General features: G+C 42.1%; 2 non-coding genes and 1 pseudogene across 2 annotated transcripts; 1 reads left to right on the forward strand and 2 right to left on the reverse strand.

Moving 5' to 3' along the window:
- Positions 1 to 208,504: 208,504 nt before the first annotated feature.
- On the reverse strand, positions 208,505 to 208,581 carry Trnas-cga (transfer RNA serine (anticodon CGA)). The gene has a single exon. It is a non-coding gene; the product is annotated as a tRNA-Ser (tRNA).
- Positions 208,582 to 323,339: 114,758 nt separating this feature from the next.
- LOC126356739 (5S ribosomal RNA) lies at positions 323,340 to 323,457 on the reverse strand (annotated as a pseudogene).
- A 77,934-nt stretch (positions 323,458 to 401,391) lies between these two features.
- Trnas-cga (transfer RNA serine (anticodon CGA)) lies at positions 401,392 to 401,466 on the forward strand. Its single transcript has one exon. It is a non-coding gene; the product is annotated as a tRNA-Ser (tRNA).
- The last annotated feature ends 751,967 nt before the right edge of the window (positions 401,467 to 1,153,433 follow it).

A 1,153,433-nucleotide genomic window follows, 5' to 3' on the forward strand; every position in this document is an offset into this window, starting at 1 on the left:
GATCCCTTCTTGTAGTCTAGTTGTGCCACAAATTTCTCTTCTCCGCAATTCCATTCAATACCTCCTCATTAGTTACTCGATCTACCTATCTAATCTTCAGCATCCTTCTGTAACACCACATTTCGAAACCTTCTATTCTCTTCTTGTCCAAACTATTTATCATCCATGTTTCACTTCTATGCATGGTTACACTCCATACAAATATTTCAGAAAATACTTCCTGACACATAAATCTGTACTCCATGTTAATAAACTTCTCTTCTTCAGAAATGCTTTCCTTGCCATTTCCTTCCTATATGTAGTTAATTAAGTTAGTTGTAAGTCTGCACACACAATCTAATTATCTAGAAAAACAATGTGATTATAGTCCATTCCCCACTACATCATCCTCTAGGAAGAGATTCATTTCAATATTAACTGAAAAGGGACATACCATATGCGTTGACACTTGTGAGACTTAACATTCTTCTTTCTGATGTTAAAGGATTTCACCACATTATATGATAATGCTAGCAGAGTTTTTTTCAATAAGTATGACTTGGTTTTTGTCAGTTTTAGTAGTCAAGGTAATAGCTAGGGTGATTGGTAAGGAACTGACGTGCAACCACACTTGAGCACTAAATTTTACTTGCTTTACTAACCTGCAGGGTAATGTAGGAGTAGGTTTAATAATTAAGCTACTACAAACAGCATATTGAACACATTATTGTGGCCATGATAGATACGAAGCCCATGCCTACAGCAGTAGTACAAGTTTACATGCCAACTAGCTTCGCAGATGACGAATAGATTGATAAAACGTATGATGAGATAAAATATATTATTCAGATAGTGAAGAGGGACGAAATTTGGCATGGGTGACTGGAATTCGATAGTAGCAAAAGGGAGAGAAGGAAAAGTAGTAGGTAAATATAGATTGAGAGCAAATGAATTTCGCACCGAACACAACTTAATCATAGCTAACACTTGGTTCATGAGTCATAAAAGAAGGTTGTATACATGGAAGACTCCTGGAGATACAATAAGTTATCAGATACATTATATAATTGTAAGACACAGATTTAGGAACCAGGTTTAAAATTTTAAGACATTTCCAGAGTCAGATGTGGACCCTGACCACAATATATTGGTTATGAACTGTACATTGGAACTGAAGAAACTGCAAAAAAGTGGGAGGAGGTGCGACCTGGATAAATTGAAATAACCAGAGGTTGTAGAGCGCTTCAGGGAGAGCATTAGGGAACGATTGACGAGAATGGGGGAAAGAAATACAGTAGAAGGAGAATGGGTAGCTTTGAGAGACGAAAGAGTGAAGGTAGCAGAGGATCAAGTAGGTAAAAAGTGAGGGCTAATAGAAACCCTTGGGTAACAGAAGAAATATTGAATTTAATTGATGAAAGGAGAAAATATAAAAATGCTGTAAATGAAGCAGGCAGAAAGGAATACAAACGTCTTAGATCGACAGGAAGTGCAAGATGGCGAATCAAGGATGGCTAGAGGACAAATGTAAGGATGCAGAGGCTTATCTCACTAGGGGTAAGACACATACTGATTACAGGAAAATTAAAGAGGCCTTTGGAGAAAAGAGAGCGCAAATGGAAATCCAGTTCCAAGCAAAGAAGGTAAAGCTGAAAGTGGAAGGAGCATATAGAAGGTCTATCAAGGGCGATGTTCTTAAAGACAACATTATAGAAATGGCAGATAGTATAGATGAAGATGATATTGGAGATACGATACTGTGTGAAGAGTTTGACAGAGCACTGAAAGACCTAAGTCGAAACAAGGCCCCGACAGTAGACAACATTCCATCAGAACTACTGACAGCCTTGGGAGGGCCTGCCCTGACAAAACTCTACCGTCTGATGAGCAAGATGTAGGAGACAGGCTCAATACCCTCAGTCGAAAAAGAATATAATAATTCCAATGCCAAAGAAAGCAGGTGCTGACAGATGTAAAAATTACCGAACTATCAGATTAATAAGTCACAGCTGCAAAATACTTACGCGAATTATTTACAGACGAATGGAGAAACTGATAGAAGCCGACCTCGGGGAAGATCAGTTTGGATTCTGTAGAAATGTTGGAACACGTGGGGCAATACTGACCTTACGACTTACCTTAGAAGAAAGATTAAGGAAAGGCAAACCTACGTTACTAGCATTTGTAGACTTAGAGAAAGCTTTTGACAATGTCGACTGGAATACACTCTTTCAAAGTGTAAAGGAGGCAGGGGTAAAATACAGGGAGCGAAAGGCTATTTACAATTTTTACAGAAGCCAGATGCCAGTTATAAGTGTCGAGAGGCATGAAAAGGAAGCAGTGGTTGGGAAGGGAGTGAGACAGGGTTGTAGCCTCTCCCCGATGTTATTCAGTCTGTATACTGAGCCAGAAGTAAAGGAAAAACCAAAGAAAAAATCAGAGTAATAATTAAAATAAGAAGAAATAAAATCTTGGAGGTTCGCCGATGACATTGTAATTCTGTGAGAGACTGCAAAGGACTTAGATGAGCAGCTGAACGGAGTGGAGATGGTTTTGAAAGGGGGACATAAGATGTACATCAACAAAAGCAAAACGAGGATAATGGAATGTAGTCGAATTAAGTCGGCTGATGCTGAGGGAATTAGATTAGGAAATGAGACACTTAAAGTAGTAAAGTAGTCTTGCTATTTGGGGAGAAAAATAAATGATTATGATCGAAGTAGAGAGGATATAATATGTAGACTGGCAATGGAAAGGAAAGCATCTCTGAAGAAGATAAATTTGTTAACATCGAATATAGATTTAAGTGTCAGGAAGTCGTCTGTGAAAGTATTTGTATGTAGTGTTGCCATCTATGGAAGTGATACATGACGATAAATAGTTTGGACAAGAAGAGAATAGAAGCTTTCGAAATGTGGTGTTACAGAAGGATGCTGAAGATTAGATAGGTAGATCGCGTAACTAATGAGGAGGTATTGAATAGAATTGCGGAGAGGAGAAATTTGTGGAACAACTACACTACAAGAAGGGATCGGTTGGTAGGGCATTTTCTGAGGCATCAAGGGATCACCATTTTAGTATTGGATGGCAGCGTGGAGGTAAAAATCGTAGAGGGAGACCAAAAAATGAATACACTAAGCAGATTCAGATGGATGTAGGTTGCAGTAGGTACTTGGAGATGAAGAACCTTGCACAGGATAGAGTAGCATGGAGAGGTGCCTCAAACCAGTCTCAGGGCTGACGTCCACAACAAGAAATTACTAACCTGCATCTAGCAATGTTATGCAACGTAGACAAGCAGCATGACCGCCTGTATGTGCAATGAGCGCTGGTTAATTTGTAGTACAGACGAACGCTAGGAGGCTCAGGGTTTAGAACGGGCTGCAGAAAGTCTGTCTAGGTGAACGGTACAGGCAGGTGCCGGTACAAAGACGAACAGCACCGACGACAATGGGTAAATCACAAAGCAGGGAAATTAGGCAGTTACTGCTTGTATGGCCTTTGTGCAGGAGATGCACACAAAACGGCGGAGTGTCAGACAGGCTGAAGGATGGCTTCTTATAGCTCTTTGAGAATGCATAACAATTGACAATCACGTATTAAAGCAAATCCAGATACTTTTACGATGTCAGAAAAATGAGATTGATTCCATGACACATCAACGTTTTCAATGCCTTGCAAACTATAGTACTTAACATTTTACACTGAGTAAGAATGGAAAAAGAAAATTGAGAATGCGCTAGGTGACGATCAGTTTGGCTTTAGAAAAAGTAAAGGCACGAGAGAGGCAATTCTGACGTTACGGCTATTAATGCAAGCCAGGCTGAAAAAAATCAAGACACGTTCATAGGATTTGTTGATCTGGAAAAAGCGTTCGTCAATATAAAATGGTGCAAAAATGTGGGGGTAAGCTATAGGGAGAGACGGGTCATATGCAATATGTACAACAACCAAGATGGAATAATAAGAGTGGACGTTCAAGAACGAAGTGCTCGTATTAAGAAGGCTGTAAGACAAGGCTGTAGCCTTTCGCCCCTACTCTTGAATCTGTACATCGAGGAAGCAATGATGGAAATAAAAGAAAGGTTCAGGAGTGGAATTAAAATACAAGGTGAAAGGATATCAATGATTCGATTCGCTGATGACATTGCTATCCTGAGTGAAAGTGAAGAAGAATTAAATGATCTGCTGAACGGAATGAACAGTCTACTGAGTACACAGTATGGTTTGAGAGTAAATCGGAGAAAGACGAAGGTAATGAGAAGTAGTAGAAATGAGAACAGCGAGAAACTTAACATCAGAATTGATGGTCACGAAGTCGATGAAGTTAAGGAATTCTGCTACCTAGGCAGTAAAATAACCAATGACGGACGGAGCAAGGAGGACATCAAAAGCAGACTCGCTACGGCAAAAAAGGCATTTCTGGCCAAGAGAAGTCTACTAATATCAAATACCGGACTTAATCTGAGGAAGAAATTTCTGAGGATGTACGTCTCGTTTACAGCATTCTATGGTAGTGAGACATGGACTGTGGGAAAATCGGAACAGAAGAGAATCGAAGCATTTGAGATGTGGTGCTATAGACGAATGTTGAAAATTAGGTGGACTGATAAGGTAAGGAATGAGGAGGTTCTACGCAGAATCCGAGAGGAAAGGAATGTGTGGAAAACACTGATAAGGAGAAGGGACAGGATGATAGGACATCTGCTAAGACATGAGCGAATTCCATGGTACTAGAGGGAGCTGTAGAGGGCAAAAACTGTAGAGGAAGACAGAGATCGGAATACGTCAAGCAAATAATTGAGGACGTAGGTTGCAAGTGCTACTCTGAGATGAAGAGGTTAGCACAGGGGAGGAATTCGTGGCGGGCCGCATCAAACCAGTCAGTAGACTGATGACCCAAAAAGAAGTATTCTCACAATGAATTTTTGAACTCACATCTTTTAAACGCTTCATGCTATTTCAACATTGCACGATGGCTATCGTCCCTGCGATATCAACATTGCATGCTATTATCCACGAAAGTACTCTCGTGTAAATGTTTTATTTATTAAGACATCTTTTATATATTTTTAGGACAGGTATGTTTCTCAGACTATTATATTCTCCCACGTTACAGTATGCTTCTAAAATGTCATACTTGTTATTTAATGAACTGTTTTACAATGTTGCCACTGACTTTATTTAAATGATGATTAGCCTTCAACCAATGAAACAACAGAGACTAGTGAAACATATTGGGAGTCAAATGGAGACTGAGAATTTTCGAATGAAGAGCTCAACGGAGCAGTTTTGTGCACTTGCTGTTCGTTCTGGAAGAAGGCAGACCTGCCTGTGGTTTAGTGTGGTTTTTGTTGAGTGGGTGACAGATTATGGGTGGTTAACGGCAGCTACCATGCTTTAACTTCTCAAGGGACCTGATATTTTGAGAGGTCCGAATGTGTCCCAGAGTAGGAATCTAACATTCTCTACTTGCATTACAGAACTAAGGATAGACTTAATATGAGTTTCTAATCGCAATCTTCCATGTGTTAATTTGTAAGTCGTCACTTTGAACTCTCCTGTTTTTAGTTGGTGAATATTTCGTGTACTGTGATTAAGAAGTTTACACAGTTTTTCCATATATTTCATGACTATTGACGATGTTGATTTTTCTACCATTGTCCTAAAACTCTCAATGTAACATAAATGCATTTCATTATTTTTCGTTTCAATTTGAATGAATGTAGTAGAACCACTTCCTGTTTATTGCTATAACATTTCTTGAATAAACATTATTGAGCATAATTCCCTGTCATCTACCACAATTACAGTTGTTATAAAAGAACCTTGTTATTAAGTTATTCATTTAAGCTGTATACGATTTCTGTGTACTTTTGTTAACTCGCAATTCTAGCCAATGCATAGGTAACTTGGAAGTAGGGTCACAACTATAGGATCTTATTTGCAGTGAAATAGCAGATCAGCAAGAAAGCACACGTGTGCTGGTCGACCCTACAACTATACGAAGCTATTTTTCATAAAGAGCACCATCCATAGCCTAAGAACCTAAATTTAATAGGATGAGTGGAGCGGGTGACGTCATCGGGGTTGTAGGGCGTGGCTGCGTGTAAGAAGGTGGCTCTTTTTGGCAACCATCCTCTTTATTGATGGTTCTCCCAATAAATTTTCCTGTAGCTCAGCCCCATCACTCGTGTCTTGCTGGAGACAAGCTAATTCACGCAGTCCAGGGAACGCGACGCTGCCCTCGGTTAGTGGCTGCGCAGGTAGTAGCAGGTTAGCGGCACGAAGCCCGGTCCAGCACGTCTGTGTCCTGCAGACGCGTTGGCTCGTGGCGACGCCGGGAGTCGCCGGTGCAGCAACGGGCAACGCCCTCCACCGGCCAGTCCTCGGGGACAGCGTCACTGATGACGTCGACTTGACAGCGACCGAACGCCCAGTCGGTCGAACCGAATGCCGACGCCCACCTCTGATGCCCTTGAATAGTGCAGATCGCTGCTGAATCCGCCGATTACGCGGTGCTGTGCTCATTAGAAAAAAAATATGGTTCAAATGGCTCTGAGCACTATGGGACTCAACTGCTGTGGTCATTAGTCCCACAGAACTTAGAACTACTTAAACCTAACTAACCTAGGGACATCACACACATCCATGCTCGAGGCAGGATTCGAACCTGCGACCGTAGCAGTCGCACGGTTCCGGACTGCGCGCCTAGAACCGCAAGACCACGGCGGCAGAGGCGTTTATTAGAAGGTTCTCGATGAGTTGGCCAACACAAAACCGCGCCACACGCGGCCCGCGCCTGCGTATTTCTGCTAATGCTGTGTTCTGGCTGTTGATGGCTGCCGCACACGTGCACACATACAGACGCTCGTTGAAAAACTGTGTCACCTGAATAATGCGACGGCCAGCCTTCGTCCACCGTCTGCGTGAGGCTGGCGCATCGCGCACTGGAACACACTAAATCTCAATTTCGCACGAAATTTCCTAACAATAAACTCTTGTCCTCTACATAAAGTACGAACAGCCACAAGTAAAGGTGCCACTGGTTTGCTCATATAGAACACTATTTGGAAGAATAACTGCGCTAGCAGTAACCATTAAGGGCCGTCACACCATACTGTCCTCTGAACAAAGGATATCTTATCCTACAGTTCTTAAGACAATTCAGGGTGTACATTAACATACAGATGTGTTACGAAGTTACATAGATTTAATAAAGTACAAATTACTACATAAAACTAATTTTCATCAGAGGTTTCACTTATAGCGAGTGGGTCATTGCCATTCCCAGCTGTATGACAGGTTGTTACTCCGCTAGGTCGCATTACTGATAATGATTAGGTGACCATTTTCGCTGATCAGATATATTCCATGGTAAAATATTTGTTCTAAAATGTTTACGCTTAATTAAAAAAAGACAGGGACCGTTTACAGAACTCGCATCTTCAGGAATGGTGTTGTGTGCACGAGGATGATTTGACACATCTCCAATTATGCCCTAATCAGGAGACCTCAGAATCATTATGTCTTTCTAGGCTACATTGAAGAGAGGGGTGCATTATCACGATGCAACTCCATTATCTTTACCTGAACTCTCCACTGTCTTGCAGGAACATTGATATAAGATTCCCTGGAAAACCGTACAAGACGAGTATTTATACATTCCGACATGACCGATAGTTGCTTTTAATGCCATCTGTTGTATTTTTGGTCTTTCCATATTTTTGTCCACGTTGTGTACGAAGGACGTCACTTTTTGCTGGTAGCCACAGCAGTACTCCTTTTTTATTAGGTCATCAGTCTACTGACTAGTTTGATGCGGCTCGTCACGAATTCCTCCCCTGTGCTAACCTCTTCATCTCAGAGTAGCTCTTGCAACCTACGTCCTCAATTATTTGCTTGACGTATTCCAATCTCTGTCTTCCTCTACAGTTTTTGCCCTCTACAGCTCCCTCTAGTACCATGGAAGTCATTCCCTCATGTCTTAGCAGATGTCCTATCATCTTGTCCCATCTCCTTAACAGTGTTTTCCACAAATTCATTTCCTCTCCGATTCTGCGTAGAACCTCCTCATTCCTTACCTTATCAGTCCACCTAATTTTCAACATTCGTCTATAGCACCACATCTCAAATGCTTCGATTCTCTTCTGTTCCGGTTTTCCCACAGTCCATGTCTCACTACCACAGAATGCTGTACTCCAGACGTACATCCTCAGAAATTTCTTCCTCAGATTAAAGCCGGTATTTGATATTAGAAGACTTCTCTTGGCCAGAAATGCCTTTTTTGCCGTAGCGAGTCTGCTTTTGATGTCCTCCTTGCTCCGTCCGTCATTGGTTATTTTACTGCCTAGGTAGCAGAATTCCTTATCTTCATTGACTTCGTGACCATCAATCCTGATGTTAAGTTTCTCGCTGTTCTCGTTTCTATTACTTCTCATTACCTTCGTCTTTCTCCGATTTACTCTCAAACCATAGTGTGTACTCAGTAGACTGTTCATTCCGTTCAGCAGATCATTTAATTCTTCTTCACTTTCACTCAGGATAGCAATATCATCAGCGAATCGTATCATTGATACACTTTCACATTGTATTTTAATTCCACTCCTGAACCTTTCTTTTATTTCCATCATTGCTTCCTCGATGTACAGATTGAAGAGTAGGGGCGAAAGGCTACAGCCTTGTCTTACACCCGTCTTAATACGAGCACTTCGTTCTTGATTGTCCACTCTTATTATTCCCTCTTGGTTGTTGTACATATTGTATATGACCCGTCTCTCCCTATAGCTTACCCCTACTTTTTTTCAGAATCTCGAACAGAATGCACCATTTTATATTGTCGAAAGCTTTTCCAGGTCGACAAATCCTATGAACGTGTCTTGGTTTTTCTTTAGCCTTGCTTCCATTATTAGCCGTAACGTCAGAATTGCCTCTCTCGTGCCTTTACTTTTTCTAAAGCCAAACTGATCGTCACCTAGGACATTCTCAATTTTCTTTTCCATTCTATCTGTATATTATTCTTGTAAGCAGCTTCGATGTATGAGCTGTTAAGCTGATTGTGCGATAATTGTCTCACTTGCCAGCTCCTGCCGTCTTCGGAATTGTGTGGATGATGCTTTTCCGAAAGTCAGATGGTATGTTGCCAGACTCATTATTCTACACACCAATGTGAATAGTCGTTTTGTTGCCACTTCCCCTAATGATTTTAGAAATTCTGATGGAATGTTATCTATCCATTCTGCCTTGTTTGACCGTAAGTCCTCCAAAGCTCTTTTAAATACCGAGTCTAATACTGAATCCCCTATCTCTTCTAAATCGACTCCTGTTTCTTCTTCTATCACATCAGACAAATCTTCACCCTCATAGAGGCTTTCAATGTATTCTTTCCACCTGTCTGCTCTCTCCTCTGCATTTAACAGTGGAATTCCCGTTGCACTCTTAATGTTACCACCGTTGCTTCTGATGTCACCAAAGGTGGTTTTGACTTTGCTGTATGCTGAGTCTGTCCTTCCGACAATCATGTCTTTTTCGATGTCTTCACATTTTTCCTGCAGCCATTTCGTCTTAGCTTCCCTGCACTTCCTATTTATTTCATTCCTCAGCGACTTTTATTTCTGTATTCCTGATTTTCGTGGAACATGTTTGTACTTCCTCCTTTTTATGAACACTTCTCATGGAAATAACTTTTTCAATTGAGTCAACACTACCTTGACATAGTAAAGCAAAACTATGGTATGTTGCTAGCCGGTCTCAATGCTGACGGGAGTGAAAGGACGAACTCCACAGGGAATCCCAACAACCAACGTTGTTTTCCACTCACTGAAACAACAAAGACTCGTAACAGCACAGAGACACAATGATATTATAACTTGTTCCACGTAACCTAAAAATTCAGAAAACTGTGGCAAAACAAGAAGCATAACGTTTAACAGTGTATGTATTTTAATTGAAGACAAATGACAGTGACTTCCTTGAATAAAAGAATTTGTTTTAATTCTTGGAACTTACGGATTAGTTACAAAATGTAGCTTCCTTTAAAAAAGCATTAACGAAAGATTTTACAGATATTCTACATGTTCAATGCAAATACTTTAGACAATAGTATATGACGGTGGGCTAACAAGCCTTGCCGCTCCGAAATAGTCTAGAACACGAAAAGCGTTATTAGCTAGCTACGGTTTTAAATCAGAAAAATAATTCTTAAAACTTCAGTACATGCACCAATTACATATTCATTCAAACTTAGAAGCCTTCCACTGTAGAAACCCACACAATTTTACTGGTCGAGCGGCAACGGGTGGGGGGCACCCCAACTGGCTTAGAAAACAACAGGTCAGTTCTCTAACACACCAAATTATCGGAACATGTCCTATTTAATCCCAACTGTGAAGCCAGATAACCTTTTTCATGTAAATTGTTAAATCAGATATTAACGTGCAGCTTCGCAAAACGACAATAGCCGGCCGGAGTGGCCGATCGGTTCTAGGTGTTTCACTCCAGAACCGCGCCACTGCTAAGGTCGCAGGTTCGAATCCTGCCTCGGGCACTGATGTGTGTGATGTCCTTAGGTTAGTTAGGTTTCAGTAGTTCTAAGTTCTAGGGTACTAATGAAGTCAGATGTTAAGTCCCACAGTGCTCATAACCATTTGAACCATTTTTTAAAATGTCAATAACGCCGAAGATCGTATAACAAATTGCAATACTTTAAAGTACGTAAGACTTTTTCACTGAAACGTCAACCATCAAATGATTATTTAAGTAGTCTAGCAGTTCTCACAGCAGTAAAATCATAGCTCATTATAGGGTTCATATAAACTTACACCTTCAAAATTACAACTCACTGCATAATATTAAATGCTTGCGAAGACCCAGACAAGCAGAGGTAATCAGTATGCAGTTATGTTATGCAAGAGCAGCTGTTACCAGTAATTTGATCGACTCACAATTAAGAGTACATTTTCTGCTTTTCAATACAAGGTACTTCAAACAACATAACTAACTCTACCAAAATGGCGATAAAAATACTAGCCAGGAACTGGAATTTAAATAAACAGATATTACTCCAGCTGAATTTTCGTGACACAAGCTCTATAAAGACTGAACAGTTCGCACAGCTTTCGTGAGCTGTAAATTACTTAACAGAGACAAGTAATGGAAACGGAACCCAAAGGGCGAGGCACTCCCACAAGTAAACGCGACAGCACGTCTGAGGTGCACAGCAAAACATGATAGTCGTAAAGAGCCAACTAACAGTTAATCGTACAAGAACGATTCTGGATGACAAAACAGCTTACCCACCAGCTGTAGCAATGTGGAGGTAGCAACGGCACACAGAAGAGTTTGACCGGATGCAGACGTTTGTATTCAGGTCTTTAGGCTGCTACATGGACCATCAGTTACGCTAATAGCGTGACGTCTCACACCATTTCGCCCACTCACAAGTCTTCGCTCGCTGCCAAAGCAGTGTCCGGATTCGTGCGGTCCACCACCGACTACGGCACGACCAGTACTGCTACGACGACAGACTGGGTCACCGCCCTCTTTCGGTAATGAGAGTAACTTTCACCGCGTCTCGATGCTACGCTGACGCCCCTTCGAATCGTTCCCCATACACCTAAATACGCGATCGTGACCAATCGCTCCACTGCAAAGCACGCGAGCAAGAAAGAGCAGTAGCACTAACAGCTCCAGAGACAAGTTGTGGCCCAATCTCCCTTCCCCTTAAAGTGGATCTGGAGTGAGTGCCTACAATCTCCTTTGCCTAAGACCCTGGTTTCACGGTGTACCTACTGCACCTTCAACTGATTCCAGTGTGCGAGTTCATCACCCAGTCTTGCTATCCCTCATCAGGAAGTTCTACGGCGGAAGCTACTTAACCCCCACATAAGGTCCTACAAAATGTGGTAACAGTTTTCCGTAAGGCCTTCACTTCCGTGACCTTGCGCCCGAAAGTTTTTATAAGAACACTTCACTCCCTGTCTTAATGAATGCTGCCTACCTTCCCTTGTAATATAGTGCTATCTCTCGTTGATGTACCAGGCTCATGTAGTTCCTACATGCCTCCCAGTTTCTCTTTATCTCCTTCGCATCATCTTGCTCTGGCAACAAATTATTCAGCGACCGTAAATCGGCCAATGGAGAGTTCAATGAGAAGGAGAACATTAATTTGGTAAGAGTAGTATTATGAGATTCATGGTGTGCAATATTAAAGGCAAAGAACAGTCAATTCAGGGACGAATCACAATTCTGTGGCGCTAAATGGTAAGCGACGAGTGAGGACTTCAGACTCTGGCTCATCCTTTCCGCGAAAGATGATTGCGTATAATAAGGTGCGTAGGGACACGCATTATCACCCCAACTCTTTGGACTTAAATACCGGCCCACCATGATTGTTAGAGTACAAAACTTCGAATACCTTCGCAAGGTTCTGAATACTTGTGGCAGACGTAACATCACTGCTACGAATTAACCATACAAACCTAGCGAAGGCATCGACAACAACGAAGACGAGACAATTTCCCCTCTTGGTCCGGGACAATGGACATAGATAATGAAAACTAGGTCCATTAGTGGGATTCCCGGGTCGATTGGAGAAACAGTTTCCTGGGACTCACATCGGGCTTAGCTGCTTCTTACCGATCACACTCATTGACCAGCTTTCGTCGTAGCCCAGCCATCGCCAAGCTACCATACCTTTGATCATCATTCGCGTCTTATGGTACTCCATGTAACCGTCATATAAGGATTGATGAAAATATTTAAAGACGCCAGGAATTAAGCGCCTTAGAATGCATAGCTTGGCCCCCTGACTTGTGTTATGGCGGCTACAGAGGAAACCCTTCTCCAAGGAGTTTTATGGAACTCCTTCGCCGGCGTTCAGTATATCAAACATAGGCTGCATTCGAGTTGACGAACAAGGACGGAATCTCTGTCAAAACAACTATGTGACACACCGTTTGCTTGTCGGCCTCCGGCTCTTCACCCACATCATGAACCTGAAATTTCGTCCCAACGCGTCAGCAGTCTGATTCTGTCCCCATCTGGTATGACAAACATAAAATTACACAGCGGAAATCCTTAATCTCCACCGTGTTATTTGCCCTCTCTTGCAAGGTCGAGCCGTTCTATGCATAACTTATTTTTCTAAGGCGAACATGACGGTCAATAAACCATGTACTTACTCTCAGCTGGTGACAACGCCCTTGTGGCATATGCGACGGTCCTCCCCTTCCTGTTCTTGTAACAGGACCACAGCCACATCAACATTGAAAGTATCGGTTTGAAAAACAAATGGAGCATTAGAACAATTGATTCCCAACACCGGAGCCGGAGCTTCAAATCATCAGAAGGGGCTAACTATGATATATCCCACATCATTTTCACCCAAAGGGGAAAGCCTACGTGGGTAGTTGATAGGAGCAGGCCACCTGGGAAAAATTCGGAAAGAATTTGCGAAAAAATTCCCCATTCCAGAAAAACGAACAATGGTTTTCTTGTCTCTGGGAACTGTAAATGAATGAATGAATAGACTGTTGTCGATGGGTATACCTTTGCTAGACACAATATGACCTCAAAAGAACATTTATCTATGAGCCACAGATACTTTGAAGTGTTTTACAGACAAACCGGCTTCCCTCGCACGCCCGAGCGCCTGACGGAGACGATCAAAGTGCTCCTCAAAACGGGACACTGCACGTGACATCATCAAGGTAATTATAAACCAACTTGACCTTAATTTCCCACAGGACTGAATCCTACATACGTGACAAAGCAGTCGCGCCCTCAGCTAGCCCAAAAGTTAAAAACTTATGTTATAACGATTTATAACGCTTATAACATGTTTAATACAGCGGGGAGACGTCGTTCGCCGAACCTAACACTACACAAATGGTCTCAGTACCTAAGACTGTACTAATGAAGGCCAACACTACGCTGACACCCCCCCCCCCCCTTCTTTAGGCATTGGACACTGCCTGACAAAATGACATGTTTGTGCATCGGGAACACACAGTCATGGGGGACTGGAATGCAGTTGTATTGGAAGGAATAGGAGAAAAGGCTACAGCAGATTAGCTACTTGGGCAAGCAGTCAGAGATAAGAAATATTAATCGTATTCTGTAATAAATTTCAGCTATTAATAACGAATGCTTTGTTCAAGAATCACAAAAGGAGGAGGTTCACTTGGGAAACGCTGGGTGATACGGCACATTTTCAGTTAGATTGCATCGTGTTCAGACAGAGATCACCGAATTAGTTAATGGATTTTAAGGCATAACCAAGAGCAGATATAGAGTCCGATCGCAATGTAGTAGTGATGAAGAGTAGGCTGAAGTTTAAGACATTAGTCAGGATGATTGAAAACGCAAAGAAGTGGTACACGGAAGTACTAAGGAATAACGAGATACGCTTGAGCTTCCCTAAGGCTACAGGAACAGCAAAAGGCATAGCTCGGTAGGCAGTACAGCTGAAGTGGAACAGACATCATTAAAGAGGGCAATCACGTAAGTTGGAAAGGAAAGCACAGGTATGAATCCGGTAACTGCGGAGAAACCATTGGCAACAAGAAATACTTCAGTTGATCGATGAAAGAAGTACAAAAATGATCAAGGATACAGAGAAACACAAGTCACTGAGTAACGAGATATACAGGAAGTGCAGGGGAGCAAACGCATAATGGCTGCATGAAAAATGGAAAGAAATCGGAAAAGAAATTATTGTCGGTAGGACTCACTCAGCATATACACTCCTGGAAATTGAAATAAGAACACCGTGAATTCATTGTCCCAGGAAGGGGAAACTTTATTGACACATTCCTGGGGTCAGGTACATCACATGATCACACTGACAGAACCACAGGCACATAGACACAGGCACTGAGCATGCACAATGTCGGCACTAGTACAGTGTATATCCACCACGCCTGTCGCGACACCACTGGAGGCGGGCTGCACGATGTTGGGGCGTGAGCGGAAGACGGCCTAACGGTGTGTGGGACCGTAGCCCAGCTTCATGGAGACGGTTGCGAATGGTCCTCGCCGATACCCCAGGAGCAACAGTGTCCCTAATTTGCTGGGAATTGGCGGTGCGGTCCCTATGGCACTGCGTAGGATCCTACGGTCTTGGTGTGCATCCGTGCGTCGCTGCGGTCCGGTCGCAGGTCGACGGGCACGTGCACCTTCCGCCGACCACTGGCGACAACATCGATGTACTGCGGAGACCTCACGCGCCACATGTTGAGCAATTCGGCGGTACGTCCACCCGGCCTACCGCATGCCCACTATACGCCCTCGCTCAAAGTCCGTCAACTGCACATACGGGTCACGTCCACGCTGTCGCGGCATGCTACCAGTGTTAAAGACTGCGATGGAGCTCCGTATGCCACGACAAACTGGCTGACACTGACGGCGACGGTGCACAAATGCTGCGCAGGTAGCGCCATTCGACGGCCCACACCGCGGTTCCTGGTGTGTCCGCTGTGCCGTGCTTGCGATCATTGCTTGGACAGCCCTCTCGCAGTGTCCGGAGCAAGTATGGTGGGTCTGACACACCGATATCAATGTGTTCTTTTTTCCATTTCCAGGAGTGTATATGGTTCAGATGGCTCTGAGCACTATGTGACTTAACATCTATGTACATCAGTCCCGTATAACTTAGAACTACTTAAACCTAACTAACCTAAGGACATCACACAACACCCAGTCATCACGAGCCACAGAAAATCCCTGACCCCGCCGGGAATCGAACCCGGTAACCCGGGTGCGGGAAGCCAGAACGCTACCGCGCGGCCACGAGCTGCAGACCCCACTCAGCATATAGGGAAGTCAAAACAACCTTCGGTGAAACTGAAAGCAAGGGTGATAATATCAAGTGTTTAACAGGAATTCCGCTATTAGATGCGGCGGAGAGAGCGGTTAGGTAGCGAGAGTAAACTGAAGACCTGTGTAAGGGGGAAGATTTGTATGATGTGATAAAAGAAGAAACAGGAGTCGACTTGGAAGCCATAGGAGCTCCAGTATTAGAATTTAAAACAGCTTTGGAGGACTTAATGCCAAATAAGGCAGTTGTGATAGATAGCATTCCATTACAATTCCTATAATAATTGGGTGAATTGGTAACAGAACGACTATTGATTCTGGTATGTAGAATGTATGACTCTGGCGACGTACCATCTGACTTGCGGAAGGATATCATACTATTCCGAAAACAGCAAGAGCTGATAAAGTGCGAGAATTATCGCACGTCAACGTAACAGCTCATGCATCCAATTTGCTCTGATAACGGAAGTAAGACTAAAGAAAAAATCAACAGACGTTCATAGGACTATCGGCCTGGAAAAGGCGATCGACAATCTAAAATGGTGCATGAAGTTGGAAATTCTGAGACGGTGAGACAAATAGTGCTAAGCTACAGGGAGAGATGGGTAGTATGCCATATGTACAAGAGGCAAGAGGAGATAATATGAGTGGACGACCAAGACCGAAGTGCTCGGATTAAAAAGGGTATAAGAGAGGGGTCTAATCTATTGCCCCTACTGTTCAATCTGTACATCGAAGAAGCAGTGATCGAAATAAGTGGAAGGTTTAGGATTGGAATTAAATTCCAAGGGGAAAGGATATCAGTGATATGATTTGCTAATGACATTGCTACTAAATGAAAGCGAGGAACAATTACAAGATGAGATGAATAGAATAAACAGTCTAATCGTTGTAGAATGTGGTTTGTTAGTAAATCGAAGACCGACGACAGTAATGAGAAGTAACAGAAATGAGAACATCGAGGAACTTAACATTAGCATCGACGCTTATGAAATAGGTAACGTTACTGAATTCTGCTACCTATGCAGCAAAATAACCAGTGACGGAAAATGGAGGAATGATACCAAAAGTAGACTAGCACTGGTAGAAAGGTCATATCTAGGCAAGAGAAGCCTATTAGTATGAAACATTGACCTTACTTTGAGGAAGAAATTTCTGAGAACGTACGCCTGGAGCACAGCATTGTGTGGCAGTGAAACACAGACTGGGAAAACTAGTGAAACACGGACTGTGGGAAAACCGGAAGAGAAGAGAATCGAAGCATCTGAGATGTGGTGCTACAGACGACTGTTGAAATTTAGGTGTGCTGATAAGATGAGGGACGAGAAGGTTCTGGGCAAAATCGAAAAGGAACATTTGAAAAACACTGACTAGGAGATGGGAGAGATTAGTAGGACATCTGTGAAGACATCAGGGAATGAATTCCACGGTACTACAGAGAACTGTAGAGGGAAATAACTGTAGAAGAAGACAGGGATTTTAATATATCCAGCAAATGATTGAGAACGTTGGTTAGAAGTGCTACTCTGAAGTACAGCTTGGCACAGGATAGCAATTCGTGGCGGGTCGCATGAAATCAGTCAGAAGACCGATGATTAAAAAAAATTTAAAAAAAGAAACAGTCTTGAAGACAGTATTTGCCTTACTAGCACTACCCTCGCCCCACGAGATATTTGCTCTTGGTGAAGGCGCGAACCCAGCTCTCTCAATTGTCGTCGCCATAACGAATCTTAATGTCAAGTAGAGCTAATAATAAACCAGCAAATCATAGTGGGTTATTACTAAACAATATCCGAGACCTATATTCTGGCCTCATCCTTTGCAGAATGTTTGACACAGCCTGTTCCTCGGAGATTTTCATACATAGTGCTGAAATACAAAGGAGCACCGCATTACCTCAGCAACCCGAAGGTTGATGCCTACCTTGTATTCGATAAACATGTTAGTTCAATAATTCCCTACGTTCACGAGCACCCAAACAGTTACTTAACAACATTTGCGGAAATCCATCAGAGTATCTACATTTTATAGAGCTTATGCCACGATTCTACTCTACTGACCAATAACAAACGAATAAACCAAGTGTGAAATTATTCCATGATGAACTTGCAACCCATTAACCTCTTCTTGCAACCTGACCAAAAGCAATAACAATTCTAGTCACTGTTTTATGCTATCTACCGACAAATGCGACGCCCCATTAGGAATCGCCATGAGTGGACTGCGTAATTTAAGAAACGGGTTGGTAGGTTTGCCTTTATTGATCTCCCCATTTTCCTCCTCATCCCGCCAATTCAGAAAATGGTTTTACTGTTGCAGGGCCGCAACTCAATTCTGCAATTTTTAAACTTCGGCAATGATGAAGGGTCCTTGGTAACAGTACACATATCTCGAATTCTTTTCGCTAGGTCGTCTAACAGAACTTAAATCCGACATAATTGTTTTCGAAATGGGGGGACAACTTCAAAAGCAGATACATCATCTTGAAGATCACCCAACAACCCCTTCAAAATCCTACATCTTCAGTGAATTCCCCGACGCATTCAAATGATTCAAATAGCTCTGAGCACTATGGGACTTAACGTCTGCGGTCATCAGTCACTACTTAAACATAGCTAATCTAAGGACATCAAACACATCCGTGCCCGAGGCAGGATTCGAACCTGCGACCGTAGCGGTCGCGCGGTTCCAGACTGAAGCGCCTAGAACCGCTCGGTCACTAAGTCCGGCCACGCTGCCCTCATCACATCGTGTAGGTGAGGTTCCCTGATGTTTGCACGCTGATGCCGTTCCTTACTGAAGGAGTATCCATGCTCCTACACACGATGATAACAACAATAGCACAGTATTCCACTAACATGCCACCAACATAAAGTATTACCAAAGTTGTTTTAATCACCATAAAAATCGAATCATGAGCACGCTCTGCTGCCAATTATAAGTTGTTATTAGGCCACAGGGCTGATAGGGATGAAGGGATGAAGTCCATAGAGGATTCCCAACAATAAACTTTATTTAGTAGGCAAGGAAACAACGAACAAGTGTAATAGCACAATGACACAATGATATTGCAACATACTATTTGTTCGAATGATACAAAAGTCAAAAATTCAGAAGACGCTGCACAGTAACAAGCATTATGGTTAAGAATTCATATATTTGAATTTAAGGCAGTGACTTCGTTCAATAAACACATCTTTTTTCGACTCAGAACTTACGCTTTTCTGCTAAATGAGAAGTTTTAAGAAAAGACTTTACACGCATTCTACTTATTCAACACAAGTACTGCAGACAAAATTGTTTGACGGAGGTCCAATAAGCCAGTTGGCTCCAAAAGAGTCTGAAATCGTTTGAATTGTTTAAAACATCACAAACGTTGTTTACAAGCTAAAGTTTCAAATCAGAAAAAAATTCTTAAATGTGGGGTACATGCATCAATTGCAGCAATGCTCAAGCTTCGCAGCCTTCCACGGTCTTGGACGCACGGAGTTTTACTGGTCACTCCCCAACGCGTGAGGAGCAGCACAGACGGCTTAGTAAACACCAAGTAGCTTCTATAACACACCAAGCAGTCTACTAGAACATGCTTCGTTGACCCCAACTGTGAAGCCAGCCAACGTTTTGCATGGAAGATGGTTAAATCAGATTTTAATACTTAATAAACCCAAAGTTCTTAAAGCAAATTGCAAGACTGTAATACACGTAATACATTTCCATTGCAACTTAATTTAAGAAGGAAGCTCACTGAAATTATCTAGCAGTGCGCAAAGCAGTGAAAGTACAGCTCATTATAGGTTTATGATAAAATTACATCTTTGAAATTATAAAAAAAGTATTTCAATAATTTCATCTGCTTACGCACACAGTTGAGCAGAGGTAACCAGTAAGTAATCAAGTAGTGCAAGAGCATCGGTTGGCAGTAATTTGTCCGACTAACAATTAAGATTGCGCACGCAGCTATTCCACACAACCTACTTCAGACAACTTAACAGTCGCGCTTATACAACTTGCCACGCACTGGGCTTCGAATAAACAGATATTACTTCTGCAATATCTCCCGGATATAAGCTCTATACATATTGAACAATTTGCACAGCTTTCGTAAGTTAGATCCAGTAAATTACGCAACAGACACAGGTAGTACTTGTAGGCAAAACAGCGCCTACAGGGCGAGGTCCCAAGCACAAAACGCAACAGCTCGACACGAAAGTCGTAAATGCCAGCAGGTAGTCGATCCTGGATGAGAAAACAGCTTACCAACCAGAATTAACAGAGTTGAAGGGAACGGCGGCAGACTGAAGACTTGGGCACGGTGATAGGATGGAGACGGTTGTATTGAGGCCTCTGGTCTGACGCCACATCGTCCACTCACAAGCGTTGCTTCTATACTCGCGCGAAACAATCTCCGGATCCCTATAGCCCACCACCAACCAAAGCACAACCGGTGCAGCTACGACGACGACTGACAGGGTCACAGCCCTCTGTCGGTTACAATTGTTACTTCCACCGCGTCTCACTTCTATGCTGACGCCCTTCCAATCGTTTAGCGTGCGCCCAAATAGGCTATCTCGACCAAACGCACCGCAGCATAGAGCGGGCAGAAGAAAGAGCCGATACACTAACCGCTTCAGAGATAAAACCCTTCAATTAATTAAAATTATATCTTAACAATTACTAGTAATCAGTCAACAATATTAGCAATTATTTCATTGAGAGCAAATAACAAATGTTTATCCAGTTATTTCAAATACTTTCACAAGTCATTGATGCCAACATGAAGTACGAAAATTTAAAATTACAAGAAATGTTATTCTCCTTCCAAAAATGCCACTGTTACGATTGTTGAGATAGGAAATCTTTCACTAAAATACAACAAAATTATCAGGTTTAACTAAAAAGGTGAATATTAAAAGAAAACCAAAACAATTAAATCTGCTTGATACGAAATTGCAAGCCTGTGTGGCCCAGCGGATCTAGGAGCTTCTGTCTTGAACCGCGCGACTGCTACGGTCACAGGTTCGATTCCTGTCTCTGGCATGGATGTGTGTCATGTCCCTAGGTTAGTTACGTTTAAGTAGTTCTATGTTCTATGGGACTGATGACCTCAGATGTTAAGTCCCATTGTCTCAGAGCCATTTGAACCATTTTTGATATGGAACTACCACACGTCGGACAATGCGGTCAAAACAAAAAATGGCTCTGAGCAATATGGCACTTAACACCTGAGGTCATTAGTCCTGTAAGTAAGCTGTTTAGGTTTTTTTATTGGTAACGCCGCCGCCACGTAGCGCTCTGTATAAAAATCACTGGCTGTGCCGTGCGCAGTCTGTGTTTAGTTTGCATTGTTGTCTGCCATTGTAGTGTTGGGCAGCGGCAGCTGGATGCTAACAGCGCGTAGCGTTGCGCAGTTGGAGGTGAGTCGCCAGCAGTGGTGGATGTGGGGAGAGAGATGGCGGAGTTTTGAAATTTGTAAGACTGGATGTCATGAACTGTCATATATATTTTGACTATTAAGGTAAATACACTGTTTGTTCTCTATTAAAATCTTTCATTTGCTAACTATACCTATCAGTAGTTAGTGCCTTCCGTAGTTAGAATCTTTTATTTAGCTGACAGTAGCGGTGCTCGCTGTATTGCAGTAGTGCGAGTAACGAAGATTTTTTATGAGGTAAGTGATTTGTGAAAGGTATAGGTTAATGTTAGTCAGGGCCATTCTTTTGTAGGGATTATTCAAAGTCAGATTGCGTTGCGCTAAAAATATTGTGTGTCAGTTTAAGCACAGTCGTGTAAAATTTTTCTAAGGGGACGTTTCATATAGACCAATCTTGTAATAATTTTTCTAAGGGGACGTTTCAGTCCCCTGGAACTTAGTATTACTTAAACCTAACTAACCTAAGGACGTCACACTCATCCAAGCCCGAGGCAGGATTCGAACCTGCGACTTTAGCGGTCGCGCGGGCCGAGACAGACAAATTTCTTTCGACAGGCCTGATAAGCTGCTCACCATACTTCGCTTTTTCTAAGCATCCATTGGGAATATGTACCAGGGCACAGACAGAGAATGATAACCTGGCCAACTAATGAGTAATTTTTAAGTGAAATGTGTAAAATTTAAATCATCAGATTGCATAATGGCAGCCTACACAAAACGTTTGTGGCAATTCGCTAAAATGTAATAAGGTAACTGGCCAAGGCAAACACCCCTACTTACAGTTGCTGATTAAGAAGTCCAGAGACCAACCGACATTCAACTTCAGTTCACACCACAAGGTGGGTATGGTAAATACTTAACCGTCATATGGGACGGGAAACAGGTGGAAGGAAGACGCATACAACTCGCTGATTAATCTCACCTACGTAAACACAAGCTTGGCTTAGGAGTTGACCCAGCATATCAAAAGCAACAGTTTTACTCCGGTAGGGCATATAAGCTTGCAGATTCGAAATGGCTGAAGAAAGAGAATTGGCGTTTTAGTACGCAAGGTACTAGGCAAGAAAAATATCTTCATGATACTGAACATAAAAGTAAATTGCAAAATCCCAATAATGTAAAATAAACAACCAAATTATAACTGTATGACAGTTACCAAATTAACAAATGTTTTGATCCTAATGCCAGCCTCCTAAAATCGCCTGACAAGACACAGAAACAGGGAACAACAACAGGTGGCTGAACTGGATCCAGTGTAGAAGCGGCAGGGCACAAACACGGGTGGGTGGCGAAGAAGTCACAATTATCACGCTCACAGTGAGGAGGATCTTCAGTCTTCATGAGTGCCGCAATGTCTCAGCTCCAAAGCAAAGAACTAAAAGTAGCTCACTGAACATACGCAGCCGTCGTGCGATGGCAAACAGGGATGACAAACAGTGGAAAATATTGGAGCCGCCGGTAAGTGTGTGGATGACGACCACCCATCCGTCGGCTACAGCCCTAGTTTGCCAAAGAAATAATGTGTCCACTCTTATTTCTGGTTCATGTCCCTCTTGTTCAGAAGATGCTCAGGCAGATAAACTTTGAGGTCACACCGATGGTAGAACAAACATCCGAACGTTGCCCCACGGATTTGCGCTGTCCATGCTGCCTCTGTCTGGAAAATGACGTCTGCAGCACTCGTGGCAAATGTGTCACGCCCCAGTCATGTCGGACATTGTGTTCCAGGACACGTGGCATGAGCTGTCGATCGCACAACGGCTCAACCTCCCTCCACAAAACAGGAATTTTTGGGAGTAGGTCAGAGTTCACAAAGGTAACTAAATTAACACTACCTCTCTGAACTTGGCTAAGGTACACCCGGAACTCGGTTCGAGTCTCTTTGTCACAGAGCCTAAGTGTGACTGGAGTGGGCACTTCCAACAACTGATATGGATCCACAAAGCCGGGTGATATATTTCTAGATGCATCACACACACAGTCTCTACCCCTACAATTTGTCACGCTGCCTAATTCTCCCACCTGAATGTTCTCCGGACATCGGCTCTGCCTGTACCATGCCTCTTGCCTTTTATGGGCGGCCTAAATATTTGTCCTGGTTCTACTGAAATTATCCTTGAATTATTCAGGTCTAATATCACTGGGCAACAAATCATGTATTGACTAAACATTTGATAAAGGTAAATTGATAAAGCGGAATTAGGGGATATGCAAACATGAGAGAGCCAGGGGTAGCTCTGTGCCCCTAACGTTTGGCAGTATTGAAAGCTAAGAGAGCCGTGGTGGCACACTCCATCTTCTCACCATCGACAGTTTCTAGCTGTCGTCTCACCAGGTCCCTTGTGCGACTGTCGCGATGCCCTGGCTAGGCTTCAAGCGACCACTAGATCGGAGTCGAGAGAGAGGCCTCGGAACAGTGTAGTGCAGGAAATCTACGGGTAGCTTTCACGCAGTGTGGAACTGGGTCCAGCGTCAGTGCTTGCAGCACTGACACACGGTGTGCACCGGCGTGACGTCTTCTCCACATCGTCGTTCGCTCTTCTTCGCCAGACTGGGTAGAAGGTTTGGTGTGACTACGCCGTGCAAATCTGATTGTTCAGCTCTGTGCACCGAGTTCCTGCTCCACAAGCTGTTTCCTCATATGTTCGTGTTTATTTCGTTGAGTAGTCATGCACGCCTTTGTCATTTGACTCTATGTGATTTTACGATCTCTGTGTGTTTTTTAAGTGACTTGTGTTAATCTGTTGGCCAGCAAGCTTTTGCCATGGTTAATATTGTTATGGTTATGTGATGTAATCATCTCTCGCGCATTATTATGTCGGGAGCCTAGGAATTATCTAGTTTCTTTTTTTTTTAATTTTGTGTTTAAACTCAGGCACCATCTCTCGACTGATATACATCTACAAGGTGACAATTTGTGTTTATCTTTTTTCACGTTTTCCGCAAAGCATATTTATTAAATTTCGTGGGCGTTTTTCCGTTTAAGACGTTTAATCTCTCGTTTTTGTAAGTGTAAATTCATTCAGTCTGTTTCATAGTAGTTGCTCATTTATTTTGTTTTGAAGGCAACCGTGCATTCGCTTAGTAAACCAGTCACTCAGACTGTAGCTCTCTGCTGATAAACATGTACAGAATGGTAAGTTAAGTGTTTTCTAGTGCTATACTAGTTTTCCTAGTGCTTCATTTACGAGGATTGGAACTTCAATAGTGGCAACTATTTATTTACGGCTCCTACAACATAGATAGGTTTTTCAAAGTTTTACTGACCTTCAAAATAGTCACCAGCATTGTGTATAACCCATTGCCAGCAATGTGGAAGTCGTAGGATACTCTTATCAGTGCCAGTAGTGTTGACAGTTCAAGCGTCACGGTCTATTGCCCGACGAATTTGTAGCAGTTTTGAAGCAAATGCCATGAAGTCTTTCCTTCAGTTTATAAATCGAGTTGAACTCACGAGGGCTTGTCAGGGGAGTGCAGTAGGTGGTATAGCACTTAGCAGCTCCATCATTCAGTCAAATCAGTAAGAACTTGAACTGCACGCGCTTGAACATTGTCTTGCAAAATGATGGTCAGTTCCTGCAGAAAGTGTTATCACTTCTGTCTCTAAACTGGTCGTGGGATGTGTTCCAAAATTGAACGGGTCTATGGCATCCGCCAGCCCCTTATTGAAAAGTCTGGTGTGGCATTTGAAGACAGGGTAACGAAATTCGAAGTTTTAAATTTCAGTTTTAAAAAATTGCTCAAATTTGTTATTCGCTGACATATACAATATAAATGACAGTGGTTGTAAGCATGTAAATGTAGCTTTTGCACCTTGAAGTACTTACAGAGGTAGAAAATGCAAAACATTGCAGTCATAAAGGACAGTATTCATGGTATGAGTGGCACTATATATCCATCGTACCCAACAGACCGTCTTTCGACCTTCGGACATATTCATGTATGGACGACACCAGGCCCACATGGAATCCTCATTTAATTTTACAAAGAGCACTCTACTGCAGAAACTCCTTAACTAGCTTGCATTTACCGTGAATATCTCGACCGGCACGAAATTCCCAGCGACTGGAGAAAACTGCAGGTGACTCCAGCATACAGGAAGGGTAAAGGAACGGACCTGCAAAGTTACGGAACAATATGCCTAGCTTCAGTTTGCTGCGGAATCCTTGAACACATTCTGAGTTCAATTACTCGTATAATATTCTGCCTTGAGATTTTCTTGAGCATGACATTAAGCAGCTTAGCTCGTGTAAAACTCACCTTGCTTTCTTGTCACGTGATATATTCCGAACTATGAATGAAGAGCATGGATGAAAGACAACAGGCAGATTATATATTTCTATACTTCCGGTAAGTATTTGACACGGTGCTGCATTGCCGGCTGTTAACGAAAGTAAGAGCATATCGAATACGTTCACAGTTTTGTGACTCGTGCGAAGATTTCTTACATAGTAGACCCATTATGTTGCCCTCGACGGCGAATGTTCATCAGAGACAAGGGTACAGCCAGGAGTGCCCCAGGGATGTGTGATGGGGCCGTTGTTGTTCTCTACATACATAAATGATTTGTAGCAATGGATGGGCAACAGTCTGCGGTTGTTTGCTGATGATGCTTCGTGTACGTTAAGATGTCGATGTTTGGTGACCGTTGGAAGATACAAGATGACTAAGACAAAATTTCCAGTTGGTGTGATAAATGACAGCTAGTTCAGAACGTAAAAAAAATGTAAGCTAATGCTTATGACTAAGAAGAACAAACCCGTAATGTTCGGTTACAGTATTTATAGTGTCCTGCCTGGCATTTCAAATTCGTTTAAATGTCTGGGCGTAGCGCTGCCAGCAACAGGAAAAGAAACAACCATGTGAGAAATGTGGTAGCGAAGGCGAATGGTTGATTTCAGTTTTTTAGGAGAATTTTACGAAAGAATAGTTCACCTATAAAAGAGACAGCATATAGCACGCTTTGCGACCAAATCTTAACTAATGATCGAGTGTTTGGGAACTTTTCCAAACCGGATTGAACGATGACATCTAAGCAAAGAGGCCGGGTGCTAGATTTGTTACCGGTAGGTTTGAACATCACGTAAGTGTTACGGTGGTGCTTTGGGATCTCAGTTCGGAATCCCTGGAGGGAAGGTGATGTTCATTTCGAGAAACGCCATTGAGAAAATTTAGAGAATCTGCATTTGAAAGTGATGCCGAGTGCTTTTACTGCCGCCAACATACATTGCTCATAAGGACCACGAGGATAATATTTTTAGAAATTAGGGCTCATACGGAGGCATTTAGACATTCGTCTTTCCCTCGCTCTATTTGCGAGTGTAACAGGAAAAGGAATGACGAGTGGTGGGGCAGGGTATCATCCGCCACGAACCATGGCTTGCCGAGTATCTATGTACATATAGATGTAAATGTAAACTGTTTTACGCGAGGAGTGCTAACGGTTTGCGATTTTAATATTTGTTTTCTCTCTTTTTCTCAAGACGCTGTGTTTCTGATATTACTCTTATATGATCCTTTAACTTTGGTATGTAGCTAATGGTAAGACTTTCCAAGATGTTATTCCTGCCAGACTTTACATCTATTTTTGAGTATTTCTCTCTCTATGGCTTACAGCTTATTTCCAGGTGGTGTGTAACCTTATTGGAAGGCATCTGTGAGGGCGATCGTTGTTAAACTATAACCTTCTGCTGTAATTCACTGAGATATTTATGTTCGGTTTTTGTTACAGCAACCGCACCTCCTGTCTGTCTGTGCTCGAGTTGAGCACCTTATATTATCTGTCTTGGACTGTAAACAAAATTTTGCTGTCGGCCAAGAGACCTTTGATTAATTCGCTTTGCATAAGGAACTGTCTCTTTGACGTTATTGTTCAGTTAATACATATTGTAACCTTGCTTCAAATGTTGTTGTAAGTTATTTGGCATAAACTTTTTGTGTGAGCCGTAAAGGTGAATTGTTACGTGTTCCTAAGTAGTTAATATATATCATTTGGGAGTTTGTCGTCTTGTATGTGACCTCGCTTGAAGAAATTTATCTAGAACTGTGTTTTAGTTGCTTTCAATGGCTGGTTTGTTTACATTTCTTAAATTTAAATTTTGTAAAGGTCAATACTGGTAAAGTCTTACTTTTTTGCATCTTTATTACGGCCATTATTATTGTAATTCAGTGACTGTGTTTTTCACCATTTTGAACGCCATCAAGTCTGTAAGCTGAAAATGGCCAGCTAGCTTGGAATTTTCCTGCCTGTTTTTGTTAAAGGTGATCTTCTGCAACTTAAAAAAAAAATTGTGAGAAGAGCAAATGAATTAAGTTATAAGTTCCCAGTTCTTCATTATCATTTCACTAGCCCTGAAAATACCGATTTTACTAACCTCAACCATGGTAAATAAAGATTACATTTAGTTTGAGCTACAGAGTGGAAAAACATCAGATAGGACTTTACGTTACGACTAACTCGTTCCCCCAATGGAGATTGGGGTAATAAGGTGTCGTGGTGACGTGTTTAACCCCTGATGGGAAACACAAGCTCCGAAACTCTCACGAAGCGGAACAAGGCGCAAGATCGCTGACCTTTCCAGGACGGAAAATCTTACTCAGATGCCTAATGCTCTTTGCGACAGTAACACCATCACTGGGGAGCAACCAGATGAGCCGAGTAAAACCGTCAACTACTACAAAATACAGCGCTGCTCACCTTGGGTCCGTGGGAGAAGATAGACGTAAGTTAGTCGTTCTAATGAAATGGGCTATCCCTTCCTAAGTCCTAGGAGCGTGAAAACTTCAAATAGCTCGGGTCCTCTACTGATCAATCCTGACCCTTCGGTCGAGACTAGATGACCGAGAAAAGTTATTTCACGATGAACTGAAGTAACCTCAGTCGGGTTGACATTTAGCTCCGTTTGTCTCAGATGCTCCAAAACCAGTTGCAAGTGATCCAAAGGCTACGAGAAGGCGGCACTGCAAATGGCAACATCGTCGAAGTAGTTACAGACGCAGTGGAACTTCAGGTGTCGGAGGACGGAATCGAGTCACCTGGAAAGAACTGCCGCTCAGTCGAAAAGCCAAAAGGCCCCCGGTTGGATTCATTTAAGTTCCAGCCAGTGCAAAAGCCAGTGGCTGCCTTGGATTCTTTGGCAAGGGGAATCTGGTAATATTCCTGGTTAAGATCGCAAATGTGAGAATAACAGCTACCAAGAAACCTTGTAAAACATCATTACAGATGAGGAAGACGGCCAGACTAGAAAATTACTTTCTGATTAAAATACGATAATTCACAACGTGTCTAACATCACCCCCCCCCCCACCCCCAACACGCCACCACACCGCCCCCCCCGCTCCCTCGTCCCCCATTGTTCACAACCACCAGAAATATCGGCAATGTATAAGGTGAATTGTGTGGCCTTATAACCCCCTTTAGAAGACATCTTATGGATCAATTCAAAAAATACCTTCATCTTTCATGGAGGTAGCCGGTTGAGCGATTGCCTCACTGAAAGATGGTCGGAAGGTAAAATCTGTTGTTTATTATGCTTAGTCACTCCCAAATTATCTGTGAACACTATCAGCAAACCACGCAATATCTGAAGAGCCTGAGCCAAATAAGGAGGTAAGTCTGGAGGGAAAACTGCAGTGTCGAATTCTGCTCCACTGCTGTTAGTGTTACACAGGCCTCAAACAGAGTTAATGAACGGTATAATCCAAAACTGATTCCGTTTCCTTATAAAATCCCTTAAACCCCTTGTCACCAACAGTAGCGTCGGCCAAGAAAGTTCACCGACGTGAAAGAAATGAGCATGGATCCTATCAATGGAAGAGGCTGCCCTCTAACAGTTCTACCCATGGGCTTTAAAATAGAAAACTTACAAATGATCTGGTATCGGGAGTACCACCTACGACTCATTAAGAAAAGGCTGCTGCCAGAATATAATAGTGGACAGAGCGACTCATGATTGATGTACATGCACACAAATGGAAGAAGAATGTGGGTCATCCCTTGCACTTTATCACACGCACTCAGCAACGTAGTAAAAGATGGCACGCCGCCTCAGCCCACGGGTGTCGAAACACGTTTTCAGTTGACCTCACACTGCGAAGACAACTCCCCCCTGCCGACCACAGCGATAACACCTACTTTGGGAGAACGTCATCATCTTACCAGTGGATAAAGTATCTGAGCCGGATTTGGCATAAGACCGACAAAACGTCTTCTCACAGCCTTTCTTTTGATTGCCTTGTTAAACCCTCTCTACAAGAGTCACTAGTTATGATGGGTAGTCGGCCTTTCAACAAACAAGACCGTGGAACGATCCTCAGGTTAAATCATTTAAAAAATCATGATAGCAATGTCGTGCTCAGTCAGCTCTGGGTCAGAGGCCATGGGTGCCATTCATTCCTCACAAATATACTCAACTGCGGTCTTGTAATCTTGGACAAAAAAAAAACTGATTAACGTAATCGCTCTTATACCTGGCAGACAGACACTTTCGTAACATGTTCGTGCGCAGTTCCCTTAAATATCCCTTCCTTGCTAATACCTCACTGACCATTTCGACCAAGGGTCATTGTCAAAAAGGACAAATCCACTGAAATGCAATTTCTCATATTTTAGATAACATTAACATTTTCTTTCAAGGTAACAGTACACCAAATAAATTTAATCAAATCCGCTGAGTATCAATAGACGTACTTCTACCCTACAAAACTTATTCAAGAAGGGAATAGGTTAATTAACAAAACTGGACTGCGGGTTCTCTATATCTGGATCCCAGAAAAACGGTTTAATTTTTGGTAAGCATCAGGTTTTGCAATTCGCTAAACTCCTGATAACTCTTCCACTATAAGGCACTCAGACTAATTTGCCAATTTCTCACTCTGTTAAGTAGTTGATCAGCCTCTCGTCTGAACTGGGAATTTGTGACAATCAGTCGCCAGGTCTGCAACTCTACACAACTAGTGCGTAACATGCGCCTGCATTCTGTACAGCTCAGCACATGATGGGGCATTAAATCGATGAATCCTTAAGGGCCGCTCTATTTCTGTTAGGGAAGCTGTGCCGTGCTTGCTGGCCATGCACACCTGGCCAATAGGTTTCACTGTCACCTGCAATTGAGGCCCCACAGCTGGGCGAAGACACGCTGTTACCTCTGCGATGTTCCCATCCTCTGCGAGATTTCCAATTTTATTCTCATATCTCAAATGGTCCTTGCGAAGACACGACTCCAGGCTCCATAACAGACGAATACACCTGAAACACAAAGCCAAAAAGCAACAGACTGTGCATATCTATAAGCAATACAAGTACATACAGACGATGTTCAACGTATTTCATTGTTTTAGTTTTTAGAAACAGCCCCCTTCTGCTACCGAAATGGCATGTACAACTGGCGTAAGTTTGACTGCGAGTCGAATGACTGGGGAAAGTGACGGTTGAAGGTCATTCGTATCGCGGTTGTTATTAACAATTCTCAGCGAACTAATTTTATCAATTAGGCCAACAGGACGTTGACATATTTAGTCAAAACTGTTAAATGAAATGTAATAATTTTAAAATTGTTACTTTTAAGCGATTAACAATTTATCAACTATTTCATTGAGATGAAATAAAGAAAGGTTGTAGTATTAATTCGGAGACTTGCTTTCAACTCTCCAAAATTTATTAATGTCAACATGTAGGGAAACTTTCCAAAAATATACAAATCATGTATGCCACTGGTTACTATTTGTGCAATATCTACAGAAAATCTTATTAAGAGAACAGAGATAATATTTCACCAATAGAAGTTATATAACGATCCCTTCAACGGTTCTAAGTAAACAGTGGTCATATAGGTAGGCAGCAAACGTCTTTAGAATGACTTTGACTAAAATACAACAAATAGTTCTGGTTTACCTTAAGAGGAGTTCAGAAGGGAATAAAATGAAAGGTGCTTGATATGGAGCCACCACACGTCGGGCAGATTGGTTTGGACGAATGGACCCGAGTTTGCTTAAGATAGGCCCGATATGCTTCTAATACCTTTCCTCCTTTTCTAACCCACCAGTGAGAATACGCACCAAGACACCAATTTACAATGATGATCAAGAGAGAGATAATTTTTAAGCAAAACTAGTAAAACTTAAGTCATCAGATTACACGCTGTTAGCTTAGCCAAAATATCTGTGAAAAGTCGCTAAAAGATAATTAGGTAACTGGAGAAGACAACTATAACCGCTCACACCTTATGGTATAGAAGGTCAGGCCAATCGAGATTCAGCTTCACGCGTCGAGGCGGAAATTGGAAATACTTAACCATCGTATGGGGCGGAAATCATAGGTGGAAGGAAAACGCTAACGGTTGGCTGATGAAACACAAGCTTGTCATGGAAGTATAACCCATCAAAATACAAGCAACAAGATTGGCTCCGGTGAAACACATAAGATTGCGTGCTCCAAATAGCTGAAGAAAGCGATTTCTTGATTTACAACACAAGGTACTAGCCAGGAAAAATGTTTTGAACTTCACGGTTAATGCCATTCATCATAAAAGTGATTTATAAAAGCGAGATAGTTTAAAACATACAATCGAGTTACAGTCCTACGACAGATACCAAATGGAAAACATTACGTTCTGATACAAGCAACACGCTCCTCAAATTGCTTGGCCAAACAAAGGAACAGGGAAAATCAATAACAGGAGGCAGAACCGAGTGAAATGTAGAAGCAGCAGCTTACAAACACGCGCGAGAAGAGAAGCAGTCGCAACTACCATGGTCACAGCACGGAGGAAGATTAGTCTTTAGGAATGACACACTGGCTCGGAACGAAGCAACGAAACAAAAGTAACTCACAGATCATACACAGCAGCTATGGGACGACAGACAGTGAAAAATCTTGAAGCCGCCTGGAGGTATGAAGATGACGACGTTGTACCGTTCACTTCCAGACCTGGTCCGCCAGACAAATAATGAGTCCATTCCCGATTCCGGTGCGTGTGCATCGCGTCCAGGAGACGATGAGCCAGACCAACTTGGATGATACACGGTCGTTGCCCCCCAGACCTACGCGGTACGTGTTGTTTCACTGACTGCCTCTCTCTGAAAAATGGTCTCAATGGCACTCGTGGCAAAGGTGGCAGGTTTCTTCACGCCAAAGACTGTGTTCCAGCAGGCATGGACCGAGCTGCCGTTGGCCCAACATTTCCACGACGTCCCCCTGTCGGAGGCGCATGGGTTTAGATGCGGTGAATACGATGGCTGAAGCAGAATCTAACACGGCCAACCTCGCGCTGAATGATTCAAGCGCTGCTACCCTGCCATCCTCGCATACAGTCGCAATCTTTCCGTTGATTTCGGTAATGTTTGACGCAGGATTCATAGTTTTTATACTGCGATTACGGTGTTGCCACATGTTAGCGCGATACACCGTAATCGTCGTGACTTACGGAATGACCGTCGTGCGACAGAAATTATAACGAAACAGTCTTGCACGTAACACTTAACTAAGGGTTGCGTGACTATTTGGTCCCCAGTACCAGAAAGACAAAACTGGCGTTATTTATAGGAACGCATTAGAGCCTCAGTAATGTTGCTCCTTTCCACAAGGACTACACACAGTTTCACTGCCACCAATATATTCCTCGGCGAAACCGGAGTGTTAGTGCCACAAGGCACTGTGTCCCAGTGAACGACATTCCTGCCTCGCCCTCTTCTCTCGTGTTCAGCGCCATTGGGCAGCAAACGCCTCGCCTGTACTTTTGTCGAGTTTTGTCCTTGGTGTTTTCGTTTCACAGATAAAACAGCGCACACGGAGTGGTGCTAACGAACCGCAAAATCACAATGCCAGTACGAATACTTTTTGTATACCAGCGCTTTGTGCACCTGGAAATAGACATTGCGTTCAATACTCTGTGGTATACACTTCCACATCATAACTGAACTAGTTTTCCATAAGGTTTAGTGACTGTCTCTGACAGTAATAGCATCAAGTCATCGACCGAAACCCACAGAGTTTTCCGGGCTTCTTCGCGACTGGCAAAGGTTCTCTATATCTATTATTTGTGTTACTGATTACTATTAATTTTTGTTATCGTGTGGAAATAAAATAAAATGTTACGATACCAATGGGTACTGTACCATTACATTATGACATTCATGGAGAAAATCAGGCCACAGTAGTGTTTGGAAAATGGTGTGAAGCCTCTATATATCTATAAATGCTTATGACCAGAAATATTTGGAGTATGTGTGTTATGTTGTGTTCTTCTGTGCGATTTAATGTACGAAAATTAATTACAGGTAAAGTTGCTACTGTGTTGGGAAAGAAGATATCTTGAGTAAAGGCTTCTGAGGTCCAAACTACGTTCTGGTATGCTTCCTGGTATTCCTGTCTGTTGAGAACTAAGGGTTTCACTTCGTCATTATGTCCTAATTGTTAGGGAGTAAGTCATTTTAATAACTGCTGGAGTATTTATAATCATATAGCAACGGATCGGTAATGCAAATTATATGCTCGGAATGTCGTTTTCAGATTATCACAATTACGTGGACGTTGATTTGAATCAACGTCTGTCCACTACACGTCTGTTCCTAACGTTGGTTAAGCACATCGGGTGATGATTTTATTGCTTCCCAAGAGTGACATAGTTTTCAGGATACTACAATATCAAATGCTCCTTTTCAAATACTTTCCGCTTTAAAAAACTGTAAAGACATACTTTGGTTTACGCGGCATATCCTTTCCTAGGGTATGATACTATCCATGTTGTATTTCATTCCAACACTGTTTCTCTTCGGCCAAACACCGTCACGTATGGTTTCTACCCTACGTGGAAGGCCCCAGCACTCATGTAAGTTGAGTCTACCTTACACAGGAGTTTATGATATAGGCGTGTCCATCAATACTACGTGGAACAGAAAAGCTAATGTGATAATTTTGATCGGAAGATCGAAATGAATACCACTTGTTAATGACACTGACATTAATGTGATATCGACTTCTACTACAATTGCACTAATGATACTCCGTTTCAACAAAATTATATACTAGCACACTTACTACAAAAAAGGATATACACTATGTGATCAAAAGTATCCCGACACTAGGCCGAAAATGACTTACAAGTTCGTGGCGCCCTCCATCGGTAATGCTGGAATTCAATATGGTGTTGGTCCATCCTTAGACTTGATGACAGCCTCCACTCTCGCAGGAATACGTTCAATCAGGTGCTGGACGGTTTCTTGGGAAATGACAACCCACTCTTCACGGAGTGCTACACTGAGAAGAGGTATCGATGTCGGTCAGTGAGGTCGATCACGAAGTCAGCGTTCCAAAACATCACAAACATGTTCTGTAGGATTCAGGTTAGGACTCTCTGCAGCCAGTTCTTTACATGGATTTTACTGTCGAATAACCACTCCGCCCCAAGCCTTCCACTATGAACAGGTTCCCGATCGTGTTGAAAGATGCAGTAGCAATCTCCGAAATGATCTTCAACAGTGGGAAGCAAGAAAGTGCTTAAAACATCAGTGTAGGCCCGTGCTGTGATTGTGCCACGCAAGGCAACAAGGAGTGCGAACCCCTCTCCATGAAAAACACGACCACACCGTGACACCACCGCCTCCGAATTTTAGTGTTGGCATTACACACGCAGGTAGATGACGTTCACCGGGCATTCGCCATACCTGCACCCAACAATCGGATCGCCACATCGTGTACCGTGATTCCACTGTTCAACGGTCCAATGCTTGCGCTCCTTACACCAAGCGAGGCGTCGTTTGCAATTTACCGGCGTGATGTGTGGCTTATGAGCAACCGCTGGAGCATGAAATCCAATTTCTATCCCCTCCAGCCTAACTTTCACAATACTTGCAGTGGGTCTTGATGCAGTTTGCAATTCACGTGTGATGGTGTGAATAGATGTCTGCCTACTACACATTACGAGTCTTTTCAACTGTCGGTAGCCCCTGTCAGTCGACAGACGAGGTCGGCCCGTACGCTTCTCTATCGCATCAGAAACAGTGGTCCTAGTTATGTTTAGGAGTGTGTAAATCTCGCGTACAGATGTATGACACAAGCGACACCTGATTACCTTGCCATGTTCGAAGTCCGTGAGATCAGCAGAGCGCACCATTATGCTCTCTCACTATGTCTAATGACTACTGAGGCCACTGATATGAATTACTTGGCATTAGGTGGCAGCACAATGCATTTAATATGAAACACGTATGTATTTGTGGTTGTCCAGCTACTTTTGATCACATAGTGTATGTGCGTGAGTCTGTGTATGTTCCACATCTCCTAAACAGGTTTCAACCAAACTTGGTACGTATATCTGCCAGACAACAATATCTAGGTGGATAAGAACAACCTATCTTTGTTCTGGAGTTGCGACATCATAAACAGTGAGATACGTAAAAAAAAACTGCCGCATTAAGCAGAACGTTTAAATTTATTACTTAGTTACTACTAATTCTATTCGCAGTACATTTCGCAGACGGTATCTACATATCCCCCCCCCCCCTCCCCCATGAACCATGGACCTTGCCGTTGGTGGGGAGGCTTGCGTGCCTCAGCGATACAGATGGCCGTACCGTTGGTGCAACCACAACGGAGGGGTATCTGTTGAGAGGCCAGACAAACGTGTGGTTCCTGAAGAGGGGCAGCAGCCTTTTCAGTAGTTGCAGGGGCAACAGTCTGGATGATTGACTGATCTGGCCTTGCAACATTAACCAAAACGGCCTTGCTGTGCTGGTACTGCGAACGGCTGAAAGCAAGGGGAAACTACAGCCGTAATTTTTCCCGAGGACATGCAGCTTTACTGTATGATTAAATGATGATGGCATCCTCTTGGGTAAAATATTCCGGAGGTAAAATAGTCCCCCATTCAGATCTCCGGGCGGGGACTACTCAGGAGGATGTCGTTATCAGGAGAAAGAAAACTGGCGTTCTACGGATCGGAGAGTAGAATGTCAGATCCCTTAATCGGGCAGGTACGTTAGAAAATTTAAAAACGGAAATGGATAGGTTAAAGTTAGATATAGTGGGAATTAGTGAAGTTCGGTGGCAGGAGGAACAAGACTTCTGGTCAGGTGACTACAGGGTTATAAACACAAAATCAAATAGGGTTAATGCATGAGTAGGTTTAATAATGAATAGGAAAATAGGAATGCGGGTAAGCTACTACAAACAGCATAGTGAACGCATTATTGTGGCCAAAATAGATACGAAGCCTACACCTACTACAGTAGTACATGTTTATATGCCAACTAGCTCTGCAGATGGTGAAGAAATTGAAGAAATGTACGATGAAATAAAAGAAATTATTCAGATAGTGAAGGGAGACGAAAATTTAATAGTAATGGGTGACTGGAATTCGAGTGCAGGAAAAGGGAGAGAAGGAAACATAGTAGGTGAATATGGATTGGGTCTAAGAAATGAAAGAGGAAGCCGCCTAGTAGAATTTTGCACAGAGCACAACTTAATCATAGCTAACACTTGGTTTAAGAACCATGAAAGAAGGTTGTATACGTGGAAGAACCCTGAAGGTACTAAAAGGTATCAGATAGATTATATAATGGTAAGACAGAGATTTAGGAACCAGGTTTTAAGTTGTAAGACATTTCCAGGGGCAGATGTGGACTCTGACCACAATCTATTGGTTATGACCTGTAGATTAAAACTGAAGAAACTGCAAAAATGTGGGAAATTAAGGAGATGGGACCTGGATAAACTGAAAGAACCAGAGGTTGTACAGAGTTTCAGGGAGAGCATAAGGGAACAATTGACAGGAATAGGGGAAAGAAATACAGTAGAAGAAGAATGGGTAGCTCTGAGGGATGTAGTAGTGAAGGCAGCAGAGGACAAAGTAGGTACAAAGACGAGGGCTGCTAGAAATCCTTGGGTGACAGAAGAAATATTGAATTTAATTGATGAAAGGAGAAAATATAAAAATGCAGTAAATGAAGCAGGTAAAAAGGAATACAAACGTCTCAAAAATGAGATCGACAGGAAGTGCAAAATGGCTAAACAGGGATGGCTAGAGGACAAATGTAAGGATGTAGAAGCTTATCTCACTAGGGGTAAGATAGATACTGCCTACAGGAAAATTAAAGAGACCTTTGGAGAGAAGAGAACCACGTGTATGAATATCAAGAGCTCAGATGGCAGCCCAGTTCTAAGCAAAGAAGGGAAGGCAGAAAGGTGGAAGGAGTATATAGAAGGTTTATACAAGGGCGATGTACTTGTGGACAATATTATGGAAATGGAAGAGGATGTAGATGAAGACGAAATGGGAGATACGATACTGCGTGAAGAGTTTGACAGAGCACTGAAAGACCTGAGTCGAAACAAGGCCCCCGGAGTAGACAACATTCCATTAGAACTACTGACGGTCTTGGGACAACCAGTCCTGACAAAACTCTACCAGATGGTGAGCAAGATGTATGAGACAGGCGAAATACCCTCAGACTTCAAGAATAATATAATAATTCCAATCCCAAAGAAAGCAGGTGCTGACAGATGTGAAAATTACCGAACTATCAGTTTAATAAGCCACGGCTGCAAAATACTAACGCGAATTCTTTACAGACGAATGGAAAAACTGGTAGATGCAGACCTCGGGGAGGATCAGTTTGGATTCCGTCGAAATGTTGGAACACGTGAGGCAATACTGACCTTACGACTTATCTTAGAAGAAAGATTAAGAAAAGGCAAACCTACGTTTCTAGCATTTGTAGACTTAGAGAAAGCTTTTGACAATGTTGACTGGAATACTCTTTTTCAAATTCTAACGGTGGCAGGGGTAAAATACAGGGAGCGAAAGGTTATTTATAATTTGTACAGAAACCAGATGGCAGTCATAAGAGTCGAGGGGCGTGAAAGGGAAGCAGTGGTTGGGAAAGGAGTGAGACAGGGTTGTAGCCTCTCCCCAATGTTATTCAATCTGTATATTGAGCAAGCAGTAAAGGAAACAAAAGAAAAATTTGGAGTAGGTATTAAAATTCATGGAGACGAAGTAAAAACTTTGAGGTTCGCCGATGACATTGTAATTCTGTCAGAGACGGCAAAGGACTTGGAAGAGCAGTTGAACGGAATGGACAGTGTCTTGAAAGCAGGATATAAGATGAACATTAACAAAAGCAAAACGAGGATAATGGAATGTAGTCAAATTAAATCGGGCGATGCTGAGGGAATTAGATTAGGAAATGAGACACTTAAAGTAGTAAAGGAGTTTTGCTATTTAGGAAGTAAAATAACTGATGATGGTCGAAGTAGAGAGGATATAAAATGTAGACTGGCAATGGCAAGGAAAGCGTTTCTGAAGAAGAGAAATTTGTTAACATCGAATATAGATTTATGTATCAGGAAGTTGTTTCTGAAAGTATTTATATGGAGTGTAGCCATGTATGGAAGTGAAACATGGACGATAACTAGTTTGGACAAGAAGAGAATAGAAGCTTTCCAAATGTGGTGCTACAGAAGAATACTGAAGATAAGGTGGATAGAGCACGTAACTAATGGGGAGGTATTGAATAGGATTGGGGAGAAGAGAAGTCTGTGGCACAACTTGACTAGAAGAAGGGATCGGTTGGTAGGACATGTTTTGAGGCATCAAGGGATCACAAATTTAGCATTCGAGGGCAGCGTGGAGGGTAAAAATCGTAGAGGGAGACCGAGAGATGAGTACACTAAGCAGATTCAGAAAGATGTAGGTTGCAGTAGGTACTGGGAGATGAAGCAGCTTGCACAGGATACAGTAGCATGGAGAGCTGCATCAAACCAGTCTCAGGGCTGAAGACAACAACAACAACATCTACATATCCGCTAAATACACCTACAGATTTATGTCATAGCACCACACATATCCCAGGGTGAGACCCACGAGAAAGACAGGCTGCGGCCCGTTTTAGTGACGTCAGCAAATCGGGCCTACCTCGTGGCTCCAGAGATCGGCAGTGCCGAGGTTTGTTAGTGTGGTTGTGAATCATGACGGCCGGTAACAGATTTTTTGTGCTAATTATCAGTGACTTGCACTCTATAGAGTGACGTACTTCTACTAAATTACTTACTGATTACGTAACGATGTCATTCAACGATCACACAAGATTTAGAATGTAAAATAAGTGTTAACGTAATGATGAGACGCACGCATATTAACCCCACAGATTTTACATAGAAATCTATTTTCTTTCATTATGAGTTTTTACTATATTGTCGTGTCTAATACAAGTAACTGATATAATGTGTCTGAGATTGTATGGCATTCCAAAAAGATTTCCGGACTGGAGTGTATGTTATTATATATATGTGAGGCACGTAAAAGTTGAAATTATCTTCATATAAAGCTGTGAGGTTACAGTCGCGAGGCAACGCTAAAATAAACCTTGAACAAACATCGTGGTAGTTACTTGCAAGATATAGTGATTGCGTTCCGTTTTATTTCTAGATTTGGAGGAATTTAGAATCGCCAAGAAAGTGTAGTGTCTTTGGGAGAAGATCCAATTACAAAACGGAAACAGAAAGAACAACAATATTTTCATTCCCATCGGATGAAAATCGTCTAAATTTTAGGACAGGCACATTCTAACTGACTTTTCCAAAGAGAAACTACCATTTGTTTGCATAAAACATTTCGATAAGAGTAGTATGTAATTAGTGTGGACCAAATTGTGGACACGGGGGAATTTAAAGTTCTTCCAAGAGTAATTCCTAAGCTAACAGATGATGCTGTGCCCACAATATTTCCAAACACACCATCGAACTGTTCGAAATCTGTGCGTTAAGTAAAACGTCTTGCAGCTGTAGAAGAAGACAACATGCTATTCGGGAGAGTACTGTAACCCATAGGTGTTATCTTCACCACGATTCATTGGAAAGTCTGAGTGACTTAACTTCAATTTTGGAAAACAAATATTAAAGCTAGTATGTAATCTGTGATGAAGGAATATGATAAAATGCACATTTGTCTCTTGGAACATGACAGTGGAGTTCCTTGTGTCACTTCCTTCATTACAGTAAATTCTGATTTGTGTTATAGTGTATATATAAATGCTGGCATCAATAAACTTCTGTCAAGTTCTTTCCAGATAATCTAAAGTTACTTTGCAAACACTTTAGAAACTGTTATCTTACAAATGGAGAAAGAGGAAATAGTACCAAACATAAAAAAATAATTTACATTGTGCAATCCAGTGTCTGCAAAGTGCACTCTCTTATGAAGAAAATGAGTATTTAAAATTGTGAGTAGAATAAATTAACCTATCAGAAATACAAAAAAACAACAAGCATTATGACAACAAAACCATGATACTAGCTTGCTGTTTATATGTTCGTTCAGTTTCTGCTTATAATGCTCTCCATAAATGTGATGTTATTTTTCTTCCGCACCCACATAACCTTCAGAAACTTATTTGCAATTATCAGCTAGTCAACTCTGCATCAGAAAGTTGTCAGTACCTGAAAAACAGAGTTAGTTATTTCAGGCCACATGAATTGTTACTTTATCTGTTAATGGGTGAGATTTATATTCATCCACAGATTTTCTTTAAGCGTGGTGAAATATACGGAAGCAGTGTTTTTTATGCTGAGACATGTCCCAAGGCAGCTCAAGTATTTTTGATTTCCTCTCTTTTCTCAAAATATATTGATGTTGCAGCTATTGTATCAGCTGCCAAAATGACAGCAGAACAGTTGAAGTCTTTAACAGAAAAAGATGTGACCATGGTAGAAAGTGCAGGGTTCAAAATTGTTAGTGTTGCAGATGATAATAATAATACTTTGAATAGAAAAAATTATGAACTCTTCACTCCAAATAAAATCTTTTAATCTAACATTGTACATCCTCTGGATGCTTCTAGGAAGCTGATTTTTATGTTTGGCACTGTGCACATACTGTAATCCATCACAAATATACCGGAAACAAAAAGGAATTTGAATAAGACACTGCCTTTTCCTTATATTACTAAACATTTTGTCATATTGTCAGTACAGTACAAGCATATGGAACTTCTGTATGAGAAAATAAAACTTACTGGTCAGGTATGGCCATGCACTTTCAACCAAGGTTTTGTATCCTTCACCTATACAAAAGCAAAATGTTAAAATAGCTCTGACAATATTCAGTGGTAATAATGCAGTGACACCGAAACATGCAATGAAAGACCTCCCTAACATTTCTGAAGAGATAAATCAGATAGCTATTTTAACTGAAATTATTGTAAATTGGTGGGAAATTTGTAATGTAGAAAGCGTATTTGGAGCCCGAAGTTTCAATGATCCATACACAGAAGCTATTAGAATCAACTCTGTTTATCAGTTGAAGTTTTTAAACGCTATGATTTACTGGCTTAAAATGTCCCATGAAATGTTGCTTTAACTGTACAAACCTTTCAGTCTTCAATTTTGACCACAGAATCCTTCCTGGAAGTAACTCCCTACTTACTTGACAAATATCAGATGGAATTTCAATTCGATAATTTAGAGAGTGAGTTTGGAACCTACCGACAAATGAGTGGTGCCAATTATTACATTAGCTACATTCAGGTTTTATAAAATGAAAGGAAACTTAGATTTAAGAATGATGTACTGTTTGCTGCCAACATTGGAAATGTACATTTGAAAAATTTAATTCCTGTTTATCAGTGTAAGAATAAAAATGTTGATTTACACATGTTTTCAGTTCTCATGAATTTAAGCTTTCCATGATATGACACAACCTCTGATACTTTGTCTGTTTTAACTTACACTGGAGGTTATGCTGTTATGAAAGCTTTACAAATGTGTAATTGTGATATGTGTACTGCATGGTTGTACATAGAGGAAGAAATCGAGGTGGACTCTTATTATGATTTTAAAAAAGAGTTGAACACACGTCGTCTAACCTTGCTGTCTAAGGAGGCAGTCTTTACTGTAGCACTGGTATTATACACAGTATCTTTGCTACTAGAAAAGTACCTGCAGCAGTTCATAGCATGTGGAAAGCAGCTGTCAGTTGAAGTTTCAGAAGGCTGATTAACACTGCAGTCATTTATGCTAAGTGTAAATGTTTGATGTATGACACTGTACTATGTAAATTATAATATATATATGTATGTACATAAAAAATTCGGGTAAGTAGTTTTGAGAAAATGTGCAATGACAAAGGCACAGATATTCAACATGTCTGCCACATAGGCAGACATGAAATTGTTTATTGTTTGCTTGTACCTAGCAGCCATACTGTGTTTTGAGAATAAATTGATACTGTGTGTATATCCAACCCACAACATGACTTTCAACTGTGTATTTTGTCACTATACTCCCCCCACACTCCTCCCTGCCATTTCTCATACAAGAAATGCTGAACATTGTATACTGTCCACTGTTGAAGGCTACATTCAGTGCAAGCTTAGCATAATAAAATATTGTCTAAAACACTCAGCTAATTAGTTCAGTGTTGTGCAGTTAAAAATAATTCTGTTTCATTAGAGGCTTCACTTCTGTAGGCCACTGGTTTAGATTTTTTTAAGCATATGCAGCCTATTTTGGCTCTTTGTTTATTATTTATTCGGGGATTTTGTTAGATGTAGAAGAATAATGGTAACTAAAGCGACTGTTTTCTCTCCATATGACATTGCCTACAGTCCTATGGATCATGTATCAACAGGTGGTTTCTTAATGAAAGTCAGTGTTTATGTCTTAAAATGAAATTACGTTTGGTAACTTCATTATATTGAGTTTTGCAGAACTGTAGCTAATCTTCCACCATGTTATGCCCAAAGAGTTGCAATACTGTCAGAGGTTCACCCAGTCAGTAGCAGGATAGGTGCAAACCACAGAAAATATTTTATACCCAGGTCTGAAATTCGAAAAGTACAGAACTATGCAGATGCCTGGTTGCTTATATCTGTTCCTTAGTGATATGAAAAATGAAGATTCACATAAGAAATTATGTATAATTCTTCTTAATCAGGTTTAAATAACAACTGTGACCTCATGTTCAGAAAACTCTTAGAGTCTGAGCTGCCAAGTTACAAACAACTCTTCCTTTTGTGACTACACTCCTGGAAATTGAAATAAGAACACCGTGAATTCATTGTCCCAGGAAGGGGAAACTTTATTGACACATTCCTGGGGTCAGATACATCACATGATCACACTGACAGAACCACAGGCATATAGACACAGGCAACAGAGCATGCACAATGTCGGCACTAGTACAGTGTATATCCACCTTTCGCAGCAATGCAGGCTGCTATTCTCCCATGGAGACAATCGTAGAGATGCTGGACGTAGTCCTGTGGAACGGCTTGCCATGCCATTTCCACCTGGCGCCTCAGTTGGACCAGGGTTCGTGCTGGACGTGCAGACCGCGTGAGACGCTTCATCCAGTCCCAAACATGCTCAATGGGGGACAGATCCGGAGATCTTGCTGGCCAGGGTAGTTGACTTACACCTTGTAGAGCACGTTGGGTGGCACGGGATACATGCGGACGTGCATTGTCCTGTTGGAACAGCAAGTTCCCTTGCCGGTCTAGGAATGGTAGAACGATGGGTTCGATGACGGTTTGGATGTACCGTGCACTATTCAGTGTCCCCTCGACGATCACCAGAGGTGTACGGCCAGTGTAGGAGATCGCTCCCCACACCATGATGCCGGGTGTTGGCCCTGTGCGCCTCGGTCGTATGCAGTCCTGATTGTGGCGCTCACCTGCACGGCGCCAAACACGCATACGACCATCATTGGCACCAAGGCAGAAGCGACTCTCATCGCTGAAGACGACACGTCTCCATTCGTCCCTCCATTCACGCCTGTCGCGACACCACTGGAGGCGGGCTGCACGATGTTGGGGCGTGAGCGGAAGACGGCCTAACGGTGTGCGGGACCGTATCCCAGCTTCATGGAGACGGTTGCGTTTGGTCCTCGCTGATACCCCAGGAGCAACAGTGTCCCTAATTTTCTGGGAAGTTGCGGTGCAGTCCCCTACGGCACTGCGTAGGATCCCCACACCATGATGCCGGGTGTTGGCCCTGTGCGCCTCGGTCGTATGCAGTCCTGATTGTGGCGCTCACCTGCACGGCGCCAAACACGCATACGACCATCATTGGCACCAAGGCAGAAGCGACTCTCATCGCTGAAGACGACACGTCTCCATTCGTCCCTCCATTCACGCCTGTCGCGACACCACTGGAGGCGGGCTGCACGATGTTGGGGCGTGAGCGGAAGAAGGCCTAACGGTGTTTGGGACCGTATCCCATCTTCATGGAGACGGTTGCGATTGGTCCTCGCTGATACCCCAAGAGCAACAGTGTCCCTAATTTTCTGGGAAGTTGCGGTGCGGTCCCCTACGGCACTGCGTAGGATCCTACGGTCTTGGCGTGCATCGGTGCGTCGATGCGGTCCGGTCCCAGGTCGACGGGCACGTGCACCTTCCGCCGATCACTGGCGACAACATCGATGTACTGTGGAGACCTCACGCCCCACGTGTTGAGCAATTCGGCGGTACGTCCACCCGGCCTCCCGCATGCCCACTATACGCCCTCGCTCAAAGTCCGTCAACTGCACATACGGTTCACGTCCACTCTGTCGCGGCATGCTACCAGTGTTAAAGACTGCGATGGAGCTCCGTATGCCACGGCAAACTGGCTGACACTGACGGCGGCAGTGCACAAATGCTGCGCAGCTAGCGCCATTCGACGGCCAACACCGCGGTTCCTGGTGTGTCCGCTGTGCCGTGCGTGTGATCATTGCTTGTACAGCCCTCTCGCAGTGTCCGGAGCAAGTATGGTGGGTCTGACACACCGGTGTCAATGTGTTCTTTTTTCCATTTCCAGGAGTGTATCAGTATACTGATCATTCACTGAGGTTGGTAGTTATTTATCCTCAGAAACCTGGTTACCTTTATTTAATGCTCTGTTTCTGCATTTATGTGTCAACCAAAAGAAATTCTCTCTGCATTTCTGGTTAGCTAGCTTTGTTTTGTCTGTCAACTAAGTGCTCTCTGTCCATGTGTGTGTGTGTGTGTGTGTGTGTGTGTGTGTGTGTGTGTGTGTGTGCGTGCGTGTGATGAGAGAATGAAAGAGAGTGTGGGGCCCAAGGGAAGGAGGGGAGGGGGGGGGGGGGGAGAATTGCTTTTCTCTTTTGATTGTGGCAGGTTTTACAGTGATTCTCATGAACTTTTTTATCACACCCTCTGTCTAGAATTTATTTCACTACATGGGACGATTTTAATTTATGTCGTTTGTAGCTTAAAATAAGAAGTGGTAAAGGTGAATCTTGCATAAGTGTATTAGTTACGTAATAAATATCTTGAATGAGTATGAGCAAATGTAGCATAAAAAATCGTCTTACGTTGAGCATCTTGTGTGGCAGGAAAGTTCCTCTCCAAACTAAAGGCCAAGTAAAATGTCCATTTATCTGACCTTTTTCTCCGTACTTATCTGTAATTCCAGTTTAATCATAAGCTATTTTAAAGTATTATTCATTTGAAAACTATCTTGGTACGAATTTGTGCATACTAGAAGATGATGCAGTTCGTAAACCTTTACTAGTAGATAACAAAATATTGGAACACACAGAAGTGTAGCCTGTCTTGTAGAAGATTAGTAGGTAATGCGCACTGGCACAGTTCTGTAGTACGGCATTTCCTGGTCAAGTGACAGTCGGCGGGTAGCGTACGCGCTGTGGCTTGTCTTTCTCGATGGCCTCCCATCAGGGTGTACGACATCATAAACATTGAGCTGGATTAAAACTTCTGCCTTGCGCATGATGTTTAAACGTCTTATATCTTCATTATCCTATTCGCAACATACTTTGCTGGTAGCATCCGCAAAAGCTCCTGAATGTATCTACTCAAATATATCGTTGTACGACAGATCGTTCAAGATGTACGACGTCCTAAATGCTGACAATGAGTGAAAAAAACGCTACATCATACACGAAGGTTCAGTACGTTTATTCTTAACTACTACCACTTTTCTACAGTCGAGTCAGCTTAAGCAAATCAGTAGTATCTTGCAGCGCCATTGACAGCTTTTAACTTGACCTGCAAATGGCTATAGGCGAAAACAACAGGCGCCTTTGACCACAAAGCGCAAACGGCTGCAGGCGGAAACAACAGGTGCCTTTGACAGCTTTTAACTACGAACCGCAAACGGCTGTAGGCGAAAACAACAAGTGCCTTGGACAGCTTTTGACCACGAAGAGCAAACGGCTGCAGACGAAAACAGTAGAAGAGTATAGAGGTATGAAGAGGTGTTGCTATAGAGACGTTCACAAAGTCGCGTTGTAGAGACGCGAAGCAGCTGTGCCCACCGTTTAGGATCTTTCCAGGACCAGCTCATAACTACTTTACTCTAGGAACATGCATAGAGTTTCGTCTCTAGTACAAAATTCGATAAATGAAAACCCATACAAAGTGGGATTTGTCAGCTAGTAACAACATAAACATATCTTTCTTTCCAGCATAGGAGTCACATAGCCAACAGGTTGCAAATAACTGTTTGGTACATTGACCTAGGTTTCGACAACCCTAAGTACGTCTTCATCAGAATGAAATTTTAAGAAACCCTATGAAACAATACACAGAAACTTCAGTTTGACAAAAATATTAACCAAGATGACAATTTTCTTCACCTACAAAGGTTACTAACTTAAAGTTACATTCCAAGAAGGTAGTGGTCAAAGTATCGCGCAGATATTCTCAAGTAAAAAATTAAGATTTAACTTGTTGAAGCCTTTATCACGTATGCTTTGCTAGGAACAATATCAGACTAATCGGCCAAGTGAGTTACGTTGCTGGCACAAAAACAATATAAGTTGCGCCGCCTATCGGGTGCGGAGAGTGGCACGTGCCCATCTGAGACATTTAAACAACAATTAAATATAAAAACAATATAAACAGAAAGAATCTTTAACGCATTTTTGAAAATACAAAGAAGTTGAGCTAATGAGTTATAACAGAGCCAACTATTAGGCTATACAGAAATTACCATTACGCAAAAGACACGGCATTATCCAATATTTATACAAACAGATGAACAATCTTAAAACTATATGCATGAAGCTAACTTTAGTAGTCCACATTTTTAAGATTCTATGAAAAATATGGTTCGGAACTAGAGGCTGGACAAAAAGCCATTGAAAAATTTTGCTTTCGTAATTGCAACGGTCCGTTGAGGATGAGCCATCGTTCTCAGAAATATGCTTGAAAATATCCAGCTCATAGATTACGTTGAGTCTATGACGTTTCTTTTCCCTATGAAAAATGGAAATTTCTTCAGCACTTTTCGGCTTGTGACCAGAAATTTACAGATGATCAACAAAAGTGGAATTATGTATACTATTGCTTTTTCCCAATACATGTTCCTTTAACCAGACACTGAAAGGTGTTCCACGTCGTCCTATACAGATGCAGATTCCTTCTGGATAGTACAGCTGTTGGTATAAATACTCCATAAGATCCTGTTGTTTACGTAATGGCCATTTCTATATTGTCTTACACATAGCTCTGTTATACTTCATTTGCTCAACTTTCTAGAATTTTCAAAAGCACATTAACCTGACTTACCTTGCTTTTTGTTTTTATTATTAACTGTTGTTTAATTGAATTACTTCCGTTACAGTGCCTCGAATAGGCACAGGTCACTGTCCGTGCCCGACAGGCGACGCAATTCGTATTGTTTTCGTGGCAGGAATGTTTACCACTGCTTCCATCAGTCTGATACTGTTCCTAGCAAGGCATATGTGACAAAGGCTTGAATGGCTTTAATTTTAATTTTTGACTTGAGCATATCTGCTCGAAACTTTGACCATTGCTTTCTCGCAATTGAACTTATATGTAAGTAACATTTGTAGACCAAAACATTTGAAATTATTGTTAAAGTTTTTGGCAAATTTAATTTTCTATTTATTATTTTATAGTGTTTCTTAAAATTTCATTCTGATGAAGGTATCGTTAGAGGTGTCTAAACATAGGTGAAACAGTTATTTGCAACCAGTAGGCTGTGTGTTTTCTTTGCAGAAACTTGCATACAGTTGCAGAAAGACAGCCATGTTTAATACTGTAACTTAATCATATTGTTAAGCACGAAATTGCCTGCCTGTTATTCGTAATTACTATGCAAAGTTCCTTGACATCCATCATAATTGAGAATAAAAGAGGCACTGCAATATCGTATTTATTCGCCGATAACGGGCAAGAGACTTTCAAGTAAAATTTCTCCCCTGTACAGCAATAAAAATAATGAATGTATGAGTACAGATTATAGAAACAGGGTTGAGCACACGTGGCAGCGTGGGTTGTCCGTGGGTCGTGCTCGGATAGCCAAATGGTAAGGCCACCTCTCGGAAGGAATACGGATCCCAGTCCCGATTCATCACAAATTTTCAGTGTCGTCATTCCATTATACAGCTGTTATTTGTCCAGATTCCCAATTGCAAATACATTGTAAGTAACCTGATTCTACGGGTTATTACGTCATTATTGGGTCGGCACCGACTCCGTGTAACTCACTTGGTTACTTCTTACCATTAAACTAAAGCGTAGGCAAATGGTCGCTGCGGCAGACGTCGTGCGTCACCTGTGAATAAATCGTGTAAGACAGCTGTGTACGTGTTGCTTTCTGTTAAAGTGGCATGAAGCGCCTTTGAGTCAACAAAACGTAGCGCTCGGAACTGTGTCCGAATATTTAAATGAAGCAGATGCAAATGAAAATGCTTATTGATTGTGAAATTCACGTGAGCATAGTACGGTCGCCACCGACTCTAACCATACAACTAATCAAAGGCCTGGCCGAGTCGGAAAATAAATTAATTTGAACACAGACCGAAAGCTAATAAAAGTGTATACGTTTTGATATCGCTAATAGGGGCTTGCGATGTAATTAATAGTATTGCCCGTGCGCTGTTCAGGAGAATCAAACATTTAAAATAAAATAGAAAGTGCATGAATACTGTGGATAAGAACAGCTCCCAGCAACGCATCTGAAAATAAGACTTAAACTAAAACATTTGTTTTAAAATAAAACGGGAAACTAATCACTGGACCTGTGCTCAAGGAAACGCGTTAGATGTGCTAAAGGGAGAGCTAGGAGGTGAGTGGCTTAGGTGCAAGAACGTAACCTCGGAATACAAGAGAAAATTGTGGATAAAATCATTTATTCCTAAGACATGGATGTGAGGCACTTACACAATTCATGATAACATTTGTTCCGAAAACATTAAAGAAAAGCATCGATACATTCACCTTTATGATCTACACCTAAAATCATTGTTGTGAATCATTCATATATTGCGGTTGCCTGATAACTGATTGTAATAACTCGTGAATCGGTGCACGTTTCTCAGTACACCCGCATGCCCACCACGTTGTTTGTGGAGACGCAATTTCTAGTTATCGTGGTCAAGTTGCAACAATACACATGAGATCGGGCAGTTAGTGATGACGGTAGCCCAACAAACTCTAGTGTTCAACCACGTAGTTGGCCCCCCACTGACGAAAGATACATAAAACAAGGAAAATTTACGAGAAGGCCAAGCTGCTAATATTTAGAAAAATAAAAGCGTATACAGGCACAGATCAAGAGACATTAATACAGAAGCGAAGTCTCACTTCTTACAGATCCGACCTCTTTGTGTGGAACTCTACCGGCGGATCCAAGTTGCTATAGAATTGTACTAAAAGAAAAATCTGCCAAAGTTCTGCATTCCATGCAAGGACAAGGTAAAGCAATCTTTCAGAGTTGAAAAGCGAGACCAAAATCTAACAGCTCTCCTCTCGTCAAGTAACAACGTGCCACGCGGTCATTCTAACTCACCCTTCTTCGACTTGAGCACAGCTGTGGACGCTTCCCGTACCGGCGGCAGACTGTCTCGCATATTCTCCTCCAGCCTCTTCCACGCTCCGCGTGGCCCACAAAACCCAAGGATGCCATTTCCGCCACCAAACTAACGCAAGTAGATTTCTCACAAGTAGCGCAAACTTCTTTGCCTACTGGACGACTATGACAGTTGGCTATTCTGTATAACTGCTGCTGGATCTGTAAGACTATCGCACACTTTCTGCAGCAGACTACGTCACCGTGACACACAACCACATTAATTCAATCAGTTATATAAGAGAAACAAGGATATGAAAGAGGTATGCTAGTGAAATATGGCTACCGAACTAATGAAAGGTGGCTACAGGACCCATTCAACATTTCTCGTTTTTCTTGTACTGTTAAGCTTCCCAAGTGTACAGCTGACAATTCGCTACAAGTCCATGTAGAAGCTTGTTACGATATAAATAAATTGTTAAATCGACACTACCTCAAATCAGTATTCCCCAGGGTTATATAGACAAATATCAATTTTTTATAGTGATATTGGTCGCATCTAGACGGTAACTACATTTTCACATCATACAAACCGTTTTTGCCAAAAAATCACATAAATCAAAAATCTTCTTTCATTATCATTTAGAGCGATATTTACGAAACAGTTCTGAAAAAATTATGTAAAATCTCTAATAAACATTTATTAATTGATATGACACTTATAATTTGTTTTACACTCATTTATGTAGACATTGACTTCTTATAAGCAGGTTGATCAGCATAATTTAGTTGCACTTTTTCGTGAATATGGTTGTTCTTGTAGTGGTCTTCAGTCCTGAGACTGGTTTGATGCAGCTCTCCATGCTACTGAATCCCGTGCAAGCTTCTTCATCTCCCAGTACCTACTGCAGCCTACATCCTTCTGAATCTGTTTACGGTATTCATCCCTTGATCTCCCTCTACAATTTTGACACTCCACGTTGCCCTCACACACTAAATTGGTGACCCCTTGATGCCTCAGAATATGGTCTACCAACCGATTTCTTCATATAGTCTATTGTACCACAAATTTGTCATCTCTCCAGTTCTATTCAATACCTCCTCATTAGTTATGTGATGTACCCATCTAATCTTCAGCATTCTTCTGTAGCACCACGTTTCGAAGGCTTCTATTCTCTTCGTGTCTAAACTATTTATCGTCCACGTTTCACTTCCATCCACGGCTACACTCCATGCAAATACTCTCAGAAACAATTTCCTGACACTTAAATCTATACTAGATCTTAAAAAATTTCTCTTCTTCAGAAACACTTTCATCGCCATTGCGGGTCTACATTTTATATCTTCTCTACTTCGACCACCATCAATTATTTTGCTCCCCAAATAGCAAAACTCATTTATTACACTACTGGCAATTAAAATTGCTACACCAAGAAAAAAATGCAGATGATAAACGGGTATTCATTGAACAAATATATTATACTAGAGCTGTCATGTGATTACATTTTCACGCAATTTGGGTGCATAGATAGTGAGTAATTAGTACTCAGAACAACCACCTCTGGCCGTAATAACGAACTTGATACGCCTGGGCATTGAGTCAAACAGAGCTTGGATGGAGTGTACAGGTACAGTTGCCCATACAGCTTCTACAAGATACCATAGTTCATCAAGAATAGTGACTGACGTATTGTGACGAGCCAGTTGCTCGGACACCAATGAACAGACGTTTTCAGTTGATAAGAGATCTGGAGAATGAGCTGGCCAGGACAGCAGTCGAACATTTTCTATGTCCAGAAAAGCCCGTACAGGACCTGTAACATGTGGTCGTGCATTATCCTGCTGAAATGCAGGGTTTAGCAGGGATCGAATAAAGGATAGAGCCAAGGGTCGTAACACGTCTGAAATGAAACGTCAACTGTTCAAAGTGCCGTCAATGCGAACAAGAGGTGACCGAGATGTGTAGCCAATGGCACCCTATACCATCACGCAGGGTGATACGCCAGTATGGCGATAACGAATACACCCTTCTTACGTATGTTCACCGCGATGTCACCAAACACGGATGCGACCATCATGATGCTGTAAACAGAACCTGGAATCATCCGAAAAAATTACGTTTTGTCATTCGTGCACCCAGGTTCGTCGTTGAGTTCACCATCGAAGGCGTTCCTGTCTGTGATGCGTCGTCAACGGTAACCGGAGCCATGGTGTCCGAGCTGATAGTCCATGCTGCTGCAACGTCGTCGAACTGTTCGTGCAGATGGTTGTTGTCTTGCAAACGTCCCCATCTGTTGACTAAGGGATCGAGACGCGGCTGCACGATCCGCTAAACCCAAGCGGATAAGATGCCTGTCTTCTCGACTGCTAGTGATACGAGGCCGTTGCGATCCAGCACGGCGTTCCGTATTACCCTTCTGAACCCACCGATTCCATTTTCTGTTAACAGTCACTGGTTCTCGACCAACGCGAGCGGCAATGTTGCGATACGATAAACTGCAATCGCGAAAGGCTACAATCCGACCTTTATCAAAGTCGGAAACGTGATGGTACGCATTTCTCCTCCTTACACGAGGCATCACAACAACGTTTCACCAGGTTACGTCGGTCAACTGCTGTTTGTGTATGAGAAATTGGTTGGAAACTTTCCTCATGTGAGCACGTAGCAGGTGTCATCACCGGCGCCAACCTTGTGCGAATGATCTGAAAAGTTAATCATTTGCATATCACAGCAATTTCTTCCTGTGGCCTAGATTTCTTGACTGCAGCACATCATCTTCGTGGTATGACCAGTAGTGTACTTTAAGCCTCCCATTTCCTTATCTAATTCCTGCAGCGTCACTTGATTTAATTCGACTACATTCCATTATCCTCGTTTTGCTTTCGTTGATGTTCATTTTATATCCTCCTTTCAAGACACTGTCCATTCCGTTCAGCAGCTCTTCCAGGTCCTTTGTTGTCTCTGACAGAATTACAATGTCATCGGCAAACCTCAAAGTTTTTATTTTTTCTCCATGGATTTTAATTCCTACTAAGAATTTTTCTTTTGTTTCCTTTACTGCTTGCTCAATTTTCAGATTGAATAACATCGGGGATAGGCAACAATACTGTCTCCCTCCCTTCCCAACCGCTGCTTCCCTTTCATGCCTCCCGACTCTTATAACTGCCATCTGGCTTCTGTAAAAATTGTAAATAGCCTTACTCTTCCGGTATTTTACCCCTGCCCCCTTTAGACTTTGAAAGAGAGTATTCAAATCAACATTGTCAAAAGCTTTCTCTATGTCTACAAATGCTACAAACGTAGGTTTGCCTTTCCTTAATCTGATTTGTAAGATAAGTCGTAGGGTCATAATTGCCTCACGTGTTCCAACATTTCTACGGAATCTAAACTGATCTTCCCCGAGGTCGGCTTCTACCAGTTCTTCCGTTCGTCTGTAAGGAATTCGTGTTAGTATTTTGAAACTGTGACTTATTAAACTGATAGTTCGGTAATTTTCACATCTGTCAACACCTGCTTCCTTTGGGATGGGAGTTACTACATAGTTCTTGAAGCCTGACTCATACATCTTGCTCATTAGATGGTTGAGTTTGTTTGGTCCTGGCTCTCCCAAGGCTGTCAATAGTTGTAATGGAATGTGGTCTACTCCCGGGGCCTTCTTTCGAAAAATCGTACAGCACTGTGTCAAACTATTCACGCAGCATCATATTTTGTATCTCATCTTCATCTACATTCTCTTCCAGTTCTATAATATTGTCCTCAGGTACATCGCCCTTGTATAGACTCTCTATGTACTCCTTCCATTTTTCTGCTTTCCCTTCTTTGCTTAGGACTGGGTTTCTATCTGAGCTCCTGATATTCATGCAAGTTGTTCTCTTTTCTCCAAAAGTCCCTTTAATTATCCTGTAGGCAATATCTATCTTATCCCTAGTGACATACGCCTCTACATCCTTATAATTGTCCACTAGCCATACCTGCTTAGCCATTTTGCACTTCCTGTCGATCTCATTTTTGAGACGTTTGTATTCCTTTTTGCCTGCTTCATTTACTGCATTTTTGTATTTTGTCCTTTCATCAATTAAATTCAATATCTCTTCTGTTAACCAAGGATTTCTATTAGTCCTCGTCCTTTTACGTGCTTTATCCTCTGCTACCTCGACTATTTCATCCCTCGAAACTACCCATTCTTCTTCTACTGTATTTCTTTCCCTCATTCTTGTCAATCGTTCCATAATGCTCTCCCTGAAGCTCTGTAAAACCTCTGGTTCTTTCAGTTTATCCAGGTCCCATCTCCTCAAATTCCCACCTCATTGCTGTTTTTTCAGTCGTAATCTACAATTCATAACCAATAGGTTATGGTCAGAGTCCGGATCTGCCCCTGAAAATGTCTTACAATTTAAAACCTATCTATATGAGACCTTGCAGTATCTCCAGGCTTCTTCCATGTATACAACCTTCTTTCATAGTTCTTGACTCAAGTGTTAGCTATGATTAAGTTATGCTCTGTGCAAAATTCTACCAGGCGGCTGGCTATTTCTTACCCCCATTCCATATTCACCTACTACGTTCCCTTCTCTACCTTTACCTACTACCGAGTTCCAGTCACCCATGACTATTAATATTTCATCTCCCTTCACTATCTGAATATTTTTTTTTTATCTCGTCATACATTTCATCAATCTCTTCGACATCTGCGGAGGTAGTTGGAATATAAACTTGTGCTACTGTGGTAGGCGTCGGCTTCGTATCTATCTTGGCCACAATAGTGCGTTTACTATGCTGTTAGTAGTAGCGTGCCCCATTCCTATTTTCCGAATCATTATTAAACCTACTCCTGCATTACCCCTACATGATTTTGTATTTATAACCCTGTATTCACCTGACAAGAAGTCTTGTTCCTCCTGCCAACAACTTCGCTAATTCCCACTATATCTAACTTTAACCTATCCTTTTTTATTTTTAAATTTTCTAACGTACGTCCCGATTAAGAGGTCTAACATTCCACGCTCCGATACGTAGAATACCAGATTTCATTCTCCTGATAACAACGTCCTCCTGAGTAGTCCCCGACCTGAGATCCAAATGGGGGACAATTTTACCTCCGGAACATTTTACCCAAGAGGACGCTATCATCATTTAATCATACAGTAAAACTGCATGCCCTAGGGAATACGGTATTTAAATTTACTGCAGTAATTTGCAAACAAGTACTGTTACTATACTGATAATTATACATCCTTCCGAGACAGTAAATGTGAAAGACGTTTTCATTACATGGAGAAGCTAAGAACAGCAAGATCTCCTGCATAAATATGACGCCATTATATCTTCCCATTCGTTTAACGCTAAACAAGTTTTGTGGAAGGACTATGACCGTCCCAAGCACACAAGAGTAATGGTTAATACAGGCACGACGTCACATTAACTGAAATTCCACTGGCTACGTGATCGGAAGTATAATAATATTTCTCACCACTCAGTATTTACCCCATGAACATAATGAATGCATTAATTATCAGTGTATTTTTTGTCATTGCTATGTTGTGAACTTCGTAAGGTGAAGAATTTGGCACTTTTTTCTGTGTTCTTAACAGGTGATTCATATATGAACTGTACTACAACTGCTCCTGCCAGTGTACATTGCTCAGTCCGAAAGCTATTCTCTGTGAAATTTACTCAGCACACGTCACTGTCAGTCGCGGATTAATACGCATATGGTAATACATATGAGGGTGCACAATTTAGCAGCTAAAAACTTACTAAAATATCAGCCAAAATAAGACAAAACGTAATGTTTTCGCTTTTACACATTCATTTATTCTGAATAACAAACCTTATTATGAATCAAGAAGATATGTAACGAATATATTTCGTAACCTTCCCTCTACACTAAACCTTTTCCTTTGTTAAACACTCCCTGCATGACATTCGTAAACCTGCTTGTTAAGTAGCCTCTCGTCTTTCTACAGAAAAACTCTGCATCTGCTCAGAATTTATTTGATTGAGGACAAAATTCAGCTACACTTATACACACAAAGAGATGACGAAATCAAGATTGTACAAGATAACCAACTCTGTACTGAAATACTGCCTCTATGTTTCAAAGCGTAGGCTTTGAACACACAACACGCATTCATTCATCCAAAACTGAAGCAATTACAATGAGATGTGGAAGTCGGTGTTACCTGCTAGATATCATATGCAGTGAATGCACGTATAAACTAGAACTAAAACAGTATTTTCTGAAGTAAATGACACGTGAGCAACGCTGACAATATTTGGTTAACATTATTATTCCACTTTACACGTCAAAGAAGTACTATTTACTATGATTCACTCTGTGTGTACATCTACGTCTGCGTCATAGCCCGCAAACCTCGTAACATCGTGTGGCGAAGGGTATTTATGGTACTAATAACGATCGCCTCTTCCCTGCTCCACTCGCGAATGGTGCGTGTGGTGACTAATGGTCAATAAACCTCTGTATTATCTCCAATTTCTCGAATTTTCTCGCTGTGGCCATTTCACGAAGTGTACGTGGGAGGCAGTAATATGTCATCCGACTAGTCCAGGAAAGTGCTCTCTCGAAATTTCTGTAGGAAGCTTCTCTGAGATGCACAGCGCCTCTCTTATAATGTGTATAAGGTAGGCCAGTGCCTATCCGCAAAGTTACTGCACGAACTAAACTACCTTCGACGAAAAGTGCAACTCTTCGTTTAATCTTCTCTGTCTCTTTAACCAGTCCTTCCTTGTTAAGGGTCTCACATTGATGAACAGTACTCAAGAATCAGTCGAACAAGCGCATGTGAGTCACTTTCTTCACGGATGAGCTACGTTTCCTGAGGTTTTTCCTAGGATCTCACTCTGGCATCTGCTTTTCCTACTGTTTGTTTTATGTGGTCATTCAACTTAAGGTAGCTCTGGACAGTTACACACAGATAACTTACGGCAGATACTGTTTCCAGTAACTTGTCATCAACAGTGTAGTTGCACAGTAATCGATATATTTGCCTACATGGGCTCTCTGCACGCTACATTTATCTACGTTCAGGGTTAACTACCAGAGCCTGTACCATTCAGCAGTCCTCTGCAGATCATTATGCAAATCGATACTCTCTTCTGTTGTTGCTCCTTTCTTATATGTAGCTGCATAAATTGTGAATAGTCTTGATGAGGTTTCTAAGATTTCTACCAAATAATTTATGTACACTGTAAACAATAGCGGTTCCATCACACTTCCTTGGAGTACTCCGAGAATTAATTTTACAACCGTCGATTTTATTTCGTTAAGAGCGACACATTAAGTTCCATCTTCAAGAGAGTCTTGAATCCGGTCGCAAATCTGTTCTGACACTCGGTAGGCTCGTATTTATTTGATTAACAAGCAGTGGGGAACGGTTTGGAATGCCTTCCCGAAGACAAGGAACACGGTATCGACCTGAGCGCCGTTGTCTACAGCTCCATGGATCTCATGGAGGAACACAGCGAGCAGAGTTTAACCTGACCTTTGTTCGTGGAATACTTGTTAATTTTCACAGAGGAGGCTTCAAATGGTTCAAATGACTCTGACCACTATGCGACTTAACATCTGTGGTCATCAGTCGCCTAGAACTTAGAACTAATTAAACCTAACTACCCTATCACACATATCGATGCCCGAGGCAGGATTCGAACCTGCGACCGTAGCAGTCGCGCGGTTCCGGACTGAGCGCCTAGAACCGCGAGACCACAGCGGCCGGCAGAGGAGGCTTTCATTCTCCATAAAACGTCGTAGTTATTGAGCATAAAACGTGCTACATCTATATCACATTGACCCTATCTTGTAGGGCTATAATTATCTGCATCCGTCCTACGATCCCTATTGAAAACGGGTAACCATTGTTGCTAAATCGATCTTCTATATTTTCCTACTGCGAAGAAGGCAAGTTGCGCTGCTTAAACTTTGTACAATCGTTTATATATCTCGTCTGGTCCTAATGCTTTTACACTATTAAGCGACTGTAGTTACTCTTCCATCCAGCTATCGGCTGTGTCAGCATCTGCTGTTTCAATGTTCGTACGATGATTGAAAGGAGGCACCGCGATGCGATCTTGGCCGTTGAAACGATTTAGAAACACAGAATTCAGTGTGTCGACCTCATCCCGTCACCTTCCGTTTCGGTGCCGGTATGTTTACTGAGTGAATGAACAGAGGATTTCGAACCGATTAGTGATTTTACGTAAACCACAAACTTCTTATGGTTTTTATTCAGATTAGTTTCGAATTCATTGAACGCTTTTCTCATTGCTTTCTTTAGGCTCATTTTTGCTTTTTTCACCTTTTGTTTGTCAGCCAGGTTGTGACTGCTCTTGAATTTGTGATAAAGCTCTCTTTGTTTACATGTGTTTTCTAATACGGTTACTTAATCCATGGTGGATCAGTTCCATCCCTTAAAATTTTGCTTGGAACAAACCCGTGTAAAGCATATTGTATGACGTTCTAGAATTCGTCTCCAGTACTGAATATTTGACACCGACTACTCAGATATTCGGCAATTTGTGCCCCGTCACTCTTCCTAAGTAAATATATTTTCCAATCCTTCTTAACATTTCTTTCAACACCTTGCACTCTTAGCTGCGACCACAGACTGATGATCACTGATACCTTCCAACACATTAACTGATTCGACAAGTTCAGATCTGTTAGCTGCTGTAAAGTCTAAGACGTGACTTTCACGAGTTGTTTCTGTAATTGTCTGATGGAAGCAAATTTCGAACAAGGTTTTCAAAATAATGTGTTAATGGCATGATTCTCCCCACCTATATCCGGTAAGCGGACGGCATTCTTCATTACAACGCAATAATCATTAAAATTATTAACAATTTTCTGTAAGTTCTCTTTTAATCACTCTAAATCTAGAGCTCCTGACCCAGGCGATCTATAAAAAAATCTGATTATCATTTCCGACCCATATTTCGTACTTAACTAAAACCAGACTAATTCACATTTGAAATCCTTGATATCCTCGCCAGATACTAAGAAATTCTTCACTGCACTAAATACATCGCCAACAATGGCGATTAATCTATTCACTCAATAAATGTTCCAATCTGGACTTCCGATTTCGTGGCGATTCACAACCGGTGTTAACCAACTTCCCGTTCCTAATACTATCTGGGCATTAGATTACAGCCTTCAGTAAGTGATACTACTTCTGATATCTTTACTTGTGTGATCCTAGTACCATATTAACCTTTCCTATATCCCATCCGTGAGGACGGGTATTTTGGCCGATGTAACCTCAGGTAGCTTCACCTGCACCTTCAAGTCACATGAGAACCCACCTCTGTGTGTCACTTTGTCTTGAGTGAACACGAACCAGCCCAATATCGGCACTAAAGACCAGGGGCTTACAACTGCACCAAGGATGTCACAAGTGTTGTCACTGGCGCTGCTTTGAGCAGTAGCCAGAAGCTTGTAACCGAGACTAGCTGTTTATGGACAGCAGCCAGTTTTCCTTGCTTCCTCTGACAACAAGTGCAGTCCCTATCAGTATCATAAAATACCAACAAAGCAGTGATGTATAACTGAGGAAGTTAGAACAGACTCCTGGTAAAGAGGAAATTACCAGCTGTGACACAGTCGAGGTTGCAATGTGCGCAAAATATAAACGAGGAGAATAAACAAACACTAAAATCTGCTGTGCAAAGGTCTCATTACAGCCAACCATAGCAAGATCACTCAGTTTTCAGTAAACACCCAGACCACACACAAAAATAAACACAGTTATCTTCCTCGTGGATGTACGTTGGTCAGAGAAACTACCAGGTGTAGAAGTATGAAACCGGAATTTCGCTATACATGGTTACAGCAGTCAGTGTAGTGCCCGCGAGACCGCGTCTGCAGCGTCATCTGCCTCCTATAGCTACTGACGACGAATTTCAACACAGTGCCTAAGAACTACGATTTGCGGACAGCATTGATTTTCTGTTATCATTTGCAGAAAACTGCTGCAGAATCGCATCGAATGCTTGTCGAAGCTATGGACGAACATGCTCTTGAGAAAGCACAGTGTTTTGAGTGGTTCCAAAAATTCGAAGTTGGTGATTTCTACATCTACATGACTACTCTGCAATTCACATTTAAGAGCTTGGCAGAGGGTTCATCGAACCGCAATCATACTATCTCTCTACTATTCCACTCCCGAACAGCGAGCGGGAAAAACGAACACCTAAACCTTTCTGTTCGAGCTCTGATTTCTCTTATTTTATTTTGATGATCATTCCTACCTATGTAGGTTGGGCTCAACAAAATATTTTCGCATTCGGAAGAGAAAGTTGGTGACTGAAATTTCGTAAAAAGGTCTCGCCGCGACGAAAAACGTATATGCTGTAATGACTTCCATCCCAACTCGTATATCATATCTGCCACACTCTCTCCCCTATAACGTGATAATACAAAACGAGCTGCCCATTTTTGCACCCTTTTGATGTCCTCCGTCAATCCCACCTGGTAAGGATCTCACACCGCGCAGCAATATTCTAACAGAGGACGAACGAGTGTAGTGTGAGCTGTCTCTTTAGTGGACTTGTTGCATCTTCTAAGTGTCCTGCCAATGAAACGCAACCTTTGGCTCGCCTTCCCGACAATATTATCAATGTGGTCCTTCCAACTGAAGTTGTTCGTAATTTTAACACCCAGGTACTTAGTTGAATTGACAGCCTTGAGAATTGTACTATTTATCGAGTAATCGAATTCCAACGGATTTCTTTTGGAACTCATGTGGATCATCTCACACTTTTCGTTATTTAGCGTCAACTGCCACCTGACACACCATACAGCAATCTTTTCTAAATCGCTTTGCAACTGATACTGGTCTTCGGATGACCTTAGTAGACGGTAAATTACAGCATCATCTGCGAACAATCTAAGAGAACTGCTCAGATTGTCACCCAGGTCATTTATATAGATCAGGAACAGTAGAGGTCCCAGGACGCTTCCCTGGGGAACACCTGATATCACTTCAGCTTTACTCGATGATTTGCCGTCTATTACTACGAACTGCGACCTTCCTGACAGGAAATCACGAATCCAGTCGCACAACTGAGGCGATACCCCATAGCTCCGCAGCTTGATTAGAAGTCGCTTATGAGGAACGGTGTCAAAAGCTTTCCGGAAATCTAGAAATACGGAATCAACTTGAAATCCCCTGTCGATAGCGGCCATTACTTCGTGCGAATAAAGAGCTAGCTGCGTTGCACAAGAGCTCTGAAGTGAGAGCAGTATTCTAGAGTCGATCACAGAAGTGATTTGTAGATAATATCCTTTGTAGACTGATTGATCTTCTCTGTAATCTACCAACAAACCGAGGTCTACCACCTGCTTTATAAACGATTAAGCCTACGTGGTCGTTCCATTTCATATCGCTGTAAACTGAAATATCAAGGTATTTGTATTATGGGCCGATTTGAACAATGACTCATTGGCCCATTTTGTTTTGTGAAGTCCACAATTTTACATTTCGGAACATTTGAAGCTAGTTGTCAGTCTTTGCACCACTTTGAAATATCAGGTCTCACAATATTTACGCAGCATCTGTCACACAGTACTGCACCATCTTCAGGCAGTCTGAGTTTACTATTAATATTGTCTGCGAGGTCATTATAATACAACATCAATAGCTCGGGTCCCAAAACACTTCCATGGGACACAGCTGAAGTTACTTTTACGTCCGACCATGACTTTCCATCCAAGATAACATGTTGTGACCTCCATCTCTTGATACCCCATGTGATCGTACTTTTAACAAAAAGCGTAGCTGTGGTAATGGGTCAAATGCTTGTCGGAAATCAATAAATGCTGTATGTACCTGACTGCACTGATCGAAGGCTTTCAGTATTCAGTATCTCATGTGAGAAAGGTGGGAGTGGGGTTCCACATGATCTATGTTTTCGGAAACCATGGTGGTTACCATTGAGAAGATCATTCTGTTCAAGATACCTCATTATGTTTGAGTTCAGAATATGTTTTAATATTGTCGAACAAATCTACGTCAAGGGTACTGGACGGTAGTTTTGTGGGTCACATCAACTACCCTACTGCTCTCGTGAAACTTGACTAGTACGCTCAACTGTTACACGATGGTTGAATATTGTTAGTTTACACGTGTGTCAGTTTCCGAGACTTATGAAGTACGGAGAGTCAATCATTGCAGAACGCTCCTTCTACGATGAAAAAAATCCTTTTCTGGAGTATTTGGAAAAAAAGCACTCACCTTACACACAAGTGTGCTCCCTGCCGCCGTTGGATAACCAGCTGCAGCAGCAAGTCGTATACTCCTAGCTCACTCATTTGTTACATAGTTTAATTCTTAATTTCTTTGCGTGTTTTTGGTACTTGCATTGTTTAATTCATAAATTTTGGACGTATTATAGTATTTCAGAGTTACAGCATCGCGTTTTAGTACCTGAATAGTGAAAAATCGAGAGGACTCCTTCCGCCGCCGAGCAATGTGCCAGCAGTGGGCAAGTAGCAGCATTACTACATTTCCTAGGCAATCTTGTATTTTAATAACCGTTTAAATTTTGTGTCGATTTGCTTGCGCTCTCTGTAGTTTTGTTCAGACGCTCTTAGCACAGCAGTTTTTAGCATGGATAGGGACTGCACCTGCTGTGTTCGGATGCAGGCTGAGTTGGCATCCCTTCGCTCCCAGCTTCAGGCAGTGTTGGCTTCGGTCACACAGTTTGAGGCTGTTGCCAATGGGCATCACTGTGGGGGCCGGATGGGGGTTTGTCGGGGACGGCCAGCTCGAGCCACGCATCCCCCGATCGGACTACAACTGTGGCTGCCCGGGATACTGCCCGCATTGAGGCTGATCCCTCACCTGTGGTAGAGTGAGAGGTCGTCTCAAGGTGTGGCAGGGGGCGAAAGACATTCCGGAGGGCTGAACGGGAGGCCTCTCCAGTTTGTCTGACGAACCGGTTTCAGGCTCTGTCTCAGGCTGATACTGATCTTCGGCCTCACATGGCTACTTGTCCTATTCCAGATTTTGCCCCTCAGTCTGCAAGATCCGAGCGGTCGCAGAGGGTGGGCTTACTAGTAGTTGGGAGCTCCAACGTCAGGCGCGTAATGGGGCCCCTTAGGGATATGGCAGCAAGAAAGGGGAAGAAAACCAATGTTCACTCCGTGTGCATATTGGGGGGAGCATTCCAGATGTGGAAAGTGTCCTTCCGGATGCCATGAAGGATAAAGGGTGCACCCATCTGCAGGTGGTCGCTCATGTCGGCACCAATGATGTGTGTCGCTATGGATCGGAGAAAATCCTCTCTGGCTTCCGGCGGCTATCTGATTTGGTGAAGACTGCCAGTCTCGCTAGCGGGATGAAAGCAGAGCTCACAATCTGCAGCACTGTCGACTGTGGACCTTTGGTACAGAGATGAGTGGAGGGTCTGAATCAGAGGCTGAGACGGATCTGCGACCGTGTGGGCTGCAGATTTCTCGACTTGCGCCATAGAGTGGTTGGGTTTTGGATTCCGCTAGATGGTCAGGAGTCCACTACACGCAACAAGCGGCTACACGGGTACCAGGGGTTGTGTGGCGTGGGCTGGGCGGTTTTTTAGGTTAGATGGCCTCAGGCAAGTACAGAAAGGGCAACAGCCTGAAAGGATGCGGGGCAAAGTCAGGACATGCGGAGACCAAGCAGCAATCGGTATTGTAATTGTAAACTGTCGAAGCGGCATTGGTAAAGTACCGGAACTTCTAGCGCAAATAGAAAGCACCTAAGCTGAAATTGTTATACGTAGAGAAAGCTGGCTGAAGCCAGAGATAAATTCTGCCGAAATTTTTACAAAGGTACAGACGGTGTTTAGAAAGGATAGACTGAATGTAACCGCTGGTGAAGTGTTCGTCGCTGTTAGTAGTAGTTTATCCTGTAGTGAAGTAGAAGTGGATAGTTCCTGTGAATTATTATTGGTGGAGGTTACACTCAACAACTGAGCTAGGTTAATAATTGGCTCCTCTTACCGACCTCCCGACTCAGCAGCATTAGTGGCAGAACAACAGAGAGAAAATTAGAAATACATTTCACATAAATTTTCTCAGCATGTTATAGTCTTAGGTGGAGATTTCAATTTACCAGAGATAGACTGGGACACTCAGATGTTTAGGATGGGTGGTAGGGACAGAGCATCGAGTGACATTATACTGAGGGCACTATCCGAAAATTACCTCGAGCAATTAAACAGAGAACCGACTCGTGGAGATAACATCTTGGACCTACTAATAACAAACAGAGCCGAACTTTTCTACTCTGTATGTGCAGAACAGGGAATCAGTGATCATAAGGCCGTTGCAGCATCCCGGAATATGGAAGTTAATAGGAATATCAAGAAAGGGAGGAAGGTTTATCCGTTAAGCAAAAGTAATAGAAGGCAGATTTCAGACTACCTAACAGATCAAAACGAAAATTTCTGTCCCGACACTGAAAATGTTGAGTGTTTATGGAAAAAGTTCAATGCAATCGTAAAATGCGTTTTAGACAGGTACGTGCCGAGTAAAACTGTGAGGGACGGGAAAAACCCACAGTGGTACAACAACAAAGTGAGGAAACTACAGCGAAAGCAAAGAGAGCTTCACCCCAAGGTTAAACGCAGCCAAAAACTTTCAGACAAACAGAAGCTAAACGATGTCAAAGTTAGCGTAAGGAGGGCTAAGCGTGAAACGTTCAGTTAATTCGAAAGTAAAAATCTATGTACCGACTTTACAGAAAATCGTAGTAAGTTCTGGTCTTACGTTAAATCAGTAAGTGGCTCGAAACACCATATCCAGACACTTCGGGGTAATGATGGCATTGAAACAGAGGATGACACGCGTAAAGCTGAAATACTAAACACCTTTTTTCAAAGCTGTCTCACAGAGGAAGACCGCACTGCAGTTCCTTCTCTAAATCCTCGCACAAACGAAAAAATGGCTGACATCGAAATAAGTGTCCAAGGAATAGAAAAGCAACTGGAATCACTCAACAGAGGAAAGTCCACTGGACCTGACGGGATACCAATTCGATTCTACACAGAGTACGCGAAAGAACTTGCCCCCCTTCTAACAGCCGTGTACCTCAAGTCTCTAGAGGAACGGAAGGTTCCAAATGATTGCAAAAGAGCACAGGTTGTCCCAGTCTTCATGAAGGGTCGTTGAGCAGATGCGCAAAACTATAAACCTGTATCTCTGACGTCGATCTGTTGTAGAATTTTAGAATACGTTTTTTGCTCGAGTATCATGTCGTTTTTGGAAACCCAGAATCTACTCTGTAGGAATCAACATGGATTCCGGAAACAGCGATCGTGTGAGACCCAACTCGCTTTATTTGTTCATGAGACCCAGAAAATATTAGATACAGGCTCCTAGGTAGATGCTTTTTTTCTTGACTTCCGGAAGCGTTCGATACAGATCCGCACTGTCGCCTGATAAACAAAGTAAGAGCCTACGGAATATCAGACCAGCTGTGTGACTGGATTGAAGAGTTTTTAGCAACAACAAAAAACACAGCATGTTGTTATCAATGGAGAGACGGCTACAGACGTTATAGTAACCTCTGGCGTGTCACAGGGGAGTGTTATGGGAGCATTGCTTTTCACAATATATATAAATGACCTAGTACATAGTGTCGGAAGTCCCATGCGGCATTTCGCGGATGATGATGTAGTACATAGAGAAGTTGAAGCATTAGAAAATTGCAGCGAAATGCAGGAAGATCTGCAGCGGATAGGCACTTGGTGCAGGGAGTGGCAACTGACCCTTTACATAGACAAATGTAATGTATTGCGAATACATAGAAAGAAGGATCCTTTATTGTATGATTATATGATAGCGGAAAAAACACTGGTAGCAGTTACTTCTGTGAAATATCTGGGAGTATGCGTACGGAGTGATTTGAAGTGGAATGATCATATAAAATTAATTGTTGGTAAGGCGGGTAGCAGGTTGAGATTCATTGGGAGAGTCCTTAGAAAATGTAGTCCATCAACAAAGGAGGTGGCTTACAAAACACTCGTTCGACCTATACTTGAGTATTGCTCATCAGTGTGGGATACGTACCAGATCGGGTTGTCGGAAGTGATAAGGAAGATCCAAAGAAGAGCGGCGCGTTTCGTCACAGGGTTATTTGGTAACCGTGATAGCGTTACGGAGATGTTTGACAAACTCAAGTGGCACACTCGGCAAGAGACGCCCTCTGTATCGCGGTGTAGCTTGCTTGCCAGGTTTTGAGAGGGTGCGTTTCTGGATGAGGTATCGAATATATTGATTCTCCCTACTTATACCTCCCGAGGAGATCACGAACGTAAAATTAGAGAGATTACAGCACGCACGGACGCTTTCAGACAGCCATTTTTCCCGCGAACCATACGCGACTGTAACAGGAAAGGGAGGTAATGACAGTGGCACGTAAAGTACCCTCAGCCACACACCGTTGGGTGGCTTGCGGGGTATAAATGTAGATGTAGATGTAGAATGCAAGGGCTTGTAGCTGCTTCAGCTGCCTTCACACCTCTGTTTAACCCAAAGCGAACTAAATGTCGCAAATATTAGGCTTTTTTCCACCTTCGACACAATTTTACAACGCCAAAATAATGTTCATAAGTTTCCAATAAGCAAACTTCAGCACGTAACTACAAGGTAAATATCAGATCATCAAAAAGTAAAATGACAGTGTGCGGGTTTTCGTGGCCGTTGTCACTGAATTTAAGATCCAGTGGGTTGTTAGGCCACGTCGATCGACGTTTAGACACCTTTTCTAGGCTCTCCTCCAGGATGTTGTTGTGTTCAGTAAATTTTGGACACCACAACATCCAGGAAAAGATTCCAGCAGTGGGGTCGAAAAGTCGATGTATAAGACGTAGCCTAACAACCCAAATGATCTTAACTTCATGAAAGTGACAGTTGATAAAAACGTTCATAGTGCGACACTGCCGTTTCCTGGTCAGGCAGCACCTGACGTCAGGTGCTGGGCTGTTCTTTTTTGTGGGAACTTTATCAGAAAGACGAAGTGTGGTTCAAAATGTGGAGTGAGGAGAGGGTTCGATTTCACTTTTTTTCCACAATACGCAACATCTACCACTTTCTTCCTTTTTTTTATCCCTCCCTTCCTTCATTTTGTTCGTCATTGTATTCGTCATTTGGTCCCGGGGACGTCACATGACACCTCTTCATCGCTGATTATTTCATAGTTTATGTATTATACAGGGTAGCCAGCCCTCTGGTCAAATAGGCTGAGCTACCGTGCCAGCATCGATAGAACACGAACTGATACAGCACTAGAACAGTTCGAGAAGCAGGCAATACTTCCCCTAGTCGCTTCCGGATTCTACAGTGTTCCGAAATCGTGCATTCGCCCGGATGCTTGATCTTCTCTCTGTGGCACACGGCCGCCGGCAATAGTTATGTCTAACACTGTAAGTGAACTTCCATGTGAATCATTTTATCTATTAATGAAAACCAAACCAAATTAACCTGTAGAAGAAAAACGTGGTAGGGGTATATACTGACGGGAAAAAATCGGAGCACCAAGAAATAATTAGAGTGATGAATACATTTGACTATGCAATATATTTAGCTGATTAACATAGGAAAATCACCTGTTAATGTAAACGCGAGACAAGCCATTGAAAATGTGAAAAGTTTGCACTTTAATAACAGGTGTAACAGTCCGAATGGTGAAAGAAATCATGCAAAAGTGCATGTGATATGATGCACAGGTGATAGATATCAGTTTGTAGGACGGATTTCCAAGCCTGCTGCACTTGATCGGTCAATATATGGACGATAATGCTGGTTGCGTATCACGCTGTATTTGTCGCACAATGATATCGCATACGTGCTCGACTGGAGACAGGTCTGGTGATCGAGCAGGCCAAGACAATATGTCGTCACTGAAGAGGATGTTGGATTAGAACACTGTACGGGCGTCATCTTTCTGGGAAACACCCACTGGAATGCGGTTCATGAATGGCAGCTCAATAGGTCGAGTCACCACATTGTAGTACGTATTTGCATTCAGAGTGCTCTCGCTTTCACACGACATCACACTCCAGACCGTGACGCTTTTCGTCTGGAGCGTTAGTATTCCACTTGCTCACAGTGCTTCAGGCCTGAGTAATGTGTTGTAAGGGCTGATCTTTGCTTGAATGAACAAGCATTTCTGGGGATTTGTACATGTCTTGTGTTTTCACGTAATCTCTCTTCACTTTTTGTAGTCGAGTATTCTGTGCGACATTTTCTCCTCAGTAGTTTCGAGAATTTCACCTATTTGAAATGTGTGACACACTTATCTTGCCTAATGTTGAATTTCATTTTTGACTGTTTAATTCTGAGGAGAAGAATTCACACTTCGGGAAAGAGATTTGTAGGCCATTTTACTGTTCTCTGGACTAACCGGAATGAGAGTTTTGAAGGTGACTTACGGCAGGTAGATACCTCTGTAGCCGTTCTCTTTTTGTGCAACTGTCGGACATGTGCACATTTCCAGTCGTTAACAAGTTTCTCTGCGTGCCAGAGAGTTGTGTTTATTTGTGTAAATTCTTGCAAAGACTTCACTCCGGCGTTCTTTAGTAGTTCGGCAATGATGCCATCTTCGCCGGATAGTGTGTTTCAGTTTAAGTATATATTTGTGGGTCTCTTCACATCTTGGTGGGAGCAATTCTGTGTGATTGAACTACGAGTCCTGTGTTGGGAATCTCGTTTCAAGTTCAGGGCAGTTAATGTCAGAGAAATAACGTGCCAATTCCTGACATTTCTCTTAATTATTTAATGGGAGTTTTCCATTTTGTTTTTTGAAACACAGGTTTTCGGCTGTGTACCAGCAGGTCTTCCTTGCGAAAGTCCTGTAGGATCCTTTCTTGTCGTGATTGCGGAAATTTTTTTTCCAGTTTCGCCTTCGTGCACTTTCTCTTGATTTGCCTAACGTGTTTCACAGCCTGTTAAAACGATGTAGGTTTTCCGAGGATTTTTCACTGTTTTATTCCTTGTAGGCATTTTCCTCGCACATTTTTTCGTTCTGAGTCACATCATGTGTCTTTAGTGCTCTTTTTTCGTGGTATCTGTTTTTCTTGCTGTGGAATTCTTCCCACGTGTTTGCTTGTAGTCTTCCTTTAGTGCCTTATGATGGATTTTATGAACTTTTTCATTTCCAACTAATATCAGTGGGCCCTATCTGGTGGATTTTCTTCGGTGGAAATTTAGTTTCCGTTCTAGCTAGATAGCAGTGTGAATCAACATTTGCACTGTAAGTAGGATGTTTAGGTAGCACTCTGTATGATAATCACTGACTGTGCTGTAAGCAGTTAGTGGCTGGTTGACATTGTTGTAATATTCGTTATTGTAGTGTTGGGCAGTTGGATGTGACCAGCGCGTAGTGTTGCGCAGTTGGAGGTGAGCCGCCAGCAATGGGGGATGTGTGGAGAGAGATGACAGAGTTTTGAGAGTGGACGATCTGGACGTGTGTCCATCAGAGACAGTAAATTTGTAAGACTGGATGTCATGAACTGATATACACTCCTGGAAATTGAAATAAGAACACCGTGAATTCATTGTCCCAGGAAGGGGAAACTTTATTGACACATTCCTGGGGTCAGATACATCACATGATCACACTGACAGAACCACAGGCACATAGACACAGGCAACAGAGCATGCACAATGTCGGCACTAGTACAGTGTATATCCACCTGTCGCAACAATGCAGGCTGCTATTCTCCCATGGAGACGATCGTAGATTTGCTGGATGTAGTCCTGTGGAACGGCTTGCCATGCCATTTCCACCTGGCGCCTCAGTAGGACCAGGGTTCGTGCTGGACGTGCAGACCGCGTGAGACGACGCTTCATCCAGTCCCAAACATGCTCAATGAGGGACAGATCCGGAGATCTTGCTGGCCAGGGTAGTTGACTTACACCTTCTACAGCACGTTGGGTGGCACGGGATACATGTGGACGTGCATTGTCCTCTTGGAACATCAAGTTCCCTTGCCGGTCTAGGAATGGTAGAACGATGGGTTCGATGACGGTTTGGATGTACCGTGCACTATTCAGTGTCCCCTCGACGATCACCAGAGGTGTACGGCCAGTGTAGGAAATCGCTCCCCACACCATGATGCCGGGTGTTGGCCCTGTCTGCCTCGGTTGTATGCAGTCCTAAATGTGGCGCTCACTTGCACGGCGCCAAACACGCATACGACCATCATTGGCACCAAGGCAGAAGCGACTCTCATCGCTGAAGACGACACGTCTCCATTCGTCCCTCCATTGACGCCTTTCGCGACACCACTGGAGGCGGGCTGCACGGTGTTGGGGCGTGAGCGGAAGACGGCCTAACGGTGTGCGGGACCGTAGCCCAGCTTCATGGAGACGGTTGCGAATAGTCCTCGCCGATACCCCAGGAGCAACAATGTCCCTAATTTGCTGGGAAGTGGCGGTGCGGTCACCTACGGCACTGCGTAGGATCCTACGGTCTTGGCGTGCATCCGTGCGTCGCTGCGGTCCGGTCCCAGGTCGACGGGCACGTGCACCTTCCGCCGACCACTGGCGACAACATCGATGTACTGTGGAGACCTCACGCCCCACGTGTTGAGCAATTCGGCGGTATGTCCACCCGGACTCCCGCATGCCCACTATACGCCCTCGCTCAAAGTCCGTCAACTGTACATACGGTTCACGTCCACGCTGTCGTGGCATGCTACCAGTGTTAAAGACTGTGATGGAGCTCCGTATGCTACGGCAAACTGGCTGACACTGACGGTGGCGGTGCACAAATGCTGTGCAGCTAGCGCCATTCGACGGCCAACACCGCGGTTCCTGGTGTGTCCGCTGTGCCGTGCGTGTGATCATTGCTTGTACAGTCCTCTCGCAGTGTCCAGAGCAAGTATGGTGGGTCTGACACACCGGTGTCAATGTGTTCTTTTTTCCATTTCCAGTTGTGTATATAACTTTTGAACGCTATTAAGGTAAATACACTATTTGTTCTCTCAGCTCTGCCCAGCTGTTTGAAAATCAAATACCGTAAGGGGTTTACCAGCTCAGAAATACACAAATTTTTCTAAGGGGAGGTTGCTTTTTGAAAGTCAGATTGCGGTGCGCTAAAAATAATGTGTGTCCGTTTAGTGTTGATCAGAATAAGTAAAGAGAGAAATGTCTGAGTACGTTCAGTTCTGCTCAGCTGTTTGAAAATCAAATACCGTAAGAGGTTTATCATCAATGTAAGGGGATGTTTGAGCACTTATGCGGATTTGAATTTCGTGGACCTCTTTCTTGAATGGATATAAAATCGATACATGGACTATTTGGAACTCTCACGTCTGTTATATAGGCTGTCTCCATTGAGCCGTGGCGGCTCATATCGATAGTGCCACTCTGGTGGTTTATCCTTACTGCCACGGTCAGGGCGGTAAGTAGCGCCCTCTGGGGCCTACGCGAGGAGTAACGAGGCGAGGTCCTGCTGTAGTGTGCTCCGGGACGTGGTGGAAGACGGTTGTCGGTTGACGCAGCTTGTGTGGGACCGGACCTATCGCATGGAGATATACAAGTTGGCGTTGAACGGAAGGCGCCGTAGCAAGCACCGGGAAGCCGGGGTCCTGTAATTTGTGTGTTGGAGTAACGATATTTGTATTGGATGTCCTAGTGCTTCCCGAGAGTTGCGGTGGCTGCTTTCGGAGAAGAAAATTGGTAAGAGCTTGTGTCTACGTTCTTTTCCGTACGATGTTGCTGCCTGCCGTGATAAACGGCTGAAAATCAGGCGCTTGTATTGACTATACGGGAACTGATGTTAAATTACATTTGTGATTGAGTCTCACTTGTACTGTGACAATTTACAGGCGGAAACTGTAGTGGTTTCATTAGGTCTGGTTCTCTGCTCTGAAACTGAGTTATTTGGGGTAACTGAGGGAGTACCGTTATGCTGGTCTAAGTGATATGTTCTCCACTTTTTATCTATGGCTCTGCAAATCAAAATCGTGGGTGAGTACACGTGTGAGTAATCTGCTATTGTATTGATGGTTATGTTGTAAAGACTGTTCTCTGATTTGTAGCTAGTCTAATCAGAGGTTACCATTGTTACTTATGTGCTAGTGTCCTTAAGATTGGTGTTGTTTGTCTGTTGATTGTGGGTGTGTTCACGTTTAAAAAAAATAATTACAGCTACCGTTCATAAGGGTTGTCCAGTAAGGAAATTGTTTAAGCTTTTATCATATGCTGGTCTGTTTGCCTATCACATTGGCTTTTCATGCAATAACTGCAGGAATGTGTATGGTGGTTCAAGATTGTTGGCTGACTAGTATTTGAACTGGTGTTGAGTTTAAGGGCGAGATCAGCGTCCCGCAAACCTGCACGCTGCGCGTTGTTAAATGTTCCGCTATTGGGGAGCCGGCTCTCTGTTTTTGGATTGTGTAGCCATACGTGATGAGTGCATCGCTGTAGTTTAACGCGTGGTAAATTGCGGGGTGTCGGCTAGACTTGTGATGTATGTTACGTTCAAAGGGAATTAACTCTACCAAATTTAAGAGAGTTTTTAGTTAGTTTTAGGTCTGTACATGGAATGATGTTGATATTTTGTCGATTGCGGCGATAACTTCCTGTGTGTGGAGATCTTCTGAGGGACATGTATTGTACTGTTGCAGTGCAGTCCATCTGAAAAGTGCTGCTTAAAACTTGGGACTGCAGTTCTCTGATGTTACACAGGGTGTTACAAAAAGGTACGGCCAAACTTTCAGGAAACGTTCCTCCCACACAAAGAAAAGATGTTATGTGGACATGTGTCCGGAAACGCTTAATTTCCACTTTAGAGCTCATTTTAGTTTCTTCCACCTACGCTCAATGGAGCACGCTATCATGATTTCATACAGGATACTCTACCTGTGCTGCTAGAACATGTGCCTTTACAACTACGACACATGTGGTTCATGCACGATGGAGCTCCTGCACATTTCAGTCGTAGTGTTCGTACGCTTCTCAACAGATTCTGTGACCGATGGATTGGTAGAGGCGGACGAATTCCATGGCCTCCACGCTCTCCTGACATCAACCCTCTTGACTTTCATTTATGGGGGCATTTGAAAGCTCTTGTCAGCGCAGCCTCGATACCAAATGTCGAGACTCTTCGTGCTCGTATTGTGGACGGCTGTGATACAATACGCCATTCTCCAGGGCTGCATAAGCGCATCAGGGATTCCATGCGACGGAGGGTATCCTCGCTAACGGAGGACATTTTGAACATGTCCTGTAACAATGTGTTTGACGTCACGCTGGTACGTTCTGTTTGCTATGTGTTTCCAATCCATGATTAATGTGATATGAAGAGAAGTAATAAAATGAACTCTAACATGGAAAGTAAGCGTTTCCGGACACATGTCCACATAATTTCTTTCTTTGTGTGTGAGGAATGTTACTGAAAGTTTGGCCGTACCTTTTTTTAACATCCTGTATATGACTGTTTAATCTTAAATGTCTTAGATGTAATATGGTTGCATAAGCGCATCAGGGATTCCATGCGACGGAGGGTATCCTCGCTAACGGAGGACATTTTGAACATGTCCTGTAACAATGTGTTTGACGTCACGCTGGTACGTTCTGTTTGCTATGTGTTTCCAATCCATGATTAATGTGATATGAAGAGAAGTAATAAAATGAACTCTAACATGGAAAGTAAGCGTTTCCGGACACATGTCCACATAATTTCTTTCTTTGTGTGTGAGGAATGTTACTGAAAGTTTGGCCGTACCTTTTTTTAACATCCTGTATATGACTGTTTAATCTTAAATGTCTTAGATGTAATATGGTTGTTGATGATTATGTAATTTTGATAGCTGGTTCCTTAAAGGAAGTATTTCGTTTTAAAATATGTGCTCGGTCAGAGGCTATTTAAATATGATTTTAACTCATCATTCGAATTTTCTAGTCTTACTTTCTTAAAATGCTTTCAGTTAAATGATTGCTATTTGCCTGTTTAAATGTTTGAGTGACTTAAAGGAAAAGAAAATTATTTTGTAATATTTACTGACTGTTCCTTTTGGGTAATACCTGACCTATGTGTTCAATAAATGTGTCTAATCAATGGTGATGCACTGCTCTATTGCTAGCCTACCCCTTCCACTCCACAGCCTATTGAGCTCCTTTGTGTCGAAATTGTGTTCAGATCACCCCTCTGTTTTCGCCATTGATGTTGACGTTATCTTCAGGTTGTTCTGCTGGCATAATTTAGTCTCATGACAGTTTTGTTTCCATATTTCTGGGCAGGGAACTTCCCATAGTTCTCTGGTGATATTTTGCTCTGCCGGTTTGTGTGTTATCATCAAGCCAAATATTTGTCGCCTTTGGGGATCAAGGCCATCACTACCTCTATGTTGAGTTACTGTCTGTTTTTTTTTCTTTTTCCTATCACCATCCGTAAAGCGGATACTTTGAACATGGTAAACTTCCTGTTTACGCCTTGTTGGTGCATTGTCATTAGCTTTTTAATTGTGGAGGTGACTTCGAAGAATTGATTATCTTCTTGTGTACCAGGACGATCATGTCATACCTGGCTACTAACTTTCTCTGTCCTCTTCCTGAAAATACGGTTTGTTCCGTAATCAAAGGAGTATTCATGTTTCGTGTAGGATAAATATCAAAGAAGAAAAGCAGTACTTTGAAAGGAAACATGTGAAGAAAGAGGAAGACCATTAGCGAAAATTCGAGAATGGGCCTAGAAAATAAGAGAATGGCTAGGTAAAGAACACAAAGCAAACATTAACGAAGAGATAAGAGTTGGAGTAAGTTCAGTTAGAAGCCCCGAACCAACTAGTGTGCGTCAAACGCCAAATGGACCAAATAGAGAACAAATTACCACTCTACGTATGTCGTCCTCATACCATTAACCGTGCGATATATTCGGAGCAGGGCAGCCCCGCTATTTCATCTAATATATAATGTATACAGATCTTAAAATGCTCTTTGGTCAAGAGTGGGACATTAACCGTTGCAAGCTCGCCACCGCCCCTCAGAAATAGAAATTTAATTACAATCAAAACAGGCATGTGTACCTGTGTGAAAGCGGACTTACAGTATAAGGGAAATTCAGGTGACATGGGATGAGAAAGTAAAACAAAACTGTAAGCCCAATACACAGTGCCCCTGATCACAGCCCGTGGAACAGCATTTGAAATACCTCACGCAATCAAACTGGTTCCATGGACGTTGGAGCCTGTGGCACGAGAAGAGGTTTAAGAATATATTAAATCATTTAAACACAAAGATACAAATAACTTCAGAAAAATTAAGTAGCATTATCAAAACTTCATTACTGGGTGAAACAACTAAGGGTGTATGTTATAATCGCAGCCGAGCGGTCTAAGGCGCAGCAGTCATGGACTGTACGGTTGGTCCCGGCAGAGGTTTGAGTCCTCCCTTGTGTGTGTGTGTGTGTGTGTGTGTGTGTGTGTGTGTGTGTGTGTGTTTGTCCTTCGGATAATTTAAGTTGCGTATTGTGTAAGTTTTGGGACTGATGACCTTTGCAGTTAAGACCCATAGGATTTCACACACATTTGAACTTTTTTTTATAATTGCAATGTAAGTAACGTCTCAAACTAAAAGTAGTGGACTGGATAGCTGTGATGGTCAGTCTCTTTACTTCCAATAATTTGGATCAGGAAGGGATTTACATTTCTACTAGCAATGTTTTCAGCAGGAGCAAACAGTGTCTCAAGAAATAAGACTGGTACACGTTTCAGAGCTACACATTCTAGAGAAAACGAGTATCGAAGAAAAGTTCTTCACAGAGTGCTAAAGGAACATGAGTAAATATCTCTGTATTTATAAGCAAAGAACATAGCTGTATAAAATAAACGTAATAGCATCAAATTTAGATCAAAAGTTTCTACTGCCTTTCTCGAATCGAGCGGATTACTTATCATTTAAGATTATAATGTTTGATCTAAAGGTTCTATTGTCAGTAAAATGCACCCCATATGGGCGCCACAGCGTGAGTCTTTGCTTGTTAAGAGTACAACAATGTCTCTAACAGGATTGGTGCTGTCGAAAACGGACGTCAAACAAAGGCAACTTTATGACAGTGTAGTCACATGTGTTGTCTTCAGTCAAGAAGTAAAACTTACTGCTGTTAGTACAACTCTGCGACAGAATACTCGAGAAGTCGGTTTCGAGTCTGCCTGCATTATCTTTGTCATTTAATGCTAGGCAGAGGATTTACGTGGGTCCAGCATTATGATGCACATGCACACTTAGGAAGAAACGTGCGAAGGTATTTAAACAGCCTTTCGCGGGGAACGGATTGCCCGCGGTGGTTCTGTTTTATGGCCTCCGCCTTCACATTACCCAAATCCCCGGGGACACATACGAGTGCCACATTTATTCCACTGTGCCATTATATGCGGGAGAACTTGTGATGGGATTCCACGCTGTTCTTTTAACTGTGAATGCAACTATCCTACGAAGTACTCAAATATGATCAGCGACTCGAAAAATGTCAAGAGTACAGCGATTTAAGTAGCACAAGCATCTGCGCTGAAGACTATCCATGCTTTTCAAAATAAATGTAGCAACTGATAGTGTATTTAAAACACTACAACTATCTGATCATACTGAATGTAGTATGTATTTTTAGCATCTCCAAAGAGATAAGTTTTGTAGTTATTTACTTCTTGTGACAGGAAAAAGCTTCGATTACAAGTTTGTGAGTATGATTCAGACATAAATAATTTATACACAAATATAATTGTTAGTTGCCTTCTGTTTAGTTTGGCCTCAAGAAACCATCATATTTCTTGTCAAAAATTTCCTGAAAAATACAGTAGTAAAAATTTGTTTTGTAGAAAATATACGATAGCGAGTGATAGAATAACTCTAGCATATCAACATGTAGAAACTGTCAACTGTTGGACAGAATGGAAACTACTCTGAATTATTTATTACAGTGGGTGGTAAATAGGATTGAATGTTTTTTCATAGTTGAAGCAAAACCACGCTGTGTAGGATAAAGTTGCCCGAAGCTATTATCCACTAAATAAATTATGTTTATACTAAGAATGTCAACATTTTTCCTATATTTAAAGCATTATAAAATTTCAGAATTATGTCTCTCGTGTATTTGTATGTTACTACATTATTTTTGCATTGTTTTAGAATAGACTAATCTCATTTTCGAAAGTTGTTTCTCACCATACGATTTTATTTAAAAAACTGACGAAGGTAATGAGAAGTAGTAGAAATGAGAACAGCGAGAAACTTAATATCAGGATTGATGGTGAAACGTCCCCTTAGAAAAATTGTACACGACTGTGCTTAAACTGACACACAATAGTTTTTAGCGCAACGCAATCTGACTTTCAAAAATCCCTACGAAAGAATGGCCCTGACTAACATTAACCTATATGTTTCACAAATCACTTACCTCACAAAAATCTTCGTTACTCGAACTACTGCAATACAGCGAGCGCCACTACTGCCAGCTAACTAAAAGATTCAAACTACGGAAGTCACTAACTACTGATAGGCACAGTTAGCAAATGAAAGATTTTAATAGAGAACAAACAATGTATTTACCTTTATAGTCATAATATATATATATCAGTTCATGACACAAATTCTTACAAATTTCAAAACTCCGCCATCTCTCTCCCCACGTCCACCACTGCTGGCGGCTAACCTCCAACTGCGCAACGCTACGCGCTGTTCACAACCATCTGCCCAACGCTACTATGGCGAGTATTACAACAATGCGAACCAGCCACAGACTGCACACGGCACAGCCAGTGATTTTCATACAGAGCGCTACGTAGCGGCGGCGTTACCAATACAAAAAACCTAAACAGCCTACTTACATAGCCCCCATGCTCCCCACAAAAAATTTACAAATTGTTTTGGGCAGTGACCAATACAGATTTGAAAATTTTTTTCATAATTAAAATAACAGAGAAATCAAATGCACACACTTATTGATACAATGTTGGTCAAAAGCAAAAATTTTCTCACGGTCCATAAAGACAGTCCTGATCATTCATCACAGTAAAATCGCAGTGTTTTTCTCAAAGTCTGAGCAGTAAAAGAAAATGCACGCAGAAGTATTGGATTTCCATGCAGTCTTGAAGAAGTAGTGTTGTCCTTCAAACGGAAAGACAGTGATGACTCTTGACATGCAGACAGGTAATGGGCCACAACAGAGCAAACCCACAGCAGAGTCAGTCGAAGTTTTGAAGAAAATTGGTAGGTAGCTAATCTCAGAGCAGACCCACTGTAGTCCTGGTAGAGATTACGGTATTGGTGGGCCACCAGAGATGCAGACCGACTGTAGACCTTGTAGAAATAATGGTATTGGTGGGTCATCAAAGGTGTAGACCCACTGTAGTCCTTGTAGAGATGGCCAGAAGCCATCTGTTTCATTGCGCAGGCGCACAATCACCATTGAAGAGTCTTGCGGATAATATAGCAAGTCCATAACCACCACTGGTTCACTCACAAATTTTTTTTTAAATGTCCTTAGAACCAGCAGTGCTGTTATCCAGTCCCTTGCTGAATTATTAACACACGTGCAAACACTATCAGTCCCTACTTCTCACATATTATCCATATACTATGATCAACAGAAACGTGTGCAGTGGAATGTAATTTACAAGTTACTTAATTAGATGAACTGATGTCAATTACAATTTTATAACATAAGAATACAATAACAAAGGTACAAAATATATCACTAAAGAACATAATAGTACAGATAACATTTGCAGTAATACAGGCATTACAAAAGAATACAAATCTGTCTTACAAAAATTATGACATAGGTACATACATAAAGATCAGAATAACTTTTGAAACATCAACTTCACATATGAGCAACAAAACAGAAAAGATAAATAATGTCTAAATATCTTTACAAAGTAAATAACATATTATTAATGCAAATTATATTTGAGTATAACAATATTCCTCATCATAGTTCATGTAACTGGGTATTAGAAAAATTCTACAACATAAATCTTATCAGATAAACATATAAAGACCGGAAGAACATAAATACACAAGGGTACACAAACACATAGCTGGATAACACAAGGAAAGGACAGGGTTTGTTTTCAGTGTAACATTTGGTACTGCAGTCCAACCCAAAACGTCATTCTGTAGATCTTTCGTCTTATCTCAACATTTGTTTCCACCAAAATATCCTATCCAAGCATGCTTTCTGTATTTTGTTCACATCCTCTTTCAAAAATAGTTTTCGTCCACTGTACACTACTTTTTTGGCCAAATCATTTTCATATAGCTTCTCAATGCTTATCTTCCAATTCATCATAGTTTATTATATAGTCTACCCCCTCTTAAGCTAACTTAAACCTACTGAGCTCAGATGCTAAACTAAGGGACGACGCAATGCATCAGCGCAAAACAAATTAATACAAACAGCAATGACAAAAAAATGCAAGTAAGCATAGCGAGCAGCAATAAATGTAATAATTTATATCTAAACATGACAAAGCTGAAGCAGAAAAAATATTACAGTAAAAATGTTTAATACCTATGTCACATCTTAACACTAGAGTGATTCATCACGAAAACATACGCTAGCAGATAAGTTACGAAAACGTAAAAAAAAATTTATTTTTGCAATTCATGTGAAGGGAAATGTCTATTTGTTCTCTCTTTTCCAAGAAAGTACATCATAAAATGATTCTTTACTGAGTCTGTAGACAGAAAATAGTGATATTAGTACATCTATTAAATTTTATTTTAACCAATGCTGCAGTGCAGATAGAAACTGGATATTAAACAAAATAGGCAAAGCAAGGCGTGAAACGTCATCTGCTAGCCATAAGTCATTTCATAATGCCGTAAACAATCTTCCAACTAGCAAGACAATAGACATGAAATGTTTCTCATCATTTCATTTCAGTAAATATCATAAATTAAGAACTCCAAAGTGTAATCATATGTTTTCAAGTATGAGCGTGTCGTATTTGCGACGCTTTCTACAAAGAAATGTCAATAGCGAGGATAATGGCCATTTTTTTTTACCTGTGCCTCTGAAAGGCACACACTAATGGCTTTTTTCCCAGGCGACTGTCGCACAGCTGGGTGCCCACAACGTATTACGTGCAGGTGGCCACTTACCTTTCTTACTGAAAAATTTACAACAGCAGTTTCCGCTACAGTGACAGTCTCATATAAAAATATTTTTACAGGTTGAGAATTTGCGTTACACATCTGTAGAAATAAAATCATTTAAAAATAATAGTGTTAAAAAAATTTCGACAGCATAGTGATACATTCACGCATATACACACATTTTATAACTCTTAAAGTACGATTCTCCGTTTCCAACATCCTTTTTCACAAACCAGAGTCCCTAACCACTAGTCATTATTCCTTACCTTATTCGTCGACACTTCTTCAATATTTCATTATAACAGATACGTAGCATAATCAAATAACTCTTATACCATCAGCTTATTGATCATAAACATACCGCAACAGCATAATACACATTGTCATCATCATAATAACATCATAAAAACTCAGCTAAATCTCAAAATCATCGTAGCTTTCTGCAATAACTTCAAAGCATAAAAGAAATTCTCTGCTCATGTGAAAAGTGTCATCTGCCTCAAACGTACTTTAAAAATCATGATCTCGTACCAAATACATCATTCAAAGCTCTCATAGTATCACAATGGTTCCAAAAAAATATGAACATTTCGCAAAGTACAGACAAAATACAATTTTATAAGTGTGAAGTTATCCAACCGTGTAATTACATAAACATCTGTCACTGATTTAGTAAAATAAATGTTTGTCTCTCCCAGTTAAATGATCAGATAGCTGTGTAATTACTGTTTTAGAGAAATATGGTACCGATGTGTAAAGTTGTATAAGCAAATACCATATTAGCTAGGGCTCCTTGTGCTTGCCATACACATGGTACACAAAGTAAGCGTGTACCCCCCTGAGGATTAATCTAATTATACCCTAAGGTGTTGCAGATTACAGCAATGGAATGAAATGTATCACGGAAAACCTTTGTATCATTGTACTTCAAGTATCTTTAAAAATAAATGTTTTAAGTACAAAATGAATCACTCAAATACGTGTACTATAGCGCTAAACTGTGAGTCTTGTTGTAAGATAATTATGTGGAAGTGTCGTAGTTATCGTCCTCCGAAAGCTAAGTTCTACAGAATTCAATGTACTTAAATCATGATAAACAAAAGTGAAATGCTTTGCGTATAGATATCATAGTTACTACGATTGTTGCTGTGATGAAGTAAGTACTGTACTGTAATGTATTGTTGTGCTACAGAAAAGGGTGTATTATTGTAGCTATACCACAAAAGTTACTACTAAAACACGTTTTACTTGCAGAATAATTCAGAAAAACTGTGCAGATATAAAACTGATTCACCGCAAAAGCACAATGTAAATTGTGTCACACATTAGTAGCGTCGTGATATAATCGTGTAGCTATCAAAGAAACCAAATGCTAAGTCATCTTTAATCTCACAAAAGGTACTTCAAATAAAGAATGTCTTTTCAAGTAAACCAAAATAGTGCATTAAAATCTCATTAACAGTATATGTTCTAAGTATGTGAGCCTTATGGTCGTTACGTAATCGTGCAACTAGCAAGCAAGAATGTACACACACAATAACACTATGTCGTCTGTTCGCTGCAACAATGCATTCGTAATTTCCGTTTAAAAATATTCCCTAGGTTATAGACTGGATAGTTAACTTCAAAACATTGTTGCATGTTAACAATTTCTTAAGTCTGACAAAGCATACTAGAAATGTGAAGTGAAAAGTTTTGTGGCAAAGACAAAGTTAAAAAGCAGATTATCTTTCAATAAACGGTTTTACATGTGGAATATGGTGCAATCTTTTACTCTTCATAGTACTCAGGGTTTCAACTTGAACGCAATTATCATGTGGTATACGTCGATAAGGAATGCTAAAATTTTTCTCAAGGTTAGCGTCTATGTTATTTTTCGCTGAGCCAGCCGGCGCATGTGGCTGCCTGCGGTGCGAGCCATTGTCTGCCTCATTGTTGGCGCGCGTCGTTATTGGGATTAGGAGGCCTAACTTCTACAAATTCACCTTGACGAGAAGGCCCTGCCCTGTTTGAAGCTCGCCATTTCTGATGCAATTCAGGTCTGTCGTTATGATTATATCGTCTGTCGTCATGTCGGTAGATTCCATAATTTCTTTCTTGTCGGTCACGTGGTGGAGAATTTCTGACTGAATCGTAACTGCACGCTGAACTGTTGCGTTTGAAGTTATTTCGTCTCCCCTGATAATAATGGTTTTGGTTCACATATTGTCTGTTTCTATGGTTATATCTGTCATATTCATTACTACGGAAATGCGATCTTTTTCTGTAACTATTATTACTCTTCCAATGGTTGTCATATGGGTGATGTCTGTTTTGGTCACGATTTGTGTTGTGAGAATAGCCTTGTCGTGCCCAGTTATTATTTCTGTCATCGCGGAATTGTGACAGATGTGATCTGTAATTGTTGAGTTCCTGTTTTCGCGTTCCGCGATTGTCAGTGTCAATTTCTAATTCTTGTAAGAGTCTCTGAAAAGCTTCAATGTCGTCTTTGTAACGCCCTGCCAAAATAATATTTCATAAATGTTCCGATAATTTGATTATGCAAATGCGGGTGAGTTCTGAAGGGCTATATGGGTTTGAAAGATACTGATGCTTATGCAACATGTCTTCAAAATATTTAACAAGACTGGAAAATTCAGATTGTTCAAAAGGTTTCATCATCATGATGGTATGTTATAGTCGGTCTTGTGTAGCTTGAGACCAATATGCTGAGAGGAAGGCATGATAAAATTCTCCTTCACTGTGACAATCGTGAATGACAGGAAAACAATGAGAGAATTGATGAAGCCACACTTGTGGATGAATGTCGTTGCCAGAATTCTTAAATGTTTTGAATTTACGTGTAGTAATGAACAGCTTATAGTAAAAATCATCATGTCGACGAGTCGCATGTCGGTCATTGTTACGTCGTTTCGGCGGTACCATCTCAAAATTCGGTGTACCTTGCCAATTTCTTTCATAATTTCCAAAGTGCCCTGTGTTAATATTTTGTGGCTGTTCCGTATTTCTATGTCCCTCTTCCTGAAATACGTAATTGTTGTATTACCTGTGTCAGCTGATCTTGTACTTCCCGGATTTCTCTTTGGTGTTGTGTATTAATTTGATTCCGATTTTGTTTGAATTTACTAATTTGTTCGCACTCTTCTGTATCATTCAGATCATCATCTACCTTTGTAGATAAATTAGTGAACTGATCCGAAAGTTCGGCTACTTTCTCCGATAGTGAACACATATCCTCAGTGTGTTTTTCGGAACCAAGTTTCAGAGTGTCCATTTGCGTTGAAATCGAATCTACTGTGTCCTTTAAGTTTTCCTGAGTTTTTGCAAGTTGCGTAACCGAATCGGTGGATGCAACTGAGTCCATTTTAGCTTGCAAGTTGTCGTGATTTTCACGAACAATAGTTTGCAGTTCTTTTATGGCTGCTTCATGATTCTGCAATGCATTTTCATGCTGGGAAAAAATAGGTTGAAAATGCTCACAAATTTGTGTTGTTACCTTATTACAGATTTTTTGGCATTTCGATGTTATGTAACTCAGTAGTTGAATCTTCACGTGTTTGTTCAAGTGTGGTGTATAACTTTTGAAGCTTTTGCTGTGTTTGTCTCTGATTTTGTTCCATTGTGTCTAACTGTTGCTGTGTTTGTCTTCGGTGTTGTTCCATTGTGTCCAACTTTTGAAAATTTTGTTCCATTGTGTCTAACTTTTGAAGCTTTTGCTGTGTTTGTCTCTGATTTTGTTCCATTGCGTCTAACTTTTGAAGATTTTGCCCCATATGTTTCTGATTTTGTTGCATTAATTGCAACAATAATGTATTAGTGTCTGGAATCTGTTTTTCTATGCTTTTTGGCAGTGCATTTTCACCGACAACATTTACATTTTGACAGGCAGAAAATGTGTCTTGACTCATTTGAGAAAACGGTGAGGACCCAATACCTAAGTCTACAGTATTTGCAATATTGTGTTCTGTCATTTCGGATTCCTGAGGCTAGCTGTTGCCTACTGATCGATCGATAATTGTTCCCTGTTTACTACTTGCTTCATTGTCTACACCATTATTTGCCGCCCGCTCCATTTCCCTATGCACAATTACCAAATTACTACTTCGAATGTCTGTTAATTCACTACACAGTGGTGCTGATAAGCGATGCTCGTCGTCACTATTATTTCTCAGTTTACTTTGGAGCCTAGTGTTACGTTTTTCACACGCCATTATTGTCACAATATTTCACACGATAACACATAAAAGCACAATTTGAAGAGTAATAATAAGAGAACACATTAACATAGCACTGAAAATAATATCTAGTTAATTGCAAGTGAAGCTGCGAAATACTTGGTGCAAATCTACATGCATGACACAACTGTTTTACTATACAACAATGAAAGACTGCAACTACAAAGGAAATTCTCTCTATGATTATGCGCTAGCAATAAACAAAGGCTACACTAACTACGCAAACTACAAGAAAAAATCAGAAGATTCCAGTGAGTTATCCTGGCAGCGTCGCCATATGAAACGTCCTCTTAGAAAAATTGTACACGACTGTGCTTAAACTGACACACAATAGTTTTTAGCGCAACTCAATCTGACTTTCAAAAATCCCTACGAAAGAATGGCCCTGACTAACATTAACCTATATGTTTCACAAATCACTTACCTCAAAAAAATCTTCGCTACTCGAACTACTGCAATACAGCGAGCGCCACTACTGTCAGCTAACTAAAAGATTCAAACTACGGGAGTCACTAACTACTGATAGGCACAGTTAGCAAATGTAAGATTTTAATTGAGAACAAACAATGTATTTACCTTTATAGTCATAATATATATATCAGTTCATGACACCAATTCTTACAAATTCCAAAACTCCGCCATCTCTCTCCCCACGTCCACCACTGATGGCGGCTCACCTCTAACTGCGCAACGCTATGCGCTGTTCACATCCATCTGCCCAACGCTACAATGGCGAGTATTACAACAATGCCAACCAGCCACAGACTGCACACGGCACAGCCAGTGATTTTCATACAGAGCGCTACGTGGCGGCGGCGTTACCAATAAAAAAAAAAAAACCTAAACAGCCTACTTACAATGGTCACGAAGTCAATGAAGTTAAGGAATTCTGCTACCTAGGAAGTAAAATAACCAATGACGGACGGAGCAAGGACGACATCAAAAGCAGACTCGCTATGGCAGAAAAGGCATTTGTGGCCAAGAGAAGTCTACTAATATCAAATACCAGACTTAATTTGAGGAAGAAATTTCTGAGGATGTACGTCTGGAGTACAGCATTGTATGGTAGTGAAACATGGACTGTGGGAAAACCGGAACAGAAGAGAATCGAAGCATTTGAGATGTGGTGCTATAGACGAATGTTGAAAATTAGGTGGACTGATAAGGTAAGGAATGAGGAGGTTCTACGCAGAATCCGAGAGGAAAGGAATATGTGGAAAACACTGATAAGGAGAAGGGACAGGATGATAGGACATCTGCTAAGACATGAGCGAATTCCATGGTACTAGAGGGAGCTGTAGAGGGCAAAAACTGTAGAGGAAGACAGAGATTGGAATACGTCAAGCAAATAATTGAGGACGTAGGTTGCAAGTGCTACTCTGAGATGAAGAGGTTAGCACAGGCAAGGAATTCGTGGCGGGCCGCATCAAACCAGTCAGTAGACTGATGACCAAAAAAAGAAAAAGGTTTCCGTAGTTCTACGGATAGTCATGCTAGATACGTCTGAAAGTAGTCCTTTCAACACGATTCTGAGAAACAGTAATATGAGAACAGCAGGAGCTAGCTAGGAATAGCATGTTCTACATAGAAGTGGACGCTGTTAAACAGTGAATCTAAGAAACCACGGAATCGTCGAACATGATTATGTCTAATATATTTTTACGTCACATTTTACATCTCTAATCAGTGACAAGATAGGAAATTTTCCCAAGCATTTAAAAAGTAATCAAAAACAAACGCTGTCATTTCTTGAAATCATATTATAAATATACTACTAACTTATGTGAGCAAGTAGCCATGTAAAAGCAAGTACTGCTAATTACGCTCACTCTCTTCACTAGACGAAAAATATAGTGTGAGATACACACCGAGCATTTTGAAGAAGTACTGGATATGGACATAGACTGTGGATCCTAGACGTGGTAACATCAACGCCCGTTTCTATTAAAATTGCAAAGAGCGCTATAAAAACGCAAAAGACAAACAGAAATAATAATTACTGACTTTGATAATTCACAGAAAACAATACATTTTTGTGTCCTTGGAATATGTCTTAATGGAGATTCTAGGTCTCAAATTAAATTCAAGCCTGTCAACAACCGAACGTATGCACTGCACGATATTGTGTACCCTGCAGGATCCGTGCATAACGTTCCATCAGCTGCAAAGTGGAAATTGTACCCTGCAGGATCCGTGCATAACGTTCCATCAACTGCAAAGTGGAAATTGTGTACATGACTGAGAACAATAATAAAATAATTCTTAAAATCGCTGCGCTGGTGAAAATATATCTGAGTCACTTCAATACGACTTCACACTTTATACAGCACATGCACATACGTGGGAGATATACAAGCGTATTAGTATGTGACTTAGCGCACACGAAAGCATTTTCATCCGAAACAGCTGGACAAAATGATATTTCACTAGAATTGGACAACTTCACTATCTCTCAAATGCTTTTACTAGAGGACCACGACGAGAATGACAGCGTGAAAAACGCTGGCGAATAAGTGATGGTTGACTAACACGATACTAAGCGAGCGGAGATTTGAAATGTGGCAGCCATTCATGTGTGAGCTCCCTTGGGCGATTCATTTCCTGTTTATCGTCGCACTTCCACGGCTCGTGCAACTTCTGCCGTACATCAGCGGCGTCTGGTGTGTGGCAGAAACGACCCGCTAATACACTCCACACAAACAGCAGCAGGACGAAACAGTATTCCAGCAACTAGTAATTTTTGTAACGCTTCGTGCGCGAGGCAGCAAATAATAGTTCATGCTGGCTGAATGAATACTTACACGGATGCCGGTATTCCTCAATACAGCATAACGTTATCGGTTTATGGAAGAGATTTACAGAGTGATTATAATTAAATTTAAACTTTCAAACCGCTGTAGAAATAGCACCACTGGTCAGAATGACGTCAAACTGCAACAGAATGTTATCGGGGAAGGGGGAAAACGTATGGCAGAAGAAAAATAGTTACTTTTTAAATGACAGAGTGCAGCACTCAATTGTCTTTTTTGGTAGGTTTTATTTCTCTAATCCTGATTTCGGCTAGTACCTGGCCGTTATCAATGCTCAAACCTTTGAACATTAGTACTGAAAGAACTGTGACTGACTCCCGAATAACATCGATCTAACATGCATCGACATTAAAAAAAATAATTGCTAATGGCTAGGCACTAGCCGAAATCTGGATTTGCGTAATAAAACCGGCAAAAATGAAAAAGACGAGTAACTGCTGCGCTCTATCACTTATAAATTACATAGCAGTCGCTGAGCCGGCCAGGGTGGCCGAGCGGTTCTAAGCGCTACAGTCTGGAACCGCGCGACCGCTACGGTCACAGGTTCGAATCCTGCCTCGGGCATGGATGTGTGTAATGTCCTTAGGTTAGTTAGGTTTAAGTAATTCTAAGTTATACCGGACTGATTACCTCAGATGTTATGTCTCATAGTGATCAGAACCATTTGAACATTTGAACAGTCGCAGAGTGCACCCACTTTCCTAATGGAAGGTAACCTGATAAATAGTTACAAAATGTAGCAATAAATGGCACTGTAAGCATCTTAATTTATATTGGTCGACTACAAATGCAAATCATACAATGCCTAAGGTGTACGTTTGATGTTAAACAAAGTATACTACTCTGTGTGCATAGTGTACACGTGATACTGTTAGTTACGTAAGCCCATCTACCACGCCAAGGTCATATCACATAGCATGGGAAAAATCGGTTTTTAATACCGCGTAAAAAGCATCATTCACATCGATTTTTAATTTTCAAGAGGCCTAAATCGCGTGAAAAGCATCAATCACATCGATTTTTAACTGTCCTGGGGCCAAAAATTACGAACAACAAATCAGATTACGAATTTCCTTGTGACTGGCGCGAAACATGTTCCGTATGCTCTCCACCGTTTTTGCAACAAGTTGAAATCGAGAAACAGCATGTTCCAAAACTGATCGAAGAGTTTCCGGGGTCACGTTCAGAGTGCGTTGCGCAATGCTTGCCTTCAATGCAGCTGAGTTTTCAATCGTAACACTAAACACAACATTTTTCAGATAGCCCCACAGCCAGAAGTCACACGGATTAAGATCAGGTGATCGGGACGGCAAGGCTATAGGGAAATGGCGGATGATAATTCTAGCATTTCCGAAATGGCGCTTCAGCAGCTGCTTAACTGTATTTGCAGTATGCGGACGTGTACCATCTTGTATAAAAATATCCCATCCACACATCCACGCTGTTGGAGAGCTGTAACGTCATGGTTGCGCAAAAGACACTCTTTGCGCTTACCAGTGACGGTACAGGTGACAAGACCGGAAGCACGTGCCTCTTCGATAAACTATGGCCCTATGATAGATGATGCTGCAAACCAGCACCACACAGTGACCTTTTCAGGATGAAGTGATAATGGTTGATAGGCGTGTGGTTTTTCTGTGGCCCATATTAGACAATTCTGTGCATTGACACAGGTGGAAGTGGGGTTCGTCTGTCCAAGAAATCGTCCACTGTCAGTCATTGTCCACTTGCATGTGAGGAAGAAATTCTAAAGCAAATGTTTCTGTTGCTGGCAAGTCAACAGGAAGCAACTCGTGCACAAGTGTAATTTTCAATTGATTTCAAAGAAGGATATTTCATAGGATATTACTCACTGCACCGTGCTCACGTGTATGCCCAACGTTCGGGCAATTCTACGTGCACTACACTTTTGCACACCACCAATCGTCTGCTCCTGAATAACTGGCGCCACTGCTTCCACTAACGCCGAATCAGCTCGTTTCCTCCCTCTACCAGGCTGGACAACAAAAGAAAACGTCTTTTCTATTTTCCGAATCTTTTCTCCAGACCCACGGCAGTCATCGGGCCAACGCCTTTTTCGAAAGTCTTCATGGCCCGGAACTTTTGCACAACGATGTGTGCACTGTAATCATTCTTCTAATACAGCTTTACAAGCAGAGCGCGATCCTGCATCGAGACAGTCATAGTCGCTGATGCGAAAGGAGAAAGAGCCATGTACCCTGCGTTCTTATACCAACTTCAGTGTGTTGTGTACATGACAGGTATCTTAATTTACCTATTCTGACACACAAGACGACATCTATTGATCAATTTTCACACTAGTTATTTTCTTCTGTCATACATTTCTTGGTGCTCTGATAATATTCCGTTGCAGTTTGACGTCATTCTGACCAGTGGCGTCATTTCTACATCGTTTTGAAAGTTTAATTACAATCACACTGTATATTTTGTGTTCGCTTTGGCGGAAGTAGTTCGGAAACAGCAGCGAAAGCAAAATAATATCGAATGCGAGCCTTTTCCCATTAAATGGAGACTGAAGAAGAGTGAGTGACGTGACGCAGTGGTTAGCACACTGCGTTCGGTTTCGGGAGGCCTGTGGTTTAAGATTCCGTCCCGCCATCCAGAATTAGATTTTCCAGAATTAGGTTTCTCTAATTTCCCTAAATCGCTCCATATGATTGTAGGGATGGTTCCTTTGAATTACTCTCCACCGATTTACTTCTGCATCCTGTCGTAGTCAAAGCTTGTACTCTGATAACCTTACAATCGGCGGGACGACAAACTCATTCGTTGTTTAGTATTCACTACACAAATATGTGACTGATGATGAGCGGCTCGACAATCGTAGCTTATTCTTTACAACCCCTGAGTGCTTTCCTTATTCTAGCTACACTGTTAATAACACTTAGAACTCACTAGTGATCCCTTCCTCTGATTTCATGCAATTTTAATGTCCCTCCGCAATGCTCCACAGTACCATTCCGTTGGTACGTGAGATCTGGTTGCAAGTGGTTCAGTTGTGGTTGTTCCTTTGCCTTTCTAGTGCGCAGCCATTACACCAACACCCTCCTCGGACAGCTATAGAAGCGCTGGGATGAGTGTAGTGGATCTGCATATATACTACGACATCCATCACACGGTGCGTGGTGGAGGATACCCTGCACCCCTGTACCAGTGCTTGTCATTTTCTGTTCTGTCCCACTCGCCAATAGAACGAGGGTAAAACGACTGTCTATTTGTCTCAATGCGAGCCCTAATCTGTCTAATGTTAGCTTCGTGAGAGCCAATTTTAAAACTGGTGCAGCCACAGCTAAAGCAGTTATACATAAGAGACTGACAATGCACACAGTACCACAGGTGTTCAAATACAAGTGTTGAAACAGTTAAAACATAATACTAAATTATGTTAATAGTTCACTCAAGTAGAATTTCTTTATGTAGATTATACTGAAGCAACCGAATCAACAACTTCTAAGTTGCTTCTTCTGTGGATATCTGTAAAAACGATTTTATACATCTATGCGTTGATAATATGGAAATGAAGTTATTTGAGATATCTTAAATTACAGAGTGAATAGACTATAACAAGGGAGAAAATATCACTAACCTTGTTACGAAACTAGGTGCGGATCACATACGACCCACGGGGCTATACGTATTCAATAAATAAGGTTTGCGATTCATACGAAAAGATGATTGCTTACAAATCTTATGTCATATGGCGCAGAGAGTTGAGAATGCTGCAGAGTAACAATTGACGGGGCTATATAAAGCTCTCAGCCTTCCCCAATTGATAAAAGCCATCATCAACGATAAATGTCCAGGCTAAAAAACGAAGGAATACAATTGGGAATCGGAAACTGATCCTTGATCATAAAACAATAAAGCAGTAATTAAAATTTAAAAAAAAGATATGGCTAGACCCATGTAAAATCGAATAACTGTCAAAACCGGGACTGACGTGTGATAGAAACGCAAACTATGGTCACATTACCAATTAAAATATGTTCCTCTGTGACTGTGTCAAACAGGGCACAATGTGGAGTGGTTTGTTAGGTGTACCGGGCTATACAAAGTACTGCACTTCCCAATAGTTAGGATACAAGTTTTGTTCACAATATTAATAAAATATCTAGCGAGGCAACTTCTTTTACTAATTACGCCACATTTTCTACCACTTCATCGACTGTTAGGCAGAACAAAATCAACAAGACCTACCACCACATTCTTTACTACTGCTCCTATTGAGAAATAATGGCAAAATGTTTAAAAAAGAATAGCTTGAATCCTTCGTTTCTCATCTCGCAGAATATAGATGCCAAATAGAGACACAGAACACAAAATCGGAAACACATACATGAACACAGGGGTTAATTCAACACGCTTCGACTACATACAGTACGCCTTGTTGCTTGTGTTTGCAGCTGCTACGATTATTATTATATTGGTGGCCAACACACACAAGCGTGTCGGGTTGCAGTAAGTTTGATCGTCAGCATAGACTTATTCCTTTCGATCACTGGTGGTCCCAAAACATTTTTCAGTGTATTTCGATGCCCAATTTTTTGGTAGTTTCCGCCACTAACTTATATGTTACTCTTCAGTCATCCCAGGACCTAACACTTTCCTTAATAACATCTAGGGGGGCGCTGACTGTTGTCTGACATACAACGACAGTAACATATTTTAATCGGTAATGTGATAGCAGTTCATGTTTTTAACGAAGGTCAGCCCCGTTTTCGGCACTTGTTCCACGTTACATGGGGCCTGCGTCGAATCTCATTCTACTTACTGCTTCACTGCTTTTTAAAAAAATCTGTGGTCAGTTTCTGATTCCGAATTCTATTCCTTCGTTTCTTAGAATCGGCTCTCATCATTGATGATGGTTTTTACCAAGTTAGAATGACTGAGAACTTTGCCTATTAGCGTCAACTGTTACTCAGCAGCATTCGCTAACCACTCGCTGGGCCATATGACAGAGCATTCGAAAGTAATCTTCTTTTGGTATGAAATTATAGACCTTACTTATTAAATACGTATAGACCCGTTCTTTGAGGAGCGTAAGCGATCCATAGCAAGTTTCCGAACTAGATGGATAATACTTTCTTCATTTTTAAGTCTACTCACTTGGTACTTTAAGATACCTCAGATAACTTCATTTCCTTATCATGAGAGCATTAACTTATATAATTTTCTGTCCAGGTATACACCAGAAAATATGATTCAAAAGTTGCGATACCGTTTGGGTCGGTCTCTAATCGACTTACGTAAATAGTGTTACAACGGTGAGCCGTGAGCGGCTCACAATGATGCCGTTCATAGCTTGGCATCTTGTAATAGCGACAGTGGAACACCTTTTCTTAGTGTGTTCAATGGCGCCACTGCGTCTTCTCGCCTTGTTAGTCCTTGAGTGGCGGTAGAAGCCCCTTATCGATAGCGCGTAAAGTGGTACCACGTTTGGAGCGGCCTCTAGTATTTCCAGGTCGTCGTGTGCGTCGAGCGACTTGAGTTGGGACGGAGCAGCAGTGAGGTACGGACAGCCAGCACTTGCCCGACCGTTGGCCACACACATGCACTGTCCGACGGCACTGTCGGACCGAGGGGCTGTAGCCGACGACCGAACCCAGGACATTGGAAGTTGAGTGAACCGTGCCCAGTACCGAAACCTCCACTGTTTGAGATCTCGCTGTTGTTTGCATGTTGCTGCTCCCAGGGTCGCTGAGACCAACCGCAACAAGTGGAGTCTGTCAGGTTGCCAGAAGCTGTTAGCCGCCTTCTACACCTTGGTGCTAGTTTGGATTCAGTATTATTCTTATTAGTGAAGTGCAACCAGTGGTGTTTTCTGACCTGTAGCCACTAACGCACCAGTGACCTGCCCTGGAGGTTAGCAGACTTTTCCGGCAGCGTACCTTTCCTTGTTGTGTTAATGCTGTCTGACATAGCGTGTAGTTCGACGGCCTCTTGAATTGCACTGTGCATATGTTTTTGGAGGTCTATCTCGTTTCTAGTGTTTTCTTCTGCCTTGTGTGTGTTTCTTAAGAGACGTGGTGCTGTCCGTCTCTTCGTCCTTGAGTAAAGATGTTCCGTCGTTGAACCGCTGTTCGAACGTTAGGCGGATTGGTTAGTCAGTCGGTCGGTCGGAGCTTAAGCTACCCCTAGTGTGAGTTACCATCCTGTTACATGAGTACAATTCTTGGCTGCCAGTCTCACCGCTAACACAACTGTGGTCAACTTCTTTAGGTCGATCGAGGGACCACTGTCTGTGGGTCACTCCATCTCGTTTGGACAAGTTGTCATAATTGTTTAAAATTTACCTCTCATATACTGACATGTTATTGCCTTCCCCACTTTAAATCCGGCCTTTGGCCATTAATTGCTTGTAACACTGCTTGTGGCCTTCAGCCTACAAATTATTTTCAATTAGCTCTTAGTAAGCCTGTGACAGTTCGTTAAGATTGTTTTAAAAAGGTGTTAGTATTTTAACATGCAACTGCCTTCCTTCCTTCTAATTCAGGCCTTCAGCTATTGAGTATTTTGAAAACTGCTTATGACCTTCAGCCCAGGAATAATTTTCAACCTTCTTAATCAGAATTCAGCCACTGCTTGTGTGAACATTGTTTGTGGACTTCAGCCTACCAATAATTCGCATTTTTTTCTTAATTAGGTCTTCAGCCTTTACAATAGCTTTTTACCGTTTTGATTGTTAAGAAGGAAATGTATTAGTATTTGTTAAGATATGAGTGCCTTCCCAACTTGCAATTCAGGCCTTCAGCCGTTATGTATTTTTGAGATTGCTTTTTCCCTTCAGATGACGAATAATTTTGAACCTTCATCAGACCTTCAGCCGTTGATTGTGTGTAACGTTGCTTGTGGCCCTCAGCCGACAATAACTTGTATTTTCTAAACAGGCTTTCAGCCGCGAGTGTAGCAAAATCTTTAAAAAATGATTGTTGAAATTTTGTCGTTTAGAAATAAAGTGTATGCGTTTTCTGTGCAACCAGCGGAAACTGATAGCCCCAGCCAACACCTTTCCTGCTCTCCCAAGTCCCACGTCTCAAAAGGACTATTGGATTTTTAATTTGTTTCATTTTATTTTAATAGTTTTAACACCTGCATTAATCACCTGTTGTACTGTATGAATAGGTCAATGCATTATGTTGTCTTCGTGATACTTATACTAAATGTACGTTGACGACTGAAAAATCGTTCTGCAGTCAGCGTCAAATGAAATCTAAATTTTCTCAGTAGTGCTCCTCAAAATGAACGGCACCTTTTCTCCAGCGACTTCCATTTGAGTTTCCAAAGCATATCCTTAAAACTGTGTGTTGTTCGAACCGTCTGTCAACTAATCTAGCAACCAGGCTCTGACCTGCTTCTTTACCATCCTTTAATTCGACTTTTGGCGGATCCCAGATACTTTGGCAGTACTCAACAGAAGTTCACACTAGCTTGCTATATGCGGTCTCCCTAACGGATGAACGGAACTTTGTTAAAATTCTCCAAAGAAACCGAAGGTATCTTCTCGCATTCCCTACCACAATCCTCGCATGCCCCTTCCATATCATGTCACTTTGTAACGTTACACACACAAGTTTAACCTATGTGACTGTGTCAAGGACGACACTACTAAGTCTGTATTCGGTATTTAGGTTTTCTTTTCCCAACTCATCCTTATTAACTTAAATTTTTCAACGTTTCGAGGTAGCTGGCATTGAATCATGCCAACCAGAAATTTAGTATAAGTCATCTTATGATGACATGAACCATGGACCTTGCCGTTGGCGGGGAGGCTTGCGTGCCTCAGCGATAGAGATGGCCGTACGGTAGGGGTATCTGTTGAGAGGACAGACAAACGTGTGGTTCCTGAAGAGGGGCAACAGCCTTTTCAGTCGTTGCAGGGGCAACAGTCTGGATGATTGACTGACCTGCCTTGTAACAATAACCAAAACGGCCTTGCTGAGCTGGTACTGCGAATGGATGAAACCAAGGGGAAACTACACCCCGTAATTTTTCCCGAGGGCATGCAGCTTTACTGTATGGTTAAATGATTATGGCGTCCTCTTGGGTAAAATATTCCGGAGGTAAAATAGTCCCCCATTCGGACCTCCTGGCGGGGGCTACTCAAGAAGACGTCGTCATCAGGAGAAAGAAACCTGACGTTCTACGGATCGGAGGATGGAATGTCAGATCCATTAATCGGGTAGGTAGGTTAGAAAATTTGAAAAGGTGAATGGATGGCTTAAAGTTAGATATAGTGGGAATTAGTGAAGTTCGGTGGCCGGAGGAACAAGGCTTTTGGTCAGGTGAATACAGGGTTACAAATCCAAAATCAAATAGAGGTAATGCAAGAGTAGGTTTAATAATGAATAAAAAAAATGGAGTGCGGCTAGGCTACTACAAACAGCATAGTGAATTTTGCACAGAGCTTAACTTAATTATAGTAAAAACTGGTTCAAGAATCATAAAAGAAGGTTTCATGCATGGAAGAATCCTGGAGATACTAGTAGGTATCACATAGATAATATAATGGTAAGAGAGAGGTTTAGGAACCAGGTTTTCAATTGTAAGACATTAACCAGAGGCAGATGTGGACTCTGACCACAATCAATTGGTTATGACCTGTAGATTAAAACTGAAGAAACTGCAAAAAAGTGGGAATTCAAGGAGATGGGACCTGGATAAACTGAAAGAACCAGAGGTTGTACAGAGTTTCAGGGAGAGCATAAGGGAACAACTGACAGGAATCGGGGAATGAAATGTAGTGCAAGAAGAATGGGTAGTTCTGAGGGATGAAGTAATGCAGGCAGCAGAGGATCAAGTAGGTAAAAAGACGACGGCTAGTAGAAATCCTTGGGTAACAGATGAAACATTGAATTTAATTAATAAAAGAAGATATAAAAATGCAGTAAATGAAGCAGGCAAAAAGGAATACAAACGTCTCAAAAATGAGATCGACAGGAGGTGCAAAATGGCTAAGCAGGCATGGCTACAGGACAAACGTAAGGATGTAGAGGCTTATCTCACTAGGGGTAAGATAGATACAGCATAGAGAAAAATTAAATAACCCTTCGAGAAAAGAGAGCCACTTTTATGAACATCAGGAGCTCAGATGGAAACCCAGTTCTAAGAAAAGAAGGGAAAGCAGAAACGTGGAACGAATATATAGAGGGTCTATACAAGGGCGCTGTACTAGAGGACAATATTATAGAAATGGGAGAGGATGTAGATGAAGATAAAATGGGAGATACGATACTGCGTGAAGAGTTTGACAGAGCACTGAAAGATCTGAGTCGAAACAAGGCACCGAGAGTGGACAACATTCCATTAGAATTACTGACAGCCTTGGGAGAGCCAGTCCTGACAAAACTCTACCATCTGGTGAGCAAGATGTGAGACAGGCGAAATACCTCCAGACTTCAAGAAGCATATAATAATTCCAATCACAAAGAAAGCAGGTGTTGACAGATGGAAAAATTACCGAACTATCAGCTTAATAAGTCACAGATGTAAAATACTAACGCTAATTCTTTACAAACGAGTGGAAAAACTGGTAGAAGCCGACCTCGGGGAAGATCAGTTTGGATTCCGTAGAAATGTTGGAACCTGTGAGGCAATACTGACCTCAGGACTTATCTTAGAAGAAAGGGGAAAGGCAAACTTACGTTTCTAGAATTTGTAGACTTTGAGAAAGCCTTTGACAATGCTGACTGGAACACTCTATTTCAAATTCCAAAGGTGGCAGGGGTAAAATACAGGGAGCGAAAAGCTATTTACAATTTGTACATAAACCAGATGAGTTATAAGCGTCGAGGGGCACGAAAGGGAAGCAGTGGTTGGGAAGGAAGTGAGACAGGGTTGTAGCCTCTCCCTGATGTTATTCAATCTGTATATTTAGCAAGCAGTAAAGGACACAAAAAAAAAGTTCGGAGTAGGCATTAAATCCATGGAGAAGAAATTAAAACTTTGAGGTTTGTCTATGGCATTTTAATTGTCAGAGGCAACAAAGGACTTGGAAGAGCAGTTGAACGGAATGGACAGTGTCTTGAAGGGAGGATGTAAGATGAACATCAACAAAACCAAAACGAGAATAATGGAATATAGTCGAATTAAATCGGGTGATGCTGAGGGAATTAGATTAGGAAATGAGACACGTAATATAGTAATTGAGTTTTACTATTTGGGGAGTAAAATAACTGATGATGGTCGAAGTAGAGAGGATATAAAATGTAGACTGGCAATGGCTAGGAAAGCCTTTCTGAAGAAGAGAAATTTGTTAACATCGAGTATAGATTTAAGTATCCGGAAGTTGTTTCTGAAAGTATTTGTATGGATTGTAGCCATGTATGGAAATGAAACGTGGACGATAAGTAGTTTGGACAAGAAGAGAATAGCAGCTTTCGAAATGTGGTGCTACAGAAGAATGCTGAAGATTTGATGGGTAGATCACATAACTAATGAGGAGGTATCGAATACAACTGGGGAGAAGAGTTCGTGACACAACTTGACTAGAAGAGGGGATCGGTTGGTAGGACATGTTCTTAGGCAGCAGGGAATCACAAATTTAGCATTGGAGGGCAGCGTGGATGGTAAAAATCGTAGAGGGAGACCAAGAGATGAATACACTAAGCAGATTCAGAGGGATGTCGGTTGCAGTAAGTACTTGGAGATGAAAAAGCTTGCGCATCATAGAGTGGCATGGAGAGCTGCATCAAACCAATCTCAGGACTGAAGACCACAACAACATGATTTTCTTATCCGATTCCTTCCCATACTACCACAGCGTCATCAGACAGTTTGCTGCCCTACCGGTGCCCTAGATCTTTGATACATATAGAAAATAATATCCCTTTCACACCTCCCTGGGGCACTCCTGACAATTTACCCTTGTTACTGTTGAACATACAGTATAGAGGACATTGTATTGGGTTCTATTACTTAAGAACTCTCGGAGGCACTCGCATATCCGTGAAACTACTCCGTATGCTTGCACCTTCGTTAACAGTGTGCTGTGGCTTTCCGTGTCAAATGCTTTTCTGAAACGAATATGTACTGCAACTGGTTGTTTTCCTTCATGTACGGTTCACCGTACATCATGTCAGAAAAGTTCAAACTGAGTTTCGCACGAGCGATGCTTCCGAAGACCGTGCTGATTCGTGGATATAAGCTTTGCAGTCTGTAGAAAGATTATTACATTCGATGTCAGAGTGTTTGCTAGAATTCTGCAGCAAACCTATCGTAACTATATTGGTCTCTAAGGTGGCAGGTGCATTCTTTTACCCATCTTATATATGGGTATCACCTTACCTCAGAGGGGAAGTAGACTTTTTGAAACAATCTATACCACGAGGTAGGTTAAGGTCAAGAGAACGAAACACGGGAATCATACAACCTAGTGGGCTCTAGTTTGCAAGTAGTCAACAAGAAGTTTTCCGACATTTTATGTTGTGGTGTATTCGTTTAAAAAACAGTAACGATTTACCGATTGGTTTCATAGCATAATGCTTGAAGTACGAACATCCTATGCATGAAGATTACGGTCAAATTTCGTCAGGTACAAGAAATATTTTTATTTCTAAATCCTTATTAAAATGACTTTGATAAACTTTTTATTCAACTAGTTCGTTAACATGCGGTTTCTTTTATTTGCTGTTCCTTGTCACATTATTTTAATAAAAGTTTTAGCTTTTTCAAATGGTCTTACTTTGCCTTTCAGCCAGTCCTTTTGCACATGAACTATTTTTGCATACGTATTTAACCATTTTTATTTATCTTTTATAACGTTTAAACGTTTTCAGATGCTGATTTGTTGGTTGAAAGAAAAAGACAAAGTAATCTATTTTGAATTTGCAACGAGGGTCAAGAACGTATTTTTGTTACAAGACGTACATCTTTTTGTACATCAACCGTCATACATACATTTAAAACATTGACTCTTGTTATAGTTTGGACAAAATGACGAGGGTGATCATTTGAACAAAAGCAGCAACTATTATCAGAATGAAATTCAAGTAAAATTATAAATAGAAACAATCGTGTGCAATAACATTCACAAAAATGTAAGATGGCAAAATCGAAGAAATTAAATAAATATCAGTACACATCAATAAGCAAAGTCACATGAACTTTTCTTCTATAAAGTTAAGAAGGTAGGAGACCAGGTACTGGCGGAAGTAAAGCCTTGAGGACGGCGCGTGAGTCGTGCTTTGGTGGATCAGTTGGGCAGTCATCTTTCAGCCGTGATACGGTGCGGACGGGATCGGCGCGTCGGGCAGCGCTCCGCAGGTGTTGTTTACCCGCTAGCGCGCGGTCGCGTCGTTGTATTGCCTTATAGTACCTGTACCGACCCTCCATGGCGTTCTCATATCGACAAGCTACAAACAAACTAACGTTCAACACATTGTACACGAGACCGAAGACCCATGAAATTGATCGACTTCTGCGAGACATCATGCACATAGAACCACAATAATTGACAGGTATTCATTTGTCTATTGTATCCAGCACAGTGTACCTCAAACTGATTGACGAAGCGGCCTGCGCGGACTACTCCAGCGATCTACAAACGGCTTTCACTTCAGTCATATAGACGGTAATGTGAGCATGGTAGGAGTTGACCATGCTGGTTTGGGGGTGCGTGCTGTGCGCAACCTGTCAACCTTCACGTTGATGCGCTGCGGCCCTACGGCACTGTTCTGAGCCACGCATAGGAGAAATGGAACACATTAGAAACATACCCAGTCCTTAACGGGGTACGACAAGTGCGCATAGAACTTAAGAACCACGTTCTATCATATATTTTCGTTGGTGGCTGCCGCGCAATTGTTATATATGATGGCCAACAGAGGACCTGCTCGGGCTGCGGCCAGGAAGGTCATGTTAGAACTTAGTGTCTGCAGCGACGCCTCTTTCAGGTGGCCCGCAATGAACTTCCCAAACGATCCACGATGACCTCTCCCACTAACGTATGTGGAGGTGGCGCGACATGATGGATGATCAAAACCTGCTACCTAATCAACACGTTCCGAGCTCACTTGGAGAGTCAGCGCCGTCGACGAAGCCGCAGCCAAACGGTGCAGAGGTTCCTACAGCCTCTGCCTACCGCAGCGTCGTGAGCATCCAGCTGCCATCACTGTCGGGATCGGACTCAGGGATTCCTGGTGACCGAGACAGTGTCGAGCTCCGCCCTCCAGTGGATGTCGAATCTCGGACCCTAAAGCAATAATCACCCAAGCGAGACAAGAAGAGGCGATTGTCAGATGAACAACGGGACAGGGATGTGAAGCCGGCGGAAGACGTTGACTTCGTTGACCCGTCCGCAGTTGCAATTATTCACCAGAAGGCGCCTGAAGACAAGGAACACTCTCCTACATCTGGTGGCCCAGAAAACGAGGCGCATTGCGTCGACTCGCAACATGTGGGTTCCTGTGAAGGTGACCAGCCACCACTGACATCACAATCCTCACTTGGTGATTGGGCAGACGATATGGAGGCCGATGATGCACAGCTGTGATGTGCTCCCTGCCGCCGTTGGATAAGCAGCTGCAGCAGCAAGTCGTATAACCCTAGCTTACTTATTTGTTACATAGTTTAATTAATTTCTTTGCGTGTTTTTGGGTACTTGCATTGTTTAATTCATATATTTCGGGCGTATTATAGTATTTGACAGTTGTAGCATCGCGCTTTAGTGTTTACTTCGTAGATTCTTATTTAAATTGCGTGTGAGTTTCGTATAGGAGGTGCAATTTCGAGTTTTAGTTACTGTAATCGTAAATTCAGCAGATTGTAGCGCAGTCGTTAGGCATTTGTACAGGTTAGTTGATACATTCTTTGCGTGTTCCGCTTGCGTTATCTAGGCACCGACTCGTGTTTCAGTAACTGTTGTTAAACATCGATTAGAATGGACAGGGACTGCGATTGCTGTGTTCGGATGAGGGCTGACTTGGCATCCCTTCGCTCACAGCTGCAATCGGCGCTGACTTCGGTCGCGCACCTTGAGGCTGTTGCCAATGGGCACCACTGTGGGGAGCCGGACTCGGGTATCACGGGGATGTCAACCTCATCCCGTCTGTCCCCAGATCAGTCTGCCGCTGTGGTTGCCCCGGTTGCTGCCCGCAGTGGGGCTGAGCCCTCGCCTGTGGTTGATTGGGAGGTCGTTCCAAGGCGTGGCAGGCAGCGAAAGGCGTCCCCGGAAGCTGATCAGAAAGCCTCCCCGGCGCGTCTGACAAACCGGTTTCAGGCACTGTCTCTGGCTGAGCCAGATGCAGCTGCCTGCCCTGTTTCAGAGGATCATTCTCAGCCTTCAAGGTCCGGGCAATCGCAGAGGTTGGGCTTACTGGTAGTTTGGAGCTCCAATGTTAGGCGCGTAATGGGGCCCCTTAGGGATATGGCGCCTAAGGAGGGGAAGAAATCCAGTGTGCACTCCGTGTGCATTCCGGGAGGAGTCATTCCTGATGTGGAAAGGGTCCTTCCGGATGCCATGAAGAGCACAGGGTGCAGCCAGCTGCAGGTGGTGGCACATGTCGGCACTAATGACGTGTGTCGCTTTGGATCTGAGGAAATTCTCTCTGGATTCCAGCGGCTATCTGATTTGGTGAAGGCTGCCGGTCTTGCTTACGAGATGAAGGCAGATCTCACCATCTGCAGCATCGTTGACAGAACCGACTGCGGACCTTTGGTGCAGAGCCGGGTGGAGGGTCTGAATCAGAGGCTCAGACGGTTTTGCGACCGTATTGGCTGCAGATTCCTTGACTTGCGCCATAGGGTGGTGGGGTTTCGGGTTCCGCTGAATAGGTCAGGAGTTCACTACACTCAGCTGGCGGCTACACGGGTAGCGGAGGCTGTGTGGCGTGGACTGGGCGGTTTTTTAGGTTAGAAGGCCTCGGGAAAGTGCGGGATGGGCTGCAATGTCAAAGGGTGCTTGGCAATTACAGGACGTGCTTGGATCAAGGAACAGTCGGAATTATAGTTGTAAACTGTTGTAGTTGCGCTGGAAAAGTCCCTGAGCTTCAAGCGCTAATAGAAAGCACAGAAGCTGATATCATTATAGGTACAGAAAGCTGGCTAAAGCCTGAAATAAGTTCTGCAGAAATTTTTACGAAGTCTCAGACGGTGTTCAGGAAAGATAGATTAGGCAGAATTGGTGGTGGAGTGTTGGTGTCTGTCAGTAGTGGTTTATCTTGTAGTGATGTCGAAGTAGATACTCTGTGCGAATTGGTGTGGGTGGAGGTTATACTTAACAGCCGAATTAAGTTAATAATTGGCTCCTTCTACCGACCCCCAGACTCCGATGATACAGTTGCGGAACAGTTCAGAGAAAGTTTGAGTCTCGTAACAAATAAATACCCCACTCATACGGTTATAGTTGGTGGGGACTTCAACCTACCCTCGGTATGTTGGCAAAAATACTTGTTCAAAACTGGTGGTAGGCACAAAACGTCTTCCGAGATTGTCCTAAATGCATTCTCCGAAAATTATTTAGAGCAGTTAGTCCACGAACCCACGCGAATTGTAAATGGTTGCGAAAACACACTTGACCTCTTGGCCACAAACAATCCAGAGCTGATAGAGAGCATCATGACTGATACAGGGATTAGTGATCACAAGGTCATTGTAGCTAGGCTCAATACCATTTCTTCCAAATCCATCAGAAACAAACGCAAAATAATTTTATTTAAAAAAGCGGATAAAGTGCCACCAGAAGCCTTCCTAAAAGACAATTTCCATTCCTTCCGAACTGACTATGCGAATGTAGACGAGATGTGGCTCAAATTCAAAGATATAGTAGCAACAGCAATTGAGATATTCATACCTCATAAATTGGTAAGAGATGGAACGGATCCCACGTGGTACACAAAAAAGGTCCGAACGCTGTTGCAGAGGCAACGGAAAAAGCATGCGAAGTTCAGAAGAACGCGAAATCCTGAAGATGGGCTAAAATTTACAGACGCGCGAAATTTGGCACGTACTTCGATGCGAGATGCCTTTAATAGGTTCCACAACGAAACATTGTCTCGAAATTTGGTAGAAAATCCGAAGAAATTCTGGTCGTATGTAAAGTACACAAGCGGCAAGACGCAGTCAATACCTTCGCCGCGCAGTGCCGATGGTACTGTTATCGACGACAGCGCCGCTAAAGCGGAGTTATTGAACGCAATTTTCCGAAATTCCTTCACCAGGGAAGACGAATGGAATATTCCAGAATTTGAAACACGAACATCTGCTAACATGAGTTTCTTAGAAGGAGATACCTTAGGGGTTGCGAAGCAACTCAAATCGCTTGATACGGGCAAGTCTTCAGGTCCAGATTGTATACCGATTAGGTTCCTTTCAGATTACGCTGATACTATAGCTCCCTACTTAGCACTCATATACAACCGCTAACTCACCGATAGATCTGTACCTACAGATTGGAAAATTGCGCAGGTCGCACCAGTGTTCAAGAAGGGTAGTAGGAGTAATCCATTTAACTACAGACCTATATCATTGACGTCGGTTTGCAGTAGGGTTTTGGAGCATACACTGTATTCAAACATTATGAATCACCTCGAAGGGAACGGTCTATTGACACGTAATCAGCATGGCTTCAGAAAACATCGCTCTTGTGCAACGCAGCTAGCTCTTTATTCGCACGAAGTAATGGCCGCTATCGACAGGAGATCTCAAGTTGATTCTGTATTTCTAGATTTCCGGAAAGCTTTTGACACCGTTCCTCACAAGCGACTTCTAATCAAGCTGCGGAGCTATGGGGTATCGTCTCAGTTGTGCGACTGGATTCGTGATTTCCTGTCAGGAAGGTCGCAGTTCGTAGTAATAGACGGCAAATCATCGAGTAAAACTGAAGTGATATCAGGTGTTCCCCAGGGAAGCGTCCTGGGACCTCTACTGTTCCTGATCTATATAAATGACCTGGGTGACAATCTGAGCAGTTCTCTTAGACTGTTCGCAGATGATGCTGTAATTTACCGTCTAGTAAGGTCATCCGAAGACCAGTATCAGCTGCAAAGCGATTTAGAAAAGATTGCTGTATGGTGTGTCAGTTGGCAGCTGACGCTAAATAACGTAAAGTGTGAGATGATCCACATGAGTTCCAAAAGAAATCCGTTGGAATTCGATTACTCGATAAATAGTACAATTCTCAAGGCTGTCAATTCAACTAAGTACCTGGGTGTTAAAATTACAAACAACTTCAGTTGGAAGGACCACATAGATAATATTGTCGGGAAGGCGAGCCAAAGGTTGCGTTTCATTGGCAGGACACTTAGAAGATGCAACAAGTCCACTAAAGAGACAGCTTACACTACACGCGTTCGTCCCTTGTTAGAATATTGCTGCGCGGTGTGGGATCCTTACCAGGTGGGATTGACGGAGGACATCGAGAGGGTGCAAAAAGGGCAGCTCGTTTTGTATTATCGCGTTATAGGGGAGAGAGTGTGGCAGATATGATACACGAGTTGGGATGGAAGTCATTACAGCATAGACGTTTTTCGTCGCTGCGAGACCTTTTTACGAAATTTCAGTCACCAACTTTCTCTTCCGAATGCGAAAATATTTTGTTGAGCCCAACCTACATAGGTAGGAATGATCATCAAAATAAAATAAGAGAAATCAGAGCTCGAACAGAAAGGTTTAGGTGTTCGTTTTTCCCGCTCGCTGTTCGGGAGTGGAATAGTAGAGAGATAGTATGATTGTGGTTCGATGAACCCTCTGCCAAGCACTTAAATGTGAATTGCAGAGTAGTCATGTAGATGTAGATGTAGCAAACATCGTTATCGCCACCAAAGCCCATGGCTGACGTTGAGCCAGGAGGTCTCTGCCAGTGAGGGGATCATTCGGCATAGTTATGCACAGCATGTGGCTGGATGGTTGTGTGGTGTGCGGGATCACTATGAGCTTGCAGCAGCACACTGCCTCTGCCACTTGATGTTTCAGGCATACCGTGTGTCAATGGTGTCCACTCCACTGTCAAGACCCGCATGTTACAATACATGATCAGAGCGGCCGAGTTGGACATTGCCCTTCTCCAGGAGGTTCGTCCCGAGCTGCGTTTAGACCTATATGGCTACACCACCTACAGCCTACCCTCTGGTGATGGCGCAGGAGGAACGGCCATTCTTCTCAGAGATGCCATAGACGCAACGGACGTGACATACTTGCCGAACGGGTGAGGCATCGCTCTCACACTTGGTGCAGTCCGGTAATTCGCACCGTGGTGACAGACAAGTCTTCTGTTCGTAGGAGGTAGCCCCACTTTTGCTAGGAAATATGGACCATTACGTAGTGGGTGGCGATTTTAACAGTTTTCTGCGGCCCGAGGGCCAGACACCGCATTACGTCCCATGCCCGGCGCTACAAGCATTGATACGTGACCTCGCGCTCCACGACACGTGGCTCATACATCGTGGGAACCAGCTTGGATGTAAGCACTTTACCACTCGTTCTGCCATTCGTCTGGACTGGATATATGTCTCGCGTGTCCTCCGCACAGCAAACCCGTGATGCAGAACTCTGGCCGACGGCCTTCACGGATCATCTCGCGTATATCTGCACTGTCACCTTACCCCGACAACTCACAAAACGCAGCAGAGGCCCGTGGACGCTGAACGTCTCCCTCTTTGGCGAGGAAGCGAGTCGGCGATCAGCTACTGACACGTGGCGGCGATGTATCAGGCGCCTGCCGATGTATGCTTCACGTTGCTGTACTCGCTGGGATGTGTCAAACCTGCACTCCGGAAGACCCTGGCAAAAGACAACATCGGAATTTTACTATGCAGCGATACGTGAGCTGGCGACGCAACCGCCGTCTCCCGAGCGTAAAATGTCCGTACAACGCATCAAAGCTCATCTACTTCGCATCAGGGCAGAGCTTCTAGAAGGTGCCCGCATCCGTGGGCGGGTGCAAGAGTGTATCCCCAACGAAACGGCATCCGTCTATCACATTGTGCGCGAGAGGTGCCACCGTAAACGTCGTTGGTAAACACGGACGAGGGCGGCCGCGCAGTGACGCAAACGGATATAGCGCGCACGTTCGCCCAACAATATGGGACCTTGTACATGGAAGATCCGCGAAACGTACGTGACTATGACGAGCTCCTGCACGATTTTCCTGCCCCTAGGAACGTGGCACCCGATGATAGTCTGCTATTGCCCATTACATCCGACGAGCTGGCAACGGCCTGGCACGTGGAGCCCCGAACAAGTCGCCCGGACCGTACAGTTTGCCCTGTAATTCTAAACCACTTTTTACGACCTTATGGGCGACAAGTGGCTCCAAATGTTTCAAGATCTGACCCGCCCTGATTTCACTGTCCCCACAGAATTCACAGACGGCATCTTGATCCCAGTACCGAAATCGAATGGTGGTTGTAGGTGGCAGGACTTTCGCCCACTCACACTCCTCAACAACGACTACAAAATCTTCGCCCGCATCCTCCGCTCGCGTCTCCCCAGCGCTATCGGGAAAGCGATCCACACCGATCAGACATGTTTAGGTGGTGTCAGCGACATTCATACGGCGTTAGGAGCATCCCGCGGCGTAATTGCTTTGACGGCGGCCTGCAATATACGAGGCGCCCTTGTCGCCGTAGATTTTGACCACGCATTCGACCGCGTCGACCACGCCTTCTTACTTGCAGTTTTGCAACTCGTGGGCCTCTCTGCAGAGTCTGCACAGGTAGTCCTTCAACTGGTTCACGAAGCTCGCCCCCGCATGATGGTCAACGGTTATCGGTCTGGTCACATTGTAGTAGGACGGTCAGTGCGACAAAGGTGGCCCCTGTCGGGTATATTATTTGGGGCAGAGCTTGAACCAGCTTTACTTGGTCTACGGCAGCGATTAACAGGCATTTCCATGCAGGACGTGAACTTTAGTTGTGGTGCATTCGCCGATGACGTTGTGTTCCAGGGAAGACGAATGGAATATTCCAGAATTTGAAACACGAACATCTGCCACCATGAGTTTCTTAGAAGTAGATACCTTAGGGATTGCGAAGCAACACAAATCGTTTGATACGGGCAAGTCTTCAGGTCCAGATTGTATACCGATTAGGTTCCTTTCAGATTACGCTGATACTATAGCTCCCTACTTAGCACTCATATACAACCACTCGCTCACCGATAGATCTGTACCTACAGATTGGAAAATTGCGCAGGTCGCACCAGTGTTCAAGAAGGGTAGTAGGAGTAATCCATTTAACTACAGACCTATATCATTGACGTCGGTGTGCAGTAGGGTTTTGGAGCATATACTGTATTCAAACATTATGAATCACCTCGAAGGGAACGATCTATTGACACGTAATCAGCATGGCTTCAGAAAACATCGCTCTTGTGCAACGCAGCTAGCTCTTTATTCGCACGAAGTAATGGCCGCTATCGACAGGGGATCTCAAGTTGATTCCGTATTTCTAGATTTCCGGAAAGCTTTTGACACCGTTCCTCACAAGCGACTTCTAATCAAGCTGCGGAGCTATGGGGTATCGTCTCAGTTGTGCGACTGGATTCGTGATTTCCTGTCAGGAAGGTCGCAGTTCGTAGTAATAGACGGCAAATCATCGAGTAAAACTGAAGTGATATCAGGTGTTCCCCAGGGAAGCGTCCTGGGACCTCTACTGTTCCTGATCTATATAAATGACCTGGGTGACAATCTGAGCAGTTCTCTTAGACTGTTCGCAGATGATGCTGTAATTTACCGTCTAGTAAGGTCATCCGAAGACCAGTATCAGCTGCAAAGCGATTTAGAAAAGATTGCTGCATGGTGTGTCAGGTGGCAGTTGACGCTAAATAACGAAAAGTGTGAGATGATCCACATGAGTTCCAAAAGAAATCCGTTGGAATTCGATTACTCGATAAATAGTACAATTCTCAAGGCTGTCAATTCAACTAAGTACTTGGGTGTTAAAATTACGAACAACTTCAGTTGGAAGGACCACATAGATAATATTGTCGGGAAGGCGAGCCAAAGGTTGCGTTTCATTGGCAGGACACTTAGAAGATGCAACAAGTCCACTAAAGAGACAGCTTACACTACACTCGTTCATCCTCTGTTAGAATATTGCTGCGCAGTGTAGGATCCTTACCAGGTGGGATTGACGGAGGACATCGAGAGGGTGCAAAAAAGGGCAGCTCGTTTTGTATTATCGCGTTATAGGGGAGAGAGTGTGGCAGATATGATACACGAGTTGGGATGGAAGTCATTACAGCATAGACGTTTTTCGTCGCGGCGAGACCTTTTTACGAAATTTCAGTCACCAACTTTCTCTTCCGAATGCGAAAATATTTTGTTGAGCCCAACCTACATAGGTAGGAATGATCATCAAAATAAAAAAAGATAAATCAGAGCTCGAACAGAAAGGTTTAGGTGTTCGTTTTTCCCGCTCGCTGTTCGGGAGTGGAATAGTAGAGAGATAGTATGATTGTGGTTCGATGAACCCTCTGCCAAGCACTTAAATGTGAATTGCAGAGTAGTCATGTAGATGTAGATGTAGATGTGTTCTGGCCACATCAGAGGATGAAATGCATATGGCGCTACAGTGGTTAAGCCAGTACGGTGCGGTCGCTTGGATCATCATGAACGTGAAGAAGAGACATGGATGTCGGAGGGGGGCTTTCCCACGCAACGGTTGTGCCCTTTGACAAAGTGACCGTACTCAAGTGTTTAGGAGTGCAATTTTATAGCAATGTTCGCCGCACGGCGGCGGCAATGAACCGCCAGCTCCTATACCAGACACGTGCTCTGCTACAGGACAACAAATAGCGTCGCTTGGATTTGCTCCTCAGAACACGTTATGTCAACACCTGTCTTGTCTCAAAACTGAACTATTTTGCGCATGTCCTTCTCTTGACGGCTATGATGGCCGACACGTTTCAAGCAGAATATGGACATTTCGTAAGCACCCGCCTTGTTTATAAAGTCCGATACGCCACTCTGACACTGCCGCAGCGGGCAGGAAGTATCGTTTTACTTCATGTATATAACCGTGTGCGATCGCTGTGTCTCAACATTATACGTCGCACGTGGACCTCTGACCACGCCACTCTAACGGGACCCTGATAGCAGAAGTGGCACCACACTCTCTGCATCCCCCGGTTTCTGTAGGACACACTTCATCTGCACTCGCCCACATCAGAGAGGTCTTGTTTGACTTCAGATACTTACAGTCAGAACTTCCGACGACACGGACGCCCAGCACGAAAGACTCTATCAACAGCAGCAACCTATAAATACGGTCGCCCACAGACACCCTGAAGTTGCCTGGAACACGGTGTGGCGAGCGGTACACACGCCTTTTCTTCCTACGACGGTGCGTTCATTGTGGTATGTGGTTGTGAATGGGAAGTTTGCTACTCGTCAGAGGCTACATTCCATTCATCTGACAGACGACCCCTTGTGTCTGACATGCTCATGCTCAGTCGTTGACACGAATGCACGCCGTCTGACTGGGGCCGCGACCAGTGACTGCTGGCTTCTGACGCGGCGCATGCTGGCATTACTCTTGCGGCGATTGCCGGAGTCTGTCTCCCCTGATGATATATTGCGCCCCGACGGCGTATACTCTCCATCAACCAAGACGAACGCCGTTACTGGCTAAAAGGCATGGCCTTTTTCTACTTATTTTGCGATGCCCCGAAAGGCACACTCGACTTTTGGTCCCTATTGATGACGACACATGCAGCTTTCAGGCGCCACCCGAAGTACAGAACCCGTTTCGCAATTTATTTACGTTCATTATTTGCGGATCCTCCTGCTCACTGGGGCGTTCCGGGTATGAGACGCTGAAAATGGGGAAGGATCCTGAAGCACATTGATCCTCTACGGACGCAGTAGGGGGAACCCCTCCCAACAGACGAGTAACTCGGACGCTCTACTGCTGCAGTTGTAGGATCTTTTTTGTAAGGGAAAGGCTTGACCATCCTCGTCCTGATCCTTTGATCCTCGAACACGTTGCTTGGGCGTGGCGGCGGGATGGGCACGCTTCGGGTATCGACCCCTGCCCTACTCGTCGTCTTGCTCCTGCAGTGGTTGGTAAAAGAAAAAGGTTGTAGAGCACTTGCCCGCGAAAGGGAAAGACACCGAGTTCGAGTCTCGATCCGGCACACAGTTTTAATCTGCCAGGAAGTTTCGTATCAGCGCACACTCCACTGCAGAGTGAAAATATCATTCAGGATACATAATACTTGTTTGTAGAACTAACAAAAGTGTTTCATCTGCATTTTAATTTTCAAATAAATATACGTGACTTCATCACTGATTGGGCAAGTACAATGACGCGATCCATGGAAGAAAAGAAAATAAAGAAGCTAATCATTATAATGAGGTTGGTTTTTAACAATTTGATCATACATTTTTAAGTCTAGTGTTAAATTAAAAGCACATAAAATTTAAAGAAGAGATTGCCCTCTTGAAGAAAGGGCTAAAATATTATTTCATGCTTAATATTACATTTCCAATTGTAGCAGATAACCTTATGTAGATCTTAAGATTGGTCTACATAGTATAAAAATGGAGAACTCGCAGCAGATTATAACAGACGATGATCTTGAAAAAGGAAAGATTTGAAACTAATTAAAAGGTTATGCGATAATTATTACCAGTTAATCTGAATATCTAAAACTTTAAAATTTTTTTCAGGAAAACATTGTTCCCAATTTGGAAGAGGGTATAACTTTCACCTTAATGAAAATATTAGGTGTTGTATAGGTGACACTAGATATCTCAAAGTGCTTTTCAAAAGAATGTACCAATTCACATGAAGTCACAAGTTCCTAAGCTACATGGTCAGTTCAGGGTACCTAAAAGTAATCACCTGATCCGTTCTTTTGTGAAAAGTATCAGCAATGAGTACCATGAATTAGCTAGATTTTTCACAGAAATACCAATATATAATATATCTTCCAAAACAATTAGTCGTTAGCAGATATTCAGATCTCAGTGTGGGTGGCGGACTGTGTCTAGGTCTCGAGCCTTAAGGGGAGGCTGCATGGGGGACGCAGGTTCCTGCCAAATCCCAAGGCCTTTGCTAATAGATTTAATGTGCTGTCTGATGGTGGAGGGGGAGGGGCGGTGTCTGATCAGAATATACCTGCTGCCAGGATAGTGGCCGCTCCTTCAACAAGGTTCGGACAGGCACGTGGGGGCAGGGTTTTGTTAGTTATTGGGAGCTCAAATGTTAGGCAGGTCATTGAGCCCCTCAGGAACATATCGGCTAGGGCAGGGAAGGAGTCCATTGTACACTCGGTGTGCTTGCCGGGGGGCCTTGGCTGGGATGTCGAAGACTTTTCCAGTGGCTATCGAGTGTGCAGGGTGCAGCTAGCTGCAGATTGTTGTACATGTAAGCACCAACGATGCATGTCGTCGGGGTTCCGAGGAAATCCTTGGATCCTTTCGACGGTTGGCTAAATTGGCGAAGGCGCGCTCCATCTCTTGAGGAGTGGAAGGCAAGCTGACGATATGTCGCATTGTACCCAGAGTGGACTGGGGTCCTCTGGTTTGCAGTCGAGTGGAAAACCTAAGCCAGAGGGCAGGTCGACTCTGTGTCGAAACTTGTTGTAGATTCCACGACCTACGCTATTTGGTGGAAGGCTGTAAGACGCCCCTCAACAGATCAGGGGGGAACTACACACAGGAAGCAGCTACATGGGTACCAATTTACTTGTGGTGTGCATATGGCGGTGTTTAGATTAGGTTCCTCTCCACGGGGAACAAGCCGTTGGCCTGAAAAATTATCAGTTCATGACCCTGATGTGGGTGTGTCAACTGCAAAAATTGCTAGTACACATAAGCAGGTCATTCCAAAGGATTTAAATATGCTACATCTCATGTTAGTAAATTGTCGAAGTGTCTGCAGCAAGATCCCCGAGGTACTCTTCGAAATAAACAGTAGCAATGCCAATATTGTATTAGTAACCGAACGCTGATGACCTCGATGTTGAGCGCCCATAAGCACCAACCAGGAACCGAAAGCTGGTTGAACCCAGACATAAACAGCAGCGAAATTTTGAACTCGGATTGGACAATGTCTAGGAAGGATAGGACTGATGCTATGGGAGGTGGTGTGTTCATTGCAGTTCAAAGCTTTTTAAACGCAGTTGAGATCGATACTGGATCGGACTGTGAAATAGTCTTTATAAATCTGTCAATCGGACAAGGCTTGACCATTGTATCTTTTTATAGACCACTAGAACGTTGCAGGGAAAGCCCTTAGTACATATGAAATAAATATCCAATTTATCTATTAGTTGTAGGTGGAGGCTTTAATGTGGCATCCATTGGCTAAGAAAATTACTCGTTCATCACAGGGAGCGGAAGCAAAAAAGTATGTGAAGTTCTTCTAGGAGCTCTCCCGACATACAACCTTGACCAATTGGTTAGAAAACCAACTCGAGGTGGGAACCTATTAGATATCTTGGCGACAAACAGACCTGATACTGCTGAGCAAGTTCATCTAGAAGAATGTCGTTGTGGCTGCTATGTCAGTGGAAGTTGCAAAAAAAACATAGAAACAGCATAGAGTTTTCCTGTTTGGAATAGTAAATAAGTGTCATTAATGAAAATCTTCATGGTCAGCTCCAAGCATTCACTGAGAAACACAAAGATATCGAGGATTTTTGGTCTTAAGTTAAAGGTATTTCCATCACGTGCTAGAAAAGTATGTGCCTAGCAAAAATATAGGGGAAGGAAGGGATCCACCTTGGCACAACAAACATATTAGGAAGTTGCTGAGAAGGCAGAGAATTTTGCACACTCCTTTTTACGTAATCACTGCCCCGCCGACATACAGAAATTATGCGATATGAAATCAGCTGTCAAAAGGTAAATGAGTGATTCTTTTAACGACTTTGAAAGCAATATTTTATCTGCAGATTCTAAAAAATAACCCCAAAAAATTTTGATGGTACATAAAATGTATGAACGCTACAAATAATTCAATACCTTCTCTCGCTGATAGTACGGGTAATGTAACGGATGATGATAAACAGAAAGCCGTAACTCTAAACCTACATTTCACAAACTCTCTTACGGTGAGGACTGCAGCACCATTCCCCCTTTCATTTATCGTACAAACGCAAGGATGGCTGACATAGTGTTTAGTGTATCTGTGATTGTAAAACAGTTAAGATCCTGAGAGTAAGGAAGGCATGTGGCCCCGACGGTATTCCTGTAAGATTATATGTTGACTATGCTGCAAATATAGCACCATTCTTTTCCATCATCTGTCAGATCATTGCAGCAGTGGAAAGTTCCATGCAACTGGAAGAAGGCCGAGGTCATAGCAATGTATAAAAAGGGTAGAAAATCGGATGCACGTAATTACCGGCTCATTTCACTGACATCGATTTGCTGTAAAGCCATGGAACATATTTTGTGTTCATATGTAATCACCTTTCTAGACTCTGAGAAGCTCAGCTACAGAAACCAGCAAGGAAACAGCGGTCATGTGTGATATACAACAGGCTCTAGATACCGGCTCCCACGTTGATGCCATATTTCTCGACTTTTGAAAGGCGTTCGGCTCAGTTCCGCACTGTTGCTTGCTGCAAAAATTGCGCACTTACCGTCTGTCCGATGACGTATGTGGTTGGATAGAAAGTTTTCTATCAGACAGAGAGCAGTATGTCGTCCTGAATTGGGTGACTTCAACAGAAACAAGCGTAACTTCAGGTGTGTCCCAGGGCAGCGTAATAGGTCCTCTGCTTTTAACGATTTACATAAACGATCTGGTTGGTGGTATTGACAGCGGCATTAGTGTTTGCCGATCATGCTGCAGTCTACAGTAAAGTAATATTACACGATATCTGTGAACATATCAATGAGGATTTGCAGAAAATAAATGCGTGGTGTAATGACAGGCTGTTGTCTCTCAATATTAGTCAGTGTAGCCTACTGCTTATAACTAAGCGAATATCCCCATTAATGTAAGAGTACAAAATAAATGCCCAGTCTTTGGAAGCGGTAACGCCTGTAAAGTATCTGGGTGTGAATAATCGAAATAACCTCAAATGGAATAATCAGATTGCACGAGTAACGGGCAAAGCGGACTCTAGATTGCGGTTTATTGGAAGAACCATGAAGTGATGCAGTCGTTCAACAAAGGAAATTGCTTACAATACGTTAGTTAGTCTAGTCGTAGAGTACTGTTCGGCTGTATGGACCCTTACCAGTCGGGTCTGACTCAAGAGATTGAGAAGGGCCAAAGAAGAGCAGCAAGATTCGTGACTGGTACATTTAGCCATCGCGAGAACGTTACAGATATCATAGAAAGTTTGATGTGGGACGTGTTTGCATACATACGACGCGCTAAACGGAAGGGGCTGCTCACTAAACTCCGAAAACCGATCTTCACCAAGGATGTAGAGTTTATATTATTACCACCAACTTTGAAATCGCGCAATGATCATCATTCAAAGATAAGGAAAATCATAGCTCGTAGAGAGGCGCGATCCTCGAGTTGAACAAAGGGAGGGAAATATGACTTTGGGGCGAATTGTGGCCTCCGCCTCACACCGCTTGGTGGCTAAAAGTATAGATGTAGATGTAAATGTGGAACAAAATTAAAAACTTGGAATGTAACCAATATACAAATTAATAGTGATCGATATTACTAATTTGTACTAATGTACAATTCCAAACAACTGTAGAAATCGTGGAGAAAACCTGCGTGTCTTCAAAAAATGGTAAAACAGGAGAAAAAATTACGAACCTAACACAGTTACTTAACGTTGAAGTTAAATATTACTATTCTGAATATAATGGAAAACTGTTTCAGCAACTTGATCGGCTTGCAATGGAGAAGAAAAAGTATTCTGAAGATAGGCTGATAGAGAATTAGTCATTCAGTCTCACTCTAGGTACGTAGATGACATTTTGATTATATACACAGGAACTAAGGATGGCATTAACCAACTCGTTGAAATATTTTATAATATTCATGAGAAAATTAGTTTAATTTCCCAGCGGTAAACTGAAATCTGAAAGTTAAATTATTTGAATATAACTTTGCTCATAGTAGATGGTAACATAACTTTTGACTTCGTTTGTAAGGCAACGAATAAAGATCACATTGTGCCTTCGTATCCCATAAGACAGAATCCTTTTATTTAGCCTTACATCGTGCTACAGTTACACCACTATCACCTCCTAAACTAAAGACAGAAATTCATTTATAACAGTGGCCTTCAGTAAGTTACAAACCCCTGATTAGTGGGAAAAATTCTCGAAGCCAAAACCATTAAAAGAATCACTTCTCTGAAAGAGTATAGAGACAAAGAGAAATGTATTTCTGTACGTTACTTAAGTTATGTATCGTATAGGATTAAACGTATCCTTGCAATTTTGCCTTCTCCGCACATAAGACAAAACATTTATCCATAATTTCAAAACCTAAAAGTACTGTTTACGTAGCTTAGGAGATTACAAATCACTTGCAATAGTTGCTCGGTGTTTTATATCGGACAAACTATGAGGGCTTTTATATAAGATATAAAGAACAGTTGCTACGGAAGAAAGGAACTAAGTTTGTAGTTCTGTTTTTACAGAGCATTTATTAACAGCGGGACGCAAGCCAAAAAGCGTAGACGAAATGACGATTCTACATAAACAGAAGAACGGATCAAAATTGGACGTTTTAAAAGAACTTGAGATCTTTAGACAGATGGTTACTAACGAAGGCTTCATCCTAAGCGAACAGCTAAAATTACTAAATAAAATGTTTTGTATTCTATAACGCCTTTAAGCTATTACTCGCAACTCTATGATTCTTTGGTTTATGTTTCCATTCACTTCGATTTCGGAACCGTTGTTGCTCCTTTTCCTATATGGAGGCTGTACATGCTTGCTGTAGTACCTCAGAAGGCACTATATTCCACATTCTGTTTTGAAAAGTTTATTAAAGGATATTTCCCACATGTTTTCTTGTAGCAGCATTTGGTAAAAAGAAACATGCTACAGTACATTCTCTATTCTCAGCATGTATTTCTACTTATAATCAATCATTTTACTAATTTTGCTACTCATTATCGTTTTTATAAAAATTATTGTATTCCTTTTGTACCTTTTGTACATTCTTTTTCGTAATACGTGCAGTTATCTTCATTAAAACCTCCATGTCATGTATTTCACAAAGGTAAGCGTTTATCACGCTGCTAGCGCCTCGTACATGGCGCGCACTACACCAAGTTTGCCAGACGTCGTACGTACGAGTATTTGTCGAACGTTCACTCTAAGGTCTGCTCTTTCAACAGGCCGTACTGTTGCAGCAACTTTTACTGTTTCCATGGAAGACTTTACTGCAGATTTTCTGCTGCCTGACTTGAGCTAGTTGGCTCATCATGTATGTTTACAATTTTAACGCCATATAATTTTCTTAAGTGCCAGGCTTTCCCCCGTTCTCTCTGCAATGTGGTCAAGTATTAGGTATTTCAGACGTTCATTTCATAGTATGTTTGAACATTACTGGTGACTCCTTCTGAAAATGTTGCTCTTAGTAGAATCGAAACCTGGTTAAGATTTTCACGTTAAACTTACTTGATATATTGAAAACTTGTTTACGGTTGCTGGTGTCACCCATCTTTAAAGCTGAAAGACGTGATTAACCAAATAAGAAATATAGAGGACTGTTTTAAAAAGAAAGACGTAATCCTGTTCGTATCTTCGTAACAAATCTCACATTCAGCATATCGGAAAAATAAACTTAACTGAATACCAGAAATAACCTCCTAACTGGGAATGACCAGAAGTGAAGCACTGGTTCCTTTCAGACGCTAAAAAATTGCATAAAAGCTATAATTCCCACCCGTCCACTTACTACAAACCCAGCGCTTACGAATTCAGAGCTCCGACATTATATTATCAGGTATATTTACTCACAAGATGGCATTAGCGCCACAGCTTGGTATCTCTTCGTCACTGAGATTGATAATGCTGCTGCCTCTGCAGGCTTCCTCTCAGGGACTGTTATTTACTCTCAGCTTAGCCTCAACGGGTGTAAAGTTTCTATATTAAATTCTGAACTTCGCTGATTCACCGGCGCGCGGACGAATTCATCACAAGTTTTCGCACGTTAGGTTAATCAAATTGAGGGCATAAGTTGTTGAGCACAATTAGCATCCCTCCGTACTGCGGTGTGCGTGGATGGGGTGAGAGGGAAATGCAAATGGTGCCTCAGGGGTCTGTCCCATGTCTTACACCTGCCGATTACATCCTCCCTCCGGTCGCTGTGGCGTTACGAAGGTACACTACTGGATGCAGATACTCTGTGAAACAACCCTTTACGTAGCTGAAACTGTATGAAAAGCCAATTTACATGTAATAAGCAAACTGCCTAATAGTAACCGTCTTGTAAAGATATTTCTTTCGTTTTAACTTTCACTTTCGGGTCTCAGAATCGGTACGCATGTTACATCACGCCAAATCAAATATGTTCCAAAACGCTACCAATAAAAACGACGTTCTTCCGGGGTTCGTACCTCAGGATCTGTTGGTGATAGAAAAGTAGGGGCAAGCGTTTTGGATGGACCTTGGAATACCGTAGCAATCAGTTGTATACTCACAGTAAGGATCGCCTTATTGTCACTATCCTACAGTCACTACTCTAAAGCAGAGCTCGAATTATGAATATTACAAATTTGCTCCTTCTTAGGAAAATAGAGTAAATCGATTGGTAGTATTCTCTGTTGATGTGGTTTACGATAGACATTAAGACGTCATCAGTTCTTGAGCGGTTTCTTTCAAAACCTCGATAAAATCTTTTTTCCATGTTTTCGTACCGAAACCGAGAAGCGAATTATAAACGGCTATAAATAACAAACGGGTACAGTTTTTAAGATACATTCCACATCTTTCTACACTGTCTTCATATCCTTAACCGCTTCCGAAGTAAAGAAGTTCAAAGCTACCACACGTGCACAAGTAAAATACGGTGAGAGGCGAAATACGTAGTTTATAACATGTCGAAGCAGTGATAAATATACTGTAACTGTCTTAGTTGTCATCAGAAGCTTTCTGGGAAGCCCATGTTGTAGTACTGAAGCACAAAGATTTTTTTCTCATGCTAAATCGCGTCTGAGGTGCAAAATTCATTTAGACTCTTTTTAATAACACGTAAGAAAACTATACAAATTTGACGCTGTCATAAAGAGACTTTCATGAGTTACGTACCCTGCTATGGCAGGGAAAGAAGGGAAGCAGCGGAAAATGCACCTACCGAAGCACAAAATATCCATATGAGTTCCAATTTAAAAGAGCGGACTACAATTTGGGGTACAGGTGCTCTTTCTACCTTCCTTTGCAGCTTTAAAAATTTTCCTACAACTTTTGGCATGTCACAATAGACGCGCTTTGTTATGATCTGGGAAAGAGTCAGAAAAGTAATAAATACTTGAAAATGGTAGACGGGACTGTACTATACAAAGATTGAAGAAGAAAATGGTAAGGCGAGACAAAGAGCGCTACACTGTTGTGGTTGAACACATTTGGAAATCTCGAAATCTGTGGTAAGTTCTAAGGGCCCAAGGTGCTGAGGTCATCGGTGCCTAAGGTTACACACTACTTAAACTAACATAAACTAACTTACACTAAGGACAGAACACACACACATACCCCAGGGAGGACACGAACCACCGACGGGTAAAGCAGCGCGAACCGTGACAAGGCGCCGTAGACCACGCGGCTACGCCGCACGGCTGAATACATTTGTGAGTGACAAAATAGTACCACGAAACGAATGAAACAGTGTGATGGAAGCAGAAAGTCAAAGCATGAGAGCCAGTGATATTGAGAGAGACAGTCTACTGCAATGACTAGGAGAACGAGAGATATATTGACAGCAAGAACAGTCATCAGCACTGGAAATTAATGAATGAGACGGTTGCAGTAAGAGAAAGGAAGACAGTGAGAGGAAACAGCAATAGTAGAACGAGGCAAAGACAGACTATGGCTGTGACAGAAAGACACAATGGGATAATCGCAACGAGTTGGGCTGGATAAGCGAATAAATTGGGCAAGTGGATGTGGTCTAGTAGGAGAAACTTCCAACGATGGACTAGTAGGTGTGAGTGACTTAGAATTATGAAAGCTTGTAGGAGTGAGCGCTAAGCTGGATGTTAAAAACAGCGCAAATATTGCTACATTACAAACTATTTGGGAAACAATTAAAGGTGCTGAGGAAAGTAGAATGAGTCAGCTGCTACCCCACGTTTTTGACAGTCTTCCTAAAAGGGGCATATTTGCCTTTTTTGGTGTGACAATAGCGTTTGTTTTTCCAGTGGCTAGTATGTTACCCAGATCAAAATCCATTTACGTGATATGCACATCCATTTCCTCGATTGGCTGTATGCCCCCTTAAGAACACTATTTTCTCTTATGGACTCCTCCCTCTCCTTACACTGTGGCGAAACAAGCGCTGTACCATTTGAGAGATACAGGGGCCAGGGAGTTGAAATCTGGTTTCGCAGGGCAGAGTGAATCAGGTTATGGCTGTGGAGGGGGCCGTAATCAGTTACTGATAGTTGCACAAAACACACAAACTTTTATTTTCCTAAGAACCAGTTAATTAGACCTTGCGTTAAAAGGGTCAAGTTAAAACAATATGGATAAAGGCCTAATGAACAAAACTTGCGATACTTCGTGGCAGAAGGCCCAAACCCACACCAGAAACAATAGCTGGAGGCCTCAACATAAGTTATAAAAATTGCCTTAAAGATTACATGTGGCTGAAGGCTTCACTTAAAAAGATATTTAGCTTAAATACTCGGATGAAGTCCACGCACTAGACATTGAACAACTCAGGGCTTGGATAACCAGAATTTCAGAGAGAGCTAATTTAAAAAAAAAATAATTTTAAACAAATCAATTTTCCAAATTATAAGATGGCTGAAGGCCTTATCTTAAAAATATTACATGTGAAGGCCACCCACTGGACATTGAACACGTCAGGAGGTAGGGCCTGGATAACAAGAATTTCATAGAAAACAAACTTCCAGAATTTTATTTATTAAACAAATCAATCTTGAAACTTTAACTTAATTTGGCTGAAGGCCTTATCTTAAAGTTAAAACAAACTAAACTAATAGACGGCTAAAGCCCTCCCACAATACATTAGACTAAAATGAAAATCACAATCTAAAACCAACAGGACTGTGGTAGTCAGAAGTATTCAAAGGGTCGGCCAGAGGAAGTAGTTCCAATGTAAGGTGAAGTGAGGCAGGCAGCCAAGAGCGAGGTTAATTAATCGGATGGCAACCCGACCCAGGGACGGCTGAAGGACCGACCAACAACATATTCAATCCCTCTCTACCCGACTAATAGTACAGCAATGGAAAATATCAGCTGAGGACGAGGATAACGGCCGCACTATGTCTTCAAAATTGGCGTCTTAAAGTAGCGAAGGCACATTAACCACTCTTTAAAATATGAAAAAACAACTAAAAGGCTGTCGAACCACACACTGTGCCAGACAGCGTCAACATGTCGAGGGGAAACACACTGCTGAATAACTACGGTAACGACCAGGGCAGGTACTGGGCAGAAAATACCGCTGGTGCACTTCACTGATAAGTAACAACCAATTTAATAGTGAAAGACCGCACAGGAATACGGCTGCGAAGTCTCACTGACTCCAAGACACCATACATTACTGCAAGCCGGAACAGCCCTGGAAGCAACAACCAACAATGAACAAGGAGTTGTCACAGCAGTTGAGGTATCATAACAGGTTAACTGGTCACTCAACTTCAGTCTCCAGCTTCGGTGGGCAGCGAACTTTGTAGCTCTCGCAGCTAGTGCCTCACAATCTGACCACACTTGCATGCCTTCCAGTGGTCCCGGCCCAGCCTTGCACTGCAGAGACTTCCTCGCTGCTCTGTCCCAACCAACCGAATGCCACGCGCACACACGCACACACACACACACACACACACACACACACACACACACCACCACCACCACCACCACCACCACCACCACCACCACACGGAAATGTAGCAGTCACACCAAAGATGCCACAGCAGTACTAGTATCGATAAGCACTGCTGCTGCCTCTGATCGAGGCAAGTCATCAACTAATTATGGTAGTAACTTAGGGAGACATAAGACGCCACTTGATTGCCACAAACTGCCAAAGAACAAACAGCATCAACACTAGCCAGCCAAAGTTCACGAGTGTGGCGGGACTTACGCCATTTCACTGCTAGGAGGGCCATGACACCATAACGCGTCTGTGCGTAACACACAAATATACCACCATAATTAAGACTGAAATTAGAAGTTAAAGTTGCTTCTTAAAACTTTGCCAACATTACATAATTGTAATATTGTTTAAACAGTCGACTATCAGATGGATAAGGTCAATATTTCACCTAAATACACCGTTTTAAGAAAAAAATAAGTGGCGCTAAATATCAAAGCTAGGAAGCGAGAAATTGGTTATAAGGTGCAGATGTATGTCAAAAAAAACTGGTACAAATATTGACGTGATTAAAGCAATAATTTCAATATTTTTTAAGTATCTACGTTTTTAAGAGAAATGAAAGGAGCTAAATATTAGACATACAAATGTGAATATCTGTTGGACGCTTCAGTTACACATAAAAATACCGACGTGAGCCCATTAAAAGCTACAACTGATAGTTATCGAGTAACTTACTGAAAACTAAATTTGGTGCTAAAACGTCCTTATTTGTAGTAGGTTAAATAACGGTTACAACAATGATAGAAAGTTTTGGCTACAGCATGCAATAAATACTATCAAATAATATTACTATAACAATATTTAGGACATTGATGTTAATAACAATCAATACAAGGTCTCTTGAAGTTGTTCTACTGTTAGTTCTGTTCAAAAAATTGTAGAAGGCAAAGTTTTAATGCAGGCGAGCTAAAACTTTTTCTGTCATTTTAACCAACTTACCTGCGTCATGCAAAAATTATGAATATTCAAAATTGAGTAATAACATTGTTATTAGATATTGTGTGCCCAAGAAAGTGGTCGTTTACAAACTGATGTCGTGCACATAGGCGGATGACAGCAGGTATTCCCTTGGCCGTCCTCTGCGCCACATATATACATAGAGCAAGACTAGGCTGTACTTTGCACCCTGCCACCATAAGATCCGTATCAGGCAAATTGCGATGTGCGCGGTGCCTCAGATGACGTCAGAGGCAGACTGTTAGAAAACGCTTATTTTCAGTTATAATAGAAAGTGAACTCGCAAGGACTCTACATCGTCCTGGATAGCTTAAATTTCACGTAAGTAACTGTTAGTGCTCCGCCTGTAATGTTAACAAGTCCTCGCGGCAAGTGGTTACAATCATTTTCCAGTGTCATGGCGAGCAGTTATTTTGATTATCAGTAGTCAGAACGAAAGACATTTTAGTAGAAACTTACCGTAGAGGTCGCCTCTGAACTGCTCATAGTGCTGTTTAGTATAGAGAGATATATTGTCAGTATGAAAATAATGAATATTTCAATGTTGTCTGTGTGAAACTTTAACAAATATATATAAATTCGAACTCTAAATCTTCATTTATAATCATGGTCTTGATCCCGCTGAGCAAATAGATAACAGAAAGAACTCCTTCAGTGGGTTGGACAAGAATGTAGATTTGCAGACTGGGACCTATGCACAGAATGTTTCCTAGCGCTTTCTCTCTGACCACATAAAGTTGCCGGGCTCTCGTAAAAGACTGCGAACAATATTTACAACAGTTGCAATTTCCTCCTATTACTATTGATTATTAACACGAGAATCAACCCGCCGCCCTACAACCTAAGTTCTGTGGTGATGACAGCGGTTCGGTCAACCGCTAATTTGTCAATATTGTTTCGCTGTATGAACATCGTCTTCCCTTCACGTAACATTCCCGCAATGGTCACGTGTTGATCTAACCCAGCAATCACGATTCTAGCAACACGCATCTGAACAGGTTCCTTTAACCCGACCTGGAACAGTACTGAAGAACGGAATTCAAAAGTGTTCTCTAAGCGGTCTTCTTTACTATGATCTACACTTACGCAGAATTCTCTCAATATACCAATGTTTACCATCACCTTCCATGCTATCAAATTTACGGGGTTCTTTTCATTCCATATCACTTTGCCGATTCAAGTCTTCATATTCAATTTACTTGACTAAGTCTAGGATAACATTGCTAATAATGTATTCGGGCATTACAGCATTGTTCTTCCTACTCACTTGTAATAACTTACTTTTTAAAATGAGCTACCATTCATCACATTACATAGAAATTATAAGTCACTCTGTATCCTCGAACAATCTCTTCGGCACATAGTAGAGCGTCGTCATCAACCCGTTGCAGACTGCTGCTCATTCTACGTGTCACGTCGTTTATGGATATAAAGAAGAGCGGTTTTTCAGATTTGAGACTTCTCGGAGCCACTCCTGATGACACCGTTGTATCTGATGAACACTCGCTGTCCATGGGATAATTCTGTGTTATAATACTTCGAGCTACTATGACTCTCGGACCTTTGTTGAGATCTCTTGCGAGATACTTTGCGAAACACTTTCTCCATATTCGGACAATGGTTTCCGCCTATTGCCCTTCATCTATCGTTCGCAGGATGTCGTGTGGGAAATGAGCAAGCTGAGTTTCGCTAGAGCAGTGCTTTATGAGACAATCATTATTTGTTGAAGCAAGCTTTTGTGTCCCAAGGAAATACCGTTGTCTAAATAGTTGCATGTAATTTTAAGAATCCGTTCTTTTATACTTCTTATGCAAGGGAGTCACCTGCACTTTTCCAGTCGCTTGGGACATCATGCCTAGGGAGAGATATGTGATTATTGCGACCTAAGTGAGGTGCTAATGCCGCAGACTACTCTTAGTGAAACAAAATTGGGATTTTATCCGGAGCTAACGAGTTATTTGTTTTTAATTCTTTAAGTGGCATCTGAACGCCAAGGATGTCTATTTGTGTGACCTCTATATGGGAGTCTGCATGACGCCTAAACGATGATACGTGCCGGCCATTGTGGCCGAGCGGTTCTAGGCGCTTCAGTACGGAACCACGCGGCTGCTACGGTCGCTAATCCTGCCTCGGGTATGGAAATGTGTGATGTTCTAAGGTTAGTTAATTTTACTTACTTCTAAATCTAGGGGACTGATGATCTCAGATGTTATGTCCCATAGTGCTGAGAGCCATTCGAATCATTCGATGAAATGTCAGTATGATTCTCCTGCGTCAGTGAATTCTCAAGCGTGAAGTTTAAAAGTTCAGATTTCATATAACTGTCTTCTATTGCCACACCATGCTGGTCGACGAGTGACTGAACAGAGAAGCATCCAACCTACTTACTGATTTTACGCCGGACAAAAAAAGAAAAAAAATATTTCAAATGGGTCTGAGCACTATGGGACTTAACACCTGAGGTCACCAGTCCCCTAGAACTTACAACTACTTAAACCTCCCTAACCTAAGGACACCACACACATTAACACCCGAGGCAGGATTCGAACCTGCGACCGGAGCTGTCGTGCGGTTCCAGACTGAAGCGCCTAGAACCGCTGGGCCACAGTAGCCCGCACTAGAATTTCCATAAGGTCTTTCGCTGTCGGTGTTTTACTAATGTATGAGGGTAGAAGTAGTTGTAGGTTTCTCCCACTGCTGTTTTGTTCGTCAGATGATAAGCGATGGTGACACATTTTATCAGTTTTACTGGTACAGGTCGGATAGAATCTAAGCTAAACCTTACGCACAACACTTGGGTTTATAAATTACTTTTGTTGCGAGGGATATATATAAATTAAACCATACTGAGGTGACTTAAGTGATAGGTACCTACACATGTCTCGGTAGTATCGCACGCTCAAGTATAAAAGGACACTGCATTGGCGGAGCTGTCATTTCTACACAGCTGGTTCGTGTGAAAAGTTTTCCGACGTGATAGTGGCCGCACGGCGAGAATTAACAGGCTTCGAAAGCTAATTGGTAGTAGGAGCTAGACACATGGGACATTGTATTTCGGAAATAACTAGGAAATTCCGTATTCCGAGAGCCACAGACTCAAGGGCGTGCCGAGAATACCATATTACATGCACTACCCCTTATAAAGGACAATGCAGTGGCCGATTACATTCACTTAACAACCGAGAGCAGCGGCGTTTGTGTGCAGTACTGTTCCTACCACATAAGTAACACTGCATGAAAAAACAGCAGAAAAAACGGACGTATCTTTTAGGATGAGTCCTTATTTCAGTTAGTATGAGCTGACAGTAGGGACAGATTCTGACGCAGACACCACGAAGCCATGGAATCAGGTTGTCAACAATGCATTGTGCTAGCTGCTGGTAAGCCCATAATGGTGTGGGCTGTATTTACATGGAATATACTTGGTCCTTTGGTCCGACTAAACCGATCATTGACTGCAAATGGATATGTTCGGCCACTTGGAGAATATTTGCAGTCATCCAAGGAGTTCTTGTTGATTTTTTGTGGATGATAATGTGGCATATCGCCAGGCCAAAATCGTTCGCAGTTTGTTAGAAGTACATTCTGGACAGTTCCAGTGAATGATGTAGCCACTCAAATCACCGAACCTGAATCCCATGAAACATTTTTGGGACGTAATCGAGACGTTAGTTCGTGCACAAAATGCTTTACCGGCAACACGACGGAAGGCTATATAGGCATGAGTCAGTATTTCTGCTTGGAACTTCCGACGACTTATTGCGACCCCGCCACGTCGTCTTGTTGCAGATCAAAGATGATATTAGGAGGTATCATATGACTTTTGTAACTTCGGTGTATGTACAAAAATAGAGCATCTGTATCGATTAGCTTTAAGTCCACCTGGAAACGTTCTTCACAGATACTGTTCAATTGCAAACTTTGACGGGCATCTTTCTCAGCGCAAAGAGAAACTGAAAAGAACTCCCTCCCTTCTACAAAATTTTAAAGCAGTATGAACATAATAGTACCACTATTGCAGACGTCCGTCTTCGGCGGGATACTAGAGCATAAAATAAGCTCAAACATTATAATGTCCCTGGAGGATGCATATGTCTCCAAAGAATCAGTGGACATTTCCAAACCATACGTAAACAAAGCAAACTGTGGGACACGAGATTGCATCCAATATTTCTTAGCCTTGCTGTATATACTAAAGTTTCGATTATCGCTGTCCTTCTGCCGACAACAGAACCAATATCACGTTTCACTCTCATCCGCTCCCCTACTAGTCTTTCTTCATCCATGACAAAAACTTTGCACACACATACATCATCGCTGTTAAGTGCCCATTCGCTGAGTAATGTGGAACAAGATCCATCATCCACAGTGTACTGTCTTCACAGTGTGTGAGGTAGCTTGTTTCTTAGCGATAGCCACGAGGTTCCAAAGCAGTAGCGCTGTTTGCCTGTATTTTCTAACGCAGGTAACAAAGGGCTCATTAACCCAAAATGATCAATGCTATTCTAGTACCACTTCCATTATATACTCAGGTATTGTAGTATTTCCCACTCAGTTGTAGACAGGTTACCCCTCGACGTACATTGCTAAAATGAAGTAAATTTTCTCACTGGACAACGCAGGACTTATAAGCAAGTACTGTACGGGGAATAAGGTAATTATTTAGTATGAGATGTCTGATCTTCTATACCATCAGTAAGGAAAACAAAAATGAGGTACTGAAATGTATATTTCATTTTTAGAAAGTAAGAACAACAACGAAACCAGAATGTGGGCAGAAGGTTGCATATATAGCATAGTGTTCTAATGAACTGAATGTGAATATCGATTTGAGCTTGAAATTGTAAATATATGTTATCAGTCTTCTTAAACATTAATTCATAGCAAGATTACCTATGAGAATACTTACTGATGTTGATAATAAGGCCTCAAAATTTGCTTTATTGGCACATTTCCATGCAATTACGAAATATAAATCTTGAACAAGCTGTATACCTCACTCAATAGCGTACAATAAGAAATGCATTTTTTCTGGCGTTCCTCAGACAGCTGTTCGAGCAATTACTCTCTCTTATAGTAGATTCAGAATTCGTCCATCGACGAAATGAAATATGCAGAAGCTAATACCAGAACTGGTATTCACCTCTAATAACCTGTTGTTGTAATGTTTGGAGAGCAATATCTTCGGAACGGCATACCTGGTGACAACTGAAATTGATAACAACGTGAATTTCTTGAGGAGTAAATAACACTTTTAAACCAAACGAATCATTATAAGAGTAATCGCTGTAACCTAATGTTGTGTTTAGTAGTATTTATGGTCTATAGAACTTCTTCATTAAAAATAGTCCAGAGTTTGAAGAACAGGTTTCATAAACGTAACACAGGAATAGTACAATTCCGTACTTAACTGTAGTCAAAGAAACAAATTATGCAGCCACAAAATAATTCAACCAAAATTCGATGAATTAAATATACTTGTGAACAGTGAGAATCATACTTTAAGTGATGGAAATAATATGTGCTTCGCAGAACTTTCAGTGTCCATGAAAAACAAGGGCCATTGTATCAAATTACCTGTTGCAGTCATAGAAGAAAATATTACATCAGTAATAACGTTAAGACTGCTTTCTGGTAGTATCTCTTCATGACATCGCACAACATCCCTAAAGGAGTTTCGCAGAAGGCCATTGAACTGGTATGATATGCAGCGATATAAATTGTACACATTTTACGAGGCACTAACATTCTCATCATGAGTAAAATTGAATAAAATTTGTTACTTTAATATGTGCATGTTATTTGTCACTGAAATTGAATAGATCATGAAATAAATCGTCAACCTAGATTTAATGCTTTTTGAACCATATTGGTCTGTGCATGGGTGCTACATCTTCATTGTTAATGAAATGATTGAAATGAAATATCTCTGTCTTGGAGATCACATGAACTGTCAAATAAAAAGTTTCTTTATGTTATTGTGTAGCACTGATATGGCTCTTGATTGTTGGATAGTAAGTTCTGACCGAGCGAGGTGACGCAATGGTTAGACACTAGACTCGCATTCGGGAGGACGACGGTTCAATCCCGTGTCCGGCCATCCTGATTTAGGTTTTCCGTGATTTCCCTACATCGACCCAGGCAAATGCTGGGATGGTTCTTTCAAAGGGCACGGCCGACTTCCTTTCCCGTCCATCCCTAATCCGATGAGACCGATGGCCTCGCTGTCTGGTCTCCTTCCCCAAAACAACCAACCAACCAAGTAAATTCTTGGTTACTAAGATGTGTATAACTCGCTGTATATTTATAGCACTCAATTTTTCTCATCATCACCATTTACAATAGTAAAAAATAACAAAAAATGTTTCAAATGGCTCTGAGCACTATGGGACTTAATTTCTGAGGTCATCATTCCCCTAGAACCCTGCATCTGACATGGATGTGTGTGATGTCCTTAGGTTAGTTAGGTTTAAGTAGATCTAAATTCTAATGGACTGGTGACCCCAGAAGTTGTTAAGTCCCATAGTGCTCAGAGCCATTTGAACCATTTTTTGGTAGTATGTTCAGGAATTTGTGATGATTTCTGCTTAAGAAATTAATAATAATAACCAGAATAATATTTGTAATAGTAATGATCATATTAATATAATAATGAGCCATGTATTAGCTCCTATCGATAGCACTCTTCCTTCTTTCGTATCTGTGGCGTTATTACTCAGCTACACAGCTTTGTTATCTGCGCAGGTGGTCAGATATACAGCATTTACAGTTCGAAATTTTCCAGTGTCTGTAACTTCAAATGTAAGGTGTCCAGCAGTCAACTAATATAAATTAACAATAAATACACTCCTGGAAATGGAAAAAAGAACACATTGACACCGGTGTGTCAGACCCACCATACTTGCTCCGGCCCCTGCGAGAGGGCTGTACAAGCAATGATCACACGCACGGCACAGCGGACACACCAGGAACCGCGGTATTGGCCGTCGAATGGCGCTAGCTGCGCAGCATTTGTGCACCGCCGCCGTCAGTGTCAGCCAGTTTGCCGTGGCATACGGAGCTCCATCGCAGTCTTTAACACTGGTAGCAAGCCGCGACAGCGTGGACGTGAACCGTATGTGCAGTTGACGGACTTTGAGCGAAGGCGTATAGTGGGCATGCGGGAGGCCGGGTGGACGTACCGCCGAATTGCTCAACACGTGGGGCGTGAGGTCTCCACAGTACATCGATGTTGTTGCCAGTGGTCGGCGGAAGGTGCACGCGCCCGTCGACGTGGGACCGGACCGCAGCGACACACGGATGCATGCCAAGACCGTAGGATCCTACGCAGTGCCGTAGGGGACCGCACCGCCAATTCCCAGCAAATTAGGGACACTGTTGCTCCTGGGGTATCGGCGAGGACCATTCGCAACCGTCTCCATGAAGCTGGGCTACGGTCCCGCACACCGTTACGCCGTCTTCCGCTCACGCCCCAACATCGTGCAGCCCGCCTCCAGTGGTGTCGAGACAGACGTGAATGGAGGGACGAATGGAGACGTGTCGTCTTCAGAAATGAGAGTCGCTTCTGCCTTGGTGCCAATGATGGTCGTATGCGTGATTTGCGCCGTGCAGGTGAGCGCCACAATCAGGACTGCATACGACCGAGGCACACAGGGCCAACACCCGGCATCATGGTGTGGGTAGCGATCCCCTACACTGGCCGTACACCTTTGGTGATCGTCGAGGGGACACTGGATAGTGCACGGTACATCCAAACCGTCATCGAACCCATCGTTCTACCATTCCTATACCGGCAAGGGAACTTGCTGTTCCAACAGGACAATGCACGTCCGCATGTATCCCGTGCCACCCAACGTGCTCTAGAAGGTGTAAGTCAACTACCCTGGCCGGCAAGATCTCCGGATCTGTCCCCCATTGAGCATGTTTCGGACTGGATGAAGCGTAGTCTCACGCGGTCTGCACGTCCAGAACGAACGCTGGTCCAACTGAGGCGCCAGGTGGAAATGGCATGGCAAGCCGTTCCACAGGACTACATCCAGCATCTCTAAGATCGTCTCCATGGGAGAATAGCAGCCTGCATTACTGCGAAAGGTGGATATACACTGTACTAGTGCCGACATTGTGCATGCCCTGTTGCCTGTGTCTATGTGCCTGTGGTTCTGTCAGTGTAATCATGTGATGTACCTGACCCCAGGAATGTGTCAATAAAGTTTCCCCTTTCTGGGACAATGAATTCACGGTGTTCTTATTTCAATTTCCAGGAGTTTACATAAATTTCTTAGACATCACACAGCAAAGACACAATAATCAATAACAACTTTCCATATTCTGAAAACACGCAAACACCAGTACAACAATAATTCAATAATCAAACCACCTCATTATCCACAAGGAACCTAAGATTTAACACCTCAATGAGGTCAGTTACAAAAAGGATCTAGAAATATTCAAACAAATAGCAGATGAAAATGGATACAACACGAACATTATAGAGTGACCAGAACAAACACAGAAAAGTGCACTCAACACAAAGTAGGAAACTGATCTACATCAATACACAACCTCTGGTACAAAACATAAGTAGACAGAACACAAACACACACAGCGCATTTGAAACACATACATTCACAACAACAGACAAATAGAAGACACTAAAATACCACAAAAAACAGCTCACAGAACAGACAATATGCTCACAATACAACGACTGAAAATTGGCTACAGAACAGACAACACTATACAATAGAAACAGGGGCCAATTAATACTAACACAGAAAATAATACACATCTGGTATCTACCAACACGTAAGTCAAGATTACATCTCAGTTTACATTGGACAAACAATTAGAAGTTACCCATCAAATACACTGAACACGATAGGCACTCAAGAGTAACAATAGTCATTATACATTTAGGGACGTCGCATGGACAAAAACACAGACCAACAAACATTTACAGAAACTTAAAAATTATGAAATGTAGCAACAGCTATCGGCAGAAACTTATAACAGAAGAAAATCACAATATACAAACAGTCTGAATGAAAGGGAAAGAGCTGATGAATGAATACACAGAACTATGGAGTGGAACCCTCTTCTCACCTCTAAAGTAATTACCACAAAATCAAGAGACATGATACTCACACAAACACATACACGCACACACACCGTGAAACAAACGAACAAAGACAGCCCAGAACACTTAGAACAACATGACGGAAACAACTGAACATCACACAAATAGTGAACATCACACAAACAGTGAATCAGTAAGTGTTAAGAATCCGCATTCAAACACCCTGTAAAAGCACAAGAAGGCGAGATCAATTAGAAGTAGTCACATTGCAGTGACTCTTTTCGTAGATCGTGTGTGTGTGTGTGTGTGTGTGTGTGTCTGTGTGTGTGTGTGTGTGTGTGTGTGTGTGTGTGTGTGTGTGTGTGTGTGTGTGTGTGTATGTATGTTTGTGTGCTGTTAGAAATATACCGTAAGATCACATAAGGCTACACACAATATAGATCACTACAACTTCTTGTCACAGGCGAGTGTTATTATTTTTGCTAATTGTTCTTTCTATATTTCGAATCACTTCGGAATGCCTGTATAGACGCAAAATAAATTAGAAACAGTTCGGTGTGAAGCACCTCAATCTTCTGCATTTGGAATATCTCAGGGTTATAATTGTGTCTTTTCACTTGACTAATAATTTTTACTTCCTTGGATTCGTGTGGAGAAACATCTTCCACATGGTGCACTTATCATTCTAATTAAAAGCTGAGCACTTTAACTGTTAGAAATATCGTCACTTGAACAAAGGATAGCCGGAAATCGCCAACGACAAAGCTGTTTTAATATCGATAAGTCTCTTTGCTAAATGAATGAAATTAACTTGACTTTAGTACGGTTAATCAAAAAATTAATAGTAAACCCTTTCCATCTTTCTTCACGCCATTTAATATAGGAGTAATTTGAACAAGACCAGACGTCTTGCAAATGGCGGCCTACAATACAAATTACAGCTCCCGGTGTACCACACGTTATTAATGTCTGACAAAACATATAAATAAAACTTCACACATGTAGGGATGATGCCCCCACTGAAATAAGTGGTTTGTTTACAAACAGCATATATTTTAACTCCCTCATTTGGATTACAGGCAATGGGAAAAAACTGAGGACGACAAATTAACCAGCCACTAGTCTTCAGACTGTACCCATCTGACCATTCGCACCATAGCTAACAATTTAGTTACCAACTAGGTTCTTGAAAATCTTAACAATGTTTTCAAAATTCGTTCTATGGAGTATTTAAAATATCAGAACAGGAAATCATATTAAAAGACGTCTTTGCAATTGTTTTAGTTATATTATTCATTCAATCTCAAGAATGGAAATGTGAGCAATAGTCTTTGAAAAAGTAATGGGTAAACTGTTCATGTGTAACAAAATATGATAAAGAATTGCATGTTCACAATCTTGCAGCGATCTACGTAGATAGTTTATTCTTCGGGTATCTGCGTCGGGAATGTTGACCCAAGGTACAGGACAAGACGCTCATAAACGATCTTGAATTGGCCGGTAAGCTGCGCTGAAGCAGGTACAAGGCCAGGCCCGCAGTGTCGATGTCGACTTTTCACCTTTAATGTCCTTGGATTAGCTAGAAGGTAACAGACTTTTATGAGGTATTTTCACAAGTACGTTTGGTCCTGCATACAGAAATTGCTACTTTTTATTGATTTTCTTTATACTAGAGGCTTTCAAATCGAAGCCGTTAAATACTGCATTTCAAGAAATTTTTATATCTGCTCTTCCGCATTTTCAGGCTGGAATCGTACGGTTACCATGATCTTATTGATAACGTAAAGACCAAGCACGAAGTAGTATGCTACCATCTGATTCTGAGGCAGCGAATAACGGACTGCTATAGGGAGACAAGAAAGTCCAATATCCCCATTTAATCATACGTTGTATCACCTTAGACAATGGTTCATTTTTAGTCTCTGGTGCTTAATAGATAACATTGCAATAGGTCTCAAAAGGCTTGACTTGCATACCGTAATTGTATCCCTTAATTATCCCTGGATATTTGGAAAATACCACTGCATAACGCGTCAGTAAGTGAGAGTGTTGTTGCCACTGTTTATCATCTAGATAGCTCAATTCACTAACCTTTCCATCTATCAGGTAACCCTCCATTCAGAGGCTGTTGCAAGCAGCGACCGTTATTTTGAATAACTGTATTTTGAATAACTGTATTCCATGAACTGTGTACAAAGCCAGACCAACAGGCATTACATGCATTGACCAAAAAAGGACACTGCATTGAGAATGGTTAGCTGCTCGCCGTTTTCAATTACAGACAGGTAGTTTGCCAGAGTATGGTTAATGGCTATGTGCAGTAGTTCAGGTTTCATACAGTTATCTGCAACCCTCTGCAAAGCTGTCCATTTAATTTGCAATTCGATTAGCCTCCCTTCATTCAGAAATGAACATACAGCTCGAGAAACGTCGATTCTTGTGTCCCTTTCCCTGAAAAATTCTCAGCCTAGGATACAAGGAACCGCCAAATTTTTCTCAACGGGCACTTAGACTGTTCGCAGATGATGCTGTAATTTACCGTCTAGTAAGGTCATCCGAAGACCAGTATCAGCTGCAAAGCGATTTAGAAAAGATTGCTGCATGGTGTGTCAGGTGGCAGTTGACGCTAAATAACGAAAAGTGTGAGATGATCCACATGAGTTCCAAAAGAAATCCGCTGGAATTCGATTACTCAATAAATAGTAAAATTCTCAAGACTGTGAATTCAACTAAATACCTGGGTGTTAAAATTACGAACAACTTCAGTTGGAAGGACCACATAGATAATATTGTCGGGAAGGCGAGCCAAAGGTTGCGTTTCATTGGCAGGACACTTAGAAGATGCAACAAGTCCACTAAAGAGACAGCTTACACTACACTCGTTCGTCGTCTGTTAGAATATTGCTGCGCGGTGTGGGATCCTTACCAGGTGGGATTGACGGAGGACATCGAAAGGGTGCAAAAAAGGGCAGCTCGTTTTGTATTATCACGTTAGAGGGGAGAGAGTGTGGCAGATATGATACACGAGTTGGGATGGAAGTCATTACAGCATAGACGTTTTTCGTCGCGGCGAGACCTTTTTACGAAATTTCCGTCACCAACTTTCTCTTCCGAATGCGAAAATATTTTGTTGAGCCCAACCTACATAGGTAGGAATGATCATCAAAATAAAATAAGAGAAATCAGAGCTCGAACAGAAAGGTTTAGGTGTTCGTTTTTCCGGCTCGCTGTTCGGGAGTGGAATAGTAGAGAGATAGTATGATTGTGGTTCTATGAACCCTCTGCCAAGCACTTAAATGTGAATTGCAGAGTAGTCATGTAGATGTAGATGTAGATGTAGATGTAACAATTTATCGCTTCTTTTTCCACTCGAATGACGGCTTGTGCCTGACTCTGAACTCGCTGCGTACGTCCACGCTTGGCTCCTGCAATTCTACAATCTTGAGCTGGCAATGTTGGCAACTTATCCATCTGATTGCTGCACTTGAATAGGTCGTAGTCCGTATATGATACATTGCCACTTCCATCCGATTCACGAACATGCCGTGTATGTTTCTCTTGATTCCGGCTTGTACCAAGTTTACCGCTGAGCGAATTTCCTCGGATCATCACACAATTCTTTTTCAGATTCAGTCCGTCGTTGTATTGATCATGGAAACAGCGTATCGCCTGCCCCCCCACCCCCCTCCCATTCGCGCACCCACGGCCACATCCGGAAGGCTTACATTAGTCGCGCTTGGATGTGTATCATCAACCATTTCTACTATTTTGACTCTGAGGCTGCTGCATCTGTTGAGGCACGTCACGTGTGGCGGTATCCACTGTGGTTGATGATTGGTAGCTGACAGTGGTATAACATTGTTATTCACAAGATGGTTCTTACCCTGAGGAGTTCGGAATGATTGCCAGTTTGCTGGCCCTTTCTTTTATCCTTTTTCATTCATTTCCTTCACATTCTTGGGTTAAAACGAGACATTATTGTTTAATTCGCTTCTCCTCTTTCTATTAAAATTGTTGTTTCCTTTGGAACTTAGGAATTCTTTTTATTATTGATTCCATAATTGCCTTGTAATCCTCGAGCCTTTTGGTGGTTGCCAATGGCCCAGGCGCAGAAATCATTTTCTTTTTGATGTCCGTAGATTGTTTCCATTCTATTTCCTATTTTTGTAAAACTTAATATGTCCCACGTCCCTTTTCCATGTCTCATTTTGGTATGTGTCATTCTGTATGAAGTCAAGTGAGTCAACAGTCGCGATAAGTTGTTTCAGGTCCGTGTCAGGGACATGGAAAAGTTTTTCCCTAATGACAATTGGTAGTCTGCCTTTCAGTGTTCGTAGTACATCAGACATTAGCCCATCCCAGTACCGAGTCAGTCTTATTTAAGTACTTTTCAAAATATTTGCTTAGTTTTCCCTGTATAGGCCCAAATGGTTCGGGATGGTAAACCTGGTTTATTAAGCGTTCATGAGCACAGTTAGACCACAGGCGTCATGAAGATAACCTTGCGAATTCGGAAAAGTATTCACGGATGTCGCCCACGCTGGTGCATCGCTAGATATCAAAGAAATCACAAACCGAGAAGTCTAGTGGTATTAATGGAAGTGTTGTAAATGGTGATATTACTATATATTACCATGCTTGATTTATCATATGACCAAGAAGCAGGCAGTGCACTCTTAAAAGTCTTAATGAAATCCACGGGAACGTCTGGAACTGTCTGTTTTTTATAAGCAACTCCCCGTGATTTATTTGCACCTTGGGTGGTACTGCAACGCCAGCTTCTGTTGCGACAACAATGCGCTCGTCATTGCTAGGGCTGTATCTGTCAGCTTAATTGCGGTTTAAGACATCGCAACAAGCAAAGTTAACAGCGCTGTTACCCTAGCGATAACTAGTATTTCTAAATCTGTTTTCGTCATTTTCACGGCCTGCCATAGCCACTCACTGCTATGTTTCAGTCACGTCCTGTTGCAGTCATTCATAGAAGTCATTTTTCCCGCGATTTGCTGCAATGCTCAAACGATGCAGTGTCGCGAAACTTCAGTTTCTGTTTTCAAGTCTAAATTACAGGACAAATCATCCTCAGAGGTAGTAAACTTGTTTACCTGCCATTCAGGTGTTTGCTGAGCTTCTGTTAGTCTATTTATCCTTGAGTCCATTTCAGTCACTTTCCTAAGCAAATCCTTGTTTTGAGTAGCTAGTTCTTGTATTTCTGTTCGTATAATATCCATTTTCTCCATCATGTGGTCAGGATCCACTTATCACGAGCATCGTTTTCGGTCAGCCTAGTATATCTTTCGAGTTCACGAATTCTTTCCATTTCCTCTCGTTCCTTTTCCTTAAACCTGTCTGTTTCTTCCCCTTCCCGTACTTATAAACTCTTTCTCATATGTAGCTTCTGTAGGAACAGAGGAAGGAAGTCTTTTCCTGCCGCCGCAGGCAACAAGTCCTCATCTGTCGCTGCAGTTTGCGTGGTACTTTTAGTAACGCCAACTGATACGGCGCTTTTCTGTTGTTCCAGTGCTCCCACTCAAGAACTGCACATCCATCTCGCTTTCCTCAGTTTACAGAGTCTTGAATTCCGAGAAACTGCCCTATGTTTCGGCACAAGCAAACTCACAAATGTTTCTAGGTTCCTCTAACTTTGTCACGTTATCCCCTTCTGACCTTTCCTTTCTCTGAGGTCTATGTTGAATATATAAGTTCACTAAGCACAATATACAAACAAAACTACAAGCCACAAAAGTTATTAACACACAGAAAACACCACAATTCTCAAAATAAAAGTGTCGTTTTCACTGTAATTTCCTAATCTACGAGGATAAACTATAAAAGTAAATTTCTGACACACCAATGCCAATTGTTAGTAGACAATAAGCAACTTTAAAAACGTAAAAATGACATTTCACTTACTGCAGGCCCCAAAAAGACACTTATAACTTTTATCCCTTAAACTTGGGGATGTATCTCACAGTATCCTTACCTTGAATGTTATGCAGTTTTGTAGTGTCGCTCAGGATCTTATTAGGAAAAGATTCTCGCAGCTTATCGTCTTGCCGATCCATTTGTAGCCTTATTGTTGAAGGCAGTAGTGTACACGAAAGAAAATACAAAACAAATTACAATAAAATACAAATGTTGTGTCTTGTACCCCACATGTACTTCTGGCCCATACCGTATGGGCGCCAAGGTAGTGTCTTTTTTTCTTTTATTGTGTGTGTGTGTGTGTGTGTGTGTGTGTGTGTGTGTGTGTGTGTGTGTGTATAATTGTGCTGTTAATAATACATCGTAAAATCATATAAGGCTACACTCAACACATATCACTACAACTTCTTATCACGGATGAGTATTACTATTTTTGATGTTATGTCTTTGTATATAATAAATCACTTTGGAATGTCTGTATGGACGTAAAATAAAATGGGAACAGATCTTTGTGAGGGACCGTAATCTTAGATCTTTAGGAACATCTCAGGGTTGGAATTGTATGTCTTATCACTTGACTAATTTGCATCTTCATGAATTCCTGTGGAGAAATACTCTTTTCATGGTACACGTATTACTATAATTCAAGGCTGAGCACATTAACTGTAATAATATCTCGTCACTTGAACAAAAGCTAGCCGGGAAGCGGCAACGAAAAGAATGTTTTAGTGTCGATACTAACATTGCAAAATGAATGAAATTAACTTGACTTTGATATGATTACTCAAAACATTAATTGTAACCCTCACCAACTTTCTTTACACCATTTAATATAGGAGTGATTTGAAGAAGAACCTAACGTTCTGCAATTGGCGGCCAACAATACAAGTTACAACCCGCGCTGTATCGCAAATTCTAAATCTCTGGAAAAAGGTACAAATAAAGTTTCGCACATGTATTAGTGAAATAAGTGGTTTGTTTGTAAATAACTGCATGAATTTGCCAGAAATAAGTTACAAGGTACTTATGTCTCCACCCACGTCTTTTTCATATGAAGATTCGAACCAACATAAAATAATTTTGAAAATCTATTTCTGTTTTTACATTGGTCTCAAAATACAGATTATCCTGCAATACCGATACTGCTTTTGACACACATCACAATGAAATATTTAATATTTTTCCTTACTGTTTTGCACGCAGAATAACTGTTCGCTTAAACGTGGCATGTCAACCGTAGATTCATATTTATCGATCTCAGAAGACTAGCGTAACACACATTTACTTACATAGTCTATTCCCTATCCTCAGTCAACATTTGATGAAGCATAATCGCAGTCACCATACATTTCACATATTTTTCGGAAAATTGTACTTCAACCTAAAAGATTCTAGTGAAAGAGTAAAATAGCGAAACCTTGTTAGAAAATAAAATTCTTATGTAACGATAGTAGTGCTATAGAAAGAAACAAAGAAATTAAAACTATAATAGCATTTAGGCATTGAAAAATATGAGAAATTACGTAACAAAGCAATGACAAATGCTTGTCAACCGCAGATGACAAACTGGAAGGCAGTAATTTTAGGTTTGCTGCAAATACCAGACTTGTGAACAGCAGTACGAAGTAAGGAGGTATGTATTTGTTTCCAATGTTAGTACCTTAATATTAAGAAGCTGATAAATATCATAATGCATAAATTCTTTCTGTATTCTTCATCAGATAATAAATAAAACTCACCGGCGATCAACAACTTTTCCAAAACATGAATGGGTAGTTAAATAAGATAAATTTTATTTCCTCGAGGAAAAGACACATTTTCTTATTACAACGAGCAACTCCGTTAGTCACTCACTCTATGACTTCGTGAGTACTCACGAGTCTCCACTATACCCAATAAAAATTCACTTTTACAACATGGTTCAATGTATAAGCTACTTAACGGCACACTTGAAGTCCCTCCTCGACTTGATGTTTCCGACATTAATGTTGTGCACCCGAGTAGAGTCAAAGATAAATGGGCATCGCCGAGCTAGCACACGCAGCGCCACTACGAGGACAGCTGTGGCGGTACGGAACAACATGAGGGAATTGCACAGCAAGAGGGAATTGTACCACTGGAACGGAATTGGCCACATCTTTTGGGAACTAGCATCCGGTCGCTTTCCTTGGTGTGTGAATGGGGACCAGATATTGGCGCGACAGTCGAGTAATTTGGTCTAGGAAGGGCAGTCCAGAGTGTGCCAAAGTCTGTAAGGTTACATGTGAAAGACGATGGTTGACCCTTGCTCTGCGTGAGGTAATCACAGTTGAACACTGAGTTGGAATCCACGGACGTAGAATGAATCTTCGAGCAATTTCGAGTGTGCAGCGGTGAGGTTGAGTGGCTAGCTGGATACAGCATGGTGGGAGAGTTGAACGCCGCCAACATTGTGTGTGGCCTGATGTTAAAGCGAGACATCCTCTCTTTGGAGCAACGGGCGGTGGTTGCCTCCGTACATCCAGCGGCTTCTTCAGCTTGGATCCAGGAAACCTTCGTGGAAGACTGATTTCTTTTACGACTAATGAAAGGCTGTTCGTAATAGGGATTTGTTTCATTTTATTCATGTATATCTCTGAAAATCTCTGTGAAGTGCATGGCAGTAGGTACGTCCTGCTTCAGTCCGGAACCGCGCGACTGCTACAGTTGCAGGTTCGAATCCTGCCTCGGGCATGCTTGTGTATGATGTCCTTAAGTTAGTTAAGTTTAAGTACATCTAGGTTCTAGGAGAATGATGGCCTCAGATGTTAAGTCCCATAGTGCTCAGAGATATCTGAACCATTTTGAACCTGTGGCAATTCGTGCTGTCCTTCTGTCTGTACGTTCATTAGCCCCTGTTAAGCCTATTTGGTACGGGTCTCATACACCTGAGCACTATTATAGAATTGTAGCACTAATAATTTGTATGTAATCCCCTTTCTAGACAGGTTGGATTGCGCCAGAATTCTACCTATAAACCGAAGTCTACAACCGGCTTTTCCCTCCACTAAGCCTATGAGATCATTCCTTTTCGTATCCTACAGCTTGTCATACTCAGGTATATGAATGAGTTGGTCGATTTCATCAGTGACTCATTGTTATTTATTCATAGGTTTTTTCGTTTTGTGAAGCGCACAGTTTTATATTTCCGAATGTTTAAAGCAAGTTGTCAATCTTTGTACCACTTTGAAGTCTTATCAAAATCTGACAAGATTTATGTGGATTCTCTCAGGCAGTAGCTCACCATAGATAACGTCATCTGCAAAAATCTGAGGTTGTTGTTAATTTCGTTCGCAAGGTGATTGATACACAATATGACCAACAAGGGACCCAAAACACTTCCTTGGCGCACACGCCTAATTACTTCTACGTGCGACGATGACTTTCCATCCAAAATAACCTGCTGGCTCCTCCCTATTATAAAATTCCTCAGTCCAGTTACAAATTTCGCTTGATGCCCCATGTGATCGTACTCTCGACAATAATAGTAGCTGCAGTACTGAGATAAATGCTTTTCGAAAATCAGGAAATGCTATATCTACCTGAATACCTAGATCCGAAGTTTTTAATGTATCATGTGAGAAAAGTGTGATATGGCTAACACATGATCCATCTTTTCGGAATGATTTGATTGAAAGTGGTAATTCTTTTCGAGATACCCGATTATGCTTCAGCTCAGAATATGTCCTACGTTTCTACAACAAAAGGAAGTCAAGAATATATTTTGCATTTTCTTGTTGTGACATTTGAGGGTTGTCAAAGTAATGAATTGATGATACACAGCGCTGACGTTATTGGGTCCCTAACTTGAGGAGTGCCTCAACATGAGTATACTGTGTTTTGATGAAACATGGTGATACCATGTTAGGCCTGAATGTTGTAACGCAGTGAATTATCTAAGGAATTGTGTTTTACTGATTATGATTACCTTTATATGTTTCTCCTTAAGTGGTGTACATTTGGTTACTGTGTCCCTTTAGATGGCGTTTGTTGTCTTTCTGTGTTTACTTAAGAATTTGGTCATGGGCAAGGGGCGTTCTTGGCCTACCCTTCTGAGCATTGTGTTTTGGTGTAGGATAAAAAAGTTAATGTCAGTTAGGTGAAATATTAATATTAAATGATTTGTATATAGTAGGTTAAGATTTTATGATTGTATGGTATTAAGTGAGCCCCCTTCCTTTTTTTTTTGTTAAGGGACAAAAGCTTGTTTTTCTGAGTTTTTATGCTATTATTTCAGGTGTTAATTCATATGAAAAATAGAACGTGAAGTCCTGGTTGGTACTGTCTAATGCGTACTATACGTATTCTTCATACTGTAAATAAAATTAAATTACAGTTGGTTAGGGATCCATGCGGCACATCCAAAGGCAAAATTCCTCTCCCAAGGGCATCCTACGCCTCAACATACATCGAAACATAGAGATTGAATACATGCTCATTTGATTTTCGCAATAACTGCTAAATAATTAATTAAAAATGTGAAAGTAACGTGATTCTTTTACTGTTTTTTTTTTGTTTTTGTGTAATTGATTTGGCAGCTAATGTGAGTCCCGAATCATGCGCCAGAGAAGTACGTGTGCGTAATGTACGGATAGTGATTAATGTCGAATTTACGGCATAATCTCGCCATAATTGTGAAATTGGTGAGATCTCTAGTAGTCAGCTGAGCATCAGGAAGGTTCAAGACTTATTACTGTAGTAAGACTGCTGATGGTTGCTTATGTTACTATACAATGTCCTCCCGAGGACATCCCTTCCCTACAAGAATGGGAACATACTTTTGCTCATGTGCGAAGGAGACGGAAAATAGTTCGAAAGTTCTTTACAATATCGCATGTGTTCTTTTTAGAGTTGTTGAGACTGAGACCTGGAAACGTGAACAAATTAATATTTTAAGCTCCCTAGGCACTTGTAAAGTAACAATTGCTTCTCACTAAACAGGAGCTACAATTAGGCACGCCTTCTGGTTCTACAGTAGACGGCGTTGTCACTGTACACTCAACGGAAGAATTTGTACATGCTCCATGATAACAAAGGCTTACTGTAGCTGAGACACACATTGTGGCGCTGATCACTACAATATCTCCAGAGAAGGTAAGACTCTACTGTGTTCCATTATGCTGTATTACCGTGAGGGCAGCTTCAGGGTCGACGAATTATTCCAACAATTTATCTAACGCTATCACTTAGTTTTAGAGATAGCTGTGCAACTTCATACCGTTCCTCACGTCACAAGTAAACTTCTGCAGCATTATCACTTCATGTCTGTGTCTTCCTGACAGTATTAGTAAAACTGTAGAGATACGCGGGGCCGTGATGAATAACGTTCTGCTCTGACGTGCTCTAACCATTGCTGAGATATTGGGATGTAAGATAGTGTGTAAGACCCCTGTGATTGAGCTGATTTGCCCATCTCTGCTTTTGATATCAAGCGTTGTTGTAATTGAGTAAGTGCTTTGTACATTTTATTTCTTTAGAAAGCCAGTAGATTTACAAATAAATGATGTTTCCTGTCAAAAGGTGAGCCTGTTTTAATTGTTGCAACGATAAAAGCATTTCCCAAACGAAAGAGAGTTTCTCCCCTTCTTTACCTGTGTAATGAAGAAAGCACATCACGGGCTCGTGATTTTTATAAACGACAGGCAGCTAGGTTTTTGAGGGCTCCGGCCAATGAATTCGTGGTATGACACGCCACGCCAATGTATGTGCATTTAAGAGAGGGTCCATGAGCACATTGTCTAGGCATCATCAAATGTATGGGCTTAGGTTGAAAATGGTTCAAATGGCTCTGAGCACTATGGGCTTAGGTTCCTTACTCATTGTTCCAACCTTACAGGACTAAACACATAATGTTTTAAACACACCACATATTCTAATCAATCTACGTGAAATGGTAAAATGTGGTGACTGTTCCCTCGGACACTTCTGATGGATCAGACACCACATTTCATTGCATTTAGGGTGTCTCAAACCTCTTGTGTCAATCTGAAACAGGAAATCCTGGGTCCGCAACTGATTGTGTAGAGACAAGAAACTATGAAACATCCCCTTACAAAAATTAATGAATTATTGTGCTAGTAAACCTCTACGTTATTTTAATTTCAAACAGCTGAGCAGAACTTAACGTACTCAGACATTTCGCTCTTAACTTATTCTGATCATCACTAAACTGACACACAATACTTTTAGCGCAACACAATCTGACTTTCAATAATCCCTACAAAAGTGTGGCCCTGACGGACAATAACCTATACTTTCCATGAATCACTTACCTGACAAAAATCATCGTTACTCGAACAACTGCAATACAGTGAGCGCCAGTACTGCCAGCTGAATAAAAGATTCTAACTACTGAAGGCACTAACTACTGATAAGCATAGTTAGCAAATGAAAGATTTGGCTGGGGAACAAACAATGTATGTACCTTAATAATGTTATATATATATATATATATATATATATATATATATATATATATATATATATATATATAGTTTGTCTGATACAGCTATCATGACCTTACTTTGCGAGTACGTTTAGCACTGACTTTTACTGATGTGATCCCTTGTAACACGTCTTATTTGCCACTCTGCTTTGTGTAAATTTATTTTATTAACCTCCTATCATTAACACTATCCTTGCAAGTTTCAAGCCAGCTGTATTACCATTGTACCAGGTTTACCAGCACTTCATTTAATTCTTCAGGCACCTGCAGCTGTTATTGTTTTAACTCCTTACTTTTTTTAATGATTTAAGGATTCGTTGCTGTTAGGAACTGCCGTTAAATATCAGGGTATTTCAATTTCTCCTGCTTTTAATTTCTGGGATTTAAATAATTCAAGCATTTGCAATATTCGGCTATTCAAAAGCAACAAGTCTTGCCATAACACATAAGCAAGCTGTTTATTTCTTTTACTTTAGTTGTAGGATTTAAAATATTTTTTTGTTCTTTCATGATTATAGAATTAGATTTCCGGCTAGTGAAATTTGTGGAGATCTTGAAAGGCGCGTTCTCTTAATGAACGGGTTACTGTGTGCTTTTAAGTTTATTTCTATTTTTCTTTTATAAATGCTAGTCACTACGCTACTTGGTCAGATCCTGTAGATCGGCGCTCCCTGTTTTGTGAACAGATGCCGAGCTTGAGTCCTGCATCATTATAAAGGTCAATTTATTGGGCGTTTGCTAGCATTTAATTACACTGTCATTTATTTTGTTTCTAGCACTGAGCAATTTAAATAAAATTTGTCTTTATTGTGCGTAGAACACTTATTTTAGATCCTAATCCAACCAGTCTCAAAGGACCTATGCTCCTTTCACCACTAGTGAACAGGATTTACGTATTAAAATTTGAGCAACACTGTATCTTGGTTTGGCACATGTGGGACACTAATCTGAAAGTTTCCTTTCTTCCTCCTTCCATTTAACATACACTCCTGGAAATGGAAATAAGAACACCGTGAATTCAGTGAACCAGGAAGGGGAAACTTTATTGACACATTCCTGGGGTCAGATACATCACATGATCACACAAACAGAACCACAGACACCAAGACACAGGCAACAGAGCATGCACAATTTCGGCACTAGTACAATGTATATCCACCTTTCGCAGCAATGCAGGCTGCTATTCTCCCATGGAGCCGATCGTAGAGATGCTGGAACGGCTTGCCATGCCATTTCCACCTGGCGCCTCAGTTGGACCAGCGTTCGTGCTGGACGTGCAGACTGCTTGAGACGACGTTTCATCCAGTCCCAAACATGCTCAATGGGGGACAGATCCGGAGATCTTGCCGGCCAGGGTAGTTGACTTACACCTTCTAGAGCACGTTGGGTGGCACGGGATACATGCGGACGTGCATTGTCCTGTTGGAACAGCAAGTTCCCTTGCCGGTATAGGAATGGTAGAACGATGGGTTCGATGACGGTTTGGATGTATATCGTGCACTATTCAGTGTCACCTCGACGATCACCAGAGGTGTACGGCCAGTGTAGCAGATCGCTCCCCACACCATGATGCCGGGTGTTGGCCCTGTGCCTCGGTCGTATGCAGTCCTGATTGTGGCGCTCACCTGCACGGCGCCAAACACGCATACGACCATCATTGGCACCAAGGCAGAAGCGACTCTCATCGCTGAAGACGACACGTCTCCATTCGTCCCTCCATTCACACCTGTCGCGACACCACTGGAGGCGGGCTGCACGATGTTGGGGCGTGAGCGGAAGACGGCCTAACGGTGTGCGGGACCGTAGCCCAGCTTCATGGAGACGGTTGCGAATGGTCCTCGCCATTACCCCAGGAGCAACAGTGTCCCTAATTTGCTGGGAAGTGGTGGTGCGGTCCCTACGGCACTGCGTAGGATCCTACGGTCTTGGCGTGCATCCGTGCGTCGCTGCGGTCCGGTCCCAGGTCGACGGGCACGTGAACCTCCGGCCGACCACTGGCGACAACATCGATGTACTATGGAGACCTCACTCCCCACGTGTTGAGCAATTCGGCGGTACGTCCACCCGGCCTCCCGCATGCCCACTATACGCCCTCGCTCAAAGTCCGTCAACTGCACATACGGTTCACGTCCACGCTGTCGCGGCATGCTACCAGTGTTAAAGACTGCGATGGAGCTCCGTATGCCACGGCAAACTGGCTGACACTGACGGCGGCGGTGCACAAATGCTGCGCAGCTAGCGCTATTCGACGGCCAGCACCGCGTTTCCTGGTGTGTCCGCTGTGCCGTGCGTGTGATCATTGCTTGTACAGCCCTCTCGCAGTGTCCGGAGCAAGTATGGTGGGTCTGACACACCGGTGTCAATGTGTTCTTTTTTCCATTTCCAGGCGTGTAGTAACAGGCATCCTGTAGAATATGTGTACTCATGTGCGAGAAAAGCATTCTAGCATTTGCCAGTCGGTATTCAGCATCGGAGCTCATGTGCTCAATATCGGTTGGGGCGTCTACACATTCCTGACAATAATATTCCGATGAAATGTAACGCATCCCAGTTGCCAAACTGAAGAAAAGTGAACTGACGTTACGACGCACATAAGTTCCCATCTCTTATAGCGGTGAAACTCAGATCGAACGCGCGCCTTCCTCGTTCTACGCACGGACAACACGCTGATAGTACGAGCACCGTGCATATATCTAACTAGCAGTCATTCCTCGCCAGATGATACTGCTATCTCCTGAACAGGTTTATGTAGTACGTCGGTTGCCGTAATGTTCTTGCCGATCAGTGTATTTTCTTCCCACTTGGTTTCAGTAACGCTATAATATTTACTCAGTGTTATCTTCAGCATTCTTCCGTAGCACTACATCTCAAGAGCCACTGTTTCACAAACGCTGCTCGATGGTGATATTGCATGTTTCTCGTATTCGTCGTGCTTCAGTGCAGTTGTGGAGCACGGGAGGGGCGCACAGTACGTGGTATGCTTACCGTAACAGGCAGACACAAGCGAGCGGCTGATATTTTTGGATATACAGATATTATAAAATTGGCACTGCACTGAACTATAAATATTTATAAAGTTTTCGGTGGTGTTCAGCCATACTCATGCAATCCTTTTTGAAAGGTAAACCATCATCTGACAGTGTGTTGTTATATTCATCTTCTGAACTCCCTTTTCTTTGGCCTCCTTCACAGGTATGACATAATAATGGTCCTACAACTTGTAGTATTGGCGTGATAATGGCATAAAATCCGAATTCTAGATAGTCCAGAAGATAAATACTGTAATACACACTCAAATAGCGATCTACTCTTACAAATTATATGTTTTCTTCCTTCGTCAGTTTACCACCATTTAATAATTTTCGAAAGTACACAGTTTCTTTCACTGCACAGCTCGATTCTTTGAAACAGGCATTCGTTGAGTGGTTCATAATATATAGTTTGTGATTTCCTACTTCATATTTGATTTAGTTTCGATAATAAAATCACAATTTAAACATTTATCTAGTAGTTAACTGTTTTTTGCGTTAACCTTTGTGATATGAAATTTTTACGAATTTTTTTATAGTTATCTTTAATAATATAACTAAGCAAAGTTAGTTTTCTCATGATGATACAAAGTTCTCTTAACTGAGCAGTTGTCCAGTATTTAGTCGCCTCTTTGTTTATATAAGCATTTGTGTGCTTTTTTAACTTCTGCAGCTTTTTAAATCATTTCACTATCAGAAATAATCTTTCCATCTCTCTTCTAAGGTTTGGTAGTTGTATTACCTTCTTAAATATCATTAATGTTTTAAAATATAAGTGAGTGGGATGCAGACGACGCTTGAGTGGAGCGATTCAGAGTAATTATAGATTCTTCCGTGACAGTGAGAATCCACTTTTTACTCATGCGAGCTGGTGCTGAAATTTTAAGATCTGCTCCACTTCCCTGCGAGACCTGGTTTCTTTTATGATGAAATACTGTGAAGATGCAATTGTAAGATCTGACGGTAAGCCTGAGTAGAGTATTTAAAAGTAATGCGTTAGTAAAGCCCTGAGAAACAAATTCGCAGGTGCCAATAAATTATTAGCTAACTGTTTCACCGCTGTCATCACAACAAACTACATATTTGCGGCGCAGTCTTGGGTAACAGCTAGTTAATACTATAATTAAAAATTTTCCACATTTTCAGTATTTAATGTGTGACACGAGCTTTGATTATGAGAAAGTTGTGGACGGAAAGCTGTGCAATTTCTAACAGAATATGATACATCAGACAGCTAATTTAACTATAAAATTAAAGTGACTGTACAGGTTGCACAGATGAGATGATACTATGGTTGCACAAGTATATAAGAGATGACACCGAGAGAAATGATTAGTTATAATTCTGAAGGAAAATGAGTGCTAGGTATGCTAGTAAAACAGTACATATATTTTTCGTGAGGACGAAACGGACACGTACGTAATACTTAAAATTATTTCTGTTAGTGAAATGTTTCCACAACCTAATCGAAAATTTCTGCCTTTACTCTCAGAGAGTTTAACTCGAATCTAACTTTAGCTGCACTTCGCTTAAAGTGATACTGTCGATACGCAACGGTAAGATTCTTTAGGACATTAGAGTTCCCTTTCAGACAAAAAGGCTGGCAAATAGAAATACCATCGACTAGAGGGCTATTCATATGGTTGCTGAATGAAAGCGGCTCTATAGAGAAAGGGGTACGTCCGAGCTGGGTTGCACAGTTGCTGCAGAGAAGCTGGGAGCTTCATCAAGTGGAATTAAGCGCCTGATGAAAAGAACTACGGACGGCCGGTGAGTGCTCTCACGTAGATAAGGCCAGTCCGTGTTTCAGACGAGTACTCACCTTCAGGTTTCATGACTGATTAAACCAGGAGGGAAATGGGTCGGGCACCATAAAGACGCTCTTATTTAACATCCACCTGTATGTTGTTTTTCGAGTAACACGTGGAAGATCCGGTTTAAACTGTAGCACGGAACAAGTGCGTGCTTCCTTTCACCTTTATGCGTGATGCAACAGTATCTAGTGGAATTTATACAAATTAGCGTTTCTGTAATTTGTATCAAAGTAGGTTCGTCAGAACACCACTGCCGTGTCTGACCAGATTATAATATTCTTTAATAGTTCTCATATTCTTCATGAACCGAGACCTTTTCCTTGCAACACACTATCTAATAGTCATAAATGTCTTATCCGAGGTTTCCTTGAGCGCAGAAATTAACATGAGAACCAAGTATTAGGAAAGACAGAATGCAAATAGTTGATGTACAGTATTAAACAAAGAGGAGTATTCATATTGATGGAAACATAACTACTAACCCATTACTCACCGGTATCAGTGTTTCGTACACTAAGTTTATTTTCACAAAATCAATCAAAATGAACTTACCATATAACACTTGCCATGCTTAGGTTAGAAAGCATTTTTAACCTCTCTATCCATGAGACTATATTTCACAATTACACTAAGAATTCGTAAAAACTAAATTACTGAAAACATCTTCTTATTACTTTTCAATAACTTATTTCAAATGTTAAAATACGCTTATTTCAACTGGTTCAGTCCAACTTGAAACGTCCCCTTAGAACAATTATACACGACTGTGCTTAAACTGAAACACAGAATTTTTGGCGCAACGCAATCTGACTTCCAAAAATCCCTACGAAAGAATGGCCCTGACTAACATTAACCTATACGTTTCACAAATCACTTACCTCACCAAAAATCTTCCTTACTGGAGCTACTGCAATACAGCGAGCGCAACTACTGCCAGCGAAATAAAAGATTCAAACTACTGAAGGCACTAACTACTGATAGGCATAGTTAGCAAATGAAAGATTTTAATACAGAACAAACAATGTATTTACCTTAATAGTCAAAATATATCTAGCAGTTCATGACATCCAGTCTTACAAATTTCAAAACTCCGCCATCTCCCTCCCCATCTCCATCACTGCTGGCGGCTCACCTCCAACTGCGCAACGCTACGTGCTGTTAGCATCCAGCTGCCGCTGCCCAACAGTACAATGGCAGACAACAATGCAAACCAGCCACAGACTGCACATGACACAGCCAGTGATTTTTATACAGAGCGCGACGTGGCGGCGGAGTTACCAATAAAAAAAACCTAAACAGCCTACTTACAAACTGATTAACTTTTAAAAGCGACTTAGATGAAGCTGAGTCAGGTAATTTAATATCAGACACACATGACTCCAAATGTCGGTAAATACCACAAAAGTGGATGATAGAGGTAGAACCCAATACTTCAAACACTTCATGACCCTCGCTGCATAAGCAGGAGTTGAGTCTATCGGTCAATCGCACTTGAGTATTCCAAACCAAGACCAGTATTCACATTGGTGTGGCTCTCGGCCCATGTGTGCGACTTTAGGGCGTGCGACTCAGGGTTGGGGTGTTGCATTTGGTAGACACTAACTTTTCACGTTGTATTGAACGATTCTGTGTTTACATTCAGGTAAGGTTTATTACTCTATTTGTCGGACTCGCCATCTTCCCCGGTTTATTGCAGAGTACAGTATTGCGTCACAGATAAATGTGTATAAGCCTCTGAACTGCGTCATCACTTACGAATGATCTATCTATTCTCTACTATATAATGTATGTAAATAGAAAACAACAGGAACAAAACAAATGAAATGCAAAATGAGAAGAGCTTTTGCTTGTTTACAGCGAGGACGAGTTTACAACACATCGAATTTACAAAATGCGTTCGAAAGTGGCACTGTTTTCTTGAATGCAAGCGTTGAATCACTCTATGTGTGATGTGTAATGTTCAACATATATCATCCACGTTCTGGATGCTTTCCGGAATTTGTGGCACAGTGTGTCATACTTAGTTGAGCTCGTCTACCTCCCTTGGGCGGTTTATGAACATCATTGAGAATCACCTTGAATATGCGGGATACACAAAGATAATTTTAGTTCTTTAACATAATGGACCTAAGACGCAGCAATGAGTGATTTATACATCGGTTCACTGGCACAACTTTGGGAGTTGGCAGCCCAAGTATGTTCTGTGATGGGTCATGACTTATGCATTCAAAGATTAGAACTCGATTTGAATTTTTTATGCTAACAAAGTATTCTGTAGTTTAAAGGCTCTGTAAGTTTAATAATTATATCCGCATTTGTGATGTAAGATGAATACTTTTGGAGCATCGGACCTCCTTTTCAAGCACATTGTATTATAATACACTGTTAAAACATTTTCTTGTAAAAACTATTCCGCATTTTAGAATACGTTCTTTTCTCGATTTTTCGGGTATAGAACTTAGCAATAGCTTCAATACACACAGATATTACAAGAATCTGAGGAAATTATAGCTGTTCTTGAGAAATTATTGGAAGAAGAAGCTACTGATGCAGTCATCGCCCCTCATGGAATAGAATTTACTGTTGAAGGATATTTGGAATAAAGACGCATCAATGACGGCGTTTATAAACAACCAGTATATGTGGTCGATACATTTCTAATTCATACTACTTTAGAGGAGAAAACAAGCTTCACAAAATACTTCAGAGAAAACCAAAACAGGAAACAAATGAGAAACCCAAAACGATGTGTTCCCCAACTTCTGAAAACTGTATTCTTAGATGTGTTGAGTACTGGAGTTCTTGACAAATCTTTGCATTTGATTTAGATAAATGAACTTTCGAAGGAATGGAAGAATTTTCAATCAGGTATGGTTAACGTAAATGTAACCATAATGTTTCTCTCATGTAATGAGCTGGAAAAATTTATTGGTCTCCTTACATTCTAAAATGTATTTGAAAACAAAGAGATCCCTTTAATACGCAAAATAATATCACGGAACAGAAATGATGATGTATAGAAGAATATTGATATTTCTGACAGCGATGGGTTGGGTGAATCTTATAAATTTTCGAAGCTAAGACCATCCACAAATAAACTAAATAAACTGTTATGTAGTTTTGTGTATTATCCCATAAGATATAAATGGATGAAAGGATGGTTCCATATTTTTGACCTTATTCAAATAAGAAGTTTATAAGAGGGTTTGGATTGAAATTGTGATAAGCTGCTTCACCTGGGGGATATGTGTATCAGTTTGAGTTTACGCTACAGCCTTTCATAAGACTAATGAAATTCTGGGTCGAAGTGGAATGGCTGTAACAAAGTCGCTGAAAGTTGCTCTTGATCCTGAAAATCACTTCTTCATGCCACCTTTACAAGGCGTTACCTTATTACTTTGTTGTCAGAATAGAAATTCCTTGTAGCTTGGCGACTGAGAAAAAATGAATTACCGTCCTGCCAATTACAGGCAACAAAAGCCTTAGCGAAGAACGAAAAGGAAACTTTGATTATAGAATCGATAGCAACAACAAACTATTCACTGCAACGAGGAATAACAGTTCTGTTGTAAAAGTTTTTGTCGACTTCGGCACCCCTAAGCCAACAATGAATTTAAAACAACAGAAGCACTACATAATCCATCGACAAAATATTATCCAGAACCACAATCAAGGATTGTGAAGCGTGGACTTACATAACAATGCCATAAAGAACAACACAATTGGAATTATAGACCCGAATTGGTAGTTGTTATTACCCTTCTATGGAACTGAAAATGCTGTTGTCAGTGCCTGGAAAATGTACCAACTTGTAACATACTCTACTGTCAGTATAACTGATTTCATATCCCATTTTCTATTACTTCTAATGAAAGTGGAGATAAATTTGAACTGTAAGTAAACCATCAATTTCGGATAAAAAATGTTAACCTAGGAGGCTCAAGAGGAAGCAGACTGCCAGGAGCAGTTAGGAAAAACAGAACTGACCATATTACAAACCCACAACGGAAAAACTGTAAGGAGGAGATGCAAAATTGGTAAAAGGTAGACCACATATGCAAGAAATGTAGCGTTCACCCTCACACAGTGTTCTTCCAAATTTAATGGGTTTTATAATCAACGTGGTTATTCACATGATAAAAACCGAACATTACTGTACAATTTCAGCAATTAAAATCATGTGATGGGAATAACCATTTTTATTTTTTTACCAGAAATTACCAAACATTGCGCTAGCGCAATGTTATGTCTCTTTCAAATGAGAACATATACCGCTACTTTTTCTTATTTGTAATGTTATTTCAAATATTTCAAAGTGAAATTTATGACAAAATACCATTTTATTTATTTATTTATTTATTTGCAATTTCTACTTCCGAGATGAAATGGGTTAGCTTGTTGCAGAGTAACATGTGACAGTTATGATACCAGAGTGCCATCTGCTTCGGAATTAAACTTAAGACAGTGAGATAAACTGAAGTGGCAGGGGGAGCACTGCATTTTCGACATACGGGAGTCAGTCTTATTTGTAATGTTATTTCAAATATTTCAAAGTGAAATTTATGACAAAATACCATTTTATTTATTTATTTTATTTATTTATTTATTTATTTGCAATTTCTACTTCCGAGATGAAATGGGTTACCTTGTTGCAGAGTAACATGTGACAGTTATGATAGCAGAGTGCCATCTGCTTCGGAATTAAACTTAAGACAGTGAGATAAACTGAAGTGGCAGGGGGAGCACTGCATTTTCGACATACGGGAGTCAGGGGACCCACATAACTGTAAAATAGAGATAAGGAAATTAAAGGGGAGTATGGTCCGTGATGTGACTTTTACGAAGAAAGTCACACAGAATCATTCATAAAAACAAATGTCAAAGACTTTGTCTTTAGCAGTAGAAATGCATGTAACAGGAAAATATATTACATGTTGATCGTAATACATGGTATAAGCGTCAGTGGATACAAATAAGAACAGAGCTTAAAATAGAAAATGTGCTAACAAAATGTTTGGTGGCAAGACGTAAATCATGAGACATAAAGTGAAGTTTATAACGGAAGTGTTATCTCACGTTGCTCGTAGCATGTTCTAGTAAACTAATAGAATATGACGATCGTAAAGCGGTGTATTTTATTAATAGGGTCGTTACTTTAATGGAAAATTATGTATCGTAGCCTCATATACAGGTTTTTCATTTTTTACTGAAGACATTGAAGTATCTCGAATGCTACACGTCGGATCAAAGACAATTCTGGTTCCACTTAGTTTGTCTCGGAGGGGGACATCCATTGATACCACACTCGATTCCTCTCCCCCATCCAAGAGGCCCCCACCCCCACAAACCCCTTGCTTTGGCGGAGGCAGGCGTTTGAAATCTTCAGTGGCAATCCGCGTTCTGTTTTGCAAATTACGATTCTAAGGCAAAAATCTACATACCTCTTGTCTGAAGCATTTTCTTAGTTTCGCCGCTGATGGAGCTGTTAACTGAGGAGTTGGAATGGCTACACAATCCTAATTGGCGACATTCTACTGAATGGCCTTTGAATGTCCAATGGCACGTAGGACACCATCTCATTGCTGTGGGGTAAGATTGGCCACTATTTCATAACTTCTAAACGAAACCCCATTCGCAACGTTTAGTCCTAAGACATATGGAGTTGGGGCTCGAGGCGAACGCTAATCTACTTTTACAATTAGGGTAAGTGTTCAAATGTAGTACCGGTGACCCTCTTTTCAAATGAACTTACAAAGGACGGAAATATTGCTGCAGGAATGTCAACACAGTTTCTGATGCGGTCTACCATGTCATCATGGCCTTACTGGTACACCATATCTTTTAAATATTCCCACAGAAAGAAATGCGGCGACGCCAAATCCGGCTACCTTGCAGTCCAGTTAATAGCGCCATCTCTGCCGATCCACCGACCACTGCAAACACGGTCTAAGACCTCACGTGATTCAGTAGTGTAATACGTTAGGCAACCGTCATCTGAAACCACATAAATTATGAAAAATCCAGGGCAACGTCCTGCAACACTACCTGTAGTTCCTGTTAGAAAACATCCGAAATTTGCGTCCATTACTTTTGCTATCGGCAATATACGGACCAACGAAATTGATCCTTATTGTGCCACACCATACGGTAACTGACCTAGGACGTTGGTGATCAAGCCGTAACCAGTGGAGATTGTATACAGTCTAGTGATGCATGTTATGCCGGTTTACGCTACCATAGTTGCTGAATGTAGACTCATCACAAAACAGTACCTCGGAAAAGAAAGTGGAGGTCGTTTGCATTTGTTGTCCTGTCCATTTACAAAACACTACCTAATTATGGGATTTGGCACCATGAATTTCTTGATGCAGCGACACGTGTCATGGGTGATACTTAAGAGGTTGCAGGATTGTGACAATACTGTCTACCGACATATCGGAATCACGGTGTAATTGCCGGACGATTATCCGTGGGTTGTCGTGCACTAGCTTCTCCTCTAACACTATGGCTTCGTTCTCTTTTGCCGGCCTGTATGCTGCCATTAGGCGTAAATGCGTTCACAATTTTGTACATAACGATCAAGAGCCACATTCCTCTGAGATATGGTTAGCATACTAGGCAACAGCAGCCTCAACATTTCTCTTACCTTCTCGGGAAATCAGGATCATTTCAGTTTAATCTTCCGTGGTTGCAACATTCATCATACACTTGGACGTCTGTTCTCCAAACAGTAGGTAGGTATGGAGGCAATAAACACAGCTGAAGTATTGTAATGTTGACAAATCCACAATCTGCTCTACGTTTGCAGGATACGTGACTTCTGGTTGAAGTGTACTGCCTGTCACGATACGTCGTAGTTCCCCACATGAGAGCTGAGGTGCATTGAGTAGTACCTTGTTCGATATGTCGGAGGAATACAACGATCCGAATGAGATTTCCAATTAGAATTTAGGGAATACTGGCCGGTCCTTCCCTCGCAGCAAAGAGGTGGGTGTCCTACATGTCAATGGATATTCAAGGGCCAGTCAGTAGCATGTCGGAAGCTATGTTTGTGTACCCATTTCTATTCCTCCGATTACAGCGAGACCTGTAGCGTAACGAAGAAAATGCTTCAGACATAACGTATGTAGATTTTCTCGTAGAATCGTAATCTGTAATAAAAAATGGGGATCCCCATCGAGGATTTCAAACTTGCTCTCCGCTTCCCACGCGCGGGATGAGGTGTCGGGTGGAGTGTGTTATCGTTGGATGTCCCCCACGGAAAAAAAACTGGAATTATAACTTTATTTGATCCGATATGTAGTTTCCGAGGTATTTCAAAATCTTCCGTTAAAGTGAACAAAATGTATACCAAGCACATCAGAGCAGAAAACTACGGTGCTTGGCGTTTGGAAACCAAGATCGATACTAAATCAACGTCTAAAACCATTACAAGTGAGAGGAACGAATTCCATTAATTTGGTCTCAGATCATCACTAATGACCAAAGTGGCAGTCGTCTTGTCCAATTACTGACACAAACTGCAAATTCAGTTCTAAATCTACATCTACATCTACAACCACTTCTACTCCGCAAGCCACCCAACGGTGTGTGGCGGAGGGCACTTTACGTGCCACTGTCACTACCTCCCTTTTCTGTTCCAGCCGCGTATGGTTCGCGGGAAGAACGACTGTCAGAAAGCCTCCGTACGCGCTCGAATCTCTCTAATTTTACATTCATGATCTCCTCGGCAGGTATAAGTAGGGGGAAGCAATATATTCGATACCTCATCCAGAAACGCACCCTCTCGAAACCTGGCGAGCAAGCTACACCGCGATGCAGAGCGCCTCTCTTGCAGAGTCTGCCACTTGAGTTTGCTAAACATCTCCGTAACGCTATCACGGTTACCAAATTATCCTGCGACGGAACGCGCCGCTCTTCTTTGGATCTTCTCTATCTCCCCCGTCAACCCGATCTCGTACGGATCCCACGCTGATGAGCAATACTCAAGTATAGGTCGAACGAGTGTTTGGTAAGCCACCTTCTTTGCTGATGGACTACATTTTCTATGGACTCTCCCAATGAATCTCAGCCTGGTACCCGCCTTACCAACAATTAATTTTATATGATCATTCCACTTCAAATCGTTCCGCACACATACTCCCAGATACTTTACAGAAGTAACTGCTACCAGTGTTTGTTCGGCTATCAAAAAGTTCAAATGGCTCTGAGCATTATGGGACTTAACATTTGTTCCGCTACCACATAATCATACAATAAAGGATCCTTCTTTCTATGTATTCACAATAGATTACATTTGTCTATGTCAAGGGTCAGTTGCCATTCCCTGCACCAAGTGCCTATCCGCGGCAGATCTTCCTGCATTTCTCTACAATTTTCTAATGCTGCAACTTCTCTGTATACTACAGCGTCATCCGCGAAAAGCCGCATGGAACTTCCGACACTATCTACTAGGTCATATATATATATATATATATATATATATATATATATATATATATATATATATATATATATATATCTGTTTGCTAAAAATTCTTTAATCCAGCCACATAGCTGTTCTGATATTCCGTAGGCTCTTACTTTATCAGGTGACAGTCCGGAACTATATCGAGCGCCTTCCGGAAGTCAAGGAAAATAGCATCAACCTGGGAGCCTGTATCTAATATTTTCTGGGTCTCATGAACAAATAAAGCGAGTTGGGTCTCACACGATCGTTGTTTCCGGAATTCATGTTGATTGCTACAGAGTAGATTATGTGTTTCCAAAAACGAAATGATACTCAAGCAAAAACCATGTTCTAAAATTCTACAACAGATCGACGTCAGAGATATAGGTCTATAGTTTTGTGCATCTGCTCCACGACCCTTCTTGAGGACTGGGAGTACCTGTGCTCTTTTCCAATCATATGGAACCTTCCGTTCCTCTAGAGACTTGCGGTACACGGCTGTTAGAAGGGGGGCAAGATCTTTCGCGTGTTCTGTGTAGAATGGAGTTGGTATTCCGTCAGGTCCAGTGGACTTTCCTCTGTTGAGTGATTCAAGTTGTTTTTCTATTCCTTAGACACTTATTTCGATGTCAGCCATTTTCTCGTTTGTGCGAGGATTTAGAGAAATAACTGCAGTGCGGCCTTCCACTGTGAAACAGCTTTGGAAAAAGATGTTTAGTATTTCAGCTTTACGCGTGTCATTCTCTGTTTCAGTCCCATCATCATCCCTGAGTGTCTGGATTCGCTGTTTCGAACCACTTACTGATTTAACGTAAGACCAGAACTTCCTACGATTTTCTGTCAAGTCGGTACATAGAATTTTACTTTCGAATTCACTGAACGCTTCACGCATAGCCCTCCTTACGCTAACTTTGACATCGTTTACGTTCTGTTTATCTGAGAGGTTTTAGCTGCGTTTAAACTTGAAGTGAAGGTCTATTTGTTTTCGCAGTATTTTCCTAGCTTTGTTGTTGAACCACGGCAGGTTTTTCCCGCCCCTCACAGTTTTACTCGGCACGTACCTGTCCAAAACGCATTTTACGATTGCCTTGAACTTTTTTCATAAACACTCAACATTGTCAGAGTCGGGACAGAAATTTTCGTTTTGATCTGTTAGGTAGTCTGAAATCAGCCTTCTATTACTCTTGCTAAACAGATAAACCTTCCTCACTTTTTTATATTCCTATTAACTTCCATATTCAGGGATGCTGCAACGGCCTTATGATCACTGAGTCCCTGTTCTGCACCCGAAAAGTTCGGGTGTGTTTGTTATCAGTAGGTCCAAGATGTTATCTCCACAAGTCGGTTCTCTGTTTAATTGCTCGAGGTAATTTTCGGATAGTATGCTCAGTATAATGTCATTCGATGCTCTGTACCTACCACCCGTCCTAAACATCTGAGTGTCCCAGTCTATATCTGGTAAATTTAAATCTCCACCTAAGACTACAATATGCTGAGAAAATTTATCTGAAATGTAATCCAAATTTTTTCTCTGTTGTTCTGCCACTAATGCTGATGAGTCGGGAGGTCGGTAAAAGGAGCCAATTATTAACCTAGCTCGGTTGATGAGTGTAACCTCCACCCATCATATTTCACAGGAACCATCCACTTCTACTTCACTAAAGGATAAACTACTACTAACAGCGACATACACGCCACCACCGGTTGCATGCAATCTATCCTTTCTAAACACCGTCTGTGCCCTTGTAAAAATTTCGGCTGAATTTATCTCTGGCTTCAGCCAGCTTTGTGTACCTATAACGATTGCAGCTTCGGTGCTTTCTATCAGCACTTGAAGTTCCGGTACTTTACCAATGCAGCTTCGACAGTTTACAATTACAATACCGATTGCTGCTTAGTCCCCGCATGTCCTGACTTTGCCTCGCACCCTTTGAGGCTGTTGCCCTTTCTGTACTTGCCCGAGGCCATCTAACATAAAAAACCGCCCAGTCCATGCCACACAACCCCTGCTACCCGTGTAGCCGCTTGCTGCGTTTAGTGGACTCCTGACCCTCCCAGCGGAACCCAAAACCCCACCACCCTATGGCGCAAGTCGAGGAATCTGCAGCCCACACGGTCGCAGAACCGTCTCAGCCTCTGATTCCGACCTTCCACTCGGCTCTGTACCAAACGTCCGCATTCAGTCCTGTCGACGATGCTGCAGATGGTGAGCTCTGCTTTCATCCCGCTAGCGAGACTGCCAGTCTTCACCAAATCAGATAGCCTCCGGAAGCCAGAGAGGATTTTCTCCGATCCATAGCGACACACATTATTCGTGCTGTCATGAGCGACCACCTGCAGATGGGTGCACCCTTCATGGCAGCCAGAAGGACCCTTTCCACATCTGGAATAACTCCCCCCGGTATGCACACGGAATGCACATTGGTTTTCTTCCCCTCTCTTGCTGCAATATCCCTAAGGGGCCCCATTACGCGCCTGACGTTGGAGCTCCCAACTACCAGTAGGCCCACCCTCTGCGACTGCCCGGATCTTACAGACTGAGGGGCAGCCTCTGGAACAGGACAAGCAGCCATCTCCGGCCGAAGATCAGTATCAGCTGGGGACAGAGCCTGAAACCGGTTCGTCAGACAAACTGGAGAGGACTTCCGTTCAGCCCTCCGGAATGTCTTTCACCCCACTGCCACACCTCGAGACGACCTCCCAATCTACCATGGGTGAGGGATCAGCTTCAATGTGGACAGTATCCCGGGCAGCCACAGTCGTAGTCCGATCGGGGGATGCATGGGACTAGCTGGCCGTCACCGACAAACCCCCATCCGGACCCCACAGTGATGCCCATTGGCAACAGCCTCAAACTGTGTGACCGAAGCCAACACTGCCTGAAGCTGGGAGCGAAGGGATGCCAACTCAGCCTGCACTCGGGACCTTTCCATTTCGCTGTGAGGAGGGGGCGTGAGTCGTGCTAGGGTAGCTAAGTTGGTAGAGCATTTGCCCGCCAAAGGCAATGGTCCCTAGTTCGGGTCTCGGTCCGGCACACAGTTTTAATCTGCCAGGAAGTTTCATATCAGCGCACATTATGCTGCAGAGTGAAAATCTCATTCTGGAATCACCTTCAAATTATTTCTCAACCGTTTAACTCTCAAACAGGGTGATAGATAAACGAGCACTTAAATCTTTCATTGGAAGCTCTGATTTCTGCTGATTTCTTATGATCATCCCCTCCTATGCAGGCGGGCGCCAACAAAATATTTTCACACTCTGAGGAGAAACTTGTTGACTGAAATTTCATGAACATATCCAGCATTTTCTTTCATGATTGCCATCCCAGTTCCCCTATTATGTCCGTGGCGCTATCATACTTCTTGTGCAATAGTACGAAATGAGCTGCTGTTCTTTGAACTTTGAGATGTCCTCCGTCGGTCCTATCTGATGAAGATCCCATACCGAACACAAATACTACAGAAGACGGCATAGAACCTTACTGTAGGAAGTCTCTTTAGTAGCCCCTGTAGCATTTTCTCTGTGTTTTCCCATCAAATCGTAGTCTTTTGTTTGCTTTACCCACATCATTATCTACGTGATCATTACAACTTATATCATTCTTAATTTTAATCCTTAAGCATTTACTTGAATTTACAGCCTTTAGATTTGTGCGATTTGTCGTTTAACCGAAATTTATAGCTTCCTTTTAGTATTCATGTGAATGACTCCACAATTTTCACTATTTAGAGTCAATCGTTACTTTTCGCACCATGCAGACAACTTGTCCCAATCGTTTTCCACTTTACTTTCGGAATCTGGTGTCTTTAAAAGACTGTAATCGAGGGCACCATCTGCAAACAGTGTGAGAGTGCTACACGGATTGTCTCCTAAGTCTTTTATGCACAACAGGAACAGCTGAGAGCCTATAATATTTCCTTGTGGACCGGCAGATATTACTTCTGCTTTATTCGTTGACATTCCGCGATTAGTTGTGACCCTCCTGACAGGAAATAAGGAATCCAGTCGCCCAGTTGAGACGATGTTCCACAGCCACGCCATTTGATTAGGGATCTCTTGTGAGATACGCTGTCAAAATCCTTCTGGCAATCTAACGATATCGATCAAATTGACATACCCTATCAGTAACACTCATTACTTTGTGAGAATAAAGAGCTAGCTGTGTTTCACAAGTACAATGTTTTCTAAATCCGCGTTGGTGTTTCTCAAGAAGTCGTTTTCTTCGACGTAACTCACAATCCTAATGCTAATAACGTCAACCATTGGGTCTGTAATTCAGTGGATTACTCATATTCCTTTTCTTGGTTGTTCGTGTGACTTGGGCGAGTTCGCAGTCATTAGGTACGATTCTTTCAACGAGCTATCAGTTGTACATGATTGCAAAATATGGAAGCTACTGTATTAGCATTCTCTGAAAAGAGTTTGACTGGTACACAATCAGGACCAAAGGATTACTTTATTAAGTGGTACAAGCTGATTTGCTACACCGATGATACCTAGTCCTAAGTTAAGAACTGCCGATTCAGGCAGCACCGCACCTGGAGTGTCGGCAGCAGGGAGCAACAATACGTGTCACACAGATAGTATCACCGCCACTCTACGAGCTTCTCTCCATATCCATGAAGTGGAGAAATGTAGTACCCCTCTCACCTTCTACTAGTTGTGAATCCACGACCAGCTATAAGAGAGCAGGGGAGGAGCACTCCTCGTCCATGTCTCACAGCTATTGACAATTTGTGGCACTTCTGGGTAACAGGGATCTGTTCTTCTGGCGGGTCTGCGACCAACAATGATGAATTTTTGACCTTTGTGGGATCCACAAAGCTATTGTCGGTGGCGATCTCGTCATGACGACGGGAGCTGAGAATGCTCTCAAGTTTTGCTGAAGGTGGAGAAAAGGAAATCGGCAGCCAATGCGTGGAATCCTAGTAGGCGTAAGTCTGGACCAGTAGCGGCTACAAGGCGTAGCGGACTCTGGTGGGTAGTTAGTCATGCTCTCGTTGATTTCAGGGGGAAAAACTATACAGCAGTATAAGTCACTGAGGGATAAAACAAACTGTAAGTGCACGGAAGCCAATGAGTGATAGTAGCAAGAAAAATGCTTCCGAAATAGAAAAATATGTGATGGTTGGAAGAGCTGATTCAGCAAAAAGAAATATCGTAGCAGCCTTTTGTAATCAAAAACAACGGCTTTGCCATTTGGCGTGTAGTGGGAAATCCACTGCTAAACAAGAAGACAGCTGATGAATAAAAGGAATTCTTCACTGAAGGCTTCTACTAGTGGGAACACTAATGTAATGTGATAGAAGAAGAAGTGAGTGTCGATTTGGAAGACATAAATCATCAAGTACCGGCCAGAGATTAATAGAGCTTTGGAAGATTTGTGATCAGGCAAAGCAGAAGGAATAGATACTGTGACAATGATGATGTAGTTTCAGACTTTCAGAAAAATCATTCACAGAAATCCGAAGACAGCGAGGACACATACCTGCGAGGAGCGTCGCACAAGCGGATAAATCCGCTAATGACTAGAATTATGCGAAGAAGAATGGCAAATGAAATGCACGATCTGTTACATGATTATGAGTTTGGCTTGCCGAAAGATCAAGGCACCAAAGAGACAGTTCTGATGTTGCGCTTGATAATGGAAGCTAGGCTGAAGAAAAACCAAGATACTTTCCTGGGACATATGGGGGGAAGGAATTCACAACGACAGACGTTAAAAGAAGGATTGCTGGGAATGGAGGAAATGGGAGAACAGGTTTAGGAGTGGTGGATGGGATAAAAGATGTGTAAGGTTAGCTGCATTGTAAGGCAGCGGAACAAAAGAAAGGAAATAGGAGGTGCTGTCGAACGATACATGACGAACGACAGATATACAAATCTGTGCTAAATTGCTATGGGACCAAACTGCTGAGATCACCGGTCCCTAGGATTACATACTACTTAATCTTAAGCTAACTTACGCTAGGGACAACACACGCACCCATACCCGAGGAAGGACTCGAACTTCCGACGAGGGAAGCCGCACGAACCGTGACTAGGCGCCCTATACCGCGCGGCTCTCCTGCCCCCCAATCCCTCCCGCGACAAATGTACAATAGTAGAACGTTGAGGAACCACAAAATATTCTATTTCAACTTGCGTTCATACAACATTGGATATAACTGCCAGGAAAGAGAAGCAAGCCATTTTCCATTACCTATAAGAGAGTAGTAAATTGTAGAAGAGGCCAGGGCTCATCATGAGCTATAGAGCCAATAAAGAAGAAGAAGATAGTGTACATTTGGTGTGAACCCCCAGGACATGGCATGATGCGATCTGGTATTACTCGTCTTGATCTACTGTCTGAAGAGCTTTAATGGATAGTTATGAGTTTGTCTGAAATAACATCACTGAGGATGTGGTTGCATTACGGCCTATCCACTGTACGTTAAAGACTGATTGTCCAACACGAGGCACACCAAAAATCTATCGCCTGTCCAACACAATGTTCCAGAGCCCCTGCTTTCACAATATTCTTGCGAGACTGGGTCTACATTTAACGCATGATTATAGTACCGACATTTAAGCTTCAATAGGTCCGAGAAGTTCTCCTCTATTTATTACAGTAGTCGATATATACGCATACTATGTTTCTAAATGCACCATAAGGTTGGTAGCAGGTATCCGATATTTTGCCAGATTTTGATTACTACAAATGCATAGATAGTGAAATTATTAACATCCATCTTTATGTCGGAAACGCGGAAAAGTATAATGTGATACTCTCTTTCATTTCATGCTCGTTTGTTGCAGGAGAAAAAGAAAAGAAAGAATCTTCAGAATGTCTTAAGAGACAGCAATGCATACAAGAAAAAATTTACCCTCTCTGATTTCATGGGCGTTCAGTTCGTTGACTACAAAAATCTGAGTAATCTCGTTTCAGCACCTCATTACTCATATGCGACATACACTACGTATTTCCCTCATGACATCCGAAGAAAAGAAAACTTTTCTGTGTTTAGAGCTTTTGTACGACCTTTCTACTTTCATCATATCAAGTGATCAGATGTGTGTAACAAGTTTATAAATTTTTAACTTCTCATAACTCAGTATCTTATCTCGCACTCAATAAGAAAACCGCATATTAAGGTCTTGAGTCCTTCAGACGTATTATATCTCATTGTGTAAGTGTTCTGTCAAACTGGGATTTGGCTAGTAAAATTAGGAGCCAGACGTCATGAGGTTTGTAGTCTGTTTTTAAGATCACTTTATATAATTACGAGTGGGTTCTAAAAAGTTATTCGCCTTCATTTTTGTATGGAAACTCTTAAAAATTAAAAAAAAAACTAACTTTGTTAACGTTATGTGCCTTTATTCTTCTTTATTCATAGTGAGCCTGGTTATTTATTTCTCAGCACAGTGACCATGGCAGACGAACACATTTCTCGCAACGAGAAACCAGATTGTTGACTCAGTCACTATAGCACGTACGTGTTCGTTGACGGAGCTATGACTTCACCTCTGCTTGCACCGACCACTAACGAAGTGAAGTTGTTGAAAATGTGTTTCAAATTTTGGAAACAGGTAAAAATCGGATGAGACCAAGTTGGAACTGTACGGAGGATGATCAGTAAACGCAAGTCGACCTTGAATTGTTGCAGACGTTGCGGCACGAATGTGTGGTCTTCCACTGTCATGCTGAAGGAGAGGGTGGTCCATGTGTCGACGGACTCATCGAATTCGTGTGTTCAGTCTTTTCAAGGTCTTGCAGTACCTTGAAGAGTTTGTGGTGCTACCTTTAACCATAAATTCCAAGTACACCAATCTTGACTATCCCACAACACTGTGATCATGACTTTATCCTGGTATGGGCTTGAACCTTTTTGGTGTCAGCGGCCATTTGTGACGGTAATCCATTGAATCTCTCTTAGATTCAGAGTCAAAAGGGTCAAGGCAGGTGCTGTTAAGTAAAACGTCCAACATCACCCTCAAAACGCAAAAGGACCTGGTGAGAGATCCCCAACTTCCGCTGTTTTATGTCAGGAGTGAGCAATTAATGTGCACAGAGTTTCTGTACCGCAGTTCTGCAGTGACAGCCTCTCGTGGTACATCAAACGTACCTGGGAAATGCGTCTGTGTTATCCGACTATCCTCTGAACAGTTCATGAATCCGTTCCCCTAGAGCCTCGCCGATTGCCGTACGCGGTCGTCCACTCCCAGGTCTTTCACACACGTTGGGGTTAGATATGATGTCGGTACAATCACCACCGAACACAGTTATCCTTCTTCTACGGATTTCCATTGTAAAATCTTTCTATGCGCTGGGAAACCGCATTAGAACACGCTGTTTCTCACGCATCGCCAATTCCGTATACACCGCATTGTTACACTTTATAATTCGAAGTTCTCGAGCAGCCGAGGGTTTCACCTAGCGCCAGTGATGCAGGAAAGTCGACCGAGTGGTACGCATAACACGTAATTCGTCACCCAAATTCGAGAAGTGAACAAAAAATTCGGAGACATTGTTTTCAAGCACGCCCTCATTCATTGGACTTTAATCTACTCACGGACTACTGAACCCCCAGAATTCACATTCTTTGGCCGGCTGGAGTGGCCGTGCGCTTCTAGGCGCTGCAGTCTGGAACCGCAAGACCGCTACGGTCGCAGGATCGAATCCTACCTCGGGCATGGGTTAGGTTTAAGTAGTTAAGAGTTCTAGGGGACTGATGACCACAGCAGTTAAGTCCTCTAGTGCTCAGAGGCCTTTCAACCATTTGAACCACATTATTTTCCGCTTTATAAAGAGCGAATTTCAGTGGTAGAGTTTTAAAATGATACATCAAATACCAATTTACGTAATGAAAATTCCACGGCTTTTGCGTATATCCCTCTCTCAAAGTACGACAAATTCAATTTCGGAATACTAACTATATATAAGATTGTGAAAGAAATATTGGAATCCGTATTAAAAAAATTAAAATTTATTGGAGATGGTTCTTTATTATATAATAACAGATGAAGAAGTGAAGTGTTTTTTTTTTTGAAGATATACAGACAGAACTGAGTACATGATATCCCATGCTGGTAGGACACGTGACATAAGCAACTCAGAGGTGTCGGTGTAACCCCTTTTTGTGGGATTGCCTCCACATCACGAGCTGACGACAGACCACAGACGGTAGGCGGGGCGGCCTAATTTGCTTCTTGCCACCCCTCCCCCGCTGCTCCCCTCCCACACAACACGAGCTGCCTATTTTTGCGGTGGTCTATCAAAATAGCGAATCCTTTCAACAACTGCCACTGTCTCTCACGCCTACTGAGGTGTGTCAATCTGTTTCGTTGTCATGGAACTGCTGGGGTCATATTCCATTATTAATCCAAAGGGATTGTAGATCTCACCTTTAACCTGTTTCGTTAGAGATACACCAAAATATTTCGTCATGCAGCCATCATCAAATACCAGACAAAAAGAGCTCAACACGTAGTCTCAAGTCGAAACAGCACCTGTCTTTCCAATAACGGCTGGATGATAACGTCTTAACTATGTTAATTACAGTTACAAGAACTCAAGGCACAGCCTCAAGTCAAGACAGCATCATCTATGTCGGTAATGACTCGATGATATCGTCTCAATTATGTTAATGGAATTACACACTTTAAAAGTACAATCTTGACGGAAATTTAAACATATATATGATCATGGCCTCACATATGGCATTTATTTCTCCGGCGAAATCTCTTATGTTTCGCAGCGCAATACAAGATTTAATTTCATCCCACTTGAGCGTTGGATCAATGTCAAGAGTTGTAAAAGTAGTAACCCATTCTACAATGACGGAAAAAATGGCAACACGCAAACAATCGTTAGCTTTGAATAATGAAATTTCGGCAATACATCAGTCTAGGTAACATATCTAAGTGCTACACGATGAGTGATCACAGGTTAATATAAGCACGAAATAAGCTATTGTAAATGTGAAATGCTGGTACATTAAAAGCCAGTGTAACCGCCAGAATTTTGAATGCAGGCATCCATACGTGCGTTTGTTGTGCTGTACACGTACCGGATGTCAGCGTGTGGGATGGAGTTCTGTGCCTGTTGCACTTGGTCGGCCAGTAAGAGGACCGTTAATGCTGACGTTGTCGTCCGATGATGTCCTATACGTGCTCACTCGGGCACAGGTCTGGTTTTCAAACAGTCGAGGACAGCATGTCGATACTCTGTAGAGCATGCTGGGCTACAACAGCGGTAAGAGGTGAGCGGTATTTCGTTGGAAAACACCCCTTGGAATGCTGTTCATGAATGGAAGCGCAACAGGTCGAATCATCATACTGACATCAGGGTGCGTGGAATGACCACTTGTCCCGCTGCTGTCTTACGAAATCGCTCCTGGGACCACAACCCCAAGTGAAGGCCCTCTACTTTTGAGGATATTTTTGCTTTGTCGTTTCAGCTAAAATTTAGGTCTAATTTTTAGTTTTGCTTCAGCACTATGCATTTCTTATGTTTTTCACATCACACTTTTGTGCGCGTCACCGTATTCTGTTTGCTATTTACTTTTAAGTATGTGTTGTGTTTTGAAGTGTTGCCAACATAACCTTTCCACTACATTGACCTACGACCCTTATTGAGGTTATTGTAATTGTGTTATTCTATTCAATTATGATTCATTCTATTTATACACTACGTAAGAGTATGGAAGGAATAGTGCTGGAGGGATTTTTTGTGTAGGAGAAGAAGAGACCATAATGAGTGGAATTAAGTGTATAGTAGTATGATGGAGTGTGAGTTAGAGGACAAGGTGACGAGCAAGGACGTAAAATGCAATTGTGAGTGGTGTGGGGGTTGTTGGAGAGTGAGAATGGATTAAGGATTTAAAAGACTTTTATTTTTCATGTAATTTCATCAGTTATTTTATATAGACTCTGGTTTCCTATATTTATTAGGTCATTGACCAACTGTTTATTTTGCGTTAATGCTTTTTGTATGTGAAAACGTTCTTGGAATGGAAGGAGGTGTCTGTCTTTACTGATTTTTTATCTTTATTCGTATCTTTTTAAGTATTGCTTGGTCTTTGGTGCTCTTTTTGTACATGGTCTGCAAATGTTGAGTGGTTTGTTCTCTATTAAAATGCTCTGGTGCATTCATTATATTTTGTGTCACATATCCTATCAGTCATTCCTATGTATATCTCTTGACAATAAATGCAACTGAGCTGTAATATACCAGATTGTTGGTATCTTTCTCGTTTTGATTTCAGTTTTGTGATGTGCTTTTGTACTGAGCTATTTTTATTTTGGTAGTTGTTGTAGTGCAAGTTGTATTAGTTGCTGTTGTTTTTTTAACTTTTCTTCGTTATTTGTCTCTTAATTTTTTGGTTTAGGTTGTCTACCACTGTTTCTTTGTGTCCAGTTTTTATGATACTTGTTTTATAATGGCTAGCTCTGTCTGGATATCAGAAGTGTTTAGGGGGATCCTGTTCAGCCTATTTGACATTTATCTGATTGCTACTTGTTTGTGGTTCTGCAGTTGGTTTGAGGTCTCATTTAAGATAATGTCGCTTGTTGTGGGTTTTCTGTACACGTTTTTTCTTATGTTTATGCCTAGAAAGTTGAATGAGTTTTCTTGTTCTTCTTCTGTTGTGTACATAATTTTTTTATGAACAGTATTTATGACTTTGTGTAGTCGCTGTATTCTGTTTTTAGTTCATCTAACATGCATATTATGTTCTCCATGTATCTACTCTTTCCCTAGCCTTACACAGTATATGAATACACAGAATCATTATTAAATAGTATTACACACGTACAATAATCTAAAACAAAATACGTTGACAAGTACTCTTAGGAATTGTAAAGCAACTACGGACACTATGGCTTCTCAAATGAAGAGCACAGGTCCCGTTTGTCCAGCACGCAGACGCGTTGGCTGCAGGCTCTCAACTGGCCTTATCTGAAGCAACACACGGCCATCACTGGTTCCAAGGTAGAACCAGCTTGCATCAGAAAACATAACAGTGCCGCCCCCCTATGAGCTCCCGATTGATACCAGTTTGACTGCAGTTTGAGGTCACGGCGCTGCACGGTAAAGGGCACCCAGCCGGAAGTCGTCCTTGAAGTAACTGATTTTAAACAGTTCATGGTGTCAGTCTGGTGCCACCAGCTGCTCCAGACGCAATGCTATGTGCGAGAGCCGTGCGCCAAACACGATTGTCTTCCTTGTCGATAGTACCATATGTATCTGTTTTCAGACTGTGCGGGAGATGTAATTTACTGGCACAAGTACTCCACTGCAGAGCATTGTGGGAACGATGGAGCAAAACCTCAACGCTCAGTTTATCACAAAGGCGACGAAACTGACTATTTAGACATATTGTTAAATAAATGACGCGCTGCTGTTTATTTATCAGTTATTAGGCCTGAACTATCGGTTTCCGTATACACTGTCATTGAAACAAGGCATGACCAAATGTAACTGCAGAGAATACACTTAATTGCACATAACTGGTATAAATTAATACTTTCAGAAGATAAGTTATTAACTACTTGTCATATAATATGCCTACATCGGTTTTTCAATCCATGTAATTACTCTCCCTTCTGAACTGTTAAATAGATACAAAACCAAACAGGTATCCTTCCACAAATAGTGGTGTGTTCCATTTGAAATCACACTTACAACTGGCCATCGGCTAAGAGTAATCATATCGAAGAGTATAAAAGTATAGTATTTTGTTAGGAAGAACAAACATATATACAGATTTAGCAAATGCTTCTTCGTGGATACAGAGTTAAACTATTGTAGAAAATTTTACATAAAACATTGACACGAGATACAGCAACAGATTGAAAGTACAGCAAAAATTATAAGTCTGATTTAGAAGAGAACAATGAGAAAAGAAAGACAAATAATAGTTACATCTCAGAGCCAATGTAAGAACAAAATGAAATAGATTACAGTTTTACATAAAAGCCAACGAAAAGTGTGAGTAGTAGTACTACGCGGAAGAAAAGTAATTACACAGAAGTTACGCAACAACTCTTTAACCACAACATCGAGCAAGCATGGATAACATGAATAAAACAGCTATACAATTTAAAAATATCGATGTCCAGCCGTCATATCTAATATTACAGCCAGTAGCGGGCTCCAACCAATGTACACAAATTAGCGTGAGAACAAGAAATTTCAACCAAATCATATAATAAGAGTAGACCATCATGGAAACGAAGCCCTACAGAAAGATGGAGCCACAATACAACGACCAAACGTGAACAAACAGCTATCACCAGAATTTCATATAATAACCATTACACAATCACCAGTTCCAAGCATAAGTAACATGCAACGTACACTATACTTCGACAATAATTCACTGTGCCCTGCTGAAAATGCATACTAATCGCATTTCTCAGTATACGACTGAGATAATGTATTTAAATAGTGAATAACATTTGATGCGTTCCTTGGTTAAGCGCACAGAGTAGAAATCTCTCTGGAGTGACCATTCAGATGCGCAACATACTTTTCACCAACATTACATGATGTCGGAACAACGAGGGGTTCTCCATAAGTAGTCCTTACATCTAGAATGTCTTTACCTTGCTAGCACTGGCAGATGCCATGGATTTTGTATAGGCGTTTCGTTGACATCAAATTTGCATTTGATTCATAGCTTAAACTACGTTTTTACCTGTGAAGAGCAAAATAAATAATCATTTCCTTTCATTGCTACAATTGTCACAGATTATATCTACTTTTCTGTTATTTTTGTGATAACCACCAGTACTTTTAATTTTATGCGGCTTTCCTATCGTAGTGCCGAGTCTCTTCTACTACGTCATTTAGTTGGTGTCTTTGAAAAATGGCTAGATAGTAACCCACTGACTTTTAAAGTGTTCCTAGAAACAACGAATTTTTTCGTATTAGTTTCACCCTTTTTTCTGCAGGCAGACATTAAATTTTTTTTTCTTATTGGTAGCGCGTTGATGTATTTTTGCGCATTTTATGTACAGTCTCTCTCAATATTAGAGAATAAGTAAAAACTCAAATTCTCTCTTCCGAAAGCAAGCATACACACACACACACACACACAAACACACACACACACACACACACACACACATACACACAACGGAGAAAAAGAGAGAGAGAGAGAAAGTCAGAGAGAGAGAGATGTAACATGAATAACAGAGGCCTAGGTAAAAGTTAAGAAGTTAGGTGACCTAATATTCTATACTCATGCGCAATATGCACAAGGATACTCGTCGGAGGCTTTTACATTGTTTAATATAAATTGCTTGAATTTGCCTTGCATTTTCAGTGTCTGTAAGGAAAAATGGCATAAATACGACACGAATGTGGATATCAGGCAACAATTTCGTTCGCTGAGTTACCAGAACAATTGTTGCCTTCGCCCGCTCACAACCTATTTAATATCTTCGAATCTAACATACACCTCAAGGGACGCTACTGTCCGTTTCTCACCACAATTGAAAAATTTCGGGGGGTTCACTATTACGCTCTAGTTCAATAGTCTACTATAGAATTTGTTTTACCTCTTCATTATTGCCTGCAGAGTTCTACGAGTAACCAATGGAACAGCAAGAAGGGAAATTGACTATATGGCACACATGGCGGAATTATCTGGCATCTTAGGTACTGGTATTTTATGTCTGTTATTCGAATGATAAAGACAATAACTATAACTGGTTACACTGTGTTTGTGTTGCTGTTGTTTTGTTTGTCTGTTTTCTGTTCCACGTTATTAGGATACACTTTCCATCTTTTGATTTCACACTCGGTTATCCTAAAGGCAAAATATACAGCTTGGGTCTGAGGATGCCAGTGTTATACAAATTAGCAAATGGAATGTTCTGCACCAGAATTATCAAGAAAATTTATTTAAGATTCACGCAGAAATATCACCCAATACATTTTAAATGTTCTACCTTTTAGTTACTTCATTCTACTACAGGCACGTATTAGAGATACTATTACTCTGAATTTTATGCACTGTAAGCAGCTGTTGCTAATTGGTTTCCCTCCCTCTCCCACTCACGCACACAAATACGCAAGCTTTTTTCTCTCCTCTCATACAAGCCTCAAAAATAGCAAAAACCTGGTACCGAAAAGAAGTTCGACAGTACGAAGTTGTAAATTTATTCCACTTTAAAACAAGAACGGTGACCTTGAATAATGAAGATGTGAGCTATCAGAAATGAATGAAGAGAAAAATGTGTCACTCCTACACGGTTTCCTTCAAGTTTCACTAGTGACAGAAATAAGCATTTTTTGGTGTCGATTTTGATTTCCATTTATGTGTGTGAAAACCAATACGGGATCTGCTATTAGAAACGACTGCCGCAAATGAAGAAATCCTTTGTCTAGCATTCCTAAACATTTTGCAAATATAACAACCGATGTAAGACATTCATTCAGAATACAACCAAAACATCACAATGCATAAATGTAATCAATGAAACAATTTTTTTTCTCTTTTCACAAACATTTTTGCATTCGTTGCAACAACAGTAACTCAGCACTGCGGTTTCCAATGAACAAATGTTAAAAAGGCGCCAAATACGTCTGATATGAAAGTTTCTAAACTTGCAGAAAACGTATACAAGCAGCGGAATGCCACGTTAGTAATGCCCAAAAGGCAATGGTCACCCCAGATTATTTCTACTCAATGGCTACGCACCACCGTGAGTAAAAGGATCATTGCCTCATTCTATTAATTAGTTTTATGCTAAAAACATTGAAATTATATTGTCTTTGTACTCATACATCCTCTATCCAGATAAGATGCAATTTCAGCGTCCTAAGAGAACTGTTTGGTGAAGAATAAATTGTAATTATTCTGTATGAAAAAACACTGCAAAAAATTTAGGTGCAATCATTCTGTTGAGGATTCCTAAGTTCCTACGAATTAATAATGTAATTTGAAATTTCCTAATTACTCATTGTCTATGATCTCTTTCTTCAAGCATTTGTGAATGAATATGGAATCATATCGTCTTCAGCTATGGCTCAAGGCTGCTAGATTTTCGGATGATGTTTTAAATTCAACTACTTGCTTAAAGAAAGATTTCATTCTCCAAATACGGAACATTTTTAGCTACATTGAGTACCACTGGGTTTTCTAGTACGAGTTACAAACTATTCTGATGAAGTTCCAAATATATTTGACCAAATTCCCAAGTGACAATTAATTGGTATTTCATCTAAGGCATTAAATTGCCGAGTGGTTTTGACACACAAAACACCCTCATTTTGAACCCTTATCAGTGTATTTTCCATCCATAGACGTTTTACAAAATGGACAGAGGCCACTGTTTTTCATCTGTTGAATAGATGTTCCAGTGGACTAATATTATCTAGTTTTCTGCCACTGAGTTGCTTTCCTAGTTCTATGAAGGATTTCTGGCTCATATAGTCACTCGTTTTAGACCAGCCAGACGTAACCTGCAGACATATTATAAAGGCATTAATTACACTGATCTCAAATATGTTATGAAATAAATTATTTTCCACCACCTGTTTGCACTTTTGTAGTGTGCGGTGTTACCAGCTGGTCCGTTGTATCTACTCATGAGTTTGTTTTATTGCAATATAGAATTACTATTAGCTGAAGTCTTCACTATCTTCCACTTCCATCATGATATTGATTGGATTGACAAAAGTCAAAACTTTGCCCTTTTTAGACACTATGAAACAACTGTCACATGCTTTGTTTTATTATAATCCAGTATCATTACTGGCTTAAACTCTTCACGATCTCCCACTTCCGTCCTTTAGTGGACTGTAGTGAGCAAAGTCACAACTTAGCCTTCTTTTAGGCAATATGAAACAATTCTTACATGCTCTTGGAGCACAAAAATCGACGAAAAGTTGACCTTTGCTCCGAGTGGAAGCCCCTGGTAATTGGCTTTTGTTTCTTCTAACTGATCCTGAAAGTGTGAGATCGATTTTCAAACGTGCTCTCGTCAAATACAGCTTTTCTAAAAATTGCCAGCTGTTACATTTCTGACATTGTTTTGTAAGCCATTCACCATATCTATAGCAAATCCCTTGCCTTAACGACGCCGCGAATTTCATTTTTTCGTTGGCCAGTGTAATACTGCAGACTCGGAACGTAAAATGTTGCACTATCACATACCCACATTCCAAGCACATCTCTGATGAGAGCCAGCTTGTCAAGAGCAAGAATGCGACGTTTCGCATCCGCGTCGCCAAATCGGATGCGTCTTGAAATTTTGGTAAAACGATTTTTAGCCATTTATTCACTAAAAAAATGTGGGAATTAACTTGTTCATTTCACAGGGGCATAATGTATTCACTGGGGGCCTTATAGGCGCTTGGTAAAATCAAGACACCGATAAACCATTTCCGTTCAGCGGTGTCTATTAGTGTCCACCTACTACTGTAAACTAGACCTCCCTCTTTGTTAGTCCACTTCAGCATTTCACCAGCTATAACCTTCTTACGAAACATCTGAAAAGCTAAATCTATGGCGTCCACAATTTTTACTGAGAGTTTTGTTGGGCCTGGCTCTACTCACTTTGCTTCTCTCCAACTATTTTTTCTCAACTATCGTTTCTTCCACACTTCTTTCTCGTGTTTTTTATTACCTAGACGAAAAAGATAAAAAGTATATAACGTGGCACTTCGTGCTACCGCACGTATATAGTAACTGAAAACATGTGAATAACTTACTTATAGAACTCGGACGTACGTGTCGGTTCCTTTACGGTCTGGACGACTGCACTGCCCAAATATTCTTCCGGACTTTCGTCTGATTCAGGAATATTCTCTGCTAAGACGTCTATTTCTGCATCACTACATGAAACATGAGAATCTGTGTCACTGATAACACTATTGGAGTCTCCAGAGAGAGGATTATCTAGCAATAATATTTCGAACACTTCCTTTTGGGAAAGGAGACGAGTCATTTTCAAGCAAATACAACAGACACAGAACTAGTCTCCTCAAACATGATACATGTGATTTACGACATATGAAACCTTGTTGACAACTGTACTATCCCACAATTTTTCCAAGAATGTAATAAAAAGCAAATAAAGCAACAGCTGAACACTGTAAAACTACATTAACGTATCATGAAACCCCAACAGAGAAGTGGGGTCGAATATGACTCTGGAGGTATTCAGTGATTTTGTCATGATTTTCTTCAAAACTAAACGCATTCAAAAAGGTTTATTACTATGTTAGGAAACTATTACTCCTTTCAGAAAAGTCCGACTTTTTGATACTTTGAATGAATATAGAACAATTACACTATGGGGTCACGACAAACTCCACGCCATTAGGAACGTCAATTATGAAACGGCGACCAAATATTGTAGACTATTAGTTGAAAACTGTAGCTATCCATGTCGCTATCAAGTTCATTCCGCCAGAAGTTAATTTGTATTGTGAGATCGTTAAACTCAATAATGAATCAGCACTTAATTCATAGTACATAACTTCAATGAAAACAGCATCCAATTACAATACACGAGAATTAAATTCCGATCTGAAATGTACCTCTTTAAATAATAAAACCAACAACATTAATTTTTAAATTCTCACAGATTCTGATCGATAATTCGACCTAGTAAATAGTATAGATAGTAAATAATTAAATAAAAAATTCCCGTTTTGTAACTGCGTAGATGTGTGTTACAAGTTTGTAATTTTTTTGTTACATGCACATACATGAGCGTTGAAGCCTAGTGTAACCACTTCAGTCGAATTAAGGTACAAGGAGAACAAGTTCTTGTCAGAGCCGAGGCCTTCCTCGCTGGAGTTTGCAGAAAGTTAATAAAATTTCTTCATGCTTCCTTCTGGTGTATGTGATACTTGCGCCAAGTAAATATTAATCTAATCGTTCAGAATTCTTTATCAACTGTAGATTTTTGTAGAACATTCGAAATGGATAGGTATTTACAAATCTGATTTACTGTACGAGCTAGACACTGCGTACTCTGAGATTTTTAAAATTAGTGTGTTACGGCATTGTCATATCTTTCTAAAAAAAATATATTTCAATATTATTGTTAATTATTATCAGTTCTAATACTCAGAAACTTTTTCAATTCTTGAGAATATTTAGTCGGTTGTTGTTGTTGTGGTCTGGAGTCCTGAGACTGGTTTGATGCAGCTCTACATACCACTCTATCGTGAGCACGCTTCTTCATCTCCCAGTACCTACTGCAACCTACATCCTTCTGAATCTGCTTACTGCTTAGTGTATTCATCTCTTGGTCTCCCTCTACGATTTTTACCCTCCACACTGCCCTCCAATACTAAACTGGTGATCCATTGAAGCCTCAGAACATGTCCTATCAACCGATCCCTTCTTCTGCTCAAGTTGTGCCACAAACTTCTCTTCTCCCCAATCCTATTCAATTCTTCCTCATTAGTTATGTGATCTACCCACCTAATCATCAGCATTCTTCTGTAGCACCACATTTCGAAAGCTTCTATTCTCTTCTTGTCTAAACTATTTATCGTCCATGTTCCACTTCCATACAGGGCTACACTCCATACAAATACTTTCAGAAATGACTTCCTGACACCTAAATCTATACTCGATGTTAAGAAATTTCTCTTCTTCAGAAACGCTTTCCTTGCCATTGCCAGTCTACATTTTATATCCTCTCTACTTCGACCATCATCAGTTATTTTGCTCCTCAAATAGCAAAACTCATTTACTACTTTAAGTGTCTCATTTCCTAATCTAATTCCCTCAGTATCACCCGACTTAATTCGACTACATTCCATTATCCTCGTTTTGCTTCTGTTGATGTTCATCTTATATCCTCCTCTCAAGACACTGTCCATTCCATTCAACTGCTCTTCCAAGTCCTTTGCTGTTTCTGACTGAATTACAATGTCATCGGCGAACTTCAAAGTTTTTACTTCTTCTCAATGGATTTTAATACCCACTCCGAATTTTTCTTTTGTTTCCTATACTGCTTGCTCAATATACAGATTGAATAACATCGCGGAGAGGCTACAACCCTGTCTTACTCCCTTCTATTCCCACTGCTTCTCTTTCATGTCCCTCGACTCTTATAACTGCCATCTGGTTTCTGTACAAATTGTAAATAGCCTTTCGCTCCCTGTATTTTACCCCTGACACCTTTAGAATTTGAAAGAGGGATTCCAGTCAACATGGTCAAAAGCTTTATGTCTACAAATGATAGAAATGTAAGTTTGCCTTTCCTTAATCTAGCTTCTAAGATAAGTCGTAAGGTCAGTATTGCCTCACGTGTTCCAACATTTCTACAGAATCCAAACTGATCTTCCCCGAGGTCGGATTCTACTAGTTTTTCCATTCGTCTGTAAAGAATTCGTGTTAGTATTTTGCAGCTGTGGCTTATTAAACTGATTGTTCGGTAATTTTCCCATCTGTCAATACCTGCTTTCTTTGGGATTGGAGTTATTATATTCTTCTTGAAGTGTGAGGGTATTTCGCCTGTCTCATACATCTTGCTCACCAGATGGTAGAGTTTTGCCAGGACTGGCTCTCCCAAGGCCGTCAATAGTTATAATGGAATGTTGTCTACTCCAGGGGCCTTGTTTGGACTCAGGTCTTTCAGTGCTCTGTCAAACTCTTCACGCACTATCGTATCTCCTATTTCATCTTCATCTACATCCTCTTCCATTCCCATAATACTGTCCTCAAGAACATTGGCCCTGTAGAGACCCTCTATATACTCCTTCCACCTTTCTACTTTCCCTTCTTTGGTTATAACTGGGTTTCCATCTGAGCTCTTGATATTCATACAAGTCGTTCTCTTTTCTCCAATGGTATCTTTAATTTTCCTGTAGGCAGTATCTATCTTACCCCTAGTGACATAAGCCTCTACATCCTTACATTTTCCTCTAGCCATCCTTGCTTAGCCATTTTGCACTTCCTGTCGATCTCATTTATGAGACGTTTGTATTCCTTTTTGCCTGCTTCATTCACTGCATTTTTATATATTTTTTCCTTTCATCAATTAAATTCAATATTTCTTCTGTAACCCAAGGATTTCTACTAGCCCTCATCTTTTTACCTACTTGATCCTCTGCTGCCTTCACTACTTCATCCCTCAAAGCTACCCATTCTTCTTCTACTGTATTTATTTCCCCCATTCCTGTCAATTGTTCCCTTATGCTCTCCCTGAAACTCTGTATAACCACTGGTTCTTTCAGTTTATCCAGGTCCCATCTCCTTAAATTCCCACCTTTTTGCAGTTTCTTCAGTTTTAATCTACAGGTCATAACCAATAGATCGTGTTCAGAGTCCACATCTGCCCCTGGAAATGTCTTACAATTTAAAACCTGGTTCCTAAATCTCTGTCTTACTATTATATAATCCATCTGATACCTTTTAGAATCTCCTGGGTTCTTCCATGTATACAACCTTCTTTCATGGTTCTTAAATCAAGTGTTAGCTATGATGTGCTCTGTGCAAATTTCTACCAGGCGGCTTCCTCTTTCATTTCTTAGCCCCAATCCATATTCACCTACTACGTTTCCTTCTCTCCCTTTTCCTACACTCGAATTCCAGTCACCCATGACTATTAAAATTTCGTCTCCCTTCACTATCTGAATAATTTCTTTTATTTCGTCATACATTTCCTGAATTACTTCGTCTCCTGCAGAGCTAGTTGGCCTATAAACTTGTGCTACTGTAGTAGGTGTCGGCTTCGTATCTATCTTGGCCACAATAATGCGTTCACTATGCTGTTTGTAGTAGCTTACACGCATTCTTATTTTCCTATTCATTATTAAACCTACTCCTGCACTACCCCTATTTGATTTTGTGTTTACAACCCTGTAGTCACCTGACCAGAAGTCTTGTTCCTCCTGCCACCGAACTTCACTAATTCCCACTATATCTAACTTTAATCTATCCATTTCCCTTTTTAAATTTTCTAACCTACCTGCCCGATTAAGGGATCTGACATTCCACGCTCCTATCCATAGAACGCCAGTTTTCTTTCTCCTGATAACGACATCCTCCTGAGTAGTCCCCGCCCGGAGATCCGAATGGGGAACTATTTTACCTCCGGAATATTTCATCCAAGAGGACGCCATCATCATTTAATCATACAGTAAAGCTGCATGCCCTCGGGAAAAATTACGGCCGTAGTTTCCCCTTGCTTTCAGCCGTTCGCAGTACCAAGACAGCAAGGCCATTTTGGTTATTGTTACAAGGCTAGATCAGTGAATCATCCAGACTGTTGCCTTTGCAACTACTGAAAAGGCTGCTGCCTCTCTTCAGGAACCACACGTTTGTGTGGCCTCTCAACAGATACCCCTCCGTTGTGGTTGTACCTACGGTACGACTATCTGTATCGCTGAGGCACGCAAGCCTCCCCACCAACGACAAGGTCCATGGTTCAGGGGGGGGGGGGGGGGGGTTTAGTCAGTATGGCAAAAATATCTAGACAAACGGAAACTGACTTTACCAACAAAGGCAATGTCAGACAGCCGCTGAGGAAGTTGAACAAAAGACAGAGGGCACTGAGCCGAAAAACCCTTTAGCTGAATTATTCTGTAATATGGAAACATTATTCAGAACTATGGTGTTCTTAATGAAGTTTGTGCTATTTCGGAAAAAGCAAGGATTTGTGTCTACGAAATATGTGGTTTCTGTCGTGGGACCGTCATTAACAAAAAGATTAACGAACTAAAACGGATATAAGTGAACATAAAAAGTCTAGTAGACGATCCTGGAGAAATGGTGTTGCTCAAGGTAGTTTATTTGTAATTGTTTGTAATCTCTGTGAGTATGTTCATAACTTTCCACTATAAGCAGACAAGGAAATATTGGACCAGCATTTCTGAAAGGATGAAAAGTTCGAGCAGCTTAAGGAGGTGATCGATCACGAGAAAGTAACGATAGTTCCCGTTTCAACTCAGTGCAAAGAAACATAAGAAATGCGATAACCAATGAATTCGAGCCAATGAAAAGATAACTAGGTGAAGGTTACTCACATTGGCGAGATAGTTTGAACCAGTGGGTAGAATTAATTACTAAATAATTATCAGAAGCTAACCCTTGGTACCCTGTAAAGAAATTGAAGGTCGGCATCGTACGCTATTGTTCAAATCGCAGCTGCCTGGGCGGTTGCGCGCCAAATAGAATTGCGCGAATCTCGTTGTCGTAAAAATGAGGCAACTGACTTACATATTTAAAAGGTGACGGCCTCTCAGAAATACTTCTCTTATGATTTTAAGGAAACTATACTTTAAATATCACATAACCAAATATAATGGTTTGATAATGAACTAACAATATTTTCGTAATTCCCTACGTTTAGTGTTCAGCTTATAAATAAAGTAAGACATTGCACGTGCTTACAGTGAATTTTTCATGTTGGTACTAGTTTACTTTTGGTTTACTACGTGTCGTACATTATTGGCTTTGAAATGTAGCTGATATGTCAAAGTTTTATTTAGAGTTTACCGTAAGTTTCCCTACATGGCAGCACTACGTAGTGTTGATGCAAAGTACACTCAAAATCGAGAATGGAACATGTTAGAGCTACGAATAACCGTGTCGAATGAGGATCGACATCGGAGCGGAAAACAAAATTATAGCTTCGAGCCGCACTTGACGTTGGAATGGAAACTGTTAAACAGGTTGTAAATGACAATCACTCATCGATACATGAACTGGATTTTAGTAATGGCGATCTATTCTGCCGGGTATCAGACCACAACTGGGTCTTAAAATTACCTCAGATGTCCATATATACAAGCATACACAACTGAAATAATAGTTACCAGTTGTAGGTCATTCTATCGCTAACAACAGATGCCCTTGGAAAAACGGGTGATTTGGCAATCCTGGAAATAGCACGTTACGTTAGGAATCCAAACACGGAATCGGTGTCATCGGACGATAAACCTTTGCCACTGATCCTTATATCGACATTCAGTCGAGATGGCTTTGTGGTCCGGTGAACAACGTGCTGTTCGCTTGGAGACGTCTTACAATTAACGGTAGCTGTGTGGCCGAGCAGGGGGGTATTTCGGGTTCTTTACTATCTTGTGCGTCATACCACAGTCCCGTAGTCATAGTTCTCAAAGTGTGGGTATAGAAATTTGAAAGTAGTGGAAGTGCAAACGAGTGTGCACACTAGAGAATGTAGCAAGAGTGGAAGAAGCTCTTAGCCAAATTCTCAGGCATTCTGCACATAAGCATGCACTGCAACTTGACACGCTACATCACAGTGTACGACTTATATAGGATAAGGATCTGCAATACGATCCATACAGTATTCAGATAGTCCTATAACCGAGAGTGAGTGATTTCAAAAAGAGATTGCACTTTTGCTCGGATTTGCTGGAAATAGTGAATGCCATCTAGTCCTGTGCAGCAATCTGATCTTGAGGGATGACGCCAATTTTTGGATATCCAGCTTCGTTAACAAACGGAACACCTGAAATCCTGAAATATTTCATTAACCGCCACTTCTCAACCAGGAAGAGGTGGCTGCGTTTCATCTCTTGAAACATCGATTTATTTTCATCATTCCGTCTTCGATATATAGATGGAACAGAAGACGCGTGATACTACGTTCCAGTCTCTCTCTCTCTCTCCTCTTTTTTTTTTTTTCTTTTTTTGTCATCAGTCTTCTGACTGGTTTGATGCGGCCCGCCACGAATGCCTCTCCCGTGCCAACCTCTTCATCACAGAGTAGCACTTGCAACCTACGTCCTCAATTATTTGCTGGATGTATTCCAATCTCTGTCTTCCTCTACAGTTTTTGCCCTCTACACCTCCCTCTAGTACCATGGAAGTCATTCCCTCATGTCTTAACAGATGCCCTATCATCCTGTCCATTCTCTTTATCAGTGTTCTACACATACTCCTTTCCTCTCCGAGTCTACCCTATCACTCCACCCAATTTTCAACATTCACCTGTCGCACCACATCTCAAATGCTTTGATTCTCTTCTGTTCCGGTTTTACCACAGTCCATATTTCACTACAACATAATGATGTACTGCACACGTGCACTCTCAGAAATTTCTTCCGCAAATTAAGGCCGATATTTGATATTAGTAGACGTCTCTTGGCTAGGAATCCCCTTTTTGCAATTGCTAGTCTGCTTTTGATGTATTCTTTGCTCGTCATTGGTTATTTTACTGCCTAGGTAGCAGAATTTCTGAACTTCATCTACTTCGTGACCGTCAATCGTGATGTTAAGTTTCTCGCTGTTTCCATGTCTCCAACTTCTCATTACCTTAGTAATCTTCGAATTACTCTTCATCCATTCTCTGTACTCATTAAACGGGTCCTTCCGTTCAGCAGATCATGTAATTCTTCTTCACTTTCACTCAGGATACCAATGTCGTCAACGAATAGTATCATTGATATCCTTTCACCGTGAATTTTAATTCCACTTCCAAACCTTTCGTTTATTTCCATCACTGTTTCGTCGTTGTACAGACTGAACAGTAGGGGCGAAATATTGCATCTTTGTCTTACACCGTTTTTAATATGAGCATTTTCTTGTTGGTCATACACTCTTATTATTCCCTCAAGCTGTTGCTTTCCCTATAACTTACCACTACTTTTTTTCTGAATTTCGAACATCTACCAACATTTCACATTGTCGGAAGCTTTTTCCAGGTCGACAAATTCAATGGACACATCTTGATTTTACTTAATTCTTGTTTCAATTATTAACCGCAACGTAAGGTTTCCCTCTCTCGTTCCTTTACCTTTCCTAAAGCAAAACAGATCGTCATCAAGCGCATCCTCAATTTTGTTTTCCATTCTGCTGTATATTATTCTTGTAAGCAACTTGGATTCATGAGCAGTTAAGCTGATTGTGCGATAATTCCCGCACTTGTTAGTCCTTGCCGTCTTCGGAATTGTGTGGATGATGCTTTTCCGATAGTCAGATGGTATGTCACTAGACTGATACATTCTACACACCAGGGCGAATCGTCGTTTTGTTGGCACTTTCATAAAGATTTTAAATTGTGATCGACTCTCATCTATCCGTTCTGCCTTATTTGATCCACCGAAGCTCTTTTAAATTCTGATTCTAATACAGGATCCCTTAATTCTTCTAAACCAACTCCTGTCTCTTATTCTATCACATCAGAAAAACCCACCCCTCATAGACGCTTTCAATGTATTCTTTCCACTTACCCGCTCTCTCCTCTACGTTTACTAGTGGAATTCCCGTTGCACTCTTATTCTGTCATCCTTGCTATTAATGTCACTGAAGTGTGTTTTGACTTTCATGTATGCTGAGTATGTTCTTCCGACAATAATTTCTTTTTCGATGTGTTCACATTTTTCTGCAACCATTTCGTCTTAGCTACCGTGCACTTCCTATTTATCTTATTCCTCATCGACTTGTATTTCTGTATTCCTGAGTTTCCCAGAACACTTTTGTACTTCCTCCTTTCATCGATGCACTGAAGTATTACTTCTGTTATCCATGGTTTCTTCAAAGTAACCTTCTTTGTAACTATGTTTTCCTTCCCAACTTCTGTGATGGGCTTTTTTAGGGATGTCCATTCCTCTTCAACTGTACTGGCTACGGTGCCGTTCCTTATTTCTGTATTATTATAGCCTTAGAGAATTTCAACCGTATCTCGTCATTCCTTAGTGCTTCCGTGTCCCCTTTCTTTGAGTATAGATTCTTCCTAACTAAAGGGTCAAACTTCAGCCTACTCTTCGTCACAATGAATTGCGATCTGAGTCTGTATCAGTTCCTGGATACGCCTAACAATTCAGTATCTGATTTCGAAATCTCTGTCTGACCATGATGTAATGTAACTGAAATCTTCCCGTATCACCCGGAATTTTCCAAGTATACCTCCTCCTCCTGTGATTCCTGAACAGAGTATTCGCTATTACTCTCTGAAACTTCTTACAGAGCTCAATTAGTTTATCTCTCTCATGCCTTGTCCCAAGCCCATATTCTCCTGTAACCGTTTCTTCTACTCCTACAACTACATTCCGGTCTCTCTTAACTATTAGATTTTCATGTCCCTTTACATACTCCTATTGCCCCTTCAATATCATCACACACTTCCTCTATCTCTTCATCTTCAGCTTCTTACGTCGGCATGTATACCTGAACTATCGTTGTCGGTGTGCTTTAGATTATGATAAGTACTATCCTATCACTGAACTGTGCACAGTAAAACATTCTCTGCCCTACCTTTCTATTCATAACGTATCCTATACTAGTTATTACATTTTCTGCTGCTGTTGATATTACCCTATACTCATATGACCAGAAATTTCAATCTTAGATTCTTTTTAATCCGAGCCCTTCGTTGTCGTCCTTCTACTCTTATTGGTCACTGTTGTCTCGTGTACATACTGTATATAACCCGCCTTTTCCTAAGCATATTCCTATTTGTCTCAGAATTTCGAAAATCTTTCTCCATTTAACAGTGCCCAACACCTTTCCTAGATCGAAAGATCCTGTGAACATCGAAACCTACATATATATACTCCGCTAGCCACCAAGTGGTGTGTGGCGGAGGGCACAATTCGCACCAAATTTATATTTCCCGCCTTCTCTTCCACACGCGGATCGCGCGAGGGAAAAAAGACAGTCTGAACGCCTCAGTACGAACTCTAATTTCCCTTTTCTTTGAATGGTGATCATTGCTCGATTTGAAAGATCGCGTTAATAATATATGCTCTACATCCTCGGTGAAGATCGGATTTCGGAATTTAGTGAGCAGTACCTTCCATTTAGAGCGCCATCTATAACGCTCTCGCGCTGGCTAAATGTACCAGTGACGAATCTTTCCGCTCCTCTTTGGACCTTCTCAATCTCTTGAATTGGACCCAACAGGTAAGGGCCCCATACAGACGAAGAATACTCTAAGACTGGGTGAACTAACGTATTGTAAGCTATTTTCTTTCCTGAAGGACTGCATCGCTTCAGGATTCTACCAATAAACCGCAATCTAGAGTTTGCCTTACCCGTTACCTGTGTAATCTGATCATTCCATTTGAGATCATTCCGAATAGTCATACTCAGATATTTGACGGATGTTACCGCTTCCAAAGAATGGGCATTTATTTTATCGTTCATTAATGAGGATTTTCGCATAGTTATACGCAGTAGGCTACACTTACTAATATTGAAACTACCAGGCATTACACCTCCCATTTATTGTCTGCAAAAGCTTATTGATTTGTTCACAACATTCATGGGATACTACTTTCCTGTCGACTACAGCATCATCGGTAAATTGTATAAAGCAGCTGCTAATATCATCAACCAGATCGTTTATGCAAATCATAAAAAGCAGAGGACCTGCAGGGGCACACCTCAAGTTATGTTTGTTTCTGTTGAAGTCATCCCGTTCAGAACGACATACTGCTCCCTGTCTGCTAGAAAACTTTCTATTCAATTACATGTCATCGGATAGACCGTAACCAGGCACTTTTTGTAGCAAGTGACAGTGAAGAACTGAGTCGTACGCCTTTCGAAAGTCGAGAAATATGGCGTCAACCTCGGAGCCGGTATTCTAGAGCCTGTTGTTTATTGTACACAAAGAGGGCCACCTGTGTCTCGCATGACCGCTGTTTCCTAAAACCGTTCTGTGAGCTTCTCACAGTCTAGAAAAGTCATTATGTCTGAACACAAAATATATTCCTTGATTCTACAACAAATCGATGTCAGTAAAATTGGCAGGTAATTATGTGCATAAGATTTTCTGCGCTTTTTATATTTTGCAATGACCTGGGCGTTCTTCCAGTTCTGTTGAACTTTACGCTGTTCGTATGATCTCAGATAGAGGATTGATAAGAATGGCGCTATATATTTGAAGGATAGTCAACATAGAATCTTACGGGGCTACCGTCTGCGCCAGATGCCTTCCTGACATCTATTGATCTTAACTGTTTTACAATCCCAGATACTCTAAGCACTATGTCAGCCACCCTTGCGTTTGTTCGATAATTGAATGGGGGAATGGTGCTGCAGTCCTCTACCGTAAACGAGTTTTTGAAAGCTAGGTTTACAATTTCGGCCTTCTGTTTGCCAACATCAGTTACATTACCCCTACTCTCAGCGAGAGAAGGTACTGATTTATCTGTAGCGTTCAGAGATTTTACGTACGACCATAACTTTTTGCGGTTATTTTTAGAATTGCAGATGAAATATTGCTTTAAAATTCGTTAAAATAATCTATTAATGTTCTTCTGACAGCTGTTTTCATTTCGCGTAATTTCTATTTGTCAGCGGGGCAGTGACTTCGTTTAAAATGACTGTACAAAATTCTCTGCTTTCTCAGCAGCTTCCTAATATGTTTGTTGTACCAAGGTGGATCCTTTCCCTCCCCTATATTTTAGCTAGGCACATACTTCTCTAGCACATGGTGGACAATACCTTTAAATTCCGACCAAAGATGCTCAATATCTTTGTGTCCTGCGGTGAATGCTTGGAGCTGACTATGAAGATATTGTTAAATGACACTTTTATTTGCTTTCCCAAACAAAAAACCTTTACGCTGCTTCTTTGGTTTTCTTGCCACTTCCACTGACATAGAAGCCACAACGACATTATGGTCGCTAATACCTTCTTCTAGATTAACCACCTCAAAAAGATCAGGTCTGTTTGTCGCCAAGATATCTAATATGTTCCGATCTCGAGTTGGTTTTCTAAGTAATTGCTCAAGGTTGTATGCTGAGAACGCTTCTAGAATTACTTCACACGAGTCTTCGCTTCTGCCCCCTGTGATAAACATTTAGTTTTCCCAGTCAATAGACGCTAGATTAAAGTCTCCACCTATAACTAATGGGTAATTTGGATATTTTATTTCCTATGTACTCAAGACTTTCACTAAAACGATCTGCGACGTTTGTTGTGGATGCTGGTGGTCCATAAAGACATCGTAATACAGTGGTCAGTCCTTGTCTGATTGACAGTTTTATCCATACTCTTTCAAAGTCCGACCCAGTATCGATCTCAACTACGTTTAAACAGCTTTTAACTGCTATGAACACCCCCCCCCCCCCCCCATAGCATCAGTCCTATCCTTCCTAAACATTGTCCAGTCCGAGTTCTAAATTTCACTGCTTTTTGTGTCTGGTTTCAACCAGCGTTCGGTAACTAATACAATATTGGCATTGCTACTGTTTATTTCGTAGAGTAACTCGGGCATCTTGCTATAGGCACCTAGACAATTTACTAACATGAGATTAAGCATATTTAAATCCTTGTCTTCAGTTTCATTTAGCCTTGCTTCCGTTATCAACCGTAATTTCAGATGTGCCTCTCCGGTACCTTTACATTTCAGAGTGCCAAATTATCGTCATCTAACACACCCACATTTTGTTTTCACACTCTTATATACTATTCTAGTCAACAACTTGAATGCATGAGTCGTTACGCTGATTATGTGATAACTCTCGCTCACGTCGGCTCTTGCTCCCTTCGGAATTATGTGGATGATGTTTTGCGAAAGTCACATGCTTTTCCGCCACATTCATACGTTCTTCATATCAACTTAAACAGTCGTTTTTTATCACCTCTACCAATGATTTTGTATTTTCTTTAGGAAATTTTATCCGTCCCTTGTGCCTTATTCATAGAACTTAAGTCTTCCAAAGCACTTTTAAATTCTGATTCTAATACTGGATTTCATATCTCTTCCACTTCGACTCCTGTTTCGCCATGTACCACGTTATCAAACAAGTGTTCCCTCCCAACAGACTTTCAACATAGTCTTCCCATTTATCCACTGACTTCCCTGCATTTAACAGTGGAATTCCCATTGCACGTTTAATGTTGCCACTCTTGCTTTTAACTTCCCCGAATGCTTTTTTTAACTTTTCTTTATACTGAATCAGTCCACACGACAGTACTTTCTTTATCACTTTTTGACGTTTTTCATGGTGACCTTAGGTGCTTTGCATTTCCTATTTTTTTTCATTCCTAAGTGATTTGTATTCCAGCATTTCTGAATCTTCCTGCACATTGTAGTATTTCCTTCCTCCATCTACCAACCGACTTACTTCTTCGTTACCCATTGGTGATTCAAAGTTGCCTTATTTGTACTTATATGTTTCTTTCCATTTTCTGTGAGTACCACTTTTAGAGATGTCCATTTTCCTTCAACTGAACTGCCTACTAAGCTATTTCTTACCGCAGTATCTACAGCCTTAGATAATTCCAATTATATTTATTCATTCCTTAGTACGTCCTTATCCCACAATTTTCTCATTATTTCTTCCAAACTAGTCTCTTAAACTTTTGCCAACGCTTCATCGCTACTGAACTGTGATCTGAGACTATATTGTGGTGTCACCGCCAGACACCACACTTGCTAGGTGGTAACCTTTAAATCGGCCGCGGTCCGGTAGTATACGTAGGACCCGATTGTCGCCACTATCAGTGATTGCAGACAGAGCGCCGCCACACGGCAGGTCTAGAGAGACTTCCTAGCACTCGCCCCAGCTGTACAGCAGACTTTGCTAGCGATGTTTCACTGACAAAATACGCCCTCATTTGCCGAGACGATAGTTTAGCACAGCATTCAGCTACGTCATTTGCTACGACTTAGCAAGGCGCCATGATCAGTTATTATTGATATCTTGAATCACGTAGCGTCAAGACCGACGTTAATCATTAATGGATTAAAGTGAAGTATTCCACCAGCTACGTCCGTTTTTCTGAAATCTAATTTCCTGGTCCTGTTCCAGACCTCACGCCAGCCTGTGTGAGTTAAAACGCTTGCCTCCTCTAGTAACACGGTGTTCGCTCTCCTGCCAACCACAACATTGGCGACGAGAGTAAAAGTGTTCTTATCTAAATTGCCCTGATTTACTTGTGTAATGGTTTCGCCACAATCTCCAGATGTACTGTCCGAATTTTCTCTCTTACAGAATCAGCAGACGCAGGCCTTACAGGAAGCCCTTGGACAACTCGTCCAGGGCCAACGTGTGGTGCAAAACGATTCGGCAGCAGCCGTTTGACCGCTAACGCAGCCACAACACGTTGTTGTACCAACTTTTCGACATTTGATGCTGCACTGGAAAGCTGGACGGAGTGGTCACGCCAATTTGGATTCTATCTCGCCGCCTACAGAATTGAAGATAACGAGCGGCAGCCTTTTTTGTTTCGTCGATCGGCGTGACTACGTACCGTGTGATAGTCAAATTATTTCCCCGACACGACGTAGCAACTCTGTCCTACGAAGAAATTTGGTCTGCATTACATGCATATTTCAAAGAATCAGTCAATGTCGTTGCCAAACGGTATACTTTCTTTCGAACAAAATGTACGACAGGTCAGACTAATCGGGAGTTGGTTGCAACCTTGCAAGACCTTACTAGGGATTGTGCTTTTGAGTGTCAATATGGACTCCCTTATTCAGATATTATGGTATGTGATGCAATTGCACGGAACGTTTCTGATGTTCGTATAAGGGAACAGATTTTGAAACTAGTAAATCCCTCCCTTCAAGTGATGGACATATTGGATCGGCAGGACACACTTGAATTTGTTCAGGAATCATTTGAAACTTCACCAGCGGTGTGTCAGGTTAACCAGCCCGCCGGGCGAGCTGCACGGAGCAGTAAACATCCCTCGCCCCCGGCCATGCCGCTGCCGCCAGGCTCTCAGCCACGTGTACCGCGCCGGCAAGCAAATGCAGTGATCAAATCATGCCCGCGGTGTGCTACTAAACATTCGCGTGAGAATTGCCCGTCACGCCAAGCTACTTGCTTTTATTGTAATAAAAAAGGACATGTTCAGAGTGTTCCCCACGCATTGCGTGATGAGGTCGCAAAAACATTACACGATTTGGAATCACATGGTGTAATTGAACGTGTGCAGGCTTCACTCTGGGCATCACCCTTAGTAATTTTGCCAAAACCTTCTTGCGAATTGAGACTTTGTGTGGACCTCAAGGCAACAGTGAATCCACAACTAGTGATTGCAACTTTTCCTTTACACCACCCGTAAGATCTTTTTGACAAACTGTGCCCGGGTAAATATTTTTCGAAGTTGGACCTAGCAGATGCGTACTTGCAAATACCGGTGGACGAAGACTCCCAGCGCGTTTTGGTGGTTAACACGCATCTTGGGTTGTATCAATTCAAACGACTGCCATTCGGGTGTGCAACCGCCCCTGCTTTGTTTCAGCAATATCTACAAACTGTTTGTGCGACGGTCCCTACTCCAGCAAATTATCTGGATGATTTTGTGATCTCCGTAAAGACGGAAGAAGAACATTTGGCCAATCTCAGAACATTATTTCAGGTCTTGCGACAAAATGGTCTCCGCTTGCGAAAGGACAAATGTGTGTTTTTTGCTCGGGATTTGCCATACTTGGGACATGCCGTCGCCGCAGAATTTAAAGCAGCTACAGAGTATGCTGGGAAAAATTAACTATTAACACCGCTATATGCCGCATGCCTCTTCCATTTCAGCTCCGCTTCATCGCTTACGCCGTAAGGGTGTTCCGTTCGTCTGGACGACGGAATGCGAACGCGCCTTTCGCCAGCTGAAATTAGCGTTGCTTTCCAATACTTGCCTTACGCCATTCGATCCCCAGAAGTTCCTTTTGTTGATGGTGGATGCAGCGGATTTCGGGATCGGTGCTGTGCTTGCGCACAAAGATGGATCGCACGATCTCCCTATTGCCCTTGCGTCCAAATTGCTCTCGTCTGCGCAAAGAAATTATTCACAGATCGAGAAAGAAGCACTGGCTCTCGTATTTGGTGTTACAAAGTTTCATGATTTCTTGTATGGTCGTCACTTTACCATAATCACAGACCACAAAACTTTGACATGGCTTTTTCATCCGACTAAGCCTGTACCCCCACGTACAGCGCAGAAATTAATTCGCTGGTCTATTTTCCTCTCCCAGTACCGGTACAATATCTTGTATCGGTCAACTGATAAGCACGGAAACGCCGATGCGTTGTTCCGCTTGCCTGTTGCTGAGGAAAGGGCATTCGATTCCTCCGAACTTGCTTGCATGTTCATTGATGCGGAAGCCGATGACGTGGTCGAATCGTTTCCGATTGATTTTCGTCGTGTAGCTACAGCCACAGCTGCCGACCCTGTCTTTGCTTCCGTTCTGCGTTTTGTTGCTACGCAATGGCCCTTGTCAAAGTCACGGATCGGGGACCCGTTGGTTCGCCGATTTTTTGCTCACAAGGAGAGACTTTTTGTATGACGTGGTGTTTTGCTGTTGCGTTCTGATAATGATCAGTCCAGGGTCGTGGTACCACGTTCGTTACGGTCCTCTGTCTTACAGCTTCTCCACCAAGGACATTGGCGTATAGTGAGAACGAAACAACTTGCTCGTCAGCACTGTACTTGGTTCGTAATCGATGCCGAGATTACGAATATGGGCTCTTGTTGCATGGTGTGCTCCGAACACCAGTCAGCACCACCGCGGAAATTCTTTGCATAGCCAAAAGCCACTTTCCCTTGGCAACGCTTACACATCGACTTTCCTGGTCCATTCTGGAATGCTCGATGGTTCCTTGTGGTAGATTCATTCAGTAATTTTCCTTTTGTTGCCTGGATGTCTTCCACGACGTCATCTGCCACCATCCAAGCGTTATCCGCTATCTTATGCATTGAAGGTCTTCCACAGACTATTGTTTCCGAAAATGGCCTACAATTCATGCCCGCAGAATTTCAGTCATTCTGCATGGCCAATGGTATTCAACATCTGACGTCCGCGCCGTTTTCGCCACAGTCAAACGGTGCCGCTGAACGATTGGTCAGGACTTTCGAGTCACAGATGTTGAAGTTGGAAGAGTCGCATTCTCGGGAGGACACGTTATTGCTCTTTTTGTCCTCGTATCGCTCGCAGCCCCGAGATGGTCGCTCGCCGGCTGAGTTGATCCACGGTCGTCTCCACCGAACCTTGATGTCTTTGCTACATCCACCGCATCAGGTTCCTGTGCAGCGGCAGACACCTGCTTTTGCTCCAGGCGACGCTGTCTACTATCGCCACTATCGAGGTTCACGGCGTTGGCTCGAAGGGCGCATTCTTCGCTGCAACGGACGTGCTATGTATCTGGTTTTGGGGGCCTCTGGTGAGGTGCGTCGGCATCTCAATCAGCTGCTCCTCTGTCGTCGCACGGGATCTGCCGCTCGCCGTCTGCTTTCAGCGACGGACCCATCTACTGGCTCGCCTCAGCCCCAAGTGTTACCGACGCTGCCTTCCATTTTTCCCCATGGCGACGCGCCGCCTCCACCGCCGCCGCCGCCTGTTCTACCGCCGGCGACGCCCGCAGTGGACGCGTCGCTGCAACCGCCGGACGCCTTCCTGGGTCACGCGCCGCCGATCGCTTCCCGTGACCAGTTGTCCTCCGACATGGAACTCTTGCCCGTTTCGGACCATATGTCGTCTTCGCCCGTCGGGTGCTCCGGCCCGATGGAGGTCGACCCTTCGTCCCCTCCGGGGCGCACCCTGGAGCAGGTTTTCAGGCGTTTCCTAGCTCCGCGGGCTCCGGATGGCAGGGTACGGGTGGCACAGCCCTCGCCTGTTGTTAGGCTCCCCACCTCATACCATAAGTCAACATGGGGTCCTACCCACGGCGGGCGGAAGCCTTATACCACAACCGTACTGCCGATTTGCGGGGGAGGAATGTGGTGTCGCCGCCAGACACCACACTCGCGGTCCGGTAGTATACGTAGGACCCGCGTGTTGCCACTATCAGTGATTGCAGACCGAGCGCCGCCACATGGCAGGTCTAGAGAGACTTCCTAGCACTCGTCCCAGTTGTACAGCCGACTTTGGTAGCGATGGTTCACTGACAAAATACGCTCTCATTTGCCGAGACGATAGTTTAGCATAGCCTTGAGCTACGTCATGTGCTAGGACCTAGCAAGGCGCCATTATCAGTTATTATTGATATCGTGAATCATGTAGCGTCAAGACCGACGTTGGTCATTAATGGATTAAAGTTAAGTATTCCATCAGCTCCGTCCGTTTTTCAGAAATCTAATTTCCTGGTCCTGTTCCAGACGTCACGCCACCCTTTGTGAGTTAAAACTCTTGCCTTTCAGCCTCCTCTAGTAACACGGTGTTGGCTCTCCTGCCAACCACAACATATATCTGCTCGTGCGGTATGCCGTACAACCCAGTATCTTATTTCGGAATCTCTTACTGAAATCTTCCCGTATCTCCCGGCGCTTTCGCTACGATACGTCTTCCTCCTGTATTTCACGAAGATAATATTCAATAATATTAGCTGTAATTTATTGGAGAACTGAATTAGTACCCCTTGTCTATTACATTTTCATCTTCGTTTACGTGCTGAATTACGCGTTCAGGTTCCTCATACATTTTCTCTATCCCTTCATCCTCGGCTTGAGACGTCAGCTTGTATACCTGTATTACCATTGTCGGTGTTACTATGCTGTCGATTCTGCTGAGAACAATCTTAGATCTAAGACGTTCACAGCAAGTCACTCTCTGCCCTAGCTTCCCATTTATAAATGAACCTTCTACACTTATACCATATTCTGCAGCTGTTGATATTACCCTACACTCATCTGTCCATAATTCCTTGTCCTGCTTTAATTTCACTACATTCAAGCCCACTATACCTAGTCTGGGTCTGTGCATTTCACTTTTAAGATTTGCTAGCGTCGTAGCACATTCAAACATTCTTTTCTCATGATCACCTCCCCCTTGACAGTCCCCTCTCGGAAATCGGAACGGGGACCAGTGCGGAATCTTTTGCCAAAGAACAGATCATCATAACACTTTCTTAAATTACAGGCCACATGTCCTGTGGATGTACATTGTGTGTCTTTAATGAAGTGGCTTTCATTGCCTTTTCCATCCGCATCCCGTTGATAATTGCTGATTCTTCTGCCTTTAGCGGCAATTCCCCACCACAAGTGCAAGAAAGTGCTCTGAAACTTTGTCCTCTCCTCTGTCTTCTATGTCAAGGTCGTTGGCTGAACGAAAGTGTCTTCTTTGGCCCGAAGTCTTTGGTCGCCATTGCTGATGATATTTATTCAAAATTTAGGTGTTAGTGGGGTTAGAACGCGGAACCAAGACTTGATTATTAAAAAAATGATAACTGATCGTCGATTAATAGGCTGGAAAATTAATTATGAGCATGTATAATACGAGGTTTGTGATAATGATGTTAGGATATCAGGATTCATGATGGGATTAATATTAGACGTGAGCTGTGTATGAAGAAAAGCAACGCAGAATTTAATGCACAGGTAGCTGACATACCAGTGAACACAACTATCAGCACAGGTGCATCTGTAAATGTTTTGTCATCCCACCTGTTCCAAAGAATATGCGGCAAAGTGGAAGACCCAACGTGACCGGTCAGTAAATATACAACTTTTCAGCAGTCGGCATCCGTTCAAGGAGCATTAAGGTACAGATAAGATCCGATGTAACACTACAAAATGGAACAATCAGTTGCATTTTTCTTGTAGTTGGACTGGTCATAGAATGCATAACGAACTTTTATTCACTGATGTAAAATGGAGGCAGAGATTGGCCCTGTCTTAGGACGATGCTTTTTTTCCCCTGAAACGTGTGATTATTTCAGTTGATCTGTTGGAGACCGTCATTACCTGAGGGCATCTCTCACATGTATTTAAAGTACAGAGGACAGATTTCATGAAAACTGAATGTGATGCACAGCAGCCTGAATACGAAATATTCATGTGCATTTAAGTTGTGAAATCACTATGTTTAACAGAAGAAAAAATTGAAACTTCCTGCAGATTAAAACTGTGTGCCCGACCGAGACTCGAACTCGGGACCTTTGCTCTTCGCGGGCAAGTGCTCTACCATCTGAGCTACCGAAGCACGACTCACGCCTGGTACCCACAGCTTTACTTCTGCCGTACCTCGTCTCCTACCTTCCAAACTTTACAGAAGCTCTCCTGCAAACCTTGCAGAACTAGCACTCCTGAAAGAAAGGATATAGCGGAGACATGACTTAGCCACAGCCTGGGTGATGTTTCCAGAATGAGATTTTCACTCTGCAGCGGAGTATGCGCTGATATGAATCTGCCAGGAAGTTTCATATCAGCGCACACTGCGCTGCACAGTGAAAATCTCATTCCAGAAGAAAAAATTTCTGATTTTCTTAAAGATATCCATCAACTACAGTAAAAGTGTTCAACAGGAACTAGGCCAGAAATATGGATATTAATATCACCTAAATGTGTGCATAAAACCTTTTGTCACAGTTCATATCCTGTATCAGGGCTCACAAGATCTGCATTAGAGAAATAGATTACAAGCACAATAATACGACGGATTACACTGGGCACAAAATTGGTGGCGTGAGCAATAATCAAATAAACTAAAGAAGTGGGTTTTGACGAAACTACTATCCGTAGATCATGGAGAAAAGTAATTTTTAATGTTTGTAGCATGTGGATATACACCTAAACAGTGGACGGATTAGAATTATTATGTATTTTTGTGTAAACAATTTTACGTCATTGAAAGATCATAGCGATTATTATCTACATGCTGCAAACTTAATTGAAATTTCAATTAGATGTTGTGTATATAGTATGTTCCATTTCCGACCTCCGCACACAAAAGATTTTTGTTTGTAGAATATAAGCAACGGAAACGCCAGGTAGATATATCAACAACGAAGGAAAAGATAGACTGCTTAGTACCGGAAAAATAACTCGTTAAGTTTGCAGACAGGTAATAATTAATAATGTCGTGTGAATAGGGCCTCCCGTCGGGTAGACCGTTCGCCGGGTGCAAGTCTTTCGATTTGAAGCCCCTTCGGCGACTTGCGCGTCGAGGGGGATGGAATGATGATGATGAAGTCAACACAACAACCAGTCCCTGAGCGGAGAAAATCTCCGACCCAGCCGAGAATCGAAGCCAGGCCCTTACGATTGACAATCTGTCGCGCTGAACACTCAGCTACCGTGGCCGGACTGCAGACAGGTACAATTACAACACACAATGTCATCCTTATGGTAAATAACAATCTTCATTGCCCTACACTGCTTCTGTAGAATTTAACGATTCACACAACATTAAAAGTATATTGGCAACTGTAGTTAATAATAGTATGATGAATTAGCTTATGGTTGCGCAAGGCTTATAAAATTTTCATTCTGGCGAGAAACCTGAATTTTGTAGGAGATGGTTCAATAGCCATTACGTGCTACAGTTTTATAATCTCTCAGATCAGATGTACTCACTTATGAATGACTTACTTTTTATTTTCTTATTTTTCTAAAGACTCTTTATACTATTGTAATGTCTTTATAAGACAGAAGTTGGTAGAATGGTTAGTAGCAACCTTGTGGTTAAGTGAAGGTGAAATTGCTGCACACAACTGCATATTCTGCTGCAGCAGGTAGTCAGCATGTCAGCCGAAAAACTTTTTTTAGCCCAGGTTGCAGTGTTTTGATGATAGAGTACACAGTGATGAATTTTTTCCAATATTTCTTTGGCTTTAAACAGTTAATACTAGTCCCTCAGTGTCTGAATTCACATGCGATCGAGAGGCAGTCCATTGAGTATAAACATCCAGGGTTTTTCAAAAATGACCGGTATATTTGAAACGGCAATACAAACTAAACGAGCAGCGATAGAAATACACCGTTTGTTGCAATACAATAGTATATTTTCAGGCAGACAAACTTTCGAAATTACAGTAGTTACAATTGTCAACAACAGATGGCGCTGCGGTCTGGGAAACTCTATAGTACGATATTTTCCACATATCCACAATGCGTAGCAATAATATGGCGTAGTCTCTGAATGAAATTACCCGAAACCTTTGACAACGTGTCTGGCGGAATGGCTTCACATGCAGATGAGCTGTACTGCTTCAGCTGTTCAATTGTTTCTGGATTCCGGCGGTACCCCTCAGGAAGAAGTCACAGGGGTTCATGTCTGGCGAATAGGGAGGGCAATCCACGGTTCCTCCTGTATGTTTCGGATAGCCCAAAGCAATCACACCATCATCGAAATATTCATTCAGGATATTAAAGACGTCGGCCGTGCGATGTGGCTGGGCACCATCTTGCGTAAACCGCGAGGTGTTCGCAGTGTCGTCTAAGGCAGTTTGTACCGCCACAAATTCACGAAGAATGTCCAGATAGCGTGATTCAGTAATCGTTTCAGATCTGCAAAATGGGCCAATGATTCCTTTGGAAGAAATGGCGGCCCTGACCAGTACTTTTTGAGGATGCAGGGACGATGGGACTGCAACATGGGGCTTTTTGGTTCCCCATATGCGCCAGTTCTGTTTATTGACAAAGCCGTCAAGGTAAAAATAAGCTTCGACAGTAAACCAAATGCTGCCCTCATGCATATCGCCGTCATCAATCCTGTGCACTCTATCGTTAGCGAATGTCTCTCGTGTAGCAATGGTAGCGGCGCTGAGGAGTTGCCGCGTTTGAATTTTGTATGGATAGAGGTGTAAACTTTGGCGCATAAGACGATACGCGGACGTTGGCGTCATTTGGAGCGCAGCTGCAACACGGCGAACGGAAACCCGAGGCCGCTGTTGGATCACCTGCGGCACTAGCTGCGCGTTGCCCTCTGTGGTTGCCGTATGCGGTCGCCCTACCTTTCCAGCACGTTCATCTGTCACGTTCCCAGTCCGTTGAAATTTTTCAAACAGATCCTTTATTGTATCGCTTTTCAGTCCTTTGGTTACATTAAACCTCCGTTGAAAACTTCGTCTTGTTGCACCAACACTGTGTTCTAGGAGGTGGAATTTCAACACCAGAAAAATCCTCTGTTCTAAGGAATAAACCATGTTGTCCACAGCACACTTGCACGTTGTGAACAGCACACGCTTACAGCAGAAAGACGACGTACAGAATGGCGCATCCACAGACTGCGTTTTCTTCTATATCTTTCTCATCACTTGCAGCGCCATCTGTTGTGGAAAATTGTAGCTACTGCAATTTCGAAAGTTTGTCCGCATGAAAGTGTACTGTTGTCCCAAGCATATTGCAACAAACGGTGTATTTCTATCGCTGCTCGTTTAGTTTTTATTCCCGTTTCAAATATACCGGTCGTTTTTGAAACACCCTGTATAAAATTCAATGTGTCAATTTGCCTTACGCAGGAACCAATAGGGAGTGAATGAGTAAAAACTGCGTAAGACAAGTACGAAACAGACTGAGGTGGTCAGTTGTTCGAACTGCATCCTTTTAATTACTGACTTACCTTCTGTTAGTATGCAGAGTCCAACTCTGAAGTCTTTAGTGTGACCAATGAGCTTCAACACTGAACACAAATGAATATGTGTCGTAGAACACTCGTCATAATATCCGTACACAAGGACGACAGTTGTGAGAAAATCTATCCATTAGGTTCGCCAGGTATGACGCTATGTTAGTATTGTGGAAGCTGCGTGGATACGTTCTCCCTTCTGGAAATATAAATCTATTAAATTCACTGTGATAACCATTTCGCTTGGACGTTCAATGGCTGTGGGAGTGCACTCAGCAAAGGTTCTCAGTTTTAAGTGAATCAAAATTGTATTGATTTCTTGTTGTGGAACCAGTCACCGAATACGAATAATAACAATAGGTTGAATAATGAAATAATGTCAAATTTTGACACTACATGAAATGTGCTTCTGTTTGTTCCCAGAACTCACTTGATGTAAGAGTTGGCAAAAGGAGTAAGTGACAGTTTAATTCTCTGCTCTGTTTGAACAAAGGTTTAAAATTTTCGCTGCTATAGACGTGGTCTTTGCATTCCGTGCTGCAGAGGCTTTTGTTACGGCTATACCTGTCGCCAAACGCTGGTGCCTGTGGTGAGAGACAAAGATTAGCTAATAAGAAATTCTTATTATCCAAAGTTTCGCAAACTATTTACTGGAAAAATCTAATTCTTGCACATCTTGGAGTCTATTAACTCGATAAAGAACTGTATTTCCTATTGTTAAAAACCACTCTTCCGGAGCTGCACGGAATCAAACATCTTGCAGAAGGTTGAAACGCAGTGAGTGAACTTTGCGTATGGATGATTTTAGGTCGTACATTGCAGTAAATGGAATGTAGATAAAATATAGAAATTTAAGTCAAAAATTCAGACCATAAGGATATCTCATATCGATCCTCAGTTACGGGGTTTTATACCCGAAGGATCGTTGCTCGCGAAGCGCCCATTCACGTCCTTCCGTATCGCGAATCCTGTGGTCATAAAAATCGTCATATCTCATCAAGATATTGAAACGAGGTTGTTTGCAAACGATAGCACGCAATCCACATATGTTGTACGATACAAACTAGAAACATTTTATTCACATAGATTTCGAATTAGGTAGTCCGTAGCTGTGAGAGGTTGGCTGCTCAAGATACATTCAGACGTCCGTAGCACTGCAGGAGAACCCAAGCGGCACGAGTATACACGTCCACAACACCTGTGGAGAGACGTAGTGGGACGTGTACAGACGCCCACAGCAGCGGCGAGGTTAACAATATTTTTTCAATGACTTCTTCCTTTAAGGTTTTCTTATGCTTTAATTCGAATATTTCAGGAAACCCATCAGCACCATGGCTGGATGGTATCTGATGAGACAAGTGTAAGGTGACAGGCATTGAGTCACTACTAGTCCCACACGGCACAGCCGTAGACGGATACAAGTGGTCTCCACTGACACTCCTTGCCGGTGTCACAATAACATTATATCAGCAATCAATAACGTTTCGGCAAAAACTGAATACAGAAAAAAATAGACTTTCGCATTGCTCGTCTTACACCGATAACAATTCATTGTTTTATCGGAAGACCCGGTATTAATTCATTTTGTTTGAAATCGAAGAAGGTGTAAGTAGGCTGTTTAGGTTCTTATATTGGTAAAGCCGCCGCTCTGTATGAAAATCACTGGCTGTGCTATGTGCATTCTGAGGGTGGTCGGCATTGTTGCAATATTCGCCATTGTAGTGTTGGGCTGTTGGCTGTTAACAGCGCGTAGCGTTGCGCAGTTGGTGGTGAGTCGCCAGCAGTGGTGGATGTGGGGAGAGAGATGGCGGAGTTTAGAAATTTGTAAGACTGGATGTCATGAACTAATATATATATATCACTTTTGAACACTATTGAGGTAAATACATCGTTTTAACCTATACGTTTCGCAATTCTCTTACCTCATAATAATCTTCGTTACTCGAACTATTGCAATACAGCGAGCGCCACTAGTGCCAGCTAAATAAAAGATTCAAACTACAGAGGGCACTAACTACTGATAGGCATAGTTTGCAAATGAAACATTTTGATAGACAAATTTCAAAACTGCGCCATCTCTCTCCCCACATCCACCACTGCTGGCGACTCACCTCCAACTGCGCAACGCTTCGCGCTGTTAACAGCCAACAGCCCAAAACTACAATGGCGAATATAGCAACAATGCCGACCAGCCTCAGACTGCACACAGTACAGCCAGTGATTTTCATACAGAGCGCTACATGGCGGCGGCGTTACCAATATAAGAACCTAAACAGCCTACTTACATAGGTACACCATTACAACTTAGTGAAATATTATCATACTGTTCAATTCATGCATGCTTGTGAACGAACATTGCATAAAACCACAGAGAAGAGTGTCAAATACAGGCAGTACATTAATGTATTTCATGTCAAAAATAAGGCAACCTGAATAACAGAAAAATAAGTAAGTGTCTCGCAGTGTGGGAATCACATAGTTTCCCGAGCGCTGTGGGGAGTAGACACTGTAACACAACGAGACTTGGGGAGATCCTGGAAGCGTACTCGGGTAGACGAATCTGGTATGGCAACCGCTTGCAATAAGAAGGAAATCCGAGTTCGAGTCCCAGTCTGCCACAAAATTTCATATGCTTCCCGTAAATTGTGTAGTTTTTGTGGTACCGTATTGGTTATTTGCGTATACATTTCTCAACGTAATAAGGCTATCGATTTTCAGCATTGCCTGTTGCTCCAGATGTCTGTAGTTTTGAAGAAACATTGCATCGAACTATAAGGACACTGAACCTTCCTTGCACATCAAATCTGAGTGCTGAACCAGGACTCGAACTCGAGAGCTTTGCCCTTCTCGGCAAGTGCTCTACTGACTGAGCTATGCAAGCACGACTCACCACACATACTCACGACTTTACTTCTGCCAGCACCTCATCTCCTCTCTTCCAGACTTCTAGAGCTTCTCCTGCGTAACTTGTGGGACTAGCACTATCGGAAGACAGGATACTGCACGGATAGTATGGAGGATTTTCTAAGAACGAAATTTTGCACAGTGCAGTGGAGAGAATGATGATATGAAAATTCCTGACAGATTGTAATTGTGTGCCAGACCGAGACTCGAGCTCAGTATCATTACCTTTCATGGGCTAGTGCATGCGTAGCACAAACACTTGCCCGCGAATAGAGAAGGTCCTAGTTTTAATCTGCCAGGAAGTTTCACATCACTGCACATTCCGCTACAGAGTGAAAATTTCATTCAATGCTAATATTGCATTATTGTACTACTAAGAGCGGATGATTGCTATTATTTTCCTTGCAAGAACCGGCGTGCATTTTGTTCGCAGCCAGAGTCGCAGAAAAGTCTGTTTCCGACGAAATAACAAGAAGACAGTTTTTGTTTGCATGTACAGTTAATACTGAGGGACTAAATTTTATACTGATACAGGCAAACATCATTCTGATTTTTAAATTGTAGATCTTTAGCCATAAAAAGGTCCTTCTCATATGTTATACATTTTGGGACTCCAGAGCCAAGCACAACACGGCACAAAGAGTAGGGCATATTTTAAGTATTTTATGCACGATTTGCCCCCTGTATCAACTCTAGGAACTTGCAACTAAGTGCGGAGAAGACAGCTGCAATGCAAATTCATTTTTTTTAAAAAAAGGTTAGTGGAAAGTTTAGGATTTCAGGTCTTCATAAATGCTCTTTTGATGATAGAAGGCGAGAAAAGTCTGTCACTATATACGTTATGACAACTTGTCTCAAACAGAATGGAGAGAGAAATCGTGCATGAATGAAACACAAAGAACACTATAACCATGAGTCATTTGAGATAAGGTAAGTCTCGTTGCCTTAACGAAAAATCCCTTCGGATGATTGGAAATTATGTATTGGATACTATGTCTTTCGATTATTTAGACCTGCAACAGCGTTTTCAATATGGCATCATACAGTTTGAGTATATCTTGATTGCTGCTATAAGCATTCGTGCCAAGGAGCGTCTTGCTTATGACCCAGTCCTCGTACGCATATTTACAAGTTTGCAGAGCGTGCGAGGTTACAGCAGGCAAATGTGTGTTTGCAGAATGGCGCTTATCGAGTTGACGTCGTCTGCAGGAAGAAGCGGAGACCACGGTGGAGAGACAGAGAGAGCGTGAGAGAGAGAGAGAGACGGAGGAAGAGATAGATAGATAGATAGAGAGAGAGAGAGAGAGAGAGAGGATAATCAGGGTGGGAGGGAGAGTGAGAGAGAGAGAGAGAGAGAGAGAGAGAGAGAGAGAGAGAGAGGGAGGGAGATCGCTGCCTCTGCGCGCGTGCAGAACGGCTGCACGGCAGAGCAGGAAGCGCTCCCGCTGATTCGACCGTGGCTGCAGATCTGGCGGAATCACCGACAACGGCGCCGCAGGGACGCCGCCGGAGCCGCAGTCGTCGACGCCGTCCCTTACGGTCAGCTCAACTTTATGGGGTTGTTCACCCACAGTGTTTCTCGCTTCCGCGAGGAGAGCTGAAATATAGCGGAGGCTGAGCCGCCTGCAAGTCGCAAACGTGCTGCTTTCCGTAATTAAATAAGGCAAGCTGGGAGGTTGAAGGAGGGAGGAGAGGGGGGGCGGGAGGGGACACGTTCTCTGGAATAAAATGTCACAAGCCAAATAACCATACGAGATACATTTTTTTAACTCTACCGCCACTTTTCCAACAACACATCCGATTTCTGATGGTCTTGGTGTTAAATTTGCACTGCCAGAAATTAAAATGAGAATGTTAGGTTTAGGGGCTATGTAATGTCATTTCATCAACCTCAAATTCCAGTCAAACATACAGAGACCACTTACCAGTATGACGTAGCGCACCCTCACATCTAGTTACATACTGTAATTAAGATGGAATGGTGACAATAAACATCTGTGTCATCTCATGATGCAAGTTGCCTCACAACTGTAGTAATTCGTCCTTGGTTTGCCGCCTGAGCCAGTCATTAGGCTAAGAGCTGTGGCGAGTTTACTGCATAAATGAGAAATATCAAAACCGTACACACAGTTCACATAGAGACTTATTTGTGGACGTGTATGATTATGTTGAAATATTTCACGAGTAAACTATAATAGTAGAGTGTAACACATGGGAACACAGGATGTCTGTGATTCCGCTATGATGTCAGAGTTCTCTCAATCAGCCTTGAAGTCATACTCGATGGATTCCCATACCATATCGCCTCTCGAGAATCTTGGAAGAATAGCACTCCTCCAAGTGTACAATCAGAACTCATTGCTCGATACGGTACTACTTCACTCGTGAGCAGTCCATGTTTCCTGTTCACGGCACCATTCCAAACGCAGGCATTGGTACTGTGGTGTTTCTCCGGCGTAACAACAAGCGCTGGCACGACAATCAAGAACGGAAGAGCAGATAGAGCTGTGAGACGACGTCAGCCCATAGTACGCTGACGAACTACTCTCTAAGACGATATAGGACGACGCCAAGACAGGAGAACCCTCTACACGAAGAGAATACAAGTGCATGGGCCGCCTAGCAGCGGCCAGAGTGGAAGACGAGCCGCCGTACAAACGCTGTAGCAGTGACTTATGAGCTGTGTTGTTTAGCTTGCAATGAAATTGTATATACCGAAGGACTATTTGCATGTCGCTATTTGCTTGCACAACACCATTGTGAATACGCAGATTTAAGTATTATCAATTAACTTAATGTAATGAACTCAATTAATGCGATTTTCTTGAATTCTTGTCTAGCTATCCGGAAAAAGAGCACCCTAGGCACCCTACATTAGACGAGTGGGCAGAACACAATGACGTTAATCACAGTCTATGCATGGGACAGTACTTCCATAGTATGGCTGCTTCAGTTCCGACCAGCGCATGCAGATACAGAGTTATCTGTGCGCGCTGTAACTGTTTATCTCCACTTCATAATACGTATCTATTTAGAGAACATAATTTGAAAATGGGTACCAAGACGAAACTAGTCATCGAGTAAACAAAACTTAAATTTGCAGCTTTGGCTGGATTAACAGATGTTGCTGACTTGCAATTATTTCAGCATGCTGGCCGGCCGGAGTGGCCATGCGGTTCTAGGCGTTATAGTCTGAAACCGTGTGACCGCTAAGGTCGCAGGTTCGAATCCTGCTTCGGGCATCGATACGTCTGATGTCCTTAGGTTACTTAGGTTTAATTAGTTCTAAATTCTAGGTGACTGATGACCTCAGAAGTTAAGTCGCACAGCGCTCAGAGCCATTTGAACCATACAGCATGCTGGAAGTTCGTAAGACTTCATTTGCTGTTTAGAGATTGCATTCGTCCTGTCTCTCGTGCTACTTTTGCTGATCACTGGCGAGTGCTGCTTATAAGTCGCTGTAGGTCACCCATTGCAATGGTGTCCCCTTTCAGACCTCATCAGACATAGTGGATGCTAAGCACCATTACTGCTGCTGTGTCAATGAATGTCTCATGTTAGCAACCCATGCCTGGCCGTGCAGGTGTCAGCTTATGGCACAGAAAGAGCGACAGCACAACACAGGGTCTAGACCTCGGAACCAGGGAATGGATGCACGTAACGGTCTGGGAACGCAGAGTTGACTACCGATAGTGGCAGTGTGCGGAGCTCTCAAGTGGGGGCCATCAAACATCGATCGGAGGCTACCTTTTTAGAGGTCTGTTCCTGCAACTCTTCAACACAATAGCCGTGGCAACAACACAGGAGAAGAACCTATCAGGACACTTTCCTTATGGAATGTTAAAAACGCCCTCTCTTGACAAGGATACATTCGTCAGTTTGCTATTGGAATAAATCATGGTTGCACTGAAATATCACAGGAGAACTGCATATTGTTTCACAGCTTTCAGCTACAACAGCACGGAGATTGTGTACCTACCCTACGGTGTAAGTAAGAGCTCAGAAATTCCTCTACAAACAAAAGCTCCCTGTATTTACGTCCAGAGAGCGTGAAAGTCTAGGAATAGGTCCACCTGAACTCATCGATGCATCACGGAATCCGTTATTTAATCGATTATGAATATTAACACTGAAATTAGGAGGCTAAGAAAGCTTGGTAAGTTTATCCGTTGAGTCGGGGTGGAAGAACATCAAGCCATAACAAACAATCACCAGCAATGATGGCCCAATCGTTGAAAGAGGTTCTTCCTTGACTATGCGATTGCTACATTTCGTGATGATTCTTGGGAGCCCGTATTTGCTGATTCTGAATATTTACTATCTGGCAACATTGAAATGACGTATTATCTGTGAACAGCTCATGTGGACAAAGTGTACCCACACAGTAAAGTCAGCTGTTAATAGTATCTGCACACGCTGTAATCAGTACGTATACAGAGGTGTTCTGTGTAACAGTCTCCAATCGTGTGGTCAACGTAGCTCATTGCAGCTGATTGTCTTACACTGACATTAGAGACCTCGTCAACTGTACGAAGAAGTTCCTCCTCCAGTTGATGTGTACCCGTTCTTTTAGGCCTGGACATCTCAAGCTCCCTAGTGTGACGATCAATTGATCCAAGCGCCATTCTGTGAAGGCAACGTCATTCTGGAAACCTTTCCCGTCGTGGACCTTGAGCACCACGGCTATTACTGCTTGTAAATCCACACATCAAATGCGCAACTTTCATATCCGAATTAATGTACACATCCTTTGCACTCTCCCAGAAACTAAGTCTTCGATGAACACTAAGCAGTTTATGGTACGTGCTTGCAAGTCTGTAACAAACAATAAACAGTTGATTCTATATGCATCATCGTAGCTGAGCAGTGAGTTAATCACATGTCAAGGCAAGCAATGAAGTTAATTACGCGTCAATATTACCTTCGTTCCATTGGAGAGACAAGCACTGACAGTGAACCTAAGAAGTATTAGCGGCAGATGATAAAGAAGGTAAGAAAACTGTTCATTATTTCAAACGTAAAACCTATATTTTTTAATGCCTTTATCCAAATGACAGATAAGACCGTCAATGTCTTCATGGAAAAATGTTTGGAGTTACCTGAAGTATCACGATTGTACACAGGTGTGGTGCTCTTCTTTCGAAGAGAATAGGCAGCCACAAATATCTTTCTTCAAGGCCCCAGAGTATGCAGATCGCATGATGAGGGATTAGGACTTCATGAAGGATGTGTAAGGTCTTCAGTGCGAACCCCCTGCAGTATGTCCGAAATAAACGCGACCAAATGTGGGCGGGTAGGTGTAGTGTAATATTAATACATGATGTGATTTCCAGAACTTGGCAAGGTCCCTGGTAATATGTAACAAACATCTTTCCCTTCAGCTCATGTCGTTTGGCAACCATTACCCATTGTTTGACATGATCGTTTTGAGAGTGCCTTCCTGTCGTTCCAAAGCCTTCTTGTCTAAAAAATTTCGAGCCACCGACATATTTTCGTGGAGGTGGTATACATATCTCGACTGGAGATGTACCTTTCGATCGAAAACAGCCTGATATGGGGAAAACCAGTAGTATCACGGAATTCGAGTTATTCTAGTACGCTGCTACTAAATAAAGGATTAGGGCATCCCAATCGTCATGATAATTTTTGGCTAAGTTACTTAGCATTTTGTCCTACTCTCCTGTAGGCTCTTCCTGCGTCTCAGTTTCCCATTGAGGTTAACGCACAACTCCTGAGCGTTTTTAAAGACTACTGGTTTTGTAAATCCGCATAAAATTCAGTCATTCGACCATTTTCATTGTATTATGTGTGTTAAAGTTCAGTATCCACTGACTGTCCATTATTTGTTCAATTCTTTTTCCCTGCTGGTTTTATATGCTGATAGCGGACACAAAACAGAAAACAATCATTAATTTTCGTTAGCTTGCAAAGGTTTTCTCCTGGGGTTGGTGAAAATCATCTGAGTAGATCAACACCAGCCATCTGAATTGGTGTATTTGCCTCTAGTAATCTTCCAAATGCTGCTTTGTAATCCTGAAACAGTTGACATTTTCTTTGTTTCTTAAGAAAATGTATAAGGTGTTTAGTAATTTCAGAGAATTTTGTAAAAAAAATTCTACTTAAATATCATTAATTGTTTTCTTTTTCTGATAGCTGTAGGATTGTTTTTTATGGTTTCAATAAACCATTAATTGGCATTTACACCACCATGGCCGATAATATGTCCAAATTAGTGAACTTCTTGAAATACAAAGTAGCGATGATTGTTTGTTGCGTAGCGCTTAATCAATCTGCTGCTAGTGTAAACGTATTATAAGTGCCTGGACGTCTTTCGAGAACACAGTGATGTTGCATACCATCCTGCATGAGGGACAACTATAGCCGAAAGTAGATATTTTGAATAACAACAACTTGGCTGCCCATTTAAATAATTTATTGAACGACTGGTTTCGTAGCCTAGAAGCCACATCGTCAGGTTAAATATGATTAGTCATGACATTAAAGTTACAAAATGGATGGGATAGAGCATTCCTTTTCTATGAATAATTGAAGGAACCGGCAGATCGACAGGTAAGTGGAAAGTAAAGTATTTTCAAGATCATCCAAGAAGTTATTATTCACAATGATGTTGTCTAAGCAGACCCTTCATTGCTAAAAGGCTTTGGAAAATTGTCGACAGAATTATATTCGGCATTATGTAGGCATGTGTACCTGTCCATAGTTTCAAGTACCTATAGTCGTTACAAGATCGATAAGCTTCACTGTCATTTGACGACTGTTTTGATAGGATTATGACCAGTGTGCCCATAGGGCTCGTACTCTTCTCTATTACCTAATCACAAAGTCTTTGATTTATAAAGTCTTCCAATGCAGGCTGTAAATAGTGTTAAACTCTGTAAGGTTTCCAATTGACATTTTGTTCATCGCCAGTGTGAACATGATGTTGAGTTAGTGGTATGGTAGAAATTGCCCAGGAGGATGAAATAAGTCGGTGCGTTCTTCCAAAACTCTTCACGTCCTCCACAATATATGCAGCTAAGCTGACTAACTGTCCTTGTGTCATGTAGACTGATGCGAAATCTCTGTTCTGTCCATTCTCGTCCACATGATAGCTTTCCTTCTCCACAACTACAGGTATCTATGCTGACTGGCACGACCCAGTCAGTGTCGATTTCTTCAACGTACTCTGACTTGATTGTGTAAAGCAATTTGTTTTATTGAACTCCTTTCAGCCTGCCAAAGCTGTAAACACACTGACGTATCAGTTGGTACATCCATCCGGAGTAGTAGCCCTGTACCGTTCAGTGTTATAATGTAACAAAAAACAGTCAATCCACTTCGCAAATGGTGTTCATTTCTATGATATATTAACTGTTTGAGTCATTTCTAGACTATCTTCACACCAGTAATGTTTCCATTGGTGATGGGTGGAATCGATGTGCAAAGTCGCTGTACATACATCTGCAGTAGAAGTTGTCGACAGGTGATTCTCTCACTTATGACAGCTCTAGGTGATACCACACATTACCAACGCAAACATTCCAGAATGAGATTTTCACTCTGCAGCGGAGTGTGCGCTGATATGAAACTTCCTGGCAGATTAAAACTGCGTGCCCGACCGAGACTCGAACTCGGGACCTTTGCCTTTCGCGGGCAAGTGCTCTACCAACTGAGCTACCGAAGCACGACTCACGTCCGGTACTCACATTCAACGCAAACATTACTTGTCTGAAGCCAGCTGTTTCATATGTCTCCGGCCTGTCAAACAATATTTTGGTTCTCCCACCAGTAAAACTGAGATGGTACCGTGTTCCTACCAGTGTAATTTTTCTTCTTGTAGATCCACTGTGGTGTAATGTGCAACGAGGAAATCTAGACCAAGTATGTCTCAGTATATGTTGCAAGCTATAAAGTAACTGCATTAACTTCGCAGTGACTTTTTACCAACTGTAATAGAAACATATCTTAACAAAGTGAATGGACACTACAGCAACCTATAATAGCTAACCTTCAGTGTTGTGGACTCAGTTTTACTTCATCAAGTATGCTTGTACATGTCACAGATACCTACAGTCCCAGTCCTGATGCAAGCCTGCATAACGTCTGTTTCACACAGTCAGAACAAAGGTTAGCGACCGACTCAACACAGAGGAGACACTTTCCCACTCATGCTGGGAGCGTTGTACACTGGTCGCATCGGTGCCTCCCACATTTACCCGAAGGAGCATCCTTCCTGATTCCAGGAACCCTTGTACATACAGCTTCGTTCGGCGTGGTTCAACTATTTACATGATTGCCACTATCGTTCCCTATTATTGCTGTTAGTATGAACTGATATACAACATTTAAAACATTTGACATTGTGTTAAATATCATTTTCACATACCTTGGTTTGGCGAGCACATCGATTTGTGCTGATACTACTGTACTGTCTTCCACTTCAGTTAAGATCACTGGAAATTTCATGCGTGCCCTACATGGCATTTCTGGGGGAAGACACAGAAAGAATGCATTAGAAATATCTGCTGAGCTTTCTGTAAGACAACCTTAATTAGATTATCATTTTCAGTCACTTCATATATGTTAATTTTCCAAATGCGTTCTAGAAAACTTTTCATAGGTTACCAAGCTTTTTTTTAATACCCCATTACGCTGCTGACAGTAGTATCTCGACTCGAGTTTTCTAATATATCATTTCACTAACCCTTATTTGGCGTCACTGAATGATTGTGCAACTCTTTATTTGTCATGTCTCATTACATGAGCCCTAGGACTCCTTGCTAAATATAGTGAAACTACAATCAATAATTCTTCATTAGTTGACACAAGTGACTGAACGAATGTGAATATTAAATAATACAGGAAGTCTTATATCCAGAAGCTAACTACCTCTGCTGCACCCTCATCTATATTCAGCAGAGAATCACTCGCCCACAGCTTGCTCCCATTCCGATCAATGTTAGGAGAAGCTACTGATAATGAAGATGGACAAGCAATGGAGGACAGTATTGAAACTGTAGAGGTAATGGGCGACTAGTAGCAAATCTGTTACGCAGAGTATAAAAAAGATATTAATATATCTTCTTCTGGTCTATTGGAGAAAGAGGTACGTCCACAGCTCGTGGTCTAGAGGTTAGCTATGCTGCCTCTGGATCACCGGATCCTGGGTTCAGTTCCCAGCCACGTTGGGGTTTTCTCTGCCCGGGGACTGGGTGTCTGAGTTGTCCTCATCCTTTCACCATCATCATCATCTTTCGGCTAGGTTGACATGTGTAAATATTAGACGATGTAAAATTTGGGACTTTGTATGGGCGCTGATCACTGCGCAGTTGAGAGTTCCAGAAACCAATCATCATCTTCATCACCAACGAGGCATGCAGAGTATCGAAAGGACATTAAGATATGTTCTTCTGTTCTACTGGAGGAAGAAGTGAAGGAAAGTGAAGGAGAGGTGCAGTAACCTGCGGCCGTTGTCTACTTCCCTCGTCTTTTCTTATCGTTGTAATTCTAATTTATTACCACCACTAGCATTATCCCAAAATAATGTGGATGACGAAATGAAAGTTCAGGCAATCACACATTCTCAAGAGAATTCTAAAGTCGGCATTTACTGCTATACTTTCACTGCTGCGGTTGTTCATCCTCATCTTCAGCAGCTTCTTCTAACACAGAGTGGAATGGGTGACAGTTGCGGGAGAGTGATTCGCTGCCGGAGATGTTTGAGGAAGTCAGTTTGTGGATGCAGAACTTCCTTTATTGTTTGATACTCACATTCGCTCAGACACTTGTAATACTATTGTTGATCCATGGCGAGTGCAGCAGATATGCTGCAACTGCATTTCGCAGCATTTCCAAGTCCCCATTTATCTATGGTAGTACACACCATGTACGTCAACTGCTGCTGTTTCAATGGATGTTTCATCCTCTCAACAGGAGGGCGGATAGCCACAGCACGGAGCCAAGGTGTCTGGGCCCTGGCCCTGATGGCGTTGGTGGCGGCAGAGTGTGAAGCTGCCAAGTGCAAGGTGGTCAGCGAGCAGTCAGAGGTTCGAGGGTTGGTGAGTGCTGTGTCATCAGTGTCATCGGTTCAGCGTTGTCTTCACAGTAGTGACTGGCATGGCCATTGTTTCACAGCAACAACGAGCAGTTGCTGTCATGACTGCCTGGACTCAGGAGGTATAAATAAAACTGTCTGGTGGCTGATTGTGTAAGTGGGATATCACCGCCCCTTCCTCTGAGCCGTAGTACCTACTTGCTATGGAATCTCCCCAAACAGTTGCTCAGTGCCCAGGCTGCCCACTACCTCATGGAAGGAAGTTGGAGTGTAAAAGCCCCTGCTGCCTCTGGGGGGGGGGGGGGGGGGGGGGGCTCAGTCGGCAGGTCATTCACTACTATAGTAAGTGACAATAACTTGGCGCCCTATGTACAGCTGTGTTCACTAGTTTTGGCTTGTGCCTTACAGTTTTCTCTCCTCAATCAGTTATGAGGCCTGGCGTCTGGCGCATATGAATCCTGCCTCAGTTCACTGTGGAGTGACAGCTACACATTCTTTCTGTAACCCTTACTATCTCATTATCTGAGCTTGCATCAGATGCCCTCTGTGCAGTCTATAACAAGGTATATTCTAATGCTAGACAGTAGAATATAGGGCGTAGGGAAATTTGCGTTCTCAGACCACATAGCACGATTCTTTGCAAATTATATAACATTGTCCCTAAAGAAATTTCAACGTGGGTGTGGTTTAACTGAAGAGGGAAGTCGAAGAATAGCAATGTGGCACCACTGTAATCTCATCCTGTGATTTGACTGAGGATTTCTGGTTGGAGAGGATGCAGGAAATGTGACAACTTCATGTGTTAACCAGGTACATGTGATGAAACCTAGCTCATACATATATGTTTCTATTGATTATTAATAACCTGGCAGATAATATTAAGAGCAAGTCGTGGACTGTGCGGCTGGTCCCGGCAGAGGTTCGAGTCTTCCCTCGGGCATGGGTGTATGTGTTTATCCTTAGCATAATTTAGGTTAAGTAGTGTGCAAGCTTAGGGGCTGATGTCCTTAGCATTTTATCAACAGCAAACTCAAACATTTTGGCCGATGATCCAGTTATCTTCAATGCAATGCCATCTGAAAAGCGCTACATATAATATCCAGCAAGAGCTCGCTAATATTTATAAGAAGTGAAGAAATGTACCACTTGTTTTAGGTATCAGCAGGAAAGTAGTACACTATTACCACAATATCACTTTTTAAATATGTGAAATAGAATGAGAAGATAAGTTCAGTCGTGGGTAAGGCAGGTCTCAGTCTTCATTTCATTGCTAGAATATTGCGAAAATACAGTCAGTCAACAGTTTAAATTTCTTACAGACCTCTTGTGCACATCCACACTTACCATACTGTTTACATGTGTGGGAATCTTCCCAAACAGGAATAAGAGGCAATACTGAACGTATGCAAGAAATGGGTACGAATATTCCCAAGTTTGTATGATTCATTGTGGAAAGAAGGGGAAATACTGAAAACCCTGAACAGGCAGACTCTTGGAGATACAGCGAAAGCCTACCTAAACAGTTTCAAGTAAGGCTGTAGAAAAAATATCAGTACATCGATATATCCATATTTTTCCAAAGAAATATAGTTATAAATCGGCGGTATTTTCTTCAGAGATATCGATAGCAAAATGGCCATATCGAGTGCAGATAATTTTATTTTATATTACATTTTTTGGCAGTTTTGGATTAATACTTAAAGTTGTTTTTCTTAAATTGTAGTAGAAAATAATTTCACTTTTCTTGTGCTTTTTTAACTTTTGCTCTTTTACTTTGTGAAACAAGTGTAGGTGGCACAAAGAAGAAGTCTAATTGCACTGGGAGGTGGGGAGGGCTATGTGAATGGTGACAGTATAACGGATACGGTATTCTTCAAAAACAGTTGCCAGAACTGATGACCAAAAACCTAAATGACAAGATTGGTTTTTGCGGTGAGTTGAGACGTGTGAGGGGAAATGCTAACGTAACCGGGGCTGCCAACAGAAACTGCAGCGTTTAACTTCACCTCGCAATTTTGACACTAGAACTGGTACGTCACTGTCATTTTCGAAAAGGAAAACACAGGGAAGTTGACATTAAGTGTTCCGAATAAATCCAGTATGAGACGAGACCGAACGATGGAACCATCCGACACCTTTTATGAATCTCTTACCTGCAGTTACCTTTTTTTCGGTTCTTGCTCTCATCTTCGTGCATCAAGAGAAAAGCGCAATTTACTTCCATACGTATTTGGCCATAAAAATATAAACAGCAAAAGCAAACCTAATATACACTGATTCCCTTGTGCATTCAAAGTGTAATAGCAATTTATGTCCTGAACGAATATACAGATTAAAGACTTTCCTTTCCTATTTAATAAAACAAATTATTTTAGAAACGTTAACATAACCGAAATTGTTTTAATTGTTGTGGCACTTACACAGTGTTGATTTAATTCAAGGTGGTGCCATATTTACTTGGTGGTGCTATAGTTCATGTATTTAAATGTTGACAACCCATAGCCTACAAAAAATTGCTAATAGCCTTGTAGACGACAGTATATCAATGATAACCATTATGTAGCCAATCATAAACTCATTTACCGTGAAAAACAGGTTACATCTGCGTTCCAATGTATTTTTGCTGCCGGAGCAGACAAGCAGCGAGCAAACATTAGTAAGGAAGTGAAACAAAGTAAAGAATCCCAGAACAGTATAACTTTCAAAGTGGTGAACAGATGCACACCATGACAGTAAACGGAAACGCTTCTAAATCAAATCCGTGTTCTGCATTTCCCTACAGTGCTAACGCATGCTGTGCCCGTTAGAGGTAAGCTGGATTTATGGTATACATGGGGGTGGGAGGAGCTCGGATTTGGCCGGACATTGACCCGTGACGTACTCTACCGTGTTGGTACTGATTTGCGGCAGTGGGACCCCTTATGTCTATGTCTCGACAAGAACGTGGCTGTAGGCTTGCCGGGAATCGCCACACGGGGCGCTGACGTAAATCCATCTCGCCCCCCACCCCACGCCCCCACTCCCTCAACGTAGCTCCGTGGCTGGGATATCTGCCGCTACCCGCCGTGAAATACCATCACGGGCTGCACGCGCGGCCCGATCGCGATTTATAGCACGTCATAAATCGCGCCGTATTCTTCCGCCTCTTTGCCTGTTTCCGAGCTGTCAGCTGCTATGGCGAGATTCTCCTGCGGTTGGGCCATTCCAATCAGATACCAGCACGGATGTACAGTGCCGGTGCCTCCTTCCATTTGCGGAAGCCCAAAAAATTTGGTGACAGTAAAAAGTCTGCCATGAATCTTTATCTCAATTTCTACCAAACACATTTCGCTTGTTTATAGTAAGCATAATTAGTGGTCTCTAAAATGAAATGTTTTTTATCTCTACGTTATTTGTTCTGAGGCACCTGGATGCTTCTGGTGTGTCTTCTACTGTATGCACAAGAGCCGATGGTGACATGGAAACTGTAGGAAAGAAAGAAAATAAGAAGAAATTCACGATCCTATATTTATAAACAGAAAGATAGTCACAGTGTGACCAAGTAACGTTAAATGTCTCTGAACGAAATACCTATAGTCAAACAATTATTTTCTGATCTATAGACGACTGATGATGTCTCATATGAAGAGATGAATGCCCCACTGCAAACAAAATACTTATTTGAAAAAAGCAGACGTGTTTTTATCTGATTTGCATCATGAACGAGTTGAAATAAGATTTGGAATAGCTACAAGAATTAACAAAATGTGTCACATTTTACCACTTTGAAATGACAGTTCTATAGTAATTGGGACCTTGTCATTGTATCAGCTAATAACTATTCTACTGAACCGTCCTCACAATTTTACTTCCTCCAGTAACTCGTCTCCTACCTTCCAAACTTCACAAAAGTTCTCCTGCGAAACTTCCAGGACTACCACTACTGGGAGAAAGGATATTGGGGAGACATGGCTTAGCCACAGCCTGGGGGATGTTTCCAGAATGAAATTTTCACTCTGAAGCAGTGTGTGCGCTGATATGAAACTGGACATATCAGTACATATCAATAAGCAAAGTCAAATGAGCATTTCTTCTGTAAAGTTAGGAAGGTAGGAGACGACGTACTGGGAGAAGTAATGCTGTGAGGACGGCGCGTGAGTCGTGGTTGGGTAGCTCAGTTGGTAGAGCACTTGCCCACGAAAAGAAATGGTCCCAAGTTCGAGTCTCGGTCCGGCACACAGTTTCAATCTGCCAGGAAGTTTCCAAATCAGCGCACATTCCGCTGCAGAGTGAAAATTTCATTCTGGGAACTATTCTATTACTTACAAGTAACTGAATTCTCCTAAGCGACTCGCACTAAAGGACGCTGGCACGAATACTAAAGGAATTGTCAGATATCGTAATTGAATCATCTGGAGCTTGAAGCTTTTGTGCCCATCACTTCTTGCAAATAAATTCGTGTTGCTACAGGTCTGTCTTGAGCAAAAGACCATTTTTTTTTCCTTTTCTACTATCATCCAGATATGTTTCGCTGAAGTATCAGCATAGACAGTGGGCATTGACTTTATTTCTGTTACACGACATGTAAAATGCTCTTTGCTATATCTACAAAAATATATTCGAGTTAATAAGAAATTATTTATGAATCTGAAGAGACAGCTAAAGTTTTGTGATGCGCCTTGTTATTACATACTACGGTTTTCTGGCTTTTTATGCTTTGCACAACAATAGTTTTACCTTTTCAGTATGTCATCTACCATCCGCAGCTACATAGAACTAAATGCAGAAACATTATTTACCTCGAATTTTAGGTTTTAGAATGTAGTGGTGAGGGCCAACATTAATTAATTCTCTATGCAATATTGTGCACGTGTGTGTGTGTGTGTGTGTGTGTGTGTGTGTGTGTGATTGTGTGTGTGTGTGTGTGTGTGTGTGTTTGTGTAAGGTTTTTGTCCGTGAATGCAACATGTTTCACTTACTTTCTGGTTTCCTATTTACCTTTACTGAGAGAAACTCGACTTTTTAACTATCACTGTCGGTGGTTATTGACTACGAAACCAGCATGGAGGACACATGAAGAGCTGAATACGTTCCTTGTAGGAATTTTGAATATATATGTGGTACGTCTCTAGCTGCTTTTGTATAGATGTGTGTGTGTGTGTGTGTGTGTGTGTGTGTGTGTGTGTGTGTGTGTGTGTGTGTGTTTGTGTGTGTGTGTATTTTATGGTTTTGTGTCTAATAGTCCTTTGAAGGCGGAGAACTGATTTCCTTTGCTGAGACCTTTGTTTTCGCTTATTATTTGTTTACCTTCGACTACGATAAACGTAAAGTATGTAATGCATCGCTTTTTGCATTTGGTAATTTTCATCAAGGATTAGTTTTTGAAGGGACTGACGCTGTACATGAGAACATGAGAACATTCAAGCTATTTCCAAATGTAGAGTGATAGCTGTTACATTTTAACCCTCTTCTTTATTCTGTGTTCCTAGTATTAAAGTTTCTCCTTATTTGCCCAATACAAAGCGGTTTGCAGTCATGCCACTTCAGTTGGAAAATACCACTAGTGTTATGTTGATCTGTGTTTCTGTTGATTGCCCTCAGTTTTTTCTGAATTCTGTTATCTCTCATGAAGGCAATTTTAGTCCCTGTTTTTTAAATATGATACCTTTCCTCCATTCGTGGAGGTGCTTTTGTGTTGTGAATGTATGTCTATTTTGTAAGCTGGTGATAAACTGTTTGTTTCTTGCAGCTGGAAGCCCAGTTTAGTTTTGTTTCGACTTTGTGACTCAGTTTGTCTATAGCGTTTGTGCTACGTGCAGATCTTTAGTTATCTGTTTGGTTATGTGTATTTCATATTTGTGGTTGCCTTCAATGAGTGAAGCTTTGTTAAGTATCCCAATCTTGTACTGAACACCGCTTGGTTTGTTCACAATCAGATGGTGACAACCTTTCTAAAATTAGTTACAGAACAGAAGTATTTCTCATTTGACGACGACTTCTACTCACAATATGGGCTTACCATGGGGCCACCTGACCGACATCTTTCTGAACTACATTGAAAACAAAATATTGTAAAACAACTGAGTGACCCAAAAATCAGTGGGTAGCGTATTGGTATCGCTATGTAGATGACACATGCTGTCATAATTCCTAGTCTCACCCACCAATTCCATACTAACATAAACACAGATCAGCCAAAAATGAAATTAATTATAGGAACATAAAATGACAAAAGTTTGAATTCCTCACCCCCACATTACACACACAACACCAAATTCCAATTCCCCATATTCCGGAAATTCACGCCCATAGCACAAGGACAAACATACACAACTGTACACAAACTCTCGAGCATCTGACTGCGCACTAACTAGCCAGTTTTCAATATAAACGGCACAGACTGAACGAAACTCCGCTTATTGAATACATCATAAAAAATCAGTTACAGATAGTGGAACAAATTACTGTACAGTATGGGCAGAACAAACTGAATCACGAAGGTAAAACAAAAATACCGAGGACACATAGCACACAAAACCATATAGATCTATAGGTCATCACCAACGTACAATCACAGATCCAAAGAACGCATTCATCAGGACATGTGAGCGACAAATATGAATAGCAAGAGAAAAATGAAACTTCTTGGCAGATTAAAACTGTGTACCGGACCGAGATTAGAACTTGGGACCTTTGCTTTTCGCGGGCAAGTGCTCTACTACCTTTTTTTTTATCTTTTGTTCGGTATTGTTCATTGCCTTTGTTGGGAGCGGATTTCTCATGACACCCGTTGAAGTTAGTCGTTGATCCTATTACTCAGTTTTTTTTTTCTTATTACAGAGGGTAGCTAACCCTCTGACCGAACACGCTGAGCTTATTACAGAGGGTAGCTAACCCTCTGACCGAACACGCTGAGCTACTATGCCGGAGTGAGCTATCCAAGCACGGCTCACGACCCGTCCTCATAGCTTTACTTCCGCTAGTACCTCGCCTTCTACCTACCAAAAGTCTCAGAAGCTCTCCTGCGAATATTTCAGAACTAACACCCCTGCAATAAAGGATATCTTGAGGACGTGGCTTTGCCACAGTCTGGGGGATGCTTCCAGAATGAAATTTTCACTCTTCAGCGCAGTGTGCGCTAATATGAAACTTCCTGGCGGATTAAAACCGCCTGCAGGAGACTGACCGATGAGAGGATACGAAACAGTAAGGGTCTAATGAACTTATGTGCGGAAATGCATAGTTTCCATGCTAGGCACCATTTATTCATACTTTGTACAGAGACTACAGACCAACAAGCGCGATACCATACATCCACAGTTGCAGTATGCATGGTTTCCTCCTGCAGGGTGGTGACGTTCCTCATCCGTCATGCCCTAGTACTCTCTGCTGCACTTGGAAGTGTTGTGTCCAATTCACTACTCTTGTTGACTCACCTTGTAGTGGATGTGATACAACGCTGTACGCAATTGTTCCGTGTTTTAATCGAGTGTTTCCCGACATAGTGTTTAATTACAGAAAGGGAAAAGATCACGGGCGGCGGGCAGCAAGGTTGTATCGGGAGACCTATCCTCACTAACTACATATTCAGCATTCTATGTTAGCAACAGCGTTTTGCCGTTTGTCTGAGACGGGGGCTTTCAGCAAGCAGTAAATCATTAAGGACGCAACGAAAATGTTCGGACACGAGACTTGGAGGAAATCATGAAGACGCCGCCGCGTCAGTGCCAGTCAGTAGGCCCGCCAGTACAGGGTAAGCCAGACGACCCTGTGGAACATTCTCCATGACAACACTTACAGCGTGTGCTGGACTTATTATTGACAGACTTTCCACATCGGGAGCAGTTTTGTCACTGGTTTCTTCTAGGATTTGTGCCATCCATGCTACTCACAGATGAGGCCACCTTTACTGGAAGTAGTATCACTTTCACAACTGTTTTCTGTGGCATAGTATGCAGAGTCTCCGTGAAATGGTGACAGGGAATCACCAGGATCGGTGGAGCCGGGGTAGCTGGCGACGAACTCTGAGACCAGTCTTCCTTCCACGTCGCCTAACAGGCCCGAACTATCAGCGTTTCGTGCGAGTGACTTCGCCTCCATAGATGGAAGAAATTCCATTGGTGATGCGAATGGTTATGTGGCTACTATATGATGGTGCTTCAGCCTACTTCGTTGTTAACGTCCGGACGCTTCCCAATCGTGTCTTCCCTCGTTGATGGATCGGACGAAGGGTCCAGTTACATGGCCTGCTCGTCCACCACTTCTCTTCTTCACAAACACTTTCCTTGCCATTGCCAGTCTACATTTTATAACTATTTTACTTCAACCATCATTAGTTATTTTGCTCCCCAAATAGCAAAACTCATTTACTACTTTAAGTGTCTCATTTCCTAATCTAATTCCCTCAGCATCACTCGACTTAATTCGACTACATTCCATTATCCTCGTTTTGTTTTGTTGATGTTTATCTTATATCCACGTTTCAAGACACTGTCCATTCCGTTCAACTGCTCTTCCAAGTCCTTTTGCTGTCTCTGACAGAATTACAATGTCCTCGGCGAACCTCAAAGTTTTTATTTCTTCTCCATGGATTCTAATACCCACTCTGAATTTTTCTTTTGTCTCCTTTACTGCTTGCTCAACATACAGATTGAATAATATCGGGGAGAGGCTACATCCCTGCCACACTCCCTTCCCAACCACTTCTTCCCTTTCATGTCCCTCGACTCTTATAACTGCCACCTAGTTTCTGTACAAATTGTAAACAGCCTTTCGCTCCCTGTATTTTATCCCTGCTAACTTTATAATCTGAAAGAGAGTATCCCAGTCAACATTGTCAAAAACTTTCTCTGTCTCTACAAATGATAGAAACGTAGGTTTGCCTTTCCTTAACCTTTCTTCTAAGATAAGTCATAAGGTCATTATTGCCTCACGTGTTCCAATATTTCTACGGAACCCAAATTGTGGGGCGGCGAAGAAGTTGTCGAATGAGTTGTTCGAATGTTCATTTCACGTAACAGACTACTGAAGATGCAACATATGTGGGACGGCGAAGAAGTCGTTGTTTAATGTTGAATGAAAGTTGAACGTTGCCACCTTAAATCACGCGAGCCTGGCAACTAATTTGGTGGCCAGTCAGAAAGCGAAGGGAAACTTACTGACCTTAGTTCCCAGTCTGCACGGCCACATTCCTGTACAGCCCAGCTAAACGAAAAATATCCATAGTTCTTCACGGGATTAGGGCTGCTTCAATAAAATTTAAAGTTCCAAACAAGATTTTATTATCTTAAAGGCTCACACAAATTACTCGAAACTTCTGAAAATGCTAAAGACATTAAATATTGTTAATTCAGCCAATCGTTTAATAGTTCAGAGGCGACTTCTACAGCAAGTTCCTCCCGAATAGTTCATTACTCTAACTAACGGTGCTCTATTAATAGTTCGCAATAATGTTAAAAAAAAGATTAATGCTCGCCTTAAAAGTGGAGTTAGTCACCACTTGCCACGCGGAATTATACTTCACACGGACGGCACAATAACAGTTTGTTACCGAAGTCTAAACGATCCAGGACGGTGTACAGTCCTCGCGATTTTCAATGTCCGTTTACATTGCTAAGTACGCGCATGTCACAGCCCGCTATGACGTCACCCGAGGCGAGGCGCGATCGGACGTTAAGCTCGCGTGGACTAGGCGTTGGTCTAATGCGGAGTGAGCTTACTACTGCCTCTGCCGCTCTTTTTATATAGCTCCGGCGCGTACCGCCAAGAGAGCATCTGTTCTTTCCGTTCCTATGAAGATGCCTGCAGCCTCCAAATGATCGCTATCTCAGGCACATAATCTTAAATATCACATTTAATAATAGCTTTACAAACTTCTCAATTTTTGTATACATACATCTGAGCAGTACAGAAGCACGTAGAAAATCTCAGCCCGCTAAAATTAAAACTTTACTCTCTAGAATTTTTACAATGGAACTAACGGTAGATTGTTACCTCTGAACCATAGCTTTATCAAGACTTGTATCAGCTGTTAATTATGCTACAAGACTAAAACTTGGTGTAGCTTTGTTAATTGTCCTATCTGATCATTGGTCTTAAAGAATTTGTTTTATCATTAAAATTTAAAGTACTTAATCTATAATGCTTATGTACATTTTACTCACAAAAGTAGTTTTTACTAAATTACTAAAAAAACTAGAAGAGGTAACTGATTGTGGTATTTCCATTATTATTATTAGGGTGAACTGAAGCATCCTACCAATTTTCAATATTGTAGCTCTATTATTTCGCGCCTCTGATTTTTCCGAAAAACGTGGATTGTGGAGTCAATTTTAGTTTTATGGTTTTGGAAACCAGCACCACTCATTAATGACTTCTTACTGCACCTTCTCACCAAATTTTGGCTTCCTAGCGTCATTATTTAGCGCCTCCTATTTTTCTTTCAAAACGTGAATTTTACGTAAACTACTAATTTTATAACATTAAGATTTGTTACCTGAAACATTATTACATAGAACTATACTTTAACAAAGTTTTACACACAAATCTTAATTTTTACTTTGATGTTAAATGTGGTGCAATACTATATGCAGGCGCGTTACGACGACGTGACGCTACTAGCAGTGAACTAGGGTAAGTCCCGTGCACTCGCTCGCCTCTGTATCTTATACATGATACAGCGCTTGCTTTGCTTCATCACCCCCTTTTTAATTTTCGTGAAAATCTATTTTTGAACAAAATTAAATTTCTAAAAGAACAAACAAGCGATGGATTACTTTAGTATACCTCTTTCAACTTAAGTTGCTTCTTCTTAGGAAATTCCTTATTACTACATACACAAAATAACCATACTCATATACACATAGAAAACCTAGTACAGAAGACATTCACAAATTATTTACATACATTTACATGGAAATATAAATTTTTCAATGGTTACAAAATAGTTATTTTTTTTTTAAATCAGTCTCTTCCTGAAAAAGAAAATACACACGACTTTTATCACTGCAACGCACTCACATTTTTCTTTTACTATAATACTCGGCACTGTGGTGGGTGTCCTATTGTAACACTCATTTAATTTCACTGATTGACAAAATTGTGGGAGGAAATTGTATTCACTGTGGTTTGCGTCTCTACTTCCAATCTCCCTACCGCTTGTTGTCAGTCATTCATGCAGCCTGTATGTCCCTGAGAAACAGACAATACAGTCTAAGTTTCTGTTTTCAACTTATATCTAAGGTAGGACAAAGTACATTTTATAGTTTATATTCTGGCACTATTTTACTAATTGTGAAGTTGTCAGAAAGACATTTAGCACTAAGTCGTATCTGATACAATAGCTCCTACTTTCTTCTTTCATAAATAATCTTTTAGGTTCCTAAATAGTGAAAATTCTTTTAGCAAATTAATATATTAAGATCTTGCTTCAACTTAGAAAATTGAGTAACCTTTTAGTTTTAATGTACTCTGGCTTAATTATCGTATGGATTAGTTCATCAAAGAAGTCATTTGCTGACCAGCACTTTGCTTTATTGTATGAATTACTAAAGAAATTAGTTATTTTCAGTATACCGATTCCAAATTTCTGCATTTTCCAATATTTGTGTGTTTCTGTTGTCTGTTTAACTATTTATTTGCCTCAAGCAAGATTTAGCGTTTTTCACCATTTCACGAGACGTGAGGGAATTATTCTTTAATCCTACATCATTTACTTCAATTTACCTACTTCACTTCTTCACCTTATTCATTTTCTCCCTTTTCTTCCAGATTCAAAATACTTCATTTCTCCACTTCTTTCTCCCTTTTCCTTTTGTCAGCCTATTGACGTCCTGTTTCTATATATTTGGTGCGATCCTCACACCACTTCCACACATCTCCATTTATTTAATTCTAAAACGCCATCGCTTGCCTCTATGAGCATTACCTTCTTACGCTGTTTTCCTTCAGACAACCTTATTTCTAGCAACATACTACCTTCTGCATAATCTCATGGATTATTCATATTCATACCGTACTTCGTATACTGCAAGGTGTCTCTCTTAGTTGTAGTTTCTAACCCTTTACAATTACATGAAATATTTTAATTTATTTATTTTAGCCATGTTTGCCTCTTATTGGTACTCAGACTTTTGTTTTGCCATTCACTAGGTAGATCCTTACTAAGAATACTTAAAACCTAATAGCATATATACAACATGAAGACATATGTGATTCTTACCTATTATGATAGACCAGAAGAAGGGAATGAAACTTGAAAAGGAAATAAAGTTTCACCCAGCTGGGACTGCACGGTACGCCAAACCGTGTATCCGCCAAAGAGTGGCAGACTCCCTACAGTAATTAATTACTGTTAATTTTAAATTCCTTTAGATCCACAATATTTCTTAGACCTAGTTCTCTCTTACTCTTTGGATATTCCAAACGATAGGCATTTGCATGAGGTTTACTTACTATTCTAAATGGTCCATGATATACATGCATAAACTTTTTAGTTTCTGCAGAAATTTTCTTTGATTTTTCTTTTGTTTTGACCAGCACTAGCTCACCAATTTTAAAACTAGTGGGGGAAGCCCTTGCATCATGCCTCTTTTTCCTATCTAAAGCTCTTTTGCGTATATTTGCCCTGGCCTGTGCTTTCTTCTCATCCATATTTTGAGGACGATCACTTTCTCTGATGACAATTTCATTTAACCAGCGTGCATCCAATACTAATCTAACACTTCCATCACGCTTAGGCACTACAACAAGAGGACTATTGTATTCACTAATTGCTTGCTCTATGACACCCCATGCCAACATACGTTTAATTTCATTTCGCACTGCTTGTTTCCTTGCAACATGTATTGGATAAGGCTTCTTAAAAAATACCTTCCCAGGCTTGATATTCAAATGGCATTCATAACCTTTAACTTCACCAGGTGCGTTTGAGAATACATTACTATGCTTAGTTAACACACTCTTTAACTCTGATCTTTGTTCGTCAGCAATTTGCTTTGTTGATTGTACCTTTTCCTCTATTTCCTTTAGGATGTGTCTCTCTTCAACCTTAGCACTTTCCTCATTCTCACTGAAAACCAAATTTTCCTGCAAGTATCCTTTATTCTTTATTACTCTAATAGGCAGTTCCCAAGTTTCATTACTACCGCCTATATGACTTCCTAAAAAAGACTCTCTTATCACTTTAGAGTCAGGTAAAGTTAAAATTAAGTTGTTCTGATCAAAATTGATCTTTCCCTGGTACTTTGATAAGAAATCAGTACCAATCAACATATCAACACTTAAGCCTAGCACAATCAAACAAGGATGATCTATTACTACGTCATTTATACCAATGGGTATCAAAGCTTCGTGTTCAACTGGTCTAGAGACTTTTCCAGTAGCACCTATAATCTTTAAGCCACTTACTTTCATAACTGTTAACTTCTTTTTATTGGGTATGGTGTCAAAAAAATGTTTGTGATAAAGCACTTGCTTCACTGCCACTGTCAAGCAGACAACGCACAGTGACTCCTGATATGTTTACTTTGATAACAGGGTGAGTTATTTTACATTGAACAGGTTGCTCACACACCTCGTCTAATAAATCTCGTTCTATGTTCTTCCAGCTAAAGTAATTCTGATCAGTTGCAATTACATTTACATTTACATCCTGGGGCTCATCATGCTCTATAATCTTAGCTGCTTTCTCTAATCTGTCCACTAACTTTAAATCGAAGCATCTGACGACTTTTTCTACTTTTGTTTGCTGCACATCAGCCAAACTATCCTCTACCTCTGAGCAACTGCGTCCCTGCGCAATATTGCTGTTCATAAGAATGTCGTTACCTTCAACCATTTGTGGCACGTTTACACAGCTACTAGATTCTTTCACCTCGTTACTATTTCTACCCCCTTCATTCATCATTTCCTCCTCTCTAAAGTTTTGCAGTACTGATTCTACTTCTGCTACTTCTACTTCAGCTTTTAGATTGCCATTTTCATCGAAGATGTAAGCTTTTACTTCATCATTATTCCCATCAGACTCAAACCCATTATCTATTTCTTCCCCATTATCTACCTTGAGTTCCTGTTCTTCCTTGACCCATTTTTCTAGTGTATCCAAAATACTATCCACTATTTTGTGAGAGTGGCTTAACACATCACTGGTATTATCTGTATTTATTTCGTCATCCATGTTGTCTGTCTGTGTATGTTGGCTGATTGTCTGTGTTTCCGTTACTGGCTGTGTTACTGTTACCGCCTGGTGAGCGCCAGTTTCCTCATAGACGGGATTTAGTTTCCCACACGCGGCCTGTTGTGTTCATCTGTGACACCACTAGATATAGTAGCATCATGACTCCCTTCTTGTCTTAATGGCATAGTATTTACTTCTCCACTTTCGTCATAGTAGTTGTTACGAAAGCGTGGTGAGTATCTACCCCCTCTTCCTCTGCCACGGCTTTGGTTTCGATAGTTTGTTTTGGTGTGCCTAACTTCCATATTTCTAACGTTCACGTTTCCATTATTTTGTACGTGATTGTTAGAAGATTTGTTATTCTGCTGCACCTGCTCCTCAGCAGCAGCTACTCTTTCCACTCTTTCCAGATATTCAATAAATTTGTCTATATTATCTCTAGGGGCGGAAATGATCCTCTTCTGCCAGTACCACGGCAGCTTACCTTCTAAACCCATAATGATCATATCTGGCTTCATCTTTTCTGTCAAATGTGACAGTCTTGAAACCCACTTCCTAGCGAAATCCTTTACTGATTCACGCCCTGGGAAAAACTTCTTACCACTCCAGAATTCCCTTAACACATCATTTTGTTTGTTATGTGACCAGTATTCGTTGAGAAATGCAGACTTAAATTCAGATAAAGTTTTACATTTGATCATTACATCCGCTGACCATCGCAAAGCATCACCTGACAAATGACTTCTTATAAATGAAATTTTTTCTCTTTCTGACCAAGTGTTGGGGAGAACATCCTCAAAGTCATTCCAAAATTCAAGAGGGTGAATGTACTTATCAGGATCAAAGCGCAAAAACTGTCGACACCCTATAAAAGCGGCGTCAACTGAAGTCACATGCTGTACAGTAGAATGACTAGAATTAACAGAGGTTACTCTATTTTCTAAGTTAGCAATGTTAGTATTTAATTCCTCTACTTGTGACTCTACTGCTTCTATCCTGGCAGAACATCTTTGTTCCACTGCACCACGAATTTCGGTACAGGTTTCTTTTACTTTCTCAATGTTTTTCTGACAAGTATCTACTTTAATTTGTACCTCTTTAACTTTGTCAGAGCAAAGTTTGGACTCGTTGCTCAATCTTTCGGACAACCTCACTTCCAAAAGTTCATCTGCCTCTTGATAATTTTTTTTGAATTTGATCTATTTCACATTTGAAAGTACTATGCATTTTAGTTAACTGTTGCCCTACTTTTACTTGAACGTCATGATGAATAGCATCTATCTTATAATTCAAACTATTCCATTTTGATTGCAGTTCTTCTTTTAGTTCTTTATTACTATTTTCAATTTTAGCCTCAATTTTATTTTGGTTTGATTCGAGTTTGGCAAACAGTATTTGCATCCAATCCGGAGCTTCTACCTTGATACTTTGTATCTCTTGACTTGACTGAGCTGGAGATATATTGAGCTCAGTTTCACTACCTGACAAAGTTAGCAACTCTACTGGCTCCCTTTTGACTTCTATTTCACTTATTGATTGCATCCCTGCACTCTCATTTAAATTAAAGTCATAATTTACTGGTGACAAATTACGTTCTAGTTCAATATTTGAGGGATTAATGGAACCATCCTCATTAAACTCAATTCCTGATCCTGAGGATTCTTGGTCAGAGACCGGTTCCCTTCTGAAATGTACACTACTTTCCATATCTTTTAGTTTGTTAGCAGCAGTTAATAAATATTTTAAAAGTCTTTGACTTAACTTAAATGCTTGATTTCGACGAATGATGTCGTCGCGGTGTACCAGCAATCGTGATGCGACGCGTCGCGACGTATTGAAGGCAGCAGCAGCAGCTGTAGCGTCGAGTACCGCCACAGGAATCGCCTACTGCAATAGCTCCAGGGGGGGGGGGGGGGGGGGGGCAGCAAGGCACCGTTGACCGCTCGGGGCAGCCGGCAGCTGTCTCGCAGATCAGCGCAGCTCCGCGATGACGCACCGTCTTCCTTTAGTCTCAGCGCCGTCGGCAGCCGCGATCCAGCATCGTCGCCTTCCTCACCATCGTCACTAACCAACGTACAGCGGTAGACACTTATTGTTTATACACTACACCCGCCTTTACTGGTAACACTGTTCCCACACTAGTTCAATTCAGTGTCCTGTTATTGCCTACTGAGTTCGTTAATTTATACCAATCGCTTTCACACATCGAGCACTTTTATTTGCTTTTAATTCAGTTTTCCCGGCCGATGCACCATATGTGGGGCGGCGAAGAAGTCGTCGAATGAGTTGTTCGAATGTTCATTTCACGTAACAGACTATTGCCGATGCAACATATGTGGGACGGCGAAGAAGTCGTTGTTTAATGTTGAATGAAAGTTGAACATTGCCACCTTAAATCACGCGAGCCTGGCAACTAATTTGGTGGCCAGTCAGAAAGCGAAGGGAAACTTACTGACCTTAGTTCCCAGTCTGCACGGCCACATTCCTGTACAGCCCAGCTAAACGAAAAATATCCATAGTTCTTCACGGGATTAGGGCTGCTTCAATAAAATTTAAAGTTCCAAACAAGATTTTATTATCTTAAAGGCTCACACAAATTACTCGAAACTTCTGAAAATGCTAAAGACATTAAATATTGTTAATTCAGCCAATCGTTTAATAGTTCAGAGGCGACTTCTACAGCAAGTTCCTCCCGAATAGTTCATTACTCTAACTAACGGTGCTCTATTAATAGTTCGCAATAATGTTAAAAAAAAGATTAATGCTCGCCTTAAAAGTGGAGTTAGTCACCACTTGCCACGCGGAATTATACTTCACACGGACGGCACAATAACAGTTTGTTACCGAAGTCTAAACGATCCAGGACGGTGTACAGTCCTCGCGATTTTCAATGTCCGTTTACATTGCTAAGTACGCGCATGTCACAGCCCGCTATGACGTCACCCGAGGCGAGGCGCGATCGGACGTTAAGCTCGCGTGGACTAGGCGTTGGTCTAATGCGGAGTGAGCTTACTACTGCCTCTGCCGCTCTTTTTATATAGCTCCGGCGCGTACCGCCAAGAGAGCATCTGTTCTTTCCGTTCCTATGAAGATGCCTGCAGCCTCCAAATGATCGCTATCTCAGGCACATAATCTTAAATATCACATTTAATAATAGCTTTACAAACTTCTCAATTTTTGTATACATACATCTGAGCAGTACAGAAGCACGTAGAAAATCTCAGCCCGCTAAAATTAAAACTTTACTCTCTAGAATTTTTACAATGGAACTAACGGTAGATTGTTACCTCTGAACCATAGCTTTATCAAGACTTGTATCAGCTGTTAATTATGCTACAAGACTAAAACTTGGTGTAGCTTTGTTAATTGTCCTATCTGATCATTGGTCTTAAAGAATTTGTTTTATCATTAAAATTTAAAGTACTTAATCTATAATGCTTATGTACATTTTACTGACAAAAGTAGTTTTTACTAAATTACTAAAAAAACTAGAAGAGGTAACTGATTGTGGTATTTCCATTATTATTATTAGGGTGAACTGAAGCATCCTACCAATTTTCAATATTGTAGCTCTATTATTTCGCGCCTCTGATTTTTCCGAAAAACGCGGATTCTGGAGTCAATTTTAGTTTTATGGTTTTGGAAACCAGCACCACTCATTAATAACTTCTTACTGCACCTTCTCACCAAATTTTGGCTTCCTAGCGTCATTATTTAGCGCCTCCTATTTTTCTTTCAAAACGTGAATTTTACGTAAACTACTAATTTTATAACATTAAGATTTGTTACCTGAAACATTATTACATAGAACTATACTTTAACAAAGTTTTACACACAAATCTTAATTTTTACTTTGATGTTAAATGTGGTGCAATACTATATACAGGCGCGTTACGATGACGTGACGCTACTAGCAGTGAACTAGGGTAAGTCCCGTGCACTCGCTCGCCTCTGTATCTTATACATGATACAGCGCTTGCTTTGCTTCATCACCCCCTTTTTAATTTTCGTGAAAATCTATTTTTGAACAAAATTAAATTTCTAAAAGAACAAACAAGCGATGGATTACTTTAGTATACCTCTTTCAACTTAAGTTGCTTCTTCTTAGGAAATTCCTTATTACTACATACACAAAATAACCATACTCATATACACATAGAAAACCTAGTACAGAAGACATTCACAAATTATTTACATACATTTACATGGAAATATAAATTTTTCAATGGTTACAAAATAGTTATTTTTTTTTTAAATCAGTCTCTTCCTGAAAAAGAAAATACACACAACTTTTATCACTGCAACGCACTCACATTTTTCTTTTACTATAATACTCGGCACTGTGGTGGGTGTCCTATTGTAACACTCATTTAATTTCACTGATTGACAAAATTGTGGGAGGAAATTGTATTCACTGTGGTTTGCGTCTCTACTTCCAATCTCCCTACCGCTTGTTGTCAGTCATTCATGCAGCCTGTATGTCCCTGAGAAACAGACAATACAGTCTAAGTTTCTGTTTTCAACTTATATCTAAGGTAGGACAAAGTACATTTTATAGTTTATATTCTGGCACTATTTTACTAATTGTGAAGTTGTCAGAAAGACATTTAGCACTAAGTCGTATCTGATACAATAGCTCCTACTTTCTTCTTTCATAAATAATCTTTTAGGTTCCTAAATAGTGAAAATTCTTTTAGCAAATTAATATATTAAGATCTTGCTTCAACTTAGAAAATTGAGTAACCTTTTAGTTTTAATGTACTCTGGCTTAATTATCGTATGGATTAGTTCATCAAAGAAGTCATTTGCTGACCAGCACTTTGCTTTATTGTATGAATTACTAAAGAAATTAGTTATTTTCAGTATACCGATTCCAAATTTCTGCATTTTCCAATATTTGTGTGTTTCTGTTGTCTGTTTAACTATTTATTTGCCTCAAGCAAGATTTAGCGTTTTTCACCATTTCACGAGACGTGAGGGAATTATTCTTTAATCCTACATCATTTACTTCAATTTACCTACTTCACTTCTTCACCTTATTCATTTTCTCCCTTTTCTTCCAGATTCAAAATACTTCATTTCTCCACTTCTTTCTCCCTTTTCCTTTTGTCAGCCTATTGACGTCCTGTTTCTATATATTTGGTGCGATCCTCACACCACTTCCACACATCTCCATTTATTTAATTCTAAAACGCCATCGCTTGCCTCTATGAGCATTACCTTCTTACGCTGTTTTCCTTCAGACAACCTTATTTCTAGCAACATACTACCTTCTGCATAATCTCATGGATTATTCATATTCATACCGTACTTCGTATACTGCAAGGTGTCTCTCTTAGTTGTAGTTTCTAACCCTTTACAATTACATGAAATATTTTAATTTATTTATTTTAGCCATGTTTGCCTCTTATTGGTACTCAGACTTTTGTTTTGCCATTCACTAGGTAGATCCTTACTAAGAATACTTAAAACCTAATAGCATATATACAACATGAAGACATATGTGATTCTTACCTATTATGATAGACCAGAAGAAGGGAATGAAACTTGAAAAGGAAATAAAGTTTCACCCAGCTGGGACTGCACGGTACGCCAAACCGTGTATCCGCCAAAGAGTGGCAGACTCCCTACAGTAATTAATTACTGTTAATTTTAAATTCCTTTAGATCCACAATATTTCTTAGACCTAGTTCTCTCTTACTCTTTGGATATTCCAAACGATAGGCATTTGCATGAGGTTTACTTACTATTCTAAATGGTCCATGATATACATGCATAAACTTTTTAGTTTCTGCAGAAATTTTCTTTGATTTTTCTTTTGTTTTGACCAGCACTAGCTCACCAATTTTAAAACTAGTGGGGGAAGCCCTTGCATCATGCCTCTTTTTCCTATCTAAAGCTCTTTTGCGTATATTTGCCCTGGCCTGTGCTTTCTTCTCATCCATATTTTGAGGACGATCACTTTCTCTGATGACAATTTCATTTAACCAGCGTGCATCCAATACTAATCTAACACTTCCATCACGCTTAGGCACTACAACAAGAGGACTATTGTATTCACTAATTGCTTGCTCTATGACACCCCATGCCAACATATGTTTAATTTCATTTCGCACTGCTTGTTTCCTTGCAACATGTATTGGATAAGGCTTCTTAAAAAATACCTTCCCAGGCTTGATATTCAAATGGCATTCATAACCTTTAACTTCACCAGGTGCGTTTGAGAATACATTACTATGCTTAGTTAACACACTCTTTAACTCTGATCTTTGTTCGTCAGCAATTTGCTTTGTTGATTGTACCTTTTCCTCTATTTCCTTTAGGATGTGTCTCTCTTCAACCTTAGCACTTTCCTCATTCTCACTGAAAACCAAATTTTCCTGCAAGTATCCTTTATTCTTTATTACTCTAATAGGCAGTTCCCAAGTTTCATTACTACCGCCTATATGACTTCCTAAAAAAGACTCTCTTATCACTTTAGAGTCAGGTAAAGTTAAAATTAAGTTGTTCTGATCAAAATTGATCTTTCCCTGGTACTTTGATAAGAAATCAGTACCAATCAACATATCAACACTTAAGCCTAGCACAATCAAACAAGGATGATCTATTACTACGTCATTTATACCAATGGGTATCAAAGCTTCGTGTTCAACTGGTCTAGAGACTTTTCCAGTAGCACCTATAATCTTTAAGCCACTTACTTTCATAACTGTTAACTTCTTTTTATTGGGTATGGTGTAAAAAAAAATGTTTGTGATAAAGCACTTGCTTCACTGCCACTGTCAAGCAGACAACGCACAGTGACTCCTGATATGTTTACTTTGATAACAGGGTGAGTTATTTTACATTGAACAGGTTGCTCACACACATCGTCTAATAAATCTCGTTCTATGTTCTTCCAGCTAAAGTAATTCTGATCAGTTGCAATTACATTTACATTTACATCCTGGGGCTCATCATGCTCTATAATCTTAGCTGCTTTCTCTAATCTGTCCACTAACTTTAAATCGAAGCATCTGACGACTTTTTCTACTTTTGTTTGCTGCACATCAGCCAAACTATCCTCTACCTCTGAGCAACTGCGTCCCTGCGCAATATTGCTGTTCATAAGAATGTCGTTACCTTCAACCATTTGTGGCACGTTTACACAGCTACTAGATTCTTTCACCTCGTTACTATTTCTACCCCCTTCATTCATCATTTCCTCCTCTCTAAAGTTTTGCAGTACTGATTCTACTTCTGCTACTTCTACTTCAGCTTTTAGATTGCCATTTTCATCGAAGATGTAAGCTTTTACTTCATCATTATTCCCATCAGACTCAAACCCATTATCTATTTCTTCCCCATTATCTACCTTGAGTTCCTGTTCTTCCTTGACCCATTTTTCTAGTGTATCCAAAATACTATCCACTATTTTGTGAGAGTGGCTTAACACATCACTGGTATTATCTGTATTTATTTCGTCATCCATGTTGTCTGTCTGTGTATGTTGGCTGATTGTCTGTGTTTCCGTTACTGGCTGTGTTACTGTTACCGCCTGGTGAGCGCCAGTTTCCTCATAGACGGGATTTAGTTTCCCACACGCGGCCTGTTGTGTTCATCTGTGACACCACTAGATATAGTAGCATCATGACTCCCTTCTTGTCTTAATGGCATAGTATTTACTTCTCCACTTTCGTCATAGTAGTTGTTACGAAAGCGTGGTGAGTATCTACCCCCTCTTCCTCTGCCACGGCTTTGGTTTCGATAGTTTGTTTTGGTGTGCCTAACTTCCATATTTCTAACGTTCACGTTTCCATTATTTTGTACGTGATTGTTAGAAGATTTGTTATTCTGCTGCACCTGCTCCTCAGCAGCAGCTACTCTTTCCACTCTTTCCAGATATTCAATAAATTTGTCTATATTATCTCTAGGGGCGGAAATGATCCTCTTCTGCCAGTACCACGGCAGCTTACCTTCTAAACCCATAATGATCATATCTGGCTTCATCTTTTCTGTCAAATGTGACAGTCTTGAAACCCACTTCCTAGCGAAATCCTTTACTGATTCACGCCCTGGGAAAAACTTCTTACCACTCCAGAATTCCCTTAACACATCATTTTGTTTGTTATGTGACCAGTATTCGTTGAGAAATGCAGACTTAAATTCAGATAAAGTTTTACATTTGATCATTACATCCGCTGACCATCGCAAAGCATCACCTGACAAATGACTTCTTATAAATGAAATTTTTTCTCTTTCTGACCAAGTGTTGGGGAGAACATCCTCAAAGTCATTCCAAAATTCAAGAGGGTGAATGTACTTATCAGGATCAAAGCGCAAAAACTGTCGACACCCTATAAAAGCGGCGTCAACTGAAGTCACATGCTGTACAGTAGAATGACTAGAATTAACAGAGGTTACTCTATTTTCTAAGTTAGCAATGTTAGTATTTAATTCCTCTACTTGTGACTCTACTGCTTCTATCCTGGCAGAACATCTTTGTTCCACTGCACCACGAATTTCGGTACAGGTTTCTTTTACTTTCTCAATGTTTTTCTGACAAGTATCTACTTTAATTTGTACCTCTTTAACTTTGTCAGAGCAAAGTTTGGACTCGTTGCTCAATCTTTCGGACAACCTCACTTCCAAAAGTTCATCTGCCTCTTGATAATTTTTTTTGAATTTGATCTATTTCACATTTGAAAGTACTATGCATTTTAGTTAACTGTTGCCCTACTTTTACTTGAACGTCATGATGAATAGCATCTATCTTATAATTCAAACTATTCCATTTTGATTGCAGTTCTTCTTTTAGTTCTTTATTACTATTTTCAATTTTAGCCTCAATTTTATTTTGGTTTGATTCGAGTTTGGCAAACAGTATTTGCATCCAATCCGGAGCTTCTACCTTGATACTTTGTATCTCTTGACTTGACTGAGCTGGAGATATATTGAGCTCAGTTTCACTACCTGACAAAGTTAGCAACTCTACTGGCTCCCTTTTGACTTCTATTTCACTTATTGATTGCATCCCTGCACTCTCATTTAAATTAAAGTCATAATTTACTGGTGACAAATTACGTTCTAGTTCAATATTTGAGGGATTAATGGAACCATCCTCATTAAACTCAATTCCTGATCCTGAGGATTCTTGGTCAGAGACCGGTTCCCTTCTGAAATGTACACTACTTTCCATATCTTTTAGTTTGTTAGCAGCAGTTAATAAATATTTTAAAAGTCTTTGACTTAACTTAAATGCTTGATTTCGACGAATGATGTCGTCGCGGTGTACCAGCAATCGTGATGCGACGCGTCGCGACGTATTGAAGGCAGCAGCAGCAGCTGTAGCGTCGAGTACCGCCACAGGAATCGCCTACTGCAATAGCTCCAGGGGGGGGGGGGGGGGGGGGGCAGCAAGGCACCGTTGACCGCTCGGCGCAGCCGGCAGCTGTCTCGCAGATCAGCGCAGCTCCGCGATGACGCACCGTCTTCCTTTAGTCTCAGCGCCGTCGGCAGCCGCGATCCAGCATCGTCGCCTTCCTCACCATCGTCACTAACCAACGTACAGCGGTAGACACTTATTGTTTATACACTACACCCGCCTTTACTGGTAACACTGTTCCCACACTAGTTCAATTCAGTGTCCTGTTATTGCCTACCGAGTTCGTTAATTTATACCAATCGCTTTCACACATCGAGCACTTTTATTTGCTTTTAATTCAGTTTTCCCGGCCGATGCACCATATGTGGGGCGGCGAAGAAGTCGTCGAATGAGTTGTTCGAATGTTCATTTCACGTAACAGACTATTGCCGATGCAACATATGTGGGACGGCGAAGAAGTCGTTGTTTAATGTTGAATGAAAGTTGAACATTGCCACCTTAAATCACGCGAGCCTGGCAACTAATTTGGTGGCCAGTCAGAAAGCGAAGGGAAACTTACTGACCTTAGTTCCCAGTCTGCACGGCCACATTCTTGTACAGCCCAGCTAAACGAAAAATATCCATAGTTCTTCACGGGATTAGGGCTGCTTCAATAAAATTTAAAGTTCCAAACAAGATTTTATTATCTTAAAGGCTCACACAAATTACTCGAAACTTCTGAAAATGCTAAAGACATTAAATATTGTTAATTCAGCCAATCGTTTAATAGTTCAGAGGCGACTTCTACAGCAAGTTCCTCCCGAATAGTTCATTACTCTAACTAACGGTGCTCTATTAATAGTTCGCAATAATGTTAAAAAAAAGATTAATGCTCGCCTTAAAAGTGGAGTTAGTCACCACTTGCCACGCGGAATTATACTTCACACGGACAGCACAATAACAGTTTGTTACCGAAGTCTAAACGATCCAGGACGGTGTACAGTCCTCGCGATTTTCAATGTCCGTTTACATTGCTAAGTACGCGCATGTCACAGCCCGCTATGACGTCACCCGAGGCGAGGCGCGATCGGACGTTAAGCTCGCGTGGACTAGGCGTTGGTCTAATGCGGAGTGAGCTTACTACTGCCTCTGCCGCTCTTTTTATATAGCTCCGGCGCGTACCGCCAAGAGAGCATCTGTTCTTTCCGTTCCTATGCAGATGCCTGCAGCCTCCAAATGATCGCTATCTCAGGCACATAATCTTAAATATCACATTTAATAATAGCTTTACAAACTTCTCAATTTTTGTATACATACATCTGAGCAGTACAGAAGCACGTAGAAAATCTCAGCCCGCTAAAATTAAAACTTTACTCTCTAGAATTTTTACAATGGAACTAACGGTAGATTGTTACCTCTGAACCATAGCTTTATCAAGACTTGTATCAGCTGTTAATTATGCTACAAGACTAAAACTTGGTGTAGCTTTGTTAATTGTCCTATCTGATCATTGGTCTTAAAGAATTTGTTTTATCATTAAAATTTAAAGTACTTAATCTATAATGCTTATGTACATTTTACTGACAAAAGTAGTTTTTACTAAATTACTAAAAAAACTAGAAGAGGTAACTGATTGTGGTATTTCCATTATTATTATTAGGGTGAACTGAAGCATCCTACCAATTTTCAATATTGTAGCTCTATTATTTCGCGCCTCTGATTTTTCCGAAAAACGCGGATTCTGGAGTCAATTTTAGTTTTATGGTTTTGGAAACCAGCACCACTCATTAATGACTTCTTACTGCACCTTCTCACCAAATTTTGGCTTCCTAGCGTCATTATTTAGCGCCTCCTATTTTTCTTTCAAAACGTGAATTTTACGTAAACTACTAATTTTATAACATTAAGATTTGTTACCTGAAACATTATTACATAGAACTATACTTTAACAAAGTTTTACACACAAATCTTAATTTTTACTTTGATGTTAAATGTGGTGCAATACTATATGCAGGCGCGTTACGATGACGTGACGCTACTAGCAGTGAACTAGGGTAAGTCCCGTGCACTCGCTCGCCTCTGTATCTTATACATGATACAACGCTTGCTTTGCTTCAAACTGATCTCCCCTGAGGTCGGCTTCTACCAATTTTTCCATTCGTCTGTAAAGAATTCGTGTTGGTATTTAGCAGCTGTGACTTATTAAACTGATAGTTCGGTAATTTCCACATCTGTCAACACCTGCTTTCTTTGGGCTTGATATTATAATATTCTTCTTGAAGTCTGAGGGTATTTCGCCTGTCTCATACATCTTGCTCACCAGATGGGAAAGTTGTGTCAGGACCTGTCTCCCAAGGCCGTCAGTAGTTCTAATGGAATGTTCTCCACTCCCACGCCTTATTTTGAATCAGGTCTTTCACTGCTGTGTCAAACTCTTCACGCAGTATCGTATCTCCCATTTCATCTTCATCTACATCCTCTTCCACTTCCATAATATTGTCCTGAAGTACATCGCCCTTATATAGACCCTCTATATACTCCTTCCACCTGTCTGCTTTCACTTCCTTGCTTAGAACTGAGTTTCCATCTGAGCTCTTGATATTCATACAAGTGGTTCTCTTCTCTGCAAAGGTCTCTCTAATTTTCCTGTAGGCAGTATCTGTCTTACCCCTAGTGAGATAAGCTTTTACATTCTTACACTTGTCTTCTAGTCATCCCTGCTTAGCCATTTTGCACTTCTGGTCGATCTCATTTCTGAGACGTTTGAATTCCTTTTTGCCTGCTTCATTTCCTGTATTTTTATATTTTCTCCTTTCATGAATTAAATTCAATATTTCTTCTGTTACCCAAAGATTTCTACTAGCCCTCGTCTTTTTACCTACTTCATCCTCTGCTGCCTTCACTACTTCATCACTCAAAGCTACCCATTCCTTTTCTGCTGTACTTCTTCCCCCCATTTCTGTCAATTGTTCCCTTACGCTCTCCCTGAAAGTCTGTACAACCTCTGGTTTAGTCAGTTTATCCCGGTCGCATCACCTTAAATTCCCATCTTTTTGCAGTTTCTTCAATTTTAATCTACAGTTCATAACCAATAGATTGTGGTCAGAGTCCACATCTTCCCCTGGAAATGTTTTACAGTTTAAAACCTGGTTCCTAAATCGCTGTCTTACCATTATATAATCTATCTAATACATTCTAGTATCTTCAGGATTCTTCCATGTATACAACCTTCTTTTATGATTCTTGAACCAAGTATTAGCTATGATTAAGTTATGCTCTGTGCAAAATTCTACCATATGGCTTCGTCATTCATTTCTTATCCCCAATCCATATTCACCTACTATGTTTCCAATTCTCCCTTTTCCTACTCTCGAATTCCAGTCACCCATGACTATTCAATTTTCGTCTCCCTACACTACCTGAATAATTTCTTTTATCTCATCATACATTTCATCAATTTCTTCATCATCTTCAGAGCTAGTTGGCATATAAATGATTAATGACACATGAAAATATAGGCGGGACCGTAATTAGAACTTGGATTCCCCGCGGCCGGTTGTCTTAAACGCTTCAGCTATCCCTGCACGCCTCGCTGACGGACCAAAGCCTCCATATGTCCGTTAAGTAGGTAATCCGGTTTCGAGTCTCCGCACAGTATTACTTTTAATGTGTAAAAGTATTCGCAATTCGAGAATACATTTCTTGAATTTAGTAGGGTTGTAGATGTTTAGCAATTTCTGTTCGTTCATATACGTCGAAGGATATTGTAGTAGATTATACAGACACTGAGAAATACAGACACTGGAAACCCTGTACTTCATGCAAAGCGACGCTACACGATCAGAATAATGTTTTTATTTTATTTTATGTGAAACAGATATTTATCTGTCCATTTCTTAAGGTGGCGGAAATAGTTTAATGTGATAATTCAGTTATCGAAATGTATTAACAGGAACTGTACAAATGTTAAGAGTTACAAGCAATCGAGCAGCGACGGAGTATCGCATCTGCATGCCGGCAGCAGCTATCTCGGAACAGAGAGATACTCTCGCTGCTGTAGTACATTTACCGATTGAAAGATATAAATAAAAGGATTATCGCACTAGATTAAATTTGCGACCGCTCTGTCGAAAAGGCACGCAAAGTTCCGTTTTCAAAATTATTTATGTGCAATGGGTATTCCTAAGAGGACAAACTGCGGAGTTCATAGGTCCCTAGATTTACACACTACTTAAACTAACTTATACTAAGAACAACACACACACACACACACATATATATATATATATATATATATATATATATATATATATATATATATATATATATATATATATATATGACCGAGGTGGGTGGGGCCACGCAGTCCGTGACCTGCAGCCTCAAACCTCGTGGCCACTCCGCGCGGCTGGTAACTGTAATTTGATTATTTTGGGTTGTTTGTGAAGTCGCCAAAAGGGCGTATTCCAAAGTAAGGAAATAGATCTTATTAGATTCACATTACATCCAGAATTTCAAAAAAAAATTTCGAGTCGTATTGCACCTGTAGCCTAAAAGTGGGAGTTTTGACTAGTAACGAAAACGTCCTTGGGTCTGGGTTTGAAAGTCAGCATTGCGTAATTCTGAATAAAAAATCATTAGAAAAGGCGACCGGAAAACTGCGGCAACGGAAGTCACCCTCGTTGTTTGTTAGAATGGGAAAATCGTCCGCGAAAGCCAGACACTTCGCCCTAATTCTCTGCTCGTTTTTAGATCCAAGTTGAATTCCTTTTATTTCCTTTTCTCATGTCCTCACAATTTTTTCCAGAACCATGTTAAAGAGAAAGGGGGACATTCCATTTTCGTGGTGAACACCAGTATGGATATAAAATTCTTTTAATGTTCCTCCCATAAATTTAACTTTTGGAGGTTGTATCTGTTAATGTCTGTTGAATAATTGACCTTGTTTTTCTGTCGATCCTGAACTCCTCTAAGGTGTGAAATAAGTTTTGTCTACCTATTGAATTGCAAGCCTTTTTAAAATCGACAAAAGTTACCACACTATTTCTACATCTTCTCATTTACAAAATTGTTTTTAAGTTCCATATCTGTTTGATGCAAGATCGTCCTTTGCGAAACCCTTCCTGAAACTCCTCTATCTACTGATCCGCTTGTTCATCTACTCTCTGCAACAGGGCATTTGAAGGAATTTTGAATATTACAGGGAGCAGTGAAATTCCCTTGTATTTAGTAGGATCAGTTTTTGCTCCTTTTTGTGGAGAGGGTGAATTAATGCACATTTCCACTCTGCAGGTATTTGTTCAGTTTCCCAAATATTTGATATAATTCTGTGGGTTGCTTGTGTGAGATTATTGTCATTTAATTTGCATACTTCGGCTTTGATTCCGTCTTCCCACGGAGACTTGATGACCTTCAAACAACTGATTATTTCCTTTATCTCTTTAAGTGATGGCGGATTTGAATCCGAATTGGAAGTGGGTTTTTCGAAATCTAGTTGTTATGTCGGAGACTCGCAGTTGAGAAGTGACTGAAAATATTTAGCTAAAATTGGACAGTTCTTTTTAAGGTTGTTTGCCAGTGGTCCATCGGACCGATGAAAGCAAAGAGTAGGTAGTTGATACCCTATAAACTTTTCTTTGAAAATTTAGTAAAAATTTCTGATGTCGTTTTTAATAAATTTTTGTTCAATTTCTTTATACTGGCTTTTATCATATCTACGTGTTTCTCTTCGTATTGCCTTGGATGAATTCCTCCGTATTCACAAAAATCCCTGGCATTTTTCTGTAGTATTGTTGCTACAGAAAGTTTTCCAAGCTTCTAGTCTTTCTCCAATTGCTTGATCACATGCACTGTTCCACCATTTCTGTTTTCTCTTTCTTGGGAGTTTGCCAAATTTCATAGTGTTTTTCAGTACTTCTGCAAGTTTATTCCAGTTCTTAGCGTTTGATTGCCCGATTTCCTGGAGGATTTCTCTCTTGTTAAGTTTAAGGTATTCTGGATCAATTGTAACTGTTGGTTTCTTTCTGTTAGATTGAAATCTAATCTTTGTTAGCACCAGATGGTGGTCTGACTCAAAAAAGGCCTTCCTTGTTCGTACATTGAGTATTTCTTTGGTATTCTTATTAGATATATCAACATGGTCTACCTGAAATTCACCAAAAATTGAATTTGGTGATTTCCATGTTGTAGGTTTGTTTACAGGTTTAAGGAGTTGTGTAGACATTATTTTAAGACCAACATTTTCGCAGAAGTTAATCATTGTCTCGCCGTTTTTATTTGCTCTCTTGTGAGCTGTATGAATTCCTGCTGTTTTCCTTATGTTTTTCTCTTTGCCGAGTTGTCCACTGAAATCTCATAACATAGTTTTCAAGTGATGAGTAGGGATCTTATTTGAGGTTTCCTCCAGTAGTTCCCAGAAGTCATCTATTGCCTGTGGATCTCTCCTATTGTAATCATTTGCGGGGGCACGTGCATTTATCAGTGTGTATGCCTTGTTTCCAAATTTTGCTGAGATTGTCGAGATTCTTTCTGATGTTGAACGGAAGTTTATTATTGAGTCTATAATCGATTTGTGCGCAACAAAAACTTTGCAAAACTGTTTGGGTCCCTTGTTCAGATGGACTGCAAGTTTTCCGTTGTAGATCCTTAAGTTACCTGAATCAAAATGATTTTAGTCTGTAAATCTCGTATCGTGTATCGCCAGGATTTTTATTTGGAATTTTTGCATAGTATTTGTGAGTTGTTTGAGTTTACTTACTTTGGACAGTGTGTTTGTGTTGAGAGTCCGTATGAGGTTTTTCTGTTTTGGTCTTAGAGATTTTGAGAAACTCCCACTCTTCTGCACATGACGTTCCCGGTCCCCAGAATCCGATGACCAGGAAGATTCAGTCTAGAGACTGATGCCTGGGGTAGTGGATTTCTTTCATTCTGTTCCATCGTGCTTATTCAAGCTGAAACTCGTTTTGTGGTGATCTTCTAAGGTTACATGTTTACGATTTGATTATTGAGATCAATAAGAGCATCGAGCAGCCGCACCAACTAGGTGAACCGCCGCTGACCACTACCCGCTGGATTTCAGAACAGACGCTAGTAGATTTGAGGTGCCTCTTTGACCAGTTCCGTCGTACCGTTGATCTTAATCTCCGCCTTCACTGCCGTTGAGGTCTTCACCGTATTCCTGGCAAGGGGCCCTCACAAGGTACTATCACCTGGGCCAGGTGTACCAAAATTTTTTGGCGAGGTGTTGCTCCTCCTTTTTCAACTGGACTTGGGATATATAATTATAAACGACAGAGAAAATAAAAACTGTTTTTTGGTTTGCACATTTAGCTTCAACTTCCACGTACTTCTCTACATAGTCGCCACTGAGACTTAAACATTTGTCGGAGCGGTATAGCAAATTTTCAACAGCATGGTCACAAAAGGCAGCCGTCTTTGCTCTCCGATAATTCTCTACGCTGGTCTATTGCACGTAGCCTGACCCCAAGTGTTGTCTTCGTATCCAGCGTTCCATGTGAACAGAGATGTTACTCAGGACGAGCCAATTATGGCTGTGTAGTCACTTGCCACCGAAAAGGCTTCAGGAGCGTCTGCACTGCCCCTGCAGAGTGCGGCTGAGCGAAGAAGGAAGTGCGTGGCAGTGGTTTTAGGTCGGTTGCATTCATTATGGCGAAGCCTCTTAACAGGCCCTCCTACTTGACGGGAGACATTGTTGTTCTGGGCACCTTCACTCGCTCACAATGCTCTCACTACTGAAAAGAGCGTCTTGACGCGATCGACAGGCATACTAGAGACACTGCCAAAATCGTCTGTGAAAAGCCTCGTAAGATTTTCACAGTGGTTTCCATTTCGCGACCGATCGTTCCTCGCTTTCCGAATAGCCCTCGTATATCTGAAAATCAATTCTGGAAACAATTGACTACGCTATCGCTAAGGCCGGTCTTACACTATCAAATTGCTTTGTCAAAGATTTGATCAAAGATGTGATCAAATATTCGTCCAATATATTTGACAAAGATCTTTGACGTGCTACTAAAAGGGGGTATTACACTGTCATCATATTTTTTGCAAAGTTCAAGATGGGTGACAATAAGAACTTGTTATTAACCGTAGCAGTTGCCTGTACCACAATTGCACTGTGTGTACAAGCGGAAGAGATGCAGGAAAAAAAAAGGAAACTTACCTTGCTGAAGCCGTGGTTTTACGACGACACGATAAAAGCATTCAACAAAACTTCTTACGTGAGCTTATAGTGGAGGACGTCAAGTCGTACATCAATTACTTAAGAATGGATGAGCACACGTTTCTGTATGATCCCAGTGATGTGTATCCTCATATCACAAAGCACAATACTCACTTAAGAACTGCTATATCTGCAGAAGACAGGTTCACTGTAACACTCCGATTCCTTGCTACAGGAGAGAGTTAGGTTAGGTCTCCAATTTTCTTAATCTCTTTTTGTATTCAGGGTGCCGCACGTTGTAAAGCGCCTCATCAGCTTCATACATCTCTATTAATTTTCTAGTTGTCACTACACACCAATTTATTTACCAGAAATGTTTATAAAATACACTGCAGGTGACAGAACGCTGCAACGTGGTAACATGTCACATTGCAGTGAACAGAGGAAAAGTGACTTCTTTCATCAAATCTACAGCGACGTCCTAGATTTGTTCAAATATTTCACGACATTTGGCAAAGTTCCCTATTACACCATCCAATTCCTTTGACAAAGCTATTTGACCAAGATATTGGACAAAGAAATTTGATAGTGTAACACCGGCCTAAGCCTAAGCCTGTGCTCCACATTAGCCATTTCTCCAGGACTACAAGGTCCGCAATATACGTAGGAGTACTTCTTTGAACTTTGGTAGGTTGGGCAGACATATATGCGGAAATAAAATGTCAGAGCGGGTCGCGCCCGGAGAACTCATACAACACAGCAGTTACTGGTGGAAGCATAGATTCCGGGTTCGATTACAGGTCCGACACAGTCGCAATCAGCCAAGAAATTTCAGCATTTCTGTAAGGCTGCTTCTCCAGTCGTGCTTGGGTAGCTCACACGCTGGAGTATATCCCCGCTAAAAGCAACAGTTCCTGTTTCAATAACCTGTCGGGTACATACTTTTAACCTGCCAGCAATTTTCAGCAATTATCTCCAATTTACACGCTAACATAGCTGTAGTTTGCAGGACTCTGTTCACAATTTTGTCGATATGTGAGATAAGGATGACAGTGAAGGCTCAATTCGATGTGGCATCATTTAAATTTTGATGTTGTAAAAATTGTGACAGTTTGTTGTTATCATAGTTCTTAAATCAGTTGTATAAAAGACATGTTTCTCAAGTTTCTGAACGAATGCTTTTCAGATGTTGTGATGCTCTGAACTGGAATTTCTTGGAACTGATGATATAGAATGTGCTAAGCAGTGACGGAAACAAATCATTATTATAGTTATTATTACTGTATCATTATAATTGTTTAGGTTTTATTGTTGTTATTAGTGTGGCATATTAAAATTGGGGATAAAGAGAAGCTACATTCAGAACTCAGCTATATAAGAACGTGCAAGGCACGATTTCTATTTGGCCAATAGTAAAAAGTGAGCAGCGATCCATTACTCACCAAACCATTGTAGTTATAACATTTTCATGTATTTGAAATTGTTTACAATGATGATCCATCGTTCTGAGTCCATGATTCTATACGGTATGTCTAATCTCTGGTAGGCACAGTTACATGCTCTCATGAGCAATCTGTAGCGAAATTTTCTGTTTTATCGAAAAAAAAAGAAATTGAGATTTACTCTTCATTTTCGCTACGAAACCGAATTTAACATGACAAGTTAGTCTTAATTCAGTGGTCTTAGCGCCCTTTTCTATTCGCGTCGGGCCAGGTTCTCCAGTATTACGTTCCCCTTCGATTACACCGGGAGGAAGCAGTGCGTTCCGTCTCTGGCTTCGTGTAGATTCTTCACTGCTGTCCTAGCAAAGCGTTTCCCAGGGTGCACCATCGGGGAGAAGCCTGATAGATGATCCAAACATACGAATAGGCGGCTACAAACTTCCGACAATAGTATCGACTACCCTAAACACTGTGAGGACAGACGTCGGAAAATATAGGACGATGGTAACATAGGGCTTCCCGAGAGACCTTCTTTGCTAGTTTAGTCTCAACCAGTCGATTTGCAACCTGATTATGTGGATTGTGCTTCGTTTTAGTGGTGAACTTGAGGCATAACATAAACTCACGGGTAAGGCCAACGGCTGGCTGAAAAAACGTTAAGTCTTAATCCGTAAGACTTTCTGTTATGAAATGTTAAATATGTCTTATTTTATGGTGTAATCTCTTTTTTTAATATTCACCTAGCAAATGCCGAACAAATGAATAAAATAAGTAAATAAGTGCCGTTTTTAACCATTCCTGTTACCGTCTATATGTGACACTATCAAAGTAAATTACCTAATATCAATTTTGGTCGGTGGTCAACGTTATTAATACAACTGAATAAGCCAAGTTAGATGAGAAATCTGTGCCCATTTTGAGGTCGTCCAAACTCCTGACACTAGGCATAAACATATACCTGGCGTTTAACCATGAAAATTAGGCTTGCACGAAGAGAAAGCAAGTCATATTTTAACGGAAAAATTCTGAGAGTCGGTAGATGCCCGAGTTGGTTAGTGGGAGCTCATTGACTACCTTATCAGACGAAGGTTTAACCGTTACAAGATATGTACTAATCTAAAAATCAACAAATGTTTTGCGTTCACTCGTCCCAAGTTATATGTGTAAGGTATGAGTATTTGAGCCCAGGAGTTAGTCAGCAGTGAAGCTATGACTAATTCTCTGATTCAAGCAAAGTCACACACTTACGGAATTATTTCGACCAGGTAGTGACAGGTTGTTGAAATAAATTGACAGCCTTACGGTGACGCTCAGAGTCTGTTTCTGGAAAGTTGTACCATGTAGACAGTGTAACTCTATAGTGCTAACTATGCATCAAAGCTACAACGTGTACAGGAAGTTGTTTTATGATAATTCTCCTACATGAAGTAGGTCAGATATTGAAGAAGGGGAATCTACATCAATCGCTCTGAGGAAATTATTTTCGTTATATGAACTAATTTTTTTGTAAACTGGTTGTTACCAGCTGTAGTGATTTGAAATTGATATATCCGCACGAGCTTCATGTTTTTTTACGATAATTATTTCAAGTTGTTCCCCTCAGTTTGGTAGAGGATAAGAAATTATTAAAATAGGTTATTGAGAAATGAGTCCTGCTTAGGTACTGAGGACGACTGTGAAGCCGACGTCTCATGTCATGTCTACGTGAAAAATTTTTCGGTCCCAAAACATGGCACATAATACAGGTATACCGGATATCCCTCCTAAAAGTTGTGACGAAGATTTTCTCTGAATATTTGTAGTTATATCTTTACCATTTATACATGGACCCAACCCAAATAAATATTACTTATAGCGAATTACATGCATCTCCCAGCATTACCGGAGGCCAATAGTTTGTTTCTCTTACAAACGAAGCGTTTCATTAAGAGGATCTGTACGTGCCTACACAATAGGGCATTCCCTTATTAACCTGTTCTGGGAGGGGGTGGGAGGTAGTCGTCCATTGGGGAGTAATACTGAACATTCTGGGGCGTAACAAAGAAAAACTGTTTATTGTCAGTGAAAACTGAAACCATCAAGTAACTATTATGGCACACTTTACTAAAATTCCAGGCACTCGTAATAAGTGAAACAGGTGTTCAGTTCATATTCAGAATGAGCATTGAATTCAGTGATGACGGTGAGTGCTTAAATATCGTATTATATGTGACGATCGTAACTACTTGCAGTAAATTCGAACTTCAGCTGAAACCGTGATATCAACTCACAAGGTTTAATTTCACAACATATTAAAAATATTTACTGTTTTCTTCTTCTACATTCGTATTACAATTAAAGAAGTGCATTAAATATGGCTACTCACAAATGTATAATAAGACGGTGCGACTCTTGCAAGACCATAATAACTGTCAAACCTCTCGTAAAATCCACTAAACGACTCGGAAATCACAGGTTCCAATCAACTACTTAGTCGAAATCGAAGGCACAACCCAGTATATACAAATCTGCCGACAACAAGCCATCTCATTATACCCCATTGAAATAATCTGTAGTATCATTATTTCTTTACTCTATAATATTTATAAATCATCAGCAATGTCACCATCATAATGGGTCGTTTTTTTATATTACTGGGTAAAGGCCTGCATCTGATTTTTATTTATTTATTTATTTATGCATTTATTTTACCTGGCAAGATTAGCGCCTTCAGGCCCTCTCTTACACCTATGCAGGCATACTCAGATTGAACGAGTTACAGTTTTTACATAACATTAAGGAAATATAGCCTATTATGCAGTATTGATGTTAAAGAAAAAAATAGATATTATAACAGTAGTACAATGATAATTATAACAATAAAAATAATTATAACAATCAATAATAACAATAATAATAATAATAATAATGACTATGTATATGAAAGTAAACATACTTTTCTTTTCTGAATGTCAGTCCCATTGTTAGTTGGGAATTTTCTCGTTATGTTCTTGCAGCTTGTGAGTTATTCTCATCGAGCAGAGACATAAGACGATAGAATGGGGTGAAAGAGATATATAAGAGGTAGATAGGTTAGAGGAAGAGAAATAGAACGGTGAAATTCGAAGCTGTGATGGAGAGGAGAAAGAAAGAGATGGGAGGGGCACAACAATCGTGGCTATACCGTCCTTAATATGTGAGTCTTGAGTTCCCTCTTGAATGTTGAGTAGTTCTGGATAAGACGAAGATCACAGGGGAGCGCGTTCCATAGTCGTATGGCTGAGATGGAGAATGAACGGAGAGAGATTTTGTGTTATGTAAAGATACAGCCAAGATCTGGTGTTGCGATTGTGGAATGATGATAGGTGTTTCATGTGAGAAGATAAGTATTGGGGGTACCAGTGGCTAAGAAATCGATGAAGTAAGCACATCGTGTGGAGATCGAGTGCCTTATGTGGGCGTATCCAACCTAGCTGGGAGTATGAAGGACTGATATGATCATACAACCGAATATTGCACACGTATCTAACGCAAGCATTCATCACTAGCTCGAGGCATCTAGAATTTTCACTATTTGTGCCGTGTTGAACTACATCGCAGTAGTAAACATTAGGCAAGACTAGTGTTTGGACTAATTTTTGTTTAACATGGGTTGGAAATATTTTTCTAAATTTTTGAATTGCATGTAGGGAGGAGAGCGATTTCCGACAAGCTGTGACTGTTTGTTCTTCCCAGTTTAGGTGTTCATCCAAGATTATTCCAAAGTCTTTTACTGCTTTTTGGTATGGTAGTTGGGTACCATCGAGGAGTATTTTAGGGACTGTTTCGCGAAAGTACCGGCTGATTAACTTTGGATGAGATATAAGTATGACCTGGGATTTCTTGGGGTTTAGTTTCAGACCTAGGTTCTGTGCCCATCTGGAAACAGAGCAAAGATCTGCGTTCATACTCGCTACTACACCAGCAATGTCTTTGGGGCTTGCACTTATGTACAGTTGGATGTCGTTGGCATAAAGATGGTAGTTGCAGGAGTGAATCACTGAAGAAATATCATTAATGTACAGTGAGAAGAGTAGTGGACCAAGGACGGAGCCTTGGGGAACACCATAGCGCACGCTTTTCTATGATGACTTTTCCGACCCACAAATGACTTGTTGACTTCTGTTTTTGAGGTAGCTGTCGAACCAGTGTATTGCACTGTTTGAGAAATTCAGGTGTTTCATTTTAATTAGTAATATATCGAAGTCGACTGTGTCAAAAGCCTTGCTAAAGTCAAGCAGTGTTAGGATAGTAGCTTCACATCTGTCCATAGCATGTTTAATGTCATCAGTTACTTTGATTAATGCGGTTGCTGTACTATGGTGCTTTCGAAAGCCTGACTGATATTCGTCATGGATGTTATGAGTTTTGAGGTAATCCGTTAGCTGTTCATGGATGATGTACTCTAGGGCTTTAGAAATTGCAGGTAGTATGCTGATCGGCCTGTAGTCACCTGGCGACTTAGGGTTGTCAGTCTTGGGTATAGGCTAATTAAACTTTGCTTCCACTCAATAGGATATGTACTACTGACAAGAGACAGGTTGAAGATGTCTGCGATAACTGGAATAATAGTGTCTACGACGTTCTTAATCATGCCAATGCTCACTTCATCATTTCCTACTGCCTCGGAAGAGATTCTCATAATTGCCTTGTGTACCGTGCCTGTAGCGACATGTTTTAGGAAAAACTTGTCTCTCGAGAGATTGATACCTTCGGGCTGGTAATTTGTCGCTGCATTGCAGTTTACAGCTGTTGAGAAGAAATTATTTAATTCTTCTGCAGACGCTTGATAGCGTAAGATCTTCGCTTCCCTATACCGAAACTGCGCAGCTTTTTCCACAGTGCAGCAGGTTTTGATATGCCGCATACGACAGAGCGGGCATATCTGATTTTGGCATTCCTCACGCTTTGCTTGGTTCTGTTTCGGAGTTTCCTAAAAGCTTCGTACGCCTCGGGAGTTGGGTTACGCTTGAAGGCCCTATGCGCAGCATCACGTTTATTCATTAACTGGCGTAATGCAGTAGTGAGCCACGGAGTGGGAGCTCTCTTTACCTTGACAGTGCGTTGAGGAGCATGTTTATCATACAGTGCAATAATTTTGCGACATAATTGCCGAATTTTTCCGTCTAAAGTCGGTTCATTGCTTATATCATGCCAAGGGATGTCGGAGCAATCCTTTTGAAGAGCATCATGGTTAACATTTTTTAAGTTTCTGTAGGTTACCAGGTGAGATTTTTCTTTGGTAGTATGTATTGAGTAATTTAAGAATATCACGTCATGAGCAGAGAGTCCCGGAGCGGATGTCTGATTGGCGCGGATTATTTTATCTGGTCGATTTGTTGCTATTATATCTATGATTGTGTGGCTGTGTGGCGTGTAATGAGTTGGCTCCAGTGGTGTTAAACTCATATCATTGGAGTGGAACAGTCGCCTTAGTTTTTCGACAGTAGGAGATTTTAACTGTAAGTCGATGTTTGTGTCGCCCATAATGATTATGTGTTCATACTGTGTCACGAGTGAGGACAAGGCAGACTGAAAGGAGGACATGGCACCGACGTTTGGAGGTTTATAGATTACTCCAATTAGCAGTTTCTGATTTGATGTATTTATTTCGAAAAACAAGAACTCTGCTTCTCCTTCGCCCTTTGCATCCGATGTGCATAGCACAGTAGGTGTCAGATCAGAGCGAACATAGGCACCCACACCACCCCCGCGTCGTGTTTCACGATCTGCCCTTAGGAGAGAGTAACCAGTGATTCGGATAGCGTCGGAAGAAATGTTTGGTTCCAACCAAGTTTCAGAGACGAGGATAATGTGGAACAGCGATTGGCAGAACAGGTCACAGAACTCGTCGAAGTGAGCCGTTAGCGACTGCGCGTTCGCGTGGGCCACAAAGAGCCCGCCGCCGGAACCGGTCCGTCCCATTGTGGCCGCCTGTAGGACTGAGCGCGCTCCGTTTACCTGCTGGCGGGAAGAGGGACACAGGCTGGAATTCGCGGGGCAAGACATATTTACAGGTGTGTCCAAGGTCGTGACTGACTCAAGCGTCTGTGGACTAAAGGTGAAAAACACGCTGGAAGTATCGAAGAAGTGAGCGAAAAGAAAGATGGAAAGTGGCAGTAGTGGTTACGAAAAAGATAGTAGTAGTAGTAGTGGTAGTGGCGAAGATGAAAATAACAGGTATAGAAAGGCGGTTGTAAGGAGATTCCTGTTAATGGAGAATGTTAATTCCCATTTGACTGACAATATGAATATACATGAGCACTTATGATAGACAAATAAAGAAACAATATTTTTGTCAAACAATTGACTGATTTTAAATAGAGTTATAGAAATAACGGAGCTGTATTTAAGCTAAAAAAATGAAAAGAAAAATAAAAATTAACTTATGTTAGACAGATTACATTATGAGACTTTGTGTCTCGCGAGATTTCGCTCAGTCTTTCAGTTAGAACATGTTTGTCACCGTTTTCCTCCCTCCTTCCGTCTTGATTACGATCCTGCCATCCTGGGTCCATACATTTTGAAGGCCAAACTGTGTGATCGCAGCGTCTTTCGCGCGTCAGATCTTCCCTCAGGGTAACCCCACTCTTGGCGAGTTATCTTTTCTGAGCAAACACTTCAGCTCTTTTCCGGTAAGACACAAATTTAATTATGATGGGCCTGGGTTTCATGGCACCTGGTATCCTGCGCCCAACACGGTGGCTTCTGTCAATATCGGCCTCGTCGATCTGCACGCCAAGTTTCTCACGCACGAGGCTAATGGCCAGGTCGTCGGTGTTTACGCGATCGTTTTCAGCTACCCCGAACAAGCGCAAACTGTTCCTTCGCTGATACTGCTCAATTTCATCGGTGGCAGCAGACAGTTTAGCTTCTAGGTCGGCGGCTTTTTACTCTTGTGCGCCCAGGGACTTTCTAAGAGACTGGATTTCGGTGCTGTTGCGCCCGACAGACTCTTGCAGTTTGTCCATGGCCGCGGCCGTCACAGAGTCCGTGATGGATTGCACGATTACGTCTAGCGTGTCTTTGCTGTGCAGCGCCGCACTCACCTGGGACCGGACGAGCTCCCCGATGTCGGGAAGCGGGGCCTCACCTGCCGCCGGAGAAGGGCGCCCGCGCTGCCTGCGCCTCTGTAGCCTCGCCTGCTGCCGCTTACTTGTGCTCTTCCCATTTTTCACTCACTTATCACTTATCACTTGTGGTACTCAACGGAGAACAATACACCACGGCAAGTAACACTTGTTTAGTCAGATGCACACGTTGTGGACTGCCGCACTTCTCTGTAACACCTTCAATGAGCGGAAAAACTCGCGAGCCGAAGAAGCGCGCGTCACTCAGTGGCCGCCATTTCCATGTATTCCAGAGACAAACATACTTCCTAACTTGATCATCTTACTTTCGGCTAGCTCACCTTCTCGGCTTCCACTTATTTATTCAAATCTAGCGAAGAATTTCCTTCGTACATTTACCATTCATGTGTCTTGTTACGCGCCAAGCACATCACTACTTTATTTTCGCTGTAGACGTAAATACATTCTCCTCGCTGTTCTCTTGAACACTGGCAGGTAAGCAACCTTCAGTTTTTGAATGGTTTTCATGTTAAAAGTCCGTATCCCACTATAACATGACAAAACTTATAAGATAATTGAATGGCAGCCTTACAGTTTCAAACACACCTGAAACTTCATTTCGGAAATTACTTAAGTTTACTTACAGAATATTGAATTTTCAGTAAAATGCCTAGTAATTTGTGTAAAACCCTTAAGAGAGAGTCACTTCAAATTGGAAAAAATTAATTCCCATCAGATGACAAAATACGAAGTAGTACTGATTTCCAACATCTAACTACAAACATTTTGATTTCCTATGTTAAATTGCAGGTATAGCGTAACAAACAACCGTGGAAGGAGTTTGGACGCTGTTGAGGGCGAGGGACGTGCTGTGGTACATAATACTATAATACTATTTAAATTCGCTCTCCCCCCCACAGCACTGTCCATAGTATCGACACTTACCTCCATGTTTGGTGGGAAACTCGAGGCAGGTAAATGTCGAACAGAGCTGTGTTTCGTAGAGTGGAGGTAAGAAAAGAAAGTATCCACTGGCTTGGAAGTTCCTTAGTCAGACAATGGAGAGTGCCTTTTCGATATGTGCAGGACAATGAGTTTATTTTAACGAGCCGTACCCATTGGACGCATGCCACATAATCGGCACATCCCTGAAAGAACGGGTACTGGTGAGGGAAACACTGGGAAATCAAACATTATGGAAAACACGGGCCTTTAAGATACCCTGTTGGGACTTCTTTGTTATGTGTGAGACACCGATACCTCACCAATGGATACGAAACTGTATGTTTCATATATACTTAGATGGATCATGTTGTTTGATGTAAATAATCTAGTAGTGAGAGTTAAGAGTGCAACTCTTCTTACAGAGACCCAAACGAGCACGACAGTGTATGAATCTCAGCAGGGAAGTGAAATGAATCATACAGACCTTAGGACCCCAAGAGTAACAAGGTTTTCAAATGTTAACCTCCTGAAACGAGAATAAGGGAAAGAGACCAGAGTCTTGTATGGCATCATCTTACTCGTCGGTTCTCACAATAATCAGTTTTGAGCCAGTCAAATCACACAACACTGAAAAACACGGAAATTAAATTAATTACTTTTGAATACACTGTGGTAGCAACCAGTGATCAGTGTTTTACTGATATTTACTATCAAAAGCAGTCATAATAAAAATTATTTATTCGGGTGAGCTATATCGACAACAACTGTGGTCACTTTCAAACGAATGAGCGAGAACCTCCTTCTGGTCGTAAATTACTAGGGATTTACCACCAGATAAGTTTATTGCTCATTGGTCTGAAGATGACTACAGGTGTGGTAGAACCAGGTCAATGGAATAAATAATTTGTGATAAAGACTGTTTTTGATAGCAAATATTAGCAGAACTTAAAGTTTTCTTTCTCAGAGACTTTCTGCAGATATTTCATTCTGTGATTTCATCTTCTGAACATCCAGCCATTCGCAAACCCTCTGAACATACACTCCTGGAAATTGAAATAAGAACACCATGAATTCATTGTCCCAGGAAGGGGAAACTTTATTGACACATTCCTGGGGTCAGATACATCACATGATCACACAGACAGAACCACAGGCACATAGGCACAGGCAACAGAGCATGCAAAATGTCGGCACTAGTACAGTGTATATCCACCTTTCGCAGCAATGCAGGCTGCTATTCTCCCATGGTGACGATCGTAGAGATGCTGGATGTAGTCCTGTGGAACGGCTTGCCATGCCATTTCCACCTGGCGCCTCAGTTGGACCAGCGTTCGTGCTGGACGTGCAGACCGCGTGAGACGATGCTTCATCCAGTCCCAAACATGCTCAATGGCGGACAGATCCGGAGATCTTGCTGGCCAGGGTAGTTGACTTACACCTTCTAGAGCACGTTGAGTGGCACGGGATACATGCGGACGTGCATTGTCCTGTTGGAACAGCAAGTTCCCTTGCCAGTCTAGGAATGGTAGAACGATGGGTTCGATGACGGTTTGGATGTACCGTGCACTATTCAGTGTCCCCTCGACGATCACCAGAGGTGTACAGCCAGTGTAGGAGATCGCTCCCCACACCATGATGCTGGGTGTTGGCCCTGTGTGCCTCGGTCGTATGCAGTCCTGATTGTGGCGCTCACCTGCACGGCGCTAAACACGCATACTACCATCATTGGCACCAAGGCAGAAGCGACTCTCATCGCTGAAGACGACACGTCTCCATTCGTCCCTCCATTCACGCCTGTCGCGACACCACTGGAGGTGGGCTGCACGGTGTTGGGGCGTGAGCGGAAGACGGCCTAACGGTGTGCGGGACCATAGCCCAGCTTCATGGAGACGGTTGCGAATGGTCCTCGCCGATACCCCAGGAGCAACAGTGTCCCTAATTTGCTGATTTGCTGGGAAGTGGCGTTGCGGTCCCCTACGGCACTGCGTAGGATCCTACGGTCTTTGCGTGCATTCGTGCGTCGCTGCGGTCCGGTCCCAGGTCGACGGGCACGTGCACCATCCGCCGACCACTGGCGACAACATCGATGTACTGTGAAGACCTCACGCCCCACGTGTTGAGCAATTCGGCGGTACGTCCACCCGGCCTCCCGCATGCCCACTATACGCTCTCGCTAAAAGTCCGTGAACTGCACATACGGTTCACGTCCACGCTATCGTGGCATGCTACCAGTGTTAAAGACTGCGATGGAGCTCCGTATGCCACGGCAAACTGGCTGACACTGACGGCGGCGGTGCACAAATGCTGCGCAGCTAGCGCCACTCGACGGCCAACATCGCGGTTCCTGGTGTGTCCGCTGTGCTGTGCGTGTGATCATTGCTTGAACAGCCCTCTCGCAGTGTCCGGAGCAAGTATGGTGGGTCTGTCACACCGGTGTCAATGTGTTCTTTTTTCCATTTCCAGGAGTGTATTTGATGAGAGGCTTTCGTCTGGCTAACTGGAATGTAGATGCAGTAAGGGACGAGATGTTAGTACCAAGCCAATGACTGATTTTGCAGACACTTCAGCCAGCACATTCAGATTCTAAGTACGGCAAGAGCCAGCCGCAACAGTTCTAATATTGTTCCAACTACAGTTCCCGTTAAAATAGTTCTCCATACAAGAGATTTATCATAGTACGAAAGTGATGTAGTTTTTGCAATGGAGTACTTCGCTTTCAACCACTGAATCACGTCAACCAATGATGTCCATTACAGCATATTTTGCCTCGATATAGTATGTGATGCAGACTTCGATATTAATATAACATTTTCCACCACAATCATGAACCCTTTGAGCAGCATATGTATTTTCTGCAAGTACTCAAAGGGGTTCAGACAAGAACTGTTACAGACTTTGCATCATTACAGTGGCTAAACTGTGAATGACTTCAAATGCTTTGTACTGTTATTTATTAACCTATATTCACAATCTATGATCTATGGCCTATCGTCGTAAACAATTAGATATTTATAATGAAAACTTTATTTTTACAAGCTGTTAGTACATTTTTAAAGCCTATAAAAGACGATTCGTTCTGAATATACTTCTAAATGTTGTTATTTTTACCTTTGTGTGGAAATTTGGCTTCGAAGTCCCAGTAATAATACCTAATGTAAAATCGTTAATTACATACTAATTTCATATTTGATTCTATTCCTAACATTAATTGAGGTACACTTTAAAGTGTGAAAACTGAATTTGAGTTTAAAGTTCTATATGATAATTTTGAAGTATAGAAATAACTGAAAATTAATAGTATTTACAAAATAATTTCGGTAATACTTAATTAAAAAGTTAATTATCACAACTGATTTAATTAGTTTTAGTTATTGACATGATACATGAAGTGCATAAGTCAGTAAAATGCATTATATGGCTGATAAATGTACCAGAAGTCCGTCTTTACATAACCTTAAATTTAAGAATGTTGCTAAAAAATTATTGGTTTAATTGCAATAAGGTATTTATAGTAATATTTCTATGGGAATCTAATAATGCAATAACTGGAATGAAATTATAAATTTTGCAGCAATTTATGACAGTACATTAATTTACATCGGATTTTATAACTTCCTGTTAATTAGAGTTAAATGATCTGAAATAATGTTAATGCTGTTAATTCAGCATATATGTTAACCAGACAGTATAATTTGGTGATACAGTAAGAAAATCCATACATTCCAACATTGGTCCCTTACATGTTGTGGATCATGTTATACACAATCTGCTGAATTTTTAGTTTGCATTAACTAACCTTCAGCTAGTCACATTACACAAGTCCCACAGCAGAACTTACATGTGTTACATGGAAGAGCTGCTGTTATATTCCTACTCTAAGGATGTGAAAAACAGTCATTCGTTTTGCGATCAGACAATTTATATTTCTAATAATATGCAATGTTAACCATGAAATTTACACATTAATTTAGTTAGTACATCAATGGAAATAAACAAAAAATCTGTATTTTGGTCAATTCTCTGAACTCTTATTTAATTATTTAATGTCTTGCTTTACTTTGAAGTCTTTTTTCATTGCTCACTGTTTTTAGTGTTTGACAGCTCATTGTATTTGCAATCCATGTCCATCCCTCTTATGGCTCTTAGTATTTCTTACATGATGGGCTCCACTCTGCATTAGCACAGTCCATGAGTGCACAATCTATCTTGTCTGTCCTTGATTGGGATAGGTGATCCATACACAATCTTATGTACTAGCTACTCATGTAAAAATTGTAGGTCATGAGGATATTCATATTAGATAGGAAAAATTTATATAATTATGAAGGATAATAAATTACTAATTAAAAACATAAAATGATGTTTAATAACATGCAGTTTTTCCTTTACTTATATTCATGTCTAACAGCCAAACTTTTGAAATAATTCAGAAAATCATATGATTACAAACAGTGACTTTAAGATTGTTTCCAGAACGAGATTTTCACTCTGCAGCGGAGTGTGCGCTGATATGAAACTGGACATATCAGTACATATCAATAAGCAAAGTCACATGAACTTTTCTTCTGTAAAGTTAGGAAGGTAGGAGACGAGATACTGGGAGAAGTAAAGCTGTGAGGACGGCGCGTGAGTTGTGGTTGGTTAGCTCAGTTGGTAGAACACCTGCCCGCGAAAGGAAAAGGTCCCAAGTTAAAGTTTCGGTCCGGCACATAGTTTCAATCTGCCAGGAAGTTTCAAAATCAGAGCACACTCCGCTGCAGAGTGAAAATCTCATTCTGGAAACATCCCCCAGGCTGTGGCTAAGCCATGTCTCCGCTATATCCTTTCTTTCAGGAGTGCTAGTTCTGCAAGTTTCGCAGAACAGCTTTTCTAAAGTTTGGAAAGTAGGAGACGGATACTGGCAGAAGTAAAGCTGTGAGTACCGCACGTGAGTCGTGCTTCGGTAGCTCAGTTGGTAGAGCACTTGCCCGCGAAAGGCAAAGGTCCCGAGTTCGAGTCTCGGTCGGGCACACAGTTTTAATCTGCCAGGAAGTTTCATTTAAGATTGTTGTTTCTGTTGTGATCTTAAGTCCAGAGACTGATTTGATGCAACTCTCCATGCTACTTTATCCTGTGCAACCTTCTTCATCTCCCAGTACCTACTGAAACCTACATCCTTCTGAATCTGTTTAGTTTATTGAGCTGTTGGTCTCCCTCTGCAATATTCACCCTCCACGCTGCCCTCCAGTACTATTTGGTGATTCCTTGATGCCTCAGAATATGCCCTACCAACCCATCCATTCTTGTAGTCATGTTGTGCCACAAATTTCTCTTCTTTCCAATTCTGTTCAATACCTCCACATTAGCTATGTGATCTACCTATCTAATCTACAGCATTCGTCTGTAGCACCACATCTGGAAAGTTTATTTTCTCTTCTTGTCTAACCTGTTTATCGTCCATGTTTCACTTCCATACATGGCTACACTCCTGACACTTAAATCTATATTCGATGTTAGCAAATGGCTGTTCTTCAGAAACGCTTTCTTTTTCGTTGCCAGTCTACATTTTATGTCCTCTCTACTTCGACCATCATCATTTACTTTGCTCTCCAAATAACAAAACAAATTTACTACTTTAAGCGCCTCATTTCCTAATCTAATTCCCTCAGCGTCACCTGATTTAATTCGATTACATTCCATTATCCTCATTTTGCTTTTGTTGATGTTCATCTTATCTCCTCCTTTCAAGACCATGTCCATTCCGTTCAGCAGGCCCATTCCTGTATTCGACAGAATTACAATGTCACCAGTGAACATCAAAGTTTTTATTTCTTCTCCATGGATTTTAATTCCTACTCCAAATTTTTCTTCTGTTTCCTTTACTGCTTGCTCAATATACAGATTGAATAACATTCGGGAGAGGCGGCAACCCTGTCTCACTCCCTTCCCAACCACTGCTTCCCTTTCATGTCTCTCGACACTTATAACTGCCATCTGGCTTCTGTACAAATTGTAAATAGCCTTTCGCTCCTTGTATTTTATCCCTGCCACCTTCAGAATCTGAAAGAGAGTATGCCAGTCAAATTGTCAAAACAATTCTCTAAGTCTACAAATGGTAGAAACGTAGGTTTGCCTTTCCTTAATCTATTTTCAAAGATAAGCCGTAAGGTCAGTATTGCCTCACGATTCTACGGAATCCTAACTGATCTTCCCCGACGTCTACCAGTTCTTCCATTCGTCTGTAAAGAATTAGTGTTAGTGTTTTGTAGCTGTGACTTATTAAACTGATAGCTCTGTAAGTTCCACATCTGTCAACACCTGCTTTCTTTGGGGCTGGAATTGTTATATTCTTCTTGAAGTGTTAGGGAATTTTGCCTGTCTCATACATCTTGCTCACCATATGGTAGAGTCTTGTCAGGACTGGCTCTCCCAAGGCCGTCAATAGTTCTGATGGAATGTTGTCTACTCCCGGGGTCTTGTTTCGACTCAGGTTTTTCAGTGCTCTGTCAGACTCTTCACGCAGTATCATATCTCCCATTTCATCTTCATCTACATCTCTTCCATTTCTATAACATTGTCCTCAAGAAAATAGCTATTGTATATACCCTCTATATACTCCATGCACCTTTCTACTTTCCCTTCTTCGCTTAGAATTGGGTTTCCATCTGAGCTCTTGATATTCGTGCAAATGGTTCTCTTTTCTCCAAAGGTCTCGTTAATTTTCTTGTAGGTCGTATCTATCTTACCCCTAGTGAGATAAGCCTCTACATCCTTACATTTGTCCACTAGCCATCCCTGCTTAGTCAACTAGCACTTCCTGTCGATCTCATTTTTGAAACGTTTGTATTCTTTTTGCCTGATTCATTTACTGTATTTTCATATTTTGTCCTTGCATCAATTAAATTCTATATGTCTTTTGTCACGAAAGGATTTCTATTAGTCCTCGTCCTTTTACCTACTTGATCCTCTGGTAACTTCTCTATTTCGTCCCTCAAAGCTACCAATCCTTCTTCTACTGTTTTTCTTTCACCCTTTCTTCTCAATCGTTCCCTAATGCTCTCCCTGAAGCTCTTTAAAACCTCTGGTTCTCTCAGTTTATCCAGATCCCATCTCCTCAAATTCCCACCTTTATGCAGTTTCTTCAGTTCTAATCTACAGTTCATAACCAATAGATTGTGGTCAGAGTGCACATCTGCTCCTGAAAAAGTCTTACAGTTTAAAACTTCGTCCCTAAATGTCTGTGTTACCGTCATGTAATCTATTTGAAACCTGTCAGTATCCCTAGTCTTCTTCCATGTATGAAACCTTCTTTTATGATTCTTGAACCAAATGGTGGCTATTATTAAGTTATGCTCCGTAAAAAATTCTACCAGCGGGCTTCCTCTTTCATTTCTTACCCCCCAGTCCATATTCACCTACTACTTTTCTTTCTCTCCCTTTTCTTCTATCGAATCCCAGTCATGAGTAACTATTAAATTTTCGTCTCCCCTCACAATCTGAATAATTTCTTTTATCTCATCATACATTTCATCTATCTCTTCGTCATCTGCTGAGCTAGTTGGCATACAAACTTGTGCTACTGTGGTAGGTGAGGGCTTCGTATCTATCTTGGCCACAATAATGAGTTCACTATGCTGTTTTCTGGAGCTTAAGCGCATTCCAATTTTCCTAATCATTATTAAAACTAGTCCTGCATTACCCCTATTTGATTTTGTATTTATAACCCTGTATTCACCTGACCAGAAGTCTTGTTCCTCCTGCCACCGAACTTCACTAAGTCCCACTATATCTAACTTTTACCTGTCCATTTTCCTTTTCAATTTTTCTAACCTACCTGCCCGATTAAGCGATCTGACATTCCACGCTCCGATCCGTAGACCGCCAGTTTTATTTCTCCTGATAATGACGTTCTCCTGAGTAGCCCCCGCCCTGAGATCCGAATGGGGGACTATTTTACCTCCGGAATATTTTTCCCAAGAGGATGCCATCATCATTTAACCAAACAGTAAAGCTGCATGCCCTCATGAAAAATTACGGCTGAAGTTTCCCCTTGCTTTCAGCCTTTTGCAGTACCAGCACAGCAAGGTTGTTTTGGTTAATGTTACAATGCCAGATCAGTCAATTATCCAGACTGTTTTACCTGCCCAAGCAGGACATTTTGTTTCATTTCTGACGCTACTGAACAACATTGTGTAAATTGTGCATTATTGATTGTAAAGGAGAGAAGACCAGTCTGTTGTTAATTTTACCTCTCTACTATTGGTACGTGTAATCGTAATTCCAATAACAGGTAACTCTACGAAATCCACATCCTGTCAAATTCTGCCTCTGAGTTTACGAGAAACAGCACATCTACGGCAGACTGTGCCCAATAAACTGTGCCCTTCCATGCTTTCACTTTTGATTTCAACAAAAGGACTACTATATCTTAGTCGTAATGCAAAGGATCTCTATGTATTGCATCAAAATCATGGTTACATATGAAATTTTCCCACTCTCGTTGGATCTTTTTCATTGACATACTAGGTTCCTGATTGACTAATGTAGTTTGATGCTGGTCTAAATTTTATTGCTCACTAGAAAGTGACACAAATTTCCTATAGTTTAGTTTTTATGTCATTACTGTCACTAATATCACTGTATTTTCCCCAAATTGTCTATAATAGTGGAACAGGTGCATTCTATTCACAAACAACTCCCCTGTACTTTGATGATATTTCACCAAGCTTCACTGGGACCATCTTACTCTGATAATGAGTAGCTTCTGATTCTCTCCCCTTTCTCCCCCTCCTCTACGTACCTACATCCTCTTTTACTTTCACAAAAGTTGTTCTGTCTAATACACCACGAAATTCTTTTATATCATCATAATAGCAAACCAAATCACGATCATCATCAACATCAAAATTCTCATCATCACAGTTATTCTTCAAATCTGAATTATAATCGGAATCATCATCACCAGTACATTGCAAAGGTATACAATCATTAGCCTCTGCCACTAAATTATCATCAACCACTTCATCATGAATATCAGACGCATCAGGAACAACACCAATGGTAACTACATGAAGTTCAGAAAGATTGTTAGTAATATCTAATAGCCTGTTCAACCCAAATTCTTCATATTCTTTACCTAAAATACTCTCCCCATTAGATGCAGAAACGTCACATGATTCCAATAAATTTGCAGTAGTTATACTTTCTAATATTACGTCCTCCTCAGATCGCTTTTTGTTAAACAGTACAGATTCAGCATTATTTCGAAATGTCTACCAGAATTGTCTGTTGAAATTAACCTTATTTACCTGTTATGACCTGCTCTAATATTCCTCTGAAAGTGGGATGTGTCTCTATTCTGTCTATTAAACACAGGTCTCTGCTTGTTATTAGGTCCATTCCAGTAATTATCTCCATTATTGTGTGTAAGGATCTCGCCCCAAACTTTCAGGCCTCCAATGGGACATCTACAAGTTTAAATTTCTATTTATATCGTCACGTGCTCCCTGATTCTCATTCCTATTGTTATCATTACACGGTCTATTCCGCTTTTTCTCTCCATGATATCAGTTGCTCCTTCTGTCACGGGTACTAGAATTACTCGTATTGTCATTGGCTTGTTAATCATAGAAATTATTCCCGAGATTTCATCTTCCTGGATTTCCTGTGTTAAAATTCGGGTCCAGTCAAGCAGGTGGCGAATTATGGAAATTCCTTTACTTGATTCTTGCCTTTCAAAAGCTCTATCTTACTTACCTACATATTTCAAAAATTGTCAGTGGACTCGTCTAGCCCATAGGACCTAATCCATTTACGGTGACCTACGGTATAGGGCGTCAACAATTGTTGGATCAAAGAAAGGTTTGTCGAAAGGAATTAGTTTGTGTATATGGTTTCGCAAAGTGGTTACACAATCCCATCTCTTTCTTTGTAGCCAGGGCAATTTACAAATTCGCTTTTCCTTCTAGTTGTTCAGTTTCTGACCAACATTTCGACGAAAAATAATAAGCGATACTTAAAATACCGGAAAAACTAAATGCTGAAACACAGGGAAAAGTAGGAATAAAATTCGAATTCTTCCCGCTTGTTATGGACTATTAATTAATGAAAGCCGAAAATTTCTATACCAGCCTAAAAACTTGGACCAATCACGTATTTGGTAAGTGGTCTGTACTAACTGTTGTTACAATCTGAACAACTTGTCGTTACGAGAGCACGATAGTTACCCAGACGGATTCGTCTTGGACTTGAGCTGCTCTTTATAGTTAACATTCGACTAGACTGAAGATTCTATTCTCATTTCATAAAGTTTTAAAGTCAAAGGTGATGAACGAGGTACACAGTGGGAAACCATCATCAAAACTCAGGACATTTAGGTAAGAGTGCTTTATGTCACTACATAATGTTTTCCACACCGTGCCCTCTTACCGACAGCGCGCTCGTTAAAAGTTGGCCGCAGGCTGTTGCTCGAGAACCCTGTTAGCGTAACAGGTTGCTTACTCGTGTGTTAGTTTATGGGCCACTGTTGAGAATAATGATTTAAAAGCTAATAGTTGCATTTCAAGACAGTCAGGCAGCAGCCACAAAAGAACACCGAGAAGATTCATAACTGACGTACAAAAATTTTACTACTGTAGGTGAAATAATAATACATTAGTATTGCAGCACTATTTGTAATACACGCTTTTCTTATGCGCTGGTACAGAGAAAACGAGAGAATTTGCTTGAGCATTAAGTATGGAATGGAATGCGTACTAAAATTACATAACCCTATATTAGAGCGTTATTCAGTTATCAGAATGCTCTGTGATTAGGTCGTGGTACTGCGTTTTGCAACTAAAGAATATTCACATGAAGTTGCCAAACTGCGTCGATGTTCTGTGTTTCCTTCTCGTTTATGCATATTAAAGTTTTCAGCATCTATGAACATTATTTCAGCAATTGTAGGATAGTTACTGGTATCCAACTCAAAAAATTAACTAATAAATTGAAATCATTTTCCTGGTGTTTAAGAAGGAAACAGCAACAGAAATACAGTGGTTGGACAAAAATGTGGAAACACCGTGGGAAACACGTGCCTGAACATCCATACACATGCTAGCCACGCTGCAGGATGCGCTGTTGTGATTGACCACCTACCACGGCAGTGAAATCTTGTAAAAACATTTGAGGTGTCAGTCACGGGCAGAACAGTGTTCTGCGACGTCGTGAGTGCGTTATGTCGGATCTAAGTGAATTTCTGCACTGGTAAATCGTTGGTGCTCGTTTTGTGGATGCTTCCGTAATCAAGGTACTCGAAGTGTTTGGTGTTTCAATAGGCACCATGTCAAAGATGTAAAGGGACACCAAGGAACATCATCTGCTAAGTCGCAACAAGGACGAATGTGTGAGTTGATTGATCGTGACGGAATGTAACGAAAAAATAAGGACAATGGCTACAAAGCAATTGCGGAATTGAATGTGCCGAGCGGTTTAGCTGCGTCGTCTAGAGCTCCTTGTCACGGTTCTCGCGGCTCTCCCCGTCGGAGTTTAGAGTTCGCCCTCGGACATTGATGTGTATTTTGTCCTTAGCGCAGATTAGTTTAATTTAGATTAAGTATTGTGTAAACCTAGGGACCGATAACCTCAGCAGTTTGGTTCCATAGGAACTTTCCACAAATTTTCATAAGTACTGAACATCACATCAGCGTATGATGTCAGCAAAAGACATCACGACGGGGGCTCCATAAGCATGAATTGCCGGGTGTGGTGTAATCCGGAAACCCACTGTCATCAGTGATGCAAATGCCCCTAACAGGAAAACGTAGTACTGAAGTCGTAAAACCTGGACTGTGAAGCGATGGAACAAATTCATTTGGTCGGATGAGTCTTGTTTGACAATGTTGAAACTTCTGGCACAGTTGGAAAACGAAACATCGAGATTTTAAATGGTAGTTTTGGCAGCCATATCATCGTATTCCACGGATCCCATAGTTACTCAGCAAGGTAATATTAATGTCAAGGATTATGTGACAGTTTTTACTGTCAGATCCTACCCATTGTACAGTGTTTGTCCCCCAGCAATGACGCTATGTACCAAGACGTCTGGGGTTCACGCAGCTCTCTTCTCCCAGGACTGGCGCGGTGACAATGATGGTGAATTTTCGCATTTCTCGCGGCAGCGCAGTAACTAGATCTCAGTATTACTGAGCCCATTTGTCTAGTTTGGAGAGAAGGCTGCGTGATCTTTATGTACCTACATTACTGTTAATTGGAAGCGTCAGTATTTTTCAGGAAAAAATGTTATAAAATTCCCCTAGAAAACAAATAGGACCTCTATTTAACCATTTCAAGACGTTTTTGAAGTCGACGTATTTCGTACACGGCATTAGGCACAGTAATGCGTTGTTATTTTCGTGTTTCCATAGTTTCGTCCAGCCCCTTTACAAAGGATCGCCAGTAGTTTGTTGTTCTTTTTGACTCATCCGTCTGTCGGCTGCTTTTGCTATTATTCTAAGCGATTGACAGTATTTCCTCCTCAGCATATATGCTACACCAACAATTCTCGGACAATATCTGTTTCAACTCTTTGATCCTCAAGGTAATAAACACTTTTCCCTGCACGGTCCTTCTAGTTTCTCACAGCATATTCTACAAACTGCTTTGTCTATAGGCCGCTTCGTCTTGTCGCCGCCTATTACTTCCAGAATTTTTGTTCAAAATGTTACAGATCGTGGTATCCTTCGCGCTTACGCTCCACAGACGTGTACAACAGATATTATAATCACTACCGCTGTGTCTCTACCATGACAATTTGAAATATGTTCAGTATCACTTCATTTCAAGTACTGTTTCGTCACTATTTTTCAGTCTGATAATGGCCCACTACTGAATATCGCAAGTGTAGAGTAGCAGCAGACTCCTTTTGACACGGATAGGTTTCGTTTACTAGAAGGTTCTTCGTCATTGCTGAACTACTAAAGAAAGATATAATGATTCCATCGACGTTAAATCATCTGATCACTGTGGTCAAAACTGCAGTCAGGAACGACAATACTTTAACTGATCTTAAAAGAGTAGTTGTGATAGGAACTTTGTTTATTTATTATTAAATACAGTGCTCTTTGACATGTGGCAAGAATTCGGCACTGTTCTGATCTCAGACCTGAATTGTTCTCGGATATTCAGCTGTGTAGAGTCTACATCTAGCCTCTGAAAGCCATCTTATGGCGTGAAGTGGGGGGTACTTCTAGTATTTACTGACCCATTCTCGAACTGGGCCTGGAACGGTGATTGTCGGTAAAGCTTCGTATGACACCTGCTAACTCTCATTTTCTCGTCATGATCATTTCGAAAGGCTTATATATTTGTATGTAATAACCCGACTCATTCTGGAATGCTCGCTCTTGTAGCGTCCACAATTGGAGTTTCTTCAGTAACGTTTTCCCGCTGGATAAATGGGCCCTAAACTTAGATTATGTATTTTCCCTTATTAAGACCATTTCTATTTTAAATTGTTCGTGCGTGAGGCAAAACGTACCCAGCCTCTCGTTCAACATCGTTATTGAACAGAAACTAAATGGTACTAAAGCCGTATCAAAATATGTTCGTTATTTCAACAACAAACGTAACCTCAATTAACCGTAACGAATCTTACAGACGGACGCTGTTGTTGAGAGAGACCCTATCAAAAGCTTTCCAGAATATCAGAATAATTCAAATGCAGTCCTTCTAACCTCACGTCGATTAGAGGGATTGCGTTTGAAAGACTCTGTCTATGGCATTGTGCATTTCATCGTAACACCTTAGCACTTAATATGCAACTGAGAACGTGTTCTAAATTTAGAAGGCACAAGCGTAAGTTACGTCATCATTATGGAACTGGGTTCTGCGTAAATCAATGCAGGTTGCAGAATCATAATTGTCAGGTAAAGGATGAGAGTAGTTGCTGCCAAATAGGTTGCTCATAATCTGAGTGAATATCAGAAACCGCATCGCAAAACTATCGCAGAAGAATTGCTTCACCGTTGTCAAACAGCAGAATAACAGTTTCTGAATAGGTTTGTTGCACTAGATGCAATCTGGACACGATATTTTGAACCACAACTGGTCTGAGTCCTCGCAATGGAAACGTTCCAACTGTTCACGTTTAAAAAAAATTCTACAGCTAAGATTAATATGTGAAACTGGTGATGATCTTCTTGTATGACCAGCACGGAGTCACAGCTACGAATAGAGTGCTCCAGTGGACGTCTGTAACAAGCTGTTTCTGCAAAACGGTTTGCACCCAAAATTTCGTCAAAAAAGGCTTGATATGCAAGCGGGCGATGTCCTCGTTTTGCACTATAATGAATGACTGCTTATTGCCATACCAGTGAGAGAAGGGCTCTAAAAATACGGGTGGGAAATACTTCTCTGCCCACCATACAGTTCTCATATGAGCCCACCACACGTAAATTAGTTTCAGAAATTGAAGGAATAACTCTGTGGAAATGATTTTGGTACAAGTAATCGAGCTTCCAGTGAGGTGACTCGAGCAAACGCACAGCTCAACAGTGGAGGTACCCTATGAGGAGTACAGATGCTACCAAAACACTGGGAAGCTGTCATAAGCAAGAATGGAGACTATATTCCCATTCCATCTTACAATGTACAGAACTTTTGAAATGACCCTTTTAGCACGATCCACTTACAGATCACGGACAGAAAATTAGCAGGCGAGTATCGGGGGGGGGGGGGGGGGGGCGTAACTGACAGAATCGCCCCCTGTTCTAGTAATTGTTACAGGCCGACTGTTATGACCTCGTGCCTGGAAACAAGCATCTCGGAAAGCTGTTCCTTTGCTGCTGTCGTGAGTGTCTATGGACGGTTACCCACAAGTAAGTGACAAGCGACGTCCACGCACCAGTGGAAAAATTGGAGATTGAACGCATGCTCGCTCTGTGAAACAGGATACGCCATGATCTGTGGCAAGTCTGTCGGCAGAGTACAATACTGTCGCATGTACAAGTGTTTCAGACCAGGTCGATGAACGCCTATTGTTGAATATGGACCTCTTATGAACGCAGCTGACACAGGAGCATTGAGACTCGACTGTGTGTAGATGAAAATGGACGAATGAATCACGTTTGTTTTTATACTAGTGTAGTGTGTATGTCCTGCCTCAATGAACATAAAAGCTTGGATTGCCTAGACGCAGGAGTACATTTCAGGGGCAACATCTGACCAATCATCATCCGTATCATTACTCTGACTCCCCCCGCCCCTCTCTCTCTCTCTCTCTCTCTCTCTCTCTCTCTCTCTCTCTCTCTCTCTTTGTGTGTGTGTGTGTGTGTGTGTTTTGTGTGTGTGCTTGTGTAAAACGCTTACTTTAATGAGGCTACATTATTGTGATAATATAAATAGTGAATGAAAGTCTGTAATGCTTTCTTTAATAAATAATGTTACTACATGCTGCAAAGGGAAAACTGTTTTCCACTGTCTAACAGTGTGTATAAGATAGATCTGTAGTAATCAGTAAGTTGTGTGGGGTGTTTTTTTTTTTCTTTTTGATAAGTTATGCAGATAATTTAGACATGGACACATTTAATTTGAAGGTCCATTGTGCTTGCCAAGTTTGGTTCGTCGCTAATGATTCATGCTTAAGCTAAAACTTCTTATCAGTAGTCCCAATATTCAAGCTTCATGCGTTTCAAAAAGTAAGACAGACGGTATAGATGTGGTGATATGTAATTTTATTGTCCATTGTGCATGCAGAGTGTACAAAATCATACAAATTACGATTAACAGTACAAATTTATTTTTGCACCTGTTTTCGTGGAATTGTGTGGTGTGGAAGAGGATTCACCCAGTCTCCAATAAAATGTTTCATAATTTTTTAGGTGTTAGTGGCCCCACCTTTCCGCTCTCTCCTATGCATTTAGCAATGAAATTACTGTCACCGAAGGTTGTTTTGACTTTCCTACACTAGTATTCAGAAAAATCAGAATTGGAGATGGGGCGCTAATATCCACAGGACATGTGCATTAGTATGTGGTGCAGAAACGGTTGATATTTCTGTCGCTTCGGTTCAGCATGTGTCCTGTTGCCCAGTAAACACAGGGTCCGCCATGGACCCTCATAACCTGTTCCATGAATGATGGCATCGATGCGCGAATGGCATCCTGTGGTAGAGCCATCCCTGCTGCATTCACCTGGTTCCAAAGTTGATCTGTTGTGGTTGGCACTGGATCACAGTGCTGCACCTATCGATGCACCTTACCCCACACTTTTGCGATTGGTAACAGGTTTGGTGATCAGGCTGGCAGAGCAAAAGGCTGACAACCTGCACCACCAACGAGGCACGCAATCGTGCATCAACACGTGGATGTGCATTGTCTTGGTGAAAAAAGGCGTCTGGGATGTTGTGCAGAAAGGGTGAGGCTATGGGTTGCAGGATGTCATTCACGTTGCTCACATGGTCGCAGTGCCCTGGACGCACACCAACAGTGATTTTTGGTCGTACCCAGCAGCAATCCTCACGTTAATGCCTTGAGTTGGTACTATATGTCCTGTGCGAATGCAGTCACTTTCATGCCGCTCCACAAGAAACTGAATGCGATCGTCCTGTTTAAAAAAAGTGAACCTCGCTTCATCGCACCATTCGGACTTCCAACAGAGAAGATCGACATCTCCTAAGAATGGCACTGTTGGTTAGATCTGCGTATTCCTCAGCTCTGACGCAGCAGTGCACAACCAGGGATGTCGCCGCGCACCTAACCCATGTAGCAATTGGCGTCGTCGCTGGTTGTGCACTGCTGCGTCAGAGCTGAGGAATACGCAGATCTAACCTACAGTGCCATTCTTAGGAGATGTCGATCTTCTCTGTTGGTAGTCCGAGAGGCGCGACCTGACAAACCTCGTCGAGTGACTCACACTGCACACACGCATTACACGGCCAAAACACTTCGTACCACACGAGAATCAATTTTCTTGTGCATGCATCACATTCTCCCATGCCAATAATGCGCCTTCTTTCAAACTCATTGATTTGGAGGTTCGGTTAGAGCATTCGTCTGCGAGTCGTCCTGCACGTCTTCTCAAGTCACACTGATAAATTACCTTTGGTTAATAGCGACAATGAGAGCCGTAGTGACATTTTACCGGTCGGCAGTGTTGCGCTGCGATATTCTTGTTGAGCTTCAACCTATGGGCTGACATGGTTCATTGTGGGTACAACCGCAAATCATAATTGCTGTTTGTCCAGGGCACTGTGACCAGTGGGACCAAAGTGAATGACATCCTACAATCCATAGCCATACCCATTCTGCATAACAATCCAGACACCATTTTCCAGATGCACGACCAAGCTGCCGCACGAACAAGTGTCTTCTTGGGTCACGGGATGTCAACATTATGCCCTGGCACACCAGATCACCAGAATTGTCGGCAATCGCAAACGCGTGGGATATGGTGAAACGGCAAATCCATCTCTGTGGCCCAACGCCAACCATAACACATGAACTTTGGAACAAGGTGAATGCAGCATGTATAGCTATACCACAGGACGCCATTCATTTAAAAATGGTTCAAATGGCTCTGAGCACTATGGGACTTAACATCTGGAGTCACCAGCCCCTTAGAACGTAGAAGTACTTCAACCTAACTAACCTAAGGACATCACACACATCCATGCCCAGGCAGGATTCGAAGCTGCGACCGTAGCGCTCATGCGGTTCCACACTGAAGCGCATAGAACCACGACGGCCAGCGCCATTCGCCTTACGATGTCTTCATGCACGGAACAAGTTACCAGGGGCCATTGAGGACTCTGTGCTTGCTAGGCAACAGTACACGAATTGAATCGAGGTGACTGAAATGCAGAACATATTAATGTACATCTCCTGCTAATTTGAACGTCCTATCTCTAGTACTTCAGCATGTTCTTTTTTTCAGAACATAAGTGTATTGCTTCTGTTATCCATAGTGTCCTTTCAGCAACCTTTTTGTACCTATGTTATCCTTTCCAACTTTTGTGTTGCCTTTTTTAGAACTGTCCATTCGTCTTCAACCGAACTGCCTACTGAGCTGTTTACCACCGTAATATCCATAGCTTCACGTACTTCAAGCATATATTTGTATTCCACTTCTTGCGCATTGGTTCTTCCCTACCAGTCTTGTAAACTTCAGCCTATTCCTCATTACTAAATTGTGATCTCAGTCTACATCTACTCCTTGGTACGTCTTACAATAAAATATCTGATTTGGGAATATCTGCCTGACCTTGATGTAATCCTGCTGCAATATTCTCGTAAATACCGACCTTTACCATGTGTACATCCTCCTCTTGTGATTCTTGAACACAGTATTCGCTATTACCAGCAGAAATTTGTTGCAGAACTCATTTATTCTTTTCTCTCATTCCCATTACCAAGCCCATTCCTCCTATAAATTTTTCTTCTGCTCCTGTCCCTACAACCGTAGTACAATCTGCCATGACTATTATATTTTCAACTCCCTGTGAGTACTGAATTACTTTTTCAAATTACACATATTCTTTCTCTATCTCTTGATCTTCAGCTTGCGACGTTCAGCTTGTACCCCTGAAATATTGTTGTCTATGTTGATTTTTTATCAATCCTGATGAAAACAGTCGTTTCACTGGTTCGCAGCAACTCATTCTCTGTCCTACTTTCCAATTCAAAAAAAATCCTACTCATTTACATTTACAGATTTTCTAGCTTAACTGCCATGTTCAGTCTCCTGGTATCAACGCCCCGACACGTTGAAGCTTAACCTCTCATTGGTTACTTTACCTCTCTCTCATGGTCACCTCCCCCTTGTCAGTTCCCACTCGGAGATACGAATGGATGGCTAGTCCGAAATCTTTTGCCAATGGAAAGACCATTATGACACTTTTTCGATAATAGGCCTTGTAGGAAGTAGCTGTGACATGTGTCTGTAATGAGGTGGTTTCCATTGCCTTCTGCAGATTCATGCCGTTGATCACTACAGATTCTTCTGTCTTTTCGGCGATTTCACACTTCAAGGGCATGAGAGTGCCCTGAAACTCAGCCCGCTTATCCGCCGTCTTTGATAACTACGATGACAGAGGAAGCCAAACTTGCATTGGAAAAACTACGAGAAATCTCACAGAAAACTGGGGTACAAATCTCCTACGAGAAAACACAGTACATGGAAAACAAACCAGTAGATAACATCCCCGTTACCACTCAGTACGGGAAAGTGGCACAAGTTGCCCACTTTAGATATCTGGGAGCGATAATTCAACCATCAGGACTGAGCTCAATAGCCAATAAAGATAGAATCTCCAGATTACAAAAAGCATATACATACAAGCTCACTTGGGATCACTATAATAAGAAATGTATTTCTGTCAATGAGAAACTAAGGCATTGCAGCACAGCAGTCCTACCAGAAATTTTTATGTTGCAGAAACTACTGTGATTCATGGTCGTACAAAGATCAGAGAGATTGAAAAGCAGGAAAGATAACTTCTGAGGAAAATATATGGACCAGTGTTTCGGGAAAGTATTTTGATGAATAGGTCAAGTAGAGAGATTTACAAAGACATGGAAACAATAACAGACACAATCAGCAAGAGAAAGATTAAATTTTATGGACATATCAGCAGGATAAATAAAAGCAAATCTTTGAGATAGTAAACAAGAGCAAAACCAAGACAAAGTGGATCACTGAAGCAGAAGAACACATTAAAGAACTGGGGATCACACAAGACAACATAAACAATAGAGAACAGTTTAGAAACATCATACAGAAACACATACTTGAAAAAGAACATACGGAGAACAGAACGGGAAAAAGATGGTCGGAGGAACGCAAGAGAGAAGACATTGAACGTATGAAGAGAATTTGGGAAGAACGAAGAAAGAACAAGAAATTATGACTACTCAAGTTCACTGGATTTCTCAAAGGGGAATAATTGAAAATAACAATATATATTTCTCCACCAAACTCATATGGGAGTCAGGGATGGCGAAGAATTAATTCTATAGAAGAGAGATACTGCATTGCAACGTGCGAAAAACTGGAAACCATGTCTGGATGGTGGAGCGGTTAAAACAACTGCTCACGAGAAGCGTAAATCCTGGTTCGAGGCCCAGTCCACCACAAATTTTCTGCTTCTGCCATTGCTTTAACACAATGTCTGTGCGGCTAGCCGTCACGATTTCCCATCTATTCCTTACCCTTCCTACATTTAATCTTTACACTAATTTCCACTCTGCAGTTGGAGATGGAAGGGAATACGGATGCCTTCAGCTATTTCACCACACGTTCTGGATGCCAGCATGAAAGCCTACCGCGTCACGAAAACCAAAATGTGGATGTATATGAAAGGATGTATACGGAATGTATTCGCAGTTGCGGATCGGAACAACCATCACCCGTATAACAATATGACGACAGTGAAAACTGTGACTCTAACTGGGATATCCCGCTTACGTGAGTGGTCGCCTTGACCGCTTTTGCTATCAAGGCATGACCCAGGGCCTGACTCATGCTTACATATACCGTCGTCCCTACGTCACAACCTGTACTAGTACACACATTACGTAATTCCCGTACAGTCATCATCATCATCATCATTATGATTATGACTTTCAATGTTTTGTCTGGAGCATAGCCCCCTTATAAAATTCCTCCATGTTCCCCTATTCAGTGCTATCATTCATTTGTTGCCAAGTCGTATCTTAGGAGTCCCTGGTTTGTCAGTTAGAGGTGGGACTCCGTCACTTCCAAGGGTCCGAGGCATTTTGCTCTGTTTGTTGCCAGCATCATATTTAAAGTACCAGGGAAGCAGGTTGCTAGCCTTACTTTCCCCGAGTCCCATTGGGTTTTACCCCTAACGGTTGAGGGACTAACCGGTGGATTTGGTAGTCTTTGTTGTATGAACACAAAGGTGACCGCGACTCAGAATATGTCAGAGATGCCCAGCCTTCTTCCAAAGTAACTGATATCCCTATTGTCAGTACCACTTACTTGGCCACTCATACGTTGCCTGTGGTTCATGAACTAGGACATGACTACAGGAACCCACCCCATGAATCCCGTACAGTTGAGGAAAATTTTATTGAAGTTTCCGGAATGAGATTTACACTCTGCAGCTGAGTGTGCGCTGATACGAAAGTTCCAGGCAGATGAAAACTGTGTGCCGGACAGAGATTCGAACTCGGGACCTTTGCCTTCGCGGGCAAGCTCTCTACCACGTGAGCTCCCCAAGAACGACTCTCGTCCCGTCCTCACTGGCGGAAATAAGGCTGTGAGGACGGGACTTGAGCCGTGCTTGGGTAGCTCAGATGGAAGAGCGATTTCCCCCGAAAGCAAAGGACCCGAGTTCGAGTCTCGTTCCCGTACCACAGTTTTAATCTGCCAGGAAGTTTCATAATTCGAAGTTGCTGCCTGGTATTGACGGGTAAATAAGATACAGCAGCGCCTGTGTTGGTAAGAATAAGCACGTAAAATTCTGTACTTTTGAACACTGTTTGTCACTGAAATTTACACCCAAGCTGTTAATCAGGACCGTTGGAAACGTATCTGAACTGACCAATAATAATAGTGATGTTGTATTGTATGGAACGGGGACCTAGACGCTTTTCTCCGCCATAGCCCGCAGTTTTACACAACCCCACAACAAGCTACAGCGGTCCACTCACTCCACCACCGCCCCACATCCAACCAAGCGTTATTGTGCGGCTCGACCCTATGTGGACCATCTCGGGAACGTCTCACACCGAACGAGTCTAACCCCAATGTTTGTGTGGTAGAGTAATTATGATGGACGCGTACGTGAAGAAAGTGTTTGTGCGGGAATCGCTAACATACTATAACTTAAGCGGAATAAGAGGGAACCAGCCCGCATTCGCCGCGGCAGATGCAAAACCGCCTTAAAAACCATCCACAGACTGGTCGGCACGCCGGACCTTGACATAAATCCACCGACCGCATTGGTGACGAGGGCCGCCACGCCTTCCCGCCGGGAAAGCAGTGCGTTAGACCGAGCGGCTAACTGGGCGGGCTTCGTGATGTTACTGAACTGTCACAAGTGCAATAAACGTTTTGTCGTCAAATGAAAGACTTCAGGCTAGAGCACTAACTACCAGTCGATCGTCGTGTATTAAGTATTGTGTTGTAGAGTCGTCTTGTGCGGCGCAAATGTCCTTGCCACTTGTAAATTATTGTGGTTGTAAGAGACCTACTACTGTAAGAGTTGGACTGGTGAAGAAAGAAAGTTCCGCTGACGTTGTCTCAGCATCTGCTTGTCATTCAGAAACACAATCACGTGGCCACTCAAGTAATGCAGTGGAAATTATAAGAAAGATAACTGAAAAAGCGCTACTAATTTCCTTTGGTCCACGAAGTTCGTACAACATAAATCAACGGGAATCATTTTCATACACTAATTCAAAATATGCCTGTGATCTAGTAAGGGACATGGTAGGAAACATAGACAAAGGCTAGTCTATAATGTAGTGTAACTAGGAACCCCAAAAGCACTGAAAAAGCATTATTATGCACAGAAGTGCAAGTATAATTCATATTATACATAATGTTCAATCTAACAACTTTATATCGATACAGAAGATAATTTCAAAATAATATGACAGAATTCAAAGTAATGAAATTACGACTGAAAGTGTGAGAGAGCGAGCGAGAGAGAGAGACAGAGACAGGCACGCAGGCGGGCAGAAACAGAAAAAGAGACAGAGCAAAAGGAGAGAAAAGGAGCTCACAAGTTACTTCTATGAGCAGTTGCAGGAACTGAAATCATATTCTGGCTCTTTTGAAGTCGAATGCACCACAAAGGAATTCTAAGTTCCCTGAGTAATGCGAATGAAAACGTGACACATTAAGTTAGTTCAACTTTGCTTAGCTCTGTAGCAAATATAACATAGACAGACGTAAATGAAATTCAACTGCATGAAGCAAACTGAGAACTCACGAGGCCCTGTAATACAGCAGCTTGTGGCACCCATCATAAAATACACAGGGCAAGCCCTTAATGGCCATTGCACGTATAAATCTCCTTAGTGACCACGACGTATAAGACGTTGCTTAGCAAAGGCATGCCGAACTCTCAAACGAATTCGTTAGTGACTGAAACTCTTTTAGGAAGAGGTGACCCGCGCTTGTCTCGCAGTGCGCGTAACATGAAGCCAAACATCACAAGAATTGACGTGTTTCAACTCTTTCCTGTACATTGTTCTTTCTTATCGCAACGGGGAGCTCAGGAAGCAGGGGTTTTCACAACACACTGTAGTTTGCCGATCCTAAATACACCCTTTAGATCCGTGTCAGATATATTTTTGGTGGCAGTGACTGTCATTCTGTGAATCAGTACATGTGCTTGGAGGAATGCAAACGCGTTAACGTGGTCAATAAAGCGATAAATATCCTCAAGAGCGACTCATCCAACAAAATGGTTATTTTACGTGGGATAGTTACATTTGATATATTTAAATAACGACCTTATTCTAATATGCGACAATTATTAGTAGGAAGTGTACTATTATTAAGTAAATCTTTCCCTGATACTAGATGTTTTAGCCTACGTCTTCGAAGTGAAAATTAATGTTTCCGAAAATCATATGCAGCCCCTTTTACCATAAATCAAGGTGAGCAATCTATAGTGAGCAAACATATCTTTCATTAAGCGTTATTTTAATCCTCAGAACACATTAAAATGTAACAATAAAATTACTACTAATAGAACCTAGATTACAGGACCATCAGAAAGGTACGAAAACAAAATGACAAAAAGTAATTTGATAACAGAAATCATCTAATTCATCTATACAAACAATATGACACTGCTCCCTTTTGTGGTCACTGTATAATGATGTATAGTTTCACAGATATAATTTGTAGTTACGTAATGACGTTTGTTTCTCTTCTTCTTTCTCATACTTTTCTTCTTCCTGACCTATGTGGGTGTCTGTTTTGTAAATAACGTCTCGTTGCTGATGACTGTCTGCAAACGTATTGTGTAACTACAAAGTGCTTTCATGGTCCATGAACTTAAATAACTCCTTGATACCCGTTACGTTTTCTACATTCCCTGGACTGAAGGCCTTAGTTTTCTGTCTGAGGTTTTTTAATACTTCATTACTGTACATCTGATTCCCAAGTCGGAATGATGTAGATGGACAGTTGTGTGTTCATGAGCTTAGTACCAACCCCTGTTCTTTGTAGTTCAGAGGGAAATACTAATGAATTTTTAGCACAGTTTCTTTGAAGACAGATTTCTTGAATGTGACCTGCACATAAGAACTCCCTACAATAATTAATGAGAAATATGTGCTAATAATGGAAGCAAGGCTAAAGAAAAATCAAGACACGTTCATAGGATTCGTCGACCTGGAAAAAGCGTTCGACAATATAAAATGGTGCAAGCTGTTCGAGATTCTGAAAAAAGTAGGGGTAAGTTATAGGGAGAGACGGATCATATACAATATGTACAACAACCAAGACGGAATAATAAGAGTGGACGATCAAGAACGAAGTGCTCGTATTAAGAAGGGAGTAAGACAATGCTGTAGCCTTTCGCCCCTACTCTTCAATCTGTACATTGAGGAAGCAATGATGGAAATAAAAGAAAAGTTTAGGAGTGGAATTAAAATAAAAGGTGAAAGGATATCAATTATTCGATTCTCTGATGACATTGCTATCCTGAGTGAAAGTGAAGAAGAATTAAATGATCTGCTGAACGGAATGAATAGTCTAATGAGTCCACAGTATGCTTTGAGAGTAAATCGGAGAAAGACGAAGGTAATAAGAAGTAGTAGAAATGAGAACAGCGAGAAACTTAACATCAGGACTGATGGTCACGAAGTCAATGAAGTTAAGGAATTCTGCTACCTAGGCAGTAAAATAACCAATGACGGACGGAGCAAGGAGGACATCAAAAGCAGACTGGCTATGGCAAAAAAGGCACTTCTGGCAAAGAGAAGTCTACTAATAACAAATACCGGCCTTAATTTGAGGAAGAAATTTCTGAGGATGTACGTCTGGAGTTCAGCATTGTATGGTAGTGAAACATGGACTGTGGGAAAACAGGAACAGAAGAGAATCGAAGCATTTGAGATGTGGTTCTATAGACGAATGTTGAAAATTAGGTGGACTGATAAGGTAAGGAACGTGGAGGTTCTACGTAGAATCGGAGAGGAAAGGAATATGTGGAAAACGCTGATAAGGAGAAGGGACAGGATGATAGGACATCTGCTAAGACATGAGGGAATGACTTCCATTGTACTAGAGTGAGCTGTAGAGGGCAAAAACTGTGGAGGAAGACAGAGATTGGAATACGTCAAGCAAATAATTGAGGACGTAGGTTGCAAGTGCTACTCTGAGATGAAGAGGTTAGCACAGGAAAGGAATTCGTGGAGGGCCGCATCAAACCAGTCAGTAGACTGATGACCAAAAAAAGAAAAAAAAAGTGCTAACACGCATCAAGAAAACGTTGCCCTGGTGATGAACTAATGAAACGAAACCTTACTGGAATATTCTACATTACCCACACATTATTTGTCATCGATTTCAAGGAAAAGGTCATATGGTCCTCTGGACCTTCCTTCCGGAAAATGCAATGTTTATACATAGCTTTTAGTTCTCTAAAACCTATTTCCAGGTCTTAGACTTATTTTATGTGTTCGTAACACCCTTCCCTCTTATTCCTTCTTTAATACGCGGCTGCACTCAATATAAGGTAGCCTGTGAGGACGAGAAGCCGTAGATCGGCGATGTTGAGCGGGTAGCCAGCTCAACGGCGGCTCCGGGTGCTTATCTGGTGTAACACGAGGCGCCTAAAACAAGCCGCTTATTAACAGCTGCAGGATCGGGGGTGGCGCGGCGCGGCGTGGGCGATCGATGGCTTCCCGTCGCCTCCGCAGGGCCTAATTGGCTGCGCGCAGAGCTCCTGCCGGGTTCGCGCCTGCATCAAGCATCGCTGTACAGTCGTTTGTCATTAGGCAACCGCAAATCATCGTCCCAGAACAGTCTTCCGTGTCTCTAACAAGAAAAATCTGCTCTCTCCTGTTTCATGAGTATGTTTTCCTGAGTACCATTTCTGACTCCTCTCCGTGCCCTGGAGCCATGAAGCTAGTCGCAATGTCTTTTTTAATGAACGTTTGACGAGGTAGCTCTGAAACCGGATAGTTTATTGGTGACGCAAGAAAACACGAAGCTTGGGCTAACATCTACTGATGTAGCAAGCATGGTTGCCTAAGCGTCTTGTTGGTAACCTCATGTCGTTGGCTAGCGGAGGAACCAGGAGTGTAAATAATATTGACGCAGCAGAGAGGCAAACACGTCGTGTTCTAGATGGCCTGGCTACTTCACACCAGAGCCGTAGACTTGCTGCTGACTGTGAACCCTGACCTGATAGAGTACCGAAACAATTACACTCAGAACCAGTATCAGTCATCTTCATTTTTGATCCAACAGACTGTGGTCTTCAATCCACCATCTACGAGGAGACGCCTACAACGCACCACTAGGCCACATGGTTCTAACACCAAGAACCACAATACTTAGCCTCCAGTACCTGTGTCTGTGAATTCCTAGGGCACCAAACTGCTGAGGTCATCTGCCCCTACACTTACACACTACTTAACAAATGAACTTAAGCTAAGAACAACTCAAACAGCCTTGCCCGAGAGAGGACATTAAACTCTGGCGTGAGCGGCCGCGCAATCCATGACATATCGCCTCTAACAACATTGCCACCCCGTGAGGCCATGCTGTTGACTTAGAGGGGAAAACTTCTGGGTGAAAATAAACGGACTTAATGAGAGGTAGAAGGTATTGAAAAAATATAAAATCATTCAATAGAAATGTTTTTAAAATTTTTCCTTTGTTTCATTTTCAAGGAATGAAACACACCGCAATAGGTAAAATGATTTATTGAACTTAGTAGGAACACTTCCTAAAACATGATATTTAAAAAATTGGTTTTGCACAAAAGTTGAAATTTAATTACGGTCCTTGAGAACCGTATAACCAACATTTACAATACTGTGAAATTTTACACTAATTTTGAAAAACAAATAGTTCAGTTATAATGTAAATTAAAGAAGATTTCGCACCACATCCGTTCATGTGTAATAAAAATGGTTTCTGGAATAACAGTTTCGGAAAAAAAGCTATACTCGCTATGATCCCAGCCTACGTTCAACTTACTTGCTTAAAATATCTAAATATACATTATTTTTCTAATTACTTGTTTCATTTACTTCTGTTGAATAGTATGAACTGTTGTTTTACGTTTTACATTCATGTTTTGTTCTGCATTTTAGTTCACCATTTGTCCAAATGACTTCTGAGTGCAGCCTCAAATTTGTGACACTCTTAAAATTAAAATGTTAATTATTATATCAGAACAAATATGAGAACGTTATTACAAACATTGCTCTTCCCAATTCGTTCTCCACAATGCACAACAGAATAATCGTAGAAATTCACAAATTTTAAGAACAAATTTGAGATACCTAATTTGACTCAGAGCCAATAACGAACATGCAGTCCACGCAGTTCTTGTGGAAATGAAATACTTTTGTTTTCATTGAACTTTTTAGAAGTTCTTGTAACAAAGTATTGTTCTATTACACATTACTACACCTTCTCAAGTGGGTATCGATAACATAGTTTCTGCAGTTGTAGAATTGAACCACCGTACATATTTCCCAGTCCGTCATCGCTCTGCTTTCCTCTGTCTTAATTTTAATGTTACCCGTTTCTTTTGTTTTTCTTTATTGAATTTCAATTCCCCATCCACATTGTGCTGGCAGCAGCATAGGCACTGCTCTTCAGCCGAGAGACAGTAAGTACATAACAATAAGACATTTACAGCAACTTAATAAACCACACACTGGAATTATTAAAAGGACATGAGGTGGCAGGAGGACAAAGTCAAGCACATTATTCAACGCACAACACTTGATTTCACTGTAGATTGGCTCTGATATCAACACTGATGTAGCACACTGATGATGAAGAAACAAAGTGGGGGCACCTGCCAGGGGTAGGAATATGGGGGAGAAGGGAAGAAAATGGGGGAGGGGGTAGTGCTAGAGGGGAGAAGAGAAGGGGAGCAAAGGGAGATGGGAGGGAAGGAAAGAGAGAAAAACAGCCGAAGAGGCAGTGCAGAGATTCAGTGTGGATAGGGGATAAGCAGGAGAAACCGCTCTTGGGGAAATAGGGTGGAACAGGTGGGTGCCCTGGGGAGGGGGGGAGCAAGACCAGTCTGCAGTTGGTAGGAAGGGTAGACCTCATTGAGAAGCCCAACATCCGGGAGGTGCTGGAAATTGTCCTGATGAAGAAGGATGTGGAGGGTGAGGTGGTAGGGAGAGGGAGGGATACAGTGATAGAGGCGCAGCAATGGGCAGAGGGTGGAGAGGAAGAAGGACACTAAATGTTGGGGAAGATCGTGCCTGTCCACAAAGTAAAGGAAGGGGATACGTTGGCGGGAAAGGCGGATGGAAACCACGGGGGGGTAGGGGGGGTGGGGGAGGGAGATCCAGGCAAAACTGGAATAATAGAGGCTATGACAGATCAGGTATTTGTAGGTGTGGAGGAAGGTGGAAGGGTGCAATTCCTATGTCCACCAACGCAAGAGTTTCAGGAGGCAGAGACAGGTTTGGGCTTTCTGGTGGATGGGCTGGAGATGAGGGGTCAAGGTGAGGTGGCAGTTGAGGGTGAGGCCAAGGTATTGCAAAGTGTGTGTGATCTGGCTGGGATGACCATAAATGGTTAGGTAGAAATCATGGAGACAGAACGAGTGGGTGGTATGGCGTACGATGATTGCCTGGGTCTTGGAGGGGTTGATATGAATGAACCACTAGTTGCACCAAGTGATGAACTGATCAAGGTGGGTTTGGAGGGCGTGGTGGAACCGTTAGAGGTGCGATAAAGAGCACTGAAGGCAGTGTCATCAGCATATTGAAGGTGATGTACAGGTGGAGATAATAATAATAATAATAGTAAATGAACATGCACCTACAAATGACAAGAAAAGGAATCGTTTCTGGGAGGAACTAGATAATACATTGAAAAACGTATCATATAGACATGTAAAGACACTCATAGGAGATTATAATGCACAGACTGGAAGAGAGAAGCCACATAAAGGAGTAGTGGGTGATTACCCTGCACACCAGCGGACAAACAAAAATGGAAAACACTAATTGAACTGTGTCGAGAACACAAAATGAGACTAATGACAAAACATTTCAGTGCCAAACCGTCTAAGAAAAAGACATGGGCCAACCCATGCACTCGCCTTGGGGAATTCCAAATTGATTACATAGCAGTCTGCAGGACAAATGCTAAAGAGATCATAAACACAAAGGTCAGAAGGAACAAAAGAATATAATCGGATCACTATCTTACGGATGTTAAGTGCCTTTGTATTCCAACCTGGGACAGACTGCCACAGACAAATAGAAGAACAGAAAACATAAAGGTAGACAGAGAGAAATTAAGATACAATTGATCCAGATATGAAGATGAATCATTCAGTGAATGGGGCGACATGAAGCGATACATGGCGAAACAGGCTGAGCTATGGGGAAAGGAAGAAAAGAAACGGGAGCACTGGTGTTGGAACAAGGACTGTGAGGAAGCGGTAGAGACTCGCAGGAAAGCCTGGAGAGACTGGAGCAGCAAGAAGGACCTGAAAAAATGGGAAGTTTCCTTACGAGCAAGAAAGGAAGCGGCTCGAGCAATACGATGCACCAGAAGACAAAAGATGAAACAGAAACTGGACGAGATTGAGACCAAATTCAGGAAAAACCACAGCAGACACTTTTTCGGGAAATTCAAAAAGAGTCTGATTGGATACAAGGGTAGGGAACTGTTTATACCCGATATGGAATGGGAGCTGGCTGTCAGTGCAAAGGAGAACTGTTGGAGTTTTGCAGATCACTTTCACCACCTGCTGAGCTGAACCACCTGAAAAAGAGCTGGTACTGGGGAGTGACACAGAAGAGAGAGAGCCACGCCCTCCAACCACGGATGAAGTCGCACATGCCACAAGCGATCAGAAGAATAATAAGGCAACTGGAGAAGATGGTATAGCAGCCAAAATGATATAGTGGGGAGACAACAAAGCAAGTAGACAACATGACCAACATAATTCACCAGATCTGGAGAACAAAGCAGTTGCCAGAAGGACTGCAGAGTGCAATTGTAGTACCAATACACACGAAGGAGGGCAACAGAGATGCAAGCAACTACAGAGTCTGGTGTTAAACAGGGAGATAGATTGTCACCATTGTTGTTCATTATAACACTGCTCGAAGTGATCAGGCAGTGGAGAACAATAAACGAGGAAATGGGAATACCAAAGACCCAAGTGGGGGACAAAGAGAACAACAGGGCTCAACTGTACTGCCTAGCCTTCGCAGATGACAATGCAATAGTAAGTGAGATGGAAGAAGACGCAAAGACACAACTTGACAACTTATGTAAGGAAGCCAGAATTGTGGGACTGAGGATCGCATATAGCAAGACAAAGACATTAAACACCACTGCAGTCTGGGAAACACGGGAAGGCACTATGCAAATGGTGGACAAATTTAAATACATGAGAGAATTTATAACAGGAATGAACAGGAGTAAGGAGGGAATTACAGAGGGGATAAAGAAGATGAGGTCAGTCTTCTGCATGACGAGAGAGATGTACAATGAAAAGGATATATCCACAGAGGCAAAGATAAGCTACTACAAGGCAATAGTAAGGAATGCACTATTATATGCTGCTGAGACGATGACACTAGGAAGGAATCGGGCAGAACAACTTGAGAAAGTACAGAGAAAAATACTAGGTCCCAAAAGAGGTGGAGAGAGATGGATGTGAAGTATCATTTACACGTTAGGCTGTTTAATAGTCGTTAGTTATGAATATTATATTATTTGTGAGTAGACTTCCAAATAACATTGTAACTTTAATAAAAGTTCATCCGATTACACGTATTTTCCGCATTAAATAAATTGTAATATAAATAGTAAAGAAAATGACTGTGCTAGAAAAAATTAAAAAAAACTTTGGACCGGGACTCGATCCAGTGACCCAGCGATTACAGGGCATCAACGCTAACCACGTCGCTGCCGGCGCTTCGTGATAAAAATGGCCACTAAAAGGTATATATTTGACGACCGATATTAACTTGTGATTTCCTCAATAACGTTTGAGAAGTACGCGCTACTGCTTACACATTTTGTTGTCCTCGTCGAGTACTACGAGTGAACCAAGTTTGAAGTAAATCTGCGTTCCAAACGTCGTGGCCTCCCCTTGTAAGTATTTACATGAGAGTGCTGCTAGAGCGGCTACTCGTCTCTTTGCCAACATTACTAGTCTCTGTGCGCATGCGCGCTAAATATGTTTGTTGACTGTGCAACAACCGTTAAATGTTCCACATATTATTGGGTACGCCGGCCGCGGTGGTCTAGCGGTTCTAGGCGCTCAGTCCGGAACCGCGCGACTGCTACGGTCACAGGTTCGAATCTTGTCTCGGGCATGGATGTGTGTGATGTCCTTACGTTAGTTAGGTTTAAGTAGTTCTAAGTTCTAGGGGACTGATGACCACAGATGTTAAGTCCCATAGTGCTCAGAGCCATTTGAACCATTATTATTGGGTACGGTCGTCCTCAATTGTACTCGCACTTTCAGTGTCATTTTCACTCTGAGTTCAGTACTATTCGTCGAATAATTTTCTGTGGCGTGGTCTTCCATCGTGAGTGCGGTTTATATGCGTTTATTCTCCAAGAACGGATGCTGTGGCAGATAATTCATCTTTGTTGCAGCCCAGGAAGGATCTTCTCCGTCGTATCCACATCCAATGTCAAGGTAAGTGATGCTTGCACATTTGTAATTTTCTGATTAATATATCAGACGTTGCGTAGCATGACATTGCCATAATTGTTTCGTTGCACTATTGCACACGCGTCTGAATGCCACTATCTATTTCATCGTTCCCTTTGGCGTGAGAACTGTTTATAGTCCTTGTTTTTTTTTCCCTTTCTATTAGGTTTTAAGTTCATATTTTACATATGGCTCGATATACACTTAAAATTCACATATACATGCTGACGTAACAATACATATTACAAGGGCTTACATCTAAGGCTGACACTCCACCCATTATTTGTATCAAACGTAGAAAATTTTAAAATATTAAAACATCACAAAATTCCTTCTCCAATTACAGTTACTCATTAGTAAAGTTTGTTTGTCAACTTAAGAAAAATTCCTTTGTACGTAAATACAAGTAAATTATTTACATTCCTTTACATCGTGTCACTATGTGTGCATTTAATGCATCCGCATTTTTTTCCACTCATGCATACATCAGTTATGAGAGTTTAATATTTTGCTAGGGAGAAAGAGAGAAAAACATTTACATCAGGGTTTTACTTTACGCGTTGCTGACCTAACTACACCTTGGCGCCGCCTCCTGCATTGGGGATGGAATAAGGAATGCTATTCTACTGGTTTATGGATTACTAAGGAAATGCTATTCCTCCTATTTTAAGTCACTTATCAGGGAACTCCCCTTTCATGGAACCTAAATGTATTAACGGTCATGTGCTATATACCATTGTGTTTCTTATAGTTGTTTACGTGTAGCTTCGTGTTCGTAACGCAAACGTTTTAGCTTACCTCTTCACGATTATGTGGAACTGTCGTCTTTTATATTCGCATGTGACGCGAAATGAGTTGCTTACTTTTATTTGAGGTCACATTCGTCCGTGTTTATGTGCACTTTGAGGTCAGTAGGTATGGGTAAATGTTTTGTAGTTGCACTGCGACGATGTATATTCTTATTCTTCATTTGCTTGATGAATAAATTATAAACATAGACATACTAATAACAAAGTCATTTCCTTGAGGTGCGGCCCGTTTTTTCATTTGGTATCTATAACACCCGTCATAAATCTCTCCAGCGCCGTGTCGATGCACTCGTCGCTGCAATATAAGAAACGTATAACTAACTTAAAAAGTAGTTGTGTTTCGTAAGTCATAGGCTACGCATGCACGCGGTCATCATATTCGTTTGCAGACGTACTTCATATTTCATTCTTATTTGTACATATACTTATCTACTTGCATTTGCATTCGTTTTATTCATTTACCCTGCAAAGAAAGTTACTTTGACATCTCCTACGGTATCTTACCCTTTTGTTAGTTAACACTTCCAGTATGTTTCGTTGTAATAATTTCTTTTAATTCTAGTAACAATGTATATATTTTAGTACTGTTGATACAAATGTAATATTACATTTCTTCGTTCCCTGATAGTAAATATAGTTGTTACTTATTATTTATTTTGAAATTGGGCTTAATACTTGTGCAGCTTCGCGTTTCTGTTTGGTTGCGTCGTGACTTAGCCTGTCGCCCTTGCGCAAGGTCAATGTCTCTTCCCTAGTACTGACGTAAGCATACACTGTTGAGTGCGCACCGCTGAGTCGTACGCATCTCCAGTTTGCATTCCGCTTCGTGTGAAGCTCTAAGTTTCAGGATAAGGTATTTTTGCAATAATGTAGGGCCCTGAGTATAGTAGTTGCCATTTTTTGTTCAACCTACCGATTTCTGGTGATTTGGGATGTGTTCTCAAGAGGACTCGTTGCCCTTAGAAAAAATATGTAACTCGTTTTAACTTTTTTTGTATATTCTCATTCTGTATTCTGCTCTGTTCTCTAGTCTAATTACTGCTTGTTTGATTTTATGTTGTAAAGTTAACTCTTTAGTATGGAATTTTGGTATGGGTGTGTCCCATTCGTCAGTTTGCTTTGTGTTAGGCATAATTTCATTAGGAGTGAAACCTGCGGAAGAGTTGGGGGGAGATTGTTCACTATTTGCATAAATGGAGTCACGCATTCAATCCATCGTGAATGTTTATTATGAGCGTATGTGTTTATTAATCAATTGAAGTCTTTAAACACTCCTTCCACGGGACTTGCTTCTGGGTGGAGAAAACTTACCAAAATGTGTTAAATGCCCTGTGTGCTAATGAATCATATCCGTATTCTTCCTACAAAAAGGTTACATTGTCTATCAATGTACCTTTAGTCTTCCCTACTCTTCGTAAATAATCCTCTTCAATTCTCCTCATGAAGCTACTGGCTGTAGTGGTTTTGATAGCATAAAATTTGATGTATTTTGTGTAAATATCATAAAGAGCTATTAAGTATTTGACACCACCTTTTGCTCTGGGATATGGCCCTCCGATATCCAGAGAAAACATTTCCAGTGGAGCTTTGGTTAGTATGGCGTGTAGTTCTGGAAACTTCGACGTATTGATGGTTTTGTTCTTTCGCAAATAGCACACATTTTTAATATTTGTGAAACACGTCGTCATAAATTAGGAAAGTAACAAAGTTTGGAAATGTTGTCTGTACATTTTGTTACTCCTTAGTGTCTCTATACTTCATGTGTGTGTTTGATAAATTCGTCGATATATTCCTCTGGAAGGCATACACACCAATCGTTAGAACTTGCCTGCTTCCAGCGGAACAAAACGCCTTTGTAGAACTGATACCATTTACTTATCTTATGGCTTTCATTTCGGTTGAGATTTTGTATTACATTTTTCCACCTGCTGTCTTGCTGTTGTCTTATCCCCATTTGTTTACAAAAAGTTTTGCTGTCTGATTTTTGTGTGAATTCTGAATCGTGCTCATACAGTTCACTGTACTCGTCTAGTCCCTTTTGTAATCTGGATAATGCACCTGCAATAACATTCTGACTGCCCTATATGTATTTTATTTCAAAATTGAATTTCTGCAACTACAAACACCACCTTGCTAGTCTTCCGTGTAACAGTTTACATGTTAAGAGAAAAGATAATCATTGGTGATCACATTGGACTTTAGCGTTTTTACCTCAAGGAAAATACTCGAATTTCTTAAAAACCCAAATTACTGCAAAAATTTCCAGTTCTGATACGGAATATGATCTTTCCGCCTCTGATGAAGTTCTGCTGACAAAGCTGATAATTTTGGCTGCTGTTTTTCCTTCTACTTCTTATATCTGGAACTAACATGCCCCCAGACCATGAGACGAAGCGTCCGTGCTTTAACAAAAGTTACTGGACGTGTCAGGATGACTCAGAATGTTAGCTGATATTAATGCATTTTTAGTTTTGGTGAAGTCCCCCTGGCATCTCTCATACCATAACCAAGGCTTATTCTTTCTCCACAGGTCAAGTAGGGCATCGCTATTCATAAGCTGTTGTGGTATAAATTTTCGGAAAAAGGAAGTTAGTCCTACATATGCTTTCAACTGTTTTCTGTTCCTTGCGGTTGGGCAATTACGTATGGCACCTAGTTTCTTTGGGTAAGGTAATAACCAGGTTCTGATACGATATGTCCTAAAAATTTCAGTTATTCTTTGCCAAAGTTAGGTATCTTTGTAAATCTCTGAAATACCTTTTCTATTGTACTGATATGTACTGCCCAAGTTGCTGTAACTATTAACATATCTTCAACATAATGGTAACTTTATTGAGCAATTCAGTTCCTAAGACCCTGTCCAAAGTTCATCTAAATACTCCTACCCTAATGTTTAAGCTAAAGGGTAGAACTGGAATTCAAACTTCCTACCATTGCAGACAAATTATGTGTATTTTGTACTCTCCTCATGTAACTTTATTTTCCAGTACGATTTTTTTAAGTTTAAGGGTGCTGAAATATTTGGTATTATGAAATTTTAGCAATTGTCCACCTAAATTATTTGGTTTTGTTCTTACTGGTACTAGGATTTTGTTTATGCCTCTAGCGTCTAAAACTAGTCGTAGTGATCCATCAGGAGAAAATGATGGCTGAATGATTCCCCATTCGCACATTCTATTGATTTCCTGCTTAACTGCTGCACGCTTTGCCCACGGTATAGGGTAAGACATAACACAAAACATTGCGTGAGGATACACATTAAGTTTATGTACATAAACTTTGATTACTCCTGGATTCTTATTAAAAACGTTTTTGAATATTTGAAAAGTACGTCAGACAGCTCTTGTCGTTGTGTAGCACCTACAATATTTGACTCGTTCAATTTTTGTTCTACTAATTCCTAGTTAACTTCATTGTCGTTCTCGTGTTCGTTATCACATTTGTTCACAAAATACACAGTGGGATATGAATATTCTGTTTCATGCTCAGGTGTAGTAATTAATTTTTCACGAATGTGTGATGGCAAATGATTGTTTAAAATTTTTTAAACATCCACATGAGAAATAGGATTCGCCCACAATAACGTGTTTTGTTGAGATACTTCTCAATATATCTTCGCAAGCTACGATATTTGCTATTAAAAGGGGAGGGGTTGAAAACCTCTCGCCTAAGTCTCTCCGGTACGGCTTCTGACCAATATTTGTCAAGAAATGCAAGTTCAAATTGTAAATATGTGGTACAACGCTCACCTACCTCGGTCGCGCACAAAAGTACATTGCCTTGAGTGTACCCAACAACAAACTTGATCTTTTGTGCTTCCGCCCAATTTCTAGGAACCAAATGTCAAAAAGCATTAACAAATAAACAAAATATGGCTCTGAGCACTATGGGACTTAACTTCTGAGGTCATCAGTCCCCTAGAACTTAGAACTACTTAAACCTAACTAACATAAGGAAATCACACACATCCATGCCCGTGGCAGGATTCGAACCTGCGACCGTAGCGGTCACGCGGTTCCAGTCTGTAGTGCCTAGATCCGCTCTGCCACCTCCTACGGCAATAAATACAACAGGATTCATTTTCTTGCCTTCAGTCGTAAATGTTGGAAATTTACGGTCTCTTAAAAGACCTTCGTCAGCAAATATAGTGGACAAGCTGTTTGCATTTCATGCTGTGTGTACATAGCTGTCATAATTATTTACATTTCTCGTAGTTACAGGTTCTGGTATCATGCCATGTAAACTTACACTTTTTGGTCTGCCATTACTGTTGGCATTGCTTGTAAGGTTTACAACGATCTGTGTGCATACACTACTTTGATTTGTTGTGCCTGTCACTATTTTTATGTGTAGAACTGATACAGAGACACAATCTCTGTATCAGTTTCACCTAAGTAGTTGCGTATCCTGTGCTCTGTAGCCTGCAAATTGGTGTTCACTTTGTCGACAATGTCATTTTCCTTTTGTTGAATAACCCTAACAACTACATCATTGATTAATTTACATTTCTTCACTACCTTTGCGCTGTGGTACTGGTTTTGTCTAAAGTACCTGCATTAGATTGTGAAATTACAGCAGACAAATGTTCTTTAATTTTGTCTCTTTCCTTTTTGCGACAGACTGATTCGATTTCAAGTGATGCTACTTTTAAAGTGAGTTCGTCAACAGCTGCTGGTATATTTTCGTAATCCTCGTATAGTTTGTTTACTACGGTACATATGTTCTTTACTGTGGTACTTGTGTTTGTGTAGCTTCCCAGTTTGTGTGTGTGTCTTTAATCGCTTTTATTTGTTGCTCTACTATATCATTCTCCTCGTTAAGAGTGTCCAATTTCTGTTTCATACCAATAATCTAATTGTTTACTTCGTAAAGTATATCTTGTTTAGCTGTCTTTCCGTATCTTTAAATTTTACATTCATCTCATCGCGACAGTTCTTTGTCAAATCACTTATCTGGTTTGTGACTGTACCCTGAAAATCTCTTAAAACTTATTTTTGCACTTGTTTTATGTAATATATTTCTTGTGTTACTAAGGTAAGGTTTTGCGATAAACTGTAAAATTTTGTATTTATGTCCGTTCGCAAATTGGTATTTATATTTTTTATATCGGCACTCTAACTGGTGTTTGTATTTTGCATGTCTGCACGCAAACTGGTGTAATTGGTGTTTGTGTTTTTTATTTCTGTGCTCAAGATATCGAGGTTTTGAGTATAGCGGCAAGTGTTCTGTATTGGTTGCTATTTAACGTACTTTGCTTGTTGACAACTATGCTCTGCAAATCAACATTAGGATTTCGTGTGATGGGTGACGGTAAAGTGTCGTCAAAAATCATGTTATCTGCCCTTTCTATGTTTTCCTGTGCGAACAGAATGTTGCTCGCGGAGATGCGTGATATAGCTTCGTCTATTGTCATCATGGACGTTAGAACTCTGTGAAAGTTCACTAGCACTTCTTACTTCGGTTATGTTCTTCTGTCAACTACTTAACCCTTCTGAGTGTGGTAGACTTAGCGCTGGTACTTCAGATGTTCTATCCTGAAATTGTACGTCATCTTGTCTCATTGCGTCTTCGCCATTGTCAGCAATAATGAAAACTGATTTTTCTGCCCTTTTGTTTAATATTAGAATTAAAATTTTGAAAAATTGGAAATTGGAATATATTATTTTTGTGAATTTAAGCTTACGAGTTATGTGTCGTCAAGCGTTATTTATCTACTTTTATGACGCACAAAATGTTATGACACAAAAACTTCAAACTTTTCTCTCGCAACTCATTACGTAAATTTTCTGAAAAATTCACTACAATGCATTTAGCAAAGGAAATTAAGGAAATGTGCTTCTAATTATTACGCAGGAGACGCTACCAAGCATAGTTAAACAAGCGGTTGCGTAGCGGTTCTACCTTTGCTGCGATGAAACAAACAGTGTATTTCCAAAAATTACCGCAAATGCCGGTTTCTTTTATCTTCCTTTTTGAATTGGTTTTGTCTATAAGAATTTTTGGTTCTGGTTATTTTGCTACCAGTCGTGATGTTGTACATCAAAATTTGAAAATAATTGGTACATGCAAAAAAATCTGAAACAACATCACAAATTATTTTGAATAATTTACACAACTGATTTCATGGCTTTCTCAATGTCATGTCACCAGGTCACCAGTTGTGCATATATAATTAAACAAATGGCTTGTATATTCCTGGAATACTTCTGGTATCCTTGGTTATATTCATCTTTTTATGCCGTAAGAATCCTCTTGACCGTGTGTTTAACATTGTTTCTTGATCGGGCTTCTTCTACCGATGCAGGCCACTGACATCGAGATGATGCGCGAAAGAAAGGAAAACTTTCGTGGTTTTGCATAAATATTAATTATTATTCAGACAACACAAATGGCTACCAAACACACAGCTTACAAAAACACGTCTTCTCCACTGGAGAATTAAAGACAGAGTCTCTCTCTTTTTTTAAAAAAAAAAAACAACAAAAACCTTGAATGGAACTTTTTTTATCATTTGTTCTCGCCTTCCCGCAAAGTAAACTACATCTTTGGTGGGTGGTTACAGCGGTTATCCTTGGCTTTTCCTACGTACCAATACAATATGACCAGCTTGCTTTGCATTAGATAAACTATTTCTAATAAGAGCAGATGCCTTAAAAATAGCTATTTGGATGCTATTTAAATTTCATAGTCTGACTTCCTTGCTTCATGACTGTTTACATCGAAATGTCGGTGGCCAACATTGTGATGGTGCGCCCTTTGGGACCGAACAACGCGACGCACATACACGCACTCACGGGTTCTGACAGCTGAGGGCACGTGGTCGCACCCCTTGCAGTAGGCAGTGCGCACTACCCCAGAGTCTCACACTGGAAGCGAGGAGGTGACCCACTATTCGATCAGCGACCGAAGTGCCTGTGCAAACAACTGTTGCTAACACATGTGTCTATCGAGTCAGGAGAGGAGAAGGCGGACGAATTGGATTATAAATGCGTGGTGGAGTGTATGATCATTTGAGTCATCTCTGAAAGCATGCTGCTGCCTAACTCATGCTGCTGCCGAAAAGACATTTCAAACTTAAAGTCAAAATAGAAAGTGCATCATGCACGATACCTATGGAAAAAACTAAGCTTTACTAATGACAGGTCTCGACGGCACGAAGCAGATGAGACAGATTTGTAGCTACAGAGCCATAAAGATATACTTGCTACTGTAACTGAAGGAAGTTAATAACGTTTGTTTCATGAAATGTGCAGATATAAGCTGGAGTTAGACGTGGCAATATTTTCAAGATCAGAGATATCTTGTCCACCCAAATATCTCTGGAACAATAACAGCTATTGGAAAACGACTTTCACCGGTATCAATGTCGGGCTGGGGCCCATGAATTTACATATCTGGAAACATTCTAAAACAAAAGCATATGTGTTTTTTAACACAAACTTATGTTTTTTTAAATGGACCTCCTACATTCTTTCTTCAGCAATCCATAGCATGACAAAGTACATACACAATGGCGTTGATTGCATCATAATATTCCCATTACGTCCCGAGATATTAAGACGTTGTGAAGTTGACGCTTGAAACACCCGACATGCGCTGCTAGCGCACGTCCTGAGGCTCAGGCGTGAAACCCATGCTGCCAGTAATCGCGATGTGATTGACATGTGTAATCACACTTCCGTACTTATCAAGAGGTCCGAAAAGAAAGGGCATCAATTTGAGCATGAGATGTGAACGCTATGTTTAGTATTTAGTGCTGGTATCACCGTGGAAGTTTCTACGAAGGGCCATTTTACCTAGTGATGTTAAGAAACATTTGTTTGCAACAATTTGTCATTTAACGCATTAGATAAACATAACATTGATAATTGTGTGATAATAAAGCTAATTGGTTAAACATGTTTACAATCACCTTCTGTGTCCTACCTGAACTTCCCAAATCAAAACATTTGTACCTAAACAACGGTAACTCTTTTAGTCCACTTGCTCGTTTCACTAAAACCATCAACATTAATTTTACTATGGCGAGTGAATGATTAACTGTCGCTTGCGCTAGATCTACACTAAAGTAAAGTTTTAACGTTGAACGGCATTACCTTTTTAGTAACGGATTAACGATAAGCGAAGTTAAGTCTGTGACTAACGTTGCGGTACACAGATATGTTACAAAACCTCATCACTCCTAGCCTATGGGATAAATACGTGCTGGAATGTACGACGTTAATGCAGGATGGCAGCGGACCGTATTATTCGTTTCGGACCTCTTGATAAGTATGGAACTGTGATTACGAATGTCAATGACATCGCGATTACGGGCAGCATGGGGTTCACGCCTCAGCCTCAGGACGTGCGCTAGCAGCGCATGTCGGGTATTTCAAGCGTCAACTTCACAACGTCTTAATATCTCGGGATGTAATTGGAATATTGCGATGCAATCAACGCCACTGTGCACGTGCTTTTTCATGCTATGGATTGCTGAAGAAAAAATATAGGAGGTCCATTTAAAAAAAAAGCAAAAGTTTGTGTTAAAAAACACATGCTTTCGTTTTAGAATGTTTCAAAATATGTACATTCATGGGCCCAAGCCATACATTGATACCGGTGAAAGTCGTTTTCCAATAGCTGTTATTGTTCCAGAGATATTTTGGGTGGACAAGATAGCTGGGACACCCTATATATATATATATATATATATATATATATATATATATATATATATATATATATATATATATATATATATATATATATAAGTGGTGTGTGTTTAGTATGTTCCTGTATTCTGCATACAATTTTAGTAAAAGGAATGTTTTAACTCTAAATACAAAACGGTAATGCATAGATGATTAACCCATGGAGATGCTGTTACTGAAGGCTCATTCTGTCTGTACTGAGCCGTAGCAGAAAAAGGTAACGCAATTTCGATCGCCCAAAGCACTACTACGTCTCACAACACCAGTCAAATAAAAACTTAATATTAAATGACTTGCGTTCACGGAGTACTGTATACTGCTGAGCATGAATTCAGTACTGTACAGATTGCATCACAGCATTAATCATACTAATTTTATTTTTAAAAAAAGGAACACTTCTACCGCTGGCAGCCTCGTCTCCGCCAAAACCAACTGAGGGTGATGAAATGAAAACCAAGAAAAAGTGAAATAAAACAAGAACGACATGCGCGAAGGAAAGACGAGTAAACTGACGTAGTGTAAATGTAAACTGAAATAAATTTTAATGGCGGAACCACATAAAAATTGATACACAAAGAGAAAGAATCACTTCAACTAAAAACAGGTACGAAGTCTGAGTATGCGGGCACGTCTTCGCAGGGCGCGGTTGAGGTCACGCTGGCATATGTCGAGAAATGAGCGACCTATAGAATTTCTCCTCCTTTGCCAAGTTGCAGGATTGGCTGGTGTTGGACACATTTTCAACATTCATTGTATTTGCAGAATTCCTCATAGTTGCTAGTTCGCCGGCCGCGGTGGTCTCGCGTTTCAAGGCGCGCAGTCCGGAACCGTGCGACTGCTACGGTCGCAGGTTCGAATCCTGCCTCGGGCATGGATGTGAGTCATGTCTTTAGATTAGTTAGGTTTAAGTAGCTCTAAGTTCTAGGTGACTAATGACCACAGCAGTTGAGTCCCATAGTGCTGAGAGCCATTTGAACCATTTTTGCTAGTTCGTGGGACCTACAAATATTTCCCCTATAGTTGGGAATACAGGTATTTTAAGCGTTACAAGACCGTGAAATATTTTCGACTGTCACCAAACTTTGAATTACCTGTGACCGTAGTTTAACTTCGTAATTAGTGAGCTCGTAGGAGCTTTGAATCTTTTAGGCTGCTCAGAACATTACAGTGTTTCCTATGAAGTTAGGAGTTTGAAAATTTCCACGTCCAATGGGGTTATGACACCCAATAGAACTTTGTAAGGTGGTAGAATAAATGGTCAGATTGGCACCTTACATGAGACTTTACAAATCGCAATAAGAAGGTGAAGATAACAAATAACGTAATTAGACATTTATGAAAACATTTGCCTATCAATATGTGGTTCAAAAAGGGATGACAGTCAATCGGCGGTAATTAACACTCCATTGCATATATTTGAAAAGCCAGCTCCACAACGGTGTAGCGAAACCGCGCTGTGGGATTTACCACGGCGACAACTTAATGGGGTTGCAGAGGACTGTGACCCCGATCCAGGGGATTCAAGCTGGAAGGCCACCTGTAGCGAGGGCATCGGTACAAGGGCAGAGAAGTATTCCAACGGGAGACGAACAAAAGCAAGTGACGCACGGAGAGGTCAATGTACTTTACGCGTCCAGAATGGGCACAAAACGTCCGATTGGCGGAATCTCACTAGGAAGGAGAAAACTACTGACGTTTCGACGCAGTTTGATATAAGGGACACTGCGATTGGTAGAGGGTGTTTCTACAAAGTAAGAGGAATGTTCTTATTGATCGAAAAAACTCGTGACGTGGAAAAGGAACCCAAGTGGAGGAAGGCAGTTCTGCCATGAGAGGACAAGAAAGAAATTTTCTAAGCGGGAGTCTTTTGTGAACTGGTGACAAGTGCAGAACAGAGCACTTAACGCTCCGTACGACGCAGAGAAGAAATTGGTGTGGACACTGTGTTCACAGCGGCTGCACTCCAGCTAAAATTAGCTGTAGCAACGTTTAGCTCCAACTGTGGAGAAACGAACCAACCCACATTAGTTAACTGTTCTTGCAAGAACTGCGAGGGCACTATAATATGCACGCTGTTCTAATCATGCGCGTGTATATCGCCACATAATAAGACTGGGGCTAAGTACATGTTTTCTCGCATAACGAGAAACATAGGGAAAGTTTCTGCTGGAAAGTTCAGCAAAGGCCAATTTAGTTTTGTAGAAATTTCAGTGGGGGAGAGCGGCCTTGCAGACAGCAGCACGTCGCAGCGTAAGGTAAATACCTTGTTGGTTCACCAGCTTGCATCCACTGCAAACGGCCTTGGGAAATCTTGCACTCATATTTGTCACTTGACTAACTATCCACCGTAGACTTGATTGTCATCCTAAATAGTGCCGAACTTTGAACCGGAATCGGACGATTTTCGTAGTACTGATCAACATCACAACGTGTGTGTAGAAGCAGTTTTGTAAAGAAACATCCAATCAAACATTCATATTATTGCGCTTAGGTCTAATGTAAAGAAACTTCCAATTAAACTTTCATAATATTGTGCTTAAGATTAATGTTCTGGCGGAGAGTTAATATTTAACATTGTTGTGTATAAACTTCTTTCACTTTTTGATGTTGGCAAGATGAGTTATCCTTTGCGCTGTTTTTATGTGGCGAGTTGAAAACTGTGTAAAGAGCTGTGATGTGGTCAGAATTATTGTGACATTAAACTTGTCATTTCACCTCACACAGTTGTACTCAATTCAAGAGTAAGCAAGCAAGAATAACATAACCCCCAAAACCTTATAACATTATTACGTCGATCAGTAGCCGCTGACACTGCATGGGATGGGCATAATGCTATTGTGTTGAGGATATAATAAATACAGTGGTTTTCATTAACTGTTTCTGTTGAATTCTGTCTTACTGCATTTTTATTAAGAAAAGCTTGGCTGTTAGCAACGTCCTTAACCAATGGGTATGAAAGTAAAAGAACGCCCTCCGGGATCCTTAGACCTATATTACAACCATATTTGTTGTTTACAAGATCATAAAGCAGAGAGGAGCTGTCATATTTCAACAGGTGAACTTAGAACTGTTCCAATTTACATAAAACGCGGTATGGTGACACACGAACCTCAATAAATTGTATGAAAAATACAGTGACAAGGGGAGTTTTGAAATTCTTAAGCTGATTACACTGAAAAGTTAGCTAGACCATTTATTAAAATATTATCGGCTCTGTTAAAAACTGTCAGTCTTTTAGACCTATAAATCTAGTAAGGAGGTAAGTCTAGCGTCAGAAGATCAGCCACTTCGCCTACCGTCATCTGACAGAACTTTTGTTTCCATACATGTCACAGTAAATTGTCTGTTGATGCTGCTTCACAACGCACACCGAAAGAAGTTTGTCTACAGAAAAGAAAACGTCGTTAAATTGAAATAACTTCATACTGCTTCGGAACTCATCTATGCTCTCTGCCGTACATTTTATAACTCTGAGAAGGTTATCAACGAGGTTTACAGCAGTGTCTTCGACTTCTTTCTTAGTGTCTTTATAGCCTATTTGCCACTGGTGAGGAAGAGCTGTGGGTCGTAATCCGTTGTAGATCAAATGAAGCGATATTATGTAGCAAATAGCTAAACGTTCATTCAGGCAAATTCATTAAAAGGAAGTAGCATTTCAGCCACAAAACCAACCGTCATTTGGTTTATTCTATAAGCCACATCATGGATTTTGGAATGAGTCTCTGTATAAGAATAATTCTAGTTTGTCGCTTATGTAACTGTTGATAGAATTTTTCATTACATTCCGTGTCCATTATTTACATGTTACTTTCATCCAGTTGTCATCAGATACCACACCAGATTCCGGAATACTGTCAAAGTACACTTAGAAGTGCAGAATATTAGATAAACAGCAGAGGACATGAGTATTTCAAACTATTAGCCTCGCTAATAACATTGGACGACTGAACAGTGGAAAAAACGTGTGGAGTGACGAATCACGGTACACAATGTGGTGATCCGATGGCAGGGTGAACGTCATCTGCCAGCATGTGTACAGTAAAATTCAGAGGAGGTAGTGTTATGGTGCGGTCGTGTTTCTCATGGAGGGAGCTTGCACTTCTTGTTGTTTTGCTTGGTGCTATGACAGCACAGGCCTACACTGATGTTTTAAGTACCTTCTTGCTTTCCACTGTTGAAGGGCAATTCGAAGACGGCGACTTTCAACACGATCGGGGACCTGTTCATAACCCACGGCCTATGGCGGAGTAGTTAGACGACAATAGGATCCCTGTAATCGACTGGCCTGCACAGAGTCATTACCTGACTCCTGCAGAACACCTTTGGGATGTTTTGGAACACCGACTTCGTACCAGGCCTCACCGACCGACATCGATACCTCTCCATAGTGCAGCACTCCGTGAAGAATGGGCTGACATTCCCCTACAGACCTTCCACCACCTGATTGAACGTATGCCTGCTAGAGTCGAAAGCTGTCATCAAGGCTAAGGGTGGCCCAACACTATTCTGAATTCCAGTATTACCGATGGAAGGCACCACGAACTTTTAAGTCATTTTCAGCCAGGTGTCTCGATATTTCTGATCACATAGTGGATTTTCGAAACCAGTGGAATTCACCACCCATTATGTTGCTATCTTGAAATAACAACCTATGGCAAGGAAATATCATAATAGGGTAATGGGTTTTGTCTGTTCCTTTGCCTACGTCACTCATTAACGAAGTACGCCACTTCATCTTCACTTAGCCAACAAGGAAAATCAGTTGAACTATGTTTTTAAACTTAAATCTCATTCGAGTAATTTCAAAGGCCTAAAGAAAATACTTCACACATGGAGCTAGAACCTGAATGCATCAGACGAATTATGTTTCTATATTATTCAACACAATTTTAAATTCTGAATAACATAGTAAATAATGCAGACTTGCAAAACAGAACAACAGTTTTGTAATCAGTTGAACAAGTGTTTTAAAGTGAGACATGTACCCCATGATTTCACTGCCATTCACATGTTCATCAAAATTACTTTTTTTGTTATATTAATATGGCAGGAGCAATCAAAGAAGACATAATTAAGTCCAATTTTGTTTGCTACCTTATTTGCTTTTAACATACAAAGGAAATCTTTTTTATAGCAAATGTATTATAAAACAGAGTAAGGTTTGACACGAGGCGGCATAATTAAGTCAAATGTTGTTGCGTCCACATTTATATTTATTATAATATACAAAGGAAATCTGTTTTACACCAAAAGTGTTATAAATTAAAGTAAGGTTTGCCACGCGGCAGCCTTATTGTACCACGAACCACGTATTTACACTTCGTTTTTGAGGCTATGAAGTACTAGATAACCTGGTGAACAAGGAGACTTGAAGAAGCGTCTATTTTATCAGATCATAGTTCATTGCCAACTAGTACAGGTTTAACATCCACTTGATGGTACTGAAAATAAACATTGCGCTGCTATGTCCATAAGCAGATTTCCAAGTGATGTCTCAGTCAATGATCAGGAGAAATGAAATGAGCATATAGCATTGTTAGCCAGGTGTCTAATGTAAGATGTTCATTCACGATGCCCTTTTCTTGGATTCACAGCGCCACATTGGCACCTCGTGTCTAAATCTCTAACTTTTTTTTTCAACGTAAAACGGCCCGGTATTAACGCATTATTAAATGAGCATCTGTCAAGTTTCGCTGCCATATGATTAGTGCAGACCACACTGGACTTCTGTGTCAAGTTGTTCTTTAATGGGAAGGACCCTATAGATAACCCACAGGTTCTATCTTGGGTTGCTGACTAATCTTCTGGATAATCTGAAGCTTAAAACAAGATTGGGGGGGGGGGTATTTTGGACAGACTCTTCGTAACATTATATCTGAATTAATGAAAATTGTTTCAGATCCTTTTGACATCTGAGTTGGAATCAGGCAAGGATGGTTCAAATGGCTTTGAGCACTATGGGACTTAACATCTATGGTCATCAGTCCCCTAGAACTTAGAACTACTTAAACCTAACTGATCTAAGGACATCACACAACACCCCGTCATCACGAGGCAGAGAAAATCGCTGACCCCGCCGGGAATCGAACCCGGGAACCCGGGCGGGGGAAGCGGGGACGCTACCGCACGACCACGAGCTGCGGACGCAGGCAGGGAGATTGAGACTCGCCTCCACTTTTCAACGGCTGAGATTATCCATGAATCATGGTGTAGAATGGTTCCGGTAGGTGTTCAAAATGGTGCACACTTGGTTATAAATATGAATTCGACAGCTGACGTCCTAAACCCTCTAGCCGTATCTCGTGGTCGTGCGGTAGCGTTCTCGCTTCCCACGCCCGGGTTCCCGGGTTCGATTCCCGGCGGCGTCAGGGATTTTCTCTGCCTCGTGATGGCTGGGTGTTGTGTGCTGTCCTTAGGTTAGCTAGGTTCAAGTAGTTCTAAGTTCTAGGGCACTGATGACCATAGATGTTAAGTCTCATAGTGCTCAGAGCCTAAATTCTGCAGATGAGCCGCGAACTTTTTTTCTGGTCCACTAGACTCTTTTGCAAATAAGAGCAATGAACTCAAGACAAAAGCAGCAAAGGCATGACTCCAGAGCTCCTTCAAAGAATACGTGGTTTAGAACAAACATTAAGACAGTACCCATAGTACTAGGTGTACAAATGAAATAAGCGTTCGATAAAAAAGCTGTTTCCAGAAAATTGCGACCGAAATGGCCCTGTTATTAAATAAATTTAAGATCTTCTAGTGAACACGGCTCATCCAGAGGGCACAGTGCAACGGGTGCCTCGTATCTTGTACCTCGCCATTATACGGTAGTAGTTCCAGGAGCACGTTTCAGCCATTTAATTCCAGCCTCGCTCACTTGCTCCTAGGGCTACGAACTGGCCCCCTCCCCAGAATTGGCCGGTTTTAAAGCACAAGACAGCGCTAAGCGTAGCATTTCAGCAACGTTCTAGGGCCAGCTGGAGCAATGTACCTTCTGCTCACGGCTGCACCACTCCAGACGTCTGGCTTTACTTAGGCCTTTTCCACCCGTCTTACGGGGAGAAAATACAGAAATTTCGCATCGTGTACGAACTGATTGCCCCGTAGGCGAGTGGATTCTACATTGTGATTAACAGCGATTGCCACCTATATATAGTCAACGCCTTTAATTTCGTAAGTATGGACTGAATTTGTGCTGTCTGTAAATTAATAATCTATCCAGAGTAGCGATGTTACGTACTCCCACACAAAATCTTCTGTTCTAATCTACTCATGCAGATACCGTAACTAGCGGGATGTAAAAATCAATATAAAAATGGCTACAATAGTGATAACAGAAGCTCAGTTATTCTGAAACCACTGTCAACTTGCCGCTGGATCTTTAATTGATATAAAGCAGAGTAAACGAAGCGTGTTAACAGTAAGACAGAATATAACGCAGCTGGTCGGTAGGCAACTCAGCGGACTGGGGACATACTAGAGACCGGAAATGAGTTCCGTATGCTGGCTTTGAAGTTGCCAACGACCCCTATCACGTCATTCTGAAACCCGTCGTCACCGTGTTCTTGTAGACTCGACTCGTCAGCCTCCGCCGCTCCTAGGCACAAATTTCAGTTGTTATCATGTACAAGTAGACTCGATTCGACTCGAGAACACGAGTTCCCAAGTATAACCGCAGGCTCGCGTCATTCTCGCTTTATGTGGAACCTTTCTGAAAGACATGTCCGCCATTAGACTGTAAGTTACTATTCATGTGTTTCGCACAATACGAATTTCGGCTTTGTGAAATTTCAACTTGCACTTGAGAATGGACAAAGTGTCCGACCTGCCTAAAAGACATAAGCTACGTTAAGCCATGAGGTTTATTATGTTCTCTTCAGTCCTTAGCACATTTTGGGCTGCTCGTGAGTTAATTGCCTTGTTTTAATGCTAGTTAATAGTGAACGACCCAAAAACGTTTCTTGAAAACCATAGTAATTCTTTTGTTTCTTACTTGGTACTTCAGCACTTAAGCAGGACAATTATACATATGGCTCGGTGTTAAGTTACCATTAGTAGCCCTAATTTACTTTTATTCTTTATGGGAGATGTAAAGCAGTACCTCTTAATAGTGAATCGAAGGGACAATTTGCTCTGCTTACACCATACACACATAAGAACTTTACCGTCTTCCGCCTGGTATTCAGACCTTTTGAGCATCGCAGTGAAGCCTGTAACTTGTAACCCTACTCGTTACTCTACTTCCACTGACGTAAAAATTAGGTACTGAAACGCGGTGTATCATATATGCTGCTGAAAATCTGCTTATAAATCTGTTAAAATATTATTTTATAGTTATCTAATAACTGAAGAACGTCTTTAGAACTTTAATAAATTATTAGAGCATTTGAAAACACTTGTAATTACAGAAAAAGACGTTTACCCTTATTTCGCCAAAACATTCTGTACAGCTCCAGAATTCAATGCATGCAATCAATGCTAACACCTCGTGGTGCTCGGCAGAAGGATAAACAAACATGCTGTGCAAGTACGATCTGTATCGTTCATGATACAACAGATCAGAAAAGATTCAGTAGCGTACGCACCTGATAAACAATAAAACATGGAGGTATCATAGTTCTAAATGATACCTTGGGACTTAAGAGTATATACCAATAAAACGACTGATCGGTTATCAGTTTATAACAAACATTAAGACAGCATCGACAGTACTAGCAGCAGAAACAAAATCAAACAGATATGTATTCATAGTCATGGTAACTTGCATTAATGGAGTTACATTGAGTAGAGTAGTTTAGTATAGCATGCGTGCCTCCAAACGTTACTAAGAATGCTATAATTTTAATTTCAAGATTAGTGACAAATTACCGATGCATTTCATCATCATGTCATGTTTCCGCTTACTGTTGTTACAGACTCGGTAACACCTAGGATATATATATATATAGTGTGCATATCTATGTACCTCTATGATCATACCTTTTAGAAGGCTGCTGCAAATTTATTCTAACATTTATTACGTATTCAGAGAAGAATAACAGTTACGTTCGCAAACACACACAATCATGGCGTTAGCGAGTCTGCAAAAGAGTGTTAGAAAACATGACAAGATGATAAAGAGCATCTCTTAATGATAATTACTTTTAAAATAAAAAGCAGTCTTCGTAACATTTGCAGACACTGTCGGTAGGCTAAGCTACCCAAATCACTGATGTTCCATTACCGCAAGTCATCGAGACCAAAACAATACAGAACTACAGCGCTCTTTGTCGCACCGATCTAGCGGTTGTGTTGCTATGTGTCCAGTTTTCGTTTGATACACTACATGTGTTTTCTCATGTTGGATGTGGAATAAAGAAGAATTTAACCATTCCTTGGCATCATTTGTATGTTTTTCGTCTGAAAGGTGGACTGTAGCTTGTAAGTTAGTCTTACTGTAGTGTAACACATTTTCGGTTCAGTACACTGCATCAACTAATTTAGGTCTTGCACCCTCCTCAGTCTCGCAAAGCACAGTTTCATTGGCCCGTCTAAGCATCACAGTCGATCATTTCGCACTGTAATCGCTGCTTCACAGCAGCAATATCGTGTATTTATTTGCCGTACTAAAAATGTCACAACTAGCCTTACACTCCGGCACAATTCTCTGAGAGAGAACCAGCCGACGAATATGAAGCGACTGGAGCGCCACAGTTCTTACTTGTCATTCTCGTTGAACTACAGTTGGAATGAAAGAAGCACGTTAGCACTGATGAGGAATCGGAGCCTTAGATTATAAACTATGCAACCCATAATGTTAGATTCAAACACTCTCCGTTTATAATCTGACGTACATACCAATCGATTAGCAATGCCAGCAAGAATCAATCAGTATCTGTTAAGATAATGGTATTACACTAATGCTAGTGTAGGCTCTATGAGCCGCAATGATTTACTGTGAATACAAACGAACTGACAGAAAAAATTAGAAAGTACAGGTCTTGAGAAAATTCCAGGTCATCTCCAGCAAAAGAACGATTTCAGAAGACGTTAAACTGAAATCTACATCAATGTGAAAACGTATCAGACAGTATTTGTAGTTCCACCTACGAATTGCCATGGCCACAATACTCATACGATTGATAGAAGATTTTACTATTGAATCTTCTACCACTTTCTCCACAAGAAAACTCTGGAAGCGGGAGTCATTGAAATAAATAAAGACCTGCAAGTGGCGGGGAACACTCAGAAGAATACTCGGAAAAGCTCAAGAAGAAATTACAAGAGCACCTATATTTCCAAGAAAATGTATAACTAAAAGCGGATTGTAGGTTGAAGTAAGGGTGGAGTAGCGTAGAAAATGGATGTAGCAATACATGGCTAATCTAAAAGACATGGCGCAAGGAAAAGTGAAAGTACAGTTGAGGTATTTACTCGGATAGGAAGCCTTGAAACATGAAAGAACGGGAGTCACATGGCATCTTTCAGAACTATTATTTTCGACCACATAATGAGGGGGTGAATTATGGCTCCTGGAACCAAAATGCACAGGTTGTATTCGTGTCAGGTATCCAGCCGCAATGTGTCGTCATCTGGACATAATATTTTGGCAGCCCACCTGGCCGTCATATTTAGATGAGTAGGCCGTCGCACCAAATCACCGGAACTGAAATCAAACAAGAAGCGCCGGCTGCTATATACACCGACCGTGGGTCCACCGCGAGCGATCGAACATAACTGACCCTAGCGCAAGGCACAACAGCGCTCCGGTGGCGAAAGCTGGTGGAAACGATAAATCGATATGAAACACCATTGACAGCTTTTGATGGCCAAAACAAGGACCGTTATTTCTTAATGTCAAACAGAAAAGGATTCCAACTCTTATTTAAAGGATACCCCTGTTCCCTGTTCATATTATTGTCAGATATCTTGACTTCAATGGTTTCTTTCAATACATGGTCCAATACCGCGATGCAGGGGCAACCACTTGGGTCTCATCGTGGAACATTTTATGCCCATCAGTAAGACAATGATCCCGCACTGCAGATTTTTCTGGCTGAAATAAACGCGTGTGCCGATAGTGCTCCACGTAACGATACTGGACCGTACTGTTTGTCCAATATACGCTTTTCTGCAATGGCAGGGAATCTTGATAACCCCAGCTTTCTCATACTCAGGTCATCCTTCACTGAGCCCAGCAGGGCCCTGGTCTTATCTGGCGGACGGAATACACTTGTAATATCAAATTTCGCTTTGTTGAAGGTGCACCGGTACCCTGAACGTTTACATATGGTTTTTCCTCGATCCATCCCAGTTTCGTATACGTCACAACTTACTTAATTTGCCATTTAACCAGTCATTCAATTCAAATCTCAACTAAGCGAGAGTTAATGACCTCGTGGAAATGTTTCTTATTGTTTGACAACATTTACAATTAAGTGATTACCAAACATCAACCATTCTTGAGGCAATCAGCCGTTTGGCATTTACCGGCGTGATGTATGGCTTATGAGCAGCCGCTCGACCATGAAATCCAAGTTTTCTTACCTCCCGCCTAGCTGTCATAGTATTTACAGTGGATCCTGATGCATTCTAGAATTTCTGTGTGACGGTTTGGATAGATGTCTGTCTATTACACATTATCTACTAGACATTACGACCCTCTTCAGCTGTCGGGGGTCTGTGTCTGTCAACAGACGACTTCGGTCTGTGCGCTGTACGTGTCCCTTCACCTTTCCACTATCACAACGGAAACAGTGGACTAGGGATGTTTAGAAGTAAGGAAATCTCGCGTACAGACGTATTACAACAGTGACACCCAATCACCTGACCACGTTCGAAGTCCGTGAGCTCCGCGGAGCGTCCCATTCTGCTCTCGCACGATGTACAGGTATAATGACTACGCTGAAATGGAGTACGTGGATGCAGGTGGCAGCACACTGCACCTAATATGAAAAACGTATGTTTTGAATGGTATCCGAATACTTTTGAACACATAGTGTATATTTTTTGCAGGAAAATGAAATCTGATATCAGAAGGATTTCGTGTTATCTACGGAATCAGCAAGCAAGCAGCAGTGTTGTGCTGTTGTTAAAGCACGTCATATGTATAACAAAAATAGAAGTTACACGACATAAACTTTTAGGTTCAGAGAGTCTGTTGGAAGATGTCGCGATCGACTTTGCTTCAATAATCTGTAATCGATTGCTTAAATTATACAAGTATTTCTAACTACAGGACTAAAATGTGACTGTACATATGAAAATATAACTAAATTATAACGTGTGTAAAGACAATTTTGTCCCCTTATCCCCTCAGAAATCGTCGTGTTTTAGTTTCTGAATATAGCTAGAATTGCCGGTTACCACGAGTAGCGTGAAACAATATGAAGTGCGTGATTGAAGGAAACTGTAACATACTGACGGCAGTACATCTACATCTACATCTACTTCGACATTGTGCAAACCACTGTGAGGTGCATTGCGCGGGGTACGTCATATTGTACTAGTTGTAAGGGATTATTGCCGTTCCATTCACGTATGAAGAGCAGAAAGAATGATTGTTTGAATGCTTTCGTATCAACAATAACTATTCTAATCATATCCTCTCGATCCATAAGTGAACCATGGAATTATCATGTAAAGATTCCTAGAATTCCAGATTGACATTTTCACTATGCAGAGGAGTGTGCGCTGATATGAAACGTGCTGGAAGATTAAAATTGTGTGCCGTATCGAGACTCGAACTCGGAACCTTTACCTACAAGTGCTCTACAAACTTTTTTTTTTTCATTTTGTTCAGTATTGTTCGTAGTTTTTGGTCTAGGCGGACGTCACAAGACATCCGTTTAAGTTGATCGTTGATTGCCTTACTCAGCTTTTTTATATTACAGAGGGCGAGCAGCCCTCTGACCGAACACTCTGAGCAACCGTGCTGGCACCAACTGAGCTACCCAAGCACGACTCACGTCCCCCTTCCTCACAGATTTACTTCTGCCAGTAACAGAAGCTCTCCTGTCAGAGTACAGCACTCGTCGCTGCCACATCGCGGTCGCGAGGTGGGGCCGAGTATGACGATAATTTATGGATTTGCAGTTTTAGCTTGTCGATGTCCACTACCGACTAACGGTAGTTACTGTTATTCTGAAGAAGGTTGGGTTATCCCGACTGGAACCTAGGTAACTTCTAGGTAAACGGTGCAACTGAGGCTGTTGATTATAAAAATTAAAATTAATATTTTTGCAGTTGCTGACAGGGCCGCGAAATGTTGAAAAAATTTAAATTTAAAGAAAGTAGCCACTCCTTGCACCACTTTGTAATCTAACTGAATATGTACGCTTCTTCTTTCAGGCAGTACTTCTTTATAGATAACTGCATCATCTGTAAAAATGTGAGGTTATTAGTATTGTCTGTATGGTCATTAATATACGACACGGACAGCAAAGGCAAACCTAATGTTACTTCTACATCTGACGATGAGTGTCCGTCCATGATAACAAGCTGCGTCCTCCCCATTAAACGTGCTCAGTCCAGTCGCAAATTTCAGTTGATACGCCATATGATCGTACTTTGGACACGAATGCGTTTCGGAAATCAAGAAATACTGCATCTACTTGACTGCCTGGACCCAAAGCTTTCAGTATGCCACTTGAGAAAAGTATGAGTACGGGTTCACGTGATCGATATTTTCTGAATCCTTGCTGATTGGCACTGAAGAGGTCACTCTGTTGAAGATACCTCACTACGTTTGAGCTCAGAGTATGCTCTAAGATTCTGCAACAGAACGATATCAAAGATATTGGACGATTGTTTTGTGGATAGCTTCTACCACTGTTATGTGGTGTGGTCAGTGCCTATTCTAAGAACAGGGCACCGCTGTCCAGGCTGCATCTGTCTGTTGAAACTATATCCTGTTGTATAGCTTCAGCACTTCATCACGGCTAGTACTGTGTGGGGGGCAGAGAAAAGTCTTTTAACAGGACGATCTAGTTTTCGAGAGCGTAATCTCAGTTTGGCACGGTGAAGAGTGGTATCTTTCTTTGCTTAGACACGTCTTCGCATGTCGAACAAGCACTTGACCAGAACCGCATATAACAACTTAGATACATTTACTATAGAGTGGGTTCAGTTTACCGATAGAAAATCCAGTATTTGTTTCATTTCAGGTATATGTGTGGTTTTTGTTACATGTTAAGAAATTTGGGAATTTTATATGTTTCTGCGTTAGAAGAACAGCATTGGAAATAGGATGTTCTTTTAGAATTGTTGTTCTTTAAGCATGTCACTTTCTGGTATATCATCGACGTATTTCTTTGGAAGTGTTTTCGCTCTAAGAATATAATCGACGAAGTTTATCCCCCTTTATGTTTGGAAATGACAGATTCAGAGTATGGGTAACGCAGTGACAACTTAAAACGTAAAAATACATATCACATCGAGACTAATATGATTGTTCCCCCTACAGCTACCAATTGCAAATAGGCTTGCCGACGATTTTAATTTAGTCATAATCTTATCGCTCAATACTGCCCGAGACGCACAGAAACGATTAACAGCTGCAGACATAGGAGAGGATGGTAGTATGATTCGCAGATAATTTTTACGAAATATCTAAATGGTGTTCTCATAACGAAGAGACGCATGTGTCCTACCTTAACGAACATCAGCGTAATGTTTGTCACACAACTAGGTTTATTTATTTACCGACTGGCTATAGATACTGCATTTGAGAATATAATGGAATATGGAATAAGTGAACGAGGATTCAAGCGTGGTACGGTTCATGCTTCAAATAAACCCGATCACATTACTGTCAGAAAATAATGTATCAAGCGACCAAGTGAGTTATTCACGCTCTACCAGCTCTCAATCTTGAAAAACGCTGTAGAAGACCGATGTAAAGTTAATATCCATCATGACAATAGCTTTGATGAAGTAAATTCAGGAAAAAATAACTGGAGCAAAGCAACGGACAGAATTGTCCATTCGACAGGACTATATATAAAGACAGTGGGCAGCTTTGTTTGAAACGTTTGCTGCTATAAGCTTCCTTTGATGTCTGAATGCGTTTGAGTTGCGTATTCTTTGACTATTACAGATTGTATTACTAGAACACGAGCAAGAGAGTCGCCTGCAGAGTGTGTGTGTGTGTGTGTGTGTGTGAGAGAGAGAGAGAGAGAGAGATAGAGAGAGAGAGAGAGGGAGAGAGAGAGAGAGAGAGAGGGTTGCTTCGCCGCTCAGTGAGGAGCTTTCATGGCCGACGTGCAGTACAGAGATCGATTTTTATTTGAAAAGCTCCGTGGTGTGTAATTGAGGATAGATGATCATTTTGATCCGATATTCTAAAGAGATAACCTTACTGGAAAAAGCTTACACTCGTTGAGATATATTGCGACAAGTGCTAGCCAAATAATTATTTTAGAATAAGGACTACATCGCATTTAATTATATCTACGTTTTGGTATCAAGCTTCAGTTATCGTTGATGCGTTCAGACTCTTAATTATTCTTCATCCTGCACGTTCAGTCAAATGCATTTCACGCATTTCACGCAAAGAGTAATATGTACGTGATTCAAATCCTATTTGTGGAAGTTAAATTTTATGGCGTATGACAATGCCAAGAAAATAACCATGGTTCATGTTAGCAGTGTTATTTCTATGGTATTAAAAGGACTTCATATAATTTCAAGATACCCTTTCATTCATTTGGAAGTATGCGAATGACGCTCGTTGACACATTTTCAATGAAAAGTATAACTTTACTGCACTGTCACGCCTTTATCTGTTGCTTAGACAGTTAGCTGCATTTTATTTACTTCTTCATTTATTTGAAAGACAGCAAAATTGTCATTTGTAGAGGCAGCCTAATGAAAGGTAAGGCAAAGAGCGGCACAGTGGCTCATCCACGGTCCTGCAGCTCAATACTTTATATTTCTGCAATATGCATACAGAGAAGGTCTGTGTTGTCCTTTGCAAGTTAATAAATAATTATATGGCCTAAACGAACATTTTGAAAAAAAATTAGGAACTGTTTTCATTTGCTAAACTTTCATGTAATTCAGTAGATGCTTTTCTCTAACAGGACATAATTTCAATAGGCAACACTTAGACGTTGTGTGTAATAGTTTGATGAGGAAGCTATTATGTATATTATTTTATTTATATTGAATTTCATTTACAAACAGTCAGATTTATTTCAGATCAATGGGTATGGTACGCAACAAAAGTAATTTCCATAGTTAATTTTAATGTTCAAAACTAGGGTGGCTAAGACTAGTCTAGATCAAAGTACATGGCCAACTCTCTTATCGGAAATTAAAAGTAATTACTTCCATATTGCTAGCGAGACGTTTTGGCACACACATAGTTTGCACTTACTAAGTACACTCCTGGAAATTGAAATAAGAACACCGTGAATTCATTGTCCCAGGAAGGGGAAACTGTATTGACACATTCCTAGGGTCAGATACATCACATGATCACACTGACAGAACCACAGGCACATAGACACAGGCAACAGAGCATGCACAATGTCGGTACTAGTACAATATATATCCACCTTTCGCAGCAATGCAGGCTGCTATTCTCCCACGGAGACGATCGTAGAGTCCTGTGGAACGGCTTGCCATGCCATTTCCACCTGGCGCCTCAGTTGGACCAGCGTTCGTGCTGGACGTGCAGACCGCGTGAGACGACGCTTCATCCAGTCCCAAACATGCTCAATGGGGGACAGATCCGGAGATCTTGCTGGCCAGGGTAGTTGACTTACACCTTCTAGAACACGTTGGGTGGCACGGGATACATGCGGACGTGCATTGTCCTGTTGGAACAGCAAGTTCCCTTGCCGGTCTAGGAATGGTAGAACGTTGGGTTCGATGACGGTTTGGATGTACCGTGCACTCTTCAGTCTCCCCTCGACGATCACCAGAGGTGTACGGCCAGTGTAGGAGATCGCTCCCCACACCATGATGCCGGGTGTTGGCCCTGTGTGCCTCGGTCGTATGCAGTCCTGATTGTGGCGCTCACCTGCACGGTGTCAAACACGCATACGACCATCATTGGCACCAAGGCAGAAGCGACTCTCATCGCTGAAGACGACACGTCTCCATTCGTCCCTCCATTCACGACTGTCACGACACCACTGGAGGCGGGCTGCACGATGTTGGGGCGTGAGCGGAAGACGGCCTAACGGTGTGCGGGACCATAGCTCAGCTTCATGGAGACGGTTGCGAATGGTCCTCGCCAATACCCCAGGAGCAACAGTGTCCCTAATTTGCTGGGAAGTGGCGGTGCGGTCCCCTACGGCACTGCGTAGGATCCTACGGTCTTGGCGTGCATCCGTGCGTCGCTGCGGTCCGGTCCCAGGTCGACGGGCACGTGCACCTTCCGCCGACCACTGGCGACAACATCGATGTACTGTGGAGACCTCACGCCCCACGTGTTGAGCAATTCGGCGGTACGTCCACCCGGCCTCCCGCATGCCCACTATACGCCCTCGCTCAAAGTCCGTCAGCTGCACATACGGTTCACGTCCACGCTGTCGCGGCATGCTACCAGTGTTAAAGCCTGCGATGGAGCTCCGTATGCCACGGCAAACTGGCCGACACTGACGGCGGCGGTGCACAAATGCTGCGCAGCTAGCGCCATTCGACGGCCAACACCGCGGTTCCTGGTGTGTCCGCTGTGCCGTGCGTGTGATCATTGCTTGTACAGCCCTCTCGCAGTGTCCGGAGCAAGTATGGTGGGTCTGACACACCGGTGTCAATGTGTTCTTTTTTCCATTTCCAGGAGTGTATTAGCGTAAAAGTTTCAAATTCCATGGAATATGAACTGTAGCAATATCTAACTGCAATATAATTGTGCTCTTTTAAAAATTTTAATGACGGTAGGCCTATCGCCGTTCAAAACAATCAATCCCTAATATTATAGTACGATTACGTGAAAGATAAATTGTTTTTGAAAATTTTCGGACTGTCACAAAATTATATTTTCATAAACGACCGGTAGGAATGTTTTGGATACGTAACTAATTTAATAGCACATCAGCTATTCTGCCTAAGAATACATCACTCCGGTATATCACTATGAACGTCCATTTCTGAGAACTTTCGGAAGCTACGTTTGTCCTTTGCATAATCTACAAGCTACAGTTATGAATTGGCGCTTGTGATTTTGTTACTGTAGCAAATAATCTAACAAACATAGTATGCTACATCTAGTTCTCCTTTAAAGAGGAGTAGTTCTATATATTATCTGCATTTTTTATTAATTAACTCAGTTTTCGAGTTTGCTAACCCCTGTAATTAACATTTTAGGACACTAGTAATATTTACCACAGTTTTCTGTGTTGTCATAATAGATATCACATTTTGTGATTTTTTCCATTTGTTACAGGGATTTAGCAACTTTTCAACTCACCAGATTAAAAGATAATCAAAGGTCTTAATTTGAAGCTGTTTGCTCACTGCCCTATGATACATTCCACCTACCAAAATTCAGCAGCAATGTGAATGCTGTTCTCGAACACGGCATGAGTTTTTTGACGCCCGTAAGCAGCTGGAAATTGCCCTGACTGCTGTGAAACGATAGGCAGTTGCCGCGAATACGAGAGTTGTGTACCAATGACAACGGTACCAAAGGTAAGTGCTATCCTCTCCTGTAGATCATGTCTCTTTTGCAGAAAGTACAGGATGTCTCATTACTCGTCCACATGACTACAAATGACGTGTCAATGATAGATCTAGGCGTCCTGTACAGGCTGCAAGAGGACCAGCGATGACTCAAGGTGTTGTACCGATCCCCCTAACCAAGAAGTTTGAGGTGCTGTCTCTCACTGAAACCAAAACTGTAAAAGTGGCACTAGCTTCACCTCTTTCGGGGAAACCTGTTTCGTCTGGTGTCAGGAGGATTCAAACACTAAAGGGTAGCAGTAGCACTCCGTCTTCATGCCACAAGTGGCCCATCGGGACCATCTGACCGCCGTCTAATCCTCAGATTCGGTCGAGTAGCTCCTCAGTTGGCATCACGAGTCTGAGTGCACCCCGAAAAATGACAACAGCGCATGTTGGCCCAGATGATCACCCATCCAAATGCCGGCCATGCCCGGCAGCGCTTAACTTCGGTGATCTGACGGGAACCGCTGTATCCACAGCGGCAAGGCCGTTGCCCAAACACTAAAGGGGAGCGGTATATTAATAGAAGGAAGTTGAAATGTATGGCGAATAATGGTACCCCTTATTGAAATGGATGGAAGCGACAGGAAAGAACACCCGGTGCTCTAACTGCATATGCTTCGGGGCCTAATTCGACCAGTTGAAGAGGGTATTTTAGCACCCATTGAGTGAACCTGATGCAACCAACTGCAGACTATGGCACACGTTGGAACAAATGACGCCTATCGCCTGGGCTCTTAGGTCATACTAGGGTCATTGCAGCGACTGGCAGAGAAAGCCTTGTGCATGGAATTCCCACGAATCTCACAATTGGCCGTATTGTCCCCCGAACTGTCGTGCTCCTATGGTTTTGAGTCAAATGAAAGGGCTGAGCCACAGCAAGGCTGAGACTTCATGGACTTGCGCCATAGGGTTTAGAACTCCAACGTTCTTCTAAATCAGTCAGGTATTCCACATTAGAGGCTGCTGCTACTCCGGTAACTGACTGTGTATTGGGTGCATACAAGGGTTTCTTAGATCAGGCGACTCTCCATCCAATCCAGATATCGATAGCCGTAGAAAACCCGGAAGTACCAGTGTAAGGTCGAAAGAAATGCTTATCACAAGTGTGAGTGTTGAAATCCCAATAGTAAACTGGCGAAGCATTCTCAAAAAAGTTCCCGAGTTTGAAGCGCTTATGGAAGCCAGTGAATTTGACATAACACTGGGTACAGAAAGTATTCATTTGAAGAGAATAACGGAGCAACCGTCGCTCTATCATAAGACAGTATCTATGTAGTTCGGACACTTCAAGTGAGGTCAAACACATCAGAATAGCTAAGGCGAGTCAATAGTGAAGAAAGTTACTCTGTCACATGGCAGTCATGAATGTCTTGATCGACATTTTGACCACAAGAAAGACAGGGTTCTGCGACTGCTCACACCCATTCAAAAACGCCTTCGGAACACAGGGGCGGAAGAGGAAACGTAACTGTGTCATGCCAGTCCACGTGATCATCTCCGAACTATTATGGGTATGTGAGTTGATACATAGGGATTCACATCTGCTCCGGAAGGTGAAGGCACAACCACCAACTACGAAAGTAGTTACGAATCATTTTAGGACTTATAAAGTGCGGCGCTAAGAGGTTTTTCTAGCAAGAGGAAACCCTAGCGCGAAAAAAACTACCAAAACCTTCTGACGAGTATACGTGGGGATGTCACGGCGAACCGTAGTGGGACGCTCTTCAACGCCGTGGTTCTGCTGCTCGACTTGGCCCAACTCATTCTGGGCAATGATTAATGTTTCTCAATGAGCACAATCGCAGACTGCACCGACAAATATTTCCGTGAAGTTGAACGCAGTTTGGAATAATCTGTCACATTTGAAGGTGAATATGTGTAGATCGACTAACAAAGTCACTAACACCGAAACCCCCAGATGTCAGAGAGTCAGATCGGTACCGAACGTTGTATATCGACAAAGTACCAACCAAATCTCCGCTTTGGGAAGTGCTATGTGTTGTCGTCCAGGAAAACGTGTGTACGCCATAAGTAATGAGTTAACACCTGACGAACGGAGCCCTGGAAAATCTTATCTGTGCGTGTATGTCACGTAAAATTCGTATGGGGAAGTTGGTGAAGGGCTTGTTTGTCGTTCTGGTGGTCCAATTTCGAGCTCCGATTATGCCAATTCTTGTGCTGTTGTTCGTATGAAACTGTTACATACGACAATATGTTCCTGGCATGGAAACGGACTGTTCCGAGTTGCAAGCAATATTCTACTGACAACCCGTTTTAACTTCTGTTATTTGAAATTACCGCAGTTATAGAGTACACGTGTAGCTTCACAGAATAAACATAAACAATCGAAAAAGTATAATAACGAAACAATTGCGTCACATGTGTGCAAGTATTAAGAGTAACACTAACAACCATAATAATAAAAAGAAGAGTAATTATAGTAATAACAAAAACAGTTATAACAATAACAATAAGATAAAGTAACGCCAACGGTCTTCTCTACTGTAATTCTAGGCTACTGACACTTGAAGTTCAGCTTTTCCTGCGGTTCGTAAGTGAGGTTTCATTTATTACCTACCGTTTCCGTACGTTCTACATGACGGCAGCACATAGAACAAACTATAGGGGGGTTCTGGTTAATACTCTGTCGATGCGCAACGTTTCGTGGCGATCTGACTGTCTGAAATCTGGAATTTGGCATGTTTCTCGGCCGCAAATTCACGGCCCCTCACGCCGGAGGTTAGAGTCCTCCCTCGGGCAAGGGTGTACGTTTTTTCTTAGCGTATGTTAGTGTGAGATAGTCTAAATAGTGTGTAAGTCTAGGGACCGATGACCTCAGCAGTTTGGTCCCTTAGGAATTCACACACATTTGAACTTTTGAACCGCAACTACATGTGTTCGAGGTGATATTTAAGACCTTATGACCCCCAGTCGAAGCCGGTGTCTCTGTCACACTGATTAGCAGTAGCCCTATACTCGGGTTGGTGTTATTGTGCGTGGACAGGAGGGTGACACCAATTAAGCCAGGGATGCGCAGTTTCAGCTCCTCTCGCCTATAGAGCCGTGTCGCAGATCCTCAATCGATTTTAATCAGATAGTTCCACAGCCGTGTCGCGGCTAGGCAGAGCGGCAGACACGTGTTCAGAATCTGCCATCACCACTGCTGATCCAGCTGACAGAGAGAACGCCAGCGCTTTGAGCTAACTGAGCTGCATTGCGTCTCTCTCTCTGGTAGCCAGCATTCCGCGGCGAGGCAGTAGCGCCGTTTCTACCGATCAACACCCGAGTCCGTAAACGGAGAACACTGATAGCCACAAACCTATCACATACTAAAATCCTTTGGCGAGCTTCTGTAGTGAAAGGAAAATACACACTCACGCAAGCACACAAGCAGATACACATCGCCCCAAAAGATAACGCTCGGAGTCATAACCTTTTAATCATATTTGTAACAGCGGGAAAATAAATAGTAGACAGAAAGTGTTGATACAAATGACCTACAGCTTTCCACCGATCGCAATGACCTAATGGCAGCCGACCACTCCCTGTTCGTTATTGTAAATTTTTTTGCTCATTTTCCATTCTTTCCGGGAAGGAGAGGTCGAACCCATGTAAAGTCTATACACCCCTGTTATAAGGGTTTGTTTCCTTCTTGCTATATGAAAGAACTGTATTCACTTCTGACAGCCCAAACCATTTCTTCTTCGTGGAAGTTGCCTGAGAGAGTAAACTGTCGATAATCATCGGGACGGTGGTGTGCTACAGTCTTTCTTCGAATTGTAGAGTGAGCTGCATTCATCGTGAGGAAAATGGACTTCCCTGGAAAAAGACTACAACTGCCGTGCTGGAAAATTAAAAATTAGTTCGCTGTCTACCTTTATATCTACTCCAAAAGCTACTTGACTGTTTTGTTGTGGAGAGGGGAAGGAAAGAGGAGGGGATTACTAATTTAAATAATTACCACTACCTCTTTCGTTATTCCATGTTTCATTTACGAATTGTGATTCGTAAGAATAATTGCAGGTAAACTTCCGTACTAGCCCTAATTTCTCTGATTTTCTCGTCGTGGTCATTTTGCAGTAGGAAAGTGCAGTCAATTTCCGAAGTAAACCATTCTTTGGCGCACAACTCCTGAGCTGTAGCGACTGCTATTGAAGTTCATTCAAATCTCCGTAACGTCGTCAGGCTGAATAAATAAAACCGACTTGATAAGCCTCCTAGGCCGAAGGGCAATCTAAAAAATCAATCGCAGAGTGTTCTGTAAGCCACATATTTCACGGATGAATTACATTTCCTTAATCCTCTCCTAACGAATTTCTGTTTCCTCTGCTATTTATCTTATATGATTATTCATGTTTGTCATTCCGGACGGTTAGTCCCAAGTATTTTTCGGAAGTTACAGTTTCCTGTCAATTCAAATGGTTCAATGGCTCTGAGCACTATGGGACGCAACTGCTGTGGTCATTAGTCCCCTAGAACTTAGAACTACTGAAACCTAACTAACCTAAGGACATCACACACATCCATGCCCGAGGCAGGATTCGAACCTACGACCGTAGCAGTCGCACGGTTCCGAACTGCGCGCCTAGATCCTGTCAATTGACACAGCCAATATATAACAGACCAGTTTGCGCCTCTTTGCTTACATGTTATTTGCAAAATTATTCACCAGCCAAGGTCACATTAATATTTCTTTATTTAAAACCACTAGCTCTGCCGGCCGGTGCGGCCGAGCGGTTCTAGGCGCTTCAGTCTGGAACCGCGCGACCGCTACGGTCTCAGGTTCGAATTCTGCCTCGGGCATGGATCTGTGTGATGTCCTTAAGTAAGTTAGGTTTAAGTAGTTCTAAGTTCTAGGGCACTGATGACCTCAGATGTTCAGTCCCATAGTGCTCAGAGCCATTTGAACCATTTTGTACCACTGGTTTTGCCAGACTTTGCTGCCATCTTTAGTTGTTAAAAAATCTTTTATCTTATGAATGGTGTTGAAACTCACGCCAATTTTCATGTGGATAAAAATCAGCTCATTATGAAATTTTTATAGCAATTAAATATCTGAACACATAGATCACCTGAAAGTATAAATTTTGTATCTACTGTGCTGTCACCAAAAGGCAGAAGGAGATGCGTGGACTTAGGGGAGCACATGCTCGGTTAACACCCTCTGGCGACAGTGGTCTTGCAGCGGTAACAAGTGCTATTGTTTCGTTTACGTACCTCACAGTTTCTAACAGTGAGTTTAATAACTGATATTGATTGGAATTTGTTTATAATTCAGTTCATTCTGATCAAAGTAATTACTTCCTGTCGTACACTGCGGCATTTTGTATTTTAAAAAATAATGATAAAGCTGTTTTCACGTTCTGGGTTATCCAGTATTTAAATACATTTCTTCAAGGTAATACGGCTTTTGTTAAAGCCCAGAAGCTTTCCACTCCACCCCCAAGTTTCTTGCCATTTCAGATCGGACCCAGTGGGAATCCCGAAAATGTGTCGCGTAAGTGTTCTATAGGCGATTTCCTTTATAGATAAGCTACACTTTCCTAAGGCTCCCCCGATAAACCGAAGTCGACCATGCTCCTTCACTACTACCTTCCTTACATGCTCATTCCTTTTCAGATCGCTTTGCAACGTTACGCCTAGATTTTTAAACTGTGTGCCTGTGTTAAGCAGCGCAATACTAATGTTGTATTTAAACAGTGCGGATTTGCTTTTGCTACACATTTGAGTTATTATATATATTTCTACATTTAGAGCAAGCTCCCATTCATCACACCAAGTATAAATTTTGCCTAAATTTCCTGTATCCTCCTACGGTCGTTCAATGACGACTCCCTCCGATACACTACAGCGTTGTCAGCAAAGAGCCGCAGATTACTGCTTGCCATATCCTTCAGGTCATTCGTGTACATACAGTATATAAGTGGTCGTGTCACAATTCCCCACGGCACTCCTAACGGTAAAATTTTTTTCTGTTGAACATTCATCGTCGAAGACAACGTATTGCGTCCAATGACTTAAAAAACTTGCGAGCAACTCACATACATGGGAACGTGATCCACATGTTCGGTCGTAACTGTCTGCACTGGTGTACCGTGTCAAATGCTTTTCTGAAATGTAGGAATATTTACTGCGCCTGTTGCCCTGCATCCATGGTTCGTAGGATATGATGTGAGCGAAGGGCAAGTTGAGTTTCGTACAAGAGATGGTTTATTAGTTACTGCTGATTTGTGAAAAGAAGCTTTTATGCCTCAACGAAATTTATTATATTAGAACTGAAATATGTTCTGAAATTCGGCCTTCTAACCACAAATGAAGCGCTCTCCTTCTAGTCTTTTCTGAAGTAATTGCATTATATGGTAAAAATTCCTTCGGTTTACGTTGACAGGACATCGTTATTGAACAGGGTCTGGTTGCTGTCCAAACGGCTTAATTTGTCTTTAGGCCAGCAGCAAGGTAGGTTCCCAGACAGTTGTAGACATTTCCCGCACACAGTATGTAGCTTGTTACGTTCAAGCACCCGAAAGCCTGTAGCTGTCGTGGTTGTTGAAATTACCCTCAGCCATATCCTAAAGACTTCTAGTCTTAGTCGTGTAAATTTTGAATGCTTTAATAGATAATATGTTTTTTATTAAAATATGTTTCTCAATGATGCTATGTTCCACCGGAGATAGAAAAAAAATATTTTGAAGTGTCTGGGAATTTATTTATATTTTCAGCCCTGGGTTTACTGTGCTCGGCAGAGCGGGTGCCGCGAGCGAGTGGTAGGGCTTGCATGTCAAAGAGGCAGCGGATTCTCGGAAATTGATCAGCCCGGGGCCACATCTCTGTTGCAGGTGAGCTACCGTGCGCAGCAAGCACTCTCTGATGATCTAATTCGCTTGAGGCTGCATTGTGCTACTGCGTGTGCATTCTGTAACCAGCGGATCCAGCGGTACGAGATCTGCTTTGTAACACTCGAGCACATCTTATTCCAACCTATACCATCGCCTTTATGCCTTGTCGTATAACAGATACGCCAGGAACTCTGCAACCCTCACCAAGTCGGGGGCAAATTTCCAATGTATATGCCTCGGGCCAGTCTTCAATTCACGCACAACACCTGGCGCTGTAATCCAGTCAGTGAAGGAAATACAGAGGAAGCATTGGTGTAGCTGAAAACTTTTGTACAATGGCAGAAGGAAGTGTCACAGGCACATAATAAAACTCTTGCCGATGGGGTATGGGCGTTGGGGTGGGGCATCCTGGGGGACGGGGAATTTAAAAGCAACTTTTTTCATGTTTTTCTTGAACACCTCGAAAATCGTGGCTTCTAGAAAAAATGTTTCCGTGTACAATAATAAATTACAGTGAGTTCCTACAAAAAACGTGCTATTTCATTTTTTTTCTCTAGCATTTATATTTTCCGCTTCATTGCGAAAGGAAAAATTTCACATCTTCAAAAATATTTTTTTAACTACAATATTTTGAACGTAAGTGCTATACAGCAACAGTTACAGAACAGAAGGAAGAAAAGTCACCGAACCAGTTGCAATAAATGGTGGTTTTCAAGTAATTTTGACCACGGTTTTGACGACTTCTTCAGAAGGAAAAATCTGCATAGAGTGAGATAGCTTATAATGAAAACGCCAAGACCCAGTATTATGTGTCCACCAGAAGGTACTCTCTACAGCAAGTATAGGAATATCACAAGCAACATGGTACATATATCTACATAGGGCGAGTAGTACTCATTAAATTAAGATTAGCAATTAATGCAGTACAGACTTCCTCCACATGACATGTATCAGCAACGGTCTGTATGTCTATACTAAAATATTAAGGCCTCTAGAATAAAGGTCTTGCAACATCAGTAAATACAAACACAAAATAACAGACCATGTTAACTACTAAATGCCGACTGAGGGAGAATGGACAGTTTGGATACCAGGAAAAACAACGCTTGAGGAAAAAATGGTTCAAATGGCTCTGACCACTATGGGACTTAACATCTGAGGTCATCAGTCGCCTAGAACTTAGAACTATTTAAACCTAACCAACCTAAGGATATCACACACATCCATGCCCGAGGCATGATTCGAACCTGCAACCGTAGCGGTCACGCGATTCCAGACTAAAGCGCATAGAACCGCTCGGCCACAATGGCCGGCAACGCCTGAGGAGCATGGGCCAATAAACGTGTACGCTTCATGGTGTAAACAGCGAATAAGCGTAAGCACATTGAAATTTCTAACAGAAATATACCATGCAAATCAACAAGCAGAGAATAAGATGTTGAAAAAGACAAATACATATAATATACTGGCGTAAGTTCGGATCGTTATAGGACTGTCTGTACATTATCATACGAAAATAGTGATGTCTATGCATAAGTGCGTTATTACAAGTATAATGACAGTAATGAAATTAACACCACCTCCAGTACATCATCATAGGGAAAGGAAACTCCCAGTGCATAAGCACGCTATTAAACACAATGACAATAAAAATTTCTAGGTCCGTGAATAGTGGCAGACGTAACAAAAGTGGGTGGCATCAATCTCATAGGACAAATGAAACATAGTATGCACAAAAACTGTATAATAGAAATTTTGAGGCAGTGAACCACTCGAAAAGGTTATCAGCGGTCGTATGAAGATTGTTTCGCAAACAGTATTGCTGCTGGCCGTTTAGTAAAATCCCATCTTTGTGCTCAAGATGTTTGAAGATCTGTAATTCTTCCCGAAGGTCCATCTGGAGCCCTTTGATTTCTCTGTTAAGAATAACTGTCTTCCAAATTTCTTGGAGTGTGGTTGGCAATCAGTAGTTGTTAAGCAAACGTAGTGTTACGTATTATTTCCTTTCTTTCCAAACAGATGCTCTTTGTATCTTGTCCCCACAGTTCTTCCTGTCTGGCCAATGTAATGGCATGGGCAGTTATTGCAGATTGCTTTATAGACATCTGAACTGGAAAATGAGTCACCAGTATTTCCCACAGTGTACCCAAGTCTTCTCTGGAAACTATTGTATTTAGAGAAAGAGACATCACAGTTATTTTTATTGATTAGAAGACAGAAACACAAGTGATAAAAAGAAGTAAGTTCTCTAATATCCAACAAACTGTTCAATGAACAATAAAACTGTCTCTGATTTTACATCAACCACTGCATTACTATTTTCGATGACAACTGTAACTACAAATCAGTGACGGTAATTCACGGAGGCGATCGACTGTGTTCAACAGCGCTTTTATCTTCTCTGGCCCTTCCGGGGCGACGTCCTGGAGCGTGTGGTGGCACACGTCCGTTTCTGGATCGCCCGCGGCAGTAAAACAGGGCCATCAGTCCCCGGAGAACTCTGGGCGGGAAATACGACGGGCCGTCATCCCGCCGCAGCCGGAATAACTCGGCGCCATCACTATTTGATGTGTCACCTGGGATTAGTTGCGCCGCACCGCGTCCGTCTTATAAAGTTGCCGGTCGTAAAGGCGGCGCGACGTGAGCCGATTATGGGAGAAGCGTCAAATCGCTTCACCGTTAATGTAGAGCGAACCCATAAGCAGTTGCGGAAGCAGCAGTGCACTCTGACGGCAGGCAGGCGAGGCTAAGAGGGCGTCGATGTGCCTTCCCCGAGCCGCGCTGACAGACAACCGGGAGGGCTCCCAGCGCTACTTATGACCCACCCAGCTTATCAGTAGACCGCCTACCTAGTGGCGATTTACAAGGCGTCTCAAATTACGGACATACCACGCTGCACCGGGCGCGAGCATTCTGTGATTCATACTCTGCTGAATCATTCGTGGAAGTGCAAGTCTGACATGCACGAACGGAGTTTTAGTGGTCAGGCTCCAGTCCCTACAAATCGCCTGACTACACTGCTCATATAGTTACCTATCGCGTATTCCAACTCTCCCACTCCCCCATAGACGTCAATTGAATTTCCATTTAGAGTGGTGTCGGAGAGCTTCCCATAAACTTCCAGTCATCGAAATACTACACTTAAATTTAAAGGCGGTGCTACTCCTTCTCTATTAAGGCTGAGTCAGAAGGGAGTATACAGATTTGCAATGATATAGAAATTCATTGAGATAATTTACACAATCTGTAGATGTGTCATTTTGTAGCAAACAATCTCAAGTTTGATTCAGATAGTACATAAGTACCCCATTCTGACACCAGGAACGCCAGCGCAATGCACTTTTAAAATGGCGACCCAGCCGGAGTGGCCAAGCGGTTCTAGACGCTTCAGTGTGGAACCGCTACAGTCTCAGGTTCGAATCCTGCCTAAGGCATGGATGTGTGTGGTGTCCTTAGGTTAGTTAGGTTTAAGTAGTTCTAAGTTCTAGGGGACAGATGTTAACTCCCATAGTGCTCAGAGCCATTTTTTTTTTGGTTAAAATGGCGACTTCCACTGGTGAGGAGCGTGCTCGCAATGTGTCTTTGGGTTTCAGGAAGCGAACACTGTAACAACTGTTCAGCGTCAGTTTCGCACCTAAGGCGCTAAAGAACCTCGAAGCAGGCGTAAATTTACTCTTGGTACAAGAACTTCATTGAGACGGGTTGTTCGCTGGGACGAATTGAATGCTTATGGCTCTTTCTTCTTCATGGAGAAAACTATTACTGGTGTATGGTTGAAAACTTTTTAATTCCACAAACCGACGAAGATAACCGTGACGGAACGGTTTATTACCAGCAAGATGGTTCACCATCCCATTTCCTTGCGTTACGTCGAGATTTCCTCGATAATCGCTGACCAGGTCAGTGGATTGGCCGTGAAATGCAAATCGTCCGACCTGGCTCTCCAGACTAGAGGCAACTGGATTTCTTTCTCTGTGGTTTTATTAAAGGTCATGTGTATGTTGCTCCGCTACCAAACAATTTAGCCGACCTGAAAAAAAAGAATCTACGCTTCCCTTTCACAAGCTACTCTCAATCTGCTGCAACGAATGTGGGAAGCAATTGATCCGCACACAGATGGTAGTCACATCGAAACAAAATAACACTTGACAGTTTTATGTGTAACCCGAGTTTGTTAACTACAAAATGACACACATACCCATTCTATAAGTTAACTCAATAAATTTCTGTGCTATTCTAACGCTGTAAAGTCGTTTTTGACTCACCCTGTATTTTTTACTACAGCTAAACGGACTGGACGCCGTGTCATCCTCAGTCCACGCATGTCACCGAACGTATGTCAGTTTCCGAGACCGGAGCCAGTACTTCTCAATCCAGCAGCTCCTCCGTTTGTCTCACAACGGCTCAGTGCACCTCGCTAGCCAACAGCGCTCGGCACACTGGATGGTCAACCATCCAAATGCCATCCCAGCCCGACAGCACTTAACTTCGGTGATCTGACGGGAACCCGTGTTATTTCTGCGGCATGGCCATTGGCGACTCACCAATAAATAGGACACATTTTCCTAACAATTGATAACTTGGCTGAACCCTTTACTTTAGATTGTATTTTCACTGATTAGAATCTTTTCCACTTGGGGGGGGGGGGTGTACAGAAAGAAGTCACTGGATGCCAAGTGTGATTACGTGGGCCGGGGGAAGGGAGGGGTTAGGGGGGTGGTACTAGAGAGGCTGGGAAGAGAAGCAAAATTTAATAATCTAAACAAGCAGTATTTGTGATTAACTTGAACTACGGTGTTATCCTAAAGAGCACAACCCGCTGGCACCACATCACGCTACTTAAATCTAACTCCATATCGCCTTGCTAAATAACAGAATTTCGCCTTTTTCAGTGGTAGTGAAACCACAAGTTTCCACTGCTAGCTTTCTTCTTTTGTCACAGTTTCATAATCATACACCCAGAGCTCGTCCATGGTGACCAAACGTCTAAGAAGGTTTCTCAATTGGCCTGACACAGCTGCTACATTTACGTTGATGCCTCTGTCGGGGACGAGTTTTTTGAAAAGATGTTAACAGGTGGTTAACCCTCCGAGTGCCCGCTTTCGTCATGCTCAAAATATCTTGCAAACTTATCTGTAGCTGATTTTCACTCTTACCGCCATCGTCTCGAATGTGCTATGCTGGTCTTCGAGCACAAGGCCCCTATCATGAGATAATGTCCCACAGATGCCCTGCCACTTACATTTTCAACTTCCAAACTTTTTATCTGCATCACCTGACCACTATAACATAAGACAGTGCATTCTTGCCACATTCCACACTCTTCACAACTCCAAATTGACTACTGGGTTAGCCGGTTGGAGTAGCAGAGCAATCTGTGCGAATCACAGTCTGAATTTATTGTACTTACTTGTTCTTCTGTAGCCCTCCACAAGTGACAGAGTAAAATACGAAATCCGTCGCAGGAAGGTTCAAATGGTTAAAATGGCTCTGAGCATTATGGGACTTAACTTCTGAGATCATCAGTCCCTTAGAACTTAGAACTATTTAAACCTAACTAACCTAAGGACATCGCTCACATCCAGGCCCGAGGCAGGATTTGAAGCTATGACCGTAGCAGTCGCGCGGTTCCAAACTGTAGCGCCTAGAACGGCTCGGCCACTCCCGCCGGCGTCCCTGGACTTTCATCGATAACTCTTCAAGGTATTGTAAGACACAAGTTGCTTTTCCTACCACGCTTTTTTTAAACAAAAAATAGCGAAATAAAGTACTTATGGACACTTACTGTAAAATTGTAACAGTTGCACCTCGTAGAAAAAGGCAAATATTTGTGCCGTTGGTACCGGTAAGACAGCTTGTAAATCATAAACAGCTAGTTGTATCTTCTTATATTGACCCAATTAGTTACCCAAGTTTTCTTCTATGAGACTCAATCCTTTTTCTTCCTGATGTTCTTGAAACGCTTCTTGTACTTTTGCCTTATCTTCATCTGTAGCGCTTTTGTAAGCTTCACAATGGCCGCACTGATCCTTCTTTGGAACAAAAAATCCTGTGATAAATTCGATATTGAATATATGCCCTTAGGCGTCATAATTCGCAGCTGGCAGGTTAGCTGAAGATCACTCTGAAGAGTAATTTCTGTGCTTTTCTGCGATGGACAGGCCCCCATCCATTAAATACTCTTTGTGTCATTTCTTACATAGTGACTCTCAGTACGAGGAACTGAGTTTAGTGTGATTCCTAACTGACTCCAAGATTCCTGGATCAGTCCTACGGTGTTTTCCATGTTGTCCCCTTTTGTCCACAGGTCGCATCCTAGTCCCAGTCTTCTTCGCTTCGATAACAGTACGGATTTGCCTTTCGGTTATCTCCAAAGTGTTTATCAGAAATGTTTTGCACACACGCATCTCCCCCTATCTTTCAACAATTAGAAAACGCAATTCGGTTTTCTAGGTTCTTGGGCAGTAACGCGTCGATATTTGAGAGCAAGCATTATAATGCATGTATTTAAAGAATCCCGTTGTCTTTGTAACGATCCCACTGCCCAGTATTTCGTGAACAGCTGACATCTATACTCATCTGTTGCTTTCTTTGTACATGAGAGGATACATTTATCAGTACAAGCAGCACCCATTTTTCGAGCCTTGACATTTTACCCATACGTGATGTATAACTTTTCCCACTGTTTCGCAACGTTTTGGTTTTACTCTGCCCAATTTGGTAACTTCTCGAATTCCTTTTGTAGACCTTTTACTCGGAGATTTTTCCTTATGGACGACTGATTTTTCACTTGAATTACATGATTCAGCGCTGCTTAATTGATGATAATTGTCACTTGAGCCACAAGATAAATCTCAACTGCTATCGAAAGTGCTGCTCGGCAAAGGGGATGTTACTGGCACCCTTTTCAGAACTGATTTTGTGGCGATTGTCCTTTCAACCGCATACATATTTGAAGCACCTGGCAATTGTGTTACCCTGGAATTACGGTTTGATGATGATACCTGTAGCTCCACCTTGCTCACTTGTTTGTCTATTATTTCACAGTGTGGGCTTGCTAGTTAATGCTCTATACTGTTCACCCGTACTTGTGGTTCACTTATCATGGAACTGTTTAATTCCCTTGTCCCTTTGTTGTCCTCCGCTAAAAATTGAAGAGCAAGTCGCATAATCTTCTTTGCTCGATCGCTCATTTTTACCCCTATAAAACGGAAATTAAATCGACCTGAACGTATTAAAAAACCATTTTGTCCAAATCAGCAATGACACGAAGGATAATTATGACAAAAACGTTGGTTAAAAGTTAAGGAAACAATGATGCTATGTACAACTACGATGCCAAAGTTAAACATCGGGAAAACAATGACAAAATATACACTTACGTCGTTATTGCACCAAGGACATTAGTTGAAATGATTCTTAATCCGCAGTATTCATAACATGTGTCGTTATTTTACAGGATAGGTTAATACACTCACCAAACTAAAACACGCAACAGACAATTACGACAATGTTCTTCCTAACCCAAGTCACAACAATCGATATTTCCACAAAAACGCAACTACACTCTAGCGACACTATGCATAAGTACAGTTCTGACGATATTTCACTGCATGCGCTACCTTTTTTTAGATGACTGGTGCAATAACATCGATTTGGGGAAACATGCAGTTCTGTTATTGTACTTCTGAAATAGCGAAATGACAAAATAAAAATTGTAGAAATATTTACGTAAAAACTATACCTCACCATGATGGAAAGTAATAACACCGATAAAACAACTTGAATCTGCTACAACATAAATGAACTCAGCCACGTATCACTTATAGGTATGCAGGAGATACCCTCTAAAGCTAAACAGATTATGCATCATCACATTCATAACAACTTAAACAATAGCAAGTGATGCAAATCCTAAGTGACGATTATTGAACTACATGAAAATCTTTAATTAGCTACAAACTACAGCGTGCACACAATTTATTCAACATGTAAACGGCATTAGAAATATTCGGATTTAGATTATGACGGGTTCGATGTGTCTGACGTTCTGGGCGATGACGTGGCGCAGACGAATAGCGACATTTTGCTGCACACGCTGAAGTGTCGGAGCATCGATGCCATCGATGACCACCTGAATGGCTGTTTAAGCTTAGCGATGGTTTTGGGGTTATTTCTGTATATCTTGTCTTTAATGTAGCCCACAAAAAGGAGTCGAATGTGTTCTGATCTGGAGAACATGGAGGCCAATCCAGGCCCATGCTAGTGGCCTCTGGGTACCCTGGAGCCAGAACTCTCCTACATGATGTCAAACACTCTCCTTCTTCAATGGAATCGAAATCCGTCTTGTATTAACCTCATCTTAACAAAATGAGGGTCACTTTGCATAATAGGAATGAAATCACTTTCCACAACCTTCACGTAGCGTTCGATAGTTACCGTGCCATCAACGACTACCGCACAGATTTTTCCGCGAGTAGACATTGAAGACATTGTACATCCAAAACTCACTCGTTGAGGTTGAAGAGGCTTCTTGATCTCAAAATACGGATTCTCAATCCCCAAAGTGCCCCAGTTTTCCTTATCAACAAACCCATCCAAATTAAAGTGGGCTTCGTCGCTAAACCAAACATGCATGTGCACACTAATTCCCATCATTGCCCGTGGCCAACCGCACAGTTTGAACGTCCTAACGCAAACCGTTCAGATATTATGACGATTTTTTTCATATGGTTCAGTAATTATCAACCTGTACGTGCCACGAAGGAATGCAAATAACAACAAATGCGATAACTTACCGAGAAAGAAAGAAATATTAGGTGGTCATTTTTATTAAAACATACCATAGTATTAGAAATGTTATTTTATTGGTAATAAAAAGAAAAGGTGAAAAATAAAATAAAATGACTTCTTACCGATAAATATAAAATACTCGCTAAGAAAAAAAATACCTCTATGATGGAATTATCAGACTGGGACGAAAGTCGGTAGATGCCATGTACATGTGCATTCAAACAATTGATTACAGTTTCAGGAAAAATGGACGATTAATTTAAGAGAAAGAGCATCACTAATTGAAAAAGTCATTAAGGCGTTGGTCCAACTCTGGCACCTATGCAAGCATTTTCCAATGATTACAGGAGCTATTGGATGTCCTCTAAGAGATATTGTCCCTAATTGTATCCAACTGGCGCAGTAGAGCGTCAAAACCCCAAGATGGTTGCAGAGCCCTACCCAGAATGCTCTCAATTGGACAGAGATCCGGCGGTCCAGCAGGCCAAGGTAGGGCTCAGCATGCATGAAGACGAACAGTAGAAAGTTTCACCAAGCCTGCCATTAACTTGATAGTATATTGTATAAGCCCAGCACTGCGTGTCATGGAGGTCAACTAAACGGAGTTGCAGAATACCGTTGACGTACTGTTGTAATGTAAGCCTTCGGCCTACGACAACCAACGGCACCCTAATATGAAGAAAAAAATGCCATACTAGACCATCACTCCTGGTTGGTGGACCATATGGCGGGCGACACTCAGATTGGTATCCAGCTCCTCTCCAGGGCGTATCGAGAAACGTCTTCACAGAATTGAATAAAATTGTCTTCAGTTATGAGTCCCACCTCGGCGTGACCCCAGATCACCAGCTAAGACATGTCTGGAGATGCCATGGACAGTAAGAAGATATCAATCTGAATGTCGCCCGCCATACGGCTCGACAACATCGGTAACGGAATATTGTGATATCTCTTTTCATTGTAGGATCTCTGGTTGTCATCAACGGCACCCTTACAGCACAGAGGTACTTCGACACAATTCTACGTTCCGTTTTGCTTCGTTTCACGGGAAGTCATTCTGGGGTTACATTTGAGCTAAATAATGTCCGCCAGCATGCGGGGGAGGTTCTACTACTTATGTTAGTCCTTTCTAAATCCAATCTTAGCGTGCAAGTTCACCGGATCTCTCCCCGCTTGAGAACGTTAGGAGCACTGTAAACAGGGCTGTCCAACCGTGTAGAGATTTTTACCATCTAACGCGCCAATTGGGCAGAATTTGGTACTAAATCCCTCAGGAAATTCGAAGACTCAATCAATAGAAAACCGAATAACTCATTGCACATGGGCCAGCGGCGGACTAACGCATTATTGATTTTCTCAATTTGAGAAGCCCTTTCTTTTGAAGAAATCATACATTTGTTTTAACTGTGATCAATAGCTTTTCTGTATGTGTCCACCACAGCTACCTATTTCCATCGCATTTGGATAATTTATCCGTGGTGTGTCTTTTTTTTCTATTTTGTCTTAGAGTGTAAGTTAGGGCGAAAGAAGATAGCTAAATGATACAGCGAATTGTTAAAAATCAAGTGCCTGCAACTTGTCACTTGCTCTTTAACAACATTTTCTGAACTGGTATGGAAAGACAGACATTGAAATATGTCCTACAAATAATTTAGGATGTAGGGCTCAAATGCTAATCCCAGATGAAGATTTTGGCACAAGAGAGGTGGGATGTGGGATACATCAAACCAGTCAGAAAACGGATTTTTTTTAAAAAAAGAAAAAGTGTAATGTTATATGATAGTTGTGGACAGATTACAGTCTGTGCCACTATAGTAGACGCGTACCAGTAAACAAAAAGACAAATAACGTAACTACTTAATATTGTCTTTATGGGTATCACTTTTGAACAGCCCTCACAATAAGTGTAGTTTTCAACCTTCTGACCAAATAAACTAATTGCCAAGTCATGCCTCTATAATCAACACCATATCTTCTTTTGGGTCGTCAGTTTTCTGATTGATTTGATAAGGGCCGTCACGACATTCTCTTCTGTGCAAACATCTTCAGGGCGGCATTTGTGTCCAACGGTCCCAATTATTTGGTGGATGTGCTACAATCTCTGCGTTCCCATATAGGAGGCGTGTTGTTTTTTAAGCAAGAACCGTTTTGAAATTAAAAAAAGATGTGCTAAGATATCTCAATAATTTTATTTTTACATGAAACCCTGTACCTTAATCTACTCCCTGACGCCATTAGAGACTGATTCATCCCTGTTTACGTTGTGTGTTGAGTGTTTCAGATGCTTCCGATATTCATGAGTTTCGCCGACTGTGAATTACGGGCTGTTATAAGATTTCTTAGTGCTAAAGGTCTAAAAACGATCGATATTCGTCGTGAGGTCTCTACAGTTTAAGGAGAAAACAATATGAGTGATGGAATGGTAAGAAAGTGGTTGAGAGCATTTAAAGATGGTCGCACAAATGTGCATGATGAACAACAGAGTGGGCGTCCTTTGGTCGTTAATGAAAGTTTGTTGCAGGAAGTGGACAATAAGTTGAGAGAAAACAAGACGCTTTACGATTTCCTCCTTGCTGGATGACTTTCCGAATGTTTCTCGCAGTGTTTTGTATGGGATTGTGACCGAGCACTTGAATTACCGAAAATTGTGCGCACGTTGGGTACCTAAAATGTCTACGGATATGCACAAAACCAAATGTTTAGACAGTGTATTGAATTTTCTTGGGCGGTACCACAACGACGGTGATGATTTCGTAAGCCAAACTGTTACGGGTGATGAAACATGGGTGGCCTACGTCACACCAGAATCAAAATAACAGTCCATGGAAGTTGAGCAACGGTATCGTTATGCTGCAAGACAATGGCCGTCCCCATGTGGCGAATCAGACCAAAGATCCCATCACATCTTTTGGGTGGGAAACTCTAGATCATCTGCCGTACAGCACCGATATTGCTCCCAGTGACTACCATCTGTTCCTGCACTTGAAGAAACACCTGGGTGGTCAGCGTCTTAAAGACGATAACGAGGTCAAACCAGTGGTGATGCAGTGGTTAACAAGTCAGGCGGCAGACTTCTATGAAGAGCGTATTCAAAAACTGGTACAACGTTATGACCAGTGCCTCAATATTGACGGAAATTATGTAAAAAAGTAGATTAAGGTACAGGCTTTCATGTAAAATTTAAATTATTGAGATACCTTAGCACATCTTTTTTTTCTAATTTAAAAACGGCACTTACTTTAAAAAATATGTGCGCCTCCCTCTAGTATCATGATAGCTACTCCCTGTTATCCGAACATGTATCCTCTATCAACCTGTCCCATGTCGGTGTCAATGTTTTCCACGCAATACTTGGTTCGCCGATTCTACGTAGAACTTCCTCATTCCTTATCAGCCACCTAATTTTCAACATCGTTCTGTAGACAACATCTCCAATGCTGCGATTCTCCTCTTTTCCGAGTTTCCAATATTCCTCGATTCACTTTCATACAGTGTTGTGCTTCAGACATACTTCCTTACAAGTTTATTCCTAAAAAATTTTCGTTACTAGAGGAATTATTTTGGGCAGAAAATCTCTGTTTGTGTGTGGCATTCGGCTTTTTGTGTCCTTGATCCGTTCATAACAAGGAATTTTGCTCCCCAGGTAACAGAATACTTTCATCGCTTCGATCTAGATGCGCCAATTTTGATGTTGAGTTTACCACAAATGTCATTTCTAATGACTCTTATTACTTTAGTGTTTCTTCGAATACTGACATTCAATCCACAATGTGTGCTCATTGAATTGTTCATTCTATTCAACAGAACCTGCAACTATTCCTTCCTTTCAGTGGTGTGACGGCAGCGACCTCCTGTATCTACATTTACCGATCTCTGCTTATCCGCCATTGTGCCGGCTGAGAGCGGCCATTACTCTCCTTGTCGGCCACCATTAATGGTACGCCGGCACGCAGCTAACGGCGCTAGTGCAGGCCCGTCAGTGTCTCAGCTATATTCTACTACAGGAACACATTTTATTTCACGCAGCTACCCTGACTGAAACTGGCATTTCAATACACGTAATGGAGATACATCTCATAAAATCAACATCATCTTTGCATGTGAATGTGAAAGACACACTGGACGAATTGCATAAAGGAAAGCTTCCGCAACTTAATGTTTAAATAGAACCATTTTATAGCACCCAAGGTTGCCTTTCAAATTTTTTCGAAATGTATTTAAATAAAATTAGATACTGAACTTATTTTGCATAGAGATGAGTTAAGAGCAATTGGAAATAAGAGAAAAGCTAGTCCATGTGACAAACACAGAATTACAGCACTTCAAGCCGACATTGGATACTATTATTACTGGATTCTAATGATGTAATACACGAAGACATATAATGACAATAAGAATGGTGGCGTAGGTCAATCGAGTCTATTTCACACACGGTTCTACAATCATAAAAGATCAAACGACGGTCAGATTAACTATGTGGACAGCTGGCGGCACTTCCACGGCATATATCTCAGTACACTAACCAAGTTCTACCAAAATCTAGACAAGAAGAGCAGATGACTAGGAGCGTCCCACACACTATACTAACAGACTACAACAGTGTCACCAAAACAATAACAAGCAGTGGAAGTGCAACTTGGGGAACACAGTTAAATACAAATGTTGCCTTCTAGATAAGTGGTCCACGACAAAACCAAGCAGTTGGCACAAGTTGGCGAATGCAGAATCAACCTGTTAGTGTTACCGACGTGGGAAAAAGAATCTAACACGACTATGACTCATTCAGGAAAATAGAACTAATGAAAAATGTGTTACAGCGTGAAGTAGTCAACAATCTGTCTAACTCCAGATAAAATTGATTTTCGACATGAAATTCTATGCACAAGGTCATTATGGACATGAAGTGTATAGTAAATATAGATGAAAATTTGCCGAACAGTGATAATTTCCGGTGCATGTTGCGAACATTAATTTTACAAGAGTGTTACTGAACTCATCATGATTAAAAGAAATAAATGCCTATTTAAATCGTAATGCAACGTACGCTAAACAATAAATGACAATATAGGAAGGAGTGCAATGGGCGCTAAACAAAGACCTAACGACGAAATGTAAAGGATGAATCCAATTTAAAAACGGATCAATGTGGCACTGCTATCCCCACTGCTTACGGCTATCGGTGGGCAGTATTTTTCTTTTTTTTTTTTGCGCAGTGGTTCCTAATCTGGTGGTAATTACCCCATGAAGGATAAAATTAGGTTTCCTAAGGGACAAAAAAAAATAGCCACGAACCTAAATAAGTGTTATTAGTATTAAACGCTCATTTTTGTATCACAGTTGCGTAAGACAGTAATACTGATTGTATAAGCAATCAATAATTGCCTTTTTCCTTTATACTGGAGAAACTGGAAGGAAAGTTAGCACACGATTCTAAGAACACGCGACAATCAACGACAATAGCCGATCCACCTTCGCTGTGCACTTAAAAGACTCCAGCCACAGAATACCTGATATAGAGGAATCATAACAGATATTACAAAAGTTACATAAAGGTAAAAATCTTGAATGTAATGCAATGAATTGAAATTTACGTCCATCAGAAAGACCAATCAGACAGTCATAAATGAACAATAATGACCTATGAAATGGAAAATTCCTAGACAGCTTTGCACCAGTTTCAAGACGAAGCATTTCGAAGCAATACAATGTTTTATTATCGCTAAACTGAATAATAAATATTACTGTAATTCAAAACATCACGCAGCTATAAAGTAGGCCATGACAGATTTTACTCAATTCTTATTGTTTTCCGTACTGATCGACTTCAGTATAAAATCTCTGTAACAATCATTCATAACTGTAGTGCTCTCACAATAACTGCATACATATTTACAAGTTACGTTAAAGATATATATGCACAGTCGTATTTACAGCAATGATGAACAGTAATTAAACATAATAGAGGACAAAGACATGTGTGGCTTCATTAACAAATTCATATAAAATAATTATAACAATCCTTGTGTAAGTATGTTAGAAACATCGACCTTGTATATAAGAACTTCGGAACAACTGTTCATAAGTAACAAGCTGCTAAATTAACCAAAAACAATTTCTAATTATTTTGTGACAATAACATGCAGTCATAGAAGCAAGGACGTACATGGCATAATATACGATTAAATAATTGTTCATTAAATAAGTTATCATCCTCCTAGTATATCTTCGGATACGACTTGTTCCTAAGAATTTTAAATTCATTAGTGGCAATAATGCACCCATTGTATAATACTCCCATCTCAGATACCTGAAAACGGCCTAAGGCCGAAATAATACAACAGTACTCCAAACAAAGGGAATGGCAGCTGAAGGTATCAAAAAATCATTCCAAAAAGAAATCTGTCGTTAACGTGTGACGCAAAGCGCTGCAAGCTACATTTGCGAAACGAGTATATGAACAACATGTTCCTTACATAGTCCACTTACTACAGATTTACTTTGTATAATATCATTATTAATAGCGAGACGCGAGGAACTGGCATCCTGAAGTACTGCAGTTTCTGTAAGTTAACAAGTCGAGCAGTCACGTCATTTGCGGAAAGCGTGCACAGTGCAGATGTGTTAACATGTCTTACATATTAAGTGTGATGCAAATGTCGCTAGGGAGAACAGTTGTGCAGAGCAAGCATGTTTTACAACAAGTATCTACCCTCAATGTGGATGGTTGAATCCCATGCCTGAAAAGGAGTTGCAGGTAGCATTCCCAGTGCAATGAGTATTGTTTCACCATTAAAAACATGTTGAAAAATAAGCAGAACCAATTGTCTACTCTACTCATTTGCAGAGCCCAGACTACAATGAACTAAGAAACAGCGAAATAGGCTAACGTTTATGACTTAAAAGTTTATAAATTTGACTTTCTATGCTTAATGTATTACAAAAATCACTTCTGAAAGAATTGTGAGAGTAGTATTTACATTTTGCAACGTTTAACTAACACTTACTTTAACGTCTAAAAAAAGAAAAAGAAAAAAAAAAAACGGGAAACGAGATACAATGAAAATTAGCACCGACACAAAGAATAATACCTTGTGTTTACTATTGCTCACCACTTATATAATGTAACACACATCAGTTACTGCATCCCCTGAATCTTAATTTTTTGCTTAGTTGTAATGGATCAGAAGGAACATTTTCAGGTTTTCGTCTATGGTTCTTGCTTAGAACAGTTTTGTACCTGCGAAAGCTCCTCTACGTCATTGGATGTCGCAGGAGCGTATACAAAGGCGGCGATGGCACTGCAGGCCAGATTTGATTCATTGTATCCCTTGTTATGGAATTTGGAGAAGATAAATTAGTTATCACAATGTAGGATATCCAGGATTCCGCTCGAGTACACTTCACAACTGGATGTCTATTTTATCAGGCACATGGTCACGATCTCGGCTCAATTCACTCTCCGCATTTTACACCATATTCAGGAAGTCAGGCAGTTGAGTACCAACGGCTTCTAGTCAGTAATGTGTTTTGATACTACCGACAATTTGACGTTGAAGTATGCCTTTATGCCAAGTATGCATTTTCTTGCCACAGGAGATTATTTTTTTTTTTTTTTTTTTTTCAAATCAGAGTGATTTGATTTCATCTCTTCAACAACTCCGTGTAATGTATGTGAAAGGCAAGTGACGTACACAATACTGGGGTAGAAATTCCAAAGTCCCTTCGCCGCTGTAGCTATGTATGAAGCATGATCTGTAACTAGCAGTAACACATTGTTAATGTTCACACCATCCAACCACAGTAGTTTCGTAGCGTTCTCAAGTAAAATTCTACTTTCAAATTGTTTAATCTCTCATGAGCTTTACAGGGTTAAATGACCATATCTCCAGGCCCGTCAGTTTTTAGAATACCTAAAACTGTACCTTCACAATAGTTTACAAAACAGTAGTTCCTCGTCAGTATTGACGCACTACGCTCCAGAACTACGAACGGAACCTATAAACTTCATCCGAGTTTATATTAAAACTTAAGTATGTGACCAAGTGTGCTACGTTTATTTCGTCAGAAGGTACCTCGTTTTGCTTCGAGAGCGTGTTGTAGATCCGAAACAACCATAAACTACGCCACCCAACTGAATAGAGTGTTACATTGCTTTTCCGCTGTAGTTATGTTCAGCTGTGCGCCACTTGTTTCTATACAGTTGTAAGTTGGCACTGAGGCAGAGATGACCTCATAGGAACGTACCGAAGTCCTGTTAGCTTCTAAAAGTGTAGAACTGACGACTGTTGATAAGATACCAGTGCAATTCTTCTGGCAGCTGCAGTACAAGTCATGAAACGAGTCAGTGCAATACAGATCATTCCGCTGTTTTTTACATATGCAACCCACTGAGAGCCCGGTCTTCCTGCACTAAGTTCACAACCACGCATTCTTTAGCTTACCACATAGCCTCGAGCTACATATTCAACATAAAGACTTCTGGAAATATTATAAAGTTGTTTTTAATGACAAATTTAAGCACATCCGTTTCTGCAGGTAATCAGACGAGTTGTATAGCTTCAAGTTTGTTTTTTTTTTTTTTTTTTTTTTTTTTTTTTTTTTAAATAGCCAACCAAGTGTGGTTTTACAATAGCCAATGAATCCTTGATCCTGATAGTCTTCTCACCAAATCAAGCTATTCACAGGCACTTTTCACGTTTTTAGTGTCCTGACACTAACTGCATTCCTTGTAGCTAGTGAGCCAATTGCTGAAAAATTTGTCAGTGCAGGAATTAGAAATGGAATTATTCCCCCAGATGTATTAGGTAATCCTAGGAATTTCAGTCGTTTCTCTTGTTCTTCTTCTCTTTGTAATCCTTCTTCCTGTACTTTTAGCTTCTGACAGCGCTGAATGGATGCAGTTTTTCTATGTAAGGTTGAGCCAGGTGGTAGTGGAGTGCATTAGCTGGCAGCTTCGGCTGCCTGTAATTTTCTCGTTCCATGGTCTGGCAACAGCAAGTCAGCACTGGGATGGGCAATCTCGATCATGCGCCTCCCTCGTGTGCTGATGAGGTAACAGCGCCTAGGCGATGCTGACTAGGCCACACTTCAGAACATTGCATGACGCCCCCATGGGTTTCTTGGCTTCTGACCAATCAGGGTGGAGGAAGCCGCGTGGTGGTGCTGGATGTACCCTGCTGCTCATCGGCGAGACGCTCTCTCTGCCACGTGCCCTGTAGCTGCGAACACCACCTATCTGTCCCGGTGCTGCAGAGCTGTGGACTTTGTCCCTGTAGCCGAAATGCCGTTCGGACTTGTCTGAATGGCAGACTCATCTATTCATTAACTTCGCCCAGATTTGGTGCGAACTGTGCGTCGCCTACCACTACGCTTTGGCTCACCGTCGCCTCTCTAAGCCTGACTCACGTTGCACATTTGAACGTATTTTCTGCCGATACATGGCCTCGTCTCAAAAATTGTCCAAATGATTTATTTCTGCCAACCGCCTTAGCTGCGACAGCGATCGTGACCATTTACATAACCCTAAGTTTTCTCTTTGTTGTTCAAGTGTATGATGAATGGCATTCGTAACGTTTCGGAAATTTACCCCAAACCCAATGTAAGTTTGGATTGCTTTGTTTTATCGACAGCCTATACAAGGGTATCTTTTTCACATATATCTCTAGCCTTATCAGCTAACTTTCGATCTGCTGAATGATAATCTGCCAAACCTTTATTTGTAGCGCATGCAGTATTGTGTTCCCTGCATTCCTTGTCCAAGAGATTAATCCTCTTACCTCCACACGCTAGCTGTTTTTCCTGGGCCACAGTGTATGTATGTAGGGAAAGGCTAGCCCACTTATAACGTATGTAGCATACTGCCACCCTCACTGATAAACATTCTCCAGCTCATCTTATGCCACTGTATGGAGTGAGGTTTGTGCACTCAGTTCATCCAACGGTTGAAACCAGGCCATGTAAGTGGTTGGTTAGTTCGTAGCGTTTCTTTTACGGGTATTGGTATTCCAGTTGCTATGGATTTATTTGTGGACTATCATTTTCTTTTGTAGTTCACTGTTACTATTTAACATATTGTCATTTTGTCATTTGGAGATAGTAAGCGGAGATTTGGATGCCAGAAAATGTGGAATGGAGCAATCGAAATATTTCCTACACGTTCTTCTGTTTTAAGGAAAATCATCCTGACATTAGTGATTGTCCATATTTAGGAAGACTTTCAGGGTTTTGTGAAGATCGTTTAAATACATTAATCGACAATGAATAGTACAGGAGAGAATATTTTTGATCACTAAAATCTCGGTTATATTTATCAGTTGTGCCTATTAAAATTATGGAAAAATGCTTCGAACTTATGGATCAACCCAATAACTGGATTCCTGTTACCTGGACATCTTATGATACTCTTTGAGATATACATCCAGCTCAGAGCTTTTCTGTAATTTTATATAGGAAACGCTCCTAGTAGATTCCGCACCTTCGTCGTCCTTTAAGGTATAGACGCTCATGATCGTTCTCAGCTCTTTGGAAACTGTAAACATATTTCTTGACCAATTCAGTGGGTACTGATCGTCGAACAACACCTAAATTAAATTTCTATTTGCATGTACCCACCATTTAGTAGGTTTGTGCACTACATTTCGAAGCTTATATAAATGAACATCATTAGCTTTCATTTATTTGTCGGACTGTATCCAACCATTCGTATGATCCTTAATTAGAGTGAATAAAATACTTTTAGATTTTTTTGTAAGCATTAAATACGCTGAACGTCAAGTAACTCCTTTGACTGTGCGTACACTGCAGACATTGTACACAAGCCACATTCTATTACTTGCCTGTGAGTCGGCTTCATGCTTCAGCCATCCAGTTAAGATCACATATCTGTTATTCTGTTTAAATGTGTACACTTTTTCATGAATGTGTCCTACTGTTGCACCTTCCTAGCCTGCTGCTCCAACATTATTAACGTATGTCTTGTTGAGTTCAATTATCTATTTATCGTCCTGTTCCATGGTTAAATGATATTGTACTAGCTGTTCTTCACCAGATCTCTGCTGATTCATCTGGTTCGGAGCGAGCTTCAGTCTAGCACAGAGGCATTTTATGATTTTTAAAATGATGTTATAGGTAAAGGGCTCTTCCGGTTCATCTGATTCGACGTGTGTTCCAGTCTAGCATAGAGATGTTTCATGGTTTTTAGTATGCTGTAAAACTGCAGACATTGTACACAAGCCACATTCTATTACTTGCCTGTGAGTCGGCTTCATGCTTCAGCCATCCAGTTAAGATCACATCTCTGTGTATTCTGTTTAAATGTGTACACTTTTTCATGAATGTGTCCTACTGTTGCACCTTCCTAGCCTGCTGCTCCAACATTATTAACGTATGTCTTGTTGAGTTCAATTATCTATTTATCGTCCTGTTCCATGGTTAAATGATATTGTACTAGCTGTTCTTCACCAGTTCTCTGCTGATTCATCTGGTTCGGAGCGAGCTTCAGTCTAGCACAGAGGCATTTTATGATTTTTAAAATGATGTTATAGGTAAAGGGCTCTTCCGGTTCATCTGATTCGACGTGTGTTCCAGTCTAGCATAGAGATGTTTCATGGTTTTTAGTATGCTGTAAAAGGATAAATTTCAAATTAGTAACAATTCTTCATCTACATTTAGAATTACGAAAGCTGTGACTATAATTCTAGCTTTTTTCCCTACACAGATAATCTGACGATGCCCCATGAGGGTGATATCCATTATTAATAAAAGAATAAACTTCAACCAAGATTGTCCTTAATTAGAACTCACAGTAGCTCCCAAGTTTCTTAAGTTTGCGGCGACTACTCAGACCTATATTCACGAGTTGTTAATTATTTATTTGTCAAATACAGTTCCCATTCGCAGTAAGAACGCTGTTACTACATTGATTGTCTGATTACTGATCAAGAGAATCACTTTTTAGCACACATTATATACTTCGTGACATGGAATTGTTTGTTTTGTGAATTTATAGTGTAAAAATTGTTTTCCTTGGTCAGGTTACATTTCAAACTGTTATTTAATAAGGAGCGATCGAAAAATTTTCGTTTGATGGCATTGCTGCAGCCACGACTCCAATGCGAGTATATAAGCAATGGCATGTAGAAAAGGGAGGAGTGTGGCCTTTGAACGGAGGCTTTTTGATCTGTCAATATATAATTTGTAAAATATGAATGTAAAGTAAAAACGCTCATGACAATTTTGAAAGAAATAACCATCATATCTCTATAGTATATGAGCCATAGACCCCAAAAAATGCATTACAACGATGAAGGAAACATATGTATAAATAAACATTATACACTCCTGGAAATGGAAAAAAGAACACATTGACACCGGTGTGTCAGACCCACCATACTTGCTCCGGACACTGCGAGAGGGCTGTACAAGCAATGATCACACGCACGGCACAGCGGACACACCAGGAACCGCGGTGTTGGCCGTCGAATGGCGCTAGCTGCACAGCATTTGTGCATCGCCGCCGTCAGTGTCAGCCAGTTTGCCGTGGCATACGGAGCTCCATCGCAGGCTTTAACACTGGTAGCATGCCGCGACAGCGTGGACGTGAACCGTATGTGCAGTTGACGGACTTTGAGCGAGGGCGTATAGTGGGCATGCGGGAGGCCGGGTGGACGTACCGCCGAATTGCTCAACACGTGGGGCGTGAGGTCTCCACAGTACATCGATGTTGTCGCCAGTGGTCGGCGGAAGGTGCACGTGCCTGTCGACCTGGGACCGGACGGCAGCGACGCACGGATGCACGCCAAGACCGTAGGATCCTATGCAGTGCCGTAGGGGACCGCACCGCCACTTCCCAGCAAATTAGGGACACTGTTGCTCCTGCGGTATCGGTGAGGACCATTCGCAACCGTCTCCTTGAAGCTGGGCTACGGTCCCGCACACCGTTAGGCCGTCTTCCGCTCACGCCCCAACATCGTGCAGCCCGCCTCCAGTGGTGTCGCGACAGGCGTGAATGGAGGGACGAATGGAGACATGTCGTCTTCAGCGATGAGAGTCGCTTCTGCCTTGGTGCCAATGATGGTCGTATGCGTGGTTGGCGCAGTGCAGGTGAGCGCCACAATCAGGACTGCATACGACCGGGGCACACACGGCCAACACCCGGCATCATGGTGTGGGGAACGATCTCCTACACTGGCCGTATACCTCTGGTGATCGTCGAGGGGACACTGAATAGTGCACGGTACATCCAAACCGTCATCGAACCCATCGTTATACTATTCCTAGACCGGCTAGGGAACTTGCTGTTCCAACAGGACAATGCACGTCCGCATGTATCCCGTGCCACCCAACGTGCTCTACAAGGTGTAAGTCAACTACCCTGGCCAGCAAGATCTCCGGATCTGTCCCCCATTGAGCATGTTTGGGACTGGATGAAGCGTCGTCTCACGAGGTCTGCCCGTCCAGCACGAACGCTGGTCCAACTGAGGGGCCAGGTGGAAATGGCATGGCAAGCCATTCCACAGGACTGCATCCAGCATCTCTACGATCGTCTCCATGGGAGAATAGCAGCCTGCATTGCTGCGAAAGGTGGATATACACTGTACTAGTGCCGACATTGCGCATGCTCTGTTGCCTGTGTCTATGTGCCTGTGGTTCTGTCAGTGTGATCATGTGATGTATCTGACCCCAGGAATGTGTCAATAAAGTTTCCCCTTCCTGGGACAATGAATTCGCGGGGTTCTTATTTCAATTTCCAGGAGTGTACATCTCAGCAAATTCTTATTCGGTTACTATAGGCTTGAGCAAGAGAGTACAATAAAGGCTTTTAATGCTATGTTTACCTACGTTACGTCCCTATCCGTATAGGACACCGGCAACTGACAACACGTCGAAAAATGAGAAGTTGAACGTAAAAGATTTCAGTTTATTTTTACCTGAAAGACAAATATGTATTGACAAATACTGTAACGTATCACGTTACGGTGGAAATCAATTCCATGCTTCTTTCAGTTCATAGAGTATGGTGAAGTGGATCACGAGTGTAAGCTGTAACGAATCTCAAATGATAGATTTGACCCCAGTGTTTTGAAAAAAGATAACTGTTACAAATTAGTCGTAACCGCCAATAAAAACGCACAGATACTCTTTGAAAGAGATTCCCAACTGTTTTCACGTATCTTATGCTGCGTGATATGCAGTCCATGTAATAGAGGCATTTCACCTAGTAATCTATCAGAGTTACGCACTGGAAAGAAAATTAAGAAACTTAGCTACTACTTTGTCACCTGGCAGAATAGTGCTTCTGTTTTGTGGTGAACTTTAGAAACATTAATAAAATTCTTCATTTTGTTTCTTCCTTCTATTGAGGACAGTAACAGAGATTGCAGATTCCCATAAGTGCAAAACTGGTCTCAAAGAATGCGGGTTGATGCTGCTATATGCTGGGTCGAAAAATTTTTCTGCTTCCTGCTTTGTTCCAGATTCAGCAGTTGCTCTACCTGGGTAAGACATTTGGTTTTTACGTTTACTTTTTCGTAAGGAACAGTGTGTTCTCGCTAAACTAAGACTACTTGAGTTTCCAGGTGGTAAATGAAAATGTTTAATAAGGGCAATATTTTTTAAGCATCCTCGACGCCACAACCACGTTAACCACTTCAGATTACTAGGAATTGATAGCTGCCAATGTTATAAATTGTCTACACCTGCACCAGCTGAGTCTGAATTGTAATGACATTTTTTACCAACATAGTTGTCCCCTCCTCTCGAACCACCTACAATGGAACGATCTCAGTGAATACTGTGATTCGTGCAGCATACTTTCAGATCAAGGTTCCCACGAAGGAAACTAATCTCGGTAAAAATCACCACCTAAAATGTCGACATCAGATAGACAAAACACGTATATATTGTGGCACTAGTACACATATTTTATTAAATACGATCTTTACATAAATTTGTGTAAGTGCTCGGGGCTAGAAGTACCACCTCGAGCACGTAGGCGCACGAAACTGCGGCCTTACAGTGGTGATTTAGCAGCAGTAGACTTGTCCCAGGGGGCGGGAATTACTGAGAAACTCACAAGCCCCCTGCCTCCAGTAAAGTTTAATTTCGCTCGACATCACTTCACGGGACGAGTTCGCGTACCCTATCTGAGACGTGCAGCTGTTACTCTTCTCCAGGAACTACACTCAGTTTTCGTTAAGTGCGAGGCAGTCAGAATACACAGTGGGAACTTGCTGGACGTGATTTGCAGGAGAACAGTCCAATGTTCCTCTTTTCTAGTCATGTTTTCAGAACCTTCTAACTCAATTGGTAGCTGAAGTACTCTACAATAAGGACTCTCTTGAATTTAGGGCATCACGTGAAAGCTTATCAGCAAGGATATTTAGAATTAGTTGTTTTGCATAACGATGTGAGTTACCAGTAAGGGTATTCATGGTAGTGCTTTTGTTTGTTCAGTTTTTTAAAGTTGTTGTTTTGGTGTGTTCATTTAATTGCTAAACTACAATGCTAGGCTGTCATTAAATCCTCTGATTTCGATGGCTTATAGCCACTTATATATTTCTTCCAGGCCAAATTTATGAAGATTGGAATTGAGACTAACCCTTTGTTTGCAACTGTTAAGTAACTAGCAGGGAATATATAAGTTTCTTTTGCAATTTCGTTGCTAGTAACATGACAGACTTTTCCAAATGGCAATCAAAAAGGAAAAAGGGGGAAATAATACATTACTATACTGAACGATACGTGGTAACAAAATAATCTGAGTGCCATGACTTTAATCACGTCTCAGAACACATTGAAACCATGAACTATTTTTGAATTAGGTAACTCTTAAATCGAAGGGAACTATGCGCTAAACTGCACCGTTGTTGCTTCCATTATGAGAAAGATCAGCTATTATATATGTATATTTTTTTTAAATTGTGGGACGTGTAAAAAGCATATAAACAACAAAAGCAAATCAATCATGACATCAGTTTGTTCATTAAATGACCAGAAATTGGCCACGCCGAGTGGATGCAGGGTCCACCACATGGAGCATGTTGCTGGAGGTGGAGAACGCCACAGTAGTTGGTTGACAAACCCGCACAGCACTCATGGCACCACATTTGCTAACAACCGCCTCCACAGAAAGGCCCCACTTCTACCGCGTAATCTGTTGCCATCCCTTCATGTTGCCCATTTCTCTGAATGGCTAGGAGGGAGTTCTGCCTCCGGAACAATCCATGCCTGCAAATGTCGACATTTCTCCAGCTACTTTGAGAGCCTGGCTCGCTGCTCTGTTTCCGAAAGCTTCGGGATGTGACAAGAAGCTCTTTCTTGGTTTCAGCCGAGGATGCGCTGGCTGACGGCCATATAAAGGGTGGGTTTCCGTAGTCATACACTCCCTTTTATCACATATGGCAACTACTTCGTTCCTAATTTCGAGTGGGGCTATGCCAGAAAAATTATAGTCTACTGGCGTAGGTTTTCTACAATCCATGATAACACGACAAATCTGTTAAGAGCCATATCTATTTTCCCCCATGGCTGGACTTAAACCATGGCGAAAAAGTATATTCGGCATTGGAACAACGTACCGTTAGTGCACTAGTTATCTCGGTGTGAGAGTATACACATACGAGGTGGAGGAACATTACTAACTGAATTTTACAAAATATGTTCCTTTCCTATTATCTGTACTTGAAGTAAATAGTTTCATACTATACATACTTTTCATGCGAGGTAGCATTTGTTATGCCTCCCGCATGCCCACTATATGCCCTCGCTCAAAGTCCGTCAACTGCACATACGGTTCACGTCCACGCTGTCGCGGCATGCTACCTGTGTTAAAGACTGCGATGGAGCTCCGTATGCCACGGCAAACCGGCTGACACTGACGGCGGCGGTGCACAAATGCTGCGCAGCTAGCGCCATTCGACGGCCAACACCGCGGTTCCTGGTGTGTCCGCTGTGCCGTGCGTGTGATCATTGCTTGTACAGCCCTCTCGCAGTGTCCGGAGCAAGTATGGTGGGTCTGACACACCGGTGTCAATGTGTTCTTTTTTTTCCATTTCCAGGAGTGTATGTTGAAAAAAACCAGTGATATGGTCCTGAGGTGGGAACAAAAAACTGAAACACCGAACAAATGCTTATTAGGACAGATGAATTGCGGAAAGGACAATATGATGTAACTGTGCACCCCATAGTGTACAAGGTTGGGGAACTTGTGTTAATACTTACCCATGATCAGTCGAAAAGGCACGACAAATATATAAAAATATATCACCACATATATAAGGGACACTGTAAGGTTTTACTCTCCAGCTTCCAAATACTTTGGAACTTGAAGACTGCAGGAGTGGTATTATCTATGAAAATGAACACATTAAAAATTTCGAGAAACATTTTTCCAAGGAACTGTCGCTTCCTGAAGAGGAAGAGCAGAGCACTGGTAAAAGCCATTAGTGTTATAAGTGAAGTCTTTCAGTGTAACGGCTGTGACTGTTAACTACCATTAGCATTGTAATGTAAATGTAATGAAATATTTCTTCCAGAAAGACAAACTCGTATGGAAATATTAATTACGGTTAAGAGCAATAGAGGAAGTAATACATGTACACTAATGGCTATTAGAATTGCTACACCACGAAATATAACGTGTTACACACGCGAAATTTAACCGAGAGTAACAAGATGTTGTGATATGGAAATGATTAGATTTTCAGAGCATTCACACGAGGTTGGCGCCGGTGGCGACACCTACAACGTTCTGACATGAGGAAAGTTTCCAACCGATTTCTCATACACAAACAGCAGTTTACCTTCATTGTCTGGTGAAACGTTGCTGTGGTGCCTCTTGTAAGGAGAAGAAATGTGTAGCATCACGTTTCCGAACTCGATAAAAGTCGGATTGTAGCCTATCGAGATTGTGGTTTATTCTATCGCGATATTGCTGCTCGCGTTGGTCGAGATCCACTAACTGTTAGCAGAATATGGAATCGCTGGGTTCAGGAGGGTAATATGGAACGCCATGCTGGACCCCAGCGGCCACGTATCCCTAGCAGTCGAGATGACACGCATCTTATCCGCATGGCTGTAACGGGTCGTGCTGCCACGTCTCGATGCCTGAGTCAACAGATGGGGACGTTTAAAAGACAACAACCATCTGGACGAACAGTTCGACGACGTTTGCAGCAGCATGATCAGCTCAGAGACCCATGGCTGCGGTTACCCTTGACGCTGCATCACAGAAAGGAGCGCCTGCGATGGTGTACTCAACGACGAACCTGGGTGCACGAAGCAAAAAGTCATTTTTTCGGATGAATCCAGGTTCTGTTAACAGCATCATGATGGTCGAATCCCAGTTTGGTGACATCGCCGTGAACGCACATTGGAAGAGTGTATTCGTCATCGCCATACTGGCGTATCACCCGGGGTGATGGTATGGGGTACCATTGGTTGCACGTGTCGGTCGCCTCTTGTTTGCATTGACGGCACTTTGAACACTGGTCGTTACATTTCAGATGTGTTACGACCCGTGGCTCTACCCTTCAATCGATCCCTGCGAAATCCTACATTACAGCAGGATAATGCACGATCGCATGTTGCATGTCCTGTACGGGCTTTCCTGGATACAGAAAATGTTCGACTGCCACCCTGGCCAGCACATTCTCCAGATCTCTCACCAACTGAAAACGTCTGGTCAATGGTGACCGAGCAACTCGCTCGTCACCATACGCCAGTCACTACTCTTGATCTCTTGATGAACTATGGTATCTTGTTGAAGCTGCATGGGCAGCTGTACCTGTACACGCTATCCAAGCTCTATTTGACTCAATGCCCAGGCGTATCAAGGCCGTTATTACGGCCAGAGGTGGTTGTTCTGGTTGCTGATTTATCAGGATCTATGCATCAGAATTGCGTGTAAATGTAATCACATATCAGTTCTAGTATAATGTATTTGTCCAATGAACACCCGTTTATCATCTGTATTTCTCCTTGGTGTAGCAATTTCAGTGGCCAGTAGTGTATATTGGTATAATAGTGCACTGTGAATTTAAGGTTTTGCTGACAAGTATTTGGACTGTTGTGCTTTAAAATACACGGATGATAGTGTAGATCGATACGTGGGCGTAGAACTTGCGACGCTTGATAGGTCGTGCGACAAGTGTGAGCAACAGTAATGTGTTAGCCACAGGAGCTGAAGACACGCAGGGCGTATTTATTTTCACGTTGGGAGATGATGGTGGCTACGCACTGCATTTGATGGCAAAACCTTGTAGCAAGACAAGAGAACAAGAGAAGGAAGAGGCTCATTAAATAGTGGGCGAGACTTCAGGCGGCGACTGCAGGAGACACCCGGAGCAGAAGACTACAGCGGGCGACAGGACGCTGGGTCGAGCGAGGACACCGATCCTCCTCAACTGACCACAGCAGGTACGCTGCCATCTACGAGCTGCTGAGTAGATACTACAACTAAGGGCGACCGAGGATACTGTGCATGTGTGTGTGTGTGTGTGTGTGTGTGTGTGTGTGTGTCTGCGTCTCCCTTTCACAATAATTGGTATCCCCCTGCGCGTTTTATTTCACATTGCAAAGACACGCTTACAAATGTGCATAGTTGTTCTATTTCATATATGTGTAAATTTCGCTTACAGCAAACTGAAAAATGCTCGATCTTCACTTGTCTATATTGTCATTTATGTTGATCGAACTCCAGTGAAGTAGTCAGTAGCACTGATGTGGGAATAGCAGTGTTTTCAGTTACACATAGTTAAGGACTTAAATCATGAAACGTCGAGAACAGGTACTCCTGCCATAATTTTGATTTTTGGCTTTCATGCAAGCTTGATCTCTTCACTTTTCTGTAACTGACGTAATCATCGTGACCAATACAACACCACGTTTCCTATTCAGTAACGTACTTTAGTACCTGAGTTTCTTCCATTCTCCCAATGGGTGTCGTTTCCGATTCAGCATAGGAGGGACATTCAATAAATAATGCAACCTTTTTTTTCTCAAAGCGCATTGGTTTTGTTCATGATTCCAATACAGAGTCTTATTCCCTCCTCTTTTGGCTATAGGACACTATTTTCCAACGTAATCTCCCTTCAGTGTGACAGCCTTGTGTCACCTTACAGGGAGGGCCTGTATGCCCTCATGGTACCACTCTACTGGATCTGACGTCTTGCTCCAACAATAACCTCCCCACCTTTCACGAACTGATACCCACGGAGTGCATTCTGTATTGGACCGCCGGCCGGTTGGTCGAGCGGTTCTAGGCGCTCCAGTCTGGAACCGCGCTAGCGCTACGGTCGCAGGTTCGACTCCTGCCTCGGGCATGGTTGTGTATGATGTCGTTAGGGTAGTTAGGTTGAAGTAGTTCTAAGTTCTAGGGGACTTATGACCTCAGAAGTTAAGTCCCATAGTTCTCAGAGCCATTTGAACCATTTTATTTGGCCAAACGGATGGACACCGGTAGGTGTGAGATCCGGGCTGTAGGTTGGATGAGGAAGAACAGTCGAATGTAGTTTTGGGAGGTCATCTCAGGGGCCCAGATTTGTCTAAGGCCTTGTGGTGTGACCGAGCGAGTTGGCGCAGTGGTTAGCACACCGGACTCGCATTCGGGAGGACGACGGTTCAATCCCGTCTCCCGCCATCGTTATTTAGGTGTTCCATGATTTCCCTAAATCGTTTCAGGCAAATGTCTGGATGGTTCCTTTGAAAGGTCACGGCCGATTTCCTTCCCAATCCTTCCCTAACCCGAGCTTGCGCTCCGTCTCTAATGACCTCGTTGTCGACGGGACGTTAAACACTAACCACCACCACCACCACCACATTGTGTTGTGGAGAAGTAGAAGTGTCTTGAGTCACCTTGAACGAGTTCAAACATTGCAGGAGTCACGCAAGGAACTTCATGAGAGCAAGGTCACAAAAGGCCATTGAAATTCATTGATCGACGCACCCACATATTGCCTACGATGCAACCACAATCTTTACTACTATTGGCAACAGGGAGCGGAACTAGGGGTATTCAATGGTGAGCGCAGAAGGATGCTACAGAACGAAGTTGAACTGCTTAGTCGACGAGTAACTCATGAGGGTGCTACAGCGCTACCGCTGTTGATACATAGTAGAGCAATTGGGACGATAAACAAACCAAACATCGCTTTATATGTACAAAAGCAGTGGCTGAAGTTAACACGTCTCATTGAGGAACCCAAAGAATTTCGCAGAGCGAAAAGACGTGGCAGATGAAATATCAGCGTTTCGGCAATATGAGTCAGTAGAATATGTGGTGTCGTATACGCTCCATTGGGCGGACAATGTGCATGCGGAGTAATGTAAGGACGATACGTGCTTAACAAGTGAAAATGATATTGAAATAGAATTTGTTTCACCCTGTCTTTGTGGGGCAGAGAGCCACAAATCGCATCCCTGGTGGGGCATAACAAAGGAAAATTCAAAAGAATGGGTACTAAACGTAATTACGTACATGGAAGATTATTCGCAGAATAGTAAAGAAACAACTGCGAACAGATTTCGAATAAGAATGTAGCAATACGACCGTGTGGGTGTGTAAGAAAAACTATGGACGTTCAAGAGAGAGGACAAGACGCACTTGTTATAAAAACTGTGTTTGCACGTTTCAAGGATGCTCGATACAATTCACATGATGTGCATGATAGTGACTTACTACGTTATGCACATCAAACTGCGCGCAACGTAGATTACAATGACTTGAAGGGAAGCCGTGTGTGACCGCATACCTTCATACAGTGCTACAAAACTGGAAGACTTAAGATAACAGAATTTCAAACAAATTGCCAACCTCTAGATGCACAGCAAACTGCAGAATAGGCACGAAAATTTATACAAATTTCTTACGTATACAAACTTATTTATGTATACAAACTTACCCCATCGTCCAGAAAGGTCTTCGTTTTCAAATCCGACCAACTGGGATTTGAAGTGCAAATGCAAATGAAATGTATGGTGATAATTGAAAGTACCGAGACAGTCGTGTCAAGATCGACTAACGTCACTGTCTTAAGGCATTAGAATACAATTACGCCGACTGGCAATCTGTATTGAAAATTGACTGCCATGTTATTTATTGTGCTGCGACAAGCACCTGCGATTCTTGCTCGTGTGCATGGTCCTGCTGGAGCAGTAGGCAATATTTAAGTCCCAGGGAGGACGAGTGGGAAAATGTGCGCAAAAGAACTGCAATTATGGTATGAACACTGTACTGCTTTTGGGTGCTAAGTGGTCCGAAGCACTTCGTTTTGCTTGATTATTGGTTTATGTATAAAAACTGTGACATTGCAGCTTGTACCACCTGAAACTACTGGACAAGTTCAGCATCTTGGAGTTTGTGATTGAGGTTTGGCAGTCTTAAAAAAATTTGCTAGCACTTAGCGAAGCAAGCTGCAGATTAATGTACAGCTAACTCAGTACAGCGTTCGTTTACCAACCACTGCTCTGCATTCGTAGGTACTATGTAGGCAATGTTAAAAAGAGCGTTGAAGAAAACTATCGTCCATACTTACGACTGCATAGTCCGCGTAAATCAGGTAACAAAATAAACCTGTAAATCTCTAGTAATAACGGGCCAAGTGGATGCTTCCTTCCTTCACTGAAAATGTCCGCTTCCCGATACTAATTCTTTATTGTCTTTTAGTTATGGTGTTAACAAGCCCACACTTACGTCGATAGCACATCTACTACTAGTTCATTCAGATTATATCACATGCAAGACAGCCAGAAATTTACTAAGTCCAACCCGAAATATTACGAAATTAATACAGTCAATACTCTGTTACAAAATGAGTTTCACACTCGGTTCTTTTCAGTAGATTCTTCAATGGAACATGCTCGCCAAAAATATTCTGTAAACGCATACTGAACACGCCACGCAGAATTCATCACAAAGGCCGATAATTTCACTTGCTGTTTTCTCTACAGCAAACACTCCAAAATCTCCCAAATTTCACAGAACTGTCCGTAAATGCATCTGCTTGCACGGCGATATAAAGCGAACGCGAAATAACAGTCACTTCTTCACTTTACAAATGACTTTTTCGGACACGTCTAACATGACCCTCTCGTCCTGCAGCTAGTCCACGACTGACTGAATGCCGTTGCTTTGAGGGCATATAACTCATTCCAATGCGCGGGAAAGACTTTACTCTGATTGGTTGATCAAAATGAACAGCCAATCAGACCAACCTTTGAAGATCATGTTCGCACATAAACTGTTTTACTCCACTCAACATTCACAGGTGCATTTACGTCATGTCATGCTGCAAATAATAACAAAATGTTGCAGCAAACTAAACGAAATGAAAACTAAGAGAAATCTAAGCTTCAAATATAATTTATAACTGATTTTCCTCTTTTTATCTTTCTGGCTGCCTTACTACAAAAGCAAATCCTCGTAGACAGACGTCATTCGCTAGTTAGGGCGATTTGCAACTTTCATTACACTCTGGTGGCGTAACACATGCTAGTTACGTAAGGTGTAATACAATATAGAATTGAAATTCGACGTATGTTCCACATACACACTCACATTCACTCTCACCCTAACACAAAATACAAATATTAACTTTTAAACGGTTATTTTCATTACGAAAGAAAAATTATCGAAAATTTAGAATTGGAAATCCTTATAAAATAAATTGGCACTCTGGGAGTGCTATTACTGTTTCCAAATAACAAAAGAAATGTCACTGTTATTGTTCCTATCTGAATTTCCTCTCGTAAGTGTTACTTAAGTAGTTTTAAAGGGTCTTTTATAGCTCTGAAAGTCCTAAAGGTAGCGATATCAAATTTTTACACAAAGTTTGTCTTAATAGCAAAAGGTCATGTACCAAATTTGGAATAAAACAGATAATATGTAACATAGTTATTTAGTTTCTTAGGTGGGGTGAATTAGTGATTTTAGTACGTGCCACAGTGAGCATTCTCTCGGTCCTCTTTAGCAACAGATGTGGCTATGACGCATACGGCAGGCCACAAGTCGGCCGCCGTCGAATGCAGGCTTCCAAAACAGCTTGCTATATCGTAACAATACTGACTGTAAGATTCTGCAGTCACATAATAGCTGTGACACTACATGTTTTCCGTGCCTATAAAACATGTAATCGCTCTGCCTGCAGTTACATATTAAGGATAGCCAGTTTCACAACAAGTACCACGACAGATTACTTCGCATTCGGTCGCATGACATTACATTCCATCATTTCTCATCATCATCTTACACCGAGTTGCTACGGTCTCAGGTTCGAATCATTCCTCGGGGATTGTTGTGTGTGATGTCCTTAGGTTAGTTAAGTTTAAGTATTTCTGAGTCTCGGGGACTGATGACCTCATATGTTAGGTCCCATAGTGCTTAGAGCCATCTTACACCGATATGATTTCATATGCATTATTTAAGAGTGGTTACCTAGCTGAACATAGTGCAATGTTTGTAACTCCCAAGGAGTTCGTATTACATCGTGATAGGGCGAGCCTTTGTGATCACTGTGGGGGCCGTTTTTCATCCGGCGTTTATGGCTCAAGATAATGAGTTTTTTTTCATGTCTATGGTGTCCATTTCATGTAGTGAATGCATAAATCCCATAGAAGACTGATTTCGGCAGCTCCCGTGCACTCTTCTTTTACCACCCTGCTGATGCGCTTGGATGGTGAGTCATTAGCACCTGACCTTTTTCCCGACATAATTGTTATCTTAACACTTTCAAACGAGCATTACTAAAGACTGAAGTTGCGGCCTCGCCCTCCAGGAGATTCTTGTCTGCTGCTTGTTTCCAGCCTAGTAGAAGATTGGACAGGTTTGCGTGACCTTGTACAATGAAGACAGATCCCTCACGCTACCACTCACAGTGCTTTTGTTCACTGCCACGTCTCCGTCGACTTTTTGCAAGCGCCTATTAATAACTGCGCTGCTCTGCTTTCCACCAATTGAAACTCGATGACAGCTCTCCGTTTGGAACGCACCTCCATTACAGGCGACATTTTGAAGACTGCATAGAGAGCCTCCAACAATTTGAATTTCATGGAACTATAGGGGCCGAATCGGGAATATCCCAAGACGTCCCAGAACAAATTCCGCATTTTTCAAACGAAACTAGACAGGAAAATATCTGTAGCTTTACTTATTGAAAACCTCTCGTCTTAATAGTAACTAATCTTCACGGATTCAGACTCTAACCTACACTAATTTCCAGCCTATGAGATAGTCAACTGTTATTTTCAAGTTCTGTGTTGTCAAATATAAAGGCAGCGTAGTAGCAAATGAAGTTAACGCTTAGTACTGTATGCATGTTTATTACTAACACCAACCTACAGCCAAAAAGCAACGGATTTCCTGTTATTTAAGCGTACAATGAACATACCAGACTGCAGACTTTCAACCTATGTCAGCATATCTTGCTTGTAGTGAACGCCAGATTAATTTTTGTACATGAACGTCCGCTCACTTCAGGACCGACAGCTAAGATTGAATTTTCAGGGCCACACACCGGTTCCATTCGCTAGAACATACCTCATTATCACACACCTTTGTCGCTTATCGAGAGTGGGTGCTACATGCGAATCAGTGGTTTAAAATACAGGCTATAAATATTAAGTTGACAAACCAGAAAAACTCGAAAAATAAGGTACACACGAAAAAATGTGTAAAATCCTAAGTTCATTATTTTCGAGACGGACATCAGCTGGTGCTTAAATTAGCCCACCACCTCAGCCACCCGGGTGTTGGGCAGGAGGCAACTTTAAAATTTCAAATGGGATCCCTCATTTTTTATTGCACAATCGGATTCTACATACAAAACAAAGTACATTTTGTCATAAACGTTTATTTTGATTCTTGGTAGTTAAAAACACTTATTTACTACGAAAATTTTGATTCGCTAAAACTAAAACTCTCCCTCTCTCCCAGTAGGATGGGGTTTGAGAGACATGAATTACAGTTTTACAAATGCTGACCAAAATATTAGTTTTTCCCCAGATTCGGATAAGTTTTGGTTGTTTCCTGCTCATGAGACCACACAACTTTTAATTATCAAGCAGATCATCTGAGTACCTAACTGACTAACCACACATCCTAGTTACTAACGAGTAAACTCATTAACTAAAAAACTAATTGACTGAAAAACCTCATTTTTATTAGATTCGGATTAATCACTTTTCTTTGCCGAGAATTTTTTTCTTAATTGTTATTTTAAACCTGTTTACAGGCAGGCCAGCAGTAGCATACTAAGCCGCTCTTCGGCCCCAGAGAAACATACAAGACAGGAATGATGACAATGTGAGATAAAAAGATGGTGGACATATAAACGGAGACAAACACTTTTTAAAATAAGTGGAGCCGTTCCCGGGTGTAGATTCCAAGATAAAAGTGGTTCAGACACTTGGACAGAGACATAGACGAAAAACAGTCACACTTGAACGTAGGTGCACAAAATGAATAACACTGAACCACTGAAGCACAAAAGGACGGCACACACAGAAACACGAGGCGTCGATCTCCGGCGCACGAATGTTCACTAACCTCCCAAGAGAGGAGGACGAAGGGGAAGCGGAGAGGGAGGGGGGAGATCAAAGATGCCGAGGGCAGGGGAGATAGGAGGAGGGAGAAATGGGGAGGTGAAGCCTAGGGGAAGAGGGACGGAGGAAGGGGGGATGGGGCAAATGGAAAGAGAAGGGAGGGAGGGTGCCGAAAGGAAAGGACACAGGAAGTGGGGAAGGAAAGGATCAAAGTTGATAGGAGGGATAGATGGAGGGGAGGAGGAAATCATCAGGTAGTGGGAGCTGGCAGAAGCCAGCTTGGGAGAGGATGAGGAGGGTGGAGAGATGGAGACTGGGTGGGACGTGGGAATACAGGCGCGGAAGCGGGCAGGGGTGGGAGAGGATGGGCGAGACAAGCGGATGAGGAGCGTCGAGTTTGCAGGAGGTGTACAGGATCTGTATCCTTTCAAGGAAAAGGAAGAGGTGGGGGAAAGGAATGAGATTGTACAGGATCCGCTTGGGGGAGGGGAGACGGATGCGATAGGCGAGGCGGAGAGCATGCCATTCAAGGATTTGAAGGGATTTATAAAAGGTAGAGGGGGCGGAGATTCAGGCCAGATGGGCATAGCAAAGGATAGGGCGGATGAGGGATTTATAGGTGTGGAGGATGGCGGAGGGGTCCAGTTCCCACGTACGGCCCAAAAGGAGCTTGAGGAGCCGGAGTCGGGGGTGTGCCTTGGCTTGGATTGTGCGGAGATGGGGGGGGGGGTCCAGGAGAGGCGACGGTCGAGGGTGACGCCAAGGTACTTGAGGGTGGGAGTGAGGGCGATAGGACGGCCATAGACCGCGAAGTCAACGACGTGAAGGAATTCTGCTACCTAGGCAGTAAAATAACCAATGACGGACGGAGCAAGGAAGACATCAAAAGCAGACTCGCTATGGCAAAAAAGGCACTTCTGGCAAAGAGAAGTGTACTAATATCAAATACCGGCCTTAATTTGAGGAAGAAATTTCTGAGGATGTACGTCTGGAGTACAGCTTTGTATGGTAGAGAAACATGGACTGTGGGAAAACCGGAACAGAAGAAAATCGAAGCATTTGAGATGTGATGCTATAGACGAATGTTGAAAATTTGTTGGACTGATAAGGTAAGGAATGAGGAGGTTCTACGCAGAATCGGAGAGGAAAGGAATATTTGGAAAACACTGATAAGGAGAAGGGACAGGATGATAGGACTTCTGCTAAGACATGAGGGAATGACTTCCATTGTACTAGAGGGAGCTGTAGAGGGCAAAAAGAGGACTTAATGAGAAGTAGTAGAAATGAGAACAGCGAGGAACTTATCATCATGATTGATGCTCACGAAGTCAATGAAGTTAAGGAATTCTGCTACCTAGGCAGTAAAATAACCAATGACGGACGGAGCAAGGAGGACATCAAAAGCAGACTCGCTATGGCAAAAAAGGCACTTCTGGCAAAGAGAAATCTACTAATATCAAATACCGGCCTTAATTTGAGGAAGAAATTTCTGAGGATGTACGTCTGGAGTACAGCATTGTACGGTAGTGAAACATGGACTGTGGGAAAACCGGAACAGAAGAGAATCGAAGCATTTGAGATGTGGTTCTATAGACGAATGTTGAAAATTTGGTGGACTGATAAGGTAAGGAACGTGCAGGTTCTACGTAGAATCGGAGAGGAAAGGAATATGTGGAAAACACTGATAAGGAGAAGGGACAGGATGATAGGACATCTGCTAATACATGAGGGAATGACTTCCATGGTACTAGAGGGAGCTGTAGAGGGCAAAAACTGTAGAGGAAGACAGAGATTGGAATACATCAAGCAAATAAATGAGAACATAGGTTGCAAGTGCTACTCTGAGATGAAGAGTTTGGCACTGGAAAGGAATTCGTGGCGGGCCACATCAAACCAGTCAGTTGAGTGATGACCAAAAAAAAAAAGACTGTGAGATAGAAATCAAGGAGGCGGAAGGAAGGGGTGGTTTTGTCTACAATGATCGCCTGGGTTTTGGAGGGATTGACCTTGTAACACTGGTTGCACCAAGCGGTGAACTGGTCAAGATGGGATAGGAGAATGTGTTGGGAGCGCTGCAGGGTGGGGGCAAGGGCAAGGAAGGCGATGTCATTGGCAAACTGGAGAAGGTGGATGGGGGGTGACGGCGGCGGCATGTCCGCCGTATACGAAAGGTACAGAAGGGGGGAGAGGACGGAGACTTGGGACACACCAGCGGAGGGAAAAAAAAAGGTGTATGAGTCCGTGTTATGGATGGTAACATAGGAATGACGGTGGGAGAGAAAGGAGCTGATCAGATGGTCGTAGTTAATGGGAAGGGCGAAGGTTTCGAGCTTGAAGAGGAGACCTGATTGCCATACGCGGTCATAAGCTCGTTCGATGTCCAGGGAAAGGAAGATAGCGGAGCGATGGGAATTAAGCAGGTCGGAAAGGAGTTAAGTGAGATGAAGGAGAAGGTCGTTGGAAGAGAAGAACGGCCGAAAGCCACACTGGCTAAGGGGAAGGAGGCGCTGCTGGCGGAGATGCAGGTGGATGCATTGGGTGAGGATAGATTCCAGGACCATGCTGAAGACCGAGGTAAGGGTGATAGGACGGTAGGAAGAGACGGCGGATGGCGGTTTGCCAGGTTTAAGGAACATCAGGATGTGGGACGTTTTCCACAGGTCGGGGTAGTAACTGGTGGACAGGACTACATTGTAGAGCCTGGCCAAGGTGGAGAGGAAAGAGACAGAAGCTTCACAAAGGTGACGGTAGGTGACGGTAGGTGACACGATCGTGACCAGGAGCGGTGTTGCGTTTGTGCAGAATGTAGCAATGAGATCCTGTGTAGTGATTGGGGCAATGAGTTCTGTGTGAAATGTTGTCCAAGTACTGGAAACCAGGTGCGAGGGGAGGGACAGAGGTGTTAGTTCGATTTTGGATATCCGGGAAGAGGGAGTAATCGGACTGGGGATCATCAGGGACGGAAAAGACATCAGACACATAAAAGGCAAAGTGACTGATCTTACTAAGGGTGTCAGGGAACGGGTGATCATCATGGAGAAGAGGATAGTAGGGGGAGGGTTTAGTTCCGGTAAGGCGACAGAAAGCTGACCAGAACTTGGACGAGTTTATAAGCAGGGTAGCATTTAAAAGGGTGCATGCCTGTCGCCAGTCCCGGCATTCTTTGCCGTGAGCAAATTTCGAATATGTCCCTGGAGTTGCCGGTGGCGTCAGAGTGTGTCCGGCTCACGCATATGGAGGAAGGCATGGCAGGGCTTCACGGAGGACGAGACAGCCTGTAGGGATAAGGTAGGACAGTGGGGGTGGATGGCGACAGTAGGGATGTGGGCTCCTACGGCCTCAGACAAGGTCTGCTGGAGAAAGGAGGCAGCATGAGTTACATCATCAGGGTGGTTGTAGGTGAAGGGGTGGCTATCGATCTGGGTAGGAAGGGTATTCCGGTAGGTGTTCCAGTCACACAGGAATAGTCATGGACATACTTTGGGGGAGGGTCATGACGAGGGTCGGGGCGGGGGCGACGACCATCTGAAATGGTGAGGAGGACAGGGATATGGTCGCAACCAATAGGCTCCAGGACATCCACCGTTATGCGTCCAAGGAGATTAGGGGAGGAAAGGGTAACATCGAGAGTGGAATTGGATCCAGGACGGGTGTGCTGGGGGATGGGAATGAGGTCGCCTTGAAGGGAGGAGAGGAACTGATGCAACGGCCGTAACTGGACAACGGAACGACTATGAATGTTGAGGTCGGCGGCGAACACGTAGGAGGAGAAGGTACGGCCAGTGTGGGAGAGGAAGTGGAAGGGAATAGGGACGTTAGAGTGGACGTAGATTGTGGCGCAGGTGACAGTAAGGCCGGGGCAGAAGAGACTAAGGATTAGGTGTTCCGTGGGGTCAGGAAGGAGAGGTTGGAGCCGAACTGGGATCTGGCGGTGGTGACCAATGGCAACTCCAGCATGTGCAATCCGGAGTGGATTATCGGAGTGGTGAAGGAGGTAGGGCGAGGTGTGGATGGTGTGGTGGGGTTGGAGGAGAGTTTCATTGAGGAGGAAGGCATCCACACAGTGGGTGGCAAGGGTGTGCAGTAAGAGGTTCTGGTTGGGGGGAAGGGAGCAGATGTTGTAGAAAAGGATACGGTGCTGTCATGCCATGACAGGAGTTTAGACAAGGGTGTCAAGATGGGAGAAGGTGAAATGGGCCTGGTTGTTGGAGTAGGTGGCATACATTTTAAAGTGGAAAATGGAACGGGTGTCGAGGGAGACCTGTTGGAGGGTTTGAGGGCGCTGGAAAGGGTGGACGTTTTGTAGGACAATGGTGAGGAACCTGATGATGTCCTCAGCGGTGCAGGGGGCGGGGCAGTGGGGACGAAGGGAATTGCCATGAGGGGTGGAGGTGTTCAGAGGATGGACAGGTACGGTGAGTTGAGGAGTGGTCGGAGGGGGTCGGGCTTTACACTTTTGGGGCGTAGGTGGGATGGGGGAGGTTGCAGGTATTGCAGGAGGGAGGGGATTGGAGGTTAGGGCACTGCTGGAGGAAGTGCGCTTGTCTACAATGCGGGAAGGTGGGGGCCTCACGGCACTCAGCTGTCGGGTGTACATTATAGCGCAGACACCTCTGGCAGCGCAGGGATTCAGGAGGGGAACAGGAGGGGTCGACCTTGTTGCGCTGGTTGAAGAGGAGGGCACCCTTCTTCAGGAGACCGTCAATGGAGGGGGCGTCCTCGAAGAAAACCCGCATAAGGTGGGTGGAGCTGGCCGAGTTGAAAATGCTGCGGACCGCCCGCACCTCCAGCATGGAATGCGCCTTGAGCTCTGCCAACACCTCCTGCTCCGTGATCGATGGACTGAGCCTAGTGATCATGGCAGTGAGGGTCGGCGGGCGACGAGGAGTTTGGGGTTGGTGGGTTGGAGATGGAGAAGGAGTAGGGGTGAGGGAAGCATTGGGGCCAAAACGGGTGATGGGGAGACGGGAGAGGATGTCAGTATGGAGGATAGCGCTCGGGGAGGAAATGAGAACAGAATCCCATCTGGGAGTGAGGAGAGAGATGGGAGCACCAGGGAAGTGTTAGCGGAGGACGAGGGAGAGATTCTGGACCTCGGAAAGGGAAGGATCGGGACGGGAAAGGAGGTATTTGTATAAAAAGGGGGTCCCGGTTGAGGTGGAGGCAGAGGGAGCAGGGCCAGGCGAGCAAACATCAATGGCATCCTTGGGAGGGGGGAGGAGGACGGGGCAGGGCCTTTTTGGGTGTGGAGGAGGTGGTGGTGCCACTAGGGCGCTTAACGGCGGCAGAAGGGTGGGTGGTGATATGAGGGACGGGAACTATAGGGAGGTGGCGGGAAGGGGCAGGTCCCGACGTGGACGCAGCAGTCGGCGCCGGAGATGGTGACGGTGACTGTGAAGGCGACGGCGACGGCGGCGGCGGTGATGGCGAAGGCGATGGGGAGAGCGGGGCATGGGCAGTGGCACGACGGGCCACCACCCTAGCTGGAGCTGCAGTGACAAGCTGGGGAAGTGGGTGGAGAGGATCAGAGGGAGAAGAGCGCGAGGAAGAAGCTGGAGAGGGGGCGACAAAGAGCGAGGGTGAAGAGAGAGTAAGAAGAGGAGGGATGGAAAGAGGGGGTGTGACTGGGCACACGATGTAATGGTGGTGGTGGCGGAAGAGGGAAGTGTAAACTAGGGCTGTGGTGGTAGTGGTCGTAGTGGTGGTAGGGGCTGACACGACGAAAAAAATAAATAAATAAATAAACTGGGAACGGACGGAGACGAAGACGTAGACGGTTCAAGACGAAGACGGATGAAGACGAAGACGGATGAGGACCAGTCCCAAGCTGCTGGCGCTCGCGCTGACGCTGACGCCGACGACGGCTGGTAGGAATGCCGCCACAGCTACTGCTGCTGCCGCAGACGGGGCCGGGGCCAGGAGCGGGGCCGCTGGTGGTGCTGCTGCTGCAGTTGGAGGGCTGGCTGGCTGCTGCCGGCTGGACCGCTGCTGCTGCTGCTGCTGCTGGGCTAGACCGCTGCTGCTGGGATGGCTGGCTGGCTGGCTGGCACCTGAAACCCTAGCAATTCGATTAGTGCGGAAATTGCACAATCGAAGGGCGGTAACCTTGCGGAATACCACCGGAGATGTTTGTCGAGAAGTCTCACAACAGGGGTGTTTGCTCAATTTGAGTATTTCAGTTTCCGGTAGAAAAAACGTAGAAAACAACATTCATAAATTTGCTAACTTAAATCGCATTGTTCACTCCCATATTTTGTTTCTGAATATCGTGGCTGGTCCATCTTTTACACATTTAGAATTATGTACGATAGTTGATATCCTATACAGCCCTGATCGATAATCGATGCGCTTATGGAGCCCTTGCTGATGAGCCGCATAATGTTTCGCAGTGCCACCCATAGGCAGCGCAGGGACGAGGAATTCGCCCTTTCCGGAATAGGACTGTGCTTTAAAAATTATAGGTATTAATGTAATAAATGAACTGTATCTTTTACCCGTCTGAGAATTCAGACAGCAATACATCGTTTATAATGATTATCTTATGGGCGACTTGTGTTTAATTGCCTTGTGTGGATGCGCTCGCGGCTTTTGCTCGGTATCAGTCGCGTTTGTCGCGGAGTTAGTATTGCTAGGCGGAATTACACCGAGCGGGCTCCTACTCGCTCACAGAAGTTCTAACCCTCCCTTTCTAGACGCCCCTTATCTCTCCTCTCTTGAGGGTAATGGGTGCAATATGTCATTATCAATTATCTTTCTGTGGGAAGAAAAAAATTAGATAGTTTACATTTATGGAGAACGTGGGAGAAATTTTGACGATGCAGTATCCCTACATGCGCAACGTTCTCCTGGCCAAGTACGATCACGGTCCCCTTTTGTTCAAGTTATTAAACAATTTACTGCTGAAGGTAGTGTGGACCAGAAAAAAAGAACACGTGCAGCTGCTGCTTGTGGAGAAAACAATCAAGCGGTAGTCCTAGCTGCTGTGATTCTTAATATACACGGGAACAAAAGGGAAATATCAAGGCAATCAGGAATTTCGCACATGAGTGTCTGGGAAGTCCTGAAGCTCCACACATTTCATCCATAACATGTATCCATGCATCAAGAACTACATGGCGAGGACTTCCAAAACCGTCTAACGATTTCTCATTGTACAGTTCAGCGGATGCAAACAAACCATAACTTTTTTGCCAGAGTACTTTTCTCCGATAAGGCGACATTCACAAACCAAGGCGAAACTTATCCCCATAACATGTATTACTGAAGTGAACAGAACCCACACTGGATTCGAGAAGTCCACCATCAGTGACCTTGGACAGTTAATGTTTGATGAGGTATAATTGACGATAAACTGATCAGTCCATATTTTATCGGCGGTAATTTTAATGGCAACAACTATCGAAACCTACTTGAAAATCAACTGCCCGATCTACTTGAAGACCTGAGCATCGAACATAAAACATGTGGTGTCAACATAATGGTTGTCAATCGCATTAATCATTAGTGGCGCGCGATGTACTAGATCGACTTTACTATGGTCCCTGGATCGACAGGGCAAGTCCTGTGAATTGGACAGCCAGATCGCCTGACCTCACCTCGCCAGATTGTTTCTTATGGGGTTTTCTATAAGATATCGTTTATCAGGAAACGCCTACCACTCGCGAAAACATGTGCAAAGAATAAAAGATCCTTGCGCTGCAATTACACCAGATGTGTTATCAAGATGTGTGCAGAGATTTACAGCACGAGTCAATGAATGCATCGAAGTTGGAGGTCATCACTGTGAGTATTTGATTTCATAAAACGGTGACATGCAAGGGATTTACGGACAACAAGCAGCCCGAAAGAGAGAAGCGAGGGGACACACTGGGAACAAACACCCCGAAATTAAACAATGAAACGAAATCAGTCGTTTCTTTTCAGGACCACCAAATCTTAACGGGAATAAGTTCATCTTTAGTTAGCGAGTGGGTTAGTGTTTTCCTCACTTAGTCTTGTACTTCGTTAGTTTATGAGTTCACTCGTTAGTAAGTACGATGTTTGGTTAGTTAGCTAGTAAGAGAATTAGCTTGATAATTAGAAGTTGTGCGGTCTCATGTCCACGAAACAATCAAAACTTATCCGAACCTGAGGCAGAAATCAATATTTGGGTCAACATTTGTAAAACTCTAATTCCTTTCTCTCAAACGCCACCCTATTGGGAGAGAGGAAGAGTTTTAGTTTTAGCGAATCCAAATTTACGAAGTAAATACGTATGTTTTATTTATCCTTAACCATTTTCCACGCAAAAATGAGCCCACGGATTTTCTTGAATTACAGCGCCGACTATCAATTATCAAAACAGATGTTTAAGACAATGTGTACGTAGTTTTGTATGTAGAATCTGATTCCGCGATAAAAATTGGAGGTTCCCATTTGAAATTTTAAAGCTATCTCCCGTCCCACCCCTCCGCCCCACCCATCACTCAGGGTCTGGGGTGGCGGGCTGATATTAGCACCAGAAGATGTCGCTCTCGAAAATAATGAACTTTCCACTGTACACATTTTAGCGTGTGAAGCTTATTTTGCCGGTTATTTTAGTTTGTCAACTAAAAATTTATACCCTGTTTACTCGTACGTGTGTTGCCAGTACCCAGTGGCGTCTTATATAAAAATGGCGACCTTTGCCAAAGACTTTTATAAAAGATAATCTTAAAGCTACAAATAAAGTCTTGCACCAAATTTCAGCCCTGCACAAGATCTTAATAACATTCAAAATTACGACATTGCACAAGATTTGATGAAATAGGCCAAATTGTTATTGAAATTTGTGAATCCATGATTTAAACATGACGTTTTTCTTTTAGGTCATCAGTCTTCTAAGTGGCTTGATTCGGTCAGCCACGAATTCCTCTCCTGCGTCAAGCTTCTCATCTAGAGTAGTAGCAATTTCCATACGTTAGTTGTTTGCTGAATATATTATAATCGCTATCTCCCCCTACGGTTTTTATCTGGTACAATTTCCTTCAGTACAAATGAAAGCTATTCCCTGATGCTTTGATGATGTCCTATCATTCAGTCCCGTCGACTAGCCATTTTTTCCATTCGTACGATTCCTCACCGATTCTCCTGTGAACCTCCACATTCCTAACCAGTCCACTTAATTTCATTATCCGTATGTAGCACCACATCATTCCTTCGATTCTCTTCTGTTAAAGTTTTCCCACAGCCCGTGTTTCACCACTACAGATCGCTTTGTTTCAAACTTGTATTCTCAGAAATGTCTTCCTCAGATTATGACCACTTTTGGTATCAGTAGATTTCTTCTAGCTAGGAACGCCCTTTTTGACAGTGCTAGTCAGCTTTTTACGTTCTTCTTGCTCCGTCCAACGTCGGTTATTTTTCTGCCTAGGTAGCAGAATTCATTAACTTCATATATTTCGTGATTTCCAAACCTGATATTAAGTTTCGCTCTGTTTATTTTGTACTACTTCTTATAACTTTCGCCTTTCATCCATTTATTCTCAATCCACATTCTGTATTCAATATATTGTTAATTCCATGCAACAGATCATGTTTCCGCCCCGACATCTGCGTGGTCAGCCCGACGGAATGCCGTGCAAAGGGACCCAGGGTCGTTTCCTGTCTCGGTCGGAGATTTTCTCCGCCGAGTGCCTTGGTGTTGTGTTGTCCACATCATCATCATCTCACCCGCGTCGATGCGCAAGTCACCGAAACGGAGTCAACTCAAAAGAGTTGCACCACGCGACCGGTCTACCCGACGAGAGGCCCTAGCCACACGACATTTCATTTCAACTGATCCTGCAATTCTTCTTCACATTCAATCAGATGTCAGTGTTATCAGCCAATCTTATCGATGATATCCTTTCACACTGAAATTTAAAGTCACTCTCAAAACTTTCTTTTATTTCAGTCATTGCTTCTTCAACGTGTAGACTGATCTGCATGGTGTGACGGTACGTCACATAAATGGACATTTGGAGAAAGGGAGAGGAAGTGTTTGTTGTGCGACTTGTGAAACATAAATTATTTCAAGGTTGTGTACGTGTGCCCGATGTATAAGAAAGATTTAAAAAGTTAAATAATACCACTAAAAATCACAAACAGCGATGTGATATAAAAATAAAAGACCATTCTTTTTATTTGTGCAACGAAAATGAAAATGTCTAGAGACTATTGCTTTATTGGTAAAGCTCTCCTTTTTTGTTTCGTTAGAGGTAGTCCGCCATTGAAGTTCTGTTTGATAATTAACGTACGTTTTATCTGTATTTTTGCAAAATATAATAGAAATTGTTATTAGATAGTGTGTATTATTGACTTACTTGTCACCTCTCATGATCGCAACCATTAATTATAATTAACAAAATTTATACAGAACTTAGTAATGACGGGAGCTCATCTCGCCTAGCAGGATTTAGTCAGCAATTACGCTGACAATTCGTGTTGTTAAATGTAAATGCGAGAGACTTCTCATTTTTGATCTCTCATTAATTTCAAGGTCGATGGAGGTTCGAGTCCTCCCTCGAGCATGATGTGTTTGTTTGTCCTTATGATAATTTAGGTTGAGTAGTGTGTAAGCTTATGGACTGATAACTTTAGCAGTTAAGTCCCATAAGATTGGACAGACATTTAAACTTCTTTTTCTCATTTCAAAGTTAAAAACCGTAGTAACAAATTTCTGTTACTAAAATCCACAGCACTGAATGAGTTCAGTATGTTTAATTTTGGCCACCTAACAGCAGATGAGATTCTTTCCAGTTTTGCCTTGCAAATAATGAACAATAAATATTAAAAATCAGCATATTCAAAACGCTCCGCAATATATCAGTTAACCTTTATGACATTCGGTACATAAATAAGCAGTAGCCCCTGAGACCCATGTTAAAAATTACAGTTTACATAGGAATATGCATTTTCTTTCTTTGTAAATAGCGGCGCTCATGCAAATTATTAATTAGAAGGCGGTGAGTCGCGTATTACGTTTAAAAAATATTATAACGTACGTTCTTCGGGGTAGCCGATGTCTGTACGAGTGTTATCGCGGTATACGTTAATTAAAAGTGGCATGCTAGCCCATAGTATTTAAAGCCACCCCAACCAAAATCATAAAAATTATCCCGTGATAAGGTGCACACATTTATACTTATACACCTATACCGTGATAAGGGGCGTAAGACTACAACCCTGCCTTACACCCTTTCTAATGCAACAATTCTTTCTTGCTCTTCCTATCTTACTGTCCCGGCTGGTTCTTCCATTTATTGAGTGTTTCTCATCTTACCCATATTTTTCTCAGAATTTCGAGCACCTGGCACCGTTTTGCATTGTGAAACGCTTTTTCCAAGGCGAAAAATCCTATTACCGTGTCTTGACTTTTCTGCTACCTTGCTTCCATTATTAATCACAATGACATAGCTGTCTTCCTGGTGCCTTTACCTTTCCTACAGCCAAACTGGTCATCATGTAACCTCTCTCAGTTTCCTTTTTCATTCTTTTTGAACTATGCTTCTCAGTAAGTAGGATGCTTGCTCTGTTAAGCTTATTGTGCAAGAGTTCTCGCAACTGTCTGCTCTTGCTATCTTCGGAATTGTGTGGGTAGCGTTTCATCGAAAGTCTGTTGGTATATCGGAGTTCTCATACATTCAACGCAACAACGTGAAGAGTCGCTTTGTTGGCGCTTCCCCCCCCCCCCCCCCCCCCTCCATCAATTTCGAAATTCCAGAGGTAAGCTATCGATTCCTTCTGGCCTTTCTGACTTATCTGATATTAAATCCTCCAAAGTCTTTTAAATTCTGATGCCAATACTGTATGCCTTATCTCTTCCCTGTCGCTCTTGGTCATTTTTCCATTTAGCTGAATGGTCAGCGCGTTATATTGCCACCCACGGGGGTCCGTGTTCGATTCCTGGCTGGACCGGGAGACTTTCTCCCCTCAAGGACTGGGTGTTGTGCTGTCCTCATCATTATTTCATCCCGATTGTCGACACACAGGTCGCCCTATGTGGCGTCGCAATCAAGAGCTGCTCTTGGCGTCAGTCGTTTGCTCCTCCTCACAGAGGCGTTTAGTGTACACTTTCCACCTATTCACTCTCTCCTCTGCTTCTAAGAGTGGAACTCCCATTGTACTTTTCATGTTGCCACACTTGCTTTTAATTTCACCAAAGGTTGTTTTGACCTTTCTTTAAACTGAGTCAGTCCTTCCGACACCAATTCTTTTTTGATTTCTTCATATTTTTCATGCAGCCAATTCGCCTTAGCTTCCTCTCACTTCTTATTTATTATCTCTGTATTCTTGAATTACATGAACTTTTTTGTACCTCCTTCGTTTTCTGATAAGCCGAAGCATTTATTCTGTTTACTAGCAGTTATCTTGCTTGTACCTACACTTTGCTTCCCAAGTTTTGTGATTACATTTCTTAGAGATGCCCATTCCTCTTTAACTGAACTGCCTACTGAGCAGTTCGTTGTTGCAATACCTGTAGCCGCAGGGAACTTAATCTCTTCATAACTTATTTTTGTATGCGATTTCTATGGATTTTTTCCCTGGCTAGCCTTTTGAACTTCAACCTACTCTTAATCACTATCTGAGGCTATACCTGCCCCTAGGTACGCCTTACAAACCAATATCTGATTTCGGAATCTCATGACGTAAGCAAACAGAAATCATCCCGTATCACCCAACAGTATCAAACTGCACGTACTCATCTGCAATTCTTGAACAGAGTAATCGTTATTTCTAACCGAAATTGGTTGTAGAATGTATTCCTACTACTAAGCCCATTTTCTAGTGTAATCCTTTCTTCTGCTACTTTCCCTGAACTCCCATTTCGATCTCCCAGGACTATTAAGTTCTCATCTCCATTGGGTAGAGAACTACCCTTTCACTATCCTCAAACACTATCTCCACACTTCATCCTCTGCTTGCAAGTTCGGCATGTAATGACAAGATACGCATCACTACATCATTCACAGTAACTCACTCTCTACCCTACCTTCCTAATCATAACGAATCCCACTCCTGTTTTACCATTTTATTGTTCTGTTGATATAACTCTAAACGCATTCGGCCAGAAATATTTGTTTGTTCTTGCTAAATTTGTGATTGTGTTGAAGTAATTGTAGCTGTGGGTGTTATGGTTTGGTGATGATACAGGTGGCCAATTCAGGGTGGAGCATCCGCAATTACATGTTTTTTTCCTATTTCTTGTTTCTGGGAAGTTCTTAAAATACTTACGTTTGTAATATGTCTGGTAGTATATATAGCAGCCATCTGGAAAGTTGATTGTTTGTTAAAATAAATGCACTTTGTATCCAGGAAGTCAGTTCTGTTGTGGCTGCAATTTGATGTCAGTAATAAACGTGATTTCAGTGTGAAGTGTTGAACATTACTGAAGACCCCTCCCCTTCGAAGTGGGACTTTACTGTCGTTTACAGATGACACTAGTAACGATAGTGAAACAGGTTGTAGGGCAATAGTAGTGGTGGATATAATTAGGTGTGATAGCGGACGCAGTCTGTATTAACAGCAAATTTCCTTTCATATAAGTATTGATCCATCAGAGGCTAGAGGAAGAAAACCTCGAAGAAAAACTACCTGGCACGCACTACTGAATGGAGATTTTGCTATGAACTGATAACCCATACGTGGGGACAGATACGCGTCGGAAGTCTCACACAGAGCTTCAAAAGGAGGCCCAAGTGGCATCCTGACAAGGCATGCATAATGACATGAAATGAATATTAACAGTCGTTTAAAAAGTGGCCACAGGTGATACAAGGGCTTGGATCAAACAAAACGGAAGTAAACAGGATTCTCAAGGAAGATGATATTAATATTGACTGATTAGCTTGAAGAGCAGGAGGATTATGTCATTCTCCACATTGCAGTGAAGCAAACAAAAAGGACGCTTCCTGTAGTGACAATATTAACAGGCAGGAAATTCAGTGATGAAAAAATCTATAGTAATCGAAACACTCTTAACAGTAAGGTAAAAGTTTGCGAGGGGACATTCGACAATAATAGGAATTTATGCACAAGAAGAAGGAGAAGGAAGAGACATACATATTTTATGAAGAATATTTAAATTTAATAAAATATAACATGCAACTTTATCGGGAGATTTAAATGCTAGGAATAGAAGCCGAAAAAATTCAAGATATTTTACGAACACACGATCGCAAATATCTTCATTAAGAAGATTAACAAATTTACATGGTCTGCACGAGTTTACCCTTCTCTACGTGTTTTATTAATAACCAACCGAAAGTTTACAGAATGAGAATTCACTCTGCAGCGGAGTGTGCGCCGATATGAAACTTCCTGGCAGATGAAAACCATATGCTAGACCAAGATTCGAACTTGAGACCTTTGTCTTTCGAGGGAAAATAGATGGCAAAGCACTTGCCCGCGAAAAGAAAAGGCCCCTAGCTCGACTATCAGTCCGGCACAAGGTTTTTACGTGCCAGCAAGTTTCTTAACCGAAAGTTAGCTCAAAGGATAATAGACATACGAGAAACACAGACCACTATATTCTAAATTCAGAATTGCAGCTGTGGTCAAGATGAGAAAAGCCGACGAACATGAAATAATAAATTAAAACTGCCGTACCGACTGGATCTCAGTCGATCGCACTTAGCGTTCCACTCGCCGCTCAAAGCTACGCGAGCGACGGCACTTTGAAAATTTTAACCGGACCCCCCGATTCCACGTGTGACCAACTGGCCTTGTATTTTAAATATTCGAACTGCGTGTAATCGGACCATTGTTTTACGTTACGTAGCAGGGAAAGGAATGCCTTTTAACTACAAACGTGACAATATTTAGTCATATTACCTGCTAAGCAAAACGAGCAGAACGAGGATAATGGAATGTAGTCGAATGAAATCGGGTGATGCTGACGGTATTAGATTAGTAAATGAGACGCTTAAAGTAGTAAATGAGTTTTGCTATTTGGGGAGCAAAATAACTAATGATGGTCGAAGTAGAGAGGGTATAAAATGTAGACTCGAAATGGCAAGGAAAGCGTTTCTGAAGAACAGAAATTTGTTAACATCGAATATAGATTTAAGTGTCTGAAAGCCTTTTCTGAAAGTATTTGTATGGAGTGTAGCCATGTATTGAAGTGAAACGTGGACGATAAATAGATTAGACAAAAAGAGAGTAGAAGCTTTCGATAGGTGGTTCTACAGAAGGATGCTGAAAATCAGATGGATATATCACATAACTAATGAGGAACTACTGAATAGAATTGGGAAGAAGTAATCGATTGCTAGGATATAGTCTGAGGCGTTAAGGGACCACCAATTTAGTATTGGAGGGCTGCGCGGAGGGTAAGAATCGTAGAGGGAGACCAATAGGTGAATGCAGTAAACAGATCCAGATGGATGCTGGTTGCAGTAGATACTGGGAAATGAAGAAGCTTGCACAGGACAGAGTAGCATGGAGATCTGCATCAAACCAGTCTCTGGACTAAACACCACTACAACAAAAACCCGCTAATATTGCTTAAAATGGAGTTAATAATATGCATAATAAATTTTTATCTTCATAGAAGTGAAACTACGGCGATGGCAGCGCTTCGGAAAGTGAATCTGGTTGGTGGTCGGGTTTACGACCGTGGTACATGTACCGCTACCCACCGGAATTGCCCCAGGAAAATAATAACTTTCGTCCTCCCGCACTGACTACATCTCACTTCTCAGAAAAGTATAGCTTTCAGTTCACCCAGTGGAGCATTTTCATTAAAACTACAAAACATTACACTGTTTCTGGAAACATTAACAGCAATCTCTAAAACAAACTTGGACACGTGTTACCTAACAGAATACTATTATTAGCAAGGGATCTATTTACGTTTAAACTTTGCTCCAAAGCGAAGTGTGGGTAATGGGCTTCGATTTTCAGGACTGATACATCACACATACAACACTTTATATGGCCTAGCTGGACTGATGTTATCTGTGCCTCTGTAAACAACAGTTTGAAGTTATGTACCATACTTCACTACACATCTACTGAAAGAAAATTAATATATCTGCTAAGTTTGTTTTGATCGCCAGCTTTGAAGAAGCAATTTCAATATTTTCTTTCACTTTATATTTTTAAATGTACAAGAAGTTAATTTACGTTAATGATTTTTTCGGGAATAATTTTACTTGGAATCCAGCTGAAGTCTGACGGAGCTGTTTTTACACGTCTTAATGGCTGACATCTCTACTTTGAATAACTACGTAAAGTTAATTTTCTAATGAAGCATTTCCAAAAGTATGAAATCTAATAAAATTAAACTTTGCAATGAGCATATCGAAGCGATCACACGTATTGTCTCGTCAAAACGAAAGTAAACAATACGATACCGATTATTGTCGTAACTCGGAAATTAATTAACTACACACATCAAATAAGGTTTTGCATCACCTCGGCTTGGAGAGTTCCGGAACCTGTACAGAAAATTGGAACAGAGATCAACAGAAACATCATTTTTTTGTTTCATGAAAACCACACATTGCATGTTTTACCACTATACAGCGAGACCTTAAATGGTGGTGGTCGAGATTACTGTACACACCGATATCTCTGATACGCAGTAGCATGTCCTCTTGCAGTGCTAGTTGCCTGTATTCGTTGTGGTATACTATTCACAAGTTCATCAAGGCACTGTTGGTCCAGATTGTCCCACTACTCAACGGCGATTCGGCGTAGATACCTCAGAGTGTTTGGTGGGTCACGACGTCCATAAACAGCCCTTTTCAGTCTATCCCAGACATGTCCAATAGGGTTCATGTCTGGACAACATGCTGGACACTCTAGTCGAGCGATGTCGTTATCCTGAAGGAAGTCATTCACAAAATGTGCACGATGGGGGAACGAATTGTCGTCCATGAAGACGAATGCCTCGCCAAAATACTGCGGATGTGGTTGCACTATCGGTTGGAGGATTGCATTAACGTATCGTGCATCCTTTACGGCGCCTTCCATGACTACCAGCGACGTACGCTAGCCGCAAATAATGCCACCCGAAAACAGCAGGGAAGCTCCACATCACTGCACTCGCTGGACAGTTGACTAAGGCGTTCGGCCTGACTGGATTGCCTCCAAACACATCTCCAACTATTGTATGGTTGAAGGCATATGTGACACTCATCGGTGATGAGAACGTGATGCCAATCCATTTGGCATGTTGTTGGCCCTACCTGTACTGCGCTGCATGGTGTCATGGTAGCAAACGATGGACCTCGCCGTGGATGTCGGGAGTGAAGTTGCGAATCATACAGCCTACTACTCACAGTTTGAGACTGAGCGAGGCATGGCTGCGTCAGTTCCTGTATCTTTTTATCTCCTCCATGTCCGAACAACATCGATTCTGTTCACTCCGAGAGGCCTGATCACTTCCCTTGTTGAGCGCCCTTCCTGGCACAAAATAACAATGAGGACGCGATCGAACCGTGGTATCGACCATATAGGCATAGTTCAACTACATGAGCCGTGTACCTCCTTCCTGGTGGAATGACTGGAACTGATCGGCTGTCGGACCCCCTCCGTCTAATAGGCAGTGCTCATGCATGGGTGTTTACATCTTTGGACCGGTTTAGTGACATCTCTGAACAGTCAACGGAACTGTGTCTGTGACACAATAAACACAGTGAACAGTCAAAGGGACTGTGTCTGTGATACAATAGCCACAGCCAAAGTCTACCTTCAGGAGTTCTGGGAACCAGGGTGATACAAAACTTTTTTTGATGTATGTATAATCGTTTGACAGCGCAGAATGTCACAAAAGCTACATTTAACAAAGTGGACAACGAACTCTGGATCAGTGTAATATTTTCGGACAGTGATTCTAACAAATAGTTCCAACAAAACTGTATTAAAATTTCAGCATACAATGGGGTTGGCCTAACATCCTGATACACTGCTAAATATGGTTAATACGAAATGCCTTGCCTTTTGGTTGCAGTCATATCGGTGTTGAAGTTCTTGCTTGTTGAACGAAAATTTGAAAAAGCTCCTCACGTCTCTAGTGATGGAATTAATTTATAACTACCTCACACATGTGGTAGCCACTTTAGCTTCCTGTATCGTTGGCTCAATATTCCATAATATAAAACCATTCGGTTATCGTTCAGGAACTATAAGCCATTACCACGCGAAGTATTACGCAATGATTAATCTGCACATCGCCAGACATTGTACGCCATGATATGTACACTACCAAGGCTTGACTAGCACCAGGTCATCTCAAAGACTAGTGGTCGCAAATCCACGGTGGATTTCTACATTTATGATTTCAATTTGTCTAAATGAATTACATGTTCTAATACCTTTAGAATATTACGTTCCGTACATTTATAAGTTAATTTCACTTACATATTTTATTTATTATACAGTTATTAATGTTTTCACAAAATAAGCTCTTCTTTTAACGAACATTTATCACAGAATAAGCACTTTTACATTTTGACATAATTGCAGAGGTTCCCTTAAAATTAACCCTTAGTGAAAGATCAATAATTTTACTGAGTCAGTTTGAATTTGATGCCAATTAAATAAACAAATAAATAAGAATTATTAGACTTTTAGTTTGAATTTAACTATTGTCAGACATTCCGCAAATTTCGTTGAATCATCCTAAAAGAATGGGTCCAGTGAAATGTTTTTTTGGCAAAAAAAAAAATTCGTGATGGAGTTACCAAATATGCAGCAGTCAGTCGCAATATCATGTTTTATTTATTCACTTTTGCAAATCGATTTCAACTGATTAACAGCCATCATCGGTGCTTTCAACTAATATGCGCCCTGAATAGTAATACTGTCTTAAGCAGAGGTCAATCATATTTGGTAATTTTATGGTTTACTGTCACTGCGCGACTTGGAAACCACATGCAGCCAACCATTCATTCCATATGGAGTCATAAGGTACTTATAAAACTACACGTTTCCCACCACGATAACATTAACTGAAAAACATATTTACCTTACACTAACATGTAAATGAAATACCTAATCTACAGCAGCTTCTCAGTTTTAATTTAAACTTATTTATCCAATTAGTATACTTTTACATTATCCACAATATGAATTGTTTATCGTTTCCATTCAGAAACGTCTTTTACCACATTCACTATTCAATCAACAATTATTTTTAGGTTACTGTTTTGTACTTACTACGAAAGACTAATACTCTTACAAACAACTCCCTAACTTTGAAAATTTTATTGAAAGAGAAAAATAAAGAGGGGGATGCACTCTGGAATGTCTCTTGTTCATTTCATTTTCACTTCTTTCATAATGTTGAAGGAGAACTAAATGAGCTCTTCATCAATCCCTATGACTTCTCCTTTAACACTCTATTGTGAGTCCTTTCTCACAACTCACTTCATATAATTTTACTTCATATACAAGACTCAGTTATAGACGCTCAGTTCTTACTACAAAATCATTAAATAAATAATGGTTTTATTAAAACCTGGAAAATTACTTAACACATTGTTAATATTATTAACATATACAGGGTGGTCCATTGGTCGTGACCGGGACCAATATCTCACGAAATAAGCGTCAAACGAAGAAACTACAAAGGACTAAACTTGTCTAGCTTGAAGGAAGGAACCAGGTGACGCTGTGGTTGGCTCGCTAGATAGCGCTGCCATAGGTCAAGCGGATATCAAGTGCGTTTTCTTAAATAGGAAACCCCGTTTTTATTACATATTCGTGTAGTACGTAAAGAAATATGAATGTTTTAGTTGGACCACTTTTTTCGCTGTAATAGGCACAAACATATGGTTTACAACTTTAGAGGAACAGTTGGTAACAGGTAGAGTTTTTAAATTAAAATACAGAACGTAGGTTCGTTTGAACATTTTATTTCAGTTGTTCCAATGTGATACATGTACCTTTGTGAACTTATCATTTCTGAGAACGCGTGCTGTTACAGCGTGATTACCTGTAAATACCACATTAATGCAATAAATGCTCAAAATTATGTCCGTCAACCTCAATGCATTTGGCAATACGTGTAACGACATTGCTCTCAACAACCAGTAGTTCGCCACCCATGATGTTCGCAGATACATTGACAATGCGGTGACGCATGTTGTCAGGCGCTGTCGGTGGATCACGATAGCAAATATCCTTCAACTTTCCCCACAGAAAGAAATCCGGGGACGTGAGATCCGGTGAACGTGCGAGCAATGGTATGGTGCTTCGACGACCAAGCCACCTTTCATGCTAAATGCTATTGAATACCTCTTCAGCCGCACACGAGCTATGTGCCGGACATGCATCATGTTGGAAGTACATCGCCATTCTGTCATGCAGTGCAAGATCTTGCAGTAACATCCATAGAACATTACGTAGGAAATCAGCATACATTGCATCATTTAGATTTCCATCGATAAAATGGGGGCCAATTATCATTCCTGCCATAATGCCGCACCATTCATTAACCCGCCAAGGTCGCTGATGTTCCACTTGTCGCAGCGATTGTGGATTTTCCGTTGCCCAATGGTGACGGACATAATTTTGCAGGTCGTGGTTGACGCTTCACATGTGGCTGAACACTCCGTGTTTCCTTCAATAACGTAACTATCCGGCGAACGGTCCGGACACTTGGATGGTGTCGTCCTGGATGCCTGGATCTGTCACAAAGCGAAAAAAGTAATGCAACTAAAACATTCATATTTCTTTACGTACTACACGAATATGAAATAAAAAATGGGGGTTCCTACTTTTTAAAAAAGGCAGTTGATATCCGTTTGACCAATGACAGCGCCATCTAGCGGTCCAACCATAGCGCCATCTGGTTTCCCCCTTCAATCCAGACGAGTTTCATTCTTTGTAGTTTTTTCCTATGATGCTTATTTCGTTTGATATTAGGCCCAGTAACTATCAATTGACCACCCTGTACACACTTGAACATAATTCTTTAGCACTTTGATTGTTACAACACTGATTTTGTTCTTTTTTCTCTATATTTCTTTCCAGGTTACATTTCATGTTTGAACATTGTTGTTTCGAACCCTTGTTTTATGCCATTTCAGGTCGACCACATGCGTAATGCCGAAACCCTTCTCTCATACAGTGTATAAGTAATAAGTTGTTGTGTGTGGTGTATTTACTCCCCTGTATGACCAAATTTACTCAAATTAAAATTTTCTCATTTAGTGGTTAATGTCACTCTATTTCTCTTGAGATTTCGCGAGAACCAAGTCTCCTACCTTAAATTTTGGAAGCTTTAAGTTTTCGTCATGCCGACTAATCCTACTCTGAGCTTGATTTGCCATCTTGTTTCTAAGAAACTCTTACTTCTCGTCCATTGTCGTCTCCTTACAAGGGAGAAACACTCATAATTTTTCCATCAAAATCTTTGTTTTCTCTAGTTTAAAAATTTCCTGAGAGTGAATCCTGTACTTAATTGGTTTAATGAATTCATGATCTGATCAAATTCAGTTACGACATACTGTGCTTCCACAATTTTTAACAAAACTGAGACGCATTTTCAGTAAACACTCTGTTTGGTTTGCTTACATTTAGAAATTAATCGACAACCTTTCTATTGTATACGTCTCTTGCTGTCGCTTTTTTCAGCGCATACAGTTTGATAAATTTTGATCACTTGAAAGAACACATTGAATATAGTACTAACCTGCGCCACAGTATACAGAAGAACATATAGTTCATGATTTTGTACTTCAATTTGTATTACTGCCTGTGCTCTAGGGTTTTCTTATTCTCTTGATTTTCCCACAACAGATCCTTTGCAACAGCTAGGTTTTGCCAAGAAATCTGTCCTATCTTTACATCTCATCGTTTATCATGACGTTTTTTTTTCTCCTCCGGTCATCTACATCTTTAACTACTTGTCCTCTCAGTCGGACATCTTGTTCTTCTTCGCCATCATCATTGTTTTCAGCATTCAGCAATACTCTTCGATCCTGTAAGGATTCGGCAACTTCGGGTTTGGTTTCGCTGTCTGACACTATCTTTGTTCTATTAGCTTCACACAGAATTTAACTCTTTTTACACCGCGAAGATGTATGTGGTGAATTTCAGCTTAATACATTTATTCATTCCTGGGAAAAAGGGTTCTTAACAGTCAATCATATAGACAGACAGGTAGGCAAGAAAAGGTGATCCCATTTTTAGCGGAATAGGTAAGGAATCCTAAAACTGGAGGAAACATGTACTTCGTATGACGCTAGAAAAACTTCCTAGACTAAAAATGGACAATAAACCTGTGGAAGGGGAAGACCGAGGACAGCTGGAGAGAGCGGAACAGGTCTTAGGCCCATGTCTGGAGCTGCATACGAAGAAGAAAATATACAGGTTCCTCGGAAATCACCGTTACAAACTTCTAGGACTTGCGGAGGCAAGTGAATACATAATATTTTGAATTTGAACCCGTGTCCGGAACCGTCATCCAACGACGGTATAAACCGTCAATGTATTGGCAGCGATGCCTGTAAATGTATGTAAATATAGACTTATTCTGTGTTAATGTTATAGACTTTGAAGGATGATGGGGAAGGAGAAATGCATCAGTCTCAGGTAGTGGCCACCTGTACCAGAAACGAACAAGTCGAAAGCTATAAGCGGAGACTGTTCGGATCGTCTGTGACAGTGGAAACATATACCGATAGTGTTTTTTTTAAGATTATAGCGTATGCAAATATCAGAGCTGGTAGTGTGGACCTAAAAAAGAAAAGATGTCTAGAAAACTTTATTCTAAAATGCATACATTAAGAGCTGTGTCACTTGTTCAATAGAAGAGAGGAATCTCACATTAGCGAAGATGAACAAGTGCCCATAGGTCATCAGGTACGTATCATAGAGCCTATGTTTACTATATATTTATCTCAATCCGGAAACTTACGTACCCTATAATCTTAGCAACAAACGGTCCATGTATTCCAGTGTCAGAAGTATGTAAACAGTTTCCGCTTACTGCTTTCGACTCGTTCGTTTCCCGTACAGGGACTCCTATCTTAATATCTCTGATACATTTACCCTTCCCTATCACCCTTCAAAGTCTGTTATATCACCATGGAATAACCCTGTTCTGTACATATATACATTCACAGGCACTGTCCTCTAAACGTTTGACGCTGTGTAGTGTCGTTGGATGACGTTTCCGGACTTATGTACCCATTCCAAATATTAAGTTCTCCCTCTCCTCCACAAGTCCAAAAAGTCTGCAACATGAATTTCAGAACATTCTGTACGTGATAATAGGGAAATTTTGTTGGCTGAAATAGCGTTTATTGTCGTCGAAGCGGGACATTAGCGTCAACAAGTGGAGTTGTTATGGCAGCGGGTCAGCCATGACTGCGCCCTCAGTGGCATACCGCGGCCTGCCCGGACTGCCAGGTACGCCGCCACCGCCGCCACCGCCGCCTCCAGCCGCAGCAGTGCGGCGTTCCGAGCATACCGAGCGGCGTCTCGCCTTTGAGCGAAAGGCATCTCTGAAGTGTCCAGAAGGCGGTACTCTGACTAAAACGGCCACTGTCTACATTTCTCGTGCTTACTGGTATGCAAAGAACTACATCATCATTCCAGTCTTTGTCGTAACCTGTCTCTTCCCATACACCTCAGGAAATTTAACTATTAAGGTACAGGAGACATGTTAAACAACTATGTAGCAATATATACACACTACATGTCAGTTGGTCAGTTTAACAGTTTGACATTTAAACTAAACAATGAAAAATTGGTTCAGAATGGTGGAATGGGGATTCGACTCTTACCCACACACACACACACACACACACACACACACACACACACACACACACACACACCCTCACAAGTTGGATCTTCTTCTGTACATTTATTTGTATGGAATACTCTGAACGAAACTCACAAGACACAATTCTTTTAATACCACAAGATTAAAGGCGATACCTCAATGACAGCAATCTTCAAACCTTATTTAAGGTAAGGAAATACAGTTGTTCTTTAATTTATTTAAAATTCCTTTAAAGGAGCAAATGAAGTTTCAACATTAGTCTAATGGTAAGAGGAAATTTAGTCAGCTCGTAATTTCTGTCCCACTGATCCAAAAGGTAGCAAATTAAATTAGTTCGTAGTATTTCTCCATTAAACGAAAAATCTTTCTTGAACCAATGAAACACTTTCGATGAAGGATTTATGAAAGGATAAGGCATAAGTAAATATTTAGGAATAGCAATGAATATCCGAGAGCTTTCCCTCGTGTGATTTCCAGTGTAGTTGCAACCAAACACGATCCTGGAAACACATTGGTCACATAGCTCTTAATAGAAACATCCATGAAACAAATGCCACCAGCTACTACTCTTATAACTGACAGTATTATGAAAAGGACAGATTACCACACATCATATAGCAGAGATATGAGTCACAGAGAGGCACAACAAAAAGCCTTATAAATTATAGAGCGCAACAACAACCCGTCCTATTTCTTTGCATGTTTTATTACGCAATCTTGAGTATTCCAAGAACTGGGACTGACGCCCAAACAACAGTGAACTAATATGCATCGAGATTAGAAAATAGTACATTGATAATGGCTAGTCACTAGGCGAAATCTACATTTGCGTAATAAAACTTGAAAAAAAAAGGACGACTGATTGCTGAGCTCTACAATTTATAAATCACATAACAGTCGCTGAGTGCACCCACTTTACTAATGGAGGTAACGTGATGAAAGAAAGACAGTTAAACATGTAAGTGTCTGTCCATAAGGCATTCGTCTGAAACAGGCAAAACACACACACACACACACACACACACACACACACACACACACACACACACATTCACACAAATACAGCTCACACATACATGACCACTCTCTCCAACTGCTTTGGTCACACTGCCACACTGTAAGCAACTGCGCCGGTCGGAATGGCCGAGTGGTTCTAGGCGCTACAGTCTGGAACCACGTGACCGCTACGGTCTCAGGTTCGAGTCCTGACTTGGGCATGGATGTGTGTGATGTCCTTAGGTTAGTTAGTTTTAAGTAGTTCTAAGTTCTAGGGGACTGATGCACTCCGAAGTTAAGCCCCATAGTGCTCAGAGCCATTTGAACCATTTATAAGCAACTGCAAATGATAGGAGAATTAGACTGGATGGCAGGGGCAAGGTGGAAGCTGGGATACAGAGGGAGAGCAAGTAGCAGGTTAGGGGCACAAAAGCACTGTTTGTTGGAACATACAACGATGAGATGCAGAAAAGGTAGGATTCCTAGGTGCAGTTGGAAGATTAGGTGGAGAGTGGAGGTGATGGAGCCCTGGAGTGGGAAGTGGGAAGGGGCAGGTGGTTGAAGGGTAATGACCATCGAAGGTTGAGGTCCGGAGGTTTACAGAAACGTAGGATATATTGCGGGGACAGCTCCCACCTGGACAGTTCAGGAAAGCTGGGGTTGGTAGGAAGAATTCAGGTGCCACAGCCTGTGAAGTAGTCAGTAAAGTGAAGAATGTCGTGATGGGCAGAATGCTCAGCAACTGGTGGTCCAGTTGTTTCGTGGCCACTGTTGGCCTTTCACGTGGACAGACAGCTTGTTTGTTGTCGTGCTCAAATACAATAAAGCACATTGTTTGCAGAACAGCTTGTATATCACATGGCTGGTTTCACATGGAGCTCTCCCTTTGATGGGATAAGTGATGCCAGTGGCTGTAATGAAGTAGGTGGTGGGAGGATATGTGGGTCAGATCTTGCATCTACGACTATTACACGGATATGGGCCATGAAGGGGTTGGGTGAAAGGGGTCATGTAGGGTTCGAAAAGGATACTGTGTAGGTTTGGTGGGTGGCAGCATACCACTGTGAAAGAGGTGGGTTAGGGTAGTGGGTAGGACATTCCTCATCTGAGAGCACAACGAGAGGGAGTCGAAATAATGGCAGGAAATGTGATTCAGTTGCTCCAGCCCTGAGTGGTACCACATCATAAGGGGAATATTCCTCTCTGAGTAGTTGGTGGAACTTTCATAGGTGGTGAGTGATTGGAGGGATAAGGCACGAGAGGTCTGTTTCTGTACCAGGTCAGAAGTTTAATTACAGTCTGTGAAGACCTCAGTGATACCCTTGGTATATTTGGAGAGGGACTGCTCATGACTCCAGATAAGGCAGCCACAGGTGGGTAAGCTATATGGGACTTCTTGGTATGCAATGGGTGGCAGCTCTTTAAGTGAAGGTATTGCTGGTGGTTGGTAGGTTTGACATGGCTAGAGGTAGTGATATAGCCACTGAGGAAGGTGGCTTGTTAGTTTGAGGAAGACCAGGTGAAGCATACTGAGAGAAGGTGTTGGGGTTTTGGAGGAATATCGATAAGGTGTCCTTACCTTCAATACACATCACGAAGATGCCGTCATTGAATCTTTACCAAGTGATAGGTTTGATATTGTGGGTGGAGACGAAGGGCTCTTATTGAAGATGTAATGCAGGTGCCCATTGCTGTACCTGGTATTTGTTTGTAGGTGATGTTTGCGAAGGATAAACAATTGTGGGAGGAGATGTAATTGGTCATGGTGACCAGGAAGGAGGTTGTAAGTCTGGATTCCATTGGGCATTGGGCACTGTTCAAATGCGGTTATGCCATGGGTATTAGGGGTGTTAGTGTAAATAGAGGTTGGATCTATAGTGAACTAGGCCACTATGTAGTGAAAAAACAGAAAAGGTGTTTGTCTACAAGAGCAGAGATTCTCTTAGTAAGGACACAGTAACTGGACACAATGGGGGGGTCCTGGGTTGTTGGGTTTATGAACTTAAGGAAGCATGGATGTAGGAGTGCAGTTCTGGTAGAGGTGAGGAGAGACGTAGACTCTGAGGAGAGGTTCTGGGATGGGCCTAAATCTTGCAGGATTTATGGAATGAGGACACTGTGGTAGGGTTTCTAGGCGAAGTATCTCACGTCCGGCATTACTTCCTCTGATATCATTAATCCTAGACCCTCAAATTGATCTCTCTTGTGTACTTGAGCGTATTACTTTCTGTACCTTCCTGTGCAACACAAACTTGCACCTAGTCCTACCGAATTTCTCTGCCTGCCTCTCCCCTCTCTAAGTCTGTCTCCTCCCTTATTCCAGTTCACACAAATTAATCTCACCTTATCTTCTGTCCCCCTTATTCGTAAATATCTGTCCGCAAACCAGCAAACCTCATTGCAATCATTTTATTTATTTTTATCGTTGATCTCATTGTGTTTCCACGTCAGTGTCAGATAGTTTCAACCTTGTATTCTGATGTACTATTGCGAATTGTTTGGCACATGTTTATTCGTTTCTACTTCCCCCGCCCCCCTCCCTCTGCCCGTCATCATACCTGCAGCTAGCTGCCCTATCCTGTACCCGCCTCGTTCCTCCTGCACATCTTTCCCACCTCCTCCATCGCCCAGCCTTCTCCTTACCCTTTTCACAGATTGCTTCTCCCATCATGTGCGATTGCTCACAGTCTGGCCGTGTCAGCTGGAGACAGTAGTCATATGTGTGTGAGATGCTTTTACGTGAATCTGTGTGTGTGTGTGTGTGTGTGAGTGTGTGTGTGTGTGTGTGTGTGTGTGTGTGTGTGTGTGTCTGTGTGTGTGTGTGTAGTCTATTTCAGAAGGCCTTGTGGCTGGAAGCTTGTGTGTTTATTAGACTTTTTATTGTTGATGTCTGCGACTCAATGTTTCTGTGGTATGGTAAGTAGGAATCTGTCCTTTTCGCAATATTGTCATTATTTTATCTCGTATTTTCAGTTGTTAGACTTTCATATAAAATTATTGCCGTTATTCACCTCTATTACGTAGTGCAGACACTTTTAAAGGGGCGATGCGATGCTTACAGGCGCAGGACTTCTTGAAACTAGTTGTAACATTTTACACCCAGAACAGAAATACAGCTGGATCCGTCTTCCGTGTCCAAAGTCTAGAGGAATTAAAAATCTCCCCCAAAATTAAGAGCATAGACACGATGCAGTATCTTGTTTCTTACTGCATCAAAGACTCCACGTCGGCCACAATTATGCATCTACACACTTTCCTTTGCTCTTGGAGTACACCCAGTGTATCTGTTGTTTTTTTTAGCACCATTCCTCTTCTACGATAACGTTCGTTCAAGTCCCACGCGGTCCCAGAACAGGTCGACTGCCCACCCTTCTGTTTCTGTCTAGAGCCGAACACGGCTCTGATATGTCGGCGCCAAGATGTCACCAGATGACGGGGAGTAGGGATTGCAACAGGCGATCGGCCTCGCTGCGAATTGTAAACTCCCGAGAAACCGCCGTAACAACGTCACAAAGAAAGTGAAGCAACAATAACACATGGTTAGAAGTAGGACAGTGGAACTTCGTATTCACACTCATATTTGGTTGGTACATAAATGAGTAGAATTGCAGATCTCTGTGGCAGGCGGAAAAGCTACTAGAGGACATTAGTGTTATCCGTTGTAAGTGTCGTTACCAGGACATGAGATGCATGAACACACGTTGAGTAATAATGGTGAATCACACTGATATTCTGCGGACGCACTTGAGACTGTATTATCAACATCTAACATTGTTCGAAAAAACCGTCATTATAATTCTCCATTTGGCTGGCAGGTCAAATCGTCCAGAATCCAGTAACCCCTGAAGCGAGCCAGTGGTGGTGTGCATGGGAACCTGAGGGCAGGCATACTTGTCGTGGATGTTCCAGTCGATGGCATCTGACCAATAAGTGGGAGGTTTGCCTTATAGTCCACCAAGCACATGACAGTTTCTTCACACCTCCCTTCTGTGATGATGTAGTGGACTCCCTCCACCATTCTACCTCTATGTCGTACTGCACCATAGCAGCAGTGGTACTGGGGCATCGCCGTCGAATGTGTGGGCTGCCGTTAAGACCACAATAATAACTATTGCGGTTGTAGCGGTACCATTACCAGGAAGCAATGGCTACTGATGTATGGCTCTCATTGCGTCCAGTAATGAATCGCAGTCGCGCACCACGTGGGGTTACTATCATTTTTTAGTGTGTCTGCGATCAACTCTTCCGGTGGTCTCGTGTGGCACAGTGATGTTATACCTGATGTCATGGGGTGATGAGTCACTGGACATGACTTCATGTCACGTCTGTTACTGATTAAGGAACTCTGATAGCACAATGGTACATCACGGACATTCAGCATCCTCATGTGTAACTTGCCTTACACCAGTGTCATGGTACCATTTTTCAATAGGACGAGGCTCGCACCCACGTGGCACGCGTGTCTGCAAGCAGTCGTCGAGATGAAGAAAGACTCCTGTGCCCAGAAACATGCCCATATATGTCTCCCGATACAACATGAGTATGACCAGCTCAGACCAGTTGCAATAGTTTTGGGCCACATTGAATTTATTACACCAATCCCGATTGAATCAGTGCAAGCATCCAGGCCAAAGAAACGCAACGCATACTGATAAGTGAGCTCATTCTGCCAAGTTCTTTGTACATTTGAGTCGACGTTTCGATCGTGAAATAACACCTCTCAGCTTTTCGAGATCCATTTCCTTTCCGGGTGCTTCAGGCCGTGTTAATTGCTCTAGGCAGTGGGAGTATCTAGGCTGCTCCATGGTTTTCCCAGAGTGCGTCCTCAAGATTCGTTTGGAAACGAATTTACCGTACATGATGCAGAGTTGCAAGCAATCTTCAGGACGGCGTAGCACATGGGTTTCATGTTAAGATTATTCAATGCTACGCGTTATTAATGGCCCTTAGGTCTAGCCAATAGATGTACCCAGCATACAAATATATCCAGAACGTTCAGAGCTACGTTGTCCGCCTGAAAAGGGCATTAGATAATTTAGAGAAATGGATTAACTGATGTAGTAGCCAAGGAAGCGTGTCTTTTAACTCAAGTGGCTCTGTGTGCTATCTCCTATATGCTACAACGTCACTATTGCGTCATCCGTATCTGAAAAAAAATCTGCAAATTAGTGAAACGAACTATGCGACTGTGTCGTGTTCCGGCCACTGTGGTGATATGACATTTTCCTCTCTCGCCTTTGACGATCTAGCAACGGATGAATTCTTGCTCTGGTAGGGTGACACTCCAATGTGTGGTGCTTGTGTGGTACTGATAACTGTATGTCACATATTAATTGCAACGGTTTTGAAAATAGTTGGACTAAAGGAAATTCAAAACTAAAAATCTACGTGCACGTTTAGCAGAACTATATACACTCGGATGACAACGAAATGCGCACTCGCTTACACACACGCACACACACACACACACACACACACGCACACACACACACACACACACACACATACACACACACACACACACACAAAACAGTTCTAAATATGTTATAAGCTTCAATCTATGCACTGAACACTCTTAACAATACTGAAACATAAATTAAATACGTTACGCGGCCGCTTCAATAAATACTCTGCACTACGTTGAGATTACTTTAGCAGCAACTATTTCAGACAACCCTTCCAATGGGCTTCCACCGTCGAGGTCGCAGTGTATCCGCAATATATAGCGGATAACAACATGAAGATACGATCCCTCTCTGTGGGATTCCAATTATCGGATGTATCAAAGGCAGTCTAGCTTCAATTCTTAATGGTAGGTTGTTTAAGATGCTTTACATTATATTAAATTGTGTCGATACTTTTGTTTTCAGTAGTTGAAGATATATAAAGACATCCAGTTATACATTATCAAATGACATTTATACTTCTAAGAATATATTACACTACTAACGATTAAAATTGCTACACCAAGAAGAAATCCAGATGATAAACGGGTATTTATTTGACAAATAAATTACAATAGAACTGACATGTGATTACATTCTCAAGCAGTTTGGGTGCTTAGATCCTGAGAAATTAGTACCCAGAACAACCACCTCTGGCCGTAATAACGGCCTTGAAACGCCTGGGCATTGAGTCAGACAGAGCTTGGATGGCGTGTACAGGTACAGCTGCTCATGCAGCTTCAACACGATACCACAGTTCATCAAGAGTAGTGATTGCCGTATTGTGACGAGCCAGTTGCTAGGCCAGCATCGACCAGACGTTTTCACTTGGTGAGAGATCTGGAGAATGAGTTCGCCAGGGCAGCAGTCGAACATTTTCTGTTTCCAGAAAGGCCCGTGCGGGACCTGCAACATGCGGTCGTGCATTTTCCTGCTGAAATGTACGGTTTCACAGGGATCGAATGAAGGGTAGAGCCACAGGTCGTAACACATCTGAAATGTAACGTCCACTGTACAAAGTGCCGTCAATGCGAACAAGAGATGATCGAGACGTGTAACCAATGGCACCCCATACCATCACGCCAGGTGATACGCCAGTATGGCGATGACGAACACACGCTTCCAATGTGCGTTAATCGGAATGTCCTCAACACGGATGCGACCATCATGATGCTGTAAACGGAATCTGGAGTCATCCGAAAAAATTACGTTTCGCCATTCGTGCACCCACGTCCGTCATTGAGTACACCATCGCAGGCGCTCCTGCCTGTGATGCAGCGTCAAGGGTAACCGCAGCTATGGTCTCCGAGCTGATAGTCCATGCTGCTGCAAACGTCGTCGAACTGTTCTTGCAGATTGTTGTTGTCTTGCAAACGTCCCCATTTGTTGACTCACTGATCGAGACATGGCTGCACGATCCGGTGCAGCCATTTGGATAAGATGCCTGTCATCTCGACTGCTAGTGATACGAGGTCGTTGGGATCCAGCACGGCGTTCCGTATTACCCTCCTCAACCCACCGATTTCATAATCTGCTAACAGTCATTCGATCTCGACCAACGCGAGCAGCAATGTTGCAATACGATAAAGCGCAATCGCGATAGGCTACAATACTACCTTTATCAAAGTCGGAAACGTGATGGTACGCGTTTCTACTCCTTACGCGAGGCATCACAACAACGTTTCACCAGGCAACGTGGGTCAACTGCTGTTTGTGTATGAGAAATCGGATGGAATATTTCCTCATGTCAGCACGTTGTAGGTGTCGCCGCCGGCGCCAACCTTGTGTGAATGCTCTGAAAAGCTAAACTTTTGCATAGCACAGCATCTTCTTCCTGTCGGTTAAATTTCGCATCTGTAGCACGTCATCTTCGTGGTGTAGCAATTTTAATGGCCAGTAGTGTATGTTTAGACCTTTTGAATTGTGCATTGTTGGAGTCGGGGATGTTGCAAAGTTTGACAACTCTTATAACCGTTTAGAAGGGTCAATTGGAGGGTTTAGGTCGGTGCGGATTTTTCTCAGTTACAAAAATTTTTGATTTTGCACCCTTTAATTGTGTCAAAAGATGCATTTTAAATATTGTACATGGAGTTCGGACGGTTTCGCATTTCTCACGAGGTGAGGCATTTGGAGTATTTCAGTTGATTCCATCGTTACTCTGGTGCAATCTTCGTTCCGTGAAAGGGTCTACTACTTCTTGGCTAGTTACCTTCGTCAATGATCGTTCGTTACTGAGTGCTTTTTGTGTAGCGAGCCGTGTTGTTAGCTTGCTATCACGTTGATATTCACTCTTCAGGTTAAAGCGTTCGTCTTTGGGAGATCATGTAGTTTATTGGAGTCGATCATGTATGTGTTTCCTTTGTGACAGACCGACGTATCAGTAAGGTGTCCTAGGCCTGATGTTTATCCCAATTTCTACTAGATACTCATTTTTTAATGATCAGTACCTGGCATTTTCAGACCGTTAATATCAGAACTCCAGAGCCTGCTATTTTATTAGTAGATCAAACATATTCCATTGTGTTATGTGCCTCAACAACCGAAGGACACTAATCCAAATTTCCTTTGAAGTTTTCATTTTGGGTCGTACACAAGCGAACTGTCAAATAGGAGCCGAAATGGTTGTTTATGATTTCATTTCTAATTTAATCGTTTTCAAAATATGATGGCAGATTGTATTTGTTTGTAGCATAGTGAATTTCTATTGAGTAATATGTTCTGTGGTAGCTTAGACAAGTGCACTTAGATGATGACTAACTGATAACTCCAGCTGCCGACGGGTTTTGTTGATATACCTCAATGTGGACAGTTGAAAACGTGTGCACCGACAGGGACTCTGTGGCTCTGATGGATAGAGCGTCTGCCATGTAAGCAGGAGATCCCGTGTTCGAGTCCCAGTCGGGGCACACATTTTCAGCTGTCCACATCGAGGTACATCAACAACACCAGTCATCAGCTGAGTTTTAGTCATCACGTATTCGAGGGAAAAGTTGCACGGTCATCAACAGTAACTGTTCTTTCGAGAACAAGTTACTGTCTTCGTATATAAGTGTACTTAGGACTTTGGACAGGTGACATAGAATGTTTAGCAGAAAGTCTCATTATATCACTTTCTAAATCATTGTGGTCATTTCGTCCAGGCTGTGAGGGCGAGTGTAGCTTAGCCTGTCAAGTCGATAGAGCAGTTGGCCTCGAAAGGCCAAGATCCCAAAAATCGCATCAGGGCCAGACAAAAAAAAAAATAAAATAAAATAAAAAATAATAACAATTAAATCTGCGAGGAAGGTTCAACCGAAAGCACCGTCCACTGCAGAGCGAAATTTCATTATTCATGCCCATTAGCAAATGAGTCATACTGCAGTATCCTAGGTAGCCACCAACGGCTACACGATTTACAAGTTCAGTGCTAATAGTTGTGAACAAGTGCAACAGTGATATTTACTCTTCTGTGCCTGATTGGGGGAGGAGGGGGAGTGGGGGTATAGTGTTAGGAGATTCACAAATTTGTATATCGTTATCAGTCAAGTAAATATATTCATGAGAGGTGCTGCAGGTAAGCCATCCAATGCAGTACACAGAGTCAATTCAGGATTGCATCACTGACTCGTATAGCGTTCAATGCATCGTCCTGATAGATGGTGGGCGCATCAAGAAGGCAAGGCCCTTCTACACGGCTGACTGATTTGCTTCATATTTCTTAGGTCGCTTGTGTGGATTCTAAAATGGAAGTCTCTGAGAAATTTTGGCTCAACACCCCTCCGTTTTTGAGAAAACCATTTCTTAACTTCATGACGCGTAATAGACTCAAAATTGACGGAATCGACCACTAACTGAAAACTGAGGTTTTTTCTGTCATCCTACATGGGGCCTACAAACGCATACTTTCCTTGAAATCGAGAAAGGAATCTATCACGATTGTCACCTATGTACCCATAAAGTATAGGGTGTTCAGTGAAATCGCCGGTCACGTAGGCGTCTGGTTGGGGAGCAGAGAATATGTGCTCAATTCTCAGATGTATTTAGCAGTTATTTTTTCTATCTGTATTTTTTCCACATTGAAATTAATAGTAACAAGAGGGTTGATATAGTAAGTAGACCAATACGGAATATAACCAACTTCTTGGATTAGTACCGAATTAAAAGTCTAAGCCTCGTTGTATGAAAATAATTCCGCATATTTCTGCGAAGACAAGCATTCTATGTATGTATTGCATAAGGGAGAATTACGAACCCCGGTCGCGGTAGTATACACAAAATAATGCATTGGTATAAGCTGCAGTATTAGATGACAGCGTCTGAAAAATCGTTGCCTGAAGTTGATTGCCCTTATAAGAATCTAACCATTGATTTGGTCCTTCGCATATGATACGGCTATTGTACAACCGATTCGTTAAAAAATGTTGGCGACCCTTGTTCAAAACGTGAGATATTGATAAATTCAGTTAACAAATATCTCCTGGGAAAAGTTGAAAACCCGTTATTGTATTCCAAGGATGGCGAAACTAATACTGACATATATGATAGTATGTTTATAGATAAAGGGGGTCAACCGACTTATAAGGTAAAAGTAAACTGCACAGGATGAGGCAAGCATGTAATGTTCATTTTTAACGAAGTTAAATACTTTATATCGAGGCTTCAAAACTGCAAACTGCTTCTGCAAATACAGCGGGAATTACGCAACCGCACGGTTGCAATAACGATTCACAGCATAGTTCACGATCGATATTCATCAACAATTTTTCAGATGATGTTATCTTATGCGTGGCATTCATTAAAATTAATTCTCGAAAAAGAAAGCCTCTTCAATACAAACAGCGCCTGTTTTCCACCGAATCTTCTGAAGGAATGAAGTAAGTGCTCGAATATCATATCCATTAGAAACTCTTGGGCTGCGAGCGTATTTGCTTCGAATATTTATATGACAAGTACCGTCCATCTCCTTGTTCGAAGTAAATGGAGGACATCTAAAAGAGTGCAAAATGTAAAGCGTCTTGGCCACAATATTGCGTTCCCTATGCTGTTTGTAGTAGCTTACCCGCAACCCTATTTTTTTATTCATTGTTAAGCCTACTCCTCCATTACGCTTACTTGATTTTGTATTTATAACCCTGTATTCACCTGACCAAAAGTCTTGTTCCTACTGCCACCGAACTTCACTGGTTCCCACTATATCTAACTTTAACCTATCCATTTCCCTTTTTAAAATTTCTAGCCTACCTGCCCGATTAATGGATCTGACATTCAACGCTCCGATCCATAGAACGCCAGTTTTCTTTCTCCTGATAACGACGTCCTCTTGAGTAGTCCTGGCCCGGAGATGCGAGTGGGAAACTATTTTACCTCCGGAATATTTTACCCAAGAGGACGCCATCATCATTTAACCATACAGTAAAGCTGCATGCCCTCGGGAAAAATTACGGGTGTAGTTTCCCCTTGTCTTCAGCCGTACCAGCGCAGTACCAGCACAGCAAGGCCGTTTTGGCTAGTGTCACGAGGCCAGATCAGTTAATCATCCAGACTGTTGCCCCTGCAACTACTGAAAAGGCTACGGGCCCTCTTCAGGAACCACACGTTTGTCTGGCCTCTCAACAGATACCCCTCCGTTGTGGTTGTACCTGAGGTACGGCCGTCTGTATCGCTGAATCACGCAAGCATACCCACCAACGGCAAGGTCCATGGTTCATGGAGGGGGGCGGAGGCGGGGAGGGGGGAATCTATCTTAGAAAGGAAAATAATTATAAATGAAGCACGAAAAAAAGACAACGAGCATAATACGCCGCCCTCTCGGGAGGCGTCTTATCGATTCCGCCTCCTAATAACTGTTTGGCTGTGGAGTACCATTGTCGGCACCTGGCGAGAATAAAGCGCATACAAAGAGTAATGGAGGCGCCACCAATGATTTTTTATAGTTTAGAAGCTGAGGATATTGAGGTTCCTGGTGAAATACAAATTTTTATTTGTGGGATATCTACAACTGTTCTGCTACATGCACGTTTTAAGTAAATCCGCCACGTGTGGGAAATACTTTTAGCTACCGAGTTCGCTCTACACAACCACGGTTTCAAGGTATTCGCTATATTATCAGCTGTATCTTTTAAGTAAAACTATATTTTGTAACCTATTACTTCAAACAAGTAAAACACTCATAAAAATAAAATACAAAAACAAAAAAAATCTACTTAAAAGATTTAAAACTAGTCTACCTAGCAGTAATGTGACGTCGTATCCATGCCTAAACAACTAGAAAGCAAACATCTACCATAGTTGTACCCTCATAGTAGCACCACAAATTCTGACTACAAAGAATCTCAACGTCCAACGGTGGCGAGGGAAAACGACGCTTGTCCCAAAATAGCTACCAGAAATGCATGTAGGCTAGAAAGGTGAAGGCACCACAGGATATTAGGTGGAAGTCACATGCTTACTAAAGTTCAGCTTAATACCAACCCTGCGATGCAAAAAAGCAAAGCGGCTGTAAACCTGGTATGGTGAACGACGAGATAATACGGTGAAGTTCGTGGTCAACACTTACCCACCGTTCGTACAGCGCTCCTGTGTGACGCGTGTGGCTTCGGCGAGCGGACTGAGGAGTAACGAAACGAGCCCTGTTTATGGTAAACACAATGGCATGAAGAGGGACTAAAGTACAAGTGCGTACGAATACCAAAAATAGAGAAGAGAGTTAGGCAATAACTGGAAGTAATGGCAGTCAAGCAGCAGAGATGTTCGCATTTAACATACAAATAGGGAAAAGCATAATGAGCAATAACAGAAGATGTGCAATGAAGCAACATTATACGGAATGGATAAATAATAGTTTCAACCAAAGGCTGAAATGCAGAAAAACGCAAAAATCTGCGTCCAGTAGCCAAAAAAGCCTAAAGTTAACTAGTATAGGTAGTGAACTGATGAAATTAGAAGGTAAATATTTGAAACGTAAACATTTAAAAAATTTAAAAGTAAAGAAACATTAAAAATAAAAGAATTATAAACTAAAATTTATACAATAATCAAAAAAGAATAAAGTACTGAGATTAAGGGGCCGTTGGACAGTTAAAAAGCAGAAGCGGGAAGACAGTAACCAATTTCCGAAACCGTCAACTCGAAGCGTTGTACAAAGACATTCAAGAGCTTTTTATGCTTGAGCACAATTTTCATGTGAAGAGCAGTGTAGTATTCTTCCATTTACTTTTGAAAATTCGATCTCATACAAAATGTTTAACGTCAAGTTGGTTTGGGCTTGTTAGTATTTCTATGCTCCTTGAACTTAGTCCTGACACATCTGCCATCTACTTAATACAGTAAATGCATATTCTACTATATGGTTTATGTTTCCTGTTTTCATGGTCAATGAGGCTTTGTCCATTATTATGAGGAATAAGGAAACAGGAATTACACATAAATTTCTCTATCGCTTTGCCACTTCCTCTGAAATAATGCTATAATGAGAAATCCTAACAAACTCGTCTCCTACATCCTGTGCAACGAGCGTGCTGTCTAAAAGCCCATTATGCACACTCTCTTTTGCCATTCATTTGCCGATGTCCCCAACAATCCTGGGTAGGAACGTAAGCTATGAATTTCATAGTGACCCACTCTTCACTTGGCATGAGGGACTTGTGTAACCCATAACGAAAAGATGTAAAGACAGGGTCCATGGAGGAACCATGTATCAAAGCATCCGTGGTAGTTTATTTTGGGTGGAGGTTAAACCGAATTTGCCGGCCGGAGTGGCTGTGCGATTCTAGGCGCTGCAGTCTGGAACCAAGCGACCGCTACGGTCGCATGTTCGAATCCTGCCTCGGGCATGGATGTGTGTGATGTCCTTAGGTTAGTTAGGTTTATTTAGTTCTAAGTTCTAGGCGACTGATGACCTCAGAAGTTATGTTGCATAGTGCTCAGAGCCATTTGAACCATTTGAAACCGAATTTGCTCATGTTGTAAAAAAAGAAGCAACTTAAAATTTGTTGAAGCACCAGCTCCTGCGAACACCAGAGTAAATATAATGGTAGAAACTTGGTTACTAAGGGCCTTATGCGTATCTAAACCTTTTCCGATCCACATAATAAATGGCTATTACGTCATCGATATACCTCCAATATAGTACCATCTTATCTTTGTATTGGGGGCGACTGTCAAAAAATCCTCCTCCAAATGCGACATGTAAACGTTAGGTAGTGTAGTGACTAATCGAGAGAACTATACCAACTGTGCAATTCGCTGACATAATTCCTCCCCAAACCAGAAACAATTATATTTCAATAGCAGTGTTAGCAGCTTCATAAACTCTTTAACACACTCTCCCTTCAAGTTGCTAAAAGAATCCGAAACCACATCTGTATGGATGTTAGTGTACTGCTCTCAACATTGAAGGAGACTAATGTAGCTCTCTGAGGAACCATAGTTGCTTACAAGAGTTGTGCAGTTTGCCTTCGATTCTTAACCATATAATGTGAAAGTAATAGCAACGCTCTTTAGGACGCTGTTAAGGTATCGTGCCAATCCTTGGCCTGGGCTTCCTATGGAATTAATAATTGACCTAAGAGCAGCAGTTCTTGTTTTCATCGGTAACACTCTACTGTTACAGGCCCTGGTCCTGAACTAAATTAATAGCTTCAAACTCAGATTTGACGTGTGCCAAAAATGTATTGGTTGGATGAATTACCTACAGTAAAATTCATAACCTTTTGCCCACATTCAGCTTGAGATAGAAAAACAGTAGTTTTTCCCTTTACCTTCACCTAATGTAAATGCTCCATTAACTACCGGTTTTTATTATTCCTCTTAATGATACTATGATAATTGCCCAATTTTTTCTTCCCATATTATTTTCATGGGAAAACCTCAATTTGGGATGCTATGATGACGGTTCACCTGTGTGCAGCAGATATTTGCCTACTAGTTGTTTAGTCATGGCCATGATCTCCTAGATACATGTGATGATTAAGCTGACCCCCTAAACCGTGTTGTGTATATCGACTTCTATCGTGTAAGACCTTGGTCAGTAAAACTATTTTACAAATGTGGCGGATTTATTTACTATGAACGGTGCCTTTATTTTTGTGGACTGGGTGCATTCCTGGTGGCTATTTTGGGACAAGAGGCATTTTCCCACGCAACTCTTGCAAATTGTTTTTCTTTGTAGCCAAAATTTGTGGTGCTGCTATGAGGATCCAGCTACGGTAGGTGTTTGCCTTCTAGTTCTTAGGGCATGAGCAAGACGTTCTGCTACTGCTAGGTAGGCTAGTTTTAAATCATTCACCGAGCGATGTGGCTCAGTGGGTAGCACACTGGACTCTCATTCGGGAGGAGGGCGGTTGAATCCCGCGTCCGGCCATCCTGATTTAGATTTCCGTGATTCCCGTAACTAGCTCCAGCCAAATGCCGGGATGGTTCCTTTGAAAGGGCATGGCCTACTTCCTTGCCGGTCCTTCCCTAATCCGCTGAGACCAATGACCTCGCTGTCTGGTCTCCTCCTCCAAACAACCCAACCCCCTTAAATCATTCAATCAGATTTCTTTTTGTTTCTATATTTTAATTTTTTAATTTCTTACCTTTATAAAGGAGTAGGCGACCAAGTCCCGATAAACTTGGTAGTGTAAGGCGACGTTTGTCGTGTAAGGCATCAGACAGTACGCATGTCACAAACCTGAGACTTTGTTTATCATGACCGTGTTCCAGTAAAGTACCTCGCTTGTTTCTTGGAACATGGGACTCTATCGTTATCAATGCCACAATGGGTCCGAGTGATTCTGGGTCTCCTGGCTTCATCACCAAGCCGCTTCATGCGTGCACATGACGCGGCGATTCATAAGACAAGCACTGTAGGAGGCAAAAATTGAAGTGGCTGTAACAGCTCCAATCGAAAAGGCGTATTAACTATTAGCGCTATTTTCATGTAAAAAAAGACATTTTCAGCATGTTTCTGTTACGTATGTTCCACTGTCGAAGATGTTTTCGAGATGTAGCAGACACATTTTCTATGAATAATGGTATCTCCAGTAGAGCGTAATTAAAGATTTAATTGACAGAAATCGTACCCTCTCGACAACTAATGCTGGTCGTGAATATCTACTACACAATGAGCTTAAATACTGTCCAATAAGAGTATCTCTAGTTAAAATATAAGTTAGCTTAGATACAGAAATAATAACAACAAAAGGAAGTAAAAAATAGGAAGAATGAAGAAGAAACCAAACCTCAAGCACGAGACTACCATCTCAAGCAACAACTTTTTTCTTGGGAAACTTCGAACTCAAACGGCAGAAACAAGGATGCAACGCTCTGCCTGTTGGTATTCGCAGTTTTGGAACTCGCTGGTCACTGGCCCAGAATTTGTCACCAGTCGCAGCCACAGTGGAGAACTCGTTTCCTCGTGTGGTAACTCAGCCCTTCTTTTGCATTACAAAGACGAGAGATGGCGTTGGAGCGGCGAACAGAGCCGAGCTTTGAACAAAAGCGTCTGCAGCGGAGCGCTGCGTTTCTACTTCTTTTGCGGCACTCTCTAGTATCTGTGCACGAATCCAGAGAGCCCGGCGCCTTTTTTCTGAAGTGGTTAAAAGTGCGGGTCCCTCTGTCTCACTGGGGGTGTGCGGCTCTGTTGAGTGACATCTTTCGCTTCTGTGTGTGTTTAACCACAATGGAGCTTTACATATATTCTGTATTCAGCTAATTTTCGTTTATATTGCAAGTACTGAAAGTCTCTGCTGCTGTCCAAATTTATAACAAAGGAATTTCGGGGCAATTAGAAGCATATGTGTCTTTAAATTTTGTATAGTCGCCACTCATGTTTTCTCCTTTCTCTTTGTCGGTACGTAATTAACGTCCTTGCAAAGTGCCCTTTGAATAACGTTAGCAATATTCGCTGACAGTGTGATCTACTTCTTGCCTTTCCGTCATCAACATTAGACATATACAGATATGACCACTATGATCCATTAAGTAACTTAACATCAACGTGAAAACTTCAGCTGTGCGTCAGACCCTATAGCATGTCGTTAGTTTGATGTTTTTGAGTAACGTGTATCAGCGGTATAGCTGACGAGCCTTTCGAGAATTCACTTAAATGAGTACTTAATGTCAGTATAGATTCACGCAACATCTTCACGAAAAAAAATTACTCAAGTGATTTAAGAGTCAAGGTAATTACGAGTTCTATGATTCGCTTGTAAGATGTGTCATAATGAACTTGAAAACATCCACATGCATAACTGGTGTTTAAATGTGGCAGAGTGATAAATATTTACACTCGGAATTAAGTAAGAATCAAACATTATTAAGTAACCAAACTGAATGTACATTGGCTTTCTACTACGCCGACGGCAATGTTCTAATTAAATACCTCTCAAATGAAAGAAGTCGTCCGACACAAATTCTTGCTTTGAAATTTAACTTTCATGTCTTCCAGCACCCGTTCTCTATGGGTAGCGTCTTTGACTGATAATCAAAACGTCCTCGGTCCTGGGCTAGAATTCTACCACCACGAAACTTTTGATTAATAATGAGCATTGGCGGCCGAACACTTCCAGCATCAGAAGTCACCCTAATTCTGCCAAAGGCCTTGTCACAAAGGGCGCAGGAGCGGTCAGAGGTTCAGAGCACTCTCTTGTCTTGGGGTGGGAACTGCCCCTAAAGGCGAACGATTTAGCAATGGTCAACGGCATGAGGATGCAGAAGGCAATGGAAACCATTGCATTAAAGACAGATGATGTGTATCCATAGGATATGTGGACTGCAACTGAGAAAAGTGTCTTGATGATCTCTTCATTGGCAAAAGATTCCCGAATAGTCCCAATTTCTCACCTTCGTGAGGGAACTGCCAAGGGGGAGGTGACCATGGGAGAAAGATTGAATAACTAAGGAAAGGATAACATTCTACAAGTCGTTACTTGGAATTTCAGAATCTTGAACGTGGTAGGGAAGCTATAAAATCTGAAAAGTGAAATGCAAAGGTTGAATCTAGATATAGTAGGGGGTAAAAGAAGTGAAATGGAAAGAAGACAATGATTTCTGGTCAGATGAGTATGGAGTAATATCAACAGCAGCAGAAGATGGTATAACGGGAGTAGGATTCTTTATGAATGGGAAGGAAGGGCTGAAGTAAGTTACTGCGGACAGTTCAGTGATACTGTTGTTCTTATCAACCAATAGTTCTGTTACATATCCCAACATTGCAAAGTGAAGATAAATATAGAGAATGTGTATGAAGATACTGAAAGTGAAGTGTATGAGGATATTGGAAGTGTAATTCAGAACATAAAGGGAGATGAAAATACAATAGTCATGGGGGACTGCAATGCGGTTGTAGGAGAAGGAGCAGAAGAAAGGATAACAGTGCATGAGAGAGGAGAAAAACTAATTGTGTTCTGTAATAAATCGATGAAAAAGGTAAATACAAATATGTTCATAGAAATTCTGGAATACAGGCACGCATGATGTCACTGCTTGTTACCATTCCTTGACTGTAGTTATGGCTGCGGCGCTGTTCAACTGCAATAGGATACTCACCCAACAATTTAGACTTCAAAATGTTGTGAACTTGGTTCCATGCCGCTGTTTCGACCAGCACTGTACCATTACACTACCGTTTAGCAGATGTGAGAGTTCAAGCCAAGCCATCAGGGCCTTTTCGTATGTAGAAGGGCGATACCTTCTCAAATTACCATCTTTCCTTCTTAGCACAAGAAGCACATTTTTAAACGCTCTGTGCGCTCTGTTATGATACAATGCTTCAAATTTAGTGGAAGTTTGCTCAGAAGGGCTATCCTCCAGTGATCACATTGAAAGATGGGTCTTAATTCTGTGCAAAGGTCCATCTGAACGGTCAGTGACAAGTAAATGGGGAGTCGTGGATGTCAGAGTGATCCCACGAGCAGCTAGAGAGACAAACAGTCCGCTAGGACATAGCCCCGCTTGCCTGAGTAAGTCTGATATATCTGAAGCACGGCAAGTTTCCCGGAAGATGCTCACTATCGACGGTTGCACCTCATCAGCCATGAACCTAATGAGCGGGCAGCACTCTTTGAGACTGAGGGGTTTTGTTATATACCATCGTCACGATCAGGGCCGTCAAGCCAAGAGTTCGATTTCCACCGCAGTGTTCCAAGACCACAAGGCACTGTGGTCGCCGAAATCTGCCCAGAGCTTACGATGACAGAACTGGTGGCGCTTACCCGTCCACAACTCAAGAAACTTGGAGTCGCCAAGCTCTTAGACAACTGATGTGTGAGCCCCTAACGGCAACCTGCTTTTAATTTTCCCGAATGTTGTTTTAACTTTACTATATGCTGAGTCGCTCATTCTGACAACCATTTCTTTTTCAATTTGTTCACACTTTTCATGCAGCTATTTTGCTCTCCAATGTATGAAATAAATTTAACAGTGCCGTACCCTTAACTGCAGTCAAGGAGTGGTAACGTGCAGCGACATCATGTGCGTGGAGAGTTCACAGCTACATGAGGAATGGGCTGATGTGACGTGAAACTTGTGAAGCATAATGTGTACGCAAAACTGGAAAAACGAAACTCATTTACAATGACGTTCCGATTGCCTACTTTGCCAGATTGTATTAAAGCTTGACTTTTAGACAAATTCAGACGATACATCCTCAACCATACGAGTTGTTTCAAGTGCCAGTAATTTTGGCACACCATTCTCGGATGTAATGGATGAGCTATGTGTGGTAAGAGTGGGATTCTCGCCCATCCTTTTCCTTGAGTCAATCGTTCAGGTCGAGATACAGTATGAAGTAGACAGTGTATGATGTACAAGGAAGGAAAAAAAATCCAGGAGTTTAGGGTGACTAAGCGTATATCTCACGCTGAACCGCAGACGCTGTAAAATTAATTCAACCTACGACCTTTTCCACTTCATTTGCTGCAGTACTCAGCTAAAAACGTCATTTTCAGATGAGCGCTTAATAATGGTTAACCATAACCACACTCCTTGCGACACCTCACTTACTGGAAACTTGCAAGATAGCCTACGGTGGCGGCAGTTCTGTGTATGTCAAATGACTAAAAACTGTCGTAACCACCACACCAACAAGCAAATCTCAATATCGTTAATTACTGGCCCCTGTGTGATCACCTAAAGAGTTGACAAACTTGGCATAAAATTAATTTAATGGGTTCAAACCCACAACAAAATAAATGGCATAGTAGGAATGAGAATGAGTGTCGTTGAAAAATTAATAACAAAGACCTACGATATCACAAGGAGATTTATTAACTAAATCAGGGTCAAGACGGAACAAACCTGTCAACAGAAATTTCAGCTCTACAACATTTCATTAACACGAACAAAATATAATTAAGCATGCAATGGACACTGGAAGTGACTACTGCTAGTACAATATAACTATAAGAAAAGATGGCCATGAAAACAATTGATAGGCTTCTGAATTTTCCAAAGCTGCACACCATTACCGATATAACTGGTGGAAGATGCGATGCTGTTATCTGCGTCTGGGCACTGCCAAATCTGTTAGGATTGGTGATGCATCGTACTGTGGGACATCACCCCACGCCCTCCGGTAATTGTCTCATGTCCGTGAAAATATAAAGTTTCGCCCCGGTGCCTGTACGTGTTTAGAACTAACTGCTCTCTCAATTGAAACGGAAGAGCTCTAGCGACTGTAATCCGCGATGGTCGAGAAGCAAGTCCTAGACTCTCCCGTTGCTCAAAAGCTTCCGAAAAACATCCGTTCCCCCAGATGTTCTTGAATAAACCTATCATGGCCTGCAATGGTTACTGTGGCAATCATGTAATCACAGCAGTGCAGTACATATTCTGATCCCCCCCTCCCCCCCCAAAAAAAAACAGCACACAATTCCTGGAGATCCAGCAAATTTCACAAGATGAGGGATGCTTCCTACTGAAAACAATTTGTATTGTGCATCAAACGATTTAGTGGGCTTCGTTTTTGTGAGGCGAGGCAGCATCTAAGAAACTGCATCTCGAGAAATTCATCATCCCGTCTCACAAGGCACATGGTTCTTGTGCTAAACACACTGTCCAGGCACCAGTACAACGCGACTTTCCCTGGATCCATACACTGGATAAGGATACCAGGCTCAAACAGTACGTCCACTCGCTGATAAAGCGGTTAGGCCAGCGCCAGGATACCCGGCGCCAACACTTTATAAAGAAGTGTCATTTCTCATTCAGTCACGGTGTTTCCACCCTCTTGCTTCGGCCGCTAGTGGAACAAGGCCAACCGCCAGAATGGAGGCACATTAACTACTGCCCTGCAGTGCCCATGGCCAGTTTCGGTTACTATAAAGGAACGCTAACAATGAGAAGGTTCCATAAAGTCACTTTCGGCTTGGAGATAGTTCTAAGGCTGCCTCTAACGCAATGGTCACCTCCAGTGTCAAGAATTCTGTCTCTATAGCCGAGTTTAATTCGACTACAGCTACTCAAATTATGCAAGTACTGTGAGACCAATCAGTGGTTTACCCTAACCATAATAGTCCATCAGATTATCATCAATGAGGAAAAATTTAGCTACACCAAAGGCGAATGAAACTATATTATAATCACTAAAACAAAGTGATAGTGGAAGTGCCTGAAGGGTATTTCCAGGACAGTGGCCTGCTCAGAAGGCACCACCATCTTTCATTTCCCCCCACTCACATTAGATCATTTTTCGCCGTTTGTGACTCACTTAAGGCAAGGGATAGTCTGACACAACACAAGGAAAATGTGTCAATTAGGGCATCATAACAGCTACTAGTCCTTGTGATGCAAGAGAGGACAGAGATCATAGAGGCGAATATTGCTAACCTCACAGCCATTTTCACACTCATAGATTACGTGATCCATTCACAGGGATACCCACGTGCACACGCACACACACACACACACACACACACACACACACACACACACACACACACACACACACACGTCCTCTCCTCCTGTTAATAGGACGTTGAGCAGGTTGTTGCCCTTATCAGTTCCATGGACCACGTCTTCTGGCAAACATCCAGACTTACTTCTTTAACAAAGCGTAGTTTAACTGTGTTCAGCGCAAACGCACACATTCCTGAGAATAGGGTAAGGGGAAATCCAAACAAAGGACAGTCTTCCCTATGTGAAAAGTGACCACATACATTCAGTATCCGTGAGCAAAGAAAAGAGACAGTCATAGCGACGTGACCTAATGTCCTTTTGCACTGATTCATTCACGAAACGTGACTATTTCGCAACTTGCGTTAATACATGGACGATATTGATGTGTAGCTGGATTTAAAATTTGTACGTGAAAGATGTGGTAAGAGTGCTGGCCGTTGTGACCTAGCGGTTCTAGGCGCTTCAGTCAGGAACCGCGCTGCTGCTACAGTCGCAGGTTCGAATCTTGCCTCAGGCATGGAAGTGTGTGATGTCCTTACATTAGCTACATTTAATTAGTTCTAGGTCTAGGAGACTGATGACCTCAGATATTGAGTCCCACAGTGCTCAGGGCTATTTGCACTATTTTTGAGTAACAGTAAGTGAAAAACTGGTGAGGATACATATGAAAATAAATTATGCACGGTACACAAAAAAACTAGAAAAATCTGATAGTAACGTTACATGGAAACACAAGACCAAAATGACACCTACTAAAAACTATGTCAAGGAAGCAAACCGACTATTGAAGTGTTCATCAGCAATGGCAAGAAACTAAGAGTCACTGAACATATGTGCATACAACAACAATGAAATAAATTTTATTTCTTTCGTTTACGAAATAAGTTTTGGATCCAGAATGAGATTTTCACTCTGCAGCGGAGTGTGCGCTGATATGAAACATCCTGGCAGATTAAAACTGTGTGCCCGACCGAGACTCGAACTCGGGACCTTTGCCTTTCGCGGGCAATTGGTCTACCAACTGAGCTACCGAAGCACGACTCACGTCCGGTAGGAGACGGATACTGGCAGAAGTACAGCTGTGAGTACCGGCCGTGAGTCGTGCTTCGGTAGCTCAGTTGGTAGAGCAATTGCCCGCGAAAGGCAAAGGTCCCGAGTTCGAGTCTCGGTCGGGCACACAGTTTTAATCTGCCAGGAAGTTTCATAAGTTTTGGATGGTAGCGCCCTTGTGCTCGAACTATCTCATGTAGGTGTCGACAGAATTGTTTTACAGTAGACACTACATAAAACAGGCTGACAGCACAGTAGTCTTGGTGAGAGTTTCAAGTGGTCTTACAGACCAGACCAACTCATGAGTCGGTGAGTGTGGGCATTGGTGGCCATGACGCAAGACGCTAGACACACGTCACTCCCTGGTGACGCTGCTGGCCACTGCAGGGTGTGGACAGTCACACACGCCCACACGTTGACCTACTGTATACATGGCAGCCACCGTTTATCGAAATGTGTTTCAACTGATATCTCCCTGTTGCCAGCACGCCAATGCGAGGACCTGATGACACGACTAACAAAGCTGCAAGGTGCCTGTGGCTGGGACGACTGCCGGTGGTCATGCGGACCTCGCCCACATGTGGACCATCTGTCTGGAAGCATGTACAAGGTGCTCCAGGATGTCCCATGGACGATGGAGACGCCCCTCTGTGGGCATTGTTCACGAGTAGCCATGTTGACAGTGGCGTACCCCAGGTTCCCCTCCTTCTAGCTCACATAGCTTGTCAGACCAGACCACTGGCTAACACCAGTTTGTCCCACAGAGAGTGAAGGTGTGCCCCGGCAGGCAGGGGATTGTGACTGGCCTTCCGCAAGGTCACCTCACCTATTGGTGAAAGCGGGTGTGGTGCGTACCAGCCATTGTTCGAAACTCCCGGCAAGGGTAGCGCTCGTCGTCTGCATGTCACAGCGTTGCCTACTGTGTCGGCTGATTGTCAGGTCGCACGATCCGCTTCTCTTCAATGGGCTTAGCCTCGCCCATGGCGCCCAGTTTACCATCTCAGCTCATCATACCTTCATGAACAGTGCCTGTACAGACCTCACCGAAATCCAATTGGTACACTAACTACACATTTTACAAAATCTTGTACATAGTTACAGTAACACATGAGAATTTGACTCAACAAAAATCTAAAATATTTACAATCTAGATGATATTAAAAACACAAAATAGATTAAAATATTTATGCACGGATTACTATCGTTTGTTTGGATAAAACAAAATACAAAAATTTGGGACTTAGCAGCAAGCATAAAAATTACAAAAATTACTCTAGTGTCTAACAGTAGACAGGTGTATCCCTCACTAATGACCTTATATGGAACTTCACATGTCTTAGACTCTAGTTGAACTTAAAAACTACCCTCCAACAAATTTTATTTCATAAATATTCAGGCACTCACAGTAGTAAACACAAACAGAGGTCAAATCTAACATGCAAAACTAAATGATTACCCAAAATTCAACAGTAAGTCTAAAAACATATTCTTCCTACGTGGTGGCTGTGTCTGCGAGATCTGTGAACATTTTAAAGACGAGCACAGGGGTCCACAGTAACAAAACAAAGGGGCAACACAAAAAAGACAGTGAATACCGGCAGTACAGCCTGCATGATGGGAAATAAAATTTCGATACTGAAGTGTCGATCTGGCCAGACCTGTGACATCGAAGTCGCGAAATGCCGTCTCCCCAGTCTCGCCGAGATATTGATGTTCTGACGGCAGTTCTTCTGCGATTCTCCAGGTTCCTATGTTTTTGATTACGTATTCGTTTAACCTGGAGGACGAAAAGCGTAGCAGAATCTGAAACTCCATAAGGAAAGCCAGACAAACTCCCAGAGGTGTGCGCTTATACCAAGAGCGAAGAAACACAAGCAATAAAACGGAACTACTGCTGCAATGACACGTAACTGATTTGCATAAGAAATACGCAGTTCAATCCCATGTCTCGGTTTTGTTGTTGGCGTGCGAATCACTATTCCCCACGACCTTTGCTCCATGGTGAGGCTGCACACACACACACGTATTTAAACGTGGAAGTGACTCAAACCTCTCACAAGACGAAAGTATGACCCAAGCACAGCGGTGAGGGTGGGCTCAGCGGCCATCTTAGCATTTCACGAATCTGGGTCAGTACACGCAACTCAGGCATGCCTAAGCACGCTCCACAAAACACCACTCATTTAGGTTTTCCCTGATTTCCCTAAATCGCTCCAGGCAAATGCCGGGATGGTTCCTTTGAAAGGGAACGGCCTATGTCCTTCGCCATTCTTCTCTAATTCGATGAGATCGATGACCTCGCTGTCTGGTCTCCTCCCTCAAACAACGCAACCCAACAAAACACCACAGAAAACTGGCACAGCGCTCGAAACTGATCAGGAGATAGATGCAACCCAACTAATGCGTGCCGCACTCACTGTCATAATCATTCGTAACAGTGGTAAGCACTCCACAACACATCCAGAGACATACGATAGGCCCAGGTTTCACACATTCCAAATAACGATTTCCCCAGCAGGGACGAAAAAGGGCAAAATCACCCTTGTAGTAGTCGTGACCCTAGAAAGAGAATGCATTCGCTCAAACAGCGATATGTACCACTTATAATTATGGCGTTCACATTCAGGATGAGTGCACCACGAGCAAATCAGTCAGTGAACAAACTGTAAGATGGATGTGACGCTGAAATATTACAAACATAAAATGCAGTAGTCAGACACAAATGCCCAATACAACCTTGTTTTCAGTCAACCAATATAACCAAAAATAAACACTAGATAACACTCAATGCTTACACAATTACATTTACAAGACATAAAAAAACAATACCTTAAAGTTCTACTACTAAACACATGTGTGATACATTACGAAAACCCTATTCTATGACGTACTTCACGTGACAAACGTGGTGAAGGCCGCTCGACCTTTTCGTCTTCAATGTTACCAATTCGAGGGGGTTCTCGTATGGGATTGAGCCGACTCGGAAACGGCGAGCCTCTTTGCGCACCCCCTGGAGTCAATTTCGTGGAGGACTAAGGTCATGTGTGTTGTTAGAGGGATTGGATGGACGAATCTCAACCGCCTCTTCTACTCGCTGATTCCTGTCTGGACTGCGCAAACTTCCAGAAGCTTGCTGGTTCTGTTCCCGGTCCCGCAAGTTACCATCGTTGTGCCGCACATTATCCCCTGCTTGGCTCTGGTACCCGTAATATCAGCGGTCAGGTTGAGGAGCTCTTTCCTCTGTCCGTCCCTGTGAACCGTGGCGCTCAGTGCGCCAATCCTCGTTTCTGCATTTATCTCTTACATTCTGCCTCTCATACATCCATTCCAGCTAGCTGAGTAGACATTTGAAAGTTTCAATGTTGTCCCCGCACGTACCGACGAGTGACTGTTGGTACTGCATGGGCAGCTTCGAGAAACAGAAACGAATAATTTCCGACGGGCTGCAGAGTGCGTCCAAGAACTGGTTCTTCTTTAATAACACCTCGAACATTTTTACCAGTCCTTTGTATCGCGAAGATCCGAGTTCAGGCCACATAATAATCTCCTGTGCTGCTCTGTCCTGCATTTCTCGTGATCAGTAGGTAGCGAGAAATTCTTACTTGAACTCTTCAAATGTGCTGCACTTTGCTGCGCATTTTTTCGGCGGCCGTTCCCTCAATACGTGCGCAGATAAATTCCACTGAGGAGCCACGAAGATGGTAACGACCGGGTAAATTGTCCAGTCCAAATTTTAGGATGTCAGCCGCCGCCATTTTCTCTAAAATTTTGAAATTTTAGGGCAGACGGAAAATGCTTCTGGTCAAATGTAGTTTCGACCCTCCCACTTGAGAATCTGTCAGATTCCGTCACGGGGATTTGGTCCTGATGGTGCAACACCTCGTGTCCTCTGTGGCCGTCACATCTACCAAAATTCTCCGGGGACGTGTCCTGCATATTCCAACTCATCGCCTGAGAGATATGGTATGAGTGCGCACAACACTCAGCACAAGACGTGGCTTGCGTCGCACTGCTCTGTGAACCACCTGATGGCCGTTGAAGACTCACAGCTACGTATTTGTTCCGCCTTGCACGGTCTCGAAGTCTTTGGCTGTAACGATTCCTGTACTTGACCTACTCAATCATTTTCTTTGGCAATTTTGTTCGCGTTGGAGATCACTGCCTTGTGTCCCTGCTCCGGCCTTTCGAACTTTTGTTTGCCATGGAGCTCGCTCGTTTTGCTCGGATGTCAGCAGTAAGTGCGATCTTCTTCGCACTTGCTGCCTCTATTCGGACCAGGTTAGCGTCTTTCCTTACCTCCGTCCCGAATTTCCGTACATCAGAAAGTTTTGCCGCAAACTCGTGGATGCGTTCAATAATTTTCTCCTTTAGTGCGATGGCCTCACGCCCTCTTTTTTTCCAATCCTTCTGCCTCCTCGTTTCGTTTCCTTTATGATTCTTCAGCCTCCCACCTTCGTTTTGTTTCTAATTCTTTTATCTGCTTCTTAAGTTGACCTAGGAGAGCGATGACGGGATCAAGTTCCGGTTCCTAATAAGTGATGGCCATTGGCAAAGCAATCCGTGACTCCCGAGCGCAGCTGCACTGGCATCGCACCCTCCCACTACTTCTACTCGTGCCTAATACGTCTAAACGGCCACGGTCGTCTCCATCATCAGACTCGACACCACTCTTTATTCCCTGTTCCGATACTTCATCATCTGTCGGTACTGAATGCACGTTTGGGCCTGATTGCTCCATGGCATAACCTCCCCAAAGCGTCACCAGAAGGGTTAACGCCAACGTTATTTGCGTGTTCCAGTGTATTTGCTGAGTCTACTAGACTTTGGCCATGAAGTAACTCTCCTTTATACCTCGTCAACATTCCAGACAACTGAGGATAAAATAAGAAATTATTTTGCATAACCCAAAAAGAGAACAAAAAAAGGAATACAAAACAAATGCAATGCAGGTAGCAATGCTGGACTGCTAACTTCGTCGATGTGGTACAGAATTCACAAAACCCAAAACCTGAACACAAATAGATACGTTACATAGCAAAAGAAAAAAATTTTCACATTCGCGATAGCTTTATGTACTACCACAGAACTAAGAAAACGATTGAAACACAAAAAGAAAAACACAAATGTAATTATCGACTGATTACATTTATCAGAGGAAACCAATAGAAAATTCGATTATGGGAGGGTCGTCAATATGCAAGATAGCCTATGGTAGCGACTGTTCGGAGTCTGTAAAACGACTAAAAAAAGGCGGAACTACCACACCCAAAAGGTGCCACGTTTATGAACAGCAAAGGAAATTTGGCATTCATTAAATAGTGGCCCCCTGTGTGGATCACCTAATGAGCTGACTAACTTGGCATAAGTTTCATTAATGCCTTCAATCGCACAACAAAATAAATGCCATTGTAGGGAATGAGAATGGGTGTCGTTGAAAAATTAATAACAAGGACCAACGGTATCACAAGATGATTTACTAACTAATATCAAGGTGAAGAGAGAACGAACATATAAACAGAAACCTTAGATCTATAACAGTTCATTAACATGAACTCAGGTTGTTTGGAAATAGACCTGAGGAACCAAAATGGAATTTATGTCTAGATGAGACTGGAAAATGCCAATCTAGGCAAACACACTCTATTACATCGTTCCACTGATTTGTCTCTCATGCCAAAATATAATTAAGTGTGCAATGAACACTGGGAGTAACTACTTTGAGTACAAGGCAGCTATAAAAATATGGCCATGAAAACGACTGATAAGGTTCTGAATTGGCCGAAGTTGTGCACCATTACGAATATAGACAGTGAAAGACGATAAGATGTCGTCTGCGCTTAGGTTAACTGTCAAATCTGGGGTAGGATCGGTGGCACGTCATACTGCAGAAGATGACCCCACGTCTGCCGGTGGTTCTCTCACATCTGCGAAAATATAATGTTTCGCCCGCGTGTCTGAACATGTTTAAAAGTAACTGCTCTCCCTGTAGAAAATGAATAGCTCTAGCGACAGTACTCTGCGACGGTCGAGAAGTAGATCCTAGCCTCTACCATTTCTCAAAGCATTTCGAAAAACAGCCCCCCCCCAAATGTTCTTGAATAGATCTATCAAGGCCCAGCAATGGTTACTGTGCCAATCATGTTTTGCAGCAAGGAGACCCGATATTCCTCAACCAATCACTGCAGTGCTGTACACATTCTGTTCTCCAAAAAAATAAAAAAATAAAATAAAAAATAAACATACAGCACACAATGCCTGGAGGTCCTGCAGCCAAACCCCCGCGCATTTCACAATATGAGTGAAGCTTCCTAGTGAAAACAAGCTCTGTCTTCACCATATAACGATGTAGTGGGCTTCGTTTTGGTGAGGCGCGACCGCATCTAAGACGACAGCATCTAAGAAACGTAATAGCAGGAGAAATTCGTCATATCGTCTCACAAGATACATTGTTCTTGCAATAAACATATTAACATATTAGCCGGGTGCCAGACCAACGCCGCTTTACCTGGATCCACACACTGGATAAGGAGACAAGACTGATACAGCACGTCTACTCGCTAATAAAACAGTTAGGCCGGCGACAGGATGCCCGTCGCCACCAGTTTCTAAAGAAGTGTCATTTCGCATTGAGTCACGGCACTGGCCGGTAGCGCAATAAGGCGACTGTCAGAATGGCGGCCCATAAACCACTGCCCTGTAGGGCCCACGGCCACTTGCGGTGACTACAAAGCAAGGTTCAGAATGACAACTCACTTACTGCTTGGGGAAAGTTCTAAAGCTGCCCCTAATGCAATGATCACCTCCAGTGTCAATAAATCTGACTCTATAGCCGAGTTTAATTCGACTACTACTACTCAAGTCATGCAAGGACTGTACGGTCAGTCAGTGGTTTACCCTAACCCAATACTCCATCATATTAACATCATTCATCTAAACTTTAGCTACAACAAAGTCGAATCAAATTGTATGACAATCACCAAAACAAAATGAAAGGGGAAGTGCCTGACGGGTATTAATAAAGCTGTGGGATGCCCAGACGGCACCTCCATCTTTCAAACTAATCAATTTTCAGAGATGGAAGTACACCTTTTGTGTTGGCCATCATTCAGGTGTGAGGGCTTGGAGGGACTTCACCCCTATTTATATAAAAAAAAAAACGAAAAAAAAACCGGATGTCATCTATGGACTTGATACGAATAAATTTTCTTGCAAGTTCAGCTGGAACTGTTGCTGACGGCATGCAAGATCCAGTGGTGACCACTCCTTTCGCTTCTCCTGTTGCTGTCTCCATGCAAATTGCACTCGTGACCACTGATACTGGTCTTATTTTGGCAGGTACAATGCTGCACACTGTGTTGGCACGCCCTACCTTGGGTTTGTCGGATGTGAAGGAGACGACCACTGGAAACCGTTCTGTGAAGAAGGCAGAATTATAGCAGGTGGCTCGTCAGGTCCGGAACATTCAGTGGATGATGACTCCATTATGGACTTAGAATTCTGCTTTAATGAACCCTTAACTCCACTCAGTTCTCCTCTCTCTGAAGTCGGTTTTCCTACATGCAGAGGGATAAAAGAGAAAACGTAAACCTCCAGGGTAAATCATTCATGTCCTTCAATGGAACATGAACGAATACAGAACACATGTGGAGAAGCCGAACTTACTGGCGCAGGAGAGACCCCTCTGTCTGTATATATGGGAAACGCAATGTAAACTTTGTGATACCCCTGTGCTCAGGGGATACGCAGTAATGACCTCAGTGAAGACAGGGCTAAGAATGTTGTGAATATTCTCGTGAATAATACTTACCACTTCACTTGTGTCTCCTTCACAACAGCTATTCAGGCAGTTGCCGTCATGGTGTGCATTCCATTCAATATTATCATCAGCATTGTATATCTGTCACTCAACGAAATTTTTTATGTTCAGGTCTCTCTCACCTGATTTCACAACTCTCTTCACCCTTCACACTTGTAAGAGATATTAATGCACACAGTATGCTTTGGCGATCTCCATCAATGTGTCCCAAGGGTAGGGTTATCGAAGGTCTTATTGCATCAGAGGAATTATGTCTTCTTAAAGCTGCTGACTACACACACCTTAGCACAGCCATGAGGTCATTCTCAGCCACAGCCCTATCATTCTGTACCTCTGACGTTTTCGATGCTGCTCACTCGGAACAGGTCAATGACCCGACTTCCAGAGAGAGTTTACCTTTCTAGATTCACTTCTCAGATAGAGTTCTCCCTGAATGGAAACCGTTACAGTGGATGCCTAGTAGAGCGAACTGGACATTGGACAGTCCATTAGCTGCTTTTGAACATCGAGATAGTGTCAAGGGCTGGGTGGATCACATTGATGTGACTATCTCCAAGTCTTCAGAATGACAATGGGGGCGATATGTCCCATGGTGTAATGGTGAGCGCCGCTTTGCCATCAGGGAGAGACGCATAGCCTTGCGACGGTTCAAATGTCAAACTTCTGCTACAAACCTCGCAGCCTTTCGAATCGTGGGATAAAATACACGATGAACAAAAACAGAGAACAAAAGAAAAGTCTTGACAAGAGTTTCTGAACCAGATCAATCGTATCACTAGGTCTTGGAAGTTATGAGAAGCTGTAAGGAGGATCTCTGCAAGATGTCCCAAACGCTCTGTAACTCCTGTAGTGCTGTACTGCAGAACACGAGTATGCAGTCTACACCTGGAGACATACGTATGCAATGCATATGACTTACTGTCTCTGCAGACCAAGATCTAGCTGTCTGCCGCTATCAGACTTTGGTGGAAAGGTGTGACTGGAATGTTAGTTCAACCATCATCGCAGCCTATAACTGCTACTTCCCTATGTGGGAACTTGAGTGTGGTCTGCCTTGGGTCAAGGAGACGGTCATGGATTAGAAAGAATCCCGTACAGCTTATTGCAGTTCATTCATCGAGATACAAAGCAAATAATCTCGTAACTTTTTAATGCAGTTTGGTTGACTGTGGACTTTCCTGGCTGGTTGAGAGTGGCGATTTAAATTCTACTTCTGATATTATGGAAGGACCGCTTGTTGCCCATTATTTACCGTAGTGTGACTCTCACCAAATGCATAGGAAAATCACTATAACACACGGTTCACTGCTGTAGAAACCACACTGCAGGTTTCCGAGCGGTCGTTCGAACTGCTGGATGGGGATATCCAACAAGCCTTCCTACGCAGACAGCACCCCATATGTGCTTCCTTCGATCTGGAGAGTGCCTATGACACTACTTGGAGGTATCACATTCTTGGAAAGCCTTACCAGCGGGGCTTCATAGGACGATTACCAATTTTCTTACGGTTCCTTCTATCCAGACGATGTTTTCCGTCTTGGTTTTGTTTCTTCCAAGCGATTAGAGCGAGAAAATGAGGATCTGTTTTAATTGTTACACTGTTCAATATTACCATCGATGACATTACATCCTCAGATAAGTATCCTGTTCTATGTTCCTCGTTTCTGAACGTCTTCGGTATCTTCTGCTACTCCCACAACCTTACAACGTCCATCCGTCAGTTTTAACTTAGGATACGCCTACTGGACCAGTGGGCGGATGATAGAGGTTTTAAATTTTCTTCAGAGAAATGTATTTCTGTTCATCTAAATCGTTCTCGTCACCCTTTTAACCTGCCACTTCTTACAATGCGAGACACTTTTCTTAACTTTAAAAGTTCAGCAAACATTTTGGGCCTCACTTTCGAAGATTACCTCACGTTGTTACCACATCTCAAGGCTATTAAGGCCAAAGGTTTGAAGTACTGAATATTTTAAAATGCTCCAGCCACATGTCATGGGGAGGAGACCGAACATGTCTGCTTCAGTTTTACAAGGTGTATGAGCTATCTAGGCTTGACTATAATTGCACAGTTTATGGCTCAGCCCTACCATCTTATTTTAAGATGGTTGATGCAGCTCATCATGAGAGGATTCGGTTGACAGGAGCGTAAATCCCTTTCCTCTGTGCTGAGGGGGTTCTGATGATGCATCATGTGAGCAGCTTACTCTCCATACCACGACCACTGACATTCAATACTGTTGCACGCCATCCACTGGAACGACTATCTAGAAATCGGCCATGAGCAACGAAGTCATTCGGTATTTGCTTGCGTCAGGACTGAGTGACTATTTGTGCACGTGATATCGCTATGCTACACCGAGTTTGGAGTCGTTCACCACTCTGGTTAATATGAAGAGTCAGAATTATTTTACAGTTATCAGTGTTCAAAATATTTTTTTCTCTTTCTTCTGTTTTTAACCCTTTGTTTCCTGACATAAGAAAAAATTTACATTTTAACATTTTCTTTGCAGAATTTATGCTATTGCGGCCTCAAATGACGGTAGGATTTTTAGTAAAATTTTATTTTATTTTTTACAACTTTTTTCACTCCTGGTACTCAGAAGTACCGTCAGACTCCATGGACAGAATCACAAACATGCGCAGAAAAATGCTCGAGTTTTTATAACTTGTACTTCATTCCACATAAATATTAAATACTTTTACATTGGAAAATTAATTGACAAAAATATCATATTTCAGATTTTTTATTTCACATAAATTTACCTTCTATAGCAACTTCACAATACATAGTAACTTAGCTATACATTTTTGACAGTATATACATATCTTATATTTAGTGATACCTCATGAAATTGTAAGAAAGTTCTTTTTCTCTTTGCAGCACAAATACACATCACATGTACTACATTATGAATGTGGTCTCGACTAAATTTTATTTTAAGCACACATTTCGCATCGTCCTCTTTTACAACTGAACACTTCAAAATGGTTTCCTCAGTTGCCACGACATACATCCTTAGGAACAGAAAAGTTACCTTTCCTTCTCTTTGGGGGAGTTATTTCATCTTTACCAGAGTGTCTCTTTTTGAGATGTGGCACTTGCTGCTAATTCATTAACCTTACTGCCACAGCACGCCTGAATTCCAGTAGTGGCAGTGCCCCATGTAGATCACTGAAAATGACGTAAGCATTGGCAAAAGGAATTTCTATTGCTCCCCAGAAGAGACGCTGACACCGTTTCCTTCATCGCCTATCAAGACCATTAGTTGAACGTAATTTGTCTGCATGATCCACACCACCCATGTTTTTTATTGTAATCACATACAATAACTATACATGGTATGGTCATACTAGTTCCATCTTTCTGTTTTCTTGTCACTACGCTCTGTTCAGTGCAATGGAAGTATGACGCAAAATACACTACTTCATTGTCCCTCCATCGAAATACTGTTAGGTCTAAAGATGACCGTCCCCACGCTTTAGACATTTTTCTTTAGGTAAATTCGCTGGAAAACCTTTCCTGTTTGTTCTAATTGTTCCACAGGCAAAGGTATTTACGGATTTTAATTTCTCCAAAAGTGGAAAGAATTTTTTTTTTTACGATTATCGCCCATCTGTGTGATAAAAAATGGACAGAACAACTAGTGAGAGGTAACGCATCGTTGCTACAATAAAGTGTTCGCACAACTTGACGGTACTAGTAAGTCAGCTTTATATTTTCCACTTTATCTCATTCACTTGTAACGTAATGCTTCAAACTGTTATAAAGAAACAAAGAAGGTAAGTACCTACGATGGAAAACTCAACGGAAGTTTCAATAAATTGCGCACAAATTCAGGCAACACCATGGAAACAAGCACATACAATCTTCTGTTTTCACAGCAGCGTGCGAAAAACAATTTCAAGCTCTGACCGCCAGAGAGGTCTATGTATTGCACAATAACATCTATGAAACCGTAGAGCACAGTTACTGTTACGTACAGACAGGCTCTCAGATCACGAAACTGCACCACGATAAAATAATAAGGGTCAAAACTTACTGGTACTTTTAAGTACCGTGAGGGAACAAAGTGTTAAATCGATGTTTTACACTATCTAAGCCCAGCACTGTGATTGTGTGGTCGCGTAAGTGAAGGGTCTAAGCAGGATAATTCCATCGGCTGCGCTGTGTTATTTCTAGACTGTGTCGTCAAGATTCACTTACTTGATACATTCACAATGTAAGCCGCTGAATTTCATGCTCCCTTAAGTGCACTGGAGAAGATGCGATGCCTTCCTAATACAAAATTCCTCATCTTCTCGGACTCCGTAAATGGTGTTCAGGCCATTGACCACAGAAATCCAGCTGAAACGTATCTTCAGCTGATTCACGACACCCTTCTCTACTTGCAAAGTCAGTGAATGGATGTGTCACTCTGCTGGATACAGTGCACATGGGCGTTCAGGGCAACGAACTAGCAGACGCCGCAGCTAAAAGTACCTGCTTGGAAGTTACAATTGCTGCATTTCTTGCCTCTGTTCATTCAGCTGCCTCATTAGTGAAACAAAACGTCGTACGTCTGTGGTAGGATTGGTTACGGTTGGAGAATAATAAGCGGAGGCTTGCGAAACTAACCACGTGACGGCTGGGTTTCTCCTTCCAGCCACCGCGGCGGGAACAAGTACTTTAACGCAGCTTCTTACAGGGCGCTATTCTCTGACACACGGATTCCTCCTTCAGCAGGCAGACCCACCGACATGCAGTGCTTGCGGTGTACAGGTTCCTCACGTCACATTTTAACTGAATGCGCTTTATAACAACTCATGAAAGTTGTAACCCACTTACCAGTTAACCTGCCCTCTGTTGTAGGTGATGATGAATCGAATGATGTTTTAGGTGTTTCTAGGGTGGTTTATATATCTTTTACCTTGAAACTGATCGTGTTGCCTCATTTCCTTACCCTAATATTCTCGATATTGTGTGGTTACAGTTTACGCATTTTACACACATACCGTCTTGTGGCATATGTATTTTGCTTTTTTGCGTGACAGTGGGAGTGTTCGCAAGAATGACTACGGATTATATATTCTACTTTATGTTTTGTTGCATGCTCCTAACGAATAATAACAGCACTTGTCTTGTGTTAGGCGAGCACAGGCGGTGATGGCTGCGATGTAGAGTGCCCTATACATACCACATCCACCTACAAAATCAAGGGTGGTGACGTCAAGAGAACAATGAGCATTCCACTGTTACATGCAGAGAAGAGAGGAAAAGGTGGAAAAAGTGAAAAGGGTACACTGTAGGCTTCTTTGAGGGGGAAGACTTGTCTGATGACGTGATGGGAAAACAAACAAGAGTCGATCAGAAGAGATAGGCGATCAAGAATTAGAGTTTAAAAGAGCTTTGGAAGACTTAAGATGATATAAGGCGGAAGGGGTATATAATATTCTATAAGAATTACTAAAATCGTTAGAGGAAGTGATAACAAAACGACTGTTCACGTTGGTGTGTAGAATGAATGACCTGGTGATATATCATCTGACTTTAGGAAAAATGTCATCCACAAAATTCCAAAGACTGCAAAAACTGACAAGTTCGAGAATTATTGCACAATCAGCTTCACAGCTCATTAATCTGAGTTTTAGAAAAGAATAATATACAGAAACGTGGAAAAGAAAGTTGAGGATGTGTTAGATGACAACCAGTTCGGCTTTAGAAAAGGTAAAAGCACCCAAGAGCTAGATATGACGCTGCAGTTGACAATGTAATCAAGACTAAAGAAAAATCAAGACACGTTCATACGATTTATAGACCTGGAAAAAGCATTCGACAATATAAAACGATGCAACGTGTTCGAAATTCTGAAAAAAGTAGGGTTAACCTATAGGGAAAGGAGGGTAACATACATCATGTGAAAGACACAAGACAGAGCAATAAGAGTGGAAGACCAAGAGTGAAGTGCTCCGATTAAAAAGGATTTAAGGCGGGGATGTAGTCTTTGCCCCTACTCTTCAATCTATACGTCTAAGATGCAATGGCGGTAATAAAAGAAAAGTTCAAGACTGGAATTAGATTACAACGTGAAAGGATATCAATGACAAGATTCGCAGATTACATTACTATCCTCAGTGAAGAAGAATTACGTGATCTGCCTAGTGGAACGAACGGTCTGATGAGTATAGAAGAGAGTAAATGAACAAAAGCGAAAGTAATGAGAAGTAGCAGAAATGAGAATAACGAGAAGCTTAACGTCTATATTCGTGATCACGAAGTAGATGAAATTAAATAATTCTGCTATGTATGCAGCAAAATAAATCATGACAGACGAATGAAGGCGGGCACAAAAAGCATACAATCACAGGCAAACAGGGAATTCATGACCAAGAGAAGTCTATTAGTTTAAAACGTACAAATTTCTGAAAATGTATGTTTGGAGCACAGCGTTGTATGGCAGTGAAACATAGACTGTAGCAAAATCGGAAAAGAAGAGAATCGATACATTTGAGATGTGGTGTTACATAACGATGTTGAAAATAGGGTGACTGATAAGTTAGGGAATGAGGAAATTCTCCGCAGAATAGGCAAGGAAAGGCATATATGGAAAACACTGACATAGAAAGGAACAGAATGATAGGGCATCTCGTAAGACACTAGGGAATAACTTCCATGGTATTAGAGGCAGCTATAGCGGTTAAAATTATACAGGAAGACAGAGACTTGAATAAATCCAGCAAATAACTGAGGGCGTAGATTACATTCAAATGAAAGATAATGTTTTCAATGAACAGTAAAAGAAAACAACAAATTTTATTCGAGTAGCGAATATACAGAACATACAGAAACGGTTAACGACAATATCATATATTATAACAGTTCATTTGTAGAGTGGTGTCAGTTGCAGTCCGTGTTCTTTCAATAGTTCCGCTTATCACAATAGAATTGATAGTTATATAATAAAGCTGTCAAACAATAGTTGGTCATGAGGGGTTCAAGATGGAGAGCCCTAACGGCCCATCGCTGTTTCACTGTTTCCACTTATCCATATTTCACTACAAGTACATTCTTGCTTAATAAATTTAGTCACTTCGATATTGATTGTGCGTTTATTTGAGTAACATTACACAGAAAATTCGTGAATTCAGTCGTATTATTATGGTGAAGATAGGAAGACGGGGCACAATGGAGCCGACAACACAGCACAATAACGATTGCAGTGATGAGAATGAGTTCAATGACATAGTTGTGGTTGATATGAACGCGGGCATGGAAAACACAGATGAAACCTGCGGACTGGTGACGCTGGGTGGGAATGTGGTTTGACCGAAAGGCGTGCCGAGGTAATCCGTGCAGTTGCGATAAACACTGTGTCTGGGTGGCGCAGTGCTTAATGCAAGTGCCTAGTAAACAGGAGATCCCGGGTTAAAATCTCGGTCCAACGTACATTTCCACTCGTCGCTGCTGATTCCGCATGAAGTCCCGATGCAGCTGACATCAATAGACCCTTCCCTCTCCTTTCCTCTCTCTCCACCTTCCACATTTAACTTACGTAATGTGTATCACAGCTGCGGATTTCTCATGGTGTCTCTTCTTTCGAAAATGTGCAAAGGAACAGGCACGAGGCAATCATATATCGCTGAGGTGTTCACAGATAACACGAACAATAATATTCATAGCAATACCAACAGCGTCGCTACACATTCCAACCCACAGAGTGTGAAGTTCTACAGTCACGACAAAATGGAAAGCGATAATGTAAATTGTGTAAAACAGCCGGGGATGCTAATACTACATTATACTTGGCATGCAGAATGCGGCCCAACAGATATTTTCTAAATGAGCAGATTTGGATAAAAGTGCAAGCTTACGATGATATCCACCATCATCTTCGTCAGTGACTGAAACTGGCAGTTGTGAATTGCTTCTTTTTCAAGGTTGCCAGTAGGATGCAGTACAGTTACAGAGGTGGTTAGAATTGTGGTTCCCCCAAGCACTGTACAGAATTAGTGGCCACATTAAAACAGTCCTTATTAGTGGCCTTACCAAGGCTATCGTTAGCCATGGCCCGAATCCAAGTCCTCGAGGAAGGTAAGAGGAACAGGATGACGATGCCAGGGTCATGAACTGACAGGATTCCCTCTTTTAGGCCCACAGAGTGGCGTCTGAATAGCTGGATTACGTCATGAGGTGGTGAACTGTATGTTCATAGACTTTGCTTGCGCGCTCTATCTAGTCTTGCTTGTAGCGCCATCCATCGCATCAGCGGTGACCAGTGCGAAGTAGACTTCTGCGTTTTTTCGTTGTCAGCAGCAGCTTTCTATGCATTCCTAAGTGCATAGCCGGTGTTTGTTTTCACAAACGCTAATTCCTGCTATTTCCCTGACCACAGAGTCCCTGTCATTCCGAGTGTGAGCAAGTATGCTCGTTAACTCGAACCTAATGTTGAGTTTATTTAACATTCTGTGCTGTGCAATCGGTGATTTGTCCAAATGATAGTATGTAAAGTGATTTTGATGTTCGATGCTACGATCGTCAATCGACCGTATGGACTGGCCGACGTAACTCTTACCAAACTTCTAAGGAATGTTATAAATCCCCGGCCCTCTAAGGACGAGATTATCTTTGACGTTTGTTCATTGTTTCTGGGTGGTCATGGTTGGTCTGATTCCTGGCTTGTTTAGGCCCTTGCCGTTCTTGGGAGTAGTAGCACCGCACAATGGAAGCAGCGCTGTGTGTTGGTCCTCTCGACACGTTTGAATGGAGTCGCGTTTTGGTTTTATCCATAGCGTTGATCTAATGTCACGACAGAATACCTTTTCCTTATGAACACGGCCTGCATATGCTTCATCTCGGATACAAGGTGGTCTACGTACGAAATACCTCTTTGCTACTTTTCCTAAGGTGTTCAGCTTAGCTCTCTTCTGATCTGGATGGTGATGCAGATACAGATATGTATGCGTCGGTTTTCTGCACACAGAATGGTCAAGTCGTCCAACTGATTTCCATTCATCGAACACATCTAAGAAAGGCAATTTCCCGCCCTTTCGCACCTACACTGTAAATCTTATGCTGGGATGTATACTAGTCAAATAATAACGGTCTGCTGCAGCTCCTCACTGCCATGCAGCCACATTAAGAATGTATCGTCAAAATTCCTGAAGAAGTAAAAAGGACGGGAGGGAGCAGTGTTCAACAATCGTTCTTCAAAAGCTCCCATGAAAATGTTAGCTATGGCTGGTGACAGTGTCGAACCTATGGCTGTTCCATTGGTCATTCTATAACAATTTCCACCACACAAGAAGTACGCGGTCGTCAAAGTGTGCGAAAATAATTTCATAATTTCTGAGGAGAAGTAAGCAGCGAACAGTTTTAATGTGCCTTCCAGTGGTACTTTCGTAAACAATGAGACCACGTCAACCCTAGGCGTGACTTCCTTCCAGCCCGTTATCTGCTCCATGTTGTCATTTTTGAATTTTTAATACGCTGTCTACAATGAACGACTATAGTTGCCAGTACTTTAGTCAGATACTTTGCATGCTTTTACGTAGGAGAGCCGATAGCACTGGTAATTGGTCGTGGTTGGACACCATCTTTTTGTATTTTAGGCCATACAGCCTGGGTGGCCTCGTCGCTATTTGCCTTAAATTCTTCACAAGTTTGACAGGTAAGCCACAATTCTTAAGCAAATCTCCCGTCTTCCTGCAAAGTGCAGATGTGGGATCCCATTTGAGAACTCAGTGTGTGCTATCGTCCAATAATAAACACAGTTTCTTATGATAATCTTAAGTATTGAGGACACCCGCAACATTCCCCTTGTCGGATGGTGTGATACATATCACTACATTCACCTCCAGGGCACAGCCTGTTAAATAAGTACAACATTTTGTTTAAACGAACGAGAATACTTGATCACAATTCGAACTATTTGGGCTCTGTATTCAGAGAAGCTGTACAAATTAGACTTTGTGAAAACAACTTTAAGAGACAAACTGGCTATAAACATAACAATTCTTGGAAGCATGATATTTACAGGAAAAAAAAACCACAGAGGAACACCTCTCTGCCGGCCGGAGTGCCCGAGTGGTTCTTGGTGCTTCAGCCTGGAACCGCGGGACCACTACGGTCGCAGGTTCGAATACTGCCTCGGGCATGGATATGTGTGATGTCCTTAGGTTAATTAGGTTTAAGTAGTTCTAAGTTCTAGGGGACTGATGACCTCCGATGTTAAGTCCCATAGTGCTCAGAGCCATTTGAACCAATTTGAACACCTCTCTCACTTCACTGTCTGATGTGGTGAATTACGCTTCAAGCAGATTTACGAAGAGAGAGTAAGCAAAATCTATATACGTAGAGCGCTCCACCACTGTACACGTCATCATGATGTAATCCACCCAGACGATTGCCGTCCTGTGGGTGCAAAACAAGGAACATCGCCAGTTCACGACACTCAGTTTCAGTCCCCGACAAAGGTGATAGTGGATGTCGTCAGAGGCTTGAATTTTATCCAAAAGTGGCGTGGCCAGTGAACCGAGATATTTTTGTGCATTACATCAGCTACTTTGTAGATAAACTGAGGTAACAAAAGTCATCCACCTCTTCCTATCGTCCCATCTGCCTCACCTCCGTCTTCTGTATGATCTTCGAGCCCATCCTCTCCCGCCTCATTCATCACCACCTTAACCACCACCATCTCCTGGCTTTCGCTCCTCCTTCTCAGTCGACGACCAGCTGCTTAAACTTATCAGTGTTCTTTCCCTCCGACTTAAGTCCCGGAGCTCCGCTATATTTGTTTCCCTCGACCTTCAAAGCGCCTGTGTCTGGCATCCTCAGCTCCTCTTTAAGCTACAGACATATGCTCTATGCATCACTGTCAGCAGTGAAAATCGACATATCGTAGTAACAAAGTATGTAAAAAACGTTGTATTATTATTTGGCTTACTTTTCTGTAAGAAAATTTGAAGTAAGTTTCTAACTTTTAATTTATTCGTTTTGAATAACTACGGCTTATGACATCCCTTATTATGTGAAAATTACAATATTAGGGTATGCCGAGAATGCTATCGGGTCAGAGTGCAGACGCAGAGCTAGAAAGATACATTTTTGCGTAGACACAGTAGTAGCTGTGTAAAGATTCATAACGATAATGCATCTCTTTTATTTAACGATCAATATTAACATATAAGCATCTAAAAGGAAATTACCGATTTTCAAAATTAATTATAGAAGGAGACCAATAAAACTTACGTAACTACGAAGATACTTCGCAGTACATGTGTACAAAAGAAAATATCATGTACGTATATACATAGACCCCCCCCCCCCCCCATGAACCATGGACCTTGCCGTTGGTGGGGAGGCTTGAATGCCTCAGCGATACAGATAGCCGTACCGTAGGTGCAACCACAACGGAGGGGTATCTGTTGAGAGGCCAGACAAACGTGTGGTTCCTGAAGAGGAGCAGCAGCCTGTTCAGTAGTTGCAGGGGCAACAGTCTGTATGATTGACTGATCTGGCCTTGTAACATTAACCAAAACGGCCTTGCTGTGCTGGTACTGCGAACGGCTGAAAGCAAGGGGAAACTACGGCCGTAATTTTTCCCGAGGGCATGCAGCTTTACTGTATGATTAAATGATGATGGCGTCCTCTTGGGTAAAATATTCCGGAGGTAAAGTAGTCTCCCATTCGGATCTCCGGGCGGGGACTACTCAAGAGGATGTCGTTATCAGCAGAAAGAAAACTGGCGTTCTACGGATCGGAGCGTGGAATGTCAGATCCCTTAATCGGGCAGGTAGGTTAGAAAATTTAAAAAGGGAAATGGATAGGTTAAAGTTAGATATAGTGGGAATTAGTGAAGTTCGGTGGCAAGAGGAACAAGACTTCTGGTCAGGTGACTACAGGGTTATAAACACAAAATCAAATAGGGGTAATGCAGGAGTAGGTTTAATAATGAATAGGAAAATAGGAATGCGGGTAAGCTACTACAAACAGCATAGTGAACGCATTATTGTGGCCAAGATAGATACGAAGCCCACACCTACTACACTAGTACTAATTTATATGCCAACTATCTCTGCAGATGACGAGGAAATTGAAGAAATGTATGATGAAATAAAAGAAATTATTCGGATAGTGAAGGGAGATGAAAATTTAATAGTCATGGGTGACTGGAATTCACTAGTAGGAAAAGGGAGAGAAGGAAACGTAATAGGTGATTATGGACCTGGGCAAAGAAATGAAAGAGGAAGCCGCCTGGTAGAATTTTTCACAGAGCACAACTTAATCATTGGTAACACTTGGTTCAAGAATCATAAAAGAAGGTTGTATACATGGAAGAATCCCGGGGATACTAAAAGGTATCAGATAGATTATATAATGGTAAGACAGAGATTTAGGAACCAGGTTTTAAATTGTAAGACATTTCCAGGGGCAGATGTGGACTCTGACCACAATCTGTTGGTTATGACCTGTAGATTAAAACTGAAGAAACTGCAAAAAGGTGGGAATTTAAGGAGATGGGACCTGGATAAACTAAAAGAACCAGAGGTTGTACAGAGTTTGAGGGAGAGCATAAGGGAGCAATTGACAGGAATGGGGAAAAGAAATACAGTAGAAGAAGAATGGGTAGTGAAGGCAGCAGAGGATCAAGTAGGTAAATAGACGAGGGCTACTAGAAATCCTTGGGTAACGGAAGAAATATTGAATTCAATTGATGAAAGAAGAAAATATAAAAATGCATTAAATGAAGCAGGCAAAAAGGAATACAGACGTCTCAAAAATGAGATCGACAGGAAGTGCAAGATGGCTAAGCAGGGATGGCTAGAGGACAAATGTAAGGACGTAGAGGCTTATCTCACTAGGGGTAAGATAGATACTGCCTACATGAAAATTAAAGAGACCTTTGGAGAAAAGAGAAACACTTGTATGAACATCAAGAGCTCAGATGGAAACCCAGTTCTAAGCAAAGAAGGGAAAGCAGAAAGGTGGAAGGAGTATATGGAGGGTCTATACAAGGGCGATGTACTTGAGGACAATATTATGGAAATGAAAGAGGACGTAGATGAAGACGAAATGGGAGATATGATACTACGTGAAGAGTTTGACAGAGCACTGAAAGACCTGAGTCGAAACAAGGCCCCGGAGTAGACAACATTCCATTGAAACTACTGACGCCCTTGGGAGAGCCATTCCTGACAAAACTCTACCATCTGGTGAGCAAGATGTATGAGACAGGCGAAATACCCTCAGACTTCAAGAAGAATATAATAATTCCAATCCCAAAGAAAGCAGGTGTTGACAGATGTGAAAATTACCGAACTATGAGTTTAATAAGTCACAGCTGCAAAATACTAACGCAAATCCTTTACAGACGAATGGAAAAACTATTAGAAGCCGACCTCGGGGAAGATCAGTTTGGATTCCGTAGAAATGTTGGAACACGTGAGGCAATACTGACCCTACGACTTATCTTAGAAGCTAGATTAAGGAAGGACAAACCTACGTTTCTAGCATTTGTAGACTTAGAGAAAGCTTTTGACAATGTTGACTGGAATACTCTCTTTCAAACTCTAAAGGTGGCAGAGGTAAAATATAGAGAGCGACAGGCTATTTGCAATTTGTACAGAAACCAGATGGCAGTTATAAGAGTCGAGGGACATGTAAGGGAAGCAGTGGTTGGGAAGGGAGTGAGACAGGTTCGTAGTCTCTCCTCGATGTTATTCAATCTGGAGATTGAGCAAGCAGTAAAGGAAACAAAAGAAAAGTTTGGAGTGGGTATTAAAATCCATGGACAAGAAATAAAAACTTTGAGGTTCGCCGATGACATTGTAATTCAGTCAGAGACAGCAAAGGACTTGGAAGAGCAGTTGAACGGAATGGATAGTGTCTTGAAAGTAGGATATAGTATGAACATCAACAAGAGCAAAACGAGGATAATGGAATGTAGTCGAATGAAGTCGGGTGATGCTGAGGGATTTAGATTAGGAAATGAGACACTTAAAGTAGTAAAGGAGTTTTGCTATTTGGGTAGCAAAATAACTGATGATGGTCGAAGTAGAGAGGATATAAAATGTAGACTGGCAATGGCAAGGAATGCGTTTCTGAAGAAGAGAAATTTGTTAACATCGAGTCTAGATTTAAGGGTCAGGAAGTCATTTTTGAAAGTATTTGTATGGAGTGTAGCCATGTATGGAAGTGAAACATGGACGATAAATAGTTAGGACAAGAAGAGAATAGAAGCTTTCGAAATGTGGTGCTACAGAAGAATGCTGAAGATTAGATGGGTAGATCACATAACTAATGAGGAGGTATTGAATAGGATTGGGGAGAAGAGAAGTTTGTGGCACAACTTGACCAGAAGAAGGGATCGGTTGGTAGGACATGTTCTAAGGCATCAATGGATCACCAATTTAGTATTGGAGGGCAGCGTAGAGGGTAAAAATCGTAGAGGGAGACCAAGAGATGACTACACTAAGCAGATTCAGAAGGATGTAGGTTGCAGTGGGTTCTGGGAGATGAAGAAGCTTGCACAGGATAGAGTAGCATGGAGAGCTGCATGAAACCAGTCTCAGGACTGAAGACCACAACAACAACAACAAATACATAGACGTAAAAAGAAGAGAGACACACTAGAGAAGAGTTTTCCTTTGTCTCTGACATTGCTACCAACTCTTGCCACGCGTAACGAGCAGGTGCAATGGCTGAAACTATACACTAATGTAACAACGTTTCACGAAGTTGCATCCTAGGGACGTACATGGTCAAATGTAGCAGAAAGCTCATTTGCAGTAACACATGCATACCGGAATGTTACAATTCCGCAATTCCTACGTCGGTGATGTTGTCAACTGTGGAAAATGATCCTTATTAACGTCGTTTTCTCACTTACTTCAGTCTAAGAGTAAACGTAACTAGCTCTGTGATCGTTTGCCGCCGTCACGACCAGTTTTAGATTTTTCTTATTGTTCAGTATCTCCTTTTTGTGTTGCTATAACTTTCCGTATTGTAAGGAAAATATATTTGTTTTTGACTATGCCTTGAACAAGAACACTAACGGATCGGACTTAAAGACAGAGACCTAGAGTGACACAATTTTTGCCCAAGGAAATGCAGATGTTGACAACGATGATGCGGATGTCGTCTTGAAGATTCATTTAAATGTGCATCGAACATAATTGCGAATAATTTTGGAAACTATACTTGCAGTCTGATGAATTTTCGGAGCAGCTTTTGTAACGCAAATCACTTCACATCCTAGGGGCTTTATGCGATGGAACGGCATTCACACTGTGTTGCCATAAGGGAAAACTTTATCTGCCACCACTAACGCAGATTTATTTTTCAACGCAGTGCACCAAAGACACCCGTCAAATGATCGAATAAATAAGGAGAAATCAAAGAATTATTTCAGGAATACACGTAGCTACAACGCAGCGTTTGCCACGGCTCAGTTCCACGGATAAAATTTAAGATATATGACATTTGTTGTCACAGATCTGGTTCACTGATGCAGGTTCTCGAATTTCGACCACAGGCGATACTAATTTAAATAAATTAAGAGACATACTGAATGCATTAACGAGTCATTTCAGCTAAAACCTGCTTGGTGGACTACATCATTTAATCGTAACATCACCTGATATTTATTGAATTTAATGAAAACACACATTATAAGTATGTTAGTTATTGTTCACAATGATTAGCCAACGTCTGAAAAATTAGGCAGTAATATCATAACATCACAGGCAACTGATATATATTACGCAGTGTAGATACTTCAGGGCGTTACAGCTAATGTGTTTGATGCTATACCTCTACGACAATAGTGAGATATATATCTAATCCGAGCCAAACATAGCTCAATACCAGTCTTCGTGATACTTTTTCCCGGTAAGTCGAAAATGGCTTGTTTCATCTGGAATAATCAAATGTGATCTTAACTTTCTGCTTATATTCCACTGTTTTCACACTAATAGTTGCACACAAACACATGTGAAGGCCACGTACGGCTATCAGAAAAAGTGCTTCACATGATCTCCGAGGCAGGAGTGGCACCGAATTTGCAAATGTCTCTATTTGTCACGGGGAAGATTAATTTCTTGGTCACATCATCACATATACTGAAATAATGCGTAACTCCAATGAGATAAGCGCCAACAAAAGTTTTCCATGTCTGTGTACTCGTACTAGGAGACAGTCTGAAGATATTTTTGCTCTTAGGTTCATTTTTCATTGGTTGCAATCAAACAACTTTCAAACAATACAAACTGGCTAAAAGTTTTGGACAAAAATGCAGCCTGGATTTGGACTGATGACTGTTAGAATGATGCTAATGCAATAAGAGAAGTTTTTGTAAAATCTGACATTTTGCATAGTCCTGATATAAGATTTTTGCTTAGATCCTGACCCATTTTTGTGGATTAGGGGCGTCTCTGTTTAAGATAGATGAGGAAGAGGTAAAATAAGACTGAATCGGGATCTGAATGCACGTTATCTGAATGCATACGCTCATACTTTGCTGCTTATCTAGAAACTTCAGCGGTGGTATGAGCGTTTAGAAAATTCAACTATTATACACTCCTGGAAATTGAAATAAGAACTCCGTGAATTCATTGTCCCAGGAAGGGGAAACTTTATTGACACATTCCTGGGGTCAGATACATCACATGATCGCACTGACAGAACCGCAGGCACATAGACACAGGCAACAGAGCATGCACAATGTCGGCACTAGTACAGTGTATATCCACCTTTCGCAGCAATGCAGGCTGCTATTCTCCCATGGAGACGATCGTAGAGATGCTGGATGTAGTCCTGTGGAACGGCTTGCCATGCCATTTCCACCTGGCGCCTCAGTTGGACCAGCGTTCGTGCTGGACGTGCAGACCGCGTGAGACGACGCTTCATCCAGTCCCAAACATGCTCAATGGGGGACAGATCCGGAGATCTTGCTGGTCAGGGTGGTTGACTTACACCTTCTAGAGCACGTTGGGTGGCACTGGATACATGCGGACGTGCATTGTCCTGTAGGAACAGCAAGTTCCCTTGCCGGTCTAGGAATGGTAGAACGATGGGTTCGATGACGGTTTTGATGTACCGTGCACTATTCAGTGTCCCCTCGACGATCACCAGAGTTGTAAGGCCAGTGTAGGATATCGCTCCCCACACCATGATGCCGGGTGTTGGCCCTGTGTGCCTCGGTCGTATGCAGTCCTGATTGTGGTGCTCACCTGCACGGCGCCAAACACGCATACGACCATCATTGGCACCAAGGCAGAAGCGACTCTGATCGCTGAAGACGACACGTCTCCATTCGTCCCTCCATTCACGCCTGTCGCGACACCACTGGAGGCGGGCTACACGATGTTGGGGCGTGAGCGGAAGACGGCCTAATGGTGTGCGGGACCGTAGCCCAGCTTCATGGAGACGGTTGCGAATGGTCCTCGCCGATACCCCAGGAGCAACAGTGTCCCTAATTTGCTGGGAAGTGGCGGTACGGTCCCCTACGGCACTGCGTAGGATCCTACGGTCTTGGCGTGCATCCGTGCGTCGCTGCGGTCCGATCCCAGGTCGACGGGCACGTGCACCTTCCGCCGACCACTGGCGACAACATCGATGTACTGTGGAGACCTCACGCCCCACGTGTTGAGTAATTCGGCGGTACGTCCACCAGACCTCCCGCATGCCCACTATACGCCCTCGCTCAAAGTCCGTCAACTGCACATACGGTTCACGTCCACGCTGTCGCGGCATGCTACCAGTGTTAAAGACTGCGATGGAGCTCCGTATGCCACGGAAACTGGCTGACACTGACGGCGGCGGTGCACAAATGCTGGGCAGCTAGCGCCATTCGACGGCCAACACCGCGGTTCCTGGTGTGTCCGCTGTGCCGTGCGTGTGATCATTGCTTGTACAGCCCTCTCGCAGTGTCCGGAGCAAGTGTGGTGGGTCTGACACACCGGTGTCAATGTGTTCTTTTTTCCATTTCCAGGAGTGTAGTTACGTAAAGAAAATTAATGTATGTCGTAACCATTAGGCGTCTAGCTTCCTCATGTGATGTCAGTTACTACAACCCCAGTTATTGCGATAATTTTTGTTCTTTAAGAGTACTGTTATGAGGTTATTCAGATATCGGAGGGAGACACCAATGTAGAGCATGCAGTATGACGATACCACAATGCTTGCCTCGATACACTGAAATAATTGAAAAAAAAAGATCAGCTATTGAGTACTGTTTATTACTAAGACATGTATAGGGACATGGCATATTTACTGAATGCAGACAATTCTGATATCACATAAAAACATTAATTTCACGAAATCCATGACACAAACTGAACCAGCACTACATGATACGAGATGATGTACCGTTCTATAGACTAAATCCTAATTCTGAAACTAAGTGTTTTTGCATTCCTAGCACATATGAAGCCACAGTTAACTGGCGTACAAGTATTGTATGGCGTCAATACAGAGCGTCTAAGAGGGTAGAGAAAATTAAATTATTCTGGTGCTTTCCAAAAAAAGAAATCAAAAGCAACACTCACCAAAAACACGCTCCCTTTGTCAAAAATCCAAACCCACTAATAAATCGTGTCATACATAATTACATACTATTTCCTCCACAAAATCATTCTGATAGTCTGAGCAGATATTGCTATACATCTCTCCTCTGCAAGGGGTGAAGTTCAATACGTGGCAACCTTTTGTACTATATTCACCGAGTGTATGGAACTAAACGCTACGAAGTCGACAGCAGCTCCAGTCAGCAAACAGACAAATCATTTGATCAAAACAGTTGGAAAATCTGCCGTAGTGTTATCTGACGATGCATCTAATCTTACTTGTCAATCCTGAAAACCATTTCTGCCTGAACATGACGTTAAACAGACAATTTCATTTTTTCATCCTGAAGGAATTTCATGCACATCAGTCTTAAGAAAGTTCAGTAGATTCATTAGGAAATACGGACGCAATCATCAAACCAAATTCGTCGAGTACTTGGAATTCTTAGAATAGATGGTATACAATCATCCTTTGTATGACACACAATTCACTCCAGCTGATCTGATAAGTAAATCGAAAGAGAATGATCAGTGTATCAATCCACTGCGGACAATATGTAGAGAAGAGTGTTCCTGAGAGGAAAAGGTATGCAAATAATTACTTAGTCATGAAACAAGAGCGCTTAGGTAAACTAGAGTAGAACAGGAAGTTCCGACAAGAACGAAAGTACCATGCTGAAATTACATTCTTTAAGGAACTCAACCGAAGTCAACACTACTGCAACAAAAGATTGTAAGTGGAAACTTTTATATACTCGTCGTTATAAGATTGTAAAAGACTCTATCCTGGAAGTTATCTTCTGTCTTATCGTACAGCTGATAAAATAAATGGATTATATTCCTGGTAGTTTCTGAAAAAAGTATTTTCATTAGCAGTTGATCTAATTTGTCTATATGTGAATTTTGTGTTTAAGTGGTACTTATGGAAAAAGACTTATAGCTGGTGAACCCGTAGTATCTAGGGAGTCTTGATTGAAACAGGTGAGGAAGATGCCCTGACGACTTTAAGGAAAGACACAGCGAGGTTATGGAGACTAATATTTAGGTAGTGACAAAACTAAGAGGTTTAAGAACAGGTGTTTAGGTAAACATAGTTCTTACTTCCTGGCCGTCAACCTGGAGGAGGAATAATTGGCGAGGTAAAAGGCTCTCATATCAATTCGCATACTTCCCAGTCATTGTATATATACGTAAACGGTATTTGCAAGGTTTATAAGTTATCAGATCACTTTTATAGACACAACAGAAAAGAAGATAGTATGCCTACACAAATATAGACATGAAAAATGTTGATCTTACTCACATCAAAGTTATGTAGATATTAGGATAAGAGAATAAGTATGGATTCAATTACTACTGTATTTTGGGTTTTATGATCCATAAGTATGGGTGTATATTTGCTCAGCCTTGAGTGTTTATTTTATATTATTTCTTGCTTTCTTAGAATTTTGCTTTGACTTAATGTGATACTTTATACAAATGATGAACTTCACCAATTCACAATGTTGTCCTATCTTAAGTAACTAAGTAATTTTCCTGAAGTATCTGATGAGTCACGTGGGGACTTGCCCACCCGTTGCTTGTGTTCTCGCAATGCTATATAACGATTCAAACAATTAATATTAGTAGTTTTATTTCTAGAAAACCAATTGACAATACTTAACTTCCCAGACTTACAATCAGTAGTCGCAAAGGTGGGGTGACATGAAAACAGTAAAGTTCTTGCTATACACAAACTCCAAACAAGCACTTGATATGGATCACTACAATTTGTTCTGTGAGTGCTGTCCACTGATGTCGGTATACGGAGCCTATCTGAGCAGCCGAGGCTAGCAAGATCGGAGTTCATATGCGCTTCTTCCAGGTGTCGCTCTTAGCGCGGCGCGGTCCGATTCCGCGCAACGTTGGCCGTCGTTTCCTCACCGACATCTCTGATCATGCGTCCCGCATCTTCGTTCCGGTGCTTGTGGTTGCGCCAGAATATTCCTGCCCCCCAAAGCGATGGACTGTCGTAGTCTATGGAGTGTAACAAAGCCGGGGGATGCACCAGCGCGGTACCTCTGATGCACCGGAAGCCGAGGCTGCAGGGGACGTCCAGCTTCTGGCTGTACGCCGCCATCCGCGAACCGTTGGCCGTCATTTCCACACCGACATCTCTGCCTATGCGTCCTGCATCTTCGTTCCGGTGCTTGTGGTTGCGCCAGAATATTCCTGCCCCCCAAAACGATGGACTGTCGTAGTCTATGGAGTGTACCAGCGCGGTACCTCTGATGCACCAGAAACCTTGGCTGCAGGGGACGTCCAGCTTCTGGCCGTACCCCGCCATCCGCGCACCGTTGGCCGTCGTTTCCTCACCGATATCTCTGCTCATGTGTCCTGCATCTTCGTTCCGGTGCTTGTGGTTGCGCCAGAATATTCCTACCCCCAAAGCGATGGACTGTCGTAGTGTATGGAGTGTAACAAAGCCGGGGGATGCACCAGCGCGATACCTCTGTTGGACAGGAAGCCGTGGCTGCAGCGGACGTCCAGCTTCTGGCCGTACCCCGCCATCCGCGCACCGTTGGCCGTTGTTTACTCACCGAAATCTCTGCTCATGTGGCCTGCATCTTCCTTCCGGTGCTTGTGGTTGCGCCAGAATATTCCTGCCCCCCAAAGCGATGGACTGTGGTAGTGTATGGAGTGTAACAAAGCCGGGGGATGCACCAGCGCGGTTCCTCTGATGGACCGGAAGCCGTGGCTGCAGGGCACGTCCATCTTCTGGCCGTACCCCGACATCCGCGCACCGTTGGCCGTCATTTCCTCACCGACATCTCTGCCCCTTGTGTCCTGCATCTTCGTTCCGGTGCTTGTGGTTGCGCCAGAATATTCCTTCCCCCCAGAACGATGGACTGTCGTAGTGTATGGAGTGTAACAAAGCCGGGGGATGCACCAGCGTGGTACCTCTGATGGACGGGAAGTCGTGGCTGCAGGGGACGTCCAGCTTCTGGCCGTACCCCGCCATCGGCGCACCGTTGGCCGTCGTTTCCTCACCGACATCTCTGCTCATGTGTTCTGCATCTTCGTTCCGGTGCTTGTGGTTGCGCCAGAATATTCCTGCCCCCAAAAGCGATGGACTGTCGTAGTGTATGGAGTGTAACAAAGCCGGGGGATGCACCAGTGTGGTGCCTCTTATGCACCAGAAGCCGTGGCTGCTGGGGACGTCCAGCTTCTGGCCGTACCCCGACATCCGCGCACCGATGGCCGTCGTTTCCTCACCGACATCTCTCCTCATGTGTTCAGCATCTTCGTTCCGGTGCTTGTGGTTGCGCCAGAATATTTCTGCCCAACAAAGCGATGGACTGTGTTAGTGTATGGAGTGTAACAAAGCCGGGGGATGCACCAGCGTGGTACCTCTGATGGACCGGAAGCTGTGGCTGCAGGGGACATCCAGCTTCTGGCCGTACCCCGCCATCCGCGCAACGTTGCCTGTCGTTTACTCACCGACATCTCTGCTCATGTGCCCTGCATCTTCGTCCGGTGCTTGTGGTTGCGCCAGAATATTCCTGCCCCCCAAAGCGATGGACTGTCGTAGTGTATGGAGTGTAATAATGCCGGGGGATGCACCAGCGCAGTACCTCTGATGCACCGGAAGCCGTGGCTGCAGGGGACGTCCAGCTTCTGGCCATACTCCGCCATCCACGCACCGTTGGCCGTCATTTCCTCACCGACATCTCTGCTCATGTGTCCTGCATCTTCGTTCCGGTGCTTGTGGTTGCGCCAGAATATTCCTGCCCCCCAAAGCGAAGGACTGTCGTAGTGTATGGAGTGTAACAAAGCCGGGGGATGCACCAGCGCGGTACCTCTGATCGACCGGAAACCGTGGCTGCAGGGGACGTCCAGCTTCTGGCCGTACCCCGACATCCGCGCATCGTTGACCGTCGTTTCCTCACCGATATCTCTGCTCATGCGTTCTGCATCTTCGTTCCGGTGCTTGTGGTTGCGCCAGAATATTCCTTCCCCCCAGAGCGATGGACTGTCGTAGTCTATGGAGTGTAACAAAGCCGGGAGATGCACCAGCGTGGTACCCCTGATGGACCGGAAGCCATGGCTGCAGGGGACGTCCAGCTTCTGACTGTACCCCGCTATCGGCGCACCGTTGGCCGTCGTTTCCTCGCCGACATCTCTGCTCATGTGTTCTGCATCTTCGTTCCGGTGCTTGTGGTTGCGCCAGAATATTCCAGCCCCCCAAAGCGATGGACTGTCGTAGTGTATGGAGTGTAACAAAGCTGGGGGATGCACCAGCTCGGTACCTCTTATGCACCAGAAGCCGTGGCTGCAGGGGACGTCCAGCTTCTGGCCGTACCCCGACATCCGCGATCCGTTGGCCGTCATTTCCTCAGCTACATCTCTGCCCATGCGTCCTGCATCTTCGTTCCGTTGCTTGTGGTTGCGCCGGAATATTCCTGCCCCCCAAAGCGATGGACTGTGGTAGTGTATGGAGTGTAACAAAGCCGGGGGATGCACGAGTGCGGTAACTCTGATGCACCGGAAGCCGTAGCTGCAGGGGCGTCCAGCTTCTGGCCGTACTCCGCCATCCGCGCACCGGTGGCCGACGTTTACTCACCGACATCTCTGCTCATGTGTCTTGCATCTTCGTTCTGGTGCTTGTGGTTGCGCCAGAATATTCCTGCCCCCCAAAGCGATGGACTGTCGTAGTGTATGGAGTGTAACAAAGCCAGGGGATGCACCAGCGAGGTACCTCTTTTGCACCAGAAGCTGTGGCTGCAGGGGACGTCCAGCTTCTGGCCGTACCCAGACATCCGCGCACCGTTGGCCGTCATTTCTTCACCGACATCTCTGCTCCTGTGTCCTGCATCTTCGTTCCGGTGCTTGTGGTTGCGCCAGAATATTCCTGCCCCCCAAAGCGATGGACTGTCGTAGTGTATGGAGTGTAACAAAGCCGGGGGATGCACCAGCGCGGTACCTCTGATGGACCGGAAGCCGTGGCTGCAGCGGACGTCCAGCTTCTGGCCGTACCCCGCCATCCGCGCACCGTTGGCCGTCGTTTCCTCACCGATATCTCTGCTCATGTGTCCTGCATCTTCGTTCCGGTGCTTGTGGTTGCGCCAGAATATTCCTACCCCCAAAGCGATGGACTGTCGTAGTGTATGGAGTGTAACAAAGCCGGGGGATGCACCAGCGCGATACCTCTGTTGGACCGGAAGCCGTGGCTGCAGGGGACGTCCAGCTTCTGGCCGTACCCCGCCATCCGCGCACCGTTGGCCGTCGTTTACTCACCGAAATCTCTGCTCATGTGTCCTGCATCTTCGTTCCGGTGCTTGTGGTTGCGCCAGAATATTCCTGCCCCCCAAAGCGATGGACTGTGGTAGTGTATGGAGTGTAACAAAGCCGGGGGATGCACGAGTGCGGTACCTCTGATGCACCGGAAGCCGTAGCTGCAGAGGCGTCCAGCTTCTGGCCGTACCCCGCCATCCGCGCACCGTTGGCCGTCGTTTACTCCCCGATATCTCTACTCATGTGTCCTGCATCTTCGTTCCGTTGCTTGTGGTTGCACCAGAATATTCCTGCCCCCCCTAAAGCGATGGACTGTCGTAGTGTATGGAGTGTAACAAAGCCGAAGGATGCACCAGCGCGTTACCTCTGATGGACGGGAAGCCGTGGCTGCAGCGGACGTCCAGCTTCTGGCCGTACCCCGCCATCCGCGCACCGTTGGCCGTCGTTTCCTCACCGATATCTCTGCTCATGCGTCCTGCATCTTCGTTCCAGTGCTTGTGGTTGCGCCAGAATATTCCTGCCCCCCAAAGCGATGGACTGTCGTAGTGTATGGAGTGTAACAAAGCCGGGGGATGCACCAGCTCGGTACCTCTGATGGACGGGAAGCCGTGGCTGCAGGGAACGTCCAGCTTCTGGCCGTACCCCGCCATCCAGCTTGCGCTAGGGTGAATACGTCCCCGGAAAACGACCAGAAGGGTAGGCGTCCACATCCTGCTGCCACGAACCAGATGAAGGAGGCGGCGACTGCTGCAGAGTGGTCGGGTCCAGCTCCATCGGTAGAACGAGTGGGGGCTGAGGTGGCGACGGATACGTCTCCATGGAGTCGTCCATTGGTGTCGTCATGACACGCTCTGGCGTCTGCAGCGGCCTCGCTGTCCTGTGGGCTCGTGAATCTGAGGGAAGAGAGACTGGAAGAGCATCGTGTTCGTGACCTAGGCGAAGCTGATTTTGATGGTGGCGCTGCAAACCGTCTGGACCTGAAAGAACATACATGCAAGCCCCAATTCGACAGACGACCTCTCCTCGAACTCGCCGTCTTCTGGAGCTGAAATCCCTGTAGAAGACAACATCATGCGGCACGAAGCGATACTGGTGGTCTTCCTGCTGCGCCGGATGCTGAGAAGGGTGGAGCAGACCGAGCTGTATGCGATGGCTGCGACCGTGAAGGAATTCCGCCGGCGTTGGTCCATCTCGTGGGTACGAACGATACGAAGCGAGAAACAGCTGCAAAGCTTTATCCTTGGTGTGTGTGGAACGAAGTTTGGCCATCTGCTGCTCGAATGTTCTGACAAAACGTTCCGCTTCGCCGTTTGACTGTGGATGGAACGGTGCACTTGTTAGATGCTGTATGTCATTATGTTCACAGGAAGTTTCAAATTCATCTGACATGAACAGAGGTCCGTTGTCTGACACTATTACATCAGATAAACCTTCGAGGCAAAAAATCGATGACAACACCTGAATTTTGCTACGTGATGTCGTCGAGTTCACTGGCACAGCAAACGGATGCTTACTATATGATTAACCACAATTAACCAGCGAGTGTCCCGCAAAGTCTGTGTACACACGTTGCCATGGCGATTCCGACTTAGGCCAAACACAGAATTTTTGTGGCGGAGAGGACTGACTTTCCGCACGTGCGTGACAATGTGCGTTATCTGTTTTATTTGGTCTTCCGTACCCTACCAACAACAGAGTCGCCGCGCTAACTGTTTCGTACGAACAATCCCCCAGTGAACTTCGTGAAGTAAATGCAACACTTTTTTTTTTGCAAAGCTTTAGAAATTACCACTCGTGACTGCCCACTTTAATTTTGAACAAGAACCACACCTTCCTATAAAGCGAGGCTATACCAACGCGCAAAGTATCAACGCGTTACAGAATTGTTTATGCTAGTCAAGAAGTGAAGCCAAGATCTGGGAATGTACTTGAGCAAAATGTTCAAATCTGGATCAGCGTCCGTGACCTATGTAATTTTCTTATATTTCAGCGGAAAAGACTGAAGCAGTTCAAAATCCGGTGCATCGATGTGACAACAAGATGCCTTAGCAGCGTCAGAGTCTGTGTCATGGCCAATTGAAAGACGTGAAGGTGCGTCTGCATTACCATGTTTAGCGGTTGGACGATAGACAATTTCGTGCTGGTACTGAGACAACAACAGACAACTTTTTTTGCTATTTTTGGCAGTTCGAACAGGAACACTGGAAAGGCTTGTGATCGGTTACTAAGTAGGCGGTTCTAGGCGCTTCAGTCCGGAACCACGAAGCTGCTACGGTTGCTGGTTCGAATCCTGCCTCGGGCATGGATGTGTGTGATGTCCTTTGGTTAGTTAGGTTTAAGTAGTTCTAAGTTTAGGGGAATGATGACCTGAGATGTTAATGCCCATAGTGCTTAGAGCCATTTGAACCATTTTTTGTTACTAAGTAGAATTTTCTGGCATATAAATAGAGGTGGAATTTGGTGACACCATATACAATACCTAAAACTTCTTTTTGAATTTTTGAATAGTTATATTGAACCGTGGACAACACTCTGGATACGAGAGCAATACGTCTGTTCTTATCACCCAATCTGTGTGAATTCACTGCACCGATTCTGTAAGAGGAAGCGTCAACTTACAATACAACTGATTTTTCACGATCAAAGCCTCAATGACTGAGGCATGGACCTTTACGTTTTGTTACTCATCTGTCCAAACAAAGGGGACATTCCTGCGATGTAAGTGATGCAATGGAGGTGCGATTTGTGCAGCATTCGGTATGAACCGGAAGTAATAAATCATTTTCCCTAAAACTGACTCCAATTCTGTGACATTAAGAGGAACTGGCAAATCTCGGATGGCTAACAAATGCGATTGCAGAGGATGTACACCTTGACTGTTTATGACATGACTAAGATACTGCTACTCAGGTTTAAGAAAATCACAATTTTCCAGTCTGCACTTGAGTCCTAAATTTGCAACATGTTCTTCGGGAGTACGATATGCTACTACAATATCGTCCAAATGGTTTGAACAATTTGGTACTTGCGCAGTCAGCTTTTCCAAATACCGTTGAAAAATGGCGTGTGCGGAAGCACTGCCAAAAGGCAAATGCTAATATTTAAACAAACTCAAATGTGTATTTACTACAAACACTTTGAGATTTTTCATCTAGAGATATTTGAAGATAAGCATCGCGCAAATCAATTTTTGTAAATTAGCGCCCAGCACCTAATATGTCCGTAATATCATCTGGGCGTGGCAATAGGTAAATGTCAATGACTGTTTGTGGATGGACTGAAAACTTAAAGTCAACACATAGGTGAATGCGACCTGAAGGTTTTGGGAATGAAACCAGTGGACTTACCCACTGAATAGCTGATATGGGCGCAATAACTATTCTCTACTTTCAGCTGCGACTTTGCCCCGTAATGCAATGGGAACAGTTCTGGCCCGGCAAAAATCCGGCTAAGCATTGTCTTTCAGAGTAATATCTGCAACTGAATTGTTAGGTTTGCCTAAACCTGCAGAAAATAGTTCGGTTAGTTCCTTTAGCAAGCTGCTACATTGTCTTTAGCGTAGAATGCAGACACTTACAACACACTCTCCTCAATGTTAAAGCCAAACAAGTCAAAAGAATGAACAAATGTTTCTCACACTCGCTTGACTGTGGCACTGTAAAGGTCATTGTTCGCTTATGTGAGCGATACACAGCAGGCAAAGTACTTATTCCGAGCCGGCCGCCGTGGTCTCGCGGTTCTAGGCGCGCAGTCCGGAACCATGCGATTGCTGTGGTCGCAGGTTCGAATCCTGCCTCGGGCATGGATGTGTGTGGTGTCCTTAGGTTAGTTCGGTTTAGGTAGTTTTAAGTTCTAGGGGACTAATGACCACAGCAGGTGAGTCCCATAGTGCTCAGAGCCATTTGAACCATTTTTGAACTTATTCCGAGAACAGCAATGTTTTGTCCATTATCTACAGTCAGTTGTGTGCTAGTTTTAGACAGGCGTGGTGAGCAAACAGTTCATATATGGGACGATTGAGCAATGTGACAGAGGCACCCGTGTCCTACTGAAATTTCACGTTTCCCACAAATAAGTAAATAAACAAAAAATTGGTTTGACACATGTCACTGGCGAAGCAGCACGCTTGCTAGTTTCAGACTTGGAATATGCTGCATTAATAACATGGGCCTTGTGACGAAGGTATTGTGAGTGTTGAATTCTTATGTTTGTTCCGTTGCAAACAAACGGATTACGCATGACCTTTCCCACCACGAGCGTAACACTGAGCTTGTCAGGAGGGGCAGTCTTGGCATTAGTGCCATGTATAACAGCGAGGGCAAGACTTAATTCTGTATGCCTGAGTAGCGGTCTGCTTAGCGAACTGCATATGTGGTGTTGAAGGTTGTTTACTTGACGTGGCTAGCGCACACTGTCAGTGCACAATGCGGTGATCACAACTACGGGACTCAACCCGACAAATAGCTGTCTGCGAATTTGTATGAGCCGACAAGGAATCCAATATCTGCACTGCCTGCTGAAATGATTGCTTGAACTGTTTTGAGGTCGGTTCTCTGACTTTGATATTGTACACATTGTACACGATCACATCACGCACCACAATAATTGAATATAAAGAATTGTAAGGAAATGTTAATTTGCATTTTCTTGGAATGCCTTGAAAATCTGTTACGCACTCGCGATACACTTGTGCTCACCGTTTCTTGCAATTAAAGAATTTATACCTAGCTGCTACCACATTAACTTCTTGGCCATAATAGTGAGTCCATCACTGTGTCGTACGACAGTTCACTTGGAGTGGCGTTAGGAAAGAGTTTTTGAAATAATCTGAACACTGCACTTCCTACTGTGAATAATATATAGGGAGGTATCTGGGACGTTCTGAGCTACCATATGTGCACTGACCTGGTGCAATCTCTCGAGCCATTCCCCGCCTTGTTCACTTCACTGTCGGAAAGGTGGGTAGAGCAGCTGTAGTAGGCGGTGCTTGTTCTGTCGGACGCGCAGCGTTGGTGAGTAGCTGCTGTACAATGTTGAGCAGGGTAGAAATCTGGTTCGTCTGAAATTGAAAGAACTGTATCAGCTGTGTGGCTTCGAATACTTGAGGCAGCGGCGCCTGACCAAGGGGCGTTACAGGTGGGATGGGCAAATTGGAAGACAAATGCAGAAAATATACAAGGCAAGCAAAGTAAAGAACGACAAAATTAATGAGACTTTCTGGAACGCCCACCTGAAGACACTGATTACCAAAAACGACAAGACACTGTTCAAGAAAATCGAGCGCCCCTACAAAGTAAAGACGAGAGAGAATTAAGGCACCTACACAATTTACACAAAACACAGAAGTCCTTGGCACGTAGTTAGGTTGTATGACTCGTCGCCAGTTGTGGGTAACATCAGTAGTTTTGTTTTTAGAACGCAAATTGACAAGTAAGCACTTGACATGGATCATTACAATTTGTTCTGCGAGTGATGTCCACTGATGTCGGTGTACGGAGCCTATCTGAGCTGCTGGGGCGTTAAAAAAAATGGAAAAAGAGATGGGAGCCCCTCGACGCCCACACCTGCATGATGGCATACTCAAACTCTCTACTGCCATCTCTGCATAAGGGTTGAAAGTCGAACGCAACCTAGCGGTTTCAAGGGCAGAGGTGAAAAAGTGCTAAGGCAAGCGCCAAGGGAAGAAAGCATCTCGATTGTTAGGTCGGGTAGTAAGAGCAGTAGCGGACGTCTTGCTGAATGCGACAGGTCATGCAAAGATGGGCTGAGTTAGAAGCGGGTATCATGCAAGCGGGTACCGTGTCAAGCCATATGTTCGTCATAAGAGATCAATCCGTGACGGTGCTGCAGCACGGTGCACTGCGGTTTAGGCTATGAGAGCCCCTTGCCGCGCTGCGTCAGTGGTGACTTGGCGCGGGGGAAGGCCTAGGTCGCTCATCGGTGTCTGGTGGGCGAGCGTCGTAACCAAGCGCTCGGATATGTGTGGTCGCATAGCGGCACCACTCCTCGCTCGTTGGCCCCGCCGATAGGCTCAGTGAGGCCCGCGGCTGAGTCCTCCCTGTATAGCGGACGAGGTAGCCGGTGACCTTGAGCTTCCTGATCGCTCTGGTAGCCCACTCGTCGGTGGAGAGCTGCTCGGAACCGATGCGGCTTCCGTCTTCTTCTTCAGTGTGTCCAGTGTGTGAGCCGCGGTGTGTCCTTCCGCCGGTTGCTCCGTTAGGGGAGCGGCGGCAGGCGCCTTCTCTTCGCCTGCAGCGTCCGCACGCGCCATCTGCGAGCACAATTTTCGCATTTGGCTGCATGCCTTCTCCGTCTCCGCAGTCACGGTGGCCTTAAAAGCTGCCCTTCCTGCGTCCATGGCAGCTTTGAAGGTCGCAATCGCCTCCTCCGCCGCGGCCGCCAGCAAGGCGCGCACCTCATACACTTACGGCGCCTGCTGCACTGCCGCCGCCGGCACAGGTCGGTGGGCCACGGAGATCGGTGAGAGCTCCCAAATATTTTTAGAAATTTGTGAAGGCATTTCTGGGTCGCTTCTTGTCGAAGTGTGCACAAGATCGCTTAAGAGAATTAGTTTATAATCCTGTATCCTAAAAACCAAAGAAAGGAGACCTGCACAACTACTTTGAAAAATACTTCAACAAAACCGCGACACCAGGATAAACCCATCTCTTCGAGCGAAGAAATAATAAATTACCGATCGCTGTATGAGAGAAACTCTTCTACGTCCCTGATACGGACCAGGAAATGTTTATGGTCAAGCTGACTCGCTCGATCTTATCCAAGAGGATGCGAAGCAGTTGCTAAAACAACTACAATAAAGACAGCCCCCAGAAGTACTCATAAGAACGGTCAAAAGAGAGATAAAAATAATTGTATGTTAAATAACAGTAATCAACCAAACGGACATGTACATCAGGAAAATGCGGAATGAAGATAGTTATAATGTCCAATTCCAACACAAAAAATAAGCATGTGATGAACGACGCTCGACAAAGAATAGGTCCTGTAAACTGGCAGTCGAATCCACCGTGGAATAGAAACCTCCTGCAAATAATGTCAATGTAAAACCATTGCCATCTCCTAACAAGCAACGACAGTGGACGCCGTCACAATCGAGATGCCGTCACAAATGTAGCAGTAATTTCATAGAGTTAGGATCGTTGAGGCTGTTAATGATCTCTAGCCCAGCACGTGACAAGTGCTAAACTCCGCACGAACCATGTTGACATCTCCACATCTCATGTGATCTCTCCACATATGGTCGTGTTGGACCTGGAGGAGAAATTGTGCGCTGTTACACGCTAATGTGATCAGCGGAACACTGAATTGATGCAAGCTGCGACTAACGAAACTACTCATGCAACGCCCCTAAATATCAGTATTGACGCTGGTGGAGGTTTATTACTGATGGATTAAGACTTATGCAGAGGAATAAAACAGGTACATGAGGTACTATCACTGCCGGTGTAGAACCACAAAATTGTCAGAGACGTATGTGAACAAAGCAATGAACCCAGAACAAGTTGCAGGCCGTTACACAAGTGTAAAACGAAGCAATTAAATGCTCATTCATAGTTGTAAGGAATTTAGTGGTTCCCTGTATCCTGGGATGGGAATCTTTGAGAGAAAATGTAAAGCAGACATATCTTGGGATGCCTGTTCATTAAGGAACAAAGGTAGAATTTCAGAACTGGCAACAAGAAAGACAGCCACCCTGTGCAGACAGTGTTGTAAGAGGTTAAACGTTACTTACGTGCAGCCAAAGTTATTGCACACTGCCTGGGAGTATATGCAGGAACTTGTAGATGTAGGAACAGTGAGAATCAGATAGCCGTCATTAAACAGAACGTCTACACTAGATCACCAAGTCGAATTATCTCGACGAAAGCCAGCAGCACTAATGAGCACACCTGCTCAAACTTTATGGAGTAGTATTCCCGGAGAAACAGGGCGTACTAAAACGATACACTTATGACATGCAAGTTAAACTGCGTGAGACACATTGCTGAGCACCCTCCCCTGTCCCTTAGAGCAAGAAACAAGTTGTATCCAAACATGTACAACACACAATATAGTGGGGGATAATAGAGACCTCCATATCCCCTTGTAGCAGCCTGCTGGTCACAGTCCCCAAGTCGGATTCGCTCTATGCTTGAAGCACATGATGTAAACAAGACAACCATTCTAGTGTGAACATGAACAGCAAATGTGCAGGAGCAAATTCGTAAGTTCGCGGGAGTGAGACTTCCTGCCAGCTTGGACTTAAAGCGCTTGTTCTGGCAGGTCTTATAATCCGAAATCTGTCGAAAATACACTGTCTTTATCTTTACTGGTTGCAGCTACCAGTTTAGAGATTTCCCCTTTGGGCTCAACGTGATCTCCTGAGTTTTCATTGCAACCTTGAACACTGTAACTAGTCAGGACCAGCTGGACAGGGTAACGCTCTCTGTGGATGACATGCTTAAAGCAAGGAAGTCGTGGGCAAAGCACCTAGAAACGAGAAGTCGTATTCTCCAGAGATTTGTTGAGACATGTGTCACAGTGAAACTTAAAATGTCAAAATTCGTACGGAGGAAACAAAGTTCTTAGAATACGTTATCACACCTATCGCGATCATGCCTAACCGAAAGAAGCTGGACACGATAAGATGTGTACCTTGTCTCACGACAAAGAAGCAACTAACAACTTGGGGCTGGCTTTATTTTTCAGATGCTTTATGGAGGTACATATGTTAATCAACAATGAACTTCTGAACCCGTTAAGGAAAAATACTCTGTGGTATTGCTCACAGGAATGCAAAATTGCATATGACAACATCAGGCAAGCACTAGTCATTTCCGAGCTACTGCCCTATCCCAATATGATTGAACCCTCTTACCTTGCCACTGTTACAAACAGAAGTAAAGGTCGTCAGATTTGCTAGCCATGTTTTATTTGGCTGTGATAGTGCTTACACAGCCACAGAACTGGAAATTTTAGTAGAAATTTGGGCATGAAAGAAATACCACTATGGTGTCTATGTCAGGCTTCTAGAGGTTCTTTGTGATCATCAAGCCCTCAGCTTCATTTTGATATGTCGATTATTCATGGTAGACTGATGCAGTGGGTATTAGCATTGAAAGATTATGGTTTTGAAATAAGTCATGTGAAGGGTAAGGACAACGCAGTGGCTGATGCATTGTCATGCCCACCACAGGGGTTACCAGAGTTAACAGAACTGGTTGAACAGCCAACTGAGTACAAATTTATTTTAGTACAAGAAGCAGGACGCAGACAAACACATCTGTGTACGTTTTAAAATATTAGGAACTTACAAGAAACAGATCCCCGTTGCAAAAGGATAAAACCCTTAGTAAAGAGTGATGTTGTCAGTGACCCGAGAAAAAGATATCACATACTAAAAGCCTCTTCCATAGCCAACAACTGGATGTAGGCAGTTGCTGTGTGTACATTACGGTAGAGTGCATAGACGTTATCTGGTACACACAACATATATTGGGGGCATTTTGCCATAAAGAAATGTATGAACACAATTGCGACATATTGTTATTTTCCCATCTCACGAGATTGGGTTTTGAAACTAATAAAAGCTGGTGTGATTTGTGAGAGGGCAAAGCCCACAAATTGTAGCACATTTAATAAGCAGCATTAGTTGTCACAGGACCCCTTGTGACAGCTAGGGTGGTGTGTGTGTGTGGGGGGGGGGGGGAGTTTACCAAATAATTAGTAGTTGTGTATGATGTATTTTCCAAGTTTATAAAAATCTATCCTCTCAGAAGCACCACCTGACCTTTCATAACAAGAATACTTGTGACTGATTACATTCCACAGGGGGAGAACCTGTCAGCTTTATGTCAGATAACGCCACCTATTTAAGAGGTAATAGATGGACTCCAAGCCAACCCAGTTGAACGAATCTTAATAGATGTTACCTGATTTGTTCTAACGCATTTGTCACTTAAGCGTACTAAATGGATACATTATGATTCGCTATTCGAAAACATGTGTAACAATCTGCCTCATGAGTCAACAGCCTTTAAACACGTCAAACACATGTCACCTGAACCTGAGTCGAATGAATTTATTAAACCATTATTACAGATAGCAAGACAGATGGTGACAGAGGAGAAGATTGAGCAAACTTTAATATCATTAGACAAACAAGTGCAAATCATAAATCACCAAGGTAACAAAAAGAAGAGGGCTATTCATGAGTAGGTCTACTGAGACCGTTACCTTGTCTTGCTAAGAACTCGCCCAAAAGCCTCCAGTAAAAAAAAGTCAGTAGAAAGTGACAATTGCTATACACAGGACCAAACTTGGTTCTAAGGATACCACATGAATGTTGTAATCAACTTGCAAATCCTAGAACTTTAACAGCGAAAGGATTATACCAGCCTGTGATTTGAAAATTTGTATTTTATTTTATTTTACACGTCCAGTTCCTTAGGGCCCAATTGAGGAGTAAATCTTCAAAGTCATGGACCATGAAATAACAACTTACAAGTAATAACAGGTACAACAAAATGCTTATGAAGGCAAAAAAGACAAGACTTAAGTTTATGTACACAGTCAACAATATAGCACATGAATCAACTTCCTTTTTCCAGAAACTCCTCGACAAAATAGAAGGAGTGACCCATGAGGACTCTTCAGTTTGGATTCGAAAGCGAGTGGGTCATTTCTAAGATCTTTGAACTCTTATGGTAGCAGTATATATACCACCTTTCTACACAACACTCAAGGAATTGCGATCCACATGCAGATTGGATTTCTGCCTAGTATTAATTGGGTGAAAGCTCCTAACTCCTCCAAATGATATGATGATGTTAGCAAGAAACAACAGTAAAGAACATGTATATTGAGAGGCCAATATCTGAATACTCAGGCTAACGAACAAGGATCAAAAAGATGTTTGTGAATTTACACCACTTCTTGCCCAAACGGCCCTTTTCTGAGCCGAATAAATCCTTTGGAAATTGGAAGAGTTACCCCAATATATAATACCATACATCACAAGCGAATTAAAATATGCAAGGTAGACTACTTTCTGTATCGAAGTATCACTTACTTTAGATACCGTTCGAATACTAAAAATTTGAACAAAATCCTGAATGTGAGCTTTCCACGACAGTTTACTATATACCTGAACTCCTAGAAATTTGAACTGTTCAGTTTGAATAATCAGATGTCCAGTCTGTGAAATTAAAACGTCGAGTTTTGTTGGTTTGCGTGTTAGAAACTGTAAAAACTGAGTCTTGCTATGATTTAGCGCTAGTCCTGTTTTAAACTTGTGTCAGAACTGCACTATCTGGTACAGTGCCACTGTTCCACTCAACATCTTATACTTGCAAGCTAATGAAATCAGCAAACAAACATATTTTAGAATCACCTGTAGTACTAGAGGGTATATCATTTACATAAATAAATGCTCTGAACTCTGTCCTCCCCACTTGACTAAGCGCCACTCAGACCCCACATCATAGCCATTCCCAACACTGTTGATTATGACCTTCTGCTGTCTGTTGTTAAAGTAAGAGGTGAAACGACTGTGAGCTACTCCCTGTATTCCCTAATGGCCCAACATCTGAAGTAATATTTCGTGATAAACACAGTCATATGTATTACTCAAATTAGAAAGAGATGCCTAGCGTTCGAAACCTTCAGTTTAATCCATCCTGTACCTCACACAGAAAAGAGACTGTTTCATTGTCGGTTGTTCACCCACTTCCAAAACCTAACTGTAGATTTGATAGCAAGTTATATGAAACACAATATCAATTATCATCATATTCACAGCGTTTATAATAATTTTAACAAACGCTGGAAGTCCTCAGTCTTCAGTGATTTAACTATTGACTCAATCTCTCCCTTGTTTGTATCACAGAGAAGTATTTAAGATTCATTTTAGAAATTAAGTTGTTATTTAATTCACCAGCAACGGTCATAAAGTGATTGTAAATAATGTAGATATATAAATTATCAGTAACAGTTATATTTTTATTAGGAACTGACTTTATACCATCGACCCTGTGGTGCTGACCAGATACTTCCTTTATGAATGACCATACGGTTTTAAGTTTGTCCTGTGAATTAACTGCTTTGTTTAAGTGCCTCTCACTCTTTCCCTCTTGATAATATTTTAAGCACCTTACAATACTTTTTGTAATAGACTACTGTAGTTTGTTTGTGAGTACTTCTAACATTTTTATATAATTCCCATGTTGATCTACACCAAATCCTTATCCTGCTAGTCAGCCACCCAGACTTCCGTTTGCTGTCAGTACCCTGTTTACAACAGTCTAAAGGATGGGAACTTTGAAAGATCATTAGAAAATAGTTAAGGAAATTATTATTTTTGTCATCTGTGTTATCCACACTATAAACAATCTGACACTCTCGCTCCTTAACGAGGTTTATAGAATTGTCTGTTGCATTGGATTAGATATTCTACATAGTTTGTAATTATACATAACAACTGTTTGAGTAGAAAAACCTTTTAGTGTTAAAATTTGTGTGTCATGGTCTGAAAGGCAATTCACCCTTTGAGCAACAGAATGCCCAGCTAATAATGGACAATGAATGAAATCATAGTCCATGGCTCTACTACTAATTCTCTGCATCCTGGCTGAAAAAAAACAGTATGAATCATATCATGTGAATTTAGATCTTCCCACATCCTTTATCTTGCACAATCACATACAAAATGTTTACTGAAGTCATCACATACAACTAACATTTGGTACTTCCTGGAAAGTAAACCAGGAACCCCCTCTAGCTTGAGCACAAACGCTCTGAAGTCATAGTTATGGGACTTATAAACAACAGCAATTCAGCAATTAGAAGTTTTGTTTTCCTTAATTCAACTCTCACTGCACAACATTCAAATACCTGTTCTGTGCCATACCATTATACGTCTACTGACTCAAATGGAATATTATTTTTTATATACATGGTCACTCTCCCATTTCCCAAAGAACTCCTTGAAAAACATTCAGGTAATCAGATACCTGGTAGATGAAGACACTGATTAAATTACCTAAGTGGTACTCCGATATAGCAATAGTGTCAGAGTCAACATCTGTAAGTAGTTCACTAACCTTATCTAAAATACCTCTGATATTTTGACGAAATATGCTAATTTCGTCACCATATGGACACATTACCTACACTGAAGGTGATTCCCTTGTTAGAAGAGTTTCCTTTTGCCAGCCTCCGCTTTCCACTTCTTTTGAGGTGCAGACCATGCCTAGCGAAACCCTGTTGATAGACTCAACTTGCACCACTTCAATGTGAGCCGTGCCTTCTCCCATTGGTGCCTTCTCCAGCCCTATATTAACAAACCTAACAGATGCATTAAGATGAGGCCGAACATGACGCTGAAACAGTAGCGCGAAGTGCATATTAGCTGTAGAGTTTGAGGAGCTATCTTTACCAGGTCACCACCTACACCTTACTGCCCATCCTTATGAAGACTTTTCCCAGCTCCACCAACAGTCACTACCTGACACTGTTTCGTAGATTCCTACGTTCCCCTATGTTAACAGTCACCTGAGCCAACCCACACTATGCTTCAAAATGCTGGTGACCTGGTACATAATCCCCAACGCTTCCTGCAACTGCTTGCCCTCACCTCTGCCATGTGAACCACATAGAAGCCGAATCCTCTTCTTTCTATTACAGTTTACAAATGACTTAGACTCCCTAACTACTGAGGACTGCTGCATGTTCACTGCACCTACAGCTATAAGAGGCTCCGCTTTACTCAACTCTGATAGTTGGTCAAATTGTAAGTAGGGTGTTCAGGTTTACATGTTGGTAACGCCACGTAGTGCTCTCTATGAAAATCGCTGAGTGCACTGTGTGCAGTCTGTGGCTTGTTGGACTCATTGTTGGCATATTTGCTAGTGTGGTGCTGGGCAGTTGGATGTGAACAGCCTATAGCGTTGGGCTGTCGGAGGTGAACTGCCAGCAGTGCAGCAGTGGTGGATGTGAGGAGAGAGATGCCAGAGTTTTGAGAGGTTACTATGAGAAATTGCAAAAAGGTGGGAATTTAAGGAGAAGGGACCTGGATAAACTGACTAAACAAGAGGTTGTACAGAGTTTCAGGGACAGTATAAGGGAACATTTGACAGGAATGGAGGAACGAAATACAGTAGAAGACGAATGGGTAGCTATGAGGGATGAAGTAGTGGAGGCAGTAGAGGATCAAGTAGGTAAAAAGACGAGGGCTCGTAGAAATCCTTGGGTAACAGAAGAAATATTGAATTTAATTGATGAAAGGAGAAAATATAAAACTGCAGTAAATGAAGCAGGCCAAAAGGAATACAAACGTCTCAAAGATGAGATCGACAGGAAGTGCAAAATGGCTAAGCAGACATGGAAAGAGAACAAGTGTAAGGATGTAAGATAGATACAGCCAACATAAGTATATAGAGAGTCTATACAAGGGCGATGTACTTGAGGACAATATTATGGAAATTGAAGACGATGTAGGTGAAGATGAAATGGGAGATACGATACTGCATGGAAAGTTTGACAGAGCACAGAAAGACCTGAGTCGAAACAAGGCCCTGGTAGTAGACAATATTCCATTAGAACTATTGACGGCTTTGGGAGAGCCAGTCCTGACAAAACTCTACCATCTGGCGCGCAAGATGTACGAGACAGGCGAAATACCCTCAGACTTAAAGAAGAATGTAATAATTCCAATCCCAAAAAAGCAGGCGTTGACAGATGCGAAAATTACAGAACTATCAGTTTAATAAGCCACAGCGGCAAAATACTAACTCGAATTCTTTACAGACGAATGAATAAACTGGTAGAAGCCGACCTTGGGGAAGATAAGTTTGGATTCCATAGAAATGTAGGAACTTGTGAGGCAGTACTGACCTTACGACTTATATTAGAAGAAAGATTAAGGAAAGGCAAACCTACTGTTCTAGCATTTGTAGACTTAGAGAATGCTTTTGACAATGTTGACTGGAATACTCTCTATCAAACTCTAAAGGTGGCAGGGGTAAAATACAGGGAGCGAAAGGCTATTTACAATTTGTACAGAAACCAGATGGCAGTTATAAGTGTCGAGGGGCATGAATCGGAAGCAGTGGTTGGGAAGGGAGTGAGACAGGGTTGTAGCCTCTCCCCGATGTTATTCAATCCGTATATTGAGCAAGCTGTAAAGGAGACAAAAGAAAAATTTGTAGTTGGTATTTACATCCAGGGAGAAGAAATAAAAACTTTGAGGTTCGTCGATGACATCGTAATTCTGTCAGAGACCGCAAAGGACTTGGAAGAGCAGTTGAACGGAATGGACAGTAACTTTACAGGAGGATATAAGATGAACATCAACAAAAATAAAACAAGGATAATGGAATGTAGACGAATTAAGTCGGGTGATGCTGAGGGAATTAGATTAGGAAATGTGACACTTAAAGTAGTAAAGGAGTTTTGCTATTTTGGGAGCAAAATAACTGATGATGGTCGAAGTAGAGAGGATATAAAATGTAAACTGGCAATGGCAAGGAAAGCGTTTCTGAAGAAGAGAAATTTGTTAATATCGAGTATAGATTTAAGTGTCAGGAAATCGTTTCTGAAAGTATTTGTATGGAGTATAGCCATGTAAGGAAGTGAAACGTGGGCAATAAATAGTTTGGACAAGAATAGAAGCTTTCGATCTGTGGTGCTATTGAAAAATGTTGAAGATTAGCTGGGTAGATCACGTAACTAATGAGGAGGTATTGAATAGGACTGAGGAGAAGAGAAATTTGTGGAACAACTTGACTAGAAGAAGGGATCAGTTGGTAGGACATGCCCTGAGGCATCAAGGGATCACAAATTTAACATTGGAGGGCAGCGTGGAGGATAAAAATCGTAGAGGGAGACCAAGAGGTGAATATACTAAGCAGATCCGGAAGTATGTAGGTTGCAGTAGGTACTGGGAGATAAAGGAGCTTGCACAGGATAGATTAGCATGGGGAGCTGCATCAAACCAGTCTCAGGACTGAAGACGACAACAACAACAAACTATGAGTGGACGATCTGGACGTGTGTCCGTCGGAAAAATGAAATTAGTAAGACTGGATGTCATGAACTGCTATATATATATTATTTCTTTTGAACACTATTCAGGTAAATACATTGTTTGTTCTCTATCAAACTCTTCTACTTGTAACTATGCCTAACAGTAGTTAGTGCCTTCCGTAGTTAGAATCTTTTATTTAGCTGGCAGTATTGGCGCTCGCTGTACTACAGTAGTTCAGCTAATGAAGATTTTTGTGAGGTAAGTGATTCATGAAGGGTATAGGTTATTGTTGATCAGGGCTACTCTTCTGTAGGGATTGTTGAAAGTCAGATTGCGTTGCACTGAAGTGTTGTGTGTCAGTTTAGAAATGATCAGAATAAGTAAAGAGAAAACTATTAGAGTAAGTTCAGTTTCACTCAGCTGTTCCAGTTTTTTTTAAAAAAACGTTGAAGTTTTCCAGCACTGTCATTCTTTACATACAAAGGGGAAGTTTCAAAATTTATTGGTTGTACGCTAATTACAATTGTCCGAATATCTCCTCCTCCTAGCTGCCTTCTTACCAACTGCTAGTTCCTATTCCCAGCGGCCTGCATCCTCCTCATTCTGTGTAGGTCATTCATTCTGCCTTGTAACTGCACGTTAAGGGTACTGATCGTACGCTCACGCTCTTCTATAAACTTATTTCTGCTACACATTCTGCAGTTCAATGAGAGGAATCCGCTAGAATGCCCACTGACTTCCCCGCTTCTTTCCCCCAATGAAAATCGTTTGAACAAATCTCACACCATAACCTGTAATTCAAAACTTACGTCAAGCCCCACACTTCTCTCACGTAGTAAAATTTTAACAATTACTGAAAACACTAAATGACTAAGTTGCGTAAGTTCAGTTACAACACCAGAGGTATTTTAAGAACTAACAACAGTCATATCGAATTTCGTTATATACTAAGATAGCAACTACTCTTGTTAATACTACTAAACCATAACAAATACCAATATCACAAAAACTTCACTCCATTTCTTATTCAAAGACAACAATTCAAGTGACCACTTGAACACTCAACGAAATGAAACACAGTGAAAGAAGTTTTATTCAAATATTTTACTACAAACAATAGAAACGTCAGCTGAAAACTGCTGTACCAAATTCAGTAAATGACATCAACGCACATATAACTCTAAAAAATAAAGTGGGAGCTCGTTTCCGAAAGTTTATTAAACTGTTATTTCGCCAGAAACGGCAAGAGTCATCGTTGAAAAATACTAAATGTAATACGTGAATAACAATGCACAAACAACTTGGTCAGAACTTAGCCTTAGAACCGCTAGAGTAGCAACTGCATGTCGCAAAATCTAAAGAACTGCTCAGACCTTAATAAACGACTTAAGCATACTCACCACTCGACTCAATAACACAAAAACAAAGACTGATAGGAATAAAATCCCACTCATAAGTTATTTTTACAGCAAATATTAACACCAGTAATTTTTTAGTAAATACACTCCTGGAAATTGAAATAAGAACACCGTGAATTCATTGTCCCAGGAAGGGGATACTTTATTGACACATTCCTGGGGTCAGATACATCACATGATCACACTGACAGAACCACAGGCACATAGACACAGGCAACAGAGCATGCACAACTAAGGACCCTAAGTGAAGGTCAGCAGTTTACATAAGAGTAACCAAACATATTAAATAAAACAGAACATTTGCACATACTGACATTTCTATAAAAAAGATATTCACGCAATTTCCAATTATGTACAGTAAGTTCTGTTTCCCTCCAAATGTGACAAAGAATATAAACCACATATATACTACATTGCAAAGAATCAAACCAAAGTTTTTACAAAGAAAGGAGTATACAACTTTGTGTTATCGATTCAATCAAACAACATTCACAGAAACCCACCGATGTAACATTAAATAAAACAAAAGGCAAAATAAATCAGTAGGGCATTAGAGCTATGGTGTTACAAGCTGTACGTGAATATCCTGTACCAAAATCTGTGAAGGAACTGCAGTCGTTGTTAGGAGTCGCAAACTACTACCGAACGTTCGTAAAAGGATTTGAAGATATTGCTAGACCATTGACACAACTTTTCAAAAATGGTATTAAATTTGTGTGGTCAGAAGACTGCCAGCATGCTTTGAGAAGCCAAAAGAAACTTAACATCGAGTCCTATCTTGGTACTTTCATATTTTAATATAGAATTTTTTGTATTATGCGATTCATCAAATCACGTTGTCACAAGCGGTAGAAGTCATAGAACATCCGGCAGATTACGCATCAAGATAAATTTTGCAGAAAGAAATTATTCCACAATCGAGAAAGAGGTGTTAAGTTTTAATTATTGAATCATAATTTTGAAATGTCATGTTTACGCTAAAATTTTAGACTAATATCAGATCATGCGAAATTAAAATAGTGGTTATTGTTGGAGAATCCTTCTAGTAGGTCGGCACGATGTGCAGTAAGAGTAGGTGAATTTCATTTTGAAGTCACGCATAAACGTGGGAAGAAGCACCGAAATACAGATGCCTTAATTACAAATGTAGGAGTATTGTGCATAGTATGTATAAGGAACAGTAAATTGCACAGAGAGCAGATGACGAATTTAAGCAGTATTTAAGCGGCCACAGTTTTGTATGCAGGGTAGTTTGCTAAGCAACGAAATCAAGTTAGGATCATTGGCAGTGGTACCAGCAAATCAAAGGAACAGAGCGCTACAAGAAGCACATGATCACATATTAGCTGTTCATGGGGTTGCAGATATACCAACAGAAGAGTAGCAGAAAGGCATTGATGGAAGAATGGGCACACGGACACGGATGTGCAGAATTGCATACATTCGGCCCAGAGATCGGATTTGTGTGTAACAAAAGTACCACTGCACAAGTTACCTGAAGCATTAGCAGCATTCGAGCTTTTGGCGACTGATGCTTTAGGTACATTCAATAAAACACGTGTGAAGAAAAAGTACATACACTAAAAGATCATTTTTCAAGTTACCTAAAATGATCGCGATGTCAAAGCAGCAGCCAGCAGCAGTGGCACAAGCGCTTGTCAACAGTTGGATACTGAATTATGGAGCGTCTGAAACAACAGGAACAGACCAGGGAAGGAACTTCGTGAGACCTATTCATGCTGAAGCGCAGAGAAGGCAAGCTAACGCGCGACTAATGATGTCCATCGGGGTGGAGGCGTTACGGAACCAGAATATGAAAGGACACATGCTGTTTGCCAAGCATGAAGACGGAGTTTGTAATAATACAACGGAGGGTAAAAAAAATGGTTCTAACGGTTCTGAGCACTATGGGACTTAACTTCTGAGGTCATCAGTCCCCTAGAACGTAGAACTACTTGAACCTAACTAACCTAGGGACATCACACACATCCATGCCTGAGGCAGGATTCGAACCTGCGACCGTAGCGGTCGCGCGGTTCCAAACTGAAGTGCCTAGAACCGCTCGGCCACTCAGGCCGGCCCACGGAGGGTAAATCACAATCTGTCCGAATACGGTAACACATTAGGGGCAGGATTCTCATGCAGTGAATTGGCTAGTGGGACAGAAGGAGACAAGAGAATGCAATAAAGAAGCGATAGAGTCCGCATTGTACTTTCCACAGGTCGAGGCACATTGGTTGTACACTATCTTTGACAAGATGGTAGTAGTGACAAGTTTTTTCGAGCAAGGGAAGCTGACGTCAGCAAACAGGCTACAGTTAATCAGAGCGGTTTGTTATTAAATGGAACACCGTGCAAGGTAATGGGAACAGCCTCCCATCCGCTCGCTGAGATTTCAGGGCTAACTCACCTGAATGTTTAACAGCATCATTTTTAATGGCCAGGGCAGCCCATGCAAGTGCTATCTGCCGCAAATTTAACCAGCTTATTTCCAACTCTAGGGCCGGAATCAACGCAGTCTACAAACACTCGTCTAAAACATCAGGAGGGACGAGAGTCCCTGGAAATCTTATTACAACAAGAAAATTTATGCCAGGAAAATCACTAGCACAAAGACAGTACATTGGCTATTGTCATATTAATCACTGCAACGGCACTTGCCCTGCACAGCATAGTCCTTGTTTTGTACGTAAAAGACGAAGCACAAGAGTGAGTTTGGACCCAGCCTTCATTCAGATTCCAGCGGATTGGATACTCCGAGGAGAAGAGAGATGAACTCACGAGTAGTAGTATTAAGAACAATCGATTAATTTTGGTTTGTAAGTTGATAGTAGAGAGTTACAAATTATTGTGCAAGAAACACAGTAATGAAAAAAGTTCCAAGATGTTTCAGTGGAGTTACAGGATAAGGGCCCCTGCAGAAACGTGTAACATAAATGATAGGTTTAAGGAAACCCACCGTTAGAATAATTCTTAAGAGGCGAAATTGGGCTAGGAGTGCAAGTCACCAAGAACTCATGAGTAAATGACAGTTTCGTCGAACCGAGGGACTGGGTCTTGCAAAGCAGAACCTACTGGGCTTGGTACAACAACAGCCAAAGCTGCAGTTATCTAGCGCAAGGATGGAAGCCTCTCCTCACTCACTACTAAAGAAGTGTTTAAAGTAACTGCCTTAAACCCTAAACGGACATAGTTTGGAGCGTGGCGGCCATTCGTGTACTAAGTTATTCTCTCCGCTGAATCACGGCTTACACCACGAGTCTGTGACACCCGGAGCGACATCCTGGAATGTAGTGCTGGGTGTGCTCTTCGACAATGGGCAGTGCAGTCGTAACGGTCGCAGCCAGAGACGCCACTGAGAGAGGAATTCGCGAGACGCAATGCTCTTTGCTGGTGTCAGCAATGCCAGACGTCTATTGTTTCACACGAAAGTGGATGCCTCCACCTTCCTGCTCGTGGTGTACTACAGTCAAGGACTAGAAGAAAGAAGTTAAGTGAACAAATGCACTGTCGTCCTCTTCGTCTTACTCCTCCTCCCTCTCTCTCTTTCTGTTCATCTCTTCCTCCTGCATCTCTTCTGAAGACCTCCTCCTGTCCAGGTCCTCCAGGCCCCTCTAACCATCGCCTCTGGCCCTTCCCTGAATACGCAACCTCCTCCTAGTCTCATCTTCTCCAACCCTATCTTCCCATCGATCTCCTCCCCCCTTTTCCTGTCCATCTGCTCCTCCCCTCTCTGTACTCTTTCTATCATTCACCACCTTATTTGCCCTCTCAGTTCATCCCCTCCTGCCTTTCCTTCCACTCATCTCCCTATCTGTCTCTCCCTGTCCCCACCCTCCCTCTCTCTATGTCCATCACCTGCCCTTTCTCCCTCAAGCTTTCCTCTGTCATATCCAGTCACTAATACAGCCCCAACAAACAGGCCGACACTGCTGCTACAACATGCCAGTTGTTCCAGGCGGCCTAAACGTTGGTGGCTTGAAAAACTTTTTTGTCCGTAATGTGTAGTTCACCCTGCAAAGGCAGACAGACTATCTCTCACAGAATGCCTGTCTTACAGGGCAGTATATGTGGCAAACACTCAGAAAACTGACATTAATCCGTATCTTTCATTTGGAGCTAGCAGTTAATAAATCGCATACCCCTGATGCTCTCGGGCTCGGGGGGCGGGGGGGGGGGGGGGGGGAAGGGAAGGGGGGGAGGAGGGAGAGCGGACTGGGAGAAATGGGGGGGGGGGGAGGGAATCTGAAGGATCATACTGCGATGTCGTGCAACTTATGCATGAGACATATGAGATGAACACTCAAATCACGTTCGACAGGTTTAATGCTCTAAGCATTGCGGCATCATTTCCATGAAAATATAATTCACCTAAAAGGAACTGAGATAGACTTGGCTTATGTTCGAAAGTGTGTACTAGGTGGTTGGTGTTACAGCGACTAGTGTGTAGTCTAGGCATTTTTAACAGCCATCATTCTCCAATTTTTTGTTATGTTCAATTTATGTAATTGCTGTGAGCTATTTATGAATGAAATCGCTGTGAATGTCTGGGGCAAAATTCTACCGTTTCTTCAGGAATGAGTTATATTAATTGTTTCTGAATGCATGTTGGAGTTCTAATTGCGTAGATGGAACTTTATGTATCCTTGCTACTTTGGTGATTCATACATCGTGTGGATTGATGACGAATGCATGGCTAGTTAGAACCCGCAGAAACGGTCGCATTACTTTTAGGTAACATTTTTACTTGCATCATGTTGAAATAATCTCGGGTCATCAGCCTAGTGGTGGCGTTGACTAGTCGCAACTTTTCGATGAGTTTCGATCCCATCGTCTTCAAGGAAAGCGTCCGTTAAGTCTCTATCTGGAATGCCGTATTACCACACGAGCAGTCTCCGAATCATCTATGAATGTCGAAGTAATTGCATTAGGACGTTTGCAGGAACAGATGACATAGTTTCTTAATGAGGCAGCAGAAACATCACCGAATGAACTACGAGACTTCGACAGAAAAGCTCAACATTAAATAAAGCAAGTATGAAGAACATTTCCCCTAAAACCGGAATTAGTATCTTTCCAAGAAACAGCCTTAACGACAATGAACAACTTTAGTTATCTGAAATGTCTTAGAGAGAGCCATTATTGAAGGGAATATATTTCCTGTTAGTCACTACTGTTTTCAATCCAAAGACATACAGTACAACAATCTTCAACAAAAATTAGATGTGTTACTATACTTAATTCATTTCAGTTGCAGAAATTCCAGAGCTGTTAAAGGATGGACTGTCAGAATAGGTGCTGAAAAGTTTCGAAAATTTTTCTGCAGTCTAAATAGTCACTTTGCATTCAACGGACGATAGCCGATTCAAGGAAAGACGACTGAGGAATGCACTGGACCACTTTTTATTTAATTGTGTAATTTATGTAGCTACTGAAGAAAGACTCTCAGAGAGCACAGGTCAAAGAAAACTTTTCCGCTTAATGAGTTGTGAACAGCAATATGAACATGGCAACTACTCGCGCACCGCCGTAGGCTCTGCCAGCGAGAGACTCACGGAGCCGAGGCGGAAACGAAGCTCTCAAACCACCTCCGGCTGTCATACCCACGCTAAGAGCCGCCGGGCTCTGCAGCGCGCAGCCAGTGATGTGTTTACCGTGAACGTCTTCCAAGCACTCTCGTTATACCAGCTGTCGAATCGAAGTTATGGACTTGCTGTCTCTTGGGCTGTGTAGTGGAGCTAATGCTGAGACTATAGACAGAATGCATAAAGGTTAAACTAGATAGGTCTTCTGTCCGCTAAATTGTTAACATAGTTTTTGCATTCAGGGGAATCTGTGCAAGGGCTTTCCTTAATCATCATTCTTCTTAATTATTTGCTGGATTCCGCTGCGATTTCCTCCTTCTGTCGTGATCTCTCCACCGAAGAGTAAAACCTATTCGAGATGATTCACACGGTTTGTTGGATATATTCAAATATCTGCAATCCAGTACTGTTTTGGCCCTCTACAACAATCTACAGTGCCATGGTAATCATCATATGATGTCTTAACACATGAGGAATCAACCTACTCCATCTTCTAGTCTCCATGTGTTCCACATATTCCTTTCGTCGCTCATTTTCCATAGGACTTTCCCCTTTCGTATCTTGTTGGACCAAATCATTTTAAACATTCTACAGTAAAGGATCTAAACCGATTTGATTAGGTTTTTTCTTGTTTTCCATCAGTGACGCACATCTATACAATGCTGTACTCCAAACGTTAATTATAAGACATTTCTTGGTAAAACTGAGACCATCGTTTGTTTCTAGTAAACCTCTCTTGTCGAAGAATACTTTGTTTGTCCGTGGTAGACTACTTCTTATGTTCTCGCTACCTGGAGAATCTTATGTTGTATTTCTTCTACTGAAGCATATTTCCTTCACTTCGGCTTTTACAGGGACTTTAATTTCAGTCTTAAGCATGCTTCAACTCTCATTATGCTGCACGTCATCATTTTCGTCTTTTGTGTATTATCCTCTCTGTACTCTGTATTCTGTGCTCATTAGGATATTCATTTCGTTCATATGGTCGTATAACGTTGCCTCACAATCATTGGGGAAACAATGTTATTTGAGAATCTAATTATTCGCGTTCTTTCTCATAAAAGTTAATCCTATACCTGAAACTTTATTTCAGTTTCGTCGTTGTTCCTTAGATTTGAAGGTTGAAAAACAGGTGAGAGAACTGCGTCCTAAATTGTTGTTGTTGTTGTCTTCCGTCCTGAGACTGGTTTGATGCAGCTCTCCATGCTAATCTATCCTGTGCAAGCTTCTTCATCTGCCAGTACTTACTGCAACCTACATCCTTCTGAATCTGCTTAGTGTATTCATCTCTTGGTCTCCCTCTACGATTTTTACCCTCCACTCTGCCCTCGAATGCTAAATTTGTTATCCCTTGATGCCTCAGAACATGTCTTCCCAACCGGTCCCTTCCTCTTTGCAAGTTGTGCCACAAACGACCCTTCTCCCCAAATCTATTCAATACCTCCTCATTATATATGTGATCTACCCATCTAATCTTCAGCATTCTTCTGTAGCACCGCATTTCAAAAGCCTCTATTCTCTTCTTGTAAAAACTATTTATCGTCCCTGGTTCACTTCCATACATGGCTACACTCCATACAAATACTTTCAGAAACGACTTGCTCCCCAAATAGCAAAACTATTTTACTATTTTAAGTGTCTCATTTCCTAATCTAATTCCCTCAACACCACCCGACTTAATTCGACTAGATTCCATTATCCTCGTTTTGCTTTTGTTCGTGTTTATCTTATAGCCTCCTTTCAAGATGATATTCATTCCGTTCAACTTCTCTTCCAAGTCCTTTGCTGTCTCTGACAGAATTACAATTTCATCGGCGAACCTCAACGGTTTTATTTCTTCTCCATGGACTTTAATACCTACTCCGAATTTTTCTTTCGTTTCCTTTACTGCTTGCTTAATATACAGATTGAATAACATTGACGACAGGCTTCAACCCTGTCTCACTTCCTTCCCAACCGCTGCTTCCCTTTCATGCCCCTCGACTCTTATAACTGCCATCTGGTTTCTGTACAAATTGAAAATAGCCTTTCGCTCCCTGTATTTTACCCCTTCCACCTTTAGAATTTGAAAGATGGTATTCCAGTCAACATTGTCAAAAGCTTTCTCTAAGCCTACAAATGCTAGACATGTAGATTTGCCTTTTCTTATTGTATTTTCTAAGCTAAGTCTTAGGGTCAGTATTGCCTCACGTGTTCCGACATTTCTACGGAATCCAAGCTAATATTCACGGAGGTCGGCTTCTATCAGTTTTTCCATTCGTCTGTAAAGAATTCTCGTTAGTATTTTGCAGCTGTGACGTATTAAACCTATAGTTCGGTAATTTTCAAATCTGTCAACACGTGCTTTCTTTGGGATTGGAATTATTATATTCTTCTTGAAGTCTGAGGGTATTTCGCCTGTCTCTACCAGATGGTAGAGGTTTGTCAGGACTGGCTCTCCCAAGGTCGTCGGTAGTGCCAATGGAATATTGTCTACTCCCGGGGCCTTGTTTCGACTCAGGTCTTTCAGTGCCCTGTCAAACTCTTCACGCAGTATCGTATCTCCGATTTCATCTTCATCTACATCCTCTTCCATTTCCATAATATTGTCGTCAAGTACATCGCTCTTGTATAGACCCTCTATATACTCCTTCCACCTTTCTACTTTCCCTTCTCTGCTTAGAATTGGGTTTTCAGCTGAGCTCTGGATATTCATGCAAGTGGATCTCTATTCTCCAAAGGTCTCTTTAATTTTCCTGTAGGCTGTATCTACCTTACTCCTAGTGAGATAAGTCTCTACATCCTTACATTTGTCCTCTAGCCATCCCTGCTTAGCTATTTTGCACTTCCTTTCATTTTTGAAACGTTTGTATTCCCTTTTGCCTGCTTCATTTACTGCGTTTTTAGATTTTCTCCTTTCATCAATTAAATTCAATATTTCTTCTGTTACACAAGGATTTCTACTAGCCCTCGTCTTTTTTACCTACTTGATCCTCTGCTACCTTCACTATTTTATCCTCAGAGCTACTCATTCTTCTTCTACTGTATTTCTTTCCCCCATTCCTGTCAATTGTTCTCTTATGCTTTCCCGGAAACTCTGTACAACCTCTGGTTATTCACTTTCTCCAGGTCCCATCTCCTTAAATTCCCACCTTTTTGCAGTTTCTTCAGTTTTAATCTGCAGTTCATAATAGTTTGTGGTCAGAGTCCACGTCTGCTACTGGGAATGTATTACAATTTAAAATTTGGTTCCTAAATCTCTGTCTTACCATTATATAATCTATCTGATACCTTCTAGTATCTGAAGGATTCTTCCATGAATACAACCTTCTTTTATGATTCTTGAACCAAGTGTTAGCTATAATAAAGTTATGCTCTGTGCAAAATTCTACAAGATGGCTTCCTCTTTCATTTCTCTCTCCCAATTCATATTCACCCACTAAGTTTCCTTATCTCCCTTTTCCTACTCTCAAATTCCAGTCACCCATGACTATTAAATTTTCGTCTCCTTTCACTACCTGAATAACATCTTTTATCTCATCATACATTTTATCAATGTCTTCGTCATCTGCAGAGCTAGCTGGCATATAAACGTGTACTACTGTAGTAGGAATAGGCTTCGTGTCTATCTTGGCCACAGTAATGCGTTCACTATACTGTTGGTAGTAGCTTACCCGCATTCCGATTTTTTTTTTCATTATTAAACCTACGCCTGCATTACCCCTATTTGATTTTGATTTGTATAACCCTGTACTCACCTGACCAAAGGACTTGTTCTTGCTGCCACGGAACTTCACTGATTCCCACTATGTCTAACTTCAACCTATTCATTTCCCTTTTTAAATATTCTAATCTACATGACCGGTTACGGTATCTGTCATTCCACGCTCCATTCCGTAGAACGGCAGTTTTTTTTTTTTTTTTTCTCTCCTGATAACGACGCCGTCTTGGTTAGTCCCCGCCCGGAGATCTGAATGGGGGACTATTTTAGCTACGGAAGATTAATATCTTGTTTCGTTCGGAAACTTCTCTCTTGAACTCCAGTTCTTATTTCCCTCTCTTGGCTCTCCTATATTTAGTACACTTATACTGGTCCCTTCTTATAGCGCATAGGGGAGAGCGTTGTGCATTGGTACACGTTTCAGGCTCTGGATACTATCCATATCTCTAATAGAAGTGTGATATGTTTTCTGATGCCAACTTCAGTTTAAAGCACTCACTTTTAATGCGCTTTAGGGTTTTCATGAAAGAACAAAAGTTACTCCAGAAAGTAAATGTTTCTCCAAATGACAAAATATGCTCCAAGGTGCGACACCGTTATGTACCAAGGAACCAATGTTTATTAAAATACGAAAGCGTTGCCATCTATAAAACCTGGTGAGTCGTATGTATAATAGTTTGTCTGTTACATTATTACTCTACTACACACCAAACATCAGTAAATGAAATCAAATTACCTAAGAGTGTTTGTCAAAAAGCAGTTGCAGTAACAGTTATCTGAAATTCATTCTATGGAAACTAACATCTATTGCCTTTTCAAGACAGTTAAAATTGTTGAGACACAAGAATTTCAGTTCATTTGCGAGTACCACATGTTCCAAGGTAAAAGACATTCTTCTGTGGAATGAGACATCATCATATACAATCTGTTACATAAACAGTTTTAGAAATATACAGAATTTCATTTGCTATAAAATTTATTACCTGAAGCATTAACAATATATTCCTAATGGCTTTTTATATTATATTTTATTCCAACCGAACAGGCTTCTGAAGTCCTAATGGCACCCAACGACCGCCGCTGTCATACTCGGCCGAAAGACATCACCGGATGCACATTGTGTTTGCACAGCGCTCTCGCAGCCGTTGTCAGTTTTCATGAGGCGCTACTGCGCGGTCAAGTAGCTTCTCAATTTGCCTCACCATGCTGAGTGAACCCCGGTAGGTCAATAGCACATGGGTGACCGAATTGTTAGCCATTCAGTGTCAATCACGCCTGAGCGTACTTAACTTTGGTCATCTCGCGAGAACCGCTGTCCCATGACGCGGTCGTTAAAGCTGTAAAATGTACCTTTCAGCACTTACATTTGCAGAACGCGGAATTTTTACAAATTCCGCACAAAATACCTCATTTCGAACTGCAAAAATTGGCTGAAATTGCTTACGGCCTTTCCTCCACATGATTCAGAAAGTCAGTCACTTGACTGAAGTACCGTCCACAAAACATCGTATTTTCTTGAGTAGACTATCCTCCACGTACAACACGTTCCGATATCTATCTTTCTGTGAATTTCGTCGGTTCTTTCGTTGTCGAGTGTTTTTTCTAAGTGACACTTCCTTTGAAGGAGTCTCTAATTTTCTTGCAACTTGCCTCAGTTATCAGGGGCAATGTCAGAACTGCCTCCCTAGTGCCTAGAATTACAAACTTGTATTTCGTCTATTGTGACACCTAGATCGATTAACCACACAGCGTTCTATCATACTCAATGGACAATAATTTACGTATCTAGAGAACAAAGAAGGCTCTCTCGTGAGAGGAAGTGAGGGAAATAATAACACAGACGAACGAAAGAATAATAACGGACTGATACCTGACAGTTCAACCACCATCTGGTAACTAACGACCTAGCCACATGCATAAATATGGTCATAATATTACACGAAGTCGATACTGCCCTTGGAAGAGAGGAAACAACCTTACCAGCGACCCCGTTTGTCTGTCACAAGCTCGCCCTTGTGACAGTAAAGAGGTGGCTGATTTTGTACGGCATGTGATCCAGCTCTCCCACCACGGTGCGTTGACCCCAACTGCGCTGTATCAAATTTCGCGAAGAAATATGCCAGTCCGGTCATAATAGCGCAGCCAATTACTTAACAGTTGCTCTGCTGGAAATGTGTTATTTCGATCACAAACCTTAAGTGGATAGCAGGCCCACCATTTATGGCACGACTGCAGAGGACTAATCAGTGGGGCCCAAGTTGAATGAGAACATAGTCTCGCTGTTGATAAAAGATCAAGACCGTTATAGCCTGCAGATTCGGTGACCTGCTATCTAGGTCCATATTTTAATAGGTCGTCACTGTAATCAGTAAAAGTGTGAATACTTTCTGATTAATATTTTAAAGGTTAGTGTCCCTGCCCCCCAGCTTTCTGTTACCGTTTTCCAGATTTGTCCTCGGTCACTGTCTTCATATTATTTGCAACTACATTTCACTTGAGTAGTTAATGGTCATTGTGATGTCTCTTAAGAAAATAGATTTTGTTTATATTAGGGGTAGGGCCTAGCTATGCTACGTAAAACTTCTTTGTTCTTTAATCAAGTAAACTAACCCGTTTAAGCCGATATTGTGAAACGTAGATATCCTAAGAAAGACACCAGCGATATGTCTTTGAAATCAGAGCTTTCCTGATGTACAGCAAGAAAATGTAAAGTTATTTTGGTTGGTTTTTGAGCGCTGTCTCACTTTGGTCTTGTCTTCCATCTTCAGCGCTGCAGGGCTGGCCTGTACTGTATGTGTCTGCTCTTGTACAATTTAAGCAAGACGAAAACGTATTTAATTTACTGTAATATTATGCGCATTACATGTATTTCTTTGCTAGTTTTTGAATATTCAACGGCCTGAACAAGAGGGTAGGAAACGAACTGTTGAGAGACGAGATGAAAGAACGTGTACCATGTTCAGCCATTAATTTGTCCTAGGACAGAGTACAGAACGGCACTGAGATACCTCACCGGTCATTTAAAGTAATTTATAGCAAAAATCTACGCCGAGACTGGTTCGGTCATTGGTCTCCAATCAACAACGTTGTCGTTGGTCTATACCAGTAAGATATAGGCCCTGCTGTGCTATTATAACCGATGGTGGTAGAAAAAGGGTTTAATATTCCCATTCTGCTTTTATGTAATTAATCCCATGTTTGCCACGTTTTACTACTACAGAGAGTGCTTTTCTTCTTTTCTGGAAGTAGAGCCTACCCTGCACTTCCATACTTTACCTGATTAGATTCCTTCTCATTTTTTAAACAGAACATTCCAAAAGTTTTATCTGAGGTTTAAAGGCTACTACTTTATGACCTTATGTTAATTTAATTTTCATCATGAAAGTGGCAATTTTAATTATATGCAAATTCAGGATGTCGCTTGTTTCATTGTAACATCCTGATAACGTAGCTCAATATAACCATTTCCGTTGCCTGTCTGCAACTCTGATGTTTCTGTCAGAAAGCCCAAATGTTGCCTGAAGCTTCTTCTGCTGCCGAAGACATCTTCGTCTAATCCCTGTTCATATTCATTTTCGTCCATTTCTGTACCCAAACCATCAGAGTCTAGTTTATGTCCAAAATATTGTTTTACTCCTATGTAAGTTATTCTAGTAATTAGTCAGAAGCATGACAAGTTCAGAGTGACAGTCCAATAGCTTTAACAGCTATCCGATGCTGTTTTCGTTAGATGTGTTGTAAAAATGCCTCTCTGCTACTTTGAAGGTAATGTAGCTATTTCCAAAATTGACGCAATACAGCAGAAATTCATTAGCAGGTCTAACTTCGACGTTTTACTTCACTTAAATGATTTATGCCTTTCGTACAGCCTCACACATTCACCAAATCTGTGACGGAGAAATGAAAGGTAGAAATTGTAGTCTGTCCTGGAGATGGTCGGAGGTATGATCGGTTTCCTTCCGATACATTTCACGATCTTCACATGTTTCTAATATTTCTAATTATATTCATTACTCCTGTATCGGACAGCAATTTTATAACATGAGAACTCCGTCCATATGTTAAAGTTATTACGTTGTTGATGGACGAAAGCTAATGCATCCCAAAAATGTTGCTCACTTATGCAGTTAACTAAAAGTTAAAACTGTCTCAGTTACACAAAAGTTTTTCATGAATGGTTTTGTCTTTTAATTGGTCTTTTCCTGTTTCCTTTATCATCCCGTTCAACTTCTCCCCTGAAAGAATTCTTTTTCTAGGAGGCAGATTTGAACATAATAAATGTAAAAAAGAAAACGGCAATTCGTCTGTGGAAATAAATGGCAGTAAATGATAGAAATCAGTAACGGATAGTGAATCCAATTTCCGAGTTATAAAACAGTCCTCAGGAAAGACAAGTCTTTATTGTATGTATACTTGCAGATATTCTATCAGGAAAAATGAGGTACCTGTCAGACAGAGCAATACACATGCCGAATGAATGAAGAAACTTAGGAAACATACCCTGTGTGAAACTATACATACTAGCGTCACAATCAAGTACAATCTTCACAACTAACTGTCGCCACTTCATTTCTTTCCTCTACAAACATTGCACAATCTTATTTACTGTTGTAGCCAAATGTAGTAAGAGTTGCTTCATGCAGTGGAGAATGGCAAAGCAGAGGCAGCCGGCGATCGCGGCATTGCGAAGTAGGCGCGGCACAGACAACCTTGCTGACAGTTGCAGTCTACCAACCTGCTGACGCAAGGACGCACGCAGACCAAGCGCCTAGCGAAGCCTGGAGAGTGCTGAGTAAGGGAAGTGAGGCCAGCACGTTAAGTTACGCTGCAATATACTGCGGGAGTAATAACAAGAAGCTGTCACCGAGGGTAAAAAAACGTCCTCCTGCCGGATATAAATAGTGGAACGCAGGCAGCAACGGACAGAAGCCATTAGGAAGCAGTTCAGATGTGAGGACGGGAGTAATGACAAGAAGCCGCCACCGAGGGTAAAAAACGTCCTCCTGCCGGATATACACTCCTGGAAATTGAAATAAGAACACCGTGAATTCATTGTCCCAGGAAGGGGAAACTTTATTGACACATTCCTGGGGTCAGATACATCACATGATCACACTGACAGAACCACAGGCACACAGACACAGGCAAAAGAGCATGCACAATATCGGCACTAGTACAGTGTATATTCACCTTTCGCAGTAATGCAGGCTGCTATTCTCCCATGGAGACGATCGTAGAGATGCTGGATGTAGTCCTGTGGAAAGAATTGCCATGCCATTTCCACCTGCCGCCTCAGTTGGACCAGCGTTCGTGCTGGACGTGCAGACCGCGTGAGACGACGCTTCATCCAGTCCCAAACATGCTCAATGGGGGACAGATCCGGAGATCTTGCTGGCCAGGGTAGTTGACTTACACCTTCTAGAGCACGTTGGGTGGCACGGCATACATGCGGACGTGCATTGTCCTGTTGGAACAGCAAGTTCCCTTGCCGGTCTAGGAATGGTAGAACGATGGGTTCGATGACGGTTTGGATGTACCGTGCACTATTCAGTGTCCCCTGAACGATCACCAGAGGTGTACGGCCAGTGTAGGAGATCGCTCCCTACACCATGATGCCGGGTGTTGGCCCTGTGTGCCTCGGTCGTATGCAGTCCTGATTGTGGCGCTCACCTGCACGGCGCCAAACGCGCATACGACCATCATTGGCACCAAGGCAGAAGCGACTCTCATTGCTGAAGACGACACGTCTCCATTCGTCCCTCCATTCACGCCTGTCGCGACACCACTGGAGGCGGGCTGCACGATGTTGGGGCGTCAGCGGAAGACGGCCTAACGGTGTGCGGGACCGTAGCCCAGCTTCATGGAGACCGTTGCGAATGGTCCTCGCCGATACCCCAGGAGCAACAGTGTCCCTAATTTTCTGGGAAGTGGCGGTGTGTTCCCCTAGGGCACTGCGTATGATCCTACGGTCTTGGCGTGCATCCGTGCGTCGCTGCGGTCCGGTCCCAGGTCGACGGGCACGTGCACCTTCCGCCGACCACTAGCGACAACATCGACGTACTGTGGAGACCTCACGCCCCACGTGTTGAGCAATTCGGCGGTACGTCCACCCGGCCTCCCGCATGCCCACTATACGCCCTCGCTCAAAGTCCGTCAACTGCACATACGGTTCACGTCCACGCTGTCGCGGCATGCTACCAGTGTTAAAGACTGCGATGGAGCTCCGTATGCAACGGCAAACTGGCTGACACTGACAGCGGAGGTGCACAAATGCTGCGCAGCTAGAGCCATTGGACGGCCAACACCGCGGTTCCTGGTGTGTCCGCATTGCTAGTACAGCCCTCTCGCAGTGTCCGGAGCAAGTATGGTGGGGCTGACACCGGTGTCAATGTGTTCTTTTTTCCATTTCCAGGAGTGTAAATAGTGGAACGCAGGCAGCAACGGACAGAAGCCATTAGGAAGCAGTTCGGATCTGAGCACGGACGTGGTCCGTGTCCGAATGTTCAATCTTCGTAGGTGACGATTCCGGAAGTCTGTTTCAGCTCGCAGGAGTCATCCGTTCGCCACCAGATGTCTACTTCAGCTCTGGGGGTCGGCCCGAGTCCGGTCGGCACCATGGCTGACTAACTACAGCGAGAACTTCCAGCAGGACCGGCCGCAGCGCGGTCTTGGTCACAGGCGCCGCCGGGGACTGACGCCCGGACCCCACGGCGCGTTGTCCGTCCATGACGGGAGCTCGCGGACATCGCGACTGACGGCTTTCCAGCAGCCGGTGCAGCAGGCGTCGGCAGCTGACCTCACGGCGACGTGGCTGCCGAGCGGCGACGAGTTCACCTCAGCCACAGGGCATCCTGGCTTCAGAGGAGCACTGGCGGTGCGCGTTGCGCTCATTGTCGGAGCATCTACACAGCAACAGCCAGGCGGAGAGATCCGCAGGGCTGGGCAGCGACGACGGGCGAGAAATTGTAAAGAAAGCTCGATAAATAATTGAAATACCGCACGCCGGCTCAGTCTTTGGGGCAGCCACTTTGTCTGCTGCTAGGAAGTACTGCAGAAGTCGTAACAAGTAGCAAACGACCATAACAATACTGCAGAAGCCGTAACTAGTGGCCAACGGACCTAACATTACTGTCTCACTGTCTAGCTTTAACTGCAAGTTGATGGTACTACTTCAGGTAAATTACTGACGTAATGTATTTCTCAAGTAGATAAAAAATTTCAATGAATGTTGTTAAAAATTGCTATGGAGAAAATGAACAGTGCAAGTGGAAGGACAGCTGTTGTAATCTAGTATTTTGGGTGTCGTAGAGTTTTTGTTTTTGAATGGGATCTCATATGGGGAAAACTGTGTTAATGTTGTCTCAGGGTATATTGGTGTTTGAATGATTCAGTTCTTGTAATCAGTTCCCTCCACCGCCGCCTCGCCCAATGTGTTTTTTGCTTTTTATTTTCTTACATACGCGGCCGTAAACGTTTTGCACTGTACCTCCATCATCAACACTTCGAGCTTTCATTTATTCTTTAAATACAGAGAGCAAACAGCTACTCGCGTAGGTAGGATATGTGATGTGCAATGTGGATTTATTAGATTACCCTCACCATCGAAGACATATCACCCACGTTACTTGTTAGGGGAGAACTTTCGTACGTACAGACTGAAAAGCGGAAATATTAATGTGACATTTGTAACTGCAAGATCATTCCTGGTAAGGTCGCAGAATTAGTAATCACTCTAGCATATTAGGCTATTCTATTAGGAACAGAAAAGTGAAAGAAATCGAAAGAGATTAGCAGTGAAATCCTAAATTCAAGTTGGAATATGTATCGCAAGTACAGGTTAGAAGGCTTCCGTGATGGCTTATTTATTGCCACGTGAGTGAGATTCCGCATCGGTTTATGCCTGTGGGCTGAGGATAGTACGACGGTCGGTCGTTACCGACGGGCCTTTCGATTCCTGCTCTGACGGTGGTTTTCTTTATACAGGGTGAAAAGTATTTAAACCGACAAACTCTGGGAGGTTGTAGGGGTCATCAAAACAAATAATTTTCCCTTATGTCATTTTTTCCTATGAGGATTTTTTAAACCGGTGGAGGCTGTATTACGCTCTTCAGTTGTTAGAGGCAATATTACGATCTTTAGTTGTTAGAGAGCGTATTACGCTCTTCAGTTGTAGGCAACTGCTGTCCACCAGTGTAGTAGTGTCTTTTCTCTTTTTACTTATGGAGCGATACACCTGGAGTGAGTACACTGATGCGGTTGGTGCGTACTACGTAGCGCACCACAACGGACGAGCCGCACAGCGGATTGACCAGCAAGTGCGGTTCTTCGTTAATGTGTGAGTCAGTGTTGTTGGGGACTGTTTAATTGGGCCGTATTTGCTACCTAGGCCATTAAATGGCAGGCACTATTACAATTTTCTCGCCAGAGCATTTCCAGACTTGCTGGAAGACGTCCCGCTCCCTACCAGACAACACATGTGGTTCCAACATGACGGGGCGCCAGCACATTTCAGCCGTCGTGTGCTTCGATTCCTGGACCGACGGTTCCCAAAAACGTGGATTGGCAGAGGTGGTTCTGTACCATGACGTGCTCGATCTCCAGATATGTCCCCTCTGGACTTTTTTGTGTGGGGAGAGATGCGCAACCTTGTTTACACAACTCCTGTTGCATCAGAAAAGGATCTGGTAGCTCAGATACTAGCAGCAGGAACAATTCAAGATACTCCTGGGGTTTTTGCCCGCGTCAGACAGAACATGATCCGACCATGTAAACTTTGTTCACATGTCAATGGAGGCATTTTTAAAAATCTACTGCAATTCAAATAGGGTTGTGTTAATGTGTTATCTCTTGGTCATAAAAAAAATGGAAAAGCGTTTGTTGGTTTAATTCATTTGCGGCCACAGAAATCTTCCTCAAGCGGTTTAAGTACTCCCCATAGGAAAAAATGACATTAGGGAAGAATATTTGTTTTGATGTCCCCTACAACCTCCCAGAGTTTGTCCGTTTAAATACTTTTCACCCTGTATAGCGAGGTTAATAGAGATTCCGAAAGTGACAGTCAGACATTTAACACGCATTGAAAACCTGTCATCAGAAGCTGCTGTAACAGAGCGCTTCAGAGAGACCTTGAGAATATTGTGAGTATATTTTGCTGATAGATCGGTTGCAGTAGGAGGAAACGTTGATTTCCATCTTAAAACGGAAAATTCCGGTGATTAAAACTTGTGGTAGATGGAGAACTTTGTATGAGATTGTTCTGAACGTTTGACTGAAAATTACTTCGAACAGATAGAGAATAATTTCGTCAGGACGACCAACAGTGTTGGAATGGTGCTTTCGTTCTCTTCAAATGAACACAGTCAGTGGTTACAAGTTCAATACACTGGCTGTAGTTACACAACAAATGAACACTTTGAAAGACAGTGAATAAAGCACAAATCTGTCGTACGCTATGAGATATAGAGACATAGTCAAACCTGAAACGAAGGCCAAGCTTGCACCCAAGTGTCATCAATAGGAGGGTAGCAAATACCACACTGACTTTTTGTTTCTACGTAAGCAGCTTAACGCGACTTCAAACATAATGGTATCACGCCACACGTCATGTAGAGTAGGCGTGTCCCCAGCCCACAGCCATAAACACCTTCCCTGCTGTGCATATGTGGCGTCTCCAATCGTGGGGGCGAGTCACCCGCTGCGGCATCCCATTCTCATTGAAACAGCGCGAAGACTCGGATTACCCAACTCGTAACGCCTGTTGTCATGGGAGAGAATAGGCGCTTAAGTGAGGGTGAAGAATCCGGGGCTGGGGGTCTATCTCAAAGTCATTGTGCACGAGCATCTCGGCGAAAAGCGGAGACTCGGGTAGGTCCGTGACCGCCCTCCGTCGGATCATGGTCGACAAAAAAAAAAAAAAAAAAAAAAAAAAAAAAAAAAAAAAAAAAAAAAAATGTTCAAATGGTTCTGAGCACTATGGGACTTAACTTCTGAGGTCTTAAGTCCCCTAGAACTTTTTTTTTTTTGGTCATTAGTCTACTGACTGGTTTCATGCGGCCCGCCACGAATTCCTTTCCTGTGCCGACCTCTTCATCTCAGAGTAGCACTTGCAACCTACGTCCTAAATTATTTGCTGGATGTACTCCAATTTCTGTCTTCCTCTACAGTTTTTGCCCTCTACAGCTCCCTCTAGTACCATGGAAGTCATTCCCTCATGTCTTAGCAGATGTCCTATCATCCTGTCCCTTCTCCTTATTAGTGTTTTCCACATATTCCTTTCCTCTCCGATTCTGCAGAGAACCTCCTCATTCCTTACCTTATCAGTCCACCTAATTTTCAACATTCGTCTATGGCACCACATCTCAAATGCTTCGATTCTCTTCTGTTCCGGTTTTCACACAGTCCATGTTTCACTACCATACAATTCTGTACTCCAGACGTACATCCTCAGAAATTTCTTCCTCAAATTAAGGCCGGTATTTGACATTAGTAGACTTCTCTTGCCCAAATATGCCTTTTTTGCTATAGCGAGTCTGCTTTTGATGTCCTCCTTGCTCCGTCCGTCATTGGTTATTTTACTGCCTAGGTAGCAGAATTCCTTAACTTCATTGACTTCGTGACCATCAATCCTGATGTTTTCTCGCTGTTGTCATCTCTACTACTTCTCATTACCTTCGTCTTTCTCCGATTTACTCTCAAACCATTCTGTGTACTCATTAGACTGTTCATTCCGTTCAGCAGATCATTTAATTCTTCTTCGCTTTCACTCAGGATAGCAATGTCATCAGCAAATCGTATCATTGATATCCTTTCACCTTGTATTTTAATTCCACCCGTGAACCTTTCATTTATTTCCATCATTGATTCCTCGATGTACAGATTGAAGAGTAGGGGCGAAAGGCTGCAGCCTTGCCTTACACCCTTCTTAATACGAGCACTTCGTTCTTGATCGTCCACTCTTATTATTCCCTCTTGGTTGTTGTACATATTGTATATGACCCGTCTCTCCCTATAGCTTACCCCTACTTTTTTCAGAATCTCGAACAGCTTGCACCATTTTATATTGTCGAACGCTTTTTCCAGGTCGACAAATCCTATGAACGTGTCTTGATTTTTCTTTAGCCTTGCTTCCATTATTAGCCGTAACGTCAGAATCGCCTCTCTCGTGCCTTTACTTTTACTAAAGCCAAACTGATCGTCACCTAGCGCATTCTCAATTTTCTTTTCCATTCTTCTGTATATTGTTCTTGTAAGCAGCTTCGATGCGTGAGCTGTTAAGGTGATCTTGCGATAATTCTCGCACTTGTCAGTTCTTGCCGTCTTCGGAATTGTGTAGATGATGCTTTTCCGAAAGTCAGATGGTATGTCGCCAGACTCTTATATTCTACACACCAACGTGGATAGTCGTTTTGTTGCCACTTCCCCTTATGATTTTAGAAATTCTGATGGAATGTTATCTATCCCTTCTGCCTTAGTTGACCGTAAGTCCTCCAAAGCTCTTCTAAATTCCGATTCTAATACTGGATCCCCTACTTCTTGTAAATCGACTCCTGTTTCTTCTTCTATCACATCAGATAAATCTTCACCCTCACAGAGGCTTTCAATGTATTCTTTCCTCCTCTGCATTTAACAGTAGAATACCCGTTGCACTCTTAATGTTACCACCGTTGCTTTTAATGTCACCAAAGGTTGTTTTGACTTTCCTGTATGCTGAGTCTGTCCTTCCGACGATCATATCTTTTTCGATGTCTTCACATTTTTCCTGCAGCCATTTCGTCTTAGCTTCCCTGCACTTCCTATTTATTTCATTCCTCAGCGACTTGTATTTCTGTATTCCTGATTTTCCCGGAACATGTTTGTACTTCCTCCTTTCACCAATCATCTGAAGTATTTCTTCTGTTACCCATGGTTTCTTCGCTGCTACCTTCTTTGTACCTATGTTTTCCTTCCCAACTTCTGTGATGGCCCTTTTTAGAGATGTCCATTCCTCTTCAATTGTGCTGCCTACTGCGCTATTCCTTATTGCTGTATCTATAGCGTTAGAGAACTTCAAACGTATCTCGTCATTCCTTAGAACTTCCGTATCCCACTTCTTTGCGTATTGATTCTTCCTGACTAATGTCTTGAACGGCAGCCTTCTCTTCATCACTACTAATTTGTGATCTGAGTCTATATCTGCTCCAGAGTACGCCTTACAATCCAGTATCTGATTTCGGAATCTCTGTCTGACCATGATGTAATCTAATTGAAATCTTCCCGTATCTCCCGGCCTTTTCGAAGTATACCTCCTCCTCTTGTGATTCTTGAACAGGGTATTCGCTATTACTAGCTGAAACTTGTTACAGAACTCAATTAGTCTTTCTCCTATTTCCTTCCTTGTCCCAAGCCCATATTCTCCTGTAACCTTTTCTTCTACTCCTTCCCCTACAACTGCATTACAGTCGCCAATGACTATTAGATTTTCGTCCCCTTTTACATACTGCATGACCCTTTCAATATCGTCATATACTTTCTCTATATGTTCCTCTTCAGCCTGCGACGTCGGCATGTATACCTGAACTATCGTTGTCGGTGTTGGTCTGCTGTCGATTCTTATTAGAACAACCCGGTCACTGAACTGTTCACAGTAACACTCTCTCTGCCGTACCTTCCTATTCATAACGAATCCTACGCCTGTTATACCGTTTTCCGCTGCTGTTAATATTACCTGACACTCATCTGACCAGAAATCTTTGTCTTCCTTCCACTTCACTTCACTGACCCCTACTATATCTAGTTTGAGCCTTTGCATTTCTCTTTTCAGGTTTTCTAGTTTCCCTACCACGTTCAAGCTTCTGACATTCCACGCGCCGACTCGTAGAAGATTATCCTTTCGTTGATTATTCAATCTTTTTCTCATGGTAATCTCCCCCTTGGCAGTCCCCTCACGGAGATGGGGGACTATACCGGAACCTTTTGCCAATGGAGAGATCACGTTACGTGTCTTTAATGCAGTGTTTTCCATTGCCTTCTGCATTCTCATGTCGTTGATCATTGCTGATTCTTCCGCCTTTAGGGGCAATTTCCCATCCCTAGGACAAGAAAGTGCCCTGAACCACTATCCGCTCCTCCGCCCTCTTTGACAAGGCCGTTGGCAGAATGAGGCTGACTTCTTATGCCGGAAGTCTTCGGCCGCCAATGCTGACTATTTATCAAAATTTAGGCAGTGGCGGGGATTGAACCGGGGATCGAAGACGTTTTTGATTATGAATCAGAGACGCTACACCTAGACCACAGGTCGCCCTAGAACTTAGAACTACTTAAAACGAACTAAACTAACGACATCACACACATCCATGCCATAGGCGGGATTCGAACCTACGACCATAACGGTCTTGTGGTTCCACACTGTACCGCCTAGAACCGCTAGGCCACCACGGCCGGCCGAGGTCGACACCATGGGCTATCAGGATCGTAGTGAAGGAGGGAGCCAGACACAATTCCACGGTTCCTGCGGCGCAGTGCCATTGATTATGGCCATCCCACTCTGGTACTGCTGCTGCTTCAGTGAACTAGAGAGGGCGGAGGTGAGCTAACGGTCATTAAGTCAGTATGGACTGTTGTAGGCCCTTGATCACAAAGTCCTCTCCGAATGCTGTGTTACTTCCTGGTGACATATGGAAGCTCTGATGAAGAGTAAGCAGCAGAACCCCATTCTGAATTGCGATCTAGACATAAAATTTTTCTAGGCTGATAGAAATGCTAATGGATGTTAGACCCCATGACTGTTACACTGTAGAGATCCTTATTACAGAGCGATGGAATCTCTCGGGTCAGTTGTTCCAATTACTTTTGGAAGATAATAGGTGCGCCAGAAGTTCGAAACAGAGCCGCTGCTGTCGGTGGAAGTCGCACAGGGTGTTCAAAACACTCACTAGTTGCGTGTCCTGATGCAACTGTTGTTGCAAGTATACCTCCGACAACTCGCTCATGGAGTAACATCTGCTGCCATTTAATTTTGAAAAAGATGCTCGGAACACGGAATCGAATAGCTATCAACTACCACGTGGGTGTTAATTGCTTCAAACTCTCTCTACAGACAGAAAAATGTGCACTCCACATACTGCTACAAATCGGGACGTCTACGGTCTAGATAGGTGTGATCACTTGTTGTTGGAGGTAGCTAAGTTCTTTCAACGATCTCATGCACAACGTGGGATAAAGGAAGTGCCCATACTAAATGGGGGCTGCATTCGAGTGTATGTGTATGTTTGCCAATATTTCAAAACAGGGCTTAGACCTGGAGAAACGAGTTTTCAGAGGTTGTCGAAGGCTTGGAAGGGAACTGCGGTGGAAAAAGATGTACTCTCTCATCTATGAAATATTCCAACCGAATAAATGCTACAAGACCGAAAATACGATTGTGAAAACATCTTCTTTTACCAGGGAACGAAGGTGATGTGCCGTAGAGCGAATTTGTGTTTCACCTCCATCCGAAACGTATCTTGAATCTTAAGTTAATGTCCACTATAAGACGTAACGTTTTCTTAAAAGTTCTACAATGCAAGTGAGACCAACTCTATTTTCCTGCTTATCAGCCAAAAAGCCCCTTTATCAACTTCAAGCAGTGTTATCTGCCGAAAATTTCACTTCAGTAAACAATTTATATGGTACGCCCGTACCACGGTTTACGACGGTTTCCATGTTATTTAACGAATCTTTCTGTTTAAAGTCATTCTGTAAAGAGAGGAACTGGAGACACTCGCTATGTGCTCCTATTTCCGACACCGAAAGTACCGCTCATAACGCGTGGTGCACTGGCGGCGAGGGAGTTCTCAAAAACTGTTCTGAGAGGAGGGCACCATAGCTTCTGTCATGTCGACGTAGAAAGACACCTAGAATCAGAGAAATATGACTGTTTTCGAATCACTTCGCTGTGGTGTTGTCCGTGTATGCAAGTGAGAGTGTTGTCAGCGACCGAGTTGTTTACTAGTAATACCACGTACAAACGGGAGCACTCTTGACGAGGTAGCCGGTTGTTTATCCTTGCCAAAGTTAATGAGAAAGATGCAGAGCTGTTTTGAACATATTGTTGAGTTCCCTCTGCAAATAGTAAAATTTATGCAACAATGAGGACCTCCTGTGAAGATGGATTCGAAGTTTTCGCACCCTGCGTGTGAACCTGTGTGCCAGGCGCATAAGGACTAATAAAGTTAATCAGAATGACAGTGTTTGCAGAAGGATGTACAAAGCGTAAAGGTCTGCTTAAGAGTTTTAACTGAGCAGTCCATTCATGACATGATTCTGAGGATCATTTGCAAAGGTGAACAAATTCAAGCCTAGTGAACACTGTATGACTCTTACGGCTAGAGTTGTCTGACATCAGATCTAGAAAACCAGAAACAGAAAAACAGATCATAATATTCTTTTTCTTTTCTTCTTTTTCAGGACAATCAACTCTCAGTAGCGAAAACCAACACTTCACTGCCCGGTCGTGTTGTGAGGCACTACGCAGGGGTAGCAGACTGTGTTCGGTGGTACAGGGCTACTGGGGAGGTTTCGCTGAAAGATTGTGTACGAAATCGATCCTTGTGTTTCGTCTTGTGCTCTCAACCAGAGCGTCGCCTCCAGTTAATAAGGAGAGACCAACTTCAGTATAAACTACGAGTTAGTAGAGATAGCAGGGACGGTATCATGGTTGAACACCTCCAGTTATTAAAAGAATTGATGGGGGTAACTATTATTATAGTCTCTGAGGATTTGGTGAAAGTGGCTAGTGACGCAACGTTCCCTTCACAGTTTGTAACGGTAGAAATCCACGCGTAGAAAGAGTTATTTAATTAAATACCCACCACTAGCACGACGTAGACAAAAGGCTACAACAACGCGTCAGTAAAATAAATGCCACGATGTAGTCAAGGCTACTACACCTCAGGAACAAGCACACCACAGTGGACAACTATAACATACAGAATGAGATTTTCACTCTGCAGCGGAGTGTGCGCTGATATGAAACTTCCTGGCAGATTAAAACTGTGTGCTGGACCGAGACTCGAACTCGGGATCTTTGCCTTTCGCGGGCAAGTGCTCTACCAACTGAGCTACCCAAGCACTACGCACGCCCCGTCCTCACAACTTTACTTCTCGGTCCGGCACACAGTTTTAATCTGCCAGGAAGTTTCATATCAGCGCACACTCCGCTGCAGAGTGAAAATCACAATCTGGAAACATCCCCCAGGCTGTGGCTAAGCCATGTCTATGCAATATCCTTTCTTCCATGAGCGCTAGTTCTGTAAGTTTCGCGGAAGGGCTTCTGAAAAGTTTAGAATGTAAGGAGGCGAGCTACTGCCAGAAGTAAAGCTGTGAGGACGGGGCGTGAGTCGTGCTTGGGTAGCTCAGTTGGTAGAGCACTTGCCCGCGAAAAGCAAAGGTCCCGAGTTCGAGACTCGATCCGGCACGCAGTTTTAATCTGCCAGGAAGTTTCAACTATAACGTCTATTAGACGAGTTACGTGACTCGGTACATTGGTATTGAGAGAAGATGCTGTTGAATTGGTAGATTTAGTACAGATTATGAAAGTTTATCAATCGCTGCGAGTGAGTAACTAAACTCCGATGTTTGCTAAGATCTTCTAGAAAACACAATGTATCCACATCGTAAAATAGGTGGAGCTACGAAGCGAACACAGAACGTCTTTAGTGAGCCATAACAAAAGGAGGACTTCTGAACTTTCGGGTCACTATCCTTAAACGCTGCAAAATTATGACGTAGACGTCTGTCGTGTAAGTCGCAACTGTCCTAGCGATCTTCGCAAGATAGGAAAGTGAGGAAGCTGGACACACCGTTACATGTTGCCGTATGAAAGTAATGAATTGCTGCCGCATTGTGAGTTGTCATGAGATTTAAGAAATTACAGAAATCAATAATTGAAATGGTTCAAATGGCTCTGAGCACTATGGGACTTAACATCTGTGGTCATCGGTCCCCTAGACTTAGAACTATATAAACCTAACTAACCTAACGACATCACACACATCCATGCCCGAGGCGGGATTCGAACCTGCGGCCATAGCAGCAGCGTGGTTCTGGACTAAAGCGCCTATAACCGTTCGGCCACAGGAGCCGGCTAAATCAATAATTCATTGTACAACATCAAGGAAGGTAGAAGCCTGTAACTACTGTTAGAACAGTGATTATATTCCGTTTACTTCAGCAGAGACACTGGATACACGCTCGATACAGGTTGAGAGTTGGGTACACAGCACAAATTTCTTGCTGACTACATGTACGCCTAGAATAATACTGTGAAATAATACAAGTCCGTGACTAAAACTTATACATAAAAAAAGTTTTGCATCACTCCGGCTCCCAGAACTCGTGAAGATAGACGTTGACTGTGGATACTGTATCACAGACACAGTCACTTTGACTGATCACAGATATCACCAAATCCGTCCAAAAATGTAAACAACCATGCATGAGCAGCGCCGGTTAGACGGAAGGGGTTTAACAGTCGTTCCGTTCCAGTCACTCCACCAGTAAGGAGGTACAAAGCTCATGTTGTCTGTAATACACTACTGGCCATTAAAATTGCTACACTACGAAGATGACGTGCTACAGACGCGAAATTTAACTGACAGGAAGAAGATGTTGTGATATGCAAATGATTAGCTTTCCAGAGCAGTCACTGAATGCTGGCGCCGATGGTGACACCCACAACTTGATGACATGAGGAAAGTTTCCAACCGATTTCTCATACATAGACAGCAGTTGACCGGCGTTGCCTGGTGAAACGCTGTTGTTATGCCTCGTGTAAAGAGGAGAAATGCGTACCATCACGTTTCCGACTTTTATAAAGATCGGATTGTAGCCTATCGCGATTGCGGTTTATCGTATCGTGACATTGCTGCTCGCGTTGGTCGACATCCAATGACTGTTAGTGGAATATGGAATCGGTGGTTTCAGGAGGGTAATACGGAACGCCATGTTGGATCCCAACGACCTTTTATCACTAGCATTCGAGATGACAGGCATCTTATCATCATGGCGGCAACGGATCGTGCAGCCACGTCTCAATCCCTGAGTCAACAGACGGGGACGTTCGCAACACAACAACCATCTGCACGAGCAGTTCGACGACGTTGGCAGCAGCATGGACTATCAGCTCGGAGACCATGGCTGCCGTTACCCTTGACGCTGCATCACAGACAGGAGCGCGTGCGATGGTGTGCTCAACGACGAACCATGGTGCTCGAATGGCAAAACGTCATTTTTTCGGATGAATCCAGGTTCTGTTTACAGCATCATGATGGTCGCATCAGTGTTTGGCGACATCTCGGTGAACACACATTGGAAGCGTGTATTCGTAATCGCCATACTGGAATATCACCTGGCGTGATGGTATGGGGTGCCATTGCTTACACCTCTCGGTCAACCCTTGTTCGCATTGACGGCACTTTAAACAGTGGAAGTTACATTTAAGATGTGTTACTACCTATGGCTCTACGCTCTATTCGATCCCTGCGAAACCCTACAACTCAGCAGGATAATGTACGGACCTTTCTGGGTGCAGAAAATGTTCGACTGATGCACTGGCCAGCACATTCTGCAGACCTCTCACCAATTGAGAACGTCTGGTCAATGTTGGTAGAGCAACTGGCTCGTCACAATATGCCAGTCACTAATCTTGGTGAATTGTGGTATCGTGTTGAAGCTGCAAGGGTAGCTGTACCTGTACACGCCATCCAAGCCATCCCCGTCGTATCAAAGCTGTTATTACGACCGGAGGTAGTTGTTCTGGGTACAGATTTCTCAGGATCTATGCTCCCAATTTGTGTGAAAATGTAACACAATCCAGAGAGTGCAGAAAGGTGGAGGTTTTTCTGCTGTTTTGAGGTGGCATTACGTTGGGCCGACGTACGCCACTGGTGGTCATGGATGGCGCCGTGACGGCAGTACGATACGTGAATACCATCCTCGGACCGATAGTGAACCATATCTGTAGCATAATGACGAGGCATTCGTCTTCATGGACGACAGTTCGCGCACACATCGTGTACTTCTTGTGATGACTTCCTTCAGGATAACGACATCGCTCGACTAGAGCGGCCAGCATGTTCTTCAGACATGAACCGTATGGAACATGCCTGGGTTACATTGAAAGGGATGTTTATGGACGACATGACTCACCAACACTCTGAGGGATCTACGCCGTATCGCCGTTGAGTAGTGGGACAGTTTGGACCAACAGTGCCTTGAACTTGTGGATAGTATGCAACGACGAATACAGGCATGCATCAATACAAGAGGGCATGCTACAGGGTATTAGATGTACCGGTGGTGTGTACCGCAATCTGGACCACCACCTCTGAAGGTCTCGCTGTATGGTGGTACAACATGCAATGTGTGGTTTTCATGATCAATAAAAAGGGTGGAAATTAGGTTTATTTTGATCTCTATTCCCATTTTCTATACAGGTTCCGTAACTCTCGGAACCGATGTGATGCAAAGCATTTTTTTGATATGTGTGTATCTAATTTTGTACCGGGATTACCCAGTGGCATTGTTTTCACAAACTTTTCTGAATAAGAACCTGCAGTACATAAAACTTGTGCGATTCCAGTGTTTCCATTGTCCTCAGACGTTTATCATAAAAATATCTAAGTTTATTAACTGTTACTGTCTTTTTCCCTAATGAGCAGTGTCAGCCTAAATTTTGCTGCCTCAGTACATGATCATTCTTGCATTGCATAACATAGGCTTAACTAACTTGCGATATTGGGAATTAACTGCACCCAAAGTAACGTAAAATTTCAGTGGCAAAGCTAATAAATAAACCTGCAGCACAAATTAAGAGTCTACAATTTCATATTTTCTTTATTTACCTTAGCGAGTGACCTGTGATGGCTTGGTACATATTTTATTTTTCTTATGTTGAAAGTAAACCAACTGCTAATTTGCTTAAAGTAAATTCAATTCTGTCTTTCATTAATTGGAAGTAAGTTGCATGCCTTTTTCCAAATTTTGCGTTTCGTTACGCTAAGATTGCTGAAAGTCGTATTTTATGTAACGATGCTTCAGTTACAGTGAGCCATTTATTTAACCAGCCACTTCATTTAACATTGCTTTCAAAGTTTAGTATTTCAGAATAAGTAACTGCAAACTTAGGGCTTTCTGATTCATTTATTTCCTCGTGAATTGTTGTGGTGTGGAAAAGCTTGACAACCTTTCTTTGGCACGCCAGTGATTATTTGCTTAATTTTCTTTGTCATTACTTTGCTTTGGATTTTGGATTTTCATTGCCCCAATTAGATAACTCTTTTCTCTCCTGTGTGATTCGTGAGTGACTGCAGTATTTATATTTGGTTTATAACAGATTCTTCCTTCAAAAGGGTCTATTGTACACTTTTCTCCTACTAACCAGTATTATTTTCCTTCGTTAACGATAGTCTTTCTCATTGCAAAATTTCATGAAGCGATCACTGTTGCTAATGTCACAATCTTGTAGGCTGATTACGAAGGGAGAGGATACAGTGCGATAATGGATAAATTCCGCAAAGCGTCATATGAGCGATAAAGTTTTTCCTTGTCTTGTGTTTGACTTTTGCCGTAGCGATCCAGTCAGCCTGAATGAAGAACTACATACCGTTTTAATTTAAAGGTTGAGGTCGGACAATAAATGAGAAAAATATTTTTTCGTATAATGTAATTAAAAATCAACGATTTTTGTATTTTTTTTCCTTTCCTTGTGCTGTGATTGCTTCTTGCCACATTTCATGATTCTAGATCGACGGGAAGTATGCTACAGGTTTTCATGAGTTTGCGAGTATCTAAATATGTAGATAAATACCATGTCTGTTGATTGCATTGATTTTGTAGCCTCATTTTTTACACAGCCCAGTTACCACTGACGTCAGTAGACTCCTACTTGATATGTCCACTCGTTTCTGAAAAAAGGGTTTTAACAGGTTGACGGCCTGGCACAGTCTGCTAACAAACGCAAAAAATTTGTTTTCCTGTGATAGAATTTCAAATTCACAGATTTCAGGTTTTTTACTTTGTTGTACTGTGAAACTTTGCGTCTTGCCACATTGAATGATTTTAGGCCAATGAGAAGTATCCCTTTGTGTTTGATGAGTGAGTTTGCGAGTATTAAAGTATGTGACATAAATGACCGTATCTTTTGACCACGTTGACTGAGAAGCTACCATGCTTCACACCGCCAAGGGATCACTTATCTCAGTATGTGGCATTAATTTCGATTTCGTGCATCTACCCCTTCTTGAGAAAAAGGGTTTCGAACAGTCTGACAGAGACAGGCAGACCGACAGACAGACTTATAACAAAGATAGCAAAGCGTTCCTAAAACCGTTCCGTTTATCCAACTAATGCACGGAATCCTAAAAGGCTACAATAAAATTTGCTCTACATATACCTCGTTCCACTGTAAGGTCACATCATCTCCAACTCTAAACACAAACGTAGATCTCACCTCTGAGGACAGATAGAAAAGAGTTAATTTCCACTGGTAAATCAGCTCTAACTAAAGGAAATGATCTAAGAAAAAGACGCAGGTTCTTAAGAAATATATTCAGACTCATATAAATCCAGACACACGTATAGGCCTTATTCACTTCTTGGCAGAACAGAATGAGGAGACAGTAAATTAAGCGTTCTGTACAAACGAACGCGACTGCTGCTACTTGCGTTGCTCCATTCTGCGTGGGTGGAGCTGTACTGACTATTCAACGTAAGTAAATCCAACATGTACAAATTGATGAAATAATCTACTAATTTCCGAAAATACTATTTTTGCCAAGTCACTGGAAACAGTAGTTACCTTGAAGCATCTAGGATTAACCGCTAGCAGAGACATGAATGGGACTGACCAAATAAAACTGACTCTTGAAGAATCTGATTCCAAGTTGATATTCACAAGCCGGCCGGAGTGGCCGAGCGGTTCTAGGCGTTTCTGTTTTGAACGGCGCGACCGCTACGGTCTAAGGTTCGAATCTTGCCTCGGGCATGGATGTGTGTGATGTCCTTAGGTTAGTTAGGTTTAAGTAGTTCTAATTTCTACTTGACTGATGACCTCCGATGTTATGTCCCGTAGTGCTCAGAGCCATTCGAACCATTTTTTTGATATTCACAGCAAGGATCTTAACTGCATGTAATTCATGTACGAAAGAAGTGCCTTGCACAAGTGACCGTTTCTTGGGAATTGTCTGTCAGTCTCGGACCGTTGCCTAGTATGATCAATACGAAAGGGGCAGAGACCCAACGAAGAGTGGTGCATTTCATCAAAGGATCGTCTAGTCGGCGAGAGAGCGTTAAGTAGATGCTCTGCAAACTTTAATATAGGCCATAACAGAGAGTCGTTGTACATTACGGGGAAATTTACTGTTCAAATGATGAGAGTTTATGTTTCCATGAAGAGACAAGCTACCGTTTAGTTCCTCCCACGAGTGTAGTGAAACGACCAGGATAGGAGAACAGCAGAAGTTGGAGCTCGTTCTTAGGTTCCAACTGAAGGAGTGTACTCGTCACAAATCAACAACTGAGGAGTTTTGAGTTTGTGGTATGGACTATTGGACCAAACTGCTGAGGTCATCGGTCCCTAGGCTTACACACTAATTAAACTAACTTCAGCTAACTTACGCTAAGGACAACAAACACACACATGCCACAGGGATGACTCAAACCTCCGACGGGGAGATCTGCACGAACCGTGACACGACCCCCAAGACCGCACGGCTACCCCGCGCGGCCAAGCAACTGAAGAGGTCTGTTTCGCATTAAACGAGAGTTGTAAGTGAAGCAGATCCTTTATTGTGAGACGTATTAGCTAAGACCTTGTAATTTATTGTGATAACATTTTGGATTATGTAAATGGACAGGGACATTCCAAACAACAACACAAAAATGGCTCGCCGTGAAAAAGTGCGGCTCTTCAAACAACATAATATTTATCAATAAAACAGGTACAAGATGCCATTGGATGTAAAATAAAACCGAGTTAAAATATGTGAGAAAAAGGATGAATCCTATAATAATCAATCGATTAAACGTCTGCAACAGGAAAAGCATTTTAATTTAAATCCATTTCCAACTACTAATGGACTTCTTTCAATTAGTGTATGAAGTTTAGACATATTTGCTAAAGACCAAAAAACAATGATCTCTTTCAAGACGTTCAAGCCATCTCCGAGCAAATCCTTTTAAGGTTACGACTTTTTGCTGCTGAAAGAACCACTTTAGTGCTGGGCCGCTCGTAAGACTCCTTGCCCCATCCTTTCTCTTTATATTGCACTTAGATTTACAACCTCTACGCTCCAACCTCCGCAAACAGCAACGCAGTGCTGAGACAACGTGTTAATGCTACCACATTTTGAGATCATGTCTTACTTAGTTTTCGTTTGCTGATAATAATGCTATTCAGTATAACATTTTACTAAGTACATGTGTTTGAAACCAACGTATATTAATTCACTTGGCAATGAAAAACTGTAACAGCGAAATGGTATTATGGTTCATTACAGTGGTTGGGAAAGGAGTGAGACAGGGTTGTAGCCTCTCCCCGATGTTATTCAATCTGTATATTGAGCAAGCAGTAAAGGAAACAAAAGAAAAATTTGGAGTAGGTATTAAAATTCATGGAGGCGAAGTAAAAACTTTGAGGTTCGCCGATGACATTGTAATTCTGTCAGAGACGGCAAAGGACTTGGAAGAGCAGTTGAACGGAATGGACAGTGTCTTGAAAGGAGGATATAAGATGAACATTAACAAAAGCAAAACGAGGATAATGGAATGTAGTCAAATTAAATCGGGTGATGCTGAGGGAATTAGACTAGGAAATGAGACACTTAAGGTAGTAAAGGAGTTTTGCTATTTAGGAAGTAAAATAACTGATGATGGTCGAAGTAGAGAGGATATAAAATGTAGACTGGCAATGGCAAGGAAAGCGTTTCTGAGGAAGAGAAATTTGTTAACATCGAATATAGATTTATGTATCAGGAAGTCGTTTCTGAAAGTATTTGTTTGGAGTGTAGCCATGTATGGAAGTGAAACATGGACGATAACTAATTTGGACAAGAAGAGAATAGAAGCTTTCGAAATGTGGTGCTACAGAAGAATACTGAAGATAAGGTGGATAGAGCACGTAACTAATGAGGAGGTATTGAATAGGATTGGGGAGAAGAGAAGTTTGTGGCACAACTTGACTAGAAGAAGGGATCGGTTGGTAGGACATGTTTTGAGGCATCAAGGGATCACAAATTTAGCATTGGAGGGCAGCGTGGAGGGTAAAAATCGTAGAGGGAGACCGAGAGATGAGTACACTAAGCAGATTCAGAAGGATGTAGGTTGCAGTAGGTACTGGGAGATGAAGCAGCTTGCACAGGATAGAGTAGCATGGAGAGCTGCATCAAACCAGTCTCAGGACTGAAGACAACAACACACAACAACACAGTACGAATATTAACAGTTGAGAACGGGGTTCTTCCTTATTCCTTTCCTTCAAAGGCATGATCTCTTTATGCAGGAGCATGTTACAAGTAATAATACACAGTGAATTATGTAAGTATAACGTTTAAGTCCCCCCCGAAAAAGATATTCCAAGTAAGAACTAGAAATGGTATGTACTTCTTTATATGAATTTTAACGTAAATGTGTGATTTGTAGGCAATTTCCCTTTAATTATGTTACACTTAGCATTATTTTCGACAAATACGTATTTGTGTCTTCATAATGAGAATGCACGTATTATAAAGACTACCTGAAGCTACCAAATGACGAATTTCAATAAATAATTCAATGTCGTTTCCCTCTATAGTAACTCAGAAAAGCGTAGGTTGGTTTTCGTTGATTCGCCGGAGGGGACCAATCAGTTAGTTGATTTGTGCTATCGGATTAGGGAAGGATGGGGAAGGAAATCGGCCGTGCCCTTTCAAAGGGACCATAACGATATTTACCTCAACCGGTTCAGGGGAATCACGGGAAACCTAAATTAAGATGGCCGGACCTGTATGTGAAGGATCGTCCTCCTGAATGCGAGTTCAGTGTCGTAACCAGTGCGCCACCTCGCTCTGTGGCATGGTGTTTGGGGATGCAAGATGAGCTGGCCATCGTTCGCGAACAGCTGAGTGTGTGCGACGGTCATGGAAACTCTGGTGTGTCACATGGCATACGTCAGCTTTCGCTTGTTTGGCCCACTGGCTCTGCTTCTTTGGCACCTACTAGTGTACCCAACACGATAGATCTGCCCTCACAGCAGGGTGAGTGCTCTCGCTCGAGGTGGAGTTCCCGTGTGGAGACTGGCCACCTGGCGTGACCCATTCTCCCCGAGAGTGGACAGTTGAGCGCTTCTTCAGCAGGGTCGGAGCAGGCACACGGAGGGAGGGGTTTAGTAATTATCGGGACCTCCAAATTTACGCGCGTTATTGAGCCTCTTAGGCAGATAGGGTTCAGAGCTGGAATGAAAGCTAATGTGCACTCGGATATGCCTACCAGGGGCCTCATCAAAGACGTGGAGGCAGTGGGCAGTGACCTGCAAGTTGCGCGCACACGTCAGCCACAACGACGCCTTTCGCATGGGTTCTGAGGCCACTGCTATGGCCATCTTCAGCTCATACAGGCTCCTGGTGGAGGTAGTGAAGAGTATTTGCCACGCCAGCGGGATGCAAGCAGAGCTCGCAATTTGCATCATTGTTCCCAGAACTGATCTGAGTTCTTTGGTTCGGAGCCGAGTGGAGGCTCTCATCCAATGGCTTCATTGACTACGACCGTCTTGACTGCAGATTTCTGAAACTGCGTAATATGTAGGGATTTGTAGGATTCCCCTTAAAACATCAGGAGTGTATGCACAGAGGAAGCTACTACACGGGTAGCAGAGTATTTGTGGAATGCACATGAAGCTTTTTAGGCTAGACAGTAATTTGGGGTGCTCCGATGAACACTCATCAGTCCATGCAGAGCAATGGAAGTCAGAGAGCGTTCAGAGTATAGGTCATTCGACTGTCAAAACTTTATCATTAAGCTCGCCAAGTATTCGTAATAAAGTTCCAGAATTTATTGCCCTCCTGTAAAATTCTTGTGCTCAAATTATTCTTGGGACCGAGAGCTGCCTGAAACCTGAAGTGGAAAGCTCTGAGATATTTAGCGAGTCATGGAACTTATATTGGAAAGACAGAGTCCATAGGAGGGGGAATGTTCATTACAGATGACAAAAACAGTCTCTGTTGAGGTTATCTGTTCACGTGTGACAGCTGTGGTGCAACAAAGTTAATTGTTGGATGTTTTAATTGGCCACCCGACTCTGCTGTGGCACTTCTGAAGTCATTCAAAGGAAGTCTACAGTCAGTAGGGCGTAAATACTCAGACAATACAATACTAGTCGGACGCGACTTTAACCCAACTAGTATTCGTTACTGGAGGTACAGACAGGCAGTGACGCGAAATAATTTCGAACACGTTTTCTGAAAACAGTCTTGAGTAGCTAACTCAGTACTCCAAATGCAACGGAAATAGCTTAGATCTTGTTGCTACAATAGACCAGAGGTTATCGTCAATCTCACTATAGAAACGAGGATTAGTGATCGTGATGTTATCGTAGCAACAACGGTTACGAAAGTTAATAAATCAGCCAAGAAGGTTAGGGGATGGTTTCTGCTAGACAGTGCAGGTAAATTGTTGTTAGCATCTCAGACAATGAACTCAAATCACTTAGTTCCAGTAATATCGACGTAGAGGAATTATGGGTAAAGTTTAAACGGACTGTAAATCGTGGGCTGCAGAGTTATGTGCCTTGTAAGTTGATAAGGGATGGAAAAGGCACACCATCGTTTAATAACTAAATTCGGAAGATGCTGAGGAAGCAGAGGCTCTCTCGGTTCAAAAGTGGACGCACAAATGACGACAAGAATAGGTTAGTACAGATTCGAAGCATACAACTAACACCGTCACACCTTAGTAAGAGATCTAGCAGAGAACCTGAGGAAATTGTGGTCCTGTGTAAAATTGCTAAGCGGGTCCAAGGCTTTATTCAGTCCCTTGTTGACCAGACTGGTGTCGTAGTTGAAGACAGAAAAACGAAGGTCAAAGTTTTGAGTTTTAAGTTCCAGAAATCGTTCACACCGGAGAATTGTACAAACGTAGCGTCTTTTAACCATCTGGCGGACTCTCGTATGGACTACTTAGTAATACGCATCCATGGTGTAGAACAGGTCCGGAGGCAGTCCCAATTGGGTGTTCTACGGCATTGGCCCCTCACTAGCTTTTACTTTCCGTAAATTTCTCGCCCCGCAGCAAGTCCCATGTATATAAGAAGGTAAAAGAATGGACACGCAAGATTACAGATCAATTTCCCTGAATAGGTTTGCTGCAGAAACCTTGAACATATTCTCAGTTCGACTATATTAACCTTTCTTGAGACTAAAAAGCTTACTTCGAAGAATCAGCATGGTTTTAGAAAGTATCGTTCGTGCGATATTCAGCTTGCCGTTTTCTCCCATGATATACTGCAAAATATGGATTAAGGGATACAGGCAGCTTCCGTCATTGGTCATCACATTTTTCGGTTATCGAGCATATTGAGCGGACGAAACGGTTAAGCATAAAGACAGTCTTCATGAAAATCCGTGTTCTTCCCGAAAGGCAAATAATTCCCTCAAAACTATCCTACCTGAAACGAGAAAACCATTTTTTGAACTGGTTGCTTTGACGACACACGCCCCGTACATGGCACAATTTCTCCGAGTTGCAGCTGCTGCATTTACGTGCACCAAGTGCGGCGATCACGTAGGGTGACGCTGGCCGGCCAGCATCGGGACGGCTGTTGGCCGCAAACGCCCATCAGCTGCATCCAGAGCGAACTCTCACGTTCGAACTGTTCCGATCAGTACAAACGACCACGAGCACTTTCGCGGAAGTATTTCTGGAAATTTTGCTATTACTAGCGAGTTAGGAAGTGAAGTAAATGATGTTTAACTCCCTGGGGACAGACGAAATTCAGCTTTAAAAATAACATAATGAGCAGTGTCAAAGTCGAACTTGCGTTTGCACTGGTGAAAGGTGGCTACACTGAGTCACAGCGCCAGAGATTGTGCCAAAGAGTATTATTCAGCCGCCTCCACTGGCAGTGCTTGTTGAGAAGTTGCGGAGAGTAGTCGTAGTTCTGAGGTAGGCGTGATCTGTGCTTGTTGAGACGTCGATAAAGTACTAGTTGTTCTGTCGGGCAAGACACCATATGTTATTCGAAGTGGGGATGTTGTAATGATCAGACTGTATTTTTTTCGTCATTATGTATGAAGGTAAAGAATTTTTTTTTATTTTTAATGTCCTATGTAACAATGCCTCTTGCTCACAGGTTCAGTCAACAAAGCATCTGACTTGTGTTCATGTATTAGAGTGTAACTCAGGTTTCTATGTGCAATCATAGTATTTCTGTTTTTTTTAATTACTTCAGTGTAAATGGCGTTTAAAATATCTTGTCTTATTGAGGTAGAACCGTGCCAGATGTCTACGTTGAGTCACAGTTCCACCCAAAGGACAGTTACACTTATGCTTTCTTGTTTCGTAGCTTTTATAGTTGCTGGGGACTTAATTAATTAATTGTGTTAACGGAAATTTCCTTTCATTCTTTGTTGATATTCTGAGCAGTCAGATTGCGTACTAATATTATTCAGGGCCAAGTGGTTACGGGACTTCGTAGCCGGACATACAGCTACTAAAATTAAAATAATTTGCATTATATGTAATTAAGCTTCCATGCACGTGGCGACCGCTGCTTCGGATCGTCCCCTAGAATTCTTTTGATAATAAAAATAGCAAACAGTAGTATTATTGTGGTAATTTGTAGTTTAGTAACTGTAGTCTATATTGCATGTGCAGATTTGGTAATGAACATTTGTAGTTGTCTTGTATTTCTTCTAATGTTATTTTTGCAGAATTTAATTTTTGGTGTCTTAGATACGGGTTTGACAATTTTGTGCAATTATGAAAATTTCAATTGTTCGTTAATCGTGTTTGTCGGGAAGCATTTCAAATGAATGGTATTGTTGGTGATAAAGTTTCATATTGTGTGTATTTTTCGTATAGTGACGAGTTTTGTATGTTTTGTAAATGATTACACGATCGATGAAAAGGCAAAAATGATGGATAGGGAGAATGACGAAATTGTTAACATGGCGAACGTGCCAACACAGGAGAACAGTATGATGAATAATGAAGTAGAAAACAATTTAACGAGCAGGGAAAATAGTCCAGAACCAGTTCAAAATTTTTCACAATCAATAAATTTTCAGAATATGAGATTAACGATAGAAGATTCTGAAATAATATCGAACAAAGATAGATTTACGGCTATGCCGAAGGAAGTTAGTTTTGCGGGAAATGTTAGGGGCGAAAGGAATTTCGAACCAGTTAATGTGGAGCAGTTGATGAGTGCAATATTAAATTTGGGATCACAAATAGGAACAATTAAAACTGGTATGGGAATAATGGAAACACAGATCTGAATTTAAAAATGTGGGATCACAAATAGGAACAATTAAAACTGAATTGGGAAAAATGGAAACACGGTTATACTCATTGGGATCACAGTTAGGATCTGAATTAAAAACAGAGATGGGAACATTGGCAACACGGTTAGAAACTGATATGGGAACAATGGAAACACGGTTAGACTCGCGAATAGGGATATGTTTTAAGAACATGAAAGATGAATTAAAGAAAGAAATTAGAGAAGAAGTACAACTGATTTTGAATGCTCACAATAATAGATTAATTTCAATAGAAATAAGACAAAAGGAACAGGATAGAGAACAGGAAGAAAGAGATCGCGTGATAGTACAAAAATGTTCAGTGTTAAATTTAGAACGCGCGCACGATAAGGAAGAAATATTTGAAAGAATCGAGGAATCTGTACCAAATGAAAGAATAAATAACCTAACACAACAATGTGAACAGTTAACTACTAAATGTGTTAGTACTGAAACCCGAGTCGCGACACTTACGGAAGACGTACATAAACAGAAAGAACAAATAGGTGACTTATCGGAAAGAGTTGAGGAGATTTCTGATAAATTGACAAGTCTTAGTTTAAATGGGGACAGAGATTCAGATGATACAGCTCCATTGCCATTTTCAGAAACTGAAGAGTACCAGAACATAAATAAACATGTTGAAAATCAGGGAAAATTTAATGAACGCGTTAAAAGGGTATTTAAGGCGCTACGAAAGCAAGTCAAACAAATTGAAAGCGAAATCGTAGGAAAAGACAGCAGAAGAAATTTAGAATCACGGATAGCAGAGGGCTTTGGAGAAAATAATTTATTTCATTTACGAGAAGCTACAAGAGAGCGCCAGGCGCGCGAACTTGACAATAATCGACATTGGGACTGGGACAGACGCGGTATGTCTTTGTCGCCACGAGGCGAAAACTTTGATTATAAACATTATTTAACTGTTCGTAAATTTAAAATTTTTAGCAATTCTTAGAATGACATATGACCAATTTATGTACGCACTTCCACCAAATTGGCCACTAATTCACAAACTGGAATTTATGTTTGGATATTTAGAAAACGAACCGGCGACGCTCATGCGCGCACTTATTAGAGATTGTAATAATTTAAATGATTTTTTCATGCATTTCTATAGGCATATTGGTCCGAAAACACGCAAGACAGAGTCAAACATAGTCTTATTATGCAGCGTAATTTTAAACAGTCTGAGTTACGCACGCCAGCAAAATACTTTGAAGACATGATTCGAAAGAATCAGTTCCTTTCCAACCCTTATAGACCGACTGAATTAATTCGCATTTGCTTAACTAAGCTGCCACAATCGATAAGACAAATTGCTTTAGCTGGAAGATGTAAAGAAGGCATTGAGACTTTTAAGACTTTGCTACAAGAACTTGAGTGTGACAACGATGACGGGACTTCTTGTAATTTTTTCAGTAACGGTAATCACAATAGATTTCCATACAGAAAGGATATTGATCGGAACGGACGTTATAGCGGTAATTTTGAGAATGACAGACGGAACAGACAGGACAATAGATACCAGCCTTATGACAATAACAGACGTTCTAACAGAAATTACACAGACAATTATAATAACGGAAATTGTTACCGGAATGATCAATCATACGGAATCAGTAATAGGTATCATCAAGACAGAAATTATTCATACAATAATAGAAATTCTTACTACAGAAATAACCATAGTAGTAGATATAACAATAATTTCAGAAGTGACAGTCGAAATTACACAAGAAGCAGTCATGCAGATAGACAGGAAAATAGAAATTTTAATAACAGACACAACCAAGAATTTATGTCTAACAGATAGGAGGGACCTAATTAGCACCCTCCGCGTGACAGAAATCCGGAGGGACAAGTGCAAATCGTAGAAATTGATCCGCGAAATGACGGGAATAATCAAAGACGTGACGCGAACAATCGAAAATGACTTGTAGCTTCGGCTTCTGGCAGCAATATAGTCGGTTCAGAAAGTAATGACACTACGAGTTTACACTGCTTACGCATGGAAGACATGAGAGACATTTTGCTAGACGAAAAGGAAAATAATGAAGACGCATTTTTACATCCTGTTATTGAAGTATGTGTGGGTAAGAATAAGTTCACTGCAGTTTTAGATTCTGGGAGCCCATTGAATGTTATTAGTGAATCAGTTTTTCGTATATGTGTAAGAACTATTGCTTGTCCTGTTTTACCTGTTTCTAAAACTACAATTCGAGGACTTATTTCTGGAAAAAGTGTGGAAGTCAAACAACTGACCAACTTAAATTTCATTTGTCAAGGATATGAATTATCTGCTAATTTTATTATTGTTCCATTACTCAGTACACAAATTATATTAGGTATGGAGTTTCTTAACACACATAAGGCAATTTTAAACTTTAGGGAAGGAAGTGTGAACTTGACTGTCCCGGAATGCCAAAATGTTTGAAATTTTTCTAGTGTTTAACAAAAGCTGAGTCAGACACAAATTGTGTAAGGTTTCTTACTTGTGATGTTTTCGCTGAGCATTATGACGACAATGTGTTCATTCATGACAACGACAATAGATACAGAGACCCGATGGATGATATAATTAATAGCGAAGAATTAATTAATGAAAAGGTTAAGAAAGCTGAAGTGCCAGATAGCGTTGCAAGAGAAGAATTGCACCAGATTTTGACGTCACATGCTACAGTATTTAGTCATCACACAGGAACTATACAAAGCTCTCAGTATTTATTTAAAGTAAAAGAACATACACCATTTCGAGGAAAAACGTACGCTATTCCTTTGGCTTATAGAGACAAGGTTAAGAGTGAACTTCGATGAATGTTAGATCAAGGCATTACTGAGTCAGCAGTCAGTCCTTACACCAGCCCATTACACGCCGTTCTTAAAAAGGATGGGTCAATTCGTTTGGTTCTGGATTCCAGACACATAAATAATATCATCATTCCTGAAACTGACCGTCCACAAAATTTAGACGAACTTCTACAACATTTCCATGGAATTAAAGTTTCATCCACGATTGATATGCGCGCAAGTTTTTGGCAAATAGAACTCCACCCTGATTGTAGAAAATACACTGCCGTTTTAGCCTTTGGTAACTGTTACCAATTTCGGAAATTACCATTTGGAGTTACTGTATCCTCAGCAGCATTCGTTCGTAGCTTAAATGAAATTTTACCTGTTTATCTTCGTGACAATATTACTTAATATGTTGACGATATTCTTACTGCTAAACGTTCTTGGAGTGAGCACAACAAAATTTTGGATTCATTATTACGTATTTTTGCAAGAGTTGGCAATACATTGAACTGGGAAAAAGCGGAATTTGGACGTTGTCAGGTGAAATTTCTTGGTCATATTATTTCTACATAAGGCATTCTTCCTGATCCAGAGAAACTAGACGCTATTCGTAATTATGCTGTTCCTACTACAAAACGTGAGGTTCGTAGTTTCCTTGGTGTCTGTAATTTTCTTAGACGCTTTGTTAGTTTGTTTAATTTGGCCACACCTGTTTTGTGTGATCTATCTGGAAACAATTCTAATTGGTGTTGGGATCAGGATGCTCAATCAGAATTTGAACAACTTCGTGATGCTTTAGTTGCTGCTCCACTTCTTTCACATCCGGATTTATCTAAAGATTATTGTTTGACGACGGACTCATCATACAAAGGCCTAGGTGCACACTTATTTCAAGAGATAGAAGAAAACGGCGTTGTAGTACAGAAAACTATTGCATTTGGAAGTCGTGTTCTCTATAAATGAGAAAAGAATTATTCGTTTATGGAACTTGAAGCCTTGGCTGTTGTTTGGGCTTTCACAAAATTTCGCATCTTTTTGTACGGCAGGCATACTAAGGTTTACACCGATCATCGAGATCTGGAATATCTTATGTCAGCAAAATTAACACATGGAAGATTGTCACGATGGGCGCTGTATCTACAGGAATTTGATTTTAGTATTGTTTACATACAGGGTCCTTCAAATATTATTGCTGAAGCTTTATCACGTGCACCTATGAATTTGAAACAAAGTGCTGAGAAGGACTGCAAAGAAAATAACTATTGTTTGATGTATTATCAAGGTGTTGCGTTTGAAAATTTTATTTCGTCTTCGCTCCAGGACATCGCTAAGGAGCAAAATAAGGATCCCATCTGGAAGGACATTAAGGAGAAGTGGAGGAGAAAGGAAAGCGCAGCGATTAGGCAGTATTATTTAGTTCGTAATGATATAATTTTTAAACGAAAATCGGTCGACAACTCTGTTTGGTTAGTTTGCATTCCTGTTGAGTGGGTTAATATATTGATTAGGTATACACATTTCAGTTATGCACACTTTGGTCCCAGAAAATGCTTTCATAAATTACGAGAAAGTTGCTAATTCAGTAATATGGAAAAACGTATTCTATCTGTTCTTACCAAATGCAAATTATGTCAACAGGCTAAGCCGCCAACTATTTCTCACAGAGCACCGTTGTTTCCTATCATTCCAGCGAAATTAAAGGACATGCCTGCAGTCGATTTGTTCGGTCCAGTGGTTCGTTCTACTAATGGTTTTGCATACATTTTGGTAGCAGTGGAATTGACATCAAAATATGTGTTTTACACCTTTACGCAAAGCAACAGCTCGTTCAGTCTCTAATGCTTTCATTAAACATTTCCTTAAAGAAGTGGGACATGTTGATAAGGTTATATCAGATAATGGATCACAGTTTCGCTCTAAAATTTGGTTTCGTACTCTACGGCGTCGTAAGATTAAACCAATTTTCATTTAACTTTTTTACCCCCAATCTAACGCCTCAGAGAGATGGATGAAAGAAATCAGTAAATTGTGTCGACTTAATTGTCATCAGAATCACAGAACGTGGGATCAGTATTTTCATATTTTTCGAAACATTCTGAATAAACTATCTAATCATTCAACTTCTTTACCGCCAATATTGATATTAAAAAATAAACCACCTACAAATCGCATTTCTGAAATCATTCCTTTTCCGCCTTCACGGAAACTGCGGCATTCTGAAGTTGTCAACCTGGCTCTACAAGATATTGCATCTGTGGCTGCTAGAAGAGAGAAATCAGCTAAACGTCCTGGCCGTTTAAAAACCTTGTCAGTTGGTCAAAAGGTGTTAATTAAATCTCATCGTTTGTCTCACAAAGGAAAAGGATTGTGTCGCAAATTTTTTCTGCTTTATAACTGTCTATATAGGGTTCGCAAAATTATTCATGATAACACTGCCGAAGTAGAAACTCTTAAATCACGGCGCTCTAAGGGAACGATAAAATTTTAGTGGAATGGCATACTTTTGAGAAAATAACACGCAGAGAATACAAGGCTACCGCTCTGTGTTCTGGCGGCGGCACATACTCAAACCAACAGTCAAGTCTGCGCGCCGCACAAGGCAGTCATTGACCGCAAACAATTACTTCCTACGTCACGCGTACATACAGCTGATCGAGCGCTCAGTGCGAATGCACTGACAGCCGTAAACAAATACACAGTCTAATTTCTCTGATTCAATTCAGTATAAAGCTATAGTGAGTTGATGAATTATGTTATTAACGTTCAGCATTTTTCAGGATACAGTTGTATATAATATTTAAGAACTTCAGGTACTCTCTGTGTGTGTCCGACGTTAAGAGGACTTGCGATCGAGAAAATTTCAGGAAGAATGTCATTTCGAAAAAGAAAGTAATAAACTAAAAAGGTACCTATTAACTGAGTTTATTTCTACTTAGGAACGTACTTTAGACGTAATTTGCTGCTCGCGATTGCGTGATTCATACTTCGTGTTAACTGATATTGACAATGATTGATTAATGAACAGGGATGTTACTTATGTATATTATGCACCGCTTGGCTGCAATGCTTTTTCACTGATATATATTTTTTTTATTATGTGCCTGCTGTGCTTATTTATTTAAATTATAATTGTCACCTGATTAATTGTGCTGATATGGTTATGTTTGTAAGTTATACTTTGTGATTTATCTGCTTGAGCCTTCATGTTTACTTATTAAGATTACATATGAACATTTATTTGCTTATGCTGATATGATGCTAATGACCTGTTTATTATGTAAGATATATATTTGCTGCTTTGCGTATGGATTGCATATTTACACATTTCTGTTTGTTGTCCTAACTACTCTTTAATTTCGTATATAGATATGCTGAACTACTGTGTACGAACATGGAGTTTAGGTCACACTATGGTATTAATTATAGATTGTTTGCTTGGCAGAGCCTCGTTGTAGGGATTGTGCTACATCCAATTGTTGACATTCTGCTCTCTACTGGTATAATTACTCGCTATTGGATGGTTTGCTTACGCTCAGTGCCTTATATTTTAAGATAAGAAAATGAACTGCTACAATTCTACGAACGACATTGGTACAAGAAACTTCATTTAAGTCTCATGAGCTGGAGGTTTTATGGAAGCTGTATAAATTTATGCTAACAGGAAGGAAGTTAACGACATGACATACCAACACTAGGTTTAGACCATTGACAGTTATTACACTGCATTCTTCGTGAGCAATAGAAATAGCAAGCGACACTTGACACAATAAATACTCCACATGTTTGCTTCTGTTTTGCCACGATTCTTGAAGTGGTGTAAACACTGTGAAATTTTACGATCATTCACACTCCGTACTCGTACATACTTACTGAAAGTAATTCAAACTAAAAGCTGTTAGAGGTCATGTATGCATTTCTTCTATTCAATGATGGGCAAGGTAACCTAAATGTATTTTGTAATACATAATGAGTAGAAGATTTGGGTCACATGGATTACACAGAGGTTGTGTGTGGACATTGTGTCTTCGGATTGTATAGGATGATGAATTAAAGTTTGCACTAGGATTTTATCTGTACTTGTTCGAGGAGACTGACTAGAGGAAAGAGTTGTTGTGGATGTGAAATGATATTGGTGATAAGGTTTATATGTATCGACGTATAGAAGAGGTATTATTGAGGTATTGAGATTGTGTGAAGTTGATGATTATTGGTGTTTTGGTGGACAAGAGGTAAGGTAAATGATATTGATGATAAGGTTTATATATATCGACGTAAGAGGTATTATTGAAGTATTAAGATAATGTGATGCTCATGATTACTGGAGTTTTGGTGCATAAGAGGTAAAGTAAGTGAGGAGCATTTTTTTTGTTTTTTTTTTTTTTTTGTTTATACGGAACAAGGAGGATGAAGATGGCAGACTAGAACACTCAAGTAAAAGGAAGATTGTCTACACACACACTTTGTTAAATCAATAAGCAGTATATACTTTTTTTTGGAGAGAGGAAGTATTTGCATATCTTGGCACAATGACAGTTGTTCAGCAACCGTACCTTTTGATTTGGCTTGGCAAACATTGGTCTTGACATGATGACTATGACGTTGACTAACTATTATTGATTGTTATACACTGTACCACTATTACTTGATACACATATTGAGCATCAAAGTTTGACAGAATTGTATTTACACAGTTAACACTATTCAGTTACACAGTAGTACTTAAATGTGAATGAAAGATGAGTGAGTGCGGTTTCCTTTCCTAATCCCAATTAATTGGTAGCGACCTATCTCCCAAATATTATTTTACTTTTCTTTGTGGCTTGCACTGACACCCATAAATATTATAGGTTTACTGACATTTGTGTATTGTAATAGTTAATATGACAATTACCTGATATCATTTGTGTGTTTGCTTTAATTTGTAGTTTTAGTGTAAGAGCATGATAACAATTTTGTAAAAGCAATTGCGTGTGCATTCAAACTGTTGTTCGAGCTTACACGTATTAACATTGGTGGGTGCCACTTGGAAATGTTTAATTTCTGATAATGAACTCTGATGAACTGTCTGATAAGTGATAGTGAGTGTTATGGGCTGTTACCTGCACTTGTTCAACAATGATGGGTGCCACTTGAAAATGTTTTCTGCTGATGAACTCTAATGAACTGTCTAATTAGTGATAGTGAGTGTTATGGACTGTTTCCTGCACTAGTTCAACAATGATGGGTGCCACTTGGAAACTTTTTCTGCTGATGAACTCTAATGAACTGTCTAATTAGTGATAGTGAGAATTATGGACTATTACCTTCACCTGTTCACCACTGCTGGGTGCCACTGTTGGAACTACTACTACTGATTATGTCACTTGTTGCTGTCTGCACCTGCTCAACATTGCTGGGTGTCACTTACGGACTGCTTCTACTGAAATGATGTCACTTGTTGGTGTCTGCACCTGCTCAACATTGCTGGGTGCCACTGACAGACTGCTTCTACTGAAATGATGTCACTTGTTGGTGTCTGCACCTGCTCAACATTGCTGGGTGCCACTGATGGAACTGCTTCTACTGAAATGATGTCACTTGTTGGTGTCAGCACCTGCTCAACATTGCTGGGTGCCACTGACGGAACTGCTTCTACTGAAATGATATCAATTGTTGGTGTTTGCATCAGTTCAACATTGCTGGGTGCCACTGATGGAACTGCTTCTAATGAAATTATGTCACTTGTTGGTATCTGCACCTGTTCACCATTGGTAGGTGGTACTGTTGGAGCTGTCAACTACTCTGAGGAGTGCTACTTGTTTATTGAACTATTGAAAAGATGTTATGTGAATAATTTTATAAACTGAATTTCTTGTGTGTTTGCTGTTTATGAAATGTTATGAGACTCTTACCTGCACCTATTCGTCATTGCTGATGCAATTGATTGAATTGTTTAACCATATGATACTTGTGTAAACTATTATGTAAAATCATATTTATGCAAGCATTTGTATTCCTTACTGTGTTTTATATATTAGGTTATTGAAGGGTCAGTGCAAAGCCAAAATTTATTTTTTTCCTATTTAATATTGACTTTTATTTTTGTCTGTATTTTTTTGGACGACTTTGGTGGTATTTTCACCACCAATGCAAGCAAAAATACCATCAAACTCTAGCCAGTGGAGGAGGGGCATTTGAAAGGTGGCTACATTGAGTCACAGCGCCAGAGATTGCGCCAAAGAGTATTGTTCAGCCGCCTCCACTGACAGTTGCCGCTGAGAAGCTCCTGAATGCAGTAGTAGTTCTGAGGTAGGCGTGATCTGTGCTTGTTGAGACGTCGATAGAGTACCAGTTGTTCTATTGGGCAAAACACCTTATGTTATTCGATTGGGGATGTTTTAATGATAAGAGTGTATTTTCGTCATTATGTATGAAGGTAAAGAATTTTTTTAATTTTTAATGTCCTATGTAACAATGCTTCTTGCTCACAGGTTCAGTCAACAAAGCATCTGGCTTGTGTTCATGTATTAGGGTGTAATTCAGGTTTCTATGTGCAATCATAGTATTTCTTTTTTTTAATTACTTCAGTGTAAATGGCGTTTAAAATATCTTGTCTTATTGAGGTAGAACTGTGCCAGATGTCTGCGTTGAGTCACACTTCAACACAGAGAACAGTTACACTTATGCTTTCTTGTTTCGTAGCTTTCTTGTTTCGTAGCTTTCCGGACACGCAGCAACTTAAACTAAAGAAAAGGTTACAATTCAATATTAATTAAGCCCCCATGCAAGATTGCTGGGGGCGACTGATGGACTGATTCTACTGAAATAATTTCAGTTTTTGGCGTCTGCACCTGTTCACCATTGCTGGGTGCCACTGTTGGAACTGCTACTACTGAGATGATGTCACTTGTTGCTGCCTGCACCTGCTCAACACTGCTGGGTGCCACTGATGGACTACGTCTACTGAAATGATGTCACTTGTTGGTGTGTGCACCTGTTCAACATTACTGGGTGCCACTGATGGAACTGCTTCTACTGAGATGATGTCACTTGTTGGTGTCTGCGCCTGTTCAACATTCCTGGGTGCCATTGATGGACTGCTTGTACCGTAATGATGTCACTTGTTGGTGTCTGCACCTGTTCAACATTCCTGGGTGCCACTGATGGACTGCTTCTACTGAAATGATGTCACTTGGTGTCTGCACCTGTTCGACATTGCTGGATGCCACTGATGGACCTGCTTCTACCGAAATAATGTCACTTGTTGGTGTCTGCACCTGTTCAACATTGCTGGGTGCCACTGATGGAACTGCTTCTACTGAAATGATGTTACTTGATATCTGTGCCTGCTCAACATTTCTGGGTGCTACTGCTGGAACTGTCAACTACTCTACTTGTTTGTTGAACTCTTGAAAGGATTTTATGTGAATATTTGTATAAACGGATTTTTTTTGTGTTTTCTGTTTGTCAAATGTTATGAGACTCTTACCTGGACCTATTCGACATTGCTGACGCTATTGATTGAACTGTTTAACCACACGACGATTGTGTAAACTGTTATGTAAAGTAACATGTATGCAAGCATATGTATTCCTTACTGTATTTTGTATGTTAGGTTGTTGAAGGGTCGGTGCAAAGCCAAAATTTATTTAGTTATGTGGTATTTACTTATTTAATATTATCTTCTATATTTGGCTGTATTTTTTTGAACGAGTTTAATGGTATTTTCACCACCAATGCTGGAAAAAATACCATCAAATTCTAGCCCGTGGAATTGGGGCATATTAAAGGTGGCTACACTGAGTCACAGCGCCAGAGATTGCGCCAAAGAGTATTATTGAGCCGCCTCCACTGGCAGTGCTTCTTGAGAAGTTGCGGAGAGTAGTCGTAGTTCTGAGGTAGGCGTGATCTGCGCTTGTTGAGACGTCGATATAGTACTAGTTGTTCTGTTGGGCAAGACACCATATGTTATTCGATTGGGGATGTTGTAATGATCAGAGTGTGTTTTTTCGTCAATATATATGAAGGTAAAGAATTTTTTTTTTAATGTCCTATGTAACAATGCCTCTCGCTCACAGGTTCAGTCAACAAAGCATCTGGCTTGTGTTCATGTATTAGAGTGCAATTCAGGTTTCTATGTGCAATCATAGTATTTCTGTTTTTTTAATTACTTCAGTGTAAATGGCGTTTAAAATATCTTGTCTTATTGAGGTAGAACCGTGCCAGATGTCTACGTTGAGTCACACTTCCACCCAAAGGACAGTTACACTTATGCTTTCTTGTTTCGTAGCTTTTATAGTTGCTGGGGACTTAATTAATTAATTGTGTTAACGGAAATTTCCTTTCACTCTTTGTTGTTATTCTGTGCAGTCAGATTGCGTACTAATATTATTGAGGGCCAAGCGGTTACGAGACTTCGTAGCCGGACATACAGCTACTAAAATTGAAATTATTTGCGTTTTTTTTTTAATGCACTGGGTCGTACTACTGGACGAAGAGCCGATACAACACCGGAAAATGTCGCGCGAAAACAGCGCTTCCTATAAATATTATGTTTCCTGAAGGACTGTCTGTTCATCCAGATGGCCGTTATGTCATCTTCTTTCGGTGATATTAAATAGGTTGCAGTCTGCCTGTGGGGAGTCAGAATTTTCATGCAGAAGGTGCATCCTCCAGTATGACAAAATCATGAGCGAGTCTCACACATCGTATGTTATGACAAAATCATGAACCAGTCACATATCTAGTTCACCGGTCTGCTGAAATAATTCTAACATCGTTTCATAGTGCCGTGTCGATCTAGCCCTCTACTACGTGGTACGTGCCACCAGAAAGTGAGACGTGTTGCCTGTTGGGCAGTCGGGACGAGGACCACAGTCCGTCCCTTAGCCACGTGGCCAGCACGACCGACTGCCACGTGGCTGTTCCTGTTTAGACTCGTGGCTGGGTCAGGAATTTCTCTGTTGGGGGACTGAGTGTTGTGTTTTCATCATTTCAGTATCAACAACATGCAATATGACATAAGCTGGCGACCGAACTACATCACTTAGGAACTACCTACCGTCGTGCCATTCGATTGGGTTGGAAAATAGAATTTTCCTTCCAAAATGGCGGGCAATCATAGGGTTTGTAGGAATCCTGAGTAAATTCATCCTGCTTTTAGAAAAAGATGTTTTACATTACTTATGGAACGCCCCTAGTAACTATGATTTTTAATTTTCTACCCATGCTTTGTCAACAACGAATTAGTGCCGGTTTCGACTTCCAATCAGACGGAGTATTTCCATTGTATCATTTAGGTTTAGACATAATAATGGCAATGGATGAAGTAAAATTCAATAGCAAACTGCTCTTCATGTGTAGTCAGCGATAAAGAAATGTGTATTTTCGACTTTGACTTATAACGTAGTAAGCTTAAACATATACACATATCGCATAGAATGCGATGAAGGAAACCATGTTTAATATCTTGCGTGGTTAGTTAACATAGATAATAGTGGCCAGATTGGAAACCTGGAGCCCAGTCCTGCACAGACGTTTTCATCAGATAGATTAAAGCTTTAAGTTCTTTTCTGAACCATCATTTACTATAATAAATTTGGTTTTACCACCTTCGAAGACTGCGTCGTTTTTAATAACTTCTTTTCCATATCTGCATTAACTAAAAATAAATTTCTAAATTGCCGTACAGAGGAAAACATGCAGTGATTTCGTGTAGTGATGATTTTGTATTGTCAAACGACAGCACAGGAAAGAAGTTAGAAAATAATTTCATTCTACAGGGCAGCTTATAAATCTGGCAGAACGCATTTAGTTCGTTAGGATACTTTTGAGCTTGGTAGTATATTCCAGGACACAAAGATGTACAGTTACGATAAATATATAAAGCTACAGGTCTTGTTTCTATTGTTGCTGTGCTGTGGCTTTTAAACAGGCCTCGGAAAAACATGTATTTCAAACGGAAAATTATTTTTAATATTATTTCTGAAATCCTTCTGGCATCTACCTGTAATTCCTGACACACGTAGCTTCTTCCGGCTGAACATTATATTCATTTCATTGTATTGAAGAAAAGGAAAGCGATAGAGTTTAAGGGAGGTTCAGTGCTTGAAGTGACAAATTCCTACGTTAATTCTGTGGTAATCTTCTATTAGTAATCATCATCGAGGTAAATATGTTACACGTTACGTATGATCGGTTAAAAGCAGTGATACAGTCAAATCGGGTATCACTTCTGAACATCGGTCCCGGATGACTCTCTCAACTGTCAAGTATACGTCACGAACAGTTGCCTGGAACCATTGCGATACTTACTCGCGACGAGTGAACTCATTCTGATTGCCTTCTTGTGCTGTATTAAGCGTTGCGTGCTATTTACGTGACATCGTATAGAGATACTTGTTTTCGAACAGTGTCTCAACTTTCTCGAGTTATAACAAGAAAACAGAAATCCAGTATCAGACGGGATTCTGTAGAGGAACAAGTAAGTGACCAGTCGGCGATGTGATCTTTCAGTAGCATACATGTCCGCGTGTCGGAGCGAAAAGCGTAATGCAATAGTTTCAGAAGCATTATAGTGAACTCACATTGGTGTCTGGGCGACCAAATTCGCCTGATGTAAATCCTATGGCCACCTATCTGGGTCGCTGTCTTGCGACGTCACTGTGTGCGCAAATCAGCGGTCCGTTATTTACGCTAATTACATGACGTGTGTCTAGACATGTTGAAACCTTCCCGTCTAATATTGGATGAACGTTTGCTTGCTGACTGAACGCTGCGTCTCTTAAAATCTTTTAACTGCTGCTCTGTCAAGACTACCTGCTGATTATTACGACGAAACATAAAATGTGTTGTCGCCGTGGTCCTCAGTCGTTACCTGAAATTATTAAGACTGATTCTTACCTTTAATTATTTATACTGGATCGCCATCTGACTGCTACAGCAAACTGTGGAATGAATATACTTACTTCTCTTTAACATAATTATAAGCTGCTGGTGGAGTTTCATAATACTTTGTGACTGGAATTCTTTAAGTTGAAGTTAATTTAGATTTGATAAAAGCTGAAGCTCAGTTTAGACTTTTCTTTTAAGATAACAATAAATTCCGTAAAGCATTTACGTGAATGATTTTGGGATAGAAAATTCTTAATGCATTTAATCTGGTAGAAGTTAACTATATTCTGAGAACGATCTTGACAAACAATTACAAGGGGTATAGTTCTTTACAAAAATTCTTAAAAACTAGCATTGCGCTACATATAGCGAGTGGCTCGCGAGCACACCGCTTCTTTCAAAGTGTTAATTCATACCTCGCTTACAGCGACCTCCTCTCATGTCTCGCTAGCTACGACTGCCTCGTCTCACATCTTACTCGCAACTGCTCGCTTCCAACGCTCAATGCTACAAAAGTGCGGTCTCGCCTCCAACAATGGTTTTTGGTGCAGACAATCCCTGCTACCATTACAGATGTATTACTGCGCGCTGTTTCCCGCTCTTTCTCAAAATGTATCTATGCGCGGTTTCCCGCTCTTTCTCAATAATACACAATGCAATTTAATTAACAAAACAATTTAAATAAGAAACAGTTCAGATAATTACATGCTAAAACAGTTTAAATACGCCTATTACATAATTACATATGCCGCTACTCGGCTTTCTTAAAATTTTACTACGTTGTTGAGTCATATGGACTCAACATAAGTATAAAATTTGATTATAGAAAATAGTTTGAACAAAGTGTATACACAAATGCTGTCATACGAAATGATTTGTCTATCTCTAATAAAGAGAATATGTAAATAGAAAGGGTTTTAGTAGGAATTGTACATCAAGTAAAATTTGGTTCCCTTAAATTTAACAACAAGAATAAGAGTAAATGTGAAAATCAATATACAGATCATATGAAGCAATTGAAAGTTTACATTATGAAACATTTAATTCAAATTGGCATCTCTTAATACCACAATTAAGGAAGGTACAAAAGGAATTGGATAGCATGGTCAAAGCACTGGCAACTGTCTGTGAATGCACTCAAAAGTCTGTTCCTTTCCCTCACATAGCACAACACCAGGTTTCGCCATGTGGTTCCATCATCGCCTTGCTCCATAGTTTTAGTGTACCCAAACACTAAGTACGTCGTCGAATAGCCTGAGTTGCCGCAGCCACATCAGGATTAAGTTCCATCTCCAATGGTCCATTAAGGTTGGTGGTGTGCATCTTGGTATGCAAACACCTATTGTCATACATCATACTGTGGTGTGTATCTAGGTATGCAGGCACCAATTGACATACATCGGGCTGTGGTGTGCATCTAGGTATGCAAACACCTCGTCGAGAACATCATTGGTTGAAGTCACGTGTTTCACAATTCACTGATTCTGTGCTCAATAACCATGGGGATGCACAGGAATTAAGGTACGGGTAAAATTGTTTTGGCAATGGGTTCACGGACATTGTTGGTACCATAATTTGACTACCAAATAATTTTCCCTATGACAAAATATGTTGTGTCGTAATTTGTAACAATATGTAGTTTTAATTTAAGAATTCTTCCAGAAAATTATTCCCATATATAAAAGACATAAAAGTTCCTACTTATTCAGTATGTGATAGTATACAGATTTGTTATAGACAAGTACATTATTACTTATTCTGTATTTACATATCTTAGTTTCTTACATCATTAATTATAAATTTTGTTGACAATGCATTTCTTGACTTACTGTCCTAAAATTTTATCTTCCATTCAGGGGTGTAGTCGTCAGTTATGAGTCGTCAAATGTCAGGTCATAATATACAATAAAATTACTGTCATAAAATTATTTAAAGTATGCTTTTGCAGCTGAAAATTAAGGTAAACATTATTCTGGTTAGACATTGTAATGTGTGGTCCCCATCCATAGTGTTGCAATGTGTCACATGCTAGCAAAATTATTTCTTAACATTATACATTTCTTATATACTAACATAACATACACATTCTTCTTCTGCATCTGTGTCAACTCTCTGCATAACCTGTTATAAACATTCAGCATTAATTAACGTCAGCGCACAGCATGACTTATTATAAAACATTCAGTATTAATTATCGTCAGTGCACAGCATGACTTCAATAAACATCTTCTGGTACTTATCGTCCGCTCCTGGCATGACCTATAAAACACTTTATCATAATATTAACTGCTGCAAAATCACGTCAGCTCCCGGCATGACCTATAAAATTTCTGTAATGACAGTTAGCGTCAGCTATCTGCGTGACCTAAAGATTCACATCCTTATTCTAACTAAAACTACGTTTCATTTTGATGACGTGTGACAACAATGCTGCATTCTGGAATAAAGAGTACATGTTAATGTTACCACTAAAATAATTGATTAATGAACGATCTATATTATCAGTTTAGCTATTGCAAAAATCGACATTTTCTTAAGTAATTATGTCACGTTATAAAAAAATTTCTTTCATTTATGAGCTCTCAGTGCACAAATTCATACGTCGTGTCGTTGTCTGCATGTTCTCTTTAAGTTAGGAAATGTTTCTCGTGTTTTTATTTGTCTTGGCTGCCGTAGCATCATTAAGTACTGCTGTGTTCTTTAAGGTACGGTGAAATATTAGCGGCCCGCTGCGTGTCGCGGCTTTGTTTGTTACTGAAGGGCGCTGAAACTACCATTGTTGCATACTTACGTGTCACGCCGTCCTTTCGTCAGCTGAAATGCAAAAATTTAAGTCAAGAAATGTTTCACGTTGGATACATGATGATTCCCTAATGATTTCTTCTTACATAGCGTTTCCACATGCACTACATTAGCGTGTGGAATATTACGAACTCTGTAAGGGCCTGCATACAGAAGTTCGAATTTACGGCATCTGTGCTTACCTTTGTTGGAAAGAAAATGAGTGCGAATCAGTACTTTGTCGCCAATCTCGTACTTCTGTAGTCGACTTACCTGCTTCTGTTGTTTCTTCCGCCGATCTGCAGCTCTTTTAGTGTTTGCTAATGCTGTGTCTATTATTTCACAATGTCGAAGCCTACGCGTCTTAGGAAAAGTAATTAGTTCGGTAATTTTGTTCGGTGGGTCTTTATTTGTCAGTATTACGGTTGGTGATAGCATCGTAGATTCATTGGGTATTGCATTTATCACTTCTTGAAACTGTAAAATATATTTATCCCATGTTGTATGTCTTTTATGACAATAAATTCTGCATAACTTCCCGATCTCTTTCATTATTCTTTCTGATGGGTTGGAAGAACTGTGATATCTTGATATGTAAATAGGTGTTATGTTCTTACTTTCTAACATTTTCTTCCATACGTCTGACCTAAACTGCGGACCGTTATCCGAAATAACCTTCTGTACACGTCCTACTACTGATAGAAAATCTCTTACAAACGCTCTTGATACTGTTCTTGCTGTTGCTTTCCTTAGTGGAGAAAATGTTACAAATTTGGATGTTAGTTCTACAGGTACAAAAATATAACTATAACCATTATTTGTTCTGGGGATTGGACCGAAAAGATCCACTGCTGCCATGTGTCTTAACTTAACCGGTATGATGGGATACAATGGTGGAATGTGTGACACTGTTGATGATTTAGCTTTTTGACATATCTTGCATGATGCTATTACTTTTCTTATGTGTTTTTCCATGTTATTAAAGTGGCAATTTTGTCGCAGAATCAGAAAGCATTTCCTCGCTCCGTAGTGTCCATAACTTAGATGTGTATACCATATCAGTTTATTTACGATCCCTTCCGGAATGCATAAAAGCCAATTATTACCGTCTCGGTATGATCGAATAAAGAGTATATTTTTATGTACAGTGTAATGAAGTCTGACTTTAGCGTTACTTCTATCTTTCCAAAGCGTTACAATCTCTTTCAGTGTTTCATCTTTCTGCTGTTCTCTCTCTATATCCTGTAATGCTGCTGATATAAAGTTTTCGAAAGCTACTTGTTTAATATACATAATACTATGGTTGTTGTAGCAAAAGGTATTTTCTTTCTCCATGCGTTTATTGTGAATGGACCTCGACAATGCGTCGGCAACAGTATTCTGCGTGCCTGGAATGTGTATAGTGGTAAAATCAAACTCTTGTAAGTATAATTTCCAGCGGCTTAATCTATCGTGCGTAAGTTTTGCTGACAATAAAAACTGGATTGCTTGGTGATCGGTATATATTGTTGTATGTCGGCCATATAGAAAATGACGGAATCGCTTAAAAGCGTAAATTACACATAGTGTCTTTAATTCTGTTACAGAATAATTGCGCTCTGCTGGAGAAATTATCCTGCTTGCAAAAGCAATGTGTTTCACGACTGTCTTATCTTCTTCCTTTATTTCTTGGAAAATATGTACTCCTAGTGCTGTGGTTGAACTATCTGTTGCAACGGAAAAGTTTTGTGTTGGGTCAGGGTGTGATAACAAAGGTGCTTTTAATAACGCTTCTTTCAAGTTCTCGAATTCAGCTTCAACGTCTTCATTCCATGACCAAAGTGTGTTTTTACTTGTAAGCTGGTATAGCAAGGGCGTGTCTAATGCTTTGTAGTGGATAAATTTTCTAAAATAATTGATAAGACCTAAAAAGCTCCGAAGTTCCTTTTTGTTTGTTGGCACGTCGATGTCTTTCAGTGCTTGCAATTAGTCAGGGTCTGGTGCGATACCTGTTTGTGAGATAATGTGCCCTAGAAATTTTATTGACGCTTTACCAAATTCAGATTTACGCAAGTTTATAGTTATACCATTCTGCTCGAATGTATTCAGTAATTGTTGAAGAGTATGATTGTGTTGTTCCCAGTTTTCTGCTGCAATTAAAATGTCATCGACATATGTAGTAATTTTGTTTTTCAGATCTTGTGGTAGAATAGTATTCATGCCTCGTATAAAGGCGGCAGACGAAATCGTTAGTCCAAACGGAAGTTTACAAAATTGATAGCATTCCCCAAAGCAAAGGAATGCCGTATATTTTCGGCAATTTGGGTGTAGTTGGATTTGCCAAAACCCTGATTTGAGGTCGAGTGTAGTATAAATGGAGGTGCCATGAAATTTTTGCAGTAACTCTTCTAACGTCTGTGGTCGGTCGGTTTCTGTAATGATTATTTTATTAACTTGACGTGAATCTAAAACTAAACGTAGTGATCCATCCTTCTTTTCAACAATGTGTAGTGGATTTATATATTGGCTGGCTGCTGGTTCTATTATTCCTTGATCGATCATTGCTCGTAATTCTTTCTTAACTGCTTCTGTGTGTATGTGTGGGATTGGATAATGCTTTGCTTTGAAAGTCTCGTGTGGTTTCACCTGAAATTCGTACATAAATCCTGTCATTGTTCCTGGAACATTGGCAAAAACTGCTTTGTGTTGTACCAGAATATTTTCAAGTTCTGTGCGTTCTGCGTCGCATTTTGCTACACTATTGTCTACCTTGCGTGTAATTGTCTCGAACATATTGTACTCCTGTTCCTCTACCAAGTCATTATTAAGTGTGTTCGTGTATAGTGCGATATAACAATCGTTATCTTGAGAATCAGTAATAATCTCGATCCTGTGCATATTTTGTTCTTCGGAGGATACTGTGTTTTGAAATCTTACGATCACTTCCCTGTTTTCCTTTTGTAGTGTGAGGTATGACGATTTGAAGTCAATCTTCGCATCGTACTGAACAAGAAAATTTATTCCTAATATCATGTCTGTTGTTAAATTCGGAACTATCCAACAATCACTGTGGAACGTTTCCCCTGCAAAAACAAATGTTAATTGTGTCTGTCTTTTAACTTCAATGCCTTTTCCTGCAAAAGCTCCCTTGACCTTCGTTCTGTTTAAAGGAAATACTGGGTAATCATTATTGCTATTGCATCAGTTAAATGTGTCTTCGTTAATTACGCACATAGGTGAACCTGAATCAATTATCGCTAAAATATTGTGCGACTGTAAATTTATCTCTATTATTGGGTGATATATTGTTTTCTGTAGGATTGGTTTTTCCTGTAACAATGAGTCTCTCACGTCGTCAAATGTAATGGCATTTTCGGTCGTTATGTTTTCTCTGTGTGATTTCATAGTATCGACATTAAGAGATTCATTGCAGGTTTTCTCTAGTCATAATTCTTCCGATATGTGATTTTCAGCTTGGGAGTTTGGTATGTGTTCTATCAACTGTACAGTTCTGCCGTTTTGATTATTAGCAGTGTCTGGTGGATGAAATCTGGTGTCTGGTACATTCATACGGTAACGCAGCTGTTGGGCCCTGTTGTAGTTTCCGTTAAAATTGTCATTGTGGAACGTCCTCGGCGGTCTGTGTTCGTTTTCTTTTCTCCTGTCGTTATAACTGTGACTGTACGGCAGCCCACCTGCACCCCGTAGAAACGTTTGTTTTTGTTCATTTTGCGGTCGACCCGCGTAATGGCCTTCCCCGGTCGCATTATCTGAGCGATGATTCATATGGAAATTTGACCTATTCGGTTGCGTGTTAAGTCTCGGATTCTGTTGCTGTCCTGAATATAAATTTACCGTGTCAGTATAATGTTTTTCATTACTCCTGTTTTCGTTGTCATTTTCGCTGCGAAAGTGTTTACTCGGATTGTTATTACCAAATCGTGTTTGTTCAAAAGTAGCTGAGTTTGTTTGTTTTCCGTTCTGTCGTGAAAATTTTTTGTTAACAAATGCGTAGTCTGCCTGGTGTGCTTCTAATAGTTGTAAGATGTCTCTAAAAGCGGATACATTGTCCTTTTGTTGCCCTGTCAGTAATGACACTTTCAAAGCTCTGGCCAGTTTTGAAATGCAAAGCTGTATTAATGCCGATTGACTGTATGGCTCGTTGAGGTACTGGTTCTGTTCCACCATGTACTCGAAAAATTGTGTGATTGTTGGAAAGGTAGAATTTTCAAAGTTTGGCAAACTAAGTAGCCGATCTTTGATGCTGTTTTGTGTAGTGTCAGACCAATATGCTGATAAAAATGCTTCCTCAAATGCTTCTACGGAAAAACATTGTCTAGCAATTGGTCGCATTCGTCGTGCTGGTTCTCCTTCAAGAAAACTGACAATAAATTCTAACTTATGTTGTACTGGCCATGATGGTGGATGGTTTTTGGTGCAGACAATCCCTGCTACCATTACAGATGTATTACTGCGCGCTGTTTCCCGCTCTTTCTCAAAATGTATCTATGCGCGGTTTCCCGCTCTTTCTCAATAATACACAATGCAATTTAATTAACAAAACAATTTAAATAAGAAATAGTTCAGATAATTACATGCTAAAACAGTTTAAATACGCCTATTACATAATTACATATGCCGCTAGTTGGCGGCGAGACCGCACTTTTGTAGCATTGAGCGTTGGAAGCGAGCAGTTGCGAGTAAGATGTGAGACGAGGCAGTCGTAGCTAGCGAGACATGAGAGGAGGTCGCTGTAAGCGAGGTATGAATTAACACTTTGAAAGAAGCGGTGTGCTCGCGAGCCACTCGCTATATGTAGCGCAATGCTAGTTTTTAAGAATTTTTGTAAAGAACTATACCCCTTGTAATTGTTTGTCAAGATCGCTCTCAGAATATAGTTAACTTCTACCAGATTAAATGCATTAAGAATTTTCTATCCCAAAATCATTCACGTAAATGCTTTACGGAATTTATTGTTATCTTAAAAGAAAAGTCTAAACTGAGCTTCAGCTTTTATCAAATCTAAATTAACTTCAACTTAAAGAATTCCAGTCACAAAGTATTATGAAACTCCACCAGCAGCTTATAATTATGTTAAAGAGAAGTAAGTATATTCATTCCACAGTTTGCTGTAGCAGTCAGATGGCGATCCAGTATAAATAATTAAAGGTAAGAATCAGTCTTAATAATTTCAGGTAACGACTGAGGACCACGGCGACAACACATTTTATGTTTCGTCGTAATAATCAGCAGGTAGTCTTGACAGAGCAGCAGTTAAAAGATTTTAAGAGACGCAGCGTTCAGTCAGCAAGCAAACGTTCATCCAATATTAGACGGGAAGGTTTCAATGTAATGCCACATTCCTCCACAAACCTGCCAACAAACTTCGGATTCCTGATATGCAGCGTCAGTGATGTCCAAAGACGGAGAAGTAGTGTATTAAGCAAATGGTCACAATGCTTTGGCTCTTAAGTGTATATGAATAATTTGCAAATATGGTAACTAGCTACGGAACTGTGACTTCACACATTGTTGTAGGTGCTATTTGATATAAAAGCAGAAATTTGAACATCTTATGCAACAGACTGTCAGCAGTGTGTAAACTTGCCATTCTCTTTCAAGAACGAATCTTTCACTCTAGAGCTATGTGTTTATTGTGATATAACTTGAGCCAAGCTGAAACTCTGAGCAAGGGATGGACTCGAAACGTGTGCTGTGTCTTCCGCCGGTACGTTGTTGCCAAATATTCTCCTTGCTGACCTTAATGCTTAAATTTCACCCTTGTTCGCCCCAGCATTCTGCAGCAAGTAGTTAATTTTGTTTTCACTTCTATGCCTTTTTCCAAGAAGATCTTTACTCACGGTCGTCGCCAAAAGACAAATATATTGGTTCCAATATGGCGTACACGGTATTAATAAGTGTGGCAGTAACATAAACTGTTGATTGTTTTAGTTGGCGTGCACCATCTACATCGACACGATTACTCTGCAATTCACAATTAAGTGCCTGGCAGAGAGTTCATCGGACCAACTTCGAACTGTTTCTCTGCAATGCCACAATCTAACAGCACGCGGAAAGAAAATGAACAAATAAATCTTTCTGTGCTTGCTCTGATTTATTTTATTAGCATGATCATTCCTCTCTGTATAGGTGTACGCCAAAATAATATTTTCGATCTCTCAGGAGAAAGTTAGTGACTAATATCTCATGAAAAGGTCCAGTCGCAACAAAATAGGCTTCTGTTTTAATGGTACCAATCCCAACTCACGTATTACATCCATAGCGCTCTCTCCCCTATTTCACGATAGTACAAAACAAGATGCCTTTCTTTGAACTCTTTATGAATTCCACGGTCGACCTCAGTTGATGTTGATCTCACTCTGTATAGGAATACTCCAGAAGAGGACGTACAAGTATGGTGTAGGTAGCCTCTTTAGTAATCTTATTGAATTTCCTGTTTCCTGCCAAGAAATCTTAGTCCTTGTTTCGCTTGCCCCTCAACATTATGTGTTAGTTAGAACTTGAGGTATTCGTAATCGTGGTTCCTAAGTATTTTGCTGAATTTACAGCCGTTGGAGAAGTGTGATTTATCGTCTTACCGAATGTACACCGATTCCTTTCCGTGCTTATGTGGATCACTTCATACTTTTCATTATTTAGAGTCAACTGAGATGTGGTTCATACGTATACAATCTGATCAGAAGTCGCTTGTGAGGAACAGAGTCAAATGCCTTCTAGAAATCTAAAAACTGGAAGGGATTTGACATCCCATATCCAGAGCATTCATTACTTCATCGGAATAAAAGGGCTACGGTTCTTTTTTCTCAAGAAGCATATTTTATGAACCCTTGATGACTGTTTGTCAATAAACGGTTTTCTTCCTGATAACTCATAAATTTCGAACAAACACAGTATATGTTAGAAATACCTACTGTAGATCGACGTTAGGGATACGGGACAGTAATTTAGCGGATTACTCCCATTTCCTTTCTTAGGTATTAGTGTAACTGAATATATGGATCTTTCAACGAATGATCGGCTACATATGATTGCTAAATACGAAGCTATTGTATCAGGATACTCTGAGAGGAGCGTGACTGACGAATAGTTGTCACGGAAGGCCTTGCCTTTATTAACTGATTCAAACGGCTTTGCTACAAAATAATATGTATTGGTAAGTTACGCATGTTGACGGTTGTTCTTGGTTCGCAATCTGGAATATTTGCCTTGTCTTCTTTGGTGAAGGAATTTCGGAAACCCGTATTTAGTAACTCTGCTTTAATAGCACCGTCGTCAGTAACATCATCATAGTTATCACACAGTAACGGTATTGATTGTGTCTTTCCGCTGGTGTACTTTCCACACAGGCAGCATCTCTTTGGATTTCCTGCCAGATTCCGAGAGAGAGTTTCGTTGAAAAAAGTATTAAAAGCATCTCGAGTTGAAGTACCCGCTTCATTTCGAGCTCGTGTAAAACTTCGCTGATCTTGAGGGTTTGCGTTCTGTTAAATTTACCGTGTTTTTTGTTATTGATCCTGCAACAGAGATTCTGACGTATGTAGTGTACCATAGGATATACGCATCATATGTTATTAATTTATTTAGTATACTTCTCTCAATAGGCTTCGATACTATTTCTTTGGATTCAAACCATATCTGGTCTGCTCTTACATAATCTGAGCGGAGAGAGTGGAGACTGTCTCATACTAAAGCCTCAAGCGAATTTTTATCTGCTTTCTTTAAATACATGTATTTTGCTCTAGTTTTGGCGTGTTTAGATTTTATGCTGTTCTGTCGCGCTACAACAACCTTCTGGCCACTCGTCTCTGTACCCCTCATGACGTTCCTTATTTGCTTGGGTTTGTTTGTTGCTAAGAGAGCAAGCATTTATTCTCAACCATTTACACTTGGAGTAGGCTCCTGAACTATCTGCTCAAAATATGTGTTCTGCGAACTCTTTCCGAAAGATTTCGGACAACCTTTAATACCTATCCACAACTTTAAATGTGTATTATAGCGAACACAGCGCGAGTTGATTGAAGGCACCACCAAATATAACTGTAAGCGTGGGGCAGCTGTTTGAAGTGAGACTTAAGTTTCCTATGAACTGTTCAGCAACTGTGTCATCTTAGTCGAGGTGTCGGTAAAATGAATAAGTTATTAATTATTTCCAATTGTTAAGTATAGCCTCTACTCATACGAACTCACAGGAAGTATCTACTTTGATTTCACTTCAAGGTACACCACTTCTAACAGCAATAAACATTTCACCACCAAGGTTATTTAATCTATCCTTTCTGAACACGGTTAGATACTTTATATAACTTACAGCGGAACTGATTTCCAGTTTCAGTCAGCTTTCTATGCCTGTAACTATTTGAACTTCATTGCTTTCTATTATTGCTTGGAGCTCTCGTTCTTTTCCAACAAAACTACGACAATTTGCAATTACGGTACCTATTGTTACCAGGTCTACTTTCCTGTGGTCATTCTACATCTTTTCAGACTGACTTCCTTTCTGTAGTTCCTCTGTATCTTCCCGAGACCTTCTGAGCTAAAAACCCGCCAGTCCCCTCCATACAGCCCCCAATATCCGTGTAGCTGCTTCCTATGTGTAGTTGACGTCCAAAACATGAAGCAGAGTCTAACACCCTGTAGCGCAAGTCGAGGAATCTGCAGCCTACACTGTCTGAGCGTCTGATTCAGATCCACTCATCGGCTCTGTACCAAAAGACCATAATTGTTTCTGGCGACAATACACAGAGCAAATTCGACTGTCGTCTCGCCAAGCAAGACTCGCAGTCTTCAGTACTTCAGCTAGCAATGTGAAACCTGAGAGAATCTCTTCCGATTCAAAACGGTGCACATCGCTAGTTCCGACGTGAGCAGCCACATGTAGTTGCCTGCACCCTATGCTCGTTACGGCATCCGGAAGTACCCATTCCTAATATGGAATGACTTCTACCGCTATGCACACATAGTGAACACTGGAATCCTTCCCCTCCTAGGCAACCACTTGCCTAAGGTGCCCCATTACGCGACAAACTTTGTCGGCTGAGAGGATCTGTCAGGAAGAGGGCGAGCGACTTCATGTATCTCAGGAACTTCGTCAGAAGCAGATAGTGCGTGAAACCTGCTCATCAAACGAACTGGGATGGCCCTGCGGCTGCCCCCCCCCCCCCCTCCCCCCACCACCACCATGGAGTCTTCCGCTTATCTGCCTCTCCTTGGAGCAATCTCCCACTTAACTATTGGTGAGGGGTTAACTAACATGTGGGCAGTACATATGGCAGCCACAGTAGAGGGAAATAGAGGTGGGATGTGCTGGACATCTGCCTGGGTACCCCACGTCCGGGCGGCCCTCAGTGACGTCCATTGGCCACTACCGCAAGCTGTGTGACCGAAGCCAACAACACCTGGAGATTCACATGAAGGGTCACCATGTCAACAACTTTCTGAATGCGTGAATGTTAACCTGTGCTTCATTCAGTGCTCTGAAGTCACGTAGTGGCGGGTTGGGTTTTGAAACAGTAGACACTATTGCTACAGTGCAACGCTTTTTCACAGCTTTGTCTGTCAGACTGTGAGTACTACACTCCTGGAAATGGAAAAAAGAACACATTGACACCGGTGTGTCCGACCCACCATACTTTCTCCGGACACTGCGAGAGGGCTGTACAAGCAATGATCACACGCACGGCACAGCGGACACACCAAGAACCGCGGTGTTGGCCGTCGAATGGCGCTAGCTGCGCAGCATTTGTGCACCGCCGCCGTCAGTGTCAGCCAGTTTGCCGTGGCATACGGAGCTCCATCGCAGTCTTTAACACTGGTAGCATGCCGCGACAGCGTGGACGTGAACCGTATGTGCAGTTGACGAACTTTGAGCGAGGGTGTATAGTGGGCATGTGGGAGGCCGGGTGGACATACCGCCGAAATGCTCAACACGTGGGGCGTGAGGTCTCCACAGTACATCGATGTTGTCGCCAGTGGTCGGGGGAAGGTGCATGTGCCCGTCGACCTGGGACCGGACGGCAGCGACGCACGGATGCACGCCAAGACCGTAGGATCATACGCAGTGCCCTAGGGGACAGCACCGCCACTTCCCAGCAAATTAGGGACACTGTTGCTCCTGGGGTATCGGCGAGGACCATTCGCAACCGTCTCCATGAAGCTGGGCTACGGTCCCGCACACCGTTAGGCCGTCTTCCGCTAACGCCCCAACATCGTGCAGCCCGCCTCCAGTGGTGTCGCGACAGGCGTGAATGGAGGGACGAATGGAGACGTGTCGTCTTCAGCGATGAGAGTCGCTTCTGCCTTGGTGCCAATGATGGTCGTATGCGTGTTTGGCGACGTGCAGGTGAGCGCCACAATCAGGACTGCATACGACCGAGGCACACAGGGCCAACACCCAGCTTCATGGTGTGGGGAGCTATCTCCTACACTGTCCGTACACCTCTGGTGATCGTCGAGGGGACACTGAATAGTGCACGGTACATCCAAACCGTCATCGAACCCATCGTTCTACCATTCCTAGACCGGCAAGGGAACTTGCTGTTCCAACAGGACAATGCACGTCCGCATGTATCCCGTGCCACCCAACGTGCTCTAGAAGGTGTAAGTCAACTACCCTGGCCAGCAAGATCTCCAGATCTGTCCCCCATTGAGCATGGGACTGGATGAAGCGTCGTCTCACGCGGTCTGCACGTCCAGCACGAACGCTGGTCCAACTGAGGCGCCAGGTGCAAATGGCATGGCAAGCCGTTCCACAGGACTACATCCAGCATCTCCACGATCGTCTCCATGGGAGAATAACAGCCTGCATTGCTGCGAAATGTGGATATACACTGTACTAGTGCTGACATTGTGCATGCTCTGTTGCCTGTGTCTATGTGCCTGTGGTTCTGTCAGTGTGATCATGTGATGTATCTGACCCCAGGAATGTGTCAATAAAGTTTCCCCTTCCTGGGACAATGAATTCACGGTGTTCTTATTTCAATTTCCAGGAGTGTATATCATCGGAGTCTGGGAGTCGGTAGAAGGAGCCAATTATTAACTTAGTTCGGCTGTAAAGTATAACCTCCACCCATACCAATGCGCACGGAGTATCTACTTCGACTTCACTACTAGATAAACCACTTCTGACAGACACAAACACTCCACCACCAATTCTACCTAATCTATCTTTCCTGAACACCGTCTGAGACTTCGTAAAAATTTCTGCAGAACTTATTTCAGGCTTCAGCCAGCTTTTTGTGCCTATAACGATTTCAGCTTCTGTGCTTTCTATTAGCGCTTGAAGCTCAGGGGCTTTCCCAGCACAACTACAACAATTTACAACTACAATTCCGACTGTTCTTTGATCCGAGTACGTCCTGTATTTGCCATGCACCCTTTGAGATTGCAGCCCATCCCGTACTTTCCCGAGGCCTTCTAACCTAAAAAACTACCCACTTCACGCCACACAGCCTCCACTACCCGTGTAGCCGCCAGCTGAGTATAGTGAACTCCTTACCTGTTCAGCGGAACCCGAAACCCCACCACCCTATGGCGCAAGTCAAGGAATCTGCAGCCAACACGGTCGCTAAACCGTCTGAGCCTCTGATTCAGACCCTCCACCCGACTGTGCACCAAAGGTCTGCAGTCGGTTCTGTCAACGATGCTGCAGATGGTGAGCTCTGCCTTCATCTCGTAAGCAATACCGGCAGCCTTCACCAAATCAGATAACCCCTGGAATCCAGAGAGAAGTTCCTCAGATCCAAAGCGACCCACGTCATTAGTGCCGACTTGTGCTACCACCTGCAGCTGGCTGCACCCTGTGCTCTTCATGGCATCCGGAAGGACCCTTTCCACATCAGGAATGACTCCACCCGGAATGCACACGGAGTGCACACTGGATTTCTTCCCCTCCTTTCCCGCCATATCCCTAAGGGGCCCCATTACGCGCCTAACATTGGAGCTCCCAACTACCAATAATCCCACCCTCTGTGAGTGCCCTTAGCTTGAAGGCTGACAATCATCCTCTGAAACAGGGCAGGCAGCTGCATCTGGCTCAGCCAGAAACAGTGCCTGAAACCTGTTTGTCAGACGCACGGGAGAGGCTTTCTGATCAGCCTCTGGGGACGTCTTTCGCTGCCTGCCACGCCTTGGAACGACCTCCCAATCAACCACAGCCGAGGGCTCAGCCCCACTGAGGGCAGCAACCGGGGCAACGACAGCGGCAGACCGATCTGGGGACAGACGGGACGATGTTGACATCCCCGTGATACCCAAGTCCGGCTCCCCACAGTGGTGCCCATTGGCAACAGCCTCAAGCTGCGCGACCGACGTCAGCTGTGGGGTTTCCTTAAAGACAACGTTTATGTGCAGCCACTCCCACGGAAACTGGAAGAATTGAAGAACCGGATCCGTACTGCCATAAAATGAGTGACAAAGGGCATGTTTTCCCCAGTATGGGAACAATTTGAGTATCAAATGTTTCAAATGGCTCTGAGCTTTATGAGATTTAACATCTGTGGTCAGTAGTACCCTTGAACTAAGAAATACTTAAACCTAACAAACCTAACGACATGACACAGTCGCGTATTCCCTACCGCACAACCTTTTTCACTTTTTATGTAGTTTATGAGGCATAATATTTTAATTAGTTTTATACTGCTTATTGTTGCGAGCACTACAGGTAAAATAGGATTTTCACTATTAGTTTCTGCAGTTGAAAATATTATAACTTGATGCACTTTGACCTATTATGTGGGGATACGCACAACACTGAAAGATTTCCTGCCGTTGACGTTAATTTGAAAACTATTTTTATACAGGGTGTTACAAAAAGGTACTGCCAAACTTTCAGGAAACATTCCTCACACACAATGAAAGAAAATATGTTATGTTGACATGTGTCCGGAGACGCTTACTTTCCATGTTAGAGCTCATTTTATTACTTCTCTTCAAATCACATTAATCATGGAATGGAAACACACAGTAAAAGAACGTACCAGCGTGACTTCAAACACTTTGTTACAGGAAATGTTCAAAATGTCCTCCGTTTGTGAGGATACATACATCCACCTTCCATCGCATGGAATCCCTGATGCGCTGATGGAGCCTTGGAAAATGGGGTATTGTATCACACCCGTCCACAATACGAGCACGAAGAGTCTCTACATTTGGTACCGGGGCTGCGTAGACAAGAGCTTTCAAATGCCCCTATAAATGAAAGTCAAGAGGGTTGAGGTCAGGAAAGCGTGGAGGCCATGGAATTGGTCCGCCTCTACCAATCCATCGGTCACAGAATCTGTTGTTGAGAAGCGTACGAACACTTCGACTGAAATGTGCAGGAGCTCCATCGTGCATGAACCACATGTTGTGTCGTACTTGTAAAAGCACATGTTCTAGCAGCACAGGTAGAGTATCCCGTATGAAATCACGGCGGTGAATCGAGGAAGTACAGTACATACTGACGAAATTAAAATGAGCTCTGACATGGAAATTATGCGTTTCCGGACACATGTCCACATAACATCTTTTCTTGATTTGTGTGTGAGGAATGTTTCCTGAAAATTTGGCCGTACCTTTTTGTAACATCCTGTATAACACTGATCTGGCTTGTTAGATATGGAACATGGTATCATTACTGTAACTAATTATGGAATAAGAAGAATACACTTCGCTACTTTCAGCTCTTGAATGCACAGAAAATTACTCTTATTACCTGTACGGAAGTTGCAGTATGTTATGTTCACTAAACATAAAAGCTGCAGTGGATTTTTTAAAAAAATATGAACACTATTAACTGCCACGACTAACATGAGAGCATGAAGCAAAAACAAATTAAATTTACTTATTATGTCATTAGTCAGAACAGGTTTTGCTCAGCAGTCTTTGATTACACACAAGTAAAACTTTATCGCTCATGAATTATTTACGAAACTGCTGCCCATGTCCACCAGAAAATGACATAATTAACTCCACAATTTCCCTCTGAAATCTCCAGGAAGCTGAAAGAGATAATTTTAATGTACCGTTACCTGCCCGCTATATTGCAGGAAAACTGCTTTCATTCAATTTAATTTGAATTTGCCGCCGCAGCGGTTCCACAATCGGCGCACGGCTCTACGCCATGAAAAATTCCTAATATGCTGAAAACGGCTAAGAATGTGGAATGAAATCTTGGACAAGCCAGCAATAAATTATTACAGGTAATAATTTTCACAATTTCTTTATTCAAAATATCAACATAAATTGAAAGTAGGCACCTTTTACAAATAGCAACCTCCAATGGCGCCTTTCTCGATCAAAGGACAAACGAAGGCTACATTCGCATTCAAGCGAGCGTCGCAGGCTCTTACAACTTTAACGGCTATAAGAAGACAGAGAGAGTAATGTTTTAACCTCCACTATTTACAGGCAATTTAATAAGCAGTTTTCTATTTATTTTTCATTATCTCCTTTGATACATACATTCGCCGGCCACAGACTATTTGTGAAATATATTGCACAAACATAAAAAATGAAAAATTATTTCCTTTTATACATAATCTACTACCATACATACAGTAATGAAATACTACTACTACTACTACTACTACCACTACTACTACTACTACTACTACTAATAATAATAATAATAATAATACAGATAAATATTTATTTTTATTATTTTTTATATATTATAACGATTTTGTAAATGTCTTGCCAGGAGACGTCACAATGCCCCCTGGCAGCATATGACTAACACTGGCAAATGTTTGTCGAAATGTTGCCATTGACATCAACACAGTCGCTGTATATCACATCCACATCTACATCCATACTACGCAAGCCACCTGACGGTGTGTGGCGGAGGGTACATTCGTGTTTTGAACTACAAGCTCGTTTTGTTCACTATGTTCACACTGTAGTTCGTTCACACTGTTCAATACTTTTTCGAGGAATGTATGTCGCTCCTCCATTTTGCGAGCTGACCGTATACCTAGTCCCAGGGACATTACAGTTTTGGCTCCCCCATCTGGGCTACGTGCGTTCAGAAAACCTGGGAAAACTGCGCCGGAACCATGGTCATCTCGCTTGCTTCCAAGTTTAACACAGTTCTCTCAGTTCATCAATGAAATGCGACACTTGTCAAGTGTTCACAACTGAAGCACATAACACAAGAATTATTCGTCAAGAAATGTTGCCACTCGGTCCTTTTCGACACTGTACCTTTATTCCACACTCGTGGTAATGCTCAAGTTTATGTTTTGGTGAAAGTACAGTATTGCACATTAAATAATTCAAAGTAGTGTTATAACTTTTCCACTTAATTGTTGATTATAGACGTCCTATCAGGGCAATTTACGTATGTCAGTTTATATTGCTGGTATGAAGAAACCATCTAACATATAGTCTAATAGGTTCATAGGTTGAGTTCATTACAGGAACAAATTAAAGTGTTCGTCACTTGATTAAGTTCGTACTACAAAAATCATTCTGACGTTTAGTTCATCAATATTAGGGTTCATGTTCAACGAAATGTTCACGATGACATTGGACGGTGCGTGCGGTGGAGTGAGGTCAATGTTGTGTCCTGGAGCGCCGGCTGGAACACGATGTCTCAGTGATCATCGGGATCGACGCCGCGTTCTCGCAGAAGCAGCGACGATGCTGCGGTAGGTAGCGCCTGCGCAGTCGCGAGCTGGCGTCGGCATATGTTTCGCCCGCGATCAGCTAACTGGAGGCTGCACTGAACTCCCTTGTTGCTCCTCCGCACGGACCTCCGTCGAAATACATGTAACAAACATTCCACCACAGTAGACTATCTTTAAGGATACACATTATAAGCTGTGGGATGGGAATGCAATTGGATTAATCAGCGTGTATTGTCAAGTAAGCCGTCGTTTCGCTGGTTCGCACAAACTGTTTTGGTGTGATAACGGTTTTCATGGAATGGCAACCGAACTGCACTGTGACACTGCTATTAAGAGTTTATCACGCGCAAGTTGCACCACGCGTTTTTACTTTGTTTTCACGGGCGATGCGCTGTCAGAGCGTCTCTCAACACGCGAAATCATTTCCGTTCTCGTACACTAATTGTTTCCACCGAGCAATATTTATTGTTATCGTCTCTGAACGGATTACTACCTATTTCCTTACACACGGTAAGTTTGTTACTGTTTGAGCAGTGCGTTATAACAGTTTATAACTAATCATTCGATTCACTTCTATGTATATATTGGTGCAGTTCCAACAGTCACTCTCTGTCCTTTCTACACACAATATTCCGTCTGTCTGCAAGGTTCCATGTGTACACACAGTCTATCTGTAAGGCATGTTGCCCCTTCTTTACACAATTATTTTCACTCATGGTGACTCCGTTACATGTACAGTGTCCATTGCACTTTTAACATTATTACAATGCATAAATGACTTTTTTGCAATTACATGAAGTTGTGTGAGTTTGTGCATTAGTTTCTTTCTGTGTAGCTTGCCGAGTCATCACTCCTCTAGTGAACAGATATTCTTATGTGCATATCAGCTGGACGTAGGCATATTGTTCAATAAATACTTAATTTTTTGGCGACAAAATTTGCATCAATATTCTGTCCTAAAGGACTACAGTGTAGCTGCCGTATAGAATGAGTGAATTCGCATAATGCGCAGTCTATGTTGAAAGACGTGTATGAAATATGTTGGCTTCAATTGAAGCACTGGTATGTACAAAGTATACGTCATATAAAACTGGTTCGGTTTACATTGAATTCTTTCAAGTGTCACTCTCATATCACTGTTGGTGGTATTACTGTATACCTAATCATCCTACGAATAAAAGTTACTTTCATTTAAAGAAATACCCTCTCAAAGCATTACATTAACCTAATACAATTTAATCTGTTATGCAAATTAATCATCAATTATTTATAAACACATTATGAAAAATGACTCGAAGAAGTGTTGTATACTTTTTAAATAAGAAATTGTTCACTGCGTGATGAGCATGAAATATTTTTTACTGAAGCTAATCTGTTTGTAGGCAAGTCTTTATCTAGCGCATTATTACACTTTCTTGTGAGCCTTGCTCACACCATAAATATTCTTTACTGTATTGACATTCAGAGCTGAATATACACAAATTCATACTTAAAACTAAACACACTTATATTCTCTGACACCAATATAAAATTTTCTTACGGCTCCTATTTACAATCCTCCGCCACTGCTTCCCTCCTCGACCATGGGCTGGGGTAAGACGTGCGATAATAGGTTTTGTGGGGCGCTACCTAGATTTGATAGTTATAACCCCTAATTACTCCTGGTCGTTCAGAAAATACCGAAGTAAATTCTGACAGCAGCTGCGTTAGCTGTTGCTTTTGTATATTATTTAAACTTTCAGATTCTTTGACTTTATTCAGGAATGCATCTACATTCACTTCAGAATCATTACTTTCTTTATTGGGATACTAAAGATGTCACTGTTGAATTTTTTTCTAAGTGCGGCACACACGGTGTAACCCTTGGTATTTATTCTGTTACAACATGGCACAAGTACCTCTTTCAATAGCATTATTGACAATTCAGCCCTTCTGCCTTTGTTAAGTATGCTTAGTTTTCCTGTGGAGAGATCGATCACTGCGTCCCTCACACGGAGAAAATTTACTCCCAGAATGCTGGCAACCCTTAACTCCTTAACAACGAGGAACGAGCTCACTATGGCTACGTCCTCTTTACAAATTTCTTCCTGCACCTGGCGCTTAATTAACTGGCTCTGTGCGCTTATGGCTCCAGACACCTTGCAGTTATTCACTGGGAAAGTCGGTATATTTCGTCCCTTCCCAAGTGCTTTAAACAGTTCTGCACTCATCACACTGACCGAGGCACCTGTGTCAATGATTATGTTTACAGTAATATCGTAAATTTTTGCTTGTAAGATTGCTTGTATGTTTTCATTATTATTCTTTGCACAATCGTGCGGTTCTGTTAGGAGGTCGCACTCTACACTGATTCCGTCACTATAGCGCAGCATTTTGATTCTAGGTGTACTATCATTTGTGATGCTCTCACTCCACCCCACATCCAGCGACGGTGAGCATATCGCGGCCGATTCTAGTTTGTTGAACTATTGAATTCGTGTGAGGTGCTGGGACGGTTGTTGTCCGTGACCTCTGTAATATACACATTTTGATTTGCAGGTCTCAACGGATGCGCGATAGGCGCGTTTTTCTGCGGTGGTCAGTCGTTATCGTATCTCTCGTTATTTTGTCAGTCTTGGTTCGGTCGGAGATTATGATTCCAGTTACGATTGTTTTCATTGTACTTGTCGTGGCATTGACATCGTGCATTTTTTCAGCGGTTGGCCCCGGCTTGTCCGGAATCATATCGATCATCAAATCTAGGTTTTTTTATTAGTTGACGGGTGACCATAACCATTTCGATTTCGGTTGTTGCTACTACTCGGATGATATTCATGCCTTTTACCACCGCCACCACCATTTCCATGGTTGGGGTTCGGCGTATTACTCTTTCTACCGTTTGTGCATCCTGAGCAATTATTTCTTGCGTGTTCCCCCCCTGACTTCACGTTTTCCTGTATTAGGTAAATGGAATCTATTAATGACAGGAAATGTTTCATGTCGTTTTCGGGGACGTTAATAAGCTTTTCCATTAAGTGGGTAGGTAAATGTGATTTAAGTAACCTAATAATGTCTCTCGGCGCGCAGTCTGGAAACGTGCGACTGCTACGGTCGCAGGTTCGAATCCCGCCTCGGTCATGGATGTGTGTGATGTCCTTAGGTTAGTTAGGTTTAAGTAGTTCTAAGTTCTAGGGGACTGATGACCACAGCAGTTGAGTCCCATTGTGCTCAGAGCCATTTCTTTTTCCCTCTCGGCGATATCGGCTCGTCCCAGTAGCTCGTCTTGTTAATGTAGACTCCTGGAAATTGAAATAAGACCACCGTGAATTCATTGTCCCAGGAAGGGGAAACTTTATTGACACATCTCTGGGGTCAGATCCATCACATGATCACACTGACAGGACCACAGGCACATAGACACAGGCAACAGAACATGCACAATGTCAGCACTAGTACAATGTATATCCACCTTTCGCAGCAATGCAGGCTGCTATTCTCCCATGGAGACGATCGTAGAGATGCTGGATGTAGTCCTGTGGAACGGCTTGCCATGCCATTTCCACCTGGCGCCTCAGTTGGACTAGCGTTCGTGCTGGACGTGCAGACCGCGTGAAACGACGCTTCATCCAGTCCCAAACATGCTCAATGGGGGACAGATCCGGAGATCTTGCTGGCCAGGGTAGTTGACTTACACCTTCTAGAGCACGTTGGGTGGCTCGGGATACATGCGGACGTGCATTGTGCTGTTGGAACAGCAAGTTCCCTTACCGGTCTACGAATGGTAGAACGATGGGTTCGATGACAGTTTGGATGTACCGTGCACTTTTCAGTGTCCCCTCGACGATCACCAGAGGTGTACGGCCAGTGTAGGAGATCGCTCCCCACACCATGATGCCGGGTGTTGGCCCTGTGTACCTCGGTCGTATGCAGACCTGATTGTGGCGCTCACCTGCACGGCGCCAAACACGCATACGACCATCATTGGCACCAAGGCAGAAGCGACTCTCATCGCTGAAGACGACACGTCTCCATTCGTCCCTCCATTCACGCCTGTCGCGACACCACTGGAGGCGGGCTGCACGATGTTGGGGCGTGAGCGGAAGACGGCCTAACGGTGTGCGGGACCGTAGCCCAGCTTCATGGAGACGGTTGCGAATGGTCCTCGCCGATACCCCAGGAGCAACAGTGTCCCTAATTTGCTGGGAAGTGGCGGTGTGGTCCCCTACGGCACTGCGTAGCATCCTACGGTCTTGGCGTGCATCTGTGCGTCGCTGCGGTCCGGTCCCAGGTCGACGGGCACGTGCACCTTCCGCCGACCACTGGCGACAACATCGATGTACTGTGGAGACCTCACGCCCCACGTGTTGAGCAATTCGGCGGTACGTCCACCCGGCCTCCCGCATGCCCACTATATGCCCTCGCTCAAAGTCCGTCAACTGCACATACGGTTCACGTCCACGCTGTCGCGGCATGCTACCAGTGTTAAAGACTGCGATGGAGCTCCGTATGCCACGGCAAACTGGCTGACACTGACGGCGGCGGTGCACAAATGCTGCGCAGCTAGCGCCATTCGACGGCCAACACCGCGGATCCTGGTGTGTCCGCTGTGCCGTGCGTGTGATCGTTGCTTGTACAGCCCTCTCGCACTGTCCGGAGCAAGTATGGTGGGTCTGACACACCGGTGTCAATGTGTTCTTTTTTTTCCATTTCCAGGAGTGTATTTTTCAAAACATCGTCTCAGGTTTCTAAGACGAGTTGAGTAAGGTTCTGGATTGTAGACCTCTTTCGTAAACCGCTCTTGTATGCAAGGCGACCAATATTTTGCTAAAAATGCCTTCTCAAACTGCGCATATGTGATGCAGCTGTCCGCTACTTCAGTAGTCCATAATGTTGCGTCACCCTGAATATATGACATGATATAATGTATTTTCTGCCCTTCATTCCATGCGCTTGGCAATTTTTTTCTGAAACTTTTAATAAACACTACTTGATTTACAGTGCTCGGTAGTGAAAGTCTGAAATTGTCTATTCTTAATTAGACTTCCTTCGACCAATATTTCTGAATTGTACACATTTGCACTTGGTGCATAGGCTGCCTGCTCTGATCTGGTGCTCCGGCTATTTACATTGTCGCACGAAGATTTCTCATTATTGCGTCGCACATACATGTGCGCGTTACCAAAAACATTGGCTATCGGCGACATACTTTCATTTTCAGCACGTTTGCTACTATCGGTTAAACCGTTTTCCAAGTCTAATATCCGATTAGCTATATTCATCTGCCAATGCGGAATATCATCACTTAGTATTTGTTTGATTGTCTGAACATCGCTCTGTACCTCGCTGTTTATTACAACGTTAAAAAATTCAGAGTCCTTATCGTCAAAAGCTGCTTTTACCTTAGAATCAATCCTTTTTCCTCGATTCCATTGTCTTTCGATTCTAAGCGAGGAATTAAACTCAGCCTCAGTTTTAGTAGCTTGTTCGTCCAGTTTGTGTTCGACAAGCTGTGTAGAATCTAGTTCTAATTTTTCGATTCGGTTATGTAGCGTCTCCTGGCCAACCGTAATAAAAACCGTGTGACAGCATTTTTTCCGTGTGTGTAAGACTAGTTAACATGTATCGATATAGTGCCACACACATGGCGAAAGAGAAATCATTTAAACACGAATAAACACGGCCAAGTGAGGCAATAAACCAAGACTGTGTAAACATTTCACGAATAAAATGTGTGTAAGTAAAACATTCGTAATTATTTGACGTGTTATGCATTTTTTAACATTGAATCCATGACATATAGTATTCTTGCTAAATGAATTAGTCATTATGATCCGTGCCTCAGATAAAGAGGACAATTGAGTACATGCATAAACAGTAAGAAGCATTGTAGTAATTTCTCTGTTCTCTTTGGGTTTCGTCACTTGCGTGTTAAGCAAATGTATCTGCTGGCCGTGAGTCTTTTGTTCATGAAGCTTGGGATCCGCCATTAGGCGAATTGTTGTAAAAAGGTGTGTAAAATTAATGCATTTTTGTTTGAATATATAGAGTTTGAGCAAATAATTTGTAAAGTTGCTAGCCATTCGTCCCGTAAATAATTTAGATATTTCCAGTATTTAATTTAGCTAAAGCCGCTGTAGCAATCTGCAAGGGCAACGGCCGCAGACGCGGCACATTTAGAAAATAATTATTTCAGGCATCGCATTCGTCTCGCCGGTAAAGCGAGGTAACATAGTAACATTTAACATTTTCTTTTCAGCTTCCATCAGTGCCGGAAGACTATATTATATTATTCAACGCATTTCTCAGTTAGATTTGGAAGGTACTGTGCGACATGTTCTATGCGATCACAGAAATATAACGAATAACTGTGTTATGACTTTATCATTTTCACATTTTGTGGAAAGGTCTGCTCTGTGGAACTAAAGCAATATTTTACATTTTTTCCCTGAGATTAAGAGAACGCGGGCTAGCCGCGCGCCTGTTCTAATTAACAGTATACAAAAATCCACATTCACTGCTGTGACGATCAATTGAATTTCATTACTAATTTTTCTGAATACGATGGAAGGTAGTGAGTTCAGATACAGTTTCCTTTCTTTCTTGATTATGTTACAGTAGCAAGTGAGTGTTTCCTACATGATTATCGAGAGCAGATGTGGAATAGCAATAATTTGATTTACGGTGTGCCACATTTATGATAAAAGTGTTTATTCCCTCTCCCACTCCATGTCTCAACTTAACAGATGAGTACTAGTGTGACTCATACAGCCTAAGTGAAATATTTACTCAACATTTCTCAAAGTTACTTGCTTTAATGTAGAAAGAATTACCAAGTAAGGACAATGTAATAACATGGAATCAAAACCATAGCAACTTGTAACAAATAATTTTGTGTACTGCCATTAGCTCTCAGTTTCAGTTTCATATCAGTCTGAACATTGCAAATCCAAATTTTAATATCGTAAAGCAAAGTTACTAGTTACCCTATACCAACTTACTTGCTGCTACACATATATAATCATATCTAAATAAATAAAACCACAAGCCGGATAAAACTAACTCTAGTAGTGAAAAAGTGAGAGGAGGAGGAGTAAGGGAGACGGAATAACTGGCGCCCAACGTGGGGCGACGAACAGTTGCAGTGACAATAACTAATCCAATGTACTTCTTTGACAGAAGATAATTTATAAATGTATATATGTACTTGTGTAATTAACTTTTATGTGTTTATATAATTCTGTAACCATTATTGTGTACTGATATCCGCGGTGTATTTACATGTAATCTTCAACCACGGAGAGGTACCAGACTGACTAAAAGAGTTAGAGCACAGGACGACCTGCCACAGTAAAATCATCGGAAAGCTGCGCCCAGAATTATAGAGCAAGAAGGTAAGACTACAGTGTAGTCAGTTTGCGTGCATAGTGCGTGATACTTGAACACTTTCAGGTCGTACTTGGTGTGTGTTTGTATGTATAATTTTGTAGAATAGAAAGTAGTATATTAGCGTTTAGTTCTTTATTGCAAGTTTTTATTGTGTTGTGCATAGAATTTAGTACATATTCTGTATCATTTCGTGTGTTGAAAGTGGTTGATATGATCTGTGTTCACGGTTGCAACCATAATTATGGTAGTAAAGCTGAGAATTCAGCGTACAGAAACCATGAACACAGAAGAACAGCAACACCACTACGTTGTGGAAGTAGAGGTGGGAGCTGCAACTAACCCCCAGAGTACTGATAACGAAAGGACAACACAACATACAGGGGCGGCGGCACAAGAGACCATGCCACCGTCTACCAGCACATTAAATGTAGATCTATCGCAAATACCAATGCCAGATGGTGGCAATGGTTTGGGTAGTACTTCTATTCAAAGCGTATTAGAGAGAATTCTAAATTATCAAACTCGATTTGCGGGAGAGCAAGTTGAGAGGGAACGCAAACTTGCGCTTGAATTAACAGAACGCGACCGCAAGCTGGCCGAAGATTTGGCCGAGCGCGATCGCCAACAGGCATTAAAAGACCAGAAAATAGAAAATTTTCTCACTCAGCAGGCTGAGAGAGTCGAGTATGTTGTGAATTCATTATCAGCCATGCAAAAAGAGATGTCGATGTTAAAGTCAACATACGAGTCGATTCCCAAATCTGTACAAGAGCTTTCTGAACAGGTTGGCAGTTTGCAGTTGGCGAAGACCACCCTAGTAGAAGAAGTATGGAGAAACTTGAAATAGACACTTGAAATGGAACAAAAGTTAACTGAAACAGCCACGAAACTAGAAACTAAAGACAAGGACATCGAGTCAAAAATCGTGTCCAAGGCCAAGGGCTACGTAAATGAAGCAACAGTAGAATGCGTAGGTACTGGTGTTACCAAACAGATTCAAAGTGACATGCAGTCCCTTACGCAAGTGCTTAAGGACGACATACCGAGATGGCAAATGTCAGTGACAAAATGGTTAGCCGACTTGGAAAAGAGTTTGTGGGGTGTGCACGAGACTAGTGAAAGTGATTATGTGCCACACACAACTAATGTTTTTGGTACCGCAGTTGCTTACGCTGGGCGTAGCAATATGCTGAATTTAACTCCAACAAAGCCAGAAGCTGCTGCAAACAATCTGAGCATGTAGCCTACGCGCCAGGCGCGCCTACGGCTATAACAAAAATGTTAGTCGCAGAGAGCTTGATTAAAAATCGCGAATTTCAAACATTTACTACAGACCGAAATTCGGTGCACCCATTCATTAAGAGCTTTCGCAACATATATTCTAGCGTGTGGAACGACCAACAAAAGATACATTATGTAATATCTTACATACAACGAGATGCTGCGCTCTGGGCTGCAGAGGCAGCGGATAGATGCAAAACTTGAGAGCAATTTGAAAAGGCTTTCCTTTCAAAATACTGGTCAATGTATGCAGTCTAAACATTCATGGTAGTGTCTGTTTGTTCTATATCGTGTCTCCCTACCACTTTCGCACAACGACGCTCTGTGCGTGTTTTTTAGGGAATTGACTAGTTTGAACCAGGGATCTGTTGCTGGTAAGGAGACGCCAGACCACACACGACATGTAGAATTCAGAAGAGTTCAGTGAGACTAGCGATGATACAACCAAATACTTAATGAACTCATCGTCAGCTCCACTGCACTCCCTGCAAATGAATCTTAATACTAACTAAACTTAGTGGAAGGGGTTCAAGGCTTTCCTATTTTTACTTAGGTAGTAAAATAACGCCGAGAAAGCAGATACGTTTACCATTGGAAATTTTATTCTACTCACAAAACATTGTTTATAAATTGCACTATTGATAAAAGGAGTTGTTTTAATACAGGATGGTAAAAACCAACTGCGTTCAACAAAAATGTGAACGAATATTCCCTGAATGGGTTTCCAAGTTCTACAATGCATCGAAGGATGACCTACGCCATATCACGTCTATAATTTAGGTTTAAATTAAGTTTCACAAAAGAGAAAACTATCAAAGTGGTCTACAGTGACCCTCAATTATCTTTAATCACTTATCTAATTTGTTGTAAATTACAGTGGCTGATGTGGCTTCTCAATAACTATATAACAGAAAAATCATCGCGTTTCAGATCTTTTCTTCAAGTGGCAAATGTGAACACCATGAGCTTTAATTTACGATCGACACTAGTATTACGCAAAAAGAGGGTGTAACAGATGAGACTTCTGCAGTGCTGAGTGAAGCCTTATGCGCTCAAAAATGCGGCATCGCGTGCGTTCATTACCTTGTCGGTGGTTAGGCAGCGTCAGGGCAGCGGCCGGCAGCACAGCTCCGCTCACCTCGCCATATCGGAAGCAACTTTCTTCTCCTTACTACAATTTACCGAAATTGGTTTAAAAAAAACTATCTGGCTGTGTTTTCATCTGACCAATCAGGGTCTCAATGTTAACCTTAACCTCCGCCTACTAAAATACTGTCTATCCAATGAGAAACGTTATACTTTTCGTGGTGGGGCAATGTTTTTAAAGTTTGCAACGTAACAGAGACGCGAAAACGTCTCACGCTAAAAACTGCAGCTGGTGTAGTCCTTTTAGCGTTATCGTAAGGTCTATACTGTTCTGGAGGGCTCTATCTTTTAACATGGTCTGGGGGGTGGTACTAATGTAACAGAGACGCGACAGAGTCTCACGCTAAAACTGCAGGTGGTGTGGCGCTAGTAGTTAGCTGGCGACGTGGGTGTCCAGTCCGTCCCTTATCGTATGACCTTCTAGCTTAACACGGTTCTGCTCTCGGCTTCTGTCCTCGTTTCTCCCCTCGGAACTGCGTCTGTCTCACAGTGGGAAGGTACGACATGCATCTAGGCATTCTTGTGTTAGTCTGTGGTATTCCATTTGCTCAGTCGTTACTCGTATTACTTTGGTTAATTTAATGTCCGATTTATTCGGAGCTATGTGACATACTACTGGATTTGCTTATCATGTCAGGGTTTTCATGGAAGGTGTTGGATTTGACTGACACCTTACAGCAGGAGCGCCTAAGGAAGGAAGTATATAACTCAGAACAGTATCCGCCAAGCCTTGGTAGTTTGCGAAAGTACTTCCAGAAGTATATTAATAAAACCCGCTACTGGGATGACCCGATCCCACCCAGAGAGATTATCCGGCTGTTGAAATCTCATTTGCCGACTAACATCAAAGAGAAGCTAATCCATGTGCCAGAGAGCGATATGGAGCAATTCTTGTCCATCTTAGACTCTATAGATCTAATTCTAGAGGATGCTAGAAAATCCCATGAGCACAGTAAAAACCATGGTTCTAATGGAAAAGCCTATATGAATGGCAACGCACCGCACCCAAGCCAAGGTAACGGCGGGGTGGAGGCAATAGACAATAGTATAATACAAACAATAAGCGCAACCCAAATGGTTATAGTTCACCACCGAATGGCAAAAAGCAGAGGTACGATGACCGGTTCGAGCCCGGACCATCCAACGCAAATATGTGGCGGAATGACAGAGGTCAGTGGCAGAACTATTCTGAAAATAACAGGTATAGGTATCGCAGTCGCCGTCGCGACCCAGAGCGTCAAATCCGGCAGGGCTACGAAACAAATAGGCAACCACAGCAAAACGTGCCTATAGCAAAACCGGGGAGCCTAGTAAGTCACATGTAAACATCGTTGAGGTCACGGAGGAAGCACATCCGTGCACTTCACAACAACAACAACATCCAACAAACTAACTGCGGCCGCGATATGGTTAATGGAGAGAGTACCACCACATACATTTCGGGAGTAAACATGACCAAATCCAATAACGGCTTGAAGATAGAGCAAAAACTGTTAGACGAGCCACACGTGTGTGTGGAAGGTGTAGATAACGCGTTGCAGGCCTTGACAGGAGCATGTGTTTACGACGTAGCCGTAAACATTGTCATTGATACGGAACATCAGTAAGAGTCATAAGTTTTGACTTTTACAAAGTACTGACGAAGGGACAAAGAGTACCGACCTACCCAGTCAACAATTGTCGTGTAACCGGAGCAATCTGTGCGAAATCCCAATCAATTGCGCACCAGGTGCAGGTACAGATAAACATTGAGGACGTGGCTGTAACAAGCACGTTCCTCGTAGTTAAAGGCTTAGGTGTGGACTGCATACTGGGCATAAATTTCTTACGCGAAAGGGACGCAATTATTGACCTATCTGCTGTGATTCTGAGTATTATTGATAAGGGGAAGAGGATTGAATTGCCTGTGGTACGGACCAAGGAAATGTCAAAACCTTGGTGCAACCGTGTCAATGTTGTTGTTGTGGTCTTCAGTGCTCAGACTGGTTTGATGCAGCTCTCCATGCCATTCTATCCTGTGCAAGCCTCTTCATCTCCCAGTACCTACTGCAACCTACATCCTTCTGAATCTGCTTAGTGTATTCATCTCTTGGTCTCCCTCTACGATTTTTACCCTCCACGCTGCCCTCCAATACTAAATTGGTGATCCCTTGATGCCTCAGAACATGTCCCACCAACCGATCCCTTCTTCCCATCACGTTGTGCCACAAACGTCTCTTATCCCCAATCCTATTCAATACCTCCTCGTTAGTTATGTGATCTACCCATCTAATCTTCAGCATTCTTCTGTAGCACCACATTTCGAAAGCTTCTATTCCCGTCGTGTCCAAACTATTTATTGTCCATGTTTCACTTCCATACATGGCTACACTCCATACAAATACTTTCAGAAATGACTTCCTGACACTTAAATCTATACTCGATGTTAACAAATTTCTCTTCTTCAGAAATGCTTTCCTTGCCATTGCCAGTCTACATTTCATATCCTCTCTACTTCGACCATCATCAGTTATTTTGCTCCACAAATAGCAAAACTCCTTTACTACTTTAAGTGTCTCATTTCCTAATCTAATTCCCTCAGCATCACCCAACTTAATTTGACTACATTCCAATATCCTCGTTTTGCTTTTGTTGATGTTCATCTTATACCCTTCTTTCAAGATACTGTCCATTCCGTTCAACTGCTCTTCCAAGTCCTTTGCTGTCTCTGACAGAATTACAATGTCATCAGCGAACCTCAAAGTTTTAATTTCTTCTTCTTGGATTTTAATACCTACTCCGAATTTTTCTTTTATTTCCTTTACTGCTTGCTCAATATACAGATTGAATAACATCGGGGAGAGGCTACAACTCTGTCTTACTCCCTTCCCAATAACTGCTTCCCTTTCATGTCCTTCGACTCTTATAACTGCCATCTGGTTTCTGTACAAATTGTAAATAGCGTTTCGCTCCCTGTATTTTACTCCTGCCACCTTTAGAATTTGAAAGAGAGTATTCCAGTCAACACTGTCAAAAGCTTTCTCTGAGTCTACAAATGCTAGAAACGTAGGTTTGCCTTTCCTTAATCTTTCTTCTAAGGTAAGTCGTAAGGTCAGTATCGCCTCACGTGTTCCAGTATTTCTACGGAATCCAAACTGATCTTCCCCGAGGTCGGCTTCTACCAGTTTTTCCATTCGTCTGTAAATAATTCGCGTTAGTATTTTGCAGCCGTGACTTATTAACCTGATATTTCGGTAATTTTCACATCTGTCAACACCTGCTTTCTTTGGGATTGGAATTATTATGTTCTTCTTGAAGTCTGAGGGTATTTCGCATGTTTCATACATCTTGCTCACCAGATGGTAGAGTTTTGTCAGGACTGGCTCTCCCAAGGCCGTCAGTAGTTCCAATGGAATGTTGTCTACTCCGGGTGCCTTGTTTCGACTCAGGTCTCTCAATGCTCTGTCAAACTCTTCACGCAGTATCGCATCTCCCATGTCATCCTCATCCACCGTGTCAATATTAAACATAAAAACCTATATGTGTTGCTCGTAAGTAGTGACTTCACAGCTAACGACCTGTGCTACTCAAACAAAATAAAGATAGCGATTTTGTCGTAAATATAGATGCTTTTGCTGGTAAGGTGCGGGAATCAGAAAAGTTAGATACTGTACAACAACAACAGTTGACAAAGTTATTGCTGGAATATACTGATGTATTCTTTGAACGCCCCGGAATAATAAGAGGTTATCAATGCACTATAGAAGTGAGACCCCACAAAACTTATTGCTGTGGTGCGTACTCCTTACCATGGTCAAAGAAGGAATCAGTGGCTCAGGAAATACGTAAGATGCTGGCATGGGAAATAAAAAAACCATCCCTGTCCCCGTATAGCAGCCCTTTAGTAGCTGTTGCAAAACCAAACGGGAAAATACGTCTCGTACTAGATGCGCGAGACATAAATGAGATAATTGTGCCTGTACGGGCCCACCCCGAGAATATTGAGGAACAAATTCATAAGTTCAATGGTTTACAATACCTGACATCCATCGATCTTCGATATTCATATTGGCAGATCCCTCTGACCCATAAATGTAGAAAATACATTGCATTTATTTTCAATGGGATGAGTTATCAATTCAAGGTACTTCCATTTGGTTTAAATGTTAGTGCCGGTGTGTTCATTACAGCTTTAAAAAAATGGTTCGGAGCACTATGGGACTCAACTGCTGTGGTCATCAGTCCCCTAGAACTTAGAACTACTTAAACCTAACTAACCTAAGGACATCACACACATCCATGCCCGAGGCAGGATTCGAACCTGCGACCGTAGCAGTCGCACGGTTCCTCACAGCGCGCCTAGAATCGAGAGACCACCGCGGCCGTCGCCATAACAGCTTTAGACACAGTCATAGGGCCCGAACTGCTACAGCGTATCACATTATAAGTTGATGATTTAGTTATTGCAACAGTGACTTGGAATGAGCATTTAGAGATAATGCAACATGTGCTGCAAAAGTTCAAGGAAGCAGGAGACACTGCGAACCTTGACAAGTCAAAATTTGGCCGAAGCAGGATAAAGTTGCTCGGTTATGCAATAACACCACTGGGAATACGCCCAGACGAAAGAAAACAAGAAGCAATTCGTGAATTTCCACGCCCCCGGACCAAAAAGCAGCTAAAAGCTTTAAAAGCTTTCCTTTTTTCGCCGGTTTGTACTGGACCAACTACTTAATGATGATTCATTATTAAGTCTGTAAAGGAAAAATACCCCATGGGTATGGAAGGAGAAATTCCAAGCAGCGTTTCAGGCCATCAAGACAGCGCTAATAAACGCGAACATTTTGCAACATCCGGATATGAGCAAAAACTTCTGCATAGCCATGGCTTCAAGCTCGTATGGCTTCGGGGCCTGTATTTTCCAGTGGAAAGAAGGCAGTGCGCCAGCCGACATCAGAATTATCGGCTTCGCGAGCCATACGCTGAGTGCATGTGAGCGAGCCTATTCCGCAACGGAATTAGAAGTAGTGGCCGTAGTCTGGGCCATCAAAAAAGTTTAACTTTTACCTCTACGGTAAGCCCATAGAAGTTTATAGTGACCACCAAGAGCTAAGTTTCTTGATGACTTGTAAATTGTTTCACACATGCTTGAGGCGGTGGAGATTAATGTTGCAAGAGTACCAAATTCAAATAATGTATGTTAAAGGCAGAGACAATGTGGTGGCCGACGCATTGTCGAGACTACCGGTATTATTACCGGAGTTAGCAGAAGTTTTAGAACGGTCATCGGAATATAAGCTGCTGTTAGTGGGGGACAATCTATACAGAAAAGAATTTATACAATCGTGTGAAAGGATTCGTGACCTCCAAAGGTCAGAAATTATTAAAAGATTAGAAAACTCGCCCAGTGACGCCGGTCAACAAAGATACAGAATGTATAATAATATTCTGTATCGGAACCAGAAAATACGAAGCACGCTAGACGGGGTGTATACCCACACAGTCCACGCGAACTATCATACGGCACACGCATTTGGCATGGGGTCATGCAGACAGATAATAGCACGAATATAATCTCTAGGCACTGTTATTTCCCTAGAATGAAATGCCAAATACAGACATTAGTCAGAACATGTGCTGTGTGTCAGAAAGCTAAGCTTGGTAACAGGCCACGCAAATTTTAATTACATCCGATAGTATCTCAAAGACTAATGCAGCTCGTGTCAATTGCCATAGCTGGCCCGTATCCTGTGAGTAGAGGCGCTGTGAAATATGTAATTGCTCTGTACGACATATTTTCAATATATCTGAAGGTTTACCCCCATGAAAGCAACCACAGCCCAGAGCATCTTCCGAAAAATGAAAAGAGAGTACGTTCCTGAAGTAGGTAGGTCAGAGGCTGTAATTACAGATAATGCAACGTACTTCACAGACCATACGTGGGAAAATTATCGGCGTGATAACCAAATAAAACATATATTGGTAGCCAGATTCCACCTAGTGGCCAGTTTCGTCGAACGAATGTTTTCCGGGCTGAATAAGTTTTTAAGAATATATATACCGAACCGTCAAACAAAGTGGGCGGATTTGATACCCAAATTTGTCGCAATCCACAATTCCATGTCACATTCAACCATGCGTACCCTCCGGTGGAAATTATAAAAGACAATAACAATGCACTGAATGAGTGGCTAGTGCCAATAGCGCACATTCCAGAGGCCGATGAGACGAGAGAAGAAAAGATTAAGAAGGTGTGCTACAGCCTAACCAACTGTGCACACGAAAGGAAACAAAAATACGACAAAGATGTGAGAAATTAACCAACCTATAGTATAGGGGATTTAGTCCTACTCCGGGCCCATCCTAAGTCATCAGCTACATTAAAACAGAGCAGCAAATGGCAGCTGGTATATCAGGGGCCATTTATTGTAATACAGGTTCCCCACGGGTGCAGTTACTTGTTGGCACACCCGCAAACAGGTAAAATTGAAGGACTGTACCCCTGCAAAGACGCCAAGTTATTTATATAATAAACCTTGTGAATAGTAGTTGTAGGATGATTTATTTTGTGCTTTAGATGTTAAGGATTATGTATTGTAGTGTAATGTATATGAATCCACTATGTCATAAGGATAGTTACCCAATTTCCTATGAAATGTGTTGTACAAGAAGGTATTAACATATTCAAAAACTATGGCTCCTCAAGCCAAAATTCTATTGAGAAAGTAAACTTTTAAGCCTTGAGTGAAAGACTATTTAAGTGCCTTATAGGCATATTCACTTCTTAAAGATTTTTAAACTATCTTGCCTTAGTAATAGGAAGGAAATCCATAATATTAGTTTCAAAAACTTGAAAAATATTGTGTTCAATTTACTATAAAGGTGTTAAGATGTTTTGTTCTTATTTATGTGATATCCCAAGATATGCCTTCATACTCTGAATAAATGTAGTAACACCACCAGAGGCGGTTTGAAAATAGGGAACTAAGCATATTTTACTATGCATGGTACCGAACTTGATAGCATACTTTATAGTGTGCGCCTTGTGCCTCAATTGAAGCTGGTGTCTTTGACACAGTAATTATAATTTCATACGCGGGAAACAAATATTTGATCTGCACTAACGACTACATTGTGGTAAGCATAAAGACAATGTGTCAAAAAGTCATATTAAAAAAGTTATTGCACAAATACGCCCCAGTCAAACTGAGTGTACAGTAAGGGACTTGTTAGCGGATGACTTTCTGGCAACTATACAATTCTTATAAAATTCACTCACCTGCACTAATGTAAAACTATGTAATGAAATCATTGTAGCTGTAAATGTTAGGCTCAATGAACTTTGCAAATTATATGGACTCACAATGATGAGCATTTAACTGTGGTAACAATATTGTTATTGGTTAAAAAGTGTGTGTTGTAACGCCATTGATGTAAAAAAAAAATGGTTCAAATGGCTCTGAGCACTATGGCACTTAACATCGATGGTCAGCAGTCCCCTAGAACTTAGAACTACTTAAACCTAACTAACCTACGAATATCACACAACACCCAGCCATCACGAGTCAGAGAAAATCCCTGACCCCGCCGGTAATCGAACCCGGGAACCCGAGCGTTGGAAGCGAGAACGCTACCGCACGAACACGAATGTGGGCAGTGATGTAAATATTAGGCATTGTATGTGTAGTAGGGACAGACAGGACTGTTGCGTCTGCACAGTGTGCAATAAGAAAAAAAGGTTATCGTTTTAGGAACGAACTGTGCACTAGTGGCACTTCCTAACTTAAAAAAAAAATGATAATGTATGTCAATATAAACTCCAAGTATCTGCGCGCGACGATATCTATGTCGATCGCAAGGAGAAAGTGTGTGTGTTCAATGGATCTTCGCGTGTTGACAGAAACCAATAGCTACTTCATCCGGGAATACAATCGAAATATGTGTAGTGCAACTCCGCGTGTGATGTACTTTGAAAAAAGGGTCACAGTACGTGCAGTTGTAAAGGCCATGAATTCATAACCGAGAACAACCCTGTGCAGTTCGGTCGACGGAAGGCATACTTGGACAATAAATCAGTGTTTAACCACGTGTATTTCTCCCCACAGCTAAAAAGTAGCCACGTAAAGCGGTACACAGTTAGACATTATGTTTCATGCTTCCGTCGGAGAGTGGGGCGGACCAGCAGCCGCCGCGTGACGTGATTCAGACGGTCAGCAAATGGCCGACCTAAACAATTGCCGGTCGGAGCCGAATCAGCTGATCTGGTACCTACTGCGCCTGCGCAAGCGCCAGCTATATCACCACTGCAGCCCGCCGCCCACGTTAACGCATCCGCTGCCGCTTCGCCTGCTGCGTGCTGCGTCGCACGCGGCGGGAATCTACATGGTCTATTCGACGCACCGCCACGCCATGCACTCACCACCCGTCGCCTGCAACAACCGACGGCTACAGGCAACCTCAACAACGTGCCGACGACCTTCGTGCTAACACGTCAGCGTGGAATCACATGTTTGAACTTAGCCTCAGGCGGGCACATAAACATTCTTTCCAACCGTGACGAAATAGACATAAACTGAGCATTTGTTATGCAAAAGAACATTATTTTTCTCGTGGAAGTGAACTAGATCTTGTGACTCAAAACAAATATGTTGACTTTCGAGTGAACCTTAATCTCATTGAGTAACGTGCAGGATGTGTGCCCTGAACTTATTAGACGTTGTGTGTTTGAATTTTTGCACACGGAATAGAGGTGAAGTCTGCATTAACACACAGTAAGACTTTGTAATGTGAACAATTGTAACTGTTGTGAGTAATGATAAACTAATAGACCGTGTGGCAGACTTGTATATGCCAACATTAGGATCTGTGCTTGGACTGTGTGATAAACCAATGCAATCTAAGTTTCCCCAAATATGACAATCGTAGTAGGACACTAACATTTTATCTGTGACAACTACGTAGGACAATTATATTGTGAACATTGTGTCGTGTGGCAAGATATGTGCTGAATATTCATGCATCTGGGAATGGATCTGGAAAACTTGCGAGACGACCTGGGCCCCGGTGCGGTTTTCCCAGGTTTCCCGATCACCCTGTGCCTGGATAGGTTGGAAGGGGGCCTTAACAAATTACATCCTGGGACGAGGTGAGGTCATCTCGCAATGTGGAGAATGTGTCGTATCCTCAGAAAGGGAAAGACTACGAAATACTACCATGTAATGAAGAAACTGTGACTAACTGATAGCCTGAGGGACTATTATCATATAAGGTGATGCACTTAAATTTGTCGACGCAAGTAGCATCAGAAGGACAACATTTGATGCTCGCCGTATGATAGCAGGGGAAGACGTAGCGTCTCCTGGCCATTCGTCATAACAAACGTGTGACATAATTTTTTCCGTGTGTGTCAGACTAGTTAACATGTATTGGTATAGTGCCACGCACACGGTGAAAGAGAAATAATTTAAACACGAATAAACATGACCAAGTGAAACAATAATGCAAGAATGTGTAAATATTTCACGAATATATTATGTGTATATATAGAACATTCATAATTATTTGACGTTTTATGCATTTTTTGTCTTGTAATCCATATCTTTGACAATCGTATTATTGTTAACTGAACCAGTGATTATGATCTGTGCCTCAGATAAACAGGACAGTTCAGTACATGTATACATAGTAAAAAGCGTTGTAATAATTTCACTGGCCCTCTTTGGGTTTAGTCACGAGTAACACGTGCGTGTTAAGCAAATGTATATGCTGGCCGTGAGTCTTTTGTTCAAATAGTTCAAAGGGCTCAGAGCACTATTGGACTTAACATCTATGGTCATCATTGCCATAGAACTTAGAAGTACCTAAACCTAACTAACCTAAGGACATCACACAACACCCCGTCTTTTGTTCAAGAAGCCTGAGATCCACCATTAGGCGAATTGTTGTAAAAAGGTGTGTAAAATTAATGCATTTTTGTTTGAATATATAGACTTTGGGTAAATATGTTTTAAAATAATTTGTAAAGTTGCCCGTAAATAATTTAGATATTTTCAGTATTTAATTTAGCAGAAGCCGCTGTACCAATCTGTGAGGTGAACGGCCGCAGATGAGGCACATTAAAAAAATATGTATTTCAGTCGTCGCAGTCGTCTCGCCTGTAAAGAGAGGTAACATAATAATATTTAACATTTTCAAACAGCTTCCAGCAGTGCCGGCAGACTGTATTGTGTTATTAAGTGCATTTTCTAGTACCTCCCGCCGCGGAAGTCGAACACGCGCCAGAATAAATGGACGTGGCCAGCCCATAGAGGGCTCCGCGTCCGCGGCGGCTCTTCCGCACAGCGGCTTTCGCGCAGCGAGGATGCCACCTTTACACCACGTGCAGACCGCGGCCAATAGCCGCTCCCTCCGGTTTCGTATACCGGGTGTTACAAAAAGGTACGGCCAAACTTTCATGAAACATTCCTCACACACAAAGAAAAGATGTTATGCGGACATGTGTCCGGAAACGCTTAATTTCCATGTGAGAGCTCATTTTAGTTTCGTCAGTATGTACTGTACTTCCTCGATTCACCGCCAATTGGCCCAATTGAAGGAAGGTAATATTGACTTCGGTGCTTGTGTTGACATGGCACTCATTGCTCTACAGTACAAGCATCAAGCACATCAGTACGTAGCATCAACAGGTTAGTGTTCATCACGAACGTGCTTTCGCAGTCAGTGCAATGTTTACAAATGCGGAGTTGGAAGATGCCCATTTGATGTATGGATTATCAGGGGGAAATAGCCGTGGCGCGGTACGTTTGTATCGAGACAGATTTCCAGAACAAAGGTGTCTCGACAGAAAGACGTTCGAAGCAATTGATCGGCGTCTTAGGGAGCACGGAACATTCCAGCCTATGACTTGCGACTGGGGAAGACGTAGACCAACGAGGTCACCTGCAATGGACGAGGCAATTCTTCGTGCAGTTGACGATAACCCTAATGTCAGCGTCAGAGAAGTTGCTGCTGTACAAGGTAACATTGACCACGTCACTATACGGAGAGTGCTACAGGAGAACCAGTTGTTTCCGTACCATGCATAGCGTGTGCAGGCACTATCAGCAGCTGATTGGCCTCCACGAGTACACTCCTGCGAATGGTTCATCCAACAATGTGTCAATCCTCATTTCAGTGCAAATGTTCTCTTTACGGATGAGGCTTCATTCCAACGTGATCAAATTGTAAATTTTCCCAGTCAACATGTGTGGGATGACGAGAATCCTCACGCAATTGTGCAATCACTTCATCAACACAGATTTTCTCTGAACATTTGGGCAGGCATTGTTGGTGATGTCTTGATTGGGCCCCATGTTCTTCCACCTACGCTCAATGGAGCACGTTATCATGATTTCATACGGGATACTGTACCTGTGCTGCTAGAACATGTGTCTTTACAAGTACGACACAACATGTGGTTCATGCACGATGGAGCTCCTGCACATTTCAGTCGAAGTGTGCGTACGCTTCTCAACAACAGATTCGGTGACCGATGGATTGGTAGAGGCGGACCAATTCTATGGCCTCCACGCTCTCCTGACCTCAACCCTCTTGACTTTCATTTACGGGGTCATTTGAAAGGTCTTGTCTACGCAACCCCGGTAGCAAATGTAGAGACTCATCATGCTCGTATTGTGGACGGCTGTGATAGAATACGCCATTCTCCAGGGCTGCATCAGCGTATCAGGGATTCCATGCGACGGAGGGTGGATGCATGTATCCTCGCTAACGGAGGATATTTTGAACATTTCCTGTAACAAAGTGATTGAAATCATGCTGGTACGTTCTGTTATTTTGTGTTTCCATTCCAAGATTATTGTGATTTGAAGAGAAGTAATAAAATGAGCTCTAACATGGAAAGTAAACGTTTCCGGACACATGTCGTTGCTCGTTGTTGACATTGGCCTGGCTCTGGTTCCGAGTCGATTTGCTGTTGGTGTTTGGTGTTGTGGTTTCTACAAGCCTCCATTGTTGATCTCTTCCTTGGTGTGACGGTCGTTGTCGGTTGTCGTTGGTCTGTCATCCGACTCGTATTTACCTGATGGTGTGTGCTCCATCGCCGGTGGCATCCTCACCTGGCGGCTCCGATCCGCAGCCCAAGGCGTTCCCGCAGTTGGTTTTGGTTACGACATTGGCGACGAGGTACACGAAACATAGGATTATGGAAGAGAAATTACTCACTCTCTCAGAGCAACAGCAGCAGCTCATGCGACAGCAGCAGCAGTTGGGGCTCTTACAGACGTCGGTGCAGTTGCTCTCGGTCAGGTCAATAAGCGGGATTCCCTCCCACTTCATCTCCCAGGTGGCCCCTTTCCAGACACGTTCCCACGTCCGCCGTCGTTGCCACCGTTCAACAACGCAAAAAAGGATTTGGAAACGTACCTGCATCGTCTGAAGCAACATTTCACGGCCTTTCAGGTGTCGGATGGCTCTCTGCAGCGGTCGTTATTCTTGCCTTGGGCCTCACCGGACACGTTTGTTTTTCTCTGCAAGTTGGCACCGTTGGCCGACCCCGTGGCTATCTCCTTTCACGAGATCTGTGTGTTGCTAACTATTATACCCAGCGATGACACGTGATTGCGTCTCGCTTGGAATTCCATCAATACCACAAGCAGCCGGGTCAGTCCTACCGTTCCTGGGTGACGGATTTGCAAGGCTTCAGCCGCAAATGCAACTTCACGTGCACCCATCAGCAATGCAAAGCGTCATATGCAGATTCGTTAACTCGGGATGTGGTCGTTCAACTGGCGCCGGATCCAGAGGTCTGTACTGCGGCGTGGGAAGTCATTCTGCGTATTGCCCATTCCTTCGAAATTGCTCATGCTGCGAACAAACGTCTCATGGCGCTGCCCAGGTCGCAGCGGTCGAGACCACTTCCCGATCCGCTCCTTCCCGCCGTCGATGGGGCGCAGTTTCCCGAGGGCACCGCCGTAGAGATTCCTCGCTGTCTGACATCTCTATGGCGTCCGAACTGCCGGTCGCCCCTCGACGTCGGCCGCGTGGCCCCCTCCCGTCGTGCCCCCAGTGCATCTTGGCCCACACGCGAGCTGACTGTCCCCATCGCTGTAAGACTTGTTCGCTTTGTGAGAAAAAAGGCCACCCCTTCGATCAGTCTGTCATAGCCGCTCGACCCGCCCCCGTTCCACCCCTGCAGGCTAACAGGAGGCCGTCCATGCGTTACACGCAGTCGCCCCTCGGTCCGACACATTGGCTCAAAAGTTATTCCTCACACTACGCATCTTTAACGGGGACGACCGTTTCCAGGTCGATACAGGGAAACCGTTTCTTTGGTCAATCTGACGACGTATGCACGTCTCGGGTCTCCAGAATTGTCCCCACCCTGTCGGAGGTTGGTCGCCTACGACGTCGGTTCCATCCCTCTCCGTGGACAGTTTTCTGTTATGGCCATCTACAAAAACGTTCCCTGGCCCCTTACCCTCTTTGTGGTTGACCACCTGTCGGCTTAGGACATTTTTGGACTAGATGCGTTTACACGGTTTGTCTTTTCCATTCACGATGAAGTGCAGTTCGTTTCAACTACGGTTCTATTTCAGGACCTTGACGATCTGGTCAAACGGTTCTAGGCGCTACAGTCTGGAACCGCGCGACCGCTACGGTCACAGGCTCGAATCCTGCCTCGGGCATGGATGTGTGCGGTATCCTTAGGTTAGTTAGATTTAAATAGTTCTAAGTTCTAGGGGACTGATGACCTCAGAAGTAAAGTCCGACAGTGCTCAGAGCCATTTGAACTATTTTTTTGAACATAGACGATCTGTGCGCGTCGTTTTCCTCCCTGTTTTCGGCAGACCTGGGCGGCGCTTCCGATTTCCAGGCACACATCATTCTACTGCCAAATGCACGGCCTTGTTTTTGTCGGGCTCGGCCTATTCCGGTAGCCTTACGTGCTGCCGTCAAGCAGGAACTTGATCGGCTCCAGGGTGCGGGGCTTATCGAGCCAGTACAATCGAGTGCCTGGGCAACACTCTTAGTGGTCATCAAGAAACCCAATGGATTGCTTCGGCTTTGTGGGGATTCTGCGGCTACTGTCAGCGATCAATCTTTGGTGCAAACTTATCCCATTCCTCGACAGGAAGACCTTCTCGCTAAACTGGCACGTGGCGAGTACTTTTCTAAGATTGATCTGGCAGTAGCGTATCATCAATTGCCGTTGGATGAGGAATCGCACGCCATCGTCGTCATCAACACCCCTTTCGGTCTCTATAAATACAAGCGTCTTCCGTTTGGCATTTCCTCTGCCCCTGCGATTTTCCAGCGATATCTCGAGCAACTTACGCTACCAATAGCGGCTTGTGTCAATTAACTCTATGATATCTTAGTCACAGAGCGCACGCGCCAGGAACATCTGTGAAACCCCAGTAACTTATTTCACGCCCTGCAAGCTGTGGGTTTAGTTGTCGGCAGGATTAGTGCAGTTTTTTCAACCGGAAAACTGGCTCAGTAAAGATGGCATTCGCCCTTCGGACCTCAATGTCGCTGCCATCGATGCTCTTCCCCGTCCACAAAACTTACCTGAACTCCAGGTATTTTTGGAGAAAATCAATTATTACTTAAAGTTCTTACCCCAAGATGCCCTCGACTCGAATCCCCTAAGTCGCCTGCGTGGCAAAGGGGTACCTCACACGTGGACTTCTGCCTGCGATCAGGCTCATACCCGCCTGAAGACGATGCTGAAAACTGCCCCATGCCTTACACCTTTCTCTCCGGATCGTCTCTTGGTGGTGGGGGCCGATGCCTCAGCGTACGGGATTGGGGCAGTTCCTGGCACACGGTAATGAGGGTGGGTCGGAACAACCTGTGGCATATGCATCCAAAACGTTGACTCCTGTGCAGAGGAATTACTCTCAGATCGAAAAGGAGGCTCTTGCCATTATTTTTGCAGTTCAGAAGTTTCACATATACCTGTTTGGGGCGCAGTTCAACCTCCTCACAGATCACAAGCCGTTAGTGTCGCTTTTCAGGCCCCATTAGCACCTCCCAGAACTGACGGCTCAGCGTCTTCAGCGCTGGGCGTTGTTCTTAGGTAATTACACTTACACCAACCGCTATGAGCCCACCAGTCAACTCACTAATGCAGATGCCTTGTCACGTCTCCCAGAAGGACCTGATCTGGCGTTCGACCAGCAGGAACTCCTGTGCTTCCACATCGACTCTGCCTGCCGGGACACATTCGATGGATTTCCTCTGACGGCTATGCAAATCGTTGCTTCCACACGCAAGGACCCCATTCTGCGGCAACTCCTCCGCTATGTGAGCCATGGTTGGCCTCTCTGCCTTACATATTACACCACGGACACTGGGGGATGTCTCGCATGAAGGCGATGGCTCTACGACATGTCTATTGGCCATGGATCGATGGAGTCATTGAGCACCTGGTCCGTGGTTACACAGTGTGTGCACATCATCAGGCTAGTCCTCCACAATCTTTCGCACCCTGGCCAACACCCAGCCATCCCTGGGACAGGGTCCATCCAGATTTTGCAGGCCCCTTCTGAGGCTCCATGTGGCTCCTCTTCGTTGATGCCTGTTCCAAATACCCATATGTGGTCCACCACCACTGACGCCACCCTCACTGCCTTGGCCCAGGTGTTGGCCATTGAATGCCTTCCTCACATGTTGGTCACAGATGACGGGACCCAATTCACGGCGTACTCGTTCGAGAACTTCTGCTCAGCTAACGGTATCAAACACATTCGCTCTCCCCCCCTTCCATCCTTCATACAATGGCGCGCGGCGGAACGCCTAGTCCGCACTTTGAAACAGCAGCTGATGAAATCAGTGGAGCCGGCTGCCAACAACTCAGCCCTCACTTTGTTTTTAAGCACCTATTGTACTATGCCAGTGGCCGGTCATAGTCCTGCCGAACTCCTTGAAAGGGCGACAACCTCGCACCCTCCTACAACTGCTGACACCATCCCCTTCTTGGCCCTGCTCTCGCCCCTCCCAGCGCTATGTCCCGGGCATGGCCATGTGGGCCCACTCCAATGGCAGCACACCTGCATGGACGCCCGCTACGGTGACGGCGGCTTATGGGCGGCGTGTGACGACCGTACAGACACACAGGGGCCTCGAGCGTCGCCACCGTAGCCAACTCCGTCCTCAGGCCCCCGCCTTGATTCCTCCCCCACCGTCTTCCCTGCTTCCTGGTGCGGACACGTCCCTCGAGGCGGAGCCCTTCCCTTCAAACTCCATCTACTCGCCGGCTCTGCAGACACCACTTCCACCTCGCCAGGGGCTTGAGAAGCCCTCTGACCCCCTGCCCTCTGGTGACACCTTGATGGGTGCCACAGGCAGTCTGCCCTTCCCTCCCCCAGTGGACCCTCCGGACATATCACAACTCGTGCCCTCGTTCCTCCCTCCTCGGCATCGTCCGGAGCATTTCCGCCCCTATGCACCAATATCGTTGGGGGGGGGGGGGGGGGGGGGGAGGGATCTAGTACCTACCGCCACAGAAGTCGAACACGTGCCAGAGCAAATGAACGTGGCCAGCCCATAGAGAGCTCCGTGTCCGCCGCGGCTCTTCCGCACAGCGGCTCTCGCTTAGCGAGGGCGCCACCGTTACACCACGTGCAGACCGCGGCCAATAGCCGATCCCTCCGGTTTCGTATATAGGGACCCGCTCTGCCCTAGTCCAGTCAGTCTGGTGCTCGCTCTGAATTGCGCCTCTATCTCGGTTGTACTGCGTTCTGGTTGTTGCTAGTTGTTGACATTGGCCTGGCTCTGGTTCCTAGTGGATTTACTGTTGCTATTTGGGGTTTGGGTTTCTACAAGCCTCCCTTGTTGATCTCTTTCTTGTTATGTCGGTCATAGTCGGTCCTTGTCGGTTGTTGTCATTGGTCTGTCATCCGACTCGTCCTTGTGTTTACCCAGTGGTACGTGCTCCACCGCCGGCAGCTTCCCCGCCTGCCGACTGCTATTCGCAGCCCAAGGCGTTGGTTTTGGGTACGACACATTTCTCAGTGTGATTTGGAAGGTACTGTGCGAGAAGTTCTATGCGATCACAGAAATATACCCAATAACTGTGTAATGACTTTATCATTTCCACATTTTGTGGGAAGGTCTGCTCTGTGAAACTAAAGCAATATTTTCCCAGAGATTAAGAGAACGCGGGCTAGCCGCGCGCCTGTTCTAATTAACACTATTCAAAAATCCACTGCATAACGTAACCAACATTCAGTGCTGTGACGATCATTGGAATTTCAGTTTTCTTTCTTTCTTGATTACGTTACAGTAGCAAGTGAATGTTTCCTACATGATTATCCAGAGCAGATGTGGAAAAGCAATAATTCGAACTACGGTGTGCCACATTTATGATAAAAGTGTTTATTCCCTCTCCCACTCCATGTCTGAACTTAACATGTGTGTGCTAGTGTTACTCATACAGCCTAAGTGAAATATTGGGGTACAAAGAAGGAGCCGCCTTGAAGATTGTGAGCCTGAAGATTGAATACAGGCACAACCGGGCGTACCCTGGAAACCGGCTAATCCTTCTAACACCAGATCAAGTTAAAGTCCAAAACCAAATTGACATCAAGATGCAACGGCCTTTATCAAGGCCACCCCTTGTGACGATGTCGATAAATATTGAGTGATTCTCTAATCATAAGAGCGTTTTATTAGCAGACATGTGCTATAAGCATAAATGCAACGTATTGTTGGTGCAGGAAACACACCGGGGAGCTACCAGCCACAGACCTAAAATAGCAGGAATGGATTTGGCCATTGAAAGACCTCACGATAAGTATGGGACTGCGATTTTCATCAGTCCCGGGCTCAACGTAACTTCAGCCACTATGACAGAAGTAAATAACATCGAAGTACTATCCATTCGCGCCCAGAAGTTCTCTGTGACGTCTGTGTACAAACTACCAGATGTGGACTTTGTTTTCCATGAACCAAACAATTTTACAAATGACCACATTAATTTTTTCATGTGCGATTTCGACTGCCGTGGTGAAACATGGGGATATAATGACACTGATGTGAATGGTGTACAGCTTGAATCCTGGGCTGATACTAACGACCTACAACTCATTCATGACCCAAAACAGCCAGCATCGTTCAATAGCAGAAGATGGAGAAGGGGATATAATCCTGACAACATCTTTGTGAGTAGGAAGTTGGCAGCAGAGTGCATGAAGCTTGTTGAAGAACCAATCCCAAGTACACAACACAGACCCGTCGTTTGGACGAAGAGACTGAGAAAATCCCTCCTCGAGCAGATGAGTAAGGTAGATTTATCGATCTTGTGAAAGTGATCTCAAGGAAAAACATCCCAAAGGGTTGCCGTACCCAGTACATCCTGGGTCTGACCGGCAGCAGCAAGGTCTTACTTGACAGGTACCAAAAGCTGTTTACTCAGGACCCCTTCACCGAAGATACGATGGAGGCTGGGGAGGAACTAATGCAGGCTATTGCTGAGAATAAGAGATCACGGTGGTGCAAACTAGTCGAGAATCTTGACATGAAAATTACTGAAAAAATTAAGTGGGGACCCAACTGACCACCAGCAGAAGAACAACGGGGTAACAGCAAATCAGATTGCTAGCCAACTTCTAAAGAATGCGAAAATCAAGGGCAAAAGAGAAAGGGAAAGAGTTATACCCCAAGAACAAAAAGAGTACGGACTCCTCAATGCTTCATTCACAGGAACCGAACTGGAAGACGCCATTCAGAGTATGAGACTGAATAAGGCCGCTGGAACTGATGACCTTAGAACGGAGCAGATAAAACAGTTTGGGCCCAAAGCTCGAAACTGGTTACTACAAATGATGAACACCTGTATTAAAGAGCTGAATATTCCAAAACTATGGCGGCAGGCGAGAGTGGTGGCTTTACTAAAACCTGGCAAGGAGACAAAAGACCCCAAAAGTTACAGACCAGTGTCACTTCTATGCCATCTCTATAAGATACTGGAGCGGATTATTCTCAACCGGGTGGCAGAAACTATAGATGGGAAGCTCATAAAGGAACAAGCCGGTTTCAGACCAGGGAGATCTTGTTGTGGGCAAATACTTAATCTGAAGCAACATATTGAAGACGGGTTTGAAAAAAATTAATAACCGGAGCAGCTTTCATAGATCTTACTGCTGCGTACGACACGGTAAACCACAGAAAGCTATTGCACAAATTATATCACTTCACAGGGAACTGTAGGTTGACGATGGTTATTGGTAGTCTTCTACAGAATCGAAGATTTTATGTCTCCCTAAATGGTAAGAACAGTAGATGGCGACTGCAGAAGAATGTCTTACCACAAGGAAGTGTACCTTCTCCCATCCTTTATAACGTGTACACTAGTGACCAACCTATACCTCAAGATGCAAGATTGTTCGTATATGCTGATGACACAGCTGTGGTGGTCCAGGGATCCAATTTTGATGCAACATCTGGAAATCTCTCTAGAGCGCTTGAAGAACTGGCTCAATACTATGACGCCAATCACCTCAAGCCAAACCCTGACAAAACCCAAGTATGTGCTTTCCACCTGCGCTATAGAGATGCTGGAGTTGAGCTCGACGTTACATGGCAAGGTAAGAAGCTAAAGCACTGTGCAACACCTAAATACCTTGGGGTAGTACTTGACAGAACGCTTTCCATCAAGCAGCATTGCCAAAACACCAAGGCTAAAGTCGGCTCCAGGAATAACATCATCTGCAGGCTGACAAACTATGAATGGGGAGCTCAACCATCAGTACTGAGAACATCAGCACTTGCTCTGTGTGTTTGTGCAGCAGACTACGTAGCGCCAGTATGGGAAGCATCTGCACATGATAAACAGGTTGATGTAAGTGTAAATTAGACAATGCGAATTGTTACAGGCTGTCTCAGACCCACACCAAAGGGTAATTTGTACCTACTTGCTGGAATTGCCCCATCCAAGATCAGAAGGCAGGTGGCAGCAGACGCTGAGAGAACAAAGAAAGAAACAGGTTCTCGACACCCACTGAATGAGCACGTCACTCAGGCTCGGAGGCTTTAGTCTAGAAATAGCTTTATTGCAAGAACCAAGATCCTTGACGGTTCACAGGAAGATAATAGAGTCCGTAAATTGGAGAACGAACAAACCGCACTGCAGATAATGCCAAAAGAGCAAATGGCACCTGGAAACAAACTTCCTTATACAGTGTGGAGAACACTAAGTAGGCAGATACAAAACTATTCTGTGCAAGTGGGGACTGCTGACTAACGATGACGACGTTCTTTGCGGATGCGGAGAGGTACAAGACGAGGCACATCTGCTCATGTGCCGACTACTGCCGGAGCCCTGCAGTTTTAGTGACCTGCTACAAGCCAACGACAAAGCCATAGCGGTGGCTAACTATTGGAAAAATAAAATTTGATCTGGACACGGAAAAGTAAAGTAAAGTAAAGTGAAATATTTACTCAACATTACTCAAAGTTACTTGCTTTTATGAAGAAAGAATTACCAATTAAAGACAGTGTAATAACATTTAATCAAAACCATAGCAACGTGTTACAAATAATTTTGTGTACTGCCGTCAGCCCTCAGTTTCAGTTTTATATCAGTCTGAACAATGCAAATCCAAATTTTCATATCGTAAAGCAAAGTTACTGGTTACCATGTAACAACTTACTTGCTGCTACACAAATATAATCATATCTAAATAAATAAAACCACAAGCCGGATAAACTTAACTCCAGTATTTAAAAAAAGTGAGAGGAGAAGTAAGGGAGACGCAGTAGTTAGCTAAATTTCACATTTATCTTTTATGGTTGTATTCGCTAACTGGAGATTATTTACCTGCGCAGTTAACTCCTGTACAGCTTTAGGTATTGACTGATAGGTTTGTTTCATGTTTACTATCTCCTTTTGCATGGATTTTAAGGACTGTACTACTTGTTGGTCACGCTCAGCTTGCTGGCGGTCCCGCTCAGCTTGTTGGCAGAAAGAGGCTTCCATTTGTTTGTCCCTTTCCGCTTGCTGTTGCGCTAACTTCACCTGATAATTTAGCACTCGCTCTAATATAGCCTGAATCGAATATCCACCAGGCAGAATACCAATATCTGGTTCCTGCTCTGCTGGTGTTTGTAATACTTCTTTTTCTACGTCTGCTTGGACACTGGTGGACGGTGGCAACACTTCCTGTGCCCACGCCCCCACAGTTTCACAGGGTATTTACTGAAACCGATTGCTTGTGCTGTCCAAAGCACTCGCTTCTACATTTTATGCACTCTTTAATTGTTGTTCCTCAGTATCTATGTTGCTTGTGCGTTGCCTACGCAGTTTGACCATATTTAAGGATTCGAAGTTGGATATTGTCCCACTCGTTGCACACAAAATATATGAACTGGTACACAATACACTACGCAATGAAAAATCCTATCTGCATTGAAACTCGGTCCTGTCACAAACAACTATCTTTAAACTACACACACACACACCACTAGTAACATGAGATGACTTCACTGAAATTCATACTCTACTGACAGCACATCTATACTGTAGTCTTACCGTTAATTTGCATGGTTCTGATTTCGGTTGCTCGAGACTATGATGCTGCAATTCCTCTGAAGCATCAGTCTTTACTTGTTCAGTTTGCTCTCAGTGGTGTAGTTTTCATGAAAGAACTATACATGCATTAAAACATAGCATTTGTTACAAAATACATATGTACATTTATCGGAAAAAATATATCTCCACTAACTATTCTGAAAGAAAAAAATTATTAATATATATATAATTTTTTTGTCTTCCCCCCTCCTTCTTCTTCCCGTGACCACTGCTCATTCGGGCCCCACGCCAAATTATCGCGTAATCCCCACCACACACCCATCTTACTTTATATGTAGTTCATATGGCATAATATTTTAATTAATTTATATTGCTTATTGTTGCGTAAACGACGGATAAAATACGATTTTCGATATTAGTTTCTGCACTTTTAAATATTTTAACTTGATGCCGTTTGACCTATTATGTGGGGATACGCACAACACTGAAAGATTTCCTGCTGTTGACGTTAATTTGCAAACTATTTTTATATAACACTGATATTGCTTGTCAGATATGGAACATGGTATCATTACTGTAACCAATTACGGAATAAAAAGAATACCATTCGCTATTTTCAGCTCTTGAATGCACAGAAAATTGCTCTTGTTACTTGTGCGGAAGTTACAGTATGTTATGTTCACTAAACATAAAAGCTGCAGTGGATTAAAAAAAAAAAAATATGAACACTATTAACTACCACGACTAACATGACAGCATGAAACAAAAACAAATTAAATTTAATTTTTATGTCATTAGCCAGAACAGGTTTCGCATAGCAGTCTTCGATCACACACAAGTAAAACTTTATCACTCATGAATTATTTACGAAACTGCTGCCCATGTTCACTTGAAAATGACATAATAAAATCCACAATTCCCCTCTGAAGTATCCAGGAAGCTAAAAGATATAATTTTAATGTACTGTTACCTGCCCGCTATATTGCAGGAAACCTGCTTTCATTCAATTTCATTTGAATTTGCCGCGGCAGTGGTTCCACAATCGCTGCACTGCTCTGCGTCATGAAAAATTCCTAATATGCTGAAAACGGCTAGGAATTTGGATGAAATCTTGCACAAGCTAGCAATAAATTATTACAGGTAATAATTTTAACTATTTCTATATTCAAAAAATCAACATAAATTGAAAGTACAACACTTTACAAATATCAACCTCCAATGGCGTCTTTCTCGATCAAAGAACAAACGAAGGCTACCTACACTTTCAAGAGAGCGTCACAGGCTCCTACAACTTCAACAGCAACAAGAAGACAGAGAGAGTAATGTTTTTACCTCCACTATTTACTGGCAATTTAATAAGCATCTTTATAATTATTTTTCATTATCTCCTTTGATACATACATTCGCCGGCCACAGACGCTATTTGTGAAATATATTGCACAAACATAAAAAATTAAAAATTATTTCCTTTTATACATAATCTACAACCATTCGTACACTAATGAAATAATAATAATATTAATAATAATAATAATACAGTCAATGCTAATTTGTACTATGTTTTTATATTGTACCGATTTTGTAAATGTCTTGCCAGGAGACGTCACAATACACATCCATGCCAAAGGTAGGATTCGAACCTGCGACCGTAGCACCTAGAAACGCTCGGTCACAGCAGCCGGTATTTGAGTATCGATGTGATATTGTTTGTGTCGCTGATGGAGGAAATTTTGAACATGTGTAATCTCAATTTGAGAGGTGCCTAAATATCTCTGTAAAGTTTCAGATTCGTATGTCTTAAAGTTTAATAAATACATGCATTCGAATTACGTATATTCTTGTTGAAACACCCTGTATACCTCCTCCTCTAGTGATTCTTGAAGTGAATATTCGCGATTACTAGCTGAAATTTATTACAGAACTGTCTTTCTCCTCTCTCATTCCTTCTACCAGATTAGTATTATCCTGTAACCGTTCTTTTATTCCTTCCCCTAGAACTGCATTCCAGTCCCCCTGACCATTAGATTTTCATGTCCCTTCACGCACTGTACGTACTTTTTCAGTGTAATCGTATACTTTCTCTATTTCTTCATCTTCAGCTAGTGACATCGTCATGTATCCCTGAACTACCGTTGTTGGTGTTGGTTTGCTGTCGATTTGGATAAGAACAACTTTATCACTAACCTGTACACAGAAACACATGCTCTGTCCTACTTCCCTGTTCATTGTGAATCCTATTCCCACTATACCATTTTCTGCTGCTGCTGATGTTACCTTACACTCATCTGACCAGAAATACTTGTATTCTTTGCATTTCTCTTCACTGACCCCACTATAGGTAGACTGGGCTTTAGCCCTTCTTTTCAGATTTTCTGGCCTCCCTAACACGTTCAAGCTTCTTAACATTCCACAAGCCAGAGGAACTGGGACGTTATACGGGCCGTAGAACAAACAGCCAACACATCACCCTGCAGACCGGCGCTGACGTGCTGCCTCCCTTACTGCTTTTCCTGGAAAAAAACGCCTCTACAGTGCTCGCTTTGAACGTACCGCGCCCCTTTCACGACAAAGGTCGTGTCCCAGACACGTGGTCGCCCAACGATTCACACTACAAGTATAAATTTAATCATAATTAGTGAAGTACTGATCAGAAAAACCAGTAACAGTTTTAAAAAGTGAAAAATAAGACGAGTGTTTGTGAAAACGTGCCGCCAATCGAGCAAAACATTCTTCAGTTGAACCGCGCGACCGTTACGGTCGCAGGTTCGAATCTTGCCTCGAGCATCGATGTGAGTGATGTCCTTAGGTTAGTCAGGTTTAAGTAGTTCTAAGTGCCAGGGGACTAATGACTTCACATGTTAACTCCCTTGCTGCTCAGAGCCATTTGAGCCACCTCTTCAGTTATTCTCATCAAAAATTTTACTACGAAAATGAACTTCGAAAATTAGGTGCTCTCCAACGCCTTGGGTGATTTTTGTAATCTAAGTGTCCAGGAATATAGCTCGTCGAGTTCTGTCAGAACATGGTGGATTTTTTATAAACATCATACTACATGCCGGTATAAGTATTCGGAACGTGAAAACGTATATTTTAGAATCGTAGGTAATAATATAATGAAAGTACCAGAATGATATCAATTTCGACATAGGTACTTGTTTATAAGCCGGCCGCTGTGGCCGACCGGTTTTAGGTGCTTCAGTGTGGAACCGCGCTGCTGCTACGGTTGCAGGTTCGAATCCTCCCTCGGGCATCGATGTTTTTGAAGTCCTTAGGTTAGTTAGGTTTAGGTAGTTCTAAGTTCAAGGGGACTGATGACTTCAGCAGTTAAGTCCCATAGTGCTCAGAGCCATTTTTGAAAGCCTTCACGCCATACTTGAAAACATTGAAGTGGAAAGTCCAAGCAAGCCCACCGATTTCTCCAAACATTGACTCCTCTGACAAACACATTTCTCGACCAATGGCACAAGGCTTGGCGTACCAGAACTACCGCTCATATGACCAAGAATAAAATTGGATAGATTAATGGATCTGCTCAAAAGAAGCCCAGTTCTTCCGCCATGGGATTCTTTGAATCGTAAATGTTTTGTGAATTTTTCAGAAATAAGACTGGATCTTCGAGAAGAAACGGCAGAAGCAAAGTCGTAGACTTAATAAAAAACTGGTTGTTATGGAAGCTAGAAAACTCAGAAAAAACTAAGCAAAGTAGTGAAAAACTGAGAATTATTCCATTTGATATGATGATCATGTTGTGGGTTGAATAAGACGAATAGTTTTTAAGCAGATTTGGAAAAAGGAAATACACGGATTTTCGTAAAGAATATGTGAGGACGTAAATGCTTGGCGGCCATCTCCTCCGAGGTTAGTTGTGTGCCAGAACTGGAGCTCTTCACTAGGGCCTAGATTGCAGCGAGAGTTGGGCTGAGGGTTGAGGAGGAAGGGGAAAGACTGCAACTTGACGCAGCTACAACGATCTATCCGCTTTACTGCGAAGCCCTTGCGTGCGAGGTCACAAAAGGCGACGGTATTAGCGGCATATTGCCTACCATGCAGCCATAAATATTGGCTGCTAACGGCAACAGGGGGTGGGACTGGAGGTATCCAGTAGTGAGAACAGCATGAAGCTACGGAGCGTTGTTGAGGTGCTTAGTCGATGGGTGACTCGTAACAGCGCTACAGTGGTTGTGGCGTTGACACAAAGCAGTGCAATGGCCACGATAAACAAAACAAATATGGCATTATGTCGACAACGGCGCTTTCCGAAGTTCCGTTTCGTCAGAAAGAATCCCTAGGAATATCGCAGAGTGGGAAAGTGGAGGAAGATGAAATCCTAGAGTTTCTGGAAGATGCGTCACTGGAATGTGTGGTGTCGTATACGCTTGACTGTGTGGATAATGTGCGCGCCGAGTACAATGATGACGATACGTGCCTAACAAATAAAATACGCAGTTCATCATCTTTTCCGGAAAGGGAATCACAGGTCCCATCTCTAGCAAAACCTAGTAAAAGATAATCGTTGTCTATGAAGCGGGTGCGAAACGTAATTACGTATATGGAAGATTGTTCCCAATATTGTAAAAAGCAATTATGAACCAATTTCAAATAGGTCCGCACCATTATGAGTGTGTAGCGCATAAGAAAACCTACGGACATTCAAGGCAGGACAAGACGAACTTGTTACAAAAATTGGTGTTTTCGCGTTTCAGGGATACTCGATAGAGTTTAGAGGATGTGTTTGATAATGACCTACTACCTAATGCATATCAAACAGCGAGAGACGTAGACCACAGTGCTTTGAAGGGCAGCAATAGACAGTCGCATAAATTAAAACAGTGCTACGGACTTGGAAGACGGTCAAATGGGTCAAATGGCTCTGAGCACTATGGGACTTAACATCGGAGGTCATCAGTCACCTATAACTGACAACTACTTAAACCTAACTAACCTAGTAACACCACACACATCCATTCCCGAGACAGGATTTGAACCTGCGACCGTAGCAGTCGCGCGGTTCCGCACTGAAGCGAATATAACGGGTTGGCCACCGCAGCCGGCGTGGAAGACGGAAGACGATGAAATTTAAAGCAATGCGTCAACTTGACGGCCCGAAAATTTGTAGATGAGATAAACTTATCCCACAGTTCAGCAAGGGATCAGTTTCAACTACGACCTATCACGATTTGAAGAGAAAATACAATGAAAGGAACCCCGGAAATTATACGTAACAGCAAAGTCGTATCAAGAACAACCAAGCAGAGGGCCATAACCCATTCGTATATAATTGTGCCGACTGCTAATCCTGGTGCTAAATTGGCTCTAAGGTTACTGAAGAGATCTTGGAGGTGCTTTCTCCTCCTAAGATAGTTTCTGGTGTGCGTGATCTTGCAAGAACAATAGGGAATATTTAAGTTTCAACAAGCAAAAGTGGGAAAATTGGGCGTAAGAAAACTATATTACTGGTTACAGCACTGCTTTTGGACGATAGCTGGTAAAAATAACTTGTTCATGGTCCGTGTATAAAAATCATACTCCTTTAGCGCAAGCTATCCCTCCTGAAAAGTGCCTGATACTGCAGTTCATACCGCCTGGAACCACTGGACAAATTCGGCATCTGGATGTTTGCTTTTTCCAAGGACATAATACACTATCGCACTGTCTGTAGCTACATCTTGGAGGACAGCCATTTCCACATAAGCTCCATGACAGATTGTGGTTGCATTCCATCGCAATCCCTCAGTTCTCACTGCTGTGTCGCCTACTGTGGGAGTCTGCACTGACACAAACAAGGAAGCAGAGAAGTTGAGATGGCCGATGGCAGGAATTCGAAATGATGTGTACATAACACTGCCAAATTAACAGAACAGTTCATTTCAAATAAGGAAAGAAACATAACTTAACTTCTCGTTGTTAGGTGGCTTCCTGTGTTCCCTATGCCCCTCAACATGCAATTGTACTTACTCTCTAGTACTACTCGCAGAACACGGCTAATTTTCGTCTTACTATCAACCGGTACTGATGCTCTCCAAGCCTGAGACAGGACTGGGGACCCTCTAGTTCGTTAAGTCAACGTTCACAGGGGGCGCTGAAACTTAGTTTTCCTGGAGGTGTGGAGCTGTCTGTCCATTGACGCTTGGGTCAGCGCCATCTTGATGCCGTTTATCGGCCCTGCACTGGTCGGTGAGCAGTCGATGCTTTACGACTGTACATTCTTCAATTTCAGCATAAAAAAAGGGACATTTGTCCTGGCGACACTTCAGCCTACAGCTGAAAGTACTTGAAAAAGGGTGCGAAGGTTAATGATGTGTTCCTCCGGCGAATATCCTGACACCACAATAATGCCAAAGTAGTATGAACGAAGTTCAGTAAATGTTTCTAAGAAGCACTGGAATTGGGCAGGATTGGCAGTGCTGCAAAAGGAAAAGCGCAGTAAGTTGAATAACTCTAAATGTGTGTTGACCACACGCGGTTTCTGGCACTCCTCGTCTACCAGAATTTGCAAATACGCAACGAATATGCCAGTTTCTGGAAAACAGTGGCCTGCAGCAAGCCTGTCCATTAATTCCTCAGTGAGGGGCAATGGATAAGTATAAATTACTGTTTATGTATTCGCAGTGGATCTAAAGTAAACACGAAGAACCAAGTCTTGCAGAAGGCTGTTATAAGATTATTAAAGGAGAAGCCCATTGACTAGCCTGCATAGGAGCAATAACACAATTACCTTGCCATTCCTTAAGTTCACTTGCGACTTTGACTCTAAGTGCATGAAGGACAGGACGCGCCCGAAGACGCTTAGGTTACGCATTGCAGTTCACCGTAACGTGCGCCAAAAAATTATTTTCTCTGCCAAGCCCTTCGGAAAGTGGATCAGGAAACTTGTTATTCAAATTTTGGGTTAGAAGCAGAAACAGAAAACGCATTGTGCTGAATATGAAGATCAAACAAATCAAATGTATCTTACTCAAAATTATTTTCACAGTCTCTCGAATGCAAAATTGTAAATGTCACTTTTATGGTATGAGACTGAAATGTGGCAGCCAAACTACATGTATCAAGCAGTGGAATGTCCTGACTTCATACTCAGTAAGTTGCGCGCAAGATTTTGTCAACTGTGGCGGACCGCAACTGTTCAGAATTGGCACGATTAAGCAATTTAAAGAATGCGTCAGTGTGTTATTGAAGTCAGACACAGTGTCCGGGAATGAGTGAGTTCACAAACAGTTTATATGACTGTCGTTGCACATCCTGAATTTGCTCGTTAGTAGTAATGGTAGCCGGTGTAGAAAAAACTGCATTCACGCATACGGGAGTGAACGTGGGTAGAGTTCATTTTCCATTGCTAGCACACATATTGTACGTGATCTGGCTTCCCACAAGCAAAGAAAGTTGCTTTACACGAAGGGAAGTTTTGTCTTTTAAGTGTTGAAAAGCAACGAGAACCTGATTTCACAGCAAACACACGTTTTGACACCAGTTTACTCCGATCAAGATGTGGTGGTCTGTTGGCGAATGGTGGTCGGTCGTAACACCGTGCCTGTTTGTCACTTTGCATTACATTGCAGATGGGAGCTACCTCAAAGTTTCCACAGCACTGTTACATGAGTCCTGATATTCGACAATTTGTAACTCCTCTTCAGAAGTAGGATAACGATGCTTGAGAGTTTGTTCACGAATGCTTCTGCCTGCCACATTACACGTAAGTGCATCACGAATCATAGCGTCCACACAGTGCTGTCCACAGCTACGTTGAAAACGACTATGTTTTGTCAAACCCTGAAGTTCTGTGACTAGCTGATGGCACACCTGTTCTGGCTTTTTCTGCAATCGAAAGAACTTGTAACGAGCTGCAGCAATCTATACCTGATCCTCATAACGTAGAGAGGGTGGAAACGAAATATTTTAAAACTTGAATCTCCGACCTACTACTCGGGAATAACTTCTGAGTGAGCGTTGAAGTCAGCTTATCAGTCGTTCCATTCCTCTTGCCGTTGACTGAAAGCTAAGAACTGTGTTACGCACTGAGGATGTGCCGTGGATGTGGCTGACTGTTGTGGCGGAGTTGATGCAACAGTGGCTTGTGCGTAAATGACCTGCTGGACTGCCATCATCAACTGCGACATTTGGTGGTTCTGAAACACAATAAACTGTGTTAAATCAAAGTCAGCAGCAAACGGAGGTAGGCGCAGTTGGTGTAGGAGACGGGTTAGAGGCCATTCTAAGGAGAGGAACACCGCAACAAAATAATTACAAGCAAAGCAAATACAAAAAAGGAAGAGTAGCAGCCAGACTGCTAGAAATAGCACAATTAGTGCCAATGCTGCTCTGAAGGAAAAGAGAGAAATATTACTGACACATCGTGACGGAGTGGCGAAGAGGGAAGGCAGCGTATGTTCTGGACTCATCGTGGGTAGATGTTGTATCGGCAACTGTGGGAGTCAGGACCAACGCAAACAAGGAAGGAGAGAAGTTGCATTGGCCAGTGGCACGAATCCAAAACGATCTGCACATAGCACTTCTAGATTAATAGAACAATGTATTTCGAAAAAGGAGAGAAACGTTACCTAACTTCTCGTTGTCTTATGGCATCCTGTGCTTCCTACATGCAATTACGTTAATTACTCTCCACTACTACTCCTAGAATGCGGGCTAAGTATCATCATCCTGTTACTCATAACGTATTCTCTCGAAGTCTGCGATCAGACAGCTCTGGTACCGCATGACCGCTACGGTCGCAGGTTCGAATCCTGCCACGGGCATTGATGTGTGTGATGTCCTTAGGTTAAATAGGTTTAAGCAGTTCTACGTTCTAGGGGACTGATGACCACAGATGTTAAGCCCCATAGTGCTCAGAGCCATTTGAACAAATTTTTTGATCAAACAGTGGCCATACTAGCGATGTGTGACGGTTAAATCAGCTTTGACAGGGGACGCTGAATTCTGTCTTCCTCAAGGTGTGCCGCTGCTAATTCTTTCCACTGGTGCGCAGGTCAGCACCTTCTTGATGCCGTTTCGTGGCGATGCACTGGTCGATGTGAAGTCGCTGTTTTAGGACCACACGCCCATCGGCCCATTACCAGCATGATTTCATACGCATTCCTCAAGAGTGGATACCTTGGTGAAAGTCCTGCACGGTTAGTAACTGTTAAGAAGGTCGTCTTCGACGTTAATGGTAAGAACCTTTGTGATCTCTGTGAGTCGCCATTTTTCATTCTGTGTTCATCATATAAGTTAAAGGTTAGTTTTGAACATTTCTTGAATGTCGACGATGCCCATTGTGTACTACATACATGCTGTAGGAGGTTGATAGAGGTTGATCTCTGCACATCCAGCAAACTCATTTTCTGTCACCCTCCTGATGGACACCATGTGTCATTAGCCGCTAATACTTTTCCTGTCGTAACTGTTAACACAAAACTTTCAAATGAGGCTTACTAAAGATTGAACTTACGACATCGCACTGAAGGGTTTCATTGTTAGACTTCTAGTTGTTTCGTGACAGTACTACTTCCATTGAATTAGATTTATTTCCGCATCTATGTACTTGTCCAGAAAAGAAAGAGTGGAGAAGCCACATTGTTCACTGCTAGGTTTGAAGTACTGTTCCTTTCATACCGTTTGATGGCAGTGCAAAGTGTTAATATACCATCTAAATATTATGAGCTATAAAAACACTCAGTGGAATGTCATTACAACATCTGCGACAAACATTACATGATGCACTTATCCTCTGACGAACGACCATGAATGTTGACGGAATTACAGGTGATCATTACCGAGAAAATTACGTTGCGGTTATGTAGGGTGGTGACAAACCCTTTGATGGTCGACACCACCGGTTATTTGAAACCATTAAACGTCCTAATGCTAGGGGAGAATCATTTGGTACCAGATATAGCACACAAGATTCATGCTATAAAACACAAATTTATCCTCATTTTTAACTGTTTTCCGTCTTTTCCTTTAGTTGCTTTAAATTCGTGGAGGTATGTGCCGTCTATGCAACTAAATGAAGGCAGTTTGTTTGTTGCCATACGCGTTTCGCTTCATTTATTTGAGAAGCATTATCAGTGACCTGAAATCCATGTTTCTTTTTATATATAGAATAAGTGTATTATCTGCTAGATATACTCTGTTGATATTACATTTTGTCGGGTTTTCTAGGTTAGAAGCAACTTTTGTAGCACAAGTTCTATAAAATGATGTATCTTTCGTTTTACTTACTGCTAACACATATATGACGATAATACTGCCATGTCAGGCATTTCCCGTCAAATTATACAACAGTTTCAAGAATATCCATCTCAGACTCCACAAGACCATCCAACACATTAAATACAATCAAACCTGTAAAATAAATAATGTAATTCCGAGCTATATTAATGTAAAGGTCAGAAACAACTCTTTTGTAGCACAAAAAACGAAATCATTTGCAGAAAAGACTTGGTTAGAAAATGAAATCAAATCGATTTACACTAAGAAACTCATGCTTAGTAGGATGTTATATGATTTACATCTTGAGTTATCAGCTTTTGTTAACAACCCAACAGTGATGATCAACATAATACAAAAAACTGAACACATCACAGCAAGATCACTGTGAGGGAATTGGGTGATAGTTGTAGGTAAACAACTAGTATTCTCTCATATGACAATTTATTAGCACTTCACGTCTACACCGATACAAGTCCCTGAGGCTAACTCCCGTTAGCGGAAAACATCCTCCAAAACTCTCCATCTCAAAGACAGCACACTTACACTCTTTACAAATATCGATATTTACGGCGCTACACGCCACATAGCCGCCCCCCCCCCCCCCGCGCAGTATGGAGTACGTCCCTGTGAATTGGGGGAGGGGGGGTGAGAAGTTAGGAAGGTAACATACAGTTCTTCAGCGTCAGGCGGAAGCGGTCGACTGGTAGGAGACCGGGGGGTTAAACCCGGTACGTCGACGGCAAAATCAGCAAGCGAAGCCGGCGGCCGAAGACGACGTCCTGTCCTGGAGTGGAGGTGTAGCACTTCGTCTGCAGGCAGGCGGAGAATCACCTTGCCAGAAGGCCTAACAAAGGCACGCAAATTGCCACACGCAGCACTTGTGCTTAATTTAAAGCGACGCACCACACGAGTTTCTGCACTTCCTCCCTCAATTTTGTCACACGAGAGTAACACACACGCCTTATCACCATCAACAACAACAGATAATTTATGTATGTCATCAGGATGTACATGTGTTGTGAATTCTTGGGTGGCACCTGTACGAGCCAGGGGGGGGGGGGGGACGGCAGGGAGGTGTGGGGAAGCCATGGCAGGGAGAAGCGATTGCGGAGAGGGGTGTGGCAGGTGCACTGGACTGCGCAGGCGACAACCTCGGGTGATCAACTGACGGCCGAGGGAGTGTGGCCGAAGGCAACGAGGAGCCCACATGGATTGAACGGCGTGACCAAGAGCTGTCACACGAAGATGGTGATACAATGGTAGAATCCAAGTGGTTGGCAGCTCGACTGCGAGGGCTGGGAGGAGTGAAGCCTTGATAAGTTTGGCCACTCGAATTAGATGAGAGCGGAGAAGAAGCAGTGCTCGGCAAAGAAGCCCGCTGTGGAGAATCAGTACCCGAATGTATGGTATGAGAAGATGAGTGGCCACTTGAAGTAGGACTGGAAGAGATAGGGGCCGAATCAGGGGGGTCCACCTGAGGCTCAATGAAAGCTGGTTTCACTCGGTTGAGTGAGACCGTGGTTACAGAGTCTTTTATGAGGAGGTCCATGTTATTCCCGGAGCGTTTGACAACCTTGTAAGGACCTGTGTAGGGTGACTGAAGTGGGGCTTTGATTGAGTCATCTCTGAGAAACACATACCCACAAGAGTCTAGAGTGCGCGGTATGTACACGCGCGGAGGTGTATGACTAGCCGGAAGTGGCGGCTGAAGTTTGCTGCAGTGCAAGCGCACTCGCTCGAGAAGTGAAGGGAGTTCGGAGGGCCGAGGAAGTGGGGTGGGAGCGACTAATTCTCCAGGCAAAACCACCGGTTGGCCATACACAAACTCGGCTACGGAACCCTTGAGATCTTCCTTGAAAGTCGCACGAAGGCCAAGAAGCACCAAGGGCAGTGCTTCTGTCCATAGTGTGTCATGACAACGCAAGGCAGACTTTAAGGTACGATGCCATCGCTCGACAAGCCCATTGCTTTGGGGGTGGTATGCAGAAGTATGAATTTTGACAATACCACACATTTTACATAAATCGGAGAAAACTGAAGACTCAAATTGCCGTCCCTGGTCAGTAGTGAGGTAAACAGGTGAGCCAAATCTAGAGATCCACGAATCTAAGAATGCTCGGCTTATTGTCTCAGAGGTAATGTTTGGAATAGGCACGGCCTCAGCCCACCGAGTCATCCTGTCAATGGCTGTAAACAAGTAACGGAAACCCTCGGAGGGGGGCAAAGGTCCTACGAGGTCCACATGAACATGATGAAACCGGCCTGGCGGTTGGGCAAAACAGCCAAGGGATGGGGAAGTGTGCCTGGAAACTTTGTTCTGTTGACACAACAAGCATGTCCGGGCCCAAGACTGACAGTTGCGGCGCATGTCTCTCCAAACAAACCGTTCAGATACCAGACGGGTGGAAGCTTTGACACTGGGGTGTGCTAATGTGTGTAATTTGTCAAAGACCTGGCGCTGAAGGGGCTTAGGAATGAACGGCCGCAACGTACCAGTCGATTCATCACACCACACTAATTCAGGTATGCCGGGGAAAGTAGAGCGTACCGGTTTGAGAGAGGAGCTGTGGTCCGAAATCAACTGCATGGTATCAGGGTCCGCCGATTGCAACCGAGGTAGGTCTGTTAAGTCAATTAAGGTTGTGACAGCACCTACACGCGAGAGAAAATCAGCAACCACATTGTCCGCTCCTCGGATGTAGCGAATGTCATTTGTAAATTGCAAGATGTAGTCGATGTGACGAAAGCGTCGTGGGGGCGGATCAGACGAAGGATTTTTTATCGCAGGAACCAACGGCTTGTGATCAGTGAGCACATAGAAATCTCGTCCCTCAACATCAGTTCTGAAGTGTTTTATGGCCTCGTACACTGCAAGTAATTCTCTGTCGAATGCTGAGTATTTCTTCTGTGCAGTGTTTAACTTTTTTGAGATAAACTGCAGGGGTGTCGTAACATCATTGTATGTCTGACTCAGTACTGCGCCGACAGCACTGTCACTAGCGTCAGTAGTGATAAACATTGTCGCGTCCGCACGTGGGTGAGCAATAGTGACAGCGGAGGCCAACAGCTGTTTGAGTTCGTTAAATGCCTTGTCCATGTCTGGTGTCCATGGGACCTGGCGGGTGCCGGAAGTTTGTAAGCCTGCGAGTGCATCTGTGAGAGGTGCCTGCACCGCAGAAGCAGCTGGCAAATGTTTACGGTAATAATTGACTGTTCCGATGAACCTGCGTAATTCCCTATAGGTCTGGGGGCGTGGCATCTCAAGAACAGGCTTGATCTTGTCCTGCGGTGGTGTCAGACCGTCCGACGACACAACATAACTTAGGAATGTGACGGATGACTGGTGCAATTGAGTCTTTTTATTGTTCAGTTCTATACCAGCAGCTGCTAACGTGTCTGTCACGACTTGAACACGCTCCTTACTCTGTTCCAAAGTATGAGCAAAAACCAATATGTCGTCCATGTATACGAAACAAAAGTCTAAATTGGATAAGGTTTGATTGATGAAACGCTGCCACGTTTGGGGGGGCGTTTTTCAACCCAAACGGCATAAATTTGTATTGAAACAACCCGAAGGGAGTGGTTATGGCAGTCTTTTCAATATCCTCCGGAGCCATGGGGATCTGATGAAATGCGTGCTTGCAGTCCAAAACAGAGAAGTACTCTGCACCTGCGAGCGCATGATTGAAGTCCGCAATGTGTGGGACCGGGTATTTATCAATGGTGGTGCGGGCATTTAAACGCCTATAGTCTCCGACCATACGCCAAGTACCGTCTTTCTTTTGATCAAACAAGATAGGACTAGCCCAGCAACCGGAAGAAGGTTCAATTATTCCCTTTTGTAATAAATCATCTAATTTTTCTTTTGCAATTTTCATAAATTCCGGCTTGAGGCAGCGTGGGCGTTGCGATATGGGCGGCCCAGCGGTTAGACGTAACCGGTGAACTGTGCCATTAGTGACTACTGCAATACGTGGCGCGGCAAAACAGTCAGATGTCCGTGAAGCGGAGCAGGCGGTGGCAGGCAAGCAAAGCTGTGGCGCTGAGGCGTGCCAATCGCTCGAAGGCTGCGTAGCGAACGCACGCATGTTAATCTGGGCGAGGTTGGTACACTGGTTTTTGGTAGCGGGCCGTGCCGCTACGCGCGCTGTAGCCTCGAGTGGGTGTGGCCTAACAGCAGACGGCTGTATTTCATTGCCACGGGCTTGGGAGGTTAATTGTTCATTCGAAACGCATGGACCATGAGCACACAGGCATACACTGTCATTACAAGGGGGAATGCTGACACAGTTTGCAGAGTTCACAACATTGTCATTAATGTGTGTGGACACGGGAACACCAGATTGGCACGGACTAACCTTGTCTGTAGCCGACGAGTCGTCCGCTTGTAGTGACGCGAGGCGTTGTTGTGTGGAGGTCAACTCGTGATGTATGTCGCGGGGATGCAACAGCATTTCCCTACGTTCCATCCGCAAGTTCGAAGACTCGGCGCGCTCCGCTAGCCACTCGTTTGTCCAAGATAGGTTTGGGCACTTCTTAGCCCAGCGCACATGTTTGGTGTTAGCCGAACTGTCACTCGGCGGAGCGAAAGGAATATGTTTGTTCAGTGGGGGGTAAAACACAGTATTTTTCACAAAATCTAGTGACAACTGATAGTGCCTGAGGAAATCAATTCCGAGAATAGGTTCTTCAACTGTTGACTCTAAAAACGTCCACTTCAGCTTGCACTCGGGCGAAAGTTTCACTGTATACAGTGTAGAACCCGAACACTGTAAGGTAGACAAGTTCACTGCACGAAGTACTGTTTTGTGCGGTTGCACTTTATTGGTCGCTAGGCGAGCCGGTAGCAAAGAGACATCTGCGCCAGTGTCTACCAGAAACCGTACACCCGATTGTAAATCTCGGACATAGACTCGACCACACTTACTGTTGTTGTCCAAAACGGAATGCAACGTTGGATGGTGCACGTTGTTTATGTCGCAGGAGGTGGCACCGCTGCCTACCTGCGGTTGGAGTTTGGGTAAGAGCACGGCGACTGGCATTTGCGTGCTTGCTCCCCGAATCTCGCGTGGAAGAAACAGTAAGATTGAGCGGGCCTGTGCTCCTGTGGGTAGTAACTAGGTGACGGAGTATGCGACCCAGAATCTTCCACCGAGGCCGGTGCGCTGTCGTTGGGCGGAGCTGGAGGTGCAGGTAGGGCGGCTAGTTTAACAAACTTGTTATTAGCAGCACCAGACAAGGGCGTGGTGTTGGACAGCTTCTTAGTGCGGTCACGTCCAGAATGCAGTGCGTGGAGCTCACGCTGCCTGGCGGAGTAAGCTCTATCGGCGGCACGTAAACGTTCATTTACTGGCCTATCCTCATACGCAGAGATTGCAGTCTGGACAGGCAGAGGCAGCTTTTCTGTCCAGATTTCTGCGAGTGTGTCATCAGGCATAACTTGCTCGTCGACGAGAAGACGGATGCACCGCCACAGCTGGGACGGAGACCTGTCGCCGATACGCTCTTCGTAAATTAGCTGTCGCACGTTTTCTCTCCTGGTTTTTGAGACGTTCTCCAGTATCGTCTGTTTCGCCATAGCATACTTCTCTGATAGGGGCGGTGCTTTGACCAGATCATGAGGCACACGAAGCGCGCGTCGTCGTCCAAAGCACAGACATTGAATGTTTTCTCAACCAGGTTGAACCAAAATTCCGGGTGAGCGGGTTTGAAGTCTGGTAGTTTCGGCAGATTCGGCACAGCAGTCACTGTGGAGGTGCACCTATTTCTTCGGATGGGAGTAGAGCACGAAGAGGATAGAGTGTCCGAATTATTGGCGTCCTGTAATGCGGGTATCGCAAAGTTCACTTGACGCCGGGGGGGGGGGGGGCGGCTGAGAAGCGACGGACGCACGAACAGTGTGAGAATCGTAGTCACAATGTGCATTCTCATTGACTAGATAGCTCGGAGAGAAGCCGCTAGTACTTACGTACGCCGGTGAATGTCCGTTATGCACTCTGTATTCATTCGGCCGTGAATGGTGGGGGTGGTTGTAAATGTCCGGGTAATTACTGTCCAGCACAGAATTGTTGACTTGATTATGAGCAACACAAGCATCCCACACATGTCCACAAGGATGCACACTCGATGTGATATTGTCTGTTTGGCGAGCATTGAGCACATGTTGACTAACCGGCGCGGAAGGATACACACGTGGCGGGAACTGGCTCGGGATTGAATTTACTGCTGGATTTTCCAAAGTGGCAAGATTCCGCTCGACACCACGAACTGTATTGAATTGTGCGTTCGACACAGGAGTAGGAATGTTCCGAACAACACTCTGTGGAGAACACGTGGAAAAGTCTAGGCTAACAAAGCCAGAGTCCGCGACCGTTGGCGGTTGGCAGAAACTGGCTGCACTCGATGAATTCCACTGCATGTTCCGGCTGAAAGATTCCGAAGGATCTCGCGGCATATCCACTACGACGGCAGGGATGCTGGAGAGATGTTGCTGAGATCCGGGCGGCGGTGAGTGCTGAAAGGTCATTGTCTGAAGCTAAAACACCGGCCCTCGCGATCGCGAAAAGAAAACCGACGCGGTAGGCGCGTAAATAACACTTCGTGCCGTAACTTGAACGCGTATTACACAAAACGGGGTCACCAGTGAGGGAATTGGGTGATAGTTGTAGGTAAACAACTAGTATTCTCTCATATGACAATTTATTAGCACTTCACGTCTACACCGATACAAGTCCCTGAGGCTAACTCCCGTTAGCGGAAAACATCCTCCAAAACTCTCCATCTCAAAGATAGCACACTTACACTCTTTACAAATATCGATATTTACGGCGCTGCACGCCACAACTGCAATACACACACAACAAACATGAACGAAAAATCAAAACACTCACTAATAAAAATAACCATAGAGGAAAGTAAGACAAAGTGCAACACACCCATCAGCACAAATTTCACCGAAAATTAATAGATCTCACAGACACAAAATTAACTGAGAAAGAAACACAGCTATTAGAGAAAGGACTCAAACACAACATCAGCACAAAAATAGATAACCACTACATAGAAAATTTGATTGTAGAAACAGAAAACATCCTGGCAGAGGAAGAGAAAAACAAAAATAACACTATAAATACTGGACTAACACGAGAACTAGTGAAGAAAGAAATAAATAACATAATCACCAAGTCAAAGAAAGAGCAAAACAGTAAACTTCAAACAGAAAAAAACACCACTAAGAAATTAAAAGAAAAACTGCAAGCTAACAACATCATAGTCACAAGAGCTGACAAAAAAATATCACAAAACTAAAATCTGATCCAACAGCACGCTTCCAGACATACATAAAAAACAACCTCAGAGAGATCAGACACATACTTACAGATAAACAAAAACAACATATCACACAGAAGAACCCAAAAGCACCAACACTCAGAAGCCAACCCAAGGTCCACAAACCCCACATTCCATTGAGGCCTGTTATTAATTTCATGAATGCACCATCATACCATGTAGTAAAACACATGAAAAAATCATAATGCAACACTATGAAATGAAGAACAGCATAACAGTGAAAAACACAAATGAACTCATAACACATATAAAAGACTTACACATCCCACAAACAGCATCACTCATCTCTTTTGACATAGAGAACATGTACACCTCTATACCCACTGCAGACACAATAAAACTAATTGAAGAAAACTTACTAACACACACCAAACTACCTGTAGACAATATTAATGAAATAACAAAAACCCTCAAAGTAATCACATCCCAAAATTACTTCCAATTTGAAAAGGAATTTTACTTACAAGATGACGGGCTCCCAATGGGATCCCCAATTTCAGGAACACTAGCAAACATATTCATCAACTACATAGAAAACACAATCTTCGATACAGTCATCACAAAGAAAGGATACAAAATTGTTTACTGGTACAGATACGTAGATGACATAATCTGTATGGTAGATGAACCAACAGAGAAAATTGATAAACTTCATACAGATATAAACAACATACATAAAAATATTCAATTTACCATAGGAAAAAAACATAAAAGCAAATACATTTCTTGGATATAACAATAAAGAGAGAGAACAATAAACACACATTTGACATCTTCAGAAAGCCTACAGCCACAGACACAATCATACATGCTTCATCCAACCACCCACAAAATCAAAAATTAGCGGCCCTACGACACATGTTACACAGGCTAAATAACATCCCACTCAGCAAAGTAAATTATGAAAAAGAGTTACAAACAATACAACTTGAAGCCACTAACAATGGTTACAGCACCCATATAGTACAAAAACTCAATGAAAAAATTAAATCACAACTAAAGAAAAATCAAATCAAGCAGAGATTACAGAACCCCACAAACACTACAGCACACACAGAAACACAAAACAATAACACTCATGACATGAATAACAGAAAAAAATGGTATACTCTCACATACAAACACAAAACAACACACAAGATAGCAAATATATTAAAGAAACAGGGATTACAAATAGCTTACAGAACAAGAAACACACTTCAATCACATTTACAAACAACAGAAAAACCAGACAAATACCAAGGAGCAGGTATATACCAGCTAAAGTGCCAAGAATGTAAAGCAGCATATCTGGGGATGACAAGCAGGAACTTTAAAACTAGGTATTAAGAACATATAAGAAGTTGGAAATATGAGAACAGTCATTCTACCTTTGCCGATCACCTGATAAAACATGGACATGAACCATCCAACATGGAATGTGACATGACAGTTATCAGAGTGAATATTCACAACAAAAACCTCCTGACATTGCAAGAAAACTTCCACATACAAAGAGCCATTGCAATGGAAAAGAAGGTACTCAATGACCAAATCCATATAAACAATAACTCCCTGATCATGCTAGCCACCAAAACAATAACAAACTGAAGTGCAACTAGGATAAATAATTAATGAATATCCTTCCCCTCTTCTCTCTCTCTCTTCCTCCTACCCCCCCACCCCATACACACACACATACTCACAGATTAATAAAAATAAATAAAAAACAGGATTGCACACACACACAGACACACAACAAATGAAAACCACAAAACACAACAGAAACAAAAGACAAACACATAACAACAGTTGGCAACACTACAGACTGCAAACACACATATGTTGATCGCCAAATGGCAGTGAAAGTGAAATGTGATGTGACAAATGGCTAAACAACACCTGATTCGGCTAACTGGAGCATGAAGACCAGCAAATACATCTCCAGAAACACATATGTGTTAGCAGTGCTGGAAATCGTAAGTAAAACGAAAGATACATCATTTTATGGAACTTGTGCTACAAAAGTTGCTTCTAACCTAAAAAACCCGACAAAATGTAATATATCAACAGATTATATCTAGCAGATAATACGCTTATTGTATATATAAAAAGAAACATGTATTTCAGGCCACTGATGATGCTTCCCAAATAAATTAAGCGAAACGCGTATGGCAACAAACAAACTGCCTTCATTTAGTTGCATAGACGGCACATACCTCCACGAACAAATTTATCCTGTTGCAAAATCAACTTCAAGCTCCGGACATGGAACATTTCCCATAGCTTAAGGCAGTAATCTGTAGATCGGAGGTGACAGATATCGTTTCTATACTTGGAATATTTCATCGTAACTTCTTAAAGAGCGCTATTTATGTGTCAGACCGTTCTCGCTTTTGGCTGCTGATTTACGTCTTTGTTTGCAACTTGAGCTGTTGTACGATCTACCACCCACTTCACCGATCTATGTGCTGATTCAAGGAATTTACAAGACTTTCACGAAAGGGTGCCCCTGACAAGCAACTTAGGTTATTTTATTTGGATCAGAACATGCGTACGAAGGGTTTTTTCTGTTAAGAAAAAGAAAACTTCCCGCAAACGGTCAGTTTCAATGAATTTTTGATGTTTATAATCCCATACGTGTGTCTAGTTCGCGAACCATACCTATAGAACAATTACATATTCTAAGATCGAAATGTACATACATTTATAAGGATCCCAACTTAATGTTACATGCCTATATATAAAGCGTTTTGTAGCTGTACTCACAGTATTAGCACTATGTAATGTCTTTATTTAATTAATTAACAAAATTTAATGGTTCGGTAGCAAAATAAGAATCTGAAAATAAAACCACTTGATAATGTTCTGTTTATATAAGTATGGTTCAACATTCGTCTCTTGAAATAGTCGCACTGTGTTTAAAACACGTAGTCCCAGTTTTCCCGCATGTTTAACATTCAGCATATAGCCGTCTCACTCACACACTTTCTAAGACTATCACAGTGGTGGGGAAAGCTAGAGTGAAACAGCAGCATTCACAAGAATATCAAGTAAAGAGGCAGGTAGTCTCTGTAGCGTAAGTTCATTTCACAAAAACAACTATAACGAAGTTCTCAATGTATTATGGAAATAAAATTTCGGAAGTCTGAAATTAAGTGAAATTCTTCCATCAGTGAACAAACAATAATAGTTTTACAATGACGAACCAACTTAAATTTCCTGAATCCCGAAACAAATAATTAAGCCGTTCAACGCGTGGAATTAATCACAAAATTCTTAATGGTCACCAACATCTTGAAATCTAAATAAAGTTGCGTTCAAAGAGAGAAGAAAATAGTGCTTCAATTCTTTGTTCTGAAAACAAATTTCGCTCTCTGGCTGAAATAGCGGAAACAACACACTTTCATAACATCTTCAGCGGAGAAGCACTATGGATCAAACAGTACAAAAAATTTCCAAGTCCTGCAAGCTATGTAAACTAATTCCAGTTTTCAGAATTGTGCTATTGTTTGCAGAGGAGAGAAAACAGCATCGCTGGAGGGCTGTAGTTCGACGTTATTCCAGAGCACCTTTAAAAGTTAGGTTATTGTTTTATAGCCGCGGTACTGTCAACGCAGATATTTTCTTTTAGCAAAGCGCGATACCTGGACTAGGCAGCTCAGTGACGAATCTTCCAGTCATTTTAAGGTAATGTGTGGAATTAGGCCCTAGCCTGTTCTACGTTTTCGTTACAAAAATTGTCGTTGTATTTGATCTAGTACGTTGCAAAGCAAAGTGACAGCTTAATGCATATTTATATTACCGAGTAATTATGAACATCCATTTGGTTCTGTTTCAATGTGTTCGTAGAATATCGCTCGGATGTGGCTTAGAATTTGCATTGCTTTTCTAGACTGTCTCTATTGTTTTATCAATTGTAGCAATGTTATGACACATACAGACAATTTCACTGAAATAATAATAGTGATATTAAATTAACATGATAAAATCTAACTGAAATATTAACACATTTTCAAAGGATACATAAAAAATGTAATCAAAGCACGGGCGCGTTAAAGGACGAGGCAGCTTACGTTGCCGCGTACGCAGACGGAATGTCCAACGCAAAGAGACGCAGCGCATTCGGCAAGAGCTGGTTAACGTGATTTTGCGCTCTCAGCACTCTCCAGAGGAGCTGTCGGGTTTCCTTGGCCGGCAAACTATGATGTCTGTTATCGAAAATTGTCGAGCGTAAAATTCCTACCTTAGCTCTATTAAAATGCACGTTTCCTCCCTCGCCCATATGCTAGTTGTGTTGTTCTGTCTGTGGTGTACATAAATAAAAATTTCAATATCCGTAAACATGTAATAATAAAAAAACTGAGAGGTACATGTCCAGGTCAGTGAGGACATCACCTTAGAAGTTCACCAAAACTGAAACGTCCCCTTAGAAAAATTGTACATGGATGTGCTTAAACTGATACACAATATTTTTTGCGCAACACAATCTGACTTTCAAACATCCCTACAAAAGAATGGCCCTGACAAACATTAAACTATACCTTTCACAAATCACTTACCTCACAAAAATTTTCGTTACTCAAGCTACTGCAATACAGCGAGCGCCAATACTGCCAGCTAAATAAAAGATTCAAACTACTGAAGGCACTAACTACTGACAGGCATAGTTAGCAAATGAAAGATTTTGATAGAGAACAAACAATGTATTTACCTTAATATTGTTCGAAAGTCATTATATATATCAGTTCATGACATCCAGTCTTACAAATTTCAAAACTCCGCCATTTCTCTCTCCACATCCACCACAGCTGGCGGCTCACCTCCAACTGCGCAACGCTGCGCGCTGTTAACAGCCAACTGCCCAACACTACAATGGCAGACAACAATGCAAACTAGCCACAGACTGCACACAACACAGCCAGTGATTTCCATACAGAGCGCTACATGGTATTACCATTAAAAAAAACTTAAACAGCCTACTTACATAGCCCCCATGCTCCCTACAAAAAAAGTTTACAAATTGTTTTGCAAATTAGCAAAGCAAATGCAGTATTGCAACTAACATAATGCAATGCACAGCAAACAAGAAAAATAAATCAGTAGTAAAACTAGCTTAACAGAGTGATACAAAGCGAAGTTTAGTAGCACTATGCCTGGCAAACAGCAGCAGCAAATGCAATAACTTATATCTAAACAGGACAAAGCTCAAGCAAAAAAAATATTACACTAAAGATGGCCATGTCTAATACCTATGTCACATCTTAACAATAGGGTAATGCATCACAATTTATTCTACAAAAGTAATTACCAAGTACTTGAAAATAAAATTCTGTATGCAATTCCTGTGAAGGGAAATGTCTTTTTGTGCTCCTTCGTTTTTTTGAAGTACATCATAAAGTTATTCTTTACTGGGTCTGTAGTCATAAAATATTTATATTAGTACAGCTATAAAATTTTATTTTAACCAATGTTGCAGGGCAGCTAGAAACTAGATATTAAATGAATTGAGCAATCTCTCAACTAGAAAGACAATAGATGTAAAAATGTTTCTCATCATTTCATTAGGCATTTTAGTAAATATCATAACTTAAGAGCTCCAAACTGTAATCATATATTTTCAAGTTTGAGCGTGTCGTATTTGCGATCCTTTCTACAAAGAAATGTCAATAGCGATGATAATGGCCTCTTTTTTCCACCTGTGCCTCTGAAAGGCACACACTAATGGCTTTTTTCCAGGCGACTGTCGCGCAGCTGGGTGCCCACGACGCATTACGTGAAGATGGTCACTTAACTTTCTCACTGAAATATTTAAGACACCAGTTTGCACTACAGTGACAGTCTCATATAAAAGATTTCACAGGTCGAGAATCTGCGTTACAAATGCGTAGAAACAAAATCCTATAAATATAACAGTGTCCAAAACTTTTCGTCGGCGTTGTGATACATTTACGCATATACATACATTTCATGATTATGAAAATACGATTCTTGGTTTCCAACATCCTTTTCCACAAATCAGAGTCCCTAACCACTACTCATTATTCCTTACCTTATTATACATATACATATTCATCGACACTCCTTCAATATTTCATCATAAGAAATACATAGCATAATCAAATTCCTCATATACGGTAGCATCATCTTATTGATCATAAACATACCTCATCAGCATAATAGACATGGTCGTCGTAATAATATCATAACGTCTCAGTCAATTCTCAAAAACGTTGTAGCTTCCTCCAATAATTTCAAAACGCAAAAAAAAATCTCTGCTCATTTCAATAGTGTCATCTACATCAAACGTACTTTAAAAATTTTGATCACATACCAAATACATCATTCAAACCTCTCATAGTATCACAATGGTTCCAAGAAAATATGAACATTTCACAAAGTACAGAGAAAATACAATTTCATAAGTGTGAAGTTATCCAACTGTGTAATTACGTAAACTTCTGTCACTGATGTAGTAAAATAAATATTTGTCTCTCTTAGTTTAATGGTCAGATAGCTGTGTAATTCTGTGTTAGAGAAATATGGTACCGATGTGTAAAAATGTATAAGCAAATACCAAATTAGCTAGAGCTGCTTGTGCGTGCCACACACATGGTACACAAAGTAAGCGTGCACCTCCCTGAGGATTAATGTAACCATACCCGCAGGTTTTACGGACTACAGCAGTGGAATGAAATATATCACGGAAAACTTTCCTTGTAATTGAAAAATCTTGAAAAATAAATGGTTTAAGTACAAAATTAATCACGCAAATGCGTGTCCTGTAGCGCCAAATGTGCGTCTCGCTGTAAGATAATTCTGTGGAAGTGTCATAGTTATCTTCCTCTGTAAGCAAGGTTCTCAATGTACTCACCTCATCATAAACGAAAGTGAAATGCTTTGCATATAGATGTCTTAGTTATTATGCTTATTACCGTGATGAAGAAAGTACTGTGCTGTAAGGTATTGTTGCGCTACGGAAAAGGCTGTCTCATCGTAGCTATACCACAAAAGTTACTCTTAAAACATGTTTTACTTTCCAGAATAATTCAGAGAAACTGTGCAGATATAAAACAGATACACCGCAAAAGCTACATTGTAAATTGTCACTCATTAGTAGCGTCGTGATAAAATCGTGTAGTTGTCACATAAACTAACCACTGTGTCATCTGATATCTCACAGAAAGTACTTTAAATCCAGAATGTATTTTCAAGTAAACCAAAAAGTTGCATTAAAATCTCATTAGCAGTATCAGTATATGTTCTAAGCATGTAAGTGTTATAGTCGTTACGTAATCGTGCAACTAACAAGCAAGAATGTACACTCACATTAACAATGTGATGTCTGTTCACTATAACAATGCATTCGTAATTTCTGTTTAAATAAGTTCTCTTGGTTCTAGACTGAATATTTAACTTCAAACATTGTTGCATGTTAACAGTTTCTTAAGTCTGACAAAGCATACTAGAAATGTGAAGTGAAAAGTTTTATGGCGAAGACAAAGTTAAAAAGCAGATTATCTTACAATAAACGGCTTTACACGTGAAATGTTGTGTAAACTTTTACTCCTTCTAGTACGCAGAGTTACAACTTCAACGCAAGTATCATGTGGTATACGTCAGATTCTGGAAAGTCCATTGTAAACTAGAAAGAATTTGTGACTCAAGTGTTTCTGCTTATGTGACAATGAATGAGCTTTAATGAGAAATTTCTGACCAATATATAATTTCTTTGCATTTGCTTTATCGTGTAGTTTTCTCCTTTTGTCTGCTGCAGAATTTATATTTTTAATAGCCAAATGAATTATGTCTTTGTGTCGAAGTTTACGTGTATTCGGAAAAGGCACAAGCTCTCTGATTCTGTTCGATGGTTCTTCATTCTTCAGTACAAGAGTAGGTAGTAAAGCAGTGGAGTCAGGAGGCAGTTCATTCAGCACATTTTGAAATAAATGTGAATATCTGTCCCAATGCGCTTCTGTGACAATAAAGTCTGCAAAGCGTATTGATTTCTTTCATAATCCGTTCAGACTGGTTACAATGTGGTGAGTACAATGAAATAAAAACAGGTTTGATTTTATGATTCCAAAGCATGCGTGACCAAACAGCAGATCTGAATTGCGGTCCGTTATCTGAAATGACTTTAGCAACGTGGCCAACTTCACCTAAGAAATTTTTAACAAAGGCGTTGGATACAGACCGTCCAGTGGCTTTACGTAATGTAGTGAAGGAAACAAATTTTGAAGTAAGTTCAACAGCGACTAGAACGTACGAAAATCCATTCGATGTTCTGACAAGCGGTCCCAAGAGATCAACAGCAACAGATTCTTTTAATTTAGAAGGAATGATAGGAAACAACCGAGCACGATGTGAGATAGTGGTTTCGCCTTTTGACAAAGTTTACAAATAGACAAGACTCTTCGAATTCTCTTTTCCATATTGTTAAAATAACAAGTCATTCGAAGCATGTGAGAACATTTTCGTGCACCAAAATGTGCATAGCTGAAATGAATGTACCAAACGAGCTTATTAACAAAACCGTCAGGATTGCAAAGTACCCATAGCTTGTCATCAACAGTGCAGCGTTTGAACAGTATGTTGTTTCTAACCAGATAATAATGCCGAATCTGTGTGTGTGTCTTTTCGTGCCATTTACTTTTGATGTCTTTCCAAATCGGATCTTTATCTTGTTCATGAGCAATGTCCTTTAAAGATGTGGGGTTGAAGTTTACAAAGGCGACTTTCTGAATGAAAAATACTGAAATTTTTCTCGAGGTTGCCTTCTGTGTTACCTTTCTCAAGTCCAGCCGGTGCGCGTGAATGTGCGTCCGCAACAATGTTTTCCTTGTCGGGAATGTAGACTATTGTGAAGTGGAATTATTGCAGAAACAATGCCCAATGTTTTAACATTACATGATTTAATTTTGATGACATAAGAAATTGTAATGAACGATGATCATTGTATACCTTTACGTGCTTACCAGAAAGAAAGAAACGGAATTTGTTAAATGCCCATACGATAGGTAAAGCTTCTAATTCAGTAACGGAATAATTTTTTTCAGATTTTGTTAGCACTCGGCTAGAAAAAGCAATGGTTTTTTGAACAGTGGTGTCATTTTCTGTGGCTTCTTGAAATAAATGGGCACCAAGACAGACTTTACAAGAATCCCTGCTAAGGAAGAATTCTTGTGACAGATCTGGATGAGCCAGTATTGAATTCCAACTGTGCTTGTTCGTCCCAGTTCTAAATAGTATTTTTTCCAGTGAGAGAACAAAGTTTTGGTGTAACTAGAATTTGCATATTCAGAAAACGACGGTAAAAATTTACGAGACCTAGAAAACTGTGGACTCGTCTTTTTGTAGATGGAACTGGAATGGCTCTGATTGCTTCTAACTTTCAGGATCCGGCTGAATGCCTTCAGAAGAAATAATGTGTCCCAAAAACTTCACCTTTGTCCTACCGAATTCAGACTTTTCCAAGTTAATTGTAATTCCAGATTCTGCAAAAATATGTAACACGCTGTTGAGGATGCGATTATGTTCTTCGCACAAGGCTTCTGCTATCTCAATGTCGTCCACATATAAGGTGATGTGACGTTTTAAGGACTCAGGTAATATGGAATTCAGCCCGCGAATGAACGCTGCCGAAGAAATCCTCAAACCAAAAGGAAGTTTCCGAAATTGATAACAAACGCCGAAACAAAGGAATGCTGTGTATTTTCTACATTCTGGGTGAAGTTCGATCTGATAAAAGCTGGATCTGAGATCAACAGAAGACAACACTTTTACACCATTAAAATTTTGAACAAGTTCTTCCGACGTTTGCGGCCTGTCTGTTTCAAGAATGATGATAGTATTGATATGTCTCCAATCTAAGACAAGCCTGATCGATCCATTTGTCTTCTCAACAACACGTAATGGATTTTTGTATGAGCTTACTGCAGGCTCAATAATGCCCTCGTCAAGCATAGATTGTATTTCTGTTCTAACACGGTCTCTATAATGTGCCGGAATTACGTATGGTCTAACACACAATTTAGTATGCTCACGAACACGAAATTGATATTGAAAGCCCTTGATTGTTTCTGTTTTGTGAGTAAAAACTGTGGAATATACTTGCAAAATCTCAAAAAGGTCCTGACTATCAGTGTCATTACAATTCTCCATTGTTTGAATTTTATTTTGAATTACTTGCAGAGTGATTGCTAGTGTCAAGCTCCGTCGAAAATTCCGAACTCTTGTTTAACAGGATGTAAAGCCGATTATTTTCTTCGTCATGGTTTGAGAGCCAATCTTCAAATTTCAAAGCTATTGACTTACCTACCTTCTCTAAACTTATCTCAGCATCGTGAAAGTTTAAGATTGCTTTGTATTCATTCAAAAAGTCTACTCCAAATATAATTTCCTTCGACAATAATGGAACAATAAGAAAGTTCATAGAGAAGCTGTCGCTTTGACAAAATAATTCTAAGTTGGTTTGTTGGCGTAAATCTACACTTTTTCCAAAGATTGCATATTGTAATTTAATCTTACGTAACGGAAGTGTAGGGCAATCGTTCGATTTGTTGCATTTGCTAAAGGTTGTATCACTAATTACTGAAATAGGACTGACAGAGTGAAGTACTGCCGTAAATTGTACGTCATTTACTGTAATGTGAATCACAGGATATGCAATGTTATGTTTTACATCGTGTTTCTGGAGTAAGATGTCCCTAATGTCTTCCATTTTTACGTAATTACTAGCTACGGCAGCTGCGTCGTCAGTTTCGTAAGTACTTTTTGTGGCTGCCAGCGGTATGAGTCATTGCCTATTGTCTCTTTGTTGGCCCGCGTCGTTATTCGGATTTGGAGACCTAACTACTACAAATTCACCTTGTCGAGAGCGCCCTGCCCTGTTTGAATTTCGCCAGTTCTGATGCAATTCTGGTCTGTCGTTACCATTATATCTTCTGTCGTCATGACAGTAGATTCCATAGTTTCTTTCTTGTCGGTCATGTGGTGGAGAATTTCTTCCGGAATCGTAACTTCGCGCTGGACCGTTACGTCTAAAGTTATTCTGTCTCCCTTGATAACAATTATTTTGTTTCCCATATTGTCTGTTTCTCTGATTGTCTCTGTGATAGTCACTACTGCGGAGAGGTGATGATCTTTCCCTGTAATTATTACTACTCTGCCAACGGTTATCACACGGGTGGTGTCTGTTTTGGTCAAGATTTGTGTTGTGAGAATAGCCTTGTTGTGTCCAGTTATTATTTCTTTCATCGCGGAATTGCGACGGATGTGACCTGTAATTGTTGTATTCCTGTTTTTGCGTTTCGCAATTGTCAGTGTCAATTTCTAATTCTTGTAAGAGTTCCTGAAAAGTTTCAATGTCCTCTTTGCAACGTCCTGCCAAAATAATATGTCGTAAATGTTCAGGTAATTTGATTAAGCAAATGCGGATGAGTTCTGAGGGGCTGTACGGGTTAGACAGGTACTGATTCTTGTGCAACATGTCTTCACAATATTTCACAAGACTGGAGAGTTCAGATTGTTCGAAATGTTTCAATGATGCTATGTTTTATTCGGTCTTGTGTAGCTTGAAACCAATATGCTGAGAGGAAGGCATGATAATTCTCTTTCACTGTGGCAATCGTGAATGACCGATGGCATTCTTACAGCTGGTTCATTCTCTAAATAGCCACACATAAATTCTAATATGTGCTATAATGACCAGTTGGGAGGAAAACAATGAATCGATGAAGCCACGCTTGTGGATGAATGTCGTTGACGGAATTCTTAAATGTTTTGAATTTACGTGTAATAATAAACGGTTTATAGTCAAAATCATCATGTCGGCGAGTCGCATGTCGGTCATTGTCACATCGTTTCAGCGGTTCCATCTCAAAATTCAATGCGCCTTGCCAATTTCTTTCATAATTTCCGAGGTGTCCTGTGTTATTATTTTGTGGTTGTTCCGTATTTCTATGTCTCTCTTCCCGTACTGGAGCGCGAGTGTCCTCTGAAACATGTAATTCTTGTAATACTTGTGCCAACTAATCTTGTACTTCCCAAATTTGTCCTTTGTACTGTGTATTGATTTGATTTTGATTTTGTTTGAATTTTCTAAGTTGTTCATACTCTCCAGTGTCAGTGAAGGCTACAGGTCTTGTGTCTTTAAGATCATCAATTACCTTTGTAGATAAATTATTTAGCTGATCCGAAAGTTCGACTACTTTCTCTGATAATGAACTAATTTCCTCTATGTGTCTTTCTGAACCAATGTTCAGAGTATCTATTGTGTCCTTTAAGTTTTCATGAGTTTTTGCAAGTTGTGTAACCGAATCGGTAGATGCAACTGAGTTAATTTTAGCTTGCAAGGTCTCATGATTTTCATGAACAATAGTTTGCAGTTCTTTTATGGCTGCTTCGTGATTCTGTAATGCATTTTCATGCCGCGAAAAAATAGGGTGAAAATGCTTACAAATTTGTGTTTTTACGTCGTTACAGACTTTTTTACATTTCGATTCAATGTTATGTAACTCAGTAGTTGAATCTTCACGTGTTTGTTCAAGCGTGGTGTCTAACTTCCGAAGATTTTGTTCCATTGTGTCTAACTTTTGAGGATTTTGCTCCATTATGTCTAACTTTGAAGCTTTTGCTGTGTTTTTCTCTGATTTTGTTCCATTGTGTCTACCTTTTGAAGCTGTTGTCTCATTTGTTGCATTAATTGTAATAACAATGGACTGGTGTCTCAAACATGTTCCTCTGTGCTTTTCGGCAGTGAATTTGCACCAGGAACATTCACATTCTGACAAGTGGAAAATGTGTCTTGACTCATTTGAGAAAACGGTGAGACCCAAAACCTGAGTCTACAGTATTTGCAATATTGTGTTCTGTCATTCCCGATTCCTGAGGCGAGCTGTTGCCGACCGATAATGCTTCTCTGGTCACTACCTGTTTCACTGTCTACACCATTATTTGACGCCCGCTCCATTTCACTATGCACAGTTACCAAATTACTACTTTGAATGTCTGTTAATTCATTACAGGTGCTGGTAAGCTACGCTCGTCGTCACTATAATTTCTCAGTTTACTTTGGTACCTAGTGTTACGTTTTTCACACGCCATTATTGTCACAATATTTCACACGATAACACAGAAAAGCACAATTTGAAGAGCATAAATAAGAGAACACATTAACATAGCGCATAAAATAATATCTAGTTAACTGCAAGCGCAGCTGCCAAATACTTGGTGCAAATCTAGATGCATGCCACAACTGTTTTACTGTACAACAATGAAAGACTGCAACTACAAAGGAGATTCTCTCTACAATTACGCGCTAGCAATAAACTTAAGCTACACTAATTACACAAACTACAAGAAAAAATCAGAAGATTCCAGTGAGGTATCCTTGGCTACGGGTCGACATATGAAACGTCCCCTTAGAAAAATTATACAAAACTGTGCTTAAACTGACACACAATATTTTTAGCGCAACGGATTCTGACTTTCAATAATCCCTATAAAAGAATGGCCCTGACCAATATTAAATTATACCTTTCACAAATTACTTACCTCACAAAAATCTTCGTTACTCACGCTACTGCAATACAGCGAGCGCCACTACTGCCAGCTAAGTAAAAGATTCAAACTACTCAAGGCAACAACTACTGATAGGCATAGTTAGAAAATGAAAGATTTTGATAGAGAACAAACAATGTATTTACCTTAATATTGTTCGAAAGTCATTATATATATCAGTTCATGACATCCAGTCTTACAAATTTCAAAACTCCGCCATTTCTCTCTCCACATCCACCACTGCTGGCGGCTCACCTCCAACTGCGCAACGCTGCACGCTGTTAACAGCCAACTGCCCAACACTACAATGGCAGACAACAATGCAAACTAGCCACAGACTGCACACAACACAGCCAGTGATTTCCATACAGAGCGCTACATGGTATTACCATTAAAAAAAACTTAAACAGCCTACTTACATAGCCCCCATGCTCCCTACAAAAAAAGTTTACAAATTGTTTTGCAAATTAGCAAAGCAAATGCAGTATTGCAACTAACATAATGCAATGCACAGCAAACAAGAAAAATAAATCAGTAGTAAAACTAGCTTAACAGAGTGATACAAAGCGAAGTTTAGTAGCACTATGCCTGGCAAACAGCAGCAGCAAATGCAATAACTTATATCTAAACAGGACAAAGCTCAAGCAAAAAAAATATTACACTAAAGATGGCCATGTCTAATACCTATGTCACATCTTAACAATAGGGTAATGCATCACAATTTATTCTACAAAAGTAATTACCAAGTACTTGAAAATAAAATTCTGTATGCAATTCCTGTGAAGGGAAATGTCTTTTTGTGCTCCTTCGTTTTTTTGAAGTACATCATAAAGTTATTCTTTACTGGGTCTGTAGTCATAAAATATTTATATTAGTACATCTATAAAATTTTATTTTAACCAATGTTGCAGGGCAGCTAGAAACTAGATATTAAATGAATTGAGCAATCTCTCAACTAGAAAGACAATAGATGTAAAAATGTTTCTCATCATTTCATTAGGCATTTTAGTAAATATCATAACTTAAGAGCTCCAAACTGTAATCATATATTTTCAAGTTTGAGCGTGTCGTATTTGCGATCCTTTCTACAAAGAAATGTCAATAGCGATGATAATGGCCTCTTTTTTCCACCTGTGCCTCTGAAAGGCACACACTAATGGCTTTTTTCCAGGCGACTGTCGCGCAGCTGGGTGCCCACGACGCATTACGTGAAGATGGTCACTTAACTTTCTCACTGAAATATTTAAGACACCAGTTTGCACTACAGTGACAGTCTCATATAAAAGATTTCACAGGTCGAGAATCTGCGTTACAAATGCGTAGAAACAAAATCCTATAAATATAACAGTGTCCAAAACTTTTCGTCGGCGTTGTGATACATTTACGCATATACATACATTTCATGATTATGAAAATACGATTCTTGGTTTCCAACATCCTTTTCCACAAATCAGAGTCCCTAACCACTACTCATTATTCCTTACCTTATTATACATATACATATTCATCGACACTCCTTCAATATTTCATCATAAGAAATACATAGCATAATCAAATTCCTCATATACGGTAGCATCATCTTATTGATCATAAACATACCTCATCAGCATAATAGACATGGTCGTCGTAATAATATCATAACGTCTCAGTCAATTCTCAAAAACGTTGTAGCTTCCTCCAATAATTTCAAAACGCAAAAAAAAATCTCTGCTCATTTCAATAGTGTCATCTACATCAAACGTACTTTAAAAATTTTGATCACATACCAAATACATCATTCAAACCTCTCATAGTATCACAATGGTTCCAAGAAAATATGAACATTTCACAAAGTACAGAGAAAATACAATTTCATAAGTGTGAAGTTATCCAACTGTGTAATTACGTAAACTTCTGTCACTGATGTAGTAAAATAAATATTTGTCTCTCTTAGTTTAATGGTCAGATAGCTGTGTAATTCTGTGTTAGAGAAATATGGTACCGATGTGTAAAAATGTATAAGCAAATACCAAATTAGCTAGAGCTGCTTGTGCGTGCCACACACATGGTACACAAAGTAAGCGTGCACCTCCCTGAGGATTAATGTAACCATACCCGCAGGTTTTACGGACTACAGCAGTGGAATGAAATATATCACGGAAAACTTTCCTTGTAATTGAAAAATCTTGAAAAATAAATGGTTTAAGTACAAAATTAATCACGCAAATGCGTGTCCTGTAGCGCCAAATGTGCGTCTCGCTGTAAGATAATTCTGTGGAAGTGTCATAGTTATCTTCCTCTGTAAGCAAGGTTCTCAATGTACTCACCTCATCATAAACGAAAGTGAAATGCTTTGCATATAGATGTCTTAGTTATTATGCTTATTACCGTGATGAAGAAAGTACTGTGCTGTAAGGTATTGTTGCGCTACGGAAAAGGCTGTCTCATCGTAGCTATACCACAAAAGTTACTCTTAAAACATGTTTTACTTTCCAGAATAATTCAGAGAAACTGTGCAGATATAAAACAGATACACCGCAAAAGCTACATTGTAAATTGTCACTCATTAGTAGCGTCGTGATAAAATCGTGTAGTTGTCACATAAACTAACCACTGTGTCATCTGATATCTCACAGAAAGTACTTTAAATCCAGAATGTATTTTCAAGTAAACCAAAAAGTTGCATTAAAATCTCATTAGCAGTATCAGTATATGTTCTAAGCATGTAAGTGTTATAGTCGTTACGTAATCGTGCAACTAACAAGCAAGAATGTACACTCACATTAACAATGTGACGTCTGTTCACTATAACAATGCATTCGTAATTTCTGTTTAAATAAGTTCTCTTGGTTCTAGACTGAATATTTAACTTCAAACATTGTTGCATGTTAACAGTTTCTTAAGTCTGACAAAGCATACTAGAAATGTGAAGTGAAAAGTTTTATGGCGAAGACAAAGTTAAAAAGCAGATTATCTTACAATAAACGGCTTTACACGTGAAATGTTGTGTAAACTTTTACTCCTTCTAGTACGCAGAGTTACAACTTCAACGCAAGTATCATGTGGTATACGTCAGATTCTGGAAAGTCCATTGTAAACTAGAAAGAATTTGTGACTCAAGTGTTTCTGCTTATGTGACAATGAATGAGCTTTAATGAGAAATTTCTGACCAATATATAATTTCTTTGCATTTGCTTTATCGTGTAGTTTTCTCCTTTTGTCTGCTGCAGAATTTATATTTTTAATAGCCAAATGAATTATGTCTTTGTGTCGAAGTTTACGTGTATTCGGAAAAGGCACAAGCTCTCTGATTCTGTTCGATGGTTCTTCATTCTTCAGTACAAGAGTAGGTAGTAAAGCAGTGGAGTCAGGAGGCAGTTCATTCAGCACATTTTGAAATAAATGTGAATATCTGTCCCAATGCGCTTCTGTGACAATAAAGTCTGCAAAGCGTATTGATTTCTTTCATAATCCGTTCAGACTGGTTACAATGTGGTGAGTACAATGAAATAAAAACAGGTTTGATTTTATGATTCCAAAGCATGCGTGACCAAACAGCAGATCTGAATTGCGGTCCGTTATCTGAAATGACTTTAGCAACGTGGCCAACTTCACCTAAGAAATTTTTAACAAAGGCGTTGGATACAGACCGTCCAGTGGCTTTACGTAATGTAGTGAAGGAAACAAATTTTGAAGTAAGTTCAACAGCGACTAGAACGTACGAAAATCCATTCGATGTTCTGACAAGCGGTCCCAAGAGATCAACAGCAACAGATTCTTTTAATTTAGAAGGAATGATAGGAAACAACCGAGCACGATGTGAGATAGTGGTTTCGCCTTTTGACAAAGTTTACAAATAGACAAGACTCTTCGAATTCTCTTTTCCATATTGTTAAAATAACAAGTCATTCGAAGCATGTGAGAACATTTTCGTGCACCAAAATGTGCATAGCTGAAATGAATGTACCAAACGAGCTTATTAACAAAACCGTCAGGATTGCAAAGTACCCATAGCTTGTCATCAACAGTGCAGCGTTTGAACAGTATGTTGTTTCTAACCAGATAATAATGCCGAATCTGTGTGTGTGTCTTTTCATGCCATTTACTTTTGATGTCTTTCCAAATCGGATCTTTATCTTGTTCATGAGCAATGTCCTTTAAAGATGTGGGGTTGAAGTTTACAAAGGCGACTTTCTGAATGAAAAATACTGAAATTTTTCTCGAGGTTGCCTTCTGTGTTACCTTTCTCAAGTCCAGCCGGTGCGCGTGAATGTGCGTCCGCAACAATGTTTTCCTTGTCGGGAATGTAGACTATTGTGAAGTGGAATTATTGCAGAAACAATGCCCAATGTTTTAACATTACATGATTTAATTTTGATGACATAAGAAATTGTAATGAACGATGATCATTGTATACCTTTACGTGCTTACCAGAAAGAAAGAAACGGAATTTGTTAAATGCCCATACGATAGGTAAAGCTTCTAATTCAGTAACGGAATAATTTTTTTCAGATTTTGTTAGCACTCGGCTAGAAAAAGCAATGGTTTTTTGAACAGTGGTGTCATTTTCTGTGGCTTCTTGAAATAAATGGGCACCAAGACAGACTTTAGAAGAATCCCTGCTAAGGAAGAATTCTTGTGACAGATCTGGATGAGCCAGTATTGAATTCCAACTGTGCTTGTTCGTCCCAGTTCTAAATAGTATTTTTTCCAGTGAGAGAACAAAGTTTTGGTGTAACTAGAATTTGCATATTCAGAAAACGACGGTAAAAATTTACGAGACCTAGAAAACTGTGGACTCGTCTTTTTGTAGATGGAACTGGAATGGCTCTGATTGCTTCTAACTTTCAGGATCCGGCTGAATGCCTTCAGAAGAAATAATGTGTCCCAAAAACTTCACCTTTGTCCTACCGAATTCAGACTTTTCCAAGTTAATTGTAATTCCAGATTCTGCAAAAATATGTAACACGCTGTTGAGGATGCGATTATGTTCTTCGCACGAGGCTTCTGCTATCTCAATGTCGTCCACATATAAGGTGATGTGACGTTTTAAGGACTCAGGTAATATGGAATTCAGCCCGCGAATGAACGCTGCCGAAGAAATCCTCAAACCAAAAGGAAGTTTCCGAAATTGATAACAAACGCCGAAACAAAGGAATGCTGTGTATTTTCTACATTCTGGGTGAAGTTCGATCTGATAAAAGCTGGATCTGAGATCAACAGAAGACAACACTTTTACACCATTAAAATTTTGAACAAGTTCTTCCGACGTTTGCGGCCTGTCTGTTTCAAGAATGATGATAGTATTGATATGTCTCCAATCTAAGACAAGCCTGATCGATCCATTTGTCTTCTCAACAACACGTAATGGATTTTTGTATGAGCTTACTGCAGGCTCAATAATGCCCTCGTCAAGCATAGATTGTATTTCTGTTCTAACACGGTCTCTATAATGTGCCGGAATTACGTATGGTCTAACACACAATTTAGTATGCTCACGAACACGAAATTGATATTGAAAGCCCTTGATTGTTTCTGTTTTGTGAGTAAAAACTGTGGAATATACTTGCAAAATCTCAAAAAGGTCCTGACTATCAGTGTCATTACAATTCTCCATTGTTTGAATTTTATTTTGAATTACTTGCAGAGTGATTGCTAGTGTCAAGCTCCGTCGAAAATTCCGAACTCTTGTTTAACAGGATGTAAAGCCGATTATTTTCTTCGTCATGGTTTGAGAGCCAATCTTCAAATTTCAAAGCTATTGACTTACCTACCTTCTCTAAACTTATCTCAGCATCGTGAAAGTTTAAGATTGCTTTGTATTCATTCAAAAAGTCTACTCCAAATATAATTTCCTTCGACAATAATGGAACAATAAGAAAGTTCATAGAGAAGCTGTCGCTTTGACAAAATAATTCTAAGTTGGTTTGTTGGCGTAAATCTACACTTTTTCCAAAGATTGCATATTGTAATTTAATCTTACGTAACGGAAGTGTAGGGCAATCGTTCGATTTGTTGCATTTGCTAAAGGTTGTATCACTAATTACTGAAATAGGACTGACAGAGTGAAGTACTGCCGTAAATTGTACGTCATTTACTGTAATGTGAATCACAGGATATGCAATGTTATGTTTTACATCGTGTTTCTGGAGTAAGATGTCCCTAATGTCTTCTATTTTTACGTAATTACTAGCTACGGCAGCTGCGTCGTCAGTTTCGTAAGTACTTTTTGTGGCTGCCAGCGGTATGAGTCATTGCCTATTGTCTCTTTGTTGGCCCGCGTCGTTATTCGGATTTGGAGACCTAACTACTACAAATTCACCTTGTCGAGAGCGCCCTGCCCTGTTTGAATTTCGCCAGTTCTGATGCAATTCTGGTCTGTCGTTACCATTATATCTTCTGTCGTCATGACAGTAGATTCCATAGTTTCTTTCTTGTCGGTCATGTGGTGGAGAATTTCTTCTGGAATCGTAACTTCGCGCTGGACCGTTACGTCTAAAGTTATTCTGTCTCCCTTGATAACAATTATTTTGTTTCCCATATTGTCTGTTTCTCTGATTGTCTCTGTGATAGTCACTACTGCGGAGAGGTGATGATCTTTCCCTGTAATTATTACTACTCTGCCAACGGTTATCACACGGGTGGTGTCTGTTTTGGTCAAGATTTGTGTTGTGAGAATAGCCTTGTTGTGTCCAGTTATTATTTCTTTCATCGCGGAATTGCGACGGATGTGACCTGTAATTGTTGTATTCCTGTTTTTGCGTTTCGCAATTGTCAGTGTCAATTTCTAATTCTTGTAAGAGTTCCTGAAAAGTTTCAATGTCCTCTTTGCAACGTCCTGCCAAAATAATATGTCGTAAATGTTCAGGTAATTTGATTAAGCAAATGCGGATGAGTTCTGAGGGGCTGTACGGGTTAGACAGGTACTGATTCTTGTGCAACATGTCTTCACAATATTTCACAAGACTGGAGAGTTCAGATTGTTCGAAATGTTTCAATGATGCTATGTTTTATTCGGTCTTGTGTAGCTTGAAACCAATATGCTGAGAGGAAGGCATGATAATTCTCTTTCACTGTGGCAATCGTGAATGACCGATGGCATTCTTACAGCTGGTTCATTCTCTAAATAGCCACACATAAATTCTAATATGTGCTATGATGACCAGTTGGGAGGAAAACAATGAATCGATGAAGCCACGCTTGTGGATGAATGTCGTTGACGGAATTCTTAAATGTTTTGAATTTACGTGTAATAATAAACGGTTTATAGTCAAAATCATCATGTCGGCGAGTCGCATGTCGGTCATTGTTACATCGTTTCAGCGGTTCCATCTCAAAATTCAATGCGCCTTGCCAATTTCTTTCATAATTTCCGAGGTGTCTTGTGTTATTATTTTGTGGTTGTTCCGTATTTCTATGTCTCTCTTCCCGTACTGGAGCGCGAGTGTCCTCTGAAACATGTAATTCTTGTAATACTTGTGCCAACTAATCTTGTACTTCCCAAATTTGTCCTTTGTACTGTGTATTGATTTGATTTTGATTTTGTTTGAATTTTCTAAGTTGTTCATACTCTCCAGTGTCAGTGAAGGCTACAGGTCTTGTGTCTTTAAGATCATCAATTACCTTTGTAGATAAATTATTTAGCTGATCCGAAAGTTCGACTACTTTCTCTGATAATGAACTAATTTCCTCTATGTGTCTTTCTGAACCAATGTTCAGAGTATCTATTGTGTCCTTTAAGTTTTCATGAGTTTTTGCAAGTTGTGTAACCGAATCGGTAGATGCAACTGAGTTAATTTTAGCTTGCAAGGTCTCATGATTTTCATGAACAATAGTTTGCAGTTCTTTTATGGCTGCTTCGTGATTCTGTAATGCATTTTCATGCCGCGAAAAAATAGGGTGAAAATGCTTACAAATTTGTGTTTTTACGTCGTTACAGACTTTTTTACATTTCGATTCAATGTTATGTAACTCAGTAGTTGAATCTTCACGTGTTTGTTCAAGCGTGGTGTCTAACTTCCGAAGATTTTGTTCCATTGTGTCTAACTTTTGAGGATTTTGCTCCATTATGTCTAACTTTGAAGCTTTTGCTGTGTTTTTCTCTGATTTTGTTCCATTGTGTCTACCTTTTGAAGCTGTTGTCTCATTTGTTGCATTAATTGTAATAACAATGGACTGGTGTCTCAAACATGTTCCTCTGTGCTTTTCGGCAGTGAATTTGCACCAGGAACATTCACATTCTGACAAGTGGAAAATGTGTCTTGACTCATTTGAGAAAACGGTGAGACCCAAAACCTGAGTCTACAGTATTTGCAATATTGTGTTCTGTCATTCCCGATTCCTGAGGCGAGCTGTTGCCGACCGATAATGCTTCTCTGGTCACTACCTGTTTCACTGTCTACACCATTATTTGACGCCCGCTCCATTTCACTATGCACAGTTACCAAATTACTACTTTGAATGTCTGTTAATTCATTACAGGTGCTGGTAAGCTACGCTCGTCGTCACTATAATTTCTCAGTTTACTTTGGTACCTAGTGTTACGTTTTTCACACGCCATTATTGTCACAATATTTCACACGATAACACAGAAAAGCACAATTTGAAGAGCATAAATAAGAGAACACATTAACATAGCGCATAAAATAATATCTAGTTAACTGCAAGCGCAGCTGCCAAATACTTGGTGCAAATCTAGATGCATGCCACAACTGTTTTACTGTACAACAATGAAAGACTGCAACTACAAAGGAGATTCTCTCTACAATTACGCGCTAGCAATAAACTTAAGCTACACTAATTACACAAACTACAAGAAAAAATCAGAAGATTCCAGTGAGGTATCCTTGGCTACGGGTCGACATATGAAACGTCCCCTTAGAAAAATTATACAAAACTGTGCTTAAACTGACACACAATATTTTTAGCGCAACGGATTCTGACTTTCAATAATCCCTATAAAAGAATGGCCCTGACCAATATTAAATTATACCTTTCACAAATTACTTACCTCACAAAAATCTTCGTTACTCACGCTACTGCAATACAGCGAGCGCCACTACTGCCAGCTAAGTAAAAGATTCAAACTACTCAAGGCAACAACTACTGATAGGCATAGTTAGAAAATGAAAGATTTTGATAGAGAACAAACAATGTATTTACCTTAATATTGTTCGAAAGTCATTATATATATCAGTTCATGACATCCAGTCTTACAAATTTCAAAACTCCGCCATTTCTCTCTCCACATCCACCACTGCTGGCGGCTCACCTCCAACTGCGCAACGCTGCACGCTGTTAACAGCCAACTGCCCAACACTACAATGGCAGACAACAATGCAAACTAGCCACAGACTGCACACAACACAGCCAGTGATTTCCATACAGAGCGCTACATGGTATTACCATTAAAAAAAACTTAAACAGCCTACTTACATAGCCCCCATGCTCCCTACAAAAAAAGTTTACAAATTGTTTTGCAAATTAGCAAAGCAAATGCAGTATTGCAACTAACATAATGCAATGCACAGCAAACAAGAAAAATAAATCAGTAGTAAAACTAGCTTAACAGAGTGATACAAAGCGAAGTTTAGTAGCACTATGCCTGGCAAACAGCAGCAGCAAATGCAATAACTTATATCTAAACAGGACAAAGCTCAAGCAAAAAAAATATTACACTAAAGATGGCCATGTCTAATACCTATGTCACATCTTAACAATAGGGTAATGCATCACAATTTATTCTACAAAAGTAATTACCAAGTACTTGAAAATAAAATTCTGTATGCAATTCCTGTGAAGGGAAATGTCTTTTTGTGCTCCTTCGTTTTTTTGAAGTACATCATAAAGTTATTCTTTACTGGGTCTGTAGTCATAAAATATTTATATTAGTACATCTATAAAATTTTATTTTAACCAATGTTGCAGGGCAGCTAGAAACTAGATATTAAATGAATTGAGCAATCTCTCAACTAGAAAGACAATAGATGTAAAAATGTTTCTCATCATTTCATTAGGCATTTTAGTAAATATCATAACTTAAGAGCTCCAAACTGTAATCATATATTTTCAAGTTTGAGCGTGTCGTATTTGCGATCCTTTCTACAAAGAAATGTCAATAGCGATGATAATGGCCTCTTTTTTCCACCTGTGCCTCTGAAAGGCACACACTAATGGCTTTTTTCCAGGCGACTGTCGCGCAGCTGGGTGCCCACGACGCATTACGTGAAGATGGTCACTTAACTTTCTCACTGAAATATTTAAGACACCAGTTTGCACTACAGTGACAGTCTCATATAAAAGATTTCACAGGTCGAGAATCTGCGTTACAAATGCGTAGAAACAAAATCCTATAAATATAACAGTGTCCAAAACTTTTCGTCGGCGTTGTGATACATTTACGCATATACATACATTTCATGATTATGAAAATACGATTCTTGGTTTCCAACATCCTTTTCCACAAATCAGAGTCCCTAACCACTACTCATTATTCCTTACCTTATTATACATATACATATTCATCGACACTCCTTCAATATTTCATCATAAGAAATACATAGCATAATCAAATTCCTCATATACGGTAGCATCATCTTATTGATCATAAACATACCTCATCAGCATAATAGACATGGTCGTCGTAATAATATCATAACGTCTCAGTCAATTCTCAAAAACGTTGTAGCTTCCTCCAATAATTTCAAAACGCAAAAAAAAATCTCTGCTCATTTCAATAGTGTCATCTACATCAAACGTACTTTAAAAATTTTGATCACATACCAAATACATCATTCAAACCTCTCATAGTATCACAATGGTTCCAAGAAAATATGAACATTTCACAAAGTACAGAGAAAATACAATTTCATAAGTGTGAAGTTATCCAACTGTGTAATTACGTAAACTTCTGTCACTGATGTAGTAAAATAAATATTTGTCTCTCTTAGTTTAATGGTCAGATAGCTGTGTAATTCTGTGTTAGAGAAATATGGTACCGATGTGTAAAAATGTATAAGCAAATACCAAATTAGCTAGAGCTGCTTGTGCGTGCCACACACATGGTACACAAAGTAAGCGTGCACCTCCCTGAGGATTAATGTAACCATACCCGCAGGTTTTACGGACTACAGCAGTGGAATGAAATATATCACGGAAAACTTTCCTTGTAATTGAAAAATCTTGAAAAATAAATGGTTTAAGTACAAAATTAATCACGCAAATGCGTGTCCTGTAGCGCCAAATGTGCGTCTCGCTGTAAGATAATTCTGTGGAAGTGTCATAGTTATCTTCCTCTGTAAGCAAGGTTCTCAATGTACTCACCTCATCATAAACGAAAGTGAAATGCTTTGCATATAGATGTCTTAGTTATTATGCTTATTACCGTGATGAAGAAAGTACTGTGCTGTAAGGTATTGTTGCGCTACGGAAAAGGCTGTCTCATCGTAGCTATACCACAAAAGTTACTCTTAAAACATGTTTTACTTTCCAGAATAATTCAGAGAAACTGTGCAGATATAAAACATATACACCGCAAAAGCTACATTGTAAATTGTCACTCATTAGTAGCGTCGTGATAAAATCGTGTAGTTGTCACATAAACTAACCACTGTGTCATCTGATATCTCACAGAAAGTACTTTAAATCCAGAATGTATTTTCAAGTAAACCAAAAAGTTGCATTAAAATCTCATTAGCAGTATCAGTATATGTTCTAAGCATGTAAGTGTTATAGTCGTTACGTAATCGTGCAACTAACAAGCAAGAATGTACACTCACATTAACAATGTGACGTCTGTTCACTATAACAATGCATTCGTAATTTCTGTTTAAATAAGTTCTCTTGGTTCTAGACTGAATATTTAACTTCAAACATTGTTGCATGTTAACAGTTTCTTAAGTCTGACAAAGCATACTAGAAATGTGAAGTGAAAAGTTTTATGGCGAAGACAAAGTTAAAAAGCAGATTATCTTACAATAAACGGCTTTACACGTGAAATGTTGTGTAAACTTTTACTCCTTCTAGTACGCAGAGTTACAACTTCAACGCAAGTATCATGTGGTATACGTCAGATTCTGGAAAGTCCATTGTAAACTAGAAAGAATTTGTGACTCAAGTGTTTCTGCTTATGTGACAATGAATGAGCTTTAATGAGAAATTTCTGACCAATATATAATTTCTTTGCATTTGCTTTATCGTGTAGTTTTCTCCTTTTGTCTGCTGCAGAATTTATATTTTTAATAGCCAAATGAATTATGTCTTTGTGTCGAAGTTTACGTGTATTCGGAAAAGGCACAAGCTCTCTGATTCTGTTCGATGGTTCTTCATTCTTCAGTACAAGAGTAGGTAGTAAAGCAGTGGAGTCAGGAGGCAGTTCATTCAGCACATTTTGAAATAAATGTGAATATCTGTCCCAATGCGCTTCTGTGACAATAAAGTCTGCAAAGCGTATTGATTTCTTTCATAATCCGTTCAGACTGGTTACAATGTGGTGAGTACAATGAAATAAAAACAGGTTTGATTTTATGATTCCAAAGCATGCGTGACCAAACAGCAGATCTGAATTGCGGTCCGTTATCTGAAATGACTTTAGCAACGTGGCCAACTTCACCTAAGAAATTTTTAACAAAGGCGTTGGATACAGACCGTCCAGTGGCTTTACGTAATGTAGTGAAGGAAACAAATTTTGAAGTAAGTTCAACAGCGACTAGAACGTACGAAAATCCATTCGATGTTCTGACAAGCGGTCCCAAGAGATCAACAGCAACAGATTCTTTTAATTTAGAAGGAATGATAGGAAACAACCGAGCACGATGTGAGATAGTGGTTTCGCCTTTTGACAAAGTTTACAAATAGACAAGACTCTTCGAATTCTCTTTTCCATATTGTTAAAATAACAAGTCATTCGAAGCATGTGAGAACATTTTCGTGCACCAAAATGTGCACAGCTGAAATGAATGTACCAAACGAGCTTATTAACAAAACCGTCAGGATTGCAAAGTACCCATAGCTTGTCATCAACAGTGCAGCGTTTGAACAGTATGTTGTTTCTAACCAGATAATAATGCCGAATCTGTGTGTGTGTCTTTTCATGCCATTTACTTTTGATGTCTTTCCAAATCGGATCTTTATCTTGTTCATGAGCAATGTCCTTTAAAGATGTGGGGTTGAAGTTTACAAAGGCGACTTTCTGAATGAAAAATACTGAAATTTTTCTCGAGGTTGCCTTCTGTGTTACCTTTCTCAAGTCCAGCCGGTGCGCGTGAATGTGCGTCCGCAACAATGTTTTCCTTGTCGGGAATGTAGACTATTGTGAAGTGGAATTATTGCAGAAACAATGCCCAATGTTTTAACATTACATGATTTAATTTTGATGACATAAGAAATTGTAATGAACGATGATCATTGTATACCTTTACGTGCTTACCAGAAAGAAAGAAACGGAATTTGTTAAATGCCCATACGATAGGTAAAGCTTCTAATTCAGTAACGGAATAATTTTTTTCAGATTTTGTTAGCACTCGGCTAGAAAAAGCAATGGTTTTTTGAACAGTGGTGTCATTTTCTGTGGCTTCTTGAAATAAATGGGCACCAAGACAGACTTTAGAAGAATCCCTGCTAAGGAAGAATTCTTGTGACAGATCTGGATGAGCCAGTATTGAATTCCAACTGTGCTTGTTCGTCCCAGTTCTAAATAGTATTTTTTCCAGTGAGAGAACAAAGTTTTGGTGTAACTAGAATTTGCATATTCAGAAAACGACGGTAAAAATTTACGAGACCTAGAAAACTGTGGACTCGTCTTTTTGTAGATGGAACTGGAATGGCTCTGATTGCTTCTAACTTTCAGGATCCGGCTGAATGCCTTCAGAAGAAATAATGTGTCCCAAAAACTTCACCTTTGTCCTACCGAATTCAGACTTTTCCAAGTTAATTGTAATTCCAGATTCTGCAAAAATATGTAACACGCTGTTGAGGATGCGATTATGTTCTTCGCACGAGGCTTCTGCTATCTCAATGTCGTCCACATATAAGGTGATGTGACGTTTTAAGGACTCAGGTAATATGGAATTCAGCCCGCGAATGAACGCTGCCGAAGAAATCCTCAAACCAAAAGGAAGTTTCCGAAATTGATAACAAACGCCGAAACAAAGGAATGCTGTGTATTTTCTACATTCTGGGTGAAGTTCGATCTGATAAAAGCTGGATCTGAGATCAACAGAAGACAACACTTTTACACCATTAAAATTTTGAACAAGTTCTTCCGACGTTTGCGGCCTGTCTGTTTCAAGAATGATGATAGTATTGATATGTCTCCAATCTAAGACAAGCCTGATCGATCCATTTGTCTTCTCAACAACACGTAATGGATTTTTGTATGAGCTTACTGCAGGCTCAATAATGCCCTCGTCAAGCATAGATTGTATTTCTGTTCTAACACGGTCTCTATAATGTGCCGGAATTACGTATGGTCTAACACACAATTTAGTATGCTCACGAACACGAAATTGATATTGAAAGCCCTTGATTGTTTCTGTTTTGTGAGTAAAAACTGTGGAATATACTTGCAAAATCTCAAAAAGGTCCTGACTATCAGTGTCATTACAATTCTCCATTGTTTGAATTTTATTTTGAATTACTTGCAGAGTGATTGCTAGTGTCAAGCTCCGTCGAAAATTCCGAACTCTTGTTTAACAGGATGTAAAGCCGATTATTTTCTTCGTCATGGTTTGAGAGCCAATCTTCAAATTTCAAAGCTATTGACTTACCTACCTTCTCTAAACTTATCTCAGCATCGTGAAAGTTTAAGATTGCTTTGTATTCATTCAAAAAGTCTACTCCAAATATAATTTCCTTCGACAATAATGGAACAATAAGAAAGTTCATAGAGAAGCTGTCGCTTTGACAAAATAATTCTAAGTTGGTTTGTTGGCGTAAATCTACACTTTTTCCAAAAAATTGCATATTGTAATTTAATCTTACGTAACGGAAGTGTAGGGCAATCGTTCGATTTGTTGCATTTGCTAAAGGTTGTATCACTAATTACTGAAATAGGACTGACAGAGTGAAGTACTGCCGTAAATTGTACGTCATTTACTGTAATGTGAATCACAGGATATGCAATGTTATGTTTTACATCGTGTTTCTGGAGTAAGATGTCCCTAATGTCTTCCATTTTTACGTAATTACTAGCTACGGCAGCTGCGTCGTCAGTTTCGTAAGTACTTTTTGTGGCTGCCAGCGGTATGAGTCATTGCCTATTGTCTCTTTGTTGGCCCGCGTCGTTATTCGGATTTGGAGACCTAACTACTACAAATTCACCTTGTCGAGAGCGCCCTGCCCTGTTTGAATTTCGCCAGTTCTGATGCAATTCTGGTCTGTCGTTACCATTATATCTTCTGTCGTCATGACAGTAGATTCCATAGTTTCTTTCTTGTCGGTCATGTGGTGGAGAATTTCTTCCGGAATCGTAACTTCGCGCTGGACCGTTACGTCTAAAGTTATTCTGTCTCCCTTGATAACAATTATTTTGTTTCCCATATTGTCTGTTTCTCTGATTGTCTCTGTGAGGAGAGGTGATGATCTTTCCCTGTAATTATTACTACTCTGCCAACGGTTATCACACGGGTGGTGTCTGTTTTGGTCAAGATTTGTGTTGTGAGAATAGCCTTGTTGTGTCCAGTTATTATTTCTTTCATCGCGGAATTGCGACGGATGTGACCTGTAATTGTTGTATTCCTGTTTTTGCGTTTCGCAATTGTCAGTGTCAATTTCTAATTCTTGTAAGAGTTCCTGAAAAGTTTCAATGTCCTCTTTGCAACGTCCTGCCAAAATAATATGTCGTAAATGTTCAGGTAATTTGATTAAGCAAATGCGGATGAGTTCTGAGGGGCTGTACGGGTTAGACAGGTACTGATTCTTGTGCAACATGTCTTCACAATATTTCACAAGACTGGAGAGTTCAGATTGTTCGAAATGTTTCAATGATGCTATGTTTTATTCGGTCTTGTGTAGCTTGAAACCAATATGCTGAGAGGAAGGCATGATAATTCTCTTTCACTGTGGCAATCGTGAATGACCGATGGCATTCTTACAGCTGGTTCATTCTCTAAATAGCCACACATAAATTCTAATATGTGCTATAATGACCAGTTGGGAGGAAAACAATGAATCGATGAAGCCACGCTTGTGGATGAATGTCGTTGACGGAATTCTTAAATGTTTTGAATTTACGTGTAATAATAAACGGTTTATAGTCAAAATCATCATGTCGGCGAGTCGCATGTCGGTCATTGTCACATCGTTTCAGCGGTTCCATCTCAAAATTCAATGCGCCTTGCCAATTTCTTTCATAATTTCCGAGGTGTCCTGTGTTATTATTTTGTGGTTGTTCCGTATTTCTATGTCTCTCTTCCCGTACTGGAGCGCGAGTGTCCTCTGAAACATGTAATTCTTGTAATACTTGTGCCAACTAATCTTGTACTTCCCAAATTTGTCCTTTGTACTGTGTATTGATTTGATTTTGATTTTGTTTGAATTTTCTAAGTTGTTCATACTCTCCAGTGTCAGTGAAGGCTACAGGTCTTGTGTCTTTAAGATCATCAATTACCTTTGTAGGTAAATTATTTAGCTGATCCGAAAGTTCGACTACTTTCTCTGATAATGAACTAATTTCCTCTATGTGTCTTTCTGAACCAATGTTCAGAGTATCTATTGTGTCCTTTAAGTTTTCATGAGTTTTTGCAAGTTGTGTAACCGAATCGGTAGATGCAACTGAGTTAATTTTAGCTTGCAAGGTCTCATGATTTTCATGAACAATAGTTTGCAGTTCTTTTATGGCTGCTTCGTGATTCTGTAATGCATTTTCATGCCGCGAAAAAATAGGGTGAAAATGCTTACAAATTTGTGTTTTTACGTCGTTACAGACTTTTTTACATTTCGATTCAATGTTATGTAACTCAGTAGTTGAATCTTCACGTGTTTGTTCAAGCGTGGTGTCTAACTTCCGAAGATTTTGTTCCATTGTGTCTAACTTTTGAGGATTTTGCTCCATTATGTCTAACTTTGAAGCTTTTGCTGTGTTTTTCTCTGATTTTGTTCCATTGTGTCTACCTTTTGAAGCTGTTGTCTCATTTGTTGCATTAATTGTAATAACAATGGACTGGTGTCTCAAACATGTTCCTCTGTGCTTTTCGGCAGTGAATTTGCACCAGGAACATTCACATTCTGACAAGTGGAAAATGTGTCTTGACTCATTTGAGAAAACGGTGAGACCCAAAACCTGAGTCTACAGTATTTGCAATATTGTGTTCTGTCATTCCCGATTCCTGAGGCGAGCTGTTGCCGACCGATAATGCTTCTCTGGTCACTACCTGTTTCACTGTCTACACCATTATTTGACGCCCGCTCCATTTCACTATGCACAGTTACCAAATTACTACTTTGAATGTCTGTTAATTCATTACAGGTGCTGGTAAGCTACGCTCGTCGTCACTATAATTTCTCAGTTTACTTTGGTACCTAGTGTTACGTTTTTCACACGCCATTATTGTCACAATATTTCACACGATAACACAGAAAAGCACAATTTGAAGAGCATAAATAAGAGAACACATTAACATAGCGCATAAAATAATATCTAGTTAACTGCAAGCGCAGCTGCCAAATACTTGGTGCAAATCTAGATGCATGCCACAACTGTTTTACTGTACAACAATGAAAGACTGCAACTACAAAGGAGATTCTCTCTACAATTACGCGCTAGCAATAAACTTAAGCTACACTAATTACACAAACTATAAGAAAAAATCAGAAGATTCCAGTGAGGTATCCTTGGCTACGGGTCGACATATGAAACGTCCCCTTAGAAAAATTATACAAAACTGTGCTTAAACTGACACACAATATTTTTAGCGCAACGGATTCTGACTTTCAATAATCCCTATAAAAGAATGGCCCTGACCAATATTAAATTATACCTTTCACAAATTACTTACCTCACAAAAATCTTCGTTACTCACGCTACTGCAATACAGCGAGCGCCACTACTGCCAGCTAAGTAAAAGATTCAAACTACTCAAGGCAACAACTACTGATAGGCATAGTTAGAAAATGAAAGATTTTGATAGAGAGAAAACAATGTATTTATCTAAATATTGTTTAAAGGTCATATTATATATATCAGTTGATGAATCCAGTCTTACAAATTTCAAAACTCCGCCATTTCTCTCTCCACATCCACCACTGCTGGCGGCTCACCTCCAACTGCGCAACGCTGCACGCTGTTAACAGCCAACAGCCCAACACTACAATGGCAGACAACAATGCAAACTAGCCACAGACGGCACACAGCACAGCCAGTGATTTTCATACCGAGCTCTACGTGGTGTTACCATTAAAAAAACCTGACCAGCCTACTTATAAAACGAACAAACTCACCCGACTCAGAATGGACTTATACTTACGTAAGTACTACAGAAATTATTTCTATCAATTTCGTGTGAAAGTCTCACACCCTGTTGGAAAATTTGAAGGTGAAGAAAAAAAATAGATAAAAAAGACTCGAGCCTTATACCAACCCACCCTCTGTATTTTAACACGGTGCCTCTACAAACAAAACTAGGTTGTAGCGTCTTTATTTCAAGGCTTCGGATTATATCCTATAGTTTCCTATAGGTTTTAATCACTGACATGTTATTAATTTACATTTAATTATAACAAATACTATCTAGAACAACACGTTTTACTGAATCTCTTATTTGTATTTGCCCTAAAACGACTTACTCTGATAACACACAAGTTGTAACACGACAATATCTAAATACGAAAATTCTTATCCATCGATTCGTTACGTTAAATTACGTTTATTACAATAAATCGTGCCAATAACTATTTACTCTCGTGACATTCAATGTGGGCGTACATTCGTGGGTTGTAAGGTAATAACATGAACCCCACTGTTAGGTACTACTACTGAACAAGCAAGTACAATAAGCGGTTCCTTTCTGTGGGCCTCAAGATCTCTGCTTACGACGTAGGGAGCGTAATTGCTTCTCGGTTCTACTTTATGTGACATGCCACCGGAATATTCCCGAACTTGTTTCATGTTTCACTTGACGAAACTGCTTCTCATCGTGAAATGGCAGCTGGGCCAGCGAGTTGTACGGGCCCTGCAATGAATTTGTGACGTCACATTAGACGGTTTGTCCGCCACACGTCGCAAACTCTCGAATCTGTGAATTACCCACGGAAAATCAATATTTCATTGAAAAGGTACCAACCAAATGTCTTAATTTTGTCGTGTGCCACCGAGAACTTGCATTTAAACAAGCAGTAAAGAATAATTAAATTCGTCTGAAATAATTACTTGTTCCCCGCCGGAGAAAGCTGCTGGCACTCGTACACTCGTAAGACCTGCAGTGTTACGTGCTGTGACGTACGCACCACCCCTTGACTTTCTCGGGGTCCTCGAATAGCGGGCTGTGACGTCACAAAACTCGTAGAGCGGCATGTCGGTGTTAGCCTACTCGACCAGGGTGCCGACGGCTTTGGCGTCAAAACGTGGAAGATGGCGTGCTGTCCTGGAGACTGTGGTGTAATGCATAGCAGGCTGCCGCAGAGATCATCTGGTCGACAACTCGTTGTGATAGTACTGGTCTACGAAGCTCGAGCTGCGGCCTTAGCTGCCCATGCATGGAGGCCTATCTTCGGCACGTGATACTGCAATTACAGGAAGAGGAGCGGTACGTTAGCGACCTCTCCCGTCTGTGCACACCCCGCCTGGTGGCCTGCCTGAAACGCTGTTGTCGCCACCGGCCGGACTTGCCGAGGATTTCCGGAGTTCAGAGTTCTCGTAGCGTTGGTTTCATATGGGTGAAGGCGACAACCCAAATGACTTACAAGTTGTGCGGGATGGGGTCTGCGCCTGATGTCTAGGGCAACACGGCACTGAGCAGGTTTGGTCCCTATCGCTGAGTGCGAGCGCACTCTTGAAGCGCAAACTTCTGTCAAGCCTGGTTAAAACACATGACACATTCTAAAACGACCAGGAACACTTTACACCAGCATTCTATTTATTCACTGTTATTTCAAAAATGGTTCAAATGGCTCTGAGCACTATGGGACTTAACATCTGAGGTCATCAGTCGTTTAGAACTTAGAACTACTTAAACCTAACTAACCTAAGGACATCACACACATCCATACATCAGGCAGGATTCGAACCTGCGACCGTAGCGGTTTCATTAACTTTAATCTCATAGGTCATGTCGTGCGCTGTAAGTATGACATGGTGTCAGGACATAAAACGCATAAACCGTAAAATTACATCGTTAAAAGTAATGCAGTTTCACTTATAAATAAAGAGTAACTGAAAGTGACACAAAAATGCTGCACATGATGAGCACTTGATTTGTAGCGTTTTGGTTCATATTCTTACAACGCAACACAGCAGCGAATCTACACGGCATGCATCTGACAAGTCCACGGTATGTTTCCAAAGGTGTGTAGTAACATTTCTCTACGCACACGTCACGCAATTTCTGAAAATTCCTGGAGGATTTTGGGTGCGGATCTGGCCCCCAATAACGTTCCACACGTGTTCCATAGCGTTCAGAGCAGCTGAACTCGATGGCCTAGACATCAACGTGACTTCGCTCTCACTCTCTTCAAATCTCTGTGGCACGAATGTGGCCTTGTTACAAGGACACTCATCCTGCCGGAAGCTATCATTGCTGTCAGTGTATACATCATGCATGAAAGGACCCAAGTGTCACCACAATGATCACATACCCTACAGCTGATATCGTGTATACTATACCCACCAAGCCGCATCTGTGGCGCAGTGAGTTTTGGATGAAGACGTACCCTGACGCGGCTATCGCACTGATGTATCAGGTAAAGTGTTTCATAGGACCAGATGACACGTTTCCATTGATCCACGGTCCAACGTCGATGACTCCGTTGCCACTGCAATCGTACTTGACGATGAGAGGTTGTCTCCTGCGGAGCCGCAAGTTCACCAATGTGTACTGAAAGGTGTGTTCCGAAAAAGTTGTGCCTGCAACAGCATTGTACTCTGCTGTCAGAACCGCCTCGGAGCACTGCCTATACAGCTTTACAGTTTGGGCAAGCCTTTGACCACACTATGTGATGAGCCTTGGGCGTCAAACACCTTGTTTCACCTTCTTTCAACCACTTTTCTTACTTACAACAGAAACTCATCGTTTCCGAGTTGCCCGTTCCGGACCAAAAAAATCTTCTCTTTGTAAGATGTGCTTATGTCACTGGGTTTCTCCATTTGTGGCCTATATCTTCCTAGAATGAATTCCCATTCATCGCCGCTCTGCTTATAGTCAGGGGCGATAAAAATCATGGGATACAGGTGTGCACGTGTACAGATGAGGGTAACAACGCGAACACGAGGTAAAAACGGGCCGTACATTGACGGAGCTGTCTTTTGTAGTCTGGTGATTCATGTGAAATGTTTCCGACCTGTTTATGACCGCATGATGGGAATTAACAGACACTGAACACGGAATGGTAGTTGGAGCTAGAGTCATGTGACATTACCTTTCGGGAATCACTGGAAATTGAGTATTCCGAGATTCTGAGTTCAAGAATGTGCCGAGGATTCAAAATTTCAGGCATTACCTCTCACCACGGACAAAGCAATAATCGGCGTCGTCCACTTTTCGATCGAGGGCAGTGGTGTTGGCGTTGAGTTGGCGGCGCTAACAGAAAAACCACACAGCGTGAAATAGCTGCATAAATCTATGTGGGACATACGACGAGCGTATCCATTAGGACAGTGCGACAAAATTTAGTGTTAATGGGCTACGGCAGCAGACGTCCCACGTGACTGCCTTTGCTAACCACTTGACATCGCCTGCAATAGACTGGAAATGGTTACGTTCGACTACTCGGAGACCATTTGTGGTCATTCATGGACTTCATATTTCCAAACAACGATGCATTTTTTATGGATGACAATGCAGCAAGTCACCGGGCCACGATAGTTCGCAAGTGATTTGAAGAACATTCTGCACAACTCGAGAGAATGGTTTGGTCACCCAGATCACTTGACATGAAACCCATCGAAAATTTTTGTAACATAGTCGAGAAGTCAGTTCGTGCAGAAAATCCTGCACTGGTTATGCTTTATCAATTATGAATGGCTGTTGAGGAAGCTTAACTCAATATTTCTGCAGGAAACTTTCAACGGCTTGTCGACACCATGCCACATCGGGTTTTTGCACTACGGAGGACAAAATACACTCCTGGAAATGGAAAAAAGAACACATTGACACCGGTGTGTCAGACCCACCAGACTTGCTCCGGACACTGCGAGAGGGCTGTACAAGCAATGATCACACGCACGGCACAGCGGACACACCAGGAATCGCGGTGTTGGCCGTCGAATGGCGCTAGCTGCGCAGCATTTGTGCACCGCCGCCGTCAGTGTCAGCCAGTTTGCCGTGGCATACGGAGCTCCATCGCAGTCTTTAACACTGGTAGCATGCCGCGACAGCGTGGACGTGAACCGTATGTGCAGTTGACGGACTTTGAGCGAGGGCGTATAGTGGGCATGCGGGAGGCCGGGTGGACGTACCGCCGAATTGCTCAACACGTGGGGCGTGAGGTCTCCACAGTACATCGATGTTGTCGCCAGTGGTCGGCGGAAGGTGCAAGTGCCCGTCGATCTGGGACTGGACCGCACCGACGCACGGATCCACGCCAAGACCGTAGGATCCTACGCAGTGCCGTAGGGGACCGCACCGCCACTTCCCAGCAAATTAGGGACATTGTTGCTCCTGGGGTATCGGCTAGGACCATTCGCAACCGTCTCCATAAAGCTGGGCTACGGTCCCGCACACCGTTAGGCCGTCTTCCGCTCACGCCCCAACATCGTGCAGCCCGCCTCCAATGGTATCGCGACAGGCGTGAATGGAGGGACGAATGGAGACGTGTCGTCTTCAGCGATGAGAGTCGCTTCTGCCTTGGTGCCAATGATGGTCGTATGCGTGTTTGGCGCCGTGCAGGTGAGCGCCACAATCAGGACTGCATACGACCGAGGCATACAGAGCCAACACCCGGCATCATGGTGTGGGAAGCGATCTCCTACACTGGCCGTACACCTTTGGTGATCGTCGAGGGGACACTGAATAGTGCACGGTACATCCAAACCGTCATCGAACCCATCGTTCTACCATTCCTAGACCGGCAAGGGAACTTGCTGTTCCAACAGGACAATTCACGTCCGCATGTATCCCGTGCCACCCAACGTGCTCTAGAAGGTGTAAGTCAACTACCCTTGCCAGTAAGATCTCCGGATCTGTCCCCCATTGAGCATGTTTGGGACTGGATGAAGCGTCGTCTCACGCGGTCTGCACGTCCAGCACGAACGCTCGTCCCACTGCGGCGCCAGGTGGAAATGGCATGGCAAGCCGTTCCACAGGACTACATCCAGCATCTCTACGATCGTCTCCATGGGAGAACAGCAGCCTGCATTGCTGCGAAAGCTGGATATACACTGTACTAGTGCCGACATTGTGCATGCTCTGTTGCCTGTGTCTATGTGCCTGTGGTTCTGACAGTGTGATCATGTGATGTATCTGACCCCAGGAATGTGTCAATAAAGTTTCCCCTTCCTGGGACAATAAATTCAAGGTGTTCTTATTTCAATTTCCAGGAGTGTAAGAGCGGCACGATATCAGGAGTAATCCCATGACTTAGTCATCTCACTGTACTTTTTCTACGCCTCACGCTCATAAAGACACTATACCGTTTTCAGTCTTGCGGCAGTGGTCATGATATATTGGTACAGTACTTTGTTTTAATAGAGTTTGCATCCTCTTCTGAATGGTTTCAGGAAGATAAATAAGTAAGATTTGTACATCTACATCTACATCTACATGACTACTCTGCAATTCACATTTAAGTGCTTGGCAGAGGGTTCATCGAACCACAATCATACTATCTCTCTACTATTCCACTCCCGAACAGCGAGCGCGAAAAGCGAACACCTAAACCTTTCTGTTCGAGCTCTGATTTCTCTTATTTTATTTTGATGATCATTCCTACCTACGTAGGTTGGGCTCAACAAAATATTTTCGCATTCGGAAGAGAAAGTTGGTGACTGAAATTTCGTAAAAAGGTCTCGCCGCGACGAAAAACGTCTTTGCTGTAATGACTTCCATCCCAACTCGTGTATCATATCTGCCACACTCTCTCCCCTATAACGTGATAATACAAAACGAGCTGCCCTTGTTTGCACCCTTTCGATGTCCTCCGTCAATCCCACCTGGTAAGGATCCCACACCGCGCAGCAATATTCCAACAGAGGACGAACGAGTGTAGTGTAAGCTGTCTCTTTAGTGGACTTGTTGCATCTTCTAAGTGTCCTGCTAATGAAACGCAACCTTTGGCTCGCCTTCCCGACAATATTATCTATGTGGTGCTTCCAACTGAAGTTGTTCGTAATTTTAACACCCAGGTACTTAGTTGAATTGACAGCCTTGAGAATTGTACTATTTATCGAGTAATCGAATTCCAGCGGATTTCTTTTGGAACTCATGTGGATCATCTCACACTTTTCGTTATTTAGCGTCAACTGCCACCTGACACACCATACAGCAAACTTTTCTTCATCGCTTTGCAACTGATACTGGTCTTCGGATGACCTTACTAGACGGTAAATTACAGCATCATCTGCGAACAGTCTAAGAGAACTGCTCAGATTGTCACCCAGGTCATTAATATAGATCAGGAACAGTAGAGGTCCCAGGACGCTTCCCTGGGGAACACCTGATATCACTTCAGCTTTACTCGATGATTTGCCGTCTATTACAACGAACTGCGACATTCCTGACAGGAAATCACGAATCCAGTCGCACAACTGAGACGATACCCCATAGCTCCGCAGCTTGATTAGAAGTCGCTTGTGAGGAACGGTGTCAAAAGCTTTCCGGAAATCTAGAAATACGGAATCAACTTGAGATCCCCTGTCGATAGCGGCCATTACTTCGTGCGAATAAAGAGCTAGCTGCGTTGCACAAGAGCGATGTTTTCTGAAGCCATGCTGATTACGTGTCAATAGATCGTTCCCTTCGAGGTGATTCATAATGTTTGAATACAGTATATGCTCCAAAACCCTACTGCAAACCGACGTCAATGATATAGGTCTGTAGTTAAATGGATTACTCCTACTACCCTTCTTGAACACTGGTGCGACCTGCGCAATTTTCCAATCTGTAGGTACAGATCTATCGGTGAGCGAGCGGTTGTATATGAGTGCTAAGTAGGGAGCTACAGTATCAGCATAATCTGAAAGGAACCTAATCGGTATACAATCTGGACCTGAAGACTTGCCCGTATCAAGCGATTTGAGTTGCTTCGTAACCCCTAAGGTATCTACTTCTAATAAACTCATGCTAGCAGATGTTCGTGTTTCAAATTCTGGAATATTCCATTCGTCTTCCCTGGTGAAGGAATTTCGGAAAACTGCGTTCAATAACTCCGCTTTAGCGGCACAGTCGTCGATAACAGTACCATCGGCACTGCGCAGCGAAGGTATTGACTGCGTCTTGCCGCTTGTGTACTTTACATACGACCAGAATTTTTTCGGATTTTCTACCAAATTTCGAGACAATGTTTCGTTGTGGAACCTATTAAAGGCATCTCGCATCGAAGTACGTGCCAAATTTCGCGCGTCTGTAAATTTTAGCCCATCTTCAGGATTTCGCGTTCTTCTGAACTTCGCATGCTTTTTCCTTTGCCTCTGCAACAGCGTTCGGACCTTTTTTGTGTACCACGGGGGATCCGTTCCATCTCTTACCAATTTATGAGGTATGAATATCTCAATTGCTGTTGCTAGTATATCTTTGAATTTGAGCCACATCTCGTCTACATTCGCATAGTCAGTTCGGAGGGAATGGAACTTGTCTTTTAGGAAGGCTTCTAGTGGCACTTTATCCGCTTTTTTAAATAAAATTATTTTGCGTTTGTTTCTGATGGATTTGGAAGAAATTGTATTGAGCCTAGCTACAATGACCTTGTGATCACTAATCCCTGTATCAGTCATGATGCTCTCTATCAGCTCTGGATTGTTTGTGGCTAAGAGGTCAAGTGTGTTTTCGCAACCATTTACAATTCGCGTGGGTTCGTGGACTAACTGTTCGAAATAATTTTCGAAGAAAGCATTTAGGACAATCTCGGAAGACGTTTTCTGCCTACCACCGGTTTTGAACAAGTATTTTTGCCAACATACCGAGGGTATTCCTACATTATACATTCTACATTCTACATCCTACATTCGTAGGACTGACCATTTTTGCTGAGTTTGCACACACCTGCTACAGTTTTTTCATGTTTACAAATTAAATTTGATTCTTCATGTCCAGTTCCTCCAAAAGACAATGTTCTCCCTTTCTTTATTTTTACGGCAATATGATTCGTTACCTCTGTGTCATCTTTAGTGCATTTTTTTACTTATCTATGTACATTAAGTTTAATTGTGGGCTTAGTTTTCTTATATGTGTTTTATGTCTTGCTAAACAAAATGGAAAGCATGACGTGACAGATCCAGAAATAAAATGAGACTCACTGAAGGTGATTCTTGCACTGATTAGCCAAACATATATGACAGCATATTCAGTAGCGTGTTCATCCGACTTTGGAATACGATACAGCAACGAGTTTTCGTGGCATGGTTTCAAGGAATCGATGATACGGTTATGGACATATGTGGCACCAGATGTCTACGTACAAGTCACAAAATTCCCTCTGTTAACTTTGCTTGTGTCTGTGCGTTTCTCCATTCGCACCCAATATTGTCGCTGGAAGCATTCCACACTCATTCCTGTTCCATTAGTATAGTTGAAAACTAGCGATAAAAATAACCCTCCGTGACCTTATATCGTTGTTAAGAGTCGCTCATTCACGTAATCTTCACTGCCTTGTGTGCCAACAGGAATAACTAAGAAATGTGTGGCACAATCGGTCCAATAATATGTTTGGTAACAAATCTGTTTCTGATGCACTATGTATAGTGCCTGCAGGAACCAACTGAATTTTCAATAGACATAATGGTAGCAGCAGAAAATCATGGCGTGAGTAACGCAGTCATCGATTTTAACTTGCACAAGGTTCATCTTCCTTTTACTAATGTATATTGCCAATGCTCAGATTCAAACTGAGCCCCTTTTGGTGGCCTCAAAGTGATTAGAAGGTATAATGGAGATGAAATGCCATGTTGTGAATATTCATCCAAGTCAATTAATTCATTTATTAACTTTATCATTGAAAGAGCGTCCTTAGAGTACATTCCGCATAACTAGATTATAAAAACAAGTTGATGTATCACGCTAGAAAAACGATCCCTTAATGAATAGGACTATCTTAGAAAGCAAAAAAAAAAAAAAAAAAAAAAACACGCAAAGTGGAACTTAATTCAGAACAGATGGCCTCACGAGCATCGGACCATTAAAATGGGTAGTACAGAGGGTGCTCGCATGAACCATTCGTACAGGTGCCTGCACGGGTTCAACCATTCTAAACCAACCAGCCATCTAAGCTGCGCAACTTACAATGTACTTAAGGGTACCAGAGGTGTATACCTAGTTGAACTAGTGGAACTGACCACCAACATATACAATACAAATCATTAATGGACAGAAATTTTCCAAAGGTATATGGAACAATCATATAGAACAACTAACTGGTGGATTGGGTAGCTCTCTAATACCACGCGCGCTTAGGATATGTCACTGGCTGATGGTCTAAAATCAATAAATTTTTCGTAAATTCACAGTAAATTCAGAAGCTGCGAAATATATCAGAGTAATATGTGAATAAGGGTACTAGTTGAGTTCCGAGGGAAAGATCTATTTATTAAACACGACCACGAGAAGACTGGTTTGGACTGAAAGACACGTGGTTGACTGACGACAAAACACCAGTTTTCACAAAGGAATCGCCACTAAAAAGGGAAGAAACCAATGGATAGAAAGAAATTCGCAGATGGCAAGAATAGGGACAACCGCTGCACGGAATATACCTCACCATTACGCTACAAACAGGCCACACGACTCCAAGTTTAACGGTCATTCTCACAAGACAAAGCAACGCCGAAGGAACTTCATAAAACTCATGGATTTAACAAAAGAAAATTTCAGAATAACCAGAACGCGAAAAATCTACGTTTTCTCTCTGTGAAAAACTGTTCTAACTTAATGTCAAACAGAAACAGAAAAAAATTAAAGGTATTCTTGGTCCATCATGGCAGAGAGATACTCGCAGAGCACATCTGTGAGCCACCACGTCCTATCGAACAGTGCTGAGTTCCTTGTTTGGAGCGTGTGTTTACCAAACAATGAACATGTAGTAGTCAGCGAAACTGGACATCCGCTGTCTCTGATTGGCCATTATCTTTGGTTCTACCTCAAGCAGACTAAAGGTTATGGCGACAGTACAAACCTACAGCTCTATAAAGAATTCGGGACCCCTGGAACGAACTTGCAATTACATATAGTCCTACACACCGAGGGAAAATAATGGGGGGTAAGCGGACTGCAAAAAAAGAAAAATGAATAAAAACTGACATTCTCTTTCAACAGAGATTATGCGACTCATATGTCACAGGAAGTCAGAAAAGAGAAAAAAAAACTGGGCAAGTGCGAGTAGGAACCGCGCTCTCAGCATTCAATGCAAACTTGGTTGTATGTACTTTTATGAATACGGGTCGTATTGACGAATTTAATTGATATGATAATGGGAGGGATTGGCTGTGACTTCTGCTCATGGCACAGTAGTACGTCTCGTACATCCCAGACGTCAAGTATGGTGTTTTCTAGTAGGACAGTGCTCATTCACACCTTTGAAGTGAGTGTGTTACGTAGAGGTTCTTTTATGGCCGTCGAGATCCCATAATCTCTCCTTGATGTAACATGTGTGGTACCAACCCGGACGCCGATGTCCCAGTGCCCGTATCCAGGATATCAAGATCAGATCCTTAAGGAGAATGTATAAACGCTTTTGGACGCCCTTCCAATCCAAATCAATGAATTCATTCAGGTCCAAGAGGTGCAACGTAGTACTGACAAATGGCCGTTGCCAGGTTCTTTGTAAATGTGACTCGCTTTTGTAATCACTAAAATAACATCACTTACTCTCCCAACCCATGAAGTTTCATTCCGATTTCTCACTGCTTTGTTGAAATGGCTCTGAGCAGTATGGGACTTAACATCTGAGGTCATCAGTCCCCTAGAACTTAGAACTACTTAAACCTAACTAACCTAAGGACATCAGACACACCCATGCCCGAGGCAGGATTCGAACCTGGGACCGTAGCGGTCACGCGGTTCCAGACTGAAGCGCCTAGAACCGCTCAGCCACACTGGCCGGCTTTCTCACTGCTTCACTTTCTTTGTCAGGCAGAGCATTTTATTAATTTCCTCAGACGTTTCTGTTAATTTTTCAAAAGTTTATAGAGTAGAGTGTTAAAAAACAAGTCGTCAGTCCAAATCAATCAACTTACCAACAATATTTAGGAGAAAGTCAGTGCATTTCATGTCCTTCTTAAGCAAACCAATGGCCAAAAAGTACGCTGAATTTAATAAAAATAATCCTCATATTGAGAAATACCCAATTAAATTACGTAAGTGTAACTACGACAGAAGCATCTCTTGCCTAACCATGCAATGTATTTTCACGTTCGGGTAAAGAATAAGGAAGCATATAAAAAACACTCTTCTCGAGATGTCTTTGAAACCAGAAACAGTAGGATACTTAGTTGGATAACAACAGCCACACCGGTAGCAAAATACCGGGCGATCAAAAAGTCAGTATAAATTTGAAAACTTAATCAACCACGGAATAATGTAGATAGAGAGGTAAAAATCGACACACATGCTTGGAATGAGATGGGGTTTTATTAGAAAAAAAAGGATTGCTAGCCGCGTGAAATATCTCTAGCGAGCGTCGTTTGGTGATTATCGTTTGCTCAGCCGCCACTTTCGTCATGCTTGGCCACCCGGGTCCCCAGACCTCAGTCCGTGCAATTATTGGCTTTGGGTTTACCTGAAGTCGCAAGTGTATTGTGATCGACCGACATCTCTGGCGATGCTGAAAGACAACATCCGACACCAATGCCTCTCCATAACTCCGGACATGCTTTACAGTGCTGTTTACAATATTATTCCTCGACTACAGCTATTGTTGAGGAATGACGGTGTACATATTGAGCATTTCCTGTAAAGAACATCATCTTTGCTTTGTCTTACTTTCTTATGCTAATTATTGCTATTCTGATCAGATGAAGCGCCATGTGTCGGACATTTTTTGAACGTTTGTATTTTTTCGGTTCTAATAAAACACCATTTCATTCCAAGCACGTGTGTCAATTTGTACCTCTCTATCTACATTATTCAGTGATTTATTCAGTTTGCAAATTTATACTGACTTTTTGATCACCTGGTATATAAAAAACGTACTAAAGAATCAAATAAAATGCTGCGACGTCAAAAGACACGTTTAATATGATCCACAAATAAATCTGAAATCTCAGGTCTTCGTTTTACGCCCCGGAGTTCACATCGTACACGGAGATATCACGTGTCGTCGGCGGTTTGTGAGCTGGCGGAAGCCTCGGCAACAGGGACGTAGGAGGGAAATCCCCCCGAGATCTGAATGCAGCCGGAGGCTCGCCGCAAGGAGAGGTGGGCTGTGTGCTGGCTTTGTGTGCCGACGGAAGAGCCAGAGACCCCGCGCTCTGCTTACTTTCTCCTCGAGAGAACACCGTTTGACTGCAACCCGGTAAACACCGCTGCAGGTGTCGCTCAAAGCGACAGCATCGGGACTACATCCCACGCTGGAATACCTGCTGCTAAACTTGTTTCTGCTCGAGAATGATTTCTATGAGACCGTTTGTTCTTGCATGCTACCTTGCAAACACCTGCTTCACAAGTACACAAGTGAGTCGCGCGGGATTAGCCGAACGTCTAAGGCGCTGCAGTTATGGACTGTGCGGCTGGTCCAGGCGGAGGTTCGAGTCCTCCCTCGGGCATGTGTGTGTGTGTGTGTGTGTGTCTGTGTGTGTGTGTGTGTGTGTTTGTCCTTAGGATAATTTAGCTTAAGTAGTGTGTAAACTTAGGGACTCATGTTAAGTCCCGTAAGATTTCACAGACATTTGAACATTTTTTGAGTACACAGGTGAAAAGGTGTTCATAGATGTTTCTAAGATCATATTTCAACTAAAAGCCCAGAGAACCTTATGTCTTCAGGTAAGCTATTAGCTCGATGAACATTTGACTATTGAAGCCAGCGCCTTAACTCGGAACAAAAGTAGCGCCTGCTGTCCTAGCTATCGGTTATGTTAACCAGAAATAATAGCATTGTGTACGCAGTGGCAGTTTACGCCATAACAACCGGTATGGGACCTAATGAGAATGACAAATATAACCTTGACAGTGGTCGTTCATGATAAAGCCTCCTCACACCGTTATGTCCATCGTGATCTTGTACGCACAACTGGAACTCGTCTGAAAATACGACTATGTGACACTTCTGTGTCGAGGGTCGTGGCTGGAAGCACCTCTTCTACATGTATATTTGCAAGTCACTCTTATGTACTGGGCAGACGGTTCTTTGAATCACCTTCAGACTATTTCTCTACCGCTCCACTCTGTAACAGCGTAGGACAAAGGTACACTTAACCAAAAACTAAAGCTGGTGGCTGATAGTTCGTGAAACTTCACCACAACGAGAAATTTTTTTTTTATGATTGCCATCGAAACTTGCTTATCATGTGCGCCCCCTAATGCTCGATAGTACGAAACGAGCTGCTCTTCCTTGAACTCTTCCGATGTCTTCCGTCCATGCTATCTGTTAAGGATCCCGTACAGCACAGCAATACTCCAGCAGAGGACGAACCAGTGCAGTGTAGGCTGTCTCTTTAGTAGCCCTGTTGCATCTTCTAAGTGTTTTGTAAATAAAACTTAGCCTTTGGTTTGCATTCACCACAATATTATATATGTCAACGTTTCAACATAAGTTGTTAGTAGTAGTAATTCCTAGGTATTTAGTCGAATTGACAGCCTTTAAATTAGTGTGACTTATCTTGTGATGGAAATGGAATGGGTTTATTTTTGTCCTCGTGTTGATGCCCTCAGAATTTTTCTTTTTGAGAGACAGTTGCCGCTTCTCGCACCATTAAAATATCGTGTATAAGTAATTGCTTTTTATCTGGTGATGTCGTTACTAGACTGTAAACGACAGCATCATCTGCAAATAATCTAATAGAGCTGCTCAGGTTAACTACTACATCGTTTATGTAGATTATCAACAGCAGAGGAACTGTAACACTTTCTCGGGGAACGCCGGATATCGCTTCTGTTTTACGTAATAATTTTCCGTGAATTAGCAGGAACTGTGACCTTTCTGTAAGGTCCAGGCAATCGCAGAATACTGGTAGTTGGGAGCTCCAATGTTAGGCGCGTAATGGGGCCCCTTAGGGATACGGCGGCTAAGGAGGGGAAGAAATCCAGTGTGCACTCCGTGTGCATTCCGGGAGGATTCATTCCTGATGTGGAAAGGGTCCTTCCGGATGCCATGAAGAGCACAGGGTGCAGCCAGCTGCAGGTGGTGGCACATGTCGGCACTAATGACATGTGTCGCTTTGGACCTGAGGAAATTCTCTCTGGATTCCAGCGGCTATCTGATTTGGTGAAGGCTGCCGGTCTTGCTTACGAGATGAAGGCAGAGCTCACCATCTGCAGCATCGTTGACAGAACCGACTGCGGACCTTTGGTGCAGAGCCGGGTGGAGGGTCTGAATCAGAGGCTCAGACGGTTTTGCGACCGTATTGGCTGCAGATTCCTTGACTTGCGCCATAGGGTGGTGGGGTTTCGGGTTCCGCTGAATAGGTCAGGAGTTCACTACACTCAGATGGCGGCTACACGGGTAGCGGAGGCTGTGTGGCATGGACTGGGCGGTTTTTTAGGTTAGAAGGCCTCGGGAAAGTGCAGGATGGGCTGCAATGTCAAAGGGTGCTTGGCAATTACAGGACGTGCTTGGATCAAGGAACAGTCGGAATTATAGTTGTAAATTGTTGTAGTTGCGCTAGAAAAGTCCCTGAGCTTCAAGCACTAATAGAAAGCACAGAAGCTGATATCGTTATAGGTACAGAAAGCTGGCTAAAGCCTGAAATAAGTTCTGCAGAAATTTTTACGAAGTCTCAGACGGTGTTCAGGAAAGATAGATTAGGCAGAATTGGTGGTGGAGTGTTTGTGTCTGTCAGTAGTGGTTTATCTAGGAGTGAAGTCGAAGTAGATACTCCGTGCGAATTGGTATGGGTGGAGGTTATACTTAACAGCCGAATTAAGTTAATAACTGGCTCCTTCTACCGACCCCCAGACTCCGATGATACAGTTGCGGAACAGTTCAGAGAAAGTTTGAGTCTCGTAACAAATAAATACCCCACTCATACGGTTATAGTTGGTGGGGACTTCAACCTACCCTCGGTATGTTGGCAAAAATACTTGTTCAAAACCGGTGGTAGGCAGAAAACGTCTTCCGAGATTGTCCTAAATGCTTTCTCCGAAAATTATTTCGAGCAGTTAGTCCACGAACCCATGCGAATTGTAAATGGTTGCGAAAACACACTTGACCTCTTAGCCACAAACAATCTAGAGCTGATAGAGAGCATCATTACTGATACAGGGATTAGTGATCACAAGGTCGTTGTAGCTAGGCTCAATACCATTTCTTCCAAATCCATCAGAAACTAAAGCAAAATAATTTTATTTAAAAAAACGGATAAAGTGTCACTAGAAGGGTTCCTAAAAGACAATTTCCATTCCTTCCGAACTGACTATGCGAATGTAGACGAGATGTGGCTCAAATTCAAAAATATAGTAGCAACAGCGATTGAGATATTCATACCTCATAAATTGGTAAGAGATGGAACTGATCCCCCGTGGTAGACAAAAAAGGTCCGAACGCTGTTGCAGAGGCAACGGAAAAAGCATGCGAAATTGAAGAACCCGAAATCCCGAAGATGGGCTAAAATTTACAGACGCGCGAAATTTGGCACGTACTTCGATGCGAGATGCCTTTAATAGGTTCCACAACGAAACATTGTCTCGAAATTTGGTAGAAAATCCGAAGAAATTCTGGTCGTATGTAAAGTACACAAGCGGCAAGACGCAGTCAATACCTTCGAGGTGCAGTGCCAATGGTACTGTTATCGACGACTGTGCCGCTAAAGCGGAGTTATTGAACGCAGTTTTCCGAAATTCCTTCACCAGGGAAGACGAATGGAATATTCCAGAATTTGAAACACGAACATCTGCTAGCATGAGTTTCTTAGAAGTAGATACCTTAGGGGTTGCGAAGCAACTCAAATCGCTTGATGCGGGCAAGTCTTCAGGTCCAGATTGTATACCGATTAGGTTCCTTTCAGATTACGCTGATACTATAGCTCCCTACTTAGCACTCATATACAACCGCTCGCTCACCGATAGATCTGTACCTACAGATTGGAAAATTGCGCAGGTTGCACCAGTGTTCAAGAAGGGTAGTAGGAGTAATCCATTTAACTACAGACCTGTATCATTGACGTCAGTTTGCAGTAGGGTTTTGGAGCATATACTGTATTCAAACATTATGAATCACCTCGAAGGGAACGATCTATTGACACGTAATCAGCATGGCTTCAGAAAACATCGCTCTTGTGCAACGCAGCTAGCTCTTTATTCGCACGAAGTAATGGCCGCTATCGACAGGGGATCTCAAGTTGATTCCGTATTTCTAGATTTCCGGAAAGCTTTTGACACCGTTCCTCACAAGCGACTTCTAATCAAGCTGCGGAGCTATGGGGTATCGTCTCAGTTGTGCGACTGGATTCGTGATTTCCTTTCAGGAATGTCGCAGTTCGTAGTAATAGACGGCAAATCATCGAGTAAAACTGAAGTGATATCAGGTGTTCCCCAGGGAAGCGTCCTGGGACCTCTACTGTTCCTGATCTATATAAATGACCTGGGTGACAATCTGAGCAGTTCTCTTAGATTGTTCGCAGATGATGCTGTAATTTACCGTCTAGTAAGGTCATCCGAAGACCAGTATCAGTTGCAAAGCGATTTAGAAAAGATTGCTGTATGGTGTGTCAGGTGGCAGTTGACGCTAAATAACGAAAAGTGTGAGATGATCCACATGAGTTCCAAAAGAAATCCATTGGAATTCGATTACTCGATAAATAGTACAATTCTCAAGGCTGTCAATTCAAATAAGTACCTGGGTGTTTAAATTACGAACAACTTCAGCTGGAAGGACCACATAGATAATATTGTCGGGAAGGCGAGCTAAAGGTTGCGTTTCATTGGCAGGACACTTAGAAGATGCAACAAGTCCACTAAAGAGACAGCTTACACTACACTCGTTCATCCTGTGTTAGAATATTGCTGCGCGGTGTGGGATCCTTACCAGGTGGGATTGACGGAGGACATCGAAAGGGTGCAAAAAAGGGCAGCTCGTTTTGGATTATCACGTTATAGGGGAGAGAGTGTGGCAGATATGATACACGAGTTGGGATGGAAGTCATTACAGCAAAGACGTTTTTCGTCGCGGCGAGACCTTTTTACGAAATTTCAGTCACCAACTTTCTCTTCCGAATGCGAAAATATTTTGTTGAGCCCAACCTACATAGGTAGGAATGATCATGAAAATAAAATAAGAGAAATCAGAGCTCGAACAGAAAGGTTTAGGTGTTCGTTTTTCCCGCTCGCTGTTCGGGAGTGGAATAGTAGAGAGATAGTATGATTGTGGTTCGATGAAGCCTCAGCCAAGCATTTGAATGTGAATTGCAGTGTAGTCATGTAGATGTAGAAATCTTTGATACTGTCGCACAGGTCAAACGACACTCAACACGCAGGCAATTTGATAAGAAATCTCTTGTGAGGAACGGTGTCAAAGGCCTTCTGGAAATTTTGAATTATGGAATCAATCTGAGATACCCTGTCGAAAGCACTCATTATAAATGCAAATAAAGAAGTGGTTGTGTTTCAAAGCCGGCCGGTGTGGCCGTGCGGTTCAAGGCACTTCAGTCTGGAACCGCGATGGCAGCAGGTTCGAATCCTGCCTTGGGCATGGATGTGTGTCATGTCCTAAGGTTAGTTCAGTTTAAGTAGTTCTAAGTTCTAGGGGACTGATGATGTCAGATGTTAAGTCCCGTAGGGCTCAGAGAAGTTTGAACCATTTTTTGTGTTTCAAAAGAACGATACTTTCGGAATCGGTGGTGACTCTTTGTCTACAGACCGTTACCTTGATAGCAATTCTACATGTTCAAACACAGTATATGTTTCGAAATTCTTATAACACTTATGTTCAATATCGATTGTATTTGTTTCATGTAACTTCTATGTTTTTCAGCGTGTAATGTAATATCTGTGTTACCCTGTTCTTTTGTTCAGTACATAGAGTAATAATTGTTTTTCTTTTAAGTAAAGCTATTTAACAAGAAGTGATATGCGAATGTCTCTTGTGAAACTGTGTTTTTAATACCAATATGTAAAAGTTATGAGCGCAAAATTCGTTAATGCATAGCACATGTGGTTCTATAAACATGTAGAACCTGGAGGGAATGTTAAAGGTGCTTTGGCGGAAAGAACCGCAGAAAGTATTTGTGGCAGTTATGGTCGGTGGATAGCATGCAAATATTTCAAAACTTGAGCACTGAAAGAGATAAGAACAGCAGCAAGACTGGATTAATTGTGTCTACAACGTGAATGTACGTTGGCTAGTAGATCATTGCACTTACTGTTTAACTCCGAATCATAAAATTCCTACCCCAAGAAGACAATTTACAGAACAATACTATATCAGGAGCCATGATACTGCATGACGACCTCATATTGATACCACAGAAGATGGCTATAGCCACCACCTTCAATGCAGTAAAAGTTTAGTATTGTATTTATTTCCTAGGACTACTCATTTGCTTGATGCTCAAATAATAGTTGCTGTAATTTCAACTTCGTTTCAACAGTATTCATTTCCCCTCAGTCCTTTACCTGGAAGGTTCCTGTTCCTAGTGCCAAAATATTTCCGAGTATCAGAATTCTAATCGACTCCAGATTCTTTACTGTTTCAAACGTGTCTATTTGCTTTTGTCGAGTAATAGTTTCCTCAAGCGATCAGTTATTCTTTTGTATGATAAGCTCCAGACCATCAGCAAAGCGAACAGTAAATGCATTTAAAAAGAATGAGTACAATGAATTTAATTTTTAGTCTGATTAGAACCCTTGTCCAGCACCAAAGGTAGTAAAAAGTGGTTGTGATTGTAAGATAAATTGTAGGTTATCACACACCTACACAATTATTATATACTTCGCAAGTTTGTAACAGTGCGTTAATCATATAATTATATTTGTGTATGTTTCTTGCTTGTAGTAATAGTCCTAAACCAAGTCAATAGACAAAACAGTTTTTGGGATCTGTTGAGCTAGTAGTTCCGTAATTCGTAGAATTAAAGTATTTACGAAGTGTAGTAATCACTCTAGAGACATGCGTCTTCTTTAAAATATAACTGGTTACAACATATTAAAAGCATAAGCGAACCAGGGTCCTCACGTTTCATTTATGTTCTGCCTATTCAAAGACGTATGTGCTCCACTTGAAAATCAGCATTAATCATGTTAGTTAATACAACAAATTGATAATCACTTATTTTAATTTCAGTACTGAAGTGTTAAAGCAACCCAATGTTCAAATTAGCTGCGCTCCTCCCTTAATAATGGTACTGAACGTTATCTTTCTTGTTGTAGCACAGGCGGAACACGTTAGTGGCAGATAGTTTGGTGCAAAACATTTTAAGCTTTTATCTGTAGTGCTCATAACTAACTACCTTACCACTACTTGCCACAATGAGCTGTTGTTCTGTGTCTAATTTAGAAACTTACTTTAGAAACTGCTTTCGTCTCATTTAAACCTCGTACAGCAGGTTAAGAGTATATTCGTCTGAAATTACTGGCTGGTGAGCGTTTTTCATTTACGTCGCTGCAATTTTACACAACAACAGCATAACATTGGATCTAACTCGCGATAATATAACTACTGCTCCCTTTCGGTTGACTAAACCTGGTCCGATTAATGCCACTGTCACACGTTCACGGTCAATTGAAATTCCTATTAAAGGGGTAAAATTACTGGAGACTTTGTCTAGTGGTAATAACGGATAGTTTTACACGCTGCCAGCGCCCTTACAAAGCAAAATAAAAATCGGATGCGCTCCAAATAAAGACTAAATGACTTTTTTTCCCACAATCCACAAATGATGGATAAGGAAAGAAATAAGAAGAACCCGACAGCATTTGATTATTGCCGAACATCTTTAGTACGTCACATTGTACAAACATTTAAGGATAACGCATATTGCGAAATAAAATGAAACCGCATAAAAGCAATATAAGTCGACATGAAATGAAACCACATATAAGCAGTATAAGTCGAATAAAGTATTAGATCTGTAGAAACAGTTCTGCGAAAATGTTGTGCATACAAGAACCTAGTGTGATCAATCCCAGAGAATTTCCCCAGCCTTTGGAGCCCTTATCCAGTAGTTATGACAGCAGCCATCAAAGGAATTTAGAAATGCCCCACGGAATTCGTGACAGGTCGTCTGATTTACACTTGACGAACCTGCCGTTTTGTTTGCTCAAGATATACAGTTACTTCAAATAAATAGGCTAACACGGTCTTACCAGCAGATCTCCGGTCTTCCCCATGTGATCACCGAAAGTTAATAATTATTACAAATGTTTTCAGGAGATCGACTGACAATTTTCGTCGCACAGAGCTTCGAAATTGATTCACTGCCTAATGGAATTTAAGTTAAGCTCAATTTAATCAGGATAGAACAGTACTGAACTGTGTGAATGTGATAAGCCTGCTTTGTGAATGAAAATTCCTTTAACATACGCATGTTTTTACTTTCGTGATCAGTGAAGCTAAGTGAGACCGGTGTGAGAGAGGTTTTTAATTTTTTTGAATACCACCAAAAAATGTATTAAAACTGTACAGTATTCGCAATGGCGGAAGCTTAACATTTTCCAATATGTAAATATATTTGCTCATTGTCGAGAGTTCCTTCTATTCTGTGAAGAATTCCTGCTCCTCGCGCAGAAATCCATCCCCATCAGGAAACAGATGTCCACCCACTTCTCCCTGTCACGGTTACATATTCGAGTCGATGGCGAGTCCCTTGCAGCCTGTAAATGACTCTTGGACCGTCGTTACTGGTGGAAAACACCTTATCGTGAATGAAAATGACATTTTCCCCCGACGCACTCAAATAGAGCTCCGCAAATGCAGCCGCTATATCACATTATTTCTGGTGAGCTGTTGTTTCACGGCGAATCACCCCTTAAATCATCCAACTTTCACCTACTCTACTCTGTAATATGAATTAATGCCACTAGAGCTATTTTTATGACCAACGGCCTTGCCGCACTGGTAAGACCGGTTCCCGTCTGCTCACCGAATCTACTCGCTGCTGGGCGGAGTTAACACTTGGATGTGTGACCATCCGGTCCGCCTAGCGTTGTTGGCAAGCGGGGTGCTCTCAAACCTTGTGAGGCAAACCAAGGAGCTTGATTGAGAAGTAGCGACTCCGGTGTCGTCAGCTGACATACGGCCGGGAGAGCGGTGTGTTGACCACATGCCCCTCCATATCGGCATTCAGTGACACCTGTGGGCTCTGGATGACTTGGCGGCTGGTCGGTACCGTTGAGCCTTCATGGCCTGTTCGGAGGAGTTTAGTTTTTTTAGAGCTATTTTCATATGAATTGAGGAGGCACACCTAGTTCTGAAGTTTCGTTTAAATATTTATGGAAAATAAGTTAAAGAATACACTCATGATAAGCGCACCTATCACACAATATTTTAACTAGCTAGCAATCGCACGAGACAGGAAACTATACTTCCTTGTAAATTCTTGAATTACAGCTCGCCTTAAGAAAATGCACATTCTAAGAGGACTGTAAAAGTTTCTTGGTGGCAATATTGACAAATAATAGTTTACACGTAGTATATCATTTCATTTTGAGCGCTTATAATGTGTACTCGGTGTCACCGAAACAATAACTGCTGCAAGACGAAAATTACGTTCTGCTTTCTGAAGTACGCCGTACCGCAGCAGTTTCAAGAACATTCTTATCTGCTGAGTCTGCAGCGATCGTGATACTTTACATAATATAAACCGATCATTCCGAAGCTCACAAAAATGCCAATGTTGTTTATTTGTATTTAAATTATTAAGTGGGTAACTGACTGGAGAACCTTTTCGTAACAAACAAGCAGTTCAAAATGAGTAACATTTTATTATATGGTAAAATGGGGCCTACGCATGCGGCAAAGTCAGTGTTTCATAATAAGTAGCTAATAGAGAATCCAACTGAAAAAGGCTCTTCGCTAGTCAACTAGAATTTTAGTTGTAAATTATTCGACCAGGAACATTTTTAAAAGGGTGTCAATAGCAGTGGTGAGATTTAGGTACTACAGTTAGCTGCTTCTACGGGGAGAAGGTCCTTTGGTGGCAGGAACCATATTTTCCTGCGAGCAAACGCGCGCTTCAAAATTCCCAATGGCCCCATAGAAGAGAGAACCCCTCTCTCTAACTGTACCCTCTCCTTTCACTGAATACCTCGCTTTTTGCCACCATCCTGTCATTAACGTACCCATAACCAGCAATTTTCTAGTTCCTGGAAACCACATAATGTTTGTGGGGTTTGGCAAACATTTTGCGTGATTGGTCTGCTTGATTACAATCCTGCACTATGTTTGCTGCTCGGTATCAGAGAGACACAGTGCAGGGCCGGCTGTTCGCACCTGATTCGTGTACTCCCCGAAACGTTCCCTCATTCTCTGCTCGTGTCCGTAATGGGTGTTGTCCTGTTTTGTCACAGCCCCTAGTGGAAATATCCTCCTGCGTAGCTGTTCATGCGAACTCGCCACCGTTTCCTTTGCTATGACATCTCTAGACTATTCCAATATGCCAAACTTCTACATCACTTGACACAACCCTCTCCTTTTGGTCATTCAAGGTTAGCAGGTAGCTGAGAAATAGAGCCGTTTCCGGGCAAACTTACGACCGTTCATCAACCCTTATAGAGGATGAGGTAATCTGGGGAACTGCTTACCCCACTGTATAATCTCAACAACTGGGACGTCTACTTGTCTGAACTGATTGTTCTCCTCCTCCTGAATCATACCTAAATTCAAAATACTATTCTGTAACGGTGAGCCAGCAACTTACCACTTATCATAACATCTGTCTCAGCAATCCTACTCAAAGATTCTAGTAAACCCACCTATTGAACTCCTGCTCCACTTTCTGTGCTCCTTGTTCCGACAATGATTCACTCTAGCCTGAAATCGCTGGTAACTGTTTTTGGGAAAACACCTCACCTTCAAACAGTCCTACAACTAGTACTTTTTCAGGCAGAGCAGACTCTAAGGTACCAATTACCTTACATGTAGTAGCTCCCCAACGTAAATTATGTCGGCATTTCATCACCTAGAGCAGCTGTTGGTTTAACGCGACCACCTGCAGGGGCCTGCTCCCGACACGTCCCTAACAGCCGTAAATGTAACGCAAGGAACACAAGGGCGCAGAGCTCGTATAACTACCACTTTTTGCCTCCGTAGCTCAGTAACCAGCGTAGATGGCTGCTATGCAGAGAACCTGTCTTCGATCTGCGGGATTTTTCCTTGCGGGAGGATTGATACGGACATTTCAGTTGCCCACACTAACTGTTGTTGATGTGATTGTTAAGTAGAAATACAAAGGAAAAACCACAAGGAACGTGAACAGTAAGATCTCATGTCCTGACGGTCTCGCACTGTCGACGCGTCTGTAGGATGGTTGTAAAATATCGAATGGAATCAGATGAAGGGATTGCTCGAGAGCTACAAAGGGCTGCCAGCACTTCAATTAGGAAAACTGTTGTTCTTAGTGGCTTACAAACCTCTACTTACGAATGTTACTTACTGTTCAGAATAAATCAAATTCATAATTTATGATGCAGCTTACTTATGTTGTCAGTAAAAGGATAAACGTAATACTGTTGATCCTAACTCATCCAATCGATTCCACCCATTCATCCTAAGGGCCCTACTTGAATTGACGCACTTTGTGACTAGGTGTATTTTCATGCCGATAGTCATCGTCACCGACCTTTTCCTCTACTGTACAAAGAACACAATCCTCAAATGTGTTCATATCATTCCGCATTTCTGCACTTTCTTCAGTTGAATGAGGGTACCACTCTCTAACCACGAAAAACATCCCCGTAACGTATGACCACCCCACTATATACCTTACTGTTAGCACTCTACGCATGATGGCAGGTAACGTTCTTCTTGCATGTGTCAAACACAAACGCTTTCACCGCATTACCATAGGGTCTACCGGTACCATTCATCCACTATCCAGTAGCGTGGCTGTTTGTACAATGTCAAGCTTCGCTTGGCGCTGACCATTGAAACGTTTGGCACTTGAAGCGCTACTCGACCATTCTCCTCCACCCTCTTTAAGTCACTTCATTGTGATAGCTGGAGTGTTGAAAGAATTTTGGATCTAATAAGTGATTTTTATCAGTTGATTTGGAACGGGTTTTTCACAAACATCCTTCGCAGTACTGGAAAGTCCCTGCTTGTCAGCATATGACATTTTATGGGCTTTGGTCTAGCTTTGTTTGTTTCTTCACGGTTCCACCTGACGTTCATACGTACCTCCAACAGTCGATGTGGGTCAGGTACAGAAGAGCTGAAACGTCCCTGATGGATGAGATGATATGGAATGCGTAGCCCACCTTTGAAGTCACTGATGTCTCCTACCCCACCCATTCTGTTGACAACGCAATATTTCTCGCCTTCTTTTATACTGAGGATGTAAACTTCTTGTAATATCTAGTGGTCAGTCCGGCAGTAGAATAGGGTGTCCGAATACTTTCCCACAGAGAGTGAATTGTCGTAGGAAGTATTTAGCAAGCTAGGGGAGCTTGTGCTTTCTTAGAATCTAGGCCTCTTCATAAAGGCCACGAGGTATCTATGGTGCTGTCTCTACCTGTTGCACGTGGAAGTTAAAACTAGTGGAGCCCTTTCGTCTAGTGGTGTAGAAGTAAGCTATGTGCCGGTATTATGTTTATTTTCTCAATTTCTTTCATATGAAACACTACACATTCACTCACCGCAATCACATACAAGGCGCAGTAGCCACTGAGCACTTCATAATAAGCGCTTTGGACAAAAATTTACTCGTCGTATTAGAAGAGAATACTGGTCGCAATGTAGCGTAGTAGAATATGTAGAGCTTGTATCAGATGGCAGTGTATTCCCCACCACAGACGTAAGTGGGTACTTGCCAGTCGGATGTAGATCAAAGGGTGAAATATGACTCGAAAAGTGGATACTTGGCCTCTTTTCAAACTAAAAAATGCGTCGAGAGCATCGAATCATCAAAAAAGACAATTATTCCACAGTCTGTGTAGCTTGCAGCTGAGTCCGGAGGTGGTTCTATTGTTACTGTGAACAGTATTGTCTGTGTCCAAGTGTTGCCCTTCCATCAACATGTTCGCGATACTCTGTGCATAGTCCTGTCTTGGAAAATAACAACAGCCTAGTTCATCACAGGGCTGCTTGCTCACGTTACTGGCTTGGCGAAAACCCGTGCACACTCTTTCACATTGCCTGGCCCGCTACGGCATCCGATCATAACCTAACAGAAAATGTTTCAGAAAATTACGAACAGTGGATGAATCATGTCAGTCAACATATCTGCCATGTGGAAGCTCTAGAGGACATGATTAGTAATGAGAAGCTCAGTTGGAAAAGGTATACAGGAAGAAACTTGTGAACTACCTTCCTCACTGAACTGAAGCCATTACCATAGCTTCAATCGCTGTTGCGCGGTGTTAACATGGCATCGCCTCTCTTCTAGCAGCAGTGCACCTTATGTCGCTCGAAGATCGAAAGTTTGTTGATTACTGGAAAAAGATGCAGCTCATTCACGATCCACGAAGAAGTTTTGGAAAGACTCATAAAACTATGGGCCTTTGACTCTGACGTTAGACTGTTGTATAGTTCTTAAATATGTTTTATGCTAACCTGTTACGAAAATTCTGGTGCAGATATCAAATTCAGCCTATAGGTATTAATATAGATTCGCAAAATAACAATCACGTTAAAGTGACCTACGAAATCCAGAAAGTACTGTATACCGGTGCCCACGTAGATGCCGTGTACGTTGACTTCTGTAAGGCGTTAGATACAATGTATTGCTATCCAATGAAGAGAATATTTGCGTTCGGAACATCAGACGAACTTTGTGATAGCATTGAATAGATAAACACAACACAGCATGCCATTCTCAACAGAGAGAAGGCCTTAGACGTAAAAGCAACTTCGGGCATACCCCATGGGAGTGTCGTAACTCCATTAGTTTTTAACAGAATATATAAATTATATCGTAGTCGTTTTGCTTTTGTTGATGTTTATCTTATATCCTCCTTTCAAGACACTGCCCGTTCCGTTCAACTGCTCTACCAAGTCCTTTGCTGTCTCTGACAGAATTACAATGTCAACGGCGAAACTCATCGTTTTTATTTCTTCTCTCTGGATTTTAATACCAACTCCAAATTTTTCTTTAGTCTCCTTTACTGCTTGCTCAATATACAGATTGTATAACATCGGGGAGAGGCTACAACTCTGTCTCACTCCCTTCCCAACCAAAGCTTCCGTTTCATGCCCCTCGACTCTTATAACTGCCATCTGGTTTCTGTACAAATTGTTAATAGCCTTTCGCTCCCTGTATTTTAGCGCTGCTGCCTTTAGAATTTGGAAGAGAGTATTCCAGTTAACATTGTCAAAAGCCTTTTTTAAGTCTGCAAATGCTAGAAACGTAGATTTTTGCCTTTCCTTAATCTTTTTGTTCTAAGATACTTCGTAAGGTCAGTATTGCCTCAAGTGTTCCAACATTTCTACGGAATCGAAACTGATCTTCCCGGAGGTCGGCTTCTACCAGTTTTTCCATTCGTCTACAAATAATTCGCGTTAGTATTTTGCAGCCGTGACTTATTAAACTGATAGTTCGGTAATTTTCACATCTGTCAACACCTGCTTTCTTTGGTATTGGAATTATTATATTCTTCTTGAAGTCTGAGGGTATTTCAATTTCCTCGTACATCTTGCTCACCAGATGGTAGAGTTCTGTCAGGACTGGCTGTGCCAAGGCCGTCTGTAGTTCTAATTGAATATTGTCTACTCCCGGGGCCTTGTTTCGACTCAGGTCTTTCAGTGCTCTGTCAAACTCTTCACTCAGTATCGTATCTCCAATTTCATCTTCATCTACATGCTCTTCCACTTCCAGAATATTGTCGTCAAGTACATCGCCCTTGTATAGACCCTCCATATACTTCTTCCATCTTTCTGCTTTCTGATGTAGAGGTGAATAATTCAGTGTCGATTGTGGAAAGGGCGGAAGCAGGCGCAGGCAAATCATCTTCACCAATATCTTGTCCAGTACACCAGGTTGTTGACTAGAGATACACGTGTACCTCTACAAATTTCAGTCAGTTTATGGTATCCGGACGCCCCGGCCCTCCCCACCCACCCCCCCCCCCCCCCCAGCCTACTTTGTTAGCCACACGTTTTCTCATGCGTATCAGCTTTAGTTAAATCAGGGCGCGAACTGGGGCAGCGAAACAGAATCAGTACTGCAGAGACGCGTGTGACACGACTAAGGGAAAAAGTTGCCGGTCCCCCACAGGACGCACCCGGTGCCAGTCCCAGCGGACGCGGCCCCCGGCACGCGAGAACAAGTAGCCAGCATTAGCGAGCCGCCAGCGAAGCCGCAGCAATCTAATCCCGCACCGCGCCGGAGCGGAGATGCTGCCGGCAATTGCGTTTGCGACCGAGCCGGCGGCACACGGTGTTCATCGCGCTGGCGCAGACCGCCCTCCTCCCTGCCACCCCTCCCCCCCCCCCCCACCCTTCCGCAACGCCTTCTTGCAACACCCGCTCCTCGTCACCAGCCCGCAGAATCTCATCTAATTGACACATGGCCCCTCCGGCTTCGCGAGGCTGCACCAGGAATCGAATAACAAGGTGAAGGCCAGGACGGTGCCTCCCCGCGCTAATTGGCAACCGGGTCCTCCAATGGCGACGCCGCATCCCGTCACGAATCTCATTACTCTCGTCTTCCTCTCCCACCATAGACTTCAAACAGTATAACGTAAGAAGTGGAGCGAGGTGGTGGCTACAAAGTCACCGCCGGGATAAAGGCATTCTCTTTTGCTCTCTCATTCTCTTTTAACGACGTTAGCAATCGACTGGAAACAACTGAAGGACACTGCGAAAAACCTATTAAGGGCCTAATCAGCATAAAGACTTCGTACTAAACATCCCCCACTTTACATAACGAAGGATGTGCATTGAAAGAATTTGCAGGTCGGGAACATACAATTTCCGAACTCATTGTAATGTAAGCTACACTTCTCCAGAAGCGCCATACAGTGCTCATTTGTTGAGAGAATTTGGGTTGTCGTATTTATTCCAAACAGCCCAAATAAGTTTTTGTCCAGGACCAAAATAAAAAAGTAATATATCAAACAAATGTTATTTAATGACAAGGGGCATTTACTAGTAGGATCACCTTTCCAGAATGAAATTTTACCTCTGCAGCGGAATAAGCACTGATACGAAATTTCGTGGCGGATTAAAACTGTGTACTGTACAGAGATTCGGAATCGAGTTCGACTCTCGGTCCGGCACGAAGTTTCAAGATAGCATTTCTTGTACGTTTGTTCGTTACGAAGGTATGAACACAAAAATGACTTTTTAAAATTACATCGTATATTTTTTATTCGGTAACCCACTTCCTCCCCTCGAGACCTGTCCGAAAACGTATCACGTATTCACGTCAATGTGAAATTCATATTAACTAGAAAACAAAGCTGGTGACAAAACTAGCATGGAAGAGTTAGTCGTTGCCTCCAGCTTTGCCTGCTGAAGAGAATTACAAGCAGCCACGATATGCTCCTATACTGTCTCTGGAATTCCTGGATTATCTCCGTAAACGTCGTTTATGTATCACCGAAGAACAAAACTTACAGATACTAAGTCAGTTGTCTGATCCATCCTGCAGGATATCTTCGACTCAGAGTGCGACTTGCAGCCATGGCCTTATGTCCATCGTGTTGTTACCATATTTTGGTTCTTAGCGGAACTTCATCCAAAGGACGAGGAAATGTTGATGTTCGAATGTTGTCATATGCTCTGCTCTTTCGATTGCTGTTGATTAATTGAGGAAATGTGGTACCACGCTTCCACTGATGCTGATCTTCTATCTTATTTAGCCATCATGGGTTTTCTCCAGAGAATAATATATGTTCTGTGTATTTACCTGTCGTTTGTTTGGGAAGGAACATTCGTCGGTACAAGGAACAACGAGGAAGAAGATCGGTATGGCAAGAATTTGCTGTTCTGTCACTGAGAAAACGGAACACGAGTCTAGAAATAATTCCGATCCATTTCTTGATGTTAGTGTGACGAGGATGGAACAGGTTACGTGCAGGAATGTGGTGTATACTAGTTACACGAATGCCCAAGTCATGTTCAAACTGCCGTATGATCACGTGTGGATCCATTGCAGCAGAAGCGATAACAGTAACTTCTGTGGCATTGTCTCTCCTACTTCAACGACGACTCGGTTTCGTTTGGTTGAAACTTCCCGATTCCTGAAGCGGCACGGCAAGATGAGGAACCGTCCGTTGAAAGGGTGCGTTATTGTCATGGGTGGCAGGATTTTGGGCATGCAAATGGAGTATTCGAAACGAAAAGAGGAAGCTTTAACATTATTGTCAGTTACAGTCCCTTGATATGATATGCAAATAGTCGAGCTTTAAGGCACTGAGGTAGACCACCAGCCATGACAGAAAACTGAATGAGAAGACTTAAGTTAAAAGTAACAATGAAACTTTCCAATTCCACCTACAACTTCCAGCCGGCTTTCACGTTTTTCCTCTTTCAGTTGAACACGGGGCAATCCGTGTTGGAGACTTACTAGGATATCAACAGTCCGATGGACCAGAAATGCCAAATAGGCTTACAAAAATTTTACAAGAAGCTGAAATACGTGCATCTACCTTGCACTTTTTCACTTATTTTCGATTTACGATGTTATAGTCATATTATTATCATTGCTAATACGGCAATAGCATTCCTGGTATTTTGCAGATTTTTTTAATATGGCAGCATAATGAAACTGGTGAGAGGGTTTGAGAAAGGTATTTTTATTTCATTTCCATATTCAGAAGTCTCCATCACCTAGCCATTCTGGCTTTCCTTTCCCCGCTCTGACTTTTTAGCTTGGAAGCATGGTCCGGTAATGTGAACGACTTTGAGAAGCCAAAGTGGTTCTTCTTATTCTCTTAAGTAGTAGGACCAACCTAAAACTCAGTTACTCGTGCACATTTGGATCTGTAAAGAGGCATCCCTGACGACTCCCTGACGAAATTCTACCCATTCACGAGTCACTCCACCAAATCAGGTATGTGTGCTTGAATGGCAGCTAGTTCAGCGACAGATTGTTGTCCCCTGATTGGTTGGTGAAATGTGCGACAATTCCCACCCCCACAAGGCCCAGCTCTGCTGGAGCAACGGCCAGTAGGCAGTTACCTATCGTGGGCAGTCGGTGGCGAGATCCAGAAGCAGAGGGATGTCGGCTGGTAAGCATGAGTGCTCTTGCTAGGTTCAGAAATGGGTTGAGTCGCGAATACATATTTTGGACTTCGCGTCAGAGCCTGGTCGGTTGCAGTATGCAAAACGTACATGGGACTCTGTCACTAAGTTCGGTGTAATTCAATCCGCCTTGTAACCACTTCGCCTTCAGCGAATGTTTTTTATCTCCAATACTCCGTGATATTAGTGAACATTTCATAACGACCTTTCGTGTGTTCGGTTTTCCCTTCTTTGTCGCCCACGTGTGAACACGTGGCGAGTAGTTCTGCACACGATATATAAATTGAACCAGAAGTAGCACGACCAGCGATTCTTGTTATTCGTATTCGTAAAGCAAGGGGTTGCAGAATGAGTTGTATGAGTTTTATTAGTTTTCGGACGGGAGGCCGCTTTAATAACGTGCATTTACATGTCTTTCATAATTTGCCTTTTCAATATATTTACGTATTAGTTATTGGATCCCTTGTCTTACCATTCCCTAATTTTTAGAGTAAATTCTTTTCTAGATGGTCAGCTCCCACCTTTTCTTGTCCATTCCTATCGCCGGTATTGTGAGTGACCGCTGAGTTTAGGCTATATCCTCCTATGCCACCTCACCCCCCCCCCCCTCCCCCAAGTCTCCATAGATAACAAAATATGTATACTCAATAATTATACGTCGTTTGTACAAGTGTAATTTCGATTTATAATATATTGTCGTGCCTGTTAATCCGACTCAATGAAAAGTGTTAACCCCATTTATAGAGATACCAAGGAAATGCTAGCCTTGTAAGACCCCCTACTGAAAATGCTCCTCTTATGTTGATAAAATTACTTGTAAATCCAATGAGTAGTTTTTTGTTGATCATGGTGGATATATTTTATGTAGTCAGATAGACGATCCTTGCGCCAGGCTCTAATCCTTTCTGATGCACCAACGACTCTTATATGTGCTGATTTGTGAGAAATTCAACCCCAGTCCTCCATTCTAGATAAGGGAATGTTACACTAATATGGCAGTTGTGAGAAAAATCCACGGTATGTGGTGAAAGGGGAGGCCCAGCCATTCCCGATCCCTTTTAATTAGCAAGGCATTCCTTTTAAAGTTCTTTGTAAATTCTTCACAACTGGCCTGACCTGCATTCTCGGAGCTCTGGTAGCGCTGAGCTGTGATGTACCAGTTGCCACGGAGCTCTGAGGACGACGATGCCGAATGCCATGTTATCGCTCCCTGAAACAGTTGGTAAATACTGTTAGCCTAGAGCTTTGGGGAGACGTTACTAAATACTGGGCAAACCTAGTATGTAATGGTGACAAAGAAATGAAAAGTTATCAAACGTTGTGGCAATCAGATCGGTTAAAATTTACATATGCCGCTTTGGGACAGCGTATGAGGCATATAGGCAATGGAAGCATGAGTCGTCAGCTCCTTCTAAAGAATGTTAGCTTTACCCTCAACAGGCAAGGTGACGTTTAGTTTTTTTTTTAGACCTCCGAGCTTTGACACCTATGAGATTCATCGAGCACGGAAAAACCATTAAACGTGACGTGTGCTGGGGAAACTCCGTAGTCTACGCAAAATAAGAAAAAAAAAAAAAAAAAAAGATTCTGTTAAAAGGGATTCCTTCATCTCGTGAAACAGCGGTACAATATTAGTAAGGCCTCTAGTGATTACTTTTAAATTAAAACTGCCATTATGTCTCCAGTGCTGTTTTGTACCTTTTCTTTTGAGCAACCCTCATACAATCCTGCTCGAGGCAGAAGACTAGAAAAATAGTATAGTGTCAAGATCTGAGTATAGGGGGAGCAATTAGAGGTTTTGGGTAGCAAAATAAGGGGACAAAGCCTAACTGAAGCTCCTCACTGATGCTAAAAAACGGCGGGTGGCTGAACGAACAGTTCTGAATCTCTTCTTCTTAATAGTTGTAGAAACCATACGACTGAAAGTACTTTTGTCAGCTAGTTCCGGAGTTGCTAGAGGGATTCTTTGGGAAAACTGAAGTCAGTGACTTGATCGTAATGCATACAGGTACTTGGAGTACAAAGCATATCGAAGGGGTGCTGGGAACATGAACTATTAAGATTTCCTCATTCATTGGGAGGGATTGCATTTTGTTCCTGGAGGATCGATGGAGACTGCAGGTGATTCCTGTGTCAAACGACAGCGATATCGCTTTAACACATCAAACCCAGCGTGTCACAGCAAGGAACTGCAACCAGCATTCACTGGCAATGTAAGCCACAGAATCTAGCGTGGGCCCTCATAGGACTCGATGAATTTAGTAAGCTGTCAACGGCCATTCTGGCTAGGAATTCAGTGATGTCAGTGCTTTTTGGAGTCAGATTTCCTGGAGTTCCTATTCCCCTCTCCCCTTCTAGCTCCCTTCTCACCGTCCCCATCTCCTCTCCGCCGTTGCCAATGGCGTGATGCCTACGCCATCGTGCAGTCTGCCAGTGAATGTGGGGCTCAAGGGCACTAAAGTCTCAGCCAATAGCGTCAAATTTCAGCCTCCTACACTTCAAGCAATTTTAATTTTTATTGATTGCCGGAGTGTCATTATTTGTATCTGTATTTCATTTTGTTGGCCTTACACAACCATTTCTCCCAAACTGTCCTGTAACTGATGTATAACCAGAATTAGTTCGACAGAGCAAACTGGAATAATTAATCTCCACCAATAAATGAAATATATACCAGTACCAATGACTGCCAGCATGTGATTAATGAAGGTTACATTTTCACACTGCACATTAACCCTTTCAGATCCAGTGCTTACAATTGTGTACATTAAATTTTACTGCGTCATATGCTAGTGCCTCGAGAATTTCGACGCAAATTGTAGAGTCCCTCCGGTTTCCACCGTCTCGAACACCCGATATTTTACGTACGAGCTTGAGAAACGGGTGACTATCTACCTCGGGCCGGTTTTCTGTGCGCAAAGGGTGGACGTGTTTCAAGAGAATGCCAAAAGGCGAACGGTTGATCGGCGCTGGCAAGTGGTTGCCTCGCTCACCACAGAAGTTACAGGACCAGCACTAGGAGCAAGCGCGCGTTCCTCCGTGACGGTGCTACATCAGTCAGTATTGTCAACAATAGAATTGTGTAATAGCAAAGAAAAGACACTTAGTTTTGCTTACTCACTTAGTTACTCTCTAAAGTCGCTGTTGTTGGGCTCGCCAAAGCCAAGACACATGTTTACGATTTTGTGCGAACAGGAATGGTTACTAAACCAACTCCCTAATAAATGATGTTGGATGTGGGTCTCGAAGTTATATATTTAAGTAAACACAAAGAAACTTATTGTGTTTCAAGTCGACTCCATCGTTAATCGACGACTACGTTGACAGAAAAGTTTGTATATGTGGTCATCAGATTATGGAAAAAAGAAGGGATTATATTTTCCAACACATCTGACGAACCGCCATAACGTGAGAGTAACAAGACTGAGAAACTGTTTCGAGTAATTGCATGGTATCCAATAAACCAAAGGAAGAAAGTTGCGAATGCAACACAATATACGACTAAGACGGGAAAAAGTAATAACATCAAGAGAGTGGAGAGAAGATCTCAACTTTCTGAGTGAGGAGCTTTTGGTGTGGGGGGAGGGGGGGGGGGAACTAATTCTCACCTGCTCACATCGTGCCTAAGCCGACGCAGTAACCAACTGACGTCGAGGAAGTAACCAGCCAATGACATCGACGCAGTAACCAGTCAACGACGTCGACGCAGTAACCAGCCAACGACTTCGACGCAGTAACCAGCCAACGACGTCGACGCAGTAACCAGCCAACGACGTCGACACAGTAACCAGCCAACGACGTCGACGCAGTAACCAGCCAACGACGTCGACGCAGTAACCAGCCAACGACGTCGATGCAGTAACCAGCCAACGACGTCGACACAGTAACCAGCCAACCACACCGAAGGGGTAACCAGCCGCCGTTGCCGTCTGCAATTTCTGTTCACCGTTTTTGACTTGTCGTCTGCTAGCCGACGCCGACGCCGCAACCACCGTTAGACGTTGTTGGCACCCGTGCTGTTCACTGGTGCCGGTTCTACACCTGCTCACCAACGCAGCCTAGACTTCTACGATGCGTGAGTGAAAACCAATAACTGTTGGGTAAAGCTGAAAGGACTGAGTGACAATAAACTGTGGGTGTAATTATTCTAAACAGAACTGTATCCTACGTTACATGATTACTACGTCAAAGAAAAGTAGAGAGATGGATAACATTCAGAAACTTGAGTCTACGGCAATGACTGTAATACAGGAAATACAAGAATGGGCTTAGGTATCAAATTTAATTAAAGAACTAAGCCTTAAATTAGATAAGACATGAGTTAAATGCTAGATTAGATGCTAAGTTAGAATTACAGAGTGTTACTTTATGTGAAATGTTAAAAGCACAGAGTGTAACTTCAACTGCTCAAATTGCCTAGTTGAGAAATGATATGAGTGCTACTTTAAGTCAAAAGTTAGAATCACATGGTGAAACTTTAGATTCCAAGCCTGATGTAGTAAACGATAAAGTGGAGAATTTGCCATTAGATTTGAAGGTTTAATTAAATTATTCCTTAACTGAATCAAATGTTTACGGATTTTAGCCATAAGCAGGATGATCAGCTCAGAAGTTTACTCAGAAATGAGAATTTGATATTGAAGATAAATGAACCAATGTATTATCTTAATTTAATAAAAAAAATTAATCTTGTGAAAATGTATGTAATTTTCAATTTAATTCCCTAAGACAGGAAATAAATATCTTGAAAGAGAGCACAGATCAAACTAAGGAAGTTATGTCGATTATTCAGTCGAAAATTCCAGATGTTAGTACATGGTCGATTATTCAATTGCAAATGCCAGAGATTAATACATGAGCTCTTAGTATACGAGCAGTAAATTCGCAAATAACTAATGTAGAACAAAATTTAAAAGAGAAAATGGTCCGCTTTGACATTATAAATGTAAGTAGTCTGGCGGAACCTTTTGAGTATAATTTCCGGAAACGTTACCACTGTTGTTTTGTTTCATACCTGATGATACTTACGATGCTATAGACTACTTTTGCGAAGAATTCAAACTTGACCAGGACCGATTAGAACATAGAATAACTTTACTTAATGTTGTCTTTCCTAGTAAAATGGTAGTTGTTTTATTGTGGCGAGTTTCCGCACTAAATTTAACGAGATATATTGGTCCGTGAATAATCAAATGAGGTTAATGTCAGATCCATGGGATCCGGGCGGAGTCACATCTGTCCTCCAGGGACGGTAACATTCTGTGTTAAAGGTCGGAATGAAGACTCTCGGTTCCTGAGTTGTTTTCAGTGTTACATGAACATTAGTTTTGCTACAGCGAATTCTCTTCAAATCTTCAATTATTCTGTAATCTATTCATAGCCTCTTAAACTATCACATCATATTAGTAATTAAGTGACCGAATATGACTACAACATTGTGACTAATTTAAGAGAATCACAAATAAACAGTGATCTCTAAACATAAAATGGCAGAATATACACTCCTGGAAATGGAAAAAAGAACACATTGACACCGGTGTGTCAGACCCACCATACTTGCTCCGGACACTGCGAGAGGGCTGTACAAGCAATGATCACAAGCGCGGCACAGCGGATACACCAGGAACCGCGGTGTTGGCCGTCGAATGGCGCTAGCTGCGCAGCATTTGTGCACCGCCGCCGTCAGTGTCAGCCAGTTTCCCGTGGCATACGGAACTCCATCGCAGTCTTTAACACTGGTAGCATGCCGCGACAGCGTGGACGTGAACTGTATGTGCAGTTGACGGACTTTGAGCGAGGGCGTATAGTGGGCATGCGGGAGGCCGGGTGGACGTACCGCCGGATTGCTCAACAAGTGGGGCGTGAGGTCTCCACAGTGCATCCATGTTGTCACCACTGGTCGGCGGAAGGTGCACGTGCCCGTTGACCTGGGACCGGACCGCAGCGACGCACGGATGCATGCCAAAAGCGTAGAATCCTACGCAGTGCCGTAGGGGACCGCACCGCCACTTCCCAGCAAATTAGGGACACTGTTGCTCCTGCGGTATCGGCGAGGACCATTCGCAACCGTCTCCATGAAGCTGGGCTACGGTCCCGCACACCGTTAGGCCGTCTTCCGCTCACGCCCCAACATCGTGCAGCCCGCCTCCAGTGGTGTCGGGACAGGCGTGAATGGAGGGACGAATGGAGACGTGTCGTCTTCAGCGATGAGAGTTGCTTCTGCCTTGGTGCCAATGATGGTCGTATGCGTGTTTGGCGCCGTGCAGGTGAGCGCCACAATCAGGACTGCATACGACCGAGGCACACAGGGCCAACACCCGGCATCATGGTGTGGGGAGCTATCTCCTACACTGGCCGTACACCCCTGGTGATCGTCGAGGGGACACTGAATAGTGCACGGTACATCCAAACCGTCATCGGACCCATCGTTCTACCATTCCTAGACCGGCAAGGGAACTTGCTGTTCCAACAGGACAATGCACGTCCGCATGTATCCCGTGCCACCCAACGTGCTCTAGAAGGTGTAAGTCAACTACCCTGGCGAGCAAGATCTCCGGATCTGTCCCCCATTGAGCATGTTTGGGACTGGATGAAGCGTCGTCTCACGCGGTCTGCACGTCCAGCACGAACGCTTGTCCAACTGAGGCACCAGGCGGAAATGGCATGGCAAGCCGTTCCACAGGACTACATCCAGCATCTCTACGATCGTCTCCATGGGAGAATAGCAGCCTGCATTGCTGCGAAAGGTGGATATACACTGTACTAGTGCCGACATTGTGCATGCTCTGTTGCCTGTGTCTATGTGCCTGTGGTTCTGTCAGTGTGATCATGTCATGTATCTGACCCCAGGAATGTGTCAATAAAGTTTCCCCTTCCTGGGACAATGAATTCACGGTGTTCTTATTTCAATTTCCAGGAGAGTAGTATTATAGCATTGTTGGAGGTTGAAGTAGAATATTAATTGTACCAGATAATATTTAGTGATGGTAGACATGAAGATGAATGCTAGGGCGATGAACCATGTAGCCTCCTCACAAAAGATAAAAGGGCGTGGGGGTAGGGGGCGCAACCAGCTTTTAGTGAATGGGAGAAAGGGCAGATAGGCAGACCAAAGGGAGGCTGACCTTTACTGTGGGCGCAGGAGCAGCAATAAGTGGACTGGGCTGTACTATAGAATAGAGGAAGAAGAAAGGAGCGTACCTACCAGAACGGCAGTGGAAAGTTTACCCATAGAATCAACCCATACGTAAGGGATAAGTACTGTTCCTAAAGGAAAAAGGGCAGTATAATGATAGAAATCATATATATGATAGGAATTATCCTGGTAAGTTTTAATTCTTAATACCTCTATCGTTATTAAAATTTGTGGATGTTGGAAAGAGCAGGCTCATAAATTTTATCTAAAGAAATGCCCGTGCGAACAAACGAAGGAGTAGCACGAGAGTTTATTCTGTGAAGTTCATCATGAATTTATGAAATATATATACACTCCCGGAAATGGAAAAAAGAACACATTGACACCGGTGTGTCAGACCCACCATACTTGCTCCAGACACTGCGAGACGGTTGTACAAGCAATGATCACACGCACGGCACAGCGGACACACCAGGAACCGCGGTGTTGGCCGTCGAATGGCGCTAGCTGCGCAGCATTTGTGCACCACCGCCATCAGTGTCAGCCAGTTTGCCGTGGTATACGGAGCTCCATCGCAGTCTTTAACACTGGTAGCATGCCGCGACAGAGTGGACGTGAACCGTATGTGCAGTTGACGGACTTTGAGCGAGGGCGTATAGTGGGCATGCGGGAGGCCGGGTGGACGTACCGCCGAATTGCTCAACACGTGGGGCGTGAGGTCTCCACAGTGCATCCATGTTGTCGCCAGTGGTCGGCGGAAGGTGCACGTGCCCGTCGACCTGGGACCGGACCGCAGCGACGCACGGATGCACGCCAAGACCGTAGGATCCTACGCAGTGCCGTAGGGGATCGCACCGCCACTTCCCAGCAAATTAGGGACACTGTTACTCCTGGGGTATCGGCGAGGACCATTCGCAACCGTCTCCATGAAGCTGGGCTACGGTCCCGCACACCGTTAGGCCGTCTTCCGCTCACGCCCCAACATCGTGCAGCCCGCCTCCAGTGGAGTCGGGACAGGCGTGAATGGAGGGACGAATGGAGACCTGCCGTCTTCAGCGATGAGAGTCGCTTCTGCCTTGGTGCCAATGATGGTCGTATGCGTGTTTGGCGCCGTGCAGGTGAGCGCCACAATCAGGACTGCATACGACCGAGGCACACAGGGCCAACACCCGGCATCATGGTGTGGGGAGCGATCTCCTACACTGGCCGTACACCTCTGGTGATCGTCGAGGGGACACTGAATAGTGCACGGTACATCCAAACCGTCATCGAACCCATCGTTCTACCATTCCTAGAGGGCAAGGGAACTTGCTGTTCCAACAGGACAATGCACGTCCGCATGTATCCCGTGCCACCCAACGTGCTCTAGAAGGTGTAAGTCAACTACCCTGGCGAGCAAGATCTCCGGATCTGTCCCCCATTGAGCATGTTTGGGACTGGATGAAGCGTCGTCTCACGCGGTCTGCACGTCCAGCACGAACGCTGGTCCAACTGAGGCGCCAGGTGGAAATGGCATGGCAAGCCGTTCCACAGGACTACATCCAGCATCTCTACGATCGTCTCCATGGGAGAATAGCAGCCTGCATTGCTGCGAAAGGTGGATATACACTGTACTAGTGCCGACATTGTGCATGCTCTGTTGCCTGTGTCTATGTGCCTGTGGTTCTGTCAGTGTGATCATGTGATGTATCTGACCCCAGGAATGTGTCAATAAAGTTTCCCCTTCCTGGGACAATGAATTCACGGTGTTCTTATTTCAATTTCCAGGAGTGTATATATATATATATATATATATATATATATATATATATATATATATATATATATATATATTGTTGTTGTCTTCAGTCCTGAGACTGGTTTGATGCAGCTCTCCATGCTACTCTATCCTGTGCAAGCTGCTTCATCTCCCAGTACCTACTGCAACCTACATCCTTCTGAATCTGCTTAGTGTACTCATCTCTCGGTCTCCCTCTACGATTTTTACCCTCCACGCTGCCCTCCAATGCTAAATTTGTGATCCCTTGATGCCTCAAAACATGTCCTACCAACCGATCCCTTCTTCTAGTCAAGTTGTGCCACAAACTTCTCTTCTCCCCAATCCTATTCAATACCTCCTCATTAGTTACGTGATCTATCCACCTTATCTTCAGTATTCTTCTGTAGCACCACATTTCGAAAGCTTCTATTCTCTTCTTGTCCAAACTAGTTATCGTCCATGTTTCACTTCCATACATGGCTACACTCCAAACAAATACTTTCAGAAACGACTTCCTGATACATAAATCTATATTCGATGTTAACAAATTTCTCTTCTTCAGAAATGCTTTCCTTGCCATTGCCAGTCTACATTTTATATCCTCTCTACTTCGACCATCATCAGTTATTTTACTTCCTAAATAGCAAAACTCCTTTACTACTTTAAGTGTCTCATTTCCTAATCTAATTCCCTCAGCATCACCCGATTTAATTTGACTACATTCCATTATCCTCGTTTTGCTTTTGTTAATGTTCATCTTATATCCTCCTTTCAAGACACTGTCCATTCCGTTCAACTGCTCTTCCAAGTCCTTTGCCGTCTCTGACAGAATTACAATGTCATCGGCGAACCTCAAAGTTTTTACTTCGTCTCCATGAATTTTAATACCTACTCCAAATTTTTCTTTTGTTTCCTTTACTGCTTGCTCAATATACAGATTGAATAACATCGGGGAGAGGCTACAACCCTGTCTCACTCCTTTCCCAACCACTGCTTCCCTTTCATGCCCCTCGACTCTTATTACTGCCATCTGGTTTCTGTACAAATTATAAATAGCCTTTCGCTCCCTGTATTTTACCCCTGCCACCTTTAGAATTTGAAAAAGAGTATTCCAGTCAACATTGTCAAAAGCTTTCTCTAAGTCTACAAATGCTAGAAACGTAGGTTTGCCTTTTCTTAATCTTTCTTCTAAGATAAGTCGTAAGGTCAGTATTGCCTCACGTGTTCCAACATTTCTACGGAATCCAAACTGATCCTCCCCGAGGTCTGCATCTACCAGTTTTTCCATTCGTCTGTAAAGAATTCGCGTTAGTATTTTGCAGCCGTGGCTTATTAAACTGATAGTTCGGTAATTTTCACATCTGTCAGCACCTGCTTTCTTTGGGATTGGAATTATTATATTCTTCTTGAAGTCTGAGGGTATTTCGCCTGTCTCATACATCTTGCTCACCAGCTGGTAGAGTTTTGTCATGATTGGCTCTCCCAAGGCCGTCAGTAGTTCTAATGGAATGTTGTCTACTCCGGGGGCCTTGTTTCGACTCAGGTCTTTCAGTGCTGTTTGGAGGAATTTCCTCTACTCAGGATTTCTTTTAAAATCAACCGTACTATATTTCACTTCCACAGACAGAACACAAAATAACAGTATATATATATATATATATATATATATATATATATATATATATATATATATATAGGGATATGGAGTAACTGAATATCTCAGAGAGGTGCATTGTTATGAAATATGGTATCAGTGCACATATTGAATATGTATAAAATATCGAGTGTTCGAGCTAAGGGGAGGGACATGTAGTGCCGCGGGAATTTCGACGCAAATTCTAGAAATCCTGCGCTTTCCACCGTCTCGAACACCCGATATTTTACACACGAGCGTGAGAAACGGGAGAGTGTCTACCTCGGGGTGGCTTTCTCTGTGTGCAAGGTGGACAAGTGTCAAGAGAATGCTACAAGTGAACGGCTGATGGGCGCGGCCAAGTGGTTGCCTCGCTCGTCACAGAAGTTACAAGATCAGCATTAGGTGCAATCGCGCCTTACTCCGTGACGGTGCTACGTCGGTCATTGTTGCGAACAGTTGAAATGTGTATAAGAAAAGAAAAGACACTTAATTTTACTTACTTACTTACTTACTTACTTGGGTACTTACTTACTCTCTAGAGTTGCGGATGGTGGACTTGTGAGAAACGTGGCAGATTTTTGGAACTGTATTTATTGTAAAAGTAAACAATAGCTTCCGACGGACCGGAACCATTGGATTTACGAAATATGATTCATTGATGTGAAACTGTTATTTTGTGTTCTGTCTGTGGAAGTGAAATATAGTACGGTTGATTTTAAAAGAAATCCTGAGTAGAGGAAATTCCTCCAAACAGCATCGTATCTTAGGAGAAGAAGTTGGGCAGATCGTCGCATAGGCTATTCTGAGAAGAAGATCGGCAATGAACCTCCAAGTAAGTCCAATGATGAAGGGGGCGTGTGAGTCTTGCACACTAGCACCACATTGCTTCGTCTAGTCACCATAAACCGCTAGAATATCTATTACAGAAATATTTTTCCCCAACGGAACAATGAAGTGCACATTTGAGAATGTTCAACTTTTTCTTCATGTGTGACTGATGCCAACTGTTATCGCTATGAAAATATCAGGAAGTCAGTGTAGTAAAGGACAAGAGGTAGCGACTGCCACAGTACACTTTTGTGATTTGTACGCTATTTTCCTCGGCATATCTGAACATTGTTGTTGTCATTTTGCATGGTAATTACTGAATGACGATTTTATTTATTACAGTGGAAAATTTTTCATGGTTAGTTATTTCAGTCCATAGAATGCCAAGTGAACAAAGCATGTTTTGAAACAGGAAACGTACTTTAGTATAAATCTTGCATCTGAAATCATTAAAAAATCACCTAGCAGCATTACCGAATGAAGAAATATATTCTTTCGTCCAGAAAAAAATCAGGTCTGAAAAAGTTAATTAAATAGCCTCCATGAAAGCATCTTACGCCGAGCTGTAGGGAAACAAGGAGTTGCTGTAGGTCACAAAAGACGGTGAGCGAAACAGCTGAAATAGCCTCCATGAAAGCATCTTGCGCCGAGCTGTAGCGAAACAAGTAGTTGCTGTAGGTCACAAAAGACGGTGAGCGAAACAGCTCTCCGTAAGTTCACAGGCCGGGCTCCTCCCCAGTTGGTCACACTGGTAGTGCTTTGAGGCAAGTTACCCTAGTCACCAGGACTAAGAGTCCTAAGAGTCGCAAAACAGATTGCATCTCAAGTTGTGCAGAGACAACAGCAGCATGTTTTTAATGAGCTGTGTATGGAAAGGAACTGGGAGGGGGGGGGGGGGTACTGTCTTTGGCAGCGTACTGGAAGGACGTTATTATAGGCAGATTGGTACAAAGTGAAGTTTCTTCAAAAGGTACAGATCGCTTACAATAAGATCTGACAGTGGAATGAGGGACAGAAAGGTTCACAACACCTTTGAAGACTTTGGGATGCTGTCAATGATATCAGGCCCTGCAAGACAAAATGTTGAATGCAATGTGTAAACCGCTACTACTGGGCAACGGAATAATTTGCCCAGTCCAAAGAAGGATATACCGCCCCAGACCAGAACACACCCACATCCATGTTTTACAGTGGACTTAGTGAGAGAGAGGGGTCCATCCTCATTAGGCATAGGTAGAGAAAGTGAGTACGACAAAGTTTTTCAGCGCCAAGTGTTACGAAGCTTGTTACTGGTTAACCGCTTGGCGTTCGAGTAAGGGAAGAGTAAAAGCGTTGTTAACCATGACTTTTCACTAGTCGGCACTCCAAACATTTATCGTTCATCCACTCAGTATTATATGATCTACATCTACATCTACATCCATACTCCGCAAGCCATCTGATGATGTGTGGCGGAGGGTACCCTGAGTACCTCTATCGGTTCTCCCTTTTATTCCAGTCTCGTATTGTACGTGGAAGAAAGGATTGTCGGTATGCTTCTGTGTGGGCTCTAATCTCTCTGACTTTATCCTCATGGTCTCTTCGCGAGATATACGTAGGAGGGAGCAATATACTGCTTGACTCTTCGGTGAAGGTACCGAGCTACTGAGCATCTCTCCTGCAGAGTTTTCCACTGGAGTTTATGTATCATCTCCGTAACGCTTTCGCGATTACTAAATGATCTTGTAACGAAGAGCGCTGCTCTCCGTTGGATCTTCTCTCTCTCTCTTCTATCAACCCTATCTGGTGCGGATCCCACACTGCTGAGCAGTATTCAAGCAGTGGGCGAACAACCGTACTGTAACCTACTTCCTTTGTTGTCGGATTGCATTTCCTTAGGATTCTTCCAATGAATCTCAGTCTAGCATCTGCTTTACCGACGATCAACTTTATATGATCATTCCATTTTAAATCACTCCTGATGCGTACTGCCAGATAATTTATGGAATTAACTGCTTCCAGTTGCTGACCTGCTATTTTGTAGCTAAATGATAAGGGACCTATCCTTCTATGTATTCGCATCACATTACACTTGTCTACATTGAGATTCAATTGCCATTCCGTGCACCATGCGTCAATTCGCTGCAGATCCTCCTGCATTTCAGTACAATTTTCCATTGTTGCAACCTCTCGATACACCACAGCATCATCTGCAAAAAGCCTCAGTGAACTTCCGATGTCATCCACCAGGTCATTTATGTATATTGTGAATAGCAACGGTCCTATGACACTCCCCTGCGGCACAGCTGAAATCACTCTTACTTCGGAAGACTTCTCTCCATTGAGAATGACATGCTGCGTTCTGTTATCTAGGAACTCCTCAATCCAATCACACAATTGATCTGATAGTCCGTATGCTCTTACTTTGTTCATTAAACGACTGTGGGGAACTGTGTCAAACGCCTTGCGGAAGTCAAGAAACACGGCATCTACCTGTGAACCCGTGTCTAAGGCCCTCTGAGTCTCGTGTCTAAGGCCCTCTGAGTGTCGTGGACGAATAGCGCGAGCTGGGTTTCACACGACCGTCTTTTTCGAAACCAATGCTGATTCCTACAGAGTAGATTTCTAGTCTCCAGAAAAGACATTATACTCGAACATAGTACGTGTTCCAAAATTCTACAACTGATCGACGTTAGAGATATAGGTCTATAGCTCTGCACATCTGTTCGACGTCCCTTCTTGAAAATGGGGATGACCTGTGCCCTTTTCCAATGATGATAGAAACTATGCTGATTCGAGCCTTCGTTGTAGGAAGCAGATGGTACATAATCTCTGTACAGCCTGGAGACCTCTTCAGACTAACATCTCCCCAGGCAGGTGCCTCTTCGAGCAGAACAGCTGAGGCGGCGAGTAATGAACTTTTTCCACTGACTTTAACTTAGATACATATGCAAGTTATTGTCAAGAAACATCCGAGCGATTCTGCAGCCACTTCAGCCTCCACTCGCATATTAATGTGGTGAGATCCATCCCCAAAAGTGAGGCGAACTGTAGGAGAAGTCAAGTAAGTTTTGCTGAGATTCATTCTGAGTACTTGCCTAATGTTCATTATGCTTTCAACTCTGGCCATAGAGGCAAACGAATACCCTTCTCTAGAAGTGCTTTCTGCCTACAGTCTAACCTCTCAGTAATCATGGTACTACTTCTCTCATATCACTGTTTTACCTGGATACGCATTCTTTCGAATCATATTTCAGATCCTCATTCCAGGCTTGCCAGGAGACTAACTTGTCATTTTCAGTATTTTTCGAACGTTTCACCATGCATTTTAATGTAATGAACTGAATGAATTATGATTCTCATTTAATTTCATGGCTATCAAATTCCTTGACCATTATTTTTTATGGCAACATTGTAATTATATCCAACATACAGAGACATCTAAATTCATCCAACTAATACTGAATATTTCATTACCTCCTTCTCAACCTAACGACCCCTTACACAATGGAAATAAAATGCCATCAGCAGCAGCGATCGGCCTGGCCGAATAAAAAAGGAGAACATCGGAATGGATTTTGTCAATCCATCCTTTATTATTATTATTATTATTATTATTATTATTATGTGTGTGTTTCATCATACTTAGGTTTCATTGTTGTTGCAGACCGAAGATTCTACGCTGGACGAGGACACACGGAAGTTCCACGATATAATGTTGCCTGAACCATCACAGCAGCCCAAACGGTCAGTTACCTCAGGAACTCTTTCCGGTATATCCTACATGTTCTTGTTCGGCTAAGCCGTAGTATAGTCATAGCAGCGGTTGCTAGAACTCGATTCACAGATAGATGCCACCAGAGGACTGCTCTTCGTGAATACGTACTGTTTGACTGCAAGTGGAACTACATGTTTGAGTGAAGGGCTGCCATCACACAGGCACTTCAGTATAGTAATAGGAACATAGAACATTTAGCGTCTCGGTACTAGATTTCGGCACAAGAAGTATGAATAGGATTGTCTGTGTAGTGTGATATAGTTCATAGAGAGACAGATGCCGATCGAACACAACCCATTACGTGCTCCTATTAACTTCAGTATTTTAAGAAGTGAGGTATTAAATGTCGATATGCACGGACAGGTACCACCTGTGTTAAAATCTGAGGATGTGATCATATACTTAAACTTTCAAGCGTGATAAAATTGAACGACATGAGCAATGCCCTAGTACTGCGGCAGGCTAAGAGGATAGCGTCTTTGGCTAGCAACCAAGAAAGTCCTTGGTTCCTAGTTCCAACCTCGCCACTTGCTTAAATTTTGAATGAAAATCATCAGCAATGTTAGGCAAATGCTTCTTCCATGCGATAACAAGTCACACCTTTCCTGCCTACGTCATTATGAAAGAGCGTGCAGGGGCGAACAGAGTTTCTGGGAACTCTCTTGCACGTTGGGTTCGAAACTACCTGTAGATGGCGGAAAAATCAGCATAGATAAATGGCATGAAGATGTGGAAGGCAATGGAAGCAAGTGCATTAAGGACACGTAATGTCTATCTACAGGTCATACGGCCTGTAATGGAAAAGTATCGTGATGATCTTTCCATTGACAAACGATTCCAGTCCTCCCTCGTTCGGATCTTCAGGAAGGGATTGCCAAACGGGAGGTGACCATGAGAGGAAGATTAAATAACCAACGAAACTGTAACGCCGTACAAGTCGAGGCATGAAATGTCAGTAACTTTAACGTGGTTGGGAAGCTGGAAAACCTGAAAAGCGAATGCTGAGGCTCAGTATAGATATTGGAAGTGTCAGTGAGGTGAAGTCAAGAGAAGACAAAGATTTCTGGTCAAACGAGTATAAAGTAATATCAACATCTGCAGAGAATGGTGAAATACGTGCACTACATTCACCGTTCAATGCTCGTATTTCATATTTCTATTCCCAGCATTCTGGTATTTGGTAATATAATAATTCAGGCCCTGGTAATAGTTTCTATGAGTTGCCTAATGTTTTGACGATGTTTACAGTTTGTCTCACACTGATCTGTGAAAGAAGCTTTGCGCTAGGAATTTTCTTTATTTATGGACGCGGGCAGCAATCTTCCTAGCAGCCATGATGGCTTCCCGTTTGGCAACCATTCTTCCGATCGCCAGGGTAGCAGGTGGTGTCGCTTGAACGTTCAGTAGTGGCCAAAGTTTCTCCTGTTCTCAGTTGCCCAACCTGCCTTACCAACTTTGTAACTACTATTTCTGTTCGTTTTTAACGTCGCGAGGTCGCCTTCCTGTGTGATTCCGGCCCTCCGATTGGCCATTTGAGGTGCGCGCTCGTTTTTCGCGGGTAGGCGCCAACCGCCCCCCCCCCCCCCCAAGGGTGGATAGTTCACCAAAGGGCAGTAAGTCTGTACTAGTGTGACCGTGCCTGAGACCGGAAGTGCTGTTTCCAGGAGATGAAGAAGTTCGGTAAGTATGAGTGACGACGTGCACTATAGCTTCGCGCCCTGCGGCCCGGAGACAACCTCATAGGTCAATTTACTGATGTGCATTCCTTAAATTACGGTTTACGCAATGTTTCCGGGTTGTAAGACCGTAAGTTTTCCTTGTACAGTTGGCCATAATGTGCGAGATGTGTTGATTAGTCACAGTAGCTAGCAATATGGCACTAAAGGGTATACTTTCATGCTGACTTCTCCGCTTCGTCTGGCAGCAGCTCTTTCAGTTCTCCCGTGCAAAATTCGACTCAGAATTTTGGTCTTCCTAGCTTGAAAACTAGTGCCCTTTGTCCTACGCCACGTGGAGAGTGTCTGGCGATCCTTCATGTTTCGTTAACGTAGTTGGAGCGAGAGCCAAAGTTATATGAATAGTTTCGCGTCTTGCTGGTTGTATTCCTTTAGTACAGGAGGCTACCTAGCGATTCACCCACAGTAGCATCTTTCTTAGTCTTTGACTGATTCATGGTGGTGGTTGGTCGTTGCATGCTTGCAATCCCTTCCTTCAGTAAATTGGTATCCATTTGATAATACGGTGATCGTTCCTAGAATTCCTTTTCTCCTGCTTTCTCCTGCTTATAATGAACGTGCGTTGGGGCAGGCTGCTGAACTCAATTCTTTCTTCCCCCACCCCCATTTGATTGCATAATTATTCAATACTCAACTGTTAAATAAATGAGTCCTTTAAACTTTACACTCTCCTTTTCATTATGTGATATCACCCTTAGTGTCACAGTAGAATAATGCGGAACTATAATGGTTGCAATAAGGTCGTGCAGGTCTCGCGCCGTTAATGATAGGATAAAGATTCAATATCGCGTACCTGGCACGACCATTGCACGCATGGCACCGATAATAGTAATAATAATTTTCAGTTGTCCCGCATTTATAAACTGGGAAGTATTCACGCCTCAGTGTGAGTACGTGAGCATTAAATCCACTTGATGTGTTGGAAGTAGTGGCCTCTGTTGTACCTTGCTGGTTTAGAAAAAATATCAAAAATGACAGCCCCCACAGCAAGGGATAGTAACCTGAAAAAAACGAGCCACCGTTTTTAACGGTATAATGGAAGAAGGATTCGTAATGCATAGGAAGATAAGGAAGGGAGTTAGTTATTGTGAACAGTTCAGTAATAGCGTTTTTCTCAGAATCTACAGCAAACCAAACCTGACAATGATAGTTCATGCATGCATGACGACGTCGCAAGGAGAAGATGAAGAGATAGAGAAAGTCATGGGTGATTGGATTGCGGTGGAAGGAAAGAAGTATAAGAATGGGTTACAGTAGCAGACGGGCTTAGTAGTAGGAACGGTACAGGAAAAAAACTGACTTCTGCAATAGTTTTCAGCTGGTAATAGCGAATACACTCTTCAAGAATTACAGGAGGAGGAAGCCGGGAGATACAGGAAAATTCCAGTTAGATTACATCACGTCAGGAAGAGATTCCGAAATTTGATATTACATTATAAGGCGTACACATGAGAAGATACAGACTCACATCACAATTTAGTAATGATGAAGAAAATCTGACTTTTGAAAGACTGCTCAGGAAAAATCAATGCGCGTAGAACTGGAATAGAGAAATACTAAGGAATGAAGAGATACACTTGAAGTACTGTGAGGCTTTAGCTATTGTGACAATGAGTAGCTCTGTAGGCAGTTCAGTTGAGGAGGAGTGGACATTTCTGAATAGGGCAATACAGAAGCTGGAAAGCGAAACAGGTTCGAGGACTGTAACTGCTAAGAAACCATTCACTTAGACATGAAACTGATAGGAAGTGCAGGGAAGCTAAGGAGAATTGGCTGCTTGAAAAAGTGATAAAACGGAGAGAGAAATGATTGTCGGAAGGACTGGTTCGGCCTACAGAAAAGTCGAAAAACAATGGTGGTAACATTAATTCGTTCCATTGTTAATTGCGGGAGAGAGTACAGCTGTGAGGAAAGAGCGCAATGGATGCCTTTATGAAGGGTGAGCGATTGCCTGATGTTACACAAGATGAAACAAGAGTTTACAGGGAGGAGTTAGGGGATCTTGTGATACAATCAGAATTTAAATGAGTATAGGGCGGCTTAAGATCAGATAAGCAGACGGTATGGGTACCACTCCAAGGGAATTTCTAAAATCACTGAGGGAAGTGGCAAACAAGACGAGTAATCACGTCGGCCTGTAGAACTAATGAGATTAGCGATATACCATCAAATTTTCGGGTAAGTCTCGAAGACAGCCAGCGCCGACAAGTAAGAGAATAGTCGGACTATCAGGCTGGTAACAAAACTGTGAATCTCTTAGATTACAATCAGTTTTGCTTTAGGAAAGGTAAAGGCATCGGATTGGGAATTCTGACGTTGCAGTTGATAATCGAAGCAAAACTGAAATAAAATCAAGACATGTTTATAGGGTATGCTGCCGTGAAAATAAATTCGATAATACAAAGTGGTGCAAGATGTTCAAAATTCTGAGGAAAATGGGGGTAAGCTACAGGGCTAGAGGGGTGAAATAGAATATGTACAAGAACCAAGGGGGAACAATAAGACGGGAAGACCAAGAACGAAGCGGTCCCAGTAAGAAATGTGTAAGACAAAAGGTACTCGGTGGACTGCCTCCTCCAAAAGAACTGAGGCAGCTGCTGTACAAGTTGCCACATGTGCAAACTGTTGGCAGGAATCTAAGGACAGGTGGTTTTGGATGGGCACATAGTGGCTGTCGAATAACTAAATGCCCAGGAGGGAGAACAGGAGAAGAATCAGTGTTCTCAGAGAGTGCACACAAAAGCCTTGAATTTAGGCGTGCTTCTGTCTGAGTTAACACCGTAGTTAGTCCTCCAAAAGTATTGCCAATGACACGTTTGAGATGTGACTTCATACTTTTGATTCCCGATTCCCACAGTCCACCGAAGGTAGGGGGCATGAGGTGAAGCAAAATTCCCATTGGTACCCTCTGAGGTCAGAAAGTTCATTACATCTTCAACCGTTGCGTCATTGCAGAAAAAACATTTAAGTTCATTGTGTGCACCTACAAATGTAGTACCACTATGACTATACATGTGAGAAGGTTTTCCCCTTCTCGCTGTGACTGTCATGAGGGCAGCCAGATATGAGGTGGTTACTAAGTCACTAATTCTAGATGGACGACTTTTGGTTGCCGTGTAAGTGAATAAGGCAATATTGTCCTTGGTAGTAACCCTACTCCATCTTCTACCTTCAGTGTAATAGGACCTGCATAATCCACCCCACAGTCCTGGAAAGGAGGAGACTGGTTTACCCTAGATGCTGGTAGCTGACCCTTAAGTTGGAGTTAAGCACTTCAAACATCTCCCGATAACTCCTTCGACTGTGTCGTGCCCATTGGGAATCCAAAACCTCCTTTGCAGCATGTTCAAAAAAGCTGTGATCCAGCATGCAACCGATTTTCAAGTTCATAAATGATTAGAATTTGTGTCAGGTGGTACTATAATAGGATGTTGCTCATAATATGGTACATCTGCGTTCAGTAACCTCTCTACCACTAATAGAACACTTTCTGCGTCAACAAAGTGATGCAAATATCATAATTTGCTGTTATGTGGTATAGAAGAATTGGCCATTAACAAAGCCCTCTCACTACCATACTCACCATGTTGAACTATGCCAAAGACATTTTTTGATGGCGTATTGGCATTCTTGTGGGGTGAGTGGACCAGTTATTCCGCATGATTGCCACAGTCTAGTGTTGTTAGCAAACTTCATTGCATAAGAGATAACCTTGTAGGGCTCCTTGAATGAGGAATACTTACACAGCAATGCATCATCAAGCTTAATAACGGACACCAAAGATACTTGCACAGACCTTCTTTCAGGTGTATCTTCTACCACAAGTGAAGGACAAGTGTTGCAGTCCAGGTCATAGTTGGATAGTCTTGAAGCGCCAGACCACCACTGCACAGGTGTCCTCAGGTGTGCTTGATTACTGCTATGTGATATGTGATCAGGAGGAGTTTCTTGTATTTTGACATGTCTCCAGTTGGGAACTGAACTCAGTTCTTGACTTTCAGAGAGACTGTTGGCAACAAACGTACTCCAGTGATGAGGACTACGTTGCAGCCAGTAGAGAATTCTTCCGGGGTGCCTTCACAGGATCCTTAACGGAAGCGTCGTTTTCAAAATTGTGTCGCAAAAAAATTGAGACTACGTTGAAAAAGAGACAAAAGTGTAAGCTAATTAACGATGTATAAAATAATAACAATAAACAATGATTTCTATTTGTAAAAAATATGGGAACCTTACTTTTGGTACAATTCTCATACCTTTAGAAATGATAAAATCCAAGCAATTACTCTATATAGAAATTTTCATTAGATACAATGAGATAGCAGTTAAAGCACAAGTTAATTACCGCAAAACAATGAGGTGTGACCAACTTAGGCACAAGGTAAACAACAACGAATAAGATTATAATAATTTATACATCAGGTAAAGTTCTTCAGAGATTTTGAGCTCTGTACACATACTAAAATAGGATCTAAAAGAGACAACAAACCCCTGCGCTAATTTAGGCAGGGCCGCAACTGACCACCGAAACGTTCAAAACTACTACACAGGTGAAACTTTTTAACACTGAACGTTTTGATCGTTACCAAAACTAAACATCACACAGCAGACCAATCTGCCCCCCAGACAACTTAAAATCGAAGACACAGATAAATAACCTCCAAAATAAATAATTAAATAGAGAAAAATAAAAAAATTCAGTGATTAGGCCGCTGAGCAGGACATAGACGTCGGAGAAGGGGAAGGAGCCGGAAAGCCATTATCTCCAGTCGGGCAACAGACCACACGACGAGAATCGAGGCACAATGAATTAGAGGTGACGGTACAGTAGCTCCCGCAATAATAAATTTTGGAGTTTGAAAAGCACTCACGCGGTACATTCCTTTCGGGCAGAAATCTCCCGTTGGTAGCTGGCCTGTTTGGATGTGGCACGTATTGTCCCAGAGCAGACTAGCTCTTTCTCAGAGAGCTGCCGCCCACACGACCTGCGGTAGACGTCTGTCGGTGCAGAGGCAGCTGAATTGCTGCCTTCGGGATTCCAATATGCTGGCCAGACTACAGAGCGGACTCAAGCTGTGCGTCCGCTGGACAGACGCGACTACACGCACTGACTGTTCGGGAAGGTGCTTGAATTTCTCCGGTCGTCCCATCTTGCTCCTCTCTGACACATCGTCCCGTCGTATCGTAACAGCCTGCTCGCCCCCTGTCGACAGCGGGCGGATCCCGGGACCACGGAGCAGCAGAACATCGTGGAAAGCTCACCTCCACTCTGTTTCCCGACTCGGTGCTGGTTTAGTATTCGCTACCATCTCTCCTTTTATTAGAAAGATCTGGTGAGCCGTTTTCAGAATTCCATTTATTGTGTGGCGGTGGTGTGTCCGGCTGCATTATAGGAGTGAACGATAGTTTCTTAATATGCCACAACTGTTGGATTCCACGCGCGGCGGAAAAAAGTGAGCCAAACAGAAAAGTTTGCCAAACATCAATTGTTATTGTTGGCAATCTTTCTCTTACTGGTTGATAACAAGAGTGCCTGTTTGTTTTAAAATAACTATTCAAAAAAAAAAATGATTGTATTTCTACTGTTGGCCCCAGCCTATTAAATATGTAGTAGGATGACAGAAATGTATTATTTGTTTTGTTATTAAGCATTTTGCAATATAGTGTGGAATAAATTCCATCACTACTTAATGCAACTACAGGGAATGGTGTCTCTGCTATTCTTAGTTTTTCGTTGGATTGCTCCGGTTCTGCATTACTGATTTGTGATGTAAAATTATTCTCCAACTCCATCAAATTTTCACCTAATACTGTTAAAATAGAGTTCACTTCGGCCTTAATTGCCGAACTGACATTCTCAGATGATAGTTCAACAGCTGAAGGCTGCACTACTTTTGGCAGTTCCGAATCTAACTGATATTTCGGTGGATACTGTTGCTTGTTTAGATGGACTACTATCTGGTTTAGCTAACTCTTTATGTTTATTACATGATATTTCTTTACATTTAGACGACATTTCATCGTTAGGAATGCGAATTTCTTTTATGTTTGTCAATATTTCATTCAATTTAACATTTGATAATGTTTCGTTGAAATTTTATTAAAGAAGCAGACATTTCATTACACTTAGCTAACATATATGTACGTATTTCATCATATTTGTTTTATGTTGTTCACATTTGTTCGAAACATGTTTTCATTTGTGCTTCTGCACTACGACAAGAGTTATTGATTTCATCTGGTGTGTACTTGAAAGTTAGATAAATTACATATTACACTTTTTCTGTCGTTAAAGCTGATTACCATTTAAAATATGAAGATTTGAAATATTCAGCAACATTTAGCCTTGAATGACTATTAGCAAATCAATGTGCAGGAAAAGCAGACAATGTTGCCCTTACGTTTCCTGTTACGACTAACATAGACAGTAGTCCTATTTAGTTCTTATCCATAATCTTTTCTGTAGTTACAAAGGCTATTCATTTTCCTTTGCTGTTATTGTTACCCATGTGCTGTTAATCCATTGTTTATTACTAGAGACTGGATTATATGCATCATAAAAACCTTAAAATATGCATGCAGGTATACGTGGAGAATGTTTAGAAAATGCATGAAAATTTCTTATAAAATGCATTAAAAAGTGACGAAATATGCAAGATCAAATAATGAAAAAATGTGGTCGTTACTGCGTGCATTAATATCTCAAAGTCGCCGATCACGCGAGAAATCGTTACACTTAGAACGCTGATATCATTTTCTGAATACTTACTGCTGGACTTTAGGAAGGGTGTCTCTCTGGGATTACTTTTAAAAAATTTTCAAAATGGGGATACATACCATGTTTCAAGAACTGTTATTTCTTAGCTAATGCTGTCGGTAACAAGTGGATGCGATGCTATGTTTCTTCAACTGAAATCCAGATAATGCTGTCCTTGAGTTCATTGCGTATTTCTTCCAGAAAATTTACATAAATTTTCGTTATCTAATTTGTACGCTATGTTCATTCGCCTGGTATATGCTGATATGAGCAATATTTGCGCAGGATAGGGTTTGTAAGTTTCTGAAGAGGAATATTGCTTGCAATGAATCATTCACATACATCCATGCTAAATCGAATTGTTTTGGTACCTTTTTGCAAATCGCTGCTACTGCAACTAGCTGTTGTCAGAAATTGTTGTTGTGGTCCTTTCTGTTGCATTCCTGCGATACGAAGACATGTCTTGGCATGCTGGTCTATTTGAAACTTTTTTTTTTGCACGAATATTTTTTCTCACAAAACTGGCTAAAGACGGAATTAGGTTGCGCCGAAACTTTTTCGAACGACCTAACAGTATTGAGAAAAGACAGATCAAATACAGTTGGTGGAGGATTATTTATTGCTGTCAGATGTAGTTTACCTTGAAGTGAAACTGAATTAGGTAGTTCTTGCGAAATAATATGGGTAGAGGCTATACTTGACAATCGGATTAAACAATTGTGATTACGTGTTTAATAACATTGCTTTAGTGACAATGGCATCAGTGACTTGACAGATGCTATCGCGTCCCCCATTTAGACGGACGCCGTTTCTGTATTTTCTTGAGACCTTCTAACCTGAAAAATCGCCCAGTCCCCGCTACGCGTGTAGCCGCTTCCTGTGTGTAGTGGACTCCTGACTTATTGAGAGGGGCTCGGAAACCCACCACACGATGGCGCAAGTCTAGGAATCTGCAGCCTACACGGTCACAGATCTGCCTCAGCCTCTGATTCTGATTAATTGGATCGTTTTAACGACTCCCCGACTCAGAAGATATAGTTGCTGAACAGTTCAAAGAAAACTTGAGTCTCATTTCAAATAGGTTGCCCAATCGTACAATTATAGTCGATGGTGACTTCAATCTACCCTCGATATGCTGGAAATTATACATTTAAAGCTGGCGGAAGGCACGAAACGTTATCCGAAATTGTACTGAATGATTTCTCAGAAAATTATTTTGAATAATTAGTTCATGAGCCCACTCGAGGCGTAAATGGTTGCGAAAGCACACATGACCTCTTAGCAACAAATAATCCCGGACAAATAGGAAGTATCATGACGGTTACAGGGATCAGTGACCACAAGGCAGTTGCTGCTAGGCTCAATAACGTAACACTCTCAACCATAAAAAAGAAACGCAAATTACATCTATTTTAAAAAGGGTGATAAAAATGCTCTTAACGCATTTTAAGAGACAGCCTCCACTACCTCCGTTCTGATCGTGTAAGGGTAAAAATGATGTGGAATGTCTTCTAAAAGATAGTATTGACTGCAATTGAGAGATATAGACCACATGAAGTAATAAGTGATTGTACTGATCCCCCATGGTACACAAAATGGGTCAGACCGCTGTTGCAGAAGCAACGAAAAAAGTTTGCCAAATTTAAATGAACGCAAAATGCACAAGATTGGCAAACTTTCACTGAAGTTCGAAAAATAGATCGTACTTCAATGCGAGATAGTTTCAATAATTTTCACAACGAATGTCTGTCTCAGAATCTGGCAGAAATTCGAAAGAGATTCTGGTCATACATAAAGCACACCAGTGGCAAGACTCAATCAACACCCTCATTGCGCGATAGCATTTGTGAAGTCATTGATGCCAATGCCACTAAAGCAGAGTTATTAAATAGGGTTTTCCGAAACTCCTTCAACAAAGAAGACGAAGTCAATATTCTTGAATTCCAATCAGGAAGAACTTCCAGGATGAGAAACAGAAGTATTTATCCTCGATCTGGCAAAGCAGCTTAAATCACTTAATAAAGGCAAGCCCTCTGGTCCAGATTGTATACCAGTCAGATTCCCTTCAGAGTATACTGATACAATAGCTCCATATTCAGTAATTATATACTGCCCCTCGCTCATAGAAAGATCCACACTAAGGACTGGAAAATTGCTCAAGTCACACCAATACCCAAAAAGGGAAACAGGAACAATCCGCCCATATCACTAACGTCGATATGCAATAGAGTTTTGGAACGAATACTGTGTTCGAACATTATGAACTACCTCGAAGAAAACGGTTTATTGACACATATTCAGAGAATGTCGTTCTTCTGAAGCACAACTAGCTCTTTATACTCATATCTTTATAATTATGTCGCCATCATAAGCCTGTGCATAAAGCGAAAGTCAGATTCTAATCGTGTGAGCATTACTGTGACACGTTACTTTGTAACAAGAGTAATGGGTATGTTTTTATCAATATGTGAGCACATTTTTCTCTTTCACATTTTTCAGCTTATCAGCTGAAACCATTCGTGATGTTTGTGAATAATTTCTGTGACCTATATAATTAGAATAACAGCTTAAGCACAGACTATATATACGCTATTGGTTTTATAGGAACGAAGTAAGGGGATGGGAGCATCAAAATGCACCACCTGTCAGGAAGTTACATATAGATAAAGTCATCCCAGTCACCACTAGTGAAAGCCATGTCTACAAAATTAGAACCGACATTCTTGACAACAGCATTCACCAAGACGAGTCTCTTATGAAGCATCCAACATGATTTTGTAACGATACTACTGAATATTCAATAGTAGAACTTCTCACCCTCAAAACTAAGTAAATAGAAAATTTTGGGATTAAATTTTTGCTTGCAGCAGCTGTTGATGATAGTCAGTTAGTTAGTCAGTTAGTCAGTTTCTTATCTGTTAAAACACATTGACCGAAAACCTGGCGATTGCTACACAGGTTAGGTGGTTTAGGAGGTTACGTAGTTTAGAGGGAATATTCATGTGACCTCTCTTGTGTTTAGAGTCCAACCGGGGTGCTACACTGTAGGAAGAATGGTGGAATCTGAAACAACGCTATGTTTCCTATGCTGTGAGTGTGTAATTATGTCACTTTTGCTTTTGTTACTTACATTCTCTTTACTGTTTATGACGAATACAAAAATAGGGAACCAGGGAAAATTACAGTCATATCATACACCATTTGGTACCAGATGAAAACGAACTGATAATCTTAATGGTAAAGAAGTGATTAATTTATTTATACATCGAACCTAAATATACACGCTGATGATCAATAGTATAACAATAGAAAACGGATTAATGCGTAATATGAGATACTTAGGAAATTAAAAACAGTGTAAATTGTAAGAAATACTTTAGATTGTAATGCTCACTTATTACCTTATGAATCACTATAAGAGTAACGAGAACTGAAAGGAACTGCTGAATGAAATTACAATATTATTTTGGAATTCAATATAAAGACTGCAATTACATGGTCGACACCTGAAGAGCCGTAAAGAAGAAGAATATATCTTAGAATCTGTAACTGGTATTAACACGCAGAAGAACTACAGAACTGGAACATTACTCGGTGTGCAACAATACAGAACTTCTTTATTTCCAGAGGAGCTATGTTCTTGATTACATTCAAACAAAGAATTCGGAAATTTATTTCACAGCACTGTGTTTTACGCGTATTACTTTGGGAAATGAATGTGAATTTGTGACACGTAGATATTCCACTGAATTTTCAATCCTCTCTAAATCGCTACCAAACTTTGATCGAAATGTACTCGTTGAAAGTACCCCAGAAATAAAACACTACCTCTTTCACACTGAGTTTGTTCGTGATGTTGCCCGCGCCTCATAATACATTCACAAATTAATTATTATTTTCAGGCAGAACATTACTCTTCTTAGCCCGAAAATGGAATTTTTTTGTTCGTATAACCATTATTTAATTGCCCAAAATTTCATCTGTACCCTTTTTTTTGCTGCAATATCGCAGTACTTGCAGCGACAAGTGCGAATCTACGAGGCCATTTCAACTATTTGCATGAATTTCCATATTACTGTCAGTTTTGCTATAAGCCATTTGTGTGAAATATGAAATTCAGCTGGAAAGAGAGTTTCCTTCTTCATGACACGTAGAAACATTGCGGCAGGTAAATTTAATTAATTCGTGTAAACGTGCGTACTTTTGTAGTGCGGTTGCCCGTGAATCTGCTACAGCGGCGCTCCATCCTACTTTATTGGTGAATATGTGTTGTAAACTGCGACAGCGTCTGATTATGGCTAATAATTGTCTACAAAGGCATCCATTATGATCTCAATGTTTTGTTTAATTACCACTCGAATGATACGCAGTATAATGGAACAACACGGACGCGCGAAGCTGAGTTTGTGTCACAGAGAAATGCAGTAGGTTGTATGTCAAATGGGTCACATCCTGCGGCAGTGATAATACTGTAACAAAGGAATAGCGACCTATACACATGATGGAACGGCATACTTTGCGTTCCGGCTCAGCGCATACAACTAACGACAACGTCGGAGAGTTTTCTGTAACGTTCAGTTCAACTGCAATAAGTTAATTCCACTGAGTTTCTGTAGGTGGAACTGCGTCACAGTTTTTTTCAAATTGGAAACTGAAAGCGAATCCATTAGCCACACACCTGCCGACGACCTTTACTAACGTATATGTTAGTAAAAGCCACCAATGCTATGTTTCAGTTGCGTTTATTATGCCACAGCCGATTTCTTTCTAAATGAACATCTTGAGGTCAATTAAAGTTCACCAACAGTCTTCATAACTAATAATTATAAAAATGGTGGAAATGTGCCGGTATCAAAAACCAGAAATGTCTAATCACCCTAAGTAAAGCTAATAGGCACATTCTGGAACACAACGAGCAGACCTGAAACACCCTGATGTCGCCTGGAACAAGCATAACCAGAAAATCATGAGGGAAACACAATGACACGCCGCGGTTTAGCTTCTTGACAGCCAGCTACGCTCTTCCTTTGTATATGTTCAGATTAAACTCGCAGGTGACCCTATAAATAGAGTTTTTGCTTAAATCCTCCCTGAAGTCGTACTCTCTTCCTGGTTAGATAACAGAACAGATTTAGCACTACTTACTCAACCATTGTGAATAAATCTTTCACCATCGGGGATCCGGACGATGATCATTCGAGTGTGGAGACTCTAGTTGCTTATAGAGTTTGTTGCATTTCTACATATGCCGTTTTTCGGTTACCATGCGACGTGGATAGTAATCTCTCGTTTCATTCGTACCTTAGAAATGATTGCGTCTCAACATGTTAAAATATTAACAACTGCCGACAACGTTACCTTGCTTCTCGACCGGAACGATTAACGCAAAGTTTCCGGATAGTTATCCTTGCATCTCAGGATTGTCACAGGGAGTTCGACATTACTAGGTTACATGAAACAGTTGTACATTGGGATAACTTCTACGTACGTGTACGATCTATGTAATCCGTACTGAAAGAAAATTCTTCATTAAGACTATTCCAAAGAATCGAAGCAACAAAGTATAGATTCAATGTACGGCCCCGGGTAAATGCTTAGCAATGGGTCAATCTCGCATCAATCTTACACGAAGCGTTATTTATTGTCCAGTACACGTCATCTTAAACTACTATTTGTGATGAACGAGTTCATAGTGTCGAAATCAATTTTGTTACTAATTTCCACAGGCTGCACTGTCTGAAAGTCTTTGCAGGTCAATTTATTATGGTTTCAAAATACACTGTTCAAATTAACGATGACGACACACCCTGCAACTGCACAACTATCAGCTCTGGAGCACGGCCTGCAGAATAGTTGGCCATGCCACTGCGTCGCTGTGCTTGAAACTTTTCAGTTGTTAGTGTCGGAATAAGAGTGGGACAACGCGTCCCATCTCACATGAGGATAATTTCACTGTCTCCCACTACATCGGAAGTGGATTGAAGATTGCTGATTTTATTCGAAATAATTGCAGGATCTTTTCACAGAGCTTCCTCCGTTGTTTTTGTTTTTGTTGTCCATATCAACATGCCCTAATACATTGTTAGTTTGGCTGTGTTGTAAATAGCCATGTGGTTGGTTCATCACTGTCCCATATTTTCATCGTGTACTTCCTAACACAGTAACTGCTCAAAAGTTATTTTCCAGTTCATCAGTAAAAAGCAATGATAGTTTGATTTTCAGAACAAATTTGTAAAGCCTTTGTAGGAATCATGCCCATACTGTAGTAGAGAAAGAAGTTTAGAATCAACAAAATAGTTTTCTTTTTATGACCTCGGCCTGACTCTGTATCATCCCACTTTGTGGAAGGAACACATTTTCAGCAGGCCAGGACAATCTCACCTATTTATGGACAAAAATTATCCCTTACGTAGAGCAATTAACCAAAACCACATGCAGAAATAGGAAAACATGAGAAAGAAAACGTGCTCAAAGTTAATCAGAACACATACCTTGAACGAATGTGGAGCCATAATATCTGTGCTCATTCACAACTGGCTCATATGGGTAATATTAATATTTAGATGGCACCGAATACTATATTACTAAATTGACTTTCCATCACTACCTTGCAGTAACGTAGCTCGATAGGTATTAACAAAAATTTTGGTAAATGAAGCACGTCACTTTTGACCTAAGATTTTGTCCCTCCTGTTCCAGAAGCGCTGGCAAAAAGCATGAAGAAATAACATTTACAACCTAATATTTACACTACAAACACAACAGTCTGTTCGCACAAGAAACTGTCTCGGAACATACGTATATATCAATCTCTTCCTATTCTTCACCGAAAAGAAGTATGCTAATCTTCCATGGAACAGAGTAGTTTCATATGTTATTACACCTCCAGAAGAACGGAATCTTCTTCATTAGTTTATGTACTAACATACCTACTTCATTTGGAACAACCACATGTAGATTCTGTCTCCTATTACGCACTGTCCATGCTGTATTGACACTAATACGTAAGTACTTTTTGATCTTACGTTCTTATTGACTACTTTTTACATCCATATGTAAGTGTTTAAATTACGTAGACAGTACAGTAACTAGCACTCAATCCATATGACGTTTATAACTAGTGAGTAAAAATTAACTTCTCCTAGATAGTACCAGCCTAACGTTTATCCTTATAATGAATGTCCAGCTTCTAATGACACTGATCATATAGAATCCTTTCAGTCTATACACACTGAAGCACCAAAGAAATTGGTATAGGCAAGCGTATTCAAATACAGAGAAACGAAAACGGCACTTCGGTCGACAACGCCTTTATACGACAACAAGTGTCAGGAGCAGTTGTTAGATCGGTTACTGCTGCTACAATGAGAAGTTATCAAGATTTGTGTGAGTTCGAACATGGTGTTATAGTCGGCGCACGAGCGATGGGACACAGCATCTCCTAGACAACGATGAAGTGGGGATTTCCCGTACGACCAATTCACGAGTGTACCGTAAATATCAAGAATCCGCTAAAACATTATATCTCCGACATCGCTGCGGCCGGGAAAAGATTCTGCAAGAACGGGACTGACAGCGACTGAACAGAATCGTTCAACGTGACAGAAGTGCCACCCTTCCTCAAATTGATGCAGATTCCGATGCTGGGCCATAAAGAAGTGTCAATATGCAAACCGTTCAACGAAATATCATCGATATGGACTTTCGGAGCCGAAGGCCCATTCGTGTACCCTTGATGACGGCACGGCACAAAGCTTTACGCCCCGCTTGGGCTTGTCAACACCGTCATTGGACTGTTTTGATGGCTGGAAACATGTCGCCTGGTCAGACGTGTCTCGTCTCAAATTGTATCCAGCGGATGGACGTGTATGGGACGTGGACGTATCCATGAATCCTGCATGCCAGCAGGGGACTGTTCAAGCTGATGGACGCTCTGCAATGGTGTTGGGCGTGTGCAGTCGGCATGATATGGGACCCCTGATACGCCTAGATTCGACTCTGACAGGTTAGACGTACGTAAGCACCCTGTCTGTTCACTTTCATCCATACATGTCCATTGTGAATTCCGACGAACTTCGGCAATTCTAGCAAAACAACGCGACACCCCACACGTCCAGAATTGCTATAGAGTGGCTCCAGGAACACTGTTCTGGGTTTAAACACTTCCGCTGACCACCAAACTCCCCAGACATGAACATCATTGAGCATATCTGGGATGCCTTGCAACGTGCTGTGCAGAAGAAATCTCCACCCCTCTTACTCTTACAGATTCATGAACAGATCAGTAGAATTCATGGGGCCAATTACCTCCAGCACTACTTCGGACGTTAGTGGAGTACATGCAACGTCGTGTTGCGGCACTTCTACGAGCACGTGGGGATGCTACACGATTTTATTCAGGTGTACCAGTTTCTTTCGATCTTCAGGGTAGATCTTTTGGTTGTAAATGGCTCTCAAACATTTTCACTAACAACGTTGTTAGTGAAAACCTCTCACATTACAGAAATAAGATTAATTATATACGTAGGCATCTCTTAAACCCTGGTGAACATATAATCCCTTAATTTCACTGGTTTTAGGATATGCCAGGAGCTAACTTCCTTCAAGTAGATTATTTAATAAAGATTCTATTACAAAAGCTGTCATTTACAATTTCTTTTACAAAGAAGTGAACATTTTGAGTTCAGCAAAATACTTTCCCCCACCTGATACCTTGTCATTAGACTTCAATCATAGTACGTTTTTCTCACGTGTGTTTGCTTAGTGTATGCGACTAAGGTATGTCATACCTTTCTGTCCCAGCAACGTTCTTCTCTCTGAAGACTTGGAAACTAATTCGTCCAATCATGCCCCTCCTTCGTTTTGAAAATTACTTTAACTTCAATGAATTGTGTGACGCTTAGTGCAAAACTACTTATGATCTGTTTGGATACGTTTAACTTTTTTTCTGATGAGTGTATGTATATATTCATAAAAACAATTAAATTCACATGAAATACATGCAGTGTAATTCCTTTCTAAGTGAAATCGCGATAATAATACCTATTTACTTTCATATTCATGTATAAATGTCATCTACGCTTGACAATTGAAATATGATGCGTTGTGTGACAGCAAGCTGGCAGGCTTGCCAACTGTCAGTATATAATCGTTTTCTACTTAGCGTACGGCCCGTTGCGCTATATGTTTTTAAAAGACAGCACCTCTTCTTTAGTATATGTTGAGATTAAACCAGCAAGTGACCTTTCAAGAAAAGGTGGAGATTTTTACTTCACTTCTCCCTCAAATCCTACTCTCTTTATGGTGAAACAACAGAAAAACAGAATTAGCGTTACTTACTCAATCGTTTTGAAACAGTATTTCACTATCGAGAACGTTTGATGACGGACATTCGAGTATGGAGGCCTATAGTGTGTGTCTTAGGTTTCTACATATGTCGTGTTCTGATTCCCAGTTGGCATGGACAGTAATCTCTTGTTTCATTTGTGTTTTGAAGAATAAGAGGTTCTTAAGCTGTTGAAATATCAGCTGATGTCGACAGCGTTACCTAGCTTCTTTCCGTAAGTTATTTGAAACCTTATTTTTTTTCTTTTACATTGTGGTGGATGATTCTCATTCATTTGGCCTCAAGGCCTATGATCATTCCTTGTTTTATTAAGGACATACGGAATCCTTGAGCCACTACAACCTAAATCGAAATTTGTCGAGATTGTCCCTTCCTTAAACTACATATCATATAAGCTGCAGTCTGCAGGGTGATTCTTATTTTCGTTTAAAAAAACCGAAGCGACGTAGATGCCCTAAGACTATTAATTTAACATAAGAGACATAAGGTCGCAAATGTCGGGAAAAACCGCAAAAGTAGAAGACAAAGTTTGAATATGTGGTGTCACCACATTACGTACCTAGCCGCACGTGCAGCTGTTGAGTTTGTCTGTCTGTTACACCTGATCGTCCCAATCAAAGGTAAGTATTGCCGTCGGTGTGACTCTGGGCCCACATGTGCGACATTAACGAGTGAGTCCCTGGATTAAAATCTGGCGTCTGGCGTCTGGCAGTCAGTATTATTTTCACTACATTAAACGATTGTATGTTTACGTTGAGATAATATTTATTATTTTACTTAAGTCTCACGGTCTCTTCTGGTTTATCGCAAAGGATGGAATAACAAAACCTACCGTATTGCGTCACAATTAAATAAGCTTCCAAATTGCTTCGTTACTTGTAAATGACGTTCGTTTTCTTTACTAGATAAAGACTGTAGCTAAGAAAAGTAGGGACAAAAGGGGAAAAAAATAAGAAGAGTTTTTTCTTGGTTACATCGCGGACAATAAATTTGCGATTTCTACAACATACTACATTTACAATAGGTGTTCGGAATTTGAACCGTTTGCTCGATGCAAGTATTGCATCGCCCAATTATCCCTTCACGTCCAAGCTCATTCACTGAAAGTGCTGCGAGGCACAACATTACATGTACAACATTTCTCATACGTTTGTGGGGTGTTCCTGACATTTGCGACGCTATTGCTAAATTACTTGTCTCATCATTATCTAAATGGCTTCGTGGGTTTTTAAACAATAATAAGAACCATTTTGTATAATTAACACATCTGAGAGGCGGTAATAATAATGTGATATACCAAATATGAGGAATGCTCCAGCACCAGCTTCAGAGCTGGATGTCAGTTATACATACTCTGTTGAGGTTTAGTATCACGAAGTTCTTGATGATCACTCAGACAGCCCATGGATGAAAATATCTTAGTTGCATCTTCAAAGTTTGGTGCCAAAGGACCATAATCTGATGAGATTCTGTATCGTAGAGTTCTTGTTGGTCGTTCAGACAGCCATCACATGACGGTTGCTTCAGCCTCTGCTTCATTTTTGGACGCCAGTGAACATAATTGAGTCAATTCCATTGTGCTTCATAACTGTTCATACAGCAAATTCATGGTGTTTGTTTCAGCTACCGCTTAACATTTGGACACTGTAACGGTCAGTATGCCTGTGGTTAGAAGTTGCACCCAAATTTGCCGAAACAAGAAGTCTACATCATGCTGTAATGAAAACACGTATATTATGTAGATCGAAGAAGAAATTAATTATAAAAGTGGTTCATCATACTTTATTTGCATTAGACCATATCTGATGGCCAGTTCTGGTTTTAAAGTTCACAGGTTATACAGGTAAAGGGATGCATATCTCTTCCTTTGAAAATACATAAGGAAGAAGCAGCATCCAGTCATTAAACTACACCGCTGTATTGCTAAAAATTCACTGTGGCTTAATGTACAGAGACAGACCAATTAAAGTAACAGTATAAACAAAATAACTTAGTATTATCACCAACAATAACAACATCGTCCGATGACCAGACTTAGCAGACCACTAACACTTTCACGATGCCTATCTGCTAGCTTGCGCAAGATTTTTAAAACAAAATATATTAGTCAGTTTCACTCTCCTTACAAAAACATGTTTTGGCACATCATTTTGAGGCGCAGAATTTCGCTGTAACCGTCACGGAGATATTAGCAGAATGCTAGCCGGTTGCGCACTTTAACGGGACTGACATAATAAATTGATATGTACGAGCTGATGCGCAGGCTTTATGCTTGCATCGATGTTTAGAATTTACTTCCGGAACGCACACTTTCACTTTTACACGATACGGGGACGTTACCCTGGTGCTACCTAGTAAGAGATCTTCACACGAACAGGCATATGAATATTAACTGTGCGCTATCCGGTCACAGACTAACGCGCTCCAACACAGAGACGTTATCCGTGTACTGTTCGGTCGCTGCCTGCTGATTTTTGGCAAATGGTGGCTATTTAAAGACAAATGAAAGCCCATGATATAATTTCTGAAACTACTTAACACACTTAACTTTTTTGTGTGGTTGCAAGAATTTACTGAATTTCCTCGAGAACGAAAAGCTTCTGTCTACACAGTTTTAGGAAGCACAGCTCGTGCAAAACCCAACTTGTAATTTACTCACATGATACTTTGCGAATTATGAATCAAGGACAACGGTAGATTCGATTTTCCTAGATTTCCAAAAGCCCTTGACGCGGTACCCCCCCCCCCCCCCCCCCCCCGCTAACTGTTATCGAAGGCACGAGCATATGGAACAGGTTCCCAGATATGTGATTGGCTGGAATACTTCTTAAGTAATAGAATGCAGTACGTTGTCCTCGACGACGAGTCATCGAGAGTGGTATCATTGGGAGTGCCCCAGGAGCGCAATTATTTTCTACGTACTGCAAATAAATGATCTGGAGGACAGGTTAGACAGCAATCTGCAGTCGTTTGAAGATGATGATGTGGTGTACTGAAGATTATCGATGTTTTTTGGCAGTAGGATGATACAAGATGGCTTACACAGAAACTCTACGTCGTGTGATAAATGGCAGCTATCTCTGAATGCACAAAAACGGAAGCTAATGTAGATGAGTAGGAAAAAATCTATCTTATTAATATTCGAATACAGCTTCTATAGTGTCCTGCCGGACACAGTCACGTCTTTTATATATCGGGGCTTGACGTTGCCAAGCTATATGGAGTGGAACGAGCATGTGAGAAGTTTGGTAGGGAAATCTAATGGTGGACTTCGGTCTGTTGGGAGAATTTTCGGAAAGAGTGGTTCACCTGCAAAGGAGACAGCATATCGACCGCAAGTCTGACCTTTTTTTTGACCACTGTTCGAGTGTTTGAGACCAGCACCAGGTGAGATTAAAGGTAGCCATTGAAGCAGTTCAGAGGATGGATGTTACACTTTTTGCCGGTTGATCCGAGCAGCACCAGTGTATTACGGAGATGCTATGGTAACTGAAAAAGGAATCACTGGAGGGAAAACTTAGAGAACCTGCATTTGAAGCTGGCAACAGAGGGATTGTGCTGCCGCCAACGGATATTTCTCACAAAGACGACAAAAGTAAAATCAGAGAAATTAGGACACGTAAAAACGCATACAGACTTAAGTTTTCACTCACTCTGTTTGCGAGTGGCACAAGAACGGAAATGACTAGTAGTGTTACAAGTTACCCTGCACCACACACCTCACAGTGTCTAATGTAGTATGTATACAGATGTAGATGCACAATTGTCTACTTTGTGAAATCTTTTGCCAGACAGTAGTTCACAGAAGGATATGAAACATTATTTCTACGCGTCATTGAAAATCCTCTATTTACGTTTGTGGCATCAATTTTGAAATAAATATTGAATGATTCTAAATTAATTGAAACCTTACTTTGTGAGTGGATTAATTAGGAGGAGGTACTGTGTGATTTAAAAATGTAGCAAAAAAGTTATATTCTCGAATTTCAGAACCTTGCAGTCATTAAAACAAATTGAAGCAATTTAATTATGACGGTCTGATCATTTTACGTCAGTCACTTCGATTTTTAATTAATATTTATATAATTCCTAATACGTTCTCAGAAATTGTGGAATGTCTCCTTTTGAATGATTGGTAACAATACCTTCTCTGCTGCTTATTTGCTCACAATGTTTGGCTATTATGTAATTTAGTTAAGCTGTAATTTTTAATTACTCATGGTTCCAGGAAAATAAAGTGTATCATTTTAATCGGGAAGGTAAATAAAAGACTGAGCTTTAAGAACTATAAGAAACTTTGTATAAATAACACTTTCACATGTTCTTGCACAGATTACCTTTTCCATTTGCAGCTGCATTAAATATAAAATGAAAGACCCAAAACATTTAGTTATTCTTGGGAGCTGGAAACTTAACAGATGCATTATATTCCAAATTGCTACGTTTCAGCACGAAAGAATAAATAAAAGAGTGGCTGGTGATCACTGAGAGTTGTTTAAGCGTCAACGTATCTGCACGCCAAGTGAACGTAAACAGTTGAGTTACAGCGTCAGGGAGTGCCAGTTGATCGGTCAGATGGACCCTTTAATCTGCTGTCGACCTCCATCGGCGTTTAACTCGCCCACGGTGCACATAACGTGTCACCCTCTATTGCCCCTGCCCCTTTCCGCCCTCCCTCGCCCATTGCCACGACGCCGACCGCTGCGTCGTCGCTGGCCTGGCAGGCAAATGGCCAGTGAATCCTCAGCGGACTGGAAAACCGTACGCTGGAGCAGCAGGAGTGCGAGCGCCCAATTAAAAGCTGCGACCCGCCCGAGCAGAAGGACGCTGCTGACGTCAGCTGCGCGAGAATTTAACGAGTCGAAGTGATACACAGTTCCTGCCGTTTCGTCAGTAATTAAAAATTAGTGGGCACTGGCTGCGCGAGCGCTGCGCACTACATGAATAACTTGTCCAGTTTCGTTAAGAATGGGCTTTTCACGACGGTTATCAGCACTGAGGTCAGGCGTCTTCGCAGTAACACTTGGATATTCTTTACGGTCCATCATTAGTTTCCAACTAACGACTGTTTTAAATGTACTTCTTCGTTATCTCATTATTGTTGGACACGGTTTACAGAATCTAAAGACCTTGCTTAACGAAAGAAATAATAGTTTGCTTTCACTATTTCTATATAACGTGAACCTAAAAAAGCAATTTTTCGCATCATGCTGGAACCTCAGCAATTGTACATAACATAAAAATAAAAAGTAACGGTCCAAATGGGATTTATTTTCCTTCTGCCGACGGCAACCGGAAGATAATGTGCTGTCGACGCCAGATGTGATGTTAGTTATTACATCCGAAACTTAACCTCCAGTAGAACTAAAATATTATTTTTGAGAATTTTTGTGTTTTGAGCGGAAGTTTCTGGAATACGATTTAATTACATATGATACATTACACTGCAGAATTTCTGTCAGTATCCTCCAACAAGTATAAATAAGCTTTACATGAAAATACTGAATTACATTGTTGATTTTCGTAATCTTGTACTTTAACATTCGGCCCAAGTTTTTATCGGTCATAAATTAAGACCTTAAATCACTAGTTACGATAAATGACTCAGCAGTAAAAGTTAATATACATTATGTGCTAAATTGTACGTAATAAATCTACATATTTTTGTGTTTCACCCTCAGTGACAAATTATTTTAGTGCCGCTTTCTATGAAAAATGAAACGTATATCTTAGCCTTTCATTTCGTTATGGATGAAACATTAGAAAACAATACTCTTGCCATTCAAGTACTTTACAAGTCAAAAGCTATTTTAATTAGTGCATTGAATTCCTTATCAAGTGATTAATGATATTAAAATGGAATCCCTGTGACGAACAACATGTTTCAAAACGAAATCAGCTCGTAAAAGATAAGCTACTATCATTTACAGCTATATATACAGGCCGTACATTCACTGCGACTATTAATTAATATGTTCATTAGAATGTGCTCTTGAAAGTAGAGCCATTACTTAAATAGAAAACAATGATTATGCACGTCAAATGCATGTAATGAGAACGTCTATATAGCTATCAAATTTTCATTTGACTGTCATTCTAAATGAGTACCCTCATGAGCCATGGACCTTGGCGTTGGTGGGGAGGCTTGTGTGTCTCAGCGATACAGATAGCCGTACCGTAGGTGCAACTACAACGGAGGGGTTCTGTTAAGTGGCTAGACCACGTTGGGTTCCTGAAGAGGGGCAGCAGCCTTTTTAGTAGTTGCAGGGGCAACAGTCTGGATGATTGACTGATCTGGCCTTGTAACAATAACCAAAACTGCCTTGCTGTGCTGGTACTGCCAACGGCTGAAAGCAAGGAGAAACTACATCCGAGGGTTCCGGAGGGAAAATTGTACCCCATTCGGATCTCCGGGCGGGAACTACTCAGGAGGACGTTGTTATCAGGAGAAATAAAACTGGCGTTCTACGGATCGGAGCATGGAATGCCAGATCCCTTAATCGGGCAGGTAGGTTACAAAATTTTGAAAGGGAAATGCATGGATTAAAGTTAGATATAGTGGGAATTAGTGAAGTTCTACATCTATATCTACATACATACTCCGCAATCACGATACGGTGCGTGGTGAAGGCTACCTCGTACAACAACTAGCATCTTCTCTCCCTGTTCCACTCCCCAACAGAACGAGGGAAACATGACTGCCTATATCCCTCTGTACGAGCCCTAATCTCTCTTATCTTATCTTTGTGGTATTTCCGCGAAATGTAAGTTGGCGGCAGTAAAATTGTGCTGCAGTCAACCTCAAATGCTGGTTCTCTAAATTTCCTCAGTAGAGATTCACGAAAAGAACGCCTCCTTTCCTCTAGAGACTCCCAACCGAGTTCCTGAAGCATTTCCGTAACACTCGCCTGATGATCAAACCTAACAGTAACAAATCTAGCAGCCCGCCTCTGAATTGTTTCTATGTTCTCCCTCAATCCGACCAGATAGGGATCCCAAACGCTCGAACAGTACTCAAGAATATGTCGCAGTAGTGTTTTATAAGCGGTCTCCTTTACAGATGAACCACATCTTCCCAAAATTCTACCAATGAACCGAAGACGACTATCCGCCTTCCCCACAACTGCCATTACATGCTTGTCCCACTTCATATCGCTCTGCAGTTTAAATTTATCTATATTTAAAGTTAGCTGCCATTCATTACACCAATCACAAATCTTGTTCACGTCATCTCGTATCCTCCTACAGCCACTCAGCGACGACACCTTCCCGTACACCACAGCATCATCAGCAAACAGCCGCACATTGCTATCCACCAGATCCAAAAGATCAATTATGTAGATGGAAAACAACAGTGGACCTACCACACTTCCACACTTCCAGATAATACCCTCACCTCCGATGAACATTCACCATTGAGGACAACGTACTGGATTCGTTGGCAGGATCAACAAGCCTTCTGGTCAGGTGAATACAGGGTTATAAATACAAAATCAAATAGGCGTAATGGAGGAGTAGGTTTAATAATGAATAAAAAAATAAGAGTGCGGGTACGCTACTACCAACAGCAGAGTGACAGCATTATTGTGGCCAAGGTAGACATGAAGCCCACGTGCTACCATAGTAGTACAAGTTTATATGCCAACTATCTCCGCACATGACGAACAGATTGATGAAATGTATGATGAGGTAAAAGAAACAATTCAGATAGTGAAGGGAGACGAAAATTTAATAGTCATGGGTGACTAGAACGCAATAGTAGGAAAAGGAAGAGAAGAAAACGTAGAAGGTGAATATGGAATGGGAGTAAGGAATGAAAGAGAATGGCGCCTGTTAGAATTTTGCACAGAGCATAACTTAATCACAGCTAACACTTGGTTCAAGAATCATAAAAGAAGGTGGTATACATGGAGAAGCATGGAGATACTGGTAGGTGTCAGATAGATAATATAACGGTAAGACAGAGATACAGGAACCAGGTTTTAAATTGAAAGACATTCCCAAAGGCAGATGTGGATTCTAACCACACTCTATTGGGTATGAACTGTAGATTAAAACTGAAGAAACTGCAATAAAGTGGGAATTTGAGGAGATGGGACCTGGATAAACTGAAAGAAGCACTGGTTATACAGAGCTACAGGGAGAGCATTACGGAACGATTGACAAGAATGGAGGAAAGAAATACAGTAGAAGAAAAATTGTTAGCTTTAGGAGAAGAAATAGTGAAGGTAGCAGGGAATCAAGTAAGTAAAAAGTCTTGAGCTAATATAAATCCATTGGTAACAGAAGAGATACTGAATTAAATTGATGAAAGGAGGAAATATAAAACTGTAGTAAATTAAGTAGGCCAAAAGGAATACAAACGTCTCAAAAATGAGGTCGACAGGAAGTGCAAAACGGCTAAGAAGGGGTGGCTAGAGGACAAATGTTACCATGAAGAAGCGCATATCACTAGGGGTAAGACGCATACTGCCTACAGGAAAATTAAAGAGACCTTTGGAGCCAGCCGCGGTGGTCTCGAGGTTCTAGGCGCGATGTCTGGAACCGTGCGACTGCTACGGTCGCAGGTTCGAATCCTGCCTCGGGCATGGATGTGTGTTATGTCCTTAGGGTAGTTAGGTTTAAGTAGTTCTAAGTTCTAGGGGACTCATGACCACAGCAGTTGGGTCCCATAGTGCTCAGAGCCATTTGAACCATTTGAACCTAGACCTTTGGACAAAGAGAACCACTTGCATAAATACCAAAAGCTCAGATCGAATCTCAGTTCTAAGCAAAGAAGGGAAAGCAGAAAGGTGACAGGAGCATATAGAGGTTTTATACAAGGGCGATTTTCTTGAGGACAATACTATAGAAATGGAAGAGAATGTAGATGAATGGGGGAAATAGGAGATATGATACTACAAGAAGAGTTTGACAGAGCACTGCAAGACCTAAGTCGAAACAAGACCCCAGGAGTAGACAACATTCCATTAGAGCTACTGACAACCCTGGGAGAGCCAGGCCTAATGAAACTCTACCATCTAATGAGCAAGACGTATGAGACAGAAGAAATACCCTCGTAGTTGAAGAAGAATGTAATAATTCAAATCCCAAAGAAAGCCGGTGTTGACCGATGCTGAAATTACCGTACTAAATATGCCACGGCTGCAAAATACTAACATGATTTATTTACAGACGAATGGAAAAACTGGTAGAAGCCGACCTCGGAGATGATCAGTAGAAATGTTTGAACATGTGGGGCAATACTGACCTTACAACTTATCTTAGAAAATGGATTACGGAAAGGCAAACCTAAGTTTCTAGCATTCGTAGACTTAGAGAAAGCTTTGGCAACGTTGACTGCCATAATCTCTTTTAAATTCTGAAGGCAGCTAGGATAAAATACAGGGAGCGGAACACTATTTACAATTTGTACAGAAATCAGATGGCAGTTATGAATCGAGGGGCATGAAAGGGAAGCAGTGGTTGGGAATGGAGTGAGACGATACTTTGATAGTCGTGGGTGACTGGAATTCGAGTGTAGGAAAAGGGAGAGAAGGAAACGTAGTAGGTGAATATATATTGGGGATAAGAAATGAAAGAGGAAGCCGCCTATAGAATATTGCACAGAGCACAATTTAATCATAGCTAACACTTGGTTTCAGAATCATGAAAGGAGGTTGTATACATGGAAGAACCCTGGAGATACTAGAAGGTATCAGATAGATTACATAATGGTAAGACAGAGATTTAGGAACCAGTTTTTAAATTGTAAGACATTTCCAGGGGCAGATGTGGACTCTGACCACAATCTATTGGTTATGAACTGTAGATTAAAACTGAAGAAACTGCAAGAAGGTGGGTATTTAAGGAGATGGACCCTGGATAAACTGAAAGAACCAGAGGTTGTACAAAGTTTCAGGGAGAGCATAAGGGAACAATTGACAGAAATGGGGGAAATAAATACAGTAGAAGAAAAATGGGTAGCTTTGAGGGATGAAGTAGTGAAGGCCGCAGAGGTTCAAGTAGATAAAAAGACGAGGGCTAGTAGAAATCCTTGGGTAACAGAAGAAATATTGAATTTAATTGATGAAAGGAGAAAATATAAAAATGCAGTAAATGAAGCAGGCAAAAAGGAATACAAACGTTGTAAGTAGGCTGTTTAGGTTTTCTTATTGGTAACGCCGCTTAGCGCTCGGTGTGAAAAATCACTGGATGTGCTGTGCGCAGTCTGTGTTTAGTTTGCATTGTTGTAATACTCGCCATTGTAGTGTTGGGCAGCGGCAGCTGGATGCTAACAGCGCATAGCGTTGTGCAGTTGGAGGTGAGCCGCCAGCAGTGGTGGATGTGGGGACAGAGATGGCGGAGTTTTGAAATTTGTTAGAATTGGTGTCATGAACTGATATATATATTATGACTATTAAGGTAAATGCATTGTTTGTTCTCTATTAAAATCTTTCATTTCCTAACTGTGCCTATCAGTAGTTAGTGACTTCCGTAGTTTGAATCTTTTAGTTATCTGGCAGTAGTGGCACTCGCTGTATTGCAGTAGTTCGAGTAAACAAGATTTTTGTGAGGTAAGCGATTTGTGAAATGTATAGGTTAATGTTAGTCTGGGCCATTTTTTTGTAGATATTTTTGAAAGTCAGATTGCGTTGCGGTAAAAATATTGTGTGTCAGCTTAAGCACAGTCTTGTACAATTTTTCTAAGGGGCGTTTCATATGGCGACCCTGCCAGGATACCTCACTGGAATCTACTGATTTTTTCATTGTAGTTTGTGTAATTAGTGTAGCTTTTGTTTATTGATAGCGTGTAATCATAGAGAGAATTTCCTTCGTAGTTGCAGTCTTTCATTGTTGTACAGTAAAATAGTTGTGGCATGCATGTAGTTTTGCACGAAGTATTTCGCAGCTGCGCTTGCAATTAACTAGATATTATTTTCAGTGCTATGTTAATGTGTTCTCTTATTTTTGTTCTTCAAATTGTGTTTTTCTGTGTTGTCGTGTGAAAAATTGTGACAATAATGGCGTGTGAAAAACGTAATACTAGGCTACAAAGTAAACTGAGAAATGACAGTGAAGACGAAAGCAATGTGTTAGCGCCAACATGTAATGAATTCACAAATGTTCAAAGTAGTAATTTGGTAATAGTGCATAGGGAAATGGAGCGGGCTGCAAATAATGGTGTAGGAAGTGAAACAATTAGTGAAGAGGGAAGCATTATCGATCGATCGGTCAGCAACAGCTGGCGTCAGGATTCCGATATGACAGGACACAATCTTGCAAATACTGTACATTCAGGTTTTGCGTCCTCACCGTTTTCTCAAATAAATCGAGACACATTTTCTGCTTGTCAAACTGTGAATGTTGCCGGTGCAAATGCGCTGCCGAAAAGCATAGAGGATCAGATTCCAGACACTAATACATTATTATTGCAATTAATGCAACAAATGAAACAAAACCAGAGACAAATACAGCAACAGTTAGACACAATGGAACAAAATCTTCAAAAGTTAGACACAATGGAACAAAATCTTCAAAAGTTAGACACACCGCTTGAACAAAATCAGAAACAAATGCGACAGAATCTTCAAAAGTTAGACACAATGGAACAAAATCTTCCGAAGTTAGACACCACACTTGAACAAACATGTGAAGATTTAACTACTGAGTTACATAACATTGAATCTAAATGTCAAAAAATCTGTAATGACGTAAAAACACAAATTTGTGAGCATTTCCAACCCATTTTTTCGCGGCATGAAAATGCATTACAGTATCACGAAGCAGCCATAAAAGAATTGCAAACTATTGTTCGTCAAAATCACGACACCTTGCAAGCTAAAATGGACTCAGTTGCATCCACCGATTCGGTTACGCAACTTGCAAGAACTCAGGAAAACTTAAAGGACACAGTAGATTCGATTTCAACACAAATGGACACTCTGAAACTTGGTTCAGAAAAACACACTGAGGAAATGTGTTCACTATCGGAGAAAGTAGCCGAACTTTCGGATCAGTTCACTAATTTATCTACGAAGGTAGATGATAATCTGAATGACACAAAACCGGTAGTCTTTAATGACACAGAAGAGTACGAACAAATTAGGAAATTCAAACAAAGTCTGAATCAAATTAGTACGCAACACCAAAGAGAAATCCGGGAAGTACAACATCAGCTGTCACAGGTAATACAACAATTACGTATTTCAGAGGACACTCGCGCTCCAATACGGGAAGAGGGACATAGAAATACGGAACTGCCACAAAATAATAACACAGGGCACTTCGGAAATTATGAAAGAAATTGGCAAGGTACACCGAATTCTGAGATGGAACCGCCGACACGACGTAACAATGACCGATGTGCTACCCGCCGAGACGAGGATTTTGACTATAAGCTGTTCATTACTACACGTAAATTCAAAACATTTAAGAATTCTGGCAACGACATTCATCGACAGGCGTGGCTCCATCAATTCTCTCATTGTTTCCCCACAACTGGTCACTAGAGCACAGATTAGAATTTATGTGTGGCTACTTAGAGAATCAACCAGCTGTAAGAATGCGATCGGTCATTCACGATTGCCACAGTGAAGGAGAATTTCACCATGCCTTCCTCTCAGCATATTGGTCCCAAGCCACACAAGACCGAGTAAAACATGACATCATGATGATGAAACATTTCGAACAATCTGAATTTTCCAGTCTTGTCAAATATTTTGAAGACATGTTACATAAGAATCAGTATCTTTCAAACCCATACAGCCCCTCAGAACTTATCCGCATTTGCTTAATCAAATTACCTGAACATTTACGACAGATTATTTTAGCAGGACGATGCAAAGACGACATTGAAGCTATTCAGGGACTGTTAGAAGAACTGGAAATTGACAATGACAATTGCGGAACGCGAAAACAGGAGCACAACAATTACAGGTCACACCTGTCACAATTCCGCGATGACAGAAATAATACAGGACAAGGCTATTCTCACAACACAAATCGTGACCAAAACAGACACCACCCATATGATAACCACTGGCAGAGTAATAGTTATAGAGAAAGATCGCATTTCCGTAGTAATGAATATCACAGAGACAGAGAAACAGACAATATGGAAACCAAAATAATTATTATCAAGGGAGAAAGAATAACTTCAGACGCAACGGTCCAGCGCGCAGTTACGAGTCAGGGAGAAATTCTCCACCACGTGACCGACAAGAAAGAAACTATGGAATCTACCGACATGACGACAGACGATATGATCGTAACGACAGACCTGAATTGCATCAGAACTGGCGGGATTCAAACAGAGCAGGGCCCTCTCGACAAGGTCAATTTGTTGAAGTTAGGTCTCCTAATCCCAATAACGGCGCGCGCCAACACAGAGACCGACAATGACTCGCACCGCAGGCAGCCACGTGCGCCGGCTGGCTCAGAGAAAAATAACATAGACGCTAACCTTGAGAAAAATTCCAGTATTCTTTACCGACGCATACCGCGTGATAACTGCGTTCAAGTTAACACTGAGCTCTAGGAAAAGTAAAGGATTGTACTACATTTCACACGTAAATCCGTTTATTGAAAGATAATCTGCTTTTTAACTTATCCTCAGGGGGGTACACGCTTACTTTGTGTACTATGTGTATGGCAAGCACAAGGAGCCCTAGCTAATATGGTATTTACTTATACAACTTTACACATCGGTACCATATTTCTCTAACACATAAATTACACAGCTATCTGATAATGTAACTGAGAGAGACCAACATTTTATTACTACGTCAGTGACAGATGTTTACGTAATTACACCATTGGGTAACTTCACACTTACGAAGTTGTATTTTGTCTGTACTTTGTGAACTGTTCATATCTTTTCGGAACCATTGTGATACTATGAGAGCTTTGAATGACATATTTGGTATGGGATCATGATTTTTAAAGTACGTTTGAGGTAGATGACACTTTTGACATGAGCAGAGAATTTTTTTAGGTTTTGAAATTATTGGAGGAAGCTACTACGATTTTGAGATTTGACTGAGGTGTTATGATGTTATTATTACGATAACTATATGTATTATGCTGTTGCGGTATGTTTATGGTCAATAAGATGATGCTACCGTATATGAGAAATTTGATTATGCTACGTATTTGTTATGATGAAATATTGAAGAAGTGTCGACGAATATGTATATGTGTAATAAGGTAAGAATAATGAGTAGTGGTTAGAGACTCTAGTTTGTGAAAGAGGATGTTGGAAATCAAGAATCGTACTTTAAGAGTTATGAAATGTATGTAAATGTGTGAATGTATTACAATGCCGACGAAAATTTTTTTCGACACTGTTATATCAACAATATTTTATTTTCTACACATTTTTAACGCAAATTCTCAACCTGTGAAAATATTTTGATATGGGACTGCCACTGTAGCGGAAAATGGTGTCGTAAATATTTCGGTAAGGAAGTTAAGTGACCACCTGCACGTAATGCGTCGTGGGCACCCAGCTGGGTGACAGCCACCTGGAAACAAGCCATTAGTGTGTGCCTTTCAGAGACACAGGTAAAAAAGGGTCTCATTATCCTCGTTATAGACTTTTCTTTGTAGAAAGCGTCGCAAATACGACACGCTCAAACTTGAAAACATATGATTATACTATGGAGCTCTTAATTTATGATATTTACTAAAATGCCAAATGAAACGATGTGAAATATTACACGGCTATTGTCTTGCTAGTTGAGAGAAATGCCATATGGATTGCTTTATATATTTATTTACTCATTTTGTTTAATATCTAGTTTCTTGTTGCAACGCTGCATTGTTTAAATTGAAATGTAATACATGTACTAATATAACTACTTTCTGTCTACAGACCCAGTAAAGAATCATTTTATGATGTACTTCCTTAGAAAAGAGAGCACAAATAGACATTTCCCTTCACAGGACTTACAAAAATAATTTTTTTTATGATTTGGTAACTTATCTTCTAGCGTATGTTCTAGTGATGCAACACTCTAGTGTTAAGATGTGACATAGGTATTACACATTTTTACTGTAATATTTTTTCTGTTTCAGCTTTTTCATGTTTAGATATAAATTATTACATTTATTGGTGCTCGCTATGCTTACTTGCATTTTTTTGTCATTGCTGATTGTATTAATTGTTTTGTGCCGCTGCTTTGCCTCGTCCCTTAGTTTAGCATCTGAGCTCAGTAGATTTAAGTTAGCTTAAGAGGGGGTAGACTATATAAGAAACTAACTATGATGATTTGGAAGAAATGCATTGAGAAGCTATAAGAAAATGGTTTGGCTATAAGAAATGGTCTGGCCAAGAAAGTAGTGTACAGTGGAGAAAAACTATTTTTGAAAGAGGATGTGAACAAAATACAGAAAGCAGGTTTAGGTAGGACTTTTTGGGAATAATGATGAACTAAGGGAGATCTCTATGCAAAATACTGCAGTAAAACAAACCCTGTCCTTTCCTTTCGTATTATCCCTCTATGTGTTTATGTACCCTTGTGTATTTGTCTTTTTCCTGTCTTTATGTGTTTAGCTAATAAGATTTATGTTGTAGAATTTTTCAAATACTATGTTCAGACGTTATTTATTGTGTTTTGTTTTAATGCTCATGTGTGAAGTTGATGTTTGAAAAGTAATTATGATCTTTTATGTATGTGCTTATGTCGTAAATTTTTTAAACACTGATGTATTTGCTATTTCGATTCTTTTGTAAAGCCTGTATTACTGCAAATGTTATCTGTACTATTATGTTCTTTAATGATATTTTTTGTACCTTTGTTATTGTATTCTTATGTTATAAAATTGTAATTGACACCAGTTCATCAAATTAAGTAACTTGTAACTTACATTTCACTGCACACATTTCTGTTGGTCATAGTATATGGACAATATGTGAGAAGTAGGGACTGATAGTGTTTGCACATTTGTTAATAACTCAGTAAGGGACTGGATAACAGCATTGCTGGTTCTAAGGTCATTTCAAAAACAATTTTTCTGAGTGCACAAGTGGTGGTTATGGACTTGCTATGTTATCCGCAAGACTCTTCAATGGTGATTGTGCGCCTGCACAGTCAAACAGATGGCTGCTGGCCATCTCTACAAGGACTACAGTGGGTCTACACCTTTGATGACCCACCAATGCCGTAATCTCTACCAGGACTACAATGGGTCTACTCTGTGTTGACCTACCTACCAAATTTCTTCAAAACTTCGACTGACTCTGCTGTGGGTTTTCTCTGTAGTGGCCCATTATCTGTCTGCATGTCAAGAGTCAGCACTGTCTCTCCGTTGGAAGGACAACACAACTTCTTCAAGACTACATGGAAATCCACTACTTCTGTGTGCATTTTCTTATATTGCTTAGTCTTTGAGAAAAACACTACTATTTTACTGTGATGAATTATCAGGACTGTCTTTATGGACTGTGAGAAAATTTTAGCTTTTGACCAATATTGTATCGATAAGTGTGTGCATTTCATTTCTTTGTCATTGTAATTATGAAAAAAATTTTCAAATCTGTATTGGCCACTGCCCAAAACAATTTGTAAATTTTTTTGTGGGGAGCATAGGGGCTATGTAAGTAGGCTGTTTAGGTTTTCTTATTGGTAACGCCGCTTAGCGCTCGGTATGAAAAATCACTGGATGTGCTGTGCACAGTCTGTGTTTAGTTTGCATTGTTGTAATACTCGCCATTGTAGTGTTGGGCAGCGGCAGCTGGATGCTAACAGCGCGTAGCGTTGCGCAGTTGGAGGTGAGCCGCCAGCAGTGGTGGATGTGGGGAGAGAGATGGCAGAGTTTTAAAATTTGTAAGAATTGGTGTCATGAACTGCTATATATATTATGACTAGTGAGGTAAATACATTGTTTGTTCTCTATTAAAATCTTTCATTTGCTAACTGTGCCTATCAGTAGTTAGTGCCTTCCGTAGTTTGAATCTTTTATTTAGCTGGCAGTAGTGGCGCTCGCTGTATTGCAGTGGCTTGAGTAACGAAGATTTTTGTGAGGTAAGTGATTTTTGGAATGTATAGGTTAATGTTAGTCAGGGCCATTCTTTTGTAGGGATTTTTGAAAGTCAGATTGCGTTGCGCTAAAAAACTATTGTGTATCAGTTTAAGCACAGTCGTGTAAAATAGTTCAAAGAGGACGTTTCACATAGACCAGTCTTATATAATTGTTCTAAGGGGACGTTTCAACGTCTCAAACATGAGATCGACAGGAAGTGCAAAATGGCTAAGCAGGGATGGCTAGAGGACAAATGTAAGGATGTGGAGGCTTATCTCACTAGAGGTAAGATAGATACTGCCTACAGGAAAATTAAAGAGACCTTTGGAGAAATTGAGAACCACTTATATGATTATCAAGAGCTCAGATGGAAACCCAGTTCTAAGCAAAGAAGGGAAAGCAGAAAGGTGGAACGAGAATAAAGAGGTTCTATACAAGGGCGATGTACTTCAGGACAATATTATGGAAATGGAAGAGGATGTAGATGAAGATGAAATGGGAGATATGATACTGCGTGGAGAGTTTGACAGAGCACTGAAAGACCTGAGTCGAAACAAGGCCTCCGGAGTAGACAACATTCCATTGGAACTACTGACGGCCTTGGGAGAGCCAGTCCTGACAAAACTCTACCATCTGGTGAGCAAGATATATGAGACAGGCGAAATACCCTCAGACTTCAAGAAGAATATAATAATTCCAATCCCAAAGAAAGCAGGTGTTGACAGATGTGAAAATTACCGAACAATTAGTTTAATAAGCCACAGCTGCAAAATACTAACTCGAATACTTTACAGACGAATGGAAAAACTAGTTGAAGCCGACCTCGGGGAAGATCAGTTTGGATTCCGTAGAAATACTGGAACACGTGAGGCAATACTGACCCTACGACTTATCTTAGAAGAAAGATTAAGGAAAGGCAAACCTACGTTTCTAACATTTATAGACTTAGAGAAAGCTTTTGACAATGTTGACTGGAATACTCTCTTTCAAATTATAAAGGTGGCAGGGGTAAAATACAGGGAGCGAAAGGCTATTTACAATGTGTACAGAATACCAGATGGCAGTTATAAGAGTCGAGGGACATGAAAGGGAAGCAGTGATTGTGAAGGGAGTAAGACAGTGTTGCAGCCTCTCCCCGATGTTATTCAATCTGTATATTGAGCAAGCAATAAAGGAAACAAAAGAAAAATTTGGAGTAGGTATTAAAACCCATGGAGAAGAAATAAACACTTTGAGGTTCGCTGATGACATTGTAATTCTGTCAGAGACAGCAAAGGACTTGGAAGAGCAGTTGAACGGAATGGACTGTGTCTTGAAAGGAGGATATAAGGTGAATATCAACAAAAGCAAAACGAGGATAATGGAATGTAGTCGAATTAAGTCGGGTGATGCTGAGGGAATTAGATTAGGAAATGAGACACTTAAAATAGTAAAGGAGTTTTGCTATTTGTGGAGCAAAATAACTGATGATGGTGAAAGTAGAGAGAATATAAAATGTAGACTGGCAATGGCAAGGAAAGCGTTTCTGAAGAAGAGAAATTTGTTAACATTGAGTATTGATCTAAGTGTCAGGAAGTCGTTTCTGAAAATATTTGTTTGGAGTGTAGCCATGTATGGAAGTGAAACATGGACGATAAATAGTTTGGACAAGAAGAGAATAGAAGCTTTCGAAATGTGGTGCTACAGAAGAATGCGAAGTTCAGAATAACGCGAAATCCTGAAGATGGGCTAAAATTTACGGACGCGCGAAATTTGGCACGTACTTCGATGCGAGATGCCTTAAATAGGTTCCACAACGAAACATTGTCTCGAAATTTGGTAGAAAATCCGAAGAAATTCTGGTCGTATGTTAAGTACACAAGCGGCAAGACGCAGTCAATACCTTCGATGTGCAGTGCCGATGGTACTGTTATCGACGACTGTGCCGCTAAAGCGGAGTTATTGAACGCAGTTTTCCGAAACTCCTTCACCAGGGAAGACGAATGGAATATTCCAGAATTTGAAACACGAACATCTGCTAGCATGAGTTTCTTAGAAGTAGATACCTTAGGGGTTGCGAAGCAACTCAAATCGCTTGATACGGGCAAGTCTTCAGGTCCAGATTGTATACCGATTAGGTTCCTTTCAGATTACGCTGATACTATAGCTCCCTACTTAGCACTCATATACAACCGCTCGCTCACCGATAGATCTGTACCTACAGATTGGAAAGTTGCGCAGGTCGCACCAGTGTTCAAGAAGGGTAGTAGGAGTAATCCATTTAACTACAGACCTATATCATTGACGTCGGTTTGCAGTAGGGTTTTGGAACATATACTGTATTCAAACATTATGAATCACCTCGAAGGGAACGATCTATTGACACGTAAACAGCATGGCTTCAGAAAACATTGCTCTTGTGCAACGCAGCTAGCTCTTTATTCGCACGAAGTAATGGCCGCTATAGACAGGGGATCTCAAGTTGATTCCGTATTTCTAGATTTCCGGAAAGCTTTTGACACCGTTCCTCACAAGCGACTTCTAATCAAGCTGTGGAGCTATGGGGTATCGTCTCAGTTGTGCGAGTGGATTCGTGATTTCCTTTCAGGAATGTCGCAGTTCGTAGTAATAGACGGCAAATCATCGAGTAAAACTGAAGTGATATCAGGTGTTCCCCAAGGAAGCGTCCTGGGACCTCTACTGTTCCTGATCTATATAAATGACCTGGGTGACAATCTGAGCAGTTCTCTTAGACTGTTCGCAGATGATGCTGTAATTTACCGTCTAGTAAGGTCATCCGAAGACCAGTATCAGCTGCAAAGCGATTTAGAAAAGATTGCTGTATGGTGTGTCAGGTGGCAGTTGACGCTAAATAACGAAGAGTGTGAGATGATCCACATGAGTTCCAAAAGAAATCCGTTGGAATTCGATCACTCGATAAATAGTACAATTCTCAAGGCTGTCAATTCAACTAAGTACCTGGGTGTTAAAATTACGAACAACTTCAGTTGGAAGTACCACATAGATAATATTGTCGGGAAGGCGAGTCAAAGGTTGCGTTTCATTGGCAGGACACTTAGAAGATGCAACAAGTCCACTAAAGAGACAGCTTACACTACACTCGTTCGTCCTCTGTTAGAATATTGCTGCGCGGTGTGGGATCCTTACCAGGTGGGATTGACGGATGACATGGAAAGGGTGTAAAAAGGGCAGCTCGTTTTGTATTATCGCGTTATAGGGGAGAGAGTGTGGCAGATATGATACACGAATTGGGATGGAAGTCATTACAGCATAGACGTTTTTCGTCGCGGCGAGACCTTTTTACGAAATTTCAGTCACCAACTTTCTCTTCCGAATGCAAAAATATTTTGTTGAGCCCAACCTACATAGGTAGGAATGATCATCAAAATAAAATAAGAGAAATCAGAGCTCGAACAGAAAGGTTTAGGTGTTCGTTTTTCCCGCTCGCTGTTCGGGAGTGGAATAGTAGAGAGATAGTATGATTGTGGTTCGATGAACCCTCTGCCAAGCACTTAAATGTGAATTGCAGAGTAGTCATGTAGATGTAGATGTAGATTAGATGGGTAGATCACGTAACTAATGAGGAAGTACTGAATAGGATTGGGGAGTAGAGAAGTTTGCGGCACAACTTGACCAGAAGAAGGGATCGGTTGGGAGAACATGTTCTGAGGCATCAAGGGATCACAAATTTAGCATTGGAGGGCAGCGTGGAGGGTAAAAATCGTTGAGGGAGACCAAGAGATGAATACACTAAGCACATTCAGAAGGATATAGGGTGCAGTAGGTACTGGGAGATGATGAAGCTTGCACAGGATAGAGTACCATGGAGATCTGCATCAAACCAGTCTCAGGACTGAAGACAACAACACATCTAAAATACAAGTGACTACGACACCTACTTAATAAACTGCACAGGGATTAAACCGATGAACCAACTGTGAGCACGTTATCGGTGTCGTGTAAAATAACGGTCGTTTTATTTCAAACACCGTTACTGCATTTACTAAGCGGGCGGACGGCACTGAAGTATAACTTAGCCTTTGGAATGCTTTAGATTTACATGAAATGTATGCTTAATTCCACACTTCCTGGAACTGCCGTAGGCTGTGTACCAATGTAACGCCCCTCCAGGAAGTTGAAGTATGACTGAATCCACTGCTACTCGTTTCCGCACCCGCCAGTAGTAACCAGCAACGCCAGCTGCGCACAAGTCACCCGACCGTATACCACGCTGGGCACAGCATAGCCTTTTGTTACCGGTTCGGCAAATGACGACCCACAGGAGAAATGTCTGCCGAGCTACCTCGTTCTCGGCTTACGGACTGCCTCGCTCCGAACTCACACCTCCACAGCACGGCCAACAGGTGGTGCCACAATAGCAACCAAACCAAGAAGCCCTAGCAAGGGGCAGAAGTCTGACAGTGTCACCACGTGCCGACAGTCAACATACTGTTCAAGTCAAAACATTCTCCCAGAGACATTTATTACAGGTGTGAGAGACACCTGATTTGGCGCCCGCTTTTCCCTGGAAATTTGATTAGACGTCAGAACACCCTTCCGTTCTAAAATTTGTACAAGTTTGTTTGGCTATGGCTGAAACGTGTATAGCAGATATCTTGTGAACTATATCACATGTTAATATTTTGTTTCTTTAATTGCGGCCGGTCGGAGTGGATGAGCGGTTCTGGGCGCTACAGTCTGGAACCGCGAGACCGCTACGGTCGCAGGTTCGAATCCTGCCTCGGGCATGGATGTGTGTGATGTCCTTAGGTTAGTTAGGTTAAAGTAGTTCTAGGGGACTGATGACCTCAGAAGCTAAGTCCCATAGTGCTCAAGAGCCTTAATTGCGTCTGTCGTAGTTTTAATATATCACACCTGTTTATAATACCAAGTGTAATCAAAATAGGTTCTTACTGTCATTCTGTTCATCCATCAAACAAATTCCTTCTAAAACACTCTGCGACTGGGATTTGCCAAGTTCGGGTGTCATGTTCTTCTAACAATGGGAAAATCTCTGCCAGCATGGCGAAGTTGTTTTAACTCAAATTTTTTTCTGGAATGTTTCACGTCCTTGTTCAGTCTGAAGTATTACTGTGTGTAATTTACAGTGGGAGTCTGTTTTTGGGTTTATGTGCACTTCATTTTATTTTAGTGCATGAAAGCTTTTCGTAAATATCTGTAACTCAAGAACCATATAATGTAAAAGTGATCTCAAAGACATTCCGCAGTATAAAATCAGCCTGTGACTGAAACAAAATATATATTCAGAGCTGCTTTTCGTTTGCTTTGTCGTAGGAACGTAGCTCTGCGTATCTTTCTTAGGTCATCTTCCTCAGCCTGCCTTAGTGAGCAGACGCATATTGTTAACGTCATTCCATGTTTGCTTGTGCTATTCTTAGAACTAAATATTAATCAGATATAAAAAGCCTTATTTTTCGTCATAAGTCCTTCCAGTGTGAATATGTAAATTTTTGTGTCCAAATTAACCCTGGTTCAGATAATTTTCGGCAAAAATAGCTAAGTCAGCAAATCATTATGATGAGACTTAATGGCCGATCGCGCATTGCGTTCTGTCATTGATTTATAACAGCTCTCAGCTACTTGAAGCCCTGAGATTAGATTCCAATCGTATTAATATTTCTTGCGATTATTATTACTATTGTAAATGATTCCGTCATTCGTCTGTTATTAATGATTCCTCGGGCTTGATCCCGTCAAATACCGTCCGCACTAAACAACACTGATAGATGGTACTAGACAGAAATTGGCTTGCGTATTTGTTAGTAACGTGTCTATAACCTTTAATGAGGATACTGCGATATCATAGCTCGCACAATTGCACTCCGTTAATAAGGCCATATTTCCACTATCTAAATGACGTGTTGCTCTCCTTCTTTCTGATAGTTGCCTTGTTGTTGATAAGTTTAATTTGTGTCAGTTACTGTTCAATTCATTTAATCGCCACGTTTATAGGCTTTACGTTCAATGCAAGCTAAAACTAATTTGTGTGCGTTCGTGCGCACGTGCGCGCACACACACACACACACACACACACACACACACACACACACACACACACACACACACTTTCTGAGCGTCGTCTTGAGAACATACCCTTGTTTGAAAAATTTCGACATGTTAAGATACACGTAAGACAACGCTCCTACCCAACCGTATTTTACAAAAGATCGTGAGAATATGAAGCTCGGAAATTGGCAGTCCACCCTTCTTACGAAAAATGTCAGTACACCACAGCATGCATCTCTCTGTTACGAAGTTACTTATGTTCCTACACTAATATGGAGATGTCTGAAAGTCCGAGCAGAACTGAAAATTGCAAAATTAAAGCATCATTACCGTCGAATTAAATAATAGTTGAAAAAGTTTACTCTCTCAGTTACAGTGTTCTCAGCAATCATAATTACATCGTATACAACATAAATTTGTAGATTTAATTCAAGTGCCTGGATTTTACTACCGGATTTCCGGTAAATCGGGAAGATATTAGGAAACATCCATCCAGATCGACCTCTAGGAAAAGATGGTCAGGCAAATAGAAAAGCTCAAAGTACTGTCAAAAGGCATATACAGATGAAACCCGCTTGAAACCGACTTAAGACAACTCTAGGAGTATTTAAGTACATTGATGAGGTTATAAGTGAATAACCAGAGAAATATGTAAGGTATTGCATAGTGCACATTATTAACAAGGATTACGTTTATGCACAACTAAAAAATGTCAATGGTATTGAAGGTGAAGAATTCACTGAAAATGTGGTCGATCTCAGATAAACGAAAGCAAGATAGTGAAGGCATACAACGGAGGAACTCCGAACCAACTGAAATTGTAACGTGACATTTAAATTGTCAAAAGTAAACAAATTATAAATAAACTCTATATAAGCTGATTTCGAGTGAGACAGTACCATTAGACTTGCTGCACATCAGCTGCAGAGGAGGAGAGTACCTTGCTTATTTCAGATATTAGCGTCACCTTCGATGGGTATGTCGTTTGATGTCTGTATGTGTGCATGATGTACCAAACTCACCGATGTTATAACTTCTTCCTATAGCGGCTTAAATTTTTTCGTAAGTACGTCCATCTAACTTCTTGTTTTGGATTACCTCAGAGCTTTCTTTCAGCATTTGTACCGTAACACACAAATCAACCGATAAATAGGTCATCCAAGTGAAAACGCATCACGTTATCAAGTGCTTACATTTGGCACTACAACAGTATATGGTCACGAGAAATCAATTATCCTGTTGCTTCACTTTTATTGTCTCATGGACTCCTTGTTTTCATATGCTACGTAGACTGAGTTTGAGAGATACAACTCACTTAGGCAACCACCTCTGGATTAGAAGCTCCGGCAGTCTCGGACGTTTCTTTGTTCTTTATATTACGAGCTTCTAAGAGTGGGACCAATTTCACTACGAGGGTGGGAACATTAATACTGGCAACTGTTTATTTACAGCTCGTACTAAACAGATACGTGTTTCAATGTTTTACTGACTTTCAGAGTAGTCAACAGCACTGCGTATAGCACGTTGCCAGCGATGTGGAAGTCGTGGGAGACTCCTAGCAGTGCCAGTTGTGTTGAGGGTCCGAGTGGCGCGGTCTATTGCCGACGAATTTGTAGCAGTTCTGAAGCGAATGCCTTCAAGTGTTTCCTTCAGTATAGAAATCGAGTTGAACTTACGAGGGCTTCAGTCAGGGGGGTGCAGTAGGTCGTATAGCACTTAGCAGCTCCATCAGTGAAACGAATCAGTAACAGCTTGTATGTGCTGATTGTCAGGTACTGCAGGAAGTGTCATCACTTCTGTCTGTGTGCTGTTCATTTTGGGAACACAACCTACTACCAGCGTAGAGACAGAAGTGATGACTCTTTCTGCAGGACCTGACCATCGTTTTGCAGTACAATGCTCAAACACGTACAGTGCAAGCTGTTACTTATTTAGCTTGCAGTCAATTACGCAAGCGTTGACCAGCTGTGTTTAAACTATGCTGCCAGGAAGAGTGAGGTTTATTGCCAAGTAAAATACACTCAGTTGTAACAAGTACACTAGTTTAGAAGCGACGAAAAAAGAAATACATGCCGGATTTAAAAGAACGGAATGTCTCCTAAACTGCAGTGGTTTTCGGATGGCCGATACTTACAGTAGACTTCAGAACGCTATGCTTTTAAAAATTTCCTTAACTACACTCATGTCACAAAATCTGGCAGAAAATTCAAAAGGATTCTACTCGTATGTAAATTATAGCGGTGCAAAACAAAATCATTAGCTTCATTAGGTGATGGCAACAGCAAAGTCACCGATAACAGTGACATGATCGTGGAGCTACTAGATCGGTTACACAAATTCTTTCACAAAAGAAGGTGTAGTAGAAATTCCATAATTCAAATCAAGAACAGCAGCCAACATGAGTGATTTGGAAATAGATATCCTCATGTAACGAAGCTACTTATGTAACTCGATAAAGACAAGTCTTCTGGTCAAGACTCTGTATTAATTTGACCCCTTTCGATTTATACCTGAATTAGTTTCATTTTAGGAAGCATCTGCAATGTCACGCTAGATGTAAAAGATGAGTATTAAATGACTGTATAGTTGCACAGGTCACATCGATACACAAGAAAGGAAGTAGAGGTAATTCGTTGTATTTTAGACCTAGATCAGTGCCAACGAATTGTAGTAGAGTTTATGAATTTATATTGTATTTGAAAAGTATGAAATAGCTGTAAGTAAGGATTCCGACATATTCTGTGTGTGGTGTCACCGCCAGACACCACACTTGCTAGGTGGTAGCCTTTAATTCGGCCGCGGTCCGGTAGTATACGTCGGACCCCGTGTCGCCACTATCAGTGATTGCAGACCGAACGCCGCCACACTGCAGGTCTAGAGAGACTTCCTAGCACTCGCCCCAGTTGTACAGCCGACTTTGCTAGCGATGATTCACTGACTTCTTCGCTCTCATTTGCCGAGACGATAGTTAGCGTAGCCTTCAGCTACGTTATTTGCTACGACCTAGCGAGGCGCCAGTATCCGTACTATTGATATTGTGGATCATGTACCATATAGAGCGACGTTCAACATTATTGGATTAACGTTAAGTTTTCCACCAGCTACGTCCGTTTTTTCAATTCTTATTCCCTTGTCATGTTCCAGACCTCACGCCAGCCTGTGTGAGCTGAAACGCGTGCATTTCGGCCTCCTTTAGAAAAGCACGGTTGGCTCTCCTGCCAACCACAACACTGTGCACAGCGTCACACATTTGTACAGAGCTATAACAGCAAAGAGCGCCACCAGTCAGGTATTCATCAGAGTGGAAGAATATTTAATCCCGATCAGCCGTCTTACAGACAACGCACGTAACGACAACTTTATTATGATTCCACCACAAGACTTCAAATAATCTTATTTATCCACCTGCAGTCGTGTCAGTCGCCAAGGTGTGCACGATTTCCTACATCGGAGTACTAGAACACAGACGTCGTCTCACCCACAGGCCGTGGATAAAAGCCGTCCAACATCCCCCGTTACCGGCTGATTACCAAACAGTTGTCACAGTAGTAACATTGCAAGTCCGCGGTTAAATTTTCTTCCTACAGAACATGTCCACTCGCCGTTCCGTGGTATCTTCTTCTACGGTTCACTCCACACGCCTACACTGTCGGAAAACGAATAAAGTTTCTCTTCTGGAGAATCTGTAATAGAACCAGTAGCACTACAGATAGCCACATGTCTCATCAAGAGTTTTCTGTTGTCAGGTTAATTGAGCTGTTAACGAATATATAGTTTGTATGTAAAAACTCCTGCGCATTGTTACCTGTTTGATATAAAACCGCCGACATGGCCCTGTAGCAGTTTCGACACTCAAACGCAACCCCAGCCATTCCTAATAGCCAGCTTATAGTATCTAACCGAACCTGTCACCTGAAGGTTATAAAGCAGATCATCTGTGAAGAATGGTGGCTCAAATATTACAAAAGTCGATTCCTTTGGACTTTCCATTCTCTACCCCGATCTGAACAATACACCATGGGCACTTCTCAGTTAAACAGTTACAGTTTACACATAATGTCTGGAATCTCGCTCGTTCGTCTTGCTCATTCGGTGCTCCATGGTCAAGTGAACTTAAAATTCCGCAAAAGTATTTCAAGTATACTGAGCTCCTAGTATACGCGTCCAAACGCGTCCAAACAAGGTGAAGACAGAGCTCCGAACTTAATTTAGACTATAGAAAGTGATTATCCTAGTCCACTAAAATCAAGCGACCGAACTTCCTTCTCATTGGCTGAGAAATATTAAAGCCAAGGATCCGTCAGGATAAGCCAGTGCTGTCCCGCGTCTTTTACATTGGACTAATTATATCTTGATACCTTTCATGAGAAATTTCTTAAAACTGAAAAATATCAGAATAACACCTTCTTCAACTAACGGAATAATCGTAAAATGTTCCTTGTTTCTCAGTACCATAAACTGGCTAATTACGTTTTGCAAAATTACCCCTGGGCATGTGACTCACTCTCGTTGTCCAGACATACTTCTTACAAACTTATTTAGTATATTGACACTTATCTTCACAGAATGTAAGGCTCTATCACCGAAATACACACATCAAAAAAGGTTCACAACACCTTGTTCCCAGAACTCCTGAAGACAGACGTTGACTGTGGATACTGTATCACAGGCACAGTCCTTTTGACTGTTCAGAGATGTCACGAAACCCATTCAAAAACGTAAACAACCATGCTTGAGCAGCGCATATTACATTGCGGGGACCCGACAGCCGATCACTTCCAGTCATTCCACCAGGAAGGAGGAACATGGCTCGTGTTGTCTGTAGTTCAACCAAGCCTAGATGGTCAATACCGCTGGTCAATTACGTTCGCGTTGTTACTTTGAGCCAGGAAGGGCTCGCAACAATTGGACTGTCCAGGCGTCTCAGAATGAACCACAGCGACGTTGTCCAGACATGGAGGAGATATAAACCGACAGGAACAGTCGATGACATGCCTCGCTCAGGACGCCCAAGGGCTACTACTGCAGTGGATGACCGCTACCTACGGGTTATGGGTCGGAGGAAACCTTGCAGCAAAGCCACCATGTTGAATAATCTATTCGTGCAACCACAAGATTGGCATAACTTTCTCTACATCGATATATACGGCATATGTCTTGAACCAGACAATCGTTGGAGACTCCTTAGACACACTGACCAGCGAGTGCACCAAGGTGGAGGTTCTCTGCGGTTTTGGGGTGGCATTATGTGGGTCCGACGTACACCCCTGGTGGTCGTGGAAGGCATAGTAACGGCTGTACGATTCATGAATGCCATCCTCCGACCGATAGTGCAGCCACATCGACAGCATATTGGCTAGGCACTCGTCCTCATAAACGACAATTTACACACCCATCATGCACATCGAGGGAATGACTTCCTTCAGAATAACGACATGGCTCGACAATAGTGGCCAGCATGTTTTCCAGACATGGACCCTACTGGACCTGCCTTGGATATTTTGAAAAGGGCTATTTGTGGACGATGTGACCCACCAACCACTCTGAGGGATATACGCCTAATCGCCGTTGAGAAGTGGGAAACCTGGACCAACAGTGCCTTGATGAACTTGTGGATAGTGTCGGTTAGACCGTCAGTGACAGAGCCGCTTGAGCTACTACTGCTAATAAGGCGAGTACACCGTTCGTTTATTAGATATTTTACGAGCTTCAAGGAGGAGCGACTTATTTTCAGTTACCTGTGTACTCAGTAGTATATTCTTGTAATTTCTTGCGTGTTTGAGTGCTTACTAGGAACAACCTTTTATTTTAAAAACAGTGTACCATACCGTAGAGTACCGCCGTTGATATCGACCCTTGTATAGATCCTCTATTTTTTGTTTAGAAAGCTCAGTGTTGGTTAGAGCATCAGTGACAGAGCCGCTCGAGTTCCTGCTGTTAATAAGACGACTACACAGTTCGTTTATTATTTATATTTAAGAGTTTAAAACAGGAGCGACATCAGTAATGGATAGACACTGTGATTGCTATGTACAGATGCGATCTGAGTTGGTGACCATTCGCTGACAGCTCCAGGCAGTGTTGGCTTCCATCACACAGCTTGGGGCTGCTAAGGGGCATCACTGTGATGGGTAGGACACGGGGATGACAGGGACGTCGAGCACGACCTACGAGTCCCCCGATCGCTCCACTCTGTGGCTGCCCCAAGTACTGCCAGCATTTGTGTTGACCTCTCACCCATGGTCGAGTGGGAGATCATTCCAATGTCTGGCAGGCAGCAAAAGACTTTCCAAGAGGCCAATCGCAGTGCTTCCCCAGTTTGTTTGACGAACAGGTTTCAGGCGTTATCTGTGGCTGACAAAGTCTATGAGCCAGTTGCAGTCGTCCATCTTGTTCCAGAGGAACCTTCTCGGCCCGCAAGATCTGGGTATCAACAGAGTATGGGTTTGACGGTACTTGGGAGCTCCAACGTTAGGCGCCTAAGGAGACTCTTAGAAACATGGCTGCCACGAAGGGGAGGAAAGCCAGTGTGCACTCTGAGTGCACACTGGGGGAGTCACCCCAGATGTGGAAAAGGTCCTTCCAGGTGCTACAAAGAGTACAGGTTGCAGCCAGCTGCAGGCGGTGGCTCATCATGTCTGTACCAAGGACGTGAGTCGCTTTGAATTGGAGGACATTCTCTTTGGTTTCCAGTGGCTGGCGGAAATGGTACAGACTGCCAGTCTTGCTTTCAAGATTAAGGCGGATCTCACCAAGTGCAGCATCATTGACAGAACTGACTGTAGTCCTTTGGTGCAGAGCCAAGTGGAGACAATGCATCAGAGGCTCAGGCACTTCTGTGACCATGGGGAGGCTGCAGATTCTTTTACTTGCGCCATCGAGTGGTAGGTTTCTGGGCTCTGCTTAAAAGGTCAGGAGTCCATTACACAGGAAGCGGCTACACGGGTAATGTGGGCTGTGTGGAAAGGACTGGGTGGTTTTTTAAGTTTGAGGGGTTTAGGAAACCACAGAAGGGGCGTCCGTCTAAAAGGGGGCAGGTAAAACACAGAAAGGTAGTAGTACAAGCCATCGGAACCATAGTTCCAAGGCCTAATAAAAAGCACTGAAGCTCAGATAGTTATAGGTACAGAAATAAGTTCAACCGAATTTTTTTGGAATGACCTTACCGTGTTCAGAAAGCATAGATTAAATTCAGTTGGTGGTGGAGTATTTATTGGTGTCAGAAGGAGTTTACCTTGTAGTGAAATTGAAGTAGGTAGTTCCTGCGAAATAATATGGGTAGAGGCTATACTTGACAGTTGAACTAAACTATTAATTGGATCGTTTTACCGACCCCTGACTCAGAAGATATAGTTGCTGAACAGTTCAAAGGATAAAATTTGGAAATTTTTGGTAAGTTTCTATGGGATCAAACTGTTGAGGTCATCGATCCCTAGGCTTACTCACTACTTGATCTAACTTAAAGTAACTTAACGCTAAGGACAAAACACACACTCATGCCCTAGGGGGGACTCGAACCTCTGAGTGGGATGAGACGCGCGAACTGTGGCAAGACTCCTCAAACCAAGCGGCCATCCCGCGTGGCAGTTTAAAGGAAACGTAAGTCTCATTTCAGATAAGTATTCATACAATTATAATCGGTGGTGACTTCAATCTAGTCTGGCTGGAAAAACTATACGTTTATACCTGGAGGCAGAAATGGAACGTGATCCGAAATTGTACTGAATCATTTCTTAGAGAATTATTTTCATCAATTAATTCATGAGGCCACTCGAAGTGTAAATGCTTGCGAAAGCATAATTGACCTGTTTTCAACAAATAATCCTGGTCTAATAGGTAGTATGACGACGAATACAGGGAATAGCGACCACATGGCAGTTACTGCTAGACTGAATACCATAATACCCACAATCATAAAAAACAAACGCAAAATACATCTATTTAAAAAAGCTGATAAAAATGCTCTTAACACCTTTTTAAAAGACAGTCTCCACTCCCTCAGATCTGATCACGTAAACATAGAAAAGACGTTGAATGATTTCATAGAGATAGCATCGACAGCAATTGAGAGACTAAAACACCGGGAATGCATATCCTCCTCTTTCCATCTATTGTGGTATAATTTTTTTCCTTATCTTGTTACTTGAAGATATGACATTTCTGTGTCTTTATATATTGTAATTGATTTACAATTTGTAATACTTGTAAATATTAATTGTATTTCTACGCTGCCTAGGGATAGGGAAAACTATGCTATCAAACGATTACTTCGATAGGTCGTGTGGAGAACCAAAGTGTTTAGGATCTTGGGTAGTGTTAACTCTGCCGCGTGAAGCGCGGTTAGGGCAGAGTTTGACTGGAGTAAGGCGGTGGATCAGGTGTGGTGAGTGACGGTCACGCGAGTTACCGCGGTTTCGGGGTTTGGCAGCATGTAATTGCGCACGACTTGCTACGATAGTTTCTGGCACGATGTCGCAGACGGCAGACATTAGCTGGCAGACATTAGCTGGCACACGTCAAGAGTCCTGGTGACCATGTCGAGAAGAAGGTGCGCCAGCATCCAGCTTCTGGAACAGCGACGGCCGAAAATAAGTGATTGTCGCCACCTCCTCGATCGACAACTTCAAACCTTCAATCAACCAACAAGGAAGACTGAAAGCACGTATAGTCTTAGAACTGTATGGTAGACCTCAGCTTTTCGAACCGTTCCATTTGCATCACTAAAATACAGCAACTCAGCATGAACCTTTATTGCTCATTGTCCCAATTGCATTAACAAGCACGGTCCCTTCCTTTTCCGAAATGAACCCGAGTGTCATTGAAATTCAAACGCCAGCAGTAAAGTAATATAATTCAATATCACTGCTTTAATTTCAAAGTTCAGCTAAATCATTCATAGCTGGCTACAATAACCAAACAGAACTATATTTAGATTACAGAAGCACAAATTAAGAGTGCCAGTTTTGTAACCATATTTTAGCTTACCTGTGACTGCAGCTCAGATTATTGTGTACTAAATGTTACTATTGTTAATTTTTCAAAATCATTTAATTGAAGTTCAAAATTAAATCTCTTATTTCTAAACTGCATAGATTCAAGTTGCCTTTGAGATGATTGTTGAGGTAGCCCAAGACTAACCTTATTTTATTTCGTAGTGCTTCAGAAACAAAGGTCACTGTTAGTTTCAGTTACTAAATTAACTTTCAATTTTCAGGCTTTATTAATTCTTTTGCTAAATTAAGTCAGAGTGAAAGGAAATTTATTCCTTTGAAAAACATTCAGTTTTCACACAACATGTGTCAGTCTTCAGTTGCACCGCTTTTAGTACTAATTATGTGTGATTTAACCTTTCTTTTTCAGTTATTAAAGTAGTTGTCCATAGGACTGGCGACCGTAGTTTTCACCAAATCCCAAATATCTAATTAACGCAAGCTAATTGTTAATGTAACGACCACACATTTACTTTCTTTGTTAATTTTACCCTTTTTCAAAATTGATTTCCACCAATTTCATTTCCATTTTTCCTTTCATATACACTCCTGGAAATGGAAAAAGAACACTTTGACACCGGTGTGTCAGACCCACCATACATGCTCCGGACACTGCGAGAGGGCTGTACAAGCAATGATCACACGCACGGCACAGCGGACACACCAGGAACCGCGGTGTTGGCCGTCGAATGGCGCTAGCTGCGCAGCATTTGTGCACCGCCGCCGTCAGTGTCAGCCAGTTTGCCGTTGCATACGGAGCTCCATCGCAGTCTTTAACACTGGTAGCATGCCGCGACAGCGTGGACGTGAACCGTATGTGCAGTTGACGGACTTTGAGCGAGGGCGTATAGTGGGCATGCGGGAGGCCGGGTGGACGTACCGCCGAATTGCTCAACACGTGGGGCGTGAGATCTCCACAGTACATCGATGTTGTCGCCAGTGGTCGGCGGAAGGTGCACGTGCCCGTCGACCTGGGACCGGACCGCAGCGACGCACGGATGCACGCCAAGACCGTAGGATCCTACGCACTGCCGTAGCGGACCGCACCGCCACTTCCTAGCAAATTAGGGACACTGTTGCTCCTGGGGTATCGGCGAGGACCATTCGCAACCGTCTCCATGAAGCTGGGCTACGGTCCCGCACACCGTTAGGCCGTCTTCCGCTCACGCCCCAACATCGTGCAGCCCGCCTCCAGTGGTGTCACGACAGACGTGAATGGAGGGACGAATGGAGACGTGTCGTCTTCAGCGATGAGAGTCGCTTCTGCCTTGGTGCCAATGATGGTCGTATGCGTGTTTGGCGCCGTGCAGGTGAGCGCCACAATCAGGACTGCATACGACCGAGGCACACAGGGCCAACACTCGGCATCATGGTGTGGGGAGCGAACTCCTACACTGGCCGTACACCTCTGGTGATCGTCGAGGGGACACTGAATAGTGCACGGTAGATCCAAACCGTCATCGAACCCATCGTTCTACCATTCCTAGACCGACAAGGGAACTTGCTGTTCCAACAGGACAATGCACGTCCGCATGTATCCCGTGCCACCCAACGTGCTCTAGAAGGTGTAAGTCAACTACCCTGGCCAGCAAGATCTCCGGATCTGTCCCCCATTGAGCGTGTTTGGGACTGGATGAAGCGTCGTCTCAAGCGGTCTGCACGTCCAGCACGAACGCTGGTCCAACTGCGGCGCCAGGTGGAAATGGCATGGCAAGCCGTTCCACAGGACTACATCCAGCATCTCTACGATCGTCTCTATGGGAGAATAGCAGCCTGCATTGCTGCGAAAGGTGGATATACACTGTACTAGTGCCGACATTGTACATGCTCTGTTGCCTGTGTCTATGTGCCTGTGGTTCTGTCAGTGTTATCATGTGATATATCTGACCCCAGGAATGTGTCAATAGAGTTTCCCCTTCCTGGGACAATGAATTCACGGTGTTCTTATTTCAATTTCCAGGAGTGTAGATGCAACCCTTCCTCCCTCTTTAAGGACAGATTAACTTCGGTGACGATTGCTTTTCCCAAATTTCCATTAGGTACACGCAGTTTAATTTTTCACTGTCATTAAGGTCGATAATTGAGGGGGAGGTTACGATATACATACCACATAAACTAATAAGTGATCGTACTGATCCCCCATGGTACACAAAACAGGTCAGATCGATGTTGCTTGAAAAGTGTTTGCCAAATTTAAAATAACTCAAAATCCCCCAGATTCCCATATTGTTGCAGAAGTTCGAAATATAGCGCCTACTTCAATGCGAAATGCTTTCAATAAATTCCACAATGAAACACTCTCTCGGAATCCGGCAGAAAACCAAGAGACATTCTCGTCACGTATAAAGCGCAGCAGTGGTAAGACGCAATCAATACCTACACTCAGCGATAACAATGGTGAAGTCACTGATACCAATGTTACTAAAGCAGAGATGTTAAACACAGTTTTCCGAAACTCCTTCACCAAAGAAGTCGAAGTAAATATTCCTGAATTCCAATCAAGAGCAACTGCGAAGCTGAGACACGTAGAAGTAGATATACTCGGTGTACGAAAGCAGCTTAAATCACTTAATAAAGGCAAGGCCTCCTGTCCAACTTGTATACCAGTTACGTTCCTTCCAGAGTATGCTGATGCAACAGCTCCAAATTTAGTAATTATTCACAACCGTTCTCTCACAGAAAGTTCCGTACCTAAAGAGTGCAAAATTGCTCAAGTCACACCTACACCCAAAAAGAGAAACAGGAGTAATCCGCTGAATTACAGGTCCATATCATTAACGTCAATTTGCAGTAGGGGTTTGGAACATATACTGTGTTCAAATATTAAGAGTTACCTCGAAGAAAACGATCTACTGACACATAGTCGGACGGATTCAGGAAACATCGTTCTTGTGAAAAACTACCAGCTCTTTATTCTCATGAAGTAATGAATGCTATCGACCGGGGATGTCAAATTGATTCCATATTTTTAGATTTCCAGAAGGCTTTCGACACCGTTCCTCACAAGCGTCTTCTAACTGAACTGCGTGTGTATGAAACATCGCCTCAGTTGTGCGATTTGATTCGTGATTTCCTGTCATAAAGGACACAGTTCGTAGTAATGGACGGAATGTCATCGAATAAAACAGAAGTAATATCCGGCGTTCCCCAAGGAAGTGTTATAGGCCTTCTATTGTTCTCGATCTATATTAACGACATAGGACACAATGTAAGTAGACCTCTTAGACTGTTTGCAGATTTCGTTGTTATTTACCATCTTGTAAAGTCATCAGGTAACAAAAACGAATTGCAAAATGATTTAGGTACGGTATCTCTATGGTGCGAAAATTGGCAATTGACCCTCATAACGAAAAGTGTGAAGTTATTCACATGACTACAAAAGTTATCCTCTAAATTTCGATTATTCGATGTTGTTGTGGTCTTCAGTCCTGGGACTGGTTTGATGCAGCTCTCCATGCTACTCTATCCTGTGCAAGCTTCTTCATTTCCCAGTACCTACTGCAACCTACATCCTTCTGTATCTGTTTGGTGTATTCATCTCTTGGTCTCCCTCTACGATTTTTACTCTCCACGCTGCCCTCCAATACTAAATTGGTGAGCCCTTGATGATTCAGAATATGTCCTACCAACCGATCCCTTCTTCGATGCGATAAGTTACACAAATCTCAAGGCTGTAAATTCTACTAAATACTTATTGATTACAGTTAAAAATAACATAAATTGGAACGACCACACAGATAATGTTGTGGGTAGAGCAAATGAAAGACTGCGATTCATTGGCCGAACACTGAGAAGGTGCAACAGATCTACTAAAGAGATCCGCCCTATTCTGAAGTATTGCTGTCCGGTGTGAGATCCGCATCACGTGGGATTGACGGATGACACCGAAAAAGTTCAAAGAAGAGCCGCTCGTTTTGTATTATCGGTAAATAGGGGAGATAGTGTCACAGAAATGATACATGAATCGGATTGGAAATCATTAAAACAAAGGCGTTTTTCATTAGGAAAACATTCTGTTGGCACACACCTACATAGGGAGAAATGATCATCATGATAAAATAAGAGAAATCAGGGTTCACACAGAAAATTTTGTGTGTTCGTTTTTCCCGCTTGCCGTTCGAGAGTGGAGTGGCAGAGAGACAGTTTGAAGGTGGTTCATTGAACCCTCTTCCAGGCACTTAATTGTGAATAACAGAGTTCTCACGTAGATGTAGACATATACAGGCATGCATCAATGCAAGACATTCTGATACTAGGTATTAGAGGTAGTGGTGTGTACAGAAATACGGACCACCACCTCTGAAGGTCTTGTTGCATCGTGGTACAACATGCAATGTGTGGTTTTCATGAGCAATAAAAAGGGCAGAAATGATGGTTATGTTGATTTTAGCTAAACAATGAATTTCAGTTCCCATTAAAATTTAATCATTTTGATTCTTTCCTATAATTTTCACTTTATAGTGCATCTGTGCATATTTGCAGATCCACTCTACCTTGTATTCGGCTCTGTACTTGTATCCGTCTACATTTTGTATCATTTTCCTTATATCATAAGAGTGTCACTTACAATACAACATAAGGTTTAGTTACATAGCGATGTTTCCTGCAAACTCGTTTTTGTCTAAAAACACTAATTTATGCTACATCTTTCTGAAAGATAAACATTAGCAGAAATGATTTCTATAAAATAATTATTTATATTACACAATGAATTGTAACTATAAACATTTCAGTTATTTTACTGATTCTCGTCAAGAAAGTAAATTAGCAGAGAATTTTCTCTGACAGTTGCTCCCTAATAGCACAAGTCGAAACTACTTGAATTTTTTTTACAAATGTAAGTAAAATAGGTTGCTAATTAAACAATTCTCTAGATTTACTTAACTAATTCGGAAAATTTACTTAAATAATTCAGCATATATACATTACACTGGTTTTGCAATTTTTTTTTTTTTCAAAAAACTTAAAAGAAGCACAAATCATTCTTTTACTAAATGTACTACACACTGCAGTTACATTGGTTTTATCAATTTCTCTCCACAGTGCATATACAGTATCATGTACTGTAGACAGGCTACATAGCCTCTCAATTCCTTCACAATAAAAGGTTTGCCTTACCCCACAGATCACATCAAAATATCACGAAATTTTTACTGGAACTTCCCCACCTCCACTCCAATCCTTTCATTCTTTTTCAGGTCCATTTCACATTCCTAATAAAGCTTCTACATCATAATACTGCAACTCAGTTTATTTTAATAGTCACCTTAAGAAGGTTTCCACATTATTACTTCAACGAGCCCTTCCTATTTTTCATTACCAATGCATCTATCTCTGATAGTTTATCATTTTCCTCACAAATTTTCTTATTACACTAATCACGGAGAACATTATGACAACCTACCTTATAGCCCGTATGTCTACAGCGGCATAAGAGCAATTAGGTCTTGATAGGCGGCTGGCGCGAGTTGGCACCACATTTGCACACGCAAGTCACGTAATTCTCGTAAATTCCAGGGGGGGGGGGGGGGGGGAGGTTATGAGCTTCGACGCCACGTTCACTCATTCCCTCACATACGACATGTGATGGATCAGGTTCAGATCTGGCGAGTTGGGAGGGGCTGCAGTTAGAACTTGCCACTGTGTTACCAGAACCACTCCATCACACTCCTGGCTTTGTGGCAGACCGCATTGTCTTGTTTAACTGCCACAGTCATCGGGAAATACAATCGTTATGAAAAAGTGTACGCTGTCTGTAAGCAGTGTGATACTCCTTGGCCGTAATGCTGCGTTGCACAAGCTTCCTGGACCCATGCATGCTCACGTGAATGTTCCCCAGAGCATAATGGAACAACATCAAGCTTGCCTCAGTGTTGTAGTACAGATGTCAAGAAGTTGTTCCCCTGGATGGCGACGGATCCGTACCCGCCCGTCAGTATGATGAAGTAGACAATGTAACGCTCTGCCTCCGCGCCAATGTCTAGTACCAATGTTCACCTGCCCATTTCAACCGATGTCGGGGAGTTAACACTGACACATGCAAGGATCTTTGACTGCGGAGGCTCATCATTAGGAGTGATCTGTGAACTGTGTGTTCAGACACACTTTTACTCTGGCCAGCATTAATGTCTGGTGTTACTTCCATCACTGTTCATTGCCTGTCCTGTTTTACCTGTCTGCCCAGCGTACAACATCCGAAATCTGTAATCAGGTTTGGTCATCCAAACCTAGGACGTCTGGACGTGGTTTCTCCTCGGTTTCGTCACGAGTTGAAGTTACTCACCACAGTACTCCTCGAACACCCAACAAGTCGTGTAGTTTTCGAAATGCTCGTGTCGAGCCTCCGGGCTATCACAATCTGCCCTGGGTCAACCTGAGATGGATCACGAGCCTTCACCATTTTACAAATGGACAACATGCTCACAGACGCAACATGCACTCTGCGGGTGTCTGACTAATTGTCCTTTCCTACCAGGTGACGCTGCTGTCGCCTAGATGCGTTTGTATCGATAGCCGGTCGGTGGTCATAATATTCTGCCTGATATGTAGTTTTATGTCACTAATACTAAACCTATTAATTATTTTCATCACAACAACAAATCTTTCTGTGATTAGAACTAAATCTTTTCCTCATAAAGTATATCCAGAACTCGTTACATGACTGTTTCAATATCCATTGCCCATGTTTCAACAAAACAGTGCATCCTTCTGCATTTAGTTCACTTATTAGTTCATTAATTGCGACGTACTAATTCCTCCATTTATTTTTACGTTATATGCCGCCAATCCGATCGAAACGACCTCAGGGAGTCACATAAAGTGTGTCAATGAAACCATCCCTTTCCTTGGGCGTTGCTACACAAAGACTTCGCGGTAGGAAGTAACAGTGGACCGTGTGATAGGCAACAACACGACGTTTCTGACATCATTCAAAACCGCTGAATCCCCACTGTTTCCTCACTAGTTTCCTTATTACAGTCCCTAGGGACTGTTCAGAACCATTCAGCTAAATTAGAATACAAAGGATACTTAAGCTTTCCCAGCTGCCCTGTATCGTGACCTCTTTGCTGCGATCCCGGAGAGAGCGACGCTGAAAAATGCGTGAATAACACAGCAAAGACTCCCAAGTCAGCAACACCCTCGGTGCCACACGCACTTTCAAAGTGTACTTGTACAGAAAACCCTTGACGAGAGACGTAAGCGCCTGTAGGCAGGCAACCCCCTAGATACTCCTGTGATGCCAGCAAGTGCCACAGCAGTACCCCACAGTTCTCATAACAGATTGTCAGTAGAGGTTCATTTCTACAGCGCTCAGATAACGATCAGGTGTGGGGGAAGGGGGGTGGGTTTAGCGGCATCCTTTGCCGTTCTATTCAAGCAATTGTCAGTGTTGCACCCCTCTGTCATCATGACACAGAAAGGCGCGAAACTGTGTGGTTGAAAATAATAAGCATCCTTGAATATTTAGGGTCACTTTCAGGTTTCTTTGAATGGTTTTCAACGGTGTTCAACACTGCTAGTGTCTGCATCATGTGTACTAGAGCACAAATTGCGGTCACGCTGCTCTAAAAAAATGTGTGATCGGTTTCAATGCAGTTGTTTTTCCACGACGTCCTTACGGAAGGGTTTAATCGTCCGGGGTGTGTCAGCTTTGTCAAAGATTGCTCGCTGCACAATGAACTGTTGTTTCCGACCCCGAAGTGTGTGGGTATAAAAGCCCCAAAGCGAGGGGGGATTTAATTGACGCCCTTGATGCCAAGCCAGAGACCTTTCGTTTCGCTTCCGCACGGTGGGTGTGTCTGAATTGTGTTCCCCGGCCATCTACAAGGAAACTGCGCGATTTAAACGACGGTCATTGCTGTTTCGACTTCCATTGCAGACGCGTGCAAAGAAGGGGTGAAATGCAGGTAAGAGGTGGAGTGACGACCTATCCTCTTGTGACACGTCCACGATAACTTTGAGCACACCTGTGGCGAAGTTTGGTGGCAATGTGTTCATTTACTCAGCTTACAACTCATACGAACTTCTGAGCTCTGGCATTTTTTCGCATGTGCTGACACCTTGCTGTTAGAAGCGTCTCCGAGCCGGAGGGTAATTCGCGGGGCGCCATGCTTTTACGTCATTCAGAGGATGGTTGTAGATATTGAGCCAAGTCTCAACTCACACGTCGCAGTAGGAGACAATAATGGGGTTTTCTAATAATTTGGCACAGTGTAGATGCTGGTGCAACCAGACTCCGCCGGGGTTTTTAGGCTCGCGCCAGAGCCGTGACAAGCAGTTCGATCTTAGTGATGGAACCAGTGTATTCATTCCAGTCGTCTGAGCCAGTCTCCGACGACAATATGCGTCCATGAATCAGAGCCCTCGCTGTGGAAACCTCCACATTCTCCAACGTATTGCACCTACAATCATCGCAGTTTGTGGGGCTGCCAGATACTACAACAAGCATAGTTCTCAGCCGGGCTGTGATATCACTGCGGCTCCAGCGCGGCACATGTCACTGTTCTGACTTGTAATTTTCAGAAATGTTTCAAAGAGAGACCTTACAGCCAAAGATGCTGCTTCTCCAACAGCTGTCAGTTATCCACTACACAAACTGCTGGTGGCCAAAACTGGCATAATTTTAAGCAGGAAAGGAAATGGCAAAAGTAAGGTTTCAAATGCTGCCTTTACAGTTTCTGGCCTTTGACCGGAAAATGGAAACATGAACTAACAACATTTTCCGGCAGGATCAAAATTTATTCACACACCAATCATCAGAAGAAGTTGAGCGCTAATCTTTTCTTATTGCAGATGATGGACTTTATTTTGTTATTATTTTGTCATGAAACTGATCCGATAACACTCTCAAATTCAAAAATTATAGTCACCTTACAATCATATGTTGAGGCTTAAGAAAGTGTAGCAACAGCCAGACAAAAACTTTTTCCATGACTTGAGATTCTAGATCGATGCTAGGAAGAGTGGAGAGCACCATTGCAGGGCTTCAGTGTAAAAATTTGTCTTGTAAATGTCTCATGCTGATTCCCTGTACGTGACATGCATATTATTTTGTCACCTCATAATAATTAAAAAAGAAAAGACTTTCGTAGTTTGACTAAACTGTCGTTGCAAGACTGTTTGCCGTTAGCCCGAGTGCAAGAACGAACGCTATTAGCAGCGTAAGTGCTTGAATACGAAAACGCTTTTATGTTTGCGATGCAAACACTGTCAGCATTGCAAAGCCAGTGGCACGGCCATCAGTGTATTTTACAGAACAGCGGACAGAAACAACAGGTCAAAAATTGTTCCATACAAGAAGCAAGGTGAATAGTTTTGCTGTAATTGCCTGCATTTATCTTTCACAGAGTTTTAAAGTGCTCTATAAATTTCTGACTGGTGCAGGTTTGTTATTTTTTTAATTAATTTATGGGTGCACATGAAAAGACGATGACCGAAACGAACGAAGTATCAGAGTTTACTATTTGGCTACAGCTACAAACGCATTCCATCAAATTTCAATAACAGATGGTGCATAGAAGCTATTTCCCAAATAGAAAGCAAGAAATTACTTGCATCTCATCTTTTCGGTACACTTGTCTTCAGGATTTATCAAGGAGTGATTTAGATTCACCGACTGTGATGGGAAAATATGGAAAACTACAAAGCACACATCTCGTTGAAGAAAAACACTGCCAAAATTCTGCAAAGTTCGAATTATTCTCTTTCCATTGAAGAAAAGGGACGTCATTGCTTAAAAAGAACGTTATCCCAGTATCCAACGGACAAAAGCAATCATGGTAGTACAGAAATCGCAAGGCACAGCGCTGACCTGTAGAGATCTCATTTCAACAATAGATGTAAATTCATAAATGATTCCTATTCTTTTGCGAAACCATGAGGAAGAAATGGCATAATTAGCTGTCCGTGTATATTTTTCAAGACATGATTCGAATTAGGTCAATTTACAAGTAGCTTTGAATGAAGATAAACAAATATGTTTGATTATACAATGCTGTTTCCGTGTCTCACCGATAGAAGTGATTATCATTGGGGATTGCCAGCGCACCGAGATTGGTCCCCTGGTAGAACAGTTCATTAGGAAAGTTGTTAACACTGTCGCCTACCTTAATCAAATCAACACGCACTAAAATCTCTGAAAGAACTGCTGCTCGATTTACAATCTGATTTTGAAAGCAGAATATACAGGGTATATCATACGAGTCATTAATGGCGTAAAATGCACAGAGTTGGAAGAACATGATACTAGAACCAAAGAGTCTCCATAAACTTAGGTCGGTAAATGAACCGTTTGCAAGTAATTGCGACTTTGTGATTATCATCCAACAAAAACTTTATTCTGTGTAAAAGTCATACCAGTTACGAAAATGTAAAAATAGTGTATGACACTAAAAAATTTATTAAAGATACTTTATTAGACGTGTGGGTGTCCTAAATGAACACAATACTTACATGACTGGACTCATAGGTAATGGAGGTTGTAACGTTCCCTCTTTCTGTTTATTTAGGTTTGATTTGTTTGATTGTTATTCTTTATTTCTATTATTCGGAATCTTTTTTTTTATTAAATTGAGCCTGAAACTTACGTAATAAATACTTCGCGTGAAGTACGATTTGCAGCATAAACAAAAATTAATTTCGGAAATGTAATCCACTGAATATTAAAAGTAAAGCTTTTGAACAACGCGCGTGACTGACTAGATACATTCGGAGGGTACGTACATTCGCGTGCGAGTGGTTGCGGTCTGATGAGAAATTTTCATTGTGAAATAATTTCGTCGTAACACACTCGGAGATTGCGAACGTACATTCTGAGTAGAGGCACGTACGTTCTATCATTCCCCGTGGCCTGGGTAAAAGAATGGCAATTATTTAAATCTAAGAGTATTTCTTTTGCATCGGACTAGTATTTTTATAAGAAAAAGAAGATTGCAGGTTCTGAATGTCTCGGCAAAACGAATCGGAAGTAATTTTAGCGGCCACGAAAGGAAAGTAGAGAGCACAATCACGTACCTCTATTGTTGAGCAGCGCCGTTTTGAAGATCTTCGGTTCCATCAAAAACTCGCCTTCTCTGCTTAACATAAATACTCCATAGGCATGGGAATAAGGCTTGTTGGGCGATGAAAATAATATAAAACACATCTTGCGTCTTTTAACTCATTCATTTACCACACACACACACACTAGTAATTAGACAGTACGACATCCCACCAGCCCATCAGAACAAAAAGTAGTCGTTCATACAAGAAATAAAAAACGAAGGGCGAAATTGTTCCTATGTCTCTCAAAGATAAAAAGTTTACCAGATAATTTTCTCTGGTGTGTCACTGGAACAATTTTTCAGCACCTCTGCGATTAAATCACAATATTTTCAGTTCCTTTACAAGGTGTTCGAAGTTTCGTCCTTGTAGAAGGATGCAGGCCTAGCCCCGTCCCGACAATGAGTTTCGTGTATTTCAAAAACGCTTGGATCATTTCTAAACTTTTCACCAGCGCCAATTTCTCAAGCGTGTTAGTCAGAGAGGTATACTCTATACACGTTTCGCCGGAAAACTAAAATCCATGGGGCTTAGGTCAGACACATCTTGGTACAGAGGTCCTCCTTCCCCCAATCTCTGATCTTATCGGCACGTTAGATGACGTTTCGCTACAGCAGTAAAGTGTTAAGGTGCTCCATCATGCCTGTAACCACATCCTCTTTAGTCTTCTAAGAGAACACTCTCAAGCAACCCTTCAAATGGTACCATAGAAACTGAAGCTGCTTGGTAACATCTACAGTCCAAAAACGATCACCTAATACCCCTAACGACATAGCCAACCCCGGTCGCTGTGCTCGAGCAGTTCTAGGCGCTTCATTCTAGAACGGAGCCACCGCTACGGTCGCATGTCCGAATCCTGCTGCGGTCATGGATGTGTGTGATGCCCTTAGGTTAGTTAGGTTTGAGTAGTTCTACGTTCTAGGGGACTGATGATGTTAAGTCCCATAGTGCTCAGAGCCATTTGAACCGTTTTGAACACATCCAACGAGAAACGTCGGTGATATGCGTGCGCAACATATTTGTCAGAACGTAGATTACTCCAAAAGTGAGAACTGTAATTATTAAACACATAAGTCAACCCTAATTCTTCTGGAAATGAAATTATTGTCAAACCTAGGGCTGTCTACAGCTTGTCGCTGCATTGTTAGTCGGAACGTTACTCTAGGACCAAATTCTGCCTCACAAAGACCCTGAACTCTTTGGGGGTACACGGTATTACGATGCATTATGCTGCCCACAGCAACCGCCAGTGCATTGATGTTACCCTTACAACCGACAAAATGCGTATATGCACACTCCTCGATAGTATAATGTGCCATGCTATCACCAACACCTGTTCAACAGAAGTTACATCCCAGAGCTACCTGACCAGTATGGCAACCTATGTACTGTGTACGGCCCTGTCGTCTCTATTCTCTTCACAACTCCACATCTCGAAACTGTAAATCAAGATCAGATAATGGACTAACTTGCATTGTTTACATAGAATCATGTCAGTAGTGGCTGGTAACCACAATGTCGCAATTACATCACAAAATATTCATTTGCGGGTCTATATTTACTGATACCTTTTTATTTCCAGTTTCGTGTACTTTCAGTCTGGTACATTTACGCCATTAACTATGACACACCTTGTGTAAAATGTAACGAAGTACATGTCCTTCAAGCATGAAGCACCGTACTTAGCTGTTCTGTCTCAACACGGCATCAGGTTGACACTGCAATATAGTGAAGCAATATTACAAACCATTTGGCTCGTAACGACCTTCATCAATTACGCTACTAGACCAAATTTATTGCTATAGGAACTTCATTAGACACACGGGATCCATAAGTGAACCGCTTCATAAATAATTACGCAAAGGAAGAAAAATGGATCCATAACAGTGAACAAAAATATCATTCCGTAAATTGTGACAAAGGTTCCTAGTCGTTAAATTATCTCACAACATATGATCCACATATAATATTAAGAATCGCAATGAATGCATTCGAACCCATAACCGGTGCCATTTTAATTAATAACTTGGCCTTGAATGGCCGATAGCGTTAACGTCCAGATTACTGACAGTTACCCGAAGGAACTACAAATTGAGAAGAAAGTTCTTGCAATTATTTTTGTTTTATAAAGGCAAAGATTCATTCTCCTTACAGACCACAAGCCGTTAGTGGCAATCCCGGAGTAAACTAACCCTCTGCCTTTCATAAAGTTCATCACTTTGCACACACTGTTTGACACTACTTTTATTGAACAACACTATGCAACATTTTTCAAGTCCACAGCCTAACACGCAAATGGACGTATGGTAACACTACTGCCAATAGAGCAGGATAAAAATTTTGATTCATCTGCTGTTGTATGTTTTGCATTATTATTAATCAATGAAGACTATGCGGAAAATTTTCCATTTTATTCCAGTTTCATTGCAAAGTTTGTGTGGTGAAAGATCCAGTATTAATAAAGACTCATGAAGAATTAGCGCTTATCCAGAAGTATATAGACAACCGTTTACGTGTGCAACAGGTTCAAATGGCTCTGAGCACTATGGGATTTAACTTCTGACGTCATCAGTCGCGTAGGACGTAGAACTACTTAAACCTAACTAACCTAAGGACATCACACACATCCATGCCCAAGGCAGGATTCGGACCTGCGACCGTAGGGGTCGCGTGGTTCCAGACTATAGCGCCTAGAACTGCTCGGCCACCACGGCCGGCTGTGCAACAGGAAAGGGAATGACTAGTAGTGGTATAAAACACATTCTGTCTAGCACTGCATGGTGCCTTGGAAAAAAAATTAATTTCTCAACCGAAAATTAAATTTCGTTGTTATGTGAGAACTGCGGTCACGTTATACGAAGATGTCATTGTTGTACATTCACAAGGATAACACACATGAGTTGTTATTTCCAAAGTCCGTGTGCACAGAGTGCTTCAATTGCTACGTTAGTGCCACCGGGGCTATGTAGTAACAAACTCATTGCTGCCGGAAAAGTATAGATAAAGACATAAAAGTGGTGCTAGTTAAACGTTACTTATGCCAAAAGTAATTAGTTGGCCCTTGACAATATTCAAGTGGCCATAGGCACTGGAAAGCTGATCAAATTTACATGTTGGCTTGCTGGAAGAAAACAGGAAGAAACGGCTTCTCACTACCAATCCAAAAGTAACTGGCTTTGAATTATGGCTAAGTTCCATAAGCCGGATCACTCAGAACAACCGACTGTGGCGGTGCAGGCCATAAACTTTAAAAAATTATAGCGAGTTTCTTAAAAGAACTTTAGGGTTTTAGGGAATTCAGAATTTATAAAAAAACAGGGAAGACTTAATCACTTATTGTGAGAACATCTATTCACCATTCTTTCTGCGAGTCCGGGAGGAGGGGACGCGGGCAAGCGAGGCGGCGGCATTAGTGTGATACACAGAACAATGTCAAAGATCTAGGAACACTTGACCTAGCTTACGTTCAACAGCAATGTGAGAATAGTAGTCAAGCAGTATGAAGGAAGTGTCAAGGCCAAACCAAATCCCACTACCAGGGTAATAGAACAATTCTAGAAGGTCCGAGCACAACATTAAAAGAATTTTCGTTAAATATTTGGGGCCTCTACCTTGTACCAAGGCGGGGAAACGACAGATCTTGGAGTATTAGGTCCGTCTCCGTTGTTTGTGTGGTTGGTACCAAGTAAGTCGACTACCAATCGTTTGACTATTTGACACTTGCTTACATTTCTTATTTTCGAGGCTCAGAAAGGCATTGATGATGCACCAGCCTTCTTATTCCAAAAATTCAAACATTATACTCTATCAGTTCCGTACCACACTTTGCGACATAATGTACTATCCACAACCGTCATTTAGTGCATGAGTTAACTGTAACCATAAATCCACCCTGGTTAGCTACCGAGTGCAAACTCATACCAAGTGGAATCGATCCATTGGGTGGCTGAGCCTTGCTTTCATCACTACTGTATATGGAGCACAGAAAACAGCTCTACCTAAATCGATGTTCAACTTCCCAGTCAACTTGCCACGGTCCAACCTATGGTCAGTCAATGATCTCCTGTCAGAGGATGAAGACCCCAACATCACTAGAGATAGCTAGGAAGCAGCGCACAGTAATATCTCACCAGCCTGTAATCAGGGGAAGTGACTTACCTAAAAATGTTCTGTGTGGAGAGAGCAGGGGTGAAAAAAGTAACGTCTTAGATTTTGTCCCATTTCATGAAGCCGTCATGTGAAGGTGATGTCTCCAGTCAACTTCCTAACCCAAGACGAGCTCACATGTAAGGGTATGAGGACACACATAACTCCAGTTAGTAACTAAAGAGCAGGATGTCTGGCGAGTTGTCAGGTACTACAGCCAACTGTATCCCCATCTCTAGCACCTTAAGGGGAAGATAATTCTGCTGTGCATTGACTATGACTTGCTTTGCTATCGATACAGTCCACTTCGCGCGATCCTCTCTGAAAAGTCGCCTGGCAACTCCCAGAGATGCTGCCACCAGGTGGCGGCAATGTGGCTCGGCGCGCCGGTGTAGAATAAGACACGAGTCATATGAGGGGAAGCTAAGGTTCTGCAGAGAATGAAGTGTGCTGCCTAACAAAAGTTGATGACGACGTTTGGTGTCGACTGTGGAGAATGTTTTTATTTTGGAGAGTAGCTGTACTTAGCGAAACTACAGAAGATATGATGAACGATATGTGTCGTTAGGGAAGTTACTATTTGAAAGGTCTCAACACTCAACCGATGGAAGGACGGCCCTTAGTTAACTTTGAATGCTTCAAATTAACGTTGAGCAACTTTCTTGATAACGTGTTGTGTTTGTAACTCACTACCCTGGTTAACTAGTGTCTAATTGTGCGACAGTGACTAGATTGTCTTCGGCCGCAGGTTCGAATCATGCGTCAGGCATGGATGTCTATGATGTCCTTAGGTTAGTTAGGTTTAAGCAGTTCTACGTTCAAGGGGACTGATGACCTCACCTGCTAAGTCCCATAGTGCTCAGAGCCATTTGAGCCATTTTGACTAGATTGTTAGCAGTAACAACCGCCTTGTGTCAGTACATGTTATTCATTATTTTAGTCCACGTTAATCGACAATTGGCCGAATAATTGGTTGTTTTAGTGAGTGATTCACTATTTTGCTTCTGTCAAGTGACCCACTTTCTTTTCAGAGACATTTAGTGTTCATTCATTCACTCATTCATCATGAAGTTTACTGCCAACTGTTACGTGTTATTTGATGAATAAATTACCTAATATCGATTTATGAATTACAGTCAGTCACTGAGCTAACAAAGGAAAGAGGATTTAGTGTGGCCCTTAATCGATAACACGCATTAGACAGTGGCTTGTAAACTTCAAAATTCATTTCTTCTAGGTTGATGGGAAAGCTTGAAGATGGCTAGTACCATGCCTGCACTGCATTCTAGTATTTGTTTACCTTATAGAGTAAAATGTGATTGTTCTTGCTGTCAGTTAATTGTTAGATGTATTATTTGTTTAAATTAAGGATATCTGTTGTGTGTTCTATCTATTCTCACCCTCTCATTATCTAGTTTTAATCTAGTTTTTTCTAAAATCAGAGAGTAATTGTTATGTTAGTTTATGTTTGTTCCTACCATCGATGGTGGCCACTGTTGTTTCCAGCTGAGACATCAGACGTCTTGACTGAATTACCTCTAATTTGTTTGCTTTCGCTAAACCTGCGTTAGGCTCATTTCTATCCTCTGGTCCCTGTTCTACAACTTCTTAAGGTTAATGTAGATACTGACGTATGTACCAGTTCATTTTAGCACCATAGTACTACTCTACGAATATGTTACTGCCTTCTGGGAGGTTTTCTATTGTAAATGTTCTTCTTAAAGGCAGAGCAGTATCGCCAGGTTATTAAAACGACCGTTGGTTGTTTTGTCTGTTTAAATAAAATAAATTAAGTTGTGTGACTAGTTTCACCATCAAATATAGCTCGACTTTAAAAAAATTCTACTGTTTCAAAGGATGAATTTCATCATCTGCTATTTTCCCCTATTTTTAAAATTTTTCAGTTATTTATAGATTTATTCCATCATTAACTGATTTTAATCTGTTTTAATTTACCGTAGTGGATTATTTTAAAAATAGTTCAGGTAATAATCAAACACACTTCTAAATTTTATCTGAAAATTTAATAAGAGCTCTGCTTTTTTAAATAAGCCCTTAGAATGTGTGGTAATGACTTCTCTACATTTATTCATGCACTCTAGTAATTACTTATTGCCTGTGTGTTCAACAGCTGAGAGTTGTAATAATTTTCTGAATTTATTCAAACAGTTGCATATGTCCTGTAACACCCATATTTATAAGGTTTTTGTTAAGTAAATTGGGTCATCATTTAGGTAAAATCTTTCGCAATAGTTTGACACGTATGCCTGGCTTAAAGTTGTCTTCTGGGTTTTTGTAAATAAAGGTTGTTAAACTTAATCGAGATTGTATTGTCCCAGCACGTTACCATTCTCCCCATCCACTCCATACCGCTTTATTTTCCCTAAAGAATCTCATGCTATTCTGTTTCTGGCAGCGCTGGTGCAGGCCATCAGTTTCCCTTGCATAGTTTCAGCCTTGCTAAGTGCTTCGTCACACATAATGTGTGTTTTAGCCTTGTCTATTAATCGTAAGTTAGCTAGACACAAATATGTTTCATTTGTCCAGTTAGCCAGTTTAATCAATGCAGTACATACTGTGTTGTTTTTCCGGAAAAAGTCGTTATCAGGTGGCTGCTGACGTATGCACAGGAGGAGGGGGTACACTCAATACTGAATTTTCTTCTCTTGATTCTGGTCACTGGAACTGGAATGCTTGCAGTATTTTTGCTTCCCTACGTAATTCGTCATTGTATTATTTCAGCTGATCATTTACTGCTCAGAGTTTCGAATCCTCCCTTGGGCATGGGTGTGCGTGTTGTCCTTACCTTTAAGTTCGTTTAAGTAGTGTGTAAGTCGAGCGACCAATGACCTCAGCAGTTTGGTCCCTTAGGAAATCACACGCATTTGACACACAATTACTGCCGACAACATAGTCAGCTGTCCCTATAAAGTGGAACCTGATTCACACATGGTAACTGCACATGTGTCTGGCATTTTGTGTATTCTGAGAGAGCCGTTACAATAACAAAAGCAATGGGTAGGACTACAATTATAATAAATACAAAAAACGGAGTAATTAGTTTTTCGGCAGTATCATGTCTCAACGTGACACTCCTGTGCAAAATCACCAAATGATCTACGATTGTCACATGCAGCTGGAACTGCCTTTGGGCATGGTAACTCGTGTCCTGATACATTACAATATTTGCACTTTATTTGCATTAAATATTCTTCCTTGCAATTTCCCTTACATAATGGCAAGCCGGCGCCTTCCTGCCATTTAACAAACTGAGAGTCCTGTCAATGCCTCTAAGACTGGGCATGGCAACACGAAAATAGACAGAACTAGAAATGCTACAGAGAAATCACTACATGGCAATATGTCAGCTGGAAGTCAGGACGGTAGCGTCGATGGATGCTACAGAGGTGGATCCACCATCAGTAAAGTCCTGAGGTGACAAGCAATTCTGACACCATTAAATGAGAGCCTGTGGTCTGTGACCTTGTGAATGCTGGATGATGATGGGTGGAGCATCGTGGGCACTAATGAGATAGGGATTGCAGATTTTTGACTTTGGATGACAACTGGACTTGTCTTCTCTATGGTGGCAGCGAGAAGGGCTCCAGACGAAGAACGAAGCGTGGAGCACGCTGATCCGCAGTGCTCAGCAGTCTCTTGAGGACCTCGGTCAGGTCATGACAGCTGTGGTGTGCAGGGTAGCCTACCCTGATATCTGCAGGCCTTGCTCATGAAGCAGCGACACCCAACAGCTCAACGACGCTTTGATTAGGACGCAGTCGAGGATTTCGTAAGTACTATTATAGTCAGCTTCCAGCAGTTCTTCACATGATGGCCACGGAGGTACAGAGTCATGCAAAGACCCCTCCCTGAGAGGATAGCTGTGGACACGAGGGTCTGCTAACGGATGCGAATTGGGGTTGGCAGCAGCTGCCAGTGGGTCTCTCCAGTACACCGACAGTTTAGCTCAAGTGAGCCTTTGGTAGAAGGCCTCAAGACTTCACATCAGCAGATGAATGGTTGACTGTCTCGAAGGTATATTCATATGGCAATCGCTAGATGCTGTTTCATTGCAACTGGAATTCAGAGGTGCTCAAGAGTCCATGTTCATAGATGTCTGCCAGAGGCAATGCTGTTAACTCTCTGCAAAGATGACCAAATGTGGTTTCGTTTCCTAGGTTCGTCAGCGGCCCAACTGTGGCTTTCAGCTCATCAGCTTTTTGCATTTCTGTAATATCAGCAGGCTAAAAGCCGTTCATGTATAAGGTCCAATGTTTTGTACAGTACCTTGCAGCGCTGTCGGAATGACGTTATGTGCCACCCACAGTGATGTGTATGATATATAGATATATATTCACATTCAGCCAGAATGTCTAACATCGCGCAACAGTGCTTTTTTGACCTGTCCATTCTGCCTTCTGCATTTAGCAGTGAGTTTCTCATTTCATTCTTAAGGTTACCACCCTTCCTTTTTATTTTACTTTGACGTCCTCCAAAGAACTATTGCTTCTTCGATTGCATCTCATTTTTCTCTGCATCCATTTGGTCTTGACCACACTGCGCTAACTATTTGTTTCATTAGTAAGTTATTTTTGTTGCTGTCCAGTCTTTCCCAGAATATTTCTGTACTTCCATCTGTCATTGTTTAGTTCCACTGTTTATTCTGTTATCTAAGGCTTCGTCGGAGTTGTCTTCCTAATACCCTATGTTCGTGTGTCCAAAATTTGTAATTGACATTTTTAGAGGCTCCAGTCCTCGTCAGCTGAAATGCGTGATTTGGTAGCCACATCCTAAGCAAACTCCAGACTGATCAAGTCATTCATCAGTACTTTACTATCGAAATTTCCTTATATACTGATCCTTCAGAACGATTCTGTTATACTCCCGCATACTGTTAATGCGAGCCCAGTGTGTTTCAGCACCTGGGCACATCTTGCAATCTAGGAAGTGATCCACGTTGAAACTTACAGTATTTCCATGCCTTTCCCGTGCATATCTTCTCATCTTGTGATTTTTGAACAGTGTATTACGAGCTGAAATATCCTGCAGAACCCAACTAGTCTTTTTCCTCTCTCATTCTTGCTGCAAATCCCATATTCTCCCTTAACACTTTCTTCTGCTCCTTTCCCTACAACTGCGTGAACCACATATTCATTATTAGGAAACACTTGGCTCTATTCATGCTTGTTTATTTCCTCGACGTCAATGGTATCCTCCATAAAGATTCCTGACCATGTTATTAGGTCAAAATCATATTATGGTGATTTGACGAGTATGGTAGGGCACTCACGCTATTGTCTTGACCATCAAATTCACCTGAAATGCCGGCCGCGGTGGTCTCGCGGTTCTAGCCGCGCAGTCCGGAACCGTGCGACTGCTATGGTCGCATGTTCGAATCCTGCCTCGGGCATGGATGTGAGTTATGTCCTTAGGTTAGTTAGGTTTAAGTAGTTCTAAGTTCTAGGGGACTGATGACCACAGCAGGTGAGTCCCATAGTGCTCAGAGCCATTTGAACCATTTTTTTTTTTTTCACCTGAACTGGTCCCGATTGAATTAATCTGGGACGCTATGGGAAGCCAGCTCCACTTCCACAAACCAATTTACGGGAACCTCTTGGAACGTACTAAGAACTTGTCAAATCCATGCCACGCCGATCCGCTGCAGTACAGTGTTCTACAGTTGATCCGACATGTTCTCACGGTATCAATCTCTGTTGGTCCATCATGGACAGGGGACATCAGCTGGTTAAGTAATTGTGAATACCAATGAAATTCTCCAACAGCTGTGTAACTAAGATGTTATTTTACTTTGATGACAGCTGGTTTTGGCATTCCATCTTCAGGCCCCACATGTATATCTCAAAGTGAACGATAACACCACACACTGCTACATAACCCTGGATTTCCTGAATTCAAACCGTTTCACAAGTGCTTCATTAGGAGATTTAGTAGCAACTGATGCTACTTCTGACACTCTATGAGGACACTACGTTGTCATTCTATAAATATGGCCTTAGAATTTCGTGAATCTCTTGCGCTCGGTCATAGTAAACCTATAAGCATATGTATTTGCAGGGAGAGTTCATGTGTTCTTCATTATGGTATTAACAGTGTGGTTTTCAACAAATATGTCTCATCTTAATGTAGTCTACCAAGAAACAGGAAATCGTGTAACTATAAATATTTCCTTTTATGATGTGGTTTCTGGCTGCTCGTTTCTGTTATTTTAACATTTACGCGTTTTCAGTTAAAGAATTCTGAATTCCCAATTACGTTTCTGTTACTTATGTTTTTTTTTTATGTACCAGATGAAACATAATGTCAACTCACTCTCAACTGATGTCACAGTTTTACTTTTCCTGCCCACAACCATACTGGTACAGGCTTCCTGTACGCTGCACTTCATATTGTCTGAGGGATCATTATTTATTTTCCTCTTGTAGTGCCACGATTCTGCTTGGCCAAGCACACAGTATTGAGATGACTAAGCAAATGTGCGTAATAAGGTCACCACAGTAGTAGTGGAATAAAGTTTGTACCAGTGCATTTTGTTAACGTGGTTGTCTACATGAGGGATAGGTACGCACTCAGGGGCAAACGTATTTTTATCATGTGATTCACATGAATAACCTATTGTTCCCCTTTGATCGACAGGACCGTAATGTATTGTTCTGCTAAGAGTATCCTTCCTTTTGATTGACAGGTCCTTAACCTATTGTTCCCCTGCGCCCTTCTCGTCCCCCTCACACCTCTCAGGAAACCTTCCCCCTCGCTGCTACAGGTAAATTTACAGGTCTGAGTTATTGGAACAGCCCATCTCACTCCAATCAGTTTGATTGATTACTTAATTATAATTATCAATCAATTAATTAACCTCTGCCAGGTGAGGTGGTCGAGTGATCCTAGGCACTTCAGTCCGGAACAGCGCGACTGCTACGGTCGCAGGTCTGAATCTCGTCTCAGGCATGGATGTGTGTGATGTCCTTAGGTTATTTAGGTTTAAGAAGTTCTGAGTTCTAGTGGACTGACGACCTCAGATGTTAATTCCTATAGCGCTCAGAGCCTTTTTTGAATTAACCTCTCCCCTTCTGGTAAACCTCCTCTACCTTCCCCCCTATCTCTGGGAAATTGGCGGGAGAAATACTCAGTTGATTGGTTATTTGGAAGGAATTCTATTGTAGTGTATGGAATATTATTTAAACAATTTAGACAATGTAGAGAATATTGTTTAATTATTTATGACAATGCATGAAATATAGTTTAATTCTTTAGTAACAGAATTTGTCAGGAATTCGACTGATGCGTGTGGAATATTGTTTAAACAATTTAGACAATGTGTGGAATATTGTTTATTTAAACAGTTTAGGGGATTCAAGGCAGTGTACAGAAGATATTTTATTTTTCAGGTAATCGATCAGCACTTCCGCCACCCCATCCTCGCTTCCTTGCCCCTCCCATCTTTCCTCCCTTCCTCTACCTGAAAATTGAAAGCTCTGTGGAGGAGAAGATGGAACTTATGAAGGGAAACACCCTCTCAGATATAGTAAAGCGCTGCAGAAATAGTTAATGGTCCCTTTTTAGGAGCTTTAGTCATATCTAACATTGCCTGCATGGAAATTCTGCTCCTAACAGGACCTGTTCACGAAAATAGACAAGGACGAGATCCTCAGTTCCCTTTCTGTAAATTATGACGTCCTGCATGCAACATACGTGTAATAAACGGTAAACGTTGTCATTGCTAAATTTCTTATCATGTCTGTGCACTCTCGTGAAACGTCTGTTAGTCATAATAGCCTTTTTTTTTTTTTTTTTTTTTTTAAGAGCGCACTGTCCAAGCACAGACGGGCAAATTGTAACAATTGCGCATACAGAATTCAAAGCACCGTCCTACAGAAGAGAAAAAGGCTGAAATTTTCGGTATCCTACAGCTACTGGTCTGGAGATCTCCTAAAGCCACAATGGCGGATGAGTGAAAGCACCCCACCAGAGATGGGTGGTCTGCTTCAATTTGTTTTTGAACTCTTTCTCAGTACTTCCCGTAGATTACTTCTCTCCGTCTTGTTCAGACCAGTTCGTAGAGGGTCCTATGCCCCAGCATGAAGAATGTTTTGTGAATGAATGGAGCATTCTGATACGATCTTAGTGAGTTTATCCTCCAGATTACTGATGCTGCTGGTGTGGAAGCACTGTCCGCCTTTTTTTCTGCTGACGAGACTCTCAGTGGCAAATAAAACTATTTTGTACAGATAACCTTATTGCACTGACAGTTAAACTCCTCGAAGTAGTGTACATATCTTCAAATACATCCCATGTACTGACGGTGCTGTTGAGCAGCGCCGATTGAGCAAACTACCACCAGAAACACGACCCATGACCGCAGCTGCGGAAGCGCATTTCAGCCAGAGATGCAAGCTTTCCGTGGACGATCCCCACACCCCAGGAGGACTTGAGTGGTAGCAGTTCGACCACTATCTTACTCCCAGTGCAGACACTTGTCTTATTGAATCTTCTCAAATTTCCGCAGATTATACATGCGACACACGCGGTCAAGAAGGCAACTGGGTATTATTTCACTATTTGCCCACCTACGTGGAGCTTTTAGCCAAATCGTTACCAGAACTCTCTCAGACACTCTGAACTAGTGTACAAAGGGTGGGCAATCCTCATTTTAGAACAGAGGCGTCCTCTGAGATCCTGTTTCCAACCCTGACCTGCTTACTTGCCTGCTACACTTTCTACGGCCATTTTCAGACTCAGGAGAATATTGGCAACCAAACACATATTAATCAATGTAAATAAAATTAAATATTAGGATTGCTGCAGCAGTCTGCCACCAAGCAAAGTACTATATATGTCTCCAATGTACGACTGTGGTTCTGTAACGGAACTCAGTATCTATAGCGCACATAAGTTTCCAAGTAAAAAAAATTTTGAGTCCCCTTACAACTATCGATTTGCTAAACCTTCACCTCCCTCACGATAGGGCACGGAGTAGCGTACATCAGAAACTCGCACATATACCGCGACGAGTATTTGCAAAGGCTGGATCGCTTCCCACCAGGAAAAAGGCGTCACATGTATTTTCACATGGTTTTCCAGAATATTATACCATTTACCCGTACTTCTCGATATCAAGCGAACAGCAGTATGTTACCAGTCGCTTGTGAAACATAATCCCCTAAATACAGTATTGAATTTATTTCTCTAGAAACCTGAAACTTTAGCGAGGTGGAGCGTGCTGTAAACCACTGACTAACTACAAAACTTATCCGTCCGAAAAGCCTTTTATGTGAAAACTCGAAAACAATAAAGGAACCTGATATTTCGACTCCAACGCAAAACAGATCTCCATATTGAATCTTCTCAAATTTCCCTGCTATCACGAAAGCTGTCCAAAACATACTAAGTGTTAGTTCGCTATTCGGCCATCTAGAGGACGACAAAGTGAAGCCAGCTACATTACTACATCTGAACAGGCCTCTCGATTCGGATAGCTCCTACCGTTAACTGGAAACGTGAATCACTCCCACTTCAGGATACGGGCGCAGACAGAATCATCCTAAGAAACTGGCCACATACATATATATTATCACTGTACATACAATTAAATATTACAATCGCAGTCTCAAATGGATGACATTCAACAATGAGCTAAGACTTGGAAATACACCCTGCTGACCGCTATGGCTCTGGAAACTGAAATATCTGTACCATTCTTATGACTTGACATACTTTCCTCTTCGCTATCACAGTATTCCACGTCAAATCCATACCTTCCTTACGACTGGACATGGTCATTCGCTTAACCCATGCCGGAACACACACACATAGTTTATAAGCCTGACGTTCAAAGTGACCCTGGCACAAATTTCGTAATACTAAGTATAATACTCCGCCAATAACTGATTGCTGGGGATACGAAATAACACAGGCCGAAAATCAGCAATGGCTGGACGTGTCTCATACGTTTATCTTGCGAGTGGTACCACTGTGTCTCAGAAAGAGGGAAGTAATCATCCCATAAACCGTCAAATGTTAAAAACACTACCATATTACTGTCACAAGAGGTCTTGATTCTACAGATGCACACAAGTATTTATGCTGAAAGCTGTAACAGCTTTATTTTATCGAGGTATGGTATCACCACCAAAAGAAATGGTATTTCCAGACAAGTAACGTGATACTGAAAATAGATGGTAATCGCCGAGTGGGTATTATCAGACCAACAGAGCGGTGACACGTCACTGACACTGCACACTCGTGATAAAATTACCGATATAAGAAGTGATTCAGTTAAGGAACATGGTTGTTGTCCTTGTGATCTTCAGTCCAGAGACGCGTTTGATGCAGCTCTCCATGCTACTCTATCCTGTGTAAGCCTCTTCAACTCCCAGTACATACTGTAACCTATATCCTTCTGAACCTTTTTCGTGTATTCACGTCTTGGTATCCCTCTACGATTTTTATGCTCCACTCTACATTCCAATACTAAATTGGTGATCCCTTGATGCCTCAGAACATGTCTTAACAACCGATCCCTTCTTCTACTCAAATTATGTCACAAATTTCTCTTCTCCCCAATACCTCCTCATTAGTTATGCGATCTACTCATCTAATCTCCAACATTCTTCTGTAGCACCAAATTTCGATAGCTTCTATTCTCTTCTTGTCTAAACTATTTATCGTCCACGTTTCACTTCCATACATGGCTACACTCCATTCAAATACTTTCAGAAACGACTTCCTGACACTTAAATCTATACTCGGTGTTATCAAACTTCTTTTCTTCAGAAACGCTTACTCTGCTATTCCCAGTCTACATTTGACATCATCTCTGCTTCCACCATCATCAGTTATTTTGCTTCCAAACAGCAAAACTCATTTACTACTCCAAGCGTCTCAATTCCTAATCTAATTCCGTCAGCACCATCCGATGTAATTCGTTTACATTCCAGTATCCACGTTTTCCCTTTGTTGGTGTTCATTTTATATCCTCCTTTCAAGACACTGTCAATTCCGTTCAGCTGCACTTCCAGGTCCTTTGCTGTCACTGACAGAATTACAATGTAATCGGTGCACCTCAAAGTTTTTACTTCTTCTCCATGGATTTTAATTCCTGCTCCGAATTTTTCTTCTGTTTCCTTTACTGCTTGCTCAATACACAGGTTGAATAACATCGGGGATAGGCTACAACCCTGTCACACTCCCTTCCCAACCACTGCTTCCCTTTCATGCGCCTCGAACCTTATAACTGCCATCTGGTTTCTGTACAAATTGTAAACAGTCTTTCGCTTCCCTGTATTTTACCCCTGTCATCTTCAGAATTTGAAAGAGAGTATTCCAGTCAACACTGTCAAAAGCTTTCTCTAAGTCTACAAATGCTAGAAACGTAGGTTTGCCTTTCCTTAGTCTATTTTCTAAGATAAGTCGTAGGGTCAGTATTGCCTCACGTGTTGCAACATTTCTACGGAATCCAAACTGATCTTCCCCGAGGTCGGCTTCTACCAGTTTTTCTATTCGTCTGTAAATAATTCGTTTTAGTATTTTGGAGCCGTGGCTTATTAAACTGATTGTTCGGTAATTTTCACATCTGTCAAGACCTGCTTTCTTTGGGATTAGAATTATTATATTCTTCTTGAAGTTTGAGGGTATTTCACCTGTCTCTTACATCTTGGCCACCAGATAATAGAGTTTTGTCAGGGCTGACTCTCCCAACGCTATCAGTAGTTGTAATGTAATGTTGTCTACTCCCAGGGCTTTGTTTCGACTTACGCCCTTCAGCGCTCTGTAAAACCCTTCAGGTAATATCATATCTCCCATTTCATCTTCATCCTCATCCATTTCCATAATATTGTCCTGAAGAACATCCCCTTGTATAGATCCTCTATGTACGCCTTCCACCTTCTGCTTTCCATTCTTTGCTTAGAACTGGGTTTCCACCTGAGCTCTTGATATTCATGCAAGTGGTTCGCTTTTCTTCAGAGGTGTCTTAAATTTTCCTTTTGGCTTTATCTGTCTTACCCTTAGTGATATAGGCCTCTACATACTTACATTTGTCCTCTATCCATCCCTGCTTAGTTATTTTTCACTTCCCTACTTAATGTACTGCATTTTTGTATTTTCTCCTTTCATCAATTAAATTCAATAACTCTTCTGTTACCCAAGGATTTCTGCTAGCCCTCGTCTTTTCATGTATTTGACGCTCTGCTGCCTTCACTATTTCATCTCCCAAAGGTACCCATTTTTCTTCAACTATACTTCTTTCTCCCATTCTTGTCAGTCGTTCCCTAATGCTCTCCCTGAAACTCTCTACAATCTCTCGTTCTTTCAGTTTATCCAGGTCCTATCTCCTTAAATTCCCACCTTTTTGAAGTTTCTTCAGTTTTAATCTACAGTTCATAACAAATAGTTTGTGGTCGGGAGTCCATATCTGCTCCTGTAAGTGTCTTATAGTTTACAACCTCGTTCCTAAATGTCTGTCTTGCCATTATATAAACTATCTGCGAACTCCCAGTGTCTCCAGGCCTCTTCCACGTACACAGGCTTCTTTCATGACGAAGTGTTAGTTGTGATTAAGTTATGCTCTGTGCAAAATTCTACCAGGCGGGTTCCTCTTTCATGCCTTACGCCCAATCCATATTCACCTTCTACCTTTGCTTATCTTCCTTTTCCTACTATCTAATTCCAGTCACCCAAGACTATTATATTTTCGTCTCTCTTCATTATCTGAATAACTTATTTTATCTCATTATACATTTCATCAATCTCTTGGTCATCTGTGGAGCTAGTTGGATTATAATCTTGTACAACTGTGGTAGGCGTTGGCTTCAAATCTATTTTGGCCACAATAATGTCACTATGCTGTTTGTAGTAGCTTACCCGCATTCCTATTTTTTTATTCATTATTAAACCCCCTCCTGCATTGCCCCTATTTGTTTCTGTATTTATAACCCTGTATTCACCCTACCAGAAGTCTTGTTCCTCCTGCCACCGAACTTCACTAGTTCCCATTATATCTAATGTGAACCTATCCATCTCCCTTTTTAAATTTTCTAACCTACCTGCCCGATTAAGGGATCTGACATTCCACGCTCCCACCAGTAGAACGGCAGTTTTCTTTCTCCTGATAAAGAAGTCCTCCTGAGTATTCCCCGCCCAGAGATCTGAATGGGGAACTATTTTACCTCTGCGATATTTTAGCCAAGAGGACGCCATTATCAATTAACAATACAGTACACCTGCATGTCATCAGGAAAAATTACGGCCGTAGTTTCCCCTTGCTTTCAGCCGTTCGCAGTACCAGCACAGCAAGGCCGTTTTTGCTATTGTTACAAGACCAGATCAGTCAATCGTACAGACTGTTGGCCCTGCAACTACTGAAAAGGCTGCTACTCCTCTTCAGGAACCACATGTTTGTATGGCCTCTCAACAGATACCCCTCCTTTGTGGTTGCACCTACGGTAAGTCTGTATCTCTCAGGCATGCAAGCCTCCCCACCAACGGCAAGGTCCATGGTATGAAACCAGTATTTGTAACTCCCTGATGCCGCTGCAAAATATTTCTGCAGTATTAGTAACACATTCTGTCTTTATTCCACGTCAGAGGTTCGATGATATATCGACTGGGTTACAGGTGATGGTTGATTGAGAACGATCACAAACAGTAGATGGTGTGCTGATTGAGGTCGTAAGAAATCTACAACAGGTTTTCAGATCTCTAGTGTTACACTTTTTGTAAAAACGATGTCTATGATTGGGAATCAAGTCTTTCCATTCAACCACATACCTGCGTTGTATCCGATGGAGAATCATATTTCTGCCACTCTCATATCTCGAAACGAATCAAGTTTTTCGAACCTATCTTCTACAGTTAAATTTTAGATAGTCCCTATGCCTCTTACAACTGCTGCCGTTTGTGCAGCTTTCTGCATGTGATTTTTCAAATTAAGTCGGAACTGAGTAGAAGTTGGAGAAAGCTACATCCACCTCCTTCTACAACCCACGTATAGACAGGCTAAGTAGAGTTATTGCGACAGGACTGTGTTATTAGCAATCAATGGAAACGGGAAAATGTTGTAGTAGCTCCACCAACTATGTACGATGTGTAAGGTTAGCTCCAAACGAAGCCCACTCCTGCCCAAGAGGTAGTATAAAATACAGTATGGGAACTGGGAGAAAGATGAGAATTTTGATACTGCACTGTAGTGCTTCTCCAAACTACATACAGATACTGCAGTCCGAATCAGATTCGCATCCCTCAGGGTCTATTCATGTCCATCACGCCAACATTATATCATCGTTATTCTGCGCCATCCAACAAAGAAAATTTCGGTCTATGAAAGCTCAACAAAATTCATCTGATAAATTCAGCACATCGATAGTCGTAAGGTGAATGGAAGGTTTCTTTTTTTACGTGGAAAATTATGTGTGCTATAGATATTGAGATTCGTTTCAGAACCATGGTCGTAATGGCGGGACATCTCCAATACATTGCTTGGTATCAGACTGCGGCAGCAATCCTAATATTTAATTGTAGTTAAATATGTGTCTGGTTCCCAATATTCTTGTGAGTCTACAGATGGCCATAGCACGCATAGCCGCAAACAAACAGGTCAGTGCCAGAAACAGCAATTCAGCGGACACCTTTGTTTCGAGATAGGGCTAGCCAATCCTTTCTACACCAGTTCATAGAGTCCGAGAAAGCTTTTGGCTATTGACTATTTGGCTTGTGGCTCCACCTAGGCAGGCAAATAGTTAACTAATACCCAGTTGCCTTCGGGACCTCGTGTGTCACATGTATACTCTGCGAAAATTTGAGAAGATTCAATAAGACGAGTGTCTGCGCTGGGAGCATTGATAGCGGTCGAACTGCTACCCCTCAAGTCCTCCTAGGGTGGGGGGGGGGGGGGGGGGTTGTCCACAGTCGGCTGGCCTCTCTCTGGCTGACATAAGCCTCCGCAGGTGTGGTCACGGACCGTGTTTATGGCGGTAGTTTCCTCCATCGGCACTGCTCAGCAGCACGGTGAGTGCGTGGGATTTATTTATCTGCAGAGCACTTTGCGGGGTCTGTCAGTGCAATATGGCGATCTGTACAAAATAGTATTTTACTGTTGAATGTCTTGTCAGTAAGATACAATCAGAATGTTCCATTCATTCACAAGACGTCCTTTGCGCTGAGGTATAGGAGCCTCTACAAACTGATTCGAACAAGAAGGAGAGAAGGCATCAATGAGAAGTTTTGAGAATGGAAGTGTTCAAAGGCAAGTTGAAGCAGACCTCCATCTCTGGCAGGAATGCAATCACTCATCCACGAATGTGGCATTAGGACATCTCCAGACCAGTAACTGTAGATTTTTAGACAACATAGTTATGTGGAGATAAGAGAAATTAATTTTCTTATAATCCATTATTCAAAATGACAGTCACAATCGTACACATAGCAAATAATGAGATTGTGACTGTCCTTTTGAATAATTGACAGTAGCTGTAGGACATAGAAAATTCTGCAGTAGCGTTCTCGCTTCCCACGCCCGTGTTCCCGGGTTCGATTCCCGGCGGGGACAGGGATTTTCTCTGCCTCGTTATGTCTGGGTGTTGTGTGCTGTCCTTAGGTTAGTTAGGTTTAAGTAGTTCTACGTTCTAGGGGACTGATGACCATAGATGTTAAGTACCATAGTGCTCAGAGCCATTTGAACCATTTTGAACAAAGGACATTCCAGGCATTTTTCTCTTCTGTAGGTCAGTGCTTCGAATTCTGTTTGTGTAATTGTTCCAATTTTCCGTCTGTGCTTAGAAAGTGCTCTCTTAGAAGACAACATTAAAGGTTATATGTAAATGGTGTTTTCATGGGCGTGCATAGACATGATGAACTCTTTTAGCAGTGACACCGTTTACCGTTTCTGAGACGTATGTTGAACGCAAGACGTCATAATTTCCAGGAAGGGAAGATGTGATGTCTCTTTACGACCATCAGGAAAAATGTATTCCGTGTTTTTCTGGGCTATTTTCGCAAACAGGTCCTGTTCGGGCAAGCATTTTTACGCTAACAAGCTGAGACATGACGAAAGTCCTACAAAAGTGACGGTTCACTATATCCATTACACTTTACCAATTCTGAGAAGGGACTGATAGTAATGGACGGGCTGTTCCGTTACGATCGAGAGGCAGAATGCAATTGGTGCTATTCTGGGCTATTTTCGAGTACAGATTCTGTTAGGAGCAGAATGTCCATGGAGGCAAGGTGAGATATGACTAAGGCTCCTACAAAAGCGACCATTAACTATTTCTGCAGCGCTTTACTGTTTCAGAGAGGTAGGCTTGTCTCTTATTTACATAGAAAAGTTACATCATTATAACACTAAGAATCTTTTAGCTACGCTTGTGAGGGTTAGCTGCTATAGAAACATCTCGCTGAGGGTTATTCGCTATGTAAACATCTCTCTTGCCTAAGGCTCATCACACCAACAACAGTGACTAGGAGAACATGTATATCGACAGGTATTTCTCAGATGTCATTCACCAAAGGGATGCTGCCACCTCGTTCTTGCAGGACCCAAACTGACGCCTGCGCGTCGCTCGGCAGTTGACGGCCGCGTCGTCACTTCTTGGGGGCCGCAGATGCATCCCGACTTCTGAAAGGATGTGCCGTTGTGTCCTGTGTCCTGTGTCCAGTGGACAGGGGATTGCAGGCCGTGTGTGCTTCGCGATCGAAAGATTTTTAACTTTGTGTAATTACGTGTGATGTGGGTTTTATGACGGTATTCCATGCTCAATCGGAATAAAAAGAAAGGCGATCGACGTAATTATTTCTGATAAGACCTGCATCTTTCTAAACCGCAGAGAATGATGAGTAAGAGAACTCCAAGCCACGCAAACAGATTCTTTTTATAAGAAAATATGCCCTTGAATTTCCCTTCGTGAGGTCCTTCCTTTCCTCCAGAGAGCAGCTAATTTCCACGTTGAGCAGTGGAGGGTGTAGGGGAGGGGGTGAAGGTGTGAGGATGGAGTGATAGGGGTGGTGATCGACTTCTTGAAAAATTCTTTAAATAAACAAATAAACTATATTCCATACACTGACTTTAATCCCCTAAATTTTTTAAATAAACAATACTCCACACATTGTCTAAATTGCTTAAACGATATTGCACACACAGAAATTCCTGACAAATTCTTTCACTAAATGAACTACATTCCATACATTGTCATAAATAACTAAATAATAAACTATACATTGCCAATTGTTTAAACAATATTCCATACACTACAATGGAATTCCCTCTAAATGACACATCAACTGAGCCTTTTGCACGCCAATTTCTGGGAGGGAGGGTGGGACAGGTGGGGACTTACCAGAGGGGGAGATGTTAATTAATTAATCAGTTTAATTAAGTAGTTAATGTTTTTGATAAGAGTGAGAGGGGCTATTCTAGTAACTCAGATCTTAGAGTTTACCTGTAGGAGTGATGAGGGACGTTTCCTGAGGGGTGCTGGGGAAAGGGGAGGGTGTGGGGGAACAATAGATTAAGGAAGAATCCTTTTAAACAATAGTTTAAATACCTATTTATCAAAGGAGAACAATAGGTTAAATGCATGTCAATCAAAAGAGAACAATAGGTTAAAGGCATATCAATCAAAGGAGAACAATAGGTATGCCCCTGAGTTCACACCTGCCCTTGACATAGGCAATCCACACTAACAAACTGCCCTGGTACAAAGTTTGTCCCGCTACTACAGCAGGCTGGCTCTGTAACTGTTAAGGGGAGGCCACGATGTTAGGCTCAGAGATTTACTTCACATTTTGTACATTTTTAGTACACCATTAAAACAACATAATGTACAAGTAGTAAGATACACTATTTTGGCAATTCCGAGAAAATTGCAAAAGAAGTTTAATGCATCTGTGATGTGGCTTATGTATCTGTGCATAGGAGCCGCACATTGGATTCATGGTCACTCGCATCATTATTTTCGAGGTTTGAATCGGGCTTTCTAAGCTGTGAAAATTTAATTACAAATAATCAATAGTCAAACAACATATGAAATTCACTAAAACTTCATGAAAATGCGCGTTGGTTCTTTTTTCACTTTCTTTTATTTAATTTAAGTAATGTGACCAGAGATAAGAAAAATATAGATTAAAAAGTAAATGATAGTGGGATTCGATCCATCGCCTTAGCCACTATTGTCTTGCGAAGCCCGAACGCTAACCATTTTATTCCTCGCATTCCTTAGGTAACCTAAAACTACGATAAAAAGAAAAGCTAATATCGCCAATATCATAGCCATTTCCACCCTAAGTAATTAAGAAGCCTGAAAAGAAAAGCTCCACCACTTCCGGCTTTGGCCCATATCGCGAAAGACCCCATTAAGTTCTACCAAAAAAAGGAAAATAATGCAGGAAAGCAGGATATGTGGAATGTACTATTTTTATTTTTTACTTTTATTTTTTTTATTTTCATTTTTACTCAATTTTTGTTGTTTTTTATTTTATCATAAAAGAATCCATCTCTGTCGCTGAAGCACGTCCCCGCAAGGACTGGCAATCGCCTTCGACATCAGCAGGAAATAAAATACCGCGTGGTGGCGACACATCAGCAGATCGTCGATGCACGTCATCTCGGAAGCGTGTATGAATAACCGTTGAGGGGATCGTATCTGTAAGCTGAAAGAAGGGTAATATGTCAGCTATATGTCAGCTGCTCTTTGCATGGGTGATCCACCTGCTACGAGGGTTGTGGAAAGCGCTCCGGAGAAAGTTCGTGAGATATTGTTTGTACTTTGGGTTCTTGACTACTACACACTGTCGGCCGTTAAGGTATAGCGAGAATTGGAGGGCTGATTCGTCACCATTACCAAACAGGTAGTGGACTGCGTGCCTGCTAATCCAAGTCACTGGGTAGGTGCTTGCTCGCAGAAAATAGTTCACGTCCGGGAAGAGAATCATTTGTGGGTTGATGCTATAGGGAGTCGTGCGAGTGGTGAACGCCAGAATCTGGCGGAGCAAAAGCCAAGCATTACTCCACTCACCGCACCCACGTCGATGGCCATTGTCGCCTTGTTTCCCACACGTGGTACATAATGGTGATGGCGCCAGGTGGAACCGGTGGAGACGGGACTGGCAAACCTGCTTCCCATTTACCGTCACGTACCAGGTGTATTGAACGTCCGCCGCAAGAGTAGGGGCGTGTACTACACGCCACACGTCATTCGAAAGGACGAGGGAATGTTTTTCTTCAGTCAAATTCTGCGGAAGCCGCTGTAGCTGCAGAGAGGCATAAACTATCTCAGCCGTCGATAGACGTGGAGGGAGAAGCACGGCCTGGTGTAGCTATATTCAAGAAAGAAATTGCTCAAGTAGAGAAAGGGCATTGGGACGTCTGTCAGCTGCATTGGGGGTAAGGGCCCTCATTGGTAGGCTGGTGAGGCATGTCAGAGTGACTCGCCACATCTTGACGTGCGTGCTTATAAGGAGGGCTGTTGCTTGATGGTGGACGTGACAGAGACTGAGACCACCTTTGTCTTTCGGGAGGGTAACGGACTCGTAGCTGACTTCAAATAACAGTCCTTGACTCACAAAGGGATCCAATTCAGCCAGCATTCATGAGTCACGAGCGACATATACATTGGCAAAACGGGTCCTTTGCGGCATGTCCAGGGTTCGGAGTTGATGGTCACAGAGCTCTTCTTGGGTCCGGCATTATAAGTGTCTACATTTAGGTGCCACAGATCGCCGAAATGTGGCTGTAAAATCAATAACCAGACATCTTACCACGTCGCAGATTCGCAGGGGAGTGACGAATACACCGGGCAGCCCATGCCCTATAGGCAACGCGAGAGACTGTCGAACATTAAGGACACTATCCGTAGGACTCCACCCACTCCAGCGTTGCCTGAACATTGTTACCGTTGCGCAGAGCGAGGATCAGAGCGTCCGCGTAGGTCGCGCAACGAAAAGTGTGTCCGCCAAGAGTCTTCTTGGTTAGGCGCTGGCGGAGGCCGCAAAGTAACTGTTGTATGGCGAGAGCGTACAAGTTTGTAGAAAGATAGCATCCGTGCCGAACCGATCGTTGCTCCAGGATAGCGGCGTGAGACGACCGTTGTTCAGGATCCCGGATGTCGCACGAAGGAGTAGACGCACAAAGCCGTTTTGGAATCCCATATTCCGCATCACCGCTGTCAGAATTGATTAACCCTGTCGAAGGCCTGACTCAAATCGAGTGAGGCCAGGATTCCCGGTGTTGTGCCTTGTCAGCCCAAGTGTGATCATGTCACAGTATCCACATAGTGTAGTCCGGATGTTGTCATGGCCTCCTATTGAGGCCTGATCGTAGAACGCCACGTGCCGGGTGACTTGCGATCAGAAGCCAGGCAAAGAGCTTCATATCACAGTTCAAGAGCTATAGGTTTCTTCGTGTGGTTTATATACAGGAACGAGCAATCCTTCGAGGGAGACACCAGAAAGCTTGCTTCAGGGGACATCCAATAGCGGCATATGTCCGTCCAGACCGGTGTCAGTAACTGGCCGTAGGTCCTGTAAAAACCTAACGGGTCCTGCCGACTTGTGAGGAGCGCCGGTCAGTATAGATGCAGTGAACTCGTCCTCAGTCATGTACTCAAGTATTACCATCTGCGCGACCCTCGGTACTGTGCCATACATAAGGCGAGAGATTTCCTCATTCGTGTCTGAGGGTTGATGGTGATCTGCGAACAGCAGAGCATTTCCGATCGCACGTAATGTTGTGACACACCGACAGTCAGATAAAGTTACAGCATGAATCAGCGTTCATCGCCGACCCCTGGGTTCCGCGATGATGTGATACATCGACGGCCCTTCGTGGTCCGTTCCATCCACAGAGCCCGAACAATCATCCCTTCGAGGTGCTGGCTCTTGAGTGCTGTGATCCGGGCTTTTGAGTCGTTCATTGCTTGCTGACGGGAAAATGAGTGCGGCATTGCTGAACAGTAGCGCCGAATGCGCTAGTAGAAATCTAGTGAGTGCCGCCTCCGGGCGGCGATCTCCCTGTCGTGACCAATTAGTGCCTTTCTTGGCGCATAACAGACACCATGAGAATAGGGTCGTGTAAGCCCCTCACCGATGGGCGCATGACGTCCACGTTGCCTCCACGAACTGTCGTTATTCAGGCGAATAAAGATGTGTCTCGTTCAATTTTCAGAGGCCTCAACTATACCATACCATCTGGCGGCGCAAGGTGACTGTGCATACGCAGGCCGTATGGTCGGAAAAGAGCAACGGACCGTATTTCAGCGGCCCGTGTACCCCGAATAGACGTCATCTATATGGCTGGAGGGGTGGCTGGTACAGTGGGTGAAACCCGCCCTATCACCATGTATATACTTCCATTTGTCCACTACGTAAAGTTTGGTTATGATGTCGGCCAAAGCTGGACATGGAGCGTAGTATAGAAGTTGGTCCTTCGGCGTCTGTGTGAAGTTAAAATTCCCATCGAAGATTCTGACATCCTGGCGTTACATAAAGAGGGTGCACAGTGTCTGAGAAGAAAGCAGACCGTCCACGGCGACGTCTTCAGCAATTAGGCCACCATGGAGGACGATCACCACGCCATTGGCAGTAGTAGACACTGGTGAGACGTGAGCAGTGTACCCAAAAGGGCCGAAGAAATCCTCGACATAGATCTAGTAGAGGAGGAGACTGTCTTTATAGTCGGCATTCAGCGTATCTTGTAACATAATCAGTTTATGATGCGCACGAATGCTACTGATGCTGAGAGCTGCAGTGCGGTAATGTTGGGTTGGGTTGTTTCTGGGGAAGGAGACCAGACAGCTAGGTCATCAGTGTCATCGGCTTAAGGAAGGACAGGGAAGGAAGTCGGCCGTGCCCGTTGAAAGGTACCATCCTAACATTTGCCTGGTGCGACTTAGGGAGATCACGGAAAACATAACCGTCGTCCTCCCGAATGCGAGTCCAGTGTCTAACCACTGCGCCACCTTGCTGGGTGGTAATGTTGGGTCGCCACATCAATCGGGAAGGTGGCGTCCGCTCCGGCGGCGGCAGTAAGTATCCACCGCATTTCCAGCCACTGTGTCGTGGCTGGCCCTTCCGCGGTGCCAGGCAGTGACAGCGCGTCATCCTCGACGACATCAGCCCAGGAGCTCGTCAGTACAGATAAGGTGTACGACAATGGGTCGTTCGCTGTGGACGCAGGTGGATTTGGCACAGCAGGAGGGACGTCACGCTGGACGCCTGTAGGGTTTGGTACCACTGCGTCACAATGGCATGAAGCTGTCCTGGGGTGATGTGGCGAACATGATCGTTCGAACTCAGGGTGTCAGAAGATTTTGCATCGTCGGACTTGTTGTCGGCATCTTGTGGCCTCATTCTTTGAAGATAATTATCCGAGGGGGCACGGTGCCGCTTCCGGCGCTTCCGTGAGGCCTTTTGTTTTCGTACATGCGGATCTGTGATGTCTGGCTGCAATGACGTGTAAAGTGTCGGATTAGTCTCCATAATCGTTGAACATCACCGGTGACGAGTCGCATGGGTTTGCGGAAGATCGGCAGTTGGTACTGTGACGGCGGCATAGGTAATAGGATGAACTGTGGATGGTACGTGGAGGCAGCGTCGTTAAGCGGTGTCTCTGCAATCCAGCGCTGAAGATAGTTTTGGCGGACATGCCTTTCATGGCGGCAGCCAGCGCAGGTACAGGGCCCTACATCCTGTAAACCAAGTAAGCCCCACACGCTACACAAATTCCGTTTTTGCTTGAGGACGCCGCAGAGTACAGGGTGGGTCACAAAAATCTCCCATTTTCATCAAGGTAACAGTTCATTGCCATACGACATGACGACGTCCGGCGGGACCTCGAACGGAAGTTCTGGAACGCTGATCGTACGCAGGCCGAAACACGCGTGGTCAGTCATTACATCACCTATGTGTCCGTCGGCGTTCTTAAACTTGAGGTCTGGCCTGTGGCAGCTCGCAATTTCAGCACACAGTTCTCGGGGGGCATCTTAATGTACGCAAGGGTCCCAGTGATGGAAAAGTGAAAGCCAATGATATCCTGTGGATCCGGGCGAAGATCAACCCGTATAAACTTCTCACTTTCGTAAGGTTTTGGCCGTGCATATTCTGCTTCGAATCTTGATCTTTGTCCGGCGTTAAGTGTGTGCCATGGCTCTCTCGTAAGAGGGACTCGACACACGAAAGCGCGCCGAGAAGCAGCTGTTTTAATGGCTTACTGTACAAAAGTAAATCCGTGATCATAACGTCGTGGCCTCTCCTTACAAGTGCCAAGTCGCAAGAACATGCAGCCAAGGCCTGAGAAGTTAACTGTCATACATCTTGACGTATCACCTGCCGCGCGGGATAGTTGTGCGGTCTGAGTCGCCTTGGTTCGGGCGGCTCCCCACTTCGGAGTTTCGAATCCTCTCTCGGGCATGGGTATGTATGTTGTCCTTAGCATGCGTTAGTTTAAGTTAGATTAAATTGTGCGTAAGGCTAGGTATAGTTGACCTCAGCAGTTTGGTCTGATAGGCACTTACCACACATTTTCAATTTTTCCCTATCACCTGCCACTTTTACATTTGGTGGCGTAACTCATTGGTATCCCCTCTACGTCAGTGGTGGTGGTGGTTAGTGTTTAACGTCTCGTCGACAACGAGGTCATTAGAGACGGAGCGCAAGCTCGGGTTACGGAAGGATTGGAAAGGAAATCGGCCGTGCCCTTTCAAAGGAACCATCCCGGCATTTGCCTGAAACGATTTAGGGAAATCACGGAAAACCTAAATCAGGATGGCCGGAGACGGGATTGAACCGTCGTCCTCCCCATTGCGAGTCCAGTGTGCTAACCACTGCGCCACCTCGCTCGGTCTCTTCGTCAGTGTCGTGTCAGCAAGCAGTGGGGGGAAAGCAGTGGTTTTTGTATCTTCTTAGTGCTATTGTCGTGGCAATTTTGGTGTGTCTTTCCTAGATGTTTCATTGTGTTTCTATGTTTAGCTGTGGAAAGTAAGCTCAGGCTATGTTCCAAGGGCTTCTACTCAGACGTTTTAGTTGGCCATACTCTTTCAAATCAGCACTGTAATTGTTGCTGTTCACATAAAAGAGTTTCGTCAAGAGCGCACGGTGTGTCTTCTCAACAGCCATACTATTCACTTACGTTTGGCTTGTCAAATGACAACATGGATATCATACTGTAATGCCAACAGTGTACAGAACCAGATTTGTACCTAGTGGTCACAACTCGAACTAATGTGTGGACCTAATATGTTTTCCAGCGTAAATAGGTCCCACATTAGCACATTAGCAAATCTTTCAATTATCGCCGCGGTACGATAATAACGGCCCATAGCCGACCTCCGCGAGTAGCTGAGCTTTAATTATACCAACCCGGTACGAATGCTAATGAGTTTTGTGTCTTGTACAGTGTAACCTTACTGTGGATACTGTAAAAGATACACAGCAAGTTACTGATAATGTTAATTGTTTTGAAAACATTGTGAATAATAAGGTTATACAGACGCATTTACTTCTGAAGGACACAGACAACTTGTAACCTATGATGGAGCCGCCTTCTCAGAAAAAGGGAAGAGGAGAACGAGTAAATGTGGTTGTAAGAATAATGATCGGTCCGTCAAGGCAAAACCCATTAACGAATGTGTGTTTGAGGATCAATAGATTTCTAAAGTTGATGATGCTTCGAAGATGTACAAAAATTAAGAGAAAACGTATGAATATTGATATTTAGCAGTGCACCTTGTAACTCGAATGAGGAAGACTGCTGCCAATGAAGCACTTTCACAGAATTCTTCTGACGTGAAGGACGAACCAACTAAATTGTTTACCAAGGCATTAAGATTCAATTAATGTGATCAAGTTTCACAGGGCACAGAGCAATGGTTTTGGGTGGGCGAAGGGACAAGGAAATATAACATTGCAAGAACGATTCAGTCTGTAACTATTTCTACAAGAAGGTAAATAAGAGGAACCACTGGCCAGTGTCCTATTTGTGGCAATGCCACGTGTAGTTCTATTGGGAGCATAGTTTTAGGGACATGTTCAGGGAAAACATAAGAAAAACGTTTGTTGCAAAGACAGAATTCTGACCCATCAAGAAAAGCACAGAGTTAAGAAGCCCCTGACAAATAAGGTGAAATGAAGAGTATGAAAAATTAATCGAGTGCGACAATTTGCTTTTTAAAGAAGATTTGAAAACAGACTACGTGAAAAAGAAAGTGATTTGTAATGTTATTTTCCTAGTTTGTTAATTATGGTTGAATGTAGTAAGGTCTGTGGGTGAAACGAGAGAAGCTCAGTAAGCAAGTAGCAAGTAAAACGGGACGCATTCTTCAGGAGCAGACACTCCAGCACGTGCAGCAATACCATGACGGACGGTACTGTATCGTCATGACAATAGGTGTTTTTCAGTTTCTGGTATATTTATGGCCTTGATTCTAATTTCAGCTCTACTTTAGATGGAAAATAGCCCAACCACTTTAGCCCCCCCCCCTCAGTGCACAATTCGCCAGCATATTAGTTTAATATTAGACAATCGCAATTACTCGAAGTTTAGTAAGCAGCCAGAGAATACTATGGTTCATGCTGCATTACAGTAACGAGGATTAGAGAGTACTGCACATGATCGTTACCCCGTGAAATATGTGACTTTTACGGAACATTAGAAGGAGGACAACCCAGGGAACCAGATATTCTAAGGGACAGACGAATGTTGTACCACAATTCGGAGAGGCGAGGCACGTAACTCTTGTGGTGACTCAGCAGAAAATGTCATAAAGAGGCCAGGTGCTATGACAAAAAGTCACGGATTCACAGTTCAAGAATCAATATCCACCAAGCTGAATATGTGGAAATCGCCGAAGACGGATTTTGAAAGGTGAATTGACACCTTCACAGTTCCTCAAGGGCGTCAAGAAATTAATCATTGATGTTGTACACCAACTGAGCTGCGCCGCTCAATTTAGGCCCTCATTCCCTACCATCACCATGCAATAGCTCAAGGGAGATTCACGCCAGCTTATGCACCGATATGAACCAGGCGGCTACCATCTCCACACTCTGCCCTCAATAGTTGCAGGCCAGAGCCTGTGCACAGCCGAAAAACTTGGTGCCTTCCACTGATGGCTACTTGCTTGGTACCTTGTCTGCTGCTGGTAACCATCTACCTGCACAGCCATCATTGCCTTGCGTGGGCAGACACTGTCAGTGCCCGTCGCTCAGTGTTGGTACATGCCATCCCTCAGCCACGCCGTCCTATACAGTTTGACCACACTTGCACAATTGTGCTTCCTTATTTACTGAAGAGACAGACCAACTGACAAGACCACTTACAGCTGTCCACCACTGGCTCCCGCTGTTGTTGCCCTGAGTCTGCACCACTGCTGTTATGGTGACTGCAGCACTTCGCCAGGTACCACCATCACCGGAGGAAACACGCAGTATAAGGATCTCCGGTCAGGCTACTGTCACTATGGCACGATGCAACGGCTGTGGCCACCTGTGTCACGCAGGCAACTGATCCCCTCTCCAGTGTGTACTCTACGCAGCCATCTAAAACACACCGGTTAGAATGTGCACTGAATTTTATGAAGAGAATACATAAATATTAATTAAAGATAGAAGGCCTCAGCCTATCACAATTTCGCCCACCATAAGTTGATAACAGAGAGATTTGGAAATAAATTAGACAGTAGTTTCCAGAATGAGATTTTCACTCTGCAGCGGAGTGTGCGCTGATATGAAACTTCCTGGCAGATTAAAACTTTCTGCCCGACCGAGACTCGAACTCGGGACCTTTGCCTTTCGCGGGCAAGTGCTCTACCAACTGAGGACCGGGCGTGAGTCGTGCTTCGGTAGCTCAGTTGGTAGAGCACTTGCCTGCGAAAGGCAAAGGTCCCGAGTTCGAGTCTCGGTCGGGCACACAGTTTTAATCTGCCAGGAAGTTTCATATCAGCGCACACTCCGCTGCAGAGTGAAAATCTTATTCCGGAAACATCCCCCAGGCTGTGGCTAAGCCATGTCTCCGCAATATCCTTTCATTCAGGAGTGCTAGTTCTGCATGTTTCGCAGGAGAGCTTCTGTAAAGTTTGGAAGGTAGGAGACGAGGTACTGGCAGAAGTAAAGCTGTGAGTACCGGGCGTGAGTCGTGCTTCGGTAGCTCACTTGGTAGAGCACTTGCCCGCGAAAGGCAAAGGTCCCGAGTTCGAGTCTCGGTCGGGCACACAGTTTTAATCTGCCAGGAAGTTTCATACACAGTAGTTGCTTATTAGTTCACACTAGTATCAAGATTCCGCCACAACAATACATAGAAATGAAAACCGCTTACCATTAAAACCTAAGGATATTTCCCAATACTCTTTAGGAAAGTTACAATCACTTTACAAAGATTAAAGACTGTAGTAAACCAAAGAGAAGACGCTAAGAGTCTTTAAAAAGTCCAATCTTTTTCCGTCAAATATGGGACACAAAACCAACCTGTAGTTTACATTAACTTCCGATTCAGAATCACACTGACATGCAGGAGAACGCAAATACTAATTCGACGTAGTTGCAGCGATTTGTAATGTCGGTGGAAGTCGTTGATCGGACCAAGTTGTTGCTGTTGTTGTTGTGGCCTTCAGTCCAGAGACTGGTGTGATGTAGGTCTCCATGCCACTCTATCATGTGGAAGTTTCTTCATCTCCAAGTACCTACTGCAACCGACATTCTCCTGAATCGGCTTAAGTGTAGTCATCTCTTGGTGTCCCTCTACGATTTTTAACCTGTACGCTGCCCTCCAGTACCAAATTGATGACCCCTTGATGCCTCAGAACATATCGTAACCACCGATCCCTCCTTCTACTCATGTTGTGCCACAAATTCCTCTTCTCCCCAAATCTACTCAGTACCTCCTCGTTAGTTATGTGATCTACCCAGCTAATCTGTAGCATTACATTTCGAAAGCCTCTATTCTCTTCTTGTCTAAACTATTTATCGTCCATGTTTCACTTCAATACATAGCTATACTCAATTCAAATTGTTTCAGAAACGACTTCCTTAAACTCAAATCTACACTCATTGATAACAAACTTCTCTTCTTCAGAAACGTTTTCCTTACTATTGCCAGTCTACATTTTATATCCTCTCTGTTTCCACCATCATCATTTATTTTGCTCTCTAAATAGCGAAATTCATTTACTACTTTAACTGACTCATATCCTAACCTCATTCCCTCAGCATTACCTGATTTATTCGGCTACATTCCATTAGCCTCGTTTTGCTTTGCTGATGTTCATCTTATATCCTCCCTTCAAGACACTGACCATTCCGTTTAACTGCACTTCTATGTCCTTTACTGTCTCTGATAGAACTCGAATCTCATCAGCAAACCTCAAAGGTTTTATTTCTTCTCGATGGATTTTAATACCTACTGCAAATTTTTCTTTTCTTTCCTTTACAGCTTACTAATTATATATATTCATTAACATTGGGGATTGGCTACAACCCTGTCTCACTCCCTTCCCAACCATCGCTTCCCTTTCATGAGCCTCGACTCTTATAACTGCCATCTGGTTTCTGTACAAATTGTAAATAGCCTTTCGTTCCTTATATTTGACCCACGCCACCTTTAAAATTTGAAAGAGCATATTCCAGTCAATACTGTCAAAAGCTTTCTCTAAGTCTACAAATACTAGAAACGTAGGTTTGACTTTCCTTAATCTGTCCTCTAATATGAGTTAGTATTGCCTCTTATGCTCCAACATTTCTATGGAATCCCAACAGATCTTCCCCAAGGTCGGCTTCTATCAGTTTTTCCATTCGTCTGTAAATAATTCGCTTTAGTATTTTGCAGCTTTGACTTATTAAACTGATAGTTCGGTAATTTTCATATCTGTCAACACCTGCTTTCCTTGGGATTGAAATTATTATATTCTTCTTGAAGTCTGAGAAAATTTCGCCTTTCTCATGCATCTTGCTCACCCGATGGTAGAGTTTTGATATGGCTTGCTCTCCCAAGGTTTTCAGTCGTTCTAATGGAATGTTATCTACATTCGTCAAACTTTTCACGCACTATCATATCTCCCATTTCATCTTCATCAACTTCCTCTTTCATCACTATAATATTTCCCTCGAGGATATCGCCCTTGTATAGACCCTCTATACACTACTTCCTCCTTTCTGCTTTCTCTTCTTTGATAAGTACAGGTTTTACATCTGAGCTCTTGATATTCTTACAAGTGGTTCTCTTTTCTCCAAAGGTCTCTTTAATTCTCCTTTAGGCTCTATCTATCTTGCCCCTCGTGATATATGCCTCTCCATCGTTACATTTAACCTCTAACCATCCCTGCTTAGCCATTTTGCACTTCCTTTCGATCTCATTTTTGGGACGTTTTTATTCATTTTAGCCTGCTTCATTTATTGCATTTTTATATTTTCACGTTTCATCAATTACATTCAATATATCTTCCTCTGCCCAGGGATTTCTACTAGCTCTTGGCTTTTTATCTACTTACTCCTCTGCTGCCTTCACTATTTCATCTCTCAAAGCTGCCCATTTGTCTTCTATTGTATTTCTTTCCCCCGTTGGTGTCACTCGTTGCCTAAGGCTCGCTCTGAAACACTCTACAGCCTCTGGTTCTGTCAGTTTATCCAGGTCCCACCTTATTAAATTCCCGCATTTAAGAAGTTTCTTCAGTTTTAATCTACATCTAATAACAATAGATTGTGGTAAAAGGCCTCACATGTCCCTGCAAATATCCTACAATTTAGAACCTGGCTCCTAAATGTCTGTCTTACCATTACATAATCTATCTGAAAACTTTCAGTGTCTCCAGTCCTCTTCCACGTATAGCCTTCTTTCATGACCAAGTGTTAGCTATGATTAAGTTATGCTCAGTGCAAAATTCTACCAGGTGTCTTCCTCTTTCATTCCTTACCCCCTTCCATATTCCTCTGCTAATTTTCCTTCTATTCCTTTTCCTATTATTGAATCCAGTCAGCCATGACTATTAAATTTTCGCTCCCTTCACTACCTGAATAATTTCTTTTATCTCATCACACATTTCTTCAATCCTTTTGTAATATGCGGAGCTATCTGGGATATACACTTGTACTACTGTGGTAGGCGCGGGCTTCGTGTCTATCTTGGCTACAATAATGCGTTCACTATGCTGTTCGTAGTAGCTCACCCGCGCTCCTATTTCTTATTCATTATTAAAATTACTCCCGAATTACCTCTATCTGATTTTGTATTTATAACGCTATAGACACCTGGCCAGAAGTCTTGTTCTTCCTACCAACGAAATTCACTAATTCCCACAATAGCTAATTTTAATCTATCCATTTCCTTTTTAAAATTTTGTAATCTACCTGCCCGATTAAGGGATCTGACATTTCACGCTCCGATTCGCAGAATGCCAGTTTTCTTTCTCCTGATGACGAAGTCCTCCTGAGTGGTCCCCGCCTGGAGATCCGAATGGGGGACTATTTTACCTCCGGAATATTTTACACAAGAGGACGCCATCAACTTTTAACCACACAGTAAAGCTGCATGCCCTCGGGAAAAATTACGTATTTAGCTACCCTTGCTTTCAGCCGATCGCATTACTAGCAGAGTAAGGCCGTTTTGGTTAATGTTACAAGGCCAGATCAGCCAATCATCCAGACTGTTGCCCCTCCAACTACTGACAAGGCTGCTGCCCCTCTTCAGGAACCACACGTTCGTCTGGCCTCTCAAAAGATACCGCTCCGTTGTGGTTGCACCTATGATACGGCTATCTGTATCGCAGAGGCACGCAAGCCTCCCCGCCAACGACTAGGTCCATGGTTCATGGGGTTAGATATGGCCGTTTCATGCACGACACCGGTCCAAGTGTCACTGTATAAACAACGGCTTTACGGTATTTCTAGATTGCAGCCCTGTATAACAACAACCTTTTTGTTTTAGAAATATGTTACACATCTCTTACCTCTGATTTTCTCCGTGATTCTTGACCTCAAGTGACAAAGCGTTTAAAATCAAGGAGAAGACGCAGTTTGTTTCGCTAATAGGTCAACGTCCTTTTTTAAGAGGAGCGCAACATGGGAATGTACCCACAGCAAGTGGTTTATCTGCCCTTCCGTACATGGCGAACATAATGTCGAAACCACAAATGACAGTTGGTTGTTCTATTCCGTCTCCAGTGTCGTTTACGTTTAAGGACGCTCTGGCAGTTTATATAATTAATATGTACAGAGATGCCAAAAGTCATGGCGTAGCGATATGCTCATATACAGAAGGCGGTAGTATCACCAACACAAGGTATAAAAGAGTAGTTCATTGGGAAAATGTCGTTTATACTCAGGTAATTCATATGGAATGGTGTCCAACGTGACTGCTGCCTCATCGTGGGAATTAACAGACTTTGAACGCGGAATGTAGTTGGCCCTAGTAGAATGGTGCATTCCGTTTCGGAAATCGTTAGGGATTTCAGTATACCGACATACACAGTGTCAAGAGAGTGCCAATAATACCAAATTTCATGCATTATCTCTCACCACGGACAATTTCGTGGCCGACGGTCTTCATTTAACAGACTGCCAACACTGCGTGAAATAACAGTCGCATTCTCTCTGGGACAGACTAAGGACGAATTCGTTAGGACAGTGCGGAGAATTCTGGCATTAATGGATTACGGCAGCAATCGACCGGCGTGAGTGTCTTTGCTAACAGTACGACATCGCCTGCAGTGTCTTTTGTGGGCTCCTGACCTGATCCGTTGGACCCTGGACGACTGGAAAACTGTAGCCTGGTCAGACATGTTCCAGTTTCAGTCAGCGAGAGGCGAAGGTTGGATTTTAGAGTGGCGCAGACCCCACAAAGCTATGAACGCTAATTGTCAGCTAAACACTATGCTAGACAGTGATGGCTCCATAATCGTGTGAGCTGTGTTTACACGGAACTGTTTTGGGCCTCCGGTCCAAATGAACCGATCATCGACTGAAAATATTTACATGCAGTTACTTGGAGACCGTTTGCAGCCGTTCATGGACTTCATGTTCCCAAACAACGATGAAATTTTTGTAAATGACAATGTGCCATTTCACCGGATCACAATCGTTAGCGATCGGGTTCAGTAACATCTGAATGAATAAGTTATTGATCGTGTTAAAAGTTCCAATCGCCATTCTCGAATTGCTCTTCACAGTGGGAAGCAAGAAGGTGCTTAAAACATCAATGTAGGCCTGTGCTGTGTTAGTGCCACGTAAAAAAGGGGTGCACGCCCACTCCGTGAAAAATACGACCACACCATAACACTGCCGCCTACGAATTTTCCTCTTGGCTCTACACACGCTGGCAGATGAAGTTCACCGGGCATTCGCCATACCCGCGCTGTACCATCGCATCGTCACATTGTGAACCGTGATTTGTCACTCCACACAACGTTTCTCCACTGTCAACAGTCCAATCTCACTACTTACACGAAGCGAGACGTCGTTTGGCATGTACATCCGTGATGTGTCGCTTATGAGCATCCGGTCGACCATGGAATCCTAGTTTTCTCGCCTCCTGCCTATCTGTCATAGTACTTTCAGTAGATCCTGATGCAGTTTGGAATTTCTGTGTGATGGTTTGGATAGATGCCTACCTATTACACTTCATGACCCTCTTCAACTGTCGATGGTCTCTGGCAGTCAACACACGAGGTCGGCCGGTATGGGTTTTTGCTGTACGTGTCGTCCCTTCACATTTCCACTTCACTATCACACTGGAAACAGTGGACTTAGGAATGTTTATGAGTGTGGAAATCTCGCGTACAGATGTATGACACAAGTGACATCCAATCACCTGACGACGTTCGAAGTCCGTGATTTCCGCGGCTCCCCCATTCTGCTCTCTCACGATGTCTAATGACTACTGGGGTCACTGATATGGAGTACCTGGCAGTAGTTGGCACCATAATCCACCTAATATGAAAAATGTATGTTTTTCGGTGTGTTCTGTTACTTTTGATCACATAGTGTACATGATGGTAAGCTCGCCCAGCATAAAGAAAAGCAGCAACGATTGTTTCGTTCGAAAGGCAGATATGATATTTACAGCAGGTGAATACAGTTTCTGTTTCCCCCTTTTCTGAGTCTGCATTGCCTATGAGGCTGCAAATGACTGTGTCCAGTCTCCTTTTTTGAGATTCGCTAAAGTGTTTCCACAACAAATGACGACAGCCGGCAGCTGTTTTCGAGCGGTTCTAGGCGCTTCGGTCCGGAACCGCGCAACCGCTACGGTCACAGGTTCGAATCCTTGGTCATGCATGTGTGTGATGTCCTTAGGTTAATTAGGTTTAAGTAGATCTACGTTCTAGGGGACTGATGACCTCAAGTTCCATAGTGCTCAGAGCCGTTGGAACCATTTCACAATTAGAGACCACATTAGAATGTTTTCCAATTTTATGAAAAGGAATTATAACTAGTGTCTTCCATGTTGCCATGATGTCCTACTGCACCCACTATGGATTAAAAACTTATAACAGCAAATATTTCACTTCCAGAGTCAGGTTCGCAAGCGCATAGTAATGTCTTAATCAATATGAAGGCAGCTATAACTCTATGGGTTTACAGGTTCAGTTTCTTCCTGAGAGGAAGGACGAAATACAATATGATCCACGACAGGGACCATCGGAAGGGTGAAAGTGTCGATAATTCTCCTACTGAGGCATTAGTAATAGGAAGAGGGGAAGGCAGCCGGCTGTTTCTAAATGCCTCTTTCTTTAAACCAGCACACTCGCTTTATTGAGTGAAGATAAATTTTATCCAGTTGTTCTTTCTTTCGGTATTTGTTAACGCGCGCATTTACATTTGTCAGTTGCAAGAAGTTATCCGAGATAGCAGTGTGGCGATAAATTTTAAAGTAAGACTCCGTTTTGTAATTATTTGAGAGCATTCGGGATTCCCGGATTACGAAAAGGAAAAGAACGTTTCTTCTCACTTGTTAGGAGTGCTGACATATGCTGCGAATTCCAACGCGTTGGTCAAAGCTCAGAATGTGTCTTCTTTCCGTAGTTCGTGTCGCACGTATTGGACCGTCCGTCGAACTGTGTCCCTGCATTTGTCCCCATTGGCAACTGTAACTTCCCACTTACTATGAGCGAAGCATATTTGTGTAGAATCCCACAGCATCGCTTTTAACGTGACAATTAGAGACTTGAGGAGAAAGTGTTTCTTGTACTGCAAAAGTCTATGGAAAACTAAATACATAATAGAAGGAGCTCTATCGTTGACTGTCACCTCTGTACTGTCTTCCGTAGCATCCATCGAGGCCCTCTCCACCTCCTTAGTTACGTAATCAGCTCGTCTGACTGCCATATAAAGGGCCCGTGTTCGATTCCCAGCCTGGCCGGAAATTTTCTCCGTTTGGAGACTAAGGGTTGTGTTGCTCTCATCTTCATTTCAGTATCATTGTCACACAAGTCGCTGAAGGCGCCGACAACTGAGAAGAGTTGCAACTCGGCGACCGAACTTCGTCAGGTGGTGACTCCCGGGCATCAATTCCATACGATCCTTTCATTTCATAGAAGCTCCTCCGTTTCCACCACGCCCCCTCTAAACACTGCATGATAGGAATTCACTATACCATCTATAATCAACAGAAACCGAAGTGGGCTAATCAAGTGTGAGCAGTGTCTTCCACGATACTGGGGAGCTGTTTACACCGGTCTTAACAGTAAAGGTTTTGTGAACAGATTGTACCTGCACAGCAACTAATTCTCCGTCATCGTTTCCTACATTGAGATGGTGTGTTCGATGAGGCGGCAAATCTTTTAGTGATGTAGCAACGTCACCCTTCCCACTGGGGCGTTCCTCCCTTATCATGGAACAATGTTTAAAGTAAATGATCTGTTGTTATTTGAACCATGTTTCGTGCAACAGGAGAAAATCGCACTGACTAATGAATTTTCTCTGTAGGTTTCATAATTTAAACAAAGGAGAATGAAGATCCTGTTAGCAGATGGCGGATATCAGTATAGTTTATAACACTGTTTCGTCGTATATTCTGAATGACCGTTTCGTTAACAGCTATGATCTTGTCTGTGAGTTCGGCAAGAACGAGAGTCTGTCGTTCTTTTAGGACTTGTGGAGTTCCTGAACAGTGAGAGCTTCGCTGATAAGGATTCAGACTTATAGGTATGGCTAAATGTTGCTCGGGCATAGCAGGCTGCGGGCCGGAGGCCACTCACGTACATTTCTGTCTCTCCTCACTTCTGCCTGCAGCGGAGATGCTGGCGAGCTGTGTTTGTCTGGTGAGGCACATTCAAACACTGAACTTCGGCCATACTTCCGCGCTGTTGACCCTGCATATTTGTGGCGGACAGCAGCGGGAATAGTTGTGTTTTGCAGTTCCGGAGCTCTGAAATTCGACGGAGCAGCAGTGAGCGGCGTAGGCAAGAGATGTTGTCGTCCCCCAGTGCCGGACGCTTATGTAGGCATACGAACAATGTGCAGCCTATTCCTGAAGTCAACGTTACTGAACACACTAGTTCATGAGCTCGTCGCCTTATCTGATATTCAATTCAGGACCGATCCGTGGATGGGTGTTATCGCCCACGGAGAGCACCAACTGCCGTAGTAGAGGCGCAGGGTTCAACAAAATGAGGCCCACTATATTTTACGAGTCTCATCTGGGAAGGCCGCTGTTTTTGCTAAAAGTGCCCGTAATGAATACAAATGAAGCATTGCTTGACGGGTGGCGAATAAAGGACATCTGGAGCCGTGAATAGACACAGCCCGTCTCCGGGCATCCTGATTTAGGTTTTCCGTGATTTCCCTGAAATCGTTGCAGGCAAATGCCGGGGATGGTTCCTTTGAAAGGGCACGGCCGATTTCCTTCCCCATCCTTCCCTCATCCGAGCTTGTGCTCCGTCTCTAATGACCTCGTTGTTGATGAGACGTTAAACACTAATCTCCTCCTTTTCCGCTAAACCTTGATAGCTGAATGGTAACAAACAGGTTTGCAGTTTCAAGATTTGTTCTTTACGACATATATTTGTAAACCTGTGAACACCTAGAGTGGGAAAGACAGGTTACACTACTTTCAAAATCGGCACTTCTTTAAGTTCTGTATACTTATCTAATTGCTCCCAGCCTGTGAACAAAAAAAAAGTTATGTAAGCTTCTATATTTTTAGACTTCAGTACTTCACTGTTGACTGAGACATTGTACTTGTCTGTTATTTTAAAGCTGAGCTTCCTTTTTGTTTTCCCTCTGAAGTAATATCATTATTGTTTGCTTGTGTTCTGGTAAGAAACAATACTAGAACTTTAAAAAGTGGACGTCGTATTTTTTTATCCACATTTTCCATATAAATTATGTATGGCCCATTGTCTGTACGTTTGTAGAAGTTAGGATACCACTCAGTATTTACAATTGCTACAGGAGGTTTGTTCATGTAATTGGGAGTTTAACCAGAAACTATTGTTTGCAAGGGCATCAGCTACAATTGAAACATTGCTAGCACATGAGACTGGGTTGGCTTTTGCAATGAAGGTTTTTTTGAATTCTCAGACAGACTTCACTTTGTTGCTTATTTCTAACGTTGGAGAAGCCGAGGGCCCCTTCTCTGACAACTCCGTCTTCTCTTATGCTGGGTGTATTCCACATTCGCCGAGAACGACCGCGAACGAGTGACTGACAGCAGCCTTTGCACTGTCGATAGTAGTTCCTGGAGGAGTTGGAAAGGAGCTGCATCTTTATGTCGCCGCTGAGGAGCCAGTTGATGACATCGTCCAGTGAGGGTGTCGAAATAACCACCCCTTCACGATACACCCCACCATACTTGACGGGGCTTGCCGTTAGCCAAAAGGAAGCCAGATGTTAAAGCTTGTCACAGATAACTGAACCAAAAGTAAAATCATCATCCACACACTTGTTTGCTAAACGTTAACAACTCAACCTAAGACGTCGCGGAGGTAAGAACACGTCAGAACGCTGTCCCATCTCACGCTCAATTAACTACAATATCGTTAAGGGATAAAGGATTAATTCAGTCAGCATTGTTTCCTAAATGGTCCGCTGCCCGACAACTGCCACCACTATATGGTAGCCACGTCCTGGCAGGTGAAGTGTCATTCTTCCTGTCACCGCCAACATCCCCCATAATGATCGCTCAGTCTGGCCGCTAAAATGTAGAGCAAGATTAGATTAGATTAGATTAGATTAGATTAGATTAATACTTGTTCCATAGATCACGACACTTCGTAATGATGTGGAACGTGTCAGGTTAATAAAAGATGTCTGTACAAGAAATTACATTACACAAAATATTGCATGACACTAATGATTAAGTTTTTTTTTTTTTTTACTTTATATCTAAAAATTCAGCCAATGAGTAGAAGGAGTTGTCATCTAGAAATTCTTTTAATTTATTTTTAAATGTTAGTTGGCTATCTGTCAGGCTTTTGATGCTGTTTGGTAGGTGCCCAAAGACTTTTGTGGCAGCATAATTTACCCCTTTCTGTGCCAAAGTCAGATTTAACCCTGCATAGTGAAGATCATCCTTTCTCCTGGTGTTATAGGTATGCACACTGCTATTACTTTTGAATTGGGTTGGATTATTATCAACAAATTTCATAAGGGAATATATATACTGTGAGGTTACTGTGAGGATCCCTAGATCCTTAAATAGATGTCTGCAGGATGACCGTGGGTGGGCTCCAGCAATTATTCTGATTACACGTTTTTGTGCAATGAATACTTTTCTACTCAACGATGAATTACCCCAGAATATGATGCCATACGAAAGCAGTGAATGAAAGTAGGCATAGTAAGCTAATTTACTGAGATTCTTATCACCAAAATTTGCAATAACCCTAATAGCATACGTAGCTGAACTCAGACGTTTCAGCAGACCATCAATGTGTTGCTTCCAGTTTAACCTCTCATCAATGGACACACCTAAAAATTTTGAAAATTCTACCTTAGCTACAGACTTCTGTTCAAATTCTATATTTATTACTGGAGTTGTGCCATTTACTGTACGGAACTGTATATACTGTGTTTTATCAAAATTTAAAGAGAGTCCGTTTGCTGAGAACCACTTAATAATTTTGTGAAAAACATCATTTACAATTACATCACTTAGTTCTTGGTTTTTGGATGTTATTACTATACTTGTATCATCAGCAAAAAGAACTAACTTTGCATCTTCATCAATGTGGAATGGTAAGTCATTAATGTATATCAAGAACAGTAAAGGACCTAAGACCGAACCCTGTGGGACCCCGTGCTTGATAGCACCCCAGTTTGAGGAATCAGCTGTTTTAACATTACACGAACCACTTATTTCAACTTTCTGCATTCTTCCAGTTAAGTATGAATTAAACCATTTGTGCACTGCCCCACTCAAACCATAATGATTTAGCTTATCTAAAAGAATTCCATGATTTACACAATCAAAGGCCTTTGAGAGATCACAAAAAATACCAATGGGTGATGTCCGGTTATTCAGAGCATTTAATATTTGATCAGTGAAAGCATATATAGCATTTTCTGTTGAAAAGCCTTTCTGAAAACCAAACTGACATTTTGTTAGTACTTTATTTTTACAAATATGGGAGGCTACTCTTGAATACATTACTTTCTCAAAAATTTTTGATAGAGCTGTCAGAAGAGAGATTGGGCGGTAGTTGTTGACATCCGACATATCCCCCTTTTTATGCAATGGTTTTACAATGGCATATTTCAGTCTATCAGGGAAAACACCCTGCTCCAAAGAGCTATTACATACGTGGCTGAGAATTCTACTTATCTGTGGGGAACAAGCTTTAAGTACTTTGCTGGAAATGCCATCAATTCCGTAAGAGCTTTTACTTTTCAGTGAGTTTATTATTTTACTGATTTCAGAGGGAGAGGTTGGTGGAATTACAGCTGTTTCAAACTGTGCAGGTATGGCCTCTTCTATTAATAGCCTTGCCTCTTCTAGTGAAGATCTAGATCCTATTTTCTCCACAACATTTAAAAAATGATTATTCAAAATATTTTCAATTTCTGATTGTTTGTTAGTGCACTTGTCATTCAATTTTATTGCACTAAAGTCTTCCTGTGCTCTTGGTTGCCCTGTTTCCCTTTCAATAATATTCCAAATTGCTTTAATTTTATTATCAGAGTTACTGATCTCAGACATGATACACATGCTTCTGGACTTTTCTTAGTACCGCACAATAGTTTTTATAATATTGAACAATTTCGGGGTCAGTACTCCATCTTGCTGTTAGATACAGTTCTCTTTTGCGGTTGCAAGATATTCTTATTCCTTTAGTTAGCCAAGGTTTTTTATATGTTTTCTTGGAATTATGTTTAACTATTTTCTTGGGAAAACAATTTTCAAATACCCTTAAAAATGTATTGTGAAATAAGTTATATTTCAAGTTTGCATCGGGTTCCTTATACACTTCATCCCAGTCTAGCTGCTGTAGGCTTTCCCTAAAGTTTGCAATATTTATATTGTTAATTGAACGCACTGCTTTGAAAGTCTGATTTATTATACTGCATGGAGCTATGTCATGTACTGTAACAAGCTGTGCACTATGATCTGAAAGACCATTCTCAACAGGATAAGCATTTATGTCCTTAAACTTATCTTGGTCTATAAAAAAGTTATCTATCAATGTACTGCTGTTCTTTGTTATCCGAGTAGGAAAATCAATGACGGAGCTCAAATTGAAAGAACTGAGTAATACTAAAAGGTCATTCTTCCTATTACACTCTTTCAGGGAATCAACATTGAAATCCCCACAAATGATAATTTGCTTCCCCCTGTCTGACAGATAGCACAACAAAGCATCCAAGTTTTCCAGAAATAGCTGGAAATTCCCTGAGGGGGACCTATACACTGTTACAATTATGAAAGTGCCATCCTTTAGTTTAAGTTCAGTGGCACATGCTTCCATATGTTGCTCTACACAAAATTTTTTAGTTTCTAAATTTTTTGCACTGTGGAAGCTTTTGACATATATGGCAACTCCTCCTCTCATCATATTATCTCTACTTACATGTGCAGCTAATTTGTACCCATTGATGCTAACCTTTTGCATATCAGTGACAATGTGATGCTCAGACAGGCATAGTATATCTATTACATTCTTGGTTTCTATATCTTCTAAACAAAGCAGAAGCTCATCAATTTTATTCTTCAAGCCCCCAATATTTTGATGAAATATACTAACAGTATTTTTCACTTTACTTTTGTGAGTATCTTGAACTTTTTTAACATCTTTAGTACTTTTATTCTTCAATCCCCCAATATTTTGATGAAATATACTAACATTATTTTTCACTTTACTTTTGTGAGTATCTTGAACTTTTTTAACATCTTTAGTACTTTTATTCTTCAATCCCCCAATATTTTGATGAAATATACTAACATTATTTTTCACTTTACTTTTGTGAGTATCTTGAACTTTTTTAACATCTTTAGTACTTGCCTGGCTGAGTTTCCCACTGGACACTGATCTTACACTAAAAAAGAGTTTCCACCATGAGATGTAGTTCCTCCCCCCTTTAAATTTCCTGCTATCAGCCCAGCCAGTTTACCCTTCCCTTTCCTGTTGAGGTGTAGGCCATGTCTAGTATAGTCCCACCTACAGAGTGAATCAACAGGAACCACACCAATGTGTGACCCTGCACCAGATCCAAGTAGCCGTTCCAACTCCAAATTAACTCTCCTGACAGAAGAGGTCAAATGAGGTCGGTCGTGGCGCTCCAGAACCGACACAAACCCAACACTGGTATGATTCGATGCCGATGCAATCTTTGCCAGGTCACACTTTATGCTGTACCCCGGATCTCTGTCAATACTGTTGCCCGGCCCACCCACAATAACCACGGTGTCTTCCTTAGTAAAACCTTTACATAGTGAACCTAAATCCTCTGTAACCTGCCCAAGTTCAGCACTAGGTTTGAAAAAACTTGTGACCTGGTAATCCAACCCTAATTCATCCTGCAGAAGTTGGCCCACACCCCTAGCATGCGAACTACCTAGCAACAAGACTTTCTTTCTCTTTGCAGACTTCCCTACATTCTTAATCAATTTGCTGCTGAAAGCTTGTTGAGCCCTGTGTACATCTACTTCTGTGAGAGGCTCATCAGTTTCTGACTGAGGCAACAGGTCAAACCTATTTTGTACATTAATAACAAAGCGGTCAGAAGAATTTCTTGGCCTGTTCCTCATGCCTGTTGCCACTTCCCACCCCTGTTTACCCTTCTCCCCCCTTAACCTGCCCAGTTCTCGCCTAGCCTCATCTAACTCAGCCTGAAGGGCAGCAATTTTCCCCTCCTGTTCCATAATCTTCCTATCTCTACTGCATAGCCTACAGAACCACTGATGAGTCTCGCTCATTTTCCCAATTCCCACGCCACTACAGTCGCCCCAATGAAAAAAGTTACTACATCCATCACACCAGACCCCGGAGCTAACGATCCTACGGCACGTCAGGCACTTTACACTCATGGTACAAATCTATTTTAGTGACAGAAAGACAATTAAGTTACCAGAAAACAATGAAAATACGTGTACGAAAAATTAGGCCTACTCGCGACTATGTAAACAGTGGTTCAGAAGTTTTTTACTGGAAATTACTTAAGAGATGACGATACTCTACCGATATAAAGGGGCAGCAAACGTATTTAGCACACTAAACTATCAGTAAATGCACTTAAGATTGCGGTATGAAGTTTAATCTGAAAACTCAAAAGTTCGGCCTGGCCGCGATATGTAAACAAAATGAACTTTACGTGATTACTGTGAAAATACGCGAGTAAGACAAAAACCTTTAATGGTATGCTTGCAGAGCACTATAATTAACGTAATAAATTAGTTTAAAGTGTTAAAAAACAGTTTATTACTACTTAAATTACTTATCTTGTACAAGAGCTCAGACGTCCGTGTAGCAGGCGCAGGGCTACCAACCTCTGGTGAGTGTCTCGACAGAATAAGGTTCGTCCACAACGATTCCTGAACTAACAGTCACGTCTATCACGTTAACCAAAGGTCTTTAGAAGATTCATGTTAATTTTCAGAGCTTAACGTTAAACATTTTGTTTCGACAAAAAAGTCTGTACAAAGGAATGAGATGTTGATGAGAAACGTTGAACAAATTGTAATATTGTTGCAGATATCATATTTATGTGTCAGTACAACAATGTGTACTAGTTCTTAATTTTATGCACCAATGATAACAATAAACGTTAGCTTTTTCTGATGTAGTTACATTTTGAAAATAGTCATGGATCACGTAACAAAAATACTGGTGAAGAGGTGGTGCAAAAGTCTCCATGGGAAAGATCCGTTTAACGGATAATTGGTCTCCTTAGAAATATTGTTAGCTTTCAGTTGTCGTACAAATTTCAAATCAGAAATGTAACACATATACATTCACTTGTGAAGCAGAAATAGATGACTGACAACCCCTACAATGTATTTCAAATCATCCTAGCGACAATTATTACTATGTTAATTATAGATTTTAATATTAAAACACACAGAGAAATTAAGAGCGTAGCCTCAACTACCTCAAAGGACAACGACAGAATTGTTACCTGTATCCTAGTTTGCAGCTCCATGATTAAGTTTAAGTTTTCATTCATTAACAAGAAGATTTACTCTTGCTACAGCAGGGTGGTCAAACCTGAATAAAATTTTACAACAAATAAATTTTAAAGTGCTTTTAAATATCTGCAAAATGTAATAGAAGTTGTAATTCTACGATATTACTCAACACGAAACTTCCATTTACTGACGTGTATTTTGTTAATATATTTATATATCTATCCTTGGTTATGAACAAGGAAAGTGTCGTGCTCAGGGTTCCGGAGAGACGAACTTGTTTCACGAGGCAACAAAAGTCGGAGAATGAAGATACGGCTAGTGGTTCAGTGTCTGTTTTACCTTGGTAATGTCACATGAGCTACAGATAGACGCCATGCATTATCATATGTAGGTTTCAGAAGGAGAGAGTTGATTGTGAAAATATGTATTCGTTTCTGCTAAACATATCAGGATAATTAAACAACATGCAAGGAAAATGAAGTATGTTTTATGTTGTACGAACCTTGATTCTGCTGACAGCAACATAAATGGTTTATAAGAAATTGCTGAAAGAAAACTATTACAGTAATAGAAAAAAAAGAAAAACAGTGGAACACCTTACAGTGACCCAATTTCCATTGAGGGATGAGAAGTGTCTACGAGTGTAATAAAGCCACATCTCACAATATAGGCTCGAACAACACCTCAAGGCCACATTATTGACCATGTTATATTTCTGTCATACAAAACAATATCTAAGACATTCATTAGTTACTCGCTGGGACATGTTTCGCGACTCTGGTTAATAACACATCTCGAAGTAAATCTTGAATTGCCTAAAACGCCTGAAAAGAAGGGAAAGTTCGATATAACTGAGCTGCACACTACCTCACGCTCGAAAGGTTGGACGTAAGAAATATATTTTGACAATATCAGAGGAACTGTCCCAGCAATCACGAGTGTGTTGAGAAAATCGGGGAAATGCTAATCGTGTTGGAAAGTATAGATATTAATTTATTTTAAAAGAATACAAACTCAATATTTTGACCAATCCAGCTTGAGACTGTGCTGTCCATCGGGAAACAATATTTTGATGTTTCGAGATTAATATCGTATCGACTATATGGTGTTACGAATCTCAGATTTTCAATCAGCAAGGAGTCATTTTAAAGATACTACACAGTACATTACCCGCCTTTTGATATGATATAATCATCGAGATTAGATGCAAAGGATACTGCTGTCGGAAATTCGTAGAGCCAGAGGCTGTAGCTGAGGATATACTTCTCAGTGCTAAAGTTTTGTCCCTTAGCTTAACTACTTGTGCAGGTATTTCTGTTTTCTCCTTTATCATCAAGGTGAATTTCACATTTCACAACTACGAACAGTCACTGGTGCGATTTTCATGCCCGATGGACCAATTTTAATGTGTCAGACAAATACTGCGTGGGATATCTACAGCCTATAAAGTGTGGAATATGTACTCGTAGTAACTGAATTCCAAATTCGTTGGCTATAGTTAGAGGAGAAAATATTCTGAATAACAGTTATAAATTTTTCCGGGAGTTCACACACTTAACTAAATTTCGGTAGGTTCAGAAAATGTTGTATTAACCAGTAACTCACAAATTAAAAACTTTCATTAGTTTTACTTCCCGGTTTCGTTGAACAATAGAAGATGAGACGTTTATCCAAATTCTGAACTGACTGCCTGAAGAAAAATTTATAACGTTGGGATATTTCACAGTTTTTGAAAGTTGGTGGTTGTACAATGGTACTCTAGCAATAGATTACTGGTCTCCCCTGCGGCGGGAAACATGCGAACACGGTCAGAGGACGTACAGTGCTACGAAACAAAGGGCAGAACATACCTGAAGTGTCATTATTATTCACATCATACCCAAACAAATTACTTGCTATAACAGGGTTGACTGGAAAGATTAGAAGAAAGAGAGAACTAATATGAAGCGATTCTGGCACAGAAGAGTGTATATTTCCCTCGTTGAAACGTGACAGAGTATGTAAACTAGCTCTAGAGTAGGTGCGATGTTAGTGGACTGGCAAGCAATGTCTGCTGAAGGCCGTCTACGGGACATGCAAACTAAACCAAATAATCGATATTTTAGTTTGACGTGTATGCTATGAATTCATCACCAAGTTTAATTAAAAGTGGCTCCTATGTAGCCCTCCAGAACTTTATTCCCATTGCGTGACAACGCTCCACAGCCCGATGGATGATCCACTTCTTATAAGTATAGACTACACCAGTGGGAGATGAGACATGATCAGAAAAGATACGGGTGCTGCTACGAACATTGCGCTGCTCGTGCGAGAACGAAAAGGGTAGAAATGGTGATCCAAACAAAAAAACGTCCAATATCCTTGCCCCATATAATTGTCGTAGAATCCCATAAAATATACAGAGCTCGAACTGAATGACGTCCTCTGTGGCAACCAGCATGGGTTCCGGAAACATCGGTCATGAGAAACCCAAATCGCACTTTTCTCACATGACAATCTGAAAATCTATGCATCAAGGCTGTCTGGTATTTTCAGTATTTCTTAAATTTCTAAAAACATTGACTCAAGACCACATCGACTCTTATTACGGAAAGCCTGATTGTAAGGGGTCTCAAGGGAAATTTGTGACTGGATTGATGATTTCTTGGAACAGAGGACGCATGATGTTATCTGGGATGGAGAGTCATCTAACGATGCAGAAGTAACTTCCGGTGTGTTGCATATTAATGGGCTTGCAGACAATATCAATAGCACTCTTAGACATTTCTCGGATATACTATTATCTGCAATTTATTATTGTCTGAAAAAAGGCAACAGAAGTATTGTCATAACTTGATCATATCTCCAACAAATGTAAAAATTGTGATCTTACTTTGTTCAGAAATATAAATTTGTATACTCTACAAAACGAAAAATCGTTTGACTCCAAAATCAATGATTCACGGCTGAACTCAGTCAACTTATACAAATACCTGGGTGTAATAATTTGTATTGGTATGAAATTCAACGATCATATAGGCTCCGTGTAGGAAAAGCAGGTGGCACACTTCGGTTAATTAAATAGAATATTAGAGAAATCCAATCAGTGTACAAAGGAGACTGCTAGCAAAACATTTTGACTCATCTTAGAACACTTCTCGTGTGTTTGGGACCCGTATCGTGTAGGGGATGTTGGACGTGTAGAAGGAAAGGCAGCATGAATGGTGTCAGGTTGTTTTGTCACATGGGAGAGTCACGGCGTTGCTAGGAAAACTGAACTGGGTAACACTTGAAGAAAGATGTTAACTATACCCAAATGGCCTAATTAAGAAGATTTTACAGCCAACATTAAGGGATGAACCCAAGAATATGCCACAACCCTGTATGCACGACTCCCGTAGGGATCGCGAAGGCAAATATAGAATAATTACAATGCGCAGAGAGGCTATAAGCAATTAATGTTCCAGCGATCCGTGTTTCAATGAAGAGGAGAAAGTCGTAACCGCAGGTGCGATTGGAAGTAGACTCATTAGGTGCCCATTGACCCTAGGAATGCATTCTTCAGTCAGCCAGACAAGGACGGCGCACGACGATAGTTTAGGCATAATCCTTCGATTTCAATAATACATTCATATACCAACAAATCACTTGTAGCAATAGAGATGCTATAGCGCAAAATGGATTCTATTTGCATCGCATCAGATCTGGAATCGCCTTCTGTCCATCCCAGGTCGATATCGATGATTTGTCGAAGAAACTTCGAGTGGTTTTTTTTTGTGTGTGTGTCTTCTTCTGACTTGTCTGAGGTGGCCCGTCAGGAATTTCTCTCCTGTGACAACATCCCCATCACAGAGTAGCACATGAACATTACATCCTCAATTATTTACTACATGTATTAGATATATTCTAATCTCTGTCTTCCTCTACAGTATTTACGATCTATAGCTCTCTTTAGTTATGTTGAAGTTACTCCCTGATATCTTAACGGATGTCCTATCATTGTATTTCTTCTTCTTGTGAGTGTTTTCCATGCATTCGTTCCCCGTCAATTTTGCGGAGAACAACCTCATTCGTTACCTTATTAGAGTACCTAATTTTTGACATTCTTCTGCAGCACAGCATCTCAAATGCTTCGACTCAACGCCGTTCCGCTTTTCGCGCTATGTTTCACTGCCATACCATGGCGTGCTACAAATGTATGTTCTGAGAAATTTCTTCCTCAGATTAAGGTCTATGTTTGAAACTAGTAGTGTCCTCTTGGACATCAACGCCTTTTTGCCAAATCCAGTCTGCTTTTCATGTCCTCCATGATGGATTATTTTGCTGCTTAGGTAACAAGACTCCTTAAATTCGTCTACTTTGTCATAAGCAATTCTGATATTAAGTTTTCGCTGTTCTCGTTTCTGCTATTCCTCATTGCTTTCATCTTTTTTTTCGATTTACTCTCAATCTATAATCTGTACTCTTTAGAATATTCGTTCCATTCAGCGTCCTATAATTCAAATTTTCTTTCACTGAGAATAGCGATGTCATCAGGGAATCTAATCGTTGATAGTCTTTCACCTTGAACTGTTTCCAAACTCGAACCTTTCCTTTGTTCCCGTCATTGCTTCCTCGGCGTGTAGATTCAGCAATAGGGGCGAAAGCCTAAATTCCTGCCTTTTTAATTCGAGCACTTGGTTCTAGGTCTTCCACTTTTATTGTTCCCTCTTGGTTCTTGTACAAATTGTGTATTACCTTTCTTTATCTATACTTACCCCTATTTTTCTCAAATTTTCGAAAATCTTGCATTGCCGAAAATTTTTTTCAGGCCTACAAATCCTAAGGACTTGTCTTGATTTTTCTTGTCTTGCTTCCATTATCAACCGCAACATCACAACTCCATCTGCAGCGTCCTCACCTTTCCGTTCCTAGAGTATGTTAGAATAATTTACCGATTAGGCAATGGCAGATTTCTAAAATTCTCTTCAAGCCGATTTACTATTCTCTAATGACTTCGATGACAGGCTTCTTCCTTCCTTTCTTCTTCTTCAGCTTAGAGAGATTAAAAGTACAGTTCCCCAAAGTATTCGTAACACAATGTTTTCCCTAGCCAAAAACGTCTTGGTCGAAGCAGTCGGACGGTAATCTTTCATGAGAGGGTCAACGCTTGTGATGAACAGGAGGCTTCGGAGTGAAATCTCCCCTTCGAATGCAGCAGTGGAGCTAATTAGACTCGAACTGAGGGCGAGATGAGAGAAATTAATGGGAATCCTCGAAGCTAATTAGAGCAACAGCGGCACTGTGCTGCTGCGACTCGCCAACTGCTAACTCGGGTAGCGCTCATAGCATATATCTCCAGGGCCGTAACCGCAGCGGTAATGCGTAATGCGCGGAGTAAAGGGGAAAGGCTATGGGGAGGGGGGGGGGCGGAGAAGAACGACAAAGAGCACAATTCCGCAAGATGGGAAAAAACGAATGGAAAGGCGAGTTGGTCGAAGCCGCTCCAAACAACGACACAATAGTCCCACGTTTGGAAACAAGCTTTCACAATTCACCTCCAGTTGCAACTAATTTCAGATTACATTCTGAGCGTAAAGAATCATTAGACGTTACATTCGTAAATGAACTAAAGTTTGTCCTCCGTTTCAGCTATCTAGTTCTAAACGTTGACGTTGAAACAAGAAACAAAAAGAAATCACAGTATCCTCAAATCACGGCACTGATTTTGCACTCCGGATGAAAAATGAAACTAATTGGCCCAAAACTTCTAATGTATTTCGAAACATCAAATTACGGAACAAGCTAAGTCCTGCAGCTTATAATGGATTAAGTTATGAGCTAATACTTAACGCAGTTTTTTTCTTTGCTGGTGTGTGAGTAGAAATTGACGACGATATATGCACAGGAGTTGAGGATTCCGTAAGCTATTCTTGTTGAATCGCTAAATTAAAAAGGAAATTCAATTCGTATATAAAAAGCTCACACTATCTCGTTGGACAGGCAAGTAACTACGTATAAATAAAAGACGTTTAGCTGAAATTAACTGTCTCAGCGTATATGAATTCAAATTGTCTAGCCATTAATATCAACTATCAGTAATTAAGTAATGATTTCCAGTAGTTTGAAAAAAGTGATGCTAGGGATATTATTAGATTTATAATGTGTGTCACACTGTAATTCTATCTGAGGGAGTGGTGGAGGGGAGGGGCGAAATTATTAAAGCAGTGTACAAATGTTTCCTGACACTAAACTTGCACTTCAGAGTAGATTTTCTTCCCAAAGATTAACTTTATTTCTGAATTACGTTAAATTAAGATTTCTTTCTGAATATTAGCACCGTACAGGATACGTTTTATGTAAATGGACATGATGTTCTGCTTAATGCGTCGCACATAATAACCTGTGTAAATGAATTTACATCGTTAATTTTATAGTGCAATATGGTCGGAATTTTCGTACGTTTAAAACGAATGTTATACTATAGCTTGCTTTGTGAGACTAGATGCACTTTACCGATCGTTGTGAAGTTCGAGGTACTGAAGGAGGTTCTCAAAAGCACGAAGTACGCAAACTGATGTGACTGACTGCGGTTACATTTTCCCTTTCGATGGAGTGAATGATGGTTAGTTGCTTTAAACTACCTTAATGGTGTTAGACACTTCTCCAAGCGAAGACTACAAATAACATTTTGAATTTAGTTTCTCATAAAAATAAACCGTTACGCAAGGTGTGTGGAGCAATGGCACACATCTGTGCAATCGTGCCGGCAAGTGCTCTCGCAAACTCTATAGAACAGTGCTTCCAAACCTTTCCTAGGCCATGCCCTTTAGTATAAAAAACAATTTCTTTGAAAACTTTATGAAAGAAAAATCATTCTGCTTCCGTAGGACATTTATTAAACATAGAACTAAAGAGCTATGAGACATTTGGTACTGCTTATTTCCAACAACTATTTATACAAAATGATGGCAATCCTCAATGAATCACAAGTGCTACCTACAATGCAAAGTGTCCACATAGAGAATACACATTTGTTAGGAAACATGCTTCCTCTGCACCACTACTCTCCCTAGAATCCAAGTCCACACCCCCACTTAAAGTGAAACAAATTAAAATGTGCTGCACTATCTTTTAGCTCTAGTGTTTGAGAATCGCCCCACTACTGGACACCTTACTTCTGAACTGGCAGAAATTGGAAGACTTAGAGCTGCCAGGTTTATGTCTGACCACTGACAGTAATAATTGCCACGATAATAATAATAATAAATAATAATAATAACAATAATAATAATAATAATTTGTAGGCTCTACAGCAGCTTAGTAGCCATTACATAATTACTGTTGTGTTGTGCTGTCAGTTAACTCGTTTATTGCTCCGAAGTGAGAAATGAAGGAATTTCTTGTCTGAGAAGGCATTTTCAGGAGATATTTTAACATTTGTAATGTATATGTCTGAATTTTACTATCGAGATGCGTGTTACAAAGTAAAAAATATCTTTGTAGGGGAATGACTACATGAGATGGATGTACAATATTCATTTCACAATCTGTAATCTCCAGTACATAGTGTCGCTAGTTGATGGCAGTATCTGAAATAAGCAATTATTGGTAACTGACGTAATCAGTAATACCGTCCTATGAAATAGTGTTAATATTCGTGACATTTTAAAAACAATTTCATTTCGCAGCAGGAACACAATTACCCCGCTCTTTCATTCTCCAGAAAACTATATTTTACTCAGTAATGGGTAACCACCGCTATAGAGTGTGTTTCAAAATTATGCAACAGATTCCATATTCGTGTATCTTCCCATGAATGAAGACAGGACTTTTTCCTTACACCTGGAAACCTAAAGTTTACTTTGGCACCAGTTGGTGGACCGTTCATTTCTTTTCTGGTATCTATCTTTCTGGAGCGGCTAGCTAGTTCCATTACAGGAATCACTTGTGTTGGAGAACCGGTTTTCTCGACAACTACGTGACGATGTCGAAAATTTATCAGCAGGCTTAATCACCACAACGGTGGCACAGGCTGTATGTCCATGGCCGCCGGTTGGAAACATTTATGAAAGAAAAATGTAAATTTTGATCCTAAACGTAATCGTAAAAAGTATCCCAAGGTTACATGTGGATGAACAAAGAAGATGTACCACACGCCTTTAGGCATTTAGCCCACAGGAAGACGAGACAATCAATTCCTGTTTCATAGAACGCAGTAGGCCACTGGCGGATCCACAAGCGAACCTTGTGTTACGCATCCCCGTCCGGCTGTCATTTTTCAGGTCGCCAAAGACGTGAAAGTTACACGGCCTAAGATCCAGGCTGTACAGAAGATGTTGCAATGTTACCCGACCAAACCACAGAAGGTCAGCCCTCGTCAGTTGGCAGTGTGGGGTCAGGCGTTATAGCGCAATAGGACGATTCCGTCCGACAGCATTCCTTTTCGTTTTCACTTTATAGTTCGTAGCGGTGCCTGCGAATTGTCTTCATGGCGCTGCACACAGATTGTTGCCCTAATCTCGAGGAAATCAACAACGGGTTCATGCACTTAAAGAAGATCAGTAGATTGCTTTAGTGGGGGAGATGTAGGATGTTTGCACTTTTGGCAATGCCATTTTCCCTCGGACTGTCGGAAAGCTGTTTGCACGGAATCATCCTGTTGCTCAATAAAACTCTCCCCCACACTATCAATAAGGCGAAGGCCACGCTTCAGCGATTTGGTTGGGAAACTCTACATAGAGATTGGATCTTTTTCCATGTGACTTTCATATGTTTGGAGAACTGAAGAAAGACAGGAATAGACATCGGTCTCATTCGGACAGGGATATACAACAGCGGCTGACTTTGTGGTTACGTCACCGGCTGAGAGTCTGCGAAACAGAAATTGATCGTTTCGTCTCCCAGTAGGATAAATTTCTTAATGCGTGTGGTGATTGCTTATGTGTGAAACCATTCCATGGTCTTACCGTGGAGATTGTGCTGTTATTTTAATGCCCCTCATTTAAGCAGAGTTTTGCGTTCCCTAAGGTACAGTCTTGGGAAATGGGATGAATCTTTTAGAAGAACATCTACATCTCATGAATAGAAAAAAAGAGGGCTGTTTTGCACTAACTGATTCCACACGAACCTTCGTGGACAAACTTTCACAGAGAAATGTCTTGCTAGTGTTATCGCACTTTGGTCCTCTTCCAAGGACTCTGAATTCGGAAACGTATGACAGTTAAAGGTGAAGAGTCCTGACGGTACCCAGCAGTTAAGGCTCATAGGTATTGAGCCGATTATGTACAAGTAGTTTCAAAAGCTGTTTACTACTATTTCTTCCCATAGCAGCTGACTTGAGACAGTAGGCGGTAATCAAAGGCGCATGTAGGTGCTGTGCACGACATATTTAAAAAAAAGTTATACGTTATTTACATTCCCTCTAGCTTGGTGGGTTGGTGGTAGGGGCGAGCTGGTAGCAATATTGCTATCACTCTTCAGTCTTCGAATAAAATAATTAAAAAATTACCTAAAATATATTGTCACGGAACTGAATTAATGAAGTGTGATGAGGTGGTTATGTGTAAGTATGGTGGTTCTTTGGGCTTCTGACAATTTTTAGGTGATTTCGATGTAGGTGGTGTTGAAGAGGACATAATGTGAGAAAACATGTGAGATGAGCACTGGGAAGGGCCACATGATATTTGTAGGTAGTAGAATGACGGTAAGATCATAGTTATGCAGAGAAAGGATCACTTGGAGGTTTATCTCAGGAATGATTTCATTACCAGGGAGGGGGAAGTAATTCACGTTATTCCGGAGTGCGTAGAAATGTAAGAAAGCGGAGCTTTGTAATCAAGGTGCACTTGCTGGTTTGGATTTTCAAGTATGGCTTATGTAAGCGGAAGTGCTTGTTATTATGCTGGAGTGTGTAGAAATGTAAGAAAGGAGGAACTTTGTAACTGAGGTACGGATGCGTTTTTCGATTTTCGAGAATCGCTTACACGGCAGATACTTGTACTCGATTTTTGGGAAGACATTGAGGCGTAGCGCCTTCGCATCGCTCCTGTCACTTGTTAGGACGATATAGTTATAGGCATGAGTCATCGACAGATGTCACCAGCTGACATGGACCTGAGTTGTAGAGTTGCAAGTAGTTGTACCAGTAGGCGGCAGAGGTAAGTAGTTGACGGGCAGTGCTACCAGTCGTAGTCAAAACAATGTCGTAAAGTTAGGTTTGACTAATGTTTAATGTATTTGCAAAATTATAATTGTTTTATATGTGTAGTAATTAGCAGTGTGAGTGTTGTATGAATGAAGAAGAACGGAAGTAAATGAAAATTGTTTTGTTTATTCACGAAGTACCAGTTAAACTATACAGCGGATTTACTACAGTTAAATGCGCAGTCAGTTTATGGTAATAATAAATCGTTAGTCGATCACAAATTAATCGGTAATTTCAGAAGGAGTAATTTTACATTTGATACTTTTCTAAATTTATTTATTTAGCAATTGCCATAGAAAGAAATGTTTTACTGTGATTAATGATTGAAGTATAACGCGGGTTGGCGCGGGATAATAATGCAACCTGATTTGCTGTTTGTGAGATCAGCCAATCCTAAAAATGCAGGCTCGCGCCAATCTATGCTGGGAAAAAAGCCTTTGGTGTGATCTGAGTCAGTCGGAGCTGAGGGTTCGAACTAGTAACATCTCATTGAAAGCAGCTCTGACAAAAGTACTGTTAAATCGGCGGAAAACTCTAATTACGAGTTCGTGAAGTAGTACAAAGTGTATATAAGTGAACTGTATAGCGGAAGTCGTGTGGAATTTCGGACGGAATATCAAAATTATTGCTTTTGACTGTAAGTTAAAATCACGTGGTGTGTTGTGCGATCTAAGACTGGAACAGGTATTACGTGTAGAGCAGAGTGCACAACATTTGAGCTAGCATTTTCATAACTAAACAATCTAGTGAGCTGTATTAACTTCGGTAACGAGTGTAAATACCATAAACTGGCTACGTGTGGGATTGTGGTGTGCGTGGGAACTTTACATTGTGTAGACACTTAGTACGGACTTGGCAGTATTAAATGTGATCTTTATCGTAAAAATACACCTGAAAATTTACATTGCCAAGTTAAAACTTTTATTCCAGTACTAGCCACATCCCGTTTACCTGACAATTCTATGTATGTTGCGACCTGCAATAGACAGTATTGGTCAAGTATTTTCTATTACAGCTTTTAGCTAGACTAATGAACACTGCTGGATATTGGCAGGGCGGTAAAAAGTAACGTGCCGCGACGCATCATGGCTAACGTATTAATGGTTTTTCTGGACTTGTGGAAAATTTAGAGGATGATACAGGTTCCGGGTTACGAAAGGTATACGGCTGAGAGCCGGAGTCTGTGACCTTCAAGGGCCAGGTGCTGGTGGTAAAATTTGGGAGGAGTAGGAATCATGCAACATTAGCACAAGTTACCAAGGGTCGGATGAGGGTCTTAAAAAAATGTCTGATATTCGTCGGAGTTATTCCCAAGTTTAGGCAGTTAGCAGTTTCAGTCACTTTGGACAGCCTTTTGAATGATTGATTGGTGGTTGGTCTAAGTTAATAACTGAAGAACTAAACTCAACTAGACTTCGACCCAACAGGCCTTGGAAGGCCCAACGGTACAGACTGGCCGCCGTGACATCCTCCGCCCACAGGCGTCACTGGATCCATGGAGGGGCAAGTGGTGAGGACACCGCTTTCCCTGCCGTGTGACAGCTTAAAAGTCCGCAGCTGCTACTTCTCAATCAAGTAGCTCCTCAGTTTTCCTCACAACGGCTGAGTGCACCCCCCTTACCAACAGCGCCCGGCAGTCCGGATGGTCACCGATCCAAGTGCCAGCGCAGCCCGAGAGTGCTTAAGTTCGGTGATCTGACGGGAACCGGTAAGTTAATATTTAACGCAGAGTTAATCGAAGGCATTTTGGTATTTCATTTAGAGTTCAAAACGTCGTTAACCCTGTGGTGCAGTTGTCTACTGCAGTGGACTACATTTAATGTTGCCTCTTTGGTGTTTTTGACCATTACCGAGGCTGCATAGCATGCTGTGCACAGCACAAGTACAGAGTATCCAGTCGAGTGTATTGCGTTCATTTACAGCCTCAGGATTGATTAAAACAGCCGCAGTGGATACGTAAACCCAGGGCTAAATGATTTTCAAACGAATGATGTGGAAGACATAATAAAATTTCTTCTGAATGAGAAGGAGAAAACAGCTTGGTTGCGATGTTGAAACTATTGTTAATTTTTCATACGCGTGGGGCGTTTTGCTTAACTGAAGGATTATTCAGACTGGTCAATAACTTTAATAAGCCAGTTACAGCTATCGATGATAGGTCATTAGCAAAAATAAATATCCGTCATCATGTGCTGAAGGAAAATTCCTTCGGAATTTCTAAAACCACTGAGGGAGAGAGGAGGGGGGGGGGGGGGGGAGTGGAAAGCAAACGGTTAATCAAGTCGGTTTCTAGAATCTGTGAGTATGGAAACATACAATGAGACTTTCGGAAAAGTGTAATCCACTGAATCCCGATGACAGTAAGCGCACATCAGTACGAGAATTGCACAGAAATCAGCTTCACGGCTCACGCATAAGAGTTTCTAACAAGACTAACATGCACAATAATCGAAAAGAAAATTGGGAATATGTTAGATGATAAATTTGGCATGAGAGAGGTTTTCTGGCACTGGGCTTGATAATGGAACCGATTCTTAAGAAAATTCAAAACATATACATAGGAACTGTAGTCCTAGAAAAAGCACTCGTCAACGTAAAATAGTGGAAGATGTTATAAATTCTCAAAGAGATACGAGTAAGGTAAGAGGAAAGACAGGTAGTATACTGTATGTGTAAAAACCAAGGGGTACAATATGAATGGAGGAGAAGAGTGCCGTGCCAGGGCTAAAATGAGTATAAGACAGGGATGCTGTCTTTCGCCCTTTTGTTCACACTCTACGCTAAAGAAGCGAAGTCAGAAATGAAAGAAACTCGTGGGATTAAAATGCAGGGCGAAAGGATATGTTTATTGCTATGCTGAACAAAACCATAGTAATAAAAAGTTTAGGAAATGGATTAGAGATGATCATCAAAATTGGTGACCACAAAGTAGGTGATGTGAAGAAGGCAAAATAACACAAAACTGAAGAAGCAAGCAAAACATAAAGAGCAGACTAGCGCAACAAAATCGGGATTTCCTGATAAAAAGAATTCTACTAGTATCAAACTGTGGCTTTTATTTGTGGACGAAATTTCAGGGAATGTATATTTAGAAAACGTCGCGGTATGTTAGTGAAATAGAAAACCGGAAAAGACGAGAATGGAAGCATTTGACTGTGACGGTATGGAATGATGATTAAGATTACGTGCACTGGTATGTTAATAAATGCGAACGTTGCCCATAGAAGTGTCGAGGAGAACGACACGTGAATAATATTGAGAAGACTAGTGCACAGGATGATAGGACACATTTTAAGACATCATGGAATAAGTTCCATAGCACAAGAGGTGCCTGTAGAATGTAAAAACTGAGGAGAAGGCAGTGTAAGTAATATACTGTACAAATAAGTGTGGACATAGGGTACAAGTGCCACTCCGAAATGAAGAGGTTGTCAAAGAAGAGGTATACATGACGAGTAGCATCAGATGAGTCAGCAACGAATGGAACACCAACTGCAGGTGTGACTTCGCAGGTAGACCCCACATGTCACAAATGTGTGATAACCTTTCCTACTATTTCCTTCCAACTCTAGTCAGAATACAGCATATTCCTGTCGTTCACAGACGGCATAGTCTGTATTTGGCCGATGGTGGAGTCTTACATTTGTAAGCGATTCTGATTTCTGAAACTGAAGTGACTCAGCTGTGTGCCGGCTGCCTGCTCATTTCTAATCTGAAGCTGATTCTACTGTCAGAGTGAAGAGCGCTCTACGACGTCTAGTGAGAACTGGCGGTACGCGTAGATTGCGTATTACGAACACGTGCCGGGGAGATGAATGAGTGTAGCGCTACTAGGTCAGTGTACTGATGACTGAAGACAGTGGTCATAGGTTTGTGGAAAAGAGGCAGTTTTGAGTTTGGTGCAGGGCTCTGTGCTACTTTGTTTTGAGAGCTTCAGTTGAAGATTCGTGTGGTAATGATCAGTTTTCATACTATAGATGATGGGAGTGGCCAATATATGGAAAGGAGCAATAGTTGTGGAAGACTGTGTTTATTGTGTATGTTGTCTTGAGGAATATGTGGCATGCAGTGTGTTCTACGGGTACAAATTATAAGGCACTTTTCTCTCTTTGATATCTTTGTCTTGAACTCTGTTCCGAATAATGGATGTTGACTGCAGTGGTCATTAGTTTGATGTGTCCAGACTACCGATAGTGACATGTATTAGAGACTTGGTGTCCGCTGCAATGTAATACGCAGAGCTTGTTTTTTGCCTTTCCGTGACATATCTTAAGCAATATGAATGATCTGTGTGTAGTTGTTATTTTACATAATGTGCTCTGAGTGGACATTTATCGCGCCCTCCTCAATTTACCAAATGTATTTGTTCTTGGTCACGTTGTGAACTATATGGGCAGCTATGAGGCATAAATCCGTGTGAGAGCACTGGTTCCTGAACAATTATTTAAAAAAAGGAACTTCCCCGGTACAGTCTTCAGTTAAAGATCTTTGCATCTTAGTTAGCAAGTTATCATGTTAAGTGAGGTATAACTGATAAGTTCTGGATCATATGTTGATGCATACAGGGCGCGTAAGCTGTATACACAAACGGTCACCTCCTCTGAGACTTAATAGGAATGAGGAGAAGAAACTAGGCTTTATTTTAGTGTTGAAATTACTGTTTATTTATTGGTCACTGACCGTGTTTCGCACAACTTAAGGCATCTTCAGCTTGGCTGATAAATTTCCAGGCTATGGATATCGACGATAAAACACATGAAAAAAAAATTAGCCCTCGTCATGAGCAATAATTAAGCGACACACGCGTTACTGATGGATAAATAACACTAATTTCAATGTAGCAAACAAAAATGTTTTCTTCTCCTCATTATACATGCTGATTACTGTATCAACATGCCATGCAGAGGGAATCCTTGATTAGGAGTCACAAACTTATATTCTCGCTGACTGGCATTAATACTAGTCTATTTGTCATCTAAATATTAACCTGACATGCCTTTGTTAATAACGGATTTTTCTTTTAGGTCATCAGTCTCCTAACTGCTTTGATGCGGCCCGCGACGAATTCCTCTCCTAAGCAAATGTCATCTCAGAATACCACTTGTAGCCAAGTCCTCATTTATGGGCTGGTTGTATTCCAATCTCTGTCTTCCTCTACATTTTTGCCATCTACAGCTCTCTCTAGAGCCATGGAAGTCATTCCCTCATGACCTTAAAGGCATCGTCCGCAGCTCGTGGTCAAGTGGCTAGCGCTTGTGCCTCTAGATCACGGGGTCCCGGGCTCGATCCCATGCTGGGTTGGCGATTTTCTCTGCCCGGGGACTGGGTGTTTGTGTTGTCCTCATCATTTCATCATCATCAATCGTGACAGTGGATGTACTGCATTGTGTAAAAATTGGTGCTTTGTACAGATGCTGATTACCGCACAGTTAAGCGCCCCACGAACCAAAAATCAAGACGCCCTGTCATCCTGTCCCTTCTCATTGTCAGTGATTTCCACATATTCCTTTCCTCTCCGATTCTGTGCAGAACCTACTCGTTACTTCCCTTATTAGTCCACCTAATTTGCAACATTCGTCTGTAGCACCACATCTCAAATGCTTCGATTCTCTTCTGTTCCGTTTGTTCCACAGTCCATGTTTCAGTACCATAGAATGCTTTACTCCAGGCGTACATTCTCAGAAATGTCTTCCTCTAATTAAGGCTAATGTTTGATACTAGCAGATTTCTATTCTTCATAAATAACCTTTTTGCCAAGTTTTTCATGTCCTCCTTGTTCCTTCTGCCATCGGTTATTGCACTACTTTGGTAGCAGAATTCCTTAACTTCCACTACTTCATGACCATCAGTCCTGTTGTTAAGTTTCTCGTTGTTCTCGTTTCTACTACTTCTCATCTTGCGCTATTCTACACTGTCCAACACTTTTTCCAGGTCGACAAATAATATCAACGTGTTTTGGTTTTCTTTAGTCGTTCTTCCATTATCAACCGCAACGTCAGAATTGCCGCTCTCATGCCTGTTTGCAGTCTAACACATCCCCGATTTCCTTTTCTATTATTCTCTACTTTAATCTTGCCAGTAACTTGGATGCATGAGCTGTTAAGTTGTTTGTGAGATAATTATTGCACTTGTCAGCTCTTGCAGTCTGCGGAATTGAGTGGATGATGTTTTTCCGAAAGTCAGATGGTATGTCGCTAGACTCATACATTTTACACACCAACGTGAAGAGAGATTTTGTTGCCGCTTTCCCCAATAATTTTAGAAACTATAATGGAATGTTATCTGCCCCTTCTGCCTTGATTGATCTTACGTCCTCCAAAGGTCCTTTAAATTCTGATTCTAATGTCGGATCCCCTATCTCTTCTGAATCGACTCATGTTTCCTCTTCTTTCATATCAGACAAATATTCCCCCTTGTAGAGACTTCCAGTGCATTCTTCCCACCTGTCCACTCTCTCCTTTGCATTTAACAGTGGATTTTCTGTTGCTCTCTTAATGTTACCACCCCAGCTTTTAGTGACACCGAAACATGTTTTCACTTTTCTGTATGCCGAGTCTGTCTTTCAGACAATCATTTTTTTCTCGATTTCTACACAATTTTCATGCAGCAATTTCGTCTTAGCTTCCCTCCACTTCCTACTTATTTCATTCCTCAGCGACTTGTATTTCAATATTCCTGAGTTTCCCAGAACATTTTTGTACTTCCTCCTTCCATCGATCAACTGAAGTATTTCTTTTGTTACCTATGGATTCTTCACAGCTAACTTCTTTGTACCTATGTTTTCCTTTCAAGCTTCTGTGATGGCTCTACTTAGAGATGTCAACTTCTCTTCACCTGTGCTGTCTATTGAGGTATTCCTTATGCCTGTATTTATGAGGGGCGTTTGAAAAGCCCGTGGAAAGTCCGAGAAACGGCACCACCGCCGCGTATTGAGGCCGTGTTTAGTTAGTAGCATCTTTGGAAAGAACGCATACCAAGTTTCAGCCATATTGGTCTATTCTGAATTTCGTGTGATGACTAAACATTACTTTATGAAAGGCAAAACGCCTCAGGAGACTAAAGAGAAGCTTGATAAACATTATGATGACTCTGCACCTTCGGTTAGAACAGTTTATAAGTGATTTCAAATTTTCGGAGTGGCCATGTGGGCACAAGTGATGTTGAACGTTCTAGACGCCTTGTGGAGGTTACGACTCCGGAAATCATTGATAAAATCTGTGATATGGTGATGAATGACAAAAGAGTTAAGGTGCATGAGATTGCTAGTGCTGTTGGCGTATCGAATGAAGGGGCATATAATATTTTGTATAAACATTTGGACATGAGAAAGCTATCTGCAAGATCGGTTCCGCGACTGCTCGCGCTTGACCAAAAACGGAATCGTGTGAAGTGTTGCAAGGATGGTTTGCAGCTGTTCAGGAAGAATCCACAGGACTTTCAGCGTCGTTTCATCACTATGGATGAAACATGCATACATTACGATACTCCTGAGACCAAACAACAATCTAAACAATGGGTTACCAAGGGAGAATGTGCACCAAAAAAGGTGAAGACCACTCCTTCGGCCGTAAGGCCATGCCGACTGTCTTTTGGGATTCGCAAGAGATAATCCTCATCGACTATCTGGAAAATGGTAAAACTACTACAGGTGTATGTTATTCATCGTTATTGGACCGTTTGAAAACCGAGCAGCAAGAAAAACTCCGGCGATTGGACCACAAAAAAGTCTTTCTCCATCACTACAGTGCACCAGCACACACCTCAGCAGTTGGGGTCGGAAAATTAATGGAAGTAGGATTACAGCTCGTTTCACTTCACCCTATTCCCCAGACCTGGCTCCCTCGGATTACTGTTCGTTCCCCAATTTGAAGGAATGGCTGGCGGGACAAAGATTTTATTCAAACGAGGAGGTGATTGCAGTAACTAATGGCTATTTCACAGACATGGACTATTCCTATTATTCGGAAGGGATCAACAAATTAGAACAGCGTTGGACGAATTGTCTCAAAGGAGACTAAGTCGAAAAATAAAACAGGTTAACCCAAAACTAAAAGGTATCAGATAGATTATATAATGGTATGACAGAGATTTAGGAACCAGGTTTTAAATTGTAAGACATGTCCAGGGGCAGATGTGGACTCTGACCACAATCTATTGGTTATGGCCTGTAGATTAAAACCTAAGAAACTGCAAAAAGGTGGGAATTTAAGGAGATGGGACCTGGATAAACTGAAGGAACCAGTGGTTGTACAGAGTTTCAGGGAGAGCGTAAGGGAACTATTGACAGGAATGGGGGAAAGAATACAAACGTCTCATAAATGAGATCGACAGTGAGTGCAAAATGGCTAAGTAGGGATGGCTTGAGGACAAATGTAAGGATGTAGAGGCTTATCTCAATAGGGATATGATAGATACTGCCTACTGGAAAATTAAAGAGACCTTTGGAAAAAAGAAAACCACTTGTATGAATATCAAGAGCTCATATGGAAACCCAGTTATAACCAAAGAAGGAAAAGCAGAAAGGTGGATGGAGTATATAGAGGGTCTATACAGGGGCAATGTTCTTGACGACAATATTATGGAAATGGAAGAGGATGTAGATGAAGATGAAATGGGAGATACGATACTGCGTGAAGAGTTTGACTGAGCACTGAAAGACCTGAGTCGAAACAAGCCCCCGGGAGTAGACAGCATTCCATTAGAACTACTGACGGCCTTGGGAGAGCCAGTCCTGACAAAACTCTACCATCTGGTGAGCAAGATATATGAGACAGGCGAAATACCCTCAGACTTCAAGATGAATATAATAATTCCAATCCCAAAGAAAGCAGGTGTTGACAGATGTGAAAATTACCGAACAATCAGTTTAATAAGCCACAGCTGCAAAATACTAACACGAATTCTTTACAGACGAATGGAAAAACTAGTAGAAGCCGACCTCGGGGAAGATCAGTTTGGATTCCGTAGAAATACTGGAACACGTGAGGCGATACTGACCCTACGACTTATCTTAGAAGAAAGATTAAGGAAAGGCAAACCTACGTTTCTAGCATTTGTAGACTTAGAGAAAGCTCTCGACAATGTTGACTTGAATACTCTCTTTCAAATTCTAAAGGTGGGAGGGGTAATATACAGGGAGCGTAAAAAAATTTACAATTTGTACAGAAAAAGCAGATGGCAGTTATAAGTGTCGAGGGGCATGAAGGGGAAGCAATGGTTGGGAAGGTGGTGAGACCGGTTTGTAGCCTATCCCCGATGTTATTCAACTGGTGTATTGAGCAAGCTGTTAAGGAAACAAAAGAAAAATTCGGAGTAGGAATTAAAATCAATGGAGAAGAAATAAAAACTTGGAAGAGCAGCTGAACGGAATGGACAGTGTTTTTAAAGGAGGATATAAGATGAACATCAACAAAAGCAAATCGAGGATAATGGAATGTAGTCTAATTAAGTCGGGTGATGCTAAGGGAATTAGATTAGGAAGTGAGACACTTAAAGTAGTAAAAGAGTTTTGCTATTTGGGGAGCAAAATAACTGATGATTTTCGAAGTAGAGGGGATATAAAATGTAGACTGGCAATGGGAAGGAAAGCGTTTCTGAAGAAGATAAGTTGTTAACATTGAGTATAGATTTAAGTGTCAGGAAGTCTTTTCTGAAGGTATTTGTATGGAGTGTAGCCATGTATGGAAGTGAAATATGGACGATAAATAAGTTGGACAAGGAGAGAATAGAAGCTTTCGGTATGTGGTGCTACAAAAGAATGCGGAAGATTAGATGGGTAGATCACATAACTAATGAGAAAGTATTGAATACGATTGGGGAGAAGAGTAGTTTGTGGCACAACTTGACCAGAAGAAGGGATCGGTTGATAGGACATGTTCTGAGGCATCAAGGGATCAGCAATTTAGTATTGGAGGGCAGTGTGGAGGGTAAAAATCGTAGAGGGAGACCAAGAGATGAATTCACTTAGGAGATTCAGAAGGATGTAGGTTGCAGTAGGTACTAGGAGATGAAGAAGCTTGCACAGAATAGAGTAGCATGGAGAGCTGCATCAAACCAGTCTCAGGACTGAAGACCACAACAACAACAACAACAACAACAACCCAAAACACGTAAGAAGTTTTTAATTTTGCACGGATGTTTCAAACACCCCTCGTATAGCCTTAGAGAACTTCAAGCGTACGTCATCATTCTTGAGTACTTCCGTATCCCTCTTCTTTAGGTATTGATTCTTCCTGACTAATGTCTTGAGCTTCAGCCTACTCTTCATCACTACTATATTGTGATCTGAGTCTACATCTGTCGTGGATACGCCTAACAATCCAGTGTCTGATTTCGGAACTCTGTCTGACTACTATGCAATCTAACTGAAATCTTCCTGTAGCACCTGCCCTTACCTGAGTATACCTTCTCCTCTCATGATTCTTGAACAGAGTATTCGCTGTTACTAGCTGAAATTTATTACAGAACGCAATTACTATTTCTCCTCTTTCATTCCTTGTCCCAAGCCCATATTCTCATGTAACCTTTTCTTCTACTCCTTCTACAACAGCATTCCAGTCCCCCATGTCTATTAGTTTTTCATCTGTCTTTAAATACCGTATTACCTTTTCAATATCCTCATATACTTTCTCTATCTGTTCAGCTTGCGACGTCGGCGTGTAAACCTGTCGCTGTTGCTGTCAATTCTGATAAGAACAGCGCTATCATTGAAATGTTCATAGTAACAGACTCTCTGTCCTACCCTCCTAATCATAACAAATCCTACTCCCATTATACTATTTTCTGCTTCTTTTGATACTACCCTATACTCATCTGACTAGAAATCCTTGTCTTCTTTCCATTTCACTTCACTGACCCCTACTACAACTACATTGAGCCTTTGCATTTCTGTTTTCAGATTTTCTAGTTTCCCTACCACGTTCAAGCTTCTAACATTCCACGAACCTTTCGTTGATTATTCAATCTCTTTCTCATGGTAACCTCCCCTTGGCAGTCCCCTCCCAGAGATCCGAATGGGGGACTATGCTGGAATCTTTTGCCAATAGAGAGATCATCATGACACAGGCTACATGCCCTGTGGATACACGTCACGTGATTTTAAAACAGTGGTTTCCACTGCCTTCTGCATCCTGATTCCCTTGATATTGATGTGTCTTCCACCTTTAGAGGCAATTTTCCACCCCTAGGGCAAGACAGTGCCCTGAACCTCTGTCCGCTCCTCTGCACTCTTTAACAAAGCCGTTGGCAGTGTGAGGGTGAATTCTTACGCCGGAAGTCTTTGGCCACCAATGGCGATTACTAATAAAAATTTAAGCAGTGGTGGGGTTCTAGCTCAAGACCGAGGACGTTGTGATTACTAATCAGACACGCACCCCTAGACCACAGGTGCATTAGAAATAGGTTATTGATGGAATTACAAAAATACCACCGAAGCTTTGATCAATGTCTTTATGGCAGTATATTGTTTATAGCAGTGCTGAGAATCTGTTGGTATTTCTTTGTGTGGAGATCACAGTGGAAATGTGAGAGCAGTTCTGGCAAGTTTTGAATTATCTTATGTCCTACATGAATTTGATATTTTAGTGACTTTCGTAATTTTGGTTAAGAAGATATTGTCAAAAATGTCGATTATTGTGCTAAAATCTACAGTTACTACATATTAACTGACATCATTATTAAAGACTTCGTGTCTTCATTACAGTTTCTTCATTGGCTGTTGACTTTAATTGAGCTGATGTTAAAGCTTCTTGGGATCCTCTGGCAGTTAAATGATGGCTTTGTGATATTAAAGAGCAAAAACTGTTTATTCAAGATGGTCTTCTGGGTAATTCCATTTTTGTATTTAAAAACAAATGTGTAACCAAAAGTGTAGCCCTTCTGTAACTCACCCCAATCTACCACGACATTACTCTATAGTAAGTTCCTGAATATCTTATAGTGTGTTTTGTTGTCCAACCCAAGAGGAAAGGGAATAGCGGGGGCTCACCAGCAACAATAAATGGTAACACTGCATAACAGTCAGCTTCATTTCAAAAGGGACTGACGTCTTTACTTCCTAAACTACTTGTTCGCAGACTGGTCCATGTTGTCTACAGAGACAGTCGTGAATCAAGGCGACTGATCTGGTATTTCAGATCTGTAAGGTATAATTACAGCATCGGTACAGATCCCTCTCGGTAGTGATGCAAGGGTCTAAAGCTCTTCAAAGGATGACGGTCGCCGGACGCTGTGGCCGGGCGGTTCTAGGCGCTTCAGTCCGGAACTGCGCGACCACTACGGTCGCAGGTTCGAATCCTGCCTCGGGCATGGGTGAGTGTGATGTCCTTATGTTAGTTAGGTTTAAGTAGTTCTAAGTTCTAGGGGACTGATGACCTCAGAGGTTAAGTCCCATATTGCTCAGAGCCATTTGAACCAAGTTATTGGATGACTGTCGGTAGCAGCTGTCATTCCGTAACGAACAGTTGTCCACACCGACCGTTAATTTAAGCAAAGATAGGAATTCAACAGTCGTCCCAATCACTCAAGATTTCATTATTCCTGTATATTTAGATATCAGCCATAAATAGTCATTTTAGGGCTAAAACATAAGAAAATCACACCATGGAAATTGATTTAGTTAAAATATTTGTAAAGTACGAGGTATCCAACAACAGTTGTCCGTTCTGGTCAACCTATCATTCGAGTGAGTCACTATGCAGCAAACGCGCAGCAGTAAATGTCACGATATGATTAATATGCTTTTACTGTTGTATAGGCTGAAGGTAATTCATATAACTATTCACAACATGTACAGCAGCGACAGTTGGGGTCATGTAGTGTAAGTAAGGTTACAAAATTATTAAACGAGTTTCATTACAAGTCCTTTAAAACCAGTTTTCATGAATGAAATCAGCAAGTATATTTACAAATGAGCTTTAAAATACATCAAGAAATGACGATTTCCACTGTGTTTTTCATATATTAATGGCAAAGGGATCCACCAAATATCCTATGCCTGGCCTATATAGAACTGCTACATTCATTAGAAATAAAAGAATATAAGCTTGTTGAAGATCATGTTGATAAAGTATAGCTCCGCATCAATTTGAAATGCGGCAGAAGCTAAAATCTACCGTAGCCGCTGTTCTCAAAGTGGGTAAGTGGTTCACTGAATAACTCGTATTAAGGCAACATAAAAAAGTTCACACAGATCGTTTTTTGAAGATTTGTCCACATCATAATAAAATACTGAAGATCCACATGACAAGGCTAGATCAACCAGATCCATTTAATAAAAGCATGCAAACGTCCTCTATTGACATATTTCTTACGTAGTATGTGGCGCAACTTCGATTGCGGCACATTGCTTGCCTAATGTTGTCATACTAAAGTCAGGCTAAAATTTCCATATTATTTAGCTCCAGGGTCGTGAGGAGTCCTGCCTCGAACGAGGACACATCGTCCAAGATCTCCCAAATCTGAGTGCTGTTTACTAACAGCTGCTCATTCATCAGGAAAACACCAGACGACCTCAAATGGCAGTATACCTCCATCGCCTCAAAGAGGTCCATGAATCTGCCCTTTCAGCCTTGTGCAATTACCTGACGTCCGATTTCACAGAGGGGAGGGTGTGTCCTTTGTCAGGCAGGTGGGCAGGTTGGCAGCGATGTTGGATCTCTCAACCATATCCCGCCTTTCGAAAGTAACACTCTCACGAAACATATTCATTAACTATCTCCAAGACGAATTTTTTATAGAAAATACAGAGCCCGCAGTAAATGTAGTGTACCATTTTAGGTAATTTGACGACATACTTCTGATTCGATAATGGTAATGATCACGTAACCCAGAGAATTGCAGATAAGTTCAATGGACAACATCAAAAATTAATTTCACCTGCGAAATGAATCAAAGGTTCCATTAAGTTCCTAGACTTAAATATCAGGTACGACTATGGGAAACATGAATTGAGGATTTTCGGAAAAAGTGCTTGTACTGACATTGTTATTCACTACCAAGTAAATCAGCTTAATCAGGATACGTAAGCTTTCTTTTTATTTTTCTATAGACCGTCTTCCTAAGTTCCCAATGTCTCCATCTGAACCAGAAAACGGATTAGGCACCATTCAACATATTGCAAACGCGAACAACTACCATGTCATTATGTAGGAAAATTTACGGAAAAAACTCTAAAAACCTACCAGACTGTATAAGAATCTATAGCTAACAAGCCGGCCGCGGTGGCCGATCGGTTCTAGGCGCTTCACTCCGGAACCGTGCGACTGCTACGGTCGCAGGTTCGAATTCTGCCTCGGGCATGGATGTGTGTGATGTCCTTAGGTTAGTTAGGTTTAAGTAGTTCTAAGTCTAGGGGACTGATGACCACAGATGTTAAGTCCCATAGTGCTCAGAGCCATTTGAACCATTTTTTTAATAGCTAACAGGAAAACGGAAGATGCGAATAACAAATATATTTGCTTGCCCTGATATGGCACTTAAAGCACAAAAATAGCATCGGTGCCCTTTCCCCCCCAAGAAAAAAAAAGGTTCCTTTACAACTACAAATCACCTTGGCAATATTTTGGCTAATGGGGTTGATAAAAGGAATGTGAACCGCGGATCAGATTTGCACAGAATAGATCGTGAAGACCGCGATGTATGCTACATGAGACGTACAGGTAAAGCACTTGAGACTATGTTTGGTGAGAACTTGGCTATCGATAGGCGGAATATTGCTGAGAGATCCAACTTCGCGCCCACTTGCTTGAAAGTGGGCACACCCTCCTCTCTGAAATCGGATGTCAGGTTATTACACACGGTTGAATGACGCTGCTTCATGGACCTCTTTGAGGAGATGGAGATATACTGCCATCTGAGGTGGTCTGGTGTTCTCCTGATCAATGAGCAGCTGTTGGTGAAAAGCAGCCAGTTTTGGGAGCCTTTAGATGGTGCCTCCTGCTTCAAGGTAGGAGACGTCACAACCTAGTAGCCAAGAAAGACAGATATTTTGGTCTGCCTTAAGTATGACAACACTAGGCACGTGAATGGAATGCTTTGTCTTCCATTTTGTTGGTACTGTCCAATGTTATGTCGGTTTCACCATCACTATTTAACTGCTAGGTGTTGGGGCTAGATATAAGGCAAACTGGTACATCTTCCTGCAATTGAAGGTGCACCATACGTTACGTAAGAAATTTACGTCAAAAGAGGACTTTGATTCCTTCTATTAAGTAGATCTGGTTGATTTAGCTCTGTCATGTTGATCTTTAGTATTTTACTATGATGTGGACAAATCTTCAAGAAACGATCTGTGTGGATTTATTTATGTTGCTTTAATACTAATTGTTTAGTGAATCACTTTACCACTTTGAGAAGAGCGACTACGGTAAATTTTAGCTACTGCCGAATTTCAAACTGGTAAAGAGCTATACTTTATCAACACGATCTTCTTTAAGTTTTTATTCTTTTCTTTCTAATTAATGTAACAGTTCTGTATAGGACAGCCATAGGACCCTATTCATGATTAGTTGCGTAACATTGCTGGATCCCTTCACCACTAATATATGAAAAACACAGTGAAAAACGGCATTTCTATGTGTATTTTAAAGCTTATTTGTAAATATACTTGCTGATTTTATTCATAGAAACAGGTTTTGAACTACTTTATTGGAATGAAACTGGTTTAGTTATTTTGTAATATAGAGGGCGTTACTTATACTACATGACCCAACTTTCGCTGCTGTACTTGTTGTAAACAATTATCTGAATTTCCTTCTGCCTGTACACCAGTAAATGCATATGGTGACACATATTGTTTCGTCTTTGTTACACGTTGACTCACTCAATGGTAGGTCGACTACAACGGACCATTGCTGTTGGATAACGCGTGATTTACAAATGTTTTAAGTACATCAGTTTTTGTTGTGTTATTTCCTCATGTTTCAGTACTGAAAATGGCTATTTATAGATTATATCTTGATATACAACAATAATTAAATACTTATGTTATTGCTACTAACTGCTGTGTTCCTAGCCTTCCTTAAAATAACGGTTGCTGTGGACAACTGTTTGTTACGGAAACAAAATTGGTTTCGACAGTTTCCCTTTGCAATGTTTTTGCCCCTTGCATCATTAAACAGAGGACTCTGTTCCGATGCTATAATTACACCTTACAGACCAGAACTACCAGATCGATCACCACCAGCGCCTTGACGCTCGACTGTCTCTGTAGACGAGATCGACTAGTGTGCGAGTATGCATTTTTTCTATGTGATTCCCATCTGCTTCTGTAATTTCTGTGTATTTTGGGAGTAGCATTCAAGATGGCTATCTGTAACAGAAATCTGGATGTGCAAAAACAAAACAAAAAACAAAACAAAAAACCAATGGGATTGCGACAGATTGCTGTGTTCCTGTGCTGCCTTAAAATACCTACGTTTTGCATTAATAAATCCTATTTTCTGGGCACATATACATAAGATTACGTAACAAATACTCCAGAGGCAACTGTTGAAAATGAGAGCAAACTGTGATACAAATAACTGCCGTGTCAAGCGCCCCTTGACAGTTGGCTGTTACTTGGTAGATCTCTGATTCATATTTCAGTTTACTATTTGTGCAATTCAATTATTTCACACGTTAGTCGTGGAAAAACCAAGAATGGAAAGGACGTAAGACAGCTCTGCTGTTCGATCTAGACCTCGAAGCAACAATGACGGAAACCAATCAGAGATAAGATTTGCTGGTGACATTGCTATCTTTAGTGAATGTGAAGAAGAATTACACGACCTGCTGAATGGAATGAACTGTCTAATGAGTATAGAATCTGGACTGAGGATAAATGGAGTAAGACGAAAATAATGAGAAACATCAGAAATGAGAATAGTGAAAAGCTTAACTAACGTTAAGATCACGAAGTAGACGAAGTTATGAAATTCACCTGCTACGCAATAATAATAACCATGACGGAAGAAGCAAAAGGAGAACATATAAAGCAGGGTATCATGTGCTAAGCTGGCATGCCTGGCCAAACCAAGGCTACTAAGATAACACAGATCGCATAATATGAGGTAGAAATTTCTGAGACAGTACGGTTGTAGCAACGCTTCGTACGGTAGTGAAACAAGAGCTGTGGCAAAACCGGAACAGAAGCGAATCGAAGCGTTAGACACGAGGCGCTACAGTAGAATATTGAATATTAGGTATGAAATGAGGTGGTTTTCTGTAATATCGGTGAAGAAAGGACCATCTAAAATACACTAACGACAAGAAAGGACAGGATGACTATACTTATGTTAAGATATAACGAGCTGTAAGGGTGTGAAAGCCCGTGGAGGCAGAAAAAGCGATACATCCAACAAATAAGTAAGGTTCAAGTGCTGCTCAGAGTTAAAAAAAGTTGACAGAAGAAGAATTCGTGGTGGGCCGCATCGAACCGGCAGGGAAATTTTTGGCTGATATCAGTCACGAGCAGCTTGGCTAGTGCCGAATAGTCTTTTAAATGTACATTAATTACGCCTTTGGCTTCCACGTGAGGAGCCAATGGGTTCACTACCAATGGTTTCTTTACCCCCTGCACTATGAACGATGGGTCTTGAGTTTCAATAGGCACTGCTGTATTCCATCGTGTAGAGCATCGACGTGTCGGCGATAGAATTCCACAGGATGCTGATGGTTGGTCGACGATGCACTGGTATGACGATAAGCTGCATGCAGGAGATATATACTAGCTATATGGTTTTGATAAAGTTTCAAGATGGACGTGTGATTGATGCTTAACTAATTTCTTGATTCGGGGAGCGAAGTTGCTGTAAGCTTCGTGTGCCGGACACTCTTACATGTAGACAACGGCTCCTTTTACCTATGTGAGGCGATTTAATCTCGAGGTTAGGCACGGAATCTGCTTGCTATCAGTCCATTCTATCGATAACCACTGTAAATCGCTTAAGAATTACATTGAACTTTTTGGGCTGTTTATTCATGTAATAGAGCTTTGCTTAACTCCTGGTTGTTATGCGCTAACAATAGGTCTAGAAGTGTTACTGTGTTTTACTTGCTTTTCCGAAGTCAGTCAAGTATTCTTCTTGTTCAGTTTTTCTTCTCACATATTCCTCTACTTGATAAATTAGTGTGGTTTTCACTTTGCAATCAGTATACGAATGCGTGGTGCTAGACTAACCAGCTGCCTTCAACTGTTAGTTAACTTTCGTTGAAGTATCTTACTGCAATTCACATCAAAACTAATATCAGTCTCCATGAATGTTTTCAGCGCATAACGTAGGTATTGACACGTGTGCAAGTTGCATTGTTCTACACTAAGTATACACTGAAGTGACAAGCCTCATGCGGTACCTCCTAATATCGCGTGGCACCTCTTTTTTCTCGGCGTAGTGCTGCACCTCGACGTGGAAGGCACTCGAGAAATCGTAAGTCCCCTGCAGAAATATTGAGCCATGCTGCTTCTACAGCCGTCCATAACTATGCAAATGTGGTTGCTGGAGGATTTAAATCACGAACTGGCCTCTAGATTATGTCCCGCAAATGTATGATGGGGTTCATGTAGGGCGATCTGGGTGGCCAAATCATTCTCTCGAACTGTACAGAATAACTGCGTCCCGGTGATAGGGCGCCTTGTCATCCACAAAAAGCCCATATTTTTTGGAGCACGAACTCCATGAATGACCACAAATGGTCTCCAAGTAACCGAACATAATAATCTCCAGTCAATGATTGGTTCAGCTGGACCAGAAGAATCAGTACATTCCAAGTAAACACTGCCCACACCATTATGGAGTCCACCTCGGTAGGGCAGCAGTAGCGTTACCGACTACTACGAAAGGTTACCGGGATTCACGTGTATGCCACAAGAACGTTTCGGTTAGATGCTTGAACGGGGAATTATGAGTGATGCCAAATGCTTGGATCGTAGCGTATTCCAAATCCCAGAAGAAATTACGTTCCCGATGTTAATGAAGTACTGGTGTATCTCAGTATCAGAGTGGCATCGCCTCCACACGCATACACTTCCGCACATGATGGCTACGATAGCTTGACGAACGGACGTCACGCAGTTATAAGAGGCTTCGAGTGGTGCACCAGATTCTGATTCCCATAAAAATTGTATGGAGGAAAAAGCATCGCACTGGCTCCAGTAACCAACGACCGACCTCCAGTGTCTCACTACGACTTGTAGCCTCTCAGTATACATACACATTACCTAGAAATGGGTGAACCCAGCGGAGGGATACGGGAGGGTTGTAGGAAGAGGGAGGGATGAGAGGGGGTCAGCTGCCCTCCATAGAAGTATAACAATTCATCTTCACAAACTGAACTTGAATCCCACCCCACATCGGTATAGTTCGGTTCAGTATGTTTGAGGAAAGGCAGCATGACTAATGATGTGTAGTGGAGTGTACTTTTTGTAACAGTATCTGTTTACCCACCCTTTTCCACTCCCGTAGAGAGCGTGGGAATAAAGATTGTCGGTAAGCTTCAATATTATTTCGTCATTCACCTATAACCCCCTCCCTACTCACTCACCTCAGCTCTTTTTCATCTAATTTTCATGAAAAACTTTTATAGCCAAGATCGTATCTGGAAGAGAACCCGAGAAAATTCGGGTCGTATTTAAATTCGCTAAACGGGACAAAAGGCTTTCATGAAGCCTGTTGTTGACCAGTCTGGTGTGGCAGTAGAAGGTAGCAAAATGAAAGCCAAATTTTTAGATTTCACATTCAAGAAACCGTTACCACAGGAGATTCATAGATTTCACCATCGCACAGACTCGTGAATGGATGACATAGTAATAAGCATACCTGGCGCACAGAAACACCTGAAAGATTTGAAAGTAAATAATATATCATATCAGGATGAAACTCCGTTCGATTTTACATAGAGTACTCTGGGGCACTGGCCCCTTACCTAGCGTGCATTTATCGTGAATCACTCGCGCAGCACAAAGTTCCAAGCGATTGCAAAAGTAGAGCAGGTGACTCCAGTACATCAGAAAGGTAAGAGAGCGGACCCGCAAAATTACAGACCAATATCCCTATATTCTGTTTCCTGCAGAATCATTGAACATATTCTCATTTCGAACATCATACACTTTCTTGAGACTGAGAAGCTTATGTTCACGAATGAGCATGGTTTTAGAAAGCATCACCCGTGCGAAACTCAGCTGGCCCTTTTCTCACACAATGTAATGAGACCTCGGATGAAAGGCGACAGGCTGAGCCCATATTTCTAGATTTCCGGAAAGCATTTGTCACAGTGCCACATTGTAGGCTGTTAACGAAGGTTCGAGCATATGGAATACGTTCACAGATACGTTAGTAGCTCCAAGACTTCCTAAATAATAGAACCTAGCATGTTGTTCTCGATGGCGAATTTTCATCAGAGGCAAGGGTGTCATCAGGTATGCCCCAGGGCATTGTGATAGGACCGCTGTTTTTCTGTATATACCAGGTGATCAAAAAGTCAGTATAAATTTGAGAACTTAATAAACCACGGAATAATGTAGATAGAGAGGTACAAATTGACACACATGCTTGGAATGACCTGGGATGTTATTAGAAAAAGAAAGTATTGCTAGACGCGTGAAAGATCTCTTGTGCGCGTCGTTTGGTGATGATCGTGTGCGCAGCCGCCAGTTCACATTCGTGATGCTTGGCCTTCCAGGTCCACAGACCTCAGTCCGTGCGATTATTGGCTTTGGGGTTACGTGAAGTCGCACGTGTATCGGTGATCGACCGACTTCTCTAGGGTTGTTGAAAGACAACATCCGACACCAATGCCTCACCATAACCCCGGACATGCTTTACAGTCCTGTTCACAACATTATTCCTCGACTACAGCCATTGTTTGAGGAATGATGGTGGACATCTTGAGCATTTCCTGTAAAGAACATCGTCTTTGCTTTGTCGTGAGCACGTGAGAACTGTCGTAGGGAAGGCAAGTGGTCAGCTTCGGTTACTGGGAGAATTTTATCAAAGGTTTGTTCACCTGTAGAGAAGACAGCATATAGGACGCTGGTACGACCTATTCTTGAGCACTGCTCCAGTGTTTGGGATCGGCATCAAGTCGGACGGAAGGAAGACACCGTATCAATTCAGTGGCGGGATGCTAGTTTTGTTACCGGTAGGTTGGAACAACACACAGGTATTACAGATATGCTTCGGAAACTCAAATGGAAATCCCTGGGGGAGTCGACGTTCTTTCCGAGAAAAACTGTTGCGAAAATTTCGAGAACCGACATTTAAGGCCGACTGCCGAACGATTCTACTGCCGCCAACACACATTACGCGTAAGGACCACGAAGGCAAGGTACGTAAAATCAGGTCTCATACGGAGGCTTAACGACAGTCGTCGCTCCCTCACTCTGTTTGCGAGTAGAACACGAGAGGAAATGAGAAGTAGTGGTACAGAGTACCCTCCGCCACGCACCGTGTGGTGGGTTGCAGAGTGTCTATGTAGATGTAGATGTAGATGTAGCATTTATTACTGATGACCAGTTTTAACAGTTGAAACCGTCAACTTCTGACGTTCAAAAAAATTTTTATAAATCGTGTCACACTATGAACTTATCACTCACAGGTTTGTGAAAATTATAACCACATACAGGTAAAACGTACCTAGTGCCAACGGGGATCTTCACATTCGTAGCACTCCCCTGAGCTTTATTAGTACTCATAGTGCTGGATATGTACTAAAAATGTGGATTCATCAAAGTTTTTACATCTACATTATATGTTGTGTACATCCTGTATACATCTCAGACGAAATACATGGTACATGTGAAACGTCACCTTAGAAAAATTCTACACGAATGTGCTTAAGCTGACACACAATATTTTTAGCGCAACGCAATCTGATTTCCAAAATTCCCTACGAAAGAATGGCCCTGATTAACATTAACCTATACGTTTCACAAATCACTTAACTCACAAAAATCTTCGTTACTCAAGCTACTGCAATACAGCGAGCGCCACTACTGCCAGCTAAATAGAAGATTCAAACTACTGAAGGCAATAACTACTGATAGGTATAGTTAGCAAATGAAAGATTTTAATACAGAACAGACAATGTATTTACCTTAATAGTCATAATAGATATGATAGTTCATGACATCCAGTCTTACAAATTACAAAACTCCGCCATCTCTCTCCCCACGTCCACCACTGCTGGCGGCTCACCTCCAACTGCGCAACGCTACGCGCTGTTAGCATCCAGCTGCCGCTGCCCAACACTACAATGGCGAGTATTACAACAATGCCAACCAGCCACAGACTGCACACGGCACAGCCAGTGATTTTCATACAGAGCGCTACGTGACGGCGTCGTTACCAATAAAAAAACCTAAACAGCCTACTTACACATGTTTACCATATATCGTACTCTATGACAACTAACAAGCTTCAGTGAAGTGCTACGTGTGTGAATATGCCCATTTGCACAAAGTGGTTTTTATGTGTGTATAATTTGACTGTTAAAAAAGTGGTGTGTAATATGCTATAAACTCTCTACCATTACGACAACATGCCATATGTGATAAATTCATAATATAACACGAATTATGAGCAAAATTTTTAGAAGATCAGAAGAAGGCAGTCTCCGCCATCGAAAGTGGTACACAATAATAAATATTAATTAATGGGACCTATGCTATCAAAACCTTTTTCCAAATTAGATATAGATTGCTCCTTCCATTTTCTCAATATGGGAAACTTCAATCAATTTCATGACTTTTGCGTCATTATTTTTACTATTATTGTTATGATTTTATTTTTGTATTAGGGTGCAGAATATCATAAAATTGTCTATGTTCAGTAATTAAATGTTTCAAAAAGGTCATACTGTTTGCTGCATCTGTCACTGGTTCCGTGTCCTGCCCCCTCAATAGCTTCTGTCCATTTAACTAAGCGTTTTATCGCTAAAAGAAAGCGTTATCCTGAAAGATGAAATCTTCCCAATAGCATAAATGATTGATCACTAGTATATCCTCTTTTCTTCCGTCCACATGACAGCAAGAGCGACTGCAGCCTCAAATCTAAGCCATAATCTAATCGGCTCGGGACTACAGTGTGAACTTTCTCCCGGCTCGATGTGTGCAGTCGATCACGATATTTCTGCTTTTGTATTTACCCACGACTTAAAATACACCTTAGGTCCTTCATGATGTTCTACATATGAATCACCTGCCGTTTTTTCACACAAAGCACATTTCTTCATAGGGATTTGCCAGTCTTTGTTGTTAATGACATGCTGAATGTGCGGCGTTTTTTCACAGGATTGATTGCGCACCATGTCTTATCTCAGATATTAATAGGTGTATCAAGATACAGCAGCATAAAATACGACGTGAAGTGACTTCACGAGCGCTGTGAAACTGCCACAAGCTGACCTTATAGCGAACAGTTGTTCTTGACATTTGACTAGCTGCAGTCGTGTGTGCTGACGGCAACCAGCACGACACCGACCATCATTCCAGTCTAGCTGCCACATGGGGTTTCTGAAAGACAGGAGTAATCAGGTTGCTTGTTCTGCAGGGAATTCCCGTAACTTCGCTCACATCTCTCTGGAATGTGGTACGCCGCTATTGCCGTCATCGTAACTAGCTGTTGGGTGGTGGTGCTAAGCCACAACACGTACACGGAAATTGTATTTTAAAGATTAATCACAATTAAACAAAGAAGTCCAGTACACATTTATTCTAAAGACTTAATTTACTCCTCACTGAGAACAAAATTACTTAAATCGTGAATGTAAACGACTCAGAAAAAATAAAATTTTCAACAATAATTTTTACACACTTGCTCTCGGCGAGAAGGATTATCTTACACATCATTGGTAATGAAATTACTTGAATCTTCATTGTACACCACCTACAAAACAAAAAATTGAACAAGACCTTTAAATAGGTGCCTTCGGTGACAGAACTACCGCCGTACCCAGTCGCCGTATCAGGATCTCCCAAGCCCCACAAGTTCGGATAGAAAGGCAGTTACAGTGAATGACTACCGTAGACTAAAACTAAGAATTACATGCAGGTACCAAAAAAAAGTGGATTCTGACATAGTTGAAAATAAAATGCCACAAATAATTTACCCCTTGAAAAATCCAATCTCTTTAAGAAAATTCCACTTTAGTTCCAGTAGGTCTCCGGTTTCAACGGCAATAATCATAAGAAATATATCACAAATGGTTAAAAGCAGTTAATAGCAAATACGTACTAACAGTTTTTTTCTAATTCATAAAGGCCACTGCCATTTACACAGTAAAACATCTATTTACGTGGTTAAACTCAATGAAATTAGAAGAAAAACGGTCTGCCGTTTGTGAAATAAATTGCTTTATGACCCGGGAGTTAACCCATCAACTCAAGGCGCTATAGTGACCATACGGTGCAATTCAGACCGTACAGCAGCTTTACAACTTAAGAAACACACAAACCTTTCTTAACAACAAAGAGTTGTAATCACTTTGCTCAATATGAGAAACTACACGATACATCACCGTACTGCTATCAAGACCCAAATGCGCCTGGACGTCAATGGTACAAGAGAATATGTTTTACTTGTTCTAATTAATCACGATGAAACCTAAGTAGAAACACTAAGAAGATTCATTCAACAGTTTCGCCTCACTTGACGTCCAAAACTAAGAAATACCAAAAACGCAAAGGTAACTATTCATATGCCTTTCTTTGAATTCACTCAAACAGAGAATTTCCACCAGAATATGGACAGAAGAGGAATTTATCACCATTTAATTTGTAACGTCTCCTGTGATCGATATGCATTCCACAGCTTGCTTACCAATATGTTACAAAACGCCGTGCATTAAAGTGGGGTTTTCTGGTGTCCATACCTGGGGTTCTGTTGGTGATAAAAGATAGAGACAAGGGTTGTGAATAGCTTTTCGCCTAGTGATTATTTGTACACCTAATAAATTGTGTCGCTGTTCTCTAGTAAAACATCTAAGTGCGGATATTCCACTCTTCCACTAGCAGAGGCAAATTGCGCAAATCGGGCGGTTCGTTTTGATGTAGGCTACGGCGGGCTTGATGAGACTTACGCAGGTACTGTTACATCATTGGCGGTTTCTAGGGAAACACCGAAAAATGGGTTGCTACTGCATTTTAACCGTCACCAGCGAACCAAAACCCAGCGGAGGTCTCTACAATAGTCCTCTACAGCAAATGGCTGCAATTTTTATGATATATGCCTCATATCCCGATCTCCAGCTACCTTGAAAATTTCCTCAATATCTTTGTTTCCTAAATACAGAGGTTCAAAGTTACATTACTTGTAAATAAATACGCACATAAAATTATTAAAAATTTGTTTGACAATTACGGCTATACCCGTGGTACCCCTTGATTTAAACTGACAGGCCTACCGGTGATGAATGAATGAATGGTGCATTTGCGTAAATTTTGCTGCTACAGATCGTACAAATTGTATTACCTGTGGATTTAAAAACGGTTAAAAGCATCGGTTTTTGGAACCAAACACCGGCTGTGGATTCCAAGACAGCTATTCGCAGCAAATGGCAGATCTTTCTACATTACTTTCCTAAGATCTCGAACAACCTTGAAAATTTTCTCGTATAATATGCACGTAAACATTAAATAAATCTATTGTTGACGGGTATTCCCCTGAGAAACCCATGATTTAACTAAAATGGAAGCTATTCCCTTGAAATAATTAATGAATGAATGAATGATGCATTTGCGTAAATTCATTGGCGGTGACTAAGGAAATACAAAAAAAGCGTTTTCGCCGTTAGTAGTGGACCCTCCAAATACCGCGTGCGCCACAGTCTCATGAGATAGCGCGCGGAACAGGATTCCAGATTTCCAAAATAACTTATGTACCAATTTAGGGGCTACAGATAAGTGGAAACGTAACTATGCTTCACATTGAAATAACAATACTTTTGCTTTCGGTAGTGTATAATATTCAGTATTTACGGTATAAATCATATACGTGTGTTTCTCACATTAACTGAAACTAATGACATTATTAATTACAGCACATATAAATATGAAAACACTAAATATCAATCGCTTAGCGCCTCCATTTCCATAGCTTCTATTCGACGACAGCAGTCACGAAGTACGTGGGGTGTTGATGATTCTGACACACAAATTGTCTGCATGTCCAACAACGTACTGTAATCTTGTTATTCTTGTGTGTGGGGCATTCCTTGTATGGACATACTCTTTTTCATTCGATTGTCTCGTCGATTTGGTATTAGCTAGTTCTCGGTAGTATTAGAGAGAGAAAAATATATTGTTTAGCTAATCCTTACGTTTTACACTGTTTTTGCAGTGTTCTTCAACAAGCCCGAAAGCCATACTTTGCCGGAAGTCAGGTCTACTATGTGTTCGGTCTATTTTATTCCACATCCACAATATGTCTGAATTTATTCCTGCTATGTCCAAAAATCTGAAGAATATTGCCGGCGTCCACTTTTCATGTTTCTTGAAGTTGAATCCAGCGAATATTTTTGGTTAACTGCATCGAGCCCATTGGTATGGTTATGATCCGTTATTAGATTGGGATTTCATGTTTATGTGTCTATTTTCTTGCAATCATGCGTTTTAAATTATGGGAGGATACTTTTGACATATAGAATACCAGAATGCAAATGCCCTGGATTCCAAATAACGAAGTGCCCCTTTCTCGGGATTTCAGATCCAGAAATGTTACACCGTTCGCCAGAAGAAACTGCGACAATGGATACATAGTGCAGTAGTTGTCAGTGGTCACATTTCTGTAAGAACCTAAGATGGGCTGAACCAGTTCGAACGGTTTGTTCGATGATGTAAGGACATTCCCTTTGTATGCCGCAGTATATCTCAAAACTGTGCACATAAAATGCTCTACTGTCGCACGTGGCATACAATTCAAGGCCTCTTTTGACTTGGCAGGCTTGTTTTGGATGAAACTACATCGGCCTGGAAAGGGAAGTAGCATTTCATCAAATGTCACAGTACAAAAATTGACGACGTAATCACGCTGGCCTCACGCTATGCGAAATCCAGATTTCTGTATACCACTGGGTGACCTTTTGCAAGATGCTTCTGCAGTTGTATTCATTTCCTCATAGTAGTTCATAATTTATGTTTCTTTATCCAGGTCGTCCTTAAGCTTTTGCAAAGCATGTATCTAGCACTTACATTACTTCCGAATGTTGAATTTTATGAAATGCTTCAAATGGCTACAGGCAATATGGGACTTATCATCTGAGGTAATCAGTCCCTAGACTTAGAACTACTTATACCTAATTAACCTAAGAACATCAGACACATCCATGTCCGAGGCAGGATTCAAACCTGCGACCGTAGTAGCAGGGCGGTTCCTGACGGAAGCGCCTAGGACCGATAGGCCACAGTGGCCGGCCTTTTATGAAATGTCAGGTTACTTTTGAATGATTAATTTTATGAAATGTGTGTGCAGCCGTTATTGAAGTCCCATCAGAACAGAGGTATAAGTTTGCAGACTGGTTTGGACACGATTTTGTAACACCAATTCTGTGCAAATGTATAGTTCTCTGTCATCGACAAACTGGACTTGCTTTAACGAATCATCTTGTGGAGCTCATGAATAGGACATGTAAAAGCAATTTACTACATTATATGAAGGTGGGGCAGGTTTTTTTTTTACAATGAGAGAGTCGCTGCATATTTTACCCGGTAATATCATTCGTTGGTCCCGCTTGTGTGCTTTTGCTGTGGCAGTTATCTACTAAAACTCTGATTATGCGAGGAGGAGGATTTTCTTTTGTTTTCCATTTGATGAACCGGTATTTCCCCAGTCCTCTGACGTTGTTCTGGGCTTAAGACACCGGCTCAGCGCCGTGTGATTTTTCATAGCGTCTGGTGTAGGGAAACGGTCGAGAGAAACTCGTAACGATTCTCTTAGGAAGCAGCACATTACATGAGCATTGTAAGTGTAAGAAATGGCCAATGAAAACGTCTACATTCAGCTCCTTATTCTAGATGGCTGAAAGGCCTGAATGTTACATAATTTCGTGGAACATCTTGAGAGCTGAGAAAATCGGGAGGTCAGTCGGAAGCCCTCGTAATTTTGTAATGTATTTCACAAGTTGGGAGAAGAGGGTCGTGATCCTTCCTGATAGCGACATCTAGGTAGTGCATTCCCGTGCGTGGTCGTGAACTTCTCACTGAACTATTCGGTGTTCTTGGCAGGTGTTTCCTTTAAATGTGCGAAGGTGCACGTTCCAGGACGACAGTACCCTTAAATCAGATCGCGAAGCCAGTACCTGGCTGGACGGTGATGTTTTAGGGAAGAAGAAGAGCTGTGTGTGAATTAGTAGTGGACAATACATTACATAGCCTTCATGGAAATTGCAGAGTGATGTATTTGTGTGACTCTTCCCTACATCGGACGGTATTCTTGTTTTGTTGTTGTTGTTGTTATTATCTGAGGGAGTTTCTAATAGTTAGCCTGTGACGGTGTACTTAACGGATAGCCGTGGACGTGACCGATTTCAGTGTTCCGAGCTCGGAATCTTTTCTGAAAGTAGTTACTAGGGTTGGAACTGCTATTCACAACAGATACAAAAGAGTAACATGTTTGCACCTGTTACAGTCCTTCAAAGTAGTCACCAGCGTTGTGCAGAACCCGTTGCCAGCGATGTGGAAGGCGTAGTATAACGTTAGCAAAACCTGTTCTGTTGGTGGTGCGAATGAGCGGTCTACTGCCTGTCGAATCTGTGTAAAAGTTCTGAAGCAAATGCCACGAAGTGGTTCCTTCATCTTCCTAATCAAATCAAAGTCACAGGGTCTTACGTCCGGGGAGTACGGTGGATGGTACAGTACTTCCCAGTCCCATCGACCAAACAGAGCAGCCACAGATTGCGCTGTAAGCACCCGCTCATTGTAGTGCAAAATGATGAGTAGGTGGCGCAAAAAGTGTCGCCGCTTCTTTCGCAAAGCTGGTCGCAGGTGATGCTCCAAAAACGAACAGTAACACTGTGCACTGACTATCTGTCGTAGAGGAATGTAATGCGTTAGGATAACACCACCACAGTCGTACACGAGAATCATCATAGCTTTCACTATACTGGGGTTCTGACGCGCTTTACACTTTCTCGGAGACCCATAATAAAGCCATTCGTTGGATTGACGTCTCAGTTTTGGCTCGTACTATGAAACCCGTGTCTCATCCAGTGTTACAATATGGCTTGAGAAAGCCTCTCCGTCGCGCTCATAGCGCTCCAAGTGCGTCTGAGCAGCCTTGTTGTTTGGTTGGATTGGAGAAGGGACCAAACTACGCGGTAATCGGTACCTCCGACCTTGAAATAACTAAAGCCGGTAAAACCTTATATTATAAGCGGAAACTGTAATGGCCATAAAATTACAAACGATTGACAGAGAAGCGAGGAAGAAGGCAGAATAAGGGAGTAGGGAAAGAAAGCGACGAATAACAGGAGCACAAAGGAAGAAGCACAGGTAGACAATATAGACACTCAAGATAAAACAGACCCCATAATAAAAGGAGTGGGAAGGCAGAGGGCGAGGGTGGACCATATGCACAGTCAAAGCCAGTCGAATTGGAGCGAGGGTGGGGTGGGGAGGGGGGGGGGGACAAGACGGCTTGCCTTCCCTCCACCTATCGATAAGGTTAAAGGTCCCACCCTTAAATAAAGCGATAAATCACCCATCACGAAGAAACCGTAAAACGAGATCAGCCCCTCAGGCATTGCCAGCTAACGCAAGGGGTAGAGAGTCAGGAGAGCTAAGAGTCTCTCTCAGGGCGGTTAAGTTGGGACAGTCCACTAAGAGGTGAACCACAGTCAACATCGATCCACGACAGAGAGGGGGGTCTTCACGACGGAGCACATAGCAATAAGTCAGCCAAGTATGGGAAAAGAACGACAGAGACCTTATGAGAGGCCCTTAAGGAGGAGCGCCACTTAGCTTTAGAATCCTTTACCGGCCTGAGCTTATTAGGTGAGAAAAGAGTGTGTCATTCTGCATTCCAAAGTCCCAAACCCTGATAACGTAATGCCAAGCGAAGGTCCATTTCTGGAATGCCAATAGCAAGAGAGAGCCTGTTAGTAGCCAGTTTAGCCATTCGGTCGGTAAGTTTATTGCCAGAGATCGCAACATGGCCTGGTGTACAAATGAAAACCACTGAGCATCCACATTGATCAAGAAGAGACAGGGAGTCCTGGATAGCTAGGACTAATGGGTGGCAAGGGAAGCACTGGCCAATAGCCTATGAACTACTGAAGGAGTCACTACAGATAGTGAAGGACGCTCCCTGAGCAGAAGCGGACATGGTCCAGTGCAAGCAAGATGGCCACCAATTCTGTAGTAAAAACACTACAGCCATCTGGCAAGGAATGAAGCTTCATGTGCCTGTCATAGGCCTAAGCATAACCAGTGTGACCAGCAACCATGGAGCCATCAGTATAAATCACTTCTGAACCGTGGATTCAACTGAGGACACGGTAGAATTGGTGGTGAAGGGCCTCTGGAGTGACAGAATCCTTTGTATTGATGGAGAGACCAAAATAGAGCTGTGGCCCAGAGACACACCATGGAGGGGTACATGCGTGAGCAGAGAAAAGGGGTGGTAAAGGGAAGTTCTGGAGCTCAGAAAAGAGTGGCTGAATGTGGGCTGTCATGGTAAGCCCAAATCGTGGCGGCCACTGTGGGATGTTGATATCTGTATCTGGATAAAGGAGATCATAATTAAGGTGCTTTGGGGTGCAGCGAATGTGGAGCGTGTAAGATATCAGCTGTTGCTGGCCCAAAACTCGCAGCAATGGGATCCCCATCTCTGCGAGAAAGCTAATCACAGCACTAGTCCAGAAGGCACCAGTCGCAAGTCGTATCCCACAATGGTGGATTGGGTCTAGTATCTGCAATGTCGAAGGTGACACATAACCATAGATCAGACTCCTATAGTCTAAACGAGACTGAACCAGCACTTGGTACAATCACAGTAGAATAGAGTCTGCAACCCAGGTGGTATATCACAGACATCTAAGAACACTGAGATGAAACCAGATGGCAAAGATGAGGGATTCATGTCAACTGAGCATCGAGGACCAGACCCAAGAAGCGAAGGGTGTCCATCACCCTGAGGGACTAGCCAAGGAGGAACAGGTCCAAATGGGGATGGACAGTACAGTTACGGCAGAAGTGCATGACACACGTTTTGGTCACTGAAAACTGAAAACCATGGGAGAGAGCCCAAGATTGCGCCTGGTAGATTGCCCCATGTAGATGGCGTTCTCCAGCGCCCATGATGAGGGAAGCGATGTAGATGCAAAAATCGTCAGCATTCAAAGAGGGGGCACTGTCAGCCCAGCAGCCACCACCACCATTACATTAATGGCTACGAGAAAGAAAGGGACACTCAGCACATAACCCTGTGGAGTCCCATTTTCTTGCCCATGGGAAGTGCTGTAGGAGGAACTAACTGGGACCCTTAAACAGAAATAAGAAAGTTACGGATAAAATTGGGCAGACTGCCATGAAGGCCTCATTTGTGAGCAGTGGTGAGGATGTAGTGGCGACAAGTGGTGTCATTGGCTTTATGCATGTCAAAGATGACAGCAATGAGGTGTTGCCAGTGGGCAAAAGCTCACCAGATAGTACACTCCAGGCGGACCAAGTCATCCACCATAGAACATCCACAGCAAAAACTACCTTGAATCAATGGCAAAAGGTTGTGGGATTTAGGATCCAAAACAGCCGCTGACTCACCAGGCGTTCATGCAGCTTGCAGAGGGTGTTGCTAAGGCTAATTGGACAGTAGCTATCCAACTGAAGAGGTGGCTATCCAGGCTTCAACAACTGAATAACAATGCTCTCCTACCACTGGGTAGGAAATACCCCCTCACCCCATAGACAGTTGAAAAGGGTCTGTATACGACAGTGGCCAGACATCTATAAGTGTTGAACCTTTTGCCTATGTATCCGATCCAGTCCAGGAGCTGTGTCGGGTCAAAGGGCGAGGATGCTGGCGAATTTCCACTCACTAAATGGGGCATTATATGGCTCCAAGCAGTCAAAGACAAAGGCAGTCGTTCCGAGCACTCTTTCAGGAGGAAGAACGTGGGTAGATATTGAGTCGATGCAGAGGCTTGGGCAAATTGTTGAGCAAAATGCTCTATGACAGAGTCCAGATGGGTAAGGACACCACCACACACAAAAATTCCTGGAATGCCAGTGGGAGGACGATGGGCAAAAATCCACCTGAGTTTCGCCATGAGTTGTGAAGAGGGGCTGTGCGGTCCTATGGCAACCACATATCGTTCCCAGCAAATCCGTATCTGATATTTTATTAGGTAATGGGTCCAGGAGTGGAATTGTTTGAAGACCAGAAGGAGAGCAGTAGAAGTGTGCCATTTGAAGTGTTGAAGAGTATGGCAGTGGTCTTTTACGGCTACAGAAATTTCAGGAGTCCACCAAGAGACCATCTTCTGATGGAGGAGGCGGGGGGGGGGGGGGGTTGGCCTTAAACAGCTGCAGAAAGAATGGTGACAGTCGAAGTCTGTGTAGGCTCATCAATACTGCTGTGTGGTGGGATAGGGGGGATGGTAGCAGAGGAGAAGGCACCCCAATCAGATTTAGATAAGGTCCACCTGGGAGGGTGATGGAGCAAGATACACTGAAGGAAGGTCAAAACCATTGGGTAATGATCGCTGTCACATAAATCATCAGGGACACCCCACTGAATGGAGGGAAGAAGCTGGGACTGCAGATGGAGAGGCCAATCGCAGAGGAATTTCCTTGGGCCACTGTAAAGTGTGTGGGAGCGCCGGTGTTTAGTAGACAAAGGTCAAGCCCTCCCAGAAGAGCTTCCACTGTCCTGCCCATGGCAGTAGTTGTGTGACTACCCCAAAGAGGGTTGTGGGCATTAAAGTTCCCTAGAAGCAGGAAGGGAGAAGGGAGTTGTTGAAAAAGGGTGGTTAGGACAAGGGATGAGGGCGGCCTGTAAGGTGGGAGGTAGAGGTTACAGATCATAATTGGAGTGGCCAGATGGACCCGACAGCAATTGCTTCCAGAGTGGTAAGGAGGGGAACCCATTTACTAATGATGTCTTTGCAGACCAAGCTGCAAACACCATCAGAATCCAGCAAGGGGTAAGGTTGGTTCTGGCAGAAAGTGTGTAACCAACGAAGGGTGGGTGAGTAAGAACTGGCAAAATGGGTCTTCTTGAGAGTAATTCCAGCAGCAGAGTAGGAGGAAAGAAGGGGCTGCAACTCCAGGAGGTGACACAAATATGCACTACAATTCCACTGGAGTATTCTCAAGCTGGAGTCCAAATGGGAAGCAAATGGACCGAAAGCGGTCACACCGCCAAGTCGCCATCTGTCACTGATAAGGATGGGCTAATGTCCATGCAGGTGGGGTCAGACTGTTGGTTCATTGGCTGGAGAAGGGCAAGGCGGTACCTCAGGGTGTACCAGAGGAGCCTTGCCATTGTTATTTTGTTTCTGCTTCTTCTCTTGTGAAGGAAGAGAAGGGCAGATTGCAGCGAAGCCAGCCACCGAATTGAACCTGGAAATCTTGGCGCCCACTGTCCACGCATCTCGCCGCCGATGATCACCTTTCAGGGGGGCGCAGGTAAGAGGAGTCCTTTGAGGGAGCACCAGCGCTGGCAGCTGTTGAAGAAGGAGAGCGCTTCTCTGGCAGAGGAGGGGGAGCAACATTCTAAGGTCTGGGTATGGATACTGATGGGCAGGGGAAAGGCGAGTGGGAGAGGTGGGGTGAGGAAGAAGGTGTGCAGTGAATGGGGCAGGGCTGTGAAGAGGAGGTGGGTGGGGGAGGGGAATGGACATAACAGAAGCAAAAGTAGAAGTCACAGGATGGAGCCGGTCATACTTTCAACAAGCCTTGATGTGGGTAAGTCGATCTAAGGCCATGTACTCTTGAATCCATCATTCCTTCACATACACTGGGCATGTTGGTGAGTGTGGAGGATGCTCCGCATTACAATTTATGCGCACTGGTGGGGGAGCACAGACAATCCCATCATGGAGGGGGCACCCACAGTAATGGCAGAGGGGATCATGGGTGCAGGGGAAAGATATGTGTCCAAACTATAAGCAATTAAAGCATCTTATCAAATCGATACGCCATTACCTTGACCTTCTCTGGGAGGCTACCCCCCTCGAGCGCCAGGATAAAGGCTCCTGTACCGTTGGAATTGTTTTTAGGGTCTCGCTGTAAACAGCGGATAAATCGAACTCCTCGCTGCTGAAGGTATGCACGCAGCTACTCGTCAGTTGGGAGAAGAAAATCTTGGTGGAATATGATAACGTTACCGAGTTGAAAGATTGGTGGTGTGCGACAGAGACTGGTATGTCACCGAGATGGTCACAAGCATCCAGGGCTTAAAATTGAGCAGGAGAAGATGTCTTTATGAGCAAAGAACCGGACCACATTTTGCTCAACGATTCCACTTCGCGCTGGCCTTTGTGGCCGAGAGGTTCTAGGCGTTTCAGTCCGGAACCACGCTGCTGCTTTGGTCGCAGGTTCGAATCTTGTTTCGGGTTTGGCTGTGCGTGATGTCCTTAGGTTAGTTAGGTTTAAGTAGTTCTAAGTCTAGGGGACTGATGAGCTCTGAGTTAAGTCCTATAGTGCTTCGACCCATTTCAACCATTTCACTTCGCCATAATTATCTTCAGTCATCTCCACGAAAAATAAAGGCTTGGTAGTGGTAGAGCTTTCGCCATCTGTCCTGGTGCAAACCAGGTACCAAAGGAATGTTTTCAGCCCAAGCAAGCGAGCTTGACCCTCTTCCCAGAGGCGACCACAGAGGGGAAGGCCGAAGGATTAGGAGGAGTGTCATGTCGTATATCACTCTGAGAAATGGCCAGAGAGTGGCCGAAATGTTGACGCTTTGATCGCATCATGTGCAAATCGTACACCCTCGTACCACCCACTCTGATCAGGGTCTCGCCCCATGGGCGCCACCCACCCATGGCAAGGGCTGGGAGTTCTGATACCACAAAGTGATGGGCGTTGACTCCTTGGCATACACAAGGCGTTAACACCTCAGGTACTAGCAGTGTGATCCCTGTGTTATCTCATGGCTCAGACAAGTGGGTACTTAACAGCCCCACCACACGGACTGGCTATTGTGCTGGTGACCTAGAAGAAATGGGGACAGGGTGCAAGGGGAAAAGGGTGGGAGGGGGAGAGGAGCCTGCACCATGGAATCTATGTTGGGAGTTCATCCCGAAATGGCTCACACTGAACGGAAAACGTTAGAAATGGTCAAACCAAAAGGGGACCGAAAACGCCGAAAAGGAGATGGAAACAGCAAACTAAACAATAGTGCATACCAAAAACAAAGCCAGGAGGATAGCTAGGTGCATATAAAGAAGTCCACCAAGAGGGAAGGGAGGGGGCAGGAAGAAAGGATCAAGAAATACAAGGTATGAGAGGAACATGGACGGTAATGCAGTCAGGAAAAAGGAAGGAGACTACAATAGCTCGGGGCCCCGTGCGCGCTACACACGTACCCACAAAAGGGACTCGGGGACTGAGCAGCATCGTAACGCAACCATTTCTGTGTTTCCGTCAAGTCATGCGCAACTCATCGTGAAGCAATTTTTCTCACATCCAGGCGTTCCTTCAGGGTGCAAAGCACAGTCGTATGCGCGACTCCGGTTTCGTGGACGAGCTCGCGAATTGTATGACGAAGATCACTGTCAACTAACGCGGCAACAGCGTGCACTACTTATTCACTGTCGCTAGGACGACCTACCCGCTTTCATGTCTGCCACAGTTTTCCGACTTTCGTTGAAGGCTTTTACCCAACGTGCCACTGTTCTGCACGGCAATGCCGATTTCCCGCTCGCCTCTTGAAGCCTTTGATGACACTGTCGTGCTGTACGACCTGTGGCACATTCACTTTTGATCAACTCCGTTGTTCCTGTTTCGAAAACTTAGTGACACCGTGACGTTAGACCGCTCGCTCACAAGTGACTGTGTTTCCCTCGACTGTGAGCACGCCTATGACATGGGACGGGAGGTAAGGTAGGTATGTCAACAACGTGTGCTATCACGTTTCTTAGTGTCTCCACAGCAGTGTTGCCACTATTTAACTTCCAGTCTACCTATATAGGTGAAGTGTTTTTAATTATTGGCTTCGAATTTCTCGGAAGTGTTAATGTCTTTTTACAAATATTGGTAATGTATCAGAGCAGAGAGATATTCCGGGTCCGCCAATAAGGTCTTCCGATTATATCCGTGGAGCTGTGCACCGCAGAATTTTTCTCGCGCGCTGCACATCACCAAGAGTGTGTGGATTCTGGGCGTGGCCGCGGATGTGATTACACGGGATGTCACGGAAGCTCGGAGACACAGACTGAAGGAACGTTTCAACACTTCAGGCCACAATCTCGATGAAACATGCCTTTCCCTCTACATGGGGCGCATACAGAACTCTAAGAGAAACGACACCAGTCGAAAAAAAGGATCTTTGGTGTCACGTCACGTCAATTGCTTGTGACGGTACCTCACATAAATAGACATGTGGGCAATGGGCCGCGCGGGATTAGCCGAGCGGTCTCAGGCGCTGCAGTCACGGACTGTGTGGCTGGTCCCGGTGGAGGTTCGAGTCCTCCCTCGGGCATGGGTGTGTGTGTTTGTCCTTAGAATAATTTAGGTTAAGTTGTGTGTAAGCTCATGTACTGACGACCTTAGCAGTTAAGTTCCGTAAGATTTCACACTCATTTGAACATTTGGACAAAGGGAAAGGAAGTTTTTGTTATGAGACAAATGAATTATAAATAATCTCTAGACAGTGTACGTGTGCGCGATGTATAACAAAGAGTAATGAACGTAAGTTATTATTATCAAAACACAAATATCTATGTAATTAACAAAACACAGTTTTTTGGTATAATCTTTGCGTAACATAGGCCACGAATATCAGAGACAATGCTTTGATTGAACCATCTCTCCTGTTTTGTTTCGTCTAGCGGTAGGCCGCCATTGTAGTGCTGTCTGATAATTAACGCTAGTTTCATCTGTATTTTTGAAATATATAATAGAAATTGTTTGTAGAAAGTGTGTATTATTGACTTAGTTGTCACCTCTCATAATCGCAATCATTAATTATAGTTAACAAAGTCTTTACAGGACTTCGTAGTGCAGGGAGCTCATCTCCCCTAGCAGGATTCACTCGGCCATTACGCTGACGATTCATGTTACTAAATATAAATGCGAGAGACTTCTCAATTTTGATCTTTCATTAATTCCTAAGTTAATTTCAATTACCAAAATCCACGGCATTGAATGAGATTCTCTCCAGTTCTGCATTGGAAATAATGAACAAGAACTATTGAAAATCATTACTTTCCGCAATACCTTAGTTAATCTTTATGTAATTTGGTACATAAATGACCAGTAGCCCCTTAGACCTACATTAATAATTACAGTTTACGTAAGAGTATGCATTTTTTCTTTTCTGAATATAGGCACTCACGCAAACTATGTATTAGAAGGCAGTGTGTCGCGAGTGGTGTTTAAAAAATATTATATCGTACGTACTTCGGGGCAGTCGATGTCCGTAGGAGTGTTGTCGTGGTAAAAGCTAACAAAACGTCTCTTTCTGTCCCACAATTTTTAAGGCCACCCCAACCAAAATTATAAAAATATATAATTATAAAAATAAAAATATATAATTATCCCGTGATAAAGTGTCCACATACCCACCCACACACACACACACACACACACACACACACACACACACACACATACATACATGTGACTTCTGAAATTTTCCCGGCGTATTTGTTGTTCTAATAATTTCCGGGTATGCAGCCGGATCCCGTCGACATTCTGCCACGATATTTCGGCCCAGAGACGTCCGGCCATACCCACATACCCACCCACACACACACACACACACACACACACACACACACATACATACATGTGACATCTGAAATTTCCCCGGCGGGGAGGAGATGGTTCAGGATATCCACGTACTGGATAAATTACGTGAGAAAAGAGCCAGGTTGCTGTGTTCACTAAATTTTTTACTGAAATGTAGAAACAATAACTTGATTCCAACTTTCGCCAGAGTTGTTCATTTTATTAATAGTGTGGCCGCCAACAATATAAAACGCAAGGCGAGTCTGGCTTTATTAAGAGAACGAATCCGTTATACGCGTCGTGAGTTAGACACTGTTGCCAGGAATTTATATTATTTACATCTGAAGATTGCAGCAAGATGTTCTTCCCTTAGCTGGGACTGGATTGACGGTGTATCTTGGGCCAAGGCAGACTGGGCTCACAGGAACAGTAGGAACAGGCAAAGTGCGAAGTTTAGCCAACTCGTAACACGAAAGCCGCAAGAAGCTATCTCTGGACGATCCGTGGTGAACCTTACGGAGAAATCGTTTGACGATGCGACGATGTCAGTGCTTGCGAAAGGTTTAAACTTCGCCCCTACTCCTGTTTCACTGCCTTTAACGGATTTCATCAGTTCCATTGAGGAAGCTATTAGACGTCTCCCTGCGGATAATGCAGACGAAATTCGACGTGAATCTTGCCGAACGTTGTTGAAATGTGCGCCACAACGGAGTAACATCTCGCCAGCTGAAAGAGCTGCTCTCCGCAGCCTCGGAGAAGATACTAGCACAGTCGTACAGCCTGCGGACAAGGGTAACGCCACAGTTCTTCTGACAAGGGAAGCCTACAACGAGAAGATATATTGTCAGCTAAATGATTCCACGTACCGCAGAAATGAAAAGGACCCAACAAGCCGAATATCAAGGAAAACTGCTACCCTTTTGAACGACTGTTCTCTACCTGAACAAATTATCAAGAGATTGAGACCACACAATGCAGTACCACCAAGACTCTACGGTCTTCCCAAGATACACAAGGATGGTGCCCCACTACGATTAATAGTGAGTAATATTGGTGCTGCCACCTATTCTACAGCAAAATATCTGGCCTCACTGCTAAAGCCGTATGTGGGTAAGTGTTGCCACCATATACGTAATTCCGAGGACTTTGTCAGTCGCTTGAAGGAAGTTAAGCTTAACAGCTCGGATTTATTAGTCAGCTTTGATGTGGTCTCACTATTTACCAAAGTGCCTTTAATGGAATCGTTACATCTTATTGGTAACTTATTCAGTGCAGAAATGACGGCCTTGTTTGATCATATACTCTCCTCAACGTACTTTCTATTCAATGACGAATTCTTTGAACAAACAGACGGCGTCGCCATGGGGAGCCCTTTGTCCCCTGTGGTAGCTAATCTCTTTATGGAGGACTTTGAGGAGAAAGCACATGAGTCTGCTGTCTTAAAGCCTACGGTCTTCTGGCGGTACGTAGATGATACTTTTGTTGTATGGCCTCATGGCAGACAGGAACTGGAGAAATTCCTTCATCATTTAAACTCTTTACATGAGAACATCAAATTCACGATGGAGATTGAAAAAGATGGCACTTTACCATTTCTAGACGTGCTAGTATGCCGTAAAAATGATGGGTCATTAGGACATTCTGTGTACAGGAAACCGACTCACACAGATCTGTATCTCCAGGCGTCAAGCTGCCACCACCCAGCACAAACAGCCGGTGTTCTCAGTACCTTAATACATCGAGCGCATGTAATATCGGACGATGAAAACCTCCACGCAGAATTAGAACACTTGGAGAAGGTTTTTAAAGAGAATGGCTACACTTCACGCCAAATAAGAAAGGCCATGCGCAACTGTCATAACAAGAAGCAGCGCACTGAGGACGCTGATGACGACTTTAAATCAACTGCGTTTCTTCCATACGCCGGGAATGTGTCGTCGAAAATAGGCCGATTACTGAAGAAGAATAAAATCAAGGTTATCTTCCGTCCACCAGCAAAGAACCGGGCCCTAGTTGGATCCGTTAAAGACGATTTACAACTGAAGAAAGCAGGCGTCTACAAAATTCCCTGTGAATGTGGCTCTGCATATATTGGCCAGACGACAAGAACTGTCCATGAACGATGTACAGAACATGAAAGATACACCCGTCTGCGGCAACCGTCAAAATCGGCAGTAGCAGAGCACTGTATTTCATTGGGACATTCAATGGAATACAATGGAACAAAAATTTTAGCTCCGGTTTCCGGATTTTGGGATTCCGTAATCAAGGAATCAGTGGAAATACGTCTTGCCGATAATCTTATAAATCGTGACAACGGCTTTCAGCTGGATAAAACTTGGAATCCTGTTATTAAAATTATACATTCACAGCGGAATAGACAGCGTCATTCGATACTCAATGACTAGATGATCTTTTACTTTCACCACCGAGGGCAGCACGTACAACTCGGCTATGCCGCGCATGTCAACACGTGCGCGAGAATCGGTATAAATACCGCGACTGCACCTGGGCTCTTCAGTAGTTGTGTACTCACCTGATGATGGCCGGACGTCTCTGGGCCGAAATATCGTGGCAGAATGTCGACGGGATCCGGCTGCATACCCGGAAATTATGAGAAGAACATACATACATGTACACTTATACCGTGATATGCCCCATCGTACCCGAAAAACATAATAGAATGTACCCCAACAATAGTTACTTGAAATTTAAAGTAAGGTTGTGCTATTGAAATTTAAAATAAGACTATACTATTTAAATACAAGTTTTATAGAATTAATTCTTTACTTCGAGTTATCTCAATTATTGCATTTTTTAGTTGTGCTCAACTTAATTAACCAATGTGACGATGGAGCTCTATTAGGCCTTTACTTGTTGGGAGGAACGAAAAGCCAAGCCTACTGCTAAAAGTTAAAGACATGAGATCAATGTACCATTCGTATTGGGAAAACTGTGTTGTGAGAGCACACAAAACCATCATGACAAGATTTGCACGTAGTCTTTGCAAATAGAGGTAGAAAACTTGTGGAACTTATTGGCATAATTCTAGAAAATATATTTCAATTGAGGAAACTGGCCTGTGGGTAGAGGTAAGTAATTTTTTTCAATAAGCCCTTAGCAATGTGTTGCATTGTTCATATGAAGATTTTCCAGTTTAGAAAGATCATGCTGACCATAACTTAGTTTCCAGTTTCAAAATGCTGTAGAAAGAGAACCACTGTTCAGAATGATGTCAAACTTGAGCAGCATATTATTGACTAAGGGGAAAACTACATGGAACAAAAGAAATTAAGGAAAATTTGACCAATAGATGGCACTGTATGCGTCAGAACATGCACACCAATGGATGTGCGGCACACTGCTGTTACGTAGCTTGCGTCCGAGACGCCCAACAAGACTGTCAACATGAAGGGTCACGCGGTGCTGGTAAAGCTCTTTCACACGAATTGTGGCTGTGCACCAGTAACCCTGCAGAAGTTCGGCACTCGGCGTATGAAAAAAGGCGACAGTCTGATTCCTACTAAGGATCTGGAGAAACTGGTTACGAATTTCGAAGAACCAGACAGTTCAGAAATTCGTCTATCGAAGATGTGGCCACAGCATTTCAGGAAGTGTCGAGCGGTGGTGTGAAAACATGCAGTGCACGGGAATTGCCCGGACATTGGATATGCGTGTGAGCACGATGTACAAAATGCTACGATAATCTAGCATTGCTGCCTACACAAAATCAACCGTTTCAGGAGCTTCTACCTGCTGAGCTTCCAGAAAGACAAAAGTTCTTGTTGTCCTGGAAATGGACAATAAGTCGCCATGGAACACTCTGTTGACAGACGAAGCTGAATTCTGTCTCCAAGGACATGTTACTAAGCAGAATTGCAGAATATATTCGCCGGGAAATCCACACGAACATCAACCAGTACCACTTCATTCTGCAAAAGTGACTGTGTCGTGCAGGTTGACGGCATCGTTTATCGTAGGGCCGTATTTTTTCGAAGAGAAGCGTCCTGCAGGTCCCGTTACTTGTGCGGCCGCTGGCAAATGCTGAGGACTCTTTTGAGCACCATCGTCATTCCAAAGCTTTCAACAGCGTGGAAGTGTGGGTAGGATCATTTTTATGCAAGATGGCTGTCATCCGCGCATTGAACAGACAGCGAGGCAGTTGCTGCAGAGGCACTTCTGAAATGCTAGAATTGTCATTCATCAATTCTCTACAGCCTGTCCCTCCAGATTACTTGATCTGGCTTTGGGGTTACCTGAATGTTGTTGTGCTCGGTGCCCCAACTACGAACTTAGCTGAATTAAAGGCAAGCGGTGTGTGACACATTCTTAACTTTCAAGTTGTGGGAGAAAACGGTGGACACCGTATTGAACATGTCTTGCACCACTATCATGATAGTTAGAAACCTATGCTATTTTCCTTTTTATACAGTTGTTAGACCCGTGGCAACGAAAAACCAGTGTCATTTTCCTTTAATGCAGTTTTTGGCCTTGGGAAAGAAATTAAAAATCAATTCTGACTATCCTATGTGGTACGACCTCGCTGTGGTGTATGGGCCTCCCTAACTAACAGTGCCACAACTGTTGACTGACGCGCCTGCTCATTTATTCACATAACAGTACGCATCGCCCAATGTGCAACTCAAATCACAACTGTCCTATTGCGCTTCATCTGTAATTTGTAGGCGACCCCATTTACGCTATGATGCTTACAGCTCAACGTTTAGAAACTCTTTTTCTCTTCCGTGACTCCCGCCTGCGTTAATAATACGCTGTTCAAATTTGACATTCTCAGCAGTGGTTCTGTTTCTACAGTGTCATGAAACTGAAGCTTTAATTACGAACATCCTTCACTTCACTGAAAATTGGACTCCTTTTTACTTGAACTATTCCACGTGAATTTTGTCCATAGGACGATCATCTGCTGAAATCTTAACATTGAAAATATCAAGCGTTCTGAAAGTACTGGAGGACGGTAAATGAAGGATGCGAGATACCTCCCTACGGCGAAATCTGTCGACAAATATGAGCGCCCAACTGAAGGTAACACTTCCTTCATTAAAGAACGTTGTTTATTCACATGCAGTGCCGCTACCTACACAGAGTGTCAGCTGGGGCATTGCACAAAGCTCAAGGCTGAAGGGATGAAATAACACAGTTGAAGCGCTTTCCCGACCATCAAGACACGTTATTAAATGGTGTTCTTAAACCACAGATAGCAGAATGGTTCTTTCAGAGAGGTCAAATCTTTCTCCCTTTTCCTCCAGGCTCAAAAGTGTATGTGTTCCGTTTTCAATAACCTGGAAGTATATGACTCTTCTAAGATAAAAGAACGTAGGTCGTCAGTACCACAAACATTTTATTCGGTTCACATTGCCCGTCTCTATATTTTGAAATATCATATTCCGAAGTGAAATAGTCTCAGATTATAAGAAAGTCGACATTAGAATAAAAATCAGATGATAGTGTACTTTGTTATAAAATCAATTACCGTAGTCAAATCGCATAGGCGAATGGCACAGTTTATCGCTTGCTTCTCGTCGCATATATCGTGTATTCTTTTCCGATGTGATGCTGTTTATTGATTCTTTAGTAAAGGTCATTATTAATCGATTCCTATTGTGACATCGGCTTATCCATGATTTGAGACTATTTCACCACTGAAGATAATAGTTTAAACAGTTGAAATCGACAACAGAGCCAAACAAAATTCTTTGTAGAGCTGACGACCGATTTTCTTTTTATCTCCTTTAAAGAGTACGCACTCGGGTGCTAAACTACATCGATGAACACAATAGTTCGGGTCACTTTTCGATTGTTTCATTTTTAGTGTGCTAGTTTCCTTCACTTACGAATGAATAAAATACCACTATGGGATGAAATAGGCAAGAATAGAAATATACTGTAACATGTCTGTTTATCAGGCTTGTTCTATTCAGCGTTATGCAGTTCCTGAGGATAGAGTCCAGGAGTACGAAAGACCTAAATACTCAGATGAGCTTCACAGCAGCTCTGTGCGTCGAAGTACGCAAATCTAAAGTAATGAGCCTGTTAGTGATACATTAAATCAAACATGAAATCAAGAGAGAAAATTTCGTAAAATATAAAAAATTAATAATGGCATATGGAGTAAAAATAGACGTGTTCAAATGGTTCAAATGGCTCTGAGCACTATGGGACTTAACATCTGAGGTCATCAGTCCTCTAGAACTTAGAACTACTTAAACCTAACTAACCTAAGGACATCACACATATCCATGCCCCAGGCAGGATTCGAACCTGCGACCGTAGCGGTCGCGCTGTTCCAGACTGAAGCGCCTAGAACCTCTTGGCCACCAAATAGACGTGTACGTCGAACTGAAGAAGTTACAAGTTCCTGATTTTTTCGACGTTTTAAAGACTTCCTCCACACTTAGCATGCTAGTTATACAGACTGTGTACTACCTGAGATATCTGTACTAAGATCACCATGGTCTACTTGTCGTTATTCGATTAGTTACCAAAATATATTTGTCCCGGGGTCGAACCTTGCAACCGCTTGATTTTTGAATAAAAATCACCAGCAGGTGCGGCCAAATACTTCAGACACAAGAAGTCACCCTCATTCTTCCAATGGCCTTGTCAAAGAGGGCAGAGAAGCGGCCAAAGGTTCAGAGATTCTCCTGCCCTTGGGGTGGGAAACTGCCCCAAAAGGCGAAATAATACTGATCAACAGCGTAAGGATACAGAAGGCAACAGAAACCACAACATTAAAGGTACATAATGCGTGTACACAGTACATGTGGCCCGTGATTGAGAAAGTGTCGTGATGATCTTTCCACTGCCAAAGGATTACGGACTGGTCCCCCGTTCCGTTCTCGAGGAGTGAATTGTCGATAGGGAGGTGATCGTGAGTAACAGACTAAATAAACAACTTAGGGAAGCGAGAAACTATGTAAAGGAAAATGCTAAGGATCCATATTGGTAGAGTGGGGGTCGGTGAAGTGACAAGAGAAGAAGACAAGACTTTCTGTTCACACCAATACAGGTTAATATCAACAGAAGGAGAAAATGGTATAAGGAGAAACGGTTCGTTATGAATAGGAAGGTAGGGCAAAGAGTGACTTACTGTAAACAGTTGAATGACAGGCACATTAAATGTATTCGCAATTGCGAATATGGCCAGACGTAAGCTGTAGAGTGGAATGACGACAGTGAAAATTTGTGCCGGTCCGGGACTCAGACCTAGATTTCCCACTTATCACGAGCTGTCACCTTACATTTCGTCTATCCGTGCACGACTAACGGTCATATCCAAACTTCCATACGTCGTAAACGATGCGTCTACAACCTGTACTCATACCTCGATTATGCACTTTCCTGTACAGGTAAAACAGTTTACTGGAAAGACGTTGTTTGGTGACGACGGATGAACACGACAGACAGCAATATCATGTTCAGTGACTAGGTTGTTCTCGTCGACAACAATAGTTGCACGTAGAGGATAAGGAGACAGAGAAAGTGTATGAGGATACTGAATGAGATTAAAATGTAATAGTCAAAGAAGACTGGAATGCGATTGTAGCGAAGGACTGGAAGAAAAGGTTATGGGAGAATGTGGTCATGGTAGTAGGAACGAGAAATGAGAAAGATTGAGTTCTGCAATTAATTTCAGGTAGTAATAGAGAATACTCTCTTCAGGAATCACAAGAGGAGGAGATAAACTTGGAAAAGGCCGGGAGATGCGGGAAGATTTCCCTTACGTTATATCATCAAATACTGGATTTTAAGGCGTACCCAGCAGTAGATACAGACTCTGTTCACAATTTAGTAGTGATGAAGAATAGGCTGAAATTTAAGAGGCTAGTCAGGAAGAATCAAGTGGGATACGGAACTGGAGAATGAAGCGATACGCTTGAAGCTCTCTGAGGCTGTAAATACTGTGATAACGAATAGCCGGGTAGGCGGCGCAGCAGAAGAGAAAAAGACATCATTAAATAGAAGTCACAAAAGTGGGAAAGAAAAATATAGGTACAAATAAGGTTCAAATGGCTCTGAGCACTATGGGACTTAACATCTATGGTCATCAGTCCCATAGAACTTAGAACTATTTAAACCTAACTAACCTAAGGACATCACACACATCCATGCCCGAGGCAGGATTCGAACCTGCGGCCGCAGCGGTCGCACGATTCCAGACTCAAGCGCCTAGAACCGCTCGACCACACTGGCCGGCAGCGAAGGTAGGCAGTACATTAATGTTCAGGTAAATTGAGGAACACAGAAATACAATCCACTTGGGAATTCAATAAATAGGAAGTTGTGGGAAGCGAAAGTGAAATGGTTGCATGATAAACCTGATGAAGTCAACAAAGAAATGATAATCGAAAGGACTGTCTCGGCATATCAAAAAAGTCAAAATAACCTTCGGTGAAATTAAAAACAAGCGTGATAACATTAAGAGTGCAACGGGAGTTACAGTGTTAAATACAAAAGAGAGAGACTATAGGTGGAAAGAGTACATTGATTGCCTCTGTGAGGGGGGGGGGGGGGGGGGGGGACTTCTCTGAATACGGAATAAAAGAAGAAACGTGCTACTAATATAGAAGATATAGCGGAACCAATATTAGATGCAGAATTTAAAAGAGCTTTGGAAGACTTAAGTTCGAATATGACAATCGGGATTATCAGTGGTCACTGCAAAAAACGCATATTCCCTTTGTATTACCTGCAAGAAACACAGCTTGTGTCACAAAATTTAACGGTATCAACCTTACCTGGATACCGAAATAGTGGACTATAAGGTGTTAATGCTCATAAAAGTACACTGTGGTTTTGATAAATACAAAAGTTATTTTCTTTACTTGATATTTCTTGTAAACGTTTACGGAAGTATGTAAACAACGAAAACCTATGTATATGTATGTAAATAAGTGCTACTTCGTAATTTGTTAGGACATGTTCTGTGACACTCAACTATTGTTCTTGACTACTCACCATAGGCGCAGGCTTACGATTGCATTCGGAAATGCTTTATAAAATGCTGCTAGTAATGCGATGTGGGAAACAGCTATCGGAGGGCACCATGAAGCAGTTAATTCCGACTAATGGTTGTATTTTTGCGGCGCGTAATGTACACTGTCATTGCCAGATGTAATCGACCATTTTATGATTTCAATTTCCAGCGACCACAGACCGCATTAATTCCGCTCACGGAGCTACTTCGTTTAATACTCCCCTAGCATATAAATTATGAATATAATTCACCTACGTAGCCAACTGGAAGCATCTGGTTGTCGGATTAATATTGACGATCACTTTTCCACTTCACTCTTACTACACATGGTGGACAACGTATGTTAGTCCTCGCCTCTGAACAGCGTGGAAGTGCTTTTCGCTGGCATGCTGTAACAGCTGCCACACGCCTAAGACATTGACCTCGTACTTGCGAGATACGAAGCTCAACTCACGGTCTAACTACCCATATTTCGGTTTTCTATAGTTTCCCTAATCTGTTAAGGCGTTACTGGAATGATTCACCTGAACTAATGCTGTGTCTCTAATAACCTTGTCAGCGGGATATTTGAGACCCACGTGTTTTTCCGTTTTTTTCTATATCGTTAGATTCTAAATTCAGTGCAAAGACTGGAAAGTAGTACAGGTCGGTTTTGGAACATACACTGTGTTCGAAAAATACCAGTTATCTCGAATGTAATATAATCAGCACGAATTTAGAAAATTTAGTACATGTGAAACACAATTATATTCACGCAAAGTAGTGAGTGCTTTCGACAGGGAATTTCAAAATGATTCCATATTTCTAGATTTCCAGAAATCTTCTGACACGGTTCCTCATAAGAGATTTCTAACCAAATTGCGCTCCATATGTACTACTGCATCCGTAATTTGCTCTCAGAAAGGTCACAGTAGGTAGTAATCAATGGAAAATCATCAAGGAAACAACGAGTTTTCTTTTTTGAGTCATCAAACATTAGACTGGTTTGATGCGGCCCCCCACGAGTTCCTCACCTGTGCCAGTCTCTTTACATCAGAGTTTCACTTGCAGCCGAAGTTCTCAATTGTATGCTGGATGTAGTCCAATCTCTTTTTCCCTTTATAGTTTTTACTCTCTTCAGCTCCATCTGGTACCATGGAAGTCATTCCATGATGTCTTAACACATTGTCCCTTCTTCTTATCACTGTTTTCCATATATTCCTTTCCTCTCCGAATCTGCGCAGTATCTCCTCATTCCTTATTTTACAAGTCCACCTAATTCTCACCATTTCTCTGTAGTAGTGAATCTCAAATGCTTCGATTCTCTTCTGTTCCAGTTTTCCAATAGTCCATGTTTTACCACCACACATTGCTGTGCTCCAAATGTACATTCTCAGAAACTTCTTCCTCAAATTAATACCTATGTTTGATACTAGCAGATTTCTCTTGGCCAAGAGTATCTTTTTGTCATTGCTAATATGCAATTGATGTCTGCCATTCTCCGTCCATCATTGGTTATTTTACTGCCTATGTAGTAGAATTCCATAACTTCTTCTACTTCTTGAGTATCAATAATGAAATGAAATGAAATGTAGTGTGGCGGTCGCCTGGTCCAAGTCTTTTTGTTTGACGCCTCTATCACGACTTACTTGTCGATGAGGACGAGATGATGATGAAAACAATACAAGGAGATCACGAATGTAAAATTAGAGAGATTCGAGCACGCACGGAGGCTTTCAGACAGTCGTTCTTCCCGCGAACCATACGCGACTAGAACAGGAAAGGGAGGTAATGACAGTTGTACGTAAAGTGCCCACCGTCTCACACCGTTGCGTGGCTTGCGGAGTAAAAATGTAGATGTAGATGATAACCCAGTCCCTGAGTGGATAAAATCTCCGACCCAGCAGCGAATCGAACCCGGGCCCCTTAGCATGGCGTTTCGTCACGCTGACCACTCAGCTATCGAGGAGGACACTATCAATACTGTTGTTAAGTTTCCTGCTGTTCTCATTTCTGCTGCTTCTCAATACTTTGCTCTTTCTTCTATTTACTCTTGGTCCATATTCTGTATTCATTAGACTATAATTCGATTACGCATATCATGTAATTCTGAGTGATTAAAATTCTTCCGGGTATTATGCCACGTCATTGCTAAAAACTAACAACAATAATAAATTAGAACCGAAGTTTCGGCCTAATTGCAACGGCCTTCCTCAGGGCACGACTGGTTTTGCATGGGGATAGGTGCTTCTATTTATTACAGACTATCGATGTCTGATGTCACTGTTGTAAAACTTTTAATTGGCTCACTAATATGATTTGGTAGTCGTGACGTAATTGATGATGGAAGGAAATAGGCTACTTGTGAATGTCCATGTAGTTAACGATTGGTAGGTAGCCGGCCGGAGTGGTCGAGCAGTCCTCGGCGCTACAGTCTGGAACCGCGCACCTGCTACGGTCGCAGGTTCGAATTCTGCCTCGGGCATGGATGTGTGTGATCTCCTTAGGTTAGTTAGGTTTCAGTAGTTTTAAGTTCTAGGGGACCGATGATCGCAGCAGTTAAGTCCCATAGTGCTCAGAGCTATTTGAACCATTTATTGTATTGGTAGTTGTCCGCCAATCAGCGTTCGGCTTCTGGTCGGCAAGATTTCCTCCTGGCGTGCGTGGTAGTGGACTGACAGTTGCTCTACAGCTGTTTGTGCGGATAACGTCCGTGTTCCGTGCAGCTTCTGCCCCGCGACTGCTCGCGGCCCGTTGGACTGTCATGGCCAGCAGCCATGTCGCCGGGAGTTCGTAACCATCTTCTCTTTTGAGGCACATCGAGACTGGACTGCTGAAATTGCTGAAGTCTCTTCCGAAATGTTCTGCTGCAGTTCTTGAAGACTATGTAGCTTGCTGCCAGTCATCTTAGACTTCAGTGCTCGCAACACAACGTAATCGCATAGATCAGGTGACTTGGATGGCCGGTTTCGGCCCGAACCTTATTGACCTCTGCTAACAACTATCAGGGGTGAACATTGTGGTAATGTGCTCCATGTTCCTGCCAGTGGTATGGGCAGTTGCTCCATGCCGTTGGAATTAACTGCAAGGGCGTGTGTATATGCAAACATTCACGTGTATTCGTATTCATGCGACCAGGTCACTTTTATTTTTCCCCACCCTCTATTTCTGTATTCCTGAATTTCCCGAAACATTTCTATACCTCCTTCTTTCATCGATTATCTGAAGTATTTATTCTGTTACCCATACTTTCTTAGCAGTTACCTTCCTTGCACCTACGTTCTTCTTTATAACTACTGCTATTGCTCTTTTTAGTGAAGTCCACTTCACTGAACTGCCTACTTAGCTAGTCCTTGCCGCAGTATCTATACCTTTAGCGAACTTCAAATGTACATCTTCCCTCCTCACTAATTCCGTATCCCACTTCTTCGGGTATTGATTCTTCGTGACTACTGTATTAATCTTCAGCCTACTCTTCATCACTACGAATTGTGACTCCATCTATATCTGCTGCTGGGTACGCCTTACAGTCCATTATTTGGTGCCTGATCATGATGCCTGAAATCTTCCCGTTTCTCCCGGCTATTTTCATATATACCTCCACTTCTTGTTATTCTTGAACAGAGTATTCCCTTTTACTTCCTGAAATTTATTTGAGAACTCAATTAGTCCTTCTTCTCTCTCATTCCTAGTACGAAGACCACATTCTCCCGTAACCTTTTCTTCCACTCCTTTGTCCACAACCTTATTCCTGTCCCCCATGACAATTAGATTTTGGTCTTCCCTTACGTATTTGGTTGCCCGTTCAATATCCTCATTCCATACTTGTGACCTTGACATCTACACCTGAACTCTGTTTGTTCGTGTTTGAATGGTGTCGAGTGTGATCAGGACAACTCTTCCATTGAACAGTTCACAGTAACTCACCCGCTGCCCTACCTTCCCATTGATATGGAATTCTACTCCCGTTGTACCATTACCTGTTACTGTGGATATTAACCTATACTCTTCGGACCAGAAATCTTTGTCTTCTTTCCAATTCACTTCATTGACTCATTATATCTAGACCGAGCCATAGCATTCCCCTTTTCAGATTTTCCAGCTTTCCTATCAAGTTTAAACTTCTGAATTTCACTTCCCCCAACCCCCCGACCCATGGAAAGCTAACCTTTCCTTGGTTATTCAGTCTCTTCTCAAAGCTACCTCTCCCCTGGCAGTCTCCTCCCGAGGATCTGAATGGGGGACTATTCCGGAATCCACAGGCCTCATGTCCTGTGGATATACATTATGTACCTTTAATGCAGTGGTTCTCATTGCTTTGTGTAACCTCATGCCGTTGATCATCCCTGATTCCTTCGCCTTTAGAGGCAGTTTCCTACCCTGTAGGGAAGAGTGTGCCTGGAGCCACTGTCCGCTCAAGGCCGTTCCTAGAAAAGCTGTGACGTATTATGCTGGAAGTCTTCGGCCGCCAAAGCTGACGATTTTCATTCAGATTTGAGTGGTGGTGGCGTTCTACCCGGGGCCGAGAGCGTTTTGACCACTAATCAAAGACACTACCCGTAAATCACGGGTGTTATACGATGTAGAGGATAATTTGAGGTGCTCTTTCACAATGTTTGCAGATGACGTCATTTTCAGCCTAATTTCGATCATGTTCGTACGATAAATCACTCTGATCTAAGGGCTGAATACCTAGGAATTACAAATACGAACAATTTAAGTTGGAACGACGACATAGATAACGTTGTGGGGAAGACAAATCAAAGACTGTTTTTTTTTTTTTTTGTAGAACATTTAGAAACTGCCAATAGTTCTACTAGAGACACTACCTAAACTAAGCTTGTTTATCATCTGCTGCAGTATTGCTGTGATATATGGGATCCTTAACAGACAGAACTGAGGGAGTTCAGAGAAGGGTAGTTCGTTCTGTATTACCGCAAAATTATGGAGAGTGTGTCGTGGATATGATAAGCGAAACGGCATGACAGTCACTACAAGAAAGGTGTTTCTCGTTGCGGCTAGATCTTTTCACGATATTTCATCACCAACGTTCTCCTTTGCAGCAGAAAGTGGGCTAATATGAATCTTTTGGCTGATCTACACTGTGTGCTAGCCTGGTATACGAACCTGCTACGTTGCCTTTCTTGAACAAGTACTCTACCGACGGAACCATCCAAGCACGACTCGCCACACCTTTATAGCTATCTTCCAAGAGCACCGTTCCGCAAGGTTAGAGGGAGAATTGTGAACTTTGGAATACATGGACGGAGGTACTATCGGAGGCCGTTCCTTAACGCTGGTAAAAATATCCGTTGTTGATTACGGTAAGTAAAGAAATTATAGCAACTCGTAACGATATCCCTAAATGCATAGAATAAAATGTCATTTAAATTAACAGAGGAATGAGACGCTAATTATGCTACATTAGTTCTTCCACAGAACTGAAAGGTAAAAAAAGGAGAACTGGATCTCTGAATGTATAAGCGAATGTCATAAAATCGCAAGAATACCGACTAGCTTTCATTACTGATCGCACTTCTTGGGAACAATGTTCAGTCCTACATGTAGTTTGTTTTCGTCGGCACGATGGCATCTACTAACAACACAAAGTACGTGACTCACAGCTCACAGTGTACGTGCTTGGTACTAGGAGCATCGTACTGCCGTGGCCGCCAAACTCCTCGGGTTTAAACCCAATCGAGAATCTGCAGGACCAACTCGATGGGACTGTTTACGTCATGAATACTTAAACGAGAGATCTAGCGCAGCAGACCTCGGCACTACAGCTGTAATGGCTCCACATCCATGTCGGTAAACTCCAGGATTTCATCCTGTACGTCTAGCAGCAGCTCACGCTGTAAAAGGTAATTATTCAGGCCTTCGGCAGTTGGTAACAGTGTCACAGAACAACGTACTTGCTTGAGAACTCCGTCTACTCCATACGATTTACGAATACGTAACAATAACGTTACGTGTGTGTGTGTGTGTGTGTGTGTGTGTGTGTGTGTGTGTGTGTGTACGTGGCGAGGGGGAAGAGGTAGGTAAGTTGGTAAGTGGGTGTGTGATTCCCGTGACTCTTCTTGAACGAAGTTGCCCGATTTGTTGATGTTCCAACGCTGATTATCCAATGTAACTATAAGGAACACTATACTACTCGAAGCTACGGAATACGCTGCAAGAAAAGTGGCCATAAAAGGATTGTAATCGACAGGTACAGGAGGCGGTTGTCAAGCCCAGTCGATGGCATTCAGTTTCTAAATCGAGGGGGCGTGCTGCTGCCATTTAAAGCAGATCGATCTTACCCATTTTTCAAATAAGAATTACTAAGGGAACTCCTTACAGTGGCCATCAAGAATCGGATAGCTCTCGGAAGGTCATTTCTCACTGCGGCACTTGAAGTTGTACGTCTTCAATGAGTCAAAGACACAGAAACGGGGCAGTAGCGAACTAGTGGTGCGTACTGAGGTCCGCCGGGTAGTGATTTTTCCTCTTATCAAATGCTGCATGTAGTCTAGTGCACGGACGGTTCAACAGAGCGTTCAACTCGCTCCGTGTAGTTCAGGCTGCAGTTGCCCCTGTCAAGTTTTGGAATGTGTCTCGTACGACTAACTGGGACCACTCATTTAGGTTATTTGAAATTTCTAGTTATACAAGTGTTGTCCTATCCTCCATATCTCCATAATGAGTTTCCTTGGACATTCCCTCCTACAAGATCACAACATTCCTGTTCACGGAGCAGATCTGACGATCAAAACGGCAACTTATCGCATCTGGATTGTTTGCTAAATCATCCGATCTTAACACCACGCGAAGTGTCTGATAAAAATGGAACATAGCAAGTTGAGAAAGTTGCTGGATCTATTCTTCAATGAAAGGTTTCAGCTTGACATAAGCTACCGGAAGCAACTTGTGAACACTCTTTCTAACCGAATGGAGGCTATTACCAAGAATAGAGACGGTGATGTATAGTATTAGGAGGACAGCTCCTGAGAGTAGCCAATATTTTTGTCTCATGTGCTTAGTGACATATAATTCAGTAACCAAATCGTGTAAATGGTCAGCATGTTGTCATATTTCACATTGAGGCATATATTACAATTAGGAAATGGAATCGTTCCGCTTTATGACCCAAGATCGGAGTTATGATCCATGGACCACGCTAATAATTGATTAATTGACTAAAAAGACAACTACGTAATAAGGTGTCCTTTTCATTGAACATGCGATGGACGCAAGAATTTAACGACGGTTGTGTTCCAAGAGGAGACACTAACAGAGAAGATCGCGGCACTGTGTTCCAAGGCAGTACACGCTCACAGACTACGAAGACATTACACCTGTCGTACCCACTTCGTACTCCGCAACTCTCTAGAGAGAGATTTCATATTAGCCAGTAGATCTTCTCAAATAAGTCACTAGTTCCTGATTCCATTCTCGAGGCTAATAGAGATGGAAGCGGGACCTCTTGTAGAAGCAACTATCAGCTGACCTTGGTTTCTAAAAGATTCCAGTAACATTGTAAGAGTATCTTCTTTCGTGACGTTTTTTCTCTTGTTATCAGTCAGTGCCAAAGGCAGCTAAAAATATGAATGCGTAACGTAATCGTATTGATCAGAACATTACGCTATCACAGAATAACGTGAAGTTATCTTAGTGATTATAGGGGGCTGCCCTATTTTCCATGACGATATTCAGGAAGCTTTTACTATAAATGTGAATGAAGTTGTCAATTTCGTAAATGTACTCAAATTCTGTGTTATCGATATAACCATAAACTTGGTAAGATTGTGTTTGAGACCACTAATGTCGGTGAGAGTAAGTCAGAGAGTAACAGGGTGTGTCGGACAGTCGGGCAATGTACTTGGTTTGAAAGGGATGGAAGCTGGCCTCCTGTGTAGTGGTGGTAGCATTATATAAAAACATAATTTGTAGTAATATGTTTTGAGGTAGGATATTGACAAATGAGAATATACTAATGGCATAAATGATAAAAGCCAACCTTTAAGGTAGTCTAGCTTTTTATATTGGTAGATGTGTAGCTTCTTATTGTCAAAACGTTGCGTATGGTTCGAGTTGATGTAGAAATTTTATAACGCTGCATTCGGTTTTGTCTTATAGTTGAAACAAGTGTCAAGGAAGGCAATTGTACACGTACAATTATTTAGAAATATTTTTGCTATTTTCTTTAGGTGAGAAAACTTTATCAAAGGGTGTATTATTGTCATGGCTTAGTGAAGTATAGTTGAACTAGGATTCGTTTTTGTCATTTATCACTATTTTAGGTTCCCACTTTAATTTTTACTTTTATGACTGTATTTGCACTTTCACATTGCACATAAAGAGTTTTACACGAAGACTCATTTTCTGAAAATGGATAATATACCCACTTGTATTTCACGTAGCAAGAATGGCAAATAAATTTTGATTTTTGACTATCACATCATTATTCCTAAAAGCAATAAACCGCGGATCAGACGAGCGTTCCATGTGCATAGGTATTTTTCGAAAATTTTCTCCTGACTAGACAAATTACCGAAATTATTTCTTAATAACTGTCCTGTGTACAACTGTTTTTCTTGACACTTGTTTCAATTATAAGACAAAACCAAATGTTGCACTATATAATTTCTGCAGAAATTCGAACATTACACTGTGTTGTGACTGACACAATTACAAATACACTCCTGGAAATGGAAAATAGCACACATTGACACCGGTGTGTCAGACCCACCATACTTGCTCCGGACACTGCGAGAGGGCTGTACAAGCAATGATCACACGCACGGCACAGCGGACACACCAGGAACCGCGGTGTTGGCCGTCGAATGGCGCTAGCTGCGCAGCATTTGTGCACCGCCGCCGTCAGTGTCAGCCAGTTTGCCGTGGCATACGGAGCTCCATCGCAGTCTTTAACACTGGTAACATGCCGCGACAGCGTGGACGTGAACCGAATATGCAGTTGACGGACTTTGAGCGAGGGCGTATAGTGGGCATGCGGGAGGCCGGGTGGACGTACCGCCGAATTGCTCAACACGTGGGGCGTGAGGTCTCCACAGTACATCGATGTTGTCGCCAGTGGTCGGCGGAAGGTGCACGTGCCCGTCGACCTGGGACCGTACCGCAGCGACGCACGGATGCACGCCAAGACCGTAGGATCCTACGCAGTGCCGTAGGGGACCGCACCGCCACTTCCCAGCTCCTGGGGTATCGCCGAGGACCATTGGCAACCGTATCCATGAAGCTGGGCTACGGTCCCGCACACCGTTAGGCCGTCTTCCGCTCACGCCCCAACATCGTGCAGCCCGCCTCCAGTGGTTTCGCGACAGGCGTGAATGGAGGGACGCATGGAGACGTATCGTCTTCAGCGATGAGAGTTGCTTCTGCCTTGGTGCCAATGATGGTCGTTTGCGTGTTTGGCGCCGTGCAGGTGAGCGCCACAATCAGGACTGCATACGACCGAGGCACACAGGGCCAACACACCACATCATGGTGTGGGGAGCGATCTCCTACACTGGCCGTACACCTCTGGTGATCGTCGAGGGGACACTGAATAGTGCACGGTACATCCAAACCGTCTACCATTCCTAGAGCGGCAAGGGAACTTGCTGTTCCAACAGGACAATGCACGTCCACATGTATCCCGTGCCACCCAACGTGCTCTAGAAGGTGTAAGTCAACTACCCTGGCCAGCAAGATCTCCGGATCTGTCCCCCATTGAGCATATTTGGGACTGGATGAAGCGTCGTCTCACGCGGTCTGCACGTCCAGCACGAACGCTGGTCCAACTGAGGCGCCAGGTGGAAATGGCATGGCAATCCGTTCCACAGGACTACATCCAGCATCTCTACGATCGTCTCCATGGGAGATTAGCAGCCTGCATTGCTGCGAAAGGTGGATATACACTATGCTAGTGCCGACATTGTGCATGCTCTGTTGCCTGTGTCTGTGTGCCTGTGGTTATGTCAGTGTGATCATGTGATGTATCTGACCCCAGGAATGTGTCAATAAAGTTTCCCCTTCCTGGGACAATGAATTCACGGTGTTCCTATTTCAATTTCCAGGAGTGTATAAAAAGTGAGCTACCTTAAAAGTTGACTTTTACCATTCTTATACTAATATAATACCATTGGCTCAATATCTTTCCTCAGAACTTATTATTACAAAATTATTTTTAAGTAATGCTGACACAACTACACGGGAGGAAAGCTTCCACCTTTTTCATAATAAGTACAAATCCAGACTCTCCAGCAAATACTGCTGCTTTCTGACTCACTTTGACCATTATCTGTGGCGTTAAACACGAATATGATTCTATCTTTGTTACATAATTTGAATATATTTATCAAACTGACAAATTCCTGAAAATCGCCATCGCAAACAGGATATCCCTCTTTTGTCAACCCTCCTCCTTTAAACAAGAAAACTCCAGAGTGTTTTCTGCTGATACAATAGCTGGAGCCCCTTAAATTCGTCTCCGGAAGAGACCATCACAAAAGCACACAACAAAATGTGTGGTTGCAAATTCCTGGGTCTGCGAAAAGGTATACAAAACGGCGGTGAACAGGTAAGGTGATATGAATATGGTACTTAAGTTGATATACAAGTAAACTAGTTTCATGCAAACAAATGTACAAAGCACATTTTACCTATTTGTCACGATGGATGCAAAAGATATGACATAACAAAATAAATGCTGCAGTAAATCAGCACTCTATATCAGGCTGATACAGTGTAATAATTACTCGCAGTTTTACATTAAGGTGCAAGTCATTGCAAAGTTACTACAATTGCTTACAATTATTTAAAACAGATCTATAAGAACAAATAATAATTCGTGTCAATTTATATGAAGTAAGAAAGGTACAGACACTTAATGCAACATGGTACAAAACTTTAGAAAGCAGTTACAGTGGTTTGTTTCAATGTTTAAGAAAATCTTATGAACACAAGTGAATATGCTTCTCAGATCAAAGAAAGCAAGAATGATACACAGATTACCAATAAGGAACGAAAACGCTTACAATTTCCTGTTCATATAAGGTTTTCCAGCAAAGTTCTCGTGTCATTTCAGCCAGTTTCTCAAAGAACTAAACAGTTAAATATAAATCTGGTATCAGATGTCAATATTAAATATGTATCACCATTTTTAAAGTACCTCATGTAAGTGAAAAGACTTAATCAACTTTCTTTCTGAAGCTACATACATTTACCTATCTGGTCAGAATGCTATCTATTACAAGTGGGATGCTTCTGCGTTGGCAGAGCTGTGTAGCGTTTTTCATTGGATATCAGACTGCGCTTTCGTTGTTAGATACTCTGTGGCTGGTCGGACTAGTTGTTGGAAGTTAATAGGCAGTAGTGTTGGCCAGTTGGATATTAGTCGCCAACCGTGATGGAAGTACTGTTGGGCAGTTAGAGGTGAACAGCCAGCAGGGATGGATGTTAGATGTGACAAGTTAGCATTGATGGAGAGTAGGGGTCTGAAGTGTTAGCGTAGGCTAATTATTTGTACATGTTCGACTTGGAGATTAAATATTATTCATGATTATATCCCTTTGTACTATATGTTAATAACGATGTATCTTTATGTCTGAACTGGGTGTCACATTATTAAGGTAAAAAGTTGCATTATTTGGTTCGCAACGAAATCTTTCTCTGCTAACCACATGCCTGTTAGTAATTAGTAGCTTTAGTAGTTAGGCTCTTTTATTTAGCTGGCACTATTGACGCCCCCGGTATTGCATTAGTTCACGTAATGAAGATTTTTGTGAGGTAAGAGCTTAATGAAATTTTTAGGTTATTGTTAAGATTTCTTTTTAGTCAGGGCCATTCTTTTGAATTGATTATCTGAAGTTAGGTTGTAATTTTTTGAGCAGTCAGATTGCGTTGCACTATAATATTGTGGGTCGGTGCTGACATGATAAGAATAAGTAAAGACAAAGTAGGTTCACTTGCATTCAGTTTCACTCAGCAGTTTAAGTCAAACATTTAATAAAGAAGTTTCAGTACCATGTATCTCATGTAGAGTAACATTAGGAATATGTGTAGTGATCACGAAAATAGGTATTGTATATGCATTCTTAAAGTAGAAAACCCTGTCAGAGTACAATTAACGACAGTCATGTGTCAGTCAACATCTTATACTATTTTAACAAAACCTTATGTTTAACATCATCTTAGCATTTGTCAAATTCACTGATATCGTTATGGCCACAAAACTTATCTTTCCTGATGATAAAAGAGTAACATCTTAATTATATTTTCATTGACAAGCTGCAAGTTCCTGAAAGTTCGAAGATCAAGTGTCAATCACAAAAAAGCTCAATTTTCTGTTGAGCTACTTCCTCATGAACAGATACACACAGAACACAGTTCTGAAAGAAAATATTCATGTTAAATGTATTTTGTTTCTTGATTTCACTGCTACACGCTATAATACTATACCACATACAACATCTTTACTGAGACCAAACCTTTCTTTACCCCTCATAATCTACTTGAAATAAAAATCCATGAAAACTTCACTACTGAAAATGACGTTACTTGGTGCTCCTCATTCGCTTCCTGAAATATCTTTTCTCAAGAACATCTCTTATGTAGATTTACACCATAATTCAGTTAATATAATTCCTTCGTTAGATCTCGTCCTTTCAATCCCACAAACCAATCAACCAACCAACCAACCTACCTACCTACCTTCTTTACTGCTCAGCGTAAGTACCATTTACGTTACTGCACAATATCAACGTCTTATTTCATCACAGAAATACAGCAACATCACAAGCACGTCATTTCTTACTCTTTGGCATCAGTATTTTTACATCAATGTCAAACTGTACCCTTTCCATAATTGTTTACACTTTGTACCGATGTGTACATCATATATATTCACTTGAAGGTGAAAGGCCATTTCTCTGTATTATGAGTAATCAGTAACTAAGGATTGTTAGTTTCATATAACTATTATCAAACATCTCAAAATGGCATCAGTACTGTACACTTCTGAAACATCACTCATGAATTACGATAGTTTATAGTAAATTACATTTATCACCAGTTAGGAAAAATAATTTCTTGTGGTGGAAAAACAACCAGTCGGAAAACGTACTTATCTATACTTACATGAGGATAGTATGAGAGAATTATTTACAGATATTACCTAAATAGGACAACAGAAGAAGTTGATTGCACCATCAGTTACAGAAGGAAGAGTAACACCCAGTTCCAAGAGGCATCAGTTGCCAGCTGATGTACTCATGATAGGACGATGGATCCTCTACCTACTTTTCTTCCTTGGGGCCTTTGTCCCACGTCACACGGGGTCAGCCCATGTTACTATTGATTTGACAGTGTTAGTTGCAGAGGGTGCCCTACCTGCCACCACGCCAAACCCCCTGAGATGGAACTAGTGTACCCCAGCTGTCTACATCTAGTATAAGACATGGAATAGTGCAAACGTTTTCAAATGTATGTGAGTTGTGTAACTGAGGCAGAACATGGGGATCAGTCCAGTATTCAACAAGCAGGATGTGGAAAATCACCTAAAAACCACATCCAGGCTGCCTGGCATACTGGCCCTCGTCGTTAATTGGCTGGGCGGAGTCGATCTAGGGCCAGCACACCTACCCAAGTCCAGGAAGCAGCTCATTACCGCCCTCAGCTACCTTGGCGGCTGTGGATCCTTTACCTACATTGCTCATTAAACACCTTGACATTAGATCCATGATGAAAACCTATTGTATGTATGTATGTATTGTATGGTATGGTATGGTACATTGTATAGAAAAACAATCTGATTGATTTTACCTTGTGAAGAAGATGGTGAGGTTTCACTGAGACCTTTTGGCCTAAGATACTACTGTTTGATATTTACACATCACTACAATTTCTCCCTGTTGTCAGTAGCTCTCCTAATGTTGGATACATCAAAGTCGATCGCTTAGTGATGACATAGGCGTCTCTGTTTGGTTAATGGTACAATAGCTGTGCATAGTCAGGTGTCTGTCTATTTTTTAACACCAGGAGAGGGGACACAGATGCATAATCAAATGGTAGCTCATTCAAATCATTCTCAAACAAGTGAAGGTATCTATCTGAAGTATTGTCTTTGGGGTGGCAGCACAGTGTGCACAATTTTCCATGCTCCTCTACATAGTGGGTTAAATGAGACAATTTCCGACGTAAGTTCTACTTTTACAAAAAGAAAAGAGTTACCGTCGTTTGTTCTGGGAAGAGGTCCAAAATGTATTGACAGCTGCGACTTGTCTTAATTTAGTATGGACTCTGGGAAACAGTTGAGGAGAGCGGGATATAGTTGGAGGTTTTGCCTTTTGACATATTTCCACTTTGAAACCGCCACACAAATTCTTTTATCTATTTGCGAAAATAATTGTGTCATGTAACTTGTAATAACTTTTTTGACCACAAAATGGGTTTAACTGAGGTATATGTGCCTCACAAGATTGTTCACACCTCATCAGGAATACATACTATCTATTAGCTATCCTGCGCTTGAGAATATTTTTGTTCCACGTCAAGCGAAATTGTCCCACAGCTACACTGCCCCTTTCATTCCAATTCTCTGTGATTTCTCTCCATAAATAATGCACGATAAAATTAGTCTTCTGTTTGGCATATTTATGTGTGTGCTCTCACTCTTGTGGTTGCTTCACATCCTAAATAGCTACATACACATATTCATGTTTATGACCAATAGTCCAGGAAGGCGGGAGACAATACTGAGATTTTCGTAGCAACTATCTGAGATGAATGTTATTGGCAGAGTTTCCGAAAACTTTCAATTGTCGAACAGTGAAGAGATGTTTGTAATCAAATGAATCATATTGGTGACAGGACAAATTAGTTTTTACGCTGTGTAATCCGTGGGTGGTGTCTTGTCAGCGTAACGCACTTCGTTCCCGTATGTCACCTACATGTCAATAATCATGAAGTTCATCAGGAGTATTAAAACGCAGTGTATGGCTATCAGTATCACGATGGCCGCGATGGAAGTTCCGTTCGATGCGAGTTAATCAGTCTTCTAGTTTCTTTAACTCAAAGTTGTGGTGATGATTAATGCATTGATTTATGGCCATCCCTCCTGCTTGAAACGTTGAAAAGGTAGATATTGTTCCGAATCGGCAAACGGAACAGGCCGTGTAAAATCGGAGTTTTTGTCCGCATTGCTAAGCAGTTGGGTCACGGTTACAGAAAAGTCGTCTACCTTTTTGGTAACTGTGTTTAACTGTTCTTGGGTGGCAAAATCCCTCTCTGCAGCCTTAAGCAACGCACACTGGTCTTCAAGAGTTTGTATCTGGGTTTCTGACTGTAATGCAGTTTTAATTGCCAAATTTTGCCCTTTCAGTGTATTAGACTTTTGACAACAGATTATTTATTACAGGGTTGAACTCCTCACATACATCTTACTTAAGTTATTTAATGTTCTCACTTCAATAAGTCAACAGTTCCTGTCTAAATTTTTTATTGATCTGTTCCAGATTGCTGGCAGTATTACCTAACTTTGGGGCAAAGACAGGTTCAGTTTGATCCGTAGTAGTGGATGAAAAAACCTTATCTTTAACTACAGAACATGACTGCAGCGACACATTAAATTCTACAGATTCAGTTTACAAAGGAGAATACCCAATCGCACTTTTGTGTTCCGTGTTTGAAACAGAAAAAGTCCCTGATCATTCCTGTCTTGCATTATCCTATTTCTCTAAGCTAGATCAGTATTATGAAAGGATTCCTATTCACTTGTCCCTTCTCTGTCCACAGATTTATCGTAAGTAGCCTCAGCTACAGCTCTAGTATTTAACCTAGCTCTCGTAGCTCTTGCCATTTTAGTGCAATTATAGTAAAGCAGCTCACAAAAAAGAAATCTCTCTCACAAAAAAGATCTACACTACACAGGTGACATCTAAAAACACTTCATATAAATGTTGATAAAACAGAAATACATTTAAATTACAGAAGACAGAATTCACTGAATAAATGAAAATTCGTGGGTCTGATAATACCACCGTGCAATGAAACACCTACACTTCACTGAAGGACAAAAAGTACTATTTACCACAAGAAGATCACTGTAGTAGTAGTAGTAGTAGTAGTAGTAGAGATAATAGCAGCAGTAGCAGCAGCAGCAGCAGCAGCAGCAGTACTGGTAGCTTTATTCCTCCGTAGATCTCTTTTTACAACGATAGAGGGCATGTCAAAGTATTTACAAATTTAGATCAATTTAAAAAAGCTAATTCGTGTACACATGTATTTACAGACTTCCAGTTAGAGACAATCACTATATTTATTCCTGGTATATAATACTTTTTTTTAGAAATAACTTATTAAATCATGTAATGCCATAATGCCACATTCTTCACTCATATCTCACTATCAGTCATTGCACACACTACACTACACTACACTACACACACTACACTACACTACACTACACTACACTACACACACACACACACACACACACACACACTGGTGATCTCTGGGCCATTTTTTTTTTTTTTGTACCACAACGTCCCATTTGCTTCCTGAAAAACTGAGTTAGCTTCCCTCTGTAATGAGTGAGATGTTGAGCTCGGAAAGAGGAAGACGTGTTAATATTGTGCTATTCCTAGTGTGGGGGTAAGTATTTCTAGAAAGGAAAAAAGAAGAAAAAATCATTAAGTGAAGGTGTTATGTGCAATGTTAGATACTTTATAATAATCATTATAATTATTTATTTGTATAACTTCTTTTATCAAACCCTTACTCTGTTTTAGTATCCTTCAATGTATAAAATATATTGCATAAGAGATACTTTTTAGCTTCCTTTTTAAGTTATTGTATTTTTGCAGTTTCTTTAATCTCTTTTTGTCATTTATTGTACAGTTTTATTCCTTGGTAGAAAATGTTGTTTTCACTTTTATCTTTATTTTTTTTCTTGGTAAGTGTAAGTTGAGTCTATATCTTGTTGCATGGTCATGGACCGAGCTGTTTCTGCAGTAATTTCGAATGTTATTTTTGATGTGTACAACTGGCTGGTAAATCTATTCACATAGAGCAGCTAAAATCCCCAGTGTTCTGAACAGATCCGTACAATGAGCGTGACAAGCATTTTTGGTTATTACTCTTATCGCTCTTTTCTGGTGTTTGAAAATTGTCTTTATAATTTGTGCATTTGTTCCCCAAAAAAGAATGCCATAACCAAGAGTTGAGTGTACATATGAATAATATGTAACTAAAAGGCACTGCATTTTACACATTGATGATAGGATTCTAAAGGCATAACATGCTGATGACATTCTGTTTGCAAGTAACTTTGCGTGTTCACACCACTTCAGCTCAGAATCAATAGTCATTCTATTCATTCCTAGAAATGTAGCATTTGTTACACAGTCTATACAGGTGTTATCTACACTTAATTTAACATTGTCATTTTTCCTCTTAAAACTGAAATTCATGGCATTAGTTTTCTTTATGTTCAATGTCACCTTATTACTTATTGACCAATCACAAACATCCTTGAGAGTTACATTTGCTTTCTTGGCAAGGAGTTCTCTTGTTTTCTTAGTGACTGTAATATTGCTGTGATCAGTGAGGAGAATTTTGTCACCATGAGTAACACTACCGGGAAAGTCATTGATGTATATCAGGAACAGTATTGGTTGTAATATGCTACCTTGTGGAACCCCTATGTTAATATATTTTGGTTCTGATAACTGTTTTAGTAAATTTTTGGATCTATTTGAAGTATGTGTTATTTCTACTCTTTGTACTGTATCTGTTAGGTATGCTCGACCAGTCATTAGCCAGCCCTATTATTCCTACTGCTTCTAATTTATTTAATAGAATCTTGTTGTCCATTCTATGAACCGCCTTAGGAAGATCCAAAAAGATGTCTGTGACACACACATCTTTATCAAGAGCATCAAGTAAAACTTTTGTGAATTCTACTATGGCTGACTGTATTTTTGCCACTACAGAAAGCAAACTGCGATTCGCTTAAAAGATTGTATTTAATCAGGTAATTCATTAGAGTGTCTTTCATATTTGCTTCAATTATTTGTGAGAATTCTGACAGCAGGAAATTGGGCCAGTAATTTTCTATATCTTCTGCTTTAGCTTTCTTAAGCAAAGGTACCACTCTTTACTGTTTTAACTGCAGTGGAAATGTCGCTGACGTGAAGAATTCATTTATTATATTTGTTAAGGGGCCTTGTATAATTCCTACGCATTGTTTCAATACTCAAAATGGTACTTCGTCTGAGTCTACTCACTTTTTATTTTTTCGTTTTTGAACAGTTTTATTGACTTAACTCTCTGCGGTTGTAACGCCATCGTATTTAGTGCATCATTATTTGTAGGTCTTATATTTGTTTGGGGGAATTTTTGCTGTAACTCCTCTGCAGTATTTGGAAAATGCTCTTTTACATCGTTTCCTAAGTGCTGTGGATCCTTTATTACCTTATGCCAGCCCCTTAGCAGTATATTATTCTGCGATTCTTTGCCTCTCCCCGTTTCCTTTTTTATAACATCCCAGACTGCTTTACTTTTATTCTGTGCATTATATTATTTTGTCATTAAATGAGTTTTTTGCAGCAATCAGTACCTCCTTATAGATCGTTTTGTATCTGTGATAGAAATTTAAGAGTACTTGATCATTGAAAATCTTTTTCAAGAAACGGAGATGTTTAAGTGTTCGGGAGGACTACTTAATATTGCTGTTATTCCTATTGTTTTTGTGACATGTTGATACAGACATGCAAACTTTTGGAAATGCCTTTTCAAACTTCAATTTAAACAATGTAGAGAATTTAGAGAATTTAATATTCATATTGATTTCCTTATACACTTCATCCTAGCTTTGTTTTTCTAGTTCTTTTGAAAAATCTTTTATTTTGATTTGTGGTAGATATTTGTATGCTTGTAGTTTTGGGCCTGATTCATTGCCTAATTTTACTGTTGTTATTTGACAGAGATGGTCTTGTAGTCTGCGATCTTTTACAGCTATATTACATTTTTCCTTTCCATATTTGTGGCCACATGGTCAATTACTGAATCAGTCATTGTAGTAACCATTGTTGCACTATTGACCAATAGTGATAGGCCAAAAGTTTGAAGGATGTTTATGAAGGTGCTGCTGGATTCATTTATGATTTTAGTGTTGATGTTAATGTCCCCACACAGAATTATGTTGACCTTTGTATTTGAGGCTTTATGTAGACCTTCCATTAATTTATTGAAAAAATTATCCACGCTACCACTGGGAGATCTCTATACACACAAAATGAATAATTTGTTGGTGATATCAAGCCCTGCTAATTCAACAGCTAATATTTCAAAGTGTTTGTCTTCACTTACTGTCCTGTGTTCCTCTTCTGGTATAAATGCATGATCCTCCACCCCTTACAGTAGAAGAGTTTGCCCTTTCATACAATGATAATACTACATGTTGGATTTCTGTGTCTCTACAACCAATGGTCGTTAATACAACCCAATGAGCAGTTCAACGATTGGAGCTCAACTTCTAATAGATGCATTTTATTTTTTAATGATTGCATGTTTTGATGGAGGATTGTTAAGTCTGTGAAATGGTCCATGTTACCCTTTCCAATGGTGGTTTTTATTTCTGACAGCTGGTCCATGTGATATTTGAAGTGTTAAAAACCTGTCTTGTGATTGTTTCAGTATTTTTCAAAGTGCTGGAGATATTCTTTAGGCAGGGGAACATGTCTGGATTTTGACCATGTGCGGCCCGAGATACACACCCCATACTTTCGTGAATCAGCTGTACCAATCCTCCCTTCCCAGTCCTGTTTAGGTGTAGGCAATGCTTAGTGAAACCTCAGTCTTTTGATAATACCGACATGCACCAGAAAAACATGATCAAAGTCGGCTGTTCTGAGAGCCATCCTAACCCCACACTGATTCGCCTCACAGCTCCATCAAGGTGTGGTAGATCATAACGCTGTCACAGCCCAACAAAGTGTACATTGCTGCCATGAGTCAGGGAAGCTACCGTGTCCATGTCACCACCTTTGTTATAGCCCTACCATGTCTCAAAACTTTCCTGCCCCACCCACTATTCTTCATGGTCCTCTTTTGTAAAGTCCTTACATAAAGACACTAGCTCCTCTATCACATGACTTATCCCTACATTTGGTTTGAAGATACTGGTGGTCTGGTACGCTGCCCCTAAACTTTCCTGTAACTGAGAGCCTACACCTCGCCCATGGCTACTGCCTAATACTATTTACATTCCTAGGCTTCTTGGTCTCGGTTGAAATGTGCTGCACATTTCCTGCTCCTCGTTCTACCTGGGGCTCTTCTCCACTTAACTCTGACAGTGATAGATACCTGTTTTTGGTGTTGATGATAAAACTGTCAGATCGCGTTTTCATTCGTCCTATCCTCCTGGCAGTTGCTTTCCCAACGACCATCCTTCCCCCTATCTCCCTTGATCTTATAGGTTCCTTCCTTGCTTCCTTCACCTGTGCCTGAAGGACACAGATTTTCCTTTCCTGTTCCCCAATCAGAATGGTCCTACTGCATACTCTGCAGTTCCAGCAGAGAGCCTCTTCTGTTCTCCCAACGTTCTCCCCACTGCATCCCCCCCCCCCCCCCCAGTGAAAACATTTCCTACATGATTGGCAACAAATGCCTCTAGTCACTGCCCTATAACAGCTCCCACATTCTCACTATGGTCAGTTTCGAAAGAATAATTAAGTTCAAAGAATGTTTTAAGTTTGTCAATTGGTGGTGTGTAAACAAAAAACGACACAAAGGGCTCGTGTGTGGTGGTTGTGATTTTTGTACTGATTTAGAGATACAATGACCGAAGAATGAACTTGTAATTACTTTGCTTTTAGAGAATTTACGTTATCAGTCGTGTTTGGTCAAGTTTTAAAACGTTTGTAACTCGGAAAATTTAGGCCTAGATCGCTCCTATATAACTAAATACGTAATGTGTCAGTTAAATCCGATTTATAAACGCTTAATTACACTTTCATTGAGACAATAGACACTGATGAAACTAGTAGCTGTCTTTTTTAAAAGAATTTTGTACTATTAAGAAAACTTGAAAACAATTTTTTGTGTTTATGTCACGCAAGATTTCGGGTTATGTCGTGGGACTTCAGCTAAAGAACCAGTTTTTTCAATAAAGAGCTCTCCTGGGACGCTAATATTTAGTTGTATGACAAGTACGGACACTACAACAAGTATACAAAGTAAATAAAATTTAAATTTGACATTATTACCTCTTAAATAAGTTCTTTTAGCGGGCGACGAAAATACCTGTGATCTCACCCGTACAATGAAAGACCCAACAAAGTTCCAAAGAGGGCAGATTGTGTGAGCTCGATTAGCAGGAACATCAGTAACTAAGACAGCCAACTTATTGAATGTTTCAAGAGCAACTGTTTCAACAATCATGGCAGTCTATACAATACATGGATATACATCATAGTGTAAACGTAATAGTCGGCGCAAATCAAAACTAAATGGCAGAGATCGCCTTACGCTAACACTAATTGTGCCTACAAAGCAGAAACCCAAGGCGACTAAAGGGACTTCAGAGCTCAATAACTATCTCCGAAAACTCGTATCTGTCGACACTGCTCGACGAGAACTCCAAGAAGCGAATATTAATGGACGAGCTATTATACCGAAACCATTAGTGACGACAACCAACGCAAAGAAGCATAAACATCGTGTCAGGAGCATAAACAATGTACGGCTGATCAGTGGAAACACGTCATATTGTCCGACGAGTCAATGTTTTCGTTCTTTCCCACACTGGGATGGGTTGAGGTCTGGAGAACGTCAAAATAAGCCTACAGCTGTGATTGCTCGATTCCAACTGTCTACGAAGGAGGTGGAAATGTGATGGTGTGGGCAGCCATTTCATGGTATTCTGATGGTCCCATCATTACTCTCAAATGCCGCGTTACAGCCAACGATTATGTGAACATTCTAGGTGATCAGGTGCACCCGACGAATCATATGTTGTTCCCAACAATGACGCCACATTTCAGGACGATGATGCACCCAATCACACAGCCAGGACAGAACAATCGTGGTATCACGAGCATGCAACTGAGCTGCAGCGTCTTCCCTGGCCACCAGAGTGACACGACTTGAACTTTTTCGAAACTTTGTGGGCGGTATTGGTGAACAGACTCTGGAGCAGATTTCCGCCTCCCTCGTCACTACTGGAGTTACAAGATCTTCTGCTGGAAGAGCGGCATAACATTCCGCTGCAGACTATTTAATCATAATATTCCAGTCTTCCAAGAAGAATCGCTGCTGTATTACGGGCAAATGGGGTCCAACCCCTTATTAATAAACCATTACCAAGTAAGTACAAGTGTTCACATTATTTTGCCTGTCCCCTGTACCACTACTTAACTGAAATGTAGAACTGGGACAGTAGTTTTCTGGAATAAATCATAACGCTTGGCGTGAAATGTTCTTATTAATATGAACCAACCACAAAACGACAAAGTGCAGAATGTCTCTGTGATGGCTCGCCAACAATGAAGAAGTAACGAAAGTGATGGGCGAGTTCAACAATATCCAAATGAAGGACCATTCTGACAGTTTGAAGTGGTGGTACGAATGTCCTGTGCAGTGCACCCAAGTGAAGGGGAACTATATTCATCACCTGAAATAATTAAAAATATAGTGACATCCTCAGGACGATGTCACATGCAAAAGTTAATATCTTACAACAGCACCACAAGTAAATGCAAACGCATCAACGAAACGGAGACGACAGCTTAGGCACGCTCACATGTGTTTCCTTAAGCCGGGTTCCCACGCAGCGTGAAACGCTAGCGTGAGCCATGGTATCAGGGGACACTATCTGTGTGAACGAGGAGCCGTGAGTTTGACATCACAGGCAGGCATAAGGGCTCACGCTTCATGTCAGACGTGTTTGATTTACAGTCGTGACTTTGCCTCTTCTTTGGCTGCATCTCATTACAGTATCTATTGCTAAGAATGTGACTAATAGTGACATTAAAAGACGTGTGATCAAGTTGCAAGACAGTGAAACTTTACAATTTCTGTAACTTTTACGGTACTGAGAACGTCTTGTATGATGTTAGCAGCGAAAAGTACAGAGACCGAGATGTCAGAATGGCAGCTACCCAAAGAATTAGTGAGTCTTCCCCCGTCGGAGGTTCGAGTCCTCCCTCGGGCATGGTTGTGTGTAGCGTAAGTTAGTTTAAATTGCATTAAGTAGTGTGCAGGCTTAGGGGCCTATGACCTCAGCAGTTTGATCCCATAAGACCTTAACAGAAACTTCCACATTTTTTTTTTTAAAGAATTTGTGATGCACTCCAAATTCCAGGATTCTGACCGTAAGGTTTACACCAAGGCGCAAGAGCTTCGTTACCAAGGCGAACGTCAAAAAGTTGAACATACTGAGTTATTACTGTCATTTTAAGGTTACACCAAGCTGTTCATTCTCTGTGCCAAAGCAGCGGCAAAAGCTGAACTCACCACAGCACAACTCTCGAAGATCTCGTTCGTGGCCAGCTTCAAGCGATCGACTGAATCACGCTTTCGTTGTCACTTCACTTCAGTCAGTGTGAACTGTCCACGACCCACGACTGGTAAGTGTCCCTCCAGTCATGGCACGACACCAAGTACGAAAGCGTGGCACACATTCCTGTTCAAGCCCCGTACCAACCCAGCGTTAAGCTTCTGCAGCCGGAAATTTATTTACGAGTATGTCTGAGCGCAGAGCCACTCGGTCCACTCCCAACGTAATTAGCGACCACTTGCAATCGTCGTCTCAGCAACAGACACTGAACTTCGTATCAAGTTGTAGACAGTTTTTCACGATTGTGAAACTAAAGTTTTGCAATGAAACAGGTGCTAAATATTACTGACAATATCAAATTCACATCGTCAGTATAGAAAATAATTGTTTCCAAAGTTAAGTATTTGCCATTCCCAGTTTGAAAAAATTACTGATAATTTCTGTGTGTGTTGCAGTATCTGTTCGGCCTTCTTTTGAAGTAATCTAGTTTTGCTACAGCACACCACGAAAACCACCGTCTTATTAATCCAGTGCCGATTCGTGGAATGTGGAAAGAGCAACACAGAGAGTTGAAGAGTTAGTTATTGGAGGTACCATGTAGTTTTGTTAATATTTGAAGAGAATCAGCATCAAATACGTATATCGTTTTTCTGTAGCAGTCTTCGTGTATAGTAATATTACTATTCAGCGACATCGCACTAGGGATTTATCGATGATCAGCGGTACTGAAACGGCTAGTTGCTAGAAAGAACAGATGTAAAAAATGATAGCTGGCTTTTTCTTAAGAGCTTTTACTTTGTGTTAGCAATAAGAAATGCTGTGTTAAGTTGTCTATAATAATAATATATTTGTTCGTGTTAGGGTGGTGAAATGAGGTATCTGTCAAGAACTTCTGTAATTATTTATAGTTTACACTCCTGGAAATGGAAAAAAGAACACATTGACACCGGTGTGTCCGACCCACCATACTTGATCTGGACACTGCGAGAGGGCTGTACAAGCAATGATCACACGCACGGCACAGCGGACACACCAGGAACCGCGGTGATGGCCGTCGAATGGCGTTAGCTGCGCAGCATTTGTGCACCGCCGCCGTCAGTGTCAGCCAGTTTGCCGTGGCATACGGAGCTCCATCGCAGTCTTTAACACTGGTAACATGCCGCGACAGCGTGGACGTGAACCGAATGTGCAGTTGACGGACTTTGAGCGAGGGCGTATAGTGGGCATGCGGGAGGCCGGGTGGACGTACCGCCGAATTGCTCAACGCGTGGGGCGTGAGGTCTCCACAGTACATCGATGTTGTCGCCAGTGGTCGGCGGAAGGTGCACGTGCCCGTCGACCTGGGACCGGACCGCAGCGACGCACGGATGCACGCCAAGACAGTAGGATCCTACGCAGCGCCGTAGGGGACCGCACCGCCACTTCCCAGCAAATTAGGGACACTGTTGCTCCTGGGGTATCGGCGAGGACCATTCGCAACCGTCTCCATGAAGCTGGGCTACGGTCCCGCACACCGTTAGGCCGTCTTCCGCTCACGCCCCAACATCGTGCAGCCCGCCTCCAGTGGTGTCGCGACAGGCGTGAATGGAGGGACGAATGGAGACGTGGTGTCTTCAGCGATGAGAGTCGCTTCTGCCTTGGTGCCAATGATGGTCGTATGCGTGTTTGGCGCCGTGCAGGTGAGCGCCACAGTCAGGACTGCATACGACCGAGGCACACAGGGCCAACACCCGACATCGTGGTGTGGGGAGCGATCTCCTACACTGGCCGTACACCTCTGGTGATCATCGAGGGGACACTGAATAGTGCACGGTACATCCAAACCGTCATGGTACCCATCGTTCTACCATTCCTAGACCGGCAAGGGAACTTGCTGTTCCAACAGGACAATGCACGTCCGCACGTATCCCGTGCCACCCAACGTGCTCTAGAAGGTGTAAGTCAACTACCCTGGCCAGCAAGATCTCCGGATCTGTCCCCCATTGAGCATGTTTGGGACTGGATGAAGCGTCGTCTAACGCGGTCTGCACGTCCAGCACGAACGCTGGTCCAACTGAGGCGCCAGGTGGAAATGGCATGGCAAGCCGTTCCACAGGACTACATCCAGCATCTTTACGATCGTCTCCATGGGAGAATAGTAGCCTGCATTGCTGCGAAAGGTGGATATACACTGTACTAGTGCCGACATTGTGCATGCTCTGTTGCCTGTGTCTATGTGCCTGTGGTTCTGTCAGTGTGATCATGTGATGTATCTGACCCCAGGAATGTGTCAATAAAGTTTCCCCTTCCTGGGACAATGAATTCACCGTGTTCTTATTTCAATTTCCAGGAGTGTAGTTCCTCCCAGTTGTTTGCCATAGCATGCTGCGGAGTCGACAGATTATTGCAAAGAGACGCAATGACAGAACGCGTATTGCTTTCAGTCATTAATTTGTACTTGTTCATAGCAATAAGCGATCCTGATGTCAATCGCCGATCGTTTTAATGTATCTCGCAACCATACCGTAGGAGAGATTTTGCACTTCATTCGGTCATTTGTCGCCGAACAATGATGCTGTCGTTCTTTGCCAATATCAGACATCGGGCTCATATTCTATAGTTAGGTGGTTACCCATTTTCAAATGATGAGTTTATCTCTAGGAAGGTTGAAAAACGTGAACAAAAAATTTAAACTTAGGTAAAAATTGAGGTGCCACGCGTCCTCCTGGCGCCCAGCTTGAGGCGCGATAAAAAGTAATTGTGTGGATTTGTACGTTTGTTGTTTTCTGTTTTATGTATTTCATAAAACCGCACAGAGGAAGACAAAAGTGGTTGAAACAGAGTGACGCTTCATATCAGTGTGAGACGTATAGAGATTGGTATATTATTATTTCAAAAAGGAAATGTTTTGTACGTCGCGCCTTAACATTTTGAGGAAAAAGGAAGGGTCACCATCACAGCTAGCTCGCCTTTACATATTAGGCAATTTTCTTAAATATTTGTTAAACTTTGGGCTCATTTTGAGTATTTGAATGGCAAACTTTATTATCTGTAATTTCATTTTTGACATTTGTGCGGAAGTTACTCTGAGCAGACGACCACTTACGTCGTTTGGCTGCTTATTTGAAAAATTACCTGGAATGACGACTTCTTGTGACGAGAAATTAAAGAATGAATTAACAAACAAAACTGATGGAAGAATAGCTGCGAGGTTAACTTCTCGAGGTGAATGAACAGAAAGAAAATGTTTCCTTTATTGCATAGGAACAGTCGCTTAGGACAGACGGAAAGTTTTACGCCGTAGTTAAAGCCATAAATAATCCGATCACTTTAGCATGTCTTACAAAAGCACACCGCGGAACGCCGGGTGTAGTTAACCAATTGTCTGAGGATGTTTAGGAATTTAAAACCACTCAAACTATAAAAAACCACTCAAACTATAATAGAAATTAAGACTTCAGAAATATGCAAAAAACTAACAATATGTCACTTAAGCAAGAACAGAAGATAACCCAAGGATTTTCTGGTGGATATCTTTACAAAAAGTTTGGATGGATTTCAGAGAAAACACTGTATCCTATATGCAAGAAAATACTGAAAAGAAAATTCGTGCTGCGCCACAGTCCGTTAGTGCGGAGGTCCTATCTCAATCAGGGATCTCTGGCCAGACAATACCAAATGAACTCGCGTCAGACGAGACAGGTATTAGCCCATCACTTACAGACTGTCGTCAACTGTTAATATGCAAGTCTCTGGCGTGAAGCAGAGGTTCGAGATGATGAACTCACGGCGTGAGACAATCAGTAAGTGCGACTGAAAAATTTGGTAACGTAAGTCAAAACATTCAGTCTATTCCGCGTCACCAAGGGGCTAGTAGCCCGTGTCCGGAATGCTCGTATGACTCGGTGGGGGCAGCACCCACTTTAACCGACATGCTTCGAGAGTATGGTTTGTTCTAGCACTGATAATTAGCGGTTTATACACTTGAGAAAAGGTATTCACATTCCATCATTTTCATTCGTTATTTTTAAGGAGATATTGCCTAAAACATGAATCGATAAGTAAAAAACGTAGTTTTCGGTATCACATATACGAGGGGAATCCGTGCTTTGGGCCGCAGATACTTCTGGTACCTGTTGTACATTTTATCAATTGAACAGGCTTTTCTTGCGAAGTATACAACGATCGTGAGACATACAACCTGAAAAAGGGCAGTGTCCGAAAATATTTCCATAATTATTTAGGAAAACCAAGCTTCTGGGATAACCCAGTAATACACAAAGATGTTATAGGAATACTGAAGGACAAACTGCCGATTAGCATTCGTAAAAAATTGACTCATGCACCGAAAGGCACCATGGAATGCTTTTTGTCTGCAGCAGATTCGCTAAGTCTAAATCAAGAGCACGCGAAGCATAGTATCGGCTATGTTTGCGCATCGACACAGCATTCCGCAAACCATAACAACAATGGTCGCAATCAGGTCACTTCCAGCAACGACGCTACGTCTCTACCTGACTTAGAAATGAATGCGGACACAATCTGACGCAAAATGGTTCTGCATCGGAACTACCCTAGATACCAGACGGGCAGGAATATGAAAAACTAGGGGTACTTGGAGCCTTCGACAACGGAACCGACAGGCCACAGAATTTTAACAGACCGCTCGCTAAACAGGATGCAAATGTTAACTGCAGTAGGCCACGAAATTATTCTGGACCATCTTCTGGTCCTCCATAGCGTCATTCAGAAATTATAAGAGTGGTTGAGGTCACTGGAGGACGGCATCTCACCTCTGCAGGCTATAAAGCAGAGGCGCTCTTATCCTGCTCCCGGGTTTCTACTGCGGAGTGGCATGGGAACGGAAGTTTTATTCCAGCAGGAAAAGTATTACGTTATAACGACTGAAAAGATATATGCGACGAAAAATGTGAGGATCCCATATCATGTACAGAACAGTTTGAAGATCAAGATCACGCCGCAGTTCACGCTTTTGTGGGTGGAATACCAACCACTATAGTTATGGATACAGAAGCAATAATGAATTTCTTCGCTAGTCATTTTTTTCAAATAGGTCTGGGAGACTGCTACTATTCTGACGTTGTCGGTGCAAAATTTTATTGTGTCGGGGGCTGTGGGCTGCCGTACGCAGAGGGTAGAAAAGCAGGCTGGAGTTAAGATTTTAGAACGGATCCAGCGACTGCAAGTTTTTCATTCTCAGGGGGTTATCTGTGTAATATTCGCTGACCATGGAATTCTTCGATGGCGGGATGCATGAAGTGGAACTTCCCTACTGAATATTGTGGGGAAAGAAGCAATATTACACTTAATTTTACTACTGCACGTCGAAGCACATCCTGTCTGTAGATAGACGGTGATATTATTGACTACAAATGCGACGAGCCTCTGTCAACGAACGTAAAAAGTGATTTGCCTGATACCAATAAGATTTACGCCAAGCCGCAAGAGTTTGGTTGCCTTGGCGAGAGTCAAAAGGTTGAATTTACGCAGTTATTAAGACCATTTCTCCATGTTTTCTCCAGTAAACATGCAGTGATAAGAGATTACGTACATCAATTGAACGTCGTTCCCCATGATACCTTTTGAGATCAAACCATTCTGCGAGCAAAAGGGATGCAGTGAAGCACAAGATTCGTCAAGCGTTTATTCTGTTGAACAATAGTCTTGAAGTGAAAAATAGTAGGTATGAGAAGCGGCTATAGATGTTCAAACCATTTCTGTAAGAAATTTTATTTTGCCCTCTCAGAATTGTGAAGATTTCTCAAGAAAGATCCTGTCCTTTATTTTATCGTAGTTCAGATAAGGTAAAATACCTTTATCAGCATATAGATTTGAAATATATAAATATTCATTATGGTAATTGCCAGTCAATAAGAACCACCCCAAATACGATAAGTTGTAGGTTTTATTGTATGACTATATATGCATGTATTGTTCCAGGGCGGTGTGTGTTGTTTTTGTTATTTTGGTGATCTATAAGGAGATACATCTCAATTTGAAAGTCCATGAACACCATGGAAATGCAGTACGTAGACAAACGTGTCATGTGAACTAACGAAATGGTTCAAATGGCTCTGAGCACTATGGGACTTACATCTGTCGTCGTCAGTCCACTAGAACTTAGAACTGCTTAAACCTAACTAACCTAAGGACATGACACACATCCATGCCCGAGGCAGGATTCGAACCTGCGACCGTAGTGGTCTTGCGGCTCCAGACTGTAGCGCCTAGAACCGCTCGTCCACCTCGGACGGCTTGAACTAACAGCCAAATGAAAATATAATTTATTACCATGGTTCAAAAACACTCTATGTGAATATGAACATTTCCTGATTGTTCTGTAAGACTGAATAATCATGACCTAATCTAGCAGTGTAATGGGAAAAACACACAGTAGGCCGTCTAATGATGTTTTTGTAAGTTTCCCTATGTTGTAGAGACCGGTTTAGAATTTAGGTTTATTTTATTACTTTACCTTGCAATATTTGATTAGCAAAAGCCTGAACATGAAGGAAAATTTGATACACATATGCTGTCACGTATCATAATCTTTCACACTAAAATATACTGCTAAGCTCTAGCTAGAACTGAAATTCTTCTGCAAGTAGCAGAGTATCGTGTGTACACTGAAATGACTGTACAGAAAATTACGAAAACCGCTGTTCCGTAGTTTAAGTAGCAACCTACGGACCAAGATGACTAGGGTTGTGGATTAGTATATTATGTTTTTACTAATATGGTTTAGATTTAGTAGCGACTTGTTTCCTTGTTATCTTGTTTCAATTACTTTCTTTGTACTAGAGCTGGCATGATATCTAAAGCCTAACTGAGGAAGGGATTGTTTTTTCAAAAGTATTAGCATGGGAAGTAATTAGGGAATTTCTTTTAAGCTCTTACTATTTGTGTTTCTCGCGCTCTTTGTGATTTGCTATTTAGCATCTCATTCAGAAATGTTACGTTCCTTAAACCACGTTATGTGTGGATCTAGAAAGGCTGGTGTCCTAACTGTTTCCGTGTAATTAGTTCTGTTGCTTACAGTACTGGGCCCAGATTCCAGTATATGCCAGAACTGGAACACAGTCAATAAATAACAGTATCCATTCTAAAATTTATGTGAACACTGTAAATATACTTTATGAACGTAGTTTGTAATCAGAGATTATCACGATCTATGGACTGGGATAAAAGAAATGCTGGTTTTGGTGGAGAATACGACGTATGCGTAAACGCAAAAATGCTAAACTTCAATATGACGCTACGGTCGCAGGTTCGAATCCTGCCTTGGGCATGGATGTGTGTGATGTCCTTAGGTTAGTTAGGTTCAAGTAGTTCTAAGTTCTAGTTGACCGATGACCTGATATTAAGCCCCATGGTGCACAGAGCCATTTGAACCATTTTTCAGTCCAGAGACTTATTTGGTGCAGCTCTACATGCTACTCCATCCTGTGCAAGCCTCTTCGTCTCTGAGTATCTATTGCAACCTACGTCCTTCTGCACCTGCTTAGTGTACTCATCTCTTGCTATCACTCTACGCTTTTTACCCTCCACGTTGCCCTCCAATACTAAATTCGTGATCCATTGATGCTTCAGAACATGTCCTACCACACCGATCACTGCTTCTAGTCAAGTCGTGAACAAATTTCTCTTCTCCCCAATTCTATTCAACACCTCCACATTATTTATGTGATCTATCCATCTAATCTTCAGAATTCTTCTGTAGCACCACATTTCGGAAGCATTACTACACTCCATTCAAATATTTTCAGTAACGACTTCCTGACACTTAAATCCATACTCGATGTTAACAAAATTCTCTTCTTCAGAAACGCTTTCCTTCCCATTGCCAGTCAACATTTTATATCCTCTCTACTTCGACCATCATCAGTTATTTTGCTCCTCAAATAGCAAAACTCATTTACTACTTTAAGTGTCTCATTTCCTAATGTAATTCCCTCAGTATCACCCAATTTAATTCACCATTATCCTCGTTTTGCTTTTGTTGATGTTCATATTAAATCCTCCTTTCAAGACACTGTCCATTTCGTTCAATTGCTCTTCAGGTCCTTTGGTGTCTGACTGAATTACAATGTCACTCAGGGGCAACATCAGAAAGATTAGGAACCAATGGTCTAAAAGAATAGCGTCAAGCCTTCCAGGGAGCGATGAAGTGTTACATCTTGGAGAGAACCCTATATTTTCGTTAATATTTTAGATGAGCCAGTCTCAGGTACGCACTTTTTTTTCCTGTAACAGTCTTTATGAATAATAATAATTGTCGTCTGTGTAGATGATCAGCGATACTGGAATGGCCTGTTGCTGGAACAGGATAGATAGAGAAAAATGTTCTTTTGTTTTTCTCAAGCGCGCGAACTCGCTCTTATTTACTTTGTCTTTCTCTCGTAGTCTGTCTTAGTGAGTAAATGTGCACTGTAAGCTAATAATAATAATAATAATAATAATAATAATGATTTTTGCTTGCTGGACTAATGAAATATGGTGTCTGTTAAGAATTCTTTTAAATTATTTTTATTATGTATCAGCCCAAATGGATAATTTACGTGATTCCTTTTCGTCATAATATGTAGCGGAGTCGGTAGATCATCGTGAGGAGACGCAATGACCGAACGCATATTGCTTTCAGTCATTAAATTGTGATTATTCATTGCAACTGGCGACCCTGAGATCAACAACGGATTTTTTTTTTTTTTTTTTTAGTGTATGTTGCCTCTATTCCATGCAAGAGATGGAACAAATGATCTGGTCATTCATCGCCGAACTATGATGCTGTCTGTCTTCGCATATGTCAGACATTAGCCCCATGTTCAATACCTAATTGGTTAACATATTTTACAATGATGCGTTGATGTCTAGACAAGTTCAGAATATGAACAAATTAATCTTAGATGAAGATTCAGGTACAATATGCCAGTGTGTTCCGTAGGATACTTTCTTGAAAGTCGTAAACGTATTTCTTGGTACGAAAACGCCAGGCAGCTACATGGACCTGACTGGAAAAGGTGTCGTTGGCTTCATTTCATCTTTACTGTAGCACGTGTGTGAAGTAAGCTATGTTTGTAACCAGCTTCATAAATTTGTAGGCAACCCTTGACCATTACTGATGAGTAAGGAACAGTTTTTCATCAGGAGATGCATAATCATAGTAGTGTTATCAAAGTCGATGGGACATCTCATCACTCTCCTCTGGTTTATTTACAGATTTCACAGTATTGAAGGACTGTCTGACTTTTCAGAACAATTTTATTTCTACAACGTAATTTATATTGTATCGGAACTGTATATGTTTTGTTATTAATGCTAAAATACTGTTGATGCGCTTCCAAATTCAGATATTAGTGAAACAGTGTTTTAGACGTATTTTGAAAAAATATAGATGTGTAAGTGTGTAACATGGATGACACATTTTAAACAAGACAACTTACAGAGAAATTCCATCTTTGGATATGGAATATGTACACCATAATTCATTCGGAGCATTTCGTTATACATGTTTCGCAGTGATAATCGTGTTCTACAAAGCTGTCTTTTACTTCATTAAGGACTCCAGAGACTATTGTTGTCAGAAACCGCACGGCATGGCACATTACTCATTTTGAATCGCACTTGACGGTTTCGTCTCTGACGCGCCTTCGGAGCATCTGTTGGTGTCATTTTTCTTCATTACAGTGTTTTAAGCGTGGGAGCGCGCAAGAGGTCCCGGACAGCTTTTTCCGATAATGCGACCCGTGTTCTCCATTACAGTTTGCGAGTAGGGGTGGAATGGGGAGGTATCGGTGGTGGGAGGGAGTGATCTGCAGGGCGGCAACCCTGATGTGTACAGGTTGCCCCACACCCTCGCAACTCTCTCACTGCCGCCAGCTGTACCGTTAACGAGCATCGAATGACTATGCCCATAATGACTTTCTGTTGTGATTCCGAATTCATTTTGGTGTCACAGCGACATCATACATATATTTCTTTTGTCTCTGTTCCTGTAATTCTCTATCAATGAAGGCAGGTTGACTTCCCAGATGTAACACACTGTTAATATGCTTTCGCTTGTATGGCAGTACTGAGCTCATTCGCCTAACCATTGAACCAAACAGTGTGAGTTGAATAAGTGAAAGGTAGTATATTTCTGGGATCACGTTTTACGTTTCAACAAAAGCAAAAAGGAAAATCACTCCCTCTCGTGAAGACATAGCGGTCCATATCTGTATTCATTTTATATGGATCATAAATCCGTCGTCGGTCACAGTCGCCATTCATACCCAGCGTGTCGACCGGAAATTACGCCTCGCTCTTTCCACCTGTCTGCCTTCCCCCACGCGGACTTGCCAACCCCTGCGCGGTCACGTACATCTTTTAAATAAGTCCATCATAGCATCGCCCTTAAGTGCCATTCTGGGACGTAAGGACGTGTAATATCACAAATGGCAACTACGGAGATGTTACCTCCAGCCAGTGTTAATTATACGAGGGCGCGCAGAAAATTAATACCTCCGATACTTTTATGTGAAAACTCTTGAAGCTCTTTTAATAAAACAAAGATTAACGTTCTACTTCTTTATTCTTCATGTCTACGTACTCGAAGCCATCCATCGCTAGAGGGTTCACAATTGTAGCGTTTGACACAGGTGTGTAATGTAACTATGGCGATGGATGAGAAATAGAGCGCTGCAAACTAATATCGAATTCGAAGAGTTCGCCCGCACATAGAGCGGCCTGTCCTTCAGGATGACAATACCAGATCACACACGAGCGCTGTTAGATTAGATTAGATTTACTTTCATTCCAATTGATCCGTAGTGAGGTGGTCCTCCAGGATGTCGAATATGTCAGGAAAACACCAATACATGACAAATATTTACGACTAAAACAAATAAGCTAATGTACCATTCCACAGGTCCTAAGTGGAATGTGACATCTGGCAACCACCGATCCTTTGGCTTCGCTCTAATCGATCATCCTCCATACATTCCTGCCTTGCTAAAATTTAGATAACATCACCGAGGACTACGCTTTGACAGTGCTGAAGCAGTGCAAACAAAGGAGAGTTTGTGCCACCAATAATAAAGTCAAACATTCTACAATGACAATATAAGCAAAATGAAACGTGTTCATCCCTTGGTAGCTGTGTTGGCCAATAAATACATAGACATGTTGAACAAATATGTGTAATGTTAACAATGTGATTTCACTCGAAAAGCTTTAAGAGTTTTCACATAAAAGTTCGGAAGCATTAGTTTTGAGCACGAACTCGAAGTCTCCAATCCGAACATTACATTAAAGTATTAGCAACTGCGAATATGGACAAGTATCAGGTGTAGAATGTAATGACGAGAATGAAAATTTGTACCGGATCGTGACTCGAACCCGGATATCCCGATTATCGAGTGCGGTCGCCTTACCATTTTTTGTTGGTGGTCTGTTTTGTTCGTTATTGTTCGTTCAATTTCCTGGAGGCGGACGTCCCATGACGCTTGTTGAAGTTCATCGTTGAGCCATACACTCAGTTCTTTTTATTATACAGACCAGCTAACCCTCTGACCGAACTCGCTGAGCTACCGTGCCAGCAAAAATTCCGACCAGTCTGGGAATCGAACCCGCTACCATATGTCTGTCCGAGCACGATCCACAGCCAAATCCCAATTGCCATATGTCGTCAACCAGGTGCTGATAACCTGCACTTGTACATCCATTATGTATATTTCGGACATGTCCAAAAGAACACACCACATATTCAAGTAATTGATCCACCTCCTTCAGTGTGGATGTGCAAGTAAATCCGAAATCCTGTGGGGAAACTCAGAGTAGCGAGCATGGAGGAAATGGACAGGGACAGCAGATAGGTGGCGCTCGGTGGGAGTGTGAGCCGGTCGAGAGGCGTGTCGAGGTAGTCCTCACAGGGGCCATTGACACTGTGTTGCGGGTGGGGGACTGGTTAACGCATTTGCCTAATAAACAGGGGATCCCGGGTTCGAATCCTTGGCCGGCAGACATTTTCACTCCTGACTCCTCACCGCTTATTCCGCGATGTCCCAGTGGAGCTGACATCAGTAATCTCTTTGCTTTCTCTCTCCCTCCACCTTTAATTTAGATCGAACGAGATATTTTATTTGCAAGTTGGTTTCCCGGTGTCGGCAGGTAAATGCGATATTGCAGTGCTTGTGTTATTCCGAATACGATATCGACACCACGCAGGCGACTTCCAAGTAAAATTTCTTGCGTTTACGTCAATGGCTGTATGGGTATAGGTGTTCGTCACACGATTAACAATATTGAAGTTTGGGTCTGGCTGTGAGTCGTGCACGGATAACCAAATGGTAAGGAAACTGCTCTGATAAGCGAGAAATACGGGTTCAAATCGAAGTCCAGCACAAATTTTTACTGTCATCATACCATTCTACAGCTGATGGTTTTCCGTATTCGCAGTTGCTGCAGTTGCCGCAGTGCCGCAGAGCATGCATTTCCAAAGAATCTTTGCATCGTATTCGGAATAACACAGGCACTACAATATCCGTTATACGACCACAATACAATTTCGCCTGGGACTGGGAGCGCTTCGACTGTCCTATCATGAGTGAGCACCTAAAAGGGGTCGCAGAGGAATGGAATAACGATTCGACTACATTTAGGCAACGAAAACTGCACTAACCTTGCAGATTGAAGTTAGGACGAGTGTGATCCATCACACAAGTTTAGACTCAAAGATCTTTATCTACTGTATAGTTTTCGCAAGAATCCGTTGCAAACTATTCCGCTCTGTCAGTTTCCGTAACAGTATCGACATGATGTGGTGCATATTTATCAAAACTCTGCACATCAACATTATTATGTTCTCTCTTCGTTCTTCCATTAATCTATTCAAATGGCTCCAAGTACTATGGGACTTCACATCCGAGGTCATCAGTCCCCTTGACTTAGAACTACTTAAACATAACTAAGCTAAAGACACCACACACATCCATGCCCGAGGCAGGATTCAAACCTGCGACCGTAGCAGCAGCGCGGTTCCGGACTGAAACGCCTAGAACTGCTCGACCACATCGGCCGGCATTAACCTACCTCTGCGTCAATATTAATTTTCAACTTTCTTTAAACATTCGTAATTTATAGCCGATCGCTTTCGGTAATCTTAGATGCAGACTGATTATTTGCTTTAGGGTAGCTAAATGAATAAAAAAATTCTTTCTGCAGTTTTTTGTTTTACTGTACCTGTGATTAGCTCTATGGGGTTCAGATCAAAGTGGTGTGGAGGGAGCCTCAGAACAATATAACCCTCACGCTTGAAAACTTCATCTGGTTTAAAAACGGGATTTGGTTTATTACAATGCACAATTCCTTGAAGCTATTTCCTTATTGGTGTTGTTGTGGTCTTCAATCCCCAGACTGGTTTGATGCAGCATTCCATGCTACTCTATCCTGTGCAAGTTTCGTCATCTCGCAGTACATACTGCAACCTACATCCTTCTGAATCTGCTTAGTGTATTCATCTCTTGGTCTCCCTCTACGATTTTTACCCTACACGTTGCCCTCCAATACTAAAATGGTGATCCCTAGCTGCCTCAGAACGTGCCCTACCAACCGATCCTTTCTTATAGTCAAGTCATTTCTTGGTAAGCTCGATTAAAAACTGATTTTGCACTGAATGAGGCATTCCGTCATGTCCTTTTAGCGAACTGCAGTAGTAAGAGCATTATTTTAGTCGTAAGATATGCTACGTTATGAAAACCAGCAGTACTACTACTGCGTATATTAGCAAACGGTTTGTTTTGTAGCCATTTGTGATGATCATCTGTACTTACATCCTCTTGATAATCTTGCAGTTTAGACTGAAATATAAATTGACTACTTCCTCTATGTTACATTGTCATCCAGTTTCATTTCTACTGTGATTTTCCCAACTATGGCATACAAATTTTCTAAGACTTCCATTGTTAATATATTTATAGACAATTCTAAGCAACTAAGCCACATTACAAAACCACTAGTAAATGGGCCATCTGACCATGACATGCAACACCTAACATAAAATTTTGAAAATTGTAAGGGTAAAACATCTATCGGAAATGAGTACAGAAGGCCAATAAAAGACTAAAACACTGAGAAATTTAGGAGATTGCCCAAAGAAATTGATTGGATGATTGTTTACAGCATCCAAGACATAAATGGAAATAACAAAACATTCACTAATAAAGTTAACACCTTATCTGAAAATTGTTTACCCCTGAAGGTAACGCAAATTAAGCAGAAGTCTAATAAGAAACCATGGATCACACAAGGGATAAAGTTATCTTGTTGTTGTTATTGTTGTGGTCTTCAGTCCTGAGACTGGTTTGATGCAGCTCTCCATGCTACCCTATTCTGTGCAAGCTGCTTCATCTCTTAGTACCTACTGCAGACTACATCCTTCTGAATCTGCTTAGTGTATTCATCTCTTGGTCTCCCTCTACGATTTTTACCCTACACGCTGCCCTCCAATACTAAATTGGTGATCCCTAGATGCCTCAGAACATGTCCTACCAATCGATCCCTCCTTCTGGTCTAGTTGTGCCACAAACTCCTCTTCTCCTAAATTCTATTCCTCCTCATTAGTTATGTGAACTACCCATCTAATCTTCAGCATTCTACTGTAGCACCACATTTCGAAAGCTTCTATTCTCTTCTTGTCCAAACTATTTATCGTTCATATTTCACTTCCATACATGGCTACACTCAACACAAATACTTTCAGAAACTACTTCCAGACATTTAAATCTATACTCGATGTTAAATTCTCTACTTCAGAAACACTTTTCTTGCCATTGTCAGTCTACATATTATATCCTCTCTACTTCAACCATCAATTTGCTCCCCAAATTGCAAAGTGTCTCATTTCCTAATCTAAATCTCTCAGCATCACCTGACTTACTTGGACTACATTCCATTATCGTCGTTTTGTTTTTGTTGATGTTCATCTTATACCCTCCTTTCAAAAACACTGTCCATTCCGATCCAATTCTCTTCCAAGTTCTTTGCTGTCTCTGACAGAATTACAATGTCATCGTCGAACCTCAAAATTTTTATTTCTTCTCCATGGATTTTAATACTTACTCAGAACTTTTCTTTTGTTTCCTTGTTCAATATACAGATAGAATAACATCGGGGAGAGGCTACAATCCTGTCTCACTCCCTTCCCAACAAGTGCTTACCTTTCACGCCCCTCGACTCTCATAACTTCCATCTGGTTTCTGTACAAATTGTGGATAGCCTTTCCGTCAATGTAATTTACTCCAGTCAACATTGTCAAAAGCTTTCTCTATGTCTACAAATGCTGGAAACGTATGTTTGACTTTCCTTAATGTTTCTTCTAAGGTAAGTCCTAGGGTCAATATTGCCTCACGGGTTCCGACATTTCTACGGAATGTAAACTGATCTTCCCCGAGGTCGGCTTGTACCAACTTTCCATTCGTCTGTAAAGAAGTCGCGTTAGTAATTTACAGATGCGACTTATTAAACTGACAGTTCTGTAATTTTCACATCTGTCAACACCTGCTTTCTTTGGGATTGGAATTATTATATTCTTCTTGATGTCTGAGGGAATTTCGCCTGTCTCATACATCTTACTCACCAAATGGTAGGGTTTGGTCAGTACTCGCTCTCCCAAGGCTCTCAGTAGTTCTAATGGAATGTTGTCTACTCCTGGGGCCTTGTTTCAACTCAGGTCTTTCAGTGCTCTGTCAAACTCTTCATGCAGTATCAGATCTCCCTTTTCTCCTTAGTCTACATCCTCTTAGATTTTCATAATATTGTCCTCATGTACATCGCCCTTGTATATTCATTCCAACTTTCTGCTTTCCCTTCTTTGCTTAGAACTGGGTTTCCATCTGATCTCATGATATTCACACACGTGGTTCTCTTTTCTCCAAACGTCTCTCTAATTTTCCTATAGGCAGTATCTATCTTACCCCTAGTGAGATAACCCTCTACATCCTTACATTTGTCCTCTAGCCACCCCTGCTTAGCTATTTTGCACTTTCTGTCGATCTCATTGTTGAGATGTTTGTATTCTGTTTGCCTGCATCATCTACCACATTTTTGTATTTTCTCCTTTCATCAATTAAATTCATTATCTCTTCTGTTGCCCAAGGATTTCTACTATCCCTCGTCTTTTTACATACCTTATCCTCTGCTCTTTTCACTATTTCATCCCTCAAAGCTACCCACTCTTCCTTTACTGTATTTCTTTCCCCCATTCCTGTCAATTGTTCCCTCATGCTCTCCCTGACAGTCTCTACAACCGCTGGTTCTTTCAGTTTATCCAGGTAGCATCTCCTTATATTCCCACCTTTTGGCGGTCACTTCAGTTTTAATTTACAGTTCATAACCAATAGAATGTGTTCAGAGTCCACATCTGCCCCTGGAATTGTCTTACAATTTAAAACCTCGTTCCTAAATATCTGTCTTACCATTATATAGTCTACCTGAAACCTTTTAGTATCTCCAGGCTTCTTATGTGTACAACCTTCTTTTATGATTCTTGAACCAGGTGTTAGCTATGATTAAGCTGTACTCTGAGCAAAACTCTACCAGGTGACTTCCTCTCATTTCGTATCCCTAATCCATATTGACCTGCTAAGTTTCCTTCTCTCCCTTTTCCTACTGCCGAATGACTATAAATTTTTCGTCTCCCTTTACTACCTGAATGATTTCTTTTGTCTCATCATACATTTCATCAATCTCTTCCTCATCTGCGGAGCTAGTTGGCATATAAACTTCTACTACTGTAGTAGGCGTGGGCTCCGTGTCTATCTTTGCCACAATAATGCGTTCACTATGCTGTTTGTAGTAGCTTACCCACACTCCTATTTCTTTATTCATTATTAAACTTACTGCTGCATTACCCCTATTTGATTTTGTATTTATAACCCTGTATTCACCTGACCAATAGTCTTGTTCCTCCTGCCACCGAACTTCGCTAATTCCCACTATATCTAACTTTAACCTATCCATTTCCCTTTTTAAATTTTCTAACCTTGCTGCCCGATTAAGTGATCTGACATTCCACGCTCCGATTCGTAGAACGCCAGTTTCCTTTCTCCTGATAACGACGTCCTCTTGAGTTGTCCCTGCCCAGAGATCCTAATTGGGGACTAATTTCCTCCTTAATATTTTACTCAAGAGGTAGCCATCATCATTGAATCATACAGTAAATCTGCATGCCCTTGGGAAAAATTACGGCTGTAGTTTCCCCTTGCTTTCAGCCGTTCGCAGCACCAGAACAGCAAGGCTGTATTGGTTAGTATTTCAAGGCCAGACCAGTCAATCATCCAGACTATTGCTCCTACAACTACTGCCCCTCTTCAAGAACCGCATGTTTGTCTGGCCTCTCAACAGACACCCCTCCATTGTGGTTGCACCTACAGTACGGCTATCTGTATCGTTTAAGTATGCAAGCCTCCTCACCAACGGCGAGGTCCATGGTTCACAGGGGTGAAAAGATATCACGTGAGACAAAAAGGAAACGCTATTTGATACGTAGGGACACCTTTGATACTAGCATTATAGCTCATTACAAAAAATACTGCAAAATATTGAAGGTTATCCAGAAATCTAGACACCTGATTTATGAGAAGAAGATAAATACATCCAGCAATAAAATAAAAACAATATGGGATGTAGTTAAGTCAGAGACAGGTAGGACCAGAAATGAGGAGGAAAAAAATAGCTCGAAAAATAAATCAAACCCTGGGAAAGAACGCATGTTCTGTTGAAAATCATTTAAACAAGTAATTTGTATCTGTTATTGCTAACATAGGGTTCTCAGGTTCAGTAAACAATGCAATGGTATATCTGCGACCAGTACACACAAGCAGTCTCAGGAAAATGGAAATTACACTTACTTCACTGAAAGAAATGTATACATCATAAAGTCCTTGAAATCAAAGCATTCTAGTGGTTATGATAACATATCAACAAAGTTAATTAAAAAGTGTTCTTGTGAGCTTAGTTATTTCTTAGGTTTTTGTGTAATCAATCACTTGTCACATGAACATTCCTGGACTTGGTTAAATATGCTGAATTTATACCTCTCCACAAGAAAGGGGACAAAGAAATGCCATCAAATTACCGTCCGATCTCACTTTTGCCAGCTTTTTAAAAAATCTTTGAAAAGGTTATGTACATTCATCTACTTAAGCACCTTAGTGAAAATAACATAGTATCAAAGTCACAGTTTGGGTTTCTTAAGGATTCTGATATTGAGATAGCTATTTACACTTACAGCGATAATGTCCTTAATTTTTTTGGACAACGAATTAGAGGCAACTGGCGCATTCTGTGACCTGTCAAAGGCGTTTGACTGTGTGAATTACAGCATTCTTTTAAACAAATAGAAATATTATGGCGTCACTGGTAGTGCTGAAAAGTGGTTTCAGTCATATCTTACTAATAGAAAACAAAGGGTGTCATATCGTAACACTTCAGCAGTAGGGAATCAGACATCATCTGACTGGGAAGAAATTACATGTGGTGTTCCCCAAGGTTTCATACTCTATGTACTACTGTTTCTTGTGTATATTAATGACATGTCATGTGTTACATTACCAGATGCCAAGTTTGTCTTATTTGCAGATGATAAAAACATTGTGAGAAATAGAAAATCAAATATAAATTTTGAAAGGGCAGCTAATCAAATTTTTACTGACAGTAATAAGTGGTTCATAGCCAATTCACTGTCATTAAACTTTGAAAAGACCCACTATATACAATTCAGAACTTCCAAGGGATTTCCTTCTGGTGTGTCTATAAAATATGACATGGAAATAGGAGAAGTTGAGAGTGCAAAATACTTGGGATTACAACTTCATAATAAATTCGGTTGGAATCAACATACTAATGAACTGCTAAAGCGCCTAAACAAGTCTGTGTTGTAATGCGAATGATGTCACACACACAAGATATTAATTTAAAAAACTGGCATATTTTGCTTATTTTCACTCTATTATGTCATATGGTATCATATTTTGGGGTAACTCCACAAAGAGAGAAACAATTTTTGAAATACAGAAGTCTATAATAAGAGTAATGAGTAGTGTAAATCCAAGATCATCGTGTCGAAACCTATTCAAAGAATTGGGCATATTAACCACAACTTCTCTGTATATTTATTCCTTAATGAAGTTTGTTATAAAAAATACATGTCTTTTTCTAACTAACTGCTTCATATACAGTATAAATACTAGGAATAAGACCAATATACATAAAGATTTAAAATCACTTACTCTTGCCCAGAAAGGAGTCCAGTATTCAGCAACACATATATTTTCACTAAGTTACCAGCAACCATTAAGTGTTTAGTTTCAGACAAGGTACAATTTAAACATAATTTAAAAGAATTTCTGATGGCCAACTCACCCTACTCCACCCATGAGTTTCAAACAAAGTGCAGTGGACCACTGTAATGAAAATTTATTATACTTTAATTTTTGACAGTACTTTGTTGCAACAGCTAAGTAACTATCAACTGTGTTCATGATGGATGTATGGAAAGCAGATGTAAGTCTTAATTTTGTAAATAGTGGAAGTTTTAAATCTTGTACATAATGTGACTGTACTTAACTGAGGATCACTAAAATGAATAATTTACTTTAATTTTTGACAGTACTTGGTTATGATAGCCAAGTAATGAATCTCAAGTTTTTCTAAGTACATTTTTCCAATGTATTTATCTGACATGTTCCTCACACAGAAGGATTCCATCTTTTATGGGTCTGTGGAATGAATAATTAATCTAATCTATGAAACCCATTGCTCCTCCTCCAGCGTGGACAACAATAGCTCTTTGGCTTGCACTGCCATTAGCCATTATATCGGGAAATTGGTAATTCTGCCAGCACTTTTTCATGGTCTAATGCGTATGCATCAACGTTTCGTCCATGAATATAACTAGTTTATTTTACCGCTCCTCGTCATGTCTAATTGCTTTCATGTATTCCTCACATTTCGCAACAACGTAAAAATGTTACGTTAGGCTGTTTCTGTTGTTTTTACATATTTGAAACGACATCCAGCATCTTTCAAAATTTTCTGAAATGATTCCCGTCCTCCCTGAAACTTTATCTCAGTTTTTGAAAAAATATGCAGTTCTCTCAAGTTTCTAGTTTCCTACGTCTGCTTATAAAACTCCAATAATTTTCTTCCAAGAAGTGCTTTGAAGTCATCTAGAGAAACTACTTTTCCATAACATCTTTAGTTATTGCAATTTCCACTTCTTAGTCAGTTTATTCCGCTTTCTTAATATCCTTTCTGACTTCCCTACCATTTTTTCCGCTCATAGGACTGCTTCTGTAGATGTGTCACTACCTGATTTTACTTTATTTCTCAGCGGAGAAATTGCAAAAGTTTGAATATAAGCGCTTTTTCTTCTGAATGTTTCTGCTTTCGCGACATCATCGGCTGATTTGTACTCTGATTATTGATAGCACCACACAGCGTTTGAATATATTTCACGAGAACACACTGGACTACTGGATACTTTGTGCAGAACTGACCTGAAGCACCAACAGTGCAATGCGCTTTCCTTTGGTTACCATCGTACATTTTCACCGTAACATCACCGCGAGTTTCCGATAACGGCCAGGGGCGCCAAGTTCAATAATATCTCTTTGAGTAGTAATGTCACAAAAAATATGTACACTGTATGATCAAAGCATCCGGTCACCTGGATGAAAACGACTCTAGTTCGTGGTACCCTCCATTGGTAACGCTGGAATATGGTGTTGGCCCGCCCTTAGCCGTGATGACAGCTCCCACTCTCACAAGCATACGTTCAATCCATTGCTGGAAGGTTTCTTGGGGAATGGTAGCCCATTCTTCAAGGAATGATGCACTGAGTAGATGTATCGATATCGGTCGGTGAGGCCTGGCACAAAGTTGGCGTTCCAAAACATTCGAAGGATGTTCTATACGATTCAGGTGAGCACTCTGTGCAGGCCAGTCCGCTACAGGAATGTTTTTGTCGTGAAACCTCTCCGCCACAGGCTGTGCATTATGAACAGTTGCTCGCTCGTGTTGAAAGATGCAGTCTCCATTCCCGGATTGCTCTTCAACAGTGGAAAGCAAGAAGGCTTGTGCTGTGATAGTGCTAAGCAAAGCTACAAAGAGTGCAAGCCCCCTCCATGAAAAGCACGACCACACCATAACACCACCACCTCCGAATTCTACTGTTGGCATTACACAAGTTCACCGGGCATTCGCCATACCCACACTCTGCCATCGGATCACCTAATTGTGTACCGTGATTCTTCACTCCACACAACGTTTCTGCACTGTTCAATAGACAAACGTCTATGCTCCTTACACCAAGCGGGGCGTTGTTTGGCATTTACAGTATTGCATTTCTTATGAGCAGCCGCTCGACCATGAAATCCAAGGTTTCTCACGTCTCACCTAACTGTCATAGTACTTCCAGTGGATCCTGATGCAGTTTGGAATTCCTGTGTGATGATCTGCATAGATGTCTGCCTATTACACATTACGACCCTCTTCAACTGTCGGCGGTAACTGTCAGTCAACAGAAGAGGTCGGCCTGTACGCTTTTGTGGTGTACAGGTCCCTTCACGTTTCCACTTCACTATCACATGGGAAACAGTGGATCTAGAGATGTTTAAGAGTGAGGAAATCACACGTGCAGACGTATTACAAGTGACACCCAAGCACCTGGCTACGATCGAAGTACGTGAGTTACTGGACCGCCCCAATCTGCTCTCTCACGACGTGTAATCACTACTGCGGTCGCTGATATGGAGTACCTGGCAGTAGGTGGCAGCACAATGCACCTAATATGAAGAACGTATGTTTTGGGGTGTGTCCGGGCAGTTTTGATGATATGGTGTATTTTCCTCAGAGACTGGTGTAATTATGCTTCTTGCTCTAGTCTGGAAAATTTCTACAACCTTGTTATTACCAGATAGTCCGCCGCCGCTAGCTGAGTGGTCAGCGCGACAGAATGTCAGTCCAAAGGGTGTGTTCGATTCTCAGCTGGGTCGTAGATTTTCTCCGCTCAGGGACTGGGTGTTGTGATATCATCATCATTATTTCATCCCCATCGACGCGCAAGTCACCGAAGTGGCCACAAATCGAAAGACTTGCACCCGGAGAATGGTCTACCCGACGGGTTGGCAATAGTAACACGACATTTACATTACGAAGTATTACTAATTTATTTCAACCGCAAAAACTGAAAAAAATATGTTTTAGAGCTTTTCATCAGTATTTCAACAATAGATCGCCGTAAATATTGTAAATGTTTATCGCAATATGATTCAACGCATGTGTGTCACTGAAACTGTTGTCACTGTGTGGCATGTGTTCGATTGCAGTAAAACGGTTTTCACTGGTGTGGATATGGTGATTCAATGCAATTCCGTGTGTAAAAATCGTAAAACTAAAACTACTAAAAGAGACAGTTTCGTGTGAAAAGTCAAAAAGCAAATACATTTTTTTGCGAAAAACTGTCTGTAGTTGTCTCCTAATTGTCATCCATTCGAGGAAATAAAGAAAATGTTCTAATTGAAGTTGAGAACTTTGTTGTTGAAGTATGGTCATTAAAAAGAGAATGATAATGCCCACTGCTCTAGAACATTGGTCTTGCCGTAAGTGGCTTTTGTGAGGTTTCTTACAACGTTCTTTTCGGCGTACTTCTCAGAAACAAATCACATGAAGAAGGAAAATATGTATTAACCTATAAAATTTCCATGGTCTGCAGACACATCTCATTTATCGCAGTCGACCATCACATCATTGCATCGAAAAAAGTTTGTATTCGCCGCTGAATACATGCAGACCAGTTGTTATGTTAGTATTTGGAACTGTGGAACAGGAAGAGAATATAAAACATTAAGCCAATAGGCGAACTGCTGGATTAAGCATTTTTTTCGTCACAGGCTGGATTCGTCCAGGCATGGGATTGACAGGTGTTTGCAGAAAACTCCATCGCACAACAGTTTGAGATTACTAAATTGCACGAATGGAGCACGTAAATCGTTTTGAAACTCTTCCGTCAATTTCCCAGCGAGACGTTGTCATGATTAATCTGGTTCCTGCCGGTTATTCGCGTCTTTCCTGCACGATATTTCAACTGCATGGCTCGCAGTCTTCTTCAGGTCCTCTTCGATACTCATTACAGGACCTGAAGAAGACTGAGTCAGACAGTTGAAATTTCGTGCAGGAGGAAAGACGTGAATAATCGTCAGAAACGAGATTAATCAACATGTCTTTCACCAAGTTTCGATTTGATTTTAGATGCAGGGAACTTTTAGTATGTTTACGAGAGAGACAGCGTACTTGTGTAGCCCATACACAAACCTTCTCAAACCCGTCGACATGCCCATGTTGGTGTAAAAAGTTCCATCGAGTGATACGATTGGCTTTAATACTCTTTGAATACGGCAGTTTGTAAAGTCTCAGCAGGTAGACATTCTAAGATATATATATAAATATCTCAGAAAATTCCAAGGACCGTCTATATGGAAATAATATTCTTCAGTTCCCGACGAACCACTTCTCCAAGCCTAAAGTAAAATTATAATACGAAGGCTGTTCGTTCATTAAATTGGTCTCGAAATGCAAGCCACAGTGAAATCCAGAAGTACTGCATTTTCAGCAGTTAGCTACACCTTCCTACTACTTCCCTTCATAACCACCACTCATACTTAGACATTTGTCGTAGCACAAAATTATTAAGGCTTTCGTGGTCACTTGTTACCAAACTGCCTAATGGCTCCTATCTAGGAATTCTTCGGCCGACGTTCGTCTGGCTACCTGTGACGGTCATTGGCTGCAGCACCGGAAGCCGGGATCCATTTACCTTAAGGCTCTCTTCTTTCTTGTTGAAGCTATTGTGATGCTTTTTGTATTTGCATCGCTTCTCTGAACAAGCGGGTGTTACAGTGCTTCTCTACAGCTACAACTTCCGTGTCGGCGAATTTTACTACGTGGTCGGTCTCATGCAGTGCCTGCTCAGCCACGGCCGATTTCTCCACCTTCACCGTCCTGCAATGTCGCTTATGTTCTTTGAGCTTGGTGTCAATTGATTGTCCAGTTATCCCGACAAACTTTCCCGCAAGCGCATGGTATGCGGCATATTCCAGACAATTCAATTGGGTCCCTTTTCTCCTTTGCGATCTGAGACACACTTTGCACGAGGTGGCGCAGTGGTTAGCTCACTGGACTCGCATTCTGGAGGATGACGGTTCAATCCCGTCTCCAGCCATCCTGATTTAAGTTTTCCGTGATTTCCCTAAATCGTTTCAGGCAAATGCCGGGATGGTTCCTTTGAAAGGGCACGGCCGATTTCCTTCCAAATCCTTCCCTAACCCGAGCTTGCGCTCCGTCTCTAATGACCTCGTTGTCGACGGGACGTTAAACACTAACCACCACCACCACCACCACCACCAGCACCAGCACCAGCACCACCACCACCACCACCACCACCACCACCACCACACTCTTTGCACTCCTTTGTCAGTTCGATGCTCGTCTTTACACTGTGTCTGCGCAATATACGGCCGATACTGTCTGTCACCGAGTGTTTGGGTCTGTTTCACTTCTATTATAACTTTTGGCGTACCCATGCTCCTCAGGGAACTTTCCAGGTGTTGCACTACGCGTCTGAGGTGATGCGCCTCACATATTCGCCCTGCTCTCGTTGCGAGCGTCTTAATTATGCCTCTTTTCTGGCTCGGGCGGAAGTTTGATAGTTTGTGCAGGTATCGGCCCTTGTGTGTCGGTTTTGGATACACGCTGTGTCCCAAGTTTCCGCCATCCGTTGTGTCCATCTCATCTAGAAATGGAAACACGGGAATTGCTTCAACAACAAAGCCTTAAGGAAAACGGATCCTGGCGAGCGACCGTCACAGGTAGCAAGAGGAGAACCGCACCGGAAATGAGCGCGGCGAAGCCTTCGGACGTTGGCGCGCCACGTACAGTACATATAATCTGCGGCCGCGAGGTCAGCTCCGGTTTACCACCCGTCACGACGGGTGAGGCTGAGACAATTCCAGCCACTCGTGCTGGCGAAACGCCAGTATAATCATCAGAGGAACGTCGTCCGAAAAACCCGAGATAGAAGCCAATTTGTCGTAGCGTTATACCAATTTTCCACCACCCTCGGTATAGAAGGCAGCAGCCTGTGCTTTCCGCCAATTCTGTGTCCTCCTCTGCAGGAGCACTCCATGGGCTGTGCAGTGTACGACCGAGAACGAGACAGAAGCCAATTTGTCGTAGCGTTATACCAATTTTCCACCTCCCTCGGTATAGAAGGAAGCAGCCTGTGCTTACCGTTAATTCTGTGTCGTCCTCTGCAGAAGCACTTCATGGGCTGCGCAATGTATGACCGAGAACGAAACAGAAGCCAATTTGTCGTAGCGTTATACCAATTTTACACCACCCTCGGTATAGAAGTCAGTAGCCTGTGCTTTCCACCAATTCTGTGTCCTCCACTGCAGGAGCACTTCATGGACTGTGCAATGTACGACCGAGACTTCTCATGAAACAGGAAATGCATGATAGGTACGTTATGAGCGCTGCATATAATCAGCCTAAATCTCTCATACATTAGTTTTTATGCATCTTTACGTGCTTACTACGTACTAAAAACCGGAAAGAGCGACGTCACCTGACTTTCAGGCATACTAGGTACACTGCCCAATAGTTCGATTTTCTCTGTGGTTTTGATTTTGCGACCTATCGGACCTTAATAAACGAATAGCTCTCGCGTTAATCATTCGCAAAGAAGCATTTTTAAATGCGTTTATTCTTAGCGCTGTCGATCTGTGTATCTCAATGTTAATGAACAACGTAATAAAAAGTTCCCTTTTCCATGCACTGTTGCCGTGATTCCTTTAATGTAGCTGCAAATGTAGATCTACAACGTAGGTCAAGACACTTGGTTCAGTTACATACCTGAGTCCAGTTAACATGTGCGAGTTATGTGCATTACTCAAGTGCATATGTTTGTTATTAGGGTCCATTTCCCGAAATATGCCAGGAAATTTTAACCACGTAGAAATAAAGTTTTTCCACTGAATTATTAAAATATACAGAGCTTTGTACACGTGTTAAGAAACTTAAAGATCATAAGTACTGCACTGAGATAAAGCACAAAGATTCAGACACAGCAATAAAACTGTATTTTTTCGGGATTGTTTCTGCGTTTGCCAATAACTTTTACCTGGCGTTTATTAATGAAGGTGAACGCAAACTGATTAAAATGTCACTGTAATTGGCGCTGAAGGGGTAATCTGACAGGGAATGGTGGTATGGCAGAGTTAGCAAAATTATGTCACTAAGACTTGACACATGTGTTTTGTGTTCTTTGTATTTTAAATGTTTCTGTAAACTGAGTCTGACATGATAATCAATGACTAGTCTGCTACTTATATAAACTCTTGTGGGAAAAAGGAAAGCCAAAAATACGTATGTCAAATATCTTTAACCCGCTACAGGTTTATGGACTGAATCAGGCATTAATCGCGGCGTACGTATTTATGCCGTACGAATAGGTCACGGCGGTCAACGCGAATAAACTATGCGGGAAAGAATATCTGAGGATTTTTAATGTGTGTAGGAATAAACTGAAAGAACATTTTCCGTTTTCCACAATGAAGGGAAAGAGCAATGGTATTTGGAGTCATCTTGAACGTTACTTCTCTCTGGGAACAATGTGCAACGCTTTACATGCCTCTTTTGAAAGGTTCGGCGATGAATGGAGCGTTTCTGTGCGCCGAGGACGTGTACCGGGGAGGACAAACGGATTATTCCGGCGCAGCTGATAGCGCCAGATGCGCAGTCATTGTTCCCAGCTGAGAAGCGTGGTTTTTGAAAGCGTATAAAACAGTTGGCGTCGCATTGAACGAAGCAAACATTTGTTTCGTGCCTGTGGCTGTCACTCGGTGTGGCGGAATTTTCACCACTCACTGAAGTTGAGTTCTGCTGGTCTAACAAATACTCCACGTGGCTTTTTGAACTCTGTAAAGTTTCCTGGTTTCGCGCCAATTGGTATGCGCCTGCACGACGAGTCATTTTTAAGCTACAATGGAAAAACAGTACGCACTCTAACTACCAAAGTTCATACACATCATGAAGTGTAATATCAAATATTGAATCCACAATCTCAATAATATTGGAATTATTTATTCATTTTTGTTATGTGAGAAATAATAACAACAGACTGACCAATCACATTTAGAGCTCATACAAGAAATATGAAGAGCTTTACCGATGTTGAACCGCTTACTACGAAAGGATATCAAGTGACATATCCTGGATTTAATTTTGCAGTTTCTCTCGGAGCTCCCAGCTTGGTATGACCTTACCATTGCGATTCGTCAAACACGAGCACTGCTATTTCTCTTTTCAATTCATCGACTTCGCTATTTCACAGACTGATATTGTTATAATTCCCTAGGTTTAAGCATGCGTTCGCTCTGCGGTAGCTAATTATACCAATTAGTTAGTGACATCTACAACTACTTTTGCACCATACTCTGCAAGCTACCTAATGGTGTGTGTAGCGTAGGGTGCTTCTGGTATCACTTCGATTCCTCCATTTCCTATTTAACTCTCGATTGGCGCTTGGAAGAATGACTGTCGGTAAGCCTCTGTGTTAGCTCTAATTTATCGGATTTTCTCGACATGGTTATTAAGCGAGATGTATACGAGAGGAAGTAATATGATGCCCAACTCTTTCCGGTAAGTGCCTTTTTCGAAATTTCAGTTGTAAACATCTCTCGTGACGTATGGAGCTTGTTGAGAGTCTCGCTAACGCTGTCGCCCAGACTAAACGAACCAATGATGAAACGCGGTTCTAGGCGCTTCAGTCTGGAACCACGAGACCTCTACGGTCGCAGGTTCTGATCCTGCCTTGGGCATGGATGTGTGCGATGTCTTTAAGTTAGTTAGGTTTTAGTAGTTCTAAGTTCTAAGGGACTGATAACCACAGAAGTTAAGTCCCATAGTGCTCAGAGCCATTTGATCCATTTGATGAAACGCACCGTTCTCCGTTGGATCTCTTTATCTCTCTTATCAGTCCTATCTAGTAAGGATCTCATATTGATGAACAGTACTGAAGTGTCGAACGAACAAACGCCTTATGAGGCACTTCCTTCGTGGATGAGTCATATTTCCTTACCATTCCTCTTATAAATCTGAGTCTGGCGTCTGATTTTCCTACTATTCGTTTCATCTGATCATTTACTTAATGTCGCTCTATACAGTCACTCCTGGCTATTTTACGGTAGATAAGGCTTGCAACAGTTTCTCATCAATAGCTTAATTTTACAGTACTGGCATTATTCCCTACGTATGGGCAATATCTTACATTTATTTACATTCAGGATCAACTGTTAGCCGCGCGGAATTAGCAGAGCGGTCTCAGGCGCTGCAGTCATGGACTGTGCGGCTGGTCCCAGCGGAGGTTCGAGTCCTCCCTTTGATATGGGTGTGCGTGTTTGTCCTTAGGTTAATTTTGGTAAAGTAGTGTGTAAGCTTAGTTCACAAATGGTTCAAATGGCTCTGAGCACTATGGGACTTAACATCTGAGGTTATCAGTCCACTAGAACTTAGAACTACTTAAACCTAACTAACCTAAGGACATTACACACATCCACGCCCGAGGCAGGATTCTAACCTGCGACCGGAGCGGTCACGCGGCTCCGGACTGAAGTGCCTAGACCTCATGGCCACTACGGCCGGCGTGTAAGCTTAGTAACTGATGACCTTAACAGTTAAGTCCCATAAGATTTCACACACATTTAACGATTTTTTCAACTGTCAGAGCCTGTACCATTCATCAGTCCTGTGCATGTCATACTACAAATCGATACTGTCTTCTGAAAGTTGTTACTTTTGTATAGACAACCGTATCATCTGCGAACGCATCGTGGCGTAGCCGCGCGGTCTGGGGCGTCTTGTCACCTTCCGTGCGGCTCCTCCTGTCGGAGGTTCGAGTCCTCCCTCGTGCATGGATATGTGTGTGTGTTGTCCTTTGCGTAAGTTAGTTTCAGTTAGTTTCAGTAGTTTGTCAGCTTAGGAACCGATTACCTAAGCAGTTTGGTCCCATAAGATCTTACCCAAATTACCACCATCTGCAAACGGATTAAAGAGCATCTGACACTTTCTCCAAGATCATTTATATACATTGTAAACAGTAACGTTTCTATCATATTTTCTTGGGGTGCTCCGGAAATCACCTCTACATCGTCTGATTTTCTTCCATTAAGAACCACTTGTTGATTTCTGCCTGCAAAGAAGTCTCCTACTGTTGTAGGATGGACATCACTTTTCTTCTCCATTTATGGTGGATTAATTATGGTGAACTTAATTAGCGATTATATATATTGTGATGCTGCAGTTTAAATTCCTAAACTTTGAAGGTGTGCCTACATGTAAGTTCTTATATCTCAGACTGAAACACCGAACACTGTTTTGAATTTCTCACACCTACTGGATATACAGGAAACTCGCGTTAATAAAAAAAATACGTCGCACTCTTCCCAGCACTACGGCCGACATCGTAAGACAAAAATATCATACTTGTGCTTGTTTTTGCGTAGTACTGCTTTGGGTGACTTAATTTCACTATTTTATTTTCGAGTCATCAGTCTTCTTTCTATTTTGATGCTGACGGCCACAAACTCCTCTCCTGTGCAAACCTCTTCAGCTTAGGGCAGCCCTTGCAAACGTACAGCTTCAATTATTTACTGGATCTGTTTCAGTTTCTGTCTTCCTCTACAGGTTTTACCCTCTACAGCATCATAATTATGAGGCAATAATTCTACTACGAGTTTAAAAATACCTGAAACACTTGAAATGTCAGGAGCATTGAATCACAGATCGAAGGACTAATCCAATATGTAACTTGGGAAACACACACTGTTGACGCAATATAGTATTTATTTATCTAGCGAACCGCTCTTCGACCCGAAAAAAACCCTCGAATTATTCAAGCTGTCGTCTAGCGATTGATTCGTAAGCCGAGAAACTAGTCACTAGATACCCTTTGTGTTTTTATTGTTAACGATGAAGTTAAGAAGCAGTTGGTTTGTAAGTTGTAGATTCCTCGACCTACGCTACGGGGTGGAAGATTGTAGGACGCCCCTAGATAGATTAAGGGTGCACTACACACAGAGAGCAGCTACATGAGTAGCACAGTACTTCTGGGGTACACATGGGGAGTTTTTACATTAGGTTCCTCCCCAAGGGAAACAAACCGTTAGCCTGAAAAATTACCAGTTCAAGACACTGATGTGGGTGTGCTACCCGTAAAAATTGTTAGTTCTATTAAACATGCCATTCCAAAGTATTTAAATATTCGAGATCTCGTGTTAGTAAATTGTCGAAATGTATGTAGCCAGATCCCCGTGTTACTCTCTGAAATAAACAGTAGCAATGCCAATATTGTATTAGGTACCGAAAGCTGGTTGAAACCAGACATAAATAGCAGTGAAATTCTGAACTCGGATTGGACAATGTTTAGGAAGGATAGGACTGATGCTACGGGAGATGGTGTGTTCATTGCAGTTCAAAGCTGTTTAAACGCAGTTGAGATCGGACTGTGAAATAGTTGGGACAAAGCTGTCAATTACACAAGGATTGACCATCGTATTAGGATGTTTTTATAGAACACCAGCATCCGCAGCAAACGTCGCAGAACGTTTCAGGGCAAGTCTTGGGTACATAGGAAATAAATATCAAAATTATCCATTATTATAGGTAAAGACTTCAATATGGCATCCATTGACTGGGAAAATTACACGTTTATCACAAGGGGCAGAAGCAAAGACTCGTGTGAAGTTATTCTAGGAGCGCTCTCAACATACAACCTTGAGCAGTTGATTAGAAAACCAACTCGAGATGGGAACATATTAGATATTTTGGCGACAAACAGACCTTATCTTTTTGGAGTAGTTAATCTAGAAGTAGGTATTAGCGGCCATAATGTCGTTGTGGCTTCTATGTCAGTAGAAGTTGGAAAAAAAAGGAATATACGTAGAGTTTTCTTGTTTGGGAAAGCAAATAGAAGTGTCAATGAATGTGTTCATAGTCAGCTCCAAGCATTTACCGCGAGACACAAAGACATTGAGCATCTTTTGTCGGAATTTAAAAGCATCGCCCATCACGCGCTGGGGAAGTATGTCCCTAGCAAAAATATAGGGGACGGAAAGGATCCACCTTGGTACAACAAACATTAGAAAGTTGCAGAGAAATCAGATAATTTTGCTCAGTCGTTTTAAACGTAGTCGCTGCCCCGCTGCACCGCTGACAGACAGAAATTATGCGAAATGAAAGCAGTTGTCAAAAGGTCAATGAGAGATTCTTTTAACGAATTTGGAAGCAACATATTTTTAGATTCTAAAAATAACCCCACAAAATTTTTGGCCATACGTAAAATCTAAGAACGCTACAAATAATTCAATACCTTCTCTCGCTGACAGTACGGGTAATGTAACTGATGATGATTAACAGAAGCCCGCAATTCTAATATTAGCTTTCAAAAACTCGTTTATGGTAGAGAACTGTATCATCATTCCCACTTTCAATTATCGATCAAACGCAAGGATGGCTGACCTATTGTTAAGTGTAACTGGGATTGCAAAACAGTTAAGATCCTTAGACGCCAGGAAGGCATCTCGCCCAGACGGTAAACCCGTAAGATATTTTGTTGACTATGCTACAACAATAGCACCATTCTTATTCATCATCTATCAGAGATCAATGGAACAGAGGAAAGTTCCATGCGACTGGAAGAAGGCCGAGGTCATAGCAATCTATAAAAAGGGCAGAAAATCGGATTTTCATAATTACCGGCCAATTTCACTGACATCGATTTGTTGTAGAATCATGGAACATATTTTGTGTTCACACATAATGGCCTTTCTAGACTCTGAGAAGCTCATCTCCAGAAACCAGCACGGTTTTAGGAAACAGTGGTCATGCGAGATACAGCTGGCCCTCTTTGTGCGTGTTATCCAACAGGCTGTAGATACGGGCTGCCAGGTTGATGCCATATTCCTCGACTTGCGAAAGGCGTTCGACTCAGTTCCGCACTGTAGCTCGCACCAAAAAGTGCGCGCTTACGGCATCTCCGTTGACATATGCGGTTAGGTAGATAGTTTCCTAACAGACAGAGCTGTATGTCGTCCTGAACGGGGTAACTTTAACAGAAACAAGAGTAACTTCAGGTGTGCCCCAGGGCAGCGTAATAGGTCGTCTGCTTTTTTTGATTTACATAAACGTTCTGGTTGATGGTACTGAGAGCGGCATTAGACTGTTTGCCGATGATACTGCAGTCTACAGGAAAGTAGTGTCACACGAAAGTTGTGAACAAATCAATGAGTACTTGCAGAAAATAAATGCGTGGTGTAATGACTGGCAGTTATCTCTCAATATTAGTAAGTGTTACCTACTGCCTATAACAAGGCGAAAGTACCCATTAAGGTACGAGTACAAAATGAATGCCCAGTCTTTGGAAGCGGTAACATCCGTCAAGTATCTGGATTTGACTGTTAGAAATGATCTCAAATGGAATCATCAGATTACACAAGTAACGGGAGGGCGAACTCTAGATTGCGGTTTATTGGTAGAATCCTGAAGCGATGCAGTCCATCAACAAAGGAAGTAGCTTACAGTACGTTAGTTGGTTCAGTCTTAGAGTAATGTTCGTCTGTATGGGACTCTTACCTGTTGGGTCTCATTCAATAGATACAGAAGGTCCAAAGAAGAACGGCAAGATTTGTGACTGGTACATTTAGCCATTGCGAGAGAGTTCCAAATACCACAAAAAGTTTGAAGTGGGGCACACATGCAGATAGACGGCGCGCTAAGCGGAAGGTACTGCTCACTAAATTCCGAAATCCGATCTTCGCCAAGGATGTAGATCATATATAATTACCACCATCTTTCAAATCGTGCAATGATCACCTTTCAAACATAAGGGAAATTAGAGCTGGTACTGAGGCCTTCAGACAGTCGTTTCTCCCTCGCGCGATCAGCGAGTGGAACAGACGGGAGGAAATATGACTTTGGCGCGAATAGTGCTCTCCGCCATTCACCGCTTGGTGGCTAGTGGAGTATATATGTAGATCTAAGTTTGAACATCATCTTATAAGTCAGTAATTTTTAGCAAATGAAGAAAACCGTTTGTAACTTACATGACGAGTCAACTTGTAGCTTCCTTTGAACCTTAGGAATGACTTCGAGATAGTCTTAAAAATATTTTTTTTTAGTCAGATAATTATTAGCTCACTGTATTCCTTTAACTGGACCTACTCAGTGAGAATGAAAGAAAAACATATCTAACCATATGTTAAAAATGTTTTGTATTTTCGATTCAAAGTGCGCTAATGTTTATGCCCTTGTGGATGTTAGATGTGAAGTGGAATGGCACTTAGAATTCAACAAAGTGGTCTATTGCGCTGACAGAACGTTTCTACTCAGAATACAGGTATGAAAAAAAATAGTAATATCAGCCTCAAAAATATTCGAACGACATGAATGCAGTTCCACCTGATAAGTGTGCAACTTACGTAACGTAATTGTCATTCAGGTCCTCTAATCTCTTTTCACTACAATCGTTTGTCTCTAAAAAATGATTACAGCGACAGATCATTTGAGAAAATTGCTGTGTATGACAATCATTCCAGATGCAAATTAATATCGCTATGGTTAAAATATCTGGAAACGCGTTATTTTAGATGACTGACACAGACTAACGCTTGTAAACCCAAATATATAGCAGTATACAAAATTCAGAAATGACGTTGAAATTTCATGACGAAAATCTGGTATTAGAACAGGATCCGGGACTCGTATCCAGTAACTATTTTCCCTCGTAACTCTACATAAAAGATTTGCAATATCTCAGTCACAGACAGCAAAGTATATACAGGTTTAAAGTGGGATAAAGTTTTATGTTGGACTAGGATTCAAAACTGTCAGCTAATCGACCTTCAAGTATGCACAGTCAGTGTTAGATAACTGAAATGTTTCACTATTACCGCGTTAGCAATCTGAAACACAAGGTGAGAGAAATTTCACTTACCAATATTCGAACCCTGCAACTATTTCTATTGCCTCCCAGCCACGAACAAACGTTGAATTTTGTGTGTTTCATCAATAGGGAGATTTTCACTGGAAAAACATGACGAATAGTTCTGTGGTGACTGGTAATCAAGCTCACACCTACCATAGTCGTTAACTACAAACGAAGCGACATTAACTGTCAAATTCATTTTCACCAGTAACTGAGAGTCGCATAGCTGCACCTGACAAGATATCCCATGACAATGCAGATCTGAGTTTTAATCCCAATCCAGCATCATTGTTTTTAACATCTTAAGTTCAAAACAACAAGAAATAAGTGCTCTCTAACATTACAGTACCATTTTTTTCGTTAATGAGTAAATTTCGTGGTTTATGAAAGCATACTGGTGACAGAGATTCTACATGCTACAACGCCCACCTCTCTCATGGCCCAGCCTACAGTGACGCTCCTCCCACCAGTAGCGAAGGGACGTAACGTTTAATGTGGGTTTGGAACCACTGCCTTAATCTATGTTGTTCAATTGGCGTTACCAGAGCGCAAAACGTTCCGGTCACCTGGCGAAAAAAAAAGGTGGGAATCGAACCCAGATCTAAAGGACATGAAGGCAGAACCATTCCAACAGACCACTACACAAAAAAATGAGGCTTTGAATGACCTAGTAATAACAAACAGTGCTCCACTCTGAATGACAGTTCTGCATCTATAGAAATGAATTACATACTGTTGAAAACATTCAAATCCTTGTCCGTCTACATTGCCACCCACCAGCTGTCTCGGCTACGATAGTCTGTACTCTGCTGTTTGGCGCGCGGGATTAGCCGAGCGGTGTAAGGCGCTGCAGTCATGGACTGAGCGGCTAGTCCCTGCGGGGTTCGAGTCATCCCTCGGTCATGAGTGTGTGTGTTTGTCCTTAGGATAATTTAGGTTAAGTAGTGTGTAAGCTCATGGACTGACGACCTTAGCAGTTATGTTCCGTAAGATTTCACACACATTTGAACATTTGGACAAAGGGAAAGGAAGTTTTTGTTATGAGACAAATGAATTATAAATAATCTCTAGACAATGTACGTGTGCGCGATGTATAACAAAGAGTAATGAACGTAAGTTATTATTATCAAAACACAAATATCTATGTAATTAACAAAACACAGTTTTTTGGTATAATCTTTGCGTAACATAGGCCACGAATATCAGAGACAATGCTTTGATTGAACCATCTCTCTTGTTTTGTTTCGTCTAGCGGTAGGCCGCCATTTGAACATTTTTTTTACACTGTTTTTACTAAAGAACTTAACCAGGATTATGGCACAACCCCTACAGCATTTATTTCTGCACCTCCAAGCGTTTACACTTCTCTCTCCGTATCGAACAGCAATGAAGAACTTATTTGTGGACGGGACTGGACTTCAAACTTGGACTGACAACATCCTTGTCTCTAAAAATAGTAGTTATTTGTAGGCGGCAGCTCCAAAAAATTCCTAACATTTCGTTCATATAGTTGCCACACGTATTTTACAGAACACAGACCCCTGTTCGGCTCTCATAGATAGCACACCGCGCCTAGTACACGTCCACCGCTGACCTCGGGGACCGCAGCACCTGCCGGCCGTGATGGCCGAGCGGTTCTAGGTGCTTCAGTCTAGAACCGCGCGACCGCTACGGTCGCAGGTTCGAATCATGCCTCGGGCATGGATGTGGGTGATATCATTAGGTTAGTTAAGTTTAACTAGTTCTTAGATCTAGGGAACTGCTGACCTCAGAAGTTAAGTCCCATAGTGCTCAGAGCCATTTGGACTATTTTTTGACCGCAGCACCAGGTTACAACACCTGAAGATGGACTTACAAGAGCTCGTAACCGGTCCTGTGATAATTACAGAACTTTACAACTGAAGCAGTATTTCAACCTCTGGTATAATGCTCAGTTGCTGGTGTTCCTGTAACAGTTGTTTATATGACGTTGAAATTGTAATCAACTCTTCGTGACTACGATATAGACGACCATAGTTGTTACAGAACTGGGAATAAAACTGAACGTGCTATAATTTAGATGTTGCGGCTACTTACGAATGTTGTGGTAGCTGAGCCTTCGAAGCGCGTGCCTCTCAAGCTGCAGCCAGTTCAAGAAACATATCATCCGAGCAAATGTGTTCTTTCTGATTTGAGTCTAATGGAGAATTGGCAACACTGTACAATACGTGTGGCAACGTTGTACAATACGTGTGGCAACTCTACCAACGTCTATTTACTTCTTTGAGTGGTACTCAATCATCTTGCTATGTAGTTGGCATTTTGTTCTCATTTCGAATAAATAATCTGAATTATTCTCGCTTCAGCTGTAATATTTGGTGTTTAAATTCGTGATTTGATGCATGGAGGATAGTTTACGTAGAATCTACAACTAATTTCACATTTTACGGTGGACGGAAAGTATCTGTGTTGGTACTCACTATGGTAATGAGAGACGGTAACGGGTTGCTAGCTAAGTACTAATACGGTTGTTTTGTGAAGGCTAAGATGTCTTGGCTCATGGTAAAAAGCTGACTAGAAATCTAATTAATTTGTCAGATTTTGAACTCTCTTATCGAGTTACGAGCTACCAGTTCTAAAGGCAATCAGAAAAATTAATTTTCTCCACCTTATTTCTCACAGCCCCCCCCCCCCCCCTCCCCAATGAACAATGGACCTTGCCGTTGGTGGGGAGGCTTGCGTGCCTCGGCGATACACGATGCAGATAGACGTACCGTCGTAGTTTCAGCCACAACGGAGGGGTATCTGTTGAAAGGCCAGACGAACGTGTGGTTCCTGAAGAGGGGCAGCAGCCTTTTTAGTAGTTGCAGGGCAACAGTCTGGATGCTTCACTGATCTGGCCTTCTAACACTAACCAAAACGGCCTTGCTGTGCTCGTACTGCAAACGGCTGAAAGCAAGGGGTAACTACAGCCGTAATTTTTCCAGAGAGCATGCAGCTTTACTGTATGGTTAAATGAAGATGGCGTCCTGTAGGGTAAAATAGTCCGGAGGTAAAATAGTCCCCCATTCGGATCTCAGGGTGGGGACTACTCAAAAGGACGTCGTTATCAGGAGAAAGAGAACTGGCGTTCTACGGACCGGAGTGTGGAAGATTAGATCCCTTAATTGGGCAGGTATGTTAGAAAATTTAAAAAGGAAATGGATAGGTTAAAGTTAGATATAGTGGGAATTAGTGAAGTTCGGTGGCAGGAGGAACAAGACTTCTGGTCAGGTGAATTGAGGGTTAAAAATACAAAATCAAATAGGGGTAATGCGGGAGTAGGTTTCATAATGAATAGGAAAATAGGAATCTGGGTAAGCTACTACAGAACGCATTATTGTGGCCACGATAGATACGAAGGCCACGCCTACCACAGTAGTACAGCTTTAAATGCCAACTAGCTCCGCAGATGACGAAGAGATCGTAGAAATGTGTGATGAAATAAAAGAAATTATTCAGATAGGGAAGGGAGACGAAAATAGTCATGGCTGACTGGAATTCGGTAATAGGAAAAGGGGGAGAAGGATCTGTAGTTGGTCAATATGGAATGGGGTTAGGGAATGAAAGAGGAAGCCGCCTGGTAGAATTTTACACAGAGCACAACTTATTCACATATAACACTTGGTTCAAGAATCATAAAAGAAAGTTGTATACATGGAAGAAGCCTGGATATACTACCAGGTTACATACAGATTATATAATGATGAGACAGAGTTAGGAACCAGGATCTAAATTGTAAGACATTTCCAGGGTCACACGTGGACTCTGACCACAATCTATTGGTTATGAACTGTAGATTAAAACTGAAGAAACTGCAAAAAGATGGGAATTTAAGGAGATGGGACCTGGATAAACTGACTAAATCAGAAGTTATACAGAGTTTCAGGGAGAGCATAAGGGAACAAATGACACGAATGCGGGAAAGAAATACAGTAGAAGAAGAATGGATACCTTTGAGGGATGAAATAGTGAAGGCAGCAGAGGATCAAGTAGGTAAAAAGAGGAGAGCTACTAGAAATCCTTGGGTAACAGAAGAAATATTCAACTTAATTGATGGAAGGATAAACTATAAAAAGGCAGTAAATGAAGCAGGAAAAAAGGAATACAAACGTCTCAAAAAAAAAAGATCGACAGGAAGTGCAAAATGGCTAAGCAGGGATGGCTAGAGGACAAATGTAGGGATGTAGAGGCATATATCACTAAGGGTAAGATAGATATTGCCTACAGGAAAATTAAAGAGACCTTTGGAGGAAAGAGAACCACTTTCATAATTATCAAAAGGTCAGATGGAGACCCAGTTCTAAGCAAAGAAGGGAAAGCAGAAAGGTGGAAGGAGTATATAGAGGGTCTATACAAGGGCGATGTACTTGGGGACAATATTATGGAAATGGAAAATGATGTAGATGAAGATAAATGGAAGATACGACACTGCGTGAAGAGATTGACAGAGCCCTGAAAGACCTTCAGATATTTTTTTTGGGTGTAGGTCAACCACTATTTCGTTTTTATGATTTTCACACACAGTGGTTCAAATGCACAGGTGGTCATCCTGATTTAAGTTTTCTGTTATATAATTTAATCTACTAAGGCAATGGCTGGGATATTTCTTTCGGAACGGCAGCGTCCGTTCAACTTCCCATCGTTCAAAATCCAGTCTTCTGCTCATCTCTCATGACCTCGTCACCAACATGAAGTTCGACCAAACCGATCTTCCCTTTTTTTTCCACACCACTGCTCTCTGAATTAAGTGTCTCACGAAGGTAAATGATCACAGCCCAAAATATTTGGCAGTAATCTGGAGGAACAGAGTAGTAAACAGGTAGAAATGTCATCTGCTCTTACTCTCTTTCTTTCCTTCTTTTTTGTGTCTCTATGCTCGCATACGTACAGTGCCACGTCAACTTCAATGGGAAACAGTTTATGCAGAAATTTTCGCATCCTACTGTTTTAGCAGTTAGTGCAGATAGCTATTTTATTTTGGTAATTTAAGTTAGAATGTGCATTTTGGTAGCCAGGGCAGCTGATGGATGTTAATGCGGACGAGCAAGTAGATAATCACCCAATAAATTTCTTCTGGGTATGTGACAGTATTTTCAATGTGTTAAATTGTCCATCGCTTCTGCCAGTATTTTAAATGCAGTTTCTCAGGAGGTGTTTGCTAGTTAGTCAAGCACATCCTGAAGAATGCCATTTGCAACAGCGGCCGACCGATTGCAGATTATTAGGCAATGGAATGATTCTAGCTTTAGATGCAAATGCTGGGTTCGATCCCAACTTTAGTCAGTCATTTTCAACAAAGGCAACCAAACCCTCTTCACCTCTGATAACGCCACTTGAACAGTGTAGGTTATCACCGTGTTACCAAACCCATGACAGAGACCAAATTTGAGGCAAGAAGAAATTCTCTCAGCAGTAAGCTCTCTTCTATCTGAAATTTTTCTCTATTAGTGAACAATTTGCAGTTTAATATTACAGTTCACTTATTTCCTATTGTATATGAAACTGATACGTTAAAAATATTGATGATAGACTGGAATTGGAACTAAGATCTCCTTTTTCGTGGTATTTAACCCCTTCGGTATGATACAGTTCCTCAATTTACTGGTTTCCAGCTTTTTCAGTGTCTCCTCGGAAGATGCGTGTCTGCATTCGAGTCCAGGTCCTGCCAAATTTTCATCATTGTATTTCAAGATCTGTCATGTGCAGACCGAACTACAAGTGAGAAACAATTATGATTTTTAACGTGTCCCGCTATATTGCCAACAATAACTATCGATGCTGGTTTTATGTTCCAGTCACACACAGGGTTTCCGTTATATAATTTCATGTTCTAACATGCCACTGGTGAAAGAATTCTGAAGTTAACATCCTTTCATCTATAGTCAACAATGACAATGTATGCATGTTCGACATCCGGTCAGAACAAATTATAGAAAAAAATAGTTATAATTATTATGTTCGAATCAAGATGAGGGAAAACTTTATTGCCTCGTGTTTCAGTTTCACTTGGTTAAGTACAGATTGGAAGGGGAGCAAGAAAGGTGCCTCCACGTGTGGATTTTACTTACATGCTACATAGAAGAAATTAAAACGCCGGCGCTCCCCGGAAACATTGCCCAATCGGACAACGGCCAAACCTTCCACCACCGGAAACCAATGCTATCAAAACCCAAAAAGAAAAACAGGTCCTCTTCAGGGCCAACCCCGTAGATCGTCATCCTGAACGTCGAGGGAATTATCAAGAATAAAGAGGATGTATATCGCAACTATGCCAATAAAAAAAGTGGGACGTACTGTGCCTGCAGGAAACGCATAGAGATGAAACAGCAAACAGACCCAATATCAACCGCATGCGCTTGCCAGTAGTAGCACCTCACAGAAGGTATGGGAGCGCAATATTTACCAGACCCGAGATGTTGCTCTCTTCCACGAGTAACCGGGAACAACAATGAAGTATTAGCCATGGAGTGTGGACCATTTACAATATGCTCCGCATCTAAACCCCCCGCCCAGAACTTACACCTTTCAACAACCAAAGGACACACTTCGTTGTGGGCGACTTTAACAGCCACAGCACCATGTGGGGCTAAGAAGAGACAAACGCCAATGGTCAGCTTCTAGAACAATGAGGTGAGGCAAATAACCTCTCAGTTGTCCACGACCCCAAGCTCCCTGCTCCTTTAACAGCAAAATTGGTAAGCGAGGTTACAATCCCAATATTTACTTCGTCAGCTGGATCATCTACGACACCTGCTGCAAAAGAGTATATGATGCAATCCCAAAGACACAACATCGACCTATTGGAATCCAAGTCTATTCAACAATCAAAACAACCAAAATACCTTCCGTAGGAGATTCAAGTTTAAAAAGGCTAGATGGTCGGAATATTCCCAAGCACTGGGTGAGGAATTAGCCAGTCTGACCCCAACACCAAATAATTATCTTTGTTGAGACTTCGCGAAAGGTATCTAGACGCTATATTGCTAGGGGCTGCAGACAACACTATATCCCAGGGCTCTCAAATGCCTCAAAGGACATCCTGGATAAGTATCAGGTATTGTTCGCGGAAGACCCATTCAGCGACGAAACCATCACCTGCGGCAAAAGCTTTAATGTCAGCCCTCAGCGAGGCACGCGAGAAGAAGTGTATAGCAACCCTAAAAAGAATGGGTATGTCCCACAGTACCAAAATAGCCTGGATGGTGACCCAAGGCTAAGCACGGCCCCGGCCAACGTAACTCCATACCAGGTGCCCAACCAGCTCCTTCTAAACGGCAAGTTCAACTCCAAATGACAGAAAACTAAAATCACACGCCTACTCCCAACGGAAAACTCCAACTTCCAGAAACCATTTACCATGAGAGAGTCGAAAAATGGCATAAATACTATGAAGAATGGGAAAGCCGCTGGGTTTGATGATATTTGCGTGCAACAGATTAAAAACTTCGGCCTTGGCGCCAGGGACTGGATACTTGGACTATTTAACGTGTGCCGTGAAACTGTGGAGGAAGTCGAAAGTGGTGACTCTCCTTAAACCGGGGAAGGACCCAGAGTCTCCGAAGAGCTGTCGACCCATAACCCTTCTCTGCTACCTGTTTAAGCTCTATGAAAGATTGATCCTCAACAGAATAGACAAGATCGTTGACTCGAAGCTAATTCCACACCAAGCAGGTTTTAGACCTGAAGAGTCCTGTACCAATCAAATTCTGGCATTGACGGAAAATATCGAGGATGGGTTTGAGAATAAACTAATCACCGGGCTGGCAATAGTCGACCTAAGTTCCGCCTATGATACAGTAGATAACCGAACACTACTGCATAAAACCTACGAGACCCTGAAAGACTACCACCTAGTCAAGATAATCGAGTCCCTGTTCCAAAATAGACAGTTCTTCGTAATGCTTGAGGGGAAAAAGAATCAGGAAAATGGGCTCGCCCAAGAGAGCGTCTTGGCGCCAATCCTGTTCAACATATATAACAAATGACTAACCAACTCCAGACAAAACCAAAACGTTTGTATATGCAGACGACCTGGCAATGGCAGTTCAAGGCAACAGGTTTGAAGCCGTCGAGGTGAAACTAGAAACCGTCCTTTCTACAATGTCAACCTACTACAAAAATAATTCTCTAAAACCCAATCCCTCCAAAACTCAAGTGAGTGCATTCCATCTGAACTCGAGGCAGGCAAAGTACAGGCTCAATGTTACCTGGGATGGGACATTACAAGAACACACGGACACTCCCACCTACCTTGGCGTGTGCTGGACATAACATTGACAGACAAATATCATTGCGAGAAAACTCGCAAAAAAGTAGAAGCAGAAATTCCCTAATAAGAAAGCTGTCCAATAGCAAATGGGGTGCCAAACCTACCGTGGTTAGAACTTCAGCCCAAGCTTTGTGCTTCTCAACTGCCGAATATGCCTGCCCGGTATGGTGCAGATCCGCCTAAGCAAAAAAGGTAGATATTAGCTTGAATGAAACATGCAGGATAGGGACAGGCTGCATGAAAGGAACTCCCATAGAAAATCTTCACAGAGCCGCAGGTTTCACATACCCTGACTCACGTAGGAAAGCCCATGAACATACAGAGAAGCTAAAACAAACCTTTCATGCCCGTCACTCAATATTTGGCCTAGAGAGTGACCCCAGCAGACTCAAATCCAGACGCCGTTTCCTAAGTTGCGCCTTAGAAGAGCCCCCCATCTACTATCCACTAAGAGAGGACCCTCCAAGCGGCGCTTCTGGTGATTAGAAAACCTGGAGAATGCTTAACCGCATCAGAACTGGGGTGGCTCGTGTGAAATGTAATCTGATCAAACGGTGTTTGTTGGACGAAAATGGCGACAAATGCGACTGCGGCACTCGACAGGACATGGAACATCTGCTACAATGCCCTGCCTGACCGCACAGATGCACCCTCGACGATCTATTGCTGGCTAATAAAGAAGCATTGGACATTGCCCAATACTGGGCAAACAAATTGTAGATTCCGGACACGAAAAAGTAAAAGTGCAGGTGGAAAATTTGATTACGTGACATTTTAATATGCTTATTTAACTCTCGATTAGGCTCGTTTCGAATCACCGGCCAACAAAAAATTTTATGCACCTCTTTTCTGGTTTGAAAGTCTGTGTATTTTTGAAATTCGTAACTGACACCATATTTTGGTCCTTATGTGGTTGGTCGAGAGTAGGAATAAATAGTTAGTGGAAAGATGTTACGGCTCCCGCTCCGGTACAAAATCTTCATCATGTAATTTTAAGTTGAAACTTGTTTCTTTAAATGTCGTTTATTGTAATTGTAGCTACAATAAGTTAAAGACTGCGCCTACTCTAATAACACGTTGCCTGAACTGACTCACATAGACCAAAGTTCTCCAGTTGTGTGGTGGTGTAACCATATTACGTAGTCAAATGGAGGTTAGAGGACTTGCAAGACAGTTACTTGATGCTGATGCTTAGAAATCAGGCTGTACGCAATTAGGTCGTTCGGGTACCCTTGAGCATGATAGTGCGTTAATAATTGATTATGGATTCAATTTTTGCAGATTTCTGCCACAAATATGGCACAAGTTAATATTTTTCCTTTGATTTTATTTGCCAACTGTTTTCATTAAATTCATAATTTGTATTTCGTAATTATATTGTATTTCTCAAAGTGCTCAATAATTGCAAAGGTAGAAGGACGTTCACAATGGAATTATTCGTCCGGAAATGTCTCCCAACTGAAAGTACGCTTTTACACAAAAAAGGCCATTTGTATACAGCACTTAGTCCTGTAGTCCATTAAAGCACATGAATTATTAATGGGGACTGCAGGAAAGACTTACGTCAATTACTGTGGAGACTAATTTACTTTCGTACATTCGAAGGAAGACATACAAAAAGAGCTATATAAGTACTGAATGCACAGTAGTTTCTTTCACGTTATTGATTATGGGGCTAATGTGAAACTCTGATGTGAGGAAGAACTTTTGTGTGCTGCTTATTTCACCGAGCATCTCATTAATTACAGTGCTTCTTAATTCTAAAGGTCTGAGACTTATGGGGTTTGTTTGTATGTCCCTCTGTTTCTCATTATACCACTCCAACAGACAGAAGTCATATATTCTGAAGTACTCTCTGTCAATGAAATCTATGACATTTGCACTTAGGAAACGAAAGAAAAATGCGTTGAGACATTTTCAAGCAAATTTTTCGAACCATTGTGTTCTCAGCGAGGTAAGAATATGTTAGCCTAGCAATGGACCATTAATCTGTTATGCGATAGTGAAGTTGTATGATGACAGACACATAAAATCAACATTTACGAACTACAGGAGGACAGCAAGAAAGGGACAAAGTGTCTCCAACTAGTAATATTTAGAAATAGGAGTTTTTGAAAGCTTGTTACGTTCAAATCATTATCATTACGGAGTGTTTATGGATGATAATATCTTGTTTATTATCTGTTGATATGATTATTTTATTTTTATGAAACTGATGAACCTTTTCTCTCTCTCTCCCTCTCTCTCTCTCTCACACACACACACACACAATTCTACATGGTGCTATTTCTTTTTTCGCATTCCATATATAATGAAAACATGCTCGACTTGGGTTTAACAGACGTTATATTGTCTATTCTCGTGCCATTCCCATCACAAAATCATTTACGCTAACCTGGACAGGAGATGTATCGGCGAATGGCGAATATTGGACATTTTCAAAGTTCGTTTTTTTTATTTGTTTATGTATTTTCGTTCTGAGACGCACGTGAGAGAAGACTTCGCTCTACGTTCCTAGATGAGCTACAGAAACGGCACTCTAATTTCTGAGTATATAAGTCTTCCTGCAGAGACGTACGCTAGAGGTGTTACAGTCCGAAATCAGGAGCGACACGTAATGCCCCCTCGGCTCTTCAGTTATCACAGTGAAAAGTGGCGCAGTGGTTCGATACTGGACTTGCAGGAGGGAGGGATGGCAGTGGTGAGGACAGCGGTCCAAACCACATCTGACCACGCAGATTTAGGTTTTCCGTGGTTTCCATAAACACTTTAAGGGAAACACTTGCGTGGTTCCTCTGAAAATGGCACTACCTGCTTCCTTAGACACTGTTCGGCTGTATGAGCATGGATTTCGTCTCCAATGTTCCTGTCGTCGACGGGACTTAATAATCTAACAGTCCTTGCTTTCTTCCTTTTCTTCAATAATCAAAAACAGTTGTTCAGTTCTTATATATAGATTATATACATTAAGCGCATCCTAAATTAGTTTTAGCTCCAACTGATACCCAACGTGAATATTTCATGTGTTATGACATTCAACTGCGTAGCTAACTCGTATACCGGACTAACTTTTCAGTACTATATTTTAAATTTACAAGTCAAATTATTGACCAATAACTTGAAATGAGAGTACCTCGTCGCTTACCTGTTACTTAACGAGAGTGCATCATTGAAATGTCCCACAATATACTACTTTCTTTTCCTCTGTAGCTTTGATCTTTACAATGAATTTATTTGAATGTAATGGAACTATGCTCATAGAAATTGTCTGTGAAACGTAGTGTGCTAATTTCTTCATGCTACATTTAGGGTGCTTGGTCTTTTGTAACTGTAGGACCAATGCATTCTGAGGGTGTCCTAGATATAACAGTAGCGTCGATCTGCAAACGTATTTGTCCACTACGTTCTGCAAGATTGCTTTACTGATTCTTCTCACCTCACACGGAGTAGAGTGTCACGTCATCCTATGTGCCAAGAAGACAGGTCTAGTGATCACGGAAGACAGAAATATGCCCCACAACTTTTTTTAAAAGTAATAGGATACTAGAACTACCTACAGGACATTTTTACCTGTAGTAAAATTTTAACTCCTTACCTCTTAATTGTTTTGGGGAGTGGGTGATAGATCATTACTTTTAATATATCATAGCCTAGAGCATCCTTCAATAAGTCAACGCTTTTAATTGCGTAGTTTTCGAAAAAAAAATACCTAGGACCGTCGGCGGAACATTTTTGTCCCACTGAATTAAACAACTGCTACCGGTTGCCACACGTTATTGTGTCTGCTGCAACAGTGCAGATATATAACTGTACAAGTGCGGCTCCTGTGACAGAACGAAGTTTATGCAAAGAAAACAAAACAGGCACTCGGAAGTAGAGCAATATGGTTATTCATGGTGTCACTGACGTGCAGATGTTGCTTTGAAAGAAATAATATTTTGTGATTTGACTCTAAAGAAGAAGATGTAGGCGGTAGTTTGAGTGATTCTATGACAACTCAAAGGGAGGCACGGGGTCAGGTGAATCAAAGGGCAGCGATGAAAATTCTTCCGAATCTCCATGTGTACTTAGTAATGTAAAAGGTAATAAAATCTAGTACACTTCCGTTTATTGATGAATTTTTCTGCAAAAATATTTCAAAATGAAGTAAAACACAGACATTGAGAGGTATTAAGGGGTCATTATATTCAGAAGAGCTCTGCACTTATTGCTATTCTACCTTATCATGCCAGTGTACCTAAAGGAATAGAAACTGACGTTCTTTGATTATAGAAAAGCGAATACAGTTTAAGTCTGTGATGTCACGTAATCGATTCACGGAAATCACTAGGTTCCACAGGTCTGGTTTGTGCTCGACACAGTCGGGCCAACTAGAATATTCAAGTTTCCTTTCACATATCGTGGAGAGTGAGACATAGTAACATATCAAGTCATGTAGATGTAGATTTCGGAAAACTCATTTTATTGCTTAAAGACTCAAGAATTATGGGCAGAAACGCTTGATGATTGTCGGTAATATTTCCCCATATCTTGGTAAAGATTAAACTCATCCTGGTGGTGTACGTCCTGATGACGTTCTGGTCAAGATACTTGTAGCGTTATACGTCACGTAAAGACAGAAACTGTAATGGTGACAACTTCTTCAGCTTTCAATAGTACGACGTCTAAACACAAACCGAAGAAGCTCGTTTGGTACAATTAAAAAGGATTGGAAGCAAAGTGCTTAAGGGCATAAAGAAAGCTAGCGAGGACCTACACAAGACTGTAGTTTTCGAAAACAATGATATTATCCTCCCAGGTTATCAAAGGAGGCCATTGAAGGTTCTAATAATTCTCAGTTGCTTGTACACAAACATACAACTGGAACAGAAACGAAGTCAGATCCTGGCAACGTGACATGTTACAGTGAGATTATGTATGGATAAAGTATGGTCCAGAAGTACACTGGTAGAAGAAGGTGGCGTGTTCAAACTTTTTATACTATTCTAGAATTACAGGACAGCAGTGATTGGGAAACTTACAAAGACGTAACAAACATCAAGCTAATAAAAGATTTCCTTCTCAAGATTGCGGAATTACTAATATTGGGAAAAAGGCAACGCTGCCTTAACTGACACCATTTATCATTGGGCAACAACATTTATTTTTGTGTGCTTTTTTGCGAACAGTAGGTCTCCTTAAAAAAAAGAGGTAGGATAATTGAAGTTAATTTGCTATTAAAGACACGAAGAGTGAATGAGGCAGCCGTTGAATTACAATAATGATAACCTCACTCAAATTCAATAAATAAAACCATAACAATATTGGCCTTTTCTAAACTTCTAAATTAAACAATTTAAATAAACCATCCAATTAAGATAATTACAACTGTTCTAGATTATTTTCTTCAATCTCATTAATATTCAGGACATTACGCAGAAGAGAAGATTTCCTGTGCCAAGTCAGTTAATCAAAGGCCTCTCGGCCTACAGCAAAATTTCATTTACAGTACAAGTCAGATAACATAAAATTGTCAGCTTGAACACACTCAGCCACGACGCGCGACTTCAAACAAATAGCAAGTCTCGCTAGGAAATTCTCCAGAGCCGTGCACACGGCCACAGGTAAGCCAGGCCCACGCTGCAAGAAGCCGCAGACACGGAACGCTCCCAGTAACTTAGTAAGTGCTGTCAACAAACAAGAAAGACAAGACTTCCAGGAAGGAAAATGAACAACTCGCTAGGGTCTTACTGTTAGCTGGAGGCCACAGCTTCAAGGGCTGCATAATAGTAATACAAGAGGGCTTACCAACATCTAAAACACGTGAAAGCAAATATTAAGACTCGGAAACAGATGGTTTTCGCGCATGATAGTTTTAAAACAAAAACCCTTTTTTGTAGTAGATAAGTCGTTGGCCCCTGATATAGCTATGCTTGGCAGATGGGCACATTACATTGCGATAACAACATTAATGGTGCTATTTTTCATGCTTTCCCGGCGATCTGTTGACATCTTGGATATTCGGGAATCCAGCCAGATGTTCGCGTCGTTCTCGTACGATATTTCAACAGCGTGCCTCGCTGTCTTCTTCAAGTGCTACCTGAGACTGGTCCTTGGTCACTGTCACTTATCCATACGAGTCTGCCTTGATTCGTGATGGGAGCAGGTTAAGCATATACTGCTAATCCTGCATAATCCTATATTTGTGGAGTGGCTTCCTCACGGTCCGAATTGGCCTGAGGTGTTTTCCGTGGGGGGGGGGGGGGTCGTCCTTTCTCTGTCGCGAGATATTATTCTCGTAACAGGTCAGGCCAACGCGTGGTTGACCTGTGGTGCATAGGATGGCCCAAGTCCCTAATGAGCCTATTGTCGGTCCGTACTGCCCGCTCGTAGAAGACACGTGCCGATTGTTTAAATCGGTCGCGGAGGAAGGGGATGCCGGTTTGCCGGTGTAGCCAAGCGGTCGAATAGAGCCTCGGTAGGTGCAGAGCGAGCTTGAGTGCCCTGTTCTGCACCCTCTGCAGTTTGTTGATGGGTGTGTCGGCCGCGTTGCCCCACACCACGGCTGCATATTCCAGCACTGGGCGAACCAGCCCCAGGTACAGCTTGATGCCGTGGTGGGGAGACAGGGCGGACAACGGGTTGAGCAGAGGGTACAGAAGGCGTAGGCACTCAATTGCTCTGCCCCTGACGTCCTCGATTGGGCTTTCCACGTTAGCTTCTGATCTGACTCACAGGTAGTGGCCAGTCTTGCTCCATGGGACGGGGCTTCCCATGATGGTGACTGGCGGAAGATCTGCTTGCAGTGGTCTTCGTGTGAATACCAATGCCTGGCTCTTCACCGCATTCTGCTTCAGGCGACACTTTGTCGACCTCGCACCAAGGGCCTCACATCCACGCTGGAGCAGGCGACGCATCTCGACTGCCTTCATACTCCGCACGAATAGCGCCGTGTCGTCGGCGTATAGTGCCAGCTTCACCGGCGCCACGCGCGGAACTTCGGCAGCGAATAAGGAGTAGAGCAGGGGCCGAGAACGGACCCCTTCGGCACTCCAGCACGGATGGGTCAGTTCGTGGACGTCCCCTCGTCCAGGCGGACGTGGAAAGTCCTGTCGGCCAGATACGATCGGAGTAGGACCCCGTGCGACGTCGGGACCCCGTGCACAAACAGTTTGTACACGAGGCCACACAGAGTCGAATGCCCTGGAGACGTCGAGGAACACCACCCCAAGGCATCCCCGAGTCTCCAGGGCGCGCATGGCCTCTTCCACCAGCCGCGTCAGTTGATGAAGTGACTTCTCCAAAAGCCGAACTGCTCGTCTGGTATCACTCCTCGTGCTGTCACGTGGCGAAGCAGGCGCCTGGCGTAGAGGCGCTCGAACACTTTGGAGAGAGCCGTTAGCAGACTGATAGGTCTGTAATTGGCGGCGTCACGCGGGTCCTTATTCGCTTTGGGGATGGCCACTAACTCTGCATGTTTCCACACAGAGGGGTAGACACACGAGCGAAGAACCTGGTTGAAGATACACGCCAGCAGCGGATGGGCCCTGGCTGGAAGGATCCTCAGCAGGTTGTTGGTGATCCCATCACCGCCTCGACCTTCCTAGTATTGATCACCTTCAGCTGTGCGGCCACCTTCGCCTCGGAGATGGCTTCTATTACGTCCCCATCGTCCGTTGCCTCCAGGAACATTGGGAGTTGCTCGGCTACCTACTGGATGTGATCTTCATCCAGATTGTCGTCCACCGGGGTGAATGACGATTCGAATAAGTCCTCCAGGACACCTGCTTTTCCGTCTGGCCTGCAGACGACGTCTTGTCCAACCAGTATTGGTGATATTCGCTGTCGTCGGCGCAGGAACGACTTCACCCTGCGCCAGATGCTGCCGTCCTCTGGGTTGAGGGAAGCGACGAAGGCCGACTATACGCTGTTCCTGTGCTCCTCAGCCGCTGCTTTGATGTCCATCAGCTTTGATGTTCAGGCGTCGCTTCGTCGCAGGTTGGCGGATGAGCTGCCACTCCCGGAACAGCCTGTTCTCCTCCCTGATTGCTTCCTGTATCGGAGGCGGTAGGTTGCGGTAGAAGTCCCTGGGCCCCTGTGGTTGTGGGGGTGGTGGGGCAGCGTCGGCTGCGTGCAGTAGCTAGCGGGAGAGGACCTGTAGAGCGGCGTCCGCGCCCACTGCGTCTGGATCGGGCGTGTCCGTGTTCGATTCCAGGACTGTCTCCAGGAACCACTCTCAGTCCATGCGCCGGTCGTCTGTCGGGGTGGTGGCAGCGTGGCTCTGGCGACGTCTATGACGAAGACCACCGGCAGGTGGTCTGACGACAGTGCACACCATGTGGAGGCAGTCGTGTGGTGCCCGATGCCTTTTATGACTGCGACATCGAGCTCGTCCGGCTCTCCCCTGGCTGGGTAGATTGTAGGCTCTTGTGGGCCCAGGATCAGTGCGCTGTTCCTCGCGGCAGTGCGGGAGAGTCAGCGGCCACTGACATTCGTGAGGCGGGAGTTCCATTCCGGGAGCTTTGCATTGACGTCACCTGCAATGGACAGGTGGGAGCCAAGAAGGGCTCCCAGGTCTGCGGCTCCTGATCCTGTTGATGGTGTAGGTGCAGCCGCAGCAGCGGGCGCGGCGTCGCCGTCGCGACCGTTCGCTGGACCGCGCGCCCAGCAGCCTGCGGTGCGGGAGTGTTGAGTGGACGGGCAGTGCGTCATCTGTGCTTGTAGTGGTGGGCCTGGCAGTCAGCCTGTGGGGCTGACGAGTCGGGCGCGGTGGATGGTGCGTTCTCGCTCGAGTCCCGTTGCGGAAGCGGTGGGAAGGCCACTTTTCTAGTGGTGGCGTCAGCGGACTACTCCTTGGTGGCGGAGGCGTAGCTGGTGATAGGTTGCACCTTCCTGGCAGGTGCTGCTCGTCCGTTCTGCCGTGGGTAGCGTCGGAATGCTGCGCAGCCTCTGTAGCTCGTCACATGTGGCTCTGGTCAGAGTCAGCGCACTTGACACAGGGGCCGGCATGGAGCAGTAGCGAGCCACGTGGTCAAGGCCCTGGCAGGAGAAGCACTGAGCACGTCTCCCCTTGGCCCTGAGCGGCTCCACTTCCACCCCAATCCGAGCCACCATCTGCAGCTGGAAGATTTTTCGGTTTTCGAAGTTGTCTGGGAGGACAACTAGGAAAAGAGGCATATCTTGCCTCGTCCTGGGCGATTTCATGATGGTCACGGAGCTGGCCATGCTGTCCAGCCCAGCCAGTTCGTCTTTGAGGTGTGAGGGCTCCATTTTCAGCGGCAGGCGGCGGAAGACCACCTTCAACGGCTTCATGGGCTCAGCATTATGCGTAAAGCAGTGTAGCTTGTCGGTCCCAATGATCTTCATTGCTGCTCGGTAGTCATCCATGGTGGCGGTCGAAACCTGGTATAGGTCTCGCCCGACAGATTTGACCTTGGTAGCGAACCCAACTGTCAAATTTATCAAAGAAGGACTTGTAAGTGTCCGTCGATGAGACAGTTATCTGTGGTGGGGCGGGTGCCCGCTTCTTGGGTGGCTCAGTGGCCTCCATGGCCTCTGGCTCGTCGACGTCGGGACGGTGAACCCATCGTCTGGCGCCTGGTCTGCCTCATTGGGGACAGGGTCGTCTGCCATCTTCTGTTTCTGCCTTCTCCTGCAAACACACTGAGACAATGTGAAGGAGGAGTCCTCCTCCTTTGCTGCTGGCCTCTTCCTGGAGGGCCGCGGTGTTGCCATGGCTTCCTCCTCGCTCAGGTCGCCACGGTTGGCCTCTATGATAGTGTCGTCACGTGGCAGGACGGTGACGTCTTCTCTCGTCACGCCTGGTGGTACAGTTTCCGGTATATCTGTGGCCTCTTCACTGGAACAGAGCGGAGTGGCAGCCAGCAGTGCACCAGTTTCTTCTGCAACTGGGACTGGTGGCGCAACACTCATCGGAGCCGCCACTGGCAGAACAGTGTTGTCTGCAATCAACACGCCTGTCAGGGCCCCCGACGGTATTCTCTCCTCTTCATCGACCACGCGACCGAGTTACCTTAGGTACTGGTGGAACAAGTGGAGAGCCCGTTCGTCGGCAGCACGTTCTGGGTAACCAGTACCCGTGACATTCGGTGCAGAATGAGGTACAATTGCGCGGCCGTAATCTGGCCTGTTTCCCTAGTATATGCCGTCTCGTAGTCCACCATCGTTTGCTGCGTCGTCGTACGTGGGGGGGCCGAATGGCGCTGCCGACGGAGCGTATTCTGTCGCCCTAGTCCGTCCCACCTGGTGGCGATCCGCCACACTCTTCGCTTGAGTAGCGTGGTCCTGCTTGCACTGCATCACTCATTCGAGTGGTCCTTGGGTCAAGTGAGTCCAGTGTTTATGCCAGGGAGGAGCTGGGCGTTCCCTAATCGGTCCCCGCCCGCCCGACTCGGCTTCAAAAGACCCCTCCAGTCGCGGATGTTCCGACTGCCGTCGGCGCCTGTTTTGGCCGTCCTCAACGGTTGTGGTTGTCATCTGCGGTGTGTCAGACCCGATCTGAGATGTTGGGTACTCTATCCCATGACTGTTACTATGCGCCACGCTCTTCGGAGGTCTCTGGCTATACACGATTCTAGCGGCCGCTTTTTTAGGCAAGGCGAGGCAGTGACAACCGCAAAAGGGAGTAAACTCGCCTGCTGGTGAGACGCCAGCTAGTAATTATCGATAGTGAGATTGCGAAATGAGCCGCCACGGCTCAAGAGGAAGTTGCCACAGCTTGTTAAAAAATCAAGATCACACGACCTCCGGTTCGAGTATTGATTGTTGTCATTGTATATGCGAAGAAAAATGGCCTTGTTCTACAATGAAGTACTACCGTACCAAAGTGCACGCCAGCGGATTTGGATGAGAAACTGGTTAGCTCCTAGTGGTTCGCCATCCAGTTCCAGAAGTGTCAGTTACTTCTGATTTCCATCAGATTGGCACTACTGATGAATCGCCTTTATTTTTTGAAGCGCCAGGTGATATGGCTTATGCCACGGAGATATCCTCTACAGAGACAAGTAGTCATAATATAACAAGTTTATTTCTCATACACAACTCTAACGAAGTCTTCGATGTTTTATGAAGGTAGAAATTCTTGAAGTTCGATACTAAACACAGTTAATTCTCTAGTGAAGAATAGGCAATTGTTCTCCGATGGTGAATGAAATTAGGGGTCTTGAAACAAAAAATAATTACCAAAAAAAGGAAAATTATCAGACAAGAAAGAACAGAAAATCTTTAAAGGTGACAAACTGAGCAAAGCTGAAGTCAAAATAACCCAGTGGTCTAGCGGTAGTGTCTCTGAGTACTAATCTAAACGTCTTCGCTCCTGGGTTCAAAATACCCACTGTTTAAAATTTGATTAATAATGAGCATTCGCGGCCGAAGACTTCCAGTATAAGAAGTTGTAACCTCCCCCTCACTTATCGTCCTTAATGACAGTGGAAAATTAAACCGCTTGTACCTAATGGAAATTTGGGAAAAGCAATCGTCACTGAAGTCAATCTGTCGGTAAAGAGGGAGGAAAGGGTTACATCTAAATGAAAGGAAAAATGCAAATGAAACTGGTGGAAATTAATTTTGAAAAGGGGTAAAGTTAATAAAGAAAGTAAAAGTGCGGCCGTTACGTTAACAATTAACTATCGGTAATTAGATATTTGAGATTTGGGGAAAATTACGGTCGCCAGTCCTATGGGCAATTACTATAGTAACAGAAAAAGAAAGGTTATTATACATATAATTAGCACTAGAAGCGTGGCAACTGAAGGTTGACACGTGTAGTGTGAAAACTGAACGTTTGTCAGAAGTAATAAATTTCGCTACACTTTGACTTAATTTGGCAAAAGAATTAATAAAACTGGTAAGTTGAAAATTAATTTAGTGACTGAAATTAATAGTGAGCTTTGTTTCTGAAGCACATCGAAATTCAGTGAAATACGGTTAGTCTTGGGCTACCTCAACAATCATTTAAAATTCTACTTGATTCTACGCAATTTAGAAATAAGAGATTTAACTTTGAACTTGAATTAAATGATTCTGAACAATGAACAATAGTAAAATTTAGTATGTACCAAACTGAGCTGCAGTCACAGGTAAGCTAAAATACGGTAACAAAACTCGCACTCTTAATTTGTTCTTGTGTAATCTAAATATTGTATCCAGCAATGAATACCTTAACTGAACTTTGGAATTAAAGCAGTGAAATGGAATAATATTTTAATGCTGGAGTTTGAATTTCAACGACACTCGGGTTCATTCCGGAAAAGGAATGGACCCTGCTTGGTAACGCAATTGGGACAATGAGCAACAAATGTTCATGCTAACTTGCTGTAATTATAGTTACGAAAATGGAACAGTTTGAAAAGCTGAGGTCTGCCACACAGTTCTAAAACTTTACGTGCTTCCAGTCTTCCTTGTTGGTCGATTGAAGGTTTGAAGCCGTCGATCGAGGATGTGGCGACAGTCACTCATTGTCGACCGTCGCAGTTGCAGAAACTGGATGTTGGCGCGCCTTCTCCTCGACGCGGTCACCAGGCGAAACGGGCTCTTGATGTGCGCCAGCTAATGCTTCCCGTCAGCGACACCGTGTCAGAAACTATCATAGCAATTTGAGCGCAATTACATGCTGCCCAACCCCGAAAGCGCGGCAACTCGCGGGAGCGTCACACAACACACCTGCTCCACTGCACTACCCCAGCCAGACTCTCCCTGCTCTGCCCGCGCTCCATGCGGCAGAGTTAACACTACCAAAGATCCTAAACACTTTGGTTCTCCACACGACCTATCGATGTAATCGTTCGATAGCATAATTTTCCGTAGGCCAGACCCAGCGTAAATATTCAAATAAAATTTACAAAACAATACATCGACATAAATGGATATATACAAATAGTAAAATAATTACAATATAAAAAGACATAGAAATGTTATATCTTCAGGTAACAAAATAAGGAACAAAATTTGCAGTGCAATAAACGGAAACAGGAGGATATGCATTTCCGGCGTTACAAAGTCATTCAGCTAACGGCCTTCTCAAAGAGGGCAGAGGAGCAGACAGAGCTGCAGAGCACTCTCTTGTCCTATGGTAGGGAAACTGCCCCTAAAGGCGAAAGAATCAACAATGATCAACGGTATGAGGATGCACAAGGCAATGGAGACCAATGAGTTAAAGGCACGTAATGTGCATTCATAGGATATGAGGTCTGTAATTGAAAAAAAGTGTCATGACGATCTCTCCATTGCCAAAAGACTTCCGAATAGTCCCCCATTCTGATCTCCGAAAGGGGACTGCCAAGGCGAAGGTGACCATGAAAGAAAGATTGAACAATCAATCAATAGATAAATTTCTACGTGTCGGGGCGTGGAATGTCAGAAGCTTGAATGTGGTAGGGAACTCAGGAAATCTGAAAAGGGAAATGCAAAGGCTCAATCTAGATACAGTAAGGGTCAGTGAAGTGAAATGCTAAGAAGAAAGGATTTCTGGTCAGATGAACGTAAGGTAATACCAACAGCAGCAGCTAATAGTATAACGGGATTAGAATTCGTTATGAATAGGATGGTAGAGCATAGAGTGTGTTATTGTGAACAATTAAGTGATAGGATTGTTCGTATCAGAATCGACACCAAACGAACATGGACAACGATAGTTCAGCTATGAATGCTGACGTCTCAAGTGGAAGACAAATAAAGTATATGAGGATACTGAATGCTTAGTACAGTACAGAAAGGGAGATGAAAATCTAATAGTCATGCCTGACTCAAATGCACTTGTAGGGGAACTAGCAGAAGAAAAGGTTACGGGAGAATATCTTCTTGGGACGTGGAATGGGAGAGGAGAAAGACCAGTTGAGTTCTGTAATAATTTTCAGCTACTAATAGCGAATACTCTATTCAAAAATCACAAGAGCAGAAGGCACACTTCGAAAAGGCTTGATTATACGGGAAGAGATTCGGAAATCAGATACTGGATTGTAACGCATACCCAGGAGCAGATATAGACTGAGATCACAATGTAGTAGTGACGAAGAGTGCGCTGATGTTTAAGAGATTAGTCAGGAAGAATCAATACGCAAAAAAGTGTGATATAGAAGTACTAGGGAATGACGAGTAAGGCTTGAAGTCTCTAAGAATATAGATACAGCAATAAGGAATATCTCATTAGGCAGTACAGTTGAAGCGGTTGGATTAAAAGACAGAGGAAGGGACCAAACTACGAGGTCATCAGTCCCTTGTTCCGGATAAAACAATGCCACAAGTGTGAGAAGAAAACAAACGAGACTGACAACTCAAAACGGAATGTAACGACATCGCAAGAACGATGAAGGGCAACAAACACGTAAATGGACAAAAGAGGACAAGAAAAACCACAGAAACGCAAGAAACGGGATGAAGAGATTAAATCAAGAAAGCAGAATACCATAGCTGGCTGACCATAAGAATAAAAAAGGAGAGGCAAGCCAGTCTGCAGAACATTAAAATCTCCACCCTAGAACCAATAGGGTGGAGGACACAGAGGGACAAAGGACATGCGCTAGAATTTAGATCAAACGATAAAACCCACAGTCACGAATAAAACGTAAAACTAAGTCAGCCGATGAGGTGTTGTCAGATAAAATTAGCAGCAAATAGTCCGGTAACCCAAGACTGCATCGCGGGGCAGTCAAAATGGGAGAGTGCGACGTAATTTGGGCCACTGTTAACCGGGTGCCGCACCAAAACTCAACGCGTCTTCACGGCGCAAGAGGTGACCTTGAGTCGCCCAAGCGTGGCCAATGCGGAACTGATTCACTGCGGGAGTCCTGCGTGGAAATCTTCCACACATTCATAGTGTCCTTAATGACACACTGTTGAGTGTTCTGTTATACCATTCCGTCTCCGAAAGGCGTAAAACCCTATGGTGGAAGTAAGAACGCAGGTCAGGTTCAGAGATGCCCATCTCCAGAAGCGGCTTCCGCATATCCTGTTTGGACAGCCTGTCGTTGCCTGGGATGCTGACTTGTCCTGGGGTCCTCAAAAACACCACTAAATGACGGGACCAGTCCAGGGCATAGATGGACTCATAGAAGGACGGTACCAAAGGACGGCGGGTGTAATACTGGTAGATAGCTTGTGGGCTGCTCAGGAAATCAGTACTCAGGAGAAACGATTCCCCTGGGCATGAACGGATATACTGAAGTGCACGAGAGATACACTGAATACACTGCAGCCATCGGGCAAGGAATGCTGATAAAAATGGCCTCTGTGGACGTATGCGAAGCCAACATTAGTCTGAGTCCTTAGGGTCCTTATTATCATGCGAAATGTCCAGACGAATCTGCGGCCTAGGTGTACACCATGGAGGTGCACATGGGAGGTGGTAAACGGAAGGACTCCTGTTCAGACACAGGGGATCGCACGCAAACTGCAATCGCTGGTCCTGACCTGGGCCGCCGATGTTGGAGATGAACTGCCGCGGGTGGAAAAAGGAGACAGTAATTCGAGTGAGCAGGAGGACTACGAATGTATGCAAGGTAAAGGGCGAGCAGTTGTACACGTCGTATCAGCAATGAAGGGACTCTGGCCTCCACCAGGAGACTGGTCACCGGACTCGTTCTAAAAGCTCCCGTTGCTAGGCGAACGCCTTAGAGGTGCACTGGGTCCAGTACACGCAACGCTGAATGCGCCGCCGAGCCATAAACCAGACTCGTGTGGTCAAGGGGGGATAGAACAAGAGCTTTAATAGAGCGATCTGCACCCCAGTTGGTGTGGCTGAAGCAGCAGAGGGCATTGAGGTGCTACCAGCACTTCCGCTTAACCTGACGAAAGTGAGGTAGTCAAGTCAATCAGGCATCAAAAACCGGTCTTAAGAATCGATATGTCTCCACTACAGTGAGTGGATCGTCATCAAGATAAAGTTCTGGCTCCGAATGAACGGTACAATGACAACAGAAGTGCATGACACACGACCTAGCGTTCGAAAACTGGAAGCCGGGGACGAAAGCCCATGACCGCCTGCTCGATGGCTCCCTGTAGGCGCCGCTCAGCAATACCAGTACTAGCGGAGCAGTACGAAATGCAGATGTCGTCTGCATACTGAGGGTGAGACGAACTGCCCTACAGCTGCTGCTATACCGTTAATGGCCACTAAAATAGTGGTACACACAATACAGAGCAATGCAGGACCCCATTCTCCTGGATATGGAGGAAACTATGGGAGGCACCAACTTGGACACGGAAAGTACGGAGCGACAGGAATTTTTGGATAAAAATCTGGAGCGAGCCTCGGTGACCACACCTGTAGGATGTGGCAAAAAAATTACATTCTAAACCGTTCACAAAAATATTTGCTAAAGTACCAGCTAGACTATTAGCCATCCCCAGCCCATGTTTTTGATAACATGTTTTGTCACTGAAGGTAAAATCTCAATTAGTTCTGTACACTCTGCAGTATTGGTCTTATTATGGAATAGAAGATTACTTCTAATAATTTCAATAGTTTCTTTTATAGTGACATTACTGTAGATCTTTTTTATACATCCAAGGATGGTAATGTCGCATTATTTCATGTGTCTATATATAACGTTGACTACATTTGCTATCTTAAAACTATTCCTGGCCCTAAAGTAACTATCGAAAATGTAAACAGATTGGAGTTTATTGTTAAGAATGTTAGTTAGTTTACAGCATGATGATGGCATATTGTTCGCAATCGGACGAAACGGATTTCCACCTTTAAGAATCATAACTTTAGATCTATGCTCGAGAAGTTAAAAGTCATCAGTTTAAGCGATTTCTTTTCATAATCGTTAAGAGGAAACTGGGTGCTTCATGTCTATCTTTCTACGCAAAACCAGTCAAACTTCTCAGCTGGATCTTTGCAGATTTCTCTAATATCGTTTCCTGCAAAAAATTCTTTGATCTTATTATTGTAGTTTTCTTCATATATAAGAACTGAAGTATTCCCCTTGTCAGCGCGAATGGCCATTGCCTTCTGTAATTTGGTATTCATACCTCTTAAAGAATGGCTCTCGTGATTTATCACTTTATAGGCATCCTTTTGAACTGATAAAACTTTGTTGACCTTATCCGCTGCGTCCGCAATTTCTAATTTCCACATACTAGTCCCTTCGCATGCTATTCTAGTTTCAACTATTACTCGCGTAATATTTTCCTTATTAACATCTGGAGTGACATTTTGTAGTAAGTCTTTATTCAGCAAAATAGTTTCATCACCACTCAGTACCATATTTGTTAAGTTAGCCACTGCGTCATGGAAGAGATGTTGCCCAATGCCGTCCCTGCTTGTTACAATGTGTGCATTATGAGGTGTGATCAATGTAGCCAATGTTTTTATTATGACTTTTTGATATTTTGCTACAGATCTAAGAAGCTACAAGTTTGTGACCATAGATGTGAAATAAAGGCAATTTATTATATATTGTCGGGTCACTGTTCTATTCACGAACACGCCGCAGCTAGCGAGACTATGTTATGTTTTTTACGTATTTTTGTTGACTATTTCAGTTGATGTAGATGGATAAAATACTGATGAAGAATTACTTCAGACTGATGTTTTGTGTAATTCATAGACAATGTAAGTTGCTTCCATTTAGCGATAATTCGACCTCTACCTTTCGGTACGTTCAAGACGTGACAGTAATAGATGAAGAGGTACAAATGAGGAATAGGGGTAGTAATACTAAGTACGTTGATTTCTCCCCTGCACTCTGGTGCACTGTTTGAAAACTACGTTCAACAACTGTAGATTGCTTCAGGATACTTTCATATTGAAGCTGGCAACCATTGCGAGTAAGTGAAGCTGTTTTAACGAACTCTGTAGAAGGAATAATTGTTGCAAGTCGGTGGTTTTCAGTTTCATTCTTGCCACGATATATAAATTAACTTGTATTCTAAACAAAGGCTAAATTTTCGATTTTATTTGCATTTCTGATTTTCGAGATGGCTGTGTCACTGATATTGATTACTGGTATTCTATATTTTTAGCCTAGTTTTCTATATTTCTACCGTCCTTTTACAGACAGTTTTATTTATAGGTATCGCTTCAGAAATGACTTGAACTCGAAAGCGTTGGGATGAGTCTGCTATGCTAACAGCGATTGAAATGTTGTAGAAAAGAAGATGGGCTTCCTGAAGGCGGCAGAAACTTTCCGAGTTCCCAGGGCCACTGTATTGAGGCTAGTAAAATCTAATTTACCAAACAGACCAAACTTGGCCGAAAACTCTTACATCCCAAAGAAGCTCGCAGGCTGACAGATTGAACATGCTGGAAGAAGCAGCACAAAAAGGACATTTAGATTCGTAAACCTATAGCAACCTCATTTAATAGATCTATAGGTTCCTCAAGAGAAAATGTGGCTATGTTTTTCTCTCTGCTTTCCCAAGTGATGGACTAAAACTAGTTCCTACCTGGTAGAATATAGAATGTCGACGAAACTGGTCTAAACATTGGGCAGAGCAAAGTTACTCACATCGTAGCAAGAAAGGGAAAGCGACATGTAGCAGCCATCCCTTCTGGAAAGCGTGGATCACTTGTGATCCTTGTCATCTGCATAAGTGCTACAGGAAATTTTGTCCCGTCCTTGATGATACTACCTCGTATTACCCACCGCAGTCAGCTAATGAGAGGAGCCCCACCAGCTCCATTCCTTCATGCCATCCATCTGAATGGATTCACTGATTGATTTCTACATTTTCTGAGAAAAGTGAAGCCAACAGCAGATTCACGCTGTTTCTGATCCTGGATGGGCATTATAGCGACTCCATAAATCTGTATGCATTAAATCTAGCAGGAGAAACCCTTGTCAGCATCTTGTGTGTGCCTCCTCATGCCTTCCACAAGATGAAATCACTGGACAGAACTTTAATGACTTCTTTGGAAAGATATCACACTGAGAATGTACTCGTATGGATGAAGAAAATGCACGTCCAGCAACAATCATGAAGTCTTAGCCGAACTGTTTGAGAAGGTTCACGTCAAAATTGAAAAGGAATTTACGAACTGCTTAGAGGAAAAAGACACCGACCTCAATCAAGCAATAGACGAGAAAGTGCACGCCACGATTGAGGCCAAAGACTTGGGCTCGAGTGCGAAAGTGTAGGACCTAAAAAGGGCGGTGCACACTGAAGTGCAAGAAAGGGGAGACTGCAGCAAAAAGATTCAGGGTGACAGGAATATACCCGTTAAACCTTTACGGACGCCGATTTCGTTGTCAGCAGTGCAGGAAATGTTCAGGATTTACACAGTGATCCAGCCAACGAACAAGCTGTGGGCTCTAAAAATGAAAAGGCTAAATGTTGAAATCGAGGAGTGAAGATCTCCTGCTATATCGGAAATTACATCTTGGCATAACTCACCCGGTCTTCAAATAAAGAAGGGGCAAAGCACCAGCGGAAGAAAAGCTGGTTCTTTAACAGTCCTAACCTCGTTTTCGTATAAGAGACCTCTTGACGTGTCGACGACAGCTACAAATAAGCTGGAGGCAATGATGCAGAGGCCACCAAAGCCTAGGAACAAAGCATCATCTAATTCTGAGGATGATGGTTTTAGCGTGAGGGACCATTCGTCCGCGCCGGCCGTAGTGAACGCGCGGTTCTAGGCGCTATAGTCTGGAACCGCACGACCGGTACGGTCGCAGGTTCGAATCCTGCCTCGGGCATGGATGTGTGTGATGTCCTTAGGTTAGTTAGATTTAAGTAGTTCTAAGTTCTAGGGGACTGATGACCTCAGAAGTTAAGTCCCATAGTGCTCAGAGCCATTTGAACCATTCGTCCGCCCTCAGTAGCGTTCTGGACAAATGTGTACGCACTAATGAAGCTGCCGATTGTCTCTTTTGCTCATGTAAGTTTTCGCAAGACAAGGAAGGGGAAGATGAGATAATGTGTGCAGTGTACGAAATGTGGGTGCACATTGAATGTGGAGGTTACGATAAATGACAATATGTCTGTGACTTCTGGAAGTCAGATTACTTACAAATTTAATAATTGGAACTTCTATATTTAGTGTATTTTTCTATTATTTTGTTATGCTTATAGAGCTTCCTTTTTCAATGAATTATCACATTTCCCATCATTATATGTTTTCACATTAACAAACTAGAAACGATTCAGCGACTCCGCCTTTGTACTCCATAATCTGAAGAGCCAAAATCGTCGAACTTCCTGTTAAGCCAAATTTAGAGATGTCCGTAATAAAGTATTAAAATACATCCCAAATTATGTGCTACAGATATCTTGTTTGCTTAACGTGAAAAACTGAGACATTTATGAGCGAGAAACAAAATGGTATTTGATATTTCTAGCACTTTCTCTACTCTTCCGTTAATGTATTCTTGGAGCTTTATTATGAATCATCTATAATTGTCCGCAATTCTGTACCAAAATTGGCAAAAAAATTCCTTTGCGCTTACTAAACTGTTTCTTCCCTCAGAGATCCACTGTTGGAACATAAACCAGTGGACATAAAATTTATTGACAATCTGCCTATTGGCTTCTGTCTCGTGTTCTCCTGTCGACGTTCGTCTTATGATTTTTCTGTCGTTTCGCCAGCACGAGTGGCTGGCATTGTCAAAGCTTCCCCCTCCACTGCTGGTGATGAAATGGAGCCGAACTCGAGGCCGCACACTATACGTACCTGGCGCGGCAGCGTCCGATGGCTTCCTTGCCGTCATTTCCGATGCGGTTCTCTTCTTGCTACCTGCGACGGTCGTTGGCTGCACCACTGGAAGCCAGGATCTTTTTGCCTTGGGGCTTTCTTCTTTGTTATTGACAATACTTTCGTGTTTCTGTATTTCTATAGCTTCTCTGAACAAGTGGATCTGATAGTGCTTCTCTAAGCCAGGCCACCCTTGTTGGCGAATTTTACTTCGTGCTCCGTCTCAAACAGTGCGTGCTCTGCCACGGCCGATTTCTCCACCTGCCACAACCTGCAATGTTACTTATGTTCTTTGATCCTGGTGTTCACTGATCGTCTAGTCATTCCGACCAACGTTTTCGCATTTGCATGCTATGCGGTGTATTTCCGACATTGCAGGTGGGTCCCTTTCCTCCTTTGCCGCCCTAAGACAATCTTTGATCTTCTTTGTCGGTTTGAAAACAATCTTTACGTAGAGTTTGAGAAATTTGCGGCCGATTCTGTCAGTCACTCTGGTAATGTAAGGCAGAAAGGCCGCACCCGACACTTCTTTTTCTGGTTAGTCACTTCGCCGAGTGTTTGGCTCTGTTGCACTTCTAATTTAACTTTCGGAGTATCGATTGCTCCTGAGAACTCTGCAAGAGTTGCTGCATATCGCGTCTGAGGTGCCGCGGCTCACATATCGGTCCAACAAGCGTTATGAGCTTTGACGATTCCAGCCACTCGTGCTGGGGAAACGTGAGAAAAATCATCAGACGAACGTCGGCCGAAGTACCCGAGCAAGATGCCAATAGGCAGCTTGTAAAAAAATGGCCACAAAAGCCTTAACAATATTGTATAAAATTTATTTTTTGAACGGCTCATTACTTCAGTGTCGTTAGAGAAAATATTCGGCCGTTTCATTATAAAACGTCACCGAGTTTGGCACGCGGTCGATTTACTTGCTTCTTTGTGTCACTTTGAGTCATATGTGGTTGCATATTATTCGTTCCATTTAGAAACTGAGTTAAGCTGTCGCTGTTGGCAAAACAACAGTTTGGCTGGCATTTATATACTTGATAAGCAACATTATCTGCTTTTGTCAACTCTTATTTACCGTACCCTAAATATGCATGATGGGAACTGTTCACTGGCACTGCTTATGAATACACATACTTTCTAGTAGTTCGAGGCAGATCTTCACCGAGGGATTAATGAACAAGTGAATCGTCAGGTTGAATTATAAAAGCGATCTTGCTGGTATATCTCAAGAGCATTAAAATTCGTTCATCCAAATAAAATTATAGAGAACAAAAAGCCACTTTTACAAGAGTTGAATGGAAACTGTTTTATGCTTACCTACGAGGGTTGGAACGTAAATAGTGGCAATTATTTAATCACAACCGATGCAAAGTTACATGTTGGCACCTGTTACTGTCCTTCAAAGTAGGCACCCGCGTTTTGTAGAACCTGTTGCCAGTGATGTGGAAGGCGTATATACCGCTAGCAGAGCCTGGTTTTCTCAAGGTGCGAATGGAGCGATCTACTGCCTGTCGAATCTCTGGAACAGTTCTGAAGCGAATGCCACGAAGTGGTTCCTCCACCTTCGGAACCAAATCAAAGTTACAAGGACTTAAGTCCAGGGAGTATGGTGGATGGTACAGTACTTCCCAGTCCCATCGACCGGAACGAGCATTCACAACTTGAGCTGTATGCGCCCGGGCGTTGTCGTGCAAAATGATGGGTGGGTTGAGCAGAAACTGTGGCCGCTTCTTTCTCAAAGCTCGTCACAGCTGATGCTCCAAAAATGATCATTAATACTGTGCACTGACAGTCTGCCATGGAGGAACGTAAAACACCATCACAATCGTACTCCAGAATCACTATAATTTTCATCATTCTGCGGCTCTGACGCACTTTCGACTTTCGCGGCGATCCTTAATGACGACAGTCGTTGGATTGGCGCTTCAGTTTTGGCTCGTACGATGTGGGCCATGTCTCATCCAGTGTAACAATTTGGTGTAATATTCGACATGCAGTAGACCGCTCCAGTCGCACCATCAACAGAACAGGCTCTACTAATGGTATACTTCCCTTTCCACATCTCTTATAAAGGGGAGTTTTCCCACACATGTGCTGGAGAAGTGAAATTATTGGATAGGCATTACCGCCAGCCCCCTTTCTCTAATAGTTTCACTTCTAGCCATTACTGAAGGCCCGCCAAAAGCTGCAGGAGGGATTTTAACCAATAATTCCTCTCCATCATAAGCCCTGGGTAAATCGCTTTCCAATCGATGACGTTGGCCCACCAATGGTTGCCACAAGAGATTTAGCCTCTAACTCCACACGTCTCCGGCATTAAAGTGGGAATACTTATCTTACTACCCAATGACGGTGGCCCACACATACGGTAGCCACAAGTGTTTTACCTAATAATCACATTTTTCCAGCACAAGCGCAGTAAAATTCCTCTTTATAAGAGAAGTAGCTTGATTCTGACAGTGTTCAATCTACAGTGTTCACCACAAGACTCTGGAGCAGATCCCAGCAAAGGGGTCGAAACGTCGATATTTTGAAGAAATATGAAGCTCCCTAACAAGCCACGTCATTGACAACGGCCGTGGAAGCTTGCAGATTACAGAAACCGAATGTTTATTGCAATACAAATCTGTACAGGCATTATCAGAAACATGTACTTTTAGAATTGTATTTTCAGTCCTTAAACAGTGGATTTAGCCTAACTTGCATTCAGCAGATAGTTACTAAAGGAAATCTCATTTACGAGATCTGACAACGTCAAATGTCATGTACGTTCTTATTCTTGTCCTTTTTGACAGGCAAAAGTTTATCATACAAGGTAGTCCACTAAAGAGACAACTTACACTACACTCGTTCGTCCTCTGTTAGAATATTGCTGCGCGGTGTGGGATCCTTACCAGGTGGAATTGACGGAGGACATCGAAAGGGTGCAAAAAAGGGCAGCTCGTTTTGTATTATCACGTTATAGGGGAGAGAGTGTGGCAGATATGATACGCGAATTGGGATGGAAGTCATTACAGCAAAGGCGTTTTTCGTCGCGGCTAGATCTTTTTACGAAATTTCAGTCACCAACTTTCTCTTCCGAATGCGAAAACATTTTGTTGAGCCCAACCTACATATGTAGGAATGATCATCTAAATAAAATAAGAGAAATCAGAGCTCGAACAGAAAGGTTTAGGTGTTCGTTTTTCCCGCGCGCTGTTAGGGAGTGGAATAGTACAGAGAGAGTATGATTGTGGTTCGATGAACCCTCTGCCAAGCACTTAAATGTGAATTCCAGAGTAGGCATGTAGATGTAGTGGAAACTTAAATGTTCGATGGTGGCAAATTTCACAGTATCTCTCAGCTTCTTTTCAATGCTTTGGCAGACACACAGTTACGGGTTGTCGTGATTTTTTTTTTTTTTTTTTTTTTTTTTTTTTTGCCCTTGGTGTAGGATCCCCAAGAAATTTATAGCATGACATACTCAATTTGAATGCGCCTTTATGTAACCCTTGATCTATTGCTTTAAGATTTCTGAAACTCTTGATTCCATCTTGCAGACAAGGAACCTACTGTTCAAACACGTGATAGCCATGTGACTATCAATACTATATATTGCGATGTTGTCACAAAAGTTGTGTCGTTCATAAAATACAGAAGAATGATACAGGTGTTTACACAAGAGCATCTGTTGAATATGAACGTACAAAGTCACAATATTACCACTTTTCCTCCCGTTTTTTGTTTGTCTTCTTTTTTGTTTCAGAAACGAGCGTTTATAGGCTGTTTCAACCTAGCATTATGATTGGCCTCGATTTCAGTTTCGACCACGTGTTACACTACTATATATGAACTCATCGAAGTAGAAGCACTTACAGCGTTGTCCCGCTCGTCCCATCACGTGACAGTTGTTCAGGAACGGGACCACTTCTCCTTCATATATAAAGTGTATCCTTTTTTCCCCTCAGTGCTTCGTGATTGTCGTATTTCCACTTAAAACGTGGACTTTACCTTTCTTTCCTTAATTCAGTAACTTTTCGTTCTGCTCGTTTCTACCATACTCGGTGCGTCACTCACGATGCCTTCACTTATTTGTTCGCCGCAATGGTTTGCAGTTCGACAACAGTACCAAAAATTAACACGAAGCGAAAACAAGTAACCGGAAGTTGGCAGATGTCATAACTTTACTCCAACTTTAGCTAGCTTCCGATGAAAAACTTCATCGCTGTTTTCATGTGAGCGACCGATTTAAATCATAGTCATTAACGTAGGTTAATATGTACCAACAACATGTATTCTGTAAGTATACATGGACTGTAGCGCATCTGCCTTACAACTTAATCTAAGCTGTCCGTGGCATGTCCCGATTTAACAGTTCATGAAGTTAAAATATTCATGCTCAAGAGTGTAGCAGACGACTTAGATAGGTGACTGGCGAAATGATAGGAAGAATAGATTTAGTGGCTACCGAAAACGGACACTACATAGAAACCGCACTGCACTAGTTTCCAGAACTGTCTTTTTGTTCAGCACAATTAACAGCGGCGAATTGCTACCGAAAGTATACACGGAAAGTAGTTCCACTATCCCTGTTTAATTAACTGAAGACAGTTTCATCGACGAGTAGTGAAGAAAGGATATCTGTATATGTAACAAACACTGCCGCTTCTGAAGTGTTGGTCACTGTATTTTCTCGCTGACTGATTTAGTATTAAGCTATGTGATTGTTTGTATGATATGGACCCAAGTTAATCACCGGCTGGTTTGTGAATATGAAGCTGGTAGTCATCCAATCTTAGTTTGTATTACCTGGGGTTTCTCACCGCATCCCAGGAGGATAATAGGATACAATGAAAAGATTACGTGCTTTTCCCTTGCTACACTTGTCAAATCCACCGAGAATGTTCCGGGGAGACAAGAGAGATCTCGAGACCGTTTAACAACACCAAAACATTGAATAATGAAAAGTCTGTAACTAGAAAACGTAGGCTAATGCGATATTTTCTGCTAAAGATAATCTCGTTCCCTTGCTTTCGACGGCTCACTGCGGAGTGTCCTTCACTTACAGGTAGCGCTGTTCCAGCAAATGAAATGGCCGACGAAAGTGCAAGACGCTAACAGGCAAATCCTTATCAAACCGGGTTAGCGCGCGAGTGCCCTCAATTAGCGAGAGCGCAAACCGCGGCCCACCCGGCTCTGAATAACTGAAGGCACGCCGGTGAAAAACCCCGTAGAACTCATGTTTCTACGTTTTTTACGAAGTACACTCTGCCTTTTACAAAACAAAAGGACGCCGTCGGCGCTGTAGGTTCATTTAACTTCAGCCAGGAGCTCGGCTCTGAAATTAAGCCGTCGTTGCACAGCTGTGTTATCGAAGGAAAATACTTCTACTGGCAACGCATGAAGTTGTTTCTGACAGAATTCCTCGATTATATTCTACATCAAAACGCGGTTAATTTCTCATACTTTTCAACTTTGTTATTATTTTTGTCACTGAAAACTTGTTACGTCTTTGCGTTCACTGAGAGTGTATAATATTTTAACAACTACGAGCCACATCCTCCATTTGAATCAGAGGTGGCCAAGAAACTGGCTCGCGAGACATCCCTTGGCATAAGAGCCGTAGCACTCGATCGAATCCGCAGCCGCAATAGCATGAAAATTTTCTGGTGTAGAGGTCCTATTTTTATCTCATTCTCAATATTTTTTTGGGTGAAATCGAAAGATAAGTATAACAACGCTTATTGCCGTTTATTCATCTATCTTTTGCCTATATTAAAATAATTTTTTCTCCAAAAATGTTATATTCTTAAAATATATGAGTGTAGCTATGAACAGAAGCCCTGAAAAATGAAAAAAAAAATTTTCACAAAATGGTGACTATTTGAAAAAGTAAGAAAAATCGATTTTTTTGGACACAAAAAAATTTATACTCTGAAATTTTTTTAACTTTTAGTGATCCCTCCTCCCCGTAGCCACCTCAATTCTCTACACAAATCGCTAAGCGGCAGCAAAATCGCCCGAATGCAACACCGCAATAATAAATAAAATGTCGCGCACTACGGAGTTCTTCCTGAAAGGAACTTGCAAAACTGAGCAAGGCCGAGCCGGCCCGCACGCCGTTTGCACTCTCTGCCCGTACGATGTTTGGCACGCCGTGTCCGGCCCTGATTTAAGTGCTATAAATAGTTAAATATATGGTCCGGGATGTTTTTAAGTAGCCATAGGTTCGTGAACGCGTCGTCTATACTATGCGCGACCGGTCAATGTAGCCGACGCACTGGTATCAACAGGTTTTTCTATTTATGTACAAGACTGCATGCTCATAGAAAGACTGAATTGTATCCTTATCTTTAACTGTAGTGGCTAGTGTATACTAACTTGTTCTAACTTCTTGCTTTGACTTCAGCGCGTTTTCGTCGTGTGAGCTCACTTTTGACTTAAACATGAGCATGATGTAGCGTAGCAGAAGTAGGTTACTTAGATTGCATGCAGCAGCTACTTCACTTGCATTATTGTATTTCTTGCTCTATACAGGAACATTGATTAAAGATACGGAGACTACGCCTATTGTGTACCGATCTAGGTGGAATTTGCCACCGTCCGTAGGAAGAGCTGGAAGCTCTATTGGCCATAGTCGATGCGATTCGAGCTACTGTTCGCCGCTGTGGTGGCGTTGGATCACCAGAGACGAATCCATTGGCATCTCTGGTGTGTGTATCTTCAACTGGGTTCCGAGATGTCGTAGCGCCTACCAATTTGCTTGTCCAGTTCGAACGACATTCACTTGGCGGCGAATGGCGAAGAGTGGCAGCGACGTGTTTCTCTGACAAGGAAGCTGGTTCGTTCATACAAATATATTTTGGGTAGCCTGGCGTCCGTTCTCTAGGGCATACCACGAGGGCATGCTGTTGCTAAACGTTGGTCAGGAGACGCCGCACAAGCACGGAATTAATGAGTGGGTACGTTGAGTGAAGTCTGAGTGTTTTTAATGCACACGCTTTTCGTGAAATAATTATTATCGATGTGATACAGCTATATAACACTGAAAATAATTATTTTACGAAAAGCGCGTGCCTTAAACACACTCGGACGGCATTCAATGTACATACTTACTTCTCTATGTCAATTTTTACTGAGTATGTTGAGCTCAGGAGAACTAGTTTAGAATCCTTGATGATGAAAATCTATATCATTATAGGTTGACTAATTTTTGATCTCAGAAAATGTTGAGATTTCCGGTGCCGGCTAACGAAGGCTTAGGCCTGCAGGCTGGCTTAGGCCAGCGGCCGCCCACTAGGATTAATTTAAAAAACAGCTTTGGCAAAAAATATACAAAATTTCAGCAAAATTTTGCTTTCGTGATGTTACTCTATTGCATTTCACCCAAACATGTTCTTTTGCTTAAAGTCGCTGTTGGACTGTGACTTCGCTCTTAACGAACGTGCACCGATCTTCTTCTGGACACTGTGCATTAGTATGCACTGGATGAGTTGCCTATGTCGTTCGTCTTCCTCTTCTACTACTACTACTTCTTCTTCTTCTTCTTCTTCTTCTTCTTCTTCTTCTTCTTCTTCTTCTTCATGGGCTCGACCAGCGGACGACGATATCACACTACAATAGTAATGGCTGGCCGAAACAATTCTACAGAACTTCAACTCTGCAGCATCGGTATATATATATATATATACCGATGCTGCAGCCTTCCAGGAAACACTGGTTTTGTAGCACAGTGTGACCTTTTGGCCGTCGCGCTTAGTAATAAATACTCAGTGACAAGCCACTCTAGAGACAGCAGGTCTGCTGAATAGATCAACTGCGTTAATTTCTCACTGACTATAAAAATTCTAAATGCAAACAGTCTACATGAAAAGGGCTATTTACAAAAATTATTATATATGAAACTGAATATAATTAGGTACGCGATTTTTCAGTTTTAAAATTCTCAGTTAAGAGTCTGTGCTGTGCATCGAAAGTCATTTTTTAAATTTTGTACCATACATAACTTTGTATGCTGAAGTATGGGGAGGATTTTTTAAAATAAAAGTTGCTATTAATTTCTCGGTTGTGTTCTGAGTTATACACAATATTTTTGCTATGAGTCATGTTAATCACGTAGATAAGATAGTAAGTTACGAAATTATATGGCTTTACGTCAATATGTCCTTCGGGTAGTGTAGCTCGTTTAAAATCCAGAAATGCATCATATGCTTTGAGAGAATTATTAAGTGTATTAATATTCCACCTAGCTTGAAGGAAACCCTCGTTTCTTCCATTTTTTCACGTATATATTCTGTTTAGTTAAATGTGCTCGAATAATGAAGAGTCAAGCAACTGATTGTTTTTACGATTTCTCTGAAAAGGAACAAATACGAAATATAGGGTATCAGACTGTAGAGTTATAGAAATTCGTAACAAAATATTTCTTACCAGTCAATCTCGCAATTATCAGAATTTACATTTCTTAAAAAGCTACTGTAAATTTTTGATTTTTCAATATGTTTTCTCGTTGTTCTTTTAATTTGGCTCATATTTAACAAATGGTACACAAATTTCCATCTATTCTTCTACAATTTCCCCTTCTTTCGGAAGTGTCTTCTTGTTCCACCTCCAGCTTGGTTGTAATCAGGCCATCTGACAAGATCATCTCCAGCACTGTAACTCCAAGCAAAAGTTATAGTAAGTTCTCCTTCACAGAAAATTTCATTACTTCTTAAAGAAGCGTCAAGCATATTCAGTGGATAGAGCATTTAACCTTCCATACTTGTTTTATCGCTAAGAGATGAAGTCAAATACAACAGAAGTGATGGAAAAAGGAAAGGGTGCTGGACTCTAGATAAAATATGATGTTCTTTCTTTATGTTTACAAAATAAAATAGCTTTGCTATATAATAATCAATTACTCTTGTATCGGCTTCTCCATTGTATATTAGACAGTCTAATCCATCAACTCTAGTAATACTGAAGGACATGTATAGTTGAACGTGGCTAGGACGTACTCAGACATGGCCATTATTTATATTCATCTCTGTATCCTTGTCAAGCACATTTAAAATAGTGTTACATTTCTGACTGCTTATTAAAGAATAAGTTTTATTAGCCATTTCTAAATCAGCTGTTTCACAAGCACCTTTGAAGTAAATCAAATTATTTTTATCAGTTATAGTTATTTCTAAATCTTGAATGATTTCATACATTGTTTTACCCGCGTTTGGCGTTAGCGTTCCTTAATATATTTTTTAACAGTCCATCCCATCTCTCCTACATGCACTCTGTCGCAGTCACACGTTAATCCATGTACGCCCGCCGCGTGGGGCAATCAGGTGCATCCGTTTCCCTTCAAAAAAGTCGTACCTTGTATTGACTGTCTGAATACCAGTTATCCCCAGCATTCTCCTCATATGCTCAGTGACCTCCGAAACAAATACTAATTTAACAAGGCGATTCCCCGTCTTCTGACTGCCCGCACTCATCGGGCGTCCATGAAATGACGTGTGGCTGTCTGTAAGTGTACAAAAAGGTATGGGAAGGACTGTTAAAAACGTAATGAGTAACACGTATGTCACATGAGGCTAAAAAGAGCGTGAAATAGGCGGTAGCGTAACATTACGAGATCTGTGGCCCGGACACTAATTAGAATAACGTTGGCGTTCTGGATAAGGAAACTAACATTATAAAAGAAAAGTACCAGAAGCAATTGAAATTTCTAAAAACGTGTGTAACTTGAACAGAGAGCCACGCTACAGGCTTTCAGAATCGATGTCACAGCTATCATGAAACTAAATACGTGGCCGCGACTTGGGGGGAAATACAAACGTCGCCCTAGAAGCAATCTCGCGAACATCAACATTGTGTATAAACATTCCAGCCGGTTCCTCTTTCTCAAACCGGTTTCTAGTCATTGCTGACGGCTCACCAATAGCAGCAAAAATGGCTCTAAGCACTATGGAACTAAACATCTAAGGTCATCAGTCCCCTAGACTTAGAACTACTTAAACCTAACCAACAAAAGGACAACACACACATCCATGCCATGACCAAGGCAGGATTCGAACTTGCGACTGTAGCAGCAGCGCGGTTCCGGACTGAAGCATCTAGAACCGGTCGGTTACAACGGCCGCCCCAATAGCAGCAGGAGGAATATTAACTAATAACTCTTCTCCAGCATAAAAGAGGGAAAACTCGCTTTGTAATAGATGACTTTGGACCGCCAGTGGTAGCCACAAGAGATTTAGCCTACAACCCCACGTCCTCGGCATTTGCACGAGAATACTTCTCTTACTATACAATGATGATGGCCCATAGACGGTAGACACAAGAATTTTGCCTAATAACCTCACTTTACCAGCACAAGTGCAGAAAAAACTCCCACAGGATCAAAATTTGTAATATATTTTGGATAATTAGGTTCATGAATTAATGGTCCACCAATTTCTGCATTTGGTTTGAATGGCGCAATAATATCAGTTTCTCGATAAAAATGATCAGTATGCTTTATAAACATTTAATCAGCTTTATTAAAATTTGTATCAATCAATTCAAATTGAATAATATTAGACCATCAATAACAGCTGTTTTTATTAACATCGATAGTTGGGTCATTAAATCCAAATACGCTTCCAATACTATCTGTTACATGCATATATAATTTATGTTTGCTCTCGATAATAACTCGATTGAACATTTCATCTGCTTTAGTGCAAATATTAGACTTTTTGTAAGAATAAATTTTTATAATCTCATGAAACTATGCTGACCAACAGGAAATTCGATCATTTCTCCTTGACGGTAAAGCTTATTACTGTTTTGTCTAATACATGGAGTTACAAATGTTGTATAGAAACCAATAAGTGCAACATTAGTACAGCTGTCTCATCCAGGCAGAATTAACCTTTTTTTTTTTTTTGAGAATTGAAATAACTTTCTCATTTCTATTAATAAAAATTATTTTAGTAAAAGAAAACTGATTGGGAACCAAAAACAAGAATTCAAGATATGAAACCAAAATATAAACAGAGTAAGCTTCTACCGAATTCTATTTGATGTGCAACAATAGTACGAAGTGTACTTGTACAAACTATATTAATGATTAACATTTATATTCTTTCACCCCGCTCCCCTCCCCCATGAACCATGGACCTTGACTTGGTAAGGAGGCTTGCGTGCCTCAGCGATATAGATAGCCGTACCATAGGTGTAACCACAATGGAGGAGTATCTGTTGAGAGGCCAGACAAACATGTGGTTCCTGAAGAGGGGCAACAGCCTTTTCAGTAGTTGCAGGGGCAACAGTCTGGATGATTGAATGATCTGGCCTTGTAACACTAACCAAAACAGCCTTGCTATTCTGGTACTGCAAACGGCTAAAAGCATGGGGAAACTAAAGACGTAATTTTTCCCATGGGCATGCAACTTAACTGTACAGTTAAATGATGATGGCGTCCTCTTAGGTAAAATATTCTGGAGGTAAAATAGTCCCCCCATTCGGATCTCCGGGCGGGGACTACTCAAGAGGACGTTGTTATCAGGAGAAAGAAAACTGGCGTTCTACGAATCGGAGCATGGAATGTCAGATCCCTTAATCGGGCAGGTAGGTTAGAAACTTTTTAAAGGGAAATGGATAGGTTAAAGTTAGATATAGTGGGAATTAGTGAACTTCGGTGCCACGTTAATGCAAGGTTATATAAATCAAATAGAGGTAATGCAGGAGTTAGTGTAATACTGAAAAAAATATAGGAATGCGGGTAAGGTACTACAAACAGCATAGTGAACGCATTAATGTGGCCAAGATAGACACGAAGCCCACGCCTACTACAGTAGTGCAAGTTAATATGCCAACCTGCTCTGCAAATGATGAAGAAATTGATTAAATGTACGATGAGGTAAAAGAAACTATTCAGGTAGTGATGGGAGACGAAAATTTAATAGTCATGTGTGACTGGAATTCGGCAGTAGGAAAAGGGAGAGAAGGAAACGTAGTAGGTGAATATGGATTGGGGCTAAGAAATGAAAGAGGAAGCCGCCTGGTAGAACTTAGTCATAGGTAACACTTGGTTCAAGAATCATGAAAGAAGGCTGTATACATGGAAGGACTCTGGAGATACAAAAATGTATCAGATAGATTATATAATGGTAAGATAGAGATATAGGAACCAAGTTTTAAATTTTAAGACATTTCCAGGGGCAGATGTGGTCTCTGGCCACAATCTATTGGTTATGCAGTGTAGATTAAAACTGAATAAAATGCAAAAAACGTGGGAATTTAAAGAGATGTGACCTCGATAAACTGACTAAGCCAGAGGTTGTACAGAGTTTCAGAGAGAGCATAAGGGAACGATCGACAGGCATGCGGAAAAGAAATACAGTAGAAGAAGAATGGGTAACTCTGAGGGATGAAGTAGTGAGGGCAGCAGAGGATCAAGTAGGTAAAATGACGAGGGCTAGTAGAAATCCTTGCGTAACAGAAGAAATATTGAATTTAATTGACGAAGGGAGAAAATATAAAAATGCAGTAAATGAAGCAGGCAAAAAGGAATACAAACGTCTCAAAAATGAGATCGACAGGAAGTGCAAAATGGCTAAGCAGGGATGCTAGAGGACAAATGTAAGTATGTAGAGGTATATATCACTAAGGGTAACATACATATTGCCTATAGGAAAATTAAAGAGACCTTTGGAGAAAAGAGAACCACTTGTTTGAATATAAAGACCTCAGATGGTAACCCAGTTCTAAGCGAAGAAGGAAAAGCAGAAAGGCGGAAGGAGTATATTGAGGATCTATATAAGGGCGATGTACTTGAAGACAATGGAAATGGACGAGGATGTAGATGAAGATGAAATGGGAGATACGACACTGCGTGAATAGTTTGACAGAGCACTGAAAGACCTGAGTCGAAACAAGGCCCTGGTTGTAGACAACATTGCATTAGAACTACTTATAACCTTGGGAGAGCCAGTCTTGACAAAACTCTACCATTTGGTGAGCAAGATGTAAGAAACAGGCGAAATACCCTCACACTTCAAGAAGAATGTAGTAATTCCAATCCGAAGGAAAGCAGGTGTCGACAGATTTGAAAATTACCGAACTGCCAGTTTAATTAGTCACGGCTGCAAAATACTAACGCGAATTCTTTATAGACAAATGGAGAACTGGTAGAAACCGACCCTATAAATATTGGAACATGTGAGGCAATACTGACTCTACGACTTGTCTTAGAGGAAATATTAAAGAAAAGCAAACCTACGTTTCTAGTATTTATAGACTAAGAGAAAGCTTTTGACAATGTTGACTGGAATACTCTCTATCAAAATTTAATGGTGGCAGGAGTAAAATACAATGAGTGAAAGACCATTTACAATTTGTACAGAAACCAGAAGGCAGTTATAAGAGTCGAGGGGCATGATAGGGAAGCAGTGGTTGGGAAGGGAGTGATACAGGGTTGTGGCCTCTCCCCGATGTTATTCAATCTGTATATTGAGCAAGCAGTTAAGGAAACAAAAAGAAAAATTGGGAATAGGTATTAAAATCCATGGAGAAGAAATAAAAACTGAGGTTCGCCGATGACATTGTAATTCTGTCAGAGACAGCAAAGGACTTGGAAGAGCAATTGAACTGAATGGATAGTGTCTTGAAAGAAGGATATAGGATGAACATCAAGAAAAGGAAAACGAGGATAATGGAATGTAATCGAATTAAGTCTGGTGGTGCTGAGGGAGATGACACTTAAAGTAGTAAAGAAGTTTTGCTATTTGGGGAGAAAAATAACTGATGATGGTCGAAGTAGAGAGGATATAAAATGTAGACTGGTAATGGCAAGGAAAGCGTTTCTGAAGAAGAGAAATTTGTTGACATCGAGTACAGATTTAAATGTCAGGAAGTTGTTTCTAAAATTATTGTATGGAGACTAGCCATGTATGGAAGTGAAACATGGACGATAAACAGTTTGGACAATAAGAGAATAGAAGCTTTCAAAATGTGATACTATAGAAGAATGCTGAAAATTAGATGGGTAGATTACATAACTAATTAGCAGGTATTGAACAGAATTGGGGAGAAGAGGATTTTGTGGCACAACTTGGCAAGATGAAGGGACCGATTGGTAGGACATGTTCTGAGGCATCAAGGGATCACAAATATAGCATTGGAGGGCAGCATGGAGGCTAAAAATCGTAGAGAGAGACCAAGAGATGAATACACTAAGCAGATTCAGAAGGATGTAGGATGCAGTAAGTACTGGGAGGTGAAGTAGCTTGCACAGGATAGAGTAGCATGGCGAGCTGCTTCAAACTAGTCTCAGGACTGAAGACAAGAACGACTAAACCAGGATGGAAGAATTGAAAGATAATTAATCATTTGCATATTGAAAAGAAGTGACAGCTAAAGCACTCTTCTAACTGTATCCAAAATGAAAAGAAAACTGTACTTCTCTTGGAAGTAACTATGAAATTATAACGCTAGGTCAAAGTCAAGATAATTCATTTGCAGTATTCGATTTCTTCATTCTTGAAAATCAGGCTATAGGTAGAAAATATTACACTGGAGCTAAAGAAATATATTGTTATTTACTTCAAATTTGTTCCAAAATCCCTAAACTATTAGAGACAAACTCAATTTCTTAAATATTTTCAGGAAGATTTAAACCACATATACCAGGATTTTGTTGGTGCATATTTAAAATCTTATGATCATTAAAAAATGTTTGAATTTATTATGACATATGATTGAACACTTGAAGATGGTAAGCACAGGTTTCTTTTACGACTTCATAAGGGTTAAACAAGAATGAGAAAAATAATTTTAGTTAATTTTTTCATGTATATTAAATGTTTTCGAAATATGACCCAGATGTTAAAAAAGCTAAACAAAAACATAAAAGAAGTGAATGACATCAAAGAACAATCCAACTCTTGGAGAGAAGAGCCAAGGACAATACAAGAAATATAAAAAAAGCTCGAACTGCTATTAATTCAACACAAAAAGTAACAAAAGTAACTGAAGTCAAGGTGGTAATTTTCTGAAAGCTAGTGAAGAAAGCCAAGGGATTGAAGAAATGAACAGTTCCTCATTACCTTTATCTTGAGGAAAAATGTGATTAAATGTTTTCTATTTCTACAACACCATCAGAATTATCATTTGAGAAAAGGCTAATTAATTAAGACGATACTGAAAGTCCATAGTTTCAAAGACATAACGTACTTTAAGAACTGCTGAAATATGTAGAACAAAAGGAGAAACTAAAACGGACAAAAAAACGGTTTTACCTCTATAGCAGTTATACGCAAACAGAGTGTGTTGGCGCTTTCAATGAAAAAGTTTCTGGTTTGCATTTTGTACATTGTAAATATTATAATAGGCATTCTAAAGTTAAATTTAACAATGACAACAGCTTAATCAATGAAGAACATTATAGAGCAACTGATGATTTCATGAAACTCTTGAATAAAAATAATGTCAAGGATAATATGATGTGGATGCTAATGACAACTATGTAGACCACTAATATCAACAAATGCTGCATTTCAAATTTAAAAAATTTTATACTTATAAACGCAAATCAGGTAAAGGCGACAAATATGATGCATTAATCGAAACAATACGACAGAAAATAATAAAACCTGTAAGTTCCAAATAATTTGGTGAGGATCCAATAAAAATAAACGGAGATACCGACTGTGTATGTTTGGATAAATGATGTTACAGATTTAATCGATAGATTAGCAGTAGTTGATAGAAAATAAGGCTTGAAATAAAAATTTTGAAAAGCATAAATAAAACCAATGTTTAACAAATTAATTTCCTTTACAGTCAATAATCCAAAATGAATTCCATATTTCGTTAGCATTTGAAGTAATTTTCGTTACATTTTGAAGAAGTGAAAAAATAGAAATGATTTAGTAAATTTATTAATTAACGAATTACTATTTGAGACACTCTTATCTGGGTACCGATTTAGTGACCTGGGGACCAAACTAGATGAAAAATCAGCAAGAGGAAATGGAGAAATGGATCCTTTGGTGAAGCTTGCAAAAACATGATACTGCTTATATAGATTATAAAGATTTAGAAAAAAAGACACAAAGCAGATAAAGAACTTCATTACCTCTTTCAGTAATTTGTAGCTGCAGCAGAAAGAGAAATAATGTTTATAAGACGAGAATTAGGGAAGGGCTTGAGTCGCCCTGAAGGCCTGAGTATGAAGTACAATCCTGATGGTAATGTTTGGGGGCTATAAACTACTCATTCTAAAAAAAAAAGTTTGTGTGTATAAATTAATTATGTGAGCATTGATTGTACTTTGCTGCCTATGGGAAGACTAAACCAAAATCAATTAAAATTAAACTAAATATTGAACAACTACATACTACTGATATTTTTTAAACTGATGCACAAAAAAAGAAAAAGAAATAAATACAGGTGGAATTTTACTCGTAACATTAGGTATATCTGTTGTAAAAAGAAGTTATTGAACCTCTAAGAAAAAAGAATGAAGGTTATGGATTAACAAAACATGAAGGAGGATTTCTTCCAGTACTGTTGGCTGCTTTACCATAGTAACTACTGGGTCACTAGCAAATGGATCTTCGGCTATCACAAATGCAGTAACCAACAAGAAAAGATTGAAAGAAATAAGAGAAAAAGACAATCTAGGAATTGTGCAGAAAGGATGTCTAATAAAAAAATGCAGAAAATAACCCATGTGTATTATAATGTATTAAGTAATTCGTAAGTAGAAAAACTTGGTATGCAGTTAAAAATTAAACAGTTTTGTTGCACTTTTATGATGATGAATCATCCAAGGTAATATAAATCTGGGACACTAATTTTAAATAAATCTAATAATCCCATTACACACTGAATTTATTATAATTTGAACAAACATAAGAAATTTGTATTTAATTGATTTGGATGAAATATTTGCAATGAACTGTTAAAATATCTTCAGCCAGCTGAATCAGCCTTAGGGCTGCATCCAAACTTTTACTGTAATGTACAGAGAATTTAAAATTTTAATGAAATAATATCTGGTCATTTGTGAATATTTCTTTTTAAAAACTGTTTTTAGGTAATTACTACTTGAATCATATTTTGTGTCTAATAAATTGACATTTCTGGAAATAAGGTAAATAAGCAAATAATTGGAATAATAAAATATAGATACTTAGATAAAATACAAATATTACAAATTTTTAAGTCAAATTCAGATATAGGAAAAAACAGATTCAAAATTGGATAAATTATCAAACAGCTTAAAGAACTATTAGTGAAAATTTTTAAAGTAACCAAATGCTATATCCATTCAAAATATGGAAGGTTAGTAGATTAAGAAGAAACAATGAGTGGTTCTCATGCAGTTACCAAACAATACTTAGAAAATGAATTACTTAACCTGAAATTGCAAGTACTGTAACACAATCCATACTTTAATAAAAAGTATAATCAACCACATAGTGACATCAACAACCCTTTGACAAATTACTTTACAAAAAAAGAAATAAAGAAAGCTTTTACAGGTAATATCTCTAAGACAGGCTTAACACCACGCTTAAATCTATTAAGTGTTATTAAAAACAGAATGTGTGACAAATCTGAACTGAAATTTAAGTTTGTAAGGGGTGATGAAATATTAAATTACACTTTTGAGTTTGATGTAGATTCAAGTGAACAGTTTTATCTGGAGCCAATGTAAAGGGTGATATTTCATATACAAATTTAAAAATTGAGATAAAAAGACATGTAAAAGAACTGCAAATTTTATTTCCAACACAGTTCAATAATCCATCACTTGAAATGAAAGATAAAGTATTATGTCTCTAAATCCATCTGTCAAAACCCTACCTCTTTGGGTGAATTACTTAAGTCTTAAAAACTGATTTTAGAACCAAATAATGATGACAGAATGGAACAGTAATTTAAAATTAATTACATTTTTAACTTATATAAATGGATCAAATCTACTGTTTAAAGAGTAAAAAGTATACTGACACATACAGTGCTTGGAGTAACAACTAAAACTGGAAGACAGACTATAGAAGGTCTTTGTACAGATTTAGTCTTAACTGACTATGGAAAATGGAAAGGAATTTCACAAGTAAATAAGGGATATACATATATATGAATTATAATTGGCAATTTTTGAAAATTTGCTCATACCATTGTAGATAAAAATAAAACAAGCATAAACATAGTTGTTGCTTCTGAAGGAAAGAGAGAAAGATAAAATAATCACAAACAGCTAATGGTAAAGAACTCTGCATCAAAATTTATTCAACAAGACATGAAAAAATATAATATTAATCACTATTAAACTTCAATGAAGTAAGATAAATTGTTTTTGAAAGATTTAATAATGTGATTAATGAAAAGATGTGGAAGAGATTTAGTCTTCAAGGACATTGTAATTGGGTTGGTTTAGTTTCTAAATTGATTGAGGAATGCAACAATACAAAACATTCAACAATAGAAATGAAATCAATAGAAGTTAATGAAAGAATTATTCAAGGAATTTTTTAAAGAGGTTATACAGCTAATTGATCAACAGAAATTTTCGAAATTGACGACATTAATCATTCTAATCCAGTCAGATACAAACAGAGAGTATGTACAAGCAAATTTTGTGAGTGTGAGGCACACAAATGTATCCAGAAGTGTATTTGATTGTTAGAGTTTCGAGAAAGAAAGGGGATAAAATGTTTTTTACATGGTTAGGATTTGATAATTTACATAATAGTTGGATAGATGAAAATATTACACAAAAACTCAGCCAGCTGAAGATTTATTATGTCATTAATCAATTCTTCTTCTACATAGTCTTCCAAAATATGAGGTTCGTGTCAACAGTTCTGTGGATGACCTCTCAAAACAAAGGAATCACGAGCTGCAAACAAGATGCATTGCCTGGCCTGCAGAACAATCATCAGTTACAACATTCTTCTACCACCGTTTGTCGATCTGTTAGAAGCTGACTGGGAGAATTGTTCGAAGTTCCATAAAGTTGTTAGGTATCTGCAACATCTAGATGCTAAGCTTTCTCTCTCAACATGATGTGTCTGTTATTTAACGCTCTTTTAATTTTCCACACTTGACACTGGCAGATTTCTTTTTATTTCTCCACCTTCAATCACCTCTGGAAACACCTACACTCCACAGACGCTGCACATGACAATTTTGCTTCAAACATATCGGCAAGAACCGATTGTTGACAGCTCACAACAGCTTCACAAGCGATGTCAGAAGTGTGTTGTCGTTGGTGATTACTTTGTCGACTAGTAAAGGTATTTCGTTTCTAGATTTTTTTTACTTCTTAAGACCATTCACCAATTTTTTCAGACACACCTCATATTGAAAAAATTCTGATCGCAAAAAATCCTCAAACTTTTTTGTGCTTTGGTATAAGTTTGAGTTAGGATCGTACTTAAGTCTCTACATTACTTTACACTTTGGATGTGTATCTAGAGTCCCATATTACTGCCTTTGTAAATTTCATCTTTGTATTCTAGTGATGTACTAATTATATTCACAATTATCAAATAATTTTAAAAGAACAAATACGTGTCTCAATATCTTCAGTTGGTATAATGATATGTGATTGCATTTCTCTATTTATTTTATCTTTTGCAGCAAGATGAAACTTTTTAATTTATATTCAAATTCTATGGCAAGTTGTTGATTCTGATTGACTTTATATTCTGTTGCTTATTTCAAACAATCATAAAACATTCCTTCAACAGTAAAGCAACATTTCTTGGCTACTTTCGTTCTTAAAGTCATTCCTAAGCTTTGGAAATTTTTAACAGGCAATAAAATCCATGTTGTTTGGACCAAATTAAGCATAGCAAGTGTTTTATATATATTTGTATTCTACAGCTAATGGATTACCATGATTTATTTCAGCATAGCCTACATTTTAATTATTAATTATGTTTATGAAATTTCTCTTCATATTCTTTAAATTTTCAACGTGTATACTGCTACAGCTAGCAGTTCCATAATGAATAAAACAAAGTACCATTAATAATACAATCCTGGAAATGGAAAAAAGAACACATTGACACCGGTGTGTCAGACCCACCATACTTGCTCCGGACACTGCGAGAGGGCTGTACAAGCCATGATCACATGCACGGCACACCGGACACACCAGGAACCACGGTGTTGGCCGTCGAATGGCGCTAGCTGCGCAGCATTTGTGCACCGCCGCCGTCAGTGTCAGCCAGTTTGCCGTGGCATACGGAGCTCCATCGCAGTCTTTAACACTGGTAGCATGCCGCGATAGCGTGGACGTGAACCGTATGTGCAGCTGACGGACTTTGAGCGAGGGCGTATAGTGTGCATGCGGGAGGCCGGGTGGACGTATCGCCGAATTGCTCAACACGTGGGGCGTGAGGTCTCCACAGTACATCGATGTTGTCGCCAGTGGTCGGCGGAAGGTGCACGTGCCCGTCGACCTGGGACCGGACCGCAGCGACGCACGGATGCACGCCAAGACCGTAGGATCCTACACAGTGCCGTAGAGGACCGCACCGCCACTTCCCAGCAAATTAGGGACACTGTTGCTCCTGGGGTATCGGCGAGGACCATTCGCAACCGTCTCCATGAAGCTGGGCTACGGTCCTGCACACCGTTAGGTCGTTTTCCGCTCACGCCCCAACATCGTGCAGCCCGCCTCCAGTGGTTTCGCGACAGGCGTGAATGGAGGGACGAATGGAGACGTGTCGTCTTCAGCGATCAGAGTCGCTTCTGCCTTGGTGCCAATGATGGTCGTATGCGTGTTTGGCGCCGTGCAGGTGAGCGGCACAATCAGGACTGCATACGACCGAGGCACACAGGCCCAAGACCCGGCATCATGGTGTGGGGAGCGACCTCCTACACTGGCCGTACACCTCTGGCGATCGTCGAGGGGACACTGAATAGTGCACGGTACATCCAAACCGTCATCGAACCCATCGTCCTACCATTCCTAGATCGGCAAGGGAACTTGCTGTTCCAACAGGACAATGCACGTCCGCATGTATCCCGTGCCACCCAACGTGCTCTAGAAGGCGTAAGTCAACTACCCTGGCCAGCAAGATCTCCGGATCTGTCCCCCATTGAGCATGTTTGGGACTGGATGAAGCGTTGTCTCACATGGTCTGCACGTCCAGCACGAACGCTGGTCCAACTGAGGCGCCAGGTGGAAATGGCATGGCAAGCTGTTCCACAGGACTACATCCAGCATCTCTACGATCGTCTCCATGGGAGAATAGCAGCCTGCATTGCTGCGAAAGGTGGATATACACTGTACTAGTGCCGACATTGTGCATGCTCTGTTGCCTGTGTCTATGTGCCTGTGGTTCTGTCAGAGTGATCATGTGATATATCTGACCCCAGGAATGTGTCAATAAAGGTTCTCCTTCCTGGGACAGTGAATTCACGGTGTTCTTTTTTCAATTTCCAGGAATGTAGTTTCTCAGGCTTCCAGCGACATCAAGTTATTTAAAATCCACGAGCTTTTGGTCAAGTACTCCTCGGCCATTGTCAAGTGGTGATTGTCTTTGGGTTGCTGCTTCCTTCCTTATATACCGCAGTGCCTTCAGTGACGTCACTGGTACCCGTTCCGGCACCATATATGTTGATGTCTGCGTCGTGCGGCCCTTGCGCCCTCTTCAACCTTCCTATGGTCGGATCCCACGATGTGCTAGGGTGCATGCCACCGTCTTTATGGAGCGTGTTGTCAAAAATTTTTATTTCGATCGCTTCTTTTATTATGCTATCCCAAAAACCGTTAATCAGTGCGGTAATAGATGTCTCGTGGAATGCAATACAATGACTTTTTTCTAATTCATGCTCTGCTACTGTTGATTTCTCTGGGTACAGTAGATAAAAACATCTCTTCTGTTCTCCACAGCCGTCCAATGTGGCCGTGCGGTTCTAGGCGCTGCAGTCTGGATCCGCGAGACCGCTATTGTCGCAGGTTCGAATCCAGCCTCCGGCATGGATGTGTTTGATGTCCTTAGGTTAGTTAGATTCAACTAGTTTTAAGTTCTTGGGGACTAATTACCTCAGAAATTGAGTCCCATAGTGCTGAGATCCATTTGGACCATTTGTTCTCCACAGTGATGTTCAATGGTACGCACAGTCTGTCTGATATAGAACTGTCCACACCCACATGTGCTTTATATACTCCTGGCGTTTTGAGGCCTACGTCGTCTTTCACAGGACTTAAGAGTTTATCGAATTTTTGCTAGAGCCCTGAAGACCAAATCGATGCTATGCTTCTTTAGGAGCCGACTTATCTTTCCTGTTACTGAGCCACAGAACGGCAAGAACGCAAACTTCGCGTCCTAGCCGGAGACTTTCTGTTTACGTATTCTTGGAGGAATAGCTTGCGAAATCTGGCGATTGTTGTAGCTTTCTTTCAATACTTTCCGTAAGTGGCTCAGTTCCTTCGGCAAGTTTTCGGAATCTGAGACGGTTTCGGCTCAATGCACTAAGGTCCTCAGAACAGAATGTTTCTGCTACGGATGGTGATAGCTGTTAGCGTGCAGATATGCGTCGGTGTTTCAGATATACGCTGTGCGGACGAGGACATCAAGTAACGGCAAGGCACCATCTGTCTGTCTCCATGTTGAACCTGATGTCATGAATGTTGTTGATGCGGTCCAAGAATTATCCCTGTTTTTCAATTCCACGAGACCAGACAACGAATGTATCGTCGACGCAATGACAAAAGCAACTAGGCTTTGCAGGAATCGTGTCCTGGGCGACGTTTTCAAAGTACTTCATGAACAGACTGACTGCAACAGGAGCTAATGGGCTTCCCATCACCACGCCGACCGTCTGGTTGACAGTCTCTATCATACAAGAAATGCGACGTTGTCAGAGTATGCTTGAATAAATCCACAACACTCTTGTCAGCTTTGATTTAGTGTCATTGTTCACGCGTGTTCCCATTAAAGACTCAATAGACCTGCTCTCCCAGTTTTTTGAAGACAGTGTTATGTATCTACTCAAGCATACTCTGACGTCATCGTACTTCTTGTATGATGGAGAATATTTCAACCAGACGGACGGCGTTGCGATGGGAAGCCCATTACCTCCAGTTGTAGCCAGTCTGTTCATGGAGTACATTGAAAACATCGCCCTGTACACGTCTCCTGAGAAGCCTAGTTGGTTCTATCGTTACAGCGACGACACGTTCGTTGTCTGGTCTCATAGACGTGAAAATCTGGCAGAATTCTTGGACCGCATCAACAAAATCCATGACAACATCAGGTTCACGATGAATATAGAGACAGATGGCGCCTGGCCGTTTCATGAGGTTCTTGTCCGCCACAAAGCAAAGGGTGTCTCAGCCACAGCGTTTACCGGAAACCCACCCACAGAGACCGATATCTGCTCGCTAACAGCTATCACCATCCGTCGCAGAAACTTTCTGTTCTGAGGACCTTAGTGCATCGAGGCAAAACCGCCTCCGATTCTGAAAACTTACCAAAGGGACTGAGCCACTTACGAAAGAGTATTTAAGGAAAACGGCTACAACAACTGCCAGATTTCGCATGTTATCTTTCCGAAAATACATAAGCAGAGAGACTCCAACGAGGACTAAGAATTTTGCGATCTTGCCGTTCTGTGGCTCAATAAGACGAAAGATAAGCCGGTTCCTAAAGGGTCATTTAATTGACAGGTATTCATAATGGCGTTTAAACTTAAGAACAAAGGAAATATTGACCTTAAATCAGGTATATGTGTACATCCAGCACAAATAAGCTAAAACGTATGAATATATTGGTGTACACATTTGTTATTCATAAAACTATTTTACATGACAGATTTACTACGCAGTATGTAAAATCATTAACAAGGTGAGCACCAGACAGTGTACAGTAAAGTGCTATGTGCCAACGCCTTTTTTTATTTTATTATTTTTTAAGAAAGTATTGAAATTCAGTAACATTCTTTTAGATGAGGGATCGCCTAGTACATATGAGTCCCAATCGTTAATTTAAAGTAAAATGTCACATAAGGTTTTAATTACCATAGTTTGCATATTTACAGCCTAGGCAATGTCACAGATGGTAAGACACAGTAACAGAAATAGCTTGACACAAAACCCAATGGCAATCGACATATTAAGAGAATATAGCATGCATAGCGAACACTACGAATATTTACAATTAACTGGTGACTTAAGTTATACAGTGGCTCGTAATAAGAGATATGATTGGTTTAATTTATATCCCTGAAACGATTAGCACTACCACAGCGAACTAAAAAAGAAGAAAGTCAAATCCTATTTAAGCAAGGCGACTCCATGAAGTTCACAGCCGACTACTTCATACAATGTTGCTAGTACCAGAAAGAATTCCTAACGAACTTCCTGGCAGAATAAAACTGTGCTTGACCTTTGCCTTTCACGGGCAAGTGCTCTACCATCTGAGCTACCCAAGCACGACTCATGCCCCCCTCCTCACAGCTTTACTTCCACCAGTGAGGACGGGACGTGTGTCGTGCTTGGATAGCTAAGATGGTAGAGCACTTTTCCGCGAAAGCAAAGATCCCGATTTCGAGTCTCGGTCGGTCACACAATTTTAATCTGCCAGGAAGTTTCTTATCAGCCCACACTTCACTGCAGAGTGAAAATCCCACTCTGGAATTCGTAACAAGGCCGATCTATAGATGCCAAACCATCTAAATACTAAGACTGACAAGTTGTGTAGTGATGAGGTAACGGATACGGAAAAGAATAAAAGGTGAATGACTATGCGAAGACCACTATATTTTCGAAGATGAAGCCTGAAAAAGGAGTAACATCTGCTATCTCTACGAATACCAAAACTCATCAATAGTAAAAACATCATCGCAACCACTCTAAACTGTATGTAGAAGTAAGAGGCACGGTAACACGCTGATATACAAATCGGGTCCGCCCACAAGTGGATTGGGCACTGTGTTAATTTGGGTCTAAAAGGCGAAGGGAACACAAAATACTTCTTTGTCGAAAGTGGAAAACTAGCGTAAAACATACCAATAACCTAAAAACCTGATCAGAAATTTTTGTCTACCGTAGGAATAGACTGTTATAAAATGAATACAAGGAGTTGCAGAAATCAAGATCTACGAGTTCATATGAAAGATGGTAAGCTTCAAGTACAATCAGTGCGTTATTATAAAGTTAAATCTTGGATGACAAAACATATAGGAAAATAAATGCATAATGTCAGAAACAGTGGTGCCACATGTAAGGGCACAAATAATGTAAATGTATATAAATATTGCTAAGAGGAAGTTTCACCTATCATACAAAGAAAAGACTGCAAAATAACAATATAAATGTATTTCAATAAGCCCCAATAATTAAATACGACTAGACTGACGTGTCAATATCAGTAGGGTTATTTTAGCCGAAACGGTATTAACATTATGACAGAGATCGTCCCAATTTAATACAGTGAGTAGCTACCAAACTACATGTCTCACTAAGTGATCCGACTATATCACGGTCAACATCCTTGAAAACCCCGTATCAGTGAACATATTTCATGAAAGAAATGATGGCAGCTATAACAGTGACCATATCTAGGTATTCATAACCAAAATGACGACCTCACTGTGCCCTTTTATCAGTCAAATCAATCTGTCATATGAGAAGCACTTTCCCTCTGGACTACTGAGAGGAGTGCTATTGATAGAGACAATTTGTATTAAAAGGAACGTCATATGCTACCAATGCGTGTAAAATGCTTAACCCAAGACCTATTATACCACAAGTTAAGATTACTTCATTATAGGAATACGGTACTTCTTATTGAAAATTCGTACTAGTTTGTCAAGGCCACCGTTCTCCTCTCTGTATAACATAGTACTGTCATCCATATAAAGGAAGTAATGTAGAACGATGTCATCCTCGGTATTGTATAAATGCTGATACTTTAAAATGGTTCAGAAAAATATTGGATAATATTAAATCTAAGGAAATTATTCTTAACAAGGTCAGTTGTTTCCATAACAGGCACATTAGAGTACAATTTAGAATCTTCTAGGTATCCACATTTGTAGCCATCTGGGATTTTTATATTTCTTTATTTTATCTACTAGACCGAATGTATTCTTCACACACAAAAATTTCTCAAAAATATAATTATTAACTAGAATTTCATTTAATTTGTAACATAACTAATAGGCAGGGGTACCATTATAACTAACAATAGGCCTGGTAAGAACTTCGCCTTTATGTACCTTCGGTTGTCCTCATCTTGATGCATGTGGATCCATTACCTGTAAAATATTGAAAATCCATCACTCAATAAAAATGAGATATTCAGTAAATACGTTTGATCTCTCTAGCAAAATATTACTACGAGTAGTAAAGCTACAGAGGTTCCACCCCACTTTCCATTGTTGCCATATGTATCCCAGATGGCGCGATGATGTGATTCTAGATGGCGGCCTGTAGACAGGGCAACAGTGCATTACATCATCCAATATGGCGGCCATGACGTCAACTGTTGACGCAAGTACTGCTACCCAAGATGGCAGCTTATGGTGGGAATGTGCCATGCCACCACTAATCCCCCCCAGGCAGGAAGTTCAAATGCCATTATGACAGTGCAACACACCTGTACGATCCTAGGAAAATGACGGGGGAAAAAGGTCACTTAGGCAACCTTCACGAACCTAAGTCATCCAACAGCCACCTCATCTTAGGAACTGGTAGGAAGTTTAAATTTTGGAGGGAAGATACGTCAATTGGTTTATCTCTACTAACCTAAAGAAAGGGCAGTTGGGCTACCTCCAATAACCTACATCATCCGACTGCCACCTCTTCCTAGGGATTAATGGGAAGAGGACTTGACGTGTGCTGGACCCAAGTCTATACTTTGCATGCACTATTTATTTACACGAATAGAGGTAGTACCACCACCAAGTGTAGTCGCCAAGAGGTGTAGAGTCCAACTGACCTAGTACACAATACTGCCATCAGTGGGTGCTCTCGTGCATTCCGTGACTTAACCGTAGATGTCAGAGAAAATGGCAGGACACTGTACGCTGTGGGGCCTGGAGTCCAACTGACTTAGTACACAGTACCGTCACTAGAGGTTGCTGTCGTCCTTTCCGTGATGTAATCCAAGATGATGGCCCTTACAACAGATGGTGATTCAAGTACCGTTATTCAAGATGGCAGATTTTGGTGGGAAACAGTGGGTTCACCACGAGGTCTGGACCTAGTACGTAGTACTGCCACTAGAGAGCGCTGTCATCTGATCCATTACATAACCCAAGACAGTGGGGAAAGACGGTGGGAAACAGTGTGGTCGCCAGGATGTATGGACCTAGTACACAGTACTGTCACCAGAGGGCCCTGTCGTTTGTTCCATGAGACAATTCAAAATGACTGTCTGGAAGGGACAATTATTCAGCCTGTGCTGCGCTGCTGGAGAGAGGAAGGAGTGTACTTTATTTAGTTTGGAACAATTTGCTTAGGGATGGATTTGAGATAGTATATTTATCACATTGATACAAAACACGCACTCTGACATGATTGGAGTCACGCCACACAGCCCACAGACCTGTTAACTACTCCTAAATAACGCTTTACGGACATGCAAGCAACTCCTAAAATACCGAAATAATTTCAGTAAAGACATTCAATCTACTTCTACGCAATGCAGTACACTGATGTGCAGATACGAAATCAACTTGTAAACTGTCCAAATAATGCAAAATACAGCCAACAGACCTATTCAAAAAAATGCAACAGACATGCAAACAATGTGTGCATGCACCACACTCCACCCCCTCTCCACAGGACTCCTCAGGAGACTACCGAACATGCTCCCGGAAGTCGGGATGCACCTTCAGCCACCACGAAGTGACACAGCTGTCAGCTGCCAAGCCATGCATAAGGGCCCATTTGGGTACCTCAAGCTTGTGGCGGCGGCGTTCGTTTCACACTGGATACCTGAGTAATTTCTCTCAAAATACGTGATCACCTAGGCGCTGTTGCTGACTTGGTGGAAGCGAGGACCTATTTGCAGAGCGCAGACGCTCCAAGGACGCACGTGTGTCGACGCCGCCAGACGCCAGCCAGTAAAAGCCATCACACTCACGCCGCTGCTGCATACAGCGAGCAGGTATACAGTTAGAGTTCTTCGGGTATTAAACTGGCGTCACAGAACTCCAATGCGCGTTCACGCCGGTCCCATACGCAAGATACCTCTGGGCGCCACTTGTGTTTACCATTGCTGACACGGTACCTACGGATACTGACTCTGTAAGCACAGACGGGGGGGGGGGGGAATTAGAACAATTACGCAAACAGAATCAGAAGCACTGTCATACAGAGGAGAAAAAATTTTCGCTGTCCTACAGCTACAGGTCTGCATATGTCCTAGTGCCACAGTGGCGTATGAGTGACGGCATCCCCACCATAGATGGATGGTCTGCTTCAACTTGTCTTTGAACACTTTGTTTCTCAGAACTTTCCATACATACCTATCTCCATCTTGTTCGAATCGGTTTGTAGACACTCCTACATCCTTGCAAAAATGATGTCTTGTGAATGAATAGAGCATTATGATCGTATTTTGTACAGATGACCATATTTCACCGACAATTAAACCTTGCGAAGTGGCCTACAGATCGTCAAATACAGAAAGACTCTTACTCGTTTACACTGCTCCCCCACTGAGCACAGACCGTGAACATTAGATCACAAAACAGATCTCCAACCCAGCAATATATTACTGCGTACCACGTCGATGTAGTAAACATCGAAATCTTATACTGTGGCATACAAAATCATCTCTTTTCCATCATTAATACATTTAATGCGAAGACAGACAGCACTGTGTACACTCGTCGCAGCACTAGATATTTTCCTACGAGGTCGGTGATCTTACACCCCTGACAGGTGACCAGAGCACCCTCAGTGGAACGAAGTCACTCTCAGAACTATTCTACAAATTCGGGCTCGTTCTCCCTCGGCACAAACGTGATATTGTTTCTGGTCTGGACCTGCTAGCTTGCTTTTGTACACCCATCTCCAGACTCTGAGATTACAAGAACACGTGTATTTAGCATGGTTTGCCATAATATTATACCATCTTCACGGTACGTCTGGATATCAAGCACACAGCCGTATCCTTCCATTCGTTAGCATAATATAATTCCGGAGATATAGACTGGAAATTATTTCTCTACAAACCCAAAACTTTAGCTAGTAAGGGTGTGCTATAACCACTGACTAACTAGAAACTTGCCACACCTAAGAAGACATTTACGCGGAAACTCGAAGAAAATAGGGAAAACTGATACTTCCAATCGCCGGTACCGATGTCAGTGATGCAGCTGACTCCAAATCATCCCTATAATTTACAAGGTCAACTAAGGAGTTCCTCGTGTCTAGAGAACTGGCAAATGTTTCTTCCACATGCTAGATGCACACACCATAATCGATTTTCTCTCAACTAAATAAAGGTGTGAAATGTGCAGAAGCAGTCAACCATGCAATGTATATGGGAGGGAATAACGAACTAACGAACCAGCACATACACACACTCCGTATTCAATCTTCTCAAATTTCCACGCGGTCACGAAAGGTATCCAACACGTGTGTGTTCAAATGTGCGTCAAATTTTATCGAATTTAACTGCTAAGGTCATTAGTCCGTAAGCGTACACACTACTTAACATAAATTATCCTAAGGACAAACACACACACACACACACACACCCATGCCCAATGGAGGACTCGAACCTCCGCCGGAACCAGCCGCACAGTCCTTGACTGCAGTACCTCAGACTGCTCGGCTAATCCTGCATGCCTATCCAACACATACTAAGTATTACTTAGCTATTTGGTCGTCTAGAGGACAACACAGTTAGGTCATCTACATTACTACACTCCAACAGGCCCCTCCATTCGGACAGCTCCCACAGCTAATGCGAAACGTGAATCAGACCCACAAAGGTCACCGTCACTGCACGCCGATCACGTACGAGTAGAATCATCATCGTAAGAAATCGGTGATAAATACACTCCTGGAAATGGAAAAAAGAACACATTGACACCGGTGTGTCAGACCCACCATACTTGCTCCGGACACTGCGAGAGGGCTGTACAAGCAATGATCACACGCACGGCACACCGGACACACCAGGAACCGCGGTGTTGGACGTCGAATGGCGCTAGCATTTGTGCACCGCCGCCGTCAGTGTCAGCCAGTTTGCCGTGGCATACGGAGCTCCCTCGCAGTCTTTAACACTGGTAGCATGCCGCGACAGCGTGGACGTGAACTGTATGTGCAGCTGACGGACTTTGAGCGAGGGCGTATAGTGGGCATGCGGGAGGCCGGGTGGACGTATCGCCGAATTGCTCAACACGTGGGGCATGAGGTCTCCACAGTACATCGATGTTGTCGCCAGTGGTCGGCGGAAGGTGCACGTGCCCGTCGACCTGGGACCGGACCGCAGCGACGCACGGATGCACGCCAAGACCGTAGGATCCTACGCAGTGCCGTAGGGGACCGCACCGCCACTTCCCAGCAAATTAGGAACACTGTTGCTCCTGGGGTGCCTTGGTGCCAATGATGGTCATATGCGTGTTTGGCGCCGTGCAGGTGAGCGCCACAGTCAGTACTGCATACGACCGAGGCACACAGGGCCAACACCCGGCATCATGGTGTGGGGAGCGGTCTCCTACACTGGCCGTACACCTCTGGTGATCGTCGAGGGGACACTGAATAGTGCACGGTACTTCCAAACCGTCATCGAACCCATCGTACTACCATTCCTAGACCGGCAAGGGAACTTGCCGTTCCAACAGGACAATGCACGTACGCATGTATCCCGTGCCACCCAACGTGCTCTAGAAGGTGTAAGTCAACTACCCTGGCCAGCAAGATCTCCGGATCTGTCCCCCATTGAACATGTTTGGCACTGGATGAAGCGTCGTCTCACGCGGTCTGCACGTCCAGCACGAACGCTGGTCCAACTGAGGCGCCAGGTGGAAATGGCATGGCAAGCCGTTCCACAGGACTACATCCAGCATCTCTACGGTCGTCTCCATGGGAGAATAGCAGCCTGCATTGCTGCGAAAGGTGGATATACACTGTACTAGTGCCGACATTGTGCATGCTCTGTTGCCTGTGTCTATGTGCCTGTGGTTCTGTCAGTGTGATCATGTGATGTATCTGACCCCAGGAATGTGTCAATAAAGTTTCCCCTTCCTGGGACAATGCGTTCACGGTGTTCTTATTTCAATTTCCAGGAGTGTATAATTTAGCGATGTACCTACAACTAAATGTTACGATCGCGGTCTCAGTTGAACGACATTCGACAGTGAGCGAAGTATCGGAAATACACCCTGTTGATGGCTGTGGATCTGGAAATAGAAATATCAGTACCATTCTTATGACTTGACATAATCTTCCTTTTGCTGTCACAGTATTCCACGTCAAATCCATACCTTCCTTTGCACATGTCTGAACACAAACACATACTTTATAAGCTTGATGCTGAAGGTGAACTTATCAGGCACCATCTACTACTTAGTCAATAACTGATCACTGGCGGTACTAAATAATACTGGCCGAAAATTAACGATGGGTCGACATGTCTTATACGTTTTTATTGTGATTGTTACTATCATGTCTCAAAAAGAGAGTTTTAATCGCCTTACAAACCGCATGATTTAAAAGAACACGATTCCAATAACTACTACAAGTTACCGTCACAAGCGGTCTTGGTTCTACAGATTCTATACAAGTACCCATATTAAAAAGTATACCGGATTTTTGACTCCACGTATGGCACTACCTACGAATCATGTGGTTTTTCCAGACTAATACTGAGTTGGTGATCATGGAGTGAATATTATCAGACCAACAGTTTGGCTACATATAGCGTATGATGCAACCTCGTCATAAAATCACTGAATTTTGAAAGTGATTTAGCAAAGGAACGTGGCGTGAAACCGCTATTTGCAAACCACCTCACGCCGCTACCACTAGATATTTCTCCATTATTTGTAATGTATTCTCTATCGTTACCATATCAGAGATTCTGCCATATATCCACTAAGTTATAGCTGATGACTGATTGAGAAGGATCACAATCAGTAGTAGATGGTGTGCTGATTAAGGTCGTAAGAAATGTACACTAGCTTTTCAGCTAGTTGTACCCAACCTGGTAGATTAATGTGTATCATTTGGAATCAAGCCTATCCATTCAACCACATACCTGTGTTTTATCCTATGGAGAACTACTCTAATGATTACAGTAACTAGTGAATCATATTTCTTGACACCTTTCTCGAACCTATCTGCTACAGTAACATTCCAATATGGTCTTAGGTAGTCCCTATGCATCTTGCAACTATTCTCAGACTATGTGCTACCATGCATGTAGCTTTGTGCACGTGATTGTTACAATGGAAGTCAGAATTTAGTATAAGTCGGAGAAAGATATATCTACCACCTTCTGCAACCCATATAAAAACCGGCGAGACTTAGTTACTGCACCTGAACTGTGTTTTGACCATTCAACGGAAACAAAGCTTCCTCCTCCAACACAAAATAGTATAAAAGACATTACTGAACTGGCGGAAGGATGTGGATTCTGCCACTGCTTTGTGGTGCTTCCCCAAACTACAAGCAGGTACTACAGAACCACATCCATTCACATCTGTCACCCCATCATTCTATCATCGTTGTTCTGTTCCACGCAGCAGAGAAAAATTGCCAACTATAAAATCTTCACTAACTTCATCTGATAGAGAACTCGATATGATTTTTAACACATCTCTTCCCTCCCATATATCGAAAACAAATACCACATGTATGCCAGCTTCAAGCACATGTGACCGCCCTATTCAGTATACAGGTATTGATCCACTGCACAGACCAGTTTAAAGTATCACCACCTTCACTGTAGGAGGATGACCGTATCCCACAGACTACACTGTAAGTCTTAAGAAACGCTCCCTATGGCCCTGTGTCATTGACTGAAACATTGTTTTTTTCTTCTGCAACATGCTTTGTACACTGCCATACATTTTGTTCTTCCGCCACGATTTCAAGATCTGTGTTAGGTTCTAAACTGACATTAAACGTTCTGATCCATTGCCTCTCACAGGAAACTAGATGTCACATAGTGTAAATCATTTTGTTGCTGCACCTACCATAACATGCCACACACGCTGGGTGATTTTTAATAAAAGATAGTTATAACATAAGGAAACTGGAAGAGTTTGGTGGTGGTGTCGTGGAGAGTTTCCAAACTGCTGTCCGAAAGTGATTGACGACATCTGCCTTTAAACTCATCTGTCACAGTGATGAAATAGCTGATGGCTCTGCATTCCATTTCGACTGATTCCTCACATTGCAGTTATGTATGCGATCACTGTTTCAGTGCTATCCATCCCCAGGAGGTGTTGTCCCTCGCCGGCCTGAGTGACCGAGTGGTTCTAGGCACTACAGTCTGGAACCGCGCGACTGCTACGGTCGCAGGTTCGAATCCGGCCTCGGCCATGGACCATGGATGTGTGTGAAGTCCTTAGATTAGTTAGATTTAGGTAGTTGTACGTTCTATGGGACTGATGACCTTAGAAGTTAAGTTCCATAGTGCACAGAGCCATTTGAATCATTTGTTGTCCCAACAAGACTCTTTCTCCAACTCAATCAAGCGATGTCAGTCAATCATTATGTAGTAACCAACAGCGTAACAGTGGACAGATGGGGTGGGAAAGACACCATCAATGTACTCAAATAATCAGCATCATGGTAGATAGTGCAAACAATTTTAGAAATTTTACAGTAATTTCAACACTGATCAATGCTGCGACAGTAATTTCAGTATCATAGCTAAACTGCCGCCTTTTACTTCACGAGTATCATTGCGAATGTAGATACATGACTGTGCAGCGTGTCCATTCATTGTTAATTGTGAAACACATACACCATCGAAGTATATCAGACAGCACTCTTTATATTTCTAACAACTCGGTGACTAACTTACGATCTATCTCTATGCTGATTGGCCGGGGGGGGTGGGGGGGGGGGAGTCACATAGCATTCTCACAGTCTTAAGGTAAAATTAGAGACTGAAATATCCTTCACATTGTCATTGACCGACCGAACCTGCAGAACTATTACCAATTTGATCTGCAACCGACCACAAGTATCCGCGACTAGTTAATGAATGAAGTTAGCCAAGTCCTCGCCTATCCAAGCACACAATATTTCTCCAAGATGCCCCTATGCCAAAGAGGTTGGAATCCCTTATTGGTGTATAGCAACGGATTTGAAAGTGTGGTGATGTAATAGCAGATGGTTAAGAAGAACAAGAAACAGGTAATTTTTATGCATGATGGAGCTACAGACGGATATAGTTCGAAGCTTTTAACGTAAATCAACTACGCTGTCAACTACAAAGTATTGTTCTAGAGTCTAGGAGCAGTACCTGGAAGGTATTGGTAAGAGAGAACATAAAGACACGCACTCCTAAGGACACAACGTCCCACACATAAGTCTATAATGTTAGATCGCTTGAGTTACCGACCTATCAGTCATGTTGGATGCAGTGCTGTTAATATTCCAATGTGTATGTCCAGCGCATGACATATATCCTTTTTACCGTAGCGTAAAACGAGAATACTACTTCCTTAAAATAGTGGCTCTGTGTGATACATGCGCAATATAGCTTTCCAGAGATGTATAGCGTCCACTGTCCACATCCTATTATGGTTCAGAAATTATACTATGCCCACATCAGTCCTACAAAAACTGATCCTTAGTAACGGAGAATACCCCTTACAAGGAAACAGATGAACACATAACATCAGCGTCTGACATGTGAAGTTACAAGTGCAAGTTACAAGTAATACCGCCACTAGCTTTGTAAACAGCATATCTGTCAAGCACCTGTATACACAGGGGATTGCAGTACGTCACAAGCATATATCGCTAACTTAGTTATTAAGCTTAAGTCTTGATTTGACACCCAAAGTGCGACAGGGGAATGGAGTACATCACATAAATCTTCGTTCGTTCAGAGGAATGTGTCACATTTCATCACACATGAGATGGAAGTCCTCTGATGAACGATAGGCTTACTGTTAACAATCGCAAGTAGACACTGCTCTACGACCCACATCGAACGAGAGGTTGTATACGAGTCAAACGCAGGATATGTCAGACGTTCAGCCCATCCTGATGGAACATCAGGAAAAAAATGTTTAAGTGACCCGCAGCAACTCCCCTCCCCCCCCCCCCCCCCCCCCCCCCCCGCCCCTCTCTCTCACTCTCTAGAATGCATCATCAGTCTACCATTAAAGTGCACCTCATTACAACTCCATCTTAACCGACCTATCCATCCACTCTATGTCGTTCTTCAATGCAGATGCAAGTGAGTTTAGAGGCAGATGGTTCTCTGTCTTCCTGAAAAGCGTAAAATATAGTCGCAACTCACCAGTTTCACTGTTACCTCAATAGACGTGCAGGAGAATGCTGCCTTGATGGAAAAACGTGTTTCCATGGCTGCCTTCACATCCATGTCGATGTTTTCTCGGATACTTCTTGCTGTCGCATGCTTGTTCCCATGTTCAAAATTACTCTGCGTCAAGCAGAAGACTCGCAAGTACTTTCTCAATTTCCTCGCATTTCGGTGTATATTCTATCAATATATACGTATTATCCGTAATTCCGTCGATTTCGTTATGTCAGTTCTACGCATGTGATTATGATAATCTCTCATTCCGTTTTCTAAAATTGCTTGTAACTGTAGTACAGCTGCCCACACCTAGCACTGTTTCCCACTATTTCCCCCACCATCTCAGATGGTTAACAGTCCCTTCTTGTAGTAGTACTGTGTACTAGGTCAGTTGGACGCTAGATGGTGGTACTACCTCTAATAAATAGTGCATGCAAAATCAACACTTATGTTTAGCACATGTTGAGTCCTCTTGACACCAATCCCTAGAAAGAGGTGGCCGTCAGATGACTTAGGTTAGTGGAGGTAGCCCAACTGCCCTTTCTTTCCTGCCATTTTCTTAAGTTAGTAGAGATAGCCGAACTGACATATCTTCCATCCAAAATTCAAACTTCCTTCCAGTTTCTGCAAAGAGATGGCTGTTGGATGAATTAGGTTAGTGAAGGTAGCCCAATTGACCTATTTTACCGCCATTTCCTTAGGTTAATAGAGGTGTGTTTCATTGTCCTGATGGATTTTGAACTCCTCACCAATTCCTAGGAAGAGGTGGTGGTCAGGTGACTTAGGTTAGTGGAGGTAGCCCAGATGACCTTTTTTCCCCAGTCATTTTCTTGGGTTAGTAGAGGTGTGTTGCATTTCCTGATAGAATCAAAACTTCCTGCCAGGGGGTCGTGGCTGGGGGGGGGGGGGGGGGGTAGCCTCCCCCGAAAAACCCGCCGTCTTTGATAATGGTACTTGTATCATCAGCTGGCTGCCATCTTGGATGACATCATACGCTGATGCGAAGTCTACAGGCTGCCATCTTGGATGACATTATCGCCGCCTTCTTGGATACATCTGGCAACAAAGGAAAGTGGGTTGGCACTACTACTACTACTACTACTACTACGAACTGTCAGCTCTCAGACAGGAAGTCACAAATCCAGTCACATAACTGAGGCGTTATTCCATAAACACGTTATTTCATTACAATCCACTTTTATAGGTAAATGTCTTGCAAAATGAATGAGAAAATCACACTTACATTTTCTGTCTGTATTGTAATGGTTACATGGTTCAACGCAACCGCTACGCCCGAGCACGAGTCTGACCTGGCGTTATAGCGGAATGCTGACGAACTGTGTTGTCAGTACACGCTATAGTCGTATTGTGTCGCTGGCAGCCTGCAACAGGCACACCTGTAAGGTGTGTGCCTGTTGCAGGGCTGCCAGCGACACAATACGACTATAGCGTGTACTGACAACACAGTTCGTCAGCATTCCGCCTATAACGCCAGGTCAGACTCGTGCTCGGGCGTAGCGAGCACGTTATTATTGTACTTATAGAAATAATGTGGTGTTGGTTAATAACTCTTAGTTCGTGTCTTCCTGTGCCTCATGGACCCATTGCCAGCAGTATTCCTGACAAATACCAAAGGAAGCCCTCGGCTGAGGACAGAATAATCATAAACGCCTAATAGAAGTGGTGTCGGGAGGTGGATTAATTATGGAAATCCTACCGTCCTGAGGAGTTGCAGTGACGTGTGAACTTCCGAGAAATTCCGAGTTCCGGGCGCATCTCCATGGCGAATCAGCAGTAGCAGCTGCATCCTGGACGTCATGCGACAGCACGGAATCATCCAATGTCGGAATTCAGATTAGTCTATTGAAATTTGTCTACAATATGAAAAGCAGTGATGCATTTGTAAAACTTTTGCAGTAACAGAGTTATTTTGCTGCTGAACATAAATCAGTATGGCACAACCTAACCAGGGTGACACGGCCGATCTCCAAACCATTACAAACGATTTGAAGAAAGAGATTCAGCTATTGAAAGCAGACAGCAATGAGCGCAAACTTCCACATGGGTTGAACGATAGCCCTTGCAGTGCGGACCCATTTGGGAATTTTTCAGTGTTGTCATCAGTACCAGAGTATAGGAAGACGTAAATGTATTCTTACGTAAACTTACGTTGTTGGGTTCGTGGACCGATTCCGATAAATTAGCGGTTGCTAAATTCAGAAACCTGGGAGCCGCAGGAGTTTTAGCAGCGCGGAGCCCACTTGCGTGTAATCAGAAGATCACAATGAATTCAAAGCAACACTTATTCAGAGATTGAAAAGCAGATTTGCTATCAGATTGTACAGAGAGCAACTCCGTAGGCCGCGAATGCGACGGGACGAATCTACTTAGTTTGCCCACAGAATTCGAAACATTAACGCTCAATCATACGAACTGGACGAAGACGAGAATGACAATCGCATTCAATTGTTCGAGCTTTAGACGCATTCAGTCACGGGTTGTTTGTCGGGGAAGTAAGCAAAGCTGTCAGACCGGCGTGATGTCAGTCCTTTCAGGACGCAGTAGCAGCAGCAAATGTTGTCATCGTGGAAGCATTAAGACAGCCGAATGATGTCCGAAAAGAAGAGCATCGCGTATTCAACTCAAGTGCAGAATGTTACAGATGTAGCTAGCCTGGTCATAAAATTAAAGACTGTAAGGAGAAGCGAATTTGCTACAATTGTGGGACATATGGCCACGTATCAAGAGATTGCCGCAATAGAAGAAAGAGTAATGCAAGAAACAGAATACTTGGCAGACAATTAAACGAGTACGGGGACGTACGGGCAACCTCATCGTCCGCCCACTACCCAAGACAGTGATTACTGTTAGCTCCATCTAAAATCGAAGCGTTAGTGACTTTGAAAACTGCTATATATCATGACTGACAGTCCACGCTACTTAACTGATACAGGATCAAAGACCTCACTAATGTGGTATTGCATTGACAAAAGCGGTAAGTCAAGACTGCGACTCTTAAAGGTACGCGGGATAAACGGCGGGAAGTTGCGTAACCATGGAGAGGTTGACGTAGAATTGAGTTCAGGCCATGAAAACTATACAGCGAGAGTGCAACTAGTTACAAACAATCAAACGCACTACGACGGTGTACTTGGATTTGCTTTCCTGTCCGCTAATGGACCAGTGACATTTCTCGCAGGTAAAACGATCAGACGAGGAAATCATTGTTCAGATCGTACTAGAAGGAGCAACAACACTGGCGTCGTGGGATCGATCAGCCCAACCGACGCATCAGTTCAAACCCTTCCGAGTCGATGTAGAGACGGATCACCCTCAGAAAATTCCGTAAGGAGCAGAAAAAAAAACAATCTGTGTCGAAGCCAAGTCACCTAGCAACACAGAAGGAGCTCTGTTAATCACAGAGAGGCAGGATCAGTGCGAGTTACTGGACAAAAGGCATTGTTATGTTGCCAGTAGCGTTGGCGTAGCTATAACTTGAGACAGCATGTAGCTGAAGTCCCTATAACAATAACGAGCATGAGGAACGAAGACGTTGTGTTGCCACAAGGAACGAAAGTTGCTGAAGTGTCGAGCATAAGTAAAAGTGATGTCCAAATGAAGTTTCAATGGCGCAGTTAGGAAGATAGATTTTTGCAGTCGTACCGAAAAATTGCGGTCGGGATTCGACATTAATAATGAACCAAAGACAAGATTTCGCAGAACATTTGAGAGTTGAACAGAACATTTTAGCGCCTTTTTTATTAGTGTGTGCAAATCTTTAACGAGAGATTTCCGATTTACGTGCCACTCATCCGGTTCAGTATGGTATACATACTGAAAATGCAGCAACTATCACTCGCAGACCTTGCAGAATACCATTCTGTCAAAGAGATCTGGTAGAAGAAATATTTACAGAGCAACTGGAAGCCGGAATTATAGAACCAATAAACAGTGCATATCCACCATGGTGTCCACCGTTTGTCACTTAAGAAGAAATCTGTATCTGGAGAACCACAGTTCCGTTTTGCGTGGATTACTGGTCTCTGAAAGTAGTAACCAGACCAGTCATTTAAGCCTTACCCAACCTCCAATAACTCCTGGATTACTTGGGCAATGCCAATTTTTTTCCGTTTGTGATCTAATAAGCGGATATCATCAGCTCATAGTACATCCAGACGATACAGCGGAAACATCGTTTGTTTCAACAGGATTGTGTAAATACTTCCGTATGTCATTTGGACTTCGCAGTGCGCTGGCCTCTTTTCAACGCCTGACTCCAGGCGGCCGGAGTGGCCGAATGGTTCTAGGCACTTCAACCTGGAACAGCGCGACCGCTACGGTCGCAGGTTCGAATCCAGCCTCGGGCATGGGTGTGTGTGATGTTCTTGGGTTAGTTAGGTTTAAGTAGTTCTAAGTTCTAGGGGACTGATGACCTCGTTTGTTAAGTCCCATAGTGCTCAGAGCCATTTGAACCATTTTTGAACGCCAGACGAATTCGGTTTTACGAGGGCTCACACCAACACACGCTCTTGTATACCACGACGACGTAATAATTTTCGGTGAAAACGTGAAACGGCATACTGAGAGACTTCAGTTTTCAAGAGTATAAGAAGCGCAAATCCGTCCTTGCCATTAAACAGATGTCACTCTGCACAAGATCAAGGTGATGGCCTTTATAACTACTCAAGGCGTCCGTCTTGATCCAAAATTAATTCAAAGTCTCCAGAATCTCCCGGAGTCACAGAATTGAAAGGAATCATTATCATTCTTGTGATCAAAGCATAATTTTGAAACGTATAAGATTTACGCCTACCCTGTCAGATGGCAACAAGGAGCCCTACATGTCACGTATCAGCTAAAGGACTTCTTATTGATCATTATAAATCTAAGGTAATTGTTACTTCTAAATGAGCATGATTTGTATATACGTAAACGTTCTCGTAAGTTGATTTGCTCAGAACCGGCAGTATTTTTAGACAGTAGCTGTGAGAAAGAATTGTTTATGAGTAATCCTCTGAGAGATGTTTGCCCAAGGAAGTTAATACATTTGTATCAACCATTTATTAGCCGATGTTCTGAAGGTACAATTCACTCTCAATTCGACTATTGATGTCACATTTACATGCCCAACTTCTGGTACACCGGATCAATCTTTCACACTCAAATTGAATGGCAGTGGATTAACTTAATATGTCACCCACTGTGGTTTATCTTGTGATCTGTTTGATATCCCTTCTGTATTGCCAACCACTTTTCATTCGGCTGGAAAGCTCCCATTAACAAGGAAGTTCCCAGTTTACTGTAACGAATCACACATGCTAACATATGCAAGGAATTCCCTGTCCAGTTTTCCCAAGGTTAAGTATGTCATTATGGATTTTCAAGGAGATAAAATGGCTACTAACATTGAGCAAAAGTTCATTCAAGCAGCGAATAGGAGTCCTTTTAATCCTCAAGTAAAGTTAATCCATGCTTAATTCTCAGTATTGTTCTTCGATTTAGAAATTTGCCTTGTGCACCACATATTATGTACCCACTCATCAGCACCAACCGTTTCGTTGTCAGAAAATGAGACTAACGTTGCAATGCCTTATGATGCGTCTCCATACACAGTAGTCGCGTCGCGATGCTAGCCTGCTGCACAGGCAGTACTGTTCCAACGTTCGCAGTTTTCACGAGGAATTTGGATTCTTCGGCTCACAATGAAGCCTTGGGAAATCCATATTTGTTCGAGGCAGTGCGTCAGACACAGTTAAGAAAGGACGTCGTAGCGAGCTCCTTGTTTTAAATATCCTTATAGAAATAATGTGGTGGTGGACGTAATGCTCCCACTAATCCTGACAAATACCAAGGACAGCCTTCACATCACAAACACGTTAATTTTTCTTAAGAATGGTGAAGGCAATCGCTAAATTCATAAATCAATTAGTTGATGAGAATGTGAATTTTTTATACAGTCTACATGGTATTGTTCATGTATATTTCAAAAAAGAGATGTAAGTCGCTTACTATGATATTTAATAGTTTGAATATGTTCTGCTAATGTTAGAATATTGTTGGATCCAAATATTTTGACTTGCGAATATCATAAAAAACACTAAATATATATATATATGTTTCTGTGCAAATAATGCTAACAAATTATTTTGATTTCTCCAGGGTCTACACTCACAGACCAAGACACTCCATAATGAATGAAGCATGAAATCTTCTAAGTATCTGGAATTAGTTTTTATTTTTCTATTAAAAAACAATTGTTGCAATTGGAGAGCCTAAAACCACAAAAATCAACGAATTGCAGGCTAGAGCAAAACAACTAAAATGATATTCTAAACTGAGATAACAAGAAGTTGTTGACATTATTAACAATAACAATAATACTATTAACAACAATGAGGCAAATGAACTACAAACTATACATCAATTTATTCAAATGGTTTATCTCCTGGTGAAAATTCAAGTTTTTGAACATTTTATAATCTGCATACAAAGCGTGAAACACATTGATATAGTTTTTGAATATATTAAAAACAAAAATCTGACAAATTTGACTGGAATTACATATAGTGTGATCTAAAACCAGTTGAATCTTTTATTAAAGAATATCAGGATGAAGTAAGTTGGCAATATATGCCAGAATTTTGAAATATTTCCCTAAATTTTGCAAAGGAATTTATATTGTATTGACAACGTCATAAACAGGAAGTTTTCTTCTTTGAGATTAAAGTGAATAAATTTACACTTCAATTGTTGTTCTGTGAATTGATGTCTTTCAATTACTTCTGCTATATTTTGATCATTATGACCATTTTCATCATTTTTAAATGCAGTTCTATATTATGTGAAATGTAGATAAAACCTGTATCTTCCAATAGAGAACTGTGTTTCTGATTTTTCTTTCTTCGAACTGTTGATGATTGTTACAATAACTTCTTGGTTCATGTAACTAAATTAATTTCACATCAAAATCAAAATCCACAAACTTTTCTATTTCATTTTTTGAGTTTAATGTTCTATGTTTTGGTACTAGAGTAGTTAATCCACTTTTATTAATGAATACTGCATGAGAGTGTATATATTGATCTATACTGAGATATATTTCCATTCACTGTACGTTTTCATATATTTTTCTGTAGTGGGATCTGATATTGCGTTTCTTGTATTTGTCATTTCTGGAAGTTGTGCCACATCATCTTTAAATCCATGGATTTTTTTTACATCCATTACCACAAACATGTTGTTATTATTGAAGGTACACTTGTTGATGGTGAAGCAGGTACTGAATCAGTAATCTTCAGACTGCACCTGCATCAGGTGGGTGACTGACACCATTCAATATATATATAATTTTTATTATATTCTTATTTTTATTGATAACAACTTTATATATAGATCAGTTTTATTAATAAATATAGTCGATTTTTTTCCTTTCAGTACCTCCAAACTAGAGAGGTTTAAACTAAGCATGTAATATTTTAAGCAGACAAATGAAGATACTTCAATATTGTTCTTCATGAAAATAGTAGTTACTGCGCCAGGTGAAGCAGCCTTAGGGATGTAGACAGGTAAAGAAAGTAAAGCAATGAGATGTTTGAACGATTATGTTTGCTTAGAAATTCAGATTCAAACTGAAGACTGCTCTGCTGTCACCAGTGTAAGACTGTTTCGACAGCTCCCAGGATAACACATAACTTACTCAAATGAGAGATAATGTATTTACTGAAGCATTAATGATATTTCAGCACACATACAGTCTTGAAATAACTGGTGAGTTTCGTAAAGAGACTTTGAAATTGACGAATAATTCTCAATGTGGCATAAAACATATACGTACTGACTATAGAACTACTATGTACAAATGGGATAAGAAAAATATACAATATTATTGTGAAGGTACAACCAAAAAGGTAATACAAGTAGCAAAGGTATCATTTCATTTACGGCAAAAGTATGCTTAGACTCAAATTCATGAAGATGACAATAATTCTGCGATCATAATTACAAATGATAGATGTGTACATAATTATGAAACATACAATCACCATTAACCAAATGACTGGGATGGAAAAGTCAATGTGTTAAGTCATGCATTTTTCCATTTCCGATTAATGATCCTTTGGAAATGCATATGGGCAGTGAACAGTTGTGGTACTTTGAGACTGATGGAACTACACTAAAAGATAAAACAAATCTGTTTGATGTTTTGGTGCATGAAATTGGTCACGCATTAGTTATAGAACACAGAGGACACAGCTGTCCCAGCGTTTGGTCAGCGCCCAACTAATAATTAATTGCGTAACACTTACCACAAGATTTACAAAAAATAGATCGAATGTATCAAAGAACATGTGGTGAAATTGTTTCATTTGTAGGCAGTATGGTATACACACACATCAAAAACAGTTCTGCGTCATCCTGGTTCCCAGAACTCCTAAATAGAGACGTTGAGACGTTGACTGTGGATACTGTTATCACAGACACAATCCCTTTGACTGTTCAGACCCGCCAAAAGATGATAACAACCACGCAGTGCCTATTAAACGGAGGGGGTCTGACAGCCGATCAGTTCCAGCCATTCCACCAAGAAGGAGGTGCACAGTAGTTGTTGTCTGAAGTTCAACCATGCCTAGACAGTCAATCGCGTTCGTAGTGTTACTTTGTGCCAGGCAGGGCTCTCAACAAAGGAAGTGTCCAGGCATCTCTGAATAAAGCAAAGCGAAGTTGTTCGGACATGGAGGAGATACAGAGAGACGGGAGCTGTTGATGACACGCCTAGCTCACGCCGCTCAAGAGCAACTACTTCAGTGGATGACCGCTACCTATGGATTATGGCTCTGAGGAACCCTGAAAGCAACGCTTTTCGTGCACCCATCAGACGTCGTCTTACGACTCAACTGTGGGCAATAGGGTGCATGATGCGCAACTTCACACCCGACGACCATGGCGAGGTCCATCTTTGCAACAGCATGCAACGTGGTACAGATGGGCCCAACGACATGCCGAATGGACCGTTCAGGATTGGCATCACGTTCTCTTCACCGATGGGTGTCGCATATGCCTTCAATCAGACAATCGTCGAAGACTGCTTAGAGTCAAACCGATCAGGCTGAGCGCCGTAGATACATTGATCAGTGAGTGCAGCAAGTTGGAGGTTTCCTGCTGTTTTGGGGTGGTATTATGTAGGACCGACATTCGCCACTGGTGGTCATGGAAGGCGCCGTAACGGCTGTACGATACGTGAATGCCATCCTCCGACCGATAGTGCAACCGTATCGGAAACATATTAGCGAGACTTTTGTCTTCATGTACAACAATTCGCGCCCCCATCGTGCTCATCTTGTGAATGGCTTCTTTCATGATAACGACATCACTCGACTGAAGTGTCCAGGATATTCTCCGGGCATGAACCCTATCGAACATGCCTGGGATAGATTGAAAAGTATTGTTTATGGACGACGTGACCCACCAAGCACTCTGATGGATCTAAGCCGAATCGCAGTTAAGGAGTGGGACAATCTGGACCAACAGTGCGTTGATAAATTTGTGGATAGTAATACAGGCCGTCATCAATTGAAGAGGACGTGCTAATGGGTATTACAGGTACCGGTGTGTAGAGCAATCTGGACCACCACTTCTGGTGGTCTCACTGTGTGGTGGTACAACATGCAATGTGTGGTTTTCATGAGCAATAAAAAGGGCGGAAATGATGTTTATGTTGAACTCTATTCCAATTTTCTGTACAGGTTCCAGAGCTCCCGGAACCGGGGTGATGCAAAACTTTTCTTGAAGTGTGTTTCAGTTCATTACAATTCATTTTAGGATATAAAAAAACCACTTTATAGTACAGAATTATGTCAAAATTTTATATTCAGGTAAAACATATACATTTCTTACAGATTTTTTCCATGCGGTGATGAATGAAAGTAGTTTTAAAAATAAAATGCAGTAAACACACGATTTTATTGATTGCCTACAGGAATGAACATTAGATTTGCGTACGTTAACGGATTGTTGTATTTTTTGAAGAATTCTACTTTCAATGGATATAATGAATTCACAACAAAGTACTTAGACCTTGTACAGCTTATTTATTTTTATTATGTAGTGATTTTAATAAAACATCACAATTAGTCCCCCGAGATATGGAATTTAAGATACAGTGCAAAAACTAGAATAGTTATAAAAATCTAAAGAAAAATTTTATGCAAATGGAAGCCATCCAGAAAGTGCCGCAGCAGTCTTCGGACTGTGTCCAGTGGAAATTTTGTAAGTACTGCAATACTGAGAAATCAACTGATGAATTTTAATTCACGGAGATACACAAAAGACAATTTTAAAACGATGTGTAGATAATGTGTATCATGTAAGAGTAAACAATGAATAACCAATTCCTTGCGCGGGAACAGTATTTCTACACAATATTATAGAAACCACTTACATTGGATTCCGAGTGATGAACATTGAAAGATATTACTCTCGATGAGAAAAAGGTGAAGAACAAATTGATTCATCCTCAAAAAACAATTTTTGTCAGGAAATTAAAGATTTAAGTGGTTTTATGCAAACCCATCACATAAAGATAATTTTAATAATAAATATTAATAAGTGTAAAATAAATTTTTCAGAGAATATACCAAAATTAATAAATCTCAGAGCCAACTGAAACAGACGCAGACACGGTGTGAAGACTGCTTTGGCTTTAGCCCTATGGTGTAACTCAAATTTTAAAAACCTATTAAATGTTATTTTTCGCAGACGGAGCAATTCACGATTGACCATGTTCACGATTATTGCAGAAGGAATATTATAACTAACTAATTACAATCAACTCAGTGTTACTAACTAATTACAATTCCGCGCAAAAATTCTGGACGTCATACGAGCTGAAGCATTTACTTTGGCGTGCAGCGCTTGTCACTCGCTGCGCGCCACTTCAGCCTCACACAACGAACACCTTGAGTGCGAGGTAGTAAGTTCAGTCGCTAGTAAGACTCATCTGAACGTGTTATGTTAATAAACCTGACAGGAAAAATATTAGCTAAGCTGTGTTTCAGATGAAAGACTTGTATGTTTAAAGTTGCTTATTCTATTTACTCGGGTACGAATGCATTTACCAAGCGTGTCATTTACTGTCTAAGTCAATTTTGCCACTGTTCAATTTGTCTTCAGTCTAGTCCTCGAGATATTTAACACTCAAAGCGTTTTATTGTAATTGCATTACTTTAATCCCATGAAATTTACATTAACGTAAATTGGTTTCTGTCATTCGATCTGTAACGGCTTATGATTTTACTGTTAACCGTCGTATAATAATCCCTGGAGAGCTGCATTAGCGTAAATCGACTGCTGCTATCTGATGTGTAACTACTAATCACTATAGGGACAAGCTGTTCAGGGAACTGTTATTTATTCCTAGTTTGTTGCTTTTACTGACTGTATCTGTATCAGAATTATTGTATCAAGGGCAAACCTGTGCCTCTTTGCATGTTTGGTGACCACTCATTTGGTAAAATTTTTCATTATACTTCTTATTTCAATTAGTTGTTATGTGAATAAAACTTTGTATGCAACAAAAGGTGACTGCATTTCTCCCTGCCCCCAAGGTCCAGTTCATCCACTTAGTGTCCTTCATGGGCATTTCATGAGGCGCTGCTGCCCCCTTTGTCAGAATATCTGTACACTGTTTGCCAATTTACAACATACATACGATAGTATACCGTACCCGTGGCCTAACTATAGCGTCTTTGATTAGTAATAAAAACGTTCTCGGTCAGTGGTTCGAGAACTGCCGACACGGTAGCTCAGCGTGTTCGGTCAGAGAACTGGTTGGCCTCTGTAATAAAAAAACTGAGTGGAAGGATCAATAAACGAACTTGAACGGATGTCATGTGACGTCCGCAACGACCAAAGACAACGATCAACAACGAACAAATTGAAAAAGTAAAAAAAAGATAAAACACCGTCAGGGCTTAAATTTTTATTAATAATCGACATTGGCGAGCGAAGGCTTCCGGCATAGGAAGTCACCCTCATTCTGCCAATGGCCTTGTCAAAGACAGCGGAGAAGCGGGCAGAGGTTCAGGACACTCTTCTCCTTTGGGTTTGGAAACAGTCGCTAAATGTGAAAGAATCAACAATGATGAATGGCATAAGAATGCAGAAGGCATTGGAAACAACTGCCTGTTATTGGAAAAGTGTCATTGCGATCTCTCCATAGGAAAAATATTCCGGAAAAGTCGCTCATTCAGATCTCTGGGAGGGGATTGTCATGGAGTAGGTTACCTTGAGAACAACACTGAATAACCAAAGAAACGATAACGTTGTAAGAGTCGATGTCAGAGGTTTGAACATAGTAGAGAAGCTAAAAAATCTCGAGAGGGAAATGATAAGGCTCAAACTAGATGTAGTGAGGGTCAGTGAGGTGAAATGGAAGGAGGAGGATGAGTTCTAGTTGCACACATGTATAGGGTAATATAAAAAAAATATCAGAAAAAGGTATAACGGGACTAGGAATCGTCATGAATAGGAAGGTAGGACACAGTATTATTTACTGTGAACAGATCAGTGACATTATTGTCCTCCAGAAAGAAAAGTTCACTCTCAGATGCAGTGTGCGTTGATATGAAGCTTCATAGCAGATTAAAATTGTGTGCCACACGGAGACTCGGATTTTGTACCTTCCCTTTACATAGCACGTGCTCTACTGACTTTCTTTTTTTCCATTTTTGTTCGGTAATGTTCATTACGTTCGGGGCGGACGTCACATGACATCCAATCAGATTTATCGTTGATTCCTTTACTTAGTTTTTTATTATTATTATTACAGAGGGCAATCAGACCCCTGGCCGAACACACTCAGTTACCGTGCCGGCGACTGAGCTACCCACACTCGAATCACGACCCTTTCTAACAGGTTTACTTCCGTATTACCTCCTCTCCTACCTTCCGAATTTGACAAACATTCCTGCGAAACCTGCACGACTAGCACTCCTTTCTTCCACGAATGCAGGAGAGGTTCTGTGAAGTTCGGAAAGAGGGTGTCGAGGTACTGGCAAAAGTAAAGCTGTGAGGACGGGCCGTGTGAAGTGCTTGGATAGCCCAGCCGGTAGATCATTTGCCCACGAACGGCAGATATCACGAGTTTGAGTCTCTGTCCAATACACAGTTGTAACCTGCGAGGAAGCTTCATATCACTACTGTTCTCATTAGAATAGAGAACAAATGAACACGGTTAACAATAATTCAGGTACACATGCCGACATGGCAAGCTGAAGATAAAGAGAAAGAGAAAGTATATGAGGGTATTGAAAGTATAATTCAGTATGTAAAGGGAGATGAAAAATCTATTAGTCGTAGGGGAATGGAACGCAGTTGTAGGGGAAGTATTAGAAGAACGGATTGCGGGAGAATACGGTTTTGGTACAAGGAATGAGCCTAATTTAGTTCTGCAATAAATGTCAGCTCATAATAATATCTTCCAGAATCACAGTAGGAGGAATTTTACTTGGAAAAGACCGGGAGATAGGGGAAGATTTCAGTTCGGTTACACTATAGTCAGGTCGAGACTCCGAAATCAGATAGTGGATTGTAAAGCGTACTCAGGAGGAGACACTAACTCAGGCCACAATTTAGAAATGATGAAGAGTATGCTGAAGGTTAAGAGATTACTCATGAAGAATCAATGCGCTCTCTCTCTCTAAGAGTATAGATGCTACGAGAAGGAATAGATCAATAGGCTGTTCAGCTGAAGGTGAATGGACATCTATAAAAGAGCAACAACAGAACTGAGAAAGAGACTTAGGTACAAAGAAAGTAACTGCATAGGAACCATGGATAACAGAAGAAAATGGTCAGGAAAATTCAGGAACACAGAAATAATAGTTACTTCGGAATGCAATGAACCGGAAATGTTGGAAAGCTAAGGTGAAATGGTTGGAAGATGGTGAAAAAGTCGAAAAAGAAATAATTGTTTAAAGTACTGATTCAGCCTATAGAAAAGTCAAAACGATCTTCGGTGAAATTAAGAGTAAGAAATGTGACGTTTAGAGCGCAAAGGGAGTTCCACTCTTAAGCATGGAAGAGAGAACAAACGTGGGGAAAGAGTACACTGAAGGCCTCTATGAGGGTGAAGCCTTGTCTTACTATGTAATAGAAGAAAAATCGTGAGTCGATGTAGAAGAAATAAGGGATCCAGTATCAGGAACAGAGTCTAAAACAGCTTTGGAAGATCTATGATAGAATGAAGCGGAAGGGATAAATAACATTCCGTCAGAATTCATAAAATTGTTGGAAGTGGCAACAAACGATTATTCTGACTTCTGAAAAACGTCATCCACACAGTTTCGAAGATAGGAAGAGCTAACAAGTAGAAGAACTTTCGCACAATCAGATTAAAAATTCATGCATCATGGTTGCTTACAATAATAATATACAGAAGAATGGGAACTTAAGTTGAGGATGTGTTAGATGACGATCAGTTTGACTTTAGGAAAGGTAATTCTTATGTTGTGACTGATAATGGAAGTAAGACTGAAGACATATCAAGACAAGGTCAAAGTAATTCTCGGCCTTGAAAAGGCGTTCGACAACGTCAAATGCCGCAAGGTGCCCAAAGTTCTCAGAAAAACACGGGTATGCTATTGGAAAAGACGGGTAATATACGACATATACAAAACGTCTAGAACATGTAGAGCCTACCATCTTTACACAATAGTAATCAAAGAACTGTGACTGACATCCGAACAAGAGGGAACTAACATGCATCGAGATTAAAAAATAGTGCATTGATATTGACTAGGCACTACCCAAAATCTGGATTAGCGTAATAAAACCTGCAAAAAAGGGACTAGTGATAGCTGCGCTCAATCGTTCATAAAATGTAAAAATCAAGAAGTAACAATAAGAGTGGCAGACTAAGAACGAACTTCTCGGATTAAAAAGGATGTAAGACAGGAATGTAGTCTTTCGGTCCTTCTGTTTAGTTTACGCATCGAAGAAGCAAGGACGGATGTGAAAGGAAGTTTCAAGAGCGCAATTAAAATTCAATGTGAAAGGATATTGACGGTAAGACTCGCTGATGACATTACTATCCTTAGTGAAAATGAAGAACAATTGACTTTCCGGTGAATGGAATAAACCGTGTAATGATTACACAATATGGATTGAAAGTGAACCGGAGAAAGACGAAGGTAATGAGAAGTAGGAGAAATGAGATTGGCGATCTCGAAGTAGATGAAGTTAAGGAATTCTGCTACCTAGGCTTTAAAGTAACCAATGACGGACGGAGCAAGGAGAACATCAAAAGCAGACGAGCACAATCAAAAATGTCATACCTGGCCAAGAGAAGTCTACAAGTACCAAATAAAGGCCTTAATTTGAGAAAGAAATTTCTGAGAATGTACGTTTGGAGCACAGCATTGTATGGAAGTGACACATGGACTGTGGGTAAAAACCAAGACAGAAGAGAATCGAAGCATTTGAGATGTGGTGCTCCAGATGAATGTTGAAAATTGGATGGACTGTTCAGGTAAGGAATGAGGAGATTCCGTACAGAATCGACAAGAAAAGGAATATGTGGATAACGTTCACAGTAAGAAGGGACAGGTGATAGGATATCTGTAAGCACCTCAGTGAATAACTTCCACGGTATAAGCGGAAGCTGTACGAGGGAAAAGCTACAGATCAAGACAGATACAGGAATAGATCCAGCAAATAATCGAGGATGTAGTTTGCAAGAGCTACTCTGACATGATGAGGTTGGGACAGGAGGTAGACCACTTTAAGGTGAATACGTATGGTGAAATTCGTCAAAAAGTGACATTTTCTGATTATTATCTCTTAATTATATTTGACCTCATCTGAATAATTTGATACATCATTTGTTGCTTAATTCGAAATTTTCATTATTTGATAGTTAATAGTACAAGTGTAGAAACATGAGTCATTCTACACTGACTTCCTTAAGCATTTCTGTCTCTAGCACTATTCAATCTAGAAATCTGTCGTTTTCAGCTATTTATTCCTGGAATTCATCATAATTGTCCATGTTAAGAGGTTTTATGCAGTGTGTAAACAGAAATGGCGGTATTGCACATGCATTATGTGGACACTCTAAAAGGTAAAGTGAAACGTAAGATATAAGAGTTAATGAACACTAGCAATATAATGGAATTGCAATGAGAAACAATACACCTGACCCGCAAGGGATTAAAAGAGCAATGTGAGCTAAACTCTTCCACAAATTATCAACTGATGAAACACCAATGCAAGGTCTTTGTCCGCCTGATGCTGATTCATGGAATAAGTATCGCAAAGCCCAGGCAGCGGGTACAGAGGAACAATTTAGGCACAAAAATAGTATACCATCTGCAGTGATGGAGGCTACTAAACCAATATATACAGAGTTAGCTCATCCTGAGCGTTTTTCCATATGTCTCCTTTGTCGAACGGAAAACCTCAGTGAGCCTTTGGATAATGTCATTTGAACCCGGTGTTTGTGACGCTATGAAATCATTTAATGGTGGTAATAAGGGAAGAATTGGTGTATTAGAGCAACTTGGTGTCACTCCAGGAGCCAACACACTGCAAACCTTCCAACGAATGGATCGACTTAGGTTCATGAAATCCCAGAGTGCAGCAGAGGGAACGACTAAGGAAGCAAGAGGCAAGAAAACTTTTAGGTTTGCAGGATTATCAAGAATAGGGTACAGACAATGCTGGCAATAGACTTGGCCTTTTTCTAGGAGAAGGCATACCTCCATATGTGAGTTAATATCAAATGAAACGTTTGAACTTTATTTCCTGAAAATTACTTTTTTTAAATATTTGACCCATTATCTCAGGAACTATTATAAATAGGTCTACTTATAAACTGATGCTACTAAATCAGCGAAATATTTCTACCTATAACGGCTTTACACTGACAGATGCAAAAGGGGATTAATAAAATTGAACAGAAATATTTAAAAAAATCATAATTAACTAATTATTGGTCTGTATATTATGATTCTGGTTCAGTCATCAGAAAAGGAGTGAAACGATACTTCCCAAAACTTTTAGATCTGTCTGTCAGATGTTCTGAGGTAATGAGTCATCAATATTGCTGATTTTAACACTGTAGGTACAGGATTGACGTACTCCGCTTAAACCAGTCAGAAGATGATGACTCAAGAAAAGCTAGAGAGAATGGTGCAAATTGTTATGGAAGAGTTAAAGGCAGCAGTGCGTTCCCCAGGATTCACGTCAGAAGCGTTGGATTTTTAGACGGGTCTCAGACAAGGTGGAAATTTTCCTCATAAGTTCTGTTTATTGTTATCTTAGAGAATGTAATGATGCAGGGAGCATGAATAGGTTGGAGTAAATATGGATGGTAATTTCAATTGTCTCGCATGTGCAGATCTTATAGTATTACTTAGTGTATCAAACTATAAGGTGAAGAAAATAGAAAATAGACAATGACGATCAAGGCTGCTTTAGTTAGGAAGAGGATAAGAGGAGCAGGAATTGCCTAGGGATGGAATGCGTGAAATTCAGGTGAGTTTACCAGTTCAGATAATTGTGATCTTGGTGCACCAGCAACAACAGCATAGAAATGGACACCAAAGAAATAACAGCGCATGGAATGAAATGCCTGTAATCCTTCAGGCAGACGCTCACCTCAAAATCAATATAATCGAATAATGAGGCTATATAATACAGTGATATACCAGAGACCTAGAACATGATGAAACGAGAAACGGTTAAAACTATTAATATCTGAAAGAACAGTAATGGGGAGGACTACGTGGGTCCGAGCCATGGATAAAGGATGAGGGAGAAGGAAGAAAAAAGAGGGAACCTAAATCTTCATGCAGTAACCAACAATACTACAGAAGCTGAGAAGCAAAAGAACCCAGTGGGAAGGCCATGCAGTTCGTACGCCAGAAGAGAGACAGGTGAAGAAAGGACTTGAGGGGAAACCAAAGACCAGACGCTCCACAGGACGAGCAAGGCGTAATTGGGTGGACGACCTACTGAAGGTCCTGGAAGCCTGGATACTGAAGACACCTATAGCTACCGAGCACAAAACAGAAAGCAGTGGAGGCAGTTCGTGGAAGCAACGCGTCATCTGCAGGGCCAGTGACTGCTGCATACGTATACATGTATGTATGTATGTATGTTCGATCTCTGTATCTATGTTCGAGAGCACATGTTATTTTAACCAAAACCTTAAGTGATGTAAGTTCGTGCAGCTTGCACAGGATAGAGTAGCATGGAGAGCTGCATCAAACCAGTCTCAGGACTGAAGACAACAACAACAACAACAACGCCCATAGGTGTTCAGTACTATTTTTGCGTTACTGTCGTGTCATATACCTCAAAATCAAAACGAATAAACACAAGCAACTGAAGAATTATTATGACAACGTTAAAGATTTTAACAATTTCATCTGGCCAATCACGTGGAGGAATAGCGCATCTTCTGCAAATGTACTTCACTTAAACATGCCCAAACAAAATAAAGTAGAACAGCGACATTCATTAAAAAAAAAGAGTTCAGCTACTTCTTCAATGACACACTCATTAATTTCAACACTTTACACTGCACTTGTGAATCGCAGCATAAAAATATTCATGCAAAGAAATCTCTGGCACGAGCAACACGTTAGAAACCGCGCACCTCTAGACGATGGACAAGGCATGTTACAAGTTTAAAACCTCTTACTCACTCTACTGTGCAGTATTTCGTTCAAAAATTGCTCTGAGCACTATGAGACTTAACTTCTGAGATCATCAGTCTCCTAGAACTTAGAACTACTTAAACCTAACTAACCTATCACACACCCATGCCCGACGCAGGATTCGAACCTGCGACCATAGTGGTCGGCGGTTCCAGACTGTAACGCCTAGAACCGCTCGGCCACCCCGACCGGCCAGTATTTCATGCTCTGTCATTAAGGGGCTGTAGTAATGAGGAGCGAGTGTTAAGTTTACCATACTATCAGAAGGTCCTAACTGCGTTCTATCAGTATTAAGGCCAAAATTTTGCACGGAATCAATTTCTGTCACTGAGTTCTTGCTAGGCAGATTTTTTTTTTCATTACAATGTGAGGTCAAATTGGTGACGGTTCCCTGTGAGCGTAAGGCGACAGCAGGCATTGGCCGCACGGTAGGCGTATTACACCTTAAAGCATGTTTTAGCTGTTTTCCGATGCTAAAGTACATCTCAGCCAGAAAGGGACACCTCAGTTGTTCGAATTTGGGTCCGATCTTCCTGGAATGTCCGAACAAGTGCAGAGAGTGAAACTGCTTGTAGTTCGTACGTCCAACGTTAGGCTTGTGACAGGAAAAGAGCGGGCAGGTCTACCTGCTTACCAGGAGTCAAGTCAGAGATGTAGAGGAGGTTCTCCTGGCAGTGACTGAGTGCATTTGGTGTTATCGACTGCTGATCATGACTCATGGCTGTACGAATGACGTCTGCCACCGCGGATAAGAACTTAATCAAAAGGTTTATATTTCAAATCCATTGGAATTAAGTACGTTAATAGTTGATATCTGTGCACCGTTCAATCTTTCGACCACCTTTGTTGTATGGGAGCGAAAGCTGGGTGGATTCAGGTTACCTTATCAACAAGGTTGAGGTTACGGATATGAAAGTAGCTAGGATGATTGCAGGGACTAGTAGATGGGAGAAATGGGAGGAGGGTGTCCAAAATGAGGAAATAAAAAAAAACTGGGAATGAACTCTATAGATGTAGCAGTCAGGGCGAACAGGCTTAGATGGTGGGGTCATGTTACGCGCATGGGGGAAGCAAAGTTACCGAAAAGACCCATGGGTTCAGCAGTAGAGGGTAGGAGGAGTCGGGGCAGACCAAGGAGAAGGTACCTAGATTCGGTTAAGAATAATTTTGACGTAATAGGTTTAACATCAGAAGAGGCACCAATATTAGCACTGAATAGAGGATTCTGGAGGAATTATATAAGGGGGGCTATGCTCCAGACTGAACACTGAAAGGCATAATCACTCTTAAATGATGATGATGAAAAGTTGATACCGTTTTCAGAGGTGGTTCGTATCTACACGTTCACAGTTGTCTCGCAAACGGGTCTTTTTGCGCACCATATTCGCTGGAAAGATTTCGCTCTTTCTGGAACTGCGGTATATTTTCACCTGTCAGATTCCGCTACTAATTACGTTTTACCCTTTAAATTCAGAGTAGAACCCTAAGAGGACATTTGCGTTGCTTGTTTCATAAACCGGCTCTTCATGTTGGTAACACAATATGTGAGAGTAAATCACGAAAAAAGTGACAGAAAGCATGTAGCAGCTCTAACATTTGAGGAAGAAACCTACAACGTACAGTTCTGTAGGAAGACAGATTCGGCTTCCACAATGGTGCACTGCAACAAAGATGAAATTTTATAACCGCCTGTGCCTAAGGTAGATGCTATTCTGGAACATACTGTAGAGGAACAACAATCGAAGTCTATAACAAATAGGGATAACGTATAACAAATAGGGATAACGCTCGTCTTGTGTGTGACTGAGCAATTCTGTGAGCTTCTCAAGCCTTTTCGACGAACAGAGGATCATATTCTTGGAAGACTTGCTGAATGCCGTGAGAGGGTACGAGTTGCGCAGCATCGACGTTAGCGCAACCAGGTAAGCAACAGACGTCAAGACTGTCAGTAACGTACATCATTTTCTTCTGAGCTTCCACCAGTCCGCTGTGTTGCTAGAAATAATCGTGTTTTGCCGGCCGCTGTGGCCTAGGGGATCTAGGTGCTTCAGTCCGGTACCGCGCTTCTGCTACGGTCGCAGGTTCGAGTCCTCCCTCGGGCATGGATGTGTGTGATGTCCTTCGGTTAGGTTTAAGTAGTTCTAAGTCTAGCGGAATGATGACCTCGGATGTTAAGTCTCATAGTGCTTAGAGCCATTTGAGTCATTTTTTAATCGTGTTTCCTCGGAAAGAAACAATGATAATATTTATATCATGGCGGTATATTCGTGATAAGGTACAGTCGAGGTACAATAAGGAATCGAGATTAAATCAACTGTTATTTATCGCTATATTTGTGCGAGTATGAAAAGTCACCAAAAGTGAAGTCATTAAACTTTTAACTCTTCTTCGTCTTTGCCAGGACGACAGCATTTTGGGTGTTATCTTTTGTAAAAGGGCGAAAGCATATTACAGATTTGCACTAATCACGTTTAATGAATGCAACTTTCCGACAGATGCGTTAATTTTTATTATTACATAGCCGAAGACATGCTTCACTAGCATTTAGGAATAATGGCGAACAATAATGTTTGTATAGGTACGAACATGGGAGCTGTCAACTTATGTAGTATCGGGGAGTGAAGTGTAATGCAACCTTCACGAAATATTTTTTCTGGAGCTAAAAGAATGTAGAAGCAATCTGCAATTGCTTCATGAGCTTTTTGCTTTGCGATAAAGGCAGACATTGCAAGACGGGTACAACACCACCGCGGTATGTGTATGAATGTACATATAAATATTTGTTCATTTCCCCAATATTCTTTCATTATCAACATCATCTGTTCCCCTCTATCCGACATCTTGTCGGGTTGAGGTGTCAATGGTACTTCGCCACTTTACTCGGTCTTTCCACCATTCTTCTTCCACAATTTGGTTCCATATCACGTTCCTCCTCCTTAAACTCATCTTCCTTGTATCAATCTATCTTGTTTTCGGTCTTCCTCTTGGCCTCTTGCCCGCAGTCTTCGACTCCATCATTTTTCTTGGTATTCTTCCTTTTCCCTTCCTCTTCACATGCACAAACCATTTTAATCTATTCTTTCCAATTTTCTCTGTCAACTTCTCCACTCCATTTTCCTTCCTAACCTCTTCATTTTTCACTCTGTCTCTCCTTGTCTTCCCTAGCATACTTCTCAAAACTTTATTTCATTGAACTATATCCGACTCTCCTCTCATAGTCATAGTCCAAGCCTCTGAGCCGTAAATCAGTAAATAAGTCTTTTATAGCACCAGCTTGAACCTCATTGGCACTTCCCTTCCCCACACCAAGCCCCTCACACACTAGTAAAATATACTACTCTGTTGTGGTCTTTCGCCAAACCAGCATTCCCCATTAATCTACTTCCCAAATATTTAAAGTTGACCACTATTTCAATATCTAGTCCCTTAATATGAATTTGACCCCTGCCCTCTCTATCCCCTCTGGTTACCACTATGGTCTTGCTTTTCTCCACACTAAGTTTCATTCCATATTCCTCTACCTTATAATTTAGAATGTCTATTTGGTTTTGTACCTCCTTATGCTTGTTCCCCGCACCACAATATCATCCCCAAATAGTAACAGCTTCCTCTCCCTCTATGGGCTTCTTTCGTCTCTTCGCCTATTTCATCCATCACCATTATAAATAGTGGTAGTGATACCACACTCCCTTGTCTTAGTCCCGTAACATTCTTAAACTATTCAGTTCTTCCAACTGGTGTCTGCACACAACTAGAGCTTTTTTTCATGCATGTCCTCGATGACTTCAAATGTTTGCTTTCCAACTCCCTTTCTCTTCAAGGTGCCCATACCTTTTCCCTGGGAACACTGTCATATGCTTTCACTAGGTCGAGAAATGTCACCACCAAATCTTTCCCATACTGCCAATGTCTAACCATCAACTGCCTCATACTAAACAATGGGTCCAATGTTGATCTTCCATGACGGAAGCCATACTACTCCTCTTCTAACTGCCCTTCCACTTTTTCTCTCGCTATTCTTTCCGGTGTCCTCTCATTATTTTTGCTACTTGGGATATGAGTGTGATCCCTCTTGTTCATTTCACGTTAATTACACTTCGTCAGAAATATACTATCACTATTATTGTTATTATGATTGTTACAGTTGTGATTATTAGTATGCGATGTTGCAGTACAAATATTTGGTAGAAGATCGGAAAAGATGTGGCTGTTCGAACGCATTACGACAGACTGCCGTCTTGCCCCGTTTCACTAACGCCACAGCTGAGGTATACAACAGGTTGGTAAAAATTTGAACCTCTGTTTCCCGAAAATATTCAGGGCAACAGTTTGTTACCGTAAAACAGGGTTACTTTACCCTTAAAGGCTACTTTGGCAGATTTTTGGCCCACTTTAACAAAGCAACAATATTCGTCTAAACGGTGCGGAGCGCACTTGCGTGACCTTGTGTAGTGGGAGGGGAGAGTGAGGGGAGTGGGTTGTGTTACAATCACGTGATTCAACGACTAGACCAAGCGTGTTCGACATTGGCATTTGTAGTGTAGCGCATAAATAAGGATTTGTACTGTTTAGAGCCTACCTTTTGATAATCACAACGGTCAGAACGTACAAAAGAAAAATGTGTGCCCGAAATAACAAAAACTACCGCGACGCAAAAGCCATTGAGGAAGCTTGAGCTGGGACTTACCCAGACAGACGCTGACAAGAGGTAAAAGATTAATAGGAGCACCGTTCTTAACAGGATCTATCACAAAAACAAAGGAAAGCTAGGCCATACCGTTGTTTCGATGCCTCAGGGGGAGAAATCAATACCACATACATTGTGTGTTCTAGCAGAGTGGTGGTTTCCTTTCACAAAGGACGTTATTCGAACCACACTTGAAATATTTATCGACAAGGAAGGCAGAGCTATAAAGCAGTGGAAAGACAACTTGCCAAGCTATGACTTTGTAAACGAATTTGCATCTGAGAACAACCTCACACAGAGTCTGTCTGCAAACATCAAAGCTTCAAGGGCATCAGTGGGTCCTAACTAAATTGAAGAGCTCTTATGAAAATCTGAGACCAGATTTAGATAAGACTAAGACACGTCCTTCTCAAATTTATAGTTATGATGAGACGAGTATTACTGACCACTCGGGGTTGATAAAGTCCTAGTTGTTGGATATGAACCTCCGTGCATATCCAGGGACACAAATAAGGAAATGAAAAATCTGTTATTGTTGATCTGGCTTCTCATTTTTCAGCTGAAGTAGTCAAAACTGCACTAGAGACAACATTTATCTCGCAACGCTGACACCATACTCGACGCACGTGACGGGCGGAAGGTTCTGAGTAACTGGAGAACAGAATAAATAATGGGGCGCCGTCAGAAAGCCACAGCTTCCCATGCTGCTGAAGGGATCGATGGATGCATTGGCTCCTCATATAAAGAAAAATCTACAGACCTCCTTCAGAACTACAGGTCTTTGACATTTTGATCCAGGAGCCATATAAAAAAAGTTTCGGTCTTATTGCTCAGAAGAAACTGAACCCGTCTTCAAGAGCTATCTGCTGGAGTCTTTAAAAAAGAAAGGGCTACGACTCTGAAAGTATTCGACACAGAAAAGGAAAGAAAGTCGTTCTTAAACCAGGTAAGAAGATACCTATAACAAGCGAAGATAACCCAATAGTCGATGACGCCCCAGAAATCGAAACTGATGTCTCAGTTTTGGAAACGGTCTTAGCTGTAGAGGGTGATCTGACCTTCACATCAATCCTCTAAACTTCTGTGCTGCCTGTGACAGACGAGACTCTTTCCGATGTAAACTTTTTTTTGGCTAATTTGTCTCACAAAATGGGAATAATGAGGAAGAAGAAAGACAAGAAGGACCAAACCACTGTTACATTTGCAAGTCTGACTTCCGGTTCTACCATCATACTGATGAACTGGATTTGCTACATCACTTGCAAAAATCGGATTTGCAGGGCATGTGTAACAAAGGCTCAACCAACAATGCATACGAATGTAAGACGTGTGGGCATGCAGATTAATAATTATTTTTAATTATCTATTGTTGATCAAATTTATGTTTATTGCTAAAATTGATTGAAATAATGCCGAAGTTAAATTTGATTACAAAGACAATTGAAGGACTTAACATGCCTTCAATTGTACCTTAAGTATTATTGTGTTACATATTTCTTTAATAAAAATGACGAATTGACCACGAAACCTCATTTTTAATTTAATTTTCACTGTATGCCCAAAATATTAATATTTTTTATCAAAATTATGTCAAAGTAGCCTTTATGCTCTAAATCTTTGACAGATTTCAATGCCGAAGAAACCTCACACTTTGGATAAATTTTATATATTGATTTTCATTTTATAACGAAAGCAAACATTTTTCTGTTGCACCATAAAAATGATTAGTTTTGAACGTAAGAAAAAATGTAACCACTAAACATCTTCCGAAACATGAGGAAAGTAACCATGTTTTATGGTATTTCTTAAACAGCCACGGCAGTCAGTCATGAGTGGTTTTACGCCACTGAAGACTCCCTGTAGCATTTCTCGCTCCTGCAGTCATGATTATTGTCCATCAGAGCATCCTACATACTGTATCTGACAACTGACATCATTACAAAGGACTTAAATATGACGTCAAGAAGGAATCTGCGTAAGTGTAAAGGTTCTCTTGTCAACGTAGTCGGTGCGGAGTGTTAGTGATAGCAATCAGTGAGTACCATCTTAAACGTAAGACGCACTATGAACAGTCAGAATCACTTTGTGTGTTGCTGTGTTGTCACTAATGACCTTCCACGAGAGAAATCTGCGCTGGCTGTGAAAAGTACAGTCCCTTGTTTTGTCGGCGACCAGTGAAGTTCTGTTTTGGCGGGATAGACACCTAGAGTCTCACCGATAGGCAGTAAAGAGGCATTTCGTGCCGTTGGCCTAAGAGCAATTCAGACAAGTTGTATGTTAGGAAAGTATTTTAATCAAATTTGTGGGTTATTTTACGTGTGGATTTGCTGATCGCGTATTGGCGAGAGATCACTACATTGTGACGACTTCGGTTTTGCTGTTTTGACACCTAATAACGAATAAAATATCTATTACATCCCTGCTGAAATTTCGTCCACGCCACTTAATAGTCTAACAAGAAGACCACAAGAAAATTTGATTTTTATATTTTTTATATTTATCGCCCATCAGATTCAGAAGTCAAATATCAGTATCGAAAGGAAGTCAATAGAACTCTCCAAAGCTCTAGAGGAAATCGACTTTGAAGTTATCTGAGCGTCTATAAGAGTTCGGTGGTGTTTTCGAGAGAGTGACTGTGCCAAATTGCCCACTAGCCAAGTGGAAGACTTTGGTTCGATTCATGGCCAATGCAAATTTTTTTTTAAGCAAAGAAGTTCTACAAGCATTTCCGTAAAACGTAAAAAGGTAAAGAAGAAAAAAAGGAAATTTAGTTGCTTTTTAAATTTAAACGAATTTTAAAAATCCGTTACAAAAGATAAGTGATTTATAACTTATATTTTTGGAATGAAAACATGGATTGCTGCATATAATTTGTAATTAAAGTAATGAGATTCTCATTTGTCATAAAATGACAATCAGATATGTGTTAATATACATTCAATGAATTTTATATTTAAATTTTATGAGTATTCGAACTGAACGGAGAAAAGTAAAAAATAACAACTAACGCGAGACTCTAACCTGTGATTATGAGTCGAGTGCTACAGAATCTTTTCTCTTTTAATACATTTTACGCTGTACGGAAATGCTTGAAGAACATAAACCTTTGTTTAAAAATTTGCATCGGTCAGGACCCGAATCTAAACCCTCCATAGGTCATGTGAGCATTGTACCGCAAAGCCACAACAGCCTGCTGAAGAAAACCAACGTTTAGAATCCTAAAGACGCGCGGAAAGCTTGAAACTCGATTTCTTGAAGAATTCTTTAGAGTTAAGATATAACTGAGTTCTAAACTTCACATATCATGAATATAAAAAATTACAAAACCTCGATTACCGTTTGTGAGACCGAATATATCAGTAAATACAGATCTGTCAAGTTGCATTTCACAGCACTGGGACTATTGCGAGTTAAGGGGAGTACCGGTAAAATTCCAACCAGGTCGTAAAAAAGTCGTAGGTGCTGAAAATTTGTTGCGCAACATATCTTGGCATGCAGAATTCAGAGGGTAAATCTAATTCACTAAGCAAATGTTTTTAATTCATTTCAAATTTTTGTGTTGCGAAAAAAAATTGTGTCCAAATGTTTGAAGTTGACGGAGGGGTAGCATTTTCTACTGTGGACATTGCTTTTATCCATAAAATTCGAAGTATAGTTAGTTTCGGACCTTTTTTTTCAGGAAATTCGAAGTATAGCTAGTTTTCTATCACTAATATACAGTGCAGAAATTTTATTGAAACATTAACTGTATATGAATATGTATGTATATATGCATAAATTGTACGAACATCTGTAGTCGCGTATGTGTATGTGCTTAAACTCTATGTACATCGGAAATCGACGTAAGTCAGTAAGTGCCACTATAATTTTATTTCTTTTACAATTTGCAGACAAGTTCATTTACGTTCACAGCAGACTCAGTTGTGAACAAGGAAGTAATTATTTATAAAAGCTTCTGGTCGAGAATGAGTGGCGCTGGGGTGTGAGGCTCTCAGATCGAGCAACATTTGAAAACAGTTCACTCACTTTGTGTAACTTAATTCTCACCCCCATACATTCCCACACCATAGCGGGAACACCGTTGCAGTCTACCAACGCAAACGCAACACAGAAGCTCAGGGACTCGTGACGGCACGACGCCTGGGACGCCCGCAGGTCAGAAGAGACTCACTTTCAATCTCCGTGGCCTGCTGTGCGCGAAGCTGACGAGGCACCCGTGTGGACAAGGCCGAGTCGTCAATGTGCGACGCAATACGTAAACTGAAAATAAAGCATACAATTTGCAAACGTATCAAGTAGTCTTTTGTCTATTTTTGTTTCAACTGGTCCATACATTGTACAGTGTAGTAGTAATTCTATTTTACATAAAATTCTTTCATTTACTATAAACTCAATTTTTGTAATTCACATACCGTTTCCGTAAGTATATAGTGTTAAGAAGGCAAATTATACTTCAATTTCTTTGAAAACATGAAAATGGCAGAAACGTAAAAAATGCTACTGCTCAGTCAGTTTCAAAAATTTTTGCTCAAAATATTTCTGTGAATACATTCCGTCATAACCAACAACTCCTCCTACGAGTTTGAAAAAAATGATTTTTCCAAAACTCTAAAATTCAATACTGATGAAGAAATAGTTTTACAAACTGGATTTACCCACTGAATGCAGCACACCAAAGTACGTTACGAAATAAATTTTCTGTCTCCTGTGACTTTCTGCGACCGGAATGAAAATTCACCAGTGCCTCCGCTTAGGAGACCAAGTCATTTAAATTTTCAAAACCTTGTGATGAGTTCCGATGTATGAAGACATTGCTGTGGCCCCCACATGAACTGAAATTTCAGTAAAAATGAGGTCAGTGTCGTGGAGATAGTGGTAAAATTTAAGTAATCACTACAATTGCGAAACACTTTGTACTAACTAGAGTTGTATCATTACGAAGATTACCGTAGACTATCGTAACGAAGCGTAGACTAGAGTAGTTTTCTTTGTAATTTCGATCAGTTACGGTGTTACATACGTTCCCTATACATTAGGTGTGTTGCAAATCAGTCGGGCTTTATGTCATAACGATCGCTTTCTTTACGTGTGCAATCAGTGCCATACTAGATTCTCGTAAGAACCATAAGCGGCGAACGGTATCGAAGCTGGATAAGGATGTATAAAGGGCCACCTAATATACGGAAGATTTCTCTTCTATATAATGAATTGTCCTACGACCTGTTAGTTCAAAATAAACCGTATTTTCATTAAAATATTTTTCATGTATAACATGAAAGAGAGGGGCGCTTTAGTAAAAATAAAAGAAACAATAGTGTTAGAAAACGCAAGTTCCTCAACAAAAAGGTAAAATAAAAGAAACCGTAAAAAAACATGTCAAACACCGCTTCAATACTTCATAGATCTTATATAAATCATGTTTCTGTTATTGATAACCAGCTTTTGCATTTATCAATAATAATAGGTAGTTCTTGCCTTTGATCGTGATGAACGTGTGATGAGAATAAAATAACAATAATTATATATTTTGTGTTTATGTACTTAAACTGTAGTTTCATCAAAAGTAGTTGCCCTGGTTACAAGAGAGCGCAGTAATTCTAAGCAGTCAACTAAACGTTATTACATATAAAATGCAATTTATACTATGTGAGGATGTAAAATACACAGTGGATTAACATAGAAGTATGTACCGTTCCAATAACGTGCAAAGCAAAGAAACAGATAAAACAAAATTTCACCTCCCAGTTCCTCTCTTACACATTCATTTATTTCTCTCTCCAAACCTACGCTAACAATACTATCGGTAATCCTACCATTTACTACGTCATTTACGTAGTGTACCAAAACAACCGAAACGCGGGTCTGCTACTACAGTGTAAATATGAAGGGCTTAATTCAATAGTGGTACAAGTCAATTTTTGTTCATTTTCAGATACAGAGTCCTAAAGCTAAGTGAGGGCTGACAAATCTGCAGTTGAGATACCAGAAATATTCAAGCATAAGGCTTCTTGCTACAGATGAACTTGTCTTTCTGTTTGTTTATATAATCAATTTCAGAAGCATTTTAGGCCAAAAAGTGGAGGTAATGGACTTGTACCACTATTGAAATAAGCCCTTCATATAGTATTATGTCAGGTGGGGGCACTCAAGAAACTGACACGATACAACTGCAACTTTCCAGTTACTGTGAATGCGCGCTTTACCTTTATCAGCAGCCCTGCATCGCAACCACTCGAGTCGCTTGGCACAACGGGACCATGAGTGCGCGGCTGGACTGTTGACAGGTGTTTGTATGCGCACACCGCTGTACACGGGCTGTCGTGGATGACGTTTGCATATTGCAGGACAGGTGTCGCTGCGGCTTCGGCTCTCCCCGCCGATGCCGCCCGTCACGGCTGCATCCCACTGGTGATGATTCAGCTTAGCACGCAGCCTGACCGAGCTGTCGTCTGTGTGGCGCAGGGAAGCGTTGCAGTGAAACACCACAGAGACAATTCAAACATCGTGGGCAATTATAAGTTGTCGGAAAGGGACGGCAAAGCTGTGTTGTTGCTAGTCGCATCCAAGCCTGAAGTATATTTCAGCTTTAGTGGATCCTCCCGTTTTCCCAGTGCTCGGGGTCCGATTTACCAATCATGGACCATCTCTACCGTTAGCAGGCATCATCTGCAGTGAGGCTTTGCTTCTTCATATCCCTCTGGATATCACTCTACCAGCTGGTTTTATGTTTTCCTCTCCCTGTGCTCTTTCTAACCAGAAGAACGCATTTTACCACGGCGTGGTCATCAGGTGCTCACGCTACGGGACCATAACATTTTCCCTTGGAGTCTGAGAGTTTTCCGTTAATGGGGACTACTTTAAATCTACCTCTTATGAACTCACAATGAATTTTGTCTTTGAATGTCACTCTTTCTACCCATCGTAACGTGAAAATTTCTGTTATATCGAGCTTTTATACGTGTGTCGTTTTTGGTCCCCAGACTTCACTGTTATGAAATAACGCTTGTTTTACAGACATTTCATTAGTTTTGCCTTACGTTTTTATGGGGATTTTGCATCGCACACAAACCTCAAAAGCATACTCTGTACTTGTTGTGCCCATACGTTAATCAATGACTTACATTTTCTTGAATTGATCTTCCTTCTTATCACAGATACTTAAAAATTTTAGCTCTTTGGGCGTGTAGCGTTATCGCATCGGGCACAAGTTGCGTATCGTGGGCACAGTCTTTGTTCTGCTGATGCTAAATAGATTTGTTTCATGTATAATATGTGATTTTTGCATTTCAGTAGCAATTTCTCTGCCGAATGAGCTACTCAAGCATTACTCACGACTCTCTGCTTCCCCTACTCCGAGCGCTCTTCTTCCGCCGCCGCGCGGAATTAGCCGAGCGGTCTGAGGCGCTGCTGTCATGGACTGTGCGGCTGGTCCCGGCGGAAGTTCGACTCCTCCCTCGGGCATGGGTGTCTGTGTTTGTCCTTAGGGTAATTTAGGTTAAGTAGTGTGTAACCTTCGGGACTGATGACCTTAGCAGTTAAGCCCCATAAGATTTCACACACATTTGAACATTTTTTTCTTCTTCCGCCAACGCTTCGTCCCTAGAAACGATCCGCTATACTGTAGCTAAGCAATGAAGATTCATGGCATACAGTGTTTCGTACTCCACAAGCACAATACATGATGAGGAGTTCATCCCACATGCAGTATGGAGCTATGCATTAATAGACTTGCTTCATTCATATTAACGTAAATTTGGAAATTTATGGTAAGGCCTACGGGTCGAAACTGCTGAGGTCATCGGTCCCTAGGCTTACACACTACTTAATCTAGCTTTAGCTAACTTACCCTAAGGACAACACACCCACCCATGCCCGAGGGAGGACTAAAACCTCCGACGGGAGGAGCCGCGCGAACCGTGACAAGGCGCCCCAGACCGCACGGCTACCCGCGCGGCCATGTTAACGTCACAGTTTCTTTATCCTTTGCTGTTAATTGCTTTGAGGTATTTCGTTGGATTCACTGACTGCAAGTTATTTCTATACACTGCCAGCTGTCCTTGTTCCCAAATTTGCATTCTCTTCAACAGCTAGATGACAGCCTGCTTGGGAATGGCACATTCTTTCACTCTGATTCCTTTTGAGGTTTTCTTGGCTGCTCTACATGGTAGCTTCTTTCCCCAAATTCCTTGCTGCCACTGTACACAGAACAATGCCACCCTTGCAACACATGCGGAGAGTCACGAATGTTTTGCAGCACTTTGTCTGCAGGCTACTTTAGTTCCAGTACTTTCAGACATTACGTTAATTAGATCAGATGAGATATTTCATCCTATGAGACACCCTATGTGTTACAGCATTTTCGGGGTAGTGTACAACACAGTGCCAGACACTGTAAACGGTTTGGGTGTCGAAACTTGAAAACAGTTCTGGATATCTGCTGAACACCACATGGCTTCCTCTTGGTTTGTGCTGACATTATGTACTACAGTAAAATTGAGACGCTGATTTATAATATTAATAAAATAATTTTTTAAAGAGAATTCATGAAAATAGTCATTCTTTTACTCCATAGGTGTGAAATACCAACACCCATTCCCCTCTCACAAGGGAAGGTCTCAGTCACGACCAACCGATTCGGCTCACATTTAGCAGTTTGCTTGTGTACAACCTAAAAAGAAGGACTCTAAGATATTTTGGGTCAACAGCCCTGCAATTTAGAGAAAATCGCCCCTAAAGGTTATAACGAGCAATGGACTCAAAATTGGAGGGATCGATAGATAATTGTAAATAGAGCATTCTTCATAATCAGGTATGGGGTCCGCAAACGCAAACTATTACAGAAATCGCTTCTGTACAAACTTGGTAAACGCTTTCGGCAACAGCGCCGCAATAGCAACGGCCAAGGTAACTCACTGGGAATCGGAAAACCCGGGTTCGAATCTCGAAAATACCTAGCGGATGTTATTCTTTTCGTTTGTATTTTTCCATATCTTAATTGATAGGGATAGGAGGGTTAGTAAGGTAAGTAAATCAATAAGTAATGATAATAATAAAGTAGGAAAACTAACTTACCAAACGCCGTTAGTAAAGTATTAAACTTTTAAGCCTTGTCACATGAAAACAACTACGTGTAAGAGTGCTGCGAATTCCCCACGAGGGATCACAGATAGCCAACCGCGCGACGCTTGTTTACAGTGAGGCACGGAACAGAATGCAAGCGGGGAGAGTTATGTTGTCCCGGTTGCCTCTTCGTCACATCATAGTTGTGAATATGGAAGGGAGTTGCTGTCCAGCACGAGCCTTACAGAAGTCAATCGGAAAGATTTGTTTTCCGTCATTAGGCTGCCGGGAATCTCGCAGTTACATGTAGTGATTTTTCCATCGTTAATGTGCCGAATGAAATACGTTTTGTGAATGAATACAGTGTTATTCCGTAAGTAACATATGTCGAGTACTGTATGTAGTTTGTAGTAATTAGCTCGTCTGTTTATGCCGTAGTAACTAGTTATTGTTTGTTTCCATATCTTTCAGGTGCATAATCTGAGTAATGGAGGTTGTACACCCGTCGACTAGCGCTGTAATATATAGTTGGGAGCCTGTCACAGACGATGGCAAGCGGGACGTTAACGACGCTGTGTTTTGGATTGTAAAAGTGTTAAAATACAGATGCATTATCAATGCACTACCGGAAGCAGCCAGGTCTGCTTCTCGGCGTTCCAGATTGATAGGAACGGCTATCGTCGAGAGATGTTTGGAGCTGACGAACGAAATGACTTTTCTTGATACTGAAGTACTGTACCATGAATACAAAGCAGAAGGTGATTCACAGGAAGATATCCCGACTAGTGAATCGCAAAATGGTCATAACACTTAGGAAATCTCCACGTCACTGGGAATATGTGCTTCATATGTTCCCGATGAGTTTTAAACGATTTAACTACAGCGCAATACCCCTTGAATTAAAAGTAAAGGTGGTAGCGCTAGCCAGGAATCATCCAAATTGCAACTTACAAACACTGCAAAAGAACGGAGCAACAACAGCCCTGAAAAGGAAGAAGAACTTGAAATTGTGGGAAAGTGATATCGTTAAAGGAGGGACAAGATACGACAAATACCAGGCAGTAAATAAGTGGACATACGACCGATCTGTCGAATCTCGTTGTCGTAACGAGAATGTAACAACGAGAATACTCCAGGAGTGGGCTGCAGGTGTAGCGCTTCAATATACGGCCAACAAGGATTTTACGTTTGCGGCATCATTATCTTGGGCAAAAAAATTCAAATCGGAGTATAAAATTCGCCAACGGCGCGTCACTAAATACGTCTCTCAAAAGGAGGTACAAAATATAGAAGATATAAAGGAAGTGGCGTTTCTTTTCAGCACGCAAACGGCGTCACTTATGACCGGTTTTCATCGTGATTACGTGATCAACCCCGATCAAACATGATGCGAGTATTGGGTGAACATTCGACGCACGTTATCGCATACGGTAGAAAAACGAATCCTTGTTGCAGTTGGTAGTAGAAACATACTAACACATTCGTACACGGCGCATTATGCCATTACAGCCTCTGGAAGAGTGTTGCCTAAGGTTTTCCTGTATTTACGAGAAACGAATGTTACATTTGGTCCTCGGGTTATAGAAGAGGTCAATCGTTAAACCGACTTGTTGAAAAAAATTACATTACCTGCTCCAAATTGACGAATGCGATTTACAGAACATTTCTTGAGAATGTTTAAAAAAAATGGTTCAAATGGCTCTGAGCACTATGGGACTTAACATCTGTGGTCATGTCCCCTAGAACTTAGAACTACATAAACCTAACTAACCTAAGGACATCACACACATCCGTGCCCGAGGCAGGATTCGAGCCTGCGACCGTAGCAGTCCCACGGTTCCGGACTGAGCGCCTGAACCGCTAGACCACCGCGGCCGGCAAAATGTTTTAAAACCATACGTTTTTGTCTAATATTGGATTCATGGAGTGGACAAAGTAATACTACAATATATGACACAATGTTTATAGATGTCGAGCGTCAGCCGACGTGCACAGTGAAAGTAATACCGCCAAACTGCTCACCTGTGTGCTATCCGTGTGATGTTTATTTCTATCGCCAGGTTAAAAACTTTATTTCCAGGCTACAGAATTGCAGTGTGCTTCTGGAAACCCAGCGGTAATTACACAACCGCACGGATGCAAAAACTATTTACAGCATAATTGATAACCAACTTAACAGCACCGATTTTTCAGGCAATGATATCGTATGCGTGGTACGCATCAAAAATAAGTCCCGAAAAAGATATATTTTTAAATGTAAACCAAGTTTGTTTTCCACCGACTCTTCGGAAGGAACAGTGTAGCTTCCGAAAGATTGCATTCATTAGATGTTCATGGTGCCGTGAGTATTTTTGTTTCAAATTTTTATCTGACAAGTACCATTCATCTAGTTGTTGGACGAAAAGTGAGGACACGTAACAGTGACTGGAAGAGATATTGTAAAGTGACCTGGAGTAACATATTAGTTTCAGAATAAGAAGTTTCAACACATTCTACATCTACATCTACATCCGTACTCCGCAAGCCACCTGACGGTGTGTGGCGGAGGGTACCCTGAGTACCTCTATCGGTTCTCCCTTCTATTCCAGTCTCGTATTGTACGTGGAAAGAAGGATTGTCGGTATGCTTCTGTGTGGGCTCTAATCTCTCTGATTTTATCCTCATGGTCTCTTTGCGAGATATACGTAGGAGGGAGCAATATACTGCTTGACTCTTCGGTGAAGGTATGTTCTCGAAACTTCAACAAAAGCCCGTACCGAGCTACTGAGCGTCTCTCCTGCAGAGTCTTCCACTGGAGTTTATCTATCATCTCCGTAACGCTTTCGCAATTACTAAATGATCCTGTAACGAAGCGCGCTGCTCTCCGTTGGATCTTCTCTATCTCTTCTATCAACCCTACCTGGTGCGGATCCCACACTGCTGAACAGTATTCAAGCATTGGGCGAACAAGCGTACTGTAACCTACTTCCTTTGTTGTCGGATTGCATTTCCTTAGGATTCTTCCAATGAATCTCAGTCTGGCATCTGCTTTACCGACGATCAACTTTATATGATCATTCCATTTTAAATCACTCCTAATGCGTACTCCCAGATAATTTATGGAATTAACTGCTTCCAGTTGCTGACCTGCTATTTTGTAGCTAAATGATAAGGGAGCTATCTTTCTATGTATTCGCATCACATTACACTTCGCTACATTGAGATTCAATTGCCATTCCGTGCACCATGCGTCAATTCGCTGCAGATCCTCCTGCATTTCAGTACATTAGTTGTTTACTACCCCAAGAGGTTTGAGAAATTTATTTGCCTATCTTATTATTATCATTCCTGATTGATTTACTTACCTTATTAACCCTCCTATCCCTATCAATTGAGATAAGGAAAAATACAAAGGAAAAGAATAACATCCGCTAGGATTCTTTTTTTTAATATATATATATATTAAAATCTCTTTTTGTTCGCTTTTGTTCGTTGGATCTGCTCTGGGCGGACGTCGCAAGACAACCGTTTAGTTCGTTGTTACTCGATTAACTCAGTTTTTTTTTATTACAGAGGGCAGTTAAACACTCTACCGTGCCGGCGTGTTTCTTCGAGATTCGAACCTGGGTTCTGCGATTCCCAGCCAATTACCTTAGCCGTTGCGCTATCAGTGCTGTCGACAAAAAGCGTTTACCATGTGTGTACAGAAGCGACAGTTGTAAAAGTTTCTTTCCTCGATTTCTGGAATAGTATGCGTTTTCGGATCCCATACCAGATGATGAAAAATGCTCTATTTACAATTATCTATCGATCCCTCCAATATTGAGTCGATTGTTCTTCATAACTTTTAGGGGTGATTTTCTCAAAAACGTGGGGATGTTGCCCCAAAATATCTTAGATTCCTTCGTTTTAGGCGGTACACAAGCGACCTGCCAAATTTGAGCCGAATCGGTTGGCCGTGTCTGAGGCCTTCCCCTTGTCAGTTTATCAAAGTACCTTGTTGCTCACCGACAGCTTATGTCCTCTGTAGGCGTGCCATTAATGAAGTGTTTCGAAGGTGAAAGGTATAAGAAAAACATTTTCCATGCCGTACTGTATAGCTTATTAGCCTGACGCTCTGCAAAAAACACTCCAGTTAAGCCATGCTTTATCGTGAGACTTTCTCGAAAGCCGCGGGTGTTGTTTGCAGGTGCTATACTTTGCAGGAAAATGGGTGATCCTTCTATAACGACTGATTGTCAGCCAAGAGACGCTGCCTAATTCCGAGCTCGTGAGGCAATTGAGGAGGGAGCTTAAAGGCATTTCCATTAAAGACAACTGAGCCTGTCCTGATGATACAGCCTTCTGGATTACTCAGGAATGCAAAGAAACTTCTGGAAGTAATCCCAGCGGTTTTCTCCAGAAAATCCAGCCTTTAAACCCCTAGAAAAATGACAGTCGACTGCTGGGTGGGCTACAATGAGACACTGCGTGAGTTCACGCCCTCCCCGGCAGCCGCCATCGAGGAACTTTCCAAATCAAAATCTAGAAAAGGGACAGCTAAGAACTCTGTTCCCGTGCACGCATGTCAGTCTCTCTCCTCTGAATGCACGCTTCGCCTTTCCGAATGGGCAGAAGGTAAAGGGGCTGAACCGGCGAACATGGCGCAAGGTTGATATCTATATCTACAGGGTGAGTCACTGACTACTGCCACCTACATACAGTATCTCCGAAAGTATGATAGTAGCTGAAACGTTTGTGAAACATATGTTGTCTGGAATAACTAGGGCCATAATATGACTTTAGTTTTTTGTTGTCAGGTGATGTCGCGTCAGAGATATTAAGGTCAACTTAATTTTTTTTTAATTTGATGCTATAGTTTGGTACTTATTTTCTCACAGCAGCTATCGAGACGAAACCAATGATGTGTAACAGTAAGGTCTTTGAAGGGCAACGGAGGTAAAAAAGGTGGCCTGAATGTCCATTTACAGAAGCTGTTCGAATTGCTGATCATTGGCATCAATATACTGCTGCAATCTTCTTATCATGGATTGAGTGGTATTCTGTATCACATCGGCACTTATCGAAGCACATGCTGTGACAATTCTCTCTTGGATATCGTGCAAATAGTAAATATTCGCCGAATACGGCGTATCCACCTAACGTGCCATTGATATATAAACACCATTCGACGATTTCGAAATACAACACTCATAGGCACGGAAGACCACTATCATCGAGTCAAGCGAATGTGAATGACATATTCCTTCGATGAACAAGTCGATATGCTTCTCATTTACCCAGAATGACAACGAAATTCAGTTAGATTTAGAGACTTATACGCTTAAAGATATCCTCAACGATGTCCGGCAAAGGAAAGTTACTAACGTGGAAACGGAAATTGGTACTCTTGCCACTGTGGTTCTAGATCCTTGTGTTAGTTCGTGTCAAATCACAAGGGAATCTGTAATGAGCCAGAATAGTGCTGTTCGTGTTTTGCACCGCCATAAATATCCATATCTGTCTCCACCAACTATTAACTGTTAGGAACTGTATGCGTCGCTATGATTTCTGCCCATGGGCTCAACTTCAGATTCAGAGGGATGACACGTTTATTAATCGGATTTCATTTACTGACTAGGCTACATTCAAGAACTATGAAAATGTTAATTTGCATAACATGCCTTATTGGGCAACTGTAAATCCATGTTGGCTGGGGCAAGTTACACACCGGTGGTCGGTGAATGTATGGTGTGGGATTCTGGAGAACAGAATTAAAGGCCCCCATTAAACATCGAAGGAAATCCTAATGGTAGAAAGTACACCACATTCCTGCAAGGAACATTAGTTCTGTTATTGGAAGAAATACCTTTAGGAAGAACGAACAGAATGTGGTACAAGACGACGGGCCTCCGGCACATTTTTCGCTGACGGCTAGAAATAGGTTGTAGAGACAATTCCCAAATCGATGGATTGGACGCGGAGGAGATATGCTATGGCCGGTTCGTTCGCCAGACATGACGCCTCCAGATTTTTTCTTGAGGGGATTCGTAAAAGACATTATTTATAAAGACGTTCCAACTACACCTGAAGATATGCGAGAGAGAACTGTCAGAGCATGTGCTTCGATAAGTGCCGATGGGGTAAGGAATACCACTCACTCCATGACAAGAATACTGCAGCACTGCAATGATACCAATGGTCATCACTTCGAACAGCTTCTGTAAATGAATGTTCATGCCCCCTTTTTGACCTTCGTTGACCTTCAAAGACCTTTCTGTTACTCATCACTGGATTTGTCCCGATAGCCGCTATCAGACACTAAGTACCAAACCTTAGCATCCCATTTAATAAAACGAAGTTGGCCTTCATATATCTGACGCGACCCCACCTTGCAACAAAAAGCCGTTATATTATGGCCCTCGTTGTCCTATGCAACTTTCATCCCACAAACGTTTCAGCTCCTATCATACTTTCGGAGATATTCTTGGTGGCAATAGTTAGTGACTCACCCTGTATATCCATACTCTGTAAGTCACATTACAGTGAGTGACAGAGGGTACTTTGTGTACTAGTGTTACATCCCCTTTCCGATCCAACTGTGTACCAGATGTAGAAGTATGAAACCGGAAATTCCCTTTAGATGGTGATAGCCCTCGGTGTAGGACAACTTGAGGCCGCTTCTGCAGTGCCATTTGCTTCCTTTAACGGCTGACAACGAATGTCGACACACAGTAACCCATTTTGCATACATCGGTATCTGTTTCAAACCCGTAAACATGTCGAGTTTTGTGCCTACGAACTACGATTTGCATGCATCATTGGTTTTCAGTTATCATTTGAAGAAAACTGCTGCAGAATCGCATCGGAAGCTTGTCGAAGTTTTCAGCGAACATGCTGTTGGGAAAACACAGTGTTTCGAGTTGTTCAAAAGATTCGAAAGCTGTGATTTTGACGTGGGAAACGACGGGCGCGGGAAACCACCGAAAAAGTTCTAAGACAACAAATTGCATGTCTTATTGGATGAAGATGATATTCAACCTCAACAGTAACTCGCGGAACAATTGAATGTGACGCAGAAAGCCGTTTCTCGTCGGCTGAAAGCTATCGGCAAGTTACAGAAAGTGAGAAAATAGGTTCCGCATGAACTGAATGACCACTTGTGAAATGTTACTCATCAGATCAAAAAGAAATTCGTTTCTCCATCGAATAGTGAGAGGTGATGAAAAATGGATACATTTTGAGACTCCTAAGCGTCGAAAATCATGAGTGAGTCCATGAAAACCATCGATATCCACTGCAAGACCAAATCGCTTTGGAAAGAAGACAATTCTCTGTGTTTGGTGGTATCTGGAGGGTGTCACCTATTATGAGCTGCTAAAACCTGGTGAAATCATTAACACCGATCGCTTCCAACAGCAAATGATCGATTTAAATGGAGTATTACTTGGAAAACGACCGGAATACAGAAAAATGCAACACAAAGACATGTTGCCCCATGATAATGCCCCATCACACACAGAAAACCGCGTCAGGCGTTTAGTTGGGAGATACTATGGCATGCGGCTTGTCCTCCAGATTTGGCTCCGTCCGATTATCATCTATTTGCATCACTGGAATACGCTATCGCTGAACAGCGTTTCAGTTCGTATCAAAATGTACAAATATAACTCGCTGACTGGTTCGCTTCAAGAGAAGAACACTTTTTTTCTTTTTTTTTTTTGCGTGGCATTCATAGCCTGCCGGAGAGGTGGGAGAAATGTATAAATAGCAATGGTGATTATTTTTAATAAAATATTGTTTATCTGTTTCAAACAACAGATGTGTAATTATTGCAAACAAATTCCGGTTTCATACATCTACATCTGGTGTAGTTCGTGGGAAGAACGATTGATATTAAGCCTCCATATACGCTCGAATCTCTCTAACGTTAACTTCATGGTTCCAGAATGAGACACTTTCCCGCGAATGGCAAAGGTCCCGAGTTCGAGTTTCGGTCCAGCACACAGTTTTAATCTGCCAGGAAGTTTCAGCTTCATGGTCTTTACGGAAGAATACGTAAGAGGAAGCAATACACTGCCTGACCCTCCTGGGAAAGAAGCTCTTGGCATTTTAACAGTAGACCATACCGTAATGCACAACGCCTCTCTAGCAGCATCTCACACTTGAGTTGGCTGAGCACCTCCAAACATCTTTCGCGCTTGCTAACTGAACCTGTAATGGAAGTGCAGCTCTTTTTTTAATCCCTTTTATTCCCTCTATCGATCGTATCTCGTACAGACCCCAGACTGATGAGCAATATCCAAGTATTTGTCGATCGATTATTTTGTAAGCTACCTTTGGTAGATTATTTTATTACTTTTTTCGTGCCAGCTAATCTTTCCACAACTCTACTCTTACAGTAATCTATGAAGCTGTAATACCGTGGCCTGGCCGTGCGGTTCTAGACGCTACAGTCTGGAACTCAGAGACCGCTACGGTCGCAGGTTCGAATCCTGCCTCAGGCGTGGATGTGTGTGATGTCCTTACGTTAGTTAGGTTTAAGTAGTTCTAAGTTCTAAGGGACTGATGACGTCAGAAGTTGAGTCCCATGGAGTTCAGAGCCATTTCAACTTTTTTTTGTGGTAGAAACACTAGGGTATTTGTAGATCACACATACAGGCAAACAAAGTGGGCCACCACAAATTATCAAATGCTCCTGAAGTTTCCATAAACATTCCTGTTGCTTATTTTTCGACCACCTTGTTAAATGCGCCTTCGGTACATTTCCTTTTTCTGAAACTGAACTGGCACTGATTAAGTTCAAATGGTTCAAATGGCTCTAGGAACTATGGGATTTAACATCTGAGGTCATCAATACCCTAGACGTGGAGCTACTTAAACCTAACTAACCTAAGGACATCACACACATCCACATTATTAGGTTTTGATCGATATTACACTCCTGGAAATGGAAAAAAGAACACATTGACACCGGTGTGTCAGACCCACCATACTTGCTCCGGACACTGCGAGAGGGCTGTACAAGCAATGATCACACTCACGGCACAGCGGACACACCAGGAACCGCGGTGTTGGCCGTCGAATGGCGCTAGCTGCGCAGCATTTGTGCACCGCCGCCGTCAGTGTCAGCCAGTTTGCCGTGGCATACGGAGCTCCATCGCAGTCTTTAACACTGGTAGCATGCCGCGACGGCGTGGACGTGAACGGTATGTGCAGTTGACGGACTTTGAGCGAGCGCGTATAGTGGGCATGCGGGAGGCCGGGTGGACATACCGCCGAATTGCTCAACACGTGGGGCGTGAGGTCTCCACAGTACATCGATGTTGTCGCCAGTGGTCGGCGGAAGATGCACGTGCCCGTCGACCTGGGACCGGACCGCAGCGACGCACGGATGCACGCCAAGACCGTAGGATCCTACGCAGTGCCGTAGGGGACCGCACCGCCACTCCCCAGCAAATCAGGGACACTGTTGCTCCTGGGGTATCGGCGAGGACCATTCGCAACCGTCTCCATAAAGCTGGGCTACGGTCCCGCACACCGTTAGGCCGTCTTCCGCTCACGCCCCAACATCGTGCAGCCCGCCTCCAGTGGTGTCGGGACAGGCGTGAATGGAGGGACGAATGGAGACGTGTCGTCTTCAGCGATGAGAGTCGCTTCTGCCTAGGTGCCAATGATGGTCGTATGCGTGTTTGGCGCCGTGCAGGTGAGCGTCACAATCAGGACTGCATACGACCGAGGCACACAGGGCCAACACCCGGCATCATGGTATGGGGAGCGATCTCCTACACTGGCCGTACACCTCTGGTGATCGTCGAGGGGACACTGAATAGTGCACGGTACATCCAAACCGTCATCGAACCCATCGTTCCACCATTCCTAGACCGGCAAGGGAAATTGCTGTTCCAACAGGACAATGCACGTCGGCATGTATCCCGTGCCACCCAACGTGCTCTAGAAGGTGTAAGTCAACTACACTGGCCAGCAAGATCTCCGGATCTGTCCCCCATTGAGCATGTTTGGGACTGGATGAAGCGTCGTCTCACGCGGTCTGCACGTCCAGCACGAACCCTGGTCCAACTGAGGCGCCAGGTGGAAATGGCATGGCAAGCCGTTCTACAGGACTACATAAAGCATCTCTACAATCGTCTCCATGGGAGAATAGCAGCCTGCATTGCTGCGAAAGGTGGATATACACTGTACTAGTGCCGACATTGTGCATGCTCTGTTGCCTGTGTCTATGTGCCTGTGGTTCTGTCAGTGTGATCATGTGATGTATCTGACCCCAGGAATGTGTCAATAAAGTTTCCCCTTCCTGGGACAATGAATTCACGGTGTTCTTATTTCAATTTCCAGGAGTGTATTTATATCGTAAATCGTGAGTGTAATTGTATTCTGATCAGCACTGGTAAGTCCAGAATGAACTATTTACTCGGAAATTTTATTTACAGCTCTTCTGTCTGTTAGAGTAATGCCTATGTTCGTATTTGTGCAATCTCTGTCAGGGTACATGTCAGGTTGTCTCGGCCGATTCGCCACTAACAGTTAAGGTTCTTGAATGGTGCCTAAGACTTTCTGGCCTCTGTCATTTGTTTGTCCGCTTAGCTTTTAGCATTTATATCTGCTGTTATCATCAAGTTTTCGCCATGAGCGAAGTTATCCACTTACCCAATTATTTACGTGTACAGTTCTCTGTGAGCAGAGTACCGTGCATATATATATATATATATATATATATATATATATATATATATATATATATATATATCAGTGAGTGTCCATTAATTGTATTTGTGTCGAAATGAAATACAAGCTGAATGCTCGCTATACATTTTCGAAAATTTGTTCATCGTTATATCTTTGTTTATAAGTACAATTACCGCTTTTGCGCTTGCTAGTCCAAAGACGCAGCTGATATCTGGAGCGGAAATTTGTGAGTTTCCCATTTTTCTGATATGGCTCTGAATACAGAACAGAACAGCTCCCATTTCTTTTGTTCCTTTGTAAGTTCAGCCATTACGAAGGAGCTTCTCGTTGCGTTAGTCTATAAAATTTTTAAGGCCATTATGGGATATATGTTCGAATGCAAAGGGGTGGGGGGTGAAGGGAGGGATTGTGAGTCGGGCCTCGAACGCTATTCCTCCATGGGCTCGTAAGAGGTCTCTATACACTCGCAACTGCTCTTCATTTTGTAGCTGGTGACCGGTTTCGATTATCATAGCTATCACCTTGCCTCAGTTGAGTTACTTACATCACATAATGAGCCGGTGCTCGGATCGCTCCAGTAAGGTTGCTTCATGTCACTAAATGGTACAATCTTTCTCTCCCCTCTCTCTTGCCTATCCGCCACTGGATATACGAAGGGGGATGAAACCATAATCATTTGTCAATGGAGAGGGCATTATGACACTTTCTTCACATGCCACATGTACTGTTGGCAAACGTTATATGACTTTAATGCAGTAGTGTCTATTGCCTTTTGCATTCTCATGCCGTTGAACACTGATCATTATCCCACCATTTACGGTTAGTTTCCCACCTCAAGGGCATGAGGGTGCACAAAACCTCTGCTCATTCCTCCAGTCCCTATCGCGATAAGTTGGCAAAACTAGGGAGATTCTTTATCTGCCTCCATTGCAGATATAGTTAGTTGCAGCAATGTATGTGCCTTTATGTGCAACGATACTCGACTGATGCAAGTCAATCAAAATGGTTCAAATGGCTCTGAGCACTATGGGACTTAACTGCTGTGGTCATCAGTCCCCCAGAACTTAGAACTACTTAAAACTAACTAACCTAAGAACATCACACACATCCATGCCCGAGGCAGGATTCGAACCTGCGACCGTAGCGGTCGCTCGGTTCCAGACTGTGGCTCCTAGAACCCCTCGGCCACTCCCGCCGGCGCAAGTCAATCGCATGTAAGCAATGTACACTTTCTGATGATGAGATTTTATAATAACCTTCCAACGTATGATGTAAGTATACTGTAGCAGCTATTGCTTATAAGTTGGTTGCCCACCTTTAGCTCTTTCCTACAACTCGTCCCTTTTGTGGAGGCTATATCTACTTTCCACAGTGTCTGTATCCTCAATATGTTGATCCCGAATGCATAAGCTAAACGTTTCCGTTCCTTTATGTAAATCGAGAAGTCATGAATCCGTCATACAGAATTCGATCTGCGCTGTCTGAGGGTATACACTCTGGTTTTGCACACACGTAAAAATTTCCTCTTACTTTTCATTTCGGAGGAGACTGTAAGATCGCGCTCTGTTAGTCATTCCTTTTCTCTATAGTTTGTCGGTTTTGATATCAGAAACTCTGTAAAGTTGGTACTCAGGGCGTATTCTACCTCTCTTGAGGGAGCAACCAGTATTTTTCCATTGCACCTACAAACGCAGGTGTGACTCCTGGCATGTGTTACCTGCGTTCGTGTTGAGCCATCAACTATCTGACGTCAAAACGGTTTTTCGCAAACCAGCATCCACAAAACTCATCTCTATTCGTCTCTATAGTCGTTGTCAATGTTTTAAGTAGCTACCGTCATAGAAGCTATAACTACCATAGAGTCTTTCACTGTTTTAACAGAAATTGCATTTGTGCTATCACTGTACTTGGTGTTTGGAAAATCTCGTTGCAGACTTCTAGAACTTGTACAGGAGATTGAGTACATATTACTTTAACCAGGAACCCATGTTCGGAAACGAACCGTTTCCGTTCAGATAGTTAACTCATCCACTTCTACTTGACGAGCTGAATTAGGCGAGACGCAATCCCATTGATAGGTAACAATTCGAAAGGAAGCATAACGAAACATCAATTTATAAATTAAGCGCATTTGTTTGTATTAAAACATAAACTTTATGTGTTTTCATTATTCTAGAACCCAACATGCTGTACGTACAGAACAATATAATTACATTACAACAGTCGCTCAATGGTCGACCACCAACGTTGTTACAGGCACTAACTACGAAGCGTGCTCTAATACACCCTCTCCATGTGACCTGATGTCTCTTCGGTATCTAGCGTAGCAGCCAGAATCCTTACCAACAGCTCTTCCTCTGGCTCGGCAGGTGTCTAGTAAATTAAATTCTGCTTTCGACCACACTAGAAGTAGTCCGTAGGAAGTAGTACACATTATCCTGTATATTCTATTGCATACGAGGACAAGCAACTGTTATACTTTTCTCCTTCCCTCAGCAGATGTGGACGCGTTACACACCTGAACTGAAAACGTCCTAGAACGGAAACGTTTCCGGACATGAATTCCTGTTCAAAATATTATGTACTCACTCCCTCCTGTAAATCCTAGAGGTATGTATCGGGAGTTCCCGAACATGCCGTATCTGTTGGTAGACCTAAGATCTGAAGTGGGTGTTATTTTCTTCGACTGTTCCGCTTTACAATTACTTTCATTTAACTGTTAGACACATACAGTTCCTAGATTTTTATTATCCAACAAATGAAATTGTTTTCTGGTTCTTTCTCGTAATGAGTTTCCCCTAGGAAATAGTCATCAGATGCCTAAGATGACTAAGACACTAATTCCACATACACTTTTCGAGATAAACATTTGTAGCGCAAAGATCATTGGACATTCTAGAGAGCATCTTTTAATTTACGTCTCTGCCACTGCTGTAGTCACATAAATCATTATACGTAAAATAACTGTTGAAGAAGTAATTAATAATTTAGATACAGGCTGAATGTCAAATTTTGTATTATCCGTTGGTGAGAAGTCCGTTTTGGAAACCGGTCGTGAAAGCGAACAAAATTGGTGCTAGAGTAGCTGTTTTATTTGGATACACTCTATAGTTCGTCTATGTTCTTAAGTCGTGCAGTAGTCACGGGTAGAACAATAAATGTCCTTGTTTATCTTTTACTTCTTTCAGCTTAAAAGAATTTTTATTGTAAAACTACGCCTGTCAGCTGTCTACTGCAATGAAGACTTAGTTATTTTACTGTGGCTATAGTGTTCCGTGTTAGTTGTGTCCACACATGACACAGAAAAATAATGAAATAGTAAGTTTGATCACCTTTCCCTTGCTTTACTGCTACCAACACTACTATGATATTGTAAATTAAGAGGTTAAAGCTATGTCTAAAACCATCTGTTTTGGGGAAAAAATCACTATAAAAAAATTATTTAATGTTGAGCAATGAAATTTCGGGAATAAATTTGTCTAGGAAAAATATTTAAGTGATTAACATTGCAAAATCACAGCTTAATGCAATCGTGAGATCATCTGATCGTGAGATAGTAACCGCAAATGTGAACTGCTGATATATTAATAACCAGTGTAAGCTGCAGAATGTTGAATGCACGCATGCCAACGTGAATGCATTGGGTCGTACAGATGCCGGATGTCAGTTTGTGAGATGAGTTCCATTCCTGTTGCTCTTGGTCGCTCAACACAAGGACGTCTAATGATGTTTGTGGATAATAGTGGAGTTGTCGTCCGATAATGTTCCACGTGTGCTCGACTGGAGAGAGATGTGGCGATTGAGCACGATAAATGATTGAGCACGATAAAGCAACATGTCGACACTCTTTACAGCGTGTTGGATCACAGCAGCGGTACGTGAAACACTCTGTGGAATGTTGTGCATGAATAGCAGCACAAGAGGTCGAATCATCTGACCGACGTACAAATTTGAGGTCAGGGCGCATGGGAAATAACAACAGTCCTTCTGCTGTCACTGGAAATCACACCAGAGGACATAACTTCAGGTGTAGGTCCACTGTGTCTATCAAGTAGACAGGCTGGTTGAAGGACGTCACCTGGCCTCTTCCTAATCAACACACGGTCATCACTGACATCATCAGCGGCATCGAGGCGGAACCAGTTTTCACACAACAGACATCCGGAATGCAATTTTCACTCTGCAGCGGAGTGTTCGCTGATGTGAAACTTCCTGTCAAACTAAAACTTTCTGCTGGACCGAGACTCGAACTCGAATTCGGTGGTTTGGGATCAGTGGAACGCAAAAAATGGTTCAAATGGTTCTGAGCACTATGGCACTTAACATCTGAGGTCATCATTCTCCTAGAACTTAGTACTACATAAACCTAATTAACCTAAGGACATCACATACATGCATGCCCGAGGCAGAATTCGAACCTGCGACCGTAGCGGTGGCGCGGTTCCAGACTGAAGTGCCTAGAACCGCTCGGTCACAGCGGCCGGTTCAGTGGAACGCATCTGGTTCGAGGATGTCAGTGAAGTAACCGACTTTTAACACCTCGTTGTGTCACTGTAGTGCCAACTGCTGCTCGAATTGCTGCTGTAAAGGCAGTAAAGGTGGGTCAAAGCCAAGCGCCAAACACGACGACCTTGCCTCTCGGTAGTTCCACGCGTCCGTCAGGAGCCCGATCTTCTTCTGACCGTACATTCTCGTGACCACCTTGGCAGAAATCATCTGCAGTGGCTACCATCCTGTCAAGTTTTCCTGCAACATCGCAGAAGAAACATCCAGCTTCCCATAGCACTATCGTTAAACCCAGTGAGGTGATGATAATGGAACACCACTTTCAGTCTCAAACTTAAGTAGTGCTTATCAACATTACGGTGTTAATTTGAAGTAAACCCCACTTGCATCCTCATAGTGGCGCTACTTGAGCCAGTCTTATGAGACTGGCGCCAAGTCTGAATCTACATCGTCTTTCAGATGTGACAACACGTCTACCAACTTTCGTTTATGTCTCACAACTCCTACTTGGCGTTGCGATTTTTTTTTTCGTCATTGTATTTTTACGTGAGCTGTAAGTCGCTGGTGAAGTTCAAAGACACTTTATCATCGGATTCCAGTCTGCTAAAGCATGCTACAGTTTTTGGCCGAGTAGTGAAGATATATCTACATACGGACAGCATATCTAGGTAGACGATCGAACAATGCACTCTGTTTACAGCTTTTCATTACTGCGTGCTGTTGTGGGCCGTCTTGTTTCCGGAGAGCCTCGGACTACACATATCGCGACGACACCGACTACCCACACAAGGATTTTCTTGATCTTCCTTTACGACGGCCATTTCTTTGCGGCAGCATTCCGTAAATTTTGGAGAGTCGGTCGTAATATTTCGTTGCAATGTTTACATTTTAATAGATGAACCTTCCTCAGTATCAACGACTATGATCTGCTGTTGGAAGAGACACATTTAATTCCATGTTCAAGGATTAATATCAGTACTTCATTTATTCATTCGCCGATGTATGGCATGGTATACATTACTTTCCGCTTACCGTATTTAATATTGCTATAGGAGTTTTAGACTGAATGAACATTCCTTTTATTCAGGATCTAATGTCTTTGGAACTTGATTCCATTTGGTCTGTTGGCGATCGATTGCGACCTTTGATACTGCTAGTTCTTGCTGAAATATTGAATAATATTACTGATCACTTTAAATTCCTCTTGATTTATTTTTTATCCTACAATCAGTTATGAAATTTGTAATGTATTTCTGGGGTTTTGTCGTTTGTTATTTTATTCTTATATAAATCCGTAGGTGATGTGACCACAAGCCATTATATGAAATATTCTATCGTACGAAACGTTATTCAAACAAGCTGACACCAGCAGAAGCATTTTAACCTTCCTTGCTGCATTTTATAGACAGTTTAAGATAAGTTTGCACTTCCCTGAACTTCGACACTTCATGCTGATTCTGAATATGTTTGGACTGATTACTGCAATTCAAGTCCACTTGTGAATAAGTCCTAGTGTTTACAAAGTTGAAGTCTTACATCCTCGCAATGTGTTTGTGTTCTTTCTAGAATGGAGGACACAAAGACCCACAGTTTTTGGCAGGAAATTAGAAGGTGCTGCTACAATGTTGCTTGAAAATAAATATCAAGATCCCCTTGTATTTTTCATTGGACTATGAAAACACTTCCGTCTTCTGCATATGATAATAGGTTTCTGTACGAGCCATTTCACAATGTTTTACTCAATTTAACTTTGTTTTCCTAGACATTAGCACCTCACACTATTGGTGCGTTTAGTAAATCATGCTAGCACAAAGAGTGAGCAGTTGAGAGTGCTTTTAACAGCCACAGTTTCAGATATTTTCCGTAAGTGGTTTGTAAGTGATTTACACGTGTATATGTAGATTCATGAAGTGTCTGCATTTTCGCTACCTTTCACATCCTTGTTTTTGATGTTTTAATACTGTGTTCCTCCGTTTCTGTCCCATTCGTCCCCTGGTTAAATGAAATGTGCCTGTGTATCGCATTTTAAAACTGTTTGGCTAGTTTTCGTCTGATGATATGGCAATGTAGCCAACTCTTCTGTAGATTCAGTGTGAGGCTACAAGGTTGGACCACCTCTGGTCGAACCTGTATTGTGATTATATTGGCTCTGTGCGGAAAGCGTTTCTCTGGCATCTTCCACTATCTGTGCAGTGCCTGGCTCTGTTAGCGTGCTAGGCACTCGTCTCTGGATGGTCACTCGTGACAGCTCGTCTTCATTGACTTTAGTATTGTGACTAATATTTTATAAGTTTCAGCCTAGCTGAGTTATTGATCTTCTTTTAAAGCCTTAGGTCTCGATAATCATGTGGTAAAGCTTACTCAATACAGGAGACGCTAGGAGTTTTAATGTTATTTAATCTTTATAGTTGCTTTGTACAGCCAACTTAGTAATGTGGAAGCATATGGACCAACTTTCCTTGGGTAGCTGATACGACATTGATGACGCCCAGAAAACATTCTCTAGTACTCTTGTTTTCTCAGTTTGAAAGTGCGTGTGTTTGTGTTTCTTGAGTTATAATTCTTCCTTTTTTCATTAGATTCATTTTACTCTACAATTTATATTTTGTACATGTATCTTTGCCTGACCAATTCCAAATGTTCGTGCAAGCTCTCTGACTCTGTTTTGCTTGGCATTTCTTTTCAGTAATGTCCTTATGTGCATAAATCTTCGTCCGCAATAACCCGTTTTTCAGGATATTCATGTTTTCTGAAGTTCTTCTTTCATGTAACATGGATTACATGCTTGAAAAGAGAATGAGCCTTCAGCCTCTCGTCCTTCAGTACCTCCATGCGCGTGCGCGTCATTTCTGATTTGAATTAACGACCGTTCGCGATTTTGCAAAATTCTTTCCCTTTTGTGAATGCTTTGAGTGACTGTATCGCCGGATGTGGCAGGTCCATGCCCCACGTTGCAGTTATTTCAGTGTTTAAGTGTTCCTTTACTTTTCATATTTCTTGTTTGTTCTTTTGATTACTATCGAAATTGTGTAACTTCCGCAGTTTATTCGACATGTTAACCTATTCGGCCACTTGATTCTTACCCGCATGCTCGAGTAAACCCACATTTCTGCTCGTTATTGACTAGTGCATATTGCCGACTATATGTGGTTATGGGTATGTTTTATCAATTACCGTTTCTTTCCTTTTTGTCTGTATGGTGCTAGATTGCATATGGAAGTGCGTGTCGGGTACCTATCCATCACATTGTTCTTATTTACGAGTTATTAACTGTTCTGGGGCTCATGAGGCCACATATTTTGCTAATTTTTATTCTAACTTGCTTAGTAAATCAGGCGGCAGCAATCCACTGCGTTATAATTTAAAAGTTTCGTGCTTTCTCTCTAAAATTCGGAGCTCAGTAAAGATTCTTTCCAGTTTAAACTCAATTTCAGCCTTACTGCTGGCAAACTATCACACACACGCCATTATATGTTTCCCAGGCTACATCTTACGTTGTTTTCTTCAGAATAAATAAATACAGACTCATTAATTTTTTTCGTCGAGTAGAAGATTGATTTCTTTATGCTGATGCTGGAGGCAGATTTGTTACCTGATTAGTAATGTGCTTAAGCTATTAGCTACCTACTTTAACATTCCTGACACCCATAAGGAACAGTGATTTTGAATGAACGATGTGTTTTACTGACAGAGGTTAATCCTCTGATAATTGTTTCTTGATCTGTATTTGTTGAAAAAAAGGAGCCGGTTGGTTTGGAGTTAAGTTTATCCTTAAACGTTGTTAAGTAATTGCAGCAGTGGGTTAGTGTTATCCACACTGTCAAGTCACATTTCAATAAGAACCTTTAAAACGCCTGAATAAGCAGCTTCTGCAGCGCGCGCCGCTGGGAGACGTGGAAGAAGAGAGTCAGTGAGGTTCTGGAATGTAACGACAAGACTGAGAAGTCAGGCCGACTGCAGCGCCGCGGCCAGCTGCGCAAGGTTTCTCGGTTGCGGATCCATGGCGCGAACAGCTCGGCCGAGGTGGTCCCACAGACTCTCGATTTGGTTTACTTCTGGGGAGCTTTTTTTTTTTAAAAAAAAGTTCATTATTCACAATACATTATAATTATACAAATGTAACCCACTACCTTAATGATTAGTGGATCCTGAGAGTTAAAATGTTGTTATTTGCAGCTAATTACATTTTTACTTGTGATCTACAGACAGTACAGGTTAATGGGCAAACTTAGGTTCTATGTTAAGCTGTTGTTGTTGTTGTCTTCAGTCCTGAGACTGGTTTGATGCAGCTCTCCATGCTACTCTATCCTGTGCAAGCTGCTTCATCTCCCAGTACCTACGGCAACCTACATCCTTCTGAATCTGCTTAGTGTACTCATCTCTCGGTCTCCCTCTACGATTTTTACCCTCCACGCTGCCCTCCAATGCTAAATTTGTGATCCCTTGATGCCTCAAAACATGTCCTACTAACCGATCCCTTCTTCTAGTCAAGTTGTGCCACAAACTTCTCTTCTCCCCAATCCTATTCAATACCTCCTCATTAGTTACGTGATCTAACCACCTTATCTTCAGTATTCTTCTGTAGCACCACATTTCAAAAGCTTCTATTCTCTTCTTGTCCAAACTAGTTATCGTCCATGTTTCACTTCCATACATGGCTACACTCCAAACAAATACTTTCAGAAACGACTTCTTGATACATAAATCTATATTCGATGTTAACAAATTTCTCTTCTTCAGAAATGCTTTCCTTGCCATTGCCAGTCTACATTTTATATCCTCTCTACTTCGACCATCATCAGTTATTTTACATCCTAAATAGCAAAACTCCTTTACTACTTTAAGTGTCTCATTTCCTAATCTAATTCCCTCAGCATCACCCGATTTAATTTGACTACATTCCATTATCCTCGTTTTGCTTTTGTTAATGTTCATCTTATATCCTCCTTTCAAGACACTGTCCATTCCGTTCAACTGCTCTTCCAAGTCCTTTGCCGTCTCTGACAGAATTACAATGTCATCGGCGAACCTCAAAGTTTTTACTTCGTCTCCATGAATTTTAATACCTACTCCAAATTTTTCTTTTGTTTCCTTTACTGCTTGCTCAATATACAGATTGAATAACATCGGGGAGAGGCAACAACCCTGTCTCACTCCTTTCCCAACCACTGCTTCCCTTTCATGCCCCTCGACTCTTATTACTGCCATCTGGTTTCTGTACAAATTGTAAATAGCCTTTGGCTCCCTGTATTTTACCCCTGCCACCTTTAGAATTTGAAAAAGAGTATTCCAGTCAACATTGTCAAAAGCTTTCTCTAAGTCTACAAATGCTAGAAACGTAAGTTTGCCTTTTCTTAATCTTTCTTCTAAGATAAGTCGTAAGGTCAGTATTGCCTCACGTGTTCCAACATTTCGACGGAATCCAAACTGATCCTCCCCGAGGTCTGCATCTACCAGTTTTTCCATTCGTCTGTAAAGAATTCGCGTTAGTATTTTGCAGCCGTGGCTTATTAAACTGATAGTTCGGTAATTTTCACATCTGTCAGCACCTGCTTTCTTTGGGATTGGAATTATTATATTCTTCTTTAAGTCTGAGGGTATTTCGCCTGTCTCATACATCTTGCTCACCAGCTGGTAGAGTTTTGTCATGACTGGCTCTCCCAAGGCCGTCAGTAGTTCTAATGGAATGTTGTCTACTCCGGGGGCCTTGTTTCGACTCAGGTCTTTCAGTGCTCTGTCAAACTCTTCACGCAGTATCGTATCTCCCATTTCGTCTTCATCTACATCCTCTTCTATTTCCATAATATTGTCCTCAAGTACATCGCCCTTGTATAAACCTTCTATATACTCCTTCCACCTTTCTGCGTTCCCTTCTTTGCTTAGAACTGGGCTGCCATCTGAGCTCTTGATATTCATACACGTGGTTCTCTTCTCTCCAAAGGTCTCTTTAATTTTCCTGTAGGCAGTATCTATCTTACCCCTAGTGAGATAAGCTTCTACATCCTTACATTTGTCCTCTAGCCATCCCTGTTTAGCCATTTTGCACTTCCTTTCGATCTCATTTTTGAGACGTTTGTATTCCTTTTTGCCTGCTTCTTTTACTGCATTTTTATATTTTCTCCTTTCATCAATTAAATTCAATATTTCTTCTGTTACCCAAGGATTTCTAGCAGCCCTCGTCTTTGTACCTACTTTATCCTCTGCTGCCTTCAGTACTACATCCCTCAGAGCTACCCATTCTTCTTCTACTGTATTTCTTTCCCCTATTCCTGTCAATTGTTCCCTTATGCTCTCTCTGAAACTCTGTACAACCTCTGGTTCTTTCAGTTTATCCAGGTCCCATCTCCTTAATTTCCCACATTTTTGCAGTTTCTTCAGTTTTAATCTACAGGTCATAACCAATAGATTGTGGTCAGAGTCCACATCTGCCCCTGGAAATGTCTTACAACTTAAAACCTGGTTCCTAAATCTCTGTCTTACCATTATATAATCTATTTGATACCTTTTAGTATCTCCAGGGTTCTTCCACGTATACAACCTTCTTTCATGATTCTTAAACCAAGTGTTAGCTATGATTAAGTTGTGCTCTGTGCAAAATTCTACTAGGCGGCTTCCTCTTTCATTTCTTAGCCCCAATCCATATTCACCTACTATGTTTCCTTCTCTCCCTTTTCCTACACTCGAATTCCAGTCACCCATTACTATTAAATTTTCGTCTCCCTTCACTATCTGAATAATTTCTTTTATTTCATCGTACATTTCTTCAATTTCTTCTTCATCTGCAGAGGTAGTTGGCATATAAACTTGTACTACTGTAGTAGGTGTGGGCTTCGTATCTATCTTGGCCACAATAATGCGTTCACTATGCTGTTTGTAGTAGCTTACCCGCATTCCTATTTTCCTATTCATTATTAAACCTACTCCTGCATTACCCCTATTTGATTTTGTGTTTATAACCCTGTAGTCACCTGACCAGAAGTCTTGTTCCTCCTGCCACCGAACTTCGCTAATTCCCACTATATCTAACGTTAACCTATCCATTAGCCTTTTTAAATTTTCTAATCTACCTGCCAGATTAAGGAATCTGACGTTCCACGCTCCGATCCGTAGAACGCCAGTTTTCTTTCTCCTGATAACGACATCCTCCTGAGTAGTCCCCGCCCGGAGATCCGAATGGGGGACTATTTTACCTCCGGAATATTTTACCCAAGAGGATGCCATCATCATTTAATCATACAGTAAAGCTGCATGTCCTCGGGAAAAATTACGGCTGTAGTTTCCCCTTGCTTTCAGCCGTTCGCAGTACCAGCACAGCAAGGCCGTTTTGGTTAATGTTGCAAGGCCAGATCAGTCAATCATCCAGACTGTTGCCCCTGCAACTACTGAAAAGGCTGCTGCCCCTCTTCAGGAACCACACGTTTGTCTGGCCTCTCAACAGATACCCCTCCGTTGTGGTTGCACCTACGGTACGGCCATCTGTATCGCTGAGGCACGCAAGCCTCCCCACCAACGGCAAGGTCCATGGTTCATGGGGGGAGGATAGTAAAGCTAGTAAAGCTAGTTAAGCTATGCATAGTAATACCTACTTATAGCTAATCTCGAGTACCTGCAGCGTCACAGGTGTGTCAGTGTGCATATAAGCCTACTGCAGCGCCTTGCTCGTCAAGCTGATCACGATGTGCGTGCCCCTGGCACTAGGCAGGCCCAAATTACTAATCACTGGAGGTTCCTATTCCGGCTTTTATTTCTAAATCCTACTAACTACCCACTAACCTACGTCAAGTCCGATGAATGTTATTGTTGTGAAGTTAATGTACCCCATTCCCCATAGCCCTGCTCGTGACGGATTCCTACATACAAGTCGACCAGTCCACGCACAGGCGGTACAGGATTAGGGTGCCAGAACACGTTCGGTGCTTTACTATTGGTCACGAATGTCCCTCAAGTATGCTGTCAGAACTTTTCGTGATATATCGTTAGCCAGACTATTCATGGTTTGGAAAGTCTCCTCGTGTCTCAGCAACTAGTATGTGTCGTTGTTTGGTAGTCGTTATCGTAATGTAGCTGCTACATCATCGAAAAGGGGGAACTCATAAACCACGTGGTCGGGAGTACCCTCCGATGCGGCAGTCGCACTCGGGCTTAGACCTCTTCCAAACCGGCATAAATATGTCGGAGAGGTCCCTTGATCAGCGTGAAAATGGATCCAACACCGGAATGGCTCAAAATAGCCCATACCTAGCCTTTATGTTTGGTAAGAGTTGGAAAGTTCTTCTACCAGATTCGTCCATTTCCCATGATTCCTGCCATAGTTCTTCGCCTCTTTTCCTTATCTCACCCTTGTCCCAAGCCCGAACTCCCAAAATGCCTTCTATTTTCATATCATCACCTTTCTTAGCCCAATACCATGCAGCTTGCTTCCTAATTTTGATGACCAGAGGACAGAACCTCATTATCACTAATAGGCCCCCCGCTGGAGATGTCCTGTAAGTCCCTAGAGATCTTAACAACATGTTTCTCTGTATTCTTCTCACTGTCATGTGGGCACCACCCTCATGAGACTCCCGAGCTGCAATCCACTACTGACGTTTGTATGCTATTGTGGTACAGGTGAGAGTGAAGGTGAAATCTTTTATGACCTATAGAGATGAGGTCATTAAGTGGTTGTAATGCTCAGGCCTCATAATAGCTTCTCAGGCAACCATATAGCGGCCCTGGGCACCCTTTCTCCCGCAAGCAGGAGAAGAGCGAAGGCTATCACAGATTGCCAAAGGCGCCACTGATGCCGACCATGATGGCAGCAACGTACTTGCATTTGGCTGAGCCGCAGACCTCAGCCGCCAGGCTGATTGCATCAGTTGCCGATCGCGCTGGCCTGAAGCCGAACTGCCTGCTGCTCATCCCACATAGAACTCGGTGTGCAGTCAGTCTGTCAGCCAGCAATTTCTGTAGGAGTTTTCCACAAGCGTCTAATAAGAAAATATGTCTATAGGACTTAGCTTCAGTTAGGTCTTTATCAGGACCGTTCTTAATTACTACCAGATTAGCGACTTTCCAGATTTTCGGGAATCTTTCCTGCCTGAGGCATTCGTTGAATAGGTGGGTAAGTGGAACTACCAGCTGGGGTTCTAAGAACTGCACTGCCTCCGCTACAATACCGTCTGGCGCAGGGGCTTTCCCCCTCTTTATACATTTGACGTGGCCAGCCACCTCCTCTTCAGGAAATGGGGAAAATGCCCCGTCATTTGCGTGCCTGTCCTTATCTTCGTTCAGTAATTGGTGCTGACCTTCAGTGTCTCCATCCATGCCGTCATCAGGTAGCAGGGACAGGAGGAGTACCTCGGCAGTCTCCTGCCAGGATTCCGTCATCCCATCCCCATGCCTGATCGTTTATATCATCATTGGAGAGCGGATCTTTTCCCTAACTACACTACTGCCATTAAAATTGCTGCACCAAGAAGAAATGCAGATGATAAACGGGTATTCATTGGACAAACATATTATACTAGCACTGGCATGTGATATCATTTCCACGTAATTTGCGTGCATATATCCTGAGAATTCAGTACCCAGAACAACCATCTCTAGCTGTAATAACGGTCTTCATACTCGTGGGCATTGAGTGAAACAAAGCTGCCCTTGCAGCTTCAACACGATACCACAGTTCATCAAGAGTAGTGACTGGCGTATTGTGACGAGCCAGTTGCTTGGCCACCATTGATCAGACGTTTTCAGTTGCTGAGAGATCTGGAGAATGTGTTGCCCAGGGCAGCAGTCGAACATTTTCTGTATCCAGAAAGGCCCGTACAGGACGTGCAATATGCGGTCGTACATTTTACTGCTGAAATGTAGGGTTTCGCAGGGATCGAATGAGGGGTAGAGCTACGGGTCGTAACACATCTGAAATGTAACGTCCACTGTTCAAAGTCCCGTCAATGCGAACAAGAGGTAACCATACCATCACACCAGGTGATACGCTAGTATGGCTATGACGAATACACGCTTCCAATGTGCGTTCACCGCGATCTCACTAATCACAGATGCGACCATCATGATGCTGAAAACAAAACCTGGATACATCCGAAAAAATGACGTTTTGCCATTCGTGCACCCAGGTTAGTCGTTAAGTACGCCATCGCAGGCGCTCCTGTCTGTGATGCAGCGTCAAGGTTAACCGCAGCCATGGTCACCCAGATGACAGTCCACGCTGCTGCAAACGTCGTCGAACTGTTCGTGCAGATGGTTGTTGTCTTGCAAACGTCTCCATCTGTTGACTCAGGGATCGAGACGTGGCTGCACGATCCGTTACAGCCATGCGATAAAATGCCTGTCATCTCGACTGCTAGTGATACGAGGCCGTTGGGATCCAGCACGGCGTTCCGTATCACCCTCTTGAACCCACCGATTCCATATTCTGCAAACAGTTATTGGATCTCGGCTGACGCGAGCGGCGATGTCGCAATACGATAAACCGCAATCGCGATAGGCTACAATCCGACATTAATCAAAGTCGGAAATGTGATGGTACGCATTCCTCCTCCTTACACGAGGCATCACAGCAACGTTTCACCAGGCAATGCCGGTCAACGGCTGTTTTTGTATGAGAAATGGGTTCGAAACTTTCCTCATGTCAGCACGTTGTAGGTGTCGCCACCAGCGCCAACCTTGTGTGAATGCTCTGAAAAGCTAATCATTTGCATATCACAGTGCCTTCTTCCTGTCGGTTAAATTTCACTTCTGTAGCACGTCATCTTCATGATGTAGCAATTTTAATGCCAGTAATGTAGTTTATAGGTTACTCTCCATGGGTCCAAAGGAAATTGATTCAGCACAAAACTTTTTCAACTTCGTAACCCGCCGCCCGAAGTTCGTTTCGAAACTTTTCTTTCTGCTCCTGGTATAACAACAACCGTCTTTGCTTTTACCACCAGACGACACTGCGCTGGCAGTGCCTCCTCGGCCTTCTGACTGACGCAACTCCTCTAGTTCGGCTGACCGTGGGGACAGAGAGGCCGACATGGCTCTTCTCCTAGTTGGTACAGCTGCCTTCACTGCTCTGGTTACTACACTTACCATTTCCTCAGCCCTCTTGTCTATGTCAAGATCCTGATGTACGCCGCCTTCTGACAATGGAGGAATGTCGCACTCTCTCGCTAGGCGCTCCCAATCTCCTCTTTTGTAGTTCATTTGCACCTTCCACCCCATAGCCCAGTGGCACTCTCTGTCTTCTAGAGTTAAGGTAATGAGATTGTGTTCACTTGTGGTGACATTGTCTTCAACTCTGCAGTTTTGCAGCATGTTTACGGCATTCGGTGTGACTAAAGTCACATCGATGTTTGTACCTTGCCACCCTCCTACCGCATAGGAGGGAGGATTGACAGGCTTGTTAGCCACCGCCAATTGTAGAGTCATGATCGTCTCTTCCACTTTCCCACCATTTTCATCTCTTGTGCCACTGTTCCATAGGGGGGATTTTGCACTTATGTCAGCTGTTATGACCATTTTTCGCCCCCGCAACACCGTGGCTACTCTTGTAAAGTCATCTAAGTGTTGTTCAATGTTGTCTCTATACTGGAAATACGAGAGTTATAACCCCCACAGGAGATTGTATCTCCACGACGTTGCAGTGACTGTTGGAGTGCTACGAAAGTGTCGTCACCCGCAGGGCTTCGTTTGTAACTACCATTGTCGCTTTGGGGACATCCCCACTACTGACAACCTACCGTGTTGCTGCTGCGAAAGATAGTTTCCCAGCTTAAGAGCACGGCTCCTGTAGGCAGAGCACATCAAGCCTCTCTTCTCCGCCTCCCTTCGTAGCTCCTGCATCACCAGTCTGCTGTTCTGTGCCGTCAGTTGGCCAATGGCTAATTTACTCATTACGGAAAGTAAGTATGTATGCTGTCGTCTGGCCAGGTCTTCCTCCAATCGAAGGTGATACGACCATTTGCCAGAACTGAATAAGTGTAGATGTCATTGATGTCAAGTTTCTCGCCACATGTTTCAAAAACATTCTTAAGTAAGTCCCACAGGGCTCCGAGGTTGGGGGAAGATTCACTGACTTCAGCTGTGTTCTGTCTACAGCCTCCATTACCAAAATGGTGACCTTTCTGCCGATCTCATGTCCCACCCAGACCACATGTCGTAAGGCAGTAGTCAGGATAGTCGGCTGCTCCAGCCTTGCCAATTGCATAGTGTACTCAATTTTGGGGTACACCCTAACCGCGTCAACAAAAAAAAAAAAAAATGGTTCAAATGGCTCTGAGCACTATGGGACTTAACATCTATGGTCATCAGTCCCCTAGAACTTAGAACTACTTAAACCTAACTAACTTAAGGACAACACACAACACCCAGCCATCCCGAGGCAGAGATAATCCCTGACACCGCCGGGAATCGAACCCGGGAACCCGGGCGTGGGAAGCGAGAACGCTACTGCACGACCACGAGATGCGTGCCCGCGTCAACAGGCGGTAACCTGATTATAGGGGTGTATTGTGTGGTTGAGTGTGCAGTGGAGCTAGTGACTATGCATTCTTGGAGTGGCTGTCCATCTACCTTCATCTGTTCGTCTTCAGAGATTGCCACTGGTGTGGCCACCACCAGAGGATGCTCTTGCCGCTGCTGGTTAATCCGCCTCATTCACCGGTTTTGGGATGAGGGAGCTGTGATCTTCAAGGCAGATCTGTTTGAGTACCTATGTCCATCATGGGGAACTCTGTTTGAATTTCTTCATCCACAGTTTGAACTTTGGCGGCGCCCGAAAGTGACCTTAGAAATTCTTTAAATTTGATTACCCTCATGGCATCCCTCCTCCTTTTGCTCGGGGATTTTCGCTTTGGCATTCTGTTCACTGTGCCCTGCTCAGCCATAACCGATCCCTGAGATTAACCGTGCTTTGTTAACTTGCCAAAATCATTTGATAGGTCTAGAAAAATGAAATAACACAATTCGTAATAGACATGAAAGTACAAATGGGTTTAGTGAAAATTGTGGGAAATATATAGACACGTAACAAGACGACAATTAAAACACACAAACATTAAATTATACAAGGTAAAGGAATTAGACAAGGGATCTCATTAAGGCCATGCCTGCTTAACTTATTAATGGACCATGTCATTGATGACATAAGAAAAAACCGGCCTGCAAAATTGGAAATAAAGCAAATATTATACGTTATGCTGATGATGCTGTACTGATAGCAGATAATGAGGATAATTTACAAATGTTACGCCACCAATTTAATAAAACAGCTAAGCAATATCATTATACGAGTGCGCGGTGTCTGTCTGGAAGAACAGATAACAGCAGAATCCACAGGTGTGAAACACTATATGGAAATCGGAAGGGGATCACTGCAGTCACCTGCTGCGGGACATGAAGCGGAATTTGCGGAGCCAAGTGAAAAAGTGTACCGGACCGGGATTTGAACACGAGATCTTCTGTCTAGCAGGCAGGAGCGGTAACTACTGCGCTATCTGGGGTACATCGCTAGCGCAACAGCACGTACCACTTCAGGGCGCCTCACGGTCAATCCACACACCCACAGAGCGCCACCTATCCGCAGTCCATGTCCATTATACTCCATACGCTTGTCATAGATTCGCACAGGAGGTAGGACGTAGTTGTAGATTCCAACTTAGGAAAGGGGCTGTTCAACTACATGACTGCGCAGCTGTGAAACACTATATGACAACTGAAGGGCGATCCCTGCTGTCAGCGCTAGGGGGTATTGTGGATCGGCCGTGAGGCGTGCTGAGATAGTCCCTGCAGTTGCGATAAACACTGTTCCCGGGATCCCGCCATGGGTACCGCTTCTTCCTAGTAAGCAGGGTATCCCTGATTCGAATCCCGGGCCGGTACACATTTTCGCTCCTTGCCTCGGATTCCGCTTAATGTCCAGCTGCAGCTGGCAGCTGTGATCCCCTTTCAATTACCATACAAGCAGTATAACATGAACATCTCGTCTAATAAACCTAGGAACTTGGTAACATAACAAGCAGCTGTACGATGTAAATTGGAAGCAGATGGTGTGTCAATTGAGCAAGCGACGACCTCTTATCATGCAGGGAGTGTTATCACCACACACAGAGACTTAACGATGGAAGTTCAAAGTCAAGTGACCAAGGTAATAAATGGGAGCGGCATGCCTACAAAAAACTGTATAGAGATAAAAAAATTATGGCAACTGAGGACAAAATAAGAATATGAAAGGCAACCCTACATTTCTATCATTTGTGGACTTAGAGAAAGCTTTTGACAATGTTGACTGGAATACTCTCTTTCAAATTCTGAAGGTGGCAGGGGTAAAATACAGGGAGAGAAACGTTATTTACAATCAGTACAGAAACCAGATGGCAGTTATAAGAGTAGAGGGACATGAAAGGGAATCAGTAGCTGGTAAAGGAGTGAGACAGGGTTGTAGCCTCTCCTCGATGTTATTCAATCTGTATATTGAGCAAGCAATAAAGGAAACAAAAGAAAAGTTCGGAGTAGGTATTAAAATCCATGGAGAAGAAATAAAAACTTTGAGGTTCGCCGATGGCATTTTAGTACTGTCAGAGACAGTAAAGGACTTGGAAGAGCAATTGAACTGAATGGACAGTGTCCTGAAAGGAGGGTATAAGGTGAACATAAAAAAAGCAAAACAAGGATAATGTAATGTAATCAAATTAAGTCGGGTGATGCTGAGGGAATTAGATTAGGAAATGAGACAGTTAAAGTAGTAAAGGAGTTTCGCTATTTGGGGAGCAAAATAACTGATAATGGTCGAAGTAGAGAGGATATAAAATGTAGACCGGTAATGGCAAGCAAAGCGTTTCTGAAGAAGAGGAATTTGTTAAGATTGAGTATAGATTTAAATGTCAGGAAGTCGTTTCTGAAAGTATTTGTGTGGAGTGTAGCCATGTATGGATGTGAAACATGTACGATAAATAGTTTGGACAAGAAGAGAATAGAAGCTTTCGAAATGTGGTGCTACAGAAGAATTCTGAAGATCAGATGGGTAGATCACATAACTAATGAGGAGGTATTGAATAGAATTGGGGAGGAGTTTGTGGCACAACTTGACCAGAAGGAGGGACCGGTTGGTAAGACATTTTCTGAGGCCTCAAGGGATCATCAATTTAATACTGGAGGGCAGCGTGGAGAGTAAAAATCGTAGAGGGAGACCAAGAGATGAATACACTAAGCAGATTCAGAAGTATGCACTACAGGAGGTACTGGGAGATGAAGAAGCTTGCACGGGATAGAGTAGCATGGAGAGCTGCATCAAACCAGTCTCAGGACTGAAGACCACAACAACAAGACAATGGCGTGTCCTGTTTTGACAGATGCAGGAGAATATAGAGCAGAAACGAGAAAGATAACAGAAACGTTAGCGGCAGTGGAAATGAAGTTATTGAGACAGATCCAAGGAGTAAACATGTGAGACAAAAGAACAAATGTGTCGGTAAGGGAACAACGAGGAATAAAGAATACAAATAAATGGATGAAGACAAAAAAAAGAAACGAAACGAAAATGTGAACAGCATGAAGCTTACAAAACAAACTATAATTGTGAAGATGGACGACCGGAATTGAACCGACTGCCCGAGCGAACACGTAAGGGAGGGGACAACAGTTGGTCCAGTACATTAACGTAATGAGGTAGACAAACAGGGACAACCCTAGTCAGCAGCAGAAGAAGATCTGTTCAAATTGAAACGGTAATAAAAAGTTATTTTCAAAACGTAGAATGTGTTTATTCTTATCAAGGTGATTAACATATTCAGTATCCCATTTCAACAACTTTCTGTACCTTAGTTCGGCCAACATAATCGGGAGCTGAAAGCCTTCTCCTCGTCCCTGCCAGAAGGCTAACGACTCTGACTGGAGAGCACAGAGCCTCACGATGACAACACTTGGTGGTGAAACGAATCGTTTCGTGAGCGGACTGGCTTTGGGCCTTCTCCGCTAAAAGGACTGCCGCCGTAAGCTGGCCGGCCGTGTTCGGCTGTAAAAGGACCGCTCTTGTCCGGATCTGGCACGCCGATCGGTCAGTTAGCCGTGGAGCCGAGGCACGGTCCGCTGATGCTGCGAGGAATTAGCAGCGGAAGCGCGAAAGCGGATTACGAGCGGGACAGCACTGGCGCGACGTCTGCAGGAGGGGCGGCGGTTGGTCGCCCTCAGAGGCGATTCTCGTACTTTCGTTTGGAAATGCTCACCCCCAGTCTAATGCCGGAAAGTCCAGCCGCAATATATCCTAAATACTACTGGTGATTCAAATGTTAATATTACATTACTGGCCATTAAAATTGCTACACCAAGAAGAAATGCAGATGATAAACAGGTATTCATTGGACAAATATATTATACTAGAACTGACGTGTGATTACATTTTCACGCAATTTGGATGCATAGATACTGAGAAATCAGTACCCAGAACAACCTCCTCTGGCCGTAATAACGGCCTTGATACGCCTGGGCATTGACTCAAACATAGCTTGGATGGCGTGTACAGGTGCAGCTGCCCATGCAGCTTCAACACGATACCACAGTTCATCAAGAGTAGTGACTGGCGTATTGTGACGAGCCAGTTGCTCAACCACCATTGACCAGACGTTTTCAACCGGTGAGGGATCTGGAGAAGGTGCTGGCCAGGGCGCCAGTCGAACATTTTTTGTATCCAGAAAGGCCCGTACCGGACCTGCAACATGCGGTCGTGCATTATCCTGCTGAAACGTAGAGTTTCCCAGGGATCGATACAAAGGTATAGCCACGGGCCGTAACGCTTCTAAAATGTAACGTCCTCTGTTCAAAGTGCCGTCAATGCTAACAAGAGGTAACCGAGACTTGTAACCAATGGCACCCCATACCATCACGCTGGGTGATAAGCCAGAATGGCGCGGACGAATACACGCTTCCAATGTGCGTTCACCGTGATCTCGCTAAACACGGATGCGAAATTCATGATTCTGTAAACAGAACCTGGATTTATCCGAAAAAATTATGTTTTGCCATTCGTGCACCCAGGTTCGTTGTTGAGTACACCATCGCAGACGCTCCTGCCTGTGATGCAGCGTCAAGGGTAACCGCAGCCACGGTCTCCGAGCTGATAGTCCATGCTGCTGTTCGTGCAGATGGTTGCTGTCTTGTAAACGTCTCCATCTGTTGACTCAGGGATCGAGACGTGGCTGCACGATCCGTTACAGCCATGCGGATAAGACGCCTGTCATCTCGACTGCTAGTGATACGAGGCCGTCGGGTCCAGCACGGCGTTCCGTAGACCCTCCTGAACCCACCGATTCCATATTCTGCTAACAGTCATTGGATCTCGACCAACGCCAACAGCAACGTCGCGATACGATAAACCGCAATAGCGATAGGCTACAATCCGACCATTATCAAAGTCGAAAACGTGATGGTAAGCATCTCTCCTCCCTACGCAAGGTATCACAACAACGTTGCACCAGGCACGCCGGTCAACTGCTGTTAGTGTATGAGAAGTGGGTTGCAAACTTTCCTCATGTCAGCACGTTGTAGGTGTCGCCATCGGCGCCAGCCTTGTGTGAATGCCCTGACAAGCTAATCATTTGCATACCACAGCATGTTCTGCCTGTAGGTTACATTTCTCGGCTGTAGTATGTCATCTACGTGCGGTAGTAATTTTAATGGCCAGTAGTGTACATCAGCTATACTCGACATTCTCCATCATTTTACTTGCTTCGCAATTTTTTTTATCTCTTTATTCCTTTTGTAGATTGCTACCTTTTGCCTTCTTCGGATACTTACATACAACAGTGATCCTAATGAATGTTTAAAATTGCTTTCTAAAACCAGACGTGGGTCGTGTAAATTTCCACACGTTACTCAGATTCCGTTAAAAATTAAAATGGCTCTGATCATTTTGGGAAATAACATCTGAGGTCATTAGTCCCCTAGAACTTAGAACTACTTAAACCTAACTAACCTAAGGACATTACACACGTCCATGTCCGAGGTAGGATTCGAACCTGCGATCGTAGCGGTGGCGCGTTTCCAGACTGAAGCGCCTAGAACCTGTCGGCCACAATGGCCGGCGTTAAAAATGAGAACGAGGTTTGGAATCAAACGATGAACTATACCCTGCGCCGTAAATATTAATATCACGGTTCTTTTCTAAAATCCATGATTGACTGGGACCACTCGATCTGTTCGAAATCGATTATTTCACATCAAAATGCCTTTGCAAAATCCTCTGAAAGAAGTTTTCGCCACTTCACTGTTCATTGTTCATTTGTTTGACAAAATCATGTTTTAGACTCTGTAGCCATTCTCAAGTGCATGTTGAAACTTTAAAATATGCCTGAACTATCTGTGACTCTTCGTCGTCAAAAGGGACCGTATATCTAGTCTTATAAAGCAGCTGTCATATCAACAGAAATACTTTTTTTTTCACAACGACACGGAGCAGACAGATCATGTATATTTCAACTTTTCTCACATGTTCAAGTTTTTGTGTGTGGTTTGCCTTTTAGAAGTAAGCTCCTGGTTTACTAACACATATTGGAAGCCATAGCCCCTACTATTCGCAGTGATATAATAGGTTTTGTAGTAGAGAATTTCTGTCGCCTAATCCCGCAAAACACGTTATGAGAAAACTGCACATCTTAAACCAGAAACTTTTTGAGAAAAAACGTTTTTAAACAATTGAGGTGATTCAGTCGAAACATGTCGAAATACGTCAGTTGTGATTAACAGTTTTAATTAGTGGAGGATCTTAGTTATTATTAATTAATCGAAAAATCATTAAGTGAACATAGATAAATACCGTAATACTTTGCCTACACAAAATCCAATTCCAGTTTCGTAACTCTGTAACAATATGGTATCTTTAATATAAATCACAATAATATTCCTTTCGATTTTTACTGTCCATTTTTCTAGCGATATTACTTTTGTGCTTTTAAAACTTCCGCCCTCCCTTTCAGTCGGGTTTATCCTTATTATAAACACGATTTCCACTGAACCAACTTGAAACCCGACATTAAACATAACCGAAATTTATGTAAAACTTATTTTGATTCATATGATATGTCATAATATCGACTTAGTTGAACGCCACGGAAATGACGTCACAAGCCAAAAGATAAAAGAGGCACTTTTAGCTGTCAGTAGATAGTTTTTCAGGGTGTTTAGAGAGTTAGGCCAGTGATTTTCATTATTCGATCTAATCAAATAACATTTTTGCAACAAAGACTAAGCGAGGCCCACTATTCCCATGTTTTGGTTTTTTCTTCTTTAGCGTGTCTGTTTCCTGACAGATTTCAACTGGAGCCTCTCCATTTCCTCTGAGCATCTTCCTTCATTAGTTTCTATTTTCGCTCTTTTCTAATGTCATTCATCATTTCATTGCTCTTCCTACCTCTTTCGCTCATTCATTAGAGTTTTTTCCTCTATAATTCTTTGTTTCCGACGGTTAATAGGCGGTGTAGGTTCTAGAAAAGACTTTTTCTGTTACTGACCACTTCTTCTGCTATTTTCTTCATTATTTCTTCATTCTTAAGTCTGCCCGTCTGCTTCACCTTAAGTACTCTTCTCCACAACCACATTTAAATTTTTTATAAATATGTGTCTTCTGATTTTTAATTGTCTCTGATACAGCTAGTACATAACACTAGACTCTAGACATAATATTAAGCAAATCATTTCCTCAGCTCAACTGCAATTCTTCTATATGTCAGTAACTACTTCACTTTTATAAATGTTCTCATGCCCATGGATATCTGCGTTTTTCTGTGTAGCTTCTGTCATTAAACAGAATGTATTTTACTTGTTCTATCTTTTTTCCACCTGGGAATATGTTAACTGGAGTTTCCTTGTTGCTTATACTCATCACTTTTGTCTTTTTTATGTTCCCTTTATTCCATACTCATTGCCTCTTCTGGCAAAACTATTCAACATCTCTTGTAGCTCCTCTTCTGATTCCCAAAACACTGGTTGATCATCTGCCTATTTTATAATCATTATGCCTTCTTCTCTTATCAGAATGCCTCTTGCACGACTATGGTCTTACCTGTGTTCTTGTACAGATATAGTGAACTGAGTCATTCACTGTGTGCATCCTTGCTATACACCCCTTCCAATGCTCATATCTTCCGTCTCATCATTTCCTATAATAACTGTAATTATTTGCTTCGTACACATCTCATTTATTAGCTTTCTGGCTTTCTATTCTGTACTCTCAATTTTCAAGAGTTTCAGCAGTGTACTCCAGTTGACTCAGTCGAAGGCCTTCGCCCAGTCGATAAAACAAGTATACACTTCCTTGTTCATTTCTAACATTTTTTCTCCAGTCATCTCCAGACAACCTATAGCGTTTCCTGTTCGTTTACTGTTTCTGAATCCAACTGGTTTCGCAAGCACTTTCTTCGATTTTCTTTTTCATTTCTCCTTAGGGTGACTCTCGTTATAATGCTTGCAACATGACTGATACAACTACCTGTCCTACACCCTTTGCATTATTTTGCTTTGCACTTTTTAGGTAAAGATACTAGACTAGTCTTAAGTCGATTTGGAGATCATTTTCCTGTCTCATAAATTATGTTCACTAGGTTATTCAATCAAGCTCTTTAATTTGGACCTAAGACTTATATTGATTCAGATGATATTCTGTCACAACCCAATGTTTTCTTCTCCTGGAATTCCCGAATTTCTTTGTCCAATCCCCATTTCAGTATCTTAGGACAACGGTCTTCGCTGTGTTACCCTCATCATCCTAACCCAGTGTGGTGTTGTAAACCTGTGCAGCGAATAATTTTTCCAGATAAACTATCCAATCTTCCTTCCTCTCTTCTATACACACGGTCCTCTTTCTCTATTTACATAGCATTTCTTGTTTGTTTACTTTCTTTACTTCTTTTTTCGTTAAAAATTTTAGTGTTTTGTACATTTCTTCCAACTTTCTTTTCTCTTCCGATTCTTCTATTTCCTCACATTGTATCTTCATCCATTCCTGTCCAGCCCGATAATTTACTTTTCTTAATTCATTGTTCTGTTTTCTGTACCGTCATCTGCCTTTTTCCGAATTTTTATTCTTCAGTTTCCTGCGTTCATTAATTTACTCCAACGTACTTCCTGTTATCCACCTTTTCCCTTTCCTGTTCTTTTCACTTCTCCAATTTCTGTCTGTAGTGCTTTCTACACTGCATTTCTGGTGGTATTTCCACTACTGCTTACAAGATGCAATTTATTTTCCATGTAATGACTGTGTCGTTTGTTACAGATCTCATTCTTCAATTTCTCAACACCCTATTCCTTTATCTGTTGGCTTTTCTTAATATGCTTTAATCTTGTTCCAATATTTGCCATGGGTAAATCATAATCTATGTCAGCACCTGCATACGGAAAGGTTTCGGCGATCTTAATGCTGTTTCTAAGTCTCTGGTGGCTTCTAACAGAATCTATTTGATATCCAAAAACATCACCTGGACTTTACCATGTCTATAATCTTCGTTGATTGAGGTTAAACTATGTAGTGGTAAACCAGAGAGCAAATATTTCGCAGGAAGCTATCAGTTTATCTCCCTTTTCATTTGTCTTTCCCGATCCATTATCTCCTACTAAGTTGTTATTTCTTCTGTTTCTCACTATACTATTCGAGTCTTCTTTCCTTTCCCACTTTCTTTGTGCTTGTACTGAACAGTAATAAACAAACATTACAGATAGTTGTTGTATGTTATTTTTAAAGTCACATCAAACAAATGTAGATCCCTAGACCTACAACCTTGGACTACTAACGACCATAAGTACCTCCACAGTACTTTTGAATTTGAGAAAATTGTAGACTGGGGGTAGGGGGCTCTCTTTTGTAAATAACGAAATATCGATAGATCCAAACCAACAGAATACTGCTCGGGGAAACAACGGTAGAAGGATAAGAAAGAGAAAATGAGGTAAGAGCGGTGAAAAGCATGGTAGCAATTATTTTTTAACTTTTTGTACTCTTCTTCATTTGTCCATTCTATTTACAAACTATTTAGCTAAGAGGAAATTTTGAAAGAAAGAAGAAATAAAGACTTTGGACTTTGAGGATTGTCGATGATAGACGCGGCAAAAAACGATGTGAAAGAAATGGTTACGGTCTTAACAAAGAGATTATAAAATGAACATAAGCAAACATTGAAAACAAACGAAACTGAGTATAGCCGAATTAAACGAGGTTTGAATGAAAAGTTTTTTAACAAGGAAAGATAGAAAAGAATATTAAATTAAGGTTAGTAATTCTTTTCTGCAACGCAAATGTCTGGGATGTAGCCTCGTACGGAATTTAAGAGAGGACGATAAACAGATCAGAGAAGAAGAGAACAGAAGCATTTTAAATTAGGTGCTTCAAAAAAATGGTGAAAGTCAGATGAGTACATCGGATAATTAATGAAGACATCAGGAATCGAAATGGTGAGAAGAAAAAAATTATGGTACGACCTGATCAACAGATTAGGAGAGATCTTGAAGTGTCAAGGAATCAGCAGTTTAATAAAGCAGAGAAGCGTAAGGTGTAAACAGTGGAGAAGGAGATCAAAAGTTGATAACAATAACTAGATTCAAAAGATGCAAGATGCAGTAGTAATGCTGAGATAAAGCACCTTGTGTAGGAATAACTACTGTGGAGACAGGCATCAAATCAGTCTTAGGAATGAATAACACTTATGGACAGCTAAAACATGGTACGAAACTCACTCACTGCGTTTATTAGTGGTTGGATTATTGGCTAAGATATCGATAGTAGTTCTGTAGTGGTAAAAGCATCTATTTAGAGTAGTAGATGTACTAAATTATTACGAAAACATTATACTATGGTTTCCTCTGATACTTCTACCTCCTCCCTTGGTAAATATCTCTCAGCTTTCGCTCTTATGAGTAATCGTTCCTTTGCGAAAGTAAAATACCTGAACAACTGTATATCCTGCCGTTGTGTACTCACTGAAATTATCACGCTCAACAACCATTTCCTATGGATTCTATTAAGAATATAAATAATTAGTCATGAGCTGAACAAATTTTGTATTAAATTATCTTCTTGACTAGTTTCGGCGAATTAATTTGCAATTCTCAGAAGATCATAGAATTATCCTTACATCGGAAAGAAATCGTCAGGCAAACTCTCGACGACGGCGTCCTACAGAAATGGGTATAGCATAAAAATTTAATGATCACCAGGGTTGGACCACAATTAATAACAGATTAAAAAAATAAATGTACGTTAAAAATAGATAATAAACGTGCCTACGTCAAAGATTTCACATAGTACTGTCAAACAGTTGAAAAGTAACGTAAAATATGCAATGATGTTGTGGCCAAGATAACTTCGCAATGTAAGTAAAATATTTTAAATCACCATGAGACGTGTGATGGTTAGCACCGACAGACTGATATTTGACAATAAAGGATTTCACTTGTGTAAGTAGTAACGAGCGCGTAAAAGCTTGCAAAAACTAAGGACAACGAGGGCGTCCGTGTCTATAAAAAGTCAAAGGAAGTGGAACATCAGCCTTAAGAAAATGAAACACAATTAAGACCTTATGTCATGTGCCAGTGAAGTGTATAAATTTGTAAACGAAAATGACATAGCTTATAACAAAGGTTAAGAATGAGTACAACGATCAGGTAAATTTAATATCTGATGGTGACTCCTTGGGCCGATGAAGAAGCGGGGCTACTTTAAACTTTCCAGTACCTTGACGCAGAGGCCGGCCGCTGGATACGAGTTCCCACCGACGCAAGTAAGCGAGCCCGGCCCGGCTTAGATCTTCGACTCGATGGCGAGAGTGAGGTTCCAATGTGTATTTACAAGTTGTCTTTCCGTCTCGCGCTCGCCATCGAGTCACATGTTTCAGCCGGGAATTACCCGCTTACTTGCGTCGCTGAAAACTCGTATACGGCGGCCAACCACTGCTTAAAGATACTGGAAAGTTCAAAGTAGCACCGCTTCTTCATCGGCCCAAGGAGTCACCATCACCTATTAAGTAAACTTGATCGTTGTACCCATTCTTAGCCTTTGTTTTTAGCTATGTAATTTTCTTTACAAATTTATACACTTGATTGGCATATTGGCTTAACGGTGTTTCATTTTCTCATGACTCATGTTCCATTTCGTTTTAATTTTTATAAACACGAGCGCCCTCGTTGTCCTTAGCTTTTGCAAGCTTTTACGCGCTCGTTACTACTTACACAAGTTAAATCCTTTATAGTCAAATATCAGTCTGTCTGTGCGAACCATCACACATCTCTCGGTGATTTAAAATATTTTACTTATGGTACGAAGTTATTTTGGACACAACATTTTCGCATTTCTTACGCTACTTTTTAACTGTTTGACAGTACTATGTAAAAACTTTAACGATGGCATGTTTATTATCTATTTTTAACGTAGACTTATTTATTTCATCTGCTATTAATTGCGGTACAACCCTGGTGATCATGAAATTTTTGTACTATACCCATTTCAGTAGACCTCCATCGTCCAGAGTTAGCTTGACGATTGCTTTCCGATGTAAGGATAATTCTGTGATCTTCCAAGGAATGCAAATTAATTTGCCGAAACTAGTCAAGAAGTTTATTTAATAAAAAAACTGCTCAGCTGACGACTGATTATTTCTATTCTTAAAAGTGCTTCACAGATGCTTATTCACATACATGAATATCATTTCAATCCTATGGTTTCGTTGGGAATAGGGCAGTGCATCAGCGATGTTCCAATGCTCTTATCTGAGTCACAGAATCTTTATTTCCGCTATCACATACATTAACACAATACAGATAACACGTTAGTTGTCGCCGACCTCAGTTCTTTTAACAATTTCAATAAACATTTTTGGAACAGTCATTAATTTTTTTTATTTTTTGTTTTTAAGGTGCAGTCTTAATCAAACCGCGTATGTGACGTCAACTCAATACATCACAGGAGCTGAGAAGAGTGCTGCTCCTACCATCTTCGAAGGATGCCATGTGTCTGATGATGGTCATGTGATATGACCGAAACTGGTCACCTATGATCTTGTGACATACGTGGTGTGATTAAAACTGAATTTTAAAAACAATAAATTTCAGTTATTTTAGTTTCTACAGATTGTTTACTGGCAGGGATGGCAATACAATGAGGTGTTGTACGATGTGTCGTCAAGTTCTCCCTGGCCTTCCTGGACAATGTAGCTGAATGGCACCCTCTTAGCTTCAAAGAATACACTGTACCACAACGTCTGGTCTTTGGTGCCCACACTGACATTCGATTTTTTTTGTTTTTTCCTTTTTTTTGTTTTATAGATATACGCAGCATATGCTGCATGACCACTCACGAAAAGAAGTCTTCTAGACAGTTGCATGAAGTTCAGTCTTTGTTCCTCCTGATGTCAGAGAGAAATTCTTGTGTACATTCATGCGACGGAAGTATCGTATTCATTTTTCCACAATTGTAAAATTCAGTATCGTATTCTACTTTCGAACTTGCCTCAGTTCCAAGTATCCTACTTACTTCCGTTTGACCGTCTTTCTTTAACCAATAAAGTGCTACTATTTCCCGAGATTCCAGATACAGAGATCATCTTCGAGAATTACGAACAATGCTTCGCACAGTGGGCACCTGTTACTCTCACAGTCAACAGTACATCTCGTTTTACTCTTAAGAGCACTGGTTTCATAAAGTGTAACCCATGAACCCACGCGCTCATAACATACTACATAACTGATGTTAACTTACGCTGCTGTCACTAAAATTGCAACGCCGTGAAGGAGTTGCTTGTAACACACATCAGACGAACCTGAAGTGTAGTGTGTGCGTTGAAATGTAAATGATAAGCTTTTCAGCGCAACCGCATAATTTAAGTCGGAGTAACACCACCTACGACTCCGTACTAGTTTACGACATACCTGCTTGGCTAAAGAAACTTGGGCCAGGAGATGGCGTGATGGTGGTACTTGCTAGCGAGCTGCCTTATCTTCTTCCTGTTTTCGTTACCGGTTCGGTCTCCGATATAATCAAGTTTTGGCACTTTTATTCTGTTTCGCGCTGCGGCCGGATGCCCTTCCTGTCGCCGCAGTTCTAAATACGCTACCTGAGAGAGGGGATGCCGTGTACCCCACTAGTCTGCGAATTTTGTAAAGTTTGTTTGCTGTGTGGTCGTATTTTAACTGCATGTGTAACGGAAGTTCTGAGGCGGAAAACGGGGATAAAATGTTATGGGAAGTGGGGCTTCAATTAACAAAGCAGAAAACAGTTACGGTAACACAACAGAAGGCTCTGTAGCCCCAGAGAGCTTAAGTAGGCTAGAATGATATCCTTCCGCAAGACAAGAACAAAGTGAAACATAAAAGTACCTTCAGTTTCGCCCTAAGCAGCACTAGCAACGGAGAGTATACAAAGAAGGGAGGGGGGGAAGGGAGGAGGGGGGCAAGAGAAACAGTGCAGTACTTGTAATGTGGACCGAATTTCCTGACATCCAAAACGCCATGATCATTCAAGGTTGGAAGCATTTCCGAAACGTCTAAGTCTGTAAACTGTTCGCGTAACGCCATGGCTAAGGTATACCCGGCATGGAAAAATGGTACTATCAAAAACTGGCGGCGAAGCAACTGTGCAGCACCAAAGGTGATAGATGACAGGGGTGAACGACAGCTGCGGAGATGTGTAAGGGCGAACAGACGTGAAATTGTTCTGCAGCTGACTGTCCACCGGAAGTGTCTCATCAACTACCGTTCAGCGAATGTTGCCGCATATGGGCTCCTAGTTCATGCACCCATTCAGACTACTGTTCATCAGCGACAAAGGCTGGAATTTTCACGTCAATAACGCAACTCGACGTCAAATTAGTGGCGGCAGGCATCCTTGTCTGACGACAGATAGTCGTTGACGTGGACGGTGTGAAACGCCTAAAAGAAAACACCCTGCAACAATCGTAGGAAGCGTCTAGGACGTAGGAGGATGTTATGGTCTGAGGAATGTCTTAGCGACATTCAATGGATGATCTTGTTAGCCTGGACGACAGAACGGACCAACATAGTTATGCATCTACCCATCCACTCTTACATGCAGTTTACTTAAGCACTGAGGCACCTACCAGCACCGCAATGCAATGTTTCATACGCAGTGTAAGTGCTTCGTTCGAAGGTCACCTGAATATTTATCATACTCGACTGGCCACCAATTTAAACCCAGTTACTTGTGGCATCACCTCGATCGTAATGTACACACCATGCAAATATAGCGCAGCTGGCCAAGGCACTCGAGTTAGCATGGCTCCATCTCCCTGTCGGTACCATCCAGAACTTGACTGACTCACCTCCTTCAAGTCCCGCAGAGATTCGGGCTGCAAAAGATGGTTCTTCAGCATTTTGGTACGTGGTCAGATTAATGTCACTGGACAGTGAATGACAATTCATTAATATAAAGTAATACGGAACAAATTTTACTGTACATTTGCGAATCACTAGCTCTATCTCAACAATTCAACACATCAATTTTTATTCCATTGAACAAACAACTGGTTCATATCCATAGCGAAAAATAATGAACTTTGGTTTACTTTGGTAAATGACGCCCACGGCGTGTACTGATACAATTTGCCGTGATATTTCGCACAGCACACAGTGCTGCTTGCCTGACTTGCCGTAACCACAAACAAGCCGTTACTCAGCAATCCCAGACTCTTTTCAGTAACTTGGTAACAAGTGTCGGCACTTTGTGCATGCTCTCACATAAAACGGTTCACCGTCTCAAACACGGAGACACCATGTTGCCACAATTAACTGTGAAAGCATCTAGGTTATCTTCCTCATAATCTTCAGAAGCCGTTTCCTCGCCCTTTCTGCAATGCTGTGAGTTCTAACAATAAAAATAGCAGCGGTCGCACCAGATTGATGTCAAAATATCAGCCCCACCAGTGCTGACTGCCGTCTTTTTCCGTACTGTACCGCATCTCATCTCCTTGAGGCCCTCGGACATGGCTCATCCAAAATTGCCTTCTACCGAGTCAGTCTGTGGACAGGCTACCATCTGCTGCTCATCTTAAACCACAGTCCACACCTCTAGTCTTGAGCGCTGACAAAGCCCGCAACGCACTGCGTTGACTACCGAAGGTGCACCACAGGCACCAACGAGAGACACGGCTCCGTCCTCTAGAAGATGTTGCTCGGTCCAGTGGATACAGCTGACTACTCACTACCGCCCTGTCCTGAGCTGAGTCGTAGAGGGAGTCACGTCCATCGTACGACCTGCTTCATTCACCGTGAAAGTCATCTCTTCGGGCGGCGAATTCGATCGTGCCATTCGACATGACTATGGGAACACCTCACCATATGGCTAAGCAGGCGTGTGATACTACCTAAAACCATACTCAGGCTGGGCAGTGTACGAGACACAGTTGTTAAAAAGCCCCGTCGATACGATCGTGGTCTGGTTGACCTTTATGTGTCGCAAGCTAGTGCGCTGCGTGTTAGCTCTACGAGCAGGTGTTAAAGAAACTGCTGGTGATATGAGAAATTAAAACTGTAACTAGAGGCCAAAGCAGTTCTTTTAATTTTCTTAATCGCTGTTCCACTAGACAACATGTTACGAGTACATGAAATGTATTTGCAGTTGCAAATACCAACAGCCATAAGCAGTATATGGGAATGACAACAGTAAAAATATGGGCCTGACCAGAGACCGACCCCAAATTTCCAGCTTTAGGCAAATGGTCGCCTTAACCGCTTTGGATATCCGTGTACTACTCACTGCTAGAAAAAAACTTATGTACGTCGTTCCTGCCTCACAGCCTGTTCTGGCATACACGTTATGGTTCAAATGGCTCTAAGCACTATGGGACTTAAATTCTGAGGTCATCGGTCCCTTGAACTTGTTGTTGTTGTTGTTGTTGTGGTCTTCAGTCCTGAGACGGGTTTGATGCAGCTCTCCATGCTACTCTATCCTGTGCAAGCTACTTCATCTCCCAGTACCTACTGCAGCCTACATCCTTCAGAATCTGCTTAGTGTATTCATCTCTTGGTCTCCCTCTACGATTTTTACCTTCCACGTTGTCCTCAAATACTAAGTTGATGATCCCTCGATGTCTCAGAACATATTCTACCACCCGATCCCTTCTTCTAGTCAAGTTGTGCCACAAACTCCTCTTCTCCCCAATTCTGTTCAATACCTCCTCATTAGTTATGTGATCTACCCATCTAGTCTTCAGCATTCTTCTGTAGCACCACATTTCGAAAGCTTCTGTTCTCTTCTTGTCCAAACTATTTATCTCCATGTTTCACTTCCATACATGGCTACACTCCATACAAATACTTTCAGAAATGACTTCCTGACCCTTAAATCTATACTCGATGTTAACAAATTTCTCTTCTTCAGAAACGCTTGCCTTGCCACTGCCATTTTACATTTTATATACTCTCTACTTCGACCATCACCATTTATTTTGATCCCCAAATAGCAAAACTCCTTTACTACTTTAAGTGTCTCATTTCCTAATCTAATTCCCTCATCATCACCCGATTTAATTCATCTACATTCCATTATTCACGTTTTGCTATTGTTGTTGTTCATCATATATCCTTCTTTCAGGACACTGTCGATTCCGTTCAGCTGCTCTTCCAAGTCCTTTGCTGTCTCTGACTGAACTACAATGTCATCGGCGAACTTCAAAGTTTTATTTCTTCTCTATGGATTTTAATACCTACTCCGAACTTTTCTTTTGTTTCCTTTATTGCTTGTGCAATATACAGATTCAATAACATCGGGGATAGGCAACAACCCTGTCTAACTCCCTTCCCAACCACTGCTTCCCTTTCATACCCCTCAACTCTTATAACTGCCATCTGCTTTCTGTACAAATTGTAAATAGCCTTTCGCTTCCTGTATTTTACCCCTGCCGCCTTCAGAATTTGAAAGACAGTATTCCAATCAACATTTTCAAAAGCTTTCTCTTTGTCTACAAATGCTATAAACGTAGGTTTGCCTTTCCTTAATCTTTCTTCTAAGATAAGTCGTGGGGTCAGTATTGCCTCACGTGTTCCAATATTTCTGCGGAATCCAAACTGATCTTCCCCGAGGTCGGCTTCTACCAGTTTTTCCATTCGTCTTAGAACTACTTAAACCTAACTAACCGATGGACATCACACACATCCGAGGCAGAATTCGAACCTGCGACCGTAGCGGTCGCGTGGTTCCAGACTGTAGCGCCTAGAACCGCTCACGTTGTGGAATTCCCGTAAAGGAGAGGACATTTTATTTGTATGTCGCTACCTGGTATCGGCGCATAAATACGATATTGCAACGCCTGTGTTGTTAAGAAGGACGATGCAACTTGGCGTTGTTATGCGTTTACCGCAGTGCGGTTAAAACGAAGCACGAACCTTACTTGTATTTCTCCACAATAAGCAGCTGTCTTTCATAAGTTAAGGATGACGGTATCCTCCTAAGACGAGAAGGAGCTATCCGAATGGGACAGTAATCGGTATACGTGGTGTACATGCGCTGTAAATAAATGATTACAATTTCAGAAAAATTGGATGATTTATTCGAGAGAAAAGCTTCAGAAATCGAGCAAGTCAAATAAAATGTTCTACCTACTACATCCATACTCCGCAAGCCACCTGACGGTGTGTGGCGGAGGGTACCCTGGTCCACCTCTGGCCTTTAGGCGAACAGTTATTCGGTTTTGCTTATTCTGATAAGAGTTATTAGATGTCTTCCTCGCGGGTTTAGTGCCAAATTCTGTCCAAATGACGTTTTAGAGCGTCAAAATCCCGAACTGGTTGGAGTGACGTGCCCACAATACTGCATACTTTCTCAACTGGAGAAAGATCTCGCGACCTTGCTGACGAAGGAAAGGTTTCTTTGCAAGTACTACCAAAATAGTAGAGACTTCTGCTGTGTGTAAGCTGTGTGTAAGCATTACCACGCTGAAATATAAGCCCAGGTTGGCTTCCCACGAAGGGCAACAAAGCGATGAGTAGAATATCGTCGACTTACCACTGTGCCGCAGGGGTGCCACAGAAGATAACTAAAGGGAACCTGTCACAAAAAGAACTGGAATACCAAACCATCATTAGTGGTTACCGGGCCGTATGTCGGACGACAATCAGGTTGCCATACCTCCACTGCGCAGTTATTCTCCAGACACGTCTTCGGTCAGAATTATCATTGACTAGGGTAGAACTGTTTCAGTGATGACTGCTAAGCCATTCCGGGCTTACATTTCCTGCTAGCATACTTCAAGAATTTTTACATCTTTTCATCATGCTTGCCAAAACCTAGCTTTGCCGTCAAGGTCACCGGATATCTCCACAATTGAGAACGTTTGGAGCATTATGGGTAGGGCCTTCCAACGAGCATGAGATTTTGACAGTCTAACACATCAATTTAATAAAATTTTTCGCGATATCCATTGCATAGAACTAGCACTGGAACCATTCGGCATTGTAATAGAAATCAAACAAGATAAATTGGGTCACAATCTTCACTTCAAGAAAAAATAACGAAGTAAAATTTATTAGTATGGAAATCACTAGGCGTATAATGTCATATACAATCACTGCAGAATATATAACATCTGTGATGTATGACAAATAGCTGTCTACATGATGTGCTCTGTGTAAATCTATAGAACACGTCAGAGCAGACCGAAATGGTAAATAACCAACCGTGTTACCACTGACAGACACCTTCAGTTCAGTGCTGTTGCACACTCGTTTCAGAAGAGAATGCGCAGATGATGACAGGAAAAGTTTACAGGAAATCGTGCGTCTACACAAAAATTCATGGTCAAAACTTACAACTTCCACCGTCATACGTAAGCAATAGATCTTACGAAAAATTCCGCAAAAACGTGCTCATACGTAAAATCGCTAAGTGGGTCTAAGACGTCTGTGCAGGCATTATTCAGCAGTTTGGTGTGGCAGTGGAAGACAACAAAAGTAAAGCGGAAGTTTTCAAATTAGCATTTAAGAAACCGTTCACATGTGAGAATCGTGCAAACTTATCGTTGTTTCACAATATGATAAGAATCCTTGGTGTAGAAAAACAATTCAAAGCGATGAAAACAACTCACCTGTTCCTGATAGAATCCCTGTTCAGCTTTACAATGAGTACTTTACAGCTTTGGCCCCTTACTTAGCCTGCATTTATGGCGAATCTCACGCCCAGCGCAAATCCCAAGCGATTGAAAAAAGAGCAGGTGACTACTGTATTTAAGAAGGGTAAAAGTACGGACCCGCAAATTTACAGGCCAATATGTTCAACATCGGTTTGCTGCAGATTCCTTGGACATATTCTCAGTTTGAATGTAAAATGAAAATAATCGTATGGCGTTGCTGGCCGGGAGGCCCCGATCAGGGAAGCTCTGTTGCCGGGTTCAAGTCATTTCAGGCGACGCAACATTGGGTGACTTGCGCCTCTTAGTAAATGTGCTTGAGAGGAAAAGCTTCTCTTCACAGATCAGCATGGATTTAGAAAGCGTCCCTCGTGCGAAATTTCGTTTGTCATTTTCTCACATGCTACACCGTGTACATGGATGAAGGATGACTGGCGGATTCCATATTCCTTGATTTTCGTTAGGCATTTGAAACGAAGGTAGAAGTTTACGAAATAAGTTCCCAGACATGTTGGTGTCTCGAAAAATTCTTAAGCAACAGATTTCGGTATGCTGTCCTCGACGGTGAGTGTTCATGAGAGACAAGAATATCGTCAGGAGTGCCCCAGGGAAGTGTGATGGACCGCTGTTATTTTCCACACACATAAATGATCTTCTGGACAGGCTGAGTAGTAGTCTGCATCTGTTTGCTAGTGATGCTGTGGTGTATGTGAAAGTGTCGTCGTTAAGTGACTGAAGAAAGATACAAGTTGATTTCTTATCGGATGTAATGAATGGCAGCTAACTTTAAATGTAGAAAAATGTAAGTTAATGCAGATGAGCAAAAAAAAAAAACCTATAATATTAGAGTACAGCATCAGTAGTGTTCTGCTTGACACAGTCACTTCGCTTAAATATCTAGGTATAACCCTACAAAGCAATTTCAAATGGAATGAGCATTTAAGGACTGTGGTAGGGAAGGGAAATAGTGGACTTCGGTTTATTGGGATAGTTATAGATAAATGATGTTCATCTGTAAAGAAGACACTATTGCGACCTATTGTTGAGTGCTCTTTGAGTGTTTGGGATCCACGCTAGGTTGGATTAAAGGAATACGTCGAAGCATTTCAGAGGCGGGCTGCTAGATTTGTTACCAGCAGGTTGAAACAACGAACAAGTATTACGGAGATGCTTCGGAAACTCGAATGGGAACATTGGGAGAAAGGCGACGTTCTTTTCGAGGACCACTATTAACAAAATACAGAGAATCGGCATTTGAAGCCGACTGCAGAACGATTTTACTGCGTCCTACCACGAAGATAAGATTACAGAGATTAGCGCTCTTACGAAGTCATTTAGACAGTTGCTTTCCCTCACTCTATTTGCTACTGGAACAGGAAAGGAAATGACTAGTAGTTTTACCACCACGCGCCATACGACGGCTTTAGTACTTATATTGATTTAGCAGTAGATCTAAAGATAACTTTGACTACGAATACTCAAGTGCAGAGTATAAATCGCTAGCAAAACTGTAAACATGGTGCTCGCCAAAATTACGTGGAGGCGGATAACCAAACTGTCGGACACAACGGGAAAATGCCTAGTATGCTGTCAAATAGTTCTGCAGGAAAATCTCAAATTTATAAATTTGAACAGGGTAAGAATAGTAAAAGTACACATATCAAAAGAAAAAGTCAAACATGTGAAGCTGCAAATATCTTAAGCACCATATCAGACAACGACCTAAGAAAAAAAAAGTTCTTGGCTTCAGCAGACAGCTGAGTATGTAACTGTGGAACCAGATGGAAATGCAAAGGTAGCCAACAGTAACCAAAGCAATATCTTTGCAGAGCGAGAATAGATGGTCACTACAGATGTCGAACAAGTATTTGTTCGTACTATGTATATAAGGAAGGCAAGATAACAGCAGACGCATGTACCACCCACAGACCAAGAGGAAATGCTTTTGAGCCCGGTATGAGTCCAATAACACATAATTTCAGAAACAAGACCGTCGACAGAAAAACCTGATTCAGAATAAATCGATTACAGAGTTGCAGATACAAACGGCGGGCTATATAAAACTGGAACGGAAAGTATTTCATCGTATGCCCCGTAGACAGACGATGTATGTAGGATGAAATATTCTCTGAACGAGTTTTATTTTACCCATCCTATAGGAGTGAAAGATTGTATGCGTAAGAAAACCACAGAAAATACGGCACGAATGCAGTGCAGGCTAGAAAGAATCGACAAGTGGGACAGCAAGGCGGCCAAAAGGCCGCCATAGGAACCTTTAAAATCCGACTGCAACTATCGTAAAACGGCCACTGACGTAGAAGAGCAGGCACCTGTCATCATGCAGAGAGAGCTAACGCCCAGACGGAGGAGGGACTGACGACTGAGAAGTTGTGAAAAAAAAAGAACAACAACATAGAACAAATACATAACTGGACGAAGAAAATAATAATTTAAGCAGAACATAAGATTATAAAATGAAAGCCGGCCAGGGTGGCCGAGCGGTTCTAGGCGCTACAGTCTGGAACCGCACGACCTCTACGCTCGCAGCTTCGAATCCTGCCTCGGGCATGGGTGTGTCTGATGTCCTTAGGTTGGTTAGGTTTAAGTAGTTCGCAGTTCTAGGGGACTTATGACATCAGAAGTTAAGTCTTATAGTGCTCAGAGGCATTTGAATCATTTTTTTTTAAATATAAAATGAAAGTAAATAGCAAACATAGTGTTTAACGGTTAACGACCTCGTAATCCTGCAAAGTATCAGTCTTGGCGGTAGACAACATCGTCCCCTCTCATCAAACATACTGTATCGCCGTGATAAACATACACGGCATATTCATTCATTCATTCGTATGGCTACGGCCCCCGTCAGGTAGACCGTTCGATGGGTGCCGGTCTTCCGATTTGATGCCTCGTCGGCTACCTGCAGTCGAGGATGATGGGATGATGATGATGACAGCACAACACCCAGTCCCTGGACGGAGAAAATTCCCCGACCCAGCCGGGAATCGAACCCGGGCGCAGAGGATTAGCAATCCGTCTGCTGGCCATTCACTTACTGGGGGCGGACATACTCGGCATAAGAAGAAAAAGAAAAATTTCTGGAAAGAATATTCATCTATTACGGAGGTGAATACAATATCATTGGAAAAGGAGATTTCTGGAAGCTTAGACAACCTATTTGGATATGAATTGTTGCGCCACTGTCTTTTTACTTGATGTAAGAAACCGGCAGTTTAGCTAGCTATACGTTTACACCATGGTATGACGCAAGAAGCTACGGAGGGACTGACTAAGCAGACTGGCTGAAGGCTCCGATCAGGCCCCAGGAGAGGATTAGTTAGTGAAACGCCCGCTAATCCCGCAGGGGCAGAACATGTAATATGATTGTGGAAAGGGCCAAGGATTGAAGTAAGTTTCTGCTACTAATTGTCATTTATTGTAATTCAGCAACTCTTTTACGGCTAAAGGCCTCCAACAAGAAATCGTAGCAATATAAAATTCCAAAAGCAATAAAATAATTTTAAAAAAATACGATAAGTGCAATACAAATGGCTGAGGGTCAGAATTAATTTTCAAAATTTTAGAATATATTACTATAGACCTTTAAGGGCAGAGGGCCAACAAGATATCTGTAAAAAAATCAGAAATTCAATTAAGATAGCAGTAAAATAATTAAAAACCCGAAAGGCAACATCTACAAGGCGCAACACAAATGGCTGAGGTCCACAAACAAACTTCAAAATTTCAAAATGTTTTATCATAATCTTTAAAGGCAGAGACCCACAGTGTTTAAGCTTGAAAGATAAATTTAAAAATTAATGTGCAAAATTTTAAGAAACAAACAAGAACCACAAGCCTAAAACTTAAAATAGCTGACAAACAGATAATTAAACACCGGTGGCACTCAGAAGGCCTTCAGGCAGGTCGGTCTGCCCTCGTTCACGTAGATGAGACAGGTGGTGAGCTCAGCTATACTTGATCCGTAGGAACCCAACCAGGGGGCAGCCACGGACCGTCCGACACAACACTTTGTTTCCTGTCAATCAATACATGAGAACCTCAACAGTCAATGTTACAAACGTGATAATCCATAATGGAGTAGGTATTAGCTGTCAAAATTACACACAACGTTGGACAGCGGCAACAGGTGAGGAAAGAACACTGCCTGAATTTACGCCAGTGCCCAGGGCAGATAACCAGAACATTAACGCCGACAAGATAGGAAGTTCCACTGGTGCACTAAAATCGGAGTCGACCAAAAATAATTAATTGCACCACATGGCGGCAAAATCTCAGCTGTAGAACGACTCGGTGTTGCTCACCGGTAAATCTGCCCAACAGCAAACCACCGAAGAGAACCAGCACAACTTGAATAGACGTGGTTTGGATAGTTGAAACCACTACTCAACTTTGACGTCCTGAGTCTGCGACCCACGATGCTCGTAGCGATCGGACAGCTCCAAACACGCTCCGACACTGCCCAGGGACTGCCAGCGGCCCCAGCCGACTGCACCGCGTGGAGAACTTCCCTCGTCTGCAACAACCGACCGACTCCACTCAGAATGCCAACAACATCTAAAATCGACGTCAGTAGACATAACGCCAACTACACACACAACCTGACGAACACTTGCACGAAGAGCCGAACGTTACACAACAGTAGTAATTTAAATAACGTATTGAGGTGGAAGTACGTTGAAAACAGGGTGTAAAATACATAACTGGCGGAAATACAAGCCACGCACTTCTCATTTAGTTCATACACAGGCTCGACACTGACGCCACTGCTGCAATAATGCTCGCACAGACTGTAGAGTCATGACTCGCGTTGCCGCATGCACAAGTCTGCCAACGTATTGCTACTGTGGCCTGTGGGATGAAGAATGATGTCGTGTCCACGTAAGGGTGAACTGAACAACCATAAATACACCCCGTTTCAGCTGTGCAATAACTGTCACCGAGAGGTATTCCACGACATTTATGGATTTCATGTCGGACAATCAATGTACTGTTAATCAATGCCACCTTCGCGAATTGCCGAACTGTGGGCTATACTTAAGTGCAGACGGGCTGAGCTGGTGCTTTTCAGATGGACGGCAACCCACTGAGTAATACCTGTCGACTTCAGGACTCCTACCCAAGGTTCAGTGGTTCGCAACTCCGCCTAACAACTGCCGAGTCGCCCTTTGGCTAGTAGGGTCACATTCCCACTACACATGGCGCTGAGGTCCTCGGATCACCTTCACCCTCGAGTGTTACTTGCACTGAGCTGTACATGTGCAGTCGGCATGGGCGACTTCTACGGGGCCATCGTCGCTGATGTCGCACCTTGAATGGGGCCTGACGTTTCTTTATACTCATTAAAGGGCTGATGGTTTAACGTCACCACGCTGCCGCCTCCCCGGTGGGGTGGCGCTGTGAGCTGACTGCCTCAGGAAGCTAAGTACACTACACACCATAACCTGTAGTGGGACGTCATTAACATGTATGCTCCGACGGTAAACCAAACCAGAAACACCCGTAAATATTTCTATACGGTCTTAGTACCCAGCATATATAGTAGGACATTCACTGAGGATAGCAATGTCATCAAGCGAATCGTATCATTGATATCCTTCACCCTGAATTATAATTCCGCTCCTGAACCTTTCTTTTATTTCCACCATTACTTCTTCGATGTAAAGATTGAACAGTAGGGGCGAAAGGCTACATCCCTGTCTTACATCCTTTATAGTACGAGCACTTACTTCTTTTAGTTCCACTCTTATTATTCCCTCTTAGCTTTTCTACATGTTATATATTCCCAGCCTATCCCTATAGCTTATCCAAATTTTCCTCAGAATTTCGAACATCTTGCGCCATTTTACATTGTCGAATCCTTCTTCCAGGTCGACAAATCCTATTAAAGCGTATTGATATGAGTTTAGTCTTATTTTCATTATCAACCGAACGTTCTAACTGCCTCTCCCGTGGCTTTACCTTTCCTAAAGCCACATTGATGGTCATCTAACACATAAAAAATTTGGTTTTCTATTCTTCTCTTATTATATTTGTAAGAAACATGGGTGTATGAGCTGTTATGTTAATTGTGCGACAATTCTTGCACTTGTCAACCCTTCCTGTCTTCGGAATTGATTTATATTTTTTTGCCAGTCTGACGGTATATCACCAGGCTCATTCGTCCTACACGCCAACATGTAGAATGTTTTGTTACCACTTCGGAAATGGTTCAAATGGCTCTGAGAACTATGGGACTTAAATGTCCCCTAGATCTTAGAACTACTTAAACATAACTAACGTAAGAACATCACACACAGCCATGCCCGAGGCAGGATTTAAATCTGCGACCGTAGCGGTCGCGCGGTTCCAGACTGTATCACCTAGAACCGCTCGGCCACACTGGCCGGCTACCACGTCTGAAATGATTTTACAAATTCTGATGGAATGTTATCCACTGCTCCTGCCTTATTTGTTATTAACATTTCAAAAAATCTTTTAAATTCTACTACCGGATCCCCTATTTCTTCTACATCGACTCCTGTTACTTCTGCTATCACATCAGACAAGTCATCCCCATCATAGAGACCTTCAGTGTACTCTCGTTACCCATCCGCTCTCTCCTCAGCTTTTGACAGTGGAATTCGCACTCCACTCTTTATGTTACTATCTTGCTTTTGTTTTTTGTACATCCCTCTTTCATCGATCATCTGAAGTATTTCTTCTGTTGCCCATGGTTTCTTCACAGTTACATTCATTTACGTTTCCAACTTCCAAGAGTGCCTTTTCTAGGGATGTCCATTCCTCTTCAACTGGACTGCCTATTGAGCTATTCGTAATCGCAGTGTTTATAGCCTTATAGAACTGCTGCGCTAGCGTCAGTCCTAGTCTAAGAAAAGGCAAATTTCATCTTAATTCTATGAAGGCCCGGATGAGTGACGAAATCTGGAGCCGGTGGCAGAGTGCGGTAACAGACGACAGCCATGAGCCGTAGTTGTGTCCGGCTCTTCGAAAAGCGCGCCAGGCGGAGTGCTTTCGCTTCGCGTCTAGTGTTTTGCGGTGGCTCTTTCGGTTTGGCGCGCTGTTTGGACCGCTACAGCCCTCTGGTGGGAGGTGGAGCAAGTGTACGGTAGCGTGACGATCGAGGAGTACGTACTGGGCTGTGACCGAGAGGTGGTGGTGTGAGCGGGGCCCTGTTGTTGGGGGTCACCAACTGTTCGCCACGTACATTGGCCGACTTCTTAGCTGTCAGGGGCTAAGTCTGCCTTATCCGCATGTACGTGGCTTATGAAGCTTAGACGCCGTGCTGCAGGAGATCAGCGCGTGGGACCGTATGTCTTCTTATCGGGCGTTGAAACCACTGGCAGCGGTTGGCTCTGACGAGCATAAGGAAGTGCGACGTGTTCCCAGCGCTGGGGTGGAGTGTGAGAAGTTGAGTACTATATAGGGTTTTTTAAGTTCTAGTGAAGTGTATGAGTTTCTTCACCAGTGGTTTTGTTGGGGTCTTCCCACTACAGTTTTCGTTTGCCTGTCCGCGGGAATGTGGTAACGGCTTCTTGGCCAGGCCGTTTCGTTCACACCTTGATTGGGTGATTTAGGGTCGCTGTCGTATGTCTTTGTGGTTCAGGGTCTGTACAGGCACCGCCCTTGCTACATTTTCTCGTTTTGGATAACTTGCAGAGATGGTGGCTTGTAATGCAAGTTTTTGGGCTGATCTGCTGTGGCCCTGTAATCACCAATAACTATTCCGACTATTGTGATCCGGGCCCCTTTAGACGGGTGACTCCCTTACCGAGCTAAGGAAATTTTTTTTGGGAACTGCCTTTAATGTGAAGGTTTGTGTGCTGGTTTATTCACATTTATCTTGTAACAACTGGCTGGTGTAATATAAGTTATTTAATGGCAAGAGACAACTATTTTAACTCTAATGAAAACCAGCTGCTTAAAGTTTTTTTTAACAATTATTCTTATTGGTAAGTTGATAAAGTCATCTCTTGCAATATCCTTTACATAGAGAAAATCAGCCGGCTATTTAAAACAGCTTTGAGCTTTTTTATTGTTAAGTTAAAATCTTACTTTTGGGAAGTTGTTGACATCATACCTGGCAATCTGCTTTTCATAAAGAGAATTTATCAGCTATTCGAATTTGCTTTGAAATTTTTTTAAATGCCAGTCTTAAAAATTTGTTATTGAGGAAGCCTTTTTTAAAATAAAAACATAACCTTAGCAGTGTGTGTTATTTCACCAGCACCTCCTGGCCCCCACTTCCACGATAACGTTTTTGGAATAACATGCGTACTTGAGTTGTTGTTTGTGAACCTCCCTAATTGATGGTTCAAGCCAGAAGGCCAGGCAAGGTAAACATGGCACTAGCGGGCGTGGAGCTGCGACGGTGGTATTGAACGCATGATTTATTTTGAGTGGAGCAACAATGAGGCAGGAACCTGCAGCGATGCTTTAAGTTATTGCGATGTATGTTGCGGGGCCCTAGGCCAGAACCAAGAGTGACGATATGTGAATGTCTGACGTGTGGGAATTTAGCCCTGCCATAGTTTCTTTCTCCGTCTGACACTAGGTCAGAAGCGAGGGAGAAACCAATTTAAATATATGAGCAATTTTATCTTGACAGCGTGTGTCAGGTTAATCGAGCGTCGGGACGGACCTATGCTGGTCTACGCTTACAGGGGCCAGTGTGGCAGCAATGTTGTAAGTATTCGGCATAAACTTGTACTTTGTTTCTATGTACTTGTTCGGGCTATATTCCGACTCCGGGGACACAACACCGGGGCGGGACGGAACAGCAGCGTGGAATTTGGAGATCGTACGGCCTGCCTGAAAGAGGACAGTGACAGCGGTCTGCAGCGGGTCCAGGAAGGGCTCGGTTCCACTCCAGTGTACGGGCCACTTTCGTTTCGCACCTGGCTTACCGGGGTCCGGGCTAGGTGTACGCTGGGGAAGGCTCAGCAGCGCTGTGACAGCGCCAGAGATGGCGGCGGGTGTTGCCATCCGGCAAGCACCACTAGCGGCAAGTTGCCGCACAGCGTACAGGAGGGCGCGGGTCGAGTCCGGATCTGTCCTGGGAGCAGTGGCGGTCTGAGATCTACGGGTGACCAGTACTTCCACCTTCATCCCACGTCAAACATAACAGGCCAAACGGGGCAGAGTGCAGCGAGGACCAGGGTCTGTAGCAGTCTCCGGAATCGCGGGCAGCAGCGCGGCGCAAGTCGCGACGCATCGGCTGGCGGCGACCGGGAGAGCCGCGGATGACTTCCATCGGCGGGCGGCCTCGGTGACGACAGCAGTGGAGTCGGCATACCAGGAGTGTGCTGAACTGGCTGGACTCGCGGGACATCGGTAGGATGCACGCTGACACTACACTTCACCATCGAGTACTGTAAATTAGCTGAATAAAGCAGTGTTACCAGATACCACTCTGCACTGCCCCTCGACGCTCTTGACCTTCCTCGGCCTCCTGAAAAAATACGACGCAATCGGTCCTGGCTTCAGCGCTGCCATCTGGAGTCCCAGCTTCGACACACAGCCCCCGCAACAGTGGTATCAGGAGTGGCACCGGTTACAAGGCTGGTACTGGATTTCCACTGGGATTGTTTGTCCATATCAGTATAGGGAGGAAAGCAGGATTGTTCACCTGCACACGAGCACGGTGTGGATGGCTGAGTGACTTTTGATTGATGGTTTATGTGTTATTCTTTTGTTAATTAGGTTGGACTTTTTAAAGGTGTCTTTGTAAGCCTGGAGGAGCCTGTAGATTTATCTGGATTTAGGGGAAATTGGGGACATCATAACATAGGGCCCAAGCTGATATAATTTTTGTAACCTGTCAGGCCAATGGATTACCGTGTACAAAGTGGGTGCCAAAGAATTGTTTTCTTTGTAAGAGATTTGGTCATTTGGCTCGCAATTGCTCATAATATAGGTGGGCGATGATGCGCCGCAAGAACTAAGTTGAAGGAGTAGCACAGTGAAATTAACGGTAACAGTGGAGCCATAAGCAAGGATGGTGGAAACACGGCAAACAGCAGAGGCTGCAGGGTGACTACAGCGGAAGCTGTAGCCACTATCAGAGCAAATTCGAGGATTGTCAGAGGCGAGGACAGGTGACAAAGAAATATATGAAGAAGTAACAGGGAATTTATTAAGGCATTGCGAGTAAGGGAAAGGATGTCGGGTTCAACTAAATTACAGGTCATGGAGTGTCATGGACCGTTTGACCCTCAAATAGCGGCATCTTTAACGCCTTTTCGGGTAAAGCTACTGTGGATGTGTCGGTCTTCCTTAATGACATTGGCTGAGGCTAATGGGTGGTCGGATTTTTTAACGTTGAGAGTAGTGAAGTTACGCTTGAAAGGGGATGCCAAGTAGTACATATTATACCATGAAACATTGAACAACGTGGGGACGTTTTCAGAACTCGAGGCTGGGTTGCGCCAGAGGTACCAGAAACAGAATAGTACCAGGTTTTTTCGTGAAAAATTAAGTCCGTTACTTACGAGGAGCAATGTGACTGTGGAGGTTTTATCAAACAGGATTTGAAAACTGAATGCACAAACATTTCAACTGTCACAGAATGGGGATACTTACAGAATGCTATTACAAGAGGCCGAGAACAGGGCGTTAGATGTGTTTTTACGGGGAGTACCGCCAGAGACATCACGTCGGGGGATAATGGAGTATTCCAGTCATCTTGTGGCGTCTCTAAGGATTGCCACATACCTAGAGGAGGTAGATTATGCGACGACGCAATGGGTGGAGCATGGAGTTCTGGCAGCGGAAATTAAGTATATTAAGTATTTTGTTTGTGGCCGCGTAGGTCACATTAGGAGGCAATGTCAGTGTTACTCATGTGGGGAAATGGGTCACTGGGCAGTGAACTGCAGGGGTAAAAATAGGGGGGAACCTCGGCGGCTGCAGCCGTTAAACGGGAACGGGATTGCTTCAACCGTCGGAGAGCAGTCCCAGTGGAATTAGATAATGCGCTTGTAGGTGCACACACGGAATGCTGCTTATTAGGCATGGTTAACGAAAGGGAACAAAGGCTTCTGGTTGAGACGGTTGCACAAGTGTCTGTTATTAGTCTACAGCTGGTTAGCAGGAGAAGGCAAGGCGCACTTAACCCTAGGACGCCCAAGCCTTTTTTTTCTAATTTGGATGCCTAAGGGGGGGGGGGGGGGGCGGTTCGGCGAGTTCGTAGGTATTAAATAGGTTTACTGAGGAAAAACTACAATTTTCAAAATGGTTTATGTATTTTCACTAAGGCATCGGTTTATACATTTTGTTAATTGTCATAAATATTGGACTGAGTGAGTACAAAATTGACATATTACAATACAAAATACAGATGTGTTCATAAACAATAGACTACTCTGAGTCCTCAACTTCAAGGCAAGAGACACACTTCACAATTTTGCTGAATGTGTGTTACACACATGTTTATGTCGCTGTCCACAATACTGTTTTGGTTTACTTGGATTGTAGTACTTCTGCTTCTTTGTTTTAGCTTTTCTTACACAAATATGGCACCGATCTTTCCCTGCAGGAGGCTGACGTGCTTCTGTTGTCACTTCTTTTATTTTCTTTTGTAGAATAGTCTCCATTGATTGAACAATTCGGTTAGATAACCCTCTTGCATTAGCACTTCTTTCTTCTACCTGCAATTTCAGTAGTTCCATACCAGCTTGCAGAAGATAAACTTTCCGTTAGTTGTGTTTCTTTTCATTGCATCTTGGATGTTGCAGGATGATTATGGTAGTTGCATTGATAGCACAAATGTCGACGAGAGAGTAAAATACAGATAGAGGCCATCTCTTTGTTCCCCTCTTGCAGGTGTACATTCGCGCCATTAGATCAATCGTATCAATTCCACCTTTAATGGAATTATAATATCCATTTATCACGGTTTTACTCTTCTCTCCTTCAATAGTGCCTTTATCTTGGTGCATTGTTGACAACATCAGTAAGTTTTTGCTGTGTGGGACACCAAAGTTACTGGAGGCCTACGTGTTGGGAACTGCACTAACTCATTGCAAGTTTACAAGATAAATAATAGCTGACTGATATCAACAATCACTTCCTCTGAACTTAAACCGATTGTTGTGAATATCAGGAATACCAACCAACAAAAAAATTTACTTGCATTGTTGTAGAGATGAGAAATACGAAATCCTGCTAAGGGAAATTTTCTGTAGCATGGAAGCCTAAGGGGGGGGGGGTTTGTTGGACCCATAATAAGTTTATATTTTGCTTTCAATGCAGGAATTTTCTATAAAATATATTGACTCTAATGTATCATAAAATAATCAACAAACAATAACTCAAAGGGAATATGTAGTATGAAAGCTATTTGGGCAAAAGCAGGGGACATAAAAAACGAACCCCCCCCTCCCCCTTAGGCATCCTAGGGTTTACATGAACTTGACGCCAGCTAAACTGCGAACGGATTCATCAATACCGGCAGGTACAGGGAAGGTAGTTTAGGTTCCGATAAATACGGACAAAGGAGACGTTGTGCATGGTGGAGCCACTCTCGAGTAATGAGGAGTTGCATAATGCGCACTGCTTTGTGTGGAGGAGTTTAGCTCACGCAAGTTACGCGGAAGGAAATTATAGAGTTCCTGTAAGTATAGATAACTTCGGCAGAGCGGATTTTAGCTTGTCGAAAGGGTTGTTATTGGCCCCGTTCGATGTTTCTGATGAAGATGACCTAGATAGGGAGGATTTAGAGGCGAGCCATAAGAAAAACGTCGATGCAGAGCAATTAAGGGGAAAATTACAGCATTTGCAGAGAGATGACAGGGTCGCTTTGGCGGAACTGTTATTGACATTTAGCGATTTATTCGGAACGGAGAGTAGGTTACCGCCAACACCAATTGCAAAGCATCACATAACAAGGGAGAATAATACACCAGTGTTTAGGAAACCATATAGGATATCACGTCATATGCAACCGCTACTTGAGGAGCTTATAGAAGAACTACTACGGGGTGGAATCATAGAGCATAGCGACAGTCCATTTTCAAGCAATGTAGTTCTCGTACCTAAAAATTCAGTGGATGGTACAAGGAAATATAGGTTTTGTTGTAGTTATAGCTTTCTGAATGCGAAAACCATTTCGGACGCATATCCGATTCCGAATATCACGCACCCACTGGACAATCTGGGACAATGTAAGTATTTTACGACTATTGATTTACGGAGTGGATACCATAAGTTGGAAGTAGCGGCAGAGGAAACGGCGAAGACAGCTCGTACTGTTCCTGGGGGGCTCTATCGGTATATACGTACGCCGTTCGGGTTGAAGAATGCACCAACAATTTTTCACCGATTATTAGATGGTAATTTAAGGAGATTCAAACCAAATACATCTATGGTTTACCTAGATGACATTATAGTATTTTCCAAGGATATACCAGAATATGTATCATGTTTAAGAGAAGTCCTTAGAAGATTGCGGTCGGCACGGTTAACATTAAGTTTAGAAAAATGTAATTTTGTGCAGACGCAGGTCGAAAATGTAGGTCATATATCAGTGAAAAGGGTTCAAACCGATCCTCGGTGAACAGAGATAGTTCAAAATCTTCCGACACCACGTACAATGAAGCAATTACAATCGTGTAATGGGTTATGTTCCTATTACCGTAAATTTGTAAACGATGTTGCTAAAATAGCCGAGCCGTTAACAAAGCTTTTAAAGAAAGGGGTTAAATTTCAATTGACGGGGGAATTTCAGGAAGGTTGAATTAAAGATGAGATTAGTTTCTGATCCAGTGTTGGTGTTTCCGAATTTAGAAGAAGACTTCACCTTATCACGTGACGCTTCAACTGGCGCTGCAGGATGTGTTCTGGGGCGAATGGTGAATGGACAGGAGCATCCGGTGGCGTATACTTCTAGACAGTTAAATCGGTCACAGCGGAATTATTTCACAACGGAAACGTAGGTGTTGGCTGTAATATATGGAGTAACGTATTTTCGTTGTTACGTTTATGGTAGGAAGTTTAAGATCATAACGGATCATGGAGCGTTAAGATGGTTACTGGGACTCAAGGATCCTTCTAGTCGATTAACACGGTGGGCTCTAAAATTAAGTGTGTTTGACTTCGAGGTAATTCATAAGCCAAGTAAGAAACATGGGAATGCAGATGCATTAAGTCGCAAATTAGACGCATTAGAAGTAATGGGTAAGAGTGTTGCGAAATGGCAAAGGGCACAAGCAGAAGAGGAGGAGTGTCAGAGTTTTAGAACTCAACCACATTTCATTGTGGAGGGGAATTTGTTGTGTGGAGTTACTATATGTGGACCATGAGTAGTGGTACCGAAGAGTTTGGGAGAGGAGGTCTTAAAGCAGGCCCATGATCATGTGCTCTCGGGGCATGGTGGTCGTCGAGCAATGGGAAGATGAGTAGCAGAACGATTTCGGAGGCGCCCTCGGAGAAGGGATGTGGAACAATACGTAGCAAATTGTGTGCTGTGTGCACAGCGAGGGGATGTGACGGGCCCAAGAATTTCATTGCAATGGTTGCCAGAGGCTTCGAAACCATTCGGGTTTATTGGGCTACATATTTGTGGGCCATACAACAAAACATCGACAGGGAATCGTAACGTTGTAACTATAATTGATCACTTTTCGTGGTTTCTAGCAATAGTCGCAATACCAGACCAACAGAGAAGTACGGTAGCACAAGCTTTAGTCAATAACTGGTTATTGAAGTTAGGGGTGCCTGATACCATAATTACGAATCAGGGAACGAACTTCATGTTTGTATTAATGTCACAGTTGTGTCGTTTATTGAGATTTAAGAAATTATAAACCTGTCTATATCATCTTCAGGCGAATGGGAGAACGAAGTTAGTACATAGGACAATTTCGAAAATGCTAAGTTCTTACGTGAATGGAAACCATGATAACTGGGATGTTTATCTTCCATACGTGGCATCGAGTTATAATACTTAAATACATTCGAGGTTCGGAATGTCACCATTCGAGGTAGTCTATGGAAGAAAGACGCCATATCCATTTGACGTTCTATTACCGATATCAGGAGCTGAAGGAGACGCGGTGAGGGAATTTGCACGAACAATACGGGAAGCCTGGAAGAGGGTATAGAAGGCCAATACGAAAGCGTTAGAGAGGCAGGAAGAACCAAATAAGCGGTTGGGATCTTCACCACAGAACAAGGTAGGTCAATGGGTATTCCTCACCCATCCATATACACCTAAGAGAAAGACGAAAAAATTCTTGACGAAGTACTACGGGCCATACCAGGCCGTGGATATGACTTTGCCTGTGAATGATTAAGTGCAGCTGCCAACAAAAACATCCATTATCCACGTGAGTAGAGTAAATTCTTTTAAAGGAATGGTGGACGAGTTACATGACTTAAAAAGAAGTTACCCTATTGCAGAGGCTAGGCAAAGAAAGCAGAGGAAGAAGGTCTCAGCAGAGGAACAACAGTGGATGCATAACGTTGCGTATGCGTTACATTCACGGGGTGAATAAATTATTGTATGTGTAATATTGTATGGCATGTTTACATTTTGTGGTTTGGTGTGTCCGATAATAGTTGCGTTTTTCTTATTTCTTGTTTAAGTTATGTCATTGTATGGGAGAGACTATTTTTTTTTTTTATTCAAAGAATTCGTTACAGGCAGAGTTGTACGATGTTGTGGTAACTTGTAGTAAGACAGATGTGTTATGGGCATACTCCTAGTTCCAGAAGGTAGGGAGGCATTGTTTATATTCGATATTTACGCCGATATGGGTAATGACCACTTATTATACCCATCAGAGAGCGTATAAAATAAGGAGGTGGGAACTGCAGGAGAGTGGAATAATTATAAATGGTACGGATTGTGAGATTGTGGGGGAGGATTTCAGTCGTCCAGCATCACGTACAGTTGAAACATCTTTAACCTTGTCACAAGTGTTACGTCTTCTGCAGTACTTGTTACATCCACGTTTGGACTTCTTAGCAGCAGACACAGTGGCTGCACCAAAGACTGAGACTGAGACGCCGTGGAGTTTTACAATTACTTATTGATCTTTCTTTACGATTTCTCCCTCGTAGTCGCAGCCCAGCCCTGCGGATCCCTCCGCCTGGCTGCTGCTGTGTAGATTCTCCGACAATGCGTACAACGCGCGCCGCCGATCGCATTCGGAGCCTCAGGCCACCAGTGCTCCGCTGAAGCCAGGATGCCCTGTGGCTGAGGTGAACTCGTCGCCGGTCGGCAGCCGCGTCTCCGTGAGGTCAGCTGCCGACGCCTGGTGCACTGGCGATGTCCGCGAGGTCCCGTCATGGACGGACCACGCACCATGCGGCCGGGTTGCCATGGAGTCTGGGCGTCAGTCCCCTGCGGTGCCTGTGTCCAAGACCGCTCTGCGGGCGGTCCTGTTGGAACTTCTCGCTGTAGTTGGTTAGCCATGGTGCCGACCGGACTCGGGCCGACCCCCAGACCTGAAGTTGACATCTGCTGGCGAACGGATGACTCCTGCGAGCTGGAACGGACTTCCGGAACCGTCACCCACGAAGATTGAACATTCGGTCACAGACCACATCCGTCCTCAGATCCGAACTGCTTCCTATTGGCTTCTGTCTGTTGCTGCCTGTGCTCCACTATTTATATCTGGCAGGAGGACTTTTTCTACCCTCGGTGGTAGCGTTACGTTATTACTCCCGCAGTATATTGCAGCGTAACTTTTTGTACTGCGCTCACTTCTCCTTACTCAGCACTCTCCAGGCTTCGCTCGGCGCTCGGTCTGTGTCCGTCCTTGCGCCACCTTGTTGGTAGACTGCTACTGTCAGCAAGGCTATCTGTGCGGCACTTATTTCGCAACGCCTCGGTCGCCGGCGTGGCTGTGTTTTGCCATTCTCCACAGCGTCAAGCAACGCTTACTATATGTAGCCGCAACACAAGGAACGTTGTTTTATCCGCCAGGGGTTCTTGAGATATTACCAGTGAACAACCTGACATATTTGAACTCCACGCTAAACCCAGACATTTTGGAAACGTTGCATTCCTTTGTTAATGAAAAGGAAGGAGCTATCATGGTTAATAAAGTATTGGAGCACGTTAGAACGTTACAACAGCATCGGAGCAACAGGGTAATGACACTGTGCATTTCAGCATCAGGGTGTGCAGCTTTTCTATTTTTCTTGAGTATAGCTATGTGGAGAATGTGGAAATGCATACCAGTGGAAGACCTGCCAACACATCAGTTGCCTACGGAATGGGTAATCAGTTTAAACAGTTAATTTTTTGATGATCTCCTTAGTTCTAGTCTGTAGAATATAAGTTTCGTGAATAAGGTATATTTACGCAGCCACAGGCCACGTCTGTTGTATCTCGATTTGGGGTGAATCTTGTTGAACGGAGGGAGATATGCTGTACTAGTGTCAATCTTACTCGAGGGAAAGAGAAATTTTATCAAATTCAATGAAGGCGGGGATGGGCGATGAAATCTGGGGCCTCTGGCAGAACGTGGTAACAGACGACAGCCAGCAGACCAGGCGAGGTAAACATGGCACTGGCGGGCATGGACCTGCGACGGCAGTATTGGAGTGGAGCAACAACGATTCAGGAAACTGCAGTATTGTTTTAAGTTATTGAGATGTATGAGTGGCGATTTATCAATGGCTGACGTGTGGGAATTTATCGCTGCCATAGTTTACTCTGACACTACGTCGGAAGCGAGGGAGAAACCAATTAAAATAGACAGGCAATTTTAGCTTGACAGAGTGTGCCAGATCAGTCGAGTGTCGGCACGGACCTGTGCTAGTCTCTGCCTATAGGGGCTAGTGTGGCACCAATGTTATAAGTATTTGTCATAAACTAGTACTTTGTTTCAATGTACTTGTTCAGGCTATATTCCGCCTCTGGGGAGACAACACTGGGGCGGGACGAAACAGCAGCCTGGAACTTGTAGATCGCACTGTGTGCCTGAAAGAGCGCTGTGACAGAAGTCTGCAACGGGTCCAGAAGGGGTTTGGTTCCACTCCAGTCTACAGGCCACGTTCGCTTCCCACCTGGCGTACCGGGTTCTGGGCGAGCCGTATGCTGTGAAAGGTGCAGCAGAGCTGCGACAGCGCCAGAGATGGCGGTGGGTGTTGAATTGCCATCGGCAAACACCACTAGCGGCAAGTTGTGGCACAGCGTCCAGGAGGGCGCGGGTTCGAGTCCGCTTGTGTCCTGGGAGCAGCAGCTGCCTGAGGGCCACGGGTGACCAGTACATCCACCTTCGTCTTATAGTCAGACGGAGCAGGCTAAACGAGGTAGAAGGTGGGGAGGACAAGGGACTGTAGCAGTGTCCAGAATCGTGGGCAGCAGCGCGGCGCAAGTCGCAACGCATGGGCGGGCTGCGACCGGGAGAGCAGCGGCTGACTTCCGTCAGCAGGAGGCCTTGATGACGAAAGCAGTGACGTCTGCATACCCTGAGTCTTCTGAGTCGGCTGACACTACGCTTCACCATCGCCTACTGTAAATTAGCTGAATAAAGCAGTGTTACCAGATACCACTGTAACACTCGGCACTGCCCCTCGATGCTCTTGAACTTCCTCAGCCTCCTGACGAAATATGGCAAGGTCGGTCCTGGCTTCAGCTCTGCCATCTGAAGTCCCGGTTTCGACACACCGACCCCGCAACCGAACATCTAGCGTATGTCTTTATTCCTTAGCACTCCCGTGTTCCATTTTCTTTCGTATTGATTCTTCCTGACTAGTCTCTCAGGCATCAGCATACTCTCTGTCACTTGTAAATTGTAACTGGGTCTATATTTGCTCCTGGGTATGACTTACAGTTCAGTATCTGATTTCGGAATCTGTGCCTCGCCTTGATTTAATTTTAATAAAATCTTCCCGCACCTCCCGGCCTTTTCCAAGTATACATCCTCCTCTTGTGATTCTCGAAGCGAGTACTCGCTATTACTAGCTGAACTTCATTAGTCTTTCTCCTCTCTCATTCCTAGTACTTTCTTTTACTCCTTTCCTGCAATTGCATTCCAGGCCCCCAGGAGTAATAGATTTTCATGTCTTTTTATGTAGAGAATCACCTGTTAATTATCATCTTATACTTGTTAAACCTCTCCATCTTGGTCTTGCGACCTCAGCATGCTTACGTGAACCATGGTGGTCGATATGAACATCCTTACTTGTTTCCTATCCAGTTTTTTTTTAATTTCATCGTTGCTTGCAACTGAGGGAGCAAACATATATAGAAATACAGATATTTTCTCCGTTTTTTTTTTTTTTTTTTTTTTTTTTTTTTTTTTTTTTATTTGCAGCTTCGATATTTTTCTGTGACGGTAGTCCTCTCGCGGAATTGTCTCGTCAAACAAACCTTCTGATTCTTCCACCACTTCTGCATTTCGTTACATGCCATGAATGAGATTCACTCTCTATATACTTCACTCTATGTATGTAGCCTAATATTCCTACGAATTAATGCCGTTACTGAACATTGTTTCTTCTAGATACCTCACAACCGCTGTAGCTCACTGCGCTACGAGTATCTGCTAGGAGCAACTAAATTCACAGAGAATGTGAATAGTACATGTGAGCAGCTATGGAAATGTGTATAGCGTCTTCATACAGCAGAAAAAAAACAATATCCAGAATGATATTTTCACTCTGCAGCGGAGTGTGCGCTGATATGAAACTTCCTGGCAGATTAAAACTGTGTGCCCGACCGAGACTCAAACTCGGGACCTTTGCCTTTCGCGGGCAAGTGCTCTACCATCTGAGCTACCGAAGCACGACTCACGCCCTGTACTCACAGCTTTACTTTTGCCAGTACCTCGTCTCCTACCTTCCAAACTTTACAGAAGCTCTCCTGCGAACCTTGCACAACTAGCACTCCTGAAAGAAAGAATATTGCGGAGACATGGCTTAGCCACAGCCTGGGGGATGTTTCCAGAATCTGCCAGGCAGTTTCATATCAGTGCACACTCCGCTGCAGAGTGAAATTTCATTCTGGATTTTTAATATTGTTAGAATTAAGTTTGGAAGGTAGGAGACGAGGTACTGGCAGAAGTAAAGCTGTGAGTACCGGCCGTGAGTCGTGCTTCGGTAGCTTAGATGGTAGAGCACTTGCCCGCGAAAGACAAAGGTTCCGAGTTCGAGTCTCGGTGGGGCACACAGATTTAATCTGCCAGGAAGTTTCATATCAGCGCACACTCCGCTGCAGAGTGAAAATCTCATTCTGGAAACATCCCCCAGGCTGTGGCTAATCCATGTCTCCGCAATATCCTTTCTTTCAGGAGTGCTGGTTCCGCAAGGTTCGCAGGAGAGCTTCTGTAAAGTTTGGAACGTAGGACACGAGGTACTGGCAGAAGTAAAGCTGTGAGTACCGGGCGTCAGTCGTGCTTCGGTAGCTCAGATGGTAGAGCACTTGCTCGCGAAAGGCAAAGGTCCCGAGTTCGAGTCTCGGTCGGGCACACAGTTTTAATCTGCCAGGAAGTTTCAAAAACCAATATGTGTGGATGATTACTGCCAAACAGTTTTTAGACAAAACTGACTTTCTAAATTGCGTGGCTGCTGTGGACGGGAAACTTGTAAGACTGAAGAATCCTGATAAAAGTGGTTCAGAGTTTAATAATAACAAGAATTTTTTTTTTCGACAATGCTTTTGGGTGTAGTGGACCCTGAGTATTGTTTCGCTGTGATATACGTGGGTTCATGCTGCGCCAGTGGGGATTCTAATATATTCAAGAAATACAACTCCTATCAAAGACTGACAGCTAATCAGTTACACCTCCCAATTCCTTAAAAATTACCTCACGACGAGGAAGGAGAACTTTGGCGTTTTAATTTTGTAAGAGAAGAAGCATTTGCACTAGCTAATTATATTCTGCGACCTTATTCTGAGAGAAACCAGAGAATGAAACAGCTTATTTTAAACTATAGGCTTCATCGTGATCGTAGAATGGTGGAATGTAGTTCTCAGATTTTGGCTAATGCATGAACACTTCATAGGCCTATCCATGTGGATGTCGGTATTTCAGACATAATCATAAAAGCAAGTAGTAATCCACAAAATTTTTGTAAGAAGAAATGATGGTGTACGAATCAAGGACGAGTCATACGAATGCCTCCTGCATTGCTGTGGAGCCTATAGGAATAAGAAGTGATACATGTGGTACGTAGATAAGAGGTTATTTTGCGAACTACTTTGTGACTCCACGAGGATCAGTACTTCGGCAATGTGACAAAATTTTAATTGTGGTAATGGCGATGTCTGCATGAAGGAACAAGTGAACTGTGAAATACCTTTGTTATTCTTTTTTTATCCAGACAATTCAGTCCGAACGATGTTGCGGCACACTCCTTCCCATAGTTTATTTTTCAATTTACTGTTATAGAGAGCTGGCCTCTTTCTGTTTCTGCAGTTAGCCTTACTGAACCAACAACACAACTTACAGTGCCATCTGTAGCGCAACCCTCGTTGTTGGACATGCTGCTGGTGCCCAGAACGCGTCTGTCTGCAACAAAAGGCGAGAGGGATTGAGAAACAGGTTCGCTAGTGCATGTGGGCATAAGCCAGTGAGTGTGATACATTCAACATTTGTGACTATCGCGTCGTGCATAAAACAGGGCCGGTTTTGTCTTTTACGTGGAAGCAGGTGCGCGCGTTCGTATTCCACCTACCGTGTTTCATTCTTGCGACAAATAAATCGCGCGATGGAAAACATCCAGTGCGCGTTACGCTCGCGTAATATTTCCTGACTTACGTTCTGGGCAGCGGCATGTATCTCGGTGTTACGCGAGTCATTTATATGTTTTTCTTGTGCCTTCGACCATGTGTAAACATTATTCGTTCAGTTCCTGGCGCTGTAAGTCAAAACCTTTGATTTCGTTTTCATGTTACGTAGCTAAAATTTGCATCTGGTTCGTAGGCTGCTGTACTGAAGTTGCATCCTGGCCGCTCTGTTTTCATTAAGCCTACTTTATTCGATAATTGTATTGTCTACGGCATAGAGCGGTATGCTTTTTTAATTTAGTCATATCGGTACTGATTACTGAACATTTCGCGGCTATCTGTTCTCTCTGTTGCTTCCGATGTGGTCATTTATTTATTAATATGGATTGTTCTTTAGTTACCTTCCCGAGATTATATTTTACCCGCTTGTCTATGTTATTGTCAAGACAGCGTACCATGATGTCGAAAGTATTTATCACTTGATCGGACTCTTTACTTGAGAGATACATTGGTTTTCTGCCATAAGCTCTAAATTACACTACTGACCTTTAGAATTGCTACACCACGAAGATAACGTGCTACAGATGAGAAATTTAACCGACATGAAGAAGATGCTATGATGTGCAAATGATTAGCTTTTCAGAGCATTCGCAGAAGGTTGGCGCCGGTGGCGACACCTACAACGTGCTGACATGAGAAAAGTTCCCTACCGCTTTCTCATACACAAACAACAGTTGACCGGCGTTGTCTGGTGAAACGTTGTTCTGATGCCTCGAATTAGGAGTAGAAAAGCGTACCATCACGTTTCCGACTTTGATAAAGGTAGGATTGTAGCCTATTGCGATTGTGGTTTATCGTATCGCGACATTGCTGCTCTCGTCGGTCGAGATCCAGTGACTGTTAGCAGAATATGGAATCGGTGGGTTCAGGAGGGCAATACGGAACGCCGTGCTGGATCCCAACGCCCTCGTATCACTAGCAGTGGAGATGACAGGCATCTTATCCGCATGGCTGTAACGGATCGTGCAGCCACGTCTCGGTCCCTGAGTCTACAAAAGGGGACGTTCGCAAGACAACAACCATCTGCACGAATAGTTCGACGACGTTTGCAGCAGCAGGAGCGCCTGCGATGACACGTACTCAACGACGAGCCAGGGTGCACGAATGGCAAAATGTCATATTTTGGATGAATCCAGGTCCTGTGTACAGGATCACGATGGTTGCATCCGTGTTTGGCGACATCACGGTGAACGAACATTGGAAGCGTGTATTCGTCATCTCCATTCTGGCGTATCACCCGGAGTGATGGTATGGGGTGCCGTTGGTTACACGTCTCGGCCACCTCTTGTTCGCATTGACGGCACTTTGAACAGTGGACGTTACATTTCAGATGTGTTTCGACCCGTGGCTCTGCCCTTCATTCGATCCCTGCGAAACCTTACATTTCAGCAGGACAATGCACGACCGTTTGTTGCACTTCCTTACGGGCCTTTCTGGATATAGAAAATGTTCGACTGCTGCCCTGGCCTACACATTCTCCAGATCTCTGTCCAATTGAAAACGTCTGGTCACTGGTGGCCGAGCAACAGGCTCGTCACAATACGCCAGTCACTACTCTTGTTGAACTGTGATATCGTGTTGAAGCTGCATTTGCAACTGTACCAGTACACGCCATCCAAACTCTGTTTCACTTAATGCCCAGGCGTATAAAGGCCGTTATTACAGCCTGAGTTGGTTGTTGTGGGTACCGACTTCTCAGGATCTAAGCACCCGAAATTGCGTGAAAATGTAATCACATGTCAGATCTAGTATGATATATTTGTCCAGTGAATACCCGTTTATTTCTTCTTGGTGTAGCAATTTTGATGGCCAGTAGTGTACTTTTCATCATATTTTCTAATTTGTGATTTACTGAAGTTAAGGGGTCGGGCACTACAGATGATTTCTACAATGTCTGCATGAATCTCCACTTCGACTTCAATGGCAGCCGCGCCTACAATATCGGCGTTCGACTCCTCCGTGTTGTCATTTTCTATATTTGCGGGCTCCATGACTACTCTTTTAGCAGTGTTAGTCGTAACACAGACTATGCTTTAATATTACGTTCACTCATCTTGGTTGCCACAGCGTACTTGTATACCCTGCATGTGGCAGCATTAAATTATTTCGACGCTTGATAGAAAAAGCACTCTACAATGTGAAACAATCTAGCGTCGCATCGACAACTACAGCATGCGCGCCATAAACTATGTTGATGTCACAAATTAAAGATTAATCATCGAAAGGACACCTCACAGAAGTCATAGCATGGTGAATTCCATTTAAATTGCAACATTTGAAAATATTAATTATCCTGTTGAGTACTAATTATAACTTCCTGAAAAGTGTGTCAGGCCGTGGATGCTGATGAACGTGCCATTGTTCGATAAGCAGATTGACAGTTAAAAACATTAATTTTGTTTCCACCTTAAATAGTGGTAGTGAAATATATTCGGACTTTATATTAAAAAAGACGCAGGTCCTGTTTGAAGTGAGAATGCTTAAACAGCAAGACACGGTACGTGATCTGTCTGTTTACTTCGAACAAAGTACGTTACCCTTCCTGGAACATCTTCTGTAGAACATAAAATACATATTCTGAAAACACATGCGAGGAATCTGCACCAGGCTACAACAATTGCACACTCAACAAATATATTTAGCTATTACTGTGGCAACGTCTTGCCGCAGTGGATACACCGGTTCCCTTGAGATCACCGAAGTTAAGCGCTATCAGGCGCGGTCGGCGCTTGGATGGGTGATAATCTAGCGCGCCATGCGCTGTTGCCATTTTACGGGGTGCACTCAGCCTCGTGAGGCCAATTGAGGAGCTACTCGACCGAACAGTAGCGTCTCCGGTCAAGAATACCATCATAAGGATCAGGAGAGCGGTGTGCTGACCGCACGCCCTTCCTCTCCGCATCCTCTACTCAGGATGACACGGTAGTCGGATGGTTCCGGTAGGGCACTGGTGGCCTGAAGACGAAGTGCTTATTACTATTACTAAGAATATATCACATTACAAGATTCACCTGTTACATTCAGAGCCAGAAGCGAAGAAAAAATTAAGTGAAACGGAAGGAGCCTCTTCGCTCAGAAGATTTTTTACAGTCTATTTTTAACAACTGATAGTAGATCCTTGTTACACCTTGAAGTAACTGCTCAAAATGTTTCGTTAACGTAAGTCGTCTTTGGTTCCACTTATTTACAGGAATATAAACGCATCTGCTTTACATCTGCACAGATACATCACACTATGACTGCAAAAACAAAAATGTCAGACAAAAATATTACTTTCTTTTATTTCTTATGCTTCAGGTTGCCTTGGGACTTACTTGAATCGATGTTATCGCACGATGTATGACTGCGCTGTCTGAACGTCTGGTAACGATCACTGATTAATAAGGGCCTGCCTGGAGATAGAACTGGACTGCAATCGTACAGAGAGTAGCATGTACCCGTGGTCCAGTCGTGTTCCGGCACTCGGCCAGTGCACATCGCGCGGTGACGAGCGGTAGCGCGGGCCAGTGTTTACGTCGCGAGCAGTGCTGAGGTGGGGAGCTGAGCAGCGTGTGCGAGCGCTGTTAACGTTTGTTTCTGTATAACTGTTGTAAGTAAGATGTCGACAATTAACAGAGCGAACAGCGTTCAGTGTGTTTTCGATCGCGCTGCCTTGCGACCGACGGCGTTTGAAATTCATGAGTGGTTCTTTGAGGATTTGAAATTGCCTGAAGATATAGTCGACACGTTCCAGCTGGACTTTGTGCAGTACTCCTTATTTATCAAATTTATTTCGAGTGACACTTATGAGAAATTCGTTGAGGAGCATGTTGGTGTGAGACCATTCCGTCATAATGATGGCAGTATTAGTAATGTCCAAATCGTGCCTTCGGGATACGGAGTAAGAACCGTCAGGGTATTTAATGTGCCACCTGAGTGCCCTAATGATCTGATTGCACGTTCTCTGTCACTGTACGGCGCTGTTTTGTCAGTTACAAATGAAAAATGGTCGAGTGCCTATCGCTACCAAGTTAACAGCTGGGTGCGAAGTGTACGTGTAGACTTGAAAAACCATATACCTTCGTACGTTGCCATTGGCGGCTGTCGTGCACAGGTAACTTACATTGGAAAACCCCCTACCTGTTCGATCTGCCATTCAACAGAACATCTGCGGATGAACTGTACACGTCGACGTCCATTTCAACTTCCACGGGAACGTCCTGCAGACGGTAGTGAAAAGCTTGTTCCACTATTGAGTGAGGTGGTCGCAGGGACCTTAGCACCACCCCGGCAGCCGGAACATGTTAGCGAGGCGGAGATGCCAGTTCAGGGGGAATGCAGTGGCAAAGACATTCGCGGTAGGACGGACGTCGATTCGGCACCGTCATCCTCACCGGGGCAGTTACCGCTGGATACCAACGATGCGCCAGCCACCTCTGAAAATAAGCCGTGTGAGATACAGGAGCGAATGCAGATCAGTTTGCCTGAACCACCCCTATCGGTAGAGACTGTAGCAGACACGAAGAAAGGCTGCCGAAGGAGAAGCAAAGGGAATAGTAGCAAAGAGGAAAAGTCGAATGATTTGAGACCGGTACACTTGTGAGAAAGTGACAGCGAGACTGAACCTCAATCTTCCTGCTCCGTGCGCTGCGAGGACACCGCGAGGCAAGAACGTATTCGTGAACAAACCAAACACCTGAAGGCACTACTGAGCGCTGAGAGGGAACAGAGCACCGTAACGGCTAAGAGGAAGAGCGAGCAGAGCAGCGAGCAGCTGCAGCAGCGCTCCCGCGGGAACTCGCTGACGTCAGTCGCAGCCCCGCGTGGTGGCCAGGCGGATGCGACCACGTTGACAGACTCAACCGGCGGTGGCGGGCAGGGCGGCGCGCGCACCGCGCAGCACCCCGACAGCAATGAGCCGTGGTGGGAGCAGAACGAGGAGATGCAGCAGTAGCTGCTCTCGCGCATGACCACCGCGCTGCGACCTTCCCCTCCCTGACCCGTTATTGGTTTTGCCATTTCGTTTCGTACTCTAAACGTTACCAACGAGTTTGGTGAACAGCCGGAGAGAAGAACGATCACAAACTCAGAGCTTATTGTCCTCTGAACCATCATGTGTGACAGCCAAACCTACAACATTACCACACTTAACATCAATAGAATTCGAAGTGCGGTGAAACTCTGTTCGCTAACTGATTTCTTGTATGGTACCAGCGTCGACATTGCCCTCCTACTGAAGGTAGTCACAGCCTTAGAAGTGCCCGGTTACGTTCTTATTGACAACATCAATCTCCAGGATGCTGTAGGCACTGCGATCCTTCTGCGCGACGGTATACCCTTTACGGATGTGCAGCGGCTGCCCAGTGGTCGTGGCAATCCTCTTCGAGTGAATGGTGTGCAGATTGTTAACGTGTACGCCCCCTCAGGTAGCACTGATAAAAGAGATCGTTCAAAATTTTATAAAACCGAGGTTCCCATTCTTCTTACTGCTTATCGTGCACATCTCATCCTCGGTGATTACTTCAATTGTGTGCTCATCGACAGAGACCAAACTCCTAACACGAACAGATGTTTCGAACTTGAACATTTAATTCATGTCATGCGTCTTCACGATACACGTTGAACGGGTGGCGTACACCTTCGTAACCAGTCATTCTTCCAGTCGGCTGGATAGGATCTATGTGTCCGATGCCCTCCAGCGACACATTGTGAACTGTGACATAGCTCCTGTCAACATCTCCGACCATTGTGCATATCAGTGTTACCTCAACCTACAACGCCAGCCAATTGACCGCGGGAAGGGCTACTGGAAATTGAATGTCAGCCTTCTGCAGGATGCCCAACTTGAAGAGGAGGTGAACTTAACGTGGCAACAGCTCCAGCGGCACCGACGTCGTTACGCTAGCGTTCTACAGTGGTGGATTCAGTGTGCTAAGCCTAAATTACGCCTCACCCTCATGAGCTACGCCCAACAAAAAAGCTTTTGGCAGAAACAGACTATTGAATTTTATTATCGCTGTTTGAGAGAACTGTACAGTCGCACTAACAATCCTTCTCGCGACATCGACGTAAAGATCAAACGATATAAAGCCAAAATCACGGCGATAAAACGCCAACGAATGCATGGCATCATCGTGCGAGCCCACCCCAAGGACGTTGCCGCCGAAGAACGGGCCTCTCTGTACCACATCCTGAGAACGACGAAACGGTGTAAAGCCATGTTGATTGAAGCCGTCGTTGATGACGCTGAGAATGGCATCACGAAGCAACGTGACATCATCTCGCACGTCTACGACTATTATAATCAACTTTACAAGAAGCAACTCGTTGATGAACACTCGTGCGAGGATTTTCTTAGGACCTTGAGCTGTCGCTTGTCACAACAGGATAATGCAAAGCTGGAATCTGTTTTCACAGAGGACGAAATCAGACTGGCGGGTCACAGTGCAAAGAAAGGGAAATCACCAGGACCCGATGGTCTCAGCGCTGAGTTTTACCAGCGATACTGGAACCTCCTCGGTCCGACACTTCTCGAGATAGCGAATGAACTCTGGCACCTGGAAGTCATACCCAAGGCATTTACAGAAGGTATCATCCCGCCCTTAACGAAAAAAGGGAACAGCAGGAAGGTCGAAAACATGCGACCCATCACGCTCCTGAATGCCGACTTCAAAATCATCACCAGATCGATTAAGCTAAGGATGCAAACCGTTATGTACAAGGTTTTAGGCAGTTACCAGTACAATGCAGTGCAAGGTCGAAGTGCAATCTCAGCTGCCTGCGATTTGAGGGACATCATCTGTTCATATGCTGAAACTAAAGGACAAGGCGCTCTGATCTTTCTAAATTTTGAGAAGGCTTATGACCGTGTACGTCATGATTTCCTCTTTCAAAGCATGAAGAAACTAGGATTTGGACCTCATCTCATAGAATTAATTCACAAACTTACTATTAACGCCTCATCACGGATTCTCATTAATGACCATTTTACAAAAGAAGTTTCCATTGAGCAATCCATCCACCAAGGATGTCCTCTGTCAATGATTTTGTACGTCATTGCAGTAGAGCCGCTACTGAAAAACTTAGCGCATAGCGGGATCGGGCTTAGCGTCGAGTCTCTCACTATCCCATGCATTGCGTATGCTGACGATATATGCGTAACTGTGTCATCATCGCAACAACTTCTGTCAGCAGCAACTCTTCTACAAACATTCACGCTTCTTTCAGGAGCAATACTCAATAGAACTAAAACCACAGTTTTGCAGATCGGTGGCGGTATCGGAGACATATCCCATGTTACCTGGTGCAAGGTAAAGGATTCTCACACAACCCTCGGTGTTACCTTTGAGGCCAAACCAAACAAATTCCTGACGAAGAACTGGTCACACATGCTTAATAAATTACGTGGTGCTTTGATGCTTCACTCCGACCATGACTTGAACATACTACAGAAAGTTAAGACCATCGAGATCGCCATTACGAGCAAGATGAATTATTTGGCGCAAATTCTTCCAATCTCCGACCACCTAGCCAAGAGTATACAACAAGCGTTATGTTGGTTTATTTTTAGGGGGCATATTTTCAAAGTTCAATTCGATACCTTAACCTTACCTTCGTCCAAAGGTGGCCTTAACCTCATTAAAGTACACAAAAAATGTGTCACCCTGCTCCTAAATCGCATCAGGAAGGAGTTTCGTACCCGGAGGACCAGTCACATCAGAAACCTCATTCAGCGGTGGAAGCCTCATAGCTTTGACACACGCGTTAATATCGCCGGCATTACACTTTCTTACCGACATGTGCGACTGTACTACATGGAAATGAGCTACATTCGACACACCATCGTCGATAACGGACGTCTGACGAACAGGAAGCTTTATGACCTTCTCATAACAACAAACCACAGGAATCGTCTCGAAGAAAAACATCCACATACACATTGGAGTATAATATGGCGGAATGTGCACAATGACATGTTACCATCACGCGTCATAGCCGACTGGTATCTCATAATCAACGATAAAGTAGCAACGAATGAAAAGCTACATAAAAAAGGCCTTCATCCAACGCCCAACTGAGACGCATGCAGAAGAGTCGATACGCTCCTTCATAGGTTCACGTGCGGACATGCACAAGAAATTACAACATTTCTTCGTCAACGAATGTCAGTGATAGACCGTACGACGCCCAGTGGTGTAGACCTTTTAGAGATCATTCAGCCACAAAAACTGAGGTATCTACGAGCAAAAAACAACGCTACAACGTGGATCATGGGCCACACAGCATCGTTTATTATGCAGAATAGGCATGCTACTTTCCTAGACTATTGTTCTTACATAGAAATTGAACACTTTAAAATAAGCCAACATTGTGACTACAGGAGGATATTTGGAAATATGCTGAAAATCATAATTAACGGATAAATGCTTCAAATACGATATTTGGATAGTAGAGGTTGCCAGTTGCCCGTATGTATGAATCCTATTTGCTTCCTGGGATTTTAGTTCCTGCCGGAATTTTACAGATACTATTCAGATGCTCACCAATGCAGAAGACATTTTTTTCTTTCCCATTTTCCTCTCAACATTTTCCTTCTCTCGTAGAGCAGCGGAGCAACTTTCCTTCGACAATGAAGTGATAGTCCTTTGTGCACCTCAAGAAGACATTTCCTTTCTTTTCTTAGATTGCGCAACGGCAGCCTAGAACTGATATATACTATGTTCATTCTATTCTCATTACAAATCGGAGCAAATGTTTAATTTCCCTTCCTAAAAAAATTTAATTTAAAAAAAATTAATAAAAAACTAAAAAAATAAAGTAAAAAAGGCGCTAGTTTAAGGCCCCACACAAAAAAGATGGTAAAAAAGTGGTCTAGGGTTAGTGTCTTTGATTCATAATCAAAACTTCTTCACTCCCGGGTTCGATCCCCGCCACTACCTAAATTTTGACAAATAAGCAGCATTGGCGGCCGAAGACTTCCGGCATAAGAAGTCAGCCTCATTCTGCCAACGGCCTTTTCAAAGAGGGTGGAGGAGCGGATAGAGGTTCACGGCACTCTCTTGTCCTAGGGGTGGGAAATTGCCCCTAAAGGCGGAAGAATCAGCAATGATCAACGACATGAGGACGCACAAGGCAATGGAAACCACTGCATTAAATACACGTAACGTGTATCCGCAGGACATGTGATCTCTCCATTGGCAAAAGATTCCGCTATAGTCCCCCATTCGCATCTCCGGGAGGGGACTGCCAAGGGGGAGGTTACCATGAGAAAAAGATTGAATAATCAACGAAAGAATAATGTTCTACGAGTCGGGGCGTGTAATATCAGAAGCTGGAACGTGGTAGGGAAAGTAGAAAATCTGAAAAGGGAAATGCAAAGGCTCAACTTAGATATAGTAGGGGTCAGTGAAGTGAAGTGCAAGGAAGACAAGGATTTCTGGTCAGATGAGTGTAACAGGTATAGGATTCGTTATGAATGGGAAGGTAGGGCAGAGGGTGTGTTACTGTGAACAGTTCAGTGACCGGGTTGTTCTAATCAGAATCGACAGCAGACCAACAACGACAACGATAGTTCAGGTATATATGCCGACGTCGCAAGATGAAGATGAACAGATAGAGAAAGTGTATGAGGATATTGAAAGGGTAATGCAGCATGTAAGGGGGGACGAAAATCTAATAGTCATGGGCGACTGGAATGCTGTTTTAGGGGAAGGAGTAGAAGAAAAGGTTACAGGATAATATGGGCTTGGGACAAGGAATGAAAGAGGAGAAAGACTAATTGAGTTCTGTAACAAGTTTCAGCTAGTAATAGCGAATACCCTGTTCAGGAATCACAAGAGGAGGAGGTATACTTGGAAAAGGCCGGGAGATACGGGAAGATTTCAATTAGATTACATCATGGTCAGACAGAGATTCCGAAATCAGATACTGGAATTTAAGGCGTACCCAGGAGCAGATATAGACTCAGAACACAGTATAGTAGTGATGAAGAGTAGGCTGAAGTTCAAGACATTAGTCAGGAAGAATCAATACGCTAAGAAGTGGGATACGGAAGTTCTAAGGAATGACGAGGTACGTTTGAAGTTATCTAACGCTATAGATACAGCAATAAGGAATAGCGCAGTAGGCAACATAGTTGAAGAGGAATGGACGTCTCTAAAAAGGGCCATCACAGAACTTGTAAAGAAAACATAGGTACAAAGAAGGTAGCTGCGAAGAAACCATGGGTAACAGAAGAAATACTTCAGTTGATTGATGATAGGAGGAAGTACAAACATGTTCCAGAAAAATCAGGAATACAGATATACAAGTCGCTGAGGAATGAAATAAATAGGAAGTGCAGGGAAGCTAAGACGAAATGGCTGCAGGAAAAATGTGAATACATCGAAAAAGATATGATTGTCGGAAGGACAGACTCAGCATACAGGAAAGTCAAAACAACCTTTGGTGACATTAAAAGCAAAGGTGGTAACATGAAGACTGCAACGGGAATTCCACTGTTAAATGCAGAGAAGAGAGCAGATAGGAGGAAAGAATACATTGAAAGCCTCTATGAGGATGAAGATTTGTCTGATGTGATTGAAGAAGAAACAGGACTCGATATAGAAGAGATAGGGGATCCAGTATTAAAATCGGAATTTAAAAGAGCTTTGGAGGACTTACGGTCAAATCAGGCAGAAGGGATAGATAACATTTCTTCAGAATTTCTAAAATCATTAGGGAATGTGGCAACTAAACGACTATTCACGTTGGTGTGTAGAGTATATGAGTCTGGCGACATACCATCTGACTTTCGGAAAAGCATCATCCACACAATTCCGAAGACGACAAGAGCTGACAAGTGCGAGAATTATCGCACAATCAGCTTAACAGCTCATGCATCGAAGCTGCTTACAAGAATAATATACAGAAGAATGGAAAAGAAAATTGAGAATGCGCTAGGTGACGATCAGTTTGGCTTTAGGAAAAGTAAAGGCACGAGAGAGGCAATTCTGACGTTACGGCTAATAATGGAGGCAAGGCTAAAGAAAAATCAAGACACGTTCATCGGATATGTCGAGCTGGAAAAAGCGTTCGAGAATATAAAATGGTGCAAGCTGCTCAATATTCTGAAAAATGTAGGGGTAAGCTATAGGGAGAGACGGGTTATACACAATATGTACAACAACCAAGAGGGAATAATAAGAGTGGACGATCAAGAACGAAGTGCTTGTATTAAGAAGGGTGTAAGACAAGGCTGTAGCCTTTCGCCCCTACTCTTCAATCTGTACATCGAGGAAGCAATGATGGAAATAAAAGAAAGGTTCAGGAGTGGAATTAAAATACAAGGTGAAAGGATATCAATGATACGATTCGCTGATGACATTGCTATCCTGAGTGAAAGTGAAGAAGAATTAAATGATCTGCTGAACGGAATGAACAGTCTAATGAGTACACAGTATGGTTTGAGAGTAAATCGGAGAAAGACGAAGGTAATGAAAAGTAGTAGAAATGAGAACAGCGAGAAACGTAACATTAGGATTGATGGTCACGAAGCCAATGAAGTTAAGGAATTCTGCTACCTAGGCAGTAAAATAACCAATGACGGACGGAGTTTAGAGGACATCAAAAGCAGACTCGCTATGGCAAAAAAGGCATTTCTGGCCAAGAGAAGTCTACTAATATCAAATACCAGCCTTAATTTGAGGAAGAAATTTCTGAGGATGTACGTCTGGAGTACAGCATTGTATGGTAGTGAAACATGGACTGTGGGAAAACCGGAACAGAAGAGAATCGAAGCATTTGAGATGTGGTGCTGTAGACGAATGTTGAAAATTAGGTGGACTGATAAGATGAGGAGATTCTACGCAGAATCGGAGAGGAAAAGAATATGCGGAAAACACTGACAAGGAGAAGGGACAGGATGATAGGACATCTGGTAAGACATGAGGGAATTATTTCCAAGGTACTAGAAGGAGCTGTAGAGGGCAGAAACTATAGAGGAAGACAGAGATTGGAATACGTCAAGCAAATAATTGAGGATGTAGGTTGCAAGTGCTACTCTGAGATGAAGAGGTTAGCACAGGAAAGGAATTCGTGGCGGGGCCCATCAAACCAGTCAGTAGACTGATGACCAAAAAAAAAAGGGCAGAAAGGAAAAGAGTGGCATGACAAAGACGCCTCTGCGGCACTGGCGGACTTTCTTGATATCTGCGACAGATCATGAAAGCATAGGTTGTGTTAGTAGTGGGTATCACGCAACTCGATACGAGTGACAGAGCCCTGGAGTGGGTGCAGTATCTATGCCTACGCTCCTTCCCCACCATGGTCAATTCCAAGCGCTCCGTCCGCCGTCTGCTCCCGCTAGCGACGACTTTAGGAGTTCCCTCTTCGGTAGGGTACGCCTATCTACATCCTGGTATTCCGCTTTCGGTCTGGTGCAGTTCTACAGGCCCCTTTGCAGTTTCTTCAGCTAGAGACGTACTGTGGCGTCTCATCTTACCTCCGGTACACCTGGTGCTGTGTCTAAGATTCGTTTCCGATGTCCATATCCTTAGTTCTTCGTACTATTGGGTGTGGAGCTCTGCTGCTGTCCCCTTTGTGTTTTCAGCAACCTCAGAGTAGGATCTCAGACTATACTCAGTTGGTACCCTGTGTGATGATTCATTAGGTTTTCCATCACATTTATCTTTACAGACTCTCTTACAACACTGCCCCAGTATCTGTTGGCCTGTGTCAGAACCCTCCTTCCTCATAGACCATAGAATGATTCATTTTCACACAGCGCTGGTTGATTTAGTTGCCTGTCTTAGTCGCGTGTGCCTCCGAGTTTCTTTGCACTTGATATCCACATTATAGTCGTTTGGTCATTGTACGGCATGCCACATTGAGAAGGTGTATTATAAATTCCTGGTTTTCTTAGTCCCAGACTGCCTTACACATTTCCCAGTAGTCCTCTTATTTTAGTAGGTGACAGGATACACACTTGATGTTGTGCTTCCTGAGAATCCTGCTGATTGTGGCCGAAAAATATCCCGAGTAGGGCAGGTACGCCAGTCTTTTCATCTTCTGTATCGCGTTATGGGGTGGCTGGTTGAAGGTGCTGTTGAATTTTTTTGGCTTAGCATCCATTCCTACAGAACGCTTATCGTAGATGCTCTATTTCTACTGACAAACTGACAAGGTGTGTTGCCTGTGTTGCCTGTGAACCAATGTCTTCAAAACCCTATTCTTCTGTGCAGGATGGCGACAGCAGTTGGCTTGCAGGTATATATCAGTGCTTGTTGGATAGTGATACACGCTGTGGGCAAGCGATTAATATTTGGATGGCTTGAGATAAGGTGTTCCTCTTACTCATTAAGCTTATCCCTGCTATGACATCAGTTCAAAGCTGTTTCATTCATATTCCTGAAGAAGCATGAGGATTTGTATCTAGCCGACGCTAATGCCTCCTCTTGAAACCTGTTGACAATTACTAGAGACAGAGGGCTGCCCATGGCTAAACCTTCTGAATGCTCTTAATATCGGTCTTCTGCACAGAAAAGAAGTTGGGGTCAGTATATGACCGAACAGATCCAACAGTGTCTTGTAAAATTTCTCTGCAGTCAGTTCCAATGTGCCTTTCAGTGGCACCTAGAGAACTGGGTACCACGTCAAAACTTACCGTCAAATCAGATTTTGTGATTTTTGTTCAGCACACTAGGAAACTTAGATTTCAAGTTCAATAATAAATATGTAGTAAACAAGAAAATTTTGGGGCTTTGAACGCTCATTTCTCAACCGATGGCTAAGGCGCAGTCGACCTTATAAAGAGAAATTTCAAATATTTATCACTTATATGCGAATGATTAGCGTTTCAGGAATTGGCAAGAGTAACGCCGTAAATACAGGGTGTTTCAAAAATGACCGGTATATTTGAAACGGCAATAAAAACTAAACGAGGAGCGATAGAAATACAGCGTTTGTTGCAAAATGCTTGGGACGACAGTACATTTTCAGGCGGACAAACTTTCGAAATTACAGTAGTTACAATTTTCAACAACAGATGGCGGTGCAAGTGATGTGAAAGATATAGAAGAATACGCAGTCTGCGGCTGCGCCATTCTGTACGTCGTCTTTCTGCTGTAAGCGTGTACTGTTCACAACGTGCAAGTGTGCTGTGGACAACATGGTTTATTCATTAGAACAGAGGATTTTTCTGGTGTTGGAATTCCACCGCCTAGAACACAGTGTTGTTGCAACAAGACGAAGTTTTCAACGGAGGTTTAATGTAACCAAAGGACAGAAAAGCGATACAATAAAGGATCTGTTTGAAAAATTTCAACGGACTGGGAACGTGACGGATGAACGTGCTGGAAAGGTAGGGCGACCGCGTACGGCAACCACAGAGGGCAACGCGCAGCTAGTGCAGCAGGTGATCCAACAGCGGCCTCGGGTTTCCGTTCGCCGTGTTGCAGCTGCGGTCCAAATGACGCCAACGTCCAGGTATCGTCTCATGCGCCAGAGTTTACTCCTCTATCTATACAAAATTCAAACGCGGCAACCCCTCAGCGCCGCTACCATTGCTGCACGAGAGACATTCGCTAACGATATAGCGCACAGGATTGATGACGGCGATATGCATGTGGGCAGCATTTGGTTTACTGACGAAGCTTATTTTTACCTGGACAACTTCGTCAATAAACAGAACTGGCGCATATGGGGAACCGAAAAGCCCATGTTGCAGTCCCATCATCCCTGCATCCTCAAAAAGTACTGGTCTGGGCCGCCATTTCTTCCAAAGGAATCATTGGCCCATTTTTCAGATCCGAAACGATTACTGCATCACGCTATCTGGACATTCTTCGTGAATTTGTGGCGGTAGAAACTGCCTTAGACGACACTGTGAACACCTCGTGGTTTATGCAAGATGGTGCCCGGCCACATCCCAAGGACGACGTCTTTAATTTCCTGAATGAATATTTCGATGATCGTGTGATTGCTTTGGGCTATTCGAAATATACAGGAGGCGGCGTGGATTGGCCTCCCTATTCGCCAGACATGAACCCCTGTGACTTCTTTCTGTGGGGACACTTGAAAGACCAGGTGTACCGCCAGAATCTAGAAACAATTAAACAGCTGAAGCAGTACATCTCATCTGCATGTGAAGCCATTCCGCCAGACACGTTGTCAAACGTTTCGGGTAATTTCATTCAGAGACTACGCCATATTATTGCTACGCATAGTGGATATGTGGAAAATATCGTACTATAGAGTTTCCCAGACCGCAGCGCCATCTGTTGATGACAATTGTAAGTACTGTAATTTCGAAAGTTTGTCTGCCTGAAAATGTACTGTTGTCCCAGGCATATTGCAACAAACGGTGTATTTCTATCACTGCTCGTTTAGTTTGTATTGCCGTTTTAAATATACCGGTCATTTTTGAAACACCCTGTATATTGTACGTTAGGAAAGATCATGAAGGTGGTTTCTCATTCAGAATTCGTGTCTGAATATTCATTGTTTGTGGGAAAATGAGTTCTACGTCCTGTAAGAAGGAAAAACGACTACCAGCAAGTGTTGGAAGACAACAGTAGGTTAGTGGCCTCTTGAGACTGCAGTTTATCAGTCCGCAATACTTTTGTCCCCTTTAGTCGGACTCCCACCACTGCCATGGGAATACGGAATCGACAGCCACGGGACAGACATACTCTTCCACACTTAGGAGCGTAAAGGCCCCACGCAACTAGCGCCCGAGAGGAAAACAGTTTCATTTGGCCATACAGTGTCGAACAGTGACGCAGGCATCGGGATGATGTCTAGTGCACCGCGAACTATCAGTTTTATGACCACTATTATGGCTCCCGTGACATGATAGCAGAGTGAGGCGCATTAAGAATGGTGCGCCCCAAGGATCCCTCTAAACACAGCCGCTTTTGTACGTCGGAAACAAGCAGACGAGCAAGGAGAGTGTCTGGAGAGAAGGATTGTAACGGAAACTAGATGGCTGTTGAAAGGATTTGTAGTCAGGCAAGTGAACGGTAGTAGGACAAAATTTTCAGCATTTCAAAACAACGTTAATATAAGTTATAAACAACAACTGCATAGGTCACATTACAAAATATGCTGAACATGCATACAAATCGCTGAAGACCAAAATGCTTAGAATAGTAGAGAAAGCACCTACACCTGGCTTAGGACGGCAAATGGATGACTATTAAGAAAATGATGATGATAATGGAATAACAATTCTCATTGAAGAATATGGATGAATTTTAAATAATTTAGAGTCATAAGCTAATCACAATGAATATTTTATCCCACATATATCACCGCTAACTTGTCATGGGAAAGAGGCTACACAAAGACAGTGATGAATGGTTTCCACTAGGCAATCTAAATGTAGATGGTATCATACCGAAGTCCTTCTCGAGGAGACAATATTATGTCATCATACGCTCCGCTGGTTGTAACATATTTGTGCTTTATATTCGTGTACCGCTGGCCTGCTTGTGCATGAAGCACATTGGTTTGCTACAGACCAAACTGTTAATTTAGCTAGAAATGAACGTATTCATCTACTAAAAGTGGAGGAAGCTTAATGGGTCTTCCCTGATTTCTCACGTACGTAAGTTTAACTCAAAACAAGAATATTTGACATTCCCCACGGCTGACTGTATATTACATCCTCACACGTAAGCAATACTCACGAAACTATAATATGATTAGTATTCACACATCTGTCAAAACCGAAAATGTTTCCGCTTAACATATTTATTCATTAAATACATTGCACAAGTCGTGGTGAGATACTGTTTGCTAACGTAATAGCGGACAATGCACATCTGCTCAACTCACAATATTTCACACGAGGTTCGGCGCAAAAGCGGAGGAATATGAATACAAAAGAATAAAACGCAAGCAAAAAGCACAAATAAATATGCATAAGCGATTAAAGCAAATGTAAAATAAAGCCTGAATAGTTTGTCTCATTGATTGTAATAGCAGTTATTTGCAATACCGAGGTTCAATAATGTGGTGGAAGAGAAAGCAGTACTTGCAAAGAAATGACATCTGCAAAACCAATTGATTTAATGAACAAAAGTGATTTTAATCTTTAATTTCTAAAGCTATTGGAAAAAAATGTTGTTCGCTCTCAAGTACAACTAAGTTATTCAAAGGACATTGAAAGCAGAAGGGTAACCTAACTTTCACATAGTTAATAAGTTGAATACAAAATTCGTTCCAGCAATAGTTCGCGTTTGTTAGGCTTTGGTATTATACGTCAGTCTTCAATTAGCTGGTGCTGTCGGCGAGTTGTCGACGTCTGTATCGGTGTTCTCTAATCCTTCAGCATACAGTCCAACAGTTATGGGCGTCTTGCCTACCTTCTTGACAGTAATTGCCCGTTCCGAATATGGCAGGAACGCGCGATGATTGTCGAATTATCGTAATCAGTAAATCTCTATGTAACCACGAAATTAAGGCACACTTCCTTCTATTAACGAGTGACGTATCACAACGCCCGCATCTCGTTGTCGTGCGGTAGCGTTCTCTCTTCCTACGCCCGGGTTCGATTCCCGGCGGGGTCAGGGATTTTCTCTGCCTCGTGATGGCTGGGTGTTGTGTGACGTCCTTAGGTTAGTTAGGTTTAAGTAGTTATCAGTTCTAGGGGACTGATGACCATCGATGTTAATTCCCATAGTGCTCAGAGCCATTTGAACGTATCACAGCGTACAATGTTCGCTAGCCATCGGTAGTCACCTTTTCCAATCCACTTTCTTTCTGTTCGATCGCTGCACCGCACATTTGACAGTACAACCATCAGCAATAGGAAAGTACATTCAGATACTTGGAACATGACTGACAGTATGCATCACAAATTGTCACACTAGTCACAACTACATGGCGATCGGTACACCGTACATTCATGATTAAAGTTGCCGATATTAGCTTCAGACAAGGAAATGCGTTACAGTATTTTTGCTTAATTTCACAGTTCGCGATACGCACTAAAAAGTCTGTGCTGTCTACAATCAAGACAGTGTTCTTACAGCGTTTACGCAACCTATCAGTCTGCCCCTCATGTGCGCGAGTAGCACTTCCGACTAATAAGCAACACTACAGGTGATTAATTCTTCGTCCGCGGTACACACCAAAGTCACAAAACGCAATACAGTTCAAACAAGTAGTTTACATCGGCCACGGATACAACTCACCCGCCGCGCGGGCTAGCGGATCACGTGGCACTACAATCACCTTCCAGGTTCTCGATCCCGAGTCTTTGTTGACGGTTTCTCCGTCTACCTGTCGATATGTTTCTACCCCTCTCAACATATGTTTGCTTCACATTATACTTTCAAATATTCCAGTTACATCAAATTACCGTTTTATACAACATTTTGCACCATGTTAATCCATTCATGGGAAACGAATTTCAAGAACATGTTAATAAAAGAGAAAATATACAACATCAGAACAAATTAAAATAAAAATTAAATTCATGATCCACTGTGTGAAGTTTAACAGTAACATCGATTTTCGAAGAAATAAATTTACAGCGCTCACCCTCAAATAACTCTTTCACTAAATCACGAAAATAAAACAGAAATAAGGAACAACAAAGAACAAAAAAAAGGAAAAGAAATCTTTATCGTTCTGTCCTGATATCTTTACAGTATCTGCGCATCGCTCAGATTAATTTTGTGGAAATTCTTTTTGTCGCACCTAAATAAACATTCAAAGAAGACTGTATTGGGTGCTTTAAAATGGAGTCCTCTTTGTGTCACAATGACGAACTAAAATTCTCACAGGATATTTACCTTCAATCAGCATTGTAAAAATGATGTAATCTATTACTTAAATCTTCTGCTCTCGATAGCCTACGTCGACATCTAGAGCAACACGGTGTAGACGGTGGTAAGTGTTACAGATCGATTGGTTGTGCGTATAGGCAGACATAAGCACACACTGTCGGAACAGTTGACTGACGCTTGCTGGATATGCTTCTCCCAACACCGCTCGTCCGTTGAGCAAACAGCCTGCAACGAGACATTAGTGGCTAGAAATGAGACATCCAGAATGGCGAAAGCAGTATCTATCAAAAATGCGAATAGATGAAGAGTCAAATATAACCTTTGTTTACCCTTTCATCTTCGTCAATGTTTCAGGCAAATAGATAGCATTTTATAAAGTACAACATTTAATAAACGTCTGCTGTTATTACAGTAATGAAAACAACCGTTCGTATCACACTGACAAAAGAATTGCAGCACCCAGAAGGGGATGAAACTTCACATATTGAGCGATATGTGATATTATTTCAGTGATTACAAAACTGAGTGAAATTTACAAATAACTTCGCAATTCGAGTCCACCTCAGTATGGCGTTGCACCCTCTCTAGCCTAGAAGCGTGAACTGATTCAGTTAGGGAGAGTCTCATGCAGTCATTGTTTTCTCTTCCCAGGAAAGATGCCCACAAGTGTGGTAAGTGGTCTTTGATATCCTGGATGGATCCTGGCACTGGGACAGAGTCAACGTGAGAGCAGGTTCGATACCAGTTCTGTCGGGGACAGGTGAAGCGATGTCGCTGGACACAGGACTACACCAAAATCAAGCGGACAGTTCACACAGACCCGTCACAGTTCTGGGCTACATTGTCCCGTTGAGGAAAAGCTCCACGATACTGCGGCGTGAGATGTACACGAGGATGTTAGATGTCCATGACGTACCGACGTGCCGTCAGAAATCCCTCCATCACTGCCTGCTGTGTCCTGAAACCATACCCAACAGTTTCCCGTATCAAGACGCCAGGAGCAACACCAGTGAGCCTCTCCAAAACACAAGAAGAATGACCCTTCTTCCCAGATTGGCACCCTGGTACCCCACTAACCGTCACTGGTCATCACTGGTACCACGGAACTACGATTCTTCGCTGTACGAAAAGCGACGCCTCTCATCTGGTCCATGCTTCCCGGTCACGCCACAGCTCTAAATGCAGCCGTTTGTGCTGTGATGTTAACGGCAGGCTGTGCAAGGTACGGTAATCCCCCTCTGCTCTCATCAATGGTGTGGCGTACAGAATATTGCAGGGGGTCCATTTCTGGCTCTCCAAAGGCAGGCGCAGATGTAAAGGGGTTACGATGTGCCTGATGCACACAACAGTACTCTTTCCATAGACGGTCAGGTGTGGTCGACGGGAACCTCGACGACCAGTAAGTCTGACATGAAGTCCCCATCAAATCCAATATCTGACCACTATTGCCCCAAATGTCCCACGTATCTGGATATTGCACGATTCGACCTCCTGGTCAAGTGAAGAATAAGAGAAGTAATAGAACCCAGTACGTTGTCCTCGATGGCGTGTGTTCATCGGAGGTAAGGGTATCATCTGGAGTGCCCCAGGGAAGTGTGATAGGTCCGCTGTTTTTTTCTATCTACATAAATGATCTTTTGGATAAGGTGGATAGCAATGTGCGCCTGTTTGCTGATGATGCTGTGGTGTACGGGAAGATGTCGTCGTTGAGTGACTGTAGGAGGATACAGGATGACTTGGACGGGATTTATGATTGGTGTAAAGAATGGCAGCTAACTCTAAATATAGATGAATGTAAATTAATGCAGATGAATAGGAAAAAGAATTCCGTAATGTTTGAATACTCCAGAGCATAAGAAGGTGGACAAGCATGTAATGGCAGTTGTGGGGAAGGCGGATAGTCGTCTTCGGTTCATTGGTAGAATTTTGGGAAGATGTGGTTCGTCTGTAAAGGAGACCCCTTCTAAAACACTAGTACGACCTATTCATGAGTACTGTTCGAGTGTTTGGGATCCCTATCAGGTCGGATTGAGGAACGACATAGAAGCAATTCAGAGGCGGGCTGCTAGATTTCTTACTGGTAGGTTTGATCATCACGCGAGGCGCTCTTTTCGTGAATCACTACTGAGAAAATTTAGAGAACCAGCTTTTGAGGCTCACTGCAGTACAGTTTTACTGCCGCCTACTTATATTTCGCGGAAAGACCACAAAGATAAGAGAGATTAGGGCTCGTACACAGGCATATTTTTCCCTCGTTCTGTTTGGGAGTGGAACAGGGAAAGAAGATGATAGTTGTGCTACGAGGTACCCTCCGCCACGCACGGTATGGTGGATTGCGGAGTATCGCTGTAGATCAAGATGTAGATGAATGAGGCCGCTTCCAAACTCTATCAGGTGCTGATATCGGCGTCTCACAAAACTGCATGGAATATCCACGTTTTCCACAGTGATGTCGCCGTATTTGATGCTGTTCACGTCCCTTGTATTCACCATAAGGCCTGGTAACAACATTAAACAGAAACAACGCGCTGTTATGGCCGTTCTAGCTGCCGCAGAGAACTGCAACGCTGATCATTGACACACCCACCATTGGTGCGTAAGTATACGAAGCTACTCTGACATTCGAGCATGTCTTCTGTGTGCACAACGTTTTTTGTCAGGATGTGTAGAACGTTCTGCTCTTCATCATAGATGTAGTAACGCTCAGCATTATACTTGTTTGATTGTCCTATTGTTATTAATTATTGTATATTGTTCTTCATACCAGACACGTTCACCCACATCTCTCAGTAAAGAAAAGCCTATCACGAGCTACTTAAAAGTGGAAGTGTTTTGTATAGACTCTATTCTCTGTAGACTTGTCGATAACATGCAGCGAATATTTTGCTGCAGAGTGAAATGAAAGTAGAATTCTTAACTACACTATCAAATTCGTTTGTCAAATTCGGTCTTTTCCATCCACAGGTTTGCCAAACAAGCCCGTGCATTACCAACAACGTTTGGTAATACAACCTCACTTTGGATGCAGACGTATGTTTCTCTAAATAATTTATCTCTAGTGGAAATTCAGGCAAATCATTTCTTCAATTGAACGCATCACTGTGTACAAGGAACAAAAACAAACAAAGCTGGTTTAGGGAATGGTGAAACCAAGAGAGAAAAAAGTTATGAAAATCTGCTAATGAAATTATTACGCCCGGAACCTGATGATTACATCAACTTTCTCCAAATGGATGGGCAAGCTTATAATAATCGAACTAACTCGCACTCATGTTGATTGTCCTTTAATGGTGGCTCTTTAAATATCACAATGTGGCAACATATTAATCGTCCGTGGAATAATTGCGGAGCTTCGATCTTTTGTATTTTGTTGCTTTCGTACCAGTATGTTGTGCGCAAAATTTTGACTTTTTTCTTAACCTCTCCCAGAGTAATACCGTATATAACTGGAAAAGACGCAACCCCTTTACCATTTCGGCAATTGCCAGTGCTACTTTGTTCTCATCTTTGACTGTAGCTTCCATAGTTGTGGAAACCCACGATACAGTGAGGTAAAACGTAACAAAACTCTTATTAGCTAAACACGTGCCACGAAACACGGGCACAAACAACATCCACCATCTTCTACAATCTGCTTTCGAGCGAAGTAAACAAGTCGAACACGGTCTATGTTTGAGTAAGGTGTCAAACAGCGCAGTATACGATCAAATATTTGATAAACGTGGCAATATTTGACAAACAGTTTGTTCGCGTACGTGGGCTTTAATAGCTTCTGCTCTGTTTTATGATTTACCACACAATCTAAAGTACCTTCCAATTCTGGTTTCTATGGAAGATCATGGTTTCTTTCTTTTTGACGACGCTCATATCGACACACAATTAATATTAGATTGTCTCAGTCAGTGTACGTGTTTTGTGGAGTGAGATACTAGTCTTTCAAATGGTTCACGATGCCATCAAAATAATCTAAAAACGGAATAATTCATGAACACTCTGCAAAAATCATTTCAAGGAACTCTAAGAAATATATTTACTACACTCTAAATTTACCAATGACATACTTAACACTTAGTCGTGGTATGATGATAGTGAATAAAAGAACAAGAGTACTAAATACTTATTATCAGAATAAAACATAGGAAAAACAAACGTGAAAACTATAATTACAAGAGATAAATAAGTCTATATTAGAAATCCCACTATTTTTACTGCACTCTGGTTATGGATCTGTTAAATTACAATCAAATATCGTGCCAGCTTTCATTTAATGCTAGAGGTGATTGATTTCGCCAACACTGTGCCTCATATTACTCAGGCAGTAAACAGTGAACACAGCACATACGTTCCTAACACGTTCTGACTGCTCAAGGCATGAGTTGATATATTTTTTCATAATGTCTGGACAACAAACATGCAATAATGAACCTGTGCCGGCGGTAATGACGGCAGTAGCGCTGAGCTCACACTAACAGCAATCAACTACCTGCTGGAACGCGTAGCTTTTGATGCAGGGAGCGGATATGTTCCGTAGGACACTATCCTGACAACGTTTAAGCTGCTCAGAAAGAGTTTAAAGGATACCTCAAATTCCAACCTAAATATCCTAGAATATTCTTATGATTTATGTATTTACACTCAACGTGAAGCATCCGCGTCTGGTCTTCATAACATAGATCAGTTGGTGACTAAATTACGCTCTTGGTTGGAGGCTACTAGAGGTAGCATCTCAGACAGGAGATCAACAGTGTTATTATTCAATAGGTAATGGTTAGCAGGCTCATGATTTTCAGTTCGAAACAAGAGTCGACTGTCAATATATTCTCACTGAGAACAAACTAAAATGAAAACTTCACATTAAAAATGCTTTTTCGAAATATAGAACAGCAATCCATATGCCACGAAGGCAAGTAAACAAGTTAAAGCAGTTTTTTTCTTCTCCAGAGGTCAACAACACTGACTCAGTGACGAAATGCCCCACTCTCACTGTTGTTCTTGCTCATTAGGTATGTTGATTTAGAAAACCGCTCCATCCTTTCTGTTCATTATGAGTGCCCGTTGTCGGTGTGCATCAGATACGAAATGAGGAGAAAGTAGTTGGAGTATGGTGACAGGTGACTTAGTGAACGATAGACTTACGAGTAGATAAATCCCTTTGAAATGGGGCCTGTTCGATTGCGGACAGGAACACTTGTATAGATCAGGGAATGATTCGTGGTAACCATCGTAGCAGAATTTAAAATATTACGCAAGACTTGAACCTTAGAGAAGTTCAGTATTTGCAGTCGCCATGAATCTCGAAATCATCTCAGACTTCTTGCTGTTTGGGTACCATTTCCACTGACAAACACACAGGCACTTCTGGAAGTGATGAAATCATATTTCAAGACTTTTGAATCAGGAGAAGACTTTCTCAGTCGCATGTTACCTGATGGCGTGGAGTGCGTCTATCACTACGAACCACAGACTGGAATAAGTTCTTCGCCAAAAACAAAGCTAAAAGCAAGTTTCTGGGGGAATTTTTATGATGACAGTGTTTTGAGAAATGCTGATTCATTATACCCCTAAGGATCGGTAAATGGTGAGAGCTACTTTGATACATTAAAGCATGTTCCACCTTCCTCTCTCAGACCCATCACCCAGAATTACGCTATAAAATTATCATGTGACTTACTCTGCAGTATCTGAAGATGAGACTGAAATGGTTCAAAAATTCGCTTGTGGAATAAACAAGTTTTTCAAAAAGGTGACTGGTTGCAGTTTACTATACTATTTATGTTGTATGACCAATCACGGGTTCCTAAACATCCGTAATGGATTGGCTTCATCTGTTGCTTTTATCGCTATAGGTTGTAAGAAATTTTGTGAGTTTTAATGAAAGGTTCTGCCTCCTGCAAAGCAATGATGTCGTTATTGTCAAAAAATAACTATCTAGTGAATGTTCTATTCAAATTGGAAATCCGTCCTTAACATAACAGTGAATAAAACGTTGTTTGAAGTTGATAACAAGATGTAATCATTTTCCTTCATTGTACTGTATTATAAGTAGCAGTAAAAGGCTTTCCATAGGTTAGTTAAAAATAAAATTCATTTTGTCTCCACAACCGAGGTCGAGAACGTACGCTTGCGCAATAAGGCTTGATACGTAGGTACCACTTCGAATTCTGTTGGCAGCATAACTTTCTTCATCTACAGTATTTCATCAAATGGGACGGGAAGTAGGATAGCACACGTCGTTAGTTAAGTCACATAGCATTTTGCAACATCACATGGAGTGAGAAAATATTACTCTGTTGATGTCCCTCCATCCATCGAACAAGGATGTTCAGCTCCTGTCATCATTTAGCGTTATGCGACATGAGTAGTCGACAAGTCCACTATGGGTTTAGCCCTTTCGTTTGAATCTTTCTTTATTAATTTAAAACCACTTGTTTAATCATTATTCAGGTCCAAATTTGTATGAATGATATTTTTCGTGGCGTCGTACACACCAGTTAATTTAACTAAACAGTATAGAATAATGAAACATGGAATTTAGAAAATAGTGGTGAAAACAAATTTAATAATAACGAACACAGTAAAACCATTTATTTTCTTTCACCTTCTTGAATAATGATCAAACGAGGGGGACCAAGTTTATCAAGCCATATTAGTATGAAACATCGTTTAATGTGCTTGGAAAAACTTTCGAAAAGTCAGATTGTATGGATCAGGCATACAAAGGCCTGAACCCTCTTACCATCAACAGTGTTCGTAAATCCACATGCATTTCAGTGGCTTACTGTCTTAACAACACTTTCTAAATATATTACTCAGTCACAAGTGAGCTTACGATGCCTGTAAGCTGATACATACAGGAGTGTCACGTTCTGGCCTCAGACAAGCAAATAAGGACCAACCGAACATCGCTCCATTCTCAGCCAATAGCGCCGTTTGGATGCAATATGGAGAGTCACCACAACGACCTCAAGGACGTTGTCGGTTTTGCACACTTCGGAGATGCTACTTGTGGTCTAACGAAGCTGAGTAGCCTCGACCCAACAAGCCAAGGATAAGTCTCAGACAGTGCAGAGAATTGATCCCGGGTCCTTCTCATGGCAGGCTGACCACTCAGCGAAGGAGGCGGAATCTGAAGTACTGGCCAAAACTAGGAAAAACGTTTCTCTGCTGACATGTCAGGAAACCGATACCTGTTGTCATACGGGACAATCTGTTCAGTCTGTCTTCTCATTCGCATCTGTCATGTGGGAAAGGAAGCTGAAAAGTAATGCCCCCGCATTTGGTTTATTCCCTTATCAAAATCAGTGGAGGTATTACATATCGTGCATGTTATCTGGTCGACTTTCGCGCTTCGCTGACGCAAGTTGCAACCGCCTACAGCTAGAGGGCTCGCTATTGTAACGTGTAATATTGCCGCGTGTAACGTAACTATGTCGGTGCGCGAGAAACAGCTAGCTGTAAACCAGTTCCTAACTGCAGAATGTTCCTCCCATTGGAATCCATAGGAGAATAAAAGCTGTGTACCTGACCAGCTCTGTCGACAACACTGGGTTGTGCGAGCTCGTAATGAAGGGAACAGTGGTGATAACTTTCACGTGCATGACGAAGCTCGTAGTGGACAATTGCGTACGGCAACTGAAGAGACCCAACGGAATCGGCAATATGAACTTAACAAAGAAAATCATCTGATAGTACAGACACAGCTCTCAGGTAATACGGCATATCATCGGAGAGCATACGGAAATGCAGTACAGAAAACTGGTGCACAGAAAGTGCCTCGAATGCCTACCCCTGAGATGAAACAGAGAAGATTGGACTCCCGTCAGCCATTTCATTTGCGTTCTGAGCGCGAGGGTCGTAGGTTCCTTAACAGCGCTATGACAGGCGATGAATGCTGGGTTCACCATTTTGATCCTGAAAACGAGAGAGCATCAATGTTCTGCCAAAAACGATCACCGATGCCAAAATAGTTTAAGTCCATGCCGTCACAAGGGATGGTCAAACGCACGATGTTCTGCGATGTTCAGGTTGTGGTGCACTTCATGCCTATAGGCACCAACATAAAGTCTACGAGGTACTGTGAGACCCTCAGAAAACTGAAAGCATTCGAAGAGTTCGACCACACATGGAGCACCTTCTCATTCGGCATGGTAATGCCAGACGACACTCGAGCGTTGGGACATCTACGAAGCCGACACCTTGAATTCACAGTCATCGATCATTCTCCATACACTACCAGCTTGGCCCCGCACGATTTTCATCAATCTCCAGAATCTAAGAATCGATGACTTCACTTTGATAGTGATGCAGCGGTGCAAGCAGAGGTCAGGTTGTGGCTCCGTCAAAAATTCAGACATTCTACAGTAACGTTATCAACAAGCTGGTCTTCCTTTGGGAGAAATGTGTTCATTACCAGGGCGACCATGCTGAGAAATGAATATACAGACAAGAAGAACAGAACTGTAGCTTGTTAACTACGTTTCCTTTATTTAATAAATTTTCATAGAAAAACTTGTTACTTTTCAGCACGCTCTTATAGAAGTAGACACTATAGGTAATGCCGTGTGTGGCTACCACACACCCATCCTTCAACCATTCTTCCCAGTGAATCATGCACTCTTTTTAGTAAAACTGGCTCCATTCGTACTGCGCCACATGCATTGGTCACTCGCTCCTGTAACGCCTTTGCGTTATTGGCGATGAGCCGGGCATACACCGTGACTTTAAATGACCCAGTTGACAGAAATCCAACGGATTCGTGTCCGGTCAAAAAGGAGACCATGCTACTGGACGTCCATGGCCAATCCGTCACACATGAAACGTGGCGCCGAGGTACAGTCGCTGGAAGTGGGGTGGTGCCCCATCGTGCGTTACCCATAATCGTCGTAGTTCTGCAAGGGTAACATTCACCAACAGCGCTGGTAAATGATGGCATAGATAGCGCTGATAAACAGAAACTCTTACTCTGTTTGATAAATTGTATGTCCCTACAATTCCTGCAATTCCTGCCTATATAATGACACCGATGTGATGCTGATTCCTCACTTCCTAATCCCTTGAGGATTTGCATCTCGACACATTTGGGTATTATGGTGATTTCCTATGACATTTCTTTACAATAATCTTACAACTAGCACTGCGCAAACATACCTTCAGTAGTCTTGAGTTTCGCAAAGAAAATAATTCAATAATATGAGTTCCTCTTATGATAATAGTTAGTAGATGTCTCTGTACATCCGTTTATAATCTCTTGCAAATCACAGCTGGTGGCTGCCGGGCACACTGCTCCTCTCAACCTCTCGCTTCAGACCTCCTACCAACTCGCTTCACATCTCGCTTACTACTGACTTCCTACGAACGCTAAAGTGCCGTCTCTCCTGCCAACAATGCTTTTTGGTGCAGACAATCCCTGCTACCATTACAAAATGTATCAATGAGTGGTCTTTCCCGATCTTTTCTTAAAATGCATCCATACGCGGTCTCTCCCACCCTTTTTAAAATTATATCAATTTGCGGTCTCTCTTGCCAACAATACTTTGGTGCAGACATTCCCTGCTACCACAATTATTTCCAATATGACAAATGTTAATAATTCCTACTTAATCCTATCAATAAAATATAAAGATCTTTCATAAAATGTGGTTTGACAATAGACAATAGAAATTTGCACATCTTACATAACCCTCCACTGGGTTTCCTTAAAATTTTCCTACGTCGTTAAGACATTTTGACTTGACGTAAGGAGAAAATTTGATTACTGAAATTTGTGTAGTAATAACTAATTTAATAATAAAATATTTCTTTCAACAAAGCACATACATATACTGTCGTAAGTATTTGTTTTCCTAAGTCTAACAGAGAGAATATTCAAAAGAGTATACATCAAAATATACAAATAATATGAGTCAGCAAGTTGGAAGTATACATCGGGTGGTAAAAGTTATTTATATTTCTAATAGTAATTGAAGTAGAAGTAATTGAAGTAGAAGTTCCAACTCCAATTGTCCATTGGTAGTGATGGTATGTATCTTGGTGTGCAAGCTCCTATTGACGTACATCATGACTGTGGTGTGCATCTTGGTATGCCGACACCTCATAGAAAACACTGTAGATTGAAGTAACGTGGTTCACTATTCACTTTTGTGTGCTCCATAACCATGTGATGCGCAGGAATTAAGCTACAGGTACAATCATTTTGTCTAAAGGTTCACGGATATGGTTGATACCGTTATTAGCAAATTTTACATCATCTCTTTCCTCTGTGCTCATAAAAATTATTTATTTTACGTTTAAAAGGACAAAATACGTCACCTTGTGTGACTGTAGAAAGCGTTTACAGTTTTAAACTATTACATGCAAAACACGTTTACCATCTGTAGTGATTCAGCCTACAGTCCGTATAACACTACGTGACAGTCAATAACATAAACAAATATTTCTGTAAGTGGATTTTAGTAGTACATTTAGGCATCAACATTTTAAATAAAATAGAAAAGTACCTTTATACAAACTATGTCACTTTCTGTGACTCTAAATAAATCATAATCTGGTGCACATATAAATAATTACATAAAGACACATATTACTTCACAGGTTGTGAATTCCCAGTTTTTGAAATATGAAAGTACATTTTGACAAACTATGTCATTTTCTGTGACTTTAGTATGTTCGGCAATGTGTTCGTCAGTTACGAGTTATATTGTCAGTCGACTATATATTATGTATGAGTTGTCTAGCATACATCGTCATTGTTATTTAAGAGCAAACATTTGTAATTTATGCAGAGTGCGAATCGGTATGCTGACATTTTGCGTAATCTGTTTTTCCTATGTATGTATCTGATGTAAAAGACATAATGTTTAATGCAGAAAACATTTTTCGAATAGCAAAGTGAATATAGTAAGCAAATTAATGTGGTTTCTTCATCTGTAGTGCTGCGCTGCGCTGTGTCACCTGTTATCAAAATAAGCCGTTACTAAATTATGTTCCTTACATACCATCATCTTCATTCTCCTCTCTCCTTTGTATCTCGTGTCATCTCTCTGCGTAGCCTATAATAAAATATTCATTGTTAATAATAATCAGCGCACGACATGCGCTGAAATATCTTTGTTGTGAGTAATGCTCTTTTGGCATATTTATTATTTTATAAATGACATATAAGTACTGCCAGTATTTCACGATAATTCCGTACTTATACTCTATCATACGTTTTTAGTCACAATTCTGTGACCATGTTATACAATGTAAGACATTCTTTCCTATACATTCTGAGGAAGACACTACTAGCAGTGTTGAAAGCCTGTTAATTCGTTAAAAATAGTGACCGAGGGTTGTTTTTCCTTCGATTGTAACTATTCACGGTCTCTGAACGTGCAGCCATGTACAAAATTTTGTCTTCAGACTTATCCGTTGTTTAAATCCTTCCACCCTTGTCCCGACCATGTCCTTTTAGACGTCAGATAAATCTCTTCATTTCCGCATTACGACAACGATGCACTGTTTACTGGGACCCCCGACACGCTTTATGTACTCTCCACTATTAGTGCTGCCACCTGCTGTCTGTGAGTGGATATTCCAAGTTGACGTCGACCATGTGCGGTGGTCACATTAATGTGACTGAACCGTGTAGTACCAACACAAGACAATAAAGAATTTGTTCACAGCGTCATTACCTCAGGTTTAAAAAGCGAGTCGAAATATTAGCATTCGGTAAACAGATTAGTTGAAATTTGAAACTAAAACAAAATTGTGTTATAGGAGTTTAGCGTGAATACTATGAAAAGAAAGGCGCAATACGGAGACGTACCATACGTAAATTCCGTCAGGTCATCCTGCTTCGTGTGCCGCTCGGGGTTGCCGTGCGGTCTAGGCGTCTCGTCATTGTTCGAGCGGCTTTCCCCCGTCGGAGGTTCGAGTCCTCCCTCGGGCATGGATGTGTGTGTGTGTGTGTTGACCTTAGCGTAAATTATTTTAAGTTAAAGTAAGCAGTGTGTAAGCCTAGGGACCGATGACCTCAGCAGTTTGGTCCCATGGTTCTTACCATAAATTTCCAAATTTCCTGCTTTGTGTACCTGTGCAGAAGAAATTTAGAATTTGTCATTTTAACTTCAGTGAAAATCTCCCGTCCCTTTATATTCAGGGCCAGCGGTTTTCATGCGTGGTCGCGGTGCCAACTGCCTGCAAGTGACAGCTGTATTGCAGCCACTCCGTCGCACTTCCTTGCAGCACTGAGATATTCCTCCTTCCCTCCTTTTCTTGAAAGCACAGTACTGGCAACTTCCTGTAATATGTCCTTTTACACAGCTATCAGTAATGTTTTGACTCCAAAATTAAATTTGATTTTAATTGTGGTCCTATACTAGTTCAGACGGTAACTGTCCACACGCAGATAGAGGTTTTTGTTTTCGTATAAATTAGTGCTTCCTGTTCAGCTTTTAGTCAACTTTTATAGACACGTCGGCTCATGTTAATGAAGAGGAATAGTAACAGTGGTATCAGGAGTCATATTTCTTATCTTTTTATCCACATAATATGAAATGTAAGTCTATATTTTCCGGAGAGAAACATCACTTTATAGGATAGTGTAGTTACTGCTCATAAAGTGATTAAACAGTGTCACTGCTCACCAACGTCGTATTTTACAATCTGGTCCAAGAACTGTGGTCAAAAATAGTCTTTCACAATACGGACACTAGTTGAAGAAACTGAAATTGATAAATGGAAACAAATTAGAAAGTTTTTCCCTCCGTCGTTGTTTATAAATAGGCACATTTTTTATTCATCTCTGTAACCACAAAATTGTGTAATGAAATCATTGAACGCTTCTACAGTATCCTCACTGCTGTTACATACTGTGCCAACGTAAGTAAAAAGTGACGTTTACTCACGATGTCTCTGTTCTAATATTCAGTCCGCAGAATGGTACAATACATTTCTACACCGTGTCATTTCTTGAGAGTCATCATCTCTGCGCATCTCTACGTGATAACAGTATCCTTCTTCCAGTTTAATCTGCTTCCTGGTAACGAAATTAATTCTTGTCTGGTGTCTCAGGATGTCTCCTACCAACCTATCCCTTCATTAGATCAAATTATTCCATGAAACGTCTTTCCTCAGCAATTCAATATCGCCTCATTGTTTTACTAGTCTGCCCAATTTATCGTTGGAATTCAACTACAACACCACTTTTCAAAAACTTCTAGAAAAAGAATCAATAAAACTTTTCAGTTTGTTTTCGTCATGCTCTTATCCAGAGTAGTTTTGCTCAATTGATAATCAAAATATGAATATTTACTACGAATTGTCAAATGAGGTGCATAAAGTCCTTCACGGTATGGAACAATGCACTAAAGGATGATGGCGTTTAGAAATAAATTATTAAAGATGCAGCAAAAACTAATACAAAAGGAACATGCAAAATTATTTATAGGGCGTTTGCAAAAGATGGTGATATGCAGAAACTTGATAAACGCCTTATGTACTCTACAAGATTCGCACGGCATTCGACAGTCTCGACAAGAGTCTGTACATGCAATCGCGTTATAAGTCAGGACAGCACAACAAACCCTGCAGTCTCGAAAATGGTCAAACGGTTCAAGAAATTCTTCGTATTTTGTAACACGCTGATTTTTCTTCATGTTAAACCTGCGCTTTTGGTGTTCCCACGGTCGTCGGTTATTCTGTATAAATAATGTTTAATATGCTCTGTTTTACTTCATATAGAAACTCTAGCCGTAAAATCCTGTTGCAGGTATTCATTTTTGCACTGGCAATCTAACTTGTACACAGCGTGGTAATACACTGCACAGTCCACGATGATGTTTCGCAGCATTAAATAATTAAATACGCGGAATACATTAGCAGCGCATACAAACCAATTCTGTCTTGTTGAATAGAACTGTCACATACTGGTGTAACAATCACCCATATCAATTAATCTATTACTTTTCGACACCCTTAATCAATTGATTAAAACAGCGCATATTAATGATAAAAGTATCAGATCTATGATCTAATTCAATATTTATTTAATCAACGTTTAAAGTGGAAAGGTAATTTCTAGTTCTTTCATCTACTTTTACAGGTAGTTTAAGTTCAGAAGTTTTTCCGGAAATTCTGTAAGCAAAATTACTTTTTAAAGTCTGCTCTTCTCTGAAAGATGTCTCTAGGTGTTGTGTATTGTTTTATTGGTGCGAAAATCGAAACTGGAATTTAGAAATACGACACATTTTAAATGCTAGTAACTCGCTCCAGAGAGTGTGACAGAATATGAAATATATTCCGGATAATCCGTCTCCTGAGTTACCAAGCGAGAAATAAATACTCAAAAGGGTAATTCCTTTTTGTCAAAGTAGCTTTGCAAGTTTATGTATTTCGTCACTTTGCGTTTCTCATTTTTTTGTAGTAATTTAGATCGTTACTTAAGCACTGTGGTGTAGTCTATCAGTTTTTGATTACAGGGTATTTTCAAACGTGTTTGTATTTATAGTATGTCAACAAATTCTGCTAACCGGAAAAAGTATAAATTGCCTGTTATGATATTAAGTAAGAATACGTATCACAGAGCGAAGATTGTCATTTCAATCACAAGTGGTACTCGCGGAAATAGAGCGTGAAATCTTCAACCGATGGGATCGATACGCAGCAGCATGTGACGCAGTCCTCGAAACACTAACCAGACTAGTTAGTGAATCGACCGATACTCAGCCTAAAGGATTACAAAACCCATCATTGTAACGCATAAAGTAATTCTAAAACGTTTATTAACCTAACAAAAAAACGCTTTGGATTTAAATCGAGAAAATTAAAAATGTGACTTTGAACTGGTTATATCAGAATGAACTTTTTCAAATTGTAAACGATATTATAGAACGGAGAAGTAGTATAACCTAGTTCACTGCCTGGGATTCATTAATCTTGTGAACGTTTCCTACTTGCTTTCAACCAGACGTATCGGGTGTTCCCAAATTTTTATTGTAGGCTTGTAAGTGCTTTAGTGTGAGTAGACTGATAAGGTAATCATATCCAAAATGTGGCGTTTGAATGTAAAATTAGTTTCAATACCAGATCACTTTCAAATCTCAGGCTTCACCGCAAGCTCTACAGATTCTCTTCTACCTAGCACAGGACCACAGGGAACCCTCCTAGTTAAGAACGCTCCAGTTTCTTGTCGAACGAAAATGGTATATTATGTCATAATTGCAAACCAAAACTAATGACGGCGCCCTATTCTCAGTTCGTATGTGTGTACTGTGACGCCGGAAATTAGAAAGTGATCTCATATTCAAACTTATTTAACATTCAAACGGTACATTGGCGCACATCGGTTCCTTATAAAAGCCTTATCTACTAAATTCCGTCTAGAGCCCCTAGAGAAATAAAACATTGATATAATTTATGTCGGTATACTGAATATGACACACTTAAACACTAGAGCTTCCAGATCTGAAAGCGGAGCTAGACAAGGACATTTCATTTTACCCAAACTGTTTCCGGAAGCCCTATATGATGGAACATAGAGTCTCCCTGAAGAATGCAGTCAAAATTCATTCAGGCGCGTCTTGGGCAACGATATTAACCACCGACTGAGCCTTTTATTTCTAAGGGCTTACTGTGTCCTCTCTCAGAGCCGAAGATCACTGCTATGTCAACAAACATTGCCGGTTTTATATGGAAATAAGGAAGAGTTTCTAAGTGAGAAGCGTATAGAGTAAGGAAGTAACATGCCGCACGCAGAAGAGGCTCAGAGGCAAGACACTTAGCCGTCTGAACACCAGAAGCGCGCACGTTGTGGCTGAACATTCTCATCGACAATACAGGAGCGTTTTTTCAACTCCAACATACGTGTTCTCTCTATATAAATAGCAAAAGAAAATTTTGAAATTCCTCCGATGTAAATAAATAAATTCACCCTAACTTCAATTTATGAATCACCAGTTTCTAATTTAATTTTCTATGAGCCCTAAAGCTTTCCGAACCAAACTATGAAGAATGTGACTTGTGGATTCATTAGTCGTAACACAATGTGGGTATATATGGAGGAAGTTGTGGACGGGAGAGATTTACTTGTCCAGACTCAGCTGTATAGGAGCTAACTTCTAACACGGCTTGCTGGAAATGAGGTTACAATACTCATCTTCATGATGCGAGCTTATCCTCCATCAATTAGAGATGTCAGCTGGGCATCCAACTCTTAATATCGAATAATATTGTAAGAAAATTTATCGATTATATATTGATTCAGCTACAAATGGAACCGGTTCCAGGTTCATATGATGACTCTGACGATGCTGTGAAATACCGCGATTGTATCATAATTCCCACAGCTCGCAGAATACAGTACAGGAAAGGTTTGTCGTAAGGCTCTGAGAAGCTACAGAGAGACTATACTTTTAGCAGCGAAACGTTGCAAGCTGGAGAAGAACTCCTGGTAGCGATATCTATAGCCAAATAACACTTCTGGGTAGTTTTAATTGAAGAAATCTGTCGGAGCAAAAACAGTTAAAAAAACGGGCTTCTTAAGAGAGATCCGACAGTTAAAGGATGGGCAGTTTTTACTGTCCATCAGGTGGCTCAACAGATCCTCATGAACAGCAAACCTGGAAATAGTGTAATACGAGGGTTGTCCAGAAAGTAAGTTCCCATCGGTCGCGTAATGGAAACCACAGTGAAAACCAGAAACGTTTTATTTGATCACTTAGGTACACCTTGCACCTACTTTTCTTCATAGTCGCCGCTCCAACTTCGAGTTTTCTCGTAGTGTTGTATCAACTTTACAATATACTCGTTTTATAAAGCAGCCGCCTGTGCTTTCGGTTAGTTATCGGCACTGGTCTACAGCTCGTTGCCTGTGGGAAAAATTTGTCTTCATAGCCAGCGGTACTTGTGAGCAGAGATGAGACTCAAGGGAAACCAACAGCGGACTGTATTGTGGGTGACCAAACACTTCTCATCGGAAATTATGCAGGAGCGACTTCATTGACCCTGCAGTCTGCGGCTGAGAATTAGCATCAAGAAGGAACTGCTCGACGGTTGTGCTATGAGGGCTGCATGACACAGGCGAAATCTCTAACCAGGCTCTCATATTTGGCAGGTGACGCTGTTCCCTACGCATCTTTATGTGCTCACTGTTCACTCAGAACTGAAAACAGCCACGCGACACGGTCCACGGACATACTAGAGAGACTGCCCAACACATCTGTGCAAAGCTTTACCGGATTTTCCAAGTGGTTTCCATTTCGCGACCGATCGGATCTTACTTTCTGGACAACCCTCGTAGTTGCATTCTGTACTAGAAAACGAACTAAGGGGCATGAAGCTAATGAACATTAGCTGAACTGAAGGCAACCATTGTTGTAGATGTTATCAAAATAGAACAAGTAAAACGTTTCGAAATAAGTTTGAGAATGTATCCTTAAATCCGTAAAATCAGTAATCACTGCCGGAGAACATATCACATCCTAAAGTTCTTGAGATAATCACGTGCGATATATATTGTAAAATTAGGTAAACCACCAGCAAATGTTAAAGGCTATATACCTCTATTGCTGTTGAGTCATTTATATAAAATCTGTGACGGAATACTGCTGAATGACCTACAGTACGTGATGGAGTCGCTTTCTTTCATCTTATCACTTCACAGCTAGTTGCCTGTTACTTAACGGCACCATTTACCTTATTTTGACGACATACAGAACATTGTTACTGGAATGAACTGTGTTTTAGATGCGACTACTCTGTGAATTTTCGTCGATGGTGAAGTCTAAAGATGTCGAATCTTTTCGCCAATTAACACACATTACGTTTCCCATGTCCTGAGAGGTAGCTGTCAGTCTTTCTATCAAGCTTTGATCATCTGTAAGCAGCCCAGCGTGGATCCTTGAATGCCATAAAATTCATAATAACTTGTGCTTAAGGAATCATAAACTAAAAATCTGGAGCCCGCCCAACTAACCTCGCCGTCTAACGCGCTGCTTCCCGGGCGGGAAGATGTGCCGGCTCCCGACACCAATCCGCCCGGCGGATTAGTGTCGAGGTCTGACGTGCTGGCCAGCACGTGGGTGGTTTTTAAGGCGGATTTCCATCTGCCTCGGCGAATGCGGGCTGGTTCCTCTTATTCCGCTCAGTTACACTATGTCGATGATGGCTGCGCAAATACTGCCTCCAAGTACACGTACACCATCATTACTCTACCACACATACATTGGGGTTACACTCGTCTGGTATGAGACGTTCGCGGGGGCTGCGAAGGGGTGGGGGGGGGGGGGGTCCACCGTGTGCCGAACCGCATAATAACCCTGGGTTCTGTGTGGGACGCAGTGAGGTGGGTGGACTGCTGTAACCTGTTATGAGGTTCTGAACTGATGGCTACGGTGGGTCGAATCCTCTCCGTCGTTTCTAGGTCCACACTTCAATACACAATACACACAGAGCTCTGGACGACATCGTGATACTCGTTCTGAAGTCAGGGGTAACCATCAACAAATGACTGCTACAGATATTATGTCATTTATACGAAATATTTGAAAGCGTGCTGCAGAATGAGCTACAATACGCAATGTAGTGAACATTCATTCATCAACGAAAAGTTTTAAGAGAGGAAAGATTTGTACGTCTCATACTTTTAATCTGTGATACTGTGAAGCAAACTATAGTGATAAAAGATATACTGATTCACGAAAATGTAGGCAGGGAAAGGTGTTGACTCCTCCTCTTCTTAATTTTTATATTAATGGTCAACGATTTCCAGACGACACATTGCATTTGCGCGCTTGCTTTGGCAACTTAAACTAAAACTGGAACGTCTCCTACCAGCCACTTGGAGGAAAATACTTACTACAACAGCAGCCAGGTCTGTCTAAGCCCAATTAAAGTCGACATTATCCTTTCCTCCTCGAAACGGACGACCACACCCTAAATTTAGTGCCAAGGCAAACTGTACAATTGGAATCTTAGTCATATCCAAAACATTTTCCTGTGACATCTGATCTCATCTTGAAACACAAGCGTTATGACCAAAACACAAGTCTGAAAATGGAAGCCAGAGTTAATACGTTTAAAAAGGTATATGGGATAGCGTGAGACTCTCAGCCTCAGAAAAAGAAAGTGCTATCAATCTGCTTTCCCGAGGCAGAATTCTCATACCGTGACTGGTACATATATGTCCAAATCATCATCAAACCTGCCCATCCTTTATATGATTATGTATCAAACGTCCAAAGACTGAGAAGCAGGAAATACTTTGAGGGATCACAGTTTGAGTCACCCTCGGTGTAAATTTCCACAATAATCCATCAGAACAATTTGTCTTCATATATCTACCTTATGTAGTCTGTAAGTTATTATTATTGTTATTATTATTATTATTACTAGAAAATTCTCCCAATAAATGGATGACGTAAAGAAAATATCTCATAAGCTTTCCTTTATGTTCTTCTTCTGGTTCCAATACACTTTCATTCTTTCCAAGACATGTCGTTTGCGTTATTGGGACTACTTTGGTCTGTGTTGGTTTTTTTTTTTTTTCGTTGCTCTGATGTAAGTTCCCATTTGTGTGCTTTGTGTCTGAAGATTTCACTTTTTAGAATGTCGACTGGTCTTACGTTGGCGTTTTTGACGTACTTTCGAATTTCGTTGAGCCAAGGCGTTGAGCTCTTTAGTGAAATTTTATAGTATGCTTTCCTTTTTGTCATTCGCTTTTCTAGTGGTCTGTTGAGATAAAAATTTCATTCGCCTTTTCTTAATATCAGTTACGATTGTTGTAAACTTTTGTGACTGATTGTAGCATGTAACTGTCTTGGATGTCTTGGTCGTAAAATTTTTCTAATGATCTTTTTCTCACTTTTTTTTAGTTTCTTCAGGTTCGTGTTCTTTGTTAACTGCCAGTGTTCGGCTTGTGTAGAAAGCTGTTGGTTTTACTGACTTCTGTCTATCCTGACATGAGTGGTTTTTTTGTGGAGTTCTGGACTAATCCTAATGATGTTTTCTACTACTTTTTTGAGGTGAGTTTGCTATGAGATTTTTCAATGTCGTCGGTTCAATGAATTCTCAAAAATAAAAAAAAAGTCAAATGTATTGTGAATCCTGCTGAGGTCATCCGTCCCTGGACTTAGACACTACTTAAACTAAGTTATGCTAAGAACAACACACACACGCATGCTCGAGAGAGGACTCGAATCTCCGGCGGGAGGGGCCGTGCAGTCCGTGACATGGCATCTCGAACCAAGCGGCCAGTCCGCGCGGCAGTAAATTCTACAAGCATTTAAAGTACGATACTGCGTTAGTTTTACCGTATTTGGTTTTCATGCTCGTGGTTACTGTCTCTGAACATATCAATTCAATTTTCTCGAATGGCATTTGTAACCCTTCTTTTTTGCAGATTCTTCATGTACTTCGAGTTGTTTGGCGGCTGTCTCTTCGTCCTCTGTAAGCATCGACAGGTCTTCCGCCAACGTGAGGTACGGTATGTACAGGTTGTTTTTTGAGAAATCCCAAAAGAACTGGCTTCCAAAAACCACGTTTCTTGAGTTCTTTCTCTCATTCATCCACAACCTTGTCTAGGACGACGGTGAACAGAATGGGGAGAGTCCATCTCCTTGTCTTACACCGGTTTGAATGTCAAATGATTGTTATAATTGTCCCATTAATTTTACCTTACATTTCATGCCATTTAGTGTTTGTCTTATGGGGTCCCAGGTTTAGGGATCAACTCCCCTCTCTTCTAAAATTCGGAATGATGAAGGCCTTTCTATCTAGCTGTACACCTATTTTAAATCTACATATATCCATACTAGTTGTTTCTGTCTGTGGGCTTGCATTTTGATAAGGTTTTACGGTTAAAAATTTATTTTGGGGATTACCTGTTTGAATCCTGCTGGATATTCTGCTAATTTGCATTCTAATTGCTATTGCGCTCTATTCAAGTGACAAGCTGACAGGATTTTGTAGATGACCAGTGAAAGGGAGAGAAATCTATAGATATTTACATCTGATTTGTTGTCATTTTTTATGTTGTGGATGGATAAGAGCAATCTTCCAATCATTCTGGATGTTTCAGTTTATTAAATGTTTCTGATTCCTCGTGTAATTTCTTTGAGTGAGTTTGAGCCTAATTTTTTCAAGAATTCTGCCACAATTCCGTGCTGCCAGGAAACGTCGTTGTTTTGAAGCTCATTGATATCTGAATAAACTTCTTGCTGTGTTGATGGTGACGAGCTACCTGTTCCGATTTCTGGATGTACTTCCAGAATCTCTCTTTGGATTCCTGACAGTATAAATGCTGTGAAAAGTATGTGGGTAGCTCTAGGCAATACTTTTTATTTGTTAAGGCTAATGTACCGTCTTGTATACGAAAGCGGAGGCTTTGCAGTGAGTACTCATTGATTTGGTTCGCAGAGGTCTTGTAGAAGCCTGTGTTGTAATTTTTGAAGTTCCCTTTCATTTTAGACACTTGGTCTTTGACGTATCTTCTCTCATTTTCATTTGTTTATTATTGTTATAATTACTTTGCTTCTTGGCATCGATACTTCAGATGCGAATAAAGAAAATTTCTATGGGAGGTTTTCCCAAGTTGCGAAAAAGAAGAAGGAACATTCGGTAACAGGTCAGACACCAAACGTAACGGGGACGAGTGTGGGTTGGCCACTTCGTTGAAATCAGAGGGACAGGAAGGCACCTTCCACCCCAGAATTAGCCAGCCGGAGTGGCGCTACAGTCTGGAACCGCGTGACCGCTACGGTCGCAGGCTCGAATCCTGCCTCGAGCATGGATGTGTGCGATGTCTTTAGTTTAGTTAGGTTTAAGTAGTTCTAAGTTCTAGGGGACTGATGACCCCAGAAGTTAAGTCCCCATAGTGCTCAGAGCCATTTGAAATATTATTTGAACCCCAGAATTGGAGCTGTGGGATGGTATCTTTCGGTACTGTGGTGTGCACAGAGTTAAAAATTCTATCTCAATAACAACATTCTTTAATAATCCTTGTTTCATGCAGGTGGTCGACGGCTGTGGTCGGGTGCCGGCCATGGCTAGTGAGCATAAAGTGAGTACTCTAGGACAGTGGTGCCTTGCTACAGAATAACAGCAACTGGCAGCGTGCAGACCTGTTCACGCAAGATATGAGTCAGCTCGGCAGCAAGCGAGCCTATGCCTGGATCCGGGTACATCGCATACAGACGGAAGCGCTTGGAAGAGGAGTGCTAATGCACCAGTTAGACTGCCAGGAACCATCAGGGGTACCTTTCAGCTCTTAGACCAGAGACCCGGTCCCGCGTGGACACAAGGGGCGTGGCAGTAATGACGCACTTAAAGCGGGCAGCGTCTGCATGGAGAGAGAGTTGGCCGTTTCCAGTTTAGGACAACAGGGCGGCAGTTGGTGGATGGAAACGCGGCAGGGCGGCATCATGTGGCTAGTTGCGCCACGTCATTGATGTGGGACGAACTATTTCTTGGACGATGAAGTGGAAGTTCCTGGCCTAAGTCGCTCCTACGTGACTGCTCAGCCATAGTACTTGCCAAGAGGTTGCTGTGGCCATGTTGGGTTTGTGCTTCCAGAATTGAAGCTGGTGAGCATCTGCATCTGGGAAAGTCTTGTGATTGTGTTCAGACCCGCATGCAATTGTAATGTCCCTGGCCGTACATTTATTTCCTCCATGGTAGTCATTGTAGCAGGTGATACATTTGAAGGCTGGGAAACAATTAGTTGTTGCACTTATTTCACTGTCTTATGGCAATAACTGCAAGAGTAATTTTCTGAAATCGTGTTCTGCTTCTTTTAATGCCATTTGTACACTCGTAATTTTTTTTTTCTCTATTTTGCTTCCGAAGTTCCGGTGTATCCATTGTGAGATGTGATTATATTCTAGTAACTTGTTTTTCTACTTTGCACTAAGCGGAGTGTCGAGTGATTCTTTGTCTGTATTATGCTGGATCACATTACTGACTGGACGAGCGTGTAACCTTCAAGGAGCACGGCGTCTTTCTGCTAATTCTTACGGAAGCCAATTTATTCTCCACTATGATTCATGTGTTTCTAATATTAAACTCTCTCACTGTGTAACAGTTTTTTGTATATTCATATTGATTAATGAAAAATTCATTAGAGTCCATTTGCGTTAAAACACGCTATATTGTCTTAAATCTACCGTTTGTTTTAGCTGAAATGTTTTCCTTAAAATTAAGGTAAAGTATTAATACCTGAGCTCGGTACATTGGTCTGGTGACTTAATTATTATTATTTTTGATTTTATAGAAGGGTTACTATTGTACCAAATTTCCTTTTTGTAAAAAAATAAGACAAAGGAAAAGGAAAAGAGAGAGAGAGAGAGACAATAAACCAAATGACACTGGGAAACTAATGTGTTACAGTTCGACAAAGCTATTTATTTTTTGAATAACCAGTTCTTACTACTTCCATGTCCATGTCTTTGCTATACAGCAGCTTTTCAGTTGTCTGTAATGCAACAACGAAGGGAAAGAACATGACACAGAAATTCGACTGCAGGCTCAAAATAAGTTCTAAGAAGACAGGAATGTTGCATAATCAACAAACAGGAAACAAAGCTGAGCAGATTAACAATGAAGACATAGAACTAGTTGGCTTTCGTATTAATTCAACTCAAGAAGAAAGATTAGACAAAGAGAGAGAGAAATAAAGTGTGGAAATGGGCTAATGCACTTCTGAGGGTGACAGAGGAATTTTCAAAACCAAACTTCAGATTTGTCTGAAAAGGGATTTGTGTGTGTGTGTGTGTGTGTGTGTGTGACTGGGTCGGAGGACTTACCAGCCTTCACTCACGGCAGTGACTATTAGATTTTCGGGATTTGCTCGGGGGGGACAGCTAAGCAAACGACCGGCACAGGGAACAGAGTAGAGTATATAATTATGACTATAATAAAAACACAATAGAGGTGTACTACACATAATCGAATCGCCTGGGGAATGGATGGTCGATGGACCAAGTAAGAACTTATGTGACTACCAAGACAAAAGAAAAAAATGCACGAAAATGAAGAACTGTAGATGATATGCGAAAACATTCAAGGATTACAGACGATGATGGAAGTCCCACCTGCAGTGTGTTGTATGAGCAAGGATTGCCACAAATCATCGTTTGTAGCAAAGAAAGTATTTTTCATATAGCTCCCTACATAATGACCCCAATTTTTTTAACAATAGTGTTGTTGTTCATTTCAAAATGTTCATTTCAAAAGGGCTCTGAGCACTATGGGACTTAACATCTGAGACCATCAGTCCCCTAGAACCTAGAACTACTTAAACATAACTAACCTAAGAACATCCCACACATCCATGCTCGAGGCAGGAGTCGAACCTGCTACCGTAGCGGTCGCGCGGTCCCAGACTGTAGCGCCTAGAACCGCTCGGCCACTGCGGCTGGATAAATTTCCTTTCTTCACGTCTATGATCACAATTTTTTGTCAGTAGACTACCACTTTCGGTTTATAATGACTATCTTCAGAACTGTAGTGTTATTTTGTGACGCAATAGAGAAGATATCAGAAATATTTTCTCTTGTATAAGGATTCCCACACAAGAGTATATTTTCTATGCCTATACAGTGCTCTGATGGCAGGTGTCATGGGTCTTCACGTGTGGTCTGCGACTTACGATAGCGTTACCTGAGTGCCCGATGACGTACATCATGTCATCGGCCTTGTACCGTACCGTATTAAGGTACTGGTGAAATTCCAGACTGATCGAGCGAAAGAAACGTGCTCGCCTTGTAGCAGCAGCTTAATGTAGGTAGTTGGAGAAACGAAGGGTTCGAAGAGATTGGGTAGAATGTTTGAGTCATTTCCGTTTCCAAGAAGGGTCATCGGATAGATCCACATAATTATAGGTTATATCGCTCATTTCAGCCTGTTGTACGAGATCGAGAGCGAAAATGTCCTGTATAACAATCAGCATGGATCTTGTGGAATCTTTTCGTTCATGAAATGCCTAAAACGAAGAGGTTCAGGTCGATACCGTGTTCCTTTACTCTGCATTGTCGTTCTTATGATCTTATTTGGTTTCGGGTCATATTTGTGACTCAGTTTCTGTCTTCCTAGTAGATGAATGTACCTCTGGTAAAATACATAGAGCGAACGGTTCTTTATCACTTGTGCACAAACCAGACGGCAGTTATAATTACTTGTGCAAAAACCATACGGCAGTTATAAAAGTCGAACGGTATTAAAGGGAAGCAGTGGTTGAGAAAGGTAGGAGGCAGGGTTTAGCCTGTCCCCAACGTTATTAAATCTGCACAATGAACAAGCTGTGAAGGAAAGCAAGTAGTAATTAGAAAAGGGAATTAAAGCTCAGGGAGAAGAAATCAGTTGAAATATGCTCCTATCGGAGTGCAAAGCAAGCGAATATGACTGAAAAGTGGGGTACCGCTGTCTCATTCTACTTTTCTCAGGAACCTTTCAAAAATTTTTCCAAATGACTGAAAAGTGGGGTACCGCTGTCTCATTCTACTTTTCTCAGGAACCTTTCAAAAAATTTTTCCAAAGTTCTTGCATAAGAATATATTTGCGCTCTTTTTAACATTAACTCATCTGTCACTTCCAGTAGCTCCCGTAACTCGCTCGTACCCGCTACTCCATCCCTGTTAGTTGTTCAAACCCATCCATTCCCACTTGTCAATTCTCACCCATTCATCCAGCCCAACACAGTGTTATAATTTCTTTCTCTCTCTCTGTCAGTGTCCCCTTGTCTTATAGACAGTATCCTTCGTTCTGTCCTACGACTACGGTCTTCTTTCATCACAATTCTCTCCCTCTTGCTCCTGCTGCTACTCTCACACTCATTCGAATGTCTCTTCTCACTGTCGTCTTCTCTCTCTTTTTCATTATAATTATCATAGTCTTTATCTCTGATTATCAGTGGCTCTCATCCGCTTCAACTTACTCCGTCTCCTTAATCCCCTCCCACTGGCACTGTCTTCCTCACTCTTTCCTGTCATTATCAGCTGTGTTCCTCTACGACTGTGCTCCTCTCTCTCTCTCTCGTTGTTTCTATACCACAAACTCTATCTACTGTATTCCTATATTAATTGCTTTTCCGTCCCTTTTTCAGTGCCACTGTCTTATTCTCTCAACATAAAAGAAGATCAATATGTTCGCATGCCAAACGTTTTGGGAAAACTTTTAAAGGTGCCGAAGAAGGTATAATGCGGCTGCTGATACGCCACTTACACCACTTTACAATCAGAGTCCTTTAAACAAGAGCATAATCGCATTTTTGAGCTCCGGCAGCAGCATATTTCCTTTGGTTCCCTTCCTTTCCTTGCGACAGTAGGCTATGTAACTCATTTCAAAAGAACTTTGTGAGCCAGTAAAAATTTGACACTTGCTTACGTGCAATTAAAATAACGCAAGACTAATTGTACCCTTCATACCAGGAATTAAGTGCACAAACATTATGGTAGTGCTTCAGTACTACGACATGGGCTTCCCAGAAGCCTTCTGATGATAATGGAGACGCTTTACAGAATATTTCTCCGTTCTACGTCACTTTATAAAACGCATTTTGCGAGCGTATTTTACGTGTACAAGTAGGGTAACGTTGAAGCTCTGTACGTCGAAACCGGATAAAGACGTCAATAGAATTTTTGTAGCTCTTCGAGACCGGGCAATAATTTCAGCCATTTCCTGTGCACAGTCGTCTTGGAAGACGCAGCTGGGCTTTAATACGAAGAACTCATAAAAAATGCTTCTTTGCTATTCTCTAAGGAACCACCCATGAGCTAATAAAATAGAACATTCAGAACTCGGAAACAAAGAAAGTAATCAAAAAATTTTCAAGGCTATTCGAGATATACATCTTGCCATTATATAGTAAAAATTTAACCCATTTGCTGTGGATAGCCCGTGGCTCGGTTTTGGTACGAAAAAATGGTAACGGTAAAGAAATGCTTTCTTTTGGAATTAATTAAGACTTTTTAGAAGAGAAAATGGCACTTCTAGATAAATGCCTAGAGAATATACCATTAATATTTGATAATTTTTCTACTGTGATTCATTATGTAGATTTTACTACATGCTGGATTTTACGTGCATATTTTACGTGTACAAGTAGGATAACATTGAACCTCAGTATCTCGGAAACTCCTGAAGATATCAAGAAAATTCTCAAGGTTGTTTTCGAGGTTTAGATTTTAGGAATACACCGCAAGAAAACTCAACCGTTTTCTGTGCGTAGACGTCTTTGAATACGCTGCTCCGTTTTGCTACGAAAATATGGTAAAAACCCTTTTTTGTGGCTTTCAAAGGAACCGCCGATGAACGATTGGTGCCTCCATAAGCCTCACGAGTCAGCGTAGACATCAAGAAATTAAAAATAACCACTCGATTTTCTCCAATTGCCTAAGCAGGAGAATTCATTTTGAAATTTTAGCCCTATTCTCTATAATAGTTGTACTCAGACGATCCTGCTGATGGGTATAAAACTGGTTCCTGGCCCAAATGCCATCCAAAACACTTGATCCTTCCCGTCTATCACCATAAAACCTGAGGTAAGAGACCCGGAAAAGTCCTGTTTTTATTTGCGACGTTAAGGTAATTATTATGTAGCGCATGCTGTCGGAAGCATTTTAAAAAATGGTAATGAAATGTAGTCGAATTAAACCATGCGGAATCGAGGAAATTAGATTAGGAAATGGAACGATGAAAGTAGTATGAATTTTATCATTTGAGCAATAAAATAACTAATTAAGGCTAAAGCAGAGAGAATATATAATGAGAACGTAATGGCAAGAGGAACGTTTCTGAAAGGGGTATATTCGTTAATATCGAACATAATTTGAAATCCTAGGAAGTCTTTTCTGTAGGCATTTGTTTGTAGTGTAGCTTTGTACGGAAGTTGAAGGTGGACGATAAGCAGTTGCTACAAGAAGAGAATCGAAGCCTTTGAAATGTGGTGCTATAGAGGAGCTCTAAAGTTTTAAGTGGGTAGACTGCGTAATTAGTGAGAAGATATTCAATTGTATTGGGGAGAAAAGAAATTGGTGGTATGACTGAAAGAGAGGATCGGTTGATAGGCCGCATCCTGGGACACGTAGGAAACAACTATTCAGTATTGGAGGGAAATATTTGGGGTAATAACTGCAGAGGGAGAACAGGAGTCTAGTATAGTAAGGTGCTTGAAATGGATGCGGGATGTAGTACTTACTTTGAGATGAAGAAGTTTGTTTGGGATAGAGTAGCAGCGTGGAGAGGAGCATCAAGCCGGTATTCAGACAGAAGACCACCATCGCCGCCCAACAACAACAACAACAGCAGATAGAGTAAAAAATGAAATTTTTTAATTTACAGTCTGAGCCAGAACTCTGCTGCCAAACTTTCAGAGGCTGTTTCGGAAATGCTCCTGAGTTTTTGGTATGAGGGGCCCACGGTCCCTGACGGGTCGTTACAGAGTGTAATATAAATATGACTTGGGTTGCTTGAAGCTTTCCCGACGGAATAGTTGTAAATATGGATGTCGGGCGAGATAGAATTTACGACAGAGTTGGAGGGCAACAGTGTTTCTGGACTTGTTAGTGCGGTGAAAAGTGGATCGCACCCTGGTTAACGCTATGTACCATAAAGCCATTTACGGATTTATACTTGCAGGCCACCAGCTGTCACCATCAGGATAACGAATTGGCGTGCCAAGGACGTTGGTCCACAAAGCACGAGCCGTACCAGATTCAGAAATCTGATGGCTTACGCCGCCTCCATGTTAGACAGAGTGACGAGCCATACGACGACAGTGTTATTTCAAAAATAGGAAGATTATTAGAGAACGATAAAGTTAAATGCGTGCTTCATTAGCCAACAATACTTGGTGTTCTTTTACACTCAGTTAAAGATGACCTTCGTTTAAGAAGGTTTGGTGTCTATAAAATTCCCCGTAGCTGCTGGATTTCATACGTTGGGCTAACTTGTCGCACAGATGCGTCGGACATCGACGACAGACGTACCTGGACCAGCCAGAGAGAGCTGCATTTCCCGAGCAGTGGCAGCGCAAGGTGCAGTATAGAATACAAACCACCAAAAGTCGCCCATCGACGTCTTCGTACTGGGTCAGCATTATTGAAAAAGCAGTGGAAATTCGCAGGTCGTCTAATCTGCTGAACAGGGGCACACAATACCAAGTTATCAAAGCATGGGGTCAAGCGCCGGCGATGTTATAATCGCAGCTATCACAAGGAATAGCTATTGGCCGTAAAAGGAATCACGCTGCTGTGGCGAAATAGATATTCAGATGAATACTGGGAAGATTGGCACACATCAGCGCCGACACATACATTAATGATCCACCAGTTTAATAGCTTTTTGTCCGTTTTTGGAACGAAATACATCACTCATTCTGCGTATCAAGGTTCCGAGTTTTGTGGCGCTGTGTGGCACTAGATCTCAGCGCATAGGTCAAGTAATGCAAATAAATAAAGGGCTGCTGTTTTTCGTATGCGGTGATAGCGCCCGATAGCGACCCACGTGGGTTCCATAGGATTTACATCAGGCGAATTTGGTCGCCGAAACATCAAAGTGAGTTCACTACAGTGCTCCTCAAACCTCTGCAGCACGGTTCTGGTTCCGAGACACAGATAATTATGCTGCTGAAAAAGGAAATAGCCGTCACGCTGCTGTTAGTATGTTACTACCACAAATCCCATGCAAACGCAGGAAAATGTCTCTCATAGCATAATACTGCTCCAATCAGCCTGCGTCCGTTTCGAACCGCCGTTCACCTTATTGACGGCGTCTGTGGAGACGACCATCGACCTAGTGTAGGGAAAATGTGATTCACCTGAAGAGCCGACACGTTTCCATTCATCCGAATCCCAATGGTCCCATGCCCACTGTAATGTCGTTGGGTCGACATGTGAACAAGTAGGCGTGGCCTGCTGCGGAGGTCCATGTTTAACTATATACGATGAACAGTGTGCTCCAAAGCACTTGTGAGTGCACGAGCATTGTGCTCTTACGGCAGGAATGCCACATATCAAAATCTATCCTTTCTTCCTTTATTGTAATTTCATGCCACAGCTGAGGCGGGCCTCTTCGGCCAAAAGACACAACATAAATACACGGAACCCATAGAAAACATAAAAAGCATGGTAAACAAAATATGAACACTGTGCAAGAGACCAGAAGTCGGTCGATGGAAGACACTGTAATGAAGGGTGGCACAAGTTGAAAACAGATGAAGACGTCCAGGTGGAACCACGAACGTAGGAGAAAACACTGATGAAGACACTGTACACAAACAGAGAGGCAATGACACATGGAAAACACTGGCGACGATCATCGGTGAAGCACTCACACTGACGAAGGGAGGGGCCTGCCTCCAGGTCAAAGGGTGAGGCAGGAGGGTGAGAAGGGGGGGGGGATGGAGCCAGTGGGAGAATGAAAGGAGAGTGGGGGGAGGAGACAGTGGGAGTTGAAAGCCCAGGAGGGAGGTGCAAGCAGGACATGTGGGAGAGAGGAGAAGGGGAAAGGAAGGTGAGGAGTGGGAGAGGGAGCCCTGGGGGAAAAGAGGGTAAACAGGAGGATTGGTGATGGTAGGAGGGGTAGATGGACAGGACAAGTACATCATCAGGTCAGGGTAGCTGGAAGAAGCCACCTTATGAAAGGGTATGGAGAGTGCGAAGATAGACAGCAGGTGGGATGCAAGAATACAGGTGCAGCAGCGGGCGGGGTAAAGGATCCTTATCCGTTCGAGGAAAAGGGGAAGGTCCGGGAAGGGAATCAAGTCCTATAGGATCCTCGTAGGGGATCGGAGATGGATGCAATAGGCGAGGCGAAGCACGTGGCGTTAAAGGATTTGGAGGGAGTGATAGTAGGTGGGAGGGGCGGAGATCCGAGCGGGATGGGCATAGCAGAGAACATCGCGGATGAGGGACTTATAATTATGGAGGACCGTGGAGGGGTCCCGACCCTATGTGCTGCCAGAAGGGAGTTTAAGATGGCGGTGTCGGGAAAATGTAAAATCTATCCTACTTTACAGCGCAAATAAGCTCCCAAACACCAAGTTCTGTAAGGATTCGTATACGTCCAACCATTTAACGACTAGTGGTAAAGTCGCTATCGTTTTACTTCTTTCTGTAGGTGCTCGCGACAGTAGCATGGGAACTTTCAAACAGCTTCTCCATTTACGGGATACTCGTTCACAGGTCCTGGGTAGTAATAATCTGCGCTTTGTGAGAGTTGTTTTGCCGGTCACAGTGGTCTCGCGGTTAAGGCGCTCAGTCTGGAACCGCACGACTGCTACGGTCGCAGGTTCGAATCCTGCCTCGGGCATGGATGTGTGTGATGTCCTTATGTTAGTTAGGTTTAAGTAGTTCTAAGTTCTAGGGGACTGATGACCAAAGATGTTAAGTCCCATGGTGCTCAGAGCCATTTGAACCATTTTTTTAGAGTTGTTTCTCAATGGATTTCCTTGTTTGCAGCCTATATCGTATATCGGCAGGAGGTACCCGACAGAGGGCACTGGGGCGATCGACGGCAGCGTTCAGGATGGTAGCCTCTGCACTTGAGTCAAAACTGTTGCTTCATCGTCCAACAGGTGGCGTAGCTATCTCTCTCTCTCTCTAACAGTCTGGATATTTGTGGTACTTTTTATCGTATTTGGCGAGTTTACGGCTGGTCGGTTTCTTCTCAGACTGGCATAAATAGGAGGCTTCGGTCACAGAACGATGTATGGGACTTCAAAGTCACCGCCACAGCTTCAGCGTGCCCTTCAATGATATCATTGAAATGACATCGTTATAGTACAGACAGAATTTACCCTTACACCAAGACAGTAAGACCGAGGTCGACCGGTGACACTGTACCCCAAACCTACCAGAAAAAAATAAAAGTAAAGCCTGAGTAGTGTGGTCGTCGCACCTGAAGATGTCGGTCCACAGCGCTGACAAAATATTGATGGAAGTTTCACGACATCCTAGGTCTCATCCGAGAACCACATTTATAATTGTGACTTACTCATTTTGTTAACTGTTCCGGCTTAAGTTACTTGTAATTATAATCCCTAGGTATTTAGTTGGATTTACAGTATTTACAGCTATGTGTGATTTACCGTCTGACAGAAATTCACCAGATTCCTTTTAGTGCTTCCTCACGTGGATGACTTCATTTGCCACTTTTCGAATCATAGGGATATATTGTCTAAACCATTTGGAATTTGTTTTGAAATCTGTTAACTGTGTAAGACGGTAAATGAGAGCATTGTCTGTAAACAATCTAAGAGTACAACTTAATTGTCTCATAAATTACTTATATAGATCAGAAAAAGCAGAGGGTGTACAACACTTCCTCGTGGAGCGCAAGCTCTTACTTTTGTTATAATGATTACTATATGTCAGGTATTACGTACTGTGGTTTTTCTAACAGAAAATCGTGAATCCAGTTGCACGACTGAGGCAATAGTCCATTGGCACAAAATTTGATTAGAAGTCGCCTTAGAGTTACGGTGCCAAAAGCTTTCTGGAAATCTAAAAATATGGAATTAAGTCGGTGCTACAAGTTACTTCGTGTAAATAGAGAGCTAGTTGTGTTTCACCAGAACGATATTTTTTGAATCAGTGATGACTGTTTGTCAAAAATTGTCTTCATAATGTTCAAACACACTATATGTTCCGAAACATCCACGGCAAATTTACATTAGTAATATGTGTCTATACTTCAGCAGATTACTTCAATTTCCTTTCCTGGCTTGTGTTGTGACTTGCACAGCTTTCCTGTCTTTACGTACGAATCGTTTAATGAGCGATCAGCTTTATACCATTGGTAAATATGAAGCTACCGTATCACCATACTCTGAGACGAACCTCACTTTTAAGTAATCAGGGCCGGAGACCTTGTCTTTATGAAGTGATTTGAACTACTTTGTTACACCGAGGATATTTACTTGTGTGTTACTCATTTTGCAGGTGTTCTTGTTTCAAATTCTGGAATATTTGCTTCGTCTTGTTCGGTGAAGGAATTTCGGAAATTCATATTTACAGGTACTAACTCTGCTTTAACAGATTGACATTAGTAACACCACCACTTTTATCGCCCAGTGAAGGTTTCGATTGTGTCTTCCCCTGGTGTACTTTTAATATGACATGAATCTCTTTGGATTTTCTTCCAGATTTCGAGACGGAGTTTCGTTGTAGAAAGTACACGCATTGAAGTTAGCACTACGTTTTGAGCTTTCTAAAACTTCTCCCATCTTCCTCCAGTGATGGTCCATATGGTTACTCTGAGAAGCAGATTCGTCGGGCTAAGGAGTTTGGACCATCACTGGAGGTGCATGCATGAAGAGCAATATAGATCGGTGGCCTTTATACCTTATGCTGGGGGCATGTCGTTTAAGACAGGAACAATTTTAAATAATTTTAACATTAAGAGTGTGTTCCGTCCACCTTCTAAGATTAGGGCACTACTCGGATCCGTGAAAGATGATTTGGGGCCTATTACATCCCGTGTATCCGTGTCAATGTAGGAAGGCTTACATCGGCCGTTTGATTCTCACAGTTCATGACAGGTGTGTGGAATATTGCCGTCATACGAGGCTATGACTGCTGGAAAAATCTGCAGCAGCAGAACACTGCTTAAATGAGGGACACGGTATGAAATTTGAAGAAACTGTGATGGTTGCAGATACTTCCGATTTTTGGAACAGTGTCTACAAAGAAGCAATTGAAATTAGGTTGGCGGATATTTTCATTGACAGAGACAATGGGTCTCCTCTTAGCAGGACGTAGAATCCTGTACTATCCCCCATTAAAACAGAACGTTCTTTCGTGCGGCCAGTCTGAGTATTCAAATATCGTCCCTGAGTGCGATATATCGTTTCCGCCGGTGTTCTACTAAGGGCGGCGCCATCTGCCCAGTCTTTGGAGGGCAGCAACCGTGATGGGAGGCACATGCGCAGTGTACTGTACGGTGGTCTATATAGGACGTCGTTTTGCAACCTGGCGTCAGTTCTCAGCGGGTCTCATCAGCAGTAGCAGCATTCTCCTGAAGATGGCGACCAGTTGGATCTCCGAAATATCGAATCGAGGATGATGATGATGTTTGGTTTAGTTTGTGGGGCGCTCAAATGTGCGGTTATCAGCGCCCATACAAATTCCCAACCTTTGCTCAGTGCACTCTCGCCACTTCCATGAATGATGATGAAATGATGTGGACAACAAAAACACCCACTCATCTCGAGGCAGGTGAAAATCCCTGACCATGCCGGGAATCGAACCCGGGACCTCGTGTTCGGGAAAAAGAGAACGCGGCCGCGAGACCACCAGCTGCGGACTACTGAATCGAGTTGATTTTAGGATCCATCAGCATACCCGAAGAGACTCAAAATTTCTTGCCGTTACTAGGCGATCTCTAATTCCTGTGTGTTTCGCACATTCGTTATGAAATTACTTTTCCTCTGCGCTACATATTAGTCATTAAGGCGCATTACACATGTTTTGTCTCGGCATCTCCGAACATGTAATGGCAACATACCCGTAATATATTTGTTTCATAGTGTGTTTGTCTCGATCGGAATCCTTCTCCCTTAAATGTGCCGAAACATCCTTTATTTTCTTTAATTGGGTTCTAATTATGGTACTCCGATTATAAATCTTAAGTAACAAGGAGTTTTAAAATGTCTTGCCCAGTTGTGGTAATTAGATCTGGCCCATCTGTCGAGAGGGTTAATTGACTATTTGCTTTACTGGCCAGAATTCGAATAATTTTTCAAGTAAGTTCCATGTCAGAGTGATTACCGTTATTATTTCTTCTTGTGGTTTACAGTGCTATTCTCCTTGCATTACAGAGTTTTAGGTGTATTTCAAAGGCCTTTACTGTGTTTTTGCTGACTGCAGATCGACAATTTTCTTTATTCAAACGTTTATAGAATTATTTAAGGAATTTGTTGCTCTCTTGTCTTAAGATCATTCCGGGGATACCAGGCGTATATTACTCGCTTCGTTTTAATACAATTTTGATCTTCTTTTTGACTGTTAAATATGATTGTGCCTCTCTTCAGTGTTGAATTGTTAAAGACAGTACATTTCATAATGCATTTAAAGTGTGCCACAAAGATTTGCTGAATATATGCTGCGAAATTACTTTTGAGAATTTGTGGAGTCAAAATCTTTTGAATAGTTGGGGCTCAGTGACGCCTTATGACAGCACTGACTTCTTTTACTAGATCTGCCACCCTGTTAGTTGAGACGTTGCTGTGAAAAATACACTCCTGGAAATTGAAATAAGAACACCGTGAATTCATTGTCCCAGGAAGGAGAAACTTTATTGACACATTCCTGGGGTCAGATACATCACATGATCACACTGACAGAACCACAGGCACACAGACACAGGCAATAGAGCATGCACAATGTCGGCACTAGTACAGTGTATATCCACCTTTCGCAGCAATGCAGGCTGCTATTCTCCCATGGAGACGATCGTAGAGATGCTGGATGTAGTCCTGTGGAACGGCTTGCCATGCCGTTTCCACCTGGCGCCAGAGTTGGACCAGCGTTCGTGCTGGACGTGCAGACCGCGTGAGACGACGCTTCATCCAGTCCCAAACATGCTCAATGGGGGACAGATCCGGAGATCTCGCTGGCCAGGGTAGTTGACTTACACCTTCTAGAGCACGTTGGGTGGCACGGGATACATGCGGACGTACATTGTCCTGTTGGAACAGCAAGACGGTTGCGAATGGTCCTCGCCGATACCCCAGGAGCAACAGTGTCCCTAATTTGCTGGGAAGTGGCGGTAGATCAGTGGTCAGCTCGACGGAATTTCACCGAGCGAGGTGGCACAGTGGTTAGCACACAGGACTCCCATTCGGGAGGACGAAGGTTCAATCCCGCGTCCGGCCATACTGATTTACGTTATCCGTGAGTTCCCTACATCGCTCCAGTCAAATACCGGGATGGTTACTTTCAAAGGGCACGGGCGACTTTCTTCCCTGTCGTTTCCTGATCCGACGAGACCGATGACCTCACAGTTTGCTCTCTTCCCACAGACAACCAAACCCGGATCCGTGAGGACGTGGAAGGTACCGACAGGTAGGACAAAGCCGACACCAGTGCCGTGGAAAACCGCAGTAGGTTTCTTGGTGTAGAATCAATTGCGTGAGGATCACGGTCGAGGTTGTGCACCAGATACTCGGCTGGGTTTTAATCCAGTGAGTTAGGTGGCCAGGGGAGCACTTTAAACTTAACCCGATGTTCTTCGGATCGCCCACCCTCAGTGTGAGCTGTGTGGCAAGTTGTTTTGCTCTGCTGGTGGATTCTATCTGCTTTTCAGGGTGAAGTTGTCTCCAAATATAGATGCATATTGGGTTCTTCCAGTGTGCCTTTCAGAATGACGTGGCTACTCATGAAATGCCATGAAATCGTTCCTCAGACCATAATACTCTCTCCTTTTTTACTTTCAGGCGTTTCAAACCGATCACGCCAACGGGCATCTGTCCGATGAAGCATAAAACGTAATTCATCTAAAAGGCTATCTGTCGCCACTGTGTGGACATCCAGATACGCTCGTCGCCCAAGAACAGCAGTCGGCATGTGTGCATGAAACAGACAGTTGCTGCACGACCGTTGAAGGGACACTATTGGTAGCCCCTTGGTTCACCTGGGTGGACACTCGCTCAACAGCTCGACATCTGTTCGCCCGTTCACATCACCACAGTCGTCGTTCAACCCTGTCTGTCATCTACGGCCCGCGTGCACCAGATCTGGGTAGCAGCAGTTCGCAATGAACGGTATACTTTAACCATAGCGGCGCTTGAATATTTTACAAACATAGTCGTTTGGGAATTGCTTGCATCGTTGGCCCGAAACTCAATGATAATCCCTTTTTGGTCCTCATAAAAATCGCTCCATTTCCGGATTACGACAAACGTGCACTGTTTCCAGCCGCCACCCCCTGCCACCCCACCTCCCACCCCCCTGACACTCTTTGTGTACCCTCCACTGCTAGTGTTTCCAACTGGTCTGTGAGTGTCTATTGCACTACGTCAATCTTAGATGTTGGTCACATTAATGGGATTGGACCGTGTAGGAGACACCGACTGAATATTAGACACATCCGGTTATAGATAATTAATTAGACTTGCCTCTAATTATCATTCTCCTCAAGAAATTCAATTTTACTTCCAGGGATTACACAGAATGTTAACCAGCTATTTTAAGACAATTTTTTGATAAGAAGGATTGAAGCTGGGTCCAGTAGAGACCTGCTATGCATCATACATAAATAAAGAAGATAAAATAAATAAAAAAATATACAACGGAGGACGACACGTTTCGTCAACGGATCGCTTAGTAAGCACGATAGCCTTGAACACTTTTCTGTATTGTCTTGTATCGCTTTGGCATTCACTTAAGTTATACTGCGCCTAGTCAGACAACAGGTTCCTGAAAATGTTATATGATACTTCTTTTACTGCGCGTAAAAATTATTATTAACTTCAAACTCTTTTTTATTTTCAATATAACATTTGATGATAGTCATGTAAGAACCCGTAAAAGGTTGTGCTCTACGCACTGAAAAATAGAAGGAAACTTACAACTAAAGCTGTATTTTCAGTCCGGCTTACAGAGGATTAACGACAGTAATTCCTCTCACGCAGCATTCGTGAGTGAAACAGAGAAAGCGGGGCGGGAGGGAGGGGGGGGGGGGGAGCGGGGGATGGATGTTAGCGGCAACAGAAGTACCCTGCACCACACACCGCAAATTCAGATGTAATAGTGTGCATGCTACTAATCAGTCCAATCGAATCCCTCCCATATTTGCAGTGTGTAATTGAGATGCACAATATCCAATACTCAGCGCCGCATCCACGGCCGTCAGTGGGCAGAGATATTCTTTGATAAGGCAAAATATCATGACCACTGCCCACCGCGATGCTAGATGCAGCCTGGTGGCGTTGCGGGCACGAGACGCTGGAGAAATGTATTTATGCAGACCAGACACTGACAGAGGATAATCCTAGCGGAGATGTGGGCTGTGAGTTGGGAAATCCATTGAGATAACTGTCTGAACACAGAGCTCCGCAGCCGATCATGGCTACGTGTTTACACGTTTACCCTATTACATCGTCAATTACGATTACAGTTGGGCGAGGGCCATTTTTATTCGACCATTGGGATGAATGGAAACGAGTCGGCTCTTCTGGTGAATCACATTTTTTCCTACACTAGGTCGATGATCGCCTCCACAAACGCCACCATTGAGGTGAAAGACGGTTCGAAACGTGCAGAGCGACACGGACGCAGGCTGATGGAAACAGTATTATGCTATGGGAGACATTCTCCTGCACTTTTATGGGACCTGTCATAGTAACGGAAGACACACTAATAGCTTAGAACCACTAGCATCCCTCCATGTTTGATGTCCCCTCGACGGCGACGTCATCTTTCAGTAGTATAATTTTCCTTGTTTCGAAGCCAGAACCGTGCTAGAGTCGTTTGAGGACCATTACAGTGAACTGTCGTATATGTCTCGGTGACAAATTCGTCTGATGCAGATCCTGTGGAACTCATGTAGGCCGCTATCGGGTGCCATCACCGGTATGCAGAACAGCGACCCGTTACTTACGCGAACTGCATGACGTGTGCGTAGACATATAATAATACATACCCTAAAAAAGTTACCAACAAACTGTCGGATCCCTGAAATGTAGAATCAGTGAAGTATTTCATTCCAAAGACCAACAAACAAGTTATTAAGCAAGTGGTCATAATGTTTCGACTCATCAGTGTATGTGTAATTTGCTTTTGAATTCCATAGCGAGGTGACAGTTCCGGATGGTACCGCTGTTCACTAGCGAGTGGTTCTGTACTCATTGACACCTCTTCTCGCTGTTTCAGTCTGGGATTTAACTAGTAAATTTCAGTAGAAAAACTGGAGGGCCGAGGAGTGACAGGGTGATGGATTCTGTGGATACGGACAGCATTGTACATAGCTGCTTCCCTAACTTTAGGGACAGACGGAACGGAGCAAGCAACCCAGAAGGGGTATCATTCACGTTATCACAGGCCACAGGTCGTCTCCAAGCTATCTGCAAAGAATTCATCTGCGAATCACATACATTTATGATTGTGGCAATGTAGGCATCCTGGAGCACATCGTGCTTCGGTGTCACGATATTGACGAAGACAGTACAGACATCAATAGTAACATAACTGCAGAAGATATAGTGAAAGATGTAGACTTGTGGATTTTAGGAGATAACATACCAAACAAAATTTCAGGTCTTGGTATGGTGACATATTAAGAAAACCATGGTGAACAAAATCTTTGGAGACAAAGATGTTGTAGCATATCAGGAGAGAATCGCACAGAAATGCCATCAAAGGAAGCAGCTGGAGCTGGGAGGACTAACGTGTAGACAAGAACTGCAGGCGTGTCTCGTTCCCCTCAGTCGCTGCAACCCCAAGCTCCGGTGCCTGTAGATGCCAACAGGAGACAATACCTAGGCACTCCCCTCTGAGGGCGTACCCGTTTTGCTTACACTGGCATTCTCCAGTAATTCTGGTTTTGATGATGATGGACCCACTAATGAAGAAAGTAGATCTGAAGACCAGTAGTAAACAATAGAATGTTGAGGTTAGAATATCAACGGTTGCATAAAAAGGCAGATTGCATTCCAGGGTGATACGTAAATATTTGGCAACTTAGGTGTTAATGAAGGCCACCGATTAATCTTGTTTAAGAGTTTCACACTGTTCGGGAGCATTCCTGTCCACCTCTATATTGTGAGTGGTATATTCTATGCCCAGACAGTTCGATTTTTCAGCCTTCCGTTTTAATTGAGTGTCGTTAAGTTTCTTGTATTAATATTGATGCTTATTGGTGTAGTCGCTTGCCTTCCTTAGTATTTTTCCATTAAATGGTTTTTAATATAAATATATTTTTATAGCGTTGCTGTTGATAAACATTAGTTTTCTGTTGCTCTTAAAGAGAAAGAGATTTTGGCAAAATTGTGTGATTCTTTCCGTGCAAGGTGCTTTGATGTCATATTGTAGGAAATTTGTTTTGATATTTTAATGCATGGTATTTATCCAAGCACAGGTAAGTATTTTTATTTTATCGTCAAACATTTCATCAATCGGACTCATAATTTAAAATTTGTTTTAGCTCCATTGCTTGGTTTTCAAATCACAATAGCCCAGAAGTTCTTCTTGTTTTATTGTGTAAAGTACATAGTGACTTGTTTTAGTTTAACACATGTATTGCAAATTTTTCTGACGATTTTTTTAGCTCATTGAAGAGTTTGTTTCACTACGTGTTATTAGAAATCTGCCGGCCGCGGTGGTCTCGCGGTTCTAGGCGCGCAGTCCGGAACCGTGCGACTGCTACGGTCGCAGGTTCGAATCCTGCCTCGGGCATGGATGTGTGTGACGTCCTTAGGTTAGTTAGGTTTAAGTAGTTCTATGTTCTAGGGGACTGATGACCACAGCAGTTGAGTCCCATAGTGCTCAGAGCCATTTGAACCATTAGAAATCTGCATTTTGGGAGACAAGAGTCGGCGGTTAATTTGAAGCCTGTTATGAGCTGCCAGACTCCACAAAGGGATTGTACCTAATTTAGCGTTTATATTTTGCATACCTTAAAGCAAACTAACTGTTTCAGTTGGTGGCATTCATTGTTCTTATTAAGTTTTTGAGCTGGCCGTTTTGATTAGTCATTCGGTAAAAGAAAACTGTGTAAGCGATTGTACATATTTCTCGATGTGTGCGTCTGGTTTGTACGTCTGGTTCCTTCCACTACAGTACTGAACGTTTACTTTGGGATACGTTTGTGATTAATAATGTCTGTTTATTATTATGAATTAGACTTTTACAATAGAAGCGATAAGATTTTCTACTGCTTTGAACCCTATCTAGTGACAATAGACCGATATTATTTCGATCTATCATATATTTTCAAATAGTTTACCGTAAGTCTTATATATCAGTAACATAGATAAATTCAGGTTCCGTGTTTGAGTACAATAGTTTTGTCTGGAACTGTGTTGGCTTCAGTGCTTCTAAGTAACACAAGGAATCCTGGTATAGTAGCATCATTATAGATAGCTACATCTGGTACCGAGACGGTCGTGTATATTATGGTTTTGAGCTAAAACTATGCTGCAACAAAATATAAAAAATAAGAGTTTTGATTGAAAGTTTGGTAGCTGAGATCTAGGAGTACTCGGTCTGGATTAGTATCCCTTTGGATGGGCAATTCGATAGTAACATGCAAATGGGTAGATATCGGGGCTAAGAAGACTGTGATAGCAGAATTAACAAATAGTTTATAAAGCAAAAATCACTATTACTATCTCTCTCTTGTTTCCATTCAGTAATATTTACAACCCGCTTCAATTGTTCTACATATAAGGTAATGATTAAATATTAATATAGTGATTAAAACAGTCCACGGCGATTTCTGTCATAAACACGACGATTTTGATAGCGGTGACTTTCTCCAAATCGAGGGTCTCATCGGATGCCATTGATACAGTGACACTTGACAAACCAAGCGTCTGTACGATGTTAGAGACAGAGTGCCACATTCACCTGGAACCCACATTCTGACGAAAAATCAAGTGAAATTATGCGTCTTCCCCAGACATTCTTTTGAGTGTTTTGCTGCGACCCGAAGCGTAGTTTTCTTTTTTCTCTTCGTTTCAGGTTACCACTGATGTCTAATGTCCTCATTTATTTGAAGAATGCATAGCAATATTTGTCTTTCAGTGCAGTTTTTGCCTTCTACAGCTGTATCTATAACCACCGAAGGTTTTCTTTGTCATCTCACTGTGTCCTATCATCCTTTTCGTTGTTATACATACTTTTTCGCACATGTTCCTCACCTCGTTGATTCTGAGGAGAATGTCATTTCTTATGTTATTTGTCCAGCATGATTTACAACGCTCTGTAACGCATACATATGTTCTGACAATTTGTTCCTCAAATTGAAGCCTATATTTTGTTCCATTAGACATCAGCTGGTGAAGAATATCCTCTTTGCTTGCACCAACCTCCTTCTTTCGTCCTCCTCCCCTTACGCATTTTGAGTTATGATGTGTCCAAGGCAGTAAAAGTTCTTCACTTCATGATAATGTGGCCCATATTTTGGTCTTAAGTCTCTCAGTAATCTCTTTATGGTTTAATCTTAATCCGTGTTGTACATTAATTACGCTGTACCTTCCGTAAGACAGATCCTTTAACTCCTCACGTTCTCATCAGCGATGAGTTCTCATCACCTTATTAGTCCACCATGATTTACAACATTCTGTAACGCATACATATGTTCCGATATTTTATTCCTCAATTTAAGCCTATATTTTGTACTATTAGACATCATCTGGTGAAGAATATCCTCTTTGCTTGCACCAGCCTCCTTCTTACGTCCTCCTTCCTTTATGCATCATGGGTTATGATGCGTCCAAGGTAGTAAAAGTTCTTTACTTCGTCGTAATGTGGCCCACAGTTTGGTGTTAAGTCTCTCAGTAATCTCTCTATGGTTTAATCTTAATCCGTGTTGTACATTCAATACGCTGTACGTCCCGTAAAACAGATCCCTTGACTCTTCACATTCTGATCAGCTATTCAGATCGTTTTTCGGCTGTGGTACCTCGCTATCGTCTATGCCACCACAGCCACCACCAATACAGTTAACCAATTTTCATTCCATCAAGAAACGTTGCGGACAGCACCGTAGGTGGTGTGAAAGGAGAGGCACACAGAAGTCAGTCTCAATCCCATTCGTTTTTATTATGCTTGGAAATCTAGATTTCTTCTGTAAGCAGCCATTTCCACCGCATTTTCGTAACACTTCAACAGATTCGCGGCAGTTCATGTCACCATATGTTCTTATACGTGCATAGGCAGAAGGACACTGAAGTTAGTGCCCTATTGCCTAAACCACTGAAAGAACATATGGTGATATGAACTGCTGCGAATCTGTTGAAGTGTAACGAAAATGCGGTGGAGATGGCTGCTTACAGCCGAAATCTAGATTTACAAGCATATTAAAAACTGAAGGGGCTACGACTGACTGCCGTATTCCTGTCCTCCCAACGATACAGTTGTACGCAGCTCCTGCTCACTTACTACTCTTTCATCTGGCAGTCGGACACATGCAACCCGCATCATCAGACACACGCGGAACTATTTACAACCGAAACTCCTATGGCGCCAGCCTTGCCGCCGAAGGCGGTGCCCTCGTGACGCTATTTCGCGTTCACGATTCCAGTGCCTCCATAAAATCCTTCTACCGGGCGAGTAGTTGGATCACCGCCACCCGACTGCTCTGCAGCCAGTACTCAGCTTAGGTCGATAGCGCCTGGTGGTTCGTCTACGCTCTCATAGTCGAGCCAACGAGGAGTCTCTCACGAGAGCATCCGCAGACTACGGCTTCCACCAACTTCCATCCTCAGGCACCCGACTGCTTACCGAACCTAAGACTTCACACACTACGTCCATCCTGGAGCATTCTTTGCTCGTCACCGCCTATGGCCTCCATTATTCAGCGCGATTCACTCATCGCTGCCATTGCGTCATCCATGGATTGTCCGCCCAAACCAAGTGCTGCAACATACTCCTCTAAATCGTGTTCTTCTATTCTGCTATTTATACTTAATAAACATACAGTTGTTTCTTGCCACCTGGAAACTCCCACACTTCGTAATATATGGAAGGCTAGTATAATTGCTGGAGCACGTTACTTTATCGGTCACAATTCCAAGATATCCAAGGATCATATAATTTCCAAAAAATCTACGTGTGTTCTCAATTGTACCAGATTCTTTCAACACTCGAATTTCGTGAGTTATCAGGAATAATATACCTCACTACCTTCTGGTTGCGGTATTAGCGACAGTTTGCACTGGGAGTGGGGCTATCTGACTCCGTCTTTTAAAAGCAGTGGTCTTCCGCTTGAACCACAAACGACGCCGTCACTGGAGAGGCTTCAAAAGCTTGTGGCGTTGTGGAGCTTGAGATCTCGTCGTTTTTACTATTCTTTAACAGTATAAGGGAAGTATGTCACTGGTTTCTGGTAGATAAATCAGAAAAATTTGCAAATATCTTGCCATAAGGTTTCAGACACAGAATGGTATGAGCCTGAAAGAACACTGAGAGGCCGCACTACCAATGACTTCGAAAGCTCCGCTACTTAGGTAAGGGAGACACTGAAACACCCCCGTTTAAATTCTTTTACTGGATTGTGTGTAATTTACCGAAGCCGCCAAACAGTTAATTATTATATGACCGTGTGCTTAATGGAAGAAAGGCTATCGGTTTTTCTGCTGATTTCGGGGGTATTTCAACAGAGTGCGGCTGTTGTGAGATTGAATAGTGGAATGATCGAAAGTTTGTCTATTATTAAGGACCACGAAGGTTGCGATGTACAAACTGATATATATTTCCTACAAACTCACAATTTCTGAGGCAGTTGCTACCTTTGCCTTACACCTCTAATTACGGTTATATCTTTTATTAGTTGTTGATTTTAGGTACTTCGTCACACGCAATGATGAAGGTTAACATCCACAACAATCCTCACTGCAATCCATGGTTGTTGCTGGCCGACGCGGTTGACGCGAAACACGTAAATCGGCACCTGTCACTTTCTGTTTCATATCACTCGCGAATCAGTATTAGCGAGGGTCAACCCCATGACGATCAGGGGGACGTGCTCACTCGTCATACTCCGGTGAATATTAACGTTTACAACTCACTCGACCACCGTTCTTGCCCGTCTCTCCTACACTACATCTCACTCGACACTCTCCAATACTACTGCGCACTCGACAGTAGTCACACTCCCTCCTGCAGCGCTCGACAATTGACTCCTGTCTACTAACGACCTCGGCGTCGGATACTAGCATGTATGCTTGTGGGATCTCGAATCCGTTACAACATGAAAGAGACAGCAAAATAACATGTTCACATAATCCTCTAGACTGGCGACTACCGTTCCCTCGTGTTTACTCGTATTGCTCTTCACCTTTCTAGTCGAAAGCCAGCTGGCGATTTGCACTCCCGGCGTCAGATCAAAGAAAAGTTTCAAGGACAGTAATTTACTTGCGATAAAATAATGTTCTTCCACTGCATGTCCATGTAGAGTGAAATGTGGCTTTTCACAGCCGATTTCAGAGACTTGCCAAGTAAACGAGATGAGTGTTGCTAACGTTTAAAAGCCGCCAAATCGATGTAGATGACGCTGAGATAATTAGTTTAATATAAGGCACATAGGGTCGTAAACGTCGGGAAATACCCGAAAAGTGGATGACAAATGTTGAACGTCTGAAGCCACCAAATGACTTACCTCACCGCATGAGCAGCGGTTGAGCCTATTGGTGGAACGCAGCTGGTCATCCCAGCCCAAGTCACGTAGTCCCGTCGGTGTTGCTCTGGGCCCACGTGCGAGATTTTAGACCGTAAGGCTCAGGGTTCGAGTCTTGCGTCTGGCAGGCAGAGTTTCTCTCACTCCGTTAGATAATAATGTGTTTACATTGAGATAAGGTTTATTCTTTTATTTAACGGTCTCGCATTGTCTGCTGGTTTACTGAAAAATACACAACAGCAAAAACATACCGTATAGCGTCACAGGTAAATGAGAACATAGTTCAAAATTGCGTCCGTGTCAGTAAATGACCTACGTTTTCTGTAGTAAACGGTGCTGCAAACAAAAATGAAGGGAGAAAAAGAAACAAACTTCGTAAGGAACTTACTTCATAGGGCTGAGGGCAGTAGTTTTGTAACTTCTACGTTTATAGCAGATCACTTTTACACCATTTGTTCCAAATTTTCACCGTTTGCTGGAATGCAAGTATTGCATCGTTCAATCATCCCTTCACGCCAAAGCCCAATCGCTGCACGTGCGGCGACATAGGTCGTCTAGTGAGTAACGTGTTCAACATTTCTCATCCATCTTTTCCCAACATTGGTGACCCCATGTATCTTACATTAAAGTACTTGTCTAAGCATCATCTAAGTCGCTTCGTTGGTTTCTAAACGTTACTAAGAATCAAACTGTACAACTTGTCCGAAGGAGGTATTTACAAGGTGCCTAAGCATAAGGTTCTAATTACCACGTCAAAAAATGAAGCTGCCATCCCGAAAATCAGCGATGATGTTTGTCATTCTGTACATATTAACCTTTCACTGTGCCATACTTTACGAACGGTAGATGACTTAGGGAAGTTCGCAATTCGGCTGATCAGAAATCATTCCACCTCCAAAATCATTTCGTGAGTCTGCAAATGCCTGCAAGAAACGGTTTCTTCATCTTAAGGAATAAAAGAATGACAGTGTGCTGTGCGTGTTGAGCTGGAACTTTGCCGAAGAAAATGGCCTGCCACATTCCCCTTCGTCATTCAGACTTGTCTCACAGCATTGAGAGCGTTTGCGTAACCACTGCGTCATAGGATGGTGCACTTTTGCTGTACACTTCAGCCACCTGGCCATGGAATCGATGGAAATGAAAACGGAAATGAGCGTTTGGCGTCATTGGCCGGGAGGCCCCTTGCGGGGCAGGGCCGGCCGCCCTGCTGCAGGTCTCATTACATTCGACGCCACATTCGGCGACCTGCGCGCCGGATGGGGATGAAATGATGAGGAAGACAACACCCAGTCCCTGAGCGGAGGAAATCTCCGACCCAGCCTGGAATCGAACCCGGGCCCATAGGACGACAATCCGTCACGCTGGCCACTCGGCTAACGGGGCGGACATGGAATCGATTATTTTCTGTTTACTTTCATCGATAGTCCAGCAGTAGTTTAAGAAATTCTCCAAGCGGAAATCAGCATGGACTGATGGAGCATTCTGCCGGCGGTTGGGGCCAAGGGGTTCTAGGCGCTTCAGTCTGGAACCGCGTGACCGCTACGGTCGCAGGTTCGAATTCTGCCTCGGTCATGGACGTGTATGATGCCCTTAGGTTTGTTAGGTTTAATGTAGTTCTACGTTATAGGGGACTGATGACCTCAAATTTTAAGTGCCATAGTGCTCAGAGCCATTTGAACCATTTGATGGAACATTCTTGAGATTTACATTACAAAAAATAATTACCGCACGACAGATTCCTCATTATCAGCGGTGTCCGTCTCCGCTAGCGTTGTGCTCGGTATTGTGGATTGGGAGCTAAGTCAGATGCCCATGCCGACGTCGTTTTATATAACCTGCACTACATCTGTATCAGGAACGTTATCCGGACAAAGGACGGCCGCGTCTTTACATACATTTCCTCTCAGAGCTACTGGCGACTGCTAGGAAACGGGATTTTGTACATCCCTGTCTTACGTCCTGTTTAATCCAACTCCTATTATTCCTCTAGCCTCTTGTAGATATTGTGTATTACACGTCTCTCCCTATAGCGTAACCCTATTTTTCTCAGAGTTTCAAACATCTTTCACCATTTATCATTTTCGAACACTTTTTCCAGGCCGACAAATCTTATGAATGTGCTTGATTTTTCTTTAATCTTGCTTCCATTATCAGCTGAAGAGTCAGAATTGCCTGTCTGGTCCCTTAATCTTTCCTAAAGCCAAACTGATCGACAACTAGCACATCCTCAATTTTCTTTTCCGTTCTTCTGTGTATGAATGTCGTCAGGTACATGGATGCATTAGCTGTGAAACTGATTGTGCGATACTTCTCGCACTTTTAGGCACTTGCACTCTTCGGAATTATGTCGATCACAATGACGGAGACACAGTAAGATATACAGGAGACGGTTAGCCATGAGTAAAGAATGCGCACAGGATAAGGTGGCCGACTCTCATTGAGCAATTTTCGTACAAAGCGCTAAATTTATAAATGTTAATGGTCATAGTTATTGTGGTAAATGGTTGGAGATATGGAGATGAGATTTTGGCAAATGGCGAAGAACACAACTTTTTGCCATATGGTTACCAAGCAAAACCTTCAGCGGTCTTAGGTACTGCAGTCACGGACTGTGCGGCTGGTCCGGCGGAGGTTCGAGTCCTCCATCGGGCATGGGTGTGTGTGTTTGTCCTTAGGATAATTTAGGTTAAGTGATGTGTACGCTTAGGGACTGATGACCTTAGCAGTTGAGTCCCATAAGATTTGACACACATTTGAACATTTTTATTTCACTATCTACAGACCTTTTCAAGACAATGATGTAATTTTTAAGAGCCATCGTTAATTGGTGAAATGAGGAATGCTAAAGGTTTTGGAACCACGCAAGTAAAGACATTGCACACTTATTTTTCTACTGAGGATGTGCTTTTTCATAAGGTATGTACCTTGATTTTGCTCCATTCCTTTCTTGTTGTTGTTGTTGTTGTGGTCTTCAGTCATGAGACTGGTTTGATGCAGCTCTCCATCCTACTCTATCCTGTGCAAGCTTCTTCATCTCCCAGTACTTTCTGCAACCTACATCCTTCTGAATCTGCTTAGTGTATTCATCTCTTGGTCTCCCTCTAAGATTTTCACCCTCCACGCTGCCCTACAAAGCTAAATTTGTGATCCGTTGATGCCTCAAAACATGTCCTACCTACCGGTCCCTTCCTTTTGTCAAGTTGTGGCACAAACTCCCCTTCTCCCCAATTCTATTCAATACCTCCTCATTAGTATGTGATCTACCCATCTAATCTTCAGCATTCTTCTGTAGCACCACATTTCGAAAGCTTCTATTCTCTTCTTGTCCAAACTATTTATCATCGATGTTTCACTTCCATACATGGCTACACTCCATACAAATACCTTCAGAAACGATTTCTGACACTTAAATCTGTACTCGATGTTAGCAAATTTCTCTTCTTCAGAAACGCTTTCCTTGCCATTGCCAGTCTACATTTTATATCCTCTCTACTTCGACCATCATCAGTTATTTTACTCCCTGAATAGCAAAACTCCTTTACTACTTTAAGTGTTTCATTTCCTAATCTAATTCCCTCAGCATCATCCGATTTAATTTGACTACATTCTATTATTCTCGTTTTGCTTTTGTTAATGTTCATCTTATATCCTACTTTCAAGACACTGTCCATTCGGTTCAACTGCTCTTCCAAGTCCTTTGCTGTCTCTGATAGAATTACAATGTCATCGGTGAACCTCAATTTTTTTATTTCTTCTCCACGAATTTTAATACCTACTCCGAATTTTTCTTTTGTTTCCTTTACTGTTTGCTCAATATACAGATTGAATAACATCGGGGAGAGGCTACAACCCTGTCTTACTCCCTTCCCAACCACTGCTTCCCTTTCATACCCCTCGACTCTTATAACTGCCATCTGGTTTCTGTACAAATTGTAAATAGCCTTTCGCTCCGTGTATTTTACCCCCGCCACCTTCAGAATTTGGAAGAGAGTATTCCAGTTAACATTGTCAAAAGCTTTCTCTAAGTCTATAAATGCTAGAAACGTAGGTTTGCCTTTTCATAACCTTTCTTCTAAGATAGGTCGTAAGGCCAGTACTGCCTCACGTGTTCCAACATCTCTGCGGAATCCAAACTGATCTTCCCCAAGGACCGTTTCTAGCAGTTTTTCCATTCCTTTCTTAGTGAACGCTAAAAACCACTGTTTCTGAACTCTCTCGCAGTTGCATCTGCACAACATGTTAGAGAGGTGACACTGTCTAAACTTTGTTGTGTTTTAGTTAAAGAAGCAAATTTTAATGTGGCACCAAGAGAAATATGTAGGTTTTACTCCAAGTCCGCCTTCATGTCTCTTTTCTGAAAGTTACAAATTGTTAACAAGGCAGGCGAAAATAAGTGGCTGCCTTTGTTGCATTTTAAGCCGAATTCCTTTTAGATATTAACCAAATCAGATGTGATAGATCTTCTTGAATGATCACCAACCAAGTGTCACCTTGGAGGCGACCTACTTAATATTTACAAAATTTATGGGTGAAGACTTCAGTTTAGAATGGTATTTCCCCTGCAGGGCTCGGCATTGCGCCTGCAGAGATTGTCAATAACCCGCACCACTACTGCTCTACCCACGTGTGCCGACTGAGCACCTACCGGTAACCTTATTCTGCGTGGCCTCTACACTGTGCTTTTGTGCGAAGACATATACCTTACTTCGGCCAGACCCATTCAAGTGTCTTCAATCTTAGTGTAATTAACAGTATAGTCATACATATTTTGAATGTATCTGTAAGTTCGTTATATTTATAGTACTTAATATTCCTTAAATGGTTCAGAAACTTTACTTTGCAAAGTATGTTTCATCATTACAGACAACTAAATTAACAGGAGATATCAAAATGGAAAGCATGAAAGTAACAAAAACACTAAACTCCGTCCCAACAGGCCAGGAAGGCCCAATGGTATCAACCGGCCACAGTGTCATACTCAGCCCACAGGTGTCACTGAATGCGGATATGGAATGGCATGTGGTCAGCACACTGCTCTCCCGGTCGTAGGTCAGATTACGAGACCGGAGCTGCTACTTCTCTGTCAAGTAACTCAAAGTTTCCCTCACAAGGGCTAAGAGCTTCCAGCTAGCCATCAGCGCTCACCCATCCAAGTGTTAGCCCAGCCCGCCAGGGGTTAACTTTAGTGTTCTGTTGGAAAGCGGTGTTACCAATGAGGCAAGGCCATTAGCATGGAAGTAGCAACTTTCTGGTATACAACCCAATAAAAATATTAATACAGGACTCGCGACATTAATATGCTCAGGTAGTTTCATAAACAAAATTTATACAATAGCTCTAAGACGAATTCATTTTCCTTACAAGTTATTTTGCAAATTTTGACAATGTTCTTCACATGTACAGAGCGAACTGCCAACGCCATTGTTCTTCCATGACGGCTGCATAAAGCTACATGGGTAGGAGCAGCTCAGTCACCTCATAGACAAGGATTGCAGAAATGTACTTGCAAGCAGACAAAAAGTGAACCAAAGTAAATAAAACGTACATATTTTCAGCATATAAATAAAAAAAATTAAGAATATCACTGGTACAAATCAATGTAAAGCTCAGTCGTTCAGTATTATCTATACTTATCACCATGCAGAAATTTCCTTTGTAGACCTCCTAATGTAGAACTGTTCGACAAACGTTTCCTTTTATCAGTGTTCGCATTGTCAGTGACGTTGCAGCTCTAATAGAAAAGCACTGTAGTTTCTATGGTCTCTGTCTTTCTGTTTTTTATATAATGTTACACAGTGAGATCGTTTGAAGAGAATTTTTCACTCTGCATCTCCAAGAGTGTAGATCAGACTGTAAATGTAAACTCTGTCTTATTTGTAATAAGAACAGAAGCCTTCACGCAGATATAAAGAACGTCAGCCTAAGGCTTGCACTTAGCTGTTTCTTATAACAGTGAAAGTTGTCTCGTAGAGTGTTAGAGTTACCAGCTTTGAATACAAAGAAGCTGTCGCTTCTTTGTTGAGAACTTCCAGCGACAAAGTAACCGCAGTGCTTATTACGGCCTCACCTCAGCCTTGCAAAGTCTTCTTTGATTTTCTGCTCCGTAACCCCTGAAAGACACAAATCGCGCGCACACACAGCGGGCCATCTAATTAAAGCGAGAGAGAAATACTGTGTTCGCATCCACGGTTTTCACTCACCTTAATGAAGTCTGAAAGTTGAGGAGAGCTATGACATAGTTATCTGTGCTACACGCATTCTTCACCATTTCTCGTCCATATTACGTCAAAGGCAGTCAGTCTAAAAATGTACGGATTGCCATGCGAAATGTATTTGTGTTGGTACTGTTCAGTGTGTATTAACACGTTCGAAGAACACATGGTGACACTGTATGGCGCAGAAGTATGAACTGTAAATGTTTGTCGGTATTTGCACGCAATGAGGAGGCTTTGGTTTCATAGAACAAGAACATCGTCGTAAAAAACCTCACTGACGCCGTGATTCGGCAATTTTTGATAACTCTACATCGAAAGAGAAATAAGGGTAAAAGAGGTCGGTGATTGTCTCATAGGCTTAGTGCCATTTTTTACGACAGTCAATTAGTAGCTCATAACGCCTTTAAGGGCCGGACGACAAATGAACTTCAGAACCACAAATAAATTCCCTTTGCGCATTGGTCGTTTACAGAGCCAGTAAATAGAACTTGCGTGAGCAATGACTGATACAAACTTTCTACTTCATATTTTTAGCTCTTAAAAATGTCATATTCTTATCGAGAAAAGGAGGAGAGAAGTCTGTACTTCTATGCAAATGTTACAGAAGACTGTGCAACTGGTTGGGACACACCAAGAAACTAGACAAATAATTTATACTAAAAACTGCGTCGTTTCTATAATTTTAGCACTGAGCACCATGGAACTTAACTTCTGAGGTCATCAGTCCCCTAGAACGTAGAACTACTTGAACCTGACTAACCTAAAGACATCACACACATCCATGCCCGAGGCGGAATTCAAACCTGCAACTGTATCGGTCGCACGGTACCAGACTGTAGCGCCTAGAACCGCTCGATCACTCAGGCCGGCCGTTAATCTGAATCGTAGCTGCACGTATCACAGTGACTGTAAATGTGGAAAACAATCGCAGATAGATCTACAGGCGAAATACAGCAGTATGAGGCAGAATGGTGAATTGCACTCAGTGAGAGACAAAAACCAAAGATCATGTCACTTAACGAAAAAAACAAAGATAACGATACTTCCTGTTACCCCAATAAGGGGTCAAGAATTTCCTCTTACACTGGTAGTTGATCGTTAAGGTGAAAATTATTCAGTTTACATAGTCTGTCTCAGTTAAGGTTGCTTTTAGAGATTCTAGACTGATGAAAACTGAGTCGTTTTGTAACAGCCTACTAGTTTTGAAATAAGTAGGCATTGATAACAGCTTGTTATTCTGAAATTACAGATCTTTCCAATTGTATGTTTTACGAATGAGTGAAACTACAATACAAGAGAGTGACAGCAAGTGGCCTTTTAAACTTATCTTAAACTTGTGGAAGTTGTCGCAGACTGTAATGGATATAACAACGTCCCACCGTTTAATTCAGTACTGCGTTAACAGTTCCTAACAAATTTATTGTATTTGTTCTGTCAGAAATCAGACGTACGGTTATATACAGGGTGTTAGTTTTAATTTGCAAAATAAAAATCTAGAAATATATGCATCGTACAAAAAGAAGTTCTAGATGGGAACTTAACATTACCGAAACTGACGTCTGTCCGCGCCACAACTCGTTACCTGCTACCACTCGCTTTTCCCATAGGTGTTAACTTTGTATTTTCGAATGGGAACCTATCGTTTTACTGTAGATTCTGATTTTAAACCAAAAAATATACCTATTGTATACCCTCAAACATTGTTTGTTATTTGCTGTAAACGACAAAATTTATTTCACTCTGTTTTTATTATTCAAAAAGCGACTCATTTAATTGTACCTTACGTTTGCGACAAAAAATTAAAGTTTTTTTTTCCAAACTTGACTTTTTGTTCAAAATGTAATTCAGTTTTGCAAGTTCGATTGTACAATAAAACTTTACTTTTGGGCATTATTTAAAAATGGCTAAGAAGCTACTTTTAGTGTAATGTTCTTTTCTGTTCCTTTCGGTCAGTCTCTACGCTATCAGAATGATGAATTTTTGTGTCTCCTAAAATCTCGCCATCAGAGTGACTGATTTCAGTGTGTTCTTCCTTGCAACCGCGGTAACTCTCGCCCCGGTTGCTAAGCGCCCATTAGCGGAACACATCCCACAATAATATTAAGGAAAAATGTTCTTAACTATAGTGACAGGCGCCGCTGCCATGAATACAAGCATGCCGAGTACACTCGATACGCACCCTCCACCGCTCAGCGCCCCACCACAGCGCTGAAGCTGAACACGCGACGACACGACTTCACTCCTCTACGGAGCCTTCTCTGGTAATGGATGTCCTACCCTCAGAACGAAATAATTTTAATTTAAGGAGAGGCGGCAAGAAATTTGGACGCTGCTGTTGCTGTTCATGTCACACGTTTTGCTCATGTCCCACGATTTCCTACGACTGTCTACTGTGTTATAAAACAACTTACTGACGCCTAGAAAAAGAACTTGTAGAGCAACTGTTAGTGGGACAGCAATAACGAAATTGCAATACTAGCTGTAGTGACTCAGAATCCACATACGAGTAAGCGAGAAACTAGCTGTTGGAAAAGTGTATGACAGACTTTTATTTGTCTGGAGGGTTCTTGGAAAGTGGATTGGTAGATTGAAATGGCTTGCATTTCGGTAGTCGGACTTTTGTAGATCACTGCTCCAGTATTTTTGGTCCTTATAAAGGCGTACTGACAGCAGTTATCAACGAGTAGCTTGGACAGTCGGGCAAGACCATACGAAAATGTAACACAGAAGCTCAGAGCATTTATCTGGAAATCGTTGGGAGAATGGCACGAATCCAGATAGTTGAGTTTAGAAGTCGTACATTGTACAACTATTATGGTGCGTCCCTCTTGCTTCTCTCGTAAACATTATGGACGAACATTACGAGAGATAAGGAGTCCACTCAACAGCACCCTTGTTCCTCTATTTACATCTCTGCAATAGTATAACATCTACCTCGACGACTCGTCTTTGATGCGAATGACCCAATCTCTTTAAGTCACTTTAATGTCTTGGTGGAATGCTTGACAGAGGTGATGTAATGCTGTGGATCAAGAATTTTGTAAAGGAGATTCACCTTCGAAATTGTAACAGCCTTACGATTCCACCGGAATGAATGTGTAGTGTGGTTATCTCATGAGGGTTTGATTGGCTTGTCCTTCTTTGACAGCACATTTACCAGGAAGGTATACCTACAGAAGCCTGAGACTTCCACTTTACCTACCATCCCTGAGTTGCATGTGGACGAAAGGTTACATTTTCAACAAGATGGGGACCAGCCCCACTGCAATAATAGTGTAAGGGGTTCCTCAACTAAAAATCTACTCGCAAGATGGACAGGCCGAGAAGGTGTTGTTGTGGAGTATCCACCATGTTCTCCAGATTCAACGCTCCCAGACCATTACCAATGCGAAATTTCAAATGACATCGTTAATCGAGAAAAACCACGCATATTGGAAGAACTTCGAGAATGCAACGAATATTCCTATGGAAACATCCAACGGGGCACATTGCAATCTGTAGTTCGTGCAGCAGTTCAGCGGCATCGCCTGTATATGGATGTTAACGGCGACTACTTGAAACACCTAGAAAGAGTTCAACAACTAGAACTTTATGATAGGCTTTCACAGAAAATGATTCTCTCATTTAATTGAGAAGTTATATGCAATTAAACAGTATCTCTAAAGTGAATCAGCTTCTTGAAGATAAGCAGTATGTTCTAACAAGATCACACAATTTAGTGGTTTACACATTATCGGAACTGCCTCCTACCAGTTGAAGCCAAGGATTCTTCCAATAAGGTTACACCAGTGGTCTAGAGATGTCCCTTGCGTAAGTTCTCTCTCCTTATCTCCATCTATCAATCTCATCTCGTGCTCCACTCAAAGGACCTCTTTCTCCAATCTCCCATCTTCATCTTGCCATATATGTTGGCCACTTCGATTTCAATGCCTCATTGTACTAAATCAATGACTCGTCGCTGTGCAAATATCGAAAGTTGTTTTTGATCTCATCTACACTCCTGGAAATGGAAAAAAGAACACATTGACACCGGTATGTCAGGCCCACCATACTTGCTCCGGACACTGCGAGAGGGCTGTACAAGCAATGATCACACGCACGGCACAGCGGACACACCACGAACCGCGGTGTTGGCCGTCGAATGGCGCTAGCTGCACGGCATTTGTGCACCGCCGCCGTCAGTGTCAGCCAGTTTGCCGTGGCATACGGAGCTCCATCGCAGTCTTTAACACTGGTAGCATGCCGCGATAGCGTGGACGTGAACCGTATGTGCAGTTGACGGACTTTGAGCGAGGGCGTATAGTGGGCATGCGGGAGGCCGGGTGAACGTACCGGCGAATTGCTCAACACGTGGGGCGTGAGGTCTCCACAGTACATCGATGTTGTCGCCAGTGGTCGGCGAAAGGTGCACGTGCCCGTCGACCTGGGACCGGACCGCAGCGACGCACGGATGCACGCTAAGACCGTAGGATCCTACGCAGTGCTGTAGGGGACCGCACCGCCACTTCCCAGCAAATTAGCGACACTGTTGCTCCTGGGGTATCGGCGAGGACCATTCGGAACCGTCTCCATGAAGCTGGGCTACGGTCCCGCACACCGTTAGGCCGTCTTCCGCTCACGCCCCAACATCGTGCAACCCGCCTCCAGTAGTGTCGCGACAGGCGTGAACGGAGGGACGAATGGAGACGTGTCGTCTTCAGCGATGAGAGTCGCTTCTGCCTTGGTGCCAATGATGGTCGTATGCGTGTTAGGCGCCGTGCAGGTGAGCGCCACAATCAGGACTGCATACGACCCAGGCACACAGAACCAACACCCGGCATCATGGTGTGGGGAGCGATCTCCTACACTGGCCGTACACCTCTGGTGATCGTCGAGGGGACACTGAATAGTGCACGGTACATCCAAACCGTCATCGAACCCATCGTTCTACCATTCCTAGACCGGCAAGGGGACTTGCTGTTCCAACAGGACAATGCACGTCCGCATGTATCCCGTGCCACCCAACGTGCTCTAGAAGGTGTAAGTCAACTAACCTGGCCAGCAAGATCTCCGGATCTGTCCCCCATTGAGCATGTTTGGGACTGGATGAAGCGTCGTCTCACGCGGTCTGCACGTCCAGCACGAACGCTGGTCCAACTGAGGCGCCAGGTGGAAATGGCATGGCAAGCCGTTCCACAGGACTACATCCAGCATCTCTACGATCGTCTCCATGGGAGAACAGCAGCCTGTATTGCTGCGAAAGGTGGACATACACTGTACTAGTGCCGACATTGTGCATGCTATGTTGCCTGTGTCTATGTGCCTGTGGTTCTGTCAGTGTGATCATGTGATGTATCTGACCCCAGGAATGTGTCAATAAAGTTGCCCCTTCCTGGGACAATGAATTCACGGTGTTCTTATTTCAATTTCCAGGAGTGTAGTTAAGCTTCAATTTTCACATTCGTAAGTTCACTTATTATAGAAGTTTCGCAAGCGTAACTTAAAACAGGAAGGACACAAAGAAGATACGAGTGGAAATCTACACTAGAAATCTACACTAGAAGACAGTCGGCTCTTTTCTAAATGCCAGAGTATTAAAGGACCAATCTGGCCACTTTCAAGCGCTTTGGATAATGTAGAAGTGCTACCACACTGTTTTAATCTCTATGTGGTGAATGAAAGAACAAACAGTGTTGGTTGCAAAACTGGATTTTTTTGTTTTATTTACCCTCCAATGACGCTTTTCGCTTTATACAGGCTATCATCAGATTGGCTGGCAAAAATGTGGTGTCAGCACATAGGATGCCACGCGTACAAATGTCCCAGCAGGACCATGGTGGTTTCCTGCTGGGACATTTGGGACATTTGTATGCGCGGCATCCTACGAGATTAACACCATATTTTGCCAGGAAGTATTGTTTGTTCTTTTATACTGTTACCACTCGTTGTTTTACCACAATGCCATGGGTAGGAAAACGTTCCATGCAGTGTGTACATGGTAGTCAGTTAACAACTTCAATTGGAAGGAACCCATAGAAAATGTTGTGGGTAAGGCTAACCAAAGACTGCGTTTTGTTGGCAGGGCACTTAGAAAATGTAACTGATCAACTAAGGAGACTGCCTACATTACGCTTGTCCGTCCTCTTTTAGAATACTGCTGCGTGGTGTGGGATCCTTACCATATAGGACTGACGGAGTACATCGACAAAATTTAAAGAAAGGCAGCACGTTTCGTATTATGGCAAAGTATAGGAGAGAGTGTTACAGAAATGATACAGGTTTTGATCTGGACATCATTAAAAAAAAGGCGTTTTTCGTTGCGACGGAAACTTCTCACGAGATTCCAATCACCAACTTGCTCCTCCGAATTTGAAAATATTCCGTTACCATCGACCTGCATAGGAAGGAACGATCACCACGATGAAATAAGGGAAATTATAGCTCTTACGGAAAGATATAGGTGTTTATTCTTTCCGCGTGCTATACGAAATTGGAATAATAGAGAATTATTAAGGTGGTTCGATGAACCCTCGGCTAGGCACTTAAATGTGATTTGCAGAGTATCCATGCAAATGTAGATGTAAATGTATATATCCAAAACACATTAAAAGATTGTGGTTCCCAAGGTCGAATCTGGCTATCCTTTTAGTTTGGTTTCTAACGCTAATCCTTGCGAATTGAATATTCAAAGGACGCAGTGGTTTTATAGTTTTGGTTGCGATTACATGGCTTGTTGTAACTGGTTAGGTTTCCATAGTTTCATTGACGACTCTTATTTGCCGATATTATGATCTTTAGCAGATGTACGGTGGTATGGTCGGTTCTGTAAGCGAGACACGGCGTTTAATAGCTACTTATTTTTTTATCTATTCCCCAAGGGCGTTTTCTGTTTGTAAAACTATACTACCGATTTCATTTGGCTAAAATAATTTTGGCACATTAGTGTCTGGACATTACATGCTAGTCTTTGGTTTTATTTTAGTAAATTCTGCATCGTTATTTCATTGTTTCCTTTGACTCATAGGTGTAACTTGGATTACCTATATATGTGTACCACCTTATTAATTGAAGACTTTGTGTTGTCGACCATTATGTTTCCGACAATCTACACCTGTGATCTTGTTTCTATGATTTTTAGTGTGAATGTACTTCTTTACATTTACAGTAACGCATTTCTTTGTTTGGCTCTGACATATGGTAGGTCCCTTTTCTCTGAATATGGTGTTGTCAGCTAACAGATCTTGGTTGTTTCGAAACTCTTTGTGTCTCACAGTGTAACACTATAATCTTCTGGTATGTAGCACATTCATATTATTGGCCATGTTTTTGGTTTTTTGGTATTTGTAAACCTGTACGTTTGTATGAATGGATTTTTTAATGAGAATGAGGTATTCTCAAGACTCAGGAAGGCGAGGTTTTTACTGTTTCCTTATGGTGTGATTTGGTGTTATATATTCGTCTGAATACCACCTTTCAGCCGGTTAGAGACCCAAAGGGTGACACATTCAACATTTCATGTGTGGGATATTTGGTACTTCTTGATTGTATCTCATGAGTGGGATGCGATTAGTTGTCATTGTTTCCTGCATTGCCTTACTGCGACAATACAGGCAACTTTTTTTGGTTAGTGTCAAAATGAAGGTAGACAGATGGACACTAACAGAGAAAAGGCGCCTATACTGTCGCAGTAAGTAAAAAACTAAATTTACATCCATATCGACAGACAAGCTATAGTCATGGCGATATATTAAAGTGTGTTCCATCTTTTTGTCATAGAGCCAGCACCCAGCATTATGCTAGCAATAATGATGTAACTTCCTGAAACCATCTGAAGATGAACGTGAAAACTTTCGAAAACCGGTTCATGGAATAAAACATGATTATTCAAAAAAGTGACTGGTTGCAGTTTTGTATAACTTATTTACATTCTACACTCCTGGAAATGGAAAAAAGAACACATTGACACCGGTGTGTCAGACCCACCATACTTGCTCCGGACACTGCGAGAGGGCTGTACAAGCAATGATCACACGCACGGCACAGCGGACACACCAGGAACCGCGGTGTTGGCCGTCGAATGGCGCTAGCTGCGCAGCATTTGTGCACCGCCGCCGTCAGTGTCAGCCAGTTTGCCGTGGCATACGGAGCTCCATCGCAGTCTTACAGCGACAGCGTGGACGTGAGCCGTATGTGCAGTTGACGGCCTTTGAGCGAGGGCGCATAGTGGGCATGCGGGAGGCCGGGTGGACGTCCCGCCGAATTGCTCAACACGTGGGGCGTGAGGTCTCCACAGCACATCGATGTTGTCGCCAGTGGTCGGCGGAAGGTGCACGTGCCCGTCGACCTGGGACCGGACCGCAGCGACGCACGGATGCACGCTAAGACCGTAGGATCCTACGCAGTGCCGTAGGGGACCGCACCGCCACTTCCCAGCAAATTAAGGACACTGTTGCTCCTGGGGTATCGGCGAGGACCATTCGCAACCGTCTCCATGAAGCTGGGCTACGGTCCCGCACACCGTTAGGCCGTCTTCCGCTCACGCCCCAACATCGTGCAGCCCGCCTCCAGTGGTGTCGCGACAGGGGTGAATGGAGGGACGAATGGTGACGTGTCGTCTTCAGCGATGAGAGTCGCTTCTGCCTTGGTGCCAATGATGGTCGTATCCGTGTTTGGCGCCGTGCAGGTGAGCGCCACAATCAGGACTGCATACGACCGAGGCACACAGGGCCAACACCCGGCATCATGGTGTGGGGAGCGATCTCCTACACTGGCCGTACACGTCTGGTGATCGTCGAGGGGACACTGAATAGTGCACGGTACATCCAAACCGTCATCGAACCCATCGTTCTACCATTCCTAGACCGGCAAGGGAACTTGCTGTTCCAACAGGACAATGCACGTCCGCATGTATCCCGTGCCACCTAACGTGCTCTAGAAGGTGTAAGTCAACTATCCTGGCCAGCAAGAGCTCCGGATCTGTCCCGCATTGAGCATGTTTGGGACTGGATGAAGCGTCGTCTCATGCGGTCTGCACGTCCAGCACGAACGCTGGTCCAACTGAGGCGCCAGGTGGAAATGGCATGGCAAGCCGTTCCACAGGACTACATCCAGCATCTCTACGATCGTCTCCATGGGAGAATAGCAGCCTGCATTGCTGCGAAATGTGGATATACACTGTACTAGTGCCGACATTGTGCATACTCTGTTGCCTGTGTCTATGTGCCTGTGGTTCTGTCAGTGTGATCACGTGATGTATCTGTCCCCAGGAACGTGTCAATAAAGTTTCCCCTTCCTGGGACAATGTTCTTATTTCAATTTCCAGGAGTGTATATACAGGCACGGTTCTAAAATATCCGTAATGGATAAGCATAATCATTTAATAACTCCTTTTTCGCTCACACTTGTTGCCCCCTTATGTGCACAAGTGTGTTACTCAATTAGCGGGATCATACTTTGGTGTTTTTTGGGTCCCCACACACCTACCGATCTTTTAGCTTTGTCCATCCCTGCATTACCTATCACCACACAATTCTGCTATGTGTCAGTTCCTATTTGGATGGGTCCATCATTTGTATATATATATCATTCGTGTGATACCTTATACTCCAGGGAAAATAGTATGACGTTGTCGCTGAGATTTTGGAGGACTCCCCTTAGTTAATATGCATATGAGGTTCTTGTTTGCTCCACTCTTGTATTGCCTGCCTGTTAAGTGATGTAAGGGACACAAAGTAATATCTTTTTACTTTGATTTGGTATATAATGTAAGCTCTGAAGATATTTTTTGAGTATTTTCCGCGAGTTCTTTCACTTACTATGTTGTCTGTCACCCGGTTTTGCACCACGTCGCAATTTTTGGTGCTGTGACAACTAATTATATCATCAGTACCGATAATACTTAGGCTGTTGACACGAGCACTATTATCTTCTTTTATAGATGATAGTGTGGCATTTTTCTTTGAATGAGGATAAGTTCTCACATGAATTAGGGTTTTTATTCATCTGGCATTGTACGCTCAGATTCAGACTTTATACTGTCTATTTTTGGTCTTTTAAATTTTAGGATGTTTTCTGATAACTCTGTGATGTTGAAATAGTTACATTGCTAAGCAGTATGTATATATACTATTTTGTTGCGCTATATGTACACAGAGATCTGTCCTAACGTTGCTTCGTGCATTTTTTGCTTTTTAAGTAATTTTATTATTACCCTACACTTTATGTAAAGTTTGCTGTGGTACGCCTTGGTATACACTAAATGTGTACTCTTTTTACTATGCAGGGGCCTGAAGATGGCATATTGGATTTCTGAAACTGTTAGCGAAAATGAAATAAAGTAACTTCTCAATTTGCACGGCTGTTCAACGAATTTATTTGTTAAATACTAACCACTAGGTTGAAATGAATGAAGGGGCCAGAGAATGCTGCCAGAGGTTTCCCAGTCAGCAACAGAAATGTGGACGTCACTCGATGTGAGGTTAATGTGACTATATCACCAAATGGTGCCAGCGTGTCAGCTAGAGGCAGTGGAACGAACGGAAAAAATGAGGGTATGTCAGTCAGCGAGAAGTTACTGTGGTGTTGTCCTTGATTAGAATATGGCCCAAACGCAACCCTTGGATGACTTCACACGGCGAAGATCCATTGGGAAAGTGTAAGAAGGACGAAAAGTGACGAGTGTAGCCCAGGAAGTTGTCATTGTTCGCAATACAGTTTCAAGTGCAAGGGGAGCGTTCAGAACCACGGCCACTGCTGCCCAAAGGAGGGTAAGTGGTCGACCATGGTCAACTACAGTAGCAGATGGCAGCTACACAGGGCAGCAAGCAACAAGGGACCCATCTAAAGCAACGAGTGCAATTGCAACTATGTTTAACAGAACTATAAGCACGCCATCTCATGCTCCAGACTGCACAGTGACAGCACATTGGCAGTCTCCTTGGCCAATGACCAGTAAGCTGTGTTCCGTTGTCACCTGTACATCAGCGGCACCGTTTTCGATGGTGCCAAGAGTACAGGTACATGACAAATGAAGGGTGGGCTTTCACGCTCTTCTCGTATGAGAGCAAAAAAAAAAAAAAAAAAAATGGTTCGAAGGGTTCCGAGCAGTATGCGACTCAACTGCTGAGGTCATAAGTCCCCTAGAACTGAGAACTACTTAAACCTAACTAACCTAAGGACAACACACACATCCATGCCCGAGGCAGGATTCGAACCTGCGACCGTAGCGGTCGCGCGCTTCCAGACTGTAGCGCCAGAACGTCTCGGCCACAAGCGGCCGGTGCATGACAGCATGAGAGTAGTGAACGTGGATGTATCCTCATTTGGCGAGAGATGAGAGCACAGAATGCACCCAGGAATATCGTCGAACCTTTTGGTGTTGCAAGCGTTATGATGTCGGCAGGTATAATGTTGCATGGGAATACTGACCTTCAAATCTCTGGACACAGTACACTCCCCCATTTAAGCATTCAAGCACACTGCAGAAGATGCAATGCCACCTGTGGTGATCACTTACCCTCCATAATGAGAACCATGGCCCGCCTTTTATACTGCCAAGAGAACCATCATAAACCGACTAATAAAATGACACACCTGCAGCGTCGTTTTGATATTATTTTGAGACATTGCAGCCAGTTTTGGTGACTCAACACACTATCTTCAGACCATAACTGGCGCTGAAGGGATGAACTCCATTCGTATACACAATCCCCTTAGTGGCCATGTATATGAACTGGCTTCCATAGAATACTGTAAAAGTGATGTGTCCACAACCACCAACTACCATGGCAGACAAAACATCGCTCTTGCAGTATTCTACAGAGTGGCCAATGATGGGATTGTGTATGCTATTGGTGTTCATCATCTCAGAATGAATTAAAGCCTGGAGATAGTGTATTGAGCCACCGTGGCGGGTTCCAATATAATGAAATAGCATCAGAATTCTGTTACGTAAGTGAACAGCAGAAATCCTGAAGATCATTTGTCACAAGAAAGGATATACGGAAAAGAAATCATAAATCGTGATGACTTTACTTTAGTTATTGTCAATGAATAAAAATCTTACTTCTGTTCGTTTCATTGCTTTCAGTCACTTTCTACATTATAAATTCTAGAAGTTCTTTCTATGTGTGGTCCAAGTTTCATCGAGCTGTTATTTGTAAGTGACACATTGTGCGAAATTTACTCTCGTTCTCAAGTTTTGAGTGACAGTCTGTATAATTTGACACTCAAAAAGGGCCGCTTTGAAAGATGCCTTGGTAGATCTGAAACGCTTGCTGCCGCAAAGGGAGAGAATAAAGGTGTCCCTAGAGAAGTCGGTCACTCCGTGACGCAGCTTAGACTTTCTCCACCCAAACAGCAGCAGCTCAGCGCCATCATCAGTGGAGGCGGCAGCTCGGCCTCTGGACGAGCGAGAAGAAAGCCGGCGGGATCTGGGCCGCCCGCCTTTGTATCTCTTGATGTACGAGTGGGGCGGCGCGGGGAGCGGCAGCGGTGGCCGGCAATCCCAGCACCCCGACAGCCGGCTTTGTCTCGAGGGAAACCGCCCCCTCCACTGCTCCTCTCCCCCCTCCCCCATCTCCTCCCTCACTGGCCTACCGTAATTATGTCCCATCGCAATACGTCACTGAGCTGTTCCTCCCCCTGGTCTTTCCTCTCAACGCTGCTGGTTACCGGTATCGTCCTATTTCCCGCTTTCTAAAGTTTTCCCCTTTCTTTCGAGGACGTGATTTATGGAGGACTCCACTGAGCAGGGCGTTTACATTTAAAGGAAATGCCACAACATATCCCATCTACTGTGAGACAACATGTCTTAATGGCAAATGGGGCACATCTTCCTTCGGAGCTTGAGTGACTCTCTACAGTTAATGTTTCATTGGAGCAGTACATGATTTCGTAGGTGAAAACTATACAAATGCAAATATCCATCAGTGTTAACCGACTCGCGTCTTCTTTCCACAGTCAACAGTTTCTTTTTTTTTTTTTTAACTCGAGATTCCATTCATTATCGACAGGAGCTAACTCAATATTTGAAGCTAGCAGTATAAAGTTGCGGTATGGAAAACAGGAACTAAATTTCATTCCTATCGTTGTGATGTCAGTCGATTGTGTGTGTGTGTGTCTGTGTGTGTGTGTGTAAGTGTGTGAATATAGAATTTTTCGGTGTATGTTGCTGACATAATTTTATTGGGCTCCCATCCAGGTGGATACATTGTAAGTCTACATTTCAGTGAGAGTCATTCTCATCATATTCCATCAGAGGCACCAGGAGTCACGTTCACCAGAAGATGATGAAATTGACTCTCACACAGCCACCCAGATCGAAGCCCAAGACGATTTTCTCGATGTGTGTGACAGGTAGCCAAAAATGAATGAACACTGTAGCACTATCGTTTTCTATTATTAAATAACTTCTTTTCAAAACAGTACTGTGTCCAAAGATAAAAGGGGCATTGTTTTGAAATGAGTAGCCTTTTGTTCGAGAGGAACATCCTGGCCATCCTGATGTGGGATTCTCATGGTTTCTTTAAACTGTTTCATACTAATGCTGTTATGGGACCTATAAGTACAATATGTAAATGGCTTTATACATGAATTAATTATACATTCTGTTCTTTACCTTTGATACCGTGAGATGTCGAATATCTGTGCAAACGTGATCCACAGACGAATAAAATTACTAATGCTACTACTAATACTACTAGTACCACTACTACTACCACTACTATATTCGCCATCTATTGGGCGATAAAGTTGGGTGAATTATATCATTATACGTTCCTCACTGTTGGACCATTATTTGTGACAGGTGAAAGCCTATGCTTGAGGATTTCGGCTATACTATATAATATGACACCTTTGTCAGTTTCTATTCTGATAGAGGGTGAAATTTTAACAGCCTTATTTGATCAGCAATTGGTAGAGAGGTACTGGCGTAGAGTTACTGATCACCAGTTCTTGCACAAACATCCTGTGTGGAATTCCAAATGTCTCCACAGCGTTTAATAAAATGAGGGCACGAGCAGTAATGTACCATCTAGAACACTTTGTGTACACTGGACTTCCAAACCCTCTAGGTCAGTTATGCCAATGATGTCATGACCGTTATAAGTGACATCATCAGTGACATCATCACTGTTATGTGTGACACCATCACCTTTGTCACTGTTATCAGTGACGTCATCATCCTTATCATTTGCAAGCCATACATACATCTCCAGCAAGACATACTGCAATATTAAATATGCAAGAAACAATGGAAACTCTAAGAAGTCGTAAATAGTCCAATTGTGTTAGTGGAAAATAAAAAAAAATAAACCCTCCCCTCTCACAACTCTAGCCAGTCACGAAAGGCTGTTCTCCCTATATCCACTCAGCCATAGTGCAGTATTAAAAAAATCCAGTTCAGTCGAAATAGACGAGTTGTGTGTTTCATAAACCAAGCACCCTCTTCTTTCCAACCAATCAGAGCAGAGTAGATAATTGGTCTGTAAAATGGTGACCAATTACATCGTATGTAGCACACACTTCCCTGTTTCCCAGCAGTCAGTGCATAGTGTTAAACCTAGTACCAAACTGGCATTAAACATTAAGTAATCCTCAGATTAAAGTCAAAAGTAACCATTACTTCCTCTAGCGTAAAAATAATGTCACATTACGTTACTAAAATACACATATATATACCCGTAATGTAATAATAAAATGACTGCAAGATCAAAGATTTGGATTATATACGCAAAATGGCGAACGCAAACGTTTAGTAATTATACCTTCCCCTCCTCTCCTCCCGTCAGTATCTAGTATTATAATGCAAAAACCAGCTGCAATGTAGCCTCATTGGCATTAGGCTCAGAAGTATCGGAATGACACGCTTTATTTATCAAAGAAGAAAACACACCACGCACCACTCTTTCCTCCACTCATCATCTGGTGTTACAGCAACGTAGCTCTATTCGGTTGTTCTCAGAAGTGATTAGTTTGTCACAACTAACGAAGTACAAAAATGTGTACTGTCATTCGATTTTCTACATCAGAACTATTCGTTGATTCTGGATTTATTACGGAAGATATGCTACTGTAGCTAAAACAGGATTCTGACACTTTTATACTTCGTTAACTGTGAAGAATTTATTACTAATGGTAGAATGTAATTGCTTTACTTCTTTATAGTAGCAGACTTAGGTATAACACATTTCTGTAAATATTAAGAGTGCTGCTTAACTTCATATTTTTTATCAGTAATGTCAGTAAACGATCTGTGAGTATTTTAATAAGTAATGCATACAGCTGAGGAAATAATTACTTTGAAGTTTCGTTGTACTTGTAAAACGTGTGAATTTGTTATACAACACAACATTATTAATTTTTTTGCTAGAAGTTTCGTCGACGTTTTGCATATTACGATAAGCTTACAAGCTGTGTGTACGTTAATAATTTGTACAGACTCTTTAGAAGGGGAAAACATTTCTTTTAAAAGTCCATAGAGGTTGCATGTGCTCATTGATGTTATGTCATAAAGGAATCCTGCTCAACATCGAATTTCTGATCAGCAATGCCAATATGCCAGCTTCGAGTATTTAATTCTACGACAGTATTTCTTATTTGGATGCTTCATTGTGGTTGCAGTGTGTGAAGTGACTTACACAGAACGCAACTTTAATTTGTTAGAATTGCTGCTGCTGTAGCTGGGCATCTCTTGTGAGAGTGCGTACAGACAATCCGTGGCGTTCTGCAGGTTACAGTAATTTCTTGTGATAAAACACCTTATTTCTTCCTATTATTTGTTCCATCCTTGGCAAAAAAACGTGTTGTTTTGTGTGTGTGTGTGTGTGTGTGTGTGTGTGTGTGTATTAGTACTTTCATTGGATGTTGGTGTAGTTAATTACAGGTTACTTAACTAAGCCATTATTCGAATGCAGAAGATGTTTGTTTACAATACTTGCCATCCACTGCATTTCTTCTTGTGGCTCATTACCTTCACTCCCCTCATAAACTGCTGATGAAAAAAGCATTAGACGATGACTGAACACACATTATTAGATTCAACACACTTTACACATTTAAGTAACGTTGAGATATAAACATTACATTTTCTAAGACATTTTAGAAATGGCTCAAATGGTTCGAATGGCTCTGAGCACTATGGGACTTAACATCTATGGTCATCAGTCCCCTATAACTTAGAACTACTTAAACCTAACTAACCTAAGGACACCACACAACACCCAGCCATCACAAGGCAGAGAAAATCCCTGACTCCGCCGGGAATCGAACCCGGGAACCCGGGCGTGGGAAGCGAGAACGCTACCGCACGACCACGAGATGCGGGCACATTTAGAATATTGTGACATTTTTGACAAGCAGTGACGGCAGTACCTGGGAGTGGGGTGGGTGGGGCACAACAGTGGACCGATCGAATGACACGTGGGACGTGCTGGACGTCCCTCGCATCCCCACGTCCGACCTGCCACAGTAATGCCCCTTGGCAGCTGCCTCAAGCTGTGTGATGGAAGCCATCACAGCCTGGAGTTGTGATCAAAGTGTCAACAACTCAGCACACATCCGTACACAGCAGTCACAGTTCCTATCCATTACTGAAGTCTCTCGTCTCTGAAGCTGGTAAAAATATGTAACAAACGAATGGTGTACTCGACTTATTAGCAGCACGAACTCACAGTGCTCTCTCACTGATGGTCTAACCGATGTTGAAATGTTAAAATATGTCTGACATTTCAACATGCACTTGAGAATGGCTACAAAGCCGAAATCATGATTTTGTAAAATAAATGAACAATGAAGAGTCAAATAGCGGAAATTTCTTTCAAAAAATTCTGTATGACTGCTGTCTCCCACGAAGGAAAGACCATTAACACGCAGGACACTTATTAACATGACGGTGGAAGGCAGTGGAAAACCACATCCACTCAGACCTTGTCTAGAGTAGAGATGCAGGATTCCTACGTCTGCTCCCATACACTCAGTCCCTGAGTGTGGGAATACTTTGACTTTCTGAACGTTACATCACACACACCACTCCTGAATCGCTAATAGTATCACCATTGTCGAGTATGGAAATGCAGGCGGTGATTATTTTCCTCACCAATGCTAATGATAGATGTTTAACGAATTCAGAGAAACTACAAGTCGCAATTAATTGTCAGTTTAGTTGATTGTATTAAGTGGACGCAACAATCAGCCAAATGCAAATCCTTTACTGAGGGTCGTCCAAACAAAACATCATTTTTAATCAAATATAATATTGTGTTGGCGACAACAGTCTCTTTATGGCTATGGGACGTAGCTATTTCTTCCATATATTGCGACATGGAGATTTTCAAAAGCCACATATAATGTGAGATGCAGATCATAAGTTGTGGCGATTCATGAGAGTGCATGACCACTTAAGACACAGTACGTAACATTTTTGTGCACACGTTGTGCTATCCGAGCAATCATCCTCTAATACCGGCTTTTCAGACGGATGCCAACCACTGTTCCGATCTCCAAAGACAGAGTTCTACGTCATATGAATACGAAAGTTGCTTCCATTGTAGGATAAGAGTCCCAGTTTCAACGATGAAAACGTTAAAAAGGTTTTTTAATGACTTCAGAATCTTTATTAATAAAAGTTTCGAAGAATTTCGTTTTGTTTCCGTTCACAGCTCTAGAAAATCACTATTAGGAGGCCCTAGTAACTAAATGAAATTGCAAAGGCTTCTGATGGGCGATCTGTTGTAGGTTAAAGTGATAAACTGATAGCACAGGCCATTTCTCATGGATACATTAACGGTTGTTAGTTCATTGAGCACGACCACTGGAGAGTGTCGTTTGCGGAAAGTATTATTTGTAGTAGAGGTGCAACGTGACACCTGAGTGGAGGAGAATTGGTTGTATTGAGGTGGGTGATAAAGTTGCCACTGTGATATGAATAGTCAAACGTTTGCCCTTAGCACTGGATAAAGATCTTAGGGATAGTTACACCGTGGCATAAACGTGGGTGTTGTCCAAATATTCAAAAACAATAGACCATTATTTCTGTGCACGTTTACTCAAATTTGGCTCGTTATTCAATTACTAGTGTTTCCGAGTGACCATTTAATAACGCATGCACAGTATTGTAATATACACTGGATAACTCTTGCGAGTAGTTCTAGTAACGACGATCCACCACCGTTCCAGACGTAACGGAATATCGAAAACCACAATGAAAGCAACTTTGTTTTTCCGTAGAAAGTCAACTTCAGTACGGTTAGAGTAAAGCTTCACCATAGCCAATATACACTGAATCGTTGCAACTGCAGTATCATCAGCAACGGACAAACAACGTTGAACCTTTTCAGAAGTGTCTTTTGTAGGCTTATAACACCCACCCCTCTAGAGGTTGGGGTGTACGACTTCTTTGATGGCAGGAGGATATGACTGTGATATGTCTGGACACAGTGCAGTTCACCTGCCAAGGAGTGGTTGCATTACTTTGGTGGCAGGTGATCGACAGTGACCGGTCTTGTAAACATTTCTATTTGAATAAGGTTTTATTCATTAGGAATTGGGAGTCACAGACGGAGGGGCGGTCCAAAACCTCAGTGACGTAGGCCACCACGGTGGGCAACACCTGCAGATATCATCAATAGGTCGCCAAGAGGGCAGTGTGTGGCGTGTACCCAGTCGTGGTGCCTTCTGGCGCCAAGGTGCAGTTTTCAGTTCAGCAGACCAAGTGCTGATGAAGGGGTGGCACCTTATGGTGCGACGAAAGCACTGCCCACCACAGTCCTGCTGCTTACGTGAGTGTATCTGTAACATCTTTACTCGATGCTCTGCAGGACGATCCTGCTGTGCATAATTCGTAAAATCTCTATGTTCTGTCGTACCTTGGGTGATGGATTGTATACTTCCTTTGCTTATCATGGGATTCTTATGTATTTTGTGTAGATGACCTATTTTCGTTTCTTATTCGTATACTGTAAGTTCATCTACGGTATGTATAAATCAGGGTAATACAAATAAGAAAAATGTTTCTACCATATAGATGCCTCAGTGGTTGCAATATGTTAGAGGACTGCTAGACACACTGACACAAAATCTGGTGCAGCACTCACGGTTTCTTTGGAAAACTGAAAAGTATATCTACCAGGAACAACTGATGATGGGGTACTTAAGTTTCACGGGAGTGATACACTATTTATGATTTAATATGGTTGATTAAATAATTTGTACATAGTCGATTTCGACAATGATAAGAAGAAGCAACACTGTAGACATGAATCTCTTTTCTGTGTGTGTCTATTAATAATTGTATATATGTTACTGCACATTGATATAAAGTAAGACTAAGTTGTCACTATTATATAAATAACACACGTCTTCCATAGCTGATTTTAATATGTAACAATTAATTAATAATAATTAATATTGCCTTACATTTACACCCATATCAATTTTGGTACTGAGGGAGATGTTAACGATAATTCCCTCAACACATCTGTTTATGGATAATATTTAGTATCATATATTTAATCCCACTACCGTTCTTGGAACAATTATACACAGCCACTCTTTTAGGTCATATTGACCTGGTGTGATATTTAAAGGGCACGATGATTATAAATTCTTAAAAATTATTATAATTTTAAATGTAAGTCTATTTGTTAAAATTTAAACAAATTTTCAGTTTTACATGCCAATAGTCTCCCAAACTGTGTAATCTCCAGCTCTCAACGACCTCTCGGGGAATAGAGTTTCACTTAGCGTATAAATTGTCAACCACGAGAAAAATTAGAATACAATTTTACTTTGAATTCCGCAAATTGGGCCACGGTATTTAATGTAATATTTACCAACGGGTTAGTTACAGTTAGAAGACTTCATTGGTGTGTTGTTATCACGACTTGAAGCGTAGGATTTGCACCTGGGATGTACGCAGCTTTGGTTGCCACTACTGGAACTTAGTGTTGATGCGCTTATTGTTGTATTGTTCTAACAATGGCCGCTGACTGTTCATTTAGTGGCAGTATCTTTCTAGCTTCAATGTAAGGCATGAGTAGGAGTCTTCCCAATTCATCGAAAAATATTCTTCTTTTGTGAAGAACAATTTTTTTTTCACCATGGATTTATTCCTCTCCACAACGCAGAAGCACTGTAGGCAAAAGTATCGATAATATTGTGAAAGATCATTAGTAATCCTCTTGCATGTGTAGGTGCCAATCAGCTGATCCATTGTGTCAACTGTTCCCTTACTTACGTTGTAGTCCTACATTATTTTTGGTTTTTTGTGTTCTCTGTTGCTTATTTCATCACTGCAGTGCATTACGCGCATCAGGACAACCTGTTTGTTCTTCCTTGGAACGAAAGGTGTGAGTGTGGTATCGTTAGTAAAACAGAACTTTGAAGTGTGAACATTCTCTTTGCTTCCTATATCATTAGGAAGTTCAGGCTTATTTTTACTCACCGTCCTCAGCATTTTAAGATGTCTTCTGTGAAGCTTTGGCCTAACTGATGTGACATGAAGAAATTGTCACACGTGACATTTTGTCTTTTAGCTCTTGTTCCAGATCCAATACAACTCTCATGCCTTGATTTTTGTTCTCAGGTGCTTGTCCAGGCAATTTTCCTGTGTAGATTTGTATATTCAAGACATAAGTAGCTGCACTGCCACACAAAGTCCATATTTTTACTCAATTTTATGAGGGTTTGCCCTCTATATATTATAATACTAAGACAGACACACCCTAGAGGAAAATTAAAGACACCTTTGGAGAAAAGAGAACCACTTGTATGAATATCAAGAGCTCAGATGGAAACCCAGTTCTAAGCAAAGAAGGGAAAGCAGAAAGGTGGAAGTAGTACATAGAGGGTCTATACAAGGGTGATGTACTTGAGGACAATATTATGGAAGTGGAAGAGGATGTAGATGAAGATGAAATGGGAGATATGATACTGCGTGAAGAGTTTGACAGAGAACTGAAAGACCTGAGTCGAAACAAGACCCCAGGAGTAGACAACATTCCATTAGAACTGCTGACGGCCTCGGCAGAGCCAATCCTGACAAAACTATACCATCTGGTGAGCAAGACGTATGAGACAGGCGAAATACTCTCAGACTTCAATTCAATAAGAATATAATAATTCCAATCCCAAAGAAAGCAGGTGTTGACAGACTACAGAACTATCAGTTTAATAAGTCACGGCTGCAATATACTGACGCGAATTCTTTACAGACGAATGGGAAAACTGGTAGAAGGCGACCTTGGGGAAGATCAGTTTGGATTCCGTAGAAATATTGGAAAATGTGAGGCAATACTAACCCTACAGCTTCTCTTAGAAGCTAGATTAAGGAAAGGCAAACCTACGCTTCTAGCATTTGTAGACTTAGAGAAAGCTTTTGAAAATGTTGACTGGAATACTCTCTTTCAAATTTTGAAGGAGGCAGGGGTAAAACACAGGGAGCGCGAGGCTATTTAAAATTTGTATAGATATCAAATGGCAGTTATAAGAAATGAGGGGCATGAAAGGGAAGCAGTGGTTGGGAAGGGAGTGAGACAGGTTTGTAGCCTCTCCCCAATGTTATTCAATCTGTATATTGAACAAGCAGTGTAGGAAACAAAAGACAAATTCGGAGTAGGTATTAAAATTCATGGAGAAGAAATAAAAATTTGAGGTTCGCCGATGACATTGTAATTCTGTCAGAGACACCAAAGGACTTGGAAGAGCAGTTGAACGGAATGGACAGTGTTTTGAAGGGAGGATATAAGATGAACATCAACAAAAGCAAACCGAGGGTAATGGAATGTAGTCGAATTAAGTCGGGCGAATGCTGAGGGAATTAGATTAGGAAATGAAACACTTAAAGTGGTAAAGGAGTTTTTCTATTTGGGAAGCAAAATAACTGATAATGGTCGAAGTAGAGAGGATATAAAATGTAGACTGTCAATGGGAAGGAAAGCGTTTCTGAAGAAGAGAAATTTGTTAATATCGAGTCTAGATTTAAGTGTCAGGAAGTCGTCTCGGAAAGTATTTGTATGGAGTGTAGCCATGTATGGAAGTGAAACGTGGACAACAAATAGTTTGGAAGAGAAGAGAATAGAAGCTTTCGAAATGTGGTGCTACAGAAGAATGCTGAAGATTATACGGGTAGATCACATATCTAATGAGGAGGTGTTGAATAGGATTGGGGAGAAGAGAAGTTTGTGGCACAACTTGACTAGAAGAAGGGATCGGTTGGTAGGACATGTTCTGAGGCATCGCGAGATTACCAATTTAGTATTGGAGCGTAGCGTGGAGGGTAAAAATCGTAGAGGGAGACCAAGAGAGGAATACACCAAGCAGATTCAGAAGGCTGAAGGCTGCAGTGTGTACTGAGAGATGAAGAAGTTTGCACAGGATAGGGTAGCATGGAGAGCTGCATCAAACCAGTCTCACGACTAAAGACCACAACAGCAACAATGATAATAGCCTGGATGCAATGGCAGCTGCATGCGTGTGCTGAGGCTAGATCTAGGGTCTAAATTTCTAAAATTGTTGTGTCGCGAGGTGTATTATAGATTTTTGTCTCCATGACAATTACGTCGGTATTGTTAAAAAGAGTATGAGTGTATGGAACATGTTCCCAGATATGTGAGTGGTTCTAAGACCTTGTAAGCAACGGAACTCAGTCCGTTATCCATAACGGCCAGTTTTCATCAGAGTTGCGGTATACAGTATGGTCAGAAATGTGCTGTTTTTTGCTGATGATGCTGTGATGTGTGTGAATATATGGAATTTGAGTGACTGTATGAGGAACAAGACTACTTAGACAAAATTTCTAGCTGGCGTGATGAATGGCAGCTTGCTCTAAGTGTATAAATATGCAAGTTAATGCTGATGGGCAGGGTAATAAAACCAGCAGCTTCCGAATACAGCATTGGTGGCGTACTACTTGACACAGTCACGTCGTTTGAATATGTGGGCGTATGAAATGGAACAAGCATGTATGGACTGTGGTAAGGAAGGTAAATGGCGATTTCGGTTGATCGGGAGAATTTTGCGCAACTGGTTCATCTGTAAAGCAGACAGTATGTAGGACGCTAGTGCTACCTACACTCGAGTACTGCTCGCGTGGTTGGGATGTGCACCAAGTTGAATTAAAAGAAGCCACTGAAGCAGTTCAGAAGCGGACAACTGGATCTATTACTGCTGGATTCGAACATCACGCAAATGTAACGGAATTGATTCGGGAACTCAGATTGGAATCCCTGGAGGGAAAGCGATTTTGTTTTCGCGGAACGCTATTGAGAAAATTCAGGGAACCGGCATATGAAGCTGACTGTAGAACGGTGCTTCTAACGCGAGCATACATTTCGTGTAAGGTTCACGAAGGTAAGATACAAGAAATGAGGCCTCATACAGAGGCACAGTGCTAGTCATTTTTCCATCGCTGTACTTGCAAGTGGAACGGGACAGGAACTGGATAATAGTGGTACAAGGTACCACGCATCGTACTATAGCTTTCGGTGTGTGTATCTACAGGTACGTGTAGATGTGGATAGCTGCTACCGTTAGCTTGCATACTTGTGATGTATGTATTGTTCATGCAATCTGTGTCATGTCAGTGTGTGCAATGAATTGTTTACGCACCCCATACAACGAAAAGAGCAAATGATTGTCAAGCTGCTTTTCTTGTGAACACCGTATGCTGCCTCTACACCTGGCAATAATGTGAGAGGACTTGCAACTTCAGATTGTTAACAGGCTAAAAGTGATAACTGTTTCCGTATAAACCAGTCTCTGCCATAAAAGTAGCTGTGTGATTATTTGTCACAATCTCCACTAAATAAAGTGCAGTTATTTCAAATAGCTGGTCTTTCTTGTCGCTATATCTGGTTGTAAATGATTGGTTTTTGGTCGCAGTCGTCAGGGGCGGTGCAGTGGGGTGCTGTGGGGGTGGTGCAGAAGCGATGGGGATAGATGTACGTGGCTGTTTCTCCATCTGTGCTACTAGCATTAGGCGTCATTAGGGAAGGTCAAGAACAAATGCTGGAACATTTACCCAAACCCGTCTAGCTGCATTTCTGAGGGAAATTAGTTTGGTAATGCATGACTTTGCACTACACTAGACTGGTAAATCTAAAGCTATGAACTGTGGTGCAGAAAGCATATGATAATGGTCCTGAGGGAAACAGGCAAACATATGAAAATACTCATTCAATAAAGGCACACAGTCCGTCGATGGGCAATCGTAGACGCTATACTGGGATCAGAATAGCAAAGTGAGTTTACAAAACAGCGACAAAGGGCATGCGGTTTAAGGCGAACCGACAACATTCCCCCGGTCCCGGTCTACCAATCGCTTTGTTATTCCAAGCTGGGGATTATCATATTCATCAGAAGTCTAATGAATTATAATTAATAATAAACACGTTCTGATTTGGGGGAGGGAATCGTACACCGAGATCATGGGTGTCCTTGGGGAAGGATGAAAGATATCGCCTGTGCCTTTTCAAAGGAACCATTTCGGCATTTTCCTGAAGCGAATTAAGAATATCAGGGTGGCTGGATGCAGGTTTGAACCTTCTTCCTCCCGAATGCGAGTACAGTGTGCTAACCACTGCGTTACCTCACTCTGCGTGCGTAAGTCCAATGAATGACTGTCAACTTTTATAAGGATTTCCTATTCTCAAGAGTGTTTGTTTTAACTCAACACAACTAAATATCCCTTAACGAGGCATTGTACGATACAAATAATCTCCCAGGCGACAAATCAGTATTAGTAAAGGAGACATTTGTCTGTGCTACAACTGGCCACATCTCACTACCATCCTGCGTTAGTGGAGTCTACTTTGTATTTTCAAATGGGAGAATCACAGTTTTGCTCCATATTTGGATTTTACGCCAACAAATACGTAAAGTTTACGCAAACCTCTGGTTTCCATTAGTGGTAGATGGCGCTGCAATCAACGAATATCAAGTGTGTCAGTCTTTGCAGTTAAGAAAGGAATCGTTTCATTCTTTCTACATTTTATTTGCAATGTAAATGCATAACTTTGTGTTATAACGGTAAATACTGATGTTCAAAAGCTGTGTTGAAGCGTTTAATAAAGATTTTCAAAAGATACTTGAGTGATGCAAATGTATTTGTGCAGTAGTATGGCTAGACATTTAAGTTTCTGACAGACATGACTCTTGTGTGGTAACGCAGTTTTCCATTTCCTTCGGGTTTGATTGGGGTGAGTCTCCAAACCATCGGAATGCTTAATATCAGTGGCCGCCTTCTAGCCCTGTCATGAGGTTAACTGGTTGAGATGCGTGTTTCAACCCGGCCAGCAGCAGTATACAAACTACAACCGTTGTGATGAGTTAAGATGCCCATTAAATAATAGTGATGGGTGCACTTGTCATGGATACTCACAGAAATCAAGCACCCGAATGATGAAAGGCATTTACATCTAAATAAAATATAGGATCAAATACGGTTGTTCGTAATTGCAAAAGCAGGTACACTTGATATTTTTTGATTACAGCGCAATCTACAGCGAATGAAAAATGATGGTTTCAGTGAACCGTATATATTCTTTGATGTAGAATCCAAATATGCGATAGTAATGGGGAGGGGGATGATGTGTGAAAATACGTGGTAGACCCCACCCCACCCAGAAGGGGTGCTTAGGAGGTGGCCAGTTGCAGCATAGGCAGATGTCCCCTTTACTAATATTAACCTTTCACGTAGAATATTTGTTTGGTACCAAGCGAGATATTTAATTGTTTTCAAGATATTTAGTTGTCTCGAGTTAAGACAAACAACCTTTACATAGTGGAAATTCTATCTAGTTGGGCCATTCATAAAATGAAACTGTATGATAAAAGAGTAATCAAGAACACCAAACGCTGAGTGATCTACAAAACAACAGTTCTGAGACGAAGAATGATTCACTTTAGTAACAACCTCTCCTAACATATTTGAATTGCTTTGTGACCTCACGTTTTAGCTAACAATGAGTTTTGTTTCAGAATACCCGTTCTTCTGAAAATTCACCAAAAATTAAACTGAAGTTAGTCTTACCTATCACTGAGCATGTGTTTTATGTATTTCGCTCGTAATTGGAAGTAGGACAGCTGACTGTTATACTTATCACACGTTTAAGCCTAGGGAACAAAATTAATGACAGACTATGAAGTATTAAAGAGTTGGAAATGTTAAATGAACGTCCATCTGACTTTAAAAATCTTTTAATATATTTCGTGTCAATGATAGTTGAAGATATAGAGTGATCTGCGTAGCTTGTACAGAAAATTGTTGTGCATATATCCAGTATTTCTCATATAGGATTTACATTGTTGAAAAATGTGTCCATATAGCCGACTATGTTCTTTTGCCTTTCGAGATATACGTTTTGCACTACAACTGTCTCACATTCAGCTTTGGTAAAATTAGCGCAGAAGTAGCATAGTGGGATAAAATGTTTAAGAGGGCTAAATGACTGTTAGGTGGGTGCAGGATGGATGTGCCGGCTGGTCTGCTGGTAACGATCCCAAAAATTTGTCTGATTTTTCGTATGGATTCGCTTGGGCTGGCACACTGCCCACGTAAGACTAATGTTCTCTATCTGCAAACATCCTCTCACGCCAGCCGTATGCCATCATCGTTTCATGGTCTACCACGCCCGGTGTAAAGAAGCCGAGTAAATAGATACCTGAAAGACATAAAGACTATTTCATTCATGCTTCATCAGCCACAGTGAAGTGTAGAATGTATATGACATACATGACTCCCTTGTGCCCCATTTCATTTAAAAAGGACACACTTCTCTACAAATTTTCTTTATATTTCATTCGTTATCTAGTCTTTAATTGCCAGTATCGAATTTAACACGGTTTTTCGAAATAACATGGTTTCTGAGCCCACGTGAAAAGTTATAAAAGCTGCCTCCCCTGCATGTTGTACTTTCATTCCGGTATATCTGTATTTTAAATTTTTATTGATTTTTTGCCTTTAGTTCATAAATAAGAGTGAAATCTAACACTACAGACGTGTAAAAAATAACAGCACATTAAGAATGCGTTATGTCTTCATTAACGAGAGGAAAATTCGGGACAGCTCCTATGTTCGTACTATTCTAGTAGTTTATGAAATATGATGATTACATAATAGTTCCCGCAAACGAATAAAGCAACTTCTTGCTCGATACTGTTCTGGTTGCCCAGCGACAATATAAAGGCTTCACCTCGGCTGTTGTGTACACATATTTAGATTATTTAATTTTGCACGAAAGGCCAATCACGGTCTTGCATGCCAATATCAAATGCTCTAGATGCTACCAAATCCTAATGTATGCGATTATTTAGAAGCAGACATGACGGTTCTGAAAGGGAGCACATTTTTATGTGGAACTTCAAAGGCCACTGCTAATAATCGTGCTTATTACAACATGTTGATACATATAGCATTCGAGACTGTCCTCTAAAACAGCGGAGGTGGAACTATTAGAATGTCCAACAACTTTGCATCTGTGATACCACACGTGAAGACTGATTCCTCTGGTTGGAGTGTACGCTATAAGAATTTCCCGTAGCGATGGATACGATAGCAATACTAACCACGTTGTGCTTAATTGTAGCTCTACCAGCGAATTTAATTAAGATTTTAATAACCTTTACTGGGAAGCGTCATGCAAGTCATATAAGATTTATTGGAATTCATTTAATAGCGTCTGACATAATGAACACGATCGCCTCAACTATTACAACGTTATAAAAATGACGTAAATTGTAATACACTTGTGAACAGACAAGAGTGAGAACATAGAATACTTAAAACGGGTAATACAACTTCACTCAAGTAAATTCTGGTGGGTTATATCTAACGATCTCCAGACCGATTGGGACACGCCCTTTAGTTAGTCACGCGGCTACTAAATACGTATGACTGTAGTAAACAGTACTGAACAGTAATGAAATCCATATATGTAATCAAGACCTCATAGTCATATGTACTAATGTGATTCGTTAATATTTTAGAAACGTAATTTCTAAAATAATTCTGGATTCTAAATAGTAATTGCGTGATATCGACGCCGATACTGTACTAATAAAACTACACAGGAATGGCGCATTAAACAACCACATTTATACATAATGAAATATAGTTTTACAATCATCATGTCATTAGTTTATAATATTACTTCAAATTACTAGGTTCTCTTTTAAAAAAGGAATTGAATTTTCTAATCGAAAGAACACAGTAGCTCAGTTAGCAGAGCACTTGCCGCCGAAAGCAAAGGTCCCGAGTTCGAGTCTCGGCCCGGCACACAATTTTAGTCTGCCAGGAAGTTTCATATCAGCGTACACTCCGCTGCAGAATGAAAATCTCACTCTGGAAACATCCCCCAGGCGGTGGCTAAGCCATGTGTACGCAATATCCTTTCTTTCGGGAGTGCTAGTTCATCAAGGTTCGCAGGAGAGTTTCTGTAAAGTTTGGAAGGTAGCAGACGAGGTGCCGCCAGAAGTAAGGTTGTGAGGACGGGGCGTGAGTAGTGCTTGGGTAGCTCAGTAGGCAGACCACTTGCCCGCGAAAGGCAGAGGTTCCGAGTTCGAGTCTCGAGCCGGCAACAGTTTTAATCTGCCAGGAAGTTTCAAGAACACAGTACTTATAATTAAACTTACGATGCTTCAGAGGATCGTCATGAAAAACGAGTGATCGTATGACAATGAAATTTTGTGCGAAAGTAAAATGACAAATAAACCATTGAGGGCGAAATATTTTTTAAATTCCACATAAGGGTTAACAATGTTAATTGCTTACGATGTTGACGTTCCAGGTTAGAAATGTTGCTCAACGTGATGAACATTTGCATCCACAGCAGTGTGACACCGCACTAGAGATACCACTCCACAATTGTTCTCAGCACTTCTCGAACGATGGACCAGCTGTCGTTACACAGCTCGTGCACTGCTTGAAGATCGCACGTTTCGTCCAGCATTCTCAGCCATGTCAACAGGAACTAATTCAACGATCTGTGACGCAATTAGCCCTCGGTCTCTCACAGGAACAACTCCCAAATCGCCACTTCATTTGGACTTCCGAAACATGTTCTTCAATCCTGGTGCAAAAAAGGACCTCTGTGTATTCCATTAATGCCTTGGTAGTCGCGAAGAGCAGCAGTGCTGCTGCTGTTATAGTCATAAAACAGTTTCACGAGTGAGGCCCTGCTCACCTTGTCGAGACCCACGTTGACTGTCTGCAACTGTAATGCGCACTGATACTTACGTTTTAATCCTAACACTACTAACAACGCATATCTCGCAGCACATACTCTGAACACAATTCCTATAAACTTCTCCAGAAGCCCCATTTGGAATGGCCTCCCACGAGAAGTAATGCAACAGTAATTTTGTTCTATATTGGTGCAATTCAGTAGCATTTATTTCGACTCCTGTGAATCACAAGTGCCGTATTATGAGATGACGTCAGTAACAGATAGGAGGCTTATCGTAGTGAGAAAGGCTGAGGAAGCGATGGATTTCAGGGAGCTTAGGGGCGAGCTGGGAATTTTTTGCTCAGAGGCTGAAAGGCAGAATATTTATAACCCGCCAGGCTTTCGTCCTTGATCAAGGAACGGCGTCTTTGAATTGTAATCTAAACGTAATCGGGTGCGGGTTTTAAACTCGATACCGCGTAAATGTAATTAGTATTGGCGACCGAAGACTTCCGGCATAAGAAGTAAATCTCATTCTCCCACCGGAATTGTAAAGTAGGGCGTAAGATTTGGCAGAGGTTCAGGGCAATCTCTTGTCCTTGGGGTTGGAAACTGCCCCTGAAGGCGGAAGAACCGGCAACGATCAATGGCAGGAGAAAGCAGAAGGCAATGGGAAACACTACATTAAAGACACCTAGCGTGTATACACAGGACATGTGGCCTGTAATTGAAAAAGTCTCATAATGCCCTCTCCATTGACAAAACATTCCGGAATTATCCCCCATTCGGATCTCTGGGAGAGGTCACTCAGGGTAGTGGGGGAGGGAGGGGGGAGGCACCATGAGCAAAAGATTGAACAGCCAACGAAAGGGTAGAGTTCTACAAATCGGGGAGTGGAATGTCAGAAGCTTGAACGTTGTAGGGAAGCTAGAAAATCTGAAAAGGGAAATGCAAAGGATCACTCTAGATATATGACAGTAAGGAAGACAAGGGTTGCTGGTCAGATGAGTGTACGGTAATATCAACAGCAGCACAAAATGGTGTAACGTGAGAAGGATTCGTTATGAATACGATGATAGGGCAGAGAGTGTGTTACTGTGAACAGTTCAGTGATAGGGTTGTACTGAAAAATGGAAATGAGCGTTTGGCGTCACTGGGCGGGAGACCCCTTAAGGGGCAGGTCCGGCCGCCTTTGTGCAGGTCATATTGCATTCAACGCCGCATTGGGCGACCTGCGAGCAGACTGGGGATGAAATGATGATGAAGACAACACAATACCCTGTCCCTGAGCGGCGAAAATCCCCGACCCAGCCGGGAGTCGAACCGGGCCAGAAGGACGGCAATATGTCACGCTGACCACTACGATTTCGGGCCGGAAATAGGGTTGTACTTATCAGAATAGAGAGCACTCTAACGCCGACAACCATAGTCAAGTTATACAGCTTCGCAAGCTGATGATGAAGAGATGGAGAAAATATATGAGGTTATTGAAAGGGTAATACATTACGTAAAGGTAGATGAAAATGTAATTGTCACGGGGGACGGGAATGCAATTGTAGGGGAAGGAGTAGAAGAAAAGGTTACACGAGGCTTTGGGCTTGGTGCAAGGAATGACAGAGGAGCAAGACTAATTGACGTCTCTAATAAATTTCAGCTAGTAATAGCGAAAATTCTGTTCAAGAATCACATGAGGAAGAGGTATATTTGGAAAAGACCGGGTGATACGGAAAGATTTCAGTTAGATTGCAACATGACCATGCAGATTCCAAAATTAGATACTGGATTATAAGACACACCGAAGCTGATGTAGACTCAGTTCACAACGTAGTAGTGATGAAGAGTAAGCTCAAGTTTAAGAGATTAATAAGGAAGAATCGATAAGAATAGAAGTGGGATACAGAAGTACTAAAGAGTAAAATATGGCGTTTCAGACTTCGATCGCTATTCTTTATTTTCAATCAATTACCGGTTTCGGGCTAGCTGCCCATCTTCAGATCTGTTAGACAAATCGATCGCGGAACTCCCAAATAAGACAATCATGTCTAGTTTTGGTACTAAAGAGTGACGAGATACACTTGAAGTTCTATAAATCTATAAATACAGCAATAAGGAATAGCTCACTAGGTAGTACAACTGAAGAGGAATCAACACAGCGAGAAAGGGCAATCACAGAAATTGGAAAGAAGGTAACTATGACGAAACCATGGGTAACAGAAGAAATGCTTGAGTTGATCGATGAAAGAAGGAAGTTTAAAAACGTTCAGGGAAATTCAGGAATACAGAAGTACAGGTCACTGAGGAGTCAAATAAATACGAAGTGCAGGAAGATAAGACGAAATGGCTGCGTAAAAAATGTGAAGAAATCGAAAAAAACTATTGTCTGGAAGACTGCCTCATTACATAAGAAAGTAAAAGCAACCTTCGATGAAATTAAATCAAGGGTGGTAACATGACGAATGCAACGGGATTTCACTGTTAAATGCAGAGGAGAGAGCGGATAATTGAAAAGAGTACATTGAACGCCTCCATGAGGGGAAAGATTCGTTTGATGTGATAGAAGAAGAAACAGGAGTTGATAGGTCACAGATAGGGGATCCAATAGCAGAATCAAAATGTAAGAGAACTTTGGAGAACTTAAGATCAAATAAGACAGAAAGCATAGATAACATTCCATCCGAATTTCTAAAGCCGTTCGGGGAATTGGCAACAAAATTATTATTCACGTTGATGGCGACATACCATCTGACTTCCGGAAAAATATCATCCACTCTATTCGGGAGACTGCAAGAGCTGAGAAGTGCGAGAATTATCGCACGATCTCTTTAACAGCTCATGCATTCCCGCTGCCGAAGGGGATGATATACAGAGAAATGGGAAAGAAAATTTAGGATTGATTAGATGACCATCACATTGGCTTTAGGAAAGGTAAAGGCTCCAGAGAGGTCGTCTGGACGTTGCGGTTGATAACTGAAACAACACCACAGAATAACCCTCTAATATTTGCTACTCCGGACATACGATGGTGGCGATATAATGGAATGACAGTCCTTGTTGACAGCATTTCTTCTCAATAGTGTTTCGCGAAAAATGTCATCTTTGTTCCGTTACACATTTGTGTGTGCCTCTTACCTATTGTGTCCTTGAGCAGTAAACCTACACCTGCAGCAAAACTTCACGATCCGCAACGTCTTTTAGGGTTCCGTACCTCAATCGATAGAAACAGAATCCTTATAAAATAATTTTGTTGTTCATCTGTCTGTTTGACTGATAAGATTCCTTTATCTCAGGAAAGAGCTGAGATATTAAGCAGTAATTTATGTCAAATACAATTGTCTACGCTGTCTTGACGGTGTGAAAAATATAAGTTTTAAATCAGTGCAGTCAGTAGTTGCGACCTTTATGTGACACATTTCGAAGCTCGCAAACTCACTCGTCGAAACCTATAGACCACTTCACACTGGTCTAGAATCATGAAATTTAACAAGAAGCTAGGTTTCACAGTGCAAGTAAAGGAAGAAATCCGAAAATTGTTGACCGGCAATTTATCACCCTTTCTTTCATTTGCTCTCTACCTTTCTGTCTGTTCGTCGCTTAAGACTCGTTTTTCTCCGAAAGGTAGAGGCATCAGGTTGAAATTTACGTCAATTATTGAGGTCAACATTTCCTTGGCGATGTAAATAATTAAAGTTTCAAAGTCAATGAAGTCAAAAGATACAGCCTTATATGTCACATATTTTGATACTCGGAAAATCACAGAAGAGAAAACCTAGGTATGAGCGATACTTGTATACCCCGGGTCTGGTGGACTAGTGCCAACGCGTGTGCTTGAGAACCAAGAGGTCGCGGGATCAAATTTACGTCGGACTGCATCTTTACAACCTATACTGCTGGAACTCAGGAGTGATTTTTATGATTGTATGTGATTTTCTACAACTACCTCCGCAGTTCGTGACGGTTCTTGACCTTTAGTACATAAGGTCTGCTTGGTCTTGGTTTAGTTGTGGTTGCTCCTTCGCCCACTTCACGGCTACATCACCAATACTCGACTTTGGTAGCTTTAGAGTGGTTTGAATGTTCCTGATGGAGTAGTTGCTCAGGCGACTTCCTATGACAAGACCCCATTCGAAGTCACTGCCCCCTCCCGAACAGCCCTACTGTTCTCTCAACGTGACTTGGGTGATCTTTAATGACTTCATGTAAGGGGCATGTTCTTGCCATCTTACATTTCCTTTCAATCTCGTACGTGATTTGTGCAGAATTTTCATAGTGTTTTAGATACCAGTTGATATACGCGTTATCCTTCGTAAACGACAGCTGTAGTTAGTTTTCGCTTTCAGACTAATGTGTTCTTGAAATCTTGTGAATTCGGCCTACATTAAAACAATAACACCACCCATCTCATAAATAACCTTTGTACAAAATATCCTGCGTACTTTCTAGTCCCTTTTCATTTTACACAGTATTAAATTTACAGTTTAAATTTAAATTGGCTCACTGTCCGAAATGCTGATTTGTGCTGGCCAAGGAAAAACGTTGCTACTTCTTCTGCAATACCGCCATGATACTTCAGGGTAATATATTTTCTTTTCCTTCTGTGAGTTATTTTCGAGTTGTGGAATTTTGAGAATCTTCGTGACTAAACCTTTTTTAAAGCCTTTTACTATTTCCATTCGCTTGAGTCTTCGCAACTCATATTGGTTTCGTCTATGGCTGTGTTTTTCTGCATTTCTGATTGCCATGCAGAGGTCACGGGTTCGGTTCCATTCCCTGTACTGCCTGGAGTTTTTCCTTGGTGAGAGAACAGGAGGGAGGGGGGGGGGGGGGTGCACTCAGTCACATGGAGCAAGTTGAGGAGTTACTTGCCTACGAAGTAGCGGCTCCAGGTTACGAAAACTGACCAAGGGCGAGGAAGCAGTTTGCTGACCCCATGCTACCGCATCTAGTGATGCCGATGGCAAAGGATTACACGACGGTCGCTCGGCAAAGAAGGGCCCACCAGGGCCTGTGGATGGGGCTTACGTTCTACAGAACACTTGCTGTGTACATCATCTTGTGGAAGGGTAGCATGATGAGCCACCGCGACAAAAAGGTACATTATATACTGTCACTGATGGTTAAAGTTCTTCGCCGTTAGTTCATATTATTGCAGTGTTTTATATTCAGAAGAAAACTTTACGTTATTTCCTTTCTCTGTTTTATCTTGCTGTCTGGCTATTTTTCTGATTTGATTTTATACTGTGCCAGCAGTCGGTTTAAAGTCGTATTGAGGACGTGCAGATACCCCTCCACTTCGTTGATTACGACAAATATGTCACCAGGATAGCGTTTGAACACAGCTACCTTTTGTGTTATTGCTAGATTGTTTCCAGCACAATCCTGTAATTACACTGAAACTATAAATAAGGTACAGAGAGATTATTACATTCATTTCAGCTGCAGGTTCTGAATAAAATCACACGAAACTTTTTAAAAACTCTCTCAATGTGATACAATTCCAGTATGGTAATTGTGAATAAATTCCAGTTTTTAAAACATCGAACTCCTTTTAAACGAAGAATGCAAAATCACACTATATGAAAATGGTGGGATTATTCTATCCAGGCACGAGGCTATTCCGCCAGTGTGATTCAGGTTCAAAATCACAAGCATTTGCCATACACACTTGGTGAAACCATGTACCACATTGCTGCCACTTTAGCTGGAGGAGCTGCCTTTAGCACTTGACACTGTTTCATGTCTTCCTTGGAGAATGAGGCACTTGGCTTTTTCCTTTTGGATGTACAGGCCACCTGAAAAAAAAATTAACAATTTCAGTGAGAAGAAATATCCCCAAGTGTTTGCCGTGAATAGCCCCTTGTGTAGCCGTTTCGAAGGCCGCTATTTCACGTTATTATGCATGGTACACCTTTATTTACTAGGTTGTGTTCCTTAACTGCAGCAATAATCCATCACAATTCGCTTACCTCTAGTTTATTCTTCTGCACTTTCAGTAATATAACAGGAAAAACCTGTAATACAACCATATGTGGCGACAGAGAGATACTGGCACACACTGGAGTCAAAATGATTTTGAGCCCCAGGTTAGATTCTTGAGAGGAATGGCTCCGCTGTAGCTCCCTTGTCGATAGGTTCAGGAACATTGTGCTGCAATGTTTATCACGGAAAGTTATCATTTGTCTGCAAGAATTTTAGTTACGAAGACGCTAAATCATATTTCCCTTATAAAGAACGTCGTCCTCGCAATTCTCCCAAAAAATTTAGAAGCGCGCAGTTGCACATTTGCAGAACAGTGCAAAATTATACCTGTGTGAATTAAGCCGCCTGCAGCTGCATGTTGGCCGCGTAAAGTATTCGCGGTTCGCCCTGTGACTGGGAACTCAAACACCGTGGCCAATCGGCAAAGTGGGAGCCTTCTTGTCGATCATTTATCGTTCAGAATGAGAGATGCGGCCGCGGCGGGTCAATTAGTGACGGCCTGTTTGCGGAACTCTCCAGAGGCGGCGTCGCGCCTTCTGCTAGCGGCCGGTCGTCCAGCTGGCCCGACTAATGACCCAGCCGGCAGCCGCTGAAATTACCTGCTGTTTGTCTTACTGAACTGCCGCAGACGCTACTAGTTCTCGCTACGCGGAGCCAACTAACAATTTGCCTTCAATTAATCGAAGAGCGCTCTTAATTACCCAGAATTCAATCAAAGTGTCCCTCTCTCCTCTGCAAGTCAGTAAAGTCCTCCAAAACTAGTTTCACGAGGAAACTTACTGAAGGCCAGTTTCTCATGGATTCGGTAACTGAAGCCCTTCATTGTCATCTCTCATTACGTAAGTAAGATTAGTGTTTCTCCATTGATGTTTAACAATACATACATATTATAAAATGGATGTACGTGTACAGGGCGTTCAGAGACAGTCTGATGAGCGTGTTAGAGTGTTGTGGGTGAGGGGGCTGGTAAACATGTGCTGAGAAGTTACTGACAAGAAAAAGTTAAATCGTTGCGCCGTTTGCGAGCTATTTAGCACTGAAGTTAGCCTATCAGCTCGTCGTGCGTGCACATTCAACTGTTTTGCCAGAGACAGTGTCGCCAAACTTATTCTTCGTTTCGTTTCCTCACACCGAACAAACGTGTCTTTTGGTCACCTAGTTTAAATGTTTAAATACATCACTTCCGGACCAGGCACATTTTAACTGGTAATGGGAATTTGAACAAGTGGTAACCCCACCCCACATGTACCTCTAAAAAATATACTCTTGTACGATAGGTAGTTCAGAAGATACGACGTCAAACGCTTAAATGCTTGAAAAACTGCCGCATCATGCATAAAATTTTAATTTATTACTTCTCTACTATTCGGTCTATTCGCAATACATTTTCCAGACAGTACTCAGATACACCTTTGAAAATACCCACACCTTATTGCATGAGACATAGTTCAGGAGATATGACGTCATAATCAATTATATGCGTAAAAAACTGTTGCTTCATGCATAGCGTTTTAATTTATTACTTCTTTACTACCAATTCTCTTCACAACACATCTTCCAGGCAGTAACGATATGTGCCCCTGTATCTGCCTGTATGTGCAATATTAAAGCAGTGTGAACAATCTAGTACGTGGGTGAAAAGCAACGTAGGACAATGTAGTTCACTCTCACAATACTACAATAAGTTGTACTGACAAAGACCTTGCCTACACTCAACAACGAAGTGTGTGTGACTTGAAATAAGCATCTGCACTAACACGAAGAAGTCACATAAGATTTTATATTCAGCTTCTCACGCTTCAAAGCACACTACAGCTCGCTATGACTTAACTATGTACAAAAAGATGGACACAATAAACTTTTCGTGGTATAATGGGGTCAGTGGTAGCTATCTGGATGTTAATTACAACTGCGCAACTGACTATCAGGTTCACTAGGTTCGAAAGATAAACTACCACTAAAGCTAGTATCAGTCACAAGTAAAATACTTAATGTGAGAGTCTACTGGGACTAGGAATGGTATATTTACTATGCCAAAAACAGAAACATACAGCCAAGCTTACACTGTGTACTCTGACAAGATAACTTTCTCAACAACCTAGGTACCGGAAACGAGTGGTTCAAATGGTTCATATGGCTCTGAGCACTATAGGACATAACAGCTATGGTCATCAGTCCCCTAGAACTTAGAACTACTTGAAGCTAGCTAACCTAAGGACATCACACAACACCCAGTAATCACGAGGCAGAGAAAATCCATGACCCCAAAACGAGTGGTATCGTATATATTTGATGAATACGTCATGTAGCTCCGCTGCCTCTTGTAGTTGCTCCTCTTTTAAAGCTTCAACGATCAGTCGTATATACAAGCAATTAGTACGAACGTTACAAATTTTTTCGTAAATTTTAGAATAAGTTGACAAGGCAAAGACATAATTTAACGTTGTTTATCTTTCGTTGTCAATCAACGATAACCTCTATAAGTAGCGCCTTGTTACTGCGATATACTTGACTAATGGAATTTTATCGTAATAATCTATTTCGTCAGTCTCACCCTTTCAGAATTAGATGGAATAACGTGTCAACAATAATTAATAATTTTTCAGTAAAACGGAAACCTGCTCTCTCTGTACAAACAAAGAAGAATTACCTTTCTTTTCGTAGCAAGTTATTAAATGGAAAACACTATTCCTTCACTTTAGGGTTTTAATTTCTTTGAACTTCGTTTTTAACCATATGCACTGATAGTATCAACAATCGGTTGGAATCATTAGTGTACGGGTTATGAGAGATCTCTCCTGCTACTGGATGTTTGAGGCTAGTATTGGCTAGGTCCATAAGTTCGTAGCGTTTTTTTTTTCTTTTCGTATGTCTAACATACACAACAGATATACAAAACAAAGACTTCAGTCATCAATAATACATTCTCCTTCCCTATTTACAAAAATGGCCAACCCTGGGGTAACTGTTCGATACCGTGACAGTAAAGATCACGAAGAGGCGAAGAATTCACCGAGCCATGTACGGAGCGCACTTTCATCTGGAAAGTAAGTTCCTTGAAGGTTGTTCGATAGAGAGCGGAAAAGATGAAAATCTCAGAGTGCAAGATCAGGTGAATAAGGTGGGTACAGAATGACTTCCCAATCCACTTCCCGTATAGAGTTTTTTGTCAATCAAGTAGAATGCAGGCGGAGTAGCATCACTTCAACCCGTCTTCCTGGTCGTTGCTCTTGGATAGCGTTTGCATGACGTCTCAGTTGCTGACAATAAATGGCAGCAATGATGGTTACACCTCGGGGACACTTTGGGAAGCAATTCGTGGTACATAACACCGTCGTTATTCTACCACATGAATAACATTACCTCTTGTTGATGGGTACAGTTCTTTGTACGGCGAGTTGCTGTTTTCTTTGGACTCAACCATTCCTCTCTTTTCCTTAGTTAGGATAAAGACACAATTTTGATTCACCATTAATACATGATAAGAATAGTTGGTGTTGTTCACGACCTGATTAATGACATCTGCACGTATGACCATCAGCTACTTTTTGTGATTTTGACTAAGAGCACGCAGCACCCAATAACCGATCTTTGTGTCTTTCCCATTGTGTGCAAATGTCGCAAGATGGTAGAATGATTGAAGTTCATCACATCTGGCAGTTCTCGAGTATACTGACGTGGATCGTCATGGATTAATGTTTTTAAACGATCTTCAACAAACCCCGTAGGTCTTCTTGAACGTGCAGAGTAACTAATGCCAAAACGATCCTCCTTAAAACGAGATAATCATTTTTTGTCTTGCTCTGTCCAATGGCATTATCGCCATACACGACGCAAACGTTTCTGTCTGCCTCCGTTGTTCTCACATCGGTTTTGAGCTCGAACAGGGGAATATGTTGGAAATGTTCCGATTAATCCACTTGGTACTTCACATTCTAACGTCCGCCATATTTACCCACTATCTTTGATGATATAATGACAATGCGTAAACTCAAATAGCAACAGCGAGCTATAAATAAAAACTATCAATCGATAAATATCGAACGTATGCGCCAAGAGAATAGCTTCAGTGTCGTTGTTTAGCACAGTTTTAATGTAAAAATGGATAGGATTGCAAAGTTTTGCACGATAAAAGTACCGCAGTACTATTCCAACCAAAAGGAAATACATACAACATTCGTTTCGGAATAAAACACTGTTTTTAGAACTTCGAGTGTTTTCTGTTAAAACCGTTAAAGATAAGAGCCAACAGCACATAATTGTTGTATAAAATTATGCATAAGGAGGACAATATATACTGGAGAACTAATCTGTCTAACGGGTTACATGCCCTGCTATCGTTCTTAAAAGTGACTGCAAGAAAAAAGAAACTGAGTAATTCCACAGCACAGCAATTTTTTTTTCTCGCAGTCTGTTTTAACAGAAAACGTGTACATCAACCAAATGTTCATATTGCATTGGGATGAGGAATGCTGTGAATTCTGCATGGACGTGCGTGTCGAAGCTCAAATTGCTGCATCTACTCTTTCCTCTGTTGGATAAATAATGCGTGCGTATTAATATCTTCTGTCCATTGTGAAAGTCACAGCATGTACAAACCTGTTTCTGCTATCTGTAGGGAAGCAGCCTACTCACGCCGTATAAAATTAACATCAGTCTTTCCATTGTGTGCCAGCCAAGTCCGCTGTAACTAGCTCTGACATCATAAATGTTGCGCAATACTTTAAAAATCAAGTAAATAACCTGAACCGTTTCAAGCATGTCAGGAGTAATACTGAAACAGTATGTGTTGAATATCAGTTCAATAACTTTAACATCTTTCGAAATTTGGACATTTATCAGCAAAAAACATTGGCGCAACAGAAAAGACCTAGAAACTTAAAAATTTATATTTAGATTCCTTTTGCATAATAATTTAGTAGAAACAGTATTCTGGATCTCAGAAATCAAAATTTTAGTTGAAATTCATGATTTTCTGGTTTTTGTCTTAGAAATTAAGGGAGCAAGATAGATTAAGTAGGCGAATAAGTAAGGCTAGGATGTTTAAATTTAAGTAGAAGGGAGATCCGCTATAATCATAAAGATATGACATGTTTCAACTGAGTAACTATAAAACTATACCGATAGCGGATCTCCAAAGGGCAAGTTCAGAGCTCGTCTACTGTGTGTAGTGTAATTAAACTAATTCTCTCGCCTAAAATATTTGACTTAGCCACGTCAGACTTTCAATATGATTACTTACCTGTGTGCTGAATGCAAATTTAAATTGAGAGCTTCAAGGGCCATTAGCAAAGAAGCAATGATTTATTCGATAACTTAAAGTGGTGCATTACTAGCCCAGCGGCTAGTCGGGAGAGCGGATTTAATCAGGCGTTCCCTTAGCCGTCCGCATCGCGGCTTTATATATAAGAACGCTGCGCTAGAAATTAAGGTCCTAGTTCTCTCCAGACGCTGATCAGCGCACCATCTGTGCCGAGAGTCGCGTCGCGCTGGTATCATTGCCATAAACAGCCTCGGATGCCGTGATAAGTTACCCAGGATACTCGTGACCATGAAACCGGTTTCGAGTGAACTGTTAATTCTGGGATGACTTTAATGATCTATCTTCAGTTTTCGTGTGTCGTATTTTCACGTGCCGCCGCAGGACAGACATTCTACCATTATTTAGCGTGGCGATTGATGAACATTATCATCAAATTATGGCGAGCATTCACTTAAACATTTAATTTGAACAGTTATAGTTGCATCAGTGCGTTAGACTCTGAACTGCTATGGTAGTTGGATTGTGTGGATTCCTTTTGGTCTGCGACTTTCAGAATATAGTGAACATTTTAGAGTGAATCGTTTTTGATTATGAATCCCAGACAATCTCCTAATTCCTCAGAGCTATAAGCTGTAGCTATAAGTGTATTTCTCAGATGAAGTGGGCACTAGGAATTCTAACTACAGGCTTCACGTTTTGTTAATCACTTTCTGGTTGCCAATATTGTAGTTAGAGAGCCAGTGATGAGAACGGCAAACAACAGCATTAAATAAATCATAGGAACAGTTTAATAACAATAATTCCACCCACCGCCTCACATATGGTGCATGTGCCGGGAAAGACATTCCAAATTTATCATTATTTATTCAATTATAATTTCCACCCGCTACCCTACATATCGTCTCCGGCGCTCTGCGGCACGTTTGATGTTGTTGAGTGCAATGTCAGTTATTTCATGGTGACGTAGTCGACGAGATGTAGGAAAAGATACTAATTCTTTAATTTTGTTAGGTGGTTCAACATTTTTCAATATAACAGTCGGAGATAACATAGTAGATTCATTTGGTATGGAGTTAATTACATCCTTGAATGAGAGTATGTGTGTGTCCCAATCAATATGTTTTTTATGGCAGTATATTCTACATAGTTTACCAATTTCTTGCATCAGCCGTTCACAAGGGTTCGAAGAAGCGTGATACTTGGATATATAGTTCGGAGAAATGTTTCTAGCTCGTAACATACAGGTCCATATCGCAGATTGAAATTGTGGTCCATAGTCGGAAATTACTTCAATACAAGCCCTGCATGAAATAGAAAATGTTTTACAAATTCATTCGAAACAGATTTAGCAGTAGCCGTTATGGAGTGAAGGTAACAAATTTCGAAGTGAGTTCAACAGCGACAAAGATGTTACAAAAACCTCTATTAGATCTGGCAATTGGACCAAAAATGTCTACGGCGGCCATGTGTCTCAATTTAACGGGTACAATGGAATGTAACGGAGGAATATGTGAAGTCGTGTCTGATTTAGCTTTCTGGCAGATTTTACATGACGCTAAAGCTCGTCGAATACGTTTCTCCATGTTCGCAAAATAACAGTTCTGTCTCAGTATAAGAAAACATTTTCTTGCTCCATAATGTGCGTTACTTAAATGAATGTACCAAATTAATTTGTTAACAAGCTCGTCAGGAATATATAATAACCAGTTGTTGCTGTCAGGGTGAGAGCGGTGAAACAGAATATTATTGAGTACAGTATAATGGTTTCTAATGGTAACATTACTCTTATCTTGCCAAAGGCGTTTAATTTCTTTCCACGCGTTGTCTTTGCTCTGCTTTTGTGCTATGTGTCTTAATGACGATGAAATGAAATTTTCAAATGCGACTTGTTGAATATACGTGATGCTAGAATTTGATTTGCAGAAGTTGGTTGCGATATCTTGCTGACTGTTGTTGAGAGATTGGGATACTGCTTCTGCCACAATATTTTGTGTACCGGGAATGTGAACAGTTGTAAAATTCAATTCCTGTAAATTAAGTTTCCATCTGCTTAAACTGTCGTGTGTAAAGTTTGCGGAAAGTAAAAACTGTATAGCTCTATGATCTGTATAAACGGTAGTATGTCTTCCATAAAGAAAATTCCTAAATCTGGTAAATGCTCATACAACATATAATGTTTCTAGTTCTGTAACAGAATAATTGCGTTCAGCAGGTGACAGGATGCGACTTGCAAAGGCGATGTTTTTAATTACTGTATTACCGTCTTCTTCAATTTCCTGAAAAATGTGTACACCTAAAGCTGTGTTAGAACTCTCGGTGGCAATGGAAAAATTTCTAGTGAGATCTGGGTGTGATAAAAGTGGTGCGTTCAACAAAGCTTGTTTCAGATTGACAAATTCTGACTGCGCTTGGTTATCCCAGGACCAAATAGCGTTTTTACACGTCAGTTGGCACAATCTAGGGGTGTCTAAAGCAGAGTAATGAATAAATTTACGGAAAAAGTTAATTAATCCCAGAAAGCTGCGTAATTGTTTCTTTGTCGTTGGAACAGTAATGTCACGTAAGGCTTGAAGTTTTTCCGGGTCAGGCGAAATGCCTTCTGCTGAAATTACATGTCCAAGAAATTTTATGGAAGTTTTGCCAAAGTGCGATTTGTTAAGATGTTGTGAGCCCTTGTGCACGAAAAGTTTGCAACAATAGTTCCAGAATCAGATTATGTTCAGACCAGTTAGCTTCTGCAATAAGAATGTCGCCGAAATACGTTGTGATTCTGTCTTTTAATTCTGTCGGAAGTATAGTATTCAAACCGCAAATAAATGCAGCTGAAGAAATTGTTAGACCGAACGGTAATTTGCAAAATTGATAACAATCACCAAAACAGAGAAAAGCTGTGTACTTTCTGCAGTTCGGATGGAGCAAAATCCCGATTTCAAATCTAATGTGGAATAAATAGCACTACCATGAAATTTCTGTAAAAGTTCATCCAGTGTCTGGGGGCGATCTGTTTCATTAATAATAATGTAGTTGACATGACGCGAATCAAGTACGAGGCGAAGTGAACCATCGTTTTCTTAACAATATGGAGCGGGTTTATGTACGGACTAACTGCCGGTTCAATAATTCCTTGGTCTAACATAGCTTGCAATTCTTTTTTAACTTTTTCTCTGTGAATATACGGAACGGGATAATGTTTGGCTTTGAACGCGTCGTGCTGTTTAACTTTAAATTCATACATAAAACTGGACATAGTACCAGGGATGTTGTCAAAAACTGGAGCTTGCTGTAAATGAATATTGCGTAGTTGAGTACGTTCGACGTCTGTATTTGCACTGCTTTGTTTTACTTTATCACAAATCATCTGCATAACGTCATAGTCAGCTTCGTCTGTTGTATTATAATTGTGTACGTACTTATCGGTGAACAATGTCGAATGACTGTCTATGTTACGCGATGTAGAAATGACCTATGTTCGATTAATTGCCTGTTCGTCTGCAGATAAAGCGTGCTGAAATTCTAATGCCAGTTGTACATTTTAATCCTTTAACATTAAATAGGAATTTTGAAAGTCAATAACTGCATCGTGGTGTACCAAAAAACTCGTACCTAGAATAACGTCTGTTGTCAATAAGGGAACAATCCAAAAATTTGAGTGGAACGTATGACCTGCAATACAAACGATAAGTGTGTCTGTAATTTTACATCTACTCCTCTACCAGATAGTGCTCCTTTTACTTTAGTTTTGCCTAATGGTAACGTAGGATAGGTATTCTCTTTGTTACATTCGTTGAAAGTTTCTTCATTTATAACTGACATAGGTGATCCAGAATCAATTACTGTTGAAAATGTGAATGATCCAATCTTTACTTCAATAATAGGGTGACAAATGGTTTGTTGAATATCTGGTTTTTCATGCAAAAGTGTGTCTCGGATGTCGTCAAAAGTAATAAAATTTTCGTGAACAAGATTCTGTGTTTCAAAAGTATTGTTTACGTTGCTGGAAGATGCAACCTGTACTGTATCTAGTCAAATTCCATCTGACGCGCTATTATTTGCGGGAGAATGTTGTGGCATTTCGACTATTTGTACTGTCCTGTTATTTCTTCCTGACGTATTAGGTTCGGGATGATATCTACTGTCGGTTCATTCATGATAATCTGTTGTTGTGGTTGATTCTGCTGCTGATAAGACCGACTGTTACGCTGGAAACTGTGCTCATTACTTTTACGTCTGTCTTAGAATCATTGCAATACGGCGCTTTGCTATACGAGTTTTGTGTACGCACTGATTTCCTTGTTGTTATGCGTTACTATTTGGTGGAGCCGACGCTATACGTGTAGGCGGCGAAACATTAAAGCTTGGATGTCCTTGCACATTACATTGTTGGTTATGTATGCTAACCGTCTGGTTTTGTTGCTGTTGTGGTGAAAACCCTCTATTGTTGCCAAAATATGTTTGCTGTTGCTGATAATTATGACGATACTGATGATTAAAATTTTGTCAATTATTCAAGTTCTGGTAGTTCTTGTCGTTTCGCGAGTGTCTAATGAGAATTGTCACTTTCATGTAAAACTTTTCATATCAGGTTTTCTTTACACATTCCTAACACTAGATACATCGATAGTTGAAGAGCTGTTTTGATAGACATAAAGGATAGTAAAAGAGAGGGCAGCAGTGCAGAAAACTAAAGATGAAATATCACTACTACGGCTCGGAGCCCTTCTCTTACGCGCTGCAAATAAATTTTAGTTTCTGCGTTACAGGCAATGCCGGTGAAAATTCTAAAGCAAATTGTTGTATCCAGTCCAATTCTAGTTTGTGCATTACACGCCAAGCTGGAGGAAATGAGAAAACAAATTGTTGTATCCAATCCAAAGGGTGAATCTGTGTTCTGTCATTCTTAAATACCTTAAATTTTCTCAAGGATAGAAAGTGCTTGTAATCAAAATTATCCTCTCTGAATGTCTGAACAGGTTCAGGATTGTATGAGAATCTATTTGTCTGTGTCTGTTCAGATTCTAAGTCACGTACTCTTTGTAAATTATCTAAATTATACTGGCTGTGTGAGTGTGAGAAATGTTCGGAATGTGGCTTATGCTGTGCCCTGTTAGAGGCTGAAACATTTTTCTGTTTTGCTGTAAAGACGACACTTTTCTACGCAATATATTATTGGACGAACTCATCTCACTGATTGTCTGCTGTAAATTTTCTAATTCGGGGGTTTGATTGAACGAAATTAGTGACGTATCGTCTGATTTCGTTTCATTGTTATTTTCGATAACCTCAATACGACTGGCCAATTCATCAAATTTTGCAGTCAATGCTTTAAGCTGATCATCATTTTTAATGTCAAAGGCATTAATTTGTTTTTGGATTTTTTAATAGTATCGGGATCCTGTATTAATTCCAACTGTTCAAGTCTGTTGGTCATTGTCTGAAAGTGTGTGTCTGTTTTTGTTTTAATATCGGAGATTTCATCATGCAGTTCGTTGTTCAACTGTTTGACTTCGTCTGATACTGTAGCAATATTGTTGTCTACGTATGTTTTTGCTTTTGTAAACAACTTTCGCTATCTTCTTCTCTCTGTGCAGTAATTGTTTCCATGACTTGTTTATTTACTTTATTCTATTCCTGTATAAACTTACGGTAACGCGTTTCACTGTTTTGTAGGTGGTGATTAAAACGTTCGTCAATTTGGCTGTTTCGTTGTTCAAATTTCGTATCTACTTTCGCATCCAGTTTGCGTGAAAGTTCTGATGACATTAATTTAAACTCGTTGCGTAACTGTGTTGCGTTTTCAGAACATTGTTTAGCGACTGCACTAATTTCATCTCTAAGTAATTTCGTTGTGACTGTATGTGTATTACTTAATTCTTGTGCAACAGATCTAATTTCTTCACTACTATTCCTAGCACAAGCCTTAATTTCCTCACGTAATTGTTCTTTAGTATCATGACATTGCACGGCAACGGCTGCAATCTGTTCATTAATCTGTTTAAAGTTCTCATTAATTTGTTTGATCGACCTGTCGTGTTTTTCATTCGACTGTTTGAAACTTTCATTAAGCTGTTTGTTCGATTCATTAAGGTTGTCGTGTTTTTCATTCAACTGTTTGAAATTTTCATTAATTTGTTATCTGAGATTTTCATTAAGTTGTTTGTTCTATTTATTAAGGTTGTCGTGTTTTTCATTCAACTGTTTGAAATTTTCATTAATCTGTTGTTTGAGATTTTCATTAAGTTGTAGCAATAATGCCATAACTTGATCCATGCCAAAATTAGCGACTCTATTTTCTGTGCTGTGTGATGGTGTATCTGCAAGTGTCACGTTTTGTGTAACCATTTGGTCATTGTCTGATTCACGAAAAAGTTTGCTAATTGGATATGCACTGTTGGCACTACATCGGAATCAAATAAATCTGACGTACTTTGAGTACATTGTTCACCTTCGTTAGAAACAATTATCTGTTCGCTACGTAAATTTTGCAAATCAGGCGTATCAAACTGGACAGCGGTCATTGTAACGGAAAGTGACGCGTCATCAATTGTCATTAAATTTGCAGTGGACACAATTGAATCTGTTTGCTCATCATTTAGGTTGAATCATTACTGGAGGTCGGTACGTACTGATTGTCTGTAACTGGAGGATTATCATCAAGACACTGAGTGTCGCTAGTATTATCAGTCAAATTATTCTAGTCGGCTTTTTCACTCATTACGGATCGCGATGTACTGTTAGCAGTTTTTCGTGGCATTTTCACAAGTCAACGATAAGCACAAAATCAAACAAAGGCAAATCAAAATGGAAAAAATACAGTGACAACAAAGAGCAATAAATTGCCGATGATCTATGACAGAAAGAGTGACAAATCAGTAAATGCGTTCCGCCAGATGCAAACTACATTTAACTATAGTGTAAATAAGAGCAGATATATTACTACTTCTTAGAAATTCACAAAGAAAATACGATCCTGGCCGGTTGTCGCCAAGTGTAACCTCTCAACAGAAAAATTCCGAAACCTCCCAACAGTAAAATGTAATTACTTATATTATTCACATTCAGCGTAACCTTCCAACAGTAAAATATATAATTATGACGTTCGCATTCAGTATTACCTACCAACAGAAAAATTGTGTAACCTATCAGTAATAAAATGCGACTAATCTCTGAATAATA

The sequence above is a fragment of the Schistocerca gregaria genome, chromosome 3 (assembly GCF_023897955.1).
Source record: "Schistocerca gregaria isolate iqSchGreg1 chromosome 3, iqSchGreg1.2, whole genome shotgun sequence".
Taxonomy (NCBI): Eukaryota; Metazoa; Arthropoda; class Insecta; order Orthoptera; family Acrididae; genus Schistocerca; species Schistocerca gregaria.